The sequence below is a fragment of the Rhinatrema bivittatum genome, chromosome 4, assembly GCF_901001135.1.
Source record: "Rhinatrema bivittatum chromosome 4, aRhiBiv1.1, whole genome shotgun sequence".
In the NCBI taxonomy this organism is placed as follows: domain Eukaryota; kingdom Metazoa; phylum Chordata; class Amphibia; order Gymnophiona; family Rhinatrematidae; genus Rhinatrema; species Rhinatrema bivittatum.
In genome coordinates, this window is record NC_042618.1 from 183,143,817 (window position 1) to 184,297,249 (window position 1,153,433).

Here is a 1,153,433-nt window from a genome sequence, read left to right on the forward strand (position 1 = left end):
GGTGGGAAGGAGATGGGAAGGGATGTTAGGGTATGTGGGAGGGAACTGGGAAATGTTACGATGCATCACCGTGTGAAACATGCAAAATTCTACCCCGCCTTGCACGCGCTGCCCCAGATTTTAATACACATGTTATAAAATCACACGTCCATGTGTGTGCGCTGGGTAGCGTGTGCACATGAATGCACACAATTATGTTTTTAAAATCTACCCCTTAGTGCACATTTTTGCTGATGTTTTGTGTACACATTTTTATGTGCAATTCTTTACTAATGATTTAATAATTTTAATGTGCACACAAAAATGTGTGCAGAAAACATGAGTGAAAATGTATGCACAAATTAGCGCACCTTCATGTAAATCCCATGTTAATGAAGACATTATATCTATTTCTGCCCAATGCAGGGAGGTGCATTGAAGCTCTGAAGGTTTAATTCATGTTTTTCTTTAATGCTGGAAATTTAACTCCTGGATCAAGATAAGTCACATTTCTTGGCCTAGTGTTAGGCTAGGTGCTGTATCAGCATGTCCTGGACCTGGAGATCCTGGGTGCAGGGTCCTGGACTCTTGTCTCCTGGGTCCAGGGTAGATCACAACACTCAGGAACCTCACATCCGGGACCATTCAGGCACAGCACCATAGTCTGATACTAACCCTAGAAATGTGAGTTAACTTTTATTTCATCTCTGACCAAGAATCTAAGCCTAAAAAAACATGAGCTAAAAACTGAAGTTCCCAAGTCCAGGACCACAAGTCAGAGGGAATCTGTCCCAGAACGTCCAAATCACAGATCCTCGCACCCAAGCAGAGGGATTCTACCATAACATACCTAAGGGACCAGTAACTCCTGTATATTTATTTATTTTTATTTAACTTCTTTTACTATACCGACACTCAAGACCAGGTCTTATCGTACCGGTTTACATTAGAACAAGGGGAAAAATCAATTTAACGTATAAGTGGAAAAGAGAAGTTACATTAAAACAGGGAGAGTAAAAACATGGATGTCGGAAGATAGGACAGAATTAAGTAATTGAACAATAAGTTAACAAAATTACAAACTATAAATTAACATAAAACAATAAATTAATAATACAAAAAACATGGATTATAATCAGCGGAAATATACATGGAAATATATATATATGGAATATATACAGCTGGAAGGTGGCAGGAAGGTGTTGGGGCTTCTAAGATGTTAGAGTCCTTGTTGACCACTTAGGGGTTTACATTAAGTATCTCCCTCTTTGATCAGGTACTTTAAATAAATGAGGGAACCCCACCTGGACAAGGTTTCTCTCGGAGGTTGAGAGGAAGAGCAGAGATGTAAATAAAATTGATAAGAAAAACTCCCAGAAATTGTCTTAAGTCTGTTCTAAGAAAAGTTATGCTAAATGAACATTTGGTAGTTTGAAGCTCCCAGAGTGTCCACCTAGCTATATGAGAGTGAGAGAGTGAGAGAGTGAGAGAGAGAGAGAGAGAGAGAGGAAACTCACCCAAAGATGAGATTTGTGCAGTGTTCTCTCAACCTAGCTTGATGTTACCCAGCTAGAGAGTCCATCAAGCTAGGTTGAGAGAACATTGCACAAATCTCATCTTTGGGTGAGTTTCCTCACTCTGAAGGTCATCAAATGTTCACAAGAGAGCACTGTTCTGTTCGTACGTCTCACATTGAATGTCAAAATGGCCCCTAACCCCTACACTAATACCTAAACCTCACCTCGAGTTACTAAGTAAGCCTCCCATAGAGACATAAATAAGTATCTAGGGTGATGATATTACGGCTAGGTGCTCACTCTCCCTCCCCTTAGCTCTTTGCAGAGGTATTACTGCAACAAACTCCCTATTACCATAAAACATGCCCCTTTTCCCATCTCATGTGACATTTACCACATCTTGATAAATCCAAGCCAATGTTTGCTCTTGAGACACAAAGATCACAGATTGGCAACATTAACAGAATTTATTCTTCTTGTTCTACTGAGATATACACTGTATATAACTTTTTACTTTTTGTTACTCTTCTAATTTTAAATTTAAAAAATAATCAGAGTTCTGTAATATAAAGTAATACTATAATTCTGATCAGAATAGATATTTTAATGAGAATAGCATAGTGAGTTGGTGAACTCACAGCCTTACTCATTGGGCACCTTAACTGGAGATCTTGGTTTAGGTAAAGTCACAACTACATCTTCATCTCTGGACAGTTGATGCTGCACTTGCCTCTCTAACCTTTAATTAAATAAAAAGGGACCTGACTACTCTCATCTGACTGTCTACCTGATATGAAACTGGAAATTCTAGCTAAAAAGAAGAATAAAAATGTTTTGGTCTGTTTTTGGTTTTATTTTTATAGAGTAACAACAGGTTTCTCTCACTCTTTCATTATGCATTCTTTCACCCTCATATACAGTGGAAAAGAAGTTCTCTTTAACCTAATAACTCACAGGCATGGGTGTCCATTTTTGTATTTTAACCTTAATAAATTCATACAGAGCTGCCACTTTTTTTTTTTTTTTTTAAGATTCTCCTATCAGTGGTGGACAATTCCTCAGAACAGAAGCTGTTTGAATCAGGGGTTATCTTTTAAAACCTCTTAGCTCTTATATTCTTCAAATCCCTCTCAGTAGCCAACTGCCTTTCCGAGGATTTTTAACTTCTTTAATTCAGATTACTTGGATTCACAAATCACTTTCCGCTTGAACCCAAGCCATATTCTGACAGCTTTCCTGTTTTGTTTTGTGTTTTTTTTAAATTCTTTATTTTCAAAATTTTGAGGGTGTAGGTAGTTAATTGGGGAGTGTTAGTAGGTAGGGGGATGGGGGGAATCCAGATGTAGAGGGTCTCTGATTCAGGGGTCCCAGGGTAGTATAATGGGGTAAAAAGTTGGCTTGCACCTCCACTGATGATAGTGTACTGTCTCTTTAAAAGAGACTGAATGTTGAGCTTAGAGCAGGACATGGGGAGGCTTCTACAGGAAAAAAAAAGATAGTTTAGAATGTTGGGGGGCTGAAACAGGACAGAGAAAGGCAGCTGAAAAAAGGAGCTGCTGATAAAGGAGTTCTCTCTTTCATGTGTGTGTGGCATGTAAAAGTGCAGTGGAGCAAGCTAAAGTGAGACCGTCAGCCATGCGGAGCCACCGTCAACCCCCTTGGCTCGGCCCTGAAGGTCTGGGTCTGGGCTGAGGCCCTTGGGCACACTAAAACCACCCCGCGTATGTAACAGAATGCAAGGCCATGTGCCCGATGGTGGTGCCCCGTCGATGGATCCACCTTGTTCCCTGAGTCTTGTTTATGTCCTGGACTGTTATGGGACCGGAAACATTTTTTCAGGATTTATGTGTACGACCTACTGGAGGCGCCAGTTTGCCATAGTTATGACCTGCTGGAGGCGCCAGCTGTCTGGATTTCTTCGGGGCCGAAACCTTCCCAAGAAAGAAGGTATTCAAGTGTTTTGCCTCGTCTTCGGACATCAAGAATCTCTTCGACCTTAAATTCTAGGTCATCTTCTGTGTTGATGGCAGGTGGTTCCTGAGTCTTGGAAGAGAATTCACTGAGTATGAGAGGTTTCAAAAGTGAAACATGAAAAGCGTTGTGGATGTTTAATCCGGGTGGTAGCTTCAGACTGTAAGTGATGTTGCCAAGACGTTGGAGGATTGGAAATGGTCCAACGTAGCGAGGAGCAAAACGATTTGAGGGTAACTTCAGTCTGAGATGTTTGGTAGGTAACCAGACTTTGTCACCGGGTTTGAAGACAGGCGCTTGAGAATGGTGAGCGTCATAAAACGTCTTAGCACGGTCACTCGCTTTAAGTAGCATGTCTTTCGTCTGAGTCCACAGGTTATGGATTTCATCAGCAGTAGATTGAGCTGCTGGGGACGTCACTGAGAGCTTCAGTGGAAATGGCGGTGTTGGAGAGCGTCCATATACCACTTGAAAAGGTGTTGATCCAGTTGATGTTGCTGTATGAGAATTGATGGCGAATTCAGCCCAAAGTAACAGTTCAGCCCAGTTATTCTGATGGCAACTCACGAAGGCTCGAATGAACTCTTTTAAGGTTCTATTCATCCATTCTGTTTTGCCATTTGATTGCGGATAATAGGCTGAGGTGTAGTCTAGAGAGATGTCGAATAACTTGCACAAGGCCCTCCAGAATCTTGCCGTGAATTGAGATCCTCGGTCTGAAACAATGTGTCTTGGTAGGCCGTGAAGGCGAAAAATGTGTGATATGAAGAGCTTAGCAAGCTCCAAGGCTGAAGGTAAGCCAGGCAGCGCCACGAAATGGGCCATATTGCTGAAGCGATCAACAGTTACCCAGATGGTATTCATTCCTCTAGAAAGGGGTAAATTGACTACAAAGTCAGTAGCTATGTGTGACCAGGGCTGTTCCGGAACTGGCAGTGGCTGCAGCAATCCCCACGGTTGCCCAGAAGCAGGTTTGTGTTTGGCACAGTTTGGTACAAGATGCCACGTAGGATAGGGTAGCTTTCTTGATAGTAGGCCACCAATAGAACTTCTGGATCTTAAGCAGGGTGCGGCGTTGACCAGGATGGCCAGCCAGCTTGGAATCGTGCGCCCAAAAGAGAAATGTCATGAGAAGAAAGAGCAGGGACGTAAGGATTTGGAGTCTCCAGTTTGGCTCAATACAACCCCCACGCTGACATCCGAAGCGTCAACTTCTACGATAAATGGCTTGTTGGGGTCAGGATGCCGCAAGCATGGTTCCGTGGAAAAGGCAGTCTTTAATTTCTCATAAGCGGAAATGGCCTCCGCAGACCATTTTGAAGAATTGGCACCCTTGCGGGTCACTGCGGTCAAGGATACTTTTAAAGAAGAGTAGTTCTTTATAAAGCTTCTATAATAGTTGGTAAACCCCAAAAATTGTCTCAGGACCTTCAGGCTGGTAGGTTGGGACCAATTTTTGATACTCTCTAGCTTTTGAGGGTCCATCTGGAAGCCATCTTTAGACACAGTATAGCCAAGAAAAGGCATGGAGTCTTTATGGAATTCGCACTTGGATAGTTTGGTGTAGAGCCGGTGTTCACGGAGTCGGCGTAGTACTTGCTTGACATCCTCTAGATGAGTGGGCAGATCCTGAGAAAATATCAGGATATCATCCAGGTATACGACACTCTTGTACAATAGATCCTGCAAGATGTCGTTCATCATGTTCTGAAATATAGCGGGTGCGTTGCACAGGCCGAAGGGCATTACTAAGTACTCAAAATGGCCATCTCGAGTGTTGAAGGCTGTTTTCCATTCATCGCCACTGTGAATGCAAACTAAGTTGTAGGCCCCCTTCAGGTCAAGTTTTGGGAATATTTTGGCCCCCTGAAGCCGGTCAAACAGCTCAGAGATTAAAGGCAGGGGGGGAGCAGTCTTTAATCGTGATCTCGTTCAGACCTCGGTAATCAATACAAGGACGTAAGGTACCTTCCTTCTTCCCCACAAAGAAGAAGCCTGCGCCGGCTGGAGACTTTGATGGCCTAATAAACCCTTCTGTAAATTCTCCTCGATGTATTCAGACATCGCCTTGTTCTCAATCGCTGAGAGTGGATAGACACGTCCTTTAGGAGGTTCAGTATTGGGTTTCAGTCTTATGGCACAGTCATAGGACCTATGCGGAGGAAGAATGTCAGCAGCTTCTTTGGAAAACACATCACTGAAAGATGCGTATTGGGGCGGCAGTCCCAGCATCACTGGAGTTTTAGGCATGCAGATGACAGGAGCAATCTCCTTAAGGCACTTTCCATGACAACCTGGGCCCCAGCGGGAGAGTTCCAAGGATGCCCAGTCAAATTGGGGTTGGTGCGACTGTAACCAGGGTAAACCCAGGACAATAGGATGCATGGCCTTCTCTAACACAAAGAAGGGAATTGACTCGGTATGGAGAGCTCTGGTGCGAAGAGTTACTGGTACAGTTTGGCAAGTCACATCACCCGGTAAGGGCTCCCCATGGATCGAAGATAGGAGAAGTGAACCCTTCAAAGTGATGAGGGGGATCCTCAAATGTTCCACTAGGAGTCGAAGAATAAAGTTGCCTCCTGCTCCTGAATCCACCAGGGCAAGAGTTTGAAACTCAGATGGTCCGCAGATCAAGGAGACTGGGAGAGAGAGCGGAGGAGAGGGCGTAGTAAGGCCTAAGAACAGTCCTGCAGGACGTAGGCCCGTCCGTTTCCCGGACGAATTGGGCATGTTGCGACATCGTGACCAGCCTGTCCACAGTACGTACACAGACCATGCCTCTTCCGAAGTCTTCTCTCTTTGGAAGTCAAATGACTGTGACCAAGTTGCATCTGTTCATCTCCACTGGCAGCAGGAATTACTGGAACCATCTGAGGTGCAGGTTTAGCACTAGTCTCCTTCTGACCTGGTCCTCTATTAGGCTGGAGTTCTTTCACCTTATCACGAAGCTGGTGGTCGATCCTAGTAGCCAAAGCCACTAGTTCATCCAGCGAGTCAGGTGTTTCACGAGCGGCCAGCTCGTCTTTCAAGTGAGTATCCAGGCCTCTGAAGAAGAGAGTTTTCAGGCATTTGGGGTCCCAGCAGAGTTCTGTAGCATGAGTCTTAAACCCTATCGCAAAATCAGCCAGTGGTCGGTTGCCTTGCTTCAGGTCCACCAGAGCAGAACTGGCAATGGTCACTCAGGCAGGATCATCGAAAACAGATTTGAATAAGTCCAAAAATCCATCTATATCCTGCAAAATAGGATCCTTGCATTCCCACAGTGTGGAGGCCCAAGACAAGATCCTTCCATCAAGCTAAGAATGTAAGTAGTCTTGGCGAAGGCTGTAATGCAAAATGCATGCAGCACTGGTTTAGAAAGCCCCTAGTCTTCTGAATCTCTCCTGAGAAATGAACTGGAGCAGCCAGCGGTACAGCAGTCTTTAAAGTTACTTCAGGTAACTGACCTTCATTACTGGAAGTATCGCCCATAGCCGGTCATTGACCACGCTGAACGCGAAGTAGACTCCAGATGAAGAAGTGGAACTTGAGACTGGAACATGTCGAAGATTCAGTAGAGGCCTTCACCAGGGCGCGCCCTACACAGTCATCTGTGGCTGGGCGTGGAGCAGATTTTTGCAGAGTCTTGGGCATGGACAGAAGCAGGCACAAGAAGACCGGGACAGGATTCAAGACTCAGGATTCAAGAATCAGGATTCTCAGAAGCAAGGCATTAAAAACAGGAGTCTTCTGGAGGCTTGCGCTGCAAACGAGAAGAAGGCTATGTGCCACAAAGTGCCCTACACAGCCCCCCATGGGCTGATAACGGACCACGATGGTGGCACGCCAGGAAAGGTGGATGCAAGGAATCTGGAAACTGGTTGCAGAGGCAAAGATGAAGACATCAGGACCAGGACATCAGGAACACAGAACATCAGGACATCTGGAAATTTGGAACATCAGGACATGGAACAGGCCACGAAAGAGCTCTGACGAAGGACAAGACCAGGAACATTAGGATGAGGAGACCAGGAATACCAAGAACAAAGAACAAGAGCCATCTAGACAAGTGAAGACCAAGGAGGACCTTGACCGGCGAGGAAGAACATGGACAACCATGGATTCCTGATCCGAAGGCCTCGAGGAACTGGAACTGAGCCCTTTTATAGGGTGAATCCAGGCAAAGACTGATGACATCATTGATGAGGGCCGCGGGACTTCTCCCGCCGCTGGCCCTTTAAATCCAGACGTGAGGCGCACACCCTCGCCTATGCAGAGCCCGGAGGAAGGAGCAGCATCGGCGGCGTCCTGCCGCGATGGAGCAAGGCTGGAGGCAGCTCCCACACTGTGTGGGAGGTCCTGGTAGCGGCATACAGTTGCGACAGCGTGATCTGCCAGAGAGGATCCCACAGCGTCGGGCCGGCACAGGGCTTCAGGCATCGGAGATGGTGGTAAGTGGAGGGCCTGCTCAATCTGAAAGGAAGTGATGAGTGCTGGCAGAAGATCCCTGGTGTCAGGACAGTCCTGTTTCTGTTTGAGCTAGCTATTCCTGGGTTCATCCTCGTTCCTGTGCTGGGGGTTAGTGAATACTGGCTGCTGCTGTGACAATCTGTCTCTGTGACATCAGAAACAGTAAGGATGCAGCACTGTATGGTGTTACAAGAAAAACATAAGAGTAGAACTCACCCATTGTGGATTAAACTTTAATAGCTAGGGGAGCCCAAAACATCAGAGAAATAACAGCATTGTGCTTCCAGGAAGGCAAATGGATGGCCTGCACAGAGTCACATTTACAACCTTTAACAGAAGGCACAGGGGTACCCTGCACAGAGTGGCAGTTACTTCCCTAAACAGAAGTAAGGGGGTAACTTGCATGGAAAGGCAGTTATAACCCTAAACTGAAGGCACGGGTGTAACTTTCACAGAGTGGCAGTACAACCCTAAACAGAAGGCACGATGAAATCTGCTGTGATGGCATAGTCTACCGGGAGTGTGACCTTGAGGCTGCAATGACTGGTACACTGGCAAGATGAGTCAGATGAGTTCCAACTGGAACAGCAGAAGGGCATCTTCTGCCTGTGATGGTCACCTTCTCCTCAGGTCAAGCTCTCAAGTGCAGGTGGCTTATAGGGCTTAGGTAGTAGGTCCTAAATCAGGTGTTATAGTTGCTAATTAACGGGACAGCCCTGCGAGCCACCTCATTTATCCTCGAAACTGCCGGAAGATGTCCACGGCCAGGAAGCCGCTCCAAGTCATCAAAGCTGCTCCCTGCAGCACCAGAATGCAGTCATTTTCATTGAGGGTTCTCTCTGTGTGAGTGCACATGGTGTGCATCTATTCTTAATGGCCTCTTGGTGGGAAGTACTCTGTGGTGCCACAGGATGATGTCGGCCCTGCTGCCCTATATAAGGGCTCTCTGGACCTTACCGCTTTGCCTCAGCAATGAGTCTCCTGCGTAGCAGTGCATGTTGCAGCGTTCTTGATTCCTTGACTTTAGTCCAGCCTTGTCTCAAGTCCTGCCTCTTCTAGTCTTTCCTTCCAGTCCAGCCTTGCCTTCCAGCCTTGCTTTGTCCAGGCTTGTCTCCCAGTCCAGTCTCATCTAGTTTGAATTTCCTTATTTGTTCTGTCCGGTTACTTCAGTGTATCTTTGTCCATCCTTGGCCTCAACCCCCCGGAACTGTCCCCTTGCTTGGACCTGACTACGATTGTTTCATGGCTGGACTTGACCCCTTGACTGGACCTGACTATTCTTGTTCACTGCCTGCCCCAACCTCAGCCCGTCTCTGACTCTGTTAGCCTGCTAGCCTGTCCTGACCCTGGTGTGTCTCTGGATTCTAGTTATCACCACCACCCTAGGGACATGCCTGCTGGCCACCAGACCCCAAGGGCTCAACCTGCAGGCAATGTGGGTGGTATATGTGAAGCTCCAGTCTGGCTTACTACTGTTCGCCCACTGTCGGCATAGGCCTCAGAGGTCCTCCTACAAGGCTGCGTCACCTATGCTGCAGAACTAAGGGCTCACACACCCGTTACTCTTCACACCAGGACTTAGCAGGAACACAGAATTAAGCACAAGAAAACTGGAAACAGGAAGACCCAATGAGACAAGTCAGCAGAACCAGAGAAGGAGTATGCTGGAGTAAATGCAGTGAGACGTACTCTGGAAGCAGGACTTCAACCAGGAGGGCCGGAGATTGAGAACCTGCTGACTGAAAGCCTGGAATATATACATGTCCAGACAGGAAACAAGACAGCCACAAGAGGGAAGTGCAAGCCAAGGAGCAGTTGGTCCCCGAAGCCCACAGAGATCCCTGCTGGTGGGAAGTGAGAACTGCCTATTAGAACCTCACTCCTGCAGTTACAACTCTAAACAGAAGGTGAGGGGTGTAGCCTGCACAATGCAACAGTTACAACCTGTTGGACAGACTGGATGTTGGTCAGTGTCGTCATTACTATGTTACTATAGAATCTCTAAGGCTTAGACTTTTGCACTGGAGGTGGACCCTTGGCCTGGCGCAGGATTGATACGGCCCTCTGGGGGTTCCCAGGGGGTGCCTGTCACTAGGAGGCAGAGCACACAAGGAGAACGAGGCTAGCTGGAGCTTCACCAATAACAATCCGGGGGCTCCTTGGGTTGAGCCCTTGGATTCCCGGACTGCCTGGACTTAGGTGGGCCTCTGAGGGTCTCCCGGAAAGGTAGCAGAGAGGTGTGCCCACTACGAGCAAGGGTGCACGGCTTGTGGAGATCAACTGGACTAGACTGGTACGGAGGGAACCACAGACCAATGGAGGAAGACAGGAATTGGAGGTCCTCCGGTCAAGATAGGCAGCGCCTATAGGTCTAGTAAGCGGAAGGCCACGGGTAATGTCCGAACAGACCGGCCTGGTGGTCACTGGGGCAGCGAAGAGAGTGTCCTTATGGAGTGCAAGGGTCAAAGCCAGAGTATCCATCCGAGAGTAGTCAACAAAGCAAGGGTCAGTTCCAGATATCAGTCCCAGCATGGTCAGTAGTGAGCAGGGGCAGTTCTAGGCAGCGATCCAATCATGGTCAAAGGCAAGCAATGGTCAATTCCAGGCAGTGGTTCAAACGTGGTCAGAGGCAAAACAGAGGTCAGTTCCAGGCGGTGGTCCAATCGTGGTCAGAGGCAAGCAGGGGTCAATACCGGGAATCAGTCCAGACGTGGTCAGGCTAGCCGAGGTCAGTACCGTGAGATCAGTCCGAGAAGGTACAACCTGGGTAGCGGAACAGGAACAGAAACAGACGCTGGAGCACAGGAAGGACCATGGGAACACAGGAACGCAGGAGCACTGGAAGACACAGAACACAAGAATGCAGGAGTACTGGAAGACACAGGAACGCAGGAACACTGGAACACTGGAACAGGCAAGGAAGAGAACGCAGGAACACAGGACAGTAATTAGCTTCTCCTAAGAGATGACCCGTTTGCCAAGGCGAGGGTCAGGGGAAAAGGCCCTCGCTTATATGGTGAGACTCAGGTGGTGGCATCGGGCGGCATCCAGGCCGAGGTTCCCACCCTGGGCCCTTTAAAGGGCGGAATGTGGGCCACGTGCGTGCCTAGGGGCGGAGCCAAGGACGCTGAGGACGCGAGCCCCGACAGGAGCTTTGCTGTGAGGCCTGCAAGGATGGCGGTGAGTGGGGAAGGCGCAGAGGATACCGAGAGCTGGCAGCCGAGGCGAGGGAAGAGTATCCAGAGCTTGTGAAGAGTGAGGTGAGCAGGACCAGTCACGGCACCAATGCAGCCGGGACGCGCAACACAGACACTATTAGCTCTTTCATATCAGCAGTTATATCCGTGAGGTATATTAAGCATTCTAGAAGTACAATATAGTTCACTAGGCAGATTAATAAAATTAGTATTACTTCATCATGACAGAATTTCTGATTTATTTAACTAGCATGGAGAAATTTGTTGTACTGCATAAAAGGGATGGGATTCAAGTTCCTCTAGCTCCAGTTAACAAGACCCTCAACACTAATGTCAAAACTGATTTGCCCACAATTATTGGTCAGAATTGAATTTTCAGTCTTTTTTTTTTCTAAGCTTACTTTCACCCTCCCTAATTTCTCCCATTTGTGTTAGTGTTGTGCCTGGTAGGTTGCCTTACACAAGGATAGAATAGGTTCATTGTTTAGTCTCCTGGATTTAACATAGAACATGGATGATATCAGCAGAAAAGGATGACTTGGTCCACCCAGCCCACTCATTTGTGCCTGGTTACAGTGCTGTCACAGGTCTTACTTGTTCTATGGTCTCTTCCCTCTCTTCACCAGCCACTAAGGTCCCTCTGTTTCTCTCCCATGCAGGCTTAAATTCTTCTTTTGGCTCCTATAACCTCCTCTGGAAGTCTGTTCCAGGTATCCATCTCCTTATCTGTGAAAAAGTATTTTCCACATTTTTTTAAGCTTCCTTCCCTAAAATAACTCACAAAGAAACAGACTTTATGTTGTTCAAATATAAGTAACCTTAGGGGCCTTGGAAATGCATAGTATTGTATATGAAAGAATGTACAGTTGTACATGTGATTTTTATAACTGAGGTGGTACATATGACACCACATTTGACAGATGTAATTTAGCACAGATGTTAAGATAGCTGTTCTGTTCCATGCAAGCAAGCATGGGGTGGCTGTGCAATGGACAGTTACAAGGAATAGTTTTTGTTTTTCATAACTTTCAACATAGAACAGTGTGGAAAATTTATTAAGGCGTTATTTAGTTTACATGAAGAACCTTGTAACACAATTGAAATTAGTGGAACAAAGATAATATTTAATATTGATTGTGTAATTGCTTGACATAAGGTCTATAAGTCCTGAGAATACATATGCCATTTTTCTTAGCTTGTTTGTAATTAGAAACAAGTCATGAGATCAGATATATTAACGAGCAATTGCTCATGAGGCTAATGGTGCAGATATCAGGAAAAACAGGATATTAGCAAACTAACCACACCTAACTATTCCTGATATGATTAGCTTAGACAGTTGAGGCCTCAGCAGATGACAAGAATATATGTAGTTCAGAGAAGAAACTGAATCATAGGTCATGAAAATTAGCATAAAAGACCAAAGTAAAGACAGACTGGTTAGATCAGAAGAAAGAATAGCTCAGAAGAAAAGCTTGTTCGATATTAAAGTAATTGATGACCTGTTCCTGATCTCCAATGCTGTGTTTCTGATTTTTCAAGACATATAAGACTCACACAGGAAACTGTGAGGGGAAATATCTTTGTATATATTCTTAATGCAAAACTCTAATCTTGTATGCTTTTATTCTTATTCTCAGTCTTATAAGTAAAACTTACATGCTTATAAATAAGTGTGTTTTGTATTCTATGATGTAAAAACCTACCACATAGTCCACCTTTTACAAACAGTCTACAGCAGGAGAACATGTTCTATTCTTATAAAAATAAGCTCTGTTAAAGAATCCTACAAATCAAAGGGAAATAAGTTATATCAGTGGATTGTTTCAGAATGCGTGAATTCCATGATTTATTCTACTGATTCTCATGGGCTGGGCTCTGTGACCTGGTAACTAAACAGTAGTTTACTGTTAATAATTTATTTTTTTTTTTAATAAAAATTATATATAAAAAAAAAAAAATAATAATTTTTTGATCTTTATTTTCTTGCCTTCCTTCGTTTCTGTTTCTCCTCCCCCACCGCCCTGTTATAATGTATTTTCCAACCTTTTGTTGTCATGTGAACCGCCATGATGTTTCCTACTAATGCCGGTATATAAAAGTTATTAAATAAATAATAATATTATTACTGTTGATATATTTACATAGTTCACAACATTGTACAGGGCTTAACAGAGATACATGCATTTTAAACAAGAGTCAGAAACTGAGATTCGATTAGAGATATCACAAAGACATGAGGCACAGAAGATCAGGGTTCTTATATCAAAAAGGACTTTTAAAGTTCAGGAATATTATAAAGAAAGAATGCTTGGATCTTGGGAAGAGGGAAGGTGATCTCATGCAGCAGCATTGATCTTTGCTGGACATGAAGGGTCAAGAAGGTTATTTCCAGTCCTCTGCAAAAGATTGTAAATGAGAAGTTGTTGTTGGTGGTGGTGAGGGGGGGTAATAAAGAGGGAGAAGCAAATAAATAATGACCTCTCTCTGCTAGCAACTCTGCCTGAGGAACTATAATTTCCACCCATTATATTCCTCCATGTCTCTGACCCCCACCCCCTTCATACACACACCAAAAAAAAAAAAAAAAACCTGACACATTTTTCAGCATCCATTGCAAGAAAATTCTAACTTTACATATGTGATAATTGCTGCATTTCAGACTTTCAACTGAAGAATACAGGGCTTCTATATAATCCTATGAAAACAGAATAGAGCCTTATAAAATGCAAGAATATTTTATTGTCGTCCTAATAGTAAGTGGTCCAATTGTCATTGGTTGTGATGGTGAGCTCCCAAAATGTGCCAACATATAGCATTTGACTCAGCAGTTTACTCCTGCTTCCTTGGGCCTCCAGCTCAATCAGTACCAGAACTGGGATCCCAGTGCCATAAGCCTTCATTTTGTAACTACGCAGCGACATTTCCCCTCTTTTATAGCCCTCTCCCCCAATAAAGCTAGTATGTTCATTGCAGTGAGGCCATGCACCAGGGCACCGTCTGGAACCTTGTAGTTATGGGCCCTGAATCCAGCCAGTAGCTGTTAACTTTGAGCAATGATTATGACTCCTATTCCCCTGCCACTCCAACAACTCCTCCTTTCTGTTTCTACAACATTCCCAGCCCAGGGAGTGGAAGATCCAGGCTGGGGAACATCTGCATGGCCAGCAGACCAATGAAGGATGATTTTGTGTTATTATTTGTGATAATTGTGGGTGGATCCTTGGGCCGGTGGCAGATGACCACGCCCACGGGGGAAGATCCCGAGATGGACCACAGGTCAGAGTTGGGAGACAGACACACACTAGTTCTTTTATTAAACTGTTTTAGAGAACCATTAGAGGTGGCAGTAGTGAGCTGGAAGAGCCCGGCTGGGCTGTAGTCCCTCAGGCACTGGAACAGCGATCCCTGGATGGCTGAGCTGTAGAGAAACTGAGATAGTGAGTAGGCAGAGTATGCAGAGTTCAGGAACAGAACCTTGATGGTAACACTCACACAATATTCTCTTGGAACAGCCCAGGAGCTGGAATGAAGTAGGCCCTCAAGGAGCGAGTACCTGGTTCCAGGGAAAGCTCTGAGAGAGAGATGGTAACTCACTGGTGTTGTAGGCAGCGGTGACTTCCTGGCAGAAGTTATATTCAGTAGCAGGTCCGGGAACGTGGGCCCTCGAGGAGCGAGTACCGGTTCCAGATTGCGACCTGAAAAGCAAGAGAGAGAGCGAGGCCCCCGAGGAGCGGGTACCCCTGGTAAAATCCGAGGAGGCAGAGTAGCAAGGTAAGCGTAGAGCGAATCCCATCCGCAGCGATACCTGAAGGCAGCTAGGTAGGAAACCTTTTGCTAACTCGATTAGCTACCAAAACAAGAGACCTTAAATATCTGGTGATGATGACATCATCTCAGGGGGACGCCCCTGAGGTTCACGCCACAGCTGGTACTTGAGTCGGGGCTGCACCGCACGCACGCGCACCCTTAGGCCTCAAGAGAACATGGCGGAAGGTATCGTCTAGCCGGTCCGGGGACGCCAGAGGAGGTCGGCAAAATGACACCGTGGCAGCCAAACTTCCATCAACCAAAGAGGGAGTCGCCAAAGAGGTAAGGTGGGCGGAGTGGAGATGTCAGGCAGCGACGGTCGCAACATTTTGATAGTAGATATGGTTTTGCATGAAGTCATATTGGAATCTGACCTATAGCAAAGAACCTTCCATGAGTTACAAAGAACATAAAGGAGGCTTGAATTTCAGTTGCTATCTGTGTATGCTCCTCAGCACATCTGTTATAGAAAGTACTGTAACAAACAAACAAACCACAAACTATCCCTACTTAACCTACTTAACAAGATATATATATATACACACTACACTACGGGGATAGTTAATAAACATTTTAAATTCACTTTTCTCTTATACATTAATTTATCAATTATATAATCATACAAAATCTTAAGAGAAATACATAAAAATAGAAGAGACCACATAAAATCAACAGTCTCGGTAGAAAACCACTGAGAAACTATGAAGTGTTTCTTTAAACATCACAATCACCAATCGATTGGCAAGAAGCCATTGAAACTCTTGAGATGTTCCATCTGAAGCGCTGTGATTGTTTTGACCATTGACTGTTTTGACCATTTGACTGTTGACCATGCAAACATATTAATAACACAATTAAGGATGGCTACTTCAAATTACATACATTAAAGAAATTAAAACCCCTCCTCCATAAAAGTGACTTTTGTACCATCCTTCAATCTCTACTCCAAACAAAAGTTGACTACTGTAGCTCTCTCCTCCTTGGCCTACCCAAAGCTACCATCCTCCCACTACAAATGCTGCAAAATGCAGCTGCACGCATACTCACCAATACACGCAGATCTGAACATATCACACCTATCCTGAAAGAAATACATTGGCTCCCCATTGCTGAACGAATTAAATACAAAACATTATCCTATTATACATAGAACCTTACATACCGAAAACATGCACTGGCTTAATAACGCCTTATACTTCCACAAACCTATCAGGCCACCTAGACCACAACATGCTGCCACCTTACAAATGCCATCCCACAAAAATGCACTCCTAGTGTCGACCAGAGAGCGAGCTCTGTCCATAGCAGGGCCAACAATCTGGAACACCATGCTGCCTGATCTACGTCTGGAATTATGCACAAGAAAATTCAAACAAAAACTAAAAACATGGCTGTTCATACAAGCCTTCTCTTGATTCACCACCCCCTACTTTGGTCACTCTTTATGGTTACCTGATTGCAATACCCCATGTTTTCCAATTTCTTACCAGATGCTATACTCTTCAAATGTTATACTATTATTACATTTAAGCAACCTAATTGTCAACTAGTTTGCTCACCAATTTTCTCCTCTCCTCCTTACTCTCCAATTGTATGTTATCTAGATGCTACTTCAATTATGCCTTTTCCACCTAGTTCTCTCTTAGCTTTATTTAGCGAATGCTTTGTACCTACTTCGCTATAACTCCCTAATCTCAATTCCCTGTATTTATACAATTTTTCTACCAACTCTAAGTTATTTCCCAAATTGTTATACAAGTGTTATATTTAACAACCTAGTTTTCTTCTAGCTGTGTTTATCAATTTCTTTGTTCCTTAATTTTTGACAATTGTAAAGCTCTGTTGCTAAGTTATGTTAAATGGAAACTGATGTGATGTTTTTCTAAATGAATGTCGGTATACAAAACTATGTAAATAAAAATAAATAAAATAAAGATTGGGCATCCAAATGGCAGATGAAATTTAATGTAGACAAGTGCAAGGTGATGTATATAGGGAAAAATAACCCATGCTATAGTTACACGATATTAAGTTCCATTTTAGGAGCTATCACCCAGGAAAAAGATCTAGGCATCATAGTGGATAATACACTGAAATCGTCGGTTCAGTGTGCTGCGGCAGTCAAAAAAGCAAACAAAATGTTAGGAATTATTAGGAAGGGAATGGTGAATAAAACGGAAAACATCATAATTCCTCTGTATTGCTCCATGGTGAGACCACACCTTGAGTACCATGTAGAATTCTAGTTGCCGCATCTCAGAAAGTAAATAGTTGCACTGGAGAAGGTACTGAGGGGAGGGACTAAAATAATAAAGTGGATGGAACGGCTCCCCTATGAGGAAAGGATAAAGATGTTAGGGCTGTTCAGCTTAGAGAAGAGATGGCTGAGGAGGGATATGATAGAGATCTACATTACAAAATCATGAGAGGTCTAGAATGGGTAAATGTGAATTGGTTATGTAGTCTTTTGGATAATAGAAAGACTAGCGGTCACTCTGAAGTTAGCAAGTAGCACGTTTAAAACAAATTGGAGAAAATTCTTTTTCACTTAATGCACAATTAAGCTCTGGAATTTGTTGCCAGAGGATGTGGTTAGGGCACTTACTGTAGCTGGGTTTAAAAAAAGTTTGTATAAGTTCCTGGAGGAGAAATCCATTAACCTCTATTAATCAAGTTGATTTAGGGAATAGCCGCTGCTTTTACTGCATTAGTAGTATGGGATCTACTTAATGTTTGGGTACTTGCCAGGTGCTTGTAATCTGGACTGGCCACTGTTGGAAACAGCATGCTGGGCTTGGCGGACCCTTGGTCTGACCCAGTATGGCAAATTCTTAAGTTCTTATGGCGAGTCTGTACTGATGGAGCAAGGATGTCCAGACTGGAGCAAGGCTGGACAGGCTGATCAGACTGGAGCAAAGCTGTTCAGCTGGGTAGTCATAAAAACATGCCATACTGGGTCAGACCAAGGGTCCGTTAAGACCAGTATCCTGTCTCCAACAGTGGCCAATCCAAGTCACAAGTACTTGGCATGTACCCAAACATTAAATAAATCTCATGCTACTATTCATTATGAATTAATAGCAGTTTATGGATTTTTCCTCTAGGAACTTATCCAAAACTTTTTTAAACCCAGTTACACTAACTACCATAACCACATCCTCTGGCAATGAATTCCAGAGCTTAACTATGCGCTGAGTGAAAAAGAATTTCCTTTGATTTGTTTTAAATGAGCTACCTGCTAACTTCATTTATTTTATTTATTTATTTAGATTTTTTTCTATACCGGCATTCGTGAAAATGTCACATCAAGCCGGTTTACAATAAACAATGGGGTGATAACCGTAACAGAGAACGAGATAATATGTACTAAACATAGTATAGATGCAGTTACAATAAAACAAGGAGTTGTACAACTAGGAGCAAGAAGAAGAAAAGATAGTAACTTTAACATAGTATATTAATCCGTAAAATGGTAGACTTTCCAAAAAGGGAAGTGTGTGATTTACAATTTCAATGGAGGGCCCCCTATCCTTCTATTATCTGAGAGAGTAAATAGCCAATTTATATTAACTTCTTCAAGTCCTTTCTTGATTTTGTAGACCTCTATCATAGCTCCCCTGAGTCATTTCTTCCCCAAACTGAACAGCCCTACCTTCCTTAGCCTTTCTTCATAAGGCAGCCATTCCATGCCACTTATCATTTTGGTCGCCCTTCTCTGCACTTTCTCCAGTGCAACTATATCTTTTTTTAGCTGCAGTGACCAGAATTGCACACAGTATTCAAGACACAGTTTCAGCATGGAGCGATACAGAGGCATCATGACATCCATCATTTTGTTTGTCATTCCCTTATTAATAATTCCTAACATTCTGTTTGCTTTTTTTTATCACCACAGCACACTGAGCGAACGATTTCAATGTATTATCCACTATGATGCCAAGATCTCTTTCCTGGGTGGTATCTCCTAAGATAGAACCTAACATTGTGTAACTACAGCAAGGGTTATTTTTCCCTAAATGCATCACTTTGCACTTGTCCACATTAAATTTCATCTGCCATTTGAAAGCCCAGTTTTCCAGTCTCTCAAGCTCTTCCTGCAATGTATTACAATCCGCTTGACATTTAACTACTCTGCATAATTTTGTGTCATCTGCAAATTTGATCACCTCACTCATCGTACCCCTTTCCAGATCATTCATAAATATATTAAAAAGCACCGGTCCGTAAACAGATCCCTGAAGTACTCCACTGTTTACCTTTTTCCACTGTGAAAACAGACCATTTAATCCCACGCTGTTTCCTGGCTTTTAACCAGCTTGCAATCCACTAAAGGACATTACCTCCTATCCCGTGACTATTTAGTTTTCTTAGAAGTCTCTCTTGCGGGACTTTGTTGAATGCCTTCTGAAAATCCAAATACACCTCATCTACTGGTTCACCTTTGTCCACATGTTTAATCACCCCTTCAAAAAAATGTAGGAGATTTGTGAGGCAAGACTTCCCTTGGGTAAATCCAAGCTGGCTGTGTCCCATTAAACCATGTCTATCTAAATGTTTTGTGATTTTATACTTTATAACAGTTTCCATGCTTTTTCCTGGCACTGAAGTCCAGGCTCATCAGTCTATAGCTTCCCAGATCACCACTTGAGCCCTTTTTAAATATTGTGCTTACATTGGCCATCTTCCAATCTTCAGGTACAATGGATGATTTTAATGTTAGGTAACAAATTAATTGAAATAGGTCTGACATTTAATTTTTTAGTTATTTCAGATTCCTGGGGGTACTACTCTTCAGTTTGTCAATCTGGCCTACCACATCTTCCAGGTTTACCGTGATTTGGTTCAGTTCATCTGAATCAACACCCTTGAAAACCATCTCCAGAATGGGTACCTCCCCAACATCCTCTTCAGTAAACATGGAAGCAAGGAAATCATTTAATCATTCCATGATGGTCTTATCTTCCCTAAGTGCCCCTTTAACCACTTGATCATCTAATGGTCCAACTGACTTCCTCGCAGGCTTTCTGCTTTGGATATATTTTAAAAAGATTTTATTGTGAGTTTTTGCCTCTATGGCTAACTTCTTTTCAAATTCTCTCTTAGCCTGTCATATCAATGTCTTACATTTAACTTGTCAATGTTATGCTTAATCCTATTTTCTTCTGATGGATCCTTCTTCCAATTTTTGAATGAAGATCTTTTGACTAAAATAGCCTCTTTCACTTCACTTTTTAACCATGCTGGTAATTGTTTGACCTTTCTTCTACCTTTCTTAATGCGAAGAATACATATGGACTGTGCTTCTAGGATGATATTTTTAATAATGTCTGGAGCAAGGCTTGGACAGGCTGGGCAATTTGGAGCAAGGCCTAGCCTGAGGAATGGATAGAGCTGGGAATGAGGCAGAACACAGATACAGGCAGGTTGGAACTGGATAAGGACTGGGACCATGTACAGGCTAGGGCGAGACAAGACACTGGCAAGGCAGGGAAAGGATTCTTGAACCAGGACTGGGCTTGGCAGGAGAAGACAAGGCAGACAAGGATAAGACTGGACAAGGACTAGACAAGACAACACAGAACAAAGAACATAAAAGCCCAAAGGCAGTGTTATAGAAGGCCCATATGCTGCTAGACATAAGGGCCGGAGACCAGAAAGCAAGGAGAGGCCTGGAGAGGCCAGAGAGCAAGGTATGAAGTAAAAGCAGGGCCGGAAGCCATAGGGCAGGATACAAGAGAGCTGAAGGTTTGAGGACCACAAGGCAAGGAACAAAGATCAAGAAGGCTCGAAGGCCACAAAGCAAGGTAAGGCTTGGAGAGGCTGCAAGGCAAGGAGCAAGGAGGCCCGGAGGCCACAAGTCATAGAACAAGGAACAGCAACCAGGTCAAAGAGCCAAGAGTGACTCCACAAAGAGGAAAGCATACAAAGAAGTAAGTTCTCTAGGTTAGGAGACATGTGACGGGGGCACTTCTCTTGTGGACGGTGCAATGTGTTTTCTAAATTTTTCGAGGGAGATACTTTGATTTTTTCAGATCAGCATCCTTTAAAATTAGATTGTTTAACCTCTTGAGAATCCACAGGTGTTATTTATTTGATATGGTATTCATTTGGACTTATTTATATCGGGAAAACCATACGAATGGTGAAAATTTGCATTCAAGTACATTTAAATCATTTAAGGAGGAATAAAAAAGAGCCGCCTTTAGTGACACATTTGCTGGAGAAGAATCACACTGTGGACAATTTGAGGTTCTCTGTTTTAGCCCAACCACTTTGTCCTGCTCATGGCAGTGATTTTTCCAAGATGCTGAGACAAAAAGAACAAGCTTATATTTTTAAGTGGAATACCGTAACACCAAATGGCCTTAACAAAGAGGTTGAATGGACTGCCTATTAGAGGAGCTGTGTATCATAAACGAATGTACTGATTAGGAAATGAGTATGATGATTGGTCAGAGGACCAATTCAAATACTATGTTTTTTGATGTAGATTTGCCATGTCTGTCAGTTCAGAGACAAATGTTGATATAAGTAAGTATGTATATTATTGATTGATTTGGGGTTTTATGTCTTTAGAATGAATGTTTCAGCAGTTTTATGCTTTTTTGCAGAGTTTGTTTTCTGATTACCCCTGACACAAGCATCTTTTGATGCTGAAACACTGTTGTGTCGGGATCTGGAATGTGTTTGGTGTTTGGAGAATTTTATTTGGTGAGTATAAGACTATGATGTGGTATTAATATCACATTTGGTTTAATACAAACATAAGTCGATACTGCTACCATGTCAGATTATGTGAGAACTTTTCCACAGACATTGAAAGAGAAGAGAGTTTTGTGGAATATAACAACTTTGCAGTTCATCGACAGCCTGATGCTGATACAATGCGGGGATCACAGCATTTCCGATGGAACTTCTCAAGTTTCAAAGGCTTCTTTCCAATTGATGGTGATTGTGATGTTTAAAGAAACAACATGGATATGATTTATAGACCATTCATAGAGAAAACAAACATTTGTACTACCATAATCATGACTTCTGGCCTATTGAACTTTAAAGACAATGGTGGGGGAGGAAGGGAAATAGAACCAAGAGCTAAAAGAAACAGATAAGTATGAGAGAAAAAAATGTGTGAAGCTTGCTGGGCAGACTGGATGGGCCGTTTGGTCTTCTTCTGCCGTCATTTCTATGTTTCTATGTTTCTATATGTTAAATTCCTGCTTTAAAAGTTGATCCTAACTAAATGGATGCAACACTCTGTAGAATGTTTTTAAGAACATTAATCTAAGCTCTAGTGCTCTGAAGCTGTATTTGTAATCCTTTCCAGAACAGGATTACTCTACTATGTAATTAAATATAAGTTATGCATTGCTTAGGAATTTATCAATGTTTATGCTGAATAATGAACAACTTGGAACCTGTGAGATAGTCCCAGAATCACTGGCTAACTTCCCTCATCTCCAAGGAGATGAACTCACCATTTCAAGAATTTCAACCGGCTGCTTCACATATTCACTATTGGAGACATACTGTAGAGCAATTTTTTCACTTTTACATCTTTTACATTTGGGGGATAAATAGGAAATCTACCTGCACCATACCCTTTATTTTTACTCTTATCGTATGATATCTCACAAAGAAAAAAAAAATGTAGCAGCCTTACCTTTTTTGCAATACCAGCTGAACTTCACCCTGACAAAGCTGCTTTTAAATGGACAGTGTAACTTTTCTTGCAAGGGATCATAGCACTGTTTAAAAAAAAAACAAACAACCTCTCTGGTGGGTTGACTCGGTGGCTTGCATGATGTGGTAAACTCAACTTCTGCTCCCCAGCCAGGCTGTATTTTCTTTTAAGGCAGAGTTCACAGTCTTTGTGGAGAAAAGGGAGACTCGGCAATTGCACAATGTTGACACCTGCTGGTCAAGCACACACATACATACACATACACACATGCTCACTCCAAAGGGAACTCCTGGGAGGGATTATATAATAGCAGAAAAGGTCCATGTAGTTGTAAACAAAAACTCATGGTAACATAGCCAAATAAAGGCCAGTTCCAACTGAGCTGCAAGTCCATAGAAGCAGGGGAAAACTACCTAGCCAAAAAATACAACTTTGGCAAAGACTACTGGCTCGAATTTCAGGTATGTTATGAACAAATCTGTCTTACCTTCATCTAAACCTCATTTTCCTTATATTTCTTTCTTTCTTTCTCATTTTTCTTTTTCAGGCACATCTCACTTATGGACACAATCTCATTTACATATATATACCTCAGTCTCTCAAACACATCTACGTAGTTATGCATTTTCAGGACTATAGAGAAATTAAATTATATATTAAATACTGGACTACTACTCTCAGTTACATTAGCAAACATGACTTACCTACAATGGGTATTCATAACAGTATATATAACACTACTACATACATTCATATTTCCAGCCATCAATCTATACAACTAATTTACACATACCCTTCCTTCACACCACATTTACCATACTGGAAGTTATAAACACCCATGTGGATTTTTTAGTATGTACCCATCATGATACAAATCAGTTTACACTGGAACTGATGCCACACATTCCAAATACAACTTTAATTTACAGAGCATAATTTATTTATTTGATTTATATTCCATCTTTCAGACACTTCAAAGCGGATTACATTCAGGTACTGTAGTTATTTCCCTGTCCTCAGAGGGCTCACAGTCTAAGTTTGTACCTGAGACAATAGATGGTGAAGTGACTTGCCCAATTCACAAGAAGCCAAAAAGCAAATGTTCTAGAGCTTTCTGGCAGGATAAAGGAATGGTAGAGGGTGAAATATGGCAAGGGGAATAGTGAAAACAGATGGAACATGGTAGAACCTGCCTCTGGCTGTTGCATGGACTTGGTGATGTTTGAATCTTTTCTGGTTATTGTTTATCCTGCAGTCATAAGTCTTGTCAATGAGTGACTGAAACGTATAGTAACACTTACTTAACCCTTTCCTTAAACCCTAATTAATCAAGGACAAGAAACATAGGTGTCTCCTAGGGATGCTAACTAGCTCCAGATTTTCAGGACAGGTTGATCCAGTCCTGGTTTTACCCCATTGCATGCTGAGATTTATTCTGATTTCCCTATTGCATTCCCTAAGAGAAGCAAGACTATAAGTAACTGCATGCAGGGAAGTAAAAAACAGGATTGGATCAACTTAAGAACATAAGAACATGCCACACTGGGTCAGACCAAGGGTCCATCAAGCCCAGCATCCTGTTTCCAACAGTGGCCAGTCCAGGCCATAAGAACCTGGCAAGTACCTTAAGTCTATTCCATGCTACTGTTGCAAGTAATAGCAGTGGCTATTTTCTAAGCCAACTTAATTAATAGCAGGTAATGGACTTCTCCTTCAAGAACTTATCCAATCCTTTTTTAAACACAGCTATACTAACTGCACTAACCACATCCTCTGGCAACAAATTCCAGAGTTTAATTGTGCGTTGAGTGAAGAAGAACTTTCTCCTATTAGTTTTAAATGTGCCACATGCTAACTTCATGGAGTTGAGCCCTGTCGCGGCTCCATGTCGCTGTGTCGCATCCTTACCCCCTTCACCCTCCCTGAGGACGCCGCCCCACAGTGGCGAGGCGACGCTTCGGTTACTGGTGGGCTCTGGCCATTTTGGCGCAGGCCCGCCTATATCCTACATCTACTATGTTAAAGCAGTAACAAGCTTTAAAAAATGAGCCAAGGCCAAGAGCTGCAAAACGACTCAGCATAGAGCAGAGAGATAATGGCTTCACTTTAGCCCTTTGGATTTCTTTGAGTGCCTGGATACAGGAATTACAGCTACACGTGGCAAGCAATTTCCAGGCAGTCAGGGCTCATTTGCTTTCAGTCCTCCAGAGGACAGCGGGGCTTCCTGACTCTGGCCAAGGGTTAATCTTGTTTTTCCAAAGTATCTGGGCAAAGTATGAATTTCTCTGGAGTTTTAAAATATCTGCACATTTTCCTTTTATAAAAATAGTTTTCCTTAAATAAGCAGAGAGGAGTCCTCATAGCAAAGAGGATGGTAATGAAGCACTGGGATAATCTGCAAGGAGCAGCAGGTTGGAGTGACTTACCAGGAGTGATCATGGCTAAAAGCCCAGTGAGCTTAGGGAGGCTGGAATTGTTGGTGTTAAAGAGCTACCTCATGGTCATGAGATTATTATTAAATTTGATAATAAGACATAGAGTAGAACCTGTGTATTTGGGGTAAGTATTGGTCTCAAAAGAATCAAAACTGAAGCAGGCAAGCCTGAAATAGCCCAGCAGCAGAAGCAATAGAGGTCATCACTAAAACAGCTTTTTGGGTATGCATAGGACAGATACAGGAGAGCTCAGGTGGCACCCATGTGAGAGGGGGAAGTTGGTGTTGGGTTGCATTTGGGAATTTAGATGCACATCTGCCTATAGTGGATGAATCTGAACTGGGAGGACTGGTTGTGAAATTTTTGTGCTTATCAGCTGTTATTTATGAGAGCTGGAGCCAGTTGGCAACCCTCGTGTTTCTTGATGAGTACACAGGAGAAGAGCCTCTACCTTAATCAAGTGGCAAAGAAGCTGCTGCTACAAAAGGTACTGTTTAAAGTGCAAAAGTATCCATTGGGCAACTCGTTGCCAGCTTCACAATATTAGAATCCACTGCAGGGTAAAGTATCACCTTATCCTTTCTTTTGCTCATAGGACTAAAAAAAACAAACCAGTCAAAACCACCCAGAGTTGAGGGCCCAATTCGCAAACAGAAAAGCATGTCATATTTATTTATTTTATTGTCAATATTTATAACCCCTCTTCTGATAACAATCAAGATAGCTTACAAATGTGATTTAGTAGCATGATTACATTTAGCAGTACAAACATTTTGTGTTCTTACCTTACCAATCAATCTCATTCTTCAAAGGTAAAATAAAGTATAATACAAACTCACAGCCCAATAGTCCCATCTAATTCCCCAAATAACTACAGGCCCGTTAATGAAATAGATAATTGATTCACCTCCTCCCCATTCATGAAACCCTTTATCCCCCAAAGAACTTAAAATAGACAAATCTTCAACCTCCATCTAAAAAACAAGAAAGCCCTCAACTAGGTGAATTTCTTGTGGCAGCATATCCAATAGATGTGGGATAGCAAAGGATATTTTGGCTAACTTCACTGATCTCATCTTCCTAGGCCGGCACCATATTGAATCTTGCCTGGTTGAATGTTCTGACTCATTCAATCCTTCTACTCTTAGGAAAAGTACGTTAATGTGGATTTCTGTTGCCCATGCTTATGTTAGTGCGTGGACTATGCTTCCGGGTGCACAATGTAAGAAACTATAAAAGCTCTATTTGAGACCCAACAGCGGAGCCTGATTGACTAATAGTGATCACACAGGTATTCTGGCCCTCTCCAGGATGTACGCAGGTAGATTTTGAAATGCATTTCTTTCCATTTAGCCACTTCACAACAGAAATAAGGCAGTTCAGCACAATCCATGTATCATTCTTGTACTCCTTGAGTGGGTGAGAGTGCCTGTGCTTCATCTTGCGGATTATAGGCTCTCCCAAGGGCTGCAATAATAACCCACTAAATCACAGCCTGTAGCCCTGGTGCCGGATAAGTAATGCGAGTTATGCATAAAATGGACTTTTTGCTTTGGTGACACATTAAGAAAGATAGGAACACATATGCCTCACACATCAGCGTGTCTTACAGTAAATAAACTTAAATATTAATGGTGCTGGGTTTGTTTTATTTCTACACAGTTCTTGGCAGACAATCAACAAACAAACCTAACTAAAGAGAAACATTTTGTTTTGGTAGTTGGGAAGAGTATGCTGCTTAGATGGCAGAAACATAATTATACATACTGTCCAAATAACAAAAGCATCTTTCCTCAAAATGAAAATGTGAGAGCATATCTTCACATAATGCTATTACATGACAATGTTTTCCCCCAGCTGTATTGTCTTATTAAAGCACAGCTTTTAATTTTAGTCCTCCTTATTACTGAGGATAGTCCTGAATGCCACTTCATAAGCTGTAATGTCTATCATCAACTTTTTCCTCACATGCTAATTATTAACATACTTGCACTCTGTTATGCTCTTGACCCAGAATGTTTGGCTGGAATGTGGCAAGTGGCCGCGACAGTGACAGTGACGCCGCTGACAGACCCTTGCACGTCACTTCTCCTCTATTGTAAATCTGATAGGAAAGCTCTGTGTTAGAGCTGGGAGTTAACAATCTGTTCAGCTTCGCTATCTGATGGGAGGAGCAATCAGATAGAAGTTAGCAATCTGTTATTATTGGCTCCTAAGAAGGAGGAGTCAGCAATCTTGTAGTGTCTCAGATATCGTCTTGCTAAGGAGTAGCAATCTGTATTGAATCTGAATAGTTGTGGGTGGATCCCTGGGCCGCTGGCAGACGACCACACCCCCGGGAGGATATCCCGAGAGGGACCACCAGCTAGGCCTGAGTATGGAGACAGACACACATTAGTTCTTTTATTAAACAGTGTTTTGAAACCACCAGAGGTGGCAGTAGTGAGCTGATATGCCCGGTAGGGCTGTAGTCCCTCAGGTACTTGAACAGCGATCCCAAGACGGCTGAGCTGTTGAGAAACTGTAGAAAGTGAGTAGGCAGAGTAGGCAAAGTAGGCAGAGTTCATGAACAGAACTAGATGACAAAACTCACGTAAGGTCTCAAGGAAGCTCAGGAGCTGGAAAGGTTTAGGCCCTCGAGGAGTGAGTACCTAGTTCCAGGGAAAGCTCTGAGAGAGTGATGTTAACTCACAATTGTTTGTAGCAGTGATAGCTTCCAGGCAGTAGAGAATCTAGAGTGTCCAGGAACATAGGAACTGGTACTCGCTCCTCGAGGGCCCATCTGTAATTTGAAAGTAAGAAAAAGAGCGAGGCCCCCGAGGAGTGGGTACCTCTGGTAAGTCCGAGGAGGCAGAGTAGCTTGGAACGAATCCTTGCTAACTCAGTTTGTTAGCGTTTTCAAAGACCTTTAAATATTGGAAGCGGATGACGTCATCTCAGGGGGACGCCCCTGAGGTTCGCGCTCTTGCTGGTACTTTAATCAGAGCACGCGTGTGCGCACGCACCCTAGGTCTTCAGGCAACATGGCGGATCTGTTACGTTAAGCCGGTCCGGGGACGCCGAAGGGAGACGGCATGGAGATGCCGCGGCAGCCAGCCGTTCATCAGACCCGGAGGGAGTCGCCACAGAGGTAAAGAGGGCGGAGTGAGGGCGTCGAGCAGCGACAGATGCAACAGTACCCCCCTTCAAAGGGCGATCTCCTCTACGGGTACCAGGCTTAGGTTTAGAAGGATACGTGAGGTGGAACTGATGAAGCATCTTTTTGTCCAAGATATTGGTCTGAGGCTCCCAAGAGTTTTCTTCGGGGCCGAAACCTTCCCACTTTAGAAGGTATTCAAAAGTCTTGCCTCTTTTATGAACATCCAAAACCTCTTCGACTTTGTATTCTAAGTCGTTCTCTGCAGTGATAACAGGTGGATCTTAAGATTTGGAAGAAAATTCACTGAGTATGAGTAGTTTCAAGAGTGAAACTTGAAAGGCATTGTGGATGTTTAGTCCAGGTGGTAGCTTCAGACGATAGGTGACCTGGCCAATACGTTGAAGGACTTGGAATGGTCCCACGTAACGAGGGGCAAACCGAGAGGAGGATAGTTTGAGTCTTAGGTGCTTAGTAGACAACCAGACCTTGTCTCCGGGCTTGAAGACTGGAGTTTGCGCATGGTGTGCGTCGTAGTTCTGCTTAGCACCGTCATTCGTTTTGATTAGCATATCTTTAGTCTGAATCCACAGTTTATGGATATCATCAGCAGTGGATTGAGCTGCTGGAGACGTCACTGAGAGTTTCAGTGGAAGTGGCGGTGTAGGAGAACGTCCATATATTACTGCAAATGGTGACCTCCCAGTAGAAGTTGCTGGATGAGAGTTGATGGCGAATTCAGCCCATGGAAGCAATTCGGCCCAGTTGTTCTGTCGAGACGTGACATAGGCTCGTATAAATTGCTTCATTGTACGATTCATCCGTTCCGTCTGGCCATTCGACTGCAGATGGATGGTAGGCTGAAGTGTAATCCAGAGTGATGTCGAACAACTTGCACAAGGCCCTCCAATATCATGCCGTGAATTGAGACCCATGGTCAGAGACGATGTGCGAAGGTAAACCATGGAGGCGGAATATGTGTGTTATAAAGAGCTTTGCAAGCTCTAAGGCTGAGGGTATGCCAGGGAGTGCCATGAAGTGTGCCATCTTGCTAAATCGATCCACTGTCACCCAAATGGTGTTCATTCCTCTGGAAGTAGGTAAGTCAACTACAAAGTCAGTGGTGATGTGTGACCAGGGTCGAGCCGGAACTGGCAGAGGTTGCATCTGACCCCACGGTTGTCCAGAAGCAGGTTTGTTCTTCGCACAATTGGTGCAGGATGCTACATAGGAATAGGTATCCTTTTTGATGGTAGGCCACCAATACAGCTCCTGTAATTTGAGCAGGGTTCGGCGTTGACCAGGGTGGCCAGCCAGTTTGGAATCGTACACCCAAAAAAGCACCTTCTTCCTAAGATTCTTTGGAACAATAGTCTTTCCAGCAGGCACCGACTGGGTAGATGCCAAAAGGATTTTCTTCGGGTCAATTATATGCTGTGGCTCGTCAGGTACATCTTCCCACATTGCTTCCTCGGTGAGAACTGAGGAAGGATACACTCGTCCTTCTGGTGACACCATATTAATTCTCAGACCCAGGGCACCATCACAAGCCCCATGTGGAGGAAGTACACCAACTGTCTCTTCGGAGAATACTTCTCCAAAGGATGCATCTAGGGACAGCATTCCTTGCCTTGCTGGAGTTGTAGGCATGCATATGATAGGCAAGATCTCCTTAAGCCACCTCCCATGACACTCTGGGCCCCATTGTGAGAGATCCAGGGATGCCCAGTCAAATTGGGGTTGGTGCATCTGCAGCCAGGGTAACCCCAGAACGATAGGGTGCATAGCCTTTTCCAGTACAAAGAAGGAGCTTGTTTCCGTATGGACCGCTCCGGTGCGAAGTTTAACTGGTATGGTTTCGCAAGTTACGTTACTCGGTAAGGGCTCCCCATGAATGGAGGATAACAGTAGTGGATCTTTTAAGTTGATGAGAGGGATCCTCAAGTATTCCACTAAACTTCTGAGAATGAAGTTGCCTCCTGCCCCTGAGTCCACCAGGGCACCAGTCTGAACCGTGACTGGTCCGTAGGTCAAGGAGACTTGGAGAGAGAGCGGAGGAGAGGACGCGGTAAGGCCTAAGAACAGTCCTCCAGCGGGACTTAGGCCCGTCCGTTTCCTGGACAAAATGAGGCATATAGAGACATCATGGCCGGGCTGACCACAGTACATGCACAGGCCGCGTTTCTTCCGAAATCTTCTCTCCTTGAAGGTCAAGTGTCCATGACCAAGTTGCATCGGTTCATCTTTATCAGCAGCAGAAGTTACTGGAACTATCCGAGGTGCAGTGGTAGTACTAGCCTGTTTCAACCCAGGTAACACTTTAGGCCGGAGTTCCTTCACCTTGACTCGGAACCGGTGATCAATCCGAGTAGCCAAGGCTAATAATTCGTCCAGCGAGTCAGGTGTCTGGCGAGCGGCCAGCTCATCCTTTAAGCGGGTATCCAGGCCTCTGCAAAAGAGTGTCTTGAGACATTTGGGATCCCAGAGAAGTTCCGCGGCAAGAGTTTTGAATTCTATGGCGAATTCAACCAGTGATCTGTTGCCTTGCTTCAAGTCCACCAAAGCAAAACCGGCAACAGAATTTCAAGCAGGGTCATCAAAGACGGATTTAAACAAGTCCATAAATCCTTCTATGTCCTGCAAAATAGGGTCCTTGCGTTCCCACAAGGTAGATGCCCACGACAAGGTTCTCCCATCCAAGTATGACAGGATGTAAGTGGCCGTCAAAAGAGCCATGGGAAATAAAGTTGGTCGTAAGGTGAAGTGCATGCAGCACTGGTTCAGAAAGCCCCGGGTATTCTGGATTTCTCTGGAAAAGCGGATAGGAGCCGCCAGTGGTACAGCAGTCTTTAAAGTTACCTCCTGTAACTGACCTTCTTGGTTAGAAGTTGTGCCTTGTATCTGCTGTGTGTGTAGCTGATGAAATGCTGCAGTAAGTTTCTCCAAAGTTTCTTGCTACTCTGAGATGCGTTGGGCCAGGCCCGGTATAGCCTGCAAGGCAGAGAGATGTGCCGGATCCATGGGGTTATCAACATCCCATAGTGTAAGCCGAATCCACAGGAGTCAACAACATCTCATATATTAAAGCCGGATCCACTGGAGTTTGCAACATCCCATATATTAAAGCTGGATCCAAGGGAGTTAGCAATCTATTGTAAATCTGTTAGGAAAGCTCTGTGTTAGAGCTGGGAGTTAACAATCTGCTCAGCTTCGCTATCTGATGGGAGGAGCAATCAGATAGAAGTCAGCAATCTGTTATTATTGGCTCCTAAGAAGGAGGAGTCAGCAATCTTGTAGTGTCTCAGATATCGTCTTGCTAAGGAGTAGCAATCGTTTTGAATATGAATAATTGTGGGTGGATCCCTGGGCCGGTGGCAGATGACCATGCCCCTGGGAGGATATCCCGAGAGGGACCACTGGCTCGGCCTGAGTATGGAGACAGACACACATTAGTTCTTTTATTAAACAATGTTTTGAAACCACCAGAGGTGGCAGTAGTGAGCTGATATGCCCGGTAGGGCTGTAGTCCCTCAGGTACTGGAACAGCGATCCCAAGACAGCTGAGCTGTTGAGAAACTGTAGAAAGTGAGTAGGCAGAGTTCATGAACAGAACTAGATGACAAAACTCACGTAAGGTCTCAAGGAAGCTCAGGAGCTGGAAAGGTTTAGACCCTCAAGGAGCAAGTACCTGGTTCCAGGGAAAGCTCTGAGAGAGCGATGGTAACGCACAATTGTTTTTAGCAGCAATAGCTTCCAGGCAGTAGAGAATCTTTAGAGTGTCCAGGAACATGGGCCCTCGAGGAGCGAGTACCAGTTCCTATCTGTAATCTGAAAGTAAGAAAAAGAGCGAGGCCCCAAGGAACGGGTACCTCTGGTAAGTCTGAGGAGGCAGAGTAGCTTGGAATGAATCCTTGCTAACTCAGTTTGTTAGCGTTTTCAAAGACCTTTAAATATTGTAAGTGGATGACATCATCTCAGGGGGACGCCCCTGAGGTTCGCGCTCTTAATGGTACTTTAATCAGAGCGAGTGTGCGCGTGCACGCCCTAGGTCTTCAGGCAACATGGCAGATATGCAACGTCGAGCCGGTCCGGGGATGCTGGAGGGAGACGGCATGGAGATGCAACGGCAGTCAGCCGTCCATCAGACCCGGAGGAAGTCGCCACAGAGGTAAAGAGGGAGGAGTGAGGGCGTCGAGCAGTGACGGACGCAACATCCTCTCTCTATTTAAAGGGTCCATGGCAGGAAAACCCCTGCGGTCCCTCTTGATGATGTCAGCAATGGAGCCCTATTTAAGGGCTATGCTCCAGCCACAACATGCCTCAGGAACAGGTCCCGCTACCTAGAGTGTGTTGCTTTAGCATCTGTCTTCAGTCTAGCTTGTCTTCGGTGTTTGACTTCAGCCCAGTTTGTATTCAGCCTTTGGCTTCAGCCCATTGTATCTTCAGCATTGTCTTCAGTGTTCCTTGCCTCCTGTGCTTCTCACCTGATCTCCCTACCTATCCATTCCTTCTTCCTTCAGATATCTGGATTGACCTTGGCCTGACCTTGGATCATGTCTGACAGCTGCCTGCCTCTGACCTCTGCCTGCTTCATAAAAACATAAGAAAATGCCATACTGGGTCAGACCAAGGGTCCATCAAGCCCAGCATCCTGTTTCCAACAGTGGCCAATCCAGGCCATAAGAACCTGGCAAGTACCCAAAAACTAAGTCTATTCCATGTTACCATTGCTAATAGCAGTGGCTATTCTCTAAGTGAACTTAATAGCAGGTAATGGGCTTCTGGTCGCCGCATCTCAAAAAAGATATAATTGCGATGGAGAAGGTACAGAGAAGGGCTACCAAAATGATAAAGGGAATGGAACAACTCCCCTATGAGGAAAGACTAAAGAGGTTAGGACTTTTCAGCTTGGAGAAGAGACGACTGAGGGGGGATATGATAGAGGTGTTTAAAATCATGAGAGGTCTAGAACGGGTAGATGTGAATCGGTTATTTACTCTTTCGGATAGTAGAAAGACTAGGGGGCACTCCATGAAGTTAGCATGGGGTATATTTAAAACTAATCGGAGAAAGTTCTTTTTTACTCAACGCACAATTAAACTCTGGAATTTGTTGCCAGAGAATGTGGTTCGTGCAGTTAGTATAGCTGTGTTTAAAAAAGGATTGGATAAGTTCCTGGAGGAGAAGTCCATTACCTGCTATTAAGTTCACTTAGAGAATAGCCACTGCCATTAGCAATGGTTACATGGAATAGACTTAGTTTTTGGGTACTTGCCAGGTTCTTATGGCCTGGATTGGCCACTGTTGGAAACAGGATGCTGGGCTTGATGGACCCTTGGTCTGACCCAGTATGGCATTTTCTTATGTTCTTCTTATGTTCTCCTCCAAGAACTTATCCAATCCTTTTTTAAACACAGCTATACTAACTGCACTAACCACATCCTCTGGCAACAAATTCCAGAGTTTAATTGTGCGTTGAGTAAAAAAGAACTTTCTCCGATTAGTTTTAAATGTGCCCCATGCTTCATGACACGTTTGACTGCTGCCCGTCACCAACCTCTGCCAGCTTCACAACACGCTTGTCCGCTGGCTGCCCTTGACGTCTGCCTGCTTTTCAACATGCTGGATCACCACTTACTTATGACCCTGCCTTCCAAAGACCTCTTCTCCAGCTCAAAGCAGAGACCCCACCTAAGATCTGCTGGCCTTGGCACCCAAAAGTTCAACCTGAGGGGAACAAGGCCTGGTAGAGAAAGCTCCAGCAGGATCTCTGCTTCATTCGGGTCTGCCTGCTGATGGCAGAAACCTGCCGGGCTCCTCCCCGCAGGTTGCACCAATCCCGTCTTAGCCTAAGGGTCCATGAACGCAACACACAATTCTATATGTATTAGTGGTATTTTCTGGTGAACTATTTTCTTATTAATACTTGGAAAAATAAGTTAAAGAAGATCTCAATCCTTTTCCAGATTTCTGCCATAAGCAGAGATAGAAAATAAACCTTTCCATTCATATTTTCCTAAAATGTTATTTAATCTCTATTTGTGACTGAAATTCTTTTTTTCTTTACTGATGAATATAATCTTTTTATGCTTTCCAACATATGGAACATTGGAAAGAATGTGAAAAGGCTCTGTCTGTCTGTCCATCCATTTGGGTACAAAATAACTCTCCAAAGAAGGAAAGCCACTAAATATCTCTCGCTGGAGGAAACTGAGAATATCCCAAATGAGTTTGAAAAGCAAAAACATTGGGTCAGTACATTCAGAGACAGGACTCTCCCAAAAAATCCCTATTTCTTTACTGTGAAAGGCATCCTTCCCAGTCTCAACACACACACACACACACACACAATGTCCCCACATTCCCCTATATCTCCCTACAAACTTCATACACCCCCTCCACACACACACACACACGCACAATCCTCAGAAACTCACACACAGCAAGTTTCAATTTCTAAATTTCTCTGATTCTGGTTTTAATATACTATTTTAATTTAATTTTATCTTATTTTACTTAATGCTTTGTATTTCTAATCATCGGTTTATTAATGTCTTAGAGCTATTTTTAGATTTACACTAAGTTACTTATATTTTAGTCGTTATTAAGCCATTATTAATTGTATTTTATCATTTTATTGTATTTGTATTTTATTAATTGTACACTGTTGTGATGGTTTTATTACTGATGTGATGGTTTATAAAAACCAAATAAACCATAAACATGCACACATCCCACCTCTACACGCATTCCTCTCCACACTACCCACAAACACCTGGGATCTTTCACTGTTTTTATATGTGTGTCCACTTCTCCATATGACATCCTCTTCCTTAATGCTTTCCACACATTAGGAAAAGGGTCCTTCTGATCTGCATCATGAATGGAGAACTTGGAATGGAGAGTGCTTCCTCTGTGGCAAAATGTGATTGAACCCCTCCCCCTCACAAGAGATGGAGGGTTTGAGCATGCTATCATTTAAGTAAACTGCAGCAGGAAGAAAAAGAGGACAATGCAACTATGTATTTTGAGCTGCAAGCCCAAGAAATTGAAAAGATTGCCAGACCCCTTCCTGTGAAGGTACTTAAATGATCATTGAATAGATTAGGGTGTGGGCCCCAGCAGCAGACCAGAAGGCAGAGTTGGGTCCCCCAGGAGGGCATGGACCACTACGGAAGTTTAGGAGGTGGAATTGAGTCCCCCAAGAGTGCGTGGACTCCAGCGGCAGACCAGGAGGTGCAGTTGGGTCCCCCAGGAAAGCGTAAACCCCAGTGACAGTCCAGGAGGCAGAATCGTTTCCCTGAGGAGGGCGAGGACCACCGCAGCAGTTCAGGAGGCGGAGTTGGGTTCCCCAGGAGGGTATGGACCTCAGCAGCAGACCAGAAGGTGGAGTTGAGTCCCCCAGGAAGGCATGGAGCACAGCGGCAGTCCGGGAGATGGAGTTGGGTCCCCCAAGAGGGCAAGGACCCCAGTGGAAGTCCAAGAGCCGGAGTTGGGTCCCCCAGGAGGGCCTGGACCCCAGCATCAGACCAGAAGGTGGAGTCAGGTCCCTCAGAAGGGCGTGGACCACCGCAGACATTTAGGAGGTGCAGCTGAGCATAGTCTAGGACAGGGGTGGCCAACTCAGGTTCATGAGAGCTACAAACAGGCCAGGTTTTCGGGATATCCACGATAAATATAGAGGGCCTGATTTCCATATCACTTCTCTTGCAAGTGTAACCCCATCCTGGTGTGCGTGTCCTGCACAGTTGGGAGCTACAAAAGTATTTCTAATTCTTGTGGGCAGGAACCCTGACTAGCTCTTGTCTGTGCCCCTTTCCCCAAGGTGTGGATCCTTTGGCTTGGGAGAAAAAGGGTTTCTTTCAGGTCTCAATGCAGGAGCAGCTGACATTCTTTATATATTATCCCTGGGAGAAAGGTAATCTCTGTGAGTGCTGTGTGTTTAAATAAAGATGCCGTATGTTCTGGGTTAGTGTCCGAAATTAGTTGTAAATGGCACAATAAATATGTTTCCAGCATGACAAACTTCCTGATGCTTTTTTGCAATCCTTTTCCTCTATCTATACATGAGTTTTTTAAGTAGGCAAGAGATCCGTCCACCCTCCAGGATTAGGTGAGTAGGAGTCCCGGTGGGCAGCGTAACCCTTAAGTTGGGCAGGAAAACCTTTTCTCTTGTCTCTCCCCAGGGGCTGAAGACTGCTGATGGATGCTTTCTGAAATTCTTACAATTCTGTTACTCACGGTTAGCAGGTTCTTCCACTCTTTGATTCAGTCTCTGACTCTCCTCTGGATCTCTTATGGGAAGGATCCCTGGAAACAGGGTCCCTTACCCTGCTTCGCTGCAGGTAGGAAGGGACAGCCAAAAATCTTCGTTCTGGATGTCTCAACTTAAAGTCCTTTTCCATTAAGTGAATATAATACCAGAGTTACTCCTGACAATGGGTCACCACCTCTGACGGCAGGTCTTCCCTAACTCTGGGCGTCCTGAATACAGGGTTCCCCTTGTCCTGAATCCAAGAAAGGTCTAGGTGTCCAGTGAGGCTCCTACCATGAAAAGCTCTAAATTCAAAAAACAACCCAGAGGGGTATCCAAACCAGCTAGGGAGTAGACTGTCAGGAACACCCTCCCAACCTTGATCAGGTATCCCAGGCTAGGTTAGCCTGTTCCCTCTGACTGGGCTTGAAAAGTAAAAGAAAAGGTAAGTGCTTACAACTTCCCAAGTCTCCAAAAATAATACACGACTGCCTCCAGACTCTCAGGAGAGAGCTGTCATAAAGCCTCCTAGAGGGATGGCCATTTCCAGGCCCCTCAAAGGGAAGGACTAGAATTTGAAAGAGTCCTCCCTCCATCCACTAAGCTACTCTAGCTAATATTTCCTTGAGCACACTGGTAACCAAAAAATGTCTCTTGGTTACACAAGTATGCAAAAATGTTATTTAATTAGTAATACATTTTCTTTAACTATAAGAAGATCAATTTTGGGGGGACTGTTGTGAGTTACATACATGTGTGTGTGTATGTGTGTATAAAAGAGAGGCAGCAGTAAGGAAAGTTCATATTTTCTGAATTGCTTCTTCCATCCGACGATAAAACCAGCCGCTGAAAGAAAGCAGTTACTGCCAAATACAAGAAAGATACTTGACTGAAACTAGACACAGTCCCAGAAAAGTATGATCTCATGAGGTAAGACTCTATTTTATTTTAAGGGATCATTTGACATTTATTGGAATGAACCAGGTCATATTCCATATGCTCAGGTTCTGGCTCTGTTAAATTCTATGGTCTAATCTCACTTCCTTGGCAGTTCACTCTGATTATTAAAGTTGCACCCAAAATGCATTATATTTATTACAAAACCTCAACAACAAATAACAGGTGGATATTTCAGAGCCTGTGTGAATCATCCCCTAATAAAATGAAATTGCTCATTTAAGGCCTGATATAGTAAGCTTTTTCCCGCCATAAACACAGAAGGACAGAAATGTTTTAGTAAATCAAGTCCAAAATGGCAACAACCTTTTAGAATATTTGGTTCCATATCTAGCAAATTATATTCTGGGCCTTAACATTTATTTACTTATCTTTATATTCTGCAAGTTCCAAAAATAAATCTGTTCAGTGCAGATCACAAATTAAATCACTCAACTTCAATAAGCAAAAATGCATAGCAATAAAATAACATGAAAACAAACCTATAACACATAATATAAGATCTTAAAATGAACATCACAGTTACACATAAGCTTGAACAAACGATAGCGCCTTCAATTTCTTTCTGAACATACAGTAATCGGCTTCTTCTCTCAGCTGCCTAGGGGTGAATTCCATAAAGTCCATCCAGCACATGAAAAGGTCCTTCCTCTCATTACCTGAAGTCTACAGTCACCATGGAAGGCATTGCAAGTTGAATGTAATCAGAGGAATGCAGCCATCTCTGGGAAACATACTTACCCACTGTTACAATTCTGCTCGTGAGCCGGCCGCGGGCAGGCGTTTACCTTCATGGCCTGGGGGCCGCTAATGTTTTCTCTCTTCACCGCGGCAGGGAGCCGCGGACTTCGGTGCTTCCCAGGACGGCAGGAGCCGCCGCCAACTTTAGTTCCGCTTCGCGACCGGGAGGCCGCAGTCCCCGATGTCCCTTGCGGCTGGAGCTGCTCTTCAGTCCATCTTTAGCAGCCTGGACATCGCTGCTATCGTTGGGGCCTGCGTGGAGGCGCAGCTTTCCCTGCACTGCTCAGCGGCAGTGCAGGGAAAGCTGCATTTCCAGTTTCCTGCTTCCTAAGGCGTGGGCCACGCCTTCTTCAGAGATTTAAAGGGCCCAAGGGCCCACGGCCGGATATGCCCTGGGCTCCACCTGGACTCCTCCCTGGGTGTTTCCTGATATTCAGCCGTATTTAAGGGCCCAGCTTCCAGTCCTTAGTTGCCTTCGCAAGGAGTTAGTCTATTCTAACTCTCATCTTCACTCCTGCTGGTATTTCCTGTTCTTCGCAGGATCCCTCATTGTTCTTCATGTTCGTGGTCTCTTCTGGATTATCTCTCGTCTTGTCCTGATGTTTCATGGGCTTCCTGATGTTCCAGACTCCTGATGTTCCGAGGTTCCGTTCCTCCTTCGCTTGTTCTGAGTCCTCTTGACCCTCCAGCTCCTTTGGTTCTCCAGATGACACCTTGTTGGGGTAAATCCGTCTCTTCGGTTCCTGGTTTTGTCATTGGAGTTTCGTCTCAGCTGGATTCCCTTCATGTGCTTGTCCCGCTCTCCGCGTGGTCCGTGACCAGCCTCTTTAGGTTGTGTAGGGCGCGCAGTGGGACAGGGTGGTCTGTGACCAGCCCATTGCGGCCGCCTGTGTCGGTGGGCTGTGTAGGGCGCCCTGAGAGACAGGGCCAATGTCCAAACCTTCCAAGCTCCTTGTCTCGTCCAGAGTCTTCCAAGCTCCTCATCTCATCCAGAGTCTTCCAAGTTTCTCGTCTGTTCTAGAGTATTCTATGTCACAAGGCCTCTGACTGCCCTCATCCTCAGTCCGGCCTGCTGCTTCTTGCCGATACCCAACGGCAGGTCCGAAAGGGCTGGGAATGGTCGGAGGACTGTTCAAATACCAACATAGTGTTGTTGGCTTCCAGAAGCATGCAGGTCCGGCAGAGGTTCAGACTTTGTCTTCACCCATGCTGGACACGTCTCGCCAACCCTCGGAGCTGTCTTGGATTCTTCTGGGATCATGCTGAGGCCCAAGGGCACACAATCCCCTCAAATTGGGATCGCTCTCTTAGCGCTCCCTAACAGATTGCGAAGGCCTCTGAGCTTTCACATACTCAAGGTCTCCTTCTTCCCTAACACTCACTAACTTTTCAAGATCGGGAAGGCCTTGATTATAAATGACTCTGTGCACCATGGAAAGGATTTTAATCTGAATTTTATACCTTACTGGGAGCCAATGTAATCCTATTCTGTGCCTTTGCTTCAGTGATGACATGTGCAGTTGCATTTTGTATTAATTGAAGAATTTGTAGCAAAACCATAGGAAGCCCTAAATAAACTACATTGCAATAATCTAATTTTACTCAAAACAAGTGCCTGCTCCACAGTCCTAAAATCATCAGTAGGAATATAAAATATCAGATGCCTCAGCATTTTCAGCTTTTAAAAAATTAATCTTGGTCTGATTACACATTGTTAATCCAGAGTTCAAACAGACACCCAAATTAGGATGTCACCTAGAGTCAAACTTGATTAATTTTGCAATAATGGCTCCCTATCCACATCATAACTGTTTTATGGAGGTTCAATAACTTATTTTCACACATCCAGTTACTAATAAATTACAAAATACAAATAATTAGTTCCATTGCCAAGCTGCTTTCTCTATTAATAGGTAATAAGCATAAATGGCATAATATACACTTAAAGAGGTCACAATCCTACACAGTGACTGCAGATAAATCTTAAAATGCACTGGAGAGATGCAGAACCCTGAGGCACTCTTGAGTTTTGACACAGTCCAAGAGGAGCCATTATATCAAACACACATTTGCTGCTTCCAGCTCAGTAGAAATGACCTAAACCAAGCTAAAACTTTGCTGCCCACACCAATGGACTACTAGCAATGTATCAGCGTCTCATGACAAAACTGGTCAAAAGCTGCAAAAATAGCCAATTAACTAAAATCCCTGACAAACCTTGGTCTGTAGGCAGGTGAAGAGATTTTCTGTAGTACCTTCTGCTAAATTCATCAATGCCTGGTGACTGATGAGGTATTATATCTAACCTTCCTATTTTGAGTAAACTTTTGGAGGAATGGGTTTAAAACAGCTGGTAGATTTTAGAGACGGTAAGAATATTTTAGACGCATATCAATTTGGTTTTAGAAAACATGGAACAGAGACGCTGAATACTCTTAAGTGTCATATTACACCTAAGATCATTGCTCCTTGTGACCTTGGGCAAGTCACATAACTATCCATTCCTCAGACACAAAGGCAAATGTAGAAAGGTGCATTGAGGCCAACGCACAGCTTAACCCGTGATTGAACACTCATTTTGTGAGCGTAAACCTTATTGCCAAAGCAAGGACTTTTACACTCATAAAATATGCGTTCTAAAATGGAAGTACTACTTAGAGCCCTCACATGGAAATCCCATGCAAATGAGAGAATTAAATAGTACTTTCTGATGCAGAGAGCTGCACTGGCCAAACAGGGTTTTTCTTGGCACTGAAAAGTTAACACTGGGATGCTAGTGTCTCTCTGCCTCTAGGGGTAAATTGCCCCAGCAGCAGTACAGGACTGCAAGGCAGGATGTAGGGCAGGACTAGGGTTTCGTCGCCTGCCTAACCAGCTCTCTCCTTTGCAGGTTGAGCCTTTGGGTTCTGGGGGCCAGTAGGTCTCTGCGGTGGCAGTACATCATGGTAAGTCTGTACTATGGAATAAGGCTTGGACAGACTGGTAAAGCTGGAGTAAGGCTGGAACAAAGCTTGGATGACTGGTAAGGCTGGAGCAAGGTTTGAACAGACTGGTAAGTCTGAAGCAAGCCTTGGATGGGCCGGAGGCTTGAACACAGAGTGCAGGCAAGTCAAGATATTGGGCAGACCTGGAACCAGACAAAGACATTGACTGAGGCAAGGCAAGGCAATGACAGATTACAGATACAGACAAGGGCTAGGCAAAACAAGAATACAAGGGCTGGACTAGGCAGGGCATGACAAACACAGACAAGGACAGGGCTAGAACAAGAAAGCCCAGGACAGGACCAGACTAGACAACACTGAACAAAGATCATAGAAGCCCAAAGGTAACAGTACAGTAGGCCCTTAGGCTACTAGGTAAGAGGCTGGGAGGCTGTTAAACAAGGAATGGCCTGGATAGGCTGTAAACTACGGTTCAAGGTACAAGAAGGCTCAAAACCTTTAAGGCAAAGGGAACTCTGAGTAGGCCACAAGGCAAGGCACACAGGGCAAGAAGGCCCGGAGGGTACAAGGTAAGATATGGCCTAGATAGGCTGCAAGACAAGGCACAAGGAGCAAGAAGGCCCGGAGGCCACAAGGCAACGTATGGCCTAGGTAGGCCGTAAGACAAGGCACAAGTGTTACGATTCTGCTTGTGGGAACAATCCCACAAGCAGCCTCTCTCCTTTCCTCCATCGCTGATGCCGTTCAGCTTCGCGGCCTGGAAGCCGCCGCCATACTCCTCCTCTTCACTGCCAGGAGGCCGCTGCAGCTCACCGCTGCTATCGCAGCCTGGAACCATCACTGCCGAGCTCTCCTTTGTGGCCAGGAGGCCAGCGATGTTCCCTCTTCATTGCGGCAGGAGCCGCCGACGTCTTTCATCTATCCCATGGCCAGGAGGCCACAGACGCCGTCCTATTTGCGGCCTGGAAGCTGCTGCCGATCCTGCTGTTCTTCTGCAGCCTGGGCGCTGCTTCCTTCCTCTCTTTGTGGCCTGGAGGTCGCCGCCGAAGCCACTCCTCTTTGCGGCCTGGAGGCCGCCGATGAAGCTCTTCTCCACGCGGCCAAGAGGCTGCCGTCATCCCTGTCCTCTTTTGCGCCCTGGAGACCACTCCGGAGCTCCTCTTCACATGGCCTGGAAGACGCCATCATCTTCAGTCTTCTTTCTTCGTGGCCTGCTTCAGTTCCTCTTCACAGCATGGCTGCTGTCCGAGGTCCTGCCTTCTTCCTTAGGCGCGGGGCCGCGCCTCTTCAGTCTATTTAAAAGGCCAGTCCTTTTGGCTCCTCCCTGTTTCCTCTTTAGCCCTACAAAAGGGCTCAGCCTTCAGTCAGTCTTCGTCTTCACAAGGAGTTGGTCATGGAGTCGGACCCAGCTCTTCATTCCAGGAGTCCTCCGTGATCCCTCTTCTCTTCTTCAAGGCATTCTGTTCCTCGTTGGTCCTCCTTGTCTTCGTCCATGGTTCTTGAACCTTTGTCTTCTTCTTCGTTCCATGTCCTGGTCTCTCGATGGATCCTGTCCTTTTGTCTTCAGATGTCCTGATGTCTCTGTCTCTTCAGATGCCTTGATGTCTTCGTGTCTCCGGATGTCCTGATGTCCCCTTGTCTTCGGATGTCCAGACGTCGCAGTCTTCTGATGTCTTCGTCATGTTCCAGACGTCCTTGAGGTCCTCCTCTCTAGAGGTCCCGGATGTCCAGTCGCCTAGATGTCCTGATGTCACAAGGTATTGATGTCCATTCATTTCTGATGTCCTACATTCCAACCCTGACGTCCCGTGTCCTAATCCTGAAGTATCATCAATCCTCAAGCTCCGGGTTCAGCTTCACCTTGCCCCGGTCCTCGTCTTCAGCCTACCTTCCTGGGAGTAAATCCGTTACTATCCGGTGTCTGAGTTTGGTGGCTGGAGCCCTCTTCCAGTTGGATCTGTCTTCGAGCACAGCCCAGATTCCTTCCTTGTCCTGAGCCTCAGTCCTGCGCTTGTTCCACTCTCTGTGTGGTCTGTGACCAGCCCCTTCAGGTTGTGTAGGGTGCGTCATGGGACAGGGTGGTCCGCGACCAGCCCATGTAGGCTGGGTAGGGCACCCTGAGGGGCAATGCTTGTCTAAGTCTCCAAGTATCCTGAGTCCTTACACTCACCTGAGTCTTCCCAAGTTCCACGCCCTCAGAGTATCCGGATCCTCGCCTGACTCTCTAGAATCCACCTCTGATCTTCAATCCACGTCTGAGCATCTTATGTCTGAGTTCCAAGCCACCTCATGTCTTTGTCTTGTCTGAGTTCCAAGTTCCGAATGTCCTCATCTAGCCCGAGATCCAAGTGTCCTCATGTCCTCATCTTGTCTGTACTCCAAGTTACCTCTTGTCCTCATCTCATCTAAGCTTCCAAATACCAAGCGTCTTCGTCTCGTCTGAGCCTCCAAGTACCAAGTGTCCTTGTCTTGTCTGAGTCCCAAGTTCCAGATGTCTTTGAATCATCTGAGCCTCCGAGCTTCCTCATCTTGTTCAAGTCTTCAGCCTAGTCCAAGGCCGAGGTCCCGTCTTGTTCCAAGCTCCAATCCTCAACCTCTGTCCGTCCTGCCACATCTGCCGCTACCCAGTGGCAGGTCCGAAAGGGCTATCGAGTGGCCGGAGGGCTACCCCAGAGACCAGCATTGCGTTGCTGGGTCTCTTCCAGTGCGTTAGAGCAATGGTCAGTCTGCTCCTCCCATGCTTGGACACGTCTTGCCTGCCACAGCGCTTCAACGGAGCTCCTCTCTGCAGTCGCGTCGTGGTCCAAGGGAACACATCTCCCCGGAATCGGGAGCGCTCCCTAGTGCTCCCTCCCACAGATTCCAACAACAAGGAGCAAGAAGGCCTGGAGTTCACAAGGGAAGAATCAAAGTATGCATGGCCAGGTCAGAGCCAAGAGTAACTCAATTAAGAGGCAGGGCTGGGCTACATAGGACTGGAGGTTGGGTGTGGCGAGAGCATCAAGAGCTAGGCAAGGTTGGAAGCAGAATTATTTATTTATTTATTTATTTATTTTGAACTTTTATATACCGACATTCATGTGGCAAGATACATATCATATCAGTTTACAGTGGAACACATTATTGCAACAAGCATTACATAGAACCGGGGTTACATAGAATTAGCTGAGAACTGGTGGAGCAGAGGCTGCATGTTATTGTTTGTAAGGTTTTGGGTGGACCCTTGGACACTGTGGCAGCTGACCATGCCCACGGGGGGAAGTCCCGTGAGGGGCCACAGGTCAGGCTCAGCTTTGGGACACACAACACAGAGTTATATCTTTTATTAGACAGAGATGATAAGCCACCAGAGGTGGCAGTAGTGAGTAGAGATGAAGCCCAGCTGGGCTAGGGTTCCTCAGGATACTGGAACAGCGATTCCCTCTATGGCTGTGCTGTGGTGGAGAAAACTGAGATAGAGAGTACAGTGGAGCATACACAGAATTCTGGTAAAGAGCCTCGTTGGTAAATTTACTCACACAGTGGTTTCTCCCGGAAGGTGACACAGAAGCTGGAATAGAGGCAGGCCCTCGAAGAACAAGTACCTGGTTCCAGGGGACAGCGCTGAGGAAATAAAGTTGGTAACTCACTGATGATGTAGGCAGTGGTTTCTTCCAAGCAGAAGAGATAGGTTCAGGCAGCGAGTCAGGGAACATGGGCCCTTGAGGAGCGAGTACCGATTCCTGATAGCAACCTGAAAGAAATAAGAGAGGCCCCTGAGGAGCAGGTACCCCGTTAGGATAAAGTCCAAAAGTTGTAGAGGCAGAGTAGCTAGGTACGGAGAGCAAATCTCATCCGTAAGGAGATCCCTTGCTAACTTGATTAGCTAGCAAAAAGTGTAGGCTTTTGTATCCGGGATGCTTGACGTCTTCACAGGGGGACGCCCCTGAGGTTCGTGCCAAAGAGAGAATAAGAAGCAGGGCCACGTGCGCCCTATAGTACCTGGACAACATGGCGGGATGCAGCACCCAAGCCGGACCGGGGACACCGGAGAGGACAGCAGCCAGACGCCGCAGCAGCCAGACATCCATCAACCGCGGGAGGAGTCGCAAAAAGGTAAGGTGGGCGGAGTGGAGACATCGGGCAGCGACAGTCATAACACTGCAACACGGGCTGAGTCAGGAAGCCATTGAGGAAATGGCTTAGACAGCTCTGAGCAGAGCTCACAGGAGGCCTCTGCTAGTAAGGAGACATCTTTGCCGGAAGCAGCAGGCAAAATCCTAACAATAGGTCAGAGATGCGTTAAGTTACCAGCTAAGACATAATTATAGTCTGAAGGATGAAAAACAAAATAATTATCAAATATTTACTTCTCCGAGACAAATAACACTGCTGTGGAGTCGCTATGAAAATGAATAGAAAAGTAAATTACTCTTGTAGCAAGACTTTCATATTAATGCATCACACTTTGCTCCATGGCAACACATTGTTGCTAGTCCAATTGTTAGGATTCCTGGCTGCGCGAGACTGCAGCCAGGTCCCCTCACCTGGACGGGCAGGAAGCCCGTGCCGGCCTCCCCCGTCACTGTCTCCTCCCGCCAAACGCTGTAGCCGTGGCCTGCTCTTGTGGCATCCCATCATGCCGCCAACGCTCTGCCTCCTTGCCCGGCCCCTAGGTGCATGCATGCATGCACGTGTCCCTTCGTGGAATTTAAAGGGCCAGCGACAGGAAAACTCTCCTCGTCCCGAGGAGATGACGTCAGATGCCCTGGGTATATATACCCAGCCCTGCCACCTCCACTTTGCCTCAGCATTGGGTCTTGCTCATCTTGAGTACAAGTTGTCTACATTCCTGATTCCTGCCTTGGTTCTTGCTCCTGATTCCTGCATTCCTGTTCCTTGCCTCCAGTTCCTGCCTCGCTCCTCATCCCATTGGATTGACTCTCTGGTTCTGACCCTGCTTCATTGACTCCGCTTGACCTCCGCCTGCCCTGACTCCTGCCTGGTATCTCGTCTCTGCCTGTACGCTGCCTGCCCTGACTCCAGACTGGTACCTCGTCTCTTCTTGTATGCTGCCTGCCCTGACCTCTGGTCCATCTGCCACTGCCTCTGCCTCTTGACTCATGGTCCAATGCCTTGACAGGGAAGAAGACCCACTCCTAGGTCCTTCCGGTCCCAGTACCCAAGGGATCAACCTGCAGGGAACGAGGACTGGTATAGGTGAAGGTCCTGTGGGGTCTTCTTCTCCGAAGCTGCCTCCCGACGATGAGGACCAGCAGGGGTCCTCCCCTGGTGGTAGCAACAACCTCGTCTCGGCTCAAGGGTCCACATTCCCAACACCAATATAATGTAATTATTGGTCTGCTTGTGGGTCACCTCTTTTTAAAATAATTTTCCAATTTGCAAATAAAACAAAAGTACTTATCTTAATGAATACTCTGTAACTACGCCACTCATGTGTATATGCACTCTGTGCTTGTTGCGAATGAAGGCTCTGTTACTATTCTACTGCCCTGACATGGTCTGTATTTTGGAAGTTGGTCTTCCTGCTTCAGGGGGACTGGCCAAAATAAGATAGTACTATGGCACTGTTACGCTCCGCTGGCGGGGAGCGCTAAGGGTGATACGTGTGCCCCTTGCGGTAAGACGGACCTCGTCTAGGGTTGGAAGTGGCCAGGCCCCTGCCGACCTGCATGCCTGAATGAGGCCAACCACGCAAGGTTGGTCTCTGAGTGGTCCTCCGACTACTCCCAGCCCTTTCAGACCTGCTGCAGGGAGCAGCACAGGCGGCAGGTCGGACAAGAGACGAGGGCGGACAAGGGCTGAAGCTTGAAGGCTGAGACGAAGGCTTCAGGACTCAGGAGAAGACACAAGGCATCAACAACAGGAATGAAAGACTTCCGAAAGGACGAGCGGGTGGAAGCTCTCCCATGGAAGGCATTTGGAACTAGAGTACATGGAGGCTCAGTGCATCAGGAACGTCCGAGGCAAGGATAACTCTTACAGACCTTGGGAATCCAGACGAGACAAAAAGGGCTTGGAAGACTTAGACGAAGACAAGTGGGCACTGTTCCTCAGGGCACCCTACACAGCCCACTACTCAGAGCGGACCCAATGGGCTGGTCACAGACCACCCTGTCCTCTACATGCCCTACACAGCCTAACAAGGCTGGTCACGGACCACGCGGGAGTGGGGCAGGCTCAGGAAAGGAATCCAACTGGCAGAGGATCCAATGACCTGAAACAGGAACCAAGCAGAACATATTTACCCTCGGGGTGGCCATCTGGAGGACTCGGGGAGCTGGAACATTGCAGGAACAGACATCAGGAGGATCAGGTACATAAGGACCTCTAGCCATCGAGGACGTCAGGCCTTCTGGAACATCAAGAGGGCAGAGACGGAGGACGTCAGGAACATCAGGAGGGCAGAGACAGAGGACGTCAGGCTCAGGAATCCAACTGGCAGAGGCTCCAGTGACTGGAAACAGGAACCGATGGAATGGATTTACCCTCGGGGTGGCCATCTGGAGGACTCGGGGAGCTGGAACATTGCAGGAACCGACATCAGGAAGATCAGGTACATAAGGATCTCTAGCCAACGAGGGCGTCAGGCCTTCTGGAACATCAGGAGGGCAGAGACGGAGGACAACAGGAACATCAGGACATCAGAGACCGGGATCAGGAACAGCAGAGACAAAACAAAGAGGGATCCTTTGAAATAATGGAACACCAAGCAAGAGCAGGACCATGGAGTCCAAAAGGAAGGAGAAGCTCCTCAGATGATTGGCTCATTGCGAAGGCAAATCTGACTGGAAGTTGAAGTCCTTTTATAGGGCTGCAGACAGGCAACTCCCTGGGAGGAGTTTGGATGGGCCACACCTAGCTGGCCCTATAACTGAGGAGAAGTGCTGCGGGCCGGCCCCTAGGGAGAAGGGTGTGGCCCAAACCAGGAAGTCCATGCAGACCCAAGCAAGCCTCAGGCAGGCCCCAAGGACATCGAAGTCCCGCGAGTCCCGGGGCTCTGCGCGCGCCGGTAGACCTATGTAAAATAGGCACACCGGCGCGCAGGGCCCTGCTCGCCTAAATCCGCCCGGATTTAGGCGAGCAGGGCTCTTAAAATCCGCCCCATATTGATTAGGATTGAATATAAGGTTATTACATCATCAATACACTGTAAATTGTCTGAACATAACAATTTGTTATGCTACGAGAGTTTTCATCCTCGTCAACTTAGAGTTTTCTGATGTCAATTCTTAAGACTTCGGTGGCTATGTTCAAGCTTACGTGATTTCAAGGAGCAAGCTAATGATATGCAAATGTGGTTTTTGCAAAGAGGTTATCCTCTTCAGGCGATCAAATGTGTATAAGAGAGCTAGATAAGCCAATAGGGAATTGTTGCTTCTATATCAATCTCCTGAAATGGATTGATGCCTTAAATATGTACGGTAATACGATATTTCAACAAGTCTCTTGCAATTATGTCAATCATTAAAAACACTGGCAGATTTTGCAGTGGCATAAAGTATTCTTGGAGGACCCATGTTTTGCATTTTCTAGAGGCAAAAATATTAAAGAACATGTAACTAGGGCTGCTCTCTCCAGCAGTCAAATAGAAACAGCTTTATTGCTGGGACACTATAAGTGTGGTTAATGTTCCCATTGTGATTAGACCATAGTAGATAAAGAATAGTATCCTCCTAACAAACATAAAAAAATGTCATTGCTTCACCACACTGAGTGTGTGTCTCAATGGATAATATACACTTTGGTATGCCTATGCGATCTAGTTTACATAGAGTGCATCAAAAGATTGATCAAAATACGTCTCAATGAACATAGAAGCTGTGTGGCAACACAAAATATCAAAGAACCTATAGTGCAGCATTGTGTTCAACAAAAACATGATTTTGCCCAAATACATTGGTTAGTAATTGACTATGTCACTTCACTTCAGAGGTGTGGTGACAGAGAGGTATTACTCAATACACCGGAACAACGTTGAATATACATACTTAACACAGCGTATCCCAATGGATTTAATCAAGAAATCGACTGGTACTCATTGGTATAATACACAAGTATTGCTATATATTGGATGTTTTCATCTACATATTTATTTTTAATGAACATAAAATAAAAATTCTTTTGGGCTCATTTTTACATTTTAGAGACATTGTTCAATAATGTTGCATGGATTGTATAAAATGTTGTGTGCATCTTTGATTGGTTTTAGATTATTTAAGTGCTAACTTCAGGATATTTGGTCACAAGCATTCTAAGATGAGATGCCATGAGCATAACAGTAATGCCATGTTATCATGAAGGACTAATATGAAATTTTGCATTAGCCCTGTCCTTGGCATTACTGTACAAGGGCTAGCGATAGCTGATGGTTCATGAAGGCTTTGCTGCCATTTAAACCATGGAATCCCTGCACTTCTTTGTACTGCTGACTTTTCTCTTCCGTGTGCAAGCCAGATTAAGGACTGCCAGACCACGGAGGGTGATTGTTCATGGAAACTGTTACGCTTGGGCTCCGGTCAGGAGTCGTGAACACCACCCAGCAGGGTGGCTCCAGGTGGAGAGAGACAGGAAGCTAGAAACAGTGTCAGGTTCCAGGCTGGGTCAGGGCAGGCAGCAAGTATCAGTCTGGGTTCAGGCTGGGTCAGGGCAGGCGGCAAGTAGCAGTGTCTAAGTACAGGCTGGGTCAGGGCAGGCAGCAGTAGCAGTGTCTAAGTACAGGCTGGGTCAGGGCAGGCGGCAGTCAGCAGTGTCTGGGTCCAGGCTGGGTCAGGGCACAGTAAGCAGGGCAAGGCAGGTCAGAAGGCCCGTAGGCCACACACACACACACAGAAGGCCCGTAGGCCACACACCAATAGCGGGGCAAGGCAGGTCAGAAGGCCCGTAGGCCACACACACACAGAAGGCCCGTAGGCCACACACCATAAGCAGGGCAAGGCAGGTCAGAAGGCCCGTAGGCCACACACACACAGACAGAAGGCCCGTAGGCCACACACCGTAAGCAGAGCAGGCAGGTCAGAAGGCCCGTAGGCCACACATACACAGAAGGCCCGTAGGCCACACACCGTAGTCAGGGCAAGTAGGTCAGAAGGCCCGTAGGCCACACATACACAGAAGGCCCGTAGGCCACACACCGTAAGCAGAGCAGGCAGGTCAGAAGGCCCATAGGCCAGGTAAGAAAAGCGAGGAAGAAGGCCCGAAGGCCGCGCAGGGCAAGGCAAGGAAAGGCCCGAAGGCCGCGCAGGGCAAGGCAAGGCAAGGAAAGGCCCGAAGGCCGCGCAGGGCTAGAGCAGGGAGCCCAGGTGAGCTCGATGCCGAAGCACCGAGGCAACTGTCAGGCAGGGGTATAAGGGCACACCCAGAGCATAGAGTGGACAGAGGAGATGGACTGGGCCTGTCAGGAAAGCCAGCACTAGAGGGACCCCTGGTGGTGAGGCGGTTGCACTGCAGCCAAAACTGTAACAGAAACAATAACGATGGAAGACAAGGGCCATGCTGAACATGCAGCCATACAGGCACAGGTTAGCAAAACAAATCAGAGAAATATATTTTTTCACTCAATGCATAATTAACCTCTGGAATTCATTCCCAGAGCATAAGTGTAATAGAGCTTACCAAAGGTTTGTTCAAGTTCCTGGAGGAGAAGTCCATAAATTGCTATTAATCAAAATGGAATATTAGCTTGTGATCTATTCAGTGCTAGTACTTGTGATGTGGATAGGCTACTGTTTTAAGATGGCCGTGTGCCATGACGTATGTTATTCTGTTCTTATGTTCCTAGGTTCAGCCCAGAGCCATCCGTAGACCCTGTAGCAGCGTTATCATTCGGCCACGGATAACCCTCTTTGGATTGCCCGAACTGAAGTGGTATGAAGATTCTGTCTCAGTTCTCAGGCAATTTTAACCCTTTATAAGGACCTGCGTGATGGCATTGACCCCCTCTCCTCTCGAAACCATGCCATCCCTGGGTTGGTGAAACTTCTGTATGCTTTGCATTTTTTTGCAACGGGAAGTTTCCAGAATACGGTTGGACTAGTTGGAGGGATGGATCAGTCCTCATTCTCATGGCACTTGGGACAAGTCTTGAGGGTGATAATGAAGCGCATGAGGCAGTATGTCTCAGATCCACAGAACTCAGCGCAAATTCAAAAGATCTGGCGAGGGTTCTACAAAATAGCTGGGATGCCCAATGTGTTAGGTGCAATAGACTGCACCCATATTGCACTGACCCTGAAGTCAGAACAGGAGAGTGCATTCTGTAACCGTAAGCACTTCCATTCCATGAATATGCAGGTTGTGTGTGATGCACATCTTCGAATTCTGCACATGGTCGCAACTAGGCCCTTACCTCCTTGGTCCCGGCCCGTCTCAGAGGGTCTGCAGCCTGTTTCGCGGCATCCCCGCGGGGGGGGGGGGGGGGAACGGGGACGCCGCCGAGAAGCCCTGCCTGGACGCCTTCTTCCTAGGCGCGTGCGTGCAAGCCGCGCTTATGAAGGCCGTTTCCCGCCACTGAAAGCTCCGCCCTATCCGTGATGTCAGACGCCGCGGCCTATGTAAAGCCGCCGCAGAGCCCAGGACTTTGCCTTGCAATGGGGTTCCTTGCAGTTCTCTGTTGCGCCGTGCCCCGGAGGGTGCTATTGCATTAGCAACTCCGTTCCTGCCTGAGACTTGTTTCACTCATAAGAACATGCCATACTGGGTCAGACCAAGGGTCCATCAAGCCCAGCATCCTGTTTCCAACAGTGGCCAATCCAGGCCATAAGAACCTGGCAAGTACCCAAAAACTAAGTCTATTCCATGTTACCATTGCTAATGGCAGTGGCTATTCTCTTAGGGGCGGATTTTAAAAAGCATTTACATGCGTAAATCTGGGTTTTACGCATGTAAATGCACTTTACTCGAGTAAGTGGGCTTTTGAAAATTGCTACAATAGTAGTTACATTTATGCGCGTAACTCCTTTGAAAATTACCCCCTAAGTGAACGTAATAGCAGGTAATGGACTTTTCCTCCAAGAACTTATCCAATCCTTTTTTAAACACAGCTATACTAACTGCACTACCACATCCTCTGGCAACAAATTCCAGAGTTTAATTGTGCGTTGAGTAAAAAAGAACTTTCTCCGATTAGTTTTAAATGTGCCCCATGCTAACTTCATGGAGTGCCCCCTAGTCTTTCTATTATCCGAAAGAGTAAATAACCGATTAACATCTACCCGTTCTAGACCTCTCATGATTTTAAACATCTCTATCATATCCCCCTCAGCCGTCTCTTCTCCAAGCTGAAAAGTCCTAACCTCATTAGTCTTTCCTCATAGGGGAGCTGTTCCATTCCCCTTATCATTTTGGTAGCCCTTCTCTGTACCTTCTCCATCGCAATTATATCCGTGCCCAAGTCTTGCTTCAGTCTGGCTTGCTTGCAGTAACCTGTTCTGCTTCAGTTTCAGCTTGGTTTCAGTAGCCAGTCCTGCTTCAGCTCCTGTCTGGTTCCAGTAGCCAGTCCTGCTTCAGCTCCTGTCTGGTTCCAGTAGCCAGTCCTGCTTCAACTCCTGTCTGGTTCCAGTAGCCAGTCTTGCTTCAGTTCCTGTCTAGTTCCAGTAGCCAGTCCCGCTGCAGTTCCTGCTTGCTTCAGTACCTGCCTGACTCCTGACCCTTGCCTGCCTGCTCCAGCTTCCGTGATCTCCTAAGTCCCAGCGGCCGGGCTCCTACGGGCTCCTCCCGGGGGAGTACCGGCTTCCAGGGTGAACCACCTAAGTCCCAGCGGCTGGGCTCCTAAGGGCTCCTCCCGGGGGAGTACCGGCTTCCAGGGTGAAGCTCACGTCCAGCTCCTGCCTGGTATCCGCCTCCCGACCTGTCACTCACTAGAGACTATAGTACACCTCTCCCCAGTCTCTCACAGGTCGGCCCAAGGGTCCACTAAACAGCTCATTCACAACACATGGTATCATGAATTCCTGGGAGCTGCCATGATTCCTTCATCCTTGCCTGTCTGTTGCTTGGAACTGATTTCCCCGAGGGGAAATATGGCAATGGATGGCTGCTTGGTAAGTAACAGTTACTATGGGCCAGAAATGTGGATATGGGGAGGGGTTAAAGACAGCCTGATGGGATGGCGGGATGCGGGGCCCAGTACTAGATCACTGTCTCACCAACACGATGTATGTTATTGTATTCTGTTGATTTCTGAAAGTTTTTTGGTCATGCTGTATTGGTATGGTGGTGGGGAATTAAATGAGCTGGCTATGTATATATATTAGGCAATTGGAGTAGTGTATGTGTTTGCTGGTGTCGTGACATTTTTTTTTGATGCAATATTGGTTGCATCAAAGGGCTATGGCTGTAAGCCATGGTTGCTTACTCCACTTCTGGCCCCACGCACTGTGGCCGAAAGACGGTAAAATGAGGCCATGATGCAGTGCTCCTATGTTCCCCCTTAAACTGGTGCAGGACCAGGCTAGGTGCCTTGTCTCCTTTAATCCTCCTTAGGAGAGAGAGGTTTGTGGGTGGAGCCAAACAGGGAGGAATAAGAGCTGGGACCCAGATGGGTTAGTCAGACCAGGTCCAGGAGGAATATAGTGCCTGTAGAATATTGCTGTCCAAACACTGAGCTGTAACATAGCTGTATGAGTACTGAGGGAAGCGGTACTAACTGTGAGTAATTGGAGTACACTGTTCAGAAGGCAAAGTCAGTCTACTAATGTGTATGTGTTAAAGTGGCAAATAAATATAAAGTGTTTTAAGAAAGGCTGGAGTCAGTCTAGGTTTGTGCTAGGGAATCACTGTTTGTTCCCACAGAGGCACATACCAGCAACAAGGTCTCTCGAATGGACATTTGGCGTGCTGAAAAGCCGATTCAGATGCTGGGACTGGTCTGGTGGTGCCCTGCAGTACAGTGCCGAAAAGGTTGCATGCATTGTTATGGCCTGCTGCATGCTCATAACATTGCATTACGCTTCGGGCTGGAAGAGGAGGTAACCGATGACTTGCTGCCAGATCCATCGCTACAACCAGCAGCAGAGGTGGACACCATAGTGCGGGGCTCCGAAGTTCACTGAAGGTTCCTTGCCAATTATTTCTCATGTAAGTTCTTACCAATAATACAAAAAAAACTTTTTCTCAGGCAGATATTGATATTGTATGGAATAAACAAACTGCTATTGTACGAACATCAAATTGTTTTCTATTTTATTTCAGGAGTTTCAGTTGGCAGCCGATGAAGTGATGGACCTGGCACACCAAAATTTTTTTTTTTGTTTTCTTGCCATTTTTTCCTATTTTATTAGTAAAATATTATTTGCTATTTAACAAGGTCTGTCCGGTGCATTAATGTATCTGTGATCCTTTTGTCCTTAATATCCTCACAGGGGTGTGCCCTCTCACTTACTGCCATCGCTGGCCTGCACCCCTTGCCAACGCCAGGTGCTGGCCTGCATCCCTTCACCCCTCACCCTCCCATCGCAGGCATGCATCCCCTTGCTCTCTCACCAATTCCCATCGCTGGCCTGCACCCTCCTCACCCTCTCACCAACTCCCATTACTGGCGTGCCTTGGGTGCAATGCCTTTGATAGATGCACCAGCCTTGTGCGTCCCCGTAAGGACCCTTATGATGCATCCAACAGAATCCCAAGTGTGCCTTTCAAAGACATCCCGGAGTTGTGCATCTATTAAGGACCCTTGTGACACCCCTACTAATAGACGCTTAAGTATGACGCTTTTCAAAGACGTCCTGGAATTGTACATCCATTAAGGCCCTTGTGATGCCCCCACTAACAGATGCCCAAGCCAGGTGCATTTCAAAGATGTCCCGGAGTTGTATGTCCATTAAGGGGCCCTTGTGACACACCCAACGGATGTCTAAGTCCATTGCCTTTCAAAGAACCCCAGGCCCCACGTCCAGTGGAGGCTCTTGTGACGGATGCACAAATATTGGGTGTCTATTTAGTCCCTAATGCACATCATATGGATGTCCAAGTAGCCAATAGTTGGATGTTCCTTTGTGCGCATGATCTTGCATGTCTGTCCTGCGCAGCCATGCTCACATGTATATTTTGTGCGGGGCTTCATTCATCGGCAACATGCCATGTGGGCAGTTGCCCAATTTTACCAATGAAGTCATCTGTCTGCTCACAAATTTAATAAATCGAAGATGAGCATCATCTATATTTTAGCCCTGGATGCCAGTGGAACCAAGTCCAGACCGATGTGGCTTGGCTGGCGCTCAGGGCGACCTGTAATGCCCAGGCCTCCTTTTCGCGGGAGATAAGTTGGGGTGATCATTGTCAGACAATTGTTAGGCCTCTAAACAATTCTTTTCATTCCAGATTCAAATAGGTAAAGTATGCAAATTTGTCTGGATTTGAAAATGTGCAGGGACTTTTTATTGTCAAGGGGCAGAGTGATGGGAGCTGCAGGCTAAGCATCATTTGTTTGCTTAGTTTTTTTTTATTGCACCCGGCAGGTGGAGGCATTGAAGGAATGGGCCTGGAAGCTGAGGAAACTAGAATGGGAATAGCTCCAGGCCAACTGTGCCTGGCATGGACAGCAGGATAGTGAGTGTAGCTGTCATAAAAAAAACTTGCTCGTGGCACGAATAATGACCCAAAGCATATGGTCCTGAAGACCAGAATGCAGGAAATGACCAGACAGTTCATTGCTAGTTTCTGATTAAAAATTGGACTGTGTGGGCAGGTGAGAGTGGGAGCATCACAGCACGGTTATGATTGGTTTACAACGAAATTGGTTTGTGTCTGTCTGTTGTGTACACTTGCCAAATCTTGAATATCTCCCCTAGCCCTCATTCTGTTATCCCTGCCCCCACCAAGGAATGTTATTAATGCTCTGGGATTTCTCATTTCAGACACGTCCAGCTCTGATGAAGATGAGGAGGAGGACCACCTTCACACGTGGGGGAACCGCAGGGAGTGGGCGGCGAAGGACCACTTCCACCACCACTTCCGCTGCCAGCAGCACTCCCAGCGCCTCTTGTCCCCACTGCCCCTTCCCCCCATGACTCTGGAGGCCAAGGAAGTTGTCCTCATTGATGACGCTCCATCAGCAGCTCACCTTTTATGGGAACAAGCTGCAGCATCTGAGGAAGGACCCTGGGAGGAAGGAATGTCTGCTTCCATCGGGGTGCACTTGGATGCTGCACTTGCTCTGCTGGTGCGTTGGAACCTGCACTATGGACTCAGTGGAAGGGCTACTGGGGGCATATGGCGGCTAACTTGGTGGAGCTGGTGCATGGCCAGGGGCAGATGACTGAGCTGCTTTCAGCTATGTCTGGAGCTCAATCGCTTGTGGCCATGGCCAGCAACAACCAAGCCGTCCACCATTCCCCTGGCGGTGATGCTCCTCCTCATCCACAAGGGACACAACCCCCCTCCTGCCTTCCATCCCAACCCCCTCCTTTCATTTAAATATTTTTTATCTCAATTTCCAATTTTTTTCTGTTAATAGAAAGCAGAGTTTAATTTTATTTTTTTAATTTATCACCCAAAAAATCGTATTGTTTTGCAATAAATATTATTTTTGATTAATTAGCTGGGGTTTGTTGTATTGAATCCTGGACTCTGATGGACACTGCTGCCCTTCTATGCCATCCCATCGCTCGAGGTACTTCTATGTGCAGGGCAATAATACGAGGGGAGAGAAGGAGATGATGCCAGGGCAGGTGAGGATAGGGAAGGGCAGAAAATTATGATAATAGGGGAGAAGCCAGATTATGATGCCGGGTGAAGAGGGAAGGGAAAAGTTAATGATGCCAAGGGGTGGATGGAGATGAAAAAAAAAAGGGAGGAGAAAATGATGGTGAAGTGGGGTGTCTGCAACAACGAAGTGGCTCCAGGGGCAAACCAGTGCATCACAGTCCTGGGAGTCTAGAGGTGACTTACAATCATTTTATAACAAGGATCAAACCGACAAATATAAAAACATTACTTGATATAAAAAAAATTGCACCAGCAAGAAAGCAAACTAAAAGAGGTAAAGGTCAGCTTTATAAGATAGCCTACTGATAGAGATATGTGTTATGTAATCAGGGCTTAAAAAGGTCTTTTTCTTTTTTTGATTCATTTTCTGCAGTGTTTGTTTCCCAGGAATGTTGGTTTGTGGAATGTTTTACTCATTTTCAATATTGAGAAAAGGCAAATAACTAAAAAATAAACACCAAAAAGGAGCAAAAAACATCAACTGGACCCTTAGAATGACTCTCTCATCCACCACCCATCTTTCCCACCCTAAAACATGCCGGCGACATGGTTCCCCCCGGTCCCCCTTACTTAGTCCAGTGGGTATCCACTGGCAAGGCCTAGATCCAGCCAAATACTTGACCTTGCAGAGGCCCAGGGTAGGACGTGGTACGTCGCCATGACCTTGCCCTGAGTCTGTGCAAGATTCAGCCCATAAATAAGAGATGTAAAATCATTGCTTACACACAGCAAAAAAATTTTAATAGGCAAACTGATGAAACTCTTGCATGGTTCCCCCAACTTCATGACACTGGCTTCATCCCGGATGGCACTGATAAGTTTGCCCATCAAACTTATCAGTGCCGGCCATAGTAGACAATGCCTCTGTGTTCTCTCGATGCATTTCTAGTAATACTGAGTGTACTGAACTCCAACCCTGAGCAACAGAATCGTTGTATTGCCCCTGACGTGATAGCAGGTCGACCACCAGGTCTGTGCCCAGCTCATCAAGACTAATGATGGGCTGCATGCCATCCACCTCCTCTTTCATTTCCTCTGGGGCCGTTCTTGTCTCCAATACCTGAGTTTCTGGTACTACCTCCTCCAATGTCAACATTAAGGGTATTCTGTCTGTCTTTCCTCCACAAGCAAGCTTTGAAGGCAGGGGGGACTCTTATGTTGGAATCGGAAAAGTGATTCTGGGGTGGGGGGAGACTGTGTCTCTCCTTCCACGTCAGCTTCCACTTGTGAGTCTATGTTGTTGACCACTTGATCTGCGGAACAGAATAGAGAAACACAAGTTGCAGGTCATTATTTAGTTTTCAATTGTTAACCATCCAAGCCCCCAAAAGAGAAACATCACATACAAACATGGTAGCCTTTTCAAAAACCAGACCTTCTCTCTAGCCTGTGTTGCACCCACATGGTGTATATACCCCAACCACTACTTCAGGGCGCAGAGTGGGGGTCAAAACAAGAGTGCAGGCTAGACTTCCCCCAGTTCGGCGGCATGACGCCTCGATTTTGGCAGTCTTCTCTTTAACCTCCCTGCATGTGTCATGCCAGTAGTGCTGGATTTGATTAACATCTCTTGTCTTGACCACCAGTGAGCTGACACCAAGTGGGATCCTTTCCCAAATTCTGTTCTTTGTGGCTGAGGAAGCCTTCGATCTGAAGAGCACTTCGTAGCTCTCACAGATGCGCAGGCACAAGAGTTCCTTCTCCGTATCTGAGAACCGAACATCACGTACTCGCTTTGGTGGTGCTTGGCTACTGCTGGGGCCTGTCTGCTTTTTCTGCCCTCCAGCCTCCCTCTCCACCTGAGGCAACTTTTGCTTTTCTGCTGTTCTTTTCTGCAGTTCCTTCCCAGCGTCTCCAACATTGCCCATGACAATGGCATTTTTTGCTCGTTGGAACTGTGAATGCAAATAAAAACATAGTATACCTATAAGAAAGGTGTTTGCAAAACCAATTTGCGATTCAAGATAACATGTAGGAATACTTACTATCCACTAATAGATGTTAATATTACTTCCAACTAACAATTCAGAATAATTTGACACAGGTATGGTATACACCAGTGGTTCTCAACCTTTTTTCTGTTGGGACACACCTGACAGATGGTTCTCACATGCTTGACATACTGACCCATGATTGTCACAGGGCTAGATGTAAAAGTACAGTTTGCATCCACGGGAACCCCCCTGACCCCAGTAATGGATGTAAAGTAGAATTATGACATTCCCCATACAACTCACCCTACAAAAAAGATATTCTGGTTCTGGTGTCATCTCAGTAACAGCAACTCAAACTCCTTCTACTTCCAGGCTCAATAGCCCTACTTATGAAAAGACAGCAGTTTACCACCAATGCATGTCCTCTTGAGAAAACACAACAAATAAGACTGATACAAACGCTTACATGCTAGTAAAATATCTCATCTCGGTAACAGACACAGAACAGACCCCACATACTCCCAGGATCTGTAGTAATGCACATAAACTAATCCACACACAGTTACACCTGTATTATGAAATACACTCAAACAGGAGCAACCCTATCTATGAAAAGGCAACACTACAAATATTAAATCAGGCCCTAAAAACCAATACACCTCTTATTAGGAAAACAGAACTAGCAAGCAGCTATAGATCCCCACACAGAAATAATTGTAAAAATATACTAATAAGCAGAATAAATGTTTCAAAACAGCTATGAACAGAATAACATCCAACCATTAAAAACCTCATAAAAATTATTAAAAATTCTGCAAACACCAATAAAATATTTTTAAAAAGCAGACACATCACATGATATTAAATAATTAAAATGGCAGTCAATCAAGAAAAATAAACTTAAAAAGCCACCTTAACTTATACCTCCAGCAGCTCTCCTACTCCTGTCTTCTTCCATGCAGGCTGTAGCACATACCAGAAGCAGCAGTAGTGGCTAAGCTCTATACTCATGGTCCTCTTCCTTAAGCAAAGCAAAATGGCGCCGGCCATATGGTCATATTGCCGTACAGCAAAATGGCGCCGGCCGTACGGCAACACGATTCGAGTGCAGGAGATTGTTCCCGGACCCCCGCTGGACTTTTGGCAAGTCTTGTGGGGGTCAGGAGGCCCCCCCCAAGCTGGCCAAAAGTCCCTGGGGGTCCAGCGGGGGTCCGGGAGCGATCTCCTACGCTCGTGACGTCGGGGAACAGGAACCAAAATGGCGCCGGCGCTACCTTTGCCCTGTCATATGACAGGGCAAAGGTAGCGCCGGCGCCATTTTCTATCAACGCGCCCGACGCCCGAGAGTGGAAGATCACAACGGGACCCCCCCCACTGGACCCCAGGTAATTTAAGACATTTTGGGGGGGTTCGGGGGGGGGGTGGGGGATTTATTTTAAAGGGTCGGGATGGGTTTTAGGGATGTTTTAGTGTGCCGGTTTTCCCGCCCTCCCCCTTCCCCCGATTTACGATTTTTGACGATAAATCGGGGGAATTCCTATTAAATATCGCCTCTAACGATTTTTGACGATTTAAAATATATCGGACGATATTTTAAATCATCAAAAAACGATTCACATCCCTACCAACCAGTATCTCTCTCATGCATGCATACACACACAGGCTTCCCACTCCCATGCTCTCTCTCACATAATTAGGCTTCTCACTCCCATGCTTTCTTTCACACACACCCCCACAACACCAGGCTTCTTACTCCCATGTTTTCTCACATACCCAGATTTCTCACTTCCATGCTTTTTCTCTCTCTCTCTCTCTCACACACACACACACACACATCAGTCACTTCCCTGACTAATGTCTCACACTCTCACATACACATTAATCATCTCCCTGAGCAGTCACTTTCATTGTCTCTCACATATACACACACATCAGCTCTCTGACCAGTTTCTCTCAATCACACACATGCTCTCAATCAAATACATTCTCTCACTTACACACAGGCTGGCTGGCTGCTTCTCTTTCTTTCTCTCACTCACTTCCTCTCCCCCCCCCCCCCCCCCCCCCCCCCCCCCCGGAGCACAAATGGTATCTGCAGCAGCCTCCTCCTCCAGCCCCCGCAGGCCAAGAAAGAAGAATCCCATCGGCCGCGGGAGGCTCATGCTGCTGTCTCCTTTCCCGATTACCGGCTGCTTCGATTGCTTGGGGGCCGCTGTTGCTGCCGCTGCTGCTACTTTTCAACGCGGCACGGCTCTTTCTCCTTCCCGCGCACCGCACTGTGTATCACTTCCTGTTCTGGGTCACGGGGGGGGGGGCAGGCGCAAGAAGAAGAAAAGGCCAGCTGCAGGTGCCATAGCTTCTTCTAGCACCGCTGCTGTTCCCACTGGGCTTGAACATGCTGATAGCCTGGCGGCAATGGCAGCAGGGAAGAAAGAGCAGCGGGAGAGACCGGGAGCACACGACACACCTGCCGGTGCTTGGCGACATACCGGTTGAGAAGCACTGATATATACAGATAGGAAAACATGCAGTTAATGGAAGAACAAAGGAAAAGGCCGCATGGATAGTTCGGATAGACAGGCAAAAATTAGTTACTGTAAGGCCAAAGGCAAAGGCTGCATAGATATAATGAACCCATAGGATAAGATGCAGTTAATTGAAGTACAATGCTATCGATGGATAGCATGAACAGATTGGAAAAGGAGGAGTTAATAGAAGGACAGAGAAACAGACCACATGGATAGCATGAACAGATGGCAAAACATGCAGTTAATGGAAGGCCAAAGGAAAAGGCCGCATGGATAGTTTGGATAGACAGGGCAAAATTAGTTAATGGAAGGCCAAAGCCACAGGCCGCATGGAAATAATAAACCCATAGGATAAGATGCAGTTAATGGAAGTACAAAGGAACAGGCCACATGCATAGCATGAACAGTTGGGGGACACCAATATTTTATGGAAGGACATCCATAGTTTGTGCTTCTATAAACAGGCCCCTGGAGATGCCCATAGCGGATGCCCAAGTTTGGCTCCTTTCGGTGGCGTCCAGGGCTTGGGTGTCCGGGAACGGGCCCAGAACTCATATCCAAGTTTGGATCCCTTTGTCGGCATCCAGGGCTTGGCATCCGTTCACCCACAGCCATCAGTCCATATTGCGGAAGAAAAGGCAATCGAAAACAGTGGAATGTGAACAATTTATAAATGCAAGAAACATAGGTAATATACAATAAACACAATGAACAAGTTGTGCAGTTAGGAAAAACAAACAAGGGCAAAGCTAATACGTCTTACCTGTTGAAAATGAAACAATGTCGATCTTCTTGCAATGCTGAATAATCTGAATGCCAGGCACCAGTCCACACGTCTGTAGAGCATAGATCCAATTTGAACTGAGCATAAAAAGACAGTTAGTCTCAAAGCAGCAATTTATATACCCTGCTGGCCAGGATTATGACCTCACATCATGACATCTTGTTGGGGGTGCACAATTTAATTTCAAAATATAATTTTTCTAATAAACATTCCTCATATTCCATTTGATAGAATGCATGCCTTTTTGGCAGAATATACGCTCATCCACATGGCATACGCAAGATGCAGTGTGGATGTCCGATGCAATAAAATGGGTAGTGTTACAGATGCTCTTTTTTGAACGCCACGCGGTTTTTTGATGCCCTTTTCATTCAGGTTTCATCTGAATACTGCATCCGGCGTCCAGGAGAGGTGGTTGTAAGCGTGTTGGAAAAAAGGATGCCCATTTTGGATGAATGTTTTTTCATGCACGATATTGCATAGGCCCCCAAAAGTAAAAAAAAAAAAAAAAAAGAAGTCTGGACTTATTGGGTTTACTACTGCAATGAAACTGGATAACTATGGATTTATCTGACTACTGGTGGCTAAGGGGACTGTCAGGGATGTCCTACAACTGCCCGTCAGGGACGCTGCCCTCCCACCCCTTGAGTTAAAATGTGCACTCAAACCGTTTTTTTTAAACTCCTCATCAATTTGCATAACATTAGTTTACTGCATCCCGAGTTAAACAAAAATGTAATCTGGGCGTTAAAAGTGTGTGCTGAAATCCAGGGCAGTTTCTTAACGACTGGATTGTTAAACCTCTGAGGACAGAGAAATACCTAAGCTATTAGAATGTAATCAACTTTGAAGCGCGGAAAGGTGGTAAATAAATAAGCACACTAGGCTGCCTTTTTATTTGCTGGGCTTCATGTGTCATTCCACAGGCGATTTAGCGTTTCAAGTGTATGAAAAGTTGTTCCTGCTTAGACTCTTCCTATCATGAACAATCTGAGCAGCGGCTCATCTGATTCTCCCGCTCCTGACCACCACACAGCTCATTGGAAAGCCTGAATGTGGCCTCAATAATTGATGCCTGGGCTCAAGGGGGAAAGGAGTTTTAAACACAGGGAACGGCCGGAACAAGTTTTATTCCAGGAAAGTGTGAGAGAATGAATAGGAAATCATAAATAGGGCGAAATAATAACAAGAAACGGGCGAAAGAAGAGGTAGAGGTTTGCAGGAAGCAAGAGCAGGGTGAAAGGTAACTGCTGGTCCGGCCTTCTCCCAGCAGGGGGCTCAGTCAGCCCGCTCCCAGGGCTTCCAGAACCCCCGCCCCCTCCTGGCTCGGGCCGCGCTGACGTCAGCACCAAGCCCGCAGGAGGAGGAGGAGGAGGAAGCGCCTAAGCCCGGGCTCGAGCTGTCAGTGCGCCCGTGGTGGCGGTGGTGGGGTGCGGAGTGTGGCGGTGCCAGCGGCGGGAGCACGAAATAACCCCCCCAGTCCCAGTCCCTGTCCCGCGCCTGCACCGAGGGGCCCACATGGCCGACGTCTTCCACTCCAACGACTCCAGCTCGACCGACGACGTCGCCAAACGCTTCGCTCGCAAAGGGGCTCTGAGGCAGAAGAACGTGCACGAAGTGAAGAACCACAAATTCATCGCGCGCTTCTTCAAGCAGCCCACCTTCTGCAGCCACTGCACCGACTTCATCTGGTAAGGGAAGGGAAGGGGGGCCCGAGCAAAGCCAAAGAGCAACTTAGCAGCAACAGCAGCCGCCAAACCCGCCGCGTGAGCACTCAATCTCAGCCGCGCAGGGCCCCTTTCCTGGCTATCCCATCACCTCTCTTTCCTAGCCCTCGCTCCCTCTGTGTCCAGCCGTGGAAGGCTCCTCAGCCTACGGAACATGGGAACCAACTGTTGCTGGCTGGAGACGTGTAGCGCTGCCGGCCCCTGCCAGGGCGAGCCGAGCGCCACGCGTGTGATCTGCTTTTGTATTATAATCATCTCAAGATTGGGAGGATGCTGCCGATTTCAGCAGGCGAAAATGAAATCGCAGGGATTTCCCGTTCCTTGATAGGTGGGAACGGTAACTGAGCTGCTCCGATTTCTCTCGTTGCTTGGCAAAAGGCGAGGGGAAGCGCAGGAAAACATTCTTCAGAGAGGGAGAGAGCAGGTGGTAATTTGGCGGTATTTCCGGAACGTTTTATAGATCAAAATGGAATAGACATGCCCTTGTAATGGCAACGGCGGCAGGTTACTTCATCTTTCCAGATAATGGGTGTGTATTGTTTTCAGAGGAATCTGTTCAGACAGAAGCACAGTTGAATGTTAAATAATGTATTCATCTGAGTGGGACTGCGATTAATCTGCCGATTAAAGTCTGGGATATTCTGTGTTGCTGATTCACTAGCGAATTCCCAGGAAATAACCCATTTGCCTACTGAATAACGTTTCCCATGCAGATCGCCCTCCCAGTCCCTTCCCACGCTTTCCTTGGGTGTTTGTTTCTTTTTAGGAGCGACAAGCCCACTTAGCCTAGTGCCTTGTGATGATTTGCAGCGCACTCTTCCGAACTGGAGATTTCCCGCGGCTCGTGGTGAGATAGGAGCTCTCTTGTGCACAGGATTGTGCGTTCACGTTCAGGGCCCACCGACCACAGTTTCAAGCGAGTCGGTTCACTCCTTTTTAAGGTGCCACCTCTGTAGGTTCTTCAAAAGTTTGTGTTACCATTTTTTTTTTTTGTGGACATTAATATCACTATAGTAGTGATACATAGAGCAGTGATTTTGGGTTAAAGAACCCAGCAGTAACATTGTGCAGAACCTCCTGCTCCCTTCTCCCAGGGTATATACAAAATGCTTTGGGGACTGATTATTATTCTGTGTCTATAGGGGGAAGAAAAGCTTACTGAATCTGCCCGAGAAGTGTCAAATACAGCAGTTTTTAGGTCTGAAAGCTCCCTTTATTGATGCACATTTTTTCTCTCACCTTATTTGACTATTGAAACTAATTTTGGTAGGTTTTTTTTTTTACTTCTTTAAACATAAGCACTTGTTGAAAACAATACATCAAAAGCAAAATTGTCATGAGGCACTAGCATCTGTGCACACTTGTGGGTAAATAAATATTTGTAGGGTTTACAGGAATTAATTTAGGACAGAATGTACAAACGGGTTTTCCCAGTTTGTGTATGAGTGGGGGGTGGGGAATACTTAGTACATTGTGCTCCTAATATGATACTTTTTATTAAGCTGAGAGTGCAAGAGGCTGTGTATGATTTAAGCAGCTTAGCTAAAAATCAGATATCCAGTATTAGTTTCAGCACTACTGATCTAAAGAATAGGGGAAGGGGAAGTGGCCTTGGAAAAGCATTGGTAAATGTTGAAATTCAACGATCTTATGAATTTAATTCATAAGATCGTTGAATTGAATTAGCAAGTTTTTTTTTAAATTTTTTTTTTTACTGCATTATAATGCTCCAGGGACTTGGCAAAGCAGTTTTTCATATTCATAAGATTATGAAAGGGCAATTAGTCCTCTCTCAAGTAACCATCACAACGAGATCTATCAGTTTTGTTCATGTACTGTATTCCTGTCTGATAAAACCACAATAGAGAGCAGCAGAAATTAAATCCTTTGGATTCCACAGATTTTTAGGGCGTGAGGAAGCTTTGATTGTTTCAGTTTTGTACAGAGAAGGATTTAGGCACCTATGGGCAAGGGGGGTGGGGGAGACCCTGGAGATCATTTAATAGGTGAAGTCCTTCTTCCACTCCCCTCCAGAGTCCAAGTGCCATAGCGGTGCCCCTTTGAAATGAATCGCTAGAGCAGGCTCCTCCTTGGTGCCGTTGCACTCCTCTTTGGCCTGGGTGTTTTTACGCCTTTAAAATTTAGTACCCTAGGCAATTGCCTATGTTGCCTATGCTTAAATCTGGACCTGGTTTTGTAACGTTAGTTCAGAGAAAAGGTTCCCTTTTCTGTTAATGAACTGTTCACCTCTCTGCCTTTGTGTGTGTCTTAGGTGGTAAGGGGCCAAATTTAATACATTTTTTTTTTAAAACTTAGAGACTGTTTGAGGTGTGATAAACTGCATTTTTCTTGTAGCTAAAAAATTACATATTTGCATAAAAATCACATTCAAGGGGGCATTTATAGAAGCGTTGCAGCTAGTGCGTCCAGTGTTTTGCCCCCATTGAACATACTGTGATGATTTTACTAACCTTTGGGGGAGCAGTGTTTTGGCGTGGAGCAAAACTGATGGCAGCTGACATGATGGTTCATTGTATGAGTAACAACCAGACCCAGATCCTGAAGTTCATGATTTAAAGTGTAATAAAACTGTAAATCATGAGAGCCCATTAGAGGTATGGTACAAACATTTAATTTAGTCCATATTTGTTTGTCCAGTGGAAAGGTATTTGATTATTCAGCTGCATAACTGTATCCTACTATGTGACATAGTCTAATATGCTTATATACTAAATAATCCAATATGCAGTAGTCCAAGGATATGTACAAATATATGTAGCAGGAATGTTTTTTTATATATATAATTAAGGTCATACAATGGAACTGTAAACATAAAGGCAACAACTAAATTCCTCTCCCCCAATAAAATCTGTTTTCTGTTGCCCTCATAAATTGCAAAACTGAGTGTGATTTGGCCAGCTACCTCTACCTCTCTGACAGGACAGAAGTCTTAATACTTTAAAGTCATGATAGGCTGTACTTCAGGGATGCAAAGTTGTGTGCGTGATTGACAAATCATGGCTAACATCCCTTTTCTAAGGTTTGCCTTCTTTCCCCTGGAGATACATGGATTACAGTATACAGTAGTATTAACAATCACAGAAAGTACTTTGCTGAGTCATTTCAACTTGCCTTGGGTGCATTGTGACTCAGGTATCAAACAGTCGCAATGACTAGTCAAAGCTTGGAAGAAGCAGTCAGTGCATTGGGTCTTATATTTATAGTGCTTTCAGACATGTGAAATACAGGTATTTGCATGTGTTTTCTTTTGTATGGCTAGGGCAAGCATCAGCTGCATAGATACAGATTCATTACAGTTGTCTGAGGTTCGATAGCCAGTTAATGTCATCCAGGTCATCTAAGTGTATTGCTTCAGTCCCTCCATGATATGCATGTTTTGGAGTAGGAGTTTGCAGTGTGGCGCACTGACTGCATCTCTTCACATAGACAGTTTGTCTTCCATCTACCGTACATCTGTGGTTCAGGATCGTCCAATATTTGTTGCAGGCAGAAACTTGGAGCCTGAAGCAGACAAAATAAAGGACAAACGCTTTTAATTTTGTTCTTTGCTTCTTCCCCTTGAATCACATGTGAGATTAGTACATACAATACCTGTCTAAGAGGAGCACTGAAGAGTTCATATGATATGGGAACGTGTGATCACATGAAGACTTGGCGGATCCACTGATTTTGTGCTATTGATTCTATGTGTAACTTGTTCCTTGACCTAATTTTATGTACCATACAAGTAAGGCAAGGCCCAAATCATATAAATATTATAAAATAACCTTTTTCTTAATTATGATTTAGTTCAGGGGCAGCCATCTCAGGTCCTCAAGAGCCACAAACAGATCAGATTTGCACGCACTCAGCCTGTAGACAACCTGAAAATCATACCAGTTTGCAGTTCTTGAGGAGCAGAGTTGCCATCCCTGATTTAGTATTTTTCTCATGTCAAAGCTGTATTTTTTTTACCTGGAAATGTAATTATCCTCTCTTGTTAGGCAATTAGGCATTCCTTTTTGTCTGTGGAATCCTTTTTGTCCTGCCATACCAGTTCAGATGAGTGGATTTCACTTCCTCACCAGCAGATGAAGGTAGAGAGGATGAGCTTTTTCTGATGTCCTGCATCCCTATATATCTTGAGATAGCAGGAGAGGCTGCCAGTAGTTCTGTCTCCAGCAGATGGTGAAGGTGGACTGGGATAGCAGGAGGAAGAGGCGCCCTAGGACGATAGCCTGTGAGGGTTGATCTTCCGAGGCCTGTCAGAACTGAGCCAAAAAAAATTAGCGGAACCATAAGACGATGGTCAGCAGTGACAGTTCTTCCTTTACAAAAAAAAAAAAATGCAGTTCCCATTTGTCCCTGGTTGCTGGTGTTGGTCCCAACAGGCGCATAAAGCTTAAAAAAAAAAAGGAAACAAAAAGCAGGGCATTGTTCCCAGCTGTGAACATCCGTAGGGCTACTGCACCGCGAGGAAGGCTTGCTTCTTGAAGGCCTTTCCCTGAGCAGACAGATGGTAAACAAGAGAAGGAATTGCATGTCATGTGGGAGCTGGCAGCAGAGTTCCATTGTAGGTTCCTTCTGTTGGAACTGCAATGGCCTGTAGCACACAGTGGAACTATTGCCACGAGAGACAGCTGAGGTAAGGACTCCTGCCTGCAGTGTCGGGGATGAGGAGCTACTGGGGTGGCAGAAGCCTCATTTGGAGGAGGCATCTTTGGCTTTGGGAAACTGTGCCGGTGGAGAGTCTGCCATAGGCTTGTTCGGGCTGTCGACAAGTATGACTGAGAACCTGGCCCCGCTGGAAACAGTATAGAGTGGGAAGGGAGAACACAAAGTGTATTATGAAATGAAGTGGGGGAGAAGCTGGTCCTTGGTGGGGGATCCTGTATCCTAGAGCCCCAGGGGAGATGCAAGCCTCTTCCTAGTCCACATAAGTTCTTCCCTGAGCATACAGAATGGCCACTTAGGAGATGAAGAGTCCCAGGAGTTGGTGGAAGATGTGAATGATGCGGAAGTAGCATCAGAGAGGGGAGACAAAATGGCCTTGAGGTTGTTTAGGAAGAGTTGGGCCCACATTTTTAATGTACTCTTTGAGATGATCAGTGAAGCAGGAGATGGAGGCAGCCCCTTGGTGGATCTCATCCTATCGGGGATTATGAATTCCTCTAAGGTTTTTACCCTTCACCCAGCTATACAGGATATGATTGGGACAGAATGGGATACTCCTCATTCCTCCCTAAAGAAAAGAGTCTATGCCCTGCTCTTTCTGATTCAGCAAGCAAAATTAGACTGTCTGTTTCATATTCTGAAAGTGGATGTCCTTGTGGCCACTGTTAAATTGAAGATGACCTCACTTGATCTATAAGAGGTGTACCTGCCTATTCCAATTGGAGAAGTACACCAGAGATTCCAAGATTCACAATTTTGGGAAAACACTTTCAGAAGTGATGGTAGTGGTTGCAGCCTTACTGTGCAATGAGACAATATTGGTCCACTCATATTTGGACAGTTGGCTAATCAGAGCCAAGTCCGTGCAAGAAAGTGTTCTATGCTTATAGTCCAGCTGCTCTTGGAATCATTAGGTTGGGTTGTAACTGAGAAGAATCATCTACAATCCTTTCAGTCTCCTGTGTATCTGGGAACCAGATTCAACACTGAAAGAAGAAAAGTGCTTATGATGCCAGTCACCAAACTTCAAATACAGATAAGAAAGCTGCTGGCAGCCAGATCTCCCAGAGTAAGATTGTACCTTCGGGTGCTAGGGTCAATGGGAGTTGCCATAGACCTTGTAGGGGTCTATATGTGCCCCTTACAGAGAGGGCTCTGCTGTCCCAGTGGTCTCCCCAGGCACAGGGCCATGAGGAGATTTTCTCGAGTGCCAGGGGAGACCTAAGTTTGTCTAAGATGGTGGCTAATGGAAGCCAATCTCATAAATAGTCAACCTGGAACCACCAGGTTAGGGTCAAATTAGGGACAGATGCCTACCTGGAAGGCTGGGGATCCATTTTGGAGAACAGATAGAACAGGGTCACTGGTCCCCTGTGGAAGCATCATGAACTATAAATAGATTAGCAATCAGGCTTGCCTTGATCCGTTTTTCTCATGCCCCCTCTCCGAGCTGCTGGACTACCTATGGCATCTGTCCAAGTCTGGACTCCGGACTGATTCTGTCAGGGTGCACCTTAGCACTGTCAGCGCATAGCATCAAGGTGTTGCTGGTACGCCCGTCTTCGTCCTGGTGCCTCCCTGCCTACATGAACAGGCAGGGAGGCACCAGGAGCCCCCAACTGGCAGGGGAGATGAGCTGTCTTAGGTGATGGGCAAAAGTATGCCTAGTGGGTCTCTTGGTGATACATATAGCAGGGGTGGACTTCCTGAGCAGGCACATCTTTTAGATCCAGGGGAATGTAAGTTGGTGGATCCAGCCTTCACATGAATTGTGGCCAGATGGGATTCTCCATGGTGGGACCTAATGACAACCCACAGAAATGCCAAGACCAAAAATGTATTCAGCTGAAAGAGGTAGGTTTGAGAGGCATCGATGCTCTAGTCCAGCCTTGGCCACCAAACAAATTACTCTATGTATTTCCACCGGTTCCCAGGAAAGGGACACAATCCAGAGGATTGTGTTCCACCTAAGTGGATCATTCTGGTAGTGCCAGACTTGGCCAGACGCCCCTGGTATGCAGATCTGGTCAGTCTAAAAAGGGCGGAACCTCTTGCTTTCAGTATAGGCAGAAGTCTCCTGAGAAAGCAGCTGGTAGAAGTGGGCCTTCCCTTACTATCTTATGGCCTGACTATTGAAAGGAGAAAAGTGGGGAGGCAATTTTGGAGAGATCTCCCTTCTGTTACGGGAGCCTGGCTGGAGGACTTCAATCAAAGAACCTGTTCCTCCTGAGCCCTGCTGCATATTGGAGCCTTTCTCGACCCCGATGATGTCGTCAACGGGGACCTGAGGAGCCGATAAAATCTGTGAGGCTGCGGTACTCAGCTGCCGGCACGCCCCTTGTTGTGTTTTCAGCTCTTCCTTGGAAGATACATGGGCAGGAAGAGGAAGACAAAAATCCTGACAACAGTTCCGGGTTTGTCAATCGTGAGAGGCCCCATGGACACGTGCTTGAAGGGTGTGTCAATCCATGAGAAATTCTACTTCTGATATTTCTTTTTCATCAGGGTCCTTAGAATCCTAGCCGACACCCGCTACCCCACATTGTCCCAGGTTTTTCTGTATTTAATTCTCAGACTTTATCTAAAAATTCTGATTAATACTCTGCAATCTAGCATGGCGGAAGCAATTTTGCAACAGGGGTCTCAAGTGGATTCTCGAACTTCCTCGTCAGTGGTGACATTTCAGATTGAAAGGTTTTTTTTTTCTCCGAGCTTCTTGACCCCCAGAATGTGACTCTAGCCGATGTGTGGAGGGTACTCATAAATATGAAGAAGTCATTATCTTATTCTATATCCAAGTTTGGTAAATTTTCAGTCAAAAATAAGAATGTTATTGAAGATCATGGAACATGTTTAACTAATTTAGAAGCTACTTCAATGTCTATAACATCTTAAATTGCGTCTTTACAGTTATCTAATACTTCCGTTATAAAGGATGGTTTAATGCTACAAAAACAATTTGAAAATTTGGAAAATCAGATACGTGTAAGGAATCTTTGTTTTCTAAATGTTCCTATCTCAAGGTTGCTGTCAGCTACTGAATTGTCTAAAAAATATATTGGAGAAGTATTATCTATTTCTTCAGTAAAAGAAATGACTTTTTAAAAAATGTATTATATTCCTCTGTTTAGGACTAAGTTGGAAGGACAGGAAGAGGAGTTGGACATTTTGCAAGGGGATAGTCCTAATTTGACCTTTTTGGAGACTTCCATTGATGAAATACCCACCCGGGCTACGCTCTTGGTATCATTTTGTAATAAACAAGATAAAAACTTGGTGCTTCAGAAATATTTAAAAAATAAAGATGTTCTTTTTTTGTGGTCAAAAAATTCAAATATTTCCTGATGTTGCAACAAGTACTTAGTTGAGGAGGAAACAATTCCTGTTATTAAAACCAAGAATTTTATCCATGGGGACAGTATTTTTCCTAAAATTCCCCTGCAAATGTCTGGTTACGTACCAGAAGAATAAGTTTATATTTTCACAATTTTTCCCATCTTGAGACATTTCTTGTAGATAAGGGGATTTGATGTGTTAATATGACTGCTATATGAGGTATATATGGTATTTAGGTAATTTTCTCTCATTACTGTAATTGTTACAGATTTCCTTTTGATACCATTTAGGTTTTGCTTGATAAGCTTCCCAAAAGATTTGGGGACTAGTCAACTGGAATACTATAATTGGTAAATATGAATAAGGAGTTAATATTGTTTGACATTCCAATATGTTTGCTTTATGGATACTATCAATGTATTTTGTTAAAATCCAATAAAATATTAATGAAAAGAGGAGAAAGGTGGAGATAGTATGTGTATTCAGAAGCAGTAACTGGAATGATGCTGAAGGCAAGGAAGATTTCCATGTCCCTGGAGCTTGGTGCATGGACAAAGGAATCTCACCTTTTTGAGCTCAGATAGCCTCCTATAAGAAGGCTTGGAAAAGGGGTTAGCACTAAATTAATTGAAGGTACAAGTGGCCACCCTGTCATGTTGCCAGAGACTGGTGGGGGTAGTGGTGCTTTAGCATCATACCTGTATGTAGCCTGCTTCTTCAAGGGTTAAAACAAATGCAGCTTCTGGTTCACCAGTTTTTTTTTTTTTTTTCTGCCATGGGATCTAAACCTGGTCCTTAGATCCATGGTAGCAACTCCCTATGAGCTACTGAAGAAGGTGACGCTTAGAGACCTGATATTGAAGGCACTGTTTCTAGTAGCCATCTGTTCAGCCAGAACAATTTTGGAGCTCCATACAGGGATCCTTATTTGGTGTTTTCAAAGAAGGGGAGGCACTATTAGGCCTGTCCATTGGAGTTTCATCTGAACCAAGTGATTTCCTTGCTGGCATTTAGGAGATAGGAGTGCACAGGGTCAAGAAAGACGATGTACTTCTTGGATGTAAGAAGGGTACTGCTGTAGTACCTGAAAGCTGCAAATGCCTTCCAGAGATCAGAGGGCAATGGAAGGCAGAATCTGCTTCACAATCATCCATTGCTAGTTGGATCAAGGAAGTCATTGCCTCAACATACATTGGTCAGGGCAGACCAGTGCCGAAGGGTTTTAGAGTGCACTCCACTAGAGAACATACCTCATCTTGAGCAGAATACAGATTGCTTGCACCACGTGGTACCTCTGGGGCAGCGACATGGATGTCACTACATTTGTGAAGTATTATAAGCTGGACATCCAGGTTAAGGAGCAATTGGTGTTTGGTACTAGAATCCTGGAAATAGTAGTGGTGTAACTTAGATTGCTACAGGTGATGAGCATATTTAACTGATAACCTTATGATACGAATTCAATAGTTTTTAAGGGAGCAGTTTACACTTTTTTATGAAGTAATCAGTTTTATTGTAGCAGCATAATCGGAGAAAGTTCTTTTTTACTCAACGCACAATTAAACTCTGGAATTTGTTGCCAGAGAATGTGGTTCGTGCAGTTAGTATAGCTGTGTTTAAAAAAGGATTGGATAAGTTCTTGGAGGAGAAGTCCATTACCTGCTATTAAGTTCACTTAGAGAATAGCCACTGCCATTAGCAATGGTTACATGGAATAGACTTAGTTTTTGGGTACTTGCCAGGTTCTTATGGCCTGGATTGGCCACTGTTGGAAACAGGATGCTGGGCTTGATGGACCCTTGGTCTGACCCAGTATGGCATTTTCTTATGTTCTTATGTTCTTATGTTAATTTGTAGTTTTGTTTTTAAGTTTCTAGGTTTTACAGAGCAAAGCACTGTTATGAAAGTAAGCAAAAACTTGTGCATTATCGCCAAGTCAACTTTGCACTTGACAAATTAACCCAGCTGAAAGATTAAACCAGTTTGTCTCACCCTTAGCTGCTGACAGATCACACACTCCTGAAGAAATCCACTAAGATCCAACAGCTCCCGGCAGGCAAATGACAGGAAAATAGAACCTAGAGGTCTCACAGACATCTCTTGTAAGGTATGCCAGGCAAAGAAAGACTTGGCTTGTCAAAGTTCTTTCAGGGAATAAAATTGGTAATTATGATAAGGCAACTACCCTAGTGGTTAATGGAGCACACTATGCTGAGCAAGGAACTCTGTTTTAGGCTTGCTAGTTCACAGGTATAGTGAACTACAACAGCAAAGATCTGAGGAGGAAAATCTCCTGACAAATCCAGAGAAAATCTCTTGGGGAAAGACCCTGAGAAAATCCACAATGTACATAGTTCAGAGTCTTTTTCTCTATTCGGAACTTTATTGCATATTCAGTTCCATAGCGTCCTATATTGATCTTGATTGGATGTCGCCACCATCTATATTTATTTATTTATTGTTTTTGTTATACCGAGTTTCATGATAGGCATCACATCAACCCGGTTTACAAATAACAAGGAGTGTAAAGCATAACGTAACGTAAAAAACAATATTTTCAATAAGAACCTTGAACTTTAAATACAGTGAATCAGAAAAAGGGAGAGGGAAAGTTACAAAAAACAAGGAAAATAAACTTGGGATGGAAGGGGAGAAATTGAACAGCACAATATTTACATTTCAGCCTATTGATACATTAGAATAGCAAGTGAAAAAATAAGACTATGAAACGGTACATAGGTAATCAAATGAATAAATATGACAGTTGTGAATGGTAATAGTATGATAAATATTCAGCAGGAATTAGTGAGAGAGGGTTTGAGGTTGGTTGATTCGTGTTTACATTCCATTATTGCATACGAGTTAGTGCTAGTGAGAGGAGGTTTTATTCAAGGCTTGGAAATGCTTTTTTGAAAAGCCAAGTTTTTATATATAGTTTTTATCTATAGACACAGGATTGGCGGTATGCTGAAGATGTCATCTATCCAGATGCATATGAATATTCTCGCTCCTGGTAATGAGGTTATCAGCGGATATTTACTGACCAATAACCGCTTCCTAACTTATTTCATGGTTAAATACAAAGTTACCACCAAGGACATTCTCACAGTTCATGTCCAAGGTTTTCTAGCACATTGCGAGGTACAGACAGATGTCTGATAGGGAAGAATTATTTACTCTTCGGATAATAGAAAGACTAGGGAGCACTCCATGAAGTTAGCATGGGGCACATTTAAAACTAATCAGAGAAAGTTCTTTTTTTACTCAACGTACAATTAAACTCTGGAATTTGTTGCCAGAGGATGTGGTTAGTGCAGTTAGTATAGCTGTGTTTAAAAAAGGATTAGATAAGTTCTTGGAGGAGAAGTCCATTACCTGCTATTAAGTTCACTTAGAGAATAGCCACTGCTATTACTAGCAACGGTAACAATGAATAGACTTAGTTTTTGGGTACTTGCCAGGTTTTTATGGCCTGGATTGGCCACTGTTGGAAACAGGATGCTGGGCTTGATGGACCCTTGGTCTGACCCAGTATGGCATTTTCTTATGTTCTTTTCCTGTGTTCACTGCCCACTCTTCCCCCTTGTTATTTTGTTGCTCCCATATCCTCTGCTTTAAATTGCACTAGTCATTATTTTATCATGTTATGTTTCTTCTCCTCTGTGTGATTCATAATCCCATATGAAGTTGCTAAGATCATTTCGTGGCTGAACACTCCATGTGGGTGTTGCTTAGGCCTGCACTTTGTCTGTGTGCATGGCTGCAGACTCTGCTTAAATTAAGCACATCCTTGTTCAAGGTCACTGGATTTTTACCCTACAGTGGCCTTGTCCTGCCTGGGGAAGGCATTGCTTTGGCACATCCCACTCATCTGGACTGGTCTGGAAAGATAAGGAAGGTGGAATTTAAACATACTTGTTAATTTTCTTTTCCTTCCTTGAGTCCTGATAGACTAGTCCAGAACACACCCAGGGCCACAATGAGGTCAAGAAGAAGAAGCAAATAAAAGTTTTTTGCTTTCGGGTAGCTTTAGTTTAATTGTGTTTGAATGAATGCCCTTTGTATCAGCATAAAGGGAACGAAAGAAAATCCCAGAGAAGGAAGAACAGGAGAACTTGTGCTTGGATGAGTGAGAGAACATTTTTTTTTATTCTTTCCTTTTTACTTTCTTCTTTTTGTTTTCCTCCTTTTTACATATTTGGAAACAAAAGGGGGGAGGGGAGGTAGGCTTTTTAGGTGAATCCAAGGTCTTGGGCAAGAGACTACTGGCAGCCTCAACTGCTATCCCAAGCTATATAAGGGTGCATGATATCAGAGAAAGCTTGTGTTTTTTGCCTCCATCTGCTGGTGAGGAAGTGAAACCCACTCATCTGGACTGATCTGGCAGGACTCAAGGATAGGAAATTAAAGGTATGCTTAAATTTCACCTTGAGAGTAGTAGAAGACATGCATGGATACAGAAAGAGAAAACAGCATATTCCTGAATCCTGAATTACATGCTGATTAATCTGCCTTGGGTAGTGGGAAAATTTAATGAAGGATAATGCAGCACCTTGAATCCGGTGGCTTGTGAAATCCATGGCAGCATGGCTTTTACCATCAATTTCGTCAACTGGGTGAGCCGAGAATTTGATCGGGTGGGTGCGGGATCTTGTCCTTTTGGGTTTCAGAAAAGCTTTTGATTTTTGGCCCACATAGCAGGTTTGTGAATAAACTGAGCATTATAAGGTTGAGATCTAGGGCAATGGACTGATTAACAACTGGTTGAAAAATAGCAGAGCATGGTGGTTGAATGGAGTTTACTATGAAGAAAGAAAGGTGTTGAGTGGTGTGCCTTATTGCTCAGTCCTAGGCCCTTTTCTATTCAATATATTTGTGAGTGGTATTGTGAAAGGGTTCGGAGGGAAAGATTTTTTTTTCTTTTTTTTGGATGGTGTTTAAATTCATGAGAGGTCTAGAACGGGTAGATGTGAATCGTTTTTTACTCTTTCAGATAATAGAAAGACTAGGGGGCACTCCATGAAGTTAGCATGTGGCACATTTAAAACTAATCGGAGAAAGTTCTTTTTCACTCAATGCACAATTAAACTCTGGAATTTGTTGCCAGAAGATGTGGTTAGTGCAGTTAGTATAGCTGTGTTTAAAAAAGGATTGGATAAGTTCTTGGACGAGAAGCCCATTACCTGCTATTAATTAAGTTGACTTATAAAAAACAACCACAGCTACTATTAGCAACGGTAACATGGAATAGACTTAGTTTTTGGGTACTTGCCAGGTTCTTATGGCCTGGATGGGCCACTGTTGGAAACAGGATGCTGGGCTTGATGGACCCTTGGTCTGACCCAGTATGGCATATTCTTATGTTCTTAGGACTTCTAAGATTTGAATTAGTGTGGGCATGTGTGAGAGAATAGATGGTATGAGACTAGATGTAATAGAACTCAAGGAGTGATCGGCTTCTTGGCAGATCAGTTTCAATAAAAAATGAAGTTATGCCTTTTTGGGTGTAGAAATCCAAAGGAGCAATACATGATGTTCATAAAGCAAGAAAGAGATCTTGGCAAAATTTTATCTGATGCTACAAGGCAGTAACCAGAGCAGGAGAGATACTAGGGTGCATAGGGCAATTCATAACTAGTAGAAGAAGCAGCTCCACCTAGAACTAAACATACATACTTTCCAAGATGTGTGCCTCTGAGTCTGTGGTCCATACATATGCATAGATCTTTGTTTAATCTTTTTTTTTTTTTTAGTATTTAAATATAAAATCAACTCTTACAAACTGCAATAAGCAGGTGATAATTATTAGAGATGTGCATTTGTTTTAAACGAAATAGGCAATTTCTTGCCATTATGTATTTCGTCTTGTTTCGGGAGCGCCACGAAACGAAAAAGATGAAATTTTGTAAATTTAGTATTTCGTGTGGGTGTGCACAAATAGGTCTTGGTGCATACTACGTGGATGTTATCACGCACTAACTGAAAATATTACCAATAAGTTAAACAGTGTCAATTGGGGGAGCAGTTTGCTAGCTAGAGGTATGATTCTGCATTCCTATTGGCTGCATACTTTGAATTCCCCTGGTTTGTGTCTGTGTGTTTGGGTGGAGGGGGTAACTGGTAAGAGGGGAAGTGACTGGGGTGAATGGTAGGGGGTGACAGGTGGGAGAGAGACTGGTTGAAGTGATGACTGGTGAGAGAGAGGCAGCCTGGGGTATGGGAGTGACTGGGATGACTATGGGCTGACAAATGGGAGAGAGACTATTTAGGGTGGTGACTGGTGAGAGAGAGGAAGCTAATTTTGTGTGTGTGGGGTTGACTGGTAAGAGGGGAAATAACTGGGGTGACTGTGGGGTGACTTGGGAAAGAGAGGCAGCCTGGTATATGTGGGGGAAACTGTATGGGGTGACAGGTCACCTGCCACACACACCAGGCTGCCTCTCTCTCACAAGTCCTACACCATTCAATCTGTATCTCACCTGTCACCCCACACATTCACCCCTGTCACTTCCCCTCTCATCAGTCACCCCCACTCCACCCAAACACACAGACAGGCACCAGGGGAGTTTAAAGTGTGCATGTCCTGAAATGCCAGGGCCCTTTTCCTAAAATACAAAGGGATTGGCGAATTCAAAATATGCATTTCCATTGCATGCTTTTGCTTACTAGAATTTGATGCTATTATTTAATACATCACTTGTTTGTTTACACTTGTTACCAGGCACTGGTCATCTCCCCACAAACACCACCTTGCAATCTTGGCAGCACAAACAAGTAACTAAAGAGACAGCCAATAGGAATGTAGAACCATACCTCTAGCTAACGAATTGCTCCCTAATTGGCACTTTTAAACTTTGTAACATTTTCAGTTAGTGCACACTAACTACGAAATTAGGGAAACCTGAAATAAATACCCTGAATCATTTTAAAAACAAAATCAAACAGATAACACGAAACGAAAACATGAAAAAAAATTTCAGTGCACATCCCTAATAAATATAACGTACAGTATCAATACTATCTCTAATACTTTCTCCAGTAAACTTCTAATGCTAAAGCGCCTTAAACTACTTCTACATTACAATGATTTTAGAACAATTTAACAATCACTAATTTTTACTGGCATTGACTACTGTCACTCCCTTATGTTAGGGTTACCTAAATCCACAATCCGACTGTTACAGATTCTTAAAAACGCTGCCGCTAGAATTCTAACTGGATGCAAAAAATCAGACCACATTACTACTATTCTAAAAGCACTACACTGATTACCAGTTGAAAAATGCATTGAGTACAAGGTTCTCTGTATTCTTCATAAAGCTAAATGCTGTGGTCCATCTCCATATACCACAACGCAGCCTTAGATCTTCCAATAAAGGGCTATTATCAATACCCTCATTAGCGACAGCTCGTCTTACTACAGTTAGAGAGAGGGCAATCTCGTTAGCAGGACCCAGTTTCTGGAACACTCTTCCAACGAACATAAAGTTACAGAGCGATTTAAAACTATTCAGAAAACAAAACATGGCTCTTCGAGCAAGCCTACAAGGACGGCATTGGTTAAACACAATTTATTCCACCTACACTGCACTATTTTAATTGTTATTATTGGGTTTAATTTTGACCACTTTTATTAACTATTAGTTTTTTGATTTATTTATTAATGCTAATAAGTATTTACATTTGTTATTTTACCTTAATTGTTATTTTATAGTGCTTTTAGGAATTTTATGGCTGGTACTTAGATATTTTAATTTAATAGTTGTCTTTAAATTTTACTATGTTATATTTTTATATTTTTTCTGTTTAAATAATTATTGAATTTTAGTCTTATTTTATTATTTTACAGACTGTTATTCTCTTCATTATCATTCTTGGTTGTAAACTGTTGTGATGGCTTGTTCCATACAACGTTATAGAAAAGTTTATAAATAAATAAACTAACAATTTTAGAAAAAGATTTGTTACACAATTAATCCTAACTATAATATTATTCCTTCCCTCCCTTTTTTTAAAGTTCTATTTCAAAAAATAGTAAAAGTAAGTATTAATATAAGAACTATAAAAACTAATAAGCTCCCTTTCCTTCCTTTCCCTTCCCATACCCCACCCATCATTCTCCAAAAACAAATAAAAGGGTAACATATATCTCAAATTTCCATTTTTGTCAATGCTTAATGTAAATATTATACCATAAATAAGAACATATTACACTCTTAGTTTATATTAATATAAATATATTAATATAATTAAATTAAAAAAAAATGCTAATTTTATTTTTCATTGGATAAGCATTAAAGATCATATTGTGAGTTTTATTTGGCAGAGTATTAATATAGGATTGCTATATTTGCAGAAATTTCTCCCAACTCTGTGGTTTGCCATCTTGTCCAGACAAATGGTCCATTATGATCTTCTGATGTAGTTATGTTCTCCACATTGGATTAGGTGCTGTATCATCCAGCTGTTTTCACAATATGCATTTTCTAGCTATTAGAATATATTTCTGAAGGAAAAGATGAACATTTTTCCTAAGGGAAATGTTTATCTCGTATACCCAATATAAAAGAGTAATAATGATTTGATGAATGTAAACTTAACCATGATTGTGGAAATGATTATACTCTTGTACATTTGATGATGGGACCTCACCTGGAATATTACTCAGTTCTGTGGGCCATGCCCTATGGTGTGATACTTGGGTATCTAAATGTATGTATACTCTAAAGGAGGGGGAGATATGATACACATTTATATACGTGATAGGTTTGCTTGCGCTTCCACACCAGGCCGAGAATTGGTGCCACTTGCCCTGATAATTTTTCCTGGTAGAACACTTTCTGGATGACACTAAGACCTCCTGGATCTCCATCGGCAAGTGCAAGGGACTTAATACTGCCCTTTCAACCTCCAAGCAGTGAGATGTAGTGAGGAGTACTTGGGGTGAAGTAAGGTGCCCTGCTCCTGAGTTAGGAGATCCATGCTGTTGCCGAGGGGAATTGGTGGGGCGATGGAGAGTTGAACTAGATAGGTGTACCATAGTTGTCTGAGCCAAGCTGGAGCGATTAGAATGAGGTCTGCAACTTCCACAGTACATTTCTGTACTGTCCTGGAGATTAGTGGGTCGGAGGGTAAGCGTAAAGAAGTCTCTCCGTCCATGATATGAGGAATGCATCCTGTGCAAATCGCTGCCTGCTGAAGTAGACGGAGCAGAAGCACTTCACCTTCCTGTTGCGTTCTGTAGCAAAGAGGTCCAAATAGCCGGTCCGCCATGTCCTGGTGAAGCTCCCATTCGTGTGGATGGAATATTCTGCTCAATTTGTTGGCCATGGTGTTTGCTACACCCGGCAGATATGTCGCCTGGAGAGAGATGGAGCGATCTTCCACCCACTCCAGGATGTGGACCACTTCCCTGCATAATATCCAGGAACCTGAACCTTCCTTCTTTGTTTATGTAGAACATGGCCGCCTGATTGTCTGTGTGAAGCATGACATTCTGCCCCCACAGGAGATTCCCAAATGTTCATAGGGCATTCTTTATCACTCTGAGCTCTAAGAGGTTTATCTGCTGCCTTCATTCCCATGCGGATCAGAGCCCTTGCATCTGCACTTGCTCCAAGTGCTCTACCCACCCTTTGGTTTAGGCGTCCGTGGTAAGAACCACTTGATGGGCTGGGGGGGCGGAATAGTGCTCCGATTGTAAGAACTGCAGGGCGCAACAACCACACCAGATCCAGTTGCATAGCTGGGGTTAGACTTATTCTTCTGGAAAGCGGTTGGGAGAATTGAGTCCACTGAGCCTTCAGCCCCCACTTCAGGCAGCACATGTGTAAGTGAGTTCATGGCACTACATGTATTGCAGCCGCCATGTGGCCCAGCAGGCTCAGGATCCGGTGGGCCGAGGTGCATGCACAATCTTTCATTTAGAAGGCCAGGGTGCGAAGTGTGTGGGCCCTTTCTGCCGGCAAGAATGCTCTTCCCAGCACAGTACTTCTCCGGGCTCCAATAAACTGTAGATTTTGCGTGGTTTGGAGGCTGGATTCTTCGTAGCTGATGATGAAACCTAGACCCTCCAAACAACATATTGTCATTTCCAAGCCACTCTGAATAGTGGATGGTTTTTTTTTTTTTCTTTGTAATTTATTTTTTATTGAGTATAACATTTGTAACAAATGATATAGTCAGGAATTCCAAGGAAAAAAAAATCAAATACAATATTTCCATATACTTTTAAACACATATTCTAGGTTATCTAGTCCACATCTAGGAGAAGTGTGAGACAGGTACCTGAGCTGGGTAATAATTAATTTTACAACCTACCCCATAAACCCTTTATTTAGTTGCAGCTTTATCCCTAACAAAACGCTCTAAGTGTATGGGATCAATAAAAATAAATTTGTTATTCTGGTACATTACTTGGCACTTACAGGGGAATTTTAAATAAAAACTTGCCCCCATATCTACAACAGATTGTTTAAGAGACAAAAACTGTTTTCGTCGTGCCTGTGTGGCTCGCGAAACGTCAGGAAAGATTTGTATCTTCTGACCACAGAAGTTTACATCTTTGAATTGAAAATACTTTGAGAAGAACAAATCTTACTCTTGTCTCAAGGAAAAAGATATCAACAAAGTTGCCCTAGAATTTATATTGTCCAGGGAATCCTCAAGAAAAGTGGAAATCCCTGGACTTTCAATTGTATCCAATCCACCCTCTTGAACCTTTAATGTTTTCCCTCTTGGAATATAATACAACTTAGATAGTTTGGGGATCTGTAATTCATCAAAAGACAACATTTCTACTGCATATTTTTTATATAATTCAAAAGCGGAAATTAATCTTGACACTGGAAAATTTAACAATCTAAGATTGTTTGAACGTAAATCATTTTCAAGCAATTCAATTTTATTATGCAGTATAAGATTGTCTTTTATAGATGAAGCACTAATAGCTTGCAAATTATTAACTAATGGATTCAGATTGCCCAGTCCCTTTTCGATTTTACTAGTTCTATCTTCTAATTCCACACACTTTCCCCTAGTTTCCACGGAGAAAGTATGTATCTTAGTGATAGAACTTGACAACTTTTTATCAATCTTCTTCGTAAGCTTCCATATATCTAATAATGAAACGTTCTCTGGCTCAACTTCATTGTCTAATACTTCATTACCTGTATTGACAATTACTCCTGGATCCACCATATTAAGGTTTGGAAATTGTATAGTACCCTCTGGGTCAGTTTCCTCCACTCTAATGGAGGTTGCATCTCCCAGTGGTGCTATACCTATAATGCTACCCTGTGCTACTTTTCTACTAGGCTGTATGGGAGGTTGACAGGACCTAGGACTTAAGGAAACTCCCAGAAGAGAGTCTCCTTCTAAAACGTCCTCTCCAATGGACTCACCCAAACGTACTATGTGGGAGTCCATGGGTCCTGTTTTTCTTGGCACAGATGTTATAGGTGAGGAAGCAAAGTTCTTAGATTTGCGTTTCCTGCCCATTATAACGAGTAAATAATGATAACAAAACATTTTTTACCAGGGGCGCGCCCCTTTGGCGCGCGCTCTTTGGCAGAGCACCGGCGGCTGCGCGCCGCAGGGCCCTCGATATTATAGTCTCCCGGTGGCGCCCTTTGATGATGTCACCAGTCGGGTCCGCCCACTCGGTCCGGGCTCAGTCTCACCGCGTCGTGGAGCAGATCTTACAGTCTCTCTACTGCCTCGTGGCAGCTCGAACGGGTGCCTCCCAGCTCACACCGACCTTCCCTCTCACTCCTCCGAATAGTGGATGGTTTTGGCGCAATTATCAACCATTTGTACAGGAATAGTTGAATTCCTTTCTGTCTGAGATGGGCCACTGCCACCCCTAAACACTTTGTGAAAACCCTTGGGGCGGATGATAGTGCAGAGGGAAGAACTTTGTACTGGTAATGGCGCATGTTGATTTGAAAACAAAGGTAGCACCAGGAGGAGCGGTGCATTGGGATATGGGAGTATGCATCCTTGAGATCTAGCAAGCACATCAGATTGTTGGGTTGTAAGAAGGGTAGAATCGACTGAGACGTCATCTTGAACTTTTCCTACCACAGAAATTTGAGAGCCCACAGATCCAGGATTGGGCGGAACTCCCAGACATCTTGGGTGCTTGAAGTACTTACTGAATCGCTTGATGATGTAGGTTGCTGACTTCCTCCTGCAGCAGGTGCCTGTTTGAATGGGACTGATGGTGCACTAGATGTGGAAGAACTGGGCTGTTTTTGAAAATCAGTGAATAACCATCCCGGACGATGTTCAGTACCCAACGATCTGAGGTAATCGCTGTCCAAGCATGGTAGAAAGACGATACTCTTCCTCCCACATGTGGCGGTAGAGGTGGCCCGGTCATTCCTAAAAAAAATCTGTTGGGGCTTTGGGTTGTTGCTCTGCGATGGATGCTGCTGACGCTGGCCCCATTGTCTATTCTGGGTTTGCTGCTGCTGCGACTGCAGCCTACACAGTTGGAAGGTCGGTAGACGATAGGCTGGGTATGGCCTGTATGGGTGCGCCTGGTAAAAACTCCTTCTGACGCTTGGGTAGTATTTCCACCCCGAGAGCTGTTGGTCCGTGGATGACACTAGCAATAGGACCACTACATTCTGCTCCTTCAATTGGGAGACCATTTCTCGCAGCTTGTCTCCGAACAAGTTATTATCCTTACACAGGAGGTCCACTAGTTTTTCATACACGTGCTCCCGAATGGCACTGGTATGCAACAATGCTATTCTTCAGGCCACTATAGCCCCTGTCGAAGTTCAGGCAGACGTCTTGAAGACCTCATAAATGGTATGTAAAAAGTGCCTCAATCCCTCTTCTAGGACATTAAAACTGCTGCGGAGGAGCCATATCTGATGAAGTGGAGGTAAGATGGGGTTTCAGGGACTGCAAGCACTCATACAGCTACTGTGTGATGTAAAATTGATGCTATTGTCTTTTTACATCCAGCATACCTGCCTGGCATTCTCTCTTACCGAAGTCGTCCAAATATTTGCAGTTACGGTCTGGAGAAGTGTTTGAATGAAGGCGGGTCTTCTTGAAGCGCTTCATGGCCAACTCAACCACCACCGAGGCATATGGAACCTGGACAATATTATAATACGGCAACTGCCTCATTTTGAACTTCAGGTTAGTTTTTCTCGAGGTCGCCTGACCGGAGAAAGGAGACTCCCAGGTTTTTGCCATTACTGAATCCAAAACTGTGTGGGATGGCAAGGCAGTAGGTTCAGCCAGGACTTTGAAAATCTTCAGAATTCCCAGCATTTCCACTCGAGGATCTGGAATCTATTTGGTCTTGATGTTAAGGCGAGCTCACACCTTTTCTACGAACTAGGAGTAGGAAAGGTCTTCTGGTGGTGAGGACAGCTCTGGCTGCTTCTCAGGCGGGTCAGATGGGATCCCCGTCGAGGAACCTGGCAAGGTTGGAGGTGAGTCCTCTGGAGCAGTGTCCGACTATAGGGAGAATTGAGGGCATAGGCTTCTAGGCTCTTGTGCCGGGTTGCTCTCCCTTGGAGGCAGAGAGGGCGACCTTCCTTGAGGCGAGGTATTCAGTGGAGGAGGGCTAGCTGGGTTTCCCCTGTTCCTCAAAAAAGGTGAAGAAATGCAACAGAATTTGAGAAATCTGTGACATGGCCTGTGACGGGTGGGATTTTTTCCTCTCCGAACATGATCTGCTGGAGGCAAAGTGGCCAGCAAGATGTCAGTCAGGACACCTTGAGCGGTGCCCCGACTTTTCTGTCTTAGAAGACTTCTTGTGTCTTTTTTGGAGGGGTTCCTACAGTTGCTGGGAAGATCTCTTCCTTTTGGACATGGAGGTCAAATCTGAGTAAACCCTTCCTGAGGACTCAGAGGAGCCGGTTGACAGCTGTTCAGAAATAGGCTCTACATCTGAGAAGCCAAGTTCAGTCATCTCCTCTGGAGTGAACACAACTTGAGTGTCCACTGCTGGATGATGCTTATGGGGTGATTTGCTAGATGATGAGCTCAGTGCTAGATGCGGCTGACGTGACTCCGCTTTCTGCATTGTGGGCTATGACGCTATTGGTTCTTGTGTCTGTCCTTGCCTGTGTCGAGTCAGACAATGCTCTTCGGTGTGTTGTGTCGCCATGCATCCTTGCGTGGATATTTTGTCTTCGACGCAAGTGTTGAAGGTGCCTCTCATGCGCGGTGCTTCGATCTCTTGGTCATGTGGTAGGTGTTGGTTCCTCGATGCTGGCTGCCATGGACTTGTGCGCGGACTTTGGCGCATCCCCAGATGTCTTTCGCTGCAGCGAGGTGTGGGTGCGCGTTAGCACCGTGGGGGGCTGACCCACCTGGCCTGACCTTTTCTCTGGCAGTCCAAGGGAGGAGATCGTCTTAGCTGTTTCCTAGAGAGCCAAGCGTGGCCCTGGTGACTAGTGGGCTGACAGGTGCTCCGAAGGCGGGGCGTAGAATACCGAACTCTCTTCCCTCAGGCAGGCAATCTTCAAAGCACATTAGTGCTGGGCCTGGGGTGACATCTGATCACAGTCCCTGCAGGAGGACTGGTATGCTCTGGGCCCAGGCAGAGATAACAGTAATTATGTCTGTCCATGACAGACACAATCTTACCACACTGGCAGTACTTAAAGCCAGGTGGTTTCAGAGCCATGCTGGAGCACTGAAAAGTGCTGTTTTGTAGCTCAAAAAATTTTTAGATCAAGGAGTGAAAAGCTCCGCATGCAGCCTGCAACATGGAAAAAAATAGACTGAGGAGAAAACATGGCGCTGAGCAGGAAAGGACAAGCAGCCACACAGAGCAAAGCTCTCTGATCTTGGAGAAGCTCCATCTCAGCCGCCCCGGAGAGATGTCCCAGACAGCATGGCTAATTCAGTCTGCTTATCTGCGGGAAAGTGTAGGTGCTCACGTAATCGTGTCACTCTGGCTGGATACATAATCATACTAATTAATCGGAGACCAAATGTTTATTTATTTTTTTTACAATTTGTACCTATGGTATTTTTACATTTTAATATTTATTGTACCCCATCTTGATACCTAAAAGGAAAGTGGGTAATTACATTTTAAAAAAATAACAGCTGTGCTAATATTGGTGGCTAGTTTCAATTGTTATGGGACTTTGTAGTTGGGTATAAGGTACGGAGATGAACTAAATAGAGGAATTTTGCATGTTTAGCTACCTGGGAGAGTGGAATACAGTGGAAGAAGACGGTTGTCTTGGATAAAGTGTGATTTTTCTACAGTCATTCATGTTCTGTGATTGGCAGCTGGGATATATCCTTGGCTGTGTGAACAGGAATAATTAGGCAGACTAGATGGGCTGATTGGATTTTTCTACCATCATCTTCTGTATTATGATGACGTGGCCAACCTGATTGACCAGTTTAACCTCCACTAAGTAATAGACACCTGATACACAACTGCCGTTTGGCTGTTGTCTGTAATTCTTATAATAGCATTAGTGAATGTATTGCACAATGAAGAGAATAAGTGAGAATGTTTGTTTAATATTCCAAATGTGGTGATTAGCTAGATAGCAACAATTCTGGCCTGAGTAAATAGCATGGGGTTAAGGGGCACTTGGTGCTACAGCGCCAACCACTGCCCCAATTTTCAGGTTGACTGAAGCAAATACAATGAATCTTAAAGAAACTTGTAACTTTTAACACTCACCCACACTCACACTGTCACCCACATACTCTCTCTGTCTCTCTCTCACGTACTCTCACACTCGCACACTGTGGAAATTGACTGCCTTGCATTCACTGATGTTTCCTAAGTCTGGATTAGTGCACTAATCATTTTTTTTTCTATTTAAAGTTTTAGTGAGACATCTGTGTTTACATTGAACCGAAAACCATAATAAAAGCATAATAACAAAGACTCTAATCTTGTATTATTACTAAACAGAACAAGAGTATCTCCTTTATAGGTAAAATATAATGTTCCCACTCCCATCCCCTCAGGATACCCATTCTCACTATAATATCCAAGCCATATATGCTCTCCTATATGTCAAAGCAAAAAAGGCAACAAACTGGTATATTAATATGTAAGAAATGCATAGCCAATAGGTCCACAGGACAGAGAAGGATGTTTATACTGCAGCATTTCCACATAACAATGACCAATCATTATAAGGTTTCCAAATACTGTGAAAACGCTTGAGCGATTGGCTACAGATTCCTGTCAGATTCTCCATATGATATACTCTCCGAAGTCTAGTTAGAACAGAAGACAAGGTGAAGATCTCAGGAAAGCGTAATTTTCAAGCCATTTCCCCCTTTACAGCCAGCAAGATTTGCTTGATTCTGTGTTTGGAAAGTATTTTTATTATTGCTAAAACTAAAGTTTAGAAGTCTGCCGATATTACATTATGTAAATACTGATGGCACAGAGAGTGATTCAAGTTTCAAACTCCATAGCCCCCGCACCGCTTGTAGTAGAAGAGGGCCGGAAGGCTCATCTGCATACTGTTCCCAGCAGCCCCCAGGAGAGGACTCCAGAGGTCACACTGAGTGTTCCAGGCTTTGAACTCCACAGCCCCAGCTTCCAGAGGCCCTGCACCCCTTGCAGCAGAAGAGGACTGGAAGTGCGTGCCTAATGGTGCACAAAACTCAAACCTCTCAAGCCAGTGGAAGCACTGAGAGTAGATCATCTTGCTGGAGACTGAAGAGGATCGATAAGTATTGATTTGGGAAATCTTAGGACTTAAAAAAGGGAGAAGTGAAATAGAGGGGGATATTCTTTAGAGTTTTGGGTCTCTGAGATAAAAAGCAAGCCAGATGGAGTACATTCTAGTGTCTGGCTTTCCCTCCCTCCTACCCATCCCTAGCTCATCCTTTGATTTATAGGCACATGACACTTCTTTATTAAAAATCAGTTAGGCTCTTATCTAAATCACACTATTGCACCAGCTCTTATTGAGAGTTTAATCATCCCCTTGCAAGTCATTACTAGATGAATAGTGAATACACCAAAAGATTAAAAAAACAAACTAATTGTATGCATCCCTACTCCCTGTAGCAACCTAAACTTAACTAGAAACTCAACAAAATTAAGATGAAGGCACCAGTCCAAAGGCAAACGGGGGGTGGGGGCTTCCAGTCTTTTGCATAGTGTCACATGTATGATTTTTTTTTTTTTACTTTTCAGTGAGATCTTGTATGTGTGCACCCGGTGCAAAGAGCTCCTAGCTCTTAGAGAACGAATCCGATCTTTGGAGGTTAGAGTGACAGACCTGGAGAAGCTGAGGTAGACGGAGGTGTATAGATGAGACCTTCAGGGACATAGTAGCTAAGTCCCAACTCCAGTCTGGCATCCTTGGTGCTGCCTTGGATCAAGACGGTCTCCTAGTAGATCATCATCCTGGTGTACAGGCAGTGATCCTGTAGCAAGGAACTGCTCTCCAGGTGATACTTTGTCCTCTTGTTTCTCCCAGGGCTACTGCCCAAATGGGAAGGGTTAGGTCAGTTGTCATAGTTGGTGATTCGATTATTAGAAATCTAGATAGTGGGTGGCTGGTGGATGTAAGGACCGCCTGGGTAACTTGCCTGCCTGGTGCGAAGGTGGTGGACCTCGTGCATTATCTAGATACGATTTTAGATAGTACTGGGGAGGAACTGGCTATCATGGTACATGTGGGCACCAGTGACATAGGAAAACGTGGGAGGGAGGTTCTGGAAGCCAAATTTTAGCCTTTTGAGTAGAAAGCTGAAATACAGAACCTCCAGAGTAGCATTTTCTGACATGCTATCTGTTTCATGTGCAGGTCTCCAGAGTCAGGCAGAGCTCTGGAGTCTCCATGTGAGGATGAGACAATGGTGCAGGGAAGAGGGATTCAGTTTTGTAAGTAACTGGGCAGTCTTTTGGGAAAGGGGGGAGTCTTTCCCGAAAGGATGAGCTCAACCTTAACCAGAGTGGAACCAGGCTGCTGGTGCTAACTTTTTAAAAAGGGAGCTAGAGCAGCTTTTAAACTAGAACCGGGGGAAAGCCAACAGCCTTGCAGCAGTGCATGGTTCGTAGGGAGGTATCTTTTGAAGGGTACTAATGAAATAGGAGAATTAGCGCATCCCAACAGGGAGAGTTCCAATAAAAGCCTAAATAATCCATGTGCGTATAAGTAAAGAATCACCTGAGCTAAAAGATTCCAAATTATCCCTATCAACTGAAAAGCAGGCTGTTAATACAAACAAAAAACACACTTTGAAATGTCTGTATGCCAGTCTAAGAAATAAGATCGGAGAGTTAAGAGTGTATAGCAGTGAATGATGAGATAGACATAATTATCATCTCAGAGATTTGGTGGAAGGAGGATAACCAAGGTATTGGTGGAAGGAGGATAACCAAGGTATTGATCATACAAGAGACTAAATGCACAGAATATTTATGGGTAGAAATCCTGTGTGTGTTGGGTAAGAGTATAGTGATAGGAATATATACCGTCCACCTGGCCAAAATGATGAGACTGCGATGAAATGCTAAGAGAAATCCGGGAAGCTAACCAATTTGGCAGTGCAGCAATAATGGGAGATTTCAATTACCTCAATATTGACTGGGTTAATGTAACATCAGGACATGCTAGAAGGGTGACGTTACTGGATGGAATAAATTATTGCTTCATGAAGCAACTGTTTTAGGAATCTCTGAGAGAGGGAGCTATTTTAGATTTAATTCTTAGTGGGACATAGGATTTGGTGAGAAAGATAACTGTGGTGGGGCCACTTGACAATATGTGGAAGGGGGACAATATGTAAATATACAGCTCTAACACTAAACTTTCAAAAGGGAAACTGCTAAAATGAGGAGTTAGAAAAAAACTGAAAGGTGCAGCTGCAAAGGTTGAGTGTACACCAGGCATGGATTCTGTTTAAAAATATCATCTTAGAAGCATAATCCAAATGTATTCCACACATTAAGAAAGTTGGAAGGAAGGCCAAACAATTACCAGCATGGTTAAAAGGCGAGATGAAAGAAGCTATTTTAGCCAAAAAAAAGTCCTTCAAAAATTGGAAGAATGATCCATCTGTAGAAAATAGGGAAAAGTATAAGCATTGTCAAGTTAAATGTAAAATATTGCTAAGACAGACTAAGAGAGAATTTGAAATAAATTTGGCTGTAGAGGTAAAACTCATAACTTTTAAAAATATATCTGAAGCAGGAACCTGCAAAGGAGTTGGTTGGACTGTTAGATGATCGAGGGGTTAAACGGGCTCTTAGGGAAAATAAGGCCATTGCAGAAAGACTAAATGAATTCTTTGCTCCTGCGTTTACTAATGAGGATGTTGAGAAATATCAGTTTCCTAGCATCTAGACAGATGGATTCAGGACCAGTGGGTTATGCACCTCTACCAGCAGATGGAGACGAAGCAAACTGATGTCACGGTATATATACTCCTGCAGTGACAGCCTGTTACTATTCTCAGTCTCCAGCAGATGGTGGACATGCATTTCCCTACTGGGGATTACTTCAAAATTTTCTAGGAGAATTAATTGGAGATTTGAGTTGCCCTACTCTCCTGTGGAGATACCTAATGGTCCCTCCTCCCATTGAGAATTCCTGTGGTGATTTCTGTGGTCCCTCAGATGGGTCCGGTAGCTGGTTCTTCAGCCGGAGTGGACTTATCTGAATTAAGCAGCTGAAAGGCAGCGAGTGCAGAAAGCCGAGCACAGCAGTGATTGTACATACCATCTCCCCCTGCAGCTGGAGACAGTCTGTACTCGGCCGGGAAGGCTGAGCTCAGGTAAGTTTAAAAAAAAAAACAACAAAAAACCCCAAAAAACTCAGAGACAGAATAGAGGGGTTGTTGTAGGACTCCCTCCAGTTTCCGTGCTCGACGCGTTGTTCCGATGTTTGTTCCCGCTCCCGTGGGGGTTAAGGGAACTGGGCAGCCTGGTGGGTTGAGCAGCCCAGGTGGGCTTGGCCCCACTGTTATGCTTCTTTCTGTGAGCTGTGTGGTAGACCGCGATGGCGTTTTTTTTCATGTGTTTTTTCTGCGCGTTCGGCTGCCCTCTACAGGACCGTTGGTGCATGCTAGTGTGTCCGGCTGTGCATCTGATTTGTGCGCCCAGTTCCTACTGGGCGCACTGGATGTATGCACATTCTGGCACATACCTGTTTTGCACCCAGGTTTGGCGTGGTGACAGTCTGCTTAGTTTTGCAGCGTATACGACTTGGGAAGCCTAAATTTTGTGCGCTTAAATTTTTTCAGCGTAAACTCGGCTGGATGCACGTTTTCAGTCACCTTTTAAGTGAACTGACGGACTATTGGCGTCAATAGCTAAGAAACCTAAGTGCCTTTATCTTTGTGCTGCCTGTCATGTTCGGGCATCTCTAACTTGTGCCAGTGCTCCTTAGAGACTCAGGGAGAGTTATCTTCCTTTGATTTTACAAAGCCTGGTTCTTCCTGGCCTGATGATGGCCTGGTTAAGGACATGTCAGGAGGGATGCCTGACCTTTGATCTCCCTTGACTGCTGGTTCCTCAGCAGGGGATGGCAGTTCAGTGGGTGCCGCACAAGTACTTTTATTTTTGGCATGGATCTTCTTGCCTTTTCTTGGGTAGAATTTTTTTTCAAGGATTGCAATCCTTTCTTTAGGTGCAGACCTCAGCTCCGTCCAATCCTGTTGGATCAGATCCTCAGGCGGTGGCCTCTCCCTCTTCTGGTCCTATGTTTAAGCGCCAAAGTGTACACCTTGTTTAGTTGTAGGTATTCCTGACAGGAATCTGGATGGTACTGATGATGAGGCAGGTCCTGACTCTTTGGAGGATGGGAAAATTCCACAGGGACTGGAACTGTATAGGACTATGTTGCAATTCTTTCATAGAGATGAACTGCTGGCCCTAATTTCCCAGATGTTGAAGATGCTGGGACTTTCTGGGGCAGATTCTATGTCTGAGCCAAAGAAAAATCCCATTTTGGTTTCTTTGTGTAAATCCTCTTGTTTTTTCCCGGTTATGGAGGCCATTCAAGAATTGATCTTGAGTGGGATGCCCCGGAGGCAAATTTCAAAAGGGGTTGAATCTTGGAAGGCCTGTACCCCCTGGATCCAGTGGCGAGAGAGCGTCTGCATTTTCCAAAAGTGGATGCGCTTGTCTCTGCTGTCTCTAAACAGATGACTATCCCATGGAGGGAGGAGCGGCCTTGAAGGATGTGCATGATAGGAAGATTGAGACCATCCTTAAGCAAGCATTTGAAGCAATGGCATTGCAGATAGCTTTCTGTTGTTCCCTGGTGGCTCGGTCTTGTTTGCTTCTCTCCCAGGAGGTGGATGACTCTAGAGTGAATCTCAGGGTAGTTTATAGAACCTGCTGCTGCCTTTTTAGCAGATGTGGGCTGCGATTTGGTCTGGGCCTTGGCCAGAGGAGTGGCTTTGGTAATAGCAGCCAGCCGTCAGTTATGACTGTGAAATTGGTCCCCTGATGCGACTTCTAAAGCAAATTTTAGGAAATTGCCTTTTAAAGGCTTGTTCTTGTTTGGGAGCGAGTTGGAGAAACTGGCCACTAAGTGGGGCAAATCCCCGATTCCTCGGATGCCGGAGGATAAGAAGCAGTTGCCGTGCCCCTTTGGTATGAGGGGTTGTCTCAGGTTCCAAGCGGTTTTCTCCCTACAGAATGACTACCTTTCAGAGGACTCGGCCTTTCAGTAGGTCTCAGTCCTTTTGTCCCAGACAGCCCAAGTGAGGCAGGGGTTCGGGTAGTGGAACCTCCTGAGCCTCCCAATGAAGGAATTTTTGCACGATGGGTTGCATAAAGGGCTGGCCTGGGAGGATGCAGCCTTTGCATGTGTGGTTTTGACTGGGCTGGGAGTAGCTTGCGTACATCCCACTGGTCCTGAATCCATCTGTCTAGATGCTAGGAAATGAGAAATTACTACTTACCTGCTAATTTCCTTTTCCTTTATCTAGACAGATGGATTCAGCTTTCTGCCCTTGGCTGCCAAATGATTGTGTTATGGTCCTCCTGTATGGCTACGCGTTCCAGGGGTTACTGGTTAGTGTTCGAGTCCCTTAGATTAGTGCTCATGCATTCGTTGCCTGAGTTCAGTGTTTCCTGTTGGTTGTGTACAGAAATGGTTATCTGTTATTAATCATTTTTGCTAATCTGTCCACAGTTGGCTTTTGAAGAGAATACTGACAGGCTGATGTCCCTGCAGGAGTATATATATTGGGGTAGATTTTCAAAAAACGCGAATAGGCGTACTTTTGCTGGCGCATCAGGCGCAAGCAAAAGTACGCTGGATTTTAGTAGATACGCGCGGAGCCGCGCGTATCCGCTAAAATCCTGGATCGGCGCGCGCAAGGCTATGAATTCTGTATAGCCGGCGCACGCCGAGCCGCGAAGCCTACCCCCGTTCCCTCTAAGGCCGCTCCGAAATCGGAGTGGCCTCGGAGGGAACTTCCTTTTGCCCTCCCCTCACCTTCCCCTCCCTTCCCCTACCTAACCCACCCACCCGGCCCTGTCTAAGCCCCCCCCTTACCTTTGTCGGGGGATTTACGCCTCCCAGAGGGAGGCGTAAATCCCCGCGCGCCAGCGGGCCGCTAGCGCGCCGGGACGCGACCTGGGGGCGGGTCCGGAGGGCGCGGCCACGCCCCCGGGCCGCCCCGGGCCGTAACCACACCCCCGGGCCCGCCCCCGAAACGCTCCCGGCACGCCCCCTAAACGCCGCGACGACCGGGCCCGCCCCCGACACGCCCCCTCGGAGAACCCCGGGACTTACGCGAGTCCCGGGGTCTGCGCGCGCCGGTGAGCCTATGTAAAATAGGCTCACCGGCGCGCAGGGCCCTCTCGCCTAAATCCGCCCGGTTTGGGCGGATTTAGGCGAGCAGGGCTCTTAAAATCCGCCCCATTGTGCGTCTGGTTGCTCTATCTCCATCAGCTGGTAAAGGTGTATAACCCATTGGTCCTGAATCCATCTGTCTAGATTAACTAAAAGAAAATTATCAGGTAAGTAGTAATTGCTCATTCCAGAGACTGTTTTCAAGGGTGGTGATTCGGATGAACTGAACCAAATTATGATGAACCTGGAAGATGTAGTAGGCCAGATTGACAAACCAAAGAGTAGCAAATCACTTGGATTGGATGGTATACACTAGGGGTTCTGAAAGAACTCAAAAATGAAATTTCAGATCTATTAGTAAAAATATTTGTAACCTATCATTAAAATCATCCATTGTATCTGAAGACTGGAAGGTGGCCAGTGTAACCCCAATATTTAAAAAGGGCTTCAGGAGTGATCCGGGAAACTATAGACCGTTGAGCCTGACTTCAGTGCGGGAAAAATACTGGAAACTGTTCTAAAGAACAAAATCACAGAACACACAGAAAGACATGGTTTAATGGAACATAGCCAGTATGGTTTTACCAAAAGGAAGTCTTGCCTTACAAAGCTGCTACATTTTTTTTGAAGGAGTTAATAAACGTGGCTAAAGGTGAACTGGTTGATGTGGTGTATTTGGATTTTCAGAAGGTGTTGGTCAAAGTCACTCATGAGAGGCTTCAAAGAAAACTGAAGTTACGGAATAGGAGGAGAATCCTTTCATGGATTGCAAACTGGTTAAAAGACAAGAAACAGAGGATTAAATGGTCATTTTTTTCAATGGAAAAAGTTAAACGGTGAATGCCTCAATGATCTGTATTTGGACCGGTGCTTTTCAATATATTTATAAATGATGCAGAGGAGATCAAATTTGCAGATGACACAAAATTATTCAGAGAAGTTAAATTACATGTGGATTGTGATAAATTGCAGGAGGACTTTGTGAAACTGGAAGATTTGGCTTCCAAACTGCAGATGAAATTTAATGTGGACAAGTGCAAGGCGATGTACCTAGGGAAAAATAACCCATGCTATATTTACACAATGTTAGGGTCCATGTTATGAGTTGCCACCCAGGAAAAAAATCTACGCATCATTGAAATCATCAGCTCAGTGTGCTGCAGTGGTCCAAAAAGCAAACAGAATGTTAGGAATTATATTAGGAAGGGAATGCTGAATAAAACAGAATTTTATAATGCCTCTTTATTGCTCCATGGTGAGACCACACTTTGAGTATTGTGTACATTTCTGGTCACCACATCTCAAAAAAGATATAGTTGCACTGGAGCAGGTACAGAGAAGGGTGACCAAAATAATAAACGGCATGGAACGGCTCCCCTATGAGGAAAGGCTAAAGAGGTTAGGGTTGTTCAGCTTGGAGAAGAGATGGCTGAGGGGGGATATGATAGAGGTCTTTAAAATCATGAGGTTCCATGTAAACCGATCTGATATGACCCATGTCATGAAGGTTGGTATATAAAAGAATTAAATATAGATATAGATATATATATTTAGATATGTAAGATTTCTCTCTGTCTATCTCTATCTATATATTTAGATATATAAGAAGACTTGAATGGGTAAATAGGAATCTGTTATTTACTCTTTCAGATAATAGAAGGACTAGGGGGCACTCCATTAAGTTAGCAAGTAGCACATTTAAAACAAATTGTAGACAATTATTTTTCTCCCAACACACAATTAAGCTCAGGAATTTGTTGCCAGAGGATGTGATTAGGACAGTTAGCTGGGTTTAAAAAAGGTTTGGATATGTTCTGGAGAAGAAACCCATAAACTGCAATTAATCAATTAGATTAAGGGAATTTCCACTGCTATTACTGTTATTAGTAGCATGGGATTTACTTAATGTTTGGGTACTTGCCAGGTATTTGTAACTTGGATTGGCCACTGTTGGAAACAGGATGCTGAGTTTGATGGACCCTTGGTCTGATCCAGTATGGCAACGTCTTATGTTCAAGGTTTGAAACGTACTCCTAGACTTAACTCACCAGGCATGAAATCACTTGTCGTGTGCTTCCTAATAATTTGTTTTGGGGGAGTGGTGGTTGGCAGGAGCACACCCCACCCCATGCAGCCTTCACTCTTTTTTTTTTCCTTTCCTTCATCCCCCCCGCCATCTCTTGGCTTCCTCTTGCAATCCTCCCGGGGACCCAAAACACTTCCTGCTACCCCTCTCCTCTGGGTAGGTGGGGAGGCCCGGTGCTGTGCCTCCTGCTCCTCTTGGGCAGTGGAGGTGATGGCAGCTGCTGTGGTACTGCCTTTTCTCCTCCACCCCTAAAGTGACCTCACTCCATTGCGCTGCTGCTTCCTGTTGGCGGTGGGCGATATTCCCTGCTACCAGGACCTGGCTCCATTGTCATCCTCTTGCTCTTCAGCAGTAGGGGGGGGTTTTGTTTTTAGTTTCTGCTCTTGCTGCTGGGTTCTTTCTGGCAATGAAAATCAACTGACCTGAGGCAAGTAGGTGAGTTTATTTTTCCAACTTTGCTGATATAGGTAAATTTTCTTAAGTGTTTATCCTATGTGTACTGTGTAATGTTTTTTTAATTACTTAAAGTTAGAGAATATATTGAAATGTGTGTAATTTAATGTGTTGCAGCATTTTCTTTTAATGAATAATGTATTATAAAGCAAACAAAGTAATGTACTGTAAACCAAATGAAATGGTAACCACTTTTCCTTCTTTTATTCATTCCTGCAGGGGCTTTGGGAAGCAAGGGTTCCAGTGCCAAGGTAAGCAAGAAGTGATTCATTGGTATGTGCCGATAGGTTTTTCAGTAAAATCACAAAGTGTGTGTATGTTATAATGCAAGAAAAACAAAGTAAACAGCAGCCAGCAAACACACAGCGCAAATGCCTTTCTGACTAAATTAAGATGGTTATTAGTCCAGCAAGATTTTTGAAAAGTGTAACATGCAAATAAGAGATTCATTGTGGCAAAGAATTTCTCCAAATTAAATGTCGCACAGTCTACAGCAGTTTGTGTTCTATGAAAAGAATCTTTATGCAGTCTATTTATTTTTCCCTTGGAGAACATTTTTCTTGTCAGACTGCTGCCTGTGGGTGGGTGTGCAGGAAAATGAAATTGCTCTGTGTTCATAAAGCTTCAATTTCATGTCCTTGCACCTGGTTTGTAAACTTTTGTTCTATCTGTGCATTAAACTGAACCCCAGGTTGCATTTGCTCTTCTGTTCCCTTCATGATGGGATTTAGTACATACATAATGCCAGTGCTAGATTTTGAACTTTACAGGTGCATCTCTTGAAGGGGTAACCTCTGGACTGAAATGGCTTGCCTTTAAAGTTGTACTGATTGGGGATGTATCAGAACACAACATCCCCATGTTGTAGTTGGTTTTTTTTTGTGTGTTGACAAATGCCAATAAAAACGTTTATACCTAAAAAAAAATGCATATTTTATTACACAGAATAAAGGTCAACAAAAAAAACAATTAAGGTAATATTCTTATTAGATTAACTTAATGTGTTCCTTGACTAGTGTTCTGGAGCTATGCTGGGTCATTGACATAGAGTAACGAGGGTTCTCTGACAGAGCCAAATTAGTCATGACATGTGGGAAATGTCATCTGACAGTGCTGAACAGACCCTTCTCTCCTAGTTCAGAGAGCTTTTGCTCTACTGAACATGTGTGGGAGTTCCCTTGTAGGCGCTTCCTTGTGAACCCCTGTCTTTTTTTTTTGTCCGAGCTCTAAAGACTTATATCCTTCTGTCTGTTTTTGATAACTTTAAATTATACTCTCTTCAGAATTCTTACAATTTTATCAACACCTTTGTGTTGCCTCACTGCTTCAGCAGCCCCTTTAATAGCACTTTTTATTGCTCTAAAAAAATAAATTTAAAGCCACGTTGTTGGCTTTAACAAGGCCGCACTCAGCAGCTTTAAGGATTGTGTGTACCACAAAAGCATGTCTATCACTGACTGCCACAACATCTGTTATCGGTGTCTCTGGCCTGACCATGACACATCTAATTGTTACCACTGTGGCTGTATGTTGCCGCAGAGCCAGAGAGATCCAGAGCCTGGCGGATGCAGATTAATAAATAGCCACAGCCGAGCCGCCTCCCAGAGTGGAACCTCTTCTGGCTCTCCGGTTGCCGAGTTGTGCAGAAGTTCCTCAAGACCACAGACTTCTTGACAACTTTGGTAAGAAGGATTTTCAAAGCTCCATGATCATCACTTGCATCACTATCTACCAATTCTGTATGGTACAATATCTCCATGACTGCATTCAGAAGCTAAAGCCTTTTCTGCAATCTCAGATAGTGGTAGTTGCTGTCCCCAACTGCTTTTAGATGTGGATGAAGACATTTATCACCTCAGATCTGTATGAGTCGTTCAGTTCGTGATGATGTCCATTTAAAGTTGGTAGACCTCCCTTGTTTAGGGGCTAATCTGTTTGTTGAAAAGCCCAGAGAAACTGTTGCTCAGATAAAGACCAGAATGTTGCAGTACAATTTCTCTCGATGGCTCCTGAACATCCCTTTATGTCAAGACTCTCCTTCACATACAAATACTATGCTTTCATGGACATTCCTACCAGTCTTTTCAACAGTACTATTTTCCACCTCTTCCAGCTCAGTGTCAGCAGCTGCTTTCGTCCAGACCTTGACAACAAGAATGCCGTCAGCCTAAACCAACACAACAGGCCCAACCAAAACCTGGGCCCTGTTTTTGATCACTCCTGAGCAATCTGTATCCATCTCTTCTAGTAGGGGAAGAGTCCAGCTATTCTTGGAAATGGGGCATTGGATAACCAAGGACTTGTGGGTCCTCAAAATCGTGCAGTCTGGATGCATTTACATTTTTCCAGCTACCATCGCTTCCACATTGTTCAACTTTCAAGTCAGATCTGTCTCACCTGGCGCAGCTTTGCCTGGAAGTCCAGTTGCTGCTTTAATGAGTGATAGAGCCAATCCTTGCATACCAACAAGGGCAGGGCTGCTTCTCCCAATATTTCCTCCTCCTCAAGGAGGTTTGGTGTTTGGGTACTTGCTAGGTTCTTGTGGCCTGGTTTTGACCTCTGTTGGAAACAGGATGTTGGGCTTGATGGACCCTTGGTCTGACCCAGCATGACAATTTCTTATGTTCTTATGTTCATTCTGGAATTGAGATATTTGATTAAACATCTGCTCCTAGAGGAAAAATCCATAAACTGCTATTAATTAATAAGCAATAGTAGCTTGAGATTTATTTTATTTTTGGGTACTTGCTAGGTACTTGTGATTTGGATTGACTTCTGTTGGAAACAGGATACTGAGCTTGATGGACAGTTGGTCTGACCCAGTGTGGCATATCTTATGTTCATTTTGAATTCCCTTAGCTGGATTCTCCCTTACTTACAGAAGGAAAAATTAATGTGTGCCTTAGACCTAATGGATGCATATGCTCATATATCCATTCAGCCTTCACATTGGTGCCACCTTCACTTCAAGGTGGGTTCTTTCCACTACCAGTACAAGGTGCTTCCATCTGGCCTGTCAGCTTCCAGCGTCTTTACAGAATGCCTTGCAATGGTAGTGGCATATTTGTGTCACCAAGGAATACAAGTTTCTCTGTACCTGGTCAACTGGCTAGTCAGCTTGAGGTCTGAGGAAGAACTGCTCCATTCTAAATGCTTGGGGTTTCTAATCAATTTCAAGAAATCAAACCAGTATCTATGTAGTGGCTCAAATTCATTGGGACTTGGACAAAATGTCTACAAGAGAGAGCATTTTTACCCTGAGATCGAATGAACAACATGATATTGATTATCCACAAGCTGCTCTCCATGCTGTCAGCCAGAGCACTCCTGGTGGTCTTAGGACATATGGCGGCAGCCATTCATGTGGTCCTTCCTGACTCATCTTTAAATCGGTTATCGTCACTGGAGTCTGTTCTCCATGGGATTAGCTGAGTCGCTCACTATCGACTGTGGTATGGGTTACAGTGGACATGAAGTGAGAGTTGCAGTGGTGGTTACACCCATGCATTCTCTAGGAAGGAGCTACTTTTAGCATACTTCCTCATGAAGTAACACTCGTGATGAATGCTTCCACAGAATCCTTTTGTGCCCAGGGTACCTGGTCTCTCAAAGAAAGAGGTTTTCTAATCAACCTATTGGTTTTACAGGCAGTAAGATATGCTCTATCAGCATTTGCACATCTTTGTCGGGGCAGAAACATCCTAATTTAAACCAACAGCCAAGTCACCATGTTTTATGTCAACAAACAGGGGAGGCACAGGATAATGCCCTCTCTTCCTGGGTGTGCTGAAGATTTGGATTGGGCAGCCGGAAATCGAGCTCTCCTTCAGGCCTCTTACCTTCCGGGGATTTCCAACAAGCTGGCAGACCAACTCAGCAGAATTTTCGTCCACACGAGTGGTTTCTGCAGCAATCGGTGGTCGACATACTACTTAACTTGTGAGGTCTACTGTCAATGGACCTATTTGCCTCAGAACAGAAAACGAAATCAATTTTTTCTCAGTTCTGACCAGTGAGGTCAGACTAGCTCGAGATGCTTTCTTCTTCGACTGGGGGACAAGCCTAGTGTATGCTTTTATGCCAATATTGATCATTGCCAGAACAGGGCAGAAGCTTTTCCAGGATTGTGCTTGTCTAATCCACATAGCTCCGGTGTGGCCCAGATAGATACGATTTACATATCTCATACAACTTTCCAGCAGTCATCCCATACATCTGGTGACATGTCGTATGTTTTTAATTCAGGACGAAGGGACACTTTATCATCCCAACCTCTCTGTCCTCAACCTGACAGCTTGGATGTTGAGCACTCAGTAATTGCAGATCTCGGGTTTGCCTAGAGAGATTGTAAACACATTAGTGTTGTCTAGAACAGCGCTTCTCAACCGATGTCGCGATGCGGCAGGTGTGTCGTGTGCTACTGGTCTCCCGCTGCTCTTCCCCCCCCCCCCCCTCCCAATCTTCTTTCACAGAGTGAGAGACAGGCTATCTTCCACTGCTGCCGTTGCCGCCCGGGCTATCAGCACTTTCAAGCCCGGATGGGAACGGCAGCGGTGTTAGTGGAGGCTGGCAAATGCGGCTGGGCCTTTTCTTCTTCCTGCACCTGACCCACCCTGGCCTGGAACAGGAAGGGATGTGCAGTGGGGTGCGCGGGAAGAAGAAAGAGCCATGCTGCACGAAAAAGTAGCGTCTGCAGCAGTGGCCCCGTGCAGTAGCGTGGGCCTGAAGCAAAATCAGAAGCAGCTAGAAATCGGCACAGGAGACAGCAGAATTAGCCTCCCGTGGCCGATGGGATTCTTCTTTCTTGGCCTGTGGGGGCTAGAGGAGGAGGCTGCTGCAGCTACCATTTGTGCTGGGGTGGGGCAGGAAATGAGAGAGCCAGCCAGCCTGTCTGTAAGTGAGAGCATGTATGTGTGATTGAGAGTGTGCATGTGTAACTGTGACTGAGCCTGTGTGTAAGTGAGAGAATTTGATTGAGATCATCTGTGTAAAGTGTGTGAGAGAGAGCATGTGTGATTTGAGAGAAACTGGTCAAAGAGGTGGTGTGTGTATGTGTGTATAGGAGAGACAATGGAAGTGACTGGTCAGGGAGATGACTGGAGTGTGTGTGTGCGTGTGAGAGAAAGAAAGTGATTATGAGAATGAGAAGCCTGTGCATGTGGCGAGAGCTAGCATCGGATAAGAAACCTGGGTGTGTGTGACACAGCATGGGAGTGAGAAGCCTGTATATGTAAGATAGAACATGGAAGTAGGAAGCCTGTGTGTGTGTGTGTGTGCGTGCATGAGAGAGAGAGACTGATCGGGAAGGTGACTGGTGTGTATGTAAGAGAGAGACTGGTCTGGAGATGATGGTGTGTGAAAGACAGAAACCAGTCACGGGGATGTAACTGGTATGTGTGTGTGTGAGAGACAGAGAGACTGGTCGTGGCCACTAAGGAAGAGGACCATGAGTACAGAGCTTCAGCCACTACTGCTTCTGGTGTGTGCTACTGGCCTGCATGGAAGAGGAGTAGGAGAGCTGCTGGAGGGGGTTAGTAAAGGAGGCTTTTAAAGTTTATTTTTCTTGATTGACTGCCATTTTAATTACTGAATATTATGTGATGTATCTGCTGTTTTGAAATATTTTATTGGTGTTTGGAGAATTTTAAATAATTTTTATGAGTTTTTAATTGTTGGATATTATTCTGTTCATAGTTGTTGTGAAACATTTATTCTGCTTATTAGTATAGTTATAGAATTATTTCTGTATTGGGATCTATAGCTGCTTGCTAGTTCTGTTTTCCTAATAGGAGGTGTATTGGTGTTTAGGGCCTGATTTAATATTTGTAGTGTTGCCTTTTCATAGGTAGGGTTGTTACTGTTTGAGTGCATTCCATAATACAGGTGTAACTGTGTGCGAATTAGTTTATGTGCATTACTGCAGATCCTGGGAGTATGTTAGGTCGGTTCTGTGTATGTGGCCGAGGTGAGGTATTTTACTGTATCAGTCTTATTTGTTGTATTTTCTCAAGAGGATATGCATTAGTGATAAACTGCTGTTTTTTCATAAGTAGGCCTATTGAGCCTGGTAGTTGGAGTTTGTGTTGCTGTTACTGAGATGACACTAGAACCAGAATATCTTTTTTGTAAGGTGAGTTGTACGGGGAATGTCATAATTCTGCTTTACATTCATTATTGTGGGTCAGGGGGGTTCCTGTGGATGCAAACTGTACTTTTACATTTAGCCCTATGATGGTCATGTGTTCAGTTCAGTGTGTCACGCATGTTAGGTGTGTCCCGACAGAAAAAAGGTTGAGAACCACTGGTCTAGAAAGTCATCAACTAGAAACAGTTATGTCTTCAAATGGAACAGATATTACAGGTGGTGCCAATGGAATGCTTTAGACCCATTTTCTTAAGGGCCCAAACACTTGCTAAAGTACTTGCTCCACCTTTCAGATTCTGGTCTTGCTACCGCTTTGGTGTGAGTACACTTCCATCACCATACCATATGCTAGTGGGCAGTAAACTGATTTCTATTCTTCCGCTGATAGGGTCTATGGCATGACACTGCCCAGTTCCAAAGAACTTGAATGTGGTGTTTTCTCAACTGATGAAACCTTCCTTTGAGCCACTAGTCAGCTTCGCTAAAATTCTTTACATTTTCTTCGTAGTGGTGACATCAACTAGAAGATTCAGTGAACTCCAAACTCTTGTCCACTTTCCACCATACGTGCAGTTCTTATACAACAGGATAGTCTTCGGTACTCGCTTGAAATTTCTGCCAAAGTTTGTCTTGACTTTCCATATCAATCAATCCAATGTATTGCCTACCTTCTTTCCAAGACCTCATGCACATGAAGGAGGAAAAACCCTTCATACATTGGACTGCAATAGAGCCTTAGCCTAGTATAAGAAAAGAATACTGCAACATCACCAAGCTTCTCAGGTGTTTGTGTCATATGACTTTAACAGGCTAGGTATAGTAGTCGCCAAATGTACTTTATCTAACTTGCTGGCTGAGTGCATACAAAACACAGCTACACCTTGGCAGGCTTGCAAGTCACAGATTCTGTAAAAGCTCATATGGCTTCTTCCATTACTTATCTTTGGGAAAAATCTATGGAAAATATCTTCATACCTTTATGTTCATTACTGTCTTGACACACACTCAAGGACTGACAGTAAATTCAGACAAGCAGTTTTGAATAACATACTCTCACTATAGTCCATTCTCCATGGTGGAGTCTGAGTTACTTATTCAGTAAATGTTCCACTGCAACTCTTAGCTTGGGATTCCCCACATGTAAGGGCTAATTCAGCTTGCTTATCGACAGAAAAAGCAAGTTTGCTTACTGTAAACTGTGTTTTTTGGAGATTGCAAGATGAATTAGCCATGGAATTACCCACCTGCCTCCCTGGTGAGTTGACTACATAGTTAAAATTATCTCTGATATAGATTGAGGAGGCTCATACGCCAACACCCGTGTGGGAACTTCTGCAGAAGCTCAGTAGAGTTCCGAGCTCTACTAGCTGGAAAGGCGAATCTGTTCAGGGCTGCTGGCTGACATCACCCACATGTAATAGTTAATTTATTACATGTGGAAAATACCATTTTTACAGTAAGCAAACTTGCTATCTTTTCACTTGCTGAAAAAAAAATAACTTGCATGGACAGGTGAGGTACCAAGTTAGAGGTGCGGATTTGCAGACTCGTATTCATGTTCATGCGTGAACTTTTGATCTGGCCATAAAATTAAAAAACTGCTGTAATCCAGAATGAAATTCTGTCAGTTTCACATTAACTATCTGATTGCATTATAAAGGCTGCTGCAGTTGCGTGACAGTTTGGGTGTGGGAGGGAGGATATTTTTCTCAAAGTATTTGCGGGGAGATGCAATAAGAGTCTCTGACGTCTCAGAATGTAGTCGCCCTATCGCTGCATATTGAGTGATGTACTTGGGCAGTCATTTTTGCATTCAACTTTTACTTCAGTTTATTGATTGGTACTTGACGTCCGCTTACCATTCAGCCTGTGTGAAAACACTAGCTGAATTTCATGTGTTCAGACTGGTATATGTAACTTTCTAATCCTGTTATTTGTATAGCAGTGTCTTCTTGCCTCTTTCCATTTACCTCTGTCTCCAGTTTAGTTGAGACTGGGTGAATTGTCCTCGGGATGCCTGCAGTCTCCTGAGTTGTTTAATGCTTTATGATGAATTTCCCTGAGAAAGCAGATGATTTTCTTTATGAATTATCTTCTACTAGAAACAGCTGTTAGTAAAAATTGTAATAAAATGAACATGATAAATATTTCTTATAGATTATTTTTATTAAAGAGAATGTGGGGCTACTTGTATATTGAAGCTGCACCTGGTGTGGTTACCGTAAATAACTTTTAAGCTGCATGCTGCTTGAATTGTGCTTGCTTCACTTCCGTTTTTACTACAAAATAGTATAACAAAGAAGATGAGGAGATACATGATATGGCTTAAGATGCAGATTTCCTGTTTAACTTTTTTTGGAACTTCTTGGATCCTTGGTTCACAGTAAAAAAAAAAAAAAAAAAATAGCCTGATGTATAGACTTCTTCAGACTTGCCCATAATTACACTTTACCTTGCAGTGGAAACTTTTAACACAGTCACTTGAACTAGAAAAAGTCAGCCTGCCCGGTTTAATGTAAAGTGCATGGGCTCAAGGTTCAGAGCCATGTATTATTCTCTTCAAAGGCATGTAGGCAGCAATTCAAGACAGCAAGATTAGAAGAATTTATCCAGTAATAAATGAAAGTTTTTGAATATGGAAAGGATTTTCTGAAGTGCATTAACTCCTTGTGGTGTCACTTGAGAACTGTGGATTGCTCCATGTCTGCATTGCATGCCATTGCTCTCTTATCTTTTTTATGAAAGTGGTGATGATGTTGGGGGGTGGGGGGTGGGCACAGATCTTATGCAGTCAGTTTTTCTGATAACTCAGGAGAGCATATTTACTGATTAACATAAATATTTCTTGCAATTTGAGTCACATTGGACTTTCCCCTGTATATAGAAAAATTTATGGCTAGGCAATAATGCGAAGGTGTTCTGAGCCTAGCAAACGCATTCCATGGCATGCTAGAGGTTCTTTTGATGGTAGTTAGGCCATGCATTTTGAATGCTCTTTTTAAATGTCTTGTGGTGAGCTGAGCTCTGTTTATCCTAGATCAGCAAAACTGGTTCCACTGACTCACAGCATCATCATGAACACACACACTATGCAACAGACTTTACTTTTTTTAAGCAATCTTTTGTATTCATTTCTTGGTCTGTAAATTATTTTCCCTTCTGTAAAAGAGGTTTCCAGAGCGTTTCAGAGAGATGGAGTGAGTAAGATTTTCTTGTGGTAGCGGTGCCGGGTCTGGTTCGGGGTTTGTTTTTTTTTGTTTAATATTTGGAGCTGTCTGAATGCTCATGCTGAAAAGAAGGGTCTGGAAAGCTCATGGACCTGTGCCATCTCTTTATCTCGACACAACAAAAGGGATCCGAACCTACAAACATTTGTTTTCTTCAGGACCGTCGCAGCTGCTTGAACTCTGCATTCCTAAATGTAGCTGGGTTCTTTCGAGGGTAAACTACATACAGATCTACAGTACTGCATGCAGTTTCCATTAAATATCATATGCCATTAAGGACAGATTTATATATTTTTAGCAACTGAAATGATTAAAGCATTGGGAGCTTAACTCTACTTTTTTCTTTTAAACTCTTAGTTTTTAGCCAGTTTATTTTATTTTTTTGCTATCTTTAGGTGGCAGTTTGCAGTCCTGTTAGATGCGGTCGTGGTTGCTGGCATAAGGCATGAAAATGTGTTGTACCTACCATGACAGCAGTCAAATATCAGAAAAGAAGAAACAGTCCTTTTCTGTAATTTTCTACAGGGTTTGAGTAAATAATTTCCTTTGAAAGTTTTTGATTTGTAGTGGGCCGCAGCGCTGTTTCATGTTTTACTGCGATAGGATGTTGACAGTGGATCAAAGTGTAGCACTAATAGTGTCCGTAGGGATTATTCTGCTTTGCTAGCGAAGTATCCACGTTATCTGTTTATAAAGATGCAAATACACAGAAAAGGAGAAAAATGGAAAGTAACTTCAGTCTTCCTATTTAAAAAAAAGAAAGAAAAAAAAAGTTTTCAGAGCACTGTCTTCATACTCCATTTGGGCATCCAGTGTAGTTGGAGCAGGTCTCTATTGGGGCTGTGGTCAGTACTAGCTTTCATTCACCTCCTCCCGACCTCAGTTTTAGCCCTCCTTTTCCATCCAACCAGACCATCGCAGCAACAGCCTGTGGCCTATGGGTCCACTCTAGGATCCATTAAGTATGTGCCCTCGGTCTGGTTAAGTGTTGGTGGAGTTTCTGCCTCTTGTGCCCCTCGCACCCTGCCAGAGGATAAGGAAATGCAGACTGTGTGGCATTGCCAGCCTGCCCAAGGAGTTGGAAGCAGGACGTGAGCTTTGCAGCATTGCTACAAGCCCCCTGCATGGGGGCTTGTAGCAATGCTGCAAAGCTGTCTGGCCTTGCTCCCAATATTTTGTTTCTGTGTGTGTTTTCAGATTTAAAGTTGGGACAGCAGGAAGCTATGGCAGCATCAGAAGTACTCTGTTTATTTTGCCAGAGTTCATTTTAGCAGGAAGGTGATGGTCGTTGCAGATTCTGTTGACGGGACTCCTGGCCTGCTGTACTACAAAATAAAAATGTAATTCCAAGTTGTTAGTAAATCTCTAGGGCTCTACTCTTTTTAAATGTTTTCTTCATTTTGTACCTCTTTTAAAAAAAAAAAAAAAATATTCTCATTACTTTTTAAGTACTCTTACTGCGATCAATGTGAAATGTTTATATTTTAATTTTCAAGTTTGAGATTTCTCTGTATTTTAGCTCTGCTGTGCTAAATTGAAAGAGATTTTATTTCATTTGGTCAAGTATTTACTGCACTTGTAGTTTGTACATAATCAAAACCAAGTTTTCATGCTGTGAAAAATCTGCTGCCAAACCATAATCATGGGCCGTGAACCCAATTTGGTTTTCCAACTCCTAGCCCGGCTGGCCCATGGGATGACAAACACTGGATTGCAGTAGGATGGGAATTCAAAACCCAGGACTTTGAACCACCATGATGGTCAGGTTCGGTTGTCAACAACGGACAGGGGTTGAACTTGTCAGTTCTGAGCTTGGGCCCATTAAGTTAAAAGCAAATGATTGTATTTGGAGTCTGAGAGCATTTCCTCATTCTTTCCATCTTGCTTTCTAATGTCTTCTTTGAGTGTGTTGCCTCTTTACTGTCCAGTCACCATTTAAGGCGCTTCAGCTTGCTGGGAATATGCATAATAAATCATTTTCCATTCATTCGGAAGCAAGGAAGGCAGCATTTCTGTGGTATAACGGAATAGGGACCGTGCTTTCTCACTTTAACTTTTGACTGAAATGCTCTGAGAAAATGAAGAGAAGAAAAGAGGAGTATTATAAAGGAAAATGACAAGAGATGATATAGCAGGAGATAAACGTGATGGAAAGGAAAAGAAGCTGCCACTTTGATTGTACACAAGAAGTCTCTAACTATACACAATCAGCTGCTGCATTTAATACACCTCTGCCAGTCCAGCGCATCCACAGGGGAGTTGGCTGAGCGAAGCCCATCCTCTTTCAAGGGCACTTCTTGATCAGATTGTCGGCCATCTGTGGTGCAGGGATTCCAGTTGTGCCTACAAAAGTTGAAATGCCCAGTGTCTGTTTGCAGATCATTACATGGCACTATTCCTTACATGGTAGTCAGCAACTTGAAAGGGTAGGAAAAGGGCAGCAGTTGCTGCAGCCTGCTACAGGGTTGTTGCTTCTTCCATTCATTCGTGGTCCATTCGCTCCTAGAAGCCTATAAATGATGTACAGCCAAAAGATTAAGGCAAAAGGCCTTTAGAAATCCTAGGAGATGTTGTGAAAGTGTAAAGGGACAGGACATAGCCTGTTCTAGGCCACCTTGGTATGTTGTCAGTGCATCCCAAGGTGAGCTGGAAAAAAGTAACTCTTTGCTTTAAAAGTCTGTTTCATAAGCCCTGGGATGTACTGTTGCAATAGGAGAAAAATAAAAAATGTAAAGAATAAAAAGGCAAAAAGAGATCATTTCCATGTGTAAAGGAGGGAATCTGAATGTAGCTCAACATCAGTTTAAAACAAACAAAAAAAAAGGCAAACATACATCCCCACCCCATGTAATCCTGCCGTATTTTTTTTTTTAATTACCCAATTTGAACTAGAAAAATGGTAGAGATAGCTTTTTTTAAATTTAATTTTTCAACATTACACATACAAGCACAACTGATCATTTTAATACACAATACAACTTCACGAAACAAAAGTAACTGCGTCACCCAAAGAAATCCTTGCCTCATCTATTCCCCCATCTTTCTCATAAATACTCTTTCTTAATCCTTTACTAGCCCTTCCTTCCTAGCAGTCCTCACCTATCCTGCCACCTCCGAAAAATCTTGAATAAAAAACAGAAAATAAAATCCCACTAAATTTACCCCTTCAGTGAGTATTCAAAAAGTGCAGATTGAAACATTTTTTACATGTTAATCCTTGTTCCTTGTGAACATTTGGTGTGCTGTGTTTGTACTAGCTTGTAGGGCTCCACGCCGCCAAGATGGGCTGCAACTGTAAGGATTCACAGAGCTATGCTTAGAGTAGGCTAAAAGGATCGTCTTCCGACTCTGTAGTTAGACCAGTAACATGCTTCTGATTCTCCTCAGATTTTTTCAATCGGACCGATGCAATATCATGTGCTGATCCTATTGCACAGGTTAACGAGCACTTGGACGCGCATTTTGGATGTTCTAGGTTAACACCCGATGCAATAAGGGGATTAGCGTGTCCAAAATGCACGTAGCTAATAGCGCTCATCAGCGGGCGCACGGCGATTTTTTTTACATCGGGGGGGGGGGATAATAGCTAATACCCTTATCTACATACATTAACATGTGGTGAGCGATACTAAGTAGGAGGAACCACAGGAAGCAGCATGAAAAAAAAATCTTGCCAGTGGCCAGGCTACTAAAACAGATGCTCATTAATTGAGCATCTGTTTACCTAACTAGTGCACAGCCACATCTCATGGGCGTCCGATGCTAGGGACGCACAAGTTATCCCTAACCTGTGCTTTTTAGCGCAGTGGCTCATTTGCCTATTGAACTGAGCGCCCAGGAGAGGTGATTGTGCATGGGTTAAAAAAATGTGCATCCAGTATGTGTAAGAAGTCACAACTACCTATGTGGGGAGAAGATATCAGAAAACTGGTTTAGTTACTTGTGAGGGATGCAAGGTTTTTATCAGTCTGTTGCCATGTATCTTGAGTAAGATAAATGATAAGTGTTGCGTGCAAGCTCCTCTCAGTGTGTGTTAAGAGTACAAGATTCTGGTCACCTCATCTAAAAAAAAAAAAAAAAAGCATTTAGCAAAACTAGAAAAGGTACAGAGAAGGATAAAAAAAATTGAGGGGCTGAAATGGCTTCCTTGTGCAGAGAGACTGTAACAAAATAAGGCTCTTCAGCTTGGAGAAGTGGATCTGATAGAGATTTATGAAATCATGAGTTTTGTGGAAACAAGTAAATAGGGAATGGATATGTAACTTTCTAAATAATACTAGGTTAAGGAGAGACTCCATGAAACTAGTTGCTAGCAAATTGAAAACAAACTTAAGAAATGTATTTTTTCGGTCCATGTGCTCTGGAATTTGTTGTGGGATGATGTGGTGAAGACAAGTAGCATAGCTGGGTTTCGAAACTATTTGGAGGGGGGCAGGGGGAGTGATGTCAGTGCTCTGAATGGTTGCTAAGGCTCCCAGTTCCCTGTGATCACCCCTCTAAACTACATTAATTGGAGATATTAGTTCTTTAAATCATACCCATAACTGGCAATATATTTTATAGCACATACCTAGTATGTCTGAGAGAAAAGCAGGTGGATCTATGGCAGTATTTGTATGATTCCAGTAGATTGAGGCAGCGTGGCAGAGCCTAGAAATGGTGAGGCAGAAGGGACGGGCCCAGGTGTAGAAAACATGAATTTAGCAGTGGGTATGAGTGACGGCTTGACTCGCGAGGACCTCTGGGCATGGTTTTGGGAGATTCAAAATGATATCAAATGATGCAGTTACAAAACAAACTAACTGATCCGAGTAAATCTAATGTGGAACTATCTAATAAGCTGGAGGACATCAAGAATAGATACTGGAGGTCAAATCTGCAGATCCCGAAGTCTCCCAGAATCTGTGGAGATGGAAAATTGGTTCAGGATTGTTGAGGAGATTTGTAAGACCATCCTGAAAATGAACAAAGAGTTGTGAGAATTGCCTGAGATTTAAAACTGATAGAACTCAGAGTGCCTGGCCCGGTTACCCGTAATTTGCTTCAGGGATGTAATTACCTGCCTACATCGCTTCTCGGTGAAAGAAAAAATTATGGACCAAGCTCGCAAGCTGGGGAATATTGTGCGGGAAGGTCACTCTCTGGCTGTGTATAGTGACCTTTCTCCAGTAACTCTTCGCAAGAGGAAGGACTTACCATCTTGCGCACAGAGCATATCAGATAATGTTGGTTGTTCCCCAGCGGTATTGCATTTACCCTAAGTAGCGTAACTTCAAGAGCAAAATATGAGACGGCGGTGTTTGCAGTTTTGAAGGAGTCTGAGATCAAAGTGCTTATGACAATGCAGCAGTCCCCAAGTCCAGCGGTGTTCAAAAAAACTGAAATAGCAAGTATAGGTAAAGGAGGGAAAATGCTTCAGCGCAATCCAGATTGGTCTGGATCTTCGAAGAAATCAGACCCTGGACACCGAGACAATTTTACCTATTGGAGTTTACTTTTTGCATGAGCTTGAATGGATATGCAAGCTTGCATGTGGTTTATATAGGTTGTGATGTATTTTTTATATTATGCAACCAATACTTATAGATAAGGTAGATTGTTGATGGAAATGTTACTGGCAATTGACTGTGGTGATGGTGGGTTACACTACCTGTTACTTGATTACATATCTTAACTGAGATGAGGAGAGCTTTTAGTCTGTTAACTATTTTGTTTTAACCATTGTCTTGCTTTATGAAATACCCCAAGTCTCTTGCCCTGTATGTTTGTCTTATTAGATAATAAGCTCTATTGAGCAGGGACTGTGCTTTTTGTAAATTTGTTCAGCGCTGCATATGTCGTGTAGCGTTATAGAAATGTTAAGTAGTAGAAGTAGAGTGGGTGGACGGGGATGAATTTATTCCCCGGAGTGGTGGGTCTGTTCTTAATGGAACTGATCATGGAAATGTTGGGGGGAGGTTGGATTATTGTAGCTGTATCACAGAAAATTACTGAAGGAATCAATGTTACTGGTAGAAATGGGCTGAGGGTATTGGCAATGGGGATAGTAAACATGTACTGTATAAATTTCAGGGTAATGGTAGGAAATTTTGGAATGATATAATTTTCTTTTCCTTGTTTTTGATAACAAATGATAACAAATGATAACAAATGTTTTTGATAACAAATGATAACAAATGTTGAAAGAGAGAATAGTGAATTATCTACAGTCGGGAGAATTGCTGGACCAGAGGCAGCATGGATTCACCATTGGAAGATCCTGTCAGACAAATCTGATTGACTTTTTTGACTGGGTAACCAAGGAATTGGATCGAGGAAGAGCACTCGATGTCATCTACTTGGATTTCAGCAAAGCTTTTGACACTGTCCCGCACAGGAGACTGGTGAATAAAATGAGAAGCTTAGGAGTGAGTGCCGAGGTGGTGGCCTGGATTGCAAACTGGTTGACGGACAGAAGACAATGTGTGATGGTAAATGGAACTCTCTCTGAAGAGAGAGCGGTTTTAAGCGGTGTACCGCAGGGATCGGTGTTGGGACCGGTCCTTTTCAATATCTTTGTGAGCGACATTGCGGAAGGGATAGAAGGTAAGGTATGTCTTTTTGCGGATGACACTAAGATCTGCAACAGAGTGGACACGTCGGAAGGAGTGGAGAGAATGAGACGGGATTTAAGGAAGATGGAAGAGTGGTCGAAGACATGGCAGCTGACATTCAATGCCAAGAAGTGCAAAGTCATGCATATGGGGAGTGGAAATCCGAATGAACTGTATTCGATGGGGGGAGAAAGGCTGATGTGCACGGAGCAGGAGAGAGACCTTGGGGTGATGGTGTCTAATGATCTGAAGTCGGCGAAACAATGTGACAAGGCGATAGCTAAAGCCAGAAGAATGCTGGGCTGCATAGAGAGAGGAATATCTAGTAAGAAAAGGGAAGTGATTATCCTCTTGTACAGGTCCTTGGTGAGACCTCACCTGGAGTATTGTGTTCAGTTCTGGAGACCGTAGCTCCGAAGAGACAGAGACAAGATGGAGGCGGTCCAGAGAAGGGTGACCAAAAAGGTGGAAGGTCTTCATCAAATGACTTATGAGGAGAGATTGAAGAATCTAAATATGTACACCCTGGAGGAAAGGAGGAGCAGAGGTGATATGATACAGACTTTCAGATACTTGAAAGGTTTTAATGATCCAATGACAACAACAAACCTTTTCCATGGGAAAAAAATCAGCAGAACCAGGGGTCACGATTTGAAGCTCCAGGGAGGAAGATTCAGAACCAATGTCAGGAAGTATTTCTTCACGGAGAGGGTGGTGGATGCCTGGAATGCCCTTCCAAAGGAAGTGGTGAAGACCAGAACTGTGAAGGACTTCAAAGGGGCGTGGGATAAACACTGTGGATCCATAAAATCAAGAGGCCGTCAATAAAGAGTGGGTGGCTCGCCAGAATGACGGCTACTGCCTGGAGATAATACCCTTATTCAATAAACATACACATGGTTACTGTGACTCCAACATCACTCTAAGCTACAACAGCAAGAGGAAATGTGGAAAAAAGGATTCGCACTCACAAAGTGGGGAGTAGCTGGCTTGTTACGGCGGTTACTACCCCAAACCAAATAAGCCTGATACTTCACTTTCAATACATATCCAGCATAGCTCTCTGCTTCAACGGCAGGGGAGAAGAAAAACTGATACTTCACGCATAGCTCTCTGCTTCAACGGCAGGGGAGAAGAAAAACTGATACTTCACGCATATCCAGCATAGCTCTCTGCTTCAACGGCAGGGGAGAAGAAAAAAGGATTCGCACTCACAAAGCGGGGAGTAGCTGGCTTGTTACGGCGGTTACTACCCCAAACCAAATAAGCCTGATACTTCACTTTCAATGCATATCCTGCTTCAACCGCAGGGGAGAAGAAAAACTAATACTTCACGCATATCCAGCATAGCTCTATACTTCAACGGCAGGGGAGAAGAAAAACTGATACTACACGCATATCCAGCATAGCTCCCTGCTTCAACGGCAGGGGAGAAGAAAAACAACCAATAAGGGCTGAATAACACAGTCTGGGTAAAACAAATAAACATGGGTGTAGCTTGCTTATTGCGGCGGTTACTACCCCTACTACCCCTAACTAATCAAGCTTGATATTTCACTTGGTTGCAGCTCCATCACTGCTCTCTACATTAATGGTGGGGGTGGAAGGGAAATAGAACCAAAGAGCTAAGAGAAATAGATAAGTATGAGAAAAAAATGTGAAGCTTGCTGGGCAGACTGGATGGGCCGTTTGGTCTTCTTCTGCCGTCATTTCTATGTTTCTATGTTTCTATTAGGTTGGTGATACTAAATGTTAAGGGGTTGAACTCCCCTTATAAGTGTCAGTTATTGTTTAAAGCCTCTATCTTGTTCATACGGAGACTCATCTCCGGAAAACGCAATGAGCATTTATTATTTTCATGCAAATACCCTAATATCTTTTTAGTATCTTGCACATCAGAAAGTAAGTTTGGTGGTGTGCGTATACTGGTGTCCCAGGATCTTATGGAGGACTTTAGGGTGCTGAATAGGAATGATGAGGGAAGGTCCAGTATATCATAGTGCAGAAGGAAGTTAATGTAATAAGTACGCTACTGAACATCGATTGTCCTAATGTAAATCAGGATGCATACTATGAAAGCTTAGATAATTCGCTGATTGAGTGGGTGGAAGCTCAGCAGTTTATAGGTGGAGAATTTAACTTGACAAGGATCTCCTCTTTGGATTATTCAGCCTGATCCCGTGCGATAACTGGGATCCACAGAACTAGGTTAAGGAGGCTTCTGCACAGGTGGAGCCTGGTTGGCATATGGAGGGTATTGTATCCCTCACAGTGTAATTATTCTCTTTACTCCAAGCCTCACAACACATATTTGAGAATTGATTTCTTTCTAGTAGACAAAACTATTGTCTCAAATGGGGGAGGGGGGGGGGCAGAAATTGGCTCCATTATGTGGTCTGTTCATGCTCCAGTATGGTTAGATCTTAAATTGGCACTAATTAGCACATGTACATGTTTCTGGAAGGCTAATGATAGTTTGTTTACACATGATGATATGCAAGAGAAAATACAGTCAAACATAGTGGATTATTTGCGTTTTAATGATAATGAAAGAACAGCACCATTTCTCCTTTGGGACTGCTTGAAGGTTAAGAACATAGATTGCCATACTGGGTCAGACCAAGGGTCCATAAAGCCCAGCATCCAATCCAGGCTACAAGTACCTGGCAAGTACCCAAAAACTAAGTATATCTCATGCTACTGATGCTAGTAATAGCAGTGGCTATTTTCTAAGTCAACTTGATTAATAGCAGGTAATGAATATCTCCTGCAAGAACTTATCCAATCCTTTTTTAAACACAGCTTCACTAACTGCACTAACCACTCCACCTGGCAACAAATTCCAGAGTTTAATTGTGTGTTGGGTGAAAAAGAATTTTCTCTGATTAGTTTTAAATGTGCTACATGCTAACTTCATGGAGTTGCCCCCCTAGTCTTTCTATTTTCTGAAAGAGTACATAACAGATTCACTTTTACCCGTTCTAGACTTCTCATGATTTTAAACACCTCTACCATATCCCTCCTCAGCCGTCTCTTCTCCAAGCTAAACAGCCCTAACCTCTTTAGTCTTTCTTCATAGGGGAGCTGTTTCATCCCCTTTATCATTTTGGTCACCCTTCTCCATCACAACTATATCTTTTTTTGAGATCCGGCGACCACAACTGTACACAGTATTCAAGGTGCAGTCTCACCATAGAGCGATACAGAGGCATTATGACATTTTCCGTTTTATTCACTATTCCCTTCCTAATAATTCCTAACATTGTTTGCTTTTTTTGACTGCCGTAGCACAGTGAGCCAACAATTTCAATGTATATTATCCACTATGATGCCTAGATCTTTTTCCTGGGTGGTAGCTCCTAATATGGAACCTAACATCGTGTAACTGCAGCAAGGGTTATTTTTCCCTATATGCATCACCTTGCACTTATCTACATTAAATTTCATCTGCCATTTGGATGCCCAATTTTCCAGTCTCACAAGGTCCTCCTGCAATTTATCACAATCTGCTTGTGATTTAACTACTCTGAACAATTTTGTATCATCTGCAAATTTGATTACCTCTCTCATCTTATTCCTTTCCAGATCATTTATAAATATATTGAAAAGCACCGGTCCAAGTACAGATCCCTGAGGCACTCCACTGTTTACCCTTTTCAACTGAGAAAATTGACCATTTAATCCTACTCTCTGTTTCCTGTCTTTTAACCAGTTTGTAATCCACGAAAGGACATCACCTCCTATCCCATGACTTTTAGTTTTCTTAGAAGCCTCTCATGAGGTTGTTCACGGTAGGTTGATAGCATATACGTCCTACAAAAAAAAAATAAATGAGATGAGTGTAAATGCTTTTTACAGAAGTCCTTGCATACTTTAGAACTGAGATATAAACAAAACCCTACTTGCATGCTAGAAATAAGCATTGCCTTCCCCTAGCTGCTGAGGTAATTTATCAGATGGATGTGGTAATACAGTCCTACTTTGAATCAGGTCACAAGGCAAGTAGGCTTTTGGCCCATAAATTGAAAAAAAACCTCACAGAACCAAATAATCAAAATTAAAACTAGGGAGGGGAGCTATGTTGTGGATAGTGTAAAAATACGGGCCCGTTTTGCACAGTTTTATGAAGAACTGTTGGCATCAAATTTTACAATTGAAGTCTCCAATATTGATAACTATTTGGCAGGGATTCATTTACTAGTGTTATCCCATGAAGCCATGTAGGGAGAGCCATTTCAACTATGGAGGTTATTGATGCAATTAAGGACCTGAAAATTAATAAGGCTCTAGGTATAGATGAGTTCTCAAAACCTTCAGTAATATCTTAGCTAGTCTGCTAGCTCACATGCATAATTATCTGCAGGAGGGAAGAGATCTTTTGACATCAGCAAATGTGGCCAGGATCACAGCCAATTTCTGTCAAATATAGATTTGAAAATACTGGCCAAAATGCTGGTTAATTGACTGTGGGAGTTTATACATCTTTTGACACATAGTGACCGGTCAGGTTTTATATCGGGACATGTGACAGTAGATAATGTTCATAAGATTCTGAACTTAGTTACCTGAGCTAGAGGGGGAAAATGCCTGTCCTTGTTTGTGGTAGATGCCAAAAAAAGCATTTAATAGAGTGCATTGGCCATTCCTTTTCAAAGTGCTTAAAAAGGTAGGACTGGGGGTGATTTCTTGGGTTGAGTTCAAAGACTTTATAGAGTCCCAGAGGCTTGCGTAAAAATCAGAGATACTCTGATTTCAAAGTTAGTTGGGGAATTAGGCAAGGTTATGCTTTATCCCCTTTGTTGTTTTGCTGTTAGTATTGAACCATTTGCAGAAAGAATCCAACAGCATATGGCCATAAAGTGAATACAGGTAGAATGTGACCAATATAAGATCTCTCTATTTGCTTATGATCTTATGTTTACTCTCTGTGATCTTCAGTTTTCTTTAGGACATGTAACCAATGAAATTGATCAGTATAGCCGGGACTCTGGGTTTAAGATAAATATGGACAAATCTGAAATTCTCCCAATTTATCTATTGGAATCTTCAGCTAGACAGTTGAGAGCCCAGTTCCCATTCAAGTGGGCAGGAGAAAAAATATGGTATTTGGTGGTATGTATCGGTGCAGATCCCGGTACAGTGTTTACTATTAATTATACACCTTTGCTGCATTCTTTGTTGAGGGACTTAAATGAGTGGGAACAACATATGTTTTCATGGTTGGGGAGAATAGCAGCTATAAAAATATATAGAGCTTCTCTGTGTGTTTTTTTTTTTATTCTAGACATTGCCTGTCTTTGTATCAGATAAAGTTCTCAAGGGTTTTCTTCAGAAAATTTTTGATTTTCATCTGGAGGAGTAGACCAACTAAGGTGGCTAGTAAGGTGCTTTTCCAGGAGAAAAAGATGGGGGGGTGTCTAGGGGTACCAAATATTATGAAGTATTACATTGCCTCCCAGCTTAAAGTAGTAGGTTGGCATTGATTTCAGAATGGCAAACTGGCAACGATTGAACAGGTTTTATTGGGATCCTTACCTATTAAGGCATTAAATTGGAATTCCAAACAGGTCACGCTGGATATGTCCCAGATTTCCCCATATACCTTATTGTCGTTGAAAACATGGGACAAATGGAAGGATGTTCTGGTTGATTGTAGAAGCTATTTTTTCTGGACCTCTGGTTAGATGATATAAGGACTTTCTCCAGATTTTGAGATGGTGTTCCAGGTGTGTGCGTGTGTGTGTGTGGGTTTGGAGAGGCTGGAACAGCTGTGGGGGAAATTAAAAAAAAAAAAAAGTGCAGTTTTGCTAGTACATAAGAACATAAGAAAATGCCATACTGGGTCAGACCAAGGCAAGGGTCCATCAAGCCCAGCATCCTGTTTCCAACAGTGGCCAATCCAGGCCACTGTTGGAAACAGTCCATGATGTCCATGATGTGTATCCTTATATGAAATTTTCACTTTGTCACCTTGGGAAAAGTGAAAAGCGATCTTTTGCAAGGGAAAACCTTGTTCGAGGGGTTTTGTGATAAAACTAATACCATTAGAGGACTCTGGTAACTTGAGCATTAGCGGCTTGGAAACAGCCAGAGAAAAAAGGAGGCAGACTCTGTCTATTCCTTAGGCGCAGTTTATTTACAATAGAAAACAAACAAAAAACCAGAGCAATACATCATAAACTTCAGAACTCAAAAACAATGAATGTAGTTCACCTTAACTTCAGGTATTACTCAGACCATTAAACATAACAGGTCCTGGCATACAGTGGGTCTTTCCCTGCTTCCCGGGGCCTGTTTAACCCTTCCAGGCCCTGAGTTCTTAAATTCTGCTGAGGGGCTCCTCCATTCACCCAGGATTCCCTGTGTGTCTGGATTTTTAAGGAGGACCAGGTAAGACAACTGTGAAAAGTCTTTTAAGGTAGTCTAAAGGAGTTTTCTATAGATTCCCTCATAAGGAGTTATATGTAAGCTATATATTCTTTTGAATAATGTGTTATCTCATAAATCTAAAAATATCGTTTTATGGAAAAAAATATCCGGGGGAAACCCTAGAGGAAACTACTTGGGACCTCTGCTTTGTAATAATGGATTGCTGTTAGAAACTGCTCTTTCAATGGTATTTCACTCCAGATAGACTGCAAAAAAAAAAATCTACCTGACCACTACAGGAAATTGTTGGTGCCTTTATGGTGCCAGAGGTACCATGTTCCACATCTGGTGGCAATGTCCTGTGGTATAAGAGTTTTGGGATAGAACTGTCATTTTGGTAAAGGACCATGCTGGGATATGACATTGTGAAAGATCCTAAACTGTTTCTACTGAGAAATCTCTATTCTGGATCCCATTCCGACGGAAAAGCGATGAATTGGACAGATACCGCTTGCAGCCAGATGTTCTCTGGTGGCATGGTGGAGAAAATCTGATACTCCATCAATGAAAGTAATTTATCAACAGTTGAAAACTGTGTACTATATGGAGACGTTGTCAGCGATAAAGCACAATGCTGTTCCTAAATTTGACTATTTGGGAGCTCTCTTGTACGTGGTCAGAAAAGAATAGAGCGAGTATATAAGGACATTATTAATGTGAATATTTTGAGGTATGGGTGAGCTTTGTTGAGGCAATTCTGGGACAAAGCATTGTGTCTGGGGGAGGGGGAAGAGAGGAGATGGATTGGGGGAGGGGAGGGAGGAATAAGGGTGGGATCTCCTGAAACGGTTATCCTATATGACAGGGGTCAGGAACCTTTTTGGCTGAGAGAGCCATAAACGCCACATATTTTAAAATGTAATTCCATGAGAGCCATACAATATGTTTAAAACTAAATATAAGTAAATGTGTGCATTTTATGTAAGATCACACTTTTAAAGTACAATAAGTCTCTGAAAATATTACACCAGGCCTTAAGACACCAATACATCTCCTATTAGGAAAACGGACCAAGTCAGGCTGCTATAGAGTCCTACACAGAAACTACACGCCAGCAGAAAACCTCACCTGAATCACGTGCTGTCCCTCACCTAACATAGAATAAAGAGACCAAAACGCATAACAAGAAGCATACAGAAAAAAATGAATTGGAAACTGCAACAAGCCAGAGTCTCTGTATGCAGTGAAACAAAGGAAAAAAGAAACATCACCCATCCTTATAAAACAAATCAAGAAATATAAAATCATCAGCAGTAAAACTGTACTAACAAAAAGAACATATTTCGAAACAGCTAATGAGTGGAATATCCAATAATTAAAAACACATATAAAACATTTCCAGATACCAACAAAATATTTCAAAATAGCAGACACAAAGACCCAGTAATGAAAAATAATAAGGATACAAAAATTTTTTTGCTCTGCATACCTGGGAACGTTTGATATCCAGGTGTCCTGAGATTGTTCTGAATTAGCAGGAGGTGGGGTGGTTTGCTTGGAACTTTCTCCTCTCTCCTCTCTGTCACATACCAGCGCTCTCTCTCACACTGGCTCTCAATGACACACCTATACACACATGCTCTCAGCACTCACATATACACATGTTTTTTCTCACTCACTTATATAGGCTCTTAATTACACATTTACACACATGCTGTCTATCTTTTCACGCTTACACACACACACAGGCTTTCAATCACATAAATACATGCTGTCTTTTCTCTCACACACAGACTCTCATTCACATGCTTACAAACGTGTCCTCTCTTTCTCTCATTTACACACAGGCTCTCAATCACATACTCACATGCTCCCTCACCTAAATCAGCTCTCAATCACACACAGACACACATGGTCTCTCTCTCTCATTTAAACACAGGCTCTCAATCACATACTCACATGCTCCATCACCTAAACCAGCTCTCAATCACACACAGACACACATGATCTCTCTCTTACTTATACACACAGGCTCTTAATCATACATACACATGATTTCTCTCACACACAAAGGATCTCAATCATACACACATACTCTTTCACACAAACAGGTTTTCAATCACAAACTTACACATACAGGTTCCCAATGGTAAACTTACATTCATGCTCTCTCTCTCACAGGCAGGCTCTCAATCACAGACATACTCTCTTTCACATGTACAGGCTCTTAATCATTCACATACATGCAATCTCTCACACACACACAAACAAACACACACAGGCCCCGCGGCCCGGAAGAGGAAGTGGAGCGTATCGGGTGCGTGCGTGGCAAGAAGAGGCCACGCTAGTGCGCTCGGCATCGGCCCGAAGAAAAGAAGACTGCAGCGCGGCTCGGAGGAAAATGAAGAGCTTCAACCGCGGCCGATGGGACTCCGCCTCCGCGAGGGACTGAAAATGAAGAGGTTAGCGTTGGGAGGAGGCTGCTGCTGCTGCGAGTTCCCGGGGTGGGGGTGGGGGAGAGAGAGAGTGAATTCGCCCCCACCCCGGGAACTCGCAGCAGCAGCAGCAGCCTCCTCCCAACGCTAACCTCTTCATTTTCAGCCCTCGCGGAGGCGGAGTCCCATCGGCCGCGGTTGAAGCTCTTCATTTTCCTCCGAGCCGCGCTGCAGTCTTCTTTTCTTCGGGCCGATGCCGAGCGCACTAGCGTGGCCTCTTCTTGCCGCGCAGGCACCCGATACTCTTCACTTCCTCTTCCGGGCCGTGGGGGGGGGTGGGAAGAAGAGAGCATGCCGGTGCCGCTGACTCCAGCTGTCCTGCCGCGTTCCGCCCGGGCTGACAGCATTTTAAGCCCGGGCGGAAGAGGACCGGGGAGCAGCTGGGTCAGTGGGATAGTGTGGCGACTGTCTGCGAGCCAGATGCAGCCCTCAAAAGAGCCATATCTGGCTCGCGAGCCCTGCTATATGACCTCAGTGATGTTTATTTATTTATTTAGCATTTTTATATACCGACTTTCCAATAACAGAATTACTGATCAATTTGTTTGTTATGTATTGTTGTTGCAAGGTTTAATAAACAAACAAAAAAACCCAGTTTGGTCAAGCTTCTAGCAGGCAGGGCCATTAAACAGCTAATAGCCAGGAAGAGTTGGGGCTTGCTGTCTCTTACTTCTGGGAGTGAGCAGCATGATATGTACTGCCAGGTACTTTCAAGTGACCTGGATTGGCTGTGCTGGGCTCGGTGGATCATCTGCTTGACCCAGGCAGTCACTTCTTATGTTCTTAACTAATTTTAAAAAGAAGGATTTTGAAGATAATCCTCTAATGCTTGCATTAGCAGACTGAGCGTGAGCTCATGCTTAGTTGATATCTGATGCTGGGGGTATAATTTCTGAAAGACTGACATGAATTTGTATCTTGATAACTAATGAAATGTGAATCCCGCATCAGGGTCTTGGACGGTAAGCATGCATTATGTGCATGTTTGTTTGCTTCCAGGAAGGGTGATCTTTTAAGGTTTTATGTAAACTTGTTACAAAGTGCAGTAACATCATTAAAATCTTTGTGCTGCCATTTTCATTTTTTTTGGGTCAGGGAAGAGAGAAGAATGCATTTGCCCTGCCAGTCTGTTTCTCCTGTTCTGTGTGTATATGGCAAATTTGTTTGAAAATAAAATCCAAACTAGGATTAGGGTCCAGTCCATAAGGGGGGAGAGGTGGGTCGGTCCTGGTAATTAAAGCTCTTGTTTCAGAGTTTGGTTTTTTTTTCATTGTGAGAAACTGCCAAAATGCTTTGAACCAGAATTAAAGAACCCTAGGACTGTCTTGACTCTGCCAGTGCTTGCAGTCCTATGTGTAGCTTGCATTTGCAGCAGTGTTACCTAGGGAATGTGCTTCAGGAGCTAGGATTTGGGCTTAAAAAGATAATGTATATTAATCAGCTCTTTGGATACTTGTGTTAATTCATAACTTTATTACATGCTGAATTGTCTGATTTTTTTTTTTTTTTTTTTAAAGCTAGTTGTGTTATGTTTAGATCTGTAAATGCATTGCCTGAATGCTTGGATAGGCTTCCTTTGACTGAGTGGAGATATGCTGTTTTATGCAATTCCTTATATAGTGTGGCTGCAGCACACAATGCATCAGAAGCATAGAGAATAACTTAAAAAAAACCAAAAACCAAAAACTTACCAGGAATTGCAAAAAAAAAAAAAAAAAAGACATACTGTAATGCGCCCCCCCCCCCCCCAAGATTCACTTAATTCATTCTCCAGTACACAGGAATGGTACAATCCGGTCCATCCCTCGGGATTTAACTCAATCTATTGTAGCTGTCAGGAGTGTTAGAAGACACCCCCCCCCCTCCCGAAGGTGAAAATTATCGTTATGAGTTTTAGAGTTTATGGAGAATCTCCTGTGAGCTTCTTGAGGTGTGAAAAAGCAAGTTTGCTTACCGTAAACGTTGTTTCCGTAGATAGCAGGATGAATTAGCCATGCTGTTATGGGAGATGTCTTCAGGTCCCCGGGAGCTTCCCCAAGCAGCAGTTTGAGCTTTCTCCCTATGCGGCTGCGTGTGTGTTCCCACGCAGGAAAGTAACAGATTCTCCTCAGTCGGTAATTAAGCTTGTGTTTTCATTGAAAGTCGACTAATCAGGGAGGAGGGCGGGTCAGCATGGCTAATTCATCCTGCTATGTACGGAAATACCGTTTACGGTAAGCAAACTTGCTTTTTCCTGTCGATAGGGCTGAATTAGCCATGCTGTTATGGGAGTCCCCAGCTCTCGATCACACTATTTATTTATTTTTATTTTATTTAGCATTTTTTATATACCGAGGTATAGCAGAGTTGCCTTCACTCCGGTTTACATTATAACAACCTGTTACATTGAAATTTGATAAATTACATTAAACCGACTGAGAAACTGACATATAAATATATATATCTATATATATTATATATAGATATATATATATATATATATATATATAAATATATCTCTAAGCACGGAATCACTTCTGATTTCGCTTACCGACTCCATCATTGTGAACATGGATAACAAACAATCGCACCTCCTGATTCTACTTGATCTTTCGGCTGCCTTTGATACAGTCAACCATGTAATTCTGCTTGACAGACTCAAGGATATAGGCATATCGGGCTCTGCATTAAATTGGTTTCGTTCCTTCCTGCATAATAGATCATTCAAGGTAAAAATCAATAATAATCAATCACATTCAATCAGTTCCAAATTGGGTGTTCCACAGGGCTCTGCTCTGTCTCCTACTCTTTTCAATATTTACCTTCTTGCGCTCTGCCTCCTATTATCCAAGATGAATATCAAGCATTACATCTACGCGGATGATATCCAAATTCTCATCCCCATTAAGGAGTCTTTACAAAAAACCATCATCTTTTGGAACAATTGCTTTCAGGAAATCAGCTCTCTCCTCTTTAAGATTAACCTTGTCATCAACAAAGACAAAACAGAATTTCTAATCATCTCTCATGATAAAAACCTTCTTAATAAAGAAACAATCTTTCACCCAAATGTGCAACCTCATGCTGATAACCATACTCCTCAACACTCTTCAACAACACCTGATAATTTCAAAAATTCCCTGTACGTAAGAGACTTAGGCACCTTCTTGGACTATCAATTCAACTTTAAAAAATTTGTTAACAATACGACTAAAGATTGCTTTTTCAAATTACAAGTCCTTAAAAAACTTAAACCGCTTCTACACTTCTATGATTTCCGTCTGGTTCTCCAAGCAATCTTACTCACTAAAATTGATTACTGTAACTCTCTGTTGTTCGGTCTCCCTGCTGTAACTATAAAACCATTACAGATGCTTCTGAATTCAACTGCCAGGGTTCTGACAAATTCAAGGAGGAGGGATCACATCACTCCAATCCTTTACAATCTCCATTGGTTACCCATCAAGTATAGAATCATCTACAAAGTGCTCACCATCACACACAAAAACCTACTCAATCTTGCTCCTCTAGATCTTACTTTCCAAATTCGCCATAACTATTCCACCAGACCCTTGAGAAAAGCATACCTAGGGACCCTCTTCATCCCTCAAGATAAAACAACTCTAGGTAAAAGGGCCTTTTCTATTGCAGGTCCTTCTAACTGGAACACTCTCCCTCCTGAACTCCGACAAGAGACTTGCCCAATCTCGTTTAAGAAAAAACTTAAAACTTGGTTATTCAAGCTTGCTTTTCCAGAACTCTCTTATTAACTTACAACATGCCCTCCTTCTTTAGATACACCTCTCTGTTTATTTTTCTCTCACATATTTGGTTTGATTTGTCCTTAGTCTTTCACTGTTATTCAGGCTCCCCTAAAGAGTCCCTCAGTCACTTTCGCCTCATTTATTTATTTATTTTCACCTATCTTGCTTCCTTATATCTAACTAAGATCAACATAAGGACTTCAAAAGTTCACTGTAACTACCATTTAATTCAATTTGTATAATTGGTTTATTCTCCTGACAATGTTTTTAATGTTGTTTAAATGTTAATTGTTTCATGTAATGCCATTTGGTAAGTTATTGTTCTATGTAAACCGGTTTGATTTGCATCTAATGTAGGAAGATCGGTATATAAAAACAAAAAATAAATAAATAAATAAAATTAGTCTAAACAAAAACAAGATATACTAAAAGTTAGGTATACTGAAAAACAGGGTTCATAGATAATAGGAGATATCTGTAGTTAGAAGCAGGATAAATTGTCCAGTCAGTAAACTGATAGATTATGAGATAGATGTGCAATTGAAGTAGCTACCGCTCGTACTTGATGAGCATTTGGGTGAGAGGTCAGCAGTAAGTTCTGCTTCCCGTAGCAGAATTGAATACATTGGGTAATCCAGCTGGAAATAGTTCTTTTAGTTACCGGAAGACCCGGGAAATTTGGATTGAAAGATAAAAACAATTGTGAAGCGCGGGTATCTAATCGTGTTCTGTCTTTATAATAGGCAAGAGCTCTGTTGCAGTCCAATGTATGAAGTAAACGTTATCTATCATTTTTATGCGGTTTGGGAAAACATGTGGGTAGTTCTATTGTTTGATTCAAATGGAACTGTGAGACTACTTTTGGAAGAAAAGTGGGATGTGTGCGGAGTACTGCTTTGTGGTGATAAAACTGCAGGTATGGTGGGTAATGAACTACGGCTTATAGTTCATTAACTCGGCAAGCTGATGTTACCGCCACTAGGAAAACTACCTTCCATGTGAGATATTTTATGTGAGAAGAGTTCATAGGTTCAAATGGAGAATGCATGAGTTGTTCCAAAACTGCATTTAGTTTCCAAGGCACTGGTGGTCGAATATGAAAGAGTCCTTTCGGGAAACGAGATAGTAAAGGATGCGTGAAGATCGACTGACCGTTTAGCGGTCAGTGATATGCTGCTATGGCACTAAGTTAAACCCTAATCGATGCTGTCGCTAACCCTGATGTAGAGGGAGTGCAGGTAATCTAAGAGCGACTCCGGTGAACAGTCTATAGGTGAAATGTTCTTAGATGTACACCAAGCTGAGTAACGTTTCCATTTAAAACTGAAATTCCTTCTGGTTGAATGTTTTCTGGATTGTAATATCACATCCTGTGCTGCAGTGGAGATTCCTTGTTCTGATAAAAAGGAACCGTTCAATCTTCAGGCTGTTAAATGAAGGGACGAGTGAAGCGGGTGAAGGACAGTTCCTTCCCGTTGCAAGTGTAGATCTGACCTGTCCGGTAAGGTTATTGGGTCTTCGATGGAGAGTTGTAATAGGTAGCTGTACCATGTTTGTCTGGGCCAGGCTGGAGCTACAAGTATGAGTTGAGTTGAGTCCGCAATACATTTTTGTATCATCCTTGTGATGAGAGGAATGGGAGGAAAGGCATATATCAATTGTTCTGTCCAACTTATCAGAAACGCGTCTTGTGTTACTCTCATTTGGCTGGGCCATACCGAACAGAAGCGTGGGACTTGCGTGTTGTCTTCTGTGGCAAATACATCCATCGTGGGGAGCCCCCATATATTGAATATGTTCTGAGCTACCTCCCGATTGAGTGACCACTCGTGCGGATGGAATACTCGGCTCAGCCTGTCTGCCCTGGTTTTCGTCAGTCCGAGAAAGTAAGTTGCTTGTAGATGAATCGAATGTTGATGTGCATGTTGAAAAATCTGGAGAGCTTCCTTGCAGAGGGACCATGAACCGGACCCTTCTTGTTTGTTTATGTAATACATGGCTACTTGATTGTCCATGTAGATCATTAGTTGTCGGCCTCTTAGGTGTTTTTGAAAAGTTTTCAGAGCAAGTCTGATTGCTCTGAGCTCCAATAAGTTTATTTGTTAGTTCTGCTCTTGTGGAGTCCACAGACCTTGTGTTTCTAAGAGGTCCAGGTGAGCTCACCATCCCTTGCGGGAGGCATCCATGGTTAGGACTGCATTGTGTGGAAGAAGGCTGAACAGCATTCCCTTGGAGAGAATGGAGTCGTTGAGCCACAAGTTTGCATCTTTTATCATATCGGAGGTGAGGAAGAGGCATTTCATTAAAGGTTGGAAATGTTGCTTCCAATACCGTTTTAGTCCCCAGTGTAGTCAACACGTGTAGTCTGGTATTGGCCACAGTCATATGACCCAAAACTTGGAGTATGTGTCGTGCTGTCGGCCTGTGCATATTGATCAGGTCACGAAGAAGTTGTCATCTCTTTCCTGTCTTCCGGAAGGAATGCTCTGCAACGAATAGTGTCCAATCGTTCTCCTATAAATTGTAGAACTTGTGTGGGATTCAACATTGACTTCTGAAAATTTATCAGTAGGCCCAATTTGTACAGGCATTCGATTACCTGATGAAGGTGATCTTGTAATATCGCAGGGGTCGAGGCTAAACGCATACTTCTCTTTCTGAGATGTGCCACCACCACCACCATACATTTGGTGAAAACCCTTGGGGCTGCCGAGAGGCCGAAAGGAAGAACTTTGTACTGATATTTCTGTTGTTTGTACTGGAAGCATAGGTATCTCCAGGAGGATGGATGGATAGGAATGTGTGTGTATGCATCCTTCAAATCTATTGAGCACATTCAGTCGTTCTGTTAAAGGAGAGGCAGGATTGATTTGAGGGATACCATCTTGAACTTTTCTTTGCTGAGACATTTGTTGAGCTCGCGAAGATCTAAGATCAGGCGAAGGCCACCGGATTTCTTTGGAATGAGGAAATATGGAGAGTAAAACCCTTTGATATGGGTTGTTTGCGAGATATGATGGATCGCTCCCTGTTGTTTGAGGGAGATGATATCTTTCTCTAGTTGGGAATGAGACATTTTGTTTGTTCCGGTGGATGAGGTAGTACCGGGGGTGGGCGGAGTTTAAGAATTGTAATTTGTAACCCTTTTTGACAATGTCTAGGACCCAGCGATCCGATGTGATCTCTGTCCATGCCTGGAAATGAGTCGTAATTCTTCCTGGTGGTGTGTGATGTGGAGGTGGAGGCAGAAAACTTAAAAAGATTGTGAAGTTTTTGCTGATGTCGCAGGTTGTTGAGATTGTGTACGTTGTGTTCTTGGCTTCCCTCTTCTGTTCAACTGTTGTTGCTATTGAGGGCGCTGGTACGGTTGATACGTAGTGGTCCTGTATGGTTGATAAGATCTATGTGATTGGCGTGGGTATTGAAACCGACATGAGGGACCAAAAGTGCGTCGAGAGGCTGAATACTGAGACGGATCCGTAAGAGATTGCACAGCAACTGCTTGATCTTTTAATTTCGTTACTGTCTCTTGAAATTGGTCTCCGAAAAGGTTGTCATTCGTGCAGGGAAGATTAGCTAGTTTTTCATGAAGGTCTTCCCATATAGCGCTGGCTCTAAGCCATGCCATGCGTCTTGCTGCGAGCACCGTAGCGGAGGCTCTCTATGTAGTCTCGAATCCTTCGTAAATGGAACGAAGCAAATGCCTGGTACCCTCTTCCATGTTTTAAAGGGGACCTGGTACAGAGTCTGCTGCGGACACCAGCATGCCTTTGGTTGCATGGATGCACTCATAAAGGTACTGCACCATAAAGAATTGGTGGTGTTGTAATTTACTACCGGTAGTGAGCATAGCATTCTGATATATCTTCTTTGCGAAGTCATCCAAGCATTTATTATCGCGACCAGGTGGGGTAGTTGCATGTAACTTAGACTTCTTAGCCCACTGCATCGCTGATTCTACCACGATAGATGTGTGTGGTAGTTGTGGTGTCGAATAACAAATCCACTTTATATTGTATATTATTATTATTATATATATATATCTCCCATGTATATATGTTATTACCAATCCTCTTGATAGTTCACAGCTTAAGATTTGTTAGAGCGGAAGAATATAGAGCAACTATCTGACTCTCGTTGCAATTACTAGTATCTTCTACGCCCCCCTCCTGTTTAATTGTACTTTCCATCTTTCAGTTCTAATGTAAACTGGCACGATGTTGCACACTAATGTCGGTATATAAAAGTTTCAAATAAATAAATTTTGTATTTGAGATGTTTTTCTGGCCACGGCTGGAATGGAAAAAGGGGCTTCCCATGATTTCTCTCTTACTTTGTCCAGAACTGGTTGTGGAGGAAGTGAGGTTGGTTCGTTTGGAGCATCAAAAATTTTTAGGAGACCAAAAGTTTCCGCTCTGGGATCAGGGGTTTTTTGCATCTCCGTTTTATCTAAAAACTGGGATATGATAGGTCTTCAGGAGGTGAGTATGGCTCCTGAGGTTGGTCTGGCGGGTCCGATGGGAATCCCGTAAAGGAGGACGGTGAGGAAGATGGTGAGTCCATGTCCCGTGGTGAATCGGGAACGTCAATAGTTATAGGAGAGTGACGTGAAACAGGAGACCTTGAGGGGGTCAGAGATGGTTGTTTTGTAGGCCGTGGAGATTCTGGAGAAGTGGTAGGTGATTCGGATGGCATTGAGAAATTTGTCTGCATGACATAAAAAAATACTGATAGCGCTTGAGACAACTGAAAAAAGGCTTCCCTTGTTGGAGGTGGCTTGGCCGGTCGACTAGGAGGAAGAATAGGTACCTTTGAGGGTATTTTGTCTGTTTGCAGGTGAGCTGGCTTCCTAGCCCTATTGGGAGTAGTTTCTTTTTCCCGTGGAGAGATTGGGTGTTGGCGGTGTGAGGAACAGGAGTGAGGGTCTGAAAGAAATGTCAGATTGACTCCGAGACGATCCGGGTGTTGGTGACAAATGTATCACTTCCGCCTCTGATGATGAACTGGATATATCTGTTCATCTTTTTAGTGACAAAATAGGACTCTGTAAATAAAAGGGTAGAGTCGGTTGATCAATAAGAGGCTTCGTTGTTTCTCTGTTTGTGGGAAACTTGACGCTGTTTACGTTTAGAATCTGGTTCTGATGATTCCGATGGACTTTGTGGATCTGTCAGATTGCTTTGCGTCGTTGTACATATGGTGTGCATCTCATGTTTCCTCTTGTGCGTCGAGTGTATTGGCTTCTGCGTCGCAGGAGTCGAATGAAGCGTCCCATGTGCGTTGATGTCGACGCTGACTGCGTCGATCTTGACACAAGAAGCGTCGGCTTGGGGACCCCATGCGCCGATGTCGACTCTTTGTGCATCGTTCTCGACTTATGCGTCGACTTCGACTCTATGCGTCAGTAGCGACGCTGCATGAGTCTGCTTCGAGACGGTACGTTGCGTCGATCTGTGCGTCAGAGCCGAGGATCCTGGCTTCGATGCTGAGTGCGTCCGCACTCCTTGTGCTGACGCTCCCACGCTGCTTCGGTCATTTTTGACGACGACGGTCTCGGCGTTGAAATGGGAGTTAACTTGTCTCCTCTGTGCGCCGAAGGGGTTGGAGAAACATCTCTGCCCCTTGTCGAGGTTTTCGAGCGGATTTTTTTCCCTTTTCCGATGGATCCTATCTTTTCTCCAGGCCTGGAGATTGTCAGGTCCACCGAAGCCGCTCTTTTTGTAGATGGGGCCTTTCTCTTCACCGGTCCCGGCGAGGAATGAGTGTCAGAAGGGGGGGGGCATGAGATCCCTCTCTCATCGATCTTAATTCTTGGATCTTTTGGGCCCGTTGTTGCTGGGCCCTCGGCGACATTTTTCCTACAGTGCTGGCAGTCGCTCTGAATGTGATCGGGACCTAAACACCTGTAGCATAAATCATGTCCATCTATTATGGACATGATTTTGCCACATACACAGGGTTTGAAACCTGGCTGCCTGCTCTGTTTTTTAGACATCTTCTTTGAAAAAGAAAAAATCTTCTGAGGAGATCAGAAGCTCCGCGTGCGATCCCGCGCGCGGAAAAAACAGACTGAGGAGAATCTGTTACTTTCCTGCGCGGGAACACACACGCAGCCGCAGAGGGAGAAAGCTTTGACCTCTGCTTGGGGAAGCTCTGCCTCCCGGGGACCTGAAGACAGCTCCCATAACAGCATGGCTAATTCAGCCCTACTGTCGACGGTAAACAAGAGGTGGATTAGTCAGTTGTGAGCTGTATCGGGTAGCTGCTAAGGGGAGAAGATCTCCTTGCTACTGGTTGCAGTATTGAATGAAGCATCTCATGCCTGCTTGATAGAATTTAAACTCTCTCACTCCTGCTGTGTTGAAGAGTTAGGAGGTGCTGTGAGAACATGAAATAAGATGCTCATTTGTTTTCCTAACGCACGCAACCACATCCCCTGGGTGCCCGACACAGTATTTAAATGAGGGGTTGCATAAAAGGGACGTGCTAGGGGAGAATTGTGCGTCCCTAGTGCTCAAATGCATTGGGTGCCCACAATTGCAGTGGGCGCTCAATACGGGTGTCCGATTTTATCCCGCTTCTTCTGGATGATTTTGCTGAGGTTGCTGAAGACGCCCATTGCTAAGCGCCCCTTAGTATAGGCATCTAAATTGTGCGTCCAGAAGACTTTTTTTTTTTTTTTTTAAAGTCAAGCCAATATACATTTATTTTTCAAAACTGCAAGCAGTAAATTTAAGTATCACAATGATACTAAGTAGGAAGAACCACAGAGGACTGTATTTTTAAATTTCTCATGAGCCTTTGATTCGCGGATTGACTTTACGCCACCTCTGGGGCTGGAGTTAAATTTACTGTCTTAAAAAGTATACGTTGGGTGCCCAGTGATTTTCTGCATCAGGGGGTAATAGCTAATAGCCTCATCTAAATGGAATTTACATGCGATGTTTGCTCTCGGCTACCCATTTGTTTTGGCTTGCGTTTTGGGCGTGCTAATCTCCTTATTGCATCGGCTGGTAGTCTAGCAAGTCCAAAATGTGTATAAACCTATGTGCTAGGCTGAATTCACGTCATTGCATCGGCCCCAGAGTGTGACTCCAGACCTACCAGTGTCCTAGAAAAGGCTTATAGTATGAAATCTTTCAGTAGTTTCGCTTTATGGCATGGGATTTTTGACCAGTCTGTTAACCACATTGATCTGGAAAGGAAATGGTAACCCTAAGATTCTGAGAGGGTGGCCAGGAAGTAATAAGCTGCAAAATTTAACTAAGTGGTGTGGGCATTGTTGGAAACTGTTCAGTTCCATATAGATGGGGCATGCCTGTTGTCTTGGAGCTAAATGTAGAAACTGGAAATTTAGACTGATGTAGAGTTGTGAAGGCCTAGAAAAGTCGTGTCCCCCCCCCCCCCAAGGTTAGAAGTGGAAATATTAGAAATTTAGCTATTTTTTCAATGTCTCCACTTCTAGCCTTTTGGGGAAAAATGAAAATGCTGTTTTGCTACAGATGCAAGAGGGCGGCGCAGGGATGGTGTGTCTGATACAAAAGATAACTAGAAAGAAATCCATTAAAGAAAAATGCCCTACATGTAGTTACTGCAGATTTTATTACCTTGCAAGCAGCAAGAATGTAAGATGTGGATATCTCTCTTCTTTCAACTTTTTTTTTCTTTAATGTATATCCTTGGATAAACTGATTGCAAGTTGAATTGCCTTTTGCTTGCCATTATTATGCTTAGTTCTTGTCTCTCAGCTTTCCTGGGGCCCCAGTGGTAGTGAGGTGTTGAACTGCATTTAACAAAGCCTGCTGATTTCCCAAATAGAAACTGGTGGACATTCACCGAGTTTTCCCCCTCAGAAATGTGAGTCATAATGACAGCCTCATCCTAATTTTGATCCACACTTTTTTTTTTTTTTAAACAGGTGGCTCTTACTTTATTTTTAGGAAAAAAAAAACCAGCTTGGCCTTTTCTGATCTGCTTTTATTTTTTTTTTCCTTTGCAAAAAAAAAGTTCTGCTTCCTGTATGGTGCTTCTTATGAAAAGGAAAATGTCTTCGTCCTGGTTATAGTGCTGCCAAGCTCTAAACAGAATGTGTAGGAGTGATGCTGGCTTGGAATATTCAGCTAAGACAATTTTAGAGGCTTAGCCAGATAGTGATGGGGTATTTTTCTTTTTCTTTCCTTCTTTCTACTGCTGGTTTTGCATGACTGAGTAATGGAATACCGGAGCACCTGCTGATATTGAGCTGTGTCTGTGCTCATTTCATGCAAATTAAGTTGCAAAATAGCATATTAGAAAATGTTTTGCTTAGTGGCCTGAGGCATGCAAATGAAGCCTGCGAAATAACTTGCCATATTGTATACTGAACCTCGGTGAACTATATAAATAATGCAGGAAATCGGACCGAAAAGTCAAGTGAGCTACAGAATAATGATCTTGGGTTAAATGCTGGCTTGTGGTTTGCAGATGTCTGATTATCTTGATGTCTGAGAATATTTCAGCACCATTGGTTTTCCTGAAGCAGGCATGAATATTATGTCACTTTTACAGGAATTCTCTGTCACATTAGAAACAAAGCAAAAAGCCCTTTCTTTAACATTCACCACACTAGACCCTTCTTCAGATGTCACTATGTTGTGTCAAGAACTCTAGTATGACACAGCAAGGTGTTTTTGGAAGTGATCCATTAACGATACCAGAGCCTACCAAAACATATCTAGATTTCTCTAGGATGGGTATGGTTGACAGAAGTTTAACCTATGTTACTAGAAAAATTTTGATTATTTGTGTCAATGTATTGATAACCAAATTTCTGTCTAGATAGTGAAAAAAAAATTCATAATGCAGTTTTAAATTAGAATGACTTATTTAATCTTTCCCATGTGCAGAAAATTATTTCTCTTGTGGGCACATTTTAAGCACAGAAATGTACCTTGTTTGGTGTAATTTATGAACAAAATTCTATATTGCAAACCAATATTTCTCAGCCTGTGGCTCTCCTAGTCCTCAGTATGGGTCTCTTGCACAACATAATTTAAAAAAATGTCAAAGAATAAAATGCACCTTGGACGTAAATTGAATACTTAAAAGAACATTGTGATGTGTCTCTAGAACTCTGTTCATTATTACATTGGATCTCTGATGGAGTTTAGGTACTACTGTTGCAAACCAAAAATTGTTGTTCTAATGTGAATTTTCAATAAACAAGAATGATGTATAAATCTTGGGGTTTATTAAAGTATATTTCACTACTATTCAGCACTGTGATCTGGACAGCTCCTATGATGGAGAGAGAGAGATGACCACATAGAAATTGCTTTTCAAAATTTTTAAATGTTCTAAAATGTTTTATTTGGCCAAGGTGTTCCATATAATATGATTACATACAGTCATCAAGTAACTATGACATTACAAAAGAGGAAACTCTTTTCCCCCAGTCCCCCACATCAGGCTGAAAGAGATGATCTATAAACATAACATCAAATTTTATACTGTAAATAGCAAAACATTCAGATAAACTGTCTGTCTGACACGGTGTTTGACACCTTGTGCTATGTTGAGGTTGACTCTACCTACCTGGTGACCCAGCTGGGCCCTCACTAACAAGAGGCGGACTCTTGGGGATCAGAACTGAACTTTAGCTATACTAGCCTCTTCCCCCACAGGTTAATCCTTTGAGTTATGAGGTCGGTCAGAATAAGAATTAAGCAAGGGTCCTGTAGAAAACGGATAGGCACGGCAGGTGGCAAACAAGGAGTAAGAGGAAGACCAGGCAGTGGCTGGGGCAGGCAGAGCTCAGGCAACATCAGGTTCTAGGTAATGGTCAAAGCATGGGTGAGCAGTCGAGGAGAGAGTTGGGCAGGGTGAAGAGAAGGCAGGAGCTGGCAGAATGAGGCAGGAACGAGCAACATGCACATCAAGGTAGGAGGACGTGCTGGCTGGGACAGCGGCTAAGGCTCTTATACCCAGCCGCTGATGATATAATCTCCAGCCACCGCGGCTGGGTTACTGCTGCGGAGCCTTTAAGACCAGGAAGAGTGTGCGCGCATGCTTAAGGAGTCCAGCATGGAGGCATCCTGCAAAAATGCTGCATCGTTCTGGGGTGAATGAAGCCGGTTGTGGCACAGCCAAAGGTTACACTGTCATGGAAATTAAAAAAAAAAAAAAAAAAGTGTTGGACCTTCAACCTGAAAGCATGGTTTAGGACTATTCTATACAAAATGACTCTCTTAATGCATGAAGTTCAGCTTTGGTTTATTTCATTCAGTTGATTTATTTAATTACAAAAGCACCCTAAACAATTTACAATAAAATTATAAGATTTACAATATACTTACCCCACTCCAATAAATGCTTTCTGTTTCAGAAGTGTGTTTTTTTTTTTCTTCACTGCTCCCTTAAAGGTAATGCAAGATCAACAAATGTGGAATGTGTTGTTTGTGTTGTGGACTTCACCTTATTGTCCAATAATAGATAGGAGGAGAAAGTTCTGCAGGCATTAGATTTAATATATTCTCTATCTACTAATACTAGTTTTAAATTTCCAGTTAACAAGTTTAGCACACTTGAACTTGGACCCTTGATTTAGTACTGAAGAACCTTGCCTTAAAGAACAGTAGAATGATTGCATTAGGCCTCCAAGAAAGCATTGAAGGTAACTTGCAGCAGGCAGTGTTTACAACCATATATAACAGTGATGCAACAGCATCTGTCTTCAAGAAGGTTAGGATGACCTGCATGGTTAAAACCCAAACTTCAGTGAGCATGAGGAGGCCTAACTTTTTTTTTTTTTTTTTTTTTTTTTACAATAGCCTAACTTTAGTGGCTGTGGGGGTTATTGTAAAATGTGGTAATAAGACATAGAAGGGATCCTGGGTGCTTTTAAGTATTGGTTTTCTAGGAACAAAAGTTGAAGGCAAGACTTGAAATGGTCTAGCAGCAGAGGTGGTGGAAGCTATCACTAATATTTTGGGCATGCTTGGGACAGATATGGAGGGCAGTGATAGGAAAAGGGTCAGGTAAAGACTGGGGGCAGGGGGCATTTAGTGTTGTGAATATGGGAAATTATATGTGCATCTATCCAAAGTGCATGAATATCAGCTGGGTAGACTGGATGAGCCATTTTGGTCTTTATCTGCTGTCATTTCCTGTGTTACTGTAAGTGAGGTGAGAAATCTTACTTGCTGTTCATTAGGTCTTTTGTGTTGATGTGCAAATCTGCTAATGCTATTAAACGGATTAGCATGAACTTTCTTGGAGTTGTCATGTGAGAGACTTGAGTTGATATATGGAGTTCTTGAAAGTCGGATCATAGTACTTATAAAATGATCCAGAGTTTTGGGGCTAGAGCTCCTAAGTGCTTGTGGCAGCCCAAAATGTCTTTTTCCTTTTGTTTCCTTTGGGAAAATGGCCTGCACCTAAGTTCCAAAAACTATTTATTTAAATCTAATCAAATTTCTAAACTGCAATTCTGGCCTCAAATGCAGTTGCCCAAGGCAGTGTACAAAGAGTATGAAAATATCATTCAGAAATAACTTAACATGAGGATTAAAGACATTGCGCTCAGGAACTTCCCGGTGCCCCCCAACAAAAACTCAGCAACATGTTGGCATTAAAATTAGGCCACAGTTTAATATCAACTAACCCGAGCCCACACAATAACTTTAACAATTAACAACCCTCCCCCGAAAGCACTCCTTCCCCCACCCTTTCCTTGACCTCCACCACCTTAAGCCCCAACGGTGAAGTTATCCTCCCCCTCTTCCACCTGCTCCGCCTCGTACCAGTGAGAGCAAGCTCTACCGTGAACCTTAGCCTCACAGTTATCCGGTCTTCCCGTGTAGCAGCCCCCCCAACTACACAGGGCACTCCCCTCCTCCTCCAACCAACTCCCTCCACCCAACGTTACAACATAACAATGGGCTCGGGTTTACCGCCACAAACAAGCTGAGAATCGGTTTGTTTCCCCACTGCGGCCCTTACTGCCTGCTATCTATCTCCTTTTTCAAACCCTCCTGGAGCGTGTTATTAAATAGGTCCATCCCCACTTCCGAAAGATGGACTCCATCCCCACTAAATAAGCCAGGCTCCATTTCTCAAGCCCATGGATGTTGCACCCAAAAACCACCCTCCCAACCCATCCACTTTTCCATCTGTCTATTCAATTTTTTGACACCTGAGTGCCAAATTGTCTTGTCTTTGTTCTTCAAATGGACTATAATGTCCGACCATCCTATCTTCGCCTGAGGCCACCTGAGCATAATCTGCGCCAGGTCTTTCTTAGTGCATGTCAACAGTGCCCTACATTGTTACCCCCTAAATGAATGAGAAGCAGATCAGGTATTCCCCACATATCAATCCACTCTGTGAGAAAAGGCAGCAGCTCGTCCCACTGCATGCCTCGTCGGCTAAACCAAGCCAATCGCCATCCCAGTTGCTCCAATTTCAAGTCCGGTCGTTTCAAGGCTCGTCTTTGGGCTCTGTGTATAAACTAATGGCCCACGATCCAGGCACATCCGTTCCCGTGCCTCGGCCCCAAGTGTTCTGCAACAAAAAACATTAGTGAAATCGTTCTTCCTTACCCCCCCGCCAGCCTTTCCTCCCCATTCTGGAATTGTGTCCCTCCCCCATTCAAATGTCCCTAAATGCCCTAGATTTCCATCTTCCGATGTGTTTAATTCCTTCGTCCTGCAGCCCCGCTGCTGTCGCCTCCCCTATCCTGAAAGAACGGGAACATCCCTGCCGTCCAATGTAACTACTCTGCGCAACACCTGAGCGAACAGGTATCTAGTCAACGCTGAACCATCTGCATGGACCGCTGGCCGAATCCCAGAATACAATAATGCTGTGTAATCCGGACATACCATTGCCTCCGTGGCTGGTAATAATGTGATGAAAACACCCTTCCCTGACTGATCCGTTTTGGATTTATGGATAAACAACGTTACGGACTGTGCATGAATCTGCACACAGTCATGCATAATTCCCCTGTCCTGAGTGCTTCTGCTGGACAGGGCTATCAATTTGCTGACTCGCATGGCTCCAAAGAAAGCCCACGAGAAAGCCACTCGGAATAATGCCACTTCAAACCCCGACCAGCATACCTGGTGTAAGAGTTCTGCAAACCTGTTCAAATCCGCATATCTGATGGGCAACCTGCGATCTTTATGCCTGCCTTCCCTTTTTTGCCATCCCCCACACCACCTTTCGAACCGAAAACTTTGTAAGGGGTAGCCCCATCCCCTCAATTTTTGAAAGAATGCAAAACCCGCCAATTGCGTCCTAACTGTGCCAATTGAATAACCAGCTTGCTTTGCCCAAAGCACAAATCCCACTAAACTACGCTCTGGCACTGCCTCCCCCCCCGGCCCACCCTGGTACTGCAAATAGTTCGCTACTGCTTCATGTCCTTTCAAGTATGTCTTCCATGTGCTTGGGGCAGCTGAGTCCTTTATTAAGTCCCATTCATCTTCGCAATTAATGTCCTGAAACGGAGCACCTTTCATCCTGCGTCTGGAAACCCTGAAATCTTGCATAAAGAAATATCATATGCCAATATGTTCGCAATGTCACACCTACCTATCGCAAACTGGTAAAATAAAGTTTGAAAATATTATACATATATTTTTTTGTAACATTGCCTTTCATCGGAGGTATTATTTAGCTTTCTTTTTTTTTTTTTTTTAACCACCCTGCATGACTGTTGTCCACATGGGTCCCATGTCCCTCCCCTCCGTGCAACTGTGCTAAGGTTTTATGCCTTTCATTGGTTGCTTGGCAATCCCTAGTGGACATTTGGAGCTAGGATGTGCTCTGTTACACGCTGTGAAAGCATATCTGAACTTACACTCGGGAAAACAAACAAGTGGCTCTGTTAAATCTCCAACAAACATCACTGTTTGCTGGGCCCGCCTTAGCATCCCGAACCATCGGACTGCCCATCCCTGTGCCTTTATCGGTTCCTGCATTGCTGACCGTCACTCCTGTCGCCCCTGCTGTCCCTCCCAATGCCCACACCCCTGTCCTACCTTGCCGGGCACCCTTATTGGTCATCTGGGTGAGCCACAGGTTGATATCCTGTGTCCCCCCAGGACATGAATTTGTTACCTGCCATCTTTTCCCAGAACCGTTCATCATAGTTGAGCCAAGCCCAACCTTCATAATCCTTGAACGCACCTAGGATACTGTCGCAATATGCTAATAATGCCCCATGGTGATCAGGCCTGTAATGCCCTACTACGCTAGCTAGTCGGAGGAAGCCTCTCATCCAGTTTAGGATGTACTTTGGTACTATGGCTGCAGGCTCCCCTGTGCTCTTACGTTTGCTGCCCTTTCTGCGTCGCCTCTTGCTTCCCCTTCTTCCATCCAGGAGCTGGAAGATGTTAACATATCTGCGCTTTTTTATTCTATGCCTTATTTTCCCTGGCACCCCTTCCCACAATTCAGTTAGGGATGCCAAGGCTGGGTGACCAATCTCTTGGTCCGGCCCCAAACTCCCCACCCTCTCAGCTCTGACTTTGGTACTGGAGTCCATGGATGACTCCGTAGTGGACCTGCTATCAGTGGAACTAGTGGAGGAATCTCGCATGCGCTTGTCTTTGCCTCTCATCCTTCTCCTCAGATCTCCTGCCAACGCTTTACCTTCGTCTGCTCCGAAAATCCTGCTCCTGGCTGCTTCACCTCTGCAGGCAAGGAATTTGGAAATGTAGATGCTACTTCTGAGAATTCTCTTTCCTGGGACTCAGCCAGTCATGCCAAGCGCATTGATAGAACATAGAGGAGACCTCTTTGATAAGAGCGCAGTGCTGGGGAAGGCTTTTACAAATGCAGTATAGCATTTGCCTGTGGTAAGGAGTCCAGAGTCACAAGCTGATAGACTAAAGTTAACATTTTCTAATTCACACGGAATGCCAGAAGGTAACCAGTGAAAGTAAACTAAAATCGGGGCAATATGATCACGAATACTTCTCCCAGATATTAATCGAGCAGCCAGTTTCTGAAGAGCCTGCAGAACTTTTTAATACTTAATCTGGTAGGCCAATATACACAGAATTGCTATAATAACAGTAAAATGAAAGCCTGGACAATTGCCCAAAATCAGTGGTATACAAAAGAAGCTTAAAACTGTGAAGCATTCGTAACTTGAAGAAACCTGATTTCACATTGGACTTAATTTGAGGTTGAAATGAAAGATTAGAGTCTAAGACTTCTGACACAAGCAACTGGCAAGGAGATATTCTCAACTAATACTGAAAGTGTCTGCAGAATGACCGTTCTTGCTTAATACTGTCATTTCGGTTTTTGATACATTTAGCGCTAACTTTTTATGAGTCATCCATGATTTGATTGTGTTACAGATTGATATGGATGTGACCAACTCAGCCCAAGAAGGTGACAAAATCAAAGCCATATTCCCATACATGCCTGCCTCCCATTCTCTAAACCCCTGTAGCTCAGCCCAGATGCACATACAAAATATACACCAAAAATAAAATATGCTTTTTCAACGTCATTAGAAGTCTTTCTCAGTCACTAAAAGAAAATTATTATCCCAGATATTGTCAAGGCTTTGGAATATCTTGGACAATAATATTAGTCTACTCCTCTCTCATTATTACTGTCAACTAGAATAGCCCCATGGAGCAACCCAGTTCCATTCCAGCTTATTGGGCCACAGAATGAATGTCAGGCAGCCTGTATCATCCATTTAAAACCCTCTTCCTTTTTATCTACTTCCCTTCTCTTTTCCTCTAAGAATAAGAATGTATTTAGCTCAGCAATGAGAAATCTCCAGCTTGTTTTGACCTTTATTTCTTTGAACTGTAGAATACTCAGACTTTAGAAACGATCTTATTTTGTTAATACAATTGTGTTCCTTCTGGGAGCAACCAAAGCACAAATAAACCATTTAAAAGTGTGTTTGGATCGAGAATGGTTACTTTTAGAACTGTACAACCTTCCCGAAAAATGTTGTGTGTTCTCTTCCAGTTGACTTGTGAATCAGCAGCAGTTCAGTATAACAAGGCTTCATTGATAGTCTTGCAAAGTTCCATAAATGACAGAAACTACCCATTGTTAATGTAGAAGCACTTTTGATGACAGAAAGAAATCTTTTCTGGTTGTTGTTGATGGGTTTTTTTTTTTTTTTAAAGAAAAAACTGGGGCTTACATGACATCTTTTTGGGGAGGGGAGGCTCCGTTTCAATGCTCAGACAGCTCTGTTGAATGGTTTGGTCTGCCTGTCAACCAGTGAGCAGAGCAATGGGAGCAGTGAGTGGAAAAGAACTTTGCTTCCTCCAGGAGATGAGAAGCACCAGATGGGAGGAAGAGCATCTTTTAATGCTGACACTGAATTCTGGTGGAAGCTGTGGTTCATGTCCTCTGGACCTGAGGACTGTCCTGTGATGGGCTGGTCAGTTGGGGGCAGGGAGAAGGTTAAACAAAAATGAGGTAACTTCCTCCCCTGGCTTGTTGCAGATGAAGAGCATAGCCCCATCGCCCAGCAGAGGCCAGTCTTGACTGAGTTGGAAGTCCAAAGGAGCAGGAGGAAACTGCTGGGCCCAAAAAAAAAAAAAGAATTAAGTGAAGTAGAGGCGGCTGGAATGAAAAGCTGTAAACTACTTGAGCTCAATCAATAAAGGAAGGAGGACTATATACCTTATTACAATCATCTGACTAAACAACTCTTTGAATGAACAAAATACTTTGATACCATTGAGCAGCCAGAAGTGACACTACACATTCTTCCTTTGATTGCGCTTTATGTGTGTGTTTCCATTATTCCACTAAGTCCTCAAGCTGCCATTTTTAATTATTATTAATATATGTAATAGTGGGTTAGTGAAATAACACTTTTATTCCAATGGTTCCTTCACAAAGAGAGTTCTGAGCTATGACCTTACCCTCTTCTCACCTGTGAGGAAAATAAAGGTAAATCTGTGCCTGCTATTCTATGTGACGTGTGTTAGGATCTAATTTCTCTGTCTCTCTGTACGTTTTTCTTTATAAGGGTGCTGTCTTTTCCATTGTACAAATCCCTGGGTACCTTTTCTTGTCATTCGGATGGTCTCATTTTCAAAGGATGGGCCAAATTTATTTATGTAATTATTTTTTTTTTTTGATAATCTAGGCCACTAAAAAAAATGTAAACTGACAGCCTCCCTCCCCAGTATTTTATAAATAGAACACCTGTAGTTGCAGCAGAGATGCTGAACCTTGCACCATCAAAATATACCCACAACAGATAAGAGGTAAATAGGGATGGCAGGGAAAGAATAATCTCTTCTTGTAATGCTTTCCGTAGCTTGCTTTATTTGCATGTGTTAGAATGATCACCTCAGTGGTGACGTTGCGTCCCTGAATCACATGCGAGTTTTGTCATTTGCTCCAATTCTTGAAGATAGATTGCCTTTGGCACCAACAGGGTACGCAGAGCTGTCGACAGTTTGATTTTTATTACCCTTTTTTTTTTTTGATGCAATTCAGTTTTGCTAACAGAATCACTCTTGTTCAGCTGAGGACAGAATGCAGTGTATGTACTATTTAGTATTCTGATGTGGACATTCCCATTGTACAGATTTGTTTAATGCAACACTTGTCACTCTCCTGCCCCCCCCCCCCCCCCCCCCCCCCCCCCCCCCCGCCCCAGTTTCTTTTCTGATGGTGCCTCATGTCTTACAAATACACTCTCCAACCCTTATTTTTATATTTAAATATATCTTTATTACTGTAAACCACCAGTACAGGTAGAAAGAGACTGCACATTCACATGACTATACACAACATTAGAAACGAGACAGGCAGTCTTATCTCAATTACACAATGTTTCTAAATATAAAACAGTTTGATTCTTCCTTTTATTCATTTTCTCCCCCTCTTCCCCCCACCCATCATAAAATTCAGCATCGAACATTACAAAACTGGTTCAGATCTCTTTTTTTCTTGTGCACCTAAACCATCTTCTCAAGAATGAGGTTTCCCCCTTGACCCACTCAAACTCACCAACCCTTATTTTTAAATTTCTGTCATCGAAACATTTTTGATCCTGAGATGATCCCAGCTGACTTTATAGTCTGGCACTTGGGGAGGGGCTGTGTGTCTGTGATCATCTCTGGTGTGGGTGCCTGTGGATTGCATGACAGTATCCCAAGGGGAGAAGGCACAATAGTGCGATTGATTTTTTTTTTTCCATTTTCTGTGAATTTAGGCACATAGCTTTTGCTTATTGTTTTTATTATCTGCTAGTAATAAATGATTAATACAAGTGTTTGGAGGTAAATTGATTGATTGATTAAGATGGATTTCTAAGGTATGAGTCTTTAAGTGATCTACCCTGATCTGGGAGCAATGTGTACACTTCATGCACCATTAATGTATCTCCCTGGTGCACAAGTTTCATGTTTGAGTCTGAGTGATAATGGTTTTCTTTTCCAGAGTAAATGAGATTAGTTACCATATAACCAGTTGCAAAAAGTTGATAGGTTCTCTGTATGGTTGAAATTGCTCAAGCTATAGTGCTGGAATTTTCATTGTAAAGGAACAGTCATACTTATATCTGCTGCTTCCCCTCTGAAGCCCCAGTGGTGACCTGTAGATGAACAGATGGCATGCAGATTTGGTGTTTATATAAGATCTAGAGTGGGCATGTTAAACTTCTGACCTCAAGAACCACTAATCGTCCTGATTTTTGATGATTAAACAAAATGTGTATTAGCTATAAATTAGAACCACTATATGCAAAGGTAAAATTATTCTTACCTGATAATTTCCGTTCCTTAAGTCCTGGTATAGGATGTACCCCTCTACAGCTGACTGGAGATAGAGGACACATCTTTTTTTTATGACCTCACATTGGGCTATAGGGGAGGTGTGGCCCTGGCCCAATTGCCAAAGCACTGTGACCACTAGAAATCCCCCTAACACTCTAAAATTGAAATTAAATACTGCAGGATACTGAAGGCTGCTCTGAGTGAGTCAAGAGGTAAGATGAGAGTAGGAGCAAAAGAAGAAATGAACAAAAGGATGTACTCTGCAACATACCATTCTTCCCTACCGCCTCTGTCTTCCTGTGAAGGTTTTGGACTAGTCTATCAGGATTCAAGGAAAGAAAAGTAAGAATAATTTAACCTTCCTTTTCTTCCTGCTAGAGCAGTCATCATGTATGAAAGTTACAAAAGCTACCTTTTACTGAGACAGGAGGAGGACAGTGCGATCTTAATGACCCCTGCTCCAAAGGCCAAATTTGTCTTGGCCTGCACGTCCTTCAATACTTTTTTAAAGGGTACAGGGATGACCAGGTGCCAACCTTTCAGATCTCATCTGAGGAGATCGAGGATGACTCTGCCCAGGATGCTGCTTGCACCTTGGTGAAGTGGTCTCATAGCACTGACTAAGCCTGCCTGCCCCCGAACACGTAGGCAGCCAATGTGGTCTCCTTAATCTACTTGGCCAAGATGGCCTTTGGAGGCTGCCTCCCACTTCCAGGGACTGCCAAACACAATTTGTCAGATTTCCTGAAATGGTTCATAAACTTAAGGTACCTTAAAAAGGATGTGGCACACATCTACCAATTGCAGGCTTTTGTCTTCTGGATAGTCCCTACTACTGAGAGCTGGAAGGCAAACAGATTAGTTGATATGAAACGATACCACCACCTTGGGCAAGAAGGATGGTGCTGGATGGAATGTAACTGAATATGGAGAAAAGACTAAATACATGTTCCTACATGAGAGGGCCTGCAGCTCTGAGATATATCTAGCCAAACAGATGGCCACCAAAAAGATGGTCTTCAGGGACAGGTCTTTATAGAAGCCTGCTTGATCAGGGACCTTAAGACCAAACTGAGATCCCACTGAAGAATTATTGGTCTGAATGGGGGCCTAATTTATTTTGCCCCTCTCAGAAATTGTACTATGTCCAGATGTGCTGCCACTTGGACATCCCTGACTCTGTCACTGTAGCAGGAGATAGATGCTACCTGCACCTTCAGGGAGTTAAGAGCCAACCCCTTGGACAGGCCCGATTATAGTAAGTCTAGAATCTCTGGGATGTCTGACTTCCATGAGGAAAAGCCCCCATTTATCACAAAATCCTTTAATATTTTCCAAATCCTAATGTAAGCTAGGGATGTCAACCAGCCTATGAGCTTTCAACAAAGTTGAGATTATGATCAGGGAATATCCTCTGTTAAGAAGACATGCCCTTTCAAGGGATAGGCTTTGAGGGAATGGAGATGGATCCTCTATTGGGACCGCCCTTGGGGATGCAGGCTCTTTTCCTTGGGGCATTCTAGCAGGGCCCTGCACAGAAATGTCGCTCAGTAGATATTATAAGGCCTCCTTGGCCAGACTGCTGCTAATAGAATCTCCATGAAAGGATGACTTGTCTTTTTTTTTTTTTTTTTGTCTTTCCTGCCATACAGAGAGCTCAGCCACAGCCATGGGCACACAAGTGCATCTATGCCACTGGATCTTGGCTCTGCTCTGTGGCTGAAGAGCAAGCTGGACTTGGCACTGGTCCACATGGCCATTAGGTCTGCGCCTGGGAACTGGCCCCACCAATTCACTATCATTTGGAAGGCTATTGGACTCAATTCTCATTCTTCTAGGTCCAGTCTTCTGACTGAGAAAATCGGCTTGGCGATTTTCCTTCCCTACTATGAGCGATGTTGAGAGCAGGAGGAAGGTTTCCTCTGCCCACTTGCATAACCGGGCTATCTCAATCTCCTGCACCAGTGTGTGATTGTGAGTGTCTCCTGCATGTTTCTATACGCCAATGTCATGGAATTGTCAGACAAGTTTTTTATTGCCCTCTGTTTACCAAGGGGAGGAAATGTTGAAGTGCTAAGCTGATAACTCTTGTCTTTAGCCAGTTTATTGACACTTGTGCTTCTCCTCTGACCACTGTTCCTGAGTCACCTGTCCGTGACAGTGTGCCCCCCCCCCCCCCCTTCTCCTAAGCTGACATCCATGGTAACTTTGATCCACTTCCAGAGTAACTCCATTCTTCAGGTGGGAAGGCTGTAGCCACCACTCTAGGCTTCTCCTTACCCTTGGGGATAGCTGGAGCCACTGCTGATAATCCGGGGAGGAGAGTGACCAGTGTGACAACAGGATATGCTGTAAGGGCCTCACATGCACTCTGGCCAATGGAAACAAGACCAGTGATGCTGCCATAAAGCTTAGCAGCTGGAAATAGTCCTATAATTTGGGTGATTCCTGTGCCTGACAGGCTGGCATCTGGTCCATCAACTTGGATACTCTCGTGGGCATTAGTGTAACTTGCCTTTCCTTTGTATCAAAGTGAGCTTGTAGAAATTCCAGAGTCTGAGATGATTCCAGGCAGCTCTTAGAGTAATTTATTACCTATCCTAACTGCTGCAAGAGTTCATCAAACACTTCTGAAGCTTTGCAGCTTTCATGTCTCTTATGAGCCATTTGTTCAAGTAGGGATGTACCATAATACTTTGCTTCTACAAGGCTACTGCCACCACTACCATAACATTGGTAAAGACCTGGGTGCTGTTGTGAGGCCAAAGGGTATTGCCCATGACACAGAACCTCAGATGGCTCTGAGATACCTAGATAGGAATTTGAAAGTATGCTCTGCCAAATCCAAGTACTCCTCTTCCCTTACTGAAGCTATAGCTGAGCATAGTGTTTTCATGAGAAAGTGGGGCATATGCAGGCACCTATTGACTTGCTTCAAGCCCAAAACTGGGCGAAAAGAGCCTCCTTTTTTGAAACTACAAATAAATTGACTAGGTGTCTTGCCCCCCTTTTCTGACCTGACATGAATGTGTTGCAGCTCCTCCAAGGTTCCTCTTTTTGCCTTACATTTGGGAGGAGATGTCCATGGGTAAGCTAGAAAGACCCTTGGGACTTGATTCATACACTAGGGAGCATATCCCTTCTGCATAATGTTCAACATTCATTGGTCATATGTTGTCTGGGTCCACTCTGAATATTATTTCAACAAAGCGACCGCCTAATGGAACTACCCTGTGGAAGGACCCATTGGATATTATGATCTGAGCAACTAATTTCGGCTAATGCTGAGGGCTCAGCCTTTGCTTTCCTGGCCCTCGAAAGGGGTAACCCTTACTTTACGTGCCCGTAGGGGACCGCCTCATCCTAAACCTGTGCCAGTCCCAGGGGTGCTGAAAATTAGTTTCTCGTGACCTTGACTGTGCCCTGTCCTTGAGGACACTGGGGTTTTGATTCCCTCAGGCCCTTAACTAGCTTTTCCAGCTTCTCTCCGAAAAAGCAGGCTATCATTAAAGGGCAACTTACACAGACATGACTCTGAGGCTGTGTGCGGCCCAGACGAACAACCATAAAAGTCTCCTGGCTCCCACCCCTGATGCCAAGGCCTGGGAGGACATTCTAACCAAATTATACTTATCTGCCAAATACACAATTGTGGATTCCAGTAGGGCTGTTTCCCCACTCTTGGGGAGCTGTTGAACCCAGCGCAAGGCTGTTCATGCCACTTATCTCCTGCAAACTGAGGCCTGCAATGCCATAGCATGTGTAGTAAAGGACTGCTTTAGAATGGATTCTGTCGTCTTGTTCTGGGGTTATTTGGGGCTGTACCCCCTTCTGCCGAGATCGTGGTTTTGTGAATCCCTCCAGAGACCAGGATATCCGCTCCTGGAATCTGAAGAAGATTATTGTTTTTATCTTCCATGGGCAGGGAATAGATGTTAAACTACTCCTCTTAAGCCCTGTCTGAGGGTTATCCCAATCTGAAAGGATCATGTTTCTCAGGGCACTATATAAAGCAGTGGTTCTCAACAGATGTGTCGGGTGGTGTGTTGTAGGGCAAGTAGGAGGCTGCTCTCTTCTCCTCAGCCCAGATGGGAGTTGGTTGACTTCTTTATTGAGCCTGACAGGAGGCTGCTCTTGCTTGCTTCCTCTTCTCACTGGACTAGTTTGGGGCTGTTTACTCAGATGGGACACCAGCTTAATCTTCCCCTGCTATGCCTGGAAGTGATGATGCTGGTGCTCTCTTCACTCTGTCAGATTGGGGGGAAAGGAAGTTATGGATTCTGGGCAGGTAGAGATGGAAAAGAGAGGGAGTGTGTTGACTTCTGTGCAGGAAGGAGTAGGAAGAAAGGGGCCAGAGTAGCTGGTGGGGAGAGTCAAGCAGGAAGGGAGAGAGGAAGCACAAGGAAGAGAAATGTGTAGGGGAGGGATGGGAACGCTGGGCAGGGATGTGAGTGAGGGGATGATTTAAAGAGAGCAAGTGGGAAACATGAAGGCTGATGGGGAGTGATGGGGTCCAAAAACCATAATATGTCAGTTTTGGGAATGAGCATTTCTTCTATCTTTGTACTTGCTTAATGTAGGAGGAAATGCATTTCGGTTTCTACTTCTCTGTTTTGCACTGCATGCAAAATGGCTTTTTGGGGTTTCCATTCCAGTTTTTGTCTCAACACAATTTGTGGTCTTCTATTCTGTATATGGTGAAGATCGGTTCTGTGACTAAGATGAAGCATATAGGAAGTTGTATCTGTCTTACTTGTTTTTCCTCAATAGGACATGCATTGATGGTGCAATGTTGCCTTTTCATAGATAGGTCTATGGCTGTTTGAGTCTGTGGAGTTAGTGTTGCTATGGTGTGGCAGGTTTGCTACCCATGTGCTGCAAAAATGTTTTTTCTTCCAGTTTTGTATTTTACAAAGCATCGGGTAGTAGAGGGAGTTTGTATTGCTGTTACTGAGATGACACCAGAATCAGAATATCTTTTGTGTATAGTGAGTTGTATGGGGAAATATCCTAGTTCTGCTTTGCACCCATTGTTGGTGGGGGGGGGGGGGGGGCTCCTATGGATGCAGAGTATATGTTTACATTTAGCCCTATTTTCATTGTTTAGTGTGCTATGCATATGTTCAGTGTATTATGCGTGTGTTCAGACAGAAAAAATGTTGAGACCCACCGATGGTAAGGAAATGCCCTGGATGGTCTCCTTACCCCCTGAATAGAGTCACCTTACATAGAATCTTTATGGGTGGCATCCGCTATCCTTAGGGCTGATATCACACTAGAGATGAGAACAGATAGCTCCTCCCTTCTAAACAGCTGTATTCTGGAGGAGACATCCTCTTCTGATGCATGCTCGCCTTCCTCCTGAAAGCTGCCAGGCAAGCCTTGTAATGACTTCTTCCCCGACCAGGACTCTTCCCTAGAGTCCTGAATATCCCTGTGGCCCAAGTTGGGTGGGTGGGGTTCACTTGGGCAGTGTCCGTGTAGGGATGTTACTAGCCCCGGGACTCAAACAGGGTATGTTCCCTAGGCTGCTTCTTAACGGAATATGCCTGGGCTCCTTTCCAGGGACTTCATGGTGCCCATTGCCCTTCCTGGGGTGGGGGTGGGGGGCAAACCTTTTAGGGAGGTGCCTACACCTGGGCCCATTCCTGCCACCATCCCTGAAGGAAGGGGGAAGGGTGAACTTGTTCCCCTTAGGGTGGCTTAGCTCCCCATATGACTGCTGCCTTGGCTCAAGCAGTGACTCTGTTTTCCCCTGATCCTCTCTCTGAGGAGGAGGAGAAATGCTGCCAACCCCTCACACTGGGCAAAACTAGTCCACCATGCTAGGGACCTACTTGGTCCTGCATGCCACACACTTCTACCTCAGTACATTTTACCAGGGTCCTGTCCTGAACACCATGGTAAGCTGCCTCACCCATACAGTACTTTTTTACATTTTTTCCAAACGCGGTGCTATTGCTATTAAAAGGGAATCGCTGCGGCCTGCAGTGCAGCCACTGCTACTGCCATGGTTACTACCTCCCTTGTTTTATGATTGGGCTGTTTACTGCAAATTTGTTCCTCTCTTCCCCCGGTTTACTAGTTTCTCACCACCTCTGGGTGCCTCAGTAACTTCCACCTTCAATCTCCCTTGCTGTAATTGGTTTTTTTTTTTTTTTTTTTTTTTTTTATAGCCTCTCCATGAGCAAGAGCAGAGAAAGAGAGGGGGTGGGGGTTAAAAGAGAGCAAGTGGTTCTGTTGCTTTGCTAGACAGGTGTGGAGACATATTTTAATTTTTAATTTTTTTTTTTTTTTTTTTTTAGGTTTTCGCCCTTCAGGTTTCTAGCATATGCTAAGTGACTTCCCTGGGGAATTCCCAGACCCCTCAGTGTACTGGGATTGCCTTCCAGGGGGCTCAGTCAGGTGCTAGCCTGGGAGAGTGCTCCCACTGGGAAAATCAGCCCATCTGGGGCTGCTGTTTCAGGAGCAGTGGAGGTTCAACCAGGCCAGGGCCGCACCTAGGCTGTGGGAGTGCATGTTCTCAAGTGTCTGTGGTTGCCGGAGACGGAGACTACTGGAATTGGGCCCGGACCACACCTCTCTTACAGCTCGGAGTGAGGTTATGAAAAAATTGCCTCCTCTGTCTTTGTCAGTTGTGGAGGGGGAATACCATACATAAATGTATAGCAGAAAGAAAAAATGTGTTGTTCATTTTGAGCATCCTGTAAAAAGCAACCAGCGATCAACTTCAGTAATGGTTACTGAAAAAGCACTGTTCTAAAAATCTGTACCTGCTTTGAGGAATAAAAAAAGTCTGTAGCATCCTTTTTCAGGTATGTTTAAAAAAATTGTATAAATATGCAGAACTATGATCCTGTTACAAGAAAGTGAGGGAAGGGGCAGAGTGCTGTGAAGTTAAAAGGATATTAATGATATTGGGTTGACAAACAACTGTATTATCTAAGAGGTTCTTAGTTCTGCTGTCTATACAATGTTATTGTTTGATGTAAAGATAGTTGTTTTTCTTTTGGAATTTAATCTGGGTTCAACCCTAATTTTGAAATTATCATTTTGAGAGGACAGTTATTGGGTTTTATCTTTTAAAGTCAGATGGCCAATGTAACAGTGCAGGTCTGTCGAATTGGTACTGGCTGTGGTATAAGCTTGTGTAAATTATGACCTTTTCACAGTTCCTTCCATTCCCTTTTTATATTTAGCTTGGCTTTGCCCAAAGACACACCCACGCTGAATCTGAGTTTGAAGCTTGTTGATTGGAAAGATGCAGCATAAATCATACAGATGCCATAACATGTCAGATTGGCAGCAGCTCAACAATTCTAACTTTAGAATCGCTGAGTACAAACATTGCAAGGAATAGGCACTTCCCGAGAGCAGAATGAGTGATGTAATTGGTGCAGGTTGTTATTTAAATAGCATTAGTAGGCAAGCCAGGATTTCTCAGTTAGTCATAGTAGTAAGACAATGACTGGCAACCAGTAATCCCCCAAGGGAAAATTACTTGCGGAGCACAAGGCAGGGACAAGACTGGCCAGTTGTGTAGGCGGTCAAGGGAGAACACAGCATCCTGGTGGTATTAGTGCTTTCTGCTGTATGTTGGTATATTATTTAATTTATAAAAATATCTTAAAAACAGATTAGCTAGGTTTGTAGCTTTGCCTCACAAATATTATCTGAGGTGAGTAATGGTATCCATCCTGCTTGAATTAAACATTTCCTTTCTATGGCGGTGCTATTTTTAAGGGCTTTAAATAGCTGTCATGCTTTGCTTTCTGGGGTGCCACGTATGGGCCATATAGCCTGGCCTGTGGCTTTATTGGTATATAATTTGCCATATTGGCTTGGTGATTCAGTGGCAGTGATGAGAGAGGGAGATTTGGTTGCCAATCCTGGTTCCTTTTCCTCGGGCCAGTCAGGGTGGGGGAGGGAGTCTCCACCATTGCTCAGCAGTGAGATCTGATGGCCAGACTGAGAATGCATATGTTAGATGTGGGAAGGAGGGTCATGGAATAGAGAAAAATCCCTGGCTAGCTGCAAATGAAAGCTCATGATGATGTAGCCCAATAGAAGCTGATTCTGATTGAGCTGGAGGATTCAAAGGAGAGGAAGAGGAAACTTTCAAGCTAAAAAAATAAAAATAAAAATAAATATATATATATATAACTTGAAAGCTTACTCTGGGTAGGTTTTGTAAAATGTTAAATAAAATAAGTTGTCACTTGGGGGGGGGGGGTCCTCTACAAAATTATTATTTAAATTATTTATAAATTGCCTACCTTACCAACAGAGGCTGCCCAAAGTGGTATACAATTAAAAACAGTAAATATCCAGCAATACAAATAAAGAGAAACATTTAAAAGATAGTATTCATCCCAGAGTTCTGAAAGAACTGAAATATGAAATTGCCGACTTGTTACTAATAATCATCATTAAAGATAGCTACATTACTTGAAGATTGAAGGGTGACCAATGTACTACCAATTTTTAAAAGCGGCTCCAGGGGTGATCCTGGGAGCTTCAGTCTGGTGTTGGTGCTAGGCAAAATGGTAGAAGCTGCTCTTAAATTACTGGCCGTAAGAGTAGACATGACCTATTTGGGTTGGGGAGCCAACATAGATTTAGTAAAGAACAGTGTTGCCGTACCCATTTACTGGAGTTTTTTGAAGGTGTTAAACACGTGGATAGGTGCGAGCTGCTCCACATAGTATATCTGGATTTTCAAATGACATATGTCAAAATCCCACATGAGACTCCTCAGGAAATTATAAAGTCTTGGGGTAGGAGGTGTTTTATTACTGTGCATACTTGCTTGTAATCTGCTCAAATGGACTTGTTTGAAGTAGCATATAAGTGTACAAATAAAGGGGGTCGATTTTAAGACCCGTGTGTGTGGTTCCTGGCGTACCCACATGGACACACCAATGTTATAACATGTACGCACATGCACACCGGATTTCATGTCTGAGGGTGGGGCTGGGTGGGGGGAATTTTAGAAAAATATGTGCGGTGATGTAATCGGACCTCCCCCAGTTCCCTCCCAGTCCGCTCCAATCAAGGAGCAGACTGGGAGGGAACTTTCCTTCCCCTAACTCTATCCTTCCTCTCTCTTTCTCTTTCCTCCCCACCCCCAAACCTATCCTAACTATCCCCAAATTTTCTATTTTTCTACTTACTGCTCCTCTGGAGCAGTAGAATCTCCATGCGCCGGCTGGCTGTTGATGTGCCCTCTCCTGGTCCACCCCCCTGCCCCTCCCCGCCCAGACCATGGCCCTGGCCCGCCCCTTTCTAGAGGCATGGCACTTTGGCGTGTAACAGGAATTATGCAGATGGCGCACGCAGGGTCCGCCATGCTTGTGACCCCTGACTTTTGTGTGTGCATTTTACGTTGGGCCGAAATAAATAAATATCCTATGGCAACTTGGTAACTAGTTAAGACAAGAACCATAAGAATTGCCATACTGCATCAGCGACCAAACGGAGAGGATCGGTAGACACCAAGTGAACCTTATTGAGAAAAATGCCCAACTTAGGCCGAGTTTCGCTCAGTTGTGAGCTGCTTCAGGGGCTGTTGAAGTCGGTGGTATCTGTTAGCATTAGATTCAACTGGCATCAATTCTAGTAGTGTGCTCATTCACATCTGTTGCTATTGTGCAATCTTTACTGTCAGACCAATGTCTACTGAAGGTGTTCCTCCTTTTCAAAGCCTTTTAAAACGCAGTGTTTATCCGCCAAATCCTGCCTCTGACCAGGGTAGTTTAAAACTGGATAGTAACTGTTAAAACCACATTTCAAGCGCGCCTCCGCGGTTACTGCTAACAAACTGGATGTCTGTGGTCATGCGCGCTTGCTGAAGCCATGTAAATCTTATTCACGCCAAGGCTGGCGCCTGATCTGACAGCAGCAATCGCGGCAGTGCGCCTCTAATGTGTTTTAAAAAGCTCTTTACACTATTCTTAGCCAGCCTTTTCCTTATGTGCATCACTTTAGCACATTAAATTTCATCTGCCATTTGGATACCTAGTCTCCCAGTCTCACAAGGTCTTCCTGCAATTTTTCATAATCCACTTGTGATTTCACTACTCAGAATAATTTTGTAACATTTGCAAATTTGATTACCTCATTCTTCATTTTCTTTTCCAGATGATTTATAAATATATTAAAAAGCATCGGTCCCAGTACAGATCCCTGAGGCACTCCATTGGTTACCTTTCTCCACTGATGAGAAAACGGACCATTTATTCCTACTCTTTCCTATCTTTTAACTGGTTTGTATGCCACAATAGATCATTGCCTCCTATACCATGACTCTTTATTTTTCTCAGATGTCTCTCATGGAGGACTTTGTCAAATGCACTATATCCACCAGATCACCATTATCCACATGTTTATTAACTCCTTCAAAAAATATAGCAGATTGGTGAACCAAGATTTCCCTTGTGTTAAATCCGTGCTGGCTGTGTCCCATTACACCATGCCTTTCTAAAATGTTCTGTGATTTTATTCTTTAGAATAGCTTCTATGATTTCCCTGGACTTAAGTGAGGCTTGCCGAGCTATACTTTACCAGATCACCCCTGGAGCCCTTTTTAAAGATTGGAGAATAGCTAATTTAATACCAATATTCAGATACAATAGATTATTTTAATGATTTTACACATTATTAGTAATAGATCTGCAATTTCATTTGTGTTCTTTCAGAACTTTGGGGTATAAACCATCTGGTCCAGGAGATTTGCTATTCTTTAGTTTGTCAAACTGTCCTATTACATCTTCCAGGTTCACCATCATTTGTTTCAGTTCTTCCAATCATCACTATTAAATACTATTTCTAGTACAGATAGCTCCCCAACATCCTCTTCAGTAAACATCAAAGGAAAGAATTCACTTAGTCTTTCTGCTATGACCTTGTCTTGCCCAGACAACTACCAACAAGGACTGAATTGCATAGTCTGGGTAAACAAATAAGCGTGGGAGTAGCTTGCTTATTGCGGCGGTTACTACCCTAACCATTTAGGCTTGATACTTCACTTTGATGCAGCTCCAGCACGGCTCTCTACATCAGTGGTGGGGGTGGAAGGAAATTAGAACCAAAAAGTTACCAATAAGGGCCCTGACCTCAGCGGTCAGAGTAACAGATAAGTATGAGAAAAATAAGGATGAAAGCTTGCTGGGCAGACTGGATGGGCCATTTGATCTTCTTCTGCCGTCTTTTCTATGTAAGTGCTCCTTTAACCTCTCAATCATCTAACTGTCCAAGCAACTCTTTCAAAGGTTTCCTGCCATGGTTAGATTTTAAAAGGATTTTGAGAGTTTTTGCCTTTTTGTCCAGCTTTTTTTCAAATTCTCTTTTTGCTTGCCCTCTGAATGTTTTATATCTGACTTGCCAGTGCTTATGCTTATGCTTTTTCTATTTTCTTTTTCCAATTTTTGAAATAAATTATTTTGGCTAAAATAGCTTCTTTCATCTCAACTTTTAACCATGCCGCCAGTCATTTGGTCCTCCTTCCACCTTTTTTAATGGATGGAATCCATCTGATCTGTGCCTCCAAGATGGTATTTTTACACAATATCCACACCTAATGTAAACCTTTTAGCTTCGTAACTGCAGCTTTTTAGTTTTTTTTTTTTTTTTAATCCTCATTTAATGTCCTCCCTCCAGTTATTAACTCAAATTTGATTGTATTGTGATCATTGTTGAGTGACCCTACTATCGTTATTTTTTTGCACCAAATCATGCATTCCACTAAGAATTAGGTCTAAATGGAAACAGAGAATAGGATTGAATGGTTGGTTTTCCCAGTGGAGAAAGGTAAATGGTAGAGTGCCCATCTATACTGGGACCTGGGAACATGTTCATAAATGATCTGAAAAAGGGAGCAGTGATCAAATTTGCAAATTGTGCAGATGATACAAAATTATTCAAGGTTTGATGTATTTTCTTTTCACATATTGTTACTCAGATTTATTACTTGGATTTTATAAAATTGAAATGTATATAAAAAAGAAAGTTAAAAATAAAAGGAGTTTGGACTTTTCCTCCAGAAAATTATCCATAAACCATTATTAGCCATGTAGATTTGGGAAAGCCACTGCTCATTCCTGGGAATGAGCAACAAAGAATGGATCTACTGTTTTCAATTATACTGGGTATTTGTGACCCGGATGCTGTGCTCAAGTTGACCTTCAGTCTGACTTTTTTCCTTATGCTCTTTTTGTCTTCAACTCTGACATATTAGCTGGGCTTCTTACTCTGTGTAATCCCAACATCATTAGCAATGATGGAGAGCGCTATACTAAAGCTTGTGGGGGGTGTATTGCTGAGCATGAGACTAAGGCTGAAGCTCGGGCAGTCTTGATGCATTTTTCGTTGCTGATTGTAGTGCAAAGTGTGCAAAAGGCTTGTACTTAAAAAAAAAAAAAAAAAAAAAAAAAAAAAGGGAGGAATTGCATGTTTCACAAGAAAAATGTTGTTGGAAATGCTACAATGGTGTTGGTCTTCATATTCAGAGAAAGTCTTATTAGCTCCTGTTCTTGTATTACTTTGGCACACCAGTTTTATTTACATAATGTCATTAGTTTACAGTGACACCTGTACTTTGGAGCATATGTTAATACATTTTATAACCCTTTGGTTAGACCAGATTAGATCCCAGAATGCATGCAGTGATCATAAAGTCTATAATACCAGAAATGTGTAAGTTCCAAGGATGGTCTTAATTTTGAGGTTTCCCTGCCTTGTCTTGTCCAGAGGATGGTTAATTTCAGGTTTTATGTAAATGCACACTATACTCCTAAAATAAAGGCGTGTAACTTCACTCTACATGTCTTTTCATTGCATTACCTGGATATGCAGTACAACAGTGTTTAATGTGACTATGGTAGAGAGTTCTGTAGTGGCAACAGACACATTGAAGTGTAAGACTTAGTAAGGGAGCTTAGTAAGGTATCTGTTAAAAACTCCATGTGCCCTGGTGGTAAAATAATCCTGGACCATTCTAAGCTCCAGTGTTGCCAGCAAGCATGTCTGGTCAATTAAAATATTGCTACCAACTTTATAAATATTAATAGACCTAAATTAATCAGTCTGCTTTATATCTTAAAAGAATTTTGAAGCTCGTGACTATAGGGTTCTTTGTGCTACGTGAGATCAAAAAGAGAAGCTTTGAAAACTTTAAATAATACATAAAAAGCCACTGTATTTCTGTTTGAAGTGACAGCTGTGTGTTTATCACATGTTGCAAGCACACTTGGGTAAACATGTAGAAGATGTTCTGGGTCATTCTTTGTCAAATCAAAGCCAGTTTGGGTGTATTTTTGCCTTTTTTTTTTTTTAAACTTGGGGGCAGTCCTTAAACTGTAAAGGAAATAATAGAAAGGTCTATTAACATAAACAAAAAATTGTTACATTTGAAGCCTCCACACAATCAAAGATCCCCATGCCCCTTCCCATTCTGTTACCCCCATCCAGCAAGGTATCAGACTACACAGCTGGAGGAGAATCTCTTACATCCTCATGACTTGACCTCCAGTGTTTAGCTGGTGCCACCTTGCTAGTCAGAGCCAGATCAATGCTGAGGCCCAGCTGGTAGGAGGTAAAAGACACTCCTGCTGCCTCGGCTTGGTGGGGCAGGGTTACCTTTGTGTGCCTATGGTGGTGGTGGTAGTAGGGGGGGTTAGACTGGATGGGAGGTGTTTTAATGCCATGGGGAGAAGTTGAAAAGGAGGCATGTGTTGGATGCCCTGGAGGTAAAGAGGAATAGTGGAAAAGGAAAGGTGAGGTTTGGATATTGCTGAAGGCATGGGGGTTCTCCTGGATTGACTGGCTTTTTATCTTTGAACCAATCACTGAATGAGAATTCGATGGATATGCTGCCTTCCCTTTTAACCTAATCCTTAGTGTGCTGGTTTTCTGCATTGGATGCTAAAACTCAATGTTACCGTGCATGGCTAAAAAGCATGATAAAACTGATGCATTGTTCCCTTTTATTTGATAAAGAGCAAAGACCTCAGAAGCAGCTGAGTTTTAGATGCTCTTGGATGTTTTTTCTGGATAAAATTAATTGTGCTATTTGGCAAGGTCACTGATCCTGTTGCTCCTACCTATGTTACCAAAGAGTCTACGTGATCTCTGGTTATTTCCCTTTTTGGCCCTGACCAATGCCCCCCATATAGGTTTGAAGCATGCTATAATTCTGTCATTGTTTTGCTTTGGTTGCTACCACCTCAATTCCAGGCTCAGCTACTCTCTCTGTAGAGTAATTGTAATTATTTGTTAATATTCAACAATGCATTATGAAATTGGATAAGTCTCTTTAGAGCTGAAATCTCTCTTCATTACACCACCAGCAGTAAAGCAGCCTAACTGGGCTGAGGTATTTACTTTGTGTAGTGTATTAATGGATTGGAGAGACAACTCTGTATTTGTTTCCTGAAGACTAGAAAGCTTGTGCATGTAGCTGCAAAATCATCCTCGAGACAAAGGAAGGCTTTCACCCACAGCTTCAGCCTACACTTTTGTTTTTCTTAATGGAACAATGACATGGTTGGCAATCTTAAATCCTACAGCAATACTACTGAACTGACAAATTGCTCCTGGGGGAATTCTGCGCAAAAAAAAATATAAATTCTGTGCACAAAAATTTAAAATTCTGCAAACTTTAGATTGGTCAAAATAACACAATTTACATGATGGTCCTTATGTAATTACATTTTAAATTAATACAGAAAAAAGTTACTTCTTAAAGATGCAGAATTTTAAAATTTTTGAGCAGAATTTCTCTAGAAATTCACTGTAAGAGTGTCCCTTCCACTCTCTCTCCCTACTCCCGCCACTTTGCCCTCTCAGCCCCCAACACCTCCACCTGCCAGTATCTCTGCCGTCCAACTCTAAGCTCAACCCCTTCCACTCTATCTCCACTCCCAGAGTTTGACCCTGTTCTCAGTACTGTCCCTCTCTCTCTCTCACACACATGCTTCCTTTCTCTAGAGCACATACACACACCCTCTTACAGGCTCCCTCACTCTCTCGCGCACACATCCCCCTCATACAGGGCCCTTCTCTCTTGCATGCACATTCTCACAAGCTCCTTTTCTGTCTCACGCGTACACCCTCACACAGGCTCTCTCTCGCACATACACAATCCCTTCACACAGGCCAACACACACACACTCACTCACTCACTCACTCACTCACTCTTACACAATCTCCTCATATAGACTCCCTCTCTCTGGCACCCACATGCAAACACCCCCTGCTCTGTCTCAGCCCCCCCTGCTTACCCTCCCTGGTCTCACTCACATTCCCCTGCTCTTTCTCTCTCACCCCTCCCCCCTCCTAATCTCTCATCCTCACCTCCTACCCTCCCCTCTCTCACACCCACACAAACACACCTCGCTACATACATTCAGGCTCACCGGGGCCTTCACCTTTGCCACGAGTGTAGTGCATCCCGAGGCACACGGGGGCCTTCATGTTCGCTGCAACATGCGCTCTGGGGCCTTTATCTTCACTGCAACAGGGTGCTGGGGACCTTCATCTTCAGTGCGACCAGTGCGCCGGGGGCCTTCATCTTCACTGCGAACGGTGCGCTCCATTCGCGGCATGCTGGGGTCTGCCATTTTCTGCGCAGAATTCAGCAAATCTGCGCGGCCGGGGGGAAATTCTGCGCAAATTCTGCACTCCACAGTAGCACAGAATTCCCTCAGGACTAAGAAATTTACAAGGCGATAGTTAAAGCCAGAAGAATGCTGGGCTGCATAGAGAGAGGAATAACCAGTAAGAAAAAGGAGCTGATAATCTCCTTGTACAGGTCCTTGGTGAGGCCTCCCCTGGAGTATTGTGTTCAGTTCTGGAGACCATGTATCTAAAGGGACAGAGACAGGATAGAGGCCGTCACGAGTAGGGCGACAAAAATGGTGGGAGATCTCCATCAAATTACTTATGAGGAGAGGTTGAAGGACCTAAATATGTATACCCTGGAGGAGAGGAGGTGCAGGGGAGAAATGATACACACCTTCAGATACCTGAAAGGTTTTAATGATGCACATTTGACAAACCACCTCCGTTAGAAAGAAATCGGTAGAACTAGGGGTTACGAAATGAAACTCCAGGGAGGACAACTCAGAACCAATGTCGGGAAATATTTCTTTTCGGAGAGGTGGTGGATTCCTGGAATGCCCTTCCAGAGAAGGTGGTGAAGACAAAAATGGTGAAGGATTTCAAAGGGGTATGGGATAAACACTGTGGATCCCTAAAGGCTAGTGTATGTAAATGAGGAAAAGAGCACATGGGAGTAACTTGCTGGTGTGGCGGTTGCTACCCTTAACCAACACGCCTTCAGTCTGTTGATGCAACTCATTATTGCTCTCTGCTTTAACAGCAGGGGGAAAAGAGTAAAAGGGGAATTAATTTTGGTCAACAACCAATAAGGACATGAATTTTATGGTCTGGGAAAGCAAATAAGCATGGGGGTAGCTTGCTGATGCAGCTGTTACTGCCCTTAAGCAATAAGCCTTATACTTGTGATGTAACTCCAACATTATCTCTTGCCGTTAAAGCCAAGAGTAATGGGGAATTGGACTCGGACCACAACTAACAAGGGCCCTTACTTTAATGGTTTGGGGACCTAAGTATGAGGGTAACTTGCAAGGCACAGCATTTGCCATCCTCGGAGACCTGTATGGCATGGCTGGTGCTACCATAAGCTTGCTGGGCAGACTGGATGGACCATTTGGCCCTTTTCTGCCATCATTTCTATGTCTCTGTGTTTCAAAAGCCCCAAAAATGAATACATTTATTTATTTATTTAAAAACTTTTATATACCGGTATTAGTATGCATACATCATACCGGTTTACAATGTAACTTTAAAGGCAGAAATTACAATGAACAGGGAGGGCGAACAAGGAGGAGTATACAAAGAGCAGGAGGTGGAGGAATTAAAGCAATAAGTAAAACTGCAACGGACTATTTACAGGAATATACAAGGCGTAGGCAAGATACTTGCGGAAGTCAGTGTACTTAATCGGGGTAGGCTTGTCGGAATACATCTTATTATATGTAATGTGCTTAATGGCATCTATATGCTAGGGTGAGTAGTATGTGTATGCAGGTTCCTACTGACATCCATACCTTGTGGCTTCAACTTATAAACATTTGCAGGGGCCCAAGCAGATGTGTTGGATGAAGCTATGGTAAGGAATTAGGGGCACAAGTTGATGTGGGTCGGTGAATGCAGCAGATGGCTGCATTAGCTGGCTTGGACCATATGGGCTGGAGGAGGGTCACAGCAACCACAGAAGCAATAGGAGGCAGGCAATAGGCCAGTGGCATGGGAGGGTTGGGTGAGCGAGTGCTGGAGGTGGGTCAGACAGAGAGAGGAGAGAAGGCTGCATGGGTTAGTGGGAGGCCCAGCACCATTGGAGATGATGAGGGACATTTCAATGGATAACAATGAATAAGAATAGAAATAACTGATGATGATTGAGATTATTCCCCTGGGAGGTGCACATCAACTCAAAATAGTGCGCATGAAACAAAATGTAAAAAAAAGCCTCCAAGAAAAGATGATAAAACAAAAAAATGAAAAAGGAGGGAAAACCGAAATAAACTGAAAGTTTTATCAATTCACACCTCTAATATTCACTGAACATTTGATTTTTTTTATTTTAGCATATTTCTATATTTATGAAAAAATTCATAGTGTCTCTTGCCTGGCAAACTTGGTTTGTTTTAATCTTTTTTATTTTTTTTGTAATTTAAATTTTCTTAGGAAAATCATAACCCATCAGAAAATACCCAGTGAAATTCAGTTCCATAAGTTTGTACATCAAATTATGAAAAGCAAAAGCCAAACATAGTTTTCTCGTATCAACTCCCCCCATTCCCAGCATAAACCCCCATAATTCAAATACATGGATGGTAAGATCATCATTTTTGAATAGAAAACACATGATACTATGCTTGATTGTTCAACCAAATTTGAAAGGGTTCCCATATCCTATAAAATTTAACAATAGAATCATTTGTAATGGCAATCAACCTTCCCAAGCAGTAAATTATTCTAAGTTTGTGGCCATCAACAGCTAGAGGTGGCATATGTAATTTCTTCCACCAAACAGCTGCAACGCAATGGGCTGTTTTAATTTTTTATTTTCATTTAATTTCTTAATAGTTTCCAAACTAGGGCTGAAAATGGTTTACAGCAGTAAACAGAATATAACACTAAACAGTAAAAAGACACAACAGTTAAAATAGCAATCAAAAAGCAAAACACTATGATTCATGAACTATACCTCGCGTTTACTGTTTTAATTTCGAGCTATAAGAGGATGTTACCGATGCTAATTTTAGTGATGTTTTAAATGTTATTGTTTTTAAGTTACAATGTCAATTCCTAAAACATTATAAAAAACTGTTGTAAACCGTTACGATGGAACCCACCGAATGACGGTATACAAAAATGTATGTATAAATACATTTTTTTAAAATAAATAAAACAAAACAAATCAAACCAGGATGAAAGGAACTTACTCAAATTGGAAATAATCATTCCTGTCAGCAGATACCATCATGCTATTCAAGTCTTTACACTGCAGAGAATACTAAAATAGCCAAGTTTTTAATGCTTTCCTAAAATTCATAGTATTAGACTGAAAATGGAGCTTTTTGGGGAGTTGATTCCACTTTCTAGGGGTTCTGAAAATTGAGCTGCTCTAACCTCATTCTGAGTGTGCCATGAATCGCCAAGAATATATTTGAGTAATTGGTCCGAGATCTATTAGGTCCATATCACGTAAAGCTTTAAAGTTAAGGGCCATGGCTTTAAATTTAATCTGTGCTTCTGTTGGGTGCTGTTGTAGGTCATGCAGGGCAATAAGAGATTAAGGGAGCAGTTTTCCGAATGATCCGGATGACAGGCTATGTAGTTGTACGGGTAGATCCAAGAGCATTAAGACAGTCCTTCATAGTCATTCCTGGAGGTGGTGCTGGGGGAGGAAAACGCACCTGTATGTTAAACTTTCAGAGATATAGCAGGGGCAAGATGCATGGGTAATTAATTTTTTGTGCTCGCATAACTTTTTGCAGATATTCAAACTACTTGAATTATTTCACTTTGAAAATCTGCTGAAAGCTATGTGAGTAGAAGACCTTGTGTTATATCCTGCCACTGGATGGTATAACGAAATGTGCGACTTGCTTATGTTTACGTTGTGAGTGGTGGGTAAGTTCTGTTTAATCAAGGACAATTCAAGATGTTTAAAAAACCCCCCTGTACAATAATGTTATCATCAGCCTTAGCCACTGGCGAGAGATGCCATCAAGCTCACAGCATCAACGTCCTGGGATGGGTAGGTGAGCTGAGGGGAACTATGTGGCGCTGGCAGTCATCTGTTCCTCTGGGCACCGATGGGGCATGTCGGGACTGCAGAGCCTCTGTCTGTAGGTGCCCCTGGCATCCTTGGTACTGCTGGTCCATCGATGCCTTCGGGCACCAGGGTCTCTATCGGTGCCACTGGGCTGTTGAGGTCCACGGGCACCTGTGGTGCCGGGGATAGCGCTATATACTGTCGAACTGATCAAGATTTGGTCAAGCACCGTAAAAGCCTTAGGTGCAGCTTCGTTTGGTGCCTTTGATGTGATCCATCATTGGTGAGCGTGAAAGTGCTATGGGCCCCATGGGTGCTGTCACCATTGTGGGTACCAGTGGACATGATCAGATGCTGCAGGACACGAATGCAGAGCACCATGGGCACCATCGATCACAATGGACTTTGCAGCTGGCGTTCCATGAGGGAAAAGGCGGTGAGCCATTCCCTACGTAGTTTCAAGGGCTTTGTTTAAGCTCTTGGAGTGTTATCAGGTACTGGAGGGGACGACATCATAGAAGCCACCCACTACCATACTATACCCAGAGCCCCAGTGGTACTGGGGATGTCGCCATCACACTGTTTCAATGCATTCCACTGGGAGTTACTGTGACAGTGGAGCACAGTATGTGCAGTCAGGTATGGCAAGGCATCTACTCCTGGCAGGCGGCATTCTCCCTGTCTGTCTAGTTCTCAGTCATCCCAGGGTTTTGCCATTGTCTTGTCATGGTCTCAGTTTCCTCATAGGCTCTGCACCACAAAGTGCTGGGGAGCAGTGGCAAGGAAGGCATCAACATACACTTTGTGATTTGCCTTTCAGTAGCATGCAGTCACAGACTCTAGCAAATGGTGCTCGGTCCTTGCTGTGCTGTGGGATCATAGGTGTGCCGCCATTCATAGGATGGGATACCACTGTATGAGTACTGGTCAGGTGCTTTTTACAGTGTAGGCTCTATTTTCCACTTGTATGTTTGTGTGTGTATGTATGTGTTTTTCCCTCATGGTGAGCACAACAGGTTGTGTGCTGCAGCCACAGGATTGACCTAGGATCTTATTCCTGGTTGAACCCTAAGGGGAATAGACACCAGGAGGGTAGTGTAAGGAGTCTTTGCCTTACTCAGAAGAGGAATATCTTTCAACCCCTTCCGTGTCACAAATTCCTTTTGTGGGGAAGCCCCTGGGGGCTCTGTTCCTGGCAGATTTATCACTGAACTGGTGCCCCGATTCTTTGAATTGGTGCATCTCCTTGTAGGCCGGGGATGGTAGCGGTGGTCATCTGACTGGTTTTTCTGGGGCCCCTTCATTGATTACCAGGGTGGCTGCCAGTGTCATATTAGTTACTTCTGAACCTCGGCGATTAGTGATTGTGTCTCAACTGAGGAGCTGACAGGTTTTTCAGGATTGGGAGGCCCTGATTTCTGTTGCTTTCCTGTCCCTTCAGGAAGGGGGGATTTGACTGGGTTCCAGGGCAACTCTTATGGGTTCCCCTCTGGATGCCTGGTTGTCCACCACTGCAAGGGGTGTCCCTCGTTCTCCGTTTCCCAGGGAAGGCATGTCATTGCTTCTGACTCTCTGTTCCTTGTGGGAACCAAGAGCCAGTCCAGTGGTAGCGCTCTCCTTAAGTCGTCCTAAGGCACAGCAGGTCTATTTCACAAGGGAGCCTTTCCAGAGTAGCTTTGCAGTGAAGATTAGGGGTTTCTCCCGTCCAGGAGTCACCTTTGATACCTGCTGAGCTCAATGGGCGTTGTTTTGATAAGGACCACTATTGCCAGTCATTCTCACCTGCGGGACCCTACCTCAGTGGGAGGGTTCTAATCCATTTAATTGGCGAGTATGCCTTTCAACCTATCACCATGTCCATGGCTGAGGAAGCTAGGGGACCAGGGACTCTGCAACAGAGGTGCTGCTCTTTGGTTGCAGCGGCTTGCAAGCTATACTTCCCCATTTTAGGGATAACCCTGTCTGTGGACAGGAGAGTTTGGTTCATGCAACAATTGTTTCATTACTGGACTGTGTGCTTCCTTAGGGGAAGTATATGCTATCATGGCTGGAATTAATACCTAAGCCATGTTTGGGGCAGTCAATTCCGAGATTCCCCTGTAACAGGTGTTCTCACAGGACAAGCAGGATGGTTGTCCTCACAAATGGGTGACATCGAGGATGGAGCCCACCACGGAAAAACTTCTGTCAAAGTTTAACAGAACTTTGACTGGCCCCTACTGGGCATGCCCAGCAAGGCACTGACCCTGCAGCCAGCAGGGGTCTCCCTTCAGTCTTCTTTTTTCCGCGCAGCAATTGCCACACGGTGAAAGGAGCTCCCTTACCACGTTCCTGACAGGAATTCGGTACTTTTCTTTCCGAAGAAAATTTGCCCCTCAGGGGTCTCCCTTCGACAAATTTTTGTCACCTTCGCGGAAACCGGTAAGTTTTTTGCCTTTTTTCCTCGACTACCGTCGAATTTGGCCCTCGAGGCCTGTTGGCACTTACCGAGCCCGCGACTAAATTTGGCCTTAAGCCATGGCGACGGGGTTCCGTCGATGTCCGGATTGTACCCGGACTATGTCAATCACAGACCCCCATAGGGTTTGTGTTTTGTGTTTGGGTAGTGAGCATGATGTCCTGACTTGCACCAAATGTGCCCTAATGACACCTAAGGGTCGCAAGGCCAGGATGGAGAAGATGGGGCTCCTCTTCCATGCACCCACCCCAACGCCATCGATAGCATCGACGTCATCGGAACCGGCACCGTCGAAATTGCACCACCATCGTCAACCCTCCGGTGACCGGCCACCATCGATGACTTCTCGGCCGTCGACTCCTGTCCCCTCCCCGGATGGGCGAGGAGACCGGAAGGACAAGCATCGCCATCGACGGCACAAGTCTCGGCCTGTCGAGGATCCACAGTCATCGACCTCTGAACAGGCCGAACCACCGACTAAGAGGCCTCGATCAGACTTGGCACTGTCCACCTCTCGTTCGCAGGCATCGAGGAAACCCTCACCCTCTCGGGGTGTGGGAGCCGTGATCCCACCGGTTACGGTGGTCCCTCCGGCTCTGCCTCAGCCTCCCTCTCCCGTCGAGCCGGGTATTGTTACCCCTGGTCTCCGGGCTGAACTGGACCGCCTGGTCCAGGAGGCCATCGAGAAAGCGATGCAAAGATTCCAACCTCCATTGGCACCGTCTCCGGCACCGATTCCGGCACCGCCACCGGCATCGACCCCGGCACCGACTCCGCCACCGAGGAAGGAACCGACCACCGAACCTTTGGTGGAAGCGCTGGCACCGCTACTACAACGTATGGAAGCACTTGTACATGCCCTTCCATCAATGATTCCAGTAGCACCGACAGCGCCATCGTCTCCGACTGGATTTTCATCGGCGGGAGAAACACCGTTCCTGATTCCCCCTTCCGGGGTGGTCCCATCGGTGCCTTCTCGTATCTCTCCACCGATTTATCCTTCGGCTCCATCGATTCCAAGACCGGCACCGACTCCATCGGCAGCACCGAAACCCTCGATGCCGTTCCCAGTGCCGATTGTACCACCGGTTCCTCCAAGGTTTCCTTCGATGCCTTCGGATCCTCAACCAGGTCCATCGGGGCTTCAACCCCCAAGTGATCCCTATGATACCTGGGGTGATGATACATCTTCTGACACAGATTTACCATCACCTCCTTCTCCTACAGAGAGTAGAAAAAGATCTCCTCCAGAGGATCTCTCCTTTATTAATTTTGTAAAGGAGATGTCCGAAATTGTACCTTTTCAGCTACAATCTGAGACCGATGACAGACACCAGATGATGGAACTGCTTCAATTTTTGGACGCTCCAAAAATCATCGCTTCCATCCCCATTCACCAGGTGTTTCTCGATCTCTTAAAGAAAAACTGGGAATCTCCTTCATCTGTATCACCAGTTAACAAGAAGGCTGACTCCACATACCTCGTCCAGTTAGCACCAGGCTTTCAAAAGCCTCAACTGGATCATCGCTTTGTTGTGGTTGAGTCCGCACAAAGAAAGGCCAAGCGTCTAAAGCCACACTCCTCCACTCCGCCTGTCAAGGACAATAAATTCCTGGACAGTGTGGGACGGAAAGTGTACCATGGAGCTATGCTGATTTCTCGCATAGCCTCATATCAACTCTACATGACGCAATATAACAGAGCCATCCTTAAACAGATGCAAGATTTTGCTGACACATTACCTGACCAATACCAGCCACAGCTTCAGGCCCTTCTTAACAAAGGGTTTGAAGTGGGGAAGCACGAGATCAGAACGGCTTATGACATCTTCGATGCCTTCACAAAGGTTTCAGCTACTGCCATCTCGGCCAGACGTTGGGCTTGGTTAAAGTCATCCAACCTTCGCCCAGAGGTCCAGGATCGTTTAGCGGATTTACCCTGCTTAGGGGACAATTTGTTTGGAGAACAAATTCAGCAAATTGTAGCTGAATTAAAAGATCACCACGAGACGTTAAAACAACTTTCTTCTGTTCCGTCTGAGGTTTCCTCCAAACCACCACTTAAGAAGGACTCTAAGAAGTCGTTCTTTCGGCCACGCCGTTACTACCCTCCATCGGCCAGGCCTCGTCCAGCTCGATCCTCTACTAGGCCTCAGCCGCGTCAGCCTAGGAAACATAGGCCTACTGTAGCCCCTCCTCCTGGGCCTGCGGCTGGCCTTTGACTCCCCTGTAGGGAACACATGCCAAACCCCTCTTCCAGACATTCCTGTAGGAGGTCGACTCTACCATTTTCTACAACCTTGGTTGCAGATCACCTCAGATCAGTGGGTGCTAACAATTATCGCACAGGGTTACCACCTCAACTTCATAACTCTTCCGGCAGACTCCCCGCCTCTTCAAGCGTGGAGTCTATCCACCCATTTGGCTCAATTGCAACAGGAAGTATCTCTTCTTCTGCAATCAAATGCTATAGAACCCGTTCCTCCCTCTCAGCGAGGCAAGGGATTCTATTCCAGATACTTCCTAATACCAAAGAAATCAGGGGGACTACGTCCCATTTTGGACCTTCGAGCCCTCAACAAATACCTTCAAAAAGAGAAGTTCAAAATGGTAACCCTAGGCGCGCTGCTCCCTCTGCTACAAAGAGGGGATTGGCTGTGCTCTCTCGACCTCAAGGACGCTTATACCCACATTGCGATCACACAATCCCATCGCAAATATCTGCGGTTTCTAGTAGGCCACGACCATTATCAATACCGTGTCCTACCTTTCGGTCTGGCTTCTGCCCCACGAGTCTTTACCAAATGTCTCGTAGTGGTAGCAGCATTCCTAAGGAAGGAAGGTGTCCACGTCTACCCCTACCTGGACGATTGGCTAATCAGGGCCTCCACCCAACAGATAGCTCAATCCTCCCTAAAATTGACAATTCAAACACTCCTTTCCTTAGGGTTTCTTGTCAATTACGAGAAATCTTGCTTAGTCCCGTCTCAAACCTTATCCTTCATTGGGGCAGACTTGGACACCTTACAGGCAAAGGCTTACCTTCCTCTTCAGAGGGTCCACACCCTAATATCCCTGGCTCGCCAGCTCCAGTCTCAGAACACTGCCACGGCTCGCCAGTTCCTCATTCTCCTAGGACACATGGCATCCTCGGTTCAAGTCACTCCCATGACCCGACTAGCCATGAGAGTAACACAATGGACTCTACGACACCAATGGATTCAAGCTTTTCAGCCTCTGTCCTCCATAGTCACAGTCACACAAGCGCTGCGCCTATCCTTAACCTGGTGGACGACTCAGGTCAACCTCCTTCAGGGCTTACCTTTTCTTCCACCGGATCCGCAAGTAATCCTAACCACCGACGCTTCTCACATCGGTTGGGGAGCCCATGTGGACGACTTCCAAACCCAAGGATTATGGTCCAAAGAGGAAGCCGAACACCAGATCAATTTCCTGGAACTTCGAGCAATCCGCTATGCGCTCCGAACTTTCAAAGATCATCTATTTCATCAGATAATCTTAATCCAGACGGACAACCAAATGGCCATGTGGTACATAAACAAGCAGGGAGGCACAGGCTCCTTCCTTCTGTGTCAGGAAGCTGCGCAGATTTGGGCGGAAGCCCTCTCCCACTCTATGTACCTCAGGGCCACTTACCTGCCGGGAGTAGACAATGTATTGGCAGACCAGCTGAGCCGTGTCTTCCAACCACACGAGTGGTCACTTAACCCTCTCGTAGCGACCTCTCTGTTTCGAAAGTGGGGGTTTCCCCGCATAGACCTCTTTGCGTCCCCTCAGAACCACAAAGTGGACGATTACTGCTCTCTCATTCAGAGCCAGCACTCTCGGCCGAGGGATGCATTCTCCCTCAAGTGGACAACCGGTCTGCTCTATGCATTCCCTCCACTTCCTCTTGTGTCAAAGACTCTCGTGAAGCTACGCCAGGACGGAGGAACCATGATCCTGATAGCACCTTACTGGCCACGCCAAGTATGGTTTCCAATACTCCAGGATCTCTCCATCCGCAGGCACATTCCTCTGGGAAAGGACCCGCATCTGCTCACTCAAAACGACGGATGCCTCCTCCATCCCAACCTCCAAGCCTTGTCCCTGACGGCATGGATGTTGAAAGGTTAGTCCTTCAACCATTTAACCTTTCAGATTCCGTTTCTCGGGTCCTGATAGCTTCACGAAAGCCTTCCACAAGAAAGTCTTATTCATACAAATGGAAAAGGTACACATCATGGTGCACTTCTCAGTCCCTTGATCCCCTTTCCTGTCCAATCTCCAAATTCTTGGACTATTTATGGCATCTCTCTGAATCCGGTCTTAAAACCTCTTCTATCAGAATGCATGTCAGTGCGGTAGCCGCCTTCCATAAGGGTATTGGGGGTAATCCTATTTCAGTACAACCCCTGGTAACACGCTTTCTTAAAGGCTTGCTCCATTTGAAGCCACCTTTACGCCCTCCGGCCCCATCCTGGGACCTTAACCTGGTTCTTGGTCGTCTAATGAAACCTCCTTTCAAACCTCTCCACTCCTGTGACTTTAAATATCTCACTTGGAAAGTGTTATTCCTTTTGGCTGTTACTTCAGCTCGCAGGATTAGTGAATTACAGGCCCTAGTTACCTATCCGCCTTACACTAAGCTCCTGCAGGACCGGGCGGTACTCCGCACTCACCCTAAATTTTTACCTAAGGTAGTTTCGGAGTTTCATATCAATCAATCTATCGTACTACCTATCTTTTTTCCCAGGTCCCACTCCAACTCTGGAGAGCAGACCCTGCATACCCTAGACTGTAAACGGGCTCTAGCTTTTTACCTAGACCGTACAGTTTCTCACAGGAAGAGCACTCAATTATTCGTCTCTTTCCATCCTAACAAGTTAGGACAACTGTGGGTAAGCAGGCTCTTTCTTCCTGGTTGGCGGACTGCATTTCTTTTTGCTATGAGCAAGCTGGCATTCCTTTTCAAGACCGTGTTAAAGCACACTCTGTGAGGGCCATGGCGACGTCAGTGGCACACCTTCGATCGGTGCCGCTTCCTGACATCTGCAAAGCTGCAACCTGGAGTTCTCTCCATACCTTTGCAGCCCATTATTGTTTGGACAAGGCTGGAAGACAGGACTCCATCTTCGGTCAATCTGTCTTGCGTAACCTTTTTCCAACCTGATGTACCAACACCCTTCCACCTGCCCGGTGGGGTGCGGATGCCCTTTCCCAAATTCCACCCCAGTTGTTGTGCCTCTTGCACACCATTGGGTGCATTTGGTGCAAGTCAGGACATCCTCAGCTCGGTACTCACCCATTTGTGAGGACAACCATCCTGCTTGTCCTGTGAGAAAGCAAATGTTGCTTACCTGATGTAACAGGTGTTCTCACAGGACAGCAGGATGTTAGTCCTCACGAAACCCGCCCGCCAGCCCGCGGTGTTGGGTTCGTTTCTTTTTACTCTTTAGGCACTGCCTGTAGCTTTGAAAATCAGACTGAAGGGAGACCCCTGCTGGCTGCAGGGTCAGTGCCTTGCTGGGCATGCCCAGTGGGGGCCAGTCAAGGTTCTGTTAAACTTTGACAGAAGTTTTCCGTGGTGGGCTCCATCCTCGATGTCACCCATTTGTGAGGACTAACATCCTGCTGTCCTGTGAGAACACCTGTTACATCAGGTAAGCAACATTTGCTTTCTCCGAGGACTGCAGGATAGTAGTCCTCATGAAACCCACCCGCCTCTCCTGGGAGTTGGTTTCCCTACTTATTAGCTATATTATGGGCTGAGGGACTCTGCCTAGGGGGTAGGGTGATGACTATATCTGCACATGCTAGGTAGGGCATGTTTGAAAGCTCTAGAATTCTTTGAGATCAAAGTTCCAGGTTGGGCTCCATCCGATAATGTCGCCCATCCTGCTGTCCTCTGAGAGCATCTGTTATAGGTAAGCAACTCTGCTTTGCCCTGCATTCCCCCTCCCACTTGCCCTAGGATTTTCTTCTTGTTTTGTATCCTTCTTTCATCCTCACCCACCCCCTGCCCAGCAGCAGGAGTCCTCTCTTTTTTTTTTTTTCTCCCCACACCTAATCTACTGCACAGCATCAGTCCCCTCTTTACTCCTGTCAAGCGGCAGCCCCCTCTCTCTTTCTGTCTTTCCTGCCTCCTATGCGCCTCGTAATGATGTAGATTTTTCTGCAGTGGCAGCAGCGGTAATAGCTGAAGAAAATTTAAAATCAAGAGCCATGAGGCAGCCCCTACCTTTCTCCTACACAAGCTTATTCATTGCAGAATCCTGAAAACATGAGTGACTGGAGGGTCCCCCAGAACAGATATGGGAACCATTTCTCTAGGTCCTTCAGCCTTGTGCACCCTCTTCAATTAATTTTCAAGCTTATAGGCTCCCTCTCAGTTGTTACAATTAATTTCATCTATCAATGTCCCTACCACAACCCTTCCCAGAACAATCCTGTAAATCACATAACTGGACATTATCTTTTTAATTATTAAACTTTGTTTTGCAAAATTTGTTTGAGAAATCTTCATGGTCTGATGACTGTGTATTCTATGATTTTTGGAAATAGACTGCAAAAAATAATAAAATCCCCCAAAATACCTAAATTTATCAATTAAAAGATTGATAGAGGTCTTTAAGATCATGCGAGGTCTTGAACGAGTAGATGTGACTCAGTTATTTACACTTTCGAATAACAGAAGGACTAGGGGGCATTCTATGAAGTTAGCAAGTAGCACATTTAAGACTAATCAGAGAAAATTCTTTTTCACTCAACGCACAATAAAGCTCTGGAATTTGTTGCCAGAGGATGTGGTTAGTGCAGTTAGTGTAGCTGGGTTCAAAAAAGGTTTGGATAAGTTCTTGGAGGAGAAGCCATTAACAGCTATTAATCAAGTTTACTTAGGGAATAGCCACTGCTATTAATTGCATCAGTAACATGGGATCTTCTTAGTGTTTGAATAATTGCCAGGTTCTTGTGGCCTGGTTTGGCCTTGTTGGAAACAGGATGCTGGGCTTGATGGACCCTTGGTCTGACTCAGCATGGCAATTTCTTATGTTTTTATTGTTTGAAGGTAATCCTGAAATGGTTGGCTGAGCTGAACTGGAATTTTTTCCCTTTTCTAATCATAGAAAAAACATTCAAATTGTGTTGTCACTTCAGTTACAGTGACACAAAGTCCCTCTACTGCCAGGCACTTTGTGAAGTAACACAAAATCCTGAAAAAGTCACACTCAAACTGTAGAGCAAACCTGCCATATCAAAACAGCATTAACTCCAAGAACTCAAACAGCAACAGCCCTGCATGAGAAGGCAACGCTGAAAATATTCCATCTGGGTCTAAAACACCAATACACCACCTAATGGGGAAAAATGAAGAAACTGGACTACTACAGATCCCTACACAGTACCTACATGCTTCAGAATACTTCACCTCCCTCACACAAATGGAACACAGACAAACCCTCACCAAATACACAGGATAAGGGATCACACATATTTGAAAAAGAAATATGCAGATAAAAACTGAATTCTTATTTGTTCTGCTATCCCCTCCAGCCTCGCCCCCCATCCCTTTCTGTTCCCTGCAGATAGGGGGAGGGGGGGGTGGGGAGGAAACAAGAGAGAAGGGGGTGGATTAGGGAGGGTTCTTCTTTGCTCTATCTACTCCAGGCTCACATCCATCCCCATTCAGTTTCTTGCATGTTGCCTGGGAGTAGAGGGCTGATCTCTGCTGCCTGAGATTTTGGGCACTGGCCAATAGAGTCATTGGAGCAGAGCCTTGTGTGCTTATGCCCATAGGTAAAAGCAGTCTTGCAGATGATGCTCTCTAGGGCAGCCGCGCCCCCCATCCCCCCCCCCCCCCTCATAGGGTAGAGGAAGGGGAAGACGTGGCAGGTTGGCCACTTTTTAAAATTTTTTTATTTTTTTGAGAAATGTTGAAATATTATTTACACTTTGCTTTAGCCCTGGGATCACTGCCTCCTGGGGACCTCCGCTTTAGATTTTCAAAATTTCACAAGTGATTTAACCACACCCCCCCAATCTGCTGCTTGACGAAATAACAGGTGCAAAATAATTGGCCACTTTTTAATGCATGCACTTATTTCAATTTCAAAAGGGAAATTGCCTGAGTGGTTTCCATTTGAAAATCCATTACAAGGTACATATGCACAAAAGTGCTGTGGACTATTGGAGAATGACCCATATAAATTAAGGGTCTGGTACATCCAGTGCTGGTCAGGTGAACACATCGTTACCCTCGCTCCCTCTCCCCACTTTGGATATGCCAGTTGCTGCACATGAATCCATCGTGGGGACGAAAGTTGTCAAAGGTGACAGACGCTGCGTGAGATAGCAGAAACAGGCCTCAGCTAGCTACCCGTTATCCAGGCTGGATGGTAAACATTGACACTACCGTAACTGGACACAGTGAGTAATGACTGTCGTGGGTCTGTGGGGCCTAAGAAAAATGACTTTGTTTTCAGAGGGACGTTATAATCTGAGAATGCCATGTGAGGGTTTTACTTGTACTCTCACACATCATCTTGTAGATAGTTAAAAGGCAGAGGAAAAAAAAAATCATACAGCACTTAGCGGCACCCATGATAAAAAGAACCAGCAAATAGTTTGCTCTTCAGTTTTGATTGACTCTTTCTGGCAGAGGCTAGATACAGCTGCTTCCTATGTACCCTGAACAACTATTTATGGTAAAGCAAACGGTGCAGATTGCAGCAGAATTCAGCAGGGCTGTTGCATGCACCATCTCTGGAATATGTTTCCTGGTTCTAGGTCGGTAGAGTTGGGGGAAAACAAAAAAGCCCTGTATGATGATTTAAAAAAAAAAAAAAAAAAAAAAAAAAAAAGGACTTTACTTATTGCAGGCTATTCACTGACCTGCCGTATTCCTCTGAGAAAGATGTCACCGTAAATCTTTGGCATCATCAGTTAGAATGTTTGTGATAGATCCTGTGTTCCTGCTGATTGCTAATACATGAATCCCTTTTTGTAACAAAAAGACATCTTAATTCTAACAAGCTGAAAATTTTGTCCTCTGCTGTACAGGTATATTTAGATTATACCTGTACAGGTATAATCTAAATTCTCAGAAGTCAGAAAATACAAAATTGGCTGAGTGGAAGATTTATAACCACAGAGTAGTATTATTTTTTCCCTTAAATTCCATATATAGGTCAACAAAAATGTGTGTGCATACACTGGGCGCATGATAACAGACACAAAAAGGGGATGAATTAATACAAGTTTGAAACTTGTGAGCAGTAGTGCCAAACATCAAGGCTTCAACCCTGGCCACTATCTGTTTGCATATGTTTTATATGCATTCAGTGATAATGCGTAATTCTTGCTATATCTTTTGTGAATTCAGTTTTGATCCCCAGGACAGCATTCTAACTACTTAAAAAAAAAAACAAACACCCCCCCCCCCCCAAACCCCCCCCCCCCAAACAAAACCCTTCCTCTCCTCCTCCACCCTCTCTGCTCCCCTCTCTGGGCAAGTACATCCACCTACAAACCTATTCCCCTGTTGATATTTACATTTCCCAAGGAAACGCCAAGCATGAGATCTAAGCAAGAGGTAAGTTAAATGTGAGATGTACTCTCCACTTGAAATACATTTTTATTTTTAAAGAAGATTGAATTACTATATATATAGTTCTTGTAGTGGTCTCAGGCTTGGGTGTAGGCTAACTCTGGAACAATGTAAGTGGGAAGTCGGGGAGTTTCAGAATTGCCTCTGATACGATGGGGTTTACTTGCCCTTTTACTTCTGAGATGGAGTTGCTCCCCGTTGTGGTTGGGAGTGTGTGGTGCCGGCTACCTGTTAATTCAGTAGGATGGATATATCAGCACCTGCATGACTCGCTTGCAGCACACTTTCCCTTCTAAACCTCTGTTTCCCCTTCTTAGTCTAGGAATCATTAACCTGCTGCACTGAGCCAAATCCATTAGTTAAATTCTTGCAGTTTGTCCCATAGACTTAATGCATCAAGTCAACCTGCCTTGGGCTGTTAGACCCTGCTGCCCTTTACTGCAACCACGTTAGCCCAGCAGAAACTCCCTCAGGTCCCAGAGGAGTTTCCCAAACTTCTAGTCTAAATCTCATCTGCTCTTCTTTTGCAGCAGTCTTAGAGCTTTTAAGGGATTTCAGGGTGTAATTGCCATCCGGTAGACAGTCACAGTGCAAGCAAGAGAAGAGAGCATTTTCCAATGCGTTTTATTTCTTACTATTCACAAATGTCACTTCTCAGCTTCCCCCCCCCCCAAAAAAAATGACACTGTTCTCAAGTACAAAGCCAGTTTTTCTTTCAAAACAAATTGTAGTCTCCTTAGTTGGGTTCAAACAAAACAATTGCAGTCTTCAACCTGCTGTAATGCCTTTTGGTTCTTCTAGGCTAGGTAAGTCACAAATGATTGCCCAACTTCTTTGGTGCACCGGTTAAGGGGAGTGCAATCAAATTATACACTCAACCTGCAGACCTGAGCAGCTGTGTTGCTTTAGGGTCTTACTTACCAAATAAGTCAGCATGTTATTCCACGAGGGCTCACTGCAAAAGCTTACCACTTATTAAAAGTCCTGTTTCCAAGCAGATCCTTAATCAGAGAGAAGTCTGTGCTCAGGTGCAGCTTAAAATGCACAACCCGGTAATCCAGAGGAGAGAGCGTGCACAAATGAAATGGCAGGGCTTACTCTTCAAGAAGGCTTTTGACTTCTACACAGTTTGCATCCTCACTGTGTCACTGTATGAATGCCCCCTTCTCTATGGCTTAAACCTGTAATCTCGCAGTTAACAGGAGTTTTACTGCTGGCACTAATCAAACACCTAGCTTGTCATAACGTGGGAGCTCTGTCTTCTGTGCCTTTTGCCAATTGGCTCCTGGTCCAAGTCTGTGGGGTGTCATTCTCTTCATATCCTCTTCTAGTGCTTCTTCCCTTTTAAGTCAGCCAGCACAGCCTCACATTTTTCAGGGAAAATAAACACAATTTCCCTTAAACAGAGACCCAGCCTGTGCTTCTCTTCCTTTCCAGTAACAGGGTCACTCTACGATAGTATCTAGGCATTTTTTTTTTTCAAAATAAATTTTCCTCTTAAGAATTTGAACCCCTTGCCTCTGCTAGCTCAGGGCTGAATGGGACACCCATCATAAAAGGGGCATCAACTTACTCTAATAAGTAAGTAAATAGAATAAAACAATCATTTTTTTTTTAAGTTTACATCTAGGGCTGAAGCCCACCTGCTGGTCATGGGAGTTTGAAAGAGGAGGCCAGGGCAAAACGAGAAACAACATTTTTTGGGGGGGGGGGCGTGCAGGGAAGTTTGAGAAACTGTTGAAAGGAGGAGAGACTGGGAGACTGTGGGGAAGTGGAGAGAAAGAAAGCTTGGGTAGCCTTTGGGGTTGGAGAAGAAGAAGCTGGGCAGAATGTGGAGACTCAGAGTGAAAGGGGTAAGGAAAAAAGACAGACTTTGCAGAGTGTAGAGACAATGAGAGCGAGAGAGGGTGGGGGGTAGGAGAGAGACTGAGGGGCTAGCCAGAATGTGGAGAGGGAGAGAGAAGGAGACTAAGCGGTGTATATATATATATGTGTGTGTGTGTGTGTGTGTGTGTGTAGGGGCAGAGGTGGTAGTGGGACAGAGCATAAGAGAGGCTGGGCAGAGTATGAGGATTGGGGAGACAGGCTGGGTAGAAAGTGAAGAGAGAGAGAAACTGAGAAGCATGAGAGGCTGGTCAGAATGAGAGTGGGAGGAAGAGAGATGCGGGGCAGAGAAAGGAAAGGCAGGCTGAATAGAGTATGGAGATAGGAGAGAAACATAGAAACATGATAGCAGAAAAAGATCGTATAGCTCATCTAGTCTACCCATCCTCTCAGAGAGAGAGAGGCTGGATAGTGAGTAAGGAGTGGTTGGGATAGAGAAAGATTGGGCAGAGTATAGAAAGATAGAGTGAAAGAGGCTGGGCAGAATGTGGAGATATGGCGGGAGAGAGACAGAGTTGGCCGGTGGGGGGTTGGGGAAAATTTCTGCTCTCTCTTCAAGGGGTCTTTACTGCTTGCTGTGCGTTCTGGTTTTGTGGCTATTCATGCACAAGACATGCCACCCCTGGCCTAGCCTGTTATTGTATGGAACTGTATTGTGCCTGATTGTTTTCCCGAATAAGAGCATATTCTGGGCTGACAGTTCTACTGCAGTGACAATAGATATTAAAGATGTTTCCCTTATTGAATAACTTATATCTAGAATAACTAACAGTAATATCAGTATTACATGCTCACTGTCATGTAGAATGCATGATAAACTACATTGTTTACAACTAAAACTCAAAAAAGTGTGTGTGTATGTGGGGGAAGGGGGCGGCATAAGGTGAAATTTGTACTTACCAGATAATTTCCTTTCCTTTAGTCCTAGCAGGCCAGTCCACATCTGCGGGATTCCCCTGCTTGCCGGTAGGTAGAGGCAGAGAACTTTTTTCCACTTTTATTTTTGCTTACTTCACTTACTCATTGTATCCTGTGTTAGCTGGGTGGTTCCTCAGTAGCCTCTTGCCCTAGCCTACTAGATTGATATCCTGCTTTTCTTATCCCCCTCTTCTTTTTTTTTTTTTTTAATTGGGAGGGTACTTGGTCTGGTCTGCTAGGACTAAAGGAAAGGAAATTATCTGGTAAGTACAAATTTTACCTTTCTTTTCATTCTGCAGACCAGTCCACACCTGCGAGATATACCTGAGCAGTAACTAGTTTGGATGGGATGTAGCCTCAGTGGCCCCTAAGACCATGTTACTACACTTCAGTTCGTCTCCCACCTGCAGATCTAGCTTGAAATGTCTTGTGAAAGTACCCCAGGAGGACCAATTGGCTGCCCTACAAATATCCTGAAGTGTTGCTGGCTTGCTCTTTGCCCACGAGATTGCCTGTGCCCTTGTAGAATGGGTGCACAAAGGCCTTGGGGCCTGCTTCCCCTGCGCAACATATGCTTCTCTAATCCAGCACACAATTGAGGGTTTAGATGCTGCCTGGCCCCTTCTTTAGTCATCTTAACAGGACAAACATCCTGTCCTGTCGGTCTTTCAGATGTCTAGTGGGTGAGGCTTCCCTCTGGTCTCTTCCCCCTCTGTTCTTGTTAGAACCAGTAAAACAGTCTCCTTGTTTGAGTGAAATTCTGACAGTACCTAAGGCAAAAAGTATGGAATGGGATGAATAACTATTTTGTCTTTGTGAATCGACAGGTAGGGCTCCCTACAAGAAAGAGCTTGGATCTCTGAGACCTTTCAGACTGAGCATATTGCTACTAGGAAGATTGAGGTCCTTTAATGTTGCCCCTTTTAGCGGTTCAAAGGGCGCCTTGGACAAGGCCCTTAATACCACATTAAGATCCCATGTGGGTATTACCTTGCACTTCGGATGCTGTATGTGAGGAGGGTTCTTCCCTGGAGTCCTGGCCTACCTTACTTTCGGTCCCTATTTCTTTTCTCCTTCTAATAGTTCCCAGCTATCCCAGCATAGCCACCACCACCTAACTGGAGGCAGAGAACTACTGAGGAACCACCCAGCTATCCTAGGATATAATGAGTAAGTGAAGTAAGCGCACAGAAAAAGTGGTAATGAGTTCTCTGCCTCGACCTATTGGCAAGCAGGGGAATCCCGCAGGTGTGGAGTGGTCTGCAGGATGAAAAGGAATTCTGAATATCTGCCCCGGGCACAGAAAAAGCTGGTCCCGGCATTGCCATAAACAACCATTTTAATTTTGAATGTCTTGCATTATTGAGTAGTTCCGAAGTTCCATTTTAGTATCTTAACCAAGGTCATTGATGTAGAGGTTTGGCCTGGCAAAATATTCCTCCAGAGGAGTGTCATATTCTGCCATGACAACATTCTTGTGCTTTCAAAAACTAGTCACAAATCTATTAAATTAGTCCAATGAAAGGGTATCATCTGTAACTTGTTTGACCTTTCTTTTTGTGTGTGTCCAAGTGGACCAACGTGATAGTCATATTGTGTCAAAATAGTTTGCTTGAGAAATGTACATGCATGCATTGGACGCATGGTAACATGCAGAGAAAAGGTTGAATTAGCATAATTTTGAAACTTATGATCAGTAGCACCAAATTGGTGCTAATTCAGACTCTTGTCTGTGAATATTTTGGTTGGAAGGGAAAGAAAAAACACAATGGTAATTTTTAGCAGCAGAAGGCTCAAGTTCCTAGTTTCCTGATGCCGTGTTGCGTAAGAGCTATGAGCGGGGCTGTACAATTGGCAAGAAGTCAGGAATCTTTTGAAATCCATACCTGGGAGCATGCCAAAGTGATGGTTGGATCCCATCGGAGGAGATGCATCAATCCCCAGCAGATGGAAAACTTGTGATCTGAATTACCACCATTGCTACTAAACTGATCAAGCCAGACACCCATTCAAAACTATGATTCCTATATGAATTGTCTATATTTTTCACTTCTATTCCTGTGACACCAGTTGACCTTTTGGCAAACCACTTGATGCGTTGTCACAGTGAGGCTTTCCAGTTTATATTCAGAGGTTTATTTTTTTTTTCTTTTAGGCAATGTAGAGAAGATTTAAAGTTGTTAAAATGGAGTGCTAAATTAGGAAAAAATAACTTTATTACTTAGCAGCACTTGCATAAAAGCATGCTGACTCTGAAATATTGTGCATGTATAATAACAGGAGGCGTGGAGGTTAAATGGAGCTAGATTTTTTTTTTTCCTACAGTAAATTGAGTTCATGGATGTCCTCACCTTTCATGTAGTAATTTCTTTTCACTTGAGTCTACAAGCCTCTTTGGATAGCTTCTCTTGCGCCATGCCCTCTTCTAGACATAAGACTGCAGAAGATGATGCCAGTTCTGTTCCATAGAATAGTCTGGTCGCTTCCCTGAAACCCTCTGGAATGTGGCACCCCCTCCATTTCAGACTTGTTTACTCGGTCATTTTCCTGGGCAAGCATTGTAAACAAAGCTATTTATATTCTAGTCAAAGTGTGTGTGTGTGTGATAATATTGTTTATATATGTGTTTTGTTTGGAAGAAAATAGCACATTTGATAATAGATCCAGTATGAAACAACGGTGCAAGTCTTTACAAATTATAAAAAAAAAAAAAAAATCCTGATGAAGCTTTTTCTTGAACCATCCATTATTCATGCACTTTAAAAAAAAAAAAAAAAAAGTCAAACCTGATTTTGTTTATACATATATTAAGAAATGTGAATGATGAAATTGTGTAAAGCTGGCTGCTACAGATCAGTCAAGGTCCTGTGAAACCCTAGGGTTCCATGCAGTCCTACATACACGGTGGGAGAGGAGCAGGGGGAGAGAGAGTTGGAAGGTCTCCAGAATTTCACAGTATGTTAAGATGTTTGAAAACCAAGGTCTTAATTACTTATTTACTCCTGCCCCACACCGAAAAGTAAAGTAGACATTGGGGAATACCTAGAGTATTCAGATGTAATCCGCTATTAAGTGCCTGAAAGGCAGAATATAAATCAAATAAAATCCACTGTCGGATGGGGTGCTAGACTATCCTTACACTGAGCAGGGCAAATCTGGCGCAGAGACCGAAGATATGGTTTGGGGAAGGTGCTCATGACTTATAAAGGAAAAAAAAATGCTTTTGTATTTCATTCTTAAATTCAGGAATAATTCATTTCAGTCACTAATGTGGACGTCTGACTTCTGACACACAAACATATGAGCTAAGTGAAACATGGGGCTATATGGTGCTTGTTTGGGGGTGTCAAAAGTTAAAATTGTGGATGATGTGCCTTCTGGTTCTCAGGTTTGTTTTTTTTCTCCCCCCCCTCAGGATTTCCAAGGAGTTGAGGAAGCAGATATGGTTCTTATGCACTTTGATAGCTTGGGTCCATTTACCTTTTCTATTTTGAATCTCTGCATTCCATTCTCCTTGTATGGGGTTGGCTTGCTTACAAGACATGTACAGTTTTTTTGATGTATTGCCTGCTGGTTTTCTGTAATTATTGTGAGAAGCTGTTTTACTCTCATGTTATGGGTCATAAAAAAAAAATCTGAGGCACAAGACTAGTGAAGGAGCCCTCAGCCATATAATAGAAACATAGAAACATAGAAATGACGGCAGAAGAAGACCAAACGGCCCATCCAGTCTGCCCAGCAAGCTTCACATTTTTTTTCTCATACTTATCTGTTTCTCTTAGCTCTTTGGTTCTATTTCCCTTCCACCCCCACCATTAATGTAGAGAGCAGTGATGGAGCTGCAACCAAGTGAAATATCAAGCTTGATTAGTTACGGGTAGTAGGGGAAGTAACCGCCGCAATAAGCAAGCTACACCCATGCTTATTTGTTTTACCCAGACTGTGTTATTCAGCCCTTATTGGTTGTTTTTCTTCTCCCCTGCCGTTGAAGCAGGGAGCTATGCTGGATATGCGTGTAGTATCAGTTTTTCTTCTCCCCTGTCGTTGAAGCAGAGAGCTATGCTGGATATGCGTGTAGTATCAGTTTTTCTTCTCCCCTGCCATTGAAGCAGGGGAGAATAATAATAATAATAATAATAATAATAAGGGAGAATGCTAACCTAGAAAATATTGTTAGGTAATAGTCCAGGTGTGTATACTTTCGGAAAGAGAACTTTTTTGAAGTTTAAATGATACAAAGGAATATTACATTTTAAGTGCTGTTTATGGCCCTGGAGATCAAGTCTCAGTGGTTATAGCATATTATAATTTTGACTGTACAGATTCTAAAACCTGGTTTATGTCTTTATAAGGGTTTTAAAGTGAAGCGTATGTGTTGATGATCTTTTCTTTTTCATTTTATTTATTTAAACTTAATTTCCTGTCCTTCACTGTATTCGTCAAGATAAGTTACAATAAAATACAGCCGACACATAAGTAAACATAAAAACAGTATTTTCTATTGCAGTGGTTCTGAACCGGTGTGTTGTGATACACCAGTGTGTCGCCAAGCGCACACAGATGTGTCACCACACTTCCCGGTCCCCCACTGGCCCAGCTGCTCCCCCTACTCTAGCAAAATGGGAACTCATCCTCCGTCTGGGCTTAAAATACTGATAGCCCGGGCAGAACGCAGCAGGAGTGTTGGAAGAAGCACTTAGTCAGCAGCACTTGCAGGACGGTCTCTTCTTCCTGCCCCCACGACCCGGAAGAGGAAGTGGTGTGCAGCGGCCGCATGAGCAGGAAGAAGAGACCATGCTTAGGCACAAGTTTTGTGTAGTGTCGGCCCGAAAAAAGAGCAGCACAACCCAGAGCAAAAAGAGGAGGAACGTCAGCCCCCGCTGCTGATGGGACACCTTTCAGGAGGCTGTTGCTGCCGCCAGTCATTCTTCGGTGGGGGGGAGAAAGAGTGAGCGATCAAGCATATGTGTTTGAGATCCTTTGTGTGTGTGTGTGTGAGAGAGAGACAGCATATATGTAAGTGAGTGATTGAGATCCTTTGTGTGTGAGAGAGAGCATGTGTATGTACGATTAAGAGCCTGTGTGTATAAGAGAAAGAGAGAGCATGTGTGTGATTGAGAGCCCTCGTGAGAGAGCAGGTGTATATGTGTGTGGTTGAGAGTCTGTGTGACAGAGAGAGCTTGTGTGTGACTGAGAGAGGAGAAAATTGCAAGCAACCCGCCCCCCCCCTCCTAATTCACAATAATATCAGGGCAACTGGAAATCAGACTCTTCCAGGTATGGAGAGCAGAACATTTTTTTTATTCTTATTTTTAATTATTGGGTCTTTGTGTCTATTTTGAAATATATTATTGGTGTCTAGAAATTTTTATATGAGTTTTTAATTATTGGATATTCCATTCATTGGCTGCTTTGAAATATATATATTTTTTTATGAATATGGTTTTACTGCTATTGATTTTATATTTCTTTATTTTATAGGGACTGGTGATTTCTCTTTTTCCTTTGTTGCACTGCATACAGAGTCTCTGGCTTGTTGCAGTTTCCAGTTTAGTTTTCGTTTGCATGTTTCTATTTATGCTTTATGGTCCCTCTATTCTTTATTAGGTGAGGGTCTGCACATGTGATTGAGGTGAGGAATTCTGTTGGCATGTAGTTTCTAGTAGGGCTCTATAGCAGTCTGGCTCATTCCATTTTCCTAATAGGAGGAGTATTGAAGTTTGAAAGCCTGTTGTAATATTTTCAGTGTTGTCTTATGTAAGGTGGTTATTGTTTGAGTGCTATAAGTTGGTGCTGTTCTGGTATGAGAGGTTTACTATTTATATAATTCTTCTTCAGAGAGAGTACTCTTATCTGTCCCTTGTATCATTCATAACAATAAAAGTAATACTGGGCCTTTTTTTTTTTCTTTTTTTCATTTCTGCCGTGGATTGTAATGAGCAGTGTGTCACACATGTGAGCGATGACCATCAGGTGTGTCACAATGGGAAAAAGGTTGAGAACCACTGTTCTAGTAGACTGTAGCCTATATAACAAATCGAGCATTAGCATGGATATCAGTCTAAACTCTAGAAATTTGAGACTTTAGGTAGGCCTTCGATGTATGAGTTTCTGTGTGGAAAGGAGAAGGTGACCTCTCTGGTTACATATGAAGGTTGAGGTTAATTGAGGAACAATATTGAAAACTTGTGTCATTTTCTCCTTGGAGCATTTGCTTTTCTTGATCTTAATGGGCAAGTAAATTTATGAAAACCAACTCTATTTACATATAACTTTCCAGTCAAGCAAAATAGTAAGAACACTTTACTGGGGTTTTTTTGTACTGAAAAGTTTCATAAAACCAGAAATGCTGTTGGGTCAAGTGGTAAACAAAATTTAATAAGTGCTATAATATTCGTCTCTTATGGTACAAGTGCTCCGTTGTGTAACTTAGCTGGAGTACCACCAACTGAGCAATTAAGTTGCACATCTAACAGTATCCTGTTATTCATTATTGTCCATTTAGTATTTTGGCTGAAATTTTGCATTCATTGGTACCTTAAAACTTTTCTTTCTGCATGGATAAACTGTTTAAAACTACACTATGTATTCAATGCTTTTTTTTTGGATATGGCTATACCAAAATGAACTGGTAGCTTGCATTTTATTCTGCTAAGTTTTTTTTTTGTCTCTCTTCCCCCCCCCCCCCCCCCTGGTATGGATGAATTTCTTTGCTCTTTGGCTGTTTCTGTGTGACTATAATCTGTCAGGCCTGTTGCTTCTTTCCTTTTGCATCCATTTGATTGTTCTTTACCACAGAATACTATATTTGCCCATTTTGGTGATTGTATCTGGAAAAGATGTCTCTGAAATATTCTGTCATGTTTTTTTAGACCAGATAGGTCTTTGGAATGAATAATTTGGGCAAGACAGAAGAAACTTGTGCCATTAAAAGGTAAGAATAGCTCTGATTACTGAGTGCTGCTGCTTTCAAAATAGAAGAAAAAATTCTTAGCACCATTCAATGGAGCAGTCAATAGCTGAAGGATACCATCAAGTCCAGGTCATCAAGCATAGGCTAAGCAGGCCATATATTTAAAATCCTGCCTAATGAGTGCAAGGCCAACTATTTCCTGTAGAAATCTGGTGTACAAAGCTCAGAATGCAAAGGGTATAGAAACTTAAAAAGATAAAAATTAGAAACTGTAGGGAGAAGAGCTCTGATTTCTAACCCCACCTCCTTTTGTGTATGGAGCTAATATTTGTCAAAAAAACAAGAGGATGTGTGGCACAAGCAGTTAATGACTGTTCAATACATTAATCCACAAATCTTTATTCAGTCAGATAGTACAAAAGAAACACTTAAGGCTCAAATGCCTCTTTATAGTTCATAATAATAACCCCGCCATGGCCGTGTTTCGCTCCAGGGCTGCATAAGGGGTACCAATGGACATTCATATTGTCTGCAAAGAGAACAAATTTACAGGTATTGAACAGTAGGCTAACACAAAGGGCATGCAGACCACTTCAAAAGAACATAATGTAACGAAGACCACACCAAGCATAGGAAGTCGAATACACTTAAAGAATAATAGAAGAAAAAAAAAAAAAGAAAAGGGAGGGGTGGGGGGAAAGGGGGAGGGGAAGTACTTCAAAACAATAGATCCATAATAAAGGTTAAATATAACTGAGGAAACATTATAATAGATCATTAGAGGGAGCATTGAAACCACTAAACAGGGGTAGGTAAAGTAAACTTATAAAAACTAACCTCAGAAAAGCTCAGGGACGACATACTTCAAAGAAGGAGTACTCAAGAGGACAAAACTCCGAGGTACGTATGAAGAACACAGCAAACCTTTGAGGTGGGAGACAACTCACAAAGTCCCAGCAGGGATAAGAGCCCTCTGTAACCAGTATAGAATCATAAAAAGTTACACATAAAACGCGCCAGGAGGCGGTGTGTCTTGGAGAATAATAAAGCACTCAAGCCCCTTAGTGGAAAAAAGTCTTTAATATAGGAGTGCAAGTTATACACATCGTAGGAAGGTGCTGAACTGTAAAGGTAGGATTGAACTCGTTTTAGTGGCAGAAATAGCAGATACGATCAAAGTAAAGGATAAGGCTGAAGCACATGCCAAATAAAAGGTGTACTAAAAACAAAAGTCGGAAAGAAAAAATATGTAAAAAAAAAAAAAATAATAAAAAAATAGTAAGCCAATTCCCTCATAAAAGTACTAACAACCCAGGGTTTGGCTGGGGAGAAATTTTAATACCTCTCTTGAGGGGAAGGGTCTTTAAAAAGAGCACGAATAGGAGATTTGTAGATACAAAATCTTCAAAGTAGTTAAATCACAAGCAGATTGTGATAAATTGCAGGAAGACCTTGTGAGACTGGAAAATTGGGCATCGAAATGGCAGATGAAATTTAATGTGGATAAGTGCAAGGTGATGCATATAGGGAAAAATAACCCATGCTAAAGTTACACAATGTTAGGTTTCATATTAGGTGCTACAACCCAAGAAAGAGATCTAGGCGTCATACTGGATAACACATTGAAATCGTCGGTTCAGTGTGCTCGGCAGTCAAAAAAGCAAACAGAATGTTGGGAATTATTAGAAAGGGAATGGTGAATAAAACGGAAAATGTCATAATGCCTCTGTATCGCTCCATGGTGAGACCACACCTTGAATACTGTGTACAATTCTGGTCACCGCATCTTAAAAAAAGATATTATTGCGATGGAGAAGGTACAGAGAAGGGCTACCAAAATGATAAGGGGAATGAAACAGCTCCCCTATGAGGAAAGGCTGAAGAGGTTAGGACTTTTCAGCTTGGAGAAGAGACGGCTTAGTGGGGATATAATAGAGGTGTTTAAAATCATGAGAGGTCTAGAATGGGTAGATGTGAATCGGTTATTTACTCTTTCGGATAATAGAAAGACTAGGGGGCACTCCATGAAGTTAGTATGTGGCACATTTAAAACTAATTGGAGAAAGTTCTTTTTCACTCAACGCACAATTAAACTCTGGAATTTGTTGCCAGAGGATGTGGTTAATGCAGTTAGTATAGCTGTGTTTAAAAAAGGATTGGATAAGTTCTTGGAGGAGAAGTCCATTACCTGCTATTAATTAAGTTGACTTAGAAAATAGTCACTGCTATTACTAGCAACGGTAACATGGAATAGACGTAGTTTTTGGGTACTTGCCAGGTTCTTATGGCCTGGATTGGCCACTGTTGGAAACAGGATGCTGGGCTTGATGGACCCTTGGTCTGACCCAGTATGGCATGTTCTTATTTCCTATCAAAGGGGCAAAGAAATGCTAAACCTCATAAATGGAAATATTCCAATTAAGACTTGCTTTATTAGTAACCAAAATTGCAGCAAGGCACTAGATAGTGAATTGGTTTCAAGTTCAAGGCTTATATATAGCCAGCGTATTCCTCAAACAAGTGGAGGACCAGGGGGAGTCTCATATAATCCAACCAGAAGAAGAGGTTCCACAAATGGAACTCACTGTAAAATAAAAAGAGAATAAAATAGAAATAAAAAATAAAAGGCAGCGGGTCACTTACAGCAGACACCAGCCTGCAGAAAACCCACTAAGGAGATAGTAAGCACCCGAATTATCGAAGTGAAACAGCTAAATAAAGCAAATAAAGGAGCATAAAAAGGCGGGGGGTGGGGGGGGGGGGGGCGGAGAAAAAACGTGACAAACGTGGCTGTATTCAGACGGCTCTGTGTGGAACAGTCAGAAGTATTTAAGAGAAATATAAAGTACCGTAGTATGAGGTGCATCAACACTAAAGTACTGGAGGCAGAGAGTATAAACGATAACCGCAGCAGAATGTCAGGAAAAACGGGTGCTGAAAAATGCCATAAAAAACGTGAAAGGGAGCCTGGGAAGTGTACCAGCGTGGCAAAAAGAGAGTACCTGTTTTGACGATATAAAAAAAATCAATCCTGAGCCAAAACGAGGGCAGGCAGGTATTCCTATTGAACCAGACAGGCAAAAGATAAAATATAAATAAAACAGTAGAAACCTGAGCGCCATTGGCTCGTGAACAAAGGGAGTGTATAGTAAACTCACTTAATTAAAAATATTAACGAACTGGGTCTTGACAAACAGCATTGTATGCTTACTACGCTCAAACTGGTGAAAAGCTCTCAAATGAATGAAGCGGAGGGTCAAGCATTAAAGGGAGGAAAAGCGTGCCAAAAAGGGTAGTCATGTGATCTCTGAAAACTAGGGCCAGTCGGAGAGACAAAGAAAAGAAGGGACAAGTGGGGAGGGGAGAAGAGGAAGAGAAAGGGGAGCAAAAGAGTAGGGAAGGGGGAGAGAGATGGGGTTGGGGTTTTGAGGGGAAAGATGGACGGGCTAGGGGAAGAAGGGGGAAGGGAGAGTCGGAAGGAAAAGAAAGGAGGGGGGGGGGGAAAGAGGAGAGAGGGAAGGAAGGGGAGAGAGGGAGATATTTAAGAGAGGGGAAGGATGGAGGAAAGAGTGAAAGAAGTAGAAAAACTAGAAAAAAGCAGACCAATAGATCTCCCGATTGTGTCGGAGTGTTTGGTTTAAGTTCTGAGGAGATTAGCATGTCACGGAGGCTTCACCCACGTGTAAAAGTAAGTTTTGGTAACTCCTGGAAAATGGGGGGAGGGGAAAGGATCCTTCAGTGGTCCCTAATGATGGAAATCACTTTACTACCATGCGACGAAAACAGAAGAATACAAGTGAGTCGAGAGTCCATTTCTACTATGTTGCATAAAAAAAAAGATTGTGGTTAATATAGAGGGCTCTATTGAATTCCTACTTGAGGACACGGGGAGGGTAACCCCAATTGTGGAAACATTTCAGCAAGAGCTTAGATTGGGACATGAAATCCTGTCTAGAAGAGCAAATTCTATAAAGCCTAAAGAATTGTCCGACCGGAAAATTTTTACGTAATGGGCATGGGTAGTGGCTTGATAGTGAAGAAATGTAGGCTTACAGTACAGGGACGTGATAAAAGAGGAGGCACCAGAAATGACTAAGACATCCAAGAATGGAATCTGGGATCAATGTAGCTGGTAATTAAACTTAAGATGTACGCTACAAGTATTGGGCCAGTCAGAGAACAGAAAGAACTGAATTTTGGTGCCGGTCCATATCAAGAAAACATCTATATACCGCAGCCAGACCAGGAAGAAATGCCTAAAGGGTGAAGGGTAAACATGGTCTGATTCAAATTGGGAGATGTATAGGTATGCAATAGATGGGGCCATCGTGGTACCCATTACTGTAATCTTAATTTGTTGAAAAAATCCCCTAAAAAGGAGAAGTAATTCTGAATAAGGGCTATGTGTGTGAGAAAAACGAGGAAGGGATAAGCTTATGAGATTGCTGTTGAACTAGTGTCGACTCCACAGTTGCCACTGCTTCGTCCTGGGGAATATTTGAGTATAGTGAGACAATGTCTAAGGTAATTAATAGTAAAGAGCATGAAGGGAGTGGCAGATCATTCAATAGTGAAATAAAATGACCAGAGTCACGGACATAGGATGGAGCTAAGGACACAAAAGATCAACAAACTTAGAATGGGGTTCCAGGATAGAACCAATACTTGCCACTATCGGACAGCCCGGAGGGTGTTCAAGAGATTTATGTACCTTAGGTAAAGTTTAAAAAGTAGAAATAACAGGAGATTTCTCGATAAGAAAATCAGCTTCCTTATTGGTAAGGAAGTGATTGTCCAGGCCATACTGAACTAATTCAGAAATGGTAGAGCGTAACTGGGGTATTGGATTGCCAGGTAAGAGTTTATAATAAGTACAGTCCGATAGCTGTCGTCTAACCTCTGCGATATAATCAGTATGGTTCTGAATAACAATACTTCTACCTTTATCTGCTGGTTTGATGACTATAGTACAATCTGAGGAGAGGGAGGAAATAGTCTTGTGTTCCTGGCGCAAAATATTCTGGAAAGGAACCCCAAGATGCTGTTCATACAAGGACAGATCTTGTAGAACAAGAGTTTCAAAAGCCAATATTAAAGGGTCAGTGGAGCCGGGGGGGGGGGGGGGGGGGGGGGACGGGACACCCAACTCTATTTCCGGGTTGCGGTAGTTATCTGGCAAAGACGGAGTAGTGGAAAAGAAAAGTTTAACCTTAAGTAGCCGCAAGAACCGTTGAATAAAGACCTGAATATTAAATGCATCATAAAATATTGAAGGTACAAAAAAGAGGCTGTGCTGTAGAATCTGGTGTTTTGATTGGGACAAGGGTCTAGAAGACAAATTGAATACGGTTGAAGGAGGTGGTGTTATTGCCAAGGATTGAACATCCATGTCTGAGAACGAGTGACTGGATGAAGGATCCAGAGGCTTGTGGTGTTGACATGACGTCGATGGGGGTGCCGCGGGGAAGAGGAGGGTTGCGTGTGTCCAAAAAAGAAGAAAAGGAGGAAGAAGAACCTCAACCAACTGCTGAGGTGGGAGGATGGCTTATGACTGGCTGTGGAGGGGCACATACTTCGCCCCTAAAGTAGTCAGATGAAATACTCGGCGAACGCTACTTTCCTTTTGGAACGATGGGGGGTTGAGGACATCCACAGGTACACGAAAAATCGTGTGTAATCCGAGGCATCCCTTTGGAATTTTTTGAATTTATTTAAGATTGGCATGAAATTTCAAAGGAGGCGATTAGCTAATCATAGGCAATGCAGGGAGCCTATATTGGCACCTGAGCATCCAGATTAGTGCCCAACTGAGCACCTGTCTTGCTTTTATGCCAGTGTGAATTAACATCTATGAAAATATTTGCAATGTTTTCTGCAGAACAGTTATTTGAAATATTAAAAATATTTTCCAGGGTCATACTTTCACTTAATAGGAAGACCTGCTCGCTCGCTTTTATGTGCTTTTTGAGTGCGGATGCGGCCACTTATTACATTTGACGTTACTGCGCTTAGGTACACGCATTTTTCCATATGTGCGTGGAATTTGGCGCGCACACGCATAATTTATTTATTTTTTTACATCCCGCAGAAGCGACAGCTTCAGCTGTGCGCGGTGATCAAAACCCGCGCTCATAACTAGTGCCCGTTTTGCTGCGGATCTTATTACATCGGCTCATTTGTTTGCGGTGGAGTTCAACAAGCGATCAATTCTGATGAATGACAGTTACACAGGCTTGGCAGGCTCTGATAAAATATGATCCCGGATGGACATTTAGGACCATAAAAAGAGGCCTCGATATTGTTGCAGGTTCGATTCCCACACCAGACCCCATCTGTGCTGATATTTCTTTTGGCCCAATTTGGTGCCAGCTCGGCTAGCATGGCTAATAAATCCATCACCTTAGTCACACAGCACTGCAGAGTTTCCTTTTGGCTGCCCATGGCAGAACAGACAATGTCTATTTTCTCTGCATTTAGCTGTGCAAGGCCCATATAGGCTAATGTCCATTTTTACTGACATCAGATGCTTAGTTGCTTGTTCTCGTTAACAAAAATTTGGATATTTCCTACAGAATGTCTTTACAGAATGCTGTTGAGCTGGAGCCTTCTGGAATCCTACTTACCATTCATTTGCATGGAAGAAAATAGGAGGGTTCAGAAGGTTCAGTCAATGCAGTGGCTTTATTGTGGGTTTTTTTGCTTGTTTTTATTGATTTTGTTTGATTGTTTATTTCCTAGTTTAGTTTTTTTCTATCCTTGGATAGTACTCATACTTTTGTATTGATTGTGTTTTATTGTACCTGGCCTTAAACATCTATTGTAAAGGTGTGTCCCAAATAAATTTTATTACTGAGGTTGTTTATAAAAGCAGGCTTAATTTAACACCACTACACAGCTGTTTTGCCTGTAAAGCTCGCAAGGTAGTTATTTCTTACAGAACTTTGCCCATATAGTGTATAGGATGTTAATTTTCAGGTAGCAGAGCTGACAGTGAATGTCATACCCTATCATTCGCTCCATTTTTAATTTTATTTTCTCTGTGTTTTTTCCACTTCTAAGTAAATTTTTGAAGGTGCCAAGTTGGGTGCAGGAGAAATGAGGCATTAGAGAGGCAGCAACAGAAGAAGATACACACAGCTATCTTGAATCATTTCAAGTTTCAGTTTAAAAAAAAACCAAAACAAAAAAAACCCCCTCAAGATTTTGGAGTTTTAGACAAATACATGCCAGTGGCACTTTCATTCTTGCTAAAATAACACCTTGTCTCAGACTTGGAAAACTTACAACTTTGCTGAGGTAGTACTACTTTAAACAGGGTTAACATGAGCCTATAATGCTTGTGATGAGGAAGTAGAGCAGAAGGCACTCGGGGTAGATTTTATAAATCTACGCCTGCGCGTACTTTTGTTCGCGCACCAGGCACGAACAAAAGTATGCGGGATTTTATAAGATACGCACATAGCCGCGCGTATCTTATAAAATCTGGGGTCGGCGCGCGCAGGGGGGTGCACATTTGTGCACCTTGCGCGCGCCGAGCCCTGCGCGTGCTGCCCGCTCCCTCCGAGGCCGCTCCGAAATCGGAGCAGCCTCAGAGGGAACTTTCCTTCCACTCCCCCACCTGTGTTTTAAAAGTTACGCCTGCGCGCGATTCCCCGGCCTGGGACCCATTTCGGAGGCCTCAGCCACACCCCCTGAACGCCCCGAATGTTGCGTCGGCCCCGACACGCCCCCCTAGCGAAGCCCCAGGACTTGCACACGTCCCGGGGCCTGCGTGCGCCACCGAGCCAATGCAAAATAGGCTCGGCGCGCGCAGGGGTGTTTTAAAAGGGTTAAGCGCATAACTTATGCGCGTAACCCTTTTAAAATCCGGCCCTCAGTGTTTTGCTTCTGAAGACCCCTCATCTGTCATGTATTTTCTGTGGAACACAGTAATGAGTTATGATAACACTAAGGGATACATTTTCAAAAGTTTCTTGCTGCCTAACTTCGGGATTTAGGTGGCTAGATCAGACTTCTGAGAATTCACTTCCACCGAGCAACTAACTATAGCGTCTCAAAATGTAGACAAGAATGTGGTTTGGTAGGGATGGTGGTGAGTGACACACATAACATAGCATAACTTGATTCATTTTCGCCTTCTCATTTGCTCAAGGCATGTAACAGCATATAAAATCACCAGTAACCAACCGGTATACAAAACACAGTGCTAGCCAGCTATGTTTAGCTGTCTGTATCTATGTGCACGTATGGCAGGCTTGCTCCAGTGAACATATAAGGTGGGGCTTGGCCATGAATTAAATGTCAATTAAATTTAATTTCTTGATGGGAGTCCCACGTTAACTCATCCCAGTTCAGAATTTGATGGATGATGGACCTATTATGATTTATCTATGGAAGATGCCATCTTTGACATTCATAGACCGAGCCCATCCATTGTGCATATATAACTTTATGTACTTTGTGAAAATTTCCAATTTTTCCTTTTTGGATCTGACTGCTGACATTCTTTACCATTAATATGTAAAAAAATCCATGGCAAAAAAGCATAATGCCCATGGAGGGATACTTGCTCCTGAATCAAACCCTCAAGAGTGTAATAATGGCTTGTGAAAAGCAATTTTAAGAGGAAATGTAATTTAGTTGAAGAAGCCTCACTATACTCAGTATTCATGTTTAATTATAGGGCAGAGATAAAAGAAGATTGATCTGTTACCTGTGGCAAATCATCAGTTTTTACAGCTGTCAAAACAGAGATTATAGATATTCAGCTTCTTTGTGATAACTGTTTAGAGTCATTCTGGCTCCAAAGACATTAGCATGTAAAAACAATACCTACTTTCGTGCATTTCTTGTTCTTTAAAGCAATGGTCTTGTATTATTGTTGACTTGCTGTTTGCATGTAGTGGCCCTGAAAATATTGTTGCTTGCATCAGATCAGAGGCAGCACTGAATGGATTGCCTTTTCCCAATCAGAATTTTTTCTCTGTGTGACTAAGAGGGTGCGTGCTCTCAACTGCCTTCACTACTGGAAAAATCCCTGAGCCACTTCTACTCGCGGGCTTTGCACTAGTTTTCAAAGGGAAAGTAAGTGTATGCTTTCCCTGTTGAAAGCTGCCCTGGGGGAAAAATACCTGCAAAGATTTGCATCTGCTTTTTCTGTGGTTACTTCCCATCCCAAATAAACATAGATTTGAAAATGTAATCTATGTGCGTTATTTCCCTCCCTGACCTAAGCACGCTTTTGGGATTGCTGCCTGCTAATGTAGCTAAAAGTATACACGACCCACCGCGCATTCTTTTACCTGCGTAAGGGCTAGGTGGTTCCAAACGCCCACTTCACCAGGTAAAAGGCTTCTGAAAATTGACCTCCAAATACTTTTACTGAAACTTGTTCCCTGTCAAATTGCATTGGCTGTTCTGTTTCTGTGCTCTTAAATGGCTTCAGATTCGTTCATAGAACATTGATTTTGTGGGTTTAGGAGCCACTAGAGAGAAGAGAAGATATTCCTGGCATGGCCTGGTGCTTGCTTAACTCAAACAGTTAAATCTTCATCCCCCTTGATGGGCACTGTTGGTAGAAATAGTGTAAATTTTGCCAGTTACATCCTGTGCGCATCCATTCACTAACGCAAAGCCCTGGTGCTTTGCGTTAGTGAATGGATGCGCACAGGATGATTTGTTGATGACAAATCCAAGGGACTCCAGCACCTGAATGGTCAAGCGTAGGAAGCGAAGCGCCCCCTCCTGGGTGGTGCTCTTGTCCAGCCAATCATCCAAGTAGGGGAATCCGTGCTCCCCCTATCGGCAGAGGTGACAACCCACTACTGCCAGGCAATTGGTGAAGAACCGTGCGGCCGAAGCTAGGCCGAACGGCAACACTCTGTACTGGAAATAGCAGTAAACAACGAGAAACCGTAGATATTCCCTGTGACCAGGGAAGATCTTGATGTGGGTGTATGCGTCTGAGGTCAAGGGAGCAAAGCCAGTCCCCTCTTTGCAGAAAGGGAATCAGAGCGCAGTGAGACCATCTTGAACTTTTCTCTTCACAGATATTTGTTCAAGACCCTCAGATCCAAAATGAGGCAAAACACCCTGTTCTCTTTGGAATCAGGAAATATTGGGAGTAGAATACCTGTCCTTGCTGATGCAGTGTTACGGGTTCTACTGCTCCAGCCATTACAAGGGCGGAGAGCTCCGTCCAGAGAATTTTCTGATGTGGGAACTGGCCCCATGACGCTTCTGTCTAGAGCGACCCCTAGAACCCACTTGTGGCATACAGGCACGCGAGGCCAGAGGGTAATATTTCCCCTGGCAATAGAAGGACCTCCTGCCACCCTGATGCGAAGACTTCCTGGTGGAGGATAGCGGGTCCAAAGTACTGGCTGAGAAATGCTGGAGGGTCTCATGGTGATCCTTCAACTGAGCCACAGCATCCCTCGGCTTGTCCCCAAACAGGTTCTCACCAGTGCGGGGCAGATCTGCGAGCGTCTCTTGGACCTCTGGTCAGAGATCCGATGCTCGGAGCCATGCCATTCTACAGGCACCAATGTCCACCGCCGCTGCCACCCTAGCTGCAGTTTCAAACATATCGTAGGTAGAGCGTACCTCATGTTTGCCACACTCCAAGCCTTGCTGGGCGACTGCCAAGACTTCCTGCTGTTGCTGGGGGAGCCGTTCCGACAACTACTGAACCTGTTTCCAGAGGAAGCGGGTGTATTGGGTCATGTACAGCTGGTAGGAGGCAATCCCGGAGATCAGCATCGCGTCCTGGTACACCTTCCTACCTAAGACATCCAATGCTCTGTGTTCCTGCCCAGAGGCACAGAAGCATGAGTGCAGGAATTCTTGGCCTTTTTGAAGGCAGACTCCACCACCACTGACTGATGTGGGAGCTGACGCCTCTCAAACCCCCAGGCCTGCTGAACCAAGTAGACCGCATCCACCTTCTGGTTCACCAGAGGCACCGAGATGGGGTGTTCCCAATCCGAAGGAGTAATTCCTTAAAGATATCATGGATGGGAACAGCCACTACCTCCTTTGGGGCATCAACGAACTGAAGAACTTCCAGCATTTTGTGCCATAGCCCAAACAAACCCCGCAAAGGTTAAATCCTCCAGTGGGGACAGACGCCTCTCATCTGAAGGAGACAGGTCCAAGGGATGATCCCCTGAGTCAATCGAAGAAGACTTGGAGGTATCATTCACCCATGGATCATACGGGGCCTCCTCCTCACTGAAGTCCCCTGGGGATCCTTGGACCCCTGCCCAAGCCCCTCTGTTTTGGCACTAAAGCCACCAGTGGCACAGAGGGCACCGCAGGCACTGGCGACACCAAGGTCCCCAAGGAACCAGGGATCAGGCAGGGCAAAACTGGAAACTATACTAGACTCCCCGACTGTGCCCCTGGCTGCGATACATTGTCCCTTAGAGGAACCCACAATGGGGATGACTGTGGAAGGAGGACCACCCAGTGGCTGCTGGGGTATCAAGGGACCCCCAGGCATTGGTAGCTGCTGCGTGGGCAAGATGGCCAGAAGGATGATGAGACGCTCCAGCAGCGGTGCCAACACCGCAGGGGCAGGCTCCAACACCGGGGGAGGCACCAGTGGAGCCGGATGTTTGATGCCCTGCAGTCCAGCAACACCCGAAAATCCAAAGACAGGACGGACAGAAGAAGAGGAAGAGGCATCACCGGAGCTTCCTCAGAGTCCTGAGGAAGCTCAGTGCCTGGCATTGATATAGGTGAGGAACAACTGAGATTCCCAGGCTCAATAGAGGTCGATGTCCTCTCCACGGGGTTGCTTTGGGGCATCAAGGTGGTCACCGGTGCCAACCCCTGCCCTGTACCGTGTGATGACTGTGACCAGTGACTGTTTCCAAGGTTTCCCAGGATACTCGGCCTGATCTTTCCCCGGCGCCAAGGATGGAGACAATCCCAGTGTCCTGGAGTGCCGCAACGCTGAGGAGGGCCTATCCCCAGCCCCTTTTTCTCCAGAGGGCCCCAGTGGGGGAGTAGACAACGATGGATCCACATCTATCAATTCCCCCCGGCCCTTGGGCGGCGAAGCACCAGTCGCTGAAGTTGAAGGATTAGACTTTCTAGATCCAAAGATCTTCTCTATCTTGTCTAAATGGGCCCGACGACCCTTGGGAGTCATTTGATTGCAAAAACGACATCCCAGGACATCATGCGACGCCCCCAAGCAGAAGATACAGTCCTCGTGTGGATCCATAATGGACAGGGTCCACGAGCACTGGGGACATCGGCGAAACCTCAACAACGCTATGAAAAAGAGCTAGTGAGCGGTCAATGACCGGCGGCCACCGAGAATGACACTGTCGGGAATCGACCACAGAGAATAAAAAACCATGTTGCCCTATAGAACTGACGGGGAAGAAGGGGGACCCGGCGCAGATAGGTCGCAAAAAACTGTGAAAAAATCTGAAGGCGAAAGCTGCACGGAAAAAAGGAGACTGAAGGGGGGACCCCATGTGGACACATGGATAGTGGCATGCTCGGCATGCTCAGTGTGCCAGTCAAAGTTCTCCACCTAATGATGTCATCCATGTGTGAATACTACCATCCTGTTTGTCCTAGGAGGATACGAGGATTCAGGAGCTGGGGGAAAGGGGGACCCTAAGTGTGTTTAGTTTTGGGGTTTTTTGTAGTGGGATAAAAGAAAATTAACAAAAATGACTCTTTCAATTCATTTTTTAAATGAACCAATAAATTAATTTCAAATTAATGCACATCCCTAATGTTTAATGAATCAGTCAATATGCCCAAGTTACCCAGAATTGAAATGGCCTAACACTGCATCGGTATTCTTGCCCAAATAATCTTTATCCCAACATCACTAAGCAGCTTTTCAAGTAATTTTTGATTTGTTCTAACTCGCAAATGGATGCATTTGCAGAAGCACTATACATCAAAACCCAAGTGAAAGTCAACAGAAATGATAGATAAATATCACGGTTTCCATTATTTTGCTACTGAGATTATTCAGTAGACTAATATCTCAGGAGACACATAAAACGCAGCAGGTTCTCCTTTGCAGAAATCCCACAAAGAACAGCTGGCTCTCACCAAGTATGTCCCTGACTTACAAGGACATCTGTGTGCCATTTGAAAACACTAACTTTTTTATACAGCAGACAAAGGCTGTTTATGGAAACATAATTACAGAAGATTTACAAAAATTTCAGCTATGCAACGTAGGACAGTTCCCTAAACAGTTGAGCAGCAGCACCACCATGACCTTCCTCTTTGCTCAGCAGCACATCAGAATGGCTATAACCAGATGACAAGCTCATAGTGGGTTTTTTAAAGAAACTATTGTGTATGCAAGAACATGGCACCAGGGCTTTGCGTTAGTGAATGGATGCGCACAGGATGTAACTGGCAAAGTTTACACTATTTCTACCAACAGTGCCCATCAAGGGGGATGAAGATTTAACTGTTTGAGTTAAGCAAGCACCAGGCCATGCCAGGAATATCTTCTCTTCTCTCTAGTGGCTCCTAAACCCACAAAATCAATGTTCTATGAACGAATCTGAAGCCATTTAAGAGCACAGAAACAGAACAGCCAATGCAATTTGACAGGGAACAAGTTTCAGTAAAAGTATTTGGAGGTCAATTTTCAGAAGCCTTTTACCTGGTGAAGTGGGCGTTTGGAACCACCTAGCCCTTATGCAGGTAAAAGAATGCGCGGTGGGTCGTGTATACTTTTAGCTACATTAGCAGGCAGCAATCCCAAAAGCGTGCTTAGGTCAGGGAGGGAAATAACGCACATAGATTACATTTTCAAATCTATGTTTATTTGGGATGGGAAGTAACCACAGAAAAAGCAGGTGCAAATCTTTGCAGGTATTTTTCCCCCAGGGCAGCTTTCAACAGGGAAAGCATACACTTACTTTCCCTTTGAAAACTAGTGCAAAGCCCGCGAGTAGAAGTGGCTCAGGGATTTTTCCAGTAGTGAAGGCAGTTGAGAGCACGCACCCGCTTAGTCACACAGCGAAAAAATTCTGATTGGGAAAAGGCAATCCATTCAGTGCTGCCTCTGATCTGATGCAAGCAACAATATTTCCAGGGCCACTACATGCAAACAGCAAGTCAACAATAATACAAAACCATTGCTTTAAAGAACAAGAAATGCACGAAAGTGATTTTAGGCAGAATTGATTTGGCTAGGAAAGGAGGGAGATCTACCTTTTTGCATATGTGTTGTTTTTGAGTTTTAATGGATATTATTTTATGATGATTTGTAATTTTATGATTTTATTTTTGTAAATCGCTTTGGGCGATAATTTGTATCTGTAATGTGATTAATAAATGCTAATAAATAAATGGATTCAAGAATTATGCATTGTTTTCTTTTTCCGCTTTTATTGCTTGTCTTTGGTACATAATTGAGATTACAGAAAATATGCAGATGCGAGAAGCACAATATAAGATCATTTCCAGGGCTTATGTATCCCAAAGACAGATGTACTTGGCTAGTCTAACAGGTTCAGATCTGTGTATCTGATGCAATTAATCACCTGGTACACTTGGGCACTCTTTGTGCTCCTCTGTGAAAATTCACTTTTTTTTTTTTGAAATATATCAATATGTTGAGAATGTTCTTTCTGTAAAATTGCCTTTTTCTGCTCCAGTAGCGATCCTTGGATATGTGAATTTGGGTGAATGTCATACGCCACTGCAAAACTTGTGGGTTTCAAAAGTTTTTCTGGTTGCCGAGACTACTATTGTACATCATTGGAGACAGGAAGCAGATCCATCTTTGTTTCAGAGGAACGCTATATATCATCTTTTGCTTTTGGAAATGTTGATTGGGAAGAAGAGTTCTCCTAGATGAAAGAGAGAAAATACTGGACATGTGGATGCCTTGCATAGATTCTCTATCATCATGAGCCAGGAGAATGATTTTAAATACTTATTGACTCTGTAGTTGTCAATGGTTCAATTTACAACCTTTAATTCTTGGTGGGGGGATGGGGGTGAAGGGTGGGAGTTGGAGAAGTTAACTTGATGTTGAATGTTGCTTCATTTTTGTGTACATTCTTTGTGTACGGTTCTATGTAATGCTTGTTGCAATATTGTGTTCCACTGTAAACTGATATGATATGTATCTTGCCACATGAATGTTGGTATATAAAAGTTCAAAATAAATAAATAAATAAATGTCTGGTGAGCTCATAGAGTTATAGCTTCCATGTCATGATTGTATCTTACTCTGATATTCTTTAATAAACAGATTTAAACATGCAGTTGAACAAAACAGAAAACATAAGATACACATATTGAAAATATTAGTATAAAATAATAGCAATAAATAATTAAATACCTAATATGACTATGTTTTGGTAAAATGCTTGCATCAGTGTATGAACTCCCAAAAGCTTTTCAAAAAACAAAAATTATACAAGTAATAGTACAAACATAATAGTGGAAGAATCCATCAATCACCCTATAGACGTCAGAAACGTGGTCGACGATGGAGGCCTGAACACTTAAAGCTGTAAAGAACAACAAATATGAAAATTTGTCTCCCCAAAAATCTATTTTATATTAAGACAAACAATGCTGTTTGTCTTAACTCTGTTTCTCTCTGAAATTGTTTATTCTGGCAAGTGATTTCATATCAGTTAATGTTGCCCTTAAGTTTTTTGTTGTAAGAAATTATGTGTAAACACTGTTCCCTGTTGTTTCTAGCACCTTTTGTTCCTATTGTTCCATGTAAATCGATGTGATATGTCAGATCGAATGTCTGTATATAAAAATAAATAAATAGATAAATGGGGGTTTTCCTTTATTACATATGTACTATTACCTTTGACTTGGTATTTTCTTATTATTTTTATGCTTAAATAATGTCAAGATAGCTTTCACCATTACTTGTAAAATATCTGCTTAGGTGTGGTCATAGCTGTTGGACTGGATCTAGGGATTGATTTGGATGGATTGAGCTTGGCTTTAATGTCTAACTTAGATTTTATATATGATAATGTATTTCAAATGTTGGTTTTACTGTTTTTTGGTTATTTTGATTTCCTTAACTAATGTGTCATTATTTTAGTTAGTGATAATCCACTGGGAGCATTTTCAACAATTTAGAGGATTAAAAATCAAAATAAAATAAAACACAATGGCAGATTTAATGAGGGGTTATGATTACCAGTAGCAGAGACGAATGGTTGATGAAACTGCTTCTTTTATTGGTCCTTTTTATAGCTAAAAGAAAATTTTAATATTATATATTGGATATATGTATCATGTTTTGGCCAAGTAGGATCTCAGTGCACCTGAACTAATAATTTTTCCAGCAGCCTCTGGGAGAGTAAACAGCATTATTGCTTTTACTGCCAATTTCAGGTTGGGTAACCCAGAGTACAGGAAGATGAATTGACTTGCCCAAAGTTGTACACAGTGTGAGTGGGAGAGATGGGGTTGGATTGGCAAGTACCTGGAATTCTCCTGTCTCATATTCACTGCTCTCCCAACTCTCGTTTTACTGTGTGGTTTGTGAAGAAGTTGTCAGCACTTTTTAAAGGATAGCTCATATTCATTTCTACTTTGTTGGAAGTTTGACTTCAAATAGGGATCTTGCTACAAAAGAATCCTGACCTTAATGAATGTTCAGAATAATCTGTAATATCAGCTGAACATAATAAGTAAGGACAAAAGGTTTGATTTGTAATTGTCATGTTAAGAGGGTTAAAATAAGAGACAAGAAGAATGAGAGCTTAAAAAAAGCCCTTGTTGAAAGGAGTTCATTTTATTGAGTTTCTTTTGTTTGCTTCCTTTGCAAATTGCCTCTGTGTCAAAATACATATTTTTTGAGGGGGGTAATATATATATATATATATATATATATATATATATATATATATATATATGTGTGTGTGTGTGTGTATGCATGTAAATTTATACCTATAAAATGCATTTCAGAAATCCCCTCAATACTTTGCTAAACAGCTTAATTTGATGGAGAATATTGGTCATTTATTTTTGAATCAGAGCCTGGCTTCTTTAGAATAGGTTTGATTGCCTTTTTTTTTTTCCAGTCAGTCTGGTAGAAAGACTTGGAATAGGATGGCATTAATTATAGAGGATAGCCATGGGACAAAGTCCTGTTTCAGGTTGCATATTAATTTGGGAGAGGGGGGAGGGGAATTTGGAACTGAGGGACTCATGGTTGGAATGAATCCATGGAGGATTTTCTCTACCTCTTAGGGAGTTCTGAAATCAGACAGTGGATTACTGTTCAGAGTTAGCCAAGGTAATCCTGTCAAGGGTGGTGTGAGGGTATTTGTTAAAGAGGTGGAAGGGGATGCATAAAAAAAAAAGAACGTATAGCTTGAATTTTATCCAAGAAGAATTCCGCAAAATCTTCTTCGTGTGGTCTTCTGTAGAGTTAGCAGGTGTTTCAGATTCTGTATTGGAGAGTTTCTGTACTAGTTTGAAATGTTTACCTGAGTGGTTCAAAGATATGATACTGCATTTTTGATTGCTATTGTAAAATGTATATTTTTTAGCAATAGTTTTTGTTAAGAAAGAAAAGCTTAACAATCCACCAAAAGGAAAAGAAATATCCATAACAATGATACGATTACAGACCTAGAGATGTTTGCTAACGGACAGGTCCTAAAATTGGAACCTGTGACATTCCCCTATTCCCAACAGGTTGATTAGAATAATGCAGCAACATGCAGTCTGTATCCATTGCCATGTTATGAAACAATGTTAACATCACCACAAGCAATTTTTCTACTAGTTTAATGCATATTACCATTCAGCTTTTCCTTTATAAAAATTAGTAGAAAATGTAATTTACTTCCAACTCCTTGACCTCCTTGAAGAGAACAATATACCTACATCCTCACCAATCTGGCTACAGGAAAGGACATGGAATGGAATTGGTCCTTGTGGCCATCACCAACAGTATTCATCTTAATGCAGACCAAGGGGGTGATGCTGTCTTAGTTCTATTAGATCTTTCAGCAGCCTTTGACATGATTGATCACTTACTCCTAATCCAACACCTAAGGAACATTGGCATTGAAGGCATCGCTCTTAAATGGTTTGAATATTTTCTTTCCAACAGAAAACACTAATGGGCCAATTAACCATCCTTCCCTAAAGTCTTCAATTGTAGAATGCTACAAGGCTCTGTTCTCTCCTTGATCCTCTTTAGTATCTTCATTTGGCCAATCTGTGACCTTTTCTAGTCTCTTGATATTAAATGCCACCTATTCACGGATCACCTTCAACTTTGTGTCAAAATAGGACCCAATCAAGAACCTTCCATTGCTAATCTTAACTGTCTAATTTCAGTAGCCTGTGGCTTAGCGACCACAAACTCAAATTAAACCCCTCTAAATCCAAATGCCTCTGGCTGAGTTGCCAAGGTCATCCCAGCCTTCTTAACCTTTGCTGTCAGGAACCCCCCTACATTGCAAAGAAGAAATAAGTATCTTAGTTCAGACTGACAAAATACTCACAATGTAATCCCACATCTCAAAGGTAGTAAGAGCTTCCTACGTGTATCTGCACCAAATACGGTACTACCTTGATCAACACAACCTAGCTACTGTAATTCATGCACTAATCGCCAGCCGGATTGATTATTATAACTCTTCTGAACTGCATTTCCTAGTACAGTATGAAATGCCTCTAACATTTACAAAATGCATCCAGAATCTTGGTAGAGGCCAAAGCTACAGACTACATAACACCAATATTAGATAGTCTATCTCCCTGTAGAAACCAGGTTTAAATTCAAACCCCTTTTCTTTGTCTTCATTTGTGTAAATAAGCAGGCTCCTAACTACCTCTCCTATTGTATCACCTCCTACATTCCCACAAGAGAACTTTGTTCCTCACAAAAGGTCCTTTTCACCTCTTCCTCCCCCCCACCCTCTAATTTCTGCAAAACTGGCTTGTTACAAGGCTTCAGGCTTTCAGCTTTTATGCTCCCAAAATCTGGAACAAGCTTCCACTACTACCTCTTTGCCTTGAATTGTCCTACCTCATTTTCAGGTAAAAAGCAAAAGATAGCTGTTCAATCAGACCTTCTTTCAAACTGACCTCTAATGAGGTAGTAATATCTTGTATAGTGAGATTGATTAAATGACAACCACACATGACTCTTAAACATATGTATCACTTGTATACCTATTTGTATATCCTTATTTGATTGTAATCTACTTTGAGATCATTTTGGAACAAGGCATAATATCAAATGTCTAGAAATAAATAAATATTATACATACTGCATTTAGAAAAATAGAGATCAGTTACACAGTTGTTATAGTTGGTAGATTAGATATTTACATACTGAAATAGTTGCCTTAGAAAGGTAAGCAAATAATAGCATTTAATATCCAAATATCGGATAACTTGAAATTAAAGAATATCAATATATTTGTTTTGTTTTATATTGCGTATTATGGAAAATATTTACAAAGGTAGATTAATAAGGTAATATAATATAGAAGTTACCTAACCACCAACAGCCTGCTGGCATTGACTTGATGGGTTTCTGGGGAGTTATAGCCTGTTGGTACTAATCTGGAAATCCCTTGACTTGCAATGTCACTGTATTAAACTACTTATTGTAAATCCTCTTTCCCCATCTTCCTCATGTCCATCTATCATGACGTAGTCATGGAGCAAGCTGTGGATCAGCTTGTGACAGGTATGGATAGATACCGATCAGTGTTTCTCTGCATGGTTATTGCACTGGCAAAATCCTCTTGAGAGAGCTAAACTACAGCACTTAATATGCAACAGATCATACTTGCCTTTTTCAGATCAAGTAACAGTTTGGTTTAATGCTACCTTTTGAGTACATCAGGCTTTTATGGTGTGGGATACTGATAAGCATAGTGGTAACGTTCTTGGTGCGGTATTTACATAAGAACATAAGAAATTGCTATACTGGGTCAGACCAAGGGTCCATCAAGCTCAGCATCCTGTTTCCAGCAGTGGCCAATCCAGGCTACAAGTACCTGGCAAGTACCCAAACACTAAGTAGATCCTATGCTACTGATGCCAGTAATAGCAGTAGTTATTCCCTACGTCACCTTGATTAATAGCAGTTAATGGACTTCTTCTCCAAGAAGTGATCCAAACCTTTTTGAAACCCAGTTACACTAACTCCACTAACCACATCCTCTGGCAGCAAAATCCAGAGCTTAATTGTGAGTTGAGTGAAAAATAATTTTCTCCAATTAGTTTTAAATGTGCTACTTGCTAACTTCATGGAGTGCCCCCTAGTCCTATTATCCAAAAGAGTAAATATCCAAATCACATTTACTTGTTCTAGACCTCTCATGATTTTAAACACCTCTATCATATCCCCCCTTAGCCTTCTCTTCTCCAAGCTGAAGAGCCCTAAACTCTTTAGCCTTTCCTCATAGGGGAGTCATTCCATCCTCTTTATCATTTTGGTCTCCCTTCTCTGTACCTACTCCAATGCAACTATATCTTTTTTGAGATGTGGCGACCAGAATTATACACACTACTCAAGGTGTGGTCTCACCATGGAGTGGTAAAGAGGCATTATGACATTTTCCGTTTTATTCACTATTCCCTTCCTAATAATGCCTAACATTCTATTTGCTTTTTTGTCTGCTGTAGCACACTGAGACGATGATTTTAATTTATTATCCATTTTGACTCCTAGATCTTTTTTCCTGGGTGGTAGCTCCTAATATGGAACCTAACTTCATGTGACTACAGGCTAGGGTATTTTTTCCTATATGCATCACCTTGCACTTGTCCACATTTAAATTCTGTTTGCCATTTGGATGCCCAATCTTCTAGTCTTTCAAGGTCCTCCTGCAATTTATCACAATCCGCTTGTGATTTCATTGCTCTGAATAACTTTGTATCATCTGCAAATTTGATAACCTCATCGTCTTATTCCTTTCCAGATCATTTATAAATATATTGAAAAGCACCGGTCCAAGTACCGATCCCTGAGGCACTCCACTGTTTACCCTTTTCCACTGAGAAAATTGACCATTTAATCCTACTCTTTGTTTCCTGTCTTTTAACGAGTTTGTAATCCATGAAAGGACATCACCTCCTATCCCATGACTTTTTAGTTTTCTTAGAAGCCTCTCATGAGGTACTTTGTGAAACGCCTTCTGACAATCCAAATACTCTACAGTTATTACCCTTCACAGAAGGTATGGGGTTTATTACCCTTAACCAAATATTCTTGATGCTTTTGATGCAACTGCAACATCACTCTCCACTTTGTTGGTGGGGGGTGGTGAAGGGGAATTAGATTCAGACAACGACCAACATAGGCCCTGACTTTTACAGTATGAGGTGCTGATACACAGACATACAAGAAAAAACACACGATTGCTTCTTTGGCCAAGACCAAAAGCAAAACATGTCAAACAGCATTGTCTGAATTTTCAAGAAGACAAGGCAGATACTACCATAATTTACTTGCTGACAGAATGGATGGACCATTTGATCCTTTTCTGCCATCCTTACTGTATTACTATGTAAGAGTTGATTGTATAGAGCTGGTCAACCATGGATGATTATATAGTTCTTAGAGGGGAAAATAAAGCAGACCTCAATCCTTGAGGTGGTATTCATCAGAGTGTTTATCCTCCTTACCTTATCTACTTCTGTGTGGACTCTTGAATGGGACACTGCAGCATTCAGAGGCAAACCTGGAGCAGAGGCACTGACTCAGTCAGAATATCTAGAAGCATCACCTTTTCTATTCATAGTTACTATTCTCTCTATTGGGCACATGTTGATACAGTACTGGCCACTTTCAGCTGGTCATATATACGGTAATAATTTTTGGGTAGCTGCAGCTTTAAGCTTTTCTCATCCTAAAAAGGCTGGAGCACATGGCCAGGTTTCTTCTTTACTCATCACCAGGAGTGCAAGTATCTGAGAGGTAGCATGAACGAAAAGGTAGGATGCTAGGTGCTTAATATTGCTGTCAGCCAGAGACACCCTGAAGCTGTTTGCTAATTTAGATCTTTTTCCTCTGTGTAGTTGCTCCTTTCAGGGGATTTGATACTTCCTCTAGGTTTGTCTGCTGGAGTGCTACTCGCCCAACTTCCTAAAAGACTTGGAAAAATAAATCTTTAGTTTAACCTTGAAGTCTTCGTTCCACTGTCCACTTCTATTTCTTGAAAAGGAAGGAAGCACAACAATGAATTTTTATTCTGTTTGAAATCTCTGTTCTCTAATTGTACCCTTTCTTGTAAGGGCAAGTCAAAGGTGGGATCTGGGGAAAGCTCCAGACGTTTAATTAAAGTGGAAATATCCGAAGACCAAGCAACAACTGAAGAGATCAACCTCATTAATGCAGCCCCAGATGGCACCCAAAGTGACTGCAGGAGGTTTTACAAGTAGAGGCAGTCGCTCACTAACTGGATGAGAAGGAAGATTATCGGTTTCTGAAATCACATGACTTCTTCAGAAGACTGACTAAATCTGCTCTATCGCCAGCTCTGGGGCCGTTTGACTGGGGTGAGAACTGCCCTTCTCTGCTGAATGAGACAGCAATACCAGAGAGACCTGCTCTGAATCATTGCTTTCCTCCAGTGTTCCTGAATCAAGCTGAGTGTATCGATAGTTGATAAAGGGAGTTTGGTAAATGCTTCCCCAAGCAGCCTTGGGTGCTCCTGAAGCCTCAACAGGGACTCCTTTTGTTACTCCAGGTTCATGCTCTAGGAAACGGTTCAGTCGCTGCTCAACCATTGGTGGCGTGGAGTCTTCAGTAGGGAGCCCGCTGATATCCAAGTAACAGCTACATGGGTGCCAACCAGCTTGCAATTTGAACCCCACGGGGCCGGCAGCTCCTGCAAGACTCCAGGCCCTTTGCGGTTCAAACCACAAGATGGCTGGAAGCAGATCAACAGACTAATGTTGACTGGGCCTTCACCCCCTCACCTTAAAGGGAACATTGCCGAAGTTTGTTTGTTTATTTTTTGGGATGGGTAATTGACCTCTTTTCATGGAGGAAGTTGGACAGGCCAGATTTCTACAACTTGTGCTGGAACTTAGCTGCAACACCATGATCGCCATCGCTGTAGCTGGTGTGTGTGTGTTTGTGTATTTAAAAAAAAAAAAAAGTTTCCAGAAGAGAGCTTCAATGTCAACAGAATAGGCAGGGCTATGTTTAACATGCCATCTGAATGACAGCAACTTACGAGGCATTTTAGTGGTGTTCTCTTGAGTGACTCATGTCCTGAACACCATTCTAGAGCATTGAGTGTCGGCTGGCTTATCATAGCCAACTTCATATTGGCTTCTTTGCTTTCTTACCGTTAGGCCTGCTCGCTTTTTTTCACTATATGTAATTCATTTTTTTTCTCTTGGAATTAAAATGCAGTTACTTGTGATATCAAAGCAAATGACAAGGCAAAGCAGATCTGAAGATGGGTATCTGATAATGCAGAGCATTTTAAAATTACCATAAACATATAATATCCACAAGAAGGCAAGCAAAAACAGTGAATGTGCAGATGTTAGCTCTGCAGCAGCATTTTGCTCTTAGAGAGACATTTCCACATGTAAAATGTTTTTTACTCATACAAGTGGCCTTTTTTATTATGGCCCACCCTCTGCATTGATAAATGTACCCTTGTATGTTAGCAGTGTGGGTACGTTTAGCTGCAGGTGTTTCCAGAGCTGAGTTTGATCGAGGAAGGCACTTGTATGGGTAATTTTGAATAATCAAAAACAACCCATACATTTTGGTCTAGAAGCAGAAAAAGGCACAAAATTACACAGGCAATTTTCCGTGAAACAGTAAAAAAAAAAAAAAAAGCAAAGCTACCTGGTGTAGTTCTGCTTTGATTATTCCAGCAAACCCTACATATAAAAAATTTCTGCGGGGTTTGCAGAAATGTGGGCAGTTGGATTATTGCCTCCATAATAAAATCCTAATCAATAGTCAGTTGAAATAATGAAGTCAAAGATAAAGGAGCTTTGTTCAAACAATGTTTATGATTCTGAATAAGCATATAGAAGGGTGTCCAATTTTGTCTCAAAACGTAGACCTGCCTTTTACAAACATGCAACTGTGGCTTCTGCTGTTCTGAGTGCCCTTAATATGTGTCAAGGGTCTCATCTAGACCTTATCCTTAAAGTGATGTCCTATCTGAGACTATGGTTGATAGCCTACTTTCAATAGGTAGTTTATGTATTGTTTTCCTCAAATAAGGAAATGCTTGTTTCCTGTAATTCTAAACTACCATTGCACCCCACCCCCATTGAGAGCTTAACTACCTTGTCAGAGGGCTGTTCTCCTACACCTACACCATTCGCTTTCATAGATTTAAATGACCTAACTCATAAATGTCAGGGTTTCTCCATTTTTAACCTTTCACAAGGCCCCAGATCTCACTCGTTGATATCAGTGTAAACTGTGATAACTTATTGGACCCAACCAAATAATTTTGATATATTGAGATGTACTTTCTCCTTATTATAAATAGTCCAGTGATACTATTAAGAGGTTGGTAATTGTAGATGACAGCTGTAAAAGATCCAACTTACCCATCCATTCTGCCCAGTTGTCTATGCTGCCAAGAATAATCCAGCGGCCAGCCATAGATTGTGACTAACTTGTAAGCTGTCAGCTGTCACTCCTCATCCAAGACCATTTTTGTTGTCCTTCTCTGTTGTGCTCCACCTTCTTAGGTAGATGAGCATGCAAAATTCCAATTTTATTTTGTGCCTAGCACCCCTCTCCTTCAGTTGAAATGCAAAACTAGCACAACCCACTGCATGCGGCAGCTGTGGATTCTGTTTCTCCCTAAATCAAATACTTTAATTTTGACCTGCAGTGCTATATTGTTTTTAAGGTAAGACTGAGCATGGGGATTATTGTCGTAGAAGTGCCAACGTTCATCTGACTGAGAATTATTGCTTTGGCCCTGATTGCAGTGCATTTGTGCCCAGTCCAATTATATTTCATTCTTTCTATTCCTGGGTGAAGTCATTTCTTGAAGCTCTAAAAAGGCTTGTTTCCTGTGTACGCAGTTTCTTAGATGTACCTCTTTAGATAGATGATAGAAATCAAGAAGCAAACTCCACTTTTATGTTGGGAAAAGCATTAAAAGCTGTATATTTTTAACATAATCTAATTAAGACATCTTGTTTGTCATAAAAACAGAAGGTTCTAGAAAGGAGAATATTTCTTTATATTTCTTGGTATAATTTTTAAACATGGTTAAATGCAATAAAAAAAAAAAATGCTAGAAAACCACCCTTAAGAGGAGAGGTGGTATTTTTCCCCTCCTCCAGCCTGACTTTTTCCCTGAAAATAAATTTCTGAGAAATACCAATAATAAATGTCAAATTAAATATGGATAACAAACAAAACAACCTAAAACAAATCATGCCAAACTCAAATATAATTACATGAAATAAAACCCACAAAGTGGTACAGAAGAGGTGTTACTTTGTAGGACTAATAAACTGTTAGGCCTTTGGGAGCTCCTTCAGGAGCGATCGGGAGAGATGGGACATTACATTTCTATAGTTTTGGGTGGGTGCTTATACCTTTGCTGTCTTTGATAATTTGTAATATTTGTTGCGGTTTTTTTTTTTTTTTAAATTGTATTTTGGTTATGTTGTGAACCACTCAAGTTTTATTTTGAAAGAGGAGGTATATACATATAGGGGTAGATTTTCAAAGGGTTATGCTCGTAACCCCGAAAACCTGCTCCTGCGCGTGCTGAGCGCATGTCCCGGGGCTTTGAAAAAGGGGCGGGAAGGGGGTGTGGGTGTGGCGCCGGTCCGGGGGCGGGACCGAGGCCTCTGGCACAGCGGCTATGCCGGGGGGATGGCGCGCTGGCAGCTGGCCGGTGAGCGCAAGATAAAGCTTGCCAGAGGCAGGCATAAATAATTGAAACAAGGTGGGGGGGGGGGGATTTAGGTAAGGCTTGGGGGTGGGTTAGATAGAGGGGAACTTGGGGGGGTGGAAGAAAAGTTCCCTCCGAGGCCGCTCCAATTTCGGAGCCGCCGTGGAGGGAACGGGAAAAGCCATCGGGGCTCATCTAGGGCTCAGCATGCACAAGGTGCACAAGTGTGCACCCCCTTGCACGCGCCGACCCAGGATTTTATAACATGCACGTGGTATGTGCCGGCTAGCGCTCACAAATGTACCCTGCGCGCGCAGATTTTAAAATCTGCCCCATAAGTTTTATTGTTCAGATAGGAGTATATTAAACTTCTCAAATTATAGACATGGTTATATTTTTCTTGCCTTTTACATTAAAAAGCTTCTAACTTACTAAATGATTCAGGAATCAGGAAGAGGGAGAATGCAGTGCATTGTTTCTCTTTAACTAGTGAACATGCCTTATCTGTTTTTCAACTTTGAGCCTGGAAACCCCCACACATTTCTGGTTTTGATATTCTATATCTCATTGTTTCACAGATTGAACGTTGAGCCTTAGCCGAAGGAAACGTTTTTCCAATAGAATTCATGTATTTGTTACCAATAAAAACAGTGAACTGAATGTGTCTGTGATTCTGAACTAGCCTTAACTGAAGGAATCTTCTTTTGTTCTTCCAGCCAGTCATTCTTTTTTGTATTTTCACTCATTGTCAAAGTAATAAGATGCATGCTGTTGGCCTTTATAACAATGTTGTGGCATTTCAAGAGATGCAGGTTGCTTACATATCCTTCTGTCCCCTTCTAAATGTCATAGGGCCTTGCTGCATAATGTTTTAGCAAGAGAAGGGGTTATAAATAACTTTTTACCTATACCCATCCCGGACATGCCCGGAAAACTCTGGTTATAATCTTTTCTTGGTGTATGAAAATGATTTAGTGCACTGTATAAATTGGGGGTAAAATATTAGCCTGTAGAAAGGTGTTTAAAAATCTTGGAAGGAAGAACAGTTTTCCCAGGGCTCGTTATTGCATCAAAACTGATGTGGGCATTATCATGCAGTGTTCAGATGGAAATCATCTTAATTTTATGCTTCTACCAAAGGGGAGATACTAAACAGATGACCAGTGTTTCATACTGGACAGACTCTGGATTTCAGATCAGTGCCTGGATTTTAGCAGGTATCAAGTGAGAGTGTGTAATCGGGATCAAGATTTGGGCATTCTGCTTGAGCAGATTCCTATAACTCTAGGTTTTCAGCATTTGAGAGCCATCTGGTATTCTTAGGTCACATCCATGTGGTATTACAAGTAACTACTGGTATATGTAGCTACTCTTATAAGGATTCTCCTCCAGTCTGCAGGTGGCACTGTGAGCTTCTTGGACTGTCTATCCAGTACCCCTCTCTTCCTCCCGGTGGCCATCTTGTTTGTTGTATAGATTCGTATTTATACTGAGGCAGTTTCATCAGTCAGTTGCCAGAGCTTGGTCCTACCTGCTAGTCTTCGTACTCTGGCTCCGTTCCTGTATCCAGAAGACTTAGTCTTCAGATTCTACAGTCAGTGATCCTACCTGTTACCTTTTCTGTTCCTGGTTTGTTCCAGCTTCTTAGTCCATTCCAGGCTGTTTTTCATGCCTGGCCAGACACCTGTACCTGAGAGCTCAACCCGAAGTGAAGGTGGCTGGCATAGGCAGAAGACCTTTTACCATCAGCTGTCTGGTTTCCACTCATTTCTGGGGCAATCCACGTATGACAAGTGCCTCAGTGCTCTTGCAGTGTCTGGATATGCTGTACATGCAATTTGGTGACTGTATTTTTATAGCTTTAAAAAGTGTCAGTTAAATAATGCTTGAAGATCCCTTCCTGAGGAGTCGGGTGGGAGGGGGGTTTGTAACCTTCATAGTGAATTGCTTTGTAAGCCTGTGCTCTCAATAGCTTCTTCCTGATAGGGCCCAGTCAGAGAGCAGCTTGCAGTAAGGTACCAATGAAAAGCCACAAAGTCGCAAGAGGAAATTTTACACTTTATTTTAAAAAGCTATTTTCCCTTCAAAGGAAATAAAGTGCTGTGAAACAGAACTGTAAAGTTGCATTTGCAGTAGATCAACATAGACCGCTTTCAAATAAAGTATGTTGAAATATTGCTTGAAATTCATTACAAAACAGTATTAGGAAAAAAAAGTTAACTCTAAAACCCCCACACATTTTGAACATGTATGGATTTCTCTTTTAAGGAGGGCTTGAAAGGTGATAAAATGGTTTTACCGCCTATGTAAAACAGCGAGTGTTACATTCCTTGGGGGAGGGGGGATTAAGGTGATACTTATAAGTATTAGTGAAAGCATGCAGGTCTTAGGGCTGGAGTCCAGTGTATTATATAGAAATACAAGATTGGAAAGGTGGACTCCCTTTTTTTTTTTTTTTTTTTTTTTTTTTTTTAAACCATTGACATTCCAGATAATGTTCTTTGTGCCTTGCATGCTGCTCTGTTTGCCTGGCTGTTTAGTATGTGGACAGATGGACAGCCACACGCAGGCATACATGCGAGGAGGAACGGACACTGTCTTCCCGTGATGCGTTCTTTCATTTTTACAAAAACTGCATAATTTGCAAAGAGGGTTCAGATGGATGCTAAAGACAGTTTGATGGAAGAAAAATACACCTTTGTGTTGTAAAGTCCTTTTGATGTGTGTTTCTCAGTATTAATGGATTAATTTCTGTTTTTTCTCTTCTCTATTTTTTTTTCACTCCTTGTTATGCAAATCACTGACTCAAGATCTGTTGAGGCATTGCAACATGTTCACCAGCTGAAGAAACGTCTCAAGAATGCAGGAAGGAAACAGTTCTTTCTGTAAAGTGATAGTGAAAAGCTGAAATTTGTGGTCACATCAGGGAATGTGGCACTTTTCATAGTGTCCTTAGTTGGAGAAGGTTTTCAAGGAAAATCACAAATGGCGTTACTGTAGACAGTCCGCTGAGGACTGTGTGAAATGCATTCTTTTTTGATGTGGGAATGGTTTCCGCTCATGCATTGGAGTCAACTCCTGCAACATCGTTGAGCACCCTTGACTGACTTCTACGGTATTTCTTTTTTTATCTGTCATGATGTAGGAGAGCCATGTCAATCATATAGAACGTCACTCTCTGCTAATGGATTTTAGTCACTAGATTATCTGTTTTTCCTGGTAGTTTATATTCTATTTTTAATTAGTTTCTTGGTCTTGGTTTTATGATCTGCATCATTTGTAATGTACTTGATAAAGGATTATTATTGCTTTTGTACCATGCCTTGAGTACCCACTGGAAAGGTGAATAAGAAATTTGACTAAATAAGAATACATAAATTTCAATTTCAGCAAAGCCAACTCGAAATGTAATATTGAACATATTTTCAGTGGTTTCTAATGCCATTATTAAATGCTACATGCTTTGAAAGTCAGTAAAGTTAAAAAAAAAAAAATCTACTTCTGTTATCATCTAGTTATGGCATCTTGCACTTGCTAGCCTCTATTGGAGTATCTGCATGCCATGAGATAGATATGACACTAAATAAGGATTAATTGCCATCTAATCAGCCCGGTTTCATTCCTGGTGATTTGTCACACCTCTCAGTAGATATCGCTTTCCCCCTTACTTCTTCACAACCGGGGGGATCCTCTGTGCTTATGACAGTGTTCAGCATGAGTCAAAGGCCATTATGGGAGCTGAGCAGGATGCAGGAATTAGCTTTTTGGAGTGGGAACATCTGCAGTTAAATAGTATGCCAAAGTCAGGAATGCACAGCACCTCTGTGAATACTGTTCAGCAGTGTCTGCATATAAAAGTTTATGCTGGAAATTAAACTCATGGGTCCAAGATGGATTAAACTCACATTTCTGGTTGCCAAAGATATTCTATTGTTGTGCCCAACGTAGTGGAAGCAGCTAGACACTACCACATTGAGTACAGCAATGGTATAACATGGCCACCAGAAATGAGAGTTAAGCTTTACGCCTACTCTGACCGAGGAATTCATTTTTCAGTGAAAAAAAATATGCTTAAAGCTGTCTGCCCTTTAACGTACCTCTCTGCGTCCCTTCTGATGCCGCCTTTTACATGGGATTTGCATGCACCTGTGCTAATTAACGCACTGGTTTTTATTCCTGTTCTTAGTGTGCATTTTTATTTTTATTTTTTTAGGAGTTAAAACCCCTGTTACACACCAGAGTAACTTGCATCAGAAAAATGTGTGCTAAAACAGGAGTGAAAACCTGCGCTAATGTTAGCAACCCGTATTACATCAGTCCTGTAGTGAGCAGTAGAGTTGGGAGTGGGGCCTGTGTCTCCTGGTTTGACACATCTTGACTTCTCACCATGGGGCAGAGGGGAAACTATTCAGGATTTTCTCAGCATTCTCATTTGGTAATGAATCCTTTCCACTCCTCCTTTTTTTCTGTGGAAATTGTGAAGCTTGGAGCCTCTAGTGCTGCATGATGTCACATGGGATTTTATTTTTCCTGTTTTGCTTGTTGGTGGAAGTTAATTGATCTTTCAAGGCCAGGCTTTTCACAGTGATTGAAACCATAGACAAGCCACTCTCCTTACCTTCTTCCAAGAAAGGGAAGTATGGGGAGATAATTCCTAATAGCACCCTATAATAGGTTTGAGACATAATGAAGCTAATTTGCAGATAATTAGATTTAATGTGCCTTTCCATCTTTTTTTTAAATTCTGTGTGCTCTCATGATTAAATATGTTTCTGTAAGTCATTGTAGTTTCCTTAGCAGGCCTAAAGTTAGAACTGCAGCCGTGAAGTCTGTTGATAAAATAAATAAATAAAATAAAATAAATAAAAAATAAAAAAAGTGTAAAGGTTACTTCCTCAATTAATATTTGGATAGGAGTGCTGACTTTAGTATTTGACTGTTTGCTCAGCTTTCCTGCTTAAAGACTTTAGCTAATCTCTAAAGCTGGGTTCATCTTTACTATGATTGATTCCCCCCCCCTCCCCCATACGTTAGTCATAGAGATAAATTGGTATGGTAATAAACCTCATATCCATGGATTATCATGGTGTGTGTGTGTGATTTGTTTCAACAATATTTGCTTAGTGTTTGCTGATTGCATCGGATTTGCTCACTGTCCTTCATGTACAGAACTGGTATTATCAGTCACCCTTCTCTGTGCGATTGCACTAGAATTTTTTTTTCTTTTGCTGGTCTCCAACAGTTTTCTTCCAGCATTTCAGTATGTTAAGGGAGACTTATTTTTATTTTATTTATTTTTTTTAGCAAGAAGTGGAACAGCCCTGGTCCATGAGGACCACAAGCAGGTCTGGCTTTGCAAATAGCCCAAGATATGCAGATGTAACAAGTTCTCAAATCAAGCACACACAGATATGTCTGATGATATTGTGTGTATATCCTGAAAACTAGAACTTGGAGGACCTGGGCTTTAAAGCATTTTTTTTCCAGTTAATTACTCTGTCCATACTTGCAAGGCTAGCATGATTTCACAACAGTATCATCATATTGCCAGTGACCATCAATGTTGCCATATGATCTTTATTTCGTGTTCTGCTGTTTGTTTCTTGTTTGCTTCTTGTTTGCTTTTTATATGCTTATGGCTCACATTACTGCAGAACCTGCTGTCCTGCTACAGTGGCATTGTTACATGAGAGGTGAACTTACTGTAAAAGGTTTCCTCTGTATTTAGCAGAAACCACATGAGAAAAGCAATAATTTAATTCCCCTTGAAGTAGATACAAAGGGGTCAGAAAATCTGGCAGTAAAAGATAAACTAAAAATCCATGTGTCAGAAAATATACCCCTAATTTATTTATTGTTTGACAGAAATAATTGGGTTGAGGTGATATTTTTAATAAGGCAAACAAACACTGAAATACACTGTTTAGGGGTTACTGCAGTCTGTTCTCCAGATATCTTAATAGCTCAGTGAATGCCCTACCCTTGTAGTCAGGAGCCATTTTAATGGTACTATTGAGTGAGTGGTGTTTTGAGCATTCTGCCCATTGGGACAGGATAGGGTGGCTGCATGGTTAAATCCCTGATTAATGCCCAGTGTTTTATGCAGAGCAAGAGGGGGTATTATTGCTCTCTAAGTAACAATGACTGGCATGCCTTGAGTCTAGTGGGTAAATGCTGATACAAGGAAAGTTTGAGAGAAATTATCATATCTGGTCATTTGCCCTTTGGTCAAGCAGATTCTGAAATTTTTATCATGCTGAAGAGGGGGATGGGAACATGTCCCAAGACTAACAAACGGCTATCCTTCTAGCTCAGCTAGGGAAGCTGCTGCTTTCCTTCACTGCAAGGATCCTTTATTTACTTCAGGGATGGTCAGCCTCTGATCCTCAAGAGCCACAGACTGGTCTGGTTTTCAGGATATGAATAATAAACATACATGAAATATAGATGCATGCACTTCCTTCATTGTCTGCCAGTATAGCTTGTGCATATTCATTGTGGATGTCTTGAAATCTGACCTGTTTGTGGTTCTTGAGGACTGGAGTTGGCCACTTCTGGTTTATCTACTTTTTTCTAGGCTAAAATTTCCCAACCCTGTCCTGGTGATTACACAGACAGTTGGGTTTTCAGGATATCCAGAATGGATATATTTCCCTGTATAGGCAAATTTCTCTCATTCATATATAAGTACGGGTGTCGTTTAAAACTAGAGAGGCTGTGGATTCACCAGACCCAGTTTAGAAAGGTCGGATCTAAGCCTTTATTCTGTTAAATTTGTAAGTGTGTGCAAAAATATTGTGTGCAGGAGCAAATCTTTATGGGATAGAACTGATTGTATCCCCACAATCCTGAGCCAGCCCATGGGTCTTTTTGTTTATAGCTTTGAAAAAAGATGCAGTGGGACTAATATCTCCACATAGCTGTCCATTAACTCATTTTGGAGAATTTTCCAGAAAAAATGCCCAGAAAGACATTTTCTGACTCTCGGTTTGAAGATAATGTTGCAAGTTCAAGTTCCAAGCTTTACGTATGGAAAGATAGAACATAGTAATAAGGAGAATGACTGTGTGTTCGTCTCTCTTGAGTTTGTAGCTTTAATGTATACTGTAGCCTGTAATCGGGTATGGATGAGGTGTTAATACAAATATAACAGTGTTTTTAAAATTTACATCTAACTGGGAGAGGATGACTTTCTAGTTTCCATGGGGGTTCCTAGCAGTGCTAATACCTTAAAGAGAGCAAGCGGGGTCCCAGCCTTTATCTTTCTACTCGACTTGAGTGACTGATTACTGTTTTTCTGAAATTTCTGTACAGCTGGACTGTCTCTCTCCCCCCCCCCCCCCCCCCCCCCCCAAATAAACTATACTTTGTTAGGAACACAACACTTGGTGTGTGGACTGCCTTGTAGAGTGACTGAGTATGATCCCTTTGGGCTTTGCAGCTCGCCTTCCTCTTCCCCTCCCCTCCCTTCCCCTACAACAGATTTCAGAGCTTCACTGGTCAGAAAGTGCCCTTGCAGCATCTGAACGTAGTCCCTGATGAAAGGGGAGATTCTGGATGAAATCAGGATAATTCCCTTTCCCCAAGACAATGGGGGTCAGAACCTTCTTGGATTGCACTTCTCACAGTAATAGGAGATGAGGAAGGCAGCTATCCATTTCCCTCCATAGAGACCTGAAGAACACAGTCCCTTGGCTGCCTCTCCTTCGCTCCCTGGAAAATATCTCACTGAATCACCTATATTAATTCTCACACTGACCCTCCCTGTATAGATTTTTCTCAGAAGACAAGCAGGATGGTAGTCCTCACACATCACATCAGATGGAGCCCCGATATGGAAAACTTATGTCAGAGTTTCTAGAATTTTGACTAGGCACACTGAGCATGCTTATCATGTTCTATACCATGTGTCCAGCAGGGTCCCTCTCCAGTCTCTTTTTCCGCAGAGCTGTAAGCATCGCGGTGTGAGTGAGTTCACATTGGCTGTTTTTGGATTCTACTCCAGGTACTTCCTGATTCCAAAGAGAACAGGAATACTCCGTCCTTTCTTAGACCTAAGGGCCTTGAACAAGTTTCTAAGAAAAGAAAAGTTGAAGATGGTTTCCCTGGGTACCTTGATCCCCGTTTTTCAAAAAGGGGATTGGCTATGCTCTCTCAACCTAAATGATGCATAAACTGTTGTTGAGATCTACCCTGGTCACAGGAGGTAGCTCTGATTTGTCCTCGAAAAATAGAACTTCCAGTACTGGGTGTTGCTGTTTGGGCTTCCATCTGTCCCGTGGGTCTTCACAAAATGCCTGGCCATGGTGGTAGTGCACCTCTGCAGGCTGGGAGTGCATGTTTTCCTGTATCTGGATGATTGGCTAGTCAAGAGCATGTCTTAGGCAGAGCCCACCAGGTCCATGCGCAAAACCATTCGGGTGTTGGAGTCACTAAGGGTATGTTCTCCCAAAGTCCCATCTTAGCCAATCACTTTATTTGGACTTCGTAGGAGCCCTGCTAGACACGGCTCAGGCCAAGGCCTTCCTGCCTTGTCAAAGGGCCGTCACCTTGACAACCACTGTGACAGAGATCCAATAGAGCTAGCAGGTGCCAGCCTGGCACATGTTGAGGTTGTTGGACCATATGACTGCAGCCGTCCATTTCACTTTCTTGGCACATTTACACATGCGCAAAACCCAATGGACCCTGAGGTCGCAGTGGTGCCAGGTCACTCAAAGCCTCCAGGATTGCATCCAAGTCACCCCGTCTCGCTGGGACTCATTGTCCTGGTGACAGGTGCTTTCAAATCTGGAACGGATGATCTCATTTTGAAGTTCCCAGACCCAAATTGTCCTAACCATTGATGCATCCACCCTGGGGTGGGGGAGCTCATGTAGATGGGCTCAGCATCCAGGGTCTCTGGTCCGCCCTGCAGCAACTCGGCCTCCAGGCCCTGTCGCTCACAGCCTGGATGTTGAGAGGTTAATCCTGCAGCTGCTTGATCTTTCTAAGGATGTATCTTGGGTCCTGGTGGCTTCTAGAAAGTCTTCCACTAGAAAGTCCTATGAACTGAAGTGGAGGAGGTTTTCTGTGTGGTGTGAGCAGAAGGCTCTAGATTCATTCTCCTGCTTCACACAAAAACTGCTTGAATATCTCCTATACCTATAGGAGACTGGCTTAAAGACCAACTCCAATAGAGTTCATCTCAGTGCAGTTGGCGCATACCACCAAGGTATAGATGGTACATCCGTCTCTGTGCAGCCTATAGTTGTATGCTTCATGCAGAGCCTGCTTCAATTGAAGCCTCCCCTAAGGCCTTCCGCTATGCCTTGGGACCTCAATTTAGTGTTAGCTGAGCTGATGAAAGCTCCTTTTGAGCCACTGCATACCTATGACCTGAAGTATCTGACCTGGAAGATCATATTTTTGGTGGCGGTCACTTCAGCGCGCAGTGTCAGCGAGCTCCAGGCCTTAATGACTTATCCAACTTACACTATGTTTTATCACGACAGGGTGGTCTTTGTATATGCTTCCAAAGTTCCTGCCTAAGGTGTTGACAGACTTCCATCTTAACCAGTCATCCATCCTACCATTATTCTTTCCCAGGCTCCATTGGCACGAAGGGGAACGAACACTGCACTCGTTTCGACAGCAAGCGAGCCTTAGCCTTCTATCTGGAGTGGACAGAAGCCCATAGACAGTCCACCCAACTTTTTATTTCTATTGACAAGAATAGGTTGGGTGTTTCTGTTGCCAAAGAGACATTATTCAGTTGGCTAACAGATTGCATCTCCTTCTGTTATGCCCAGGTGGTACTGCATCTTGGGGATAATGTCAAGGCTTATTCTGTCAGAGTCATGGCAGCATCAGTGACCCTCTTGTGAGCAGTTCCTGTGAAGATCTGCAAGGCTGTGACGTGGAGTTCTCTCCATATGTTCACATCTCATTACTGTCTGAATAGGGATGGCTGATATGACAGTATGTTTGGCCAGTCTATCCTTCGGTACCTGTTTGAGATATAGAACCCAACTCTCTCCCGCTTGCACCCGTTGTTTGGGTTCAGGCTGTCTCCCTCTGTTACCAACAGCACCGTTGGTGTTGTGCCCATTGCCACTTGATTAGGTGTCTGTTGGTCCCCTTTTTGTGTTGGGGAGCAGTCTGTAGCTAGGGATTCACCTATGTGTGAGGACTACCATTCTTCTTGTCCTCAGGAAGCAACAGAGTTGCTTACCTGTATCCGCCACCCCGCGGAGTTGGGTTTCTCTTGTTTTTATTTTTTTTTATAATTGTTACACGACATAAGTTTTCCACATCGGGGCTCTATCTGATGTCACCCATGTGTGAGGTCTAACATTCTGCTGTCCTTGGAGAACTTCTCACTCCCATGGAACCTCCAATTGCTGGAAATTTTCTCATTATCATATGGAAAGGCCTAGATAGCCTTACATCAATGTGTACCAGGAAACCATAGTATGAGAGTATCTAGCACGTCTCAGCTGATTTGGTAGTTGTGTGATGAATAGCCTTCCTGATACACACATTTTAAAACAGGGGTGTCCAATTCTGGTCCTCAAAGGCTGCAAACTGAATATACATGAGGCAACGTATACATTGCCTCATTTGCAAAAAAATAAATCTATCCCATGCATATTCATTAAGGATATCCTGAAAACCCAACTCTTTTGTGGCCCTTGAGTACTGGAGTTGACGGCCTTGTTTTAAAAGGATTCAACAGGAGTTGATAGATAACCAAAAAATATTTTTACCTATGAGGCTGGTTTAATCCATACTGTGAGCATACAGCATCATGCAGCACATGACGTAACCTGATATTCAGTATCTGTGATTTTTTTGCTAATCTCCAAATCATTTTTATGAGTTATAGGAGTGCTTCACAGAGGTATGAGAGCTTAAAAGTGAAGTTGAAATACTGTAATGCTGTCGGCTTATGTTTATACAGTCTATCCCCAATTTTAATTCTTTCCTCTGACCATGGCTATCTATTGCTTCACTATTAACGCAGCACCCATGATCTGTGCAGCACTTTCTAAAGTATATACTGTTTTTTGGGACATGGTCTCTAATACATGGGTGAGCCTTAGAGTAGCTCTAGAACTTTGCCAATGTCCATGTCCAGAGAAGAAATTGCAGCAGGGGACAATTTACTTTAAACATAAGTGGTAATCTGCCAAAAATAATATTGGGGAGTGAATCCCTGGACCCATGACAACTTCCCTCCCCTTTAAGGCCCAGAGGAGGTCTCCAGGCTCATGCTGACTCCTGTTTTCTCCCAGTTTCTGGGCCTGTGCCACATCTGTTTGTCTACAACGCCACGGGGACGAAACTTCTCAGTGTTTGAGCCTTGGAATCATTGCAACATCATTGGCTGAAGTAATGCTTTGCTCATCTGCCATTTTCATGATGGCCAGTTTAACAACCAGTTTAACAACCAGAGAGCGGCCAGTTCTTTTTACTTTATGCATATGTAAAATTATTTTGGAAAAAGATACTTTTCACCAAAAGATTGTACTGTGCAATTTCCAATCATGTAGAACAATGGTAAGCTCTCTAAATATCTGCATAAAGCCACAAAGTTTACTGTTTTGAAAAACCTGAATGGCAAGATAGTTGAGCACTGGAGCTGTTTATCTAGGGAGATGGTGGTGGTGGAATCTGTCTCTGGAGATTTTTAAGAACAAATTAGGCAAACATCTGATATGATATGGGCACCGTGGAAGCAGAATATGAGCTGGAGTTTCCTCCAGACCTTTTTGTTCTCTGCTGTAGAAAAAGTTTGTACAAATTTTAAAATCCCCATAGCTAGTGTGTAAAAACATAGATTCATGACTCCAGTCAGTTAAAGAATGCTGTGCGTGGGAGAAGGAAAACTCCTGTCAATGAGTGAGCAGCTAGTCAGGATAAAAGTTTTCCCCGATTAATCACAGATGCAAATATAGTTTTTTTTCAGTTCATTGTATCAGTAAGGCATGATAGGGTGCCTTGCTCTTCTACAGTTCTTGTGTATTGTAAGGTGAAATGGCAGGTGACTTAAGAAGTGTAATTGCAGAATACTAATGGACAGCTGGAAAGAGACTGTCCTATCATTACCATTTGTATCTGTGGCATTTAAAATATATTCTGAGAATATTTTCTGCCTGTGTTCTGAGTAATGATAATAAGAACATGTGAGATGTGTCATAATCTAGTGAATTCAAAATGCTGCCTTAACATAGTGAGCTCTATCCATAAACCAATCTGTTTCAAAACCCGTGTTGCAATGTGAAATACACTTCTACTCTTGAATGGACCAAAGCTAAAACAACCCTAGCCTCTAGTATCTTGTCTTGTTATTCTTTTGTACCTTTTGACTGTTCATGCCAGTAGTCCCTGCCTAGCAGTATGAGGCCATTAGAGCCCTCAGTCAGCAAGTGGCTAAGAGTACCAGCTGCTTGCTGTGTTTTACAGTATGACTTGGTTTACATTTCCTTTTAAGAAGGCAGTCTGCTGCCTGTGGGTGGTAAACTAAGAGCATTGTCCATAAATTGAGAATCCATGTATTATCACTTTTATACAGTGGGCTACCGCAGCCTGCCAAGTGTAAAGAACCACCACTTGATAATGGCATCCTGCTTATAAACCATTAGCAAGGTCTAATACAGCACTTTTCAAGAGCCATCTCTGTAGTTCTCAGTAGGAAGGCTGGGGCAAATGAAGGAGCTTCTCTCTGATTACATGGTAGGAAGAGAAGGGGAGTGCGTGTGCAGAGTAATAACTCGGGAATATGTCACAATAGAAACGGAACCCTTGTCAAGCAATGGGAGGGAGATGGGGATCTGCAGTTTGTCATGGATATAATTGACGTATATTGCATGCGTCTTTTACTGGAAAAGAAAATCTCTAGAATTTATAAGGGAGGGGGGGGGGGAATGGGTGTGTGTGTGTGTGTGTAAAAGTTTGAATAAATATTTTTATAAACTGTTCTAGAATTAATTTGACCTATGACAAGTCTATCTGAATAATTGTACAGCCATTTGGATGCCTACAGTTTATATTTAGAACACAACTTTATTATTGTTATATGGATTTAAAACGGAGGTCTTTAGCCAAAAATGTAATATTTGGCAGGGCAGTCCCACACTATTGATTACAGGGAGAGTAATTTCTAAAGCCACTTCAGATAAATTGGTGCTTTTCCCACAGAAATGGCTTATCAAATTGCCTGCCTAAACTTTCTTGCGAATGTCCAGTATGCACATCTATCTGATTTTTATATTTCGCTTTTCGGCACTTCAAAGTAGATTACATTCAAGTAATGTAATTATTTCCCTGTCCCTAGAGGGCTCGCTGTCTAAGTTTGTACCCATAAGTTTACTTAGAATGCGTGGAGGCATTCCTGGGGAGGGAGTTGGATTTACGCACATACTTTGGGATTTTCAAAAGCGTGCACGCGAATCTTCTCAAAAGTTTCTTGCACCCAAATTGAAAGGCGCATTTGTATGTGAGTATGTTTGGTGGGGTCATTTTTTAAGCAAGCATTCTTGCCTAAGTTCACTTTGGAAATTCATGTGATGTATGCAACATCCCAAAGCATCATAAAATATAACCATACATACAAAATTACCCCCACACAACCATTTTTTCTGCTCTGTCCTGCTAGCAGCCCCCTTTCCCCCAGTTTTTCAAGTCCAGCAAGATTTCACTTTTATTCCCACCAAACAAAATATCCTACAGAAATGGAAGTTAGCCACCCCGATGCAAATACTGCCAAGGCATGTGTATAAAAAATAAAACTGGAAATCCTTGCCTGGCGACTTTTCTCTGAGTGCGACATGATCAATTGGAGAAAATGAGGGAGAGTGATGGGACTTAGGGAAGGAGTAGATCAGAGGGCTGAGAACCAGGGAAGTTGGGATTTAAATCCCACTGATGTTCCTTGTTACCTTTGGCAAGTCACTTAACTCTGGGGGGAGGGGTCATTTATCAAGCCACAATATTTTATTGTGGGGGAGGGCGTTTCTGTAATATTTCGCCCCTCTGTGGGAAAATATCACAGAAAAACTGTGATAAAAATTAACAGGGCAGATGCCCAAAAGCTGCTTAATGGTGGCCCATTTCACATGAGGGCTGCCATTGTTTGAAAAGGTCCGAAGGCCCAAAAATACCCTCCCACCGCAAAGTGATTAAATGCCCTGGAGGGGGGGGGGGGGTGTCTAATGAGACTCCTACCCACCCTCCTGACATTTGGGTGGTGCAGGCCCAAAAAGTATTAAAAGAAAACAAAAAAAACCTCACTTAGCAATGCCCCCCCCATAATTCCTTCCATTTGATACTAAATTACCCTGTCCTTCCTCAGCCCCTCATACTAAAAACACCTCCTTGGCTATCAGGTCGTCCTGACCCCTACCCTTAACAAAAGCCATAATCCCTGGAGTCTACTGAACCCCATTCCCCCACCTACCTTTCCTCCTCCCCCTTCCCGAGAAATAAAACCTTGGTGGTCTAGATGGATCCCAGACTCCCCTTACCTCAAAGACGATTCTGTGGGATTATGGCTTTTGTTTGGGGTGGAGTGGGGGCCGGAAGGTGTTCTTAGTAAAGGGGAAGGAGGGGGTGATTTGCCATCTAATGGGAAGGTTTAGGGTAGGAGCCAAGTTGTAGTGCAAGCTTTTATTCTATTTTTTAAAAATATCTTTTGGGCCTGCACCACCTCGAAAGATGATGGGGGTCTCGCTAGACCCTCCTGGGGGGTTTTATTCATGGAGGGGGATTATTTATAGGCTAGTGGGCCTTCTAAGAGGCATCCTGGGGACCTCAGGATGCGCGTTAGTGTCCCAAAGTCTCCGAGAAAAAATATCTCATCCAAATGCGATATAATAATGCAACTGTATTAGCGCCAGTTGTATTGTATTTGCATTAGATTCACTAGTAATTAGCTGTTTTGCATGTATTAGTTTAGTTTAGTTTTGCATGCAAACAGGGCGGGAAATCTTCTAAAATAATGCGCGATATCGCCACAATATTGCAATAACATGTGTTAAACACTGTTTATCATGTATTATCGCCATATCATGGCTTAGTATGTGAACCCTCCGGGGACAGGAAATTACTTACTGTGCCTGAATGTAGCTCGCAATGAGCTACCTATCAGGCCGATGCAATAAAACATGTGGGAGAGCTGGCGCTCCAAGGCGAGCGCTTGCTCTCCCCATGCACGCCCAGGCACCTCTCCTGGGCGCACAATTTTGTATTTAAATTAGGGCCTGCACTAATAAGGTGGTCCCTAGCGCAGGCCTTATTAGTGTCCCTAGCGCCTCCTTATTAGCAGAAGCAGTGGGTTCAAAAGCGGACGCTCAATTTTGCTGGTGTCCGTATTTCAAACCCATCACTGTCAGTGGGTTCGAAAACCGGACGCCAGTAAAATTAAGCGTTGGCTGTCAATGGGTCTGACAACCGACGCTTAATTTTACTGGCGTCCGGTTTTCGAACCCACTGACAGTGATGGGTTTGAAATACGGCCACCAGCAAAATTGAGCGTCCGTTTTTGAACCCGCTGACCGGGCAGATTTTTTAATTTTTTTTTTTATTTTTGGTGCCTCTGACTTAATATCGCTATGATATATAGGCTCATCAACATGCATTTGCATGTGATCAGAACTATTAGTTTCTGGGTGGTTGGCCGCGCGTTTTAGACGCGCTATTATTACCCCTTACAATGTAAGGGGTAATAATAGCGTGTGGAAAACGCGCGGCCAAACGGGGGCTAAACGGTGTGCTCAGTCAAGCGCGCCATTCTGTATTGGCCTGAATGAAAAAGCTAAATCCAGAATTAACAAAATAAATAAGGATGCCAACTTACAAAGCCATTTACTCTGGTAAATAGTGATTTACGTGCATTGGTTGACAGTAAAAATTGACTTCCTTAAAACGGCTAAAAAGTATCTCATAAGAACATAAGAAATTGCCATGCTGGGTCAGACCAAGGGTCCATCAAGCCCAGCATCCTGTTTCCAACAGAGGCCAAACCAGGCCACAAGAACCTGGCAAGTACCCAAACATCAAGAAGATCCCATGCAACTGATGCAATTAATAGCAGTGGCTAACCACATCCTCTGGCAACAAATTCCAGAGCTTTATTGTGCGTTGAGTGAAAAATAATTTTCTCCGATTAGTCTTAAATGTGCTACTTGCTAACTTCATGGAATGCCCCCTAGTCCTTCTATTATTCAAAAGTGTAAATAACCAAGTCACATCTACTCGTTCAAGACTTCTCATGATCTTAAAGACCTCTATCATATCCCCCCTCAGCTGTCTCTTCTCCAAGCTGAACAGCCCTAACCTCTTCAGCCTTTCCTCATAGGGGAGCTGTTCCATCCCCTTTATCATTCTGGTTGCCCTTCTTTGTACCTTCTCCATCGCAGCTATATATTTTTTGAGATGCAGCGACCAGAATTGTACACAGTATTCAAGGTGTGGTCTCACCATGGAGCAATATGGAGGCATTATGACATTTTCCGTTTTATTAACCATTCCCTTCCTAATAATTCCTAACATTGTTTCCTTTTTTGACTGTTGCAGCACACTGAGCCGACGATTTTAAAGTATTATCCACTATGATGCCTAGATCTTTTTCCTGGGTGGTAGCTCGTAATATAGAACCTAACATCGTGTAACTACAGCAAGGGTTATTTTTCCCTATATAAACATCTTGTACTTGTCCACATTAAATTTCAACTGCCATTTGGATGCCCAGTCTTCCAGTCTTGCAAGGTCCTCCTGTAATATATCACAGTCTGCTTGTGATTTAACTACTCTGAATAATTTTGTATCATCCGCAAATTTGATAACCTCACTCGTCGTATTCCTTTCCAGATCATTGATATATATATTGAAAAGCACCGGTCCAAGTACAGATCCCTGAGGCACTCCACTGTTTACCCTTTTCCACTGAGAAAATTGACCATTTAATTCTACTCTCTGTTTCCTGTCTTTTAACCAGTTTGTAATCCACAAAAGGACATCGCCTCCTATCCCATGACTTTTTAGTTTTCATAGAAGCCTCTCATGAGGGACTTTGTCAAATGCCTTCTGAAAATCCAAATAGACTACATCTACCGGTTCACCTTTATCCACATGTTTATTAACCCCTTCAAAAAAATGAAGCAGATTTGTTAGGCAAGACTTCCCTTGGGTAAATCCATGTTGACTGTGTTCCATTAAATCATGTCTTTCTATATGCTCTATGATTTTGATCTTGAGAATAGTTTCCACTATTTTTCCCGGCACTGAAGTCAGGCTCACTGGTCTATAGTTACCCGGATCACACCTGGAGCCTTTTTTAAATATTGGTGTTACATTGGCCACCCTCCAGTCTTCAGGTACAATGGATGATTTTAATGATAGATTACAAATTTTAACTAATAGATCAGAAATTTCATTTTTGAGTTCCTTCAGTACCCTAGGATGCATACCATCCGGTCCAGGTGATTTGCTACTCTTTAGTTTGTCAATCTGGCCTACTACATCTTCCATGTTCACAGTGATTTCGTTCAATTCGTCTGACTGATCACCCCTGAAAACCATTTCCGGAACTGGTATCTCCCCAACATCTTCATTAGTAAACACGGAAGCAAGAATTCATTTAGTCTTTCTGCAATGGCCTTATCTTCCCTAAGAGCCCCATATTCAGGGGATGCATTTCTGGGTGTGCTTTAGGAGGGATTGGAAAATAACATGTGTTAGGTTGTTTACCGGTTTAAGATCCTGGGGTCCTATTCTAGGAAGCATTTCCACCCCATAGACTCTAAAGATCGGAAAAACCCTTTACTATACCAGGGCCCATATTTGCGTTGTTTTCTGTAGAAAATCTACCCCCACAAAAAGGAGGTGTGCGTACTTTGTTTCAAACTTTGTGCAAAGTCCTCTAGTAAAAATGTACCGTTGGGTTTTGTCCCAAAGTAGCCTGAAAATTGCTCCCTGAATATCCCTGTGCCGAGGGAAGGAAGTGGAAAGCAGGTGCCAATGCAGAGGTAGTGTTTTGAGCAGTTGTAAATGGATCATGATGGTGTCCCCTCAGAAGCAGTGATTCTCAACTCTTTATATCCAGGACCACCTCGTAAGGCTGTCCACCTAATTATATCCATCCAAATTAGATTTTTTATTTGGCTTTTCTGCTCACATGTTTACCAGTTTAGCTCTAGAAGCTCCTTTGGTTTTCTTATTTGCAGCTGAATTATTTTACTCCTAATTTTTCAAGGGGTTGAGAAACCACTGCAGGGACATTTTCATTTTCTGATCAACTTACAAATCTTTCATGATCAACTACTGACTTCTAGTCCCTGAGCTAGGAGCCAAGACCATAGAAACTGAGTACCAGTTGGCTGTAATTATACATTATTTAGCTGGTGGTTTAAACGAATAAGCATAACAGACTAACAAATGGGTGAATATCACCCTCCTTTTTTTTTCTTCTTTTTTTCTTTAAATCTGTGATGACAGTTTGTGCAAGATTAATCTGTGTTAACTTTGACTGTACCCGAAAGTAAAGTTCTTTTGACCCACTCAGTTTCCTAATGGCTGTATGTTAGCTCAGCTGCAGAGTTGTTTAATATAAAAGCTGGGGAATCAAGTTCTATTCAAGTGCTTTAAAGTTTTTTTTTCTTTGGTAACCATTTTGTTATACATGCAGGAAAAAAGAAAGAAATCTGCATATTTTGATTACTGAGAAAACAAGTAACACTGGATTCATAAACTAGTGATTTATGTTTCTTTTCTTTGCCTATGGACAGTGATCAACAAATTTGTTTTCCATTTCACAAGTAAACTTCTTAAAAAGATCTGATAGAGTGCTATATTAGTATTTCTATCTTCTTAGTAATACGTATGCAATATTTTTCTAATGCATTTTGAACTTTTGCTGAAACATTGCTCTGGGGAGGGGGGTGGGGGAGAAGGTCCTCTTTCGCGTTGCTTATTCTGGGCAAACTGAAAGAACTGATCCTGGGCAAGCTTCTTTTGTGCCTTTCCTCCATGCCAACTGTGAGATTTGAATGCTCGCCCTGACTTCCTTCCGTGCCCTGGGAGGAGGGCAGGGGATGGATTTTTTTTTTGTTTTTAAATTTAGCAGTTGGCATGACACAAGAATCACTTAACTGTGATGCCTAACAGAAGGCCTCGGTTGTATAGCACAATAATTATTCTTCTCTAATCTAGCTCCACTGATTTTCTAATATAGAAAACACCTCCAGTCCTATTAATTTAATCTCATCTGAACAGCCCTTCTATGTATGCTTCTAATAGCTCTTAATGTGTTCAATGGGGCACTTTTATAGCCTGAGGGTGCACCTGGCATGTCATGCTACACTTTGTTAAAAGAGCTCTCATACTTAGTCTAACCTCTAAATTTGTTTCTGGCTCTGTGCTTCCCACATATGGTTGTAAAATCAGTTTAATATTTTGAGTTAAGCAGCCTCATTTGGAGTGCTGGGGGAGATGGCATTAATGCTCACGAATTTCAAACATGTACTGTGTGTACCATGTGCAGTATGTGAGCCTTTTTTTTTTTTTTTTATTGCCGTGAAACTGCACTACAGTATTTCCTAAAAAAAACAAAACCTCACTGTTGCCCCTTTACATTATAGATTTATAGTTGGTCAAACACTAACTCTGACTTTCACAGCCTGGGTAGCCAACTGTGTTTTGTAATGTTTCTTTAGAATGCACCATACTTAGCATTTAATCTCCTTCTAGGTAAATAGGGCATAAATTCACACCTTGGTGTAGAAGGAAACTTCTCCATAGACTGCATTAATTTTTGAGAACCACAATTCGGAGTTGGCAGTTTCTCAGGGGACAAGCAGGATGGTAATCCTCACACATTGGGTGACATCATCAGATATAGCCCTACTGCAGAAAAACATGTCAAAGTTTGTAGAACTTTGACTGGGCACACTGAGCATGCCCAGCAAGCCCTATACCACATGTCCATGCAGGGTCCCGCTCCAGTCTTTTTTCGTGGAGCTATAAGCCTCATGGTGTGAGTGTGCTCACTTTGGCTGTGTTTTGGCCTTGTGGAAAACTTCAATTTTCTTGCATGTTTCGTGGGTTTTCTTTCATTCCATCGCTGGATCCCTCTCGGTGCCCTTCCGTCATGTCTCCTAGTCAGGGTTTTCGGTGATTTGGGTAAGTTTCCTTTCGCAGTAGATTCACCCATGGCGGTGGTACATTGGTGCATGCCGCCATCGTTTTCGGTTACTGCCCCTTTTGTTTAATTGGTCACACATTTGATTTTCAGTGATGTCCCCATTGCCCGAAGACCATGTCCATTATAGATCCACATGAGACGTGTCCTCTCCCTAAGGGCATTGAATGACATCCGGGGTTGCCGCTTATGCACCCAGATGACACTGAAGTGGTTTGCTTCGACTCGACAAGATTGATTAGCTCTTCGGGTTGAGGAAGTCTGAGCCATCAGCATCGAAGAACCAAGGAGCCGCAAAGATGGACACCAAGCTATCAACATTGGCGGGACTGTTGGTTCTGAGGATGTCGCTGGTGGACAGGGGCGCCGGAGACCGACCATCGTCAATCTCGTCCAGGCTGAGGATGTCTGATTCCTACATTGGCCTCGGCTGAGCTTGGAGGGAAGCTGAAGAAGCATAGACACTGGTCCCTTTTGTTGCATGGTGCCTGGCACGGGGATGCACCTGAAGCGACCCCGCAGCGAGGAGTGTCAATCCTCCACTGGTGCCGGGACTCTGATGGTCTTCACTGGACCTGATGCCAGTCACTGATCCAACTCAACCTAAAGGACATATACACTCATATCGAGATCTTCCCTGGTCACAGGAAGTATCTCCGATTTGTGGTGGGAAAACAGCACTTCCAGTACCGGGTGTTGCCGTTCGGGCTCGCGTCTGCTCATGGGTCTCCACAAGATTGATGGCAATGCTGGCGGCGCACCTCTGTAGGCTGGGAGTGCATATTTTTCCGTAACTGGATGAATGGCACTTCTCAGGAAGGGCAGGTCAGGTCCTTGTGCTTGATCATTCAGATGTTGGAGTCACTAGGGTTCGTTCTCAACTACACAAAGTCCTATCTCTGTCAATCACCTCAATTGGACTTCAGAGGAGCCCTGCTGGACACGGCTCAGGCAAAGGACTTTGTCTTGCTTTAGGGCTGTTGTCACCTTGGTGACCATTGTGGCAGAGATTCAACAGAGCCAGCAGGTGTCAGCCTGGCACATGTTAAGGTTGTTGGGCAATATGACTGTAACCATCCATGTCATTCCCGTGGCACATTTACACATGTGCAGAGCCCAATGGACCCTGAATTCGCAGTGGCAGCAGGCCACTCAGAGCCTCCAGGACTGAATGCGAGTCACCCCATCTCTTTGGGACTCATTGTCCTGGTGGCGACTACTTTCCAATCTGGAACGGGATCTCTTTCAGATGGATGCATCTCCCCTGGGGTGGGGAGGTCATGTAGATGGGCTCGGTACCCAGGATCTCTGGTCCACCTAGGAATGTGCTTGTCAAATCAATTTCCTGGAGTTTCAGGCGATCAGGTACATACTATGGGCTTTTGGAGATCGGCTATCCAACAATGTTGTCCCGATCTATACTGACAACCAGGTAGCCATGTGGTATGTCAACAAGCAGGGAGGCACAGGATTGTACCTCCTGTGTCAGGAAGCGGTCCAGATATGGTTGTGGGCCCTGTCCCATGGGGTGGTATTCAGGGCCATGTAATTGGCTGGGGCAGAGAACGTGGTAGTGGACATGCTGAGTTGAGTCTTCGGAACCCAGGAGAGGTCCCTGGACCAGGGGATAGCAAATCGGATATTCCGCTTTTGGAGGAGCCTGGACATAGATCTATTTGCATCCCCCTGTATCAGGTCAGATGGCAGACCAGCCTGGGATGCCCTTGCCTGACATTGGGGCAAGGGTCTTCTGTACGCATATCTTCTGATTCCTTTAGTGGCGAAGACTCTTTTGAAGCTTAGTGAGGACAATGATTCTCATAGCCCTTCATTGGCTGAGACTGGTCTCTTTTCCACTGCTACAGGAGTTGTCCATTCAGAGACTGATCAGTCTGGGGACTTTCCAAGACCTTATCACGCATGATCGAGGCAGGCTGCGGTATCCCAAACGCCAGACCCTGTCGCTCACAGCCTGGATCTTGAGAGGTTAATTCTGTAGTTGCTTGATCTTTCAGAGAACGTGTCTCGGGTCCTGGTGGCTTCTAGAAAGTCTTCCACTAGAAAGTTCTATGTACTGAACTGGAGGAAATTTTCCTTGTGGTGTGAGCAGAAGGCCCTAGATCTGTTCTCCTGCCCCACACAAAAGCTGCTTGATTACCTTTTACACCTATCAGAGGCTTACTTAAAAACAAAATCTGTTAGAGTTCATCTTAGTTCAATTGGCGCATGCCACCAAGTGTAGATGGTATGCCCATCTCTGTACAGCCTATAGCTGAACATTTCATGTGGGGCTTGCTTCAATTGAAGCCTCCCCTAAGGCTTCCCGTTGTGTCCTGGGATCTCAACGTGTTGTTAGCTCAGCTGATGAAAGCTCCTTTTGAATCTCTGTGCACCTGTGACTTGAAGTACCTGATCTGGAAGGTCATGTTTTTGGTGGCGGTCATTTCAGTTTACAGGATCATCGAGCTTCAGGCCTTTGACTTATCTACCTAACACTGTTTTATCATGACAGGGTTGTCTTGTGTACGCACCTTCGTTACTGCCGAAGGTGGTGACAATTTCTTTTTTTAACCAGTCAATTGTCCTGCCAATATTCTTTCCCAGGCCCCATGTGCACCAAAGTGAATGAACACTGCACAGTTTGGACTCCAAGTGAGCCTTAGCCTTCTATCTGGAGTTGGCAGAAACCCATAGACAGTCCACCCAATTTTTTATTTCTTTTGATAAGAATAGGTTGGGTGATGCCATTGCCAAACAGAAACTATCCAGTTGGCTAACAGATTGCATCTCCTTCTGTTATGCCCATATGGGACTGTATCTTAGGGGTCATGTTAGGACTCATTCTGTTAGAGCTATGGCAGCGTTTGTGGCCCACTTGCGAACAGTTCCATGTAGGAGATTTGCAAGGCTGCGACTGAGTTCTCTCCACTAGAGATGAGCTTCGTTTTTTTCTACCGGTTCGTTTTTTTGAGTCGTACGATTCGCGGTAAAGTTCGTTTTTCCTCGGTTAGTTTTTTGGAAAAACGAACAAAAACTAAACGGGGAAAAACAAAACTGGCCCAAAAAACGATGCGGGAAAATGAAGCTCAAAAAAACCCACCCCAAGCATTAAAATTCACTTTTAATACATTAAATACAGCCCCCCCCACCATCCCGATCCCTCCCCAAGACTTACTAACATCCCTGGTGGTCCAGCGGGGTCACGCGAGGGATTTCTCCCTCCGTGCCATCGGCTGTCTGGCCTGCCTCGATCAAAATGGCGCCGATAGCCTTTGACCTACTATGTCACAGGGGCTACCGGTGCCATTGGTCAGCCCCTGTCACATGGCCATCGGCGCCATCTTGTGCTCCTACCATGTGACAGGGGTCAACCAATGGCACCGATAGCCCCTGTGACATAGTAGGTCAAAGGCTATCGGCACTATTTTGATTGAGGCAGGCCAGACAGCCCGATGGCACGGAGGGAGAAATCCCTCGCCGGACCCCGCTGGACCACCAGGGATGTTAGTAAGTCTTGGGGAGGGATGGTGGTGGTGGTGGGGGGGGGGGGGTTTGTATTACAGTACATTTTAATGCTTGGGGTGGTTTTTTATATAAAAAAAATAAAATGTGCCCCTCCCCCCGTACAAACCTGAAAAACTAATTTTCCTCATAGTTCGAGGAAAATCAGGTTCGGGGCCCCCGACGAATTAGGCAATTTAGTTGAAATTGCCTAATTCGTGATAAACGAACCACATCTCTACTCTCCACACATTCACATCTCATTACTGAATAGAAAGAGATAGCCGACTCGACAGGAAGTTCGGTCAGTCTGTCCTTCGGAATCTGTTTGAGGTGTAGAACCCAACTCTTACGCCTAGGGCCCATTGTTTGGGTTCAGGCTGTCTCCCCAACAGCACCAGTGGTGTTGTGCCCATTGGCACCTGGTTAAGTGTCTGTTGGCCCCCTTTTGTGTTGGGGAGCAGTCTGTTTGTAGGGATTCACCTGTGTATGAGGACTATCATCCTGCTTGTCCTCGTAGAAAGCAGGGTTGCTTACCTGTAACGGGTGTTCTCTGAAGACAGCAGGATATTAGTCCTCATGAAACCCGCACGCCACCCTGCAGAATTTTTCTCCTATTTTTTATTTTAATCATAATTCTCTGTTACATAGAAACATAGAAATGATGGCAGAAGACGACCAAATGGCCCATCCAGTCTGCCCAGCAAGCTATGCACTTTTCTTTTTTTTTTTTTTTTTATTTCTCTCATACTTCTGTTACTCTTGGCTCTTAGTAACCCTTTGGTTCCATTTCCCCTCCACCCGCACCATTAATGTAGAGAGCAGTGTTGGAACTGCATCCAAGTGAAATATCTACCATAGTTAGGGGTAGTAACCGCCGCAATAAGCAAGCTACACCCATGCCTTTGTTTACCCAGACTATGTAACTCAGTCCTAGTTAGTTATTGTCTGTGGATTTTTATTAGATAGATTGTGTATCCCTGATGTCAGAAGCTTGCAGTGTTTTGAACTGTGTGCATTTGATTTGTCCAATGTTGCCGAGCTTTCTTGTGTATGAAACATGGACATTGTACGGGGGTGTTTTCAGTGTGGTCCCCCTCCCGCAGTGTATGATTTCAGTTTGGTCCTGTTTTCCTTGCTTCCATTGTAGTGTGCTTTCTTCTGTTTTTCTCTCTCTTAAGCAAAAATATAAAGTAATGGGAGTTACCACCGCCTCTCCCTCCCTATACTCCCCCTCTCTCAAACAAAAGGAAAAGAGAATTAGGTGAATATATCTTGGCCTTATGGACCTAGGACAGTTAGGCTGTCAGAGAGCTGTAATAAAAAAAAAAAAAAAAAGAGAAGTATTCCCTCATTCAGAATCTGTGCTTGGCTAGAACTTTTCAGATCTAGAACTTAGTAGCTCATGAGTCTGGCCTGGTGGCTTGTTGTGGAAAGTCCAGGTTCAATCCCAGAGCTGGGTCTTCTACACCCTAGGTCGGCTGGGGAGGCTGTGGAGGGCAGTGTTCACGGAGCCTGGAGGGGCAGGTAGAGATTAGTGGTCATCGTTTAAGGGTGACACCTGGCTGCTGGATTTAGAGTCCATGATTTAGGGTTCTGGAAGGAGTGCTTGTGCATGGCCACCCAGCCTCGGAACCTTTGCTGCATTGACCAGATGAGGGAGGGAGGGAAGGGCTATTAAAACAGGAGGAAACTTCCATGGGTGGCTGTGAAAAGAAGGCTCATGGCACCAGAATCCCAGCATGGATTGAGCTAGAAGAGGGGGGCAGGAGGAGGAGGAACTACCAGGCCAATAAATAAAATTACTGGCTTTTGGCAAGGCTGAAAAGACGAATACTATACCACGAAAGATGCTTGCTTAGGAGTAACACAGCATCTAGAAATAGAATGGGGTCAGCAGGTGGTGGTGGCAGCAATGATATCTGACAGTGCAGTGCTCTATCATTACGTGGGGCTGGGAAGGGGGAGAGGATTCAGCAATCACTGCGTGGCTTAGCAGGTTTAATTATTAGGTTTGTATAGCAGGTTCTCTTGAAGGAGTCTGCCCTTTTGCTGAGGAAAAAATAAAGACCGACCCCACTTTTTTTTTTTTTTTTGTATCACAGTATGTACGTTTTGGTTAAAGAAAAATGCCCTCTCTCCACAGAAAGGTGATACGTGAGCTAAAAGCTTTGTTTCATGGTGTTAGGCTTAGCTGAGAATAAGGAGCTTTTAGGCCCCTGGGTTGTATCAGATTTGCACAGCTGTGCTTGAGCATTAAAAGCCAAATGCTTGGGCAGATTTAAGCTAGGATGTATTTCACCGATTACTACTTTGCTAATGAAATTTTAATTGAACTGATTAAGCCTTTAGCATGTGTGGGTCCTGTCCTAATTTGTCATGAAGCTTATGAATACAGCCAAGAGTTGCGAAAGAAATGCTATCTTTGGGTTAGGCGACCACTGCAAAAGTTTTTTTGTTTTTTTCCTCCCTCCCTAGTGGATCACTGTTCCTGCAGTTCGTATGCATTATGGTATTTCAGTGCTGTGATTATGAAATAAGTCAACATCTATCCCCAGCAAATTTTGTGTCCTATTTAAACAAAGCACAGCTTTAAACAGAATCCCTTCCTCCACCTTGTGATTGAAATATGCTCCATAGTTAGGGGCTTGGGGCAATTAATTTTGTTTGGTGGGGGTGGCATCTTTATTGAGAATCTTTGGTTTATTTTGACACCAAATACAAAATTCCTTTGTGACTTCAGCAGCTAAACTAGATTCTCCAAGGATACACAGGATGGCAGTTCTCACATGTGGGTGACATCATCCAGTGGAACCTGTCCCAGAAAGCTTATGCCAAGTATCTAGAACTTTGACTGGTCCACACTAGATATGCCCATGCATGCCGTTATGCCATGCATCCACACAGGGCCCTTCTGTCTTTCTTTTTATAGGAGCCCTCAAGTCACTTTTTTTTTTTTTGCCTCACTCCTCCTGCTTACAGGCCTCCAGGAACTTTTCTGGATGCAGGATCATTGGTCATAGGACCCTACAGTCGTTTTACCTGATAGCTCCTTAGGTAGGTTTTTTTGAGCAGCCTGTAAGCTTTTGTTCTCATCTCTGTTCTGCAGCAGAGCTCTATCACTGCCATCGAGTTTGATTTTGCTTTGGTGACCATAGCGAGTTTGAGCGATGCCTCTGGTGTGGCAGGACTTTGTCTATCACAGATCCCCCCCTCCCCCTATTATAGTTGTATCTTGTGCCTGGGAACATAGCATCATGTCCATGGGTGTTGCAAGTGTGCAGCCATGATCTTAAAGGGCCACTGGTCCTCTTTGGAATTGATGGAAAAATATTTTGTGCATCAGAAGACCGATGCATCAGCTTTGGAGGCATCGACATTGAGAGACCTTGGAGCTGTATCAGTGGAGGTAGTGTCATTGAGGTAGGGTGGGGACCATTGGTTCCTTTAGTACCGTTGGCTGTTAAGGAACCCAGAAACAGAGCATCGTCTGGCTCTTCCCACTCAAAGAAGGTGTGGGGTTCTACTTTTTCAAAACCGGCTTCAAAGAAAACTGAAGAAGCATCAACATTTTTCTCTGATGCCAGGATGATCTGGCACCTGCCAAGACCACCCTAAGCAGTCCCATGGCAAGGAGAACTCATCCTCTCAGAGATCCTGCAATTTGCAACAGCCTCCAGCAGCCCAGGTGTTAGCCACTGATGCCCCCCCTGCCTCCCATTTGATGTTGGAGTTGGCTATCTTTAAGGAGAATTTGGATAAGATGATCCTGCAGGCCTTGGAGTAGATGCTGCAGGGCCTCAGCACCTGGGCATCGAGGACACCAGGGTAGCACAATCTTTCTTCTAGCTGCTGCTAAATTCCTTTTGGCTGCTGATTGCCAATTCCTGAAGGGTGATCAGAGTCTATAGCGGCTGCCCCACTATTGATCTCCAGCTCCTCAGGGGAGGAAGCCTTTCTGGGTCATCAAGACTCTTTGGGATTCAGGCACAAACACCCAAGAACACCTTACACAGAGATCTTGGATGAAGGTTGGGCACCTCAGGAATCCTCACCTCCAGCAGACCAGAAAGAATCAGACAGAATATGGTGATCCCTCTGAAGTAGAAGAATCAAGAAGTCTCCCCTCCAACACCTTTCCTCCATTAGAGAGAAGGAAGCCCCGTCCTGAAGACTTCTTCACAGGCTTTGTCAGGAGAATGGCAGAGTCCATTCCATTTACTTTCCAAACTGAGAATGAAAGCAGAAACAAAATACTGGAATTTCTTCAGTTCATGCTTCCATCCCCCCCCCCCCCCCCAATACCTATAAGGAGGTCATGATAGTTCCAGTAAACAAAATCCTTCAGGAAGCACAGACAAGGATGTGGGAGAACTCCCTCTCTATGGCCCTGTCGACAGGAAGGCGGATGTGGATCTCATCTAGAAGGGTCCTGGATTCAACAAGACAGTTGCCACACCAATCTGTGGTGGCTGAATATGCACTCAAGAAGGCCAAGAGCACTAGGACTTATTCCTCAGTGCCCTTGGGGAAGGGGGAAAGATGTATTCTAGAGAGCTATGCTTAAATGCCCTCACGGTGCATGAAGAGCTGGTATGATAATACATAAGGAATCTACTGAACAAGGTGCGAGTGTGTGTGTGTGTATGTGGGGGGCTGAGCAGCTTCCTCAAAGGGAGCAAGATGCCCTCAATTACTGGTGTGGACAAGAGTTTGGAGTGAAGAAAACACTTGGTCCGCTTGATCTTCAATGTTTTTGAAATGGCATCGAGAGTCTCTGCCATGAGGAATGGCATTTGTGGACTTGCCTTGCTGTGGGCCTCGGATCTCTGTCCAAATGTAAAGAAAAGACTCTCTAATCTGCCTTGCACCGAAGAGAAATCTCTTCAGAGGTAGGGCGAAGGAAGTGGTTGTGCAGATACTAGAACGCTATGCAACATTCCACTGGTACTCCAGAACTGGCCGCCTTTTCTAGGAGTTACCTGATAGTTGGGTAGAGAGGTACTATTCTCTGCCCCCTCGTTCCCATCCACAGCAGGCCCCACATGTCCATCCTTGGCAACAACAGGCTTCTAAGCCGCAGACAGCAATCCAGTCAACACATTGGACACTGTTTTGAATGGATTGTGAAGAACATAGCCAGCATCCCAGTACACGGGTTGAAGGACTTTCCCATCGGGGGCAGGCTGCTATTTTTTTGCATAAACTGGTGCCCATTGTAACTTCAAATTCTTGGGTTCTCTGCATTGTCAGAAGCAGGTACAGATTAAATCTGTCACTTGCTAAACTGGCTCCTTGCCACATCACAAACTGCTGCAAAAGAAGCTCTCCTCTCTCTTGCAGGCCAGTGTGGTCCAGTCTGTTTTACTAGGGGAAAGAGGGCAGAGAGTACTCTGAGAACTTTTTAATTCCAAAGAAAACATAGGAAATCCATCCCATCCTAGATCCAAGGGCCTGGAACAAATTTATCAAAAGAGAGAAGTTCAAGATGGTTTCCCTGGACACCTTATGATAGCCAGCCCTCTTTTTGTAGAAAGGGTATGCTTCCTGAATTTAAAGGATGCATATACTTATATAGAGAGATCCCTGGTAACAGGAAATACCTGATTCGTCATGGGAATCGGTCACCTCCAGTATCACATATTGCTACTTGGAGTAGAATCAGCCCCACATGTCTTCACCAAATGCCTTGCTGTGGTGGAGGTTCATCTGTGTAAGCTCTGGGTATGTGTGTATCTGGCTGACTGACTGGTCAAGAGCACTTCTCAGGTAGGAGCAGGAGAATAGATACGCATGATCAGCTGGGTGTTACTAGGATTTGTCAACTACCCCAAATCTCATCTGAGCCTGTCACCTCAATTGGAGTTCATTGGAGCTCAAGCAAAAAGGCCTTCCTTCAGCAATCATCCAGATATCCAAAGCAGAAGGGATCCAGATGAATTTGTACACATCAGCATGTGACATGTTGAAGCTGTTGGGCCTCATGAATCAACTGTACATGTCACTCCCTTGGCATTCTTTCATATAAGTTGAGCCCAATGGACCCTCAGGTCACAGTGGTTGCAGACCACTTAGGACCTACAGAGCATCAACCATGTATCACAGCTGCTCAAGGAGTCTTTGTACTGGTGGAAGAACATTCCAATCTGGTCAGGGGCATCCCTTTCCAAAATTAACTGACACTAGTTTTCCTTACAGTGAATGCATCCATTCTGGGCTGGAGGACTCATGTAGAGGGGCTTTGCATCCAGGGCCCTTGGTCTGCTCAGGAAGAGTTCTATCAAATAAAATATCTAGTGCTAAGGGTGATCTGGTACATGTCAAAGGCTTTCAGAAATTGGTTATCCAACAAATTCATCATGGTTCATATGGACAGCCAAGTAGTGATGTATTACATCAATAAGCAGAGAGGCACAAGATGATGTTTCCTGTGTTAGGAGGTTGTCTGGATGTGAGACTGGGTCATCTTCCAAATTATAGTTCTCAGGGCCACATACCTTGCTGGCATGGAGAATGCCCTGGTGGACAAATTATTTGTCCTTGGAACCCCTTGAAAGGTCCCTGAAATGGGTGGGGGTGGGGGGTAGCAAACAATCTTCCACCAGTGGGGCATACCCATGATGGACGTATTTGCATTCCTGCAGAACAGGAAGGTCCCACTTTTCTGTTCTAGAAAAAGGGGGCAGAGTAAACTAGCCTCGGACGCCTTTGCCCTGGACTAGGGCAAGGGTCTACTGTATGCATATCCTCTGATTCCGCTAGTTGTGAAGATGCTGTTAAAGCTCAAGGAAGGTGGGGGACTATGATTCTCATAGCTCCTTTTTTGCTGAGGTAGATTTAATTCCCTCTCCTCAAGGAGATGTCCATCAGTAACTGATCAGATTGGGGATTTCCCAGATGTCATCACTCAGGAGCAGGGAAAATTGCACCATCCTAACATCAAGTCTTTTGTGCTTACCACCTCGATGTTGAGAGGTTGACCTTGCAACACCTTGATTTATCTGAGGATGTCTTTTGGCTTCAAGAAAGGTTTCCACTAGAAAGTCCTATGGATTTAAGTGGAGGCAGTTTGCTTTTAAGAAAGGTTTGGATAAGTTCCTGGAGGATAAGTCCATTAACTGTTATTAATAAAGTTGACTTAGGGAATAACCTCTACTATTACTGGGCCCTGGTGTATTGAAGGATGTCATGATCTTAAGAACATAAGAAACACCATGTGGGATCAGACCAATGTTCCATCAAGCTCAGTATCCTGTTTGGGGCACAAGGGATGCAGTATGCGGTCTGGGAAACTGAGCATGGTGGTAACCTACTCGGCACAGCAGGATACTACTATAAACTTGCTGGGCAGACAGGATGGACCATTTTTGTCCTCATCTGCCATCATTTCTATGTTTCTAAGTATTCCTAAGTCTTTACATTTTGCTACAGTCCACAGCATATGAAATAATCTTCAGTAGAATCTGTAACTCTCCAGCAAAATTTGTAAAAGTCTTCAGTGTAGCTCAGAAAGCTCTCCTGAAATCTGGTGTTTTTTGTAATGGGCACCTGACCCACTCCCATTTTGCAGTCAGAAAGCCATTAGTGACTTGCAGTGCCAGGTTTTGGAACTCTGCCCCTGGGGCTAGAAATCTGCTTTGTAGACCTCGTATCAGAATCTGATCATGGTTTTGTAACCTATGAACTGTAGGCCCATGTAGGACTATTAATGTACAGTATACGTTTTGCCTTTGACTCTGAATCCTTTTGATAATGGGGTTCTTCCAGGTTATGGCAGTTCTTCACAGACTGTTTAAGTGCTACCAAAGAAGCAGACACTTGCATTCGATTCCTGCTACTGATACTGATACTGAGAGTTGAGTTAGATGTCAGAGTTTTGTTTTTCAAAGAGGATTTTGCCAGGACCACAGCATATAGATCTCTTGGTCCTTTATACATTATTATGCCTTACATTGCTCTTTTTACTTAATTTTTTTTCTGACTGGATTCAGATAATTAAAGGCAAGCTGTGGTATGCATGCTTTACTCGCTGTATGCACATTTTCATGGAGTTCAGCAGTAGCATAATTTTGGAGGCATTTGACTTACAGGTCATGTGGAACTCTGCAACCAGGTGTTGGGGTGGGAGGTAGTCTGATTTGTCCTGCACGCTGAGCTACCACGGTTTCCTTTGGATATCCTTAATGCCAGCAATCATTTTTTTTTAAAGCTATTCTTGAATCTCCGAAATTAAGAAAAAAAAAATTAAATGCAGAGCAATTGGAAATTTTTCTAAAAGTCTGCCCCCCAAACAAACCCTTCCCCAAACAAATTATTTTAAACTGCTTGAATCACAGTTAATGTCGAACCTCATTCTGGTTCACTGTAATTTTATATTTAAACAACATCCTTGTATTTTGCCAAAGCTAACAAAACAATACAGCAGCATAATTGCCAGTAGTTGTCATTTACACAACAGCAGCACTACATGATTGTATATAAAATCCCAGAGTTTCTTTTATATGTCACTAACACAGACGTACCTACAAACAAAGCCAGGGGGTATCCTCTTAAGAAGAAGGGCTATAATATGCTTCATTACCTTTAAAGGAAGGGCTTTTTTTTTTTAAATTTTTAACTCTGTGGTTAAATTATGGAACATTTTACCAGCAGAAAGTAGTTATAACTGTAATACAAAGGATCTGGTTTACTAAAACGTCCTCTCCCATATTATGTGTGTTTGTAGAGGAAAATATGCTTTTAGATGTTGCCTAACTTCATTTTTAAATTAAAACATTTTTTTCAGCATTTCATATTGTGCCATATACCAGGTACAATAAGTCCCTGCACTAGAGAATTTAAAATCTACAAGGGTATCTGAGGCACTAACTTATAGCAACAGTAATAACTGTAAATGTAAGTTGATCCTTGACATTCTTTTTTTTTTTTAATTTATTGATATTTAAAAAAAACACCCCAAAAACTCTTGAATCATAGTGCTACAATGGGAAAAAAGTTAATAAATTTACAAAGGAAATATATCATCCATACCATTAAGCCTCATCTGGGGGAGCCTATAAGGAAAATGATATTAATTCAATAGAATAAAATGTAGAATCTGGGTCTTCCAAACTTATCTACAACTTGCCTTTAATAATACATAACTTATTGACATTATACTAGATGACAGCCATTAGTGGGTTTACTTTTTTCTGTAAAAACCTCTCTAGATATTCTGAATCTAAGAAGAAAAATTTAGCATAGCCCAATTTTAACTCACATTTGCAAGGATATCTCAAAATAAATGTAGCCCCCTGCAACTACTTCAGAATGCTGCTGCAAGGATATTGACAGGCACCCGCAGAAAAGAACACATCACACCTATCCTCAAACAACTTCACTGGCTCCCCATCACAGCCAGAATTCAATGGAAAACCCTCACACGTATCCACAAAGCCATCCACAATCCAGACATGCTCTGGTTCTCAGAATATTTACACATACGTTCCTCTTCCAGACTCACCAGAGCACCCTACACCGCAAACATTAACACACCTTCTCCCAAACTCTTCCATCTAAAAACCACCAAGCAACGTGCGTTATCCCTAGCTGGACCCTCCCTATGGAATTCTATGCCCACCCACCTTCGCCTTGAAACCTGCTCTAAGAATTCAGACAGAACCTCAAGACCTGGTTGTTCGCCGGAGCCTACTCATGAGCCCCCTATTCCTTCCACTCCATCTTTCCTTTACCCCGCCTCCACCCCCTACCCCTCCCCTCACCCCCCTAGGCCCCCACCGAATACCCCATTCTTACCTCTATCCTCCTAGTTTTCAATGTACATTATCTATATTTATATTAACTATAATCCTCATGTATGCTAATTATAATTGTATTTAACTATGTTTTTATGTTAACCCATATGTACAGTATAACCCTGGTTTCCCACTCCCCCTCCTCCCCGCCCCCTCCTTCTTCACCCCCTCCCCTGTTTATTGTATCAGGTTCATTGTAAAGCCCTGTTGGCTATTTTATTGTTCTATGGAAACCGATGTGATGTTTTCCTAACCAATGTCGGTATACAAAACCTTCAAAATAAATAAAATAAATAAATAAGAGCAAGAACCTCTTCTTTTTCAAAAAACCTTCTGCATTGTACTTAGTGCTACAAGTCAAATCAGAAATTATTGTGACATTACATCCTAAAAAAAGATTTTTGTTTAACTCGAACATTTTCAGTGTCCATTTTTTAATCTGATTCTAATGTAAACACAGCCAATAAAGTTGCTCTAGAAGAAGTTCAATATGTGAATCCTGTAAGAAAGCTGTAAGAGCAACTGAATTTGTCTGATTTTCTGAACTTACAAGAGTACTCAAAACAGGCACCAAACTATTTGAAGTCTGTAAATAAAAATCCTTAGAAAAACTTTCAGAGGATTCATGGTTAACTAGAAAACTGTTGTGCGAAAACTGACTGTAGTGCTATTGGGGCTTACTACCAAGGAGTGGATGGTGCACCCATCTCAGTACACCCTATCGTGGAGCGCTTCATGTGGGGCCTGCTTCAACTGAATCCTTCCCTGCGGCCACCCACGGTGTCCTGGGACCTCAGTGTGGTCCTGGCCCAGCTGATACACTCCTGTGACCTAAAACTCTTGACCTGGAAGGTAGTCTTCCTTGTAGCGGTCACTTCGGTGCGCAGAGTCAGCAAACTTCAAGCTTTGATGTCTTACCCACCTTACATGAAGTTCTTTTACGATAGGTTGGTTCTGTGTACACATCCCAAGTTCCTGCCGAAGGTGGTGATGGATTTCCATCTGAACCAGTCAATTGTCTTACCCACCTTCTTCCCAAAGCTTCATTCGCACCAGAATGAACTTTTTTGCCTTTAATCCATATCCTGGATTGCAAGAGAGCCTTAGCCTTTTACCTGAAGCGGATGGTGGGACATACTCTTTCTTTCTTTTGGCAAGAACCGTTTAGGAGTCGTGGTAAGAAAGCAGCCCTAATCCAACTGGCTGGCAGATTGCATTTCATTCTGCTATGAGCAGGCGGGACAAAACTGTTACTTATTTAAATCAAAAAATTATTGAAAAGAGAGTGGTGATAGTGTATATATGAAACTATCTTTGATATTTCTTGGTACCATCCAGGTAACCCAGCGTTACCTGGATGGTAACGCTGGGTTACCATCCAGCGTTACCATCCAGCGTTATGCCATCCTCCATAAACTTTTTTAAAATTGCAGTGCCACCAACACAACTTGTTGTTTTTTTTTATTTTTTGCCTTTAAATGTTTGCCTTCAGATTATTGTACGAAATCGCCATTCGTTACTGCTAAAGTGAATCACTCCACTTTTGCTTAACGCTTGATTAAATGTTGGCTTGTTATAATCCCAACTTGACCAGGTTTCGGAAAGACTTCATTAGGAGAACAAGCTTGTTTGTTTCCTTCTCATCAATGGATTGACCATGTCGTCCCAATCTTACTCACACCATTTCCGTGATTCAGAATGGGGGTTTGTTAATGAGTATAAGTAGAATAACACTGGGTAACCTAGATGGTTCCAAGAAATATCTAAGCATATATATGAAATTACCACCACTCATTTAAATTATTTTTTTTATTTAAATAAGTAGCAGTTTTGTTCAATGCATGTTTAATAGGTGGTTGGTGGGTTTATATTGGTTTACAAGTAACTTAATTTGTTCTGCTGAGCGGAAATAGTTTTCTAAAATGAGCAGGTGGGACTGCAGCTCGGTTTCCATGTCAAGGTTCATTCCATCAGAGCTATGGCAACCTTTGTGGTCCATTTGCGAGCGGTGCATGTGGATGAGATCTGCAGAGCTGCAATGTGGAGTTCTCTCCACACCTTTGCTTTGCATTACTGCCTGGATAGACTTGGCAGACGCAATAGCGATTTTCGACCAGTTTGTCCTTCGGAATCTTTTTCAGCTGCGAAACCCACCTCTTCCAGCCTCTGGCCCTTTTTTCGGGTTCAGGCTGACTCCCTTTGTTACCAATAGCACTAGATGTTTCTGTTGGCACCTAGTCGTGTGCCTGTTGGTCTTTTTTTATGATTATTCAGGAGCAACCTGCAGCTAGGGATTCACCCTTACATGAGGACTACCATCCTGTTTGTCCCAGGAGAAAACAGAGTTGCTTGTTCTTCTGGGACAGCAGAATGTTAGCCCTCATGAAACCCCCCCGCCACCTTGTGGAGTTGGTTCTCATATGTTAATTTTATTTTTTTCATAATTCTATGTTACGAGACTGAATAGAGACCCCGCGTGGGCGTGTGGATAGTGGCATGCTGGGCATGATCAGTGTGCCTTGTCAAAGCTCTAGAAATTTTGACAGAAGTTTTCCGTGCCGGGCTGCATCTGATGATGTCACCCATATGTGAGGAGCAATATCCTGCTGTCCCATGAGAACACCTGCTTACTTCCAGGCCTTGTTTAAGGGCACCTTTATTTGCAAATTGGTGCTTAAAATACTAGACAGGAAGATTTTCTTGTTAGATTAAGTAGTACCTATTCACACACATATAAGGGATGAGCAAGATGTCCAATGCGCTGCTCAAGAAGGCCAAAACCGCCTTCTTGTATTATATACATGGAGGAACCCTGTTATCTGCTCTGACGAAGCCTAGAGCTTAAAGCCAGCAATTGTAACCTCACCCCCCTGCAATCTTCTGCTACATCTAAATAAGTATTTGTTGTCAAGATGCTGACAGGTTACAGCCTCTGATGTCCTGACAGGCAAATTTCTTACAGGATCAACCACTTGTTAGTTTGGGAAAATAGCATTTATTGGACAGGTGAAAAAAACATATTGAGCGTATACTGTAGCTTTTGAAAGGTACTTCTTTTTAAAAGAAAGTATTTATTTATGGGAAAAAAAAGGGTGGTAACAGAGAATGTTTTTGCTGTTTTTATTTTTCTTGCATCCTGCAGCGAAGCAACATGACTAATGAATTTCTGTCTTCAAACTTTCAATTGAAAGAATCTGTGCTGGTATAATTCAAAAAGACGTCTGTGCACAGAAAACAGTTACCATCAATAAACAGTGAAAACTAGTGGCACCTCATATAATTAAAACCATACCAGTAGGCACGTCAAGGGTTTATATACGCGAGAAACACTTTATAAATAACTTGGGAGGGTTTTCCTAGATGTCCATTTAACATAGTAGATGTACAATAGTAGATGCAAAGAGAGAGAGAAAGTGTGTGCAATGTTCGGAACTGAACACATGTTGCACCTACAGAAAACTTGTTTGATGTACATTCATACCGAATAACTGCATAAGGTGTTGTTAAGGTGATGACTTGCTGACAAAGTGCTAGCATTATCTACCAAAGTCGTCTTTACTAGAATTCTAGGAAAATGCCTTTTTAGCTGTTCTTTATAGTATCTACTGTAGAAATTCCTTGTGTGTCTGCATAGTTTACCGTCTGCATGTGTGCAAGAACTTGCACATTTAACTTTCAATTTACCTAAGTTTGAGAGCTAGGTAAGAACATAAGTTGCCATTACTGGGTCAGGCCAAGGGTCCATCAGGCCCAGCATCCTGTTTCCAACAGTTGCCAATCCAGGTTACAGGTACCTGGCAAGCTCCCAGACATTAATGAGATTCCACGCTACTAATGCCAGTAATAAGCAGTGGCTAATTCCCTAAGTCAGCTTGATTAATAGCAGTTAATGGACTTTTCCTCCAAGAGCTTATCCAAATCTTTTTTAAACCCAGCTACACTAACTGCCCTAACCACATCCTCTGGTGTGTAAGTTGAGCAGAGGCCATGAGGACATACACACACATTTTGGAAATTCGTGCTGAAGGTAAAGAGCACTTTTTTGAAGTTTTGTGTGCACAGTGGGGTTATACCTTTTCAGTCTTGTTTTGACACTGATTGCTGTGATGATATGTCCATTTCCTGCTGTGGGCGATCTGGAAGGAAGCTGAAACAGTGGTTAGTGCAAGGACTCCTGTGGTCCTTTATGTACATCAGGTTGTCCTTTGTGAGCTCTTTAATGAGCTAATACTTCTGTACGGAGCATAATTAAGCGATTTGTCACATCACTGCAGCGGTTAACAGCGTTTTTATTTATTGGGTGCTTATTCAGAGGGCCTTAATAAATAAAGCTTTGCTGTCTTTTTATATTTATTAGAGTCTCTGTTTTTTTTAAAGGTGTGCTTCTTTTTATTGCCATAGACACAGAATAAATGTCCCTTTTGGAAGTGGAGTCTTGAGTGCTTACTGCTACAAACTCCCTGCTAGAGCCAAAGCTGAGTACAGCACCATCTCACCGCTATGCAGAAACCTTTGTCATCAAAACATTACCCCTCAAGTCTGTCTTCTTTTAGTTCTCATGTTTGTATTTTATCTATATGATGTCTTAGCTATGGGCACTGCATGAAAACACTCACAGTAAGTGGGGTGAGAAAATCGAAGAGCAAAGCCATAATGGGCTGCAGCAGAGGGGATGAAGTGAAGGCCAGTTTCCAAAACACAGTCTTTTGGTGGATGGGGGAATAGGGGGCGAGACTCTTGAAACTTAATGGAGAGTTTATTTCAGAAATGATTGTCTCTAGGTAGTTTTGCGCTTATTAATTGACTTGGTCAGTTCGTGTCTGTTGTAGAAGGGTAATACGAACAACTCGGGCTAGTAACTATTCACGCTTCATTGGTACTTTGGAGTAGAGAGAATAGGTGAGCTTATTCATGGTGTCTGGAAAATGCTCTGCTAAATTTAAAAAAATGATTTCATTGCTTGCTATTTCATAATACTCTAGTAGTAATAAAATTTAAAACCTTTGCACTTATGAGATCAATAAGAGTCTTGAATCAACACTTTAAATGGATGCATTTAATAGTTCCACAGAATGCATTGTCCGATTGTGTGTGTCTGTGTTATGTAAGTATTGCCTGTGCCGTGCCTTTTTCTTTCCTTCCACTACAGATGCCCTTTCTTTATTTGAATGAAATATAGCAGAAAAGATGACATTTTACAATAAGTGGCTATGGAGAGACTGTCACTGATGGGGGCTATAGAAGCTTTTTATTGCACTCATGCTGTGGTATAGTTGGTCCAATATATTTGTTTAATTTGTCCTCTATTATAGTATTCTTCAGATTTTCAGCTTGCGTTGTTGCATTCCATTTGCGTTGTCATCGTTGTCATGCAAAACTATTTTACTGTTTTCCTCAAAGACATAGAAATCACAAATAATGTTTGTAGATGAGGGTCTACAATTAATTCTGCTGTCCCTGGCCTACTGAAATAAGGGGCAGTCAGGTTAGCAACATTGGTAATGCACATTAACTTCTCTCTCAATGACAGACTTTTCTCTTTTTTATAATATACTGTGATTTATTCTCTCTTGCAAAATTGAGTTGACTCATTTTCATATCTCTGCTGTCTAATCAATATGGCACAACATCAGAAAATATTTTTTCACAGAAAGGGTGACAGATGCATTGAATGCCCTCCCAGAGAAGGTAATGGAGACAAAGATGGTTGCAGTATTCCAGAAAGTATGGTATAAACACAGATGATCCCTTATTGACAAGAAGATAGAAACAAAATACTGGGGTAATATACATGGAGCATTCAACCCCAAACCACACTGAAATGATCCTATCCTGTTTCCAAGAAAGGCAGTGGGGTAATCTGCACGTGGCAGCAGTTACAATTCTAAGCACTTTGATGAGCATATTGGATGGGCCATTTTGCTCTCTTTCTGCCATCACTTACTGCGTTGCTGTGTCACGTCTACCCTGTTTGTTAAATGAGTTTCATTATCAGGGCTGTTTGTAATACTCCCTAACAGAGTTTGATGAGGGAACAATCCAGCAGCATTTGTGAAGATTAGTTCATGGCATGGCTTTTTTTGCTTTGAAAGATCAGAATTTAATTTGGACTCATTTTCTCTCTTGGGGAGATGTGTAAGAGATGTTTGGTGTAGTGAAATGTGGGTGTTCGAAATGAATATCTAAGACCTTGTCTGCTTTCAGGACCATGCGTTCAAATGAATTAAATATGCATGTGGGCAACTTAAAGTCTCAGAGAAATAGGTAGATATTTCCTTGTGGTCATGTATCTTTGATTTAAAGATTGTCTGTCTAATGTTTATAAAACAGGGGCAGTCCTAGCATCTAGCCAAGGGCTAGTGCCTTCTTGTTTGGGTGTTAATGGAAATGCTTGAAAACAGGCTTCTCTTAACTACTAGGTAGCTAATGCCTTGTCTCATCCTTCAGTCAGCTTCCCATGTTTTCACCCCACTGTTTATCACTTCTGTCTATGCAGTAATCTGTTTACATTCTGCAAGGTCACTGGCCTTTAAATGGTTAACATCTTATGTTTATCATTTACCGGTATATTCTACCTTTCAGACACTTTAAAATGAATTACATTCAGGTACTGTAGGTATTTCCCTATCTCCAGAGAGCTTACAATCTAAACCTCTCCTGTGGAGATTTTTTTATCTATGCCCTGGTAGTCTTTCCACAGTTTAAATTGACAAGGATGAATTTATTGCAATACGATGCTTCCAAATGTATTTTCAAATGTAATATTACATTGGAGAAGACCACACTTCGAACAGGCTGTTGGTGGGCATTCTCTAAATCTATTACATACTGTGAGAACGAGCAGTCTGACTCCAGCCTTTCTTAAAACATGACATTTTTTCACAGCTTCAGATATATACACAGCAGTAAGACTGACTTTACCTTCAGACAGTGTACTTTCTCTCTCTCTCTCTCTCTCTACTCACAGTTGTGCTGCTTTGCCTCAGCTCAGTGTTTGGACAGTGTTACATTACAGGAGCTGCTTTCCTCCCGGAGACCTGGGCCTGGTCTGGATATCCCCACCTGGATCCCAACTCTTATTCCCCAGTCTCTGGTTAAGTCCTCTGAGCCCCACCAGTCCCAAAGGATCCCACCCCTAGACCACACTCTCCTTTAAGGCATTTAAGGTGGATCAGGCTAGACGCCTGGTCCCACACAGGGAAATAAGGCCACTGCCTCACACATACAGTCAGACTTCTAGATTGCTTCTAGATACAGGGTCAGCATGATAAAGCAAAAATATATTGTCGGCATTTTATTTTAACTTGACCAATCATAGTTTTATCTCTGCATTTAATTCAAGCAACAGATTCCTTAGGTCCTGATTAATTAACAGGCCAGCATGGCCTAGGTTCTAATTATAATTATCTACAAGCACAGCACATTTTGTTACTGATAAAAGAGGATCACACATTATATCTATTTTCTACCAAATATAATTATCCTTTATCTTCTCCATGGAGCCAAAAGTCTGACAGGACAGTCTTGAGCAATTATTTTACATATAGTTTGTTCTCATAATGATCTAAAATAGTATCTTCTACTTCCACAATCAAATACCATTGACCTACTCTGATCTCTAAACTACATAAGCTAAATTGGACTATATTAGACAGAGAGATACAATAAAATTCTGCCCTCCATTGCCTGAGGTACTGAGGAAATTAAGAGCGACTTGCCCAAGGTCACAAGGAGTTGCAGTGGGATTTGAACCCTGGCTTCCCTGATGCATTGCTCACAGCTCTAACTACTAGGCTACTCTTGCACCTCTGCTATTTCTTATCAACATCCCTCTTTTCTCTGCTATCCAAAATATGGACATGCTTAGTGGTCATGGAATAGCATTGAAAGTCTAAATGAAAATGATTTTTTTATACTAATGCCCAGCCAGGTAGGCAATAGCTATTGACAGAATGTTAATATTGCCCTTTTAATTGGGTATGATAGCAGAAGAGCTCTAACTTCAGGCAAAAAGAAGCAAAAAGGAAAATTGCATTCATTTATTTATTTGGATTTGTTCTGTGCCCTTCCATAACATTAATGTCCAAGGTGAGGAACAATCGAGCAAAAAGAGTCAGTATAATATAAAATTAAACATAATATATAACAGATTGCAGTACAATCAATAAACATAATAAAGCAACCAATAATCTCAAACATAAGATCATACGCTGGGAGAGTTATGTAAATACATAGTGACATAAATCTGTGAGCTGGGAAAGACTCACATGCATATAGGGTACTTCCATCTAATGGATGTCTTTCTAAGTGATGTAATATATCGCCATCTTTGTTAATGCTCTGTGTGCTCGGAGAATTAGCAAGTTTTCTTTTAAAATGGTATCACTATTGAACATGCACAAGTTCGTTGTACTGAAGATTCCATAATATTAGCCTTTTGCCAGCAGAATAATTCTTCCTCCAGACTTTTATAGCTCCTGATGCCTTTTATGTATTGCCAAATGTAAGCATTTTGACTTGTTTGATCCTCATATTGATCCGTTAAGCATTTATAGACAGCAATCATTTAATCAAGATCATTTTCTCCTCTTAAAGGTAAGCACTCCTGGGTGCTGTGTTCTTTTATGGAAGGCTGTATTTTATAGAGATCTCAAAATAGGGATTCTAAAACTGTACACATCATTAAGACTGTATGACTAACAAAAACTTTCTAGAAAAAGGCCATTTTGGGATGTGGAACTCAGTTACTTATCATATGCCTTCTCTCCGTTCAGTCTTCAAGGAGCACAGAGCAGCTAATCTGACTTTCAAATGGATGTGCACAGTTCATGATTCCCTGCAGAGAATATCTTTCTTGATGAAATCCTGTTCTGTGCATTTGGACGAAGAGCCATGTTTTGCTTGCTCTGAAAACCAGACCTGCTTGGGGTCTGGCGTGACAGAAGGAGTAGACTTGAGAACCATTGTTAGTCTTGCCGAATGCTTAACTATGAAGAATTCTGCCTGCTGTCCACCAAGCGGCTACGTTTTAAAGGAACGGCCTTGAAAACAGAGCAGTGTTTCTCAGCTGCAGCCACCAGGGAATTGTTTTGTGACCACCATAGGTGAAGAATATTAGGAAATGTTAACCGAGCAGAATGGAATAAATCATCACTGTGGCCATTAGCAATAGCTGGTGCCTGCACAAAGGCCACTAAGAAAAATAGTTGCAAGAACCCCTGAAAGAGTGAGAGTGTTTCTGGGCATGCTGTGAGGTTCACGGTTCCAGTGCTCTAGGTCTTCAGGATAACCACAGTGAATATATGTGGGCGGGGGAGGCCTATGAGGACTAGTCAGTCACTCTAAAAAGGAATGTGGCAACTTGAACCGAACTAAGTTCAGGCTGAGTAACATAAAATGGAAGCAGAGTAATACGTAATGACCGCTGCAGTTTTAATATGAATGCCAGTGAAACAGCACTAAGAGGGAACCTGCTACTGTTATGAAGATACAACAATCTGTCTCCACCTTACAATTAGCTGGTACAAGCCGGACACACATTTGCTGAGGTTTGTGGCCTTGACAATTTTGTGTCCATTCGTGAGGCCCATTTCGGTTCACCAGGTGTCTTCCAGCGCACAATGTTATCTATGTGTAATCTGTGTGCATGTACCAGCTAGAAAAAAGCTGCATCAGGAACCCACCAATGCTGTGCCAGTGCATTGTGATAATATCCAATCGTGGTATCAACTTCCGGATCCTATGTATATGCATGAAGTCTTCACTAAAGCCAGAAAAAGGAGCCTTAAAGGGAACGGAATAAAAAAAAAATAAAAGGGCTTTGGGACAAGACTTCTTAAAGAAAAACAAAACAAAAAAAAGCAAACAAAAAATCCCCTCTAACGAAGCTTCCAACCCAAACTGTGAGACCGAGTGTCCTGCTCAACCCAGCCCTGCTGCGCTAACTTTGGAGAACCTGCCAGATACTCTTTACGTGTGCCTTTGAATGCCAAGCTAACATTTTGTTCCTGCCTCTTGCCTGCACATAACTTGTGCCCAAATTTTAAAAGCCCGGCACGCATAAGATTGGGGGAGGGGGTTACGCGCGTGGCCGGGCCTTGTGTGCGCCATGTGCATTTTACAAAGGGCAAGGCCATGCGCGTAACCCCCTGTTACGAGCTGAAGTGCTGGGCCCGAAGAAAGGGGTGGACTGTGGGGGGTGTGGTCTGGGTGGGGTGGAGGGCAGGCCGGGACAGCGCCATTTGATGCTGTCCCAGGGAAGCATGTGCCGCAGCCAGCCGGCGCGCGGAGATTACTTCTGCTCCAGAGGGGCAGTAAGTAGCAAAAAAAAAAAAAAAAAAAAGGTGATAGTGATAGTTTAGGGGTTGGGGAGGAGAGGGGAAGAGGGAGGAAGGATAGGGTTAGAGAAGATCTCTCCCAATCCATTCCTTAATTAGAGTGGACTGGGGGGGAACAGGGAAAGTTCTACCTGCGTCACCGTGCATATTTTTTTTACAAATCCCCCCCCCGTTGACAACCACCCACACATGTACGCACTGGTTATAAAACCAGGCGTGCATGTGTGCGCAGATATCTTATTTTATAACATGCGCGTCCATGTGCGCGTGCCAGGAACCGGTATTGAGCTGTTGCTTCTCAACCAGGTACAGCTGGTTGCCTTCTCTGCCGAGAGGGGAGCCTGATCTACTTCTCCAGGGGGACTACCTGACTGCAGCAGAGGGAGCCTGAGACATCCTAAGATGTCTTCAGCACTCCCGATGTACAGTATGGTAGATAAGCTGGTTAATTTGCTATGTCTAAATATTTAAGGTAGACTAAAGAGAGAGACAGGTCTTGACTTATAAGCTTTGTAGCAAGAGTAATTTACTCTGCTAAACCTCAGTGTAAAAACAATAGCTACTGTATCTGAAACCATTTATATCTTCTATTGCTGATAAAAAAAAAAAAAAAAAAATCCTCATACGGGTGTAGATATTCTGATCCCCCTAAATAAACTTGGCTCACATTTTATCTGATTTAAACAATTCAGACTATCTGTAAGAACTGATTGTATTTACAGGCCTGAGTTATGTGCAGTATACAGTATATTTTATTATTAAAATAAATGCCTTGCTTAAGCGGCCTCTGATATTCCTCATAAACAGATGATCATCTTACTGACAAATCATTTAATGCGTGCAGCCAAGCAGGAAAAGATGAATCAAGCAAGGCTTATTTGTACAGAAATCCTGAAATGCTATGCCTAATGCTGGCTATTGATTAAAAATAGAAAAGAAGCAACGAAAACATTTTTCAGGCTTATTTGGTTTGCTATTACCTATTGGGCTGAGGATACTTCTAATATGAATAGCTTACTGCTTTTTACATTTCTGGCTCTTTTTAGTGTTGTTTGGTGTGTGTATATATATATATATATATAGTGCTTTATGCTTGATTTGATTTATATTCTGCTTTTCATTACATTCATGTACTGTAGGTATTTCCCTATCCCCATAGGGTTTACAATCTAAGGATTTTATTTATTGAAGATATTCTCCCATTGTGTGTCTATGGGAAAAATGCTTAGTAAATTATCCTCTGAGACAATGGAGGCTGACGTGACTTTGCCCAAGATCACAAGGAGTGGCAGTGGGATTTGAACCCTTGTTTTTCTGGTTGGCAGCCTGCCAATCTAACCACAGGGGATGCTCCTCCTCAATGGGAGTTGCTGTTTACTAGGGACTTTAACCTGGATGATGTCATGATATGCTTTGTGATTATGACATACAAATTGGGTTAATCACAAGTTTAATTGCTAGTTCGTCTTGATTATTCCTTTTGTACAGTATATTTAGTAGTTAAACTGTCCATTGTGGATTTATAGGTAAAAGGCTTTTGTTATCCTTTAAGCCTGCTCTTCAGTTAAATTTAGATTTTTTTTTTCATTTCTTCCCCTTGGGTCATGTGCAACATTCAGTAACATGACTAAAGAAAAACAGATCTTATAATATATGCAGACAGAGTTCAGTGATGCCATCTTGGCCTGGTCAACTTTTTTTTGTTAGCTGCAAAAGTGAAGTTTATCTAAAGTTGCATCGTAGGAGGGTTGGCTATCGCAAAAACATCTGCTGAAATTGGGGGAACATTTTGCTGTTTTCTGCTATTGTGCATTGTTAAGCGACAACCCCCACCCCAGCATGGTCAGTGGTCTTCTTTCTCAGGCATATGGGGACAGACTTAGATCTAAACATGCATACCAGGGAAGAAATGCAGGATAGAGGAGATACGATAGACATTTAAATACCTCCCAAGTTTTCCGTTTACAGGAGGCGGGTCTCTTTCAACGGAAAGGAGGCTCTAGAATGCGAGGCCATGGGATGAAAGGGTAGACTTGGATGTAATCTAAGGAAATATTTCTTTGCAGAGTATGGTAGATGAATGGAACAGCCTCCCCATGGAGATGGTGGAGATGAGGACAGTATTTTCATTCAAGAAAGCATGGGAGGAACATAGATGATCTCTGAGGGAATGACAGGGATTGTAAAATTGAATAGTTGGTGTGGTTGTCGGAAGGGGGGAGCGGCAGGGATTCCTGATCGAGTAGTACCAGGTAGATTTACTCGGGGCCTTGTGATTTGTAGGGTTCTGTGAGGAGCCCTGGTGTTAGGGCCCCTGGCTGAGGACCGTCAAGGCAACGACTGGATGAAATGGTGATTGGGAGGAGATTTAAAACTGGTGGGGTGGAGGAAAAATCCTTGAGTAGTTCTGAATGAAGGCTCATGGTCCCAGATTCCAAGTCCTGGTTTAGACTGAGCTGAAAATACAAAGGCCTCAATCCTGCCCCCCCCCCAACCCCCCCCCCCCCACCAAAAAAAAAACCCCAAAACTGTGGAGTTCAGGAATTAAGTCTTATGGGTGCCATTCATAAAATATATTTTCCTGAGCATTTTCTGTTCCCGGCAAAGTATCCTATTTATCATTTAAACATTTAACAGGACACTTGACCCTTCTCTAGTCACTGCTGTTTCCTGGTACATATGTTTGCTAAAATGTATTTGCTCTGAATGCAGTTAAAGAAAAAAAAAAAATAGCCAGCACAGTAATTCGAGCACTTAAATGTTGTACTGTTTCTCTTTTTGGCCGGCTGTGTTGCGGCAGAAATTTGAGTCTCCCGTCTCCAACCTTCTACGTCTGCTATGACAACGTTTTCAGGTCCACAAAGCCCAAGAGCCATATTTTCTAAAGATCATTTGCCACAAGCACCAAAAAGAGTGTGATCTCCTCAGTAAATCTGGCTGAGTGCGTCAGAATTGCAAGCTGTTTTTTGGCCTGTGGGGAAGTGGCCAAGTGTTAGGTTTGTGTGTGGGATGTGGGGCCCAGTTGCAGACAGGTTTGAATGAAGAACACACACACATATGTATGTATGTATATTCTTCAATGTAATAAATACAGAAAGCACACATGGATTGCTAGTAGCATCTTGCGTTCACAAACAATCTTCATTACAAATTCAAGGGTTCTTCATTTGGTGTTTGCTACACTGTGCTGCAGTTTAAGGGCTTCTTTCAGGATTCTTGTTAAATGTTTAGTCACCACCTTACGCAAACACACAGGTTTTCAGGAGGAATGTTAAAACTGTGCTTTAGTCAGCACTGTTTGTTTGCAAAGAGCTAAACTAAGATTGATCTACTCCATTTTCAGACAAACTACCTAGCAAAATTGATGCCCCTGCTTTTGGCTCTTTTGGGAAAGGGATCCAGTTCAAATGGTTCAAGAATTATAGGCACACGTAAGGTCACAAAGTGAATCTAGGGCAGGGTTGGGCAAACTTAATGGCCTTAAGTGGATTGGGAGGACAGTGAATGTCTGTTGGGGTGGGTGAGTGGAGGGAGGTCCCCCATGGACTTCCAGCTGACAACAAAGAAAGGGTCCCATGGACACCATCTGTCAGTGGGGACGTTTCTGATATAAATATTTGATTCAGCCCATGGCAGTGAAATCTTTCGGCTCATGGGCCATAGTTTGCTCACCTCTGCTGTAGGTCATGGGTAACAGGTTGAACCAGTCCCTGTCTATGAATTTTGCATTTCCACTTTTCTTAGTGGAACACAAGCTTAATTGGAATTACAAGCTGCTGCATATGGGTTTTTTTTTTTTTTTTAATTTTTTGATATACTGTTTTTCCAGCCAAAAAAAATCAAAACCAGCTTGAGCTGTGATGTACATTTTAAATTTGTTGATCAGAAAAGACAGATTAGGAAAGATTTCTCATTTATAACTGCATCCTGGGAGCACAGGGGTATAAAGTGCCTTGGACAAGTTTATATAGAGTTGTTGCAGAAGGCAATCTTAGGATGTATCCTGACTCATATCTAACCTACTGACCTATTTCTTTTTTTCACATTTTATGGAAACATCTGGTAACCCTATTTGGGCCATCTTGAGATTTTGCCTGTGCACATGATGGTGGAAACTTGAAAAATAAAGAGGCAAAGCTACAGATACTGGAAGGGAAAGATGAGTAAGGGGCAAGAATATTTTTGTTGTGAAACCTATGGCTAGTTTATCATGTAGCGTTGTGTTTTCATTATAGAAATGGGCCTCGTGGTCTTAAAAATTACTAAATCACCTAATTTAGCAGTGGAAAGCAATTTAAAAAAGCATGTGGCTGTTTTTAAGAAGGATTAGGAAAAATGTTTAACAAAAACTGTGAGTTTTAATGACTGGAGCAGCAGAGTCTTTTACTGTTACCCTGTGGTAGATTACATGACCTTTAATAAAGCAAGTGTAATTGGGCAGGTCCATGAAATAAGTTGTGGCTGTGTATGATTATTTAGAAAATGAAAGTGAGCATAAAAGCCTTTAGGGCAGTATATATTAAAAGTTCTGCAGAGCTGAAGAGGTAAGTTTTTTTCTTTCTTTCTTTCTTTCTTTTTTTTTTTTTTTTTAGTTAAAGTTGTGAAACAAAACTAAAGAGTATTGTGTTTGGTTTTTTTTTTTTCCATATTTTTTATGCTTGTGAATAGCAAAAGTGTAGAAAACATTCTCGGGTCATTGCAAGGCCTAGCCAACATTAGGTGATGAGCAAAAGCACACCTGCATTTGCTACAGTGCATGTTTGCTAGATTCATTCTTTTGGCTTCATCATCCAGAAAAAGAAATCTACATCCATGTGCCCGACTACCTACCACCTCCTTGTACCAGAGACGAGAGGGCACCGCAGATATTGCAATCCATTTTTTAATATGCTATTTACAGTACTAGTAATTGCTGAGAGGTAAATAAAATATAGCCCGTGGAGCTACTTGCCTAGCAAGCTGCTGATCTGATGTAGAATGGTTTACACCATTATATATCATCTCTGGAAACAGATGGATGAGATATTGGTTGACTGATGGGTTTTTAGCAGAAGCAGAGATCGCACATTATTTTATTGCTCAGAGTCAGAACATGCTTACTTTGTACCAGTAAGTGATTGCCCTTTCCACTTCTGAAGCTTTATAGCTGCCTCTGTGGCAACAAAATAACCTGTGGTTCGCATTTTTGTTTTCCCCTTGCAGAGAATACGGTTAATAATGGAAAAATAAGTGGAGAGCGCTTCACCCATTGAAGTGGATCAAAGTGGCAAATGGAGTATGGTCTGAATTCTTTCAGCCCACTGTTGCAGTCCTCTGGAAACCCAGTTGCACTGAATGAGAAATTAATTGCTGTCAGTAATAACACAAAGGAGCTGCTCACTCTATATAGACTATGCAGGCAACTTTGAGTAATCCATGCAGGTGCAAGGTCCATGCATACTTGTGTACCTGCATACCTTTGTAGCTAAGTTGCGAAGGGGAAAGTCTGCAAATAGCTTCCCTTGTAAAATCAGCCACAGGGTACAGGGGCGTGTAAGTACCTTGCGACTCCTGTTTCTGTGAGTTGGCTGTGTGTTTGAAAATACGTGTGTAGGTTTGAAAATCAAATCTACATTCATGTTTTACCACCTTCCCAGACCTGTCTTCATTCCTGGTCCATTTTTTCTGCAGATAAACTTAACCACGTAGTGAAACTAGAGAGCTGGATTTAACCACTTTGAGGGGAGGGTAATCTTCCCTCTGGGGGATCTAGCCAGGTGAATACTTAGTTATCTGGCTAGATCATTTTGAAAACACTTGCTTATATGCAAGGGCGCTAGTAAACACTGAATACAAAGAGCCAGTAAGAGAAAAATAAATCTTTAGTTTTTATTAAGGCTTATAAGGAGCAATGCAGCTTAGCAAACAATGTACAGTAAACACCAGCTCAGAGCTCCTGAGCCCGTACAGTCAGTTAAATGTTACCTCCCCCAAAATTACAGCCAGTGGATTAGTTTGTTTGCATAACAATTTCCAGTTGGTTGGTGGTATTTTATCGTATATATGCTAAGACTGCATTCTTGTAAATATGATTTCTTATAAATTGAGTCCAGAAGGCAAAAGTGAAACTCAATGCTGACCTTTAACATACTTTGTTATTCTTTAATTTACTTTTAGCATTTCAACAACCATGGCCATTTCTACAAGTTTGATCAGTTCTTTTTATGCTGCTGTTATCTTTTTGTTTCTTCACCACCACCCAATTTGTCTCTACAGAAAACCCTCTCAAAGCATCTATGTGTATATCTGTACCCTCTCCTTAACATGGGGTCACAATTCTAATCCATGCAAAGCACTGACTCACATGTTCCAGGGTTAGTAACATGGATTCTGTGATGGGGACAGAATAAATCTATAAGGTCCTAAAGAGGATGATACTCCAGTTACCTGGTCATACTCACAAATGCTATGTTGCAAACAGGAAACTAGAGTTTACAGATTTAAAAATCAAATTTCAGCAGGTTCAGAAATACAAAAAAATCAAAGCAGGAAAATAGTTCTTTACATCCCAAAACTCACCATAAGTCAGATACTTGTGTTGCTTAAGCATTACTCAAAAATACTGGGAGGCCAATATTCAGTAGGCTGTTTAGTGGACACCTAACTTTAGCCAGATAACTTTATCCCACTGAATATATGGGACAAGTTATCTGGCTTTATGTATCCAGGTAACTTTAAAACATTACTGGCTATGTTACACTTGGGAGCGCTGGAAGAGTAAAACGAACGAAATTTAAGCTTCCAGCGTTGCCAATCAAATGCAGTGCCAGAGCCGATGGGCGTTAAGTGAGACCCTCGTTTCCGGCAGAGATGTTTTATTTCCACCAGGTGGGGGGCTAACTTTGAGAATGCGGGAGGGAGCATTCAAAGTCTGGGGTGGAGGTCATGATTGCAGATTTACAAATTAAACCTGGGAAAGGGGAAGGGCGAGGAAGGCCCAGAAACATTTGGGGTTTCAGGAGTGATGGGTGAGACAGGACAATTTACTGAAATGGTTGGGAGCCGTGGGCCCTTGGAGAGTGATCGATATATATATAATAATATATATAATAATGTATAATATATATATATATAATGCCGGTAATGTTTTAAAGTTACCTGGATACATACATATATCAGGGGGTGAAGCCGTAAGGTGAAACGAGGGCCCGGTCAGGATTATTTTAAACTGCTGGGATTAATATAAACTGCGTAGAGGGATTCATGTTCAAAAATTGATGTATTGAAATATAGTGAAGTATTAAGCAAAGAAAAGGAATCCATGTTAAAGAACTATCAAGGATTGTTTAAGTATGCAATTGTGTTATGAATGGAACTTGTGTGTTTGAGTACGTATGAGTGGGTGTGTTTTTAAATAAGACATGAAGAAATAAAAATGTGAATAATTAATATAGATTTTATGATTGGTTAAGGTATTGTGAACATCTGGTTTTGATATTTTTCTATAACATAATAAAAAAAATTCATTTGGAATAAAGAATTTGTGCTTTTTCTCCACTCCATAGGGAGTGTTTCATGATAGCATTCATTGGGCACAAAGCAAAGTGATATATTGCCTAAATTTTGGGTGTGAGTGTGTGTGTGTGTGTGTGTGTATATATATATATATATATATATATATATATAAAATCTCATTTTATGTATGGCTCACATTATAAGTGAGCATATAGAGCACATAGTTGTGTAAGCTGGAGAAAATTTAAATTCTGTTATCCACTACTAAGTATCTGACCTGAAGCAAGTCACTTCGGCTCCCCAGGATGCACTAATGTGTATTTGGTGGGGCAGTGAAAGTGAATTAACATGAAGTGGAAAAGATAATATTTGCATACCTGTCATGTCATGTCTTCCCCCCCCCCCCGGGTGTTTGTCTGGATTGCACTTGGCGTGTTATGATTGAACACTAACGGTGTGAGGTAGTTTGGTGGCTCTGCATGCAGCGTGGTCTGTGGATGCTTGAGTGAAGAGCAGCCGTTGGCGCTAGAAGGAGTCACTTTCCTGCCTGATGGACAGAAGAAGGGTGTGAGACAGCAGAGGCTGGCACTAGAGGAGTTTGCTTAAGGCCGCAGCAGTGCTAGAAATTTCACCAAGACTTTGAACTTGGCCAGCAAACAGAACCTGCTTCTGCTTTTCTTCTCAGTCCTCCTTTTACCTTTTTCTTGTGCCAGAATAAATATATTTGTTTTTCTAGTGATAGAGATGCTGGCCTTTTAATTAAGGAGCACTATTTTAATTGTGCAAACTTCCTCCTTAGTTTTTGGCAAAACACACCTTGCCCTGTCTTCATCTCCGCAGCAGCTTTTACATATTTTGTTTATTGATGCCCCTAGTGGTCCAGCAGTGAATTCATAATCAAACAAGGCCAGAATACTAATGTATGATATTTTTATTTTCTAGAAGAGAGAAAATTAGATTTTGTGCTGTAATTGCGCTCAGTTTCATTTAGGGACCTGTTGTGGTCTTGCAAATTCGGGCTTTGCTGTGGAAGGAATTATTTTACTTTGGCCAGAAGGAGGGAAACCAGAGGGAGATGGGGGGCTTGCGTATCCGTAAGATATTGTGATCAGTAATCTCTCACCTGTGGGGAAAATCCCTTGAAAAAAATTGACAGGTGGGGGCTTGTGCTCACAATCTTAGATCATGATTTTTTTTTCTTACCCACCTCTTATTTTTTTTTTTTTTTGACTGGTGGTCCTTTTCTCTACTTGCTCGGTCGGAATCTGCGATGGGATTCTGACATCATAAGACTTCATTCTTAACTCCCTGGGGAATTTTTCGCTATTTAATAAATCCACCTCCTACGTTTTCCTAGTCTGGTCGTTGCAGCCATGGTCCTGGTGCTGGGCGCCATGTGCCTGGGCACTATCTGGAACTCTGTATCATGGGCTCTAAACCTGGCCACCAAGTGTCGCCCTGAATGACGGCCATGACATCCACCGACTCTAGGGCCTGCGAATGCTGATTCCACAGCAACCCCATTCTCAGCTGACACAAGGGGTATAAATGACCCAATCCAGGAATAAACCAGAACCAACAGGCTGGCCCTCAACGCCTATTGTTCTTGAGTTTCTGATTTAACATAAACACCCCTTTGGTGTCCTGTGAGTGCTTTTAACTGGCCATTAAAATGCTGATATGACATCACAAAGCAGCCTTGTGAGCCAATGCATTACAGCTTTTGTACAACCATCGTACAATTCTGACAAATGTTCCATTAGAAGAAAAACATGAAACCTTTTCAAGGAAGAGTATTTATGGATCTGACACCGTTACAAAGTTGTGTCATTAAATAACTTGTGCTGCTGATTATTCACTGCAGTGAGAGTTTTTTGCTCTGAGGATACTTAAAGAAAAAATACTTCCACTGTCTCATTAGAGACCCTGTAGTAGGGCTTTACTATATCTGTCTGTAATGCTGCGATGGACTGTAGTACTAGTAATGACTTTAATTTGCTGACCTGGAAAAGCTGGGTTGTAGGGCGCCTTGTTTGCAGCCAGGTCCTAGAGGGATAGAGAGAGAGAGAGGAAAAGTGGATTCCCAGGGTCATACAAAAAAAAAAAGCCAGTGATAGGGCGGGGGTGGGCTTGAACTGTGTCAGGGGAATTCTCCTGATTCAAAGTCCAGAACTGAACTCTCCAGCCTCCCGTGGTATTGTTAGGACAATTCATAGCTAATCCTAGAAATATGTTTTCTCCTTTTCTGTAAATGCGTCTGATGCATTAACATTTGTGTCAGAAATATTAATATGTAATTATTTATTTTTTAATTGTCTGTCTTCTTTATGGCTAGACTGCCAAGCAAAAGAAAACTGTATTGCCGCAGTTAGTGTATTACAGGATATGGGAATCCGTGGCCTGGTTGTAATGGTTTCATAGATAAAACTGGAGGGCCCGGCCTAATCTGTCAATATTGATTTTAACATGTTTGCAAATATTTTTTTCATTAGGAGACTGCTTTAGAATGGCTGTTTGAACTTTTCATCTATAGATATGAAATGGATTTCACATCGCTTAGATAAGTAAAGCAAAGAAGTTACCGTAATTGCTGGAGACCTGCTTAATGGATAACAGTATTTTCCGTATGCGCTAAAGCGTCCCAATCCAGGGAGGGCGTGTGACACTGTGCAGGGTGTCCTAGGCCAGCTTGAGTGACCAACTTAATCCTTGCATGCATGCAACACGCAAAATCGTTGCAAGACTTACTCGCCAGGGACAAAATGCACTCATTGATCTCCGGCCCCCAGTAATTTGATTTTGTTGTGAAGAGACTACATGCAGTGTGCGTCTTCCCTGGTGAGTTACACGTGCCTCAGTGCAGTCTTCTCTTCCCCTCTCCCCATTCTCATCTTCCCCTCTCAGCCCCTCTCACACTTTTCCTCCCCTTTTCCCCTCTTATTCTGTCTCCCTTGTTCCTGCTGCAGCCCTCTTGCTCTCCCCCTGCTCCAGCCTTTCTTCTGCCTCCCAAAACCTGATAGGAATTGCAGGCTCTTCCTCATCCCCACCAGGGCCAAAGAACCCCTGCCCCCTCCCACCCCAATCAGATCCAAAGATATCGCTGGTGGTGTATCGTGGTGAATGGATTTTCAAAACCCTGCATATTGTGTGCACATTTCCCATCCTTACTGGATTAGGTGTTTCGGATAAACCGAGCCAGTGTAGCAGGGGAGATGTAATCCCATGCTGTTGCTATTAGACAACCTCTGTTCTTCTTCCCTCTCATCTAATGTTTTTATCCTGACATTTTTAGTATCACTCATTTTTGTCACTTGTTTATTTCAAGCCCCCGCATCTGAAAATCCCTTGGGAACTGCAGAGCGTTCAGAGTTCAGGAGCCATTTTTCCTGTCAGAGAGGTGAATCCTTCAGATAAATCACTTATTTAAAACTGGCAGTGCTAAAACCCGTGTCATCAGACTTAATGTTTTTATTTTTTAACTGCAATTTTATTACAATAGAGGTAACACCCCTGCCACCCTTCCCCCTCCTCTCTACCCCCCCCCCCCCCACAAAAAAAAATGTATATGGTTGTTTGTGATAGTATAGCAAACAGACATTTATTATTTATCATTAAAACTTGATTATATGCCTTGTGTCCATTAACATAGTCTCCCTCCCCTCCACCGCAACCACCACCCCAACATCAACCAACCCAATCTAAAAAGTAACAGATATCCACATATTGCCGAGAATTATTACCCCAATCTATCGTCTCAAAAAAAAACAAAATCCAAACCTTGAGGTCGATATTCAAAACCTTTAGATGGATAACTGAAAAGTTATCCATCTAAATAGCTTCCCGGCTATATTGAGAGCCCTATGTAGCTAAATTCTAGCCGCATATGTAGGGCTATGCGGCTAACTCTGGCTGTCCTAAAGTTAGCCGGTTAGATATAACCGGCTAATACTAAGATAGCCAGGTATATTTGTAGTATATTTATCCAGCTAAGTAGCCAAGCCGCCCAGTGACTGAAGACAGACCTCTGTGTTTAAAATCGGTCCCATTCAGCCAAAGCTGGTGAATTGTTAACCCAATTGACTGTTGTTGGTTGTACACCGTATTGGATTCTAATGCGGAGTCTAAAATCTGTAACTCTTTCTCTGGCGGCATTATCTGGGGGGAGATCCTGTGAAACTTTGCTGCAGGCATCCTTGTAAAGGGGAAGCTTCTTCTGGGGAAGGTAAATTAGAAGTGCCTACTGGTATGAACCAATAGTTTTGACTGGGTCTGTCCCCCCATTGATGCGTTTTCCTCGTAAAAGAGGTTATTCCATTGGGAAAAAAACTAGGAGTCAAGTATGTAGGGTAAATACAAATGGAGGAAAGAGACTCTTGCTTCATAGGGATGTGCCGTCATTTTAAAACTGCAGGGAAACATCTTTTCTCGGCTGAAAGAACACGAAAACCTTCAAAATGTCATTTCCTTTCTGTTTTACCATGTGCTGAAGAAATTTGGTGCATGTTAAAATGACAGAAATGAAATACAAAAAATAAAATAAAATAGAAAGTGAAATGAAAGTTTATTCCATGCATACCCCTGTTGCTTTGTATTCTGGTGAGAGTAATGGAACAACTAACAGATCTTGCTCGTTTGATAGCAGTTTATTAGGTTTAAAGTTTTGCATTTTAAATGTTGGCATCTTTTGGGTCCATTAAAAAGTTGCTCTGTGGTCCCGTTTTTTTTTTTTTGTTTTACACAGTTTACCATTTTGTGCATGTCTTGGTTTAAATCTCTTCTGCTTTTATCTCCACATTGCAAGCTCCTCCATCCCCACCCCCACCCCCACCCCTGGTTTTTTTCTTTTTTTTGGTATACTTGCTTGCTCTTCTGTAACAACTTTTATGGCACCTTTAGAAGTCACTAAGAATGTAGATTATGTGGAGGAGCGGTCTAGTGGTTGGAGCAGCGGGCTGCAAACCAGGGTTCAAATCTCACTGCCACGCCTTGTGACCTTGGGCAAGTTGCTTCACCCTTTGCTCTCTCCGGTACAAAATTAGATTATAAACTTCCTGGGGATAGGGAAATACCCACAATACCTGAATGTAATCCGCTTTGAAAGTGTCACGAAAGATAGAATATACATTTAAAATTAGATCTTTTTTTATGATTATTATATCAATCAGCACTGTGTACGTGTGTCCTTAGTGAACAAGTCCAGAGATGGTGTTTAAAAAGCAAAACAAAATGCTGATTCTGGTACTGTTGGACAAAATGTGCAAAATGCTTCAGAAGTGATAGAAGCTGGAGTAGACTCGGTAACTCTCTGCTGTCTGTTTCTCATCTTGTGCTATAAGTCCAGCACATTTAACTAATCTTACTATTTAAGTTTTGAACAAATTGGATGTATTCTGATGCAGCAGGAAAACTGCCAACTTCACCCCCCCCCCCCCCCCCCAAAAAAAAATCTAAGGTAAATATAAGGTACCGGGCAGTGTTCAAGCAATAAAATTGCTTAAATGGCTAATGCAACCTCTGCCTGTTAATTCTTGGTATGTTGGCAAACATGATATGTCATTTGGATGGACCGTTCTTCCTCTGGGGGTGGAGGAGTCTGTCGTCTTGTCATCGTATGGAAATCTAAAAGTGTGTAGAAATGTACATTTTCTGTTTTATTGTAATATAATAGACAGCTGTGCCTCTTGTAGGAGAATCTCACTGTCTGCTGAACTTCGGCTTGCGAGAAAAGCAAAATGCAATGATGACTTTTATCCAACGAGCCATTGCTGGCAGTGCATAATTACTTGCCCTAGGTTTTTCGTTTAAGTAACTTAATGGCAGATAAAACAAGCAAAAATCCCCAATATTCTCCATTTTGTTTTCATTTCATTTCTGAGGGTATTCTGTTGGTAAACATTTTTGACTGTAGCTTGTAGACTTTGTCAGCCTCATCATTGTAAATCTGAGTAAGTTGGGGTGCTATTCTGTGAATCCCGATTGTCATTCGAGCACATGCAAAGAATGAATAATGGAAGAGTGAAGTATTTGAAAAATAAGGGTTCCCTGGTTGCAGTAGATCATATGCCTTTCTAATTCAAAAGCGTGTAAATATGAGACATAAAATTTATTGTGGATAAGAATAGGAGATAAGTAAATAAACCAAAACAGGAAGCAATAGAGTTAAAGAAACAAGCAAGTTTATAGTTTGTGCAGTTCAGTGTTTACTGCTGTATAAATATACTTTTGGTTAAAAATAAGCATATGGTGCAAACGGCAGCTGGTTTACTCATTTCTGTGTTGGTTTTACTTGTGTTGGGTCAAACAGTAGGATGCAATTAAGATTCTGTTGGCCACAGTCAGATTCTGCTAGCCAATTTCAACTCAAAAGTGTATGCGAGCACTGAAGAGGATCTAATGCATGAAGGGAAAGAAGAAAACGGATCAGAGAAGAGCGAATAGATGATAGAAATCACTTTAAGGTACTATTAGAATGCTAGAGCCCCCTCAAAAAAGCTAATGATCTGTTGCAAAACGGTACAGTAAGATCTCTCCCTCTGTTTAGTCTCTAACATAAGTAGATGATGCAAAAAGAACAATTGGCTCATCCATTCTGGCTGTTTATTTCTGTCCCTATCCCAGTTGCTGGCCATAGACTGTCAGTCTGTAGGGCATTGCTACTTATCCAAAACAGTTTTTCGTCGTCTTCCTCCATTGTATTCTCCCCTTTCCTAGGTAACTGCGCATGCATCCTCTCCTCTCCCATGTCCAACCGCAAGGTTCAGCTGCTATCCAACTAGCCACCAGCAGCAGCACAGCAGTAATACAACAAACAAAAGATATAAACACAATGCAGATAATATATGAGGAGTCACACTTGTGAGGACAGCTGTTTAAATAAGATCATCCATAGTCTGTAGGTACACAGAATCCAGTCCATTTTATGTATTTATTAGAAGCTTACCTTGATGGGAGGTTGAAAAGTCAGTGATATTAGGACAGCAGGAGCACATCAAGATGGCATGGGGGAGACATAATCAAGTGCAGCGTTTCCCCAACTGGTGTGCTGTGGCTGAAGTGCAGGTGTGATGCGGCTGCGGTCTCATTTTCTATTTCCCTCCTGGCCTGCAGAATGTCCTTCTGCCAGCAGGGGCATTGGAGAGCAGTGCTTATGGGCAGCTGCTCCTGCTTCCCCCTCTGCTGGCTCTCCTCTGCAATAGAAACCGCACAGGGCTCTGTAGTCTTGTAAGATCTGCCGGCCCCATACGGTTCAGATTGCAGAGGGAAGCCGGCAGAGGAGGAAGCAGCAGCACTTGGTAAGCCTGTTCCCAAACTTCTGCTGTTCAAGGATGTGGCGAGGGGAATGGGACAGCTGAATGTGCCACCGGATGGAGGGAGAGAGAAGGTAATGTCAGGAAATGAAGTTAAGGTAAGGTGATGCATGGAGGGAAAGGGAAGAGAAGGTGATGGCAAAGGATGGGGGAGATGGAAAATTTGGATGATGATATTAGTGGAGGAGAGAGGTTGAGAGAGAGCGAGAGAAGGTGATGGGGAGAGGGAAGATAATGATGATGCCAGGGAGAGGGCAGGTGATGCCAGGGCTTGGAGGGATAGGGAAGAGAAAGTGGTTGGCATGGGAATGGAGGGGGAGGGAAGAGAAAGTGATGCCAGGGGATGGAGGCAGAGGGAAGTTGATTATGATGTCCAGAGAGTGAGGGAGAGAGGTTGAGGAAGAGGGATGGTGGTAATGGGGGTTGAAGGGAGAGGGAAAGTGATGATGAAGTGAAGGGGGGGGGGGGAATAGGTGGTGGAAGATGATGCCTGGAAGAGGGAATTTGATGAAGCTAGGGTGTGGGGGTGAAGGGTAGAGGGAAAAGGAAGGATATTATGAGGAGAAGAGATGGAGAGAGAGAGAGAGAAGGGGTGAGGTAGAAGGAAAGGGGAGGTGTTTATGTGTACCAGGGGTGAGGAGTTGTAAAGAGAAGGTGGTATTGCCAGGGGCTGTGGGAGAGGGATGGAAGGAGAGGGAAGGAGATATGCAATGGGGGGGGGGGGGGGGGGAAAGAGGTGTTTGGAGAGGGAAGGTAATGATGCCAGGGAGGTGGAGGAGAAGGGTAGAGGGAAAGGGAAGGTAATGATGATGCTAGGGGGTTGGGAAGAGAGGTAGAAGGAAACGGAAGGTGGTGGTGGTGGTGATGATGCTTGGGGTGAGAAGGTGGAGAGAGGAGGAGGTGGTGGTGATTTCAGGGGGTTGGGGAGGGTAGGTGATGGTAATGTGAGGGGAGAGGGAAGGTGATGATGCCTGTGTGTGTGTGGGGGGGTTGTGTGTGATGTGGAGGGCCAGAGAAAGTGGTGATGATGCCGTAGGATGGAGGAGAGGGAAAGGAAGAAGAAGGTGATGCCAGGGGAGAGGGGGGTGATTATGTTGCTGCTGGGTGTGGGGGAAGAGGGTACGGAGAAGGTGATGATGCTGTGGAGGAATAGAAACTGGGAGAGAAGGTGTTGGTGCCAAGGGGTGCGGGGGGGGGGGGGGGAGGGGGGTGAGGGAACGTGATGATGCCAGTGGCATGGGGGGAAGAGGAGAAAGTGATGATAGGAAAGCTGGTGGTGTGCCGCAGTGAAATGACCCCTGTACCAGGTGTGCCACAAAACAAAAAAAAGTTGGGAACCGCTGGTCCTGTGGCCACTGCACTTGAAAGCCAAAACTCCTTGGGCTCAAGTACCAGGCCCCTTTTTGCTGGTGACAGTTGGAGCAAGTCTCCCTCTGCTCCGTTTTTCCCTATTCATAATGAAGGATAAAGGACCGTGTTGTCCAGGTACCAGAAATATGCTTTTAGATCACTCATCACCAAAGGTCACTCTAGGTATGATTCTGAAATATGAAATTGTAAAGCAGAGTGGTATTTGAATGAAAGCCATTATATGAAGCAAGATTGTTATCTTTATTATTAATAGATCTGTACAAGTTTGTTTATATTAGATTTTAGTTTATCAGGTTTCCCCCTTCACCCCCTAGGAATATTTTTCCTATTTCTACATTCTCATGTTGCTTCCTTTGAACACTAGATATGCATCCAACATTCACAATAGTAACCAGTCGGTAAAGGTTTTGCCATGCTCAGCTGAGATATGACAGAAGTAACTAAAATGGCTTTCTCTATGTAAGGAGAATTATATAGATTGAAGCTGAACACAATCTTGAAAAATGTGGAAGACTTTTTTATTTAATTTCATGGATGTGTTGGTATTCTGTCAGACAATGTCCTTGTTTACGGCTCACGCCCAGGCGCTTCTTCACGTTGTCTCACGGCATTGCCTGTTTTACTGATCATTCATAAATGCTAAGCATGTTTTTCATAACCCAGCCGCTGCTTACATCACGTCTGTGATCACACAGCACATCAAATGTCTGGGATGGTCGATTAATAAAATAAACATTTGCCTGTAGTGATTTATGTATATTTTTTCCTAGGATGAGGTATTTTTTCCTTATTCAGTTCCCTTGTTGGAGACTCTGCTTAATTCTGCAGAAATGTTGTTTGAAACGAAAAAGTTGGAAAAAAAAACATGATTAAGTATGAGTGCGGGTACTGTGCAGCGCCGTGAATGGGTTGTATCCTGTCAGTTTTCCCATTTATTGTAAAGCAATAAATGGATGGGCACTGCAGGCTTGTAAAATAGCAGGACAACCCAGCATTTCCTGTCCTTTAGTCTGTGCTGTTAATATTCCCAACCTGTACTAAAAGCTGATTAGGAAAGTTATAATGTGTCCCTTTAAAAAAACAAAAAAAAAAAAAATCAAATATTTTGGAAGCATTGTCATCATTCCCCTCTGGATTTAGTTTTGCATGGACTTTTCTTTGTAAGTTGGAAGGAGAATGACCAGCTGTCCCGGGCACAGTGAAACGGAGGTGGCTTTTATATGTTCCGAGTTGTCTCGGGCTACCCAGATGTGAACTGGAACAGTATGGTATTTGTAACCAGTAAGCTTACATTACTGTTCAAAGACTGTTCCACTCCTTAATCACGGTACATTAGCACAGATTCCATCCATACACAGGCACAGACCTAGAAAGAGTTATTCACTAGTGCCGCCACTCCGAGGAGCTTACATATTTAGTTAATAACATGTTGTTGCTGTTAAGTGATCATTAAGTTCAAACCGATCCACAGATTAGGGGAAAAAAAAACCCATACAAAACAGTGAAGCTACAAGTGCCAGAGGCATTCTGAGTTTGCTTCTTAAGTTACAAATCTTGATTGATTGATAGTAAATTTCTCAACGTAAATTACCATGGCAAGTTTTACCCCTGGGGCTGTAGGTTATAACATTTCCTGTTGCTTAGTGCGTTATTATTATTATTATTTTTTTACGAGTAACCTTGAAAGCAATCACAAATGTTCCTAGGAGAAGAGCATTCTTGATTATGGAAGTGGCAGAGGGCTACCTTCTTTTTCTTTTTCTTTTTTTTTTGTGGTAAGACCCAAGGTGTAGGGTTTTGGCCATGAGCTGACTGAGAGTGAGAACCTGTAGGGGTTAACACCCCAGCCACCTGAACCCTTTTAGGGGTTACAAAGGTGTTATGACCATTGCCAAAGCAGGGGGATTGTAGGGGGCAAACTGAGACTTTTCTTGTGTATGAAATGTTCTCGTACAGCAGGTGGAATAATGTAGTGTGAGGCAGGGGTGTTGTGTGCATTTCCTTCCTCGCCTCTGCTCTCTCAGAACTGACTTGCAAGATGGGGATTCAGCACCGCCCCCCCCCCCCCCCCCCCCCCCCCAAAGTACTGTAGTAGAACGCATCATTGGATGTGAAGCTGCTTGCCATGGGCTGCCTAGGACTGGTAAGAGCGGTGACGGTGGGTGTGGAGGGTCCTCTCCATTACTAATTAATGTCCCAGTCCTGAAGCCAGAAATCGTTCTCAAAGAACCAATGATGGCCCACTGCATTATACACAAAACAAATAGCACTTTTGTGGCAGATGTGGCTTAAAAGCTTTAAAAAAAATAAAAAATAAAAAATTATTTAGGTTATTTCCATCCAGTTAGCTAAGCTTTTTGCTCCCCCCCCCCAGCAATTATCCTGCAAAATGAAAAAAAACAAACCAACAACCCACCTTTAATTGAATTGCACTTTTTTTTTTTTGTAATTGCTCCATTTTTTTTTTTTTTGTAACAAGATATTCAAGAAAAGAATATTGAGGCTGTGGTTGGCTGAGTAGATTGGAAAAGGGATACTTAACCTTTCACCTCCAGTCATTGGTTTTGATTCCCATAGTTACTATAATTTAAAAACCATTTCGTGGCCTAAGTGCAATAGATAGGAGGTTTCAGCTCAGCTGCCAATCCAAAAAAGCAAAGAAATAAAAAAAAACAAAAAACCAAACCCACCAAAAACCTTGCAATCCTAATTACCCCTAATGGGAACCCTCAGAACTTTTTCTTATTTATCCTATTTCATTTCCCATTGTTATGTAACCATTCAAATTTTTGCATGACAGTTTGGTTTATGGCATCTTATAAATGTCAAAATAATGAAAGATTGCTTGGACATGACTAATATGGTGCCACAGGGAGTGTAAATGTAAATGAAATCATTTACTAGATTGCACTGCGTTGAAACAATATGTTTCAGTATTTGCTGTTGAAATATGTTTTAAGTCGTACGTTCTGTTAGATTATTTAATAGAACTCATACAAGTTAAAACTTGTTCTGTGTAAGCACTGATGTTAGCATGGACCATTCAAGCATGCAGTAATTAGCTGCAAATTTACATATTTTATTTTTAATTAATGTATTAGCCCAGACCATGTTAAAAAAGATTTTTTTTTCCGATGGCACTGAATGTTTCATAAAACAACCCTTGCAAGCAGCAAGTTTTGGAAGGAAATTTGACCTATTAATATAGCTACAATTGCTTTCAAAAACCCGTTAGCCCACATTTGCTTATTTACAGTGTTTTCCACAGAGCTGTTTGCTGTTCACCCAGACAGGGATGGAGGAAAATAGTTATGCCTTATCGTTCTAATGATCTGGTAAAGCTGAACTCAGAAAAGATCCTTTCCTTGGTAGCATGTCACCATTATGAATCGATTGATATGATCTTAAGAAGAGAGTTTGGGCTCTAAGATGCAGAGACATGGATAAGAAAGGCACATCTATATGCCCAGCTAAGGTTGCTGCGCAGCTGCCAAAAAAGAGACGACTTCTCACCCCCTTTACTGCAGTGCTGTAATTTTGCGGGCATGGCTTACTTATGGGCACAATTGATGCTAAAAGGGAAACTCTGGGAAAGTGCACTGCTGATTACACTATGGTTCAGGAGCACAGGCGGGTGTCAGCATAATGTTTGAGCTATGCATAGACAAAAATGTGCTGTATTCTGTGTGCAGGGCAGTAACATCTGGAGTGCCTCAGCACTCTTATAATGTGGCTATTTTTAACATCATATTAATTTTATGTTAAAATTCTGGGAAGTGATCTGCTATACTACCCATCTCAGGACAGCTATGTTACTGACTTATAGAAAGTGTCAGGTCCCTGGGATTAGATTATTCCAGGGGGAATTCTGCATAATGCAGAATTTCCCCAAGGCACAGAATTTACTTATTTTCTTGCAGAATTTAACCCTCTGGAGCCAGTGAGAAAAACACAGAGCCAGAGTGGAGTCCTCACAGGAGGATGGGGAGTTGCCGCCATCGTCTTCATGCACTGAGGGTCTTTCAGGGTGAGAAGCACAGTGCCTGAACTCCTATGAGACTGAGAACAGCATGAGAGTTCAGGTGCTGCGGTTATCACAGAGAGCCACGTCATACAGGAAGAGGGCTAGCTGATAGAAGATGACACCTGTAAGAGGTGGTTTAGAGGATGGGGTTGATGTAAGATAGACTGAGGGATGAGTTGGGGGAGGGGAGAGAGTGCAGGAAGAAAGGACCTGTTAGGAGGGGATGGTGAGAAGTTGGGGCATGGAGGGGATGAATTGGGGGAGGGGCAGGGTGTTGGAGAGTAACAGGAGGAGAGAGTTGGTGAGGAGGAATAAGGTGAAGGGGAGGGCCAAGTGTTGGAGGGGAGTAGGAGGAGGAAATGTTGGAGGAATGACTGGAGGGGGGAAACAGTATTGGAATGGGAGATGAGTTGAAGGAGGAGAGAGTGTTTAGGGGAGTTTGGTCTACTGCTTTATTGATATATCAGTTTCCCTTTTGAAAGTTTAGTGCTAGAGTGTGGATTTACTTACGGTCTCCCTTCAAGTCATTAATTCAAATTTGATCATATTGTGATCACTATTGCGAAGTGGCCCCACCACTGTTACCTCTCTCACCAAATCCTGCACTCCATTGAGAATTAGATCTAAAATTGCTCCCTCTTTCTTTGGTTCCTGAACCAGTTGCTCCATAAAAACGGTCTTTTATTCCATCCAGGAGGTTTATCTCTCTAGCATGACCTGATGTTTCGCTTACCCAGTCAAAATTGAGATAATTGAAATCTCCTATTACTGCATTACCAGTTTGGTTAGCTTTCCTAATTACTTTTAGTATTTCACTGTCTGTCTCATCATATTGGCTAGGTGGATGGTAGTATACTCCTATCACTATTCCCCAACACACAAGGGATTTCTACCCATAAAGATTCAATTGTGCATTTAGTCTCATGCAGGATCTCTATCCTGTTGGACTCTTTGCCATCCCGGACATAAAGAGCCACCCCGCCACCAAGATGCTCCTCTCTGTCATTGCGATATAATTTGTACCCCGGTATAGCACTATCTCATTGGTTATCATCTTTCCACCATGTCTCTGAGATGCCAGTTAAGTCTTTGTCATCATTCCCTGTTATACACTCTAATTCTCCCATCTTACTTCTTAGACTTCTGGCATTAGCATACAAACATTTCAAAGCGTGTTTTTTGTTTGCATTTACATTCTGGTTTTCAGTTGACAGGGATAAATTGGAATCTTTTAGCCAGGTGAGTTTTTAATTATAGGCACTTGGTCTACTTTTATTATTAGTGGAAACTCTCTGTTGGGATGCCCTAACTCTAATGCTTCATTAGTACCCTTTGAAGATACCTCCCTCCGAACCATGCGTTTCTGAACGACTGTCTGCTTTCCACTTTGTTCTAGTTTAAAAGCTGCTCTAACTCTTTTTTAAAGGTTAGCGCCAGCAGCCTGGTTCCACCCTGGTTAAGGTGGAGCCCATCCCTTCGGAAAAGACTCTCCCTTCCCCAAAAGGTTCCCCAGTTCCTTACAAAACTGAATTATTTTGTCTCATCCACGCATTGAGACTCCAATGCGTGGATGAGACATGGAACAGGGAGCATTTAAGAGAATGCTACCCTGGAGGTTCTGGATTTTAGCTTTCTACCTAAGAGTCTAAATTTGGCTTCTAGAACCCTCCCTCTCATATTTTCCTATGTCATTTGTGCCCACATATACAAACAAACTTACTTCTGTTTGTTGCTTGCCTTTCTGACTACTTATTTAAACCAAAACACATAAACATACTAAATAATATATTCCAATAGTTTACTTCTCCCCAATGCGTTTAGGTTTTAAACATTTCTGCAAGCAGTACTTACTGATTCTTTCTAGCCACCAGCAAGGTGATCCCCTCATCTCAGTACTCCCACTGGATTGTGGGTTACTGAGCTCTTGCCTTGCAATATATTTTGTGCTTCTAAGGTAAATTTAGTACAAAACAATACCTTTGGAGATTTACACTACAATTGTCCTTAGTGGCTCATTGCTGTTTTGATTAGCATATGTTGGTACCTAATCAAATCAATCACACTACCTTAACACCTTTCCAAGATGAGTAACTGAACCTTTTTCAACCTTTTTACTTAGGTATATACTGTTCCTAGCTTATTTCTGTCTTCTGATTCCTTTTTTTAAAAAAAATACAAACACAAACTTCTGTTTCTTGCTTGCTTTTCTAACTACCTATTTAAAACAAAAAACACCCAAACACACTAAATAATATACCCCAATAGATAACTTTTCCTCAATACTTGTAAGTTTTAAAAATTTCTCCAAGCACCACCAGCAAGGTGATCCTCTCCTCTCGGTGCAAGTTTGGACATTCCCTATCCTTCCTAATTTCCCCAACCCCCTTGGTTCCCCTTCCTCCATTCTCCTCCTGAACCCCCTATATTTCCCCCTCCCTTCTCCTCCTGAGCCCCCTATATTCCCCCCTCCTCATCATCCTTTGTGAGCAGGCTTGACCAGATACTCTCTATTCAGAGAGCCAGAGTCATTTTGTGAGTGATCAGGTGTCATCCCCTTATTTTATGCCTGTGAAAGAAAACGTTATGCGGCATTAATTCTAAGTCCATATATGTAAAACAGATAATGCAGTAAACAGTTGGAAGCCTCTTGAGGCAGTAAAATACCATCTCACAAAGTCAGAAAAGATACACCAAACTCCTTATGGGAACTGATCAATAAGGCTGGTGGCATTGCACATCCCCACACTTAGGGAAGAGAAGGATCCAGCCAGCAAAAGCATTCCCAGAGAAGATGTTAACAAAGTCTGCGCCTTCCTTGCGAACATCTTAAAGATCGATAATCTCTGTGTTATGCCCACCGGCCGCGGCCACTGGAGGTCAGTTCAACTCACCTCATGCCGTGCTTGTCTCTTTGCTCCCGGTGCTCTCGCGGCTGCAGCCAGCCACTGCCGCCGCGTTCCTCCTGGCTCCTCCATGCTCCACGTGGCAGCTGGGACGCCGCCAATCAGCATTCCAATCTTGGGCCTCCCTGGTGCGCGCGCCATCTGTTCTCCCTTTAAAGGGCCAATGGCGGGAACTTCAGGCTCGTCCCTGGCTGATGACATCACCAGCCCGGGGTATTTAAAGACTACCTCTCGCCACCACTATCTGACTTGGCAACGAGTTCCCTGGTTCCTAATTGGTGCTCTCTCCAGTTCTTCCGCCCTGTTGTTCCTGCTCTACGGATCTCTGCTCTGCTTGTTGGAATCCTGTCTCAGCACCCTGCGCCTCAGGGTCCTGGCTCAGTGCTTCTACACCTGGGACCGAGCCTTGGTGCTCTGCTCCTCAGGGTCTGCCTAGCGCCTCTACACCTGGGACCCTGCCTCGGTGCTGCACTCCTCGGGGCCTGCCTAGCGCTTCTACACCTGGGGCCCTGCCTCAGCGCCCCGCTCCTCGGGCTCAGGCTCAGCGCTCCTACATCCCGACCCTGTCTCAGCACCCCGCTCCTCGGGGTCCGGCTCAGCGCTGTTACATCACGACACCCTGTTTCGGCGCTTCCATCTCCCGAGGTCTGGGTCAGAGCTTCTACATCACGAGATGCTGTCTCTACGCTCGCGCTCAGGGCCTGGCCCATTATATCTTTGTGTTCCGGCTCTGCGGGGTATCTCTCAGCGCCTCTACTTCACAGGTTCCTGCCAATGCGCTGCCGTACCCCAGGCAGTGCTTCAGCGCTCCTACTCTACTAGAGCCTGTCTCATTGGATCCCCTGCTCAGGGCTTGTTTCAATATACCATTACCCAGGTCTCTTCTCTTACACTTCCTTCCCACGGGTTATGCCCCCCTGTGCTCCTGCTCTACGGACTCTGGAACTGCAGTAGCATCTCATCACTTGAGGCCTTCTCTCTCTCTCTCTCTCTCTCTCTGAGAGAATCTTGACCTTGGACTGAATCTGAACTCTAAGATACTCCATGCTTCCAGTTGCCTGTCTCCTCCAGGTCCACCTACACAGAGGCTCATCTAAGACCAGCCAGCCCCAGCACCCAAGGGCTCAACAAGCGGTGAACGAGGGCTGGTACTGGCGAAGGTCCTGTCTGCCTCTGATTCCGGCCAGCCTCGCCTCCTGACGGTGGGGACCTGTGGGGCTCAACCCCTCAGGTAACGCCAACCTCACCTCGGGGCAAGGGTCCACAAATCCTAACACTCTGGGCATAGTCAGCTGAGTATGACCTCCGGTGTCATGTTCTTGATGGCAATAATGTGAATGCATCAATGCTGTTCGAAGGGTAGCTCTTGAAAGTTTTGCGGACGAGGTTTCATACCATATCAACAGAGGTGTAAAGTCGCTCCACCAATCAACTAATATTGAAAAATGTACCTCCTTGCATGACCCAAATAAATAGTGTAATTCTATCATGGGGAAAAAACAAATTCAAACTGTACTAAAAAGTTGTAAACACGAAAAAATTCAAACTCTTTCCAACTGTAATGTTCCAAAACATTACTTAGCTAGCAGGAGCCAGATCATCGACAAACTTCTTATCCTCTGGCCTCTTGTCAAATATGTGCACCGCTTCATCACGCCGCATGCGCAGCCTGGCAGGAATTGCAGGGTGAATCTGACCTGCTTCACCACAAGCTTGAGCACACAATAGCCCAAACTCTTTTTGCTTTGTGGCTAGTTTGAAAGAAAAGTTTTGAAAGTTTTATTGGATATTATTTTGCAATGCCAATACCTTACGATATCCTTGCCAAATCACTTGTTTGTGCACAAAATTAACCATTCATCTAATCACAATACGTGGTCGGTGGTCACCCGCATTCCCCCCCCCCCCCAACCTGTATGCATGCTCTATAATCAAGGCTTGTAGCTGATCTGAGAGGCCCAACGGCACAGGAAGCCAACCAGAGAGTATTCCAGCAAGCTTGTGCTTCTCTATGGATTCCATAAAACCAGCAGATCTTAAGCTGTTACATCACGATCTGTTCTCAAGTTCATCTGTTTTCTCCTCTTGAGTAGTTAACGTGTTCCAGCCTCTTCGACTTTTTCGCCCCTTCAGATGTGTCATCCACTGCCATGCAACCTTCCAAAGCATCCAGCCTCTGTCCAAATTCTTCTAGTGAGGATTTTAGTCCCGCAATTTGCTCCGAGATAGAATCTAGTTTGCCAGTAATCACCGCTGTTACCGCCGTCGTGATTGCATTGACCACATTCTTATTTATCGCACACTGCATAGTTTTGTCTGTGATGGCAGCCATTTTCTCCTCTAGGCTTTTCTCTTTCTTTTTTAGCTGGTTTTGCTGGCATATCCGAGGGAGATTTATGCATATATTGGTTGATGTTCATAGGAGCAAACCAATCCAGTCTTATACGTGATCTTGAGAGTTTGTATGCCTCAGATTTCAGGGGATGACACCTACAGCCAGGATCAGAGCATTCACCCTAGTTCACCACATCCCATGACTCCCTGGACCGGTGCTTTTTAATATATTTATAAAATATCTGGAAAGATGTACGATGAGTGTTGTGATCAAATTTGCAGATGACACAAAATTATTCAGAGTAGTTAAATCACAAGTGGATTGTGATAAATTGCAGGAGGACCTTGCAAGACTGGAAGATTGAGCATCCATATGGCAGATGAAATATGTGGGAAAAATAACCCATGCTGTAGTTACACGATGTTAGGTTCTGTTTACCACCCAGGAAAAAGGTCTGGGTGTCATAGTTGATATTACATTTAAATTGTTGGCTCAGTGTGCTGTGGCGGTCAAAAAAGCAAACAATGTTAGGAATTATAACTTAGGGAGGCAAAACCTGTGCTTGGCTCCATCTTGTCCCACTCGCAATAAACACAATACAACTTTTGGCTTTACAAAAGGCCGCAGTTTATTCCTAACCTGAGCCCTCACAAATGCAGCAACAAATGTAACAAACAGTACCCCCGCCACCCCCTCCCCTCTTTTCTTTCTGCGCCTCAACCAACTCGTCCCAAAGATGAGGCATACCATTGCTCCCCCTCCTCCTTACCCACCTCGTCCCAGCAAGAGTAAGCCACGGCCTTGAGCTTTAGCCCCCTAGCTCATTGGCCATCTCATGTAGCAGCCCCCCCAACTACACGAGATCCCCCCCCCCCGGTGTGTTCTTTCCAACAATGCAGTATTACAATTACTACTTGGGCTCAGGTTTCTGCCACAAACAAGGATGCCCCAGAACATCCTTGTTTCCCCTACTGCGGCCCTTTCTTACCTTTAAATCACTTTTTCCAATCCTTCCTGTAAGGCATTATTAAACAAAACCATCCTAATCTCGGACAGATGCACTCTGTCTCCCCTAAACAACCCTTCAGTAAGATCCCACGCCCACTCATGTCGTATCTAAAACCCCCTTGTTTAACCACCCATTTTCCTATCTGCCTGATCAATTTCTTTACGTCCCGTTTCCACAAGGTCTCATCCTTGCATTGTAGTCACACGATTACGTCCGACCAACCCACTCGAATGCTGAGCCGTAGCACCATAACGCTCGCTAAATCTTTCCGAATTATGGCAACCAAGTCCCTGCACAAGTACCGCCCCACATCATTTCCCCCCAAATGTATCAGTATAATGCATGGTAACCCTACCACCTCCACCCGCTCCTGCAGGAAGGATATCAACTCTGCCCATTGCATGCCCCTCCTGCCAAGCCATATGATCTTCCAACACCGTGTATCCAACTGCAGGTTTGTTCTGTATGGTCTTTGCGCTGCCCACCTCTGCGCCCAGTGTATGAAGGAATGGCCCACGTCCCAGGCTTACCCCGGCTCTGTGAGTACCCATTTTTGAGTCTGCAATAGAAGAAAATACCAGTTAACACACAACCCCATGCCCCCGCTCGCCCCCTTTTGCTTGCTGCTTATTTTCTAATGTAAGACTTGAATGCTTTGGACCTCCATCTGCAGATCGCTTTAATTGCAACTTCTGACATGCCGCTTTCTGCCACCATCATGGCTGCCTCTATTCGAAATGAATGCGAACTGTAATATTGCGCATCCCACCCAAGCCCTCCCACCACAGCTTTCAAAGTTAGTGGCACCCCATCTCTGTGTACCAAGAAGGAACCTGCCACTCTGGGGCATACTGTCACATATGCCTGAGCCGTCCGCAGAGGGCACACCAACGAGTTACTGGCTGGGATTAATCTGATGTATTGGCCTCTTCCCTTCTGATCTGTCTTGGACCTCCTCACACAAACTGTCATCATATCTCCCTGAACTTGCACTTGATCCACCATTAACCCCCTTCCCACTGCGTTAGTCTTGGATCTCGCTACCAATTCACTAATCCTTGTCGCCCCAAAGATTGCCAATGAAAAGGTGATCCAAAATAATAAAACCTCATAACCAGACCAGCACACAGAGGCCAACTGCTCTGTGATGCAAATTAAATCTAAGTATCTGATAGGCCGCCTCTTATCCCCTGCTCCCTCCCGATCTCGCTGCCATCCTCCTAATACTCTCTTAACCACAAAATTCACTGCTGGGTTCCCCCATCCCTCCAGCTTTTGGAAGAACGAGAACCCCGCTATGTGGGCCTTGACCAAGGACAAGGAGTAGCCATTGCTCTTTGCCCAGAGTATAAATTGCACTATCCACTCCTCTCCAACCTGTCCCCCCCTCCATCCTATCGACTACAGGAAGTGCGCCACAATGCCTCTTCCCCATAACATAGGCTGCCCAAGTGGCAGGTGCCACGGATTTTTGAATCAATCTCCATTCTTCCTCCAACCGAGCTGCCACAGATGTTCTGGAAAATGCTTCGCCGTCTCACAAGCATGCAGTGCCAACTCCTTGAAGAGACTCCGATTGAAATGAGAGAGTGCATCAGCGATCACATTTTGAATGCCCAGGGCGTGCCTCACTCTCATATTAATATTCAACTGCAAACAGAGACCTGCCAACACCCATAGCAAGGCAGATACTTGAAAGCACTTGGCTGACAGTCACTTGCCCGATTCCCAAATTATCGCACCAAAGACCACTCAACTCGTTCCCCCAAATCACCAAAGCCAAAACTATAGGAAATAATTCTAAGAAAGTAATATTTTTTGTGACGTGCCCCGACAACCAATCCTCCGGCAAAGGCTCCGCACACCACTGCCCTTGAAAATATACTCTGAAACCGGATGCACCCGCTGCGTCCAAGTATAATTCCATATCAAAATTTGATATCTCACTGCCCGGTATCAACCGTACCCCATTAAAGGACTCCAGGAACACCTCCCACACACCCAGTTCCTCTTTGACCTTCCAAGTCACCCGAACAAAATGTCCTGCTCGGATGCCCACCTTGGAAGCCGATAACCTCCTGATGAACGCCCGTCCCATCAGAATAACCCGACAGGCAAAATTGAGTGATCCAATCAAGGACTGCATTCACCTCAATGTTACTCTAGTTGCCCCTCTCACTTCCCGCACCAACTCCTTCAGCTTTAGCACCTTTTCTGTTGGCAATCTCGACATCATTGCCTCTGAGTCCAACTCAATATCCAAAAAGGCCAATTGCGTGCATGGACCCTCCATCTTATCCTGTTCTATTGGCACCCCCAACCTTCCAGCCACTGTCATAAAACCATCCAGCTGCTTCTGACACTGATTGGAGGCGCTGGGCCCTACAAACAGGAAGTCATCTAGGTAATGCAACATACTGTCGCAATGCGTATGTTGCTCGGTTAACCAGCGCAAAAAGGAACTAAAGGCCTCAAAGTATGTGCACGATACCGTGCATCCCATGGGAACACACCGATCTAAAAAATACTTTCCTTCGAATGAAAACCCCAAAAGCGGCAAGCTCCTTGGATGTTTGGGTGACAACCGCCTTGTGCACTAGATCTAATGCTGCCTCGAATGAAGCATAACGCACCGAACATGCACTTTTAGGAATAAAATCGTTGACTGACTCCCCCAGCCAGATAAGAAAGGTTAAGGATCAATCTATACTTACCCGGTGCCTTCTTTGGAATGACCGCTAATGGAGAGAAATGCATCCGTCGAAATGAGGGGTCATCGAACGGCCCGGCGATGCACCCCATGCTGAGCTCTGCCTGTAGCTTTTCCTGTGTGACATCTGCCAATCTCCCCACAGACCTAGCATTTTTTGGGAAGTCTCTTCCCCCCCTCCTCCCCCCCCAAGCCCTGTGTACGGAATTATAAAGCCCTCCCTAAAACCATCATATAACAAAGCTGCAACTTTCTTGTCCGGGTAACAAGTTAACCCTGATTGTAACTCCTTCACCACAACCGGAGAAAATGCCTTTTAAAAAGGACTTCATTGCTTACCACTTTTTGGACTTGCCCCTCCCTGGCTGGTGGTGCACTTAGTGGCTGGATGAGCTCTGCCACATGTCCTGCCGCATGCAAGTGGCCTTATTGAATCTCCAACATACATCTGCCTTGCTCCCCATCCCTGCCCTACTGGTGCTGCCCGCTGCACGAAAGGAACTAGGAACGCCTTCCCCGCTCCCTACATTCGTCATCCCTGTATGACCACTCCCTCCACCCTCTGCCCCTTTTGACCTTAAGGCACTCTTGTTAGTCATCTGTGTAAGCCAGAGGTTGATATCCTGTGTACCCCAAGACATATGATGATTACCTGCCATTTTATCCCGGAACTTTTCATCATAGTTGAGCCATGCCCAACCTTGGTAGTCCCTAAATGCTCCTAAAATGCTGTCAGCATATGCTAGCAATGACCATACTGTACTGGTTCAAAGTGTCCCACTACGCTAGCCAAAACATAACAACCCTCGGACCCAGTTTAAAATATTCTTTGCCACCTTAGGTACCCTCGGCCCATCCTTCCCTTTTTTCTTATTCTTCTTCTTATCCTTCCTTCTTCCCCATCTACCCTCCAATAATTTGAAAATATTCACATATTTGCGCTTACAAATGCACTTCCGCATCTTCTGTGGGACTTCCTCCGACAGTTCTGTCAGCGATGCCAGGGCTGGATGACCCATGTCCTGCCTTGGACCCACACCTGCCCCCACGCACCTACCCGCCCCTGAGTCACTGGAGGTGGAAGGCGAAGTTGAGCTGGAATCAGACGCAGAACTCGAATGCCTTGCTCTCTTTCTCTTTTTGCCCTTACCCCTCCTCTTATACTCCCCTGCAATATCATACTCACCTGTTTCTAGGCCCGCGAAACTCCCTCCCATGGCCTCCGGTGCTCTAGCCCTCGCCATTGTGCCTCTCTGCTCACATTCCTAGTCAGGATACAGAACTGCCCGTTCCCTCCAAGCTTCCTGCTGGGACGTGCCAGGAAACGGTGCATCTGTTGCACCTGTCGGCATAGAAACACAGGTCGCAAGACTGCCCTTTGACCCTCATGCTGCGCATCCCCCCCCCCCCCCCCCCCCCCATGCCCCGTCCTCTGGAACATGTGGAACTTCTCTAATCCCATCACCTGTGCCCTCACCAGTCCCCCAGTCCCTGCTAACTTTTCCCGAGCTGCACCTGTCCTCCACGGGGGGGGGGGGGGGGGGGGAGGGAACCTAAACAGGAAGACAGTCCCTCGTTGTGGAGAAACCACCAGGAATAAAGCCCCTAATCAGGAAACCAAAATTACTTTAGTTCTTTTTATTTATTTATTTTTTTGAAAAGACTTGCCTGCACAAAGGACAAAACAGCAAGCACAACCTCCTCCACAGCCGGCCGAGTTCGTCTGGTAGGGGATCTGCCTCGTCACCGACTGTCTGCTATGGCAACGGCCAATGGTGTTGCAGCAATTCAAATCGCTGCAGGCACCAGCCATTGCTCCCCCCCCGACGCTCTCCCGCGCTACCCCCTTCCTCCCCCTCCTCCTCTGCCTGCGAATGCTTACGCCCTTGTTAGGTTCGGTTGCGCAGGACTAGCCTGCACCGCTTTACATTTAGGAAGGAATGGCACATAAAATGGAGGATGTCATAATGTCTCTGTATTGATTAATGGTTAGACTGCACCTTGAATATTGTTTTATATCTTATGTACTTTTACATTAAGATGTTATTTTTTAAATATTTTAGGTACTTTTAACAGCTATATTCAAGTATTCTCTCCTTCTTTTCGATAGTATTTTAGCTGTTATTTCTATTTATTGTATTTAATGTATTTCCTTGTTTAATACGATTGTAAACCGTTGTGAAGGCTCGTTCGATGTGACGGTATATAAAACTAATAAAACCATAATACTGTGTGTAATTCTGGTCGCCGCATCTTAGAAAAGATATAGTTATTCTAGAGAAAGTACAGAGAAGGGCGACCAAATGATAAAGTACATGGAATCTCTCCCCTGTGAGGAAAGGCAAAGAGGTTAAGGCAGTTCAGCTTGGAGAAGAGATGGCTGAGGGGTGATATGATTGAGGTCATCAAAATTGTGAAAGGACAGTTAAATGTGAAATGATCGTTTTACTCTTTTTGATAATATAAAGATTAGGGGTCACTCCATGAAATTAGCAGATAGCCATTTTAAAACAAATTGGAGAAAACACTTTCACTGACTGCACAGTTAAGCTCTGGAATTTTGTTACCAGAGGATGTGGTTAAGGCAGCTAATGTAGCTGGGTTTAAAAAAGGTTTGGATAAGTTCTGGGAGGAGAAGTTCATAAACTGCTATTAATCAATAGGGAATAGTTGCTGTTTGTTGCCGGCATTAGTAGCATGGGATCTATTTAATGTTTGGGTATTTGCCAGGTACTTGTGACTTGGATTGGCCGCTGTTGGAGACAGGATATTGGGCTTGATGGACCTCCGGTCTGATTGAATAGAGCATATCTTATGTTCTTATGAATATATTTATTTTCTTTCATGCGCGATGTAAGGAATTATTTCTGCTGTTAGTAGATAAAGCCCTTCCAATGGTAGTCAAAACCTGCAACTACTTAATCATCAAATGCTATTATTTAGTCAAAGAGAGTTGTTAATTTTCTGAGCACATATGCTTTTAAAGAAAGGCTGTCAGAAGCTGCTGGCAGATCAGAGGTTCCCCAGTGAGCGTGGGGTTTGTGATCAGCAGTATTTAGGTATTGTATGGAGGAGTAGCCTAATGATTAGCGCTGAGAACCAGGGAAGAAGGGCTTCAAATCCCGCTGAAGCTCTTTTACCTCAGGAAGAAAACTGAAGAGGATAAGCCCCCTGGAGACAGGGAGAATATTTACTGTATCTGAATGTATCTTGCCTAAAACTACCAATGAAAAGGAGTGAGCTAAACCTAAATATGTGATTAGTTTTCTATGTATTGCTTGTTTATGTATCTTATTTCTAAATTGATGTACCTTATTGATGTATGTAATTTCTAAATTGTAAACCACTTTTGGTTCCCCTGTTTCGGGGAAGGAAGGCAATTTATAATTCTAAATAGAAAACAAATAGGACTATATGGCCCCCATGTCTGTACATGAGGTGTGAAGCTACAAGTGCTCTCACCAATATTTGCATGACGGGCTGCGGCATGTGGCTACTTACCACTAGATTGAATGGGCCTGTGAGGTTGTTTCTAGGCATGGAACAAAAGGTTATATGGGGATCAACTTTGCACTGCAATCTAGAAACAGAGCAGACTGTACTTACCACCGAGCATATGCTGGTAACTGTCCCACCTACGTAGTGTATAGATTTGTGCTAAGTGACACATTAAGGTGCATGCATAATTGTACAGACCTCTCAGTTTACTCTTCGTTGTGTAAGTTCTGTTTTATCCTTTTTCTAACATCATCCCCTTAATACTTTAATGGTATAAACCCATTAGTCTTTTATCAGTTATGAGAGGAAGAACTAGCAGGAAAAGAGACCCGGGATTAATTCTCCAGTGACTTTACGGTTGCCAGTCTTGTATGATTTAAATCAAGAGGAAAAGACAACCATATGCTTGGTTACATAGGAAAAAGTATTATCAATAGGGAGAAAAGTACCAATATTATCTTTATAGAAATCATTAGTGAGACCTACATCTCAAATGCTGTGTTTAGTTCTGGAGATCATACCTGGTACGGTATTATTCACAGAACACCTCTATAAGAACATTTGAGAGGATGGAAGCAGCCCAGGAAGGTTATCAAATTGGTGTATGGTCTGTAACACAACTCCATCATGGTAATGCTTAATGAACTCAACTGTACTTTTTGGAGGTAATTTTCAAAAATGATTTATTCGTTAAGTGCTTTTGAAAATTGCTACTTTTCTCCTAGGACAAGCAGGATGGTAGTTCTTATACATGGGTGACATCATCGGATGGAGCCCAGCACAAAACACTTATGTCAAAGTTTCTAGAAACTTTGGCACACTGAGCATGCCCAGTATGCCACTGTCCACGTGGGGTCCTTTTTTAGTCTCTTCTTTTCCGTGGAGCTGTCATCTCGCAGTGGTGCTGCTTGTGCTCAGTTTTTTTGTGGAAAGCTTTTCCCAGTTGCTTCTGTGATGGTTTTCCTGCACCAGGTCTCTCTTCATTCCCCCGGCTTAGTGAGGTGGCGCAATAAGTTTCTTCATTCTGTGTGGTTGATTCCTTGCTTGTTTTCCTTTGGGGTCCGCTGGTCATTGACCGCTTGCCGGCTAGTTTTTTTCACATGGCGTTGGGTTTTCGTTGATTCCCCTAGTGGCCTCGGACTATGTCCCTCATTGATCCTCACTACGTCTGTATCCTCTGTCTGGGGACGTCACACGATGTTTTGGGGGTGTCGTTTTTGCAACCAGATGACCTCCCCCAAGGGCCGGTGCACACGCCTGGATAAAATGGAGAAGCTTTTCAGGTCAAAGGACTCCAAACCCTTGATGTCGTTATTGGGGGGCCTATGGACACCAAGCCGCCTTTGTCCACTCCGCCGCTGAGGCCTTCGGTGGAACGGGGTGCTGGGGATCAACCTTCGTTGGTCTCGTCGCACTCACTCTAGATTTTCTCCTTGGCATTGGGGAAAGACCAGGCCGAGCATCATGGGAAATCCAGGAAGCATTGCCACCAGTCACTGTCTTTGCACGGTGCTGGGGTCAGCGCCGGCTTCTGCTGTGACCCCCCCGAAGTGACCCCATGGTGAGGAGGTACCATCCTCCATTGACCCCAGGAGCCTTAGGCATTCCCCACCAATTCCAGTGCCAGGTACCTATCTCCCTCAGGGCTTCGAGGGAGGTCCAGTTATACCTTCTCCTCCTGTCTTTGGCATTCCAGGAGGAGCTGGAGCATAGGGTGCAAATGGCGGTTGTTCGAGCCCTGCAGGGCATTGAGTCGCTGGCCCCACTGGTGTCTGAGTCCACACCACAGTTGGAGCACCTTGATATCCTCCTCAGCGTTCTCCCCACACAGCTGCTGCCGGTGCCCGTGGTACCTGCGGCCACCATTGCTTCCTCCTCCTGGTGCTTATCCTTGTGCTGGGTTCCTCCGAGGAGGAAGGCCCTTCATGGCCTATGGTGCTGCCGAGACCTTTGGTCCCCCGGTCGGCGTTCGCTGGTCAGGTACCGATTTCCTTTGGGACTCTCGATGCCCTCAGTGTCCCTCAAGCTGAGGGACCAGGGAATGGGCCCTCCACTGGTGTTTCTGGGCGATCTTAGTGAGGAAGACGCCCCGTATGACCCGGGTGTGTGTGTGGGGGGTGGGGAGGAATGATACCTCCAAGTCTTCATCTGATGACTCAGGGGACCTTCCCTTGAACCAGTCCTCTCTGGAGGAGTGGCACTGGTCCTCACCTAAGGACCTGACCGTTGCAGGGTTTGCCCGGGCCATGGCAGAAACCATTCTGTTTCAGCTTGTGACGGAAGAGGATGCCAAGTATAAGATGCTGGAGATTCTCCAGTTTGTCAATGTCCTGAAGGAGGTGGTGGCTGTTCCCGTTCATTAGATCTTTCAAGGAGTTACTCCTTAGAATTTGGGAACATCCCATCTCTGTGCCTCCGGTGAATTGGTAGATGGATGCTGTTTATTTGGTTTAGCAGGCCTTGGGGTTTGAAAAGCATCAGCTCCCACATCAGTTGGTCGTAGTAGAGTCTGCCCTCAAAAAGGCCAAGCATTCCCGCACCTCTGCATCCGCTCCTCCGGGTCAGGAGCGCACAGGGTGCTGGGTAGGAAGGTGCTTTAGGGCATCATGTTGATCGACTGTATTGCTTCCTACCAGCTGTACATGATGCAATTCTCTCAGAACCTCTGAAAGCAGGTCCAGGAATTGCCCCAGTAACAGCAAGATGCTTTTTCTGTAGTCGTTCAGCAGGGCCTGGAATGTGGCAAACACAAGGTGCGCTCTACCTAAGATGTGTTTGGAATGGTAGCTAGGGTGGCGGCAGCGGGCACTGGTGCTCGCAGGATGGCCTGGCTCCAAGCCTCTAATCTCCGGCCGGAGGTCCAGGAGAAGCTTGCGGACCTGCCATGTACTGCTGAGAACTTCTTTGGTGACAAGGTGAGGGATACTGTGGCTCAGTTGAAGGATCACCATGAGACATTTCAGCATTTCTCTGCCAGTACGTCGGACCTTCCGTCCTCTGCCAGGGCCCAAGGAAGTCCTTTTTATCGCCAGAGGAAGTATTATTCTCCTGCCTCTTGTGCCCGTTCTTAGCACATGGGCTCTCGGAACTGCTCCAGACAGCAGCGGACTCCTAGGTCTCAGCCAGCTCCCCAGCTGAGCCCTGCTACAGGGTCTTAACTGGCTGCAAGAGAGCATAAGCCAATCAGCTGTACCCTTGACACTGGGCCCTCTGGTCAGAGGCCAGCTGCAGTTCTTCGTGGACCACTGGCCCAGTGTCATCTTGGGCTGGTGTGTTCTGTCCATCATTTGTCGAGGATATCTGTTAAACTTCCTGTGGCTCCCCTTGGACTCTCCCCCATGCCTGTCTTGGGGTCTGTCCTCACATCAGGAAATACTCTTAATGGAGCTCTCCTCCCTTGTAATGGCCAGAGCAGTTGAACCTATTCCACTTCAGCAGCAAGGGCCGGGGGTTCTACTGTCACTGTTTCCTGATTCCAAAGAGAACAGAGACTCTGCTCTATTTTGGATCTGAGAGCTTTGAACAAATTTCTAAGAAGAGAAAAGTGCAAAATGGCTTCTCTGGGCTCGCTGATTACTCTCCTGCAAAGACTGGACTGGCTTTGCTCCCTCAATCTGAAAGACGCATTCTCCCACATCAAGATTTCCGCCAATCACATGAGGTATCTTTGGTTCGTCATGGGAGAGAGGCATTTTCAGTACAGGATTTTGCCATTCGGTCTCACCTCAGCCCCACATTTCTTCAAGTGACTGGCAGTAGTGGGTGCACAACTCCGCCGACTGGGGGTGCAGGTTTTTCCTTACTTGGACGATTGACTGGTCAAGAGTACCACCCAGGAGGGAATGCTTCGGTCCCTGCACTTGACCATTTGGGTGTTGGAATCCATGGGGTTTATCATCAACTACCTGAAGTCCCATCTTACCCCCGTCGCCTCAGTTGAGCTTTATCGGTGCATGGCTAGATACAGCTCAGGCCAGAGCCTATCTTCCTCGTGAGTGGACGCTCGCACTGGTGTCCCTTGCGGGAGTGGTTCACCGGAGCTAGTAGGTCTCAGCCCGCCACATGCTCTGACTTCTGGGTTACATGGCTGCAATTGTCCATGTTACTCCCTTGGCTCGCTTACATATGCGCAGAGCTCAATGAACCTTGCGGTCCCAATGGTAGCAGGCCACCCAGGACCTCCACGTATGAATCCGTACTACTCTGTGTCTCCAGACCTCCTTGTCTTGGTGGGATAGCCTAGCTGATTTGGAGCTGGGGGTTCTGTTTGTTTTCTCCTACCTAAGGTGTTCTTACCATGGATGCGTTAGTCATGGGGTGGGGTGCCCATGTGGAGGGCTCCACATGCAGGGTCTGTGGTCTGCTCAGGAAGCTCAATGCCAGATCAACTTCCTGGAGCTTTGAGCGATCTGTTATGTGCTTTGGGCATTCAGGGATCGCCTATCCAACAAAGCGGTCCTGATGCAGACCAACAACCAAGTGACAATGTGGTATATCAAGAAGCAGGGAGGTACGAGGTCGTTCCTCCTGTGCCAGGAGGCAGTCCAGATTTGGTCGTGGGCTCAGTCCCAGGGTATGCTGCTACAAGCCATATATCTTGTCGGGACGGAGAATGTGGTGGATTGGCTGAGTTGAGCATTCTGACCCCCCAAGTGGTCCTTGCCTCAAGAAGTGGCAGAACAAATCTTCCATCTCTGGGGAACCCCGAACATAGATCTCTTTGCCTCCCCCTGCAACAACAAGGTGAGATTATTCTGCTCCCTGTATGGGGGGGGGGGGAGGAACAGTTGGGCACTTTTGCTCGCCATTGGGGCAAGGGCATTCTGTATGCATATCTTCCGCTTCCTCTGGTGATGAAGACTCTCCTGAAGCTCCAGCAGGACAGGGGGGACCATGATTCTGTTAGCCCCTTACTGGCCGAGGCAGATCTGGTTTCCGCTCCTGTAGGATCTATCTATCCAGAAACAAATCGGTCTGGGGACTTCATCCAACCTCATCATGCAGGATCAGAGTAGGCTGCACCATCCCAACCTCAGGGTGTTGTCTCTGACAGCCTGGATGTTGAGAGGCTAATTCTGAAGCCCCTTGACCTGTTGGATGATATGTCTTGGGTTCTGGTGGCTTCCAGGAAGCCTTCCACTAGGAAGTCTTATGGCCTGAAATAGAGAAGTTTTTCCGTGTGGTGTAAGCTTCACGGCTTAGATCTGTTCACTTGCTGTATGCTAAAACTGCTTGATTACCTACTGCACCTTTTGGATGCTGGCTTGAAAACCAACTCTGTCGGGGTACACCTGAGTGGTTCGCCCATCTCTGTGCAACCCATAGTGGGGCGTTTTATTAAGGGGTCTGCTTCAGCTGAAGCCTCCCCTGCAGCCTCCTGTTGTGGGTCCGCAATGTGGTGTTGGCCTGGCTTTTGAAAGATCCGTTCGAGCCACTGCGCTCCTGTGACCTAAAGTACCTGACCTGGAAGGTCATGTTTTTGGTCTCCGTCACTTCAGCGCACAGAGTCAATGAGCTTCAGGCTTTGGTGACGTATCCACAATACACAAAGTTCTTTCATGATAGGGTGATTCTGTGTACGCACCCTAAATTCTCACCTAAGGTGGTGATGGACTTATATTTTAACTAGTCTTTTGTCCTACCCACCTTTTTTCCTAAGCCTCGTTCGCCCCAGGGTGAACGGGTTATGCACAATCTGTATTGCAAGAGAGCCGTAGCTTTCTACCTGGACCGAACAGCAGGCCACTGGAAATCCACGCAACTCTTCACCTCTCGACAGGAATAGATTAGGAGTTGCGGTTGCCAAACAGATCCTGTCTAACTGGCTGGCAGATTGCATTTCCTTCTGCTATGCGCAAGTGGGACTGCAGCTTGGGGACCATGTCAAGGCTCACTTTGTCAGAGCCATGGCGGCTTCAGTAGCCCACGAGAGCGGTCCCTGTGGCCGGCTTTGATGTACACTTTGAATTGCTGAAAAGCGAAATATAAAAATCTAAATAAAGTTATCTGTGTGATACAGTCTTGGTAACTGGACAAGTTGATTAAAACCAAATTGTTCTTCTTGAATGTAATTTGCTTTGAAGTGCCTGAAAGGCAGAATATAAATAAAAATACCAGAATTTTACCAGTCCAGAGTTCTAAAATCTTGCTCATTATTGAGTCAGAAGGTTGAAAACTCTACTTTGGATTTCTAACTGAAGCATTGAAGGGAAGGTACAAAGAAGGGCGACCAAAATGATAAAGGGGATGGAACAGCTCCCCTATGAGGAAAGACTAAAGAGGTTAGGACTTTTCAGCTTGGAGAAGAGACGGCTGAAGCGGGATATGATAGAGGTGTTTAAAATCATGAGAGATCTAGAACAGGTAAATGTGAATCGGTTATTTACTCTTTTAGATAATAGAAGGAATTGGATCAAGGAAGAGCACTCGATGTCATCTACTTGGATTTCAGCAAAGCTTTTGATACGGTCCCGCACAGGAAACTGGTGAATAAAATGAGAAGCTTAGGAGTGAGTGCCAAGGTGGTGGCCTGGATTGCAAACTGGTTGACAGACAGAAGACAATGTGTGATGATAAATGGAACTTTCTCTGAAGAGAGAGCGGTTTTAAGCGGTGTACCGCAAGGATCGGTGTTGGGCTCGGTCCTATTCAATATCTTTGTGAGTGACATGCGGACAGGATAGAAGGTAAGATCTGAACAGAGTGGACATGCCGGAAGGAGTGGAGAGAATGAGACGGGATTTAAGGAAGCTGGAAGAGGGGTCAAAGATAAGATTCAATGCCAAGATTCAATGCCAAGAAGTGCAGAGTCATGCATATGGGGAGTGGAAATCCAAATGAACTGTATTAGGTGGGGGGGTGGGGGGGGGGGGGAAGACTGATGTGCACGGAGCAAGAGAAAGACCTTGGGGTGATAGTGTCTAATGATCTGAAGTCAGTGAAACAATGTGACAAGGCGATAGCTAAAGCCAGAAGAATGCCGGGCTGCATAGAGAGAGGAATATAGAGTAAGAAAAGGGAAGTAATTATCCCCTTGTACAGGTCCTTGGTGAGGCCTCCCCTGGAGTACTGTGTTCAGTTCTGGAGACCGTATCTCCAAAGAGACAGAGACAAGATGGAGGCGGTCCAGAGAAGGGCAACCAAAAAGGTGGATGGTCTTCATCGAATGACTTATGAGGAGAGATTGAAGAATCTAAATATGTTCACCCTGGAGGAAAGGAGGGGCAGAGGTGATATGATACATACTTTCAGATACTTAAAAGGTTTTAATGATCCAAAGACAACGACAAGCCTTTTCCATCAGTAAAAAATCAGCAGAACCATGGGTCACGAGTTGAAACTCCAGGGAGGAAGACTCAGAACCAATGTCAGGAAGTCCAGGCATCCACCACCCCTTCTTCACAGAGAGGGTGGTGGATGTCTGGAATGCCCTTCTGAAGGAAGTGGTGAAGACCAGAACTGTGAAGGACTTCAAAGGGGCGTGGGATAAACACTGTGGATAAATAAAGTCTAGAGGACGTGAATGAAGAGTGGGTGGCTCGCGGGAATGACGGCTACTGCCTGGAGATAATACCCTTATTCAATAAACATACACATGGTTAATGCGACTCCAACATTGCTCTAAGCTTCAATGGCAAGAGGAAATGTGGAAAAAGATTTTCATTCACAAAAAAGCGGGGAGTAGCTTGCTTGTTATGGCGGTTACTACCCCAAACCAACAGGCCGATAGAGTAAAGAGCGGTAGGAAGAGCTGCGTTAGTGCCGGGCGCACCCGCAGTTGCCGCACGCACAGTCCGACTCACCTACCGCTCGATACTGTATGTAAATAGCTTGCAAATGCAAGCTGCGTCCAAGAAGCATCCGTGAAGCGTTAGGCCCGCGCAACCCATTTTACTGTATAGCGTGCTATACAGTATCCTGGGTGCGCTGGCCTAATGCTTCACGGACACGCTGGTATCTGTCATTTCAAATGTCATTTCAAATGACATTTGAAATGACAGGTACCAGGAAGTAGACGGTTCTCCTACGCTCGGGATTGCCAGTCCTCTCTCCCCTCCTCCCGAAGCAAGGCGCGTAAAGCAGCCTTGCTTTGGGAGGAGGGGAGAGAGAACTGGCAGTGTAAAACAACGAAGCGACTTACTCTTCTTGCAGCCCCCCTCCGGAGACGGACATCGGCAGAGACGGACCGCGGCTCCCCTGCCTCCAGCTGCCGGCGAAGATGGATGCCTGCAAGGGCGAAAGCGGCCCCTGTGCGTGCAATTGGGCCGCTCAAGACGTGACGTCACATGCGTCACGGCATGTGACGTCACGTCTTGAGCGGCCCAATTGCACGCACAGGGGCCGCTTTCGCCCTTGCAGGCATCCATCTTCGCCGGCAGCTGGAGGCAGGGGAGCCGATGTCCGTCTCCGGAGGGGGGCTGCAAGAAGAGTAAGTTGCTTCATTGCTTTACACTGCCAGTCCTCTCTCCCCTCCTCCCGAAGCAAGGCTGCTTTACGCGCCTTGCTTCGGGAGGAGGGGAGAGAGGATTGGCAATCCCAAGTGTAGGCGAACCGTCCACTTCGTTGCTACTTTTTTTTTTTTCGCTTTTTCGCTTTTTTCCGCTTTCGTTGCTTCGGGAGGAGGGGAGAGGACTGGGGCTGCCCCGGAGACCAGCACCCATGGACGCTGCCAGGGCAGGTGAGCGGGGGCTGGGGGAAAGTTTGCCGCCTACTCTTACCCCTGCCTCTAACGCAGGGGTAAGGGTAGGCGGTAAGTTAGCAGGTTAAATGTGCGCAAAACAGCAGGTTAAAAAAGCGATAGTCGGGGCGCGTGTTACTGTATGGGAGGGAATAGCTAATTCGATCGTTTACATCTAATATACATGCCGCGGGCGGAAGGGGTTACCCGGTGATTTAAAGAGGCGATAAGAATGGGTTAAAGGGGATAGTGTATTGTGGGTTGGACTAACGTGGCCGAAAAGTGAGTAGAAAGCGGGTTAGGAGCAGGGTAACCGTGGCCGCACTTTACTGTATTGACCTGCAAATAAGCCTGATACTTCACTTTCAACAGCATAGCTCTCTGCTTCACGGCAGGGGAGAAAGTCTGATACTTCACTTTCAATGCATATCCAGCATAACACTTTGCTTCAACGGCAGGGGGAATAAAGAAAAGTGGATCTATATACAGACAACTAACAAAGACTGAATTACATAGTCTAGGTAAACAAATATGCATGGGTGTAGCTTGCTTATTGCGGTGGATACTACCCCTAACTAATTATGCTAGATATTTCACTTAGATGCAGTTCCAACACTGCTCTCTACATTAATGGTGGGGATGGAAGGGAAATAGAACCAAAAGATTACTAAGAGCCAAGAGTAACAGATAAGTATGAGAAAACAAAAAGTGCGAAGCTTGCTGGGCAGACTGGATGGGCCGTTTGGTCTTCTTCTGCCGTCATTTCTATGTTTCTATGACTAGGAGGCACTCCATGAAGTTAGCATGTGGCACATTTAAAACTAATCGGAGAAAGTTCTTTTTCACTCAACACACAATTAAACTCTGGAATTTGTTGCCAGGTGATGTGGTTAGTGCAGTTAGTGAAGCTGTGTTTAAAAAAGGATTGGATAAGTTCTTGGAGGAGAAGTCCATTACCTGCTATTAATTAAGTTGACTTAGAAAATAGCCACTGCTATTACTAGCAACAGTAACATGGGACAGACTTAGATTTTGGGAACTTGCCAGGTACTTATGGCCTGGTTTGGCCTCTCTTGGAAACAGGATGCTGGGCTTGATGGACCCTTGGTCTGACCTAGGATGACATGTTCTTATGTTCTCATGACTCTCTGCCTTCCCGTAATTGGCCTTGGATTTTAATTATTGGAGCATCTTTCTTTTTAATTTTTCCCCACTTCTTGTGCTATTTTTATGAAAGGCGGAGTTGAGCTCTCTCCTTGATTTTGGATTTCAGATCCTGATGAGAATGCAGAGCAGGTTCTGGCTACTGGGTTCAGTTGAAAGTAACCAGCAATAGACAGGCAACTTTTTAAATCCAGTGAGCAACAAGCAATCAAAAGGATTTTGTTAGGATTTAGTAAGATGCTGGCTGGTTAACCATTTGGGATACCAGGCTGACTGGATACAAATATGGTGGAAGGAGCTCATCTTGAAATGATGCAATGTGAGGTTCAACAGCTGTTAGAGAAAGACTTAAGGGGTGATCAGTATAAAGCCTCTGAAACCACATGTGTATGGCTGGTAAATAAGGACAGAAAAAACAAAAGAGCTAAGGAAACCCAAGGAACAATCAGCGAAAAAAAGGGGAAGCTAAAGTGATATAAAGATATTTTGCTCACTTGAAAGACCTAATTTTTAATTTTTGTATTTTTTATATTATTTTTTATTTTTATTGATTTTAATTAATGTTTTTAAATTAAATATTGATTGAAGACGACATGAAAAAAATGTGCATTGCTTAACGGAACACAACTGAAGTGGAAGTAAACTGCATCAGCAAGCCTGACGGCGTCTCTTTGAGATATATAAAGAGCGCCCGGTCTTCTCAATCATTTGCAGTTACTCTCGGATGTTACACAGCTTTGACATTAAGTTCAACAGACTCTCATACAAAGTTGAGCGGAACTCAAACCCAAGTAAAATTTTTTGCATGGGTTGTCAAAACTTTAGTAGAGGAGTCAAAACTGATTTCCTAGAGATTTTAAAAGTTAAACAGGCACCGCCAAAATTACCCAACCTTCTATAAGAGGTACAGAAATCTCGTATAAGTCAAAGTCTGAGCATAAGTATGCCACTCCGTCTTTTTCTGTAATGAAGTTGCTGCATCTTTAGGATTACAGCAAGCCGGTTTCTAAACACTCAGACTTTGACTTATACGAGATTTCTGCACCCCTTATAGAAGGTTGGGTAATTTTGGCGGTGCCTGTTTAACTTTTAAAATCTCTAGGAAATCAGTTTTGACTCCTCTACTAAAGTTTTGACAACCCATGCAAAAAATTTTACTTGGGTTTGAGTTCCGCTCAACTTTGTATGAGAGTCTGTTGAGCTTAATGTCAAAGCTGTGTAACATCCGAGAGTAACTGCAAATGATTGAGAAGACCGGGCGCTCTTTATATATCTCAAAGAGACGCCGTCAGGCTTGCTGATGCAGTTTACTTCCACTTCAGTTGTGTTCCGTTAAGCAATGCACATTTTTTTCATGTCGTCTTCAATCAATATTTAATTAAAAACATTAATTAAAACCAATAAAAATAAAAAATAATATAAAAAATACAAAAATTAAAAATTAGGTCTTTCAAGTGAGCAAAATATCTTTATATCACTTTAGCTTCCCCTTTTTTTCGCTGGTAAATAAGGACACCAAGCTGGAGACCATAAATCTAAACTACAGTGAAAGGGAACTAGGATATAGCATGCAGTGATGGCTATTAGACTGAAAAAATGTAAATTATTGGGGTAGATTGGTGCCCCATGTTTACCGGTGTGTTACTGTGGCAAGATACAATTGTTCCTATGAACAGCATAGTCTTATTGAAAAACCATTGTGATGCTAGCTGGATGGCTAGCTATCATCTGTCTTTGTAGATAGACGTGTCAGAGTTTTTCTCCAATGCAGAGTTGCTTTATATTTATCAATAAAAGTATCTCCATTTTTAGTAGGGGAAAATGACCAGACAAAACCTGGAAACAAGGTGGGAATTGGATAAAACTAACACTTTTTTTCCTTATGGCTTTTGCAAAGAGTTTGTTGTGGAATTACAAATTATGGTTTACAATTGTGCCATCATAGTTTGTTTATGACATGCTTTACTAGCTGGGGATTGCAAATTATATTAGAAACATTTTATAATATAATAGCTTATCCTGGTTAGTGCAGTAGGGGTAGTGCAGAATAGGCAGTTTGTGTAGGGCCATTTGATTTAGTGTTACCTAGTAGTGCAAGCGTGTTAAAATAATAGGGATGGTAGCATAGAACAGAGTTGAGTACAGTACAAATATTTCAGATATATATATATATCTATACATAAGATACATTTCAGTGGTTCACCAATTAGGTTCCATAAGGTGGAGGAGGTAAATCTCAGAGGGTTAATATTGTGCAGTAAGGTAACAGGAGATTATCTAACTAGATAAATGAAGCTTGACCGACGTGCCGCAAATGCGAAGTAGAGAGCAGCTCTACTGCGCATGTGCGGCACAGAGAACTCTGAGCGACAGAGGGAAGGAGGAAACGGCAGGCAGCTGCCGCTGTGATATGTTAAGAGCCTGAGCCCGTCCCTCCTCCACCGCCGGGGGGGGGGGGGGGGGAGGAGTAGGGAGGGACGGCCGGACCGTCACGAACAGGGACAGGAGGAGGAAAGAAGAGTCGCCAGCAAATGCAGTAGAGACCCACGTGCTGCAAAGGGGCCTTGCTCCTTACCTCCAGCTGAACAGATTAGAAGCAGCAGGAGCACAGCGAAGACAACGGAACGTAGAAAATTTGAGTCAGCCCGCCCCCTGAGTCCCGCGGATAAGGAGAAGCCAAGTAAACATTCAGCAACTGCAGCGGGGGGAGGGGGGAGCAGTGCTATCATCCCATGGGGGGGTCTCAGCCACTAGGGGAAGAGTTTACTTGGGCATTCCTCCACCCCCACTCCCCACAAAGCAGAGCAACAAAAGTGAAAGCCAGAGCCCTGCTCCCTCCTCCCTCTCAAGTCCCTGAGCAGATTTCTTAAAGGCACAGGTCTCCCAGAAAGAGAGCAAAGCAAGCCTTTACTTTGATGGAGCTCCAGCACTGCTCTCTGCATCAGTGGCAGAGGGGAAGAAAATTAGAAACAAAAGGTTTCCAATAAGGGCCAAGAGTAACAGACTGCTGTGCCACAAGGGAAGGAGTGAGTCACATAGCTAGTGACTGAGAGGGGACGGGAGGGTGGGGAGTGACTGAGGAGGGGAAGGAGTGAGAATGAGGGAAGGGGAGGTGAGAGTGAAGGAAAGGGGTTTCAGTGAGAGGGGAGGGAGGCAGTGGGAGAAAGAGGGTGAATAAGACTGAGGGAAAGGAGTTTGAGTGGGGGCAGGGGAGGGAAGGGAGGTGAGTGGAGGAAGGGGGGTGAGTGACCAAGGTGAATGAGAGAGGGGAAGGGGGAGTGAGGGAGAAGAAATGAGGAAGAGTGCCATTTCCGAAAACCAAACCGAAAAAAAAGTTTTAACGTAGCCCATTGTTACGGGCTTAACAGCTTGTGATTAAAGATTTAACAGAGTTTGTGTTACTGGGGGGATGACGACATTTAAAATCTGCTTCAAAGACCCAGGTTTTCATCAGTTTTCTGAAGGAAAGGAGGTCTGGGGCAAGTCTGATGTGGAGCGGTAGAGCGTGCCATTGGGTTGGGCTCATCCCATAAAGGTTCTCTTCTAGTGCTGGTGAGGCACATTGTTTTGGGAGGAGGCACTATGAGGCGAGACTTTGCCAGTGAGTGTAAGGGAGAGGGTAGGCAAGTGTGGGGGTAGAGATCCATTGAGGTAGGTTGGTGCCTTGAGGATTCTGTAGGCTAGCATTAGGAATATAAATTTGGTGCAATAGAGAGTTGGGAGCCAATGTTTTTAGGACAGGCATTATGTATTACAATTTATGTACATTCAGGGTCATGCAGGCTGCAGTGGTGGTTTAAGTGTTAGATATTCCACTTTAGAGTGAATTGCGGTAGTTGAGGCGGGGAAATTAGTTACCTGAATAGCTGTTGCAATGGTAGTGTTGAGGAGGGGGCAGTGGTGGTAGAGCAGGCAGCATTAGAAGAAAGATCGCTGCTTGGCTCTGATATATGGTAAGTTGGAAGTCCAAGATTGAATCCCAGGCTTTGGACTGTGATTAAGGGTTCCATCTAAGGTTACTTGTGGTTAAGGGTGGCTGGGTTGATGTTTCCTAGTTTATAGCATCTGCCTTTTTTGGGTTTAGGCTTAGTTTGTTTAGGCATAGCTAATTTGCAATTTTTTTTTCTAGGCAGTTATTGAGGTTGGTGATGTCAGTGTCTTGGTTTCAGTTGAGTGGGATCAGGAAGGTGATGTCATCAGTTAGGAGTGGTATAAGATTATGATAGTCTCTGATAAGTTTGCCAAAGGCAGCCCTGTAAATATAGAATCAGGTGGATGATAGACTGGATCCTTGTGGAATACTGCAGAGGGGGAGGGGATGTGGTTCTGAAACATGTTCCCAGCGATGCCGATTGGCTGCAGCCTTGGAGGAAGGAGGAAAATCAGGCAAGTGCAGGACCAATCACTCTTAGTTTCTTTAGTTGGGCAGAGAGGGGATTGTTATCTTTCATGTTGAAGGCTGTTTAAAGGTCTAGGAGCATTAAAAACAAAAGAAAAAAAAAAGGCTGACTGTCCACAATCTAGGCAGAGGCAAAGTTCGTCCACCATGCTTGTTAGTATTTGTGTCGTGGTGATGCCAGAAACCAGATTGATGAGGCTCTTCTACATTGGTGGCGATTAGATGATTGGTGAGTTGCATCAGGACTACCTTCTCAATAATCTTGGCTAGGAAAGAGAGACTGGTGACAGGCAGTAGTTAAGGTCATTTGCCACTGGTGGCTCAGTCTGTATCTGTCATGTTTCACATATATATATATATATATATATATATATATAAAAATACTTATTATATCTGAAATGTAACATGCCTTGAATTCTGTTTTGGAAAGGCGAATAATCAAATCCAAGTCCATTTGTGTGTGGAAAGAATTTTTTTTTTTTTTTTTTAATGAGCAGAATGCTCATTTAACAGGAATTACAGGAAAATGCTGGAACTTTGAGAAGACTCAGCCCTGTATTTCTGAAGGTGGTAGCACGTCGGAACGTTGGAAAAAAATGCTCCATGCAGAATTTTCATATCACAGTGGTTGTAATGGATGGAATCTCGTCTGCCATGAGAGGATAAAGAGTGGCAAATATGTTTACTGTAAAATGGAGACAGGCTCTAGGATCTGGAGCATAATGTGGAAAGAAAAAATAAAATATCTGAATTGACATGAAATGAAAGCAGTATCTTGGGCTTTGGCTAGGAAGGGCTAATGATTACCGAACATGTAGCTGTCCTCCAAGGATTTGACTCTGATGAGTGGAAAAAATGATTCCAAATGCTTTTAGAGTGTTTTGAATATAACCCTGTCTGTCTATTTCAGAAACAACCTGAGAACAAAATGCCATGTTCCAGAGTAGAGACAGCAGTCTTGGAAATGAACACTTTCCACTAGAAATGGAGTACCAAAAAGAGAAAGATGGGAATTATTGGTGTTAAAAAGTTGACTTTTTAATAGTGGTAAGAGATTAAACTGTGGGGGCCCACAGTATATATTAATCAGTGGTAAAGAGGCTGGTCCCTATGCCATTTTAATGTGTTAATTTTTGTAGGATTCACTGAATAGCGGTATCTGAGTACCACAGTTTATTGAATCTTAAAGTTTTGTGTTGGAAACTCTATTGCCATGCCTGGAAAACTGGGCATAAGAATGCATGTTTCTGGTCCTGGCTCTATGAACTTAAAATGTTAGCAAACCTGAGAGATTGTCCGTCTCTCCTTGTTGCCACTGAGGAAAGCCCTGGAATCACATAGTAGCAAGATAAGGGGCACTTTTCTACTCCCCTTCCACAAGCTACATCACTAGTATCTTCCTCCGTGGCAATTCCACCCCCCACCCAATATATTATCCCCTCGCTCCCATTTCCTGCACCTCCCAGACCCTTTCCTTATCATGATGTGGCCCCGGGCCCAAATGAGGCAGGAGTGATGCCTGTTCTCTCTCCAGCTTCAATGGTGCCATAATAATAATTAAAAAAAAAAAATGGTGCTGGTTGACCTGCAGTTTCTCTTTTTCCCCCTTCAGAATATTTATTAGCAGAGTGCAGGAGAAATTAAAAGCATGCATATGTAATAGGCAGATTTCAATGATGTATAATCCTGTAGAACTGCTACTATTATAATCACAGCCCTAGTTACAATAAAAAAAAATATTGGGTTAGATAAGTAGAGTATGCGTGGAAGGTGCTACCAAGTTCTTTAATACATTCCACTGGAGTAGCTAAGCTTCCTTCATCTTCTGGTCTTGTTTGTATATGTAATTAGTCTTAAGGTGTCAATACCAATAATAAACCAAAATAAAACTTTTAAAAGTCTGCAGAACTGAGTGTTCTGCAGACTGAGTGTTCTGCAGACTGAGTGTTCTGCAGACTTTAAAGAACTGAGTATTTGTATTTAATACAAACTGAGTGTTTGTATTGAAAAAAAAAAAAAAACAACCCACAGAAAAAAACAAACCCAAAAAGTAGCCAGAAGCTAGAAATAAGCTAGGAGCAGTGTATACCTAAGTAAAAAAGTTGAATAGTTCAGCTCAGTTACTCACCTTGGAAAGGTGTTGAGGTAGTGTGATTGGGTTTGAATAGGGACCAACATTTGTTAATCAAGAGAGCAGTGAGTCACTCTGGCTGACTAACTGAAGTTAGACTGGATTTCCCAACCCTCCCACCCCTTGCCCACCCACCCCTAGCTCATCCCTTAATTTATAGGCAGGTGCCACTTTCACCAAAAAAAAAAAAAAAAAAAATCAACAAAAACTTTATTGAGAATTCGATCAGACACCGGTAGGCCACTACCAGACACATAGTGAATTCACTAATACATTTAAAGGACGTTAGATACATTCCTACTCCCATAGCAACCTAAATCTTAACTAGGAACTGATCAAAATTGAGATGAAGGCAGCAGTCCAGCAGCAAGAGGGGGGCTTCCCAGTCTTTTGCATAGTGTCACATGTATGATTTTTTACCCACCGGTGAGAAGTTGTACATGTGCATGCGATGCAAAGAGCTCCTGGCTCTCAGAGAAGGAGTCTGATCTCTGGAGGCTAGAGTGGCAGACCTGGAGGAGCTGAGGCAGACAGAGAGGTATATAGATGAGACCATCAGGGACATAGTGGTCAAGTCCCAACTTCAGACTGGCAGCTCTGGTGCTGCCTTGGAGGAAGAAGGTCTCATGATGGGAGAGCACCAACCAGGTGCAGCAGGAAAGGATCCTGTAGCAAGGACCTGCTCTCCAGGTGATGCATTGTCCTTTCGCACTGAGGATATCTCCCCGAGGCCTACTGCCCAGGAGGGAAGGGTTAGGTCGGCCGTCATAGTTGGTGATTCGATTATTAGGAATGTAGATAGCTGGGTGGCTGGTGGGCGTGAGGATCGCCTGGTAACATACCTACCTGATGCGAAGGTGGCGGACCTCACGCGTCACCTAGATAGGATTTTAGACAGTGCTGGGGAGGAGCCGGCTGTCGTGCTACTTGTGGGCACCAACGACATAGGAAAATGTGGGAGGGAGGTTCTGGAAGCCAAATTTAGGCTCTTAGGTAGAAAGCTTAAATCCAGAACCTCCAGGGTAGCATTCTCTGAAATGCTCCCTGTTCCACGCGCAGGTCACCAGAGGCAGGCAGAGCTCCGGAGTCTCAATGCGTGGATGAGACGATGGTGCAAGGAAGAGGGATTCAGTTTTGTTAGGAACTGGGGAACCTTTTGGGGAAGGGGGAGCCTCTTCTGAAGGGTTGGGCTCCACCTTAACCAGGGTGGAACCAGACTGCTGGCACTAACCTTTAAAAAGGAGATAGAGCAGCTTTTAAACTAGAACAAAGGGGAAAGCCAACAGTCGCTCAGCAGCGCATGGTTCGGAGAGAGGTATCTTCAAAGGATACTAATGATGCATTAGAATTAGGGCATCCCGACAGTGAGGTTCCAATAATTAGAAAAATAGTCCAAGGGCCTGTAACTAAAAACTCACCTGAGCTAAAAAAATTCTAACTTATCCCTATCAATTAAAAAGCAGAATGAAAATACAAACAAAAAACAAACTTTGAAATGTTTGTATGCTAATGCCAGAAGTCTAAGAAGTAAGATGGGAGAATTAGAATATATAGCAGTGAATGATGACATAGACTTAATTGGCATCTCAGAGACATGGTGGAAAGAGGATAACCAATGGGACAGTGCTATACCGGGGTACAAATTATATCGCAATGACAGAGAGGAGCACCCGGGAGGAGGTGTGGCGCTTTATGTCCGGGATGGCATAGAGTCCAACAGGATAAACATCCTGCATGAGACTAAATACAAAATTGAATCTTTATGGGTAGAAATCCCTTATGTGTCGGGGAAGACTATAGTGATAGGGGTATACTACCGTCCACCTGATCAAGATGGTGAGACGGACAGTGAAATGCCAAGAGAAATTAGGGAAGCTAACCAAATTGGAGGTGCGGTAATAATGGGAGACTTCAATTACCCCAATATTGACTGGGTAAATGTATCATCACGACACGCTAGAGAGATAACATTCCTGGATGGAATAAATGATAGCTTTATGGAGCAATTGGTTCAGGAACCGACGAGAGAGGGAGCAATTTTAGATCTAATTCTCAGTGGAGCACAGGACTTGGTGAGAGAGGTAACGGTGGTGGGGCCACTTGGCAATAGTTATCATAATATGATCAAATTTGATTTAATGACTGGAAGAGGAACAGTGTGCAAATCCAAGGCTCTCGTAGTAAACTTTCAAAAGGGAAACTTTGATAAAATGAGAAAACTTGTTAGAAAAAAACTGAAAGGAGCAGCTACAAAAGTAAAAAAATGTCCAAGCGGTGTGGTCATTGTTAAAAAAATACCATTCTAGAAGCTCAGTCTAGATGTATTCCACACATTAAGAAAGGTGGAAAGAAGGCAAAACGATTACCGGCATGGTTAAAAGGGGAAGTGAAAGAAGCTATTTTAGCCAAAAGATCTTCATTCAAAAATTGGAAGAAGGATCCAACAGAAGAAAATAGGATAAAGCATAAACGTTGGCAAGTTACATGTAAGATATTGATAAGACAGGCTAAGAGAGAATTTTAAAAGAAGTTGGCTGTAGAGGCAAAAACTCACAGTAAAAACCTTTTTAAATATATCCGAAGCAAAAAGTCTGTGAGGGAGTCAGTTGGATCGATAAATGATCGAGGGGTTAAAGGGGCACTTAGAGAAGATAAGGCCATTGCAGAAAGATTAAATGATTTCTTCGCTTCGGTGTTTACTGAAGAGGATGTTGGGGAGGTACCGTAATGGAGAAGGTTTTCATGGGTAATGATTCAGATGGACTGAATCAAATCACGGTGAACCTGGAAGATGTGGTAGGCCTGATTGACAAACTGAAGAGTAGTAAATCACCTGGACCAGATGGTATACACCCCAGAGTTCTGAAGGAACTAAAAAATGAAATTTCAGACCTTTTAGTAAAAATGTGTAACCTATCATTAAAATCATCCATTGTACCTGAAGACTGGAGGATAGCAAATGTAACCCCAATATTTAAAAAGGGCTCCAGGGGCGATCCGGGAAACTACAGACCGGTTAGCCTGACTTCAGTGCCAGGAAAAATAGTGGAAAGTGTTCTAAACATCAAAATCACAGAACATATAGAAAGACATGGTTTAATGGAACAAAGTCAGCATGGCTTTTCAGCTTGGAGAAGAGACGACTGAGAGGTGGGATATGATAGAGATGTTTAAAATCATGAGAGGTCTAGAACGGTTAGATGTGAATCGGTTATTTACTCTTTGATAGTAGAAAGACTAGGGGGCACTCCATGAAGTTAGCATGTGGCACATTTAAAACTAATCGGAGAAAGTTCTTTTTTACTCAACGCACAATTAAACTCTGGAATTTGTTGCCAGAGGATGTGGTTAGTGCAGTTAGTATAGCTGTGTTTAAAAAAGGATTGGATAAGTTCTTGGAGGAGAAGTCCATTACCTGCTATTAAGTTCACTTAGAGAATAGCCACTGCCATTAGCAATGGTAACATGGAATAAACTTAGTTTTTGGGTACTTGCCAGGTTCTTATGGCCTGGATTGGCCACTGTTGGAAACAGGATGCTGGGCTTGATGACCCCTTGGTATGACCCAGTATGGCATTTTCTTATGTGTTTCTGTCATGGGAATAATAGAGGTAAAGTTTCCTAATAACTTAGAAATTGGGAAGTGAGCACATTGGAACTGAGTATTTCTTTTGAAAATGTACTAATATTTTCTCCACTGATACATTTAAATTCTGTTCCTGGCATTTTGACCATTCCTTCTGCAAGAGATCACAAAATCATTAACTATTGGAATGGTAAATCCTTCATTTGAGGAGAAGAGGACGAGAGAGAGTTCTGCTATAATTCTGGCAAAGGTATATTATGGGAATATACGTTCTGCTTCCTGCTCTGTTTTTCTCTGTTGTATAAAAACATGAGAAGCATTTGGGAAAGGCAGGACTGTGCCTTAGGTATCCTTTTACAGAACCATTTTGATTGCAATGGAGATGTTTTTGCCACCATTTTTAACACTCGTTGAAGGCGTGAGGTGTTGTATATCAAGACCTGCCTGACACAGGCTATACCTTTATCCTTAAAATGAAGTCTAAGCATTCTCAAATGCACATTCTGAAATATTCATTTATTTAGGTTGAACTTTACTCATCTCTGCCAATGGGGATTTTCCCTTTTGTGGATTTAAAAAAAATAAATAAAAAAAATCTGGTTAATTGAGGGGTTTTTCTGCAGCGAGTGCCAATATTAAACATCTTTACTGCATAGGGCTCTATGAAGGTTTGCTTTACATTTACCTTGCTCAGGAAAGAATATTGCTCACCTTACTGAATAAAATCTTAGCCTCTGCTTTCCATGTAGGGAGCAGTTTTGAATAGCCCCGCATTGATTGCAGTGCATGCCTGTGTCCATTGCAGTCTGTTTAAAAAAAAAAAAAAAAAATCAGCGCATGCAAATTATGCACACCAAAAGCAGCCGTGTGCCGTGCACTTGCTATTCTTGTGGGTGGCTGAGAGGGTTTAGCGAACATACACTTTGAAAATGTCCACGACATTCACCGCTTTACTCTCCTGAGCTAAACATGCCCTCAGGAATGCCGCTGCTTCAGCCAGATAAAAGTTTGCATGCTGTGGAAGCTTGCTCGTACTTTTATACAATCTACCACTAACCATCCACAAAAAGTGGGAGTAACCCGTATGAAAATCCACAAAATGAACCCGCACACTAATTGAATGTTATTCTCATTAAATAAAGTATGTCTTAAATTTTTTTAAAGAACAATTTTTTATAAATACACCTCAGTGTCCCCCAATTATAAAAAGATTATGAAGTGTCTGATGATGCTTCATATAATTACCAGAACACCAAACCTTGGTGTCTAGCTCAATTTAGTATTATAATCATGAGCACCACCTTCCACCACTTTTAATTTTTACAAAAGAATTTTTATTTGTCCTATTTTTTATTATTTGTTATATATGATTAAAAATTAATGTTGCTTAACCAACTTGCGTCTTTTATCTTATTGACTACTCAGTCCATTTAAATATTTTAGAGAAGGTTAAGAACAAAGTGAAACACTGTGTGCTGAACGGGTTTCAGGTCACCAATCCCTAGAGAGACAGAAAATTACTTAGCTTAGATTGTTGTTCAAAACGCGGATCTTTTTCAGTGGCACTTGCCCCAACGAGGCCCAGTTTCGACGAATCTTCTTCAGGAGAGTCCACTCAAATTATATCCAAAGTGTTTAAGTAAATGTAGCCTTTTTCAAATCCATAACGAGCTCGTCTAAACGCTGCTCCATCTGTTTCCGTCTTCAAAAAAAATGGCAAACCTATACAGGCAGAGGAAGGCAGCTTGCAGCTTAAGCTGTTTTACCTGGGTAAATGGCTTTGAAAATTTCGGCTCAAAATGAGTATCAAAATTTATTTTTTTTTAACACTGGACTGTGAAATTTCAGATCCTAACAAAGTGTGACAAATCAACAAAATTTACCTTGTATATAAGCAAGGTGTTTTCAATAGGCAAAGCTTGACAAAAACTTTCACCAGCTCTGTTGTCATAGGAAAATATCAACTTTTATTGACCAGGAAGCATGGCAGTACAAGCCTTTCTTGTAGTGAAGTAAAGGAACCTTCCACCCCCTGCCCCTTTAAAGATTTCCAATAATCCTCTCCACAGATAAACGGTCCCTTGCTTAGAGTTATTGATGTTCTAGACCTCCTGCCTGAATTGTTCTAACTATGATTAAGCACTCCTGGAGCTGATCTTTCAAGAAAATCAATGATATTGTATAAATAAAGCAGGCTTGAACAATTATGTCAAGGATTTCGATGGGGCATCTGCAGAATCCACATCACTGACATTAAATGCAAATTAAAAAAGAATTACCATATATATAGAGAGATATATACAGATATTTTTAAATGACTCGCTGCAAGTTCAAATCTTAGAGAAGGATATGGGCTACACTACTTCATCTGAATTTTTTCCCATTCTTTGCCTCACGTGTGTATATATGCATATGTGCGTGTGTGTGTATAAATATATCTTAAACTCTATAGTTTCCTTTGAGTTTCATTTTTTTTAATCTAGTTTTGCTGTCATCCCATGCAATAATCTGCCTTTTTTATTGCTGTTCTGGGCCATGTATTTGCGTGTCATGTTGCAATTACTGGAGCCTGTTGGTGATTTCTTTTGCTGATTCACAGAGTTCAATTATATGCTTGTGTGGCATTTCAGCTGTGACTCAAAAAAAAAAGTAGATGTGCTCCCTGAGGGTGTATAATGCTAAAATATAGTGCTATACATGTAAATTTAGCAAATAACTTTTAAATTGAAAGCAGCTTTCTTTGTGATACCAGAATCTTTGTGAGTCTGATATCACAGGGGTAGGGGGCCTGAGGTGAAGGAAGGCACAGACTCACCCCTGCTGCTGGAGAAGAATCCCACATGGAATTCTTCGGTGGCGGGGGTGAGTCTGGCCCTTCCTGCACCTCTGCCCCCCTCCACTGTGCCCAGAGCATTGCGGGAACATTGGGACTGGTCGAACAGGCTCCTCTCCCATCTGCCTACTTGATCAGGCCAGCACCACCTAGCCTATTAAGGGCAGACCTTTAAGCTGGCCCTCTTGCTTGTGGGCCACCATAGAACGGCCTGTCTCTTTGTGCGCCCTTCGTGCACATCAAGGAGTGCCAGTTACTCTTTGACCTCAGTGGCTTCCCCCTTCACCTGCCTTTGTCTCTTTCCAGCCCTGTCTGTGGCCCAAGGTACTGTTGTCCTTCCATCCCCTCACCCTCTAATACTCCCTACTCTGTTCCCCCTCCACACCGCCCCCCTTTTATTTTACTCTGCTGCCTGACTCCAACAAGGGCCCTGCAGTGCTGCTTCTTTTTTGTCTTCTTCATATGCTGCATTTCTGTCCCACTATGCATAATTACTGGCATGGATAAATATTCCCCTCACTATCACCCCCTCCCAAACAGGCTTTTTGAAATGCCTTTCATTGATTCTTGCCCCCAGATAACCTCAAACCCCTGAAATACCCGCCATCCATACCACACCTCTCAAGCTCAACCTTCTAATTACCAGATCTATCTACAAAAATCATGTCTTCCTGCATTTTCTTTTGTTGTCCTGGTGCCAGATGTCCTCTGACTCACTGAAACCGGGACTAAATGACTCCCCCTCATCTCCACCAAATCTGCCTACTGGGCTATAACTTTGCCCGCTCTCCACACATGGGCAAACGGGGGGGGGGGGGGGGGGGCGGTATAGCAGACCTGTTTAAGGAACCTCTCTTGCATCCCACAAGGAAACTGGATGGCATAGATACTTTACTGGTCCAATCAAATGCTCACCCTAAATGGGGACGTTTCTTAATCTGTCATCCACCTCTGCTCAACAGATATTCCCTCCAGGACCTCCTGACTGGTCTCCAAAATCATACTGGATCACCCAAGATCACTTATTCTTAGTGACTTCAATATTCATGTGGATCACTACCATTAGAAACATCAGACCTATCCCCTGGCACACTAGCAAGCTGAAGGAACTAAAACAAATGGGTAGGAGTCTTGAACATCGTTTGCAGAAATCTGTTGCATAGTGACAGACACCTGTAGAAGACATCAGTTTATCTACTGTTTAGCGATATTAAGACAACCATCTCCCAAGCAGCAAACTCTCCTAGAGAGCTCTTCAGCGCAGTCAATAAACTAATACTGTATCTAATACTGTATCTAATACTGTAACTCTATCCTTCTGGGCCTACCTTCCTCCTATACTAGACCCCTCCAGATGTTACAAAACGCTGCGGCAAGATTACTGACAAACTCCAGGAGGAGGGACCATATATCTCCAATCCTAAAAGATCTCCACTGGTTGCCTGTTCACTTTAGAATCCTCTACAAATCTCTTTCCATAATATACAAAACCATCCATCAACACACCCCACTCGACTTACAAGTCCCATTCCAAATTTATAACTCCTCCAGACCAACAAGAGACACACTCAGAGGATCTCTTCAAGTGCCCCCAGCCAAAACTACCAAACACATTACCTTGAGAGATCGGGCCTTTTCAACAGCCGGCCCCCTTCTATGGAACTCCATCCCACCGGACCTTAGACAGGAGCCCAGCCTCCCAACCTTCAGGAAGAGACTTAAGACCTGGCTGTTTAAAAAAGCTTTCCCGGACACCGATTAATTCTATTCAGCCAGATTCTACCACTTCCACATGTAAAAATGTTATTACTAATGTAAATACCTATACCTAATGTTATTCTCTTTCTTTTCTTCTCTCCTCCCAGTTCTATTACCTTGTTATTTGTAACTGCTTCCTTCTACACAAATAGGTTATTGAATTGTTTACTGTACACCCCTGTTATATGTAAACCGGCATGATGTGTTTGCAACATGAATGCCGGTATATAAAAATTTTAAATAAATAAATAAAATAAAATAAATAGAAACACCTGCCCCCATTCCTCCTTTACTTTACACTGATAGTCACTGCAATAAACTTGCAGAGAGCGAGAGAGAGAGAAAAAAGTGTGAAAGCTTGCTGGGCAGACTGGATGGGACATTTGGTCGTCTTCTGCCGTCATTTCTATGTTACCAAACTGAGTTGATCTCAGCACAAACATTGTTGGTCATGTGTTATAAGAATACCAATCGCACATAGACCTGGACTCTACAACCTGAAAAATAGAATATAATACAATGCCCATTTTAAATAAATGTCTTCTGTATATGGGTATGTACACCCTGTGCACCATCACCATTCAAGTGGTATCAACCATCACTGTTTTATCTGATACATTCTTAGAAGCACATGAAAAATTTAAAGTTTTCCGACTACACTGGGATATTCACTGGGATATTCAGCACTTTCATCATGCACGGCAACCGGCAGGACAAACTCTGATTACTTTCAGAGATATAGTTGCGATGGAAACAAACTCCAAGACTCAACACAAGTTAATCCAAACTTGTCTACATGTTCCCTCTTCTTTTTCTGCCCACTATCTATAGATGAAGTGGACTTCATTCTCAACGACTTCAAGCCTACTGCTTGCCTTGAAAATCCATGCCCTTTCAGACTCATCAAACAGGCCAAAATGGGACTCCTCACCTGCATCCAGACCATCATAAATTTCTCACTGACAGAGGGTCACATACCCAGCCCACTTAAACAATCAGTAATTCAACCAACTCTGAAAAAAAACAAACCTGGATCTTGGTGAACTCAGTACCAGCAGTCTCCAATCTCCCTTTTCTCTGCAAACTTATTGGAAAACTGTCCTTCAACAACTAATGGATCTCCTTCACTCTCTTAAACACTTGGATGCATTCAGACCTCTTCACAGCACTGAAACAGCCTTAACCTGCCTAGTAGATGAACTAAGCTTATACCTAGATAGAGATCAACAAGCCCTTCTAGTGCTTCTAAATCTCTGGTGCTGTTTGATACAGTTGACCACAAGTTGGCATGTAAAACTTTTGTCAAAGTTTCTAGAAGCTTTGACCAGCACACTGAGCATGCCCAGCATGCCGCTGTCCTCGCATCCATTTTATTTATTTAAATAATTTATTTAAATAAATAAATCATTTAAATAATTTATTATTCAAATAAATAAATAAATAAATAATTATTTATTATAAATTTATTTATATATTATAAATTATATATATTATATTATATATTATATAATATATATATATATATAATAAATTTATAATAAATAAATAAATAATTTAAATAATTTATTATTATCCGGTATATAAATTATTTAAATAAATAAATAAATAAATCCATGCGAGGTCCCCCTTCAGTCTCTTCTTTTCCGCTGTGCAATTGCCTTGCGATTCGTGGAGCTCCTCTATTTCTTATTTTTTTCTCAACAGTATCAGGTTTTTTTCCCGGTTTTTTTCCTCGTCTGGTCCCCCTTCACGGTCGGTGCCTTCTTGGTGTGGTAGGTTGCCTTTTTCAACTTTGCAGTCGATTCCCGATTCCTCGCCTCATGGTGACTGCCGGTCATCGACCGCAAGCCGGGTGTTTTTTCATGGCGTCGATCGGTTTTCGTTTGTGCCTGCAGTTCCTGTGGACCATGTCCATCATGGATCTGCATGAGGTTTGCATCCTCTGCCTGGGGCCTCGAAAGATGTCCATGGATGTCATCTGTGTGACCAGATGACTCCCAAAGTCTGTCGGGCATGCCTTGATAAGATGGAGAAACATTTTGGTTCTTCAAAGTCTGCTCCTTCCACTCCTGCGTCAGAACCCTCGACTCCAAGAAGTTGCGGGAAGCCTCTCGATACGCTCCCTCTCGCCATTCTTCTCGCTAGCTCTTCAAAGGATTGTGGGAATGGTGGTAGATCCTCCGTGATTTCACTACTCTCCCAGACATCAGGGTCCTCCGCCTTCTCGGCACCGGGGGAAAGACCTGGCCGAGCACCATGGGAGATCCCGCAAGTATCGCCACTGGTCGACATTGGCACATGGCTCCGGGTCCGGTGGGACACCGGTGGCTGCCGAACTGCCAGCAGTGAAACTGGCCATCGGAGGCCCCATTCTCTGATGCCCCCAGGAGTCCCAGGTGTTCCCCACCGATGTCTGTGTCGGGCACCATGCCACCTCAGAGACCCAAGGAAGAACTGGTGACGCCTCTTCCCCCTTCCTCAGCCATATTGGATTTTCAGGAGGAGCTGGACCGCAGTGTGCATTCTGCAGTGCTTAAGGCACTTCAGAGCGTTGAGCTGCCACTCCAGTGCCCGAGCCTCCGCCATCGATTTTTAGCACCTCTGCTGGAGCGTTTGGACAACCTTTTAGGCATCTTTCTGACCCAACTGGTGCCTGAGGGGCCTCCGGGTTGCCAACGGCCACCGATGCCCCCCCACCAGAGCAATTCTTCGGTCCTCCGAGAAGGAAGATATGGCCGGTACTGTGTTTCCTAGAGCATGCTTTCCCAAGCCCCTGCCGGGTCCTTCCAGCCTCCCACGTCCTCTGTTCCCCTTGATGCCAGGGCTGATACCCCTCACTGGCCTCGCCCGTGTCATACTGACCCTAGTGAGGAGGGAAGGGCTTTATGACCCTTGGAGAGATGATTCCATGGAGTCATAAGAACATAAATTGCCATGCTGGGTCAGACCAAGGGTCCATCAAGCCCAGCATCCTGTTTCCAACAGAGGCCAAACCAGACCACAAGAACCTGGCAATTACCCAAACACTAAGAAGAGCCCATGCTACTGATGCAATTAATAGCAGTGGCTATTCCCTAAGTAAACTTGATTAATAGCAGTTAATGACTTCTCCTCCAAGAACTTATTCAAACCTTTTTTGAACCCAGCTACACTAACTGCACTAACCACATCCTCTGGCAACAAGTTCCAGAGCTTTATTGTGCGATGAGTGAAAAAGAATTTTCTCCGATTATTCTTAAATGTGCTACTTGCTAACTTCATGGAATGCCCCCTAGTCCTTCTATTATTCGAAAGTGTAAATAACTGAGTCACATCTACTTGTTCAAGACCTCTCATGATCTTAAAGACCTCATTCATATCCCCCTCAGCCGTCTCTTCTCCAAGCTGAACAGCCCTAACCTCTTCAGCCTTTCCTCATAGGGGAGCTGTTCCATCCCCTTTATCATTTTGGTTGCCTTTCTCTGTACCTTCTCCATCGCAACTATATCTCTGAAAGTAATCATAGAGTTTGTCCTGCCGGTTGCCGTGCATGATGAAAGTGCTGAATATCCCAGTGTAGTCAGAAAACTTTAAATTTTTCATGTGCTTCTAAGAATGTATCAGATAAAACAGTGATGGTTGATACCACTTGAATGGTGATGGTGCACAGGGTGTACATACCCATATACAGAAGACATTTATTTAAAATGGGCATTGTATTATATTCTATTTTTCAGGTTGTAGAGTCCAGGTCTATGTGCGATTGGTATTCTTATAACACATGACCAACAATGATAAAACATCTGTTCATTTGAAGCATGAACAAGCAAAAGTTAATATCATGAAGATGCCAGTATAAATTTACAACTTGTGGACATTTACAACATTTCCCTGAAGAAGCCCTATAATACTGGCGAAACGGGTATCTCGTCGGGCAGTACAAATATTATACAGGCAATTTGCTATTATAAAATTGTTAATGGTTAAACCATCATAGGTATTTACCAGACATAATATGTTGTAGAGATTTATTGTATGCTATATGTTGGGCATGTCAACATTGGTTGGTTATGGTATAAGAATTGTCAGTACATTGATTTTTAGGGGGAAGTAGGGATATATGGTGTGAATGGTATGATTGGTATAATGGGAGTGATGCGTCGTTGGTTTTAATTTGTAATGTTCATAGCACATAGTGGTCCGTATATAATATTGATATATGAAACTCATGTTTAAATAAAATTCAATATACACTCATTAATTGGCATTATAGTTTGCCGAGTCCTCTGTTTCAGTAGTTTAGTTACTTTAAGCAACAGAGGTAATGCGCATTCCTTGAATAGCCATTTTGTACAAAAATTTGCATATGAAACTTTACTTTTCACTAAATGGAATTGCCTGTTTTTATTTTATGGCTGTTATAGTGGGAGTCTGAGCTGAATGTGCAGAGAGTTCATCAGGGTAGTGTGATATATTGTGCTGAGGTGCACGTTTTTGTAAAGGTGGAATTGATATACAAGTAGATATAACCAGTACAGATAATCAGCTTTATAATGTACATAAATTAACAGTACTGGCAAAATATTTTCTGGAAGATAATTCACTTTGCAATTAAAATTAAGATCTTCCCTTTTTCATGTTGTCTTTTTTTTCTGTGATTTTTGTTTTGTTGACCTGGCAATATCTTCCTGTTCCTTTGGGCTTCCAGCTTAATTGGAACTTGCCTTTATTTGCCTATGGCACCAGAAGCCTTAATTTTCAGTTATGTGAGATTTTTCCCATTTATTTATAATCCCCTGCCTTTTCCAGCCATTGCAGTGAAGGTTGTTGAGAAGGGGCCACAGACTGGTTCCCTCCAGAACCCAGTACACATGGACCCTGAACCTGGCTAGTAGGTGTCACCATTGTGCAGTGACTGACTCCCTCCCTCCAAGGGGACTGTGAAATGGTCTCCTCTTAGCATCTCCAGCCCTGGCTGGTCCAGGGAACAGAAGCTTGGCCCAGTAATTGAAAATGAGTCTTCTGCATGGCAGCATTGCTACTGAGCCATTGGTCTGGACCTTGTTTGTTTATTTTAGGAGTTATAAATGTTCAGAGTCGGAGGTAGACAGAAGAGACCTGGCTTTTTCCTACCTGAGGCTTCCCTCCTCTCGTTATACTTGAATTACCTCTTGATTGACCAGCTGAACCCGGGGGTGATCTGATTGGCCCCAACGGAACATCATTTGAAAACGCTGTTTCCTATTGGCTATCGAGCAGAGGCGGAACCAGGAAGCGACTTGAAAAGCTACAGCGTCTACCCAAAAGTTTGAGGTAGACAGAAGAGACCTGGCTTTTTTCCTACCTGAGGCTTCCCTCCTCTCGTTATACTTGAATTACCTCTTGATTGACCAGCTGAACCCGGGGGTGATCTGATTGGCCCCAACGGAACATCATTTGAAAACGCTGTTTCCTATTGGCTATCGAGCAGAGGCGGAACCAGGAAGCGACTTGAAAAGCTACAGCGTCTACCCAAAAGTTTGAGGTAGACAGAAGAGACCTGGCTTTTTCCTACCTGAGGCTTCCCTCCTCTCGTTATACTTGAATTACCTCTTGATTGACCAGCTGAACCCGGGGGTGATCTGATTGGCCCCAACGGAACATCATTTGAAAACGCTGTTTCCTATTGGCTATCGAGCAGAGGCGGAACCAGGAAGCGACTTGAAAAGCTACAGCGTCTACCCAAAAGTTTGAGGTAGACAGAAGAGACCTGGCTTTTTCCTACCTGAGGCTTCCCTCCTCTCGTTATACTTGAATTACCTCTTGATTGACCAGCTGAACCCGGGGGTGATCTGATTGGCCCCAACGGAACATCATTTGAAAACGCTGTTTCCTATTGGCTATCGAGCAGAGGCGGAACCAGGAAGCGACTTGAAAAGCTACAGCGTCTACCCAAAAGTTTGAGGTAGACAGAAGAGACCTGGCTTTTTCCTACCTGAGGCTTCCCTCCTCTCGTTATACTTGAATTACCTCTTGATTGACCAGCTGAACCCGGGGGTGATCTGATTGGCCCCAACGGAACATCATTTGAAAACGCTGTTTCCTATTGGCTATCGAGCAGAGGCGGAACCAGGAAGCGACTTGAAAAGATACAGCGTCTGCGGCGCGCAGCCGACGCCGGCGCGCTGCTTAAGCCGCGCGCGCTCAAGGGGCGCGCACGTCAAAGCAGGGCTTTGACGGGCTTAAGCCGCGCGCGCTCAAGGGGCGCGCACGTCAAAGCAGGGCTTTGACGGGCTTAAGCCGCGCGCGCTCAAGGGGCGCGCACGTCAAAGCAGGGCTTTGACGGGCTTCGACGGGAATTGCCGGGAAGTGCCGAAATAGAGTTTAACAGACAGATTGGTCGCTGAGACTGTAACCTGACTCAGGTAGGAATTAAGCCTTTCTTCTGACGCCCCCATAAGTGGAAACCTTATATTATATAGCATTTAACCATCTAATACGTGTTTTAGTCCCTTAGAGTTTCTTTATTTCCTTATCATGCCACATACGAAGCGGAAGGCTAAGTTAAGGCCTTCCAGTGATGTGGCTTCTCAAGAAAGTGGACAAAAAACTGTATTGGACTGGTTGGATCCTCATAAAAACCCGTGTGAACAGGCTGCTGTAGGAGGAACGCTAGAACGGAGCGATTCCCCTCTAGCCACAGAAATATCTCTTAGCCCGGGTGCTCCAGCTCCACCATCACCCCCTGGGAAAGAAATGGGGGAATCCCCAGTGAACCCAGGTGGCCTACAGGAGGAGTTTTTGATCCCTCTGGATCTTCGAGGGAAGTTTGAAAACTTTCAAGGGAAATTAGAACAAACACAGCAATTGGAAAGGAAACAATTAGAATCAACGGGTACTCTTAATACTTTGCCACAAGATGCAAGCACCCCCAAAACTCCTGAGTTGGAAATGGGAGACCAGGAAAATATAAGTATAACTATAAAAAGAGATGCTATACCAAAGAAACCTGCAAATATTACATTGGAGTCTCTGTGGAACTATATGGCCAAATTAGATGTCTCAATAAATAATTTAACAGAAGTTGTTTTAAAAACCTCCAACTCACTTGTAATTAATACCAATGAAATAGGGAAGCAAAGAGGGAATATAAATGAATTAGAAAATCGAGTCTTACAAGTTGAGAAAATTCAAGTTCATCAAATAAAAATAGAAGATGAGGTGAATAAGAGATTAGAGAACTTAGAGAACACAGTAAGGTCTTTAAATTTGAGAGTGAATAATTTCCCACTAATTAAGAAAATGGATCCATCAGAGTTATTTAGAAATTATTTAATGCAAATATTAAAGATGTCTGAAAAAGTATTACCAGTAATTGTAAAAGCTTTCTATTTGAGAGATAAAAAGATAGAATTAGTGATGGGAAAATCAGAAGAGTTTAATGAGAGAAATGGTGGGGGAGACTCAATTGATTTATCTGATTTGCTTCAGAAGTCACAAGATGAGTTGGAAGTAAGATCAAGGAGAACACTTTTGGTTCAACTTGCCTTCTCCACTGATAGAGAAAATATTATGAGATTATTCTTTCGTAATAGAGCAGAGAATTTCTATGGCCAAAAAATATGGATCTACCCAGACCTTACACGGTCTACACAGATCCGTAGAAAGAACTTTTTACAACATAGGAAGATGGTGCTAGATAAAGGGGGGTATTTTAGTTTAAAGTACCCTTGTAAATGCATTGTGAGACTTGAGGGTAAAAAATATTCCTTTATGGATCCAGAGAGATTAAAGGATCTCCTTGAAGGAAAATAGACTGGTAATAGGATAGAAATGGGTCCAAATGTAAATGCTTAAGATGAATGTATATTTTTTTTTTTCCTTTGATCCGTTCATTAAATTTAAGGATTCCACTTATATTACCTTAAATAATCATTTGAGACAGACATTTGATGTATAAAAGGTATTCCTGAATATGATTAATTTGAATGATTTATTATAATCAATGTCTGTCAATATGATTTTTTTTTCTTATGTATTAATGTTTATTGTAATAATTTGAAAGCAATAAATAAAGAATTAAAAAAAAAAAAATAAATGTTCAGAGTCTTTCAAAGCTCCTCTTAAACAGCTAAGCTTTTGAAAAGACACTCACCTGCTCACTGCTAGCGAGTTGTTTGCCTGCCAGTGAGCAGACAACTGAGTCTGAACCCCCCCCCCCCCACCACCTGACAGAATGAAGAAGTGCAGCAGAGTTGGGCTGCAAGGAAACATCCCCATAGAAGCTAACAGGAGGCTATAACACAGAGTTTGTTGGCCATGAAGAGCACCTCCACCCACAGCCAAGAAGAGGAAATGACTGACAGAGCCTGTTGGGGTGAAGCGGTAGCTGAGAATCAAAAATATCACGGGAGAAGCTGAGCAGACATTAGCCTGGTAGAGGGGATCACTAGTTACTGAAAAGTAGCAGGGTCTGTGCTAGGGAGCCTGGCTGCAGTCCCCAGCCCACCAAAAAGGATCAGGAGCTGCAGCACCAGCAACTTCTCCCCCACCCCACACACCCATCCCAAAGAGAAGCTGGAGGCAGTGCATCAGAGATGCTGCAACAGTGATCCTCACCTCCACCCCACCCTGATCCGCCAGAGGAGGAGGGGCACAGCATAGATCTAGACTTGAATCATAGCAGTCAAACATGCCATTGACTGTAATTTTCAAATAAAACTCTGCCCCAACAGCCAAAAATAAGAGCAGCAGATGAGGTCAAGAAATCCATACAGATCTGTGGCTTGAGAATTTAAATTTTATTTGGGTGAGAGGAAGGCAGGCATGGCAAATGCATTTCTTCTTGGGATGACTTTTCTAATCCCTGTGCATATCTGCTCTTACCATTGTACCTGTAAGAAAGAGACTGCAGAACTCCATGCATGCGCCACATCTAGAAATGCAACGTGCGAGTATAGTGTGAACAGCTGAAGAAAGGACTCAAGGCAGTGATATAGTAAGACGCATGCTTCCTTCATTCCATAAAACTAGAGAATCAAATCAAAGGTTAGAAAAAACAGTCAAGATGTGACGTGTACAATGGATTACAAAAATAACGGGCTGAAAAAAAACTTTCCTACATCCTTGAGAAGCCGTATTGTAACTGCTGAGAACTGGAAAATAAACAAAGTAGAAGAATTCCTACCCCCCCCCCCCCTCTGCTTTAATGCACTATTAACTTGTCACTAAACTGATGGCGAAGCACTCTTGAAATTGGCTGCTGCGTGAAATGCTGGGTGTAAAACACTGCCGTTTGCAAATTTTATCTGAAGATTTCTAGCCTGCATCCTTTGAAAGAGAAAAAAAATCCCACCCTCTTTCCTGCTCCCCTATTGTGTGTGTGGCATAATGAGTTTACGAACCCTTTGTTTCATATACAGCGTACCTACTGCACAATAGATTGTCCTATGAGTCATCTTCACATCAGGCTGTACAGTAGGCATGACTGTGATAAATGCTTAATTTGGGTTGGTAATATAGGCCTGCTTTAGTATTAATGGTACTGGAGTGCTCATGGATGAGAATGACATTGTGTAGTGTTCGTGGGTGTGCCAGAAACAGCAAGGCTCCGAGAAGGAAGAAAATTGTTTAGCTAGTGCACCTTCTGTAAATAAATAAATACATTTAATGAGGTTCATTTGTCAAATAAGGCCCCCCCCCCCTCGGCTATTTATTTATTTATTTAAGCTATTTATATTCCACTGATCCATAAACCTCAGCAACATATGTACATAATCGGGGGAAAAAAACCTAAAACATAAAACTACTATAAAACAACCAAACTATAAGCAATGACAAGATAAATCTGTTAAAAAAAACCAAACAAACCCAAAAACAAACAAACAATAACTGTGTATTGTCCAAAGGACACAGAAGCCCATACCAATGTGTCTGAGCATATATCGTACAGAGAATGCCAAATTAAAAAGATGAGATTTAAGGATTTTTCTAAAACAAAGCAGATCATTTTCAATCCTAATCTCATCAGTTAAATTATTCCATAAAATAAGGCCGGTAATCCCAATGATCCGTTCTGTGGATTTGGCCAGCTGAGTATACTTCAGTGACGGAATCTCTAATAGACACTAGGAAGATGAGCAGAGAAGCAGGGCTGGCTGATAACGCCGAACTATAGAGGCAATGCAAGGCAGAGCAAGATCATATTGAGCCTTGAAAATCAAAGTGAGTTTTGAATTTCACCACCATGCAGCAATCACCAAGAAACAATGAGTCAAAAAAATGTCAAATTCACTTGAACTAAAATAACCTTACTGATGACATTTGATCTACAGCATTTATTTTTTATAATATTCAGAATTATGCATTAACTCAACTGTACTTAAATAAGACAAAAGTTGTGGAGTGGGACTATAACACCTATGTGAGGCTGTCCAAGCAATTGTATGTACCTTCACTGCTACCGGTAATATGTAATCATATTGTCCCCTCTCTCCACAATGAATTTTCATACATTTTTTTTTAAAGGAATTTCTTGTTTTAATGAATAAAAGTTCTTAAGGAATTACTTTCCTTTGGGATGTGATACTGCATCGGAGCTTGTCTTCTCTTTAAATTTACTACAGGATGTTGCTGTTATTTTTTGCTTACAAACAGAGATAGATCGAGCGAGCCACTCATTTAACCACGGCATCTTCTCCCGCGATACCTCTGTCCTTGGCAACCATATTTCTTTTGCCACAAACCTGGCAACTATATCTGGATAAAACTTGGTGGGTAATTTTACCCAGGTAACTTTCATGCTTGTCAGTTTACCTACTATTTTAATATTTACATTGTTCTCATGTTAAACCCAGATGTGGTTTTATGAATGAATAGGAAATATTGTAATACATTAGGATTGTTTTTTTTAGGGCATGAAAGGCATTACAAACTACAAACAATTAAGCACAAATGTAATATAAATGCAAAATAGTTTGAACAGACCTGTGACTTTTTCAGTCTCAACTTTAATGAATAGGTTTCAGCACTCTTTGTTTCTCTGCTCTAGAACGTATAGAAATGTTTTTAAAATTTTTACAAATTTCTTCATAGCTGAAAGTCCTAGGCTTGTTGGGAGATTATTTTTCAAAGAAAACCGATGGCGGAATTCAAAAGGTTGTAGAATAAACAGGAACCTTAGTTGCAAAAGGATAGAAATGAAGCACTGGGGTAAAACGTGTTAATACTTCTGAATGTGGGTAATCTGCTTGGAAATGGCTGCTTCAACCCTGAACAAGAAAGTGAGATGGTAACCTGCATGGAGCGGCAGTTACAGCCCTAAAGACCTTGCTGGGCAGATTGGATGAGCTATTTGGTCTTTCTCTGCCATCCGTTTACTCTAGTATGTGCACAAACCAACATGAAAAGCTTTTTCTTCTACTTCGTTGTTTGCCAGCCAGAATACTTTCGTTTGCAGATGCCTGTAAAGCAAAATATATCCTGCACTTTTCCTTGAGGCAAGCAAGGACTTAAACTAATGTGCCATATTTCATACGTCTTTGATTTGGTGGCTCTAATCCATAAGAACTTTATGGGGCAGCTTCCTTCAAAGAACCATAGTTTACCTAGGCATGTATTTTGGTTTGAAATCGACAGGGAAACCCTGATGAAATGAAAGATTTTTTTTTTTTTTTTTTTTTAATGCACACCCTTAATTTTACCCAGGTTGTATGTTGAGTATCTTGCTGGTGCTTCAGAACACAGGTTCAGCTTTCTATATATAACCTTCCAAGTTAGATTCCTGTCCGTGCAATAGGGTATTTACAGGGTGACATTTACAGTTTATAGTGTAGTAAACAGATTCTCATTCTGTCGACTGTCTCAGAGAACGATTTTTGTTTGGCTCAAATGTGGGTAAATAGAAATTTGGCTTTCATTTCAAACTTTCTGCTTGCTCGTTCCTAAAAGGAGGATTAGAACCAGAAAAAGGTTAAAATGTTTGCATTTACTGTGACAGTGTAGGAACTAGGCCTCATTAAGACTGCAGGTTGGTTTGTTTTCTTTAAAACCCCTTTTACTTATGTTGACTGAACAAGCTGCTCCACAGTGCAAATAAAAGTGAACACTGGAACAAGAGCAGACGGTAGTTTTTTCAGTTTAAGTTCTTCAGTCAAATGTCTGTTATAATAATCTGCAGTCCTTCGTCTTTTCCAGCTCTTTAAACACTCCTGAGCAGGAGCTACAGTTTTACATAGATTTGGGAGTCTGTACGTATTTTCTATGTAAATCCAATCCTTTGGCTCTCTGTTGTGCCTGCTAAATGGGGTGCCAATTAGTGTCGTTTTTGTGACTGACTTTCTAGGGACTGCAGTCAGCCTTGTTGTACATGTGTTGCACAGAACAGCTGTCAGGTGCTAATGCCTTCTGATTTTAACTCTAGTGACCTAGAATTGACAAGCTCTGCCTCTCAGTGACCTGAGTTTAGTTTTCCTGGGGACACATGATTTTTAATGTTTTGTCCTAATATTCATAGTAGCTATTTGTCTTTCATTTACCCTGCAGCTGGGAGGACCTCTTAGGCTTCATGCTACTCCATAGCCAGCTGCCAAAAGCATAATGTGTTCTGAATTCATTCCTTTCTAACCCAAGAGCTGCCAGCTCCTGAGTAGAAAAAATAGTAATAGAGGGAGGGGCAAGATGGCTGCTAGAGACAGCTGCTGATGGTAAACACATTGACTGTGGTTCCCTATGAGGAAAGGCTAAAGAGGTTAGAGCAGTTCAGCTTGGAAAAGAGATGGCTGGGGGGAGGGGGGAGATATGATGGAGGTCTATAAAATCATGAGAGGACTAGAACAAGTTAATATAAATTGTTTACTCTTTCAGATAATTCAAGGACTAGGGGGAATGCCATGAAGTTAGCAAGTAGCACATTTAAAGCAAATAAAAGTAAATTCTTTTTCACTCTGTGCATAATTAAGCTCTGGAATTCATTGCCATAGGATGTGATTAAGGCAGTTAGCTTACCTGGGTTTAAGAAAGGTTTGGACAAGTTCCTGGAGGAGAAGTTCATACATTATTAATTAAGTTGACTTAGAAAATAGCCATTGCTTATTACCGGCTTTAGTAGCATGGGATCTATTTAATGTTTGGGTACTTGCTAGGTACTTGTGTCCTGAATTGGCAACTGTTGGTAACAGGATGCTGAGCTTGATGGACTCCGTCTGACCCAATGTGGCAACTTCTTATGTTATGTTTTCTTGGCATGTCATGGGTAGGGAGACAAAAGAGAAGCTGGTAGTTTCCTCTGCAGATCCTGTGCCATGGCGAGGCCCTTGGATGAGCATGTGCTGCGACTGGCTGTCTCAAATCCTGCACAAGAAGAACAGACAGGTGGTAGATGGTTTGGTTTTACTATGCTTGGAAGTTCCCCAGAAACATCCTTTTATTGGATCTTCAAGGGCCCTGTCAGTCACAGTTGAGTTCTGGCAGCAGATGAACGTGGAAGAAAAATCAGAAATAGTCCTGCTGTGTGGTGCAGGGCGTGGGCAGCATTTGAAGGGGAGTAATGATTCAGATGGAAGCACAGGGGGGGAGACATGTAGTCCTGTTGAACTGGATCCTGTAGACACACTGCAAGCGAGTCCCATTCTGATGGATTGGAGCAGTAACTTAATACATGTCAAAGATCAAACCTTAGAAGTCAGTAGCGATGTATTCTAAATTTCCCAGGGGGTATCGGTGCCTGCAGCCATTTCCCTTCCCCAGGGAATGAGTAATAGAGCTATGGGTGGAGGGGTTTCCAGCTGCTTCCCTCAACATCACCCTTTTAAACTTAGGGAAAATGGTTGCTCGCTCAAAAAGGGGCTGTTTTTAAAAGCCCGACGCGCACAAATCCCGGGAGATTCATGCCTGGCTGGGCCGTGCGTGCGCCAAACGCATTTCCAAAGCAGCCCAGCCAGGCGTGAATCTCCCAGTATGCGAGGAAGTGCCGGGTTTCTTAAAATGGGTGGGGCGGGGGCTGGCTGGGACTGAGCCATTAGAAGCTGTCCCGGTGAAGTGCGTGCTGGTTGGCTGCCGGTGTGCTCAACGTACTTCAGCTCCAGAGAGGAAGTAAGTAAAAATACCAAAAAAAAAAAAAAATTAGATTAGTAAGGTGGGGAGTAGGGGTTGGGGCAGAGATGGGAAAAGGGAGGGAAGGTAGATAGGGGGTTAGGGAAGTTCCCTCCTCCCAGTCCTCTCCTTTATTGGAGTAGACTGGGAGGGAACTGGGCTAGGCCCTGACCCGTCATCGCATTTTTGTACAAAAATCCTCCCCCCCCCCCGGTGTATGCAAGTGGGCACCGGTGCGTACATGCGCGCGCTGATATAAAATCGGGCGTGCATGTGCGCGCGGGTTTCAGATTTTATAACATGTGCGTGTCGGCGCGCACGTTATAAAATCAGTGCGTCATTTTTAAAATGTACCCAAAGTATTCTAGTTGACGCCATTGCTTTGTTGTGTAATTTTTCCAAAGAAACAGTTTCCAAGTTAAGGGACCTCAATAAAAGGCTGGAGGGTTTGATATCCTCTACTTGAACTCAGGTTTCTACATTACAGGTGGTGTCTACATTAAGGGTAGCCTGGTGATATACCGCAAGTTCAGATCTCTAGAGAATACAATCGGTGCAAGAAACTTGAGGCTGCTGAATTTTCCAAGAACTATAGATCAGCGGTGGGCAAACCTTTTTTTTTTTTTTTTAATATGTTGAGGTCATTTACAAATTCTCATCCAGAACAGGAGCTTGCAAGTTGGGGGGGGGCTTCCCCCTGGGAGCAGGGCTGGATGTTAGGGAACTCAAATACATAATTGATATGAACACCACAAAGCACTGAAATATGTGAAGTAAGCTGGCAAAGTGGCAATACTACCCCAAGGCACAGAACTAACCAGCAGTAAAAAGATTAATACAGCATTATTTAAAAAAAATATCTGCATTGTTTTGAGAGAGCAGCACCAGTAGTGACATAAATATTAGAAAGCAGTGAGACATGGGCAAGTAAGCTGGTAAAGTGGCAACTATACCCCCAAGACACAGTGAGAGAGACATACCAGCAGCAAAGAGATTAATACAGTAGCATTTAAAATAAAATGGCAGCCATTTTTTTGAGCAGCACCAACAGTACATGAACACCACAAAGCGGTGACACAATAACCCATAGTGAAAGGGACAAAGCAGCAGCTAAAAAAAGAATACAAAAGCATTATTCTAAAACTCCTGCAGGTAAATCCAAGAAAGCAAGCCACATTCTACTCGCAGAGTGCCACTGGAGCGTCCCAGCTAAGGCAGGCAACTATTAGCAACTGCATCTGTCCTTCAGCCATTAGTGTAGATTTTTAATAAAGGAAACAGGCTAATTAGCATTAGGATGGAGGACTAAAGGGAAAAAAAATCAGATTCCCTTCGACTGTTAACATTTGAAAGGATTCTGATTTTTTTCTTTATGTTGGTGCCCCCTCATGCTCATTAGCCCACATCTTGCAATTTTGCAAGCATGAATTGCCCTCTTGCTGCTCCATCATCAAAAGAGCCCTGGTAATCCAAAGAAGCCTGCCGATGCATCATCACAAGAGGTCCCCTAATGCGCAGATGTTATCAAAAGAGGCCCGCTGACGCATCGTCAAAAGAAGTCGACTGATGTGTGCAAGCACGGGCTCATGATGATATTGCACCCAGTGACTGCGGGCCGGACATAATGGCGACCAAAAAATGGTATACGGGCCAATTAAATTGATTTTAATGGGCTGGTTCTGGCCCACAGACCTTAGTTTGCATGAAATACCTTACAGGTGTTCTGAAGACTACTGATGGGAAGTATATTTTCTTTCTAAAACTCATTCTATTCCTTTGGTTAAACGAGAGGTGAATGAAGTGGAAGAAGTCTTGGACATTTTCCTTACCACTGATAGATAATCTGGAACGATTTGCTTTTTTTTTTTGGCATCATCTCAAGATGATATTTCAACTAGAGCTATGTTGTTGGTTTCCTTTGGTTCAGAGATGGGCAAAGACTTGGTGCTTAAACAATATTTCAAATATAAAGAGAATATCTTTTGTAGTCAAAAAGTGCAAATGTTTTGGATGCTGCTCACTTGACTCATGTATGTGTATTGTTAATCTAGTTACAGGTTCATTTGTTGACCCTTCTCATTTGGAGACCTTTTTGGTTGATAAGAATATGATTAAAGTTTTGTTCCCGATTCTTGGGTATATAAAGTAGTTTTGGAGGCTTATAGTAGCATAATTCTGTGGCCTAGATGATTATTCAATTACTTAATCTTAATTTTCCTTCTCTTACCTCCCCCCTCCCCCAAATGAGCCCTTGGAATGTTATGTATGAGGGAGCATTTTTCCCCTTGTTTTTCTTTTTATTTCTTTGGATCGGTATTTCCCCATAATTTCATGTATAATATTTTGATTACATGCCAATAACAAAGAAACTTAGTGTAAAAGCCCTGTGTGTGCTGAGATCCCTCAGTGAAAAACACTGTTCTCACTACTGAATCACAAGGCTTTTAGGTTTTCCCTTTGTTTGACCCATCTGCATTAGTCTTATTGGTGTTAGGTATTAATGGACCAGTAGTGAGTGAAAGTATTATATTTTTTGATTGGTTCCAGTTCAGGTTCTGCTGCAATTAAGTTGTTCCAGCTTGCTTTCGGTTTAGGCCAATAAAATTCATTAACCAGTTTGGCACACCTGAATGAAGCGATTCAATTCTGATTCACATGAGAAATGCATGTTATATTGCAAAGTGGAGTGGAGCAAGTTTAATAGGTCTAAGTACGTTACAGTTGGGGTCAACCATAAGTACCGTGAATCATGCATGGAACAAAAAATAAATTCTAGATAACTTAAAATAAATATGAAATGTAAATTTTTATTTGTACTGTTGAATTGTGCAAATAGAGAAATATGTGAGGAGGCCACCACATCAAATGTAAAGTGTAAGAAAAGGAGTTTGCTAATAATCACCACTATTGCCAATTAGTTAACTTCTTAAGATTTATATAGTTTAATTGATTGAATAAAAATAGGGAAATTAAGAATGGATCAACATTAAACAGATTTTAAATTGAATAGATATGGAATATCTCCAGCATGTTTGACTGACATTGTTTCATACTCAGTATTAATAGCTTTCTGAAACTTTTATTTAGTTTCGCAAACAAAACATCTTTGTGGTGACCAGATGAATCCTAAACTTGAGGGTGCCTGTCATGGGCACAGCTCACATCTAGATAGTTTTTTGTGTCTCCAGGTACTGAAAGCATTTATATCTTTACCCAACTGTGGTTTATCCACCAAAGTTAAGAAATAGACTAGTCCTGTTTGACTGGGTGCCAGACAGTCTCTTTGCTATCTGAAGTTTTCTCCCAATGTAAAAAAGGATTCAAAATCTATTATTGTCATCTTCTATGTGTCCAGTAGGTAGATGAGAATCAATACATTCTCTATGCATGCTGTTGCCTGCATCACCCAACCTGACAGATTGATATGAGATGACTAGAGATGTTAGCTCAGTACATGTCAAATAGCAGCAGCTGATATGGAATCAATATTATATAACTGCAAGAATTACAAATTTTATTCATTTATGTCAGGGCTTCGCAAACCTGTCCTGGGGACCCCCACAGCCAGTCTGGTTTTCAGAATATCAACAATGAATATGCATGAGATAAATTTGCATAAACTGAGTCTCCATGGTATGCAAATGTATCTCATGCGTATTCATTGTGGATATGCTGAAAACCCGACTGGCTGTGGGGGCCCCAGGCAGGTTTGGAAGCCCTGATTTATGTATTTAACAGTTCTTATAAAGCAATTTTTTCGAGGCAAGTTCCACACAAAATGGTGTACACCTCCCTCCTGGATCAACTATATATTGGTTTTGATAAAGGACAGTCATTTCTCTTAGCTCTCCTCGACATCTCTGCGGCTTTTGATACGGTAAATCACAACATCCTCCTAAACCGACTCTCAGACATAGGAATTACAGGTTCAGCCCTCAGATGGTTCGAATCTTTCCTCAGTAATAGAGGCTATAAGGTAAAAATTAAAAACATGGAATCACCTCATACTAATGCTCCTTTTGGCGTCCCCCAGGGCTCCTCCCTATCACCCACCCTGTTTAATATCTACATTCTCCCCCTCTGCCACCTACTTTCAAACCTCAAACTCAAATTTTATATTTATGCAGATGACCTTCAAATTTTAATCCCTATATCCAAATCATTGGACTCAACACTCAGGTTATGGAACTCTCATCTACAAACTATAAACCACTACTTATCCAGCCTCAACCTTGTGCTCAACACTTCTAAAACCGAACTCTTACTAATTACTCCAGAAGGTAGTCCCATATTTCTCCAATCACAAAATATTCCACATATATCATACGCCAGAGATCTTGGAGTCTTAATCGACAGTCACCTGAACCTAAAGTATTTTATAAAACACACTACTAAGGAGTGCTTTTACAAGTTACAAGTACTCAAAAAACTCAAACCGCTCCTATTCCACTACGATTTCAGATCCGTCCTCCAAGCCATTCTGTTCTCCAAGATCGACTATTGCAACTCCATTCTGCATGGTCTTCCAGCCTCTACCATTAAACCGCTCCAGCTGCTACAAAATGCAGCAGCAAGGATTTTGACAAATACCAATCGGAGAGAGCATATTTCTCCTATTCTAAAAGATCTCCACTGGCTCCCAGTAAACTTCTGGATCCTCCATAAATCTCTCACAATCATCCATAAAAATATCCACCATCAAACCCCGCTCGATCTGTCTTATCCTCTCAGACTGCACTCGACAGCCAGGCCTTTAAGGGATGCTTACAAGGGATCTTTACACGTTCCTACAATCAAATTAGTGCACCACGCAAACATCAGAGACCGGTCATTCTCTACCGCAGGCCCTTCCATGTGGAACGCCATGCCTCCGGACCTCAGATTGGAGACTTGTCTAACAACTTTTAAAAAGAAACTAAAGACATGGCTGTTCAGCCAAGCCTTCCCCACTACAAACTCCATTGCCTGATCTAGAATTGTACACCACACATCTTTCATGCATAATATCCATTAAAGAGAGGTTGGCCCCTTGCCCCCTCTTCTGTATATAGTATTTATTCTATTTTATTTCACTTTATATATTTATTGCTCCGTTCACCCCTTCTTTTTTTCCTACTCCAAGTTAAGGCTTCCTTGTTATAATGTAACTGTATGCTCCGTATCTCTTGTTGATTGGTTAATTTTATATTCTGCCTCGTTTCATTGTAAACCGAATTGATTTGATTTGTATCAAGAAAGTCGGTATATAAAAGCCTTAATAAATAAATAAATAAATAAAAAACAAATAGGTATATAAATTATGAAAATCTGATGAAAATACAATAAAAATCCAAACTTGTAGGTTAAACGAATAACATAGAAAAACATATCAAAACCATAATAAATCAATTACAAATAAAATCCTTCAGAAAATATAGCAGTATAACCATCCCAATAATAATATTGGACATCAAAATAGAATTGTAAGAAATCAAGAGACATTCATTACATCCTGATACCAGAAATCTTAACACAATCAATGAATCAATAATCATAAATAGGTTTTCAAATTAGTAAATGCCATCTGGAAACGCCAGGATTTACGGTAATAAGTCGCTGGAAACTTAAAAAATTAGAGGTGAATTTTAAAATCCTGTTGCACAAATAAGTTGGGCTCGCATGTGCTGACTGTATTTTAAAAAGCTCCCAGTAAATGCCGCAGCATACACATCTGGAAAGTTTTCAACGAGGGACGTGGGCAGGGCATGGGCATTTCGGGGTGTGAACCATGAGATTCCACCAGCAAAAGCTATACATTTTCAAGATACTAGGCAATGAACACTGTCCATTGGAGGTGCTGTCCTCTGGAATAACTTATCAAATGATGTTCTAGGAAGTCTGATTATAAGCTGTTTTGGAAGGCAGTAAAAACTGCTTTGTTTGCAGAAGCATTCTAGCAGGTGTAATTTTATAATTTTAATGTTTTGATTATGGCTTGTTTTGATTCACTATTTTAATTTTACTTTATAATCCACCGAGTATGATACATTTAATATAGACAGAATAGAAATATTTTAAATAAATAAGTAATAAATAAATACCTAATAACCAGCATGTGTCTTGGTTCCGTGCTGCGTAACTTTACTTCTGCTATGGATGCTGTTAAGTTAAAAATCAAAGAAAACTAGGTAGATGAAACATAGAAACATAGAAACATAGAAATGACGGCAGAAGAAGACCAAACGGCCCATCCAGTCTGCCCAGCAAGCTTCACATTTTTTTCTCATACTTATCTGTTTCTCTTAGCTCCTTGGTTCTATTTCCCTTCCACCCCCACCATTAATGTAGAGAGCAGTGATGGAGCTGCAACCAAGTGAAATATCAAGCTTGATTAGTTATGGGTAGTAGGGGAAGTAACCGCCGCAATATGCAAGCTACACCCATGCTTATTTGTTTTACCCAGACTGTGTTATTCAGCCCTTATTGGTTGTTTTTCTTCTCCCCTGCCGTTGAAGCAGAGAGCTATGCTGGATATGCGTGTAGTATCAGTTTTTCTTCTCCCCTGCCGTTGAAGCAGAGAGCTATGCTGGATATGCGTGAAGTATCAGTTTTTCTTCTCCCCTGCTGTTGAAGCAGGGAGCTATGCTGGATATGCGTGAAGTATCAGTTTTTCTTCTCCCCTGCTGTTGAAGCAGGGAGCTATGCTGGATATGCGTGAAGTATCAGTTTTTCTTCTCCCCTGCCGTTGAAGCAGAGAGCTATGCTGGATATGCGTGAAGTATCAGTTTTTCTTCTCCCCTGCCGTTGAAGCAGAGAGCTATGCTGGATATGCATTGAAAGTGAAGTATCAGGCTTATTTGGTTTGGGGTAGTAACCGCCGTAACAAGCCAGCTACTCCCCACTTTGTGAGTGCGAATCCTTTTTTCCACATTTCCTCTTGCTGTTGTAGCTTAGAGCGATGTTGGAGTCACAGTAACCATGTGTATGTTTATTGAATAAGGGTATTATCTCCAGGCAGTAGCCGTCATTCTGGCGAGCCACCCACTCTTTATTGACGGCCTCTTGATTTTATGGATCCACAGTGTTTATCCCACGCCCCTTTGAAGTCCTTCACAGTTCTGGTCTTCACCACTTCCTTCGGAAGGGCATTCCAGGCATCCACCACCCTCTCCGTGAAGAAATACTTCCTGACATTGGTTCTGAATCTTCCTCCCTGGAGCTTCAAATCGTGACCCCTGGTTCTGCTGATTTTTTTCCTATGGAAAAGGTTTGTCGTTGTCTTTGGATCATTAAAACCTTTCAAGTATCTGAAAGTCTGTATCATATCACCTCTGCTCCTCCTTTCCTCCAGGGTGTACATATTTAGATTCTTCAATCTCTCCTCATAAGTCATTTGATGAAGACCTTCCACCTTTTTGGTCACCCTTCTCTGGACCGCCTCCGTCTTGTCTCTGTCTCTTCGGAGATACGGTCTCCAGAACTGAACACAATACTCCAGGTGAGGTCTCACCAAGGACCTGTACAAGGGGATAATCACTTCCCTTTTCTTACTCGATATTCCTCTCTCTATGCAGCCCAGCATTCTTCTGGCTTTAGCTATCGCCTTGTCACATTGTTTCGCCGACTTCAGATCATTAGACACCATCACCCCAAGGTCTCTCTCCTGCTCCGTGCACATCAGCCTTTCTCCCCCCATCGAATACAGTTCATTCGGATTTCCACTCCCCATATGCATGACTTTGCACTTCTTGGCATTGAATGTCAGCTGCCATGTCTTCAGATGTGAGATGTGATGTCTTCAGATGTGAGATGTGATGTCTTCAGATGTGAGATGTGAGATGAGATGTGAGATGTCTTCAGATGTGAGATCTGAGATGCCATGTCTCAGATGTGCGGGGTTTTAAGCATTGGGGCTAACTGGTGGGAGTAAAAGCTATCAAACAGGGGTGGGTGGGAGGGGATTGGAGGACTTCTCTTAACTGGGTGAACTGGGGAAAAACTAGTAAAACTGGGAATGGTGTCAGTGCGTGCAGCTTTTAAAATCCCCTGATTTACGTGGTAGAAGCGGGATTTTTGCCCACATACGTGTGCCCACTTAAAATTTGATGTACATGTGCAGGCTGCCAGGCTATTTTATAACATGCAAGTGTGTGTTATAAAATGGCCGCTTCCTTGGGTGTGGACCAATGTATGCATGCAAATGTATGCATGCATGCTGGTCTGAAATTTACCGTTCCTGTCTCTAGTCTGGCCTTGATGGGAATCAAATTCCATATTGGCAGTGGTAAGTTTGTAAATGAATGTGAATTAGTTAGTTTAAGCTTCTGAACTGGTGAAATCAGATATTTTTCTTTTTTATTCATTCTTTCCATTAACCTGATAGAGAACTGTGTTGCTATTTTTTTTAAATTTTCAGCTGACAGGTCCAGGTATTACCATCTCTGGTCTCTGTTAAGATGTATTTTTTTTTTTTATCATTAATACTTTATTGGATTTTTATCAATTCAACATTAATAAAACATAGGTATTCAGGATTACACCATAATAAAAAGAAACATAATTCTATAGGAAATTTGACAAAGTCAACAACCTGAACTAGTCCACATTATATTTGGGGAGCGTTATAACAGGCAAATATTTCCTACATATAATTTACATCTTGAGAGACAAATTATATTTATTTTCATCAAACCTCAACAATTCTCTAGTTTACCCTGGTGTCTGCTCTTTATCTCTAAGGAAAGTTTCCAAATGAGTGGGGTTATAGAAAACAAATTTATTTCCCTGCATTGTAATACAACATTTACAGGGAAATTTAAGGAAAAATAATCCTCCTAAGGATAATACCCTCTTCTTTAACACCAAGAAATGTTTTCTTCTCATTTGAGTGCTTCTCGCTACATCTGGAAATATCTGGATTTTTTCCCCACAATACAAATAATCTTTATTTTTAAAATACTTTTGCAACACCACATTCTTATCTGTTTTATTATTGAAGGTAACTAAAAGAGTAGCCCTTGTAGGGATGTCATCAATTGATGCCTCCAAAAATGATGTCAAATTTGGGCTATTACCTTGTATTATATCTAATCCTTCTTCAGGTCCTAAAGAACTAACTTTAGATCTGGGTATATAAAATTTTTTTGACAATACCATTTCTTTATATGAGGTAATTTGTAACACTTCATTCATGTATTTCCGAAGTAACTCAGTGGCCGATAAAAGTCTGGTGATGGGAAAATTTAGAAATCTGAGATTCTTAGATCTCAAAGCATTTTCCATACCTTCAAGCTGTCTAGACATCACCAGACTATCCTTAATAAAAGATGTGCTTGCAACTTGTAAATTCACCACTTGTGTATTAACCACAGTATAGTTACTTTCAATACTATTTAAACGATTAGAATGATCTTGAAGAGTATTTTTTGTTTCTATATTAAAGGACACAAATTGTGACATCGCCTGAGCTAATAATATCTCCATATTTTTCACAGATTTCCAGACATCTATCAGCGTCACATTTTTTAAGTCTGGTAGATCAACATTTAAACCTTCCAAATTTTCTAAAGGAGTAGCTGCTGCCACTGGCCTTTCCATATCTCCAGTAGCAGCTGCTAAATCCTTATTTTGAGAATTATCATTAATTAAGGATAATGCACTCAAATTACTTAGATCTCTCACAATATTACTAGAGTCTTGACTTTGAGGAGATGAATGGTGGCCAGGACTCTGTATTGAGCCTGATGAAAAAGATACTTCCGGGTTGGGAGTTGAAAAATCAGAGTTTGTCCTTCTTACTATATGTGAATCCATAGGGCCTCTTTCCACCGAGGTTGCAGGAATTGAAGAAAAAACTTTTATTTTTCTTTTCCTTCCCATGTATAACTAGGAATAAGTAAAGATGGTAAAAAATCTCTGCAAGGAGCGCGCCCCTTAGGCACGCTCCTTTGGCAGCACGCCGGCGGCTGCGCACCACAGGCCCCTGGTTATATCCGGTTTCACTCACGGTCAGGTGGTTTCTCAGGGGGGCGTGTCTCAACTTGTTCCGAAGAAAAAGTTAAGCGATGTTTTTCTCAGGCTCGCAGCAGTCCCACTGGCCGATTCCCTCCGGGGGGAACTCTCTCCAGGTACAGTCCCTTAGAGCCAGCCGCAGGCCTCTGGTTATATCCGGTTTCACTCACGGTCAGGAAGATGTATTTTTATATGTATTTTTTTTGTAGTAGTTCAGATATTGTTTGCTTGATGTTTTTTGTGTTATGACTTTTTGATTTTATGAATTTTTTTTGTACCCCGCCTCTGTCTTTGAAGAGTGCTGGTAGCACATTTTTAAATAAATAAATGTATCCCACATTGGAAACTATTCAGATTGCAGTGCCACTCTAACAGAATATACAGCAGCTGATTGTGGCTTGATAATGCCATACTCTAGCAATTCCCAGCAGTTCTTAAACATGTCGCAAGTTGAGTGCCATCTTGAGGGACAATCCAAGATGGGTTTCTTCAATTTTAACACTTTTAGAGCTATCATTCTTTTTTTTTTCTTTTTTGCTGCTTGCAAAGATTGTGTACTTTTTCATCAAGTCTAGCAGCTGGTTTGTTGCAAAAGATGGCAGACACCTTTTAAGAAGTAGCGAACTTGTTTTGGGAAAAGGTTTTCAAGCTTCGTGATGCTGTCTTTCTCTCTTGTGCATCTGTCTTTCGCCTTGTCCTTCATTCCATCTTCCTCCGCCTCCCCTTTCAGTAGATGAATTGGAGACATTTGAGCCATCTCCTCCTTGATCTTCAGTCATAAGAGGCCTCATTTTACCCACATTTCATTCCTTGTCCAAAGAGGCAGGCTGAGCAGTTGAGCATGGGGGAGGCCCAATGCACATTCCATTCTTCACCAGCTACTTTTTAATTTTTCTTTCTCTTTATTGTATTTTATTTACAGTAATTTGTGTTCCGCCTATTACCAGGTCTTGTAGGCAGATTCCAAGCGTTTAAAACATAGAACACAAAATATTAGAGGAAGACAACCTTCAGTCCAATTGCTGTCTGTTTCACAGTCCTTGAAGAGGCCCTTTGGCAAACCCAAAATGTAAATCCTCCAGTTATTTGGTTTTATGTGCTGCTCCTAATTCCTTCTAATTCTGGAAGCAGTTAATATACCACGCTCGCACATTTCACAATGAGCCCGGGGGGTGGGGTGGGAGGGCAGGCTGGGATAGCGCACGCCTGCCGGTGCAGAAAATACTTCTGCTCCAGAGGAGCAGTAAATATTAAAATAAAAAAAAGGGGCTAGGTAGGGTTAGGTTAGGGGTCAGGGAGAAGAGGGGAAAGGTAGGAAGGTTAGAGTTATGGATGTTCCCTCTCAGTCCGCTCCTTAATTGGAGCGGACTGGGAGGGAACTGGGGACCGGCTGATCGCGTCACCGTGCATAGTTTATCCCCCCCTCCCCCCGCACGCATGAGTTGCAGGCTGCCCGCACGTGTGCGCGGCCATCGGATTTTATAACATGAGCCCAAAATGAAGAATCTAGGCCTTAGGGGGTCGATTTGAAGACTCGCATGCGCTGTTACCGGCGTGCGCGCACATGGCCGCACCAAATTCATAACATGTGTGAGACGGGAACAGCGCATGCGGGTCTTAAAATCAACCCCTAAAGTCTAGATTCTTCATTTTGCAATAAATATAGAAAAATTGCGCCCACGATTTAAAAAAAAAAAAAAAAAAAAAAAAAAAAAAAAAGGGGGGGGGGGGGGGGGCGCGGCGTGGTTAGGGTAAGTTTTTATCGCTGAGATGCACTATCTACCTAGCTGCAATCAAGCTAAGAAGAGAGAGCATGGTGCAAATTACTCTTCTTTCATATTTCATCCCTCCAAATCACATTAAATCTTCACTGATGGTAACTGTGCTGTTCGTACGTATGACTGTGCATGTAAAATTGCCCCCTAAAACTCAACTCACCCCACAAACCTCACCCCTAATGCCCTAACACATTTTGATAAATGACCCCCTAGGTTTGTACCTGAAGCAATGGAGGGTGAAGTGACTTGCCCAAGGTCACAAGGAGCAGCAGTGGGATTTGAACCCTGGTTTGCAGCCCGCTGCTCTAACCACTAGACTGCTATTGCTGTTTAGACCAGATTCATATTTTGGATTTTTATGTGCAAGTCTTTGAATACCTCATTTTAAGTGACCAGAGGGCAAAACCTACCATTGTAGCACTAAGGTTACTAAATTCTACCAGTGGTATTAAAGCTCTGAAACAGAGGATAGGGGACTATGTAGTCCTGGAACACGATAATTTTCCATATTACTACTGGTATGTTATAAAAAGGAATGTGTTTTTTTTTTTTATTAAATAGCATGAGCCATACTAAATATAATTTGAGCTTTTTGGTTCAAAAAAACAAGGTGAACAAGACCAGATATGTGCTGGAGGGTAAAGGAGAGGAGGTTTCTGGCTAATACACTGTTCACACAACAATAATTCCATTTTAAATGTTTACCTAATGGTGGTTACAGTGTCAATATTGATTGAAGGCTATTCCACGTAAGTGGTATATGAGCATGCTAAAGCTGCTCAATTGCAGTTCTAACTTGGGGACACGAACTGAAAAGCATTTTATTTACTATTTAAATTTTCTTTATTTTTTTTCTTTATCATTTTCCAGGAAAACATGTGTAACATATTACTACATAACCTTAATTCAATTTTGTTGACTTGGAAAGCTAGAATAAGAAATGATAGGGATTAGAATTATGGCCTTTTGACCTGTTTTTCTTGCTTATTTCATGCCTTTGATTTAGAATTTGTTCTTGCCAACTTTCTGGCCTGGCCATTCCTGGCGCCAGTAGGCAGAACCACCCTTTTTCAAGACAAGTGAGGGCAGAAGCATCCAGTCTGACTTCATGAACCTCCTGTGCCATTTTACGATTCACACATGTCTGCTGAATGGGAGGTGTGGAATTGACATAAAAGCAGTTAGCCTGAGACCTTTTCCTTGTTGATAGGGCACCCAGTAAGTCACCTGCTGACAGCGAGTCTTGCCAGATAAGGTTTGAAAGGGATTTTGTAGTTTGCAGTCTTATTTGTAAGACTTACAGCAGTAAAGGGGGGAGGGGGAAGGATGATGTGTGGGTGTTGGGAAGAATAACTTCTTTATTGTACAAGAAAGAGTTATTACGTACGGGACTCCACCCCATAGCCTGGATCCCCCTTTGGAGCTGGACTGTACACATATGTGTCCTTAGTGTAAGGATATTTTAAGAATGTTAAATAGTAGTAGTAGTAATGTTATGGGTGTGCCCTGGAAATTCAACTGCATTGCATCTGATTTTCACCAGCCGGAAATACGAATCATCATCACTCTTGCGCCCTGGAGCCTGGTTCGTCAAGGTCTTTTCCCACAGATGCAAAAAGGGAGAAAAAAGCCTTTAGTGAGTTTGGGCCCTTCTCTTTCTTCCTGGATGTGGCAGCCCAGAGCACGTTCCCTCCATGACCTCTGATTTACCTACACCTAGTACACCTTCCAAAATCTGTTGTTGTTTTCATATGTTCCGTTTTAAAATCGATCTCACTGTTGAGTAATAAATTGGAGTTTCAGGATACATAATAAAGGAATAATTGAAGGCTTCTAGTACAGATCCTTGCTTCTCCTTTTCCGTGAGATTTGGTTGCCACAGATATAACTAGCATTTGGCCGTTCCTTTTTTGTTTTTAAAGTATGCTTGCATCATTGTAGTATGCACTGCTCCAGACTTTCTCTACAGTGTATTGTAGCTGTAAAAATATTACCGTAATTGCTTTATATGTCAGGGATATCTAATAACTTCATGCGGTCCAGAATAGTGAATGCAGCAAAGTAACCTACTTAAAAATGTTCTTTTATACAATAAAAAGTATCATAATCTCAAATTATCCTTTAACTAGTAAGAATAGTTTGAAAAATAGATGAACAGGATACAAATCTGGAGGTAGATTATATGGGTGGCGGCAGCCTGTCATTTCTGGCTTTGAGAGAGAGGTTAGATAGTATGGAAATCTATGTTGGATATTGTAGGAGTACCGCAGGTATTTTGCCTAAGTGTTAAAATGTATTTCAGTGTTTATTATAGAAATATAATACTTCACAGCAGAAAAAGATTGATACAGCCTGTCCAGTCTGCCCAGGAAGGTGATAAAGGTTGTACCTGTCATTCTGTGCAGGTTACCCCCATGCCTTCGGTTTAGGGTTGCAGCTATCCAAGTGCCATCTGTTTAGGGTTGAAACTGCGATTTCATGCATGTTATCCTGTGCCTTTCCTGGAAGGACAGTACAATCATTTCAGTATGGTTTTGGGTTGAACTGTTGCTCCATTCATATTACCCTAGCATTTTGTTTTCATCTTCTTGCCAATATGGGATTCTCTGTGTTTATCCCATGTTTGCTTGAATTCTGCTTTGGTCTTGGTCATCTGGGAGGACATTCCATGAATCCACCAACCCTTTCTGTGAAGAAATATTTTCAGATGTTGTCTACCTTTTGTAGCTTCAAACTATGACCCCCCCCCCCCCCCCCCCCCGTTTCTACAGTTTTCTTTCCATTGGAAAAGATTTGATTGTGTGTTAATATCGTTCACAAAGATATTGGAGAGACATTGCCCTTGGACTTATCCCTAAGGTACTCCCATTAATTGCATCTCCCCCCTGTGTGAATTCCATTTACTACCACCCTGTCATCTGTCACTCAGCCAATTTCTAATCCAGTCCACCATTTGGGAATGCACTCCTATACTGCTAGGTTTATTTATGATCCTCTTATGTGGGACAGTATTGAAAGCTTTGTTGAAGCCCAAGTGAACCACATCCATTGCCCATCCTTGATCTAACTCTCTAGTCACCCAATTGAAAAAATCAATTTGATTTGTTTGACATGATCTTCCTCTGGTAAAACCATGTTGCCTGAGATCATGCAACCCACTGGATTGTAAGTAGTTCTCTATCCTTTCCATCAGCAGTGTCTCCATTTATTTTCCCACCACTGAGGTAAGACTTACTGATCTCTAGTTTCCAACCTCCTGTCTATTACCACTTTTGTGAAGAGGGACTTCAACCACCTTTCTCCAATCCTGTGGAATCACTCCTATCGCCCATGATCTATTGAACAAGTCCTTCGGTGGACCTGCCAGAACCTCTCTAAGCTCCCTTAAAGGTGAATTTTAAAAGCCCGGCGTGTGCCAAAATCGGGAGATGCAGACACAAGTCAGGCTAGCGTGTGCCCAGCGAATTATACAAGCCATTCAGATGGGTGTGTATTTCACTTAATTTCACAAAGGGCATGGTGTGGACGTTTCAGGGCATGGCCAAGAGATGTGCACGTAAATACTTACATGTATCGGTGCGTGCTTTGTAACTTTACTTCTGCTGTGGAGGAGATGTAAGTTTAAAAAAAAAAAAAGCAATTTTGGAGGGGCTTAAATGGTCTGGGATAACTTGGGGGGGGGGGGTGCAAGGAGAGTGCAGGCTATTAAATAAATAAGAAATATTAAATAAATAAATAATATTTATTAATTATCTAATTAAATAAAAATAAATAAATGATAAATATTAAATAAATAAATACCCTACACAGCAGCTATATATATTGTTTAATGTATATATTGTATAATTGTATATAATTAACTAACTTTTTTCTATCTCTCTATAATTGTATATAATTAACTAACTTTTTTCTATCTCTCTATAGATAGTTACAATTAACAATAGTCCTTGTTAATTGTAACTGCTTCTCTTCATCACGTTTTATCTATGTTCATTGTTATATCTATTGCACCCCTGTTCTATGTAAACCGACATGATGTGAGCTCTTCATGAATGCCGGTATAAAAAAACCTTAAATAAATAAATAAATCCGGTGGGTTTGGAGGACTTAGCTATTAACTGGGTGAACTGATGAATTGTTCATGGCATGGACGCATGCTTGTTATAAAATACCTTGACTTAAGTGGTAGAATCAGGATTTGTGCGCCTAGGCATGCAACCACTTAAAAGGCTGCATATGTGTGCATGGCAGGCTATTTTATAACATGCGTGCATATCTACGTGCAAGTTATAAAATGGCCACGTATCTGGGAGCATGCCGACGCTAGGGATGTGCAGAGCAAAAGTTTAAGTTCATATGTCCATATGTCCAAAGGGGGTCCCATTTGCGGTCAATATGGACATAAACAGAATTCAATGAGTTGAGTATATGTCCATATGTGCAAATAAAAATTTAAACCCCTCACCCTCCTTAATCCCCCCCCCAAGACTTACCACAACTCCCTGGTGGTCCAGCGGGGTCAGGACGCCATTTCTGACCAACTTTGCAAGGAGCACGTGACGTCGGCGTCACGTTGGAGTGACGCGGCGTCACGTGATTCCCCGTGGGTTCGCGCCGGAACGCTCGTTCGGCCCAAAAGGAACTTTTGGCCAGCTTGGGGGGGCCTCCTGACACCCCCAAGCTGGCCAAAAGTTCCTTTTGGGCCGAACGAGGGTGCCGGAGGGAACTCACGGGGAATCACGTGACACCGCGTCACTGCGACGTGGCGCCGACGTCACGTGATTCCCCGCGGGGTCGCTTCCGGGATCCTCGTTCGGCCCAAAAGGAACACCCCCAAGCTGGCCAAAAGTTCCTTTTGGGCCGAACGAGGATCCCGGAAGCGACCCCGCGGGGAATCACGTGACGTCGGCGTGACGCGGCATCACGTGATTCCCCGCGAGTTCCCTCCGGCACCCTCGTTCGGCCCAAAAGGAACTTTTGGCCAGCTTGGGGGGGCCTCCTGACCCCCCCCAAGCTGGCCAAAAGTTCCTTTTGGGCCGAACGAGCGTTCCGGCGCGAACCCGCGGGGAATCACGTGACGCCGCGTCACTCCGACGTGGCGCCGACGTCACTTGCTCCTCGGAAAGGCTTTCAGAAATGGCGTCCTCACTCCTCGCTGGATCACCAGGGAGTTGTGGTAAGTCTTTGGGGGGGGATTAAGGAAGGTGAGGGGTTTAAATTTTTATTTTGGATCAACAATCGCGATTTCCAACTTATTCAACATAGCTATGTTGAATAAGTTGGAAATCCGATCGTTTATGTCTTATCACTTTTTTAAGTTAAAAAAAAATAAATAAGTAGCGTTTTACATTTATGTTCAATACGAATGCACACCCCTAGCCGACGCACATGCAGCAAAATGTATCTTCGTATCGTTTTGAAAGTTACCGTCTTAATGTCCTTGGATGACCCTCATTCATGGCTCTGTTCATTTTTAGTTTTGCAAATTCCATACAAATGCTCTCTTTCATGAATGGTGTGGTATCTAACCCCCTTTCATCCATACCCTTTGTGTATATTTGGTCAGCTGTATATTATGACTAACTCTATTTCCTAAATGGTGCACTACTTTGGAAAGTGGTATGCCCAAGAAAGCACTATATAAAAGTTTTTAAACAAAATCAGTAAAATAAATTTGGAAACATTCTATATGTTTCATATATAGATACGAAAATAGATGAGGCCATTACTAGAAATAAGACTAGGTAATGGTTTACTTGAAATAAAATTGTGATTCATGATTTATGGCTTCTTCACCCAGATCAGAAATTGATCATATGCACGCACGCATTCACTAGAAATCATAACAGACTAATTTCCTCTGGTATTGGGCATAGACGTGGAATTTGATAACAAATGAGTACAATATCCTAAGTGGAAATAGGTTTCTTAATCTCTAGATAATTCCTTTTGTTTCTTGGCTCTATTTATTTTCTTCTTTTTTGACTTCTAGGCTTTGGTCACATCAATAAACAAAACAGTCTCCCAGCACTGAGCCCCATACATTGTTAGAACAGCTTATCAGCATAGCCAGGCAGGCAGTCATTTATTTTGAAATGCTGGGGTTAGGAGCAGACATCCACTGGAGGCAGCAGTAACTTTTTATTTAAAAAGCAGAGTGTGGCTGTATAACTTTTGCCTAGCACATACTCTTGAGTGCAATCTTTCCTCAACTGTGGTACTGTCGCATCCTGCCAGTTTGCACTGGGGGAGGGGGGAGGTGTCTGTGCACCACGTGGATCTTCTCCTTTGGTTCTAGTAGGCTGCCAAAAGTCAGCCAGAAGAACAGGACGTTTAGTACAGATCTAAAAATTAGTCATTATTTCCACCATGGTTGTAAAGTTATGTAGTAGCACAGGGATGCAGAACCTTTTTGGAACCTGCATGCTACAAAATGCTAAACATCTGTAATTAAGCTGTAAAAATGTGAGCGCCTTAGATATTCAACAAACAATTAAATGCAAAGAAAATAGGATACATAAATTTCAACAGGATTCTTCTTAGGGGCTATCCTTCATTGTTTATTTGGGTCTTTATATCATAAATGATTCAAGACCCTATAACTAAATAATCATGTTCCCTTTTCTTCTGCCTGGATAATCATCTCTCTGTGCACAAAAATAATAAAACATGTGTACTAGTGTGAAATAAATTGCAAAAGATTCACAAATATTTCCATTGATCTACATCCATCCAAAAACGCCATAGAATATGAGGCAGCTCTTTAATGTCTCTTCAAGCTGGGAAAGACTATTTTCTACAAACAAATTAGCTGTAAACATCATTCTAAAAAACACAGACATGGCACTGAGGTTTAGCAGATTGCCTACCTTCATCAAGATGAAAAAACTGCGAGAAAGTAAATGGCAACTATCCCAAATTTAACAAACACATTCACTAATAACTTAAAAGTTCTGTTGAAAACGTTACCTAAATTACTATTTCTTTGTAAACATCTGTAGTTGCCAGGTAGGTAAGAACCAACATATGAGGGATTTTATTCTCAGTTTGGGATGTTTCCTCAGAGTACCAGTAGAATTGGCCAGGAGGAGGTACATTTGCCATTATGCTAATGGGACTGTGTATTGCAACATAGTCAACATGAGATCAGCTGACTTGTCCATTGGAACTCATCCCGTGACATTTTCTAATTTTTTTTGCTTTGCCTGAGAAGAATGGCACATGGACATAAAGAACCATGAATGGGATGATTGAAATATGCTTGTGTGATACTTTGAGACAAAATAAGTCATTTTTTCCCCTTTGAAATTTTAATGTTGTAAATTATTCTAAATAAAATAGTGATTTACTCCTGGGGGAATTTTGTGCAAAAAAATGTAAAATTCTGTGCACAAAAACTTAAAATGTTATTACTTAAAGATGCAGAGTTTATTTATTTATTTATTTATTTATTTATTAACTTTTATTTACCGACATTCGTGCAGCACATCATGCCGGTTTACAAAGAACTCAGGTGGGCGATACAATAAAACAATAAAACAAAACAATGTACAAAGAATAAAATAAAAGTAAAACCATAACAATGTAACCTTAGAACAAAATACTATTTCTTACAAAAGGACACATTAACCGATCATGATCAAAAAATAAATTAAGCCGTAGGGGGATGTTTAAATATTTTGAGCAGAATTTCCATAGAAGTTCACTGTAAGAGTCTCTCTTCCACCCTCTGGCCCGTTTCCTTTCACTTTGCCCTCTCAGGTCCCAACTCATCCACCTGCCACTCTCTCTCCCCTCACCCTCTAGGCTCAATCCCTTTTACTCTGTCTCCACTTCCAGAGTTTGATCCCTTTCTTAATACTGCCCTCACACAGGTTCTCTCTGTTCCTCTCTCTCTCGGGGGTGACTGACTGGTAGGTTATATGTCACAGAATACACAACACACTTTTTTATAAGCATAGCTGTTTTACTTATAAATCTGAGAATAAGCAATCAAAGCATTGAGTTTGTATTAAAGAATATATACACAAAATACTTTCCTCACAATCCCCAATGTGATGTATTTTGGAAATCCAGGACACCGCATTGGGAAATCAGCAACAGCTCATTGGTCACTTCATTATTTATTTATTTATTTATTTTTGGTTTTTATATACCGGAAGTTCCTGTATACAATACATATCACTCCAGTTCACATTTAACAGAAATAACTATCGCCGGGGAGGCGGTTTACATGGAACATATCGAATATAATGAACGGATAATAATCAAGGTAAAATCTATTATGAAACAGCTAAGATCACTGATAATGTCCAAAAAGCTTTTCCTCCTCCATGGGTCGCTTCATTAACACTGGTAATGTTCCAAAACTTTTCCTCAGAGCTGTTGGTTCTCTGATTTCAAACAACTTGTCTCATGTTGCTCTTTTTAAGTTAATTCTTCTGACCTTTGTCCTAGTTCTTTGTCCAGACCACTCCCCATGTGCTCATTGAGGCCCCAAATGCCCGTTATCGCATCAACAACAAACAGCTAGGTGTGGCTGAGAAGCTAAGTCCTGGTTTCCTCAGATATCTGCACAGTTAGCATTCTAAGTAACTGTTCTTTCAATATATCTGGTCTCAAGGCTTATTTTTTGATACAAGCAGGCTAAGAAAAATGGCACATTTATTCTCAGAACTTATAGGCCTTATATCAAATAATTACACTAATAATATCAGTGATTCTCTGCTTCATTCCTATCGCGGCAGAATACTCTTCCGCAGCTAACTCCTGCTTAAAATATCATCTCTCATTCACACACATGCTCCCTCTCTCTAGTGCACATACATACCTCCTCATACAGGCTCCTGCTTCTCTCTCTCGCACACACCCATACCCCCTCATACAAGCTCCTTCCCTCTCTTGCACACAACCCTCACAAGCTTCCTTTCTCTCTCAAGCATACACCCTCACACAGGCTACCTATTTCTCTCTCTCTCTCACACACACACACCCCTGCCCACTGGCTCCCTCTCTCGCTCAAACCCCCACACATAGGTTTCTTCTTTCTCTCATACATGCATCCTTTCACACAGGCTCGCTCTCTCTCTCACAAACAAGCACCCTCACACAGGCTCCCTCTCTCGAGCGGGCCAGCCTTCGCTCGAGGTATGCCGTGAGCAGATTGGCTTCTGCTCGTGGCACACCAGGGCCTGCTTCATTTTCACCACGAGCAGAGGCGAAGAAGGTGCAGGCCCTAGCGTGCCACTAGCGGAGGCTGTCCCGCTTGTGGCACACTAGGGCCTGCCAAATTCTGCGTAACTGCGCAGGAGGAGCATTCTGCAGGAATTCTGCGCTTCACAGTAGTGCAGAATTCCAAAAGGAATAGAGATTCTAGGATGCATATTGGTCATTAAGAAAACTGGATCCTTCACAGGCCATGACCCTTCTGTTGGAATAAAGAAATGTATTATTCAAATATGATGATCATGAGTTTTCGAGACCAAAAAGGTCGCATGTTGGTAGTGCACAAAAAAGTTGGAAGTTGGTAGTGCACAAGGGGAGATGGTGAAAAAGGCTACTGTAGTGAACTGGCAGAATGACATGATTAGAAAAATCCCTTGCAAGGGTATTTATCATCAGGGAGTAATATACAGCAACTGGGCACTTTAAAAAAACAAAATGACTGTTTATTTTCCATCTCATAAGAACATAGGATTTGCCATACTGGGTCAGACCAAAAGTCCATTAAGTCCAGTATCCTGTTTCCAGTAGTGGCCAATCCAGGTCACAAAGTACCTGGCAGGATCCCAGAAGGTTGATAGTCTGTGTTGATTATTCCAGGGATAAACAGTAGATTTCCCCAAATCCATCTTAATAATAGTTTATGAACTTTTCTTCCAGAAACTTGTCCTAACCTTTTTTTTAAACCTAGCTACACTAATATCTTTAACCATATCCTTTGGAAATGAATTTGAGTTTAATTATACTTTGAGTAAAAAAAAAAATGTTCTCCTATTCATTGCGTGTCCCATAGTCTTTGTACTTTTTGAAAGAGTAAATAAGTGATTTGTGTTTACCCATTCCACTCCTCTCATTATTTTATAGACTTCTATATCTCCCTTCAGCCATCTCTTCTCCACACTGAAGAGTCCTAATCTCTTTAGCCTTCCCTCGTAGGGGATTCATTTTGGTTGCCCTTCTCTGTATTGTTTCTAATGCCACTATATCTTTTTTGGGATGTGGTGATCAGAATTGCACACAATACTCAAGGTGTTCTCGCATCATGGAGCAATACAGAGTTATGATATTCTCTGTTTTATCCTCCATTCTTTTCCTAATAATTCCTAGCATTCTATTCGCTTAATTGCTTTCTTGGCTACTGCTGCTGCTGCACATTGAGCAGAGGATTTTAACATGTATCCACCATGATGCTTAGATTCTTTTTCTTGGAAGTGACTTCCAATGTGGAACCTTATATTGTATAGGTAGAATTTGGGTTGCTCTTACCTGTTTATCCTTTCCATCCCACTTATGATTTTATAAATTTCAGTCATAGCCCCTCTGGTCATCTTTTACAAGCTAAAGAACACTAATTTGTTTAGCTTCGCAGTTTGATTGAGATCAAAACTTGGCATTTTGCATTGTGGAAAACGTATGTTTGTGTTTTTCCATGATTTTTTTTTTCTCTACGTTCCATCACCGGGTCCCTTTCATTGTCTTCTTGTAGTGTCCTCAGACAGGGATTTCGGCATTTGTAAATTTTTTCTTTTGTGGTCGATTCCCTTGTGGTAGCAGTGCTTCGGTGCTTGCTGGCCATCGACGCTCGCCACCATTGATCGTCTTTTGGCTCTTTTGTTTCACTCCATCATGGCTGTGTCCAGTTTTCGCCGGTGCCCAAGAACTATGTTTATCACTGATCCTCATGAGGTATGTATCCTCTACCTGGGGCCATCGCATAATATTCAGGATTGCCGCTTGTGCACCCAGATGACCCTGACTCGATAAAATGGATCAGCTCTTCAGGTTGAAGAAGTCCGAGCCATTAACATCAGTGGTATCGGCATCCAAGGACCTCAGAACCACTCAGTGGACACTATGCCGTCGACATTGGTGGGGACCATCTGTTCCATCGGAGTTGCCCGGTGGATAGGGGGCACCAGAGACTGACCATTGTTGATCTCCTCCAGGCTGATCAACAGTGGCCTTCGACCTTTCCACTGGGGAAGATTGGACTGAGCATTGAGGGAAGCCTAAGAAGTATCGCTGATGTACAGTGCCGGGCATGGGGATACACCAGCTTTTGCCTCGATGCTCCCAAAGCGGCCCTGTGGCGAGAAGCGCCCAGGTCCATGATGGTCTCCACCGATCCTGATGCCATTTGCCGATCCCCTCACGGGTCTGAAAAAGATCTGGTCACCCCTCCTTCCTCCCAGTCTGTGTTTGCATCGGCAATGTTGGAAGAGGAGCTGGAGCACAGAGTCTAGCTGGTGGTGGAGCAGGCACTGCAGGGCTTTGGTCCTGTCAATCCAATCAAGTTTCCTTAATCTGAATCTCTCTCAAGTTTCACTGCCTGTCTGCAGGAGTCTTTCTCTCTCTCGCAATGCCCCATCTCCCCATGATGAGAGAGAGCATGCCTAGTGGGGAGGATCAGAGTTGAGACTTAAGAAAGTGTTGCGGACAAGGAGGGACATAGGGATGAGAATCTATCCCTAGCCCCAGGACTCATTCTCTGGTCCCAGCAGCTTTATACCCCCCCCCCCCCCCGCAGATTCCTACTATCCCCAGCAGCTACACACGCTCACTCACTCAACTCAACTCACACCCCTAGCATCCACTTTAGTCACCCCTTCCAGATTCCCAGCATCTGCCCCAGCAAGGGCACATATGTGTCCTCTTCGGTGCTTTCTGCTGTCTTGTTGGAATCAGCAGTCTCAGGACTATGTGGTTTGAATCCTCTTGCCGATGGAAATCTGCTCACGCCTCCAGTGGTGGTTGCAGGAGGATCATCTGAGAAAGGGTGTTCCCTTGTCCTCTCCGCTCTGGTTGGTATTCACGACAGATGCAAGTCTCCATGGTTGGGGGGCTCACTGTCGGCTGACAACATCTACTCTCCTCCGTCCAGACTCTTTCTGCTGAGAAAGTCTGCTCTTACGTTGTCTTTTCCTGCAATGTGAGAGGCCATGACCTTCTGCCCATTTCATTAGCTGGTCTATTTCCTGCGACACTTGATAGCTCTTGGTTCCTCTCTGGCGATTGATATAGGCCAGCATTGTTGTATTGTCTGATATCACACAAACTGCTTGATCTCACAGACTGTGACTGAACTGCAAGCATGCCAGCCGTACCACCTGGGCTTCTAGGCGATTGATATTCCAACAGGACTTTTCGGCATTCCAACGCCCTACATTCCCACCACTGCATAGGCTTTTCTTGCGGATGTTGACCTTGAAGACTGTGTTCCAGGTGGCTATTTGTTCAGCGTGTTGAATTCCTGAGCTGCAGGCCTTGTCTTGCCGGAAGGCATTCCTTCTGGTGACTCCGTGGGTGTTGCAGCTGTGTACTGTTCCATCCTTCTTGCCCAAGGTAGTCTCAGACTTTCATTTGAATCAGTCCGTCTCCTTGCCATCCCTGGATATGGTCAGGGATGCACTCTTGCACTCCTTGGATGTCAAGCGACTTGTCGTGCAGTATCTGGAGGTTTCTGAACCTTTTCAAAAGACAGAGTGCCCTTTTTTTCTTCCCATGGTGGGAGTAAACAGGGTGCTCCAGCTTCATGGGCTACCATAGCTAGTTTGATTAAGGAGGTAGTCATGGCCATGCATGTGGATGCTGAAAAGCAGTTGCCTACTCAGGTTAGGGCTCATTCCACTAGAGCTCAGGCAGTGTCATAGGCAGAGGTTAATTTGTTGTCTCCCATCAATATCTGGCGAGCTGCGACATGGGCCTCCTTATGCACTTTTTCCAGGTTTTATTGTCTGGATGTGTAGGCCCAGGAGGACGCAACCTTTGCATATGCTGTGTTGATTGGACCGTGGGCAGCCTCCCACCTTGGTGGGGAGTAGCTATGATATGAGTCCATTTGTTTACACGTTAGGAAATGGAGATATTACGTAGCTGATAATTTTGTTTTCCTTTGTGTAGACAGATGGACTCAGCTTCCCACCCTGGGCTGCCGCATGACTGTGTCAGTAATCCTTCTGTGGGGCTCTGGGTCACAAGGGATTACTGGTAAGTGTTCATCTGGTCCCTAGCTTGGGGTACTTAGAATCTTACGTGAGTTTAGTGTTGATTGTTGGTTGAGTACAGTTCTGGTTACCTGTTTTTATTCAAGTTTTTTGCTAGTCTGTCCACATTTGGTTTTGAAGAGAATATTGGCAGGCTGGGGTCGTATATACTGTGATGTCTGCTTGCTCCATCTCCATCTGCTGGCAGGGGAGCACAAACCCACTGGTCCTGAGTCCACCTGTCTACAATAAGGAAAACAAAAATATCAGGTAAGTAATTTCTCTAATGTGTCCCTTGGTATTTGTCCCAGGGGTTCCCCTCTTTTCCAAGGAGATGGAGAAAACGGAGAAATGGGATCCTCCTGTCTATGGCTCTCACCTTTCAAAAATTCCTGTGTCCTGCTGCTTGACTCCACAAACTTTGCTTCTTTCCCTCCTGTTCTCCTGAGGAGGAGACTCCAGGGGTAGCGTCTCCAAATGGGTTGTTTTGTGCACATACCTTGACAGGAATGAGCCTTATTCGTAAGTCAGGGTGTGATTGTAATCTCTCAAATTCTCTGCTAATAATCTTTTTAATGCGCTGTACTAAAGGGGAGCGTCCATCTGGAGTTGATATGGTATTATATGTAATAGGCAATATATTTTGATGCAACTGGAAGTTCTGTTTAATCAGGCAAGTAGTTCCCAATAAATTTGAGTATTTCTGTGTTTTTTAAGCCACATTTTCTTGATCTCTGAAGGTTTTCATCTGGAGGAGAGACTTGGAGATGCCTCACAGGAATCTCCAAATTCCTAGTTCTCCAAATGTTACATTGGATCTTTTGGGCTGAAAATTCCCAAAAGCTCACACACAAAGGAAAGCAAAATCCTCTCCCCACTTCTCTCATGGGCAAGAAGGGTAGTCCCACAAAATTAAAACATTATCAGAACTCTAAAAGTACTCAAAACACAGAGATGCCCCAATGCTAGCACTGGTGAGAGTTAGAATGTTTTGTATTTTTCCTGTCTTCCTAGCCTTACTCGGTGTAAAGGTGAAAACCCACACTGTGCAGAGAGGGCAATTAGAAAACACAGAATCAAAAAGAGGCATACTTAGCAGTCACAGGATGTAGACTAGCAGTATTTTTTTAGTTTTATTTTTTTACTTCCCACCCTACTGAGCTAGAGATTTGAATCCAAGCTGAATATGGACAGGGTAATAGACAAAAAAAAGCCCACATTCATCCTAAAGTCCATTTGCAGTTGAGCAGACAAGAACCTACCACTTCATCAGCCTCCATTTGGGATCTGTAGCAAAATGGTATGCTACACTTCTTCCTAATGCTAGAGCTACTTACTACTGTACCAAAGATTTCTATGCACAGATTAAAGTTGAGATTTGATAATCAGTTGTTCCCTGTACGTACCAGGATCATTCCAGACGGTGGGTTATGTCCCCCGTCCAGCAGATGGAGTCAGAACAAAAAATTCCCAGGGGAGGTCCCTTATAGCCACGCCTCCCCTGGCTCAATCCTCAGTATAGTTCTGACTCCAGCAGATGTTGAGCAGGGGACACTGTGGTCCCCAGCATCAAGCCTTAGGGTTTTCTAATTTATTTTATTTTGCTGTGAGGGATCAAGTTGCTTACTACTAAATTTATTTTAACTATTTAGTTTTAGATAAAGCAATTTCTTTTTGTTCCTCAGAGAACAATTTTTCTTGCTGACAGGCTGTATTTCTGTCTTATTTCTTTCTTTCCTACCTCTTCCCTTTTTTATCACAGGGTTGGAGGTAAGTGTTTAATTTTTTGTTTTAGGGCGTCATTTATTGGAGGAAAGAAAGAACTACTAGGGGCTTTTAGGTCCGAGGGAGCACATTGGTGGTGCCGATCCCTCCCCTTTTGCCCGAAGCCGCTTGTACCCGCCCCACCCTTGAGGTGGACGGCAGTCTGAAATTTTTTCTTCCCGACCCAAGGCCCCGCGACGTAATATTCCCCGGGGCCGCCTGCCGTCGAGAGGTCACATTCCTCGACGGTTTTCTCGGGTCGGTGGGTGGGTAACCGGGCTGGACCTTCAGTCTCTCTGTAAAGTTTGACTGCTTACATTTTTTCGCGCTCGTGCTGCCCCTCCTCCTCCTCCCTCCTGTCAGGTTTCAGTTTCTTACCTGCTCCGACCGAAAAAAAAAATTTTTTTTCTGTCAGTATGTCTTCAGAAGGGGAAGACAGCCCTCCTGCGAGGGAGGTCGAGCGTCTTCAGGACCGGGGGGAACAAAAGAGACACGCTCCGTTTCCGTCGTCCGCGGCAACGGTGGCCATTTTGTCCTCAGCTACAAACGACGGTTTCTCTGAGGAGAATACAGACGCTCAATTTTCTACTTCCCTGCCTATCTCTGCTGCCGGAATTCAGCCTGTGTCTCGGCCTGGGACATCTTCTCATGATTTTTTCTCTCCTGAGTTTGTAGTTCTAATGCACAGAGCATTTGTATGCAGCAGAGACAGCTTTCTGGGGGGAGGGGGTCCTCCTCCAGCTAAGCAGCCTTGTACGATACCTTCCCTGGGAAGTCTCTTTCCCCAAGGTGACACCTCTCCTCCGAAGGGACGCCCAGGAATTTCTGGGTGTTCCCTGCCCACTCCAGCAGCTCCGCAGCCAGTAGGGGGTGGAGATCCCTCTCTGGATCCACTCTCTGATGATCCTTCCCTGGTGGCTCATGTCGAGGGAGATGATCCCAGGGTTCTCAGAATTTTTCAAGCTGGAGAGCTAGAGGAACTTATACCACACATCCTACAGGAGATGGATATTGACCCTCCTCCGGATCCAGTGGCTCCAGATCCTAATATTAAAAAGAGGGATCCTCTTTTAGCAGGTCTTCGTCCACTAGCAAAGGCTTTTCCTACGCATCATTCTATTCTACAACTAATTTCCAGAGAATGGGACACTTCTGAGGCTAACCTTAGGGTTGGTAGAGCTATGGACAAATTATATCCTTTGCCAGCGGATTTTTTGGAACTTCTTAAGGTTCCTGCTGTGGATTCGGCTGTTTCTGCTGTGACTAAACACACCACCATTCCTGTCACTGGCGGAACAGCATTGAAAGATATTCAGGATAGGAAATTGGAAGTCTTCCTGAAGAGAGTTTTCGAGGTTTCAGCTCTGGGTATGCGAGCTGCTATTTGTAGTTCGTTAGCACAGCGGGCAGGACTCCGATGGGTGCAACAGCTGCTTACTTCACAGGCTCTTCCAGATTCTGAGGCTCAACAGGCTGAAAGATTGGAGGCAGTAGTAGCTTATGGGGCTGATGCTCTCTATGACCTTATTAGGGTTCAAGCTAGAGCCATGGTTGCAGCGGTGTTGGCGCGCCGCCTCCTTTGGTTAAGGAATTGGTCCGCGGATGCTTCATCCAAGACGTGTCTTGGGTCTCTTCCCTTTAAGGGCAAGTACCTGTTTGGTGAGGACCTGGATCAGATTATTAAATCCCTTAATGAGAATACAGTTCACAAGTTACCAGAGGATCGGCCACGCTCGTACAGGTCTTTTAATACTAACAGAGGCCGATATCGTAATCAACGCAGAGGGCGTCCCACCAGACAACAACCACCTCGACCTCCTTCATCTCGTTCACACACTTGGAATCGGTCCTTTCGAGGCCGTCGACCCGGTAAGGATGGTCAAGGTGCGGGCACCTCGACTAAGTCGTCTCAATGATGCCAGGCGGACCCACGAGTCGATTCCCCGGCTGGGGGGTCGACTTGCGCTCTTCTACAAGGCGTGGGTCCAAATAACCTCAGACCAATGGGTTCTAAGTATTCTAAGACATGGCTACGCGTTAGATTTTGTACGCGCTCCACCAAACAGATTCCTCTTCTCACCTTGCAGATCTCTTCTCAAACGCCAGGCAGTTCGACAGACCTTAAATCGTCTACTTGCCTTGGGGGCAATTGTGCCGGTGCCGGTCTCCGAACTAGGACGGGGTCACTATTCCATCTATTTCATAGTGCCCAAGAAGGAAGGTACGTTTCGTCCAATCTTGGATCTCAAAACAGTCAACAACTCCCTCCGCGTTCCTCGATTTCGCATGGAGACTCTGCGTTCGGTCTTGGCGGCTGTACATCCGGGAGAATTCTTGGCCTCCTTGGATCTGACGGAGGCATACCTACATATTCCGATTCTTCCTTCCCATCAACGTTATCTTCGCTTCAAGATTTTAGACCAGCATTTTCAGTTCCGGGCTTTACCTTTTGGCCTAGCCACGGCACCTCGAGTTTTCACAAAGATAATGATCGTAGTTGCAGCGGCGCTCAGGAGGGAAGGAATTCTGGTACACCCTTACCTGGACGATTGGCTCATCAGGGCGAAATCACAGTCACAGGGAATTCAGGCGGTCGACAGGGTAATTCAGCTTCTCCAGACCCTGGGGTGGATAGTCAATTTTACAAAAAGCAAGCTTCAACCTTCTCAGACTTTGAACTTTCTGGGTGCCCACTTTGACACAAGAGCTGCCATGGTGTTCCTCACCCAAGAGAGGGCGCAGGCTCTGCGCGAGCAGATCATCAGGTTCTTGGCTCTCGAGTTCCCGAGGGCGTGGGACTATCTTCAGGTTCTAGGAACCATGGCCTCCACCATCGACCTAGTGCCATGGGCGTTTGCTCATCTACGACCACTTCAGAGGGCATTGCTTTCCCGTTGGAAGCCAGTGTCCCGGGAACACCAGGTGATCCTTCCAATTCCAGACTTTGCAAGACGCAGTCTTGTGTGGTGGATGGACCCCTTGAATCTAGCTCAAGGTGTTTCCCTGCATTCTCCAGACTGGATCATAGTGACCACAGATGCCAGTCTCTCGGGCTGGGGGTGCGATCTGTCAGGACAGTGCGATACAGGGAAAGTGGTCGAAGGAACAATCGTCTTGGCCCATAAACCGTTTAGAGGCCAGAGCAGCTCGTCTTGCCCTGCGGGGTTTCCTACACCTTCTACGTCTCAGAGCGGTTCGAGTTCTATCGGACAACGCTACCACGGTAGCGTACATCAACCGTCAAGGAGGCACAAGGAGTCGGTTGGTGTCATTAGAGATCGACCGACTAATGGATTGGGCGGAGCGTCATCTTCTCCGTCCAGCAGCCTCCCATATAGCAGGCGTCGAAAACGTACAGGCGGATTTTCTCAGCCGACAACACCTGGATCCGGGAGAATGGGAACTCTCGGAGGAAGCGATGGCTCTGATCATCGAACGCTGGGGAGTTCCTCGCCTGGACCTCATGGCAACGGCCAGGAATGCAAAGGCAGCTCGCTTCTTCAGCCGAAGAAGGGAGCACGGTGCAGAAGGAGTCGATGCACTGGTACTCCCTTGGCCTCGACAGTCCCTTCTGTATGTCTTTCCACCGTGGCCTCTGGTGGGAAAGGTCATTCGAAGAATAGAAGCTCATCAGGGTCCAGTGATACTCGTTGCACCGGAATGGCCTCGACGCCCGTGGTTCGCGGATCTCCTCCAGTTGGCGATGGAGAATCCTCTTCGACTGGGGCACCTCCCGTGGTTACTTCGCCAGGGTCCAATATTTTTTCCAGAGGCAGATCGCTTCTGTCTTGCGGCCTGGCTTTTGAGAGGCGCAGGTTAAGACGTTGCGGTTACCCTGAACCAGTTATTTCCACTATGTTACGGGCACGAAAGACTTCCACGTCGGTTACCTATGTCCGGGTATGGAAAGTCTTCGAAGAATGGTGTGTCTCCAAGCACATTCAGGCTCCACAGGCTTCAGTTGTACAGATTCTTTCCTTCTTGCAGGCGGGATTGGATCTCGGGCTAGCCTATAATTCTCTCCGGGTTCAGGTGGCGGCCTTGGCGGCTTTTCTTCAGGGGACAGACGGCAGTCTTCTGTCTTCTCATCCAGATATTATGCGCTTCCTTAGAGGGGTCAAGCACTTGAAGCCTCCAATCCGATCACCTTGTCCTTCGTGGAATTTGAACCTGGTGCTTCGAGCTCTCTGCTCCTCTCCCTTTGAACCTTTGCGTTTGGCTACCCTTAAGGATGTCACTCTTAAGACAGTTTTCCTGGTGGCAATTAGTTCTGCACGACGAATTTCGGAGTTGCAGGCTCTCTCCTGCCGAGAGCCATATCTTCGTTTTTCGCCTGATGGGGTTTCCTTGCGTACTGTTCCTTCCTTCTTGCCTAAGGTGGTCTCCAGTTTCCATCTCAATCAGTCGGTGGACTTTTCTTCCTCAGAACCGGCTGATCTTCGCAAGCTGGATGTAAAGCGAGTCCTATTGCACTATCTGGAGATAACCAATGAGTTCCGGCTCTCAGATCATTTATTTGTTCTTTGGTCGGGACCTCGGAAGGGATGTATGGCTTCGAAGCAGTCCATTGCTCGCTGGTTAAAGGGAGCGATCATAGCGGCATATCTTGGAGTAGGTAAGTCTCCTCCGTTGGTGATTAAGGCTCACTCTCTACGAGGCCAAGCGACCTCCTGGGCTGAGAGTTCTTCTGTACCTATTCAGGAGATCTGTAGAGCGGCCACTTGGAAGTCAATTCACACTTTTACCAGACATTATCGTCTGGACGTCCGAGCTTCCTCTCTCGGACAACTGGGAGACAGGGTTCTTCGGGCAGGGCTGTCCACGGCCCACCCATGATGGGAAAGCTTTGGTACATCCCACCGTCTGGAATGATCCTGGTACGTACAGGGAAAAGAAAATTATTCCTTACCTGCTAATTTTCGTTCCTGTAGTACCATGGATCATTCCAGACACCCTCCCTTATTTTGGGGGTTTCGTGTTATTGGGGTCATCCCTGCTTACCTGTCTCTAGTTTCAGTCTTTTTTATATTTTTGGTACTTCAGACTGTACTTTTATCTCAATACTGTTTGCAAGTTTTACAGTTTTTCGGTTTTTTAGTTACAAACTAGTTTCCAATTTTTAGCCAGTTGGCTTTTTGTTTGGTTCACTTGATCCCTCTGTTTGTATTATCTCTTCTCTATTGGCTTTGATAGTCTGTTACTGAGGATTGAGCCAGGGGAGGCGTGGCTATAAGGGACCTCCCCTGGGAATTTTTTGTTCTGACTCCATCTGCTGGACGGGGGACATAACCCACCGTCTGGAATGATCCATGGTACTACAGGAACGAAAATTAGCAGGTAAGGAATAATTTTCTTATGTCTGGGCCAGCTTAGTGGGCTGCTTCAGTCCTGTCATGAAATATAAGTCTGAAGCATGCGATGTGGCTCATTGACTGCACTATTCCGCATATGCAGTTTGGCAAATCCTGGATGCTCCATTTGTTCAAGAAATAGAGCGGGCATATCTGCTATGTACATGTGAGAATGCGGAAGAAAATGACAACCTGTCTGCAGTCTTCTCTGCTTAATATGGAATTATAAATATGGTCATCATCCTGGTGTCTTGTCACGGACTAGGAATGGACAAAAAGCAGATGATGGTCAGAAACAAGGTAGCAGAACAGAATTAAGGGGCAGAAGCATAGTCAGGCAGGGTCGAGGCAGGCAGAGTGCATGGAACAGCAGGGTGCAGGCCAAGGTCAGGGCAAGCAGAGATCAAACACGGTCAAGAGGCAAGAAAGAAGTCCAGCAGACCACAGACAAGGCAGAGTTGAGGATCAGAACAACAGCAACGCACAGGAACACGCAAAACGAAAATCTTTTGCTCAGGCATAGGCTCAGAGGTCTGAGTTTCTTTTACAGGAAAGCAGTGATGATCATCAGGGTGCACTCACAGGAAATCCTGTGTGCTGGGCCTATGAACCTTCTGAGTTGATGAGGTCCCTTAGGCAGAGCTGCAGGATGCATCAGACTATCAGGATGCCAGGAACCATACTGGACTTGGGACCTTGAGGTATGGAATGCTGACCACTGCAGTACCCTGCAGTCAGCAGCTTTTTACGGTGTCCTGACTTCAATCTATGAACTCAAGGCCATTGAAATAGTGGTAACAATGTCCATTATTATGAGGTGTTTTGAGATCACATTGCACTGAGTGGTCCTTTAGAGGTGGGAAAATTGCTGTTAAGTTGCATGTGCTGGTACATTACTGTCCATTAACTGCAGTAGTTCTTAACTTGGTCATCAAAGCTCACTTTAAGAGGTCTGATTTTAGGTATGTCCACTAAGTCAGGTCCCCAAGTTTCTTTAAGGGCTATAAATTGATCTTTTTTTTTTTTGGTTACCACAGAGAATATGCATGATATGCATGCATGCCTTGCCCTTATATGCAATCTCAATCATATTCATTGTGGAAATCCTGAAATCCAGTCTGGTTTGGGGCCCTCAAGGGCTGTGCTTAGGGATCTCTTCACTTGGATATGCAAAGTCTATAGCACTCATTAATTTCAGCAAGCTGGAGTGGGGCAGGTATAATTCCAAAGAGCACATCCACGCCTGTGTGCTTCTTTTTTGTCTGCTGTCATTCTGTGGCACCAACCTACCTGCCACATTTCTGGCAACAAACTTAGTTTTATATCTAAACATTAATGGCATTATTTTAGAATGCACTTTCTATTTAAATGTTGTAGAAGAAGGCAAGCACTGTTTTCTGCTCTAAGCTTATAACATATTGTACAGTGCTTCCAAATCTATATATTATATATATATAACTGCAGTAAGAATACAAACTGGCATCAATTAACTTCAGCGGGTTTGTTACCGCGAACAGCAGTCTTCTGTACTTCATGCAACATGTGCTCTAAGGATTGAGAAGATTCAAAGAACGCTATGACTTTTTTTTTTTTTTTTTTTAAATACCCCTACAAATCCTCATCGAGCTGACAATTGAAAATGTGCTATGTCCCAGTGTTCGATGTGACTTTTATAAAGCAACAATCCATTTCACACCTGGTTTGAGTGTTATGCAGTCTGGGTTTTTCCAGATTCCCCTGAGGAAGCCCACACGGGTAAAACAAAGATCTTTGTTGAGATTGCACGTATGAAAGAAATTAAAAATGTGGATTTATGCTCGAAACTGTTGCACAGGTTTAATAAAAGACAGACAGTCTTTGTATGATAATTACAAGTTGCATTTAATGATTGATTTTGGAATTTTTAACAATGTAAGATAGTGTATAGATAACTTATTAGAATCAATCTTTGTATTAATTTGTAACAAGTTATTTCATTTTATGATGGTGGGTATGTGTATTGAGTTCAGTAGTTTTTGTGGTTTGCTATAAAAATAATCAGCAGTGTACTGTTTAGATACAGCTAGAGGGTTTTGCAATTATAAAAACTTGATAATTGATAAAGGTTAATTTGTTTACTTTTATGTAAGTATTTGGGTTTGTCTCATTTAGGGTGTGTGTGTGTATATATTTATATATATCAACTGGAAGCACTCACAAAGCATCACAGAGTCATTTGCTCTGCAGAATTCCCATGTGTACATAAATTGTGCTAATAAATATTAAATAACCTCAATTTTTCCCTCATAAACATAAAGCAAGATACTTAATGGATTGTATTTCAGGAAATGACTTTAAATACTGTATAGAAACTGAGTGAAACATGACATCTGCTGAAGGGCTGCATCACTTAATATGATGTACAGCCATTTACAAAACTAAGCAAATGGACTTCAGAAATAATTCTAGCAGCCAAAATTGCAAGAGCTTATTTAGATTAGAAAGGACATAGCTAGGATTTTCTTTGATTTAATGGTTTTCATATGTATAGCATCGAATAGCTCCATGTCCTGAGGAACAGGTGAAGCAATCTTGGTTTTACCCCTTTGCACGTAAAGAAATATCGGTCTGATTTCCCTATTGCTTTCCCTAAGAAAAGCAGACCTGCATCTCTAATGCATATAGTAGAGTAAAAACCTAGGACTGAGAAAGCCTGTCCACATGAGCATGGTCACCCTACTTATGCAGTACTTCTGGTTTTGTTTGAAAGAGTTTGTTCTTTTGAGTTCTTGAGCCTAGCGTGTTGTTGGTAGAACATTTGGCATGACTGTTTTCAAAATAATTGGCATGCTTGATATTCAGATTTTTATAAATTTGACTTGAGTGGTAAAGGTTTGGGAACATTGTCAAGGATTCTCTGTTTGCCCTTATGCCTTTTATTTTAGACCAGAATATTCATCTAGAGGTTTAAGATTCACCCTCATGATTCCATGCTGACTTAGCTGCTTTCTACATGCTGACTTTTGGAAACTTCAGAAGATGATTCAGGGGAACTTTTTTTCCTTTTCACCTGCTAGACAAGTCCATTACACTTGGGATTATCCCGTTCCTTAGCTGCTTGAGACAGAGCGCCCATCCCTTTTCTCATGACCTCTCTCTGGCCATGAAGGGGGAATAGACATAGGCCCTTGCCAGTAGTCCCTGTCTCCTACAGCTGCAGACAAGGGTAGATGAAATATTGGAATTCTTCCAGTCAGGGGTGTGTCTCCAATTTGGTAGATTCTACAAGACTCCTGGGGCAATTACTGTTTGGGGTAACTTTCCCCAGTGTAGCAGACTCCAGGTGGTTTTCCCTGATTGCAGGCACCTAAGGGTAGATCTCTGTTTGCGTGGGACTGACCACTCTAGGATGCCCCCCCCCCCACACACACACATATACACACACTCCCTAGAGCAGGGATGGACAGTTCAGATCCTTGAGACAGGCCAAGTTTTCAAGATATCGACAATGAATATGCATGAAATAGATTTGCATGCACTGCCTCCTTTGTATGCATCTATTTTATGCATATTCATTGTGGATATTCTGAAAACCAGGCCTATGTATAACTTTCGAGGTCTGAAGTTAGCCACTCCTCCCCTAGGGAGCGGAGGATCTGAGTGGACCTAGGACTAGACAAAATTAAAAAAAAACAAACAAACAAAGGGGGGTTGAGGAGAAGTGAGCAGCTTCAGCATGCTCTATGGATGCAAGTGCGTGTGTGGGACTAAAAAGGTTGCCAGCCTCCTCAGAAGAGACTAGCAGGAAGCCCTCCTGAAGTAGCGATAGACCATGGGAGGAGGCTGGAATACTGGTGGGGAATGCTCCCCTTGCATTAGGGGAGGAAGAAGGGCTGCCCTCAGGACAGTTAGACCCAAAGTCTGCCCTATTGGAAGGGAGCTCTGAGGAAGCCCCAGGCATCAGTATAATAGGCCTGGACCAGAGCCAGCTAGGGGCCCATTAGGAAGCCATCACATGGGATTTTTCCCCTAGAGTTTGTACTGTTAATGCACCAGGCCTTCTGTGCTATGCAGAGGCCTGGTCCTGCAGCAGATCGAGGGCTCAGGGACCTGGGGTCCTTGAAGGGCATTAGTGGGGCCCATAAACGCTTAGGGAATTGAGTAAAGGCCTCCCCTGCTGTAACTTCTGTAGAAGTGTGGTTGGCAGACGAATTATGACAGAGTGCAGCCCGAAGCTCACAGGAGGAAGAGCAGTGTGTGTCAGATGAACAGAATGCCGCAGTAGTGTGGCTATTTAGAAAAGGGGAGCTTACAACCCTTATCACCAGAGTCCAGGTGGCCTTGAAAATCTCAAGCACCGTGATGTCTCCTATTGTGATCCCATCTTACAGGGTATTAGGAAACAGACCTTTCTCTTGCACAAAACCCTGAGGCAGATGGCATTGATGGAATGAGTCTCCTCAGGGAGAACTTAAAGGAGGCAGGGTGATGAAGAAGTGGTATCCATCCTTGCGGAGGAGAAGAGTAGATTGTTGCAAATCCCTAAGGTGGACACACTGATATCAATAGTGGCCCAGAGAACTATCATTACTGTAGATGGAGGTATGGCACTAAAAAAACCGACAAGACAGGAAAACAGAAGCAGTCTTAAGCTGGCTTTCTCTATAGGGGCATTAGTAGTTCAGGCCTTGATCTGCAGGAGCTATGTGGTTTGGGCAGCCTTATACTGGATTCAGTATCTGCCCGATAGCCAGGAAACCACAAATCTAGAGTTGGCTGTTGCGTTCCTGGCAGACTCAATGTACAACCTGATTAGATTGGTCTTTAGCTCAGTCACTTCTGGGATGGTATCCAGAAGACAGCTTTGATTGCACAATTGGACAGTGGACTTAGCTTCCAAAGCATGCTTGTGCAAGTTCCCCTTTAAGAGGGGAACTCCTGTTTGTTGAAGATTTGGAGAACCTGGTATGAGGTCTGGGTGATGCCAAGCCCTAAAGACTCCCAGAGAACAAAAGCCGGCAGGGACCTAGGTGGCAGCGATTTAGGTATCAACATAAAGGGAAGGCGTTAAGCTTAGCAGCAGCTTACCCAGCAAGAAGCAAGTCTCAGTCCTTTCAAGGGGCCAAGAAGCCAGTGTCAGACCCTTCGGCAGCCGCAGGTGTAGTGGACACTCCCCATAATGATATCAGGTGGGCCCTTCTGCTGATAATACCAGTAGGACCCATGGTGCGGTTTATGCAGAGTGGGCCCATATAATGCAGGACCAATGGGTCCTAGACATAACAGCAAGGGGGTACAAGACAGAGTGCATTGCTCCAGTGCCCAAAAGTATTTATGATTTCCCCTGTGTGTCTAAGCCAAGAAGGTAGCAATAAAAGAAACAGCAAAAATTGTGGGATTTGGAAGCAATGGTTCCTGTTCTGCTTCAGGAGAAGGGGCCAAGGGGGCTATTCTGTTTATTTTGTAGATCCAAAAAAGAATGATATATTTTGACCTGGCCTGTTCTAGATTTAAAAGGTATTGACAGTTACCTGAGGGTACCATATTTAAGAATGAAGACACTCCATTCGGTCATGGCGGGCAGAGGCCTACCATCCACATTCCCATGAAAACTTTTTTTCAAAATCTTAATTTTTGCATTTTAGGCCAACATTTTCAGTTTCAGGCACTACTTTATGGGCTTGCAATAAGCTCTGGGATCTTTAACAAGATCATTGTGGTTATAGTGGCAGCCCTCTGTAAGCAAAGGATTTTGGTTCATCCTTACTTGAACAGTTGGCTCATTAGAGCCAAAACCACCTAGAAAAACCGACAAGCCTCAGCCACGGCTTCTAGACAATCTGGACTGGGTAGTGAATTATGCAAAAAGCAACCTGGAACCCACCCAGTCATTAAAGTTCTTAGGTGCTCCCCAACACGAGGGAAGGTCATTTATACCTGCTACCCAAGAGAAAATCTCTTATGCCCTATATTCTCCCAGGGTATTGGACTACCTCCAATTGCTGGGGCTCATAATGGCTGCCATAGATGGGCCAGGGCACATATGCATCTGCTACACCAGTCACTGTTGGCTTACTGGTCACCAGTCTCTCAAAACTACGATGTATGTCTGGGTCTCCTGAGTGGCAGAAGAGAGTCAGATCTGGTGACTATTTCCCAGCAACCTTGCAAAAGGAGTATTACTGGAAATACCCGACTGGATACTGCTAACCACAGATGCAGTATGACCAGTTGCAGTGCACATTGTCAGGGCTGGCTGGCCCAAAGGAATTGGTCAAGGGAGAGACTCTCTGTCCAATAAACATACGAGAGCTAAGAGCCATTAGATGGGCACTCCTTGTCTTCCTACAAAGGATATGGGGAAAGGCAATAAGAATTCTGTCAGATAGTTCCACGGTACTGGCATACATAAACAAGCAAAGGGGCACATGTAGCCCCATGCTTGTGGAGAAAGTGAGCAGGCTACTCAGCTAGGCAGTAGAGAACTTGATCAGTTGTCAGCATCCCACATTGCGGGAAGTAAAAATACACAAGCAGATGATTTTAGCAGGAATCAGCTGGACCCTGGAGAATGAGAACTCAGCCAGGAAGCATTCCAGAGGATAATGAAGCGATGGGGGTTACCAGCTGTGGGCTTGACCGGAACCATCGCCTAATTTTTCACACAGTGAAAAGAAGCTGGCTTCAGTGGAGTAAATGCCTTCTCTAGCCATGTATTCCCACCTTGATCTCTGGTAGGTACAGTCATAACTAAAATTGAAGCTCAGCCCTCGATGGTGATAGTGGTAACTCCCAATTGGTCATGAAGACTGTGGTATGCAGGCCTTATAAGAATCCTGGTGGGGACCCCATTGCAGTTCTCCAGAAATGAGAGGCTGCTTTGGCATGGCCCAATTCAGATGGAAGTCCTATCTCCATTCTGTTTTACAGCTTAGCTCTTGAAAGGGCAAGATTGTGAAGTAGGGAGTACTCTTAGGCAGTAGTAACAACCATGCTGAAAGTTCATAAGAACTTAACCTCACTGTCCTACATTAGATTCTAGATGCTATTCGAGGCTTATGACTGGGAGAGTAGATGTTTTTTCCCTGGAAGGTGGGCATCTCACAAATACTAGACTTTTTGCAGAAGGGACTAGATAAAGGCTTAGCAATCAATTCTTGGAGGGTGCAGGTGGTGGCCATTTTCTGCCACAGAGGCCACATTAAGGGAGTCCAGGTAGCAGCACATCCTGACATGATGTGCTTCCTGCAAGGGGTTAAGTGTATTTGATCACTCTTCAGACCAATCTTTCCTCAGTGGGATCTTAACTTGATCTTCAAAACCTTAATGGAAGCACCATTCGAACCCTTGAGGCAAGCATCCTTCAAGGATCTCATGTTAAAAACTACCTTCCTGGTAATGTTCTCTTTCACCAGGCATACTTCAGAGTTCAGGCTGTCTCATGTAGGGAGCCCTATTTAGTAATTTTGTCTCATTCGGTTAGTTTCAAACTGGTGCCCTCATTCCTTCCTAAGGTAGTATCTCTATTTCTTCTGAAACATGTGGCGTTCCTACTAACATGCAAGAGGAAGAATGACAGCCTTCACCACTGGACATGTGCCACGCAATAATGAGATACTTAAAAATGATGGATCCTTTTAGGAGCTTGGATGGGTTTTTTTGGTGCTGTTAAGAGGACCATGAAAAGAAGAGACTTCCAAAACCACAATAAGATGGATGAAGGAAGCCATCTCTTTGGCATATGTATTCAATGGTAGGCAAACGCCAGTCGTGCTTCATGCACACTCTACAAGAGCACAGGAATCATCCTGAGCAGAAGCATCTTGGGTCTCCCTAGGGTACGTTTGTAGGGCTGCTATGTGGTTATTCCTGTACTCATTTTCTAAGCACTGTAGGCTTGATGTACGGGCAAAGGAAGAGATGGCCTTTGGATCCAGTGTTCTTAAGGCAGCCCTGTTTTCGCCCTGTCTGGACTGCTTCAGCAAGTGAAAATGAAGGAAAAATTGTTCTCGTCTGATAATTTTATTTCCCTGAGTCCTGCTAGACCAGACCAGGGCCCACCCAGGAATAGAGGGGCAATTAAGTAGGGATGCCCAAAGTATCTCTGTGTGTGTGGCTTTATCTTTCTCACTCCCTGTTCTCTTCCCTCTCCACCCTCCTCTGAGAGAGGGAATGACCTCGAGGATAGATATACAAAAATATATGAATATGAGGAGGGCAAAAGAATGAGATCCTTGTCCAGTTGTTTTGCCAGGTGGCTATTGGCAAGGACCTACAACCACTCCCCCTTCATGGCCAGAGTGAGATCATGGAAAAGGGGGTGGGCTGTCTGACTCCAGCTGAGGAAGTGGATAATCCCTAATGGAATGGTTTAGTAGGACTCAAGGAATGAATATTACCAGTTAAGAACAATTTAACCATTTTTATAGGAGTTATGCCCATCTTCTGTTTGCAGTCCATTGGATTTAATGGCAAGAGAAAGTGGGAAATGTGGATCAAATAAAAGATAACTTGAGATGGCCAACTTTTAAATGCTAATTAAAGGGATGTTTTGGGATGCCAGAATGAGGATAATATCTTTAAGCGCTACTGACATACACCGGACTGGAGGAATTGATTTACCAGGCAGAGTTTAAATCAAAATGTGAAGCATTCTCCATATACAGTATAGTTTGTCACCCTATATTTTTATTTTCATACCACAGAGTTTTTAAAACAGCAGTTAAGCTACCATTTAAATTTCATGGGATTTTACCCTGGGATAGACGTTTTATTTATTTTAAAGTGTGTTTTTTTCCACTTATAGCAATAAATCATGCTATGCGGATTACAATACAAATAAAATCATAACAATCAAAAGTAAAATACAGTCAAAACATTAACATATACAGTCTGTCAAAATAATAAAAAAAAAGTCCTAGCTACTACCAACAGCATTATCACTTAAAAGCTTGTGAGAACAGATGTGCTTTTAGTTATTAGCGGCTGACTGAGAGACTCTGTCATCTTTTAAACAATTCACTTGTCTGTTGATTTCAGAAGAGAAAGAGCCTGGTTTTTTTTTTTTAAAGATTTAATATATTCTTTGGACTGTTTCTCTCTTTCACTGGCCACCTCTACATAACAGGTTCAGCACTGAAGATTGTTCCATCTTTCTTGGCAGAACAGATTATAGCTGTGAGTGCAGCTTGCCCTCAGTGCACAGCGGTATCATTTGCTCTTTGAAAATGCAAAATTAATGCTTTGCTTTCACTGGTGACTGATTCTCTTGGCTTTCTGTTCATTTCCCCAGACTGAATAAAATTACAGCAATTTGCTTTAATAAATGGACATTGGATGTGTATGTCCATTCTTATCCATCCATCGCTATAGAGTAGGTAAAAATTCGGTATGAAATTATGCAGCCACTGCATATAGTCCATTTAATCAAACTGATATGGTGTATTGTGCTCTGTGCTGACAGTGCAGCATAAATTAGTTTCAGTAAGAGTGGAGACTGGTATCTGTTTTTCTTGTGCCGCTTTGTAAATGGTAAACTGTGTTAGAAACTTTGAGTAATAGGCAGCAGAAGATGGTGATAAACAGACTTCACTTGCCCAGGAGACGACAAGTGTGATGCACTGGGGTCTGCACAGGGAGCAGTTCTGTCAGTGACTCATAAGTGACTTTGCAGAGGAATTGGATGGGCAGATCTGTCTTTGCTTTCATGGCACAGAGGTCTGCAGCAGAGCTAGCATTGCAGAAAGATTGGAGAGGTGGAAAAATGAAGAGGAGTGGTCAAAAGCATGGCAGCCAATAGTTGGTACACCTAGAAATGCAGTGACATGGTTTGGGGCTCTAGATACCCAGAGATGCAGCAGATGATGAAGACACAGTACTGACTTCTCTCAAACAGTGCACTTTTTTCCTCTTCACAGAGTGAAAAGATGGTATTTGATTTAATGAAAGTGTCTTTGGCATCTAGTATTTTTTTTACCATTTGTACTAAATGATATAAACGATCAGAAGAGGAGGAGCTGCAGAATCTTGTTTCACATTTTGTATCAAATTACTCTGATAAAATTACTTGTACTTTTGCAGCAGCTTAATTTTTATTTATTTATTTATTAATTTTTATATACTGGTGTTCGATTTTACATATCACATCGGTTTATCTAATAAAGCAATATGTGAGGTAAATAAATGTTTTGTGAACATTCTTTCTGCTTTGCACTTTTGTTGTTTGAATAAAAGTAAAATAACAGAGCATCGGTTTCTAACAGCATGGACACTGGACAGTGTTGTCGTCGGAATCTTCTTGCTGTGGATGGTGAGTCTAGAGCAGCAGTAGAGAAGGGTTCACAGTTACTTTATCACTGAGCTGCTGCTTCCTTGACCCTATTGCTAGAGATTCTTTCCATTACATGGTATTCAAAACATCAAAAATGGAATAGATCAAACATTTTCAGCACTTCAGCACTTCATCCACTAGTGACTTTAGAGAATCACGGTGCTTTGAAGGAACTGCTCTAACTACTTCCCATTTTGTGTCAGATTTCACATATACTGTGATCTGAAGGTCTGATAGGAAGCTATGCAAGCACTGAGCCCCCTATACATCTTCCTCCCAAGAGTGCTAAGTGTACTAGAGTGAATCCTAAACCTTTTGGTCTTTTTGAGGGTGGATTTGATTGATACGATAACTGCTACATCTCAATTCATCGAGCCTGAACATGATTATCATTTCTTCCGTCTTATCAACAGGAGCTACAGAAAGGGGAGACCCCACTTTATCTGGGTCTCTTGGAAGACACCCAGATAAATTAAATTACTACAATATCCCTGGATGGATCCACAAACTGGTCCTGAAGTCTCCTCCTTCTGTAACTCAAATGGAATGCTATCCATCATTGTCATCACACATCTGGGACTATCCTGTCAGAACCCCATGGGCATGATGGACCTGGATCATTATCTCACCTGGGTAGCAGGGAGTACCCGACAGAGGACCTCAGTTGACCATAGAGGCCAGCCTGAACATCTGTGCGCTGGATGAGCTTTACCCGCCTATGTGCTGGAAAGATGCATGGTACATGAGCAGCCAATGCTCATTTCCATCGGATTTGACATTAGTCTGCATTGACATCGATGCCTCCTGGAGCTTACTGCCCAGCTTCTCCTGTAAAGCTGTCAATGCCAGCACAGACTAGGAGGCAGGAGGGGAGGACATGCCTTCCTGGGCACCAGAGATGACAAGGAGACCAATGTGATTCCTGGAACTATGGTGAGCATGAGCTGTCCTCCCCACGGTAATGCTTGGGGGATTCGTGCTGCTGCTGCAATGTCCCCTGTCCTGGTACCATGCATTGGCCTGATATTGATGGCTCTTAATTATTCCTGGTGCATTTAATGCCCCATCAATGGCCAGTGCAGCTCCTGAGTTCTTTGTCTACAGCTCTGATGCCTATTGGCTGAGCTAGCATCATAAATGACAGCAGAAAAAGACCAAAATGGCTCATCCAGTCTGCCCAACAAGGTGTTTAGGGTTGTAACTACTGCTTCATGCAGATTACCTCTCCTGTCCCTTCTGTTTATATCTCCTGAGGAGATTCTGGGAGCTTCTGCCAATAAAAATGTCATCTAAGGGTCATAATCTTATCCAGTGAGCAGCCTGAGATGTTGTGGTCAGCTTCCAGGCAAAGTACCTACCAATCATGGGGTGTGATAAACCTAACCCAACACAGTGTTGTTGGGAGTATTCATGCTGTACTCTCTATACTGATTATCTTGGAGCAGGGGTTCTCACCCCAGTCCTTGGGACATACCTATTCAGTGACGTTTTCAGGATATCCACAATGAATATGCATGAAACACATTTGCCTACATTGCTTCCATTGTATGCAAATTTATTTTGTGCATATTCATTGTGAATATCCTGGAAATTTGGCTAGGTGTGTCCTGAGAACTGAGTTTAGAACCCTTGCTTTGGAAAATATATAGTTGGGCATTTTATTTGCAACATCTGCATGATGATTGTGTAGCTGAACACTCTAGTAAACTACAAGCAAGACTTGTTTTGACACTTATTTTCTCCGAGGGCAAGCAGGATAACAGTCCTCAAACATGGGTGTCATCACTGGATGGAGCCCGGCATGGAAAACTTTCATGAACTTTGACTGAGCCTCACTGAGCATGCTCAGCATACATTATACCATGCGTTTATGCGGGGTTCTCTTCAGTCTTTTCTGTGGAGCCTATTGTTTTCCAGTTGAGTGAGAACTTCTTTTTTTTTTTAAACTTTTTGCCTACTTGACCAGTTTCTGGAAAACTTCGTTTTCCCGATTTTTGGCTTTGCAGCCTCGCATGGTCGACATCTGGTTTCTCCTCCCCACCCCCCAATTATCCCATTAGCATCCTAGATAGGTTTTTTGATGTTTATTGGTAAGTTTTCTTTCGTAGTTGATACCCCTGGGCCGGCAGTGTTTGGTGCCCAGCGGTCATTGAAGGCTGCCGCCATAGATTTTGATCTCGTGTCCTGTTTATTTCATGACTACATGTCCACTTTGGGATGTAAGTGATGCCCCTGGTGCACAAAGACCATGTCTGGTACCGTCCCCCATGATAGATGTCTTCTGCCTTGGGGTATCACACGACGTCCGGGGTTGCAGCATGTGCTCCAGGATGACCCCGAAGGAACACAAGATCCGACTAGACAAGATGGAGTTCCTCTTTGGGCCAGAGATGACCAATCCATCGGCATTGAGGGATCTCGTTGCACCAGTGGACACCGAGCCATCGACATCTGAGAAACTGTCGGTTCCGTCGAGGTCTTCAGATGAAAGGGATGCCGGAGACTGGCCATTGTCAAGCTCCTCCAGGTTAAGGATGTCTGGTTTCTTGTCATTGAACTCTGCTAGCTGTAACTTATCAGGGTATATTCAGTGGCGCAGCCGTGCTGCTGAATATCCTGGTTAAGTTCCGGATATGGGTATCGGGCTAACTTAATAGCCACTTAGTGGCTGAATATTTACTCCTTAATTTCTTGAAATCAGGATGCCTGGAGCCATCAGGTGGATTCCACTTGTAGGCCTAAAATAATTAGTATGCTGTGAGGAGTGAATGCAAAAGAGCTAACTGTCTTCTTCCAGGATTTGATGATCACTGGTTTCATAATAGCTCTGCATTCACCTGGGGTGCAGAATGTAATAAATTATAAGTTAGAGTTCTGCAAAGCCTTTTTAAGAACTAATCAAGGAATTAAATGGGCAGATGTGTAGGAATAATGCTTGGTTTAAATGTTCATGATATAATGGGCAGTAATGTGGAAGAGAGGGGTTTATCCTTTCATTAATTTGAGAACTAATTTCTTGGGGGAGTGTTGAGCCATGGTGATGAGTCCCTTCTTATTGGCCGTAAACATTCAGGAAGGGGAACAGCTTAAATGAATGAACCTTACAGATTCAAGTTATAATATGAAACCAAGGTTATCCATTGCATGTGTTTTAGTTTTTAAAACAAGGTCAAGGCATTAAGGTACTGTCTTTGGCTGTTACTCCCTGCGCCCTTTCATTTGTACCAAACTCTCTTCCGTCCCCTCCATATACAAAGTGATGCATGCTATTTTATGTTCTCAGCTTTGAGCAATGTTTTTTGCAAAGTGGAATATAAGCAGCCAAAAATCAGTGAATACTGTATAATTTTTTTTTTATCATAAAGTGGTAGGCGAATGATCACCTTAACTATAGGTCAAAAAGAACAGGTGAGCCAACGTGGGCTTTCTATTCTTGTTTTGGACAGTGTGATATGCCCAGAATGCTTTTAAAGTAGAGTTTCTGGTAGCTGTGTTGGCTGTGGAGAAACCCATGTTCTTTTCAGGTTGATAGCTTTTGTTGGTTTCAAATAAAATGATGGCATAGAATACGAGCTTTTGAACCCACGTAGTTCGCTCAGAAGTGGGGCCTCTGTGAACTCTAAACCTCCTGTTCGGCCTCTTTGGATAATTTCAGATGTTGGGCCCACAGAAAGGCCTCAATCCAGAACACTTTGAAACCTTATTCCTTCTGACCCAGAATCTGGAGGCCGGTGTAGATAGCAGCTAAGCAGAAATAGGGGGGCCTACCAGGTTGTGCAAAAGGCCTTTTACTGACTTCTCTCCGTTAGGTCTGCACTCTCATTTACATCTTTTTACATTGCTGCAGAGCTCCCATTAATACTTCTCTGCTGCTGTGCCTGGTTCCTTACATGGGAGGGTTAGTAACACAGTGACTAAAGATGGATGTGATGTCTTGGAGACAGAGAGAGAGAGATTCCCAGTTGAATTTTGTCTTGGGGTGTATGATTAGCTTGACTTCATTTCATAAGGAGATGCTGATTTGTAGTTAATGATTTTCCTGTGAAAACAAGCCTAGGGACAGTGCTTTTATAACAGCCCATTTGTAGAATGCACACGCAGACTTCAGCCTTAACCTTCAAAGCAGACTTAGGCACTTAAATCCGCTTTGAAAGTTGGCAGGGGGTATGCGGAGCCCTGTGCAGCGCATACGTGTGCCTTTCGGTAAATGTGGTTGTACATTTATGCACATAAGTTTAGAAAATCAAAGCATGCACGTGAATAGTTTCCCTGCCCCTGAAGGCGCCTCCTTCAAGTACAAGTAAAAGCAGGCATGAAGTTGCACGACCCCCAGGTAAGTATTCAAAAAAAAGTCCAATCGCATGCATTAAACCATGTTTTACAGACACAAATGTTTATGAATATTACCCCATATCTCTTACATTATTCCATTCTTATTTCCTTTGATCTTGGAAGCTTTTTTTTTTTTTAAGATTTCAGTGAAAAAGAAAATGTAATGGATTTAATTTGATAAAAAGAAAGACATGTTAAATTTAATAGAAATCATTCAAAACTATAAATTCATATATGAAGTAGGACCCAGAACAGTGCATCTCGACCCATCCATTTGACTGGGAGCTGTGGTAACTGTTGAGTGGTTGTAATGCACTTAGATTTCTTTTCCAGGATGGGAAGGCAAGTGCTGAGTTTCTTGTCTTGGAGCAAAGGGCTGAATGCACCATTCTTCTAGGCAGAGATCAGTAATTATTGTCAATATATTATCGTGAGATAAATGACAAACCTAATTGTGTGTGTGTGTGTGTGTGCGCGCGTGCGTGAAAGTATGTATATGTAAATATAAGTTGTATAGATACAGATTGAATTCTCTTGATTTTTCTTTATAAAAATGATTTTGGGCAGGATTGTGACTTGGAACAATTTATTTTGAAGACTAGATATGGTTTTTAAATCGCAGATCACCAAAGTGAACACTTAAAAGAACAATGCTTGGTTCCCACCCAGAATCTCTCACTTCTAGAATTTCCCTTCTCATGTCCGTGTAGTCACTTTTGATCTGCTGGACTGTGGAGCAGCCACAATTAAACTGTGAGTCGCTGATGGATGGGTGAACTTTTTATTTTGGACTTGCCCCGTTGAAAAGCTGAAATGCTTGTCAGCTCTTGGAAAAAAAAAATCTTCGTTTGTCTTGCCTGCTGTGACAGCGGCTCATTATCAGCAGAGCGCCACGCGGTCACTGTAAGGTAATTCCTCGGATGAAAGACTGCAAGAGATGTTGCTTTGAATAATGAGAGAGATTAAGTTAGTACCACACCAGATTTATTAATTGTAAAGCCTGTGCCAGGGAATATTAACGAGCCGATGGGTTCAGGAACCAAGTGCATCTTTTTCATCGGTGTATGTTCCTAACTACTGTGGACCTCCCGCATTGGATTTGGATTTTGGATGTAATTACTGGCAAGTTACAAATTCAGGTATGGTAGGTTAGGCCCCCTTCCCCAGAGGGCTTACAGTCAAAAGCTGATGCTTGAGGCAGTGAAGAAGGTTGAAGTGATTTGCCCACAAGGAGCTTCGGTGGGAGAAATGGGATTTAAACCCTGGCTTTCCTGGTTCTCTGCCCCACTGTTCTAAGCGCTAGGGCACATCTCAACTTCTGCTGAGCTCTCTGCTAGCTGGATGGAAGAAGAGGATGATGGCAACAGGTTAAAACACTTCTAGTTTCTAGTGACAAACTTCCTTTAACTTTTCGTATTATAGGACTTTCTATCTTGTGTTTGTTTTTTCATATAGAAAAGCTAAACAAACTTTGACTGGCTTCGGGTTTTTTTTTAAAGTTGTGGACATAGTTCTGTTACTGTGTATATAACACGCACTGTCTGAATATTTGTCAATATTGTTTTACATCGTGCTGTATAGCCTTTAGAAATAATTTGTGGCATAGTTAGATTTACCCCATATTAGGAACTACCACCCAGGAAAAAGATCTAGGCATCATAGTGGATAATACTTTAAAATCGTCGGCTCAGTGTGCTGCAGCAGTAAAAAAAGCAAATAGAATGTTAAGAATTATTAGGAAGGGAATGGTTAATAGAACGGAAAATGTCATAATGACTCTATCGCTCCATGGTGAGACCGCACCTTGAATACTGTGTACAATTCTGGTCGCCGCATCTCAAAAAAGATATAGTTGCAATGGAGAAGGTACAGAGAAGGGCAACCAAAATGATAAAGGGGATGGAACAGCTCCCCTATGAAGAAAAGCTGAAGAGGTTAGGGCTGTTCAGCTTGGAGAAGAGACGGCTGAGGGGGGATATGGTAGAGGTCTTTAAGATCATGAGAGGTCTTGAACGAGTAGATGTGACTCGGTTATTTACACTTTTGAATAATAGAAGGACTAGGGGGCATTCCATGAAGTTAGCAAGTAGCATATTTAAGACTAATCGGAGAAAATTCTTTTTCACTCAATGCACAATAAAGCTCTGGAATTTGTTGCCAGAGGATGTGGTTAGTGCATTTAGTTTAGCTGGGTTCAAAAAAGGTTTGGATAAGTTCTTGGAAGACAAGTCCATTAATGGCTATTAATCAATTTTACTTAGGGAATAGCCACTGCTAATAATTGCATCAATAGCCACTGCTAATAATTGCATAAGTAGCATCTTCTTAGTGTTTGGGTAATTGTCAGGTTCTTGTGGCCTGGTTTTGGCCTCTGTTGGAAACAGGATACTGGGCTTGATGGACCCTTGGTCTGACCCAGCATGGCAATTTCTTATGTTCTTACCCCCCCCCCCCCCCCCCCCCCCCGGCTGATTTTTGACATTCAGCAAATCCCATCCGTCAGAACCTATGATGTACTTGTATTCTGGTATGACCACCCAGGGAGTGTGGGGAGAGAGATTCTGGCATACAGGAAAGGAACGAAACAAGATTAAAAAATGTTTTAAATATTTAACATGGGCAGCTGTAATATTCCATCAGTTTGCTTGTTCCCTCCCCACAACCCCGATTCTACTAGTCAATAAGCAAGCTACACGTAGAATCAAAAGTCCACAGCATTATTTTAAAAATTAACTAAAAGCTTCCACACCCAAACCAAACATCTGTCAAGGTCGTGCGACCCCTTGCCATGATTAAGCCAAACCATTCGAAATTTCCAAGCCCACCACAGTAATAGCAAAAAATGGATCCTTGGGAAGCCTTGCAGCCCCCCCCGCTGTGCTTTCAAACACATCTGGTTCTGCAGCAGGCCCACCCACCTGATGTGGCACACCTCATCCACAAATCGTAGCAATTTATAGGATGGTGACGGACACTTCTCTCCCCCGGGGTAAGATACGCCCCTGGGTTGGAGTGGCTCAGCTTTATTGTGACAAAATAGAAAGTGAGGTGCAGCCTGTTAGCACAGTGGCAGTGTTGTGCATTGCCATGCAGAGGGCTTGGCTCATTATTCTCAGGTCAGGCCTTCCTCTCCCAGGGCAGGCTGGGGATGCTGTGGAAGCAGTGTCGATGGCCCTGCGTGGGAAGGGAGGTCTCGAGTCCTTGCACAGCTGTGACACCTAGTGTCCGGATTTAGGTCCCAATATTACAGGGCTCTGGAATGGGAGTCCTTGGTGTATGTTTTATTTATAAAATTTAAAATTTATGTTCTTTTGGCCTGAGTGAGTTGGGAGAGAATCTAAATTAGGGGGAAATATTCCTTCTCGGCCCTGGTTCTGAGTGAGCTGGAAGCCCAAAGGAGCATAGCAAAACTGCTGGGCCAAAACACCCCCTTCCTCAGCCCACAAAGTGACTAACAATATCCAGTGAACATCAAATGTGCATAAAACATCCGGTTACTGTTCTGAGTATTACTAAGTAAATAAGACTGGATTACTGAATAAAGTGGGTGGAGGGGTGAGAGAGAGTGCAATGAGTGCAGCAGCATGAAGCAGCTGCCCATTGTGTCCTGCTGGTGTAAATTATCTCCCTGTGCTGAATCCCCCCCCCCTCCCCCAGATAATGCTGGAGGCCTTGATGGGAGTTTTCCTGCCAAAGTAGGCAGAAAAATGAGAGAGGGATGGGCGGCTGCTGGAGCACTGATGCCATATAGTTCTGTTATGTACATCGGAGGACCTTGGCCTGTGCTAGTAATTATCTTCCAAAGGGGGGGGGGGGTGTATATAGTGCTATATAGTAACACTACACTGTCATGACTGAACAGGTTCTGCAGAAAATGAATGCTCAAATCGGCTACAGTGAATTATTACTTTGAAAGTGTAATGACCTGTGCATGAAAGGTCACCTGAGCCATACAGGAGTAAACATGTTACAAGAATGCTAGTGAATTCACAGCAAACCTACATCACAGAAGAGACTTGTGCAGTTTGCACGTGGGAGAGAGGGTGGGCACGTGTATAACAGGTTTGTAGCACCCATCTCTGTCCCGCTAACTGACTTTCAGAGGGTTCAGTGACACTCCCTTCAAAATACAGAACTGCTGCTAGATGATTTTGGAAAAGTGATGACGTAATGATGGGAGAAAAGCAAATAAAAGCATGGATCGTACTGCATGGTGGGGCAGGCCCTGTTTGTCTGAATAGTGGAAGGAAATATGCAGTGATGAATGGAAGTAAATGTGTGACAAACTGTAGATAATAAACCAATACATCTTGTTAAGTGGGGATGGTGACGACATAAACAATGGGGACAAGGCTAAAAGCTTTATCACTGTCAACCAATATATGAAAGCCATGAAATCTGCAGCTATAACCATATGGTTTGGGGCTGTCAGTGCTTTATGATAGGACAAAAGACCTCAGCATGTAGTTTTGTTATTTATAGCAGCGGTTCTGTTAATTATAATTCTTGGCTGTAATGAAGAATAGTGCTGATGAGCAGGGGCCAGCTCGGTGGCTCAGCGGTAGAGCTGTGCACTGTCATGTGAAGGGTGTAAAGAATACTGAAATTTTGGGGATTCTTTACCACCATGAAATGGGAGGAGAAACTCCCCAAACTTGGAGGAAGGAAGTAATTGATATCTACAAATGAGTTTCTTTTGATACTAAGCAGGGTGGCTGCCATGTTACACATTTCAGTATGCAGAAAAAGGTCAGCTAATATCCCTTTTTTTTTCCATTAGACTAACAGACTAGTTTTCAAGAACTCTGTTTTTCATTTAATAATAATTATAATAATAATAATACATTACTGTGTATGTTGACTGTAATCTGCTGAGGTTGGGGGATCAGTGGAATAGAAATTGTGGAAATAAATATTTGATGAAAATATTCTCACAGGACAGCAGGATGTTAGTCCTCACATATGGGTGACATCACAGGATGGAGCCCAATCATGGAACACTTTTGTCAGAGTTTCTAGAACTTTGACTGGCACCTACTGGGCATGCCCAGCATGGCACTAAACCTGCAGCCAGCAGGGGTCCCTCTTCAGTCTTCTTTTTTCCGCGCAGCAGTAGCCACGCGGGTTAAGGAGCACACAGATTCCTGACAGGAATTTTCCTTACGGAATTACTAAAAACTTTCATATCCCACAGGGGTCCCTCCTTTGAATTTTTGACTCTGCAGTACCTCGGTAAGTTTTTACCCGTTTTCGGTCGATTCTCGTCTAGTTTGGCCCTCGAGGCCTACTGGCTGTCGACCGTCCCGTGGCTAAATTTTTCAAAGGCCATAGCATCGGGGTTCTGTTGGTGCCCGGACTGTACTCTCACCATGTCCATAACAAACCCGCATAAAGTCTGTGTAATGTGTCTTGGGTGCGAGCATGATGTCTTGACTTGCACCAAATGTGCCTTAATGACACCAAAAGGTTGCAAGGCCAGAATGGAGAAAATGGAACTTCTCTTCCGTTCTCAAACTCCAACGCCATCTATTGCGTCAACGTTGTCTGAACCGGCATCATCCACTTTGCGCCAGTATCGGCCACTGGCTGGTGACCATCTGGCGTCGACGACTTCTCGGTCTTTGACTACCTCTACTCCCCCGCAGGACCAAGGGGATCCTAGAGAAAAACATAAGCATCGACACCGGAAGTCTCGGACCATTGTTGAAGGAAAATCATCGACCTCGCCATCGTCCGAGCCGCCATCGAAGAAACCCCGTCCAGAAAGGCACCGACCCTTTCTGCGACCGGGTCACCGAGGCAACCCTCACATGGACGGGTATCGGGAGCCGCGACTCTGCCTTTAACGGTGGTCCCTCCGGCTATGCCTCTGCCTCCTTCTTCCCTTCCGGAGCCGGGGTTGCTTGCTCCAGGTCTCCGTGAAGAACTGGACCAGATGGTCCCCCGGTGCCGAAATAGGTGCCGGTTGCGGAACCGATCATCGATCCCATTCCGGCAGCATTGGCACCGCTGCTCTCTAAGATGGAAGTGCTCATAGTCGCTTTTCCACCGATGGATCCTGGGTCACTGATGGCTCCGGTGCCTTCCCTGCTTACCCTGTCATCAGGAGGGGAAACACCATTCCGCATTCTTCCATCGGGAGTCCTTCCAATGCCTCAACCATCGATGCCGATGTGCCCATCGGTGCCACCGATCCATCCATCGATGCCCTCGATGCCTGCACCGGTGCCCTCGAAGCCTTCATCGGTGCCTCCAGTACTTCCCTTGATGCCTTCAGATCCTAGACCAGGACCTTCAGGAATACCATCGGCCCATCCTTCTCAGGTTCCTACAGGGACAGGTGCTGATCCCTATGACACCTGGATTGACGAAAGTAGGAAGCGTTCTCCTCCAGAGGACTTGTCCTTCATAAATTTTGTGAAGGAAATGTCTGAATCGGTTCTCTTCCAATTACAGACTGAGCAAGATGATAGGCACCAAATAATGGAGTTGTTACAATTCCTGGATGCTCCCAAGGAAATAACCTTCATCCCTATTCACCAGGTTCTTTTGGATCACCTCAAAAAGAACTGGGAACACCCTGATTCTGTTGCTCCAGTCAACAGAAAAGCTGATACCACTTATTTGGTCCAGTCAGCCCCAGGATTCCAGAAATCTCAGCTGGATCACCAATCTGTGGTTGTAGAATCTGCACAAAAAAGGGCAAAAAGATCAAAACCCAACTCTTCCTTTCTCCCAGGTAAGGAACAGAAATTCCTGGATGCCATTGGCCGGCGTGTCTTTCAGGGATCGATGCTTATCTCTCGGATTGCCTCCTACCAGCTGTATATGACCCAGTACAACAGGGTCTTATTCAAGCAGATACAGGACTTTGCAGAGTCCCTGCCTCAGCAATTCCAGGAACAGCTTCAAACCCTGGTACACAAGGATTTTGAGGCAGGGAAGCATGAAATAAGATCCTCTTATGATATCTTCGACACTGCTTCCAGGGTATCTGCAACTGCTATTTCGGCAAGAAGATGGGCCTGGCTTAGGTCTTCCGACTTGCGCCCTAAAGTACAAGACAGATTATCTGATCTGCCCTGCATTAGGGACAATCTGTTTGGCGAACAGATTCAGCGGACGGTGGCGGAACTCAAGGACCATCATGAGACCCTTCACCAGCTCTCTCTGATGCCCTCTGAGTATTCCTCCAAACAGCCTTTCAGGAAGGATACTAAAAAGTCATTCTTCCATCCAAAGAAATCCTATCCACCACAGTCTAGAACTCGTTCCACGAGACCTTTCCAAAAGGCCCAGTCTCGTCAATCGTGGAAACAAAAGCCGCAGGCAGCTCCTCAGCCAGACCCTGCTTCCGGCTTTTGACTCTTGCATAGAGAGCAGCAGCCAGTTTCCACTGCCTCAGATACCAGTGGGAGGTCGATTGTGCCATTTCAACAACAGGTGGCACACCATCACCTTAGACCAGTGAATTCTTGCCATAATCTCGCAAGGTTTTCACCTGAACTTTCTCTCCATCCTACCGGACTCCCCACCTCTACCGACGTGGAGAACATCCGACCACTCACTTCTCCTGGAGCAGGAGATCTCCTGCCTCCTTCAGTCCAGAGCAGTAGAGCCAGTGCCCTACTCCCAACAAGGCCTAGGATTCTATTCCCGGTACTTTCTAATCCCCAACAAATCAGGCGGCGTTCGTCCAATTCTGGACCTACGCGCCTGGACCTAAGTTCAAGATGGTGACCTTGGGTTCTGGACCTACGCGCCTGGATCTAAGTTCAAGATGGTGACCTTGGGTTCCCTCCTTTCTCTTCTGCAAAAAGGAGACTGGCTCTGCTCTCTCGATCTCCAAGACGCGTACACACACATTGCGATAACTTCATCTCATCGCAGGTCCTGAGATTTCTGGTAGGCCCCAAGCACTATCAGTACCGAATGCTATCATTCGGCCTGGCATCTGTACCACAAGTCTTCACCAAGTGCCTCGTAGTAGTAGTAGCGGCAGCAGCCTTCCTCAGGACTCAAGGTGTTCACGTCTACCCCTATCTAGACAATTGTTGATCAGGGCTCTCACTCAGCAAGCTGCTCTGTCGTCCCTACGTCTTACTTTACACACTCTGATTTTGCTAGGATTTCTCGTCAACTACGCAAAATCCTGCTTAGTCCCATCTCAAACTTTATCATTCATAGGGGCAGACTTGGACACCTTGCAGGCAAAGGCATTTCTGCCTCGACAGCAAACTCTTGTCTCTCTCGCACACCATCTACAGTCTCAGCACCACACGTCTGCACGCCACTTCCTCATCCTGCTGGGACACATGGCGTCCTCAGTACAGGTTACCCCAATGGCCCGCTTGGCCATGAGAGTCATGCAGTGGACTCTAAGGTCACAATGGACTCAGTCTGTCCAATCTCTGTCGACCACTGTCCACATCACCGACTCACTTCGTCAGTCTCTAGCCTGGTGGCAAAATCAGATCAATCTCCTCCAAGGCCTGCCCTTCCAGGCTCCAGACCCTCAAATAATTCTCACCACCGATGCTTTCAACCTTGGCTGGGGAGCCCATGTTGCCGATTTGCAGACACAAGGAACTTGGTCTCCAGAGGAAGCCAAGCACCAAATCAATTTCCTGGAGCTGCGAACAATCAGATATGCTCTCAGGGTATTTCAGGATCACCTTTCCAACCAGGTCATCCTCATTCAGACGGACAACCAGGTGGCCATGTGGTACATCAACAAACAGGGAGGGACGGGCTCCTACCTACTATGTCAGGAGGCTGCACAGATATGGGCGGAGGCCCTCTCCCATTCGATGTACCTCAGGGCCACCTACTTGCCGGGAGTGGACAATGTGTTGGCAGACAAGCTGAGTCGCGTCTTTCAACTGCACGAGTGGTCCCTCAACCCCACTGTAGCGGACTCAATATTCCAACTTTGCGTCACCTCAGAACCGCAAAGTAGAGAACTTTTGCTCTCTCACTTGCAGCCAAAACTCTTAGCCAAGAGATGGGTTCTCCCTCTCATGGGCAACAGGTCTCCTATATGCATTCCCTCCACTTCCACTTCTCTTGAAGACTCTCGTGAAGTTACGTCAGGACAAGGGACGCATGATCCTGATAGCACCTCACTGGCCTCGCCAAGTGGGTTTCCAATACTTCAGGACCTCTCCATTCACAGGCACATTCTTTTGAGAAAGGACCCACTTCTAATCATTCAGAACGACGGGTGCCTACACCACCCCAATCTTCAGGCCTTGTCTCTGACGGCCTGGATGTTGAAATGTTAATTCTTCAGCCACTTAACCTTTCAGAGCCAGTTTCCCGTGTCCTGATTGCTTCACGGAAGCCTTCCACGAGAAAATCTTATCTTTACAAATGGAACCGCTTTAAATCATGGTGTTCTTCTCAATCCCTTGATTCCTTTACCTGTTCCACCATGAAGTTTCTAGACTATCTCTGGCACTTGTCAGAATCAGGTCTAAAAACCTCCTCCATCAGAATGTATGTCAGTGCGGTAGCCGCCTTCCGTAGAGGTGTCGGGGGTGTTACTATTTCAGTACAACCCCTCATAACACATTTTCCGAAGGGCTTGCTTCACCTCAAGCCTCCTCTGCGCCCTCCGGCCCCTTCTTGAGACCTCAATCTGGTTTTGGGTCGGCTCATGAAACCACCATTCAAGCCTCTCCAATCCTGTGATCTTCGCTATCTCACATGGAAAGTGATCTTTCTTTTGGCAATAACATCTGCTCGCAGAGTTAGTGAGTTACAGGCCCTAGTTACCTATCCGCCTTACACTAAACTTCTGCAGGACCGGGTAGTACTCCGCACTCACCCTAAGTTCTTACCTAAGGTAGTATCAGACTTTCACATTAATCAATCCATTATACTATCTGCCTTCTTTCCAAGGCCCCACTCCAATCCAGGAGAGCAGGCTCTGCATACCCTTGACTGTAAACGGGCTCTAGCGTTCTATCTATATCGTACAGCTGCCCACAGGAAAAGCACTCAATTGTTTGTTTTTTTCCATTCCATCAAATTGGGGCAGCCTGTGGGTAAGCAGACTCTTTCCTCCTGGTTAGCGGACGGCATATCTTTTTTTCTTTCAGCAAGCAGGCATTCCACTTCAAGACTGTGTTAAAGAACACTCTGTGAGGGCCATGGCGACTTCAATAGCACACCCATGCTCGGTGCCACTTCCTGACATTTGCAGGGCTGCTACCTGGAGTTCTCTCCATATCTTTACTGCCCATTATTGCTTAGACAAAGCCGGAAGACAAGATTCTATCTTCGGCCAATCTGTCTTGCGCAACCTTTTTGCAACTTGACGTACCATCACTCTTCCACCTGCCCTTTAGGGTTCAGGATGCTCTCTACCAAATTTCACCGCAGTCCTAGTGCCTGTTGTACATATGGGTACATTTGGTGCATTTCTCGGACATCCTCAGCTCGGTACTCACCCATATGTGAGGACTACCATCCTGCTTGTCCTGTGAGAAAGCAAATGTTGCTTACCTGTAACAGGTGTTCTCACAGGACAGCAAGATGTTAATCCTCATGAAACCCGCCTGCCACCCCGCGGTGTTGGGTTCATAACGTTTTCTTATTTTATTTTTCAGTACTTCCTGTAGCTTTAAAAAAGACTGAAGGGGACCCCTGCTGGTTGCAGGTTTAGTGCCATGCTGGGCATGCCCAGTAGGTGCCAATCAGAGTTCTAGAAACTTTGACAAAAGTGTTCCATGATTGGGCTCCATCCTGTGATGTCACCCATATGTGAGGACTAACATCCTACTGTCCTGTGAGAACACCTGTTACAGGTAAGCAACATTTGCTTTTCCATATTTGTAAATGTTACATTTTTTTTAAATTCCCAAAATTGAAAATTGAACCTAGTTACTAAAGCATAGTATAATCAGATTGTATTGATCTTGCATCATCAGGAAAATCTATGGTTTGGAAAAAGATTTTCCAGTAATAGTTGCACAAGGTATGCATCCCGAAGGGCTGCCTGCAGTATTTTGCAGATTCTTAAATCATTCTGTTGGTACGTTAGACTACTGTTTTGCTTAGATACTTGGAACTGCAAATGCTTAATCTTTTTGTTTTACATTATTTCCAGCAAAGGCTGCTGCTGAGCTTATTAGAAAATATTGCCACTGTCAGTTATCAGGAAAACTGGTTTAGAAATACTGAGAGAGGCTGTAGTAATATTTGTAACTCAGCACTATACACAAACATTACCCTCTGACTTTTTGTTTCTTGCCTAACCCAGTATGGTAATTCACAGCTTTTATGTAGGTAAGAACGTGTTCCTTGTACAGATTTTTCATCATAGGAAATTATTAATGAGCAAGGTGAGAAGCAACCTCGTTAAACAAGAAAAATGATACTTGCCGATGGTATTGTATACAAAACTACTTTTGGCATAGAATAATGAATATAACATTGTAACAGGATTTATTATTTATTGATCTTGACATCCATCCAGCCACTCTGACAATAGTTTTCATAGGGTGTCCTTTTTTTTGGGGTACCCACACTTCCTTTGGTTCCTGTCACCGTTTTCTTGTAAGACAGGTTATCCGAGGTATGCAGCGTCTCTGCTCTGCTCTTTCACAATCCATCCTGAGCATGACAAGAGGGCTGTCCCTTGGTCTCTGTTTATGAATTGCCTCATTCAATTTTTTTACTCCCACATATGATTTTTCTGATTGAAAAACCTTATAACAATTTTTTCTTCAGGGGCTTCATTTGCAGAATATGGTTGTCATTCTTATGTACGGAGACACCATGACTGTAGCTCAGGCTGAAAGTGATAACGTTCTTTGGTACTGAATGACAGTAAAGAAAAATTGCACTTTTTAAAGTATGATTTGTAGCAAGAGAATAAAAAATATATATATTTCTTTTTAGCTGAGTACAACAAGAATTTAAAGCCTTAGTTGCAAGAAAGCAAAAATAATAATTTAAAAAAAAGTCTAAAATACCTCAGACAAACCCATAACCAAAAGCAAATTTACAGATACAGAAGATACCACACGGTAAGCGTCCAGTGTAACTGACATGTTCAAGTCTCAAAATGATTGTTTAGTTTTTCTAACTTTTGGGTAAAGAATGAAAGCACTATTTCCTTTTAAGTAAAGTTAATTTATTATAATGTCTGCCATTATTAATTTCCTCTTCTCTCCATTAATCATGCTCCCTACTCTCCCTTCTCCACAGTCTGCTGTTTTGTGGTTCACAAGAGGTGCCATGAGTTCGTTACCTTTTCCTGTCCTGGTGCCGATAAAGGGCCTGACACTGACGTGAGTACATTGGGAGATTCCTTTTCTGTCAAATGACAATGCTGTCACCCTCTGCACAAACCTGAATACTGCTGAATAAAAAAAAATGTAATGATACTTAACAGAACCAACTTGGAATTGTTAAGAAAAATCACGTGCATTCTGCAGTTAATGAGAAATTTAGTTCTATGTTCAAAAGAAAGCAGACAAATCAGGAGGCCCTCCCAAAATGTAAACTTGAAATTAAGAATGCATGCGGTCATAGTTCTTATTAGCCACAAATAACCATTAAATCCTTGATCTCACAGTATTCTTTCTTACAGTGTGAGCAAATATATGTTGATGTTCGGCTTGCAACATTTTTTTTCTCATACTGGAAAAATTAATTTGGGCTAGTGCCAGAGAATATCCCATAGAAATTTACTTCTGTGCAGATATTCTTTTGAAGGTTTCAAAATTTCACAGAATAGAGGCCATAACGAGTTGGCATTAAGGGACACTTTGGTTTTTAGAGCAATTTCTCCTTTTCTTGTAACTGTTGTACAGCTTGTCCTGTATACTGTATATCTTAAGAGGTAAAGTAGGGAGGTTAAACAACTACATTGCTTTAAAAATATTCCATCTCATATTATGACTGTTGCAAGAAGTAATAGGATGAACAGTAAATATTAATGAATTTAAGATAAAGTTTATAGTCCACCATTTGGAGGTTAAAACCTGGCTACAATAATAAATATTAAAAAAAAACCCTACCAAACAAATAACAAATGGGACATAAGCTAGTAACACCAGTTCATAGGAAAGAAGAAATGCAGTGGAGTTTCTACCATTCTGTTAACATACCTGGGTCCAGCCACTGGCATGGTCAACTATTTTTCTGATCTTTGCAAACTTGATCATCTTTGCTGCTCTCCCTTACAAATCTGATAGAATAATAAGAACATTTTTAGCTTGCTGCTTCATTATAAGTTGAGTGCTCCAAGCGTTACTTACTTCCTGGGTACCTTTTACATCTTATACTTGCCTCAACAACCTACTCACTATTGCCAGCTGTGTTATGAATATAAAATTTAACAATAAAAAGAATTAATTTGATAATGGAAAGTTTAACAAAAATAGCCCTTGCCCGAGGAGATTGATTGCTATTGTTGATCATGGTCTTAAAGCTCCTATCTAGTTTGAGAGGCTATGTTATCCTGCCCCAGGGTGAACTCTTGCTGGCAGAAAGGGGCACTGAGAGCTTCAAGCTCCAGCTAGGCCACTCTTCCAGTCCTCAGGCAGCAGAAGATCTTGATTACCCTGTATGAAGAAAGGAGAAAGAATAGGAACAATGTGTCAGGCAATAATATTAGTACAAAATAAAGTAAACAGCAAGGAGGCAGAGATGGGAGTAGTTTATTTCTGCAATATCTAGATCAGTGCACGTTGTTTATCTTTTCATGTAGATGGCCTTTAGTACTCGGAACAGAGGAATTGTTGCTTGGATATGATGTAGTCTTGCCCTGATATTCATTTTGTAAAAGGTGAACAAGTACATTGGATTTTTCACATACTTGGAGACAGGAGAGCACCCCAGTCACCTCCTAGTTTGCCTGTTATGCAGACTGCCATGCTTAAGTTTTATAATAGTGCTAATGGGATGAGCTACTTTTTATAGCATAGTTCATAGTATTTATGGGGTTTGGGCTGATTTGTTTTGTCTTTTAAACCAGACCTAGCTCTCTTTGGACTGCAAACTGAAATTCTACTGCAGGAAGACCTTCCGTGGTTGTTTTTTTAAATTTTTTTATGCTAAAGAGTTCAGATACATTTCTTCCATTGTCGAGGAGATAAGATGTTTTCACAAATGTCAGCTAGGAAGGATTTTGCCTCTGCTGCTACTGTGCTTGTTGAAACTGGGTAAACCTTGACCCATGTGATTTTTATAAGAGCTGCATCATGTTATGCAGACAAATCTAGTGTTTTATTTACAGCATATGTGCAAGCCAAGACCATGGATATTACATATTTATGAACTCAGGATTTTAGTGAGTCATCAGAATGATTGCAAGGAGAGGCCATTTTTTATTTTTATTTTTTTAAACTAGTGGGCAGATCCTCGCTCATTAATAAATATTGCAGGAGATGTTATTAACTCTGATTGTTTGGATACAACCCCAAAAAGGAAAGGAAAGACTAATCTGGAGCCCAAGGAAGAAATGCTCATTGTTATCAGCTTTAAGAGCTGATTCATGAATAATGAATAATTACATTTGGATGAGACTGGTGCAGGCATTCCTTGCAATTGCTTTTAAACTAGACCTGAGGCGTATGATTTTCTAGGTAAGTGCTGCCGGTAGTGACAGGCTGATCAAATCCTGGTTTAATTACCCCTCCCCTACCCAAATGTATTCTGGTTCTTTGTCCTATTGAAAACAGGGCTTACAAGTTCCAGGAAGCAGTCATTGTGCCAAAATAAACTGGTTTGGGTGACAACACTGTCTTCTAGCATTGAGTGGTGGACTAGATTATTCTTTGTCATTGATCACTTATTTGAATACACTAGTTATTATGCCATGTCCAAAATCTATTCTGTTGCATTTGGATTTAATGGTATTTTTCTGTTGAAAAAAAAAAAAGTAAGCCAAAGAGCAAAGAGATAGGAAAGACTACATATGCCATATTTTTCTTCTCTCTGCTTCTGTCTACCTTATGAACAGCAGTTGGCGAACAGCAAGTAGCGGGAGAAGACATTTGTCTTTTAGCAAGCTATTTAGCCAAAATACTTTCTGATATTCACATGACTTTACAAATCCTGTATTTGTGCAGGGTTAAGCTCAATGTGACTGCCAGGCTACTGCTTGAATTCCGCTGCTTTAAACATTACAGGCCTTAGAGAGGAAGGACAACAATGGATCAGAGAAGTAACAATATAGATGACCCTTGGCAACAATAATAGCTTTAATATTTCTCCTAGGACAAGCAGGATGGTAGTCCTCACAAGTGGGTGACATCAGATGGAGCCTGTCATGCCATTATCCACGTGTCCATGCGGGATCCCTCTTCATTCTCTTTTTTTTTTCCTGTGGAGCTGTCATCTCGCAGATGAGGAGCTCGCACTGTTGCTTCTTGGAAAACTTCCATGTTCGAGTTCTTCTTGGTCTTTTTCCTTAGTTTTTGGGTACTTGCCAGGTTCTTATGGCCTGGATTGGCCACTGTTGGAAACAGGATGCTGGGCTTGATGGACCCTTGGTCTGACCCAGTATGGCATTTTCTTATGTTCTTATGTTCCTGCGCTGGGTCCCTCAATATTGTCCTGGCCTTAGTGGGCGTTGCAGTGAGTTTTATGCTCTTTGCGGTCGATCCCCAATGGTGCTGTCCCCCGGTGCCCGCTAACCATCGGCTTCTTTTCAGTTGTTTTTCGACATGGCATCGTCAGGCTTTCACTGTTGCCCCCAGTGCCCTCGGATGATGTCCATTATAGACCTCAATGAGATCTGTGTTCTGTGCTTGGGGAAATCGCACAATGTCAGGGGATGCTCTTGTGTGCCCAGATGGCTCCCAAGGGTTGCTGCCAGGGCCTAGATAAGATGGAGAAGCTGTTCGGCCCCAGGAAGTCCAGTCCTTCAACCTCTGTGTCAGGGTTGTCGACGCCCCTGTGGAAGGAGGGTCTGGTGCCATGCTGTCTTCACCACCACCGAGTAATGCTGTCTTCTCCACCACCGAGTCTCCAGGTCAAATTAGATTCTGGGGACCAGCTTAATCTCTTTCCTCCCTTTCCAGGTACGGATTGTTACTATCTCCCTCGGCGTTGGGGAAAGTCCAGGCGAAGCACCGTGGGAAGGCAAGGAAACACTGTCACTGGTCTCTGTCCTTGCATGAGACCAAGTTCGGGAAGGCACCGGTGCCAGTTCAGATGCCCCTGAAGTGGCCCTGGGCCGAGGAGGCATCACCTTTCATCGAGGCCGAGGACCTGAGGTGGTCCCCACCGATACTGGTGCTGGACATCAGTCTCCCTTGGGGCTCTGAGGGAGACCAGGCAACACCGCCACCTCCTCCAACTGACCTCTTTTTGGGCAGCGTTCGAGGAGAAATTAGAACACAGAGTATGGTAGGTGGTTATCAGAGCCCTACAAGACATTGAGCTACCAGTTGGGGCCACCACTGATGCCGGAACTGGTGCCGTCTATGCTGGCACCATTGCTGGAGCACTTGGATATGCTCCTCGGTGCCCTGCTAGTGCCTCGGGCGCCTTCGATGCCCTGGGGGGCACCGATGCTGCCTCTGACAGAGACCATTCCCATTGCCTATTCTTAGGATGAGGGAGGACCATCGGGCCCTGTGGCACCTCTTCCGAGGCCAACTCTGTGGCCGGTATTGTCTGAGCCCCTACCGGGTCCATCTAAGCCTGCGGTGCCCTTGGTGTCTTTCGGTCTTCTGGTGCCCTCAGTTCCCTCGGTGCCCTGCGCCAAGAGCGAAGTGAGGTTTTTCCCACTGGTATCCCTGGGCAATCTGAGTGAGGAGGAGGCCCCATACAACCCTTGGGGAGAGAACGCTTCTGAGTCGTCTTCTGCTGACTCTGAGGATCTACCCTCTGATCTGTCTCCTCCGGAAGAGAGATGCTTTGTGTGGGCCATGGCAGAATCCGTCCCCTTCCAGCTCCTGACTGAGGTGGACTCCAAGCATAAGATGCTGTAAGTCCTCTAGTTTGTGGATGCACTTAAGGAGGTGGTGGCTGTCCCATTCCATGACATCTTCAAAGAATTTTGTCTGGCTCTGCGAGCACCCCATTTTGGTACCTCCTGTGAACAGAAAGACTGGTGTATCTAATTCAGCCTACCAGGTTTGAACACTGCCAGCTACCATACCAGTCCATGGTAGTGGAGTCCTTCCTACGGAAGGCAAAGCATTCCCACACCCATGCCCATGCCTCGTCTTCCTCAGGCCAAGAACACAAGGTTCTGGTCGTCCGGGGAAGAAGGTCTTCCAGGGTTCCATGCTGGCAGCCCGCATTGCCTGCTACCAGTTGTATATGGGCTAGCAATCCAGGAACCTCTGGAAGCAGGTTTAAGATCTGGTCGAGCGCCTGCCTCAGCAATTGCAGGAGGACTTCTTGAAAGTGGTCCAGCAGGGCTTGGAATATGATAAGCATGAGGTCTGGTTCACAAACGACGTGTTGGAGATGTCAGCAAGAGTGACTGCAGAGGGCATTGAGGCACACCACATGGCCTGGCTCCGAGCTTCTGACCTCTGTCCAGAGGCTCAAGAGTGCATTGTGGACTTGCCCTGTACTGGAGAGAATGTCTTCGGGGATAAGATTAAGGAGGCAATAACACTATCTGAAGGATCATCATGAGGCCCTCCAGCACCTGTCAGGACCATGGCAGCTTCGGTGGCTCACTTGCGAGCAGTCCCTGTGGACAGGGACGGCCGACGCGATAGTTTAAGCCAGTGTGTCCTCCGGAATCTCTTTGAGCTGTAAAACCCAATTTTTCCTGCCTCAGGCCCATTGTTCGGGTCTAGGCTGATTCCCTGTGTTACCAACAGCACCTAAGTTATTGTGCCCATTGGCACCTAGTTAGATGACTGTTTTGGGAACAGCCTGTAGCTAGGGATTCACCCATTTGTGAGGACTACCATCCTGCTTGTCCTAGGAGAAAGCAGAGTTGCTTATCTGTAACAGGTGTTCTCCTAGGACAGCAGGATGTTAGTCCTGAGGAACCCACCCGCCACCCCGCGGAGTTGGGTTTTCTCCTAGTTTATTTTGTTTTTTTGTAATTCTATTTTAAGAGACTGAAGAGAGGGACCCCATGTGGATGCATGGATAGTGGCATGCTGGGCATGCTCAGTGTGCCAGTCAAAGTTTCTCAAAACTTTGATGATAAATTTTCCATGCCGGGCTCCATCTCATGATGTCACCCACTTGTGAGGACCAACATCCTGCTGTCCTAGGAGAGCATCTGTTATCAGGTAAGCAACTCAGCTGAATCTTTTTGTGTTTAAGTATTGCTTATATGTTTAGCTGTGTATTTTTTGTATTGTTTTTTGTTCAGATGTTAAATACTTCTAAATCCTTTAATAAGGATAAAGTGATTTAAATGCTAGTGAGAGCAGGTTAGTCACAGAAATAGTGGTGCCTGCTGTGTGGCACTGCTGCTGTTTTCAAATGCATCTTAGCCGCAAGTAAAATGGGCGTTAATTTAAAACACTTTAGCTGATTATTTATTCATGATCTCCCCCTTCTTCCCATCCTCTTGCTGATATGCATATTTATTTATTCACTACTTTAAATTTGCCTTATTAAAACCCATCCATTTGCCTTTAGTCAAAGATTAGTCTGCCTTTGTTGGACTGGTATGGCTTATAAACTCATGAACACTATATAACACGCTGCTCATATAGCAGACCCAAACTTACATTATATAAATAGCAGCCAGGTGCTGATGTACAGTCTGATAATTTGACACGTTTAAGTAAGGAATATCTTTCAAACGTTGAACGTCCCATTTCACAGATTTGAATTTCTAATCTGAATTGTTTATGTATAAACTCTTGAGATTTAAAGGACTACTCATCTATCGAGTAGCTAAACAGCTTTGACATTTGTTAGATGGCATTAAAAAAATGGAAGTAAAATTATGGTATGTTAAACTGTAAATTTCTGACACAAGCTTTCAGAGGTAGTAAATGTCCTCCCAGGGTAGGTGTTGGAGGCTAAAATGATAGTGGACTCCAAGAAGGTATGGGGTAAGTTCAGACAATCCTTAGTTTAAAAAATGTGAATATATAGCAGAAGAATTAATGAGCTGCACAGTATTAACTAGAGCTGGAAACATTAGTGGAAACACAGATGCTCATGTAGCCAGGTCTGTCTGGCAGGTTGCTGATACAGTGTAATATCTAATAGTTCTAGTAGAAAAGCAGGTGCTCCTGAAACCAGGCTGTGTTTGGCAGGATATACTGTCCTTGTGCTGAACAGATTGATGCAATGGGGTGTTGATGGCGGGAGCTATCCAGAAAGGCTAAAGAAGCCAGATATTTAAGTAACACTCAAGTTGGTTATGGTGGCTGTTTGGATTATTGTGATACTTTGTTTGGAAATGGGAAGGTTATTTGATGTGAAAAAGAGGGTAGAATACAGTAGAAGAAGCTGACAGATACTGACAAACTGTTTTAGATAAGGAGTGGTATCCTATAGGCGGTCTCACTATATAGCCGACAGCTGGGATTATATCCTTGACGGTGTGAATTGGAATAACTGAACAGACTGGATGGGACTAGTTGATCCTTTTTCTGCCATTATCTATGTATGTTACTGTGACTGGTGTCTATGCCACTGTGCTAGCCTGGGTGTTCTTTTTGATCTCCAGGTGTCCCTGAAGCCACAGTAGAACGTTATATTAAAATTTGCTTTTTTTCTAAGATATGACTGTTTAGAAGATTAAAATCAGATTACCATACTGTTATTCAAGCATTTATTATTACTACTTTAGATTATTGCTATGCATTGTATATAGAGTGGTTTAAGACAATTACGGGTTTCTTCAAAACACAGCAGCATGGCTTCTTGCTTCAAACTCATAATTTGAGCATTTGTCCCCTGTACTAAAGCAATTACATTGCAATTCAGAATCTTGTTTGAAGTGATTCTTTTGGTATTCACAATAATACATGAAGGGAAGGCCCAATATTTGAAGGATGTTTTACATCCTTGTATTTCTAAACTTACACTATGCTCACAAGGTCAAGATTTCTTAGTGATTCCATCAATCAAGGAAGCTAGATTAGCTGCTACACACGAATGGGTGTTTTCAGTGGTTGGCCCTGCAATGTGGAATGTGCTTTCACCTGATTTACATGCTATATCAGACCTGAAAAAATTTTGTCAGAAATTAAAACACCATCTATTTCAGCAGACTTTTGGGTAATTTTGTTATGACTCAAGTTTTATATGTTTATACTGTTTATGACTATGCATTTGTTTATTACCTCTGGTTTTTTTTATTTTAATATGTTTATGTATTATGTTAATCAGAATGACTGTTGAGTTAAGTTGGTTATAAGCAATTTTAAATAATAAACTATTTGTACATTTTGTTAAACATGAAACACACAAAATAATTTGCGGGAATTATTGGTGGCACTTTGGCGCTTTATAGATAAAAGAAACAAAACATGAAAATTACCCCCAGATGTAGATACTAAACATAGATAGCAAAATCTCATTGACACCAACCACGTTCCCATTATCAGCAGTAATCTTCGAATCAAAAGTTTTGAGTTGTTTTGGGTCAAAAGAATGTAACTTACATTTTCATATTTCAATGCAGAGAAAACCAAGAAAAAATTCAGCTCCAACAGCATTTGCATATGGACACATTAATAGAAATTGTTTCTGCCTACTTTGTGCTTCTAAACATAAATCAAAGAAAAGCCATACTTTTTGGCAGGTGAAAGTGCATACACAAACACGCGTACTTAGAAGGGGGAATAGGACCGGTAATAAACCCTTGATTTTATGCCGATTATCAAGGGTTTCCCTGCTTAAATCTCTCTGATTATTGTCTCTTAAATAAAGCAGTCTTTTAAACTAGCAAAGGGTTTTTCCTTCACCTTACTAATTGTTTTATTTTAAGAGATTTTGGTTGGCTGATGCATTACTTTCTTTCTGTCTTAAAGTTCTTAAGTTTTATGTTTTGTCACAAAAATGCACCACCCAGTGAAATCTTAACTTTAGTATTGGAAAAGAGAAAAAAAGATCTTGATTTTGTAGTAGGAAATGTACACTATAAATATTAGCAAAGGGTTAGGCATAATGTTTACTTGACTCTAGCCTAATATTGACACTGCCTGTAGGTTGTCCAAGCCAGACTTTTACCTATAGTCATTATTTCTGTAAGATTAGTAAGATTATTTTTCTTTCTTCAGGTGACTACCATTTTTTGCCTGCTAAGATATATATGTGTGATTAATTTTTATATTTTTCCAAAGAATGTTCTATCATGTTGTTTTACATTTATTAAAATTTATGAATCACCTAACACTAACAATAGGTCTAGGCAATGTACAAAAGAACATACATAAAATTAATAAAACATAATATAAGAAATAAAATAAAAATACAGAAATAAAATGTACAATAATAGGTTAGCACCATAAAATCATACTAAATAAGACAATTAAATCAGGTTGTAAAAACTTAAAAATAGGCCAATAAAAAAAAAAAAAAAAAAAGTCTTTAGAAATCATCTAAAAGTTTTGACCGAGTCACACAGATGAAGTTCCATTGGGAAAGAATTCCAGAGAACTGGACTGACAACTGAAAAAGAATGTCTTGCTGCTGTTCTCATGGGCATGGACCTCTTAGTAACTACAATATTTGGTGTCTTTTCAGCTGCCCCCTCCCCTCCCAGAAAAACAAAAAACAAAACAAAAGGAATGTCCTCCATGTCTTAGTACCTCAGTCATTACTGTGGATAAATCTCCACCTTTAACCCTACCCACTGAAACCTTTCTATAGCATCCTCAGATAATACAGCCATTATATAGATATATTCTTGGTAATTAGTTCACATTAATGTGGATCTTGATAGTATTCACTGGAAATTTTGTTTAGCCAGTCAAACTGACATATTCCCAAAGGACAAGCAGTATGGCAGCCCCCACATATGGGCGACATCATCCGATGGAGCTGGGCCTGGAACTTTTTTTTGTCAAAGTTTCTAGGACTTTGACTTTGCCTCACTGAACATGCCCAGCAAGCCACTTTACCACTTATCCATGTAGAAGCCCCTTCAGTCTCTTTTTTTCCGCAGAACAGAACCCATTAATCATAGTTTCTCACTGTCCTGCTCCTCATGTTCTTTTCCAGGGGAAAGGTTTTATTGGCTCATTTGTTTTAGGGTCCCGCAGTCCTGTTTTATCTCCTTGTAATTCTCTAGGTAGATTTTATGGCTGTTTTTCTACGTTTTCATTCCTTCCTTGTCCAGTCAGTAGTGGTAGACATTGACCACCTTGCTGTTATGAAGTTTAATCTTCCATCCTTTGTTTTCCAGCTTGTCATTTATAAGCCTACCAGCTGCTTTCACTGTTGCCCTCTGTGTATGTCTGACGGATCCCCATGGTAGATGTATCCTGTGCCTGGGGGCAAAGGTGTCTCCTGTGCATTACCATGATCTCAATATGATGATGGTACCAGCTGGAGCTGATGGAGTACTGAAAGACCGATCCATCGGCATCAGAGGCATCAACATTGAAGGACCTGTTAGCTGCACTGCATGCTAGTGATGCATTGACATTGATGGGGCATCCTACTCCTTTGACATCAGGCATTGGTAGAGATCAGAGAGGCAAGCCATCATCTGCCTCTTCCTGCTTGAAGAAGGTGTTAGGTTCTGATTCTTTGACATTGGTATCAAGGAGTTTGGATATCAGGCACATAGTGAAGGTAAAGAAACATCAGCATTCATCGGTGTATTATACCAGAAGCGGTCTTACAATGGCCAAGGACCCTCCTCCAGAAGTGGTTCCTTTGGGAGAAGAGCTCAACCTCGCTAAAGGCCTGGAAACTGTGCCAGGGGTTCCTGTGTCAGCCGCTAATACACCTTTCACTTTCCAGAAAGATGTGGCTACACCTCCTGCCTCCCAGTTGATGTTGTCATCAGTTATCTCTGAGGAGGAGCTGGACATAAAAGATTCAACACGCCTTGAACAAGGCACTGTGAGGCTGAAGTTGAGCTGCTACTCAAGTCCCTCCAGCTGTCCGATTACCTGCACTGGTGCCAGTACACAGAGGAGAATCTGTGTTGATGGCCCTGGTGGTGATTGCCTTCTATTGGGACAGGAAGCTTTTCTGAGACACCAAAGTTCCTTGGGTTCCAGGTCCAAGCAGTTTAGTAGTGTACCTCTTACTGAGGCCTTGTCTGCCAGATGTTCACAGTTGGTCTTCACTTGTGGCCTACCAGTCGGGGTCTGATTCTGAATTCTCTTGGGAGTATAGCCATAGATTAAGTGATGTTTTCAATGAAGAGGGATCAATGGGTCTTCCCTCCAACTACCTTCTCCCTCAGAGAGAAGGAAGTCTTCTGTTTCACTGATTTTGTTAAATCCATGGAGGCCATTCTCTTAACCTTGCTGACAGAAGATGAAACCAGAAATGAGATGCTAGATATCCTCCAGTTCATGGAGCCCCCTAAGGAAGTCATGGTAGTGTCAGTTCATGAAATCCTTCAGGAGGTGCAAATGAGGATGTGGGAGAACTCCCACCCTCCAGTGGTTTCTGTGATGTATCTCGTCCAGAAGGCTTCTGGATTCAAAAAGAGGCAGCTACTGCACTGTGGTGGTTAAATCCACTCTTAAGAGGGCTAAGAGGACTAGGACACATTTCTCTGTGTCCCCAGGGAAGTATTCTAGAGCCCTCTTAGGAGGAAAGTGTTTTAGGGGGCTATTAGGTCTTCATGGGTTAGTAATTGCAGAACTTATTGAACTAGATGCAGGAGGTGGTTGAGCAGTTTTCTCAAAAGCAGAACATCACCCTCCAGTTACTGATAGAAAAGGGAATTGCGTCCATAAAATATATGGTTCGCTTGACCTATGAAGTTTTTGAAACTTCATTGAGAGTCTCTGCTGTGAGGATTGGTGCTGCAAACTCACTTGGCTGTGGGACTTAGATCTCTGACCTGAGGTCCAGGAAAATCTTGCAGATGTGCTGTGCATGGGAGGAAATCTCTTAGGAGACAGGGTTAACAAAGCAGTAGTACAGACAGAGGAATATTGTTCTGCTCTCCACAACCACTCTTCTTCCAGGAGGAATACCGAGAATGGGGCAGAGGAAGTGCTGTCCTCTGCCCCTTCATACCTGTACTCAGCAGATCACTTGTGCCTATCCAAGGCAATAGCAGGGCCCCTAAGCAATAGCCTGCTTTCTTGTATCCATTGGAGGCAGGCTGAGGATTTATGTAAATAGTAGGCCCAATATAATTTCAGATGGTTCCTCAGCATCATAAGAAGAAGGTACAAATTACATTGATTGGGTCTTCTGCCAAATTACCCCCTCCCTCTCTGGACCCCAATTAGTCAGGTACCACATGAAGAATTGTTTCAAAAGGAGTTTTCCTCCCTCATAGAGATCACTGTGGTTAGGAAAGTATTCGACTCCATGTACTTCCTGATTCAAAAGAAAACAGAAGAACTCTGACCCATCCTAGGCCTAAGGTCCTTGAAGATGTTTCTGAAAAGAGAAACTATGATTTCCTTGAGCACTTCGATAACCTTTCAGAAAAAGGCACTGGATCTATGCAACAGCATCCATGTCACATAACTGTTCACGGACTCCCTGTCCTTGTTGTGGGACAATTCCAATCTGATCTGGGGAGCTCAATTAGAGGGCCTCTGCACCCAAGGTCTTTTGTCTGCTCAAGAAAAGCTTAATTAAACTTCTTAGAGCTGAGGGAAATTCAGTATGCTCTAAAGGCTTTCAGAGTTCAGTTAGTCAACCGAGTAATTCGGTCCAAATGGACAACCAAGTTGCAATGTTCTGCATCAACAAGCAGAGAGGCACCAAATCATACCTCTTGTGTCAGGAGACTGTCTAGTTGTGGGTTTGGGTCATTTCCCAAGGGATTGTTCAGGCAAGTGTGGAAAATGTCCTGGTGGACAGGTTGAATGAATCCTGGAACCACACTAATGGTCCCTGGCCTAAGGGAGTAGCAAACCTGATATTCTGAGAATGGGATACGTTTGCAGTGGATCTGTTTGTGTCCCTTCAGAACTGGAAGGTTCTGCATTTCCGATCCAAGAAAAAGGCACATGGAAAACTAGTCTGGATACACCTGCCCAAGTTTGGAGCAAGGATCTACTGTATGCATATTCACCGATATTAGTTGCAGAAACTCTGTAATGGCTGAAAGAAGGCCTGGGGACCAAGATTCCCATAGCTCCCATTTGGCAGACAGAGATTTGGTTCCCATTCTTCAGGGAGATATCCATCAGGGAGCAAATCGGGCTGGGGAATTCCCTAGATTTCATCACTTGAGATCAAGGCAGTTGAGTCGTCCCTAAATCTCACTACCTGGATGTTGAAACCTATTGCAACCTCTTGATCTTTTAGAAGATGTGTCTTGGATTCTTTTAGCTTCAAGTAAGGATTCCACTAAGAAGTCCTATGGGCTGAAATGGAGGATATTTGCCCTATGTTGTGAGCAGAAGGCCCTAGATCTTTTCTCCTGCTCTACACACAAAGGGGCGGATTTTCAGAGCCCTGCTCGCGTAAATCCGCCCAAAACCGGGCGGATTTACGCGAGCAGGGCCCTGCGTGCCGGTAAGCCTATTTTACATAGGCCTACCGGCGCGCGCAGAGCCCCGGGACTCGCGTAAGTCCCGGGGTTTTCGGAGGGGGCGTGTCGGGGGCGGTCCCGGTCGTCGCGGCGTTTTCGGGGCGTGTCAGCAGCGTTTTGGGGGCGGGTACGGGGGCGTGGCTACGGCCCGGGGTGGTCCGGGGGCGTGGCCGCGCCCTCCCTACCCGCCCCCAGGTCACGGCCCGGCGCGCAGGAGGCCCGCTGGCGCGCGGGGATTTACGCCTCCCTCTGGGAGGCGTAAATCCCCCAACAAAGGTAAGGGGGGGGGGGTATAGACAGGGCCGGGCGGGTGGGTTAGGTAGAGGAAGGGAGGGGAAGGTGAGGGGAGGGTGTTAGAGGATTCCCTCCGAGGCCGCTCCGATTTCGGAGGGAACGGGGGTAGGCTGCGCGGCTCGGCGCGCGCTGGCTATACAAAATCCATAGCCTTGCGCGCGCCGATCCAGGTTTTTTAGTAGATACGCGCGGCTCCGCGCATATCTACTAAAATCCAGCGTACTTTTGTTTGCGCCTGAGCGCAAACAAAAGTAGGCCTATTCGCGCTCCTTTTAAAATCCGCCCCAAATTGTTTGCTTTCTACATCATCTGGGAAAGGTCTCGAAAGCACCTCAGTGAGGCTTCACTTTGGTTCAGTTGACACACATCAGCTACATGGAGAAAGTAGACCCATCTCTGTACAGCCTTTTCTTGTCCGATTCATGTGAGGTCTGCTTCATTTGAAGCTTCCCATTAGGCCTCCAGTAGTGACTTGGGACCTCAGTGTGGTTCTGTCCCAGCTAATGAAAGCTCCATTTGATCCACTGTGCTCTGTGACTTGAAGTTCCTGACCTAGAAGATTGTAATTTTTGTGGCAGTCACTTAATCCACAGGGTCAGTGAGCTCTAGGTTCTAGTAACATCTACCTTATACCTTAATTCATCATGTTAGGATGGATTTGCAGAACCACCCTAAGTTCTGCCTAAGGTGGTGTCTAAATTCCTTCTTAACCAATAAAGCATCCTTTCAGCATTTTTTCCCAGGCTATATGCTCTGGTGAACATACACAGCACAATTTGGACTGCAAGAGAGCCTTGGCCTTCTACCAGGAGCAACTGAAGTCCATAGGTCCACCCAGCTTTTTGTTTCTCTTGACACCAAAAAATTTGGGATTGCCATTGTCAAACAGACATTATCCATCTGGCTAGCAGATTGCATCTCCTTCTGTTATACCCAGGTAGGACTGAATCCAATGGCCGTGTCAAGGCTCACTCTGTTCAAGCCATAGCAGTGTCGGTTGCTCACTTAAGATTGGTCTCTATGGAGGAGGTCTGCAAGGCTGAGACATGGTGTTCTCTCCACACAGTCACATCTCTGTACTGTTTGAATAGGTATTCCCAACGTGACAGTGAGTTTGATCAGTCTGTCCTGCAGAATTTATTTGAGGTGTAGAAACCTAACTCCACGCCCTCCTAGAGCCCATTGATTCTCTCCCCCCCCAGGCTGCCCCTCACAAATTTATAAATTGGAAAGAAAAGCTTGTTAGCAAATAATTTGTTATACCTGTTGGCACTTGTTCCCCCTGTTTTTGTTCAGGGCAGTCTGTAGCCACATCTGAGGCGTGCCATTCTACTTGTTCTTGGGAGAAAGAAGAGTTGCTTACCTAACAGGTGTTCTCTAAGGACAAGATGTCACAAAACCTTCCTGTCTCCTCTTGGAGTAGGTTTGTCTTTATATTGCTAAGGAAGAAGACTGAAGGGGCCTCTGCATGGACGCATGGTGTAGAGGCATGCTGGGCATGCCCAGCGAGGCACAGAAAAGCATTGGTCCGGGCTAATGTCACCTGCATGTGAGGACTGACATCCTGCTGTCTTTGGAATACACCTGTTACAGGTATGCAACTCTGCGTAGTCTTAACGTGTGCAGCCATTGTGTAATCATGCAAGCATTATCGATCAACACCTTGTGGATTTTTAGCTTGCAAAATATTGACGCTTATGAAATGTTGACGATTCTGACTGGTAGATAAATAGAAAGTTCCTGTTTACTTCGTTTCTAGCAGCACTTGAGCTTTGCTTTCAGTAGCTAACTAGGTTGAAGTCCTCCTCTGGGCTTGAGTGATTGCAGTAATTTTGTGCTGTACGTCTTCAATGAATAGAATAACTTTTTAGTTATTTTTTTCCATAATTAGATTAATGTGCATGCTCAATTTCTTCCCTGTGTTGTCCCAGTCCACGGCTGAGCCTATTTGGGAGCTCTCAATTTCTTGATAAACTTAGTGGATAGTTAGGGATAGCCAGGTGAAAAGGTCTGGCCTAACATGTCTCTTCTTATGCCCTTCCCTAAGCATCCAGAACAAAGGCCTGAAACTACTAGATATATAAATATATTCTTCAAAAAAAAGTTCTGTTCTTGTAGGCATGGCTGTTTTTTACTTTATTGCCTGGTAGATTTGTAACTCTCACATCCCCATTCTCCCTTCTTTCTTCTTTTTTTTTTTTCTTTCTGAGAGAGTAGGTGCTAGGGATTGAGATACACAGTGTTGTCCATAGGAATGTTATTCCCATGGGAATCCCATGGGACACGTCCCATGGGATGGGATGGGATGGGACGGCACACATTTGTATTTCCCATGGTAGTCGATACTTGATATTGTAAAATAAATTGTCATACTTAGATTATACTTTTGAGTGTTAAAGTTAATAAAGTTAATAAATTTTGTCGTTTTGCATGTCTCTTTGTACATGTAGTCCTATTTAGTAGACACTAAACGTAAACTTTCATAAATTTAATAATTTTATTTGAACTGTATTCCATATTAATATTGTAATGGGAATCCCATGGGATGGGATGGGACAGGCATAAATTGCCATGGGATGGGATGGGATGGGAGAGAAAAATATGTCCCATGGACAAGCCTGGAGATACAGATACAGACTTCCAATAGTCATTTGAACTAGAACCAACGCTCGATGAACTTTACCAAAGGATATAAAGTCCCATGTGTCATGTCATCATGGGGTTTTTATTACACCTGTCAGGTTTGCCCTCGTACTTTTTTTTTTTTTTTGCACAAAAAATACATTTTAGATTGAGAAATGAAAAAAAAAAAAAAAAAAAAGCATGACTTTGCCTGGTGATGGAAACAGTGGTGAACATAATGGAATAAAAGGGAGCCATAAGAGTAGAGGAGCATTTCAATCTGTACTGCTTTCATTCGGTTGCAATCAGTAATAAATCATCGAAATATTACTTGGAGGATGAATTGTTATAGTGGACCTCTTGTGAAAAGCAAGCTAGATCAGGCCTCAAAGAGGTGTTAATTCTTTTTTTTTTCCTTCTCCTTCCAATCAAACATCTTAATGGAGAGGCCAGATTGAGATGCTTAAGAAAAGTCTTGATTGCAGTCTAAGAGCATTCACAAAGAGAGCAGCTTAGATGTACTACAAGCAGGGTTTAATCTGTAGACAAAAAAAAAAAGAACTATGGAGGGGGTGAGATGGGTGGGGCCAGGGCTAGATTTGACTTGTGCAAAAAGGGCGGGATTAGGGCCGCGCACACACGTGTGGCTGCTCGTCTCAGGGTAAGCAGCTCCGCTTCCTGCAAAGGGCCGGGGAGCGATAAGTGATCCATGCAACTACTGGGTCTGTTCTGTTTCCTCAGGTGGGCCAGAACTGACAAGACACTGCCAGCTCTGCTCTGCTTTCTCGGGTCCCAGAAAAAAACATTCTGTCAGAAATTAAGGGGTTGAATTAGCCCAAGCCTGAAAGTTGTGAGCAGTAATGCCATTCATCAAGACTAGGGTTGAAGCCTTAACCAATTGGCATTACTGCTCACCGCTTTCAAATTTCTGCTAATTCAAATCTTTTTTTTGTAACTGTTCTTGGCTCTGCAGCGTCTGCTTCAATATCACCCCCTTCCCCTTCTGTTCTCTGCAGTATAGGAGGAGAATTTGGGAAGGGAAGGGGGGGGGGGGGCTTGATTAGAGAGCAGAGCGGCTGTGTTCTCTGTGTGCTTCAGGATCAGGTCCTTTTCCATGCAGGCGGCCCAGAGGGGAGGGACTGGAGCTGAACACTCCTGCTGCTCTGCCTCTTAAGTCTGGAAAAAAGTGCCGAATCTGCGTCCCACCCCATTCCCCCCCCACAAATTTAAGCCTTGACTTCAAGGGCCCTTCATTTTGCGCACTTGGGAAAAAGGTACTTATTACATTTATCAAATAGGTTCTGTTTTCAGAAGAGTTTGGATGTAAACAGTTACTTCCCGTATACTCCTTGGAGAATTCTGTGCAAACGCGCAATGCAGAATACACGCACCAGAATTTCCCCCAGCGCATAATTTACCTTTTCCGCCCAGATTTTGCAGGAATGATTGCCCAAGTGTGACAGCCTTGGGGGCAGAACGAGGAAGCGGTCCTGCAGATGGAAGAGAAACTGCACCGCGGGGCTCTGACAGCATGAGCCATGTGATGTTTAAGTTCCTGCGCTGTTCTTGTGAGACTGATAACAGTAAGGTTTCGAACACCATGGGGATATCCTCGCCAGTTTCTCCTCCACCTGCAGGTTTGCAGCGCTGCAGACTTCAGACAGCTACACCTGCACCTCTTGTTTCTGCCTGCTCTCTATGTTGTCGTGCTGTAGGAGTCAACTTGTGCAAATTCCTTCCTGCACTACTCTTAAGAGCCACAGGGGCAGGAAGGTGACCACTGGCTGCTCTTTCTGGACAGTGCGTCAGGGTCAGTGAGTGGGAGAAAGAGGGACAGGGGAAGGGCAGGTATGGGGAGGAGGGACATTTGGGGACTTGATGATCTGGGAGGAACCGGTTGGCAGGCAAGGGGATGTATAAGAAGAAGGAGCAAAGAGGGGGCAGGGTGATCTGGAGGTGAAGGAGGGGAAGAGCATTGGAAGGATGAGCTGGGATTAAGGAAGCATTTTGGAGGTGGGGGTAAGCTGGGGAAAAAGAAGAGTGGTCTGATGACTTCTGGTGAGGGCTTTTGGTTTCTAGGAACTCTGCAGTCTGCAGAGCCCAAGAAGAGCTGCTGGCAACACTGACTTCCTTCAACTATGGAAACTATTGTGTTGCTGCAAATATTGGCAGCTACAACAAGTTGGTGCTGCCTATGGGCTCTGTGGACCTGCTAAAGTAAAATCCCTCCAAACCAGAAGTGCTAGTTTTTTTCTTTTTTCAAAGACTTCTAGTTCTCTCCCTCTACTTCACAGAAGGGCGGATTTTAAAAGCCCTGCTCGCGTAAATCCGCCTGGATTTACGCGAGCAGGGCCTTGTGCGCCGGTGCGCCTATGTTCCATAGGCCTACCAGCGCGCGCAGAGCCCCGGGACTCGCGAAAGTCCCGGGGTTTTTCGAGGGGGGTGTGTCGGGGGCGTGTTGGATCGGCGCGGCGTTTTGGGGGCAGGATGCGGCATTTCGGGGCCGGGCCCGGGGGCGTGGTTTTGGCCCGGGGTGGTCCGGGGGCGTGGCTGCGCCCTCCGGAACCGCCCCCAGGTTGCGTCTCGGCGCGCTAGTGGCCCGCTGGCGCGCGGGGATTTACTTCTCCCTCCGGGAGGCGTAAATCCCCCAACAAAGGTAGGGGGGGGTCTAGATAGGGCCGGGGGGGTGGGTTAGATAGAGGAAGGGAGGGGAAGGTGAGGGGAGGGCGAAAGCGAGTTCCCTCCGAGGCCGCTCTGATTTCGGAGCGGCCTTGGAGGGAACGGCGGCAGGCTGCGTGGCTCGGCGCCCGCCGGCTACACGAAATCGGCAGCCTTGCGCGCGCCGATCCAGGATTTTAGCGGATATGCGCGGCTACGCGCGTATCTACTAAAATCCAGCGTACTTTTGTTGGCGCCTGATGCGCCAACAAAAGTACGCGAAGGCGTGCTTTTTTAAAATCTACCCCAGAGTGTTCAGTGAAGATTATAACAATACCAAATTAGTACAGCAAATTATCACATATGTAACATCTCAGAGTTAAACTGGGCCATCACTCAAATGCTTCCCTGAATAATACTGACTTTAACTGCTTCCTAAAGTCCTGGCTTTGCACTATTACTGTCCTGTAGCCGGAATTCTCCATCAAATCTCTAAAATTTAGCATCTTCGACTTAGAACCTTTTTATGTTTTGAAGTTTAAAGGACGGTGATTATATTGAATTTTAATTATTTTGGTAAATATAGTGGGGCAGATTTAAAAAGCCCTACGTGCGCCGAGCCTATTTTGCATAGGCCTGGCGACGCGCGCATGTCCCGGGACTTGAAAAAAAATGGGCGGGGGCGTGGCCAGAGGCCTCTGTAGGGCCTCTAGGCTGGGGGATCACACGCCGGCACTTGGCCGGTGTGCGCAACCTACGCCTGGCCGGAGGCAGGTGCAACTTGAAAAATAAAGATCGGGGGGGGGGGGGGGGGGGGGGGGTTAGGTAGGGCTGGGGGGCAGGTTAGGTAGGGGAAGGGAGGGGAAGGGGGGGGAGAAAGGAAAGTTCCCTCCGAGGCCGCTCCGATTTCGGAGCGGCCTCGGAGGGAACAGGGAAAGCCATCGGGGCTCCCCTAGGGCTCGGCGCGCGCAAGGTGCACGAGTGTGCACCTCCTTGCGCGCGCACAAATCTATGCCCATGCGTAGGTATTAAAACCCGGCCCAGTATGCATAATTTTGTGGAATTTTAACATTGTGTGCGCAGAACTTTAAAATATCTTGCACAGAATTCCTCCAGCATTTGTAGATAAGCCTAGAATCAGGGTTCAGTTAAATTCTGCATTTTGGAAGTGAAAAATCCTTGTGTACACAGAATCAGATGTCAGATGAGGATCCTAAGCCCCATCTAGTTTGCTTTCTATAGCATGCCATTGACCCTTGGTGACTTCTGGCATTTCTTCAGTGATCCTTTGTACTTGCCCCAGGCTTTCCACCACCTGTTGAGGGAGGCTGTTCCATGCATTCACCACCTTTCCCAAGAAGAAATATTTTCTCATGTTCAAGAACTGAAGCTTCTACATTTATGCATTCAGCTGTGGAAATCTTTTGTATTTATGGAAGTCAAAATAATATGTTTTTAGGGAACTTCTTCAGATTTTATTTTACCTGGAAATTTCAATGTTATAGCAAAAACAAGAATGTGATTTTTCTTCTTGTGTTATAAGTCATTTTTCCTACCGATTTGTATTATTTTAACATTGAAATTCCCAGGTAAACTGAAAATTAAGGTCCCTAGATATTTTCAAAATGTTTTCTCCTATCCTGTGTGTATTGGGAAAACTCCTTTGAAATTGGAGCTTAGTAAGAGCCTAGGGTTTCAAAGAAGAGCTGTCAGCATTTAATATATAATATACTAGCGGTACCCCGCCAGGTTCTTTACCCTCCCTCCCCCTTCCCCTTGCTCATTTACCTCAGTCACTCATCCTCCTCCCCCTTGGTTACTCACCCCCCCCATCCCTCCTCTGTCCCCACTCCAACTCTCTCCCCTTACACTCACCTCCCCCCTCATTCTCCCTCCCCTCACTGTCACCTCCCCCCGCCTACTGCCTACCCTGCAGATCAGAAAACTTTTATCTTTCTATTTCTGTGGGGAACCCCCCCACCCCCAAAAACCCCCCCACCCCAACCCTTTAAATCAAATAATAACCCCCCCACCTTTCTGCCCCCTCCCAAGACCTGGGAAATTAAAATTGTTGGTGCTACATGTGGTCTGTCCCTGGGCGTCTCTGCGTGTTATGTAGCCAAATAGGGGAGTGCCTAACCAAATTTGCACTTCCAAATTTGTTTTGTGGTCTGGGGAGGGCTATTTTGGTGCGTTCCCGAGATCGTGCAAGTTTAGTGTATGTATTTGTGTGTGAACCTCCCCCTTCCCCCAAAAAACAACCCTATGAGAAAAGTTCTCTTAAACTAACCACTCCACACTCTCCTGCCCCCCTCCCCCAACCCCGTGAAAAACAGTAGCCCACCCCCTGCCTCCCCCAGAGTTGCGGAATGAATGAAACCTGCCCCCCCTCGTGACCCCTCCCCAAGATGTTCGCAATAAATTCATTACCACCACTCACCCTCCAGACCCCCCTGAGACCTGATAAAAATGTCAGTCGGTGGAGCGGGCGTTCAGGAGCGGTCCGGGAGCGATGTATTGGCGTTGGTCTGTCGGCTGCGAGCACTGAAACTGGTTCCGACGGCCTTTTGCCCTTACTATGTCAGTGGGGTGGAGCAATGGCAGTGGTAGGTCCTCTGACATAGTAAGGGCAAAGGGCCGCTGGCTGCCAGTCCTGAAAATGGCACCGAGGGGCCCTCGCCCTTACTATGTCACATGGGCTACTGCCGCCATTGGTGTCCCCGAGTGGCATAGTAAGGGAAAGGGCTGTCGGTGCCATGTTGATTGCTGGCAGTCGACGGCCATAGTGCAGGAGATGTGTCCTGGCCCCCCGCTGGAGCCTCCCGGACTTCTGTCAGGTTTTGGGTGTTGTGAGGGCCTGGGAAGTAAATACATTTGGCATGTGTGTGGGGTTGGGGGGGGCTGTGAGGAGGGTGGTGGGTGTATTTTATCTGTAAAGGAAATAGTTATCTTCCGGCGAAAAAAGTGCACGAATGTGTTGAAATGGAAGTGAAACGTGGACCTGGACTGGTGAAATGATTAGTGTAGCGTATGTTAGTGTAAGGTGTAACAGATGGCGATTACGTCCAGCAGATGTCGCTGTTTTCTGGAAACATTTTTTAAACCTATTTTACCTGTCACAGGTGTGACATATCTGTAATGTAAGTACAGAAGAACCTTCCTGTATGCGAAATGAAGGTTGTGTCCAAATTTGAAAGCAATCTGTTCAGTGGTTTCTGAGATTAGCGATTTTGTCCAAACTATTTAACATTTTTATTTATATAGATATATAATAAGGATAAGTTTCTGGAGGTCAAGCCCATTAATAGTTATTAGCCAGGTAAATGTAGGAATTGCTACCTCTCATATCTGGGATTGAGCATCAGGGTAGGGATCTCCTCATCAGAGATGGTGTGCTGGGCTGGATGGACCATTGGTCCTACCCAGCAGGGCACTGGGTTCATAGTAAACATCATTTTATTGAGATGGTTTTTGGACGATTGTGGTTAGCTGAAACCCTGCTCATGAACTACTTATATGATTTTTAGCTGAAGGACTATTCTTTCTTTTCCTGACTGCATGATCTGCTGTGTCTTTACACCTTGCTGGACTCTACTGCCGTTCCGATTGCAGTTGCAAATTTACAGATGACCTCTAGCCCATTTGCAGATCTTTTGCTTGATGGTGATACACAAATCTAATCATCTTTTCTAGTTTTTACCACTCAGGCTTCTGCCAAAAAAAAAAAAAAAAATTAGACATGGAAGATGGGAAAACAAATGTATTTTTCTGAATTGTATTACACATGGTAAAATTCTATGAGAATGAGGTCTCGATTTACTTTCAGCCACAGAAGACCATAGGCATTTTTGAGCCTCAGGACTGAAAAAATGTGTTCGCAGATAGATGTACTTGCAACAAAAATAAACAACATACTAAGAGTATAGACTTGCTTTGAACCAAGAGTCAAAGTACATATTTGCATCTGTTCAAGAGCATAGTTGTAAACACTTACATTCGAGTATAGTAATATAATCACAGTAGATTGGTATTTGACAGCGGAAAGGAAAATGTAATAAAGCAGTCTTGGGAAATGACCTTCTCTTTTGGTTCAAGTTTGTCTTGGAAATTGCTGACTTTTTTTTTTTTTTTTTTTTAAACTAAATGCAATATATATTAAATGGATTAGGTGGACTGCATGTCTGTATGGGTTTTACCCACCACACCCCCAGTAGCAGAAAAATAACAAAATTCATGGCTGGCTCTATTCACTTTTTTTTTATTTTTATGAAAAATATAAAGAGCTATCTATAATAATATTTCTTTGTGGAAAGTGGTGAATGCATGAAAATGGTGAATGCATGAAAAAGCCTCCCAGTAGAGATTATGAAGACAAGAATATTGTTTGAATTCAAGAAATCATAGGAAAAGGTACAAGGGAATCTCTAAGGGAATTGTATAGCTGAGCAGTTGGTATGGATGAGGAGACAAAATGGGTTATATGGGTTTTTTACCCTGCCGCCATGTTTGTGTTTCAAATTCTGCATGAATAAGCTTATACTAGGGCAATATAAGGTTGTAAAGGTGCTTGCAGCTAACATTTTCTGAGCTTAGCTGTTATGAAAGGGTGGCTTTCCATCTTCTTTCTCTCCCTCCCTCCCTCCCTCCTTTTTCTTTTTTTTGGAAGGGCCAAGTATAGGCCACCTACCGTACACAGATGAGCCAGTGTGCTAAAATATGTCATCGCTAATGCCAATTGCTAACTCATGTTACCATTAATGCACTTCAGTACTTTAGTTTGTATTGATGTTAATGCAGATTAACATGGAAAATGTTAATGCATTTATTACAAAATGCATCTGTGATTAAAACAATGTGTCTGCTTCTCCCCCTCCCCGCCGCAGTGCAGAGCCCTCTCACCTTTGAGCAGTGCGGAGGTCCCAACCCCTCCCCCCTGCAGTGACTTGGGATGAAAGGCATTGCCAGCTTGACCCCTTACCTGAAATCTCCATTCTCCATTGGGGTCTACCTCTTCCAAAATTGGTAACCTGACTGTGGAGACAACTGAAAGGATACCCTGCTATCGTCAAAATCCAAAATGGCACTGGCTGATCTTGAGCAACATTTTGTGCCACATGTGCTGATTCTCCTCTCCCTGCTTTGCATTGTTTAATTTAGATTTTATGTGTGACGTATTCTACAGAAAGTTACATAAGAACATGCCTATACTGGGTCAGACCAAGGGTCCATCAAGCCCAGCATCCTGTTTCCAACAGTGGCCAATCCAGGCCATAAGAACCTGGCAAGTACCCAAAAACTAAGTCTATCCCTTGTTACTGCTGCTAGTAATAGCAGTGGCTATTTTCTAAGTCAACTTAATTAATAGCAGGTAATGGACTTCTCCTCCAAGAACTTATCCAATCCTTTTTTAAACACAGCTACACTAACTGCATTAACCACATCATCTGGCAACAAATTCCAGAGTTTAATTGTGCATTGAGTGAAAAAGAACTTTCTCAGATTAGTTTTAAATGTGCCACGTGCTAACTTCATGGAGTGCCCCCTAGTCTGTCTATTATCCGAAAGAGTAAATAACCAATTCACATTTACCCGTTCTAGACCTCTCATGATTTTAAACACCTCTATCATATTCCCCCCTCAGCCGTCTCTTCTCCAAGCTGAAAAGTCCTAACCTCTTTAGTCTTTCCTCATAGGGAGCTGTTCCATTCCCCTTATCATTTGGTCGCCCTTCTCTTTACCTTCTCCATCGCAATTATATCTTTTTGAGATGCGGCGATCAGAATTATACACAGTATTCAAGGTGCGGTCTCACCATGGAGCGATACAGAGGCATTATGACATTTTCCGTTTTATTCACCATTCCCTTTCTAATAATTCCCAACATTCTGTTTGCTTTTGACTGCCGCAGCACACTGAACCGATGATTTCATTGTGTTATTCACTATGATGCCTAGATCTCTTCTTGGGTGGTAGCTCCTAATATGGAACCTAACATTTTGTAACTATAGCATGGGTTATTTTTCCCTATATGTATTAAGGATATGGGTTTCTGAGTGTTAATCATTCATATACCAAATATTCTGTCTCTGTTTTGCTGGAGTGTTGTGGATATTGTTTGTAAAATATCATCATCAATTTAAGGATCCAGATGGCTGTTAATTTTATCCTTGTTCCCATTTTTAAAAGGTTTTGGATTAACTGGTTTATCCAGACCCTGTAAGGATTTAACAGTTCTGGTATCCCTTCCATAAAAGGCAAAAGTACAGTTGGTTCTTGTTTTATAAAGTCAGGTGTTTAGATTCACAACCACAAGTCTTAATAACTAGAACATAAAATGTGCAAAACTGTAATAAGCTGCACCATGGAAATGTAAAGGAGACTTTTTCAATTGTATGTACAGTATAAAATAAACTTATCAAATTCACTGAAGTCAACATCCTTGCTCCTTTGGCTGTGCTCCCTGGATCCCAGTCAGAATTGAGTAGTATAAATTCTCTTACCTTCAAAGAATAATAGCTACATAAAACACACAAAAATTGTAAAAGCTGTCTCATTTACATCAGCATAAAAGGGTTGCTAGCCTCCATTTACTAAATAAATCCCCTTTCAGTGTATATTTTATCATTTATTGAAGGATGGAAAATTATCATTTGGTAGTGAAAGCGGTTCTCACTAGGTGGTTGTACAATTATTTCTCTTTATGTTGAAAAAATATTTGATTGCAACTTGGCGAAAAGGAGCATAGTAGACAAACGATGTGTATGCGTTGGAATAAAAATGGTGTTTGTTGGGTGTCAGCCCTCTGGCTTGTTTGTGCTGGACTTTTAATATGTAGGGATCCTTTCAGCTCCCTACTAGAATATAATCAGGAAATACCATTAGGGTGGGGAGAAACATAATAACATTGTGGGTTTACAGCTTCCCCAAGTGGAAGCTAGTAATGGAATGTCCCTCTGGTTTATAGAGCCAGATCACCATTTTACATTGAAGATTCCCTGTTTGCTTTTGCAGAGGCAGTATGTCTTGGCTGTCATCTTTGAATTTTTTTTTTAATTAATTGAGTTGATGCCTCTATGGAGCCTTTTATTTCGATGGGAGTTTCTTTCCACCCTCCCAATCCATTCTTTAATCTTCAATTAATTTTTTTAAAGTTTGGAGTACAGCCTAATGGGAGAAGTTTCCCTTTATCAAGATCCAAGGAGGGGAGATGATTTTCACCCAACCTAGGAGAAAGGGGAGAGAGGAGAGGAGTATGGAACTAAGCATCTGTAAAGAACTTTATTTCATAATTATAACTTATCAGTAAAGGTCATTATTGGAAATTTTCTAATGCTTTCAGCATGTTTCCTTGTTTAGTGACTTTAATAATGTTCATCTGTGCTATTATCATCACTGAAGTGCTCAAGAACATTATATCAGGAATTAAAAGAATGCAATGAGAAGAATCTTGAAAGACATCCCCCCCACCAGAAAACCCTAGAAATACATTTTGTTGCATGATAAGTGTTTCACCTAAAATATAAATTTGAGATATGGCCTTTGGAACTAATATCTGGGTTCAACCACACAGGGTTATAAACAGATTCTGGCTGGGCACACTTGGAACTGATATGGAGAGCAGTGGTAGGAAAGGGGCTGGCATTTTTGGTTAAAAAAACAAAACTTGGAGGATGGGGAACGTGTTTGGTTGAGTATGGGAATTTCTCAGAGGACAAGCAGGATGGTAGTACTCACACAAGGGTGATGTCAGATAGATCCCAGATGAGGAAAACGTATGTCAAAGTTTCTAGAACTTTGACTAGGCACACTGAGCATTCCCTATAACCACGTGTCCATATGGGGTCCTTCTCCAGTCTCGCTTTCTGCGGAGTTGTAAGCCTCGCAGTGTGAGTGAGCTCACTTTGGCTTTGTGGAAAACCGTCCTTTTTTCCTCATGATTTCTTGGTTGTTTCTCTCTTAGATAGGGTGAGGGATACTGTGACCCAATTTCGGGGCCACTAGGAAACCTCCAACAACTCTGTCAGCACTCCGGACCCATTGTCCTCTTCTAGGAGGCTGGCAAGACGGGTCAAGTAAGTCTTTCTTTTCCAAAGGAGTACTATCCTCCGCTTCCTCATTCCATCAACACCATCAGTGCTCCCATGGCCATCCTAGGTAGCATAGAGCCCCCAAGCCCCAGCCAGCTCCTCAGTCAACTTCAGGGACAGGGTTTAACTGGGTCGTAGGGAGCGTAGCCAGTTGCCTGTACCCAGGATGTTGGAACCCTCCGGTCAGGGGTAGACTGCGGTTCTTTGCGAACCAGTGGCCTCATATAATCTGGACCAGTAGTTCTGTCATTATTTTGTCAAGGGTACCAATTAAATCAATTGGGTGACACGCCAACTTGCCTTCCATACAGTTCAGGGAGCCAGTACGCATCAGAAGGTGGTATAAGCGGAGCTCTCCTCCCTCTTAATGGCCAGAGCAGTCGAGCCTGTACCATCAGGGCAAAGAGGGCAGGGATTCTACTTCAAGTACTTCCTGATTCCAAAGAGAACAGGAGGACTCCTTCCCATTCTAGGCCTGAGAGCCTTGAGCAAATTAAAAAAAAAAAAAAAAAGAAAAGTTTCAACAATGGTTTCCCTGGGCACCTTAATCCCGCTGTTACAAAAAGGGGACTGGTTATGCTCCCTCGATCTAAAGGGAGCGTACACGCATATTAAGATCTTCCCCAGTCACAGCAAGTATCTCCAATTTGTAGTGGGAAAACAGCAGTTCCAGTACCAGGTATTACCATTAGGGCTTGCGTCAGCCCCACAGGTCTTCACAAAATGCCTGGCCAAAGTCATGTCGCACCTCCACAGGCTGGGAGTGCATGTTTTCCTGTATCGGGATGCTCATAAAGAGCACGTCTAAGGCAGGGACCGCCAGGTCCATGCGCTTGACCATCCGGGTGTTGGAGTCATTAGGGTTCATTCTCAACTACCTAAAGTTGCATCTTAGCCCATCACCTAGAGCCAAGGCCTTCCTGCCTTGCCAGAGGGCCTTCACCTTGATGACCATCGCGGCAGAGGTGCAACAGAGTCAGCAGATATCAGCCTGGCATATATTGAGGCTGTTGGGCCATATGGTCACAACCATCCATGTCACTCCTTTGGCACGATTACACATGCACAGAGACCAATGGACCCTGAGGTCACAGTGGCGCCAGGCCACTCAGAGCCTCCAGGATTGCATCCGAGTCACCCCATCTCTCAGGGACTCATTGTCCTGGTGGTGGGTACTTTCAGATCTGGAGCGGATCTCTTTTCGAAGTCTTTCTACCCAAATTGTCCTAATCACTGATGCGTCCATCCTGGGGTGGGGAGCTCATATAGATGTGCTTAGCACCTAGGGTCTCTGGTCACCTTAGGAATGCTCTTGTCAAATCAACTTCCTGGAGCTTCAAGTGATTAGGTATGCACTATCGGCTTTCAGGGATTGGCTGTACAACAAAGTTTTCCTGATCCAAACCGACAATCAGGTACCCATGTGGTATGTCAGCATGCAGGGAGGCATGGGATCGTACCTCCTATGTCAGGAAGCAGTCCAGATCTGGTCATGTGCCCTGTTGAATGGAAAGGTACCTGGTTGGGATGGAGGACATGGTAATGGACAGGCTGAGTCAAGCCTTTGGACCCCACGAGTGTTCCCTGGACTAGGGGGTAGAAAATTGTGTAGTACCCCTTTGGGGAAGCCTGGACCTAGATCTATTCTCATTCCCCTTGCAACCGGAAGGTCCCTCTGTTCTGCTCCCTGTACAGGTCAGACGACAAACTAGCTTCGGATGCCCTTGCCCACAGTTGGGAAAGGGTCTTCTGTACATGTATCCTTTGATTCCCTTAGTGGCGAAGACTCTCTTGAAGCTTTGTGAGGACAGGGGGACTATGATCCACATAAATCCTTATTGGCCAAGAGAGGTCTGATTTCTACTCCTATGGGAGTTGTCCATCCGAAGGCGATCAGTCTGGGGAATTCCCCAGATCTCTTCGTGCAAGATCAAGGCAGGCTACAGCATCCCAACCTCCAGGCCCTGTCGCTCACAGCCTAGATGCTGAGTGGTTAGTCTTGCAGCCGCTTGATCTTTCAGAGGATGTATCTTGGGTCCTGGTGGCTTCTAGAAAGCCTTCCACTAGAAAAACCTATGGACGGGAGGAAGTTTTCCGTGTGGTGTGAGCAGATCCATTCTCCTGCCTGACACAAAAACTGGTTGATTACCTTCTACACCTATTGTAGGCTAGCTTAAAGACCAACTCCATTAGAATTCATCTCAGTGCAATTGGCGCATAGCACCAAGGTATAGATGGTATGCCCATCTCTGTACAGCCCATAGTTATATGATTCATGCGGGGCCTGCTTCAACTGAAAACCTCCCTTAAGGCCTCACACTATGTCTTGGGACCTCATCGTGGTATTAGCTCTGCTGATAAAAGCTCCTTTTGGGCTGCTGTGCACCTGTGACCTGAAGGAAGGTCATCTTTTTGGTGGTGGTCATCTCAGTACGCAGGATCAGCGAGCTTCAGGCCTTAGGAACATATCCACCTCGAACTGTTTTATCATAACATATATTGTTTTCGTTAATGTTTATCACTCTCCAATTGTTATCATTTAAAATCTTTCCTGTCTTCCATCTCCCATGTTTTCGCTCCCTGTTTAATGTAACTTTACCTTTCTACTTAGTTGTTAAATTGGTTAATTAGTTGTTAAATTGGTTTCCCCCTGTTCTATTGTAAACCGGTACGATAAGACCTTGTCTTGAGTATCGGTATAGTAAAAGAAGTTAAATAAATAAATAACAGGGTGGTCTTGCATATGCACTCTAAGTTCCTGCCAAAGATGGTGACAAACTTCTATCTTAATCAGTCCATCGTCTTGCCAACTTCCTTTCCCAAGCCCCATTCACACCAAGGCGAACACGCACTGCACAGTTTGGAATGCAAGTGAGCCTTAGTCTTCTACCTGAAGCTGACAGAAGCCCATAGACAGTCCACCCAACTTTTTATTTCTTTTGATAGGAGTATTTTGGGTGTTGCCATTGCCAAACAGATATTAACCAATTGGCTAGAAGGTTGCATCTCCTTTTGTTATGCCGAGGCAGGACTGCATGTCAGGGCTCATTCTGTCAGAGCCATGGCAGCGTAGGTAGCCCACTTGTGAGCAGTTCCTGAGGAAGAAATCCTCAAAGCTGCAACGTGGAGTTCTCTCCACACATTCACATCTCACTGTTGCTGGATAGGGATGGCCGACATGACAGTAGGTTCAGCCAGTCTGTCCTTCAGAACCTGTTTGAGGTGTAGAACCCAATGCTCCCCACCTAGGGCCAGATGTTTGGGCTCAGGCTGTTTCCCCCTCTGTTACAACAGCACTGTTGTGCCAGTTGGCACCTGGTTGGGTGTCTGTTGGTCCCCTTTTGTGTTGGGGAGCAGCCTTTGGCTAGGGATTCACCCATATGTGGGGACTACCATCCTGCTTGTCCTCAGAGAAAGCAGAGTTGTGATCCACATAGCTCCTTTATTGGCCAAGGATAGCAGGATGTTAGTCCTCACAAAACCCGCTCACCACTCTGTGAGGTTGAGTTTCTCCTATTTTTTTATTTAATTATAATTCCATGTTACAAGACTGGAGAGAGACCCAGTGTAGACCTAGATAGGTGGGTTTCATTATCCATAACAAAATGTCAGGTTCTTTGCAAACTTTTTAACAAAAAACAAACTCCCCCCCCCCCCCCCCCCCCCCCCCCACAAAAAGTAGCCAGAAAGCTAGAAATAAGCTAGGAGCAGTGTATACCTAAGTAAAGAAGTTGAATAGTTGAGCTCAGTTACTCACCTTGGAAAGGTGTTGAGGTAGTGTGATTGGGTTTGAATAGGGAACAACATTTGTTAATCAAGGGAGCAGTGAGTCACTCAGGCTGACTAACTGAAGTCAGACTGTTTGTATTTCCCAACTCGCCCACCCACCCCAAGCTCATCCCTTAATTTATAGGCAGGTGCCACTTTCACAAGAAAAAAAAATCAACAAAAACTTTATTGAGAATTCGATCAGACCCCGGTAGGCACTACCAGACACATAGTGAATTCACTAATACATTTAAAGGAAGTTAGACACATTCATACTCCCATAGCAACCTAAACTACTAGGAACTGATCAAAATTGAGATGAAAGCAGCAGTCCAGCAGCAAGAGGGGGGCTTCCCAGTCTTTTGCATCGAGTGTCACATGTACGATTTTTTACCCACCGGTGAGAAGTTGTACATGTGCATGCGATGCAAAGAGCTCCTGGCTCTCAGAGAACGAGTCCGATCTCTGGAGGCTAGAGTGGCACAGACCTGGAGGAGCTGAGGCAGACAGAGAGGTATATAGATGAGACCCTTCAGGGACATAGTAGTCAAGTCCCAACTTCAGACTGGCAGCACCTGGTGCTGCCTTGGAGGGAAGAGGTCTCATGATGGGAGAGCACAACCAGGTGTAGCAGGAAAAGGATCCTGTAGCAAGGACCTGCTCTCTAGGTGATGGCATTATCCTTTCGCACTGAGGATATCTCCCAAGGCCTACTGCCCAGGAGGGAAGGGTTAGGTCGGCCGTCATAGTTGGTGATCGATTATTAGGAATATAGATAGCTGGGTGGCTGGTGGGCGTGAGGATCGCCTGGTAACATGCCTACCTGGTGCGAAGGTGGCGGACCTCACGCGTCACCTAGATAGGATTTTAGACAGTGCTGGGGAGGAGCTGGCTGTCGTGGTACATGTGGGGCACCAACGACATAGGAAAATGTGGGAGGGAGGTTCTGGAAGCCAAATTTAGGCTCTTAGGTAGAAAGATTAAATCCAGAACCTCAGGGTAGCATTCTCTGAAATGCTCCCTGTTCCACGTGCAGGGCACCAGAAGCAGGCAGAGCTCCGGAGTCTCAATGCGTGGATGAGACGATGGTGCAAGGAAGAGGGATTCAGTTTTGTTAGGAACTGGGAACCTTTTGGGGAAGGGGGAGTCTCTTCTGAAGGGATGGGCTCCACCTTAACCAGGGTGGAACCAGACTGCTGGCGCTAACCTTTAAAAGGAGATAGAGCAGCTTTTTAAACTAGAACAAAGGGGAAAGCCGACAGTCGCTCAGCAGCGCATGGTTTGAGAGAGGTATCTTTTAAAGGATACTAATGATGCATTAGAATTAGGGCATCCCGACAGTGAGGTTCCAATAATTAGAAAAATAGTCCAAGGGCCTGTAACTAAAAACTCACCTGAGCTAAAAAATTCTAACTTATCCCTATCAATTAAAAAGCAGAATGAAAATACAAACAAAAAACAAACTTTGAAATGTTTGTATGCTAATGATCATTTGTATGCTAATGATCATTGCCAAAATCTTGGAAAGAATAGTCAATAAACAGCTCTCTGAATTTCTTGAAAATAACAACATCCTCTCCCCGGCTCAATTAGGGCTTTCGCAAATCCCACAGTACCGAAACTCTTCTTTTATCTCTGTCAGACAACATTCTCATGAATCTAGAAAACAAACATCCCTGCTTGCTCATACTCCTTGATCTTTCAGCTGCCTTTGACACGGTCAACCATGATTATCTCATCGAAAGACTATCCGAGATCGGCATCAAAAACAAAGCTCTAAACTGGTTCAAATCTTTCCTCCAGAACAGATACTGCAAAGTTAAGATCAATAGCAAAGAGTCACCACCGTTCAGTTCCACATTAGGGGTCCCTCAAGGCTCTTCGCTAGCCCCTACGTTATTCAATATCTATCTTCTCCCGCTTTGTCATCTCCTTTCCAATCTAAAGTTAACCCATTACTTCTATGCAGATGACGTCCAAATCCTTATTCCTATCACCGAATCACTTCAAAAGATCGTACTTTTTTGGAACTCCTGCCTCCTCTCCATTAACAAACTCCTGTCTAACCTTAACCTGATACTCAACACTGACAAGACAGAATTCCTCTTGATCACTCAAGATTGCACCCTTCCATTGAATAGCTCTCACCTTCCATTGAATAGCTCTCACCTTACGTCGCTCCCAGTTTCTCTCCCCACGGGTCAGAAACCTTGGGGTGGTCATGGATACCATCTGAGCTTTTCTGATTTCATCAACACTACAGTTAAAGAGTGCTACTACAAACTCCAAGTTCTAAAAAGGCTTCGACCCCTCCTTCATTTTCACGATTTCAGGTCAGTGTTACAATCCATCATCTTCTCGAAAGGACTACTGTAATTCACTTGCTTCACGGTCTCCCAGTCTACACCCTAAAGCCTCTTCAACTGTTACAGAACGCTACGCAAGGTGTCTCACTAAATCCAACAAAAGAGATCATATAACACAATTCTAAAGAAGCTCCCTGGCCTCCCAGTCAAATCTCGAATCCTGTTTAAACTTCTATCAATCACCCACAAAGCCATATTCAACAACACTCCACTGGACCTCAGAATCCCTCTTCAGCTTCACACGTCTTCCCGACCGCTAAGATTAGCACAAAGAGGAACTCTGCATGCACCTCCATGAAAACATCTTTAAGTAAAGAGCTCTATCCACAGCAGGCCCCAAACAGTGGAATCTGCTTCCTCCGGAGCTAAGGCTGATACATTGCCCCACACATTCAAAAAAAGACTCAAGACATGGCTATTCGGTCAAGCATTCCCTAAACTTACTTAGTCTTCCACAGCTCCCATTGACTGTTTTCATACTGTTGACGTCCAGAACCTACGCTCATGTTTTTACTCATCAATGAGAAATTTCTCCCTCCTCACTCCTCCCTCCAGAACAACCTTCCTTCCCCTCCCCCCCCATTAGCAAACCTCCCTCCCCATGTGCTAGTCTCTCGCTCTATAGTGCATACTGCTACTGTTCCTAGTTATGTTATGTTATGTTATGTTATATATCCAAGTTGTTCACTCCCTTGTTCATTGTAAGACATATGTTGTCATTGTTTTCTACTTGTTATAATGTAAACCGGAGTGATAAGTAATTCTGTTACCTGAAACTTCGGTATAAAAAAAAGTTATAAATAATAAATAAATAATGCCAGAAGTCTAAGAAGTAAGATGGGAGAATTAGAATGTATAGCAGTAAATGATGACATAGACTTAATTGGCATCTCAGAGACATGGTGGAAAGAGGATAACTAATGGGACAGTTGCTATACCAGGGTACAAATTATATCGCAATGACAGAGAGGAGCACTCGGGAGGAGGTGTGGCACTTTATGTCCGGGATGGCAATAGAGTCCAACAGGATAACATCCTGTATGAGACTAAATACAAAATTGAATCTTTATGGGTAGAAATCCCTTGTGTGTCGGGGAAGACTATAGTGATAGGGGTATACTACCGTCAAGATGGTGAGATGGACAGTGAAATGCTAAGAGAAATTAGGGAAGCTAACCAAATTGGTAGTGCAGTAATAATGGGAGACTTCAATTACCTCAATATAGACTGGGTAAATGTATCATCGGATCACGCTAGAGAGATAACGTTCCTGGATGGAATAAATGATAGCTTTATGGAGCAATTGGTTCAGGAACCGACGAGAGAGGGAGCAATTTTAGATCTAATTCTCAGTGGAGCACAGGACTTGGTGAGAGAGGTAACGGTGGTGGGGCTGCTTGGCAATAGTGATCATAATATGATCAAATTTGATTTAATGACTGGAAAAGGAACAGTGTGCAAATCCAAGGCTCTCGTGCTAAACTTTCAAAAGGGAAACTTTGATAAAATGAGAAAAATTGTTAGAAAAAAACTGAAAGGAGCAGCTACAAAAGTAAAAAATGTCCAAGAGGCGTGGTCATTGTTAAAAAATACCATTCTCCATGTAAAGGCTCTGCCTACCTGTTTTGAGTTTCATTGTACACCGATACGATGTGCAAACGGTTGTCTGTATATAAAAAAAATGTTAAATAAATAAATAAACCATTCTAGAAGCACAGTCCAGATGTATTCCACACATTAAGAAAGGTGGAAAGAAGGCAAAACAATTACCAGCATGGTTAAAAGGGGAGGTGAAAAGCTATTTTAGCCAAAGATCTTCATTCAAAAAATTGGAAGAAGGATCCAACAGAAGAAAATAGGGTAAAGCATAAACATTGGCAAGTTAAATGTAAGACATTGATAAGACAGGCTAAGAGAGAATTTGAAAAGAAGTTGGCTGTAGAGGCAAAAACTCACAGTAAAAACTTTTTTTAAAATATATCCGAGCAGAAAGCCTATGAGGGAGTCAGTGGACCGTTAGATGATCGATGGGTTAAAGGGGCACTTAGAGAAGATAAGGCCATCGCGGAAAGATTAAATGATTTCTTTGCTTCGGTGTTTACTGAAGAGGATGTTGGGGAGGTACCCGTAATGGAGAAGGTTTTCATGGGTAATGATTCAGATGGACTGAATCAAATCACGGTGAACCTAGAAGATGTGGTAGGCCTGATTGACAAACTGAAGAGTAGTAAATCACCTGGACCGGATGGCATACACCCAGAGCTCTGAAGGAATTAAAAAATGAAATTTCAGACCTATTAGTAAAAATTTGTAACTTATCATTAAAATCATCCATTGTACCTGAAGACTGGAGGATAGCAAATGTACCCCCAATATTTAAAAAGGGCTCCAGGGGCGATCCGGGAAACTACAGACCGGTTAGCCTGACTTCAGTGCCAGGAAAATAGTGGAAAGTATTCTAAACATCAAAATCACAGAACATATAGAAAGACATGGTTTAATGGAACAATGTCAGCATGGCTTTACCCAGGGCAAGTCTTGCCTCACAAATCTGCTTCACTTTTTTGAAGGAGTTAATAAACACGTGGATAAAGGTGAACCGGTAGATATAGTATACTTGGATTTTCAGAAGGCGTTTGACAAGTTCCTCATGAGAGGCTTCTAGGAAAAGTAAAAGTCATGGGATAGGTGGCGATGTCCTTTTCGTGGATTGCAAACTGGCTAAAAGACAGGAAACAGAGAGTAGGATTAAATGGGCAATTTTCTCAGTGGAAGGGAGTGGACAGTGGAGTGCCTCAGGGATTTGAATTGGGAACCCTTACTTTTCAATATATTATAAATGACCCTGGAAAGAAATACGACGAGTGAGATAATCAAATTTGCAGATGACACAAAATTGTTCAGAGTAGTTAAATCACAAGCAGATTGTGATAAATTGCAGGAAGACCTTGTGAGACTGGAAAAATTGGGCATCCATTGGCAGATGAAATTTAATGTGGATAAGTGCAAGGTGATGCATATAGGGAAAAATAACCCATGCTATAATTACACAATGTTGGGTTCCATATTTAGGTGCTACAACCCAAGAAAGAGATCTAGGTGTCATAGTGGATAACACATTGAAATCGTCGGTACAGTGTGCTGCGGCAAGTCAAAAAAGCAAACAGAATGTTGGGAATTATTAGAAAGGGATGGTGAATAAAACGGAAAATGTCATAATGCCTCTGTATCGCTCCATGAGAGACCGCTACCTTGAATACTGTGTACAATTCTGGTCGCCGCATCTCAAAAAAAGATATAATTGCGATGGAGAAGGTACAGAGAAGGGCTACCAAATGATAAGGGGAATGGAACAACTCTCCTATGAGGAAAGACTAAAGAGGTTAGGACTTTTCAGCTTGGAGAAGAGACGACTGAGGGGGGATATGATAGAGGTGTTTAAAATCATGAGAGGTCTAGAACGGGTAGATGTGAATCGGTTATTTACTCTTTCGGATAGTAGAAAGACTAGGGGGCACTCCATGAAGTTAGCATGGTGCACATTTAAAACTAATTGGAGAAAGTTCTTTTTTACTCATCGCACAATTAGACTCTGGAATTTGTTGCCGGAAGATGTGGTTAGTGCAGTTAATATAGCTGTGTTTAAAAAAGGATTGGATAAGTTCTTGGAGGTGAAGTCTATTACCTGCTATTAAGTTCACTTAGAGAATAGCCACTGCCATTAGCAATGGTTAGATGGAATAGACTTAGTTTTTGGGTACTTGCCAGGTTCTTATGGCCTGGATTGGCCACTGTTGGAAACAGGATGCTGGGCTTGATGGACCCTTGGTCTGACCCAGTATGGCATTTTCTTATGTTCTTATGTTCTTAGAGTATAGTCTCTTCCAGTGTATTGTGCTCAGCAATTGAAATAAGCTTGATTAGAGAATGCCAGATTGATTTGCAGAAAGTGAAAATAAAGTATTGCTATTTTTTTCATTGTAGATGGATTGATGTAAGTAGACAAGAACTATCAATGGGGTCGGAGCAGAGGTCCATCTTGTACAGCTTCATGACCCTGATTTATAGCGAGCACCATGCAGCAGGTGCTTAGAGGAGGTGTGTAAGAAATAACGCATGTGTAGGCTTGTTTGACTGGTCTCGGGTCCTTTCATGTTTTCACACTGAGGTTTATGGTCACACTGAACTTGGGGGACACCCCCGATTTACATTTCATATCCTGTTATGGATGTATTTTCCATAAATTTGTTTAATTCTTTTTTTGAATCTGGTTACACCATTGGCCTCCACAGCCCTCTATGATGATGAAAATTGATGTTGCAACTTATAGAATTTTGTGGCTAACACTTTTCAGGCTTCACTTTGTCAGCCTCCTAAAAGTAGTGTTTTTTGACCCCGAAGTAGTACTTTCTTGTGGCGAAACATAAACATACTGGCATTAAGCTTTCAGAGTAGTATAGGTAGCACAAGCATTAAAAGAACATAGTCCGTCAAACTCTGAATGTGACATCACCCTGTATTATAACATGATAATGTCAACTGTATCATAAACTTGGTGTCATAATTTTTACTGTAGCTGCTTGCTTGGACAGGTGCTTTGTACAGAAGTACTAAATTGGCCACTTTTGGAATTTTTAAGGCTCAGAATGATTCATTGTTGACGTGTTTGATGGAACTGCTGAAGAAAGTAATAAATGGGGGCAGATGCTAACCTTTAGCATTTACTGCATAAGTAGTGCCCCATAGGGTGTCACAGCCCACTTACACTCTGTTTAAATTCAAGAGAAGAAGCACTCTGTTTACATAAAACCATTTAACGAATGGGCAATGCTGCTTTTTGTACCTTTCCTCTATCAACATAGGTACAGCTTAAACATGGCAAAGTTGATGGGATCTTAGGTACCATTGAGTTTGGTTGCTGTCAGATATATTCCAGCTCATTAAACAATACGTAGATAATAGACACATTTGTTAGATATCTCATTTCCATAGGTCATGATGATAATAAGCAGCAGCAGATTGAAGGAAAATAGCAGCTTGGGAATTTTTTCAAAACCGGTCCATGGACACTTTCCCTGTAGTATGTGCTTCAGCTGCTCCCTAAAGCATGCGAAGCTGACCCTTGAAATACATCAGTTGACCTGAACTCTGGCAGAACATAAGTTTCACATTTTTTTTCTAAATAACTTTAGTAGTAGAGCACACATTCTAGATTAGGTGAGCAAACTGAGCTGTAGCCCCCTTTTCATCCATGCAATTAGTTGGAGTGCCCTCCGCCCTCCAGGTTTTACATTCAAATCTATCTGTCTATGGATAAATATAGATATAGATTTATTTATTTTATTTATTTAACAATTTTATATACCGACCTTCATAGTAGATTACCATATCGGATCGGTTTACAGTTTAACAGAGGGAAAAAACTAGAGTAACAAATTCACGTAAACGAAAGATAACCAAAGCAGGAATAAGTCAAAGTTACAATCAACAGGGGGCGGGAACTTGGAAGCTTGCAACAAGCTGGAAAGAAGAAAAGGCCAGTAAAGTAATTTTACCGTAGAGTACAAGTTACAAACTTAAGAACGGTGCTTTAATCTGAAGTCTAGATATCTGTAGCTATATATGTATGTGTGTCCTGGATTCCTGTTGTGGTGAGTCTTTTGCCAATCAAATCTTGAATCAGTTGCCAAGTAATGAGCCACCCATACTGCCAGCCAAATGTCAGGCCCACTGTCTTTGTCTCTGTCTCTCTCTTTCTGGGTGTGCCTTGGTGTCAGAGAGAGATGCCTACACACCCATGTCTGCATTAGTGAGTTTGTGTGGGGTCTTTCTTGTCTGACACAGACACACAAACACACACACTCTCACTCTCTTTCTCAGACACAGAGGGGCCGATGCAATAAATTAGCATAGAAAGCATGCGCTGAACAGTCAGCGCCCGCTTTCTTAACATGCCCCTGATGCCATGAAATATTTAAATTAGGGGGTCGTGTTAGCAAGGAGGGGCTAGTGTCGCTAGTGTCTCCAGGCAGGCGTTAATAGATGACACTTAAACTGTTTCTTGGTTGCACATTTATTTTTTTTTTTGCATCGGGAGTGAATGCCTAATAGCCTCATTCACATGCATTTGCATGTGTTGAGCGCTATTAGATTCACTCTGTGTTGGACGCGCGTTGAATATGCGCTAATCTCCTTATTGCATTAGGGGATTGATTAGCGCCTGTTCAACCTGCGTCCGTCTGCGGGTTAACAGTGTGCTCGGCTGAGCTCACTGTATTGCATCGGCCCTAGGTTCAGCCACACGCATTTTCTGACACATACTTTCTATTGATCATAGGCTCACGTAGTGAGTGCCCCCATCCCAGCAGTGCTGCATCATTATGAAAGTTCTTGCTTGCTGCCAGCCCTTCTCAAGCCTGTAGCAGCCCCATCGTTCCCATTCCCACCCCTTCTCAGCACACCATGCTCTCTAGAATACTCACTGGTTCAACAGCCAGCTGCCCTTTTCAGAGCTCAGTCCAGCTACCTCATACAGAAATCTCCTCAACACGCACAAGCACTTCTCCTAGCTCACCTACTCCCTGTCTGTGACTGGAACTACCAATGAAAAGGTAGGAGCTAAATCTAAATTTAAAATAAATAAATAAATAAATAAAACAAAACTATATATATATATATATATATATATATATTATATATATATAATATATATATATATATATATATATATTATATATATATATATATATACACACACACACACACACACACTTGCTTGTATTGATGTGGTGCCAACCAGAAAACTCAAAAAAAACCCAAACAAACAAAAATCCCTCCATAAAAGACACTTGAAACCAAGCCTGGATTTAGGTGTAGGCAATCTAGATAGCTGCCTCTGGCGCTAGATTTTGAAAGGTGCCGTAGTTCTGCCAACACTGCTGCCATCCGGGTCTGCTGCTGATTTTCCTTTTATTCAGCCACATGGTGATATCAGGAACTACAGCTAAACTCTGTGTAGGGGTGTGAGCTGGCATGCATGCTCACAGACCCTGCAGTGGCACCACCCCTCTGCTCCAGCATGGGCGTCCCGTTATCAGGGAAACCTGTGTGAGAGGCAGGGCTGCAGCGGCATCTGTGAGCATGTATGCCAACTCACAGACTCCATGAGGAGTTTAAGCTGAAGTTCCTGGTACAGCTGAATAAAAGGAAATTGTCAAATGCGGAGGTAAGAGGAGACTGATGTGGGGAAGCCAAAGGGAGAATGGAAATATGGGAGGGGGCCCTGCACCATGTGATGATTTCTGGTGGGGGGAGGAGGGACTCTCCGGCCCCAGTGATTTCTGGGAGGAGGGGAAAAGAGACCTCCATTTACACCCCCCCCCCCCCCCACCACCAAAGTACCTATGAGCACCAGATTTTTAATCCGGCCCCAGTCAGAACCCATATAGAATCGGGTCTATTGTAACATGTGTTGGGTATGGGCTTGGCCCTCAGAAAGCCATGAGTAAATTGAATATAGTAAACCTCCCCACACCAAAACAGCACTGATTGCTTAGTCACATGTGAAAAATATACAGACCCTCACCAAATACAGAATAAAGAGACCATGGAGTGTAAATACTGACAAAAACTGAATTGTAAACCACAAGAAGCCAGAGTCTGTATGTATGCAATGATGGAAGAAGGGAAATATCATCATTTCTCATAAAACATCAAACAATAAAATCAAAAATACAAAACATCAGTTGTAATAGTAAAAGCATACTCTTGCAAAGAAAAAATATTTCCAAACAGCTGATGAATAGAGCATCCAGTATTCAAACTTATATATAACATTTATTTTTAAATTTCCCAGACACCAATAAAGTATTCAAAACATCAGATATCAAATAATGCCCAGTAATTAAAAATAGTAAAGATTTTGAAAACATCTCCTCTATATCCGGGAACTTTGATGTCCAGTAGCCCTGAGATCGTTCTGAATTAGTTTGGGGTGGAGGGTGTATACAAACTTTCTACTCTTTCTCGTATACACGTTCATTATCACACATCCGTTCATTATTATACACACACTCTCATATACTTTCTCACACTTGTGCACATTCTCTCCCTCTGACACACACTCACACACATGCTCATTAACATACTCTATATCACATGCTCACTGGCTCACATATGCTCTCTCTCATGCTCACACACATGCTCACTCTTCTCTCCCTTTGCCTGTGAATAAGTTAAAAACATTTTTTTTTTTTTTAAACATTGGTTAGGCTGGATCTGGGTAGGCTTTTGAGGGAGGAGGTCCACAGGTTGGAAGACCCTGATGCTAGCTCTTTGTTTTGTTTTTAAATTATTTTTGGCCACAGCTGGAGGATGAGGGGAGCAGGTTGGGGCACATAAAGAGCGGTGAGAGTCAGGAGGCATTCAGGCAGAGGTGGGAAGTCTGCGTGCTGCCTCCCACTGGCAGAGGCATGGCCACTGTAAGGAGAGGCAGCAGGAGTGCTTTCTGCCACTGCCATGGTGATTGGGTGGGGGTATTTAAAGGCAACATTTGGCCGACGGAGTTGCCACAGGTAAAACAAGGCAGGACTTGAATGTAAGCAGAGAGCCTTGGGGAAGTTTCCGCTGCAGAAGAAAACCGTGCTGCAGAGCCAGTGTTGGTTGCAGTGGCTGTGCAGGTATGGGGCCGCTGCGACCAACACCCAACCCCATGACTGGCCCGACTGGCCCATTGGAGCATGCATGCCTGTAGCCCTGATCAGACCATCTGCCCTTATGGTAAGGAACAAAATAATAGCATGTTTCCAAGCATAGAGCTGTAAACTGCCATGATTGTTTCTTGTAGGATGTGTTGCTGAAGTAATTTTGAGAGAGTAATGGTTTCAGGAAGAAAGAAAGTTTCAAAAAAGAAAAAAAGTCTGCTATTCCTCCAAAGCAAATTAAAAAAAAAAAATTGTATAAATAGTACTGTTCCACTTTAGCCCTGATTAATGACCAGTAGCCATGTGGTCTTCCTATATGGAAAAATTACCTTTTATGGACTGCAACTTTCCTAATCATGTCTATCTCGCAAAGCAGTTTATCTTTTAGAACATTGACTAGCATTATTGATGCAGATTTCTCTGGTTTTTTTTGTGCTATTCCTTTCCAATAGGGGTTCTTTTTTAGAGCTTATTTTTGTCTGAAAATAAAAAAAAAGTTTGCTTATGGTTGCATTGTGTATTTGATTAACATTATCTCACTACCATTAAATCTACAGCAATCAAATTTTCAGGGATATGTCTAAGTATGTAAAATGTATGGATCTAGCTCAAATTTGGGAAAAGAAAAGAAAGGGCTTGTATGTATTGCTCTGCAGTTCTTTACTTGTTTACCATACTGCGGCCCATACTGGAGACCACTGCTGGATGGATGCTTTTGGATCTTCTGCTCATGTGTTCTTCAAGGCATGTTTCGTTTCTAAGCTTTCCTTCCTCATGTTCTAACTGCATGTTGACAATTAATCCTCTATTTTAACAATAGGTCTAGTGTCCTTCATTTACCTTATTTTCTCCGTGGAGCACAGGAAGGCACCGTTACCCATACCAGAGTTCCAGTATCGTGAACCGAAAGATATTTAGCTCCTTGCAAACCATGTTTTGCTTTGGCGAAGTGTGCTATCCTTCCATCTTGCCACAGTGCTCTGCCACTATATCTATCATAGCTTGGTGTAACATTCTGAATACTCAATGTAGTGCTGTAGTGTAAAACTCTGTAGGATGTCAGTGTGGTTCTGATTTCCCCAGATGTGTAGGGCTGCATTCAGGCTTTATTTGATCATGACCCAGAGCACTAAAACAAGTTTGTTTCACTACGGTAGTTCATCAGAGTTTCTTGTAGCCCTCCAGGCAGATTTGCTTCTAAATTATTTAATTGTGCATTGCATGCAGAATTAAGCATCTGCATATGGCTGATGGGAAATGATCTATGGCCAGCGGTAACACAAATAACAAAATATCAGCTTTGGACTGTTTTGAATCTGAAAACCAAGTCACACCAGCAATTGTAGTAGCAGCTGATCACCCCTCCCTTAAGGATTTTTTCCTTTGAGTTCTCACACTTTCCATCTGTAGTGAATTACTTCTTGTAATTAGTTGTACATCTTTAGTTTTATTTGAATTCTATAGTGTCCTGCAGTTACGTGTCAAGTCCTGATTTTGATGTCTTTAACAGTTTGGACATCTGTGATTTCCTTCCCCGTAGTCATTTCTGGAACTGTGGCTGGCTGTGTTCTTTATGACACAAGCTGTGAAATCATACAGCTGTATGCTTTGTAGGTATGAAAAAAGTCTTCATCTCTCTGGTTATGGTAGTCTCTTCAAGACTTCTGCCCTCTTGACAGATTGTTGATATGGTTTTTGATGAAAATCGCAGCAGATGGGGCAGCTTATTCACTTCACTTTTTATAGCAGGAGTAGGCTGCTCTTGTGCTGGAGTGCCACCAACAAGTCTGGCTTTCAGGGCATCCACAATGAATATGCATGATATATATTTGCATACAATGGAGGTAGTGCATGCAAATATACCTCATGCATATTCATTGTGGATATCCTGAAAACCAGACCAGTTTGTGGCACTTGAGGACAGATATTGCCTACCTCTGCTATATAGTAACATAAATAACGGCAGATAAAGACCTAATGGTTCATCCACTCTGCCAAACATGTTGATTAGGGTAGAAACTGCTGCTCCATGCAGGTTACCCAGTGAAGAAAGATTATACCTAATGTTAACAAAGGTTACTGTTTCTCTTCATTTCTATCCTCTGTATTTATCCCGTGCCATTTTGAATTTATTACAATTCTTCACCATTTCTTCTGGGAGGACATTTCATGCATCCACTACCACTTCCTTAAAGTATTGCCTGAAATTTGTTCCTGAATCTCTCTCCTTGGAGTTTCAGATCATGACCCCTGGTTTTGCAGCTTCCTTTCCATTAAAAAAGGTTTCATTCTTGTACATCATTTATACTTTTTAGGCATTTAAAAGCCTGTATTATATCTTCCCTGTCTTTCCTCTCCTCCAGTGTATACATATTTAGGTCCTCCAGTCTTCATCTCTTACGTCTTTCTATGCAGACCCCACACTATTTGGGCTTCCTTTTTCTGAACCTTTTCCATTCTGTCTTTATCCTTTTTAAGGTATAGTCTCCAGAACTGACACAGTACATCAGGTGAGAGGCGTCATCAGTAACCTGTTCAGGAGCATGATCATTTATTTTTTTCCTGCTGGTTATGCCTTTATCTGTGAAGCCCAGCATCAATCTAGCCTTTGCTACTGCCTTGTCACATTGTTTGCTACCTTCAGATCATCTGACACTTGTCCCAAGGTTTCTCTCCTGGACTGTGCACATTAGTCTTTTGTCCTTCTCCCCCCCCCCCCCCCCCCTTTTTCCGGTCATGTACAGTTCCTTTGGATTATTGCACTGAAAATGCATGAATCTGCTCTTTTTGCATTGTATTCTAGTATGCCAGGCTTTTGGCCAAGATTATCTTAGATCATTTCTCATTCTATTTTCTCTTTCAGAGATGTCCATTCTGTTGTAGGTCTTAGTGTTACATAGAAAATGACAACCTTACCAATCTGACCTCTTTGCAATATTGCTCACAAAGATGCTGAACAGAACAGGTCCTAGACATCGACCCTTGAGACACTCCATTTATCATTGTTCTCTCTTCAGAGTTTGTTCCTTTTACTATTTCATGCTGCTGTCATCTGTCAGTCAACCAATCTGAAATCCATTCCACCTTGGAACCCACTTTATTTATGAGCCAGCAGTGTGGGACTATATCAAAAGCTTTGCTGAAATCTAAGTACACTACATTGAGTACTCTTTCTGGATCTAATTCTCTAGTCAGTCACCCAATCAAAAAATTAAATCAGGTTCATTTGATATGACCTTCCTCTGTTAAAAACCATATTGCCTCGGATCCTGCAAACCACTGGATTGCAAATAATCCACTTCTTTTCCTTCAGTAGAGTCTCCGTTAATTTTCCCACCACCAAGGTAAGGCTAACCAGCCTCCTGTCTGCTAACACTTTTGTGAAGCAGGACCACATCTGTTCTTCTCTAATCTTGCAGCACCACTCCCGACTTCAAGGATTCATTGAACATGTCCTTTAGCGGAACTACCAGCAGCTATCTGAGTTCCCTTATTATCCTGCAATGTATCTCATCTGGCTACATGGCCTTGTCTACTTTAGTTCCACCCAAATATTCTTTTCTGTAAATGGTGTTGTACTCCACTCCTATCTGTACTAGTGTCAACCAGCAATGGTCCTCCTCCATGGGCGTCTTCAGTGACGCTGAACTAATGTATTTGTTTAATATTTCTGTTATTTCTCATCTTTCTCCATATATATTGCTCCTTGTCTCCTTTCAGAATTACAATACTGTTACTAGCCTGCCTGCCTTACACTCTGTGATATATCTGAAAAATGTTTTGTCATCTCACTTTGCCTCTTTGGTGATCCTTTCTTTCTCTTGAGGGTAGTTCATATCTCCTTTCCCTTTCTCAGCAGCTGGTGAGTTGCCTGCTGTATTTATGCTCTGAAGTTGAAGATGTCAGCTGTTGGCATGAGGGTTCTCCTATGGAAAAGAAAAGATACAGCAATGTCCATGAGGGATATGGACCAAGTTCTAAAGATTACCCTTGATAACAGATGACCTGTCAAAGATTGATCAAGTTCTGAGTTAGTGCCTGTTCTAGTCTAGTTTAGCCTATCTATTTTGTAGAGTTTTTAGAATTGGTGGCCCATGATTAAAAAACGTGTGTCTCATTTTCCTTAGTAAAGTTTGGTGTGTGAGTGAGACCTATTTGGCTGTCTGTGCCAGTTTTTTGATCATTTCTCTGAATATTAAGCTTTGTGATATTTTTGTTGGACCAGCTTTTTTTTTTTTTTTTTAATCTTATGTTTAGTTTTTATAGGCTTTCTGGGGCTTTGGTTTAGGATGAGCCTCTCTATTTTCTAATACTAAGAATGTCATCCTCTTACCAGAAAAGGAGAAGTCAGGGAAAACTTAGAACCAAATAAATTCTTTGTTTTATGATCATATCTAGCAGCTTTTGAAATGCATGCTATATATGAATATTTTCTGGACCGTTTTAAGACAGAGTTCAATCCTGTGAGATTCAGTAGGATTACAGAAACTATTATAAAGAATAAAATCATAGAACATTTAAATAGATATGGTTTAATGGGACACAGCCAGCATGGATTTACCCAATGGAAGTCTTGCCTCATAAATCTCCTACATTTTTATAAAGGTTTGAATAAACATGTGGACAAAGATGAGCCAGTAGATGTGGTGTATTTGGATTTTCAGAAGGCATTGAATAAAGTCCCTCATGAGAGGCTTCTAAGAAAACTAAAAAATCAAGGGATAGGCTGAGATAGTCTTTAGTGGATTGCAAAACTGGTTAAAAGACAGGTAATAGAGAATAGGATTAAATGGTCTGTTTTCACAGTAGAAGAAGGTTAACAGTGGAGTGCTTCAGGGATCTGTATTAGGACCGGTGCTTTTTAATGTATTTATATATGATCTGGAAAGGGGCATGACGAGGGAGCTGCATAAATTTGCGAATGACACAAAATTTATGCAGAGTAGTTAAATCTCAAGCAGATTATGATAAATTGCAGAAGGACTTTGTGGGACTGGAAGATTGGGTGTCCAAATAACAGATACAATTTAATGTGGACCAGTGCAAAGTGGTGATGCATATAGGGAAAAATAATCTTTGCTGTGGTTACACGATGTTAGATTCCACATTAGGAGTTACTACCCAGGAAAGAGATCTAGGCATCATGGTGGATAATACATTGAAATCGTCAGCTCAGTGTGCTGTGGTGGTCCAAAAAGCAAACAATCGGGCCGATACAGTAAAAGTCGCAGGAGAGCAGGCATTCACCCGCTTTCCCGGCGCGGGCACAGGCCACTCTCCTGTGCGCTCTATACAGTAAATAAATTTATTTAAATTAGGCCCGGCGGTAAAAAGAGGCGCTAGGGACACTAGCATGTCCCTAGCGCCTCTGTCAGCGGGTGTCAGCGGCTGTCAGCGGGTTTGACAGCCGACGCTCAATTTTGCCGGCGTCGGTTCTCGAGCCCGCTGACAGCCACGGGTTCAGAAACCGGACGCCGGCAAAATTGAGCGTCCGGTTTTCAACCCGTGAGCTGCGGGCCTGTTTCAGATTTTTTTTTTTTTTTTTTTTACTTTTTTAAACTTTTGGGATCTCAGACTTAATATCGCCATGATATTAAGTCAGAGGGTGCATAGAAAAGCAGTTTTTACTGCATTTCTGTGCACTTTCCCGGTGCCCAGAGAAATTAGCACCTATTCTGAAATTAGCACTAATTTCTAAAAGTAAAATGTGCGGCTTGGCTGCACATTTTACTTTCTGTATCGCGCGGGAATACCTAATAGGGCCATCAACATGCAATTTGCATTGCCGGCACTATTAAGTTCGGGGGGGGGGGGGGGGGGGTGTTGGACGTGCGTTTTGGATGCGCTATTACCCCTTACTGAATAAGGGGTAAAGCTAGCACGTCGAAAACACGTGTCCAAATGCCGGCTAACAATGCACTCCGTTGGAGCGCACTGTACTGTATCGGCCTGAATGTTAGAAGAAATTAATAGGAAGGGAATGGCGAATAAAATGGTGGATGTCATAATGCCTCTGTATCGCTCCATAGTGAAACCGCACCTTGAATACTGTACAGTTCTAGTTGCCACATCTCAAAAAAAAATATATATAATTGCACTGGAGAAAGTACAGAGAAGGGCTACCAAAATGATAAAGGGGATGAAATGGCTCCCTTATCAGAAAAGTCTAGAGAGGTGTTAGGGCTGTTCAGCTTGGAGAAGACGGCTGATAGAGGTCTACAAAATCATGAAAGGACTTGAATGGGTAAATATGAATCTGTTATTTAAGAACATAAGAACATGCCATACTGGGTCAGACCAAGGGTCCATCAAGCCCAGCATCCTGTTTGCAACAGTGGCCAAACTCAGCTAATATTAGGACTAGGGAGCACTCCATGAAGTTTGCAAGTAGCTTATTTAAAGCAAATTGGAGGACATTCTTTTTCACTTAATGCATAATTAAGCTCTGGAATTCATTGCCAGAGGATGTGGTTATGGCAGTTAGTATAGCTGGGTTTAAAAAAGGTCTGGATAAGTTCATAGAGCAGAAGTTCATAAACTGCTATTAATCAATAAGACTTGGTAGCTTGAGATCTATTTATTTTATTTATTTAAAAGTATTTATATACTGTTTTTCAAAGCAAGGTTTTTTTGTCAAAACAGTTTACAAAGTAAAAATAAAAGATAAAATTAAAATAAAATGGAATTAAAATAAAATTAAAAATACAAAAACTGGTATATACCTAAAAGGTAACAAAAATCTAATTAATAATTCATTTTATAATCATCTATTCATTTATATATATTCATCTATATATATATTTATCTAATCATCTATTCATTATAATCATCTATTCATTTAATGTTTGGATACTTGCCAGGTACTTGTTTGTTGGTTGGCCACTGTTGGACACAGGTTACTGGGCTTGATGGACCCTTGGTCTAACACCGTATGGCATAATTTATGTCCTTATGTACTATTCAGGATCTCTTACAACCCCTGTTTCTTTGACATTCCCCCTTTATAACCAATGTAAAATCCTTCTTGTGCTTGTAGGAGTATCTGATAGATATCTTACATCTGATTAATGGAATTTAATTTGGTAACTTAGGATATGAATTCTTTAGTTTTAAGAAGCAGCTAAATACATTTCTGTGAGGTAATTTAATTTTATTAGCAGCATAAGTGAAACAATTTAATACAGTACAATTATTTATTTTCTTTGTTTTTAGTTTAGCTGTTACAGTTTTACAGTGCAAGGCCATTTAGTAAAAGATAATCAGAACTTATAAACATTATCTCTATGTCCAACTTTGCACTTAGGAATTAACATACTGCCAATTTAAATAACCCAGTGTTCTCACCCTTATCCAACCCAGGTTACACTCCTGCTGAAGTCAGGAAACTGTCTCATTATGCCATGGGCAGGTGAATGACAGATTGAATCCAGAGTTCTCACAGATGTCTCTGTGAGCTATATGACTGCAAAATAGGGCAAATAAATTCTTAGATTTCATTCTTTCAAGAGCTAGCTAGCACCTCAGTTGCGTCCACAATGCGGAGCAAACTGTATTGAGTATGAAACCCAGTCATAGCTTGCAGGTTCACTGCAGCAGTCAGAAACCTGTTAACAAAGCTGTCTTGGCAGAGCGTTGAAGAATCTGTTTGGAAAAGCTACCGGCGAAAGCCCTTAGCAAAGACTCTTTTGGATAATGTCCGATGTCTGGGTAACTGAGTCCCTTTTATCAGAGTCAAATCTTATTGAATATTCCTCATATGGACACAGGATTGGTGTGATGCAAATGATATCTTCTGAGTCCTGATGCATACTAATATTCCCTGGTGGGTTAATGAAGTTTTGAGAGTTTGTTAGCAAAGCAGGTGCTAGAACACTACCCATTTCATAGCTGTAGACAAAGTTTTTTTTTTTACCAAGGACATGTTTCATTGTTCTTGTGTCAAAGGTTCTCCTCTTATTTAGGAGGTGATGACAATTATCTGATATGGAATCACAGTCTCATAAAATTGCCAAAATCCTCATGTGACTGCAGACTCCATGTTTGTGATGCTTAGGCATTCCCTTTTTGGTTTAGTCTGTGTGCATGGCAGTAGGCCTCAAGTTCATAAGGCACATCCTTCGCACAGGAAAGCGAAAATGAGCAAATTCAACCATTGAGCATTCTCATCTGGTTCTAATCCTCTGTTTTTGCTGCTATTTTCCATTTAGAAATAGTCTCTTTTTCTCTCTCTCTTTCTTATGTCTCTACTAGCGTCCTTTGTTATTTAGGCTCATTATGAAGGTAGAATCTCTTCCCTCTGCCAGCTTGCCCATATTCTAAAATTTTTACTGATGCCTTCCTTTGTTCCTTATGTTTTCAGCTGTAATCTTTATCAATTGTCTAGAGCACACTTGTACTTTTTGGAGCACATTATGGAATCATTTAAACTGGCCCAGAACTAGTCTGACAAAGCATAGAAAATAAAAATGGCTTCTCTTGAGCTGTAATGCACATGTTTGAAAGCAGATGATGATTCTGTTCTTGTATGTCTTTTCACTGCACTTGGCAATTAAATCTCATCACTGTGCTTTGGAATCTTTTAACTCAGGTGTTTTTATTTATTGGCACATAGACTACTTTTACTTTTATTGAAACCTTTCTGATGGGATGTCCTAATTTATTACATCTTTCAAAGATTACCTCCCTTCAAGCCATGTACTGAGCGACTATTGGCTTTTCCCCTTGTTCTTGTTTAAAAGCTGCTCTATCTCCTTTTTAAAGATTAGCCCTAGCAGCCTGTATCCACCCTGGTTAAGATGAACCCGTCCTTCGGAAAAGACTCCCTGTCCCCTAAAGATTGCCCAGTTCCTTACAAAACTGAATCCATCTTCTATCCATGCATTGAGACTCCAGAGCTCTGCCTGTTTCTGGAGACCTGTGCATGGAACAGGGAGCATTTTGGAAAACGCTACCCTGAAGATTCTGAATTTTTTTACCTAAAAATCTAAATTTGGGTTCCAGAACCTCTCTCCCATACTGTCCTATGTCGTTGGTGCCCACATGTACCATGACAGCCAGCTCTTCCCTAGCATTGTTTAAAATCCTATCTAGGTGATGCATGAGGTCCACCAGCTTTGCACCAGTTCGGCAAGTTACAAAGCAATCCTCTCGTTCACTAGCCATCCAGATATCTACATTCCTAATAATCAAGTCACCAACTATGATGGCTGGGCTGACCTAACCTTTCCCTCCTAGGGAGTAGCCCTGGAAGACTCGTCCTTGGTGCAGAAGGATAATGCATCACTTCCTAATACACCAGGATACTGCTCTCTGACCAGGTGATTTTCCTCCTCCAAGTCAGCACCGGGTCTGCCAGACTGGTGGCCCTTCCAGTTCACAACATCCTCAATGTCCTACAGCTAGAAGGCTGGACCTCAAATACTGAATCCAGCAATCACTAGGCTTTGGTATCGTCCAGCTGCCTCAACACTTTGTAGTGGTTGAGTCTGCTCTGAAAAAGATGACATCATAGATGCACTTTAGTTCTCCTTCAGGAAAAAACCCACAAACTTCTAGATAAATTTGGCAAGAACATTTTTCAAAGTGGAATGCTATCTGCTCACATTAGTATGCACCAATTCTATATGGTGTAGTATATCCAGATCCATTTCATCTACTTGTAGCTTAAATTTACCAACAGGCCACGTATGCCTCCTGGCAAATGTATTTACTTATATTTGTTGTGGATTGGGGGGGAAGGGGGGAGAGAGGTAGGGCTGCACAAATTTTATCTTCTCTCTTTCTCTCTCATACATGTCCATGCTCTCTCACACACCACACTCCCTCTCTCATGATCACACACTCACAGTGTGTATGTGTGTGCCTGTGAGACACAGGCTCTCACAAGAACATGAACACAAGCTTTCACACTGACACATGCATACAGGTTCACACACAGACACACAAGCTTTCATACACTCTCACACAGACATGCATGCATTGCACACCGGATCTCACACACCTAAAGTATTTGGCACACGGATCAATTACTTCCTTTGGTATCCTCATTCCCCCACCCCTAAATATAATTTTAAAATTTCCTAAACATCAATAAAATATTTCAGAACAGTAGATATATCTATTATAACACCCAATAATTAAAACTAATAAGAATTTTAAAAAATCCCTCCCTCCCTCTATATCTTTCATCCTGAGATTGTTGTAGACTTGGAGGCATACGCGCGCACACACACACACACACACACATACGGCGAGTAATAATGCAGGTCTTTGTTGGCAAGCATATTTCACAGGATAATAAAGGTTTGTAGCATATAAAGGAACATTTCTGCTAGCCAATGTAAAGTCAACATAATTATATCTAAAATGTTTATGGAAGAAGACTAAACTAGTAACATATCTGCAGGAGAATAGTTCACATGGAAATTAGGGCATGGTGCCCAGTACTTTGTTGAATAGGAAGGAACTATATCTTAGAATAAAAGATCAGGCCATCAGCCTACCTTGATGTTTCCTGCATTTTCTTCTCTTGTGAAAACCTTTTGCCAAGGTGAACTTAAGACTTTGTTCGTAGACATGCTGCACTGTGTGTGCAGGGACCTTCTGGCAGAACCCATAGAATTGCCAAGCATACAGCACCGTACTGACAATATTCCTCTTAGGGCCTAATTTGTAGCCTTGTAGAAAGCGTTTCCAAGAAATACAGAACAAGGGTTTCCTCTCGTAAAAACTGAAATTTTTTTAATGAGGCAGAGTGAAAGTGAAAGAAAAAACACCTATCTCATGAGATTATGACAAAAATATAAATTGTTCAAGAACAAGTTGATAAAGCAAAAGAAAGAGATTGCTTTCTCCAGAAGAATTGTACACAATGGGCCGGATTTTAAAAGGGTTACGCGCATAAGGTATGCGCGTAACCCTTTTAAAACCCCCCCAGCGCGCGCCGAGCCTATTTTGCATAGGCTCGGCGGCGCGTGCAAGTCCTGGGGCTTCCAAAAAGGGGCAGTCTGGAGCGTGGCCAGGGGGCGTGGCCAGGGGGCGTGGCCAGGGGGCGTGGTTTTCGTTCGGGAGCGTGTGGGCGGTCTGGGGCGTGGCCGAGTGCCCCGACACGCGTAAGTTACTACTGCCCGGAGACAGTAGTAACTTTTCTGATAAAGGTAGGGGGAAGGGTTAGATAGGGCCGGGAGGGTGGGTTAGGGAGGGGAAGCTGTGGTGGGGGGGGGGGGGGGGGGGGAACGGGCAGTGCGCACAGGGCTCGGCGCACGCAAGTTGCACAAATGTGCACCCCCTTGTGCACGCCGACCCCGGATTTTATAAGATAACGCGCAGCTACGCGATTATCTTATAAAATCCAGCGTACTTTTGTTCGCACCTGATGTGCGAACAAAAGTACGCTGTGCGCTCTCTTTTAAAATGTACCCCAATATGTCTGGAATGGTTTAGCAAGACATCAACACATATGAAACACTAGAACTTTCTGAAATGAAGTGAGGCAACCTAGGATACAGAGAAAATAAAGTATCAGTATTATGCAAGACATGCAAATTTTTCATCTGCCTCATCTCATTTTTTTTTTTTTTTTTAATGGGTGGTAAGTCCCATCAAAGCTGCCAAACTTCCTTTCCTATTACAGTGCCATAGACCCTAGTTGACCTCTGGCTTTCCTTTCACTTCATTGCAACAAAGGATTCTCTCTGCTTATACCAAGCTTTCTTGAAATCTGTTGCTGTTTTGCACTTCCACTGAGAGGCTGAGTGCACTGTATTGCACTCAGCCGTCCTCTATGTGGGGTGGCAGGAGGGGGGGGGGGCGTCTCTTTTTCCCCACTGTTCTCTTTTTCTCAGTCCTCCACTGTCTCCCCACCAGCCTCTCTCCTGCTAGCCCCAGCATAACATCCCCCACTCCCCACAAGAGCTAACTTCCTCCCTTCCCCCTCTCTCAACACCCTCTGCACAGCACCAGTATTCCCCAACACCTTGCCCCACACCTTCTCTCCCCAGCCTGCCCTCCCCCCTTTCTCCTCCCCTACCAAATGCCCAACACCTATATCTTCCTATCCCCACCCCCTCCATCTCCTTTCCTTTTTCTCCCTCTCCCCTTCAGTATCTTTCTGACCATTTCACCTCTTCTGGTTCTCACCACCCAGCTCACCAAAAGTCATCCCTCTGTGTGCGTCTCTCTCACTTTTCCCCACTTCCGGTCACCATCTCTGGCTCTTTCATATCCCACTACTCCGATCACAACTCTGACTCTCATTCTCTCCCCCTCCATCACCACTTCTGGCTCTTTGTCCTCCCTCTCCCCCTTCCCCTTCACCTCTAGCCGTTACTCAACTTCTTCTTACTACCTGTGGCTCTGTGGGTACCCATCCTCACCCCTTCACCATCTCTATCTCTCTCACCTTCACCTTTACCCCACCATCATCCTGCAGGAATTTCTGGCTTTTTCACCCCATTAACACCTCTGACTTTTTCACATACATCCTCCCCCTCTTGCTTTCTCATAACTCTCTACTGCCTTCCTCTAGGGTTTTTTGAACCCTTTTTACCCCATCCCTGGCTAAATCAAGTCCTTTACACTCTCTCCGCACTATTGTGCATACAACCACACTCCCACATGGCTCTCATGCAACTCTGTATCCTGGCTCGCGCTCTCTACCGCCATCCACTTCCCCTCACAGCCGCTGGTTTGTGCAGCTAGTGCAAAATGGAGCAGCACATGTGTTGACTGGAGCAAGCTATTACGATCATGTTGCTGCTATGCTGCACTTGAGCTGTATCAGATTTAGCCTTAAAATATTGGTTAGTTTTTAAAGCTCTTAATGTGGACAGCTATCCTCTGAGTTGCGCAAGAATTCACTTGTGCCCATCTGTTAACTTTTGCTGGGAAGAAATTGCTCAATGGTGCCTAGTTTTAAAGTACTGTGCTCGGGCGACAAGAAATAATGGGGCCCCTTTTATGAAATGCCTTAGATGCTCAGCTAAGAGAGGAGGAGGAGGACTACTGTCTTTTTTTTTTTTTTTTCCAGAAAGAAACTTAAGGCTGTCATTTTTTAAGCAAGTATTTTCAAAATAAGCATTTTATTACTTTTTGATTTTATTACTTTTTGATTTCCGCTACCTCTAACTATGCAATCTTCACTGATTGCATAGTTAGAGGTAGCGGAATATAAGTGGCATAAAAAAGTAACATGTGACATCAGGGAGGGATAGCATGTCGCAGTCCAATTTACATTGCTGACTTCAGGGAGTCAGGGATGGAGACAGCTTTCTCTCCTCCTCAACTGCCCCTGAACATTTAGCTTCTCCTTGTTCTGTTCCCCATCATTCACCCCTCTCCTTACCTCCCAGCATTCATCTCCTCAGTTCTACTAGCATTCACCCCTTCTCAAGTCACATTTCTCTGAAGAATTCATTCCCTCTTGCACTGCTCTTCCCCTAAGCATTCACACCCTTCACCTCCCCAACATTCACTACTTTGTGCACTGCTGTCCCCACTGCCAATTATTCATCTCCTTTCAGCATTCACCGCTTTCTCTCCCCACAAATTATTCTGGCCTGACTGGAAATCCAAGTGACTCCTTCCTCCCTTCTGCAATTACCTGAATTCCAAGTCCTGGAGCAAAGTGATCTGCTAGGCCTGAAGTAGTGTTCACTCCAGCCTCTGCCTTTTGGACACTATTACAGAGAAGAGCCCTCTGCTCCAGGCAGTAGGTGGGATGGGCAGGATGGGGAAACAGGTTGGAGCAGGGAGCTGACTGGCTTTTCTCTGCTGCCTTGACATCCTTACCCCTTCTTCTCCTGTCATCCAGTGCAGGGATGAGTGGAGAAGAACCTTTCCTGTTTCTGCCACAGTTAGCAGCACTGTGAGTACATGAGCAGAAAGAAGAACCGTTCTTTTCTGCTCTGTAATGCTGTGAGTGCTCCTTGATCCAGCTTGACTCTCTTGACGTCTGCAGTGGTTCTTGACTGCCATGGAGGCAGGAGAGCAAGAACTGCATTTTGCACATGAAAGAGCCACATGAGGTTCTTAAGGCACAGGTTGCCACCCCCTCCCCCCCCTTGCAGTAATAGTCTCCCTATGAAGAAATATTTTCTGATGCTGCTTCCATTTCTAACATGTTGTTCAGTCTCTTTTTCTAGATCATCTTTTCCACAGAAAAATGTTCTTTGAGGTACTTTAATTTCTCCAAGGACAAGCAAGATGGCAGTCTTCACACATGGGCCACATCTGATGGAGCCTGGCACGGAACTTTGATCTCAAAGATTCTAGAGCTTTCAGCATGCTCTACTGAGCATGTGCAGCTATAGCCACGTCCCTTAGTCTTTTTCCACATAACCATGTGGTCATGGGTTCAGCTTTGCTCTCCTCACAGCTAACGCTGTGACGGTTCTGGAGCTACAAACATCTGTTTTCAGGCAGAGCTTTGGCTTTTTTTTTCTCTCAGTTCCCTTGCAGACACAAAAGATGCTGTCTCCCCCCCCCCCCCCCCCCCCCCAAAAAAAAACCTTTCGGTTTTAATCCAGGAGCTTTTTTTTCTCTTATACATGGTAATTTGTCTCTTTGCCTGTACCCAAGGGGATCCTAAGCCTACTGGTGCTAGTCACTGTTTTGAAGCTCTGACTGAATTTATTTAGTTAGTTATTTCAAATGAGGTGGGCTGCTTGTCCCGTGCTCGCATTATGCCCCTGCCTTTGGATGTCTTGCTATGTATCGGGGTGTCTGTCTGTCATGCCAGTCTCTTTGAGGTGAAAAGCCCAACTCTTTTCCCTCCTAGATCCCCTTGTAGGTCAGCTGCCTCACCGAAAAGGGGGGGAGGCACTAAACGTTTTCCCAATTTTCCTGTTTTTGGCAACCTCTAGCTTGGGATTCACCCAAATGTGAGGACTGCCATCCTGCTTGTCCTGTTTTTTGGCACCCTCTAGCTGCAGTGTTTTGGAGCAGTTGTAACAGCTTAAGCCTGGTCCTGGGTAATCCATAATGCAAAGAGTTGAAATAATTTCTAGTTAAAAAGTGGACCACTATTGTAAGATCCCTGGGTGCTCAGTAAGGATGCAGCTGTTGGATCTGCCTTAGATTTAAAAAAAGAGGTATGCACTACTGGTGAAACTTGTGCCTCCATGGTCAGTTTACAATCCAGTTGAATCCCCAGACTTATTACTGTCACCCTAGAGTGTATCATAGTTGCAGATACCTTGGGGTATGCATCTATGGCCTATTTCTATACCTAATTCACAGAGACTCCGATTTTGATGGATTAAGCTTTAATTAATGACACATTAATCAAGGTAAAACAGCCTAATATTGAGTAGTTAGTACGTGACAGGGCAGATCAAGTATTATGAGCTGGATGTTGCTTGCAAACAAATGACATTCAGTGCCTAATCTGCAGATTACATACACTAAAGGAGCAAGGTACAGATTAAAAAGAAGGAGGGACAAAAAAATCCTGGGGTATTTTATATCATAACAATCAACCATTTTGGAAGCCCAGATAAAATGTATTCCTTGTATGGTGCCCCCTTTGGTCAGCCACTAGATGGCCCTAGTTCCTTGCTTAGAACCCTTAGAATTTTCCTGCAAGAAGGTCCCTCTTCTATTAGTTACAGAGAGATTTTGGACCGGAATCCCCTTTGGGGCTCTCAATCCAGAGGATTGAATACCCGTGACCTCCACTCTGTTCTCTAGCGGGCCGATGCAATATCAAGCACGAAAAAATGAGTCCAAACTGGGTGCACATTTTTTCAATGCACGCAGATCCCCCTCTCCTGGGCGCCCTATGCAGTTGGCAAATGAGCTGCTGTACTAAAAATGTCGCGCTAGCGATAAATTATGCATTCGTAATGCATCCATGGCATCAGGCGCCCAGGAGATGGGGCTGTGTGTGGGTTATGAAAACAGATGTTCAAAAATTGAGCATCTGTTTTCCTAACCTGACCACCGTTAAGAATTGTTTTTCATGTTGCTTCCTCTGGTTCCTCCTACTTAGTATCGGGATGATACTGTTTCAAGAATATTCGAAGCAAAAAGCCTGTCAGGGAGTCATTTGGGCAGCTAGATGACCAAGGAGCAAAAAGGGTACCTCAGGGAGGACAAGGAAATAACAGAAAAACTGATTGAATTGTTTGCCTTGTTCTTTACTAGGGATATGCTTCATTTTTTTTCTGCCAGGTCGTTGTTTTTTTTCTCGCCAATTTTCACCGAAAAAAAACCCCCAACCCTTCAAATTTAGTTAATTACAACCCCCCACCCTCCCAACCCCCCAAAACTTGCCTAAAGTCCCTGGTGGTCCAGCGGGGGTCCCGGGAGCGCTGGACTACCAGGGACTTTAGGCAAGTTTTGGGGGGTTGGGAGGGTGGGGGGTTGTAATTAACTAAATTTGAAGGGTTGGGGTAGGTTTGTTTGTTTTTTTTTTAAATGAATGTGCCCCCCCCCTCGCGCTTTGTAAAACACTTGCCCTCAGGACCTTCAATTCAATTCAGCCTGGTTTACAGCATGGGGAAAATCCATCTCAGTATTCGGGTCCTCCAACCCATGCCGAATTGGACTATTTCTTTGAAATTTTACAATTCGGCAAAAACGATTGCACATCCCTAGTCTTTACTGAGGAGGATGTTAGAAATAAACTCACATCTGAAACATTCTTTAATGGTAGAGATTCTGAGCAGCTAAAACAAATATCTTTGACAATAGAGTATGTAATAGATCAAACTAAAGAGTAAGAAATCACTGGGATTGGATAGCATTCTTCCAAGAGTTCTAAAAGAACTAAAACATGAACGTACTAACTTATTACTGGTAATCTGTAACTTACCATTTAAAACAACCTTGACATCCGAAGATTGGAAAATGGCTAATATGCAGACTTTTAAAAAGGACTCCAGGGATGATCTGAAAAACTATGCTGGGACTGTGCTGGGCAAAATGGTAGAAGCCATTCTTAAAAACAAAATTGCTGGATAGTCATGGCTTATTGGGGAAGAGTTTTAGCAGAGAGAAGTCTTGCCTTACAATCTTTTAGAATTTTTTGAATGTGTAAAGTATGTTGATAAAAGTGAGCTGGTATTTTTTTCTCTTTGTCTAGCATGGGGAGGGCCCCAGTGCACTATGCAGCCAACAGATGTTTTTCCCCTTAATAAATAATGCTGCATCTGCAGTTTATTCCTGTGTCTTCTCCTTAACTTCTCTGTTTTTGCCTTTGTCAGGTGTCTGTTTGGACTGGCAGTGTGCAGTCTGTTGTGATCCAAGTAGGCCTTTGGCCTGGGGACTTGCCTGAGTTCCTACCCAGGCAGGAGTTCCAGGAAGCTCGGCTCAGACCGAGAAGGGATTCAGGACCAAATGTTCCCATAGGGAGGAGAGCTCATCCTCCCCACACTCCTGGAGCTGGTCTTCTTGGCTGGTGCCCAGGATAACATAGCCTCTCCTCCTGCTTGTCTGATTGATCTGGCACTGCATCTCCTTCAGCGAGAGAGTGAGCATGAGCCTGGGCAATAGGCTTCGTTGAATCAACATTGGTGCCATGCCTGGCATAGGTTGTCTGTGCACATCTGTGCTAGAGCACCGATGACCCCAGGAATGTGTCGTGCACCGGGGAAACTGTAGTTGCTTTTGAGTGCCGGGGGCACCAACTAGAGCTATGGCCACCATCGAGTGCCATGGTTGCTGTTGAGCACCATGGATGCTCTCGACACTAGCAAGCACTATGGCTGCCACATCACCGTCACATGCCAGTGATGCATGTCTGTTCCCTGGATTGATGGCTATGGATGTCATTGTGTGCAGGGGGCGCCATTGACGCTGTTGAGTGTCACCGAGGCCATCATGGGCCATGGGCACCTGCGATGCCAGGGAGCACTGTGGGTACCACCGATGCCATAGATGCTGCCGAGCGGCATGGGTGACATCGAGCACTGTGGCATGGAGGCCATTGAATGCCTTAGGTTTATTTAACACAATTTTTCAATCACCTTTCCCACCTTGATAGATTTGTGATGTCCACAATAAGATAATTGCATTTGATCCATATTAATTATTTCACATTAAACTAGGGACAGATCAGGAAAGAGCACTAGGCAATCGTCTTTCAGTAAGGATATTAGTTTAGTAAGTGTTTTCTGTTTTCAAGTCTTTTTTTTAAGTACATTTTTGCATAGATCAAAAGAGGCACAGCGCAATAGATAACTTTCGTGGCAGCTAATTTTGAAATCTTTGGATATATTTACATGATGATACTATAATGAGAATCCAACAGCATAAACTCCCTTCATCAAAATGTTAAATAAACTCTTGACAGTTATTAGCTAGGTAATAACATCCACAGGTGATGTTATTACCTAGCTAATAGCTAAGCATCCCTTCATTTGTACGCAAGTGCAAATACACAGAAAGAAAGAAACTTTATTTCTTAGTTTTCTCTTGCAAACTATGCCCAAAGTTCAAAACATTTGTTTCTCGTTAGAAATCCTGAATTTTCCTGCTGGTATCAAAATGGACAGAATTGCTACAAGCAACGTAACTGCAGAACAATTCATTGCTCTGTTCTAGTTTCACATTTTGTGCATGTTTAGGAATCAGAGAACTGGTAGTTTTACATTCTGGAAGGAATTTTGTAACACTGCACATAAAGTCAGCAAAAACACACCGTTACACCTATTTTCAAAGCCCTCTCTGAAAATCTCTCCTCCAAATCTATCTGCACAATTTACACCTACTAAAATTTAACATGCCTGCTTTTTAAAATCCAAAAGTATATGCATAAAATCCAAACCCCTCACCTGCCTAGAAACTGCCCTGCTCAGTCCAGGTAAACATATACACATACATTTACCTGCATATTGAGCAAGACATTTTGTAAAAGGTCATTTCTGTGTGTGAAATGCTTGTTACCAGCAGAAGCCCCTTTGGAAAATTACCCTCCTTCTGTAACAATTGCATATACTTTGAACATGTTCTTTCCCTGGTGCATTCTGTAGAACTTACATGCAGTGTGTTATGCCAGCTTCACCTATTTTCAGTCAAAATCTTAAGGTTTTATCCTGTGTGACAATGGATCATGCAGTTGCTTGAGGCCATGTAAATAAATATAAGTTTACAGAAGCCTGATAACCTATTCTTACAACTTGGTTCCAAATGACAAGACAGCCTGTTTGGTTTTCCAGTATTTCTCTTAATAATTTCTAACATTTGGCACATAAATTTTGCTAGCTGTTTCAGATGAAAGAAAAATACCAGACCGCAAGGAGAGATAACTGGCCAAGTAGGCTTCTGAATTTTTGGGCCAAGGGGGCTATTTTAATTAGCAGAGAACCTTCCAAATACAGTATTTTCATGCATAGTGAGTGCCTCCAGACTGCCAGCTTGAAGAGTACCACTGTTGAGATTGGCTGAAGAACATACTCCTGAATCTTGCCAACTTGTAGAATTGAGAATTTGTTTGAAACGAATGTGTAAAATACAATTCATGAGACCATTTTTGTTTCACTTGTGGAGCCCTGTAATGAATGGAGGGTGCTCACGAATAAAAGAAAAATGTTAGTTTCATTTGGTTCCCATTCAAGTCCTTGAATGGGAACCAAGTGCTGCAGTGAGACTAGTAAGTATAGCAACCAAGAAATTCCTGAGTTGAAGTAGTAGCCAGAACAGAGCTGAGGTAGGAGAAGCAGGCGGGTTGATAGGATAGGGGACCAAGCAAAGTAAAACTGCCCTACTCCTGAGAATACACCTCGAGTGGTCTTGCTACCACTTAATCTTGCTGCAGTAACCCAAGCTTTCCACCTTAGGAGTTGTGATGCCACTTTGCCTTGCTGCTATACCCCTTATGCTACATCTTGGGGATCATGCTGTTACTCTGGCTTGCTGCTATCGCACAGACTACAGCTTGGGATGTTTTTGCCACGCTGGGTGGTTGCTTTGCACCTCTTGGGGTGCTTTTGCATCTTCACGCCTCTCTTTGTGCTGCTTTGTCCCTCTGTCTGTGCCTGGATACCGCTTTCTTCCCCCTTCACGGTGCTTTAGGATGTTAATGCTACTCCTAGTGCCATTGTTTCCTCTTTCATGCTGCCTTTGGTGGTTCATGCCACTATCTGTGCCCTCTTCTGAAGCACTGAGGTGTTCTTGATGCTCCTGCTGCTGCGTTGCTCCTCTGACTTAGAGAACTCTTACCACTGCTGGTTCTCTTTTGCCCCTTTTCAGTGCCTTAGGCTATTCTTTCCACTTTTGGTGCAACTTTGCACTAGCCTTGGTACCTTAGCATTCTCTTCCTCCTTCTGAAGTTGTCTACCTACAAGTTTCATTAGAATTGATTAGAAAACCCTAATTTTGAGACTCAAAATACTTCCTCTATTGAATTGAATGGGAAACAAATTAAATGAAGAAACACATTTATTTATTTTTTTCATTTGATACTAATGAAACAAATGGAGGTGAACTATGAATATTTTGCCTCTGCACATCCCTACCAACCAGATCGCCTTGAGAAACCAATAAAAGGTGAGAGGTAACTATGCAACTAAATAAAAGGTTTAGGATGCAGTTTTAAATGATGGATTCTATAATTACTATCTGAGTTCTAGATGTAGGGCCATTTTAACCACAGGGCAAATGGGGCACTTAGCCAGGGCCTATAGCCTTAGAGGGGCCCAGCTTGATCCCCCCTTCCCCCAAAAAAAATTGAACAAAATGGTTAAAAAAAAAAAAAGAGAGAGATGATAAAATAAGATAGCTAACTAACATGCCATATTATCTTCTTCTGGGCTTAATAAGGATTGGCTGAGTTCATGATTCGTAATTAGCACAAAAATGTTTTACGGTAAGGAGTTGGGAGGGGCCCATCCTAGGCAGGTTTGCCCAGGGCCTCATAGAGGCTTAAAATGGCCCTGCTTAGATGCATATAGAGCTCATTCTTTATAATTCCCCCTCATGTTCCCTCCCTCCTCAATGTAAAGGTTAAACAAGTGATCTAAGGAGATAGCACAAATGTATCCTTTCCCAAACTCCATTGGGGGGGTTATCACAGGCTTTCTACCACTTTGTCCTTAGAACAAGTGACAGATTGGATCCCTCGTGTAGGCTGTGAGCTGTAAGAAACGTTTTCTTCATGACTTTACCCCTCTGGCACAAAGCCGGTGTCAGCAGTGGACATTCTACCTCCTTTGTGGGACCTGAGCATGCGATGTCCATGATGTGTATGTGCATGGAAGTCAAGAGACTTGAGCATGAGTCTCCAGCCATGGTGCTAAATCCTCGCTTTTCACACTGGAAAAGATTTACTATTGATGAGTTATAATTAGGAGTTACTACAAATTAATTGTCTGAGTGCATGAAGAATGGAAAGCTATTTTACAGGAAAGAGCACATCTTTTTAATATCCATAACTCTGGATACCATTTTTATATAACTTGATCTAGATATCTTTCTGTGTAAAATCTCTCTCATTGAACCCAATTTATAAATTATTTTTCAAATAGTCATTAGAAGTTTTCAACTCTGCTGCCACAGGGAACATTCAGTGTTAGATTCATGCAATTTTCTTTTCATTACCTGTGTTCTGTGAAATAAAAACTTTCTCTTAAACATTTGCAGGAGTATATTTTCCTCCTTTTTTAATGTGCATGTGGCTAATAAGGTATGGAAATATTTTCATGATTGCATCAATAAAGCTGCCTTTTCGTTTCCCCCCTGTTTCCTCTTAATTGAATTGTATGGGCTATTCCATGGTAATTAATGAAAAACCCCATAGGAATAAAACCAAATTATATTTCTGTTATTACTGACTGAATGGCCTTGGTGCTTTTCTGGGTTATGCAGGACAAAATCATTTAATTTCAGTTGAAGTTGGGTTCTGAAATAATGTGGGCTCTGGAGCAAACATCTAGTATTTCCAGTATAAAAACCTCATCAGATATCTCTCACAAGTGGCCCAGAAATCTCTATTATTCTCCAACAGATATTTTTCTGTGGGTAATTATAGAATTTCCTGGTTAGGCTAGGATTTCCCAGGCTGGCTACGTTGAATTCTCTACAAGGTCTGGTTTTCAGGATAACAAAACCAAAGAAGCAAATTAACCTAGTTATTAGATCCAATCTATGCAAAGATAACTCATGGATGTTTATCATATGTATGTTGTAAACCAGGCTGAATTGAATTGAAGGTCCTGAGGACAAGTGTTTTACAAAGTTTACCCTATGCTACTTTCATTTTGTCCACAATCCTCCTAGATTGCTGAGATTTCTTTTTGCAGCGCTGTTATCAATATAGGTTTCATAACACAAGCATGTTCCCATAAGTTCCCTGCCACTCATTTTCTACATTTCTAATAGTGTACATGGATGTAAAAGGTAATAGTTAAAATAGAAAGAATTCTTGGTTTTTTTTTTATTGTATAACACAGTTGTTGATTGCAGATGTAATATATTGAATGGCAGCCATTGTATACTATAATTGTCACTCTAACATATTTGTAGTTCAAAATTCTCCAAAAGAAAATGTCATGTAGTGACATCTGAAGAAGGGAGCTGTTGTATATGGTCTAGAAAGCTCAAGTACTGCATCACCTTTGGATAATGCTTATCTTGATCTAATAAAGCTATTGCAGCCTATCCAGAATCCAGGCTTCTCTGGGATAAGTCCGGCTAGAGATACAGCCTTGTTCTAGCACAGCATTTGTTTCTAGCATAGCATTTGTTTTTCCATTGTTGCACTGCATACGGAATCTGGCTTGTTCGGTTTTTGTCTGCATGTTTCTATTTATACTTTATTATCTCTATTTTTATTTATTTCCATCTTTTATATTATATACCGTACACTCAGCAAAAGCTGATCGGAACAGTAAACATCAAGAAAACATAAAATACAATAAAAAATCATTAAATACATAAAAATAGAACGTACAATTTATCTTAGGAGTGATGACAGTCATATCCTACAGTTTTAAACCCCACTTTCAGGGAACAACCAGGCTTTTACCCTTTTCCTAAATGTCAAATAACTCAGACCTAATATCCTGAGGAACCAAATTCCACAGCTCAGGTCCCCTTACAGAGAACATTCTCTTTCTACAATCAGCTCTACGTACCTCACTTAACTGTAGGTATCGAAAACAAAGCTCCTTGCCCCGAATGCAAATTTGTATTGGCATATAGAGATTAACCAGCTGTTTAAGGTATCCTGGCTCAGTGCCTTGTTTAGTTTAAACATCAAAACCAAGATTTTAAAATGGATTCATTCTTAAATAATTGGTAGCCAGTGTATCTGTTTTAAAAGAGGTTGCACACTAGTTAGTCTTGGACAAGAAAAATCAGCCTGGCTGCCAAATTTTGTACAGTTTGAAGACGTTGAACCCCTTATGTCAGGAATACCAGGTAAAACCCAATAGTAATCCCATATTGGGGAAACCAGCGCTTGAATCACTGTTCAGAAGAACTCAAATCTCAGCATATTTCTCACTCTCTGTAACTGACAGAATTTAAAAAAAGTAGACCTCTCCTGATTAAAATATGAGACTCAAAATACAATTCATTATCTTACACTACTCCCAAATTCCTAATCTTTGCTGATGAATTTATAATCTCACCATTAATCTGAAGAACCCCCGGAGATGGAATATTTTCTTTCCCTGCAATAAAAATCCACTCTGACTTTTTTCCATTTAAAATCAAATTATTTTTCTCAATCCACATCACAATATTTTTTAAGCCTTCTTGAGCTAAGAAAAAAGAATTCACATCTTGCCCCAAAGGCTACATCAGTTGAACATCATCTGCATAAAAAACCCCCTTAAAACCTAAGGAACGAATAAAATGACCCAACAGCTTAAAAATATTATTAAATAAAAATGATGACAGTGGGGAATCCTGAGGAACCCCACACTGAAATGAAAAGCTTCCTGAAAATTCCCTATTCACTTTAACCACAGCCGTCCTAGTAAATAAAAAAGACTCAATCCACTGCATGACTAATCCTCCCATCCCAATGATCTACAAGATAAAAGAATCTCGTGATCCACTAGATCAAATACACTTGTCAAATCCCAAAAAATCATCAGCGCTGAAAGCCCCTTATCTCGTAACTGCCAAAGACTATCATTAACAGCCATTAAAGCAGTCTCTGAGCTAAAGCCCTTTTTAAACCCTGATTGACAAGAAACCAGTCTCTTCTCAATACGTAGAAAAATGCTATATACCACTTTCGCAATCAACTTAGACAAAAAACAGATTATTAGCCACAGGCCTATAACTAGAACAGTCTTCATAGTCTAAGACTGTCTTTTTTAATAGAGGAGAAATCACCATTTGCTTCAATGGCACTGATAATAACTCCTCTTTCAAATCTGCTGGTGCTTGTTCAATCATAAAAGATGGGAAAGGATCAAACACCCAACGTTCTTACTAACAGCTAAAATATTCTGTAAGTCAACTAAACCTTCACTGTTAAACTCTAGTAACCCCTCAGAACAGTCAAGTCCTTTATCATTCTGGAAACTAACCCAGTCTGGGTCAAATCTATCTATACTATCAAAAGAATCCTCTACTTATTTATTCTCTCTCTTTAGTCCGTATTTGGTGAAGGTGTGACTGAGGTGAGGTATTCTAGCATGTAGTTTCTGTATAGGGATCTATAACAGCTAGATGTGTTGTTTTGTTTCCTAATAGTAGGTGTATTGGTGTGTTAGGACTTAATGTAATATTTGCAGTGTCACCAGCAAGTCTGAGTGAGAGACACACAGTCAATAATATGAGGGGGAAGTAAGGGTCAATGGGGGAGGTGAGTCAATGAGGGGAGGTATGGGTGAGAGTCAATAATAATATGAGGGGAGGTTAGGGTCAATGGGGAGGTGAGAGTCAATAATATGAGGGGAGGTCAATAGGGGAGGTAAGGGTCAATGGTTGCAGGTGAGAGTCAATAATATGAGGGGAGGTAAGGGTCAATGGGGGAGGTGAGTCAATGAGGGGAGGTATGGGTGAGAGTCAATAATAATATGAGGGGAGGTTAGGGTCAATGGGGAGGTGAGAGTCAATAATATGAGGGGAGGGTCAATGGGGGAGGTGAAAGTCAATAATGAGGGGAGGTAAGGGTCAATGGGGAGGTGAGGTTCAATGGGTTGGTGAGAGTCAATAATAAGAGGGGAGGTAAGTGTCAGTGGGGGAGGTGAGAGTCAATAATATGAGGGGAGGTCAATAGGGGAAGTAAGGGTCAATGGGGGGTGGTGAGAGTCAATAATAGGAGAGGTCAATAGGGGGAGGGAGGTCAATAGGGGAGGTAAGGGTCAATGGTTGCAGGTGAGAGTCAATAATATGAGGGGAGATAAGGATCAATGGGGAGGTGAGAGTCAATAAGAGGAGTGGTAAGTCATTGGGGGCAGGTCAATAATATGAGGGGAGGTGAGAGTCAATAATATGAGGGGAGGTCAATAGGGGAGGTAAGTGTCAATGGGGGGAGGTGAGCGTCAATAATATGAGGGGAGGTAAGGGTCAATGGGGGAGGTGAGTCAATAATATGAGGGGAGGGTCAATGGGGAGGTGAAAGTCAATAATATGAGGGGAGGTCAATAGGGGATTGTCAATAGGGGAGGTAAGTGTCAAAGGGGGAGGTCAATAGGGGAGGTGAGTCAAAAGGGGAGGTCAGGGTCAATGGGAGCAGGTGAGAGTCAATAATATGAGGGGAGGTCAATAGGGGAGGTAAGTGTCAATGGGGGGGCAGGTGAGATTCAATAATATGAGGGGAGGTAAGGGTCAATGGGAGAGGCAAGGCCAATGGAGGTAAGGGTCAATGGGGGAGGTGAGAGTCAATAATATGAGGGTCAATCGGAGGGAGGTGAGAGTCAATAATATGTAAAGAAAGTGCACGAAGGAATCAGATATCCCGTGGGCTGGTTTTGAAAAAATCCGCTGGGCTGTTTTCCGCTCCTGACTCTAGGTGTAGCAGAAATGTTTCCCCATTTCTTCATTTCCTTTCTTATTCCAGCAGGGATCTTCTGTGCTTTGTCCCCAACCTTTTTTGAATTCAATTACTGTTCTCGTCTTTGCCACCTTTTCTGGGAAGGCATTCCATGCATCCATTACCCTTTTGTTCAAGAACAAGTTGATGAAGCAAAAGAAAGAGATTGCTTTCTCCAGAAGAATTGTACACAATATGTCTGGAATGGTTTAGCAAGACATCAACACAGATGAAACACTAGAACTTTCTGAAATGAAGTGAGGCAACATAGGTTACAGAGAAAATAAAGTATCAGTATTATGCAAGACATGCAAATTTTTCCTCTGCTTAATCTCATATTTTGTTTTAATGGGTGGTAAGTCCCATTACCCTTTTTCTATGAAGAAATATTTCCTGACATTGTTCCTGAATCTTATCCCTTGGAGTTTAATATTGTAACCTCTAGTTTTTCAGCTTCCTTTCCATTATAGAAGATTTCAGGTATTTGAAGATCTGTATCATTTCTCCCCTGTCTCTCCTCTCTTTCAGGGTATACATATTAAGATCCTTCAGTCTCATTTCATATGGCTTTCTATGCAGATTCCACACAATGTTGTTTGCCTTTCTCTGGACCACTTCCATTCTCTGTCCTTTATCCTTTTGAAATGATGTCTCCAGAATTGATCAGAGTACTCTAGGTGAGGCCTCACCAATGATCTGTACAGGGATATTATCGCCTCCTGTTTCCTGCAGGTTATACCTCTCTCTAAGCAGCCCAGAATCTCTCTGGCCTTAGCCACCACCTTGTCACATTGCTTTGTGATGTTCAAATCATCAGACACTATCACCCCGACGTCTCGCTCCCAGACCATGCAAGTCAGTTTTTTGCCTTCCCGCCGAACACATATGGTTCCTTCATATTGCCATGCCCAGTTGGCATTGAATCCCAACTGCTAAAATTTGACCATTTCTTGAGTTTTCCTAGATCAGTTCTCATCCTGTCTACCCCTTTCAGGCGTGCCCATTCAGTTGTATATTTTAGTGTCATCTGCAAAAAGATTAATTTTACCTTTTAATCCCTCCGCAGTATCACTCACAAGGATATTAAACAGAACTGGTCCCAGAAAAGATCTTTGAAGAGCCCCTCAACGGTCTTCATTCTTCATTTACCACTGCTCGCTGGCATCTGTTAGCCAGCCAACTTGTAATCCATTCCACCTGGACTCACATGGGACCCACTCCCAGGTTTCTCATTTTATTTATGAGTCTTGTATGTGGGACTGTATGAAAAGCCTTGCTGAAATCCAAGTAAACCACATAAATTGCTCTTCTTTGATCCAATTCTGTAGTCAGCTGGTCAATAAAAATGAATCAGATTTGTTTGACAGGACCTTCCGCTGGTAAAAAAAAACAAACCATGTTGTCTCGGATCCTGTAACCCATTCAGTTGCAGATAGTTCATTATCCTTTCCTTAAGCACTTTCTCCATTCATTTCCCACTACTGAGAATAAGGCTAACCAGCCTGTAGTTTCCAGCCTCCTCCCTGCTACCACTTTTGTGAAGCAGGATTACAACTGCCTTTAAAAAAAGCAATTGTAATCCTGTGGCCCTGCTCCCGTCTCCAAGGATCTATTGAAAAGGTCCTTCAGCAGACCTGCCAGCACTTTTTGGAGCTCCTTAAGTATTCTGGGATGTATCTCATATAGCCCCATAGGCTTGTCCACTTTGTTTGCCTAGTTCTACACAAATGCTTTCTTCAGTAAATGGGGATGTATCTACACTACTCTCATCTGAATTCTTGCTAACCAGCAGTAATTCTTCTCCAGTGTCTTCCTTAGTGAAAACTGAATTGAAGTAATTGTTAAATACTTTTGCTATTTCTTTATCTTTCTCCACACCTTGCTTCTTGTCTCCTTTCAGTCTTGTAATGCGTCTCTGTCTTCCTCCTTTCTCTAATATATCTGAAAAATGTTTTGTCACCATGCTTTATCTCTTTGGTGATTTTTTTCTTCCACATGAGTTTTTGCCATCATGACTTCTTTCCTTGTTTCCTTCAGCTTCACCCAATTTTGCCTGTGTTCTTTTTGAGTTCCCTTGTACTTTTTGACTATTGATCTTTTTTCCTTTATTTTCTCAGCCACCGCCTTGAATAAACAGATAGGTTTCCTTTTTCTCTTACTTCTATTTACTCCTTTAACATAAATGTTTGTCACCTTTGTTATATAGTTCCTTTTAATTTGGCCCACTGTCATTCCGCTTCACCCATTTCCTCACAGCCTTCTAGGTCGTCGTCCTCAAAGTATGTAACCATTTTATTAAAATTTGTGTTTTGAAATCAGGACCTTGTCCTTTGTTTGACTTCCCTTTTTTGGTCATTTTATCCAGCCATACCTTCTGATGATCACTGGTGCACAGATGGGCACCCACATTTGAGATTCTGTCTCTATTTGTTCATCCAGATCCAGTAGCAATCCTTCCCTTGTGGGTTCCATCACCATTTGTCTGAGCATAAGCCCTTTGAAGGGCTTCCACAGTCTTCCTATTACTCGGATTTGGCAGCAGGGATAATCCAATCCAGATCAGTTAAGATTAAAATCTCCAATGAGCAACACTTCATCCTTCCTTCCCATCTTTTGGTTGTCTTTGGTCAGATCTTTATCCAGTTCTTCTGAATGATTTGGAGGCCTGTAAACCATATCAGTGTAAATGGAAGTGCACTTCTTCCTTTCCCCATGCCCCCTGCTTTTCAATTGCTTGGATGTTTTTGACACAAAGAGCAACACTTCCCTCATTTTTTGTCTTTACTTTTCTGAACAGGTTGTAGCCTGGTATGGCTGTATCCCATTCATTAGACTCACTGAACTATGTTTCTGTAATAGCAACGATATCCAAGTCCATCTCCACCATTCGGACTTGGCAGATATGGGATTTTATTGCCCCGGCTATGAGCATTTGTGCTTATAACTTTCCAGCTTCTTGGACATTTGTTGTCTTATTCAGCTAATTTGTATTAATTTCTCCTTCTACTTTTAGGCGTGACATTCCAACTTCTTTCTGCCTTCCTCTAGTTTAAATGTCTTATGGCATATGAAAGCCATATTTGAGACACAGCCTTTTACTGTTCCATACACAGCCCTAACCCCCAATATATCCAAAACTTTCTTCCTTACACCAGGTTTTGAGCCATGTATTGACATTATCTGTATGGCTTAGTCTTTCCTTTCCCCTTTCCATGAATAGGTAACATTTATGAAATGGCTATAGTCTTTGATGTGTGCCCAGTCTGCTTCCCCAGAGTCTGGAAATCTCTCTGTACCGCTTGGCTGCTGTTTCTAGGAAGGACATTGGATCCCAGATGGATAATAATGTCAATTTCAGAATCCTTACTTTCTTCTTTGATTGCATTGACTATCTGATTTGCATTTCTGCTAGTTGAGGATCCTGGAAGGCATTTAACTATAGTGTTCCCCTCAAGAAGAATTCCCAAATTATTGCCTCTGACTGAGTCTCCCAGCAGAAGGAGCTTTCTTTTATGGCTTTTGGTTATGTTATGGGATTCCAGTGCACATTGGATATCGTCTTTCCTTTCAGATACCACTTCATTCTCCATTGCTAGAGCATATTCATTTTCAAATAGAGAGAAAGCGTTTTGTACTTGTCTTGAGAAAATGGGTATCTGTGTCACAGGTCTTATTCTAACAGAGCCCAGTGTAATCCATTTATTCCTGAGTTTATTGATGCTCTATGGAAGTGGGAGGAGGCATCTGGGCTGCACAGTTGGGAAGAATTGGGTATCTCTGAGTCACAGGTTTTATCTTAGCTGAGTTCACTGAATCTTCTGTGGTTGTAGGAGTAAGTTTCCTAAATGCTGTAAAGTGGATGAGGCTTCTATGGTAGCTGATAATTTTTTATTTTTTTTTGTAGCTAATTCTGCTTAACTTTAGTTCACTCCTTTTTCATTTTCATTGAAGAGAGTTGTGAACAAATTGGGCAAGCCCTAAGCCTCAAGATGGTTTCCCTCAGGGAAAAGGCACTACAGTTGTTACATTGAAGAATAATCATTTTGTTCATTTGATTTGGTAGGGAACTTGTTTAGCTGATAAATATTAGCAATATATCTTGTTACCAGTCACTGTAATTATGTACCCTAGCAAAACTATATTAGAAGAGCAAACTCTGGGATAGGTAGGTACAGCGGGCGGGAGGGAAGGAGGGTTTTTGAGATTATCAGTAAACAAAATGTTCCCTGATATAATGTAGTGGAAGTTTATCTACTCCATTAAAAGTTAGAGGGTTTCCCCCTTACTTTTTAAAAATATACAAGAGTAATCTAGATTCCTCATATTTTTCTTAATTAAACCATCCTCCTCAAAGGCTCAAAATAATGTGAATATAGACAACTCCTATACTTGGCCTCTAGATAATTTAAACAGCAAAATGTGTACTTTGCTTTTTTTGAAGACTCTGTGCACAGGAATACTCTTCCTTTGCACACTCTTATCCTCCTCGTTCTGTGCTTGAAAAGATTCTGATTGAGGGCTGTTGGTTTTGCTGAATTTCTGCATTATGGTGACCGGAGGCTGCCTATGTTGTAATTTCCTTAGGGATGAAACACTTATGTGATAATCATAATTATTTGATTAAATTCCTTGTCCTTCTCATTCATCTTGGACCTTTCCTGTTTGCTAAACTGATGTACTGACAAGCTTTTTGCTCATAATAGAAAAACCTAAAAAAAATAAAAGCAACAAAAGTGTCAAAACGTAACTCTCACTTTTCACGCATTAAGAAAGGTGGAAGGAAGGTCATATGACTACTGGCATGGTTAAAAGGTGAGGTGTGAGAGTCTATTTTAGCCAAAAGAACTTCTTTCAAAAATTGAAAGAAGGATCCATCTGAAGAAAATAAGAAAAATCATAAGCATTGGCAAGTTAAATGTAAAACATTGATAAGATAGGCTAAGAGAAAATTTGAAAAGTAGCTGGAGTGAGAGGGAAAAACTCATAATAAAACTTTTAAAAATTATATCCAAAGCAGGAAGCCTGTGAGGGAGTCAGTTGGACTGTTAGATGATGAAGGGGTTAAAGGGGCACTTAGAGAAGATAAGGCCATGGAAGAAAGACTAAATTAATTCTTTGCTTTGGTGTTTACTAATGAGGAAGTTGGGAAGATAACTGTCCGGTAACATCTTTCAAGGATGATGATTCAGGTGAACTGAAATAAATCATGATGAACCTGGAAGATGTAGTAGGCCAAATTGACAAAGTGAAGAGCAGCCAATCGCTTGGACCTGATGGTTTACACCCCAGAACTAAAAAATGAAATTTCAGATCTGTTAGTAAAAATTTGTAACCTATTATTAAAATTGTCTATTTTACCTGAAAACTGGAGGGTGGCCAATGTAATCCTGATATTTAGAAAGGGCTCCAGGGATGATGTGGGAAACTATAGAATGGTAAGCCTGACTTCAGTGGCGGGAAAAATTGTTGGAACTATTCTAAAGAACAAAATTACAGAACATATTGATAGATATGGTTTAATGGGACATAGCCAGCATGGATTTACCAAAGGGAAGTCTTGCCTCACAAATCTGCTACATTTTTTTAAGTAAACATGTGGATAAAGGTGAGCCGGTAGATGTAGTATATTTGGATTTTCAGAAAGCGTTTGACAGAGTCCCCCCATTAGACACTCCTAGAAAATTAAAAGTCATGGGATAGGAGACAGTGTCCTTTTGTTGATTGCAAATTAATTAAAAGATAGGAAACACAGAGTAGGTTTAAATGATCAGTTTTCTCAGTGGAGAAAGGTGAACAGTGGAGTGCCTCAAGAGACCTGTGCTTTTTAATACATTTATAAATGATCTGGGAAAGGGGACGTCGGGCGAGGTGATGAAAAAGTGCAGCTTCTATGGCCAAGTCCAAAACAAAGTACATTCAGGCAGCAGCATTGTATAAATTATCAGAAAGGCTGCTCACTCCGTAAAAATGTTGCTAGCAGTAATTTTGTTATGGGTTTGACAGTTGCTTGGTTTTGATTGTAAATATTACTTCCCTTAACATAAGGCTTGCACGGAGCAGCACTTACTTCCATAAGAAGCTTGCTGGGCAGACTAGATGGACCATTTTGTCTTTCTGCCATCATTACCATGTTACTATGTAACTAAGAATCAAATTTGCAGATGACCCAAAATTATTCAGAGCAGTTAAATCACAAGCGGATTGTGATAAATTGCAGGAGGACCTTGTAAGACTGGAAGACTGGGCATCCAAATGGCAGATGAAATTTAATGTGAACAAGTGCAAGGTGATGCACATAGGAAAAAATAACTCGCACTTTGGTTGCACGATGTTAGATTCTATTTTAGGAGTTACCACCCTGTAAAAAGATCTAGGCATCATAGTGGACAACACTTTGAAATTGTCATTTCAGTGTACTGCAGTGGTCAAAAAAGCAAACAGAATGTTAGGAATTATTGGGAAAGGAATGGTAAATAAAATGGAGAATGTCATGACTCTTTCGCTCCATGGTGAGACTGCCCTTGAGTACTGTGTGCAGCTCTGGTCACTACAGCTCAAAAAAGATAGTTATATTAGAAAAGGTACAGAGAAGAGCAACCAAAATGATAAAGGGGATGGAACAGCTCCCCTACGAGGAAAGGCTGAAGAGGTTAGGGCTGTTCAGGTTGGAAAAGAGTTGGCTGAGGGGAGATATGATAGAGGTCTTTAAAATCGTGAAAGGACTAGAATGGATAAATGTGAATTGGTTATTTCAGATAATACAAGGACTAGGGGGGCACTCCATTAGCAAGTAGCACATTTAAAGCAAATTAGAGAACATTTTTTCACTCAATACACAATTAAGCTCTGGAGTTCATTGCTAGATGAAGTGGTAAAGGCAGTTAGTGTAGCTGGGTTTAAAAATGGTTTTGACAAGTTCCTGGAGGAGAAATCCATAAACTATTAATCAAATTGATTTAGGGAATACCTTTGCTTATTACTGGCATTAATAGCATGAGATATATTTACTGTTTGGTTACTTGCCAGGTACTTGTATCCTGGATTGGCCACTGTTGGATGCTGGGTTTGATGGACCCTTGTTCCGACCCAGTATGGCATTTTCTTATGTGCTCCTCCATTGCCTCCTCTGGCACAAAATAGAATGATACCAAGCATGCATAGCAGTCCCAGTGCAGCCTGGAGTTATTTTTATCTTTTAGATGATATGTAGTGAGCAGCATGATTTCTCTGCAAAAAGTCTTTCCCTTATTGTTGGTACTTTGAAACTTTACTGGACCAAAATATTTTTCTGTGCATATGAACTAGGGGGTCATGATATATATCTTCAAGGGGATAAACTTAGGAGCAATGTTGGGAAATAATTTGTTTTTACAGAAAAGGTGGTGGATGCATGGAATGCCCAGCCAGAGGAGGTAGTGAAAACAAGAGTAACAGAATTCAAAAAGGGAGCGTGATAAATGCAGAGGATGGAAATGAAAAATTGGGCTAACGTATGGCAGCTTTTGGAGAAACATTTCTATATGGGGATAAGCTGCACAGAACAGCATTTACAGCCGTCCAGTGGTGCATTCAAAGGATTCATATGGGCATTTGTCAGTTAACATATGGTTTAGCTATCTGACTGTTACAAATTTTGATCAAGTTCACTCATAATGGTGATAGAGTAGGGCCAATCCTCTCTTGTGCTTCTACCTCCTGGGGCAGGTCCTCTTAACACCACAAGAAAGAAGGACTAAATAAAGTTGGGAGGGGAAAGTTTAGCCCTCATCTGCTTTTACAGCTGGAATGGGGCCTCATTATCCTTAGGGCACCCTGAACGGAGCAGCAGCTACAAACCTAAAATCCTTGCTGGATAGACTGGATGGATCATTTTGGTCTTTATTCTTCATCATTTATTATGTTACTACATAATAATAAACATTGATTAACAAAGAGAACGTTATGAACCAATAAACAGTGATGAACAGCATTACTATCCAGGGTACCATGAGTGAAAACTTGGATAACATTAGCAGTGTGTTCTTCCCTTGGCAGTTTTCAGAATTTTAGAAAATGTGGCTTGCGAAATATTCTAAATGACAGTAAATGATAGAAACATGCAATTAATCCATATGTGATAAGACACTGCTCACATCCTGTCTAAGATCATTGTTAGACAATCCACAACAGCCAAGCGATCAGGCAAGCTTGCAGAAAATAGTGTCCTTTGTTCCCTTTAAAGGTCTGTTATTTTTAACATAGTTCCTTCCTTCCATGAGACTGTAGCATAGAATACATATGCAGCAGCAGGCATTATATAGAGGCAGGTATCAAGCTCTATGTCACTGCCTGAATTTCCTTTTAAAGCTGTTACCTGTTATACTGTTTTAGTATTACTGTTTTGCTTCACAGCCTCAGCAGTCCCCCAAATAGCACTTCACAGAAAATGTCTGGCACTAGGAAGCTCACCATCAGTGGCTTCAAGGATTGCATGTGTGGTAAGAAGATATCCATCACTGATGGCCACGACATTTGTTTCCAGTGCCTAGGACCTGACCCGGATCATGACCAATGTAACTACTATCATTATGGTTTCAGGGACGGTGGAAGTTTTAGGCAGCTGCCTAGAGCTCCATGAGTTTGGGGGCGGCAGTCTAGTACTTTCACTGCCCCTGCTCAGAATTTGGAAGAAATACTCCCAACTGTGCCTCATGACAGGACTGTCGCAATTGGGCTACCTTCTTCCCACTGGCGGGGACCAGAACAGGAAGTGGGTCATGGGCCCGTGCAGGCGGGAAAGAGGAGGCCCAGTCGCATAGTCAGAAGGAGCAGGAAACATTGATCCTGCAGGACTGGAAGAAAATAGGTTGTGGCAGAGTGGAATCATCACTCGGGCCCTCCCGTGGAAGAGAAGAGTCAGGAGCACCTGCTGGGCTGTGTGGCCAAAGAGAAAAGTAGGGGCTGCTGAAGAGAAGAATAGGGGCAGGTCCTCCCAGTAGAAGAGAAGCACGGGGGCTGGGTTGCATGGCCATAGATGAGCAGGAGCACTTGCTGGGCCTGCGTAGCCAAAAAGAATAGCAGGGAGCTGGCCCTGCTGCTGATGAAGAGCAGGAGTGGCCACTGGGCCAAGTGGCCGAAGAGCAGGAGTGGCCACAAGAGCAGAAGAGAGAAGCACAGTTAGCCCCATAAAAGGGAAAGAGGTGTCCTGATGCCACAGGGTCCATTGGAGGAGAATGTTGTAGCCTGCAGTTTGCGAGGGATGAGGGGGGAAGGAGTGAGTGAGTGTGTATGTGGGAGAGCATGTATGAGAGAACAAGTGTGTATATGAGAGCAAGAAAGAGCACATGTGTGTGTATGTGAGAGCAAGCGTATGCATGTAAGAATAAGAGAGAACATTGGTGTGTGTGTATAAATGAGAGAGAGCATTTGAGAGCAAGTATTTGTGTGTGAGAGAGAGCAAGAGAGTGCATGTAAGCATGTGGGAAGGGGGGAGAGAGAGAAGCGCATGTGTGAGTAAGCAAGTTTGTATGTGATGAAGTGTGTGTGTGTGAGAGAGAGAGGAGAAAGTTTGTGCATCTCCCATACTCAACCAATCCCATTCAGCCACAGGGTGACTGTAAATCACATTCCCAGGTATAGTTTACAATATTGCATGTTTGTGTCTGCTGTTTTGACATATTTTATTGGTGTTTGGGAACTTTTAAAAAATTTGTAAAATAGGTTTTAATTATCAGATATTATAATAGTCAGTTATTTTAAAATATTTATTCTTTCTATAAGTATGGTTTTACTATTATGAGTAATGTTTTATGAGGCAAAAAGATGTTTCAGTTTTTCATTGTTGCACTACATACAGAGTTTGGCTTGTTGCCAGTTTCCAATTCATGGTCCATCCGTGTTTCATTTGGGACTGAGGGTAAAGTATTCTGCTGGCATGTAGTTTCTGTGTAGGGATCTATAGCAGCCTGGCTTGTTCTGGTTTCCTAATAGGAGGTGTATTGGTGTTTTAGGGCCTGGAGTAATAATTGCAGTGTTGCCTTTTCATAGATAGGTTTGTTTGAGTGCTGATAATTAGTGCTTGTTGGGTATGGGAGGTTTACTATATTGTAATTCCATTTACTTGTGGCTTTCTGAGGGCCAGGCCCACACCCAGCATGTTACAATAAGCCTAATACACAAATAAAAAAAGTCATTGGACTCTCAAGATAGTCTGTGGTAAAATAATTTGAAGTTGAAGATATTTTTTATTGGATTGACTTTTTTTGATTTGACAATAAAAGCATGGACAGGTCTCATGGACTCTCTCCCAAGAGGCGATAAGCATATGGGAATGGGTATGCAATCTTCAAGCTTTTCTGCAAGTAACCTACTTTCCAGGGATTTCCGACATGTTGGTAAACCAACTCAGGGTGTTTTATCCTCTCAAATAGTCCCTACATCAGTCAGTAGCTGACAATAGGTTGTTTGACCTTTGGAGACATTCCTCAAACGATCTCTTTGCATCAGAGTAAAACAGAAAAGTGGAAAGATTTTGTTCCATTTTTCCAAGCAAACTCAGGTCCGCTCAGGACTCTTTTCTGCTTATCTGGAAAGAAGATCTCATGTACACTTTTCCACAGATTCCTCAAATAGCCAAGACAATGGAAAAAGTGCTCAAGGGCCAGGCCCACCTGATACTTATTGCACCAGCATGTCCCAAACAAGTGTGTTTCTCGTACCTTATATAACTATCGATCAGCATCCCTAATCTTTCTAGGGACCGAACTCTGCTGAATCAAGAATAAGGTTATCTCTTATCCAAACCTCCTGTCTCTCCACTTGACAGCCTGGATGTTAAGCGCTCAATAATCACACCACTTTCCTTATCTAAGCAAATAAAAGACACATTAGAATCTGCCAGGAAGCCCTTGACTAGTAGAACTTACAGCTTTAAATGGAAATAATGTTCATCCTGGCTTCTTAGACCAATTCACATGTGAACCATGGGAGCTACTTCAGTACTTATTCTGGCTTTACTCCTCCAAATTCTGTTTGTTAGTCAAGGTGCATCTCAATGCCATAGCGGCACTACCATGTTCAGGTAGAAAAGGGTAAATTGATTACTGTTCATCCTTTAGTGTCAAAATTTATGAGAGGCCTATGACATATGAAATCTCCAGTGGCTAAACTACATGTTCCATGGATGATCTTGTCTTTTATCTTTTTATCTTTTCTTTATTAACATATATACTACTGAATACCAAGGTGAAGGGCAGTTTACAACAATATAACATACACAATCAAAATGACAAAAGCCAATAGATATACAGCAACTAAAACAGCGAATTATAAAAAGATACAGAAAATACCATCTTACTCCAATAAACTGCCAAGGCATGTCTCAGATGAAGGAATGCTCAAATATGTTTTAAGCATCCCTTGAAAGGTTTTGGTACAAATGATAAGACTCAATGCCAAGGAAAGGGAGTTCCAAAGATCTGGGGCAGTGATAGAAAAAGCTTGCACCTGCATCTCTGATAAATAAGACACCTGGCACATCCAGGAGCGTCCTCTGAGGATCACACTGCTCAACAAGGATTATAGACCTACAAAAGTGTGTTGACCCAGGGAAAGGAGTTAAAAGCAAGCAGATTATGTACCAGCAGTAAAACTTTGTTCATAATTTGCGAGTGGCTGGTAGGCAGTATAACTCCTTAAGTATGGGGAAGATATGATCTTGCATTGAATGGCCTGAAATCAGACTTGCAGTGGCATTTTATGACATCTGCAGGACCTTCAGTGATGCTGCTGGAAGGCCAGTGTATAATACATTACAGTAGTATAGAAGGGGCAATATCAATACCTTAGGGTTACACAACATGCATAATTTAAAGAAACCAAAGTGGACAACAGATTTAATTTGGCTCTTGAATGTTAGGCCAGTATCAACAAATATTTCTGGACTTTTTACACAAAAAGATACCAGCAGAATCAGATTCTCAATATAGATAGACTGATGGAGTTGAATTGAGATGTTATGCTGCAGATCTAAAACTTCTGTTTTTTGTGATATTCAGTGATAACTTATTTTGAGTCAGCCATTGACACATGGCAGATGCACAGCAGGAGACTAGAAAAAAGTTTTGTCCCATGATGAGTATGTATGTAAAATTGGATGTCGTCGGCATACAATTGGTATCCCATACAGAGCCTAGCAATAGCCTGCAAACTGGAAACATATAGATATTAAAAAGAAGGGCAGAAAAAGTTGAGCCTTGGGGGGACACTGGTATCATAATGTCATTCTGGCACAGTTTATGAAGACTCTTTTGAACCACTAGAGCCAGCTTCTTTAAATTATCTCACATAGAAAATATATTCTTTGTTGCGAACATAAGTCAGAAGAGTCAGTGAGCTTGACTTTGGTTCATTACTCTCCTTATATACAATTCTTCCACAATAGTGGTGCCCCGTATCTACCCAAAGTTTCTACCAAAAGAAGTGTCTTTTCATGTAAATCTAGCCATTGTATTACCCATGTTCTTTGCAAGGCCACATATGTATGAAGGTGAAAAAGCTCTTCAGTCCTTGGACTGTAAGAGAGCCTTAGCTTACTACTTAAAAGGGAACTCGGACCCATCATCGGGACTCTGAACTATTCATCTCTTAAGATCCTAACCATTCTCGGACCCATCATCGGGACTCGGACCCATCATCGGGACTCTGAACTATTCATCTCTTAAGATCATAACCATTCCTAACTATTCATCTCTTAAGATCCTAACTATCATCTCTTAAGATCCTAACTATTCATCTCTTAAGATCCTAACTATCCTAACTATTCATCTCTTAAGATCCTAACCCATCATCGGGACTCGGACCCATCATCGGGACTCTGAACTATTCATCTCTTAAGATCATAACCATTCCTAACTATTCATCTCTTAAGATCCTAACCATCTCTTAAGATCCTAACCCTGTTGATTGTAACTTTGACTTATTCCTGCTTTGGTTATCTTTCGTTTACGTGAATTTGTTACTCTAGTTTTTTTTCCCTTTGTTAAACTGTAAACCGATCCGATATGGTAATCTACTATGAAGGTCGGTATATAAAATTGTTAAATAAAATAAATACTGGGCCTAACAGTAGCCAAGCATACGTTGTCCAATTGGCTAGCACATTGTATCTCACATTATGTGCTTGCTGGCCTCCAGATTATAGACTCTGTTAAAGTTCAGCAAGTGAGAGCCATGGCTGCATCAGTCGCTCATCTGTGTGCAGTGCCTATTGAAGACATTTGCAAAGCTGAAACTTGATCATCAGTGCACATCTTAACAACCCATTATTGTCTGAACCGTCTGTCAAGTGTCAGTAAATTTGGACAAGCAGTTTTGAGTAGGCTGTTCTCCCAGTAGTCCACTCTCCATGGTGGGGTCTTGATTGCTTTTTCACAAGTGCTCCACTGCAGTCCTCAACTTAGGGCTTCCCATATGTCATGCCTAATTGAGCCCTGCTTGTCAATGGAGAAAGCAATTTTGTTGATTGTAAACTGCGTTCTCTGAGGACAGCAGAATGAATTAGCCATGCTAAATGCCCTCTTGCCTCCCTGGAGATTTGACTATTTAGGTAAACTTAGCTCTAAATTGACTGAGGGGCTCATGAGTTAACACCTGTGCAGGAACTCCAACACATGCTCAGTAGAGCAAAAGCTCCATGAGCGGAGAGAGAAAAGTCCATTGGGCTTCACTGGATGGCTTCACCCATGTGTCAGGACTAATTCATCCTGCTGTCGACAAAGAATACTGTTTATGGTAAGCAAATTTGCTTTTCTTTTTTTGCAAGTCCCCTGCTTCCCTAGCGGGCTACCTGCATCTTATCCCTGGTCTTCTCTCAGCTGGCAGAGTCCTAACTCTGCCACCAAGATTCTCCTCTAGAGCCACGTTCCTTCTTTCTTCTGCTATTCATCACACGTTTCATGTCCTCGATAGCATCTCTGTGCTTTCAGTGCGTGTCACCATAATTCAGTATTTTGGTCCTAATATGGAACTCTGATGACTGTCCTGAATAGACGTATTACAGTGCTCTGTTTGGACTTTGTTTACTTACTAATCTGTTGGATTCTGTTTACTCTAGAACCAGGTTTGTTACTAATCCAATTCATGAAATTGATAAGGCCTGGTCATTAAACTAATCGGGCAACATGGCTCTGTCTGTCTTTGTTTCCATGTATTCTTTTCCTTGACATGTCCTTACTTAAAATTGAAGTGCCTCCTAAACTCTGCATCCTGGAAAATCCATCAGCCATTTCTTGTCAGGGAATAAAGCCTCTGGGCAAATGTTGAGCTGTGCCTGATTCCCTTCGGCTGAAGGAAACCACTTTTTGATGAATGGAGTTTGCATTTGATTGCTCGCCTTGTCAACCCTGAGCTTAAGGTGAATTACACTGCAGATACAGTAGTATCTGATCCCATAATTGGAATGGGATGGGCTGTGCTTGATTACAGTTTTTTGTTTTTTTTTAATTAATTACAGTTTTTATCTAAGGTGTTGATAAGAATGTTCTCTCTTTTTAGTAATCATCTTTTAAACCTGCTTTCCCCCCCCCAAGCCAAAAATCCAGATGCCTTCCACTTTCCTTAACTTTGCTGACTCTTAGCTTGTCTTGATATTTCCTCTCCCTCAGTCTGTTGAATGAACTTGCGTGGGATGCTATCTTTAATATGTCAGCAATAATCTGGTTAAATGTTATAGTCAAGTTATTTTAAAATGTACAGTTTTGTGTTTGAGGGCACACTTGGTCCCTCTTGTAAAATAAAGAGTGCGATTGTGTAAGAAAGCTGCAGTATGCAATGAAAGGACAGCTGGTTGAGGTGACTGTGGCTGTCTCCAGAGTCCTGTGTGGCCAGTGCCTTAGTACCTCCCCCATGTATCTAAAATCTCCCTCTGACGTATTATTCCCTGTCCTATTTATTTTTGCTGTACTTTTGACATACTGTTGATTTCCATGCCTTTTTATTTAATTGAGATGATAGAATGTTAACGCTGACCTGCTGTAAAACGGTGCCTTTTATTTGAGATGTCACGTATGTAAACATTGACTTGCTGTAACACGCCTTGAGCTCAATTGTTGGAATAGCATAAAATAGACAATGATTGACGTAATCTCTGCCCTGAAAAATGGTAATAGTAGTATAAGGAAATGCAGTGATTTTTCTCATCAGGGGAACAGCTGGTGATATTGTCCAGTAGTCTGTTTGTTTGTGCCTGCTGTGTGCTATATCTGCTGAATAATTGATACTGTGTGCAGGTAGTATAGTAGAGACTGGTGCTGTATGAAGAATAAAACCATCCTTCATTCTGAGCAGTATTATATATTTTTAGGTATCCCAATGCCTATTCTTTGTATTGAAAGCATCCAGATGTTATAGAGTGTGATTAGCTGTTTGCTTTTATATATATATATATATATATATATATATTTTTTTTTTTTTTTTTTTTTTTTTCTTTACCACAGTACTATAGTGCTACTGTTAAGTGCGGTCCGAGAGCATCTATTAACGTGACCATCTGTATCTAATAATGCATAAAGTAATTACCTCACTTTTTCACCTTCTCAGTGCAGTTTTTCAGCACCTCTGCTACCTTTTCTCTGGTTGAGAAGGTGGGATGTGGTCTTCAAGGGCTCCATTTTCTGAAGGCTGTCTTGTCCTCAGCACCAAAATGTGACGACCGCAGCCTATTCTCCTTAGGATCCCAGCAGAATGCAGCTTTCAGCGGGCAATGTTCCCAACATCTCCCACCCTCCTAAATAATAGGCTTTCTAATACTTAAATGTGTTTGGTAGTTAAGTAGCCCAAGGAGTCTGAGTGGCTTAGTTGTTACTGATGTTACATCTTTAATGTTGCAACATATACGAATAGTCATCACTCCAGCAGTATTATTCCTTACTGTACAATAATGCTTCCGAAACCCGTCCTGGGCATTCCACAGCCAGTCAGGCTTTCAGGATATCTACCATGAATATGCATGAGATAATTTGCGTATATTGGAATTCCAGCATATTCTAATTTATCTCATCTACGTCCGTTGTGGATATACTGAAAACCTGACTGGTTGTGGTGCCCCCAGGACAGGTTTGAGAAGCCCTGCTCCAGAATGCATAAATGCCAGGTTAGAACCATAGTTATATTGTCATTTGTTGTGACAAGGACAACAAAACACATCTGCAGTTGGATGCAGAAGAAAATTTGTTGTTACTGTACCGTGAGCATGGAGCTTTGGGAGCTATTGATGAAACATTACACAAATGATACCATGTTAACTTGACAACTGCTCTGCGGGACCTGCTGTCACTTAACATAAGCATGCAAACTCAATCAAGTAAAACTGCATTACTTTATGACATGCTATGGTACAGTGTTCAAGAGGATACCTTGAAGGCCACAAACCAATCAGGTTTTTAGGGTAACCCTAATAGATTTGCATGAGATAGATTTTCATGTACATTCCCACAATTGTATGCTAATTAGTCATGCATAGTCATTAGGTTTATCATGAAAACTTGACCGTTTTGTATCTCTTGAGAACCAAAATTGCCTACCCCTGCTATAGCACATAATTCACCATTATAAAATGGCTGAGAAACTTTGAGCACTGTGAATTGGTGGATGGCTATCATGCAGCCATGCATCAGTTACCCTTCTGTGTTCCGTGAATGCATCACGAAGCACTGACCAATGGCAAAGCAACCATGAAAAAAGCATGCAGTCGCATCACAGTGTGCCTTAACCTCAATGAGATTTCAGCGGAAATAGCTAAACAATAAAACATAAAAAGTTTCACTTTTTGATTTAAGAATTTAATTTACCTTGGTTCCAGGACGTTTCAAAGGTGTGGTGATGTTCTTCAGGTTATATATTGAAAGGATTGAAAAGCATTCTGTCATATACAGGTTATCACAGTTCTTCAGAGCACACTCATGTGTTATTTCTTGCTTGTATCATTACCTTATTATTCCTGGGGAAATTATGTGCACAAATTTAAAATTCTGCGAAAATTGTACATACATTTTAAACTTAATTTTAATATAAAGTAATACAGAAAAGTTTTATTACTCAGAGATGCAGAGTTGTTTTTTTTTAATATTTTGAGCAGAATTATTCTAGAAGTACACTGTAAGTGTGTCACTGCCACCCTCTCTCCCTACTCGCTTGGCCAGACTCTTTTCACTCTGCCCTCTCAGGCTCCAACTTTTCCTCTCTCCACTATCTCTCCTCTCCCCATCTAGGCTCAACCCCTTCCATTCTATTCCCAGCCCCCAGTCCTCCACTCCTAGATTTTGATCCTTCTCTCATACAGACCCTCACACAGGCTCCTTCTGTCCTTATCTCTCTCTCTCTCAAACACACACACACACACACACACACAGGCTCCCTCTCTCTCTCTCGTGTACACACGCACATCCTCACATAGGCTCCCTTTCTCTCTTATGCACACACACAACACACACCCTCACACAGGCTCCTTCTCTCTCTCATGCACCCACACACATATCCCCTTACACAGGCTTGCTCTCTCTCTCTCTCCCCCCCCCCCACCTCTCTCTCTCTCTCTCTCTCACACACACACGCTCCCTCACACACACACACACACTCACCTTCGCACACATATATATAATCTCTCTGTTTCACACACAGGCTTCCAATCTCTTACATACACACTTTCAGACTGCATCCCTCTTTCTCTCTGGCACACACACACACACACACACAGAAGCACCCTCACGCACATTTCCTTTTTTTCACTTAGGCTCACCTGTTCTCGTTCTGGGCCCCTCTGACTTCAGCTACAAACTAGATGAACTGTGCCAACAGTTATTCAGGTCTTTGGCTGCAAATGGTATGGGCTCCACTTGCAGCATATCGGGTCTATCAAAATTCTGTGCCAAATATGAGAATTCTGCATAGGAAGGGCATTCTATACTGTGCAGTTGTTCAGAATTCCCCAAGGAGTACCTTGACAATGGACTTTTTCCTTTTTGTACTTGGGGATAAAAATTCTTGAATAAGGTCCTTTATCTATTTCTAGTATAACGTGTTAATTAATGACAAACTTTTTTCCATGAAAATTAAGCATTGCCAAATGAATGTATAATTATTCACTGAGAAATGAATGCTCATTTTAGTAACTGTGTGGCATGCAAATCCGTTTTCTCTAATTTGCTGCAGCTCTCTATTCTAATATTCTAGGTATCTGAGAACAGGCCTGATGTGAATAATTCAAGGATGCTTGTTAGACCCTCCACTAATAATCGTTTCTGCCTCTGGGTGTATTTAACCAAAATCACTTATTGTTTTATATCCCACAGGCCAGCCTGATTATATTACCTTCTTAATAACTTCCTCAGTTCCACATATCCTGTTTACGGAGGAATGTTTCTCAGTATACATGTACGGGAAAAAATATATAATAAACCAGAACCCTGTACGAGTGTTTCCTTCTCAGGACACTTCAGCAAGTGGATTTCATTGTCTGCTGCATACAGTGGTGTCAAACCATAGCAGATTTTGCACATTAAAAAAAAAAAAAAAAAAAAAAGTAGAGTAATAGTAATCTCTAATTAGGATGAGCATAGAACTCCATGTTAAAAGGGGGCAGCCTGATCCAGTCCCAGCTTTATCCCATTGCATGCATGAAGATATAGTTCTGTGTTCCAAGAAAAGCAGGCCTAGGTTGCCATGCATGCAGTGGGACAAAAGTAGGTTTTTTTTTTTGTTTTTTTTTTGACACGAGGCTATGGCCACCTCACCCCGGTTACCTATTGCTTGAAATTACATTGTCTTATCCACTAGTTTTCAGGTAATGGCTTTACTGCTGTCACTGTGGAGCGTTAATGAATAGCCATAGTGTGTAGCTCTCATCTGGATCATTAAATGTTCTGTTGAACAACACCATGAACTGTTGGCCTGCTTCCTGGATCATTTAGAGGTTATTTAGTCTCCTGAGAATGATACACAGTGGTCATTTTATTGAGCGAATCTTATTTATTTATTATTTGGATTCATCCACCAGAGTCATATTTCTTTCCAGTGCAGAACACATTCCGGTATATGAGTGAGCATTGTACTTGTGGGAGAGCATGCAGGGTAGCTACAGGCTTTAACTTCTCTTGTATGGAGAAATTCAGGAATGGCATCACTTCCTTATAAAAGAAAGAATTGTTCACAGAACAGCAGCCTTGTTGCTCTCAATAGCGTCCAACTCGGGGAGCCTTGCCCATTCTTTGAAGCTGAAGTTGTAGTTTCTTGAAAGAGAGCACTGCATTTTAGCTGGAGTACATAAATTGGATGGGTGACCTCTTCTGCTTGTTCCTTCTGTTTTTACTCTTAACCAACACCACTGAATCCAGAAACATCGAGCATGAAGCTTGTAGTTGTTTTGATGCTTTCAGACACAGATGAATATAAAGAGATAATGAGCCATCAGTAATGGCCTACATTAAGGTGTTAAAAACACTGACTTGCTCTATTCCATTTATATTATATCAGGCAAGAATTTAAAGTATACATTGTGTAGCTGTTTATATTATAAGCCAATGTAACCTCTCCCCTCCTTGTTGACTGGGTGGATGTAAATGTGCCTTGTTAAGGAATGGACACTATTCTTCTACCACAATAAAGTAAGGCTGCTTGAACTGTTTGTGTCTGAAACTGAATTGTGGGGAAAAAAATATTTTAAAGCAAACGTATTTGTGTCTGACAGAAACACCTACACTTAGGTCATGATGTCAAGCTAATTGGGTCATTAAATGGAAAACTGTAATGTGCACTCATTCATTTTTCATGAAAATAATTCTGGGACATTGAATGCAAAACAGGGTGTCAGGTTAATAAATGTACTTTTTTATTTTTTTATTTTTTATACCCAGAACATGTTTAGCAGCTCTGCTTGTATTCTGCATTATGTACTATGGTTTTGTAGGCAGAGTCCACCATTCACAAATGTAAATAAAATAAAATAACTAGCATTGAAGATTCCACAGTGGTGATGTCCCAGAGAGAGAAGCAGGCATGTCCTGCCTCTTATTCATATACATTATGGGCATCCTGAAAACCAAACTGACTGGGGTGGGTTGGTGGTATTTGAGGACAGGCTTGAAAACACCTGTTCTAGAACTTCATTTCCATTGAAAAATGTTTGTTGCTTCTGCAGTATTTATACTTTTCATATTCTCCCCTTCTCTCCTCTAGGGCATTGTTTCTTAACCTGTTGTTTACTTATTTTTTATTTTTTTTAATCACAAGACCCCAAAGCAAAGTACAGTAGAACTGATGGCATAAAACTTTCTCCATTGAGAAGCAGATTGAATTAGCCATGACACATTTTATTTTTATTATTTTATTTTATTTTATATACCGGCAACCGTTTGCACATTGTGCCGGTTTACAGATAACTTACAACCAAGGATATATAGGCAAAGCCTTTACAAAGAACAGTTTGTAACAATAAACTCAGTAACATAGCAATAAACAAGATAAAAAGGTGGGGAGGAGAGGTATATAGGTAGACAAGACAAAGGGAGGGGGAGGGGGGAGGGAGAAAAGGATACATAAGGAAAAGATATGTACAGGGGTTTGAGGAAAATGTGATAAACACAGATTATTTACAGGTTAGTATAAGCGCAGAGGAACAGTGATTGGAGGGGAGAGGCGGGTACTAAGTAATATTTTAGGTTTGAAGTTCATTGGGGGGGTGGGTGCAGGGAGTATGTCCTGAAGAAGGGGTGTTGGTAGGTGATGTCATCTGATGGCACCAAATAGATCCTTCTCCCTAGCTCAAAGCTTTTGCTCTACTGAGCATATGTGGATGTTCCCATGCAGGTGTTGCCTTTGAGCTCCTCAGTCTTTTTTCATGTGAATATCAGCATGGATGTGTACCTAGTTCTCTTTTTTCCTTGGTATTTTCAATTTTTCAAAGCTTTTCTGTTTGTGTTGCCCCCCAACAGCACTTTTCAATTATGTTTATTAAAAAAAAAAAAACAAACAACAAACAAACCCCAAAGTTCTTCGCAGAATGTTTGGCAGTCGGCATAAAAAAAACATAAGTGGTTCAATGCTGTCTGTGCAGTCAACGCACTTTTCTCTGCTGCATCAAGGCCCAGCGCCTTCAACACATGTAAATTTGGCACCAGCGCCATCAACTAATCAAGCCCTGGAACACTTGATGCATCAGGCATCAACACTGTTGATGCTCCCTCCCTCTATGCCTTGTGCAGAAGCTGCTGCATCATCGATGCACTGAGCCGTGGTGCTTCCAGTGCAATTCTTCACTAAATCACCACTTCCTTCCATACATTTGGGAAGTTTTTCAGGGTGAGGAGGAGATATGCTTCACTTACCTCTGCCAATTTCTAGGGTAATGTCCCCATCAAAATTATTGGAGCAAGGCCATTTGCTCTGTGCTGCCCCTTAATCTCTAACCAGGTCCCAGGACGAATTTTACAAAATATAGAGGATGGACAAGAAGATTCCATTGTGGTTTCAGAAGAGGATGTTCCACTTCCAATACCCAGCCAGAGGTCATGGCAGCCCTTAGACCAAGTGACAGATTTGGTGAAGATTTTCTTGACTTCTCCCTAGGCTATTAGGAAGGAGGAAACTCTTCAACCTTTCCTCTCTCTAAGACATCAGATTTACTTCTGCAAGTAGGAGTCCCACCAACACCTGACCAGTTGGGTACTATATCAGAACTTCTTCTGGGGTTTTCTAGTCCTTGACATTCGCTTGCAGCAGAGTCCAGCCAGTCAGACAATGTCCACTAGGAATACCTACCTCTGCGGCAACCAAAAACCCTTCAGTCACCTAGTTCAGTATTGGGGTCTTGGATTAGTGTTCCCTCCCCTCTTGGATCTGAGGAGGATTCAATGGGAGTATGCACCAATCTCCTACCTGAGCCTCTATTCATCTTCACCTGTAGACCTCTCATACTTCAAGATTTTGGACAAGGTGCTCAGAGTTAGCATCTGTAAAGATAAAGACCCTCACACAGATGTCTTTGCAGATCCTAAACACCCTGGCGGAGCCCACAGCTGTTCCCATCCATGCTATCCTGCAAAAATTACAAACAAGAATGTGGAAGAATCAGATTTCCTGCACCCCAATAGCGAGGAAATTAGATCTCAAATATAGTCTAGATTAGAAGACTACAGGTTTTGGAGTAGTGCAGCTGCCTCGTCAGTCAATTGTAGTGGAGTCCGCTCTGAAAAGAGCAAAGAAAACATGAATTATTTTCAAACACTCCACCAGGGAACAATTTTGGTATAAAGCTGTTTTTGAGCTCTATGTTTAATGCACACATTTCCACTCTCCAGTTTTATATGGTTCAATACTTACATGACTGCATGGAAAAACTTAAAGCCATTTTTTCTTCCAGGGGATAGTGGCTCTGCATACTCACCGTCACGTTTAGTTGCCAGAAGAGTGTATAAGCTATCTTATTCTATCAGCTTATGAGGCATTCGATATGACTGCCTGCTCCTTATCAGCCTTCACTGAGCAAGCTGAATGGCTTGGCTGAGAACCAGCAGTTTGTACAACAATGTCCATGATAAGCTAGTAGACGTTCCCTGTATGGGAGCTCATCTCTTCGGAAATGGAGAAATGGTTGCTCAAATTAAGGAGCCACATATGGCAGTCTAGTCATTTTTAATGGGCTCAGAGCAACAGTCGATTTTAACAATCTTATTTTGCTTATAAGCGGTCTTACTTCCAGAGATGCTCTTCCAGCAATTTCAGTAATCTTGAACTCCACCTCTATTTCTACAGCAACAGCAACTTCTGGCTTGAAGCCAACAGCATGAAAGGCACAAACCAAAAGTGATGCATCACCATATTGAAGTACTATGGGAATTGGTATCTCAAAATAAATATTAACATTACCATATTACCAACAAGTCTAGCCCAAGCCTGGACCAAGATTTTGACCAGACTCCAAGCCCAGCACTCGTCCTTGGGAAACTTCACTTCTATCTGAAGGAATGGTGCAAGATTACTAAAGATTGCTGGGTTCTCAAGATTGTAGAGTCTGATTACCACTTGCATGTCTCCCTACTTCCCACATGTCCTCATTGCTTAGCCTTCAATCCGGATCCATCTCACGCAGTGCAGCTCTGCCTGGAGGAAGCATTGTTACTCACCCAGTGGGCGATATAACCTCTCCCACCCATTAGCATGGCCAGAGGTTCTATATCTGCTAGTTTCTTATTCCCAAGAAATCTGGGCAGGGGAGGGTGTTGAGATCAGATCCATTCTGAAGTTAAAAAGTCTGAATAAGAATCTATGGGGGAGAAATTCAAGATGGACTTCCTCCACATGATTATACCTTTCATTCAGGCAGGGGAGTGGAAGTGTGCCCTGGATCTGAAAGATGCCTATGCTCAGATAACCATCCCTTCCTCCCACTGGCATTATCAATGCTTTGTGGTAGAATCCTCTCACTACTAGTATCAGGTGCTCCCCTTTGATCTATCTGCAGCTCTGAGGGTCTTTCTGAAATGCTTAGTTTCAGTAGTGGCATACCTCTGTTGTCAAGACACATGTTTTCCCTTACATGAATGACTGACTAATGACTGCGACTTCCTAGGAAGGAGCGCTAACCTCCCTACAGAAGTCAGTGCACATCCTACGATCATTAGGATTCCGAATGAATTTAAAAAAATTGACCCTGATTATGTCTTAGAGAATCAAATTTGTTGGGGCATGGATAAGCTCTCTAGAGGATAGAATGTTTCTTACAATAGATAGAGTGAACACTTTGATTCCTTGTTGTCTGATCTATGCTCAGCAATAAGTTAACAGCCAGGGAAATTCTAAGTCATGGTGGTAGCAGTTCATGTAGTATCACTAACATGCCTCCAAATGCGACTCCTTCAATGGGGTCTCTGCTCTCAAAGGAACCAGTTGACTAAATCTTTGACTACTTTGGTGAATGTCTCACAGGAAATGAAACAAGAACTTCACTGGTGGTTGGACCCCCTACCTCTTACAAGAAGGAGCAACACTCTATCTACTTTCTCAACAGGTTACATTAGTGAAAGACACCTCCACAAAGGAATGGGGAGCCCATATGGGTTCCTTCCCAACCCAAGAGACTCGGTCATTAGCAAAAAGGCAGTTTCAGATCAACCTTCTAGAACTATGAGTGATCAGACATGCCTTAATGATTTTCATGCATCTCCTCAAAGAGAAGAAAATCTCATTCAAACAGGCAATCAAGAAGCCATATTCTGTCACCAAACAAGGAGGCTTGGACTCTGTGCCAAGAGGTGGTAAAGAGATGGGAATGGGCATGCAAGCATCAAGTTATTCTGCAACCAACACATCCTTAGCAGGATATTTCATCCGCACAAATGGTCCCTGCAATAGTCAACAACTGATTCATCTTTAACTGAAAAAGAGGGACATCTGTATCATCCGAACCTTCCTTCTCTCAACTTGACAGCCTCAATTTTGAGTGCTCACTGATTCACCCCCTCCCCCCCTTTCACTTACCCAGAGAAGTTGAGGAAATGTGTCAGACAGAAAACTCTCAACAAGGAGAATGTACAGCTTTAAATGGAAACTATTCTCCTACTTGTGATAAAACTCCATGTGAACCCTAAGAGTTACTTCAGAACGTTTCTTCATCATATCTCAGAAGATCTTCAGTGAGAGTACATCTAGGTGCCATAGCAACTTCCTATATTTAGAATGAGGGTAGGCCATTCTCCCCTCATTATTTGGTATTGAAGTTCATGAAAGGCTTTGGGATACATTAAACCTTCATTTGTTAAACCACCTATTCCATGGGACCTTAACATGGTTCTAACTTAACATATGTAGTCATCTTTTGAATCACTGGAGCCGCCTCCTCTTGAATTTCTCATATGCAAAGTATTATTCCTTGTTGCAGCCACCTCAGCCAGGAGTATTGGAGCTTCAGGTTTTGCTTCATTATTTTCCTATGCAATTCTTTCACAACACAGTGGTGCTTCACACCTACCCAACATTTCTGCCAAAGGTGTTCTCAGTTTGCCATATTAATCAGTCTATCATGTTACCTACATTCTTCATGAGGCCATATGCCTCAGTGAAAAAGCCCTTCATTCCCTTGACTGTAAACGAGTATTAAGTTACTGCAAAAAAGAACTCAACTATATTGTCAGGCCTTCCAACTATTTGTCTCTTACGATCCTTAACCGAATGGGCATAGCAGTCGCCAAACAAACATTGTGCAATTGACTGGCAAGATTGTATTGCACATTATGCCTAGCAGGCCTGCAGTTCATAGACTCTATCAAGGCTCTTCAAGTGAGAGCTATGGCTATAGTACCTATTGAAGACATCTGCAAAGCTGAAACTTGGTCATGGTACACACCTTCACATCCCATTACTGTCTGGACAATTTATCAAAAAATGATAGTAAATGTGGACAAGCAGTTTTGCATAGCCTACGCTCCCAGTATTCTACTTTCCATGGTTGGGTCTGGGTTGCTTATTGAGTAAATGTTCCACTGCAACCCTCAGCTAGGGACTCATGGCTATTTCAGCCCTGCTTGTCAATGGAGAAAGCAAGTTTTCTTACCGTAAACTGTTCTTCATAGACAGCAGGATTTATTAGCCATACTAAAACCCTGCCTGCCTCCTTGGAATTGACTACCTAACTAGATTTAGCTCTAAAATTGACTGAGGGGCTCATGAGCCACACCCATACGAAAACTCCCTCACATGTTCGGTAGAGCAAACGTCTATGAACTAAGAGAGAAGGGGTCTGTTCAGTAGGGTCGGATAATGGCACCCATGTGTTACGGCTAATTCATCCTGCTGACTATGGAGAGCACAGTTTATAGTAAGCAGACTTGCTTTCCAGCATGTACAGTATATTGGAATGCAATATTTTCAATTTCCTCCTAACTCCCAACTCTAATACGTATCAGCAATACATGAAAAAATATGCATTTTTCTATGCTCTCTCAGCCAGTAGCTTAATTCTCTTAAACTATCCCTTGCAAATAAAATAATACCCAGCATCTTCCCTCCCAACAGCTATCAGCCTCACTTTAATAAATATACAACTTCACAATTAATTCCTCCATTTTATGCAAATCTATTCTCATACACATGTATAGGGGATATCCTAAAAGCCAAACCAGTTAGGGGGTATTTGAGGGTCAGGTTGAAAACCCATGTTCTAAAATAGGGATGGGCAAAAAATAAATAAATAAATAAATAAAAAAAAAATATATATATATATTTTTTTTTTTTTACACAGGTCACTTTTGTGGTTCTCATCTGCACCAGGCACAGGGGGAGATCTTCGCCTTGGAGCTCCTTTTACGGAGTGGGAAAGGCGGATCCTGAGCAATTTATACTCCCTGGCTGCATAATTTAGAAAGAAAAAAAAAAGCTAATTTGTAGCAGTTATTTTTCAATGTAGCCTGGGAGTTTAATCGAAAAAAAAATAAAATGACTAGCACTCTCCCTCCCTGGCCTAATTATCCCCATGTCCTCCCCTTGCCTGGTATTCTTCTCAGGCAACCCGCAGGTTCCCCTTCATATTCCCCACAGCCTGTATTTCTCCCCGTGACCCAAGCACTCATCCTAATCAGACCCACTCACCCAGGATCACAACTCCAACCTTCAAGACTTCCTTTCTCCAGCATAGGATTTTCTCGTGTGGCAGTTGGCTCCCCCGTCTGCCACTGTATCAGCTGCCTTTTCATCAAAAACTTGTTTGATGAAAGAAATTGTTCAGCAGGGCTGACTGAGCTGTTGTGGTCTTCTTTTATTTATTTATTTATTTATTTATTTATTAACTTTTATTTACCGACATTCGTGAAGCACATCATGCCGGTTTACAATGAACTCAGGTGGAAAATACAGTATAACAGTAACAATATTAATAATAATAATAAGTAATAACAGTTAACAATATGAGGGGATGAGAAGGGGAAGGGGACAAGGTAGAAGGAGGATGAAGTAAAAAACAAATTAAATAAGAATGGAGGGAAAACTATGTACAGATGAAAAAATGCATAGGAGTCAATAACTTAAGAAAAGATACCAGCAGCTTACGTATGGGTTTCATTAACTTAAGAGGGAAATAATGAAGAGTTGAGTGACTGCAGTATTAACTAGGCGATGGAATTCTCTCGGGAATTCGCTCGGAAAGAGATTATTTAAAGGAAATTGGATGGGTAAGGGTAAATGGTAGACTAAAGGGAAGGGGGGCGGCCAGGAGGCGGAGGGTCATTGGGAGAGTTAGGAGGGAAGGAGGGTAGGGGTGGGTTGGCTGGAAGGGGAGCAGGGGGGAGATGAGTTTGTTGTAAATCGCTTAGGAAGATGGAATCTGTTAGGCGATAAATAAATGGTTTTAAATAAATAAATCAGCATGGCTCACAATCGGCTGGTGCTTTCTATCCGCGTCAGCATCCTTCCCCCTACTCCTTTTGCCTGTGGCACAGTGAGCAGGAAAATGAGGGCGTGGGAGCTCTGCAACAGTCCCCTGTTGTTGTCATCAAAGGCTGGTAATGCATGGACAGTCACAGAGCTACAGGATGGCTGGCTGATCAAGTTATTTATTCCACTACGACATTTTTAAAGATGAGCGGGCAAGATCAAAGGGTCTTATGAGCCAGTTTTGGCCTATGGGCCCTAGTTTCCCACCCCAGTTCTAGAACAGGAGGTCATATTAGGCTCAAAGTGAGTAGATTCAGGAGTAACATTGTTAGGTATTTCTTCGCTGAAAAGATGTTGAATGCATAGAGCAATCTCCCAGTAAGGTGGGAGACAGAGACCCACACAAACACACACACACACACGCAAGCATGGGATAAGCAGAGAGGATCCTTCATTGCGAAGAAGTAAAGGTAATACCAGAGGTCTATGGTACTACAACAGGAAGGAAATTTGACAGGCACGATGGGCCTTATTACCCTTGTTTGCCATTGTTATGTTTCTAGCTTCTAATATATTCTGTTTAATTGTGCAATTATTTAAGTATTAAAGTTTTTATAGCATTGTTTGTTTCATGTGCTGTGCTCCTTAATTTCTAGCACATGCATCCTGTACGAAAGAGACTATTAGGTGTACATAGCAACCTTTTTATATTTCTGGAACCTTGCATTTTTCTTTACCATCACTTACTGTTTGTCATTATATGCTGGAAGCAGCTTTTGTCTGCTGATTGGCCAAAAGCAACAGTGTGATGAATTAATTTTTTCCCTATTGCTCAGATCCTGCGAGAGAGAGAGAACAGAAATGTACAAGTTCTCTTTGACTGCAGTGTGCATACAGCACTGTTGAATTGATGTCTTGAAGGTTGACTGTAGATGCCACAGAGCCAGAGACTCTTTTAAATCGTAGCTTGTGCTTGACCATGGAGAAGTTAATCTGTCTTGCACTGAATCTTTGAATGTGGACTGTCCATTCCAGTAACAGAACTTCCCTCATCCAGCACTATTCCACTCTGGCATGTCCTGTTAAACTATACTTTAGAATGTTTTATTCTCATCAAGAGTCTGCAGCTGGAATTTTAAATAGCATTTAGCAAATGCATATTGTTTGTTACTTCTCTTTTAGTGATCATCTGATTAAGAAACATTAGGACTCCTTAGAGGACCTTGGTGGTCATTGCTGGTGCCTAATTACATTTAAGTGCCCTAAATTTATAGAATGAACCTCACATGGAGCTATACTTGAAAATGAACATTTAAACCAAAAGCAATTTTACTCTTCCTGTAATTTTCCGTAGCTCCTTCCTGCTGTTACTGAAGATGGAGTGTTTGTTTTATTAAGAATTATTTTCATTGGAAACCATTTGCTGCTGATGCTGCTGCTTTATCCCACTGTGAAAGGAATATTTACTTCAGGCCTGTTTCAAAGCCCTGCTGCAATACTAGAAATTTAACATTCATGTTTCCTTCTAAGATTAGATTGTCAGATGGTGTTTTATAGTGGTTAGAGGTCAGAAATACAAACCTTGGAGATAACTCAGTTGGTTTCCATTTTCCATTACTGCTGACGGGATCTACCACTGCAGACATTTGAACTATATACGTTTTTTGAGTCCCCGTACAGACACACACAAAGCACCCTAAAGTTCTATATTTGGAATAAACCTACAGAAAGTTGTTGACATCTAGTGAGAAACAAGTCCTTGATACATTACCAATATTAAAAGTACAACAGTAAGGAATGTTTCTTTAAACTGGATTATTTTTTTCAGTGGAGAGGGAAATCTAATCCCAGAATGAAATCCTGAAATGGGTCCAGCCTCCAGGAAATATCTGGGCTTGACCTGGCCCTTTTGCTAGTGTTCCAAAAATCAATTCATGTCTGTTAATGCAGACCTCTAGGAGATATTATTGGTCCTGTAGAAATTTGGAGATTTTGTAGGTTGTGATACGTTTTACTGTGCCAGCATGAGAAGAATCCAGAGATGTTGCATGAAGTTTCAAAGGTTTGTCTACATTATCTTTGTAGTCTTCCATTTCTCCAAAAAATGTATCGCAGCTTGCACCAATTGAACAGTTAATGTGCACTACATAATTCCTTATGATTGGTCAGAAAATACCTTTTTTATTTTTTTATACATTGCTCAATAGCGGTTGCTAATGTTGATTTAGAAGAGTATTTTGCAACAAATGCAGCACTGGCTTACTTTTCAGATCAAGGTGTCCATAAATCCTGTGATTGACCTTTGCTGAATTTGTGCACACACCACCTGTGCACTGCTTCGGACCTTCTCCCCCACCCCCATACGTTTAGCTGCCTTGCTTTTACTTACCTGTTAATAAGAACAAGGCATTTGTTCTGGGAAATATCACAAATGATACTATCATAATAAGAGCAATAAAAAGAGCAATTGTAACTAAAATCAGCTTGTATTTTATGCATCTCTTCATAATAGGATCTGCATTCATCTCTGCCTTTACTGCTGTCTCTTTCCATATCATTGCAACTTCCCAGTTCTCCCCATAATTGTCAGTTCCTCGAATGCAGCGCAATGGGCTTGTCGTTAAAATAGACAAAGCCATAGTTTTCTAAACACACAGTAAATAATTAATTGGTTATTGTGGACAGGATGGATTAATGAACACTTTCTGTCCATTAACAGTGGGGGTGGGGAAGGATTAAAGCATAGTCTGTCAAATGAGGGCTGAATTTCAAGTTCACTTTTCTTGAATCTCCACAATCTTTAAGGTTGTGATTGCTTTTATTGGACCAACATTAACAAAGATGATATAGAGCACAAGCTTCAGATGACGCCTGACGATGACTCCTGTGGTCTTAGAAGCTCATGTCCTGCAACATCTTTCTTTTTTTTTCAGTCCAATAAGTTATCACAGTTTGCAAAGATTAGTTTTCGTCAGGAATGTTAGAACTGTGCTTCCTGAAGCTCTGTAAACTTTTAATGCCAAAGTTTTACAGAGTTCATTAGAATATACGTAGGAATATATATATTTTTGCTGTATTTTTCTGTTTTTGGTAGACCTTTGTCCCAAAAAATGTTGTTTAAATGGTATATCCTGGTGTATTATTGTCATTAACAGGTGTCAATTAAGCAGGACCCTTTGCCCAAACTAATCCCAATATACTTCACCATTATAGCCGCTAATGTAATAGAAAGCCACGCACAGCATGGTAACAGGGAGATGAGACAATTGTCGTCTTGTTGAAGATAACATATTGTTATCCTTGTTGGATTAAGTAAGCCGAGGCACATAGAGAGAGTGATTTTGGGTCTTGAACTTCGTTTACTTCGTGGTCCTACTGATTTTAACCTAAATATTCTGTCTTGTCTGTCCTGATAAGACTGTAAGCTCCATGGAGCACAGATTGCCTGTACAGCACTGCAGACATCTTGTAGTGTTGGAAATGTTGTATAGAAGCAGAAGAAAGTAAGCTCTCCAAGATCATACGGAGAAGCCAGTGGTGAAGATTGGATCAGGGACCTGTAAGTGCCAGCACTTTCTGTGCGTTCCAGAAACCAGACATGTTGTAAGTCTCCCTTCCACTTGATCTCTGCTGTTTAGATCGTTTGGGTACTCCAGACCAAAAAAAAACCACAACAAAACATAATTTAGGAAACAAGCAAATGACAAAACAGAAATGCTTGGAGGAATTTGCAAGAAAAAGAAAAAACTTAGCAGGGCCTTTCTGGTGATCTAAATTGCATTGTAAGGCATTCATCTTTTGTTGGAAATGGCAAAGTTTTAGTCATGATATTCAAGCACCATATTACTGCATATTTTAATTTTATAGGTTTTGCAGTTATACATTTTGTTAATTGGAGAAATATAATCTCTGAAGTCCTAAAATACCAGTTAATACATTTCCCTCCCTAATGGCATTAATATCATCATAGTTTGTTTGTGTTTTCTCCAGGAAGCATAGTTAATCCACTTCCAGTAGTGAGAATTATGATTAAAAACCAGCAGTACTTTGTGAAATTAATAGCTGTCTGTACAGATGGGGTTTGAGATACTACTCACAAAGGGGTAGATTTAAAAAAGCTGAACGCAAGTTTTATAATGCGGGAGGGGGGGGCGCGTGGAGATTTTAGAAAATTGGGCCTTTCCCCGTTCCCTACCCCCCACTTCCTAAACTCCCTCCCTCTTCCCCTCTCCTCCCCACCCCTTAAACCCATCCCAAAAACTTACAGTTTTTGTTTTACTACTTGTTGCTCCCCTGGAGCAGAAGCAGTTTGTGCGTGCCGGCTGACTGCCGGCGCACGCTTCCCCAGGACTACGGCTTAATGGCCGCTGTCCCGGCTGGCTTCCGCCCTCCCCTGCCCCTCCCCACCCAGACCACGCCCCTGGTCCACCCCCTTTTCAGGGCCCTGCAATTGTGAGCGTATTGGTACTTATACACGTAACCGGGTCCTTTTGAAAACGTGCACCGCGCGCGCTCAGGGCCCAGCCACACGCGTAAGTGCCAGTATTTGCGCGCGTGACCCTTTTAAAATCCACCCAAAGTTGTGCTAATTCTTCTCCTTTTTGTGTCTGTTACATAGTGGCCAGTATATACGCACGTATTATCTAGGTCCCCATTACAAATGAAATAATTTGAGAACACAGATGATAGATATATATACCATTATGGTTTTATATAAATATATATATTTTTAAATTTGATCCTTAAAAGAAGGGTTTATTTCTTGTGAACCATGTCAGCCTATTAATATAATTAATCTGGCCTATTTCATTGGTATTTACTTGCAGTGGTCGGGTTTTCAGAATATTCCTAATGAATATGCATGAGGTATATTTGCAAGTACACTACCTCAGTTGTGTGCAAATTTATCTGATGTTTGTTCATTAGGAATATCCTGAAAACCTGACCTGTTTGTGGTTCCTGAAGAATAGAAGTGAATGTCACTGACCTATTTTGCTACTTTGTTCTGTCTGAATTTTTGTTGTTTTTGTTGTTGGTATTTATTGTATTTCTATATTACTTGCATTATATTTTGAAGTCTGAATCAAGCATGATGTTAAAGAAACAAATTATAAATACAAAATAATTTTCAAATCCATGGGATAAAAGCAGAAGGTGGAAGCATTTTCCTCCAGATTTGCTTGATTTTGCACAAACTATCAGCTTATGGTATTTGCAATGTATTTCTGCAATGCTGTTGTAATAGAGTGGAGAAAATGTTCAGATGCAAGTTTTGAAAAATCTCTAGGCAGTACCTTCTCTCCCCACCCAGTGCATCATGTCATAATGCTTCTGTAGATTGCCGAGATCAATGGCTCCATGCACATGAGAATACCACCATTATATGTACTGAGAGCCACAATAGATTCAGCCTCTCCGACAACACAGGTTGAGATTAAAGTCGCCACCCAGAGTGAAGAGCCAGTGTACTTCAAACCACATGTTGATATAGAGAGAGGTGATAAGATCACCAGCTGCATTCACAGGAATCACATGCATAGTTAAAACCAACTGCATTCCTTAGGAGCCTTGATATTTTACCTATTTTCAGATTTATTTATTTTTTATATTTTTTTGTTCCTTGCCCTTTTTTCCCCCCCACTTACCTTTGTGTCTGAAGTTCTGGAACAGTGGTTCCTAATCCAGTTCCAGAGGTTCCATGCACCCGGGTTTTCAGGCTATCCACAATGAAAAGGGATGAGAGAGTTGCATTCAGTGGAGGCAGCACAGACTGGCTTTTGGTATCTTTGAGGACCTTTGTTCTAGAACAAGGGTCGTGATATGCATTTGTGGGTGTAGACCTAGGAGTAACGTAAGGAAATATTTATTCATGGGTAGGGTGGTGGATGCATGGAACAGCCTCCCAGGGAGGTGGAAAAGGCACAACAATAACAGAATTAAAAAACAAACAAACCATAAACCTAAGCACAGATGATCCCTTAGTTGAGAGGAAATGAAGGTAAAGGTAGGGATTGTGTTGATTTTGTGGTGCTGCCACAGGAAAGGATAATGGGCAGGCTAGATGGGCTCTGGTGTTATATTATCGACCATGGTCCTGTGTTTTGTTCTGAGAAGAAATATTTTCATATGACCTATTTGGAAATTGCATCTTTGTTGTCCTGCCAGCTGTTACCAGCTGTGCCTACTGAGATCTCAGTTCTGCAGCTCATAAGCCATAACATTGCTCTGCAGTGTGCCCTCAGTCGGAGACTGTGCTGTCTCTTGGGGAAGAAGCAGATTTTCCAGAGGGTAGCTAAGTGCCGTAATAAATGAAAAGTTTTTGACAGTGATGGTGCATTCCAGTGATTTTACCCTCACATAGTGACCGAACAGGAGAAAACCTTTAGTTCATCAGGCCCCATGTTAATATTTCCAGATTTGTGTTACGTAGGAGAAACGTAGTGCTCACTCTTTACAGTTATTCCAGGGACGTTGTTTCCATGAAGTAATTCTGACTCAAGGAATTCAAGGTGCCTTAGCATACGGTGATGGGCGTGCTGCCTGTGAGCTCTTAGTGCTGTGGCATAATTGACACAGCCTCGTAGTGAACCTATCTTTTTCAGCTAGCCTATAATATTTCAGAAACTGGACAAATATTACATCAGTCACAGTAGGTTTTCTGGAGGTCATTTGTAGTACTATAAGACATACGCTCTCCTTTTCTTGCTATGCAAGATGTAATATATTACTTTTATTTATTTTGATGTATATTAATGAAGTTTTTGTAATGTTTTATTCTTTTATTCTTTATTTGTTTTACAGCGTAAACTGTTTTGACCAAGTAATTGTAAAGGCGGTATTGAAACACTTTAAAATAAATAAATAATCCAACATTTGGCGAATGCGCCCTGGAGTGGGACAGAGTGGCGTTCACCTATACCAGCCACCTCCTCCGCAGGTTGAGCCCTTGGATTCTGGTGGCCAGCAGGGCTTAGGTGGGTCCCTAGGGCGGTCAGGTGAGCAGGAGTCCAAGAACAAGCCGAGGTCAGGGCAGGTGGTAGGCAGGAAGTACGAGGAACAGGCCAAGGATTGGGGCAGGCAGCAAGCAGGTGCTAGTCAGGTCCAATGCTAGGGTTAGGTTCAGGCAGCAGGCAAAAGTAGTCAAGTCCAAGCAGAAGTTAGGTCCAAATGGCAGACAAGCATGGTTGGGTCCAAGTCCAAAGTGAGAGGTAAGGACAGGAATGCTGCACACTTGCTGCAAAGGCAGGAGACCTGTTGCAAAGGCAAGGCTGCAGGAGTCAGGGCTGGGTTTAAATATGCAGCTGTGTGATGACATCATGGTGCCCCAGATGAGCTTCTCCCACCATGGGGCCTTTAAGATGCACACACATAAGATCGGCACACCGAAGAGAGGAAGGCAGCATTGCAGTGGCATCCTAGCTGTGCTGCACTTCTGCAGGATGTTGAGGGTCTTGGTGGTGAGTGTGGTCGGTCATGGGCCTATCCCGCAACCGGCTAAATGTAACACATACCTATCTTGGAGACCCTCAGAACAAGATACTTTTCTTCATGTTATAGTGGTGGCACACATACTGCTTGCTGTAATGTTTCTAGGGATAATTTCACCACTGATTTGTAGTGGAGGCACACATACTGCTTGCTGTAATGTTTCTAGGGATAATTTCACCACTGATTTTCTTTAAAAAAAAAAAAAAATCCTCTTATGCTGGATACATTCCAAAATGCAGGAGAGATTTTTTTTGTAATAAATTTGTCTAGTTTCATTTTGAAATTCATATTGCCTACTTATCGATCCAATAGCTTACCTGATTCAACAATGAATGTTGGGGTTCAATGGCAAAATTAGTTTTATGAAAGGTTAGAAGTCTTACTGGAAGCACAAGCAGTTCCGTGACTGGGTCTAGCAGGTTTTGTGTAGGGGACCTAGAAGGCTGGATGTTTGAGCCCCAGCTGCATTAGTATTGGCAGTAACTTAATTTAAGCTGTGGAGATGGAATTAAATTAGCAGCTGTATCTGTCTGGCAGGCTGCAAGTATAGTAATGAGTAGAAGTTCTAGGGGAAATGGAAGTGTTATTGTAGCTGGTTCTGTCTGGCAAGCTATGCAGGGGGGAACCTGGGAGGACAAATGTTCTGGAAACAGCCACACTGGTATTGACAACTATAGATTTAATTAATTAATGAATTATGATTATTTATATCCCACACCCTCTGAAGTTTGGGGCAGGTAACATAAAACATCCATAAAATTCATATCAAAATCAAAACACACATGGTTAACTGGATAGGATTTGTTGGGAAGGTAAAGAACTCTGCTTGAAAGGACATATTTGCTGATTAACTGCAGGAATCGATGGTTAAATCTTTGAAAGCTTGGTTAACGATATAGGTTTTTAGAGCTTTTCTGAATTCCTTTGGGTTGCTGGTGTTACAGACTTGGATGGGCAGAGAGTTCCACAATGCTGGGCTGGCAATTGAGATGAGCAAAGCATGGTGAGGGGATTTCAAGTAACTGTTGTGATAAACGTAATGTTCTGATAGGGGTGTATAACTTGAGTGTCGCTTGTGTCCACGGGGAGGTGATGTGATACCTTAGATTATGGATAATGGTTGCTAGTTTATAATTCTTCTTTTCACTGGGAGCCAATGGAGTGAAAATAGAATTGGTATAATGTAGTTGTGCATACTGGAACTGGTGAATAGTCATGCTGCTGCATTTTGAGTAATCTGTAAAGCAGTGAGTTACAGTAGTTATAGTAGTTTATTGATGAAAAATGTAAGATTGAAGAACAGTTCTGAAGTCAGTCTGATTTAAGTGGTTTAATGTGTTGTAGCATTTTTATTTTCGAGAATTAGGTTTCAGTGATGCGTGAGATGTGGTTTCATGGCTAAAGAAGAATCAAATATGACCCCTGAGTTGCGTTCTTTCTTGGATAAGTGGAATATTTGGTTATTGTAAGGGAATTAATCTGTAGTATCATATTTAATGCAACGACCTAGAATGAGAACTTTTGTTTTCTTTAGGATTAATGATAGCATTTATGGGATAACCAACTTTTAATACTTGAGAGGCAAAGTGTGGCAAAGTCAACAGTAGCAGTCCATAAAGTTTTCAAAGGAAAGACGATCTGGATATTGTCTGTGTAAATTTTGTGAGACCAAGGGTTGAGAAGAAGGTGCAGAGAGGAACTATGTAAATGTTTTAAAAGTACAGCAGAGAGAGCAGAGCCTTGTGGGACACCCGTGAAGATAGGATGACACGAGGAGGAGGAGGAAGCTATACGGACTTGATGAGACCATTCAGAAAGGTAGGAGTAAAAACCAAGAGAGAGTTCCCATCCGGCATCGGTCAAATGGGCTAGGAGGATGTTCTAATTTATAGTGTCAAAGGTAAATTTATGTCTAACAGAATTAACATGCAGCATGGTCTGACCCTGTATGATTTCTTATCTTCTTACCCTCTTAGAATGGTATTGCTGCTGGATAGAACATTTCTGTATTGTGATAGTGGTGGAAACCAAATTGATGTTGGTCAGTGACTAAATTTTTGTCAAGAAAATCTGTTAACTGAGTTAGAACACATGTTTCGGTTACTTTTGTAAGAAAAGAGAGTGAGGATATCGGACAAAAATTAGCTGGATCATTGAAGATGGATACATTCTGCTTGGGTAGAGGGCAAACAATTGTTTGGTTTTTTTTTTTAAGATGTGAAGGCAGATAGAGAACAGTTAATGATTTGTGGTATTGAATCCAAAATTATGTGACTGGAGAGTTTTAATAATGCTGTTGAACAGGGATTTAATGAGAATGATGAGGAGGTTAGCTTATTAATGATTTGCAGTACTTCACTTGTGGCAGCTGGTTCAAATTCAGACCAGAAAATATTACTGTTTGTAGGGGGTGTGTATGTTGGAAAGGTGGCACAGATATTAGCTATGTTATCTGAAAGAGATGAAGCAAATGCTTTGCATGAGTTTGATGGGAGAGTCTGAAAATTATAGAGTATTAATGGATGATGGAGGCTTGGTCAAATTATGAACGATATGAAAAAGCTCTCATGGTCTTTGCCTATCGTCTTTAAGACATTATTTAAGAGATTATTGTAAAGCTTTGTGGTTAAACGTGAGGAAGGGAGTGGGTGCTGGGTTTGAAGGAGTATACATAAGTAAACTGCAGAATACTTTAAAGTACCGGATCCAGAGATCTGGTCCAGTTAAGCCTCAGACAACAGGGAATCATGGTCTGGGTGGAGCCTGCTGGGAAGGTGTATATCTAGCTGGGACAGGAACGAATAGAATCCCCTGGGGAATGAAGGAACCTAGAGAAGGTCCAGACCAAGAGACTGTAAGTGTTCCTGTACTACTTTGTTTATAAGTTGCAAAGATGTGCAGAGCAGTTTCTTTTTTGTTGTATATTAACAAAAGTTCATGGAAAACCAGCTAGAGCCTAGCCTGCGTCTATTCTCTAGCCATTCTGACTGCACACAGTGTCACAGAGGGATTTTGTACATGCATCTACCCATAATGATAGAGTAAATACAAGGAAGAAGAATACCTAATAAAACAAGCATATAAAATCCTACTTATATCACAAATAACTTTTGAGTTATTTGTCTAAATGACTTTTGAATATGGACCTCGTTATTGTTGTTTGTGTCAAGTTGTTATAAAGCCATTGTACTCCACTTAGCAGAGTTGTTCTGTTATAAGTGGATGATAATTGTTTTTAAATAAACTATGTAACAAATGGGGTGGGAACATTAGAACTTCAAAACTAATTTGTTTTGTGCAGTCAAACTCACATAGGTTTCCAACCTCCTGTTTTTTTGGGGGGGTTTTTATGTTGTATATTTATTTATTTATTAAACATTTTTCACCTCCACTTTCTTTAATCCTAGGCGGGGAACATGGCAAACATACATAAATGAATTTTAAAACGAGACATTTACAGATTTCCAAAAAATATAAAATTCACTGTCATGCTATCCACCCACCATTCAGTTAAGTTCAAGGATGAAAACGATTTAAAAATGTTCAGAAAAAGCAGTGCTGTTCTTTGTTCAGGTATTGCAGTAGCTTTTGCAATTATATGCTATAGGTGCCAATTCAGTTTTTATGCAGCATGAGATGTGTTAAATTTGTATGTGATGTTTGGTTTGTTTATATACAGTTTTATTTTATGTTTGTATTTTATTAATATGAATGTATACAGTGTAATCTGCCCAGAACAATAATTTGGAGGTGGAGGAATGTAAAATGTTTTAAATAAATTAAAATTCAATGCCTCTGGCACTTATTGATAATCATATACTTTAAGTAGGGACCTTCGCTTTCAAGTTTTTTTTGTTTTTTTTTATTTTGCCTGGAAATTTCAATGTTACAAAAAAAGTCAATGGAAAAATGACTTTGATATAAATACACAGGAGAAAAAGCAGTGAAAAAAATCATTTTCCCACAGATTTCCTTTCTGTTCAAACATTGTCATTCCTTTAAAAATTAAAAACTGAAAATGAAGGTCCCTAACTATAAGCTGTCACATGCAAACTGACTGTTAATAGTCTACTAAAAATTAATTTAAAATATAAAAGCCCAAACAAACAAGCAGTACAAGTCATCCGTGTTTTGGCACAAGGTGCCTGCCTCGAGGGAGAAAAAAAATCTTAAAAAGCTGTTTGCTGAAAGCAGTATCAATTGCAAAATTAAATGGTCACGCTCTGTGGTTGGAAGCTGGGTACATCCTTACAGTGTGAATAAGAATAACTGGTTAGCTACCATCTACTACATTACTGTGCAGTGTGGTTTGGGTGCTGGGAGATGCGGCTAAGGAGTTGCCTCGTGCAATCTTCTCATAGAAACTCCCTATGCAAACATTTATTGTAAGTTCATATTCATCCTGTGGTCATAAAGTAAATGGTTTTTTTTGTGTCATTTTCTTTTAAACATCCATCCCAGCTAACAAAATACATTAGAAAGGATAATGGGGGAGGAAGTGATGTCACTGAGCAGGATGGCTGCCTAAAATGGAGGCTTCTGTCCCAAATCTTGCATAATCCCCCTACATCGAGCTTTCTGTATAGATTGAATGCAGCTGTCAGCAAAGTCGGGAGCTGGGATGGCCTCGCAGAAAAAAAAAGTGGATCTTAAACAGTTTTCTTTTGTGAGTGCGACAGTGGCTGGGGCCTGATGACGCCAGGCAGGACCACGAAGCTTTGGAGATAGGCCAGGACAGCGGCGATATGCTGACCGAAGGTGCCTCAGCTCAGGCAAAGTTCTAATTATGGTTAAAGGAACTTTGTTCCTATATGGCTTGCATTAAAAAAGAAATAGGGGAAATGGTGATTGACATGTCCAGGGACATAATGGAGCTGGGCTGCCATGTGGAAGAGTCTGAGTCCAGGTTAGATGAGCAGGCTGCTGATATGGCATGCTGGAGTGAGGCTCATTATCGAGATACAGCAGTCTGAGAAGCTTATGGCCTATAGATATAGGACCTTGAACACAGGTCCAGTAGTGCCAACTTGAGATTCCAAGGTGTGCCTGAGGACTCTGAATTTGGGGACTGTTTTCAGTGGTCTCCAGAATATATACAGCGGTGCTAGGGCTCGATGAGGATACCATGGAGGTACCTGCAATCAAGCTTGAGAGGGCACACAGAGCTCAGGGACCGGTGCGCAACAATCTGCCTAGGGACATTATTGCCTGCTTCCACAGCTTCCCAGAAGGAAAATAATGGTGGTGGCTGCAAGAAAGTATGGTCCTCTGGTTTGGAGAGGTCATAACGCTGAGATTTTCCAAGATTTGGCTATGTCTACATTACATAAGAGGAGAGAGTTTCGTAACATATTAACACAGCTCCATAGTAAGAATGTCAAATACAAATGGCTATTCCCTTTTGGGCTGAGCTTTCCGATCAGTGGAGACACTTCATGTATCAAGACTGTGCTGGAGACAATTGAAATATTGAAAGCTGCAAGAATGGACGTCCAGTAACCCAGAATATTTGTGAGAGGGAGAGATGGAGACAAGCAGTGGGCTGATACTTCGAGATGACAGTGCATAGCCAAGGGTGGCAAAAGACTACAACACCAGTTGGACAGGCCAGTCAACATTTAAAGAAGTTCTGGGATGAGGACCATGAATGATCATATGTTCTTTCAATTAGTCTTCAGGTCACAAAAGATAATTTGACTTGGTGCCTGATTTAAGATTTTTTCATTTTGGTTATGCAGGAAGAAAGAGGGATAAATTTGCTGTGCTAGGGGATTTGGGTCGGGAGCAGATGGGGTGGTGGTCTGGCACGATGGCTTCATTCCTCACTGAGGAGGGGATCTGGAAGGGGGAAGGTAGGGGAGAGCAAAGGGATTTAGGGTAGTTCGGGAGGTCATAAGGTTTATAGGAGTATGTGTGGGACGGTATGCGTCTGTGTGTGGATGTTTGAAGGGGACTAGGGGGTGCGGTGGGATTATAGCAATTGGAGGGGGAGGTTGTGTTTGATATGGGGGGTGGTGAGTTAAGCTAGTGTTAATACTAAGGGGCTGAGTTCTCTGATTAAGAGGTTATTTTACAAGAGATGGTTAGACTTAATGGCTAATGTAATTTTCTGTCAAGAAACCCATTTAACTAAACAAAGATCAGCTGTTATGGGATAAATTCCTCCTGCAACAATATTTGTCGTCTGTGACTATAAAAAGTAAATATTGAGGGATGGATATTTTATTTTTCCACTCTCTGATAAATGTGAAAGCAGTTGTGAGGGATGGGGGAGGGTTGAGATGTCCTCAAGGTATTGTTTAATAATGAGCTGTATACTGTGCTTAATTTATATGCTCCAAATACAAAACAAGGGGCCTTTTGGAAACTATCTATTCCTGTGGAGGAGTGGGCAAAGGGACATGTCATTTTGGGAGGGGATTTCAGTATTACTAGATATACCTTTCTTGACAGGTCTGGCTCTGTCTATTGGAGGGGCAAAAAAGCATAGACAGTCCCTTAAACATTTGATCCCGGATTGTGGGCTGGTGGATATCTGGAGACTACAGAATTCGATATCTTGGGACTACACGTATTTCTCACAAACATATAAATCCTATTCGAGGCTGGATTATTTTCTCATAGATAAGTCTTTGGTAGGTCTAGTATTACTGGGTTAGATCACGTTCCAGTCTGGTGATCTTTAAAAACAGGATTTGAGGGTGGGGGTATGCAGTATTGGAGGCTAAATGATTAGTTCTTAGATGAAAAAACATTTAACAATACCCTCCAGGAAGATATACTTGAATATTTGGCCATTAATAGTACTAGTGATGTCTCACCGGGAACAATATGAGAGAGCCTAAAATCGATGGTTGGGGGTAATTTAATTTCTTGAGCCTCATTTTTCAAAAAGGAAAGAGAATAAGAGGTTGCAAATTATGCAACAGATTGCTAAACTGGAGATAAGTCATAAGCGATCACCCGATCAAAGTAGATTGATGAGGCTGGAGGCAGCTAAAAGGGAATTGCAGGCAATAGATTTAGCTAAGATAGCATTTCAGTTAGATATGCTGAAACAAAGGCATTTCGAGTTTGGAAATAAGGCTGCGTGTCTTCTTGCCAGGAAGTTGAAAAGAGTGGATTACCCAGAATCACATTATTAAAATAAAAGGTAAAATGGGATGACCATTGTATAACACAGCTGACATACTCTTTTATGACTGATAAAAATGTGATGGAACAGGATATTGAGGAATACTTAGAGGGTGTGAAGCTGCTAGTGCTGCCTGAAGAGATTTGGGAGATTCTTAACAAAGAAATCTCAATTACAGAGGTATACTGTGTTGTTAAGGATTTAAAAGTAGATAAATCACCAGGCTTGGACAGCTTTACTGCTACATTCTACAAAACCTTTTATCCTGTTCTTGCACAACCATTGCTCAATATATTTAACTCTTTGAGGCATGAGAGTACTATCTCATCTAATGCCAACTTGGCCGGGATAACTATCTTGGTGAAAGGGGGCAAAGATCCCACTTTCTGAGGTTCCTATAGACCCATATCGTTGATTAATATAGACTTGAAGTTCCTGAACATACCCAGATCAGTCCAGAAAAGTGGGTTGTGTATCCCTCCCCGGAAGGTGGAGTCACAGAACAATTAGAACTTTGGGCACTGCTACATAACAAGAGTGTCACTCAGTATTTCTCTGACTCCAGCGGGTGGTACAGATGCACACCTGCAGTCTTTAGTTATATTTTTTATTTAGTTAGTTTGAATTTAATTTTTTGGTTTTCAGTTGCTTCCTGAGGTGTTAGGTGCCTTTGTGGGCCATCCCTCAGTAGAAGCCGGGTGTTCGGGGAATTGGATATTCCTGTCGGGGTTTCACCCGCCACAGTTCGGTGTCTGACGACCAGGGGCTCCTGGCTACTCACCACCGTCTCTGCTACAGCTGCTCCCTTGTCTCCTGCAACAGCTTTTCTCTGTGTCTTGGTAAATTTTAATTTAAAAAATAAAAATCTATTTTCACTGCGGCTGACTGACAGTCTTCAGTGCTGAGGTTAAGGAGAGGTGCAGGCTGGCCGGGGAAGCTGGCAGCCGTGTTCCCCCTCAATTCCCGGGGCTCCGGGTCATTTTCTGAGGGCAAGGGGTGAGTTTATCTTGTGTGCCTCGTTTACTTGCCGCTTCCCTGCTGTGGGGGCCTTGTGATTTCACTATAGACAGGCTCCTTTCCCACGGCACGGCTGAGGAACGTTTTTCTTCTCCTCAGCCGATAGTCTCTTAGGCCCCGCAGCATGAAAAGTTTGCTTTTCTGGTCCTGCTGACTGAAATTTTCTCCGTGTCGCGGCTCCAAGCATTTCTTTTTTATTCTCGCCCTTTCTTATTTCACTTCAGACTATCTGCGCACTGCTGCGGATAGGACTGAAAACAGAATCGCAGGCCTGCCGCGCGTGTGGGTCACACGGCCAGGCGTTAGATTGGCCTCCTTATGCGCAGCGTGTTCCCCGGGGTTAGAGGGCTCTTCAAGGCTTCTTGCCTCCTCCCTCGGGGAGGGAAAGTCTCTCGGCTTTGCGGGAAGAGGATTCTCCACCTGTTCTATAGCCCTGGTGAGGGAAGACCTCACCGGGGGAACTGATATCACATCACCCCAGCCGACTCTCCAGTGGGGAAGGGTTTCCCCCAGAATTTGTCCTCCTTGTGCACCAAGCTTTCCTGGCAAGGAAACGCTCGGCGGTAAAAGCGGCCCGGTCTCCTGGGGGCAGGTTCGGACCCGCTTGAGAAAAGAGGTCGAGGGTAGGGACCCTCGTCAGCGCCTCTCTGATCAGGCTCACCCCACAGGGGATTCTCCCCCAGGGCTATGCGAGATCTGATCCCGGAGTCTGGGGTGACGCCGGCTTCTGGGTTAGTAGGGGCGGCAGACCCGGATCAGCGGCCGGATCCAGCTGATGTGGATACTGATGATTCGGATGAGCCCGATGACCCTCCTGCGGAGAGGGGTGACCCCAGCATGGTGCGTTTGTTCAAGCAGGATGAGTTAAGACCCCTTATTCCCCAGGTCTTTGAAGTTCTGGGACTTAAGGTTTCTCAAGAAGAGTCTGACAACGAGGGCGTCAATCCAGTCCATGACGGCATTAGGAGTCCCACAACATCTTTTCCTCTGCCTAAGAAGGTTTGCAAACTAGTGACCCAGGAGTGGGAGACTCTGGATTCCGGCTTGAAGGTGGGCAGAGCTATGGCGAAACTGTACCCATTAACGTTTGATGTTTTGGATTTACTGAAGATTCCAAAGGTGGACGCCGTGGTCTCGGCAGTCACGAAAAAGACCACTATCCCGGTTGCTGGGGCAGCTGCCCTTAAGGATATACAGGACAGCAAGCTGGAGATCCAATTGAAGCGAGCATTCAAGGTTGCTGCGCTAAGCTTTCGGGCGGAGGTTTGTGCTAGCCTCATGGAGAGGGCCTGTCTGTGTTGGGGTCCAGGGAGTCGGCTGCCGGGCCGGTATGGGCGACAGTGGGGCTCTGCAGTGCGCCTGGCGTAGAAGCAGGCATCGCTTATGTTGCAGATGCTTTGTATGATCTGTGAGGACCTCGGCGAGAGGTATGGTGTCCTTGGTGTCAGCGCTGCCGTCTCCTCTGGCTGTGAAATTGGGTGGCGGATTGTCCTCCAAGTCCCAGCTGTGTAATTTACCCTTTAAGGGGCAAGCTCCTGTTTGGGGAGGATCTGGATCAGCTAGTAAAGCTGCTTGCCGAATCCAAGGGCAATCTGTTTGCCGGAAGATAAAAGATCTAGAAAGTCTTCCCTCCTCGAGCTAGGTTGGGACTCTTGCTGCGTCAGAGCAGGTTAGATACTTTGCACCTCCTGCTTCTAAACCTGCGTTCGGGGCGCCAGCAGTCCTTTCGAGGGGGGTCGCCGGCCCAGAAAGATTCGGGACATCTTGGTGCAGGAAGTAATAAAACCCCCCAATGAATGCCACGAGCACCCATTCCATCGTCAAAGCTGTCAGAGGCAGATTATCCAACTTTTACACGGAATGGGCAAGAATTACATCAGACTGCTGGGTCTTAGAAGTGATCAAAGACTGGTATGCACTGGAGTTCTTGCACCCAGTCTGGGAGGTTTTTGTGGAGTCCCGAGTGGCCTCAAGTGTCAAGCGAGAGGCGGTCCGGGTGACTCTACAACAACTTCTTGAGCTCAAAGCTATTGTCCAAGTTCCGGAGGCTCAACAGGGACGAGGTCGGTACTCCGTGTACTTTGTGGTCCCCAAGAAGGAGGGCACATTTTGGCCCATCCTCAATCTGCAGAAGGTGAACCGTTGCCTTCAGGTTCCTTGCTTTCGTATGGAAACCCTGTGGACAGTGATGGCCGCGGTTCGAAAAGGGGAATTTCTCGCTTCTCAGGACCTCTCGGAGGCATATTTACACATTCCGATCTGGCTGAATCACCAGAGGTTTCTGCGGTTCAAGGTCTTGGGATGACACTTCCAATTTCGAACCAGCTCCTTGCACATTCACCAAGGTGATGGTGGTGGTGGCGGCCTTCCTTCGTCAGGGAGGGAATCTTGGTCCATCCGTACCTGGACGACTGGTTGATTCGTGTGAAGTCTCGGGTGGACTGCGAGAGATCAGTGCACATGGTGATGTTCACATTGCGATCCCTAGGTTGGGTAATCAATGTGCAGAAGAGTCACTTGGAACCCACTCAGAAGTTGATTTATTCTCGGAGCACAATTCGATACCTTGCTGGGCAAAGTGTTTCTAGCGGTGGGACTGATAGGGAAGTTGCAGGAACAAATACATTCCCTTCTTCGAAGGAAGAATCCCCAGTGTGGCATCATCTTCAGGTCCTGGGCTCCCTGGCTTCAACCTTGGACTTGGTTCCTTGGGCGTTCGCTCACTTAAGGTCCTTTACAGCGTGCACTTTTGTCCCGCTGGAGTCCGGTGTTGGAGCAATTCCATCTACCAATGCCTCTACTTCCGGAATCCAGAGCCAGTCTGTCATGGTGGCTGTCGCTGGACAATCTGGAACGGGGGGTGGATTTGGACACTCCGAATTGGCTGATAATCTCCACCGATGCCAGCCTCTCAGGTTGGGGGGCGGTGTGTGCAGACAGGTCCGCCCAAGGGCTCTGGTCGGTGATGAAAAGATCCTGGTCCATAAACGGCTCGAGACCAGGGCTGTACGTCTGGCCCTGCAGGCGTTCTTCCCTGGATCCAGGGCAGAATGGGGTGAGTCTTCTCGGACAATGCGACATGGTGGTGTACATCAACCCGCAAGGCGGGACTTGGTCCCACCGTAGCACTGGAGGCACGTCTTCTGTTCACCCTGGGCGGAGCACCATCTCGAGGGCATTTCTGCATCCCATGTCGCGGGAGTAGAAAATGTGCAAGTCGATTATCTCAGCCGTCAGCCACTAGACCCAGGGGAATGGGAACTCTCTCTCTCGAGGCATGGAATCTCATTTGCGCCAGATGGGGAACTCCTCAGCTGGACCTGATGGCAACGCAGGTGAACGCAAAGCAGTTCGTTTTTTCAGCCGTCGCCGAGAACAGGGCTCGGTGGGCATAGACGCTCTCATGTGTCCTTGGCCCACGACGATTCTGCTGTATGCCTTTCCGCCCTAAGCCCCTTATAGGTCGGCTTCTCTGTCGCATAGAGCGCACCCGGGAAAGGTGATTCTGGTGCGCCGGAGTGGCCAACGTCGTCTGTGGTTTGCAAATCTGGTACGCTTGGCTCTAGAGGTCCACTTCGGCTGGCTCATCTAACGCATATGCTCAGTCAGGGGCCCAAATTTTCGGATTGGGAGGATCGCTTTTCTCTCGTGGCTTGGCTTTTGAGAGGCGAAGTTATGCTTGAGGGGTTATTCAGAACAAGTAATTTCCACTCTCCTACAGGCGAGATGTCCAGCCACCTCTGTGGCCTATGTGAGAGTTTGGAAACTTTTTGAGACGTGGTGTCATCAGCGTTCCTGCGACCCTTTAGCAGTGCATGTTCCTCGGGTGCTTGACTTTCTGCAACAGGGCCTCGCTAAGGGCTTGGTGTTCAATTCCCTTTGTGTACAAGTTGCAGCTCTAGGTGCCTTGCGGGGAAACTTTGGCTGTTCGCTGGCAGCACATCAGGATATTGCTCGGTTTCTTAAGAGGGTCAAACATTTGCGCCCTCCCATCTATTCGGTGTGTCCGGATTGGAGTTTGAATTTGTCCTGCGAGTTCTATGTGCAATCCTTTCGAGCCTCTTCGTGGAGTTTCCCTGAAAGATCTGACTTTGAAAACTGTGGTTTTTGGTGGCCGTTTGCTCGGCCCGTGGGATCTGAGTTGGCAGGCGCTGTCTTGTCGGGATCCTTTTTCTTCGGATTTACGACAATCTGGTATTGTTACGTACGGGTTCCGTCCTTTGTCCCTAAGGTGGTTTTCAGCCTTTCACGTCAAACTGTGGAGCTTCTGGGTTCCCTACTGGTTCCCGGGAGTCTTCTCAGAACAGAGCCCTTCATCTTTTGGATGTGCGGCGTGCTTTATTGCATTATCTGGAGGTTACCAATGACTTCAGATGTTCTGATCATTTGTTCGTTCTCTTTGGTGGCCCAAAGAAGGGGTGACAAAGCGTCAAAGGCGACCATATCTCGGTGGATTAAAGAAGCCATTTGCGCGGCCTACATAGCCCGAGGGGGTCAGGGGCCTTTGGGTCTCAGAGCTCATTCCACTAGGGCTCAGGCTACCTCCTGGGCAGTGTGTCAGTTACTGTCGTCTCAGGAGATCTGTAGGGCAGTGGTGTGATCGTCTATTCACACTTTTATGAAACATTACCGATTGAACGTTAAGGCTTCTGATGAACCATCCTTCGGGGAGAGTGTGCTTCGTGCGGGTCTTTCGGGTTCCCGCCCAGTGTAGAGTAGCTTGGGTACATCCCACTTTTCTGGACTGATCTGGGTATGTTCAGGAAATGAAAATTGGTTCTTACCTGCTAATTTTCGTTCCTGTAATACCACAGATCAGTCCAGAGGCCCACCCCTTTCTTCAGATACCGAAAGACTGTCTTGGTCAGAACCTGCTTACGTTTTTTATTGTTGAAGCTCCTTTTTTGCAAACATGGTTCATGGAGCAGTTTTTAGCAGTTGTTTGTCTGGTTTTTTGCCAGCGACGAAGTGGTAGTCCGGAAATTTGGTTGGTGCTACCCTTGGTTATTTAGTTCTGTTAGCATGGGCTTGGGTACAGGTCAATACTGACTGACTGCAGGTGGCACTCTCATTATGTAACATACCCAAAGTTCTAATTGGTTCTTGCCTCCACCTGCTGGTAGGGATACACAACCCACTTTTCTGGACTGATCTGTGGGTATTACAGGAATGAAAATTAGCAGGTAAGAACCAATTTTCATATATTGGCTAAGGTGTGTTAAGCGGTGAGATTGGGGGCAGCTGCTCCTCTGATTATTCACAAAGATCAACTCACTGCTCCCTTGATTAACAAATGTTGGTCCCTATTCAAAACCCAATCACACTACCTCAACACCTTTCCAAGGTGAGTAACTGAACTTAACTATTCAACTCATCCCTCTAAGGCTCAGTCGATGTGCATAGGTGGAAGTTAGGTTGCCTATCTCCTGTCGACATTTGGCCGAGCTGCGACATGGTCCTCCTTACACAACCTTTCCGGTAGTATCGTCTGGATGTACAAGTCCGGGAGGAAGCAGCTTTTGCACATGTGGTTTTGACAGGACCGCGGGCAGCCTCCCGCCCTATTCGGGAGTAGCTTGGGTACATCCCACTTGTTCTGGATCCATCTGACTGGATGCTAAGGAAATGAGAAAGTAATACTTACCTGATAATTCCTTTCTTTAGGATAGTCCAGATGAATCCAGCTTCCCTTCCTTGGCTGCGGAATTCTTGCACTATGGTCCTTTGTGTGACTGTGTTACAGGAATTACTGGTAAGTGTTAGTCCAGTCCCTAGACTAGTGTTACTGTTTCTTGTCCGGGCTCAGTGTTTCCTGTTGGCTGAGTATTGACATGGTATCTGTTTTTAATCAAGTTTTTTGCTGGTCTCTCCACAGCTGGTTTTTGAAGAGATTACTGGCAGGCTGATGTCAGTGCAGGGGTATATATACTGTGACATCATTTTGCTCCGTCTCCATCTGCTGGTAGAGATGCATAATCCACTTATTCTGGATTCATCTGACTGTACTAAAGAAAAGGAAATTATCAGGTAAGTTGTAATTTCTCATTTACCACAAAAATGCACGATTATGGCCCTATGTAATAAACCGTGCAGAAACCCATCACTTCTGGATTTAATTTTTCACTTAGCTCAAGCCACTTAAATGAATTTAGATAGCGGCACCATGATGAATAATCCACTGCTATTACTGACATCAGTAGCATGGGTTCTACTTAGTGTTTGGGTACTTGCCAGGTACTTGTAGCCTGGATTGGCCACTGTTGGTCTAACCCAGTATGGCAATTTTTATTTTTTTTTTTCATTTATTCTTTATTAATTTTTAACATTACAAGAAAATACTTTGTACAGAAATTTGAAACATTACTTTCATATATATTGTATAATACTCTCGAAACATCATCTTTATATTAGACCACAAACAATGGAAAATAATAAAACTAAATAGAGGAGAAAGGAAACCTTGGGAGTTTCAATAGGAAATTTAAATAAATCTTTCAAGAAATTAAGTCACACTTCATTAATTTACCTCATTCCTTTATGATCTGTATACATCAACCCGGTTCCTGATTAGGAGAGGAGGTAATAAAGGCCTGCTTTCTAGAGTCTATGAAAACTCTAAGTTGTTCCGGGGCATAAAAAATATATACATCTCTATTATAGGTAACCACCCCTTTGCAGGGGTATCTTAGAAGAAACTTAGCCCCAAGTTCATTCACTTCCTGTCTCATAGAAAGAAAGGCCTTTCTCCTCTCCTGAGTTGTTTTTGATAGGTCTGGGAATATTTGGACTTTCTGGCCCATAAAACTCTCATTAATGTTTTGAAAATAACACTTCATAAACAAGCTTACATCCAATTCTGTAGTCATAAAAATCAGTAAAGTCGCCCTTTCATATATTTCTATAGAGGATTCTAATATCTCTGTCAGGTTGCTAAAATTTACTTGCGGTGGATTACTTTCTCTATTCCTATTAAATGGTAGAAAATAAATCTTATTTATACACGGAATCTGATCAGTTGACATTTTCAGACTTTCTAACATATATCTCCTTAATGTAATTCGGGGAGATTCCCCTATAACTTTTGGAAAGTTCAAAAGTCTTAGATTCAGTCTACGAAGACTATTTTCAATGAATTCCACTCTTCTGTTAGTAAACTAATTTATCTTGAATTAACACTTGACACAAATTCTGAGACGTTTTTACTGCTGTTTGTAATTCCGTAATTTTGCTTGAATTTTCATTAATTTTACATCATGTTCTTGGGACACCTTGTCCAATTTCCCAGACATTGAGTTCAGTTGCCTCGTTAGCCCTTGAAAACATGGGCCGTATGAGGCTACTAATTCCCAAAGAAAGTCAAGGGTTACCGGGCCTTCCCTAATTAGTTCAGAAACTGCAGCTCCTCCTTGTGCCCCTACCAGATCTTCTCCTTCTTGCTTTCTCCCAAATGCTGCATTCCTAAACTTCCATGCTCGCTAGATAAACCCAGTTCCTGACTCAATGTGTCCACTTCCCTCCCAATTTGTTCACTGGACTCACCGGTACTGTGTTCAAATTGGTGTTCACAAAAGGTGGAGACTGACCTGGAGCAATTGGAATCCTCAGATCTGGAGGGCTTAATGTTGTTTCCCCAGGCGATCGCAATGCTCCCAACAGTGCTTCGTCAACGGGGATTTTAGCTCCTCCTTCATGGTAAATCACAGTAAGTTCGGGGATAGTCTTTTGCCCGGGTGGTAGAGAGGGTGTTGAGGGATACACCCTCACCCGACCTTTCCTCTTTGGGGGCATTGATGTTAGCCACCCGTTGAGATCTTCAGGCAAGCCAAACCTCTGTTGCAGTGTGGCTTATATATTTGTATATTCTCCTCTATGGCAGCTGGATGGTTCAGACACTTTCCGCCTACTCCGTCTATTCTGGACAAAGCCGTGCGCGCCCCTTAGGCGCGCGCGGCTTTGGCGGTGCGCCGCTCTCGCGCCTCTTTTATGGCGCGTGGGCCCCTCCTGATGACGTTATCGGGGCGAAACGGAGGAAGTAGAGATGGTATCGCTTTAGGGAGAATCTCACCCAGAGTCTTAGTCCAGTTCCAACTGCAGTGAAACGCCGCTCTCCCGCCTCTTTTATGGCGCGAGGGCCCCTCCTGATGACGTTATCGGGGCGAAACGGAGGAAGTAGAGATGGTATCGCTTTAGGGAGAATCTCACCCAGAGTCTTAGTCCAGTTCCAACTGCAGTGAAACGCCGCTCTCGCGCCTCTTTTATGGCGCGTGGGCCCCTCCTGATGACGTTATCGGGGCGAAACGGAGGAAGTAGAGATGGTATCGCTTTAGGGAGAATCTCACCCAGAGTCTTAGTCCAGTTCCAACTGCATGGCAATTTCTTATGTTCTTATGATCTATCTTATATAGATTTAGTTCAATCTTGAAACAGTTTAAGGTGCATCTGATTCAAACCTTCATCTAGCATTTAGGGATGCATGAATTACAACAGCGTTTGAATGCCAATATGGATGAAATACAGTGTGATGGAGCTGTTCGATAAAGTCCTAATGATTTTCTTTCATGGAATTAGTTTATGTGATTGTAATACATGTAGGATACAATTACTATGACTTTCATTGATTCCATTAACTTCCTGTCCCCCCCCCCCCCCGGTACTTCAGCATGATGAAGATGTATAAGATTGTCATACATTTGAGCAGTGTATATACCCATTTATTTTATGTATATTCATAAACTGGTTTCATTCACACTCATTCACACCTTAAAATTATCAGAATGCACAGTAAGGCCAGCATATATGTTCACAATGAATCTATATGATGTTATAATATACATACAATACAGCATATGGCTAATTCCCTGTGGACATGTCCACTTACAATCTATTTAATACTTAAATGCATAATACATCTGTATTTTTCCTTAATGCTGGCTCCTCTCGTGTAATTCTTTTCTTTAGAAATCTCCGTTTTAAACTTGATTGTATTCACGTGGTCTGACCCCAACAAGCGGCCCCTGTTTCACATGCGTTTGCTTCCTCAGGGGGACTGCAACCACTGAGAAAACGAAACGTAAATTTTAAACCCTAACACTCAGGACACACTCACCATATATATCTGTTAACCAAATGTTCACCTCAAAGATGTCTATACTCAAATTATTCTCCAGACTGCATCAATCTTCTTTTTTCTATTTTTTCTAAACTTTCTGACCACCTGCAAACAGCATTTCTAAAGAAAGTTCCTCGTCAAGATCTCATCAATCGGAATCCATAACACACCAAAATTCTCTTCACAACTCTACACTTACCGATTACCGGCGCAACGTACAAGGAACCGGTTAAAACCTCTCTTCTCACCACAGTATTGTGGTGAGAAGAGAGGTTTTAACCGGTTCCTTGTACTTCGCGCCGGGTAATCGGTAAGTGTAGAGTTGTGAAGAGATTTAGGGATGCAGTTAAAGCATAGTTGAATTCTATGTAGCTTGATGTTCAGAATGTGAATTTTGGTGTGTTATGTATATGCTGTATTGTATGTATATTATAACATCATATAGATTCATTGTGAACATATATGCTGGCCTTACTGTGCATTCTGATAATTTTAAGGTGTGAATGAGTGTGTGTGTGAGTATGGTTTTATGCTTTATGGACACATTCCTGAAGTAATATTGAAATTATGATAATAAAATTGCATACTTTTCTCTTATTTAGTGTTATGTGATATCATATAGAGAAAATAGTTCTTGTTGCCCAGTGAGTGTACCTTATTCATAAACTGGACCAGTTTGTGATCCGCAGGTACTAGAGTTGGACACTGAACCTAATTTTTCTCCAGTGTATTGTTTCTTACCAGTCCCCATCCTATCCCCTTCAGGTATAAATAGCTGTTTCTGCTACATGCTTCATCTACTGGAGCATGAGTGGGCATAGCTAAGCAATGCTAAACATTGCTGTAAACAAAATATGAATCATTCAACTGGGAGTACTTCAAGGAAATGAGGGTAAGGAGGTCAGTGTAGACAGGTAGCCTGCTTGTGCTGCTTCTAATGCAGTCCTAACATTGGCAGTATGGCTGCATTAGGCTTCCGAGAGGGCTGAGGTAATCTGCACAGATCAGACATGGTTATAGACTTGATATAAAGGAGCCTAGGCTAGCAGGATGTATTGGGCAACAGCCTCACTAGTTTTGATGGCTGCTTGGATTATTACAGAGCTTGGTGGTAAGACCTGGTGGGGGAGGTGGAAGTGCTTGAGAGAACTGAATTAAGTATGAGAATTGTAAGAAACAAATGGGAAGAGGACAAGGCCTGGAATAGCCTGCCAGCAGAGCTGGTGGTTTAAGCATGCTTGGGGCAGATATAGGGGAGGGCAGTGGTAGGTACAGGGTAGAGAGGTTGGGTAAAAGACAAGGGGAGGAGGTAGGAGCTGCTGTTGGTTTAGATAATGGGAATTTATAAAGCAAATAAATAAATTATATATAACCAAAGAGGAAGGAGAGCTGAATAAGACTCAATGGGCCAATTTGTCCTTATCTGCCATCATCTATTGTGTTACTGTGGTCGTGGAGACACGAGTAGAGATGATATATTGAAAACTGACAGCGAAAGGAGGACTTGGACACAGGACTCTGTATAGTGGAATAATTTAGTAATATTAGAGCTGACTTGAAGAAAAATTAATTGTTCTATATTGGGGACGGTGGGTTTTTTTTTTGTTTTTGTTTTGGGGGGGGGAGGGGGGGAGGAGTGGGAAAGAGGATTTGTAGAAAACATGGCAGAAGTTTCTATGAGTGGCTTGTCTTTTACCTAGTGGACTGTAACAGGAGTGTGGAGCACTTCTGAACCTTATTCAGTAAACAGACAAGGTATCAGGGAAAACAAACTGAAATTGATAACATCCTTCTCGCCCTCCCCCCTGTCTTCACCCTTGATAATCCTTTGCTAAGGAAAATAAGCAGAATACAATTAGAATGCTGTAACAATAGAGTTTCCCGTCGATAGCAGGGCTGAATTAGCCATGCTGTCATGGGATCTGTCAATCAGGCCCGGGAGGCGGAGCTTGTCAAAGCAGAGAACAGAGCTTTGCTCTCTGAGGCTGCGCGTATGTTCCCGCGCAGGAAAGTAACGGACTCTCCTCAGTCTGTTTTTTCCGCGAGCGGGAACGCACGCGGAGCTGTTATTCTCCTCAGTTTTTAAAAACAGAAATAAAATGTCTAAACCCGGGTTTAAACCCTGTGGCTGTGGAAAACGGATGTCGGTAACGGATGGACATGATCGCTGTTATCAATGTCTCGGGCCGCATCACCATACAGAAAAATGTGAGTTTTGTTCAAAAATGTCACCACGAGCATTAAAACAGAGGGCCTATAGGCTTCAGGAACTTTTTGCCTCCCGCGATCCGTCAGAGGCTCATTCTTCGCCTGGCCCGTTCACTTCATCGGCTCCGTCAAAGAAGAAATCTTTGCCGTTTAAACCTAAGTCCTCCACTATAGGAGGTAAGAGGAAAGCAAAAAATCAAAGGCCAGTGGGTCCTACTAAATCCCCAGTGCCTGTAGAGCCGCAACGTACCTCATCGGAGGAGGATTCCTCCGCGCCGAAGACTTCTGCGCCTATGGCGCCAAATGCGCATATACCGGCGCCAAAGTCAGAGTCTGCGCACAACTCAGCGATTCCGGCGCGCACGGTGCAGAAAAAACTACCGCGCCGACTAATTATGCGCACGGCGCCAGAAACACCTGTACGCACGGCGCCGAAGACATTTGAGCGCATGGCGCCGGAAACACTTACGCGCATGACGCTGGAAAATCCTGTACGCACGGCGCCGAAAACATTTGAGCGCATGGCGCCGACTATAAAGAAACTTATGCGCACGGCGCCGAAAAACCCTGTGCGCTTGGAATCAAAGAAACATGCGCATAAAACTACAACCGCGCACAATTCTACTTCCGCGCACAGACATGCAAGTGCGCATGAGTCTACAGTCGCGCATACGCGCATACCTGCGCATACCTCTACATCTGCGCGTAAACACATATCCGCGCATAAATCTAATTCAGCGCATACATCAAGATCTGGGCGTAGAGACCACCAATTACTCGCCTCAAAAATTAAAGAGGAAGTTGAAGCGAAAACGATACCCTTCACACACCTCTTCTTCCGAGACGGAAGTCACAGATACGGAGTCTGCATCTGAGGACTATCATAAGTACTCACATCACTCCCATTCTAAAAGATTAAAAAAGAGGAGTGCGACATGGGACATGAGTTCTTTGACTTCAAAATCATCTCATAAAGTTCCGTCTACTACCGGCTCATTAAGAAAACCGGTACAAATTCTCTCCTGTAACACTTCTTCAGATTCAGAAGTTCTCAAAAATGCTCCAGACGAAAAGACACGGAGAGATAGAGAGGTTCCTACAACGTCACCTCCAACAATTATTCCAAAACAACAAGACAATCGTATGATAATGCCCTCTCATACAAGAGAAGCATTTTTTCAATTGTCGCAGTCTCTAGAAGGATTCTACGAGATGCTTCAATCATCTTTTAAAATATCTAATACCTCTGAGGATAATGCTATAAAACATAAAGCACAGTCTAATGAAGAGCAGTCGGCGGAACCACCAACATCTCCCAGAACAAACCAACCAACTTCACCTACTCATCTACAGGATACATATTTTGATTCTCCTTCAATACAAACATCCCCATCATCATCGGTGGGATGTCTGTCAGACACACAGGACCAAATACAGGAGCCATATTCGCCTCCTGAAGACCTTACATACCCAAAATTCATAGAAAAAATGGGTACAATTCTACACCTAGAGGTACAAAAAGAAGCAGACCCTAGAGCGGAAACTCTCGGACTTCTAAAGATATTTGATACTCAGGTGGAACCAACATCTCTTCCACCTCAAGAAATTCTACATTCTGTATTACAAAAGTCCTGGGAAACGCCTTATACAACTGCAGCTGTTTCTAAGAAAACAGACATGAAATTTCGTATGAAGAAAGCATCACTATACACTCTACCACAATTGCCTCACGCATCAGTCGTAGTAGAGTCAGCGTTGCAAAGGTTCAAGAAAACGAAATTGCACACTACTTTCCCCCCCAGGGAAAGACAACAAATATTTGGATGAATTTGGTAGGAAAATATACCATAATTCAATGTTAACGGCAAGAATTATGCAACATCAGTTCTATATGGTGCAATATCTGTATGAGTGTATGCAAGCTATGAAAGGTATACATTCCTCAGTAGCGGAACAAATACCTCAACCTCTTCATGATATGGAAGAATGTTCTCGACATCTATTGAGATCAATCTATGAAGCACATGAAACGTCATCCAGAGCGTCTGCAGCAGCTATTGCAGCACGCAGACTAGCATGGTTACGTTCAAGTTCCATAAGAGATGACTTGCATGTGAAACTAACGAACCTCCCATGCACGGGAGATAACTTGTTCGGAGAAAAGTTCCAGGACGCAGTAAGTAAATTAAAAGAGGAAGCTCTAGCAGTACAATCTCTAACATCAAATCCCATTTACTCGACTACCCGTCGTTATGTGGGGTCTACCCGTAGACAATCATATGGCAGAAGGCCCTATAGATCTTATCAATCTTTTCGTACGCAGCCATACCCTGCCTACCAACGTCCTGCTCCACAAAATAATACCTCAAATCAACGAAGAGGTAAACCACGTAACCAAAGGCAACAGGCACAACAGCCGACTACTGCTGTAAAGCCAACCTCATCTTTTTAGTGATTCAGCCGCCACCACAACATCAAGCTCCTCCAGGCAGAATTTGTGCTTGCCTGAAAGCCTGGGAAATAATAACATCAGATCAATGGGTTCTGGAAATAGTACGTCAAGGCTACCAACTCCAATTTGTAACAAAAACCCATCTTGCCTCATCTTCCACACTCAAGATTTACAATTCCCATCCACAACTGGGGGAGGAAATTGCTTTACTTCGCAAACAACAAGCAATTCGACAAATCCACCCACACCCCAAACTAGCAGCATTTTATTCCCCGTACTTCCTCATACCCAAGAAGTCTGGAGGCCTTCGCCCCATACTAGACCTAAGGGAGTTGAACAAATTTCTCACCAAGGAGAAATTCAAAATGGTATCGTTGAAGTCAATTCTTCCTCTTATTCAAACCAACGATTGGATGTGCTCCATCGATCTGAAGGATGCTTACACGCACATTCCAATCCATCCATCCTCGTGGCGTTACCTGTGCTTTCGCTACAGACATCAACACTACCAGTACAAAGTTCTTCCCTTTGGACTATCGGCTGCACCCAGAGTTTTCACCAAATGCATGATAGTGGTGGTGGCTCATCTCAGGAAACAAGGTATAACCATCTTTCCATACCTGGACGATTGGCTAATAATAGCCTCAACTCCAAATATCTTACAGGATCACCTCAATCGTGTGATACTTTGCTTACAACAGCTAGGGTTGGTGATAAATTTTCAGAAATCACATCTACAACCAACACAGCAGTTACAGTTCATAGGCGCATGCCTGGACACTACGTGCAACAGGGCATACCTCCCAAACGACAGAATATCACATTTCCGTCAACTTCTGCACAACTTGAAACATACTCAGAGGCCGTCAGCAAGACAAGTCCTGGTAATTTTGGGCCACATGGCAGCGGCGAATTTCATGGTGCCCAACACCAGGCTACACATGAGACGCCTACAATGGGGTCTGAAACGACAGTGGAAACAGCATTCACAACCATTGACGCAAAAAGTATTGCTGACTGCAGAAATGAAAAAAGATATAACATGGTGGCTCCTAGACTCCACCATGTCCAAGGGAGCACTGTTCAGCCCCCCTCCTCACAATGCAGTCCTAACCACAGATGCATCTCGCAAGGGATGGGGTGCACACCTCGAGACTTACGAAACCCAAGGGTTATGGACGATCTCAGAACAGAATCTTCAAATAAATCTACTGGAACTCAGAGCGATTCGCAAGGCATTGCGAGTCTTCCAAGACCACCTGAAGGGACGCAGGGTCATGATCTACACAGACAACCAAGTAGCGATGTTTTACATCAACAAACAAGGAGGGTCCGGTTCATGGCCCCTCTGCAAAGAGACCCTGACAATCTTCGAACATGCTCACAAAAATTGCATACACCTACAAGCAACTTACCTACCAGGAGTTGCAAACACAAGAGCGGACAGGCTAAGCCGCATCTTTCATCCCCACGAATGGACACTCAACTCAGAAGTAGTCCAGGACATATTTCTACAGTGGGGGACACCTTCCATAGATCTCTTTGCAACAGAGATCAATTCTCAAGTTGCTCAATTCTGCTCGATAAGGCCAAGCCAATTCAGGATTGCTCAAGATGCCTTCCTCATTCCGTGGACGACAGGCCTTCTGTATGCCTTTCCTCCCATACCTCTCATAACAAGAACAATTCAGAAGTGCATAGCGGACAAAGCTCAACTGATACTCATAGCCCCGGCATGGCCGAGGCAACCATGGTACAGTTTCCTACTTCGACTATCCATCAAGGATCCAATTCTATTACCGAATCGTCAAGATCTTCTCAGCCAAGATCAAGGAATACTTCTACACCCGCTACACTCATCTCTACACTTAACAGCTTGGAGATTGAAAGGCTCCTCCTGACAGAACAAGGAGTTTCCACTTCAGCACAATTCATCTTGTTACAATCAAGAAAATTCTCAACCAGGAAAAATTATAGCTATAAATGGAAACGCTACTCTACCTGGTGCACTTCCAAAGGTGTACCGCCATTAGACTGCTCCCCGGAATTGCTCATTGATTATCTTCATTCTCTATATGTAGTTGGACTAGCAACATCATCCATCAGAGTTCATCTCAGCGCCATAGGCGCCTATCATAGACCAATCAATGACATTCCTATATCCAATCACCCATTATTGACTCGTTTCATAAAGGGGTTAACACACATTCGTCCTCCGGTATCCAAACCTCCAGTTCCATGGAACCTCAACATAGTTCTGGAACAGCTCATGCTTTCTCCATTTGAACCTATGGACTCAGTACACATGAAATACCTCACTTGGAAGGTAGTATTCCTGGTTGCAGTAACATCAGCACGAAGAGTTAGTGAGTTACAAGCTTTGGTCCACTATCCTCCATACTTGCAATTTCATCAACAAAAGGTAGTTCTACGAACTCACCCATCCTTCCTACCAAAGGTAGTTACCCCATTCCATCTCAATCAGTCAATGGAATTACCAATATTTTCCCTAAACCTCATGCAAACGAAAGGGAAAAGCTACTGCACACACTGGATTGTAAAAGAGCTTTAACACACTACAAAGAAAGGACGAACTCGGACTCCCGTGTTTCTCAACTCTTTGTTTCCTACGACCCGAAGGCTCCTGGACAGCCAGTAGCCAAACGCACCATCTCCAGTTGGATAGCGCAATGCATCAAATTCTGCTATGACAAGCAGAATTTACATTTACAATCTATTCCTAAAGCTCACCAAGTCAGAGCAGTAGCAACATCCTTAGCACACCTGAAGAATGTGCAACCCATTGACATTTGTAAGGCAGCTACATGGTCCTCACTGCATACCTTCACATCTCATTACTGCCTTGACCAGCAAGCAACCACGGATGCGAAGATAGGGCAAGCAATACTGCACTCTCTATCCTCCTGTCCACAGTGACTGCCACACTGTCAATGATCACGTCCAACCACATATGTCATATATGACGTGATCGGGAGCTTTGGACTCCCATGACAGCATGGCTAATTCAGCCCTGCTATCGACGGGAAAAAGCAAGTTTGCTTACCGTAAACGATGTTTCCGTAGATAGCAGGATGAATTAGCCATGCTGACCCACCCTCCTCCCTGGCAGTCACCTAGTCTTCGACTACACTACAGCTTAATTAAAGACTGAGGAGAGTCCGTTACTTTCCTGCGCGGGAACATACGCGCAGCCGCAGAGAGCAAAGCTCTGTTCTCTGCTTTGACAAGCTCCGCCTCCCGGGCCTGATTGACAGATCCCATGACAGCATGGCTAATTCATCCTGCTATCTACGGAAACATCGTTTACGGTAAGCAAACTTGCTTTTACTGAGCACAGTGACTGTAAAAGTGTTAAGTGACACTGTACCAGTCTTTGCTTGGCTGTCATGGTACTGCTTTGGATAGTTGTTCCCTTTACTAAACTTGAAAAATAAGAGGGGGTTATGAATGAGGCAAGAACGTGCTTATCCCCTTATGATTAACTATTGGAGTTAATGTTATCGATTAAAAACATTTAGTTCCATTTGTTGAGCACTGAGGCACCCGGCTGGGAGTATGGAAAAATGTAACTTATAAATCGTCATAACTCCTTAACTGCCTTGGGACATACATAATCCATTAAAAGAATGTTGCTATGACTAAGTACTTGTACCATCATGGCCTAAAACTCAGCAGTTTATTTCATTTTATTTTTTTTTTACATTAGAGTTTGGGTAAAAAAAAAAAAAGGGCCACCGGCATATTATAGCCCACGCTCAAAGGGACTGTACTGCACTCATCTCACAGGGTATATATACTTCTTCCTCTGACAATGCTATTTTTAATGGTTCGGAGTTACTAAGAAAGGAGCCTTTCGAGACTTTATCTTTTCAGAGAAACTGTGTCTTGCAATAATTGATTTCGTCTTCCAGTATCATTCAGACATTTATTCTATTACGATCCATTGTGGGCTAAGTTTCTGACAGTCCTTTCATTAATTGGATATGGAGACATGATACATTGCTCGCATTAGCTGCTCTCTTTAAGATAGCATCAGATTTTTTTTTTTAATTTAGATTTTTTTTTTTTGCTTTGAAAAGTATTGTGTGTGCTGTACATTATTTTAACGATATACTTGACTAGCTAGAAATCCCACTCTGTTTTAATTAAAATGTTACCTTTAAATTGTTACGCCTCAGTTTCTTTAATCTGCTCCTGCATTCCTTGGGAGCTGCCCCCACAAAGGGTGAGAGTGGTAAGTTACATGAAATGCTGAATCTGAATGGTCTGTAGTGATATGATGTCACAGATTAAAATCATACATTGCTAGAACCAATCGGATACCAGTATGTGATGTCTGTTAACCATCCTTGTCAAAATTTGGAAGATCCCAAGAGTGCCGGGGAATGAAGTGGGAGCAGCTTAAAGAGATGGGAGAACCAAACAGAACGATTGATTTTTATAGAATGACTGTATTAGAAAAAAATCTTCAAAATATATGTCTTGCTATCTGTGTTACTTGCTGCTGCTGATTTACTTATGCCTTCTATTTCTTTTAGCATTTTAGTTCTAACAGAAATGACTTGAATTAGCACAACTTAAACCTCAGTAGCACTAATTATTAGGGTAGGCATATTTTTTAGGCATTCATATGGAAGATGGCAGATGGATAGCAGCCTGGGTTGAAGCACTGATGAATTGGTGCTACTGCTCACAAGTTTAAAACTTGTGCTAATTCAACTCCTTTGTGTGATATGCTACCATGAGTCCGATGTGCATACCTGCATTTTTTCCTGTGTAACCTTTTTCAGTAAAATTGGTTGAAATCTTTTAGGGCTGCGACTTACCGACAGTTGACCCTGGTGCTTACAGCCATGGTGATGCGGCAGCGAAGATATACAAAGTAAAGCAACACATTCTCAGCAATGCACACAAATCAGGGTGGGCCAGTGCTATGGCTTTAATTTACATAATCTTTGTTGTTTCACCATAATCATAAGCCACAGTTAGGTAGCTGCCATCAAGTAAGCCTACATTGCTTGTTGGAGAGTCAAAAGGAGCTTAAGTTGTTAGAAAGTTTGAAACTTTAGATTGGTTTATACAGCACTACTAATGGATAGACTGCTGTACAGCATAGAGCTGCCCTATGATCTCTTGATTGGTAGACGATAAAGCATGTGTGTGTTTGTGATTGATTCAGAACTCATCTGTTTTCCCTGGTTAGAAGAAAAGAACTTTTGCTAGTAATTGGTCTCATGAGGTGAGTAAGAGAAGGCTGTGATTGTTTTCAGAAAGGTGGAACTCCAAACAGCAGATATTAGAGCTTTGAAGCCTGCACCACAGAAATATCCCTTCACCAGTGGCTCTCGGCCTGGTCCTTAGGACCTGCCTAGCCAGTCTGGTTTTCAAGCTATGTACAATGAATGTATATGAGAGAGAGTTGCATTCATAACCCCCCCCTCCCCCTCCCTCTCCTCCCATTTCCCTGTCCCTCATTCTACTCGTAACCAAGTCATATTGTACATATTGTATATAGGCTATATGCCATATCTCTATACCCACTTTTAATTATATTCATCTGTTACAATGTTTCATATATTAATTGTTTAATTAACTGTTATCTTGTTACAATGTAAAATAGGGCAGTTCCCGCCCTATTCAACCTGTTACCTGGAAACCGATGTGATATCTCGATCGAATGTCGGTATACAAAAGAAATAAATAAAATAATAAAATAAAAAATAGTGGAGGCAGCATGTGCAGATATCTTGTGATAGAGATTTCACCATCTCCCTAGGTAACTTGCTTCATTGCCTGACTGCCCTTACAGTTTGAAAGTTCACATTTTTTTTTTATTTCAGTTTATAGTCCACTTCCTCAAAAGAACTTTAAGCAGATAAAATTGTATTTTATGTTCCCAAGACTGTGAAGTCAAAACCAAACAGGCAAGCGTAAGAACAATATAGCAACCACATAAATAGTAACACAACCTACAGCATGGTAATGGCAATACTAATAACAAGACAACCACAATAAACAGCAGTTAATGGTAAAATCAATAACATACATAAATAATCAAACACTCCAGCTTTAAAACAATCAGAGTGAATGCTGAACTTCTAACTTGATGTCTAACCTAATTGCTCCTTACTTGTGATATGACCATTACTACGTGTTCTTTCCTCAGTTAGTCACAGCTAATCTATAGTGCAGACTACTAAAAGACATATTTATTCTGATGGCAGCTTGAGCCCACATTGTATACTAACTAATCCAGTGGTTCTCAGATTGAGGGATGCGAGATGCAGGATGGAGTGAAGTTTGTCTTGCTGTATATTAAATTGAAGTATTGGCTCCCTCTGCGGCCTCGAGGTCCCCTCCTTGTGACAGCTGCCAGCTCAGGGAAGTATCCCTTTAAGGGTTTTTGATTTTGTTTTTGATTTTTTATTTTTTCCAGTTTAATGTAAGTTAAAAAAAAAAAGTGTTTATTTTTTTCTTGTTGCCTTCTGAGTGCAGCAGCTCTGCCGGTCAGGGTCAGCACTGGTCAGACCGTGTAAGTGTGGTCCTGTGTGGGGAGTGGGAGACCGGCAGTTCACAGCAGGGTTTGCTGGCCTTTACCACGGAGGGGAAACAGTGGTGCTCCGACGTGCGGTGCCTGAGGCAGTGTTTTTGGCACTCGTGCCATTTTTCTTTTCAGTCCCTGCTCGGCCTCCCGCACGGCAACGAAGGCGCCATGGTAGCGTGCTTCGCTTCGTGGACAGGCCTGTCGATTGGGAGGGATCCCCCGTGTGAAAAAAAAAAGAAGAGGCAGAACCTTAAGTTTCCGGCTATGGAGACTTGTAAGGACTGTGGTGCAGTGTCAGTTCCCCTCAACTCCCTCTCCCTCTGCAAGGATTGTGCACGGGCGGAGGGTTCATCGGCAAAAGACGAGAGACTGGATCTTCCCGTCCAGTAGAGGCTGGGCAAATTCCAAGGATAGGTCCCCCAGGTTTTCTCTCTCGGATGGGGATGGTCCTAAAGGGAGCCAGGCTGGTAAGCAGGTCGTTCACGGCCCGCCCTTCCTTTCCTCCGCTGCCTGGAGTCTAAGCGAGGACAAGAGGAGGACACTGATTCTTCAAATAGTGAGCCTGAGGGGGGACCCTTTACCTGCTAAGGGGTTTTCTCCTGAATTTATCCTTAGCATGAAGCCTTCCTAGCTAAGGCATCTTTTAAAAGACAACCTAAGGATAAGCACATCACCTCCTCAAAAAGGTCCCGGGGGGTATCCAGAGGAACACTCTCAGGAGTTGGCCAAGCGAAAAAGAGCCCGGACCTTACGGGCAGTAGGGAACCGTGAGGATCCGGTGGATTCGGATGACCTATAGGGTGACTATTTTTCCTCTCCTAGGGCAAATCAGGAAGGGGACCCGGATGGGGATCATTTCCCAGATCCAGATCCATCTAAGGAGGATCAGGCCTTTTTGGGAGGGTCTGGTCTCAGAGGGTGATGACCTGCGAATCGTCTGTCTTTTCAAGAAAGAAGAGCTGCATCCGCTTATCCCCCAGGTTCTGGAGGAACTGGGAGTCAAAATGTCTCAAGAGGAGTCCGACAATCAGGGAGTGAACCCGGTCCTGGATGGGCTTCGGGAGCCTCCCAGGGCCTTTCCAATCCCAAAGAAGATTCAGAAGCTCATTAACCATGAGTGGGATTCCCTGGAGTCAGGTCTCAAGGTGGGAAGGGCAATGATGAATGGGGCAGAAAGTGCCCTCCTTCTTTGGGACCACAAAGTAAATGGAATACCATCTGCGACCGTGCTCGCCCGGAGGAACCGGAAGAATGGTCTCCAATGATAGCAACCTTTGAAGCGTCCCTTCTACCACTGCCCATTTGCTTTGGGAAACACAATGTGACTCCAGAAAGGACTTGTTGAAAGGCCGAGAAAATTCCAAGGCATAACCATGGCGAATAACCTCCAGAACCCCACTGGTCGGAGGTGATTTTGGCCCACTCCTTGAAAAACTAGGACAACCTGCCCCCCACTGCCACGGTTGAGGAGTGGGCAAGCCTGATCTCATTGGGCTGACTTCCGCTTGAGGCTCCCTGACCAGAACCTCCTCTGGACAACCTACCGGACGCACAAAAGGAATGTTGATGGTTTGTCAATTGTTTAGCGACTGAGGAGGAAGACAACTTCCTGGGGTGAAATGTGTGCACCTCCCGAAAACAGGGTCGACTTGCAAAGGATCTCTTCATGTCCTTATCCTCTGGCAGTCTGTTCCCCTTGGTCTCCCCCAGGGACTTCATAAGCTGATTAAGGTTTTCCCCGAAGAGCAGCTTCCCCTTAAAGGGAAGATTACACAACTGAGTCTTGGACGAGATGTCCACTGACCAATTACGCAGTCATAGGAGGTGCCGAGCTGTAACCACCGAGTCCACACCTCAAGCAGCAGTGCGGACTAGGTCATACAAAGCATCCGCAACGTAGCCTATCCCGCCTCTAGACGAGCCACTTGAGCTGGAGATAAGTGTCCCGAGGACGACGGGTCCTGAGGCTTCTGAACCCAACATAAACAGGCACGCTGCATCATGCTCGCACAGACAGCTGATGGAAGACCCAAGGAAGAAACCTCAAACATGCGTTTGAGTTGTAGTTCCAGTTTGCAATCCTGAATGTTCTTAAGAGCGGCTGCCCCCATAACTGGAATTATAATTTTCTTGTGACCGCAGAAACCGCCGCATCCACCTCAGGGGGTCTTAAGGTGATCGAGAGTTTCCTCCGACAGCATTATCAGTTCAGGGCTCTTCCATTCGAATTGGCCACAGCTTCTCGGCCCTTCATGAAGGTAATGATAACGGTGGCAGCGTTCTTGCGGAAGAACTGCGTTCTGGTGCATCCATACCTGGATGATTGGCTTATCCGGGCCAAGACGGAGGAGGAGTGTTCTCATTCAATACACCGAGTGATGCAAGTCCTGGGATCCTTAGGTTGTGTGATCAATGTGGCAAAGAGTCACTTGATTCCGTTTGTCATTGGAATATCTGGGAGCAAGATTAGATACCCTGAATGGCACGGTGTCTCTGACCCCGGACAGGATATCCAAGTTGCAAGGTCAAGTTCGTCACCTGCTACGCCTTCCAGTCCCAAGGGTCTGGGACAACTTGCAGATCCTGGGATCCATGGCCTCAACCCTGGAATTGGTGGCTTCGCTCATATGCGTCCCCTGCAGAGATCCCTGTTGTCCCACAAGCGTCCAGTCTCAGAGCAGTTTCATATACCATTACCCCTTCAGAAGGAAGCCAGAACCAGCTTAATGTGGGCCAGTCTGGAAAAGGGCATGTCCCGCGAAGTTCCGGATTGGGTGGAAGTGACCACGGATGCCAGTCTTTCAGGCTGCGGCGCAGTGAGCCTCGGTTATTCAGTGCGGGGGCAGTGGTCCGGGATGGAACGATCCTGGTCTATAAATTGTCTGGAAACAAGAGCAGTGTACAGGGCTCTCAAAGTTTCTTCCGCTCATTCAGGAGTGGATAGTAAGGATATTCTCGGACAATGTGACGACAGTTGCATATGTCAATCGCCAGGGAGGCATCAAGAGCCAGGCTGTAGCGCAGGAGGTTCAGTTGCTCTTTGCATGGGCGGAGAGCCACCTCCAGGGAATGGCGGCCTCCCAAGTAGCAGGTGTAGACAACATTCAGGCCGACTTCTGAAGTCGTCAGCAACTGGATCCAGGGGAATGGGAGTTGTCCCAAGAAGCATGGAACCGCATTTGTGCCCAGGAGGGGGACGCCTTAGTTGGATCTCATGGTGACAAAAGCCAATGCAAAGACCACGAGATTCTTCAGTCGCAGACATGAGAGGAGCTCAGTGGGAATGGATGCGCTGGTATGTCCATGGCCGAGAATTCTACTCTACATGTTTCCTCCGTGGCCACTCATAAGTCGCTATTCTCAGAAGCATAGAAGCGCACCTCGGATTGGTAGTTCTGGAGAAGCCAGCGTGGCCACTTTTTCCATGGTTCATGGATCTCATGCACCTGTCGGTGGATGGTCCCCTTCCGATGGCCCATTTATCAGAACTCCTACGCCAAGATCACTTGTGCATGCTTGTGCATGAGAGGCTATTTGGAGCATGTGCATGCTTGTGCATGAGAGGCTATTTGGAGCATGTGATTACTACCCTTCTCCAGTCCAGAAGACCTTCCTCGTCGATAGCATACATCAAGGTCTGGAAGGTGTTTGAGTCCTGGTGTGATCAGCAAGACTGGGATCCTCTCGTCATTTCCGTTCCACAGATTTTGGTATTTTTGCAGCAGGGTTTATCCAAGGATCTAGTATATAACTCTCTCCGAGTCCAATTGTCGGCCCTAGGCTGTCTCAGGGGAAGAGCGCAGGAGAGAAGTTGGCCTCTCACCCTGATGTCCTTCGTTTTCTGAAAGGGGTAAAGCATTTGAAACCCCCGATTCGGAAGATGTGTCCGGAATGGAGTCTCAATTTGGTCTTACGAGTTCTCTGTGAGGGACCTTATGAACCTTTAAATCGAACTTCTCTGAAAACTTTGACACTTAAGACAGTTTTTCTGGTGGCAGTTTGCTCGGTGAGGAGAATTTCAGAGCTTCAAGCTCTCTCGTGTCGGGATCCATTTTTTGCGAATTGATAATGACAGTGTCCTTGCGAGCGGTCCTGTCTTTCTTGCCTAATGTGGCTTCCTCCTTTCAAATGAATTAGGCAGTGGAATTGCCAGGGTTTCCAGAGTGGTTTCAGGATCCGGCCATGGGGAAGGATCTCCATCTTTTGGATGTGAGGCAAGTTCTTTTACGATACCTCTAGGTTACCAACTCTTCGGCGATCAGATCATCTCTTTGTGGCCTTTGGTGGAGCCAAGAAAGGGGGAAAAGTGTCTAAGGCTACTTTGGCCCTTTGGTTGAAAGAAAATATTGCTGCAGCTTACATTAGGGATCGGCCGGTACCGTCTGGCCTGAAGGCACATTCTACAAGAGCTCAGGCGACTTCTTCGGTGGAGTGTCAATTGGTTTCTCCCCAGGAAATTTGTAAGGCTGCGGTGTGGTCCTCTCTTCATACTTTCACTAAGCATTATTGCTTGGATGTGCGGGCGCACGAGACTCTGACTTTCGGCGAAAGTGTGCTGAGAGCGGGTCTTTTGGGTTCCTGCCCAGTGTAGGGAGCTTTGGTACATCCTGTTGGTCTGGAGTGATCGGGGTATGTTCAGGAAAGGAAAATTGGTTCTTACCTGCTAATTTTCGTTCCTGTAATACCACAGATCAGTCCAGAGACCCGCTCTGATATCAATACCGAAAGACTGATTTTTCTGGTGTTGTGCTACTGCGTTCAGAAGGGTTGCAGTTTAAGTAATCAAGTTCGTTTACGTCAGTATTTTTCATGAGTGTTTAAACTTTTTGTGGTCTTTCAGTGGTCTAGTCACGCTTGGGGGTATCTGTACTGGGGTTTTGTTCACCCTGTAAGTTAATTTCTTTTTTTTTTTTTTATCTAAACTTGGATACAGATTAATACTGAAGGACTGCAGGTGGCACTTTAGTTTATAAGGCACAGCTTTAAAGTTTTGCTCTCTGCCGCCATCTGCTGGTAGGGATGCATAACCCATTGGTCTGGACTGATCTATGGCATAACAGGAATAAAAATTAGCAGGTCTTCCTATCTGTAATGGTATAATTTCTACAAGTACATGCAAACATCAGACACTGCCCAAGCTGATCTCTAAAATAATTTGTAGGACAGTATTAAATGGGAAGCCAGTCCTTGACTTTCCCATGATGAAATAGCATGGGAGAACTCTTCAGAAGAAGTTTAGAAAAACAGTTTATAGGTCTGCTGAGTCTCTAAGTCTGGAGTCTCTTGTGACTGCTGACAGAACTGGCTTGCCAGGCAATGCGCACTTTCAGCTATTCTTAATTAGAAATATCCATGCTGTGCAAATCATAGAAAATGCATTCATGCTGGAGACACATTTCAGTATAAACAATATGGCCTAATTCCTTTAGCTCTCGAGGGATTGATTTTTTTTTATATTGCATTCTTTTTTTCTATGTAGCCTTTTAAAGGTTTTGCTGATAATGCCTAAAAAAAAAAAAAAAAGAGGACATACCTGTACATCTGACTCATAAAGGGATAAATTGTCTTCCATAATCTTGTACTGCAAATTCATGACAGATGAAATTTAAGTAGATAAGTACAAAGTGATACACATAGGGAAAAATAATCTCAACTACAGGTTAACAATGTAGGATTTTGTATTGGGAGTCACCACCCAGGAAAAAGATCTTAGAGTCTTTGTTGATGATAGATTGAAATCCCTAGTTCAGTATGTGGTGGTGATCAAAAAGGAAATAGAATGTTAGGAAGAATCTCAAAAGGAATGGAGAATAAAATGGAAAATATCGTATTGCCTCTGTATTGATTCACCTTGAGTATTGTGTGCAGTTTTGGTCACTCCATCTCAAAACAAATGTAGAGGAACTAGAAAGGGTACAGAGAAGGGCAACAAAAGTGATAAAGAGAATGGAACGGCTCCCCTATTAAGAGAGGCTACGCAGGCTTGGGCACTTCAGCTTAGAAAAGAGGTGGCTGAGAAGGGGACATGATGGTATTTTATAAAATGAGTGGTGTAGAGCAAGTAAGTAAAGAACAGTTATTTACCCTTTGAAATAATAATAAAACAAGGGGACACACCGTGAAACTAACAATCAACAGATTTAAAACAAATCATAAGAAAGTAATTTTTCACTTGGTGTACAAACTGTAGAATCTGTTGCCAGAGAATGTGGTCAAGGTGACTAGAATAGCAGGGTTTAAAAGAGGTTAGGGCAAGTTTTGGGGGGTTTTGTTTTTTTTTTTTAGTCATGTCAATTAGGGAAAGCCATTGCTTATCCCTAGGACTGAGCAACAAGAAATAAATCTCCATTTTGGGATCCGTCAGGTACTTGTGACCCAAACTGGCCACTGTCAAACATTGGATGTTGAGTTCAGTGGACCTTGGTCTGACCCAGCATAGTATATCTTATGTTCTTATTTCCTCTCCTCCTGCTGACCGAAGAGTAGATCAGCCCACATGTTCAGCTGTTTCCTGTAAGGGACGAGTATTCTCTGCATAAGATGACTTTTTTTTTTGTCCTTTTAAGGGCTCATAGGCATTAGAAATGCTTCCAGAGGCTGAACAGTGACTGACTGGCGCTTTTCATGAGTTTATCATTTATATAAATGTCATGGAATTGGAAACCAGCCAATTAGAAGTTTAAGGAACTTGGCCTACTGTTAACATCCATGCACTCCCTGTAGGACTTGACAGTCGGTTCTCTGTGTGAAAGATCTGCTGCTCAGTGATGTTTCCTCTTGGCTGTGTGTCAGGATTTACATTTTTTTTGTTTTGTTTAGTAAAACATGGGAATATGTGGATTAAAAAAACATCTTTAACCAGCCTAGTACTGTCTCGTGTTATCCCAGTGGTTCTGTCCTGTAATGTCTGTTTTATCTGGAATCTACATTCACAGTGAAATCTGTTAGAAAATCTTTGTTTACTGCTCCTCATGAAAGGAAATATACATATGGGGGTACATTTTCAGAAGCTTAGTTGGGAGCGATAGTTGTAACATGAGTTATGTGTGCAGATTGCCTGAATGTGCTCAACTGGATTTTCAGCTTTTTAAAACTACCCACGTGAGTTCCTACTGCACAGATTTGGCTGCATTGCCAAGGGTCGTTTTGAGGACATTGAAAGGCTGATATGCAAAAAAAAAAAAAAAAAAGTTGAACCCCTAAATTTAGGAGCCTAAGTTAAGTTCCTAACGGGCCGATACAGTAAAGTCCGCTCTCCCGGCGCGCGCACTGGCCCTTCACCGGTGCGCGTGATTCTCTATTTAAATTAGGTGATGAGGTAAAAACGGGAAAAAGGAGGCTCTAGGGACACTAGTGCGTCCCTAGCGCCTTCTTTTTGACAGGAGCAGTGGCTGTCAGCGGGTTTGACAGCCGACGCTCAATTTTGCTGGCGTCTGTTCTCGAGCCCGCTGACAGCCACGGGCTCGGAAACTGGACGCCGGCAAAATTGAGCGTCTGGTTTTCAGCCCGACAGCCGCAGGCCGAATTCAAATTTTTTTTTTTCTTTTTTTTACTTTTCGGGACCTCCAACTTAATATCGCTATGATATTAAGTCGGAGGGTGCACAGAAAAGTAGTTTTTACTGCTTTTCTGTGCACTTTCCCGGCGCCGGAAGAAATTAGCGCCGACCCAAAGGTCGGCGCTAATTTCTGAAAGTAAAATGTGCGGCTTGGCTGCACATTTTACTTTCTGTATCCCACGTGCATACCTAATAGGGCCATCAACATGCATTTGCATGTTGAGGGCGCTATTAGGTGCCGCAGGTTGGACGCGTGTTTTCCTCCCCTTACTGAATAAGGGGTAAGGGAAAACGCACGTCCAAGAGCCTGTTTAGGATTCTGTTTTCAGTCAAACTTAAGTTTCTAAGTTTTCAGCTGAAAATTCATAAGTTTAAAAGCTTAAAACTTAGGGTTCTAAATTTAGGGCTGCAATTCATTTGCCTATATTTAGGATCATAAGTTAGGTGCTTAATGCTGAAAATCTATGCTAAGTTTCCTGACTTTGTTTTCCCACTCTAACTCTGCACCTATAGCCATCCACTTTTTAGGGTGCTAAATTTAGGAGTTTAATGGAACTAGAATCCTAAATATATAGGCACTCAGCCCTAGTAAATTTTCAAAAGGGCCAATTTAAGAGCCTAACTTCCAAAGTTAGGAGCCTAATCCTTTTGAAAATCGATCCCTATGAATCTACACATGCAGCATAAATGCCATTAAAGTACATAACATATTTATAGACCACCTGTACCATAGCCCTAGGCAGTGTACATAAAAAAAAAATACATACATAATAAAAGATCATACCAGGTTTAAATTAAAATAACAAAAACATATTCGCAGAAACAAAAAAAGATGCGAAAATAGGAATTGCAACAGTCTTGGTCATATCAGCTACAGTACAGTGGGCTTTCAAAAAAAATGCCTGTCTGAATCAATAGGCTCTTGAACATCTTAGTGCAATCTGATTGCCACAGTTCGTGGGAGAGTAAGTTACAGATGGCAGGAGCTGCTACTGAAAAGGCTCACTCTTTTTTTCTACTAAGTGTGCATGTTGAATGGATAGAATATCGAGAAGACTCCGTTGGGATGAGCGGAGTGCTCTGGTAGGATTATAAAGTTTTAACATGGCATTTGCCCAAGCAGACGAATCCAATATGAGCAACTTATGGACTAACAATGTTACTTTATATTTGATCCTCCATTAGCTTGGTAACCAGTGGAGGCCAAATAACCTCATGGTAACATGTTCAGTTATCCTCCTGCCTGAAATTAGGCAAGCGCCGGCATTTTGTGTAAGTTGTAGAGCGTTGAGTGGACATTGGTAAACTGCGTTACAGTAGTTGAATGCTGGTAGAATTAACACCTGAACCGCAGTCTGAAAGTCATCCCACTGAGGTTACATAGCAAGCAAAGCCTGAAAAATCAAGATTTAATAACTGCCTTTACTTGTGGGATAAACGACATTTTGGGGTCAGTAATCACTCTTAGGCTCCTGGCGCTAGCACTTATGTTGATGAGGGGGTGTCCGAGAGAAATACCTCTATGTAAAATTGCTACCAATTCTGTTTTGACCAGATTCAATCCCAATTTGCGATGAGTTTGCCAGCATTTCACAACAGACAATGTGTTGTCATATTAAAAACAAGTAAAGTTGCATGTGTTCATTTAGCCATACACCAACCTGATATTGGAGCACAATTTATATAGGTAGTTTGTGATAGAAAATCAGGTTTGTTTTGTGCATGCTTAAAACAATGTGCCTGGTTAGACATACTAGTGCAAATGTATTTGATGCTGTAAGAGTCCTAGTTACTGTATTGAAACTAGAGAAAACTCTGGTCTTTGTAGGTTGTGGTAACTTTTATTGCACCGACTTGAGAATAATCAAAATATGTTGTACAGGAGCTTTTAAAACCATATAGACTCCTTCATTCTTAAAGTTAACTTTTGTCTGGTCTGCTCAAATAATTGCAAATGATAATGTTATGTAGCCTTTCCCTTATTGATTTCATTTGTAGTTGTGTACTTAGAAAAACCTTTGATTTCATTTTTGTTTTGTTTTATTTTTTTGCTTCATTTCTGTTTTAGCTTGCACTAAGAATGAAATGACATTTTGATGCTTTTTGTCACTCCAGATGAGAATCACAAAATGACACAAAAATGCCATTATTTCCCTGTTTTAAAAATGACAGCACATCCCTGTAATCTGGTTTTTCTATGTCATCAGTAACATCAACTGAATGCAAAGATCAGACATGGCTAGGCATTGAAAGAATCATCCTAAATCCTAATCCATCTGTATTGTGAAGTTTGCACCCCTTTAAGCAAGGAACATTTTCTCTGCTAAAGTGATCAAACGTTACCTTCCCCATGGTGGCTTCATTCCACTCACATTCCCAGCCGTGCTCATCTCCGCCCATGAGACATTACTTTTAAATACAAAGTGATTTTTATCACTCTGGCCCGTTTTAAATGTGGGAATCCATTTTTCCCCAGTGTCACTCACAAATGTCACTGCTCTCTCAGCTGCACGTTTACATTCTGACTCATTATTCAGTAGTATTGCGAGCAGACAATTTATCCGGCTAACAGCCAGATAAATTGTCATGGATATGCAGTAGGGTACTGCTGATTTAGGTGCTCCATTGACTGTAGCTGGATAAAGTCTAGGATAGCAGGAGCTAAGATCAGGGGAGGATTGACCTCTCAGGGGATCGTTCATGCCCCAGTGGGCCAGTCTAGCCAGTCACGTGGTTTTCCTTCAGCTCCTGCTGTGCTACAAACTCCGTGGTGGTGGTGTTGCTGTAGTACAGGCCCACCATCTTCCAGCCTTCTTCACTCTTCAGTCCTATCTCTCTATTGATGCATCAAGGGGGGTGGATGGCGACCAAATAAACTAGGAAGATGGTATGCCTACACTAAAACCACAGTGCCAGGTGCTTGCTGTGCAGTGAATCATCGGCCTCTCCAAAACTCCATCAGGGGCCTTGAGCCCGATTCACCAGCCGAAGTCCAGCAGAAGGACGCCCTGTGGAGCTGCTTTCATTGCTCTCCAGCTGTGGCCAAGCGGAAGAGGCCCCGTAGGGCTGCTTTCATTGCTCTCCAGCTGTGGCCATGCGGAAGAGGCCCCGTGGGGCTGCTTTTGTTTGGCTCCAGCTGTGGCTGAGCAGAAGAGACCCTTCAGGATTGCTTTTGTTTCTCTCCAGCCAAGCAGCAGAGGCCTTGCAGGGCTGCTCTGGTTTCTCTCCAGCCGCAACTGAGCAGAAGAGGCCCTGCGAGGCTGCCATAGTTTCTCCCCTGCGGGTCAAGCAAAAATAGGCTCTGCGGGGCTGCCAACAATTCTCTCCAGCCATGGCCCAACAGAAGAGGCGCTGCAGGGCCCACCAGCATTTTTCTGCAGCTGGCAATAGGAAGAAGAGGGCCCTGCTGAGGAAGAGGGAGAAGCCCACAGTATGCCTGTGTTTGTGAGAGAGACTGCCTGTATGTGTGTGAGAGAGGCAGACCGCCTCTGTGTGTGAGAGAGAGAGAGAGAGAGAGACTGTGTATGTGTGCGCTCCCTCCAATCTGATAATTTCATGGTGACTGGAAATCTAAAGTTCCCAGGTATGGAGCGTGGAGAATTTTTTGTATCCTTGTTTGTTTTATTTAAAGGGTGGTATTTGATATGTGCTCTTTTGAAATATTTTATTGGTGCTTAGTAAATTTTTTTTTAATTTTGTATGCAATTTTAATTATTGGATATTGTATTCATTACCTGATTTGACATTTATAGTTTTTATTGGTATGGTTGATGTTTTATATATTTCTTCATTGTATTTCATGTTTAAGTATGGTAGGGTTTCTTTTTTCCATTGCTGCACTGCATGCAGAGTTCTAACTTACTGCTGTTTCCAGTTCGTTTTTTGTCTGCAAGTTTCTATTTATACTTTATGGTCTCTTTGTTCTGTATTTGGTTAGGGCCTGTCTGTGTTCCTCATGAGTGACTGAGGTGAGGCATTCTGATGGCATATAGTTTGTGTAGTAGCTATAGCAGCCTGACTCTTTCCCCTAATAGGGGTGTGTTGGTATTTTAGGGTTTGTTGTAATATTTGCAGTGTTGCCTTCTCATGAGTTGGGTATGATTTACTGTTTGAATCTGGCAGAGTAAATTTTTCGCAGGGTTTTCAATCATTACAAATGTTACTAAGGTGTTGCTGCTGTTTTGCAGACCCTGCAGGTGGCATGGCTGTAGTGTAGGCCCGTCATCTTTCCACCGCCTTCAGTCATCATCGCTGTCTTGTTCAGCGGTAACCTGCAATAGTCTCTGTCGGTTCTCTCACACTTGGCAGAAACCTGAGTTTTGGTCACATGATCAGCAGTGTCCCAACCAATTCTCTTTCGCTCAGCAGTAATCTGCAGCAGCCTCTCTCTCAGCCTGTTCTCTCTCACTCAGCAGTAACCTGCAGCAGTCTCTCACTCAGCAGTAACCTGCAGCAGTTCTCTCTCAGCCTGTTCTCTCTCGCTCAGCAGTAACCTGCAGCAGTCTCTCTTTCAGCTTGTTCTCTCTCGCTCAGCAGTAACTTGCAGCAGTCTCTCACTCAGCAGTAACCTGCAGCAGTCTCTCTCTCAGCCTGTTCTCTCTCGCTCAGCAGTAACCTGCAGCAGTCTCTCACTCAGCAGTAACCTGCAGCAGTCTCTCTTTCAGCTTGTTCTCTCTCGCTCAGCAGTAACCTGCAGCAGTCTCTCTCTCAGCCTGTTCTTTCTCGCTCAGCAGTAACCTGCAGCAGTCTTTCTCTCAGCTTGTTCTCTCTCGCTCAGCAGTAACCTGCAGCAGTCTCTCTCTCAGCCTGTTCTCTCTCGCTCAGCAGTAACCTGCAGCAGTCTCTCACTCAGCCTGTTCTCTCGCTCAGCAGTAACCTGCAGCAGTCTCTCACTCAGCCTGTTCTCTCTCGCTCAGCAGTAACCTGCAGCAGTCTCTCACTCAGCCTGTTCTCTCTCGCTCAGCAGTAACCTGCAGCAGTCTCTCACTCAGCCTGTTCTCTCTCGCTCAGCAGTAACCTGCAGCAGTCTCTCACTCAGCAGTAACCTGCAGCAGTCTCTCTCTCAGCCTGTTCTCTCTCGCTCAGCAGTAACTTGTAGCAGCCTCTCTCAGCCTGTTCTCTCTTACTCAGTGGTAACCTGCAGCAGTCTCTCACTCAGCAGTAACTTGTAGCAGCCTCTCTCAGCCTGTTCTCTCTTACTCAGTGGTAACCTGCAGCAGTCTCTCACTCAGCAGTAACTTGTAGCAGCCTCTCTCAGCCTGTTCTCTCTTACTCAGTGGTAACCTGCAGCAGTCTGTGTAATTTCTCTCAGCAGCTTCTTCTGACTCTGGGATTAAGCCAGTCAAGAGTCTGTTCAAGCTGCTGCTGTGGAACACTGTATTGTTATGCTGCCTCCGAATCTTTCACTGAAAATAGAAAATATTCTCAAACTAGTAGTTTTCTTGTTGAATGAAAGTGCTTACTGAAATATTTTGTTAAGATTTTAAATACTTAAAATAATTATTTCACTGTTTGCACTTTCTATGTTTTTTGTATATCTAGTTTTATTCTATAATTTTGTTAACTGTAGAGAAATGTTTTAAATATATAATATATATATTTTTTTTTTCTTTTAATTTTGTGTAATTGGATACCCATGGACCGGTATAAATAAAACTCCCCCGGGCTGATATTTTTTCCTGGCTAAGATGCTTCCATCAGAAGGTGTGGATGAGGAGCATTCTCTGGATTTTAGTAGCGCTGTTTCTTTTGAAGTTATTCTGAAATGCCAGCAAAATGAAAAGGGAGCATGAGGTTTTTTTTTCTCTTTGAGAACCCTGCTATTCTCCCTGACTGGCAGAAGATCCATCACTTCCTTCCTGGAATTGGAGGTTTCATGCCCCATTGCTGGAGCAAGCGGAGGAGCACTGGATCACCTGGGAGAGGAGGTCCTCTCGTCATCTTCCCCAAGTCCTGATCAGAAGCTTCCACATGACCAGTTTTATGAAGGAACGGCACTGAGAAGTGAAGTCAGTGTCAATGATTCTGGAGGGGGAGATGTTCCTAGATGTACTGCCCGGTTAATACTCCCAGTAGTTGGAAAGGGAAAGAATATGTGATCACCTGTATCCTGAGTGCTGGCCACACCGGGTGAGCGATCTGAGGGGAATGCTGTTTTGGTGGAGGAAGAGTATCAGGTGAGAAAACAAGGACAGAGAGCCCCTTTATTTTTTTTTCTGCATCGACTCTCGGTTAAACCTCTGCCCACCTTATCAGAGGTAGCCAACTCTTGGGCTTCAGAACCACAAACAGCCAAGTTTTTAGGATGTCTACAATAAATATTCACTGTGGTTATCCTGAAAACCAGGCCTGTTTGTGGCTCTCGAGGACCAGAGGTGGCCATCCCTGTTGGTGAGATCTGATGTTCTTCAGACATGACTTTACTGTCTCAAAATACGGAGGTTTTGGCTCATGACCAGCAAAGACCTCTGCTTGGGAACATCAGAGAAGGATTGACACACTAGCGAAGAATGTGAAGGAGATCAAATCAGTGAATGTGACTTGTAATACATCCTTATCTTGTATTAATCAAAACATAGAGGTTTCAGGTCAGTCACAGTAGGTGTTTAATTCTCCGCCTGTTAAATTTCCCAAGGGTATTGTTCTATCAAGAAATATTTGATAGAAATTCTACCTGCTCGTTTTGGAGCCATCTCGTTTGTAAAATAAGGTATATTTTCTACCAGCTGGGAGCAAAAGGAGATTCCCAATGCGTTGTACAATATGTTGATATGAAAGCCTTTTTAGAACAGTCTAAGTCTAGAGGAGCAGTATGGAACCACTCTTTTAATCTCCTTTTGAAGTCGAGTAAGATTTAAGCATAGTTATGTGCCTATACTTTTGGAATTCTAATAAATTGGGGGGGCGGGGCAGAGAAACTGGATAAATCCCGATGTGGTGAAGATCACTTAGGAGAGAAGAAAATTATTTTTGACAATGCAGCAAGAGATTTGTTCTCTTGGGGCTTCCTTTATACTCTGTTACCCTGTAAATGCTTAATTAAATATACTGGTATAAAATATGTATTCTTTCCTCCTGAACATTTGAGGGTTTTTTTCTAGATGCAAAAAAACAAAACAAAACTCAGCAGTGTGTTGTCAGAGCCTATTAGAACTACAGCATGAGCTGATCATACATTACATCCAGTTTCCAATTTCTTGTAAGTTTTCTTCCTTTTTTCCTCCTATATTACCTGCTTCTCCATGTTAGTGGACTAAAATGGGTGACTTTTATTCTTTTCTTAGTAGGTTATTGCCTTTTATAAGTTTTTGCTTGAGTCCTTATGTTGCTATCACAAAGTTTACTGCACTTTTGTAAGTGAAATCCTATAAATAAAATTTTAGGTTTATCCAGCTAAATCAGAAATGTCTTATCTGGCTAACTTTAGGACTGCTTTTTGGTATGACCAGACTTAAACCGACAAGTTATTCAGCTCACATAACTCTCCCCTGGAAGGCTTCCAACTTATTTGGCTAACTGTTATCCAAATAACAGCTGAATAAGTTGGCAGAAAATTGAAAAGCTGCAGTTTGTCAAGTCAGAGCCCCAAACTGGACCAGACAAAACCATGTGAATCTATGTTCCTCCTAAGTTTTGAAAGGCTATGAGTGCAAACATTTTCTTTTGTGCGCACTCTTTTGCTGTGTGTGCAGGGTTCATGACCTGTATATGTGCATACACGCGCACAACTTCGAGGGAATAGTGATCTGAACACACACTAACGTTAACACTACTGTCCAATACCTGCTACTCTTTCACTGCTTTATATAAATATTTCTGTTTTCAAAAGTCTTTTTAATGGGTATTTATTGTTCCCAAGTTCTTGCATGATAATCCAGGCAGCAAGAACTTAGTAATGATGGCAGATAAAGACCTAATGGCCCAGCAAGTTGTTCATAGTAACTGCCGCTCCATGCAAAATCTTACTGCTGGATTTGAGATTGTAACCTGAATGGCATAGTCACAACACCATAGGTGTAATTCTGGTAGATTTTATCAATTTTAAATTACTCCAATGTGTCACTGACTGAATGTCCAGGGGTGCATTAACAGCCTTTATATCACCCCTCTGAATATATATATATATTTGTGGGGCTGGGAGTTCCCTTCTGCTCTTTTTGACTTTTAGCTCCATAGGAATAGGCATCTGGAGGGGCTTTGCTATCGTGAATTTTCGTTTGCAACTTAACCCCCTGCCATTTTTAACCCTCTCTTCCCCCCAACCCCCATCTAGCACTTTTTGTAGCAAACATTCTCAGCCAGGTACCACAGACCACAGCCCTCTTCTAGACCTGGGCACACATGCACTCCGACTTTGACTACATCAAACATGTTACCAGTGTGCAACAGCAAAGATCATTTCCTCTACTTTCCCCTTTCCCTCATTCAGTGAATTAACTCTGCAGCATTTACAGCTCGGGCTGGGCTCAGGAGTGAAACTCAGGTCTGCTGCACGGCAGTGTGCAGCACTGCTGCTGGGGCCAGCCCTATACCTGCTCCTTTCTGCTGCCACTTCATTTAACTTCTGTTTCTTCTGCTGACACCAAGGCTCCCATTGTTGCTTTGGCTACCATATCCCTGACCATATTATAATTTGCATTATGGGACTTCATGCAAGCAGCTTAATTATTTGTACCCAACACTGCCTGTTGACATTTTGCAAAAGACGGGCTGTAAACACATGGTGTCGCTTGGACTCCCCATGGTGTTAGAACCTTTTAATGCTGTGCATTCTTCATTTTTATTATTTAGCATATGGGCTTAGCTATGATTAGTGATATTAGCTTTTGGCTAAAGCAGCTGTCTCTTCTGTACTGACTGTAGAGAACAGATCAAAATAAATGTCTTTTTTGTATGATGTTCTAAAGGAAGTGTATCATGTACCTAGCATTCCCTTCAATTATGCATTATAATTAAAAAAAAAAATAAAATAAAAAAAATAAAGATAAAACAGTAATAGATATTGGAAATGCTGTCAGGATTTTAAATTAGTGTTTCCTTATTCTAATTTGCATTTGTGCTGTGAGGCATTTGATTAGATGCTGCTGTCTTTTCCCCTTTGATGTTTAATGTATGAACAGGCAGACTCAGGCAGGGAGTGAAATGCATATTGCAATGATAGAAGTCGGACATTTGTAGTAACAGGTTAAACCCTTTCCCTCCCCAGCTGGGCTGGGCAGTAAATATTGCTAATCCTTGTGTTTTTTTCATTACCGTTCCTTTCCTTCTTAACTATATTGCACAGAAAACATGTGCTACTTGTACATCCAGTGCTACAAAGTAATGGCCATTATAATTAGAGGTAATAAAGATCATGGAAACATTGCACTTACTAAGATTATGGATCAAGCTAATTATGCATCAGTTTGACAAAAGTGGCACAACACAACTCCTACAGTAAAGACGTTTTGTGAAAAAAAACAAAAAACCAAAAAACAAACCCTAGAGCAAATCCATTTTGGTTAGGGCAAGTTTTGTTTTTGTTTTTTTTTTTTTTGTTTTTACTTTGGTTATTTAATTTTACACCTTTTCACACATGCATAAAATTAATCATGATTATGGGTCCTTTTTTGATAAGGGCTTCTCCTGTTATGTGCTGAAATGGGACGATTCTTAGTATCAGGCCAATGCAATGTGGCACGGGGAAAACGGGTGCTCATGATTGAGCACCCGCTCTCCCACTGTGTCCTGATGACCTCTCCAGGGTGCCCAATTTAATATTTAAATCATGTGCCGTGGTAAAAAGGAGGCACTAGGGGAAATTGTGCATATCCTAGTGCTTCCTCAGTAGTGGGTGCCCAGGAGAGGTTGGCTATCAGCCAATTAGGACAATGGACACTCAATTTTACGAGCATCCGTTTACTGAACCAACTGTATAATCACAGCTTAGGAAAATGGACACTCGTTGATTGAGCATCTCTTTTCCTAATCTGACCGCTGGCACGTTTTAAGGATGTCCTTTTTTCCTTTTACTTAATATCGTCACAATATTACATTAGAAGAAGTACAGAAAAGCAGAAAATACTGCTTTTCTGCACACTTTTGGGCTCCTCCAAAATTAACACCTGCTCCGGGGCAGGTGTTAATTTTGGAGAGTAAAAATGTGCCGGGCACACACTTTTTTTTTTTTTAATCGGGGGAGAATTGGTAATAGCCTCATCAACATGCATTTGCATATAAGTGCTATTAGTTTTGCAAGGGGCTGGACGCGCTAATCCCCTTATAGAATAAGGGGTTGTGGATGCGCATCCAAAACCAGTGTGCAACTGGGGTTAAACAGTGTGCTCGGCTGAGCTCACTGTATTGCATCAGCCTGTATGACAGTACTAGTCATCGGCATAAAATGGGAAAGCACCCTTCTGCGAGGTAGGAGGCCCAGTGTGATTGCATTTTGTAAAGAAACCCACAAAACTGTGAGTGAATAAGATTAAATGCACTCAGGGCTGGATAAAGATGATGAGAAAAGGGACAGTGTTCCAGAGCTCCAAGCAGGAAGATTGTGCTCTGTGTTCTCGGGGAACCTAATCATGCTGTCTGAAGAAAGCAGTTTGGGGTCATGTTGGGGAGAGAAGGCTGACTGTAGCCACAGCATAATTACGCTTGTGTGACCACCAATTTGCGGTTGCCCATATCACTGGCTTAATACGTTTAGGGAACAGTTTTCACTAGTCCGCTTAGATACAAGATTGACAGGTACGAAAGTACCAGTGCTCCATTGTAGCTTATTTTTACGAGGAGAAACTATCTGGTTAGTTTCTCCCTCTCTGCAAATTAACTTCAAAATATGTGGATACAGAAGTACGTTCTTGTTTCTGCTGGTCAGGTGCACACTAGAAAATGGACACACAAATTTGAAAATTAAATATGGAAACCTATTTCTCTGAGGACAAACAGGATTGTAGGCCTCACACATGGGTGACATCAGATGGAGCCCTGACACGGAAAATTTAAGTCAAAGTTTCTGGAACTTTAATTTGGCACATGGGGTCCTCTCCAGTCTCTCTTTCTCCAAGGAGCTGTAAGCATCACACTGTGAGTAAGCTCACTTTAGCTTTTTGAAAAACTTCCTTTTTTCTTGCCTTGGGCGGGTTTTTTCTTCAGGGTGTTAAATGCCGGGTCACTTCCCCATAATGTTCCAAGTCAACACTTTTGGTAAGTTTCTATTTATGGTAGTTTCCCCTTTGGCAGCAGTGCTCACTGCCATCGATTTTGATTTTGCAGCCCTTTTATTTTGTCCCATCATGGCCACGTCCGGTTTTCGGTGATACTCCCAGTGCCCAAGGACTATGTCCATTACAGACCCCATGAGGTATGTGTCCTCTGCTTGGGGGCATTGCATGACATCTGGGATTGCCACTTATGCACACAAATGACACCGCCCCCCCCCCCCCCCCCCGGTCCAGCTTTGCCAGTGCCTGCACCTCTGGATGAAGGACAGTCGCGTAGGGCCTCATTCCCCCTGTGGCTCACAGTGAGGATTAGGATCCCTATGACCCCTGGGGGGATAATAGCTCGGAATCCTGCTCTGAGGATCTCCCACCAGACCCTTCTCCAGAAGAGCGAAGGAAGTCTCCACCTGAGGACTTAACCTTTGCCGGGTTTGTGAGGGTGATGACGGAAGCCATCCCATTTCAGTTAATGACGGAGGAGGAGGCCAGGCACAAAGTGCTTGAGATACTCCAGTTTGTGGAACCTCCTAAGGAGATCATGGCAGTCCCAGTACAGGATATCCTTAAGGAGCTGCTGCTGAGGATATGGGAATAACCCCTTACAGTGCCTCCTGTTAACAAGAAGGCTGATGGGTTCTATCTCATCTAGAAGGCTGCCAGATTCAAAAAGTGTCAGCTACTTCACCAGTTGGTGGTGGTCAAATCCATTCTTAAGAGAGCCAAGCGTTCTCGGACCCATTCATTTCATTTCATTTATTAAAATGTATTAATTGCTTAACGCAAATAGGTCTAAGCAATTTACATATAATACATTCATAAAAATAGATAACATAAAAGTACAAATAAAAACAGTCAAACAAATAGATTTAAACCGCAAATAAACTTTTCATAAAGAAAGTCTTAGAGATGTGTTAATGGAAGGCTTGCTTCAGCAAAAAGCTTTTTAGGCAAAGTCTAAATTTTTTAAGAGCGTTTTCTAACCAGAGTTCCATAGGGAGAGAGTTCCAGAGGGTTGGTGCAGCAACCGAGAAGGCCAATTCTCGTGTAATGGTGAAGCGGGCATGGCAAGCAGATAGAACATCAAGGAAACATCGTTGGGATGATTTCAACTCTCAAGAGGGTCTATATATTTTCAGTAATGCATTGGACCAGGAACAGGATTGTGAACTCAACAGTTTGAAAATTGTCATGCAGACTTTATATTGAATTCTTTGTTCTATCAGCAACCACTTTAATTTTTCAAGAACAGGGGAGATGTAATCATAGTGTTTGTACCTGTGATTAATCTAGAGGCTGAATTGAGAAGTTGTAATGAGTATAATAAATTCGATGGGAGACCAAATAAAAGCTGTTGCAGTAGTCAATATGGGGAAAAATAATTCCTCTGTGCCCCCAGGGAAGAATCACAGAGTGAATGCTCTTGGGAGGAAAGTGTTTCAGGGGCCTATACTCATTGCATGAATTGCTTCCTATGAGCTCTACATGAGCCTGTACTCACTGGACATCTGGAAGGAGGTGCAGGAGGTGGCTGAGCAGCTGTCTCAACAGCAGCAGGATAGCCTCATGTCAATAGTGCAAAAAGGCCTGGAGTGTGGGAAACGTGAGGTCTGAGTGACTTATGATGTTTTTGAGATGGTATCGAGGGTCTCTGCAGTAGGAATCAGCGCCTGGAGAACGACATGGCTGCGGGCATCAGATCTGACCAGAGGTAGAGGAATGGCTCGCTGACGTACCGTGTACTGGGGAGAATCTCTTCGGAGATAGGGTGAGGGACATGGTGGCCCAGCACCAGGACCACAAGGAAACCGTCCAACAACTCTCCGCCAGCACTCCAGACCTGTCCTCCTCTTCTAGGAGATCGGCGAGAATGGGATAGAGGAAGCCTATTGCCAGAGGAAATACTATCCCCCACTCCCTCGTTCCCGTCAACAGCATCAGGACTTCTGTGGCCATCCCAGGCAGCAGAGAGCCCCCTAAGTCCCAGCTGGTGCCTTAGGGATGGGGTTGTGACTGGGAGTGTAGGCCAGTCGCCTATACCCGGGATGTTGGATCTTCCAGTCGGGGGTAGGTTATGATTTTTCACAAACCAGTGGCCCAGTATAACCTTGGACCAGTGGATTCTTTCCATTGTCTATCAAGGGTATCAATTCAACCTATTGGGTGTGCCGCCAAATTGCCCTCCATGCCCATTTTGGGGGCTGGTAGCACATCAGGAGGTACTGCTATCGGAGCTCTCCTCCCTCTTAATGGCCAGAGCGGTTGAGCCTGTCCACCAGGGCAAAGAGGGCGGGGATTCTACTCCAGCTACTTCCTGATTCCAAAGAGAACAGGAGGACTCCATCGCATTCTAGACCTAAGGGCCTTAAACAAATTTCTAAAATAAGAAAAGTTCCAGATGGTTTCCCTGGGTACCTTAATCCCTCTTTTTGCAAACAGGGATCTGGCTATGCTCCCTTGATCTAAAGGACACATACATTCACATCGAGATTTTGCCAGTCACAGGAAGTATCTATAATTTGTGGTGTGAAAACAGCTCTTCCAGCACCAGATATTTCTGTTCAGGCTAGTGTTAACCCCACAAGTGTTCACAAAATGCCTGGCCGTGATGGCAGTGATCCTCCACAGGCTGGGGGTGCATGTTTTCCCTTATCTGGACGACTGCCTGGTCAAGAGCACAACTCAGACGGGAGCTGTCAGGTCCATGCGCTTGACCATCCAGGTTTGTCATCAACCCTGCTAGACATGGCTCAGACTAAGGTCTTCCTACCTCGTTAACGAGACTCCTGCTGGCTCTGGAATCTCAGCCATCACGGCTGAGATTCCAGAGCCAGCAGGTGTCAGCCTGGCCTATGTTGTAGCTGTTGGGCCATATGGCTGCAACCATCTGTGTCACTCCCTTGGCACAATTACACATGCGCAGATCCCAATAGACAGTGAGGTCGCAGTGGTGCCAGGCCATGCAGAACCTCAAGGACTGCATCTAAGTCACCCCATCTCTCTGGGACTCGTTCTGGTAGTAGGTACTTTCAAATCTGGACTGTCTATCTCTTTTTGAAGCCCTCCTACCCAATTTGTCCTAACCAACAGATGAGTCTACCCTGGGATTGGGATCTCATGTAGATGGGCTCAGCACCCAGGATCTCTGGTCTGCTTCAGGAAAGCTGTTGTCAAATCAGCTTCTTGGAGCTTTGGGCGATAAGGCACGTGCTATGAGCTTTCAGAGATTGTCTGTCCAACAAAGCTGTCCTGATCTAAACAGACAACCAAGTAGCGACGTGGTGTGTCAACAAGCGGATATGGGATCGAACCTCCTGTGTCAGGAAGCAGTCCAGATCTGGTCATGGGCCCTGTCCCACGGTATGGTCCTTAGGGCCATGTACCTGGCTGGGATGGAGAATGTGGTAGCGGACAGTCTGAGTTGTGCCTTCAGACCCCATGAGTGTGTAGTGTAACTAATTGGATATTACGTCTCTGGGGGAGCCTGGACATAGATTATTCACTTCTCCTTGCAACAGGAAGGTGCTATAGTTCTGCTTCCTGTACAGGTCAGATGGCAAACCAGCCTCGGATGCCCTAGCTCGTCTTGGGGCAGAGGTTTTCTGTACGTGTATCCTTTGATTCCCTTAGTGGCAAAGACTCTCTTGAAGCTTTGCGAGGACAAGGGGGACTATGATCCTCATAGTTTCCTTATTGGCAAGACAGGTCTGGTTTCCACTCCTACAGGAGTTGTCCATTTGGAGACTAATCAGTCTGGGGACTTCCCAAGATCTCATCACACAAGATCAAGGCAGCTTGCAACAACACAATCTCCAGGCTCTGTTGCTCGCAGCCTAAATGTTGAGAGGTTAATTCTGCAACCACTCGATTTCTCAGAGGATATGCCTCGGGTCCTGGTGGCTTCTAGAAAGCCTTCCACTAGAAAGTCCTATGGACTGAAGTGGAGGAGATTTTCCATATGTTGTGAGCAGAAGGTCCTAGATCCGCTCTCCTTCCCCACACAAAAATTGCTTGATTACCTTCTATCTCTATTGGAAGCCACAGGGTCATGGACCTTTGGCCAGGAGTCCCTGAGAATTTGAGGGTGGGACTGCAACCACAAAGCCTTTCTGCAAGCAGTCTACCTTCCAGGGATCTCCAACACTTTGATGGATCACCTCAGCAGAGTGTTTCATCCTTTCAAGACGTTTCTAGATCAGACAGTGGCAGACAGGTTGTTCAGTCTCTGGAGTCTCCTGTCAATACAGTTTCGCATCAGAGGACAACAGGAAAGTGGAAATTCTGTTCCATTCTTTGAAACAAGTTCAGGTTTGCTCTGGATACTTTTCTGCTCTTATGGTATTCAGATCTATTGTACGTTTTTCTCCAACTTCCATTGGTGACCAGAACAGTGTAGAAAAGTGCTCAAGGATTGACTACACTTGATCCTCATTGCTCCAGCATGGCTCAGAGAAGTGTGGTTCTTGTATGTCATCTGGTTGTCAGTTAGCTTGCTGATTCCTCTGGGATCTGCTCTGATTTTAACTCAAGAGGAGTGTAATCTGTTATCCAAACCTTTCCTTTCTCAGCCTGATGGTATAGATCTTGACTGTTTGCTAATCTTATTGTCATTGTCCAAAAAAATTGAGGATATTGTAATCTCTGCCGGGAAGCCTTCAACAAGAAGAGCTTACAGTTTTGAATGGAAAAGATTTTCATCTTGATATTGAGCAAGTTTGTTAGACCTGTTTGCTTGCGAGCCAAAAGAGTTGCATCAGTACTTATTTACTTCTCCTCCGCAGGTCACAAAACATCATCAGTCAAAGTGTATCTCAATGACATTGCAGCTTACCATGTTCATGTGGATGGCAAGGCAACCTGCATACATCCTTTAGTATCGAAGTTCATGAAAGGTTTATGGCATACGAGACCTTCAGTTGCCAAGCCATTGGTGCCCATGGGACCTCAATGTTGTACTGGCATAACTAATGAAACTGCCTTAAAAACAGTCGTCTTTTTTAAAGTTCCTCTCCTGGAAAGTGGTGTTCTTAGTCACCATCATGTCAGCTAGAAGAGTCAGTGAGCTTCAGGCATTGGTTCATTACTCACCATACATGAAGGTTTTCCATAACAAAGGTGCACTCTGTACTCACCACAAGTTTCTTCCAAAAAGTAGTTTTGGCCTTTTATCTGAATCAAGTGTGTTGCCCACATTTTTCCCCAGACTTCATACACATGAAGGGGAGAAGACCCGTCATTCATTGGACTGCAAAAGGATCTTGCTTTATTATTTGAAGAGAAATCAACATCATCATCAGGCTTCTAAACCCTTCGTCTTTCATGATCCTAACAGACTAGGAATAACAGTTGCCAGGTTCATACTGTCAACCTGGCTAGCAGATTGTTATACTCATTGCTGTACTCTAGCTGGCCTTCAGATCACAGCTGCTGTCAAGGCTCATCAAGTCCAGAGCCATAGCTACCTCAATGGCTTCTCTGTGAACTGTGCCTATTGAAGACATTTGAAAAGCTGCAAATTGGTCATTAGTTCACATTGTTGCATCCAGGGCCAGTGCTAGGTTTTTTGCTGCCCTGTGCGAACAATTACTGTGCTGCACCCCCCCCCCCCCCATCTCCCGTTCATTTATTCTCTGTCCCAGTCCTACCAAAAAAACAGCCCAACTCCCTTTAGTGATACAAACTTTAAAAACTGCACAACAAGCCTCCCCCGTCCCATTCCACACCCACAGTTATGAGTTATGTATTTATATTTTACATGAAAAATATCAAAGTACAGTATTCTGAGGTAAAAATATCACATATTATATTTACATGCACTGCTATGATGCCAACCAGAAATCCCTGCAAAACAGACACTTGGAACCCATATAGTATAGTATTAGGTATGGGCTTGACCTTCTGAAAGCCCGAATACATCAATACATTTCCTATTAGGGAAATGCCTCACCTCAGTCACACAAGCAGAACATAAACAGACCCTCACCAAATACAGAATAGAGCATCCATAAAGTAGTAATACAGAGGCGCAGACAAAATCTAAACTGGAAACCGCAAGAAGCCAGACACTCTCTGCAGTGCAACGATGAAATAAAAAAAAAAGAACCATCACCATTCCTCAAATATCAAACAATAAAAGCATGAAATAAAATAAATACATAATCATAATACTAAAACATACTAATATTAAAAAAAAGCTGATGAATAAAAGATCAAATAATTAAAAACTCATTTACAAGTTTTTTTAAATGCCCAAACACCAATAAAATATTTCAAAACAGCAGACATAGCAAATAACACCTGAAAAATAAAACTAAAAAGGATTTCAAAAAATCATGCTCTCCATACCTAGGAACTTTTGATTTCCAGTCACTCTGGGATTGTCGTGGAATAGTGGGAGTGGGTTGCACAAACTTTATCCTCTTTCTTATATACACGCACACAAGCTCATATACACATACGCTCCCTGCCAGACAAACCTGCAAGCCGTCTCCAGCTCTTCTATGGTTGAGATCTGCCAGCAGCCCCAGGCCCTCATCTTCATTTCAGCTGCTGGCAGGTTGGAATCCACCTGCCGCCCACATTATCACTCTCTCTCTCTCTCTCCCCCCCATCCTCCCGTTCACACACACATATGGTGCTAGCACTTCCTGTATTCTCATCTCGTGAGAATACAGGAAGTTCTAGCACCGCAAGTGTTCAATGCCACAGGGCCAGCACTGGAGGAGGAGCTGCTAGATGGGCTTCCTCTACTGTAGCCAACTACTTCTGCCATCGGTGAATTGGGTCCACCGGCAGCACCACGGACGACCTCTTTCCGCTGCTGGTGGGTTTGGGTCCACTGGCTGCAGCACAGGCCTCTTCCCTGCTCCTGACGCTGCCCCACCATGTATGCTGCCCTGTGCAAATTCACAGTTTGCACACCCTATGGCTCCCACTACTGTCTGGACAATATTTCAAGAAGTATCAGTAAATTTAGGCAAGCATTTTAGTGCAACCTGTTCACCTAGTAGTCCACTCTCCATGGGTAGATCCAGGCTGCTTTTTTAGCAATTGCTCTGCTGCATCCCTCAGGTTGGGACTCCCTACATGTCATGACTAATTTAGTCCTATAGACTATGGAGCTAAAGCTAAATTCTACAATCATCTGATGGGCTGAAGAGACAGCACCTGCATAGGAAATCCTGCGCATACTCAGTGAAGCAAAAGATGGAAACATTCAATACTGTTGGATGGTATCACCCATGTGCCATGACTAATTTATTCTGTCCATGGAGAGCCCATTTTACAGGAAGTGAACTTGATTTTCTTTTTTTCTCCTTTTCTTCACCCTTCTCCACCTCCCCCCCACCTCTTTCCATCTTCCCCCACCCCTTCACTTCCATTCATATCCTTTTGGTAATAAATGAGAAGTAGCTTTTTTGTGTGTCAATTGGAAAAATGTGTATTGTGTAATTTTTACTATGCATTTGCACTGTATTCATTATTATTTTAACAAAAAGCACTTACTTTCTATATCCTAGTTATGCACTAGCCTTGATCTTCGTAAGATCCTATTGCCTTTAGCTGATGTATTAATGGCTTCTTCATATTTTGTACACTTGTCAGATCTAACTCTTCTGCGCCTGCCAGCAATCTTTTTTTTTCTGTTTGCCTTTGTGACTTTGGATCTGTTCTTATCATCCAGAGCCAGTCCCTACCACAGCGTTTTTCTCCGAAGGCTGTTTGAGCAAAATATTTTTGCAGAAAATCCAGGCTGTTCTGTAGTATATATTAGCAGCTGAAGAAATGTCCTGTGCCAAAACCATAGTGGAGACTTTGTAGATTCTGGCACAAGAGCTCAAGAGCATCTCTTTATAAAAACTTTTTTGATTTACTTGACAGTTTCTCTGTACGTTACAGGGTAGATATTAAAGAGGATTATCGGTGATGCTGGAAATAGTAATTCATCGAAGACAAAATATGTTAAGCATCTCTTTTACAAAATCCCTTGATAGATTTCAGTAAAATTAATAAAACACTAACAGGGTCATTTATTATTTTGCGTTAGGGCCTGAATGTGCGTTAAATGGGTCTAACGCACGTATATCGTTATACGAGATAATTTGTATGTCACTGCCCAGGTACCCTCCCCTTTTACAATGAACTTCTTTGCATGCAATTTGCATGCATGAATAATGCAAATGCATGCATGCAAAGAAGGTCATTACTAGGCAGTTCTATGGTAATAATTTATCGCGGCTGACCGAGAAGGTGGTCAGCTGTGATAAAATAACTACACCTCCCTTGCATATGATAGATGTGTGGCAGGAGGCCTGGGAACCTAACAAGGGTCCTGAGGCTGCCACCACACATGGCAGGGAAAAAATATGAATTAAAAAAAAAAAAAATACGGCCAAACGGGGAGGTTGAGCGGGGCTCATTGCTGAATCCTGTTTCAATCCAGGGTCGCTGGTCGAGGCGGTCTCACCTCCCCATAAATAAAAATTAAGTTTCAAGTAAGCGCGAGGCGGCAGTGACCCTCCTTCCAGCCCCCCACAATTTGCAAGCTCCCCGGGCTCCATGAATGAGCAAGCCCCCCTCCACTTTCACCCTGCTTCCTCCGAATGAGCAATCCCCGCAGCCGCCCCCCCCCCCCCCAAATGAGCAAGCCTTCTTTCACCCTAGACCCCTGATTAGCAAGTCCCCCTCCAGAGACTTCCTTACCTTGTAATGGATCCCGTGTTGCGGACAGGTGCGCGCTCACACACCCATCCCGGTCGGCATCATTTTACAAAATGGCGCCAACCCCACCTTGCCCCAGCCATGTGACTAGGGTAACGTCTGGGGATCTTCCGATCTTTTGTAGTGGGGGCTGCCACTGCACGCTTACTATACGCTTAAATTTTTTTGGGGGGGGGGGGAGTCGGGCCACTTCAGACAGTGGCTGCGGGTTGAAACGGAGATCAGCAATGACCTATGGTTCAGTCTCCCCGTTTGGGCTCAGGTAATTTTTTGCGTGGCCAGCGGCCCTTTAAGATGATGGCAGTCCCATGAGAATTGGGCTGCTCGCCACATTCTTTTGTGTTGTGGGGTTTGGTCGTGACACAAAAGAACGCACCATGGATCCACAATGTGTTTTTTGGGGGAGGGCCCCTATTATCGCAGCAACACCACCAACCCCCCCCCCCCCCAGAATTAGTGGGATGCCTCTTGTGAAAGCACGTCTCAATTTGATGAATCTAGGCCCAAGTGAGTAGTGGGATCTAAGTTGGGGTTGGGGGTATGTAATGCTCATTTACCCAGTATTGTGGAGTACAAAATAAAAAGACAAAACTGTCCTGAATGGGGAGGGAGATTTTGTAGGCAATCACACTCTGTGGCTGGCATCTAGGATGTATCCTTAGCAGTATAGATAGAGATAACTGAGCAGACTCTATGAGTAGTTGGCCTTTTTCTGCCATCATCTGCAGCTGTGGTGTTACAGTATAATGTTGTAGTGAAGCATGTCCCTTCAAGGAGGAGTTGGGGAAGAGAAAACATGCAGATCATGCCTTGTATGTTGGACACATTTATAGTTTTCCAAAGCACTTCTAATACTTTAACATCTCTAAAATCTGTTTTGACCTGCTTTCAAGAGTTGCATTATTTTCCTTGCTCACAGCCCCGTTATATGCTTTTCCACTATTATAAAATTTAATGAGGCAGTAATGAGTTTCTTCCTGATAAAGAGAATTTTACAAGGTTATGGAGTTTAGGAAATCTTCAGTGTCTGGCAGCTGTAGCAGTAAACAGTTTGCGTCCCTTGGGAGCAATGTATATCCCATGCAGGGCTCCAGAAATGTTCAGCAACCAGTTCATAACCAGCCGATGCACAAGATTACAAAGCATTCCTGAACCTTAGAGTAAGTGTTTCAGCTTAGCCAGCTGAGGCCTTAGCTAGGCCAGCCAAAATGTTCCCTTTCATGTGTATAGCACCTATAGTGATAGGCATGCACCCAAAAATAAAGTCCTTCATGAATTACAGACTCTCCAGTGGTGCGTTAGCCCCCTTCCTGCCTATGGTTTAGGTTTAGCTTCTTCATTCCTCCCAGCAGTGAGGTCAGAGGCTGGCTGACAGCTAGGGATGTCCTTTCCTTTGAAATGAAGTGGAAAATGTCAGCAGAATAGCCTTGTTTTGTTTTGTTTTGAAAACGAAACAAAAACAAACATAATTTTGCTTAATTTTCCTTTTTTCTTTTTCCAAGGCAGCCGTCAGCCCCCGCTCCCTCATTGCCAAAAAATAAACCAGAGGCTACAAAATGAAAAATAAATTTAAAAAATTAAAGCACCTGCCCCAGACCCATCTTGGGGGGGGGGGGGTCTTAAGAAATCCAAATGTGACAGGGACAAGAGCAATTTCCACAGATTCTTCTGCCCCACTGAATTTGTATTTAAAAATGGAACTATATGGCCCTAAGGCCAGCACTATTTTTGCTGTATGGAAGTACATCCAAGCTGCCCAGGATCTGGCAGAGCTTGGAGCACCTGGGGATCTCTTCTGTCCCATTTGGATTTCTTAAGACCCACAAGTAGGAACACACAAACATGATGGCAGAAAAAAGACCACATGGCTTATCTAGTCTGATCATCCATACCAACTGTTCATTTCTGCAATCCCTACCATTCCTTCAGAGATCCTCTGTTTATTCCATGTGTTTTTGAAATCAGGCACTGTTCTTGTCACCACTGCCTCCATGGGAGGCTTTTCCGAGCATCCATTAATCTCTCTATAAAGAAATATTTCCTTAGATTCCTCCAAAGTCTACTTTTCACTTTCATCTTGTGACCCCCCCTCGTGCTAGATTCTCCTGTCCTTTGAAAGAGGCTAGCCTCCTGTGCATGAAAACCGTGGAGATATTTAAATCTGTCATATTTCCCCATCCTACTTTTCCGCTAGGTTGGACATGTTCAGATCTTTAAGTATGTCCTCATGCATTTTAGAATGAAGGCCACTGACCATTTTAGTAACCGCCTTCTGGACCGACTTCATCTAATTTATATCCTTTTGAAGGTGTGGTCTCCAGAACTGTACACAGTATTCTAAATGAGGTCTCACCAAGGACTTATACAGGGGCAATTTCACCTCCTGCCCATTCCTCTCCCTATACAGTCAAACATCTTTCTGGCTTTTTCCATTTCCTTATCTACATGTTTTGCCACCTTAAAATCATCAAATACCATCACCCCAGATGGAATAAAATGAGTCTTGTGATGTTTATTTTTTTTTGTTTTTTTGTTTTATTTTTCAGCACCAGCAGTGTGTTTTTCAGCAGGGAAGTAGGGACTCCAGCATATTCCTTTCCTTTTGTTTTCTCGTTTCTTTTTTTCCATTAATTTTTGGTTTATTTTGTTTCAAACAAATGAAGTGAAATAAACCATAAATGAAACAAAAAAACAAAAAGAAACAAAAAAAAAATTGTAAATGTATACCTATACTGAACGTCTCACCTGATCCAGCACTGGTCTGAAGCGTCTAGAGCAAATTACTAAGAAATGGTTATTTGTTTCTTGTGATGTGTGTGTAACAAGGATTTAGAACCACCCATCCTTATGGATCATTTCAACCAGCCAGTTCTTTTCAGCTCTCCTGAAATGCTACTTAAATTCACAAAAAAAAAAGTCTATCTGTTGATTCTATACTAAAGAAAGTATATGCTGCTTCTAGGAGTTTGTATCCTTTAAGTAGTTGCTTATTAGTCTTTGGACACATGAGGGATGTTTAATCCATCCTTAAATGGATGTGAACCTGAGAGAAGGCAAAACTGTCTCCAGAAGCCTTTGTGTCCTCGGTTATTGGTCTTGTCAAAAAAAAAAACTGGGAAATTTAAAATGTATTTGAACTCAAAAACTTTATTTTAGTTTGCAAATTATAATGCAGAGTTCTAATATACATTTCAGTCCAAGGGAAAGACATTCTTGGCCATCTGTGACAGCTTGCATGAGACCAACATAATAATCCAGTAGTGGTACATCAGCTGAAAAGGTCCTGAGAGACACTTAGCATAGAGCCATGCCAAATTTTTTTCTATCTGCACATCAGATCTTGTACAGAAAGCACTAAGGTCTATAATCTGAAGGTTAAGGAGGATGTCTTTAATACTAAAGTTGCTGAGGCACAGAGTCAACCTAAGCCACTGTTTGAGTTAATTAATAATCTTGGAAATACCTCCACTTCACCTAAATACTATTAGCATCAGCCTATTAGTCATTTGCTTCATATTTTGCTAAAAAAAAAAAAAAAGCAAATTATTTGAATGTCTCAGCACCTGCCCCAAAAGCTTCTGAGGCAATGTTGGCCTCTACAACTGAATCTCTTGATTCGGTATCTGTTGAGGAAGTTAAGGAGTTGTGAAGGATGGCTATAGCTAGTAACTGTTACTTTGATCTTTGCTGCTCGGGAAAATGTGCACTGTTTTCCAAAGCAAATAATATGAACATTTTGGGGGAGTTTGGAGGCATTTTAGATTTTGTTTTGGATTTAACAAAATAAAAATGGCCACATTCAGTTTGGAACGCATATTTGTTTTAAATGACTGCACATCTCTACTGTTTACCTTGCTTATAAATTTAGTGTTTGTTCCATTTCCTTAAAATGAGTGTATTGGCACCATATGTTCTAAGCATTTTTCTCATGAATACAAAATGGGAGAAAACCGTGTGCATACAATGGAAAGGCAGAAAACAAATTTAAATAAGCTAAACTAAAATAGGCCCCATATTATTCCTCATCGCTGTCAGGTTAACTTAAATTTGTTTTCTGAGTTAGAAGTATGAAACTACTTTATCTCCCAAAGGGCTCGTTATCCAAACTTTCAGCCCTTTTGTTAACAGTGAGAAAAGTGAATTGGTGATCCCTATTTGTGTCTGCCATTTTTGAAGTAGTTGATCAAAAAATTAATCTAGGCGCATCTACTCGATTTGAATAATTGGAGAGAAAAATACTGCATGATCTTTGATGCCTTGTAAAATTAATTCTTAGTAAATCTGTTGCCTACAAAAGTGAGGATGGTAAGTGGATCATTCTGGAAGGTCTTTTATTGCTTCTGGGTTAAAGAGAAACTGCAATGGAAAAGATCCTCAGGGGAATACAGGTGTAATTCACTGTCACTTCAGTCAGTGAGGCTGCTGCTTCCTGCTTGGGGGCATTTGATCCTTCCTTTTACTCTTGTGTCTCATCTGCTGCTGGGAAGAAATGGAAAATTCTCCTGATTAGATGATATCTCAGTTCCGTGAGCTTTTACTGCTTTTAATAAGGAGATGTCTGCTGATCTCTCTTGTCCTGGATAATAACATTATTGCAGAATGCAAAATGTCACTGCAGCATCAGGGATGACAGCAAATTGTATTATGTAATACTTTGCTAATTTCTGACTGATATCCCTTGCCAGCTTATTTTAGCAGTCCCTTCCCTTCTTGAACTATAAAAGATGACTCCTGATTGCCCCTTGCCACTGGTTAATCGGGCAAAATATATAGCACAAGTAACTCCACTGCCACCGTAAACTCTTACACATTTTGTAAAGAATAGTCTTTACTTTTTTTTCTCTTTTGCTTTGAAGCCCATCTCTTGTTACAGGGTAGTATGGATTTAGAGATTCAGGTTTTCACCTTAAGAGAAAAGAGTGGGGCTCATTGGCCCATTTGAATGTTGTCCTTGAAGTGGACTATGGATACAACCCTTGCCCTCCTTCCCACTGGTAGGCAGACTCAGCCATCATGCAGCTGGGCCATTTACTGGCCAGATTTAGGTTCTTCCCGTGCAGGGTTCTGGAGGGGGAGCTATGATTTGCGGCTCCAGGCCAAGGACTGTAGCTGCAATGACTTAGACAGGAAGGGGATATGAGTGAAACATGTGGGGAAAACCCAAGGTAGCTGCAAAAATAGGCTCACGGTGCCCCAGTAAGGGGTCCTTTCTGACTGGAAAGCCCAAAGGAGGAGGAGGAGGCTGAGACAAAAATTTTAAAAAATTGGTTTTGAAGCCCAAAATTTGGCTTTAATTCTCATATGGGTATAGTGAAAGACTTGCCAAACTGCACAGAAGCAGACTGCCAATTCTTATGTGTATTTTTATGCACTATTTTACGTGTTCCTTTATTTGATGTGACTGCCTTTTTCTCCAGCAAATGTTTGTTAAAAATTGTAATCTGTTGACTTTTTTTTCCCTGACTTTACTTCTCCTAGATAATATCTATTTGTCAGTTATAAATAACTAAGAGTTACCAGATTGATAACAGGAGTTTCTCTACCTTCTAAGAAGCATACATCTCCTTACCACATGCTTACCAGTGTTTGTCTGTGCTATGTTAAGCAACAATAGTTGATGGGACTTCTGGCAGTACAGTCTTAACTGCCTCAAGCCTGATGGCACCGGACTGCATCATCATGAACTGGAGTCCACTGTTTCAAATTTAAGTGGAGTCCGTCTCGGGCGGGGGTGGTTCCCAGCTTTTTTTATTTTTATTTTGCTTATAGTTCAAAAGTTGTCATCATGCCTTTCTTTTTCTTCCCTTTCCTATATATATATATATGGCCTCAGCCATCCTTTGTGCCACAGGTTACAGGGTGTTTTAGTCTTCTCTGCCTTGGCCAAGCCATTGACTTTCAAAAGGCAGAGAAGCCAGATCTGGCAGCAGTGAAATGGAGAAGCTTGTATTTGGGAGGCAGGAAGGAGATGAAAAGAAGCTGGATGTGGGGACATTGAAGAAAGTTGGATGAGGGAGGAACCAAGTAAAAGATTGGAAAGTGAAGGAGGGCAAATTGAAGTACAGATGGTAATTTAAATTGGCCCTTAGGGTTGGAGGGAATGTTTTGATGATCTGTGAATTCAATAATATGGAAGTTGAGGCACCTAGAAGATTTAGACTTTGAGGGTTTAAGAGCCAGTGAGCTAGGATGTGGGGAAAGGGGAGAGAAGGAAATTCTCCAATTTTTGAGTGGGGAAAACAATTTTCTGTCTTTGACACAAGAAAATGACAGTGTGTTTATTCCAGTTAGCTAAAACATACCTTGTCTATTGCATTGCAGTGAGAATGATGAGAAAACCAGAAACACCATCATAGTATTCATGTTGGGAGGAATGTTAAAGTTAATAGGGCAGATAAACCCATTTTTTCCTTGATTCCCTGTTTTAAATTATAGGTAGAAAATGTTTATCCTCTGTAAGATTGTTAAGAGACTGTTTGATTTCCTTAATCCTGAAGACTATAAGTAAAAAAAAAAGCCAAACAAACCACGTGTTTGGAGAATCTGGGACAAGCATGTGTTTGTGAATGTGAGAACTGAGGCAGATTAGGTTAAGGGGAAAAGACGATACAAAAGTAAGTTGCATGTTTAAAATTAGACCCAAAGTGTCAAGGGGCCTGGAAAGTAAGTTCGATTTTAAAATGGTGACGCATATGGCTGTAAAAATGTTGAGCAGTAGGCTGATCCCCAGTAGAAAGGGCAGGTGCTTTTCTGAAGACATTTTTTTTCTCTTCTTGAAGTATTAGGAAATTTAATCCCTGAACAAAAGGCACAATTTCTGAAAATTATGCAAAAATGTGTCCTGGCCTAGTGGAAGGAGTGCCTCTCTCTAAAGCTAGCTGCATATATTAAGTTAGTCAAATAAACAGATATCACCTACTGTTTGCCTTTTATTTCAACTTAAAATTGTGCTTGCAAGCTGACTAGCAGTCTGTTTGCACTTTTTTAATGAAAGCGGCCTGCTATCTGTACCAATAATCAACACTTTGGAAAATAAAGCTACAGTATGTTATATAAGTGTAGTGACTCATTAGGAGAATCAAATACAGTTACAATCTGTCAGGTGTAATGAAAACGACTTTCCTTCTCATGATTTGATAGAATTAATGCACCAAGCTCTCAGTGTATCTCGGAGGAGCTCGCTGAGAAACTGACTGGAAAGTTATTTCATTTACAGCACTATAGTAGTTGATCATACAGAGGAAAAAGCCCTTAATACAGCATATCCAATCTCCTATGTAACTGAAACACACAACCATGGGCGCTTGCAGCCCAGCTGGCTGGCCTGTTAGGAGCAAGCAAAGAGGTCAAGCGGTCCCTATAGGTTTGCTTTAAGCTCCAAAGCTAGCTTGGCTAGGCCTCTTGTGCTCTTCCCCTTCTCCCTTCTCTCAGCAATGAACATAAGATATGCCATATTCGGTCAGACCAAGGGTCCATCAAGCCCAGTATCCTGTTTCCAACAGAGGCCAATCCAAGTCACAAGTACCTGGCAAGTACCCAAACATTAGATAGATCACAAGCTACTTTTGCTTATTCATTAGCATCATAGCAGTTTATGGATTTATCCTCTAGGAACTTATTCAAAACTTTTTTTTTTAAAGTGGAAAGTGTTCTAAATATCAAAATCACAGAACATATAGAAAGACATGGTTTAATGGAACAAAGTCAGCATGGCTTTACCCAAGGCAAGTCTTGCCTCAAAAATCTGCTTCACTTTTTTGAAGGAGTTAATAAACATGTGGATAAAGGTGAACCTGTAGATGTAGTATACTTGGATTTTCAGAAGGCGTTTGACAAAGTTCCTCATGAGAGGCTTCTAGGAAAAGTGAAAAGTAATGGGGTAGGTAGAGATGTCCTTTCGTGGATTATAAACTGGCTAAAAGACAGGAAACCGAGAGTAGGATTAAATGGACAATTTTCTCAGTGGAAGGGAGTGGGCAGTGGAGTGCCTCAGGGATCTGTATTGGGACCCATACTTGTCAATATATTTATAAATGATCTGGAAAGAAATACGACGAGTGAGGTAATCAAATTTGCAGATGATACAAAATTATTCAGAGTAGTTAAATCACAAGCAGATTGTGATAAATTGCAGGAAGACCTTGTGAGACTGGAAAATTGGGCATCCAAATGGCAGATGAAATTTAATGTGGATAAGTGCAAGGTGATGCATATAGGGAAAAATAACCCATGCTATAGTTACACAATGTTAGGTTCCATATTAGGAGCTACCACCCAAAAAAGAGATCTAGGCGACATAGTCGATAACATATTGAAATCGTCTGTTCAGTGTGCTGCGGCAGTCAAAAAAGCGAACAGAATGTTAGGAATTATTAGGAAGGGAATGGTTAATAATGGTTAATAAACCGGAAAATGTCATAATGCCTCTGTATCGCACCTTGAATACTGTGTACAATTCTGGTCGCCACATCTCAAAAAAGATATAGTTGCGATGGAGAAGGCGACCAAAATGATAAAGGGGATGGAACAGCTCCCCTATGAGGAAAGGCTGAAGAGGTTAGGGCTGTTTAGCTTGGAGAAGAGATGGCTGAGGGGGGATATGATAGAGGTGTTTAAAATCATGAGAGGTCTAGAATGGGTAAATGTGAATCAGTTATTTACTCTTTCAGATAATAGAAGTACTAGGGGGCACTCCATGAAGTTAGCAAGTGGCACATTTAAAACTAATCGGAGAAAGTTCTTTTTAACTCAACGTACAATTAAACTCTGGAATTTGTTGCTAGGGGATGTGGTTAGTGCAGTTAGTGTAGGCTGGGTTTAAAAAAGGATTGGATAAGTTATTGGAAGAGAAGTCCATTACCTGCTATTACCATATTTTTTGCTCCATAAGATGCACATTTTTCCCCCCAAAAGTGTGGGGAAAATGTCTGTGCCTTATGGAGCGAATATATATATATATATATAAAAAAAAAATCTAACCACATCCCCCACCCTCCTACCATGTGACAGGGGCCGACCAATGGCACCGGTAGCCCCTGTGACATAGTAAGGGCAAAGGGCCGTCGGCGCCATTTTGATTACTGGCAGCTGACGGCTCAAGTGCAGGAGATCACTCCCGGACCTCTGCTGGACCACCAGGGACTTTTGGCAGGTCTTGGGGGGGGGGGGGGTCAAGAGGGTGGGGGTTGTAGTTAATTAAATTTAAAGGGTTGGGATGGGAGGTTTTTTGGGGTGTGTTTTCCCCACAGAAAGAGAACGATAAAAGTTTTCTGATCTGGGGAGTGGACCGAAATGTCCCTCCCCAGTCCCGAAAACAAAATGGGGACAAAAAAAATTGTATGCACTCCCCTAATTTGCTCTATAAGATGCACAAACGCCCAGGAACAGAGCTGGTTTAGCACACCATTTTTTTTTTTTAATTTCCCCCCTCTGAATCCTAGGTGCGTCATATGGTCAGGTGCTTCTTATGCAGCGAAAAATACGGTAATTAAATTGACTTAGAAAATAGCCACTGCTATTACTAGCAACAGTAACATGGGATAGACTTGGGTTTTGGGAACTTGCCAGGTTCTTATGGCCTAGATTGGCCACTGTTGGAGACTGGATGCTGACCCAGTATGGCATGTTATGTTCTTATGTTAAACCCAGTTACACTAACTGCTGTAACCACATCCTCTGACAATGAATTCCAGAGCTTAACTATGCGCTGAGTAAAAGAATTTTCTTCAATTTGTTTTAAATTAACTACTTGCTAACTTCATGGAGTGCCCCCTGGTCCTTCTATTATCTGAGAGAGTAAGTAACCGATTTACACTAACTTGTTCAAGGCCTTTCATGATTTTGTAGACTTTTATCTTATCCCCCCTCAGTCATCTCTTCTCTAAACTGAACAGCCCTAACTTCTTTAGCCTTTCCTCATAGGGCAGCCGTTCCATGCCCCATGCCATCCTGCCTCTTTACTGCAACCTGAATATGATCCCTTACCATACTGGACTTTGCCCAGACTGCTCCTTTACCTTTGACCACTTGTACCCTTGCATGCCCACTTTACTGTACTTTGTACCTCCCTTCTAATTTCAAAATATGTAAACCATTGATAGCAATTCCCGAACAACGGTATATAAAACTTGACAAATAAATAAATATAATTTTGGTCGCCCTTCTCTGCACTTTTCGCCAGTGCAGCTATATCCTTTTTGAGATGTGGTGATCAGAATTGTACACAGTATTCAAGGTGCGGTCTCACCATGGAGCGATACAGAGGCATTATGACATCCTCTGTTTTATTTTCTATTCCCTTCTTTTTTGATCGCCACAGCACACTGAGCCAACATTTTCAATGTATTACCAATTTGCTGTCCACAAAAGGACATCACCTCCTAGCCCTATCCTTTTTAGTTTTCTTAGAAGCCTCTTATGTCGAACGCCTTCTGAAAATCCAAATACACCACAACTACTGGTTCACCTTTGTCCACGTTTATTCACCCCATCAAAAAAATGTAGATTTGTGAGGCATCGATCCTTGCTGGTCAGCAATGCGAGCCTTCACTTGTCATCCTTGCCCAACTGCTTCCTGTTATCCTAACCCCTGCCTGCTGACTCCAGCATAGGGAGGAGACAGTAATGCGTCCACCCAGCAGCCATGGTATTTTGGCCCCTTGAACCTCAGTGCTCTCCTACTCTGCTGTTATAACTTTCTTCCAGATAACATTTTTATCATCACCAAAAAAAGAAAGACAGATAGAAAGAAGCATATGTTGTAGCTAATCAGGGAAAGGACATTGTTGGGTGCCAATTATCAAAGCACACAGTATTATTCCACCTCTCCTCCCCCGCTCCTGGATAGGGATCACTGGAGCCATACGTCAAGCTGCGGAAGTTGGGGTTTTTTTTTCAGTAGTAGCATCTGGCTCCTTGGCATGCTTTGTAGACTTTTTGGACACATCAGATGATAGTTTTGGCACTCTCTCTAGGCCTGTTATGATGTTAGCTGACAAGGGGTTACCTTGACTACTGAAAAATCCCTTTTCGTCGTCATTGTTTAAGCTCACTTGATGGAAAAGCATGACATAAATAAAGTGAGTTACAATGGGAAAAAAAAATACAAAACAGTTTGGGATAGCATCAATAGGATTTGTATAAAATGAAACACATATAATAGGATGGCATACGCAGACATATGAGTACATTCCTAGTGTAAATGGGGGGGGGGGGGGGGTAGTTGTAATGCAATTAGGGCGGGTTACACTTGGGGTGAGTTTCCAGAGGTTGGAGGTACACAACCAGTGAGGTGTAGATCAGAGATATACAGTGTAGTATAGGTGTTAGCATAAGACTATAAACATTTTTTTACACCCTCATTAAAGGGTGCTTGATGCTCAGAGTTGCATTTGACAGAGATGCAAAAATTAAGTTGTGACTTGAGTTGGGAAGACAGTTTCAAAATGCCACATTTTTCAGAAGTTTTCTGACGAACTAGCGTGTTTGTTGCTAGTTGATGTTGAGAGGCAGGTGTTCCACGGTTTTGGAACTGCGTCTGAGAAGGTTCTCTTTCTGGTACAGGTGAAGAGATATACGATGCATATTGCTATTTACTGTATTTCTGATGTAGTGCTTTTATGTTATGTTACCATTTATTGTATTATTTGCATGTTTTTTGAATTGCTTTGGGTTGGACTGTGTTTAGGGAAGGTGATATACAAATATAATATTAAAAAGCTGCTGGATCTCAAGTAGTGGCACCATTAGACGTACTTGTGGTAGTGACCTTAGAGAGCAGGAAGGCATGTAGAAGTTCAGGAGGTGATACAGTTAGAGCTGGGAACAGCCACTTAGGGCTTTAAGGCCAGATCCAAAATTTTAAACTTTGTTCTGTTAACTATCAGGATTTTAAGATGGGTGTGACCCACTCAGACTTTTCAGCACTCAACAGCATCCAAGGCACAGTGTTTCGAATGATTTGCAGGCATTGGGCGAGTTGTTTGTGGGGATGCTGATGTTGCAGTAGTCAAGATCACACAGGCTTGAATAACTGTGGCAGAGAGAGGGGCAGAGATGGCATAGTTGAAAAAATGCAGTTTTTGCTACAGTCTAGACCTAAGCACGATGGCAAGCAAGAGCCTAGTATGAATCCCAGGTTATGTACTTGGTGGCTAAAGAAATTGTCTTTTTGAAAGTCTCCTCTGGCCATAAAAGGACTGGGTCTTTTTTTCTTTCTTACAGTAATTTTGAGTCCATATTCAAAGTGCTTTGTCCAGCTAAGTAAGTTGGGACTTAGACAAATCACATTTTTTAAATTTTCCATTGCTCTCAACATCTCCAACTTATCAGAAGTTATTCAGCTAAGACCTTAGCTGGATGAAACTTATCCAGATACGTCTGAGGTGTTCCGGGGGCCTTCAATGCGGTGTTAAGTTAGCTGACTAACTATCGTTTTTAGTTTTACTAGCTAACTTAGCCTGATAACTTCAGAACTCTCTCAGAGCAGTCCTGAAGTTAGTTGGATGAATTTATATGGCTAATTTTGATATAGCCAGGTATATTCAGTGCCACACCCACACCACCAAGCGTAAGCTTATCTAGCTAACTTTGCCAGCTGTTTTGTGGCTCAATATTAAACCCTTGCCTTTTGGGCATTGATCTTAGTTTATTGTGGCATATATCCAGCCAGAAATCTTTGCCAGACATTCATTTAAGTGCTATTCCCCTGATGGTTTCTGAACCAAGAAGAACCAGGAGCTGAATATCATCAGTATATGTGTAGTAGGTGATCTGATGTGCTCTAATGAGCTTGCCTAGGGGGGACATGTAGAGGTTGAATAACGTAGGGTGATAAAATAGAGCCCTGTGGTACTCCACAGGGGAGAGAGAGTGGGGAAGTGCTGACAGAGTTCCAACCATGATAGCCTTGAGTGCAATTGTGAAGGAAGAATTTAAACCATTTTGACACTAAGCCATCCATACCCAAAGTCATTAGGTGGGAAATTAGGACATCGTAGTCCTCAGTGTCAAATGCCACAGAAAGATCAAGGTGTAGCAGAGCTGCCGGACTGCAGTCTGTGCACAGGTATAGTTCATCATCCAGGCTTACTAGTACTGTCTTGGTGCTGAAATTGGGCCTGAAGCTAAATGGTTTGGTTTCAGGGAAATTGTTGACTCTGCATAATTTTTTTTTGCTCTGTGATACGGATCCCATAGCATTTTTGTCAGACTTCAGCATGTTGATCCTAGTAACATGGTAAATGACAAAGGAAAAAGAGCCAAGTGGTTCATCCAGTCTGCCTAGCAAACCCTTTTTTTTGAGTAATAACTACTGCTCCATGCAGGTTACCTCAATTAACACAGGTTACCCCTTTTCTCCCCTAACCAATAGAAAATCCTTGTGCCACAATTTGAGCTGTGCCTCCTTCCTGCCATGCCAGTGCTCCATTTCACTGCTGATTAATCCCGATAGGCTGCTGAAGCCTTAAAAGCCTGTTCTTCTAACCCCATGGGGCTGTTTTCCCTTTGCATTGCTGCTTTTGGCTCTATTTCCTCTATTCTAAAGAGTTGTAGAAAAAAAACACTTTTTTTTTTTTTTTTTTTTTTTAATGTGCGCTGAAGATCCAGATCTTCACTGGAAAAAGGAGTTTCCTTTAAGAGACTACTTTTAACATCCCTCATACTGGAATCATTTGATAATTACTGATCAGATATATAAATCTGATATTTCAAAATCTGATATACCCTATAGAGGCATACAAATATCTCAAATGCAAATTCCCAATCAGTAAGACTCAGTCTTTTACATTTATGGAAAATGTCAAGAGTTCTGTGGATCAGGCAAACTAGTGTATACCTTTATTTGGTCCCTGAAAGAGACTACAAGAGTTGAAGAAAGACCTATAGGTTAGGGACAGTTTTTGGTTTGTTTTTTTTAAAGACACCTGAGAGAATAAACTGGTGAACCAGAGAAGAAATAGTGCCGTGTACTGGGATGTCTTTTAACTCTGATCAGAGTGTGCTAGAATGCAAATGCATGCACTTTGTCCATCCATTTAGTGCCTCTTCATAATTTAACCTAGACCCTTTACTTTTATTGGAAGCATGCTCATTAGACTCTGCTTTGCTACACTTGGTTAGCCATTTTGTCATGGTTGGTTGCCGGATAAAGGAGGGGAAGGGGATGCTGGACATCGGAGAGCTTCACAATAAAAATGTATTGCATTCCTGACAGCTCTGAAATCTGCAAGATACATGAAGCACAAAGCATTTAGTTTTCAGGGTTTTCATCTCCACATTCTGTTTTTGCAATGACAGATTTGGGATTTAAATCCAAATACATTTTAAAATGTTTCTTTGCTAAAGGAAAATTTATGTGAAGATAATTTACTGCTTCCATTGGTTTATAGAGTTCCTGATAATCCAGTTTTTTTCAAATGTGTGGATTTAAAACAAATCGGAGGTGGTAATTTTTTCATTTAATGCCCCAAATCAAGTTGTGGAGTTTGTTGCTGGAGGATATGGTCAAGACATCTAGCATTGCTAGGTTTAGACAAGTTCCTGAAAGCCTGGTAAATTTTGGAAAGCCACTGCTTATCTCTGGGAGTGAGCCACAAGGAATGGATCTATCCTTCAGGATCTGCTGGGTACTTCCTAGTGACCTGGACCTTTGATTTGACTGCCTTATGTTTCTTGCCTTGAAACTGACTCCTGTTAGGAGCCTAGATTTTTTATTTGTATCATGCCAAAAGAATCCTATTTGCATGAAGAACTCATTACTATCACTTGCATTCTGATTTTGTAACTCTCTCTAAACTGTTGCAGAGTAGACAAGAGATGTGGGTTGTGGATATCTAGTATTATCTTGTATTTTTATCATTACTTTCCTATAAGTAGTGCTGCACTTTCTGCTTGCTTCTAAGCAAGTAAATGTAGATAACGAAAAACCAACATTTTCATAGCCTTTCCTTCTTCTGTTATCTACCAGCAAAAGAGGGCTCAGCATTTTCAAACTGTCCATATTCAAGGAACTGCATTTTTTTCTCCAATGACAAGCAGGATGGTAGTCTTCACCCACATGGGTAACATTATTCCTGACAGGGAAAACTTATGTGTCAAAGTTTCTAGAACTTTGACTTGGCACACTGAGCATGCCCAGTATGCCCAATACCACACATCCACATGGGTCCCTCACAGATATCTCTTTTTCCGTGGAGCTGTAAGCATTGCGGTGTGAGTGAGATCACTTTAGCTTTTTGGCTTTGTGGAAAACTTTTTTTCTCCTTTTTGTGGGTTTTCTTCGAGCTGTTTGATGCTGGCTTCCTGTCTGTGCTTCCCCATAGTGTTCCTAGTCAGGATTTTCGATGCTTCCAGTAAGTTTCCTTTCGTGATCAATTCCCCTTTTGCGGTGGTGCCTCGGTGCTCAGTGGCCATCGCCGCCCACTGACATTGTTTTTGATTTTGTAACTCTTATTTCATCCCATCATGGCGGTCTGTTTTTTGGTGAAGCCCTTGATACCCAAGGGCTTTGTACATTACGGATACCCATGAGACATGTCCTCTGCCTAGGGACATTGCATGTCATCTGGGGTTGCCGCTTATACACACAAATGAATCCAAAAGGATGTTGTCTTTGGCTCAACAAGATGGAACAGCTCTGGGTCAAGAAAGAACAAGCTATCGACCTATCGTGGAACCTCCTAAGGAGATTGTGGTGGTCCCGGAACACAATAACTTTAAGGAGTTGCTGCTGAGGTTATGGGAACACCCCCTCACAGTGTCTCCCGTAACATGAAGTCTGACGGGGTTTAAATCATCCAGAAGGCTGACAGATTCGATAAGCGTCACCTGCCCCACAAGTTGATGGTGGTCTTATTTGCTCTCAAGAGAGCCCAAGCGTTCTTGGACCCATTCCTCTGTGCCCTGGGGAAGGACCCCTCTGAGTGATGAGTGTACTTGGGAAGAAAGTGTTTTAGGGGACCATGCTTATTGTCTTCATAGTTTCCTACCAGCTCTACATGAGCCAGTACTCGCAGGACATCTGGAAGCAGGTGCAGGAGGTGGCCAAGCACCTGCCTCAACAGAAGCAGAACACTCTTATGTTGTTGGTACATCAGGGTGTGGCGTGCAGAAAACATGAGGTCCAAGTGACCTAAGATTTTTTTGAAATGGCGTCAAGGGTCTCTGCAGTGGGAATCGGTTCCTGCAAAATGGGATTACTGCGGGCTTCAGATCTCCAACCGGAGGTACAGTAATAACTTGCTGACATGCCGTGTACTGGGGAGAATCTCTTCAGAGATAGGGTGCCTGCAAACCATTTCTGGGACCACCATGAAACCCTCCAACAACTCCGCCAGCACTCCGGTGTTGCATCTGTCAGTCTCAAACGGCTTCGACCTCTGTGCCTCATCTTTCTTCCTCCTCTCTCCACAAGCCTTGGGAAGATGGCTGCTGCCGCGTCATCATGCTGCTCTCTCCAGCATCCCCAGAATGGCTACGGCAACGGTGTTTGCCATGTTTCTCCTGAGGGCCTCCTAGGCTGCGCACACCACCCACATCTTTATCCACGTCATGGCGGGAACCTCAGGGGCGGCTCCTCTGAGTGATGTCACGCCATCCGGGTATTTAGTCTGCCCTTTGTTTGCTAACAAACTGAGTTATCAAGAATTGGATTTGCCTCCGGTCTAAGCTACCCTGCTGATTCCTTGCTGCCACTGGAAGTTCTCTCTGCCCCTAAGCCCCAGCTGGCACCTCAGTCAACTCCAGGGTCAGGGTTTGGACTGGGTCATAGGAAGTGTAGGTCAGTTGGCCGAATCTGGGACTGTGGACCCTCTGGTTGGAGGCAGGCAGCAGTTCTTTACAAACCAGTGGCCCAGTATAACCTCGGACCAGTGGGTTCTTTCCATCGTCCGTCAAAGGTACCAATTGAATCTATTGGGTGTCCCTCCAGATTGCCTTCTGAGCCCATTTTGGGGGCCAGTAGCACATTAGGATGTACTGCTAATGGAGCTCTTCTCCCTCTTAACGGCCAGAGTGGTTGAGCCTGTTCCACCAGGGCAAAGAGGGTGGGGATTCTACTCCAGGTACTTCCTGATTCCAAAGAGAACAGGAGGACTCCATCCCATCCTAGATATAAGGGCCTTGAACACATTTATCAAAAAAGAAAAGTTCAAGATGGTTTCCTTGGGCACCTTGATCCCCCTTTTGCAAAAAGGGGGACTGGCTGTGCTCCCTCGATCTAAAGGATGTATACATGGGGACTGAGTATTGAGAGGAGGAAGGAGTCCTGACCTAAATAAAGAGCTGTGGCCCTGCTACCTGAACGCTTACCATCTGTTTCGGAGACCCAGGTACCCGATTGGATTATCGCTGAGGCCACTTCCGGCTGATGCCGGGGAGGAGCCATAAATATCGGCCCGCCGTGGCACTCAGCTGCCGCCAATGCGCTGCCGAAGCTGTGCTCGCCAAAGGGGCGCGCGGCTTTGCCCGAGATTTTTTGTATTTCAGATTTCTTTTAAGTTTCTCCTACCTCCATCAGCTTTGGTCCTCAACAAGGGGTAAGAATCATATTGGTTATTTAAACTACAAGTCCATTGGTCTATCTCCAAGACTGTACTAATTAATAAATTGTATTACAGCAAATGCCTCATAAAAGGAAGGGCAGGGTGAGGGGTTTTCCTTCGGAACCCCCTCTGCCTTCAGACCAAAGAGTCATCATGGACTTTGCCTTTTCTACTCCCGATCTTTTGCGGGTAAGCCTCATTGGCGATAAAAGTAAAAGAGAAGTATCTTTTTCGCTGGGGGACATATCACGCCACCAGATCCTAAGACACTGATGCTAACATTCCCTAGTATTGACTCAACTGCCTCGGGGGGAGCAAACAATTCTGCTAACCCCCCGGTAGAAGGAGGTGGAGAGACAATCCAGGAGGGTGAGACTGGTGCTGCAGAAAATATACATCCATCAGTCTTACCTAGAGAAGAGATAGTCCATCATATGGGAAGGGTCTTCCCTGAATCTGCAGTTTATTCACCTTCTCTTCAGATATTGGAAAGACCAGGTACAATGACATTAGACTCTCTCTGAGAAATGTCTGCTGGGCTAATGAAGCTTTTCAAGGAGTAATCCCAGCAGTTAGAGGGTTTATCAACTAAAATAGATTTAGTCGCCAGAGATCATCAGAAAATCTTAGTCTAACATTCCACCACTATGGAAGTATTACGGTCTGATATAAAAGAAGTACAAAATGTAAATTCCTCGATTATTCGAGAGCGTTTGTGTATTACTAGGAGAATGGAGTCTTTAGAGAACTATTCTCGCCAATTAAATTTAAGGGTTACCAGTTTTCCAAAAATTATAGGACTACCGATTTCTGTCATAGTGCGTAAGTATTTTTCAGAGAATTAAAAAATTCCAGAAGACAAAATTCCTGTTCTTAGTAAATGTACATTCCTTCCATTTCAGAAGAAGCAAAATCTTAATCCAATTTCCACTAACTCTATGGATTTAGAAAATTTGACAGTTTTTCTAGAAACGTCAACAGAAGAAGTTCTCGATAGAACAACTCTTCTCTTGACTTTCAGTTTTCTTCAAGATTTAAATCTAGTCATGCGGCACTATTTCCAAAACTACAAAATTTCTTTTTATGGTGGTCAAGTTAGAATGTACCACGATTTCGCTAAAATGACAAGATCGCTGTAAGGCATTCTTAAAAATGAAAAAATATGTTTTGGAATAATGTGCAACTTTTCTACTATGTTACCCTTGCCGGTGCATGGTTAAAAAAGGAATCAGTACTTATATTTTCTTTATCCCGGACCAACTGAGTCGTTTTTTGAAAGGCAACAAAGGCCCTAAGGTAAATGGCAATTCCCTGTTATCTTAGGAATGTTAAAATATAGAAAAGGGAAAGTAGTTTAACCTATATTTTCTTTCAGAATAATGTAATATATTCTTTTTCTCTTCTCATTTCCAAGTCACCCCTTGAAATATTAGTTTGTGTATCCATAATGAGAGATGGTATTGAAGTATGCTTAAAAAACTTTCTTTTTTCTAGATATTATTAATATCTTATTACTTGGTAAAATCTCTAAATATTTCTGTACAAAGATGTTATGATTGCTTTGTAACTTTAATTAAAATTCAATAAATAAAATATTATAAAAATGAAAAGGACACATACACTCACACAGAGATCTTCCACAGTCACAGGAGGTATCTCCGATTTGTGGTGGGAAAACAGCATGAGTGTTGCCGTTTGGGCTAGCATGAGCCCTACGAGTATTCACAAAATGTCTGGCCGTGGTGGCCATGGGTTTCATGTTTTCCCTTATTGTTCGATTGGCTGCTCTAGAGCACATCTCAGGCAGGGGCTGTCAGGTCCATGCGCTTAACCATCCAAGTGTTGGAGTCGGTAGATTTTGTCATCAAGTACCTGAAGTCCCAACTAGGCCTATCACCTCAGTTGGACTTTATAGGAGCCCTGCTAGTCACGGCTCAGGCCAAGCCCTTTCTGCCTTATCAAAGGACTGTCACTTTGACAGCCATCGTGGCAGAGATTTAGTAGAGCCAGCAGGTGTTTGTCTGGCACTTGTTGATGCTGTTGGGCCAGACTCCTGTCCCTATCACTCCTTTGGCCCAATTATACATACGCAGAGCTCAATGGACCTTGAGGTCACAGTGGTGTCAGGCCATGCAGAAACTCCAGGATTGCATCCGAGTTACCCCAATTCTCCAGGACTCTTTGTCATGATGGCAGGTACTTTAAATCTGGAACGGGGTATCTCTTTTCAAAATACTCCTATCCAAATTTTCCTTATCTGGATGCGTCCACCCTGGGCTGGGGAGCTCATGTAGAATGGCTCAATACCCAGGGTCTCTGGTTTGCTCAGGAAAGCTGTTGTCAAATCAACTTCCTGGAGCTTGGATGATCAGGTACGTGCTATGGGCTTTCAGAGATCAGCTGTCCAACAAAGTTGTCCTAATCCAAACAGACAATCAGATAGCGATGTGGTATATCAACAAGCAGAGAGGTTCAGGATTATACCTCCTGTGTCAGTAAGCGGTCCAGATCTGGTCATGGGGCCTGTCCCTCAGGCTGGTGCTCAGTGCCATGTACCTGACTGGGACAGAGAATATGGCAGCGGACAGACTGAGTCATGTCTTCAGACCCCTCGAATGGACCCCAGAGAGTGCTGAATCAGATATTCCACCTCAGGGGGAGCCTGGAAGTAGATCTTTTCGCGTCCCCTTGCAACAGGAAGGTGTCTTAGTTCTGCTCCCTGTACAAGTCAGATGGCAAACCAGCCTCGGATGCCCTTGCCTGTGATTGGGGCAAGGGTATTCTGTACGCGTATCCTCCAATTCCCTTAGTGGCGAAGACTCTCTTGAAGCTTTGTACAGACAAGTGTACTATGATCCTCATAGCCCCTTATTGGCCAAGGCAGGTCTGGTTTCTACACCTATGGGAGATGTCCAGCCAGAAACCGATCAGTCTGGGGACTTCCCCAGATCTCAAAATGCAAGATCAAGGCAGGTTGCAGCATCACAATCTCCAGGCCCTGTCGCTCACAGCCTGGCTGTTGAGAGGTTAATTCTGCAACCACTCGATTTCTCAGAGGATATGTCTTGCGTCCTGGTGGCTTCTAGAAACCATTCCACTAGAAAGTCCTGTGGACTGAAGTGGAGGAGATTTTCTGTGTGGTGTGAGCAGAAGGCCCTAGATCTGTTCTCCTTCCCCACACAAAAACTGCTTGTTTACCTTCTACAGCTATCAGAAGCTGGCTTAAAACCCAACTCTGTTAGAGTCCATCTCAGTGCAGTTGGCACATACCACCATAGTGTAGATGATATGCCCATCTCTGTACAGCCTATAGATGTACGATTCATGCGGGGTCTACTTCAATTGAAGCCTCCCTATAGGCATCCCACTGTGTCTTGGGACCTCAATGTGGTATTAGCTTAGCTGATGAAAGCTCCTTTTGAGCCGCTGCGCACCTGACCTGTTAGGTCATATTTTTGGTTGCAGTCACCTCAGCGTGCAGGCTCAGCAAGCTCCAGGCTTTAGTGATTTATCCACCTTAAGCTAAATTTTTTCATGACAGAGTGAACTTGCGTATGCACCCTAAGTTCCTGCCTAAGGTGGTGACAGACTTCCATCTTAATAGGTCCATTGTCCTACCAACATTTTTTCACAGGCCCGTTTGCGCCAAGGTGAACGAGCACTGTACAGTTTGGACTGCAAGTGAGCCTTAGCCTTCTATCTGGAGTGGCCAGAAGCCCATAGACAGTTCACCCAACTTTTTATTTCTTTTGATAGCAATAGATTGGGCGTTGCCGTTGCCAGAGAGGCACTATCCAATTGGCTAGCAGATTGCATCTCCTTCTGTTATGCCCAGGCGGGAATGCATCTTGGGGATCATGTCAAGGCTTATTCTGTTATAGCCATGGCAATGGCCCACTTGTGAGCAGTTCCCATGGAGGAGATCTGCAAGGCTGCAACGTGGAGTTTCCTCCACACATTCACATCTCACTATTGTCTGGATAGAGATGGCTGATGCAACAGTAGTTTCAGCCAGTCTATCCTTCGAAATCTGTTTGAGGTGTAGAGCCAGTTCTCCTCACCTAGAGCCATTGTTTGGGTTCAGGCTGTGTACCCTCTCTGTTACCAACAGCACTGTTGGGTGTCTGTTGGTCCCCTTTTGTGTTGGGGAGCAGTATATACCTAGGGATTTACCCATTTGTGAGGACTTCCATCTTGCTTATCATCGGCAAAGCAGAGTTGCTTACCTGGAACAGATGTTCTCCAAGGACAGCAGGCTGTTAGACCTCACGAAAACCGCCCACCACTCTGCGGAGTTGGGTTTCTCCTAATTTTTTATTTATATATAATTTTATGTTATAAGACTGGAGAGCGATCCCACATGGTATGGGGTTCGAAATTAAAGTTCTAGAAAGTTTGGCATACTTTTTTCTTGTTGGGGCTCTGTCTGATGATGTCATCCTTGTGAGTGAGGACTAACATCCTGCTGTCCTCTGAGAACACCTGTTACAGGTAAGCAACTCTGCTTTCTCTCTGTTTCCTATTTCTATGCCACATTCTCATTCAGCCCTCGTGCGGCTCCTTTCACAGTCCCAAGCAATGACAGGCTATTTGAATCCCTGTGGCTAAGCCATCACTTCCCGGATCAGTGCCCTGACGGAGTGAAGATGGCAGGAGGCAGACATGTCCATATCCAGACAATGATTTAGTGTTTGTTTGTAGTCTGCTAGGTCGGCACCTTTTGAAAATTGACTGGCAGCTATTTAACCACAGCTATATAATGGATGTTTTGGAAGGCAGGGTTGGGGGTGGGGGGGGGGGGAGTCAACTGTATACATTTTATTTTCAGAATGTATGCACTTGGTTTGCATGCCTAGATTTGCATTATCCTTCAATTTTTATGCATGTTCTTTTTCAAACCCTGTCTTCAATCTGTCCTCCTCTGTCCCATCTGAAGTCCCCAAGTCCTCTTCTCTTCCCCCTGACCTTATCAAAACAAGTTGCCCCCAGACAGCATCCCTCCTTGATCTTGCCTTCCCACCTGCAGGACCCCCAAACTTCTGAATCCTCTTACCCAACCCTTAGTGGCACCTTATTAAAGAAAGCCCCCACTGCTTCCCATAAACCTCTGATTCCCTGGCAGCACTCGATCAATACAACATCCCCACCCCCACCCATAGCCTGCACCCCAGTTCATCAGAATCTAAAGTTAGGATTACGGAGGGGTTCCTATCTTCTCGCGGGTGGGAGGAGACCCATGAGCCCTCATGCTGACACCGCAGCTTAATGCTGAATGGCAGCACTGATCAGTGGTTCAGAACTACACAGCTACACATGCCCAAGCATTAGTTAAGGGATGGCATTCAGCAGTGAGCCGGCAAGAGTTTGTGCGGTCTTCCTGCTGGTGAAGGCAGCCAGATTTGGGGGGGGGGGGGGGGGGGGAATCGTGAATAGGAAATTTTGGGGGTTTGAGCTGGGGATCGGGAGGAGGGATTGGAGGTTCGAGGGAGATTTTTGCTTTGATTAAGGAGAGGGGAGGGGATGCCATCTGGAGGCAAATTTTTATGGTAAAATCAGGTGGGAGGGGGTGGTGGAATATTTTTTTCCTAAACCTACATAGATGCTAGATAGCAAGCTAAACTTTAGTTAACCAAATTGACGGAATAATTGATAGGGTGGCTGAAAAATATCCTAAATCTAGCTGGTTGTTAATAGTTGGATATCTAAGCCGCTCAGTGTTTTGTTTGTTTTTTTTTTATTTGAAATTTCTCTCATAATGTTAATTAAACATACATCATTTTGTGTTTGCTACTTTATATACCGAGGATGCACAAAAATAGCAGAGCTGAGCCTTGGCACTCAAAAAAGCAAAGCAGAAGACTGGTACAATTCTGCACCAGCAGGTGGGTATCAGGTTTTCTGGCACAGTAGCTGACAGCTCTCCAGAATTTCTCTGCCCGCTATTGTGCTTCTCGTAATTACAATTTAGAAAAGCTCGTTTGCTAGTATGCCGCAAATGCTTGCTAAGTCTCCTGTAATTATTCATTAGGGCACAATAATTGTCAGGCAGACATAAAATACTCCAATCTGCTTCTTTTCCCATTATCTGCTGAGGTTGTCCGTAATTCCAGGGTTCTCTAAATGCTGGCTATTTAAATATTTTGCACTGCCACCTGCAGTTTCCTTGCTGCAGCATTGAAGAAAGCATGAGGGTGCTTTTTTTTTTTTTTTTGTAAGAAAGTAAGTTCATAATATATATTTGCTTTATTTATAAATTGTTTTATTATAAGTTTTGCTTGAATTGAGTACTAGACCAAAGAGCAGGTGTATCATAGTAAATGAAAATATATATTTTGAAAATTAATTGCAGTAAACAATTTCTGGCATGTTTTAACGCTTGCTTATTTTTTTCTAGTAGAAATTCAGGCTAAATCTATCTATTCTGTTAAGAGTTTGAAAAAATAAATACAACATGCATAAAGTTTCTCTCTCTCTCTCATAGTAATCACAGAATGGGAGAAAAGTTGTTTAAAATGTGTTCCTTCTTCATCTCTTGAATAAACAGAAAATGTGGCCTTGATTTGCAAAAGTTCATTTTAACTGCGCCAAACATCACCAAAGTATGCAGTCCCTTGCATCAATCATGCATAGTTATGGGCAATGGAAGTATTTATAAATGACCCCAGAAGATAAATTACGCATGTTATTTCCCTTTAGAATTTATTAGATTCCCCCAAATAGTTAATTTTATTGCTTCTGCGAAACAGTTATGTTGCATATTTTATATCTGCATTCATAGCTAATGAGCTGCTTTGCATAATATTGCATCACTACACCTTATTAGCATGGTTTTTGCACTTAAACTTGCAAAAGCTAAAAGTATGCCCAATAAAAACACTGTTACTGTGAGAGAGAGATTTATTTATTTGGCAGATAATAGCACATAACCCATTTGTCTAAAAGGCCCTCTAAGTGAGATTCATTGTAACATAAGTAGTATATAGATCTACCCAAATAATGCAAAACAAACAATAAACAAAAACAAAATACAATAAAATAGCATAACATAGAATAAAAAATTGTGTGAAAATCTAGTGCTATCCGCTTGCTACATCAGTTTCATTGCTCCCAGTAGCAACAAGAGTATAGTTCAAGCTTTTGAACTTTACGTTTTTGAGTTCTGAAGGGTAAGATGCCTCCTTGTCTTATAATTACATTGGAGAGCTTTGCTTCTCTCAGGGTTGCCATTTGAGAGTATCCTCCCTTTTAGAAATAACACCTAGTAAGAAATGAATCATGAACATTCCTAGTTGTTCCATTATGATGGAACAGTCTACCTATTGAGGCACAACAAGAGACTAATTTTTAGGAAAAGAGTTATGGCTTTCTTTTTTATTTTCATCTTATCTTACAGCTTTGATTTTGTGCTCTTGGGCAGCTTTAGGCTGAAGTGCTATGAGAGAAGCAATCCTGCTTGCCTTGGTGGTTTGTTCTTGAAACATTGATAATTTGTTTGTCCTTCTTTGCTGATCTGTAAACCACTTTGGGTGTGCTTCCAAGATCCGGATGGTGATATATGCATTTTTAATAAATAAAAAGTTCAAATAGTGAACGTAATCCTACTTTACATGTGTTAAAGGCACTTTCATCATGTCATTAAGTGCAGTTTAATGTATTGCCCTCAAAGCGGGACCTATGTAATAAAACGAGTGCAAAATGTTTGCACTGATTTGTTTTTTAATAGCAATCGTGTTAAAAACATGTGGCTCTGATCACTGCAATAAACTAATGCTATGCAAATCAAATGGTGCTAAAAATCCACATAAAGCGCACCATGACTGGCATTAAAGCCGAAGGGCAAAAAAAAGAAAACTGTGAAAAAACATTAAAAACCAGCGCTATTTTGGAAAATGGTATTTTTCATATGGGATTTTCATAATGACCTAATGGTCAACTAACAAGTTGCAGATACCTTTTTATTGAACTAATTTGATGCATCTATGGCTAACTTTCCAGAGTTATTGCAACACTGACCTGATAAGGAACATAGCTCTGGAAAGTTAGTCACAGATGCATCGACATAGTCCAGCAAAACTGCATCGCCTTGTCTGTTTACCCTTATTTCTACATATTGAAGTGCATTAACACAACAACCACAATACTTTGCACTTTATCTCTGAATCTGATGGGAGTGGCCATTCATAGTGAGTCTTTCCCATATAATTGACCATCACAGCTGTGAGAAAGAGGAGGGACTTTGTAAAGTAACACAGTCAGCAGTCTTGCACAATACTTCCATAGGACTCAAATTGACTGCATCTTGCTGCCAGTTAGGAGGATCTAAGATTAGGCATCCTTCTGTTGTATGTCTTGCTTGTTGTGCCTCACAATCAGTCCGATGCAATACCGAGCGCTGGCTGCAGTGCAAGGCTCAACACGCGATTGGATGTGCATTTTGGACACGTGTCCATAACCCCAATGCAAAATGGGGGTTAGCACGTCCAAAATGCGCATCCAACTGAGCGCTTAGCTAATAGCGCTCATCATATGTAAATTCATGTTGATTAGGCTATTAGCTATTTTCCCCAATGCAAAAAAAAAAGTTTGCCAAACACATTTTCACTCTCAAAAATTTACGCCTGCACTGGAGCAACATTAATTCTTGAGTAGTCCACAAAGTTTACAGAAAACCAGAAAATGCTGGTTTTCTGTAGTTGCTCTGACTTATATCGTGGCGATATTAAGTTGGAGAAACTGAAAAAGGAGAACCATAAATAAATGTGTGCCAGCAATCAGATTAGGAAAAGGGACACTCAGTTAATGAGTATTCATTTTATTAACCCGTGGCTGTGCACAAATTAGGAAAATGGACGCTCATAAATTTGAGCGTCCATTTTCCTTAACCCATTGACAACACCCCTCCTGAGTGCCCAATGCCAAGTAGGCGCTAGGGATGCAAAATTTTCCCTAGTGCTTCCTTTTTACCACAGCAGCTAATTTAAACAATAAATCTGGTACCCGGGAGAGGTAGATCGGCACGCGTTAATACCGGGCGCTCAGTCATGAGTGCCTGTTTAACGCATGCCGATATTGCATTGGTCTGAATGACTTTTCCTTATCCTCCTGCTAGACCAGTCATTCTATGGTTTTCCCCTGACGGAGATAAAGTACACACCTCCCTTACTTTTCACTTGCTGTCACATCCACTACAAGGGAGGTGTCATAGTGGATAGCACATTGAAATCGTCACATTGAATATGAAATTGAATGGAGGTGTCATAGTGGATATTAACACATTGAAATCGTCGGTTCAGTGTGCTGCGGCAGTCAAAAAAGCAAACAGAATGTTGGGAATTATTAGAAAGGGAATGGTGAATAAAACGGAAAATGTCATAATGCCTTTGTATTGCTCCATGATGAGACCGCACCTTGAATACTGTGTACAATTCTGGTCGCCGCATCTCAAAAAAGATATAATTGCGATGGAGAAGGTACAGATAAGGGGAATGGAACAACTTCCCTACGAGGAAAGACTAAAGAGGTTAGGACTTTTCAGCTTGGAGAAGAGACGACTGAGGGGGGATATGATAGAGGTGTTTAAAATCATGAGAGGTCTAGAACGGGTAGATGTGAATCGGTTATTTACTCTTTCGAATAGTAGAAAGACTAGGGGGCACTCCATGAAGTTAGCATGGGGCACGTTTAAAACTAATCGGAGAAAGTTCTTTTTTACTCAACGCACAATTAAACTCTGGAATTTGTTACCAGAGGATGTGGTCAGTGCACTTAGTGTAGCTGTGTTTAAAAAAGGATTGGATAAGTTCTTGGAGGAGAAGTCCATTACCTGCTATTAAGTTCACTTAGAGAATAGCCACTGACATTAGCAATGGTAACATGGAATAGACTTAGTTTTTGGGTACTTGCCAGGTTCTTATGGCCTGGATTGGCCACTGTTGGAAACAGGATGCTGGGCTTGATGTACCCTTGGTCTGACCCAGTATGGCATTTTCTTATGTTCTTATGAGGTACGGTTCAAGGCAACCTCCAGTAGTGTCTGCCTCAGCAGGTAGTGGACCAGGCTTGGACCTAGGCCTGGTTTAGATTTTTGGGCTCCTGTGGCAACAGTCCGGGTTACTTTCCTCTACTGACAGCCTTGCTTCCGAGGGGACAAAAAAAATGTTCACAACAGGGGAATTTGAATTATTTTTGTGGTTCCCGTTGTTCTTGGTTGAGCTCCCTCGGGTATTGTTCCCAGTTCCCTATGGGCTTTGGTGCAGCTGCCTTGGTGTAGGGGGTTCCCACCTTCCTAAGGGGAGCTGGAAACCAAAGGTAGGAATGCCCTCGGAGTAAGGCTTGCTTCTTCTCTTTGCTGGCTATCCTCCCCCATTGCCTTCTCCATCCTCTGTTAGTGCTTGTTCCTCCTGGTGAGTAATTAAGCAAGGGCCATGTTGGAGGAAAAAAGAACAGCCTGTGGTTTGAGTGTGGGGCAGCTGATTCGGAAGGGGTGGGAGGTAGCGATGTGGCAGCAACTGTGCAAGTGCTTGTGTTTTCAGGCCCTTGGGTGCCAGCAGGGCAAGCTTTGCAGAGTGGCATAAAAAAAAAAAGAGGTACTGCTGCATTCCTGCTGAGATTCGACAACATCTGGGAGGATGAATAGGGGGAGGAGGTGCCCAGCATATGGGACAAATAGGATCCTCACTGTGGCAGGATCTCTGTGCTCTGTATGTGACACAGACTTGGGAATGCAAAAACCGAGCCAACAGCAAATGTCCTCCCCCCCCACAGGGGAACAGGATGAGGTAAGCAGTCTGTCTCCCCCCCCCCCCCCCCCACCCCCCCCCAAGAAAGAGTTTTCAGGACCATGGACACTCCCTTCAGTGGCCTCCTCCAGGGGTAAGAAAAAGAGAGCCAAAGCAGCATCCCTCCAGAACCTTATGGTAAGGGCCTTCTCAGCAGAATTTATTCTGCTTATGCATCAAGCCTTTGAGGCCATACAAACTAATCAAGCGTTGCCGGACCCCTCCTTTCTTCCTGAGACAAGGGGAATCCCTGCAGAAAAGGGCTAGAGTGGCCCAGGGGAGCTCTATGCCATCAACCAGGACACCTACCCAGGAGTCCAGGTGAAAATCCCCATTAGGGTTTGATTCAGACCATCTGAATGTGCAGGAGGAAGGTGAAAGGTCATCTGACGAGGAAGGAGACTCATAGGTGGTATACCTATTCCATACAGAGGACCTGCTGGCCCTATTTACAAACACATTTGTGGCACTTAAGGTCTCCAGTTCAAGGGAAGAGGAGCAGATGGAAAGGTCCCCATTCTTCAGGGAGGCGGAAGCTATCCAGGTTCTTCCCTTTGCACCCAGCCCTAAAGAAAATGGTAATGGCAGAATGGGAGACACCCCAAGAGACCTTGAAAGGAACCAGGCTACTAGGGAAGATATACTTTCTACCCCAGGAGGCAAAGGATACTCTCCTTAGGATCTCGACAATAACCCGCCAAACCACCATCCCAGTGGAAGCAGAAAAGCTCTAAAGGATCACCAGGATAGGAAGATTGAAGCGATCCTAAGACAAGCTTTTTCAACCAACGCATTGGTTTTCCAGGCATCCACTTATGAGTGATATATGGCCTGGGCAGTATTAAGATGGGTGCAGAAGCTACCTGACTCAGTGGACACAACTTGAATTGTCACGAGTGGCTTTTCTTGCAGGCACACTTTATGACCTCCTGAGCCTTAGCCTCAGGGATGGCAGGGAGGAGATTACCATGGCTCTGAAAATGGGCAGCTGAAACTACCTTGACGTCTCACCAGTAAAAGCTGCCATTCAAAGGAGGGCTGCTATTCAGAGAAGAGCTGAAGAAGCCTATGAAGGAGCTGGGGGAATTGAAACCCCAGAGGGTGCTAGAGTATAGGCCACAAGCTTGTTTCAGGGCCTGAAACACTAGCACCTCAGGGATTACAGTAGATAACAAGAAATGTAGCTTTGGAGTGCAAGAAGTGAGAAACTCTTGGCTCCCTTTCGTAGAGCCAAGAAACCAAGAGGTGCACCTCATCAGCAACTGGCTTCAGTCATCCATCACTATGACAAACAGAGAGGTTCCCTCGGGAGATAGTTCTAGTAAGCAGACTCTTATGTTGGTTCTGTTCAGAGTGGACCCATATCATCTCGGACCAATGGGTCCTAGAAGTTATCCGCAGGGGTTATACACTGTCTAATGAGAACCAGTCCCTAAACTTTCATAATCTCCCTATGCTCTTTACCAGCAAAGAAAGAAGCAATAGAGGCCATCTTACACAGATTGCAGGACCTAGAAGCTGAAATTTCTACTCCCTACCCATTAACAAGGTACAGGAATGTATTCCATATAATTCATGTTTCCCAAAAAGGATGGCTCGTTTTACCCAGTGTAGGCCTCAAAGAGTTCAACAAGTGTTTCAGGGTCTCACATTTCCATATGGAGACCCTACGCTTGGTGATCATCAGTAATGAAAGGAGAGTTCCTAGCCTCTCTTGATTTAGCAAAAGTATATTTTTATATCTCCTTCAGGACTCCTACTAGAAGCTATTGCGCATTTGTGTGCTAGGTAAACATTTCCAATTTCAAGCTCTTCCCTTCGGTATCACGACCTCACCAAGAACCTTCATTATGGTGAGTAGTCGTCGTGGTGACGGCTTTGCGCAAACAAGAGGTATTAGTCCACCCCTACCTGGACGATTGGCTTATCCGGGCCAAATCCTTTAAAACGACAAGCTGTGGCAGTGGTAGTTTGCTTGATGGAACATCTAGGCTGGATTGTAAACTACAGAAAAATCAACCGTACACCCACCCAGAGCCTGGAATTTCTGGGAGCATGGCTCAGTCCAAGAGAGGGGGGTGTATGTATCTCACTCAGAAGAGGATAAGGAAATTCATTACTCATTCTTTAAACTTTGTCACGGTCGAGCCCCAAAATCTGGGACTACCTGTGCATCTTTTAGGGCTGATAGCAGCAGCAATAGACCTAGTGCCTTGGGCCAGGGCACATATGCGCACATTGCAGAGAACACTCCCATCCAGATGGTCTCTGACCTCATTGGACTACAAGTTGCAGCTACCCCTTCAACCTCCAATGACAGTTTGAATTGGTGGCTAGAAACCCCCCCCCCAAGTCTCATAAAAGGAATGGGCCTGGACCCACCTGCATGGGTCCTAATAACCATGGATGCCAGCAGTTTCGGCTGGGGAGCCCATTGTCAGGGCCATATGGCGCAAGGACAGTGGGAGGAACTCCAAAGGTCCTGGTCAGTGAACAGGCTAGAATTGAGGGCTTTCAGGCAAGCATAGTAGCCTGTTTCCTCTTGATAAAGAGGAAGCCAGGCAGGATTCTATTGGATAAGGCAGCAGAAGTCTCATACATGAACTGATAAGGAGGCACCCGCATCCGTTCTCTGACTCTCAAGGTCTCCATGATTTGCGATTGGGCGGAGTACATTTTGGACCTCCTATTAGTGACCCACACTGCAGGATCAGACAACACCCAGGTAGACTTTTTTAAAGCAGAAACAAGCTGGATCCAGGGTAGGTGGGAGCTCAGCCAGAAAGCATTTCTCATAGTGACAAGCAAATGGAGACAACCAACCATGGACTTTATGGTGTCACAGGCCAATGCCAAGCCAAACAGATTTTTCAGTTGGAGATGGGAACCTGGCTCCAGTAGGATAGATGCTCTGATCAAATCCTGGCCACCAGAGGATCTTTCTATGTATTTCCCTCTTGGCCTCCAATAGGGAGAATGTTGAAGAGAATAGAGAATCATCCAACACTGTCAATCCTGGTGAAACCAGATTAGCCAAGTAGACCATGGTACACAGAATTGGTAAGACTGCTGGCAGATGTCCAGTTGCACCTTCCAGATGAATGAGATCTCCTATGACAAAGTCTTGTGCTGCTGGAAAATCCAGGCCCTTTTTGTATTACAGCATGGCTCTTGAAAGGGCACAACTGCGCAGGATATGCCTTTAATATATCAACCAAGCTGAAGGCATGAAAAACATCACTGGCTTATATTAGAGTATGGCACCTGTTTGAGAACTTGCTGCTCTAGTAGAAAGTCACTCTGGAAGGCACACATAGTGCATATCCTGAACTTCATTCAACAGAAACAGCTCTTAGTTCATTGAGAGTACAGGTAGCAGCCATCTTGTTTCAGGGGCCCAGTAGGGGGGTGTAAGCATAGTAATGCATCTGAATGTCATTTACTTCCTTAAAGAAATAAAATGCATCAGACCTCCTTTCTGTCTGCTAGTCCCCCTGTGGGACCTCAATCTCTGGGCCTTGATAGGCCCATTTTAGTGGTTCAAACAGGCCTTTCTCAAGGATCTCTCTTTGAAGGCTGTCTTTATGGTGGCTGTCTACTCAGCAAGATGGATCTCTGAGGTGCAGATGCTCTCATGTTCCATTTCATCTGGCTTTCAGAGAGAATAAGTCAGGGAAGAAAATATGATTTAAAACCATCTGGATGTTTGGCATGTATTCTTTAGGTTATGTGAAGGCTCACTGCCCGTGCTGCCCTGGGTGCCGCTCCGCTGCCTCCGGTTCAGGCCCCTCGCAAGTCCTGGATATCCCTGGAGTCCGTCAGTCACACAGGACTCCCTAGGTTCAGGTCTCTGCAGGCCCTGGTTTTGCTGGGCTTCTGGGTTCTCTTTGTATGGAGTGGGGTTGAAGCAGTCCCCCAACCCCCAAAGATAACACAGAGAGAGAGAGAGATTCCTCAGGAGCTGAACAAATGACCCTGCCCCCGCTCTCCAGCAGTCTAACCCCTTAACACATGTGCTGGAGCAAAGGTACTGTTTGAGCCCCCCCGGCTCTCCAGTTCACCAGCAAACACCCCTGCCCTAACTTCCCTTAGGGTACAGGTTATCCGTTTCCCTTTTCTGGCTAGGCTGTACCCATGAGACAGCTGGAGGATTCCTCTCCCCCGGAACCTACCTCCATTTCCTTTTTCTCTCTTGCTTCCTGGCACTGGCTTTTTCTGGCCACTTCCGCTACCTAGGCACGCCCCCTTCCTCTAGCTCCCTAGGCTCACCTGTGTGACTCATTAGTCCAAGTCTGCCACCTGCTCTCCTCCAGGCTCTCCCCACAGGTCAGGTGGTGGTTCTAGGAACCTGGGATTTGTAGTTTCTCGCCTTCACCTGCTCCCCCTGCTGGCTGGCTCTAGTATTACCAGCCGCCTTATGGTATCTCATCCATTCCTGCCCCTGGCAGCGCTGCACTACATCACAGTATCTTAAGGTCACAAATGCTTTCAGGAAGTCTAATAGGCTGTTCGTGTTGCATGGCGGCCTCCGCAAAGGAGAAGCAGCCTCCAAACTGACATTAGCCAGATGGATTAAGGAGGCAATAGAATCAGCATACATCCTGAGAGGGAAGGAAGTACTGCCAGGCCTACAAGCACACTCTACTAGGGCATAAAGTGGCATCCTGGGCAGAGGTGTCGAGGGTGACCCCAGAAGAAATTTTCAAGGAGCCACATGGGTCTCCCTATATTCATTTACCAAGCACCGTAGACTGGATGTACTAGCCAAGTCACATGCAACCTTTGGGGCCAGCTTCCTAGGGGCTACGCTCTCTTCTTCCTACCCAAGAGAGTGGTAGCTTTGGTATGTCCCTAGTGTAATGACTGATCTGGCAGGAAGATAAGGAAGGTAAAGTTGTCCTACCTGATAATTTTCTTTCCTTGTCTCCTGCTAGTCCAGATCCCACCCAGGAAGAGAGAGCAATCAGACTCATTATAAAGCAGGGAGAAAAAAAGCTTCTTACATTTCCACCCTATCCTACCCTGCTATCCAAATTTCACAATATACTCATTTTGATAGACTCCAGTGAATCAAACACGAAACTGCTCCAAATTAGATTTCTGGTTCACACAATTATTTAAAACTTTACCCAATTCTAGACAGTACATACATACATACAAGCACTTTCCATCATCCACAAAAGTTTGCTAAACTCCAACCTCAATTGGATCAACCCCCCACTCCTTCCCCATACTTCCAATAGACCCACACGCCCAGCTGTACAAGGAACACTACGTGCCCAATCCATCAAATCATTCAAACTTTCCTCTACCATAAGCAGAGCCTTCTCTCTAGCCGGCCCCACCATTTGGAACTCCTTACCGCATTATATTCGCATGGAGATATACATACCCATTTTTAAAAAAAAACTGAAAACCTGGCTCTTTCAGCAAGCCTACACCATGACGCCCCCTATTACATAAATATCATGTGTATTGTATATTTGCTATCTACGAATATGAAATCGGTTTGAATACGGAATAATCTTTGTCCCACATTTTGTACATTGTACGTTTTTGAAGTTATGTTTTTTAGTTATATTATATAACTTATAGTTTATTAATGCATTGTTTTTCTTTCTCTACCCCTTACCCTCCCCTCCCTTGACCCTCCCCCCAGTTTATGTTTTTCTCTGGTTATATGTAAGGGCTCTGCCCCATAGTTAATTGCATACCTCCTGTTTTATGTAAGGGCTCTGCCTATAAGTTCTTGTTTATTGTGAACCGATGAGATGTGCGAACAGACATCAGTATATAAGAGACTTTAAATAAATAAATAAATAAATAAATAACCTATTGCCATGTATGCAGAATATGTAAAAATAAAAAAGCATCACTGTACATTAAAACAGAAATTACTTAAGCTATGCAGCATAGTGGACTGCAAAATTGAGGTGTTTCCTAGACACATGGGTTTGAATCAGCAGTTTCAGACATACATAGCAATCTGAAAGAGATGTATTTTTTGCCCAGTAGTTATTCCTTTCAACTTTTTGGGAGTTTTTTCTTCTAGCTCAATAAGAACCGGGACTAGGATCTCATGCCATGAGCCTTCGTTTTCAATTTCCTGGGGATTTTTCATCTTTTTTTATAGCCCTTCGCTCCCATTGTTCAGAGTTTTTGGTCATTGCAGCAATGGTTCCGAGGCCAGGAGCCCCTTCCGGAGCCCTGTATCATGGGTTCTAAACCCAATCACCAAGTGTCACCCTTAACAATGACCATGACTCTCCCCTCCTTTCTGGGGTTGTGAACACTGCCTCTGCACATCCCTAGCCCCAGGTGACCTGCAGAGCAGGAGACCCAGGGGCCCCTCTGCATGACAGCACACAGCTCTGCCACTGAGCTATGAGGCTGATAGCAGTAACGGGAGCCACAGATAATACTAGTTTTTTAACCCTTCTCTTGTACAGAGTTGGGAAGATAACTTTCAGACAACTCGCTGTGGCATTTATGTGAGTATCTGGATGTGTGTAGATCTAAGATAGTATTTTTATACTTACGTATTGTAAAATATGAGTACCTTTACTACATAACAAAACATGTGAATACATGCAGTACGTTGAAAGCGCATGCTTTTCCTACCTATTTTAAAAATACACTTGCTTATATTTTACCTGCAAAAATAAAGTAGACCTTACTCCCATAAAATCTAATTTATCTGTGTAAGTCTGCGTATTTTAAAACATGCGCGTGTAATTAAAATTAACCAGTTCACCCGTTGCTCTGCCAGTTAACCAGACCTTCTCCAGGGCATTGAGTCCCTCCTTGTTCTTTAGCCTGAACTCCCCCCCTTTCCCCCAGTTCACCCACCCACCTCCCACCCAGCCAGTACTACACAATAAACACATCTGATATCAATTACGTCAGATAATTAGCAGGTATAAAATTACGCAAGTGAGTTCTCTGGGTGTGGAAGGCTGGATCACTTTAAATTTCTGCACCTCTGGGATGTGCTCTTTGGTATATCACTGCTCCACTCCAGAGCTGGAAGATAATTATTTGCTCAAGGAAGGTTAGGTAAACACTAACCACCCAGCAAGAAAAATAAGATCCACCCAAGCAGTTCAAGATAGTGAAGCAGACAGAAGGCCTAGAATGCCAGTCTTGTAGTGAATGTTAACGTTCTCTCATGGCATTCATTCCCAGGTGAAGATTTATCTGTGCATTGTAATGACTACAGTCTATCAATATGTCGGCGTTACAGTCTCATCAGGATTATAGTAGTAAAAAAAAAAAAATCACTCAGATAGTATATTGGTATGTGTTACTATAATTGTCATATAGTACTGTGGTTACTATAATCTTGAGGAAAACAGAATGCATGAGAAATGTTGATTAACTGCCACATCGGATATGCCAGTGTCTGATTTGTCATGATTCGTTCAAGGAAGGGGAGAAGATAGCAATGATGTGAAGGTCTCTGGAGTATCTTAGGTACCCGTCCATTTCCAAAATAGAAAATGCATTGGCAGATGTGGTAGGAAAGTCTTATCCAGTAGTGGAGTTAGCACTGTTAGAGGCAGAGTACTAATTCTTATACAGTATGTGCCTATGTTGAGTTTCTGCCTCCCTCTAGTGTTATGAGCATGCATTTCACTTGCTGTCCTCCACAGCAGCACAGGGAAGTTGTGAGAGGCTTCCTGGGCTAGTGAAATTAAACTGTTCCGGAATCACACGTAAAATGAGTTAGTGGTGTCAACTTCGCACACATTTATCACACATCCAGGTCCGATTCACAGTCTGCGCTCACGAGAGCCCCAGCGCACAGTATTGCATGTCAGAACGAAGGTAGTGGTGACTTAGTGTTGACTGAGTTTTGTGGGGAAATTGGGGTGGTGAAGCTGACGCTGGTGGGTCCTGTTGTGAGCACTTCACGTCAGGGTGTTTTTTTTAATGTGAGGTAGATTGACATGCTCTCCGAAGATATCTAGTACTAAAATATTCTGCTGCACACACTCAAGCTACAAAACATATGTTCTCCTCACAGCTTTTAGAGGGCCTTATTCTAAAAAAAAAAAAAAAAAGGCCTGGAGAAATGGAATGTCAGTGGGAGAAATCCCCTCCGAGCTGTAGCTTATAAACAAAAAAACTAGCTAATGCATAAGCACCTCATGCCATTTGTAGGGAAGGTTCTTTGTGGGTCTTGTAAAGCAGTAATTCACTTTCTTGTTTATTGACTGTAACCAAGTCACCTCCCTGTGTAAATATTTTGTTTTAATTAAGAGACATACTTGATCATGCCTCTTAGACCTGAATTTACATGTTAGCATTTCTGTAGAAAGTCCATGGAAGCCTTCTAGAGCAGAACATGATGAGAACCTCAACTATTGGAACTTACAGTTTTGTAGAGGTGGCTTTCCGAACACCCAAGAGAGAAAAATATTTTAGTGTTAATATCACTCGTAGCTTTGGTTGCACAACAAAACATAACAGCAAAAAAAAAAAGTATTTAAGGGTGAGGGAAAATCTCTGGCTTCATTCCACTGTCTTATTTACCTCTGTTTGTTATGATTGGATTTTATGGTGTGTTGCATTTTTAAAGTGGTGCTCCCTTCCTGTTTGTTTTTCCTCAGCAGGTGGTTTTTAATATTCTTTTTATTGCATTCACACTATGCTTACAGTAAGCAGGAATCCATGGGTTTTAGAACAAGATCAAATCAGATTTTCTCTTGTGTTTGTTAAGCAAAAATGACAGCATACTGTGAAAGTGGTCAGTGAGGATTCCTTTGTGGGCATGCTGACTTTAAAGAAATTCATTCCCCCTACCTTCGCTGGGTCAGAATAGAGAAGACTGAGTCATCTCTCTGATGTTCTTATTGAAATTGAAGCATAATTAGAATTTTCTGGAATTATAAATATTTTTTTTTGTATCGGTTTATTATTGACTGGTCAAGCAGAATCTCAACATACTGTGCAATTATAGAAATACTGCTGTAACCAGCTCCAGGGTAAGTTGCAAGGCAGCCAGAGTTGGCTATCTGGTAGCATCCAAGGAAGGGGAGAAAAAGCCAGATTTGTTCAGCCTGCAAAAGAGAAGATTGAGGGGTAACTTGATAATAGAATTCAAGTATATAAAACGTGTGGGGATGGGAAGGAGATAAAGAGGATAGTGAACAATTGTTCTCCATTTCCACTGGGGCTCAGGTAAGAATAGATTTAAATTTTGTAACTGGGGAAATTGAGGCAAGGGTGGTTAAGCAGCAGAAAAAATGACCTATAGAGGTGATGGAATCTCCATCACTGGAGGTTTTTAAGAGCAGATGAGAGAGTCCTAGGAGCAGTGGGGTGGATCCATACATAAAGGCAAAGGAGAAATAGATGAATTCTTAAGGTCTATTCCATCCCATCCCCATCTTTCTCTGATTCTGTATTTATTTTTTCATGCGCATTAATTCACAGTTCTAAATGTATCTTAATCCTTATGACAATAAAACGGTAGATAGCCAAACAAGTCACTTATCCTGCTGTCTAGCTAGTCGGTTAAGATGTGAGCGGGCAGTGGGTGGATCGGGGCAGCACTGCTTAGCCGGATAAGAAGCAATATTCAGCCTTAGCCGGACAACTCAACAGCAGGATCTGAACTTAGATGTCTAAGTAGCGCCAAATATGGGATATTGAGCAGCATGGCTGTACTGCTGAATATCCTATCTAAGTTATTCGGATATGTCTATCCAGCTGACTTAGATATATGGCTAGGCTCTGAATTTTGACCCGATTTTGACCACATTGGTTTTGTACGCAACTGACCTTACTACAATAGTTCCACAGAATATGGATGTTAACACTCATATTAGATTCTAAAATGTTCCATCTCCTTTTATTACTTATTTATTTATTTTAAATCTTTTCTGTACCGTCACAATGGTTTTCATTAAGGCACATAAAAGTAATGATGATAAAATCTGTCAGTTTACACAGGTGCCACAAGGTTCGGTAACATAGTTTGTAATCAGTATCAATTGTTAAATGTGATAAATCATGTCCAGGTCTCTCTCTCTTTAGAGTACAAAACTAGCTTTATAATTGTAACTTATCCTTTAATGATGAGCTATCTATTAAAAACTACACACTTAGGGGCGGATTTTAAATGCCCTGCACGCGTAAATCTGGCTGGATTTACGCGCGCAGGGCCCTTGCGCGCCGGCGTGCCTATTTTGCATAGGCCGCCGGCGCACGCAGAACACCGGGATGCGCGTAAGTCCCGGGTCTTTGTAAAAGGGGCGGGGAGGGGGCGTGCCGGGGGAGTTCCCGAAATGACGTGGCGTTTAGGGGGCGGGCCCGGGGGCATGGCGCCGGCCCGGGGGCGTGGTCGAGGCCTCCGGATCAGCCCCCAGGTCGGGTGACGGCGCGCCAGCAGCCCGCTGGTGCGCGCAGATTTACGTCTGCTTTTAGCAGGCGTAAATCTGCCAACAAAGGTAAGGGGGGGGGGGGTTTAGATAGGGCCGGGGGGGGGGGGGGGGTTAGGTAGGGGAAAGGAGGGGAAGGTGGGGGGAGGGCGAAGGAAAGTTCCCTCCGAGGCCGCTCCGAAATCGGAGCGGCCTCAGAGGGAACAGGCAGCACGCGCTGGGCTCGGCGCACGCAGGTTGCACAAATGTGCACCCCCTTGCGCGCGCCGACCCCGGATTTTATAAGATACGCGCGGCTACACCCGTATCTTATAAAATCCAGTGTACATTTGTTCGCGCCTGGTGCGTGAACAAAAGTACGCGATCGCGCAATTTTTTAAAATCTACCCCTTAGTGATTACTGTAGTGTACTTTTGGGATAAGCAGCTTGGAATCTGTCTAGCCCTTGAGATCCTGCCAGGTACTTGTCACCTGGATTAGCCATTGTTGAGAACAGGATACTGGGCTTGATGGATCCTTTGTCTGACCCAGTATGGCAAGTCTTAATTACTTATGATATCTCACTTACTCTACATAACAAAATTCAGTCTTACGGTATCAACAGGTAGAGACAAAGGAGCTTAATGAGCCATCCATATCACCATTAAGGTCAATGTTCAGGAAAGCGGGCAAGTTATCTAAAACATTTTGCTGGATAAATTGTCATGGATATTCAACAGGACATATTTTACCCGAATGACTTTAACCTTTATCGGCTATATTTAACATATAGTGGGTTAAGTTTAAAACAAACAAAAAGAAAGAGCCCAAAACAAAACTCATTTTTGGGGCTAGTAGTTCCAATTCCACACACACACCTACACACAATTATTAAAAATCATATTGGGGCGTAGTGCCAAACTCCCCCCCCCCCCCCCCTCACCAACAAAAAGAATTAAAAGAAGTTGTAGGCCATAACAACTCAAGGTCCCCCACTCATATGAAAAGTCTCAGGCCTGCTTCAGGCTCCCTTCTATCCCCTAAGGTATCCCCCCACCCTTCTTCCTCACCTGGAACCCCTAAAACCCCCAAGGCCGCCAGGAGCGTGATAGATCCTTACCACTCCTGGCGGTGTGCAGTGTTGCTCTGACAGCTGCGCTGGTAGTATCCATTACCAGCATTGCAGTCAGTAGGACTCTGATAGCAAAGTTGGTAGCATAAGCTACTAACGTTGCTGTCAGAGCAACACTGGTCACTGCCATTGAGAATACTCTGCATTCCCAGCAGCTTCAGGGATTGTGGAGAGTTCTCGTTGGGATGGGGAGGGTAGGATAGGGGTGGATCCAGATCTTGCCTGAGATTTTTCTTATGGGGGAGGGGGGTCCTTGGGCTTCTATGGCCCCCCTGCCCTCTTTTAGTTCTTTTGGGGGGTGGGTGATCTGCTCTATGACCCAGTATCATTTTTGGGCAAGGAATTGGACCCCCTGGCCCTAAAGACTTTTTAAAAAACCTTAATCCACTATATGTTGAATATGGTCAATTAAGGTTAAAATTTTCCAGGTACATCTACCTGGATAACTTAGGACTGCTCTGTTCCACAACCAGGCTTATCTGGATAACTTATCCTGCCCTGGAATGCTCCTGATTTATCTGGATAAATTTTATCCAGGTAATGACAGACTTCGTAAAAAGTATCCAGTTAGAAGGGTGGGAAATTTAAACTTGGGTTTGTCTGGGTGGCTCAAATTTACCCAAATAAACCCCTTTGAATATGGACCCCCATTATGTATAAGCAGTTAGGCAATACTGCAACTCTCAGAAGGTCCTTTAAGAAATAGGCACAGGTTTGGGACTTGTATGTTATTGCTCTCATAAAGGAACTGACTGATTATACTTTTGAGATAACCTCTTCCTAGGAGCATCTTCCCATGACCCTCCATTTCAAGGGATTCAGCAAACAGATGTTTTTGGGAATTGTCTAACTTCAGTTAAACATGACTTAACAATGTTTATAAAGTAAATCTTGCTGTTCTTAGTTATGATGAGTTTATTCTTGCTGGCTGTAATATAAACACAGACATTGCCAGCTATAAAGTGTTGGCTTGCATAGTGCTTTCGTTTTACAAGCTTTTGACATTTTTCTCTGCTCTCATAAAAAAAAAACAAAAAAAACAGAAGAAAATTGTTTTGGTCCTGATATGGAAATCTGATTGAATAACTAGTGAAGAATACTGTATTTTGCACAATAGAACTTACAGGTCTTATAAACTACAACATATACCAGTACAGTAGAGGCCTGTTACATATTAAAATATTCAACTTGAAAAGAAGCAGGGGGTGTGCTAGTCAGCTTCTGTGGTAAAAGACACTTGGTTCTGAACACTTGAATCCTATCTAACTAGACCGGGCTCCCTAAGCTCGCTCATTCCTTGAGGGTTATAACTCATTTGGGTTTTTTTTGGATTGCCAAAGTGCATATGCATGATATCTATTTGTATACACTACCTCCATTGTGTGCAGATAGATCTTAGGCATAGTCACAGAAATCCCCAAAAAGCCGAGTGGGTTGCATCCCTCGCAGACTGAGTTTGGGTGATCCCTGAACTAGACCATGAAACAATTTATAGATAAGATCACATCCACCTTTCTACATATGTACATCCATACCTACACACACACTATACATTTTCCACACCCATTCGTCTGAAAGCAGACAAAGGTTCAGACTGATTATTATGAAGACGTTGAGGTTCCACTCTTAAGAATGGATCGTTTAATTTTTCAAAGGAGCTAGTAAATTTGTATCCAAACCCCACTGGACAATATATGTTGAAACATCACAGCAACGTTATGGATATGGTATATCTGTTTGTTGGAATAGTGCTAATGCAGTAATCCACTCACATTTTTAACGCAAAGATTAAAAATGTTTTGTTTTTTTTTAACTAATGCTATGCTAATGCAGCAAGAGTTGGGGACCAAAAAAAAGTGCATTGATTGCAAAATGCGTGTTCAGGGCAGGTGGTAGGGAGGAATCACAAGCGAAAAGAAAAGTTTTCCTGTTGGCCAGAGAGCTGGATCAATCTGTATTTCACCAGCTAAGTGGCGCAGCTAACGACTATCAGATAGCCAGATAAGAATGGACTTATCCAACCCTCTGGTGAAGAGGGAAAACTTCTTTTGTTTTTGCCTGCCCCTGGTTTTTTTTTGTGCTGGTGCAGCAACACTGAAAACTTTTACTTCACCTCTGACCAGGAATAAAGGTTCCAGCATTAACAGAAACTAGGTTAAGGCGGGCTGGCAAACCTCTCTGCATTGGGGAGAACTGCTTAATGCCCTCATTTGCATGGCTTTTCCATACTCACGGTTTTCAACGCACGTTTTCTGCTTGCAGGACTCCTTACTGTATCAGCAGTAAGTTTTTAGTGCAGAAAATGTGCGTTGAAATGCTGGCAGAGCTGTGTGCTTACCCGAACGCACCTTTCTGCATTATCTTGCCAGTTAGCAGTTACTTATTTAAGTTTAAATCAAGGGCAAAAACTATAAATCCCCAGACACATGGGAATACTTTGTTTTGCATTTATCAACAGCAGAAGAACAAGACTTGTAAATAACTCCTGTCACTTCAGCACAGAATGAAAAGCTTTTGAGAACAATTCTCGATGGTCCTATGCATTTGTCTCAGAAATTAATGTTCCGATTATTTTTGTTAGCCTACTTTCCAACGAAAAAAATGCTTTTGAGATTACCTTGCCTGTGTAGGTGGCTGTGCCTCTAATAACTTTTCTTTTTGTTGTCCTGTTCACACCAAATTTGCAGAACATGTCACAAGCTCCCAGAGGATTCTGACAGGAGTATGTATACATTTTTTTTTTTCACATGTACGAGTGGCTTGCAGTTACAGATCCTATCAAATACATTTTCAAAGGCCCACATGTGCAAATACCGGCAGTTATGCGCGTGGCTGGGCGCTGCGCACATTTTCTAAAGGGCCCGGCCACACATGTAACCACGGATACGCGCAGAAGTGCCGGACCTGTCAGAAGGTTCAGGCCATGGGGCGAACTAGGACAGCGCCATTCGACGCTGTCCCAGGGAACCACGTGCCAGCAGCTGGCCCTCGCGCGCAAATTACTACTGCTCCTCTGGGGTCACTTAGGTTAGGTTTAGGGTGTGGGGAAGAGGGAGGAAGGTTAGCTAGTGGGGTAGGGAAGTTCCTTCCCAGTCCGATCCTTAATTGGAGCGGTCTGTGAGGGAACTGGGGGAGGCCCAATTAAGTCGCCACACGTATGTAGCAAAAATTCCCCCCCCCCCCCGCACGCGCATGTTATAAAATCAGCACGTCCGTGTGCGCGCAACAGGAACCGCACGCATATGGACAGCCGTGCGATGCTTTTAAAATTGACCCCTGTGGTTCCGATTCAGCTGGAGGGCCCAAAGGAGCAGAGGGAAAATGTCAAGTCAAAAAAGAGAAGTGAACGTTTTCCCTGAGATTTCCCAGTCCATCTCCGGTGGGAACATTAACATTTTCCCACAAAATGGTAGCTTCCTCCACATCATTATTTATTAAATTTCATATACTGTGTAATCCTATGAGAAACCAAGCAGTTTACATTATAATATAATAAAACCTCCGGCATTGTACAGTAGCAAGGGATTCTGCCACCATCCACTTTCAGCCTATTGTCTTACTTGCAGTTTTGCACAATCACTTGACCTAAATGCTTTAGCTGGATCCGATTGGGTCAAGTTTCTAGCTTGCCAGCTGCCAGGTGTTCCTGGCAAATTAGACTGTTCCAAGACAAATCATATTGCCTCCATCCTTTGCCTCATCCCTCAGACATAATTATAAAATACTGAAGGTTTTATAACATTTGCAAACAAGTGAACACCTTGTTTAAATAAACCCAGTTCGCTTCCTCACAGGCCAATGCAGATCATAATCAAATTATTATATGTGAAAATATTAAATTACTTTAATAAAAAGTTTTGGATAAGTAATACATTTGACTAAAGAGCTTTCTTTCCATACCTGTACAGTTCAGACTGCATAGATATATGCACATTTTGGCTTAATTTAAAAATGTTCTGTGTCTCAATTTTTCCCTACCCCAGCCAATTAAATTTATGCATTTATTACATGCACATGAATGCCAAAGAATTATCTTAGATTTCGTTTATATGGTATCAGAGAACAGCTGTTAAATAGCTAAACTGTTTGCTGTTGTCCTCATGTGATATCCATTCAAAAACTAATTGCTCTCAATTTAGTAGTGGTAAACCAAGATACATTTCCTATTCTTCTTCTGAAATAAATTGCCATCAAAATTCAATCCACATCTTAAGTTTATTCTGGACGTATGCCATTCCAGAATTGTGGATACCTTTTTTTGGTGCCTCAAGGTTTGCATGTAACAGGAATGCATTAGATTTAGAGTACAGATAGAATTGAAGTTGTATGTTTTTCATAACACAGTGGAATTGATGCCATCTAAAGTGCCAAGAGCAGTGTAACTCTAGCATGAAAAGATTGTAAGCCCTGTGGGGATAGGGAAATACCTATAGTACCTGAATGTAATCTGCTTTGATGTACACTGTGAAGTGCCAAAAAGTGTAACTTAAGTAAAATAATTGAATAGTGCCATGATTCTATACCTCTTGTGGGATGAATTTTTCAGTTGAAGTGTAATCTGTAAAGCAATAGCTTTCAATCCACTCCACACTTCTGCCCAAGGGTCTGGCTTTGGGAGATCTTCCATGACTGTACACAAGATTTATGTGCATGTATTGGATCCAGCAGCCAGGCTACTTTATATGCTTTCTTTACCTTGAAAACCCAAAGCTCTTAGGATTGTCTTGAGGACCAGATTAAAAACTACTGCTGTGGGGCCTTACTTGCTGCTTTGAGAAATTAATATTTTATTTATTTTTTAAATTTCTATTCAACCTTTCAGACTCTTCAAAGAGGTTGAATCTAGTAAAGTTGGACCTTAAATCAGAGATTGTTTAGGACAGAATTACCTCATCTTAAAGATCTTAAAGCGCAGTGGGCTTTGTTTACTGACCTTTTTGTCTTAAAATGAGAAGTCTTCTTTAGGGAGGGATTGTTTTTCCAAAATATATATATATTTTTTTTTTAAAGGAAGTGTGACAGGGACCCCAGTCCCACCACTAATATGACCTGAGTGAATTCACAGTTTAGCTATAGAGAATTGGTTAGAGTAGTGGGAGGTACCATTCAAATGCAGCTCCTTCTCTCGTGGAGACTGGAATGGCCATCTCCCCAAAGTCTATTTAGGAGCTCTCCAAATTGAGCTTGAGAGGCAGTCGCTTCAGGTTTTCAAAGAGTGCAGAGATGTATAGAAGTTTATTTTGTTGTTTTTCTAGGCCCAGAAGTAAAAGCAGGCTAGCTCAGCCTATGGGTCCTGACCAGGGTCAGGAGGGATTTATTTCCCAGTCCACACCCTGGCTGGTTAAGATTCCCTCTGGGTCTTAAGGGATTTTTGAGATGTCTATTAGGAGCCTCACTGGACACCTGGACATTTCCTGCCCACAGGGATTGGGGAACTCTTGTGTGTAGACATCCCAAGGTGATGACCTGCTATGAGGAGGGGGCTGCGCTGTTTTGATTCTGTTCCTTTTTGGGGAACAGATCCTGGAGGAAGTTTGGCTGCCACTTCTTTCCTGTCTTGAAGCATGAGAACTTCTTGTTTCCAAAAGGATCATCACCACCAAGGATCCTGTGTGAAAGTACTAAAGAAATTGTGTTAATTAAAAGAAGATCCAGAAGATCTCCTAAGTGTGAGTAAAGGAAAATATCATTTGAGACACTCATCCAGTGATCACCAGCTTGGGGAGAGAACAAGAGGATTTAAGTGCCATAGACTTTTTGTCAAGGTTATCAGTTTTGGAAAGAGTTTTGCCCAGCTTAAAAGACCCTGTCATCTGGGAGCTCCACTTAATTCGAGAGAATGAGAGTTTTCCCAGGTTCCTGATTCAAGTGAGTCCTGCACAGCTAGAGGAAAAGGGATTGTGTTGCTGCAGTTTTGTGCCATGCACAATAGTCAAACCTTTTCCATTGGAAAGACATCAATAGTACTAGGGATCATGAAATGAAACCCCAGGAAGGACGACTCAGAACAAGTATCAAGAAATATTTCTTCACGGAGAGGATGGTGAATGCCTGGAATGCCCTTCCGGAGGAGGTGGTGAAGATAAAAACAGTAAAGGAATTCAAAGGGGCATGGGATACACACCGTGGATCCCTAAAGGCTTGAGGATGGAAATAAAGAAAAGAGTGCGTGGGGGTAACTTGCTGGTGTGGCAGTTGCTACACTTGACAAATAAGCCTTGAGACTTTTAATGCAACTCCATCATTGCTCTCTGCTTCAACGGCAGTGAGAAAAGGGGAATTGGATTCAAACAGCAACCAATGAAGGCCCCGACTTTTACGGTCTGGGAAACTGATAAGCATGGGGGGTAACCTGCACAGTGCAGCAGATACTGGCATACGCTTGCTGGGCAGACTGGGAGGATCATTTGGTTCTTTTTCTGCCATCATTTCTATGTTTCATTTCTATCTTAGTTACGTCTTTAACTAATTATGTTAATCATATGCCTTTGATCTCTTCTCTCCCACACTGTAAACCCCCTGTTCATTGTAACTTTATCTTCCTAGTTAATTGGTTACCCCGAGTTTCAATGTAAACCGGTACGATAAGACGCTAGTCTTGAGTATCGGTATATCAAAAGTATTTACATAAATAAATAAATAAATATCAGTGTTAACAGTAAAGACTTTTGTTTTGGATACTACCAAAGTGACTCCAGAGTATTTAGTTTGCACCCACATAAAGGACAGACATCCTGCCCAGGAAACGTGTAAAGAAACCACCCTGTCACATCGGGATCTGAAAGGACTCTTTTCTTCTCCCAGTCCAACAAATCCACACCTGGGGAAGTGAGAGAGACAGCATAGCTAGCCAGGGAGAGTTTGTGTACCCACCCGTGCCAGAGAGGCACACCAGCATGAGGTTACAGAAGCATAAGTGACATATTGGTGCCACTGCCGCCGCCTCCTACTAGGGGCATATCTGGGTATATACCATTTTCATCATGCTTTTGTGGACCAGGCTGATTTGTAGCGGATGCAACGATAAAGCAGACATTTCATGAAATGGACAATTTAATTGTTCACTTAAAACTATTTGTAATGCTTTCTAATCTGAAGTTAGAAGTTTTGTAAGAGTTGGAACCATCTTCATAGTCATGTGAAGCTGAAATGTAGTCATTTTACAGCTCCATATTCAAAGGGGAAAGGAGCTTATTTTTACTTGGCAGGAGATAGGCAATTTACTTAAGTGCTACTTCTTGACTTTGATTTTCCAATGGAGAAATGCATCGTTGAGGAAAACCTAGACACTACTGCCAGTTGGTGATAGTGTTCCTTGTTTAGTATTAGTGAAGTAGGAAGTACTTAAATCTTCCTAAACTACAGCTTAATCTGGATAACTGGCCAAAAAAGAGAGTGACATGGAGAATCATGCAAGTAACAAGATTTATGTTTTTCGCTTTGACCTGTTGAATTAAGGAAGAAAGAATGGGAAAAAAGAAAAATCTTATAAAATCCAGTGGAGACCGTCATATCTAGTGACAAAGCAGTGTTTTGCCTCATAGTTCTTGAGGCTGTGTCACAGAGTAGGTGATTTATCTTATGCTATCATTTGAGCCTAGCAATGTGGTAAATAAGACATGGTGTTTGACATCTTTTTGTGCTAGCTGATTGCCCAGTTGGGTTGGCATCTTTCAGAGATATGCACACTTTTTCTATCTGGCATTTACTCCTCTATAAGGCATCTACTGATTGTCCAAACCATTCTCCTTTGTCTTGTGCAATATATCTTTGACATTCATGGGCAGGTGCTTATCATAGTGGGCAGATATCATTGACCTGATAAAGAGCATCTCTCTCTTTCCCTCCCTTTATTAAGAAAAAGGAGAAGAAATGTGTATATTTTTGGTGAAAAGCAAATTGAAAAAGCAGTGCACTGGAATGCTAAACATTCTAAATTGCACACTGGTTCCACAAAACACACAGTCCATAGCGCACCAGTTTTCCTGGTCAATAAAGCAGCTTACATTAATCAACGCGCGTATTATGAAGGTAATTTTTATACTGTCATAAAGTCTGCCAAAGCTTTTTGCCCACAGATTTTACACTGATTTAGAAAATTTTATTTTCAAAACAAATACACATGTACTTTTGCTATGAAAAATACCCTGGGAAAAGGAGCCATGCACTTTTATGCTTGCTAATTGGGGGGGGGGGGGGGTGTTTAGTTTTCTCAGAGAGGTTTATATGCACGCACTTTTTTTTTTTAAATTGAAAAGTGTGGGCCTGATTTTAGAAAACATTTACATGCATAAAACTGGGTTTTATTTGAGTAAATGAGGTTTACTCGAGTAAGTGGGCTTTTGAAAATTGCTGCAATAGTAATTACAGTTACACGCATAACTCCTTTTGAAAATTACCCCCATAGATGTAAATGGTAAGTTTGCCCAACCCTCTGCCATGCTCTCCCCCCCCCCCAGGTCCCGAATGCCTCTTTTATATGTTGCAAAAAATATGTTTATACAGAGTGAACATACATATTCACCCCACACCCCCAAAACACACACACACACACATTGAGCAGACAGTTTCACAGGAAGCCATTTAGTTTTTTAGTAAATGTATGCGGGTGAAGCAAGGAGGGGGTTTGGATAGGTTCATGGAGGAGAAGTCCATTACCTGCTATTAATCAAGTTGTCTTAGAGAATAGCCACTGCTATTACTGGCATCAGTGGCATGGAATCTGCTTGGTGTTTGGGTGCTTGTGGCCTGGATTGGCCACTGTTGGAAACAGGATGCTGGGCTTGATGGGACCCTTGGTCTGACCCAGTATGGCATGTTCTTATGTTCTTACAATCTACACTGAGAATTCATACTCCTGCACATCTCACTATCATTAGGGAACGCTCCTTTTCCATCTTTGGTCCTTCTCAGTGGGACACTCTACCTAGCAATTTCCAATTAACTAAAGATACAAAGTTGTTTAAACGATTCCTAAAAACCTACCTCTTCAACAGGCACTTCCTGACATTCTGGCTCCCTGATATAATACTATCATTATATGCACCTCTATACTGAAGTATTTGTAATCTCATAGGATGTCCACTTAGCATCTATTTTTAGAAATTTAATGGGTCCTGTTTGTGTTTTTTTGTTTCATATTGTGTATGTTCTTTTGTACCCAGCTCCGAACTGTTAGGAGGGGTGGGTAATAAAGTTAAATAAATTAATGCCTTTACAAATTACTCTCCCTGTGGTGCTGGAGAAATCCTATTGAGAAAGTTCTTAAAAGTATTGAGGTTCATATTCAGTCACTGTCTGGATAGCAGCGATAGTCAGATAAACTTATTCGGCTAACTTAGGAATATTCAATAGTGCATTCACACTATTCAATAGCGCATTCACACTATTGAATATTGCCGGCTATCTTAAAGGTAGCCGGCTAACTTTATCCAGCTTAGGGCAGCTCATTAGCTCAAACAGACTTAGCTGGATAACTCTGAATATCGGACTTAGCCAGATAATTAGCAGCTAAGTTAACTCCTCCTTGAAATGCCTCTGGAATGCCCCAAGTTATCCAGCTGAACTTTAGACAGATAAGATAGCTGGCTAAGTTCCCAAATATCCATTTTGTTTTCCATCTAAATGCTTCTGAATATGGACCTCATAGTGTTTACATTTTCTATGGATCACCCAACTGGTTGTGTATACACAACACGCTTGTCTTCAGCCTGCACAAACCCAGCTGGTTTTCACACTCAAGGTACCCATGCACATTGTATGACAGAAAGTATGCGTGTACGCTTACATGATGTTAAACAGAGTAAAGTGCATACATTCACAGCATCCCCGCTATGCATGCACATTATCGAAATGCCTGCAAAATACCCTGTCCCCACACCCCTCCCCCCAGAACACCCCTCCCCCCAGAACACCCCTTTTCTACACAGCCAAAAGTATGCAGGTACTTTCCATTGGCTAAAATATATACACTTAATGGCTAATTTAGGTAGGTTAACACTTTTTCTACTCCCATAAAAGTCACTTGAGCCTCTGAAAATGTAACTCCTTGTGTACTAATCCAGTAAAAATAAATAAGTCTGACACTTTTAAAATTTGGTTCGTTAACCAGATACTTTTATTTTGACTGGCTTGCTTGTAGTGTGCACATGTCACCGCTGTTTGGTTCCTGGATTTTGTTATTGTCTTGTTTCTGTGAATTATTGCAGCCGCTTTTTGGCTTCCAATAAACAGCTGTCACTTGCGATTTTCTTGCTGGTTTCTCTTTCTGGAAATATGGGGCGAAGCAGGGAATTAGGAAACAGGACACTAATTGTTAAACCATTAGTATCCAGCATTAAATGGCAAAAGGATATGGTAATTTGACTATTAATTTTGACAAACAAGCACTTTTTCCTTTTTCAGGACCCTAGAAGCAAGCACAAGTTTAAAATCCACACATATGGAAGCCCAACGTTTTGTGATCACTGTGGATCATTGCTTTATGGACTTATTCACCAAGGGATGAAATGTGAAAGTAAGCATTTTTTTTTTGTCTGATCAGTGCCTGGGTTATCAGTCGAGATATTGTTTTCAGAGTGGGTTGGGGTGGATTATGCAGCGTTTAATGATTTGATAGTCGCTAACAATAGAATGTGCATGTAGTTGTTCTTTCTGCCATTCACTAGCTGTTAAGTTTCAGAAGGTATTTGATGATTTCATGGTAAATGTGCTCAGGAAGCCCACCACATTTGAGAGCATTGGAAATCCAAAGCCTTCCTTGTATCCTTACAAACAGGTACAACATAAGCAGTAGCTGCTCTGCCACTTCACAGCCTTAGCCTTGCTCTGGAGGCTGTTCAACTTCTTTGCCAAACCACCAACAAAGGTGTAACAAACGTGACACAAGTTTTACTTGAAGTTCAGGAAAGTTGAAAAGGCTTGGCTATTTTACCAGGCATTTAACTATTAATGTTTGTTTGCATTTTTCTGCATCACTTGACCATGTGTTATGGTTAGGCTTGGGAGGTTTATCCTAGGAATTTGATTTATCTTGGTGAGAATTATTATATGGTTTTCATTCCTGTTCCCTGTTGTATTGTGCAGAGTATTATTGTTTTATTTACATAGGGCCGGTTTTTAATGCGCACAACCCGGAGCACACAAATGTACGCCCGATTTTATAACATGCGCGCGCAGCTGCACGCATGTTATAAAATCCGGAGTCGGCACGCACAAGGGGGTGCACAATAGTGCACCTTGTGCGTGCCGAGCCCTTGGGGAGCCCTGCTGGCTTTCCCCATTCCCTCCCTCGGAGGGAACTTTGCTTCCGCCCCCCCCCCCCCCCACCTTCCCCTCCCTTCCCCTACCTAACCCCCCCCAGCCCTAACTAAACACCCCCACCATACCTTTATTTTATAAGTTGCGCCTGCCGACCAACGGCCAGCCCGTGATCCCAAGCATGGTGGCTCCAGCCCCGCCCAGCCCATGCCCTGTTCCTTTTTTCAAGCCCCGGGGCTTTATGCGCACTGCCGGGCCTTTTGAAAATAGGCCCGGCGCGCGTAACCCCCCTTACGCGTGTAAATCCTCCCGGATTTACGTGCGTAGGGCTTTGAAAATCTGCCCCATAATGTATTTTTGCCTTGTTTTGCTGGATAATTATGTATGTTTTTTAATTATGTTAACTACTTGGTTTATGTGTATATACTAGTGGTATATGAAATCTATTAAACATAAACATAGTATATTGGACCCCATGCCTGAAGCCATCAACTATTAAGCATAGGGCAGAATATAAATGTTTAATAATTTTACATAGTCTACCAAAGAGCAGTCACCAAATAAGGAAATTTTATTCTTTATGCCATGACATGACAGCATTTGATGGCGCCAAACAGACCCAGCTCTCTAGTTCAGTAGTTTTATCACTTAGCATTCGTGGAAGTTCCCACGCGTGTACTGCCTTGTTAGACCCTCAATCTTTTTTTGTCTGAGCTTCTGCATGGATGTTTTACTCTCTTTTTTTTTTTTTTTTTTTGTCTTTTTTTCAAACATCTGAAGATTTTGCTTCAGCTGCTTTTTCAATTTTCCTCACTGCTTCAGCAGACCCTCAACGGGATATTTCAGCTACACAAAAAAATAAAGGAAAATGCTATTTTCTAAGAAGGCCCAGTAGCTTCAAGGACTGTTTGTGGCCACAAGATATCCATCATCAGCTGCCACGGTATTTGTTACAGATGCCTAAAACCCCAATCACAATTCAACTAACTATTACTGCTGTCTGATTGCACAGTTGGGTTGACATCTTTGAGAGAGATACACATTTTTTCTGTCTGGATTTACTCCTCTATGTGGCCTCTGTTGATTCTTACAACCATTATCCTCTTATCCTCTGGCATTTATGAGGGGGAAGTGCTTATAATAATGGCAGAAATAATTGACCTCATTGTAGTCAGATGTTGCTGAGATCCCACAGGAACAGGCCTGGAAAATGGAGGAACTTCAAAGGTCAGTGAGTCGGGACTCTTTGGGCTCCCTCCATGCAGAGTCAAGCAGGAGTTCCTCTAGCAAAGATCCTATAACTGTGGTTCTGGGCTCTGAATCTGTTGTAGTTTAGAGTTTGAGTAGGATGCGGAAGCACTGAGCACAGGAGCCAGTGAGCTGCTTGGTGCACCCACGGGCTGCTTCCCCTTCATCACGGACTTGTCAGCACAGAAGCAGCACCATTCATTGGGGCCACTGGTACAGACCGCATTGAAGCATGCATCATCAATGCACCCAGCCCTTGGCACCATCCATGCACTCAATGCAGGAACAGGTGTTAGGGAAACCTGGACGAACTTAAGAACTTCCATAGTGGATCAGACCAAGGGTCCATCACACCCAGTATCCAGCAGTGGCCAATCCAGATCACAAGTACTTGGCAGAATCCCAAATAATAGATAGATTTCATGTTGCTTATGCCCAAGAATAAGCAATGGCTTTCGTTAGGTGTACTTTATTAATAATGATTTATGGATTTTTCCTCCAGGAATTGTCCAAACCTTTTTTAAACCTAGCTATGTTAACTTCCTTTACCATATCTTCTGGCAATGAATTCCAGAGGTTTATTTTGCTTTGAGTGAAAAAGAATTTTCTCTAGTTTGTTTTAAATGGATTCTTAGTAACTTCATGGAGTGTCCCCCAGTCTTTATTTTTTTTTTTAAAGAGTAAACAATTGATTCATATTTATATGTTCCACTCCGCTCATTATTATATAGATCTCTATTATATCTACGTTCAGCATAATCTTCTCCGAGCTGAAGAGCCTTAGCCTCGTTAGCCTTTCCTCAGAGGGAACTTGTTTTATTCCCTTTATCATTTGGGTCACCTGTCTCTGAACCTTTTCTAGTTCCACGATATCCTTTTTGAAATTTGGTGACCAGAATTACACATAATACTCTAGCTGCTGTCCCACAATGGAATGATACCAGAGGTATTATGTTGTTCTCCATTTTATTCCTAATAATTCTTAAAATTCAATATGCCTTCTCCCTGGGGCCTCTTCCACCTTTCTGGGCCCTGCCTCTTATGCTAGCCTGCAGGGATCCTCCCTGGGCCCAGAATCTCTTGCTGGTTTGGATCTTAAGAAGGACAGGGCCAGATAGCCGTGGCTAGTCCTTTAAGGCAGAGCTTCTCAACCTTTTTTTTATATGAAGGCACACTTTCAAGTTTGCTTGATCCTCGTGGCGAACCAAACCAAATTTTACAATGTGTCACATATTCATATCCACTGGTCACTTCTTTCTTCTCCAACATCACTCTTTTTCTCCCTAAACCTAACCCCCATTAGGATCCAATCTCAATCTCCTTCTCCCCAGTGCCAAGTGTTCCCTTTAAAGATTGGTTTGCTGTGTGCAAACATTTGCCCATGTGAGCAAAAATATTTGGATACATTACCCTGTGAGCACTACTTTCTTTGATGCAAAAAGCCTATCACTTTTATGCTCACAGCAACCTTATCGTAAAGGGAACATTCACTAAGTCCATCCCTTGCTTAAAGTCGCCTAATATCTACTGGCAGCTGTAAAAATAGAATGTATACAAAAAAATATTTTCAGCAATAACATTCAAAACTGCTTTCTGCATGTAGATGAAATTAAAGAGCAAACATTTATTAAAAGCTAGCCATTGGACCTTCTCTGGGGCTTTCTTTAACAAGAGCCTTGTGAGAAGTTCTGCCTTTGAGTAATTGTGTATAATCATCCTGTAATACCCAGTAAGGCCCAGGTAAGCTCTCACTCTTGCTTTTGTTTGTGGGACTGGCACCCAGGTAATCGCCTCAGTCTTCCTGGTCTGCAGGTTGACTTTCCCCTTCCCAAGAGTGTACCTCAGGTATTGGATTTCTTGTCCTCCCAGCAAGCACTTTTTAGGATTGGCAGTCAAGCCTGCCTTTCTCAGAATTGTTAGGACAGCCTGGAGTTGGCTTAGATGTGTCCTCCAATCCAGACTGTAAACCACGATATCATCCAAGTAGGCAGTTGCATAATCTTGATGCGGGTGCAGCAGGTGGTCAGCCAGCGCTGAAACATTGCAGGGGCACAATGGATTCCAAAGGGAGGTCAGTGAATTGGAAGAGCCCACCTTACATAGAGAACACAGTCTTCTCCTTCACCGTTAATGTTGGAGGCACCTGCCAATACCCTATGCTCAATCAGTTCATCCACTTGAGGTGTTGAGTTTTGTTTTTTTAAAGTCAATGCAAAACCTGATGCTCCTATCTGACTTTGGCACCAGCATTATGGGTGAGGACCAGCCACTGTTGGATTCCTCCAGAACTCTGAAACAGAACATATGCTTCACTTTGATCCTAATGACATGGTGTCTGGCCTCGTGAATCCAATAGGGTCATTGCCACATGACAACTCCAGGAGGTGTAATGATATCATGCTGCACAAAGTGGGTTTGACCCGGTAGATTCGAGATGATAACTTTGTTTCACTTCTCTAGCTGATTATAAGTCTGCTGTCTGTATGGTGGAGAGTTGCTCTCCGGAGGGAATCTGGGTTCAATCCACTCAGGTCTGACCTCTGGACTAAATTCTTCCTCTTGCACCACTCCGCACATTGGTGCCTCCCATTTCTTTAGGAGATTTACATGGTCTGAGTTTTATTCCATTTATCCAACTGGGCTATTTTAAAATTCACGGGCCCAGTTTTCTCTAAAACTTCATAAGGGTCTTGCCAGCGTGCTAACAACTTGCTTTCTGAAGATTGGAGAAGGACAAGAACTCTGTCCCCTGGTTGGGATGCTCTTTGAACTGTGGGACAATTGTAATCTCAGGCTTGGGTTCTCAGAGCCTTTTCTAGGCATAGACAGGCAGCTCCCCAACCTTCTTCAATCATTCTTGCACCCTGATAGTGTAGTCAACTAGGGTTCTACCCTGGTTTTGACTCTTCTTCCTAAGTCTCGCGAGCTGTGTCCAAGATTCCCCTCGGTCTCTTCCCAATCAGTAACTCAAAAGGTGAAAACCCCATCGGGCTCTGGGGTACTTTGCGGACTGCAAATGGCACATAGAGTAGCAAGAAATCCTAATTCTTGCTGTCTTCAGCCACAGATTTTTTCAATATTTGTTTGAGTGTCTTATTAAAGCACTCAACAAGGCCATCTGTCTGCGGATGATATACCAAGGTATGCAGAGTTTTTACCTTGCGCAAGGTACAGAGCTGTTTGATTACCTTGGAAACAAATAGTTAACATTTTCTTGGACAGCCCAAATCAGGGAAAAAATCTCCATGCAGGCAGACTGGCGAAATAGCTGGACCTGTCAGTGTATGCCAAGCCAAAAGAACTGCGCTAATATTCTCTTTCTGGTTGTTTTGCTCACCTGGGTAGCCCCCAGAAAGGTAGCTATATGATAATTGCAGGATTTGCTGGCAGTAGGGTTTGGGAACTAGGAGGAGTTCTATCACTTCCCCCTCCAGATCTCCTTTTGTTACCTGGTAAAATAGGTCTCTTTTCATTATAAAATAAGGGAGAAAAGGATCCTTATCTACTGCTCCAGGAACTAGCTTCCCATCCACCCTCTTGATATACTCCTGTGCAGACGTAAGTCTCATCCTCCCTTTGGGCCTGTCTGAAATTCCCTGAGTTATGCCCATTTTGCCACTCAAAGGGATTAGGTATGCTATTCTGAGTAGGTGGCAGCACTGATGCTGACTCCTCCCTAGTGGCCCTGAAATTAGTATAACTGTATTTTTCCTGTTGCTGTTGTCTCCGGGATTTAGGGATCTTAGAGACTTTACCTTACAGGTCAGGATCTTCTAAAGGGAAGAGTTCTAGAAATGCCAGTTCTTCGTTGCTGTGTGTGAGTGAATCAGATGTGAGTTGGTTCCACAGGATTTTGAAGTTTGGACTTCTGTCCTACTACTTCTGTCTTGTCTTGGCCAACCAGGATTTTCATTTGTACATGGCTTGTTGGATATTTTCGCCATTCCTCGTGGATGCATGCCAGGGTTACGATTCTTTCGACCTCAATCTGGACCCACTTCACTAACTCTTTCAATAGCGTTTTTACACTCTGAGTCCACAAATTCCTGGGTTGGAACACCATCTATCTCAACAGCATTCACAAGAGTAGAGACTCCCTGGCTGGAGACATCCAAGAAATAACAAGTGTGTGGGGCCATGGCATTAATGTTCATTGGCTTGTCTTCTCTGCGGGCGCAGTTTCATGCAAAATGGCCCTTCCTCCACAGCTGAAACATGACAATCTCGTTGGAGTTTGCAGTTGAAGCCAAAAGTCCAGCCTCTTGCCCTTAGGGCTCCAGTGTCCTCTCCCGGTTTCAGATGGTCTCCCCTGAGGCCATGGCAATTCAGGCATGGACTGGGCTTGGTAATAGGCCTCCACCACTTCCAATGATAATTCTAACGTAAAGTTCAGGTTTCAGCAAACCTACTTCTGCGTCAGGTGATCTAGGCCATCTAGGAATTGTTCCAGCAAAACTATTTTGGCTATCTCCAACCTGGTCTTCTCTTCTGGGTGCAACCACTTTCAACTTGCATCCTCAAGTCTGTGGAAAAGATTCTGCGGGTTTTCCTCTGGTTGAAGGACTCCTCGCCGAAATCACTGTCGATAGGCTTCTGGTGTGGGTCCCACCCTCTTTAGGATAGCTTTTTTGAATTCGGTGTATGTAGCTCTTCCAGGTTGGTGGTTTGAAAGGCAGCTTGGCTACTCCCTAGTTCATCTATTTTCTGGCCATCCTGCCAATCAAGCTGTCCATTTAAAGTTCTTCAAGAAACAATCTGAGTCTTCTCCCAGGGCCATCTTAAGTACTACTGGTGACAAGGGAGATAGACTGGTTACGACGGTCTGCATGGCCTGTGCCACTTGTGTTAGCACCAGGTTTTTTTGCATAAATTGCTCTCGCAGCAACTGCTGCCGGACAATTTGTTTTTGCACGGTGGCCTGCAGTTGTTGCTGCCCAGCCATGAGGAGCTGTACTTACTGCATAAACAGTGAAGCTGGGTGGCTCTCTAGGGAAAGGAGAGAGGACAGAAAACAGAAGGAAACATTTCTAGCCCATCTGGCCCTTATTAACAATTTACTTCTCTTCCTGCTGCAGGCAGGGCTAGCTCCCTTGGTCTGCGCTACCAGAGTCCCCAGCTGTTCTTGCAGCCAGGCCCAAAGAGGGGAAAAAAAATTCTGTATTTGGATATTTTTTTCTTTTTTTTTCTTTCTGTGCAGTGGGCTCCTGTTTGTGCGTCCCACTGCTGCCACTATATATGGTCGATCAGAGTATCATGGGTTGGGAATAGCCAGGAGTACAAAAGGAGGCCAAACTCTGGCTGGTACCACTCAGCTTATTTACAGGCAAACCAAAAATACAGCACAAAGGCTGCTTAACTAAGCAGTCCCTTGGGTTAACAAAACATTCAAATGTACATAGTTCTGGTATAGGCTGGCTTCCTGCCTTCTCCCTGGGGCCTCTTCTACCTTTCTGGGCCCTGCCTTTCTTAATGCTAGGCTGCAGGGATCCTCCCTGGGCTCAGAATCCCTTGTTGAGTTGGGTTTAAGGAGTACTGGGCCAGATAGCTGTGCTGGTCCTTTAAGGTGTTCTGAGTGTTTCTTATATATTCCCTCACAAACCTAATATATGGAAAAGTAATCCAAATTGTAGTTACCAATGTGCAATACTTTGTACTTGTTCATATTAAATTTCCTCTGCCTTTTGGGTACCCAGTCTCTTAAGGTCCTCCAGCCATGTCTCACAATCTGCTTGTGATTTAACAACTAAGAATAATTTTGTGTTGTCTGCAGATTTGATCATTTCACTTGTTCCCTTTTCTAGATCATTTATAACTGTATTAAAAAGCACTGGTCCCAATACAATATTTCTGGGGCACTCTGCTATTTGTCTTTCTCCATTAAGAAAACTGACTGTTTTGTCCTGCTCTCTATTTTCTATCTTTTAACCAGTTCACAATTCACAGTAGAAAATTGCCTCCTATCCCATGACTTTTAATTTTCTCAGGAGTCTCTCATGAAGGACTTCTGAAAAAATAAATACCCTATATACACCAGCTCACCATTATCTACATGTTTATTAACTTCTTCAATAAAATGTAGCAAATTGGTGAGGCAAGACTTCCCTTAGGTAAATCCCATGTTGGTTATGTCCTATTGAACATGACTGTCTAAATGTTCTGTAATTTTGTTATTTAGAATAGATTCTCTGAATTTTCCTGGCCCTGACAGGCTCACTGGACTGAAGTTTCCCAGCTTGCCACTGGAGATCTTTGTAAAGATAGGCGTTACATTGGCCATCCTTTAATCTTCAGATACAATAGATGATTTTTCATGATAGGTTGCAAATAAATATTAATAGATCTACAATTTCGTTTTTGAGTTCTTTCAGATCTCTGGGGTGAAGACAATCTGGTCCAGGTGATTTGCTACTTTAGTTTGTCAGTTTGCCCTGTTACATCTTCCAGGTTCACCATGATTTGTTTCATTTCTTCTGAATCATCACCATTAAAAACCAAAACAAATAAATCATTTAGTCTTTCTACTACAGTCTTCTCTTACTCAAGTGGCCTTTTTACTCCTCAGTCATATAAAAGGTCTAACAGACCTTTATGAGTTTTGCCTCTATGGCAAGCTTCTTTTCAAATTCTCTTTGCTGCCTGATCAATGTTTTACATCTAACTTGTCAGTGCTTCTTCTTTTTCCTTTTTCTTCGTTTGGATCCTTTTTACATTTTTTTTAATAGAAGTTCTTTGGGTTATAATAGTCCCTTTTCACCACACACTTTAATCATGCTGACAGTCGTTTGGCCTTCCAAAATGTTTTTTTTTTCTAATTATTTTCCTCATTTTATCTTCATCTCTCTTTTGAAAGTTAAATGCTAGAGCAGTGGTTTTCATTAATGTCCTCCCTCCAATTAAGACAAACTTGATTGTGTTATGATCACTTTTGTCATGTAGCCCCATAACTGTTTCCTCTCGCACCAAATCCTGCATTCCACTAAGAATTAGATCTAAAATAGGTGGTCCTCTCATTGGTTCCTAGATCAGCTGCTCCATGAAGCAATCATTTATTTCATCTAGAAACTTTATTTCCCTAGCATGTCATGATATCTCATTCACCCAATCAGTATTGGAATAATTGAAATCTGCCAAAAAATTTTTAAATTTTTGTGTGCATAGAATTTATCTCGAAATGTGGACCATCATACCACCCTTGGTTGATTCAGGCAGTAAGCCACGCTTTCAACCACAACTGGTCACATTTAATCATTGGTCCAATAAAGTCTTTTGAATTGCTTCAATTTTCTATTTTATTAAATTTACTTTTTTTGTCGTTTTTTGTCCATTTATAGTAAAATATTTTTAACGATGTTAAGGTAAATATATTTGAAGCGGAATTTCCTTACTTGTGCGGAGCGCCGCCGCGCTTCCGAACTTTTGTCTTCACTTACTTGTACAGAGCGCCACCGCGCTTCCAAACCTTTGTCTTCAATACTGCCGTGCTTTGTAGGCGAAGATTTCCGATTGAAGGTGCTCATACGACTAAGAGCTCCTGTAGTCCGACGTACGTTTCGCGATTGTGCTGCTTCAGGGACTATGTCCTAATCGGAAAGTTGTAGTGTCTGGACTTGAAAAAGTCCAAGGTTAATTCCCGCCAAAATTGCTTCAATATTTAAATACCTTAATGTTTGCTTTCGTCAGACGAAAACATTAAGGTATTTAAATATTGAAGCAATTTTGGCGGGAATTAACCTTGGACTTTTTCAAGTCCAGACACTACAACTTTCCGATTAGGACATAGTCCCTGAAGCAGCACAATCGCGAAACGTACGTCGGACTACAGGAGCTCTTAGTCGTATGAGCACCTTCAATCGGAAATCTTCGCCTATAAAGCACGGCAGTATTGAAGACAAAGGTTTGGAAGCGCGGTGGCGCTCTGTACAAGTAAGTGAAGACAAAAGTTCGGAAGCGCGGCGGCGCTCCGCACAAGTAAGGAAATTCCGCTTCAAATATATTTACCCTAACATCGTTAAAAATATTTTACTATAAATGGACAAAAAACGACAAAAAAAGTAAATTTAATAAAATAGAAAATTGAAGCAATTCAAAAGACTTTATTGGACCGATGATTAAATGTGACCCGTTGTGGTTGAAAGCGTGGCTTACTGCCTGAATCAACCAAGGGTGGTATGATGGTCCACATTTCGAGAGAAATTCTATGCACACAAAAATTTAAAAAAATTTTGACTTTTGCAACGTCTTTTTGTGAGACAAGTGTGGTTCGTTGCACATTAATTATTAACTGTTTCTGTATAATAATTGAAATCTCCCATTATTATTGTGTTGCTAAATCTGTTAGCTTCCCTAATTTCTGTTTGCATTTCATTATCTGTGTGTTCATTCTGGTCAGGTGGATGGTAATATACTCCCAGTATTATATTCTTGCCCATCACAGATGTAATTTCTAGCCAGAAAGATTCCACAGTGCTTTTAGTCTCCTACATGATCTTTATCCTTTTTGATTCTGTGCTTAATATACAGAGCCAGTCCTCCACCAATTTGATCCACCCTTTCATTGTGATATAATTTGTACCCTGATACCATAGTGTCCTCCATCGATCAGGTCTCTGAGATACCAATTATTTCTACTTCATTCAGTGCTATATATTCTAACTCAGCTATTTTATTTTTTATACTTCTGGCATTTGCATTCAGACATTTCAGAATATAAACAAAATTCCCTGCAATTGACTGGAATGATTTGAATCTTTTAACTCGGTCTACTTAAAGGCATCTGGGCTATTCTTGCCTTTATTGGAACCTCTCTATTGGGATGCCCTAACTCCCCTGATTTGTTAGCATCTTTCGAAGACACCATCTTCTGAACCATATGCTGCTGATTGACTGTCTACATTCTGGTTTAAAAGCTACTGCCCCTCCTTTTCAAACATTAGTACCAGCAGCCTGGTTCCACCCTAGTTAAGGTGAAGCCCATTCTTTCAGAATAGGTTCCCTAGTTCCTAATAAATCTAAAACCTTCTTCCCTGCACCATTGTCTCATCCACACATTATATCATTTAGTGTGCTTTAAGTGAGAATTGACGTGCATACTCGGTGTCTGCGGTCTTTTCCTCTCTAGATTTTAATTAGCTTTTTTGCATTTAAATTTATTTCATTAGTGAAGGTTTTTTTGATTGCTATCTAGTACCATGACAGCTGGCTCCTTCCCAGCACTGTCTAAAATCCTTTCTATGTGATGCATGAGGTCCTCTACCTTCATACCAGGTAGGCAAGTTGCCAAGCAATCTTCATTTCCATCAGCCACCCAGCTATCTACATTCCTAATGATTGAATCTCAAACTATAAGGCCTGCTAACATTTGGAGACCCATCCTTGGTTCGAGAGAATAATGCGTCATCTGGAGGGCAGGTCCTCGCTACAGGATCACTTCCAGCTACACCAAGATGATGATCTCCTTCCAGGTGACCTGTCTCCTCCAAAGCAGCACAGGAGCTGCCAGACTGGAGTTAGGTCTTGACTACCATGTCCCTGAAGGTTTCTTCTATTTATTTATTTAAAACTTTTTTATACCGACCTTCATAGTAATAACCATATCGGATCGGTTTACAAATAACAAAGGGATAACTGAGGCAAAAATAAAGTAAATAACAATAGAGGTGAATAAGGCAAAGTTACATTTAACAAGGAGTAGGAACTTGGAAGCTTAAATAGCTGGAAGAAAGGTAAAGGTAGGAAGAAATTGTAACAACATACAAGAAGAATATGGTTAAAGCTTAAGGTGCTTTAACCTGGGAAAGCATGGGTCCATTGATCAGGAGGATAGAAGATCATTTGTCCATGTGAGAATAATGGCGACTAGTGATTGTCTGGAGGTTCAGAGAAGGCTTGGTGGAATAGCCACGTCTTGAGTTTTTTCCTGAACGTAGTGAGGCACGGTTCTAATCTGAGGCTTGAAGGGATATTATTCCAAATAGATGGACCTGCTGTTGAAAAAGCTCGGTCTTTGGTCGAGGAAAGGCGAGTGGCTTTAGTTGAGGGGACATTCAGCGTACCTTTGTGGATGTATTTATGTCTGCCTCAGTTCTTCCAGAGATAGGATTTGTTCTCCGAGAGCCAGGAGCTATTTGCATCGCGCATGCACACACAACCTCTCATCAACTGGTAGGTAATCATATGCATGTCACTTGATGCAAAACACTAGAAGGGCCCCATCTTGCTACTGGACTGCTGACTGCATTTCAGTATTGTGAAGTTGGTAATTAAGGTTGCTAAGGGAGTAGGATGTTTAATCTAATGTCTATCTTTATTTCCTCTGATCCCAGTTCAATAGTCATTGTTAATTGTAACTGCTTTCTTCGACACGTTATTTCTGTTTTGATGTATTTATTGCACCCCTGTTTATTTGTAAACCAGCATGATGTGATCATTTCATGAATGTCGGTATATAAAAACCTTAAATAAATAAAATAAATAAATAATGTTAGGTCTTTGAACTTTATTTGGTATATTTAATGTTAGTTTGTGACCAACATGGGGACAACATTTAATCTATTGATATGGGCTGGATTACTCCTATGTTTACTTACTTCCTGATTGATTCTTGTTGTGAAAAATGTTCCTTCTACCTTTTAATTGGGATAACAGTCTATAAATCAAATAATGTGCTTGGGGTGGGTGGGAATGAAATAAGGCATTGAGGAGGTAATTTTCAAAAGGATTTACATGCTTAAAACTAGGGTTTGCATGCATAACTGCATGTTGCACACAAGTGGGCTTTTGAAATTTGCTAATATATGCTATTGAATTGTCAATAGATTTACACATGTAAGTGAACTTTAAGTGTATAAATGGAATTTTGAAAATTTACAATATATTCAACTTTTATGTGCGTAAATTCTTTTGAAAATTTCCCCTAAGAATTTACCCAGATTTCACCATTAAATCTTACACTAAGCATTTGCCTTGCTTTGTCTATTAAATCTAACACAGAGAATATCAATTTACCCCACAATATCTTTTCTGCCGCAAGTCACAAAGTTTCCTAGTACAGCAATATGTACAAATCCTCTTTTTTCACCAGCAAAATCACTTTCTGTTCAAAATACTCACTCAGGTGTTACCTTCCTCCATGTTGGTGCCCTTATCTCCATTTGGCCTCCTTGGTCCAGATCCCTGACCACCTGGAGCCTCTTCTCATTTATCTGCTCATTGGTTTCTTTTGGAGACTCTGGATCCAATATGCTCCACTGTGGCTCTAGTTGCTATGCAGCCACCAGCACAGTTAACCCAAGAGGAAGTCTGTTCCTGGAGTCCAGTATCTGTTTCTCAAGAGGACGACTTTACTGATTTTAAGAGGATGTCTCTTCCCCAAGTCTTGTTCAAAGGACACAACAGTCCATAGACCAGTGGCTGAATTGGTGAAGACCTTTACCTCATTGGCGGCCAGTGACAAAGAGGGCAACTTTCAACCTCTCCTGTCCAGAATGTTGGATTTGTTCCCCCAATGGGGAGTGCCTCTCACCTCCATGCCTCGAGAGCTCACATCCAAGGCCCCAGTGGTTGTAACTAGCCCTCAGCAGGACATGCCATCTCTCTCTATGGAGGAATCTACCCAATCCAAGAATGGAGCATGGAACACTATCTGGAGCTTACCCTGGGAATATTCCCCTCTGAGACAACTGAGGACCTCACCCTGATAGCAGTTATCTTCAAATGGGGTCATGGGTTAGTATTCCTCTGATGTGGGTGCTCATAGGCCCTTAGTTGCAGTGAAACACTTTTTGACATGTCACATAACAAGTCATTATTCCTGTTCTAAGTTTTTGATTTTTGATCATAGGCAACCTTTAACAAGTATAACATTGTAACATATTTGTACTTATTTTCCTAGACAGTCAGATGCTATAAGCTAGATAAAAATACAGAAATAACTGGAGTACAGGGTTATAGAAACATATCTAGAACAAGGACAAGGCCAGTTGACATTCCATCTAAAGTTGTAAAAAAAAAAAAAAATTCTTAGGCCGTTAATGCCGCAGAATTCCAAGAAAACATTTACATACGAGATAAGAATTAAATTAATATATGGCCATTCAGATTATTTGTTTATAATAGCCAATCATAGAAATTGACACTTATGTAACCTATTTTAGGGGTTGGAAATATACAGCTGTAAATTCTATATAATACTATTTGAGAGGGAGTATATGCTGGAGCCTTGTATAGCACTCTGTCTCTCCATAAGGTACTTTATTATTTAATATTTATATTATTTTATAACATTTAATAAAATGCTTTTCTCTACAACTGTTGGCTCTAAGCATCTATTTTCACAGAACTCCAACACCTCCACCTCTCAATTCAGAGGAAGAGTCTACAAGGATCCCCCCAGATCCCCTTTCTTGACCTGCTGGAGCATTCGTATCCACCAGAAAACCTATACTCCAAATTCCTGGATAAGCTAGGTAAAGCGATCTGCATCAACATCTGTAGGGACAAAGATCCTCGCGCTGAGGTCTTTCAGATAATTTGGTTCTGGAAGAACATTCTAAACCTACAGTGATCCAGATCCATTCAGTCCTGTGGGAACTACAAATGAGAATATGGGATAATCGGGCCTTCTGCCCCACCAGTAGCTAGGAAACTGAACCTTAAATGCAGAGTTCAACAATCTCTGAGGTTTGGGGTGGTTAAATTACCACAACAGTCTGTGGGTGTTGAGTCTGTGTTGAACTGGGTTAAAAAGACCAGATTTCTTTTCCAGCAGTCTCCGAAAAACTAAACCTCTGGTAGTCTCTCTTAATAAGGAGCAGGAAAGCTATCATTGGACCCCTCTGGATGCGGAAGAGCGCAAACACCATCTCATCCATTCAAAGTATGAATTGTTTGACATTGCGGTGAGATCTTCTGCAGCAGCTATTGAAGCAAGCTGGAGAGCATGGTTGAGATCCACCAGATTCTGTGAGGATGTTCATGACAAGTTGGCCGATGTCCTGTGTTCAGGTAACAATCTCTTTGGGGATAATATCAGAGAAACCAACACCCAAATTAAAGAGCAACATATGGTCATTCAGTCCTTATTGGCGGGAGCTGAGCAGCTTTCTTCCTCTAGACATTCTTACTATACTTTTAAACACTCCTCCTTCCAAAAATGCCTCTTCCACCAATTTCAGTGGTATCACGCCCCACTTCTGCTACCACATCAGCAGCTTCTAGCAAGAGGATGTTCATGTGAGAAATGTCAACTAAGAATCTGTAACAGGCCCAACCTAAGACTGGACCAAGTTTTTGATGAGACTCGACACTTAGGCTAGAAACCCTCAAGTAGGATTCACCTGCTCCTTGAAGAGTAGTGGAAGATCACCAAGGACTGTTGGGTCCTCATAATTATGGAGTCTGAGTACCATTTGTGCTTCTCCCGTCCCCAAGTGCTGCATCAGTATTTCACCTTCAATCCATATGCGTCTACCCAGCTCCTTCTCCAGGTGGAGTCACTTTTCAGCCAGCAGTTGATAAAAGCTATCCCTCCCAAAGATATAGGGCTCTTCTGTTATTTCATTAGCCCCCAAGAAGTCAAGGGGTTTAAGACCCATTCTGGCAGACTGAACAAAAGTCTGTTATGGGAGAAGTTCAAAATGAACTCCTTCACACCATCCTGTCCTTCATTCAAACAAGAGTCTGGATGTGCACCCTGGATCTGAAAGATGTGTATACTCAAATACCTATCCATCGGTCTCACTGGATATACCTTAGGTTTATGGTGGATTTCTTTCAGTACCAGTACAAGGTTCTTCTCTTCTGATTCTTGGTGTCTCTGAGGGTCTTCATGAAATGCCAATCAGTAGGAGCAGCACATCTTTATTGCCAGGGAATTTGTCTTTCCTTACCTGGACAACTGGCTGGTGACAGGATCTTCTCAAGCAAGGGTATTGGATTACCTGCAGAAAATGATCCAGCTGCTTCGGTTGCTAGAATTTGTAATCAACTTTGCCAAGTTGTATCTTGTTCCTACCTAGAGAATCAAGTTCATCGGGAAGTAGATAAACTCATTGGAGGAGAAAGCATTCCTCCCATCAGATTGGGCATTTTGTATCTACACATTGATCCAGAATTTACTACAGCGGGATCAAGTCCCAGCCCAAGTAATCCTGATTGTCTATGGGCATATGATGGCAGTGATGTATGTGGTCCCATGATGTGGCTGAACATGAGAGTTCACCAGTGAGGCCTCCATTCTCAGTGGGATCAATGTCTTCAGCCCTTTTCGCACCAGGTGAAAGTTACCACGGAGATGAAAATCTCTTTCCTTTGGTGGCTGGTTCCAAAGGTCCTGGAGATAAGTTTTGCTCTTTGAATTCTATCTCATCAAATAATGCCAGAAATTGATGTGCCCACCAGGATATGGGGCAAACACACACAGAATCTTCTAAACTCGGGGGATCTGATTGACAGTGGAACATCCATTTTAGATTAATCTCTTGGAGCTACAAGCCTTTTGACATTCATTGAGTATTATCGCATCTCCTTCAGAGAAAGAATTCTGAGCCAAACTGAAAACAAGGTGGCATTGTTCTGTGTGAACAAACAAGGGGGCATAGGGCTCTTGACCCTCTGCCAAGAATGTTTGAGAATCTGGAAGTAGACTTACAGTCTGAGCATTTCTCCAAGCAGCTTACCTTCCCAGGATCTCCAATACACTGCTGAATTGCCTCAGCAGGGTTTTTTGCATCTATGAGTGGACCCTGTATCAAGGTATGGCTGACTGGCTATTCAAGCTCTGGGGTAACCCATCAATTGACTTGTTCATGTACGAAGACAACAGGAAATTTGTCAAATTTTGCTCTATTCTTGAAAGCAAGTTTAGATCCACACCGGATGCTTTTCTACTCAAGTGGGATGCAGATCTGCTGTGTGTCTTTCTCTGCTTCTGTTGGTGATGAGAAAAATGCAGAAGATACTCAGGGTAAACTTATCCTCATTGCTCCAGGCAAGTGTGGTTCTCCTCCTCAGGCTATCAATCTGCCCACCTATCCGACTGATCCAATCTGACTCTACTAACTCAAAAGGAGGATGGTCTCTGTCATCTGAGCTTTCCCTTCCCTCAACTTGATGGTATAGATGTTGAGTGCTTGATTGTCTCCTCATTATCACTATCTGTTAGGAATTATGATTTTGGCTAGAAAGTCATCTACCAGAAAAGTGTACAGTTTTTTGAATGGAAGCGTTTTCATCTTGGTATCAGGCAGGCGCCTTGAACTTGTTTTTCTGTTTTATAAAGATCTGCTTCAGTATATATACTCCCTCTCCTCTTCGGGCCTCAGTACTTCAGTCAAAGGGCCATTACCACTTACCACCCTCAAGTGGGTGGAAAGCTGATCTCTGTCCATCCTCTGATATCAGAGTTCATGAAGAATTTGTGACAGTCAAGAACTCCAGTTGCAAAGCCACTGGTGCCATGGGATCATAATATCGTCATGGCTCAGCTGATGAAGCCTCCCTGTGAGCCAGTAGAATCAGCTTCCTTTAGTTTCTTACCTAGAAACTGGTATTTCTAGTTGTCATCACTTTGGTTAGAAATCAGTGAACCTCAAACATTGGTTCATTACTCTCCATATCTACAGTTTTCCATAACATTGTGGCACTCTGCACTCATTCTAAGTTTCTGCCAAAAGTAGAGGCTGCATGTCATTTGAATAAAGCCATTGTTTTGCCAACATTCTTTCCAAGACTTCATGCACATAAAGGGGAGAAGATCCTCCATTCTCTGGACTGTAAAAGGACTTTGGCCTATTATCTGAAGAGAACTCAACTACATCGTCAGGCTACTCAACTTTTCATCTCCTACGATCCTAACAGATTGGAAATAGCTGTTGCCAAGCTCACATTGACCAACTGGCTAGCAGAGGGTATCACATATTACTGTGTTCTGGCTGGCCTCCAGACCTCTGACTATCAAGATTCATCAAGTAAGAGCAATTGCTACCTCAGTGGCTCACCTAAGAGAAATGACCATTAAAGACATTTGCAAAAATGCAATTTAGTCATCAGTTTTCTCCTTCATGTCCAATTACTTTCTGTACAATTTTTCAAAAAGCCACAGTATCTTTGGCAAGCAGTTTTGTTCTGCCTCTTCACTCAGTAGTCTACTCTCTACTGGAGGGAAGAAGGAGGTCTGGGTAAGTGCTTCTTTATGCAATCATCAGCTTGGAACTCCACATGTCATGGCTACTTCAGCCTTGCTTGTTGACAGAGAAAACAAATTTCCTTATTGTAATTGGACAGCAGGGTGAATTGGCCATGCTTAATATACCTGCTTGCTTCCCTGGAGAGTCCATTACCTAACTAAAGATAAGCTTCACAATCAACTGAGGGGCTCACAAGGCAGCTTTACCGAGTTAGATAGATGGGTCCATTTGGCACCATTGGACGAGCCCATCCTGCTATCTACGTAGAACCCAGTTTATGGTAAGCAGACTTGCTTTTTAGGATAAAAACCTTTACATATTGCATCTCGAGTCTATAAAATTCCATTCTATTTCATCAGGTCCTCCCTGTGACTCTGGCCATAGAGCTGCAGTGTAGGAGATCTGAGCTTTGCATCCCCCTTTCATTAGGACTAGCTTGGCTTTGGAGATAGTGTCAGCCCAGGGAGGGGAGGAAACACAAATGCCACAACCATAGTAGGCCCTGTCTGCTGAAGAGTAGTACTGAGTCCACCTGGATATACTGTGTCTACAGGTTGGCGGTGGGTATGGGGTAGTAGTGGAAGGGGGAGAGCAAGCAAAAAGCAAATTCTACTTCAGCTGTATAATCCATTTTGAAAACTTTGAAAGTTTAATTTTCTTTTTCTATAAATATTCTCGCTAAAGGAACTGGTTGGAAATTACAGAGCATTCACATAACAGTAACTAAAGTTTTTAGCACTTTCAACTCTCAATTCATCACCTGGTTCATTTCTTATGGTGACATTTTGCAGGTTTCTCACTATCTTGGGAACAGTTGAAGCATGATCAAATACTGAGGCATAAGTACACCATACAACATTATACAGTCCATAAAATAAATCAGTTGTGAATTGTATAATAATTCAAGAGGAAAAATGTATCTTTTTGTAGGAAGGGATTTTTTTGTACAATGGAAAGTTTATAAAAATTGGTTTGTCTGATACTATTCCAGGTCACATACTCCTGGATCTTCTTAGACCTCCCATTTTGGATTCTGCCAGGGTTCAGCTCCAGGGACCCAGTCACATTTAGTAAGTGGCTCACCAGGGTTTTAGAAATCAACCAAAGAACGACAGAAAAATTTGACTGCTAAGCCCAAACCAGCCAGGGGGAACATATTTCTATTTCTATAAGGTACATTATCAACTATGCTGAAACTAAGAAATTCAGATGACCTCCTCACCAGATTCAAATCTAGGTTCAGATCTGCGAATACTTACCTGACATTTATTTTGATAAATCGTTGCCTGCTTCCCTTCCCTCCACTCCAGAAAAATCCAAGTTTAGTGAGATTTGTTGAAGTTTAACTGAATGTTCACCTATATTATTTCAAAATGTTTGAAGGGCCCAGAAGTGTGATTTTTGGTTAGAGGTACAAATCCTAAATTGAGCCTCACTCAAACCAGGTCAAAAGGATCTGGAGTAAGGGAATATAAGATATGAAATGAATTATAAATATCTCCAGTTTGTCTAAATTTTTTAAACTGGGTGCTCCATATCAATTGATTATCCAAACCCCCCTCTCCCCCCCCCCCCCTCTTGTTTAATTCAGTTTCTTGGCTACCCTCCAGTTGAAGATTAGGAGTTTGGGGCACATTGTAGAGTTGATGTACTCTGGGCACAAGGGGAAGGGCAATAACTGATCAAAACTGTAGTGACTCATGCTGGTACTAAGAGGTCAGCGAAGGAACCAGCTTCATTGGAATGTTATCTTTTTAGTGCTTCCTACCTGTATTTGTTGGCCGGGGGGGGGGGGGGGGGGAAGATATGTGAATGGTGAGAGTGGTAGGAATTTTGAAATGATGTGCGTTCAAAATATGCAGTTGTAGTAGCTGACAGCACTCAAGCTCATTGTACAATTATTTTGTATCTCTCTGGGGTCTCATTGTGTGCCTTGATTGAGAGAGCCACAAATAAATTCTTCCCAACCTGTCATAGATTATCCTGCTGATTCTTATTTTAGGCATTTAGGCCCTTGCTCTGCATGTATGTGTGTATAATGAGAAATATTTTAACTGACTGCAAACGAAAACCAGGAATTTTAATGAGACATGGCATCAGTTATATTACAGGCTTACAGATGCTAACAAAAATGCTTTATTACTATAATAGTCGTTGGACATTTTTTACATTCCTGATGCTTATGTTATATACTGTAGATAATGCATATAAAATATAGAGAGAGAGAGCACAATAGACTTGTTTGTTTTATATTGAAGTAATATTTGTTATAATGAAATACAGTGAAAAAAAGACTTTACAGTGCAGGCACTTATATGATAAATTATTGCAGTGCTGATACTGGAACATTTAATAGTGTGCTATGTTTTACTGCTACTGCTGGTTGTTAGATGTGATATATAATCAGTGAATTAGTGGTTTACCAAGGCCAATGATATTTGTCCCTATATTTGCTTTAGCTGGTGGTGGTAATTTTCCTTATTTACTACCATATTCACTAATAATGTAACTGCCTCACAAATCCACTTTTCATGACACTTTTCATTGCCTCATACATCAGAATTGATGTATCTGACCCTGAATAGTTTTTACCTTTTGAAAGGAAGAAAGCTATATTTGTAGCAGTTACCACACACCAGTAATCCCTCCTGCTATACAATAAGCAAAGCAGTGTATCAGCCAAAGGAGGCATGGGGCTATCTGGCTGCAGCAAGATCATGGTGGCCGTACCTCAGGCAGAACAATATTACTTATATAAAAAAAAAAAAAGTTCTGTGTGTGTGAATATATATACATGTACGGTCTGTCCTTTAAAAATTGGACGTATGCGACTGGCCATGGATTTTCTGTGGCTTGAATTGGTGGCACTTGTGGTGACGGACCCGGGGAATGCCTATGAGAATTGGCATGACCATAACGAACCGCTCCATGCCTCTCATAAGCCTGGTCATTATAGCACTGTTGTAGAATGCATTGCGGTGGGTTTGCTGGATCGAGTGCAGCAGTTATGACTGGAAAAAATAAATACAAATGCAGACTTGATTCGTCTTATTCCCATGAAGTCCCCTATCGTGTCCTTCAGGAATATTGTATCAATATTTACTTGGATAAAATGGTGATTCTGAGCTCTGTGGGGAGCTGCCAAGTTCCAAATGCCAAATCAGCAAAGTGTCTCTTCATTTTTAGGAAGAATTCACTCACAGTCAGTATTGTCTCCCTGTATAATTCATGAAGTACAATCTGGTGCAAAAACTCTGAAACGGCAAACTATATAAAAAGAGAATCCTAGACATATTCCAGTATTTCAGTCCCTAACTGGGATTAATTTACAGCCTGTGTTTCATTGCTCTCCTATACTGTGGTAAGACGTCAGTACACTGGGGTTATTGTATTACCTTTTCATTTGTTAGTCTGAAAAAAAAAATCTATAACTTCTGGACATTCCTCAGCCATTAAAATTTAACAGTAAAATTAATGAGGCTGGTGTTTACTTTATTCTTAAAAAAGAAAAGTCCCATGACAATACATTAATATGTATGAAAATGTAATTACTTTTGAACAGCACACTGTATATTAATTATCTGTTTATGCCCTAAAAACAAAAAATGTAGCAAATCTGAGATTAAATCAGAATTTACTTATTACAGGACCTAACTTTAAAGCTAAATTTAAAAAAACTTTTAAATTATTTTCCTGGATTAGTAACATAGTCTGACCAGCAGCAATTTTCTTCATCCAACCTTTGCAATCATTTTGAAATTACATGGAAATTTTCATGTTAAAAGGAAACAAAGGAAAGCAAGAATATGTACTCTGCTTTATACATCAGCAGTAATGAATGATGAACAGATTTGCATAAAGACACTGCTGTCAACTGCCAAACATGCCGAAATTGTGTGTAGCCTCTATGCTGTTACCCTCTAAAGAATCCACAGCTCCACTTCCAGAAAGATGGCAAGGAAACTTATTTCTAGAAGTCTAGTCTAAGGCTTACATTCTCAGTATCCCAGTTTTTTCCCATGTTTACCAATATATTTTGCTGCAGGAGGAATTGTATATAGTAAGTTCCTTTTTGTGCAGCTTGTGGCACGTCTGTGACTTTACACAAGGCTGCCCCCTGATGGCTTGCAAAATCTCAGAGATACCTGCTGCTTTTTAATCATCATCTGTTCATAAACTAAAATGTAGTTTAAGATCTGCTCTGCTGACCAATTAGAGTGTAAGCCTAAACTAAATAACTTCCACATTTCTTTCATATAATCAAACACAGATGTATTTAATTCTGAATGTGTAAAACTTTCACTTCTCGGAAGACGAGCAGGATGACAATCTTCACACATGGTGACAGTACAGAAAACTTATGTCAAAGTTTCTAGAACTTTGTGCTTTGCTGAGGATGCCCACAAATGCCTTTAGACTGTGTCCATGCAGGGTCCCTTCAGTCTTTTTTTTTCCCCGCGGAACCCTCATACTTCTGTTATGGCCATATGGGCTTTTCAGCCAGAGTCACAGGATTGTTTGTCGCAGAGTCCCACAGTTTTATTCTTCACAGGTTCCCCTAGATATGGTTTTTCAGTTGTCTAAATTTTCATTCATTTCCCTCACTCGCCCTGCAGCAGTTGCCATTGGTGCCCATCGACCTTAGAGTTCATAGACCATAGAGTTCATTTTGTCTCTCTTGTTTTGGCCAAACATGTCTAGTGGGTTCCAGCAATGCCTCTAGTATATAAGGATTATATCTATCATGGAGTCCCATGATAGATGTATCCTGTGCCTGGGGCATCACATGATGTCCACTGGTGTCGCAAATGTGCGACCACGATCCCCAAAAGGCCACCAGTCCCAACTGAAACTCATGGACAAAACATTTTGGGCACAGGAAGACCAATCCATCCAAACCAGAGGCATCAACATCGAAGGACCCCAGAGCTGCATCAGTGAAAAGAACGTCATCGGCCTAGAGAGGGGCCATCTGTTCCCCTCAGTACCATCAACTGATAGGGACCCTGCAGACAGGCCTTCGTCTGACTCTTCCTGATTGAAAAAGCATCGGGTTCTGCCTCTTCGACACAGGCTTTGAGGGAAGCTGAAGAAGCATTGGCTTCAGTTTCCATCAGTGCCCAATGCCAGGAGCAGGGATGGTTCATCATCTGCACATGCCGAGAACCGCCCCCCCCCCCCCCCCCCCAAGTGATCCTATGGCAAGCAGAGCTCATCCTCTAAGCAGGATAGGGACTCAGGGCAGCTTCCACCAGTCCAGGTGTCTGCCACTGATCAACCTCTCAGTTCCGAGAAAAATTTAATCACCCCTACTGTTTCACAGTTGGTGGTGTTATAGGTCATCTTCGATGAGGAGTTGGATAAAACAAATCCACAGGCCTTAGAGAAGGCGCTGCACGTCCTCCATGCCAGGGCATCAGGGGCCCCAAGGCAGGCACTGTCTATCCTCAAGCATTTGCTCAATTCCTTTTGGGTGCTCAGAGGCAAGGCAGCAGTGCTAGATCTGATGCTGATGTATGGAGGGGCATCAGGGTTAATGACTGCTGCCCCACTGCTGATCTCAAGCTCCTCTGAGAAGGAAGCTTCCCTGGGTCATCAAAGCTTCTTTGGATCCATGCCAAAACAGTGAAGTGCACCAGTCCTTGAGAACTTGACTGAGGACTAAGCATCAAAGGGATTCCTCACCACCTGCACACCAGGGTAAGTTGGACTTTGAATATTCTTGGGGGTACAGCTATGACACTGTAGATGCCTCTGAAGAGGAGGCAGTAACAGGGCTCTCCTCTGACCCCTCTTCTCCAACAGAGAAAAGGAAGTACCTTCCTGAGGATCTCTGCTTTGCAGGTTTTGTTAGGAAAATGGCTGAGATAGAGGATGGTTCCAGGAGTAAGATGCTAGACATCCTTCAATTTGTGGGGCCTCCTAAGGAAATTGTGGCAGACCCAGGCCACAAAGTCCTTCAGGAGGTACAGATGAGAATGTGGGAGAACACTCTCTCTGTGGCTCCTGTCAATAAGAAGGCAGACATAGACTATCTGGTCCAAAAGGCTTCCAGATTTAAGAAGACAGTTGCCACACCAGTCTGTGGTAGTTGAATTCACTCTCAAAAAGGCCAAGATGTTCAGAACTCATTCCTCTGTGTCTCCGGGGAAGGAGTCTAGAACTGATATCTTTGGGAGGAAGGTTTATCAGGGTGCTCTGCTCACGGCCCACATAGCTTCCTACCAGCTGTTTAAGGGCCAGTATACAAGGGACATGCTGAAGCAAGTGCAGGGCTGACTGAGCAGCTTCCTTAAAAGCAGAAAGACGCCCTCGAGTTACTAGTGGACAAAAGGTTAGAGTATGGAAAATACATGGTCTTTTCAACCTTTGATGTTTTAGAGTCAGCATTGAGAGTGTCTGCCATAGAGATTGGAGCCCACATATTCACTTGGCTGAAGGCCTTAGACTCTGTCTAGAAGTGCAGAAAAGACTTGCTGATGTACCATGTACAGGAGAGAATCTCTTCAGAGATAAAGTGAAGGTTGCAATAGCGCAGACCAGAGATCACTGCACACAAAAAAAATCTACTAATGGAAAACTTTCTTGCAATCAACACCAACAAGACTGAACTCCTCATCATAACGCCACACAAGAACACCACCTCTAACATTTCACCTTCACCTATCTCAACAACAGACCATTCCAATTTGAAGCATGTCCGCAGCCTTGGGGTCATGATTGACAATCACTTTTCCTTGAAGAATTTCATATCTACCACAATTAAAAGTGGATTCTTTAAGTTACACACGCTGAAAAGAATTAAACCGCTATTACATTCTCAGGATTTCCGGACAGTGTTACAAGCCACAATTCTACCAAAAATTGACTACTGTAACGCACTACTTCTGGGTCTCCCAAAAAACACAATTCAACCATTACAGATGCTGCAGAACGCTGCTGCTAGTTTACTTACTAATACTCGACGACATGAACACATCACACCAGCGCTCATGTTCCTACATTGGCTTCCGGTATCCTACAGGATAACTTTTAAAGTACTCTCACTCATCCACAAATCAATTCACAACCAAGAGATGCAATGGTTTTCTGATCTCTTTATATTTCGCACATCCAACAGACCAATTAGAAACATTCACCAAGCTAAATTAGTCGCTCATCCCCTAAAACACATCAAACACGTATCCACTAGAGACCGATCATTTTCCATAGCTGGCATCAACATCTGGAACAGTATGCCTTTGGACCTGCGTCTTGATTCCTGCCACAAAACTTTCAAATAAAACCTCAAAACATGGTTGTTTGAACAGGCCTTCTCACAATGATCAATAACTAACCTGAAATTCAGATATTTCATATTCTTAATTACCTGCACCATGTTCTTATGCTCTTCTTATGTTTATCTCATACTGACAATCCTGCTGTGCGACTACCCCCATCCATTATTCAATTTATGTTTATTGACTTTAAAGGGACATTGGATTTTGCTTTTGACAATTAATTACTCCTGCGTAATTTTTTGAAAATGAATATATTTTGGTTATCATAATTAATGAAGTTAGCATTTTAACCTTGAAACTCGTTATTTTTGGAAACCCTGTAGCTGTTAAATGTTCTGCTGTTTAACCTGTTATATGTAAAGCCTGTTGCTAAGTTATTGTTTCACTGTAAACCGAGGTGATGTATATCTATATGTACCGCGGTATATAAGAATCTACAAATAAATAAATAAATAAATAAACAATGTTCCAGCAGTTCTCTGCTGGCACTCAAGACCTAGCCACCTTCTCCAGGAGGTATCTGAGGCCTGGGCAGAGGAAGCACTTTTGCCACGCTAGAAGGTGCTATCCTTTACCCTTTGGCCCCTTTCACAACAGACCCCTTGTGCCCATTCGAGGCAGCAAAGGGAGCCTAAGCCCCAGATGACAATCCAGTCAACACCTGAGATGGGGTTTTGTCCGGATCGCAGAGAGCAAAACCAGTATCCCAGTACTTGTGCCAGTGGACTTTCCAGTCAGTGGGTTTTAAGTAAGCCACTGGCTCAGTATAACTTCAGACGTGTGGGTTCTCAGCATAATCAGAAGAAGGTACATATTAAACTTATTCTGTTTCCCACCAAATTGGCCCCCAGACCCCAGTTTAGTTCACTTGCCACATCAGGTATTTCTTCAAAAGGCACTCTCTCCCTCTTAATGAGCAGTGCAGTTGAACCTGTTCCACTAAGGCAAAAAGAGGGGCAGTGATTCTACTTTCGAGTATTTCCTGATTCCAAAGAAAACAGGGATTCTCTATCCCATCGTGAACCTAAGGGTCTTGAACAAATTTATCAAAAGAGATAAATTGGGCATCTTAATCTCCTTTCTTTCATAAGGGGACTGGCTATGCTCTCTTGATCTCAAAGATGCTTACAGTCTCGTAGAGATTTTCCCTGATCACAGGAAATATCTCAGATACCTCTAGTATCTCATTCTACCTTTTGTGCTAGCATTTGCCCCATGTGTTTTCATGAAATTCCTAACCATGGTGGAGATACACTTAAGCAAACAGGGGGTGCATGTGTATCTCTCTTTGGATGATTGGCTAGTAAAGAGCGCATCTCAGGCAGGAGCAGAGGAATTGATACATATGACCATGCAGATTTTAAAGTTAGAGTTCAGTGTCAACTGTCCCAAGTCTCATTTGAGCCTATCACCTCAAGTGGAGTTTATTGGAGCTCTGCTAGACATGACTCTGGCAAAGTCAGATCTTCTGCAACAAAGGGCTCTCACCTTAATATCCATGGTAGAATAGATACAAAAGAGTCAGCCGATGGTATGGGATATGTTGAGACTGAGGACTTCATGGCGTCAACTATACCTATCACTCTCATGGCACATCTCCACATTAGAAGAGCCCAATGGACCTTGAGGTCTCAGTGGCTGTAAGTCACTCAAGACCTCTGAGGGTGGGAGGGGGAAAAAATGGATAAACTGCGTAGCTTGCTGGGCAGACTGGATGGGCCGTTGGTCTTCTTCTGCTGTCACTTCTATTTTTCTTTGTTTCTATGAGACAGTATCCAGATCACAAGACTTCTCAGGAACTCCTTGTCCTGGTGGTGGAACAATTGCAATCTGATCAAGGGAATCCATTTCCAAATTTCTCTGGCACAAATTATCATGATGGATGGTCCAGACTGGCCTGAAGAGCTCATGTAGAGGGGCTCTGCATCCAGGGACTATGGTCAGCTCAGGAAACAGTCAGCAGATAAATTTCCTGGAATTTCAAACAATCTGGTACACTGCAAAGACTTTCAAAGATTGGCTATCCAACAAAGTTATCCTTGTCCAGATGCACCACCAAGTTGTTATGGTACTGCATTAATAAGCAGGGAGGTTTTGGATCATATCTTCTGTTTCAGGAGGATGTCCAGATACGGGGCAAGACCATCTGACAGGAGATGATGCTCAATGCCACATTGCTGGTGGGTGTGAAGAATGTCCTGACAGACAGACAGACTGAGTCAGTTCTTAGAACTCCATGAGTGGTCCCACAACCATGGGGTTAGTGAATCAGATATGCCTCAGTGGTGGATCAGTTACTCCTGGAGGAATTCTGCACAAAAAAATTGAAAATTCTGCATACTTCATATTGGGTCAAACTAACAATATACATGACAGTCTTTAAGTAATTAATTTAAAATGAAATACAGAAAAAAGATATTACTTAAAGATGCAGAGTTTTAAATATTTTGAGCAGAATTTCCCTAGAAGTTCACTATAAGTGTGTCTCTTCCACCCTCTCTCCCTATGCCCCTGGCTTGTCTCCTTTCACTTTGCCCTTTCAGGCCCCAACTCCTCCAGCTGCCACTATGTCTCCCCTCCCCCTCTAGGCTTAATCCCTTCCACTCTGTCTCCACTCCCAGAGTTTGACCTCTCTCTCAGTACTGCCCCTCACACAAGCTCCCTATGTGTGTGTGTGTGTGTCTCTCTCACACACATACACACAGGCTCACTCTCTCCCATACACATTCCCTCATACAGGTTCCTTCTCTCTCTCTCTCACTCACTCACACACACACACACACACACACCCTCATACAGGCTCTCTCTTGCCCACATACATACACCCTCATACAGTCTCCCTCCTTCTCACACATACACCCTCACAGAGATACTTATGTAAGAACATAAGAAATTGCCATGCTGGGTCAGACCAAGGGTCTATCAAGCCCAGCATCCTGTTTCCAACATAGGCCAAACCAGGTCACAAGAACCTGGAAAGCACCCAAACACCAAGAAGATCCCATTCTACCGATGCAATTAATAGCAGTAGCTATTGGCTAAGTAAACTTGATTAATAGCAGTTAATGGACTTCTCCTGCAAGAACTTATCCAATCCTTTTTTGAACCCAGCTACATTAACTGCACTAACCACGTCCTCTGGCAACAAATTCCAGAGCTTCATTGTGCGTTGAGTGAAAAAGAATTTTCTCCAATTATTCTTAAATGTACTACTTATTAACTTCATGGAGTGCCCCTAGTCCGTCTATTATCCAAAAGTGTAAATAATCGATTCACATCTACTCGTTCAAGACCTCTCATGATCTTAAAGATCTCTATATATGCCCCCTCAGCCATTTCTTCTCCAAGCTGAACAGCCCTAACCTCTTTAGTCTTTCCTTATAGGGGAGCTGTTTCATCCCCTTTATCATTTTAGTTGCCTTTCTCTGTACCTTCTCCATCGCAACTATATCTTTTTTGAGATGTGGCGACCAGAATTGTACACAGTATTGAAGGTGCAGTCTCACCAAGGTGTGATACAGAGGCATTATGACATTTTCTGTTTTATTAACCATTCCCTTCCTAATAATTCCTAACATTCTATATGCTTTTTTGACTGCTGCAGCACACTGAACCGACGATTTCAAAGTATTATCCACCATGATGCCTAGATCTTTTTCCTGGGTGGTAGTTCCTAATATGGAACCTAACATCGTGTAACTACAGCAAGGGTTATTTTTCCCTATATGCAACACTTTGCATTTGTCCACATTAAATTTCATCTGCCATTTGGATGCCCAATCTTCTAGTCTTGCAAGGTCCTCCTGTAATGAATCACAATCCGCTTGTGATTTAACTACTCTGAATAATTTTGTATCATCCGCAAATTTGATAACTTCACTCGTATTCCTTTCCAGATCATTTATATATATATAGATTATATATATTGAAAGCACCAGTCCGAGTACAGATCCCTGAGGCACTCCACTGTTTACCCTTTTCCACTGATAAAATTGACCATTTAATCCAACTCTCTGTTCCTGCTTTTAACCAGTTTGTATTCCACGAAAGGACATCACCTCCTTTCCCATGACTTTTTAGTTTTCTTAGAAGCCTCTCATGAGGGACTTTGTCAAATGCCTTCTGAAAATCCAAATAACTACATCTACTGGTTCACCCTTATCCACATGTTTATTAACCCCTTCAAAAAAAATGAAGCAGATTTGTTAGGCAAGACTTCCCTTGGGTAAATCCATGTTGACTGTGTTCCATTAAACCATGTCTTTCTATATGCTTCTACGATTTTGCTCTTGAGAATAGTTTCCACTATTTTTCCTGGCATTGAAGTCAGGCTCACTGGTCTGTTGTTACCCAGATCGCCCCGGAGCCTTTTTTAAATATTGGGGTTACATTGGCCACCCTCCAGTCTTAACGTACAATGGATGATTTTAATGATAGGTTACAAATTTTAACTAATAGATTAGAAATTTCATTTTTTAGTTATTTCAGTATTCTAGGATGCATACCATCCGGTCCAGGTGATTTGCTACTCTTTAGTTTGTCAATCTGGTCTACTACATCTTCCAGGTTCACAGTGATTTCATTCACACATACTCTCTCTCAACCCCCAGGCTCACAGTCTTGCACACACACTCACCAAGGCCTGCTCCATCTTCGCCACGAGCAGGACAGCTTTCACTCGCAGCACACCAGGGCCTGTTTCTTCTTCGCCATGAGCGGGCTGGCCTCCACTTGCAGCATGCTGGGGCCTGCTCTTCTTCGCAGTGAGCAGGCCAGCCTTCACTCGCAGCATGCCAGGGCCTTTTCAATTTTCGCCATGGGTGGAGGCCGTCCTGCTCACGGCGAAGAAGGAGCAGGCCCCGGCATGCCACGAGTGACGGCTGGCCCACTTGTGGCAAAGAAGGAGCAGGCCCTGTCGTGCCTCGAGCAGAAGCCAGCCTGCTCATGGCACGCCAAGGCCTGCCAAATTCTGCACAGATTCTATGCAACTGCACAAGAGGGGAATTCTGGGGGAATTCTGTGCTCCGCAGTAGTAGTGCAAGCATCTATTGCTTATCACTTGGATATGTAGAGGTTGATTTTGCAACCCCTTCAATTGTCTGATGTGCCTTGAGTTCTTTTAGCTTCAAGGAAGGATTCTACTAGAAGATCTTATGAATTTAAGTGGAGGAGATTTGCTTTGTAGTATGAACAAAAGACCCTTGATGCTCTATCCTTCTCCACAGAAAAGCTGCTGATTACCTTCTACATTTGTCTGAGTGTGGTCTCAAGACTGACTTCATAAGAGTTTACCTTGGTGCAATTGGCACCTACCATCACCATGTGGAAGGTAACTCCATCTCTGTGCAGCCTTTAGTTGTCCTGTTTATGTGGGGCCTGCTTCATTTTAAGCCTCCCTTCAGACCTCCTGCTTTTTCTTGGGACCTCAAGGTTGTTCTATTCCAGCTGAAGAAAGCTCGCTTTGAGCCACTGCACTCCTGTGGCCTGTAATGCCTGACCTGGGAAGGTTGTGTTTTTTGGTGGCAGTCACTTTGGTGCTCAGGGTCAGTGAGCTCCAGGCTCTAGTAGCTTGTCTACCTTATACAAAATTGTTTCATGATAGGGTGGTTTTACTTGCCCACTCTAAGTTTCTTCCTAAGGTGGTGTCAGAATTCCATCTTAACCAGTCAAGCTATTCTTCCAATGTTTTTTTCCCAGGCAGCATGTCCACAAGCACTGCACAGTTTTGACTACAAGAGAGCCTTGTACGTTTATCTGGAGTGGACTGAAGCCCAAAAAAAAGTCTACCCAACATTTTTCTTTTTCACACAAACTGTGGATTACCATTGACAAACAGACTTTATCTAATTGGCTAGCAGATTTCCTCTCCTCCTGTTATGCCCAGGCAGGCTGAATCTCGTGTACTATGTCAAGGCTTACTTTGTCCAAGCCATGGCAACGTTGGTGGCTCATCTGCAATCATCCCCATGAAGGAAATCTGCAAGGCTGTGACATGGAGTTCTTTCCACTCATTCACATCGCATTATTGTTTTGCCAGTCTGTCCTCTGGAATTGAGGAGAAGAGCCAGACTCTTTTTTTCTTACAGCATATTTTTATTCCAGGCTCTGCCTCCTCATAGGTGTTAAAGGCAAAATAGGGAAAAAAGTTTATTTCCGACAAAACTATTATTGTGCCCCTTGGCATCTGTTATTGTTCTGCCTTTTTTCATTGGGGCAGCTTGTAGCTAGGGATTCCCCAAGTTGTTAGTACTGCTATGCTGTTTTTGTATGCTGAGAAAGCAGAGTTGCTTACCTGTAACAGGTGCTTTCCGAGGCTAGCAGGATATCAGTCCTCACAAAACCCATCCACTTCCCAGTGAAGTTGGTTTCACTGTTTCTTGTTTTAATTCCTAAATACAAGCCTGAAGGGACCCCACGTGTGGTATAATGATGTGACCATACCCAGTGAGGCACAGTCAAAGTTCTAGAAAATTTGACATAAGTTTTCTGTACCAGGCTTCATTGGATGATTGTCACCATGTGTGAGTACTGACATTCTGCTGTCCTTCGAGAATAACTGTTGCAGTTAAGTAGCTCTATTTCTTTTTCAAGAGCCCAAGATTATCCATACAATATAAATGTATTCAGTATTGAATAACAGGTAAAGTTCCAAGTGGGGATATTTTAATCAATATTACCCTTCGTGACTAAGGATTCAGTCATAGGGCAAAAGTTGAACCTGGTGGCCCTTCAGATGAGTACTCCTCCTTTGGAGATTGGTTATTATGAGTCCATGATATCAATGGATGGATAAGAAGTGAAGGGAGGAAGTTTGTATACCTCTTATTCTATATTACTATTACTTTGCCCAAGATTAAGATAACAGAACTGTACTTGTCTCAGGTTCATCTCACCCAGAAATTGTACTTGGCATATGCTGTTATTCAGCATATGCCTACTAACTTATAACCAGTTCCATCCTACATTTACTGTTTGAAAAAAGGTTGCATCTTACTCTTCATGTCAATTCTTAAACATGACAGAGGGGAAAATTCCTAAATGTCTGATTGCCCAAGGATAACATAGTAAATGATAGCAGGTAAGAAACAGTTGGCCCATCCAGTCTGCCCAGTTTTCAACATCTTCTCTAATACTATTTTGGGTAAAGTGGAATATAAATCAAATAAATAATAAAAAATAATAATAATTATATATATATATATATATTCATAGACTTAACACCAATTTCCTCCCTCTTCTTCCCCAACCATGCCTTTTAATTGATCTCTTAATCTTGTTCTTATCACTGCCTCCTCTTTATTTATTTGGGTTTAGCTTGTCTTTTCACTGAAGGCAAATTACATTCAGGTACAGTATGTTTTCCAGTCCCCAAAGGGCTTACAATCTAAGGAAATGGAAGGTGAAGTTACTATCTCAAGGGCACAAGGAGTGTCAGCAGAATTTGAACTTTGGCTTCCCTGGTTCTTAGCTCTCTGTAGTAAACCACTGGGGCCACTCCTCCACTCCACTGTAGCTGTCCCAAGCATATTTAAATTCTGTTACAATGCTGGCCTCCATCATTTCCTCCAGTAGGCTGTTTCAGACCTTCTTGTCTTCTTTTTTGATTCTTACAAGTCCAATACATAATCCAACATCCAAGCCCCCTTCCATACCCTACCACCATCAAGCTTTGTAATAATCACAAAACCATTCAAAAACAGCAAAGAAGGGCAAATAAATCTTTTAGTTGTCCAAATCTTTCAATTTTATTGGTCATAAGTATTATAAGGATATCTCTGATGTATCATCAGATGATCAGGTTTAAGCATATGGACTATGTTTCTTGGAAACTGCGTCGGGAGGGACCACAAATTGGAGGTCTATAGTAACAGGTAATATGTTTTAATCTCTTAACATTTGCATAATACGTGTACGATTTCACTGCCGGAACCACCAAAACTAGTGAGGCTGTTGTCTGAATCATCCAGTCACTTAGTACTTGTTGATATTAGGGTTGTAAACATGGCCGTTTTGTGCAAGTTACCCCAACCTTCTTGGAAGAATGCAGCCATATCATCATATTCTGCCCATTGTACCTGTGTTAGGCTATTCCAGACATCTGTCATGTTCTCAGTAAAGACGTATTTTCTTGTATTTGCTCTGAAGCTTCCATACTGAAGCTTCGTATCATGATGCTTTGTCTTTGAATGTCCTTTTCTATGTGGAAAATTTCACTAGCTTATTTACTGAAGTTTGTCAAATATTTGACTGTTTCTTTCATATTCCTCATCCCTCCTTTCCTTAAGCCTCTCTTAATAGGCCTTCTGTTGCAGGCCAAGTATCAATTTAGAAACCCTTTTCTGAACCGTTTGTCCTCTCTGTCCTTACAAAGGTATGGCCTCCAGAACTGCACCAGTTCTCGAGGCAGTTGTCTCACTAGTGACTTGTACGAGGACAGTATTACCAAATTGTTCCTGCTGACTATACTTCTGCTTGTGCAACTAAGCATACTGTTAACTATCTCTGTTACTTTATTACGTTTACTATCTTGTAGTCATCTGAGATGATCACTCCTAGATTACTGTACGATTATCTGAACTCTTCTGATCACGAGCCCAAAGTTTTACGCATCTGAGCTATCCTCCTCATTTGGTTCTTACTATCTCTGAACCAGGTACTAATTTAATTCTGTGCATTTTGTTTTCTATACTCATTGATTCATTTTATTTTTACTTTTTTGTTGCTATCCAGTGTACCTAATGAGCCTCTCTACTCTTATCTTTGTTATTCTGTATATTTTGCATCACCTACTTGTGCATATCTTTATTTTGATTGTAATCTGCAATGTGACTAATAGGCAGAATATCAAATGTTTTTAAATAAAATCTATTTTTTTGCCATTTGCAAGTTTTTTCCTTCTAATTGCTATGTAGTTAATGGATTTTTGTGTTATACATGCACAGTTTAATAATTTATAGCATTGGGGCTCATTTTCCAAACCTTTGACCATTCTTCTATTTTCCAAGACCCTTTTTATTATTTTCACCCCTTTTTATTATTTTCACCCCTTCCAACAGTTCTGCAAGCAATAATCTTCTCTAAATTAGATTATTGTAACGCTATCTTATTAGGTCTCCCCGCATCTCACACCAAACCTTTGCAGATGGTGCAGAACACAGCAGCTAGAATTCTGACCAACTCAAGGAGAAGAGACCACATTTCTCCTATCCTCAAAGACTTACATTGGTTGCCAATTCACTACAGAATCATTTACAAATCCATTACTACCATTTACAAAGCCATCCATCGCCTCGCTCCGCTGAACCTACAAATCCCTTTCAGAAAACACACCTCCTCCAGACCCATCAGTCATATAAAGAATCACTTCATGTACCACACTCCAAAACTTATCAACATAAATCCCTTAGAGACCGAGCCTTCTCCACAGCCGGACCACCTTTATGGAACTCCGTCCCATCGGACCTGTGACAAGAACCCTGCCTACTAACTTTCAGGAAAAGGCTCAAAACATGGTTATTTAAGAAAGCCTTCCCAGACCACAGCTGAACCTTACTTACTGCCAATCTACCCTCTGATTGTACCATTATACTATAATCAATGTTCTACTACATTGTAAATTTTATAACATTGTAAATAATTGCTCTTTCTGTTAATCTCCTTTCTTATTCTTGCTCCCAGTTGTGTACTTTCCTGTTTTATTGTAACTGCAAGATTTTAAGCTCCACACCTGTTAACGTTCTTATATTGTATTATTTTTTCACCCCCTGTTAAATGTAAACCGGCATGATGCGATGCCTATCGTGAATGCCGGTATAAAAAAAACAACCCACTAAATAAATAAATAAATTATAGATTTTGGTATTATCTGCAAACAAGCACATCTTTCCTGAAGTTCTTCGGCAATGATGCAATTAAAGATACTTAAAAGATGCAGTCCTAACACTGAGCCCAGAGGTACCTCCCTTGACACTTTGTTCTCCATGGTGAAGACAGAGACCATTTTTGAATCCCTTTTCTAATTTATTTTTCTGGTTGGAAACAGAAGGTCACATCATAGTGGATAATACAGGGTGGCCCATGGAAAATTAGCCCGCCTCTAATACCACTGCCACGCAGGCAGGCTACTTTTCCATGGGCCACCCTGTACTTTGAAATCGTCGGCTCAGTGTGCTGCAGCAGTCAAAAAAGGAAACAGAATGTTAATCATTTTTATTTTTATTGATAATGCAACCATGATGTATTTTTATTCATACTTAGTTATTTTAAGTTTTATTTAGTACAAATTATTTTTTAACCTTTAATAATTTAAGGTTTGTATTACTGTAAATCGCTTTGATCGGTAAATTTTACTGGAAAACGGTATATTAATTTGTTTAAATAAATACATTAAATAAATAAATAAATTATTAAAAAGGGAATGGTTAATAAAATGGAAAATGTCATAATGCCTCTATATCGCTCCATGGTGAGACCGCACCTTGAATACTGTGTACAATTCTGGTCGCTGCATCTCAAAAAAGGTATAGTTGCGATGGAGAAAGTACAGAGAAAGGCAACTAAAATGATATAGGGGATGGAACAGCTCCTCTATGAGGAAAGACTAAAGAGGTTAGGGCTGTTCAGCTTGGAGAAGAGACGGCTGAGGGGGGATATGATAGAGGTCTTTAAAATCATGAGAGGCCTTGAATGAGTAGATGTAAATTGGTTATTTACACTTTCGGATAATAGACGGACTAGGGGGCACTCCATAAAGTTAGCAAGTAGCACATTTAAGACTAATCGGAGAAAATTATTTTTCTCTCAACGCACAATTAAGCTCTGGAATTTGTTGCCAGAGGATGTGGTTAGTGCAGTTAGTATAGCTGGGTTCAAAAAAGGTTTGGATGAGTTCTTGGAGGAGAAGTCCATTAATTGCTATTAATCAAGCTGACTGATGGAATAGCCACTGCTATTAATTGCATCAGTAGCATGGGATCTTCTTGGTGTTTGGGTACTTGCCAGGTTCTTGTGGCCGATTTGGCCTTTGTTGGAAACAGGATGCTGGGCTTGATGGACCATTGGTCTAACCCAGCATGGCAATTTCTTATGTTCTTAAGTAGCCAGGCAATGGGTTGTGTGGGTCGTGGAGCGAAATCTCCAGGGCCAGATGGGTGGCAAGGAGAAACCTTAGCAAGAGAGCAAAATATATTTTTACTCCTTCTTTCAGTAAGTTGCCAAATTAAACTCAGTTCAGCTATCAATAATCGTCATGCCGTAAAAACAGTTTTTCTACAAAATAAAAATTGGAGGAAGTTTTCTAGTTTTCTCAGGGATTTCATTAACGTCCACATGTCATTCAGCCAAGATTACAATTCCCAAGTTAAACATGGTGACCTGAAGTTCACGTTTGTTGTGCTGGAGCTAGAAGTGATTTAAGCAATAACTAGATTTTATTTGAAAGCAACGAAACGTTATATAGATTTATTGGCATATATGCTGATAAAATATTCCAACAAATAGCTGGATTTTGTCTGAAAATAGTTTCTAGGAAAAGTCAGCCTGTTGAAGATGAAACAGCAAGTAAATGGTGGGTCCAGTTCAGCAATAATTAACATTTAACTCTGTTTTCATTAGGTGTCTCCCGTTTTAGATCCCTAGCAAAACCTTTTTTGAAAATGGGGCCCACCATGCTTCTTGAGGAGTCAGTGAAAATGGCACATGGCTAAGCGAAGCATCAAAATTCAGCATCCTGTTCAATGACTTTTTAGTACTGTAGCTAAACTTTGCCAAAAATCATTGATACCACCTTCAAGCTAATAGTTCAAATCCAGCTCTTGTCCGCTGTTAGGCAACCGCACTGTAGAGATGAGTCTTCCGTGTTAGTTGAATTGAGGTTTGTGCTCAGATTTCATAGGGAATGTCTCATCAACAGTATCCTGATTCCAAATACTGTTTCACATGAGCAGTTTCTCGTCCTTTTAACTACTACTTTTGTGCTACTAGACCGATGCAATGCTGTACAGATGTGGATAAGACAGTGTGCCTGCTCTACAGAGTTTGCAATCTAGTTAGCATCCTCAGATAAGACGAGAGGTTTCAGGAAGCATATTTATTGCAGCATACATGGTTAATATCAAGAAGGCTGTAACCGGGAAGAGCCAGTGCTCAAAATTTAAAAGGACCTCTGGACAAGCTAGGAGTAGAACCAGCCTACTTTAGCCTGATGACATCATTCATGTTCCGCTTTGAAGCTTCTACTTCCTTCCTCATTGAGGATCCACTTCTAGTTCCTCCTGTAGACAGTGGCCAGTCAGGTCGTCTGTCTTCTTCCATTTGCTTTCTGATTAGACCTATTTGGGTGAGTAGGGTTAGATGGCAGCTTCTAAATAAGACTCCAGATTATTCTTTTAGTCATAAAATGGAAGAAACCCCCTTACTGAATGAGCTACAAAAAGACCAATGATCCTATTGAGTATGCGTAGTGTGACAACTGCAGGAGAGCAGCATAGCGCGGGCTAAACTGTAGCTTTAAGGTATGAATCTGAACTTCTGCTTTTGCTCCTCCACAGCCTGTGATATGAACGTTCACAAAGTATGTGTCGTAAACGTGCCAAACCTGTGCGGGATGGACCACACAGAGAAACGAGGGAGAATTTTTCTGAAAGCTGAAGTCATTGGCGAGAAGTTGTATGTCGTAGGTAAGAATCAAACAATTATTTTTATAAAATTGATTTCAATTAATTTAAAAGTGGTGATACTTGACTTGTCTACAATAGGTCCAGAGGTACTAGGCATTTATCCCATATAACACAAAATGGGAAAGTCGTAGTTGTTACCAATAAGGAACATAGCTATGATGGACAATCAGTTACAGCAGACAAAAAATTTGATTTTCCAGGCCAAATCTGTTCCAATACACAGTTGGCAGCCATTCCTAATATGCTGTCAGTCCATGACAATGCTTCTGATTTGCCAGGCGTAGCAGCAGCAATCTGTTGCATCACCACCAACTTCAATAGCGGTAAATCATGATTTCTTATGGCAACCTCTGGCATGTTGGGGACATGCCACAAATTGCTGATGTGTAGCCAGTTTGTATTTTTTTTTTTGTCTAATAAAAATATAGGTTCTGTCCCTTATCACTTATGCTTCTATGGCGCTGCTGAAGAGAGCGGGTGAGGACAGAAATCAGATGGATGAGCTGCAAACAGTTAATGCTTTCTGGATTCTGTAACAGAATAATTGACTTTGAATGCATGGGCTGGATAAAGAAATATGGTTTCAAATATGCTGTTGGAGGGGGCAACCAAGCTCTGCCTCCTCCTGCTTCTGTCTTCCGTTCTCTCCCATCTTCCCCCATCCTAGGCTCAGAATCTAACCAGCCCCAGCTATAAATCCTCCATTCCTCTAATTACCTTCCTGGCACCTACCCCCCCTCCTCCCACCAGTCTTTTGCCTGGCGATCCCAGGTTCCACCCCTCTCACCTTGATTGGCAGCAGGAGCAGAGCAGTGGTGCCTCGGGGTGCATCGTTGCCCTCTGCTGCCTGGCTCGACTACTGCTTTGAACTGCATGGCTGTACTGTGTCCCCTACAGTTCAAAGCAGCAATTGTACCCAGGGCTGCGGGGGGGGGGGGGGGGTGGCTGACACACCACAATTGTGGTTCAACAACGCGGGAGGAGGGAACGAGTTGAAATTCGCTGCCAGCCAGTTGTTGCCTACCCCTCTAAACCCTGGGTCTACTTATGCATTTTACTGGCTACCCTGTGCATGTGTTGGACACTGGACAAACCCAGTGCAGTGCATGGATCAGTCTTCCACCATGTATGAAATTCATGCTATACATGCAGTAGGAACATGGCGTGTCTTATATCCAGATGGCCTACCACAGACTGTTAAACAGAGCATCATCAATTGAGCAATTAAACATGTTCTTATCACAGCAGGCATAGGAAGCAATTTGTGTAATATACTGCTAGTGCCTTGTTTTAACCATAAAATGTAAATTCTAGTTCCATTTTTCTGTTAAAAAATGCAGTTTTAATAAGTAAATTAAAGATACTCTATATTGTTCCTGGTTTATACATTTAACACCAGTGCTGCTCCTATCATTCAAACGTGTGTGGCAAAGGGCCTTTACCAAGATGGTCCGGAGTATGCACTCCCCTATTAATGCTTCTACGTTCTATATATCTTAGGCCGTCTGGTTACAGTTTTTGACAGTTCTTGTTTTTATGTTTCATTGTTTTTATTATGAATGTCCGTATTGTAAGCTGCCGAGTGCTGTGTACCGGCAGCCTATAAATCTCTGAAATACATTTTTGTAGTGCTTTCATTGTTCACAGTGAATGCCAGCATTCATTTTGTAGCTGTTGCAGCGCACATTTTTCATCACAAGGGGCAGAGGGGCTGATGCTTCTCACTCACACATTTGAAGTATGTTTTCAGTGTATTTTAAATTTTGTTTTAAGATTTTGTTTGGATGTTTTTATTATGTGCATTTTAGTCTGTACATCACTTAGACCATTGGATACAAATGTGTAAGTAAAGAAATATTTATTGAATTCATGCATTGGTCAGAATCAGGGTAAGCATGATGAGAGAAAGAGGCAGCATTAAAAACCAGCAAAGTTACGTAACTTACTCTAGGCCGCACAGTGAGTAATTGGTAGAGAGATAGGACTCACTTTAGGAGCTTGAATGTTTTGGCTTTCAGCATTGTGCTCTTAGCCACTAGATTACGCTGTCTGACTGTTTCCTAGCCATAGGAAAAGTGCTGCATTCAGGTGGGTTAGATCCATCCTTTTAGCTGTGATGTGCTGTAGATGCAGGTTTAAGGATGGCTGCTTAAGATTTCCATGCTATGAAAACTCTGGCAGTATTTTACTTTTAAATCACCAAAACGTTTGCAGCAGCTGACATCCAAAATGTTTTGGCTTTTTTTTTAAAGCAGCCCTTCAGAGTCTGTTTATTTCTCTCAGGACAAGCAGGATGGTAGTCCTCACATATGTGTGACATCATCAGATGGAGCCTGGCACAGAAAACGTCTGTCAAAGTTTCTGGAACTTTGACTGGCACACTGAGCGTGCGGGGTACCCGTTCATGCTCTTTCTTTCCATGGTACGGTTGCCTCGCGGTAGTGGAGCTCTGCTCTGTTTTCGAAGTTTTTTTTGCAGTTTCTTGCGATGTTTACCTTTTCATCACCTTGCGTGGGGTCCCCCTTCGGTTCCCCCTCTAGTCAGTGAGGTTGCGTGGTAAGCTACCTCCTTTGCGGTCGGTTCCGGGGGTTTTTTGTAGTCTGTTTCCATCCTGCACCACCTGCTCTCCAGCATGGCTTCCTCCGGTTTCCATCGAGGCATGGCTCCGGTTCCGGGTCGGTGCCAGCATCAACCGTGCTGTCCCCGAAGCGGCCCCGGGGAGACCCGGCTCCATCCTTGGTCGTTCCTGGGAGTTTGAGGTGCTCCCTACCGATCCCCATGTTGGTGACGGGTACCAGTCCTCCTCGGAACGAGGGGACCCAGTAGTACCTGCTCCTCCTCCTCCTCCTCCACCTGCCCTCAACAGCTAAATTCATCTTGGGCCTCTTATACCACTGGGTACATTATGATTTCCATGTGGGACTGCCCATGTGGGAGGGAAGAGGGAAAGGAAGCATAGAGTATGCCCATTTCTGCAGGCACACCTTACCAATTCTGTCAGTACCATGGGTGATACTTTCTGCAAACTGCTGGTGGCACATATTGCCCTATGACCTATTTAATTACTGTAGAAGTTTGACACATTGAGCTCACTAGGTCTTAACTTGCACAGTACCATAGGCATAACAGCCATCTTTTGTATAAAAGCAAGGTGCAATATGCTGGCATTGTCTAACTTAAAATACTATGCACAGGGAGACCAGCTGGGTGTGAAGGAGAGAGGAGAGCCAGCTGAGAATGGGCAGTGGTGACTGCTCTTCCCCCTACCTGCCACTATGGAGAGAGAGAGAGTCTGTGATTTCATCACCTGGAGACATCAGCCTGTTCAAAAACAACACGGCAGTAATTGGGAACACCAACTGGGTGTGAAGGAGAGCCAGCCAAAAATGGACAGTAGTGATTGCCCTTCTCCCCCGCCCCCCCAGCTGCTATTTTGGAGAGAGAGACTGTGATGTATTTGCCCGGGGACATCAGCCTCTTCAGTAAACAACGTGGTAGCGGCGTGCCACCACCAGCACACTGTTGAAGCCGCGTGCCACTTCTGCCCAATTTGTTTTGAAAGTTTGGGTTCCAGTGGGCAAGGAAAGGAAGGGGAGAATTTTTCCCATTGCTATCTTCAGTCCCCACCAAAGGTCCAATGGATCAACATATGGTTCACCATATGTTGATCCATTGGAACATATGACTTCCATGTCATCTGGAGCCTCGCTGAATCCAGTTACAAATCTACCCCCACCACGGCCTATTTTTGATAAGGACACATCCTCGCTTACTTTGACTCTAGGAGATATTGGTTCTCAGAGTAGATTCAGTGGTCTTGAAACTAATTTGGTGGCTTAATTTGTCCTCTACCGCTCCTGGTTTGGATAATATACCTGTGGCTCCCCTGTCTGATGCAGCAGCAGAGGAAGAGCCATTTGTCACTTCTCCTGGGACTAATTCAAATACAAGGGTGCTTCTTCCAGTTACATTAGCTTTACCTCAGGACACAGGAGAGATATTACAATGCTTGATATTTGGAGGGTGGTGTCCAAATAGGACGGGACTCTAACTGCTACGTTACAATAATTGAACCAGATAACATTGGACTCTACAGGTACAGAGAAGGACTACCAAAATGATAAGGGGAATGGAACAGCTCCCCTATGAGGGAAGACTAAAGAGGTTAGGACTTTTCAGCTTGGAGAAGAGATGGCTGAGGGGGGGATATGATAGAGATGTTTAAAATCATGAGAGGTCTAGAATGGGTAAATGTGAATCGGTTATTTACTCTTTCAGATAATAGACTATGGGACACTCCATGAAGTTAGCATGTGGCACATTTAAAACTAATCGGAGAAAGTTCTTTTTTACTCAACGCACAATTAAACTCTGGAATTTGTTGCCAGAAAATGTGGTCAGTACAGTTAGTATAGCTGTGTTTAAAAAAGGATTGGATAAGTTCTTGGAGAAGTCCATTACCTGCTATTAATTAAGTTGACTTAGATAATAACCACCGCTATTACTAGCAACGGTAACATGGAATAGACTTAGTTTTTGGCTACTTGCCAGGTTCTTATGGCCTGGATTGGCCACTGTTGGAAACAGGATGCTGGGCTTGATGGACCCTTGGTCTGACCCAGTATGGCATGTTCTTATGTTCTTATGACTCTAGAGCAAAGATTCAGGAGCAAGATAATCAGCTTAATGCTATGGACAATTTCATAGTAAAATGTAATTCTAAAATACCTGCTGTGTAAGCAGTCGAAATGGCATATGTTAAAGATAGTTTTTTGATACATGGTCAGCTTGAGAGGATGGAAGATTCTATGAGAAGGAAGAACTTGTTTGTTTGGGGATTTTTTGGGGGGGGAGGGTGGGGGGTTAACTTTCTAGTGACCAGATTGTCGGGTCTGGATTTATTTAAAAAATATATCTTAGATATTCTGCATATTCTTTCAGATAAATGTCCTGCTCTGTCTAAGATTTATTATCTTCCTAGAAGCAGAAGGGTTGCAGCTTCTGGTGAGGGGGGAGTTGGACCTGTTTCAGGGGCAAAGTCCCTCCCTATCTACATTTTAGCCTTCATTTGACAACATTTCCTCAAGAATAACCCTTTTGATTACATTTGTGTCTGAGCAGGACAGAGATGGATTTTTGAGAAATTTTGTCAATATGAAACAAGATTGTTTTGGGGACAACAGTTGTATATATTTCCCGATGTATCTCGTATTCACAAGAATATAAGAAGCAATTTTTGTGGATAAAGCAGAGGGTTTAGAGACCGGAGCTTCCTTTTTCCTCAAATACCCATGTAAATGCTTGGTAATGTATTAAAAAAACAAACCAAAACAAAAAAAGTTGTATTTTTCTGGATCCATTGAATCTCAAAATCGTTGTAAAAGATAAGGCTAAGCGTTAGGTGCTATTGGGTAGTCTAAAATTTGTATTAGCTCCCTCTTTTCTTTAAGTAATGATTTAGATACGGTTGTTCTTCCCCTAATGATGTGGGCTAGGTTGAAATTATTGAATTGCATAATGAGCATTATGTAATACTATTTTTCTTTGTATTCTGCCTTTTGTAATCAGTATTCTTGATTTATTTACTTGTCAGGGAGTAAATATAATTTAAAAAAAAAAGTAATTTATAAAATACTGTGCAATAAGGATGCCTGCCTCTTGAGACAAGTCAAAATATTTGTGAAAGTAGGCTGCCTTTATTTATTAAACGGACCAGAATCCATGATTTCAGCAGTTATCAAGGGTGATTAGCTGGAATGGTGGTAGTAAGGGGCTCAGGATAACATTATCATATCATACCATAGTTAAGTGAGTTTTATTTGGCATTTTCACTGGTCAGAATGTAAATCTGGGAGCTGTTCAAAACAAGAATCTTTTTTTTTTAATTTTTGCAAATCCAAATCACTCCATAGTCCCTATTTTTTTCTTAGAAGTTAAGAGTAATTATGGGGTCCCATAGTTAGGGCTTGGAAGGGAGCAAGTAAAGACACTTTAAAAGTGCTTCAAAGTGAGTTGTTGCCAGTTTCAAACCTAGGGCAGACTATATTTTATTCATCTAATGCTGTGAAATAGTTCTGCAAAAAAATAGATTTTGTGTAAGGCACCTACGGTGTCCGAATGTAATCCGCTTTGAAGTACCTGAAAGGCAAAATATAAATCAAAGAAATAAACATTAAATAAAACTTTCAATAGAGAGATTTTAAACAAAGGCTTGAAATAGTTTGCCCAGAGTGAATACTGCTCTTCATGTTGTAAAACGTAGAAGTTCATGCCCAGTCCACAATAAATCTGAGCTTTTTCTCGAATGCTGGTTGAAGTGGCTGCTGGCACAGCGAATCTAGAATTTCAGTTACGCTTTTGTCTGGAGATGCATTCACCGAGATGAGACAAAAGCCTGAAACCAAAAAAGAAGAAGAAAAAAAATAACCCCAAACCTACAGCTATTATTTACATGGACACCAAAGAAAAAGAATGAGCTTTATTGAATATTTGCAATTAATGTTGCTGGCGCTCCTTGGGTAAAGAGTTGGGACACTGGCCGGTTTTCTCATTTGATGGATTGCAGCCGTTCTCCCAGGGCTGCTGGAACATGAGCATTCAGTCCAGAAATGGTTTCTTCTGCTTGAATAGAAATGTCAAACTCTGGCTTTTCAAACCATTCGTTGAAACAGTCACGAAGAAAACAGTGGGCTGGGGAACACCAAGTTATTTACACTTCACTCTGTAACCACCTGGCACTCTCCACTGCTTCTTGGGTCAATGTTCCTTTTTAGCAAGGCAGCTAGGATTATAGCCTCAAGAATTTGATTCCCATACCATGCATGTCTTCTCCTGTGGGGGCGGCGGGGAGGGAAACAGGATGCAGAGAGCCCTCTGAGTCTGGCTTTCAGATAGCTGTCTCCTATCCTGCACCAGTGGAACCAATTGGGTTGTGAGAATGTTAAGATCGCTCTCTTCTAAATTTCCCTGTAGGATCTGGAGTTCAGTAGACCAGAATATTCTTGGGCAGGATATCCTGCCAAACTCTGCTAGGGTTCTGCTTTCACACTTCTGCACTGTAGCAAGCGCTAGAGAAAACAGAGCATGCAAAGGAAGCATTCTTTCCACTCTGTGTTCATCCTCTTAAACATACAGGATCAAATTTACTGCCATGCATTCGTTACAGAATCCTTCACTTTATAATTCAGAGCAAGATGAAAATGCATTTGCATGGACAGTACTCTCATTGCAACTACTTAATCTAACATACCACGAACAGGGTATGTCACTGTAAGATCTCTGGGTTTCTGTATTGTACATCAAATGGAAAAATGGGGATTCATGACTATCCAGTTGAAAATCATTGTCATACAATATCACACTTCCCAAAGGTCAGATTCTCTCTCTCTCTCTCTCCTTGCACAGTACAGTGTTATTTTTGAAACCCTGTGCTTTGTGAAAATAGAAACTTGCATCAAAAAACAAAATTTTCCATAATTGCCAGAGCAAAGCACCTACTGTCGGTAAGGTCAAGCAGTTTGAGAATACCCACTGATCCAAAAATTAAACATATTGAATTCAATTATTTGTTAGCCTTGCTGCAGACAACAGCAGATGTACAAATATAGGAGAGTGACTGTGCAGCCTTCAGAAGGGCCTGTGAAACACACTGCATCCCTGTTAATATGGTGTGACTCTGTTATCTGTTGGTTAGACTAGAGTACAGGATCATGACAGTCCAGTATCCAGAGCCAAATCTCTTCAACACCTGATTGCCATGTGATTTTGTAAATTCATCTCCCCATGCTTTTGCCTGGAATATAAGGGTATTAATTTCTTTTTGGGTGGAGGGGGGGACCTTATATGATTTATTTTGCACATTTGTTTTGGAATCTGAATCTGCTCATGTGAGTTCCTTTCTTTTTCAACACAATTGCAATGAGCTTCATTTGCCATATAGTTTTGCCTTCTGTTTTATGGTTTTAAATTGTTAAAGGTCTTTTTAAATTTTGTCTTTTAATACTGTTTCTGTTCTAATTCTGATTTGTTTTATGTATTTTTTGATACTCTAAATTGCTTTGATAGCATGGTATCAATTAGCGATCAATCAAATAATGAATAATCTCGGTATGTTGTATATTGCCCTGTGTTAAAAACTTTGGTGTATTGTGTATTGCCATGAGTTAATAACCTTGGTGTGCTGTGTATTGCCCTTTATTAATAACATCGGTGTGCTATGTATTGCCCTATTAATAACCTTGGTGTGTTGTGTATTGCCCTGCATTGCTGTCATTTCTGGTAGTGTTAAAACAAGTTTTGAATTTGGCTTAAATCTGGTCTTGGCTTGCTCATGATGTACAGACACTGCCCCGTGAAAACCAAACTCTGATATTAGAATTTGCATTATCTCCTCAACAAAAGGCAGCTTATAAATATGAAATCCGTAGGTGACTTGTATGTGAGGTTTCCATGATGGTATATCACATTTTTTCTTGTTAATTCTCTGTAATGCCGCTATTAAATGCATAGTGAAAATGCACTGAAGCTCTGGGTGATGATACAAAATTATTCAATCACAAGCAGACCATAATACATTACAGGAGGACCTTGCAAGACTGGAGATTGGGCATCCAAATGGCAGATGAAATTTAATGTGGACAAGTGCAAGGTGTTGCATATAGGGAAAAAAACCCTTGCTGTAGTTACACAATGTTAGGTTCCATATTAGGAGCTACCACCCAGGAAAAAGATCTAGACATCATAGTGGATAATACTTTAAAATCGTCAGCTCAGTGTGCTGCAGCAGTCAAAAAAGCGAACGGAATGTTAGGAAGTATTAGGAAGGGAATGGTTAATAAAACGGAAAATGTCATAATGCCTCTATAACGCTCCATGGTGAAGACTGCACCTTGAATACTGTGTACAATTCTGGTCGCCGCAGATCAAAAAAGATATAGTTGCAATGGAGAAGGTAAAGAGAAGGGCAACCAAAATGATAAAGGGGATGGAACAGCTCCCCTATGAGGAAAGGCTGAAAAGGTTAGAGCTGTTCAGCTTGGAGAAGAGACGGCTGAGGGGGGATATGATAGAAGTCTTTAAGATCATGAGAGATCTTGAACGAGTAGATGTGACTCGGTTATTTATACTTTCGAATAATAGAAGGACTAGGGGGGCATTTCATGAAGTTAGCAAGTAGTACATTTAAGACTAATCTGAGAAAATTCTTTTTCACTCATCGCACAATAAAGCTCTGGAATTTGTTGCCAGAGGATGTGGTTAGTGCAGTTAGTGTAGCTGGGTTCAAAAAAGGTTTGGATAAATTCTTGGAGGCGAAGTCCATTAACGGCTATTAATCACGTTTACTTAGGGAATAGCCACTGCTATTAATTGCATCAGTAGAATAGGATGATCTTAGTGTTTGGGTAATTGCCAGGTTCTTGTGGCCTGGTTTGGCCTCTGTTGGAAACAGGATGCTGGGCTTGATGGACCCTTGGTCTGACCCAGCATGGCAATTTCTTATGTTCTTATGAGCCAGCATTAACAAACAGCTGGCATTGTCCCGTCTGTCAGCTCAGACACTGGCTAAATTGAGCGTCCGTCTTCCGGGCCGCCAGTAGATTTTAATTTTATTTATTTTTTTTATTTTGGGGCCTCCGACTTAATATCGCTATGATATTAAGTCGGAGTTTTTTCTGCTTTTCTGTACACTTTCCTGGTGCCGGCCAAAATTAACTTCTGCCTACGGGCAGGCGTTACTTTCTGTATCGTGCGGGAATAACTAATAGGGCCATCAACATGCATTTGCATGTTGCGGGCGCTATTAGTTTCGGGGGGTTGGCCGCACGTTTTCGATGCGCTATTACCCCTTACTGTATGAGAGGTAAAAATAGCGCATCGAAAACGTGTGGTCAAGCCGGGGCTAAAGGTGCGCTCGGTTGAGCGCACCAAACTGAATCTGCCCGTTTGTTTCCTTTTATATTCCAACATCTTTATTAAACAATAGCAAGTGAAAGATTAAATCCAGAACCTCCAGGGTAGCATTCTCTGAAATGCTCCCTGTTCCACGCGCAGGTCACCAGAGGCAGGCAGAGCTCCGGAGTCTCAATGCGTGGATGAGACGATGGTGCAAGGAAGAGGGATTCAGTTTTGTTAGGAACTGGGGAACCTTTTGGGGAAGGGGGAGTCTCTTCCGAAGGGATGGGCTCCACCTTAACCAGGGTGGAATCAGACTGCTGGCGCTAACCTTTAAAAAGGAGATAGAGCAGCTTTTAAACTAGAACAAAGGGGAAAGCCGACAGTCGCTCAGCAGCGCATGGTTCGGAGAGATGTATCTTTAAAGGATACTAATGATGCATTAGAATTAGGGCATCCCGACAGTGAGGTTCCAATAATTAGAAAAGTAGTCCAAGTGCCTGTAACTAAAAACTCACCTGAGCTAAAAAATTCTAACGTATCCCTATCAATTAAAAAGCAGAATAAAAATACAAACAAAAAACAAACTTTGAAATGTTTGTATGCTAATGCCAGAAGTCTAAGAAGTAAGAAGGGAGAATTAGAATGTATAGCAGTAAATGATGACATAGACTTAATTGGCATCTCAGAGACATGGTGGAAAGAGGATAACCAATGGGACAGTGCTATACCGGGGTACAAATTATATCGCAATGACAGAGAGGAGCAGTCGGGAGGAGGTGTGGCGCTTTATGTCCGGGATGGCATAGAGTCCAACAGGATAAACATCCTGCATGAGACTAAATACAAAATTGAATCTTTATGGGTAGAAATCCCGTGTGTATCAGGGAAGACTACAGTGATAGGGGTATACTACCGTCCACCTGGTCAAGATGGTGAAATGGACAGTGAAATGCTAAGAGAAATTAGGGAAGCTAACCAAATTGGTAGTGCAGTAATAATGGGAGACTTCAATTACCCCAATATAGACTGGGTAAATGTATCATCGGGTCACGCTAGAGAGATAACGTTCCTGGATGGAATAAATGATAGCTTTATGGAGCAATTGGTTCAGGAACCGACGAGAGAGGGAGCAATTTTAGATCTAATTCTCAGTGGAGCACAGGACTTGGTGAGAGAGGTAACGGTGGTGGGGCCGCTTGGCAATAGTGATCATAATATGATCAAATTTGATTTAATGACTGGAAAAGGAACAGTGTGCAAATCCAAGGCTCTCGTGCTAAACTTTCAAAAGGGAAACTTTGAGAAAAATTGTTAGAAAAAAAGTGAAAGGAGCAGCTACAAAAGTAAAAAATGTCCAAGAGGCGTGGTCATTGTTAAAAAATACCATTCTAGAAGCACAGTCCAGATGTATTCCACACATTAAGAAAGGTGGAAAGAAGGCAAAACGATTACTGGCATGGTTAAAAGGGGAGGTGAAAGAAGCTATTTTAGCCAAAAGATCTTCATTCAAAAATTGGAAGAAGGATCCAACAGAAGAAAATAGGATAAAGCATAAACATTGGCAAGTTAAATGTAAGACATTGATAAGACAGGCTAAGAGAGAATTTGAAAAGAAGTTGGCTGTAGAGGCAAAAACTCACAGTAAAATCTTTTTTAAACATATCCGAAGCAGAAAGCCTGTGAGGGAGTCAGTTGGACCGTTAGATGATCGAGGGGTTAAAGGGGCACTTAGAGAAGATAAGGCCATCGCGGAAAGATTAAATGATTTCTTTGCTTCGGTGTTTACTGAAGAGGATGTTGGGGAGGTACCCGTAATGGAGAAGGTTTTCATGGGTAATGATTCAGATGGACTGAATCAAATCACGGTGAACCTAGAAGATGTGGTAGGCCTGATTGACAAACTGAAGAGTAGTAAATCACCTGGACCGGATGGTATACACCCCAGAGTTCTGAAGGAACTAAAAAATGAAATTTCAGACCTATTAGTAAAAATTTGTAACTTATCATTAAAATCATCCATTGTACCTGAAGACTGGAGGATAGCAAATGTAACCCCAATATTCAAAAAGGGCTCCAGGGGCGATCCGGGAAACTACAGACCGGTTAGCCTGACTTCAGTGCCAGAAAAAATAGTGGAAAGTGTTCTAAACATCAAAATCAAAGAACATAAAGAAAGACATGGTTTAATGGAACAAAGTCAGCATGGCTTTACCCAGGGCAAGTCTTGCCTCACAAATCTGCTTCACTTTTTTGAAGGAGTTAATAAACATGTGGATAAAGGTGAACCGGTAGATATAGTATACTTGGATTTTCAGAAGGCGTTTGACAAAGTTCCTCATGAGAGGCTTCTAGGAAAAGTAAAAAGTCATGGGATAGGTGGCGATGTCCTTTCGTGGATTGCAAACTGGCTAAAAGACAGGAAACAGAGAGTAGGATTAAATGGGCAATTTTCTCACTGGAAGGGAGTGGACAGTGGAGTGCCTCAGGGATCTGTATTGGGACCCTTACTGTTCAATATATTTATAAATGATCTGGAAAGAAATACGACGAGTGAGATAATCAAATTTGCAGATGACACAAAATTGTTCAGAGTAGTTAAATCACAAGCAGATTGTGATAAATTGCAGGAAGACCTTGTGAGACTGGAAAATTGGGCATCCAAATGGCAGATGAAATTTAATGTGGATAAGTGCAAGGTGATGCATATAGGGAAAAATAACCCATGCTATAATTACACGATGTTGGGTTCCATATTAGGTGCTACAACCCAAGAAAGAGATCTAGGTGTCATAGTGGATAACACATTGAAATCGTCGGTTCAGTGTGCTGCGGCAGTCAAAAAAGCAAACAGAATGTTGGGAATTATTAGAAAAGGAATGATGAATAAAACGGAAAATGTCATAATGTCTCTGTATCGCTCCATGGTGAGACCGCACCTTGAATACTGTGTACAATTCTGGTCGCCGCATCTCAAAAAAGATATAATTGCGATGGAGAAGGTACAGAGAAGGGCTACCAAAATGATAAGGGGAATGGAACAACTCCCCTATGAGGAAAGACTAAAGAGGTTAGGACTTTTTAGCTTGGAGAAGAGACGACTGAGGGGGGATATGATAGAGGTGTTTAAAATCATGAGAGGTCTAGAACGGGTAGATGTGAATCGGTTATTTACTCTTTCGGATAATAGAAAGACTAGGGGGCACTCCATGAAGTTAGCATGGGGCACATTTAAAACTAATCGGAGAAAGTTCTTTTTTACTCAACGCACAATTAAACTCTGGAATTTGTTGCCAGAGAATGTGGTTCGTGCAGTTAGTATAGCTGTGTTTAAAAAAGGATTGGATAAGTTCTTGGAGGAGAAGTCCATTACCTGCTATTAAGTTCACTTAGAAAATAGCCACTGCCATTAGCAATGGTTACATGGAATAGACTTAGTTTTTGGGTACTTGCCAGGTTCTTGTGGCCTGGATTGGCCACTGTTGGAAACAGGATGCTGGGCTTGATGGACCCTTGGTCTGACCCAGTATGGCATTTTCTTATGTTCTTATGAAAGTGGACGTTGTGAGTCACAATGATGTGGTGAGCCGGACAGGATGCAGGTTGTGTGGGCTCCAGGTGCCAACCCTGCTTTGTTTCAGTTTTTTCTTACTTTGGGCTCTCCTTTGGAATCCCTTATTCTCCAGTCTTAATCTTTGTTGAATGAATATCAGTGTAGTGCGTTCACCCCAAGGAATGACCATGAGGATCGGGAGAAAAGAGAGAGAAAGAAAGAGAAACCTCGTGGCAGCAAAATGGCAGAACTGATAGCAGAGCTCTCATCACAGCCCAAGAACTACTAACTTACTAGTATTACCTCGGCAGTAGAGGCCGCTTTGGAAACCCGATTAGACGCTATCAATGACAGTATTGGGGAGCCAAAAACCTCGATTCTTGATTTTAGGACTGGCATTGCAGCAACGGAAGATCGTATCTCTTCCTTAAAAGACGACAACCTGGCTTCTCAAAATAAAATACTATCGCTGGAAAAGCTGGTGGCTGATTACAATGAGAAATTAAACCAGGGCTTCCCAAACTGTGGGTCGGGGCCCCAAATGGGGTCATACATCCTTCAGTTGGGGTCCCAAGTGCCTCAGGTGCCAGTAGCCGCAGCATTAGTAGTGGAAGTCAGCATGGGACCTGTAAAGAAGCACACACTCATATTTTGTGCAGTGGCACAGCCCGTGCATGAGTTTCTGTAGTTGCAGGAAGCCCCGCACAAGGAGGGATCAGGGCTGCTGCAGGGCCTGATGTGATCTGCATGCGACAGCAGCTTGGGACCAGCCATGAAAGAAGGGGAGGGGTTGTGTGTATGGCCAGTGGAGATTTTTACTGCTGCCCTCCCCTTACCAACCACTGAAGCTAACCAAGAGAAAAATGTTGCCCCTGTCATCAGCCTGCTCTCTCTTCCCACTGTTATCATCCACCTTTTGCCCAGAGCCCAAAGGAAAATGTTATCATTAACTCTGGCCAGTGAGAGTTTGGAAGAGGGGCTATTGGAAGAAAGGGATGAGAGGTAAGAGGTTTTTTTTTGTGTTGGATAAGGTGGGGAGGGATTACTTCTGGAGAGTGAGAGAGAAGGAATGACAGAAGATCAACTGAGGGATGGACAAAGAATGGAGATGTGGAAAAAGGGTTGGAGGAAGGAGATGAAGCTGGAAGGTTTGAGAGAGGATGAGAGGGAGGAGACTGGAAGAAGGCATGAGAGGGAGCAGATGACAGAGAATCAACTGGAAGAGGTGAAAAGGACTGGAAGAGGTGAGAGAGAAGGGGTGGGCTGGGGAGTGAGAGATACGGGGAGTGAGAGAGGGGAGGAAGTTAAGAGAGGGCATTAGATGGAGTACAGAAAGGGTGAGAAGGGAGTGATTGATGGAGGGAACTACATCACTGCTAATTTGTTTTGGTCATCCTCTGGGCATACTTGGGAACTCTCCGGATTTGGCCTGGAGACTCTGGAATTCTGAACGAATTGCAGGGTCTCCCGATAACTCCCTGCGGCAGAAGGCCGGAAGAAAAAGGGTCTGGAGCAGCGCAGGCTCAAGGAAGGAGTGTCGTCAGCACCTGTGCCTCAGGAAAATGAAACGAAAAGTGAGATGAGCAAGAGCATTGCTCTCCCGCGCGGGAAAGGGAAACAAGAAACTGCAAATGCAGGAGGAGGAGCAACAATTTCAGACTGGCTGCCCGCTGAAAATAAAACAAGGGCAGAGCAGCCCAACACTGCAGGAGGAGGAAGTGGAGCACATATCCTGTGGGCCTGGGGAAAAAGGAGGCTTCTGTGGCTAATAAGAATTGAGGCGAGAAGAGAGAATGAGAGTGCATATGTGTGTGGAAGAGGGAGAGAAGTAAATGAGTGTGTGTGAGTGTATTCATTTATGGGCGATTGTGGAAAAGGTAGAGAAGTGAGTCTGCGTGTATATGTATAGACAAGGAAGAGAAGTGAGTGTGTGTGTGTGTAAAACAGGAGTGAATGCATGTATGTGTGGGAAGGAGAGAAGTGAGTGAGTGTGAATGTATGTGTTTGGAAGTGTGTGTGTGTGCGTAAAAGGGAGAGGAGTGAGTGCATGTATGTGTGGAACAAGGAGAGAAGTGAGTGTGCATATGTATGTGGGCAAGGGAGAGAAATGAATATGTGAGAATAAACATTTATGTGATTGAGTGAACATGTGAGTGTGCTAATGTGTGAGAGAGAAAGTCTGTGCGCATGCTGCTATCGCCTCTCCTCCTCCCCCCCCCCGACCCTCGTCAATCTCAGGGTGACAGGAAATCAAAAGTGCCCAGGGGTGCCTTTGGGGTCATATGAATTTTCAAGTTCCAAAATGGGGTCACTTTGGATAAACGTTTGGGAAGCCCTGAATTAAACGATCTAGAAAATAGATCAAGAAGGAACAATCTACATTTTGTTGGCATCTCTGAATTAATATCGGACTCAGAATTACTGGATTTGCTGGCAAATTGGTTGCTCCATGAACTGTGCCTTATGGACTTGAGAGGATCAATTGTAATTGAACGGGCCCACAGAGCAACATGATGCCACGAGACCCCGAGTAGTTGAGGCGAAGTTTCTGAATTATATGCACAAAACTCAAATCTTACAGGCCTATTGCAAGTGTCGTACTCTGTCACACAGGGTCCAAATGTTGTTTATTTTCCAAGATTTCTTTGCAGCTGTGGTTGCAAAGAGGAAGGAATTCCACAGAGTCTGTTCAGAGTTTGTAAAGAAAGATGTCCGACTTACCTTGCAGTGCCCAGCGAGGCTGCAGATATGGAACACTGGAAAAATGAAGCTATTCAAGTCAGCTTCAGTGCCCAAAGACACGTGGAGGCTTTGTCTATTCAAGAATCTGGAAAGGGAGATGACTAATCATTTCTACCTTGTGTTTCCAGGAATTTCAGTGCTTGATGTCTATTTCGGGATGGTGATTCTGTCCATTTTGGGTTATGTCAAAGGCATAAATGTTTTCTTTTTCTCCTTAACTTTGGTTTTTTGTTTGGTTTTTTTCTTTCCCATAAGGTCTCTATTGACTGAGTCTTAGGCTGTGCCCAGACTGCCATGGTGTGACGCAGCTAAATTTCTCTCTTCAAATTCCGGCACAGGAGTTTTGATTATGAATTTCACGAATTGCTGGATTTGCAAGTCGCCGGATCACTGTTTAATGGGTGAAATGAAGCTATATGCAGCATCTATGACTTGACTAATTTCTAATGCGATGAATGGATGGCTGTTGCATTATTTTACTTTCATTTAATTTTTATTATGTCAGAGGAACTTTTTTTGTTCAGCGAATCTTTTATGTGACATGGGTTGGCACCCATACACACTGTAGAATGACTTCTGAGCTTTCTTGTTGTGTTTCGGGGGGGAGGGGATGTCCAGCAGTTAGAGAGCAGGGATCAGGACAGGGTGGGAAGACTTAAGGTCCTTTTTTGTATGTGCTATGGGTTTATGTCAGGGTTTTATTCTTTTCTTTCTTGCAAATAGGGTACTGGTTTTGTCATGTGGATAAATGTGAATTTTTTTTTATGGGGTTTCTGGGGTTCCATGCTGGTGATAGGAAGATCATTGCTCAAGTTGGGTCAGTGGTCTTTTCCCACATGAATTATTGTAGTATTTTTCAATTTACTACAGCTGACATGTTTTGATGCTTAATATTACAACTTGGAATGTTTCAGGTCTGGGAACACCTAAGTGAGAAAGAGTCCTTTGTCATTTAAAACGTCTCAATACAGGTGTGCCCTTGTTACAGGAAATGCATATGACTGACAGGGAACATGAAAAATTGAGGAAATGCTGGTTAACCCAGGTTTTTTAGGCTTCAGGTACCTCAAAGAGTAGAGGAGTGGCCATTTTATTTCATAAAAATATTTCCTTTAAATTGTGTGTGTGTCTATAATAGACACAGAGGGGAGATTTTTATAGTACTGGGAGAATTACAAGGAGTCATGGTAATTCTCGCCTCTGTGTATGCTCCTAATTTTTATACCCATTCTTTTTTTGTTAATCGCAAATATTCTTCTTGGGATCTTATCCATTTGTTTTGGGAGGTGACTTAAATTGCCTTGTTGATCCTTTATTGGACAGAATTCCTAGTGGTTGTGGGCAGGAAATGGGGAAAGGCAAGGGGGTGGAGTTTTTAAGCTCTCATGTTCAGTTAATAGATGAATGGAGGTTTTTATATCCCACGGAAGTAAACTGTACACCCAGACAAGGGCTCATCCCACAAAGTCCCATATTGATTACTTGTTAATTTCAGAGGACCTCTTCTCCAAATTTCAACGAGTGACTATTGAAGATTTAGTTATCTCTTACCACTGTCCACTTTTAGGTGTTTTGGGATAAATTCCCAGTAAAGTAACTCTACCATGTGGCAAATGTCTCTCTTCTTGTACAGAGATAATGAATTTACAACTTTCCTAATAGAAAAATGGAAATTGTTCTCTGACTGCAGTAAGGAACATAGAAAGAACCTCCTTTTGTTCTGAGAAACAGCAAAGGCTGCCTTGAGGGGAGAAATTATAGGATATGTAGCCCATAAAAGAAATAAATAAATAAGGATATTTTGACTTTGGGGGAAAGCTTGAGGGCGCTTAAACGCTCTCCTACTGCTCAAGAGAATATAAACAAGTACAATGAACTTTGAATGATCTCTTGCACACCCTAGGGCTCAACATACCATCACTGTTTTTAAACATAAAGTTTATTTATATGGGAAGATGCTGGGGAAATTTAGTTAGAGGGCAAAGATCTATTAGCTTTATTCCTCCTTCACATGACAGTCATGGAAATTTATGGACCCAATATAAAGAGGTCAATAGGGTATTTCGGGAATTCTATACTACTTTATACCAAAGTTGAGATGAAAGTATGGAAACGTGTATAGAGTTCTTGCAAAAAGTGTATTTGCCAACAATATCGCAACAGATTGTACAGAAGTCGAATTCTCCAATCACAGAAAATGAGATCCAGGTAGCAATAACAGAATTGGCCAATTTTAAGGTTCCGGATCCAGATGGCCTAGATGCCGGGATTTTTAAACATCTTAAGGAGCATCTCGGAAGGGCTTTATGTGAGCTTTTCAATGTACTACCTACATATCATTGTCTTCCCCTACACTTGGGAAAGCAATTATTACATTAATCTCCAAGAGTGGGAAAGACCCCTCTTATCCTGCTAGTTATAGGCCCATATCACTTCTTAATTTGCCACTCGCCTATGATTTATAGTCCCTTCTTTGATCTCTAAGGATCAAGTGATTTTTGAGTGGGGCAGGAGGTCCACCATGAACATTAGGAAAGCGTTTCTAGCCCTAGAAGCTTGTCACTAAACTTTGATTTCAGACCCATTGGTAATTGGATGTGATGCTGAAAAGGCATTCAGTTGGGTCTCTTGGAAATTTTTAAGGTTAGTTTTACCAAAATATGGTTTTCAAGGGCAATTTTTAGCAGCAAGACTAACAGATATCTTTCTGAGGTTTTCCTGTTGTTAAGGGAAACAAGAAAAGGATGTCCATTGTGGGGCAGATTTTCAAAGCCTATGCATGCCGGACCTATTTTCAAAAGGCCCAGTGGCGCGCATAAAGCCCTGGGACGCGCGTTTGTCCCAGGGCTCAAAAAGCGGGACGTGGCCGGAGCCTCCAGGGGGGGATTTAGGTAGGGCTGGGGGGCGGGTTAGATAGGAGAAGGTGGGGGGGGGGTGGAGGGAACGTGGAAAGCCATCAAGGCTCCCCTAGGGTTCGGTGCACGCAAGGTGCACTAGTGTGCACCCCCTTGCATGCGCCGACCACAGATTTTATAACTGTTATAAAATCGGGCACCGGGTTGCGCGCACAAATCTACACCTGCATACCTATTAAAATCCGGCCCTGTGTGTATAAGCAGTATATAAAAAAATGTATAAATAAATTATCACTGTTACTTTTCATTCTGTCATTGGAACTTCTGGTGTATTTACTGAGTTCAGCTGAGGGAGTTAAGGTTATTCCCCCAGGGAAGGGAGAGGTAAAGACCTTATTGATTGCAAATGATCTTTTATTGCTGCTATCTAATGCATGTTCCTCTCTCCTGATAGCTTTGAACATCATAGCTCAATATAGACAGGTATCTGATTTCAAGCTTAATTTGGATAAGACTGAAGCTCTGGTCATTTTAAGGAGAGTTGTAGAGTTCTTGGAGGGACTTTCCTCTCTAATGGCAGTTGGGTACTCTCAAATATTTGGGCATACAGCTTCATAAAGATCCTAAACAGTGGTATTTCTCCAGTAAACCATCACTAATTAGACAGTGTCAGAATTCTTTAGAGTGTTGGATGCAGTTCCCATTATCCTTGCAAGGGAGGTTAGCTCTTATCAAACTGGTAATATTGTTTAAAATATTGTAGTTCATGCAGATGCTGCCTTTGTATTGGTCAAGATTTGACATTAGGTGGTTTGAATCTGCATGCACTCAGTTTCTTTGGCGCAAAAAGCGGGCAAGGATGTCCTTGTTGAGTTTGAAGTTGCCTAAAGAGGAGGGAGGTTTGGGATCCCAAATCTTAGATACTACAATTTGGCTAGCAACCTGAGGATATTGGTAGATTGGTTAGTGGGTAACAGTGATTATGTGGGCTTTTCTGTTGAAAATAGGGGCTTTTACCCAATAGATATTAAGTTCTTAATTCATGCTAGAGTGGGAGATCTTCCGGATACTATTCTGGGACAGGATATGATGCGTTTTATGCGTAAAACGTGGAGATTGTTCAGAAGTAAACTTGGATTGTCTCCTAATGTATCTCATTGGCTGCCTATATGTGTCAATCCTAAATTTCCACCAGGATTAGATAATCCTTTCTTTCAACAAGAGGAGAGACAGTCTCGTTCTGGGTGATTTTATTGACAAAGTTTCACAGAAAACTTACACTTTTGCTAAAAGGCAACAACATGTGGGATTCATGAGGCAATATTATTTTAAATATTTAAAACACCAGAATACAAATAGAACATTTCTCTTGATGTCCCCTGCCTTCCGTGCCTATATAAGAATGTGTCCTACACATCAGCATTCACTTTCTGCTTTATATGTTTTTAAGTAATCTGGATACTCTTCATGTTTTAGCAGCAGTGTGCAAGACCAATTCACATATTGATTTAGATCAGGGGTCGGGAACCTTTTTGGCTGAGAGAGCCATGAACGCCACATATTTTAAAATGTAATTCCGTGAGAGCCATACAAAACCTACCAAATTAATTTACTACAACCCCCCACCCTCCTGACCCCCCCAAGACCTGCCAAAAGTCCCTGGTGGTCCAGCGGGGGTCCAGGGCTCGCAGACAAATCTTTAATAAAAAAGTAAAAATCTAACAAACCCCCCCACCCTCCTGATGCCCCCCAATACCTCCAAAATTAATTTACTACAATCCCCCAACCTCCTGACCCCCCCCCAAGACCTGTGGTCCAGCGGGGGTCCAGGGCTCGCAGACAAATATTTAATAAAAAAGTAAAAATCTAACAAACCCCCCCACCCTCCTGACGCCCCCCAAGACCTCCAAAATTAATTTACTACAACCCTCCTGACCCCCCAAGACCTGCCAAAAGTCCCTGGTGGTCCAGCGGGGGTCCAGGAGTGGTCCGGGAGCGATCTCCTGGACTTGGGCTGTCGGCTGCCAGTAGTCAAAATGGTGCCGACGGCCCTTTGCCCTCACTATGTCACTGGGGTTGACCAATGGCGGCGGTAGCCCCTGTGACATAGTAAGGGCAAAGGGCCGTCGACGCCATTTTGATTACTGGCAGCCGACTGCCCTTTGCCCTTACTATGTCACAGGGGCTACCGCCGCCATTGGTCAACCCCAGTGACATAGTGAGGGCAAAGGGCCGTCGGCGCCATTTTGACTACTGGCAGCCGACAGCCCAAGTCCAGGAGATCGTTCCCGGACCACTCCTGGACCCCCGCTGGACCACCAGGGACTTTTGGCAGGTCTTAGGGGGTCAGGAGGGTGGGGGGTTGTAGTAAATTAATTTTGGAGGTCTTGGGGGGCGTCAGGAGGATGGGGGGTTTTGTTAGATTTTTACTTTTTTATTAAAGATTTGTCTGCGAGCCAGATGCAGCCATCAAAGGAGCCACATCTGGCTCGCGAGCCATTGGTTCCCGAACCCTGATTTAGATGAAGGCAGTATGGGACTTTGCTTCACTTTACTGACAAGTCCACGAAAGTGCTGTAATACTGGGAATTACAATTTCGTATTTTGCACCAACTTATAATTTCGCCAGTGAGGTTTAAATATATACATATTATTGACTCTGCTCATTGTAAGAAATATTCTGTCTCTAGCTATGCTGGTACATTGCTTATGGGAATGTCCAAAGATTTCTGCCTTTTGGAATGCAGTTAAGATTTTGGTTGAAATAACTTGGAAATCTATCCCCATCGATAGAGGATTTGCCATATTAATTCATATTACATGGGCACAAGATATGGGCAGAGCACACAAATATTTACTTCTTAAAGCTTGTTTGTTGGCTAAACTATGCATTCTCATTTGATGTTTAGGTTCGGTTCTGCCAGACATAAACATGTGGAAGAATCAGTTCTCACAGGACAAGCAGGATGGTAGTCCTCACACATGGGTGACATCATCAGGATAGAGCCCAATCATGGAAAACTTCTGTCAAAGTTACCAGAACTTTGACTGGCCCCTACTGGGCATGCCCAGCATGGCACTAACCCTGCAGCCAGCAGGGGTCCCCCTTCAGTCTTCTTTTTTCCGCGTAGCAGTAACCTTGCGGTTTAGGAGCTCTGAAGAGATTCCTGACAGGAATTTTCCTCACGGAGTTAATTAAAATTAAATTGCCCCACAGGGATCCCTCCTCTAACTTTCTCAGGCCGCGGTACTCCGGTAAGTTTTTCACCATTTTTTCGTCGATTACCGTCGAGTTTGGCCCTCGCGGGGCAACCTGTGGGTAAGCAGACTCTCTCCTCCTGGTTGGTGGACTGCATATCTTTTTGCTATCAGCAAGCAGGCATTTCTTTTCAAAACCATGTTAAAGCACACTCTGTGAGGGCCATAGCGACTTCAGTAGCACACCTACGATCGGTGCCGCTTCCTGACATTTGCAGGGCTGCCACCTGGAGTTCGCTCCACACTTTTGCAGCCCACTATTGCCTAGACAAAGCCGGAAGACAAGATTCCATCTTCGGCCAATCTGTCCTGCGTAACCTATTTCCAACGTGATGTACCAACACCCTTCCGCCTGCCCGGTGGGGTTCAGGATGCCCTCTACCAAATTCCACCCCAGTTGTTGTGCCTGTTGCACGCCGTTGGGTACATTTGGTGCATGTTAGGACATCCTCAGCTCGGTACTCACCCATATGTGAGGACTACCATCCTGCTTGTCCTGTGAGAAAGCAAGTGTTGCTTACCTGTAACAGGTGTTCTCACAGGACAGCAGGATGTTAGTCCTTACGAAACCCGCCCGCCGCCCTGCGGTGTTGGGTTCGTAATGTTTTGTTGTTTTATTTTTCGGCACTGCCTGTAGCTATCAAATAAGACTGAAGGGGGACCCCTGCTGGCTGCAGGGTTAGTGCCATGCTGGGAATGCCCAGTCAGGGCCAGTCAAAGTTCTGGAAACTTTGACAGAAGTTTTCCGTGATTGGGCTCCATCCTGATGAGGTCACCCATATGTGAGGACTAACATCCTGCTGTCCTGTGAGAACACCTGTTACAGGTAAGCAACACTTGCTTTGTTTGAGATGATAACTATGGAATATAGGATAGCAGACCTGAAAACAAACAAAGTAAAAAATGTTTACATAGCTGTATGTAAATCATCTTTGAAAACTTTGGATTCTAGAATACAGAAATCATACAGTTTTTCACAAACAGGTTAAATCACAGGTATTGAGACGTATTCTTTTCCAGATACCCTGATTTGTGCTGATCTTTGTGTTTTGCATGGGGTTGGATGGGTAGGTGTGTGGATTATAAGGAAAGCAAAATGTTTATGTATTTTCTTAATTGTTATGTATACCATATTATGAATAAACAGTTATATTAAAAAAAAAAAAAAATAGAAGTTACAGAGGGTCATGTGCGGTGGTGAGCCTGGAAAGAAGAACTCCAGACTCCGAGCATCATCCCCTTTTAATCTGCATCCATCGACCTCTATTGGCATTTGATTTTATTGATACATCTATTCTGAGATCCCTTCATGTCGATAGATCGCTACATGCAGCAATCTCTTGGGGTGATGTGCTTAAAAAGCGGCAAGAAAGATAAAGAATTATCCTGAGTGGGGCCTTCTAAGATGGGCGCGATTGCGAAAGAATCTGGATCCTTGTCAGTCAGAGAGGAATTCATTGTGGGAAGAAGTAACCAAGGCTGTTGTAGCTGCTTTGTCAGGGAAACTTACTGAGATTTCTGGCCAGATTGCAGAATTAAAAAATACAATTGCTGAATTTGAACCCCACATTGGACGCGGCAGAAGGACGCATCCAGTACTGGAAGATACATCTGTGACAGTCAAGGTACAACTGCAAAAATTAGAAAAGTCGCTGCAAACTCATGAAAGTAAAACAGGCAATTTTGAGATTTGTTCTTGCAGGAACAGCTTGCGATTCATGAGTTTCAGTGAAAATTTGGATTATCGAAATGTATTGAAGATTTTGGTCAGGTGGCTCTCTGATGGGGGAAACGCTAAACTTAGAGACTTGGAGGGAGATCACCTGGAATGATCCTGCCTTAAATCTGTTGTACAAATTGCTTGGATTTAATTGCATACTTATTTAGAGATGGCAGCTTGAGGGAATATCAGTTATTTCCGCTGTATGGACAATAATAAAAAGTTGTGGCAGCCTTTACCTGTTTAAAAATAATTAAGCAATTTTGATTATGTGGGCTGGCAAAATAGTCTAAGTTCTCGAATGCCCAAGTTATGGTAATGTTGAATTTTATGCTGAAGTGTTTATATGAGACATTTTTCAATAATGACAATTTTGGGTTTGGTAGTTCTAAGGGGATTTCAAATAGAATCTTGGGGGGGGGACGTGCTTGAATACACGCTGTAATGGCCCCCTTTGCTCTTATTTGGAGGAGCGAGTTTGGGGGAGATGTTGATAGGATTAGGTGTGTAGGGATGGTGGAGGATGAATTGCTGTTGTGGTAATTGGTTACAGGTGATAGTTGAGGGTAGTGAGAGGGGAAAATTTGGAATTCTAAATTGCACTTCAGAGATGGTTGATAAGACATGGGTGAAAGAGACACGGGGAAGTTTTTATTATTTGGACAGATTTCAGTCTCCAATTGCTGACGAGGGGATGTTTAGGCTGGGGAATGTCTCCTTTACGGTTGGATTGGATAGTACTGCCTATAATGTCAGTTTCCTATTCTTTTTCAATTGACCACCCCAATTAAAATGCTGACATGGAATATATGTGGTATAGGGTCTGCTGTTAAGTGCTATAAATTGCTGCGTGCAATGAAAAGATTTAAAACAGAAATTGCGCTTCTCCAGGAGACTAGATTAACAGACCCTGAACATGCAAAATTGAAACAGTGTGTGGGGCAAGTGTCTCTGCTTCTTCAGTCATAGAATGGGGCTGGCTATTCTGATAAATCGTTCACTTTCATTCCAAATGCAAAAAATAATACAAGATCCTAAAGGTAGGTATATCATAGTAGAGGGTCCTTTGTTCGGGAAACCAATTTTATTGGGTTCTATTTATGCTCTGAACAGCTATAGTTTTTTGGGCACCTGATTTATCTCCTTGCACAATACTCTTATGTACCTATTGTAGCGGGAGGAGATTTCAACCTCATTTTTGATCTTGCTGTGGACAAAGAGCCAGCTAATCCAAGGGTGTCTAACATATAATCGGGGTATCCCTTATCTCTGTGCTTCACTGAATTTGGTGGATGGTTGGAGGTGTTTACACCTGGGGGGAAGAGATTTCACATACATTTCTAGAGCACACAGTACTCATTCTATAATAGATTATCTCAAGTATCTAAAGTAGAGATTGGGCCTTTGGAAATTTCAGATCATGCGCTGGTGTGGATGGGATTAGAGGATTTGGTTTGAAATAACCCATCCCGTTCCTGGACATTTCCTCTCTTTTTATACGAGGACAAACAATTCCAGGAATATGAAAGTGGGAGACTTTTAGCACTTTTAACACCCAGCATCAATCAGAACCAGTGTAATTCTAGGAGACAGCTAAGGCAGTCCTTAGGGGAGACAACATGGCTTATGTGGTGCACAGGAAGCATATGATGACTAAAGAGATTTTGAGGCTGGAAGGTCAATTGAGGAGAGAGAAGTTTCTGTTCCATCGTAATCCAAACCCACATACAAAATCACAATACCTAGCAATGCAGGTAAAATTAAACATTCTGCTGCACCAATGCACGAAAAAAGCATGCTTTACTATAAACACACATTTTCCTTTATGGTAATAAGCCTGGCTATATGATGGCTCATTTAATTAAACAGAGGGAAGCAAAACTTACATTGCTGTTATGCGAGATGGACAGTTAGTGGATCTTTGCTATCAGTTTTTGAAGCATTACTGCAGGTTAAGGAAGTAACCTATAGGGGTGAACTGAGCCACTGTTATAATATTGCCTAAGCCTGGGTGGGATCCAACTACGCCTGGAGCTTATCAACCCATTTCTCTTTTAAATTGATATGAAACTTTTGGCAAAGATAATGGCTTTCTTAAAAGACCTGGTGAGCCCTGAGAAAGTTGGTTTGTGAAAGGGAGAACTCCAGTAGTGAATGTATGAAAATGTTTGGCCACTCGGAATTATTTGCAGTCCCTGTTGATTAGTTTTGATTCCGAAAAAGCATTTGACAGGGTGAACTGGATGTTTTTATTTGAAGTCTTAAAAATAAATGGACCAGCATGTCCCTTTCTGCGCTATATTTATCTGCTTTACATAAATCAGAGGGCCAATATTTTGGTGACAGAGACTTGGAAGACGCATGAAATAGGGTTGTCTGATGTCTTCTAGCTTTAGACCCTTTGTTACACCATATAGTAAGCAATCCGTGCCTTAAGGGTATAAACATTCACTTGTAACAGTTGAAGTTATCGGCTTTTGTAGATGACTTGTTATTACATGTTTTAGACCCAGAAGACTCACTAACTAGTAGCACTGCTACGAGAATTTGGAAGATATGGACCATTAGCAAAATTTAAGTTAAATCTTGATAAATCTGAAGCTCTGGCAGTTGGAGTATGGCCAATACAGTGATGGAGGGGGGAGTTTCCACTGAAGTGGGCAGATACTAAGATACGATATTTGGGGATTTCTTTTGTCTAAAAACTTGAATTTGCTCTATGAGGATAATATACATAAGTTATTGGAAACTATTTATTGGCATGGGCCCCTCTTAATATAGCTTTCCTAAGAAGAGTATTATTTATTCAAGATAGTACTTCTGATGTTTTTTTATGGAAAAAATAAATCAAATTTCTACTAAACCCTGCTGGTCTATATATGGTTGCCTTTCCTAATGCATAATTTGTAATGTCATATATAGTGTCTCCTGTATGTACTAGTTAAATATAATGTATATTACTGTATATAATACTTTCTGTTGTATATAATACTTTTTGGAGTGTATAATTTATATAAGGTTATACACAGTCCCTTACTGAGTGTATAATGTGCAATGCTACTTATTATGTTCTTCTGTTGTTTTCCATCAGGTACTGTTCCTTTTCTCCTCTTCCCGTTTTTCCCTCTCTTCTCTCGCCCCCTTCTCTCTTCCTATCTGCTCCCTCTCCCCGCACCCTGGTTTTTTGTAATTTCCTCCTTCAGTTATATTGTAAACCGGCATGATGTACCCACGAATGTCGATATATAAAAGTAAATAAATAAATAAATAAATAAAATAAACAATAATAAATTACAAAACAAGTTCAGTAGATTGCAATACAATTGCCAAATGTGAACATTAACAGAAACAAGGTCTTTTTCCATCTTTTATGGTTCTATCTTTCCCCTCACCCATCTCTTCTCATCCCAACAATATCAGCTTACAAAGCCTTTATATAATATCCAATATTTGATCAGAATGTCGTAGAGAACATTTGTTTCTTATGCCTCCATGACTAAAATGATACCCTTCTTAACCCTTCCATATCCCCTCTCCCACCCACTTCCCCATAAATGACTTGTACATCAACCACCAAAGACTCAAAACTTAACAAACTAAGGAACTCAGATATTCAGTACCCAGCTTCTAGCATGAGGTGTATACGCCCAATCAAGGAAAGAGGTAAATTTTGCCATTGTTGGAATTTGAACTTCAAAGGAAGTTCAACTCCTCTGGCAAATTAATACCCAAGCTCAATAAGCCCATTTGAAGAGAAAATAGTCTCCCCACCAGTTCCGTATCATTTTTGGGAAAGTCAACACCTCGGATTTGGAGATATTCAACTTGAATCCTGAAAATTGTCCAAAGTGATCAAAACTCTCTCTCAATCAGCCCTAAATGTAAGACTTTGACAGTGAGCCTGCTGCTTTGGCCTGTTTCATAAAAAATATTTTACTTGATGCCACCAGAAGGAGGAAGGAGCTGTTCCCTCATAAATAGCTGATGCACTTTACAATAGAGTATTGAACTTTATTTCATTATATATGCATGCATATACATAATTGTACACACATACAAAATCAGAGCTGTCCCTAGGGAACAGTGAATCGGACCAAATGCCACAGGTCCCACGCTTTGAATTCATGGCATATAATGTTTATTCTCTTATAACATTTGTTATTCACTTTATCAATTCTCAAAACAATGTGCAACCAGATAATCAAAAGGTATCACTTATGAGAATACAACCAAAGTCACAAGAAATATATAATAACAAAAATGCAAAACATTACTCATCAATAAAACAGCACAATAAGTCAAAAAAGTAAAATTCCTAAAATAAGATAATCCCATTAACCAGCATGGTAGCTTCTTACTTCCTTCTAGCCGCCTGTCACCAGTCCAGCCTTCTTGTGCTTCTAAATGTGCCAGAGTCCCAGAGTATTGCAGGATCCACTAGTCCCAGAATAGTTCAAACCGTGAGATGTCCAGAGTGGTACGAGGTGGTTAAAAGGTGGTGGGCTCTGTACAGTCTGATTTGCCTTGGATCTCTGCACAGATAAATGTTTTCACAGCCAGTGTATGCCTTCAGTCTGTACTTGCATAATTATCTTTAAAATTATTACCTTCTACTGCAAAAATTTCATTTTGTCTACTATTTAGCACTCCATTTATCGTGATCAAACTAAAATTGTGTGGTAATTGTTAGTCCACTTGAATGCATGGAAATAAAGGTCAACAAACAAACAAGAATATTATATCATTCACTTATATTTTCTACAGTGTCATCTTTTGATGACCTGCTTATTCCATTAGCTCCCAAAGCTAGTCAAATGGGTTCTTAGTCCCTTAAAAAGATATCACCTTTTATTTGTTTAGTTTGTTGACTGTTATTTCAGTGGCTTCAAGATCAAGATGAAACCAAAACATCTCATCCTGACTTTCTGAGAATAAGCAGGAAGTCATTTGAGTTGATTCCTGCCTTTTAGTAGATAAATACAATTTGCCTGGCTCTTTTCCTTGTTGATGTACTTACCATGTTAACTTAAGACACAAGGTCAGTTTGTTCCTCTGTAATTAAAAAGCCCAAAGACATAAATAAACTTGGCTAAAGTCAGAAAAAGACAAGAGTATGTGTGAGATGGAGAAAAAACATCTGAAGGGGGAACGTTTTTTGGTCTTCAAAGCTCATGTGCCACATCTATCTTTTTTTTTTTTTTTTCTAATTTGATCCTTTTAAAAGTATTGCAGCTTCTGTAGAGAGGGAGCCAATTTGACAAATATAGTATGTCAAAGTAAAGAGACTGGGCTGTAATTATATTGTAACACATATTGTGATTATCATGAATTTTAGCCTGTTATGGCTCACAGAGGAAAGGACAGTTTTGGACAATCATGATGTAGTAGTTTCCAAAGGAACAGTGAGAAAAATTATACATTCCTCTATACATTCCGTCCATCTTCATCCCCCCTCTACCCCTTTCTTTCTTTCCCCCACTCCATCTCCCAACCATTTCTCTCAATACCATCTCAGTTATCCAACAACCTCTATTTAAGTCTTTCTATTTAAGCCTCGTTCATTATATAGTTTATTTAATTTTATTTTATTCACTGTTTTCCTATAAGTTCTATGTAAAGCCTCTGTTTTGCTGATTTTGAAGTTATAGTGTAAACCGAACTGATGTTATCCTACGAAGTCCGGTATATAAAAACCACAAATAAATAAATAAAAATGTATATATTACAAAGGAAGAATGATCTAAAGCATATTTTCATCAGTAAAGCTACTTATCTACAGAGGTTAGGGCTGTTCAGTTTGGAGAAGAGATGGCTGAGGAGAAATAGGATAGAGATTTTTAAAATAATGAGAGGTCTTGAATGAGTACATGTGAGTCGGTTATTTACACTTTTGGATAACAGAAGGACTAGGAGGCACTCCATGAAGTTAGCAAGTAGCACATTTAAGACTAATCGGAGAAAATTCTTTGTAACTCAATGCACAATTAAGCTCTGGAATTTGTTGCCAGAGGATGTGGTTAGTGCAGTTACTGTAGCTGGGTTTAAAAAGGGTTTGGAGAAGTTCTTGGAGAAGTCCATTAACTGCTATTAATCAAGTTGACTTAGGGAATAGCCTCTGCTGTTACTGACATCAGTAGCATGGGATCTTCTTAGTGTTTGGGTAATTGCCAGGTTCTTCTGGCCTGGTTTGGCCTCTGTTGGAAACAGGATGCTGGGCTTGATGGACCCTTGGTCTGACCCAGCATGGCAATTTCTTATGTTTTTATGTATTTTTCTGTAGTATAGGTAAACTGACGCATAGATGGGCATAGATAATTCATTATGGAATCTGCTAAGTTTCCAGGTGCTGATTTCTTCTTTTGCAGTGAATTGCTAGGAGGTCTGTAGCATGCATATCGTACCACATCACATATCTATCTATTTACTACAGCTTCTCCTGGATTTTCTCAATGAAACCATACTACCAAGGTTGGATTTACCTCTTAGGCATGGGGGGGGTCGTGGAAGGGGCCATCCCTCTCCAAAGGGATGCCACTTCCATCATCTCCATACTCCTCTTTCTGAAGGGTAGCATCCTGTTGGATTCACCCTCTTAAAAGTACAGGAGCAGCCCAGTGGCAATTCTGTTTTACAGTGATTCCTGTGTCTTTAAAGAGGTGGCCTTACTGGAATGTTGTCACTCAGACTGAGCAGTACTTGGGAGAGAGGTCCAGAGAGATATAGGAGGAAGTGCCCCTTCCATTCCAGTGCTCTTTGACAAGTGCTTACTCTGTCTAAATAGAAAATCAGTCCTGCCTAATGCAGGGTTTAAGGATATCTTTCCCTACAGTGGCCAAAACAATTATTTTTCCCAGAAGGGAAAAGGAGTGCTGTTGGCCCACCAAAAAATAAAATGTAGTTAAAGAAAAACAGCAAAGTATTTGCTAAAGGGATTATACTTTTATCTGACCAAATGTTCGGTGATCAAAGATGCATGCTTTTGAGACTGCAAAGGTGCTGTTCTTTGAAATGGTTGGCCTAATGTAATCATTTCTACCCATCTGTTTTTTGGGCTCTTATTCAAATAAACAATTGAATGATTAAAAAAAATAGATAGTGGGATATTTATGTATAAATATTCCCAAGAAGTACATTCCATTTTTATTCTGTCAGATAACTGAAAAAGAAAAAACAAGAAGCCAAAGGAATGGTTTTCTGTGTTCTCATGGTACTTACATATAATTATCTCAATGGAGGCCAACTCCATCATACACAAAGACAACTATTATTCCACGTAATGTTGACTTGAAAAATGGATTTATCCATTACTAGCAGTACCCGGCCACGCGTTGCAGTGGCAGAGTCAGGTTCTTTTCCCTCCCTCCCCCTTCCCCTTGCTCATTTACCTCAGTCACTCATCCTCCTCCCCCTTGGTTACTCACCCCCCCCCTTCCCTCCCCTGTCCCCACTCCAACTCTCTCCCCTCACACTCACTTTTCTCCCCTCATTCTCCCTCCCCTGACACTCACCTCCCCCCTCATTCTCCCTCCCCTCACTGTCACCTCCCCCCGCCTACTGCCTACCCTGCAGATCAGAAAACTTTTGTCTTTCTATTTCTGTGGGAACCCCCCCCGACCCCCCCAAAAAAAAACCCAATCCCAACCCTTTAAATCAAATAATAACACCCCCCCCCCAAGACCTGGGAAATTTAAATTGTTGGTGCTACATGTGGTCTGTCCCTGGGTGTCTGTGCGTTATGTAGCCAAATAGGGGAGCGCCTAACCAAATTTGCACTTCCAAATTTGTTTTGTGGTCTGGGGAGGGCTATTTTGGTGCGTTCCTGAGATCGTGCAAGTTTAGTGTATGTATTTGTGTGTGACCTCCCCCTTCCCCCAAAAAACAACCCTATGAGAAACGTTCTCTTAAACTAACCACCCCACACTCTCCTGCCCCCCTCCCCCAGCCCTGCGAAAAACAGTAACCCCCCCCGCCCGCCCCCAGAGTTGCCGAATGAATGAAACCTGCCCCCCCTTGTGACCCATCCCCAAGATGTTCGCAATAAATTCATTACCACCCCCACCCTCCAGACCCCCCGAGACCTGATAAAAATGTCAGTCGGTGGAGCGGGCATTCAGGAGCGGTCCGGGAGTGATGTATTGGCGTTGGTCCGTCGGCTGCGAGCACTGAAACGGGTTCCGACGGCCCTTTGCCCTTACTATGTCAGTGGGGTGGAGCAATGGCAGCGGTAGGTCCTCTGACATAGTAAGGGCAAAGGTCCGCCGGCTACCAGTCCTGAAAATGGCGCAGAGGGGCCCTCGCCCTTACTATGTCACATGGGCTACTGCTGCCATTGGTGTCCCCGAGTGGCATAGTAAGGGAAAGGGCCGTCGGCGCCATGTTGATTGCTGACAGCCGTAGTGCAGGAGATGTGTCCCGGACCGGTCCTGGCCCCCCGCTGGAGCCTCCTGGACTTCTGTCAGATTTTGTGTGTTGTGAGGGCCTGGGAAGTAAATAAATTTGGCATGTGTGTGGGGGAGGGGGTTGTGAGGAGGGTGGTGGGTGTATTTTATCTGTAAAGGAAATAGTTATCTTCCGGCAAAAAGTGCGCGAATGTGTTAAAATGGAAGTGAAACGTGGACCTGGACTAGCGAAATGATTAGTGTAGCGTGTGTTAGTGTAAGGTGTAACAGATGGAGCTTACGTCCACCAGATGTCGCAGTTTTCTGGAAAAAATCTTTAAACCTATTTTACCTGTCACAGGTGTGACATATCTGTAATGTAAGTACAGAAGAACCTTCCTGTATGGGAAATGAAGGTTGTTTCCAAATTTGAAAGCAATCTGTTCAGTGGTTTCTGAGATTAGCGATTTTGTCCAAACTATTTAACATTTTTATTTATATAGATTTGCTTCAGTTTCAATATTTTTCACAAATTTATCAATGGATATATATAAGTATTTTCAATGGGGGAGATAACCAGTACAAATTTGATGTAACATTTGTACTGACCAAACCTATAATAAATTCCTGCTGGCAAAGTGTCATGTTGGTCATTATAATCAGTAATAGCAAGACTGTCTCTAAATTTGTTTTGTTGGAAAAATAAATACTTCATTTATTTATGGATATTTATATACCACTGATACCTATGGCCCTCGGCAGTTTTACAGCAAAACATATACAGATTTACCACATAATTAACTCAAACCTTGCAACTTAAGAAAAAATTAAAAGCAGAATATGATACAGCAGTATCATCCATCTCTATTCAGGAGAAAGCCTGCCTGAAAAGAAATGTCTTTAATAAGCTCTTGAATGTCTTGGTACAGCCTATAGTCTGAGCTCCTGGGGTAGCAAATTTCAAAATGTCAAAAAAGCATATTCTCTTGCATCAACCAGTCTAGCTTGATGAATTGAGGGCACATCCAGCAAAGTTGTTTGTGAAAAGCGCTGGGCTCTAGTCAGGTTGTTGAGTTGGATTAATCCGTGGAAGTGAATCAACGGCCAGTAATTTGTGCACTAATAATAATTTTTTATATCTAACTCTCCATTGGATTAGAAGCCAGTGGAGGTCGTACAACACTGGGAAAATATGATCTCTCTTATTACAATCAATGATTAGACGAGCCACGTAATTCTGCAAGAGTTGCAGTGGCTGAAGTGTAGAAGCGGGTAAGCCCACAAAGATGAAATTGCAATAGACATGAAAATAACTCCTTTACTGATACACTATAAATGTATTGGTGGGCACGGATCTTTAATTATAAGATTTCTTAACTTTTTCACTCTATGTTCACTTTAAAGCTTATACAGCGATCACAGGACTGCTCAGAAATTAAAGTGCTAAAGTTTAGCATATCAAGATTGCATTTATTAGTGCTTACTCCCTTCATTCCTTTTAGTCTCCCTCTGCTCAGACCGCATTTAGTCATTGACACACTGGCTGATGATATTAAACATAGAAAATGTCCACAGATAACCGCCACTTGATCCACCCAATCTTCCCATTGTACCTGACTATTGATGCAAATGGCAGACTGAATATACCCATTTGTCCTTGTCTGTTGATATCTTCTGTGGCCAGTACTAGTAATAAAATGCAAAGCAAAATGGGATGTTTTCACACCTTTTGTGCTATAAATAGTAGCATTTAAAATAATTTATTTCCCACACTCACTGCCTTTCCTTCTATTTTTGATCTTTGTGGTTATATCAAGTTTACATAATGTTTTGACTGAGGTTGAATGCTGGTTTCCAAATTGGAAGGAACTAGTCAGGCAGTCTCCTGGTTTGTTTTTAGTCCCCATTTCAAAGCTTTGTCAGTTTCTCAATAAGAGAGAAGACTGTTCTTACAACCTGGAGTCAGATGATTGGTCTGTCAGTGTAGACCAGGGGTCGGGAACCCATGGCTCGCGAGCCAGATATGGCTCTTTTGAGGGCTGCATCTGGCTCGCAGACAGTCGCCACACTTTCCCGCTGACCCAGGTGCTCCCCGGTCCTCCTCCGCCCGGGCTTAAAATGCTGTCAGCCCGGGCGGAACGTGGCAGGACAGCTGGAGTCAGCGGCACCGGCGTGCTCTCTTCTTCCCGCCCCCCCCCCCCCCCCCCCCGCGGCCCGGATCAGGAAGTGGAGCGTATCGGGTGCGTGCGCGGCAAGAAGAGGCCACGCTGGTGCGCTCGGCATCGGCCCGAAGAAAAGAAGACTGCAGCGCGGCTCGGAGGAAAATGAAGAGGTTCAACCGCGGCCGATGGGACTCCGCCTCCGCGACGGCTGAAAATGAAGAGGTTAGCGTTGGGAGGAGGCTGCTGCTGCTGCCGCGAGTTCCCGGGGTGGGGGAGAGAGACTCTCTCCCCCACCCCGGGAACGGACCAAGTCAGGCTGCTATAGAGTCCTACACAGAAGCTACACGCCAGCAGAAAACCTCACCTGAATCACGTGCTGTCCCTCACCTAACATAGAATAAAGAGACCAAAACGCATAACAAGAAGCATTCAGAAAAAACTGAATTGGAAACTGCAACAAGCCAGAGACTCTGTATGCAGTGTAACAAAGGAAAAAAGAAACATCACCCATCCTTATAAAACAAATCAAGAAATATAAAATCATCAGCAGTAAAACTGTACTAACAAAAAGAACATATTTCGAAACAGCTGATGAGTGGAATATCCAATAATTAAAAACTCATATAAAACATTTCCAGATACCAACAAAATATTTCAAAATAGCAGACACAAAGACCCAGTAATGAAAAATAATAAGGATACAAAAATTTTTTTGCTCTGCATACCTGGGAACGTTTGATATCCAGGTGTCCTGAGATTGTTCTGAATTAGCAGGAGGTGGGGTGGTTTGCTTGGAACTTTCTCCTCTCTGTCACATACCAGCACTCTCTCTCACACTGGCTCTCAATGACACATCTATACACACATGCTCTCAGTACTCACATATACACATGTTTTTTCTCTCTCACTTATATAGGCTCTTAATTACGCATTTACACACATGCTGTCTATCATGCTCTCTCTCTCTCACAGGCAGGCTCTCAATCACAGACATACTCTCTTTCACATGTACAGGCTCTCAATCATTCATATACATGCAATCTATCACTCACACACACACACACACACAAAGTGGAGAGTATCGGGTGCATGCGCGGCAAGAAGAGGCCACGCTGGTGCGCTCGGCATCGGCCCGAAGAAAAGAAGACTGCAGCGCGGCTCGGAGGAAAATGAAGAGGTTCAACCGCGGCCGATGGGACTCCGCCTCCGCGACGGCTGAAAATGAAGAGGTTAGCGTTGGGAGGAGGCTGCTGCTGCTGCCGCGAGTTCCCGGGGTGGGAGAGAGAGACTCTCCACTCTCCACTTTGTGTGTGTGTGTGTGTGTGTGTGTGAGTGATAGATTGCATGTATATGAATGATTGAGAGCCTGTACATGTGAAAGAGAGTATGTCTGTGATTGAGAGCCTGCCTGTGAGAGAGAGAGAGCATGAATGTAAGTTTACCATTGGGAACCTGTATGTGTAAGTTTGTGATTGAAAACCTGTTTGTGTGAAAGAGTATGTGTGTATGATTCAGATCCTTTGTGTGTGAGAGAGATCATGTGTATGTATGATTAAGAGCCTGTGTGTATAAGTAGGAGAGAGATCATGTGTGTCTGTGTGTGACTGAGAGCTGGTTTAGGTGATGGAGCATGTGAGTATGTGATTGAGAGCCTGTGTGTAAATGAGAGAAAGAGAGGACATGTTTGTAAGCATGTGAATGAGAGTCTGTGTGTGAGAGAAAAAGACAGCATGTATTTATGTGATTGAAAGCCTGTGTATGTGTGTGTGTGTAAGCGTGAAAAGATAGACAGCATGTGTGTAAATGCGTAATTAAGAGCCTATATAAGTGAGAGAGAAAAAACATGTGTATATGTGAGTACTGAGAGCATGTGTGTATAGATGTGTCATTGAGAGCCAGTGTGAGAGAGAGCGCTGGTATGTGACAGAGAGGAGAAAGTTCCAAGCAAACCACCCCACCTCCTGCTAATTCAGAACAATCTCAGGACACCTGGATATCAAACGTTCCCAGGTATGCAGAGCAAAAAAATTTTTGTATCCTTATTATTTTTCATTACTGGGTCTTTGTGTCTGCTATTTTGAAATATTTTGTTGGTATCTGGAAATGTTTTATATGAGTTTTTAATTATTGGATATTCCACTCATCAGCTGTTTCGAAATATGTTCTTTTTGTTAGTACAGTTTTACTGCTGATGATTTTATATTTCTTGATTTGTTTTATAAGGATGGGTGATGTTTCTTTTTTCCTTTGTTACACTGCATACAGAGTCTCTGGCTTGTTGCAGTTTCCAATTCAGTTTTTTCTGAATGCTTCTTGTTATGCGTTTTGGTCTCTTTATTCTATGTTAGGTGAGGGACAGCACGTGATTCAGGTGAGGTTTTCTGCTGGCGTGTAGCTTCTGTGTAGGACTCTATAGCAGCCTGACTTGGTCCGTTTTCCTAATAGGAGATGTATTGGTGTCTTAAGGCCTGGTGCAATATTTTCAGAGACTTATTGTACTTTAAAAGTGTGATCTTACATAAAATGCACACATTTACTTGTATTTAGTTTTAAACATATTGTATGGCTCTCATGGAATTACATTTTAAAATATGTGGCGTTTATGGCTCTCTCAGCCAAAAAGGTTCCTGACCCCTGGTGTAGACACTTTCTATTTTTCCAAGACCCATCAGTGATTTTTAACCATCACTATATTTTTAAATCTTCATTATTTAAATAACCGATAATAGAACGGATAATAGAAAGACTAGGGGGCACTCCATGAAGTTAGCATGTGGCACATTTAAAACTAATCAGAGAAAGTTCTTTTTTACTCAATGCACAATTAAACTCTGGAATTTGTTGCCAGAGGATGTGGTTAGTGCAGTTAGTATAGCTGTGTTTAAAAAAAGGATTGGATAAGTTCTTGGAGGAGAAGTCCATTACCTGCTATTAATTAAGTTGACTTAGAAAATAGCCACTGCTATTACTAGCAACAGTAACATGGAATAGACTTAGTTTTTGGGTACTTGCTAGGTTCTTATGGCCTGGATTGGCCACTGTTGGAAACAGGATGCTGGGCTTGATGGACCCTTGGTCTGACCCAGTATGACATGATGTTATGTTCTTATGTTCTTATTCAGTAAATTGAAATTTTATTCAGGAATAGGATTATTGCCTATAAGTAAAACATATGATAAAAGAAGAATCCAATTACTTTGCATTTGCCTTGTGAACAAACCTTGTCTAAGCTAGTGATTCACAAAAAGTGGAGATTTGCTTTGCGGAGGCCTCTGTAAATGGATCATTCTCCAGGAGAGAATAAATCAAGATGAGAGGTCTGTTTCAATATTGTCTCATTAGCTTTGACATTGACTGGACAGGTCTTTTTCCTGCAGCATTTTAATTGCTTCTAATTATAGGTCTTATCATTTAATCATAAAACTAATTACTGTGAAATTAGTGGCAGCAACTTGTGCTAATAACTAAAAAGTCAAAGCTATGTTACAAATCGTGACATTTGAAAAATGTTCAGAGGACAATTGGGGTACCCAAGTTTAACCTTCTCATTGATTTTCAAAACTTTTTTTTTTTTTTTAGTGTATGACCATTATTTCCTATCATGCGGAATTTCATTTTTTACCATTAAAAGGTCAGCAGTGATACTTTGCTTATTAAATCACTGCTTTTCCTGAATGTTGTAATGACGACTTTTCCTTAAAATGGTATTTCTTCGCACTATGCAGTAACAGATCATTCCTTTCCAGTTGTTTTTTGGGAGAAATAACAGACATGGAGGATGTACTCTACTTTGCAACATGTTTGTTGGATGCATGGTTACAGAGTCTCTCACTGTATAATATTACAAACCTTTTTGATGCTTCATCTGTTTGGATTTCTGCAGTATTGTGAGAGCTGTGTTGTCTTCAGCTGAATTGTCTTCCAGTTCTGAAAAGCACTTTGAAACATCCCAAAACTCTACCACAGGAATGCTTCAAAAGGAAACCAGACACTGGTTCTCAGCTGATAGCTCTGTGGTTCCTGACAAGAATATACTGTAAATGTAGCCAAATAACTGTGGAAAAAAAAACACCTTTGTAGGTTTGGCAAAAGAAGGTAGTTACTTCATCCTGTTCATTGACCCTAGCTAAAGCAGAAACTATTAAATAGCAAAGGGATATTCAACTCCCTGAAAGTTTTATATTTACCGAAGTGCACTCAAGTAACTTGAAAATAACCTTTACCACTTATCTATGAACTAATAATTTCTAGATGCCTAGGCAGCTTCTAGGTACTCAATCTGTTTACTCTTCTTTAGACCAGTTTTATTAGCAGTGTGGGTTTACTCCTGCTTCAGGACAGGATATGGCTGCCATAATAAAAGTTTTACCATGGGTGGTTTTCAGATGGGAGTGATTAGTCATAAACAACATGATTCCTCTTCATTCTGGCAGGCCAGTCCCCATCAGTGGGTTATGCATCTCTGCCTGCAGATGGAAAAGGAGTAAGAAGCTGACATCGCGGATATATAGTCTCACCTCGATATCGGCCCACCAGTATTCTCACTCTCCAGCAGATGGTAGATGTGCATTTCCCTACTGGGGATTATCTGTAAAAAAAAAAAAAAAAAGACAGAAGAATATAATTAGAAGATGAGACGATTATATAGCACCGCTTGCCTCCTGAGGTGATGCCATTTGGTCCCTCCCTCAGTAGCGAGCCTTCAGTCCGGAAGCCTTGGTTGGCATGGATTTAAGAAGAAAAAAAGGCGATGTGATTGCAAGCCGAGAGAGGCTCTGAGGTGAAGCCTCCCCCCCCCCCCCCCCCCCCCCCCCCCCCCCCCCCCCATAGCTGGGACCTGTTTCTGCTCTCAGCCAAGGATGTCTGAGCTCAGGTAAAAGTTTTTACTTTGTAATAAAACAAAAAAAGAAAAAGAGGAACTCTTTAGTGAGGATTCTTCCTATTGGGCTTTCCTCCTTGGCGTTCCGCTTCTTCTGCTTGCATGTCTGGGGAGTACTGTGAGGTGTGGAGGCAGTTTCAGGCATGGTGGGTTGAGCAGCCTTTTGGCTAGGCCCCACTCTCAGGTTCTCCTTGGCATATGGTAGGCTGTGGCAGCTAATTCACGTGTTTTTTGTGTGTGTCGCCTATGCGCCTCATAGGTCTACATCCGCGTCTCTTTTTGTTCATATGTGACAGCATTTTTTCTGGACTCACATTCTGTGCGTCCAATTTGGGCACCCTTCTATCTGGATGCACATTTTGTGCAACTAGTTTGGGCACACTTTTTACACGCATGTACCTGGATGCATATTTTGTGCATCCAGCTGGGCACATGGCTATACATATGTATTGAGCGCATACCAAACATGGTACCGGTGGCAAAAAAGTCTAAGCGCTACCTATTTGTGCTACATGCCATATTAGGGCAAAACAGCTGGAGCTTTCTACAAGCCTATGTCTGGATGCTTGTGGGAATTTGCCTCCTGATTTTACAAACTCCATCTCCTTGGTCTGAGGGGAGTAGGGACTGAAGACGACACAAAGTGGGTGTCCCTTCTTTCGGTTGATCCACTGGCTGCATCTTCTTCAGGGAAGACTTGCTCTCAGGATTTGAGGTCCAGGCCTTTGGGGCCTGGTATGGAGCTATCCTTCTTTCGCTGGGTGGAATTCTTCGAGGGATTACAAATCTTTCTACAGGGTTATCAGACTTATTTATTATTTATTTATTTATAACTTTTTTATACCGAAGTTCAGTTAACGGAGTTAATTATTCCGGTTTACATTGCAACAAAACATTGACAGTAACAAAAGTTGTCTTACATAGAACAAGGGAGGAGATAACTTGGGCGCAACTTAAATAAATTAGTACATGAGGGAAAAACTTAGAACAATTTGGTAAGTTATAGAGAGGGAGAAATGGCCTGAAAGGAGGGGCCTGAAAAAAGGGGATCAAGAGCGAGGGAGGAATGGCTTGAAAGAGAGGGGTGTGGAAGGAAGTGGGGTTTTTACATTTTTTAAAGGGTGTGGAAGAAGAGGGTTTTTACATTTTTTAAAGGGTGTGGGAGGAAGAGGGGTTTTGACATTTTTTAAAGGGTATCAAGAGCGAGATAGCAAAATGGCTATTTTAGGTCTGTGCGCTTGGAGTTCCCCTGTTTCTGCCACCATGGGCAAGTGTCATGGCGCAGCACATCCTGACAAGTTTCGAGTGGATGTGGATCAACATGATGGTGGTGGCTCCCCTACTGAGGAAGGGGAGATTCCCCCAGATTTGGAGCCACATAGAACTCTTCTCCAGTTCTTTCATAGAGATGAGTTGCTGAGGCTGATCTCTCAGATTTTGAAGACTCTTGGAGTGGCTAGGGGTGACTCTTCGGGTATGCAGAAGAAGGAATCCATATTGGTCACCCTACGCAAGGCTTCGTTTCTTTCCCCTCCTGGATGTGATTCGTTGATTGACCTTTAATGGAGTGCGCCAGAGATGAGCTTTAAAGGGGGATCCACAGGCCAGAGAACAGTTGTGTTTCCCTTAGGTGGATGCTTTCATGTGTTCTATCACAAAATGAACCACCAGTCCAGTGGAAGGAGAAGCGGCTCTTAAAGAAGCTCAGGATAGGAGGATTGAGGCTATTTTTAAGCAAGCTTTTGAGGCAGTAATCATGAATTTGCAAATTGCTTCTTGTGCCCTAGTAGCTCGAGCCACCTTGTGTCTTTCTCAAGATTTTGGCAGCACCATTTCAGGTAGCGGAGCTATGATAGAACTGGGGGCTGCCTTCTTAGTTGATGTGGGCTATGATCTTATTTGCACAGCCGCCAGAGGAGTCGCTTCTGTTATAGCAGCCTGATGCCAGCTGTGGCTGAGCAACTGGTCAGCAGATACTATTTATAAGTCCAATCTCACCAAGCTGCCCTTCAAGGGTTTGCATTTGTTTGCATTGAGTTGGGAAAAATGGCAAATAAATGAGGGGAAGCCCAGGTCCCTCCCTTGCCAGAGGATAAGAAGTCAATTTCCCGGAATTTCCGGGCAAGTGGTCACTCTCGAGATTACCAGCAATTTTGTCCTTATAGGGAGTCTTCTTCCCAGAGATCCCATCCCTTCAGTAGGTCTCAGTCCTTTCACTCCCGAATGACTCAGAAGGATGTGGGCCCCAGAGGGTGGAGCCCCTTGATCTTCTCAGTAAAGATTTGTGGGCTCACTTGTTGGTGCAGGAGAAAGGTGGGCACCTATCTCATTTTTATCTCAGGTGGATCCAGATTACTTCAGATCAATGGATCCTGTAAGTGGTTCAGGACGGCTATGCTCTAGAATTTCTTCGCATTCCTCCGGATGCCTTTATGATATCTTCATGCAACTCCCCTCAGAAGAGGGTAGCAGTGGAAACTACATTGCAAAGGCTGTTGGACCTGAAAGCAGTGATTCCCATTCCCCCATCAAAGCAAAACATGGGCTGCTATTCCATTTATTTTGTCATGCCCAAGAAGAAAGAAGGGTTCTTTCAACCTATCCTGGATCTCAAGGGACAATTGTCATTTGTGGGTCACTCATTTCAAAATGGAATGGTGCGCTCTGTCATAATGGCAGTACAATCAGGGGAATACCTCAAGTCTCAGGATCTGACAGAGGCATATCTGCATATCCCAGTTCGCCGAAAATATCAACAGTTCATATGGTTTGCCATTCTGAATTGTCATTACCAGTTTCAAGCCTTGCTTTTCAGGCTGGCCACTGCGCCCAGGACCATCTCCAAGGTCATGGTGGTGGAAGCGGTTGCCTTGGGCAAGGATGGCATTCTGGTTCACCCATATCTGGACGACTGGTTGTTTTAAGCCAAGAATGTGGAAGAGTGTCTCCGGGCTTCTCACAAGATAATTTCACTGCTACAGGAGCTAGGCTGGGTGATGCACCTGGCCAAGAGCAGTTTGCAGCCATCTTAGACTCTGGAATATCTTGGCGTTCGCTTCAGTATGAAGCAGGGCAGAGTATTTCTGTTGGAGTCGAATACAAACCCTGACACACACTATTTGCCCGATAGTGTGGTCTTATTTACAGGTCCTGGGATTGAAGACTGATGCATTGGTAGTAGTTCCCTGGGCAAGGGCACATATGCAACCTCTTCAAAGTGCATTGCTTTCCCGATGGAGCTTGTAGTTGCAGGACTATGTGGTGAAGCTGCTTCTACTATTAGAGGTGGGATCTCTGTCGCAGTGGTGATTGTAGGCAGATCAGCTCAGCAAGGGAGTTTCTTTGGAGACACCAGATTGGTTCTCACGACAGATGTGAGCCTTCTCAGTTGGGGGCTCACTATCAAGAGTTGATGGTGCAAGTTCACTGGAATGCCGAGGAGCAGCAGTGGAGCATCAACCGCTTGGAAACATCGGTGTTTTGGTTAGCATGCTTGTGGTTCGCTGAGTGTCTAGAGGCTCGTGCAGTCTGAATAATATCTGTCAGTGCGACCATGTTGGCTTCCATCAATTGTCATGGTGGAATCAAGAGTCAGCAGATGTTGGAGGAGAGAGATGCGCTCATGATGTGGGCAGAGCAACATCTAGGCATATCCGCCTCTCTCATTGCCAGAAAGGACCATATCAGAGCTGAGCGCTAGGTGTCATTGCTCTCATTCAGGAGTGGCCGGTTATGCCCTGCTGTATGCATTCCCGCCCTGGTCTCTGATAGGCAGGTTTGTCCAGAAGATTGCAAGTCAGTTGAACACTGTCCTTTTGGTGGCTCAGGATCGGGCCTGGAGGCAGAGGTATGCTGACCTGTAGAGACATCTGGTGGGCAGTCCCCTCTGACTACTGCCTCGAAAGGATCTGTTGTGGCAGAGACCCATTCTACATGAGGATGCGGGTTGATTTTATCATGGTTTTGCCATTGGAAGGGCTCAGTTGTTGAAACAGGGTTATTCGCCTGCCGTAATTTCCACCTTACTTTGTGCCAGGAAATTTTCTACTTCTCTAGCCTATGTTAGAGTTTGGAAAATTTTCGAGGCCTGGTATTCTGAGCAAGGCTCTCAACCTCTCAAGGTGGATATTCTTTTAATTTTGGAATTCTTGCAGAATGGTTTGCGTTAAAGGTTTGGCTCTTAACACCTTGAAGCTTCAAGTTGCAGCCTTTACATAAGATTACAAAATATGCCATACTGGGTCAAACCAAGGGTCTATCAAGTCCCGTATCCTTTTTCTAACTGAGGCCAATTGAAGTCACAAGTACCTGGCAAGAACCCAAACATGAAATAAATCACAAGCTACTATTGCTTATTAATTAATAACAGTTTTGGATTTTTCCTCTAAGAACTTATCGAAACCTTTTTTAAACCCAGTTACACTAACTGCTGTAATCACATCCTCTGGCAATGATTTCTAGAGTTTAACCATACGCTGAGTGAAAAAGAATTTTCTTTGAATTATTTTAAATGAGCTTCTTGCTAACTTCATGGGGTGCCCCTGGTCCTTGTATTATCTGAGAGAGTAATAACGGATTTACACTAACTTGTTCAAGTCCTTCCATGATTTTGTAGATCTCTATCATATCCCCCACTTTGCTTGTTTATAGGGGGCGAGTCAGTAGAGGGCATCTGTCTTCCCTACCCTCTGCCCTCTTCCCACCAGTGGGATTGGCCTGCCTGAATGCAGAGGAAGAAGAAATTTCTACTTACCTGATAATTCCTTTCCTCTAATGAGGCAGGCCTATCCCCGACCTGCCCTAAACTGCTGCTGATTAAATTTTGGTTAGCTTTTTAGGGACAGACATTGCAGAGTATTGCTCTTGCTGTTTATTGAAAACTGGTAAGTGGCTTATCTAGCCCCTTAGTTTAGTGAATAAGTTACTTCTTTTGGCTGAGCAATAGTGGTTGGTTGATAATGTTCAAGTATAATCAGTTTGCCCACAGTTTGGCTTTTCCAGGCAATACTGGTAGGCTGATATTGGAGCGGGACTATATATCAGTGACATCAGCTTCTTTCTCTGTCTCAGTCTGCTGGCAGAGGTGCTTAACCCTCTGGTAGGGATTGGCCTCATTAGAGGAAAATAAATTATCAGGTAAGTAGTAATTTCTGCATCTAGATGCTTATTCTGCAGGCTAGACTAGACTCTGTAAGAAGAGGCAACTTTCCACAGAAGCAGGTTAGTGTGGCAGAGCAGGAATATACATGGGAAATATTTTCTCTTTGTTTTACTTTTCATTTTTGTTTTCTAATAATTTTTGTTTTGTTTTGTTTCATTTCATTTTGTATTTTCTCTTTTCATTAAGTACATGCTAAAACCATTTGGTGCATGCTAACTGCTTTAATTTGTATTGGCAAAATAGTTTAGGCAAGAAATTAAAATGAAATAAAATGTCTTTCTTTTGTTCTCATTTTGGTTGGAAACCACACAATGGAACAACTTTCATTGTGTTTTATGTAATTTAAGATGCCAGTGTTACGATCCCCCCTGTTGCTGCGCTACAGGAGGTATCTCACCTTCTCCTCCGGAGGCCGCTCCGAAGCCAGGGCCTCGCCTGTGTACCATCCAGCTGGGAGGCCTAGCTGTTCTTGAGGCCTGCCTGTGGCTTGCTTGTGCTTGCTTGGACTTCCTGGTTACGGCCACGCCCTTCTCCCTAGGGGCCGGCCCACGGCACTCCACCTCAGTTATAGGGCCAGCAAGGGGCGGTCCAGGTGAACTCCTCCCAGGGAGTTGCCTGCATACTGCAGTATAAAAGGACTTTCACTCCACTTCCTGGTTGCCTTCGGATTAGCTTGCACATTGCTGTGTTCTGTCTGCTGATCCAGGTCCTCCGTGGTCTTACTTGTCTTGACAGCTCTTTGTTGCCTTGATGTCTGCACCTGATCCAGTTCCTGATCCAGTTCCGGATGTTCTGCCCTATGTCTTCGTCTGGCTCCTGAGCCTTCTGTCCTGTTGGGCCCTGGAGTGGCCAACAAGAGGGATTCGTCCCTGTGCTCTGGAGCTTCCCTTCCTGCCAGCCGACGGGGCTTTGGATGTCATTGGTCCCAGCATTGGAGTTCCTTCTCGCCTGGATCTTCCCTGCGTTCTCCTGGTCTCAGCGTGGTCCGCGACCAGCCTTCCTTGGCTGTGTAGGGCGTGTATGGGACGGGGTGGTCCGCGACTCAGTCCCGCGGGTGGGCTGAGTAGGGCGCCCTGAGGGACAGTGCCCATGTCTTCCTTCCAGCCCTCATCTATGATGTCTGCACCAGCCCTTGTCTATGATGTCTGCACCAGCCCTCATCTATGATGTCTTCCGTGTACTAAGGACTCTGTCTACCCTTGTCCTCTGTCCGGCCTGCCGCCCTATGCCGTTACCCAGCGGCAGGTCCGAAAGGGCTTGAAACAGTCGGAGGACCGTTTATCAATCAACATTGCGTTGTTGGTTGCCATGGGCGTGCAGGTCCGGCTGAGGGTCAGACTCTGTTCCTTATTCCTGCTTCAGTTCCTGCCCGGCTCTCCATGCCTGCATCGGCTCACCTCCCTCGGTGTGGCTTGGGGCTCCTCCCTGGGTCTCGCCGTGGCCCAAGGGCTCACACCACCTGCTCTAGAGGCGGCCGCGCTCCTCGCGCCTACAACAGTACCCGAGGGCCTTCAAACCCTCGGCCCGTCAGTGTGGTGAACGCGCCCGTAACAGCCAGAGTACCTCAGTCACAGAGAACAGAGGGTGTGAGCTCGCTGTATTCTGATTATCTAATGTTGATGATCTGAAATAAATTGTCTTCATAAAGCCTACTACATAGCTCACCATTGCCTGAAAAGACCAAGGCATTGTTTGGGTTTCAGATGTAAAAATTCAGAAATCCCATTTCAAAACTTCAGAACAACTGGTGTGGAAAGTTAGAAGCTCCTTGGAAGAGAAACTTTAAAGTTAGTTGTTAAAAAAAAAAAAAAAAAAAAAAGAAGAAGAAGAAATAGGCATTTGGAATATTATGTACTGTGTCCCTGTAAGGGTTACTGTGCAAAGTATTAATGATTTCAGAGCATAAGATATGCCACACTTGATCAGACCAACAGTGGCCAATTCGGATTATAAGTACCCAGCAGATCCCAAATAGTTGATCCATTCATTGTATCTGGCTTTTTCACATTTATCTCTAATAATTGCTTGTAGAATTTTCTTTTGAACCCTCACTGTTAGTTGCCTTGGCACCAACCTCCGGCAACAGAATCTATAGCTTGATTGTGCACGCATTGAAAAAATACTTACTACGATTTGTTTTAAATTTGCCAGTTGCTAGTAGTATGGAGTGACCCCTGGTCCTAGTGTTATTTGAAATGGTAAGTAACAATTCCTTATTTACCCATTCCACCTCACTCATGATTTTATAAATTTCAATCATATCCCCTCCCAGTCATCTCTTTTCCAAGCCATTTAGCCTTTCTTCATAAGGGAGCTTTTCCATCCCCTTTATCATTTTTCTCTACCTTCTCTTTAGCTTTTCCATGTCCGCTATGTCTTTTATGAGATAGGGTTGTAGGAAAAATCTGAATTCTTGCTAACAAGAACAAATAGCTAAGATGGACCCTCTGACATCAGCAAAAATTGACTTTGGCCTATTTGGGCTAATCATAGCTAAATGCAGAGGAAACAATGGACATTGCATGTTCTGCTATGGGCAGCCATAGTGCTGTGTATGTGTCTAAGCTGATGGATTTATTGGCCCTTTCTAGCCAAGCTGACACCTAAAAAGAGGCCTAAAGCAGCACTGAGCCATCTGACCTGTGTGAATCTGTTCTGAAATTACATTGGGGCTTCTCTCTTTATGGTCCTAAGTCCCTATCTGGGATAAGAGTTTATCAGAGCCCTGTCAAACCTGAGCAACTCATTCATCAGAACTAACCGCTTGTTGAACTGTGCCAGCAAACAAAGGACTAGTAAAAGCATGGTAAGATCTGCTAATTAAAAGCCTTAATTACGCATTCACCTGGCTATATATGTGTTGCTGAATTATGCATAGGTGAGCTGACAGCACTCTTGGCCATCCATCATCATCAGATTTTTACCCATCAAAAAGGAGGAGGCGGTCAATAGAGTACTGTTGGCTCCACTCTGATTGAATTCCCCAGCCCCCACTGCAGAAAGAAAAGACCAGTCTCCCCCAGGTGTCCCTGAGTATTGAAACCATGCACATCTTGCTGCTAGAAAGTGGGAAAAGTGAAGCCCTTCTCATCTCAGGACATCCTAGTATAGTAAATAGACCCTGCCGCCTCAGACTCCTGGGTCCCAATCATGGAGAGACCTGCCTGCTGAAGATCTGGAGAGAGATTTCAGCTGCTGGTACTATGGTAAGAGCTGTAACTTATTCACTAATCTGTGGGATAGGAACTAGTGCTCATTAGCAATCTATACTTGCAGGTCATGGCTGGAAAGATATGGGGTTGGCATTAATTATTTAATTTTAATCTGATAGGCAATGGATGTCAAATATGCTTTTGTAACTATTGCTTTTATTATAGTCTGTATCCCTAATTGCCTGTGTATGTATTGCCTTACAAAGTGTTAAGCTTAGCCCTGTGTAACTTATAAATAAAGGAGATTTGTTTTTCTTCAGATAGTTGGGTAATTTTTCTAAGAAACGAGCAGGAGAATCACTGGTAAATAGCAGGTATATGCATAAAGGGAGGTGGGGTTGGGACTCATGACCCTTCTTCCTACAAGGTGACCAGAACTGCACACAAGGTATGGTCTCATCATGGATCTATATAAGGTCTATGACATTCTCAGTTTTGTTCTCTAGTCCTTTCCAAATAATTCCTAACATTCTGTTTCCCTTTTTGATTGCTGCAGCACACTGAGCCAAAGATTTCAAAGTATTATCCATAAGGTATCGGAGGTCCTTTTACTGAGTGGTGACTCCTAACACAGAACCCAGCATCATTTACTGATAGTTGGTAATATTTTTCTGTACATCCATTGCTTTGCACTTGTCCACATTAAATTGCATCTGCCATTTAGAAGCCCAGTCTCCTAGTCCTTCTGCAGTTCTTCAGAATCCACTGCCATTTTAACACCTCAAAACAGTTTTGTGTCATCTGCAAATTTGGTCTTCTCACTTGTAATCCCTTTCTCCAGATCATTTATGAATACTCTAAATAGCACAGGTCCTAATACAGACTCCTGGGGAACTCCATTTGGAAAACTGACCATTTAGTCCTATCCTTTTTTTCCTGACTTTTTATCCAGTTATCAATCCATAATAGGACACCACCTCCAATCCCGTGACTGTCCAATTTCCTTAGGAGTCTCTCATAAGGGACTTTGTCAAATACCTTCTAAAAATCCAAATACACTGTATCAACCGGCTCATCTTTGTCCGCATGTTTATTTACACCCACAAAAAAATCTAGTAGATTGGTAAGGCAAGACTTCCCTTTGCAAAACCATGTTGACTCTCCCCCATTAAATCATGTCTTTCTATGTATTCAGCAATTGTGTTTTTAAGAATAGTTTCAATCAGTTTGCCTGTCACCGAAGTGAGGTTCTCCAGTCTGTAGTTTCCCAGATCGCTCCTGGAACCTTTTTTAAATATTGGCACCAGATTGGCTACCCTCTAGTCTTCTGTTACCATGGCAGTTTAAAATGATAGGTTGCCGATCGCCAAAAATAGGTCTGCAATTTCATTTTTTACTTCCTTCAGAGCTCCGGGGAGAATACCATCTGGTCCTGGTGATTCGTTAATCTTTAGTCGATCAGTCTGAGTTATTACATCCTCCAGTTTCACAGTGATACCATCTAATCTCTGTCATCACCATCAAAATGTTTAAGGTATGGGTATGACCTCAACATTCTCCTCGGTAAAGACAGAGACAAAGAATTCATTTAGTTTTTCAACTATTTCCTTGTCCTCCCTGTACACCCTTTTTGTCCCTCAGTCATCTCTGTGGAAGCTTCTTTTCAAATTCTCCTAGTCTCTTTAATTACTTTTTTACATCTAATTTGCATTGTTTATGCTCTTCTGTACTTTCCTCCTTTGGGTCTGCTTTCCCTTTTTTCAATGATGCCCTTTTGGCTTTAATTGCCTCTTTCACCTCACTATTAAACTATGCCAGCAGTCATTTGGTTTTCCTAATGCCTTTTTTTTAATGCATGGAATACATTTTGACTGGGCCTCAAGAATGGTAATTTTAAACAGCGTCCCTGCCTTCTGTGAGTTTTTAACCTTCTAGATTGCTCCTTTCCGTTTCTAACAAATTTCCTTATTTTATCATAATCTCCCTTTTTATAGTTAAATGCTACTGCAGTTATTTTTCTTAGTATTCACCCTCCGGTGATATTTAAATTGTATTTCATTATGATCACCATTGCCAAGCAGATCCATCACCTTTATCTCTTGCACCAGGTCCTGTATGCCTCTGAGAACTAGATCTAATATAGTTCCCCCTCTCATTGGTTCCATTACCAACTGCTGCATGGAGCATTCATGGATGGCTTCTAGGAACTTTACCTCCCTTGCATGTCCTGAGATGACATTTACCCAATCAGTACTTGGGTGATTGAAGTCTCCCATTATTATTGTGTTGCCCATTTTACTAGCCAATCTAATCTCTGTTAGCATTTTGCAGTCAGTTTCCTCATCCTGACCAGATGGGCAGTAATATATCCCCACTGCTATTTTTTTACCTTGAAATTTCCCTCCATAAGGATTTCAGATTGCAAGTTTGTTACCTGCTAAACTTTTATCCTGTTTGACTCTATGCTATAAGAACATAAGAAATTGCCATGCTGGGTCAGACCAAGGGTCCATCAAGCCCAGCATCCTGTTTCCAACAGAGGCCAAAACCAGGCCACAAGAATCTGGCAATTACCCAAGAAGATCAAAGTCTGACTAGTACCCACTTTCAACTTCCCGCTCTGTTTCCCAAAGCTGGATTCAAACTCACAGCCTTTGATACTCCAAACACCTCTCCTGCCAAGCTGGGCCACAGGCACAGGCCCTATCCTTAACATATTAGTGCCACCCCTCCACCAATTGTATCTGCCCTGTCATGTCAATATCACAAGGTCTCATTCGTTATCTTCCTTCCACCAGCTCTCTGAGATTCCTATTATGTCTATTTCTTCCTTTAGCACCCTGCATTCTAACACTCTAGCCTTATTTTTCATACTTTTGGCATTTGCATACAGACATTTTAAAGTAGTTTTATTTGTATTTATATTTTTATGTGTACCCGTAACCTGCTTAAGATACAGGCTGTTTGGAGTCATTTTTATCTGCGCGCTCTGTATTTAAATACTTATGAGGTTTTTCAGCTTTTACCATCACACCTCTATCAGGAAAGAAGATACCTCCCTCCAAACCAGGTGCTGCTGACTGACTGTCAGCTTTCCCCCATATTCTATTTTAAAAGTTGCTCTATTTCCTTTTTAAAAGTTAGCACTAGCATCATGGTTCCACTCTGGTTAAGGTGGAGCCCATTTCATTGGAATAAGCTTCCCCTTCCCCAAAATGTTCCTTACAAACCTAAAACCCGCTTCGCTGCACCATTGCTTCATCCATGCATTGAGGTTCTGGAGCTTGGCCTGCCTCTGTGGTTCTGAGCATGGAACAGGGAGCAATTCTTAGAATGCAACCCTGGATGTTCTGGATTTCAGTTTCCTACCTATGAGGCTAAATTTAGCCTCCAGAACCTCCCTCTTGCACCCAGAACCTTCCTCTTACTCCTTCATGTATCATTGATACCCATATGTACCGTGACAGCCAGCTCCTCCCCAGCACTCTCTAAAATCTTATTTAGGTGGTGCATGAGGTCTGCTACCTTCGCACCAGGCAGACAAATTACCAAGCGATCCTTAGGCCCAGCAACCACCCAGCTTTCTACATTTTTAATGATCGAATCACTCACTGCATCAGTCGTCCTAACGTTTCTGTTTTGGGCACTGACCCTTGGAACAAGTAAAACTTGATCTTGAAGAAAAGTATGTTTGTGCTTAATACTTTACCATACCCTGGAGAAAAAAAATTTAAAAAAAGTTTATTCTTGCAAATGTTTTCCTCTTACGACTGCTATCGTGTCACTGAGGCCTTTGATTTTCTAGCATGTACTGCAAAGAGTCATATCCTTCAAGTTAGTCCTTGGAAGACCTTTCCCTGTATTATCCACAGCTGACTTGTAGTTATTTCTTGAATTTGTTCTTTTTTTTTGTTTGGGGGGGGGGGGGGTTTGCCTGATCATTTTAATGAAATCTTGCACCCCCTCCCATCTAGTCTTGGTTAACAGGTTTTATTTCAGTGAATAGCCAGATAGGCTTATAAATTAAACAGGAAAACCAATACCCTGCTCTTCTCCATCTAATTATGAGAAGATTGGCCTTTGCAGAATGTAAATCATCTCTGTTGGTGGCTCAGTAGGGGATGCTCTTTTTCCTGCACCAGTCTACATTGTGGGGTAAAAGGACATTAAAGTGCTGAGGGTTCCATCTTGAAAACGAGATGCTAAACCATGTTTGTATGTTATGTTCATGGAGCATTGTCTGAATGGTTGACATTAAATATCTAATAGAACTTTTTGCAAGAAGTGGGAATGCAGCAAAATCAAGAGTCTGCAAATCCTATATTGTTGGTGCTCTCCTCTGTGGCAGCCTCTTCTCTTCCCAACAAGAGAAGAGGCTGAACAGTTTCCAAACATACTACCTCAGGCCGTCTTTAACATTCCTGGGAGGATACAATCTCAAAGGTCCAGGAGTGAGTTCAAATTTCTACTGTGTTCATCCTGTTTAAACAGAGACACCACCAATGGATCAGGAATGTCCATTGAATGGACAATGGCTTAATTCCCAATGACATCCTATATTTTATTTATTTAATAAATTTATATAATGTTTAATTGCTGACAACAGAAGCAGTTTACAAGTAACATGCATAATAGAATCCTAAAAATATAAAATTAAAAAATTAAATGCTATTAGTATCCCAAACAAAACACACAAACCAACAAAAGAAATAGTCATGTCACCTAGGAAACAACCAGGCCTTCACCTGTTTGGAGAGCTGATCTCTGTCATCCAGTTCTGCAATTAAAGACACAGTTCAAGAGCGATCTTAAAGCCATTCTCCTTGATGTTAGCACCTGGGAAACATCTGCCCAAGATCGTAGCCACTGGAAACACAAACTCCACAAAGGTCTTAAAAAAAAATATGAGAAAAGGCTGTTGTGGACCCAAGAAGATGAGGAAGACACATTAAAGTTCGAACATAGTTGCGTCCATTTTCTTTTGCAGTTATTGCAACAGAGCCATTCACGTGTAGGTCTTTACACCCACAGAAGGTGTTGCCTACTTAGATTGAGAAGACCATAAAGGGCATATAGATATGGCCTCTCAAGACTGCGGTAATAATGGGAGACTTCAATTACCCCAATATTGACTGGATAAATGTATCATCGGGACACGCTAGAGAGATAACAATCGTGGATGGAATAAATGATAGCTTTATGGAGCAATTGGTTCAGGAACCGACGAGAGATGGAGCAATTTTAGATCTAATTCTCAGTGGAGCACAGGACTTGGTGAGAGAGGTAACGGTGGTGGGGCCGCTTGGCAATAGTGATCATAATATGATCAAATTTGATTTAATGACTGGAAGAGGAACAGTGTGCAAATCCAAGGCTCTCGTGCTAAACTTTCAAAAGGGAAACTTTGATAAAATGAGAAAAAATTGTTAGAAAAAAACTGAAAGGAGCAGCTACAAAAGTAAAAAAAAATGTCCAAGAGGCGTGGTCATTGTTAAAAAAATACCATTCTAGAAGCACAGTCTAGATGTATTCCACACATTAAGAAAGATGGAAAGAAGGCAAAACGATTATCGGCATGGTTAAAAGGGGAGGTGAAAGAAGCTATTTTAGCCAAAAGATCTTCATTCAAAAATTGGAAGAAAGATCCAACAGAAGAAAATAGGATAAAGCATAAACGTTGGCAAGTTAAATGTAAGACATTGATAAGACAGGCTAAGAGAGAATTTGAAAAGAAGTTGGCTGTAGAGGCAAAAACTCACAGTAAAAACCTTTTTTAAATATATTCGAAGCAGAAAGCCTGTGAGGGAGTCAGTTGGACCGTTAGATGATCGAGGGGTTAAAGGGGCACTTAGAGAAGATAAGGCCATCGCGGAAAGATTAAATGATTTCTTTGCTTCGGTGTTTACTGAAGAGGATGCTGGGCAGGTACCCGTAATGGAGAAGGTTTTCATGGGTAATGATTCAGATGGACTGAATCAAATCACGGTGAACCTAGAAGATGTGGTAGGCCTGATTGACAAACTGAAGAGTAGTAAATCACCTGGACTGGATGGTATACACCCCAGAGTTCTGAAGAAACTAAAAAATAAAATTTCAGACCTATTAGTAAAAATTTGTAAACTGTCATTAAAATCATCCATTGTACCTGAAGACTGGAGGATAGCAAATGTAACCCCAATATTTAAAAAGGGCTCCAGGGGTGATCTGGGAAACTACAGACCGGTTAGCCTGACTTCAGTGCCAGGAAAAATAGTGGAAAGTGTTCTAAACATCAAAATCACAGAACATATAGAAAGACATGGTTTAATGGAACAAAGTCAGCATGGCTTTACCCAGGGCAAGTCTTGCCTCACAAATATGCTTCACTTTTTTGAAGGAGTTAATAAACATGTGGATAAAGGTGAACCGGTAGATATAGTATACTTGGATTTTCAGAAGGCGTTTGACAAAGTTCCTCATTAGGGCTACTAGGAAAAGTAAAACGTCATGGGATAGGTGGCGATATCCTTTCATGGATTGCAAATTGGCTAAAAGACAGGAAACAGAGAGTAGGATTAAATGGACAATTTTCTCAGTGGAAGGGAGTGGACAGTGGAGTGCCTCAGGGATCTGTATTGGGACCCTTACTTTTCAATATATTTATAAATGATCTGGAAAGAAATACGACGAGTGAGATAATCAAATTTGCAGATGATACAAAATTGTTCAGAGTAGTTAAATCACAAGCAGATTGTGATAAATTGCAGGAAGACCTTGTAAGACTGGAAAATTGGGCATTCAAATGGCAGATGAAATTTAATGTGGATAAGTGCAAGGTGATGCATATAGGGAAAAATAACCCATGCTATAATTACACAATGTTGGGTTCCATATTAGGTGCTACACCCCAAGAAAGAGATCTAGGTGTCATAGTGGATAACACATTGAAATCGTCTGTTCAGTGTGCTGCGGCAGTCAAAAAAGCAAACAGAATGTTGGGAATTATTAGAAAGGGAATGGTGAATAAAACGGAAAATGTCATAATGCCTCTGTATCGCTCCATGGTGAGACCGCACCTTGAATACTGTGTACAATTCTGGTCGCCGCATCTCAAAAATATATAATTGCGATGGAGAAGGTACAGAGAAGGGCTACCAAAATGATAAGGGGAATGAAACAGCTCCCCTATGAGGAAAGACTAAAGAGGTTAGGACTTTTCAGCTTGGAGAAGAGACGGCTGAGGGGGGATATGATAGAGATGTTTAAAATCATGAGAGGTCTAGAACAGGTAGATGTGAATCGGTTAGATGTGAATCGGTTATTTACTCTTTCGGATAGTAGAAAGACTAGGGGACACTCCATGAAGTTAGCATGGGGCACATTTAAAACTAATCGGAGAAAGTTCTTTTTTACTCAACACACAATTGAACTCTGGAATTTGTTGCCAGAGGATGTGGTTAGTGCAGTTAGTATAGCTGTGTTTAAAAAAGGATTGGATAAGTTCTTGGAGGAGAAGTCCATTACCTGCTATTAAGTTCACTTAGAGAATAGCCACTGCCATTAGCAATGGTAACATGGAATAGACTTAGTTTTTGGGTACTTGCCAGGTTCTTATGGCCTGGATTGGCCACTGTTGGAAACAGGATGCTGGGCTTGATGGACCCTTGGTCTGACCCAGTATGGCATTTTCTTATGTTCTTATGTTCTTAACTAAAGAAGAACAGAAGTAGGAATGCTGAAGTTCTGGCTATGTCCCAACACATACTCTACAATTCCCTTTGATAAAATAATTCCCCTTTGGAAACAACCTAAATAGGATAAAAAAAAAATCCTCTGCCTCTTGCTTTGATGTATGCATTCCTTCTTAAAATCTCTACAGGATTTTTGGACAAAAGCAATCGATAAGTACACTAACAGTGATAAAAGTATGATGAGCTCTTGCAGAAAACAGCATAATTCTGTATCAGAATTTCAGAAATAGCAGATTTATATTGGTTTGGTACTACTCAGTCTTGAAGGAGAACACAGCTGCCCTGTGTTTCCATTCCTAACCAGTTGCAAACATAGCATCCTTGCTCATTTAATTGACTGTAAGAGTTCAAAATGTAGAAAATGTTAAAATGTCCAGCTGCAAGTTTGTAGTGCTGTGGTACATCCTTTGGCAGAAACACAAACTTTTTAAAAAGTTAGTGTTATTTTCTCTGCATTTGTTAGAGTAGCAAATACCAGGAGCAGCTTCTCCCTTTTTTCAATAGCTCTCTGACCCTGTTGTGTCCCTGGTTTGTTCTCAGATGAGGCCTATCAAACGGGGATCAGCGCTACCCAGAGAAAGCAGGAACAGTCAAGCAGCTGCAAAACAGTAGAGGAAATAACTTTCTTAAGTTATTTTTACATCTAAAGGCTGATCATTTTACCAGAACCAAATGCTTTAGAGGCATATCCAAGGGTAATGTTTTTAAAGACCTTTAGGACCTTAGAAAGCAGCCAAAGGATTACAATAGAAATAAAAAAAAATACTATTTCAAATGTGTATTTGCTCATAGTGCAGCTATACACATATTAGGACAGAGACTAGCCATAGTATAGAACAGTGGTTCTCAACCTTTTTTCTGTCGGGACACACCTGACAGATGGCTCTCACATGCGTGACACACTGACCCATGATCGTCACGGGGTTTGATGTAAAAGTACAGTTTGCATCCACGGGAACCCCCCTGACCCTCAATAATGGATGTAAAGCAGAATTATCACATTCCCCATACAACTCACCCTACAAAAAAGATGTTCTGGTGTCATCTCAGTAACAGCAACTCAAACTCCTTCTACTTCCAGGCTCAATAGCCCTACTTATGAAAAAACAGCAGTTTACCACCAATGCATGTCCTCTTGAGAAAACACAACAAATAAGACTGATAAAACTCTTACATGCTAGTAAAATATCTCATCTCGGTAACAGACACAGATCCGACCTAACATACTCCCAGGATCTGTAGTAATGCACATAAACTAATCATGACACAGTTACACCTGTATTATGGAATACACTCAAACAGAAGCAACCCTATCTATGAAAAGGCAACACTATAAATATTAAATTAGGTCCTAAAAACCAATACACCTCTTATTAGGAAAACAGAACTAGCAAGCAGCTATAGATCCCCACACAGAAATAATTGTAAAACTATACAAATAAGCAGAATAAATGTTTCTAAACAGCTATGAACAGAATAATATCCAACAATTAAAAACTCATAAAAACTATTAAAAATTCTCCAAACACCAATAAAATATTTCAAAAAAAGCAGACACATCACATAATATTAAATAATTAAAATGGCAGTCAATCAAGAAAAATAAACTTAAAAAGCCACCTTTACTTACCCCCTCAAGCAGCTCTCCTACTCCTCTTCCACGCAGGCTGTAGCACACAGCAGAAGCAGCAGTAGAGGCTAAGCTCTATACTCATGGTCCTCTTCCTTAGTCCGATGTCTCTCACACACACACCATACCAGTCATGCCCCCATGACCAGTTTCTGTCTCTCACACACCAATCATCTCCCAAACAGTCTTTGACACACACACACACACACACACACACACCAGTCACCTTCCTGAACAGTTTCTCTCATGCCATACACACACACAGACTTCCCACTCCCGTGTTCTACTTACATATACGGGCTTCTCACTCTCATAATCACTTTCTCTGTCTCACACACACTCACCAGTCTCTCACTCCCATGCTTGTTCTCTCCACATGCACAGGCTTCTCATTCCCATAATCACTTTCTTTCTCTCACACACACACACAAACACACCCAGTCACCTGATCTCTCTCATGCATACACACACACAGGCTTCCCACTCCCATGTTCTTTCAGATATACAGGCTTCTCACTCCCATGCTGTGTCTCACACACACCCAGGTTTCTCACTCCCATGCTCACTCTTCACATGCACAGGCTTCTCATTCCCATAATAATTTTCTCTCTGTTACACACACACACACACACACACACACCACCAGTCACCTGATCTCTCTCATGCATCCACACACAGGCTTCCCACTTCCATGTTCTGTCTTACATATACAAGCTTCTCCCTCACATGCTGTGTCTCACACACACCCAGGTTTCTCACTCCCATGCTCACTCTCTTCACATGCACAGGCTTCTCATTCCCATAATCACTTTCTCTGTTACACAAACACACACCAGTCTCTCTCTCATTTCCATGCTCGTTCTTCACTGCACAGGCTTCTCATTCCCTGAATCACATTCTTTCTCTCATATTCACACACACACACCAGTCTCTTTCTCTCACACACACACTATCACCTTACCAACCAGTCTCTCGCTCTCATGCATGCATACACACACAGGCTTCCCACTCCCATGCTCTCTTTCACACATAATCAGGCTTCTCCCTCTCATGCTTTCTTTCACACACATCCCCCCCCCCCCCCCCCAAAGCAGGCTTCTTACGCCCATGCTTTCTCACATACCCAGATTTCTCACTTCAATGCTTTTCTCTCTCTCACACACACACATCAGTCATCTCCCTGACTAATGTCTCACACTCTCACATACACACATCATTCATCTCCTTGAGCAGTCACTTTCATTGTCTCTCACATATACACACACATCAGCTCTCTGACCAGTTTCTCTCACTCACACACATGCTCTCAATCACACGCAGGCTGGCTGCTTCTTTCTCTCACTCACTTCCTCTTCCCCGCCCCTCCCCGAGCACAAATGGTAGCTGCAGCGGCCTCCTCCTCCAGCCCCCGCAGGCCAAGAAAGAAGAATCCCATCGGCCGCGGGAGGCTCACGCTGCTGTCTCCTTTCCCGATTTCTGGCTGCTTCAACTGCTCGGAGGCCGATGCTGCAGCCGCCGCTGCTACTTGTCCACGCGGCACGGTCTTTCTCCTTCCCGCGCACCACGTATCACTTCCGGTTCTGGGTCACGGGGGGGGGGGGGGCAGGCGCGGGAAGAAGAAAAGGCCAGCCGCGGGTGCCAGAACTTCTTCTAGCGCCGCTGCCGTTCCCGCTGGGCTTGAACGTGTTGATAGCCCGGCGGCAACGGCAGCAGGGAAGAAAGAGCAGCGGGAGAGACCGGGAGCGCGCGACACACCCACCGGTGCTTGGCGACACACTAGGGTGTCGCGACACACCTGTTGAGAACCGCTGGTATAGAATATGCTTTGTTTTAAACAGAAAAAATGTTTCATTTCTCCTCTGTTTGATTTTTTTAGTCCATCATTCTTGTATGCTAAATGTGAAATGTTTTTGCACTAATTTAAGATAGTATTTACTCACTACCTTTAAAGAACCTGCATGTAAACTTACATTCTTTGAGCAATTGCCTGAACAGTGTAAATATAACTGGTAGAATAATGGATGAACCAAGCGTATCAAAAATAATTTTGAAGGAAGTTGATTTATATATTAATATTCAGCAGAGAACCATAAATAGGGTAACACTACTAATGTTTTAAATGATTTGATAGATGAATTTCCAATGTTCCAGCAAAGAGACTTGAAAAGGTTTCCAACAGGCCAAGACCACATTGTAAATTCACAGATGATTATGCTGCATTTAGCAAGCTGTTAATTAACAACAGTTGAAGTCTTAAGACACTGAGGGGCCCATACAATACAGTGTGCTCAGCCGAGCGCACTGTATAACCCGCAGTCAGACACTGGATAAATAGGCGCTAATCCACTCCCTAATGCAATAGGGGGATTAGCGCCTATTTAACACGCGTCCAAGGCGGAGTGAATGAGATAGGGCTCATCACATGCAAATGCATGTGAATGAGCCTAATACTCATTCACTGCACATGCAAAAAGATAAATTTGCGTCTCAAACGCACATTTATCACTCAGCTATTAATGCCTGCCTGGAGCAGGCATTAATAGCTGAGCGCAGGTAAAAGAAGTACAGAAAAGCAGAAAAAACTGCTTTTCTGCGCTTCTTTTTTAAAGTATAAAAAATAAAATAAAATAACTTGGCAGACTGCCGAGTTATGAAGACCGCCGGTAAACTCGGCCTTGGTTTTCATAACCAGCTGACTGCTAGTAATGAAAATGGCCACTGATAAACTCGGCGGCCATTTTCATTACTGGCAGATAGGCAGGTTATGAAAACCGAGGCCAAGTTTACTGGCATCGGTCTTCATAACCGGCAGCCGCGGCGGGTCGCGTTAGCAAGGAGGCACTAAGGTCGCACAAGCGACCCTAGCGCGACCCCCTAATTTACATATTGCATGGCGCCCCCCTTGCGGGCGCCATGCATGCATTAAGAAAGCGAGTGCTGAAAGGTCAGCACCCGCTTTCCGTGAACATTATTGCATCGGCCCCTGAATTGGCAAATTGACATATAAAGTAGAATCAACAATAAGAGATGGTGTCCTCTTCACTGAATACAGTCCATGGTATCAACGCGAGGATACTTATGAATAATATTTTCCCCTGAGGAAGCCTGGATGGCACAGTGGCCGTTGTAGGGACAGAAAGAATACAAGTTATAGCAGAAGTAGAACATAGAGTACGGAAAATTCATTGAAACAACAGTCCTGTGAAACAATTACAAAGTTTCCTTTCTTGTGGACTGTGATTCAGCTGTATCCCTTTTTTAATGAAAGTATCTTCCATGTGACTCATTTGCAATTCACAAATTATCTTTCATGAAGTCTAGCTCTATTGCAAGTGTCATTGTTTTATTACAAGCACTATGTAAATATTTTGACAATGTATGTCGATATTTATACATGTTATAAATGCATAACACTACAGAGAGTTTAAAAGTGGTGTGAATGAGGAATGATTGACTAGGGCAATTGATAAATATGTTATTGTGCCAATTTTATTTTTTAATTATTTTTTTGAATAGTGTTGGTATTCTTTGCCATTTTGTCATAAAGCATATAACATTAAGCATCTATCAAAACATTTAAAACATTAGTGGTGTTACTTACCCTATTGTAGGGTTCTCTGACGGATATACTATTTTAGGTACCCACAGATTTTTATTTTATTTAAAGCCTAAATCCAGTATACTATATTAATATTCAGGTATACAAGAGTTTTCTTAATTAGGATGTCAATAATTAAAGGGGCACTGAGAGATGACGCAAGCTGAAGAGAAATTTACTACACAGAAAATAAGAGTAATAAAAATGATTTGCACTTTTATGGCAGCTCTCGTTCACAAAGGATCACGGAGCACTTTTTAGATGCAAATTCAAGAGCAACAGCCTCTGGGCTACAAGATGTCAGCAGACACAAAAAGCAACACCATACAATTGGGGGTGAAGAGAAGTCCATTATAACCAAAACTCGGTATGCCGCACCTGCTCCATTTGATATCTTTCTGGTGGCATTGAGTAAGATCCACCGGTTAACAACATAGTGCTTAATGGAATCAAGTATTCATGGCAGTAGGGTTCTCTGTGTATGTAAAGTTGTATTCAGTGTAGACTTGGTTTCCCTCAGATTTCACAGAGGATGGATCCATCTGCAGCTTAACATTTAATTAAAGAGGCTGAAGCTTTTTCAGAAAGCTTCAGTCTGACTTTATATACAAGAAAGATATAGTTGCGATGGAGAAGGTACAGCGAAGGGCAACCAAATTGATAAAGGGGATGGAACAGCTCCCCTATGAGGAAAGACTAAAGAGGTTGGGGCTGTTCAGTTTGGAGAAGAGACGACTGATGGGGGGGATATGATAGAGGTCTTTAAAATCATGAGAGGTCTAGAATGGGTAAATATGAATCAGTAATTTACTCTTTCAGATAACAGAAGGACTAGGGGGCACTCCATGAAGTTAGCATGTAGCACATTTAAAACTAATCGGAGAGAATTCTTTTTCACTCAATACACAATTAAACTTTGGAGTTTGTTGCCAGGGGTATGTGGTTAGTGTAGCTGAGTTTAAAAAAGGTTTGGATAAGTTCTTGGAGGAGAAGTCCATTATCTGCTATTAATCAAGTTGACGTAGAAAATTGCCACTGCTATTACTAGTATCTGTAGCGTGGGATATACTTAGTTTTTGGGTACTTGCCAGGTACTTGTAGCCTGGATTGGCCACTTTTGGAAACAGGATGCTGGGCTTGATGGACCCTTGGTCTGACCCAGTATGGAAATTTCTTATGTTCTTATGTTCTTTCTTAAGGCTGTAAGTTCAGGGGTTTTTCATCAAATTCTAAATTGGATCCTATCCATGTGGATGTTGTCGTGGTGCCAGAAGGTCAGCCAGTTATATATCTAACATCCCTGTCCTCAAACAGCTCTGTCAGAATTTTAGTAAAGAACTGCCTCAGGTAGATCCACATCTGATAAAGAGTTGAAACCCACTCCCAAGTTTTACAGGAAGCAGGCATGTTTTGGCATCTTAGTCTCTATACCTAAATATTGGCATAGAGTTTTGACTTCTCCTGTTTCTGACTTCAGATCAGAGAATTAGTGATTTTTATATATTTTTGTTGTATAATAATGTTAGCTTCTTCTTTGAGTGCAATACAAGCTTGGGTTATGACTAGACATCAAAGAAACTGTATGTGTTTATTAAATTGCCCTCTGACAGATTTCTTTAAGTGCCTTGGTGTAGCTAAGTATAATTGTTATTTTTTAAATAATACATGTAAGGACCCTTTGCCTAACAAAGTTAAATCCAAGGTACCTATCTGGATCCGTAGCAGGTGTGCTCTATCAGCAGGAGATGTAATAGGAACCTGAGAGTAGTCGAGAGATTTCTCCATGAAACTGGGGGCGAGACTAACTGTAGTGTTCTCCTGGTAAAAGAATGCCAGAAAAATCAGGAGGTCCTTTAGGGATTCAAAATGCAAAGGTCACCTCTCTCTCTCCCTCACCCCCTCCCCCTGATTTTGTAAGCAAGATCCTTTAAAAATCTGCTCCCCTCAGCAGCAGGGTTAGTAATTGGAGAAGCTGTGCACTGGGAGGAGAGTGAAAACCCCCATGTTTTGAGCTAAAGGCCAGCCAGCAACACGCTGCTAAATTTAACCACTTGGGCTGGATCATGATAAAAATCTCTTCTGCCTTAAAACAAAAAAAAAGATGCCTTGGATGTCCTTGTGCCAGATGTCCCAAACTGGCATTAACCCGTAAGGAAGCCTGTCGCCTAGCACAGAGGAGACCAAGGAAGGGGGGAAGGAGTTAAAAAAAAAAAAAAAAAAAAAAAGAGTCAATGTGACCAGGAATAATTAACTGTGAAAAGTCTTGTCTTTGCTCTGAGACTTTGAAAGATTTCCACCTCTAAATGAAGTGCAGGTCCTTGGGAACACCAGACTCTTCTGTGGAGTACTGTTTGAGCAGACAAGGTAAAAAGAAAAGTGTTTTCCCCTATTAGAGGTCCATTTCAACATCATTTTGTTCTGCTGGGGGGAAAAAAAACCCCATGTGCCTGTGCTGAAGATATAAACCAGTCACTGACTACATGAATGTTTCTGAAGTGTTGCTTGCACCAGCATCCAAGGCAACCATTGATCTCTGTATTGGTACTGTTGATGTCAGTATTTCCAATTCCGTTTTTCTCCAGTGGAGCCTGGCGTTTTTGGGGGGTGGTTTTATTTTGTTTTGTGTTTAACCATTTTGTTTTTCCTTTCATTTTTGTCTTTGTTTTTTAAAATATTAATTTGTCTCAGGAAAACAAAGCAGATTAAATGAGGAATGTCAGGAAAGGAAAGACGATATTGAAAACAAAAGAAAATGTCTGTGCACACATCTATTGCAAACCCATCAGTAGTGGCATCTCTAGAAGGAATTATTTGAGGAGAGGGCAACGGGGATGCAAATTTAGTCCCAGCCCGCCCAGAAGATCTAAAGCAGAGGTTCCCAAACTGTGGGTCTTGCCCCCAAATGGGGTCACAAAATCAATGGGATAGAGCTGTTTCTTTCCCACTGACTCACAGGCCCTGTGCTGACTGCTGCGGCTGTCACTCCCGCTTCCACTGCTGCTTTCCTATTTTAGATGAGTGGAGAGGAGGGAATTAGTGAGGGAGCAAGGAGGTCTATTTTGTTGTCATTGTGAATTTTCAAGTGTTAAAATGGGGATTATACTGCATAAAAGTTTGGGAAGCACAGATCTGAAGAGCAGCCTGCTGTGGGTAGTGAGTGACTTGTTATGACTTTGCTACCAAAGAAGACAGAGGTTTGCCCCTTTCTGTGTCTCTTTGTTTGTCCCTGGAGGACCTTCAGACTGGATTTCCTCTCCAGTTTTTACACAGGGAAGGAAGGTTGATTCAAGGGTTTTTTTTAATTTAATTTGTGTTTAGCTATTCTGTTATAAATTAATTGTATTGAATAATGTTGCTTATGTTGTAACTTTTTATTTGTGCCATATTATGCTGTATATTTTAAATTGATTGTACTGATACGATGAGGCTTTTATTGCATTGATTGGGAGGGAATGTTATGTTTATTTAGATGGTAAAGCTTATCACTTCTCCTCTGAGAGTAGGGATATGGTACGCTTGACTTAAGAGACTTTCGTTATTGAATTGGATATGTCATGTCATATTGATGTTATATATTTAATGTAAACCATTTTAGGTAATGTGGAATAGAAGTGAAAGAATAAAAGAGAATTGCAGGTTACCATGGCAATTTTGTTCTTTATGATAGTTTCTACCATTTTGCCTGATACAGACTCACTGATCTGTAGTTTCCTGGATCATCCTTTGATCCCTTTTTAAAAATTGGCATTCCATTGGCAACCCTCTAGTTTTCAGGTACCACAGACTATTTTAATGATAGTTTACAAATTACTAATAGCAGGTCTGCAATTTCATTTTTCAGTTCTTTCAGCACTCTGGGGTGTATGCATCTGGTCCAGGTGATTTGCTAATCTTTAGTTTGTCGATTTGCCCTAGTACATCTTCCAGGTTCATTGAGATTTGTTTTAGTTCCTCTGAATCATCACATTTGAAAATCATTTCTGGCATGGATAGCTTTTATATCTTCCTCAGTGAAGACTGAAGCCGAGAATTAATTTAGTCTCTCTGTTATGGCTTTGTCATCCCTAAGAGCCCCTTTTACCCCTTGATCATCTAATGGTTCAACTGACTCCCTTTTAGGCTTTTTATTTTGAATGTACCTGTATGAGATTTTGCTTCCACGGTAAGCTTCTTTTCAAATTCTCTCTTTGCCTTCCTTATCAATGCTTTGCATCTAACATACCAGTGCTTATGTTGCTTCCTGTTTTCTTCATTTGGATCCCTTTTCCATTTCTTGAAAAATGGGTTTTGTTTTGTTTTGTTTTTTATAGCTATTATAGCCTTTCACCTCACCTTTTAACCATGCTGGTGGTCATGTAACTTTCCTTCCATATTTTCTAATGTGTGGAATACATCTGGTCTGGGTTTCCAAGATGGTATTTTTAAACAAACGTTCATGCCTGATGTAAACGCTTAATATTTGCAGCTGCTCCTTTCAGTTTTCCTCATTTTATCATAGTCACCTTTTTGAAAGTTAAATGCTGTCACAGATTTATTGAGTCATTCATCCAGTTACGTCAAATTTGATCATGCTGTGATCACTATTGCCAAGTGGCTCCAACACTGTTATCTCTTGCACCAAATTCTGCATTCCACTAAGGACTAGGTATAAAATAGTTTCCCCTCCTGTTGGTTCTTGTACCAAATGTTCCATGAAGCAGTCATTTATTTCATCTAGGAACTTTACCTCTTTAGCATGACCTGATGAGACATTCACCCAGTCAATACTGGGATAATTGAAATAACCCATTACTAGCATTTCATTGCCTATTTATTCTGGCCAGGTGGATGGTAATACACCCCCACTGCTATTTTATTCCTATTTTCACCTAGAATTTCTATACATAAAGATGCAACATTGCATTTTGATTTCTAAAGATTATTTATCCTGTTTGACTCAATGCCTTCTTTAATATATAGTGCTACCCCTTCACCCATTTGATCTATCCTATCATGTTGATATAATTTGTACCCTGGCATCACAGTGTCCCGTTGGTTATCCTCCTTCCACCAAGTCTCTTGAGATGTCAGTTATATCTACCTCTTCATCCAGTATGATAACTCTAACTCTCCCATTTTATTTTTTAGACATCTAGCATTTGTATGCAGACATTTCAATGTATGTTTTTTTTGTTTGTATTAACAACCTACTTATCAGTGGACGGGTAATTTGAAATCTTTCTGCTCTGTCTGCTCTTTACTTAAAGGCACCAGTCCACTTTAGCATTTATTGCAGACTCTCTACTGGAAGGCCCTAATTTCCCTGATCTCTTAGTATCTTCAAAGATCATTATTCCCAACTATGCACTTCTGAGCGACTCGCTGTTTTCCACCATCATCTAGTTTAAAAGCTGCTCTATCTCATTTTTAAAAGTTACTTCCAGCAGCCTGGTTCCATTCTGGTTAAGATGGAGCCTGTCCTTTTGGAAAAGACCTCCCCCCTTCCCCAAAATGATGCCCAGTTCCTAGCAAATCTAAAACCCTTGTCTCATCCACGAATTGAGACTCCGGAGCTCTGTATGCCTCTGGGGTCCTGCTAATAGAACAGGGAGCATCTCTGAGATGCTACCCTGAGGTTCTGGATTTCAACTTTCTACCTAAAAATCTAAATTTAGCTTCCAGAATCTCCCTCCTGTGTCATTGGTACCCACATGTACCAAGACAGCTGGCTCCTCCCCAGCACTATGTAAAATCCTATCTGTGTGATACATGAGGTCTATCACCTTCACACCAGGCAGGCAAGATTCCAAGCAATCCTCACATCCACCAGCCACCTAGCTATCTACCTTCTTAATAATCAAATCACCAAATACAATGGCCATCCTAACCCTTCTTTCCTGGGCACGTGCCTCTAGAGACATATCCTCAGTGCGAGAGGATACTACATCACCTTGAAGGTAGGTCCTAGCTACAAAATTGCTTCCTGCCTCACCAAGGCGATGCTGTCCTTCCAGGTGACCTTCAGGTCAGCACATGGACTGCCAGATTGAAGGTGGGGCTTCTCTACTGTATCCGTGAAAGTCTCTTCTGTATACCTTCCTGTCTCCCTTAGCTCCTCCATATCTGCTACTCTAGCCTCTAGAGATCTGACTCATTCTCTGAGAACTAGGAACTCTTTGCACCTAGTGCATATAGACAAACTCTCGCCAGCTGGGAAATAATCACACACGTGCTATGGCACTCAGTGCAAAAGACTGGAAAACCTCCCTCATGGTGCTGGATCATCATTAGCATATTAATTTTTTTTATTGAAACAATCCTTCTGAACCAATACTATGGCCTAGCAAGCAGCCATTTGTGGAGGCTACATAGCTCATGCAGTGGTCCGCTGGGTCCCATAGCTCCAAGGGGCAATGAGAGAAGGCTCATGGTCAATAAACAAGCTGGAGATAAGGACGATCAGACAGGCATTATTTTCCTTTATGCCAAAAATTAAATGCAATTCAGTCAGAATTCTTTCATACGCCACTGCTGCAATAGCATATATGAGCAAGCAGGGAGGCATTCACAGCAGAACGCTAGCAATCGAAGCAGCCAGAATGTGCAGGAAGGCAGAGTTTAACATGTAACTTTTGTTTGCAACCCACATTGCAGGAATCAAGAACATCCAAGCTGACTTCCATCTTAACCAGCAACATTTTTTCCTAGGCCTTATTCGCACCAAGGTAAACAAGCTCTGCACAGTTTGGACTGCAAGAGAGCCTTAACCTTCTGTCTGGAGCAGACAGAAGCCCATAGACAATCCAGCCAGCATTTTGTTTCTTTTGACCATAACAAGCTGGGAATTGCTGTTGCCAAGCAGACACTTTCCAATTGGCTAGCAGACTGCATCTCATTCTGTTATGCCCAGGCCGGATTGCAATTTGGGGATCATGCCAAGGCTACTCCATCTGGGTCATGGCAGCATCGGTGGCCCATTTGCGAGCAGTCCCCATGAAGGAGATCTGCAGAGCTGCTTCATTTTGATTTCCATCCATTCATTCACATCGTATTTCTGTTTGGATAGAGATGACCAACATGATAGCAGTTTTGGCCAATCTGTCCTTCGGAATTTGTTTGAGATATAGAACCCGACTGTTCCTGCCTCTAAAGCCTATTATTTCTGTTCAAGTTGCCCCCTTCCTATTACCAACAATCTGTTGTTGTGGTTGTACCTGTTGGCACCTATTTTGTTGGTCCCCTTTTATGTTGGGGGGAGGGGTGGTGTCTCTAGCTAGGGATTCACCCATGTGTGAGGACTGCCAATACTGCTTGTCCTTGGAGAAAGAGTTGTTTACCTGTAATAGGTGTTCTCAGAGGACAGCAGGATGTCAATCCTCATGAGACTTTCCCATGTCCCAGTGGAGTTGGGTCTCCACTTCATCGGTTTTACTATTTTATCTATTTATTCTTCAATTTTATATTTTAAGACTGAGGAATCCCCACATGGTATAATACATGCCGGAGCATGCTCAGAGAGACGCAGTCAAAGTTCTAGAAACTTTGGCATAAGTTTTCCGTGCCAGGCTCCATCGGTTGATGTCACCCATGTGTGAGGACAGATATCCTGCTGTTCTTGGAGAACACCTGTTACAGGTAAGCAACTCTGCTTTATCTGGTAACGTCTTAAATATGCAGGTAGCAGTCATGTCACAGTACAGGAGCTCAATCAAGAGCTTGTACATGGCCGAACATCCGCATATTAGCCATTTCCTCAAAGAAGCAAAACGCATCAGACCACCCTTTAGACGTAGTCACACAATGGGATCTCAACATGGTCCTTTGGGCCCTAGCGGGGCTACCCTACAAGCTAATGAGACTGGCATCCTTAAAGGATCTCGCCATTAAGGCAGCCTTTCTGGTAGCCATTTGCTTGGCTAGATGGATCTCAGAGATACAGACTCACTCCTGCAGAGAACCATACCTGGCTTTTACGGTGGATGTGGTCACTCTACGTCTGGTTGCCTCCCTTTTCCCCAAAGTGATGTCACCATTCCACCTAAATCAGGTAGTATCACTTTTGGCCTTCAGAGTCCATAGAGCATGAAAGGGAGACACAAAATGCCAGTCTTTGGATGTCTGGCGTATATTGTTAAAGTACCTTAAGGTTACAACCCTTCCAAAGGAAAGATAGACTGTTTGTATTATAAGGGGTCCTCGGAGAGGGGAAACGGCACCTAACGACACACTAGCTAGGTGGGTCAAAGAGGCAATTACGTTCATGTATATTCTCAGTAGACTACAAAAATAGTGGGGCTGTAGGGAAATTCAACCAGAGCACAGGCAATGTCATGGGCACAGGTCTCCTTGATGGTGCCAGAAGAAATTTGCAAAGCAGCCTCATGATCCTCCCTGCACTCATTTACCAAGCATTATAAGCTGGACGTATTGGCAAAAGCTGAATCAGCTTTTGATGCCAGCTTTCTAAGGGTAGCAATCTCTTCTTCCTGCCTGAGAAAGTAAAAGTTTTGGTAATTCCCTAAAGTAAGGACTGGTCCTGCAGGAAGATAAGGAAGGTAAAATTTGATCTTTCCTGATAATTTCCTTTTTCTTGAGTCCTGCTAGACTAGTCTAGATATCCACCCAAGAATAGGGTGCAGTCATGACTTGATACAAGGTAAACTGATACACTACCTCCTATTCTACCCTAACTACAAGATGGAGAGAAGGGCCAGACTCCATCCCCGTCTCTTAAAAAAAAAAAGAGAGAGCGAGAGAAATGAAATTACAAGGATGATATATTACATAGAGCACAGTAATTGCTACTTTCTGAAATGGGCCTACTTGGAGAGGATCAAGGGATGCCTCTCTCTGGGGCAGTCTTGGGTGTTTATTTCCTTGTCTTTCTTTTTGTTTATCTCAGTTTATTGTCGAGTAGTTGTCACTTCCTTGCTTTGTCAGAAGGTTACTGGCACCTGTCTGTAGTCATATCTCCCTTATAGCTGGATGTGAGGTAACCGGAGAAAAGAAGGTGTGTGCTCTGTCTCCAGCAGCAGTGGAGAAGGGAAATTCCTAAAGTAAGGACTGGTCTACCAAGACTCAAGGAAAAGAAATTATCAGCTAAGATCAAATTTCACTTTACCTATACTATGTACCTAGTAATGTGGGTTAAAATAGTGCACTGAAATTCATCACTCAGTTTAACGCATAGTTTCAACATTTTTTTAAACTCCCGATGCAATAAGCTAATGTTATGCTATGCATCAGGTGTTAAAAAGTGCGCTGACTGGAACCTGTGCATACAGGCTGAACACACATTTTAAACTCTGGAGTGGGGGAGACTCTAAGATGTGATTTGAGTACAAAACTCATGTTTTGTGCACATAAACAACTTTTATGTGCACAAAAATGTTTTCAACACAGAAACCATTTTTTGCATGCATAAATCATATTTATGAGCTGAAAACATGCTTTGTATGCACAAAAGCATGTTTTCTGTGCATAAATTCTGAATACAGGTCCTGGTGTCAGAACATCAGCTTCTACCCATACAATAAAATGTGTGCACAACTGCAGGTAAGACTGTGCACTCTACTGAGCGCACCTTATTGGCTAGTTATTCCACTCCTATATACTCTATACAACTTATATATCCATATACCTCTTTTCACCTTATTCATCTAAATTATAATACGCTAATTTATTTAAGCTGATAACATTTTCTTCAGCGGTAAACAGCTTTGGGTGAAGAACCATTCAAAAAAGAGGGAAAAATAACACTAATAGAGTAGAGGAGTAGCGTAGTAGGAAGAGCAGAAGACTCCAAACTAGGGAAGCCAGGGTCCAAATCCCACTGGCACTCCTTGTGACCTTTGGCAAGTCATTTCAACTTCCATTGCCTCAGATACAAAAAACTTCCGGCCTGATTTACTAAGCACCTGGGCAAGATGGTTAGACAGATAGTGAAATGCTAAGAGAAATTAGGGAAGCTAACCAAATTGGTAGTGCAGTAATAATGGGAGATGCTAGAGAGATAAAGCTCCTGGATAGAATAAATGACAGTTTCATGGAGCAATTGGTTCAGGAACCGATGAGAAGAGGGAGCAATTTTAGATCTAATTCTCAGTGGAGCACAGAATTTGGTGAGAGAGGGTAACAGTGGTGGGGCTGCTTAGCAATAGTGATCATAATATGATCAAATTTGAATTAATGACTGGAAGGGGGGACAGTAAGCAAATCCATGGCTCTAGTGCTACACTTTCAAAAGGGAAACTTTGATAAAACGAGAAAAATAGTTAGAAAAAAACTGAAAGAAACAGCTACAAAGGTAAAAAGTGTGCAAGAGGCATGGACATTATTAAAAAATACCATCCTAGAAGCACAGTCCAGATGTATTCCACACATTAAGAAAGGTGGAAGGAAGGCAAAAGATTACCGGCATGGTTAAAAGGTGAGGTGAAAAAGGCTATTTTAGCCAAAAGATCTTCATTCAAAAATTGGAAGAAGGATCCAACAGAAGAAAATAGGATAAAGCATAAGCATTGGCAAGTTAAATGTAAGACATTGATAAGACAGGCTAAGAGAGAATTTGAAAAGAAGTTGGCCGTAGAGGCAAAACCTCACAGTAAAAACTTTATAAAATATATCCAAAGCAGAAAGCCTGCAAGGGAGTCAGTTGGACCGTTAGATGATTGAGGGGTTAAAGGGGCACTTAGAGAACATAAGGCAATCGCAGAAAGATTAAATGATTTCTTTACTTTGGGGTTTACTGAAGAGGATGTTGGGGAGATATCTGTTCTGGAGAAGGGTTTCATGGGTGCTGATTCAGATGGATTGAACCAAATCACAGTGAACCTAGAAGATGTGGTAGGCCTGATTGACAAACTGAAGAGTAGTAAATCACCTGGACCGGATGGTATACACCCCAGGGTTCTGAAGGAACTCAAAAATGAAATTTCAGATCTATTAGTAACAATTTGTAACCTGTCATTAAAATCATCCATTGTACCTGAAGACTGGAGGGTGGCTAATGTAACCCCAATATTTAAAAAGGGCTCCAGGGGCGATCCGGGAAACTACAGACCAGTTTGCCTGACTTCAGTTCCAGGAAAAATAGTGGAAAGTGTTCTAAATATCAAAATCACAGAACATATAGAAAGAAATGGTTTAATGGAACAAAGTCAGCATGGTTTTACCCAAGGCAAGTCTTGCCTCACAGATTTGCTTCACTTTTTTGATGGAGTTAATAAACATGTGGATAAAGGTGAACCGGTAGATGTAGTATACTTGGATTTTCAGAAGGCGTTTGACAAAGTTCCTCATGAGAGGCTTCTAGGAAAAGTAAAAAGTCATGGGAAAGGTAGCGATGTCCTTTCGTGGATTACAAACTGGTTAAAAGACAGGAAACAGAGAATAGGATTAAATAGACAATTTTCTCAGTGGCAGGGAGTGGGCAGTGGAGTGATTCATGGATCTGTACTGGGACCAGTGCTTTTCAATATATTTATAAATGATCTGGAAAGGAATACGACGATTGAGGTAATCAAATTTGCGGATGATAGATGCTGTCCTGGGGATTTCAAGATGGCCGCCGCGTGAAAGGTCGGTGAAACGCTCTCTCCCCGAATTCTTTGAAAAAATTTCTTTATTTGAAAATGCTGCATTCAGAAAGAAAAGCCAAGCTCAGAGAAACAGTGGCCTCATCATCGCCGATCTCTGAGGCTGGCCAAACGAGGATTGAGACTTTTTTCGCCACTGAAGCAACAGGAAAATTGCCGGCGGAGGTGGCCGCTGCAAACACCAACATAGGGCGGATGTTGGCCTTGCTGGCCGAGGAGATCACCCTAAGTCCCGGCGCTCCGATAACCCCCCCTCCCCAGTCCCGTCGGAAGCTGTATTAGCTGGGGTAAGTCCTCCAGAGCTACATATATTACCTGGAAATATTGACTTTGATAAATCTAATATGAGTGGCTTACCCAGAACCAGCGAGGACGAGGAGAATAGAGATATCCGGGAGGTTGTGAGCGGGAATACGATAGGAGGGGGAGATCTGGCTCAGAAACAGTTATTGGAAAGATATACGCCTATGGAGTCGCCGAAGGTGATAACAATGGAGTCCCTGTGGCATGCTATGAAGGGGCTGGAAAGAGCTGTTATCAATCTGACTAACATCACACTGGAGTCCAACATCAGGTTTGAGAAAATTGAAAGAACTATGACTGAGCAGGCCAATAAGTTGCATGTGATGGAACAACGTATGGATAAAGTGGAAAATATTCAAACTGAGATTTTGAGAGTGGAAGACATAAATGTGAAGAAGCTTGAGAATATGGAAAATCAGACAAAATACTTAAATCTCCGAGTATTGAACTTTCCGTTTATAAAAGAGATTTCTGCTTATGAAATGCTAAAGGATTATATGAGAAAGATATTGAAAATACATTCAGAAGGGCTCCCGGTGATATCAAGAGTGTATTATCTTCCAAATAAAGGAGAAAAAGTTAAAGAAATGGATCAGGAAGAAGAGAACCCGTTAAATCTGACTCAGATTTTGGAACTATCATTGGAATCTGAAGTTAAAAAGAGAATGACATTATTTCTTTCATGTACCTTTTCAGCAGATAGAGATCTGATTTTAAAGAGATTTATGCGAAATAGGAAGGAAGTTTATTATGGGAAGAAGATCTGGATTTATCCAGACATATCTCGTATTACTCAGGAGAGACGTAAAAAATTCCTGTCTTTGAGGCCTGAAGTAGTTGCAAGGGGCTCCAGTTTTAGCCTGAGGTATCCCAGTAAGTGTATTGTTAAACATTTGAATGCGAAGTATATTTTCTTTGAACCTGCTCAATTGCAGAAGTTTCTTGAACCAAGTAACCCCCCAAAACCTGGAGTAATCGTAACATTGAATTGTAAGTTCAATGCTACGATTCTAACATTATTGTGAAAAGTATGTTTTGATTTCGTGATGACGTCATCACGTGCAGGAAAGCGCGGGCTTTTTAAAGATCTAAGGCGTCCAGGGTTCTTCTGTCCCGAGTTGCTGAATAAACTTCAGAGACATTCGTGTCCATCGGAAAGGTCTGTGATGCTGCACTCATGCAAAGCTAAGTATCCACTTTGATTTCATCAGCTTGTAAAATTCGGGGTGTCATTGTTTGACATTTCGGGGCATATGATGCATATTATTTCTAAACGGGACTTAGAAGGCATTTGCAGTTACACCTAGCTGATACAAAAACAGTTGATTTACCACCTTGCCGCAAATGACGAGTAGTCCGGACGGCAAGTGTATTCACTGCCGTTGTCTGGCTTGCTGATGCGGTTACAAATTCAAAGTAAGATACAATACATTTTTTGAAATTTTGTTTGATGACAGCACATTGAAGATACGGTTCACACTACAGGATACTTGTTTTTTTTGTTGTATACGATTGATTTCTTGTAAACCATCATGTAAATCCCCTCAGGATTGCTTGGAATAGTAGATGAGAACTTGGGTGATTTAACTGAGTAAGAAATGAAAAGTTTATGATAGTGAATTTAATTTGTGATTATAAATCTACAAATTGTATAATGTTTACTTGATGTGAATATTGAAAAGTTAATAAATATTAAATTAAAAAAAAAAATTTGCGGATGATAGAAAATTATTCAGAGTAGTTAAATCACAAGAGGATTGTGATAAATTGCAGGAAGACCTTGAGAGACTGGAAAATTGGGCATCGAAATGGCAGATGAAATTTAATGTGGATAAGTGCAAGGTGATGCATATAGGGAAAAATAACCCATGCTATAGTTACACAATGTTAGGTTCCATATTAGGAGCTACCACCCAAGAAAGATATCTAGGCATCATAGTGGATAATACATTGAACTTGTCAGTTCAGTGTGCTGCGGCAGTCAAAAAAGCAAACAGAATGTTGGGAATTATTAGAATAAAACTGAAAATGTCGTAATGCCTCTGTATCGCTCCATGGTGAGACCGCACCTTGAACAATGTGAATAATTCTGGTCGCCGCACCTCAACAAAGATATAGTTGCGATGAAGAAGGGCGACCAAAATAATAAAGGGGATGGAAGACTAAAGAGGTCAGGGACTGTTCAGCTTGGAGAAGAGACGGCTGAGGGGGGAAATGATAGAGGTGTTTAAAATCATGAGAGGTCTAGAACATGTAGATGTGAATCGGTTATTTAGTCTTTCAGACTAGGGGCACTCTATGAAGTTAGCATGTAGCATATTTAAAACTAATTGGAAATAATTCTTTTTCACTCAACACACAATTAAACTCTGGAATTTGTTGCCAGGGGATATGGTTAGTGCAGTTAGTGTAGCTGGGTTTAAAAGAGGATTGGATATTTTCTTGGAGGAGAAGTCCATTACCTGCTACTAATTAAGTTGACTTAGAAAATAGCAACTGCTATTACTAACAATAGTAACATGGGATAGACTTAGTTTTTGGGTACTTGCCAGGTTCTTATGGCCTGGATTGGCCACTGTTGGAAACAGGATGCTGGGCTTGATGGACCCTTGATCTGACCCAGTATGGCATTTTCTTATGTTATTAACAGATACAGAAAAGGATATCAGAGTTAATAGGGGCATTCCTTTTGGATTAACATCCTCAAAGAGCAGCAGATTCAGGGGCAAATGCTTGTACAAATAGTATTGTCTAATTTTCTTTAAAACTTTTACTGAGCACTCGGCTCTTAATTTTTCTGGTAGAGTATTCCCCCAAATAAGACCAACCACAGAAAACATTCTACTGCAAGACTCGTTAACCAAATTCTCTTTAATGAAAGAGCATCTTTTGCCTCACAGATGTCAGTCAGTTAGACTTATACGGCTTTAATATCGTGCTTAGACAAGTAGGCAGATTATTATTCAAAGCCTTATTTACCAAGGACACAAATTTAAATTTTATCCTTGCTGCCATTGGAAGCCAGTGTAACCTGATCAACACATGGGACAGTATGAAAATCTCTACAGATAAGATTTCAGTTTTACATAAAATAAAGAAAAATAACTTTTCAGGTACTTCTCGATATGATGCCTATTATATTTTATGAATTCAAGAAGGAGTCTTTCTTCGGTACAGTGCAAGTACAGTGGACCTTCGAGTTACAACCGGCCTGACATACAAACAACTTGGGTTACAACCAAAATTTTAGTTTTGAGTTAGAACCTGAATGCCGGCCAAGGCCATGTGTATCCGCTCGTGCGTGCTGTTGCTTCTAATTGGGCGTTTTTTCCTGTCAGTCGTGTTTTTTTCGGCTTGGTGGGTGGGACTTTTGCTCTACTGTTGCAGTGATTGGCTACTGCTGCTGCCGATGAGGCCTATCCATCTCAGGCGCATCCAGAGCTGTAAATGTTCACAGGAGCACATAGGTAGACCCGGCACGGCAATGCAGCAAGCAACAGCATCACTGGTGACTAAGGAAGCTTCTGTGCAGCAGCAGAAAGGGAGTGTAGCACTCAGCTGGCTACAGGAAGGTATCAGGAGGGGAGGAATGAGTATGCTGGGAGGGGGAAATGAGTGTTTGGGGGCCAGAGATGTGCTCTCAGGGGGCGGGGAGGGGGGAATCCTCCCCCTCCTCCCTTCCTGCAAGCCAAAGATGTCAACTTGAATGATGAGAACAGTATGAAATTGTTTCTGGTAGGCTAGGCACATTTTATAACTTTTTGGTGAGTACACTAGGAAAATTATTGGTGTTTCTGGTAAATTAGACATATTGTACAACCCTTAAGTAAGGGGTGCTTTGGGAGGTCCGGAACGTTTTATGGGTATTTCTATTATTTCTTATGGGAAAAACAGTGTTGACTTACAACCAACTTGAGTTACAACCAGCCCTCGCGAACGAATTGAGTTTGTAAGTCAAGGGTCCACTGTATTAAGAAGGGCACTAGCAGAAAATTAGAAAGATTGAGATTATAGCCAAAATACCCTCACTAAAGAGTGAGGTTTGGAGATATTACCGCTGAGTGATCCGCTCCCCCCCAGAAAGGTATACGAAAAGGTATGCTGTCACTGCCCACATTCTGCTTGTCCTAAGGTTACATAGAGGTTTAGTGCTCTGAATCAGGCACCTTTCATGGATGCTGAAATTCCCAAGAAAGAAAAATGCACAGTCTGTTTGCTTTTCTTTAAATTTCATCAGCATCCTCACTATTTGAATGTTTGTCAACATGTTCACAGAGTCTTCATGATTGAAACTGAGGTGTTTTCGCCAGGCTTTCTTTACAGCTTGGATCAGTCTCGGTACTGTTTCTCACTTCACTGTTTTTATGCCGATGCTGTTTTCTGAAGCTACAAGTAGTGTCTTGGCAGGTTCTGTGCAGTTTCAGGAGTTCTATTGTGATCCTAGAGGCCCTCCCAATGGACATATTCTGTAATGCACGCAACTGTGCAATTCAGCCTGCAAATAGTAAAGGATACGCTTTCTATGTGTTCTGATGAAATCCTAGCTATAGTTTAATAAAAGACTTTTGTAGGCACAAGATTGGTAGATTAAAGTGTATGCCTTGTATTGTCCACAGAAAGAGATTTAAGTTCTGAAGGCTTTTATTTTAAAACACTTGTCTTAAAAAAAAATAGGATCATCTTCCCAAATACTTCTTTGGTTCTCTTTTAATTGTATTGTTTGACTAGCATGATATTCTTTCTCCCTAGCCATGTGACCTTTACATGATGAGTTCTCTGATTTGCTGAGCCTTCATATAATATGCCATATCATATTATTGCTGTGAGAAATGAAAAATAACACCAGAATGTCTTTTGGTGGTAAGTGATAGATGACCATGGGTCTGCCAGTGCTGCTGTCATGGGACCACCATGAGCGGTATAGCCAACTTTTATCTTAGGGGAAGGCATAGCCTAGGAAGTCATTCTCAATTCAGCCCTTGGGACATACCCAGCCAGTCTGCTTTTCAGGATACCCACATGATAGATTTGCATGAACTGCCTCCATTGTGTCCTGAGGACTGGGTTGGGAACCACTGGCATGTTGGTTAGAGCAGTGGTTCCTAACCTGTGGTCCATGGACCCCTAGGGGTCCACCTGACCTTAACAGGGGTCCACGAACTGCCAGTTCCAAGAATAGGCCCCACAGGCTGCCACAAACCCCATTCCATGGCAGCTACAAAAGAGTGGACCAACAGGTCGAGAACAGGCACGAACGCAACAGCTAGTCTGTCTGTCCCACCCAGCGGCGGATTCCTGAGGACGACCGGCCCGGGTATTCGCCGCCCAGGCCGGCCCAGGACACATCACGTTGTCTGCTGAGCGCTGCTCTGTCACGGCCGCGCATGGCAGACCACGTGACTGGAGCGACCGGCCCACCAGGGGATGCCCGATCCCCCGATAGGCCAATCTGCCCCTGGTCCCACCTCACCAGTCTCTCTCTTTCTCTCCTTCTACCAGTAAATTCCCCCAATTGCTCCAAATCCAGACAGATCCAGCTGTGTGGTTGCCTGTAGTTACACTATATAAATTACTGAATACCCTGTTTCCCCGAAAATAAGACATCCCCCGAAAATAAGACCTAGTAGAGGTTTTGCTGAATTGCTAAATATAAGACCTCCCCCGAAAGTAAGACCTAGCAAAGTTTTTATTTGGGAGCATGCCCGTCGCACAGAACACCAGAGCATGCAGCTGTGATTTTTTTACCCTGCAGGATTCACAGTTAGTTGTCATCACAAACCAGCATAACCAGACAACTATTCAGAATATGATAAATGTTCATTTTTTTGTTCAACAATATATGTGAATTCTTCTTCATGGAAAAATAAGACATCCCCTGAAAATAAGGCCTAGTGCATCTTTGGTAGCAAAAATTAATATAAGACACTGTCTTATTTTCGGGGAAACAGGGTATGAATACATTCTTGCACATTTACTGCTGTGCTTTAAAATGATATGTATTCCATTTATATCAGTAAGCATTACTTAATAAGTTTTATATATTACAAATGAGTCTGGGGTGTGTATATAATTATTTCTTTCTTATTACATTAATAAATGTTCTATATACAGCACATACCTGCAGATAAAAATTGAAGAGAATCATCTGAGGGTTCACGAAAATTTTGAAGGTTGAAAAAGGGTCCACGCTTCCAAAAAGGTTGGGAACCCCCCTGGGTTAGAGCATTGGACTGTGATTCAACAAATGTTGTAGAACAGTGGTTCTCAACCGGTGTGTGTCGCAGGCCCGACTGAGTTCACTCACCCTCCCCCTGCAAAGAGCCTGACAGTACGCGGCAAAGATTTCCTCCACCTGGGCAGGACGCAGAAAACTCCTTCTCCGTCCGGGCTTAAACAGATCAACAGCCCAGGCGGGACGTGGCAAAAATCTTCCTCCGCTTGGGTGGGGGACACATGATGGAGCTCTTCCTCTTCCTTCCAGTCAGGCAAGGAGGGTTGGCCAGGGATATGGCAGATATCTTTTTTGCCCTGCTTCTGCAGGGATGGAGAACAGCAGCAGTATCTTGCCGGGCCCAGCAGAAAATGGCAACTCCTCTACCCCTGCTGGATTGGAAGTGCTCCAAAATTTAAAATGTCAGCGGGCCCCGCAAGGAACAGAAGACATCTGCACTTTCCGGCTCAGCAGAGGCAGATAGTTACTGCAGTGCCAGGAAATGACGCCTTCTCTGTCCTGTGTAGGGTCTCTGACCAGTTTTCTCCCACCGGGAAGTGTTGCTAGCAAATTGTGAAGAGGCAAAACTGATGGGTCCATCAGCCCCTTCCCCCAACACCTAAGAATGCAAAGCAGGTGGAAGCTGGGTCCATAGGGTCCCCTACACATGTGGAAGCAGAAGAAGGATAAGGTAGGCCCATTAGGCCTCACTCTCCACCTCTGGAGGGGTAAGGCAGGTCATTGGTCCCCACTCCCAACATCTGAGGAGGAGAGCAGGTAGATGATGGGTCCATGGGACCCTCCCCCTACACCCATGGAGACAAAGGACAGCTGGCAGACCATCCCACCCCTGAAGAGGCAGACAGCAGATGGATCCATGCAGATCCTCCCATCCCTGAAGAGGCAAACTGCAGTGTTGGTTCAATTCCTTCCCATCCCTGAGGAGGCAGGGAAGAGTAGTGACGTATGTAAATTTCTACTCTGAATGCAGAAGACAACCAGTGGTGTGGTGACTTTCATTTGTTTTCACCCTTCCAAGGTTGAGGAAAGTGGTTTAGGCCCTATAGAAGAGGAAAGTGGTTTAGGCCCTATAGAAGAGGACTGTGAAGAGAGAGTTTCAGCAATCACTGCTACTTCAGGTGTATGCTACTGGTCTGCAAGGGAGAGGAGTAGGAAAGTTGCTAGAGAGGGTAAGTAAAAGTGGATTTATTAAGTTTATTTTTCTTGATTGACTGCCATTTTAATTATTGGGTATTATGTGATGTGCCTTATGAAATATTTTATAGGTATTTTGGAGAATTTTAAATAATTTTTATGAGTTTTTAATTATTAGATATATTCATCAGCTGTTTTGAAACATTTATTCTGTTTATTAGTATGGATTTACAATTATTGATTTATATTTCTTGATTTTATTGTTGTTTTATGAGAAATTGTAATGTTTCTAGTTTTCATTGTTGCATTGAATATGCTGTCTGGCTTCTTGTGGTTTCCAGTTCAATTTTTATCTACACGTTTCTATTTATATTTTATGGTCTCTCTTTTCTATATTTGGTGAGGAGCTGTCAGTGTTTTACATGTGTGACTGTACTTTCTGTGTAGGGATCTAGAGCAGCCTGGCTTGTTCTGCTTTACTATTAAGGAGGTGTCGGTGTTTTAAGGTCAGGTGTAATATTTGCAGTGTAATCTTTTCATAAGTAGGGTTGTTGCTGTTTAAGTTCATTTCATAATACAGGTTTTGGAATGAAGCAATTTTCTTTCACAAGGCTAGCTGCTATCTCCTCATCCCCACCAGTCTCTCTCTCGCCTTCTTTCTCTTATACAATCCCCCATACACAGCCCCACCAACCTCTCACCTGTCTCTCTCTCTCTGTCCCCCAACCCTAATTCACCTGCAGAGTTGGGACATACACACATACTTTTGATTTTATAAAGAATGTGTGTAAATTAACCAACATAAGTTAATGCTGCAAAGAGGAGGTGTCACATTGTGCGAAATAGTTTGTGCGCATTCCTGTCAATGAAACGAATATATTTATTTTAAAAGTATTTCTAGCTAAAATAACAGGATGTTAGTCCTCACAAAATGTGCCCACCACCCCGCAGAGTTGGGTTTCTCCTATTTTTTATTGTTAATTGTAATTCTATGTTACAAGACTGAAGAGGGGACCCTGCGTGGTCACGTGGTATAAGGCATGCTGGGCATGCTTTGTGTGCCTAGTCAAAGGACTAGGCACACAAAGGACTACATCTGATGATGTCACCCATATGTGAGGACTAACATCCTGCTATCCTCTGAGAACACTGAGGTAAGCAACTCTGCTTTCTAGAACACGACTTCAAAAGACTGACCCCTGTTGCTGACTTGCTTGTATGACCTTGAGCAAGTTACCTCATCTCTCAGTACTTCCAGTTGAAAGCAAGAATCTGACTTTTCTTGATCAACAGATTAAATTATCATTTTTTAATCTGTGCAGTACTGTATCCTATTCTCTAGTGTGCTGGTATCTTCTCTGTAAATTGTACAAAGACAGTAGCCTGCAAGGCTTTTTAATGGATGTACTAGGGCAGTTTACATTATGCAAGGTGCATGCAACTAATGTACCTTCCCTTAGTAATAAGATACCATCATAGCCCTAAATTACAGGTCTCACTGTCTTTCCCCAACAAAAAAATAGTCTAGCTGAATGTAAACAATGGCAGGCCACCACATATTTGAAACCCATTCACAAAAGGGTATATCAAAGCCAGCAATTCAAAATGGTTAGCCATTGACCATCAAATGTAAAAGAGGACTGCTGTTAGAAAGGTCCTCCATAGGATCTGCATACTTGTCCTTTCATTTTCTAAGATGTACTTTTCTACAAGAATGCTCCAGTGATTATTGCTTTGGCATCATCATGGAATTGCAGAATTACTTGACATGCCAACTTGTGCAGATTGCAGTCTTGGTGGTGCTTGACATCTGATGCTGGTATCAAGTTTGTCTTAAAATAAGCCAATTAGTATTCAATATTTAAATGTAAGAGAGACCTCATTGGATGCTTGAAAAGCAAACACATTAAAATATTTCAACATTTTGCCAAACTTGTGTACTCTGTCAGATGTTAACTTACACAGGCATGGCTGCTTTGGCATAAGGTATATCAGAAAACAATATATTCTACAGGGTCAAATGAGAGTGTGAATGTTCTAGAATCAAAAAGAATGAAATCATAGTGCATTCAGTGGTGGTAATCTGCATATAAATTGCATGATGGGGTTCAGTTAGCACAAGCTGTGAAATCAGTAAGGCTTCAAAGTTTGCTACTGTCCGTTTGCACATTTCTCATAAACATTATAATTTAATTATCTTAGATTTTTTATTGTATTTTATCATTAATAAAAGTAAATCATTCTCTCACTTCATAATTGGATCAATAAGAACTGCTGGGCATATCGGCTCAGAGTTCCTTGAGGTCTCCAATAAGGAAATTTCATTACCGAAAGGAAATAGCTGGAGCCTTGATGACTGGTGCTATTGCTGACCAGTTTCAAAGTTCAGATTCATCCCTACTGCGTATGTGCTACTGTGTGTCCAATACATGTGAGCATATTTTTCACCTCTTAGTGAAATCTTTCTAGGCTGTGATGTTTTATTGATCCAGCAAAAAAAAAAAAAAAAAAGATAATGTGGCATTCAAGTTTTCAAGACCACCATGGATCCCTTTCTTCAGATGAAGGTGGTAAGTTATCATAGCTCATCATACAAACACAGAACATGTTGGCAGGTAGACTATACAGCCTAATCAGTCTGCCCATCCACATCTGCTCAGCTTTATAGTCCCTTCCTGTCCCTCAGAGATCAAGATTCCTGTTTTCTACAAGTTTAATAGGGCTATTACAACTCTCCACCTTGTATGGTTGAAATTAAGATGCTTCAGAGGCTGTGATATCTTTTATTGGAACAACCCAAAACATGTATACAAAGATGTTATTAAATAAGTCATTTGGGCAACTATGTAAGTTTCTTCTTTGGATATCACAGCTTTCAAAGTATCCTAGTTTTCCTGGGTTTGGGATATTCAGGATACATTTAATAAAATATGAAAATGACAAAAATAAAGCTAAATCATTTCTGGTTTCCTCTTGTTTTTTTTGTTTGGAAATATCCAGTTTATAGAGGAAAGAATGACATTACTGGCTTTTTAGATGAAGATGCATAAAATTGACTAAGTAGTGTTGGTGTGTTTGATCTTTAAAGTATGAAGAGAGACAGATTCCTTCTGTTTCATCTCTAGTCAATTCTGAGCTTTCATGTAACATGGTGTGGGGTACACAAAAGCAATTATGTTAGATATCATTTTGAATGATGGTTAATGGGATTTTCAGGGTTGGAAACGATGTACTGTCAACTACAAGACCATCACTGAGACAGCTTCTTTCAGTCACCTCTTAACTTTGCTGGTGCCACTTAAGGATCTAGTCTAAATTCTGTCCTGACCTTGAAATCACACAGCTCACATCAGATGAAGTCTATCAGCATGCATTTAGAAATGCTGGGGATGTTATCACGTCTTTGGATTTCAGGCATTATGTAGTGAAGAGACTGCTTTGTGGTGTGAAGTGTACAGTGATGCTCTAGAGGAATATGTTGTCATTGCAAACTGATACTACATCTTATTTATTTTATTTTGGCTTATTTTCCAGTTGTACCTCTTGAAAATGTATTTGCACTGTGTTCTCTGCTTCTGGCTTGGCCTTCTGTTTTTGACAAATGATTTTTTTGTAGGATCTCTAACATTTTCAGCTACATTTTAAAACAGTTGCATCAGACTGGAAGAGTACGTGTTCTTTAAAGGAAAGGGATGTGCCACCATAATTTCCAAATCATTTTCTTTGCCTTTGCAATGCTGTTCTAAGTGTGAGACCCCCTTCCCCCTTTGAGGCTCATAAAATGATAGTGTCTGATGCCTGTTTAAGAGTTAAGCACCAGTGTCTTGAACCCACATGTTGGGGTTAAGGAGGGTCTTGCTCAAAGGTATTTTCAAACAAAATAAACTTTACTTTTCCAATCTGGAATTTCCAGCAGTCATAGATAAGCAACTTTAAAAATTCACAAATTACATCAGGGTTCACAGGTTCTTGTAGTGGGTAGGTGATTGGTAGTTATTGTGTTATAGAACACTCAGCACACTTATAAGTATAGAAGTTTTACTTACAATTCTGAGAATAAGCAGTGAAAGCATACAAGATTAGATTTTGCATTAAGAATATATACAATGATACTTCCCCTCTTAGTTTCCAGTGTGAGTCTTGTATATCTTGGAAAATTGGAAACGCAGCACTGGAGATCAGGAACAGGTCATTTTTAGTCACTTGGAATGTCCAACAAGTTTTTTCTCTGAGCTGTTCTTTCTTCTGATCTACTAGTCTGTCTTGACTTTGGTCTTTTATGCCAGTTTTCTTGATCTATGTCCCCAATTCTTCTCTGGGCTACTCCAATATGTTCTTGTCATTTGAGACTTCAGCTGTCTATGCTAATCATATCAGCAACAGTTAGGTATGGTTAAGTTACTAATGTCCTGTTTTCCTTGATATCTGCACAGTTAGCCTCATGAGTAACTGCTCGTTAATATATCTGATCTCATGACTTGTTTCTTATTACAAGCAAGTTAAGAAAAATGGCATATTTATTCTCAGAACTTATAGGTCTTATGTCAAGCTATTACATTAGCTATATTAGTGATTATCTTTGCTCCACTAATTTCTATTGTGTTACAAAGTTCTTCACATTAACTAAAAGCTCCGTAAATAATTTTCCACAGTTCTGTACAGCATTGTTTGCAGCGACATCAGCAACAAAAAATACACTTCCTCTACTAATCCACTTCTCAAAATAACATAACCTTTCCCTCTATCATAGTGACTAAAAGGTTAGTCCTTCAAAAGAGATGAGATTCAGTACTATTAATCCACATACAGCTTCTTTCCTGGTAAGGAAGTTAGTACCAAGTAACTTTGTAGTCCATGATTCCTTCTAGGTGTTTTGGTGGCACTGCCCAGGATTCTAGTATTAAATTCCTGGAGCCATGGCCTTGTTGGAATCCAGGCTGTGGCTGCAGGAGAGAAGAGAGATTCCCCTGCCGTAACTTTACTCCAGCTTGTAGCCCCGGCTCCACAAAAAACACATTCCAGTTGTGAGCACCACCTTTTATTGATGCAGGGAAATGCCCCATAGTGGTTCTCCCTTAAAACAATCTCTTAAGGAAATATACTGAGCTCTTTCATAAACCTCTGCCATAATGACATATCACCATAACCTCAGAAGTAGATGTAAGAGACATCCCATAATTTTGCTCAAAGAGCAAATTCATATTAACAGGGACCTGATTTAGAACCCCTGTTACTTACGTTTCACGGACACTGACCTTGTTCATTTAAAAATGTTTTCCTTTTTCCTCACAGACATTTTTTTAGACTAGAAATATTCACTTAAACTCTTGCTTACATTATTATTTTGGAGGCTACTGTTTTGTTTTCAGAGTTTTCCAAAGAGATGGGAAAAACTTCTTATGTCACATCAGATATCAGAAAGATCTGAACTGAGCCATTTAGATTAGGAAGGTAAATGTCAGAGCTAGATCCACCCTTTCATACCATTAAGTGTCAGAATTGAGTCAAAGTTGTAGTGGACTAGATTTTCACCATGCTCTGGTAAGGCTGAGTGTGCTGAGATGGTTAAATCAGGAGACAGTGTCATCTCCATCACAGGTGGTGATAATGCCCTTGTGCAGGTCCTTGGTGAGATCTCATTTGGAGTACTGTGTTCAGTTCTGAAGTCCGTATCAGAAGGGGAATAAAGACAGGATGGAGGCTATCCAGAGAATAGTGACCAAAATGGTCTGAGGTCTGTATCAGAAGACCTATGAGGAGAGGCTAAAAGATCTGAATATGTATACCCTGGAAGAGAGGAGGTGCAGGGAAGATATGATACAGACCTTTAGATGCCTGAAAGTTTTTAATGATGAACAATCGTCAAACCTTTTCCATTGGAAATAAATCAGTAGAACTAAGGGTTCTGAAATTAAACTTCAGGGAGGACAACTCAGAACCAATATGGATAGAGTGGTGGATGCTTGGAATGCCCTTCTGGAGGAGGTGGTGAAGACAAAAATAGTGAAAGAATGCAAAGGGGCAAGGGATAAACCCTGTGGATCCCTAAAAACTAGAGGATAGAAATGAAGAAAAGAGTGCATGGGGTAACTTGCTGATGCGGTGGATACTACCATTAACCAATAAACCTACATACTGTTAATGCAACTCGCATCATTGCTGTCTGCTTCAGCGGCAAGGGAAAAGGGGAATGGGATTCAGACAGCAACCAGCAAGGGCCCCAACTTTTACAGTCTGGGGAAACAAGCATGGGGGGGGGGGGGGGGCCGTAACTTGCTGGTGCAGCAGTTACTACCCTTAACCAAAAAGCCTGATACTTTTGATGCAACTTCAACATTTGCTCTCTGCTTCAACAACAGGACCCTGACTTTTACGGTTTGGGAAATTGATAAGCTTATTAATCAATTACCTACTAATCTTTATAATATTTTCTCCATTCCTAGACCGAAAAAAAAAGGTGGTGGACTCTTGTTTTTATTGGCTAAAAAATTAAAATTTAGATCAGTTCCAATTAACTCCTTACTACCCATTGAAATAAGCCTATTCAAATCTAAATCTCTGCAAATTTTGCTAGTATATGCTCCTCCAGGTTGTCTTAATAAAAATCCAGATGCACTGATTGAAACCATTTCTTCTTCTATTAATTCCAAATTTCCTACAATTTTATTAGATTTTAATCTTCACATGGATAAATCTCCTCTATCACCTTCTGCAGAACTTTTCCTCAACTCTTTAATAGCTATGGGATTTAAACAATTAATCGAATCCCCAACACATAAATCAGGACATATTTTAGATCTTATATTTATCAATAACAAAATATCTAGCATATCACCTCCTTCTACCACCTCTATTCCCTGGTCGTTTCATAAATTAATTAAAACTAAATTACAAGTGGACTGCTCTTATTTACATTCGCAAAATAATGTGAAAGTCATTAAGTTCATTAAACCCTGTTCTAGTGAAATTCTAGAAAGAATTCTCCCAGATACACTAAAACAGTTGAATACTTCAAATACCTTATCTGCAGTAAACTCCTGGCTTAAAATTAACACGGATGCAGCAAACATTATTTGCCCTACCATTTAAAAAAAAATAAAAACTTCCACAAAACATAAATCGCCATGGTTTATTTTCGATCTAAAAAATAAAAAATGTCTTTTAAGACATGCTGAGAAAGCCTGGAGAAAAAATCCCTCAAGTCAACTTCTAGATAGATACAAAGCACTACTTTACATCTATTCGACTGACATTAATATGGCCAAGAGAGATTTTTACTCTAAAAGAATTCACGAATTATCAATATAATCCAAAAATACTTTTTGAATATGTATCTAAATTAACTCTCCCCATTAATCACGACTCTCAAATTGATAAACCTTTGATATCTTGCCATGAATTTGCAAACTATCTTAATGACAAAATATCGAAGCTTGACACAATAAATCCATTAAGAGACCATTGCCCCCTCTGAAGTAGAGTCCATCCTCCATAAAATGAACCCGGCTGCACACCCACTTGATCCTATCCCTATTAAATCCCTAAAGCTAATTCCAAACTGTTTAGCTAGGCCTATCACTGATATAGTTAACCTGTCTCTTGCTCAAGGTTTTCTCCCAAATTCACTCAAATGTGCAGTTGTTAAACCAATTTTAAAAAAGCCACATTTAGACCCATCTATTTTAGCAAATTACAGACCCATTTCCATTTTACCTTTCCTTAGTAAAATGATAGAAAAAATAGTTAATTTACAACTTACGGAATTCTTAGAAAATAATAATACTCTTCTTCCGGCCCAGCATGGCTTCAAAAAAGGACATAGCACTGAAACACTTTTAGCTACTCTGGTGGATAATATTCATCATGGTTTCGATAAGGGAATCTCTTTTATCTTGATTCTTTTAGACATCTCTGCTGCATTTGACTCAGTCAACCATAAGTTACAACTCCATAGATTAGTTGAGATTGGTATAAATGGTAATGTTCTGAAATGGTTTCAGTCTTTTCTATCTAATCGCTCCTTCAAAGTATCGTACAATAACAATACTTCGGATCTCTCACCTCTCCCACTAGGTATCCCTCAAGGTTCATCCCTTTCTCCCACCCTTTTCAACATTTACATGCTTCCATTATGTCACTATCTAAATAAATTAGGACTCTCATATTTCCTTTATGCGGATGATGTCCAAATTTTGTTACCCATCAAAGATAACATCAACAGTACATTGTCACAATGGGAACTATATCTTTATGATATCAATAATATCTTATCTCAAATGGCACTTTCACTCAATCATAACAAAACAGAGTTTCTTCTTCTCTCCAAAAGGTTAACGCCACCACCTATAGATCCATCAGTACTCTCTAATTATAGAATATCCACGTCAGTTAAGGACCTTGGAATTACCTTAGATAAAGAACTTAATTTCAAAGCTCACATCAAAAATCTAATTAAAGAAGGCTTTTATAAACTTCAAGTTCTAAGAAAATTGAAAATAAATAAATAAATAAATACATCCTCCTGACTTTAGAACAGTACTACAAGCCTTAATTTTTGCAAAATTGGACTATTGCAACTCCATCTTAATAGGATTGCCTGCTTCCACAATTAAACCGCTTCAACTGCTTCAAAATGCTGCCACTAGATCCCTATCAAATTGCAGAAAATTTGAACACAACTCTCCAATTTTGCACCAATTACATTGGCTTCCCATCGCTTTTAGATCACAATATAAGATATTTATGCTTATTCATAAAGCATTGTACAATGATGACTCATCTTGGTTACAAAAACCACTATATCATTTATTTCTACTAGAAATCTTCGTTCTACAGACACTGGTTTACTCTCTATTCCCTATAGCAAAAAAATTCTCAAAACAGCTACTATAAATCGGGCCCCCTCTATAATTGGTCCTACTCTATGGAACTCCCTACCATTTCCACTAAGGACTGACCCTTCCACATCTACCTTTAGAAAAAAACTTAAAACATGGCTTTTTATCAAAGCTTTCCCTCAATAAACTTAATAGATTTCATCCCCTTATATACGGTTTGTTCCTTTTATTTTCGATGAGATACTGAATTTTGGTTTGATAATGATAGGTTATTATTTTATATAGCTCTATATTAATCTATTGATAATTATTAGTTTGGGGTTTTTTTTGTTTCTTATTCCACACACTGTTTTTGAACTGTTATACTGTATTAGGTCTTCAATAATATTTGTTGACAGTTTGTTTCAATGTAAACCGATGTGATATTTTGAATTGAATGTCGGTATAAAAAAAGCAAATAAATAAATAAGCATGGAAGTACCCTGCACGGTGCGACAGATACTACCTAAAGCTTGTTGGCAGACTGGATGGACCATTTGGTCCTTTTCTGCCATCATTTCTGTTTCTAATCCTTTTGTTTAGTTGTATCGTATGTCTATAAAATCACCATCTTTCTCTAGGTTCTGTGAAATAATACATTAGTGGGTAGATTTCAGAACTACTGTGCCATAGCAAATAACGAAACTAGTGTTGCTTTATGATCCTTTGATGCTTTTTCTTTTCATCATTGTGAAGCAAAATTCACCAAACTGTTCACCACATGAGTTAGCCAATAGTCTGCCTTGGCAGCTCTTTGTTAAAATTAGCCTACAACCAGAGCTCTCCTCAGAGGGGATTGGGGAAGAAGACAGGGTGGTGGCAAATAGGGGTGACCATGCTGCTATGGTAGCTCTATCCCCAACACTATAATTTAGCCTTATATGGACCTGCTGCAGTTGATTCACCGTGGACCCCACATCCTCCTACAGCTGTTGAGTAACTTTAGTTGTCTATAAAAGAGGGTGTCTGGATATAATATTATGTCACCTGGTTTATTTCTGGATTGCAAGCTATAGCAGTTCTCAGTCTTATACCACTACTACAACTACTTACCATTTCTATAGTTCTATTAGATTTAGCAAAGAACAGTCCTGCAAACAAACCAAAATGAACTCTGCTTATCAAATAAAGCAGTAATTTTGGACAAAAAAATGTTCTTTAAAAAGAAATAAATAAGAGATCACATTTGTTTTCAGTATAGTATTGCAATAATGGAGACCTGGCTTTTAATAATGTCATTCAGCATGAAATTCCAGCAGTAATGTTACTGTGCTGCTGCCTGTGAAGGACCCGCATTCCTGCCATGACATCGCTGCATTTCATCATACAGACGTGCATCCCACCTGCTATGTCGCAACAGCTCTTCCAATTACTGAGCTCCAGCCTATTTCCAACTGTCTTTTTACTCCTGGGTTCAATTACAACAAGCATCCTGTAAAAAAAAAAACAAAAAAAAACACAGGAGAGCGGTGATTTAAAAAAAAAAAAACCTCTAGTTGCCAAACCACAGCCTCCATATGGTAAATAATAGGGTTCATTGACAGTAACTTTTAAAGAACTGAAAATTGCACAGCACTCCTCTTTTGGAGTTGTAATAGTTTCCAGGCAGGTGGCTTCTTCCAGCAGCTGATGTACAAGGGAGGAGATATGGTCACTGGAAAGTAAATGCAGTAATGTCCCCTAGGTGGTGCAAAGAGATATGGACTGGTACGCCCCAGAATAATTAGCCACAGCTGCAAAGAATTCGAGTCATGTTCCCAGCCTTTAAAATGTTCTCTGAACCTTGTAGATCTTCTTTTATCTTCCTTTGTTGCCAGAAACATTTATTATCCTTGATCAAGTATGGTATCTTGCTTGTGTATATAAATAGGAGAAAATAAAGGAATGTACTACAGACAAGGTAAATCTAGCTTCCTTATGGCAGATGCTGTAACTGTGAAGTATCGTGCACAGTTCAAATATAAGCTGCCAAAAACAAATCAGCAGAATGCTGAAGTAGATGGTATGCTCAACCTCAAAGACATGATTAAAGAAAAGGTTTTCTGTTTTATGTGTGCTGCAAGCATGGACAGGGTCAAATTCCTTCAGGAGGATGTTGCTTGGACCTAGAATTATACTGTGAAGCATAATAGAAAATTGTATGTTAATCAGGGAATCTAGGATTAATTTAATATTGCAGCCTGCTTAGCCATTTCATTCCACAAACATCATGCTCAGATGAGTCAGATTCAGGATGATTGATTTCTCAAGCATAAGGCTTTATATGAGGTGGGCTCAATATTGCTTGTTTATTTTTAAATAAACAAATACTTAATATACTGCAAAATCCAAAGTTCTATACGGTCTGTTAATGGCAGCAATGGGTTTTGAGGTCTAGCCAAATGTTTGGCTGTGGCGGAAAACCCTGATGTGCTAGTTCTAAGCTTCCAAGTGAAGGGGAAAGGATACATTGATTCTTCTTTCTCCCTTCTTTTCTGTAATCATAGGCTGTGGCCCAGTGAGGTATCCTGGCTCGCTGGGACCCAGCAAGAGTGGAATAAATTTAGAGGGTGTGGAAATATAAATCAGCCACAGCAAACAAAGGAAGAGTTGTCTCGTGCCAACCAGCTCGCACTAGTGGCCTTAGTAGTATACTGGGGTAACCTTTGAAAGTGGTGATGTGAGTAACTGGCACGTGAAACCTGATCGGAATCACATCTTATTTAAGGAGTGTGGTGGCCATTCTGAAAAAGAGACCCTTTATGCTATCCTTGTAAAGAAGGCTGTTTGATTTTCAGGCTGCATCTCATCAATTTACCACCGTGATACAGTAAAAATGCAGCGGAACATGGTGAATCTTGTCAGCAACGAGCATTTTTAGAGAATGCCTTCCTACTTGTCTGATGGTGCCACCGCCTAACCAAATCATCCTTCAGTTTTCATTTCATTGTAATTACGTCCTCACCACCAGGAATTTCTTTTCCTCCTTTGTCTATTTCATTGCTGTTTATGAATTAACAATGGCAGGGTTTGTTTGTTTTCCCTCCTTACTGAGTAAATGTGTGCACATGGATATGTGAACATACATTTCTTTATCTTTATTTTTATTTTATTTTTTATTTTTTTTTTGCAGTTGGGGAAGCAAGAAACTTAATCCCTATGGACCCTAATGGGCTGTCTGATCCATATGTGAAGCTGAAGCTTATCCCCGATCCAAAGAATGAAAGCAAGCAAAAAACAAAAACTATCCGCTCCTCCTTGAACCCACACTGGAATGAGTCATTCATATTGTAAGTTTGCCCCCGCTCATGCTTTCCTCAGCACTACATCCTTCCTAACCACTATCACCGCTGCACTAGTAGAGTGGAATTTATCTGTTCCAGACTTTCGATTTCAAGGACAGAACTGCTGTCCCCAACACTCAAGACCCAGGGGTGGGCAATTCCAGTCCTCGAGGGCCACAAACCTGTCGAGGTTTTAGGATAACCTAATGAATATGCATGACATAGATTTGCATACAACTGAGGCAGAGCATGCAAATCTCTCTCATGCATATTCATTAGGGATATCCTGAAAACCATACTGGTTTGTGGCCCTCGAGGACCGGAACTGCCCACCCCTGCTCAAGACCATTCCTCAGAAAAAATCCATTATTCCCTCTGTATTGCAGAAACCACCAGTTACTTAAGTAGGACAGTATTTGGAAAGTTTGGCCAGCCTTGCTGTTGAAAGATAGACTATAACAGCAGATAAGAACCAAGAGGGTCTATCTAGTTTTCCCAGTTTCATTCCTGAAGCAATTCCAGAGACCCCTGTTGATCTCTGCCTACTGAAGACAGTGCCGCCATGCAGAAGATATGGTCTACCTGCTGTTTCCACAGATGTAGCATTGCATTTTGCATTAGGAATAGTTTGGCATTACATAGCTCACAGGTGTTTGTGGCTGTTACACTGGAATGTTGCATCAGAACTTCAGAGGTAGTCATTCGCGTAACGGGTTCCTCTTCAGAATATTAACCAAAGCCTATGTGTTTGCTTTATTGCTTACATAGCTTGCACTATGTTTTAGGCAGTGTTTGGTAATGGAACATGGGTTTTACCATTTTATTTTTTTTTTGTCAATGTGTTCTCTTTTAGTAAGCTAAAGCAGTCTGATAAAGACAGACGGTTATCGATAGAGATTTGGGACTGGGATCGGACAACTAGAAATGATTTTATGGGGTCCTTTTCCTTTGGAGTGTCAGAGCTTATGAAAATGCCAGCTTGTGGATGGTAAGATGCATATGTTTAAAAGTAACATTTACAGTGATTGGTTCCAATCAAGAAGTTCAAGTTACAATGGCACTTGTTGCTCTGTATTATATGCCACAGATTTTTTTTTTGAGGTGCTGAATCATAAAATATAGCAGTTGAATTAAAAATGAAGTACTTGATGGCAAATGCCTTTTCACCCTTTTAAAAGCGTGACTTCCTGTACTGTACATGAAATTTCTCACAGGACAAGCAGGATGGTAGTCCTCACATATGGGGTGACATCAGAGAATGGAGCCCAATCACGGAATACTTTTATCAAAGTTTCTAGAACTTTGACTGGCACCTACTAGGTATGCCCAAGATGGCACTAACCCTGCAACCAGCAGGGGTCCCCCTTCAGCCTTCTTTTTTCCGCGCAGCAGTAGCCATGTGGGTTAAGGAGCTCTACAGAGATTCCAGACAGGAATTTTCCTCACAGAATTACTTCATAATTAATAACCTTCAGGGGTCCCCCTATTCAATTTTTTTACTTCCGCGGTAGTCCGGTAAGTTTTTACCCGGTTCTAGTCTATTGCCATCGAGTTTGGCCCTCGCGGCCTACTGGCTGTCGACCGCACCGCAGCTAAATGTTTTTCAAAGGCCATGGCATCGGGGTTCCGTCGGCAAGTAGGTGGCCCTGAGGTACATCAAGTGGGAAAGTGCCTCCGCCCATATCTGTGCAGCTTCCTGACACAGGAGGTAGGAGCCCATCCCTTCCTGCTTTTTGATGTACCACATGGCCACCTGGTTGTCTGACTGAATCAGTATGACCTGGTGGGAGAGGCGATCCTGAAACATTCTGAGAGCATATCTGATTGCTTGTAGTTCCAGGAAATTGATTTAGTGTTTGGCTTCCTCTGGAGACCAAGACCCTTGAGTTTGTAAATTGGCAACATGTGCTCCCCAGCCGAGGTTGGAAGTATCAGTGGTAAGGGTTACTTGAGGTTTTGGAGTCTGGAAAGGTAGGCCTTGGAGAAGATTGGTCTGATTTTTCCACCAAGCTAGAGACTGACGAAGTGGGTTGGTGATGTTGATAGTGGTTGAATGGATTGAGTCCATTGTGACCATAGAGTCCACTGCATGACTCTCATGGCCAAGTGAGCCATTGGGGTAACATGCACTGAGGATGCCATGTGTCCCAGTAAGATAGGAAATGGCGTGCAGTTGAGCGTTGTCGAGACTGTAGCTGGTGTGCGAGAGAAGTGAGAGCGAGAGCTCGTTCTCGAGGCAGAAAAGCCTTTGCTTTGAAGGTGTCCAAGTCTGCCCCTATGAATGACAAAGTTTGAGATGGGACTAAGCAGGATTTTTTGTAATTGATGAGAAATCCTAGAGAGATCAGAGTGTGTAAGGTAAGACGTAAGGACTTCAGAGCAGCTTGCTGAGTGGGAGCCCTGATCAACCAATCGTCGAGATAGGGGTAGACATGAACACCTTGGGTCCTGAGGAAGGCTGCTACTACTACGAGACACTTGGTGAAAACTCGTGGTGCAGTTGCTAGGCCGAATGGGAGCACTCTGTATTGATAGTGCTTCGGGCCTACCAGGAATCTCAGAAATCTGCGATGAGACAGAGTTATCGCAATGTGTGTGTAAGCGTCCTGGAGATCTAGAGAGCAGAGCCAGTCTTCCCTTTTCAGAATAGGAAGGAGGGATCCCAAGGTTACCACCTTGAACTTTTCTCGTTGGAGGTACTTGTTGAGGGCACGCAGGTCCAGAATTAGACGAACGCCACCTGACTTTTTGGGGATTAGAAAGTACCGGGAATAGAATCCGAGACCCTGTTGGGAGTAGGGCACTAGTTCTATTGCTCTGGATTGAAGGAGGAGGGAGACTTCCTGATCCAGGAGTAGTGAGTGGTCTGATGTTCCCCATGTCAGCCGAGGAGGGGAATCTGGTGGGATGGACAGAAAGTTCAGGTGATAACCTTGAGAGATTATAGCAAGAACCCACTGGTTTGAGGTGATTGTGTGCCATATGTTGTTGAAATGGCCCAATCGACCTCCTACTGGTACATGCGGCAGTGGAAGCTGGCTCTTGCTCTCTATGAAAGAGTCAAAAACCAGAAGCTGCCTGTTCAGTCTGCAGTTGGAAGTGAACTAACTCAGACATTTCCTTCACAAAATTAATGAAGGACAAGTCCTCTGGAGGAGAACGTTTCCTGCTTTCGGTAGGAGAGGGTGGTGATGGTAAATCATCGGTGTCCTGGAACAAGTCATCGGTCCATGTATCATAGGGGTTCATCACCGTGCCCTCCAGGAACCTTAAAGGGACGGAACGAAGGTATCCCCGAAGGTCCCTGTCTAGGCTCCAAAGGCATCAAGGGAGTCACCGGAGGCATCGATGAAGGCACCAAGGGCATCGATGGACAGATCAGCGGCACCGATGGCAGTAACGGTATCGGTGACATCAATGGTTGAGGCATCGGCAGGACTCTCGATGGAGGAAGACGGAACGGTGTTTCTCCTCTCGATGACAGAGGAAGTGGAGAGGGCACCGGAACCATCAGTGTCCCTGGATCCATCGGAGGAAAAGCGGCTAGTAGTGCTTCCGTCCTCGAGAGCAGCAGTGCCAGCGCTACCGGAATGGGATCGATGGTCGGTTCGGGAATCGTCACCAGCTTTGGAGGAATCTGGAATCTTTGCATCGCCTTGCCGATGGCCTCCTGAACCGTCCAGTCCAGCTCTTCACGGAGACCTGGAGCGATCAGCCCCGGTTCCGGAAGGGGAGAAGGAGGCAGAGGCGTAGCCGGAGGGACTACCATTAAAGGCGGAGTCGTGGCTCCCATTACCCGTCCGGGTGAGGGTTGCCTCGCTGACCAGAACTCAGAAAGGATTGATGCCTTTTCTGGACGGGGTTTCTTCGGCGGCGGCTCGACTGATGGCGAGGTCGATGATTTGCCTTCGATGGTCCGAGGCTTACAGTGTTGATGCCGATGTTTCTCTCGACGATCCCCTCAGTCCTGAGGGGGAACAGAGGTAGTCGATGGCCGGGAAGTCGTTGACGCTGAATGGACACCAGCCGGTGCCTGATACTGGCGCGACATAGATGGTGCCAGTTCGGACGATGTCGATGCTATGGACGAAGTCAGAGTTTGAGACCGAAAGAGAAGTTCCATCTTCTCCATTCTGGCTTTGCGACCTTTTGGTTTCATTAAGGCACATTTGGTGCAAGTCAGGACATCATGCTCACAACCAAGGCATATTACACAGACTTTATGGAGGTCTGTGTTGGACATTGTGCGAGTGCAGTCAGGGCACCGACGGAACCCCGACGCCATGGCCTTTGAAAATAATTTAGCTGTGGTGCGGTCGACGGCCAGTAGGCCGCGAGGGCCAAACTCGACGGGAATCGACCGGAACTGGGTAAAAACTTACCGGACTACCGCGGAAGTAAAAAATTGAATAGGGGGACCCCTGAAGGGTATTAATTATGAAGTAATTCCATGAGGAAAATTCCTGTCAGGAATCTCTGAGAAGCTCCTTAACCCACGTGACTACTGCTGCGCGGAAAAAAGAAGGCTGAAGGGGGACCCCTGCTGGTTGCAAGGTTAGTGCCATCTTGGGCATGCCCAGTAGGTGCCAGTCAAAGTTCTAGAAACTTTGACAAAAGTGTTCCGTGATTGGGCTCCATCCTGTGTTGTCACCCCATATGTAAGGCTAACATCCTGCTGTCCTGTGAGAACACCTGTTACAGGTAAGCAACATTTGCTATTTTCAAACTGTACTTTAAGGTTCTATGGAGCATGCAATCACCTGATTATACACTTTGTTACTACCATCCAACCTCTTTACAGAGATGGTCTTATCAGATTACCAATGCTCTTCCCTTTCCCTCTCACCCTTCTCTCTTGATATCAATCCTATGCACATCACTTGTGCATCTCATTCTTATTGTCTCCCCTATGGAAGGAGGGTCCAATAGCCATTCAAGAATATAGAACACATTTTTTGATAAAAGTCTGGTGAAAAACTATTTTGCTACTGAATTAATTTCCAAGGAGTGCGTGTACTTGTTGTCTAGATTAGTGTGTCAATGTGTCTAATTACTAATGAAATTTGAAATGACACCATGGCGGGGGGAGGGGGGGATAGGAAGGGTAAATCCTGCTTCCAAATGCAGCAAAGTGCCCTCATACTCAGTCTAGACTCACATCAGGTCATTGGCAATGCTTTGCTTCTGTGCTTCAGGTACAAGTTGCTAAACCAAGAAGAAGGTGAGTACTATAACGTCCCCATTCCAGACACAGATGACAGCAGCTTGGAACTCAGACAGAAATTTGAGGTGAGATTTAAAATCGAGTGATTTATTACAAACTGCCATGCTGTATTTCACTATAAACATTCATATGCTATTTGTAAATTATACTTAGAGAAATCAGTGATAGAATTTAAAAATAACATGAGAGACGCTATAATGGCCAGGACTTGGAGCACAGGTTGAACGGGTCTGCACAGGTACAGTATGCTTTGGGTCAGGAAATAAAGGGAGTGTTTAGCCACCGTGGGGGCAATTATTTAAATTTATGCAAGGCTTGCAAGCTTGTGGATACTTGGTACTTGTACCTTCAGGCCTGTAAAGCTGTGTGTACTTTACTACCTGCAAACTTTGCAAGTACAAAGTCTGCACTGTAAAGCATGAAGAGGTGTCAAAGTGAAATCTCCATATGTTTCTTGCCAGCCCCACCTTTCCAAGACGCAGATAATCTTATCTGCAGAAAAATGTCCTCTTAGTGGTTGGTTCCATCAGCACACCTGCCCTGCCTGTCTTCTCTTCTACCATCTTTGCTTTCTAAACCTCTGTGCACTTATGTGCTATGGGTTTATAAGGCATGGATCAGCACTGTTAACATCTCTGGTCATTAACAAAGAAGTGGCTAAATAAAAAGCAATGTTTTGTGAAAATGTTGCACCAAACCATCATTCTTGATAGAGAATCATCATCATCTTTCTTATTTCTAAGGGCCATGTGTCTCATCTCATAGTCCCATAATCTTACTTTTTCCTTGACAAACAGCCCCATCACTTTGTCTCTGGTTTCTTTGTGCACCAGAGACTCAGAGTTGCATTTCCTAGTCTGTTAGAGCTCTCGAACATTTCTCTGGATATGATGGATCCTTCATTTATTTGGTATAGTGCTGGGTGTATTTTTCATTTCCACTCTCACTTTTCCTTCAGTTTATATACTTTCTCTTTCTTTGGGTATGCCAGGCTTGATTTCATTAACCTTCTTGGCATTGTCTGGCTTCTTTCTGACATGACAAAGCAACAATGGTGGTAAACTAGTAATCAAATGCAACGTCTTCCAATGCATTGAATTTTTGTCCTTCCATTGGGAGTAATGACCTCTGACTGGTCTAAACCATGGTACACCATGACAAAATTGGATTGAGATCCTAGGACAACAATTCAAGTTATTCATGTCTCAATTATATTCAAGCATTCAGTACATTGGTTTTATATTTAATCTTGCTGATGTATATTTTAACTTGGGTTTCTTTGTTTTATATTGCTGTATATTTTCTTGTCTGTTTTGGTTCTACATGTAATATCTTTTTTATGTGCAATACTGTATATTTGTTTTAGGTGTTAGCCATTAGGAACAAGTCTTTTTATGACTAGTCGTTAGAAATGTCAGAATAAACATTCTTGTGTTTACACACTTCATCTGTGCAAATGCTTTTTAGCATACTCAGTTCATAACAGTTTTCCACAGTGATATAGGAGACTAAAGGATGTTTTCCTGGCGTTGTTACTAAGTTCTTGTACAGTTGCAATGTAGTCAAACCTGCTCTTCCTGCAATCTGTAGTCATTTTAATTATATACTAACAGAGAAAAGCCAACAGATAAATCCGTAAGTTGATAAATACAGTAGAAGAGAAACATGTCCCAAAGAAAGGCACAAAATAAATGTATCATGACTGCACTTAGGAAGTTGCTTAAAATAACTGATATAAATCAATAGTGTAAACTTATTTCCCCCCTACCTTACAAGAAAACTTGTATATTGAGAATTTGCATAAGAATCTTTCATGAAATGAGTTATTTTGAGAGAATATTGGACAGCATCGGTTATGACTTTCAGAAAAATTGGAAAAAAAGGATATTTAGATGCATGCTGAGATGGAAGGCATCTAAAAGATGGTGAAAACATTTTACATTTTCAATTTTCACTTTTTTTTTGTGAAAAATGCTGTAAAAATGGGAAAATATTCACCATAGACTGTAGCAGGAGCATTTTGTCACAGATTAAATATTATAGTAAAAAAAAAAAATGTGGAAAAGCAGAAAATCCATCACCAATTTTGTTTGGTTTTTTTTAACAGTGAAAAGCCCGGTATTTTCTGTTTTCATTGTTCTTCCAATTGTTTTCATACACTTCTGATCATCCACAAGCCCTTTGGCTTGGAATACAACATGAAATCCATTTTTATATGAGTTTGGCCGTTTAAAAAATAAAACAGAATATACCGGATGGAATTCTGCTGTTTTAATGGAATAATCCTTCTATTTCTTAGAGTAACATGTTGAAGTCTATGGAGGCAGATAATGTGGGGAGAAAGATGACATCCTTAAATTGTGGGTGTCAGCCTTGAATTGGGGTTGCATTGGAAGGGCCACTGTCGATGGATTTTCAATGGGGTACAGTAGTCCAAAATACAAATATATATAATAAGGTAATACTAGTCTCATATCTACATTCATATACTATACAAATTCCAAGGAAGAGAGAACAGTTTAGGGGGAGGCAAGCTGTTTTCATACCCTAAGAATTCAAGCAAAATATCTTAATTAAAAAAAAAAAACAACCCAGGATTATCAGGGACACTCATTGAACTATTGATAAGCAAATTATGTATTTAGTCCACCATGATATCCCAAAATGAATGTCGGAAAATCAAGTCAAGAATGAATACTTAAATAGTATAACCATTGCCATTTGCTGAGAAAGTTGAATGACTAAGATGATATCCATCTTGATTGACTGGTTTCCCACAGTGCTATAGGAGATGCACTGATAAACTGCTTACTAACAGGACACACTGATTTAAAAAAAAGCACATTCCATCTGTCATACATCCTGTGTGTGCAGTGAGCTCTTCTGATTCCATGGTAGTATCAAACATACATGAATGAATTCATTAATGTTTGCATCAAAAAATCAGAAGTACTCTGCTCCTGTTGACAGCAGATACTTTTTTTTTTATTATAAGTAGCCATTTGAGTCCCTCTAAAACACTATTTGCTGCTGTTTATGCATTTTAGGTTTTGTGATGGGGAAAGGTTTCTAATACTACATGGCATTATTTGGTAATGAAACTTGCTAACAAGGGGATTGGGCACTGTAGTTAGAAAAAAAATTATTACAGATTACATTTTTTTCCCTTTACTAGGTGGTGGTGTGCGTTGGGGGTAATTAGTTGCGGCAGTGGTGGGGTGTGTGTGGAGGGGAGGATTGGTGATGGCGGTATGTGTGAGAGATATGTGTGTGGGGGTGTTGACAGCAGTGGTGGTGGAACTTGGTGTGATGGTGAAGGGGGGAGGATTGATAGTGGTGGTGAGAGTTCACCACAGCGGTGTGTAGGTAGCAGTTTGTTGAAATGTGTCTGTGAGAGGGTGGCAGTACTATATGTGAGAGATGTGTAGAGGGCAGGGGGCTGGTGGTGGTAGTATTTGTGTACAAGATGTTTGTAATATGGGTATGTATGGAGGGGAAGGTTTCTGTGTTTGGGAGGGTGTTGTGTCTGAATTCTCTGAGGACAACAGGATGTCAGTCCTCACACATGGGTGACATCATCGGATGGAGCCTGTCCCAGAGCTCTGATTTCAGAGATTCTAGAGCTTTCAAACATGCCCTTCTGAGCATGTGCAGCTGTAGTTGTCACCCTGCCCCCTAGGCAGAATCCCTCAGTGGTCACAGTATTCAGCTTTGCTCTCTCCTCACAGTTTTTGATGTGATTTTTTCCTGGAGCTGCATCTGTTTATCTATTCCTTTTACCTTACTGTAGTTTTATTTTTATTTTTTTTAATTTATTTTTCTCTCCTTTTAACTCTCTACCAGCCACATGGCGAGCCTTAGTTGCTGTGCAATCTGGCAGAGTCTAATTTTTTTCCTTAGAAATAAATAATGCACCTGCAGTTTAGTTTCTGTGTCGTCTGCTTGCTCTGTCTGTTTTATCCGGTGTTAGCTGGACTGACGGAATGCAGTCTGTGGATGATCCGTGTAGGCAACTGAGCCTGGAACTCACCTGAGTTCTACCCAGGCGGAGTTGGAGGCTTGGACAGTGTAGGCTTGGACAGTGGAGGCTTGGACAGTGGAGGCTTGGACAGTGGAGGGATCGAGGACCACACCACACCTGTGAGGGGAAGAACTCATCCTCTCCACATTCAAAGAACTTGGTGGCCTTGGCAGAAGCCCTGAACGACATAGCCTCCCTTTCTGTTTGCCAGTGATGGCACTGAGTCTCCTTGTGTGAGAGAGTGAACAGGAGGCTGGGCAGGCAGAATTGCTGCTGCACCTTCAGTGCTTTGTCCATGATCTGTTGCCCATGCATTCCCATGCCAGTGCACCGAAGGCCTGACATGTTGATATCAGGACCATGTTGGGGACCAGGACTGCTATTGAGTGCTATGGTCATTCTTGACGCCATCAAGCTAGGGAAACCCCCCACATCCTTTCAAGGCCAACCCCCACTGTCTATCGCACCTCCCTCCCGTCGCACCTTGGTCGTTTTCTTCTACTGGTGGGGCCCAGGGAGCTCCACTAGCTCTGCTGCTCTTTTTATTTTCTCTCTGCCCCCACAGTGTGGCTGTGCTTCTCCTATTTGTCTTCTAATATTTGCAGTGGTGGCCCCCACACCCAACAGCTCTGAGAGAGTTTTGCTGCCCACACACATGTATGGACATGCTATGATGATCACCTAGAGCCCCTAATATTTTTATAAAATAGGGAGGTAATGTCACAAAAGAGGCAGTATTCAGTGGGCTGCTAATTATGGCTAATGCATGCAAAGAGAACTATGACCGCTATCCATACTAGCAGCACTTTTCAGAGGGTGACCGGAGACATGACTGGCATCAGTCATTTTTTGCAAATTGCTTTTCTTTCATTTGAATTATAGAAATGTTTCCTTGATGCAAGATCTGCAACTTTGCTGGTATAGTAGTATAGGGCATGAGAGGCTTAGCTTCCTGAGTTCCCACTTTAGATTTTGGAAGCTTTGACAATTCCTATAGAACCCTGAATTTTCCCCATGTTCACCAGTTTAGTATATGGGTGAATCACTTGGACCATATGGTATATGTTCAGAGTACTGAAAGAACTGAGAAATAAAACTGCGGACCTGCTATCGAAAATTTGTAAACTATCAGTAAATTGTCAATGGTACCTGAAGACTGGAATGTTGCCAATGTAATGCCAATTTTTAAAAAGGGATCAAGGGGTGATCCAGGAAACCACAGAGCAGTGAGTCTGATGTCTGTGCCAGGCAAAATGGTAGAAGCTATCATAAAGAACAAAACTGCTGAACAGGCAGATAGGCATAGTTTACTGGGTCAAAGCCAACATGACTTTAACCAAGGGAAGTCTTGCCTCACAAATTTGCTACATTTTTTTGAGAGTGTAAATAAACATGGAGAAAGGTGAGCCAGTTGATATAGTAAATCTAGATATCCAGAAAGCATTTCAAAAAGTCCCTCATGAGAGACTTCTTAGGAAATTAAAAATTCATGGGATAGGGGGCAGTGTCCTATTGTGGACTGCCAACTGGTTAAAAAAATAGAAAACAGAGAGTAGGGCTAAATGGTAAATTTTCCCATTGGAGAAGTTTGAGTAATGGAATGCCCCGGGGATCTTTTCTGGGACCACTGCTTTTTAATATATTTATAAATAACCTGGAAATGGGAACAACAAGTGAAGTGATCAGATTTGCCAATGACACAACATTATTCAAAGTTGTTAAATCACAAGATGATTGTGAAAAATTGCAAGAGGACCTTACAAAACTGGGAGACTGGGCATGCAAATGGCAAATAAAATTTAATGTGGACAAGAGCAAAATGATGCACTTACGGAAGACTTACCCAAATTATGTGGAGACTGTATCTCAGAAGGGACAGAGAGAGGATGGAGGAGGTCCAGAGAAGGGCGACCAAAAAGGGAGATGATCTTCATCGAATGACTTATGAGGAGAGATTGAAGAATCTAAATATGTACACCCTGGAGGAAAGGAGGAGCAGAGGTGATATGATACAGACTTTCAGATACTTGAAAGGTTTTAATGATCCAAAGATAACTACAAACCTTTTCCGTTGGAAAAAAAATCAGCAGAACCAGGGGTCACGATTTAAAACTCCAGGGAGGAAGATTCAGAACCAATGTCGAGAAGTATTTCTTCAAGGAGAGGGTGGTGGATACCTGGAATGCCCTTCCGGAGGAAGTGGTGAAGACCAGAAATGTGAAGGACTTCAAAGGGGCGTGGGATAAACACTGTGGATTCATAAAGTCTAGAGGATATGAATGAAGAGTGGGTGGCTCGCGGGAATGATGGCTACTACCTGGAGATAATACCCTTATTCAATAAACATACACACGGTTAATGTGACTCCAACATTGCTCTAAGCTTCAACGGCAAGAGGAAATGTGGAAAAAAGGATTTGCATTCACAAAAAAGCGGGAAGTAGCTTGCTTTACGGCGGTTACTACCCCAAACCAAATAACCCTGATACTTCACTTTCAATGCATATCCAGCATAGCTCTCTGCTTCAACAGCAGGGGAGAAAGACTGATACTTCACTTTCAGTGGATATCCAGCATAACTCTCTGCTTCAACGGCAGGGGGGAATGAAGAAAAGGGGATCTATACAGACCACAACCAAGGACTGAATTACAAAGTCTGGGTAAACAAATAAGCATGGGTGTAGCTTGCTTATTGCGGCGGTTAATACCCCTAACTAATTAAGCTATTTCTCTTAGAATCAGGTCCAATACTGCTCTCTACATTAATGGCGGGGGTGGAAGGGAAATAGAACCAAAAGGTTACTAAGGGCCAAGAATAATAGATTAGTATGGGAAAAAAAAAGTGCGAAAGCTTGCTGGGCAGACTGGATGGGCCATTTGGTCTTCTTCTGCCGTCATTTCTATATGTTTCTATGGTTATACATTGCAAGGTTCCACATTAGGACTCACCACATTAGGACTCATTAGGACTCACTCAGGAAAAGGATCTAGGTGTCATCGTTGAAAGTACGTTGAAATCTTCTGCTCAGTGTGCAGCAACAGGCAAGAAAGCAAATAGAATGCTAGAGATTATTAGGAAAGGAATGGAAAATAAAACAGAAAATATCATAATGCCTCTATATCAGTCCATGGTACAACCTCATCTTGAGTATTGTATGTAATTCTGGTCACTACATCTCAAAAATATAACAGAATTAAAAAAGATACAGAGAAGGGTGACCAAAATGATAAAGGGAACAATTCCCCTGTGAAGGAAGGCTAAAGAGGTTAGGACTCTTCAGCTTGGAGAGGTATGATAGAGGTCTATAAAATAATGAGTGGAATGGAACGAGTAAACATTAATCATTTGCTTACTCTTTCTAAAAGTACAAAGATCAAGGGACACACAATGAAGTTACTAGGTGATACATTTAAAATTAATAAGAGAAAATATTTTTTTACTCAATGCATAATTAAGCTCTGGAATTGGTTGCCAGAGGATGTAGTAAAAGCTATTAGTGTAGCTGAGTTTTAAAAAAGGTTTGGACAAGTTCCTGGAGGAAAACTCCATTAACTATTAATAAGGTAGAGTTGCAGAAATCCACTGCTTATTCTTAGGATAAGCAGCATGGAATCTACCTATCCATTGGGATCCTGCCAGGTACTTGTGACTTGGATTGGCCACTGTTGGAAACAGAATACTGGGCTCGAAGGACCTTTGGTCTGACCCAGTATGGCAAGTCTTACGTCCTTATGATTTCTCCACTGTTGACTGGCGGAAACATTGTATTCTCTGATAGCTGCTGTGCAAACGGTAAGGGCTACCGTTAATTTCAGCTTGTAAACCTCTGTTCCAAATAATGTGTTCAAAGCGGGGGCGCAGCGTTCTCACAGGACAAGCAGGATGGTAGTCCTCACAAATGGGTGACATCGAGGATGGAGCCCTGTACGGAAAACTTTTCTGTCAAAGTTTCAACAAGCTTTGACTGACACTAGCACACTGGGTGCACTGAGCATGCCCAGCCTGCAATTATCCCTGTGAGCCACAGGTGTCTCCCTCAGTCTTCTTTTTTCCGCTCTGCAGTCAGCATAGCGGTTGGAGCTCTGTGAGGATTTTTTAACTAATTACCTCATGGAAACACTTAACTTTTCACTTCAAAAAACACTTTTCCCTGCACAGGTCTCCCTCCGCGTACGTTTTTACGACGCTCGGTGAGTACTAATTCTTATTTTTCGGTCGGTTTCTGTCACTATCTTAAGGCTGTTAACTGACTGAAGCCTTCCCTTCCCCCATTTTTCAGTTAGCTTTAAACAGCTTGCGAGTATCTCTGTGACACTCTGCTTGCTTATGCTAGTGGGGTAGGGATTTTTTCCTTAACTTTAGGACCTCTGTAGCTTCAAGTCCTTCGTTCCCTGGTACCCTCACGCAGTCGATACCCTATCGCTACACCGGGACCCTCCTAAACCGCCCTAGGCTTTTATATGTCATCAGTGCCCCTCCCCCCCACTGTGCCCTGATGCCTTTATCCATGTTTTTTGCTTTTCAGTGCTACCAGGCTTTTTCCTCCTACGCACTGTTTTTTTTCCTTGGGCTTCCTCGGTGCCGTCCCTACCCGGATGCATGCCATTGACGCACACGCTGTTAGTCACTGCCATGCATACTCGGGTCGCCGCCACCGCTGCCCGAGACACTTTTTAACGATCCCAGGGTCACTTCATCGATGCCACCCCCCCTTTTGGGGATGCCATCGATGCCCCATCCTCCCCACCGATGTCCAGCCCTTTTCCATCGGTGGGCATCGGTGCCACATCTATTCGTCGGTGGGCATCGATGCCGGATGGTCCCCATCGGTGGACATCGGTGCCAGATGGTCCCCATCGATGGACATCGGTGCCGGATGGCTTGTCCGTCGATGGCATTGGTGCCGGATGGCCGTCTGTCGATGGCATCGGTGCCAGGTCCTTTTGCATCGATGGACACCGATGCCCAGGTGTTTCATCCATGGGCATCTATGTTAGAATGCATCCATCGAGGGCAGTCGATGCCAGGCTGCTCCCATCGGTGAAATTCAATGCCCAGGTGGGTCCCATCGGTGGGTATCCATGCCGGCTCGATTCCGTGGATGGGCGTTGATGCCAATGCCAGCCTTATGGCTGGCATCGATGCCCATGCCGATTCCAGGACTGGCGTTGATGCCGGGATGGAATTCATCGACTGGGAGATCCATGCCATCGATTCCATACGTGTCCATATCGATGCCACCGACACACGTGTCTGGGGCACCGATGCCATGTACACTTGGAAATCTGAGTCTGTCCAAATCGATACCGTCAACGTCTGTGGCCCTATAGTTGATGCCCGTGGCCATGCCACAAACGGCATAAATGCCCGCCTCCATGCATCGATGCCCTCGACACCTCCGTTTTCCTTCGGTGTCCTTGACGCCCTATTGATTCGACTTCGACTCAGTCGATGCCGGTATCTTTTTCAATAACGGCAATGTTTTTCGATTATTCGATTCCACATCATTTCAAAGATACCTATGCCACTGCTGTCAGTGCCCGTCACTGTCATCATTCTCCTGGCCAGTCATCGACGATTTTTCATACCCATTTTGATGATATCCTCGAAGCCCCTTAGGTTGCCTTCAATATCGTCAATACCGACATAGCACCGCCACATAATACCCTCGCCTCCTCACATTGCTCCACGCTTTGGGTTCTTTTTTAAGCCCCGTATTAGCTTAAGACACTCCATTGTGTCAGGAGCAGAGCAGGCGTGCTGACAGTTCGTCATCGATCGCCTTCCAGGACGACGAGGGCTTCCATCTCGGTGCTGGGGAAAGACCGGGCCGAGCACCGTGGCACCCATCATCGCCGACATCGTGATCGTCCGCCGCTGACGCCATCCAGCACATCGGTGCCATCCTTCTCCAGGCTGGACAACGCTCGGGCAGAGCGACATCACCACTGCCATCAGCACTGTTCCTACAGTTTTGGCAGTCCTTGGTGATCCAGAACTTCCGGATCCAGGTCCGACAGCTTCTGCATTGGTGTCACGACACATCGAGCCGCTGTGACGAGGGAAGGGAACATGAGTTCCGTTAGGGCTCCTCTGTTCCTGGCGTGCCCCACCGTCAAGTGGTGTGGGACTATGGCCATCTGTTACACTTAGCAGTCTAAACGCCACTCACGCCTGGCCTGTCTCCTCTGTACCTGTGCCACCATACCGGGTTTCAGAGCGAGATGGACGTTTACGTCCCCGGCCTTACCCTCGAGGACTCCGGAGACCGTCGGAGTCAACAATCTTCACCGGCTCGTCTTGCGGCGATCCACGTCGGATGGTAAGTACCCGCTTCGGCGGCATTCCCATAGAGTTGTGTTCTCCCATTCGGACCGTGGTTCGAAAAGTTCTGGGTCATGTGCCTTTTAGAACTGTATTAGTGTCACATATCGCTATGTTAGCTATGTTAGCCACAATATCAGGAGAACCCCTCTATCTTCTTGGGATTGCAGCAGGGCTTCTTCTCTTGTCAGTAACAAGTCCCTGTGCCGACCAATGCTCTGACTCTTGGTTCCCTCCCAACCAAGGTCCAGCTGCATTGGCTGATCTGCTAAACATGAGATTCAGCAACCATTGCCCCATGTACAAGTCCACCTTGAGGCCTGGCCACAGGTCTCAGTGTCTCCTTGTACAGCATACAGAAATGCGGGTACCACTTACCGCTCACACACCTGCAGGAGCCTACATGATATCCTCCATTGGGACACCTCCTGGTCTCCCATCTGGTCAGATATCAGAGCGGCCACCCCACCTTGTACCAAAGTCCCGGTACACTCCCCCAGGCGCTACGAAGTGCAGAGGGGAGAAGGGAGGGGGGTTGGGGAGTTTTAATTGCACTATTCTTTCTTTTAACAGAAAATAGTTACTCTCCGCACATCCGCACATCCTGGACCTAAGAAAATCCAACTTTCTTTAGACGTCACAGGTACAATGGTATCTTTGGTTACCATCACTCCATACTGCAGTAAGTACATTATTTTAATGTTTCTATGTGCTTTATGGTGAGTCAACATTACAACCCCAAGCTCTGCCGCTGGCACCAGCTTCGGTAAGTGAACTGTCTCTTGCATCACTGTTGGTGAATGCTGTTTTCTCTGCGGAGTGTAACATCATTCACTTTCCTTGCATAGACTACTGCTAACCACTTTCAGTACATGCAAGGAGCTCTCACTTTTTTCAGGACTCACTATACATTTACTAACTGGGATTACTGTCACTGCCATAAATCCCTTCTGTAACACTTCTGGACACCACAGTCTTAAGACCCTCTTGTCCAGCATGCGCACAGACATTCTGATACATTGTTATATGTCCCTGCGCATATTTTCCATAACCTCAGCCTTTCAACTTTTCATGGTTGGGCTATGGGGTTTCTTCCCACTATGCATTTTTCTCATAATTCAAAACTGCTATGGGTTATATTCAGTGACATTCTATACTCAATGGACCTAAGTGGTTTCATTGCTTTCGTCCCTGATTCTTATCCCAGTTCGAACTAGGACCTAGTCTCCTTCGACTCATGCTCGCAATTCCTTAGGGTTATAAAGTTTCTCCTGAAAGCTGTCAACCCATTATGCATCTATTGCACTCCAGCATAGTTTCTCATAAACTTCCTGGACGTTGCACCCATGAGTTATGCCCTTATGCCTTCCAATACTGCTTTTGCAACAATTCTTTGTGCATACAGACAGACAGCATAGGGACAATGTGCTTTCCAACTCATAAGCACGCATTACCTCTTAGCTGCTCTGCTAGACAGCTGCGCAGCTCTACCCTTGGCCCTTGTTCACTTCATGCGTCCTTGGGCCACATATCTAAGAGATTTAATGAACGCTCTATCAGACCTTCTCCACGTAGGTTCTATCCTCTCGAATGGTCTCAATTACATGTGTACAGGGCAAATCTTTTAACGCTGAGTTTAACTAAACTTTCCTCGGCGTCTGCATCATTCCATACGATGCACAGGTTCTGCTCCCTGCACATGTTTCCTATGCGTTCCCTTAGATGCCTTTTCTTCCATCAAAGGCCTCTTCAATATATCTCTTCTGCTGCCTCTCGTAGCCAGCATTCTTCTAATGTTGAACTGGGATGGGGTTCAGTATTCTTTTCCCCACTCCCTGACTGAGATCAGTATGCTTTCCCATACTTCTCAATCCATCATATCAGTAACCTTTTATTCTCTCACCAGTCAGTCCCAAATCATAGACTTACTGATGTTCTTAGGTTCTGGTAGCGTCACAAAACCTTCTAAACATAAATCTTGCCGTTTAATATGGCAGGCTTTACCTCCTGACGCTAAAAAAAAAAAAAAAGAGGTATTACCCCTTTTACTTTTCCACCATTTTTTCTTACTCCCTCGGATTCTGTTCTCCAGACATCCTCCACATAGATACACCTTTCTCTTAGGAGGTGTATCGTTTTGGGAGTTGGGTTCCCGTTTTCGGTAATCCTCTCTGAGTCGGCTTACCATGGATTATCCACTGATCAAGCCGCCTCTATTTCTCTAATCACGGAATGAACATATATATTCTCCTTATAAGTCTCATACATTCTACGTTTGAGCCTTTCCATTCCTCTCTTCCACAGTTTGGCAAGGGAACTTCTTTCCCTCTTAATGTCATTCCTGCCAGCAGGGTCCGTGAGTTATGCACTCTTTCCATACTCACCTGACTCCGTTCCTCTGCCACTGAGTAGTTCTACGCATTCAACTTTCTATCCTTTTCAGGTAGATGTTGTATCTCCTTTCCTCAGGAAATACTCTATTAATTTTTCCTAACCTCTCTCTCTCGCCCTAGGGAGAGACTGGGTTTTCCACATTCCTGGACAGTAATGCTGCGCTTACATTCTATCTACATTGCACTGCATTCCATGTGAATTCCACTTGACTCTTTCCTTCATGCAAGGGTCAAGCTGCTACTTCCAGTGGCCACACAGACCTAATCCTTCTGATTAAGTGGTCTATATTTCCTTTCCTACCAACAAGCAGACATTTCACTACAACACTGTGGGTATCCACATACTGTTGTGTCCGTCTTAGCCTTAACAGCTTCCCTTTGGTTACTGCTGCTTGTACTTTTTTATCAGGTTGCAGCCTGGAGTCCTCTCCATACCTTCGCAGCCTATTATTGCTTACATTTGACTAGCCGGCATGCTCCATGTTTGGCCAGTCCGCCTACTCTTACTTTTTTCAATTCACTACCCAACATCCTTCCACGAACCCATTATGGTGTTGCGGATGCCCTCCGTTCCCATTTCCACCTCAGTCGTTACGCCTTTGTGCATCTGCGGTGTATCTGGTGCATTCCCGGGCATCCTCAGCTCGGTACTCACCCATTTGTGAGGACTACCATCCTGCTTGTCCTGTGAGAAAGCAAATGTTGCTTACCTGATGTAACAGGTGTTCTCACAGGACAGCAGGATGTTAGTCCTCACGAAACCCGCCCGCCACCCCGCGGAGTTGGGTCTGTATACTTTTATTTTAGTTTCGCTTGCGCTTTTTAGCTATAAGACGAGACTGAGGGAGACACCTGTGGCTCACAGGGATAATTGCAGGCTGGGCATGCTCAGTGCACCCAGTGTGCTAGTGTCAGTCAAAGCTTGTTGAAACTTTGACAGAAAAGTTTTCCGTACAGGGCTCCATCCTCGATGTCACCCATTTGTGAGGACTAACATCCTGCTGTCCTGTGAGAACACCTGTTACATCAGGTAAGCAACATTTGCTTTGCCTGTTTCACCTGTTTGGGTGCTGCTAGAAAGAGAGCTGCCTTCACACCAAGGCCTTACAATCATCTACAGTGTGTAAAGTTAATCTTTAATGGCCTGTATTACTTGTGAAAAATGAATTATGCTTATCTTTAATTAGGTAGCTTCGGTTGAACTAGTTACAGCGTTAACTAATTAGTATCGATTGCAGTATTTACAGCAATTTATATTTATAGAGCACCATCCATGGGTTCTGTACAGTACACAATAATTTGAACATTTATGAACAAATGTTAGATCAAAATCGAGGCTGGGGTGTCCAGGTTTCATGTCCTCCTTAAGTAAATCATAGCTGCCCACATTCACTTCCAGCTGGCATACAAGGGACATGAAGAACTTATTTCATGGCTCTTTGGTTGATTCTAAAGCGCTTGCTGTCAGGTTTTGGCTGAATACAGAATACCATCCTTAAATGCCTCGGATTCTTGTGCCCTTGTACGAGGTCTGTTTGCAGCACACTAGAGAGATTTACCTACATAATCTCTGGCTCTGCCACTTCCACTTTTCTTTCAGTCTCTTTCCTCTGTGAAAACAATAAGGGTAAATGTCATATCTTGTCTGCTAAGGGGTTGGAAAGAAAGATTTCTTTCTATCTTGAGAAAGTGTTCAGAAGGTCTTTGAAAAAAAAAGTACAGGTGAAAGTTGAAGGTTGGAACTTTATTTATTTTATTTTTATTTAAAATTATTTTTATCCTGCACCCTGCAAGATTCGGGGCAGTTGACAGGAGAACAAGTGTAAACATACAGGCATAAATGCAAGCATAAATATATGTGACAGATACAGCGCAAAAACAAGACCTAATAATAACTGACTAAAACAAAAATAAAAGAAGAAAACAAAAGCTGCAGCCGATGATTGATCCAGCCAAATGTACCGATTAAAGGGGGCTGGATTTAGCAGAAGTGAGAATAAACTTGCGAGAGAAGCCTGAATCAGAAGAAGAGAGAATGCGCCATAGAGAAAGAAGGAAATCTCAGGAACTGTTTAACAAGAATGTGATGTTAAAAAGATGATTTTTTAGGGCAGCTTTGAACTTTTTTTTTTTATTTGCCTGGAGAACGATATGCTGAGGTAGTGAATTCCATATAGAAGATCCTGCAAAAGAGAAATCCAGAACTCGGTTCACAGCTTTACGAAATGGACAATGGCAACTCTCAGAATTTAATTTTCTTTTTTGACATCTACTTTCCCATAAAATTGCTTCCTTTGCTTATTTTTTCTCTACCTTGCTTGCTTGAGTAGTGTTAGTTTATCCATGGATAAGCAGGATAGTAGTTCTCACACATGGGTGACGACATCAGATGGAGCCCTGATGCGGAAAACTTATGTCAAAGTTTCTAGAACTTTGACAAGGTACACTGAGCATGCCCAGCATGCCCTATACCACGCGTCCACGAGGGGGTCCTTCTTCAGTCTCATAACATAGAATAACGATTACATTAAAAAATAGGAGAAATCAGGGCTCCATCCAATGATGTCAACCGTGTGTGAGGGCTAACTTTATGCTGTCCTCTGAGAACACCTGTGAAAGGTAAGCAACTCTGCTTTCCTCATGTTCACCAGTTAAGTAAATGGGTCAGCATCACTAATTTGGTTGAGGAACAGCATTTCAAACAGCAGTTTTCTAGATGCTGGGAAGTGGCCAATTTTTCTTCCTCCCCCCCCCCCCCACCCCACTAACCCCACCACCACAACACAAAACACCTTGACTATTCCCGTGGAGCAAGAGCTCAGACACTATTGTCGTCAAGCTATAGAACCAGTCCAGAAAAATCAATTAAAGCAAAATGCAGGCATATGAAACCCCCCACCCCAGTACAGCTAAAGCCTAGATAGATGTGCATTTTGCCTTATTAATATTGAATTTATCCCTGCAGGCTAACATGGCATATACTTTGATTCACTGACACAGAACCATGTAATGTGCCTCTGCAGAAAGATACTGTTGTGGATGGGTGTGTATATGCATATAATATGTTTGTATGTATATGTGTGTGTGTATATATATATATGTATATGTGTGTGTGTGTATATATATATATATATATATATATCTAACGTGTGTGTGTTTGTGTATATATATATTTCTCCTAGGACAAGCAGGATGGTAGTCCTTACACATGGGTGACATCATCCGATGGAGCCTGGCACGGAAAACTTTGACTGGCAGACTGAGCATGCCCAGCCTGCTGCTTTCTGCGCATCCACGCGAGGTCCCCCTTCAGTCTCTTCTTTTCCACAGTGCAGTAGTCTCATGGTGGTGGAGCTCCAACGCCTTGAAATAATTTTGCAACTTTTTCAAGTGTTTTTTCTACGTCGGTCGGTATCTCTCCGTTCAGGTTCTGAACCCAACTGACTCTGATCGTGCTCTTTGTGGGACCAGACCGTCCCTTCTTTTCTCCCACAGAGCCGCAGTTGTGTTGTGCCTGTTGACACCTTGTTTGGCTACTGTGGGTCTCCCTGATTGACGGGGGCAGTCTGGAGCTCCCTAATCACCCACATGTGAGAACTACCATCCTGCTTGTCCTAGGAGAAAGCGCAGTTTCTTATCTGTAACAGGTGTTCTCCTAGGACAGCAGGATGATAGTCCTCAGAAATCCCGTCCGCCTCCCCACGATGTTGGGTTCACCTTTGGTTTGTTGTGTTATTTTTTCTCGCTCATATTTTTCCTATATTACGAGACTGCGTGGACACGTGGATAGTTGCAGGCTGGGCATGCTCAGTCTGCCAGTCAAAGTTTCTAGAAACTTTGACAAAAGTTTTCTGTGCCAGGCTCCATCTGATGATGTCACCCATATTTGTGGACTACATCGTGCTGTCCTAGGAGAACACCTGTTACAGGTAAGCAACTGCTCTATATGTGTGTATGTGTGCGTGTGTGTGTGTGTGTATAAAATGTGTGTGTGTATATATAAACTGGTATACAAAGGTTTTATTGTACCTCCTGAGGGAGCTTAGTTTCCATTCATTCACTCCTGAAGGGGCTTGGTTTCCATCTTGTAACTTCACTTGTTAGTAAATTGTAGAGACTGTTGCCCTTGCCCTTGGTCGTTTTCTATGAAAGAAGGTGTATGTTGTCTGGAGAGGGTGACTAGAGGAAGCATTACGTATTCTCCAGTTTTGTTTTAGAAAAAAATAAAAATTTCTGCAGCAAGGGATAGATAACAGAAGATGGATCTTATGACTCGTGAACTTCTCGACATCGCTTACATTTGATCATAAGGCTGTCTGGATCTGATTTATCTTGATTACATGATATGACACTGCTTTTGTTCTCAAGGTTTAAAACTGCGCCCACAGGAACAGGCGGCTCGACTCAGTGACGTCGTGCACATTCCTCTTAACTTTGTTCACAGGGCCTCCAAAACCAGCTTCCTCAGGATTAAAACGTGTTCCTTCATAGCTGCTAGCCGTTTTATTCCGGTGCTTTTAAACTGCTGGGAAACTGTTTCATGTGGATTTTAAGTCTCCAAATATAATCTTTTTTAAAATTATTATTATTATTTTTATTTTGAGCTGACCTGGGAATGCAGTATAAATTCAAATCCAGTTTAAAATGTGTTAGGTGAAAACAGGAGTGAACAGCCCATTTCACCTCCGGAAGAATTTTATGTTCTGCATTTTTATTAAGTTTCAGTTTTCTTCATGTACTACGTTTTTCAATTTGCCCTTGTTCTCAGCTGTGTATTTTTATCTGTGTTTCTCCTTTGCTGCCACTTTTACTAATTGCTTTTACTCCTTAACTTGCCTCTCTCATCCTAACCAAGCCAATTTTTCTCTTCAGTTTCTTCTCCTGTCTTTTTTTTTTTTCTCCAGGGCTGTCATATAAAAAATATGCACTTCTTAAAGGTAGTTCTTTCTGCTCAGGACCGATTGTGCAGTGTAATGTGTCACACAACTTTACTCTTTTTGTTAAACCCTTAAAGATGCACTACACTTTCCTAATTGCTGCTTGCCTAAATCATCTAGAAAATGTGTTTCAGTGTAACATGGTGAGTTGAAAAGCTCAAAAACTATGGTGAGTTCTCAAAGCAAGTAACGTGTGCTGTCTTTGGAAATTTAACGCAAAATAGTTTGCTCTTTTTACCCTAAAAAAATTAACAAAAAAAAACTTGGTGTTGCATCTTTAATTTAACAAGCTTTTCTGTCTTTATGGAACTTTGTCAGTTTCATAAATCAAAGACAACGTTCATTTCCACTTATGTACATTGATACATAATGTTATGTAAAACATATATGCAACATATACACAATGGATCCTCCTTTTAAGAACATCTGTGGGATCAGAAGGGAACAGTAATGCTTTTATGAAGGAAACTTATATTAAAACAGTAGATCTAGGAAGGATGTTCATAACTAAAGTTCCTTTAAGTAGAATCCAGTATGTATACATATATGTATATACACACACATGTATTTATGGCACCCCTAGTTTGAAAATTCCAAACCTGATGAATAAGTAACATGACTAGCCAAGCCCTAGAGATGATCTACTAGCAACACGAAATAGATTGGTACTGCTGTGCATCTCTTCTACTGCCTGCCCTCCTACCCTGCTCTCTCTCAAAATATTATAGTCTGGGATGTGCTTCCTCTTGCTATTACTCTCACTTTTCCCCACATTACTTTTGTACTATTTTTATTGAATATCTTTGAGCCAGCTTCTCCCAGTCTTTCTATTTTTTTCTCCTTCCAACCTAAAATATTTTCCTTCTTTTGAACCTTTCTTTTTCCTATGATCAGCTTACAAACCTGGAAAAAAAAATCATAATTATAAAAGATTCATTGGGCTTTAATTTATCCTTGTTTACATTTGTGTGTCGGCCATTCAGATTGTCATTTAAAACCACCTTGGAGAGCTGTTGTTGGTCTTCTCTGCAATCTGCAGCTCCCTTGGGCTATACAAAGAGCTTTTGTTTAATTTCAGTGAGAGCTCCAGACTTTCTGACACACTGTATGTATGTTTTAATCTTTTATGTGTTATAAAAATATATTCTCTGGTGAAAAGCAGGATGAATTAACCATGACGTGGGGTGTCATCCATGGTGCTGATTGGACCATTCTTTCTTAGCTCATAGAGCTTTTGCTCTGCTGAGCATGTGTGGAGATTGCCGCGTGAGCCCCTCTGTTTTTTTTTTTTTCGTTCAAGCCACAGCACTGATGTGTACATTTCTCTCATGATTTTGTTATATCTCTTGATATTTTTTAGTTTTCTAAAACTTTTCTCAAATTCTCTGTTGCCTCACTTCCTCGGCAACTTTCAAATAGCATTTTTCAGTGCTATGAAAAACAAAACAAAAAAAAACTTATTGACAGAAAATGTCTGGCTCCAAGAAGGCCATCCTCAGTGGCTTCAAGAATTGCATGTCTGATAAGAAGTTGTCTCACAGGTGGCCATGACATTTGTACTGGTGTCTATGGCCTGACCATGACCCATGTGTCATCACTGCAGTCAGATGACTTTGCAGACTCAGAAATGCAGGGCCTAGAAGATGAAGGAGCAGTGTAAGTCTCTGAGCCACAGCCTCTAATAGCTCCCTATGTGCCAAGTTGAACTGAAGCTCCTTGAGTAAATCTTCACTATCTTATTTATTTATTTATTTATTTTTGGTTTTTATATACCGGTCTTCTTGCATTATATGCAAATCAAATAGGTTTATCTTAGGAGCAGGCTGGGCCCTCTCCATCTCATCAGCATGAGAAAGCAGCAAAAATGCTATTTTCAAGCATCTGCAAGCCCCTCACAGGCATTATGGAACTCAACAGAATAGGAAGAAGAAGCGTCATTCCTCAGAGCCAACAGCACCAAAGAAGCAATACCAAGTTTCGGCACTGGTGGCACTGTTGATGTGCCAAGCTAGAAACCCTCTTAGATTTGTCAATCAGCCATCATAATAGGCACTACCAGTATAGGAACCTTCATTGCCTTATCCTTAATCTATTGATGCACCATTCACTAACACACCATTCACTGACACATTAAGCCTCGACACTAGTGATGCTTCCTCCCTCAGCACAGTGGTCACATTGTACACGGGAACCCTTGACACCTCAGATTGTGGATCGGTGCCATTGACACAACAGATCTTAGTGCTACCAAAGCAAGTATTCTCCAAATTGCCAGTCCCTTTAATGCATTCAGGGGGGATTGGAGGTATGAAGGGAGATATGCTCCTCTTACCTCCTCCTATCTCAAGAGCTGTTTCTCCATCAATGGCTTTTTGAACAAGGTATTTGTCTAGATACTCTGCTCGGTGGTGCCCTTGATTTCTACACCCCCCACTCAAGACAAATATTACATAGTCCAGAGGGCCTTCAAGAGGAGCCCATTCTGGTTTCCGAAGAGAATGTTCCATCCCCTCTGCCTGGCCAGAGAGCAGAACAACCCTTAGATTAAGTGGCAGAGTTGGTGAAGACTGCCTCTCTGGAAGCTAAGGACAAGGAGCACTTTTCAATCTGTCCTTCCAAGGTATCAGGTCTACTTCCTGAAGAGGAAGCTCCTTTTTGCCACTGAACCCAGGAAAACACACCGTGGGGGGGGGGGGATTTGAGTCCTTGCCACTCTCTCATAGTGGAGTCCAACCAGTTGGAGGAGCTTCCTCAGTGGAACTCCTCTGCAAGGCAACCAAGGACCCCCACCTCAGTTGCCTAGACCATCATTGAGGTCCTGGATCAGTGTTCTTTCTCCCCTTGTCAGAGGAAAGATAGACAGCAATTCCTTCCAATCCCCTATTTGAACATCCAGCTTACTCATCTGTGTCCAAGGACATCTCCTATTCCAGATTTCTGGATAAGCTAGGAAAGGCATTAGGAGTGAATGTTCATAAGGACAAGAATCCTTGCACAGAAGTCTTCAGCCTTCTCCAGATTCTAGATAACCTGACAGAGCTGGCAGCAACTTCAATACATTTAATCTGGCAAGAATTACAGACAAAAATGTGGGAAAATATGTATTTCTGTGTTCCAGTAGTAAGAAAACTAGATTTGGGGAAAAAGGTGTTTGAGAGCTCTCAGTGTATGGGTGTGTCAGAGAGAGAGAGTGTGTATGAGTTTCTTTCTGTGTCAGGAAGAAAGACACACACACACACACCACATTTTCTCTCTCTGACACACACATTCCATCATTGTGCTGCTGCTCATATGCTCACACAGCGAGTGCCACCACTCCAGTACTGCCACAGCATTACGTAAAATGTTTTTGCTTGCTGCCAGTCCTTCCCCATCCTGCAGCAGCCCTCTCCCTTTCTCATTCCCACCCTAACACTTGTTAGCACCCCCACTCCAGGAGACTCCTGTTCCACAGCTAGCTAACCCTTTCAGAAGGAAAGACCAACCTACAGAAGCCTCACCAACACTGCACAAGTACTTTGTCTTGGCTCACCCCCATCCCTTTTTGTGACTGTAGCTTGCATCCATACTTCCATGCCCCTCCACCATTCCAGCGTATTCCTATTGACTGAGTGCTACAGAGTCTGCTGCTTTTATAGTTCCCCAGGCTCTGCAATGCCTATCTACTTTAGGAGAGGGGCATGGAGACCAGACATATGTCTGTTCCTCCAGCGCTTAAAAAGAAAAATGAAGCCCTGGCCAGGACTGGGGCGAGCCACAGGACCTAAATCACTACAGCTCCAGAATCCTGCTTTTCGACATGGATCCAGTACAGCCATGGTTGTTGCAAGGGTATTGGGTGTCATAGATAAACCTTACAGCCTTGTATCCCCAGCCTCTTCCTCCCCACACATAATTTTAAAAAATATGCATTTATAACTGTTTTTACATTAAAAAGGACATTCAAAGTGTGGTCGTATGAGATAAAAGTATCACTTATAGCATGCACATTATATTTAAATGCACTGCTGAGGTGCCGACCAGAAAACCCTGCAAAATAAAAAATAGAGACAGTTGGATCCATTATTGGATTAAGCCTATTATAACAAATGTTGGGTGCGGGCTTGGCACTCAGAAACCCTTGGGTAAACTGAATTACAATTAAAATATAGTAAAATCCAATATCAAAACAGCAATAACAGCCACATTCAAACAGTGACAATCCACCTATGAAAAGGCAATGCTACAAATATTTCACCAGGGCCTAAAACACTAATTTGGAAACCCAAACAAGCTAAGCTACTATAGCTCCCAACACAGAAACTACATGTTAGCAGAATACCTCACCTCTGACACTCATGCAGAGTATAGATCAACCCTCACTAAATGCATACTAAAGAGATCATAAAATATAAATAGAAATGTGCAGACAAAAACTGAATTGAAAGCCACAACAAGCTAGATCCCATATACAATGCAACGGTAGAAAAAGAGAAACATTATCATTCCTCATAAAACATCAAATAATGAAATCAAGTAATATAAATCAGCAATAGTAAAGCCATACTAATAAAAAGAATAAACATTACAAAACAGCTGAACATCCAATAATTAAACTCATATAAAACTTTTTTTAAAAATTCCAAAACCATTAAAATATTTTAAAACAGCAGACACATCAGATAACATCCAAGAATGAAAACCAATAAGAATTTTAAAAATCCTGCGCTTCCTATATTTTCCAGTCATCCTGAGATTGTTCTGGATTAGTGGCGTTGAGGGAGTGTACAAACTTTCTCTTCCCTCACATGCATGCTGACATACACGCACGCACTCCCTCGCATCTGCTGGACACATACACACACACATGCTCCCTCCCACCCACTGAGACACACACATGCTCCCTCGCACCCACTGACATGCTTCCTTGCATTCCTAACACACACACACGCTTCCTCGCATCCACTGACGCACACAAAAGCTGCCTTGCACCTATTGACACATACACACACATGCACGCTCCCTCACACGCTCCCACTCTCTCTCGTTTCCCCTGCCACCTCTAACTATGTAAAAAAAATTAAAATAAAAAATAAACTAGTGGGCAGGAGGGATCTAGGCAGGGCTACCGGCTGTTGGTCCTGCTGTGGAAAGAGGTAAGTAGAAAGCCACGATGCAGCGGGGTGACTTATTTTTTGCCGCGACCCCAACTTAAGGGAGATCGTTGGCAGAAGTCAGAAAGAGGCCTTTGGCCATGGTGAGACAGCAGCGGGGAGGTCTGCTGGCTGCCTCACAAGGCAAAGAGTGCAATGGGATGATGTGAGGGAAAGCCTCAGGAACATTTCCCACCGCAATAAAAAAAAAAAATATGTATTCAGGCCTTTAGTGCCATCGCTGCAGCTGTATTACATTTTTCAAGGGAAGATAAGATGAGGCTTTGCCACGTATCACAAAGACATAAATTTCTAATCCATCTTCTGATTTTTACTTTCATAGGAGAAAGGGGAGTTCTTTTAAAGCATTTTTTCTTCTTAAAGTAACTTACAGATTAAAAAATAAAACCTCTTGTGTGGCAGATTTCTTAAGGGAAAGCTAAGATAACTCTCAATACTTGTTTTACCTTAGTCGGGGGGGGGGGGGGGGTTGGGACTCATTTAAAAGTAGGTCCCCAAAAATTGGTTTCTACCAGCCTAATCCCTAGAGCAAAAATATTCACTCTTTTTTTTTTTTTTTTTTTTAATATTGACCTACAGCTTATCTGCTAACTTTCCATTTTGCTATGTTTAGAAATAAGCCAAGATGGAAAAGGTAAGTGTTTATTGGACTAACCTAGAGAAATAAAACCTTGGACAGCTAGGCATAAATGTATTAGGCTAGTCCCAAAAAAATGGCACCAGCTTCTTGTTTGCTGGATTTTAGTTATATCTATGTAAGTGACTAACACAACCAAAACATTACTTTACACAATATGCAATTTCTATAGAATTGTTTTGAAGCTTATTTACCACTAGAGAGCAGTAAAGGATCATAGCTGTATGCAACCATTCTTACATGTAGAGTATAAAAATTATGGACACACATGAAGAGTAGCTGTTTGGAAAATAAGACAACAAAAAGCCCTTTGTCACTGAATCTTTTTTCGACTCTTGTCTTTCTTATCAATATCTTTTTACTTAAAAGAAAAATCTGTCATTAAGAGTCTCTTTGATTCTCTCCTTGTTATCCTGTAGGATTCATTATGATACTTAAATACCATTCTCATATTATATTTTGCTTATTCTCTGAGGACAAGCAGGATGACAGTCCTCACACATGGATGACATCATTTGATGGAGCCCGACACGGAAGACTTATGTCAAAGTTTCTAGAACTGAGCCTTTCTGAGCATGCTCAGCATGCCATTCTACCACGCAACCACGCGGCATTCGGTCTCTTCTTTTCCATGGAGCTTTGTGTCTCACTCGAGTTTTGCGGTTAAAGTAGCCTCTTCTACTTTTTATAAAGATTTGTTGATTTTTCGTGTTTTCTGACCTCATGTTCGAGGATCCCTTCAGTGTCTTCCCCTTATCTTAGGTTTTTCAACTTTTTGAGTACGTTTCTTTTCATTTGTCATTCCCTCGGAGTGGCAGTGTGGTCAGTGCCAATCAGCCATCAACGGCTACCGATATGGACTGCAAAAAAGCCTTAGCCTTCTATCTGGATCAGACAGAAGCCCATAGGCAGTGCACCCAGCTTTTTGTTTATATTGATCAGAACAAGTTTGGGATCACCATTGCCTAGCAGATGCTTTCCAATTAGCTAGCAGACTGCATCTCCTTCTGTTATACCCAGGCGATATTGCATCTTGGGGCCATGTCAAGGCTTATTCTGTTTGAGCCATGGCAATGTCTGTGCCCCACTTGTGAGCAGTCCCCATGGAGAAGATCTGCAGAGCTGCGACATGAAGCTCAATTCATTCATTCACATTACATTACTGTTTGGATAGGGATGGCCAGTGCAACAGTAGATTTGGCCAGTCTGTCCTTTGAAGTGTAGTACCCAACTCTTTTCACACCTAGGGCCTGTTCTTTCTGTTCAGGCTGCCTCCCCATAACCAACAAAACTAGCTGTTCTGTTGACCCTTATTTTGGTTTTTTGTTGGGGGGGGGGGGGGGGTAACCTATAGCTAGGGATTCACCCATGTGTAAGGACTGCCATCCTGCTTGTCCTCAGAGAAAGCAGAGTTGGTCATCTGTAACAGGTGATCTCAGAGGACAGGAGGATATCAGTCCTCACGAAACCCTGCCACCTGGCAGAATTGGGTTTCCACTTCGTGGGTTCTTATTTTAATTTTTCGTTCCTCAATTCTATTCTATAAGACTGAGGGGACCCCGCATGGATGCATGCAATAATGCATACTGGGCATACTCAAAGAGGCTCAGTCAAAGTTCTAGAAACTTTGAAATAAGTTTCCATGCCAGGCTTCATCCAATGATATCACCCTTGTGTGAAGACTGACATCCTGCTGTTCTCTGAGAACACCTGTTACAGGTAAGCAACTCTGCTTTCTCTAAAACCTTTGCACAATATTAAGCACCACATGTGACAAGAACATTTTATGCACCCCACCATGCTCCAAAAGAATTGCATTCATTCCATTTTAGTGCCACCAAACATACATAGAGAGCAGGCCAGGGCCATAGTATCAACCACCAATTTACAGATAGATATTAATTAAGCCTGCACAAACTTGTAGCAGGAGCATAAATAATATGTCTATGTACAGTATATGCCTATGTACAGTATAAGCTCTCTTATATGTACAGTATAAGAGAGCTTCCAAAGAATGTTTCAAAAAGAAAAACCAGCAAGCGCTCATAGGCCAATGACCAGAAAAAGTAAGCCGGCAGTTCAATCTTTTCTTAACTGTGCTCTCAGGTGCTCAAGTGTTTTCCTCCTGTTTGAAACACAAAAAAAACCACTTCTGTACCTTAAACTGTAAGATTCTCCTCTGCATTAATTTCCTGAGCCAGGTTAAAGATAAAGTTGTAGACCTCTTGTTTCGTGGTCAGAAACAGCACTTTACCTTGGTTTTTCCAGCATTGCTTTGCTGGAAAAAGTAAAGTTGCCTTGATGCCCTTGCAGTAAGATGCCATAATTTTCCATTGGACTGCAACAAGTGAATATTACAATATTGCTCCCATTGTATTCCAGCAACTTAAGCTTACAATTTGCTAGTAATATTCAGACTTTATGTACCCATTTCAATATTTTGGCCATTACGAGTTTCAGCCAATCACTATTATTGTAAGGTGCCCTGACTCTGTGTATTCTCTCACACCTTACTGGATCATCAGGTCATTGCAGGCCGAGCTGAGTCAGGAGCCATTTCTCTATAAATTCAGTAAGTTCACCATCCTTTATGGACTCTCAGAGGCTAGCAATCCTTAGATTATATCGGCCTCCACAATTTTCTTGATCTTCTATTCTTTCTAGGAGTGAGGCATTAGATTTCTGGAGTTCTAAGATGGTTTGAGACACTCTCACAGTTTTGTCTTCCAGAATAGCTATTCTCTGCTCAGCTGCATCAAGGCGCGCCGCACATGATTTTCCATTCTTTCTATTTCATCTAGCGATGATTGCAGCTTGTTTAATAGGTCTCTGGAGCTGCTGAGACGCTTTGAGAAGTAACTTACACCATATGATCCAAGAGTACAGCCACCACCTTATCATTGCTTCCAGTGCCTGCTATTTTCTGCTTTCCCGCCTTCTGCCTATCCCGGACAATTTGTGACGTTTTACCATACATCTGTCCACTGTGTGTTGTATTTTAGATTCCAGTCAGCACGATATGATGTTAATAATCAGACTCACATTGAATCAACTTACACCCAATTATTAGTATCATAAAAGTAGAGAAGTGAGGGGTTGTACCATGGGAGCCATCTTCCCCCATGTCTGGTCAAGGGAAACACATCACCAAAAGTCCCCTCTAACTTCTTTTTAAAGGTTAATGCGAGCAGTCTGGTTCCACCCTTGTTAAGGTGGAGCCCATTCTTTCAAAATAGGCTCCCCCTATCCCACCATGTTGCTCAGCTCCTAACGGAACTAAAGCCCTCTTCATGCACTATCATCTCATCCAAGCATTGAGATTCCAGAGCTTTGCCTGCCACTGGGGTCCTACATGTGGAAAAGGGAACATTTCAGAGAATGCTACTCTAGAAGTTCTGGATTTTGAGATCATTAAGGAGGTAACACAAATTAAGTAAACACTATGCAACACTTTGCACTTCTCTACAGTCACTGTAAACCCACCATCCTCTTCTAGGAGGTATCTGAGGATGGAGCAAAGGAGATGATATCCTCCACCTCCTCGTACAAGTCCAAGGCAGTAGTGGGCCCCTAAGCCACAGCCAACACACTGGTCAATGCCTGGTATGGGATTTTGACTGCATCATAAAGAGCATAGCCTGCATTCCTGCACCTGTGCCAGAGCAACTTTCAATTAGAGGAAGGCTGATGTTTTTTGTAAGCCATTGGCCCAGTGTAACTTCGACATGAGAGTCCTCAGCATCATAAGAAGAGTATTATATATATTGGGTTTTTGCCAAATGGGCCCCCCTCCCCAGGAACCACAGATGGGGGTTCACTTGCCACATCAGGAATTGCTTCAAAAAGATCTCTCCTTCTCTTAGAGACCAATACGGTCAAGCCCGTTCCACCATGGGAAAGAGGCAGGGCTTCTATGCCAAGAACTTCCTGATTCCAAAGAAAACATCAAGGTCCCATCGTAGACCTAAGTGCCTTGAACAAGTTTTTGAAAAGAGGAAAGTTTAAGATGGTTTCCCTGAGCACCTTGATTCCCTTTCTTCAAAAAGGGGACTGGCTATGTTCTCTCAATCTCAGGGATGCTTATACCCATATTAAGATATTTCCCTGTCACTGGAAATTACTCAGATTTGTTGTGGGACATAGTCACCTCCAGTATCCCATATAGACTTTTGGCCTAGCTTCAGCCCTGTATGTTTCCCTATCTAGATAATTAGCTGGTCAAGAGCTTATTGTAGGCAGGTGCCACAGTCGATGCGTATGACCATCCGCATGTTGAAGTTACTAGGATTAATCAACAACTATCCCAAGTCCTACTTGAGCCTGTCATTTCAACTGGAGTTTATTGGAGCTCTGTTAGATATGACTCAGGCAAAAGCCTTCCTTCCACAACAGAGGGTTATCACTTTGACATCTGAATTGGAAAACGTCCAAATGAGACAGCAGACATTAGCATGGGACATGTTGAGGCTGTTGGACTTTATTGCATCAACTGTATATTTAACTCCCTTGGCACATCTCCACATCAAGAGAGCCTATTTGACCCTCAGATCATAGTGGCTGCAGGCTACTTAGGATCTAAATGACAGCATCCATGTCACGCAATTGCTCAGGGACTCCCTGTTCTGGTGGTGGGACAATTTCAATTTAACCAAGGGTATATCCTTTCAAATTTCTCCAATCAGAATTGTCCTCTCCATGGTTGCATCCAGCCTGGGTTGTGGAGCTAATGTAAAGGGGCTCTGCACCCAAGGTCTCTGGTCTGCTCAGGAAAAGCTTCAGCAGATAAACTTCCTAGAGCTGGGCGCAATTTGGTGTGCTCTAAAGGCTTTCAGAATTTAACCAATAAAGTAGTCCTGGTCTAAATAGACAACCAGAAAGGTCCTACATCCTTTCTCCTGCTCTAAACAAAAACTGCTTGATTACCTTCTATATTTATATGATTTGGGTCTCAAGACCAATTGCTTAAGAGCTTCAGTGTAATTGGTGCACATAACCAGCATGTAGCAAGTAGATCCATCTCATGTGGAAGTCTGCTTCATTTGAAGCCTCCCCTCAGGCCTCCAGCCATGTCTTGGGACCACAACTGTCCCAGCTGATGAAAGCTCCCTTTGAGCCACTGCATTTCTATGACTTGAAATGCCTGACCTGGAAAGTCATATTTTTGGTAGTGGTCACTTCAGCACGCAGAAGTCAGTAAGCTCCAAATTATTTACTTTCTTCCAAATTTCATCATGATAGATTAGATCTATGTACCCTCATAGGTTTCTACCCATGGTGGTGTCAGAATTCCACCACAACCAGTTAATCATCCTGCCAACATTTTTCCCCAGACCACATGTGAGAGCCTTGGCCATCTAAAAGGAGTGGACTGAATCCCATAGAAAGTCCACCCAGCTTTTTGTTTATTTTGACATCAACAAACCATTGCCAAACAGGTGGCATCTGATTGACTAACAAATTGAATCTCCTTCTGTTATGCCCAGGCGGAACTGAATCTGATGGGCCATGTCAATGCTTAGTCTGTCCGAGCCATGGCAGCATTGGCTCACCTAAGATAAGCCTCTATGGAGGAAATCTGTAAGGCTGCGACACAAAGTTCTTAGTCAACAAGCAGGGCTAAATTAGCCATAACATATGAGTGACTTCCTCCAACTGTGCAGAACACACATATCTGTCTAATTCAGTAAAGTTGTACCATGGAGCATGCATGAGACTTCCCGTGCGCTGCCTTATGATCTCTCTGAGTCTTTTTTTTTTTTTTGTCCACGCTTCGGCACAGACATGTATCTTCTCTGTCTCTGCATAATTTGTAGTTTTTACTTCTAATCTGTTTGCTTCTTCTAACTCGTTTTCAAGTTGTCTCACTGCCTCATAAGCCCATCAACAGCTACTTTTCAGTACAATATAAAATTTTTATATATATATATACAGTATATACATATACAGTGGTCCCTTGACTTACGAACTCAATTGGTTCCAGAGGGCTGGCTGTAACCCAAGTTGGTTGTAAGTCAAGACTATTTTTTCCATAGGAAATAATGGGAAAACCAATAATGCGTTCCAAACCTCCCAAAAGCACCCCTTACCTAACCATTTCTATAATAAAAAAAATGTTTGTATAAGGTCGTTAATTACTAGAAACACCAATACTTCCCTAGTGTACTCACCAAAAGGTTATAAAATGTGCTTAGCCTACCAGAAACAACAATTCAAGTTTATTTTTCTATTCATTTATTTATTTAAAAGTTAACATCTCTGGTTTGCAGGAAAGGAGGAGAGGGAGGGTGAAATGGAAGGTGGTTATTGTTCGGAAGGAGAGTCCCATTCCATTAGAACATCTGGAATCAGGCTCTCTGGTGTCCTTTCTCTTGGGGAGGTTTGTAGCCCACTAGGACCTGCTTCTGGCTCACTTGTTCTCAACCTTTTCGCAACTAAAAACTGGTCTAAGGTTGTCTGTTTCTATCTTTTCTTCGAAACTCGTGTTGAAACTCGTGCAACTTATTCACAGAATTATGTTTGTATTATTTACTGTTAATTCTCCTTGATCTAATTTCTCCTGAATTTTATGTAAACAACATGCTTTCTCAAATCTTAATCTTTATTTTTCACTATGCCACTGATCCTGTAACTTTGCTACGCCTTACCTTATTTATCAATAGTTTCTGTTCCTTGTTTCCTATAGTTCCTTGTTTTGCTTATAGTTATAGTTACTGTTCCTTGTCTCATATAGTTATTGTTACTGTTCCATGTAAAGGCTATGCCTAAAAGTTCCAAGTTATTTGTAAACCGATACGATGTGCAAACGGATGTCGGTATATAAAAAATTCTAAATAAATAAACACTGTTCTATAGTATGACATGACATTATCATTAAGCAAGTGAATGTAATGATTGGCTTTTCCTCTGTCTGGGTGGGTCTTCTCTACAAATGTTTGTAGCTCTGTCCATATTTTTAGGATTTCCTTGATTCCAGAAGAGGAAATTTGCTGCACTAATTGTTGCTCCTCCTCCTCCTCCTCTTCAGAAAGCTCCTCAGCTGCCATTCTCTGTTGCTCAGCCAGAAGTTGCTGAAGTTCTTTTGTAGACAATTCCTCTGAGTGTTCCTCCACCAGTTCCTCAACATCAGCACTGTCTACCTACAATCCTATGGACTCTGCTATAGTGACAATGTCATTGACTACAGGGTCAGTTGCAGGCTCAGGCTCCTCTCCTTCAAAGTCTCGCTCTTCTATAATTTTAGGCCACACTTTCTTCCAGGCAGATCTCAGTTTCTTTGAGAGGCATTGGCCCAGGATTTCTCTATTAACCCTACACATGAAAGGATGCTGTAGTGTTCCTTCCAGAATTCTTTAAGGGTTAAATCCATATCTGAAACCATCTGAAAGCACTTCTGGAACAGTTCCTTGGTGTATAGCTTCTTAAAGTTAGCTATGACCTTCTGGCCCATAGGCTGCAGTAGAGGAGTTGTATTGGGTGGGAGGAACTCTACTGTGAGCCATGGGAATTCTTCAGCCAACTCGTCTTCCAAGTCTCATGGGTGAGCTGGAGCATTGTCCATGATGAGGAGAGCCTTGAGGGGTAAGCTTTTGTCCTCCAGATATTTTTGCACAGTAGGACAGAAAACCTCCCTTATCCACTCAAGAAAAAGGACTCTTGTCACCCAGGCTTTTCTGTTCGATCTCCACATGACCCCTAACCTATTCTTCATGACATTCTGTTTTCTGAACACTCTCTAGTGGTCTCAGAATGATAAACCAAGAGAGGCTTTATCTTGAGGTCACCACTTGCATTGGCACATAGCAATAAAGTTAGCCTATCCTTCAGTGGTTTGTGGCCTGGCATTTTCTTTTCTTCCTGGGTAATGTATGTTCTCTTGGGCATTTTCTTCCAGAATAGTCCAGTTTCATCACAGTTGAAAACTTGCTGACAGGAAAAGCCATTTCTCTGTGTCATTGCTTCGAAGTGGGGTATGTAGTTTTCAGCAGCCTTTTTATCTGAACTGGCAGCTTCACCATGCCTAGCTATGCTATGAACCCCAGTTCTTGCTTTAAAATTGTGAAACCACCCCTTACTGGCATGAAATATTTCACCATGTTCACTTGGTAATGGCTTATCCTTTATGATATCTGCATTTATAGCTCTAGCTTTTTCACAGATTAGACATTCAGATAGGCAATCATCTGCCATCTGCCTTTCATTTATCCACACTAGCAATAGGCTTTCTACCTCATCTATCACTATTGATTGTTGCTTGCTAATTTGAGTGACACCTCTAGCCACACTAACTTCTTTGTACAAATTGTTTCTTTGTAAGATTGTGGAAATGGTGGATTTTGACATGCTGTATATGAGAGCGAGATTGGTCACTCGAACGCCACTCTCAAATTTCTGCACAATTTCCTTCTTCTTTTCAATAGTTATTGCTTTCTTTATCTTTGGGGCCATTTTTAACACTTCTTTGGTGTTCTGCAGGGAGAAGAAATAATTAAAAAATAAAGAAATCTAGAAAGGTGAACAACCAAAAACAACACCAACCCCAGACACTCTTTTCCCCCTCCCCACCACTTATGAGAGCATCTATGGCCCTCCAGAAATTCTTCTGTACCTTGCCAGCTGAATGCTGTTCACCGATGCTGTTCCCCCGTGCTGTCCCCAATGCTGCTGTTTGCATTTCCATGCCAGGTCTGCCCACGTGCAACACTAGCCATCCAATCTCTGTTTAAATCCCGCCTTCCAAGACCAAAAAAATGCGATAGGCAGTAACAACGGGCCAATTGCAAACAATCCGCAAAAAAAAAAAAAAAAAATGTAGGCACGTTGCACGGGTCGTAACTCAAATTTTGGTCGTAACTCAAAATGTGTTCGGAACCCGAAACCTTGAATGTTGGTCGTAACCCAAGCTGTTCATAACCCGAGGGCCTACTGTATATATATATAGAGAGAGAGATAGATACATACACACACACACACACACACACAAATAAAAGATGTCTGGCTCCAAGAAAGCCACCTCCAAGAGTTTCAAAGACTGCATATGTGACTGCAAGATATTCATCACTGACAGCCATGACATCTGTTATAGTGCCTGGGATCCAATCACACCTCAGCTAACTGCTAAGACTGTGGTCGATGTTGCCAAAACCTGAGAGGAGCGAGGCCTGGAAGATGGAAGAACTCCACAGGTTGGTGAAAAGTCAGTAATTCCTCTTCTCGGAGCAGGGCTTCTTGGGCCTCCTCCTGTTGCGCTGGAGGTGGACCCTTGGGCCAAGGAGGGGTTGGTGCAACCCGTAGGAGGGATCCTAAGGGTCCCCAACGTCAGCAGGCGGAGTGGGCTGAAGGACGGAAGCCGGCTGGCACTTCACCAATACCAGCCCTCGTTCCCTGCGGGTTGAGCCTTTGGGTGCCGGGGCCGGCTGAACTTAGGTGAGCCTCCATATGTCGTCGTCGATGGAAGGATCGAGGTCAGCCCAGAGGCAACAACAGGAGAGAAGTCTGTACTGGATGAGGCGGAGTCCTGGAGACCCGGGCGCCAATAGAACCAAAGTAAGACAGGGGGCGCCCGAGCAAGAACAGGCCGAAGCCTGAATAGGCTAAGTCCAGGACATAGACATAGAGGCGTTGTAGGGCAAGCTGAAGTCAGGGCCGGTGGCAATCTGGAAGCAGTGGCAAGCAAGGCTGAGGTCTGGACAAGGAGAGAGCCAAGAACGTAGTCAAGCAATGCAAAGGTCTGGGTCTGGAGAGAGGCAACGGAGTAGTCAGGCAATGCAGAGGTCTAGGTCTGGAGAGAGGCAACGGAGTAGTCAGGCAATGCAGAGGTCTGGGTCTGGAGAGAGGCAATGGAGTAGTCAGACCATGCAGAGGTCCGGGCTTGGAGAGAGTCAGCGGTGTGGTCAGGCAAAAAGGCAGAGGTCCGAGCTTGGAGAGAAGCAACGGCATGGTCAGGCAAAAAAGCAGAGGTCCGGGCTTGGAGAGAAGCAACGACGTGGTCAGGCAAAGCAGAGTTCAAAGTCCGAGGAGGCAATCCGAGGATAGGTTGAGGATCAGGAACGAGGAAACTAGGAACAGGAGTCAAAAAGGAACAAGGATCAGGAACCAGGAACAAAGGAGAATCGCCAGGAGGCAACGAGTACATGACCAGCAGGGAGACCTGTTGCAAAGGCAGTCCTAGGGAGCGGAGCCCAGGCTTAAGTACCGAAGCTCCGCCGACGTCATCATCTGGGACTGCGCCTCGGTTCTCACTGCGGACCCTACTTAAGACACAGTGATGAGCGCGTGCCTAGGGAGGGGCACGACGCTGAGTGGCGGTGCCTCTCTGCGAAGCACAAGGATCTGTAGCTGAGCCGGAGGCACCAGGCACGGCCCGAGGATGGAGCCGGCGGCCTACCGCCACCAGGGACGAGGGACCAGGCACTGGATTCACTTGAGTGAGGTAAGGGGGCTGAGTGCGGCCGGCATGCGTAACACCTCCATGCTGAGTCAAATACAAGCTCCTCAAGCATTGCTTTCCTAACTGCAGCTTATGATTCTGGATCCACAGAAATGTCGAGCAGAAGCCAGTGAGCCCCTCAGTACACCTGTGTGCCCTCTCTCACTCTTCTTGGGGCTTGTGGGCAACGAAGAAAAAGAAGCACCATTTGTTGCAGCTGGCTATGCAGCTGGCACTACCAAAGCTGAAGTCATCGAAGTATGCACCATCAATGCACTGGGCCTCGGTGCCATTGACACAATCTATGCCGAAACAGGCCCTGGTGAATCCTGGAGGAGATTTCTTAGTTACCTCACTTCATGTTGGCCTCCTTATCTCCATCTCACCTCCTCGATCATGGGATTCTTCTGGAGACTCCAGATCCAATATGCTCTGTTTGTGGCCACAAGCACAGTTAATCCAGGAGGAGGTTTTCAGGATTACATATTTTTTCTCTCTAGCCTTTCCTGACATAACTTAGGTTCTCTGGTTAATGAATATTTGTCTTTCTTCTCATGACTCTGTTTTATTGTTTATCACTACTTGTTTTGTAATCAATTGCTGTTAAATATTTTTGTGTGTGTTCGTAATCCACTGAGATTTCTGGATCAGCAGAATATAAATTGTTTAAATAAATATACTGGTTTCAGAGGAGGATTTCTCTTCCCCATCTCCTGGTCAAAGGACACAACAGTCCATAGACCAGGTGGCTGAATTAGTAAAGACTTTCTTTACTTCATTAGCAGCAGTGACAAGAAGGGGTACCCTTCAGCCTTTCTTGTCCAGAATGTCGGATTTGTTCTCCCAACAGGGAGTCCCCCTCACATCCATGCCTCAGGAGCTTTCATCAGAGCTCGTAGTGGTGGATTCTAGACTTCACCTGTCAGGAGTATCAGCTATCTCTGCAGTAGAATGTAGCCATTCTGAGGATGGAACAAAAGAACCACTGACTGGAGCATGCCTTGGGAGTATTCCTGTTCAAGACGACAGAGGACCCCGCCCCAATCGCCATTATCTTCTTCAGGGGCCTGGATTAGTATCCCTCCACCTGAAAAGTGGTTTTTCTAGTCACCATCACTTCAGCTAGAAAAGTCAGCAAGTTACAAGCATTGGTTCATTATTCTCCATACTTACAGGTTTTCCACAACAGGGTAGTACTCCTTACTTACCCTGTTTCTACCAAAAGCAATTTATGCATTTCATTTGAATCAAGCATTTTTTTTCCCTTGTTCTTTCCAAATCCTCATGCACATAAAGGGGAAAAGGCCATCCATTCACTGGTCCGTAAAAGGGCCTGTTATCTGAAGAGAAATCAACCACATCATCAGGCTTCTCAGCTTTTCATTTCCTATGGTCCCAACAGTCTGGGAGTAGCTGTTGCCAAGTGCACCTTGTCCAACTGGCTAGTATACTGTATCGCATGTTGCTATGCTCTAGCTGGCATCCAGATCTCAGACTCTGTCATCAAGTAAAAGCCATAGCTACCTCAGTTGCTTACCTAAGAGCTGTATACATTGAAGATACAGTCAAAGCTGCAACTTGGTTCATACCTTCGCATCCCATTACTGTCTGGTCAGTTTGTCAAGAAGTGATGGTAGCTTTCGGCAAGTAGTTTTGCATGGCCTGTTCACCCAATATTTATTTATTTAAAAACATTTCTATGCTGCCTATAGCCCAGTTCTAGGTGGCTTACAACAGAAAATATACACAAAATAATATGAAATCTTATTATAAAACAAAACAAAATCAAATATATACAGCAAATTACATCATACATCCAACAGAAGGAAGATATCTGAGAAAGTCAGTTATACTGGCCAACTGACCAGGCAGCATTAGATCAGGAAATATCCTGAAAAGCTAACTGAAATAGATGCATGTTAAGGAGTTTTTTTGAAAGACGTCACAACGGTTTACAGAAAAAAACATGAAACAAATAACAAAACAATATATAAAACTACATTATTCGTCTAAAAGACCGGATACAATCATAAAAAATAGAAATCACAGGTAAACAAGTTGTCAGATGGATTAACTCTGGTAAAGAGTTCCAAATATCTGGACCTGCTACAGTAGGTTGGCTCCCCATGGCGGGGCTCTGTATTGCTTTTCAATAGGTGCTCAGTTGCGCAACCCTCAGCTTGGGACACCCCACGTGTCATGGCTAATTGAGTTCTTTTTGTCGATGGAGAAAGCAAATTTGCTTAATGTAGATGGGGTTCTCTATAGACAGCAAGATGAATTAACCATGTTTAATATCTGCCTGCCTCCATGAAGAGTCGACTGCCTAGCTAAGGCCAAGCTCTGCAAATCTACTGAGTTGCTCACAAGGCAGTGCATGCATGGGAACTCCTACTCATACTCAGTGGTAGAACTTTACTAAGCTAGAGAGATGGGCCTCTTTGGTGCCATCTGATGATATTACCAACATGTCATGGCTGATTTATCCTGCTGTCTATGGAGGACCCCATTTACAGTAAGCCAACTTTCTTTCTCTCCACACATTCACATCTCACTACTGTTTGGAAAAGGATTCCTGGTGTGACAGTAAGTTTGGCCAGTCTGTCCTGCGGAATTTATTTGAGATGTAGAACTCAACTCCAGTCTCTCCTAGGGCCTGTTGTCTTTGTTCCAGGCTGCCTCATAGATAAATTATTAAATGGAAAAAAAAGCTTGTTGCTAACAAAAATAGTTTTTTGTTGTTCCCCTTTTTTCGCTCAAGGCAGTCTGTAGCTAGGGATTTCCTACATGTGAGGACTGCCATCCTGCTTGTCCTCAGAGAAAGTAGAGTTGCATACTTGTAACAGCTGTTCTCCAAGGACAGCAGGATGTCAGTCCTATGAAAGCTGCCCATGTCCCCTTGGAGTCAATTTCTCCTTAAATGCTAAAGAACAAGATTGAAGGGGTCCCCATGTGGATACAAATGAGGCATAGTGAAAGTTCTAGAAAATTTGACATAAAAGTTCTAGACCAGACTCCATCAGATGATGTTATCCACATGTGAGGACAAATATCCTGCTGTCTTCAGAGAAAACCTGTTACAGGTAAACATCTCTGCCTTCCAGATAGGTCTATGTAAACAGTAAATATACACTTGATCTTGTGGTACTGCCATACTGTAGTGTGACCTAGCCACACCTGAGAACCAGGATAGCCCTTTCTATGTGTTGGTTACAGAGGCCATGTATAAGTTACAGATAAAGCTGGACAGCAAATAACTTGTGCACATGATGAGTCAACACATCCCTTCTCTTTCATCATTTTTATTCTAGTCCATTTATGAGCAATATATCATGCACAGTATATTCAGCAGATCCTCATGTAACTAACCTTGAAGCCCGGTTAAAAAATAGTTTACTGTATAAAGACCATGCAGGAGATTTTTTTCCCCACATTTCCATGGATACGAGGCCTCTCTGCTTGTTAATTAAGAGCATTACCTAGCACATGTCATTAATGTTTAACATTTTTGTATAAAATAATGCATGGACACAGATTCCATATTGTGGATGCAGAACATAACATATGGCTTTTCAGTCTCATGCCATAACTAAACTTATTTGTTTAGACATTTTTTATATCGTCATTCCATGTAACGATCACAACAGTTTACAATAATGACATTCATAGATATAAATCAGCAGAGAATGTTGGATTACATAGGAAGTATTTATAGACAGGCCTTAACATCTATCACTTGAATTCTCAAATATATATTAAATAAAGATTAGGACATGAGACATAAAGTACAAAAATAAATACATTTTCACATATTCTGTACATAGTAAAAACTCTCATTAATTTGTTTATCATGTTTCAATTAGTATCTCTTGTCCTTCTTGTTATTTTAATTCTCTACATTCTGATGTTTTAAGTTAGGTTGCATGCATTTTTAAATAACCATGTCTTTAGTTCACTTTTAAATCTCTTTCTATCTGTTATCATACGTAGCATTTCAGGTAAGGAATTCCTAAGTTTTGGGTCTGCTATGGAAAACCCACTATCTCTTACATGCGTTTGTGTGTGCTCCGTATGTTGGAACAGTCAGTAGTCCTTTATTTTGGGATCTTAGTGTTTTCTGCGGTGTGTATGGTTGTAATGTCACACCTATCATACCGGTGTTACTAGTGTGAATGATTTTAAATATTAGCATTAATACTTTAAGGTAGATCTGGGAATGTACTGGCAGCCAGTGTAGAGAAATTAGTAAGGGTGCAATGTAATCGAATTTCCTGGATCCTAGCAAGAGCCTTGTTGAGGCATTTTATAGAATTTGTAATGGTTTTAAGAGGCATGTGGGAAGACCGAGAAATAAGGAGTTACAGTAGACTAGGTTTGAGAAAATTAGTTTACAATACAGAATATAATACAAGAATCGGCTTTATCGCAGCTTCTTTTAACCTATTTGGTACAATTCCTTCTGAGAGAGAAAGATTAATTAAGATTGTCAGAATGATAACACCATGTACTTGTTTCAGGGAATTGGCTGGTATCGGATGACGTGGATGAGTAGCAGGTTTAATTTTAGCAATGATTTGACTGATTTCGAGATTAGTTACTCTGTCAAACGTGGACCACTTAACCAGTCAGTCTATGAGAGTCATCAGGTGCTTTTGTGTGAGAACATAGAGGAAATTGATTTTTTATCCCATTGATTTTATCTAAAAAGGATGTGACATATTCATTGCAAGCAGTCTTTGTGAAGTTATAGTTTCTTAAGATGGCGGAGGACAGATCCTTAATTAAATGTTTAACAGCATCAAAGAGCAGTTTAGAATTAAATATTACCCCGTGAATCTGTTTAGCATAGTAATCTTTTTTTGCTTTATTAGTTAGAGTGCGGTATTTTGTTAGGAGAGATTTATTTATCTTTAACTCCTTTATTTTAATTTTCAATAACAGTTAATCAAAACAAAGAATTCTGTACACTGAATACAGGTATACCCTTTCCTTTCCCCCTCCCCCCCAACCCTAATGAAAAAGATAAAAATAGAACAATTATCCATATCTTTGACACGTATAAGCCCTAAAACGCTTTCCTAATTCCAGTCAGAGGCAAATTCTCCAAAGTTCCTCACAGAAGCATTAAGGCAAGTCCATCTTCATGGGCTCCAGCTGCTGAGTTGTAATTTCTAGTAGGTAACTTGAAGTTTGTAACTGGATCCCCGACCTATAAACTGATTATTGATGCGACAGTAGATTATTCCTAGCTCTGGGTGAAAGGGATGTCAAGTATACCCTCCAGATATTCAAAAAGAGTGCATATTTTCACGAGGAAGAGCAGCGTGCAGAGAGAGAACTCAAAAACTGCCATAAGGTGTAGCTGGATTCTCCAATATGTTATAGATGGCGCTTTAACGTCTAACCAATGTGCCAAAATTGATTTGTTGGCTAATAAACAAGCCTTCTTGAATAACCATCCTTGGGAGTCAGAGATATTATCCTTAATCTCTTCCAAGAAGTCAAATAGACACAGCAAAGGGAATACGGGGAAAATACAACATTGCAAGTTTCCCAAATAATCAAGGATTTTTCCCCAGAATACCTGTATCAGTGTATATTCCCAAAAACAATGAAATAGTGTTCCTGGAGAATCCCCGCACTTTATACATACAGCAGAGTTTACTAGTTTGGCTTTTTAAGCCCATACCGATGAGATGTACATATGGCGAAGAAATGAAAGTTGCACTTCTCTCATCTGCACATTTTCAGATATTCCATTAAGATGTACAAAACAAGTTTGAATCATAGGGAGGGTAACCGGGATATGCATCTCCTGGTTCCATCCCGTAACCAACTCAGATAAAGCCAAAGCACCCCATACCTTTTTCAGCGCTACTATTAAAAGAAGTACAGAACATCTTGATCCCTGATGGTAAAAACCAAAGGTATAGGGGATTTCAGGAGATCTGTTATAGTAAAATGACAGGCTTGTAAATTTGCATAAAATTCTTTATGTGATAGTGAGTTTTCAGTTTGGAGATCCTGAAAGCTGCGTACTAACCCTCGCTCCTCTTGTACAAACTGGTACAAATGAATCAAACCCTTACTGGCCCATTGTGGAAAGACTACATTAGTCAGACCTGGAGTAAACCTGGGATGGCCTATTATAGTCAGCATAGGGGATACCATCCAAGGGATCTATAGTTTGGCACATAATTTCCAGGCTTGTCTACATGTCGAGTTATTTTGAATGTCCCCTGAAAGCAATATGGCCCGGTACATGTAACAGATTCCCAATTTGCAATGGGTGGCATCAAGCCTGTAGAAAAGAGCATGGGGAGAATGTCTCAGAGCCCCATATCGAATCATAGACATGCCACAATAAATATGCAACATTATACATCTGCAGGTTTGGACAATTCATTCCTCCTGCTTCACGAGACAGTTGCAATTTGGAAAGGGCTAACCTAGCTCGTTTATTTCCCCACAAGAAACTCCGAAGCTCTCTGTCCAACTCCAATATATGTATTTAAGTCTAACTGGTAACATTTGGAAGACATATAGCCACCTGGGTAGCTCTATCGTCTTAAATAGTTGGATCTGCCCTCCCAGGGACAAAGGCAGATTCTGCCATTCCCGTAGTCTCTCCTTGGTCTTCCGTAACAAGGGAAGAATATTATCATATATTCTTGTAATATCTACAAGGATGTTAATGCCTAAATATCTCATGTGTCTCTCCACCCACCGTAAGGGAAAGGAGCCTAGCCAGTGGCCTTTCAGAGTTCCTGTTACATCTAAGGCCTCGGACTTATCCTGGTTGATTTTTAGTCCGGAAAAATTATCAAAATGATTCTGTAAAATCATAACCTGTTGCAAAGAGGAGACGGGGTTCGTTAAAAAAAACTAAAGCATCATCTGTGAATGCAGCTATTGTAAATGATTCTCCCCTTAGTTCCAAACCAGATATATTTGGGGAATTCGCTGTTTTCCTTAGCAATGGGTCCAACGTTAAGATATATAACAGTGGAGACAGGGGGCAGCCTTGTCTTGTACCCCTCTGCAATTCAAACTCTTGAGATATGTCCCCATTGGCTAAAATCACTAGCAAGGTTCTTGGTACAGTAGGGAGATATTTTTCACCAACTCTCCTTGCAGACCATATGTATTTAACACAGAGAATAAATAACGCCACGCCACTTGATTGAATGCTTTTTCAGCAACAAATCCCACAGCTATGGCAGGGGTATGCAACATAGCCGTCCATAATCGTACCCAATGTTTCCTTGCTGCCCTCCCAGGTACAAAGCCCACTTGGTGTGGGGAGATTAGGCCTGGCAAATTCACCTTCAGCCTATTCGCTAATATTTTTTGCAAATAATTTTAAATCAAAATTTAGAAGCAAAATAGGCCTATATGAGGACAGTGAAGTAAGGTCTTTACATCCTTTAGGAAGTACAGTAATAAAAGCCTTTTTTGCATCTCTAGGAAAACCACCTCTTTGCGAGGTAGCTGAGAAAATGTCTTTCACTGTGGTGTTGATTTCCCCCACTAAGTAGTTTATAAAAATTTGCATTGAGCGAATAGGCTGAAGGTGAATTTGCCAGGCCTAATCTCCCCACACCAAGTGGGCTTTGTACCTGGGAGGGCAGCAAGCAAACATTGGGTACGATTATGGACGGCTATGTTGCATACCCCTGCCATAGCTGTGGGATTTGTTGCTGAAAAAGCATTCAATCGAGTGGCGTGGCGTTATTTATTATCTGTGTTAAATAGATATGGTCTGCAAGGAGAGTTGGTGAAAAATATCTCCCTACTGTACCAAGAACCTTGCTAGTGATTTTAGCCAATGTAAGCTTGTAAGATACCAGATTTATGTGCAAAATTGAGAAATCTTGCAGTTATAACTCTCGGTCTCATGGAGTCTTGGCTCCGTGCCCCCAAACTGTGTGCTAGCTCCACATGGCAGCTTCCTTGTAAATGTCTCAGACCCAATTCTGATAACAACCAGCCTTCTAACAGCGTGTGGACCTCTCTGTCCTTGTAAGATTCCGCAAATCCCACAAAACGTAGATTATTTCGTCTGGACCTGTTTTCCAGGTCCGTCTACCTTTTGTTCCAGGGCTTGTACTTGCTTCTCCATTGCTGTTTGTGTGTGTTGCAAGGCCCGTGTCTCTTCCTCTACTTCAGACACTCTTTTTTGGGTGTCTTCAACCTGTTGCTTAATACTCTGCAGGGTTTCATTTCCAGAGGCAATTTGCTGGGACAGTTCCAAAAACTTCCCATTGAGTGCTTGCACCACCGCCACGGTGACCTCCTCAACAAGGCCTCCTTGATTATTATTTACCACTGTGGATCACGGGCTCGGAGGGCTGTCGGCTATTTTAGGTTCTGCCGGCTTGCCGGGAACCTTTTTCTCTCGCTGCTGCTTTGCTGCCATATCCCCTGTGCCTCCAAGCAGAAAGCCCTCGATGGAGATCTGGGAAGCCACGGGTGAAGATTGGTGTCGGCAGAGGTGCAAAATGAAGGGTATTAACGCTTTATTTGAAGGGAGCACCAGGAGCGAGCGGGCTGTGCTGCTCACTCGCTCATCGGGTCTCGTTGTCTCCGATTTATATTTTCCTAAGGATTCAGACAATGGGCGTTCCCGCCATTGTTTCTCTACTTTCCTAAAGTTCTGTTTAGTGTGTCTTAATTCATCATTGTACCAGGGATTCTTATGTTTAGAGGTATTCCTTTCTTCATTAATAGATTTTGTCTGGATAGGACTAAGGTTTTCAGCTATGTCATTGACAATCTGATCCCAGAAATCAAATGCTGAGGGGGCATTGGTTCGATATAGCTCAAGGAGTCTCATTTCTATTGCTTGTGCAAGTATCTCCATATCTATCTTTTTCCTGAAGGTAAAAGTAAGATTATTATCTGTACTTACATGAGTAGGGTTGAGGAAGGTTATTTTCGCTTTTATTAGTTGGTGATCAGACGAGGGTAAAATGGTGTGAGACGTATTGATTAGACAGTTCCCAGTATTGGCAGATATTAAGTCTAGAATATGTCCAACTTTTTGGGTAGCTTTGGATACAAATTGGGACCATCCCAAAGCTTCCATTGTCTCTAGAAACGTATCACAGGCTGCGGATCTCAGAGCTTTATCTACATCAGAGCTTCCCAAACCTGTCCAGGGGACCCCACAGCCAGTCGGGTTTTCAGGATATCCACAATGAATATGCATGAGATAAATTTGCATATCATGGAGAATCGGTATTTGCAAATTTAGCTCATGCATATTCATTGTGGAAATTCTGAAAACCCGACTGGCTGTGGGGTCCCCAGGACAGGTTTGAGAAGCCCTGATCTACATGGAGATTAAAGTCTTCTACAATTAAGGTAGATTCTGGTGAAGGGAGCACCTTAGCGAATAATTCAATCAGTGGTGAGCAATCTTTTTGTAGTATACCGGGAGGACAATAAACCAGTCCAATGTTTAGTTGTGGAGATTTTAGAATTGCTTCTTCATAGGGTGGGTAGATCTCTACTTTGTGTAAGGTACTAGCTTGAGTTTTTTTGTTTTTTACGAAACCCCCACCCTTTCATTTGGGTCTAGGAAAATGAAAGACCTCATAGTTAAGGTGGGAGATTTGGTTTAAGAGAACATTCTTTGTCATTAAGCCTGGTTTCAGAGAGGCAAAAAATCGTGGGGTGTAGAATCCTTTATTAAGTCATTGATCAGTGGGATTTTTTTTGACAGACTTGAACATTTAATAGAAGCAGAATAAACATTAAACAGGAGAACATTGCAGAAGAGTTAGTACTTATCGAGGGAAGAGCAGGTTTGTGATCCTTCTTTGGAGCACTCTATATCTCTCCATACAGACCCCGTCCTAGCAATGGCTCAGTGAAGGACATCTGAGCCATGGTTGTCCAGGTATGTTTCGGGTTCAGCGGAGTAAAGCACTTCAGGTACACACGAAGGGAGCACAAAGGGGCAAGGCTCCTTTGTTGTGCTCCTTCATGAGTGCCCCTACGGAGCACGCATCTTTGGCAACGCCACGCGGTCTTCTGGTTGGTGGGTGGGCTGTGGGCAGACAACTGGCGCCTCCCTCGTTCAGGGGGGGGCTCCTTACTTCATCCTCCCCTCGCTGCTGCCGCCGGATCCAGGTGGAGGAGGCTGGTAGTAAAGGCCAGGCAGGCTGCGCAGCCAGTAGACCCCAGTGTCGCCGCCGTGGTCTTCTGTATCTGTGATTTAAACTTTTAATAGCCTGTGATCAAGAGACCAGAATGGAACCTAAGAAGATGATAGAAGAAATGTGATCATTAGAGACTGTTGCAGGCTTTTTTCCCCTGTCCTATTAAACCTGTGATACAACCATAACACAAGAGCACCACCTTTTTGGTTGTGGAATCTTGTGTGTATTAATGCTATTCTGCATTAAGGAAAAGGAGCACAATATTTGCACTGCTTATCATTTTTTATATTGAAAAAGTTGATCTTATTTTCTGAAGTCCAGCAGTTAAGTGATTCTTATGATATTGCCTGATAAAACAGTATGAGGATTCCAAGAGTTCACTAGAGACTTTGTGCCATATTCCTTATGCCATATTAAATTTGTAACACATTCCTTCATTTGTTCTAGCTCCGACAACATTGTCACCATAGGCAACTTTGGTTAGCACTCACTGAGGAGAGTCCAGGGATGGGTTTTTCACTCTGAGGATGCGAGCAGGGAGTCGGGAGTCCAGAGTTAAGAGTGTGTGCAGGCTTAAAATGAGAGGAGTAACAGCCACTTCTCTTTCCAGCTTGACTTCCCCTACTGTTTCTCTTTTCATGTTTATGTAAAGTCCTCACCGTGCTTTGCTCATCAGTCCCTGAATGTCTGTGATTTAATTAATGCTCAAGGTGAGGCCACAATCAAGAAATAATTATAGCGCTCAAACTTTAGTTTTGTCCCTCATCGTGTGTACTGCGCCGCTACCTAATCTTTTGGGGAGCTGAGAGAACCACAGTGAGTCAGGAGTAAATATTTTCAGACAAGAAGGATAAAAATGTTTGTAAACAAATATGGCAGGAGCAACTGTCCTTCACCTTGAACCTGGTGTCAACTCTCATCTGCTCTTCTGTCACTTGCAATTCTCTCCCCTCGCTCCACAAAAGGATTTCTTCCACTGTCACTGAAATAAATTTAAATGAAAAAGGACAGATTGATTTTTGCCTCTTTTTTTTTTTTTTCTGCCATTGAATACCCTGCTTCCTGCCTGTTACCTCACAGGGTAATGTTTTACAAGTGGGTCAGTTTTTGCATATACCAAGACTGGAATGAACCTCCTTCATAAGCCATGACATGTTGGATGTTATCTCTGTCTCTCAAATATACTGCTAGTGCTCTTAATACATGCATTGTACCAAAGAAAGCTTCCTTCTGTGGTTCATAAGATGTGATATGTACAGGCAACATACCAAGATGTATCTGGAAGTCCTAATACAATTGGGAATATTTTGGTGTCTTTCTGCCACATTTTTTTGGTCTCTAATTGTGCCTCTTTAATTTTTGAAGATCTTCTGTCTCTCCATACATTCCACAGAATAGTCTTTGGGTACTTCTATTAATTCTCCTTTACCACGATCTCCAGTTTTCTTGCATCAAGCTTTTTATCTGTTGGAATAATTATTTCAGGGTTGTGATCCCAATGGTTTTCTGGGTCTCTAGTGGATAGCCGTGTCATCTTATGCCTTTCTGTATACAGGTCTTCTGACATCAGCACATCACACCCATAATTGAGATGTGTTACTGTATCCTGTTTTACAGAATCTGCATTTATATGTTACCATTTTATGTTATATGTTGGCTGTGAACCATCTTGTCTGTATTCCACTGTCAATTATCAATCTCTCATCCTTAACTTTAAGTTTACCTCTCCTTAGCCTAAGGTCACCTCTCCTTAGCCATTCTTGTGCCAGGTTTTGATCCATGTGGGTTTCCGAAGTAACACTCTACATTTCCCATTGTGTTTATGCATTTGACAGTTGTATTTCCTTGTTTGTTGGTCTAAATAATGTTTTTTCTTTTGTTTTGCAAATTGTGTTGCTTTTTTTTTCCCATGTGCACTGGTAGAGTCTCATTCAATCTTTCTACTCATCAAAACAATTGTCCAAGCTTAAGGATGGAAACTAATTTTGGCTGTTCACTTTGGTACTTGAGCACTTTTTGAGTATTTGGATCAGTTGATGCTGCTGGGTATGTTTGCGGGTCTATAAAAGCTCCACATGTATAATCTGTTTCCATAAGGCTCATACTACCTTCAGCTCTTGGAATATTCAGTCTTGGCATAAACTGATTCCTATAGATTACTTGACGCAAGTACCTCCTGAGTGGTACAGGTAGGTGATGGCCTGCCAGCTCTCTATCCTGTCCACACTGATTACAAAAGCTTTTCTAAATAGTGCATGTATTGCTATATAATTTTAAAACACCATTCATATTAAACTATAAATTATTATAATAACTGCTTTATCTGTTATGCATAATATATATGCAGGTGTGTGATGTGATCTTTGTGTCTGTGTTTTGCTGAGCCAATGATGAGCAAGATTAGTGCTCCAATATTTGAGAGAGAGGATGCCGTTGAAATCATAGAGGTTGGGAACGGGAAAGCCAAGGATGTTTGTGTCACCTCTGCAGCAAGGGCAAGGTGAGTGGGGGTGGGATGTGTGCATGTACCTGTAATATCTGAAAGTGGCAGGTATGTGTGTGATGCTTGCTTTTTGTGAATAAGGAGTTTAGGAAGGGGGAGGGGAAGAATGAACATGGCTATCTCCATACAGAGTAGCTAGAGCCACTGGCAAATCCTTTGACTTAGTCGAGGGCAAAGCCTGCCTTTTATGGATCTGCCTGTTAGGGGTCACTACAGTTTGTAAATGCCTAAACTAGGAAAGTCCTGCAGAGAAGCAGCTCACCTCCAAATTAAAAAAATGAAATCCAATGACACCAGTGATGGCACAAGTCTTTTATACTCTGTCATTTTTGTATCACTGTTTCCTAATACCCTAGCTCTCACTGGGCTTTGAACGAGTTGTCATGGCAATGGATAGCACATCTTCAAGACACTACTGCTGCAGAGACCTACGCGTGGTATCCTTGGAAATATTTATTTTCTTCCTAGAAATAGATTTTACATAACATATACATTAAAATGTTATTTAATTTTCAGTGTCAAGTTAGTGCAATAAAAAGGGGTCACCTTATATAATTTTTGTTTTTGTTAACCTTCATTTCTGTACACTCAAGTGGATTTATATGGCAGTCGCACTACCTTTATCCAACCCACTTTTAGTCGTGAGGGGAAGGGAAAGTCTACTTTCAATAAGTACAAAGTGATTTCATTGAGTACAAAGTTGTTTTTTTTTGTGTAAGGAACAGCAAAAGTAGGGCCAAGAAAATTTCTTGTTATCCAATTTCTTGTCTTTATCAATCATTAGTGTTTATATGACTACTCAGATGTATCATCAGACATTCAGATCTTAACGTAGGTTACATGATCCCCAGACGTGGACAGTGTTTTGTGAGAATCTACGTTGGGAGGGACCACATATCTAAATCAAAACAAATAACACATTGCATTCTTATAAAGAGCAACATCAAAGCAACAAGCATACATAGGGATAACATTCAGCGATGACTTACCAAAGTATATGAGGGAGTATAAAGGTTTCTAAATTTCTTTAAATTCTAAAAATAAAAATATATTTCCCATCAGTGCATGGATAAACATGTTATACAAAAAAATTTAAATTAGTTTCAATTTATGCGATTCAGAGAAGTTCGTGAGACTCCCCGAGTAAACGTAGCCGATTTTAAACGGATGATATATCAAAGAACAGGTTTAAATAGACTTACATTGTGAAACAAATGGCGCCAAAATGCAGTCATATGATATCAGCTGTCTGTCAAATAGGGAACGCCCAGAAGATGACGTGTGTGTTGTAAGGATGGTCCTGTCAAATACTGTCAAATGAAGCAGGAATGTACAGCAAATGTAAATGATCAAAAAAAATACAGACCAGTCAATGTTAAGGTTTAAAAAGTGCGGTGATATGGTATTCAAAGTGTGTATCAACCTTTGTTCGCGCTGTATTTAAAAAAACGGGAAAAATGGCCACTGTGGAAGACAAACGACCCACTTCAATTATAAAAAAAATCTGAGATCTTATATTGCATGTTGGGCTCATTGCCATTGTTTAACCAAAGGCGCATTCTCCTGATTTAGGCGCAGACAGGAACAGTGTTCGTAGATACGAGGACGCATACTGTGGGTGGTTTTCCCTACATATGAGAGTGTACATGGCATTGGATAATGTAAATGTATTTATTTATTTAAAATCTTTTCTATACCGTCATTTGGCCGTACACCATCACAACGGTTTACAGAGAGGCACATATCTTTAATGTTCAGCTTGGGATGACCCCTTTGGTATAGCAGTCAGAAGTGAACCTCAAATGAAAGGTTTTGCAAAGAATGGGGACATGTAAATGAGGAAATGGTTAAAGAGCGTGAACAAGCTTTGCAGTGGCCGCAAGGAGAATGACCAAAGAGTATGGTAATAGTATCAGAGACCTTTTTTTTTTTTTTTTTTTTTTTTAATTCTGATGAGACTAATCTATCCTGTAAGTTGTGTGAATGTTTGAATGTGAAATAGGATATCGCCTCCTATCCCATGACTTGTCAAATGCCTTCTGAAACTCCAAATACACCAAATCTACTGGTTCACCTTTGTCTATATGTTTATTCACCCCTTCAAAAAAGTGTAGGAGATCGAGTCCCATTAAACCATCCATGTCTATCTAAATGTTTTGTGATTTGATTCTTTATAAGAGTTTCCATGATATTTCCCGGCACTGACGTCAGGCTCACCTCTCTAAAGTTTCCCAGATCGCCCCTGGCCACATTCCAGTCTTCAGGTATAACGAGAGAACACATGTTATTGCATCATCATCAGTAGAAGTGGGTGGAGGTTTTGTGAAAAGGTGGTCTCGATTAACATAGAACACCTGCTTATGGCGTGTTTAATAACTCTGGCGGAATAGCCATGGTGTAAAAATCTGAGATCATGATTTTTGCTTGGCAGATATACTATTCACATGTTGTGCATAAACAGAAAAATTGCCCAACCGGAATATTATGGCGCAAATGACATGGGTGACAACTTGTATAAGATAGTGTGTTCTTGTCAGGAGGTTTCCTGTGTATCGAGGTAACAAACTTGTAATTCACCAGACATACTGTAATGACCAAAAAAACAATCTTAACTGAATCAGTGGATACAGAGAAGTGCAGGTGAGGGTTGCATGAGTTTAACTAGTATAAGAAAATATATAGTTGCATCTTAGTGCCATCCCACACTAGGAAAGTGTAGTTAATATATCTTAGCCAAACTATAATTTAATGACCAGAAAGAGGATGGGAATAGAAATTTATTCTCAAAGTCAATAACATACAGGCACGCTCTACCAAAGGGGTCATTTACGTTATCCAATGCCCATGTACTCTTATATGTAGGGAAAACCACCAGCAGTATGCGTACTTGTATCTATGAATACTGTTCCTGTCTATGCCTAAATCGTGAGAATGTGCCTTTGGTTAAACACTGGCAGGAAACCCGACTTGCAATAGAATATCTGAGATTTTTTATAATTGAAGTGGGTCGTTTCTCTTCCTGCGGTGGCCATTTTTTAATACAGCATGAAAAAAAGGTGGATACACACTTTAAATACCATATCACCGCACAGTTTAAACCTTAACATTGACTAGTCTGTATTTTTTTGATCATTTACATTTGTTGTACGTTCCTGCTTCCTTGGGCTGTATGTGACAGGACCGTCCTTACAATACATACGTCATCTTCTGGGCGTTCCCTACTTGACAGACAGCTATCATGTGATTGCATTTTGTCATTTGTTTCACAATGTAAATCTATTTAAACTTATTCTTTGATGTATCATCCTTTTAAAATCAGTTACATTCACTCAGTGAGTCTCACAAATCTCTCTGAATCGCATAAGCTGAAACTGTTTTTTGTATAACATGTTTATCCATGCACTGATGAAAATTATATTTTTATTTTTAAAATATAAAGAAATTTAGAAACCTTTATACTCCCTCATAAACTTTGGTAAGTCATCGCAGAATGTTATCCCTATGTATGCCTTGCTGCTTTGATGTTGCCCTTTATAAAAATGTTATTTGTTTTGATTTAGATGTGTGGTCCCTCCCGACGCAGTTTCCCACAAAACACAGTCCGTGTAGGGGGACTAATGACTAATAAAGACAAGAAATTGGATAATAAGAAATTTTCTTAGCCCTACTTTTGCTACTCCTTACATTTGTTGTAAGTCAGGCTTTCACCTTCTTTATTATTTGTTTTTTACCCATGTCAATTATTTGTCTAAAAATTGCCCCAGGCTCCATAAGGCAAAAAGGGGTCGATTTTAGAAGGAGTGCGCGAGCATGTTATAAAATCCGATGGCTGCGCGCACATGCGCGCCAGATTTTAAAATCCATGCGGGCAGCTCGTGTCTCACACGCTCAGGAGGGGGGATTTTATAACCTATGCAAGGCGACACAATCGGGCCTCCCCCACTTCTCTTTACCCCTTCGTACTCTGCCTCCCTTTTCCCCTCTCCTCCCCAACCCCTAAAACTCCTTTCTCTACCTTTTTTTTTTTTTTTTTGTTATTTCGGAACTTTATCTGTATAGATGAAGTAGGTTCCAAGCACCAGCTGGCTGCCAGGGCTTGCTTCCCTGGGCTAGGGTCTAATGGCCACTGTCCTGGCCAGCCCCCGCCCCCTGGCCTGCCACTTTGATCAAGCCCGGTATTTCTGTGCGCATCAGGAGATACGCGCTTGGCCGGGTCGTTTTTAAAATGCGCTTGACACGTGCAAGGCCTGCCCACGTGCGTGTCCCCTGATTTTTACGTGCGCTGGGCTTTTAAAATTTGGGCAGTAGTCCAAATTTTAGTCATATTGAGAGGGGGCATTTCCGGGAGCATGTATGTGATGGCGGAAAAAAAGAATCGTGTATAGATTCTATTTTCAAATCTCTGCGTGTACTTGTAGAGTAAACTGGACTCTCACTAAAAGCAAGCACAAGTGACCATGTGCACTTTGTACCTGTGGCAGTTTTCAAAGTGAAAGTGTGCGTGCTTTTAACTTTGAAAAGTGGTGCGAAGCCTGTAAGTATGTGCAGTCTTTGTTCCAGTGTGAACAGTTGGAAATTGCCCCCATATCGACTCTTCAAAGAGCAAATAATTTAGAAAGTTTGATTACTGGCATACTACATACCACAGGAGCTTTGCAGATGTGAATCTACAGCCTCTTTGCTGACTGAAGGAAGTACCAAAAAAGACCAAAAGATAATGAGGTAGAGGTTAGAGTGAGGCAGGGGCATGCAAGAAGACTAGTAAGTATGATTTCAAGAGGAGGGATAGAGGGGTGGGGAGATTCAAACAGATAAAATTGTTCTTTAAGCAAATACGTGTTTGACAAAACCTATTTTACTTTTTAAGCTGGATGTTAAAATTGTAAACAGGCACCCTGGTTGAACAGTCCAGGTCTTAAACCTGTTGTTACTATTTCATCATTATTATTTCATCATTTATATAATGCCCTAAAGCAGTGCACTTTAAAACAAATTACATACAGATACAAATGAGTCCCTGCCCCGAACCTTTATTATCTAAGTGGATTACTGAGGCAATAAGAGATGGTGACTTATCCAAGACTACAGCGAACATTGGTGGCAAAAGCAGAATTTGAAGCCGGGTTTCCTAGTGCCTAAGAGATTGAGGTCTGGTAATGGTTCTGATTTGTCCCATGTGTCCTCTGAACTTCTAGAACAAGGGTCTCAAACTCTGGTTTTTAACAGCCACAAACCAGTTGGGTTTTCAGGATGCCCCTAATGAATATGCATGAAGTTGATTTGCAAACATTTGAGGCATTTCACATGCAAGTATATCTCTTACATATTTATTAGGGATGTCCTGGAAATCTAGCTGGTTTGCAGCCCTCAAGGGCCAGAGTTTAAGACCTCTATTCTAAAACAATTGTTATAGTTTGTTAAATAAATACAAACTTTTTCTTTGGCTTTCAACTTTGTTGATGTTTGAACTTACCTTAGTACTTTTAGTGCTTTTTGTGATGTTCCATTCTACAGACAGAGTAAATATTTGTGAGTTTGTATATGATTTATTTTGCCTTGTAAATTTGTCATCTTATTTACTTGTATTTTTTTTTTTTTAACTATTAGGAGATGGATTATATATCAGCACTGTCAAAATTTTGGGAAAATAGTAACAAAATTAAAAAAGAAGATTGGTCTCAATGGGTACACTGCACAGAAATAAATGTTAACAAAATAAAGCAATGTATAAGGCAATAGCTTTTTATTGGGTTAAGTCAATATATTTTTTGGCTGGTCCTCCAGTCAAACCAATTATATGTGACATCTGAGTACGGGTTCAAATTTTAGCATTATTGACAGCCTTTATTCTTCAGAGGTCGATAACAATCAAACCAGTTGTAATTGGATGGCAGCAGTTTTGTCTTACATCTGTAAGATGTTTAGAAGAAAGGCCCTACACAGTAAAAATACAGTATTGAACTATCTGAGTGCCTTTTACACTTTGATATTCCATTCTGTCCATGACTTAACACTCAGCCCTTTTAACTGATGTTCGATGGCAGAGTTATTTGCCTAGAACTACTAATGAACACAGGATAAAAAGGTATCCTAATATTCCCGATTTCTAATTAATAGAAATAACCACTAGAATTACTTGCCAACTGGATTCTGTTTTGTGATGGCGTTGCTCTGAGTATGGTGCCCAGTTAGTGTGCCTGAACTGGGGAACCGTGGCTTCCATTTGATACTGTTTAATGCTGCATTGAAAAATCCCTTGCTGTATCACCAAATATGGTAAATTCACAAGTGCCATTATTGTATACCACTTCACAGCAGATTGAGAGCAATTAACCTAGAAAATTACATGGTTAATTGTGGTATCGCCAAGTCCTCAAAGCATGAATCAGATTAGCTATATAAGTTTTCCCTGCTCTGGTTCTGAAAATCAAATTTAATGTAATTGAATGACCCATCAGAGAACAATTTCAAAGTAAAACTGTTTTAACAATTTTAATGAGGCTACCAAATGATTTTATGATGTCACCTCTTTTGCCCATAGAAGTTTAATAATTTTACATACCTATCAGTAGGCAGCATATGCAATACACTGTTTATATTGCTCCATTTGTTTCAGAAAACATCTGAAATAAAAAGTTTTCAACAGGCCTCTTAAGCATTTATAAACCCCTGTAATTTCTGTTTTTCACAATATGATGATGTCTCTAGCGTAATCAGCAATATTGTTTCATTTGCCCACTTAGAAATGGGGCACTGAAGACCTAATCAAGTACTTTGAAATTAGTTTTTGTCACAGCACAAGACACAATGGAGCAAATGTATGAATGTTTTTTTTTCTTTTGTAATAACTTATATTGTATTTGGATATGTTCCCATGGATGTTAGTTACTGAAAACAAAGGCATCAAATCTTTATAAAAGTTGTCCTCTTCTCTCACTGCCCAGTCAATATCTGGAATCATTGAAATCTCTGGTATTTACGGAGGAACAACATAGATTACTCCAGACCTGGATTTGTCAACAGGCACATTAGGCCTGTGCCTAGGGAGTTAAAAATCTTGTTGGGGGGGGGCAGCAGGCTGGCTGAAGATTGATTGAATCTCGCTCAGCAGAGAATAGCCCTAAGCCTCCTGATCCAGCCCTTCCCTTCCCAGGTAGCACGCAGGGAACAAAATGGGAGCAGGGGTGAGTCTGGAGCACAGAGAGCAAAGGGGGATCATTTTGGTGAGATTAGGAGGGGCTGAATGGGGGTGATTTGGGGCGAGAAGAGAGGCTGAGGAATGAGTGGACCGGGAAGAGGGGGGGCAGTGTTTGTGTGAGAGAGAGAGAAGGGATTGGTGCTGGTATGTGTGCGCCATATTGAGAGGTTATAGAGGAGTTGTAAGGAGGGGGGAGCAGGACCCCAGAGCGCAGTAGGGATACCTCCCTCCTGTTCATCCCCCACCCACTGCAATTCAGGTTCTATCTCCCTTGATCTCAGATTCTAACCCCCAGATCCTGTAACCCACCCCCCAACATTCCTCCTCCCTCTTTTCCCTTTTTATCAATCCCAGAACCTCCATGGCACTCCCTCTTTTCCTCCCCTCTCAGATTCCTGATTTCCCCCTTCCTTCTATCCCATCCCTTTCTACCTCTCCCCCCCCCCCCCCCATCTTCAGTCCTCTTTCTTTCTCATACTCCTCCTCCATCTCTAGTCCTCTTTTCTTTTTATACCCCTTCCTCCTATCCCCAGTCCTTTCACCTTCTCACCCCATTACTAGTCCTCCTTTCTTCTCCCCATTCCTGGTTTTCTCACCCTCTCCTTCTCTTTTGCCCATCCCTGAGATCTCATCCCTGTATTGAAACTTAAGATCCCTTTTCCTCCCTTAATAAAAAAAAAAAAAAGAGTAAATTATACAAACACAAGCAAGGTTGGAAAATTACTTAATTTTTATAATATAAAAGATGGAAATGTTTGCCAATGTGCTTCAGATTTTTCCAGTTTTTGCCACAGAATCTATGTCTGAGCTGCCACATCAAACTGGGACTGTGCCTTACTCCTGTTGCTCACTATTGTCTGACCTAACTCAGGAGTAGGGGGGTGGGGGGGATAGAAGAGGGAATGTAACAGCAGCAACAGTGCCTAAGGGTAGCAAACTCCTAAATTTGTCACCGGATACTCCCAATACTTGGACTATGGAGAAGGCCCTGTTTTATACTACAGAAAATTGTGTGGTTTTTTCTAAGCTATTGAGGTTCTCTCTGATTTATTGAGAAGGCAGGTGGGTCTTAAAATATCTAGGTCTGTGGGTATAGCAAAACTGATTTCTGTCTCAAAAACTGGCTTTTGTTCTAGGGCAGGACTTCCCAAATCTGTCCAGATTAACCCTAAAGCCAATAGATTTTTCTCATGCATATTCATGGTGGATCTCCTGAAAACCCAACTGGCCCATGAGGTCGTTAGGACAGAAGATGCCCTGTTCTGAGGATCCTCAGGAGAATGATGGTATAAGGCTCCAACAGATTTTATTAATTTGCACTGCCTCCTCATCAGCAGGAGTGGGTAGCAATTCTATTGTTGAGGAATCATTCTGTTACGGATGGCACCCCATGTTCATTACATTTTGTTGTTGGCCTACTGCAGCCATTCTATTAGCTAACATATAATAGTCCATGCTTATCAGTATAGTCATTATTTTGAATGATGAAAGGATCAAGTGGCTAGAGACTGAAGGAGCAGTCCACAAACCACACAGACTGGTAGAGAAGAAATTGTACCTGGATCAACCTTTTATCACACTAATATTTGCAGCTGGGAAGTTTCTATACTGATACTGGAAGGTTTTTGCAAGGCCTGCTGTGTGTGCCCTCCATATATTGAATTGATAAGAGAGTGCTTCCTGCATCTTTCCTTATTGGTTCACCTTACCATGTTTTTTGAGAATTCTTTGATTTACAGTATATTTTTACAGCAGAGTGACCAAGCTGTGGCTCAGGAGCCACATGTGGCTCTTTCATATGCAAAATGTGGCTCTTCCTCTCCTGTCGCCTGGAGGAGAAGAGCCACACCTAGGCAGCATTGTAGAGGAAAGGTAGAGAGGGGCAGGAGCAGTGAGAGCAGCATAGCCAAGCAAAGAAGATACAGATCCCTGCTCTAGCCTCTCTCCCCCATCCCATCCACTTTCACCCTCTTGCTGCCTGGAGCTCGAAGGGTTAAATGCTGGGAGGCGATAATCTTCTTCCCTTCTCCTTGAAATCAGCAATGGAACTTTGTCTTTCTGGCACATTATTCTTCCCCAAGTTCTATACTGTCATTTGTTCTACAGCAGTGTGAGGGACCCAGGGCTAGGGTGGGAGGAATGGAGAGAGTGAGAGAGAGCTGGCATACCGGGGTTGCTAGAGAGCCATGTAAGAGTGGGGGTTATGTGTGAAATAGTGTAGAGGAAGTAGAAGGGGTTTGAAAGAATTGGGAGAAAGATGGTAGAGATGTACAAGAAAGCCAGAGGGGGGGGGAGGGTGTGTGTGCGTAAGAAAATCAAAAGTGATGATGGGGATTTTTGAAAGAGTGAGAAATGGTATCAAAGTTGGAGTGGGGTAGAAGTGGTAATGAGGGTGTGTCTAAAAGAAAGCAGAGATAGTACTATATGAGTTTCTGTGGGGGGGGGGGGGGAGCAGAGTAGGTAGTGAAAGGGGGAGGAAGGGTGACAGAGCCAGAAATGGGGATGAGGGAGCGGTGTGTGTATGCAGGTGAGGATGAAAGTCAGAGGTGTAATGGAGGTAGGGGATGAGAGAGAGCCAGAAATGGTGATTGACAAGAGGAAGGGTTTGTGAGAGAGCAGGGCTGGAGCAAGACTATTTGATGCTCTAGGCAAACCTTTGGTCATGCATCCCACCCCTAACTTACCTGTTGGTGGGAGCTCCAGCACTGTGCTCCCTTCTTTAGCAGTATTGTATTTCCCCTTTGGGCCTTGTGTTGGTGGAATTTTGCCGCCCCCCCCCCCCCCCCCCCCAAATTTTGGCACTATAGCACCCGTCTAGTTTTCCTAATAGAAGCACTGGCCCTGTGAGAGAGAGATACACAGAGAGGTGATGAGGGACGGTATGAGTATGAGAGCCAGGAGGAGAGATGGTGGAGATTGTATTAGAGAGAACCGGAGAAGGTACTAGGGCGAGAGGGAATGAAGGGAGTGTTATGGTCATGGACAGACTGAGAGAGAGAGACAGACAGACTAGGTGGGGTAGAGTAGGGCAGAGAGAGAAAGAGCTGTAAAGGCAGAATGAGAGAGAGGGAGGGGACTTGTGGATGCTGTGCTGGACAGAGGGTAGGGGGAAGGCAGAGGGAAGACAAATGGGGGATGGGGAAAAGAAAGGATCGGGGGGGATATTGGTACTGGACAGAGGGGTGGGGAGATGGGATAAAGTAGCACAAGATGTGAGGTGACAGATGTTCTGTTGGGTCCACTGAGCCTCCATCTTTGTACTTCTAATGGGTAAAGGATGATATGCTGGGCCTGCCGAGAGAGAAATGAGTGGGGGGCGAGTGGGGCAGTTTGAGAGATTAGTGGGAACAGAGTAGGAGGACTGAGAGACTGGTTGGGACAAGTTGAGGGAATTGAATAAAGGAGAGACTGGTGGGCAAAGGATGGGAGAACTGAGAACAAGAAAGAGAGTGGTGGGAGGGTTGAGGAGGCTGATGGGAACAAGGAGTGAGGACTGAGAGAGAGTAGTGGGACTGTATGAGATGTCCAATGAGTGTATACCGCTATTCAAATTGGTTCCACCCCACTTTAGGTGAATTTCATATTCAAAGAAGTGGGTAATAAATCCAAATAATATTAATTGATCAAGAGGGAAAGAGAGATTTAAAAGGAATAGCTGGGAGGATTGAGAGAAACTGTTCAGAACAGTGATGGAATTGAGAGAAAGAGACTGGTGGGAGGATTGAGAGAGATTGGTGGGACCAGAATGGGGATTACTGATAGATATTGGTGGAGATGAAGGGGAAGGAAGGGGCCTCATACAGCTTCCCCTCACCTCGGCTCACACACACACCACCCCTCCCCTGTCATCTCTTGAAAACATGAGGCTCTTTGGTACTAGTTCCTTGGCTTAATGCATGAAAGGTTGGCCACCCTTGGTATAGAGGGTAGCTAAGGGATGACATTGTAATAGCTGTGCATGCCTTTTCCCAGAACAAGCAGGATAGTAGTCCTTACATATGGGTGACATCACTGGACTTGACCAACAATACTCAAGTAATGATTTTATTTATGAAATTGTAACCGAACTTTATTGGCACCTGTTAGAATGTACGATAACCTACATTTACTTACCTTAGTCTATGTGCCTATTTATAAACCGTTGCGATGGTATATAACTTAGCGACGGTATAGAAAAGTTTTTAAATAAATAATCACAACACATTAATAGATCGCCTGGCAGAAATTGGCATCAGAGATGAGGCCCTCAACTGGTTCAAATCGTTCCTACAGAACAGACAGTATAAGGTCAAGATCAACAAGGAAGAATCTCAACCAGTCACCTGCAACTTAGGAGTCCCACAAAGATCATCACTCTCTCCAACCTTATTCAATATTTACCTTCTGCCACTCTGCCAGCTCCTCATCAACCTGAATCTCGTCCACTACTTATATGCAGACGATGTTCAGATACTGATTCCAATTACTAAATCTCTCCAAAAAACTCTGGACTTCTGGAACTCTTGCCAACAAGCCATCAACAACTTACTCACTAACCTCAACTTGATCCTTAATCAAAACAAAACAGAATATCTCCTCATTTCCCAAAACGGAACCTACACACTTCCAAGTACCATCATGTCAACTCAATTAACAATAACCCCACAAGTCAGAAATCTAGGAGTTATACTTGATAACCAAATGAATTATAGATCACTCATAAATAACATCGTAAAGGATGGATTCTTCAAATTACAAGTCTTAAAAAGACTGAGACCACTCCTACATTTCAAAGACTTCCGATTAGTTCTACAAGCAATCATTCTCACGAAAATAGATTACTGCAACTCACTTCTACTGGGTCTCCCTGCCAATGCCATAAAACCGCTACAGATGCTGCAGAACGCTGCAGCGAGGATCTTAACCAAGTCCAACAAAAGAGACCACATCTCACCCATCTTAAAAAGCCTACACTGGCTTCCCGTCAAATTCAGAATACTATTCAAAGTGCTCTCAGTAACCCACAAGGCAATACACAACCTGGCACCACTCGAGCTCACATTCCCTCTCCAACTCCACACATCTTCCAGACCAGTGAGACAAGCCTACAAAAACAACCTTCAAATTCCACCGATGAAGTCAGCATTAAGTAAAAGAGCTTTCTCCACAGCTGGGCCTAAACTCTGGAACTCTCTCCCATCAGAGCTCAGATCACTGCAATGCTCCACTACATTTAAAAAAAGACTCAAGACTTGGTTATTCAACCAAGCTTCCCATAACATCAACCTGCGAAATATCCCTGCCAATATCCCCTTAGTGGTAACACGCTAGAGAACTATATAGATCTTCTCTAGAAATCACATGATCTTTGGCAGTCTATTATCTTTGGCAGACTATTATCTTTGGCAGTCTATCATTAAAACCCAGCCTCTAGCCTATATTAGGCACCGCTCATGTTAATTATGTTATTACCCCCATATATCTTAATCCAAGTTAATTCGACCTGTTCATTGTAAGACATTTACTTGTCATTGTTGTTATTGTTTAAAATGTAAACCGAATTGATCAATAATTTTGTTATTGGAAAGTCGGTATAGAAAAATGCTAAATAAATAAATAAATAAATAAATAAAACTTTTCTGTCAAAGTTTCTAGAACTTCTGAGCATGCCCAGCATGCCATGATCCCTGCAGCCACAGGGATCTCCCTTCAGTCTCTTTTTTTCCACGCTACAGTTTGTCTCATGGTTAGGAGCTCTGTGAGAATTCTCATACAAATGTCCTCACGGAAAAATCTTAAAATTTACTTCAGAAAACATTCCCTCATAGGGGTTTACCGTCGGGATATTTTTTCCATCGTTCGGTGAGTAAAATCACTATTCCCAGTCGATTCCCGCTCTCACCTTTTTCGGTGCCTGCAGGCCGTCGACGGTTTCGGGGCCTCAACCTCTGTCATTATGGCAACAGGTTTCAGAAAATGTCTGGAGTGCCCCCGAACCATGTCGATCACAGACTCACACGATGTCTGTGTACTATGCCTCGCTCATCACACGATGTGGACGTGTCTAACTGCCCAAGTTGTGCCTAGATGACTCCGAAGGGTAGGCTGGGCTCGCCTCGACAAGATGGAGACTCTGTTCAAAATCAAGTTGACTTGCATCGACGTCCACCCAATCGTCACTGGCAGGAGTATCAAAAAAAATAGTTATCAAACCTCATCGGGAGTACCAGGGCAGCAGTGACCGTCCATCACCGACTCCGTCTAAGGCATCATCTACCTCAGTGCTGGGGAAAGACCGGCACAGAGGGAAGCACCGGCACTGGCGCGAGTCGACTCCCGGTGCCAGCACCACATCGGCCTCGGTGGCTATCGAGCCGATTACGAAGAGGACATGGGTAGAGCCTTCAACTCCCCCTGTACCCGAGAAACCAAGGCAATCCTCAACGATATCGGTGCCGGGTACTGAGCCCCTCAAGTTCCTGTGGAGGTGCTAGTGGCGCCTAGCCTGCCACCCCCTGTAGCAGCGATATCTACACCAGCTTTCAGGGAGGAACTGGATGGTTTCATCCGCCAGGCAGAGCTCGATGCTCTCCGAGACTTACAGCCATCGATGCCAGCCCCACATAGTGGCACCAACACCGGAGCCATTGATATTTGCACCATTGCTAACCAGGTTGGATACACACATCTCTGCCCTTCCAACACAACCCGGGCCACTGATGCCAATGCAACCTTGAAAACCTCTAAAATCCCCAATTTCCATTCCGGGGTCCTCAGATGATGAAGGCATGGATTCCAGTCCTCTGTCATCGTTGCCTGACCCGATGCCTGGTCCATCAGGGCTCTCGGGACCGAGAGGCCCTCGTTTTCCATCAATGCCTCCGGTGCCACCGTGTATTCCATCGAAGGATCCATTGGTGCCAACCCGTCCTCCTCTACCAGTCTTCTTCCCTCCTTCTGGATCTCGACAGGAGACCTTTTCTGACACATGGGAAGATGTTGACACCAACACATCTATGGAGGATATCTTCTCAGAACCATCTCCTCCAGAGGAAAGGAGAAAATCTCCCCCAGAAGATCTCTCCTTTACCAGTTTTGTTAAGGAAATGTCAGAGACAATTCCCTTTGAACTTATTACAGAGGGGGGCCAGGCTGTGAATGAGAAGGGATAACAAACAGCCGTCCTGGTAAGGAGCTCTGTGAATAACTTTGAAACATCTATAGTTGCCAGTTGAAAAACGCTCTGAGTGGGAGGAGTTTGAGAGTCTCTGTGAATAACTTTGATACATCTATCGCTGCCAGCTGAAGATCGCTGTGAGTGGGAGGAGGTTTGATAGACTCTGAATAACTTTGATACATCTAACGCTGCCAGCTGAGATCACTGAGAGTGGGAGGAGAAGTGAAGGAACAACTAATCAGGAGCTCTGAAAAGTCATCACCAGGGCCCGGGACTTAAATCCCGAGGCGCGCTGCCTAAGCCACACACTCCGAAGGGGCGCACGGCTTAGACCCGCTTTGACCGCATTTGACCGCAACTGAAAGTGGACAGATTTGGAAATCTACTCTCTGGATGGGATGGAAAAGAAAAGCGAGGTTTGCTACCTCTTCTCCTGTAATAGCCATAAAAGGCCCCATGGACGCCCATGTTAATCAGCAGGGAATGCCAGAAATGGACAATTTGCGAAGCATGTCAGATGTTTCGCTAAGTCCAGGCAATGGGCCCTACTACTCCGCAACCACCAGGAGCTACGAAGGAAGTACTTCAAGTTGAGGATATCCGGTGAATGCGAGTGGACTTATGCCGCAACAGGCACTGGTAGAGAAGGGCTCAACCCCCTGCCATGAGACAGGGGAGGAAAATATCGTAGTTAACATTGGCAACTCCCAGCTGGCAGCTGTGGACCCAGCTAATGTGAATCTTAGTAATTTGTGGAGCGTATTAGTTAAACTAGATTCTAATTTTAATTCAAGTTAACTCTTCTCTTACATCTTTAGTGAATGTAAATAAGATGTCTAGTAGAAATCAAGGTAATAGATTGAGTGAGGTAGAAACATAATTGAAAAAGATGTTTGCTAAAAAATTGAAAATATACAAAATTTGGAAAGTATGTTTATTAGGGATAGTAAGATGTTACATACGGAATTGGAAATTATGGAAAAAATCTATTACGGGTGAAAAATTTGAGAATAGTTAATGTTCCTATTACAAGATTACTCTTCCTAATGAAATGCTATTGAAATATCTAAGAGAAATATTGATGTATGAAGATAAGGAAATACCATCTATATCTAAAATATATTATTTTGCAGGGAAATCCAATAAGAAATTGGGATATAGTTACAACTACTGTTGAAGATAATACTATTGGTATCTCAGCTTTCTTGAGGAGTCAATAGACATCATAAATAGGACAACACTTTGTGTCATTCAATTTAGAGAAAGAAAAATAATTATTATTAGAGAAATTCTTTAAAAGTAAAGATCTAATGTTTTGTGGCCAAAAAGTGTTTATATTTCCAGACGTCTCAAAACCTACTCAGGTTTGAAGGAGACAGTTTCTGGAATTGAAAAGTAAAACTCAGGAAATTGGTGCGTCGTTTTATTTGAAGTATCCCTCTAAATGTTATGTAAATTTCCAGGGTAAAAAGTTTATTTTTAACGAGCCCATCTCATTTAGAGAATTTTATAAAGGATAAAAAGAGTCTAGAGAATGATTTAGATACATCAGCAGTATTAGCCCCAGAAAATGTAAAAGTAGTTGTCCCTGATCATGTAGTTTGATTATTTAGAATAATTATTTGAATAATAGACCCCCCTCATTATTAGTTCTCAGCTAGAAATATTTGTATGAATTATGAGAAAAGGTGCTATTATAAGTTGTTTTTTTTAATATATATTTTCTTGCTGAGTATTTTTTTTTGTTATATGATAATGAAATGGTTATGGGTGTAATGTTGACAAAGGATTAATAAAGAGATAATTAAAAAAAAAAAAAAAAAGAACTTATTACAGAGGAGGACACACGCCACAAAACATTAGAGGTTCTCCAATTTCTGGATGCACCGAAACAAGCAATGGCTATCCCAGTACAGGAAGTGCTAGTAGATCTGCAACATCCGTCTCTGGGAAGCATCCTTTGCTGTGCAGCCTGTGAATAAGAGGACAGATGCCACTTATCTCATCCAACATATTCCTGGATTCCAAAAACCACACCTACCCCCACCCAATTGGTGGTAGTTGCATCTGCACAAAAGAAGGCCAGAAGACTGCGACCCCACTCTTCAACACCTCCTGGCAAGGACCAAAAATTCCTTGACATCTTGGGTCGCAAGATGTTTCAAGGTTCTATACTAGTATCACGCATAGCTGCATACCAACTTTACATGACACAGTATCAAAGGAATCTCTGGAAGCAGGTTCAGGAAATAACTGACTCTCTTCCCCACAGCAACAAGATAGTCTCAACGCCATACTACATAAAGGCCTTGAGGCTGGTAAACAGGATCGTGCTGCATACGACTCCTTTGAAACAGCTTCTTGCATGTCAGCGACAGGAATCGGCGCCAGGAGATGGGCCTGGCTAAAATCCTCTGACCTGAGACCTGAAGTCCAAGACAAACTTTCCGATTTACCATGTACTGGTGAAAACCAATTCGGCGACAAGATATGAAACAGTGGCTCAATTAAAAGACCATAATGAGGCCCTGCGGCAGTTATCAACAGTGACTACCGAGGCCCTTCTCTCTGTAAGAAGATCCACTAGAAGGGACCCTAGAAACAATTTTACGCCCACGCAGATATTACCCACCTGCATCTCACATGAGAACCTACTAGGCCGTCTCAGAGAACAATCCTCGACAAACCCAAAACATCCAGGCCTCAGCCAACTACCACAAACAGGCCAGGCCTCTGGATTTTGAAACATACTCAGAGAACACGCAGTCACTCCACAATCTAAAATCAGATTTCCCAGTAGGAGGTTTGAATTCGCCACTTCGAAACCAACTGGCTCAACATTACCACAGACCAATGGGTTATATCCATCATAACCCAGGGATACCATCTAAACTTTCTCATGGTACCCCCGGACGTACCACCCAATCCTCTGTGGATGCAAAAAGATCACACAAGTCTTCTAGAGTCAGAGCTGTGGAACCTGTTCCCCGGGCACAGCAGGGCAGAGGGTCCTACTCCCTCTATTTCTTCATTCCAAAGAAAACAGGTGGCCTCCGCCCTATCGTAGACCTCCGCAATCTCAACAAATTTCTACGAAAAGAAAAATTCAGGATGGTGTCCTTGGGCACCATACTTCCCCTACTGCAAAAAGGAGATTGGTTCTGTTCTCTGGATCTTCAAGATGCTTACGCTCACATTCCAATATTTCCACCTCACCGCAAGTACCTGCACTTCCTAGTGGAACATAAACCAGGTCCTGCCTTCGGACTTGCCTCGGCACCCTGTGTATTACAAAGTGTCTAGCAGTGGCTGCGGCCCATCTACGCAAGAAACACATATATGTCTTTCCTTACCTGGACGACTGGCTCATCAAGAGTCAATCCAAACGAGCTTCGATGCCCTCAAACTCACTATCAATCTACTGCACTCGTTGGGATTTCTCCTCAAATACCAAAAATCCCGCCTGACTCCATCTCACCTCCTGAATTTCATCGGAGCAAATTTGGACACCACAGTGGCGAAGGCCTTCCTGCCCAACGGACCGCGCAGACACATTCTCCTGACTAGCTGTATCTCTGCGCACAAAGAAAACAGCTTCATCATCCATCAAATCCTAATGTTCTGGGCCACATGGCTTCCACGGTCCACATGACTTCTATGGCCAGGCTGGCCATGAGAATACCTCAATTGACTTTGAAAATTCAGTGGGCTCCAGCCACTCATCTGCTCTCATCCTAGATCCAAGTAACCCACCAGTTAAAGTTTATCGCTTCTCTGTTGAACGAACAAAGACAATTTGCTAACAGGTCTTGCCTTTTCAAACAACCAATTCCACAGAAACTTTTACCATAGACGCATCCACCTTGGGTTGGGGAGCTCAATGTGACAATCTGCAAACGCAAGGTACTTGGACACAACTCGAAGCAACATTTCAGATCAACTTCATAGAACTTGAGCTATACGTTATGCTTTCTATGTGTTCAAAGACTGCCTTTCCCACAAGACTGTTCTCATACAAACAGACAACACAGTTGCAATGTGGTATTTGAACAAGCAGGGTGGCACAGGCTCTTACCTCCTTTGCCAAGAAGCCGCACAGATCTGGGACTGGGCCCTTGCACACTCCATGTATCTCCGGGCCACTTATCTGGCAGGCATACAGAACGTAGTAGCAGATCGCCTCAGCCGACAGTTCCATCCCCATGAGTGGTCTCTGGATCCTGTGGTAACATCCAGAATCTCCCAATACTGGGGTCAACCAACAATAGACCTCTTTGCATCCAAACTGAATCACAAAGTGGACAGATTCTGCTCCCTGCACAGGGAACCAAACAAGTTAGCCAGGGACGTTTTCGCTCGCCCCTGGAACACAGGCCTCGTATACGCATATCCCCCGATACCGCTGATAGCCAAAACTCTCGTGAAGCTACAACAGGACAAAGGGTCAGTGATACTCATAGCCCCTTATTGGCCTTGACAAGTATGGTTTCACATACTTCATGACCTCTCGATCAAAAAACCCATTCGCCTGGGCACAGCGCCCACTCTCATAACTCAGAACCAAGGCAAGTTACGCCATCCGAACCTTCAGACCCTATCCCTCACAGCCTGGATATTGAAAGCTTGATCCTCCAACTGCTCAACCTTTCAACTGATGTCTGTCAAGTGCTTGTAGCCTCACGAAAGCCTTCCACACGAAAATCCTATCATTCTAAGTGGAAAAGGTTCACCACGTGGTGCACGCAAAAAGGTATCGACCCCTTTTCCTGCCCTATGCCATCTCTATTAGTCTATCTCTGGCACCTTTCAGACTCTGGTCTCCAGACTTCTTCGGTAAGGGTACACCTGAGTGCTATCTCAGCATACCACAAAGGAGTTGGGGATGTCCCGGTAACAGTGCAACCCCTTGTGAGTAGATTTATGAGGGGCCTGCTACAACTCAAGCCCCCTCTACGGCCACCAGTCCCTGAATGGGGACCTAAATGTAGTACTTACAAGGCTTTTGCACTCCCCGTTTGAGCCTTTGCACTCCTGCGATGTTAAAATTCTTACATGGAAGTCTGCTCGAAGGGGTTAGTGAATTACAAGCACTTGTCACATACTCACCCTATACAACAACCCTACATGACCGAGTGGTCCTACGTACTCACCCTAAATTCCTTCCCAAGGTGGTTACTGCCTTCCACTTGAATCAGTCTATAGTCTTGCCCACCTTTTTCCCAAGGCCTTACTCTCACCAGGGCGAGAGAGTTTTACACACCTTGGATTGTAAACGTGCACTTGCATTTTACCTAGACCTCACTGCAGTCCATAGGAAATCCACCCAACTCTTTGTTTCTTTTGCCAAAAACAGAATAGGAATTGCAGTGGGCAAACAAACTCTCTCCAAATGGCTAGCAGACTGTATCGAATTCTGCTATGAAAAAGCAGGCCTTCCTCTCCAGGGAAGAGTGAAGGCACACTCAGTAAGAGCCATGGCAACCTCAGTAGCACACTAATCATTAGTACCGATTGCTGACATCTACAAAGCTGCAACACGGAGCTCTCTTCACACATTTGCAGCACGTTGCTGCCTGGACAAGGAAGGACGTCAAGACTCTGCCTTTGGCCAATCCGTCTTGAAGAATTTATTTCCAGTATAATCCCAACTCCTTCCACATCCAATCTGTTGTGATTTTCAGGCTGCCTCATTTTTCCCAACAGTACGCCAGTTGTGCCTGTTGCACAAGTTATAGGCTGTTGGTCCAACTTAAATATGAGTCAGCCTGTAGCTTGCTAATCACCCACATGTGAGGACTTCCATCCTGCTAGTCCTGGGAGAAAGCAGAGTTGCTTACCTGTAACAGGTGTTCTCCCAGGACAGCAGGATGTAGTCCTCATGAAACCCATCCGCCACCCCGCAGAGTTGGGTCCGAAATGTTTTATTATTTTATTTTTCGCTCGCACCTTTTGCTACAAACGAGACTGAAGGAAAACCCCTGTGGCTGCAGGGAGCATGGCATGCTGGGCATGCTCAGTGTGCCAGTCAAAAGTTCTAGAAACTTTGACAGAAAAGTTTTCCGTGATAGAGCTCTGTCCAGTGACGTCACACATATGTGAGGACTATCATCCTGCTGTCCTGGGAGAACACCTGTTACAGGTAAGGAACTCTGCTTTCTGCCACTATGTAAAGCCACAACACTTTTCCTCAGAATGAACCACCACTCTGTCTAGAAATAGTGCATACAGTATTATTTATTTTACATGATTGGCCATGTTAAATACCAGTTTAGAAAAGTTTTCAGGGTTGTATTCTAATCAAACAAAATCCATATAATCTGTAATATATGATCTCGGTAATTAAAATGATCATTGTCTGCAGTCGTGGTTCACGTGCTATTTAACACGCTTGTAGAAATATTTCATATTAAATGATAAAAGCACCATTCTCTGGGTCCAGTAAAGGGCCTATTTTGCTGTCAGTTGGGTACTGCACATCTAGAGCTTTTGTACAATTTATATGATAAGTAAAGTATGAACTGTGGCAAACACTATTCCCCACAGTCTAAAATGAACATGCATCCTAGAGCTTTAAGACAATATGAATTGGAGGGGCAAAGGAGTGTGTCCAACTAGGCATGCTGAGATGACTTTTCAGAAAGGTGGATTTATTGTGCATTGTACTGTACACATTCTTCAAAATTCCTGGGAGAGCCTGGAAATAGCAAGGTGCATTATAAACTTATACCAGCCTTACCTGACCCAGGCACCATTCTGTCATTGGATACATCTTATGCCACAGTGATGTCACAGTGCAGGGATGATATCTGCTAGCATTTGACTTATGTCACTGGAGGATTTTTCTCTCTCAATATGGCATGATGCATCTTCTCTGGGAAAGGAAGGGGAAGCGTGCAAGACTAAAGGTCAGTGGTTTTCAGATCCTGCCCTCAAGAACCCTATGAGGTCTTCTTTCCAAGTTGCCTTCAGTAAAAATATTTTTGAAAGATATTTGCATACATTTGGCCAAAAAAACAGGTTAATTTGGATATTTCATTTACCATGAAAGATATATAGGGTGACCTCAAATACTGGATTTGAAAAACACTTTTTCGGGGTATCAGTATAAGAACATATGAAATGAATAAAATCTTGTTAAGAAGCAAAACATTGTATTTTGAGAATATAATATGCAAAGCTTTGGGATGGGCAGGGGTTGCATATTTAGGGGGTAATTTTTTGATGATATGCATAAATTAACCATCAAATAGGCGCATAAGTTACACCAGATTTCAAAGTGGACTTACGCTCACAATTACACCCGCTATTTGGTACGCGTAGTTTTGCCAAGAGAATTACATGCATACTTTTTTAAAAATCAAAAAAGCGTGCATGTCTGTCCCAACCCTGCTCAAGACTCCAACCCCCAAAATGCCTCTCCCCGTGCACGTAACAAGTACATGCACAGAGCGTGTATGTGCAGAATTTTATGAACAGATTAGTCAGCCAGTTTTCTACATGGCCATTTGTACGGCTGAAGTAGTACTTCACCTGCCAAAGGCCCATGGAGGATTGCCCTCTTCAGGTAGAAACTCATTGAATGCATATGACAAGTGCTAACAACACTTGCCCATGAAATATCGGTTGTTGAGATGCACTTTAAAACCAGGAGTACTTTATACTCCAGAATAATTTGTGGTTTTTGTTTTAGCAGGCATGTCTCTGTTTTTCCCCTCCCTGACCTCCACTCCCCCCTCCACTTCATTTGCATTGCTGTTTTCATAGTTGTATGCAAAGCTGATCATGGGTGTCCTAGAATGTTGCGTCAGGGCACTTTGAAATACAGGTTTCTGTTACTGTCTGACTTGTAGTTTGCCTTAAAGGAAATGCATTTGAGGATACGCTGAGCTCTGCAAGTGTAAATCATGTCTCACCTATGGTTGCAGGGTAAAAGACATGGCCAAGATAAGGTGCGTCCAAACCAGAGGAAGTAAGATGATATGCATGATTCGTTTTCTTTTGAAGAATAACTCATATTTTGCTGTGAATGCAGAGTAATCATCACCACATTCTGAGTCTCCTGGCTTTATGCAGCTTCATTACAAACTGATTTTGCTTCAAGAATAATTTCTATTTTGTTCTGAAGGATGTTGCAACAGTTTGAAGGCAGAAGTTGTTTTATGCCTTTGCCACAAGTCCCTCTGGTCCAAAACAAACCCAACGTGAGCTGTACAGTGCGAAATCGCTTCTGGAGTTTGCTTAGAAGAAGAAGTTCAACCTTCATCAGACTATCTGCGTTTGGGGCCATAATCTATGCGTGGATTGTCTGGAGGAAGGTTGCAAAAAAAAAAAAAAAAAAAAATCTTGTGGCGCACTGGCTATTTATTTCCAAGATAACTGACCACAAGAAATTATTGGAGCAAGCACCTGGAGCAATACTGTCTGTCTCACCAAATCTGATTAGCCAGCAATTCCATGCTAAGCCAAGAACTCATCCATGTTCATGTTTAAAGTATTCAGTCACCATGGCTGGGAATTTCCATGACTAAAACCACTCACAGGATAAAGAACCTCACACTGTGACAGAGTTTGAACCTTCGCCTTTCAAATCCTAATGGGGTACCTCAGTCTTTGATATGAAACAGCCCCTTGAAAGCCCAGATAAGGCCCTTTGAGCGTATTTGATTATAGTTGTTTAGATGCCTCTCTCCACTCCTCCTCCCCTCCAATTTGCTATTTTCAAAGGGAAAACAGACCCAGTTGAGGCAACCTCTCCATCCCTTGTCCTAAATCAGTGGCTTTCATTTTCCCAGTCCTTGGCACAGTATGAGGCTTTTATTAAGTATTACCGGGGCTTAATTTGTAGATAAAAAGGAAGTGGAACTGTGGAGCTTGGGGAAGGGAGGAAGAGTGTGAGGGCCAGGGCCAGGTGTGACATACGATGGGGTAGGGCCAGACATGGGTATAAACTCTCTCCTACACACACAATCCTAAACACCATGCTTGAACACACTCTTCCTCCTCCTCATCCCAGGGATCCCCCACCAGTGCTCAATTCCCAGCTGCTCTTTGCTCATCAGAACCATCAGCTCTGCTCCATGTCCTCAGGTCCCGGAAAAGTGGCAGAACACCATTCTAGATTGTGGAAATTAAGACACCCAAGTTTCAAATTTATGCTAATTCAACCCCTTTTTATCTCTGTTCGTTAGAATGCAGTGTCTGCTACGGGATCCTACTCTTCCCTCCTGTTCTCTGCAGAAGGGGGCAGGAGGGGAAGGGCTGAATTTGGGAACAGAATGACCGTTCTTTGCTCTGTCTGCTCCAAGCTCACCTCCCTCTTCCTTGCAGGCTGTCTGGAGGGGAGGGGCTGGAACCCCTGCTGTTCTGGCTCTTATCTCTGAAAAGAAGTTCCAGGCAGTTCACTCACAAATTAAGCCCTGATTATTACTATGTATTTGTACTGCTAGTAATAGCTTAATAAGGCCTCGTTAAGCAGTAAGAATGTTTCCTTTTCTCTGTGCACAGTTCTTTATTTAATGCATGTAATCACATGCCTTGCCTTGCAAACAGCAGCCTGGCACCGAGCTCTTATGTTTGACTTACAGTTCAATATATGTGTGTGTATATACTGTGTGTGTGTATATATATATTTTTTTTTCCTCAATGGAATTTTTATCCAATATATAAGCAGGTATAAGAAACCTAGGTTTGTGCCACAATTCTTTTTAATAATGCATTTATCATTGCAGAGCACCTCATTGTTTTAATCATCTACCCTTTTCTCCTTTTACAAAGGAAGCCATTTCAGCCCTGGTGTGTGGTCTCTGCCAGGCAATGGAGCACTGTGCAATCTTTCCTAGCTCATCAGTATGTGGCATAGGTTGCTCAGTACGCTTTGGGCTCTTTCCCTCCCCCCCCCCCCCCCCCCCCCCCCCCCCCCCCCCCCCCCCTTCGTGGCTACCTATAAAGGAACTGAGTTTCCTGCAGTCACCTACAGAAATCTGCAACATTTTAGCTATTTTTTTTATCATGTGATGAATAACTAACACTATCTGTGGTTGACAGGATTTCAGCTGAGGTGGGGGATGAAGGGGGGGGAGAGATTATGGTTAGTCGCATGGGTTAGTTGAAGAGTTTCATATTTTGTGTGCAGGGTCACTGTGATGTTATTTAACACAGCCGAAAGTTACATTTTCTGGGGCCGATGCAATACAGTGTGCTCAGCCTAGCACACAGCTTGACATGTGTTTTGGACATACTAGAATAACTCCCGATTCTTTAATGGGATTGGCACGTCCAAAACTTGCATCTAAACCTGCACCTAGCTAACAGTGCTCATCACATGCAAATACCATGTCGATGAGGCTATTAGCTAGTATCCCTGATGTAAAAAAAAAAAAAATTGTGTGCCCAATACGCACGTTTTAACCCTAAAAAATGGATGCCAGCCCTAGAGCTGGCATCAAGTCTTGAGGTGCCCCAAGCCATCAACAGAAAAGCAGAAAATACTGCTTTTCTGTGGTTCCTCCAACTTAATATAGTTCTGATACTATATTAAGTTCTGATACTAAATAGGAGGAACCACAGAAAGCAGCAACATGAAAAAAAAAAAAGACTCAACAACGGTCAGGTTAGGAAAACAGACACTCAATTTACCAGCGTTCGTTTTCCTCACCCATGGCTGTGCGGCCCTAGCGTGTCTCCTGGGTGCCCGATGCCAGGGGCACACTAGGGGTGCACAGTTTCCCCTAGTGCGTCCTTTTTAATGCAGCTGTTCATGTGCATATCTCAGTGTGCACCCAGGAGAGGTGGATGGGCGCGCGTTAGGAAAACGGGCACCCAATTTGGATGGCCGTTTTTAGTGTGTCCATGTTGTATCGGCCTGTCTGTGAATATAGCAACTTTCTTTTAACTAGGTTAGCTTGGCTCTGCAGTCAGAACATCAGGCAGGTACCTAGCATTATTGAAAGGATTTCACACACGGGTCTCCGAGGGCTGCAAATGTGTCTGACTCTCCTTATAACCAAACTGTATAAACTGACATAAACAAAAACCACAGTATGCAAATAAATCCTGCGAATATTTATCGCAGAACAGAGGCAGCAGAATACCCTTCTTGTTTGAGTGGGCCCAAGCAAATCGATCAAACTCCACCCCCACCTTCCACTGCCAGTTTCTTACTTTACATTTACAGTTAGTCATTCTTTCTTATATAATTTCTTCATATAAATGAGTATAATTATTCATTCCCAGACCAAACAATAAAAAGCTGGATGCTTAAAAACCAGATATAGTGGTAAAAATGATAAAAACAGCATGACTAGTAGAAATATCAGTATTAAGCTATTACTCTGTACTCATTCATTCCTTTTTTTAACTTTATATTACTGCTTGTCAATCAAGTTACCCAGGTAGTTTACAAAATAGAACATTCATAATTGAATACAAAAAATATTGACACTTAAAATAGTAATCATAAAGTTAAAACATCAAATCATTAATAACAATCTGCGCACACACAAAATACTAAAATACCGACACTATTTTACTGACTAGTTAGTGGTGGTGTCAAAGATAACTCCATATTCTTAAAGGTCCAGCTGCAGATATTAACAGTCAAAAGCCAGGTCTTTATTGGTTTCCGAAATTTCAAATAGATTCTGCTCTTTTTTTTTTTTTTTTTATTAATTTCAACAAAATACAAACAAGATAGTCCTTACTTCCAGAAAACAAAAATGAAATATCAGAAAAGAACAAATGGAATATACAAATAAGTAAGCCAATTCCTTTGATAAATCATTTTTCCAAAACAAAATTCAGAAAACATGGAGGGCAGCAATGAATAGGGATTTAAAAAGATAACCTTAAAAAAAAAAAAAAAAGAAACAGGCTTAACGTGTACACGACAACTAATTATCTTGGATCTTTAAACCTACTAATTAATAGGAGAAAAGGATAATATACTCCTGGAGTTAATAAGGGATTTAAGTTGTTCAGGAAGAAAGAAAATAAAACATTAATTCTGTGAGTGAATAACACATTTACATGGATATCTTAATACAAAGGAAAAACCCAGGGATATAATCTGTAGTCTTAAAGCAAGGAAAACATGTCTCCGTTCTTGAGTGGCATGAGCAAAGTCCGGAAATATACGAACTATCTGACCATAAAAAGAAACAGATATTCTTAAAATATCTTTTCATTACTTCACCCAGTTCCTCTTCAGAGACAAGAGACGAGAAGAGTCGAACGCTCATAAATCTCTACCTTGGAATCCTCTAAGAATTGAGCTAAATTTGCAATAGCATCAGGGCTTGGATCTTGAGAAAGTCTCTCTTAACTTGAAACAGGAAGAAAAAACATTTTGTTACTACAAGGAGTCTTCCCTATTTCAAATTTCAAAATTTCAAGGAAATACTCCTTCAAGGTGTGGTATGGATTTTGCCCCACCACCTTGGGAAAATTCAAAAAGCGGAGATTTAAATGCCTTGTGTAGTTCTCCAGAAACTCCAACCTACGGGAGAAATTGCCCAAATCTTTAATCATTTTTACTTTGCAAGATTGAATCTTGGAAGCAGACGCCTCTGATGTCGCCATTTGAGATTTAAGTTCACTAATTCGACCGTCAAATTTTATCTCTATTGAGTCTACTTTAGTAGTAAGATTCTCAATCTTGGTTTGATGATCTTTCATAGAAAAGCCAAATCTCTCTATTAAGTCCCATAAGGCACCAAGTGTAACAACTGCTGGCTTAGGTGGAAGATGAAAAAGTTCACCCGAATGTTCAGGAGAGTCTGTCCCTGGAACACCTCTCGCCGACACTGCAGCAATCTTCTCACGCTCCTCCTGGGTCTCAGCCGAAAAAAAGTAACAGCACAAGCCGCAAAGCCAGGAAATCCCAAAACCTCCGACAAGCACAGGGAGGAGAGCAGAGGCAAAGTCGGCAGGATTCCACTCCGGCCCTCTCCTGCAGCTGCATGAGTAGCATGTTAACGTCATAACTGCAATGCAGTCGAGAATGGAGAGTAAGCAGTTAACGGAGCCAGCGGGAACCGAAGATCCAGGAGACTCAAGGTGACTTCCCCAAGCGATTCCAACTCTCTCTCATCAGTTATCGCAGCGGGACCAGGTACCCCCTCTATTGTTGCCGGTTCAGATGTGAACAATGTTATTAAACACTGTCCAGTAAGGAGGGAGGTGTCTGGAGGGTAGACACGAACCTCCCTTTTGTTTAGATGGCATTCTTTAGAAGTAAAGGGAAAAAATGTGGAGAGCGATTTAAACATGTCTGGCTCACAGCACCGCCATCTTGCCCCCTAGATTCTGCTCTCTTGTCCATTGGTAAAGCATTTCAAAGTAGAGGTCCTCAATATGAAAAAGTACTTTGTCTTGTGGATTCCAGTCTAATGACGAGGGAGGGGGAAGATGAGGGAGACCCCTTTGAGAAAACTGCAAAATCCTGGAAGGATGCTATGGGACCAAACGTTTGACAGATAAATTGGATATCCTGAATGTAAAGAGCGGAATGTCAGACACAAAACTTTGAACTTAATCCGATACAAAATAGGAAGCCAATGAAGGGCCCAAAGTATTGGCGTTGCATGATCCGACTTCTTTAGACCATGAATGATCATTGCAGCTCATGGAGAGAGAAAAGAGCATGAAGTACCAAGAGATGTAATCAGAAACTAAGAGAATGTGGCCTAAAGGTGCAGACACAATCCTAATTGTTTGGCCACCACTCGCCTAATGAAAAATAATTTCCAAGCTCATCTCAATTTGCTGCATATATATATTACACCATACAAGCTTCAGAAAGAATCTGTTTTGCAGAATGCAAATATTAAGAAGAGCACTTGCATTAAATTTGAGAAATTGAGATAAATACCCAACATAGCCTGGATTAAGAATGAAGTTCATTCTTGTCATTGCATGTGCAAGACAAACCCAGTATAAATCCTGTACCTCCAGTTCTGTAAAAATATATTCTGTGTCCACAGGAACCTCCCTCTTCCTCCCCAAACACAAATACCTCCAACAATGGGGGTAGAAAAAAGATATTATCTTACCATACAAAAAAAAAACCATTCAAATTCTGGTGTCTAAGTAACAGCAACACAGACTCCTTCCACTGCCAGGCACATTGTGAAATAATACCAAAACCTGCAAAAAAAAACCAAAAACAAAAATACTCTAACACGTGTAGCTAACCTGCCATATCATTGGAGCACTAATTCACAAGATGCCCAACAGCAGCAACCCTACTATGAAGAGACCCTACAAACACCAATACTTCTCAAGTTGAGAAAATACAGTGCAAAAGTCTGCTACAGATCACTCTGCACGAGCAGAATACCTCAGCTCGTCACACTTGCAGAGTATAGAATGACCTTCACCAAATACAGAATAATTGAACACAAATTACAAATGTGCAGCCATAAACTGAAGTGGAAACTCCAAGAAGCCAAAGAAGTACTCAAATGGTTCAAATCATTCTTACAGAACAGACAGTATAAGGTCAAAGTCAACAATGAAGTATCTCAACCAGTCACCTGCACCTTGGGAGTCCCACAAGGATCGTCACTCTCTCCAACCTTATTCAATATATACCTTCTACCACTCTGCCAGCTCCTCATTAAACTAAATCTCATACACTACTTATACGCAGACGATGTGCAGATAATGATTCCCATTACTGAATCTCTCCAAAAAATCTCTGGACTTCTGGTACTCTTGCAAACAAGCCATCAACAACTTGCTCACTAGCCTTAATTTGATTCTTAATCAAAGCAAACAGAATACCTCCTTATCTCCAAAGACGGAACCTACACACATCCCAGTACCATCCTGTCTACTCAATTAACAATGTCCACACAAGTCAGAAATCTAGGGGTTATCCTTGATAATCAAATGAATTACAGATCTCTCATAAATAATATCGTAAAGGATGGATTCTTTCAAATTACAAGTTTTGAAAAGGCTGAAACCTCTCCTCCATTTCCAAGATTTCCGTTTAGTGCTACAAGCACTCATTCTCACGAAAATTGATTATTGCAACTCACTTCTACTAGGCCTCCCGGCTAACGCTATAAAACCTCTACAGATGCTGCAAAACGCAGCAGCAAGGATCTTAACCAAGTCCAACAAAAGAGACCACATATCACCCATTCTGAAAAGCCTACACTGGCTTCCCGTTAAATTCAGAATTCTTTTTAAAGTGCTCTCAATAACCCACAAGGCTCTACACAACTTGGCACCACTCGAGCTCAAAATCCCTCTCCAATTCCACACATCCACCAGACCAGTAAGACAAGCTTATAAAAACAACCTGCACATACCACCGATGAAGTCAGCATTAAGCAAAAGAGCCTTCTCCACAGCGGGCCCCAAAATCTGGAATACTCTCCCACCAGAACTCAGATCAGTGCAATGCTTATCTACTTTTAAAAAAAGACTCAAGACTTGGTTATTCAACCAAGCGTTCCCATAACCCCGCGGAACTTCCCTGCCAATGATCCTCTCGGTGGTAATCCACCTGAGAGCTATTCAGATCATCTATAGAACACACGTAAACTTTGGCAGTCGAGGATCATAACCTAGTCTTATAATTAGCACTGTTTATTTAACCTACATTAGGCACTGTATCTTTACTTATGCCTACATTAGGCAATGTATCTTGTACTGGTTAACCCCACATATACCTATCCAAGTTATATCTACCTGTTCATTGTAAGACATTTACTTGTAAATGTGATTGTTCTGTTATAATGTAAACCGAGTTGATCAATAATTCTGTTATTGGAAAGTCGGTATATAAAAATGCTAAATAAATAAATAAATAAGTAATTGTGTAACAGCCCACATAAATTTAAAGGCAATTAGCCAGAGACTTTACAACCATGTTCAAACGGAACGTACACACATACTTTTCTTTTGAAAATTATCCCACCAAAGCTATCTGTACACATTTACACTTCCTAATATGTGCGCTTAAAAGGAAATTTTAAAAGTCGTACATGCGCCAAAGCCGAGAGATATGCACACGTCTCGGGCTGATGCGCATTGCGTGGATTTTAAGAAGCGCCTGAGTACGCGTATTTCTCTGAGGACAAGTAGGATGGTAGTCCTCACATGGGTGAAATCATCAGATGGAGCCCAATGTAGAAAACTTATCTCAGTTTCTAGAACTTTGACCAGGCACACTGAGCATGCCCAGCATGCTCTATAATCATGCGTCCACGCGGGGTCTCTCTTCAGTCTTTTTTCTGCAGAACTGTGAGCTTTGCAGTTTGAGCTCAAAACTTGGCTTTTTGCCTTGTGGAAAACTTTTTTTTTTCACATTTTTTTGCAGTTTTTCTTTGTTCTGTCGCCTGGTCCCTCTCTATGCCTCCCCATAAGTGCCCCAGTCAGGGTTTTCGGCATTTCAGGTAAGTTTCTTTCCCAGTCGATTCCCCCCAATGGTGGCGATGCCTGTCGCCATTGTTCCGACTTTTGGTTCTTTTGTTTTGCCCCGTCATGGCCACGTCCAGTTTTTGCCAATGCCCCCAGTGCCCGGGGACCATGTCGATCACTGGTCCTCAAAAGATATGCATCCTCTGCCAGGGAGCATCACATGACAATCGGGGTTGCCACTCATGTGCACAGATGACCCCAAAGGGACATCTGCTTCGACTCAACAAAATGGATCAGCTCTTTGAGTCGAGGAAGTCTGAGACATCGGCATCAAAGGACCTCGGAGCCACACCAATGGACACCATGCCATTGACATCAGCGGGCCCGTAGGTTCTGTTGAGGTCACCGGTGGATAGGGGTGCCAGAGACCAACCATTGTCGAACTCCTCTGGGCCGAGGACACGGGTTAGTCTTCAACCTCTGCATTGGGAAAGGACCAAGCCGAGCATTGAGGGAAGACTAGGAAGCATCGGCACCAATCCCTGTCAGTGCATGGTACTAGGCACGGGGATGCACCAGCTTTTGACACGATGCCCCCGAAGCAGCCCCATGGCGAGGAGCGCCCATCCTCCATCGATGCCTGGAGTCAGCGACAGACTCCACCAATCCTGGTGCCAGTCACCAATCCCCCAAGGAAGATTTGCACACCCCTCCATCCTCCCAGTCAGTGTTGGCATCAGCAATATTTGAGGAAGATTTGGAACATCAAGTTCAGCTGGTGGTGGAGCGGACACTACAGGGCTTCGGTCCTATGGCACCAGAGCTGGTGCTGCCTGTCCTCATACCGCTTTTGAAGAAACTCAGTATACTCATCGATGAGTTACTGACCTAGCTGGTGTTTGTTCGCGGGACAGCACCAGTGCTTGGTGGGGCACCAAGGCCTTCCTTACCAATACGGTGGCAGTCGCCCATTCCTCTGAAGAGGCAGCTCTGCTGAGGCAGGCGGAGACACTGAAGCCTGTAGTCCCCCATCCAGTTCCATTGGTGCCTGCTCCTCTGAACGTAGGCCAAGCACCTAGGGCCCTGTCTTCTGTGGCTTACGGTGAGGATGAGGGTCCCTATGACCCCTGGGGGGATGATCAAATGGTGTCCTCTAGCGAGGACTCGGATGGTCTCACGTCAGACTCTTCTCCAGATGAGTGAAAGAAGTCTCTGCCTGAGGACTTAAACTTTGCAGGGTTTGTGAGGGTGATGGCAGAGGCCATCCCATTCCAGCTTTTGACAAAGGATGATGCCAGGTATAAAATGCTTGAGTTCCTTCATTTCATGGAGCTTCCTAAGTTGACCGTGGCAGTCCCGGTACACAAGATCCTTAAGGAGTTGCTGCTGAGGATTTGGGACCACCCCCTTACAGTGCCTCCTGTTAATAAGAAGGCAGACAGGGTTTACCTCATCCAGAAGGCTGCCAGATTCGATAAGCTTCAGCTGCCTCGTGAGTCGGTGGTGGTCAAATCCACCCTCAAGAGGGCCAAGTGCTCTTGAATCCATTCCCCGGCACTCCCGGGTAAGGACCACAGAGCGATGGACGCTCTTGGGAGGAAGGTGTTCCAAGGCGCCATACTTATTGCCCATATCACTGCCTACCATGTGAATATTGGCTCTACATGAGCCAATACTCACATGGAAGCAAGTACAGGAGGTGGCTGAGCAGCTGCCTCAAAAGCAGCAAGACCCCCTCATGTCGCTGGTGCACAAGGGTCTGGAATGTGGGAAACACGAGGTCCATGTGACCTACAATGTTTTCAAGACAGTATCGAGAATCTCTGCAGCAGGAATCAGTGCCCACAGAATGTCATGGCTGCAGGCCTCAGATCTCTGACCGGAGGTACAGGAATGACTTGTTGACGTGCCATCTATGGGAGAGAGTCTCTTCGAAGATAGGGTGAGGAATGCTGTGGCCCAACTCGGGGACCATCATGAAACCCTCCAACAACTCTCTGCCAGTACTCAGGACCCGTTCTCCAAGAGGCTGTCGAGGCCAGAGCTAAGGAAGTCTTTCTTTCGCCAAAGGAAGTACTATTCTCTGCCTCCTCAATCCCGACAATACCATCAGACCTCCCGCAGCCGTCCCAGGCAGCAGAGAGCTCCCAAGCCCCAGCCGGCTCCTCAGTCAACCCGGGGACAGGATTTTGATTGGGCCATAGGGTGCATAAGCCAGTCTCCCATACCAGGGGAAATGGACCCTCTGGTCAGGGGCAGGCTGCGTTTCTTTGTGAACCAGTAGCCCAGTGTAACCTTGGACCAGTGGGTTCTGTCCATCATCCATCAGGGGTACCAATTGAACCTATTGGATGTCCCACTAAATTGTCTTCTGTGCCCATTAGGGTGGCCCTTATTTTTCAAATTTTGAAATTCTTTGATCCCAATCCCTATTCTTGCTCCAATATATGAAAAAGTGCTCCTTGCAAAATTTCAGCTCAGTTGAACTATTTTAAGGTGACCCCCAAAAGCCTTAAAGTTTCAAAATTTTACCAAAACTTAGTATTTCTCATTTAAAACTTTTGTATTTCATTTTCAAACGTTGTTTGGGAAAATAATAGTCGAGCATAATCGAAAGACAATTTTATTTATAACTATTTTCTTCATACAGTTATTTACATGCATCTGAGTTATCCTGTCTCTCAGGGACTCCTTGTTCTGCTGGTGAGAACTTTCCAATCTGGAACAAGGGATTTACGTTTGGAGTCTCCCTACTCAAATTGTGCTAGCCACGGATGCATCTACCCTGGTGTGAGGAGCTCATGTGGATGGGCTTGGAACTCAGGGCCTGTGGACCACTCGGGAATGTTCTTGTCAAATCATCTTCTGGAGCTCAGGGCGATCAGGTACCCGCTATGGGCTTTCAGAGATCAACTGTCCAATAAAGTTGTTCTGATCCAAACCAACAACCAAGTAGCCAAGTAGTCCTGTCTCACGGGATGCTGCTCAGGGCTATGTTCCTGGCCAAGATGGAGAACGTGGTAGTGGACAGACTGAGTCGAGACTTCAGACCCCACGAGTGGTCCCTGGTCCAGGGGATAATGAATTGGATATTTTGCCTCTGGGGGAGCCTGGTCATACATCTGTTCGCATCCCCCTGCAACAGGAAGGTACCTCGGTTCTCCATTTACAAGTCACAGCAATCCAGCCTAGGACACCCTGGTCCGTCATTGGGGCAAGGGTCTTCTGTACACAAGTCCTCCAGTTTCCTTAGTGGCGAAGACTCTCTTGAAGCTTTGTGAGGATAGAGGGATTATGATCCTCATAGCACATCATTGGCCAAAACAGGTCTGATTTCCACTCCTGCAGGAGTTGTCCATCCGGAAAACAATCAGTCTGGGTACTTCCCCAGATCTCATCACACAAGATCAGAGCAGGCTACAGCATCCCAACCTCCAGGCCCTGTCACTCACAGCCTGGATGTTGTGAGGATAATCCTGCAGCCATTTCAACTTTCTGAGGATGTGTCTCGGGTCCTGGTGGCTTTTAGAAAGCCTTCCACTAGAAAGTCCCATGGATTGAAATGAAGGAGGTTTTCAGTGTGGTATGAACAGAAGGCTCTAGATCTGTTCTCCTGCCCCACACAAAAAACTGACTACCTTCTACACCTTTCGGAGGCTGGCTTAAAAACCAGCTTCGTCAGAGTTCATCTGAGTGCAAATGGTGCATACCACCACGGTGTAGATGGTATGCCCATCTCTGTACAGCCAATAGTTGCACATTTCATGTGGGGCCTGCTTCAATTGAAGCCTCCCCTAAGGTCTTCTGCTGTGTCTTGAGGCTTCAACATGGTGTTAGCTCAGCTGATAAAAGCTCCTTTTGAACCGCTGTGCATCTGTTACCTTAAGAAACTGACCTGGAAGGTCATATTTTTGGTGGCATCTCTTCAGTTTGCAGGTTCAGCGAGCTCCAGACCTTAGTGACTTTAAACCGCCTTACACTATGTTTTATCATGACAGGGTAGTCTTGTGTACGCCCCCTAAGTTCCTGTCTAAGGTGTGACAGGTTTCCATATTAACCAGTCAATCGTCCTTCCAATTTTCTTTCCCAGGCCCCATTCGCACTAAGGCGAACGAGCACTGCACAGTTAGAACTACAAGTGAGCCTTGGCCTTCTATCTGGAGCAGGCATAAGCCCATAGACAATTCACCCAACTTTTGTTTCTTTTGATAAGAATAGGTTGTGCATTGCCACTGCCAAACAGACACTATCCAGTTGGCTAGCAGATTGTATCTCCTTCTGTTATGCCCAGGCGGGACTGGAACAGCTCCCCTATGAGGAAAGACTAAAGAGGTTAGGACTGTTCAGCTTGGAGAAAGACGGGCTGAGGGGGGATATGAATAGAGGTGTTTAAAAAATCATGAGAGGTCTAGAACGGTAAATGTGAATCAGTTATTTACTTTTTTCGGATAATAGAAGGACTAGAGGAATTCCATGAAGTTAGCATGTGGCACATTTAAAACTATCGGAGAAAGTTCTTTTTCACTCACACACAATTAAACTCTGGAATTCGTTGCCAGGGGATGTGGTTAGTGCAGTTAGTGTAGCTGGGTTTAAAAAAGGATTGATAAGTTCTTGGAGGAGAAGTCCATTACCTGCTATTATTAAGTTGACTTAGAAAATAGCCACTGCTATTACTAGCAACAGTAACATGGGATAGACTTAGTTTTGGGGTACTTGCTAGGTTCTTATGGCCTTGATTGGCCACTGTTGGAAAGCAGGGTGCTGGGCTTGATGGACCCTTGGTCTGACCTAGTATGGCAATTTCTTATGTTCATCTTGGGGTCAAGGCTCATTCTGACAGAGCCATGGCAGCATTGGTTGCCCACTTGCGAGCAGTTCCCGTGCAGGAGATCTGCAAGGCTGTGATGTGGACTTCTCTCCACACATTCACATCGCATTATTCTCTGGATAGGGATGACCCACGTGACAGTGGGTTTGGGGCCAGTCTGTCCTCCAGAACCTGTTTGAGGCGTAGAACACACTCTTCCTACCTAGGGCCCATTTGAGTTCAGGCTGTCTCCCTCCCATCTGTTACCAACAGCACTGATGGTGTTGTGCCCATTGCCATCTGGTTAGGTGTCTGGTTGGTCCCCTTTTGTGCTGGGAAAGCAGCCTGTAGTTAGGGATTCACCCATGTGTGAGGACTACCATCCTGCTTGTCCTCTGAGAAATCAGAGTTGCTTACCTGTAATGGATGTTCTCCAAGAACAGCAGGATGTTAGTCCTCATCACAAACCTACCCGCCACCTTCACAGAGTTGGGTTTCTCCTATTTTTTATTGTATCGTAATTCGTGAAGTGGGACCCATCGCATGGACACATGGTACAGGGCATGATCAGTGTGCCTAGTCAAAGTTCTAGAAATTAACATAAGTTTTTCCGCATTGGGCTGTGTTATGTTTTAACTTGGTTTGTGGGCCCTTGGGTCATGGAGAGAGCTGACTCCACCCACAGGGAGGAGCCCTGTGTGGAATCTCCACGACAGACGGGGTCTCAGTCTGATGGACACAGGAGTCAAGAGAATAATTATAACAGCCAAAGAGAAAACCAGAGGAGCGGGTTGTAACTCAGTCCTGGAAATAGAAGACCTGGAATGGATTCTCTGGTAGTGGTTCCGCAGAGCAGGGTAACCCGGGGAATCCTTGCTTCTTGATAGACCTTGTATGTGGTAACTCCGATAGTGGTCCGCAGCACGGGGTAGGCCGGAGGCAGATGTGGGTAGCTGGTACAAGGCAGCGTGAATCCGGTAGTGGTCCGCAAGCAGGGTAGCCAGAAAGTACTTGCTTCTTAGTATACCTTGTGCCTTGTAGCTCTCCGGTAGTGGGTCCGCAGCGTGGGGTAGGCCAGAGGTAGGTGTTGGCAACTGGCACAAGACAGCGTGAATTCGGTAAGTGGTCCACAGAGCGAGGTAACACGAGGATCCCACAGCAAGACAGACATGGTGCTGTAGAGTAGGTCTTGTTCTCACTATGCAGTAGAGAATTCGTAGTAGCGGCAGCGTAGATCCGATGCAAGAGAACTCACATAGCTGGTGAAGGTGAGACAAGCAGATGAGGCTCTCCAAGGAGCGGATAGCCCTGAGTGCAACAAGGCCCCCGAGGAGCGGGTACCTAAGGCACTCAGACAGGAACAGCGATGCGAAGTTTCTCAGTGTAAAGGAATAAGCAAGATGGAATCCGTTGCTAACTCGTAGGTAGGAAAGTCCGGTAGGTTAAATACACGTAGGCAGTGACGTCAAGCGGAGGGGACCCCCCGAGGTACCCACCATGACGTGTACAACAAAGAGGTAGGCGTACCCTAGGTCACACCAGATTCAAGATGGCGACCGGGATCGCCCTCCGCCGTTCCAGGAACGCCAGTGAGGGTCGGCGTGCAGAGGGCGGCCATCTTAGCCAGAATCGGAGCTACTGGGCAAAATGAGGTGAGCAGCAAAGGTCGCAGCTGTCTGCGACCGGGCGCAACAGGCTGCATCTGATGATGTCACCCATGTGTGAAGACTAACATCCTGCTGTCCTCGGAGAGCACATGTTATACAGGTAAGCAAATCTACTGTCTCCCAGTACGCACACAAATCAAAAAGTAAAAAAGTCTGGCGGAGCATGGGCAGGACATGGGCGTTCCAGGAAGGTGCAATTCTGGTCACCGCATCTCAAAAAGGATATAGCTGCACTAGAGAAAGTGCAGAGAAGGGCGACCAAAATAAGGAGCATGGAAAGGCTGCCCTATGAGGAAAGGCTAAAGAAGTTAGGGCTGTTCAGTTTGGAGAAAAGACGACTGAGGGGGTATATGATAGAAGTCTACAAAATCATGAAAGGACTTGAATAAGTTAATATAAATCTGTTATTTACTCTCAGATAATAGAAGGACCAGGGAGCACTCCATGAAGTTAGCAAGTAGCTCATTTAAAACAAATCGAAGAAAATTATTTTTCACTCAGTGCATAGTTAAGCTCTGGAATTCATTGCCAGAGGATGTGGATACAGCAGTTACTGTAACTGGGTTTAAAAAAGGTTTGGTTAAGTTCCTCAAGGATAAACTGCTCCATAAAGTGCTATTACGGTAATTAATAAGCAATAGTAGCTTGTGATTTATTTAATGTTTGGGTACTTCCCAGGTACTTGTGACTGGATTATCCTCTGTTGGAAACAGGATACTGGGCTTGATAGACCCTTGGTCTGACCCAGTTTGGCATTTCTTATGTTCTTCTGTGACCTGAAATGTGCACGGAAATGTTTACGTGTACAAGTGTGTGCCAGGGTCCCTTACCGCGTAACTTTACTTCTGCTATGGAATGCCGTCTTTAAGTTTTAAAAAAAAAAAAAAAATCTGAGCTAGTCAGAGGGGTTTGAAAGGCAGGGGCTAATAAGCTAAAAGAGAGGAAGGTTAATTGGGGTTAGGAAATCAGGAGTCTTTACCTGTACAAACTGGGAACAATCATTGCATCAGCGCACATATCGTAAAATTTCCCCACTTACGTGGTAGAGCCTGCATTTGTGCACACCAGCACATGTCCATACAAAATTGTGCGTACCTGTACGCGCGAACAGCCGATTTTATATCATACGCGCGTATGCTATAAAATGGCTGCTTCCATTCATGCGAGCCGTCTTACGTGTGTACATGTATACCCGCGCAGCTGTTTAAAAGTTGAGGAATCTTACATGCATACCTCTAATATGCAGGTAAACTTGCACGCTCACTGCCCACAGTAAGCAAAGGCATTTGCAATGCTAGGGAGAGGTATTTACACATACATAGAAATACAAAACATAACAGCAGATAAAGACCATTTGGCCCATCCTGTCTGCCCCATCCACACCTTCGTTTCAACTTTACAATCCCTTTGTCGCCCTTGTTTGACCAGGAAAAGAAAGCAAAGCAAGGGCACCTCCACAGCATGTGACTAGGAAAGCAAAGCAATGCCAGCCCCCATCCCTGCAGAAAGTACCTCACTTCACACTACCCTCTTACTCCACCTCCTGCCCCCACCCACTCTGTCTGCCTCCCAGCCCTTTCTCTCTCTCTGCGCTTCCCCACCTAGCCACACACTCCTCATTCTCTCATGCCTCCACTTTCTTTCTTTTCTATTCTTCCCACCTTCTCTCTCTTCCAGTCTCAGTCCCCACCACACTCCCCCCTCTGCCCCAGTTCCCTCTCTTCCTCTCCTGCCCCTGCCCCTTCCACTTTCTACCAGCACCCGTACCTGCCATCTGAACCCCTTGTTTTTTTCTCCTTCCCAAAGTGTTAAAACATGCCCATCTCTCCTCCTCAGCCTCCTTTCTTCCCTCCTGGTTCCCTATCCCCTCTTTATCTCCTCCATGTCTCACAGAGCTACTTTCTCTCCCCCCCCCCCCCCCCAGCCCCCAAAACAGGCTAATTCTTAGGCTTGACCAGGCAAAAACTCTCTTCCTAGTTTCTCTTCCTACCTACTACTGTCTCTCTGTCTGGTGAGCTTTTGTAAATTCAGAGTAGGGGAGAAGTGGGGAGGGAATTCAGTGGTGGTAGTAGACCCTCTAGTGGGTTCAGGGAGCCTACATGAGCTCCAGAAAGGAAGCGGACAACTTATTGTTGTCAGGTTCAGTTAACTTTATTGCCTTGACAATTTTACATGTGTTGTCAAAGGATATGTGCAGTAACTTGTGAAACGCCAGGCAATGGTGGTTTCAAGAAAAAAAAAAAAAAAAAAACGTATGGGTGAATAAAAAAACAGTCTGTTGCATTTTGGACTGGGCATCAGACAAATGCACAGGAAAAGCTCCTTCTTTTGCGTTTGCTGATATTTTTATAGCAGGCTTAGGTGACAAGGACAGGAGATTTATAAATACAAACAAACAAATTGTACTGGGCAGATTCTTACCGGCAACTGGAAACTTGGTTTCTTTACCTGGAGCCACTTGCATATTTTTTGCTTTATATATTCTACCCAGGAATTTACAACCTTTTAAGCATTTTGTCGTCATATGGTTAGAAACGAGAGATAGCAGTTGCAGATGTTTTAGGCCTCAGCCCCTTTAATCCTTAGTAGTGGTTTTTCTTTCTGCCCGACTTTCCAAATGTACAGGCTTTCTCATTCAGGCCTGCCTGAAGTCTAAACTTTTGTCTGTGACTGTTTTCAGTTTCCACAAGACCCCTATTATAAAGTAAAGAGGATGGTAACTCGACTCTGGAAGCATGGCAAACATTAAGGCTGAAATTATCGATTTTACAAAAAAGGAATGTTACCTCTGCCAAAGATTTTCTTCCCAAGTAGGATGTCTGTCAGAACAGTCAGAAACCCGTGGACAAAGAAATCTTTCAAAACAGGGGAGCACATCTGATGAGACTTGGTGCGCTTGGCTAACATGCGAATCGGCACTACTGCGGGCTTTATTAGAAAACATTCAACCGTGTACAGCTCATAAGTACACAGATAAGAAAGGATAGACCTTGCATTCGCACACAATACCCTTGGCAGTGTTCACCAGATCCCTTGAACATGATGGCGAAAGAACAAGTCCCCTAACCTATCAAAGAGTATTGAAAAAAGAGGGCATCGGGATGGGCAATAAATATTTCTTAATTCGCTGATAATAACTTCCCACACACATCCACAGGAACCGTAGCAGTGATTGATAAAGGCTTTCAGGCGTGCCCCTGTCTACTCTTGTCAGTACAGGCCCCATTTGATCTCCGGTCATCTCCCTCCTTCACCCTTAGCGCTGCCTCTCTCTCTCGCTCGCTCTCGCTCTGTCTCAGGCGTAGAAAGAAGTAATTCTATTTATTTTTTAATCATTTCACAGTGATTCCACTGCCTTTTGAAGAATGTGGTCTGAACACCTGAAACCAGTTCTTAGTAAAGTGGAAATGCTACTGTATCAAACTAGAAAAGGCACACCTAATCACTTTTATTTTTTATTCAGTATTTGGGTTATTGATAAGGTGGTGAGTACAGAATACAGTTGGGACCATTCTTACTGCCAACAAATCATAATATAAGCCAAAATACTTTTTCATCCTCTCTCCCACCCCTTCTTTATAGTCGGGAGGTTCCCAAATGTTTACAAAGCAATCTGGCTCATCGCTGTAACAAGTACCTAGCCTAACCATTTTATTATTATTTTTGGTAATTAAATTAAGCATTAAATCTTTAGATGTATGGCATATTTTGGATTGAAGAAACAGATTCTTGGCTTTAATTGCACATTTAAAACTCCTTCAATTTGAGCAGCTGACACAATTTAATATTTCTCCCCCTCCTACCCCCCCATGTTCTGCATCGGAGACTGATTTACAGTCTTTGTTTTATTGTGACACCGTGTATGTCTGTGTGTATGTGTGTGTTATAACTATTTTCACGGCACTGTGAAAAAAACAGAGTCTGTCAGAGAAACATGGGTGTGTGTGACTGCTCTTGAGCATTCCAGCTTAGCTTATTTACCGAATATCTTTTTTTTTTTTCCTTCTAAAATACCTTATCATCCCACAAAGAAAATGGAAGGGAAATCTCATAGTTCATTCTTCCTTGAGAAGTTGTTGCCAGACAGTGGGTTAGCCATTGTCCAGTGATATTGGTCAACTGGTGTAAGTTGCTAATTGGCACCTTGATCTTTGCACACTTCTAATAGCCATATTGGTACTGAGAAAGTGTCCGATAGTTTATAGTGTCCGATAGTTTATAGTGGACCAACAAAAAAAAAAAAAGTCATGTCTTCATCTTAAGGTTGTAATTCATCCTCATTGATCAGTTAATTGATAATTTGGGAGGAGGGGGAAAAGCATTTTAACAAGTAAACAAAGCAGATGTGAAAGTCACAGAGCAGAAACCAAGAGGTCTATATTCAGCTGCCTTGCAGCTCGGCTAGATAACTGGATAAGCCGGTCGATATTCAACTGCAGAGCGGCTAGTTAAATTAGTCGGATATAGCTATCTCGCTGTCTTAACAGGGATATTCAGCAGCGCAGCTATGCTGCTAAATATCCCCAGCTATCTTAAAGTTAGCCAGATAAGTATATCTGGCCAACTTTAGGACAGTCCTATGGCACAATCACAATTAGTTGCATAAGTTAAGTGGATAACTCTGCTCTGCCTGGAAATGCCTCCCGCCTGTCCCTGAACACCCCCAACTTTTGTGGCTAAATTCTAGCTGCACAAGTCATTATGCAGCTCAAATTTAGCCACCTATAGTTTTGAATATAGCCGTCTAGCCATTTAGACGGGTACATTGTCAGTTATCTGTCGAAATGGCTTTTGAATATCGACCTCTCAGCTGCACCGCTGATTATATCCAGCTATCTTAAAGTTAGCAGGACAAGTTTATCCAGCTAACTTTAGAACAAGTATACAGGCCAACCAAACTTACAGCTAGATTCATCAAAAAGTGTTACCAACACATTGATAATGCCCTCGATAACAAAAAGGGGCATGTTTATAGAAATTGTTTAATTACCGCACCACACAGTAACTTACCGCTTCACATCGGTAGTATCGTGTGGTGTGGTAAATTTAGCACGCCATGCGATAATCCCTATTTTTCGCATCTTGTGCTGGGGGGAGGAGGAGGAGAGAGTGCCTATCTACAAGGCCCTCATGGTAGTTAAGTATTTATATTTCTATAGGAGGGCCATCTAATAGGTCGAGGTGAGGTGATGGAGGTGGTTTAGGGGCCAGTTTCACATGTAGAGTAGATGTACGAACAGCACAGTACACCTTGGTGAAGATTTGATGTCATTTGGAGTGAGGAAAGTCTCACAAAGATGAAATTTCTACTATGTTCTCTTTCTCAAGCTTGATGGACTCTATAACAGGGTACCATCAAGCTAGGGTGAAACAACATAGTACAAAATTTAATCTTTGTGAGACTTTCCTCACTCCAAATGACATCAAATCTTCACCATGTTGTACTGTGCTGTTCATAGATCTCATTCTACATGGGAAACTAGCCCCTAAACCTCCTATAGAGATATAAATAGATGTGCCCAGTGAGGCCCTCCCCAGAGGCGTTCTCTCTCTATTCCACTCCTCTCCCCTTCCCTCTCCCCTCTTTCCCCTTCTCCCTCCCCAAGCCCAGAAATGGCCAAAATGCAATTCCAAAAATGTATCGCAAATTGCGTTAAGGCCATTTCAGGTATATCGCACAGCCTAATTCCTGGAAAAAAGATGTAGTTATTTCCGGCATTAAACCATGCGATAGCATGTGTTATGCTATTGCACCACCGTGTGATAATACTCCTCATTTAACTAAATCCCGCCCTGATTCCGCCCCTCTAAAAAATTTGCTTTTGTGCCATGCATTATGAACAATAATGCATGCGTTATGGCGTTAACGTGTTGTCTAATCAATGAAAAAACTGGCAAAATACCTCGTATCTAAATATCCAGTAAACCAACAATCCGAGGATAACAAAATCTATATCTAATCATAAAAATAGGATGAATATCAGAGAAAGTTAGCACAGTATGAGAAGATTCAAGATAAGAATAATCAATTTAATAGTGAAAAGGTTTGTGAAAAATTAATTTGATAGGAAGAGGTTAGTCATAAAAATATAAATAAATAATTTTTATATGTTGCAAGGAATTAAAAAATAAACGATATATTGTGGGTAGTGTTATGGGAAGAGTAGATGATGTGAATTAAAGTGCTCCTTTGTGTATGATACTAGCTGAAGCCCATTGCGGGCAAGAGCCTGTGGATTAGTTCAAATTGAGCACCAAAACCTTTTCTGATACTTATCCCATTTTTAAGATTAGTTGATGTGTTATCACCATAACGCATTTTGATGAATGACCCGGTTAGCCAGATAACTTATCCAGCTAACTCTGAATAATGGAGTTAGCAGGATAACGTATCCAGCTAACTCAGCTCCTCCCAGTTATGCACCCACAATGCCCTTGACTTATCAGCCAAATTTTAGCTGGATAAAAGGTTATCTTGCTAGAATTTAGCCAGATAAGTTCCCAAATATTCATTTAGCAGGTTAACTTCTGAGTTATCTGGCTAAATGCTTCTGAATATGAACCTCTAAAAGTTTCATTTTACAGAGAAATAAATCACTTAAGAAAAAAAAATAGCTTTTCAATTTATTGTTCTATAAATCAAACCAGCACAGAAGAAAAAGGAAAAGGTGCACAGCTGCAGCAGCCATCGTTCTGCAGAGAAACAGCATTTTTTTAAAAAATGGCTAGTGCTTTATAGTAGCACCATATCTAGGTTTCAGCAATATTTGTGCTAGTGAAAGCAATATCCTAGCAATGGAGGCCCTGCTGCATTTGGAAAAAAAGCATACATTATGGTTTTCTCATGTGCATGCCCTGAATAGCATGATTGCAATCCTGGAGTCTGATATGCTTGAACATTTAACAAAAACAAAGTATAGAATTCACAGTTAACCATTTATTGCTCACCTTAAACAATCTATTCTATGCTAATGCATGCCTTGTTCACAAAAAAATACTACTGTTAAAACACCCATTAGGATTGATTTGTTTTGATATGGTTATTAAATAGCATATTTTTGCCTGGGGGGAGGGTGATTTAAGATTTGTTTTATGTTTTATTCTTAGGTAGTCAAATCATTGGGGGGGGGTCCTATGCATATACCTAATAAGTAATATTCTGAGGTTAGAATCTTATGCATCCTCTGTTTGTCTTCTTAGGAGCATTTTAATTTCCATGTGTGAAACTTGAAGCATGTGCCTCGTATTGGTTATGTAATGCAGTCTCGAAACAAGTTGCTTTAAAGATAGTTTCTTAGATGTAAATGCACAGTGCATCAGCACCGCCCCTCCTATAGTAATAAAATGTATTACTATATTGCTGTACTTGTTTTAGAAAGCCAAACTTGGCCCAGGTGGTAAAAAAACGATCAGTCCACAAGAAGACAAGAAGCCATTCAACCACCTTGACCGTGTCCTGTTGACAGACTTTAACTTCCTCATGGTGCTAGGGAAAGGGAGCTTTGGAAAGGTAAGAGAAAACCTTTATCGTTACTCAGTTGTGCATGAGTTTTGTTCATGGAAGCAAAGTGGGCGAGAGTAGGCCAGAGCCACCTGGTAGAGTAAAAATTAGTCAGAAGGAAAGGTTTTGCGGGAAGGGGCAAGAAGTTAAGGAATCTCCTTATAATACAGAGGCAGACTGTCAGCTTAAGAGCTTCTGCCTCTAACTGTACCACTCTTAATAATGTTAATAAAAAAATTGAAATAATCAAAAGAAAATCATTTTTGGGGAGGCTTTGTACAAGTGATGGACAGAAGTCCCATTTTCTTTGTCAAGTAACAAAGAAAATGGGACTGCTGGGTTATGCCACTGGTATACATTGTGATCATTTCATGACTTAATATTCCTGATGGATATCTTGGGAAGGGCAAGAGAGAGGTTTTTCAGTCTGCTCCGGCACCAGGCAGGTTATTCAGGCTCTCAAAGAGCCGTTATTGCTGTATAGATCGTTATAGGTCTGCTTTCTGGTATTTACCACATATTTATTGAGCTGTGACCATCCAGTTCTTGCCTGTAGAGGTCTTTTTTTGTGGAAAAGTAGACTCACAACGATAGATTGGATTTAAAGGCCTGTTCTGTATATAATAATGTATGTTCTGAAAGGACTCTAAGGCTGATTATGATTATACATTCCTTAAGAGGCTACCAGTAGGCATGCATAACTTTAGCAATAATAATACTAAAGAATTTAGATGTGAGTTAATTTGCTGTAGTCCTATTGAAGGTGACGTAAAGTACAGGGCAATTATAATTACCTGGGGCCTTTCTAATAAGTCATATTTAGTACCAATGACAAAATTCCTTTTGGAATAATGCCCTTTGTAAAATGTTTGAACACTACCTTACTTTGAAGAACTCTGCAAACTGAAAAATTGCATGGTTCCTTTTCCATTCCTCAAATGTTGAGTTAGTCACACACATACAATGCAAGAAATCCATTTTGCTCTTTGCTTATCTTTCGTAGGTGATGCTGGCAGACAGAAAGGGAACAGAAGAACTTTATGCAATCAAAATATTGAAAAAGGACGTAGTGATCCAAGATGACGATGTAGAATGTACCATGGTAGAAAAGAGAGTTTTAGCCCTTTCAGATAAACCACCATTCCTAACACAGCTGCATTCTTGTTTTCAAACAGTGGTATGTCTCTCTCCTGTAGCCGTGTACTGTACCTTCACCATTTTTCCGCTTTCTCATTTTAAAATGTATATTTTGCAGTGTTTTTGGTCAACTTTCCGTTTCTATTTAGTTTCTGAATACAGAGATAGAAGGGTCATGACATAAAATGGAGAGAATTAAAACCATTATAAAAGGGCCAGCCTAGACTTTGAGGGCCCATAGCAGGAAGCACTGTAGTTGGGTATGTGTTGTTTTATGGGGGTTTTTTTTAATCTAAAATATTTTACAAACCATGCGACCTGTACCAAAAAGTCACCCATGCTTGCATCGGCATCTCCATCCCACTTGTAATCTAAGGACCAGACAGATAAGACAAAATGAAAATTTCTGTCTAAGCTGATATATTCAATAGAATTTCCCCCCTGCTTGCATCAAAAAAGACTTAAGACATCAAAGCTGTAGATTGAGGCTTCTTCCAGTAATACACCAGGAGAGTCTGTTGCCATAGGGGACTATTCCGTGATGATAAGGTTACCTACTTTCCCTAATTGAATGAATGTAGTTGATATGTTAAATTTGTTGTTTTACGTAGTTAAGGAAATAACTTGGGCATGCCGTAGCTTCCTGGGATCCTACCCCGCCCCCTTGCCAACAATGACGCAGTACAATGTCCATAACGCTCTTTTATTGAGTGGATAAAACAGCCATAACCATACAAGCATGAACTTAAACATCAACATACAGAAATACTTCATGCAAACTTAACCTTTTATAAGACTGGGCTACACCCCCACCAGCAAAGACTTTGTGCTATTCCCTCCCGCTTGCTGCCGCTGTCCCAGGGAGGCGGCAGCCCTCCAACCTTCCACTCCGTGAAGGTGGTACCCATTGGCATCCCGCTCCGTGAATGCTGCCGTGGCCTCTGCCGCTCCGTGCAATGTGCTGCCACTTCACCCACTCCCTGGCCATCCTTGCAGGCCACGCTTATTTATTTATGCCAGGCCTCCATTTGGCCACACCCAGACCGGCCACCATCTCGGTCTGTGCCATGCATTGCCTAGATCCATCACCCTCTGCCAATTATTAGGCTAACAGCACCCCGCTTCATGCGCCCCCACAAGCTTTCCCTGTGCCACATCTTTGGTGCACGGACCCTCCCCCAAACACCAAAGCAACCCCCTATGCATCGGTGAGGGCCCTGCCTCTTGTTAGCTTAAGACTGTGACAAAGTCCCAACCCCCTGTAGAGCTGTGAAGTGGTGGGAGGTTTGTTCTCTCAACCTCCATCCTCCCACCCCATATTGTTTCTGAGCCCTTGCTGCCCCTCCCTTTCTCATTGGCTCCTGGCTTGGTTTCAAATCAGCCAGGGAGCCCTATTGGCCGCATGTTCCTCTCCCTTCCCCCCTTGAGCTGACTGGAGCATGCCTGCCCAGTTATGAGACCCCTGGCTCAATTGGCTGGGCCTCCTGAAACATCTGATAATTCTGTAGAAAAAAAATAGTCTTGCAGTGTTGCACGTGCCTTCTGGAATGCCTTACAGATGTAATCAAGTATGTTTAGGATAGATGTAGTTGAGTAATAGCTTGGAGACTGCCACATCATGTCAGTGCTACAGGCAATGTTGATGGCTGCTGATATAAGCTGCTTTGTTCTCTATAATGGTGAGGCACCAGGGAAAGGGACACAATTGTTCATTTAACTTTTTCTTGTCTGTTTCATGGCCCATTAAGGTATCCATAACCCCACTCCCCAGTCACCCCCAACACACTGAAAACGGGAGCTAGTATTGAGCGCCCAGTGTCTTAATGTGTGCACAGCCATATCCTCTTGGTGCACGATGCAATATTTAAATGAGGCAGCATTAAAAAGGGCGCGCTAAAGGAGAATTGTGCGTCCATCGCACTCAATAGTTTATTGCATCAGGTGCCCGATTGCAACGGGCGCTCAGTGCAAGCGTCCATTTTCATACTGTTTCTTTTTTTTTTTAGTTATAATTCCCTTCAGTAACCTCAGCAAAATATTAGGCATCCAGTGCTATGGACGTCTAAATTGTATGGCCATAAGAAAAGTGGTTTTCTTTTAATCAAGTCGAAATAAAAAAAATAATTTTTCTGCACCAAAAGCAGTAAATTAAAGTGTCACAATGATAAAGGGGAGGACAAACTTATCGCTAAATAGAGAACCTATTTCTTTTAATGCTTTTCATGAGCCCTTGACTGCAAGTTGACTTTACTCCACCTCGGTGGCTGGAGTTACATATGCCCATGTTAAAAAGTGTGCATTGGGCACCCAGCACATTCCTGAATCTGGGGGTTGGGGGGGAGGTAATACCTAATGTCCTCATCTAAATGCAATTTGCATTTGTTTGGGCGCACGTTTTGGATGCGCTGATCTCCATACTATATTGGGCGTTAGTCTAGCGTGCAACCCACACATAAACCCTTGTGCTAGGCTGAGCACACTTTATTGCATCAGCCCCTTAGAGCTAGGCCATAGAGCCATGCCATTGCCTATTCAAAGAGGAGACTGAGAAATATTTTGTTACTCAAGGTAAGTCCTTGCTTTGAAATTAAAATGATGCGGTAGTAAGATGGCAAGGTTGTTCCTTCATTTCACACCTCTTGGCTTGCTCTTTGAGACTTGATCGGTTCATTTACTAACTGAATTTAATCTCTGAATCCCTGGTTTGGGCTTGAACTCTTGTGTGTTTCAGTTTAGTTGGGAAGCATGGTTTTAAAATATGGGAATAGAATCAAATTAAAACATTTTAGGCAGCCACAACACAGGTGCTTATGGAGCATGGGGGGAGGGTAGAAGGGCTTTACTAGCTGGAAACATCTGAATTGGCTGATGGGTCCTAGGTAGCCAACATGCAGCTTCAATTACGTGTTAATTGATAGATCAGTTGTAATGTGACTAAATGAGGCATTCATTTTTTTTCAAGAGTGCTTCTTGTAAGCAGCATGACCCAGTACAAAACAATATAAACCTTCTTGGAAAAAAATAATTTATAATTTTATTTTTAATTACTTTTGTCTTTTTTTAGAAGTATTGATTTCTGGAATAATACTGTATGTGGCAACAGTGAGGGAGATTATTCGGACAAAACCTGCAGAAGTTAATGGTTTGTGTAGGAACTTTTTAAGTTATAGTGGCAACCTGGTTACAAGAATTGTTCATAAAAAGGAAGTTCCCTTAACCCTAAAAGCTAACCTTTAAAATTTCACATTATAGCAAGATCATTTATTGCAAAACTAAGCACATACTACAAGAAAGCAATAACACCCAGTTCACCAAACATTTTTCGATAGACTTGGTATGGGAGAATTTTGGTCTTTTTTCTTTTTTTTTTTAATTTCAGATTTAATGTCCATCTTTCCAAAAGGGAACACAAGGCAAATTATGGCATAAGTAACCAAATAGAAATGCAATATAACAATGATAAAAACAGGCAACCCATAATACATAAAAGCTGTGAACATGTAAGAATATAACAAATAAGATTAAATCAGGGCAACTACTAAAATGCATAAAAGAAAAACCTTGGAAGAAATTTCACTACTGGAGCATTGAGAGAGCTCCTCCCTAAATAAAAATTAAAAAGAACAAACCAATAAAACTCAAATAATGTACAATGATTTCATGAACTCTCATCAGTACAAGCCGAAATTTGAAGAGCAGCCGCATACAGGCAGACAAAGGGTGGGGTTTTGTTTTGGTTTTTTTTAAACGTGGGTTCTGATCAGAGAATCCTTGTATTTCGTGTTAGCAGATAGTTATTTGATTTATATTTATTTTGATTTATTGTATATTCCAACTTTCAGGTGCGTCATCCAGGTACTGTAGGTGATCGAGAACAGACAGTCAGTTTCTGGTTTTGTGGCATTGCATGTGGAGCCGTCCAGTCAGTACATTTTTGTACCACATGCTACATTCCGTTGTAACTGCATCTTCACAGTGGCCATTGATCTTTCTAATCTAGTAGCCTTCTATAGGAAGCCCCCATCATTAACCCTTCATTTGTGCTGCACAGCGTTAATCCATTTGCATTAACTAATTGTTTTAATCTTGTGTCCTAGGATCGTCTATATTTTGTCATGGAGTATGTAAATGGTGGGGACCTCATGTATCACATTCAGCAAGTGGGAAAATTCAAGGAGCCACAAGCAGTGTGAGTGTGATTGATATTAGTTTAGCCAGCCGTGTTGCTTTGTGTAACTGCTTTTACAGTATGTGCCAGTGTCCAGGCCACATAGGATAGCAGCAGATGAGAACACGTTGACGCACCCAGTGTGGACAGTTGCCCCATCTATACACAGACTAATGTACCTTGTAAAGAAGAGACCAGTTGCACCAGAGGAGTAATGCTAAGAACACTGTAAAAGTGACATTCAATCGATATCCTTCCTAGATTGCCAGCTGGTCAGTTTGATTTGTCATACAGTTTCTAAAGCAGCGCTCTTGACAGCCCATCCTCGAGGGATGCAAAATGGACTGCTTTTCAGGCCGTCTGCAATGACTAATAATTGGGCATATTTGCATTTAAACTTAGAATCAGGATAACTGACGATTTCGGTTACCTTGAAAACCAGACCCTGTTGCTATCACTGAATGGCCAAAGTGAATACCTCTGGTCTGAAGCTTCAGCTTTGAATGTGTGTTTGCGCCCGTGCTGTGATAGACATTGCTGCCCTGTTTCTCCTCAATCTTCAATGTGGAATATGGCAGAGGAGCAGGCATCATAGGAGAATGACCTCTAGTCTTCTTGAATGGGGCATGACCTCCAGCACTTGAAATAGCGTTTTGCCCCATTTCCTCGCCCTCAAATATTTTTCATGGAGATACATTTTACACCATAATGTCTAATACACAGACATTAAGGAAAAAGCACAAGACTGCTTCTATGGCCTAGTCCAAAAGCAAAGTACATTAGGCAGCATTGTCTGAATTATTAAGAAGTCTGTTGTCCCCATAAAAATGTTGCTAGCAGAAATTTTGTTACTATCCTTAACTGACTTGGGGTAACTTGCATGGAGTGGCGGTTACAACCCTTATCAGAAACATGGGAATAACCTACAGGGAGCTGCAATTACTATCATAAGAAACTTACAGGCCGATACAGTACAGTGCACTCCGATGGAGCGCACTGTTAGCCTGCTCTTGGACGCGCGTTTTCCCTTACCCCTTATTCAGTAAGGGGAGGAAAACGCGCGTCCAACCTGCGGCACCTAATAGCACCCTCAACATGCAAATGCATGTTGATGGCCCTATTAGGTATGCGCACGGGATACAGAGAGTAAAATGTGCAGCCAAGCCGCACATTTTACTTTCAGAAATTAGCTTTTCTGTGCACCCTCCGACTTAATATCATAGCGATATTAAGTCGGAGGTCCCGAAAAGTCCAAAAAAAAAAAATTTTGAATTCGGCCCGCAGCTGTCGGGCCGAAAACCAGACGCTCAATTTTGCCGGCGTCCAGTTTCTGAGCCTGTGGCTGTCAGCGAGCTCGAGATCCGACGCTGGCAAAATTGAGCGTCGGCTGTCAAACCCGCTGACAACCGCCGCTCCTGTCAAAAAGGAGGCGCTAGGGACGTGCTAGTGTCCCTAGCGCCTTCTTTTACCCAGATCTACCGCGTCACTTAATTTAAATAGAGAATCGCGCGCTCCGGCCCTTCGCCGGTGCGCGCGCCGGGAGAGCGGGCGTTCGTCCGCTCTCCCGCGGACTTTACTGTATCGGCCCGTTAGTGGGCAGACTGAATGGACCATTTGGTCTTTTTCTTCCATTATTACTATGTTACTGTTAACTATAATAACCCCTTAAAACATTAATGAAATTTGATGAATTTGCAAAAACGATTGTATAAAACACTAAGACCACCTGGAAGCAAAGACTGAACATTTAGATCATGTTTCAGGCCAGTATCCTGTCTCTAGTCATTTGCTATTTTTACAGCAGTTACCACAGCTTCTTAAAAACTCTGATTTCAAGTAACCCCAGTACAATTCTGAATATCTATTTTAAGGAAACTGTCAATGATGATTTTATTTTTACTCTCAGGCAGCTGTTTAAGTTAACAGAAGTTAATTTATTCATTGAGAGGTGAAACGGAGCAATAGTTTTCTAAATTGTTTAATGGTATATGAATCGAGGCACAAATAAAGCTGGGGAAAGAATTTGTCTGCCAACTATTTGCAGCTGTAGGGCAGGGGGGAGGGTAGGGGGATTGACACAGGTGACTCATCCTCTTCCAGCCCGATGTTTCCTTTCCCTTTTGTACCTGCCGCTCAGATCGGTGGAAATGGCCGCCCAATTCCGCTTCACCTCAGCTGGCCCAATACTGTACTCCTCGCTGTCCCTCAATTATCATGTGCTTCTAAAATGGCTTGGATGGATTTGTTCCTGTACTGTTCACAGCCAGAGGTTAGATTTTGGTAAGCATGAGAAGAAGAATATTTTAACATGTTTCATTCATAGAAACATAGAAATGACGGCAGAAGAAGACCAAACGGCCCATCCAGTCTGCCCAGCAAGCTATGCGCTCTTTTTTTTTTTTTTTTCCTCTTACTTGTTACGCTTGGCTCTTAGGAACCTTTTAGTTCTATTTCCCTTCCACCCCACTATTAATGTAGAGAGCAGTGTTGGAGCTGCATCTAATTGAATATGTAGCTTAGTTAGGGGTAGTAACCGCCTCAATAAGCAAGCTACACCCATGCTTTTGTTTACTCGACTATGTAAGTCAGTCCTTGTTGGTTGTTGTCTATATATAGATCCTCTTTTCTACATTGCCCCTGCTGTTGAAGCAGAGAGCTATGCTGGATATGCGTTGAAAGTGAAGTATCAGACTTTCTCCCCTGCCGTTGAAGCAGAGAGCTATGCTGAATATGCCTCCCACTGTAATATCCACCCATTCAGATGGCAATCCAGTGTGCTTTAGAAACATTGTCAGTCTGCCTGAAGGGAAGAGGGTCTGGCTACTAGTTGTGACCAGCATGATGCTTTCCATGGAGAGAGGGAAGCATATTTAGATCCTTGTTTTACTAAAGGCTTTTCTCTTGTCTGTGGGGATGAGGTGGGGGGGGAGGGGGAGGGAATATGCTTAGCAGATTAGGCTCATTCTTTTTACATTGTGTTGGATAAATTCAGAGTCAAACTCTTAAAGTGCCCTGCTAAGGTCAGAAGGAAGGTTATAGTCCGTGCACAAGCGGGGTTAAAACAAAGGTGCATTTGTTTCTTTTTTAAGTTATTGTATCAATATTACTTATGTATATTTTTGTTTAAAAGATTTTTTGAATGAAAATTGAATAAAGAAATAATTTTTAAAAAATGGCACAAACAGGTCTGGTTTTCAGAATTTCCTTCATGAATATTCATGAGGGACACTTGCATATATTTCTTCCAAGAGCAGGGCTAACTGCATAATTTGACTACACTGAAAACAGGACCTGTTGGCAGTACTTGAGAACAATATACTCAAAACAAAAAAAATCCTAAAGAAACCCAGGAGGAAACACACTCAGAAAGCTTTGGCATGACCTACCCAGGTATCTTCTATTTTTAAATAAAGTACCATCATACAAAAAAACTCTTTGCCAATAAATTATTCACTCAGCAGTTCTGAGATTGCAATCATCAGCCCTGTAAAAGTCCAAAATCAAAGTCTCTAAAGTAGCATCTACTTAGAGACTTTGAGGACCAGAATGTACCTCCCTGATTTTATAACCTCAGGTGATATAATCCTGACTGACACTATTGGGGGAAGACACCTGCTTTCTGTTACACATTCTCCTTGTGAGTATGCCAGGGTAAAGCATGATTTGCACATTAACAAACAGGGAGATCTATACTGGAAATGACAGAAAATGTTTTCTCCCTCCAGATCTTTGAAAGCTATCTTATAGGTTTCTTGGGTAGGCTGGATTTTATTGATTTGTTAATCATCTGAACAAATTACACATCACAAAAAAAAAACCAAACAAACCTGAAATTCTGGGGTTTTTTTTGTTTTTTCAGATTTTATGCAGCGGAGATTTCTATTGGATTGTTCTTCCTTCACAAACAAGGAATCATTTACAGGTGAGCATTAAATTATGTCCAACAAGCTCAGTATGCCTGTACCAAAAAATGGCATCCATGATTGATTCTCACTACAGTGTAAAAATGTGCATTCATACAGGTGCTTCAATGCTGATATCTCATTTGATCTGTGGTGTAGCTTTGTGTCGGCCTATTTCTTTCCTAATTTAAAATATCTTCACTATTATTTTACTGTAGGTGCCTTAAAAACATATTCTGATCTCTCAAAATAAATTTGAAAGTAGTTGCAAGTTTTTTTCCGCCATGGATACCAGACAGCCACAGCCTCAGTAACCCACATGCATGCAGAAAACAGATTACATATTAAATATTAATCATCACTGGAAAAAAACACTGGTGGATGAGAAAAGGGGTCCTGGAGGAGACTGTTCAAGGAATTATTTTATTGAAAAGAATCTGTCCAGTGGCACTAATTCCTCTGAAATCGAGATTAATACATTTATTGAAAATTACATATGAACAAATAGGGCAACAAAAAGTAAAACTGGCCATTGTTTGACTTGACGTGACTTGATTCATGCCAAAATATGCTAGGAGTAAGCCAATAGCATGTTTCTCTACTGTCTGATGCAGTAAGGGAGAGGTGCTGCTTTGGTCATATGCTAAAGGAAGAGATTGGAAGCAAAACAGAGAGGCTGGCCAGCTGACATTTTTTATTTGGTTGATTTTTTAAGGACAAATTGATCCAATCCTGATTTTGCCCCTTTACATGCATGAACTAGTAGTTCCAATTTCCCTATTGATTTCTGTAAGTAAAGCAGGACTGCAAGTCCCAGCATGCTGTGCGGTAAGACCAGCACTGAACCAACTTCTCCCCCCAAAAAAGCAAATAAACCAGATGGCAACCCTAACTAAATACCCTTCAGCATCATCTTATTTATGAATTACCTTTCCACTTTAACAATACCCAAGATAAATTTTACATCATCATATAAACAAAGTAACACCATAATTCTGCATTTATCAGTAATGCAAAACAAAGTAAAATGTAACATAGAAATAGTAAAATGATATTAATACATCCTAATGACATAAAACTAATAAATTGCAAGTAAATATTCCAATAAGGATAATAAATAGCATGCAAATAGAATAATAGTAATTTCCCTGCTTATAACATAAAATAATAAAAACATATCAAATAAGACAATTGATTATTATAAATTCTGAATGTTTTATACTACTTTCAGAAATGAATAAAAAAAAAACTGCCAAAAGATCCAGTTCAGAGAGAATTATTCATCTGTATGGGGCTAGTCTTAGTATTTGAGAATTCCTGAGTCAGTCAGTTGGAGAGGGCCAGCGGAGGTTTCATATGCACATTATTTGTAGGGCATTGGCTGGATGAGGCCCACAGTAAACTGTCATAAAACAAAGCTTAAATGCAGCATTTGTTAGGTCACTGATTCTGTACAAACTGATTAAAGAGTCATAGATTCCCACCAGCAGCAGCCTCTGGTCACCCAAAGGCAATTCTTTCATTTCACTTGGAGCCATCTTGCAGCTTGCTCAAGGCCATCATCAGATTTGCAGAGCAGTCTGGAGCTCTTCCGTGGTGTGTGTGGGCTGTTATAAGCAGCCTTTCTGTAAACCTTTCTGCACACTACAGTATTTTTCAGTTGTTAAAATATTTGTCGGTGCATTGGCTTGGACATTTATGCTTGATTTTGGTACATGCTTTTACATTTTGGTTGTTATATTGAACAATTTTGTGAGCTCCAGATGTCTTTTTGTTCTCTTCTAAGGAAGCAGATGAACTGAAGACATGACCGAAAAATGCAGTCGTAATAAGTTTTTGATAAATGTGCTTCTCCGTTGACACATTTGAGGAAATGAATGCTTGTCGTTGAAAGATCATGTCTCAAAAAAATCAGATAGTTTATAAGGTTCCAGCAGCCTATTTGTCAGTTTTCATTGACACTGGACCAGATGTTCATGGAGTTGATTTTTCCAGAGAATTAGGAAAAGCAGTATAAATAGAACTGTATATCATGCACAGAATGCTTAAGGGAATGAGGGATACAATAAATTTATTGCCAAAGAGCAGTTATAATCACATTGATCCTTGGGTCCACTTTAGTCAGTCCGGTTGTGAGGATATCCTTAATGAATAAGCATGAGAGATTTGCATGCACTATCTCCAATGTATGCAAATATATAGCTTGCATATTTATTAGGGGTATCCTGAGAACCTGACTGGCTTGGGTGGGGCCTGAAGATCAGTTTGAGCATCATTATCATAGAAAATACCCACAAAATCAGTGGAGAAAAACTTAGATTTTGCCATCCTAGTTGAGCAAGTATTATATAGAGCTTGACTATCAGCTGGCCGCCTCTTTGTCCATTTATTTTTATATTAAAAAATAATTTTGAGCAGATTTGCAATTACAAATCAAGATAAACATACTGAGCAGAAGTAGCAGACAAAGCTTCTGAGAGATTCCATTTAAGCTTGTAAAAGGAAAATAATTGCAACATTGATGTGGTCTCAGTCACTTTTCACTCATGTCCCCAACAGGAGGGAGTTCAAAGTTATAAACCAAAAGTAATTAAAAAAAAAATAATTACAGGAAAACATAAAACAATAGCTAGACCATCTGGAGAAAAAATGTCAACATGTGAAAGCCAGTCTCAACCAGAAGATGAGAATACAGGCCAGAATTATTAAGATTTCTCTCTAAATGTTTTTCGTTGTCTGTTTAAACCATCGTGGGCCAGACTTTCAAAAGGGTTCTTTCCCAATTTTGTATCTGCGTGGGGAAAATAATTCAAAGAATGTAAAAACGAACAGGATATTAAAGCTTTACCATTCTCTAAATTCCAAAGCATTGTCAAGTAACTGCAAATGATTGCCTCTGCAGCAGAAAGCACCAACATACCGGGGCAGGCCTGTTTTACAAGCTGTCTCCAGGAGCCTGCCACATAAAACAAAGCTGACATCACCAGATCATTTTTCACAGGGATTCTGTTGAAAGTCCAGAAGCGCCGTCTCCAGAACATCTTGTCTCCGGATGATCCTCAGGAGCAGCATTCCTACTTAAGGATCCAAGCCAGATCTTCCCTGTGGAACAGTGCTACCTGGGCCATTGGATATCGGCCCAGATTCTGTTTTGGGGGTGTTTTTTTGTTTGATTTTTTTTTCTTGGTTACAGTCTTTTCTGAAAGAAGACCAAAGTAAATGTTCAATTATTCCTCCTTCCAGAGATCTGAAGTTGGATAACGTGATGTTGGATTCAGAAGGCCATATTAAGATTGCCGACTTTGGGATGTGCAAGGAGCACATGGTGGATGGAGTAACAACTAGAACATTCTGTGGGACTCCAGACTACATTGCACCAGAGGTAAATTCATTATCCTTTTGTTTGAAAGCACATATCTTCCATGAAGTCTGTCACCTTTAAGTCTTCCTGTTTTTCATGGATCACTCTCCCCAACCCTACCCAAACTCTTCTTTCACCACACTGAATGTGCCTGGTCATCATCTATCTCGTATTTAGTATTCTCTCATGTGGATTATAGGGCTGTAGAGGCTAGATTACTTCGACTTAATGTACTTGTAGGACTGTGTGTTGAGTGAATCTTTGAATTGGGTGCTGGGTCGGTAATGAATTTTCATACATATGTACTTGCACTTTCTCATGCCTTGCATTATTTTTGAAACAGAATTAACAGAAATTTTTCTTCAGCCTGCCAGATCAATCCAGATGAATGGGTTATCTATTCCAACCAGCAAATGGAGACAGAGATTAACAGGTTTGCTGACATCACTCATAGGCTCTCATGCTGACCTCAGCCTGCCAGTATTCTCTTCTCTCCAACAGAGATTGTAGGAGAACATCTCATGCTCTGAGCTGAGGCCTGATAAGGCTAAATAAAGAGAAATAAAATTCAGGGGCATCTCTCCATTGAGCATGGCAGAGGATCAGGGGACTTAGAGTGTTCGTGAATGGGCTATGGATGAGGTCTGTGATTGCCTATTTTCACCTTCCCCACCCCTGTTTTTTAATCCCTTTTCTAATATAGGTTCCTTTAGGAATCTTCTCCTCACGAAGAAAAAACACTTTTCTTTCCTTTCTTGATATTGTTTCCTTGCCTGGGCTAGCAAAGTATTTTTTTTAAAAAGGGACTATTTGGAGGAGCTCTAGTAGTGCACAAGGCAGGACTTTTCCATGAGAGGAGAACAAGAGAAAATTTTCGGAGTTGCAGCAATGAGTAATGTTTTTGAGTCCTGGTGAGGTGGAAAGCCATGTCAGAGGCAGTGGATTGCAGGAAGAAAGCCACACTGTGTATCATATGTGAGGCCCATTGATAGGTGGGAGGAGCCTTAAAAATGTGTTGAGCTTGTGCAGAGAAGATAGGGGTTGAGAGGAATGGTGATTCTGATGTTCCAGGGGAAAGAGGGGAGACAGCCGCATACAGTTCCCAACTGCAAGGTTTCTACCACTGTGGCCATCTTGGAGCTGCATCTTCATCTCTAAGACTGCAATGGAGAGGTTTGCTTTTCCTGCATTTGATCACATGCTAACTGCAATATTTAAAGGACCAACACTTACCTCCTCATTTTTGGAAGCTTCCTCAGCCTGGGCTTCAGTCTCTGAATAATTCTTGAAGTGTTCGCAGAAGGCTTTTGTATGGGACAGAGTTTGATGGATTCTGGGGGTCCTCCTTCTCTGGGGGCTTCAGGAGGAGCAGGGCAGAAGAGACACAGGAGGAGGTGGAAATAGATGGTGAAAAATCATCCAGCTCAAAGGATTCCCTGGATGGCATTAAAGGTTTGCAAGATAACCAGTCACTCAGACCATTCTCAGTATACATATATATTTACCCTCTAGTTTTTTGCTGTACTTCTACTTCCCGGCTACTATAGCCACCCAAGTTGGATACCCTTGTTATATGTAACTTGTTATTGCCTTCTTGTTATATGGTTATTTATTTAGTTAGTCCCTACGTTCCATGTAAACCGATCTGATATGAATCTTTTCATGAAGGTCGGTATATAAAAATGTTAAATAAATAAATAGTATGCAAGACCTGGAAGAAGGGGACTGGCTTCCTGAGAGAGAGGATGGCTGTTCCTTGTTATGGCTGTTTCAGGAACTTTCTTAATTTCTCAGTCCATACATTTCTGAGGAGAAAAGAGAAGGGCCCAGTTCTGTTGAATATCCTATTATGACCAGTATTTGGAAGCCACCTAAGTCCTTTCTCCTGTACAGGATCTTAATCATTTTGAATGGGTGTTCCTAGAAGCTAATTTTAAAGGAGAGTACTCATTGTATCATTTAGTAATTCAAGAGAAAGTGAAACTTTGATTTCCCAGGGTGGATGAACTGGTGTGCTTAGTTATTAAACAAATTGCTAATCCAGTGGAAGGAGGTGTGGCTTTAAAGGACATGCAAGACAGGAAGATAGAATCAATGTTAAAGTAAGCATTTGAGGCTTCCAGTATGGCATGTGAATTGGCGGCTTGCAATTGTATTGTGACAAGGGTTGGTTTGGGTTTGTCGCAGCATTTAAAGGAAGCAACCTTAAAGAGCATTGTCGGGGGGGGAGGGTTTTTCTCAAATCTAGAAAATGCCTCAGATGCAGCCCATGAGCCTTCTGGTTGTTCTCCCGCTTGACCGGGTATACTATAACTGTAATGGGATACCTTGTATCTTTGCTGTCTATGAGATTATTGTTGTGGTAGAGACTATGGTTGAACTCTGGAAGATGTTGTTCACATGTTATTGCAATAAAAATTATGTTTCAAAAAAAAAAAAAAAAGAGCATTGTCTTAGTATTGGAGGAGGCATCTTAGATATAGCCAGTCTTTTTGACTGATGCTTTCTTGAACACAGTATGCACAGCAGCCATAAGTATGGCCTCCATTGTGGCCATTAGGAGACTTTTGAGGTTATGCAGCTGGTCAGTGGATCAGTTTCCAAAACAAATTTGACAAAAACTCATGCTTTTTTTGTGGTTGGGCCTATGTAATGGAACTCACTGCCAGAATTTTAACAATGGACAAGACTGCATTTAAAAAAATATTTAAAACCTCTTCCTTTAAGAAAGCTTTCAATATTGAAGAATAACATTGTTGTGACACAAAGAATGACATGGAAAGCTAATCATGTATGTATGTATGTATTTATCTGGCTCAGTTGTTTTACTATTTTATTTTTTCTGTTTTGTACTCTTTTTGTTGAGTTTTATGATTGTTTTTATTGTAACCCACTTTGAATCTTGAAGAAGCATTTTAAATAAATACATTTTAAAGGAAATTTTTTGTTTGGAGAAGACCTTGAAAAGATGGCCAAGGTATGGGGAGATTTGAAAGTCCTAGACTACCAGAAGATACGTCTAAGGGTATGTCGCGAACACTGCAAGCCCTTAATAGGTTTAGAGTCCAAAAGGTATAAGAAAGGAAGGTTTGTGACTGGTCAGAAGATTAAGACTTTTTAACAGATTTCGGTCCTTTTGATCTTCAAAAAGAGGAGGGAAGGATGGAACCCTAGGGGGATAGCAGGGTTACCAGTGAAGGTTGGGAAACTCAGTCTCCGGATCAGAGGGTAGGTGATCGATCAGAACTGGGTCCAAATTATTTCAGATCAATGGGTTCTAGAAATGGTCTGCAGTGGGTATTAACTTGAAATTTCACTTCCTTTCTTTCACTTTTTTGATTTCCTCTTCTCACTCTGCCCTATGAAAGAAAGCAATACGGACAACTCTCGATTGACTTCTGGGCAGAGAAGCTGTGGAACCGGTCGCAAGGAACCATGCGGTCATGGATGGTATTCATTTTACTTCATAGTGCTCAAGAAAGAAGGGACTTTTCGTCCTATCCTGGATCTGAAAATAATCAAAAAGTCCTTGAAGGTTTCACATTTCCAGGTGGAGACTTCAAAGTTAGTGATAATAGTGACAGTGAGGCAAGGGGAATTTCTAACCATTTTGGATCTAATCAAGGCATATCGCCATATACTTACTGGGAAAGATCATCAAGGTACCTAAGCTTTGCAGTATTAAGAGGGAGTCATTTCCAATTTCAGGCTCTGCCTTTTGGGTTAATAATGGCCCCAAGAACCCAGTGGTGGTGATGGCAGCAGCACTACATCAGGAAGAGGTGTTGGTTCACTCTTACTTGGATGATTGGTTTATTTTGATCTAAGGCAGCACAAGAGAGTGTATAAGCTATAAGGAGAGTTATCCAATTGATGCAGGATTTGGGGTGATTAGTAAACTTCTCAAAGAGCGGTATTCTACTTCATGGTCTCAAGAATATCCAGGAACTATCTTCAGTACAAAGATGGGATAGGTTCATTTAACAGAACAAAGAATTCAGAAGTTATTGAGTCTTGTCTGAGAGTACGAAACTACCTACACCTTTTTGGTTCCATGGCAGAGACATTGGATTTATTTCTAAGAGTGAGAGATCACATGAGACTACTTTAGAAGGCTTTATTATCTAGATGGGGTCCTCAGTTGCAGGACTGCTTAGTCAGGCTCTCTGTACTGGGGCAGATCAGAATAAATCTATACTGATAGCTCAACATCAAGAATTTGGAGAAGGGAGCAGATCTATGGTCACAGTCTTGGGGGACTGTTATAACAGATACCAGCCTGTCAGGTTGGGGAGCTCATTGTCTAGGCCAGTGGTTCTCAACCTTTTTTCTGTCAAGACACACCTGACAGATGGTTCTCACATGCGTGACACACTGACCCATGATCATCACGGGGCTAGATGTAAAAGTACAGTTTGCATCCACGGGAACCCCCTGACCCACAATAATGGATGTAAAGCAGAATTATGACATTCCCCATACAACTCACCCTACAAAAAAGATATTCTGGTTCTGGTGTCATCTCAGTAACAGCAACTCAAACTCCTTCTACTTCCAGGCTCAATAGCCCTACTTATGAAAAGACAGCAGTTTACCACCAATGCATGTCCTCTTGAGAAAACACAACAAATAAGACTGATACAAACACTTACATGCTAGTAAAATATCTCATCTCGGTAACAGACACAGAACCGACCTAACATACTCCCAGGATCTGTAGTAATGCACATAAACTAATCCGCACACAGTTACACCTGTATTATGGAATACACTCAAACAGGAGCAACCCTATCTATGAAAAGGCAACACTACAAATATTAAATCAGGCCCTAAAAACCAATACACCTCTTATTAGGAAAACAGAACTAGCAAGCAGCTATAGATCCCCACACAGAAATAATTGTAAAACTATACTAATAAGCAGAATAAATGTTTCAAAACAGCTATGAACAGAATAACATCCAACAATTAAAAACTATTAAAAATTCTCCAAACACCAATAAAATATTTCAAAAAAAGCAGACACATCACATAATATTAAATAATTAAAATGGCAGTCAATCAAGAAAAATAAACTTAAAAAGCCACCTTTACTTACCCCCTCCAGCAGCTCTCCTACCCCTCTTCCATGTAGGCCGTAGCACACAGCAGAAGCAGCAGTAGTGGCTAAGCTCTATACTCATGGTCCTCTTCCTTAGGGCCCATGTCTCTCACACACACACCATACCAGTCACACCCCCTTGACCAGTTTCTGTCTCTCACACACCAATCATTTCCCAAACAGTCTTTGACACACTCACCAGTCACCTTCCTGAACAGTTTCTCTCATGCCATACACACAGGCTTCCCACTTCCGTGTTCTATCTTACATATACGGGCTTCTCCCTCACATGCTGTGTCTCACACACACCCAGGTTTCTCACTCCCATGCTCACTCTCTTCACATGCACTGGCTTCTCATTCCCATAATCACTTTCTCTCTGATACACACACACCAGTCTCTCTCTCATTTCCATGCTCGCTCTCCACTGCACAGGCTTCTCATTCCCTGAATCACATTCTTTCTCTCATATTCACACACAGCAGTCTCTTTCTCTCATACACACCGTCATCTTACCAACCAGTCTCTCGCTCTCATGCATGCACACACACACACACACACACACAGGCTTCCCACTCCCATGCTCTCTCTCTCACATAATCAGGCTTCTCACTCCCATGCTTTCTTTCACACACATCCACCCCACCCCACCCCCCAACAGCAGGCTTCTTACGCCCATGCTTTCTCACATACCCAGATTTCTCACTTCAATGCTTTTTCTCTCTCTCACACACACATCAGTCACATCCCTGAGCAGTCACTTTCATTGTCTCTCACATATACACACACATTAGCTCTCTGACCAGTTTCTCTCACTCACACGCAGGCTCTCAATTACACGCAGGCTGGCTGCTTCTTTCTCTCACTCACTTCCTCTTCTCCCCCCCCCCCCCCCCCCCCGAGCACAAATGATAGCTGCAGCGGCCTCCTCCTCCAGCACCCGCAAGCCAAGAAAGAAGAATCCCATCGTCCGCGGGAGGCTCAAGCTGCTCTCTCCCGATGACCGTCTGCTTCAATTGCTCGGGGGCCGATGCTGCAGCCGCCGCTGCTACTTTATCACGCGGCACTGCTCTTTCTCCTTCCCGCGCACCGCGTATCACTTCCTGTTCCGGGTCACGGGGGGGGCAGGCACGGGAAGAAGAAAAGGCCAGCCACAAAGTGCCACAGCTTTTTTTTTTTTAGCACCGCTGCCGTTCCCACTGGGCTTGAACGTGCTGATAGCCCGGCGGCAACGGCAGCAGGGAAGAAAGAGCAGCGGGAGAGATCGGGAGCACGCGACACAGCAGCCGGTGCTTGGCGACACACTAGTGTGTCGCGACACACCGGTTGAGAACCACTGGTCTAGGCAGGGTCACTATAAGATGGTGGTCAGAGAATGAAACTAAATGGTCCCTCAGTCCTTATCCTCGCATCCTGATATATCCCATTTTCTTAAGAGGAGTCAAGCATATTAGGCCTTCGGTGAGAGATACGATTCTATCTTGGAATCTAAATCTGATGTTTTCTTTCTTGGCATGTTCACATTTTGAGTCTGTTAGGGATATTTTGCTACAACGTTTCACTCTTTTTGGTACCAATCTGCTCAGCTAGGAGAATTTCAGAATTGCGAGCATGTTTTTTTGTGGGAAGCCATTTTTGGAGTTTATGCATATTATGATAAAAGATTGTACAGTACCTTCATTTCTTTACAAAGTGATTTTGGCTTTTTACAGTAACCAAGTAAATTCTGCCATCTTTTGATAAGGCTATGTATAAGGAAAAATTAGATGTAAGAAGGATTTTGCATTATTTGAAAGTTACCAACACCTTCAGGAAGTCACATCATCTTTTTGTGGTGGTCAGCAAATCAAAGGAGAGAAGCAGCTACAAAATCCTCCTTGGCACATTATTACAGAAGCCTACATTGATTATTCTTATCAAGATTATCAGAGCACACTCCACTAGAACTCAAGCGATAAAGTGGGCAGAGCTCTACTTAGTTTCACTAGTGGAGATGTGTAAAACAGCAACATGGTGGTCTTTACATTCCTTTTCAAAATATTATCCTTTGGATATGAGTGCCAGGGAGGAATCCTTCTTCGCTTCATAGATGCTGAGAGCAGGTTTTGGCAGTACTCTGCCCAGCTTAGGAGTAGCTTGGATACATCCCGTTCATATGGACTAGTCAGGCTGGATGAATCAAAAGGAATAATTTGTTCTTACCTGATTATTTCCTTTTCTTGAATCAGCCAGACCAGTTTAGGAAGCTCCCTATTCTGCCAAACATTCATTACAACTGTGAATATTACATTAAGGGGGGGGGGTTGGCGAGGAAAAGGAAAGAAGTAAAAGAAAGGAAGGAATATATGTTATAATGACAATGAGGTCCATATTCAGCCTCTGTGCAGCTTGGCTAGTTAGCTGTATAAACTTATCTAATTCTAGTCGGCCTGAAGACCTGACCTAAAGTAAACCGGATAAGCTTATCCTGCTAACTTAGCCCATATATTCAGCAGTGCTACTGAATATATCTGGTTATCATAAAGTTATCCGGATAAGTTGATCCAGCTTACTTTAAGACAGGTCTACAGGCCAGCCAGAATTAGATAACTTATTGGGTAACTCAGCTGCTCCTTGGAATGCCCCTAACTTATCCAGCTAAATTCTACTCAACTAACTTATTAACAGACTATAGTTTAGCTAGATATGTGCCCAAATTTTCTCTGAGTTGTCTGACATATATGCTTTTGAATATGGACCTCAATGTATATAGTTTTTCTGTTTCTCCTGTTTCTGTCTCCTTGGAAGCCCATTGATTAATGGGTGGTGAGGAGAATTTCATGTGATAGTGTTAGCTTGTTACAGATAAAACTGGCAGGCTGAGGTCAGCATAGGATCCTATTTTGGCAATCAAGACACAAAGGCAATTAGTGCGTTTATATGCAACTGCAAATTTATACCGCACTCAATTATTTAATCCACATCACAAATTAATTAATTTAAATTTCCCAAAACATTTTATTTTCAAGGAGGAAAAGACTTCAGATGCCAGATTGACTATTTTTGAAAGTCAATCTGGTAAGGAACAAAATTATTAGTCTAAAAAACCTCCTCTTTTTATTTTTGTTTGTGGCAATTTTACCTTTATTATTTATATTTTTTCTTTTTTAATTAATTAAAATGGAAATTACATTTAGTGTTGTTCCCATGTGCTATTCTCTAATTGTATTTGTGATTTTACAAAGTCCATTTCCTTTTGTCAGTTGTCAATCAAATTGCTGACCAATCACATTCAAATTTCCTTGCTCTATTTTAAGGAATCTGATTGGTCCCATTCGCTTTCAATCTATTAGAACACACGAATTACACTCTTGATAGTCCCATTGAGCACTTTAAAATTATGCCACCCTTTTTCCAGAATTTAGACAAATCATTAACTCCATCAGTTAGACCATAAACATTTTCTTAATTTAATCACTGACTAACCAGGTTTCAAAAGACTGTTATGGTGTTTGTTATAAAAAATGGATCCATTCATTCCTTGTGTAAATGGTCTCGACCAATTGCCTCTCTTCGTTTGATTCTGAGAATTGTTCTTTTTGCTGCAATGTCATTGACTCCGCTCTAAAAAAACCCCAAAAAAACCAGAAGATTGTGTGCCGTCCGAATCATCTCTGCTCATCAATTCTTCTGCTGTGGCAAATGTAATTTTGTGGTGGTGAGGAGAATTTCATGTGATAGTGTTAGCTTGTTACAGATAAAACTGGCAACATAGGATCCTATATCTGCAAGACTGTTAATCTCTATTTCCGTCTGCTGGTTAGTGTACCAAAACCCATTCATCTGGACTGGTCTACCTAGACTTAAGGGAAGAAAATTATTAGGTGAGAACAAATTTCTCCTTTTTTATTTCACACTAAAAATAAATTTTTAAGCAGACCATAAGAACATAAGAAGTTGCCATGCTGGGTCAGTCTAAGATTCCATCAAGCCCAGCATCCTGTTTCCAACAGAGGCCTAACCAGGACACAAGAACCTGGCAATTTCCCAGACACTAAGAAGATCCCATGCTACTGATGCAATTAATAGCAGTGGCTATTCCCTAAGTAAACTTGATTAATAGCCGTTAATGGACTTCTCCTCAAAGAACTTATCCAAACCTTTTTTGAACCCAACTACACTAACTGCACTAACCACATCCTCTGGCAACAAATTCCAGAGATTTATTGTACGTTGAGTGAAAAAGAATTTTCTCCGATTAGTCTTAAATATGCTACTTGCTAACTTCATGGAATGCCCCCTAGTCCTTCTATTATTCGAAAGTGTAAATAACCAAGTCACATCTACTCATTCAAGACCTCTCGTGATCTTAAAAACCTCTATCATATCCCCCCTCAGTCATCTTTTCTCCAAGCTGAACAGCCCTAACCTCTTCAGCCTTTCCTCATAGGGGAGCTGTTCCATCCCCTTTATCATTTTGGTTGCCCTTCTCTAAACCTTCTCCATCGCAACTATATCTTTTTTGAGGTGCGGCGACCAGAATTGTACACAGTATTCAAGGTGCAGTCTCACCATGGAGCGATATAGAGGCATTATGACATTTTCCGTTTTATTAACCATTCCCTTCCTAATAATTCCTAACATTGTTTGTTTTTTTGACTGCTGCAGCACACTGAGCCGACGATTTTAAAGTATTATCCACTATGATGCCTAGATCTTTTTCCTAGGTGGTAGCTCCTATTATGGAACCTAACATCGTGTAACTTCAGCAAGGGTTATTTTTCCCTATATGCAATACCTTGCACTTGTCCACATTAAATTTCATCTGCCATTTGGATGCCCAATCTTCCAGTCTTGCAAGGTCCTCCTGTAATCTATCACAGTCTGCTTGTGATTTAACTACTCTGAATAATTTTGTATCATCTGCAAATTTAATAACCTCACTCGTATTCCTTTCCAGATCATTTATATATATATATTGAAAAGCACCAGTCCAAGTACAGATCCCTGAGGCGCTCCACTGTTTACCCTTTTCCACTGAGAAAATTGACCATTTAATCCTACTATCTGTTTCCTGTCTTTTAACCAGTTTGTAATCCATGAAAGGACATTGCCTCCTATCCCATGACTTTTTAGTTTTCTTAGAAGCCTCTCATGAGGGACTTTGTCAAACGCCTTCTGAAAATCCAAATACACTACATCTACCGGTTCACCTTTATCCACATGTTTATTAACCTCTTCAAAAAAATGAAGCAGATTTGTTAGGCAAGACTTCCCTTGGGTAGATCCATGTTGACTGTGTTCCATTAAATCATGTCTTTCTATATGCTCTACGATTTTGATCTTGAGAATAGTTTCCACTATTTTTCCCGGCACTGAAGTCAGGCTCACTGGTCTATAGTTACCCGGATCACCACTGGAGCCTTTTTTAAATATTGGGGTAACATTGGCCACCCTCCAGTCTTCAGGTACAATGGATGATTTTAATGATAGGTTACAAATTTTAACTAATAGATCAGAAATTCCATTTTTTAGTTCCTTCAGTACCCTAGGATGCATACCCATCCGGTCCAGGTGATTTGCTACTCTTAGTTTGTCAATCTGGCCTACTATCTGACCTATTCTTACACTCACACATACATACACACATATTCTCTCTTCGCCCCCAACTCTTACACACACATTCACATACTTTCCTTACTTGCACACTCATTTTTTCACTCTCACATACTCTTTCCCCATCTTCCCACTAAGAGACAGTCTCCTGCCTCTTTTTTCTCCCCTGCTGCTCCAGCTGGCTAAAGTTATCAAAAAATATCTCTAGGAGCAGGGAGAGCAGGACTGCCATTTTAGTGAGATTCCCCAGTTGCCTCTTACTGCCAGAGCCTGCAGTTCCCAGACTTCTGCAGTTATTCCCTAAACATCCAGCTGCAGCATCTCCTGCTTTGCTCTCAACTACATCAGCTGTATCTATGGCTGTGCTGAGCAGAGCAGTAATGTCCCATCAGGAACCCACATCTGAGGCTTCTGTTCAGGTCTAATCTGCCACCATTGCCGCTTCTATGGTACGCACAGGCTGGTTTTGCTAAATCATTTTCCTTTTCCCTCTGGCCTACACCACCCATAATCTGCCTATGACAGCCTCCGGGAGGGAGAGGGGGGAAAGAAGGGGTTGCTGAGATTTAATTGCATTGCCTTATCTCATCTCTCTCTGGAATGGAGAGTGCCTGCCAGGATCCAACCATGCCTTTCTTCTAGGGTGCAGAAGCCCTGAAAACAAGTACTAGAACACCATTTTGGATCATACCAGCAGAAATTAAGCCCTGCAAGTGAGATCTGAAGAAGATATTTATGCCATCTGGAAAGATGCATATCTTTTTTTTTTGTTCCATAAAAACATAAGAACATAACATAACATAAGGTTCCATAATCTACAAACGTTCTTCTTCAAGACCAATAAGGCTACTAGAATTCTGCCTTTCAGTTGTTAGAAAATACGCGGACTAAAATCATGGATGTAAAACAGCAAAATGCATTTTCTAAAGTTTAATCATAGTATTTTGAATTTGATCTTGCAAATCTCATATGGTGAAGCCATTCAAATTGCTAATACCTGTCGTCAAGTTTTGCAACTGTAACCACAGAGCACAGATAGAAAACTATTTACAGTCTAAAACCAAAGAAAATAATTAAAATTGTCATATTGTCATCTGTCTAATAACAGCAAAACTTTACACGGTTTGAGAATCAGAACAGACCCACACCTCAAGGACATGAGCTTATGTTTTTACTTCAGATGATTCCACATGGCCCTGAAGAAGGATTTTTGAAGAGAAATACTAAAAGATTTATATAAAGGAAGATATTCGTTACCACTGTAACCTGTAGAGAAAATGCAGGATGTTCTTATTAGAAGAAAAATAGTGGCTATTTCTGTTAGAAGCAAGGACATCTTTGACTGGCCCGTCGTAACCTGAAGTAAAATTGTATGTTCAAGAGTGGCAGCTTCATTTTACAGAGAACAACATTCCCAATTAGTGAATGATGGTTTCCACAGAGTCTTTTTCAGTTTGTCACGTCCTGGGGGAAGGGATGGAAATGAAGCCTTGTTTAATATTTTCACGGGTACCTAACCATCTCTAGCCAACATAGAACAAAATTCCAAATCTGTATCTCCCCACCACCCCCACCCAGCTGTCCCAACCTTATTGTTGCTTCCAGCAGGGTTTCAGCACTTTATCCTTTATGAATCCAATGTAGCAACATTTTCTAGAGATTTTAAATTGGACTTTAATAGTAGACTATTATTGTGAGCTGTTGCTGGGTTATGCATGATAGACATGGGGCACTTCATTTTCTTAACACATGCACAGTTCATTGCGATGATTCAGTGGATTAGGGACTATTATTGTTGTGCTAGCAGCTTGCAATTCTGTGGCTTAGTGATAGGATTCTTTAATCTTAATGGTCAAAACTGGTATTCTGACTCTGGACCACTGTTAGCAGACATAGTGCATACAAGTGTGCACGTCTCTTGTGAGGATGGATTTTACATTCAGAGAGAGAGAGGTCTCTGTAATCAAACAAAAAGAAAATTACTTGGGGGCTTCGGCATAAATCCACCTGTACCTTGCAAACATGGGATATACAGAGCCTTGTGTACCATGTGAAAAATGCTTTCTGCTCCACAGATTCCTGAGTAGCGAATGGAAGTAAAGAAGTCCATATTGAGATGCTGTCTAGGTTAGCAAGTTAGCTGGATGAACATATTCGACTAATGTGGCTAGGATATTAAGCAGCATAGTTGTGCCACTGAATATACCCGGCTGTCTAATAATTAGCTGGATAAGTTTATCCAGCTAACTTTAGACATGCTCAGTAGCTGGTCTAACTTATCCAGCTAACTTAGCCAAATAAGGCTGAATATCGGCATTTATCTGTCTAAGTTAATGCGCATAAGTATCTCTGCCCTGGAACATCCCATTTCTGCCCCAAACTTAGATGGATAAATAGTTACACGTTAAGTGGTGGCCACTGAACACAGCCAACTATTGAAATGGCGCCACTTAGCCGGATATGTCTAAATTTATCCGGTTAAGTGTCACTGAATGTTGACCTCCAAGAGTATTAGCTCAAACACATTTTCCTACCAAATTTCTTGGAAATTCATTCACTTAAAATAACAGTACCCCAGTTTATTGGAGCTTTTGAAGAGCAAAAGATACAATTATGCCAAGAACAATTATGCCAATAAGTACTTGTATGCGCCAGTCAATTGTCTCATTGTACATGAGCTGTTTTTGTGAACCTTTGGATGATTTTTATTTTCCCCACTTGAAGATGTCTGTGATATTTATTACATGAGGATTCCAGCTTTCATGTCTGTTACTTAGCAGCGCTTATATTGGGGCCAATGTAATAAGACCTGCGGTGAAATCAGTGCTAGTTGTCTGTTTTTTTTTTTGGTTTTTTTTTTAGCACACATGTCAAAAGCAGGGGCCTCCATGGGATGTAATAAAGGTCAGGTATGCAAATGAGAAGTGCACAAAAAATCCACTTTAAGTAAAACACGCTCGAAAACGCACATTCAAGATCCTATGTAATAAACCACGCAGAAACCCGCATTAATGAGGCGACCCACGAGTGATTCTCAGGGCGAAAACCTTCCCCTTTCAGAAAACAGTGAAGTTAGAGGTCCAGGAATGGGACTGAAGGTGGGTAGAGCAATGTCTAACCCCTTCATGTTCCGTCTCGACCACATGGCAGCTGTACTGGCGGATAACAGTAAACAAGGGAAATGCAGCAGAGATTTCTTCAGCCAACCCGCAAAATGTATTGTAGCATCCGGCAAAAGTGAAGGTGATCCATGATTACCCCAGTCCTGCACAGACTCACAACCACACTAATGTGAGCAATGAAATAAACCAGCCTCCAGACACATGCTTTAACTTAACTCCTGCCCTGACTCAGGTGCTAAAAAACCCATGTACAAAATCCCGCACTAATCAGTGCGTGGCTCCCTAAATAGCCCGTGAATAATTAATTGCCTCCTTTGCATGCATTTGCCCAAAACCAGTTGTGGGTTTAGGCGCACGTTTTTCCTGCACTGAACATGTTATTACATACACGCGGAAGACCAGCGCGGGAAAAACGTATACAGACACTTGCGTAAGTACACACAAAAACCCACAGCAGCTTATTACATCGGCTCCATTATATCTTTCTTTGCTTCCTGCAGTCTACTGTTTTCTGCAGATTTTCTGCAAACGGCCATAAAGCAGGAATATACATAAATATTAAACATAACAAAATAGGAGAAAAATTAAGCATTGAAAACTTTTGCATCCAAACAAATTGTGCACATATCTGAAGTTCACACATGCCTCACTGACAGAAGCTGTGAGCATGAGTGAAGTACTCACTGCTCCCTATTTTTTTTTTTTTTTTTTTAAAGAATGCATAATTTTTACCTGGCCAATTTGAAACTTTATGTGCACTGCGTTTCATCGGTGGCCTTGCAACTTACTCCACTAAAATTAGGTAAACATTTTTTATAGTTAACAGCTGAATAGATGTTGTGTTTTTTGGGGGGTTTTTGGCAAGCTTTCCAGAGCATCAGTTAACAGGATGGCAAAAAAAAAAAACAATTATCTTCTCATCTGCCCAGGTATTTCTGTCTACACTACAAGGCTATATCCCAGCTGCCAACCATAGAAGCTCACCACTTGTAGGATATCGCTTCCTATCGCTTTAGTGGGGGATTTTTTACTCCTTGATTCTCAACTCTCTTGGGTTGATGTCTATACTGGATCCCATGCTAAATCCAAGACCCAGACTTCCTCACATCACCAAATCCTGCAGCAATCTAAACAGTTACCAAAACTAATGACTGTTATAAGAACACACACAGATCTAACAAACTCATGAGGAGCCATGCAGGAATGTAAATGTAATGTTAACAATGCATTAATTTTGGTTGCTATCCCTGATGCTCTTGGACTGAAATTCAGTTTATTTGCTGCATCATAAAGAAGAAACTCACTACAGTGATAACTAAAAGTGCATTTGTATGAATGACAATGTATGGAATTAGCATAATTAAAAGTGAGTTAAGATTAGCATCTGTGAAGAAAATACCAGCAAAGAAACAACTACCTTCTTAGTTTAAACAATTTTTTATTGAGCAAACATGAAGTTAAGTAAACCAAACCGCCAGAGGGGCGTACGCACTTCGCCACCCCGGAACATGTGCAAGGACATCAATGCTGGTTGCTCGGTTACACAGTTACCCCTTGCCCACCCCTCCCCCCTTAATGCCTCGTGGATATCCATATGAAAAGCACATAAAATTCATAGAGCTGGAAAACCCATCATAGCGTGCAACTCCATGGAGAGTGGAATATAACAATACTATGCTTCTAATCGTTCAGAATGGAACTGCATATTGTGTGGGGTAGTGCCTGTATGTATACATTCCATATCTTCAGGAAATGACAGCGATGCAAAGGAGATGCTCTGGATGCCAAATTCTCCCACTGTAAGAGCTTATGGAAGGCATTCCTCCACATCCAATAGGAAGGTACCTCTGGTGTCTTCCACTGCAGCAGTAGCAACTTCTTCCCCACATAGCAGGCCTTCTGAAGCAGCAAGCGGGACCATGGAGGGGGAGATATGTCCAAATAAAATGATAATGGGTGACAAGGGAACAGAAACGCCCAACAGCTTTCCCATGTACTGCACAACAGACACCCAATATCGGCGAGCCCTGGGACACCCCCAAAATAAGTAAGATAGAGTACATGTATCCTTATAACATTTAGCGCACTGATTAGTCTCCCGCAGTCCTGCCATAAATAAGAGAACTGGAGACAGATGTGCCCTCCATAGAAATTTATATTGCATCTCTCTATAATATGAATTACTGGATATGCGGGAGATACGCCCAAAACATGATTGAATCACTCCTGAGGATACTTGAAATACCCCGTCCCCGGTCCACCTTTCTGCCAGTTGTTGCCCCACATCCGTCACCTCAACCCCTTTCAAACCTCTTTGCGCCTCCGCTAAAGTCAGTTTCGCAGTTCTCTCCAACCTCAAGACCCTACTAAGTGCCTCAAAAACCGCAGGGTCTTTACTTGCCGCTGACAAAGAGCCAACGTAGTGTTGGAGCTGCAAATACGTAAAAACTTGGTCAGGCCATAAGGTATATAGAGCAGTCAATTGCGAGAAAGGGAGAAGCTTGCCCCCACCATAGAACACGTGATCTAACTGGGTGATGCCCTTATGTGCCCATGTCTTAAAACCTGGGGTGTGGGAACCCAGCACAAACTGTATATTGCCCTGTAGAGGAAGCAAATATGCGCATTGCAGGAGGATATGAAGTCGTTTACAGAGACATTTCCACGCCTGTCGAATGGGTTCTAGGAGCTCATGTCCCCTCAGTAGTTCAGGTAATTAAGCAGTCGGGGCCTGCACTATAAACCGTAAGTCTAATGGGGTAACTAGCGTCTGATCGGCCTGGATATGAGTGTACTGCCCGGAGTGTAATAGCCAATCCCGGACAATGCGGAGATTACTTGCTAAGTTGTAAAGGGCTAGGTTGGGGACCCCCATCCCTACCCTGCCCCATTGTAACCATATATTCACAAGGGTAATCCTGGATTTCCGGCCCCTCCAAAAAAGGTGCGAAGGAGGGAATCTAAAGCCTGTAGGTCACGCCGTCTGAGCAGGAACGGTAAGTTCTGGAGTATATATAGCCACTGGGACAATACCACCATCTTAAAAAGATTAATGCGGCCCTCCCAAAGAGAGTGGCAAGTCTCTCCATGAATGAAGGCGATTGCGCGTGCGTTGTAAGAGGGAGGAGGGTATATTAAGTGAATATAAGACCCCTGGTTCCGCTGAGATCCAAAGCCCTAGGTATCGAAAATGGCCCTCCGCCCAACACAACTACCTTCTTTTCAACAACTTCTGTGTTTTACTTCCCAGCACAAATTGGTAGTTATGCTGGGTAAACTACAATGATGACATTAGCCATGATGAGCAGGAATATCCGAATCCTGAAATTATTGTGCCCTTCTACCTGAATATTTATGAATAAGTATTCCATCTTCTCCAACAAGTTGTACCTCAGTTTCATATCATAAGAACTGGGGGGCTGTAGCCTGAGCCTGCTGCTGCCCTACCAAATAATGCAAATGCCTATTTATTTAACCAGTCTACTGCACTGATGATAGTTTATAAACAGTGGGAGCTGCTGAACACTGCAGCATGCAGGGCAGATTGGTTTCCTTTGAAAGAAGCCTTTTCTGTTCCTGAACAAATGTGTGACCTTTGACATGTAAATCTTTGTATTTTGGCTCTGGGCCCCTTTTCCCTATGAAGGGAGAGTGTTTGTCCACTGTCCTAGGGGGCCGATGCAATACAGTGCGCTCACACGAGCGCACTGTTTAACCCGCTGCAATAGGGGGGAAAGCGCCTATTTAACGCACGTCTGACGCAGAGTGAATGAGTTAGTACTCATCACATGCAAATGAGGCCTGGAGCAGGCGTTAATAGCTAAGCGCATGTAGAAGTACAAAAAAAACTGCTTTTCACTGGTACTTCAAAAAAAAATAAAAATGCCGACTGCATCCATTTTCATTACTGGCAGACGCATCAGTCTTCATAACCAGCAGCTGCCGCGGGGTTGTTTTAGCAAGGAGGCGCTAAGGTCGCGCAAGTGACCCAAGCGCCTCCTTGCTAGCGTGACCCCCTAATTTCCATATTGCATGGCAACCCCTTGCAGGCGCCATACGTGCACTAAGAAAGCACTCTGAAAAGTCAGCGCCCGCTTTCCACAAAATGTATTGCATCGGCCCCTAGGTGTGGCTGAACATCAGCCATTATATTGTATGCTCTGGGGTGCTGTAGGAAGAGCCGTGCCTGTGCTACAAAACACCTGCAGTTTAATAAGACACAGGTAGAAGTCCAGCAGCAGTGTGGGGAACCCATTTACTCCATTGAGTAGAGCATATTATGGACTGTTTTCCCTGAGGGAAAGCAGCAGGGCCGGCGCATCCCAATAGGCAAGCTAGGCAGTCACCTAAGGTGCCTCTTGGGTCCCCGCACTGCTGCTGGACTTCTACCTGTGTCTTATTAAACTGCAGGTGTTTTGTAGCACAGGCACGGCTCTTCCTACAGCACCCCAGAGCATACAATATAATGGCTCATGGTCAGCCACACCTAGGGGCCGATGCAATACATTTTGCGGAAAGTGGGCACTGACTTTTCAGAGCGCTTTCTTAGTGCAGGTGGTTTACGGAATCTCATGACTGGGATACGGCAATACCAGGCTATAACTTGTTAAGGAAAGACAGAGAGGATAGGAAAGGGGGAGGAATGGCTCTTTATGTCAGAAACAATATCCAAGCATCTGAGCTGCAAGAAAGATGGGGCAATGAAGAAGCACTATGGGCTGACCTAAAAAAAGATGGGGTATCCATTTTTATTGGAGTGGTTTACAGGCCTCCAAACCAAAAGAAAGAGCTGGACAGAGATCTGGTTGAAGACATCCAAAAGATAGGAAAGAAGGGAGAAGTGGTGATCGTTGGAGACTTTAATATGCCAGATGTAGACTGGAGAATCCCATCTGCAGAATCTAATAATAGTAGAGAAATAGTGGATGCCCTGCAAGTAGCTTTGTTCAAACAAATGGTAATGGAACTCACGAGAGAAGGAGCTATACTCGACTTAGTGCTCACTAATGGAGATAATGTCTCTGATGTCCAGGTGGGCGCCCACCTCAGCACCAGTGATCATCAAACGGTATGGTTTACTATCACAAAAAGGATATGGAAAAGAAGCACAAAGACCCAAGTTTTGCAGTTCAAAAACATGGACTTTGATGAAATGGGAAAGTACCTGGAGGAAGAACTAAAAGGCTGGGAGAACGAGAGAGATGTGGATCAACAGTGGACCAATCTAAAAGGAGCAGTTACCAATGCAACTAATCTATATGTTAGAAAAGTAAAGAAAAGCAAAAGAAAAATGAAACCTATCTGGTTCTCAAAGGAGGTGGCTGACAAAATAAAGGCCAAAAGAACAGTGTTCAAGAAATATAAAAGGTCCCAAAGGGAGGAGCACAAAGAAGAATATCTGGTAGAACTGAGGGAGACGAAGAAATTAATCAAGACAGCAAAAAGTCAAGCGGAAGAGAGGATTGCCAAGGAGGGTAAAGAGAGGTGACAAAACATTTTTCAGATATATCAGTGAAAAGAGAAAAGTTCAAAGTGGTATAGTGAAATTGAAAGGTGGAGAGAGATGAAGAAATGGCAGAAATATTAAATGAATACTTCAGTTCTGTGTTCACTAAAGAGAACCCTGGAGAAGGACCGTAGCTAGTTAACAAGAAACTGGAGGGGAGTGGAGTAGATGTAACTCCATTTATAGTAGAAAATGTATGGGAAGAGCTGGGGAAACTGAAAGTGGACAAAGCCATGGGGCTTGATGAGGTTCATCCCAGGATACTGAGGGAGCTCAGAAATGTGCTGGCGGGTCCGCTGTGTGACTTGTTCAATAGTTCCCTAGAAATGGGAGTGGTGCCAAGTGATTGGAGAAGAGCGGTGGTGGTCCCGCTTCACAAGCGTGGGAACAGAGAAGAGGCTGGTAACTACAGACCAGTAAGCCTCACTTCGGTGGTGGGAAAAGTAATGGAGTCACTGTTGAAAGAGAGAATAGTGAACTATCTACAGTCGGGAGAATTGCTGGACCAGAGGCAGCATGGATTCACCAGGGGAAGATCCTGTCAGACAAATCTGATTGACTTTTTTGACTGGGTAACCAAGGAATTGGATCAAGGAAGAGCACTCGGTCATCTACTTGGATTTCAGCAAAGCTTTTGATACAGTCCCGCACTGGAGACTGGTGAATAAAATGAGAAGCTTAGGAGTGAGTGCCGAGGAGGTGGCCTGGATTGCAAACTGGTTGACGGACAGAAGACAATGTGTGATAGTAAATGGAACTCTCTCTGAAGAGAGAGCGGTTTTAAGCGGTGTACCGCAAGGATCGGTGTTAGGACCGGTCCTGTTCAATATCTTTGTGAGCGACATTGTGGACAGGATAGAAGGTAAGGTTTGTCTTTTTGTGGATGACACTAAGACATACCCGACTGTAGAGACGTTCTTGTCCAGCAGCAAGTTCGCCCTGATGCAGGTTCCGAAACGTTGCCAACGTCGGCGGCTTCTGTTAAGAAATTGAAGCGAATGCGGCAACTTCAGCCAAGGTTATGAAGTGGACCGCATAGCCGAAAGATATGTGGGCTAAAAGATGACAAGATAAGGTTTTGTCGGGACAAGATAGGCTTTTTTGCCATCATTTGAACAGGTTTTCCTGTCACCATTACTGTCGGGTGACATCAATATTAGATTTATTCAGTTCGTGGAAATCCCATCACCGGAAGCCAACTGGGAAGATATTGTGGCTTCATGGTTTCAGAAAAACCTTTTAAAAAAATTTTCTTGCTTATTGACATCAACAATTTGAACTGTGGTCGATAAGAACTGTTACCATTGGGAGCTGAATTGTTCCAGCACCTAAAATTACATAAATGGGACTATTTTTCAGTGAAATTTCACACAGATAAATGTTGAAGTATTTAAAGATAAAATTAGTTTCAATTTTGCAATTGGTTTATAGAAATGTTCATGATGCAATTATAAATATTTGTGATATTGTAAGTTCAATTGCGGTTTAAAATTTAATTATCGCAATACTGTTGAACTGTTCAAAACAATCCATTCGGAAGTTCAATTGCGTAAAATTCAATTTTGAACTGTTCAAAAGAATCAATTTGGAAGTTCAATTGCGGTTTAAAATTTAATCATCGCATTTAAGTGGCGAAAAATTACTAGCCACGATCTTAATACACAAAGAAATGAATTGAATTAATTGAATTATTGCAATACCATTGAGTAAGACTGATTTATATTATTGAACTGTTCAAAAGAATCAATTTGGAAGTTTAATTGCGGTTTAAAATTTGATCATCGCATTTAAGTGGCGAAAAATCATTAGCAATGATCTCAATACACAAAGAAATGCATTGAATCAATTGTGAAATTAGGTGGTTGGATAATGGGCCATATTTAATGTAATTTTTGAGCTCAAAAATTTTTTTATAAAAAATTGTGTAAAATTTACAAAAGTAATTTTCAAATAAAATTTGTATTTTATATTGTATCATATCGGTAGATTGTGGGATTCTATTGATGGGTGTCAGTCTATTTCAACTAGTTAATTTCTTGTTCAGTATTGTATAATAGTTTTTCCCTCATTATTGTTCTTGACACTAAGATCTGCAACAGAGTGGAAACGCCGGAAGGAGTGGAGAGAATGAGACGGGATTTAAGGAAGCTGGAAGAGTGGTCGAAGATATGGCAGCTGAGATTCAATGCCAAGAAGTGCAGAGTCATGCATATGGGGAGTGGAAATCCGAATGAATTGTATTCGATGGGGGGAGAGAGGCTGATGTGCACGGAGCAGGAGAGATACCTTGGGGTGATAGTGTCTAACAATATGAAGTCGGCAAAACAATGTGACAAGGCGATAGCTAAAGCCAGAAGAATGCTGGGCTGCCTAGAGAGAGGAATATAGAGTAAGAAAAGGGAAATGATTATCCCCTTGTACAGGTCCTTGGTGAGGCCTCACCTGGAGTACTGTGTTCAGTTCTGGAGACCGTATCTCCAAAGAGACAGAGACAAGATGGAGGCGGTCCAGAGAAGGGCGACCAAAAAGATGGAGGGTCTTCATCATATGACTTATGAGTAGAGATTGAAGAATCTAAATATGTACACCCTGGAGGAAAGGAGGAGCAGAGGTGATATGATACAGATTTTCAGATACTTGAAAGGTTTTAATGATCCAAAGACAACGACAAACCTTTTCCGTCGGAAAAAAATCAACAGAACCAGAGGTCACGATTTGAAGCTCCAGGGAGGAAGACTCAGAACCAATGTCAGGAAGTATTTCTTCACGGAGAGGGTGGTGGATGCCTGGAATGCCCTTCCAGAGGAAGTGGTGAAGAATAGAACTGTGAAGGACTTTAAAGGGGCGTGGGATAAACACTGTGGATCCATAAATTCAAGAGGACGTGAATGAAGAGTGGGTGGCTCGCGGGAATGACGGCTAGTACCTGGAGATAATAGCCTTATTCAATAAACATACACACGGTTAATTCGACTCCAACATTGCTCTAAGCTTCAACAGCAAGAGGAAATGTGGAAAAAAGGATTTGCATTCACAAAAAAGCGGGGAGTAGCTTGCTTGCTGTTACTACCCCAAACCAAATAAGCCTGATACTTCACTTTCAATGCATAACCAGCTTAGCTCTCTACTTCAATGGCAGGGGAGAAAGTCTGATACTTCATGCATATCCAGCATAATTCTCTGCTTCAACGGCAGGGGGAATGAAGAAAAGTGGATCTATATACAGACAACAACCAACAAGGACTGAATTACATAGTCTGGGTAAACAAATAAGCATGGGTGTAGCTTGCTTATTGCAGCGGTTATTACCCCTGACTAATTAAGCTAGATATTTCACTTAGATGCAGTTCCAACACTGCTCTCTACATTAATGGTGGGGGTGGAAGGGAAATAGAACCAAAAGGTTACTAAGAGCCAAGAGAAACAGATAAGCATGAGAGAAAAAATAAAAGTGCAAAACTGCTGGTCAGACTGAATGGGCCGTTTGGTCTTCTTCTGCCGTTATTTCTATGTTTCTATGTGCCAGCCATTAAGGGGTGGCAAAGAGCAGCCATGTGGGGCTGTGAGCAGAACCCATCCCACTCACGGCCAAGAGGAGTAGAGAAACTATGGGCTGCGAGAGGAGCCTATCCTGCTCGCGGCCGAAAGGAGCAGAGACTCTGCAGGCCGCAAGCAGCATCCATCCTGATCGCAGCTGAGAAATGCAGACACTCAGCGGGCCATGAGCAGTGCCCCTCCTGCTCGCGGCCAAGAGAAGCAGAGTCTCGGAGGGCCATGAGCGGTGCTTTTGTGTGTGTGTGTATGTGAGTGAGAAGGATTGCATGTGTACAAGAGAGCAATGGTAAGAGAGAGAGGAAGGGAGTCTGTGTAAGAGAGAGTGTGTGTGTGTGTGTGTGTGTAAATGAGACAAGGAACCTAAGTGTATGAAGAGGAGGACTGTCTGAGTGAATGAGGTTGGGGCCGGGGCCTGGACCGGGATGGAGGGGGACGAGCGCAAGGCAGAAGGTTCACCTAGGGTGCTTAATTACCCTTGCATCGGCCCTGGAAAGCAGTATGAATCTGTATGAAGTGCAAGTGAGACGGATTGCTAGAGAAGACTTTATGGGATATTATAAACCCCCACACACACACACACTTCCACCCTAGCAGTTTGTGTGTGTGGGAAAGACAGAGGCCTTTAGGATATCTTTCTGAGAACATTTGATTATTAGGTCGGGGGGGGGGAAGGGAGGGAAGGCCTTTCAAGAGAAGGGAAAGGAGATTACACTTGGAAAATAAGGTAAGATAGGAGGTGAAAACTTTCAGTGCCTTGGGTATGAATAGAGATAAGCACAAATTCCCCTCCATTCCCACCCCCAACATTTGCTTTTACATTTAAATGTATCACCCACTCATATTTTGTTGCCTGTGACGGGAAAAGTAAAAAAGGGGAGAGGTTAATTTAACTATCTGCATCTGTGTAAACTTGGTAGTAATGCTGGGTGGCCTATGCACAAGTGACTCTTACAGCTCAAAGCAGGGCAATTAGATTGGATAAAATCTCCATTAATATTCCAGTTAGATGCATAAATATTTATGACCGGATGTCTGACACCCTTGAAATCAAGTAATGTTCCAGCCTTTCCTTGACTGGCCAGGAGTGGCTCTGGTACGTGACTCTTGCACCGACATATCTTGAAAGCTGGAAAATGTAACACTGAGAAACAGGTAGGAAATGAATGAGACAAGCAGCTAATATTTTACATCCGGTCCTTCTCAGCCTGACACTCTAAATTACCATTAGATGGATGAAATATTTGCTGCAATTAGAGGCCACTGTTTGATTTTTGTATCTGAAAGAATAAAAGCAATTCTAGTCAGAAAAGCCAGTTCCTTAGTTGATAAGATGATGGTAGGTGGGTTTCTTTTTAGTAAATGTGTTCTTCCAAAGAGCTTCATTACTATTTCTGTCTTTAACATAATATACATATGTGTATCTTTTCTCTCAGTAAACTCTCCGTTATGTTATCACATGGCAAGTTAAGCATGTGTTTTGCTGATTGGGTAAACCAGTGTCATTTTGCCAGTTTCCCCACAGAATTTCTCACCAGCTGAAAGTATCTGAAGTGTTGTGAATGTTATTAGAAATCTCTTCCTGCTCATCTCCTGAAATCCAGCTCTCTATACAGCTTAGATATCTCTTATGGTTTTGGCTGGTCTTATGAGCACTGCCCCTACTTTCAATATTGGTATTTATTCTTCCGCTGTGAGAGTGACATCAAGTGGTCTTTTATACCTGTACACCTAGTAATACACTGATAAGAGAATATTTATAATACCAAGGTACTGCCAAGTACTCACATGGTCAGTTTTTCTAAAACAGAACCACAGAGAAGTGTTGCGCATGTGAAAATCCTGATCCTTTTGCAAAATTCAGATAATTACGAAAACAAAGGTCTTGAAAATGCCAGGATGCTTTACCCTGGAAATGGTTAAATTCCCTTTTATGACTGATTCTGCAAATCAGAATTCTTCGTCCAGTTTCCCAATTAGGGTTTTAAACAGCTACCCATGTATTCTGTGTTGACACGACTGCAAATTTCACTATCCATGATAAACAGGTTAGCAAATTATTATGACAGGTTGTGCTCTCCTGCGTTTCATTTCTTCAGATTTGCAAAGCCATATTGAGCATTAAATTGATGAGTCACCTGGGATGTGACTAATTAGGGTTTACAAAAGAGTCTTTCATGCCTCAGGACCATACAATTTGTGCATAATTAGACTTGTCCTCCAGTAATACTGTGGAGAATTGGGTTTCTACACCACACTAGCATTATACATAAATATGTGACTTGGCCTAGTTGCCACACAATGCCTCAGGTGTATAGAACTAAATATAGTCCTGTATGCCATCAAAAAGCGGAAGCCCTTTTTTTTTCTTCTGTTCCTCTGAAGCTCAAGGTCTGTAGCATTCGCTCAGAGAAAGATTACGCTTCTGCCATATTTTTCTAAGAAAGCAGAATAGTTGAAATTTGCTTGTCACTCCCATTTGAGTACAGGCTGTGTTTCCAAAGAAACATAGAAACATAGAAATGACGGCAGAAGAAGACCGAACGGCCCATCCAGTCTGCCCAGCAAGCTACGCACTTTATCTTTTTTTTTTTTATCTGTTTCTCTCACCCACCTGTTACTATTGGCTTCCAGTACCCTCCAGTCCTAATTCCCCTCCACCCCCACCACCAATGTAGAGAGCAGCACCGGATCTGCATTCAAGTGAACATCCAGCTCAATTAGGGGTAGCAACCGCTGCAACAAGCAGGCCACACCCCTACCCCATACTCTTACCCACCCATGTTTTTTTGGAGATGGCAGCCCTCCATCCTTCCGCTCCGTGAAGGTGGAACACCAACCACTGGCATCCCGCTCCGTGAATGCCTCTGTGGCTACTGCCGCTCCGTGCAGTGTTTTGCTGCCTCCTCTTTATTCACGTCCTCTAGACTTGATGAACCCACAGTGTTTATCCCACGCCCCTTTGAAGTCCTTCACAGTTTTAGACTTCACCACTTCCTCCGGAAGGGCATTTCAGGCATCCACCACCCTTTCCATGAAGAAATACTTCCTGACATTGGTTCTTAGTCTTCCTCCCTGGAGCCTCAGCTCGTGACCTCTGGTTCTGCTGATTTTTTTCTGATGGAAAAGGTTTGTCGTAGTCTTTGGATCATTAAAGTTTTTCAAGTATCTGAAAGTCTGAATCATATCACCCCTGCTCCTCCTTTCCTCCAGGAAGTACATATTTAGATTCTTCAATCTCTCCTCATATGTCATCCGATGAAGACCCTCCACCTTCCTGGTCGCCCTTCTCTCTACCGCTTCCATCTTGTCTTTGTCTCTTTGTAGATACGGTCTCCAGAACTGAACACAGTACTCCAGGTGAGGCCTCACCAAGGACCTGTACAAGGGGATAATCACTTCCCTTTTCTTACCCGATATTCCTCTCTATGCAGCCCAGCATTCTTCTGGCTTTTGCTATCGCCTTGTCGCATTGTTTCGCAGACTTCATATCATTAGACACTATCACCCCAAGGCCTCTCTCCTGCTCCGTGCACATCAGCCTTTCCCCACCCCCCCACCGAATACAGTTCATTCGGATTTCCACTCCCCATATGCATGACTGCACTTCTTGGCATTGAATCTCAGCTGCCATATCTTCGACCACTCTTCCAGTTTCCTTAAATCCCGTCTCATTCTCTCCACTCCTTCCGGCGTGTCCACTCTGTTGCAGATCTTAGTGTCATCCGCAAAAAGACAAACCTTATCTTCTATCCCATCCGCAATGTCGCTCACAAAGATATTGAACAGGACCGGTCCCAACACAGATCCTTGCGGTACACCGCTTAAAACTGCTCTCTCTTCAGAGAAAGTTCCATTTACCATCACACATTGTCTTCTGTCCGTCAACCAGTTTGCAATCCAGGTCACCACCTCAGCACTCACTCCTAAGCTTCTCGTTTTATTCACCAGTCTCCTGTGCGGAACCGTATCAAAAGCTTTGCTGAAATCCAAGTAGATGACATCGAGCGCTCTGACAAACTAGAACTAATTCAAAGAGTCTGCTCAAAGCATGATAAAGCTCTGGCTATGGATTTATAAACCATTTGGAGCCTAGATAAGAGAGTGAGCTCAGGGGCCACTTTGACACTGGCACATCACTTTCATTTACAAAGTAGAAAGGTGATTAAATCAATAAACTAACCTAGAGTCATAATAACAGGATGTGCCTAACATTCTATCATTTGGCTATGATTATAATTAATTGAAAAAATATATCTCTAAGGACTAACCTAGAAAATACAACAAAACCCTGGAATGATATATATGGATCTTGCAAAAAAAAGGATTTTTTAATTATTTAATGGACAATTGTAGGTGCAGTTAAACAGTCTTTGCAAGACCCATGTATACCATTTTGTTGATACATTAATATTTATCCTCTCCAAATGGATTGCTCAAAGCACACTACATCAAAATATGATATAAATCATTTTAAAACAATACAGAAAACAAAATCATAAAACAATTTCAGATTTATATTCTACCTTTTGTGTCTAGTCAGACACTTAAAGCAGATTACATTCAAGTTTAACCTACCAGCATGAAAATACAATATAATGTAATGAATGCCTAACCAGTCAATCATCTGTCTGCTGCATATTCCCTTTTATCTAAGTATGCAGTTTCATTTGTGCACGTGCCTGTTTGAATTTAGCCATTCTTTGCCCTGGTGGTGTCCTATGTGGGTGGGGTCATGGCAGTCATGGGAGGAGGTGTGATTCAAAGAGCACCCTTTGTGTGTATATTTCCCTCCCCTGGAGAGTGAAATATGTTGCCAGAGGATGTGGTAAAGGCAACTAGCATAGCGGTGTTTAAGAGAAGTTTAGACAGGTTCCTAGAGGAAAATCCATAACATGTTATTAGCCAGGTAGACTAAGGAAAGCTATTGCTGACTCTAGGAGTAAGTAACAAGAAGCCACTGTCAGAGACCAGATGCTGGGCTCAATGGACCTTGCTCTGACCCAGCATGGTGTTTCTTATGTTTTTATGAGTAGTATGGCAGCACCGCTTTCAGTGCTCTGTGTAAGCTGCTTCAGTTGCACATCCCTAGGCTAAGAGAACTTTTGGTGTTAATGGATATAATGTTTATGTTTTACTTTTGATGTCAAACTATCCGAATCCTCAGCAAGGAATGATGTTTGTTTATTTATTTGTTTTTATAGACCGACATTCACCCAGGGGTATCACATCGGTTTACATAATATTTAGTGAGATAGTGTGATAACAGGTCATACTATCTTTACATTGAGACATTGTAAAATTACAGCGAAGTAAGGTTTTGTAACTTATAAAATTATTACATTGTAAAATAAAGGCAATTTGTTATCTTAACAATATAACAGCTTACGTTGATTTGACTATTGAGAGATCTCATTATGGGTTATGTGCGGGGTTAAAGTTCTGTTTGGTATTGGTTGTTGGGGATGGCATGGGGTTAACTGTTAGCTGGGTAGGCTTTTTGGAATAGTCATGTTTTTAGTGATTTCTTGAAGTTCTGTGATGAAGGTTCCATTCTGAGATTTGCTGGTAGTTTGTTCCATAGTGCGGGGCCAACAATTGAAATCTCGCGTTGAGGCGAGGTGGGCCTGTTTGCTGGATGGGATGGAAAGTAATCCGGTGTTATTGGATCATAGGTTTCTTTGAGAGATGTATGGATGAAGGGTGTCCCCTTAGCCAGTCTGTCTTTTCATTGTTGAGGGACTTGTGCATTAGGGTAAAGGTTTTATATTGTATTCTTTGTGTTATGTTATAGTGGAAGTCTTTTAGTATGGGGGTGGTGTGTGTGGAGCGTTTGCTGTTTGTGAGGGATCTGGCTGCCGCATTTTGTAGTAGTTAGAGGGGCTTGAGGGTGGAGGTTAGGAGCCCAAGGAGGGTGGAGTTGCAATAGTCGAGTTTGGAGAAAATGAGGGCTTGGAGTACTGATCCATAATCTTGAATGAGTAGTAGTGGTTTGATTTTTTTTTGAGGACTTGTAGTTTGAAGTAGCCTTCTTTTATTATGGTGTTGATTTGGTTTTCAGGTTGAGCTGGGAGTCTAAGATGACGCCTAGGTTTCTTGCAGTTGTAACTAGATGGCTCATGCTTTGCGTGGAGGGGCCATCTTGAATATTCCATGCTGGGGATTTGTTAGAGATGTGTAAGATGTGTAAGATTCACAATGCACCCCAAAATAAAAATCAACTACTTCCTTGCCCCCCTCCCCCATTCCCATATCATTTAGCTGACCTCTCCATCCTTTTCCTACCACTGCCCTCCATATCTGTCCTAAGTGTGCCCAGAATCTGTTAAAGTTCGGGTTTCCACTACATTTACTGGTAGGCTATTGCAGGCATTTTCATGTTCCTCTGTTATACTTACATGACAAACACTTATTCACTTAATAGTGACGTTACTCTGCTTGGATGATCATAGTCAATGTAGAAATTGGCATTAGTTTCAGACAATGGCATCTCTTTTGCACTGTTTCTATTGTATGCTTAATATTGGTGAGGAGACCTATACATGGAAATCGGTCACATAACAATAGAGACCTTGGTTTACTGTTAACACAAGTTATATGACTGTGCGCTCTGTCAACAAGCAAGAATGAATTAGCCATAACATGTGGGTGATGTCATTCTGTGGCAGCGAATTGACCCCTCTCTCTTGGCTCGTAGAACTTTTGCTCTTCTGAGCATGTGCAGCAATTGCCTCAGGAGCCCCCTCAGTCTTTCATCCGAGCACCAGCACAGATGTGTACCTCAGTCTCTCTCCAATTTTTTTATACAATTCTTGAAAACCTTTTCTTTAAAGTTGCCCTGCTGCCTCAGCAGCCCCCAAGCACAACCTTTCAGTGCTATTTAAAAAAAAAAAAAAAAAGTTTTTTTTTTCTTCTGGATGTTTGGCAAGAAGAACGCTACCTTTAATGGTTTTAAGGCTTCCACATGGGGGGAGCTGCAACTCACTACGTTATCCTGTGCCTCTCCCCACACCAAATAGTATACTCCTGAATAAATCCTAATAAGATATTGAAAGGATCTCTACATAAATGACGCAACCTGTGCTGCTACTGCCTAGGTCTGGACCATGACCAGGCCAGCTGTTTCGACTGTGGCTGGATGTCCCCATATTCCCAGAAGTCGAGGGCCTGGAAAATGGAGGAACTACATAAGGTTTTGAGACGCTGCAGTTAGTCCTCTTCCCAAAGCACAGCCTTGTCTGCCTCCCCAAAAAGGGGATTGAGCAGGGGTTCCTTAAGGATTTCTCCCCCTTCGGCAGAACAGTCCAAATCTGAGGATCGAGTAAACATAAGCGGAATGCGTCAAAAAAGAGGTGCCACTCTCGAGAGCTGCCAGTGAAGCTAGCACCAAGAAACATTGATCCATTTATATATGGTGCATTGGCACTGTTAATGCATAAATTGTTGACGTATAAGATGCATGGTGCATTGGCACTATTGATATAAGCACATTGAATCTTGGAACATGAAATGCATCATCCTAAACACCTTTGCCATCACAGCAGGCTGCTACATCATCAATGCATCATGCTGCAGTACTTTCTGGATACTGACCTGCACAGAATTTTAATAGGAGCATAAGTTAATTAATAAAATAGTGGCTACACCTAGAGGCACTAGATCCCATTTGCTCTCTGGTATCTCTCACATCTAATTGTCCTCCAATTCAAAATTTGTAGAGCCCAGATAATATACAGGATTCCATTTTAGTATCAAAAGATGACTTTTCACCACCCGCTCCAGGACAAGAGGGCATGTCAACCCCTTGATCAAGTAACAAAGTGATGATTTCTTTACCTCTAGTGGTTAAGAATAAAGAGGGTACCTTCCAACTTGTCCTTTCCAGAATACTAGATTTATTCCCACAAGGAGGGAGTCCCAGTATTCCCAGTTTATACATGTACTCAGCAGAACCCCACAGCATTCGTTTGCAGCGGAGTCCAGCCAGTCAGAGGATGTGCACCAGCCAGTCAGAGGATGTGCACCAGTTACCTTCTTCATCACTAGGGTCCTGGATCTCTCACTTTTAGGCTCTGAAGAGGGACCAAAAAGTATCCTTTCCTACACCAGATTTTTGGATAAGTTGGAGAAAGTGCTTAAGGACAAAGATCCTCGCACAAACGTCTTTGGCTTCCTCCAAATTCTGGAAATACTGGTGGTGCCAGCAGCCATCCCGATCCATGATATCCTGCAGGAATTGCAAATGAGAATGTAGGAAAATCCTATTTTCTTTGCCCCAGTTGCAAGGAAATTAGACCTCAAATATTGAGTGCAAAAATCCCTGGGATTTGGAATAATGCAATTACCCCATCAATCGGTTGTGGTAGAATCGGCTCTTAAAAGCGCAAAGAAAACAAGGATATACCCAATACTCTACCAGGAAAGGATCCCAGGTTACTGGGCAATTTGGTAAAAAGGTGTTAAAAAGCTCCATGCTTAATGCACAGATGTCTGCTCGCTGTGCTTCAACACTTACATACATATACAAACTCTAAAACCTTCTTCCGGCCATATACAAACTCTAAAACCTTCTTCCGGCCATCAAAGGTGGAATAACATACCCTCAGCCACTTTTGTATGCTGAAGGGTGTATTCTTCATCTTATTTGATCTGTCTACGAGGCTTTTGATACCACGGTACGCTTCTCGGCCCACAAAGGAGCACACAGTATCGTTTGGTTGAGAGCCAATAACCTACGCAATGTTCCTGACAAGTTGGTGGATGTTCCCTACCTAGATGATCACCTTTTTGAAGAAAAGCTCAGAGAAACTCTAGCTCAAATAAAGGAACAGCACATGGCAGTCCAGTCCCTCTCCACAGGACCAAACCAATAGTCTTCTGAAACGTTTTTGAGAGAATATTTTCAGATATGCCCATTCCAGTAATAATAACAATATTGGATCCCACCAGTTCCCTAGTAATGACAGCAGAAAAGGACCAAATGGTCCATCTAGTCTGCCCAGCAAGCTTCTTATGGTAGTATCTGTTGCAACGATCGGGTTACCCCATGTTTCTCCTAAGGGTAGCAACTGCCACTCCATGCAGTTATTCGATGAGCCTTCTTGAAAATTCAGATGGTGTTGATGTGCTTTGCTTATGGACTTGGCCTTAGAAGCAGTCCTGCTGTACTTTTTCACTCATTTATTTATTTTATTTTATTTATTTAGGAGTTTTATATATCGTCATTCCAAAAGATCACCACGGTTTACAAAATCAGCATCCATATTCTTGGTCAACGTTCCCACACTGTGTCAGCATCCATATTCCAGGTCAACACTATAGCAAATACATATCCTAGTTCACATATCCTAGTTCACATATCCTAGTTCACATTCATACAATTTCTAGGTCAACACAACTGGAGATACAAATTCATACAATTTCTAGGTCAACACAACTGGAGATACAAATTCTAATTCTACTTACAATACACTACATATCATTCATTGCTTATTGCTCGTCCACTATTTTCATCTCTGGTACTGATGTTGAAGATATTGGCATTTTACATTAAATCGTATGCATTTCTAAAGAGCCATGTTTTCAGTTCTCCTTTTTGTTATCTGACGTGATTCTGGAGGAGAGTTCCACAGCTTGGGGCCTGCTAGGAAAACATTCGGTCTCTTATTTGCGTTAGGTGTGTGTTCCGAGTAGAAGGCACCATTAAAAGTCCTTTGTTTTGTGATCTTAGTGCTCTCTGTGTTGTGTAATATTGTAGTGTCACTTCTAGTAAGCATGGGTTAATATTGTTGATGATATTGAAAATTAGAGTTAGTACTTTATAATGAATTCTGGTTTGTAGAGGAAGCCAGTGCAGTGCTATCTAAGAGGGGTTGATGTGGTCAAATTTCCTTGTCCCTAATAAGACTAGCAGAGGCATTTTGAAGTAATTGTAGTGGTTTTAGTAGTCCTGAGGGTAGGCCTAGTAATAGGGAGTTGCAGTACTCTAAGTTTGAAAATATTAGTGTTTGTAAGACAGTGTGGAAGTCCTGTATTTTTAATTAGGGTTTCAGCTGATGTAATATTCTCAGCTTGGAGTATCCTGTTTTGATTAATTTGCTTATATGCTTTTTCATAGTGAAGTTCTCATGTCTTCATATCAGTAACCCAGACCATAAAAGTCAAGACCTGTGTTGGTGGTCATCTGAATCTAATTCCTCTTCCACCCACCACCACCATCAGAGCGGAGAGTGATGTAGTTGCGACAAAAGCATCAAGGCTTATTGGTTAAGAATAGTAATCACTGCTCCGTGCAGGTTAGCCCATGCTTATCAGTTGCTAAAATTTGGGACCCTCATTGGTTGTTGTCTGAATCCAACTCCCCTTTTCCTCTTCTCATTGAAGTGGAGAGCAATGTAGCAGTTGCATCAAAACCGTCAAGGCTTATTTATTAAGGGTAGTAACCACTGCACCAAGTTATCACTATGCAGCCTTTTCTGCATTTCCATCCTCTAGCCTTTAGGGGATCCACAGTGTGTATCCCATGCCACTTTGAATTCTTTGACTTTTTTCATCTTCACCACCTCCTCTAGAAGGGCGTTCCAAGCATCCACCACTATCTCCGTTGAGAAATATTTTCTGGTGTTGGTTCTGAGTCATCCCTCCTGGAGTTTCATTTCGAGACCCCTAGTTCTACTGGTTTCTTTCCAGTGGAAAAGGTTTGAAGTTTGTGCATCATTAAAACCTTTCAGGTATCTGAAGGTCTATCATATTTTCCCTGCACCCCTCCTCTCTTCCAGAGTATATATATTCAGGTCCTTCAGTCTTTCAACATAAGAAGATGCCATTCTGTTTCCAACAGTGGCCAATTCAGGTTACATGTTCCTGGCAAGTACACAAACATTAAATAGATCCCATGCTATTAATGTTAGTAATAACAGTGGCTATTCCCTAAGTCAACTTGATTAATAGCAATTTATGGACTTCTTCTCCAGGAACTTATCCAAACCTTTTTTAAACCAGCTACACTAACTGCACTAACTACATCCTCTGGCAACAAATTCCAGAGCTTAATTGTGCATTGCGGCGGTTACTACCCCTAACTAATTAAGCTAGATATTTCACTTAGATGCAGTTCCAACACTGCTCTCTACATTAATGGTGGGGGTGGAAGGGAAATAGAACCAAAAGGTTACGAAGAGCCAAGAGTAACAGATAAGTATGAGAAAAAAAAAAAAGTGCAAAACTTGCAGGGCAGACTAGATGGGCCGTTTGGTCTTCTTCTGCCGTCATTTCTATGTTTCTATGTTTCATTGAGTGAAAAAGAATTTTCTGTGATTTGTTTTTGCTAACTTCATGGAGTGCCCCCTTGTCCTTCTATTATTTGAAAGAGTAAATAATCGATTCACATTTACCCGTTCTAGTCCTCCCATGATTTTATAGACCTCTATCAATCCCCTCTCAGTTGTCTCTTCTCCAAGCTGAACAGCTCTAACCTTTTTAGCCTCTTCTCATAGGGGAGCCATTCCATCCCCTTTATCATTTTGGTTGCCCTTCTCTGTACCTTCTCTAGTGCAACTATATCTTTTTTGAGATGCGGTGACCAGAATTGAACATAGTACTCTAGGTGCAGTCTCACCTAAAGGCATTATGACATTCTCTGTTTTATTTATCATTCCCTTCCTAATAATAATAAAATACAAACTTAGGGGTAAATTTTAAAAGCTATGCGCGGGCGTCCATGTGCGCATGCACTACTTGGCGCACACTCATAGACGCCCAATTTTATAACGTGCACGTGCAGGTACGCGCACGTTATAGAATCAGGGGTCGTAGTGTGCAAGGGGGTGCACAATTGTGCATCTTGTGCGTGCCGACGCCTGCAACCTGGGAGGGAAATTCCTAACCCCCTAACCTAACCTCCCTTCCGCTTCCCCTAACCCTTCCACCCCCTAGCCCTATCCTAAACACCCCCCGACCTTTATCTTACCTCTTGCACCTGCCTCCGGGCAGGCGCAAGTTGTGTGCGCCGGCAGCCTTCCGGCACGCGACCCTCCAACAGAGCGGCAAATGGCCCCTGTGCCGGAGGCCTCTGGCCCGGCCCCGGACCGCCCCACCCTGCCCCTTTTTCGAAGCCTCGGAACTTAGACACATCCGGGGCTTTACGCACATCGCCAGGCCTTTGTAAAATAGGCCCGACGCGCGTAGGGCTTTGAATATCTGGCCCTTAGATTGTAAGCCCTCTGGGGATAGGAAAATACCTACAGTACCTAAATGTAATCCGCTCTGAAGTGCTGAAAAAAGTACAAAATGCAGAATATAAAAATATAAATAAATAATTCCTAACATTGCTTTTTTGACCACAGCAGCAAACTGAGCTGACAATTTCAATGTATTATCCACTATGACGCCTAGATCTTACTCCTGGTTGGTAACTCCTAATATGGAACCTAACATCGGGTAACTACAGCATGAGTTATTTTTCCCTATATGCATCACCTTACACTTGTCCGCATTAAATTTAATCTGCAATTTGGATGCCTGATCTTCCAATCTCTCAAGTCCTCCTGCAATTTATCACAATCCACATGTGATTTAACTACTCTGAATAATTGTGTCATCTGCAGATTTGATCACCTCACTCTTTGTATCCCTTTCCAGATCATTTATAAATATATTGAAACGCAACAGTCCAAGTACAGATCCATGAGGCACTCCACTTTGCAATCCAAGTAAGGACATCACCTCCTATCCCATGACTTTTTAGTTTTCTTAGAAGCTTCTCATGAGGGACTTTGTCAAACTCCTTTTGAAAATCCAAATATGCTACATCTGCTGGTTTACCTTTTTCCACATGTTTGTTAACCCCTTCAAAAAACAGTAGCAGATTTGTTAGGCAAGACTTCCCTTGGGTAAATCCATGCTAGCTGTGTTCCATTAAACCATGTCTTTCTATATGTTCTGTGATTTTGTTCTTTAGAATAATTTCTACTATTTTTGATGGCACTGAAGTCAGGCTCACCAGTCTATAGTTTCTTCATAAGTCTTCACTTACCCCACACCATTTTGGTTGCAATTCTCCGAACACTTCCATCCTGTCCCTATCCTTTTTGAGATACGGGCTCCAGAACTGAACACAGTGCTCCAGGTGAGGCCTCACCAAGGACCTGTACAAGGGCATTATCACCTCCTTTTTCTTACTGGTTATTCCTCTCTCTATGAGCCCAACACATTGCTTAGCCACCTTCAGATCGCCAGACACTATCACTCCAAGATCCTTTTCTTGGTCCATGCACATCAGTCTTTCACCCCCATCACATACAGCTTTTTTTGGATTACCTCATCCCAGATACATGACTTTGCACTTCTTGGCATTGAATCCTAGCTACCAAATCTTCAAGCTTTCTTAAGTCACTTTTCATTCTCTCTACTCCTTCAGGCTTGCCCACTCTTTTGCAGATCTTAGTATCATCTGCAAATAGACAAACTTTACCTTCTATCCCTTCCTCAATGTCACTCACAAAGATATTGAACAGAGCCAGTCCCATACCGATCCTTGTGGCACTCCATTTAACACCATCTTCTCTTCAGAGTAGGTTCCATTTATCATTACCCGCTGTCTCCTGTCAGCTAGAATTAGCTCTAAAATCAACCGAAGGGGGCTCACAAGGCAATGCCCGGGCTGAAATTCCCACATATGCTCAGCAAAGTAAAAGTTCAATGAGCTAAGACAGAGAGAGAGTTCCATTTGGTGTCGCTGGACATCATCAGCCATGTGTCATGGCTAATTCATGCTGCTGTCTATGGAGAACACCATTTTATGGTAAGCAGAATAGCTGTATCTTTTTGCAAAAAAGGAAGTTGTGGGAGACCAAGCGATGTTTCTCTGGTTGGAGGCACAAAGCCACACTGATGCCTGCCTTTTCAAAAGACTTTTATCTTTATTTTATAGCTTCAACAAATATACATTAGAAGACTGTCTTTAGCTTAGGACAGTTTACTCTCAATACTCACAGCTTCTTTATAGCTTCAATGTTTGAACAGCAATATTACACAGAAGCTGCCTTCCTCCTGGAGACCTGGGCCTGGTCTGACTATCCCACCTGGGTCCCAACTTTTATTTCTCCCCTGCTGGACCCCACCCACGGAGCTCTCTCTCTCTCAAGGGGAATTAAGGTGGACCATGCATCTAGCCTGGTCCTGCATAGGTTTAAGGGGGAATATAGGGGGACTCCATCATAGAAGCAGAAAGAACATTAAATAAAAGCAGTTTTTGTTGAACCAGATTATTCTATGCATTTTCTCAGCTTTAACAGAGCTCTTAAAAATGGTTTCTCTTTACTACCATATTGAGGTTAAACTGGACGTGTTTATTAATAGATACCAGCACTGATTGAACAAAATAAAATAATTCTTTATTCTAAGCATGGATTTACGACAGCACAATTGAGACATAAACACTATAATTTGAAAAATCTGACCCACTCATTTCAGCTGTGAACTTAAGAGCTTTGTATTTTAATATTCAGTAGGTGACAGATTTCCAATTGCTTGGACCCAGGAGATGGTAACTTAATTTTAAATTGCATCCTGTTATTACCACTGAAAAGACAGTAATTTTCTTGCAGGTTCTGTTCTCTTTATGCCTTCAGCAGATAAACCTGAATTGTTGAGCCAAAAATTAAACTTTTCTGAGAACTGCAAGGCTGCAGCTTTGATTTCTGGACTCCCAAGAAACTGTTCTGTGCTTTCATTTCCAGTGATGTAAATTAATTCTGAATTTAAAAAAAGTGAATAAAATAAGGAACTTTCTGTGCAACCTTTATAAGGCAGAACCTTCATTTAAATTATTAAAGGGAAACTATGACCTTGACCTTGATCATTAGGCTGCCATGGCTACAACTCTAACACTGGGGTAACCTGCATGAAGCAGCATTACAGGTAGGCTGGGTTGGTGGTTGTGGCAAGGCTGATCGGTCTTCCAGGAAAGTTGTGGTAAGTTGTGCAAAGCGATCAGAGATACAACATCAATAAGCTTGGGGAGACTGGATGCTTTGGTCAACAGTGTCAGATTCTGACAGCTGGTAGACCGTTACAGAATGTGGTGGTAAACAATGGAAGAGAACCTGAGAGTGGGATTAAGCGGTAAGAAGCAAATAATGAGATGACAGTGCCTGGAAAAGCCTACCAGAAATGGTAATGGGGGCCAATACTCTAACAGAATTTAGACATGCTTGTTTCAAAGACGCAAGGCAGTGAATGAAGCAGGATTGAGAGTCTGGGTAAAAGACTCGGGATGGGAGGTGGAGGTGGAACTGGTGCCGGTTAAGCATGGAAATTTATATGCTGATCTACCCAACATGATAGAAAACTAGAGAGGATGAATCATCTAGAGTGGATGGATCAGCTGGTTACATGGAAGCAGTAGAATGTTTGACATTACATAAATGGTAACTTTTCACATGCTTAAAAATCCCTTGGTTTTGATGTTATAAGATGGTTTTGAGGATCTAACATACTTTCATAGGTGAGTTGCAATCTTAGAAATAGTTCGTTAGCACTCCTTTAGTTTTTTCTAGGCCAGAGATTCTCAACCTGGTTCTCCAGGACCCACGTACCCAGTCAGGTTTTCAAGATGTCCACAATAAATGCAGTTGTGCTCAGAGGCTTACATACCCTGGCAGAATTTGTAAAATACATAGCATTTTAAGAAAACATGAGTGATCAGACGAAACAAGTCTATTTTTAATGTTTCAAATTGATCTATTCTGTGATACCTAGTAGAGATGTGAATCGTGTGCCCGATTGTCTTAACGATCGGGTTCGGCTGGAGGGAGAAAAAAATCTGATCGCTGGAGATGTGAATCGGAATCGGTTCCGATTCACATCGTTAATTTTTTTTTTAGTGAGGCCCGACCCTTTAAAACTGACCCCTTACCTTCCCCCACCCCCCCCCCCCGAACCCCCCAAAACCTTTTACGAGTACCATTTTGACTGCCACTCAAAAATGGCGCCGATGGCCCGATTAAAAAAAAACCCACTCGACCCTTTAAAAATGACCCCTTAACTTCTCCCACCCTCCTGATCCCCCCAAAACATTTTTAAATTACCTAGTGCTCTAGTGGTGGTCCCGGGAGCGACCTCCCGTTCTCGGGCCGTCGGCTGCCACTCATAAAGATGGCGCTGATGGCCCTTTGCCCTTACCTTGTGACAGGGTATCCGTGCTATTGGCCGGCCCCTGTCACATGGTAGGAGCACTGGATGGCCGGCGCCATCTTTACAATGGCGGCGGCCATCTTTATAGATGGCGCCGGCCAGCCAGTGCTCCTACCATGTGACAGGGGACGGCCAATGGCATGGATACCCTGTCACATGGTAAGGGCAAAGGGCCATCGGCGCCATCTTTATGATTGGCAGCCGACGGCCCGAGAACAGGAGATTGCTCCCGGGACCACCACTAGAGCACCAGATAATTTAAAAATGTTTTGGGGGGATCGGGAGGGTGGGAGAAGCTAAGGGGTCATCTTTAAAGGGTCGGGTGGTTTTTTTTTTAATCGGGCCATCGGCGCCATTTTTGAGTGGCAGCCAAAATGGCGCCGATGGCCCAAGAGCAGGAGATCGGTCTCCGCGCCCCTACTGGACCACCAGGTACTCGTAAAAAGTTTTGGGGAGGTTCGGGGGGGTGGGGGAAGGTAAGGGATTAGTTTTATAGGGTCGGGGTGGGTTTAGGGGTTGTTTTGGTGTGCAGGTTTTCCCGCCCTCCCCCAAAATAATTCCTGTTAGTGGACACTAACGGGAGTAACGATTTTTCACGATAAATCGTGAAAATTTCTATTGCATCGCGCACTGTACCGATTTTTGACGATTTAAAAAAATATCGGACGATTTTTTTAAATCGTCAAAAACCGATTCACATCCCTAATACCTAGTAGTTTAATCATTAAACAAACCATAGCAATAAGGGAAATAAAATGGTCCTGTTCAAAAGTTTGCATACAGTACTTGAATGTAATACGCTTTGAAGTCCAAAAAGCGGAATATAAAAATCTAAAATAAATAAGTTCTTAATATCGTTTATTGCCGCCTTTTGAATCGATAACGGCTTGCAGTCTTTTGTGATAGTTGTGAATGAGCCCCTTTATTTTCTCATGTGGTAAAACTGCCCATTCCTCTTGGCAAAAAGCCTCCAGATCCTGTAAATTCTTTGGTTGTCTAGCATGAACTGCTTGTTTGAGATTTTCCCAAAGTGGCTCAATGATGTTGAGGTCAGGAGACTGTGATGTTGACACCAGAACCTTCACTTCCTTCTGCTGCAGCCACTGAAGGGTCGACTTGGTCTTATGTTTTGGATCATTGTCATGTTGGAACGTCCAAGTGTGCGCCATGCTGAGCTTCCTGGCTAATGAATGCAAATTCTCCTCCAATAATTTCTGATAAGATTCTGCATTCATCCTGCCATTAATTTTGACTAAATTGTCTATGCCACTGTAGCTCACACACTCCCAAAACAGCAGAGATCCACCTCCTTGCTTCACGATTGGGATGGTGTGCTTCCTTTCATACCATTTATGGTTGTGACCATAAAGTTCAATTTTGGTCTCATCACGCCAAATTATTTTGTTCCAGAAGTCTTGAGGTTTCTCTAGGTGCTGTTTGGTGTATTGTAAGGGAGCTGTTTTGTGGCGTTGGTGCAGCAATGGCTTTTTTCTAACAGCTCTACTATGCAGCCCATTTTTGTTCAAGTAACTTATTGTACATGCTGAAACACCCAAACTGCTTTGTTTCAGAGAAGCCTGTATTTCAATAGAAGTTGCTTGTGGGTTTTTCTTTGCATTCCAACAGATTTTCTTGGCAGTTGTCTGAAATCTTTCTGACCGTGGCTTGGTATTAACAGAACCCATACTTTTCGACTTTTTGATCAATCAATACTGATTGGCATTTTCAAATTTTTTGATATCTTTTTATATCCTTTTCCTGATTTAAAAAGTCGACTACTTTTGCTCTTTTGCTTTCCCCATGCTTCAGTAACCAGCAAACTCTGCAGCCCTGGATGAAATACACAAGGGTTTCTCAAGAGCTAAGAAACTCATTGACTATTTAGGCAAAGACACTAATTGCAATCAACAAGGCATAGGTATGGATACTTACCCTTCATTGCTATCTCAGTCTGTGTGTGTCAACTTGTGTATATTATCAGCCCAAACATTCAAGGGTAGGCAAACTTTCTAACAGGACTGTTTTATTATTTCCTTATTGCTATGGGTTTGGGTTTTTTTTTTAATGATTGTGCTATTCTGTGATGCATAATAGTTTTAATTTGAAACACATTAAAAATAAGATGTTATGTCTGATCACTCGTGTAGCATTTTAAGAAAACATATCTTACAAATTCTACCGGGGTATGTAAACTTATGAGCGCAACTGTATGCATGATATATATTTGCATACAGTGGAGGCAGTGCAAGAAAATATATCTCATGCATATTCATTGTGAATATGGCAAAACTTAGATTGGCTGGGTTGAGAAAGTCTGGGTAGCTCGGTCTGGATGTCCTTCACTCTTCTGGGACACCATACCTTTTGGTTATTATGTGCTTTTCTCACAATGATCTTGATTTGTAATTTTTTTTTTCAGATCATTGCATATCAGCCTTATGGAAAGTCTGTGGATTGGTGGGCCTACGGAGTATTATTATATGAAATGCTGGCTGGACAGGTAAGGAATTTTTTGCATTACTCTTTGCTACCTAGTAATAGACACATGATAAGCTTTACTCTGCAAAGGTAGTAAAATTGAGAGATTGGGATCGTACTCGGCTTGAGCAAGGTTCATTCTTCTTATGTCCTGCCCAAAATACAACCCGTTTGGAAACATTGACCCAAGGTGAAAGATAACAGAGTGATGTGTGAATCTATGCTACAACTCACAAATGCAAAATAGTAGTACTTTAAGAAGATTAGTGCCTATATGAGAAGGAACACACATTTCTTTTTCACTTCAACAGTCAGCAAATGAAAAATGGGAACCCTGCCAGCAAGAAGACCAGCATGGCCACTCCTGACTGCTGGTAGGAGGAGGGGAGTGAGGAAGTAAGAGGAGGAGACGAGTGATGGAGAAGAGAGGAAAGAGGTGTGAATGAGAGGGAAGGCGAGGGGTGAGGAGGTGGTGAGCCAAAAAAGGAGGGATAGTAAAAGGAGTGAGTGACAGAGAGGGAACAGGAGGAGTAAGAGTGAGCGTGGTGGGAAGTAAAAGGGAGAGTAAGTCAAAAAGGAAGTGAGAGGGAGGCAGGGATGAGTCAAAAGAGAAGGAAAGGCAGGAGATGTGGATGGAGGGGTAAGGGAAGAAGATGAGTGATTGAGAGGGAAGGAAAGATGTGAAGGAGACAATCAGAAAGAAGGATGTGAATGGAAAGGTATGGGGAGAGTGAGAGAAGGGGGTGAGTAAAAGAAGGAAAGGAAGAGGTGTGAGTGACAGGAAACAAGGGGTGCGAATGAGAGGGAAAGGGGGCGAGTCAAAAGGGAAGTAACGTGAGAGGGATGTGAGTGAAAAGGGAAAGGGGGGTGAGTAAGCACATGTGTGTGTGAACAAGCAAGCATATGCGCATCAAAGGGTGAGTATGCGTGAGAGAGAATAAAGCTTGTGCACCCATTCTTCCTGCTACTTATCCACGAAAATCTCAGGGTGACTGGAAATCAGAAGTTCCCAGGAATGGAGAGCAAAAACAATTTTTTTATCGTTATTAGTTTGATTATTGGGTGTTACCTGATGTGTCTGCTGCTCTGAAAAATTTTAAAAGTTGTTTGAGTTTATCAGGAATTCTATTTATCGGCTATTTTGAAATGTCTTTTTATTAGTATGGTTTATTATTATGATTGATGTTTTATATGTCTTGATTTTATTTTATGAGGAGTGTTTGTTTTGATTGTTGCAATGCAGTGTGTTCTGTATTTATAACTGAGGTGAGGTATTCTGCTAGTGTGTAGTTTCTGTGGAGGGCTCAAGAGCAGTTTGGATTGTTCTGTTTTCCTAATAAGAGGTGTATTGGTATTTTAGGGCCTGGTGTAATATTTCCAGCATTACATTGTTATAGGTATGCTTGTTGCTGTTTGAGTGTTGGCAGTTAGAGCTGTTTTGGTATGGGAGTTTACTATATTATAATTGTAATTCAGTTTACTTATGGCTTAACTATCACCCAGCACGCATTACAATAGGCCTAATACTAAATGAATTCCAAGTGATTTTTTTTGCAGGGTTTTTGGGTTGGTACCACAGCAGTGCATGTAAATACAATATGCATGTTATTGTAAGTGATATTTCTAGCTCAGAAGACCATTGAATGCCTTTTTCATGTAAAATCTCTTTTTATGAGTCAGAGAATTTAAAAATAAATCATAATTTTTAACTGTGTGTGGGGAGGGCAGGAGAGAGGGAAAAGTTGGCCAAAGACTAAGGTTTGTCTAGGATGCCTAACACCCTTGCACTAGCATGGAAGAATGCACCCCACACAGACCCCCACCATTTACTCATCTCCTGCATCCCCAGGGGGCAGATGCTGGGGAAAGATGCAAGATAGGGGAATAGGGTTCCTAAGCGTATGACAGGATTAGCAGCTTCCTAGGAATATTATCACTGGTACATTAGCTGTCACTTTTCTGGGAACCTTGACCTCTGCGTTCCCCCTTCCAGCATTTCAAATTACCAAGAGGGCCAGACTCTCAAGTGGGGAACCTTCCACCTTGGCCTCTACAGTGATTTGACTTCTGGGTGCCTTTGTCTCCTTTGCCTTGGGCAGCAGATTGCCTTGGGCCACCCCTGAACGCAGGAATTACTTTGGTGGACAAAATTTCAGTTTGTCATATGCAAGAATTTTTAGAAAGAGGGAACAATATGCTATTTATGTATGCAACCTCCTGAGTCAGCACATCTTAATTATCAAATGAAAGCCCCCCTGTTGGGAGCCACAGTTGCAATAAAGTGAAAGTGAAATTTGCAAATGAAAGCCTGCCTAATTTATGAGTTGATTCCAGTCATACTTGACACAGGAAGGGGGACATGTACGGCTTTTAATCCAATGAAAACGTATTATGTAAATCACATGCATTGCTGTGATAATCCCTTGCACGTTGAGTAGTTTGTCCTCTTGCTTCTCATCTGCCTCATTGTAAACCCTGCTCATATCTGGAATAAGACTGCATCTTTTTGCCAGGATGTTCCACTCAGGCATAACACAGGGTTGCATATTAAACCAGATACTGTTGTGTAATAAAAACATAACTCACATTCTAGATTTGATAATGAACAAACCAAGCCATGAATGCCTGAAATATTTGTGTTAGTTTACAATCTCTTTTAAAGTGTTCAAAGATACAAGACCCCTGTTTGAACTCAGTGGAGTTAAATGCTCTTTACAGTACAATACAAAATCAAGAGGATGAGCCTATAATGCCCTATATTAATAAACCTTATTTATCAATAATGCATGCAGATCTCCTTGCACAGCTGTCCGTGACGCTACATGCTATTAGCTTTCTCATTGGTTAGACCCATGCCCTACTTTCATTTCCGATCTGAGTACTGCTCACTGAGAAAGAGCAGTTCAAAGCAGTGCGTACTACATTACACTATGTTTGGTCGCTGTGACAGCTACACTATTTGAAAACCATCACTTGGCTCATATTATGGATCTGTGTTCATGAAAATATGCTTTCCTCTTGGCAAAGATCTGCATATTCCATACAAGTTTTTAAGCATCCCCAATTCACTATTTTCTGTTTGTTTTTTGTTTTGTTTTATTTTGTTTTGTTTTTAACAGTACCTCATTCTCTTCCTGCCCCTTTTTTATTACGACTTTGATTCCTCAGCTCTGGGGTAGTAATCAATAGAGCCAGGGTAGTGTTTATTGTACTACCACCTCCTCCCTACCCCAGAAGCTTGCTTACATCATCTTCGAGATCCCCCCCTGAACCCCTGCAAGCCATGAATCACCTCCTTACGCCCCACTAGGACCAGATAATGTCCTCTCCTCTTTCCATTTTTCCCATTCTTTAGTTGTCTGTGGTAGCACAAGAAAAAGTGAGCACTGTTTATGCAGGCTGCCATGTCCTCTCTCTCAAAAGTCCTACGCTTAATGCACATTAAATCTTTCTAAGCAAGCCTTTTGCATATATTTTATTGCTCTGCATTCTTTAAAGCAATGACTTTGTTGGTAAGTAAATTCATAACAAGGACAGTTCTTAGTTAGTGCTTCAAAGCAAAAATGTACAATTCATTAAGAAAACAAAAAACAAATGGTTGCTCTTGCTTGAGCATAATTGCAGTAGATAGTGGTAATAATGTGAGTTTGTAAGAAATACAGTTAAATGGGCTAGTTTTATTTCCGAATCATAGTGAAAGCAATTTTCAAAAGCCATTTAGCCAGGTAGACTGAAAATTGCCCATACTCTCCGCTGGGTAAAATTACTTTCTGGAATTAGCATTGCACACGCTCAAGAGGCGCACAGGGTTAGGCCAGGAGAAGCAACAACACACAAGTAGTTTTGTGTTTCCAAAAACTACATATATTGCTTTTCTGGAGGCGGGAGGGGAATATCTGCAGAAACAGCAAATACGAACCTCTGCTGGTACATTTTTGTTTGGGGTTTTTTACCTGGAGTAATTTTCAAAGAGAATACAACCCTGTTTTCCCTTTCAGAAGTGAATTCAAAGTTTGCGGGATAAAAGCACCCCCATAGATTTTGCAACTACAGATTGCCTCCTAAAAGGCATTCTAGCCATTATTTCCCAGAGTTTTGTGGGGTTTTTTTTTTATTTTAAGGTTATATCACAATAACAACAACAAAAAGTAAATCAAGCTAAATTAAAGATAATGAAGCAGATCCTGAAGCATCAATAAATGGAGCTGATTGGAAATCCCCTATAGAAACCCACTGTGCTCCTTCATATCTTAGGTTAAGTGCTTGCTGGCATGATGATGGTGCCCGGGAATAAATAAATGTAGGACTTAACAGTTTGGATGCCTCTGGTTTATGTTTTCACAGCCTCCATTTGATGGGGAGGATGAGGATGAACTCTTCCAGTCTATAATGGAGCATAATGTTTCCTATCCAAAATCACTGTCCAAAGAAGCTGTTTCCATCTGCAAAGGGGTAGGTATCTCCCCCCCAACCCCCATCCCTTTCCTCTGCATGAAAGCAGGATGTTGCCTGCGTATGCAAGTAATTTGTTTGGGTGTGTTACTGCATCAGCATTTTAAATCATGGGGAATGGGCATTTTCAAGAGTTCATCTTATGCATCTAAATATCCTTTTGAAAAATTCTCCCACCCGCATCCTCGGTGTGTGCAGGCTAAATGTTTGTCAGCCTCCATTTCCTCCATGTCCCAGGAAAGAAGAAGTATGACTCGAAGGTAGCTGTAAAAGAGCAGGATTTTTTTTTCTTTTCTTTTCTGCGACTGAAACCTCTTTCCCTCTGTGGAGAGGAGGGGAGCACATCTCATTTCTACTGTAATCCAAAATGCAGTTCTGCAAGAAGATATAAAATACCAGTGCACTTAGAACTGCCCACCCATCTGGTATTTGCAGCTCTCTCCCTTTAACAGGTAATGTGATTTCTCTCCTCCTGCTGCACCTGCTCTCTTTTATCGCTGCATAGATTATCATCAGACAGGCAGGATCCATTGGGATTGCCACAGAGTTAACAAAGAAGCAGAGAATGTGACCGCAGAAGAAGTCTGAAAAGCTATATAGAATGCCCAATATCATTTCCTGGTGCTCTTGGATTTCCCCCTCACTGCTTTTCGCAACTAGGGATCCTATCAGTGTATAACGAAATGATTTTCTTTTATAAGCTATTTTAGTCATTGCCACAGGGCTAGCAGAAGAAACCGTTCCCTTTTCGTATGATTCTGCCAAATCACACGGCACCCTACTATGAAGCTGAATATTGAGGTCACCATGCTGCTTTCTTTCTGCTGTTTTTCCTGACCTCCATCTGTTTAGATCTAATTGTGCTTTATAAATAACTGAATAATTTGTCATGATAGGCCCAAGCTATGATTTATTTATTTAGGATCTTGTATAACACAAACGTGCAAAAAATGTGGAGTTCAGTGCTGTTTACATAAAAACATCCATAAATCATGCCACTAACATCATATACTATAAAACTTATAACAAATGATATGATATCATTACAAATTACTTCTGACGGCCTGTACTTGGGGTATACAGGCTCGGTGAACTCTCAAGATAACATAATGCCGTGATAAGTGATGGTGAGCAATCAAACAAAAAGGATAACACTGGCATATATGAAAATATATATTTGCAGGTTTTTCCTTCTGCAACTTTACTGTGGTCTGAACTGCCCCAGCTGGTAGCACTGCACACTAACACACAGGGTACTCAAATCTGAGTCTCCTTTCTGGAGGTGCCAGCAGGACTGGAGTGTGCTGAGGAGGAGGAGGAGGAGAGAAAACTGCTGGAGTAATAGTGGCAGGGCTACTCATGAAAGCCATTTTCCTCCAGTCAGGAAGAGATTCTGCATCGCCCAAGCAGACTACTAAGGGAGTGGGAAAAAAGTTTGGGAGATACATTTAAAAAAAAAACACATCTAATATTTTGTTTACCAAACCTGTCTCTGCCCTTTTAAAAGAAACACTGTCCTGTTTTTTTAATGTAAACCTGGGCTTTCATTTTCAGATTTACAGTTAATAACTTCAGAATAAAATTTGTAATCTTACCGGGCTATTTATAGATTTGCAGGGCTCCACATAATTTGTGTAAGTATTTTTAAAAAGTAGGCATATTTATTTTACGAGGGAAATAATTATAAGCCGCACGTGTTACAGTCCTCAGTTTATACACAGAGGCAAGTATTTTATGACGTATATGTGTACTCCACTTATGAAAATACTTGTGCGCACACTTTTAATTACCAGTTTGCCGAAACTTCCACCAGTCCACCCAGACCTCCCGTCCAAAAACTGCAGAGAAAAGGTAAGCGCGGTTTAATTGCTGCAACTCGAATAGCAGGTGTAAAAGTGTGTGTGCAAGTTTGTGCTCACACCGCTTACAAAAAAATACTTACTTTGGAACCTACTTCCAAGCCCTGCCCTAAAACATCCATTTTTTATTTTTTTTTTACTCTCAAAGAAGTGCACGTGAAATGGTAAACATGTATTTGGAACCTTCTTGAAAGTCTTAGGTTTACTGCTGGATTGCACCCGGGAGTCGGGTGAAAGTAATTAGGCGGCGCATTGCGACTTCACACACGTGTTTTCTGTTTCAGGAAGGGGGGGCTTTGTGCGAATGATGGCGAAGTTGATTAAGCTGGCATTAAGCAAACAATTTACAGGGCAAGCTGCGCAGATTACCTCCCATCAGCAAAGCTGCCGGAGAGCGTAAATCTTTAGTTAACAAAATGTCATAAGCATGTAAGGAAAACAAATGGAAATTTCAACAGTTCCTGCATTATTTTTTTTTTTCCTCCAAATCAGTTAACATTCCAGACAGGGAAGCAGGGCTCCTGATGATGCACACAGTTTCATGGGGAGAGGCTGGAAAACTCTCCATGAGGTTTCTCTTTGAAAATTGGGGAGGGGGCCAGCACACCCACAGACATTTTATCTGCTTTGTAGCAGATACAAAGTCAGCACCATAAAGCACACACGGGAAATTCAAAATGAAATCCCAGCATGTTGCTTGCCAGCAGCATCCTCCCCCTTAAAGTCTTGTGCTGCCCCTCGCCACATCACACTTTCCTCGCACACAACTAAAAATTATGTATTTAGAATTCATGAAAAAACATTCAAAGTACAGTCTTCTGAGGTAAAAATATCACTAACAGCATGTATATTGGTAGGTGTGGGCTTGGCCCTGAGAAATCCATGAGTAAACTGAATTACAATTTCATATAGTAAATCTCCTATACCAGAAGAGCAATAAAAACCAGCACAAACATTCAACCCTACCTATGAAAAGATTACCCTATAAATATCACACCAGCTCCTAGAACACCAATACACTTTGAATTAGAAAAAGGGAACAAGCCAAGTTGTTATAGATTCCTACACAGAAACTGCATGCTAGCAGAATCCCTCACCTCAAGTCACACATGCAGAACACAGAGAAACCCACAAATACGGAATAAAGAGACCATAAAGAATAAATAGAAAAGTGCAGATAAAAACTGAACTGGAAACAGCAAGCCAGACTGTATGCAATGCAGCAATGAAAAAACCAGAACTGTCACCATTCCTCTTAAAGCATCTATTAAAATCAGGAAATATAAATCATTAATCACAATTGTAAAACCATACTAATAAAAAGAAGAAATATTTCAAAACAATCAATGAATAGAACATCCAATAATTAACTCATAAAACTTTCCCAAATACCAATAAAGTATTTCAAAACAGCAGACACATCAAATAATACCCAATAATTAAAACTAATAAGGTTTTGTTTCTGGGTTTGTTTTTTTTAATTCCCTACTTTCCATATCTGAGAACTTTTGGTTTCAAGATGCCCTCAGGTTGTTGTGGATTAGCAGGGAGAGAGTAGGGGGTTTGTTGCACACAAACTTTCTCCTCTCTCTCTCTCCGTCACTCGCATACATATACGCACACACCTACTCCTGCACGCACCCTGCAGTGCTTAATCACACCCACACACTTGCTCTCTGCCAGGCTCAATCGCACCACACCCATACGCTTGTTCTCTGCTAGGCTCAATCCCACACATATCAATATGCTTGTTCTGCCAGGCTCAATCACACCCACACCTATACGCTCACTCTGTGCCATGCTCATTCACACCCACACACTTGCTGCCTTCTATGCACAATCTCAAACCCACATCCACAAACTCGCGCTCTGCTATGCTCAATCTCACACACACAAACACACACTCGTTTCCCCCCTCTGGAAGCACAAGGAGCAGCGGCCACCTCCTTAATCCCCACCACCAGATTCCTCCTCCTAGAATCGAGGCCGTGTCTCCTGTCTATCTTAATGGCTGGTGGGCAGCACATTGCTGCTCCTCCTGCGGGGGAAGAGGGGGAGATTACTCTTCTTGTGGTCCTGCAGGCTGTGCTCCTGCTACTAAGTGCCTAGTTTGAAGGAGGATGATGCTTCTTGCGGCCCTATGGGCCGCACTACTCTGCCTGCATTTGGAAGATCGGGAGAAGGAAGACCAAGATATCTTGTTCAAGTTGGCTTGTGCCCTGCTTTTCCTCTTCCTGACTAGAGAGGGGGAGACCGATGATTCATCTTGCTGCCCCAAGAACCGAACTGCTGTCAGAGGGAGGGGATCCTACACAGGCTGCCTCCACTGGGTGGCAGTGTTGGGTTTGTTATCCCAATATTCACCCTCCCCCTTCAAGGACAGCCCTGAGACAAGGGGGAGACACCAAGATCAGGTGCAGCAGTTCATCTTCTTCCCCCCCACCCCCCCAAAAGCACCAGAGAGCTCAGGTTTGTATCAGAAGGAGGGCAGGCAGCTTTTCCATTACATTATGAGAGAGCATTGGTGCCCTAGAATGGATGGCGACTATGGTTGTGGCCATATTGGCCATAGGTTAGCTACAACTCAGCCATGTCCTTTTAACAACAGGGTAAGGCATAATCGGGCAGATTGTAGGAAAACATTGGCCATGGGGATTTTGTTTTCAAAACAGGCCCTCAGATAATATGTCTGACACCCTTGTGAGTTTTCTGTGCAGCACATGTTTCAACAACTCCCAAAAGCATGCTAAGCCAATCCTTGAAAGGTCCATCATGTGACCTGAACCAAAATATCTCTATTATAAATTTCACATTTTTTCATAAATAACCAAGACGTAGAGCATACCGTAGACCAGGGATGAGCAAACTGATCTTCAGTCCCCCTTCCATCCATTCATTTGATGGCCCCGTACCCGTTTGGTTAGATCTTTCATATATATTTATATATATCTATATCCTGGATTTGTGACCTGGTATTGCCATCCAACCTGCTTTTAAATCAGTTACCAAGCAATAAGTCAGTAACACTGCCAACTAGTAGCTCATTAAACAAACACTGACACACGATCAGTCACACATACACTCCCACACGCACAATCACTCTCAGATGCTGACACACATATGATCAGTTACACATACACTATCACATCTACATGCTGACACACATGATCAGTCACACAACTCTCTCACATGCTTGTTGACACACATGATCAGTCACACATACACTATCACATCTACTTGCTGAAACACACACATGATCAGACACACATACACATTTACACAGACTCTGACTGCTGTCACAAATGCCCAGTCATTCACACACTCTCTTTTCTCCCTCCTCTAGAGTTTAAAAGCTGCAGCAGCTGCTGTGAATAATCAAAAAATGTATACTCACTTATTGGTGGTTAGGGGGGTCCAGGCAAAGCCGTGGGATAAAGGTGTCTCTATGGGATGCCTGTTGCTGTGGGAAATTGTGCTTCTTGCTGAAGGGATCACAGGCTGCAAGCCTCAGTACTCTAATTTAGTGTTTTTTGTTTTGCTTTGCTGGGGCCCGCAACAGAGGTTGAGTCTGCAGAGGAGACATGAGGCACAGTTTCCTATCCTTTCGTGGCTCTCTTGGATCCTCTCCCCCTCTTTCAGCCACCTCTCCTCCCTGGCTCTGCCTCCTGACCTCCCTCCACTGAGAGGTAGAGCCACAGAGGAGAGGCGGCTGAAGGTGTGGGAGAGGATCCGAGGGAGCCGCGAGAGGATAGAGAACTGCGCGAAAAACACGCAGACAGCGGAAGGGGACTTAAGTGCCACTGATCCTACTATAATCACATTTCTCGCCGCCTACAGGAGGCCATGGCATCCACCGTAAATGTAGCAGAACAGGCCAAATATAAAAATAGATAGCAAGAGGCTCCTACTGTTTGAGAAACGCTGGGAACCTGGTGTTGGTCGCAGCAGCTCCGCAAGCATGAATCCACTGTGACCAAAACCAACCACGTAATTGGGTGGACCGGCCTACCGGGGCATACCTGAAGCCCCAATAGGCCAGTCCGTCCCTGGGCATAATGGTGGGAGATCTGCATGAATGTTCTTGCTGTCCCTGCCTGTGCTGAACAACTTTATTTGTGCTTCAATATATCTCCTTTCAAGGGTTTTTAAAGTAGTATGGTTGCTGTTAGTTCAGCTGAATGCAAAGAAATATAGGTTAATAAAAAAATATATATATATATTTACACACTCACAAGGTGTTATCTTTTCATTGGACTAACATATTTCTTGACTAGCTTTCCAGAGCTAATTCTTCCTTCATCAGTTTTTACAGAACTGTTTTTCCATCCTCAAAAAGCTTGCTCTTTCCCATGTCTGCACAAGGTGCAGTAATTGGCGTGAAACTCATGAATAATGCATCAACCTTTCACAGTGAACACCTATCACATTAATCTTTTTTATTATTTTGCTTTGTAGTTAATGACCAAACACCCTGTTAAGCGTCTGGGCTGTGGGACTGAGGGAGAAAGAGACATCCGAGAACATGCTTTCTTCAGAAGAATTGACTGGGAGAAATTAGAGAACCGGGAGATCCAGCCACCTTTCAAGCCTAAAGTGGTAAGTCAAGAGTAGGCAGTGAGGTGCCATGATAATCGCACCTCACTGCCACATCCTTTCATGCAGTAATATCCATATGGAAATATTTCATCAGCGCTGCAAACCAAATGAGTTTTGTAGCCTTGCGTTCAGCCTAATTACAGTTAAAAGAAGCGGGAAATGAACAGTATGTTGTGCAATTCCTCTTATTTGATCCAGCATGTCTGGTGCTATCTTCTTTTTCTTCTGTCCATCCACCAAAGTCATATTTCTTTCCATGAGCAAGCACTTTTCAATCTTCATGAGTTAGCCTTGTCAAGATCCCATGTAATGGAGAGGGCTATCTTTGAGCAATGGACAGACCAAAAGGTATTGCATTGTCTGCCCCTTCCTTACATAAGAGAAACGTGATGGCAGAAGAAGAGCATATGGCCTATCTAGTCTACCCATATGTAAAATCCCTACCACTCCTTCAGAGATCTCCTGTGCTTGTGGAATGCTTTCTTGAATTTAAATGTTGTCCTTATCTCTCCAACCTCCACTGGGAGTCTGTTCCATGCATCCTTTCTGTAAAAAAAAAAAATATTCCTTAAGATTATTCCTAATTCTACCCACTTCACCCTCATCCCATGACCCCTCATTCGAGTCTTCTTTCCATTGAAAGAGGCCCGTTTCTTGTGCATTAATAACTTGGAGATATTGAAATGTCTTCCCTTGCCCCACTTTTCTGCTATGATATACATGTTTGATCTTTAAGTCTATCCACATATGCTGTACAATGAAGACTACTGACCATTTTAGTAGCCAACTTCTGCATTGACTCAATCCAGTTTATATCTTTTTGAAAGTGCGGTCTCCAAATGGGGCAATATCACCTTTTTCCTGCTGATCAGTCCCTGTCACTATGCACCCAAGCATCTTTCTGGCTTTTGTCATTTTCTTATCTATTCTTTTGGTCATCTTGAGATCATCAGATATGGTCATCCCCAAAATCCCAGTCTTATTCGTGCATAGAATTTTGCTCCCTTGGGGTTTTGCACTCCAAATGTATGGTTCTGCATTTTTTAGCATTAAATCTTAGTTGCTAGACTATACATATGCCTCAAGTTTCACTAGGTCCATCCTGATGTTTTCCATACCTTACTGGGTGTCTACCCTGTTGTAGATTTAATAATCATCCAATAATCCTTCCATAATATCGCTTTAAAAAATGTTGACAATAACTGGTCCAAGGGTTTACATTTACATTTATTAAGATTTATGAATCGCCTAACACTAACAATAGGTCTAGGCGATGTACATGGAACATACATAAAATTCAATAATAATAAAACATAATATCAAATACTGAAAGAAAAGAAAACTAAAACAAATATAAAATTAAAATATACAATACAAATGTAAATGGTTAAAATGATAATAAGAACATATTAAAAATAAGTAAACAAGTCATTAAAAAAACCTTAAAAATAGGTTAAATGGAACAAAAAGGTGATAAGAAATTTTCTGAAGTTTTTTACCAAATCACACTGACGAAGCTCCAGTGGGAAAGAGTTCCATAGGACTCATCTCTGCAGCACACAACTAGTAATGCCCCTCTCTTCTGAGTGACCTCCATATACCATACCCTACTCCTACTCAACCAGCTTCCAACCCAGTCATTCACTTTAGGGCTCATACCAAGGGTGTTCAGTTTTGTCATGCTGACTCTAGAACTGTGGCAAAGGCATTACTGAAATCGAAGTACACCACATTTAACATTTTCCCCTGATCAAACTCTCTGGTTACCCAGTCAAAGAAATTGATCAGATTCATCTGACAAGACCTGCCTCTGATAAAGCCATGCTGCCTCGAAACCTTTAATCCATTGGATGCCAGAACTAGAACGTATCTGCTATGTTAGCAGTGATTCCATAAGTCTCATGTCTATTAGCATGCACTTCTTTCACCATGTCAGCCCTTGACCTGCTAACTTTGGTTTAGTGGCGATTTAGTTTCTTCCAGGTGGTTCATCTCTCCTTTGCTCCTGCAGGAAGCTGCTCAGTTGCTGTAATTCCCATGTTACTCCCACTGCCAGGAGCTTCAAGTCACACCAAGTGCTATAACCCACACAAATTTTGGATTCACATGTTGGATTCTTTTCAGCAAATGTCTTGTGAGTGGAGGTCCAGCTAGAGGCCAGACATTTCACCACAGTTCCATGATTTATATGTAATCAATTGTGGGTGGCTAATTTCATCTATAGTAGCCCAGCACCACACTCCAGACTCCCAGAATTCCTGTGTGCAAGTTGTGATAGCCTTTATTGAACCGCTGTAAGAATTAGCCATCAATAATGGCATGTGTAAGCTTTCAAGAAATAAGTCACTTCTTCAGCTGTGACCAGGGGCTGATGTAGTCTTAAAAGCTCATGTACATCATCATCACTGGATAATTTTTATGACCAGTAAAAGTCATCACAGCCTACCAAAAATAATGTTTTCCTGAACCAATATGTTTAGTAGAACTCTATTCTACTACAATGAAAGTGACGGACAAAACAAATGAAGAGGTGTTTATAAGCGTCGAGTGATGCTTCCCAGCTAGATATGCTGTTACTTAAAGTTGTTGGATGTCTTCTTCCTTTCTTTCTTTCGGGTCCAACTTTCCATGCTATTTTCATCTCCCCACAATACTTTGTAAGAAGACATAGAACATCTCTTATCAGTCTCTGTATTCTCCTTTGTAGTTGGTTCTCATAAAGCCCACACACACATGTCCTGCGAGATATCCTTCACTTCTTGCTGTCTTAGGTCCACATCCTGTAGTTGTAATTAGCTGCTTTCCTTACAGCACAGCACATATTTGACATGTGCTGGCACAGGCTTAGCAAGGCCTAGTACAGCAATCTGAATTATACAGAATACAGTTATCATGGGTTCATATGAAGCCTGTTTTAATTCTGTTTGGTATCAAATTATAGCCAAGATAATGAAAGGGATTCATTGAGTTAATGGGAATGAGTAATCCTGTGAGGGCAAGCAGGATGGCAGTCCTCACACATAGGTGACATTATCTGATGGAGCCTGGCACGGAACCTTTATGGCAGTGTTTCTAGAATTGACTGTGCCTCACTGAGCATGCTCATACGTGCTAACATTTCATGAATCCACAAGAGGGCCCCTCCGGTCTTTGTTTTTCTGCAGAATCCACCAATTGCAGCATTCATATTGAAGAACTTCAAAGCTGTACTGGTGAAGGAAGTGTCATTGACATCAGGGAAACCATTGGTTCCTTCTGTGTCAAGGGCCGATAGGATACCCAGGGTCAGATCATAGTCTGATTCTTCCCGATATCGCAGATTTCCAATGCAGGGCATCGAGGAAAGCCGTAGTAGCATTGGCATCAGCTCCATTGATGGTGCAATGCCAGGAATGGGGATGGTCCAGCTGCTGCTGAGTACCTTCCATGCGGTCCCATAGAAGTCCTGGGATTTGCATCAGCCTCCATAAGTTCAGGTGTCAGGCACCGTTACACCTCTTGGTTGCAAGGAGAACATAGCCACTCCTCCTGCCTCCCAGTCTGTGGTGTTACAGTTATTTTTGAGGAGGAGTTGGACAAGAAGATCCACTAGGCCTTGAAAAATGTGCTGCAGGGCCTTGGTGCCTCAACATCAAACACACTAAGACCTTGTCCTGGGGGAATTCTGCGCTACCACAGCTGCGCAGAAATTCGGCAGACCCCGATATGCCGTAAGTAAAGGCCGTCCTTCTTGCAGCAAAGATGGAACAGGCCTTAACATGCCACAAGTGGAGGCTGTCCCACTCACGGTGAAGATGAAACAGGCCCCGGTGAGAGTGAGTCTTTGTGTGTGTATGTGTGTGTAAAATTGCGAGCCTGGGGGGTGAGAAAGAGAGCATGTGTGAGGGTGTGGATGCCAGAGAGAGGGAGCCTCTGTGAGGAGATTATGAAGGAGTGTGTATATGTGTGTGAGAGATTGGGAGCTGTTGTGTGTGAAAAAGGGATTGTGTATTTGTGAGGGTGCTTGTTTGTGAGAGAGGGACCCTATTTTAGGGTGTGTATGTGTAAGAAAGAGAGTCTTTTTGACAGGATGTGTGTGTGAGAGCCTGTGTGAAGGTATGTATGTGTGTGTGAGAGAGGGAGCCTTATGTGTAGAGGGGTTATGAGCGAGAGAGAGCACCAGTGTGTGCAGGGGTGTGTGAGAGAAAGACATAGGTAGCCTGTGTGAGGTGATTTGTGAGCGAGAAAGGGAGCCTGTGTGGGTGTGTGCAAGAGAGAGGGAGCCTGTCTGAGGGGGGTGGGGTGTGCACTATAGAGAAGGAGGCCTGTGTGAGGGGCAGTACTGAAAGGGATCAAACTCTGGAAGTGGAGATAGAGTGGAAGGGATTGAGCCTAGAGGGTTAAGGTAGAGATGGTGGCAGATGGAAAGGGAAAGTGAAAAGAGACTGGCCAGGGTAGTAGGGAGAAAGGGTGGAAGAGACACACTTACAGTGAACTTCTAGGGAAATTCTACTCAAAATATTTAAAACTCTGCATCTTAAAATAATAATTTTTCTCTGCATTACATTTTAAATGAATTACTTAAAGACTATCATGTATATTATTTTGACCAATATAAATTATGCAGGATTTTGCAGAATTTAAAGTTGTGTATGTAGAATTTTAAATTTTTTTGCACAGAATTCCCCCAGGAATAAAGACCAACTCTAACCAATTTATATATGTGTATAGAAGCCCTCTGCCCCAATTCAGGGAGAAGTCATTGAAGACTAGTTTGCCTGGTGGTCAGGCATTGATGCCAATGACAGAACCGATGTTGATTCCCAGAAGGGGATCTCTGGGTCATTCATCTGTGCCTCTGGAGAAGTCTCATACCCTGGACAGTCTTGGAGGAAAGGTCTTTCAGGGAGCTATGCTGAACAGCCACATAGTCTCTTACCAACTCTTGCTAAAGCAGATGTAGGGGATAATCAAACAGCTTCCTCAGAAGCAGCAAGGCACCCTCCAGTCACTGGTGGATTAAGGAATGGAGTGTGAAAAACACATGGTCTGATCGACTTCTGATTTTTTCAAGACGGCATCAAGAGTCTCTGCCGTAGATATTGGTGCTCTCAGACTCGCCTGGCTATGGGCCTCAGACTTCTAACCTGAAGTCCAGAAAAGACACACATGTATGCCATGTACTGGAGAGAACCTCTTCTGAGATAAAGTAAAAGCTGCAGTGGCACAGATCTGTGCAACACTACAGCAACTCTCCACTACTGCTCCAGACCTGCTCTCCACTTCCAGGACGTACCGGAGGCCAGGACAGAAGAGGCCCTTTTTCCAACTGAGGAAGCACTATCCTCTGCTTCTTTGGTCCTGATCACAACAGGTCCTACATGCTCATCCTAGGTAGCAGCTAGCCCCTAAATCACAGCCAGCACCCCAGTCAACTCCCAGGATAAAGTTTTGATTGGATCTCTGAGGGCTTAGCCAGCGTCCCAATACCTCCTGGTTGGAGACAAATACCTCCTGGTTGGCGACAAAGTTTTACTTAATCTGTTAGCCCCGAATAACTTTGGCCCAGTGGGTCCTTGGCATCATAAGACAAGGGTATAAATTAAATCTGTTGGGCATCCCGCCAAATCCACTTCCTGAAACCAAAATGGAGTCATGCACCACATCAGGAACTGCTTCAAAAGGAACTCTCCTCCCTCTTAGAGACCAGAGCAATCAAACTCATTCCACCAGCTAAAGGATGTTTCTCAGAGCTACATATCTGCTAGGTGTTAATATCTTAACAGACAGGTTGGCCTTTACCTGGAGCAGACTGAATCCCATAGAAAGTCTGTCCAGCTTTTCGTTTCTTTAGAGACCAACAAATTGTGGGGGATAGCTGCTGCAAAACAAGGCTTATTTTCTTGAGCCATGGCAGCACCAGTAGTTGACCTGCAATCAGTCCCCATGGAAAAGATATGCAAAACTACGACAAGAGTTCTCTCCACACATTCAAATTTCACTACTCTTTGGATAGGAATGGCGATGCAAAAATAGGTTTGTCCAGTCTGTCATGTGGAAATTGTTTGAGGTGTAGAACCCAATTTTTTCACTCCTAGGGCCTGTTGTTTTTTGTTCTAGATTGCCCCTCATAGAATAAGTATAAATTGGAAAAAAGGCTTGTTGCCAACAAAATATTGTTGAAACTTGTTTTTATCCTTTTTTTCATTTGGGCATTCTGTAGCTATGAATTCCCTAAGTGGTAAGGACTGCCATCCTGCTTGTCCTCAGAATAAAAGAGTTCCTTACATTTTTACATTTTTTTTTCTAAGGACAGGAATATGTCAATGCTGACAAATGTCTGATATGGAAGAGCAATCTCAGTTTCTCCAAGGATAGGCAGAATGGCAGGCCTCATACAAGGGTGACATCATCTGATAGAGCCTGGCATAGAACTTTTGATCTCAAAACTTCTAAAGCTTTAAGCATGCTCTACTGAGCATGTGTACCTGTAACCAACTCCCTGTCTCTCAGGCAGACTCCCTTAGACTTTCTTTTTCTGCATAGCAGGTTCTGCTTTGCTCTCCTCACAGCTAATGCTGTAACAGTTCTGGAGCTGCAAGCAGCTGTGTTTTTCAGGTAGAGCCTTGGTGTTTATTTTTCCTCACTTCCCTTGTGGTAGTTTAGGTTTAATTTGTTTTTTCTCTCTCCTAGCATCTCTGTCGGCTGCATGGCCCCTTAATAAACAATGCTGCATCTGCAGTTTATTCTTGTGTCCTCTCCTTAACTTGTCTTTTTTTGCCTTTGTCAGGTGCCTGTTAGGGTTGGCAGTGTACAGTCCGTTGTGGTCCAAGTAGGCTCTAGCTTGGGGACTTGCCTGAGTTCCTACCTTAGCAGGAGTTGCAGGACGTTTTGTCTGACCGCTGAACATCGACAGAGGCTCAAACTGAGAAGGAATTCAGGACCAGATGTTCCCATGGGGAGGAGAGCTCATCCTCCCCACACTCCTGGAGCTGGTCTCCTTGGCTGGTGCCCAGAATGACGTAGCCTCCCCTCCTGCTTGTCAGATTGATCTGGCATTGCATCTCCTTCAGAGAGAGGGTGAGCATGAACCTGGATGATGAGCTTCGCTGATGCACCTTCAGTGCTATACCCAGCATCATTTGCACATGCACATCAGTGCCAGAGCATCGACGGCCCCAGGAGCACGGGGGGCACCAAGATTGCTTTTGAGTGGACGCTCTTGAGCACTGTGTATACCATCAAGCACCTTGGACGCCATCAAGTGCCATGGCTGCCACAACGCTGTCAAACACTATGGATGCCAGTTGGCACCCTTGATCAAGGGCCATGGACGAGCACCACGTGCATCATCAAGCATTGTGGGTGCAATTGATGCCGCCAAGCAGTATGGGTTGTGTTGAACACTGTGGCATGGCAGCCGTCGAGCGCCATGGACACCTTAATGCCAGCGAGTACCACAGGCACAATCATGCACCATGGGTGCCACCAACACCATCGATGCCATTGGGTACTATGACATCGCAGCCATCGACAATGCCACAGATGCTATCGAATATTATGGGTGTCATCGAGCACTGTGGTCACCATTGATGGATGCCATTGGGCATCGAGGGCACCATCAATGTCATTGGGTTGAATACAGGTAGTACTAGTGAGTGCCATGGGTGACATCGATGCCATCAAGCACCAGAGGCAAAAACGAGCATTGGAGCTGTCGAGAGGGGCAGCGTGGGCACCAAGGACCTGGTGCTATCTAGTGACAGGGTGCCATCATCCCCTTTGATGCATAGGGCACCATGAACACCATTGAGCACCAAGTGCCATCGAACCCTATGGACGCCAGCGAGCATCATGGAGGCCCTCAATGCCTTTGAGGGCCTTGTCTGCCATCAGGCACCAGTTGTTTTTATTTATTTATTTATATTTTATTAAAGATTTTAGACAAATTACATTGCAAAAATCCAGGAAATTGTTTTGAGTACAAAAGTAAAGAAAACATATTAAAACATATAAGTACTCCAAAACCGAAGTCCCCATTTATGGGAGGATAATTCAAGAAAATAACCACAAGGGTATTCAAAGAAAATTGTAATACTTACAGAAAGAGAGAATATACATTTTATATGCAGTTTAACACCTCAACTTTGATCCTTATCAACCAGGAAGGTCTCAAGATGGGCGGGTTCCTGAAATATAAACTTGTTTTTTTTGTAAATAACTGAGCATTTGCACGGGAATTTTAAAAAGAAAACTCCAAGGGATAAAATCTTTGGTTTCAACAATAGGGATTGTTTTCTCCTTAAGTGAGTGCATCGAGACACATCAGGAAAAATTTGAATTTTTTTGTCCACAAAAAAGAAAATCTTTGATTTTAAAGTATTTCTGCAGTATCAGGTTTTTGTCCCGTTCACTGCAGAAAGAAACCAAAAGAGTAGCTCTAAGAGGTATATCGTCTATAGATGCCTCTAAAAAGGAGGTCAAGTTAGGCGATTCCTGTTGTACAACATCCAGTCCTTCCACATCCTTTTGAGACCTTATCCTGGTTTTAGGTATATAATAAATTTTAGAGATATTTTTCTTCTACTGTTGAAATACATAGAACTTCCAAAAGATATTTTTTAAGCAGCTCAAAGGCAGACAACAATCTAGAAACTGGAAAATTTAGAAATCTAAGATTTCTTACACGATTCTCATTTTCTAGATTTTCCATTTGTCTATGTATTACCAAACTATTTTTTATAAAAGAATTATTAGACATATGCAATGTAGACAATTGAGCATTTACTATCTTAGAAGATTCCTCTAATTGGATTAATGGAATATCATGTTTCTCAACAACATTCTTAATTTCAGCTGTAGTTTTACTAAATTGAGAAATAGAACTAGACAAAGTTTTTTGCATATTTGTAAGTACCCTCCACACGTTCCCCCAAAGTTACATTTTGAGGATCAATGGGTTCTGGGTTCAAATTTACATCTTGAGATAATTCTTGTAACTCCTGAGATCCAGAGCCCACCTGTGACCCCCACATTCTCTATATTCCCAGTTAAACTGGGCTGTATAGAGCTAGCTTTTTCCAAAGGACCCTGTAACACATATTGGGGGTTTGCTCCAGGCACATCCATCTGCAAGTAAAGTAACTGCAAAAGACTTGGACTCTCTGGGGATCCAAAAGAAAAGGAAATTTCTGGTATATCACTTCTGGCGAATTGGCTTACCTATCTGGCCACATGTGAATCCATGGGACCCCTTATCACTGGCACACCCAGAGAAGAAGTCAATACTTTGGTTTTCCTTTTCCTATTCATAAATGGATAGGAAAGAAAAAAGGTAACATTTTTAGGAAGGCGTGTGCCCCTTTGGCATGCGGCTTTGGCTGCACGCCACAGCCCTTCCAAATTTATCAGGGGTCAAGCTGTAGGTGAGTCCCGCGGTTTCCTGGGCTCAGATGGAGGAGCCCCGGCACAGACCTGCAGCCAACCTCTCTACCGAGAGGCTTCTCTCACCAGACTCCTCCGCCAGGCACCAGTTTTGTCCTTGATGCCATTGAGCACCAGGAGCACCATCGTGGCCTAGGTCACCAACAGGCAACTCGACATTGAGCACCATGGAAATCATCAGGTACCATGGACACCATCAAGCGCCATGAGCAACTTGGATGCCATTGGTGCTGTCATGCGCCATAGTCGTCAAGTGCCTGGATTGGTATCAGGCACCATGGTCGCCATCGAGCACCATGTTCACCATGTAGAGTGCTTGGGTTGCAGTCTCTCACCAGCGAGCGCCTCGGTTGATATCAAGCACCATGATTGCCATCAAGCCTTCACTGTTGACTATGTCAGCATCATAGGGGTTGCCCAATGTCACTTGTAGTGCCATGGAGATGCCATTGAAGGGAGCCTCCAAGCGACATAGGGCAATGCAGTTTGGCACCATTCCCCTCACTTGAGCACAGTGAGCAATGCTTTCGCCATAGAGCGTTATCGCGACAGTGGCACACTGAAGGTGGGGTTGCACTGGCAGGGGTCTTGTCTGCCTCTGATCACCATGTGCATTGTCAGGGCACTGCCATCATTGTTGGCACTATAGAGAGCCTCAGGACCATGGGCGGCAGCATTATCATCGTCACTGCGGACGCCATTGACACCATTCCTGTTGTGGCAGGCGCCCTGGTGCTGTAGACTCCCTGGGCACCATATCTTCTATCACATTGTGGTTGATGCAATACAGGGTGTCTCCAGTAACATGCACCATCATCACGTGTACCTTACATGCTGGACTGCCTGTGCCAGGTGCATCATTGTAGCGGCTCTTGATTGCCATCAAGAACTGTCAGCAGGTGGCGCTGTGGATGCCTTCTAGTGCCATCATGTGTCTGGCACTCAGGGGTGCTATATGACACTAATGGTGACGCCTCATACGGCATCCATCACCACAGTTTTTGTGTCCATCCAGGCCGTGGCATGGACTGATAGGCCTGTAGGTAATACGTCTTTCCATGCATGCGTGTCACTTTCGGTTCAACGGAGTACTGCAGCGTGGATGCACATTGCTACTGTTGCAGGACACAGATTTGGCAAAGGGGCACCACTGTTATTAGGTGCCTTTAGGTGAGTGCATCTGTGTGGCCTTCTTGTGCTGGAAGACATCACATACTTATGCACCGCAGTTGATGGTGTACTGAGATGTCTTGAGTGAGAATGCATCCCTATTCACTCCATTTTGGGGATGGATGCCAGGGATATCGCTCTCTGTAAGGAGGGGATGAGCCCTTAAGGGCCTCCTCTCTTATTGGCTTACACTCTGGATCCACTAGGGGGAGACTGCAGAGTGCATTCCCTCTCTGGTGTATGGCTCCAACTGGGGTGTTGATACAGCCCTTGATTTACATGAATCAGTATAGCAATGGGCCTGCCTGCATCACTTTTTTTATATATATATATGTTCTGCTTTTTTTTTTTTTTTTGGCACTTCAAAGCAGATTGCATTCAGGTATTGTAGTTATTTCCCTATCCCCAAAGGGCTTACAATCTAAGTTTGTACCTGAGGCACCAGAGGGCAAAGTAACTTGCCTAAAGTCACAAAGAGCAGAAGTGAGATTTGAAACCTGGTCTCCCTGGTTTGTAGCCTGCTGCTCAACTACTAGGCTACTTTCACTCTCCTTTCTTGTGCCTGGTTGCCAGCCTGGTGACTGTCCTTGTCGCCAACAGAATTTCATAGTTCAGCAATTGTGCCCTATTCTCGTCCAGGGAGTGGGAGGGTTTCCGGAATTGGACCGTTCCGGTTGCTCAGTGTGTTTTCCCCCTGCCTTGGGGATGAGAGGTCTGCCTGTTGGATTTGGAGTTGTGCCCTCAGTAGGGTTCCCTCTCAGTGCCTTGTTTTATGCTCAGGGAAGGAGTTGTTTTTGACACCCCATTTTCCAGGTTGGCTTAGCCTCTGAGTGGCAGCCACCCTTTGTTTTCACAAGGGATCTGAAGGCCATCCATCAGGAGCTCTCACTCCACTGTTGCACTACTGTGCAGTGCAGATGCCTTGTAGCAGGCAAGGAGCTACCCGGATAGGAGCCCCTCTTACAGCAATCTGCTTCCCAGCAACAAATGTGGATACTTCTCACATGGACAGTGCGCCTCTTCGGATAACTACTGAGTGCAACATGCATAGTTTCACTTCATGCCGCTCCTACTCATCAGTGTCGAGTTTGCATGGCACTCTACCTTTGGGAAGGAGGTTTCTCCTCCCTCTGTTTCTTGACTGATTTGTCAGCCTTCCGACAGCTCACCGTATCTATGGTGGCTTGGGTTGGGGGTGAAGGATTTATTTATTTATTTAATATATATTTCTATACCAGACTTCACGAATGGAATTCACATCAGGCTGGTTTACATGGAACTTAGGGGATTAACAAGTGTAACCAGACAAGAAGGCTGAAACAAGCAAAGTTACATAAAACAAGGGCATTGAACTTGGGGGCTAAAGTAGCCAGGAAGAAAGGTAGAGCGGAATTAGCAACAAATAAATAATATAAAACGGGTTATGAGATTGGTAATTATCTCATTCCTTGGGCTGAGTCCGAAGTGTCATTTTGACTAGGGGGGAAGGCTTGGAGGAAAAGCCACGTCTTCAGTTTTCTTCGAAAGGTATGAATGCAAGGTTCCAGTCTTAGGTCAGTCGGTAGTCTGTTCCAGAGGACAGGGCCTGCTGTGGAGAAGGAACGTTCTTTGGTGGTTTTTAGACGGGTGTATTTTGTAGGTGGGACTTGAAGGGTTCCTTTATAAGCTTCTCTGATGGGTCTTTCGGACGAGTGGTGTTTGAGAGGGGTCTGAAGGTCTAGTGTGAGCTGTTTGTGGATAGATTTGTGGATTATAGTGAGAGCTTTATATAGAATTCTATATTTTATTGGCAGCCAATGTAGGTTTCGAAGGATGGGGGTAATGTGAGCACGGCGGTTGGTATTGGTTAGGATCCTGGCTGCTGCGTTCTGGAGCATTTGTATAGGTTTTGTGGCTGAAATGGGGAGCCCCAGGAGTAAGGCATTGCAGTAGTCTGTTTTCGAGAATAACGTGGATTGAAGGATGGTTCTAAAGTCCTGAAAGTGGAAAAGGGGTTTGATTCTTTTTAGAACTTGAAGCTTATAGAAACAGTCCTTGGTGATATTATTAATTGATTTCTTTAGATTCAGATGATTGTCTAGTATAATTCCTAAATCTCTAGTTTGAGAAATCTGAGGGTCCAGAGCTGTAATGTCGGTGTTGGTCGAGTGTTCAGGGGAGATGATAAGGATTTCCGTCTTGGATGCGTTTAGAACCAGGTTCAGGCTAGAGAGGAGGCTTTTTATGGACTTCAGGCAATTTTCCCAGTAGTCAAGCGTTTTTGGCAGAGAATCTTTTATAGGGATCAATATCTGAACATCATCTGCATAGAGGTAATGTGTTAATTTTAGGTTTGTGAGCAGATGGCAGAGGGGCAGTAAGTAGATATTGAAGAGGGTCGGGGATAGAGAAGAGCCTTGTGGGACGCCTAGCGTTTGTTACGGCTATGGCTGCAGTGCAACCGCCTCACCACCAGGGGTCCCTCTAGTGCTGGCTCTCCTGACAGGCCCAGTCCATCTCCCCTGTCCACTCTATGTTCTGGGCTGTCCCTTATAACCCTGCCTGACAGTTCCCTCGGTGCTTCGGCATCGAGCTCGCCTGGGCTCCCTGCTCTAGCCTTCATTCCCTGCTTGCTGTGCGTTTGGTCCCAGGACCTTGCCTTGCGCGGCCTTCGGGACTTATTCCTTGCCTTGCCTTGCGCGGCCTTCGGGCCTTATTCCTTGCCTTGCCTTGCGCGGCCTTCGGGCCTTATTCATTCCTTGCTTTGCCTTGCGCGGCCTTCGGGCTTTCTACCTTGCCTTGCTCTGGGTGTACCTTTGGGCCTGCTACCTTGTACTGTGTGTGGCCTACGGGCCTTCTGTGTGTGTGTGGCCTACGGGCCTTCTGACCTGCCTTGCCCTGCTTACGGTGTGTGGCCTACGGGCCTTCTGTGTGTGTGTGGCCTACGGGCCTTCTGACCTGCCTTGCCCTGCTTACTGTGTGTGGCCTACGGGCCTTCTGTGTGTGTGTGGCCTACGGGCCTTCTGACCTGCCTTGCCCTGCTTACTGTGTGTGGCCTACGGGCCTTCTGTGTGTGTGTGGCCTACGGGCCTTCTGACCTGCCTTGCCCTGACCCAGCCTGAACCCAGACACTGCTATCTGCCGCCTGCCCTGACCCAGCCTGGACCCAGACACTGCTACTTGCCGCCTGCCCTGACCCAGCCCGGACCCAGACACTGCTACTTGCCGCCTGCCCTGACCCAGCCTGGACCCAGACACTGCTACTTGCCGCCTGCCCTGACCCAGCCTGGACCCAGACACTGTTTCTAGCCATTCCTGTCTCTCTCCACCTGGAGCCACCCTTCTGGGTGGTGTTCACGGCTCCTGACCGGAGCCCATTCGTAACAGCGTTGCTTTATAACTTGGTGATTCTCTGTTGTTGACTCTAACCTTGTAGCTTCTATTTTTGAGGAAAGAGTTAAACCATCTGAGGGCGAGTCCAGCGATTCCAATGTCAGATAGACGGTTTAGCAGAATGGCATGGTTTACCGTATCGAAAGCCGCTGAGATATCTAGGAGGACTAGTAGGTATGAAAGCCCTTTGTCAAGACCCAAGAGGATGTGGTCTGATAGGAAGATGAGAAGGGTTTCTGTACTGGAGGATTTCCGGAAACCGTACTGTGAGGGGTATAGTATTTTATGTTCCTCAAGGTAGTCAGAGAGTTGTGTGTTCACAGTTTTCTCTGTGAGCTTTGCTAGGAACGGAAGGTTGGATATAGGTCTGTAATTGGAGAGTTCTTTTGTATCCAGGTTGGGTTTCTTCAAGAGGGGTTTGAGAGATGCAGTTTTTAGCTCATCTGGGTAGTTTCCTTGGGTTAGGGAACAGTTTATGAAGTTAGTTAGTGCTCTAGAGATTTCACAAAGGATTTCACAAAGGCTGCTCCCCACCCATGTTGCATTCACTTAATGGTTCTTATTTCCTCTTTGAGAGGTGACCCTGTCAGTAAATGCATTCATTGGCTGACAAGGCAGTCCCTATCCATGCGGATGCTTCCAATTCTGTGCCACAAACTTATCTCAAGCCATAAGTTTGATACCTTTGCTTGGTTGATAGTCTACTCTGCAGATCAGACTGCTCTTCCTCTGGTATACTCAGGGTTCCCAGATCAGTGAGGAAGTCCTCTTCCACAGGGGCTTCCTCTTGCAGCATTTTTGTTTTTGCTTTCAGCAGACCCTGATACTTCTTGCCACTTCCACTCCGGGTGGTCGTTTGGTTTCCATACCCACTATTCCTTTGGGACATACTTTGGGCATTGCTCTGTGTGCTCAATCTGTCTTGTTACTTGGTTGATAATGAACTGCAGTTTTCTTTCTGCTGGCTCTCTAGCCCCAGCTGATTTTCAGTTGTCTTGCAACATCAAAGAAGGAAAAAAAAACAAAAAAACCGTGTGGTCTTGATCCAAGAGCTTTTTTCTCTTCTACTTGGTAATTTGTCCCTTTACCTAAACCCAAGGGGGTTGTAGGCCTACTGGTGTTAGAGTCACTTTTGGGAAACTGACTGTATTGGCTTTTGTGCGGCTCAGTGGGCTTCTCATCCTGTGCTCACATTATGCCCCTGTGTTTGAACGCATTGCTGTGTATCAGGGTTTATCTCTGTCATACCAATCTCTTTGAGGTGAAAAACCCAACGTTTTTCCTTCCTAGAGCCCTTAGAGGTCAGCTGCCTCAATGAAAAAGGGAGGAGGGGGGAAACTGTGGTGTTTCCTCACTAAAGGTTCTCCCCATTTTTCCTGCTTTTGGTAGCCTCTCATATGGGATTCACCCATGTGTGAGAACTGCCATCTTGCTTGCCTTGAAGAAAACAGAGTTGCTTACCTCTAACAGGTGTTCGCCATGGAAAGCAGTCTCCCCTGGGAGTTGCTTTTTCCATGTTTCTACTATATCATGGGCTGAGGGACTCTGCCTGAGAGACAGTGAGGGGGCCACAGCTGCACATGCTCAGTAGAAAGTACTGAAAGCTCTAGAATGTTTGAGATCAAAGTTCTATGCTGGCTCCATCAGATGATGTCACCCATGTGTGAGGACTGACATCCTGCTGTCCTCTGAGAGCACCTGTTACAGGTAAGCAAATCTGCTTTATTCTCCTCTGTGTGAATCACAGTCTCATATGAAGTTGCCAAAATAATCACATTGCTCAGTACTCCATATTGAGGTTCTTTAGGCCTGTAATCTTTTGTTCAATCTGTATGCATAGCTGCAGGCCTCAAGTTTAATGATGCACATCCTTGTTTAGGGTCACTGGCATTTACCTTACAGGTAGTAGAGTGGATTTTACAATGCAGAGAGAGAGAGGGGCGAGTTGAAGAGTACAGGGAAAAGAGGGGCAGAGCTCAGTTCCCATACACAGAGAGAAGGGCGGAGCTGGAGAGTACAGGGAGGGAGAAGGGTGGCATACTGGCTATGCAGGTACGGGGCAACTTTCCTCTTTATTATAGTTAGATGATGGCGGCGTGGGGAGGGGGTTCATTTATAATTAAATAACAATGGGAATAATGCACCTTGATATACAAAGAAGTTTTCTTTTCAGTGGCATCAGGACAAAGAAATAGCAATTGGGCCTCAGCACTATGCATGCAGCCATCTCAAGGATGGCTGGCACAGTTTTTGCTAACTTATTTAAACCACCTTTTTAACCAGGATCCATTCTAGAAGTTCAGAAATGACCCTTGTCCCCATCACCTTACAAGTCACTCACTTATTTTATTGGTATGTTTATTAAATAACAGTAGGGTATTTTGCTGAAGTTACCTTTAACGCCCATACCAATTACAGTAGCGAGTCTAATAAGACAAAGAGCACTGCTTTGATTTAGCTCCAAAGGGATGTGGACACACCTGTTACCAGAGTCCCTCTCAACAATATTACCCTTACTTCTAAACTTTTGGCACCCTACATGTCACACAGTATTAAAGAGATCTGTTGGCGGCGGCGTGTGCTGCCTTATGAGAAAAGAAATAGCATTATACAGAGTCCATTCCATTAAGGAAAGAATTCCAGGTATTTTATTTGATTGGCTTGAATTAAATTGGTACTTGACAGATTCCCTATGGGGAAAGCACAAGGACTCCATCACCATCTGACTGTATATGAAATTTTCAGATTCTTGACCCCTTCCCCCACCTCCCTCTCTCCCCATCCCCCACAGCAAGCTTGCTTAAGTGTATATGTCAGTTTAGCACTTTGATTGAATCTGGATTTTCGGTTTATCATGGGAAACCTCTGTTGGTGAAATCCAAATAGAAGTGTTAATTCAAGAAGATAAATGGGCTTTTACAAAATACATGTGTCAACATAAACTGCAAAAAATTGGAAGAATTGCATGCAAAATGTTTTTTTGTTTAAATCCTGTTTTCTCTTCATTCGTTAAAAGCTTTTTGCGTGCTGAGTGTGGCAGTGGTGTTTATTCTACTGCCCAAGTCCACTTAATATATTTAGACTCTGCAAACGTTTGCTGCAGCCTGACGGGCCTCAGTAGCTCTGAATCAATTTTGTCTTCGATATTGATCGATTGCATGGAGAGTGGTGTAATCAGAGAGAGGCCTAAATCATTTAGTATGCCTGTCCTGTGTGGTGCTTTCTGTATCGCCTATCTTGGGTACTATACACTGAGAACTACACAGCTAGGCATAATCCAGCGCTTCTGTCTCATTAACAGTCTGTGTGTACAGCAGCTGACTTTGATTCTGAGGAAACAGGCTGCCATTACCCTGCAGTATGGCAGCCAGCGCTATGGTTGTATATTGTGCACATTGTAAAATCTGAGAACATGTTGCTGGTTTTTCAGTGCAGGTCTCTCCTACATGGAAATAAGTTGTGTGCAAAGAAAAAGCAAAATTAGATAGCTATAATCACTTTGTTCAAGTGTGACAGTTAATTAGCATATTTAAAACATGTGCCATGAAGTTTGGCCTACTATGACTTTCCTAATATGTTTATAAAATGTTAGTTTTGTTTTCAGAACAATATCTCCAATCCCCTAAAAAGAAGAAAGATAATTGTTGTGCATTCGTTATTGTTCTTTGTTTGATTATACAGGCTAAAGACTAGTGCTGAAAATCTAACTAGCGCTGAGATGTGTGACACTTAGGGGCCACTATTCAAAGGGATTTGGCTTAAAGGGTTAGGGAGCTAAACGTTTACTCACAGAGCAACTAAATCTAGCCAGCTAGACTTTAATATGTTTTCAGCCTAGCCAGACAAAATTTAGGTGGCTAAGTTTGGCCCTGTACTTATTGTAAAAATCAGCCCCTTTTCATTTTATTTAAGACAGTTCAACTTTTAAGAGATCTGTACATTTGTTCTTATTTTATTTACAATATTGATCTGTCATGGCTACCTTTATGTTTGAAAAATGCACGAATCACAGACCCAAGCTAAGTTTTAAGAATTTTTAGCATTAAAAAGAGCATCCAGTGAATTATCGTGATGGAAAACTAGTAGTAAACTGCAACAAAAATTAATTAAAATACATCATCACTTGCCCCCTATCCTTGCACACGCAAAAAAGAAAAGGTGTGATAATTTGTGCCTATAAAGCTGAGGGAAGAAATCCTTCCTTTTATCTGTTAATTAAGCATTGCTTGAGTAGATCATAAAATGCTGGTGCATTTTGTAAACAGAAGTTGCAGTAGATACAGTAAACCAGGAAGAGGACAAAGCATAAATGGGCTTAATGCCTAATCCTACAGTAATATTCTGTATCTGTTGATTTATTGCGCATGCCCTAATTTTTTGGGTCTCTTGTCAACGGAATACACTTTTGCTTTTCTCATAGAATTCCACACCGTGGATAAGCTCTATGCCTAATATTTAGCAGTTATAAAATGTCTTTTATCTTTGCAGTATCCAAGATATGAAGCTGCAGTGTTCTAAAAGCAAATTTAAGATCAATAGTGTTTGTAGTACTTAATGTGAAATATTCATGATTTTTTTTTAAACTAGTGAGAGCTGAACTTTGATTTATAGGTAGAAGGCTCTGCAAGCTAAGCGTCTTCTGGTGTTTCCTGCATCATGTGTCAACCCTTTACAAAGTATGTGATACATAAAAGGTCGAATGTAAGCAAACTTGCAGAATCCTGCTGCCTTCTAATTGAGGCCTTTCCATTCTTAGTTGAAATTGAGGTAAAGAAACCTATGGATCAAGATCCTTCTAGTTATTAATAAAGAAATAAGCTGAGTCCCTCTTAACCCAATGAAAGGCAATACTCCAACCAATCATTACGCAGTTGAAAATGTTCTTACCATTGCTCATTACTGGAACATTGAGCAAGCCTCACTTCAATGAAACAAATAGAATGCTAGGAATTTTAGGAAAGGAATGGAGAATAAAATAGAGAATATCATAATGACTCTGTATTGCTTCATTGTGCAACCACATCTTGAGTATTGTGTGCAATTCTGGTCACCATATCTCAAAAAAAGATATAGCAGAATTAGAAAAGGTACAGAGAAGAGTGACAAAATGATAAAAGGGATGGAACGATTCTCCTACGAGGAAAGGCTAAAGAGGTTAGAGCTCTTCAGCTTGGAGAAGAGATAGCTGAGAAGAAGATATGATGCAGGTCTATAAAATAATGAGCAGAATGGAATGAGTGAACGTAAATCGGTGGTTTGCTCTTTCAAAAAGAACAAAGACTAGGGGACGTGCAATGAAGTTACTAAGTAGTGCAATTAATAGGAGAAAATATTTTTCATTCAATGCATAATTAAGCTCTGGAATTTGTTGCCAGAGGATGTGGTGAAAGCTGTTACTATAGCTGGATTTAATAAAGGTTTGGATACATTCCTAGAGTAAAAGTTCATAAACCATTATTAAGGTGGAGTTGCAGAAATCCACTGCTTATCCCACGGATAAGCAGCATAGAATCTATTTAATTTTTTGGATCCTGCCAGGTACTTGTGACCTAGGTTGGCCACTGTTGGAAACAAGTTAGTGGGCTTGATGGGCTTTTGCTCTAACCCAATATAACAAATCTTATGTTCATATAGTTTGGCAAACCATGTGTCAATAGAATAGCCCTAGAGGTTCTGGGATCCTTGTAGAGAGATTCAAATCAAAAGTCCAATAAAGATGTAGTCCAGCACTTCCAACTTTTATTCAAAAGTGCAGTAGGTTTTGGTCCCCCAACATGGAATGTGTTTTGCCACTAAGGCTGCGTTAGGAGGGACAGATGCCCACAACTAAACTGCCAACAGATAGAAGGGAGGGTGTCAACAAACAAGGATCCAAATTAAATCATATAATTTACATATAAAGTAAATTATATAAAGGAAAGTGTATAAAACAAATACTTAGCTGGGATATGAAACAATAATATAACATGAACATAACATAACAGAGATAAGTGTAGCAAGAGAAATTAATAAAAAAAACAGGTATATGGAACAATAATTTATTTATTTATTTATTTATAGATTTTTATATACCGGTGTTCCTGTATGAAATACAAATCACATCGGTTTACATTGAAACTAAACATAAATTTTGCCAATAGGCATTACATAGAACAAGGTTATGGAACTTGGAAAAGGGTAAACTAGATCAAAATAAACATTGTAATGTAAACAAATTAGCTAACAAAACTCATAGAGCAGTATAAATAAATAAATAAATAAAAAAAAAAACAGTAGATGTCATGTAAGACCTGCAGCAAGAGAATGGATATAGAGTCAGGTAGATCCTGGAGAATGATATGATGAGGAACTCTTGCTGGTTGTAGGGAAAAAAAAGTGCTTATGGTCCTGTAAAGGCTTGTTTAAAGAGCCAGGTTTTCAGTTTCTTTTTGAATGTGGAGTGGCAAATCTCTAGACGGATATCTGGCGGGAGCGCGTTCCATTGAATGGGGCCAGCAGTAGATATGGTACGTTTCTGGAGCGAGGATTTTGATGAGGGAACATGTAGAGTGCCTTTGTAAGCTCCTCTGATGGGTCTAGCTGAAGAGTGATGACGTAGTTGGGTGCTTAACTGAAGTGGGGATATATTATGAATTGATTTGTGAATTACTGTGAGCACTTTATAAAGAATCCTTTGCTTAATTGGAAGCCAATGGAGGAGTTTGAGAATGGGGGGTGATGTGATCTCTTTTATTCGTATTTGTAAGAATTCTAGCTGCAGAGTTTGTAACATTTGGAGGGGTTTTGAAGGATGAGATTGGGAGGCCGAAGAGAAGCGAATTGCAATAGTCGATTTTTGTTAGTATAATGGCTTGAAGGACCAACCGGAAATCATTGAAATGAAGGAGAGGTTTCAGCTTTCTCAGGACTTGTAGCTTGTAGAAACAGTCTTTAGTGGTGGTGCTAACAAATTTTTTAAGGTTAAGCTGATCGTCTAGAATGACGCCTAGGTCTCGTACCTGTGGTGAATTGTTTAGTAAAGGAATGGTTGCAGTGAGTGGGTTAGCTGGGTTTAGCAACTTGTTGTTGATGTCCTGATTGATAATTAGGATCTCAGTTTTGTTGTTGTTGAGAATAAGATTAAGACTAGCAAGAAGATGATTGATTTGTTGCAAACAATTGTTCCAATGAATCAGGGTTTTGTGTATAGATTATATATAATATAACAAAAACTATAATAATGGAGAAAGACAGAAGAAATGAAAAAATGTTAAATAGTATCAAAAATGTGAACCTAAAAGGAAAAAAAATAGTATCAAATAGTGATCCAAAAGAAAAATTTAGGGAGGGGGAAGGGGGGGGGGGACAGGGGCGGTGGAGGGGGAGGGAACAGAGAAAGGAAAAAGCACAAAGATTCAACTGAAGTATACAATCTGAGCAATACCTAGTTGCACAGCATCAGGAAAGGTTTTCCTGCTGAAATGGCCCCAAACTATCAGAAGAAGAGGATAAAGGTAAGTAAGCAGAACGGGAATATCAGGGGCCAAAGGCCACACAACAGTGTGTATATTAGGAAGTACTTACCGTGCCAAGGAAATGCAAGGACTGCAGAAATGTATTTCAGACGGCCCTTGTGATAGCGTCGCTGATCGCTGATTTGGGAAAAAGACAAAATCAAAACAGGACAAGCGGGAAAACGGATGGTGGAAATAAATCTAAAGAACTTGAATAAGCCTAAATGAAAATAAATCTAAAGCTAGATGGTGGTGGGGGGGGGGGGGGGGGGTACATAACAGAGGCCGGGTAATGTAATGTGTACTTTTATGTCTATTTGTATTACAACTGATAGCGACAAGTGCTGGAACAAAGAGGTTTGTAAACAAACAGCACCATGGCATCAAAGGGTTTTCATCTGGGGCAAACTTGTTGTGTTTGTGGCATTGTGGACCCTTGGTCGCTGTGGAGATGACTCCGCCCGCGGGGAGGGGCCTCGTGGGGAACCACAGCGATAGGCTGAACTCAGATAGCAGACACAGTATGGATAGAGGCTTTATTGTACTACTGTAGATGGATGTTGTAGGCAGGAAGGTAAGGCACTGAGATCCACGAGGTGCCAATATGTTCAACAGGCTCGGATGTATAATCTCACCCAGATGTTCACGATAGGCGGGAGCCCGCGGTGTGGGTAACGCCATGGGTGGAGCTGGAGCACCAGATTGTAGAGGTACTCACAGGAATGCAGGCATCTTCCTGATGATGAAATGGACCGAAGGTCCATGGTGCAGGATACATAGGCTGGTAGGCCCTCGAGGAGCGAGTACCTGATAGTCTGAAATCCTGAAATGGAGAAGAGAGAGAAAGACCCCAGAGGAGTGGTTGTCTTAATTAGTAGAGGCCCCGAAGGGTAGTTGGAAGCGAAAGACCCCTGAGGAACGGGTGTCTAGACCTTCTTGAGGAGCGAGGCCCTTGGAGTGATAGCGGCGTCTAAGCATGCAGCTTAGAGCGGTCAGAATATCTAAACCGAAGTCCTTGCTAACTCAAAGGTAGTAGCGAAATGGAGGCTTGATATACCCGGAGGTATTGACATCATGCGCTGGGGCTGCCTCCGAGGTTCCCGCCATGACGCGTATTTGAGCGTAGGAGATATGAGCGCGCGCACGCCCTAGGAGGCCATGGGAGTGAGCATGGCGGACTGGGACGCCCATGCTAGATTGGAGAAGCCGAGACACTCGGCACCGGAGGCAGCCATCTTGCCCAAGGAGAAGAAAAGAGGTAAGGCAGAGCGGTCGCAGCTGTCTGCGACCGGACGCAACAAGACTGCAGCAAAAAAAAGAAACAAAACACAAACGAAAGCTAAAGGAAGGCACATAAAATGCACAGAAACATCGGGTAAAAGGGCCAAGGGAAGAAGGCGTGAACTACCGTCAAAACAATTCTAAGCCGTGTCAGCAAGAAGCGACCCTGGTAACAATGTTAGGCTAAATAGAGCCTCGGCGGGGGCGGGGATAGCCTCGAAAATGCATGAAACCAGATGGAAAGAACATATATCAACTCACACAGGTCAATTCTGCATGGTTATTTTTTTTTGTTTACCATTGAGCTTTGCTCCTGTTAGTTTTACCTCCCATAGCCGCCCCCCCCCCCTCCCCCAATATTACTGCAGCTTCTTTCTCCCCACTGCTTCCTTTCCATCTGGTTTCGTGCATTTTTTAGGCTAGCCCCGCCCCCACCGAGGCTCTATCTAGCATAACATCGTTATCAGGGTCGCTTCCTGCTGACACGGCTTAGACTTGTTTTGATGGTAGTTCACGCTGCCTTTGTCTCCTTCCCTTGGTCCTTTTACCCGATTTTTATGCGCCTTCCTTTAGCTTTTGGTTTGTGTTTTGTTTCTTTGTCACTTCACCCTCTATTGACTCAGGTACAAACTTACATTGTGAGCCCTATCTAGGACAGTGGTTCTCAACCTTTTTTCGGCCGGGACACACCTGACAGATGGTTCTCACATGCGTGACACACTGAACATATGACTGTCATGGGGCTAAATGTAAACATACACTCTGCATCCACAGAAACCCCCTTGACACCCCAACAATGGGCGCAGAGCAGAACTAGGGCATTACCCGTACTGCTCACCATACAAAAAAGATATTCTGGTTCTAATGACATTTCAGTGAAAGCAAAACAAACTCGCTCTACTACCAGGCGCAATTGCCCTTCTTATGAAAAGACAGTAATTTACCACTAATGCATGTCCTATTGAGAAAACACTCAAATAAGATTGATACAAATGCCTGCATGCTAGTAAAATACCTCACCTCGGTCACACACACAAAACTGAACTTCACGAAGTACAGAAAGACCACAGATTATAAATATGGAGACAGAAACTGGAATGGAAACCCAAAAAAGCCACTCTGCATGAGTGCAAACCTGGAAAAATGGATAGAGAAATAAAGCACCTAACAGAGTGCCAGGATCTACAATAATGCATGCAAACTAATCTGCATAAAGTTACACCTGCATTATGGAACATACCCAAAGAGTAACAACCCTAACTATGAAAGGGCAACACTACAAATATTAAACCAGGCCCTAAGCACTAAAAAACCTCCTAAAAGTAAAATAGAATAAGCCAAGCTGCTGTAGATCCCCAAACAGAAATAATTGTAAAGCTATACTAATAAATGTTACAAAACAGCTGATGAACAGAATAACATCCAACAATTAAAAAGTCATAAAATTATTAAAAATTGTCCAAATACCAGTAAAATATTGTGAAACAAAAGACATCACATAATACCCAATAATTAAAATGGCAATCAATCAAGAAAAATAAACTTAAAAAGCCACCTTTACTTACCCTCTCCAGTAACTTTCCTACTCCTTTCCCTTGCAGGCCAAAAGTACATAACAGAAGCAGCAGTGGCTGCTGAAGCTCTGTTCTCACAGTCCTCTTCCTTAGAGCCCACAATCAGTCTGTTTCACACACACACCAGTCACCTCTCTGACCAGTCTGTTTCTCACACACGCCAGTCACCTCTCTGACCAGTCTGTCTCTTATACACGACAGTCACATCCCTGACCAGTCTCTCTGTCTCTCTCACACACAGTCTCACCAGTCACCTCCCTGACCAGTTGCTGTCTCTCACACAAACATATCCCAGTCGCCTCCCTGACCAGTCTCTCATACATACACCAGTCTTCTTCCTGACCAATCTCTCTCGTACACCAGTTACCTCCCTGACCAGTCTCTCTCTCACACACACACACACCAGTCACCTCCCTGACCAGTTTCTGTCTCTCTCACACATACCAGTCACCTCTCTGACCAGTGTCTCTGTCTCTCACACACACACACACGTCATCTCCCTCAGTCTCTCTCTCAATTGCACATGCTCTCAATGACACACATGCTCTTAATTACATAAAGCTCTCAATTACAATGCTCTGTCACATACAAGCTCTCAATAACACCATGCACTCTCACTTAAATACAGGCTCTCAATCTCACACATGCTCTAACTCACTCTCACTCATGACTTCCCCCTCCTCTCCAGCACAAATGGCAGTTGCAGGAGCCTCCTTCAGCCCCTGTGGCTCGAGATTGAGGAATCCCAGCAGCTGTGGGGCCTAACTGTTCTTTCTCCCATCGTTGAATGCCTATGCGCTTCATTTTGGTCCGGGCCCCTGCTGTTGCCAGTACTTTATGCACATACTTGGGAACTTTTGATTTACAGTCATCCTGAGATTGCATCCATTATTTGGGGTCGGGACAGGCTCCAAAGTATACGCACAAGCTTTCTCCTCATGCACACTCACTCTTAACAAACTCACATGTTTACTTTCATGTTCATTTTCACAGACGTGCTTGCTCACATTTCTCGCATTCTCCCACACATACACTCTCTCTCCCTACCAGCGAAAGCAATCTCCTCCTTTGGACACCCCGGCAGCCATGAAAATTCTCCATCTTCAGGCCATGCCCTCTTCATCTTCTGCTTCTGCTGTGGGCTATGGGATGCCCCTTTCTTCCTGCCCCACCGACCAGTCAGAGGCTTCCTCCCTTCTTCCTACTCCCATTGGGCAGGAAGACGGGAGAAGGCTTCCTATTGGCCAGCAGGGGCAGGAAGAGGCTTCCCACTGGCCCGCGAGGGCAGGAAAAAGGGAGGAGAGAAGCACAACTGGGAAGTGGGACACCAGGAGCCGCAATACACCTGCTGGTGCTTAGCCAGCACACTGGTATGACCCAACACACTGAGAATCGCTGCTCTAGGAACAGGGAACTACAGACAGTTCCTGAATGTAATCTGCTTTAAGTGGCAGAAAGGTGGAATATAAACAAACAAATAATCATGCATATTAATTATGGATAGCCTGAAAACCAAATCTTTTGGGTGAAGTTCCAGGACTAAGTTAGGAACCACTAAGTTGGGATAGTGAGCACCATATCAGTTCATTGTATTCATGCATCATCCTAAGAGCAAGAAAACATAAAAACATTTCTTATGTAATGCTATGAAAGAGCAAAGTCAGTGTTACATGTTATACATTTTCATGGTTCCTTTTTTCCCCTATAGTAATCTATGTGCTTTTCTAATCTACCAGACTCTAAGGGAAAAATGACTTTCCTCTTGAGTAACGAGGCAAACTTTTTAGGACAGGAATGGAGCCAACAGTGAGCAAACACTCATGAATACAGTGCTTATCAAAGTCTGAAGCACCAGTCTCATAACCAGGAAATCCAAAGAGTTCAAAGCAGTGGCGTAGCCACGGGTGGGCCTGGGTGGGCAGGTGCCCACCCAACTTAGACCCAGGCCCACCCAACTAGCACCGGAACTGCAAGGCTGTCGCGGGATCCCATCCCCGCGACAGCGAACAAGAGAACCCATGCCTCGCGCGCCATCACGGCACACATGGGGAAGCGCTGCTGCGGCCGTATGGCCAACTGATCTTCCTGTTCGGGGGGGGGGGGGGGAGCAGAAGCGCCGCGCGCAGCTTCCGCTTCCTCCCCCCAATGCAGGAAGATCAGCTGCCTCTCCTGCTGCCTCCCGTTCTCCTGCTATCTTCGGGTCAAACGGCCCGCCGAACTTCCTGTTTGGGGGAGCGGAAGCGCTGCGCACAGCTTCCGCTTTCTCCCCCAAAGCAGGAAGATCAGCTGCCTCTCCTGCTGCCACCGGACTCCTGCTATCTTCTTCGGGCATCGGGCCGTATGGTCCGCCGATCTTCCTGCTTGGGGGGGGGGGGGGAGGAAGCGGACGTTGTGCGCTGCGCTTCCGCTTCCCCCCCCCCCCCCGACAGGAAGTTTGGCGGGCAGTACGGCCCGACGCCCGAAGAAGATAGCAGGAGTCCAGTGGCAGCAGGAGAGGCAGCTGATCTTCCTGCTCTGGGGGAGAAAGCGGAAGCTGTGCACGTGCTTGAATGTGTATGTGTGGATGAGAATGGGAGTGTGTGTGGGTGAAAACTGGAGCCTGGGTGTGTATGTGGGTGAGAATGGAAGCTTGAATATGTGGGTGAATGGGAGCTCGAATGTGTGTATGTGTGGTTGAGAATGGGAGCCTGGGTTTGTGGGTGGGTGAGAATGGGAGCTTGAATGTGTGTATATATGGGTGAGAATGAGAGCCTGGGTTTGTGTGGGTGGGTGAGAATGGAAGCTTGAATATGTGGATAAGAATGGGTGCTTGAATGTGTGTATGTGTGGGTGAGAATAGTACCTTAAATGTGTATATGTATGGTTGAGAATGGGAGCTTGAATATGTGTGGGTGAGACTGGGAGCATGGGTTTGTGGGTGAGAATGGGAGTCTGGGTTTATGTGTGTGGGTGAGAATGGGTGCCTGGATGTGCGTCTGTGTGTGCATGAGAATATAAGCCTGGGGAGGGGTGAGAAAGTGAGAACTTGAATGTGAGCTTGTGGGGGGGGGGGGGGAGAGCATATGAGAGTGATAGCTTGAGTGTGTGAGAGGGAGTCTGTGAGAGAAAGCGTGTATGTGTGTGTGTGTGTGTGTGTGTGGAAGGGAAGAAGACAGTAATAGAAGAAAGACACTGAAAAGGAATTAGGAAATGAGCTATAAGGGAAAAAATGGGAAAAAGAGATCAGGACCAACTGATTAGAAAAATACAAAGATCAGACAACAAAGGTAAAAATATATATCTATATTTTGAGATGTTAGCAATTTAAATATAAGCAACACAACCGCTCTCTCAAAATTTATGGACAGGTAGGAGCCGTGTATAAAATCGTAATAATAAGAAGGCTAAAGTACCACAAATCACCGTGAATTATGTTTGTATCATTAAGTAAACCTCATACTTAGGCGTAGATGTGAATGCTATGCTGCATAATTTGGCATTATTTATCAGTAAAAAAACCAACTAGTAGACCTGCATGCCTACAGCCCACCCATGTTAACCTTGTGCCCACCCAAAAAATCAATTCTGGCTACGCCACTGGTTCAAAGTCCCCTTTGTCGGAAAGTTACTGGTCTTGAATTTGTTAAAAATGAAAAAGGATGAAAGAGACTGACAGTTGAGTGCTGAAATTGCAGAGTTTTTGAGTAAGGAATAACCACTTGAATTTCTTTTATACCTGGGGTTGAGTTTGACAACTCTGCAACAGTAATATTTGCTAATATTCTGTATATTTTGCAGTCCAGAACAAACTGAAATCGTTGCTATTACAGTTCTTATGCACTAAGACAGTGTATAATACTCTGTTGCACTACATGGAGGCTTGAAAATTCACTTCAAAATAGAGATGTTGGCAAAAAAAGAGCCATTTTGTACCTGCAGAGCCGGGACCAGTATTTTTCTTCACCCGGGGCAGATATTCAGAAATATGCCTCCCCTCCTCCCCCTTTCACTTACCGATGTCTGCTCTGACACAGCGTTTTCTCCTTTAGCAGCAAAGGTACAGCTGTCCTTTTAGTGGTTGCAGCTTCAGCAAAGAACTCCCCTTCCACCCAGCATCGCCCTCTTTCTCTTCCCTAACTCCACGCCCAGCACTCCCTGCCCTGAATCCTCCTATTTCTCCCCACTCCTTGCCCTGCACCCCCTTACCACTCGCCTTAGGTCATCTTCTTTCTTCACTCCCCACTACTTGTCTTGCATCCTCCTTTCACCCTTACTCATCCCCAGCCTAGTAGCAGCAGCCTCTCTCCCCCAGCTACCCCTACCCAGCAGCAGCAGCTGCCTCTCTCTCTCTCTCTCTCTCTCATGCCTAATCTACTGCACAGCATCAGTCCTTTCTTTGGCTCCCCTCTTTACCCCTGCCAGGCGATATCCCCCTCCCTTCGCCGTCTTTCCTGCCTCCTGTGCTCCTCGTCTTGTAATGCTGTGGATTTTTCTGCAGCAACGGCAATAGCTGAAGAAACTTGAAATCAAGACAGGGCCAGTGAGCCAAGAGGCAGCCCCTAGCTTTCTCCTACACAAGCTTATTCATTGCAGAATCCTGAAAACATGATTTGCTGGGGGGGGGGGGGTGTCCCCCAGAACAGATTTGGGAACCACTTCCCTAGGTCCTTCAGTCTTGTGCACCCTCTTCAATTAATTTTCAGTCTTTTATAGCCCCCCCCCCCCCCACTCAGTTGTTACAATTAAACTCAACTATCATCATGTCCCCACCACAAACCTTGCCAAAACAGTCCTGCAAAATCACATAACTGGACATCATGTTTTAAAATATTAAACTTTTGTTTTGTAAAATATGTTTCAGAAATCATGTCATGGTTTCAATACATGTTCTATGATTTTTGAAAACAGACTGCAAAAAAAAAAAATAAATCCCAAGAAATATCTAAATGAATCAGTTAAAAGATATTCATAACACATTGTGCGAAGGTAATCTCTGAAATGGCTGGCTGGGCTGAACTGGAATTTTTTCCCTTTACCACTCATAGGAAAATTATTCAAATTATATTGTTACTTCAGTTGCAGTGACGCAAAGTCCCTCCATTACCGGGCACTTCGTGAAGTAACACAAAACCTGCAAAAAGTCACTCACAAACTATATAGCAAACCTGCCATATCAATATAGTATTAACTCCTAGAATTCAAACAGCAACAACCCTGCATGAAAAGGCAACACTGAAAATATTCTTCCTGGGCCTAAAACACTAATACATCTTCTAGTGAGAAAAACATAAGTTGGACTACTACAGATCCCTATGCAGAACCTACATGCTACAGAATACTTCACCTCCCTCACACATATAGAACACAGACACATTCTCACCAAATATAAAATAAAGGATTACAAATTAGAAAAAGAAATATGCAGATAAAAACTGAATGTTCTGTTTTCCTCCCCAGTCCCCTCTCCCCCACTTTCTGAGGAGAAGGGGCTGGAGTTTGTATGCTTTGCATTGTGCTCTGTCTACTCCAGGCTCACATCCACCCCCATCCAGTTCCTTGCATGCTGCTTGGGAAGGGAGGGATGGAGTAGGAAGCAGAGGGCCGATATCTGCTGCCTGAGATTTTGGGCACTGGCCAGTAGAGTCATCGGAGCAGAGCCTTGTGTGCTTATGTCCATAGGTAAAAGCAGGGTGACGCCCTCTTGGGCTTGACACCCAGGACAGCCGCCCCCCCTAGTCCCGTCTCTGTGTACCTATCTGCCTTGCTGTCAGAGACTGGATCCTACTGAAACATTGATCCCCTCCCACTCTTGCCCTGCCAATGAATTCCCTTTGCGCCTGTTCCAAGTGTGTGTGTTTGTTTTGTTTTGTTTTGTTTATTTTAAACATGCTTTTTTTTTTTTTTTATAACCCACTTTTGCAACACCTGTTACTGTAAGTGGTTCCCAATTTTAAAACATTTGTAAAAATTACAGTTAACCACACTTTAATGAATAATATATGTGATAAGTGTCCGTCTAATTTCACTTAAGTTCTTCCTTAACCCGTTATAATACCTCTAGTTTATGCTTATCGTTATAACGCCTCCTTAACCTCCTTCACAAGAACATGGACCCAGCTAGCACTGCAAAAAGGAAAGAGGCTCAAATAACTCGTACAAGACATATTCAGACATTACCCAACCCTTTCCCTCCCCCGATCACTTTTGTTTCTGCAGAGCCCTGATCCAACCTGCTGTGACAAAGGAGGACATTTCTGCCTGGAAATGCAGTAACATTGCCTTTGGCCAGCATTATTCACATGGGGCTTTTTGCACATTCTCTCTGCTGAAGGCCCCTCTGCGGACTGGCCTGAGCTAAGAATTGAACCCCCTCCCCCAAACACCTCGTGGTACCACGCACAGCTACCACTGTGCTATCAACATGACCCTTCTCATCTTTTTCAACAAGATAATGAAGTATTTGAGGTTTTTTGGGGGGTGAGGATGGAATGGGGCAGGCCTGATGGTTTCTTCCGCTCCCTCCAGCCTGGTGGGCTTTCACTTACAACCACAAAGTGATTTTTCTCTCTCTCTTTTAATAGACTCTCTCTCCCTCCTGCCCTGCTTTTATAGTTCCTAGTTTGGCCATTGCAGCTATTGACCAGCGCTGCTTCTGGACTCTTGCAGTTATTGACCCTAAAATCCGGCCACTGTCACCCTTACTGATGACCATGACTCTTCTACCTCACCCCACCCCCCACATCCACCCTGGGACTGTGAAAACTGCCTTCACAGTCTCTTCAGCAGACCCAGGAAGCAGAATCAAACTCATGTCTGTCCATATGGCAGCGCACGGCACTGCCACTGGCCTGAGACAGTGTTTTAAGCAAAGAACCACTTAGCTGTGGCACAAAAGAACGCCTCCATTTTGTTGGGTATCAATTGCCATTACAAGTGAGGAGGGTAAATTAACCAGTGTAGGGGAAAGAATGAGTAGGTATGATATTGAAATGAAGGATCAGTGATAGTATTTCCCCTTCATAATATTGTTTAACATGTTTCTAACAATCATATTCTAGTTTAATGCCCTGGGCAGTAACAATTGTTCACTTTCACTAGAAGCCTGGCTTAATAATTGCTTTTGTTTTCTCATGGTCCAAGGGACTCCATAAACAACCAGTGGATTTATATTTTAGTGATAAGCAGCCTGTTAACTTCAGCAGCCTGGAAATAATAGTTTCCTTCAGGATATGTGTGTGCTATGAATGTGGAGTGGATTTCAAGCCCTAAAGCTGGAGATGCACAGGGTCTGAAATATTTATTTAATCCACTTATATGCCACCTGTCCAATAATGGCTCCAAGCAGATTACTCCCCCTATGGTCTCATCAGCTCCCAAATGATTGATGACAGTACAAGAGTGTGGAGTGGAGGAAAACTCTAGTGGTAAGAGCAACAGTCTGCGAACCAGGGAAGCCAGACTGCAGTTGTTGCTCCTTGTGATCTTGGGCAAGTCACCTCTGAAACGAACTCAGGGGCCTGATTTACTAAGGCTTTATTCCCATTCTGTGTCTATGGGAAGAATGATTAATAAATGAGGCTCCTAGATTGTGAGCCTTCTGAGGATAGAGAAACACATACTGTACTTGAATTTATTTTATTGTGAAGTGGCTGACCAGTCATGAAAGGTGGAATATAAATAAAAAATAATTTAAAAAATTAATTATTCAGAATTTCCTACAAGTAAACATTTGCCATTTGTAGGTTTGGACAGTTTGCAAAAAAAAATCTATTTCTAACTGGACTTATTTTTCTTTTGAGAAATTCAGCCTGTTCCCCAAAGTACTTACACTGGTTTTCAGGAAATTTGTAGTATTTTTTTTTTTTTAATGGTGTATTAAAGACACAGTAAAACATAGTTAACAAGGTTTAAGAAAGGTATAAAATAGAAACAGAAAAACTCCCTCATAGTAAGACTAGACATACAACTTAGACATCTCATTCGTATGATTACCAGGAACATGAACATAGTGTTGCGCTCCGGTGGCTGGGAGCGCTAGGGGTGAGATATGTGCCCCTTGCGGTAAGACGGACCTCGTCTAGGGTTGGAGGTGACCAGGCCCCTGCCAACCTGCATGCCTGGACGAGGCCAACCACGCAAGGTTGGTCTCTGAGTGGTCCTCAGACTACTCCCAGCCCTTTCGGACCTGCTGCAGGGAGCAGCACAGGCGGCAGGCCGGACAAGAGACGAGGGCGGACAAGGGCTGAAGCTTGAAAGCTGAGGCAAAGGCTTCAGGACTCAGGAGAAGAACACAAGGCATCGACATCCAGAAAGACGAGCAGATGGAAGCTCCGGTCATAGAAGGCATCTGAGACTAGAGTAGGTGGAGTCTAAAGGCAACAGAAATGTCCGAGGCAAGGATGACTCTTACGGACCTTGGGAGACGAAAAGGACTTGGAAGACTTAGACGAAGACTAGTGAGCACTGTTCCTCAGGGCGCCCTACACAGCCCACTACTCAGGGTGGACCCAAAGGGCTGGTCACGGACCACCCTGTCCTCTATGCGCCCTACACAGCCTAAGGAGGCTGGTCACGGACCACGCGGGAGCAGGGCAGGCTCCCGCGTGGTCCGTGGACAGAGGCTCCAATGACCGGAAACAGGAACCGGATGGAACGGATTTACCCTCAAAGTGGCCATCTGGAGGACTCTGGGAGCTGCAACATTGCAGAAACAGACATCAGGAAGATCAGGTACATAAGGACCTCTAGCCATCGAGGACGTCAGGCCTTCTGGAACATCAGGAGAGCCGAGACGGAGGATGACAGGAACATCAGGACATCAGACATCAGGATCAGGAACAGCAGAGACGAAACGAAGAGGGATCCCTTGGAATACTGGAACACCAAGCAAGAGCAGGAACATGGAGTCCAAGGGGAAGGAGAAGCTCCTCAGACGACTGGCTCATTGCGAAGGCAAAACTGACTGGAAGTTGAAGTCCTTTTATAGGGCTGAAGACAGGCAACTCCCTGGGAGGAGTTTGGATGGGCCACACCTAGCTGGCCCTATAACTGAGGAGAAGTGCTGTGGGCCGGCCCCTAGGGAGAAGGGCATGGCCCAAACCAGGAAGTCCATGCAGGTCCCAAGGACATCAAAGGCCTCCCAGGCTCTGGAGCAAATCCTGGATAGTTTGTAGGCGAGACCCCGGCTTCGGAGCGGCCTCCAGGAAAGAGGGTGAGAAGCCTCCCATAGCACAGCTATAGGAAGATTCATAACACATAGTTACGATATCATCGCCCATGTTACACCATTATCTTGTAGCTGTCTCAATGAGGTAATAAAGGGTAATAAGATCCTTTCCCAATATATCGTAGTGTGTCGGATATTTTTCCTTATACATTTCCAGAAATCCCCCTTCCCATCCCTCCCCCCTTTCTCCTCCCTTTCTGCTTGAAAGTAAAACTGTAAGATTGTAGATGATCTGTTGTAGTATAGTTTATAGAGTAATTATAATCCTTGGATTCTCGATGGTGACTTCTGAATAGTCTGTCTCCAGGTTCTGTAAGTCTGCCAGGTCCGCTGGAACTGTCCATGAGACTTTTGTTTACATGCAGTAATTTCTGCCAGGATGTGGATTTTCTCCGGGTAAGTTGTTGAACCACCCCTAAGGTGGGTGAAATGGGTGATTTCCAGTTCCTGGCAATTTCAACTCTAGTAGCAGTAAAAATATAAGAGAGCATTCTATTGTCATATTCCAAGTTTGGTATAAGTGGGACACACAGTAAAGCATGTTGTGGGTGAATCACCAACTGGGTATGAAACAATTGGCCAACTCAAGCCTCAATATCACACCAAAGTTTACGAATAAATGTGCATACCCACCATATATGTATATAACTCCCCATGTCAAGACATCCCCTCCAACACTTATTGGATATGGTAGGTATCATTCTATGTAAATGAACTGGGCAATAATGCCATTGAAATAGCAGTTTTAAAGCATTTTCTATCATGGAGGCTGCAATTAGTCCTTTACCCAGTCGTTTAAAGATCCCTTCCCATTCCTGTTGAGAAAAACTTTTCTGAAGATCTCTTTCCCAAGCTAACAGGTGCTTAAGTTTGGCAAACAACACCTGTCCCATCAATGTATAAATTGTCAACATCAATTTGGTTGTATGATCAGCTTTCTGACATAAAATCTCAAAATCAGACTTATCTTGTAAATGACCTCCAATCATAGACATATGAGCAAAGTGCCGTATCTGAGAATAGGAGTAGACATCAGAGTTAGACAAATCGAATTTCAATTGCAATTCCCGGAAAGGGATCATCTCCCTACTGGTCCATACATGTTCCCATTGTCAGATACCCTTGAATTTCCATACCCGAAAGACCGGGTTCTCATACCCAAGGATAAAAGTACTATTCGCATACAAGTACTCTGTTGGTATTCCCTGGAGCCTATAAGTAGGTAACCCTTTTTAATCCAGAGATCTAAGGGAAGTATAGAAGGCAGAAGTAGATCTGTAGGTTGTACTTTCCAGGTTTTTTTAGGTTGCCATAATATACTGGAGAGAGGAATATCACCCATCAGTTGTTGGCTAAATTGGACCCATGGCTTTATGTTGTACTGCCTGTGCCAGTCTACTAATGTTTTAAATTGCGCAGCCATAAAGTAGCGCTCTAGGTTGGGGACACCTAAACCATCTTGCAGTCGGTGCTGAAACATAATATGCCACGCTGTCCTGGGTCTTCGGCCTCCCCATATATAAATCATTAGCTGCTTCTGCCATTTTATGAGATGTCGTGGAACTGCAATAGGAAGAGTTTGAAATAGGTATAACAATTTGGGCAAAACCGTCATTTTAACAGCTGCAATCCTACCCAGCCAGGATATTTGATATCTATTCCATTCCTGACAATTTTTAACAGTTCAATTGAAACAGGTCGTGAGTGACACTTAGATATACCCCCAGATATTTTATTTTCTTGGGTGCCCATTTAAATTTAAATTGGGTGCGGAGTAGGTTTGTCAAGTGAATATTTGTGTTTACATTGAGATTTTCTGACTTCTCCCCGTTAATTTGGAACCCGGAAATCTTGCTAAAGCTCTCCAGTTCATTAGTCAGACTGGGTAGAGATATCTCTGGATCTGTGTCAGTTATCAAGACAACATCAGCAAATAGTGACAATTTAGAGACAAATTGTCCCACTGTTATTCCTCACCTTTATGGCAAAGGGTTCTGAAAAAAATAGCAAACAAGAGCGTAGACGAGGGGCAACCCTGCCTCATGCCTCGCTTCACTGAGAAGGTTGAGGAATATCCTCCATTGACCTTTATACAAGCCTGAGGATCACTGTATAGCTGTTGTAACCATTGTAGAAAATAATGTCCAAATTTCATTTTTCGCAGCAAAGTAGAAAGGTAGGGCCAAATCACCATATCAAAAGCTTTCTCGGTGTCAACCGAGAAAGCCAATGTAGGGATATCATGTTTTGTCACCCACCAGATCAGATCCAAAATTTTATGAACGTTATCGCTCTCCTGTCTTCCTGGCATAAATCCGGCTTGATCTGGGTGTATGATGGAAGCTATAAAACTGTTCAAGCGGGTCGCTAGGATTTTGGCTAGTAATTTTAAATCTATATTTATCAAAGAATTGGTCTATACAAGCCACATAGTCGGGTCTCTACCCGGTTTAGGTAGAACTGTAATGCCAGCTGTATTGGCTGTGGGTAAAAGTGGTGTCCCGTCCCTCAGAGCCCGAAAATATTTTACCAATATATAGGGGTGAGATGGCTGGCAAAAACTTGGTAAAATCTACTAGTGTAGCCGTCAAGCCCTGGTGATTTCCCAGGTTTCAGAGATTTTATAGCTATTAATATTTCACCCTCCGTGATATCCTTATATAACACGGCTTGTTGGGCTTCAATTAATTCTGGTATACTTAAAGAGGCTAGGTATCAGTCTATCTCCTCATTGCTGATTTCCCCATCCCCAGAGTAAAGTTCCGAGAAAAACTGGTGAAATTGTTGTCGTATGGAGGTGTTGTCCGTTAACATAGTGCTTCACTTTTAATATGATGGACTGTGCTTGTCTTTGTTTTAATGTGTGGGCCAACAATTTCCCCGCCTTGTTTCCTCCCTCGAAATATTTTGGTTGCGTGATTTCCAATTGATGCGCGAGGGTCGCTGTATCCAACGATTCTATATAACCCCCACAATTCATTTAATTGTGTTCTGAGTGCTTGTGTCTCTTGTGGTTTTGTGGAGTCTCTCTAGGTTTTTAAGTCGTGAAAGTAAACCAACACGCTCTGCATCTCATTGTTTCTTTATGAATGCAGCTGTAGCAATGAAAGATCAGGAGGAACCTGTCATGCAAAAAAAACCCAAAACTTAGTCTGATATTGATGTGGGGGAAAAGGATGCAGGGCTATTTTCCATAATCTCCAGAAGAACATGGTATATAGTGATCATTTGTTAGGATTTGGCACACCAGAATTCTGAATGATATCTTGTCAGAGTTGCAATCTCCCTAAAAGTCCTATAGCAAGAAGAAAACAGATTGCATAGGTGCCCTACTGTATATCCACAGATTATATAGTGTAGCATTGCAATACTCCATTTTCTAGACATGGCTATGAGATGTTGGTATCGTTGGGAGAAGATCCATTTGTTGAACACCATAGATCTGAGGAGTGCATGGTGGGGAATAAACCTGAACAGCACAGCACCAAGACACACCTGCCAACTGGAGAGTAACTGACATTTTAGAGACATTATTTGATAAGACTGTGAGGAGCCAGTGAACTTTCAGAGAGCTGTCCTACACTGAAACTCATTGTCATGTTCTTTCCTTTAAGAAACCAATTCTTCTATTGAGTTTTCTAATTTTTTTGTTATGTTGGCAAGTCAGGGGGAGAGGTCTTCTCACTCACCTGTCTCTCAAACCATAGAGCAATGTATCAGATGCATGCTGTATTAAGTAAAGAGTACAGACAGGCAATGACGTCACTGAACTAGTCCTGCATTTGTAAATTATGTCCATTTCAATTAATAACTAGGGACATGGAAAGCCATGCCATCCATTATAATAGTATTTTCTGTCCACGTATGATTCACGTTTCCCATTGACACATGATGGGAGAACATCTTTGCTGAATACATAGTGCCATTTGCTATGACTGAGCTGAAATGTGTGGTGGGTCTGGATATTTCCCAGGACCAGCTGCAGATATCCATGCACTGTAACTCTGTGGAGCGGTCTGCAAATTGCTGGGACCAGTCATAGCAAATCCACAACCTGCAGCACCTTTCCACCATGGCTGCCTGTGGGAATGCCAAAGACTTTCCACTATTGCATGTCTTTCTGCTTCAGTAGTTTACAGAGGGAAGAAGCAGGGCTTTGAGGAAATAGTCATGAAAGTATTTCAGCTCCACTATAATAGGGAAACTCTGAATTTCATGTGAATTAAGGGTTGCCTAATCTGGAGGGCTTTTCACAATTGTTTCAATTTTTCAAATACATAAAATCCTCCAAAAAAAAAAAAAAAGAGAGAGAGAGAATCTTTGAGTGGTTAAAAAACACGACTCAAATCCGTGCATGGGTGAGGGGTTTTTATGCTAAACACTAGATGTGTCAATATTCCGTCTTTGCTAAACAGAACAGGACATGGGTTCTACATCGGAGGGAGAAATAAAGTGGGGGTTTTTTTTCCCTTTTTCATGTCTGCATCAGGATTGTAATCTGTGCGGCATTACTAAGGTTGAGCTGCTTGCTTCTGTCCCGTTTTTCTCCCCTACTGTCTGCTTTTAATTCCTTTTGTCTTAGAGCTCTTCCATACCCACCCTCCTGCTTTTAGCTGTTTGCCGTCAGTCATTTTTTTAAAAAGGATATTATCACTTGCTGTCTGCTGTATTGACCCTCCCTGTAACAGTGATTCAGTGGACATTTGCCAGAGACAAACAAAAGTACTTAGAAGAATAATATAGCAGGCAGCACAGTGAAAGTGACTTTCATTCCTATAAGTTTTTCTTAGCAAGCTTTTGCTTTGCTTTTCAACCTTACAATAACACAAGAAGTAATTTTTTTTTTTTTTTTTTAAATACCCCATGAAGACCATCTGTTCACGCTAAGGGCTGGTCATGTAGCCATTGTGAGTAGAGAAATCACATTGCCAAAAGCTATGACTAGCCCTTAATGTGTTTCAACTTGAGTTGGAGATATGGCATACTCATCCAGACTGGCAGATATTATAAACTAAACTCAAGAAGAGGAGCAAAAAATCCTCATATTAGCCAAAATCATCAAAATCAAAAAAATGTAGAGGAAGAAAAACATTCATAAGTGTAATGTAGTCCCAAAAAAGGTGGTATTGTGCACCTTGCTAAATAGTCAACAGACGTAGGTTTAGATTTACTAAGCTGCATTATGGCTACAACGCACGTTAAACAGCTGTATATTTAACACACAATAAACATTTTTATTTGCATTATAAATTTATAAACATTAAATTACAGGATATTGATATGATTGTGATAGATGATTACACCATGGTTCTGCTTAACTCAAAACGTTTGTTACTAAGGCCTAGATTTATCAAAATGCTATAAATATAGCAGAAATAGTGCCTGTGATAACAAAAAAAGGGGCGTGGTCAAGCTAATTATCCTGCTCCCACATCACATAGGTAATTTCTGCAAGGTGCACTATTTTTCACTTTGCACACTGATTAATACATCTTGGAGAGAGAGAGAGCACGTGTGCCTCTGTTTAGAGTCAGTCTGACTATATCTATGTACCACTGTAGAGGGGCACTTTGAATCAGGATTATACCTTTCATCCATTATAAAGACTACAAATTTTTTGTGATGTCAATTTCACTATGAATACCTCAGAATGTTTCTGTAATACCAACCCCCCACCCCCCGTCTCTCTCTCTCCCCGGCTCTAAATCCTGCGTTGCTGTATGGCATTGGTGCTTCCGACCCTCATTCCCATTAAATCTGCCCCAAACTCCTCACACTAGCACAAATTGATAGATGACCCAATATGTTTGTTGACTAGCACAATGTATGATACCATTATTTTTGGGACTACATTACACTTATGAGTGTTTTTCCTCAGATGATATTGTAATACATTCATATAGTTCCCTTCACAACACTTGTTCTCAATTTTAGTAGATGCCATTGCAGAAGACCAGTTTGCATTGAACATAAATCTCAAAATAGCAAGAGAGTATGATGGAGAGCTATTACAAAGCAAGATGATGATTTAAAACTGAAAAGCACAGGCCAGATTAGGTATAGCATTTCCCCCTTTTGTCTATATATTTAGGAGCAGCATTGAAGTTATAGGGGATAGTGTCCTTTTAAATCCAAGTAAGTGTTTGATTGTTGTTAAACACATTCCCAGCCAAATAAATGTAAAAGAATAACCTAACCATCTGTTATCTGAGAACACAAATCTGCTGTTTGACACAACAAATTATGCTCATATTTCAGCTTCTCTTATTTAAAATATCTGTTATTTTCCCTTCTTTCTACAGTGCGGCAAAGGTGCTGAAAACTTTGACAAGTTCTTTACACGAGGACAGCCAGTGTTGACACCACCTGACCAGCTGGTTATCGCCAACATCGATCAAGCAGATTTTGAAGGGTTTTCCTACGTGAACCACCAGTTTGTACACTCCATCTTACACTGCGCAGTATGAAACCGAAATGTGTGCACAGAAATATACAATGGGAAATGGTCCTTAACCCTAGAATTTTAAAGTCATGACTGTGTTCTTTATGTAGGACCTGAAAATTGTAGGGTTAGAAGTATAACATACCAGAGATCACTAGCAGAGGATGTGTCTTGAAACAAAGGAATGTCGTCTTTGTGAAAAATGAGGTAATAACCCAGCATCCATTTTACTCATGTTGAGATCACAACTAGCTGTAGATTTTATCATCTATAGAAAGCTAACAAAGCCATTTTGGCACAAATTAAGTCTATTTTCATAATCTCTAATTATCTCCTTTAACCATTGGAATTTTTCACTGTAGAGTTTAGAAGAAAGGCAAGGTTACCCAATAGAGTGAAAACACCTTAAACTTAAGTCATTTGTTCTTATTATAAAAGTACAGCATGGCAGAGATGAAAGCAGTTGGCCTTGAGAGACCATTTCTTCCTCTGGTCTTCCTGGTGGCTTCTTTTAGAAGAATTGAACAAAAGAGCAAAGAAGGAAGGGATAGTGAAGTTTCAATAACTATTAGCATCAAAGATAAATTGGTACTGGTTATGTAAAAAAAAAAAAAATGTATATATATACACACACACATATATGGCCCTTGAGATTACTGTAAAATCAATTGTACTACAAGCTATTGAGTAAGATATAATTCAAACAGAATTTCTAAAGAAGCCAAGTGGTTAATAACATTGCCAAATAACGTGTGTTAGAATTTGTGGCCATCAATTACATTTGCCTAATTTTGTTGTTAATTTTAATCTCTAAGAGATTCTTTAAAAATCTATGTTTCACATATTAACAATGCCAAAATATCAAACAAAAACTGGTGTTTACTGTACACCTTTGCTAATAGAAATTCTAATCTAAGCAGTTTCCTTTCCACGTGCGGTGCATTTCGTAAACTGCAGTAGAGTTTCACAAGGTACTATGTACAGTGAGTGGTGACTAATACATTACTACCAGGTTCCCCGTGGACGGATTCACGTTTATTTAAGGAAAAAAATGAGGTGGCATGGTAGAATGTAGATGAAAAAGCAGTTGAAAATGTTTTTGTTGAATGAAGAAATTTGATATGTTTTGCATATGCATCATGCAATGAGTTTTGCATGTTTATATTAAACCTTAACAAGTGAATTCTATAATATAATTGACATTATCTCATATAAAGAGAGTATTACAATAATTTTATAAGATAAAATTGTGTTATATTTATGACAGTCCTTGTTCTGAATGAGCTTTCTTATTTGAATCTAGGTTAATGACTTGCTTAACTCCCTCCTCCAGTGCATCATCCTCATCAGTTTTAGGATATACTTTTTTACATAGTTCTTCTTTAAATAATTTCCACTTGCAGGTTTTATGCAAGTCTCAGTTGGGCTGTTTTTGACATATCTGCTTATACTCGTTAAAAGAAAAACATTTTTCAGCAATGCTAAAGCACCGTATTTAATGTAATCTTTTCCCTTGGCATCATCAACAGTCATGGGTACAACAAACTATTAGTACTTTCTCTTAGAATGACATAGAAGGTGGTGATTAAACTGTCTGTAGTATATCTGTGCGTTGTTTGATTCTGTTATGGCAAGTAATCTGGTATATTGGTTTTTTTTCTTTCATTTTTACATTTGGTTTTGTTTAATTTTGCCTTGTTAATGTCAGTGACTTAGAGATTTTTGCCTTCCTGATGTGCATGTTGAAGTCGGATGCATGTTTTCTCAATGGACGCATGCAGACTGAGCTACCATTTTTCTAGCATGTCTGGGCACGCTCATGCAAAGATGAGCATTTGCCATAAAACTGTTTAAAATATTTGTTCTGTCCATAGTCCTGACTGTTTTAACCATCAGTTCCAATAGTCAAGCTCCCCTGCAAGTTTATAATCATACATGCACATTAGAGTGAAATAGATATTTGTGCCAAATTATGAGTAACTCAATTACAGTGGACAGATGGCCAGGTTCCAATGTAGGGGTGATGTGATTATGGTCTGTCCTGACAAATTCCATTACAATAAAATGGTCAATTCTGCCACCAGTATTTCAAGGTTTTATTGATGGCATTAAGATTTTGTTAGTTTATGTCTACAGTTCACTAACATTTGTCAACAAATAGTTTCCCTTCTGCTTGTTAACATATATTGAAGCATCTCTGTACTGCTTTATCTCACTGTCTCAAGATGAGGTTGCCAGTCTGTGGCTGCTTTACAGCTGGTCATACATTATCTACCTACTATTGCCGTTAACTTCTGAACCACTAGTTCCAACCAGATGATGATTAATTCTGAAGTTCAAACAATGCGGGAGATTTATTATGCTGCAATTTTATCATGGAAGGGGCAAAATATCAGGGGGAGAAACATTCTTGAGAATTTCACCTCCCTGGGAAAATATCATGGCAGTTTCTCTGCACTATTTTTTGTCATGGAAAAAAAAATCACAATAAAAAATAGTGCAGGGAAAGGCTCAGTAACACACAATGGTAGCCCACCTCACCCAGACCACCATCATCTTAAAGGGTCATATGGCCCAGAACAACCCCCTCAATGAGTCCAGAAATCCCCAGATGTCTGAATAGACCTCAGCCAACCCATCACCTGCCCCCTGTCAAGGTAACTCAGCAGGCCCAAAAGTTTTAAAAAAATAAGTTTACTGTCACGTAGCGAGGCCCCTCCCTTTTCTTCAAAATTACCCCCTACATTAACCAAAGACCTCCTCTCCCATATCCAGGCCCTACTCCAACTTAAACCATAATCCCTGGTAGTCTAGTGGCCCTTGAGCCCTGCCCCCAGGCCCCCATTACCAAAGAAATCCAAAGTGATCCAGTGGCATCCTTGAGCACCCCTTGCTCCGGGCCGGTTGACGCCATAAACCAAAATGGCACCAACCAGCCTTTGCCCCTTATGTAAGGGGAAGGTCTGGGGTGGGGTTTAGTGGGTTCAAGGGTACCCCTATACCACCAGGGTCTAATTGCTGTGTAAGTGGGGGCATCACTAGACTATCAGGGATATTATGGTTTATGTTGGGAGGAGGTCTGGGCTTGGTGGGGGTTGGATTTGGAAGCCAAAGCATTACTGCACAACTAATGAATTAAATATTTTTATCTTTTTGTGCCTTCTAGGCCATCTTGACAGGCAGGGGGAGGTGGGCAAAAGTCTGCTCAGATTCCTTGGGGGGAAGTTTGAAGAGTGGGAGAGTTATTTTGGGACCGCATGGCCATTTAAGAAGCATCTCAGGGTCATGGGATGTGTCCCCAAGATCTTTTATATACAACGCCTGAATTTGCATTACAGTAACACAGCTTATTTGCATTGAGGCAAGCTGTGTTGTATTTAAATAGGATTAGCTATGCATTAGCTGCTTTGCATACATTAGTAAATTTTATGCATTCAAATGTATGGAAAGTAGCTAATTCATTAGGGATGGATCTTTTTATGTAAAAAAAAAAAAAAAAAAAGGCATGATATGAGCATATCATGCGATAAACCATGTTTATCATGCAAAAAAACTGTTTTTTTGCATGTTATAGCCTTATCGTGGCTTAGTAAATCTTCTTATAGATTCTGTCTGCTCCTGACAACAGATTGATGAAGGTGTTTTGTAAGGCTGAGCTAAACATTTTAACAACATATAACTAAGAGGTCAGTCTTCAAAGGTTTAGTAGACATCTAAAGCAGCCCCTTCGTAAACTAAGTCTAAGCACCTACATTTAAAACTCTAAAAAGCAAGTGGCTATGGGAATGGAATTATTGTGAAGAGAAGAAAGTAAGAGACTTAGGGGGGTCATTTTCTATCGCTTATCGCGTGCTTTTGTGATAGCTTGCTGGGGGCTGAGTCTGGACGGTGAGGGGAGGAGTCGGGGCAGCGAGGAGGCGGAAGCTGCGATGTCTTCGCTGGCGGCGATAAGGTAAGCACCGCTCTCGTCGCCAGTAAGCGCACCCAATAGCACCACCTTTCACGGTGGCGCTATTGGGTGCGAAAGCCAGCAGCGATAACGCCGCAGTGGTGTGATGGCTGCTGACCTTTGCAGGCCCGCCCCCCCCCCCCCCCTGTCTTCACTGGATTCACCATTCTGCGTTAGAATGGTGAATCCAGGCCTTAGTCATTTTCTGCGCTAAGCACCTAACTTTTTAAGTCCCTAAATCTAGGCAAATAAATTATAGGATTCAATTTCATGCAGATATTCAGTTGAAAATTTAAGTACCTAATTACCCCTAGATTCATCAAAATGCTATAATTTTCGCATGGATAATGCCCGCGTTAAGAAAAATGTGCATGGCTATGAATTTTAGAATTGCCACACTGCGTGCTTCAGGAGGGGGGTGGGGAGGGAGAAGAGGGCAAGTGCCTCTTTATAAGGCCTTCATAGTAGTCACCTATTTATATTACTCTAGGAGGGCCAGCTAATGACTCGAGGTAAGGTTTTGGTAGTGGTGCAGGGTTTTGGGGCCAGTTATACATGCAGAGTGAAATGTTCGAACAGCACAGTAGACCTCAGTGAAGATTTGATGTCATTTGGAGTGAGGAAAGTCAGACTCAGATGAGATTTCTACAGTCTTCTCTCACCCTAGCTTGATAGTACCCTGGTAGAGAGTCCATCAAGCTAGGCTGAGAGAAAATTGTAGAAAAAACTATGAAATAAAGGTCTAGAAATTGTGCTAAAAGTCCTTAGTCTATTATTATTATGATTAATTAAAGAACCACTGTACTGTAAAGCTGGCTACGCCTTTGGTTCTTTTCTACGCTTTTTAATCTAGGCAGAGATGAATTTGGAATCTTATAACAGATGTACAGCATAACCTGCAGGTCAGCTTTATACAAAGTGATTTTTATCAGTACAGAAATACTTCAGTAATGTTTGGAGAAACAATTCTAAGAGGTGCATCAGTGGAAGTGGATAGGGTAAGAGCCCACCATGCCAGCCCGTAAGCACTGTTTGGTAATTATCAAAACGTATTAAGATTATACTGTAAAGCAGCAAATTAATTATGGAATATTTTCAACATAGAAGTTTCTAGTAATCAGCCCAGCAATACTCACTCATTCCCCCATCAGTTTCCATGAGAAGAAGATCATCAAGTGCCCGAGCTGGTATCCGCTGCTAGACCATTGATCAATGAAATGAAGAGAGTAAAAAAAAAAAAAAAAAGGGGTCAAAACTGTTGTTGTTGTTACTCTAGTAATGTAAAGGTAATAAATGTAAACGTTTAAAATGCTTTCAAGACAAATTGTGTAAAAATATTGGGTTTGTTTTTTTTTTTTGTCAAAACAATATCCGCCAAGCTTGGGAAGAGGCTGCCTTTGTATCATCCATGTTCGTTGCTAAGATGGCACTTTGCATGTTGGGACTTTATATTCATGGACTGGCCCAAAGCAAAATGAAACCTGCTATTTGAAATCCTTCAAAAAGGTTTCTTGTCGTTGTTCTTGATGGTTCTGTTCTCCATTGTTAATTTTAAGCACTTCCTTTTTTTTTATTTTTTTTATTTTGAAGCAAGAAGTTTACTGTGATGTTAGCCCTGCTTTTTCAAGGTAAAATAACATCACAATGTGTTCCAGAAAAAGCAGCTCCTGGTGCTCACAGATTCAGTCAGAGCAAACCTCAGACAATATTTGGACGCCACTGAGAACCAAATACTGTTAAAATAACGTTAATTGATTTCTTGAGTGTTTCTGTGAGAAACTGAACTGTCACACTAGGACTGGACCTTTTAAATATATATATTTTTTAAAGGGACATCCCATGGTTTGCTCATTAATGGAAAATTGTAAATGATAAATTCATAACACTTTTTATCCAGTGCTGCAGGTTTTGTCAAACTTATTTTGCTTCATATTTTGAAAACCTATTCATGAAGACAATGTGCAGTAAATAAAGGTTAACAATCAGTTCCCAGTGTTACATGTGTGAACTGCCTGCTATGTACAATGGGATGTCTTTTGAGAATGTATAGGAGTTTTATATTTTTAAAAAAATGATCGTTACTGACAGCATTTAATTTTGAATCTTTAGAATGGTGTATACATGCTCTGAGCTCTGTAAGACAAATACAAATGGGAGATTTCAGAAATGACTTTCTACTCTGCAGTCAGAGCTCCGGAGCTTTTTGGATGCTTCCTGTAATGTAGTAAGATACTATTTATCAGAAGATAAGGACCTCTTGGCCCAGGAAATGTGCCCAGTTCCTTATTATTGGGGCACCACAGAGCCTTCACAGTCTATGGTCATCTCTCTCCCTTGTCCTGACCCCGCACTGCTTCTGTTCTAGGCACGTTTGAACTCTCTTTTTGGTTGTCATCCCCTCTCATTTGCTGGCAGGCTGTTGCAAACAGACTCTACTATTTCAATAAAAGTTCCTCACATTTCTTTTAAGTCTTCTTTCTTCAGGCTTCATGCCATTTTTTCCTTCAAGTTTTCCCTACCACAAGCACAGAATTATTCTTCTAAATCATTGGTTTCTAAAATTGTATTACTTTTTATAGCCATAACCCTCACTTAATGCTGGGTCTTAAATGTTTATGACATTTCTTTCATTTTCCCTAAATATAAAATTATCCCTATTTCACACCAGACAGTTTTATGAGAGTATCAGCACTGGTGTTCTGGAGGATAGAAAATATTCATTTGCTATCTTTTCTCTCTCTAAGCTAATATCCAGCTTCCAGTAATGTTTTCTTGCATATCTCAGCACGGCAAACCGTATTGACCTCCTACCCCTATAAAATATAAAAGGTTTTACAAGACACTGTATTTTTTCGTTCCTTTATGTTTTTAATGTTTTCTCCCACCTGCACATGGTTCTTCTTTCTGCATCTTTTTTCTTTCCAGTTTATGCCACAGAATGATCAAGAACTGTCCACTGCATAAGGTGACCAGCCCTACCTGGCAGTCATCAAAACAAAAAGCAAACTTTGGTGGCTGAAACACACTCCCTTTACGCACATTATCATTCAAACCAACTCTTCTTCTGTTGTATGTAGTAAGAAACTTAGTCCAGTGCTTTCTGTTCATACTTCTGTCACCTTGACAAAATACGCATATTTCAGAACTTGCATGCTATACTTCCAGAACACGTTTGATTGATAGCCATTCGGTTATGTGACAGGATTATTGTCTTTCACATAAGTTTGTCTTCCTTTGCAACATTTCATTAGCAGAGTACAGCTGTCAGCGAATTGTGTTTCTTGAAGCACAGTTAGCTATTTCCATGCTTTTTAATGTTTAATGCATCAAAATCAAATGGCTAACTCACATGACATAACTGAACATATAGTACTATATAACTATTCTTTGAAAAAGCTGATACTCCAGAGCCAAGGTGTTGATTTTAAAGTATTCACACAAAGGGAAAAAATAATATGATGGAATCTGACAGACCGTCAACTGAGAGAAACCAATAAAAATTGACCAGAATTTGACTTTCTAGAATTGAAATTTTCTTCTATTGTATAACATGTATTGTGACTTAGCTGTAAAGTCTTTCTTGTGCCATTTCCAGTTGTTTATACAGTGAAATCCTTTCATAGTGAACTTTTTAGCAGATATGTGAAAAACCATGACAGATACTTTTCAAACAAAAGGATTTATTGGTAGCACTTCTGTTGTGTATCGTTGTGATAACACTGTCGATTGGCACCTTTCATTTTTGCATTTACAGTATGCTTGGATCTGTGGCAGAGATATGAAGGCTTTATTAAAAGCTTAGGAGAACAATTAATTTTCAAAGCCATTTATGCTGGTAAATAGCAATTTACACATTGGTTGTCTGGAAATTGCCCTCCCTCAATATGGCTAAAATTACATGCATTGTTCCCTAACATGCCGCCTTTAAGTATAGCATTCCTGAGGGTGTGCTTTGAATGGGATCAGAAAATAACAGATTGTATTTTCAAGTCTGTCTGCGTTATTTTCCATAGAGCATCTACCCACATAAAGAGCAGGTATGAAAGTCACCCATTACAAAGTTTTTCAGAGTAAAAGCACCCACGTTCTTTCTCTTTGAATTTGATGCAGAGTTCTAGAAAACTATCTGTGACTTTTGTCCGAAAGTGAATAGGCTGAAAATTGCCCAATATGTCTTGAAAAAAAAAGTTCTGAATCGATAGGAAGCTAAATTAAGAGTTAATTCTTATTTCGTAGTTTGATAACTTTCATTGTTTGAGGATGCACTCAGTACAATAATCCCTGTTGCCGCAGCCTGCTTTCCAATTGGAAGCCTCCAGATTTGAACCTGTAGCTTTTTGGATACCAAAAAAAGCAGATGAACTAGCAAGAAAAGCTCATTTTGTGTCTGCCCAGAATCGTAGGTGAAGACATGGTCAAAGGGGAAAAAAACTGACCCAAATGTAGTTTTTCCACTGAGAACTAAAGGAAAAAACCCTTGATAAATCAGCTCCTATCAAAGGAGATTCTAGGCTGGAGGGGTTTCGCTCCACTGAAATACCATTCGTAGAAAACAGGACTGAGGGAAATGGTCATGGTATCAGAGATTTCACTATCCAATATGCATTCTATGTGCATAAAATATTCAATACAACAGGATGCAGTAAATTCAAGAAAGTAGACTAGTGATCATAGATATGGTTCTGCCATTTTCAAAGTGAAATTGGGGTAGGCCAGGGCTTTCCAAACCTGTCCTGGGGATCCCATAGCCAATCAGGTTTTCAGAATATCAACAGTGAATAAATATGAGATAAATTTGCAAATCATGGAGACTCCGTATATGCAAATTTATCTCATACATATTCAAAATAGTTATTCTAAAAACCCAACTGGCTGTGGGGTCCCCAGTATAGGTTTGGGAAGCCCTGGATTATGCAATTCATTGTAAATAAGAAATCCTGATAAATGTTTTTCAAAAATGGAACAAGATCTGGAAAGGAATTTTACAGCAGGCGATCAGATGCAGCAATGGCGTTAACTTAAATCACATTATGATGCCAAGTTTTACATCCAGGTTTCTGTACTGATTTCAACTATGGGAATAATTTACATCATTTACAAAATGTGCAATTGTAAACTTTAGGAAAGTATAATACTGTGGAGCAGATTCTCAGTGAGCTTGATGAGATTGCACATAATTTTATTCTAGTACAGCTCGAGGAGGCATCAGTAGTAATGTAAAGGTTCTGAATTGTTGCTTTTCTGGTCAGTGAAGATTACACATCACTGGTTTTATTGCAGAATGGATCTGTAGCTCTCATGTGTTCATGCACTAATTTTTTGTGCTGTTCTCCACTTCCTCCTGTGGTCTGTTCATTACCTAGGTACCAGAATTGTAACACAAGTTAATTTGAAAGTTACTATGAAAAGGATTCTAATGACACTTTATATTGAGACTGGCAGTGCAATTTGGCTAATTAGTCTAGATCTGTGAATGCTGAAGACACAGGTTCCATAGATGTATTTATCAGTATGCATAGCCCCCCCCCTGTATTTGTGTGTTCTAGCCTTAAATATCCTTGGGAAGGGACCTTTATCTCTCTCTAGTGCTATGTACACTAAAGGTCTATAACCATCCTTTGCATACTGCTCAGAGTCTCAGCATTAGAAGTCCAGACGTTTGGATTCCTACTCCGTCTATTCCGCACTCCAGTTAGAATTGTTTTTTACCCTCTCCGGTCCCTACAGAACTGGGCTTTGAGCTTAAGCTATTTTCTTTCTTGCTTACAACATCAGACAGTGGCCTGCTGATAGCATGAGCAATGGGAACCCAAGCTGAAAATGAGTCTGACTGAACATTCAATGTTGCTGAGCAGAAATCTAGAGAGAATGAAAATGGGTGAAAATAAAGTCACCCTGTTTTTAGACAGCTGAGCTGATTGGTCTGGAAGTCACAGAGAAGGGATGTACTCAGGACTCAAGCATCCCATCTTCACAAAATGACATCTAACAAGTTAGGAATGCTTTTAAAATGGCATCCTTACTATGCTACTTTACTATTCTAATTACTTGAGGAACCCAAGTCACTCTATAGAATGTCATGGCATTTCACAAAATACCACTGCAGTAATTTTTAATTGGACTCACTTTGCTGCTGCATTATGAACACCTTTATACAGCTTCTTTAGTCTTATATCCTCAGTTTCTTACTGCTTACTGAAGTCTTATTTTTCATATAAAAGCTCAAGATGGCGCCACCAACGCTATCACCATTGTTAATGTGTTTTTGTATAGCCAACACTCAGGTTTTGACATCAATCCTTTCCACTACCACTAGCATGGAAGTATACTTCTATTTGCACTGGTGAGGAGACTAGTTGATTTAAAGATGTCATGCTTTTAACTTTGTCTGAATTTTTTTCCAACTAAACATTCTTACAAACTGAAATATTGTATTTCCAGCTCACGCAAACCCTTTTACTGTAATAGAATCAGAAGCACCATTTTTGCATGGGTATTCAATTTATGGAATTAATATTGTTTCCTAAAAATTACAGATTTTGTTCCTCTTTTGTGTTTATAGAAGAATCAAGTAATGAATTGAAGAGAAGTAGTTCTATCAAATGTTCATGCTTTCTTTCCCTCTCTAAATGTGCAGTTTACAATATTTGTAATTATGACCTCTTAGCATTTTACAGAGTACTCAAAATGTTTGAGATCATTTCATTATCTGTGTTAACATTTTGACATCACTTATTGCTGCAAAATATTTTTAACCCAGTATTTATAAAGAGGTAAATGTTATTTTCTGCAAGCCATGACAGAAAATTGTAGAGGACATAAGTTTATAAAACAATTGGCAGTAAACTGGCAAGGGTGATGCATAAATTACTGCATTGCTTTCCTTAACTCTTTAAAACTAAAACAAAACAAAAAAAAACCACCTTATTCTTTGTTTGCATTATATGCTCTATCAACTGCAGTTTGAAAGCAGATATATATGAATAAAGATAACTATCATTAGTTGTGATGTTGTCCTGTTTTTTTTTCAGCCTTAGCAAAATTCTAATGATGTTATAAAAACGGGGTAGGGGTTCCTATTTACAGTTTTCTCCCTTTTTTTTGTGAATAGAAACCCTCTGTTTAAAAGCCATTCTTAGGCTTTATGTTCTTTCTTTGTCTACAGCAAATAAACAGTAGCTGGAGCTTAGGGGCCTACTCAGGTTCTGTATGTCAGCTTTTTAAGCTCAGGCAATAAAGAACAGCTGCATGGCCACAAATGCCTCAATAGGATTGTTTGATCTGGCTTCCCCTGTAGCTGACTACAGACCATCAGGAAAAAGATGATCCAGTCCAGGTTTTTGCTTCATTGTAGATACAATCTTATAGTTTTGAATTCCCTAAGAACAATAGTTCAGCTTATCCTTGATGAGCTTGAGCTACCTGGTAACTCCTATGATTGTGGTGGGTGCTATAAATCACTAGAATTCCATTAATTGGCAAATTGCTGAGTGAAAATGCCATTGTATGGTTGTCACCTCATCTAGATCAATCCAGAGCATGCATGGACTTTTAATCCTGCTTTTCTTAGGCAGTAGAAGGCCTGATGGCTCTCTACAGGAAAAGGGAGACATTTGGCTGTAAAAACATGTCTTGTAGTCATACCTTAGTTATATGTGAGCAACCCCTCTTGCTGGGGTTATGGCCCTCCTTTCCCCCTCCCGTTTGATTTGGATTCTGTTGGATACAGCTTTTCTTATGCACTGTTTACTTTGTGGACATGCATCACAATGCAGCCACCCAAGATGAGTGATGTCATCTGACAGTTCCAACTCTGTTCTCTATTCTCTCCTAGCCCAGAAATTTCTGGAGTCTGTTCTGGGTATATTCGGGAGTTCCTACGCTAACATCATCACGCACTTCTCCCTCAGTCTAATTTTGGCCGCTTTGCAGACTATCGCATTTCTCTCTTGTCAGCAGCAAAAAAAAAAAATTGATGCATGTCAGAACATTTGAAGAAGAACATTGAAAGATGTCATCTGACAAAAAAGGAAAATTTTCTTTTAAGTTGTGCAAAATGTCATCACAAGATGGCCACAGCGGATCAGCATAACTGGTGCCTGAGCTACTTAGGTCTGCAGCATGATAGTACAACATATGCAGCCTCTGTGGCAGAATGTCCCCAAGGGCACTCATCTACAGAGATTTGATGCTCAAACATGAGCTTAAGAGCTCAACAGAGCACAAGAAGAGTAAACACCATAAAAAAAGAGGGAAAGATACCCTTCGTTGGATACTTCAAAATCAAAAAGATCCAGAGGTTAGTCATAGCACAAAAAGTCCATGAAAATAGGCCACCTGCACAAAAATAAACAAAAGATCAGTGCAGCATTTTAATATCGCTGTACTAAGGACACTGAAGATGGCATGCATGAACTACGCAGTGCAGGAAGGAATCGATGCAGATTCATTGGCACCAAGAAGAGATTGTGCAGACACAAGCGAGCAAGCATGAGTCAGCGCCAACAGTACTGAACAATGAGAACATCGGTGCAGGCAATGAACCGTGCAACTCCATCAGCACCAAGCAAAACATAGTGCTAAATCTATGATGTGGAAGAGAACAGCAAAGCATAAGCACACTTCAATTTCATCAGCATCATTGGGTGCTTTATCATTCTCTTCCCACCACCCTCATTCATATAACATCCAGAAGGTTGTCTGCAGCTACCATAAAGAATCAAAGCTTTATTGACTATTTGAAGATTTATGTGAAGGAGTTACCAGATAAGCACTTGGATTTCAAGAAACCTATCCTAGAAATATTGAGGGAAAAGTTAAGATCAAGACTTCATCCTCTTTTGTGAAAGCCGAGGAAAAACCAGTAGAAGAGGCTATAAAAATATCATCAGAAGGATCAAGATCACATTCATCTTCTGTGTTTTAGATTCAGAAAATTCTTATCATTGAGATACAGAGGAATATATAACTAGAAGCTGTACTCCAGATCCACTATTAGACCCCTCACCAGAACTAAACAGAGTAGCAACACTGTCTGAAGATACCACCAACCGCTTGGCAATAATGTTCATAACATGATTGAATATTTGACAGGAAGAGGGAATAGTAAGTAAATCCATGGCTCTAGCACTAAAATTTCAAAAGGGAAACTTTGACAAAATGAGGAAAATAGTTTAAAAAGAAAAGAACAGAAAGGTGCAGCTACAAAGTTGAAAAGTGTGCAACAGACATGGACATTATTTAAAAATATCATCTTTGCAGGAATCTTTAGTGTCCTTGATCTTTGATTTATTTGATGATTTCTTCCTTTTCAAGGCTTTTCAACATTTGTCTTTTATCTATTTTGCATAAAGCTCTTAGGAAGTTAACTGAGGTTGACACCTGTCAGATCTCCTCAGATCAGTGGAATAGTGAGGGGGGGGGTTTCTGTAGCCCCACAAACTATACAATTTTGTTTTAAACATGTCAGATATATCTACCAATATGTATTTTAGGGAAATGTAGTATAAATTTCTTTGGAGGGCTTATGTGTCCCAACAATTGGCCTTTAAAGATAAACTCTCTCTTTCTGACGTGTGAAAAATTTTCTGCAAGTGTGCGTAACATGTATCATTCTTTTTGGGCATGCCCCCTATTAATTAATTTATTTATTTATTTAAAGGCTTTTATATACCGGAGTTCATGCACTAGTGCATACCACTTCGGTTTACACGGAACAAGGAACAGAAAATTACATCAAACAGATTGAACAATTAAACAAATATACAATTACATCCAACAATTGGGTATAAATAACATGGCTAACTTAGTAGGAACTTAGAGTTTGAGGTAAAGGAGAGAAATAGTACCAAGTGGTAACAGAACAATGTTAATGGCTAAATAATAAATATAAATAGTAAATACAAATTCTTATAATAAATACAGGTGTTTACAGATTACAGTCTTCATGAAAAGTTTACGTCTACAGAATAGGGTTAAGTAAATAAGAACTGGCGGTTATTTCTATAGGAGTGAAGACTTCAAAAACTGAGGTTACATCTGGATTAAGAGGTATTGGTGTAGCATGCTCAAATATTTAATGATTTGGAATTGTGAGACCAAGGATAAAATTAGGAGTTGTTTGATATGATTATAAAAGCGAGAATGATTCAAGTTCTGGGATGTGTTTTTAATTGTTTTTAATTGTTTTTAATTGTTTTTGGGGAAAAATTGTGGCTTATTTAGAAAAACTATTGCGTGTACAGATTCCTTTCACTCCATAGTTATTGCTGTTTGATTGCCTTCCCCCACCCCCCGATTATTCGGGGCTTAGGTCCTCGCTTGTTTGTCAAGAAAGCGTGTGCTGTGGGGAAAAAGTTAATTCTTTTGTACTGGAGGAACCTGCTTCATAATATGATGCAAATGGATAATGTTATCTCATGTCTCATTTAAGCATCGGAGTCTATTTGGGAATGTTACATTCAAACTCTGCCACATCGATCCCGTAGTGTAATTTTGAATGCTTGAGTACCATGATTTTATGTACCATGATTTTATGTACCATGATTTTATGTGCTATGATTTTACTATGAACACTGGTGTACTTATGATTTCCCTTAACTATGGCTGGGAGCGGGGTGGGGTAGTGGGAAGGATGGGCTGTCATGTTGTTTGTAGTATGTACTGTTTTGAATGTTAATCTCTTCATTGCTTGGGGTGCATAAGTATTCATGAATGCCGAGAATTATGTTATCTTTTGATTAATAAAAATCATTTGAACATAAAAATATCATCTTAGAAGTGCAGTCCAGATGGATTCCACATATTAAGAAAGGAGGAAGGAAGGCCAAACAATGTCGGCATGGTTAAAAAGTTAGGTGAAAGAGGCTATTTTAGCTAAAAGATCTTCATTCAAAAATTGGAATAAGGATTCATCAGAGGAAAACAGGACAAAGCATAAGCATTGTCAAATTCAATGTAAGACATTGATAAAACAGGCTAAGACAGAATTTGAATAGAAGTTGGCTGTAGAAGCAAAAACTCAAAAACTTTTAAAAATATATCTGAAGCAGAAAGCCTGCGAGGGATTTGGTTGGACTGTTAGATGATCGAGGGGTTAAAGGGGCACTTAGGGAAGATAAGGCCATTGCGGAAAGACTAAACGAATTCTTTGCTTCAGTGTTTACTGAAGAGGATGTTGGGAAGATACCCATTCCAGAGACGGTTTTCAAGAATGATAATTCAGATGAACTGACCCAAATTATGATGAACCTGGAAGATGTAGAAGGCCAGACTGACAAACTGAAGAGTAGTAAATCGCCTGGACCGGTTTTAAAAGAACTCAAAAATGAAATTTCAAACCTGAAGACTGGAGGGTGGCCAGTGTGTAACCTCAATATTTAAGAAGGGCTCTGGGGGAGATCCAGGAAACTATAGACCAGTGAGCCTGACTTCAGTGCTGGGAAAAATCATGGAAACTGTTATAAAGAATAAAATCACAGAACATTTAGATAGATGTGGTTTAATGGAGCACAGCCATCATGGATTTACCCAAGGAAGGTCTTGCCTCACAAATCTCCTACACTTTTATGAAGAGGTGAATAAACATGTAGACAAAGGTGAACCGATAAATGTGATGTATTTGGATTTTCAGAAGGCGTTCAACAAAGTCCCTCATAAGAGGCTTCTAAGAAAACTAAAAAGTCGTGGGATAGGAGGCGAAAACCTTTCATGGATTGCAAACTAATTAAAAGACAGGAAATGGAGTAGGATTAAATGATCTGTTTTCACAGTGGAAAAAGATAACAGTGGAGTGCCTCAGGGATCTGTTCTAAGACCATTGCTTTTTAATATATTTATAAGTGATCTGGAAAGGGGCACGATGAGTAAGGTGCTTAAATTTGCAGATGATACAAAATTATGCAAAGTAGTTAAATCTCAAGTGGATTGTGATAAATTGCAGGAGGACCTTGTGAGACTGGAAGATTAGGCGTCCAACTGGCAGATTAAATTTAATGTGGATAAGTGCAAGGTGATGCATATAGGGAAAAATAACCCTTGCTGTGATTAAACAGTTAGGTTACACATTAGGAGTTACCACCCAGGATAGAGATCTAGGCGTCATAGTGGATAATACATTGAAATTGTCAACACAGTGTGCTGTGGCAATCAAAAAAGCAAACAGAATGTTAGGAATTATTAGGAAATGGCGAATAAAATGGTGGATGTCATAATGCTTCTCTATCGCTCCATGATGAGATCGCACTTTGAATACTGTGTGCAGTTCTGTTCACCACATCTCAAAAAAGATATAGTTGCACTGGAGAAAGTACTTAGGCAACCAAAAGGATAAAGGGGATGGAATGGCTCCCCTATCGGGAAAGGCTAAAGAGGTTAGGGCTGTTCAGCTTGGAGAAGAGACAGCTGAGGGAGGGATATGACAGAGGTCTACAATATAATGAAAGGACTTGAATGGGTAAATGTGAATTGGTTATTTACTCTTTCCGATAATACAAGAACTAGAGGGCATGCCATGAAGTTAGCAAGTAGCTCATTTAAAACAGAAAATTCATTTTCACTCAACACATACTTAAGCTCTGGAATTCATTGCCAGAGGATATGGTTTCAGCAGTTAGTGTAGCTGAGTTTTAAAAGGTTTGGATAAGTTCATAGAGCAGAAGTCCATAAACTGCTATTAATCAATAAAGATTAGTAGCTTGGGATCTATTCATTTAATATTTGGGTACTTGCCAAGTACTTGTGACTTGTTGGTCACAGGATACTGGGCTTGGTGGACCCATGGTCTGATCCAGTATGGCATATCTTGGACAATGGTATATAAAGTAACCAAATAAATAAATAAATATTCTTGTTTTATTCAGAAAGTGTAGGAAACACTTTCCTTCAATAGTCAGGATGAGCATATAACTACTATGGAATAGCAAGGAGTTCTACAATGCTTGCAATTTCCAGGACATTTTAAAGCAGTTCCTATTAGGTGTGTGCAGAGGAAACATTTTTGGTTTTAGTTTGTTTGTTTCAGAAATTAGTGTGTGTTGTTTGCAAATAGTGGGCCAGATTTTAAAAACTACACGCGGGCGTAGTTTTCTGTGCGCAACCTGGCGCGCACAAATCTACGCCCAATTTTATAACATGCGCGCGCAGCTGCACACATGTTATAAAATCCAGGGTCGGCGAGCACAAGGGGGTGCACAATTGTGCAACTTGCATGCACCAAGCTGCGCAGCCTTCCTCCATTCCCTCCACCCCCCCACCTTCCCCTCCCTTTCCCTACCTAACCCGCCCCCCAGCCCTACCTAAACCCCCCCTTTACCTTTAATTTTTAAGTTGCGCCTGCCTCCGGGCAGGTGTAGGTTGCGAGCGACAGCCGGCCCGCAATCCCAGGCACAGCGGCAAATGGCCGCTGTGCCTGGAGGCTCCGGCCCTGCCCGCCCCTGGTCCGCCCACTCCCCGCCCATTTTTTCAAGCCCCGGGACATACACGCATCCCGGGGCTTGCGCACATCGTCAAACCTACGCAAAATAGGCTCGGCGCACGCAGGAAGCTTTTAAAAGGGTTGCGCACGTATATTACATGCATAACCCTTTTAAAATCCGCCCCAGTGTGTGCTATTTTCCGCTATATTAAAAAAAAAAAAATGAAAGAAACATCCCACCCTGGGGGTCACCAGAGACCCCTCTCCGTCACACGCCCCTGGCGGTGGGCAAAGCTCCCCAGGAAACCTTATACTTAAGCAAAAAAAAATCCTGTCAAAGGTCCTACTCTCAACCCCTCCCATTTGGAAAAAGATAGCCCCCCACCTTGGAGACCAGAACTCCATTGCTCACATTAGTCCACTGTCCAGACACTCCCCCCCCCCCCTCCCGATTTACCAAGTCTTCCCGGGAGATATAGTAGAGGCCTGGAACAACTATCCTCTGGACCAGATGGTCATCATTTTCCAATATGTCACTAGCCAGCCCTTTGGCCCATCATTTGACAGGGGCAAAGGTCTGGCACCATTTTTGAAAATGTTGGCCACTGGGCTTGGAGCATTGGAGTCACTGTAGGTCCCCACTAGATCACCCAGGAAGATTCAGTAAGTCTGTGGGGAAGAGTTGGGAAGGTGGGTTAGGGTTTACAACGTCCGGGGGAGGGCTATTTTTTATCAAAGGAGAAGAACTGGGATGGGACCTCTGACTGGGTTTGTTGCCTTTCATGGGGGAACTTTGCCTGCCTCCAAGGGTGGGGGTGGGACAGGAGGTCTCTGGAGATCATCACAATGGGATGTTCGTTGGAGGAACAGATGATTACTATTTGCAAATATTGCGCACAAAAAAGATAGGAAAAAACCACCTATCAGTTTTAAAAAGACATGAAATGATAATAGATAATGTCGTTGACACTGGCATTTCAAATGAAATCACATTCCTAGTTCCTGTTCATTACACATTGTTGGAAGTTCAGTCAAAGCTCTGGAAGATGCCCTATTCCATCACCCCACTTCCAAATAATTGGCCCTGAAGAAAGCCAAGAAAATGAAAACATTTTCCAACAATCCTCCAGATAAAGACCCTTGGATCCTTATGATAGATAAAAGTTTTCCAAGATGTATCATTACAGTCAAGGATAGAAGCCCACCAAATTCAAATGATCTAATATTTATTCAGTAAGATACAGAAACCAAAAGGTAATGCAAGAATTAAAACAGTTTAAGTGCAAAAGACAAAAGGTTGTCCACATCACATGATCCATTCAATGTACAACTTGTTTGACATATCAACCAGAGTTTCAGTATCAGCCATAATTGCATGGAGATTAACTTGGCTTCGGCCATTGGGATTAAGAGAAAAAGTTCACAAGAAATTAGCAGACACTCCATGTGGAGGAGATAATTCTTTGGAGAAAAAATCAATGAGACTAGAATCCATCAAAAATCAAAGCTCTGCTCAAGTCACTATCTGCTTCACAAATGGATACATCTGCTCAAAGGGGAGATATCATTCAGACTTAAATTTAAAAAAACATAATACTACTCTCAATGAAGACATTACAATCTGTATGCTTATTATAGGCAGTGGCCTATAGTGCTACAAGAACTTAAGTAGACCCAACAACAAATCCAGCAAACACAATCCAGACAAAGGAGGGCGTATTCATCATCAGCAGGTGCAAACTCAGCAGCCTTCTCAAGGCTAGCTACTGGTTTTTGAACCATAAAATGCATTTCCATAAAACCCATGTCCAGATATCCAACTAGGAGAAAGGTTAAAATTCTTCCAACACCAATGAAAACTAGTTAATGTTCTATTGTAAAGCTTGTTGCTAGTTATTTATTTTATTATTATTATTATTATTGTAAAGCTTGTTGCTAGGTTATGTTACACTGTGAACCGAGGTGATGTTTTTACAAACGTGCCTCGGTATATAAGAAACCCTTAAATAAATAAATAAATAAATAAATAAATAATAGTAACAATAGACTAATGGGTTTTGAGGATCATCCATTAAAGATACTTTCTCAACTTCGAATCTTTACCACCATAAACCACTATGCCCACCCCCATCCCCGTTTTCAGCATTCATCCATACAACTAAAGCTTTAGTAGGAAGTGAATGCCCTATCATAATCCGGAGCAGTCCAACCAGCCCCTTACAGTCTACAAGGAAAAAGATTTTATTCCAGGTACTTCTCATTCCAAAGAAAACAGGAGATCTTTGACTAATCTTAATCTCAGAAATCTAGATTCCTGTCTAAACAGAGAAAAGTTTAGAATGTATTCTTTAAATATAATCCTAACAATCCTTCATCAAGACTGGTTGACTTTGTTGGTCATCAAAGATGCGTATGCTTACATTCCAATCAACAAGAAACACAGAAAATATCTAAGATTAACCCTGCAGCACTATTAATGCAGGGTTCTGCCCTTTGGTCTAACAGCTCCGAGAGGTTTTAGCAAATGTTTCGGAGTAGCAACCACTCACCTGACAAAGCAGAATTTACTAGTATTTCCATACCTAAAAAAACTAATATAGAGTATGTCTTACAAAATCTCTATAGAAGATATAAGGCAAGTAATGTGTCATGCAAACTTTCAATTTATATTGAATTTCCCAAAATCCAACCTAATACCTACTCAGCACATAGTGTTAATAGGAAGAGACTGGACATGGCCCAGGGAAAGGCCTGCCTGCCTGCCTATGCAGAGAGTGCAAAAAATGACATTGATACAATCCTTATTCACAGCCACATGGAAACAGCTTACAAACATATGAAACTATTAGGTCATATGGCTTTGAAGTATAGGTTTCACTTGTAGTGTGACTGAAAATGAGACAAGCTAATGATACCTAAGGAACCATTGGGATCAACAAGTTCAACCACTCAACCACAGGTTCCATTAACGAAATAACTACTGGACTCATTGAAGTGGTGGGCGACAGTAAAGAACCTCCTCTGAGGGCAACCCATACATTCTCCGCAAATTCAAAGGTTAATAACAGAAGCATTGAATCACAACTGGGGAGCTTATTCCAGCTTGTTGTGTAATTAAGCCTTTCATCAGAACAGGAGTTGTCATTTCACATCAATATCTTAGAAATGACAGCCATCCTCGATGCCCTCAAAGTATTCCAAAGATACCTAAAATTGTTCAGATTCGGACAGACAGGCAAGTTGCATGTTCTACATAAATAAACAAGGGGAAACAGTCTCCTACCACCTCTGCAAAAAAGCACTGCATATTTGAATGTTCCCGGTAAAAAGTAAAATACAACTCTGGGCAATCTACCTTTCAGGGAAGCAGAATTTGCTAGCAGACAGGTTGAGCCATCAACTTCAACTGCAGGAATGGTCAATCAGTGATGACACTGTACAGAGTCTTTTCAACTTATAGGAAACAACCATATCCCTATTTACATTATCTTTTAATCACAACCTAAAACAGTATTGTTCCAAAAGACCAACTGACCAGGCTGTAGTAACAGATGCATTTACCATTACCAATGTAACAAAGGCCTACTGTATGAGTTCCCTCCGATATCTTTTAATAGCAAAAATGTTACTGAAATTGCAAAGACTCAAGGGAATGATTCTAATAGCTCTATTTTGGCCTTGCCAAAGTTGGTTCCCATAGCTATTAAGACTTGCAGTAACACCACCTATAAGCTTTCCATTGAAGCCAACCTTTCTGGCTCAGTTCAGAGGAACAGATCTCCATCCCAAACTCCACTCTCTAGCACTAACAATGGTGGAGGCTGAGGGGTAGCTGATTCAGAAACTTTGATGCAAGAAGTAAATGAGAAACTTGTTGCGTTCCCTTGCTGCCAGAAACTACTGGCAGCAAGGGAACGCAACAAGAAGATTGTACTCCTATAAATGGATGAGATTTAGCAATTGGTGTGGGAATCAAAGTTTATCCTATAATATTACCATATTACTCAGTTATATACTGCATCTGATTAAAACTTGTTTAAAATCTAACTCGGTAAAGGCACGTCTCCGCGTAATTGCAGCATCATATGACCATGAAGGAGGACAACCAATTTCTCATCATTCTATAGTAGCCAAACTTGTGAAAGGTCTTTACAATATAAAACCACCACAATGGGATCTCAACACAGTGTTTCAGCAGTTAATGGAACCTCCATATGAACCTATGGCCACAACAGATTTAAAATTTGTAACTTTGAAAGCACTTTTCTTAATAGCCATAACATCAGCATACAGAGTGAGTGAACTGCAAGCTTTAGTAACCTCTCCTCTGTACAATCAGATTGTCTTATGCATTCACCCTAAATTTCTGCTGAAAGCAGTAATCCAGTTCCAGCTAAACCAAAGGATTTTGTTGCCTACTATTTTTCCAAAGCCACAACCAAAGGAGCAAGCTTTCCATACACTGGACTGTAGGAGAGCAATCTTGTTCTAAATAGAACTAAATTACTGAAACTGCACCTGAGCTATTTATAGCCTTTGAAGAAAACAAGAAAGGAACTGTGGTGACAAAACAAACATTGTCTAAATGCTTTCCCATTTAAACATTCTTGTTTTGTCACCACAGTTGACTCTAAAAACATTCAAGATCCACACCAGATAAAAAGCTCATCCACTAAGGGCTGTTGGCACAACATTCTTCCATGCAGGACATTGCAAAGCAGCGTCTTGGTCATCCATACACGCTTTTGCACAACACTGCTGTTTTGGAACAAAAATCTCAAACAGAAAGCAAGTATGGACAGTGTGTGCGCAATAACATCTTTACATAGCTGTATAGCTTCCTGTACAATGGTCACAGGTTGCAAAAAAAACACCTAACGGAATAAACCAGCCCTTAGCTGGGATGTCCCTTTTTTTGTAGCGTTTGCCCATGGAGAAAGTGAAGTTGCTTATCTGCAACAGGTGTTCTCTGTGGACAGCAGGACAAACAGCCACACAATCCTTCCCTCCTCCTCCCTGAGAAGTTGAAGATAAGCTTGGAAAGAGACTGAGGGAGAGGCATGCAGCAATGGTAGCATGGCCACGCCTGCGCATGCCCAGAACACTCCAGAGGTTTCTGGGCCAGTGGGATAATAGAGTACACAGCGCCATCGAATGATATCGCCCATCTTGTGTGGCTGTTCTGCTGTGAACAGAGAACACCTGTTACAGGTAAGCAACTTTGCTTTCTCTTTTTGATTTACAGTCACATTTAATCTGGTTCCTTGCCAATTTAGACTGTTTAGTTTGGTTTTATTTCAATCATTAAGAAAAAGCTAGATTTACCCATCTAACTTAAGCCTACCTAGGGAGCAAAGAACTACAGCTTCATGCATGCACTGGATTGACCTGGGTGAGATGACATACCTATACCCTCTAAATCTGTTTCCCCACCAAATCAGTGGACGTCTGCCTAATGACTGTATAAATACAAAAGAATTAAATGAAAGGCTCTGCTGGGGACTAGCAGATGAGGTAAAACGATACATCCACATTCAACCTCCACCTCACCTTCCTGCAGCTGGTCTGCTGTTTGTACTTGGGGCCCAAAAAAAAAAAAAAATGTCAGCCGAGCGTTATCTGGCCATCGGAAATTTACTGATAACAGAGGTAGGTTGTCATTTTAAAGTGATATGAAAACACCAACAAGTTTTGCCTCATTCGATGTCATTTCTTTTCAAACGACACAAAAATAACAAAACATTGTATTGTAGTTTGTTTCTGGTGTCACCACTGCTGGTTAAAGAGTTAGCCCACAATAAGAACGCTTCCTCCAATCCTGCACACTGGGGGCACCCTCCACACACACATACACTTCAAACCCTCTCTCCTCTACCACCCAGTGGACCGAAGATCAGCCTGCACGCTCTTCTACCATGCATCTCAGTTACACAACTCCTACACTTTGTAGTATTTCCCCATCATTGGACAGACTTGCTACTAGTAGGAAATAAGGCCAAATAACATCATTTTATGGTATTCTGTACATGACAGGGCAGGGTTAGGCAAATGCTTGGGCACATTAGGAAGGGAACAGATGAGGCCAAGGAAGGGAGATGGGAGGGTCCCCTTGGAATTTCAGGCCGGTAAGTGTGGGAAGGCCATAGTTTACCAACTTCTGCCATAGGAGGGTTTTACTGTTGTCTATCCTAATGCCAGAAACTTGGCCAGCTAATGTAGTGCCCAGCCACCCACTGTGTATTAAGACGTCTTAAACTGAGCTCAGGACTAAAAACATTTTTTACATTAAGCCTTAGGGGAAATTATTCCTCTGCTAGCACATTTGTGTATGGCCCGTTCATTTTCACTAATTAAAATCACTTTTACTTTCAATCTCTCTTTGTAAACAGTAAAACAAAAAAAAACCCCATTATTATTAGAACAGCAATACAGCAGGTGTATAGAACATTAGCTTTACAGTTTGCATGATCTCTTCTGCTTCATTTAGTCAGCAAGAGAAAAATAAAATGACCTTTACTTTTTTTTTTTTTTTTTTTTTGGTAACACAAAACCTGGAGCAATTCAATTTCATTTTGCTTCATTCCTCCCTGCTCGATGGCCCTAAATCTGGGGTCCTAGAAAATAAGTGAGCTGGGAATTGTATTGTGGAAGCAAATCTGAATAGCATAAAACAGAAGGAAAATATGATTTGCAGTGGGGAAAGTGAATAATAACACTAGGTGCAAGGCAGTTTTGCGCCTTATGCCCTCTTCCCATAGTTACATGATACAAAGTTCTACATTGGCAGTCACCGCCCAGCAAAAAGACTTTGCATCATCGTAGATAAAACGTTAAAATCCTCTGCCCCAGTGTGAGGTGCCGAGCAAGAAAGCAGAAAGAATGCTAGGGATTATTAGGAAAGAAATGAAGAATAGATGTTTCGGCCGGAAGATCAGGCATCTGCTCTATGGGGTACATTTTAAAAAACAGCGCAGGTGCGTACTTTTGTTCGCGCACCAGGCGCAAACAAAAGTACGCTGGATTTTTATAAGATACGGCGCGTGCAAGGGGGTGCACATTTGTGCAAATTGCACGCTGCCCATTCCCTCCCCCCCCCCCCCGGCCCTATCTAAACCCCCCCCCCCTTACCCTTGAAAAGTGACACCTGCGCCAGCGGGCTGCTGGCGCACCATCTCCCGACCTGGGGGCTGTTCTGGAGGCCTCAGCCGCGCCCCCGGAACGCCCCCGGGCAGGCACCATGCCCCCCTGTCACGCCCCCCGGAACACCCCGAACGTCACGCCGCCCACCAGACACGCCCCCCCCCCCAGCGAAGCCCTAGGACTTACGCACGTCCAGGGGCTTGCGCACGCCGCCGTGCCTATGCAAAATAGGCTCGGCACGCGCAGGGGCGTTTTTAAAAGGGTTACTCACGTACCTTATGTGCATAACCCTTTTAAAATCTACCCGTATGCTTTTATCTTCAATGGCCCCTTTCTCCGGTTGATTACTGGGAGCTGGCGAGAAAAATGTTGGTATCTGGGATTGGACAGGCTCCGATAATGGAGATGATGTCACTACCTCACATATCTTTGCCTTCCTTTTCGTATGAGGCATAATGAAAGGTAAATGTATATTTATGATACCAAATTTCTCTCCCTCTAGTGTCTTCAAATAGTCAAAACAAAACTTCCAATCCTGGGCGGGTTTCAGAGCATGCAGAATTAAGTAATTAATATAGTTTACTCACTTTTAACTGTTAAGTGGTATCGGGAGCGTCCTTGAATATGTTATCCCACGTTGAAATTCTGTCAAAACCGCGCGCCCCTCTTAGTCCCGGTGCCCTGTGTACACCTCCTCCACCTCAATTGCCTTTTTCTGACTCTGCACAAGTACCTATTTCTGTGAGGAATGGAGAGGACCTGGCTAAAGGGGGTCCAAGGGAATCAGGATCTGAGATGAAAATATTACCGGGTAAACCAAATGAGATAACATTGGAATCTCTTTGGTCTGCCATTACATCACTAGAAACAGCGCTAGTTAATCTGACGAAACAACTGATTCAAATCTCCAATCGGTAAACATGGAATCTTCTATTGCAAGAATTGACAAGGAAAGAGAATTGATGGAAAAAAGAATGACTTCCTTAGAAACATGCCACCAAAGATTTACGAAAACTGAAATACTGCATAATAAAAAGATTAGAGATAATTGAAAATTCTCAAAAGTATTTAAATCTTAGAGTTTTTAACTTTCCTAAACTCGATTGGGTGTCACCTTGAATATTTAATTCATGTTTGAAATGGCCTCAACAATCTATGCCAACCATCTCTAAGATATATTATGTTGTAACTAAAGGTATTACACCAGGTGAGAATAAGTCAGCTGAACTATCATTAAACTTAACTGAAGTAATAGAAGCTTCTGTAGAAACAAAGATAGAAACTAGAACAACATTACATGTTTCCTTTGTATTTGCTACTAACAGAGAAGCTGTGTTTCGTTTATATATGAGAAATAGAACAGAAAATTTCCATGGGGGTAAGATTTGGATCTACCCCGATCTTTCTAGAACGACACAGTTGAGGAGGAGAAAATTCCTTGAGCTGAGGTCCGAAGTAGAAAATACCAGGAGGTAAAATGATTGTAAAATATCCATGTAGATGTGAGATCTTGAGAAATAGTCAGAATTATGTATTTTTTTAAATTACACAATTACGCAAATTTCTTGATTCTCAACCCCATGAAGATTTAGCATCAGGCCACGAGGAAAAATGAAAATAATCTGGGAGATGTCTTCTTTTTCAATTGTTTAGAGGGTAATCCCTTGTTTTCCTTAATACTGTTTTTATTCTTTTCAGCTTTCTCCTGGAGTTTATTTAGAATTCTTTGTTACAGACAATGTAATTAATACAAAGTTATGTATATTGCTAATTAGATCTGAGGCATCTGTATTTTCAAATTCTTTTTTTTTTCTTTGTATGGTATTGTAAAAATGCATAAATAAAAATAAAAAATGACTAAAACAATATTATCATGCCTCTATCTCTGCATGGTGCATCCTCATCTTGAGTATTATGTGCAATTCTGGTCCATGCATCTCAAAAAAGATATAGCGGAATTGATAAAGGTACAGAGAAGGGCAGCTAAATGGTAAAGGAGGTGGAACTGCTCCCCTTTGAGGAAAAGCTAAAGAGGTTAGGGCTCTTCAGCTTGGAGAAGAAATGGCTGAAGGGAGATCTGATAGAGGTCTATAAAATAATGAGTGGATTGGAACTGATAAACGCAAATCCGTTTTTTACACTTTCAAAAAGTACAAAGACTAGGGACCATGTAGTGAAGTTACTAAGTGATACATTTAAGATGAAGAAAATACTATTTTACATAACGTAATTACATTCTGGAATTCATTGCCGGTAAAAGCTGTTAGTGTGTGATGAGCAGCGTGAGAGTGAGCCCTTGTTGTGGTGGTGTAGTTGATGCAACCTCATAGGCCTATGAGGCCTATGCCAACAGCTGGCGAATGTGCCCTGATGTGGGACAGAGGGGAGCTTCACCTGTAACAGCTGCCTCCCCCGCAGGTTGAACCCTTGGGTTCTGGTGGCCAGAAGGACTTGGGTGGTGGGTCCCTAGGGCAGTAGAGTGAGCAAGAGTCTAGAGGCATGACAGGGTCATGACAGGCAGGAGAGTGGAGGAATAGACCAGTGTTTGGGGCAGATGGCAGGCAAGCATAAACTGCAGAATGCAAGAGGTCAGTCCAGGAGATCAGGCCAAGGAGATAATGACACACAGAAAACAAGGCTGGAGCTCAGGAACAAGCAGGAGCGTAGCACCACCAGGAACGCAGGAGAGCAACACGTGCTGCTACTAGGCAGGAGGCCCATTTCTGAGGAGAGGTAATGCTGCAGGGCCTTTTCTTAAATAGCTCCGTCTGCCTGACATCATTGTGAGAAGCTGCTCAGTGTTTCCTGCCGTGGGGCCTATATTATGTGCGTGCCTAAGGGAAGATGGTATCTGCAGCAGTCTGTGGCGATGGCAGCAGTCTGCCATGACAGGAGGCCTCTGGCAGCTAGGTCAGCGGTGGGGCTGAATGCAGTGGCTCGCGGGGAAGTCCTGTGAGCCACCAAACATAACAAATAGTGTAGCTGGGTTTAAAAAAGGTTTGGATAAGTTCCTGGAAGAAAAATTCATAAACCATTATTAAGGTGGACTTGGGGAAATCCACTGCTTGTCCCTGGGATAAGCAACATGGAATCTATTGAATTTAGGAATCCTGCCAGGAACTGTGACCTGGATTGGCCACTGTTGGAAATGGGATGCTGAGCTTGATGGACCCTTGGTCTGACCCAGTATGGCAAAACTTATGTTTTTGTGATCCTTGGATGAGAGAAAAGCCCAACCCATTAAAAAAAATTATAAAGATAGCTAACCCTCAGACAAGAACAGGCATTATTCAGCCTAAATAACCATGAACATCTTATTGTATGGAAATTAATCTATCTTGACTTCCTTAAGTGTGGTTTTATGGATGTCAAAATCTCTTCCTTGGAAAGCCTTGGAGTTCATTTTCCCCAAATCTGAACAGCAATACCGACACTTCTCTTTTAAACAGCTGTTCCAGGGTCAGAGACAGACAGATCCTCACTAAGTAACCACAAATAAGAAATAGAAATACACAGACAAAAATTGAACTGGAAACCCCAAAGGAGCCAGACTCTGCATGCAGTGCAACACTAAAAAAAAAATAGAAACAGAAATGCATTTCCTTCCTGTGCTGTGCAAACTACACAGAGGAGAAGCACATTTTTCCGCTTTGACATTAAAAAAAAAAAATCCCACAAAAGAACAAAAAGAAAAAAAGTCTAATCCTCAGGGGAAGAAAGACATGAGCTATAGTTTCAAAAATATGTAGTATCCTACCAGCAGACAAGAAATGCTATCCAAACAGCAACAATAAAGTCCCAACACAGAATCCAGGAGCTGTCCTTTGTACTTTACTGTTATGCACACAGTTTCTTTTCTCTTATTCTTTAATTACTCTATTTATTCAGCAGCAAGTACAAATTGTCATGCCAGTAAAGATTCCTATATCTGAATCTGAAAGTTAAGTCCATTTGTTTCAAATGAGCTGAGGGGGAAGGGGGTAGTAGTAAGTGGAAAACATTTGCTTCTCACATTAATACATTCCTACAGAAGTTAGGTCAACTTATCATTCCTCATGGTACCAATGCTTTTCTTGTGTGTGTTAATGAAATTGTATTTTTTGGGGGGGGAGGGGGAGAAAGCCAAGGCCATGTGAGATTTTCATATGTGGAAAGCACTGTTTCTGATTAAGCTGAGCAAAACCATAAAAAGGTTCCAGAGGTTAAAAACTGCATAACAGGATAGGGTCCACAAAGGATTCTGAAAGCACAACTTGGATTACTATAGATTTGGACACTTAAAAGAATTTTCAGTCCTCGTGAGATGAACAGGCAAGAAAAAGAAAAACATAATCAATGCAGACGACTATTATTTCTAGAGATGAGACTTAAATGTTGCTGTCCAGGTATTACAAGTCTGTGGTTTATAACCCCATGCCACCAGCCCCAATGTCAATTACAAATGCATTAAATTTAATTATCAGCAAATGCAATATCACTTGTCCACATAATGTACATCTCCTCTGTAAATGACATTAAAAACAGTGTTAACCCTTTTACATTCTTTCAAAATGAGGCTTGAGTAAATTAGCAGCAACTTGCAAATATATTTTATGATCAAGATAGATTCTTATAATAGTCTATGATTAATGCCCTTTCTTGAAGCTATTTTAGTTTGGGAGTTTGAGTGATAAAGGGTATAGCTCCCTTATTAACAGGTTAATAAATCATGTGTATAGTGTTATGGCACATTCCCTACAGAATCTTTTGTAAGCAGATTGTAGCAATGAGAACACCAGCTGTACTAAAGTGTTACCCTTCTAATTAACATGCTATTATTGGTTATGGGAGGAGGTGGCAACAGCCATGGTAGCACCGGTAGCTATTTAGATTATTACAGAGTTTTCTGGTTAGACATGGGAAGGGTGCTGGGGGTGAACTAAATAGGGGATCTTGCATGTTCATCTATCCAAAAGGATAGAGTAAAAAGAAGGAAGACAAAAAAGAAATACTTTAATAAGGAGAAATGTCCTACAAGGGATCATGTTTTATGGCTGGAAGCTGGGATATATCCTTGGCAGCATGGACAAAAATAACTGGATGGGTACTTCCAGCGATGACGCAGAGCTGAACGGTTGTTGGCACTCAGTTTCGGGTCTCTGCGAGACTTTTCCTTTTTGCTTGCAATAACCTGAGATGTATTACTAGCTGGTTCATATAGTAAGTTTAATTAGGTGGATGGATGCTTTTGTTGTAAATATACCTATCGATATGTCCAAGAGACAGAAAAAAGTGGAGGCAGAAAAGCTTGAATTGCAGGAGGACAAAATAGCAGCTTGCACTCATGCACTAGCAGACGGAGTATCTGAGACTCTACTAAGAGAGCTGACTAAGGCGCAGTCTGTGGCACTGAATGACCAACTAAAAAGCTGCAGTCTTCTAGATGAAGTACACAAAAAGCTGACAAAGCAACCAAAATGCGTTAAATGCCATGGATGCCAGAGTAAGTCAGCAGGAGGGCAAAATGGAAGACACGGAGGCCTCATTAGTGCTGCTACAAAAGAAAAACCAAGAATTGGAGAACAAGTTAGATGAATTAGAGGGTCGCAGCAGGAGAAATAACATATGGGTGTTGGGCCTGCTTGAGCATCTCCAGAATGAAACCCTACTGCAGTGGTTTGAGCACTGACTGCCGGAGGCCTTGCAATTGAGAAATGCGAGTCAGCAAATAATCATGGAGCGTGCACGCCGGCTGGGGCCCAATATAACCACTAATCATAAGCTGTGGCAAGCAGTCACGTAGTACCTTAACTTTATTGATAAAGCAAAGATCCTGGAGGCCTTTAGGAAGAAAAGACAGTTGCTCTATGAAGGGAATAAAATCCTGTTTCCGGATTTCTCAGCACATGTTTTGGCGGCGCGCGAGGAGATCACTCCATACTGCCCCCAACTCTACAATAAAGGAATCTGGTTTGCTTTGCAGTATCCTGCTCATCTGTGGGTGTTCCACCAAGGTTCTTCTCGTAATTTTAACTCCAAGGATGAAATCAAGCAGTTTCTCGATGGGCTTTATTATACCCAGGCAAGTCTTCAGAGGACACTTGGTTACAGTTGGTGGTTCATTCTTCCAGCTTCTGTTTTCGGCTTATCTCATCTGGTGTGGGACCTAAGCTGCGATCCCATTCTGGGAGGGAGATTTTATTATTGTGACTAATGCTGGTGTGAACATTCCCTAGAAGACGATTTTGGAAGGCAATGACCTTTTTTCTTTTTTCACATGCATTTTCTCTTCTCTTTTCTGGTTCTCTGAAACGTTGTCAGTTTAAGCTGTGCAGGTTAAAAGCATTCTATTATATGTCTCGCCTTTAGCCAGAGCCTCGAGGTCTCTGTTCCGGATCCACAACGTTCAGCACACACTGGAGTTTCCATCTGAAGAAAAGCGTCCGAGTTGGGACTTGAGCCGGACTTTGGGTTTGAGAGTTATTGAGATTTAATGTCTGTTTTTGTGAGGGAGGGGGGGGGGGTGTTGTGAGTGAATGTATATATGTGGCTGATTCTGAATTAGTTCTGTACGGGTCTGGAATGGAACTATATGACTGGTAGATCTCTCCTTTTCAAAATGGACTCTATGTGGCAAGGTTGGCTTGGGATAAATTTCTGAATGGCTAATGTTATTCTGAGTTCTCTTAACATTGCTGGCTTTGCACTCTCCTATGAAGAGGGAAAAAACTGTTGTCTGAGTTAAAAAGAAAAAATCATCACCATGACCCTTTTGCAGGAAACGCACTTAAACTACTTGAAGCATCAAAAACTACAAAAAGACTGGGTCAACTGCTGTTGTTACTCCACCTATACGACTAGCCAAAGAGGGGTCGTGATATTGATGAGTAAGAAGCTGTCATTTACTAAGGAATGTTGGGCAACTGACACTGAAGGAAGATTTGTGATAGTACGAGGGGTGCTCCAGGGAATGAAAGTATTACTTGTCAGAGTTTATGCTCCTAACAAATGCTCTCATGTTTTTTTCACTCAATTAATCTCTAAACTTTTAGAATAGGAAGATTATGCTGTCATCATGGGAGGGGACTTCAACATCACAGACAATCCTAGAGTAGGCTGCAAGCCACCTAAAACCAAGCCGATATTGATAAGTTTCCTGTGCAAAGAATTGCAGATGATTGATTCTTGGCATACGTTGCATATGGTGGATGCCGAATTCACGCATTATTCTCATGTGCATAATCTTTACATCAGACTAGATTATATACTGATTACAGAAACTTTGTTTGCTAAATTGAAATCCAGCAGCATTGATATTGTTCTTTTCTCAGATCATAATATGGTTGTCTCCTCGCTAGCATGGAATACAGGGGGGAGGGCAGACAGAAGTAATGGAAGATATCTCCCTGTCTGTATGAAGATAAACAATTTGCAATTTTTCTAACAAACAAAAAAACCTGGAGGAGTATATAGAATGTAATAGCACACTGCACACAAATGGCATATTTTGGAATGCCGCTAAAGCGGTTAAGTGGGGGGGGACACATTTTGGCATATCAGGTAAGCAAAAAAAAAAAAAAAAGGGAACAGGAAAAAAAGATCTTGAACCTCACAAAAAAGTTGCAAATTCTAAAAAGGCAGCATGTGGGTGATCTCTCACCATCTGCAAAGGAAGAATTACTAGCTGCAAAAAGGAAACTTAATGAAATACAGACTATTAAGGTGCAACAGAATATTGTTTGCTATAAGTATAAATTATATCAATGGAGAAATAAACCAGGAAAACTATTGGCAATGTTAGTTAAGAATGACAAGGGGTCCAGGGGACTGATAACTCAGCTTAAGTATGCCTCTTGCTCTTTTACACATACCCCAGATATACTGTCAGTTTTATACAGAATTATTAGAGAGTATGTGCATTGGGAAACACTGCAGAACAGGGAAGGTATGCCTTCTTTGAAGGCCTAGATATTCCTAAATTGTCTGATGCTGCTCGGATCAGCCTGGAGGCTCCTATCCAGGATCTGGAATCCTTAGTTATAAAGCAGCTAAATTGGCCAAAGCACCTGGACTGGATGGGCTGGGCCTGGAATTTTATAAACTCTTAGGAGGGGCGACCTTAGGGCCTTTGAAATGCATGTTTCATGCTAACAGAGAGAGGGGATTCTTTGATGTGGGATATAACTTACCCACTGTGGGATTGTTGCCCAAGCTGGACAAGGATCCCTTCTGCTTTGAGTTGTATAGGTCCATATCGTTATTGAATCAAGATATCAAAGTTTTGGCAGCAGTACTGGCTGCTCAAATGAATAATGTTGTCCAGGCTTTGGTGTCGCCAGACCAGACTGGCTTTATCAAAGGCAAACTCTCTAACAATGTATTGACACTTCAGTCCTCTGCAACTAGCATGCAGGATAGGATGTTGGTTAGCTTAGATGCAGACAGAGCTTTTGACTGTGTGGAATGGGCATATTTATTGTAAGTGCTGCAAAAACTGGGTTAGGAGATCATAAGTTGGATTCGGCTTCTATATTATCAACCCTCAAGTTCAATTGTTGGTGAATGGAGTATTGTCTACTGCCTTTGCCTAGGGTAGGGGCACTAGACAGAGCTACCCACTGTCTCCCTTGCTTTTCACCCTCTCACTAGAACCCTTAGCCATAAAACTACACAACCAGGAGAATTTTCATGGCGTATGTATTAAACATAAAACTGTGAAACTAAATGTATATGTTGTTTGTGAGCTACCCTGGGTAATGTAAGGGAGATATTTTGAGGAATTTTGACGCCTTTGGGTCATTTACTGGACTGCAGATCAATTATAATACATCTTAAGCCTGTCCCTTATTTTGTTCTTTGTCTGTAAGATGGGCAAAGGACAGATTACATTATCTGGATTATGTTGACACGTAATGAATCTGATATGTATGTCTACCCTTGACAAGGTTAAGTTGCAGTTCAGGAAATGGAGAAATTTGCCTCTGTCACTTATGGGGTAGTACACCTTGGTGAAAAGTATCCTTCCCAAGTTCCTTTATTGTCTACACTATGATTCCACTTTGGGTTAAAAATAATGATATACAGGCTTTTCCGGTCTGCTATAGGATCTTTTATCTGGGGGAGGGGAGTAAACATCTCTGCATTATGTATGGCTCACTCAGATTGAGTAAACAACACGGTGGATTGGCATTGCTGGATTTGTGCTTTTACAATGTCTTGTGCCTCCTGTGCCACATTCAAGTTTGGATTTCCAACCACAAGAAATTTGATGTTGATTGCCTGCTGAAGGATTGGTCATCTCCATATCACCCTTGCGAAAAGCTTGGATATGGTGGAGGAAATGCATTGGACTCAGTTTCAAGGTATCGTCATCTCTGACCTTAGACGGTCATTATGATTTTTCACCAGGGAAAGACTGCAAGGTGTTCAAAGAATGCTCTAATATGGGCTTTCAGTCAGTGTCACAATGGGTATCATTTATTCTACTTCCACTTACTCTTTTCAACAGTAAAAAGAAACATGGGAATTGTCGAACAAGCAATTCTTTGCATACTTGCAAGGACGGCATTATTGTTTACAACTGTGTAAGGGGGATTTGAACTTATTGTATCTTTCTGAAGAGGAAGAGACCGATATAATATGATCTTTATCATGAATGTTGGTATAAAAAAGTATTAAATAAATAAAATAAATAATTTTTGGAAACTATTCCTAAGTTTAATAAAATTGCTATTTGGGCAGATAATTTAAAAGCTGAATTGTCTGAATCTCATTTAAAGCACCTAGCAATACAGTGGAGTGAGGATCCTGGGTGTAGCGGTGGGGCAAGAGAACTTGAATCTTGTTTTCTCTTGGGTATATAAACATCATCTGTCGACTAACTTGAGAGATCCAATTTAAAGCACTACACAGGATTTATATCAACGAGTTTTAGGTTGCACTATGCATCTTTGGGAGTCAGATTTATGTACAAAATGTAATGCCCAGAGGGGGGACTTTGTCATATGTTCAAGGGCTGTGTCAACTGCAAAACTATTGGAGGCCTATCTGTAGGTTCTTGGATCATACCTTGGGTTGTGAAATCCCTTGGTCAGGATCACTTTTTTAGTTGCATCTAATAGACAGTGGTTTATAACTTCCTCGGGGAGGGGGGGGGGGGGAAGAAATGTATCATTGTTGCCATTATGCTAGCAAAAAAGCATATATTGTTAAATTAGAAATCTGATGCGTTGCCAACAGTAGGCGCATGGAAAGAGTTGATGTGGCAGATGGCTCAGTTGGAAGTTCTGCGGAAAATAAGTGTTCAACAACCCAAATAGATGATGATAATGAGAGGGCATTTTAATTTGTGGGAGAAAATTATCAGACTATTTTAAGTCATATTAAGAAGATAGAATCAGTCAAGAATGTTTGTATGAGTGGGTGTTGAGTGTGAGTGGAGGTTTGCTCTTTAATCTCTAAGAGTTGGCACAATATATATATAATAAAAAAAAAAAAAAGAGAGAGAAAAGTTGCAGAGAATCATTCTTTGTATCTGTTTTCTATTTGGTTATGCTGTCATTTTAAACTCGTCATAACAAGTTGTTTAGATTGTGATTTCTAATGAGGCCTTGCTGTATTCGTTACTTTTGTATTCCAATATATGGTGCAAAACATGTCTCCGAAGATGACATGTGGGTTTGGAAATGGCACAAGTTTTGCCCAAAATCTTTAATTTGGCATGAGGCATAAAATCTTGTGCATAAACACTGTTCAGCCCTAAAAGATGAGCAAAATGAAATGTGGAAATTCTAGCCCAATAATTAAATCTGATGACTGCGAGGGGTTTTTTCCCCCCAGATCAATTTAAAGCAGGCTGGTCACGGGATGTCTTGTTTTCTTTCTGACAGCTGGTGGAAAGGACAACCACATGCGAGTCCATCAACTCTCAAAATGGAGTCAAGTTTTCAAGCAACGGAGGCGCCTTCGTGCCTGGAAGTGAAAACTGTCCCAGGTGCTCTGGCTAAATATAACTATAGGGTCTCACAACACACAGGACATTCTCTTTCAAACTGGAGCAAAGCTTGTGGGTAAAAGTACCCAGAGAACTTTATCCCAATGCATTCTAGGAGAGGTGGTTTAGGAAAGGAAAATGTTATGTTTAATTTTCAAACACACGTGTGTATTTCCCAGTGTATAGTTGGCCCACGGATATAGCATGTGCAGGGTATCTTCTTTTTTTTTTTAACCCAATTTCCCTGTAGCCAATTTCAGAATGAAACTACCTGAGTGCATGGATATAAAGAAACCCTTTATCTTGCATCTAACCAGCTTACTGAAAACTGCCCGCTTAAAGCACGGAGGCACGGAGCATCGTCTTATTTTCTTACAATGGGGGCATTGCCTCTGCTGCTTCCAGTTTCCCTGTAATTAGGAGATTAACATAAGCACTTCCTTCCTTTACAGGAGGATTCCACTCCCTCTGCACAGCAGCATTAAAACTCTTTCTGCAATAACAGAATAGTTCAATATTGGTAAGGCAGTTGAAGGCAGCAATTAATACATCAGCTATGTAAAGATCAACAATGACATCATGCATCAACAATGACATCGTGCATCAACAAATCCAAGAAAAATTAAACCAATGATGGTCTTATGCAAAAAGATTCAAACAAATAATTGCCCATTATGTAGCCCCAGTGTCATTGAACTATTCAACCCATCATTAATGTTATGCTTTTATTGTTGTAGTCATCGTGAAAATGCTTTTTGTCTCCACAGGAAGGCTGCATGTCCTGTAAGGTCATGCCTTTCTCTCCTGTATTGTATGGATGGATAAAGATTTTTTAAAAATACCTTCAAACTTCATACTGTAACTCTGTAGGGAACTCTGGAGTCCTACTCAGTAGCTCTAAATCTGACCTCTGCCTGAATGGAGGATCAAAGTGGACTGGGGATGCTGGTGAGAAATAATACATGAATGAATGGTTTCAAAAGTCACACTGTAGAAAGAACTCATTTAATTGCTCTGTACTTATGTGAAATCAAAAAAGGACCAGTGAAAAGAACCTGCCTTGTGACTCAAGCATTTCCAATGGCCTTTAAGTACTTCATAGATCCTGTGTTGCTAAAAATGGCCTTCCATTCTATTGGACATTAAAACAAATTCTCCTTCTCTAGTTATCTTAAAAGATATCCTATATAAATATATATTTCTGTGGCCTGACTAATTAGCAATAGAGTTGTCTATAGGCATATTATGATGATATGACTGATTGCCTGGGACTTTTCGGCTAGCATCACATCTTATTTTGTAATAGGGTACCAAAACAATTTTCAAATGAGATTCTTTAAAGACTGAAGAACAAATAATTCTGGTTCTGTGGTTCAAGTGCTTCAAAGAATGTTGTGAGCAATGTACTCTCACCACTCTCTAGAAACATGACAGGATTACTGTGAAACCTTCCTATTTTTCTTTAAAAAGTGAAACAGGAAGAAAGGACACTAAATTCTGTTGGGTTGTTTTTTTTTGTATAAGCAAAGACTTATTTATTAACCATTTTTCATTGAAACATTTATAAATTACATCATATTCTAAACCTGATTGATGTATATTGGCTGTGACATCAAGGCATCTACTAAACACCATTCTATTGCAGGATTACCAGCTGGCTCTGTTTTGTCAGGTCATGAGCCTTTATGTGCTTTGTAATTTATGCCAGAAAGCTAGGAAGGATGCTTTTTATTGGGTTAAATTTTATTTTAAAAAAAACAGTAATTCATCATGTTAGCATGAGACAAATTTCAAATGCCTCTACTAGTTATGTTTTGAAGTTCATCCAAAGGATATACCAGTTTACTGTCAGTATATTACTTGTGTTCGGATTAAGCTATCTTGACGTGTCAAGTCAAAAGGAGCTCAGATTTCCCTAACAAAAGTAGTTACAGGGCTATGGATACGATGAGGTAAAAGCAGGACTGCATTTAGCTGCCATTCTAGAATAGAGCCGGCTGGCGACCCTAATTCTATATGATGTGTCCCTAGGGGTCCAGGGGAATAAATTACAACTAAAAGGATATTAATAAAATCATGAGGACATTAGTGCAAGAGAAGCCTCGTTACTTGCTTTACAAAGTTAGAAACTTTTCACAGCCCCTGGGCAATGTAGTTTTCCTCTAAGGTCAACATAACACATGGAGTTAATGCTTTGCCCATGTCCATAAATAGTAGAGACTGAAGATGTGCAAGTCAGCCGGGAAGTCCCTGGAGGTTGTTCTTTCTGCTTGAGCTTCACCTACTCAAGCAGAGAAATGGAAGTGAGGGCCTTGTTCCAGGTTTGATCCAGACCCAGTTTGCCCTACCCTGACCTTATGAGCCCTATCCTGATAAAGGACCTTTCCAGTGTCCATCCTGTCATATACGGGCACATTCCTCGCAGAGAACCAGTCTTATTAATGCACATCTCAGTATATCTAAGGAGGCTGCACTGTATCTGGAATCTGAATTTTACTGCAGTGAAAACCTCTTCTCATCAGCTGGGACATATTTCTTATAACCAATTAGAAGTGCACCACCTGCTTCCCAAAGTAACAGATGATGTGAAGCATTTACATACATGCTGGGAGGCTGTGGAGAATGCCTTTTATTAGGATAAATTTAAAAAAATTAAAAGCTATAATTCATCAGATTAGCATGGGATATAAATCTCAAACATCTTGTTTGTACTAGTTATGTTTGGAAGTTCATCCAAAGGATATACGAATATATTGAGCTAAATGAAGCAACAGCGTAACATTTATCCTGACATGCCAACTTCTATTAATTGAAACTGAGAGTAATTAATTAGAACTAAAAGAACTGAATATCTATTCAAACTCCTTAAAGAACGTAAGCAGATAAACTTGTGTAACCTTGTAATATAATTTTTTCATTGTGAAGTCTTTTGGGCAATTGCATTAAAAAAAAAATGCAGTCCTGTATACAAAGTCAAATGTGTATTGAAATGTTCTAAATATAAATGCTAACTATTTGGATGCATATTTGTAATTATCTAGTTTGACTGTGACCACACCCAGTCCTTGATTCTTCCACATACACACAATGCCCACTAACACATTATGCCTTAATCCTTACTGAAGACCCTGAACGGGGCAAAATAATCCAAAACCAGGCATGAGGTGGTAATTGCTTGATTTTACTCTCAGATGCTCCTGAAGGTTATGTTAATAGGTTGACCTCTTCACTGATTTTTAACAGACCCCCCCCTACACAGAGTTTCCATTAGCAGATGACTATTCTTTTTTTTTCAGATCTTTTTTATTGATGTGTGTATAAAATAAACATTTGCAATTCAATATTGCAGATCTTTCAGTGTCTGCCCCCATGGTTTCAAACATATGTGCCATATGTCAAGACGCTAGGGCTGAAACCTAATAAACAATTAACAAATAGGTAGGTCGTAAAACACACACAAATGTGTCTTTGATAATTTCCAGCAGGGCTTGACAGGTGATGACAATATCTGAATGTCTTAGAGTATCTTCTGCTCATTTTCTGGCAAGCTTTCTAATAAGACCCTGACATTCAACAAAAAATATATTACTATCCTTTTCAGCTTCACGTTGTGCCATCATCTCCATTGTCCAAGTTTTCTTTTCCAAATACATGAATTTGGCAGCTTATCCTCTTTCCAGCTAAATAGAATCAATACTTTTTTCCCCAAGCAAAATTGCCATTCAAGCTACCAAGTTAAAATGGTTAGAGCTGCAGGTCCAGAATCATTCACTTTTATATCATGTTAGCATGCCTGCCCTCGTAACCATGCACATCCTCCTCTTCTGAGCTGCAAAAGATGCATTATCCATTGATATAAAATAAATTAACCGCAGTGAGACACAGTGGACGTGATTATAGCACAAGGCATCTAGTAGGGGTTGCGCATAGACTTTTTTCATGTTTTATTTTTCATTTAATTTTTTTTTTGTTCAAAATGTTTATTGAAAAACAACCAACAATACAAAAAATATGCACTGGATGATAAGATAACACTTGTACATATGAACCATTTTCACGTTTGTCCCTGTCCCTCCCACCCTGCTCAGCCTCCCGCCCACCCCCCCTTAAGAGGATCATGGATTACATGAACTGTAAGTGAGGAAAATACAATCTGAGTAACTGAGTATAAGAAGGTATGGCCCGGCTAGTGAGTATAGCAAGCGTAGTTGGTCAATAGTTGAAACTGATCACTGTAAATACCCTAAAAATCAGTCATGGTATCAGTGCTCTTGGGAAGACATTGTTGACATACATCCTTCCACGGGTGTTAAGTCTCCATATCCCCGACTTCTGTAAATTTGTCCTGCCATTCCTGTGGTAGATTCTGAAGGAATGGGGCCCAGATTTTGGCAAATGCCCCCTTCTTGCGAGGTTTGGACATGCACCAGGTGCGGTAATCCAACTGCATTAGGGTATACATTTCTGAAAGCCAAAACTCTAATGTCGGAGAATCCTGTTGTTTCCACTTTGCTAAGATACACTTTCTCGCCAGCCCCAATTGTTACGGCTATGGCTGCTGTGCAACCGCCTCACCACCAGGGGTCCTTCTAGAGCTGGCTCTCCTGACGGGCCCAGTCCATCTCCCTTGTTCACTCTATGTTCTGGACTTCCCTTTATATCCCTGCCTGGCAGTTCCCTCGGTGCTTCGGAATCGAGCTCGCCTGGGCTCCTTGCTCTAGCCTTCCTTGCTTTGCTGTGCATGTGGTCTTTGGGCTTGCCTTGCGCTGTGTGTGGCCTTCGGGCCTTCTACCCTGCTTTGCCTTGCCTTGCGCTGTGTGTGGCCTTTGGGCCTTCTACCCTGCTTTGCCTTGCCTTGCGCTGTGTGTGGCCTTCGTGACAAAGCTCGCTACCTGGAGATAATGAAGAAAATCACTCGGGTGCCAGTCAAACAGTTCTTGATAGCGGGGGAAAAAGAATATAATTTAGAAGTAGCCGGATCCATGAGGTCTGCAATTAGAGCTAAGCCTCTCTGTTCTAGCTGCTGATAAAAGATATCCACTTGACCTGGAATAAAATCGGGGTTACCACACAGAGGCATTAATAACGAGATCTGAACATTGATTCAATTTTTTCCTCATAGTATGCCACCCATATCGTCCATAAGTAATCAGTATATTATTATGCCACTGGACGGGTATCTCTCGACTGGCTGCATGGAATATAAATCTCAAATCCAGGGGCTGGAATATTAATATGTCCAATTGGACGTCTTGAGAAACAACAAATGCCCCATTATATCCAATACCTCCGATTTGTCAAGATTCAACTTAAGACCAGAAAATAAACCAAAAGTTGCGAAAGTATGTAAAATTTTGGGAAGATAAATAGGTGCCCTGGGAACAAAAAGCAGGATATCATCCGCAAATAAAAAGGTATTAGGCAGCATCACCACTTTGTAACCAGTAAGGTTATCTAAAATGCTTTGTAAGATGCAGACTAAAGGCTCCAAAGACAGTATAAATAGTAAGGGGGACATTGGAACACCCCTGTCTTGTGCCTCAGGTTAACGAAAAAGGTTGCGACAGACATCCATTAACCATGATTCTTGCCCCTGGATTGGAATAAAGCACCTGTACTGCTTGGTAATAAAAGCCTTCAAACCCCATTTTGCCCAAAGTGTATTTAAGAAAGGACCAAGACACCCTGTCAAATGCCTTTTTTGTGTCAAATCCCATGAGGACAGGATCTACAAAATGGCGCTGTTGACAGAGGTGCAGATTTTGAGCCCTTTCACAAAACCTGTTTGTCCCGCGGAAACCAAGTTAGGTAATATATCCCCTAACCTATTCGCCAACACTTTGGCAAATATTTTGATATCTATATTTAGTAATGAAATTGGATGATTCGCTGACGGGGAGTCTAGGGCTCATCCTGGTTTGGGAAGTACTATTATGGTAGCCATTCGGAGTGATTCTGTCATTCTGCCCTCGCTGACCATGGCATTAAGCATCACAACCAGGCTTCCCCCAAGTTCCTTCTGGAGTACCTTATAGAAAAATGGGGATAGACCATCTGGTCCTGGGGCTTTAAGACTCTGTAGATCCTGAAGCACTTTTAATATTTCCTCCTCCTGAATTGGGACATTAAGTTGGGCCGTCTGGGATTCAGTTAGGCGAGGTAGGGTAATAGACTGCATAAATCGTTCCCTCTCCTCTAAATTTTCAGGGTCCGCAAAATATAACTCCCGGTAATAGTCATGAAATAAGGCGGCTATTCGTACAGTGGTAGTGGCAAATTTTCCTGTGGGGTCTTTAAGATGGGATATGTGATTAGATGCCGGTTCCCCTTTAACAAGATGTGAAAGTAGTTTCCCCACCTTATTTCCATATAGATGGAGTTGATGTTTTAAAGAAAACAGTGAGGAGGTTACCTGTTTATGCAGCAACTCATTTACTTCAGTGCGAGTAAGGTTATACGCTTTTTGGGCCGCTGGGGAATCATTTTGGACCATGACTCTTTTTTGCATGCGGACAATTTTGAAGTCATGGTTATAATGTCTTTATCTAATTCCCTTTTATGCCTTATGGAGTATTCAATGATATTGCCTCTTAATACTGCTTTGGCAGTCTCTCAAACAGAACTGGGGTAGACTGATGAGCAGCGAAAAAGGTTTGAAATTCTCTCCATATAGCGGTCAAAAAGTCTCTAAAGTGTTTATCTTGAACCAACCAAGCTGGCATCTTCCAGGCTGCGGGATCTCTAAATGCTCCCTTTCTCCCCACTCGGCAGGAAACTAGACTATGATCAGAGATTATCAGCGGCCCTATACTCGAGGAGTGTAATTGTGGGAACATCGAGTCTGAGATTAAAACATAATCTATCCGTGATTTGGTATCCAACGCTCGTGCCATGTGTGTGAATTCTCTACAACCGACGTTTAGTATTCTCCAAGCATCTATTAACTGTAGAGAATCACACAGGAAAGGAATGCCCTTGTGCTGTCCTAAAGGTCTGTTAGGAGCACGCAAGATCCGATCCAAATCAGGGTCTGCCACACGGTTAAAGTCGCCACCCAACACTAGAGGAGCCTGACTAAGTGACATTATTTTAGACACTATGTCGGAGAAAAATTGATGGTTATATTGATTGGGACTATAAATGGATGCCAGTTTGATTGGTTGACCAAATAGCAGCCCTTCAATTATAATATATCGATCATTCGGGTTGGCCAAGGATTTCTGTTGTTGGAAAGAGAGAGATTTATGAATCAGTATGGCCACACGTCTGCTATGTGATGTCCCATGGGCCACAAAGATTTGATTAAACCCTTTCTTTTTGAGTTTCAGGTGGGCATGTGCCTTCATGTGAGTCTCCTGAAGGAATATAATGGTTCCTTCAGTCTATTGATATTGGATAAAACCTTTTCTCGCTTGATTGGGGTGCCCAACCCCACCACATTCCAGGACAAATACTGCACATACTCTGTCATTTGTACTCTGGACCTGTGGATAACAGCATGAGATGACGAGGCCTTAGGGGATTTCCCCTGGACGAGAGCCCCGTGGCATACCTTATCAGAGACCTCTCCTTATATCTCACTCTATACCAAATAATTTGTCCCCTTTGAATGAGTTCCTCTTTCCCTCCCCTCTTCCCCACCAGACCTCCCCCCTCCCGCAACTGTCCCCCCATATTCCACCGTATATCAAAGGGATCCATTCCCTTCTCTGCATATCACTTTTAAAACGCGTAGGTGCCACTCCCCCTATTACTGCCATGCCCTAGAACCTCCAAGGAGACCCCGGTGATAGGGATACATGGAGCACATGCTTGTACCAGATAAACAGCAGTTCAACATAAATTCAAACTTTAACAAACTCTAGAACTTTTGCCTGGTAGAGAACATATAAGTAACTGTGGAAGTAGAATGTATACTTCCCATCACCAATTAACAAGAGCTGGGTAACATAAATACATTTTCATCTACCAATGTTGTTAGCATAGAAACCACAGCAACTCCAAAAGGAGTATTTCTATATCTTTTGCCTTGTTATAGAAACCTGGAACCAGGAACTTCAGGAATTAGCCTCTGGAAGAGTGAGGATGAATTTTTCCGCTTCTTTGGGAGCTTCAAAGAACTGGCACCCGGAGTCAGTCCAGATTTTAAGCTTAGCAGGATAAATGATAGCAAATTTATTTTGTGGTTCACCAGATTAGTGCAAATAGGTACAAACGCCTGCCTCATCTGAGCCACAGAATTGGAGAAATCCTGAAAAATTAATAAACGTTTTCCTCCATGCGACAAATCCTTCTTTTTGTGGTATGCTTGAAGTAGTTGAACTTTATGTGCATAGTTTAATATTTTAGCCACTACAACGCAGGGGGATTTACTACCCGGTTGTTTGGCTCCTATGCGATGTGCCCTCTCCACTTTAAGCTGGCCCACAAGTTCAGGGAGGCCTAGCTCAGTTGGCAACCATATCTCAAATATATGAGTGAGATTATCATCTGACACCTGTTCATCCAGGCCTACAAACCGCAGATTGGCTAGTCACGATCAATTTTCTAAATCATCAATTTTAGAATCCTGCGCTTTTATTAATTTTCCCATTTTGGCAATTTTCGTTTGCAGCGTGAGGGAGTCATCTTCCACCACTTGTATGCGGCCCTCCATTACGTCCAGTCTCGCGTTATAGTCGGCTAGCGAGTTGCTGATTTCAGCTATTTGGGAGGAAATCTCCTCAAATTTGGGGTTGCTGCTACCACTACAGCAGTTATAGACGCTGTGGAAGTTAAGTTACTTGCATTTTTGGGGCTGGCTGGCGCCATGGCGGCCATCTTGGCTTCAGGTTTTGCCAGCTTATCTTTCTCTTTGCGGGTCGGGCGCTGAGACATCCCGTCTCAAAACTAAATTATTTTCCAGGCTGTGCCTTACTTGATGACAGCGCTATTCATCTTGCCCGTTTAGAGAAGTTTTTGCCGCGTTACAGATGATTTTAGGGGAGGGGCGAGGTGAATGCGTCCTCTCCGCTCGCCACATCACGTGGTCTCCGTTTTTCTTTTCATAAAAAAAGAAACAAAAAAAAATGTCAGGCCCGTTGGAGGAAAACCGAATTCTCCTTCCTCTTCCCCTCCCCCAGTCCTCTTACCATATTTTCCTTTCCTCGCGGGATAGGAGTGATGCCTGGTTGCTCCTGCCCCACCTGTGGTACACATTAAAATGGTGCTGCCCGACCATGACCTGCACCATTTGTAATGTCTTCCATAGAAAATGGTGCTGGCTTCATCTGCCAATGCTATTTATAAGCATAGGTGGCTGGGGATCACTCCTGTCCCATGAAGAAAGAAAGAATAGGGTAAGCGTGGGGAGGGAGGGTGCCTATGGTGGAAACCTTTTTTTTTTTTTTTTAATAAATGAAATTTGAGTGAAGGAATAGCCTAGTGATTAGAGCAGCAGATTATGAACCAGGAAAGCCAGGATTCAAATCCCACTTCCGCTCTTTGTGACCTTGGGCAAGTCACTTTACCCTCCTTTGCCTTAGGAATAAACTTAGTACCTAATTCACTAAGGGGTAGATTTTATAATTTTGCGTGAGCGCGTACTTTTGTTCGCGCACCAGGCACGAACAAAAGTACGCTGGATTTTATAAGATACGCGCGTATCTTATAAAATCCGGGGTCGGCGCGCGCAAGGGGGTGTACATTTGTGCAACCTGCGCGCGCCGAGCCCGGTGCGCGCTGCCTGTTCCCTCCAAGGCCGCTCCGAAATCGGAGCGGCCTTGGAGGGAACTTTCTTTCCACCCCCCCGCACCTTCCCCTCCCTTCCCCTACCTAACCCACCCACCCCCAGCCCTATCTAAACCCCCCCTACCTTTTGTTGGCAGATTTACGCCTGCTGAAAGCAGACGTAAATCTGCGCGCGCCAGCAGGCTGCTGGCGCGCCATCACCCGACCCAGGGGCTGGTCCGGAGGCCTCGACCATGCCCCCGGGCCGGCACCACGCCCCCCCCGGAACCGCCCCGGACATGCCCCAGACACGCCCCCTCCCTGCCCCTTTTACGAAGCCCCGGGACTTAAGCGCGTCCCGGAGCTGTACGCGCGCCGGCACGCAGGGCATTTAAAATCCGGCCCTAAGGGTTTTTTCCTTAGACACAAAAGAGGAGGAAAGCCTTAATGAATCTGGTCCTTATATTGTGAGCCCTCTGACAATAGAAAAATATCTACAGTACTTGAATGGAATCCACTTAGAAGTGTCAAAAGGCAGAATATAAATTCAAATAAATACATTTCATTCATTTTTTAAAATTTTGTTTCAAAATGAATTGAATCAGGAAGTTCAATTGAAAATTTCCCGATTCAACCAAAGGCACATCCCTGGTATCTACCATCCTCTCCAAGCGCTAGATCTTCTCCAGCCCAAGGCAGAGCACAGAAGGGTGGACTCGAGGTGGGGTTAGAGAACTGGATTATATGAAAGAGAAGTCCCTGGGATATGAGTTCAAGGCCTGCTTCTGCCACTGACTCTGCATCCCTGGCCAATGTGAGCCCATCACAGTCTCTCTGGAATCCAGATATCAAGGCATTTGTTTTCTGACTTTCCCAGTCAACATCTTCCTACTGATGTAGATTCACACAGGCAGGCTAACTTGAGTTTGCAAATAACTGCCCATTCTTTTTCATCATAGGACCAGGGAGCATGAGTTCACAGTTCCTTAAGCCAGTGATTTGTAACCTTTAAGAGTTAGAACCAGTAGTGAAGCATGGAAGATCTGCAAGCAGACTGCAAGATGAAGTGCTGTTAGCAAAACTGATGTAAAATGTGTGATAATCAGATTTATGTGTGACTGTGTTACAAGCTGTTGCTGCTTCTGCTTCCTATGAGATGGAGGGAAGGGGGCAATTTTTTTTAAACTCCCCACTCGGGTACAATTTTCATGAGTCCTTTCTACCTGTAGACCTAGTATCTAATTTTTCAAAGGAAATGTACCTGCATACCTTCCCTTTTGAAAACGGGCTACAAGTATAAAGGAAGCCATGGATTTTGCACCTGCTTTATGTGCTGATGAAATTTCAATAGAAAATATTGCGCATAGATTTGAAAAAAAGAACCTATATGCATTATATCTCTCCCTGAGTAAAACACTGGGAACGGCCCTCACAGTTCGGCTAAAAGTATGTATGCTCTAGAAGACAGCACACACTTTTAGCCTTCAGGCAGCCTGTTTATCCAAGTAAACTGCTAGTTACCAAATAAATAGCTTTGAACATTAACTTCGCCAGGATTAGGCGCACGCATGTTATAAAACCGGGCGTACATTTGTGCGCGCCAGGTAGCGCGCATGTTTACAAATCTGGCCCTAGGTCTCATAATCAAAAGCTGCTTACGTCTCTTTTTGTGTTTCTTCAGCCATATCCAGAAAGAGCATGGACCCTATGCCGAAAAAAAAAAAAAAAAAAAAGATTGTTGTATGCTTAAAGTAAAGCCTCAAAAGCCAGACTCTTATCAGTTTCTAAGGCTAAGGAGACTAACATCATAGTCGCAGATTGAGCAAGCACACTGACGCTTCCAATAAAGCAGTAACATTCAAAGCCCCCTCTGAAACAGGAGATGATTCCTGGTGATCCTTAACAGCCCATCTATATACATAGCGTATATGCCTATTCCTTCCTCTTTAGATCAACATATTTTCACATATTTAATGGTATATTTTGCCAAGTTGCTGTTTGTTTTCTTTAATACAGAAGGTCTGCATTTGCTAACTTGCCTGGAAAACATGAGCGAAGTTGAAGTGAGCGGTTCGTGGGAATGGTGTGGATTTTTAACATGCACTTTGCCATTTGAATTAATCCAAGCGCTGTTCGAATAAAAATCTTTCAGTCATAAAGTCGTCACTTAATATTCTGTCCCTTGTGTACTGTATATGGAGTCCAATCAGCCTCAGAGGTCAGAGCATGCCAGGCAATCAGTGGCCAGATGCCCTCCAGCTGTTTGTATCTCAGATCACACAAACCACAAGGTTTCTACAGGGGGGAGGGGCGGGACAGAGTTCCACTCTCCAGGGAAAGAAATGTTCCCCAGTCACACTGGAGCTGTTCAGGTGCTGAAACAAGTCCCTTACACTTAAAGGTGATTTTTAAAAGCCCGATGTGTGCATTAATTAGGGGATGCGTGAATATGTTGGGTTTGCGCACACCGAGTGGACTTTAAAAGCCATCTGGATATGCGGGTAAATGCCACAGTGAACGCATTTCGGAAGTTTTCCAAAAGGGGTGTGGGCGTGGTCTGGTTAGGGCACGAAGCTGAGATGTGCGCGTAAATACTTGCGTGCTCTGGTGCCTGCGATGGCCCCCTGCTGCGTAACTTTACTTCTGCAATGGATGCAGTGTAAGTTATAAAATAAAGATAAATCGGTGTATCTGCAGTGTTTTGAGGGTCGGGGATAAGTGGGGGGAGTGAAGACTATCAAACCAGGGGGGTTTGGAGGACCTGTCTCTTAACTGGGTAAACTGGGGATGAACTGGCAAAACTGGAAATGGCGTTAGTGTGTGTACCTCTTTTAAAATCCCCCGATTTACAAGGTAGAAGTGGCATTTGCATGCACTTATTTATTTATTTTATTTATTTAGGTTTTTTATATACCGGCATTCATGATAAGATCACATCATGCCGGTTTACATTTGAACAAGGAGTGCAGGTTAACAATAAAACTGAAACTAGTGCATAGGAAATGAAGTTACAATGAACAAGGGTAATGGAACTAGGAGAAGAGAGAGAAAGACAAAAGTAAGTTAACTTCATAATTAATTATTTACAGAGCTGGAGTGGATACACTTTTAAGTGGGCGTGCACTTGTGCAAGCCCACTTAAAATTTGGCGCACGTGTGCACGCAACCAGGCTATTTTATACACTTATACGCATGCAAGTTATAAAATAGCCACATCCCTGATGTGGTCTGATAAATGTGTGCACATGTGCACCGGCGTGCCAGTTTGAAAGTTACTGTCTCTGAAGGCTGAGGGGAGGTGGAGACAGGTTGATTTAATCTGCAGCAACTTATCCCTTGGGGGTTATAAAATCTTTCATTATGCTTTAATTTCACACTGTTGAGCTACGTTCAGTAGCCACAGTGCATGAAGCTTGGGATCACAATCCCTGTATACTGTATGTTAGTGTGGGAAATATGCGCTTGCCAGCAAGCCATTTCATCAGGGTTTAAACACTAACTTCCCTTCTCCCTGACCTTTGCCTGAATAAAAGCATCACATGTGCTTAAGCCTCTCTGCCTAGGAAAGGATACCTGACATCATGTATTTCTCTGGCTTGTGCTTAGCCCTGAATTCCTGGGGGAGGGGCTGGGTGTTCCCTAGTCAGAGGCAGGACAAAGTCAGGAGGTATAGATTTCAGCAGCCAATGAGATGATCCGTGCACACCCCCTGAGCCAAAGCCAATAGTGTAGGGACTCGTCTGTTGCTATGGGAAAGTAGCCAATCATGTAATGACACATCATCTGCCTTTGTATGAATGTACAATAAAAGGAAGAGCCTCGTGAGGGCTCAGCCCTTCTCTTCCTGCCTGCGATGAAAGCTGCCTCAAGTGTCTTCTTTGCCTCCATACTCTACATCTGGTGAGCCCGACCGTGATACTCCATGCTTATTTCGGCTGGTCATAGCCTTAGGTACGTACCGTTCAACAGATTTGCAATCGTAAGTATTTTTAAGGTACTTTTTAGTATTTTTAAAGTATTTCTCAGCAAGTTTGTTCCCCACACTCGTAAACATGGGCAGTGATTTGACTGTACAGCAGAGGCTACATGCCAGGGAGCTGCAGAAAATAATCAATAATCATTATTTCATCACCAGAAGAAAAATAGCGCAAGTCAGTCTGGGGGACTTAGAAAAATTAATAAGTGAAATAGCTTGCCGTTGCCCTTGGTATTCAAGGGAGGCGGGAACTCTAAATACCCAGGAATGGATTTCAATCGGCAATTGTCTTCATACGGCTCCCAGAGCTCCCATAAAGCAAAGATTAATCTGGCAAAAATGTATAGAGGCCATCGAACACATAGAAAAAAAAAGTTTAAAGACAGCAGTTTCAAACCATGTGCTTTTAGAAGCAGGCAGACTCAATCAGAATACCCTTCCCCCATCTTATGCTCAGTCTCCCTCAGAGACAGCAAATTCTTTGTATCAGCTCTCCATACCCACACCCAAGCCCATTCACACCTTCCCCACTTCTTTAGAAAAGCAACCCTTGAGAACAATTGAGCCACAACCTGGCCTGGGTGGGGCGGTTAGCATAGAATTTCAGCAGAAACCGCAGAAAGAAAACTTTACAGGAGAAGAATTATTAGAAGGACTTCAAGCCTTCCCCATCACAGAAAAGAACCATGAACAAAGGGGGACAGAAAATGAAATAGAACATCTGGGGACACACACTCACATGGCTCCTGTGGCTTCCTCTGCGTCCACCTCAGAGAAAAGGCCCCAGGAAATAGAAAACACTGAGGTCAGAAAAACTAGCCTTCCTCCATCTTGCCTGCAACCCCCTTCCCCCACCAACCACTCCCTGTACCCCCATTTGCCATTGCCTGAGACAGTCATTGATTCTGCATCATCAATTTATCCAGGTAAATTACCATCTCAAACCACTGCTCCCGGTAACAATTTATGTGCCGCGGTCAGCATGGGATTTCATCTAGAACATGGAAATCTCACAAGAGAGGAATTATTGAAAGGGATTCAAGCCTCTCCTATTACAAAAGGGATTAAAGAGCTGGGTGTGGCAGCAATAGAGTTGAGTGCAGCCCGGAGCGCCATGAGCAGTGGCTATGCCCCCAGGTCTTCAAAGAAATCAGCGTATAAGACCTTGGGCCAAGCAGCTGCACTCCTGCGTTACAAGCAAAGAAAATATCAATATGAAAAAAAGGATTTAATTAGACTCCTGCGTTACAAGCAAAGAAAATATCACTATGAAAAAAAAAATAAATGGTTTCTCTTAACAAACAGTACAAATTTGGAAAAAATGGTTTCTCTTAACAAACAGTACAGATTTGGAAAAAATGGTTTCTATTAGTCTTTGAATTCAGTTACAGAAAGTCTGCATACTTTGAGAGTATTTTCCCCACACAAAGTGTATGCACAGCCTTATGTTAAAACTGTACTGAAGTTTGAACAATTACTGTGTGAATTTCATGTGAGATGTTCACTTCTTGCAAAATTAATTTGGCTCACATTTAAAATGACTCCATTTCTCTGAGATTTAAGTTTATAGTTTGAATTGCTAGCGTACAGAACTTATATTTTTACTGTGATTCTCCCTTTCAGGACAAAGGTAAATAAAAATAGTATCTGTCTGCAAGGAATCAGCAAGTCCTTGCCAAGCCATTGTCTATGGTTGATGTTATCTATTGTTAAACAATGCTATCTTTCAGTTCCTATTGACTGAAGGATTAATTCCTTGGGTGCAGTTCTTTTCTTTTGAGAAACACTGCTCCTCCCCCCCTTTTCTGTCTTTCTGTTAACTCTTGCTTGCCACTCATGGGGGAGGGAGGGAGAACTTTTGAAAAGAAAAAAAAAAACTGGACTTAGTACTGCAGTTTCTCTCTCTAGATTCTATATGTTATAACTCAGCATTCCTGTACTAGCCCTTCCTCTCAATCTGTCTTTAATCTTTTAATACTTTCAAACTTTAGCGTGCAGCAGACAGAGCAGAGCGAACAGCGTGTTTAATTTCCTATTCTAATAATTATATGAAGAAATTATATTCTGATATTCCACATTGAAAGTAAGCTCAGAGTATTATTGTTTGCAACCTGGAACAATAGTTGCAATCTATAAAGTAATGATGGGGTCTCCACTAGGAGGTGCTATGCTATTCTACAAGTTATATTATATTATTGTTTTAATAATTCTGTTGTATAATAGTTTTTATTTTTCAGGCCTACAGACCTTCTGTATTAAAGAAACTTCAGTTTTATTTTCTTTTTCACAAAATTTATACAGAATTCTGAACCTTAAAATTTTTACTGACAGAGGTTGCTACATCTAAAGCAATCCCTCCCAAACCTTTTCTTGCAAATCCAAATTGATTTTATTAAATTGAATGATAGAATTGATTCTCCAAGGTTAAAAAAGTAAGAATTTCACTTTAATCCTTACCTTAGTAATTTTTTGCTGTATGCCAGTTTTTAATATTTTCCAGATTTACAGCCTTCCTGCCATGAGGAGATGTGAAGGTGAACACTTTGCAGTTTATTTTAACATTTTTCTAACGCCTTTTGACTTTTGATCCTTGATCTAATTTTGTTTTTGATACCTTTTGATAAGATTTTTAGCTTAAATTATGTGTTATCTGTTGTCTGTCTTGATGTCAAGAAGACTATGAATGAATATTTGCAGGATGGATGAATATGTGTCAGTTTTGTGTAAATGAATATTTGCAAGATGAATGAATATGTGTCAGTCTTGTGTAACATATGTTTAATATAATGTCTGACATACTTGTCATTTGTGATCCAGCTTACTGCAAATGACTTTTCCTTTAAATGATTAATTTACATTTATTGCTAATTTACTGAATGAAAATTGATCACTGCATAAAAAAAAAAAAAAATTCTTGATAATGGGGTTACCCTCTGTTATGAAAACTAATAATGGCCCTGCTTACTGCAGCCATTCCTTTGCATGAATTTTGTCAATAATTGAACATTAAATACTTATTTGGCATCCCCTACAACACCACAGGGCAAGCCATTGTGGAGAGAGCCAATCATACCCTTAAGAGCTCTTGAAAACAAAAACAAAAAGGAGGGATAATTGCCCCTGGACTTCCCCCTAAGAAGGACTGGCTGAACAAGAACAAAGTATTGTTTTAAATCACTTTAAATCATCCAAACATATCAAATTTAAGACCACAGCCATGAGTAATCATTATGGGACTGGGGTTAGTCACCCACAGCCCTCAGTTTTGTATAGAATATTTAATGTCTGGTACGGTCCCGTTCCCTTAAAATGGGGAACGAGGATATGTTTCTCTGCTTGCTTCCACAGGTATCAAGCTGTGGAAAGATGGAAAGGTGTCCAGGTCTACAGGACCCGATCCCAAACTTCTCCCTGAGCCTCCACAGCCCTCAGAAGGACAGAGATCGGACTCCTTGCAAAAAGCAGCACCACATGACCTGGGGACAGATCAAGGCCCTATCCAACCAACCTGCACAACTCTTAGAACAGCAAGGCCTTGAGAAAACTCCAGAGAACTTATTAGCCGCTTTTTCTTGCCTGAATGCCAACTCATTAACAATTGTGTTCTGCACCCTCCTCCTTTGCCTTATTTCTCCAGCTATGGCGATTTCAGAACAAGGACTCTGACAGAACTTTTCACACCTGTTGAATCGAACAGACTGTTGGATCTGCTCACACATGCCAACCCAAGCCTGCGGAGAACTACTGATGCATGCTGTACCATTTAACCTTACAGTATGGACTAATTATCCTTTACAGAGAGGTTTTCATTAACTCTCCAGTTAATAATACCATACTACACATTGGTAGCTGTATTCAAGAGACTGCCGCTCTTTGTTGGGACTATGATACAGGGGATGGGAAGAGGATTCAGGTGGGAAATGTCCATATTGTAACCGAACCTTTGTATTAATCACTGAACACTTACATAATTATACCACATATATGTATGCAATTGGCAGATTTCAGGATGTGCAGTGGGAGACCCAAGCAAGTACAGAAAGTATAGAGGGGATGAAGGATTTACCCTTTGTAGTTATATAGCCCAAATGATAACCAATGACATGTCCACTATCTGTTAGGAAACATATGGATGTTATGTGGGCGTAGAGCATATATGTACATTTCCCCAAGATGGAGAGACAGATGCACTTTAGGCTACATCCTCCCCTCATACTATGCAGTCAAAAATTTACCCAAAGCAAGGCCCCGCAACAAAAGGGAGGCGATAAATAATCCCATAGAAAAGTATACAGAAACTCAGATAGCTAGAAGCCTGTTTCCCCCAATGGGGACAGATATGAATTACAGAGACTTACACATCCTAGCTAACTGGACGACTGCCATATTTAATCAGACAGTCCATGTATTAAAACTACTCACAACAGAAGTCTCTCAGATTAGAGAAGTAGCATTACAGAACAGCTATACCTTAGACACAATTTTAGCCTTAAAGGGTGGTGTTTGTGCATTAATTGGATCTCATTGCTATGTGTACATATCAGTCTATAAAGCAAACCTCACACATACCATAGAGCAGATAGAAACCATGGTTGCTGATGCACCACTTTCAGACAGAATACCTACTTCTCCATGGGATTGGCTATGGTCCTGACTCCCTGATATTTCTGGTCTCAAAAGGGTGATTTCTATTATAATGACCATAATTGTCTTAATTATCTGCCTGTGATGCTGTATTCAGTGCATACCCAACCTCATATCCATACTGAAACCTTGCTCTCAGCCCGGATACAAAGATGTCTTGTAAGATGCCTAATAGGGAATCATGAGCCCTGCAGCGTTGGCACACCACCTGCACCAGCTCTGGGTGATATGGAGATTCAGGAGCTCATCGGCAGCTGGCACACCACGTCGAATCAGCTTTCTTCTCTCCATAATCCCCCTTCCCCTATTTCCAGCCCATACCAAGACATAACAGATTTCAGTAAGGGTCTAAAGCTTTATTGAGCTGCCTAAACAAAAACAGAAAGGGTGAGATGTGGGAAATATGCGCTTGCCAGCAAGCCATTTCATCAGGGTTTAAACACTAACTTCCCTTCTCCCTGACCTTTGCCTGAATAAAAGCATCACTTGTGCTTAAGCCTCTCTGCCTAGGAAAGGATACCTGACATCATGTATTTCTCTGGCTTGTGCTTAGCCCTGAATTCCTGGAGGAGGGGCTGGGTGTTCCCTAGTCAGAGGCAGGACAAAGTCAGGAGGTATAGATTTCAGCAGCCAATGAGATGATCCGTGCACACCCCCTGAGCCAAAGCCAATAGTGTAGGGACTCGTCTGTTGCTATGGGAAAGTAGCCAATCATGTAATGACACATCATCTGCCTTTGTATGAATGTACAATAAAAGGAAGAGCCTCGTGAGGGCTCAGCCCTTCTCTTCCTGCCTGCGATGAAAGCTGCCTCAAGTGTCTTCTTTGCCTCCATACTCTACAGTTAGTTGTTCTCAATCTGGTCCTTTCGGATCCCCTGGTCAGGTCTGGTCTTCAGGATATCCATAATGAATATGCCCTGCCTATTTGATGTGAATATGCTGAAAAGCAGACTCAACAGGAAATCCCCAAGGACCAGGTTGAGAACCACTGGTGTAGCAGGTTATTGCATAAGAGAAAGGTATGGATCCCTGCACGGATACAATGGAAAGGGTTAATAAACACTGAGTGAAGCCTTCCCTTGCCTGATTATTCATCAAATTGATTTGTTTACTTGTTTAAATATTTTACTCCAAAGGCATCAAAAGCACTTAGAAACCTTGCAGTCCAAGAATGAGTTGGCGTTAACTCATATGGTATTTGGTGCTGAAATAAATACTCTCTTTTCCATCTTTCCTTAAAAGAGTCCAATGAGATGCTCTGAGATGGTAAGGAAATTACCTCTTTTTGACATTTTTTTAGGGATTTTCAGACAAAACTGTTTACCCCAGGTAAAAGCTAATAGGGTGAAAACATGACAGACACAAGTTGGTTAAAATGCCCCCAAATTTCCAGTCTATTTTGAGTCATCAAATTGACAAACCATATTTGTCCTTACTCTTTCCTAAAAATCTTTTCTCCCTACCCAAACAACTGGCATCCTGGCCAGAATGCTACAAATTACTGAGGACCTCATTTATTTAGCTGCAGTAAAGAGGTATTAATGTGCAGTACTGTGTAAAAAAAAACCAAAACAAAAACCAAACCCACCCATTAATACTTAACTTTACCATGATATTCACAAAAGCAAAGGAAGCCTCACTATGAATATATCACAATGCATGGTATTTTACTGCCTCACGCAAAGCAGGTAAAAAAAAACAAATTTGCATTTATTTATATTTTGCTTTTCAGACACTTTAAAGCAGATTACATTCAAGTACTGTAGGCATTTCCCTGGCCTCAGAGGGCTCACAATGGAGGGTGAGGTGACTTGCCCAAGAACACAAGGAGCAGCAGTGGGATTTGAACCTTTGCCTCCCTAGTTCTCAGCTCTTTGCTCTACCCACGAGCTACTCCTCCACTCTAATAGAATACTGCAGGGGATATTTTACTACTTCTAGCAATATAAAAGCCTGCCTCCTGCAGCTGCTCTTTTGACGATGGGTCAGCTGTTGGATGAGAGAGAGGAGAGAAGAAGGTTGTTTTTTTATCAGTTTCCTGAGTGCTTTGTCTCATGTCTGCTTTTCTTTCTGTTTATCTTTCCCATTGTTTATATCTATATATGAAAGAAGCATACATGTATTTGTTTTGTCATTCTTGTTTATGTGTGTCCTTTCTTCTTTAGTGTGTGAAAGGGTAGTGTGTGTACATGCTGGAAGTGAGGATGGTGCATGGCAGGGGAGTGAGTGGGTGTGATAGGTGTGTGCAGGGGGTGAGGGAGGACAGGAGAGGGGAGGGAAGGCAGGCTGGGAGAGGGCCAGGGAGGAGGGCTGGAGTGTTAGTGGGCCCAGAAGTAGCATGGAGCAGCAGCAGGAGAGGTATATCGTCAGAGACTATGAGAGTGTAAGTGGGAGAAAGGAGGTCTAAGGGGAAGGCAGGGGGGAGAGAAGGGAAGGGAGCTGGAAGTAGGGGTAAGAGGAAGATGGGGAACTGACTACTCAGGAAGTGGCAACACGAGCAAGCAATGACGAGATGTACAGCTTTGAAAATTTTCTATCAGTCCATTGTTTTTTTCTTGGGTACCTCAGTTCAATTCATTAGTTTTGGAATAAGAAAAAAGGTATTCATTCATTCTATTCATCTTCCTTTAACTTCACTGTAAAAGAAAATTGGGCCAGGGCTAAGGGCAAGTGCTGGGACCTGGCCCAAAGATCGGTCCCATCACCAGGGCCCAGGCCTGACGCTGGGAGATGGCTTGAGTCCGTATTCCTTTGCCAAAGCCCAGACTTGTTGCTGAGGCAGGGCAATGTTGCCGAGGCCCAGACCTGGGCCTAGGAACAGATGCAAAGTCAGGGCCCAGCTTAGACTGGATCCCATTGCCTAGGCCTAGCCAAGACCAAATGCAGGGGCCTAGCTAAGCAGACAGAGGATGTTATTTGTAGTTGCTGGATCACAAAAAAAAGAAGCTGGAAGGCCTACTTCCAGGCCTAGGCCTAAGTCTAGCCTATACTCGAGCCTCAGCAACCTGGCCTTGGATCAGCTTTTGGGTCTGACCTGAGCCTAGGCCTTGAAGACAGAGATCTGGCCTCAGGCCAGGTCCCAGCGTGGGGCATAGGTCCAGATCCAGGCCTGGGCCTTGGCAATGGGACCTGGCTTTGAATCTGGGCCTAAGAAACTGGCCTCGGGCCTAGGCCCAGGCCTCAGCAATGGGGGGGGGTAGGCATATTTCAGCGATTGAGATCCAGCCTTGAACTGGGCCTAGGCATAGGGACTAGGTTGAGGTGTGGTCCCACTGGAGGCCATGGTTTTTTTTGTTTGTTTTTGGTTTTTTAGGCAAACAAATACAAATGTACACATAAAGTTCTATGAATATTCATCTGAGGCCTATTTTTGGTTCACATCATTTGTACAACCTGAAAATGGCCTCATTTGTTGTACAAAATAACTACGTGCCCTCATGTTTTCCCACATTGAGAACAAACTGCTCATCAAGGGAGCCCTTGCCAACTATGATCAACTCTTCGGGTGGCAGATCTGGACCAAAGATAACCCAGAAGACTGGCAGTATGGAGGCATTTTAATGTGAAGGCCAGCCAGAAGGCCAAGATATCTAAATATGAGAAAGAGACCAGAAGACGCATACCATGCACCATTACCTTCATGGCTATGGAGCTGCGCTTATTAAATCGACTGGGGAGTGGCACTAGATCTTGACATAGGCCTTTGGGTGGTATCTGGGGATCAGATATTTATGACAAGTATTAAGATTTTCACCTTTTGTAATAGAAAAGTGAAAATGTTATGATGTGAAGTTTGTGGTGTTATTGTGTTTGGGTGGATCCTTGGACACTGTGGCAGCTGACCACGCCCATGGGGGGCAGTCCTGTGAGGGACCACTGTGTCAAGCTAGACTCTGGACATACAAACACAGATATGAATCTTTATTTAAACAGTTTTGGAAACCACCAGAGGTGGCAGTAATGAGTAGTAGATGTTGAGCCCTACTGGGCGAGTATCCCACAGGATGCTGGAACAGCAAATCCTCTGCTTGGCTGTGCTGTAGTGGAAAGAGACAGAGTTATGAGTACACAGTGAGAAACATACAGAATCCCAGGTAGAATAGGAGAAGCTCTGAGACAGGGAGAGCAGGCCCTCGAGGAGCGAGTACCTGATCCCTTAGAACAGAGAGACTCAGTGATATTGTACTCACACAGAGATTCCACTAGACGAGAGGTCTGGCACTGGAACAGAGGGCAGGCCCTTGAGGAGCGAGTACCTGGATCCAGGTAAGCAGTACTGTGGAATAAATGGTAGTTGTTCTCACGATGGAAACTGTTAGTGAAGACTTCCAAGTAGAAAGGGTTGTAGATGCAGGCAGCGACTTAGGGAACATTGGCCCTCGAGGAGCGAGTACCGGTTTCCTGATAGCACCTGAAAGAAGCAGAAGAGGCCCCTGAGGAGCGGGTACCCCATTACCAATAAGAGTTCCAGATAGCACTGGAGTGGCAGAGTAGCTTCGGTATGGAGAGAGAATCCCATCCGTAGAATTCCGGGTTGCTAACTCGATTAGCCAGCAAAAGTAGTAGGCTTAAATATCCGGGCAGCGTGACGTAATCTCAGGGGGACACCCCTTAGGTTTGCGCCAACGAAATAAAGATGAGGGTGGCGCACGCGCCCTATGGTACCTTGGAGGAGCATGGCAGGAAGCAGCACCAAAGCCAGTCCAGGGACACTGGAAAGGTCGGCAGACAGACGCCACGGCAGCCAGTAGTCCGAGGTGAGAGGGAGGAGCCGCAAGAAGAGTGAGGTAGGCGGGGCGAAGCTGTCGCAGACTGACAGTTGCGATGTGTTGACCACTTGACTTATAAGCTCTTCTGCTTCCTTTCATAGGACCCAGTACCTGACAGGACACATAGGAGACAGTGCTGGAAGAGCAGCCTGAAACAGGCTGCAGAGCAGGAGAATTCTCACAGAAGAGGCAGAAATCAGGGAGCTGTCTTCAAGGCCGTTTCCTGGTCTGCCCTGGGATCCTGACAATCCTCCAATGGTAAATCAAAATCAAAGGTGTAATTATCTGGTATCTAAACGGCACAATAAAGCTACAATATTATAGGACCCCACCACTAATATTCATAATATAACAATAAATGACATATTGTATGGCTATACAATTCACAGGACAATTAAAACTTCAAGAATAAAATGCATTACTTTATTAACACATAGCAGCTTAATTTAATTAAAAAAGCTATACTAAATTGTATAGACCAAATGAAAATGACAAAAAATAGGATGAATAAAATTAGAAGTAATAGATTTAGGAGAACAATTACATTTTCATCCTCTTTAGAAGAGTCTTTGGATGATAAGATACCAACCTCAGTCACTCGTTCTAAGAAAACTGTATCATTTACAGACACACACACACACACACACACTCACACTCACTCACCCCAAGGTAAATGAGGGAGAGCCATCATCACATTTTTTATGATCATGAAACTGATTTGCCAAGGGAAACCTGTTTGTCTACTTACCCCAATCCATGGTTGAGAATCAACCACAGGTTCCAGCATTTAAGGGTGATGGGGTAGGCTTTAATTTATCTACAAAGATGTTGACATATGATGTTAAATGTTTTGAATAAAGGTTTATCTTTTATCCCAACATGTCATGATGCTAGTGTAGCCGAGTTTAAAAAAGGTGTGAATAGGTTCCTGGAGGAGAAGTCCATAAACTGCTATCAGTAGGGAATAGCCACTGCTATTACTGGCATCAGTAGCATGGGATCTACTTAGCTTTTGAGTTCTTGCCAGGTACTTGTAACCTGGATTGGCCACTATTGGAAACAGGATGCTAGGCTTGATGGTCCCTTGGGCTGACCCACTATGGCAACTTCTTATGCTCTTAATTTGCAAGTAGAGATGTTTAAATTTTTTTGACATCTCAAAATGGCTAAATTCTTCTCTACGTTTACATCTCAAGAGACACAATTCCTCTTTTGCAAGAGGTTGTAGATGGATGCCACCAGATCCTTTAGATCAGGGGTCGGGAACCCATGGCTCGCGAGCCAGATATGGCTCTTTTGAGGGCTGCATCTGGCTCGCAGACAAGTGTCGCCATACTTCGCGGTTCCCCGCTGACCCAGCTGCTCCCCGGTCCTCCGCCGCCCGGGCTTAAAATGCTGTCAGCCCGGGCGGAACGCGGCAGGACAGCTGGAGTCAGCGGCACCGGCGTGCTCTCTTCTCCTCCCCCCCCCCCCGCGGCCCGGAAGAGGAAGTGGAGAGCATCGGGTGCCTGCGCGGGAAGAAGAGACCACACTAGCGTGGTCTCTTCTTCCGCGCAGGCACCCGATGCTCACCACTTCCTCTTCCGGGCCGCGGGGGGGGAGGAGAAGAGTGCACGCCGACTGGAGTCAGCCGGGTGCCAGCGCTGGAGTCATCGGGTGCCGCCCGGCTGACACCCGATGACTCCCGCGCATGCACCCGGATGACTCCAGTCGGCGTGCTCTCTTCTCCTCCCCCCCCCCCCCGCGGCCCGGAAGAGGAAGTGGAGAGCATCGGACCCGCGCAGGCACCCTAGTGTCCGACGGGAAGAAGACTGCAGCGCGGCTCGGAGGAAAATGAAAATCTTCAACCGCGGCCGATGGGACTCCGCCTTCGCCTCCGCGAGGGCTGAAAATGAAGGAGGTTAGCGTTGGGAGGTGGCTGCTGCTGCCGCGAGTTCCCAGGGGGGGGGGGGAGAGAGAGAGAGTGAATGAATGAGCGAGCAAGCATGTGTGTTTGAGATCCTGTGTGTGTGAGTGAGAGATTGCATGTATGTGAATGATTGAGAGCCTGTATATGTGAAAGAGAGTATGTCTGTGATTGAGAGCCTGCCTGTGAGAGAGAGAGCATGAATGTAAGTTTACCATTGGGAACCTGTATGTGTAAGTTTGTAATTGAAAACCTGTTTGTTTGAAAGAGTATGTGTGTATGATTGAGATCCTTTGTGTGTGAGAGAGATCATGTGTATGTATGATTAAGAGCCTGTGTGTATAAGTAAGAGAGAGATCATGTATGTCTGTGTCTGATTGACAGCTGGTTTAGGTGATGGAGCATGTGAGTATGTGATTGAGAGCCTGTGTTTAAATGAGAGAGAGAGACCATGTGTGTCTGTGTGATTGAGAGCTGATTTAGGTGAGGGAGCATGTGAGTATGTGATTGAGAGCCTGTGTGTAAATGAGAGAAAGAGAGGACATGTTTGTAAGCATGTGAATGAGAGTCTGTGTGTGAGAGAAAAAGACAGCATGTATTTATGTGATTGAAAGCCTGTGTGTGTGTAAGCGTGAAAAGATAGACAGCATGTGTGTAAATGTGTAATTAAGAGCCTATATAAGTGAGAGAGAAAAAACATTTGTATATGTGAGTGACTGAGAGCATGTGTGTATAGGTGTGTCATTGAGAGCCAGTGTGAGAGAGAGCGCTGGTATGTGACTGAGAGAGGAGAAAGTTCCAAGCAAACCACCCCACCTCCTGCTAATTCAGAACAATCTCAGGACACCTGGATATCAAACGTTCCCAGGTATGCAGAGCAAAAAAAATTTTGTATCCTTATTATTTTTCATTACTGGATCTTTGTGTCTGCTATTTTGAAATATTTTGTTGGTATCTGGAAATGTTTTATATGAGTTTTTAATTATTGGATATTCCACTCATCAGCTGTTTCGAAATATGTTCTTTTTGTTAGTACAGTTTTACTGCTGATGATTTTATATTTCTTGATTTGTTTTATAAGGATGTGTGATGTTTCTTTTTTCCTTTGTTACACTGCATACAGAGACTCTGGCTTGTTGCAGTTTCCAATTCAGTTTTTGTCTGCATGCTTCTTGTTATGCGTTTTAGTCTCTTTATTCTATGTTAGGTGAGGGACAGCACGTGATTCAGGTGAGGTTTTCTGCTGGCGTGTAGTTTCTGTGTAGGACTCTATAGCAGCCTGACTTGGTCCGTTTTCCTAATAGGAGATGTATTGGTGTCTTAAGGCCTGGTGTAATATTTTCAGAGACTTATTGTACTTTAAAAGTGTGATCTTACATAAAATGCACACATTTACTTGTATTTAGTTTTAAACATATTGTATGGCTCTCATGGAATTACATTTTAAAATATGTGGCGTTTATGGCTCTCTCAGCCAAAAAGGTTCCTGACCCCTGCTTTAGATCCTTCTATTTTAGTGTTTAAGAGGTTAGTTCTCAGAGATATAGGTAAATTGAGAACAGTATGTGCCTTTGAAACAATCTATCTTCTTTCGAACAACAGGCCATTCATAATTTGAAGGATGATCCTGATATCATCTTCAAACCTGTGGATAAGGAGAGAGGAGTGGTTGTTATATTCAAAATAGCATATATAACAGAGGTTATGCGACAGTTACAAGACAGGGAATTTTATTGTCCTTTGACATCTGCATATGTTCAGAAAGAGATTTATGATGATTTACAAGTTGCTTTATCTCAAAAGTTAATTAATATAAAACTATTTGATTTTTTGTTTGAACGCAATCCTAAAATATCTATGTTTTACATTGTACCCAAAATATATAAATCTCTGACCACACCCCTGGGACACCCGATCATTTCAGGTATCGGTTCCTTAATCAAGGCTCCATCTAAGTATATAGACAGCTTTGTACAAACTGTGGTTTCATATCTGTATTACATCAGCAGTCAAGGGTGAAAACGATTGATACTGCTAACATCACCGGCTTAGTATATGAGCTTTCCACAACAGACAGCTCTAACTATTACTGAAGAAACAGTGACTCAGGCAGGACATCCTTCACAGTTAAAACAGTTCTCAACTGATTTATCTTCCATAATTCTCACTGTAGGAACAAGTGGTGATTCCCACAGGCCTGGAGACAAACTAGTCTGATTCTAGTCATTTTTAAAACATTTATCTTTATTACAGCTTCACAATCACACAGCAGTAGATCATCTTCCCTTCAGAACAATGTTCTTAATTACTCACAGTTCAGCTTTGTCTCAGCTCAGTGTTTGGACAGTGTTACATTTCAGGAGCTGCTGTCCTCCTGGATACCTGGGTCTAGTCTACCTATCTTCACCTGGATCCCAGCTCTTATTCCCCCTCTGAGCCCAACCTACCCCGCAGGATCCCGCCCATACAGCATACTCTCCTTAAGGAATTTAAGGTGAAGCAGGAGTATAGCCTTGCCCTGCACAGGTAAATAGGGAAACACTAGGAGTACTGCTTCACATATCCCTCCCCTTAGCTTGGAACCATCAGCGTCCCTACTCCCTCCTGGATCCCATCCAGGAGAGTCAAAGACATCCCATGCCCTTTCCTCTGGCTTCCCACCAGCTACGCTTGGGAACAGGGACCTAGTGAAATGCTCACTCCTATCTCTTAAAGTTACCCTTGACAGCATCATGGCCACCACCCAGTGTACCATTCACGCAGTGCACATCCTCAGTCTTTTAACTGAGTCCTTTGAAGGCTATGGGTGCAAATTACACTCTGGAGCTTTATGAAATGACTGGGGAACTACCAGTGCTGGTTCCTTTATAACCAGCTATGCCCGCTTCCTGGTATCTCTGATGTAGAGCCCATTCTTGGCTCCTCAGTATCCTCAGTTGCTGGAGTCTCCACAGCACCATCCTCTAGGCTCTTTGTGGACTCTTCCTTCAAGTTCTCCACAGCACCTCCCTCTGGGCTGTCTGTGGTTTCCTCTTCTATACACTCTGTAGTGCCTCCCCCTGGCCCTCCACAGTTTCCTCGTATAAACTCTTCAATGCCTCTCTCTGGGCGCTCTGCAGTTTCTATCTCTGTACACTCTGGCCTCTGGGGAGGCCCTGGGAAGAGGAGGCAAGATACTGTTTAGAAAGGGAGGGGGTGAACCAGAAGGGGATGCCTTTGTAGTGTTGGTGAGGCTTCAGTCTGAGGTGGCTGGGTTGAGCTCTTAGAGGGGTAGCTGGCTGCGGCAGTGCTTGGACAGAGAGGTACTCACTCACTGAATAAGCGCAAGAGAAACAGCACAATAGCAAATGGATTTGTGTGTGTGTGTGTGTGTGTGAGCCACTGGCTGGCAGTGCGGTTGTCTTATTACTTGGCAATTGGTTAAAAAACTGATTGGTTGGCAAGAGACTTTAACACCAGACTAGGAATCCAGGATCCAACCGATTACATGGATGGAAGGGGATTGCAGCTCTGTTTCCTCACCCCTGGTTTAGGATATGTTCCACTTAATTTTTTAGGAAAAAGGTGTAATTTATGTTGGAGAATTTTTTGTCTCAGTTCTGACAGGCTGTAGGTCATGTGAGGTACTTCTCAGTGATTAGCTCAGTGTGCTTTTGGAAGGTGATGAAGCAACTGCTGAGCAGAAAGCACATGAGTGAGTCACTGATACCCTGTAGGCCGGTTTTGAAAAAAATCCCCCATGGCTGATATTTGCCTGCAATCTGCCCCTGGAGAGAACAGGACACTCCTATATATTTTGACTTATTACTTCATGGTCCTCGATTCACTTCTGACACAATCAGTAAACATTTATGATTTGAACACCCAGGCCTGTTTCCGGCGTCATCTATCCCTGCCAAGCAGCAGAACCACATCAACCAGTCACACACTGAGAAAGGGCTCCCCCTCACCGCCTGGGCTACAAGCAATAGCTTTCCCTCACAGAAAGGACTCGCCCCTGGGCTACCAGCGGCAAGAGAGGCAGCCCCTACAGAAATAAATTATTTTGCGTGTCCTTGGACAATTTGCCTCCAAAGCAAGGGTTGTACTTGTCTGGTACAGAACATTAATTAAGAAGAAAGTAGTTCATGGGTGGGGAAGAAGTAAGTGGAGGAAGAGAGAGAGAGTCTGAACAGCCCGCCTAACCCCACCCCTCAGCCCTATTCATCTCAGGGTGAGCAGAGCGCAGAAGTTCCCAGGTATGGCTACAGGCCTTACAATGCAGCCACCCTGAGCATCAGCTCTCACACACAGCCTCCAATGTGTGTGAGAGCTGCCTCTAACAGACAAATGCTAGATGCTCGGCTGTCACCTTCTGTGGCTAGACCAAGAGGCAGATGGGGAAAGATAGTCACAAGTGGCCCAGATGTGATCCCCCAGTCAGCTGTTTGAGCTACAGCCCCGTAAGGGAAAACTGCAGCAGCCTTGTCAATGTGCACAAAGAGCCCTACTATTGTAGAGCCCTACAATAGTATGCATACAAGAGTTGCATGGCCTGTAACTCAGCAGCGCCTGCCTTTCCCCCTAAAGTGCTCAGTATGACTCCTTCCCTTTTTGCCTTTTCCTCAGATGTACGCAGCAGAGGCCATCCTTCCATGAGCAAGCCAAATCAAATATTGTCCTGTAGGACAATAGGGGGGAGCCAGCTCTGGAACACCCACTCTGCATTTACGTAACACACTGTCCTGGTAGGGCGAGACTTAAGACTTACAGGCAAAGAAGTGCTTGATGATTCTGCAGAAAACCTGACTTCCGCTCTGTGTTCTCCTGATGATTCGGGGGAGGAAGAAGATTGGATCCTCCTCTAAATCTGGCTCTATCCCCGCTGGGATGCCATACCTGATAGCCTCATTGTGAAGCAAGCTGTGGGCAAGCACTGATTCAGCTACTGTGTGAGGCTCATGCAGCAAGGTCCCTACCTCCCCCTCCCCTGCTATTTTGTCCAAAAACCTGACCCCTCCCCCCCCCCCCCCCCCCCCCCCCCCCATCAACAAGCCAAAAGTATACTCGACTGCAGAGTGAGTGGACAAGAGTGTTTCATTGTACCTCCTTTGTGCAGGTGTCCTAGACTGAACAGGGGTGAGGAACTATGGCCAGCAGCCATGTTTGGCGTCACCTGTGTAGCAGAGAAAGCGCGTGTGAAGTGCCCACAGCTGACCCTATCACCGGTCAAAGCTAGTGGGTTTGCCGTTAGCCATGCAACATTCTCAGAACGTAAATGTTTGGTCTTACTGTTACAATACTTTACAAGGCTGACCTAAGAAGCTATGAGAGAGTTTAAAACTTCCCCTATTAGCCTCTGGCTTTGGTCACAATGAAAGTCCAGACATGAATCACCAACAACATTACCACCAAGTCACATACCGATAGTACAGCCTAGAGACCTGCCTCTGAGCCATCCATTCCCTTGTGCAGCAACGTGCCAGCACTGTGACACTGATTTCTCTCTACTGTGCCCGGGCCAAGTGATTGCAGAAAGAAAAAAAGCTACACGGGCAGAGATGAACAGTTCAGCAGCATTAATTCCTAGCAGGCAAAGATTAGAGATCCAAAGAAACCTCCAAACACATGCACTCTAGGCCCAGGGAAAATAATCTTCCCATGTAATGAAGTTATACAGTCCCATTTGCATGATGGGAAGGGTTTGCCTTCATACATGCAAATGCAGGAAACCTCAACATAAGGCGGCCTTTATCTGCACAGCTGGGTTGCCATCTTTCCAGGTTGATCCACTCCAGATTTTGGCCTGTTCAATGCCTGGAGTAGGAATTCAGACTATTTAAGGCATATTCAGGGGACAAAGAGAACTGCAACGGGGCAAATCCTGGACTAGATCAACCTGATAAAGTGACCTTGTGTGACTGGCAACCCAACTACATCCCCACCCAGCGTTAATGGTGACCAAGATGATGCATCACAGAGTACACTTTGAAAGCTCGGTCACATGCAGTACATCTGGTATCCTAGCAAACATATCACATGCAAGAGCCCAAAAAATCATGCCCTGTTCACTGCACATATAAGTTGCATAATGCCGAAAACCACCACATCCAAATCCTCTGTATGGTTGCCTTAGGCAAACTGCAGCGAGCCACCTCCAGTGCTGTCCCTCTCCAGAAGGACTGCATCCCAAAGGCACTCGGGTCCAATGCCACTGCTACCAGCAGCTTTTGGACAACTGCTATGACCTGGAACTTGAGTAAGGAGAAACAAGATGGGTGGATCAGCAAGTGGATCCCATCCTTAGGTCTACATGCCTGGCATGCCCTCAGATTGCTAACCAGGCACGTAGTGGCAGAAGTCGCCTTTTGCACCAATTTTGCCCCCTGCCCTCCTGGTCGATTTTGGATTTGCATACCTTCAACTGCGCCTTGTCACCTTGCAAAACCACATTGCCCGCCAGTAAACCAGTGCCACTGCTGTCATTCTTTGATGCTGCCGCCGCCAATTCATTCATGCACAGGGCTCCAGAATATATTCGGGAGAAGGCCAGGTGGAAAAGGGTTGCTTCGAATGCAGACTGGCATATTAGAGGCGCCTCGTCCGACAACCGGCAAAATATTTCATGTATGACCAGGCATCTGCCATCCCACTGAGTTTTTATTTGCCCAACCTTTGAATAATTTCATGATAACAGAACATTTTTATGGACTCCCCCCAGTCCAAGATCTTAGCAAATAAAAGGTCAGGCTGGCCACGTGTGTAGCAAATGCTCCTTTGGCCAGCCCATACCTCCTGGCCTGCATGATATAGTCCACCAGTGCCTCTTCTGGTACCAGGCCCTGTTCCCATTCCCACTCCCTTCAGAAAACCATAAATGACATTGAAGCCTTGCTTGTATACCTTCCGAGTTGCCAGGGACATTACTCTATTCAGTAAATCCCATATTGCATCATCCCAAAGTGCCAAAGATCCACCGGTAACAGTCCACCTTCCATATCTGCTCCCAGAGCCAGCTGCTTGAAGAGACTTCTTAAAATGAGAGAGGGCATTAGCCATTAGGGAGGTGCATTTCTTTAAAACAAAAGTGCAAAACACGACGAATAAGGCTAATTAGTTTCATTCGGGGGACCTGAACTAAATTGGGGTCCCCCTAATGAAAAGAACCTTATTAATTTGTTTCGTTTTAAACTAATAATGCATTGGGCCTAGGTCTAGGCCCGAAGCGAGGGCCTCGGCTAGGGTATAGGCTGAGGTATAAAGCAAGGGCCGTGGCCTATGCCCGAGCGCAGCACCGGGGCTTTGCCTAGGGCATAGACCAATTCCCAAGTCTCATGGGTATGGTGGTTTGCCTACTTTTAAAGAGCGGGACTGTACAGGACCCATTTAGTTCTCCTGTTGGTTTGCTGAGCATGATTAACCATGTCTCACTAAGTTGCACATATTTATGGCTGTGCTCTGCACAGCTCCCTTTCTCATGCAGATTGGGGTTTGGCCGCTTTCAAGTTCCACTTCCTGGTTTCCCATAGCCAATCTGTGGAGCTTCTGAGTCCTCCTACCCACCTCCCTCCTGCAGCCAATCAGCCAAGTCTGAGACAGTTCTCCGACTTGCCTTCTGGTGGGGGGAAGGAGAGAAGAAGATGGGAAACAGTAAAGGAACAGGAGAGGAAAATGGGGTGGAGGGGTAGGTGAAAGATATGAGAAAAGCGAAGGAGGAGCAAGAAGTAAATACGAGATGGCAAATGAAAGGGAGAGAGATGGAACTAGAGAAGAGGGAGAGAATAAGAGAGAACGGAATAGAAAAATGGAGCTCAGATCTGTGGTGGTAGCAGCAGCAGGAGCCAGTGCTACAGCAGGGATAGCACACTAGTGAGGAGAGCTAGAAAGGGCACACCCTGGGGCCAGCCTCCACAATTTCAAAGTTATGTGTGCAACAGTTGTGCCTCCCCCCCCCCCAAAAAAAAAAAACAAAAAACAAACAATTAGAGGGAACATGGAGGGGGGGGATATAAAAGGAGCCCTCACTTCCTGCTGCTCATGGCTAAAATTGTGTGTACAACAGCCATGCACCCCTGCAGCCATCCAGGCAAATATTAAAGGGAACCTTAAGGTTTAATAGCTTCCATTTGACCAGTTACTAGCAATGAATGCAGCCAGTCTCTAGGATTCTGTGTTATCATGTACAAAGTAATTTTTGGGAGAGGTCTGTGACATAGTACCAGGAAATTAAAGTCTGGGCATTAGGACCCAGAGAGTTCCAGCATAAGAAAGCTTCATGTGCACTAGTATGGTACACAAATGATTCCCGAACTGAGTGTCCTCCCCTATAGGGTACTGCCGGGATGATCTATAAATGGAAGATCACTAGTTTTTCTGTCATGCTTGTCGCAAAATGTTTACCCCTTTGCCTTTGCAGTCATCCTTGCTATGAGAGGCGGGGAGGGGGTGTGTCTCTAAGCTCCAGTAACTAAGTGCTGCAACCGTTCGCTGCAGGACTTCCAACAGTCTGTAATTTGCCTGACAGAAGTCGAAGCCATTTCCAAATTTATTGTAGATTCGGCAGCAGAAGACACTGACAAAGTCCTAGCAAAAGCTAATCAAAGATTATTACAGTGAACAGCGTGACAAATCTCCCTGTGTTTCTTCCGGGAAATTGGTACGCATTCAGTATTAAATAATTAATCGGAGTTGCTATATGGCAGGGGGATGCACATCTGTTACTCCATCCCTCCTTACTTTAGTTTGGTTTGGTTTTCTTCGGACTCTCAGGGTTCACTATATAATGAATGCCAGCGCTGCGGGATACGCCGGCAGAACCAAAGAGAAACTGTCCGGAGGGGCTGAAGGATGGTAAAAGTTTCCCGGAAAGACAACGACAACCCTCCGGTCCAGAAACTCAAGTATCTCCTCAAGCCATCCAAGATGGGGCAATCTCTCTCCATCCCGGATCTGCCTGGGGACGACGACCAAAGGAAACCATCAACCCAACTGCAGCAACCGTCTTTCCAAGGCGAGCTTCGGAAGTCCTTGCAGTCTTCTGGCACAAGGGAGGCAAATAAAGCTGCAAAGGGGAATTCTGCAAAGTGGGAGGGCATGGAGCCAACTGTCACGTGCTCAGGGTATACAGCAGTAAGGGATCCGCTGATTGGACGCGGGCTCTGCCTCCTCTCTGGGTGCTTTTGGCTCCCTCGTACCATTCCCAGGATCAAAATCGAATCAGCACAGTGAGAGCCAAGCGCCGGGAAAGCTCTGGGCTCCCAGCGCCCTGCTCCCCCGGAGCTGCCCCAGCTTGTTCCTATGGCTTCTTCTCGACTCTCCTGAAGGGCTTTCGTGGGGGGGAAAAAAAGTATTGCACCGGTCAAGTTTCTGCTTATTATCTGATCGCACCAACATTAAATCTTTCATTATCTGCCCAGGTAAGAGGGGTTTTACACCTTTGACGATGATTTTTTTAAACTATCTTTATGGAAAGGAACGGTGTCATTGCATCGACTTCTGGAGGAACTGGATGCTGTAGTCACGATTCATTACTAGGAAAATTAGGAATATTCCAGTGCTTCTTGTAAAGAGATTCGCCACATAAATGGGGAAGAAAGATTGATGTACTGTTTAGCACTAATCAACCAAGAGATGTTATGTCTCCTGGACTCTAGTATAAATTTATCGAGTGAAGGGGGGGGGGAATAATTCTGGGATTATTTCCTCGATTAAATGCATTTTTTTTCATTGTATTGAATTTTCAATGCTTCTATGATCTCTAAAAGCTCCTCTGGGGAGGAACTATTATGCCTTAGCTCTTAGTGTTAGTTCGCTTCGGAGTTAAATATTTAGTGAAATTCTGGTTTGTGTTCTGGAGGAATTCAGCGGCGACAGAGATACTTTCTTTGGCACCGGAACACGGGGACAGCTTGGTCTGAAATGTTCATTTCTGAATTAAGCAATCTGCATTGGCAGCAATGGAACTTTTTCAAACTCGTGTCCTAGTCTTTCTTTAAAGTGCTCTGTTTGAATCGCCCTAACTGAGAATCGAGTTCTAGTAATGTTTATAAATCATAGCGTGGGCTGGCTGGATAAATAAATACATAGGCAGGTTGGTAACTTGGTCGGTTTTATGGACTCAGAAGGGTTTCACTGGAAACCTGGAAGACCACTTATTATGAATAGGCGTGGATGAATGCAAAGCAGATTGATGGAAGAAACGATGCTGTTTGTCTGCTAAAACAGCACCATAGGCAAAAGCATTTGTGCGATTTATGAGGTAGAAGGTGCACGGAGCCCGATCGCACATATTACTGCCACATTAGTGGGGGATAGGAGCGAGGCTGTTAATAAGGTTATGGGAAGCAGTGTCAAAATAGCAGGATGCTAGAAAAACACTCTGCTTGTGAAAGGGACTTAGGCTAATACCCCTTGGGGAAATATTCAAATGAAATAGTAAACTATTGGGCAACGAACGTAGGGCAAACTGTCATATTCTAATGAAATAATTTTTTAAATTATTGCTTGGCATCAGATCAGGTTACTAAAGCATTGTAAGCAAAGAATTTCTGGTTGGGCTCCTTTGGTTAAAGCCGCTGATAATTATTCAGATGTAAATTAGAATCTGTTTTCAGGCTGTATATAAGCAAGGTCACCTGAGTGGCAAAATAATTAGAGGTGGAAAGTAATTAATATTTTCATTTTCACTTGATGTAAAGTCTAGAAGGTTTAAAGGCATTCATCTAAGGTCATTTGCCTGACTGCTGAGGGAAATGCATACTAAACTCAATTGGACACATGAGCCTAGTGAGTTCTGTACAGCTTGTTCTAAGGAACTTCCAGTGACATTTAGAGGAACGTCTACAGGACTTCATAGCCAGTTCCTTTCGATTGTAAATGTCGCAAATGCTGTAGTAGTTTATAAATGACAAACCGACCAGACATGTTTCCTCAATAAAAACTGAAATTTGCCAAGGATCCCCACAACGGTGACAAAAAAACAGTCCAGCAGAGAGTAATATCTAAGCAAGAGTAAACATAGAAAGAAACACAATGACAGAAAAAAGTCCACATGGCCCTTCTAGTCTGCTCCTCCACCCAATTATTTTAGCTTTATAATTCCCATCACTTCTTTAGAGACCTCCTCTATTCATCCTATGCTCTCTTGAACTCAGACGCTGCCCTTGTCCTTCTCTGAATGCTCTGCAGACATCAAAAGCCGCAAGATGGGCAAAGCATTGCCAGAGATATTGTATATGATATAACCAAAGTCTTCAGGTGTCACAAATAGATTTGTTACACAGTAAAGGAGAGCTAACTTTTTTTTATATTAAACATAAAACTGCAAGCAGATTTTCAAAGGAAAGCCTCATGCCAGTGTTTCCCTTTGAAAATTGGGCTGTCAGTGCACAGCAAGTACTTAGTGTCCACCTACATTTGCACTCCCTTCGAAGCAGCTGCAAATTAACATATGGAAACAAAGCGGGGCTGGATTTTGGGCAATTGGCACCCTGGGTGGAAAGCGCCACCCCACCATCACCTGATGGCACCACTTCCGGGTCTCTCTTCTGCTGTGGTGGGACGGACGATGCTGGCAGTGATCAAGGTGCCCCCTGGGTGACTGCTCAGCTCACCCACCCCAAAATCTGGCCCTGGCAGAAAGTATGGGTGGGGCTGAGAACAGCACAGATACTTCAACCCTTAGTGTGTGTGGGGGGGGGGGGGTGTGCAATTTTCATTGGGGCGTGTTACATGGGTAAACAGCTGTTAACCAACAGAACACGCTTTGAAAGCCATCCTGTAGAATAGATGTTTGCTTGTTATCAGGGCTAGTGCTAGCTTTTTTGCCGCCCTCTGCGAATAGTTACTGTGCTGCCTCCCCCCTCTCTCCCCACATTCATTCAGTGTCTGTCCTGGGCCTATCAAAAAAAAGCCCAGCTCCCTCCAGCAATCTCTATTTTAAAATACTGACACCGCCCCCCCCAGAACCCTAGGCAAACCTTACAGCTCTGTACCCCCTTACTCCCTCTACAGAAATACACAATTAAACTATGCATTTATAACATATTCTACATGAAAAAACATTCAAAAGTACAGTCTTCTGAAGCAAAAATACAACTTTCCAAATGCATATTATTATATTTACATGCACTGCTGTGGTGCCAACCAGAAAACCCTGCAAAAAAGACATTTGGAACTCATATGGAATTAGACATTTTGTAATGTGTGTTGGGTGTGGGCTTGACCCTCAGAAGCCATGAATAAATGGAATTATCATTGCAATACAGGGATTTTTTGGTATAGGAAATTTAGTAACTGCCAGCACTCAAACAGTAACAACCTTATTTATGACAAAGCAACACTGTACATATTACACCAGGCCCTAGAACACCAGTACACCAATTAGGAAAGCAGAATAAATAAGACTGCTATAGATACCCACACAGAAAATACATATCCAGCAGAATCCCTCATCTTGGTGACATATACATAACATAGAACCTGACCAAATACAGAATAAAGAGACCAGAAAGTATAAATAGAATCATGCAGAGAAGAAATGAACTAGAACTGACAACAAGCCAGCCTCTATATGTAGAGCAACAATGGAAAAAACAGAAACATTAGCATTCTTCATAAAACATTAAACAATAAAATCAATCATAATAGTAAAACTATATTCATAAAATGAATAAATATTTCAAAACAGGTAATGAATAGAATATTCAAAATTTCCCAACACCAATTAAATAATTTAAAACAGCAGACTCATCAAAAACCAACCAATAATTAAAACAAATAAGGATTTTAAAAAATGAATTAATAGGAGAGAGGCGGGGAAAGCTCTCTCTCTCTCTCTCTCTCACTCTCACACACACACACACACACACTACCCAAGCAGGCTTTCATACACACACACACACACACATACCCAGAGCAGCAGGATCCCATTCACACACATCCCAGGTTGGCTTCCGTTCATACACACATACACATCCAAGGCAGGCTCCCATTTATACAGACACACACATCCCAGGCAGGCTCCCATTCATACAGACACACACACGCGCACACATCCCAGGCAGGCTCCCATTAATATACTCACACACACGTATCAGGCAGGCTCCCATTCATACACACACACATTCCAGGCAAGCTCCCATTCATACACACACATCCCAGGCAGGCTCCCATTAATATACACACACACACGTATCAGGCAGGCTCCCATTCATACACACACACATTCCAGGCATGCTCCCATTCATATACTAACACATGTACCAGGCAAGTTCCCATTCATACACACACACATATGTACCAGGCAAGCTCCCATTCATTCATACATACACACACACATACGTACCAGGCAAGCTCCCATTCATATATACACACACACATACGTACCAGGCAAGCTCCCATTCATACATACACATACAGACATCCTAGGCAGGCTCCCATTCATACACACACACACACAGGCATCCCGAGCAGGCTTCCATTCATAAACACACACACACACGCATCCCGAGCAGGCTTCCATTCACTGATACACATACATACCAAGCATACTTCCATTCGCATGCGCACACACAGACACACTCAAGCAAGCAAGCTTCCTCTCTCTCACACACATAGACATAGAGGCAGGCTTCCTCTCACATACACACACCCCCAGAGGCACCTCTCATCCATATATATAGGGAGACAGAAGGCTTCTTTTCTCACATACACACACAACGGAAGCAAGCAGAAAACTTCCTCTCTCACACATATACACACACACACAGACAGGCTTCCTTCCTCTCCCACACATGTACGCAGACAGGCAAGCTTCCTTCCTCTCTCACACACAAACACAGGCAGGCTTCCTCTCTCTCTCACACCCAAACAGGCTTCCTTCTCTCTTAACATAAACACACATACAAATACAAGCAGGCTGTTCCATTGGTGCTGCAGCCTCTCCTCTTTTCAAGCCGTCAGTGGGTTAGGCTCCGCTGGTGGCCCTTCAGTGTCTCATCTCTGCTCCACAGTGAGTGAAACTGGCAGGCCATCACAAGTTTGACTCTGCCTGTTACAGCCACCCACCCCCAGTTGTACTACCTTGTCATATGCATGGTATGCACAACTGGTTGCGCCAGGCCTGCCTTTGCTTAAGAACATAAGAAATTGCCATTCTGGATCAGACCAAGGGTCCATCAAGCCCAGCATCCTGTTTCCAACAGAGGCCAAACCAGGCCACAAGAACCTGGCAATTACCCAAACACTAAGAAGATCCCATGCTACTGATGCAATTAATAGCAGTGGCTATTCCCTAAGTAAACTTGATTAATAGCCGTTAATGGACTTCTCCTCCAAGAACTTATCCAAACCTTTTTTGAACCCAGCTACACTAACTGCACTGACCACATCCTCTGGCAACAAATTCCAGAGCTTTATTGTGCGTTAAGTGAAAAAATTTTCTCCGATTAGTCTTAAATGTGCTACTTGCTAACTTCATGGAATGCCCCCTAGTCCTTCTATTATTTGAAAGTGAAAATAACCGAGTCACATCTACTTGTTCAAGACCTCTCATGATCTTAAAGACCTCTATCATATCCCCCCTCAGCCGTCTCTTCTCCAAGCTGAACAGTCCTAACCTCTTCAGCCTTTCCTCATAGGGAAGCTGTTCCATCCCCTTTATCATTTTGGTTGCCCTTCTCTGTACCTTCTCCATCGCAACTATATCTTTTTTGAGATGCGGCGACCAGAATTGTACACAGTATTCAAGGTGTGGTCTCACCATGGAGCAGTCCATATGTATTCCACACATTAAGAAAGGTGGAAAGAAGGCAATGCAAACTACATGGAGTTAGCAGTGACGTGGCCAATTCTGATTATTGCCTCATACAGCCTTCTCAAATTAGGTGACTTGTATTAATAAGCATTGTTTAAAAATACAATCCTAGAGGCGCAGTCCATATGTATTCCACACATTAAGAAAGGTGGAAAGAAGGCAAAACAATTACCGTCATGGTTAAAAGGTGAGGTGAAAGAGGCTATTTTAGCCAAAAAACATCCTTCAAAAATTGGAAGAAGGATCCATCTGAAGAAAATAGGATAAAACATAAGCATTGTGAAGTTAAGTGTAAAACATTGATAAGACAGGCGAAGAGAGAATTTGAAATGAAGTTGGCCATAGAGGCAAAAACTCATAATAAAAACTTTAAAAAATATATCCGAAGCAAGAAACCTGTGAGGGAGTCGGTCCAGGTGATTTGCTACTCTTTAGTTTATCAATCTGGCCTACTACATCTTCCAGGTTCACAGTGATTTCGTTCAGTTCGTCTGACTCATCACCCCTGAAAACCATCTCCAGAACTCGTATCTCCCCAACATCCTCATTAGTAAACACGGAAGCAAAGAATTCATTTAGTCTTTCTGCAATGGCCTTATCTTCCCTAAGAGCCCCTTTAACCCCTCGGTCATCTAATGGTCCAACCGACTCCCTCACAGGTTTCTTGCTTCGGATATATTTTAAAAAGTTTTTATTATGAGTTTTTGCCTCTATGGCCAACTTCATTTAAAATTCTCTCTTCGCCTGTCTTATCAATGTTTTACACTTAACTTGACAATGCTTATGTTTTATCCTATTTTCTTCAGATGGATCCTTCTTCCAATTTTTGAAGGATGTTTTTTGGCTAAAATAGCCTCTTTCACCTCACCTTTTAACCATGACGGTAATTGTTTTGCCTTCTTTCCACCTTTCTTAATGTGTGGAATACATATGGACTGCGCCTCTAGGATTGTATTTTTAAACAATGCTTATTAATACAAGTCACCTAATTTGAGAAGGCTGTATGAGGCAATAATCAGAATTGGCCACGTCACTGCTAACTCCATGTAGTTTGCATTGGTCATCAAAACCAAAGCCAATGCAGGATTTTCCTCTGATTATTGCCCTTCCAGATAACCTACCCACAGAGATTTCCTACAGAGAAAGCAGGAACATGTTTTTTGATTGTACAAAACTGCACACATTGTCCTAGTCTCCATTCCCCCTGATCGCCCCCACTCTGCCTCTTCACTTCTGCTGTTGACCAATGCCCATACTTTTACCCATGGACAGGTTGGGCAATAGAGAGCCCTGATTTCCACAGGCAAAATGGAAAGGGTTTTCATTATTGCCCGCTCTGTATGTCAGACATCAAGATTTACAAGCTTTACATTTTTTCCAATATTTGTTTTACATTCTTTTCGTTCAGCTCCAGTTCTCTTTAATTCTCATCCCTGACTTTACTTATAGCTTTTGATCTATGTATATAATAAGTACATTATGGATGCATAAAAACAATTCTTGATGGGCATTTGGGGGGGGGGGAATGGGTGCAATCAGCTGGATAAAAAATAATGTACTCTTTTTCCAGAAAGAGCTGCTGAACAGTCAGAAGGAGGTTGAGCTCAGTACATGGGGCCCATTACCAATTACAGAACTCTGCAGCACAATGTGCAAACACTCGACAAACACTGTCGCCCTTATGCTGACTAAAGCATGCTGGCCCCCTCAAGTCCTTATTCTTTCTTTGAGTTTTACTTCTTGTTTGTATATTTTAACATTCTTTACTGAGTCTTCCGTTTCTTTCACTTTTAAAAATATATAAATACTATTTTAGCAATACACCTCTGGTGGCAGAAGACAAAGACTAGGCCATGCTGTGTGCTTTTCATGGTTTTGTCTGCTGGCTGTCTGACAGCTTTGCTATTCATTTTCAGTACAAATATCCAATGATGAGTAAAACCTATCTTAAGGGGCCTTTGTACTCAACTGCATTAAAAGTAATGCTAGCATTAGTGCAAGTTAACAGTGCTTTTAATGTGCATAAATTTGCTTATGGTAGCATTAATCAGCATTAAATTAAAAAATCTATGCTAATGAGGTAATGAGATGCAAAAGTATGTTAAATAACTCATTACATATTTCTCACTGTACTATTAACACACATTGAAATGCACAAAATGTAATTCAGATGCCTTACGCAAAACACTTAACTGTTCCTCTGGGAGGTGTAGTTAACTCTTCATATTACTATCTGCATTAACATGCATACGTTAACACATTCCTCATTTGCATCTTATTAGCATTAGCCATTGATGCATGTGCTAACGGCCAATCTCAATGTAGTATAGCACATCGGCCCCTTAGTGCCACCATTTAGAATATGACAACTAATAAGTACTGTAGATTGAAGTGCCATTCCATTAGTCTTCTGGGCCATCGTGTTTATTAATCCAGAGCACTATGTTGTTTCTAAGCTCTATATTAAGAATAAGATTTCTTAAATATTTTCATTATAATAACAATGAAGAAATATATTTTACAAAGACTGTATGCCAATAATCATGTCCTTTGGCTCCAAAACCAATTTTCAAATACTCCAATTACTGATGAAATACACTTTCAGAATTTTTTGCATTTATCATGGGATACATCAGTATAGAAATATAGAATATTATGGCAGGTAAGTACTATCAGGCCCATTGATCTCTGGCTTTCCCCTCACTCGGGGCTGGTGCTTCTATTAGGCAAACTAGGCAGTCACCTAGGCTGCCAAAATTTGGGGAGTGGCAAAATCCCACCAGCACAAGGCCCAGAGGGGAAATGCCAGTACTGCTAAAGAAGGGAGCACTGTGCTGAAGGTGTTGCCTTTGTAAGTTGTGGGTAGTAGATGAATGACCAAGGTTCGTCTGGGGCACCAAATACTTTTGCACTGGCCCTGCCCTCAATTATTTACAATTGGGGATCATCTGGGTCTTGCGCAGGAATTCTGTTGTTATTCTTGTCTCCATCACTCCCCTGGAGGCTGTTTCATTCATACATTTATTTATTTATTTATTTATTTTATATACCGACGTTCGATCGAGATATCACATCGGTTTCCAGATAACTAAAAGAATAGGGTAGTAACATCACTTTAGAATATCTGTCTGCTAGTGAAAAAAAATGACAGTTGACCTTGCAGTGAGATACAATGATTATAACTTTGATACTGGCATGCGGGCGCACATATATGCACGTATGCTGTCTTGCGCCAAAAAAATGGCCATTTTATAACATACACGTGTATATGCGCGCATGGTTATGGAAGGGCGCATGTACGTGCAAATGTTGCCTCTACTGCATAGGTGGGTGAATTTTGTAAGGGACGCACGCTGATGCAGTTACCAGTTTTCTCAGTTTGTTCCCAGTTCGCCCAGTTAAGGGATAAGACTTCCAGTCCCCCCCTAGGTTATTAGCCTCCCTTTCCCCCTGTTAGCCTCATCCTTAAAACCCTGCTGACCAGCCTACTTTTTTTTTTATGTTTTATTACTTACATGCTATCCATAAGCAGTAGTAAAGTTTTGCGGCAGGGACCCTAGCGCACGCTTGTGAGCGTAAATACGTGCACATTTCATGTTAAAGTTCTGGAACATCCATGCCCTGCCCCTTCTGGAGCTTTCTTACTTGGGCGCATACCGGGGAATATGCGCATACACAGGTGGCTTTTAAAATCCGCTTAGTGCGTACCAGCCAGACATACTCGTCTATCTCCCGATTTTGGCGCGTGCTGGGATTTTAAAATATACCTTAATGTGTTTACTCTATGTTATATCAATCAATAACGATGGTCCATACTGCATGACCTCCTTCCTGTGTAGTTATCTAACATGGTCAACAATTTTGTGATAAGTGCAGCTCTACTTCTGTTATTTTTGTAGTTTATTTGGGTTACTATATCTATAAATTTTATGTATTGTTAGTTTTTTTTAACCAGTGGAAGAAGACTTAACTGTGTTTATCATCCCTGGATTTATTTATTATATTTATAAATTTCCTAATTCTGAAGGACTCTAGGCAGTGTACAATATAATGCAGTGCACAAGTTGTGTGGTGTATCTTTGTTGTCCAACGTTTCTTATGACCTAGGGGTGTGCATTGAAAAAAAATGATTTTTATTTTTCATTTATTTTTTTCATGTTCCCATCTATATTGTTTATTTTTCGTTCGTTTTGCTTTTAACATACATTATATTGTTACGGTATGCATTAAAATATTTTAGTGTGTGCTAAAGTGACATAAACACAAATGATATTTTGTTAAAAAAAATAATGACACAAAATGAAAGAGGAAATATCATTGGCCTTTTCCTGCCATTTCAAAAGCACAGTACATCCTATTATGAGAAATGTGGGTCCATGAAACCCTGCCCTTCCACATGAGTTACCCAGGCTGCCATCATTTAACCAGTGAAACATAGCTATGGTTTCAGTCAGTCACATAATAGCAATCCATACTGACCCCCTTTCTCAGTTTTTTTATGTGAAATCTTTTTTTATTATTAATATAGGTAAGAAAACCAAAAAATATCTTGCATGATACATAATGTGTTCTGTTACATACCATACAACAGGAAACTTCTATGAACATTTTTCATAACCCCCCAGCAGTCCCAACTTGTCGTCGTCCCCCCCCCCCCCCCCCGGCACTGAAAGGGACAATAAAAATAAAATAGCAACAGAGTAAAAAATGAGAAATCCAAGAAGATCATCACAATTGCATTACACGTCTATACAGTTAAGAAATTGACTTTTAGCATCCTGTGGCAAGGTCAGGATAAAGGGCATCCAAACTGCAGTGAGAGCTCGCCGGATCCTGATGGACAGTTGGTTGCTGGCCAGAGTTTCCATCGTGAGGAGATGCAGGATAGACAAATGCCAGTGTGCTAGAGATGGTCCTTCCGGTTTCCTCCAGACCGTGAGAATGGCTTTGCTGGCTAGCGGGAAAACTTTTGTAATCCAAAGAGTGTGCCCTTTTTTCCCAATGAAAGAGTGTGGGAAAATGCTGAAGAGCGCTACCAGAGGTGAGTATGGTATCTTGAGTCCCATAATTTCATTGGCAAAGCGAAAAACCTTCTTCCAAAAGGTTTGTATCATTGGGCAACCCCATAGTAAGTGACGTAAATGTACCCCACTAGAATGGCATTTGATGCAAGCTTCAGAATCCGTAATCCCCGCCAAATATGCCTGGCGTTGTGAGATGAACATCCGGTAAATAATTTTGTATCAAGTTTCTCTCAGCAGGGTGTTACTGGTTATCCGTGGCGTTTTAACAAAAGCAGACTGGAACTCCGCAGGAGAAATCGAGTAAGCAAGCTCATCCTGCCATTTGAGCTGCACATCATCTAGAGACCAACTCTTATAGGTGGTTTCCAGGCGCCGATAATAATAGGAAATGGAATGTTTTTCGGGTTTGTCTAAGTTGAACCAGTCACGCAGAAAGTTCCACTTGGGGTCCGAAAAGTGAACATGTCCGAGCGATCGGACATAGTGCCGGACTGGTGGTACTGGAAAAAATCCTTAGATGAGGTCCCAAAGAGGTTGCATACCCCAGAAAAGGTCATCAGTGATCCATCCACCTGGATCATTTGGCCTATGCAGGTAAGATTTTTCATCTCTCACTCACGGAACTTAGATGAGCCGATACCCATAGGAAATGCTTGGTTACCGCTAAGTGGAAGAAACGGGGAGATAGCTGTTGGCAGCGAAGCCTTCTTCATAAGTCACGTCCACGTCTGTCGTAAGGGTTGCAACAAGAGTCCCGAACTAATAGCCGTTGAAATCGATGCGAGAGGCACATGAAGAACATAGCATGGAGATATGGGAGAAAGTAGCTGTGACTCATAGGTAGTGTCAGAGAAGAACGAGGTGTTCAGGTAACAATCCCCAATGTGTCTGAGGTTGATGGCATGATTGTAAACTTTCAGATCTGGCAGGCCGAAGCCTCCCACGGAAGTTGGGCACATCAAACATTTTAGTGCTAACTGAGGAATCTTGTCACAGTCCTCTGAAATTTCACTGTTGTGCGTTGTTTTAAGATGATGGGAAGGACACCTAGGATGTACAGCCAACGAGGTAGCACAGTCATTTTCAGCAAGTGTATGCGGCCAATGAGCGAAAGGGGAAGATGTAGCCAAGAGCTCAGAGAAGCTTCCGTTTTATCCTGCAGTTTAGCAATATTTACCTCGTATAAGTCAGTAATATCTTTTGGTATCCAAATCCCTAGGTATTTTATTCTATCTATTGCCCACTTTAAAGGAAATTCCCTCTCAATTTTTTTAAAACTTTTTATTTATAAGATTTTTCAATATAAACATCAGATCAAAACCAGGAAAAGTACCACAAATAAACTAACGTGAAAATACAATCTTTAAGCGCAAGCTCAATCCACAATATGGGAAGGAGGAGAGGTAAAATCAATGCATATCAAAGGACTAAAACCAAAAGGTATCAAAGAATAACAGAAACACTCTTCCAGGCTTTTGATTCCTAACAAACGTAAATCATGCTGAGGATGAGGCTACCTAGAGCGAAGATGATATATCAGGTCTAGATAAGGCTTGTCTTTTACTAATGAGCTGAGTCAAACGAACAGGATCGTAGAACACACATTTTATCCCGGCTAACTTAATGATACATTAGCAAGGATGGTTTAATAAAAAATACAAAACAAAAAAACACCCCTAATTACTGGACTCCTGCCCCAAGAAGAAGAAAACGCTTCCTTCTAAGTTGCGTAAACGTAGTGATTTCAGGAAGCATAGCTACCCTCAGACTGAGAAAAAGGACATTCCTCTTATGAAAATATAACATCCACAAACAATCCCTGAGTCGACCAATGAATTTCCTATCAATATATAGAGGGAATGATTTCTTCATCACCAGAATTTTCTAACATTTGAAAAGTCTATGGAAGGTTGTTGGGACGCAGCGGTATCTTCAGTTCTTTTATACAGCAGCACATGTTAAATCCTAGAGGCAGGAGGAATCAACTTCTCAGGCACTTTCAAAACCTGGAGGAGATATTTTAAACTTCTCCACAGGTGTCCCAAACTTTTGCTTAGGAAAATTAATAAGTCTAAAATTCTTCCATCTAATAACATTTTCCAAGGCTTCCACCTTGTTCTGAAGCTGAGACAGCCCCAGTACCAAGGTATTCTCCGTGTTCTGAAATGCTGAAACTTTCACTTCCAGAGACTCAACTTTTTGGTTAGAAATAGATAGTTCCTTCAGTTTAGAGATAAAATCAGCCATCAGAAACTGGGATTGGGACATAAATTTGAATTATGTGGCCAGTTAGGCCTGCAGTAGCTTCCCATATACCCTCTAAGGCAGGGGTGGGCAATTCCGGTCCTCGAGGGCTGCAAACCGGTTGGGTTTTCAGGATATCCCTAATAAATATGCATGAAAAAGATTTACATATGACTGAGGCAGAGTGCATGCAAATCTCTCTCATGCATATTCATTAGGGATATCCTGAAAACCCGACCGGTTTACGGCCCTCGAGGACTGGAATTGCCCATCCCTGCTCTAAGGTGACTACCTTACAACACTGGATCAAGAGGACGAGAATCAGTGGCAAAGAAACCCTCTCAGAAGCAAATGCCAGACCTTTACCTGCTGGAGCCACTGGAGTTGAAGCAGAAGGTAAAGCTGCAAGTCTTCTCGCTGCAGGCCGAACCATGCTAACCATCTCCTCCTCTGTGACCTCTCTTGGAGAAAGAAACAATTCTTTCCTCTCCAGTACAGCAATACCAATATCATCAAGACACAATGGATCACCCGATCCCAGATGCAACTCTCACGTTGTCCCAGGTTGTTGCAGAGGTTCCTGCAGCTCTGAGGTGAGAGAAACCTCAGGATCTGGGGAGAAGATGTGGGAGGGGGTGGGGGCCCCTCCTTCCCCGCAACACCCAGCGATGCAACATTAGAGCCTTCCACCAAAGCCCGTGCTCCTTCTCTCTGCACAAAGGAATCCATGGGACCCGAAAGCAGAGGACTCCACCAGCTAGGTTCTGGTCCTCCCTTTTCTCTTTCCTGTACCAATAAAGAAAGCAGCCAACAGAGCTCAGCAATGTTCCTCCATGTGACTCCTCCTCTCTCAGTTTAATAGAGCTTGAAGGGCTTCTATAACATTTCTACTAGGAATGCACATTTTTACATCTCCACCTGACGTGGCCATTTGACTTTTCTTTGCTTGTCTTTCTCTAACCATAGTAACCTAGTAAGTGACGGTAGATAAAGACCCAAGTGGTCCATCCAGTCTGCTAGCAAGTTGTTTAATGTAGTAACTGGCACCGTAGCGTAGCTTTCCCCCATTCCTTCTGTTAAGGAAATCTAGCAGCCAGTGAGTATTTCCCAAAAAAACTCCTCCTTATTGGCTCAGGTTTAACAAACTTGTAGACATGCTAGAAGACCACCGGCTTGTTGGAATTACCCAGTACTTTTTCTTCTTTTCTTTTTAATGGCCTCCTGGAGAACCCTGGGTGGATAACAGTTCTTAGATGCTAGACAAAGTCCAAGGAACTGGGAAAGAGATGGATACCACATTTACGCACTTAATTTCTTCTCACTCCGGCTAGGTCCATTGCCTCATGGGCTGTGATCTGAAGAATCTTATAGCAGCACAGCACTTTTTGTTTTTAATGTGTATTATTATGGACGAGAGACATGAGGCCCCAAAAATAGTGAATAAAGTATACTGGGTAACCTCTTTCAAAAACTATTGTGTTTTCAAGCCAAGCACTACGAAAACTGTGACCTGGCGGTTTAATGAAGGAGAACAAACAATGGCAGACAGAGTGTTTTAGCATATGTTGAATATTTTGTTTTCAAGCAATACTTTAATATTTCAGCATAATACGTAGGAGTGCTGGCTCTTGCTAGATAATTGTACTTCAGCACCATCATTCTTTTCTCGGTGGTAATTTTCTGAAGAAAAAAAAAAAAGGTCCTGGGTCAGGGCCAGTGGTAGTCTCCACCTTCATGGTTTCCCCGGCGGGGAAGAGGAAGTCATTTCAAAAAGCTTCCGGATTGGTGACCTGGCAGGAAATCAGGGAGTTTTCTCAAGCAGTGTTCTGAATTGCCATGCGTGAGTTTTACAGTACAGCAATAAATTCAAAAGTGGGCTGTCCGTTGCCGGCACATAATAGCTACAGGGTTGTATTCCACTTCTTTCCTCAGACAAAGCAGCTCGTGCAGTGCTCTAATAGCCCCCATCAGCCCTGGCGAAAATGTGTATGTTAGTAGGTAGCGATACTTTCCCTGGCCCACCATTATAAAAATGTTGGGTTTGCAGTTCCTTATGATTTATTAAATAATAGTTTTTGAAGTATAGGGCTGGAGTATCCCGACCACCTTGGATTTTTTTGTACATTTTGTGTGGCTTTCTACCCTTTTGTGTTGAAGCTGCACTTCCTAGTCTTGGATTCTTCCTATTATGTAAACGTAATGCCTCTTAGTCATTGATTTTACTATTTGAACTCATCCCTGAGTAAAGTGTCCCACCCCCCCCAGGTTTAAATGGTGCATATTTTCTATATATAACTACATATGTTTCTACTCTTCTCTTGTAAGCCTTGTATATGGTATGTCATTAATGCATGAAATATCCACTAAAAGAAGTCAAAAGGCTACACATCCATTAATAATGCTCTGTGCCCTTTCCTTTCCACATTTCAGTTCCTCTGTTGAAAGACTTGCAGGCTTTTATTTATTTTTTTTTGTCTCCGAGCGAAAATTTTCTTTTAAATCCCAAGCTACCCTGCTGTGTCTGATCCTGCAATCACACGTACTGATGGGTCACTATGTAGAAATGTAATCTCTTGCCATATTAAGTCTGTTTTAACATTTGCTTCTGGTCACGCTGCATTCGTTAAAAATAAAAACTGAAAAAATGGGCCATATGCTCAGATCGAGTGAATCTAACATTAGCCCACAGGCTTGCAGGCAGGTTCACTTACACTTTAATTAATGCAAGTGGTGAAGATGCATTTACAGGTGACATGCACTTCTTGATACTATTTGGCAATGATTTATTTAGACAGTTAGCAATGCATAAAGATTTTATTTTCATGGTTGAAGGAAGGCTTTTTATAATTGAGCGAGCACCGGTCGAACAATAAATCCTGATTCTAATGAACAACCATTGTAGGCCTTCTTTCTGCCCTGCATGCATTTTATATTTCTTCAGGGGATGTTCAATAACGTTCTAACACATCTGTTTCGGGTTATGGTGGTTTCATTATGATCAAACATCACAGAAGGACTGTCAGTGACATCATTATGATGTCACTGACAGTTGTGAAAGCATCTGACACTTGTGTGGGTGACACCAGGATCTGCAGCAAAGTGGATAGGCCTGAGGGTGCCCATGGTATGAGACGCGATCTAAGAAAACTGAAGGAGTAACAAAAAACAATAATAATAATAATAATAGAGCATTATGCATTGAGGTGAAGAAGTCTGAGAGAGCAGTATATGAAGGAATCTGAGATATCGATGGCTACAGAGCAGGAAACAGACCTCAGGGAGATGGTAACTGAACAGGGTTAGCAGAATGCCCTTTTGGTTGAGCGGTAACCAAGCTCCGTCCCCAGCTCTCACTGATAATTTTTTCCTTGACGTTTACAGTTAATATCACTTTTCTTACATACATTCTTTGCCTAAATCATAGAGTATAATTATTCCTTCCTAGACCAGCTGATAGAAAGTTTGACGCTAGAAGACCAGATGCAGAGTTAAAAGAGAAAATGACAAAAAAAACAGCATCGCTAATAGGAGTGCCAGTACTAAGTGACTATCCTGTACTATGTATGGAGAGCGAGAAGAGCATCGGGTACCAAGAATCAGAGGCCAAGAAAATGTGGCCTACGGATACAGTCCTAATAGTTTAGGCAGCACTCGCCTGATTAAAAAGAACTTTCAGGCTCACCTCGATATGCTGCCTGTATATACTAACACCATACAAGCTTCAGAAAGAATCTGTTTTGCAGCATGCAAGTATTAAGAGCGCTAGCATTAAATGTCAGAGAATGGGATCATACCCAACATAGCCTGGCTTAAGAGTGAGGCTCATTCTTGTCATTGCATGTGCAAGATAAACCCAATACAAATTCTGTACCTTAGGCTCTTTAGATATATTTTCTGAATCCACAGGAACACGCCCCCTCCTCCAAACACACACACTCCTTCTTCCAACAATGGAGGCAGAGCTGTCCTTGAGGACTAGATTGAGAACCACTTCCTGAGGATAGAGGAGGATTGACAAAGACATTCAAATACCTGAAAGGTATTAATGGCGCGCAGGAAGTAACAGGGGCTGTTAGTACGAGGCTCTGAGAAGGCAGACTTAAGAGCAAGGATGGGAAATACTTTTTCACAAAAAGGGGGGAGGGGGGTGGGGTGGACGCGAGGAACACCCTCCCCCATGCAGGTGATGGAGGCTAAAACAGGAACGGACTTGAAGGAAGGCATGGCGTAAGCAAAGAGTGAGGAGAAAGCAGAAGCACAGCCGCGGAACACGTTTAAGAGAGAGAGCCGACAAATGCTGGGACTGTTAAGAACGAATGGCAAGGTGGGCAATATGAAATGTTATAAGCGTTTGCAGAAATGCAGGCACCCATGTGGCCTGCTCTCTCTGCCAGGCTGCGATGATGCAATTAACTGGCAGCTGGGTCTGCAAGTGCCATAATATAACCTGAAGTCTATCGGGCACACTAACGCAGGGGGCCTTGGAAGCCAGATGTTTGGGCAGCAGCCACGCTGGTATTTAGACGTCTGCAAAGCTTTGTGGTTAGACATGGGAAGGGAGAGGTGTGAAGTAAGGGTGGCATCCCGTATGCTCACCTGCTCTAGATGACAGGGTACAAATGGGGCAGATAACCTAAAAACTTCTTCTGGCCGGAGGGGGATATTTTACAAGTGGTCACACTCGGTAGCTGGGATATATCCTTAACAGTGGACAGGAATAACTGGGCAGACTGCATGGGGCCCATCATCTGCTCTGCTACTACGTGACAGTGGTCACTTTCAAGTAGTCAGCGATAGTTTGCTTCGTCACTGCATGCCACGTTCAGTGATGGGACTATGGTACGATGCTTGCCGAACATTTATTTGATAGAAGCTACAACAAGCACATGACGGGTGGCAACAATGATTTTAGTGGTGGGGAGGAGGGTTTTGCTGGGACTAATAATGCTGTCATCCGTGCTCCCGCATTCTGCTTTTGTGAACGTGGTGCTGGGAGGCTGAAAACAAGTCAGCTAGGTTCATTTAATATTCAATTATTGTGCAGCCTTGGAAGATAACATGTAGGAAGTCACTAATATAGAGGCAACTAAAGGGACAGGGTAAGGCCGGAATGAACAGCAGATTTGGTCATGGTCACTGCTCATTAACTTTGTATATTACTTCTTGCATGCAATGAGCCGTCACATCATGGATTTTACCAACATATTTTCCCCATTTTCCTTTGGGAAGTCTCGTCAAGGGGCTGAAAACCAGCTCACACAGTAGCCAAAGGTTGAGCAAATGTTTGGCATTTTTCTTTTTCAGTTCTAGCATTCGGGCACAGATGCACTTAACAGATTATCCTGGTTTTGTGTCAATGGGTGGGTGAAGTGCTTTGTACTTCTGGCCCTTTAAATGTTCCCAATCTCCCAAGTCATGTGATGGCGGGAGCTTCAGTAGCATGCAAGATGCTGAGCACTAAAATCTCAAACAAAACATTGGACCAATTCTAAAGGGTTTTTATTGTTGTAGGTTGTCTAGAACCTTGTTTACAAGGCTGGGCAAGCTGTAAATTTAAAAAAAGCCAGTGTTCAAATCCGACATCTCTCGCTGATGCCCCTCCTGACCTTGGGCAAAGCATTTCATCCTCTATGCCCTAGGCAAGAACTCACCCCATCATTCATCAAAATGCGTTATGGCGTTAAACATGCGCAATAATGCATTAACGCCATAACACGTGTGAAAAGTATGGTAACGCATGGCGCAAATGCAAATTTTTGAGGGGGACAGGATCGGGGGGAGGATTTTGGGTGGGGTTTAGTTAAATTAGGGGTAATATAGCATGGTTTTAATGCCAGAAATAACTTCACCTCTTTTCTTGGTGTTAGGCTGTGCGATATGCCCGAAATGACCATAATGCATTTCACAATAAATTTTTTAAATTGCATTTTGGCCATTTCAGGGCTGGGGGTGGGGGGGGGGGGGAGAGAGAGAGCCTCGGGGGAGGGCCTCACTGTGTGCACCTATTTATATCTCTATGGGAGGGCCACCTAATAGGTCTAGTCTGCCCAGCAAGCTTTCACACTTTTTTCTCATACTTATCTGTTACTCTTGGCCCTTATTAGTAACTTTTTGGTTCTAGTTACCTTCCACCCCTGCCACTGATGTAGAGAGCAGTGCATCTAAGTGAAGTATCAAGCTTAATTGGTTAGGGGTAGTAACCGCCGCAATAAGCAAGCTACTCCCACGCTTATTTGTTTACCCAACCTGTGCAATTCAGTCCTTATTGGTTGTTGTCTGAATATAAAACCTCTTTTCTTCATCCCCGCTGCCGTTGAAGCAGTGAGCTGTGCAGGATATGTATTCCAAGTGAAGTATCAGGCTTAATTGATTCAGGGGCGGATTTTCAGAGCCCTGCTCGCGTAAACCCGCCCAAAACCGGGCGGATTTACGCGAGCAGGGCCCTGCGCGCCGGGAAGCCTATTTTACATAGGCCTCCCGGCGCGCGCAGAGCCCCGGGACTCGCGTAAGTCCCGGGGTTCTCGGAGGGGGGCGTGTCGGGGGCGGGTCCGGTCGTCGCGGCATTTCGGGGGCGTGTCGGCAGCGTTTTGGGGGCAGGTACGGGGGCGTGGCCACGGCCCGGGGGCGTGGCCGCGCCCTCCGTACCCGCCCCCAGGTCGCGGCCCGGTGCGCAGGAGGCCCGCTGGCGCGCGGGGATTTACGCCTCCCTCTGGGAGGCGTAAATCCCCCGACAAAGGTAAGGGGGGGGTTTAGACAGGGCCGGGCGGGTGGGTTAGGTAGGGGAAGGGAGGGGAAGGTGAGGGGAGGGCAAAGGAAAGTTCCCTCCGAGGCCGCTCCGATTTCGGAGCGGCCTTGGAGGGAACGGGGTAGGCTGCGCGGCTCGGCGCGCGCCGGCTATACAAAATTCATAGCCTTGCGCGCGCCGATCCAGGATTTTAGTGGATACGCGCGGCTCCGCGCGTATCTACTAAAATCCAGCTTACTTTTGTTTGCGCCTGGAGCGCAAACAAAAGTAGGCTATTCGCTCGCCTTTTAAAATCCGCCCCAAAGGGTAGTAACCACCGTAACAAGCAATCTACACCCACGCTTATTTGTTTATCCAGGCTATGCAATTCAGTCCTTGTTGGTTGTTGTCTGAATGTAAATTTTCTTTTCTTCATCCCCCTGCCGTTGAAGCAGAGAACTATGCTGGAGATGCATTGAAAGAGAAGTATCAGGCTTATTTGGTTTGGGATAGTAACCGCCGCAACAAGCAAGCTACTCCCCCGCTTTTTTGTGAATGCAAATCCTTTTTTCCACATTTCCTCTTGCCGTTGAAGCATAGAGCAATGTTGGAGTCGCATTAACTGTGTGTATGTTTATTGAATATAAGGGTATTAATCACCAGGGAGTAGCTGTCATTCCCGCAAGCCACCCCTATGCCTCTTCTCTTCATTCACATCCTCTAAACTTTATGGATCCACAGTGTTTATCCCATGCCCTTTGGAAATCCTTCACAGTTTTGGTCTTCACCACTTCCTCCTAAAGGGCATTCAGGCATCCACCACCCTCTCCGTGAAGAAATACTTCCTGACATTGGTTCTGATTCTTCCTCCCTGGAGTTTTAAATCGTGACCCCTGGTTCTGCTGATTTTTTTCCAATGGAAAAGGTTTGTCATTGACTTTGAATCATTAAAACCTTTCAAGTATCTGAAAGTCTGTATCATATCACCCCTGCTCCTCCTTTCCTCCAGGGTGTACATATTTAGATTCTTCAATCTCTCCTCATAAGTCATTCGATGAAGACCATCCACCTTTTTGGTTGTCCTTCTCTGGACCGCCTCCATCCTGTCTCTGTCCCTTCGGAGATACGGTCTCCAGAACTGAACACAGTTCTCCAGGTGAGGCCTCACCAAGGACCTGTACAAGGGATAATTACTTCCCTTTTCTTACTCGATATTCCTCTCTCTATGCAGCCCAGCATTCTTCTGGCTTTAACTGTCGCCTTGTCACATCGTTTCGCCAACTTCAGATCATTAGACACTATTACCCCAAGGTCTCTCTCCTGCTCCGTGCACATCAGCCCTACTCCCCCCATCGAAAACAGTTCTTTCGGATTTCCACACCCCATATACATGTAGGGGTTAGATTGTACGGCCTGGGAGGCATGAAAATACCTACTGTACATGAATGTAACTTACCTTGAGCTCAGGTTTGGAAAGGGTAAATAGTTAAATCTAAAATCCAAAATCCAAATAAACTCTTTTAGGGAACAGGGTATGTGTGTTCTTAAAAGTGAATTTTAAAAGCCCAGCATGTACCAAAACTGGGAGATTCACGAATAAGTCGGGCTGGCGCACATCTAGCGGATTTTAAAAGGTGCCCGAGTAAGCGCGTATCTCCCTCTGCGTGCACAAATGAAAAGTTCCCCAAAAGGGGCGGGGTTTGAGCGTTCCTGGCTTTCTACTTCAGGTTAGCGCGTAAATACTTACGGGCACGTGCACCCGGCTGGGAACCTCTGCCACATAATTCTACTTCTGCTCTGGAGGACATGTAAGTAATAAAATAAAGATAAATTGATAGATCGGCAGGGTTTTAAGGGTTGGGGCTAACAAGGAAGGCTTTTAATCTAGGGGTGTGTGGAAGTTCTCTCCCTTACTTCGGTGAACAGGGAATGAACTAGGAAAATTGGTAATGGTATTGGAGTGTGTGTTTTTTAAAATCCTGCCACTTATGTGGTAGAAGTGGCATTTGTGAGCATAGGCATGCATCCACTTAAAATTGCGTGCACATGTGAGCGTGTTCGGGCTATTTCATATATGCGCGTATGTTATAAAATGGCATGAGCTGACAAACACGTGCACTCCTGTTTAAAAGTCACCGTCACAACTACTTACACAGGTGGTTAGACCAGTTGACGACTAGGTTCAATCCTTCAGCTATGGACAAGAAGCTTAAGCAGTTGGCATGGTGTTGATAAATATTTCCCACTTCACTTTATAGATCAGCTCAGAATGCCTTCCCTTGCCTGCCAGGTCGCTGTGAAAGTGGCGCTACCTTAAAAAAAAAATAGCTGTAGACAATATCCCTGTAGTTCTACAACATAGATTTTAACTTGTGTAGAAAAATGGGAATAAATGGGGCACCGTCTCATGGAGTCTGCAATTACTGGCGAAGTTACAATGACAACTGATGGCTGAACGTTAGTTACATCATGCAAGGGTTAGTCACTGGCAGAGAGGGCCTGTAGGTTGCTATGGCTGCTTTACACTTTTCCCTCTGCAGTATGTGCAGATGAAGAGTGAGCCAGAAAAGCCTGATGTGGTTACAGCAACTCTCTAGAATATATATAGCAGAATTTAAAGCTGTGTAAAGATAAGGCTACATTAGTTTAATCCATAGTGGATCACGACAGGCCCGATTATATTAGTTGGTCTATGAGGGCAGAATCTATCCTAACCAGTCTCTATGAGATCGACCCGATTGGTTAAATGGTAGCCCTATCAATGTTTTGTTTTATTATTATTATTATTATTTTATAGAGTGCTGCAGTAGATTTCTATTTGCTGTGTAGTATTGGTAGCTGCTTTGACCAGTTTTGAAAAAGTGGACTATAAATAAAACCAGATTGGACAGAACTGGATTTTTCTGCAATGCAGAAGGGAAGAATGCATTGGTCATACAGAAAATAAAATGTAAGTGGACTTCACTACCCCATAAAGCTTCATTTATTACCTGCTTATATGATAAAAAAAAATGTGGACTGAAATAGGACGTTTAAAGCAAATAAACAAACCTTGCAGGAATAAAACATGCGATGACATGCAACACTCATGTCATCTCCCATCACACAGCGGCATGGAGTTAGGTGGAGGGGGCGGGATAGTGCATATGGTGCCAAATGATTTCAAGCTGCTTAAAAAAAAAAAAAAGAAAGAAAAAAAGCCATCCTCATAGTAATTCCAGTGACCTGGAATTAGCATAGCATCTCCAGCTGTTTGCTTTGCACTCCCCATTCCTGAAAGATGTGTAATCACGATCCTATATAACTGTCAGTCTTGAGAAAGCATATGCCCATTACTAGTCTTTTGCACTTTTCATGGTCCTCGGGATTTTCCTGCTCACTCTTTTTTAATTCTTTGGTGATCAGTTGCAATCATGCACAAAACAATAGCAGAATAATAGTATATATTAGTCATGGTTTTTGTTAAATTCTTTAAGCCATTCTATAATAAGCAGTGTGTGTTGTGCCTGGTTTTATCTCAGCGTGCTGCCTGAACATTTCCTCTCTTTAACTGTGACAATTATGGGCTACATTTCACTTGCTCACAAGCCCACATCCAGTTGTGAATTGCGGTCTACACACACCAAGTAGCAATGCCTAAATCATTCTTGTCTTCTCCTTTTGCCTTTTCTGTTCTTTGGGTGTGTGAAAAGTAAACATTTTTGGTTTGCAAGAAATTCACAAGGGTGAAAAATCCATTTTTTTTCACGCCTGGCTGCTTTCCACTCCATTTCTTTCCCTGTCCCCACGCATGTACAGAACTAGAACAATCCCCCTAGGGATACATGACCCAAACTATGGGTCAAGTGCTGGAGCTGTGAGATGCCTTAGTGTTTAATCACTATGCAATGTAATGTTTGTGTTTAAAATCATGAGAGGTCTAGAACGGGTAAATGTGAATCGGTCTGTTACTCTTTCAGATAATAGAAGGACTAGGGGCCACTCCATGAAGTTAGCATGTAGCACATTTAAAATTAATCAGAGAAAGTTCTTTTTCATTCAACGCACAATTAAACTCTGGAATTTGTTGCCAGGGAATGTGGTTAGTGCAGTTAGTATAGCTGTGTTTAAAAATGGTTTGGATAAATTATTGTCTGTCAGAGGTGAGCGACAGCCCTTGGCACAGAAGATGACCCAGGGCTCTGGAAGTTTCTCTCCTTCCTTCCAGCTGACCCCCTGCCTCCGTGCACATCCTGTGCACTTCCAGAAGTTGTTTATTTAGAGATTAAAAAATTTCTAGCACACAGGCCTCCATGCAAAAGGAGACCTTTCCTTCATCTGCACTCCGCTAACATATTCAGCTTCTATAAACTTCTTTGTGGCATAGGGGCCACATGTGTCTGCGATGTTCAGGTGCTCACATCCAAAAGTCGTTCTGAAACTGCTAGCACAATAATATTCCACAACTTATGAAGCTTCCTTTCAGCTTAGTCTAGAATCAGTAAAATAACACCTTGCTTTGTGATGTGTCTTGAACCATCAGAGCCCAGGAGTCCCACTCCCAGCATCTCAGGTAATGCCATTAGGTGCAGAAGGAAAAATGTAATCCTAGTGAACAGCAGGGGAGTTGCTAGGTGCTTCAAAGATTCGGGGTACAGGCTCATAGGTCCTTTCTCTCCCTACCAGGGTTGCCAACTTTTCCATAGACTAGGACTGGACACTTGAGGAGGGGACCTGGCCCTCATATCATTTGCATAAATTTGCTACTGCTCCTGAAACTGCCTCCTATTCTAGCTTCCTCAGGACAGTGGTAATGAACCAATCTACCAATGGATCAACAGGGCCTTCAGTGATGACTGATATACTGATAATTCAATGTGAATACCATAAGAATGATGGAGCATAATATGTAGATGTATGCATTCTATTAATTGTGCATGCATGTGTATTATGGGTGCATTGTTCATTTTTCCCAATGTTAGGGAAATATTATGAGTTAATCATCCATATCCTTAATTGATCTCTTCTTAAGGAGCTCTCACAGCTGGCTGAGGGACTCAAGCACAGTACAGCAAAGCCACTTACATTTAAAAATTTTGCTGACTTTAATTTGATGCTGAAAACAAATTGACAATGAATCCTCTGAAAAATAAAAGTGAACTACAGTTACAATTAAAGTAAACCTCCCAAACCAAAACAGCACTAACTTCCACCATTCAAACAGAAACAACCTTACCTATGAAAAGGCAACACTGCAAATGTTATACCAGGCCCTAAAACACCAATATATCTCCTATTAGGAATGCAGAACAACCCAAGCTGTTACTCATCCCTACACAGAAAATACATGCTCTCAGAATACCTCACTATCAGGCCGATTCAGAAAAACGAGAGGGAGAGCGGGCGAGCACAGGCCACTTTCCTGGGCGCGCAATTCAGGAGGGTGTCCTATGCAAATTAGGGCCCGCGGTAAAAGGAGCAGCGGCTGTCAGCGGGTTTGATAGCCGACGCTCAATTTTGCCGGCGTCTGTTCTCAAACCCGCTGACAGCCACGGGTTCGGAAAAGAGACGCCGGCATAACTGAGTGTCCATCTTCCGACCCGTGGGCTGCGGGCCAATTTTTAATATATTTTTTTTAATTTTTACTTTTTTTTTTACTTTTGGAGCCTCCGACTTAATATCGCCATGATATTAAGTTGGAGGGTGCACAGAAAAGTAGTTTTTACTGCTTTTCTGTACACTTTCCCGGTGCCGAGAGAAATTAAATAAACGCCTACCTTTGGGTAGGCGCTAATTTCTGAAAGTAAAATGTGCAACTTGGCTGCACATTTTTTTTGATGAATCAAAAAAACAGGTGACAAAAAGAAAATCCAATAAGTAGAAACTCATATAAAAATTTTAAAAAATTTCCCAAACACCAATAAAATATTTTGAAAGAGCAGATACATCAAATATCACACAATAATTGAAACAAATAAGAATTTAATAACATCTCCTAATATCCATATCTGGGAACATCTGATTTCCAGTCATGGATTGATGAAGGGGAGGGAAATGCTGTACAAACTTCTCCTCTCTCTCCTACATACTCTCCAACACACACATACACACACACACTTGCTTACTCACACATACACACATGCTCTCTCTCACACACACATAGACACACTTATGTACTATAACATGCTTTCACGCACATACACACACTTTCTCTTTCTCTTAATCACTCTTTCATATGCATATACACACTCACTCACGCACACTCTCCCCAAAGCGTGTAGGATGCAGACAGCAGCCTTTTTTTTGACAGTGTAGGCAACAGCAGACTTCTTTTTTCAGTTGCACGGCCTAGCCAAAGCAGAAGTCTCTTTCAACCATGGCCCACTGCAGCAGCCTCATTCCCTGCGTGAGCCCTACTGATTGTAGGAGCCTCCTTTGGCAGGGTAGGTCTTACTAAGAGCAGTCTGCTGTCTTCTTCTGTGAGCAGGGTCCCAGCAAAACACAAGTGGCCTTGATTCTGAAAGAAGCGCTGCAGCACTGGATAGTGCGGGCAAGATGTTTTTGGGATTGAAAAAAAAAATTGGAGGCCGCAGCTGAGATTTGGGGCACTGAGCTTTGGACATGGGGCACAGGCCCCGTGTGCCCAATGCTAATGATGCTCCTGGTGAACAGTGACAGATTTAGGCTTTTGCCACCCCTAAGGCACTGTTGGTGCTGTTGCCTCCACCCATTCCCATAAGGTCAGACAATAGGGAGCAGAAGGTCTAAGGCACAGACCTACAGTTTTCTGCAGCAGCTCAGGGACAGATTCTGTGGCAAAAAAAATAGAAAATTCTGAAGCACATTGACAAACATTTCCATATTTTATATTAGGTTATAACAATTAAATATTTTTCAACTTTTTTTTTCTTTTTACTGGGTGAGAAAAAAAATGTGAAGCATCAGCAGTGGGTAGAGATCTAGGGATTGGGGATAGGAGATGGTGAAAGGACCGGGAATGGGGTGAAGAGAAGGTGAGAGGACTGGGGATAGGGAGAAGAAGGAAAGAGGATTGGGGATGAGGGGAAGAAAGAGAGAGAGAGGACTGAGGATGGGAGAAACAGAAGATTGAGGAAGGGGGAAAGATCAGGAATCTGGGGTGGGAGGTTCAGGGATTGAGGAGGAGGGGAGTAAGAGTGGCTGTGGTGAATTCCAGGATATGGGGAGAAGGGAGAGATAGGAAGGAAGAGGTCAAGGGAAAGAGGATCAGAATTGCATTGATGGGGGTGGAGGGAGGAGACAGTTGTCTGTGCTTCAGTCCTGCTCCCACATGTATCCATCGCTAACCTCCCACCCAATCTGGCATGAATATGCACACCTAGCCAGCACCAATCCCTTCTCTCTCGCACCCACACATGAATACTACCCCCTTCCCGTCTCTCTCTAGCACACAGACACATCCCTGAGCTGATCCCCTCTCATCCCCCGTCTCTCTCTTCACCCCAGTGATCCCCACTCGCCCCCCTCCTAACCTCCCCAAAATGATCCTTTGTTCGGTCTCCTTCCGGCTCCCCCTCCTGTCCTGTTCCCTGTATACTGCCCAGGAGGGGAGGGGAGGAACTGGATCAGGAAGCAGAGGGCTGTTTTCTGCTGACTGAGATTCGGTACAGCTGGAAGCCAGCCTGCTGCGCCAGGTTCATGCCACCCTAGACACAAGCCTAGTGTTGCTTGTACAGAAGTCTGAGCCTGGCGCTGAACATGTTCAGGTTAGGTGCAGTATCAGCAGATCCTGTTGAATCACTACTGCTAGAACCAGTCGCTTAGGACATATCACGAAACACAGCCATGGCAACTACAGTTTGCTCAACAGAATTGATTTATCTTAAAAAGAGAACATGACATCAACTAAGAAAATAGCTCTACCACCTGCATTTATATATTTGAAAAGGAAGGGGGTGATCCATAGAGTGACCTTTGTCTTCTCTTGCCTGTAGATCGTAGATCGTATTTCTATTCAAGCTGGCCTGCATCATGGTTTTTCCTTTAATTTCAGATGTGGCTCGCTAGACATCTAGCAGCTGTTCCCTAATGATTTTATTCCAGGTCTCATTTCTTCCTCACTTGTTTTTAATTTACCTGATATCTGTGTTGACCTCTGAAAATATATTTATGTTTGGGGTTTCTGCAAAACCTGAAATTAAGATTCTTATTTTTGTTAGTTTTGGATGAAAGCTGCAGTTTGGATGGGTGGGGGCCCTGGAGGTGAGGTGTAACACGACTTATACCATTTTCACCGTTCTACCAAGCACTGTATTCAATTATTTCTTGAAAACAAGGAATCAGAATTCTGCAGCTTTTCACCCCTTGGGAACACAGGCCTGTTTGAACGCCACATAAATTAATGGAATAAGTTCATTATCAGGCAGAAAAGGTTTAATGGGCTCGGTGCACAAAGTCTAGATTTAAAGAAAATTCTATGCAGCGTGTACAGGAGCCATGCAATGTTACAAAAGTGCGCTTTAAGCGGGAATATGCAGAGTGCATCCATTTGCTAATTTTTATTTCAAGAAATTAGTTTTAAACTCCACCAAGAAGCTCTTCTCTATTTCTACTACATCAAAGGGAGCAACTATATATAGGGGCCGATGCAATAAATTTGCATAGAAAGCGCCCGCTGAACAATCAGCGCCCGCTTTCTTAACGCACCCCCTGCGCCCCCAAGGGGGGGGGAACCATGCAATATTTAAATTAGGGGGTCACATTAGCAAGGAGGCGCTAGGGTTGCTTGCGCGCCCCTAGCACCTCCTTGCTAACGAGAACTCAATCGGTGTTGGCGGTCTACCGCACAGCCGCACAGCCAGGGGGTTCAGAAACAGATGCTTGTCATTCGAGCGTCTGGTTCATGCACCTGACTGCCAGAGTTTTGGGGGTTTTTTTTTTTAACTTTATTTAATTTTGGTTTTCCTTCTACTTAATATCGCAACGATATTAAGTAGAAGGCAGTACAGAAAAGCGTTTTTTTCTGCTTTTCTGCACTGGTTTAAGGAGCAGACGTTAATTGCTGACTGCTAAATGTGCGTCCTAGACGCACATTTTTTTTTTTTGCATCTGGAGTGAATACTAATAGCCTCAGTCACATGCATTTGCATGTGATTAGCGCTGTTAGACTCACCGGGGCAGATTTTCAAAGGGGTACGCGCATACCCCCGAAAACTTGCCTCAAGCTCCCCCTGCGTGCACTGAGCCCCGGGACGCGCGTGTCGGGGGGCGTGTCGCGGCCGGTGTGTCATCCGTGGTGTTCCGGTGCGGGGCCGCGGGCGTGGTTCCGGCCCGGGGGCATGGCCGTGGCCTCCGGACCAGCCCCTGGACCAGAACATGGCGTGCCGGCAGCTGGCCCGACGTGTGCAAGTTACGTCTGCCTTGGGCAGGCGTAACTTTTCGAACAAAGGTAGGGGGGTTTAGATAGGGCTGGGGGGGGTGGGTTAGGTAGGGGAAGGGAGGGGAACTTGGGGGGGGGGGGGGTGGAAGGAAAGTTCCCTCCGAGGCCGCTCTGATTTCGGAGCGGCCTCGGAGGGAATGGAGGAGGGCTGCGCAGCTCGGTGCGCACAGGCTGCCGATTTTGGGCAGCCTTGCGTACGCCGACCCTGGATTTTAAAAGATACACACGGCTACGCACATATCTATTAAAATCCGGTGTACTTTTGTTTGCACCAGTCGCGTGAACAAAAGTACGCACGGGCGCAGTTTTTAAAAATCTGCCCCACTCTGTGTTGGACTCGAGTTGGATAGGCGCTAATCCCCTTATTGCAGTAGGGGATTCATTAGCGCCCACTGCGGGTTATACAGTGCGCTCGGCTGAACGCACTGTATTGGATCGGCCCCATAGAGATCAAGTCCCATAAATCACCTTCCTTCATAACCCAGACCTGCCTGGTTCGTGTTGATAGTGATGTCACGCAGAGCATAAGTGAATGGAAAGCAAGGGGCCTGGTGTACTGTGACCCGCTAGTTCAAACATGATGGCTCACAGGTGTCCAGGAGCACTGCAGGGGAGCGGCTTAAGGGGCTCCAAAATTGACATCTGAGTAACATTTTCAATTGAAACAGGGTAGGTAGGAATGACATGTCCTATGGACGTCTGAAAAATCACAGTGTGTGGTCTTATTTTTCTACAACCTAATTTCCCAAGAGGCTTGGAGAGGATGAATGATTCTCACAGTCACACTTGGCTAAAAATAGTGGAAGGTGCAAGTTGGAAATGTGATTTTCGCAAGACAGAAGTACCCATGTTTGAACACTGATTGCACTAGTGAGTGTTAGTCTCCCTGCTGCCAGGAAGAGTGGATATGACAAGTCAATAATAGAACCATGCAGGGGTGTAAACAGCAAATGTTTCCATTTAATCTGGGGGAAAATTATAATGTTATTAATCATGTGGGTTGGGAAAGCAATGCCAAAAAGCACCTGTGATCCTTTTACTACAGAGCTTTATCTCAGCCTTTCAGATTTCATATTGTTTCTAAATTTGTATTCAAGTGCAGTTTTCTGTGTCCCTTTGGCAAGAATGATTTTCTTACAAACCAAGAATTCAATATTCTTTACAAGTAGAGAAATCCATTCATTTTACAAGAAGCTCCTTGAGCACAATGGACTCCATTAAGGAATGCAGATCTATAGTGGCTCCCTAGAGATGGTAAGAGAGGATGAGAGACAGCACAATAAAGAGAGTTCAGCTAGTACAAGTGACTTACATTCATTTAATCTGTACATTAAAGAAACCACGACTGGGAATGTAATAAGACAGGAGAGGAAAAAGCCTCTCTGGAATCAGGTCTGAGACATAATAATAGAAGTCCTCAGGGCCAGATGAAACAAAGAGGTTAAATAAATTTTCAAAAGTGACTCTGATCACAATATAGCACTTAGACCACCGACCAGTCAATCAATTCAAGAGAAAGTCCAAAGAAAGTTCATTTAGTAGTTGTGTGTGTGGTCCATGCAGACTCCACAGTGGAGAAGTCTAATTCCAGCCCTCAAGGGCTGCATGCTGGGCTGGCATGAATATTCAGGAGATGCATTTGCATAGTATTGAGGCAATGCATAATCATCAGGGATATTCTGAGAACCAGCCCAGTCTGTGGACTGAGGATCGACATTGGCCCTTCCTGCAGCCTGTGTATTCCATGTGAGCGGATAGACGGAGGCTGAGAAGAATGGCCGAATTAAGTGCCTTTCGGTATTGTTATTGGAAAATAAACATTTTTTTTGTGATCTTCTGTTAGAAGTTTCATTAGAGCAGAGCACACAGCATAATGTGCATGGACCACGGAGGTCAGATAGAAGACTGCCAGGGATGCTCCAGCTTAGGGAATTGATTTTATCCTGTGATAGAACATGAGGGGAAATGCAGAAGTACTGTCGCCATCAACAGTTATGTTTCTGCTTTTAACTCATTGGGAAGCACTACAAAACGGTTTTGGTCTTTTCTGTTTTTTCTTATGGAAATCTGTATTTTCATGTCGTCTCCTCTTACCATTCATTTGCCTCGGAGCTGTGAAGAGCATTAGGTATAACTTCATTCTCAAACCTCACTGATCTTTTTTTTTATTGTCCTTCAAATACTTGTCCAGTTTTCTTTTGAATTTATTTAGTGTTGCGGACATAACCTTCCCTGTTAGCAAAATGTTCCATAATTCCCCCCCCCCCCCTTACTTTCAGAGTGATAAAATATAGTTCGCTTTGGCCTAAGAAGATTAAAGACCCCTTCATTTTTTGTTGCTCAGAGGAGTTAAGGGGAGAAGTGTTTGAGCCTGGTTTGGGGGGCCAGGCTCAAACACAGGGCGTTAGTCTCACAGGACTCTTCCCTCCAGCTGTCAGTCTGGAAAAATTGTTCGCGTCACCAAGGCATGCCAGCTGGGTCCGCAGAGATGATTATAAGGGGGGTTAAAATAGGGCTTGTTTAAAAATAAGCCAGTGAGCTGTGCGCAGTATGACTGGCCAAAAAAAACAAAACCCAAACCAAAGTCTGTGCTGAGGCTCTCTGCATCCTGGAGGTCTTGAGTAAAATTATTAGTAAATTATTGCAGTCCCAGCAAAAACCCCAGGTATCAGCGCTGGAATGTTTGACAGTAATTATAACCCACTGGTGATGTCCTCTTGGGTCCTTATTTTCTCAAATGGTCTCTCTAAACCTTGTCCCTTCTCATTTAGAAAGTGGCATTTTATAGAATACTGTAACAAGAGTTGTAGCAAAATCCATATTAAGCCACGGCAATCATATTTCCCCAGCTCATGCACCTATTATATGTACACAGTATTGAGCTGATGCTTTGTATTGACACCAGCATTTCTGATAACTCTGTTCTTTCTTGTCTAGACATGATTGACTATTGAGCTACTTGGCATTGGCCAGTCTTCTTCTTTTTTTTTTTTTTCTTTACATGTGTTGTACTGTAAAGTGAGAGCATGGTTCATTTATAGAATATATTGTTAATTGGCAGAAGTCATGAAAACTAAGCTGTTTTGGTTTTGCTGATAGCTTCAGAGAATCTGAATGATGGGTGCCTGCTTTAACAAGCCCCATTACTGCTAGCCAAAAGATGCACAATGGACCAAGTTTTCAAGAGGGTGCGTAGAAGTTAGGCATCTAAAATCTGCACCTAACTTCGAGTCCTAGCTCGAGGCACTCAGCACTATTTGAATACTGGGCTCTGAGCATACAGTTCTGTGGTCACCAAGTGGGTCCCTCGTTTAAATGAGCTGGAACAGGAGATGTCAGTGGCATCTTTAGACAGAAGTATCTGGGGGCAGATACAACAGACGATGCCACTGGGAGCATGGCAGAGACGTTCCCGGTGCAGCCTGGGGAGCTGGGTGTGGGGATAAGTGTGCCAGTGTGCCAGGAGGGGGCCTGGAACCATTCCTTTAATTTAAATATATGGTTTGGAGAGGGCATCTTGCTGCTATGGTCCATGACTTTTTTTTTTAATTCTTTTGATGAAGTTTGTGGGGAGTAGGATTGGTTGCTATGTTCCACATGTTTTTATGGAATTCATTCCCAGAATGTTTGTGGCAGGAGTCTTGTTGATTTATTTTTTGTGAAGCATTTATTCTACAGTAGTTGGTATATGAATTTGATGTTGATTGATTTTTGTAAAGCTAAATTATTTATATGGTTCATTTTGTTTTACTGTTTTATTATTATTATTTTACTATTACTGTTTTTTATTTATTTTTATTATATTGGTTAGAATGTTAGTTTTAAAATTCTTTATTGTGCATCACTCTGATTTAAGACAGCAAAACATTTCAGTTAATCAAGGAATAAGCTAAACTAATACTAAACTAAATAAAGCTTTAAATGATCATCTTAGCAAGTATAAATGCTGGCTGATGCATGTTGAGGCAGAGCATGGTTCTATTAAATTGTTTCATTTGTATGTTTGCTTTATGATAAATATGAATGTTTTAATTTGTAAACTGCCTAGGACTATAGATTAGCAGCATGTTAAGTGTTTTTAAATTCAATTAAATGTTTTCTTTAGGAGGTTGGGAAGAAGGTGAGGGATCAGGCCTGCAACCAAGGGTTTTTTGGGGGGGCTTAACCAGCTATGTATTTAATATGGCCAATTAAGTTCTAAGATATCACAACCAGACTTACTTACTTGGCTAAGTTTAAGCCCCACTCCACCTCTCTTATCTGGCTAAAACAGCCAATCAGTGGGGAGGGGGGGGAGGAAATATTAAATCCCTAGGTTTGTCTGGTTAAGTCCCAAACTTAACTGGATAAATCCTTTTGAATATTGACCTCCTTGTTTTAAAACCTCAGTGCAAATCGCCTTCTTCTGTTTCTTGAGTGGTTGATGAACTTGTTAAAAAAAAAAAAAAAGTGATTTCTGCATGATCAGAATAAAAAAACAGAAAGGATGAAGAAAAAAAAAAAGAAAAGGTGGTTAAGTTTTTATGCACCAGCAAGTCCCAGCTACTAATGTTCCTTTTTTCTCTGCAGCGCTCTCTCTTTTTTTGCCACCTCCAACCTGATGATTTGTGGAATGGGTGTATGCAGCAGGAAAGCTTTGACCCTGCTCAGCAGTGTGTTTGCTGTGTGCAGCCTGGGACTTTTAGGGATTGCAGTTAGCACGGATTATTGGCTCTATCTGGAGGAAGGTATCATCCTACCCCAAAACCAGACGACAGAAATCAAAATGTCCCTGCATTCCGGGCTCTGGAGAGTTTGCTTCTTAGCAGGTATTTATTTATTTATTTGTTTGATGGGCAAATCAGAATTCAAGAGCATTAACGAGAGCGCCAAACCACGTCAGCACATAAAACTAACAAATAAATAACACAAAGCACTTAAAAACAATAGAAATCCCACAGGAGCCATATATTAATAAAACTGCCCATTAAATACATGGGCACCAACAAACCAAGACTGCCCAAATCACAATTCCAGCAAAGTCAGAAATGTCTGGCAGTGTATATACCAAAGTGGTGGCTCCTTAAGGAATATCTGCAGGTCAGCCGTATGGGATCATGTCCCTATGACATAGCAACAGTGAACTAGGAGCGCCCCGGTTTTCACCTGCCTCCTGAAGAAAAGATCATTTGTCTGCGGCCTGATATTCAGTAACGAGCTGCCACTTTCAGTTATGAACCTTACAAAGACTGTGCCTGCTCCTCAAGTCTCTTGTTTTTGTCTAGTCCTAACACTATCATCCATAGATTCAGCAGAGCTACTACCTGTGTAATGGTCCTCTTAGATATATCATTTGCATTCAGCACAATTGATCATAAAATTATTTTGGCCAGTCCTCATGTCTTTGGTCTGTTCGGCATAGTACTAGATTGGTGTACTTCATACTTGTCTGATTGATCTCAACAGGTTAGACCGGACAGTGCAGCCTAATTGGAACCCGGCAATCACTGGAGTTCAACAGTGTTCTGCCTCATTGGCAACACTTTTTAATATATATACTATTCTCCTCTCTCTAAAATCTTTGCATGTCTCGGCGTAGACTGTAAAGTTTAAGCGGGCAATTTTTTGTTCCCTATGCTTCCTCTTGGATAAACACATTTGACTTAGTCTCTATGGGCCAGATTTTATAACATGCGTGCGGGCGTAGATTTGTTCACGCAACCCAGCGCGAACAAATCTACGCCCGATTTTATAACATGCGCGCGCAGCCACGCGCATGTTATAAAATCCAGGATCGGCGCACGCAAGGGGGTGCACAATTGTGCAACTTGCGCGCGCCGAGCAGCCTTCCTCCGTTCCCTCCGAGGCCGTTCTGAAATCGGAGCAGCCTCGGAGGGAACTTTCCTTCCACCCCCCCCATGACCTTCCTTGTTCCCGCCCCGGAACGCCCATTTTTTCAAGCCCCAGGACTTGCGCGCGCCGCCGAGCCTATGCAAGATAGGCTTGGCGCGCGCAGGGGGATGCAGGGGTAGGTTTTCAGGGGCTACGTGCATAACCCTTTGAAAATCTACCCCTATGGGTATAAGAACAGTAAAGAAGTGGCTGTTTCAGAATAAACTGTTAAATGTTCAAAAGACAGCACTGATTGTTCTATCTGCCTGATCACTGTCTATAACCTTTCCTACTTTTCAATTTGATGGTCACAGGATTCCTATTGCCCACGCAGTACGGAATTTAGGTATAATCCTTGACACCACATTGTCATTCCACGTTCAGATAAAAGTTGTTAAATCATCTTTTTATAAATTACATATGCTGAAACACCTAAGACCTCTTCTGGAACTACAAGATTTTAGAACAACCCTTCAAGCAATGGTGCTTACCAGGCACTGCAGATAGTCCAGAATGCAGCAGCCAAAGTTCTTACAAGCATGCAAATGCATGACCATATCACTCCGGTCCTTGCCTCATTACACTGGCTTCCAGTAAAATGGAACATCCGGTACAAATTAGCAACCCTCATGCATACAGTACTATACAGTGATATCACCCTATGATCTAATGTAGTTTTGCATCTTTACAAACTTACTCGCACGATACGATCCACCAATAAAAACCTATTGGAAGTGTCATCTCCCAGATTAGCTCAATTCGATCCCACCAGGAAAAAGGCGTTCTCATAGGCCTGCCCTAAAATTTTTAAGCAGGTGTTAAAAACATACTTGTCTTCACAAGCATTTAGCGAGCCTTCATTTGCCCAAGACTGAATTTAAGTTTCGACAGATTATTAATGGACGTGAGTTAACTCCAGGAGCAGCACAAAGGCCGCCATATTTTTGTCTGAAGGTATGTATGTTCGACTGTATTGTATTGTCTTGTTATACTGTTTTGTTTTAAATTATGTATGTCTTTTAGCTTGTGTACACCACCTCGAACTCGTGCTATGAGTGCAGTTTAGAAATACTTTTAAATAAATTCATTAATAAGAAGACAAACTTACAGTGATTCCTGCTACAGAAACCATATGGCTGGTCTACTTATGCATTTTACAAGAGTCCAACTGATAGTGCTTCACAAACTCCAGATAATACAACATGCCACTGCACGACTAATAGGGCATAAATCGTGCGAACACATCACACCTGTCCTACACAAAGTACACTGGTTACCAATACTATACATGGTGAAATTCAAAACCTTGACATTGATGTTCAAGGCTGTAAAAGGAGATGGGCTTACCTACTTGAGCAAAAGAATATGGGCCGGATTTTAAAAGCTCTATGTGCGTAAATCGCCTTACGCGTGCTGGGCCTATTTTATAAAGGCCCGGCAATGCATGTAAAGCTCCGGGACGCGTCTAAGTCCCGGGGCTTTACTAAAGGGGTGGTCCGGGGGCGGGGCCAGAGGCCTACGATACAGCGGCCATTTGTTGCTGTGTTGGAGGATCGCATGCCGGCAAGCTGCCGGCGCGCGCGACCTGCGCCTGCCGCAAAAGGTATGATAAGAATTTGGGGGGGGGGGTTAGAGTAGGGCTAGGGGGGGGAAGGTTAGGGGGGGAAGGCAGTGTGGCTCAGCGCGGGCTCAGCACGCATGCATGTTATAAAATCAGGGTCGGTGCGCGCAAGGGGGTGCACAATTGTGCACCTTGCGCGTGCTGAGCCCGCGCTGATCCGCACTGCCTTTAGGAAGCAAATAAAAGCCTGGCTTTTCTGTCAAGCTTTTAATCCCTAACTATGAACTCAAAAAAGATGCTAAATTGACTTCAGAAACTGCATGGCATCATCTAAATTCTGTAAATATGCTGCTACAAACGATTATTTTTGTTGCTGCTGGATTATTTAAGTTCCGAGCGAGCTGCTAGTATCCCTGCTATGTTAGTAGAGGTTAATCAATGCGTGTTGGTCTCGGGGCCAATGCAAGGGCATTGGGCATCCTAGGCAAGCCTTCTGCTTTGCCCACCCCTCCCCAAGTCCAGGCCCCGCCCTCCCCAGCCCAAACACTCAAATAAAAATTATGCAACAATAAAATGAAGAAATATAAAACATCAATAATAACAAAACTATACTAGGAAAAAGGAATATTTCAAAATAGCAGATAAATAGTGACATCCAATAATTAAAAACTCCAAAAAAAAAAAAAAAGTTCCAGCTCCAAAACAAAAGTTGAAAAACATCAAATATTAACACCCAATGATCAAACATCAAATATTAACACCCAATGATTAAAACTGATTTCCAGATGCCCTGAGATGGTCGTGGATTAGCTGATGGGGAGCCGGGTTTTTTTGTGCACAAAGAGCCCGATTTTTAAAAGGGCCACACGTGCACCGCACACATTTTCGTAAGGGCCCAGCCACGCGCATAAACCCCGTTACTTGCCGAAGTGCCGGGCCTCTCCAAAGGGGTGGGCCAGGGGGACATGATGTGGGCGGGGTGTGGGCCGGGACAGCGCCATTAGCCTCAGGATGGGCTCTGCTCGCTGCCCCCCATGGCTGCCCTTTGCTGCTCCCTACTGGTTGGTGCCCTAGGCGTTCGCCTAGTGGACACGCAGACCCTAGTTGATCTATCAAAGTCAGTGCTAAAAGAACACCTTTTTATTGCTAAGGATATGATTTTTGTTGCCATGCTAAATAGTTTGCACCTTTTTTATTGTGAAGCTGCTGTTGACCTTCTTTTTATTTGCTGTTACTCTATGCTGTAAACCGCTTTGGGTGAATTTTATATTCAAAAAGGCATGTAATAAATACGTAGCAAATAATATAATAGTCCAGGGCAAGCTATTCCAGACAATGGGCATAATAGATTTTTTTTTTTCTGAGAACCCCCATCACAAAAAAAAAAAAATTAAGATGGTTGTTTTAGCACAAATCTCAACAAAATCTACAGATTTTGTCAAACTCGATCTGGGTTGAAAAGTCCACCTGGTTAAAGCTGGACTCAGAATTTGTTTGCTCATCCTGAGATGGTCATCAGTTTTATGCTTTTGTACAAAAATTGTGATTTGTTTCACACCAGATTATTTGGCTGTAGATGAGAAGAATCCGTGTTCCTGTTCAATCAAAACAAAGTCGCTAACATTTGATGTTAGCTTAAAGAATACAGAAAACTATAGTCAAAGCCAACCCCCTTGCTATTTTTTCCCCCTTGACTGCCAGCTCTTGGGGTGCGCCTCCTGGTACGGTAAATGAAAGTGTGCGTTTGCCAAGGACCAGGTGGCCGCCATTGCAGAGGAGCAGCAGGCATTACCCTTTGTGCAGCGTACGAGGGGGAAAGTCAGTGTGAGACGCACCAGAAGGTAAAATTCTGTCTTCTTGCAAGATGAAACTCCCTAAATTCTCAGCATGAAGAAATATCGTTAAGGAAGAGTTATGCAGAACCATCAAAACCTTCTCCCACCGCCACCACCTGATGATGTTGTGTCCTGCGCCACTGAATTGTGAAATTAATTTGTAAATCTTCCTGCATGGTATTTGCAAGCCATTAAACCTTCCAAGTACTAATAGCAGAGGATAGCATCCACCGAGGAAGGAGCCTGTTTGAGAAACAGATGTGCCCCATTTGTAGCCTACAAGGGGAGGGGCTCTGAAGGCAATTTCTGTTTCAAAGCAAAAAAAAAAAAAAATCCCTCTCTCTGTGGATATATCAGAAACCCCAGAATCATTTTAACAAACTGCCTTATTATATGTTTGCTTGTTTTCAGGTCAACCTAAGGAGTTTAGCTTAATATGTTTTCATTTTGATGGTGCTCAGAAAAGTGAATTGAGACATGTCTCCTTTCTCCTCATAACTTGGATGCAGCTAGCGAGAGGTTACCATAAAAAATAAGTCACACAAAGTGCTGATGGATCGTGAAGACTGAAGAATAAGATTGTCTGCTCATTTAATTCTAAACTTCCAATCAGAGTGCCCTCTGCTGTTTTTGCTTTATCACAGCAATAACAGAACCAATGAGAATGGATTCTCAAACATGTATAAGGTTGGCAGAGAGTTAAACCGAGTCCACGATATAGAAAATTAATGATCGCTCTTTAGAATATAAACTGGAGCTCAATATTTCTAAGTATCGGGATATTTACCTACCAAGGGCGCCTCATAGCGTCCTCTTTTGTATTAGCTAACGACTCATTTTCTCTGAAAGCTTTCATATCTCGAGTTGCTTTTCCTGGATGCAGGTGAACAATTCTTCGCTGCAGCCTGCTGACGCCAAAGCAAAAACACCCTGGGATATTCAGCCAGTTAGACTGTGTGGCTCTCGAAACCTTCCATCGGCTCTTAAAATTTGGAATCAGGGAAAAATAAGGGCCATGGGCATTTCAATACTTGAAACAGAAATTTGCGCGTAAAATTCTTAACGCGGTCCAAAGTGTGCCAAGGTCCCTCTGCCGCGTAACTTTACTTCTGGTACGGATGGTGTGTAAGTAAAAAAATAAAAAAAAAATTTAACGAGCCATACCTGAGGGGTGTAAAGGGTCTGGGGTACCTGGGGGGAGTGTACAGGCTGTCAATCCAGGGGATTGATCTAGCTGGTAACTGGGCGAACAGGAGCGGAACTGGTAAAACAGGCAATGGCGTCGGCGCGTCCCTTTTAAAATGTCCCTACTTATGTGGTAGAAGTGGATTTTGCACACAGAGGTACGCGTCCACCTAAAATTAGGCGCACGTGTGTGCGTGGCCAGGTTATTTTGTACCATGCGCGCATATACAAGCGTATGTTATAAAATAGCCATGTTCCTGGACGCAGGCTGACGAACGTGTGCACATGTGCACCCACAGGTCGCTTTGAAAGTTACCAAGTTAGCATCGTATTTTCACCCAGACACTAGAATTTGGTGCTCTGTTTTTGGCCTTTTGCTTTTTGAGATGTAGGTATATCTGGATGGAAACTGTATCTATCAGAGGCTTTCTGTTTGACCAACAAAACAAATCACATGAAATGTTTGGTTTGTTTTCATTAACTATGAGATCAATACTGCCACACATAGAGCCTGACTTTCAAACCTATCCTCAGTACAGCATTTCTGCATGTGGGTGGATGTATAGAGATTAATGCTAGTATTTTATAAACTGGGCGGCAGGAGCTGCACAGTTAATAAAATACTATGTATGTCTACTCTGAAAGTGCAGGCAAATGTTTCACTAAATGCCAAGATTTTCAGTGCAAGAAAAAGTAGATGCCTATTTTCTAAACATATGCAAGTAGATTTTCGGTGTATAAAAAATTATAACATGTACACATAATAACCAAGATTTATATGTGGAAGCAGGTAATTTATAACGTATAAAGTGAATTTTCAAAGGAGTAACTCTCATAAAAGTAGCAAAGACTCATGTAAGAAGCTTGTACTTGCATACATGCTATTTTATAAATATAAAAAAATATGCAGGTATTTTCGGGTTTGTATGCACATTTAACTGCGCAAAAAATGGAGCAGTCTAGGGCATTCCAGAGCAGGTCAAAGAGGTACATTTAGAAATTGCTATTTTATAACAGATTTATGCAAAGACATTTGGCAATTTATTTGTGCAATTTTACACCTGCTAATCATGTAGAGCAATTGATATCAAACTCGTCTGTTGTCTGCTATTGGGTGGATGGGAGGCTGGGTTTACTGGTGGGGGGTTGTTCAGATTGACGAACCAGGAGGGTCTCAATCACCTGAAGACAAGAATGAACTGGTGGAGATATTGGCAAACTAGTGATTTCAATTACACATACATATTGTAATATATACCGACTTCCACGAATAAATCAGGGGTTCACATAAGCAAGTTATATTTTTTTGCTTATAAAAGTTATGCATAAACAAGCACATTTTCAAAGGGCTACACGCGTAAATTTCGTGGTTTCTGTGCTTTTTTACAACGGGGGCCCGGCCACGCGCGTAAGTGCAGAAGTGCCGGCCGAGGGTTAACACTTCCTCGATGCTCATCTCGTGCACCGCGAGATGAGCGTAGAGGAAATGATAGCACCGGGGCTGTTTAATACCGCGGGGCTGGCAAATGACAAGGAGCCACAGGACAGGCTTCCTTTTCCGAGTCGTGGAGTGCAGGTCTCTTGTTTCTTCTACCGTCGGTGGGATTGTGGCCACTGGCAGCCACATGAGCATCTTCCTGCACCCCCCCCAGGTGTCCCGCCCTGTGCATTTGCACAGTTTGCACACCTGGTGGCGCTGGGCCTGTATACCATGTTAAAGCAAAGTGGTTTGCTCCCCTGGGAAACAGAGTAATAGGATATCATTCTCTAAGAAACCTATTTTGCTGCTTTTGTTTTGCAGGAAGGGAGAATTGTAGCTATGTTGCAAACATTGTACTGTTGAGAAAAGGAGTAATAAAATGAATTGTTTTGCATACAGGTGAAGAGCGTGGACGGTGTTTTACAATTGAATATGTCATGCCAATGAATGTACAGTTGACATCTGAATCCACGGTCAACGTTTTAAGTAGGTGACGTTGTGATTCCTTAACCCACTGCATTAGATATGTCCCCATGAAGCTCACTGTTTCAGATTATTACAAAACTGCAGAAGCAAAGTGTTTTATTAAATATGGAAACTTGTATGCTTTTCTACGCAGGATGGTAGAAAACCAATGTCTAGAACAGAAACTGGTTTGGATAAGGAATGATATCCTACAGGCAGTCACACTTCTACAGCTGGTGGGCAGGATATAGCCATGGCATTATGGACAGACTGGATGGGCCAAGTGTTCTTTTCTGCTGTCATCTGCTACGTTGCACTTTGACTGTACGGTGATATGTGGTGTAGGGATGAGCATTTGTTTTCTAATGAAATGAAAAATACGATGCAAAAACTCATTTGTTATAAAATGGAATGGAAAACCAAAAACCCTTGCCAAAATTTGAGAACTTTGTTCCCCTTCATTTCAGAAATGGGTAAAAGATACCCCCCCCCCCCCCAGTATTTCCAGCAGTTAAAAATTGACCCCACCTTCCCCATCCCCGGGCTTTTCTTTACTCCACAACTCCATCGATGAGTTTCCCGTAGCACAAATAGAGCGAGAGCAGTCCCCAGTTCCTTCTACCTTGCCAGGCCTTGTTTTCAAAATGGCACCAGCCAGCCCGCGGGCGGGGCAAGAGACATTCAGGGAGCTTGGAGAGGGGGTTAATTTTTTTTTAAGTCAGTGCTGGAGATTCATCATTGGGGGGGGGGGGAGAAGGGGACGACCCTTTGTTTTTCTTTTTTCTCCCTTCTTTGATGCTTGTTTTGTTCCTAATAAAATAACCACCAAATGAACTGAAAAATGAATACAAAAAACAACCCCAAAAATGTAAACTTTTTGTATGCATTCCTGTAATGTAGTGTGGGCTCCAGTTGTTGGTGTTGCGCTCGGGGGTGGACCCTTGTCCTGGAGCAGCGGAGAACCGCCTCCTGGTAGGGACCAGGAGGCACCTGCCCCCAGGGGGCGGAGCACTGGAGGAGACAGAGGCTGGGATGAGCTTCACCACTGGAAGCCCGAGGTCCCCCCGGGATGAGCCCGTAGGGACCCGGGCCGCTTGGACTTAGATGGGCCTCGCAGGGTCTCCTGAAAGGATGGAAGTCCGGCGTGCCCACAGGCAGAAGGGGAGCGCGGTCAGGTTCGAGACTGGAGGTCAGATGAAACAAGGAGGACCAGAATAGTGTAGGTGATGACAAGGCTAGGAACAGAGCCAGAATCTAGAGACGTGGTCAGGCGGGCAAGGGTTAGAGTCCAGGGGTCAGTCCGAGAAGTGGTCAGGTTCCAGAGGTCAGACGAGGTCACAGGCAGACCGAGGTCAGAAAGCAGGCAGGTCGAGGAACAGACTGGAGTCAGAGGGTAGGCAGCAGGCAGGCAGATCAAGGAACAAGCTGAGATCAGTACCAGAGACAGTCCAGAGGTACTACCTGGGGAGACGAACAGGAACAGAAGGACGTTGGAGAACTAGGAAGCAGGAACAAGGCAGGAACAGAACTGGAAGAGAAGGATCCTGGAACGAGACTTGGAACAAGGTTCAGACACAGTAACAATCTAGCACAAACACCGACCCGATTGCCAAGGCAAGGAAATACAAGCAGGGACTTCCTTATATCGGGGAATCAATCAGGGTGCGCCGCAGAGCTAGGACCCGCCCCTGGCCCTACCAGAGGCCGGGTGGTCCTCGCGCGCGTGTTGGGGCGTGGCCAAAACAGCCGAGGATGCCGAGCTCCGGCGTGAGGCCTGGTGTGCAGTGGAAGGCCCGGCGACCGCTGCCACGGGACGCCGAGGCCTGGAAGCGCTTGCAGCTGCCGCTAGGGAGGCCGACCCGGGACCTGCCATGGAACCATGGAGGTGAGCAGGCCTGTGCGCGGACAGGGTGCGTAACAGTTGGAACTTAGAACTGGGATTCAAGACCTGCTTATCTAGTCCTGGCTGTGCATTTGCCCTCCATGTGACCTTGGGCAATTCAATTTACTTCCAGTGTCTACATTTAGTAGGTTAATGTTAAAAATAATAAGATTTGCTCACCCCATTTCATCAGTGGGGTGACACACAAGGAAAAGGGGCAGATAGCCACCAGCCTCTTGAGGTGACCACACAGACTTAGGGGTAGAGTTTAAAACGTTGTGTGCGCGTGTCCATATGCACGCGCTACCCGGCGCGTAATTTTATAACATGCGCATGTTATAAAATGCCGGGTCGGCACATGCAAGGGGGGGAAGATATTTGCAGTTACGCGCAGCGACGAATCAGGGCCTTCCCCAGTTCCCTACCTGTCCACTCCAATTAAGGAACGGACTGGGTGGGAACTTCCCAACCCCCCCTAGCCTGACCTCCCTTCCCCTATCCTGCCCTCCCCCTATCCCTCTCCTAAATCCCCCCAAAATCTTTAACTTACCCTTTGCTCCTGCTTCTGAGCAGGAGCAAGTTGTGCGCACCAGCACCCTGCAGGCACACGATCCCCCGGCCGCTGTGCCAGGCGCCTCTAACCCCGGACTGCCCTGCGCCCCAGACCGCCCCTTTCACTAACCCCGGGACTTTAAAGACCGGAGTTACATTGGCCCGGCGCGCGTAAGGCCCAGCCACGCGCATAAACCCCCGGGATTTATGCGCATAGGTGATTTAAAATCCAGCCCTTAATGCTTCTGATACTACTTTGCTTGTAAACAGCTCAGAAATGTATCCAAAGACCGGAGAGTGGCCAGTGTAACGCCGGTCTTTAAAATGGGTTCCAGAGAAACTATGGACTGGAAAGCCTATGACAGAAATAATGGTAGATACTATTCTAAAGATTAAAATTGCAGAAGGTATAGATGGACATGATTTCATGGGACGCAGCCAACATAGGTTTATCCAAAGGAAGTTTTGCCTCCCCAATCTGGTACATCTTTTTTGAAGGGGTTAATATACATGGATAAAGGTGAGCCAGTTGATATAATGTATCTGGATTTTCAGAATGCATTTGACAAAGTCCCTCATGAGAGACTCTTGAGAAAATCAAAAAATCATGGGATAGGAGGCAGTGTCCTTTTGTGGTTAAAAAATAGGAAGCAGAGAGTAGGACAAAATGATCAGTTTTCTCAATGGAGGAACATAAGAACATAGCATAGAAATTTCCATACTGGGTCAAACCCAGAGTCCTTCAATCCCAGTATTTATTTCCACCATTGGCTAATACAGATCACAAGTACCTGGCAGGATCCCAAATGGTAGATAGATCCCATGCTGCTAATGCCTAGGGATAAGTAATGGCTTTCCCCTAATGTATTTAGCTAAAAATGGTTTATAGACTTCTCTTTCAAGAACTTGTCCAAATCGTTTTATACCCAGCTACATTAGCTGCCTTTACCGCGTCCTCCGGCAAAGAATTCCAGGGCTTAATTGTACATTGAGTGAAAAAGAATTTTCTCTGATTTGTTTTAAATGTGCCCCAGAGATCTCTACTGGGACAGATGCTTTTTGACATAATTTATAAATTATCTTGAAAAGGGAACAATGAGAGGTGTTCACAGTTGCAGACAACACAAAATTATTCCAAGCTGTTAAATCCCAAGTGGATTGTGAGAATTTGCAAGAGGACCTTGTGAGACTGGGAAACTGGACATCCAATGGGAGGAGGAGGAGCAGTGGGCCTATGAACCAGGAGACCAGGGTTCGAGTCCCGCTGTCGCAAGTCACGTTACCCTTCATTGCCTCAGGTACAAACTTAGATTGTAAGCCCTCTGGGGATAGGGAAATACCTACAGTACCTGAATGTAAACCGATGTGATATGTCAGATTGAATATCGGTATATAAAATAAAAATAAATAAATTTAAAGTGGAGAAATGCAAGTGATATGCATAGGGAAAAATAATGCAAACTATACTTTGAAATCCTCGGCTCAGTGTGCAGCAGCAATCAAGAAAGCAAACAGAATGTTAGTAATTATTAGGAAAGGAATGAAGAATATCTTAATACCTCACTAACAGGCGAATTTTCAAAGGAGTTACGCATGTAAATGTAACACATACTATTGTAGCAATTTTCAAAGCCATTTACCCGTGTTAAGTGCACTTAATATGGGGAAAAACCTCTTGACAATTTAATGTAGCAATTTTCAAAAGCCCACTTGTACGCATAAAGGGGCAGATTTTAAAAGCCCTGCGCGAGCAAAGCCTCGGGACGGGCGTAAGTCCTGGGACTTTGCTTGGGGGCGTGTCGGGGGCGCCGCGGCATTCTGGGCGGGGGCATGGTGCCGGTCTGAGGGCGTGACCGAGGCCTCCGAACCAGCCCCCGGGCTGGGGAATGGTGCGCTGGCAGCCTGCCGGCGCGCGCAAGCTATATGCCTGCCTTGGGCAGGCGTAACTTTCTGCACAAAGGTGGGGGGGATTTAGTTAGGGCTGGGGGATGGGTTAGGTAGGGGAAGGGAGAGGAAGGTGGGGGGGGGCCGGAGGCAGGCTGCTCGGCTCGGCGCGCACAGGTTGCACCATTCTGCACCCCCTGCACGCGCCAACCCTGGATTTTATAACATGCGTGCGGCAGCGTGCGCATGTTATAAAATCGGGCGTAGATTTGTTTGCGCCGGGTTGCGCGAACAAATCTACGCCCACGCATAACTTTAAAAATCTACCCCAAAGTGCATTTACACATGTAAAACCCAATTTTAAGCATGTAAATGCTTTTAAAAATCAGGCCCATAGAGTACGATGTGAAATTCTTATTACCACATCTCAAAAAAGATATAGTGGAACTAGAAAAGGTACAGAAAAGGGTGACCAAAATGATAAAGGGCATGGCATGGCTGCCCTATGAGGAAAGGCTAAAGAGGTTAGGGCCCTTCAGACTGGCGAAGAAATGGCTGAGGGGAGATCTGATAGAAGACTAAAATATCTGGAGTGAAGGCCAACACTAATACTTCGGTATAAAAAAACACATAAATAAATAAAATAAAAAAAAATGAGTGAGGTGGTACTGATAAATGCAAATTGGTTGTTTACTTTTTTTTTTTTTAATTACTTTTTGTTTAGAATGTTCTTAATTTACAATAAGCACAGAAATGCTTTCCAGAAAATAAAGGCCAATGTCACAAGAATATACAAAAAAAATAATATAGTACAAAGAATCATTTTTACAGCCCAAAAAAACCCCATAGACCTGAAAAGAAGAATAAGAGAGAAAGAGACACCAATAAAAAGAATACAGCACTACTAAAGCCCGTTGTTTGTAAGAAACATTATCATGTACTATCTCTTAGACTCTCAGAGGAGCAGGGGTTGAAGTGAGAACCTGCGGAGACCTATTCTCAATAAAAAGCCTTCAATTGAGAGGGCTCAAAGTTAAACATATTTATTTCTAGAAAGGCGAATTATGCATTTAGCATGGTATCTTAAAGAAAAGATACCCTCCCGAGCCCAAGAACAACATCTGTAAGTTGGGTCTCCTTGCAGACATCTGGAAAGACCCACAGCTTATGCCCCATGAATAACCGATACCTATTAGAGAAAAACAACCGCAAGATCACATTTTTTTCCACTTCTGATGAACATGTAACCAATGAGGTGGCACCGTCATTAAGGTTGTTTCCTCTTTAAAGAACTAAAAAGACTAAGGGACATTCCATGATGCTGTTAAGTAGCACATTTACAAAAAAATCTGAGTAAATATTTTTTCACGCAATGCCCAGTTAAGCTCTGAAACGCATCGCCGGAGATGGTGGTAAAGGCAAGTTAACCGGGAGGGTAACTTTTAAACAGGTGCACATGTATGCATGTTCGTCAGCCCTCGCCAACGCCAGTGCTGCTTTTCCCAGTTCGTTCCCATTTCACCCAGTTAAGGGATAGGCCTCCCAAACCCCCTTCGTTTAATAGCCTCCTTTCCCTCTGTTAGCCCTGACCCTTAAAACCCTGCAGACATGCTTAGATTTTTCTTTTGTTTTAAACACTTACACGTCATCCATATCAGAAGTAAAGTTATGCGGCAGGGGACTCCAGCTTGCGCCAGTGTGTGTACATATGGTTGCGCAAATTTAAAGTCTGAGTCCCGGAACACTCGTGACCTGCTCCAGACCGTGCTCACACCCCACCCTTTTTCTAATCCTTTTATTTCTGCGTGCAATGGGAGATGCACGCGTACATGGGGAGCTTATAAAATCCGCTCGGCGCACACCGCCCCAATTTGTGCATTTATCTCCCGGTTATGGCGTGTGCCAGGTTTTTAAAATTCACCTAATAGAAGGGTTCAAAAAAGGTTTGGACAAGTTCCTGGAGGAAAAATCCATAAAACATTATTAACAAGGTAGAGTTGGGGAAATCCACTGTTTATCTCTGGGCATAAGCAGAATGGAATCTCTCTACTATCTGGGATCCTGCCAGCAACTTGTGACCTGGATTGGCCAATGTTGGAAACAGAATATTGGGCTTGATGGACCCTTGGACTGACTCAGTATGGTGATTCTTAAGTTAATTCTGCTTGAAACACTTTTGATTTTCTTTTATTAACATGAAAAAAGAAAAGCTACAGTACAAAATGGATATTCATGAATCTCTAACGTACTAATATAAACCATTTTATATCGTGTCCTTACTGCGTGTGCCTTGCACAACAGCTTGGGAAACTGAAATGTTAACAGATGTTGTCTGAGTCAGAATTACACCTTGGATCAGCTGATTAACAGAAAATCTCTCTCTCAGAGAGGTGTCTGATCTCATTTTTCCCACTTTGCGGGATGCTTGTTTCCAAATTGTAGACTGCTAGCAAGTGAGTAAAAAAATGGACATTTGAAATGAAAAGATAAATGAGGTGTACATAATCTTATACAAGAATAACTTTCTGGGTAGCTTTTTTTTTTTTTTAATAAATAGTAAAGCAGCAAAGAGCTTTATATAGTAAGTATAGTCAGATTCAGGTGTGTATTGCTTATGTCAGCTGAGCAAAGCCTGCAGGCATGTCATAGGATTTTGAAATGTAATTCACATCTAAGAAACTGTGAAATCAGATGTTTTCATGCTATAAAGGTTCAGACCAATCAAAGATAAGGCATCTACAGAAGGTAGGTGTTATATTTCCATATACCACACAAACACAAAGGGCAAGCTAAAAGCAACAGGAACCCAAAATATCACACGAGCGCTCTGGCCCCACTGAACGTGTGTAACACAGTGTACAGCAGCTTCCTGTGCCAGCGACGCATGCTCACAACAAAAAGCAGGACTCTTCAGGGCAAGCAACGTCGAGGCAGCAGTGAGGGATCCATCTTAAGCAGAACTCTCTTGGCCTGTTTTTACCTTGTTCCGATGCGCTGTGGCAAATGCTAAGACCTAGGATTTGGGTCCTGAGCTGCATCCAGTGGGCCTTTGCGGGGCATTCGAGGGCAGAGAGAGGATCATCTTGCGCTGCCACCTCTGTGCGTTTTAGCTAGCAGTGAACGTTTATATTTCCTCTTGTGATTTCATACTGAATTTTGTCGGGTTATTTTTATGTAAGTTTCCCTATTCATTTATTTATATTTTTCTCACAGGACAAGCAGGATGGTAGTCCTCACATATGGGTGTCATCACAGGATGGAGCCCAATCACGGAACACTTTTGTCAAAGTTTCTAGAACTTTGACTGGCACCTATTGGGCATGCCCAGCATGGCACTAAACCTGCAGCCAGCAGGGGCCCCCCTTCAGGTCTTCTATTTTCCACGCAGCAGTAGCCATGCGGGTTAAGGAGCTCTTAGAGATTCCTGACAGGAATTTTCCTCACGGAATTACTATAAACTGTCATACCCCACAGGGGTCCCCCCTCTCGAATTTTTGCTTCCACGCTACTCCAGTAAGTTCTTTACCCGATTCCGGTTGATTCCCGTCGAGTTTGGCCCTCACGGCCTACTGGCCGTCGACCACACCGCGGCTCAATTTTTCAAAGGCCATGGCGTCGGGGTTCCGTCGGTGCCCTGACTGCGCTCGCACCATGTCCATAACAGACCCCCATAAAGTCTGTGTAATGTGCCTCGGGTGTGAGCATGATGTCCTGACTTGCACCAAATGTGCCTTAATGACACTAAAAGGTCGCAAAGCCAGAATGGAGAAAATGGAACTTCTCTTCCGTTCTCAAACTCCGACTCCGTCTATTGCTTCGACGTCGTCGGAACAGGCGCTTTCCACTTCGCGCCAGCATCGGGCACCGGCCGGTGATCGTCCAGCATCAACGACCTCCCAGCCATCAACTACCTCTACTCCCCCTCAGGACCGAGGGTATCGTAGAGAGAAGCATCGACACCGAAAGCCTCGGACCATCGATGAAGGAAAATCATTGACCTCGCCATCGTCCAAGCCGCCATCGAAGAAACCCCATCCATAAAAGGCATCAACCCTTTCTGAGACCGGGTCACCGAGGCAACCCTCACCCGGATGTGTATTGGGAGCCGCGACTCCGCCTTTAACAGTGGTCCCTCCGGCTATGCCTCTGCCTCCTTCTTCCCTTCCAGAGCCGGGGCTGGTTGCTCCAGGTTTCCATGAAGAGCTGGACCGGATGGTTCAGGAGGCCATCGACAAGGCAATGCAAAGGTTCCAGGTTCCTCCGATGCTGACCCCGGCACCGTTTGCGGAACCGATCACCGATCCCCCATACCACTGCTCTCGAGAATGGAAGCGCTTATAGCCGCTTTTCCACCGATGGACCCGGGTCACTGATGGCTCTGGTGCGTTCTCCACTTGCTCTGTCATCGGGAGGAGAAACACCATTCTGTCTTCCTCCCTCGGGAGTCCTGCCGATGCAGCAACCATCGATGCCGGTGCAACCATCTGCGACGCCGATCCGTCCATCGATGCCCTCGATGCCTTTATCGGTGCCCTCAATACCTTCATCGGTGCTTCCAGTAGCTCCCTCGATGCCTTCAGAGCCTAGACTGGGACTTCTGGAATACCTTCGTCCCATCCCTCTCAGGTTCCTAGAGGGACAGGTGCTGATCCCTATGACACCTGGACTGACGATTTGTCTCCAGACACCGATGATTTACCATCACCACCCTCTCCTACTGAAATCAGGAAGCGTTCTCCTCCAGAGGACTTATCCTTCATCAATTTTATTTATTTATTTATTTGTTGAGTTTTATATACCGTCATTCGGCAGAGCCATCACAACGGTTTACAAAAGTATACATTTTTCTTAGCAGTTGTGTAACAGAAAAGCAATGTGAACGTTATACATTTTCTTAGCAGTTGTGCATCAGTAAAAACAATTTGAACAATATCAGAAATAAGCATATCAAGTCCAGAGAGCATTGTTAGGTTGGATGAGGAGGGTATGCAGGTTCAGGGTGAAGAGAATGTATTAAGAGGTTTACAACTGAGAGTTCAGTTGAGAGTTGGGATGATCAGGCATCTGAAGGTCAATGTAGAATTTGCGGAACATTAGTGTTTTTAGGTCTTTTTTGAATGTTTTTAGGTCGTGTTGGGTTCTCAGGAATTTAGGTAGGGTGTTCCAAAGTTTAGGTGAGGCAATTGAAAAGGCTCTTTCTCTTGTGGTTGTCAGATGCGCATCTTTGATAGGGGGAATGTTTAGGTAACCTGAGTTATTAGAGCGTAGGTTTCTTGGAGGATTTTGAGGGATTATGTTTACGGCGTTAAGACCTTGATGATCATTGTGAAGGAAATGTCTGAGTTTGTTCCCTTCCAATTACAGACTGAGCAAGACGATAGACATCAAATGATAGAGCTGTTACAATTTCTGGATGCTCCCAAAGAAATCACCTCCATCCCTGTCCATCAAGTACTTTTGGATCTTCTCAAGAAGAATTGGGAACACCCTGGTTTAGTAGCACCAGTCAACCGGAAAGCAGATACCACATACTTGGTCCAGTCAGCTCCAGGGTTCCAAAAACCTCAACTGGATCACCAATCTTGGAATCTGCCCAAAAGAGGGCACGACGCTCAAAGCCCCATTCTTCCTTCCCTCCAGGCAAGGAGCAGAAATTCCTGGATGCCATTGGTCGGCATGTCTTCCAGGGATCAATGCTTATCTCTCGGTTCGCATCTTACCAGCTTTATATGACCCAGTACAACAGGGTCCTATTCAAGTAAATACAGGAGTTTGTGGAGTCTCTCCCTCAGCAATTCCAGGAACAGCTGCAAGCCCTAGTTCACAAAGGTTTTGAAGCGGGGAAACATGAAATAAGGTCCTCTTATGACATCTTTGACACCGCTTCCAGGGTTTCTGCAGCTGCTTTTTCTGCAAGAAGATGGGTCTGGCTTAAGTCTTCGGGCTTGCGCCCTGAAGTCCAGGACAGATTGTCCAATCTGCTTTGCATCTGAGACAATCTGTTTGGTGAACAGATCCAGCAAACGGTGGCACAACTCAAGGAGCATCATGAGACCCTTTGCCAACTCTCTCTCATGCCTTCTGAATATTCGACCAAACAACCATTTTGGAAGGACTCCAAAAAGTCATTCTATTGTCCAAAGAAGTCCTTTCCACCACCGTCTAGAGCTCACTCTACGAGGCCTTTCAAAAAGCCTAGTCCAGACAACGTCGTAAGCAAAAACCACAAGCAGCTCCTCAGCCGGGCCCTGCATCTGGTTTTTGACTCCTGCATAGAGAGCAGCAGCCAGCTTTCACTGCCGCATGTACCAGTGGGAGGTCGATTGTGTCATTTCAACAACATATGGCTCACAATCACCTCAGACCAGTGGGTCCTAGCCATAATCTCTCAAGGGTATCACCTGAACTTTCTCTCCATTCCACCGGATTCCCCACCTCGGAAGACGTGGGGAACATCAGACCATTCATTACTCCTGGATCAGGAAGTCTCCCTCCTCCTTCAATCCAGAGCAATCAAACCAGTGCCCTACTCCCAACAGGGCCTTGGGTTCTATTCCCGGTACTTTCTAATCCCCAAAATGTCGGGCGGCGTTCGTCCAATTCTGGACCTGCATGCCCTCAACAAGTACCTCCAACGAGAAAAGTTCAAGATGGTAACCTTGGGTTCCCTCCTTCCTCTTCTGCAAAGAGAAGACTGGCTCTGCTCTCTAGGCCTCCAGGACACTTACACATATATCGCAATAACTCAGTCTCATCGCAAATTTCTGCGATTTCTAGTAGGCCCACAGCACTATCAATACCGAGTGCTTCCATTCAGCCTGGCATCTGCTTCACGAGTCTTCACCCAGTGCCTAGTAGTAGCAGCATTCCTCAGGACTCAAGGTGTCCACTTCTACCCTTAACTCAACGATTGGTTGATCAGGGCTCCCACTCAGCAAGCTGCCCTGTCGTCCCTACGTCTTACTTTACACACTCTGATTTCGCTAAGATTTCTCGTCAACTACGCGAAATCCAGCTTAGTCCCATCTCAAACTTTATCATTTGTAGGGGCAGACTTGGACATCTTGCATGCAAAGGCATTTCTGCCTCGACAACGAGCTCTCACTCTCATTTCTCTCGCCACCAGCTACAGTCTCAACATTGCTCAACTGCACGCCATTTCCTCATTCTGCTAGGACACATGGCATCCTCGGCACAGGTTACCCCAATGGCCTGCTTGGCCATGAGAGTCATGCAGTGGACTCTAAGGTCACAATGGACCTAGTCCGTTCAACCACTATCAACCATTGTCCACATTACCGACCCACTTCGTCAGTCTTGGTGGAAAAATCATATCAATCTTCTCCAAGGCCTGCCCTCCCAGGCCCCAAATAACATTTACCTCCGATGCTTCCAGCCTCGGTTGGGGAGCGCATGTTGCCAATTTGCAAACCCAAGGAGCTTGGTCTCCAGAGGAAGCCAAACACCAAATAAATTTCCTGGAGGAGCTACAAGCAATCAGATATGCTCTCACGTTGTTTCGGGATTGCCTGTCCAACCAGGCGATCCCTGGTTGCCTGTCTGTATCCATCCTGATACAGACAGGCAACCAGGTGGCCATGTGGTACATCAACAAGCAGGGAGGAACGGGCTCTTATCTACTGTGTCAGAAAGCGGCACAGATATGGGCGGAGGCCCTTTCCCACTCGATGTACCTCAGGGCCACCTACTTGCCGGGAGTGGACAATGTGTTGGCAGACAAGCTGAGTCGCACCTTTCAGCCGCATGAGTGGTCTCTCAACCCCACAGTAGCGAACTCAATATTCCAACGGTGGGGTTATCGTCACTTAGACCTCTTTGCGTCACCTCACAACTGCAAAGTAGAGAACTTTTGCTCTCTCACTCGCAGCCAACACTCACAACCAAGAGACGATTTCTCACTCTCATGGGCCACCGGTCTCCTATATGCATTTCCTCCACTTCCACTTCTCTCGAAGACTCTCGTGAAGTTACGTCAGGACAAGGAACCATGATCCTCATTGCTCCTCACTGGCACGACAAGTGTGGTTTCAGATTCTTCAGAACCTCTCCATTCGCAGGCACATTCCCCTGGGGAAGGACCCGCTTCTGATTACCCAGATCAACGGGTGCCTTCGACACCCCAATCTTCAGGCCTTGCCCCTGACTGCCTGGATGTAGAAAGGCTAATTCTTCAGCCACTCAACCTTTTGGAGCCAGTTTCCAGTGTCCTGATTGCTTCACGGAAGCCTTCCACGAGAAAATCTTATTTTTACAAATGGAACAGGTTTTACGTCATGGTGTTCCTCACTGTCACTTGATCCTTTTACCTGTTCCACCACGAAGTTTCTAGACTATCTCTGGTACTTAACAGAGTCAGGTCTAAAAACTTCTTCCATCAGGATGCATGTCAGTGCAGTAGCCGCCTTCCATAAAAGTGTTGGGGATGTACCCATTTCTGTACAACCCCTTGTGACACGCTTTTTTAAGCGCTTGCTCCACCTCAAACCTCCACTGCGCCCTCCGGCCTCTTCATGGGACCTCAACCTGGTTTTGGGTCGGCTCATGAAACCACCATTCGAGCCTCTCCAATCCTGTGATCTTTGATATCTCACATTGAAAGTGATTTTTCTTTTGACAATCACATCCGCTCGCAGAGTTAGTGAGTTGTAGGCCTTAGTTACCTATGCGCCTTACACGAAACATCTGCACGACCGGGTAGTACTCTGTACTCACCCTAATTTTTTGCCTAAGGTAGTATCGGAGTTTCACATTAATCAATCCATTATACTACCAACCTTCTTTCCCAGGCCCCATTCCAATCCAGGAGAACAGGCTCTGCATACCCATGACTGTAAACGGGCTCTAGCATTCTTTCTAGACCATACAGCTGCCCACAGGAAAAGTACTCAAATATGTTTCTTTCCATTCCACCAAATTGGGACAGCTTGTGGGTAAGCAGACTCTCTCCTCCTGGTTAGCGGACTGCATATCCTTTTGCTATCAGCAAGCAGGCATTCCACTTCAAGACCATGTTAAAGCACACTCTGTCAGGGCCATGGCGACTTCAGTAGCGCACCTACGCTCGGTTCCGCTTCCTGACATTTGCAGGGTTGCTACCTGGAGTTCTCTCCGTACCTTTACAGCCCATTATTGCTTAGACAAGGCTGGAAGACAAGATTCCATCTTCGGCCAGTCTGTCTTGCGCAACCTTTTTGCAACTTGACGTACCAACACCCTTCCGCCTGCCTGTTAGGGTTCAGGATGCCTTCTACCAAATTCCACCCCAGTCCTTGTGCCTATTGCACATCTTGGGTACGTTTGGTGCATTTCTCTGACATCCTCAGCTCAGTAGTCACCCATATGTGAGGACTACCATCCTGCTTGTCCTGTGAGAAAGCAGAAGTTGCTTACCTGTAACAGGTGTTCTCACAGGACAGCAGGATGTTAGTCCTCACGAAACCCGCCCGCCACCCCGCAGTGTTGGGTTCGTTACGTTTTCTTATTTTATTTTTTGGCACTTCCTGTAGCTTTAAAAAGACTGAAGGGGGACCCCTGCTGGCTGCAGGTTTAGTGCCGTGCTGGGCATGCCCAGTGGGGGCCAGTCACAGTTCTGGAAACTTTGGCAAACTTTTTCCGTGATTGGGCTCCATCCTTTGTCACCCATATGTGAGGACTAACATCCTGCTTGTCCTGTGAGAACACCTGTTACAGGTAAGCAACTTCTGCTATTTATTTTTCTGCAGCTAAAATGGCTTGGCCAATTCCCCACTACTGCAAGGGATTAGTAACGCTTTCTTTCTCTTCTCCTTTCCCAGAGATGATTCGCTCTGCCACCCCTTTCCCATTGGTCAGCCTCTTCTTCATGTTTATTGGATTTATTATGAGCAACGTTGGACACATCCGTCCCCACAGAACCATCTTAGCATTCGTGTCTGGGATCTTCTTTATACTCTCGGGTAGGCCTCTGTTTTCTGGTCTAACTGACTTAGCACGTTTGTCCGGCTGCTTTGTGATGGCACACCGTTCTGATCTAGCAACAAATGTCACCTTTCTCTGAAGATGCAGCAAGAGTTCTGATAACTCTTTCTAGAAGGAATGAAATCCTGATGGTTTCATTTCTCTTACAGAAAACAATGTTGACTGGCACTTACTTCTGTCCTCTCATGCTGTATTTACACTGTAAAACAGAGACCTCCCCAGTTTGTTCATGTACGTACAGCACTGTAATCAGTTTATTTGTTTAATGTTTATTTTCTAGGTTTATCTCTGGTAGTGGGGCTGGTGCTGTACATCTCGAGCATTAACGATGAGCTGTTGAACAGGACCAAGGACTCGGAGGCTCACTTCAGTTATAAATATGGATGGTCCTTTGCATTCGCTGCGATATCTTTCCTCTTGACAGAGGTACAATACTGAACTCCCGCTAAGGGATCTCACTGCCATCAGTTTTTGTTTGTTTTTTTTCTTTTTCAGTTATAGGATTACCTTTGGAGGACTTTTCATTACAGACACAAAAAACCTTTGGATACAGTGAAAAAAATGAGCACCTAAACTAAGGTGCCCAGCTCCCAGTCACTTTTCAAAGAGGCAAAATTAAACATACCTATCTTCGCACTTTGAGATAAGTGCCAGAATTGGGGGGACCATGTTGAGAGAGAGAGACTAGTAGTAATGCCCTCACACTAGATAGGTATTTATATCTCTATGGGAGGCCCACCTAGTAACTCGAGGTGAGGTTTAGGTATTAGTATAGGGGTTAGGGGCCACTTTGACATTCAAAGTGAGACATACGAACAGAACAGTGCTCTCTTGTGAAGATTTGATGACCACCTGAGTGAGGAAACTCCCACAAAGATGAGGTTTGTGCAATGTTCTCTCAACCTAGCTTGATGGACTCTCTACCTGGGTAACATCAAGCTAGGTTGAGAGAACATTGCACAAATCTCATCTTTGAGTGAGTTTCCTCACTCCGAAGGTCATCAAATCTTCACAAGAGAGCACTGTTCTGTTCGTGTGTCTCACTTTGAATGTCAAAGTGGCCCCTAACACCTAGACAAATACCTAAACTTCACCACGAGTTACTAGGTGGGCCGCCCATAGAGATATAAATACCTATCTAGTGTGAGAGCATTATGGCCTCTCTCTCTCTCTCTCCTTCTGAAAATTGACCCTGGATTCACAATTACAACAGGGTTGTATGGTGAATTCTGAAGTGCAAAGCAGTGTCCAGGCATGTGACCTAGGGCCAGGATCCAAGTGCATTGTACATGAATGGCCTAGGGACTTGCAGTTTTAGAACAGGCTTGGCATCTGCCAGCTGGTAAACATGTCACATGAGTCTCAGTCCAGTTCTAAGAAGGAATGGGGAAGGAGAATGACTTCAAAGGTCAGGTTGTAGAAAGGCATTAGAATCCTCTAGCAGTGTGGTCATTCCAGTTAAACACATTCAAAGTACAGGAGTACTTCTCAGACAACTTTAAAGCAGCATGCATTTCATTTACTTCCCCAAATCAAACTGTTCCAAATAACTTGCTATGTTTAGTTAATTGCATTTAGGGGGTTGGTTTTCAAAGTGCTTTATGTGCATTACACCCTCTTTTATGCATGTAAATCACTCTTTAAAATCAGTCCTTGGTTTCTGCAAGGAAAAGTATGCATGAAACCTAATTTTGCACATACATCCCTCCTGCAGTGGGAAGAGGCATTAGGGAGAGAAGGAAAGCATTTCTATGCAAACATTCAATTTCTGAAAATGTGCATAAATCTCCGTGCTTGGGAGCAGGCGTGACTTTTGTGCGCAGATGTCGGTGCACGTGCTGGGGACATCTGCGAATACTGCAAAGCAGAAGTATGCGCAGAAGTCCTGCTTTCAAAATCTGAGCTATAGTCTGCGGGTAGGAGAAAATGATTACCCTAAAGGCAGCTTTCAATCACATTGACTATTTATCTGAATAAAAGAACTCTCTGAAAACTACAGTATCCACCCCATCTCAGCATGCATGGGATGTATACCGTGCATGACTTTTGCCCATGGGAAAATGAGATGAGGGTCAAGAGGTGGCGTTTGGCGGGGGGAGGAAACAGTGCATGCAGACTTGCATTTTCAGAACTATGCGCATTGCTTTTCAGGAAAAAAAAAACATATTCACAGAAAAAGCAGGAGCAGATCCCTGCAGATACATATTCCATGAGGCAGTTTTCAAAGGGAACGTTACATGTGCACGTTCCCCTTGGGAATTGTTGCAGACTCTGGGGGGGAAAAGTTGTTGTTTTTTTCTGCTAAAGCCAGAATTATCCAAGCTATTTGTGTTCAGTCTGTTGGTTTTTCTCTTTGCATTTCTTGTATATGTTTTGCTGGATCTTATGTCTATCTGATTCTTGTCTGCTAAAGGAAAGGTTTTAGGATTAGCGGACTAGACGTTTTTTTGAATAAAGTACCTGCAGGCTTTGCAACAATCCGCAGAGTTGTACAAATTACCTCCTTACCTGGCTGGAATGATCGGGCCCCAGCAGTCCCTTTCTCTCCTACGTTTTGTCTCCCATCTCCCAGGTAGCTTAAAATTATTACATGTGTTGATGGCAGATAGTTTAATAGCGTTTAAAAAAAAAAAAAAAAAAACATCCGAGATTCTGGCTCTCCCCATGCTGACCCCTCTAGTATCCCTGTTGCATGATCTCTTGTAGAGTGCTGGTGTGATGTCCGTCTACCTGTTCATGAAAAGATACACAGCGGAGGAAATCTACCGGCCCCACCCGGGCTTCTATCGCCCCAGGCTTAGCAATTGTTCCGATTACTCAGGTCAGTTCCTGCACCCAGACGCTTGGGTTCGAGGCCGCAGCCCATCGGATATCTCCAGCGAAGCTTCTCTGCAGATGAATACGAATTACCCTGCCCTGCTCAAATGTCCAGACTACGACCAGATGTCATCGTCCCCTTGCTGAACCGTCAATGCCCGCCTGGACAAGTAAGGGAGTAGGACAACTTTTCCTGGGCTGCGAGGCTGCTCGAGTCACTGTTTCGGGACACACTAATATTCAGCCATTTCTTTGAAAGGTTAATATTTTTTAAACTAGTGTGTATTGTACTTAGGACTCTAAAGCAAAGCTAAACAAGCTTGCTGTATGAAAATTATACTAGGCAAAGGCGGATGCCACATGTGGCTGAGGGCTGTGTGATTGCACTGTTGCTTTCTCAGTGCGGTGCCAGACTGCCAGTCTGTGCAATAATTAAAAGTAAAAAAATAAATGCATTGTCATTTTGAGCTAATATCTTTTAGAAGCACTGAGAATATCAATTGATATGTAAATAGTGTATAAGGTTATACATGTGACTTATCTTTAAAACTATGAAACATTTGTGGTGTCACGAAGTTGCTGAAAGTCTGTCCCATCACGCCGTGGTTGACTGGAGATGTATCACTGTTTCTATCACCTGAGAGGCGCATCATCTCATGCTATGGAAAAGCCTTGGTGTAACCTAACCACCTTAGCAGTGTCGATGAACTTGACTGGCTCTGTGAGATGACTTAGATAAGTGAATTAATCTGTTCGGCAAGAAGGTGCGAAGTAAGGGTTTCACGAAATCGGGAGTTTGGCAAATGCAACAGATCTCTGGTTTGCAGAACCTCAGCTTTGCCCGCCCCAAACCCAGCTAGACAGGAGTGCTCCCTGGCAGGAGGCCAGCACTGAAACACAAGGCTAGAGAGAAAACAACTTCTGGGGTTTTTTGGGGTTTTTTTTTACCAGAAAGAACAAGTGCTGCCATGATATATATGTACTCAATTGTTTTTTTCTTCCTAGTTAAGATTTCAAATGTAGTTTTATTGCAGGGTTTTTCTCCCCCAATGACTTGCACTTTTTATGTTTAAATGTTTTTATTTCTTTTTAAGAAAAACACAAACTCTCAGCGATGGTGAGTTCTTATCCATCGCTAAGTAATTACAAGACAGTGTAAGCGCACTTGAAAAAATAGAACTGCCCCCATGACTTGCGCTTTTTAAATTATTATTATTATTATTATTACTAGGTAGTATGGTATATTTTCTCCTTCCATTCAAATACATGCCAAGAGACTTGGTGATTTGCAGGTGTGCTTCGTTTTAGGCCACTTGTATACACAGCGTACAGCTGGGCTATTCCACTTGAATGACCGTTCCAGATGACCTACTGCTGTTTAGATGCTGGATCTCACTCTAACACTGCCATTTCTCTTTAAACATTTTTATATGCTTATAGACAGGAACAGCCTTGATGGGAGCCCTCAGCACCATGATCTCTAAATGCTGTGTTTATTATAATAAATTGTAGCCATTTTAAATGCTATATGTAACTAAGTTGTCTCTGACTATTTCAGACACTACTTATCTTAGGCTGGTGAATGTTAAACTGTTAATTGCATTGCTTTTTTCAGTTCTGTATAAACAGTAGAGTAAACTTTTGTGTTCTAGAAGCATGATGTGACATTTCAGCTAAAGATTACATTTTGTCCATGAATACCCTGTAATAACAGTGTATAAGTACTTGAGCAATTATCTCACGCTCTTTTATGTATTGATCATAAATATTCTAAGAATGCCCTAACTTCTCAGTGAACGTGGGATTTGTCGGAAATAATGGCACATTTTTCTGAAAGTTGTGAAAAACCCATTGAGCCTGATGCACACGCCGTAGAAGAGGGGGTGGTGGTACGGATGTCCTTGATTTTAAACATAAATCAGCCCCGTGCTCAGAGCTGGACTTAAGCCAACATCGAAAATGTAAGCCAATTTTGCAGCATGTGGGAGAAATTTAGACGCAAAGGGAGCCAACTTTCAAAGTAATCTGGACACTTAAGTAAGGAGTTAAGCGGCTAAATTAGAGTCTTTGAAAATTCCTTACCTTTTTAGTAGATCTGGCCAGGCCATTCCAAGTCTCTCCAGGTGCCCAGAGAAATGCCATCGTGTGGCCCACAGAAATCTACAGCGTGCCTCCAGCTAAGCTTTTTGTCCCTCTTCATTTAAGAGTATCCCCATTTACAGACATCTCACCATCTTGGTGGATACCGCAGGATAATCAGGTGGACCATATGTAACGTTCTCTCAGAGCCTCTTTTGCAGCTTCTTATCACGGTTGGGCATAAATCTACCTGTCACTGCTTTCTATTAGCATAGGCTAATGAAGTGATGTGGAGAGCGAAGGGCCAGGCTTGACGCCTTCACCTTGTTTTCAGAGGAAATTTTAAGAGGAGAGTTCACTTTTGACATTGTCTTGGCTTTGTTAAAAAAAAATGCTTTCATGTATTAAAATGAGCTCTGGTGTAATACTGGCAAATGAGACCAAGAATAAAGGGTGCCGAGTTTGTACCTGCGCTGGTTCATCTGCAGCGTTTCTGTCTTGGCATTAGCAGCGGTTATTCTCAAGAGAATTTTGTCTTGGGCCCAGTGTGGAAGAAAATGATGTGAGTCTTGCATATAAACCTAGCCTTCTCAGGAAGGAGGAAGTAGAGGGAAGGAAAACAAGGTGAGCATAAGAACATGCCATACTGTGTCAGACCAAGGGTCCATCAAGCCCAGCATCCTGTTTCCAACAGTGGCCAATCCAGGCCATAAGAACCTGGCAAGTACCCAAAAACTAAGTCTATTCCATGTTACCGTTGCTAGTAATAGCGGTGGTTATTATCTAAGTCAACTTAAGTAATAGCAGATAATGGACTTCTACAAGAACTTACCCAATCCTTTTTTAAACACAGCTACACTAACTGCACTAACCACATCCTCTGGCAACAAATTCCAGAGTTTAATTGTGTGCTGAGTAAAAAAGAACTTTCTCCGATTAGTCTTAAATGTGCCACATGCTAACTTCATGGAATGCCCCCTAGTCTTTCTACTATCCGAAAGTGTAAATAACCGATTCACATCTACCCGTTCTAGACCTCTCATGATTTTAAACACCTCTATCATATCCCCCCTCAGCCGTCTCTTCTCCAAGCTGAACAGCCCTAACCTCTTTAGTCTTTAGTGACTGGGAGAGGAGGCAGGGGAGTTTCTCTCCCATCCCTTCCCACCTCAGTCTTTCCATCTCCTCTGGCCTGCCAGCACCTCGTCAGCATTGCTATTGGTTCTCTTCAGCCCGCCGGGTGGGGGGTGGGAATCCTGCGGGCACTTCATTGCTGCTCCACCATGGTTTTCTTCAGGTTTGCCTGCATTTTTGAGGGGAGGATCTCGGCCTTGGCAGTGCCTCAGGCCGCTTCCTTCTCCTCAGCTGTCGGCGCCGGATGACAACATTGAGATGCCAGTCAAGGAGGAGGAAGCAGCCTGAGGCACTGCCAAGGCCGTGATCCTCCTCCTCTTTCAGCGCATGGAGAGTGATTGAGGGGATCGTGGCAGGGACAGGGTTAGTAGTAGCCCTGACGGCTGGGATGGGGGGAACGGGCAGGAGAGGGGCAACAAATTTTGGAGGGGCCATGACCCCTGTGCCCTCCCCCCCCCCCCCCCATTCCGACACCTATGAGTTCAGTGCAGTGCTGAGAAAGGGGAGAGAGTTCACAGAATAAGGAGCTTGTACACATCAATACCTTCTTTACACAAAGTATTCAGTAAGGTGATTTAACTGATAAAGTTTGGGCTCTGTTTTCATAAGAAATTGGCTGAGTCTTTGTAGAAAGTTCCATGGTAATCCCTAGTGAAACTGTAACACAGCCTGGACTTCTGACTCCCTATTCACCAGACAGTCTCGCCACAAAGATGGACCCAGCCAGAAAGACACTATTCAGCATCCTGCCAGAAGATTCATCGTTTGTGACTTTATATCCCAGCAAGAGGGCTCACCATTTCTAGTATACTTTAAATCCAGCAACCCACCTGAAGTCAGAGAACTCACAGTTTGTAATCCTTCTGATTTTGTGGCCCCTCTTAGAAATTATGCATTCCTTATGAAGTTAGGGAGCTCATGAGTTGCAGCCGTTTTGGCTCTGCAGCCTCTCTTTCTCTGCCCCACCCCCTTCCAAAAGTCAGAACACTTGTGTCTCATTTATTCTGTGTGCTGGGAATCCATTCCCTCCCTCATTTGGGACTCCACCCACAGAGCCCTCCCACTCTCTTTGTCTGTCAAGCACACAGGCACCTTGCTCCTGCTGGGATATGTAGTCCTGAACTGCAGCCATCTTTGCTCTAAAAGGAACATACATCTCATCACAGCCTTGCAGTTACCTTAGCAATTTGGAAGCTTAAATTTTAGCTAATTTCAGAGTTTTATTAATATAGGCAACTGTCTGAATTTAGAAATTGCACACTTAAATCAAGAAATATGAGCCCTCAATAGCTAAAACTTTGTTCACCCAAATTTTCAACTCTGAAAGATTTACGGCTCAGAGTTTGTAAGCATATGTGATAAATAAAAACAATTGCATCCTTTATCAAATGTGGCTTAAAAGTGCTGCACATCTGAGGCAAAACAAATAAACCCCTCTTCTCTGCATTGAATGCTAGCCTTTGCTCTGCTGGTGCATCCTGCTCCCTCTCTTGCCTTATTTAAATCCAGTCGTAAAAATCCCCTTTTTGAGGCTGCTTTTAAATCTTAACCCCGGATTGTCCTACTTACAGTCTCATTAATTTTTAACCATTGTCCTAATAAATGAAATTCCCATTCTCATTTGTCCCATATGCTTATCTTGATTAGACTGTAAGCTTTACTGAGCAGAGACTACTTCAGTGTTGCATACATCAAGCAGCCAAATAGAAATATTTAGTATTTAAAAGTATTACTATATTATCAGCTTTGTTGTACTATGCATGATTATAGATAGGAGTTAGGGAATATTCATGTGTAGGTGGAATGAAAAAAAAAAAGAAAATTTTCTTTCAAATCCTTTTGCCCAATTTTCCTTACTCTTCCATGGACTTTAGCAGCACTGCACCTGATGGAACATTTCCCTTTATAAACAACATGTTTCTGCATTCCACAACAGTGAAGAAGCTTTATTCTCCACTACATCCCTCCTAGGCTAGCATGCATCAACAGCATTACAAAGCACAATACTGAGCAACCTAGCCACAGGAAGCATATGGTCATGCAGGACCACACATGTACATGAAAATTTAAATAAGCCAACTTAGTGGGGACATGATATCCCACACCTTAACTTCTTATACCGACAATCCTTTCTTCCAATCTAAATGACCTGATGACTGATAAGTTTGTGAACTAGTGTGAATTTTGCACGGCCACAGTCATTGGCTCATTTCTGCTGTCCTTGTGGTCAGCTACAGGGTTATAAAAACACAACCATCCCATGGCTTTTCCCCATTACCTGAGTAACCATGACACAAGTCCTTCCCCATTTCCTCCAACTCATCTTGCACAGTACCACAACTTAGAATAAGTCCTCTGTTTGCTTCTCCAACCAGTAAGTAGCATCTTTCTATCATTATAATATAGTAATTTGTGGAGAGTTCATCTGCCCAGTCAGTGAAAGAGGAGTAGTGAACGTGTAGTGAATCAGTTACTGTATAACCATGTCATAAATGCAAAGATATGCAAAATGTAATTTTTTGGATGTAGACATGTGAAGCGAACACCCTCTTGTTGGTACGGGGTCATTGGCGGAGGCTCTTATCCCTTCTGATACAGGGATGATCTAGGGGATGATATATAGGGGTATATATATCTCTGCCTGCAGGCGTGAGCAGAGTGATACTGTGCCACCCATGCCTGTCAGCGGTGGGTCCTTTTCAACACGTGAGTTTCTTTCTTGTGACCTCTCGAGAGCGCTTGCATATCTGTATGTGTGTGCACACTACTTTGTTTCTGTGTGGCAGATCTTTAGGCGATGTGCATGCACAAAGGAACAAGCATTTGTTTAGTTTCCATGCATGAGTTTGTGCTATGTTTCCTGGAAGAACTATGATTATCCTTTGTTGTGATGTCCCTGATAGGGTCATAAGGCCCTACATTTCTCAAGTTAAACCTCCTCGTTACTTAATGCAATCAATTTAATGCATTCAGAGATTGAGTCAGGTGGTCAATTGTCAGATGGTTTTTCTCTCCATCCAACAAGTGTTTTAATGTGATAAAAAATGGAATCTGCATGTCTACAGGATAAACAACAGATCTTTAAGATAAAATGAGTTGATCTTAGACCTACCAAGGTTAGAGAGGCTTGGATATACGCTCCTGCTGTACAAATAATAAGCCAGTAAATAAATCCACTGTTCTTCTATCCCTCTGTATTTTTTTTTTCATTTATAGAGAGTATATCATAGCAACTCCTTCACTAAGGCTGGCTACACATCACTTGTAATCACTGTAATTATTGCAGAAAATTCTTAAATCCTTAAAGAGAAAAAAAATAGACTTTCCTAAAAGCAACACAATATTCCACATGTACACTGTAAGCCAAATTTTCAAAGGCCCGTGTGCGTAAAAATCAGGATTTACACGCGTGGCCGGGCCTTGCACATTTTAAAACGGGCCCAGCCACGCACGTAAAGCCCAAGTGCCAGGCCTCTCTGAAGGGGTGGGCCAGAGGAGCAGAGCATGGGCCGGGACAGCGCCATTTTGCGCTGTCCCGATGACTCATTTCCGGGCCTGAAGTAAGTTCTGAAATAAAACAAAACAAAAAAAAAGGATAGGAAAGATATAGAGCTTGGGGTGGAGAGGGGAAGAAGTAGGAAGAGTAGGGTTAGGGATAGAAAAGTTCCTCCCAGTCTGCTCCTTTATTGAACCTTGTGACATTTCAGCAGCTCAACAAGGTTAAATATAGTCGTAGCTTTGAAAGAATGACCTCCTGGAAAGCTTAGGTGATGTTGGTGGCTCTGTAGAAGAAATTCTTCTCTCCGAATCCGTGCTGGATTAATGTCATACTCACTGTTTGGAGGAGCTATATTCACGATAAAGGTGTCTTTTGGATGAGATGAAGATAAGGTTCTCTCTCTCATCTGTGGACATTACATTGGCACTTTTTTTCATGTGTGTACGGATGCCAGGTCTGTTGTCAACCTCCAGGCTACATTGTACTGCCAGAGTCAACCTGAAGAAATTGTATCCGTTATTAAAAACTCTGCATGCAAATCACTAGAGCGTTATTTTCAATCTGCTTGAACTGCTGCAAAATCTGTGGCTACCTTTTACCCATGGTCTTTGGATCAATTTTGAAAAGAAAAATCCCAGCGTGCGTTTACTTTGGAAGAGTGCCCCACACACACCCTCCCCCCCCCCCGCGTGGAAAATGTGCCTGCAGAAACGGGCACCTGCTCTTTCCTGCAGGTACTTTTTTCTAGCCAAAACTCTGTGCCGTTTGGAAAAGTCTGAAACTATCCTCATATTGTTCTCCCCCACCCAAGGAATGGCTCCAGTACAATGTGGGTAAAAGTACACAGATTGGAAGTGGACTTGTGCGCTTTGCAGCTTACTGTGGCTGACAGGGGTGGATCGCTGGTAAAGCAGAGCACCTACACCTGAAACCGTCAATGTACATTCCTCCACCGGGAAGACCTTGCTTCAACTGGGCTGAAACTGTGTCCATCATGAAAGCCCTTGACTACCATTAGCCATTCTAAAGAGGACGACGTGCAACCAGGCCACTCTACTCATGTGCAAACCTATTTACCTAGGTAAATTCCTTTGAAATCCTGGAGGGCAATGAATCTGACCATGTCTGTCATCTCTTCTAGATGAAATATTTCAGAAAAAAATATGCATCTGCTCTTCTGTGGATACCATAGCCTTCGTCAGAACAAACGGCTGATCACCCCCTTTAATATAAAAGCGCCGGTTTCGCTTTCCATTCATTTTCTGTTTTATTTTGGGGGGGGGGGGGTTTCTGTAAGAACATATTCAGTTTCTCCTGCATCATCAGAAACCCATCTAACATTTTGCTGCAGTAGGCCCCCCTACATCATTCAGGTTTATGCTGATTCAGATTTTTACATGAAGTGCTTCTGACATGTGAGTGAGAAGAAATAGTGCTTCCATAAAGGTGGATTCGACCTGGCCAGGGACTTGCTCAAAAAGAACTAGAGAAGTATTCATGGAAAAAAAACAAACGGAACAGAAGATATATGCATGCATGAGGTTGGACAACACAAACAGGTGTCATAGAAATATAAAAAAAGATGGCGGATACGTATGTTGAGTCCATCTGGTCTGCCCAGTTTTGGTGCTGGTGCTATACAATAGGCTTCAATTGGCTTTTTCTTCACTTCTCAAAAGGGGCTCCTCTGGGCTTATCCCGTGTTTTTTTGAATTGCATTACCATATTTCTCTCTTCTACAGCTCCACTGTTTTGGTGAAGAAATATTTTCTGATATTACTCCTGAGTCTAACCCTTTGAAGCCTCATACCATGATGTCTTATTCTACAGCAGGGAGCATTTGAATGTGTTTCAGTGAACCCCACAGCCAGTCATGGTTAACTCACCATTGTTTTGCCCTTAACTAGAGAAAAGTGAAATCATCATTATCAGCAGGTTTTCTTCAGTTGATATACCAGTTTGCTTTGCAGTTGATGATTGGGAACAAAGACGGAAACAGGAATTAAACAATCTTGGATTCATCCTTGATTCGAACATTTCTATGAAACTACAGATAAAAACTCTGATCAGGAGATCTTTTTCCAAACCAAAAATATTACGAAGATTTAAAACCATTACTCTTTGCACAAGACTTCCATATCATAGTCCAGGCCCTAGAACTGTCATGGCTGGACTTCTGTAATTCCCTTCTTCTTGTATTACCAGCTACCACTCTCAGAGCATTGCAGACAGAATCTTTTCAGCAGAGTTCTGCCCTTTCTGGCATTTCTTTTCACTAGCACATCACTCTATTCCTCAAATCTCTTCCCTGGCTGCCAATTGAATAGCGCGTCAAATATAAGGTTATCACTCTTGTGCAGTGGTCCCAACCCTGTCCTGGGGGCCCACCAGCCAGTCGGGTTTTCAGGATATCCACAATGAATATGTATGAAGGAAAATTTGCATGCACTGCCTCCATGACATGCACATTTTCTCTCATGCATATTCATTGTGGATATCCTGAAAACCCGACTGGCTTGTAGGTCCCCAAGACAGGGTTGGGGACCATTGGTCTGGTGCATAGGCTTCTTTCGGATAACTCTGTTCCCTAAATTCGCTCTATGTTCCAGTTCGTGCACTACGATCAGCACACATTCGCATACTTGAAGCCCCCTCCTTCTGGATAGTTTGTGCTCTGGCTTCCTCAAGGTGAACTTTCTCAGTTGTTGACTCATCCTTATGGAATTCTTTTCCAGACAGCATAAGATATCTGCATAATTCAAAGGAATCCTTTAAGAATATGTTTTTCATAGGCTTTTAAGCATTGATTTATCCCTCAGCTAATCCCTCAGTAGGGAGCCTTCCCATTTTATGAAGCGCGCGGTTCCCTCCTCCTTTTGTGTTTGTTGATTTTCTTTCATAACTATGATTTTCTTGGTTTGCTTTTAATTACATATGTATCTTATGTTCTCCACCTTGCACATTTCTGAGAATGGTTTTTTTTAAAACTTTACTGAATTATAATAACTTTCCAAAAAAAATCTCGAATAGGTATTTTAGGAAGTACTCCAGAAATAACAATTCATAAGAAATAATTATATATATAAAAATAATAAGAGTCTCCACAATTTCAAGCCCTCAATTAATAGTGGACCCAGTCCACAATCCCAGGAAAAAACAAAAAGGAAAAGAAACCAAAACACAGTGACCAAATAATCTTGAACAGAGCTACCATATTTCAAGGACAAAAAATTAATCTATATCATTAGCATTACCGGAGCCCATGGCTGCAAATTTATCACTAAGAAAAAGCATTAATTGACTAGGCTTAAAGAAAATATATGATGCATTTTTGTAATTAACTAGACATGTACATGGAAATTTAAGAAAAAAGGTTACTTTAAGATGTAAGACTCTGGGTCTCACTAAGAAAAACTGTTTCTTCCTCTTTCGAGTAGTCTTAGCTACATCTAGAAATATAGAATTCTGAAACTGAAGAAAAAGTTCATTCCGATCTTCAAAAAATAGTCTCAGAAGCCAATCTCTAGCTGGGTCCAAGGCAAATGTTACCATCAAGGTTTAGCCAGATTTTATCAGATGTCTCCAAAATAGCAGACAAATTTAAACTGCCGTCTGAAATAGGGGACAAGTTATCCTGCAACTCCAAACCATCATGTTTTTTAAAAGAAGGTGAATATATTCTTGACCCTGGGGGGAAAGACTCTTCTGTGACCCGAAATACAGTATTTCTTTCAGATACCTCTTAAACATGTCCAGAGGAGTAACTAACGAAGACGACGTGGACAATTAATTAGGCATAAAATTCTAAGTTTTCCAACTGAGATGCAAGCATTACATTGTCTTTAGTTGCTGCCTCTTGGACACCCTGTGTCCATTTAATAGAAATATCAACATTAGATAGATAATCTTCAGTTTCCTTCTTAAATTTTTCCAGGTCCTCAATTCTTTCCTCAGTTAGCTCTATTGTTTGCTGAGATAGGGACAATTTGGGCTAATAAAGCTTTATCTAGGCCCAGTACAGCTTTCGAAATTTTCTTCCAGGATAAATACTGAGGGTATTTTCTGGGAGAACTCAATTTCAGTGGCTAACGAATGTTTTAATAATGTTATTATATGCTTTAATGTATATTTTATATGTTTTAATATGTATGTCATCTTACAGTCTGCATTAAACATTATGGAAATAGCAGAATATACATTGGTATAAATAAAATATTTGAAATAAATAAACAAATGTTCTATTTTATTTTTTTAGAATAGTTTCTGTTTTTCCTCTCATTGACATCAAGCTTAATAGTCTAGTTTCCTGGATCACCCCTGGAGCCCCTTTTAAAGATTGGCTGTTACACTTGGCCGCTCGCAGGCCTGACCACGAACATCCTCACTCACCTCCTGCTGACAGACGCCGGCTCAGTTCCACCTCTGCGGCCTGGTGAGACTGCTGATGCTGTCCTCCGCTTGGTGGCATGGGGCCGCTGATTCCTGCTGCCGTGCGGCAGGAGTGCCGCCGACTTTGCCATCTTCGCGGTGGGAGCACTGCCAATGCTGTCCTCTGTCTCGCAGTGCGGGGCCGCTGACATCACTCCTCTTCGTGGCATAGACGCCACTGGCACTGGCTTCTCGATGCGGCTGGAATGCTGCTGACGCTATCACCCCTGCACCTGATGACCTCCAGCTCTCCCCATCATCCTCTAGATCAGTGGTTCTCAACCCTGTCCTGGGGACCCCCCCAGCCAGTCGGGTTTTCAGGATATCCACAATGAATATGCATGAGAGAAAATTTGCATGTTATGGAGGCAGTGTATGCAAATTTTCTCTCATGCATATTCATTGTGGATAACCTGAAAACCCGACTGGCTGGGGGGGTCCCCAGGACAGGGTTGAGAACCACTGCTCTAGATGCTTGCATGCACCTCTCCTTGCAATTTAAAGGGCCACCAGTGGGGAAAGCCCCACGGCTCCATTTGATGACATCATCACCTCATCACATCCTCAGCCCTATAAAAGGGCTCTCTACCAATTCCTCAGGGCCTTCGCAAGGGACTCTCATGGTAGTACATGCCTCTCTGCCCTTCAAGGTCTTCCGTGGTCACACCTCTGCTGTGATGGTTTTCATGTTCTTCATTGGATGTTCCTGTTCCATGTTCCTGGTTGCCTTGTTCTTTGTTGGAGCTCTGTCATATTCTATGTTCCATGTTCCTGGTATCTTATCATTTCTTCAACCACATCTTCTGAGTCCTCGCCTCATCCAAGTCTTCTGAATCTTCAAACAAGTTCCTGGTGTTCCTGTCTTTGTTACAAGGTCTGCCTTCTAGATCCTCTCTTGTCCTTCCTTCAGGTGTGCCAGGGACGTGGTCCATGACCAGCCCATGGGGGGCCATGTAGGGTGCCTCCTGGTAGAAGGCCTGTCTCCAAGAACATCTTCGCTGGATTAAGTCCTTGGAGTCAAACCTTGTTTTTAGAGTTCCAAGTTTCAAGTCAAGTCTCAATTTCCTAATCATGTTCCTAGTTCCAGAACTTGTCTAGCCAGTGGATTTCCATGTTCCTTGTTCCAAGAGATGCCTTGGCTCCTGTCTTCATCTGAGTCTCAATCTTGAGCCTGTCTTGCTCCCGGCGTGGTCTGTGGCCAACCTGTGGCAGGTTGTGTAGGGCATGCAGTGGGACAGTGTGGTCCGCAATGCTCCCACGGCAGGCTGTGTAGGGTGCACTGAGGTACAGTGCCCCAGGAAGCTGAACTCTATCCTGAGCCTTTGTCCATCTCCAGAGCCTTCGTCCATGTTTCTCGTCTCCAGAGCCTTTGTCCAAGTGCTAAGCCTTCAGTGTCTTTGTCCACATTCCTCGTCATGCCATGTCTTATCCTCAGCTTTCATCTGTCCTGACGCACTCACCGTTCCAAGCGGCAGGACTGAAAGGGCTATCGAGTGGCCGGAGGGCTACCCAAGAGACCAGTATTGCATTGTTGGGGCTCACTCTGTGTGTGCCGGTTCAGCGGAGGCCTGAGAACCTTGTTCCAAGTCCAAGCCATGATCCAAGTCCAGCCAATGCCTGGATATATTCACCTCTCCTGGTATCTACCTTGGATCCTTGCCCTGAGGTTGTGCTGTGATCCAAGGGCTCACTCTCGAGAAAGTGACCGCATCCCTCACTCACACATTGGCATTATATTGGACACTCTGCAATCTTCAGGTTCAATAAATAATTTTAATGATAGGTTACAAATTACTAGTAATAAGTTTGCAATTTTATTTTTTAGTTCTTTTAGAATTCTGGGGTGTAAACCATCTGGTCCAGGTGATTTGCTACCCTTTAGTTTATCAATTTGCACTATTTACTGTGATTATTTCAGTTTCTCCAAATCATCAAATTTAAATACTATTTCTGGCATAGATATCTCCCTAGCACAACTCAGTTAGTGTTATGGATCTGCTTCCCCAGAGGGGAGGAGTTAGCAGACTGTTAGTAATCAACTCCTCCAGAGGAGAGGAGTTAGCAACCTGATGTAGATCTGTTCCTCCAAAGAGGAGGAGTAGCAATTGTTATGGAATCTGCTACCCCGAGGAGAGTAGCCAGCAGTCCGTTGTACTCCATAGATGGAGTTAGTGATCTGTTGTGGGTTGGCTCCCTGCAGAGTGGCAGTCTGTTATGATACCGCTCTAGTAGTGTAAGGAATGAACACTTTAAGGTAAATTGGTGAATCCTTGGGCCGATGACAGCGGCCCCAGGAGGATATCCTGAGAGGGACCACCGGCTAGGCTGGAGTATGGAGACAAACACAGATAGTTCTTTATTAGACAGGAAGTAGAACCACCGGAGGTGGCAGTAGTGAGCTGATGTGCGTGGCAGGGCTGAAGTCCCTCAGATACTGGAATTGCGATCTCTGGGTTGCAGAGTTGTAGAGAGAGACTATAGGTAGTGAGTAGACAGGGTATGCTGGATACATAACCAGTAGTAGATGATACACTCACAATTGTAGATATCTGTAATGGCTTCTATGCAACAGAGAGTCTTCAGTATAATCAGGAACAGGAGCCGTATGTGAGTACTGGTTCCTATATGCAGTCTGGAATAAGAACTCACAATATTTGTGTATGAGATGGCTTCTGGAATAGAAGAGAGTCTTTGGAGGGTTTTAGGAACATAGGCCCTCGTGGAGCGAGTACCGGTTCCTATCTGCAATATGTAATAGTAATTCACAAGATATAGGTATGCGATAGCTTCTGAGATAAGTTGGGGTAAAGAAGAAGCTCTATGGGTCGACCTAAAAAAAGATGACGGAGTGTCCATTTATATTGGAGTGGTTTACAGGCCTCCAAACCAAAAGGAAGAGCTGGACAGAGATCTGATTGAAGACATCCATAAGATAGGTAGGAAGGGAGAAGTGGTGATCGTGGGTGACTTTAATATGCCAGATGTAGACTGGAAAATCCCATCTGCAGAAACTAAAAATAGAGCGATAATGGATGCCATGCAAGTATCTTTGTTCAAACAAATGGTGTTGGAACCCACGAGAGAAGGTGCTATACTCGACTTACTGCTCACTAATGCAGATAATGTCTCAGATGTCCAGGTGGGCGCCCACCTCAGCAGCAGTGATCATCAAACGGTATGGTTTAATATCACTAATAGAATAGGGAAAAGAACCACAAAGACCCGAGTTTTACAGTCCAAAAACACAGACTTTGAGGAAATGGGGAAGTACCTGGAGGAAGAACTTAAAGGATGGGAGAACGAGAGAGATGTGGATCAGCAGTGGACCAATCTAAAAGGAGCAATCACCAAGGCAACTGCTCTATATGTTAGAAACATAAAGAAAAGCAAAAGAAAATTGAAACCTATCTGGTTCTCAAAGGAGGTGGCTGACAAAATTAAAGCTAAAAGAACAGCATTCAAGAAATATAAAGGATCCCAAAGGGAGGAGCACAAAGAAGAATATTTGTATCAACTGAAGGAGACGAAGAAAATAATCAAGTTGGCAAAAAATCAAGCAGAAGAGAGGGTTGCCAAGGAGATAAAAAATGGTGACAAAACATTTTTCAGATACATCAGCGAAAAGAGAAAGGTCCAAAGTGGAATAGTGAAATTGAAAGGTGGTAATGATCAATGTGTGGAGAGAGACGAAGAAATGGCAGAAATATTAAACGAATACTTCAGCTCTGTGTTCACTAAAGAAGACCCTGGAGAAGGACCATCTCTACATAACAAGAAACTGGAGGGAAGTGGAATAGATGAAAATCCTTTTACAGTAGAAAATGTGTGGGAAGAGCTAAAGAACCTGAAAGTGGACAAAGCCATGGGGCCTGATGGGATTCATCCAAGGATATTGAGGGAGCTCAGAGATGTTCTGGCGGGTCCACTGTGTGACCTGTTCAATAGATCCCTAGAAACGGGAGTGGTGCCGAGTGATTGGAGAAGAGCGGTGGTGGTCCCGCTTCACAAGAGTGGGAACAGGGAGGAGGCTAGCAACTACAGACCGGTTAGCCTCACTTCGGTGGTGGGAAAAGTAATGGAGTCACTGCTGAAAGAGAGAATAGTGAACTATCTACAGTCTGGAGAATTGATGGACCAGAGGCAACATGGATTCACCAGGGGAAGATCCTGTCAGACAAATCTGATTGACTTTTTTGACTGGGTAACCAAGGAATTGGATCGAGGAAGAGCACTCGATATCATATACTTGGATTTCAGCAAAGCTTTTGATACGGTTCCGCACAGGAGACTGGTGAATAAAACGAGAAGCTTGGGAGTGAGTGCCGAGGTGGTGACCTGGATTGCAAATTGGTTGACGGACAGAAGACAATGTGTGATGGTAAATGGAACCTTCTCTGAAGAGAGAGCGGTTTTAAGTGGTGTACCGCAAGGATCGGTGTTGGGACCGGTCCTGTTCAATATCTTTGTGAGCGACATTGCGGACGGGATAGAAGGTAAGGTTTGTCTTTTGCGGATGACACTAAGATCTGCAACAGAGTGGACACGCCGGAAGGAGTGGAGAGAATGAGACGGGATTTAAGGAAACTGGAAGAGTGGTCGAAGATATGGCAGCTGAGATTCAATGCCAAGAAGTGCAAAGTCATGCATATGGGGAGTGGAAATCCGAATGAACTGTATTCGATGGGGGGGGGGAAAGGCTGATGTGCACGGAGCAGGAGAGGGACCTTGGGGTGATAGTGTCTAATGATATGAAGTCTGCAAAACAATGCGACAAGGCGATAGCAAAAGCCAGAAGAATGCTGGACTGCATAGAGAGAGGAATATCGAGTAAGAAAAGGGAAGTGATTATTCCCTTGTACAGGTCCTTGGTGAGGCCTCACCTGGAGTACTGTGTTCAGTTCTGGAGACCGTATCTACAAAAAGACAAAGACAAGATGGAAGCGGTACAGAGAAGGGCGACCAGGAAGATGGAGGATCTTCATCGGATGACGTATGAGGAGAGATTGAAGAATCTAAATATGTACACCTGGAGGAAAGGAGGAGCAGAGGTGATATGATACAGACTTTCAGATACTTGAAAGGTTTTAATGATCCAAAGGCAACGACAAACCTTTACCATAAGAAAAAAATCAGCAGAACCAGGGGTCACGATTTGAAGCTCCAGGGAGGAAGATTCAGAACCAATGTCAGGAAGTATTTCTTCACGGAGAGGGTGGTGGATGCCTGGAATGCCCTTCCGGAGGAAGTGGTGAAGACCAGAACTGTGAAGGACTTCAAAGGGGCGTGGGATAAACACTGTGGATCCATAAAGTCAAGAGGCCGCCAATGAAGAGTAGGTGACTCACCAGAATGATGGCTACTGCCTGGAGACAATACCCTTATTCAATAAACATACACATGGTTACTGTGACTCCAACATCACTCTAAGCTTCAACAGCAAGAGGAAATGTGGAAAAAAGGATTTGCACTCACAAAGACGGGAGTAGCTGGCTTGTTACGGCGGTTACTACCCCAAACCAAATAAGCCTGATACTTCACTTTCAATGCATATCCAGCATAGTTCTCTGCTTCAACGGCAGGGGAGAAGAAAAACTGTTACTTCACACATCCAGCAGAGCTCTCTGCTTCAACGGCAGGGGAGAAGAAAAAAGGGTTCACACTCACAAAGCGGGGAGTAGCTGGCTTGTTACGGCGGTTACTACCCCAAACCAAATGTGCCTGATACTTCACTTTCGATGCATATCCAGCATAGCTCTCTGCTTCAACGGCAGGGGAGAAGAAAAACTGATACTTCACGCATATCCAGCATAGCTCCCTGCTTCAATGGCAGGGGAGAAGAAAAACAACCAATAAGGGCTGTATAACATAGTCTGGGTAAAAACAAATAAGCATGTGTGTAGCTTGCTTATTGCGGCGGTTACTACCCCTACTACCCCTAACTAATCAAGCTAGATATTTCACTTGGATGCAGCTCCATCACCGCTCTCTACATTAATGGTGGGGGTGGAAGGGAAATAGAACCAAGAGCTAAGAGAAACAGATAAGTATGAGAGAAAAAATGAGTGAAGCTTGCTGGGCAGACTGGATGGGCCGTTTGGTCTTCTTCTGCCGTCATTTCTATGTTTCTATGTTTCTATATAGCTTCTGAGATAGAAGAGAATTTTTGTAGGGTTTTAGGAACATGGGCCCTCATGGAGCGAGTACCAGTTCCTATCTGTAATAGAACTCACAGTGTTCACATTTGCGATCGCTTCCAGGCACTAGGGAGTCTTCTAAGCACACAGGGACATAGGCCCTCAAGGAGCGAGTCCCGATTCCTGTCTTAGAATCTGAAATCAAGAAGAGAGAGCGGGGCCCCAGAGGAGCAGGTACCCCTTGGTAAGTTTGTGGAGGCAGAGCAGCAGAGAGAAGAGTTCCCCTTGCTAACTCTATTCGTAGTTGCAAGCAAAGACCTTTTAAGTTGGAAGTGGATGATGTTACTACAAGGGGATGCCCCCGAGGTTTGCGCCCTTGCCGGTACAAACTCTGGAGCGTGCGCGCGCCCTTACGTCATCAGGAACGTGGCGGATCCACAGTGTCAGGCCAGCCCGGGGATTCCAGGGAGAAGCGGTAAGGAGAAGCCGCGGCAGCATCTGTCTGTCAGACCTGAAGGGAGTCGCCACCAAAGTAGAGAGAGTGGAGCGAGGGCGAGAACAGGCATGAATGCAACAGTTAGTCTACTGGTATATACTTAAACACATTCCAAATAGCCACATTTAATATATAGATATGTGTGGTATATTATTTATGTAGGACCCGCACTTCCCAAGTTTGTATGTCAATCAAACTCAAATTGGTAAGAGGTTCCTTTACTTTATTTTTATAAATTTTTTATCTTTAAATCATTTTTAAAATTTTTCTAAAAATCATTTTGATAGTATCTCCAAATAGGTAAATACTCATCTTTATACAGCTAGCAATAGTCCAACCCTTTAGATATCTCCCTAACATTCTCCTCAGTAAACACCAAAGGAAAGAATTAATTTAATCTTTCTGCTATAGCCTTGTCTTCCCTTTTATCTCTCAATCATCTAATGGTCCAACAACTCCCTCACAGACTTCCTACTTTGGATGTATTTGAAAAAGGTTTTATTATGAGTTTTTGCCACTTCAGTAAGATTCTTTTGGCTGCTTTATCAAGGATTTGCATCTAACTTGCCAGTGTTTATTTATTTTTTCCTATTTTCATTTTTTGGATCCTCTCTCCATTTTTTGAAAGAAGTTCTTTTGGCTATAATAGCCTCTTTCACTTTACCTTTTGACCATGCCAGCAGTTGTTTGGCCTTCCGTCATCTTTTTTATGCATGGAATGCATCTGGTCTGGGCTTCCAAGATAGTATTTTTAAACAATGGCCATGCCTGATGTAAAGTCAACCTTTGCAGCTGCACCTTTTAGGTTTTTTTTTCTATTTATCTCATTTTTTTAATAGTTTCCTTTTTGAAAGTTAAATGCTAGGACACTAATTTTCTTTAATATCCTCCTTCCAGTTATTAAGTCAAATTTGATAGTGTTATGATCACTCTTGCCACATGCCCTCACTACCATTACCTCTTGCACTAAATCCTGTGTTTCACTACGACTTAAGTCTATAATAGTTTCCCCTCTTGTTGGACCAGCTGCTCCATGAAACATTTATTTCATCTATAAACTTTATCTCCCTCACATGTCCTGATGAGACATTTACATCGTCAGTATTGGAGTAATTGAAATCTTCTCTAAAAAGACGTCATGTAAATATAATTTTGCTTAATGTGCTGAATTACTTACAGAGCCATCATAACACCTGCAGGCATACCAGCGTTTTTTTGCTTTGAGGTCTTGCCACTTCAGGTCACATTTAATCATTGGCTCTAGTCCTTTATTCTACGACGTATTTTTTAAATTTTTTCATTTTTCATAAAATTCTGTATCGGGGTTGAATCTTCTTTGAAGTGACTCAAAATGTCAAAATCACAAATCAGTCCGACGCGTGTTTCACATCGCTGCATCAGGGACTGAAACACACTCTGCTTCAATTTTTTACGGATTGCCCCGTTTTACTCAGATTACTTGCTTGGCTATTAATTTTCTGCGAAGGACAAACAACTTGTAGTTACTTAATGGAGCACATTGTATTAATATAAAATAATTTGGCACATACCTTGGGGGTGCTGAATGGAAGCAACAGTAAACTCACCCAACCTTGCCGCCATTTCCTCTTACCGGCGTCTGAGCAAAGTTGCCGCGAGAAGTCCACTGAATTTAAATGATTTTTCAGCTGTATGAAATCAATCCAATTCAGCTGTGCATGGAATCAGTACAATTCAGCTGCGGAGATGACGTTTACATAAAATGGACCCACTCAATTTCTTTATTGAGTCCATGAGGATGCACTGTATTTAATATGTAAATCCATCGTTGCTCACATTGGCGAAGACGCTGTACTCTATCACCCCGTCTCCTATGTTGAGATATAATTTCCAAAACAGTCCATTTTATCTCTGTGAATACATGTTTATGTTCCAAAAAGTGTGTGACCAGTGGCTCCTCAATTCTTCCCGTTTTTAAACAACACTTATGTTCTGTTAAGCGGGTACGAACGGGGCGCTTTGTCATGCCCACATAGATTAAAGGACAAGGGCAGAAGATGGCATAGACGACATGTGATGTTCTACACGAAGATTGGGGTAACTTCATGGTACGTCCTATTGCAGTGCAGATTGTGGTCTGAGATGATTTTAGAGTGCACAACGTGCAACCAGCACAAGTAGTGTCTGTGGTGTGAGAAATTGATGGTTCGCATAGACTTGAATGCACCACTTGATTCTTAATGTTCATGCCTCTGGAGTAGGCTATTCGTATGGGTTCATTGAACATGGGATGAAGATCCTGCAAGATAGACCAATGTGTTCTAATGGCTCTGCTGATAGAGGGAGACGCCAATGAATGCCTCATAACCAAGGTTTGCGGGTTCGAATCTGACAGCCTCCTTGGAAGGAACAAATAGTCTCGATTGGAGTACAGAGCACGTCGATATGCCTTCTTCACGCAGGACACCGGGTACCCCCTTTGCAAAAATCGTTTTGCTAAATGTTCAGCCTGCAAATTGACCATCAATAAAGTTTTTATGTGAATTGGAGAGATGAAAGGTACACAAAGATGAGATTTGTACATACTCTCGATCTAGCTTGATAGCAGCTAGGTAGAGAGTGCATCAAGCTAGGTCGAGAGTACATTGTACAAATCTCATTTTTGTGTACCTTTCATCTCTCCAATTCACATAAAAACTTTATTGATGGTCACTGTGCTGTTCGTACCACTGACTGCATGTAAAACTGCCTCCTCCCCCCCCCCCCCCCCAAACCTAGCACACCATAAAAACCTCACCCTGAGTTCAGAATGCCCCCTCTTACAGTGGTATAAAAAGTTGACTAATATGTGCGCCTCCCCAGATGCACACACTCTCTCAATCTCCCTCCTCCCCTCCCTGCCCGAAATGGCATTTGTGATATTTATCACAAATCCTAGTTCAGCCATCACACACAGCTATCGCAGGCATAACGCCAGGAAAAAAGGTGTAGTTATTTCTGGTGTTAAATCCAGCGAAAGCATGCATTACGCTATCGCATGCAATGTTAAGAACCCTTCATTTTTATTTACTCTGCCCAAACAAATAAAATCAGATCATACAGAAGAAGTAATGGTAGATAATGACAATTGCTACATGTATATAAAAAGCTTACGTGTTTCCAAAGGATCAGCCTGTGCTATCACACCCGGAAGCGTGCTCTCCCTCTCCCTAGCTGTTATTATTCCTTATACACTAAAAATGCTTGGGAAAGCAGTGATGTTCCCTCCCTCTGAGTTTTTATCAATCACAGGCGCAGCTGTGTGGCCTTCACACTCTCTCAGGCTTTAGTATAAAGTTAATTGCTTTCTGTCTCATCTTGGACCTACTGGAATAACTAAATAAACAGTCTCTTGCCGGTTTGTAATCATTTCACAGTGCAAAACAGTAAACAAGATTCACTCAGAGGTTGGCCTGTGGCCTTCAAACTAGTCTGTGTCTGGGTGAGAACTCTGAATCCATACAGCCTAACCTCTAAATACATCCTCAGCAAAAGTAACAAAACATGACCCCCAACACAAGTACAGTCCTTTTACTGTCTTACTTAAATCTGTTCATTAACGGCCATCGGCACCATTTTGATTAGTGGCAGCCGACGGCCCGGGAGCGGGAGATCGCTCCCGGGACCCCCACTGGACCACCAGGTACCTGTAAAAGGTTTTTTTTTGGGGGGGGGGGTCGGGAGGGTGGAGGAAGCTAAGGGATTAGTTTTAAAGGGTCAGGGTGGGTTTAGGGGTTATTTTTGTGTGCCTTTTTCCCGCCCTCCCCCAAAACGATAAGAGAATCCCCACAAACAATTTCGTGGGGTTTTCCTATCATTTTGGGGGAGCCCCCGATTTCTGACGATTTTGAAAATATCGTACGATATTTTCAATCATCTAAAGCCCGATTCACATCCCTACTAGGTACCATCCTTGGGTTGCAGCAATCCTCACAGCTGAAGTCAAGTGAAATGCATTGTTTTCTTTTTCCCCATAGCCAGGTCCGGCGAGTTCCAATAGGTGAACTAGGCGGTCGCCTAGGGTGCCAGCCATTAGGGTGCGACAAAGAGCAGCCATGTGGGGCCATGAGAGCAGAAACTTGGCGGGCCCCGAGCAACACTCATCCTGCTCACGGCCAAGAAATGCAGACACTCAGCAGGCCCCGAGCAGCACCCATCCTGCTCACGGCCAAGAAATGCAGACACTCAGCAGGCCTCGAGCAGCACCCATCCTGCTTGTGGCTGAGAGAAGCAGAATCTCGGCATGCCACGAGCAGCGCCTCTGTTTGTGTGTGTGTGTGAGTGAGAGGGTTTGTGTGTGTATGAAAGAACAATGGTGTGAGAGAGAGAGAGGGAGGGAGCCTGTGTAAGGGGGCGTGTGTGAATGAGACAAGGAACCTAACGGCTGAATTTGTAATCGGCCACGCGAGTATAAAATGGGGGTTACGTGTGTGGCCGGGCCTTGCGCGCACCACGCGCATTTTTAAAGGGGCCCGGCCATGCTCGTAACTCCTGTTGGGTGCAGAAGTGCCGGGCCAACGGAAAGGGGCAGTTTGGGGGGGGGGGGGGGCTGGAGGCAGCTGATATAGTGGCCATTTGCCTTTGTACCGGGGAAGGGACTGCCGGTGCGCGCAACTTGCTACTGCTCCAACAAAACAAAAAGGTAGGAGAAAGGGTAAGGGAGATTAGGGAGGGGGGTAGGGAACTCGGAGAGGCCCGCTCTCGTCGCCGTGCGTATGTTTGTAAGATTAGGCCCCACTGTGTGCGCCGCCCGCACATGCGCGCACGGATTATAAAATCTGGCGCAAGTGCGCACGGCCCCTAAATTTTGTAACATGTGCGAGCCAGCCCGCGCATGTTATAAAATTGGTGCGTCCATGTGTGCGTGCTTCTTTTAAAATCTACCCCTAAATGTGTGTAAGAGAGGGGGGCCTGTCTGAGTGAATGAGGTCGGGGCTGAAGCCGTGGCCTGGATCGGGGGTAGGGTGGGAGTGTCTGTGCAAGGCAGAAGGTTCACCTAGGGCGCTTAATACCCTTGCACCGGCCCTGTCCATAGCTGGAATCAACAGTATAGAGATAATGGGGGACTCAGATGCACCAGTAAATTCACTCATAAGCTCCACTAACAGTGAGGAAAATGTGAGGATCCAAAAGTCTTCATGTTCACTGTAAATCTGGATTAATAACCTGCTGGGTGCATGGGTGTTAACCTATGGGGCTGTACGTATGATCAATTTTTATATTCCTTTTCTTCAAGCTATCAGGGGCTGCTGCAGAAGAATTTGGCAGGAAGGTGAGCCAAATACTGCTGTTAGGAAAGTGAACAAATAACAGCAGTAGAAGCAGCTGCTTCAAGATGTTCTAATCTCTCATCCACAGGTCACTGCAAAATTTGACATATAAACGTGATAGAAGAATGGGTAAATCCTGGAAACCATATGTAATCTGCCTTGGGCCTTCCTTTAGGAAATGGTAGGCTATCAACTGCTTATAAATAAATAAATACAACATACATCATAAACAAAAGCCAGATGAGAGGGAATAGAGCATGAGGTCTTCCTGGGAAGGCTGCACAAAATATGATGCATGCCACTGATCATGAAGCCAACAAATGTCCTTACACAAAAATCATTTTTTTTAACAACCACCCTTCTTCCCAGGCAGCAGGCCCCAGTTCTGTAGTTGAAATGTAGAAACATTTGCCTATTAAATCTCAATTTGTTTAGCATGAGATATAGTCTCGGGTTGGACAGCTCCTAATCCATATGGTAAATAGTATACACAAATTACAGCGGGCTGGCCTGGTAACTCAGCCGGAGTGTTGTGTGCCACCACATGGGACCCACTGAGTTTGATTCCTGAGCCTGGCCTCTGTTCCCTGGGATGTTGCGGACGCAGCGCTCACAGCCATTGTGCAACGGTGACGCCTACTGGTTAGACAGATATATTCATCTTGGGTTGCTGAGGGAAGAGCTGTCTGTGGCTCCTGGAGGCAGGATTATTGATGCAATCTTTGATCTAGGGTAGGAGCAAGCGACTCCAGTCCTCGCCTGCTGCAAGCTGGTCAGTTTTTCAGGATATCCACCGTGCATATGCATGAGATAAATCTGTATGCAATGGAGGTAGTGCATGCAAATGCACCTCATGAATATTAAGTGTGGCTACAACGAAAACCTAACCGGCTTGCAGTACTTGATGGCCGGAGTTGCCTATCCCCCTGGACTGGGTGAAGGCAGGGGGAGATAAAAATGGGGTAAAATCCCCAAGGTGGATGCAAATGAAGGCTCATGGCACCCCAGCCCTTACTGAGGCTGACTCCAACTGAACAGGAAACCCAAAAGGAGCGGGAGAAACCTGCTGGGTGGGGTGGAGATAGGGAGTTTGCTATCAAATAACAGACATGTGAAGTTTGAAATGTATTTCAACTGGCACATGCTGAATTTAATGAATTAGCAGGTCAGAAGCTTACACCGGTGCATCTTAACAGTCTTTGACTGTTAAAAAAAAAAAAAAAATGGTTACAACAGTCCCATGATGAAAAGAAATCCTGCTTGAGATTCATTCTTTAGAAGGAAAAGTAGGTCAGATCCCAAGGCAGCCTCTATTATACAATATTCATGTGGGCTAAAGCTATTACAATTAAACACCACCATAAAAGTCTATGGATTAGAATGGACAAGAGGTTGGTCTAACTAGGGCAGGGTGACAAAAGTGACGTTCCCTTGAACATTTGCTGGTGGGACTTTATGCAAAACATATCCTCGTCTGTTAGCCTTTTATGCTTTGTACCAGTTGATACAAGGTGCTCTTGTAAGTACCTTAAAAAAATGGGATAACTTTTACCATAGGTCCCTCTTCTCATAAAGGTTTCCCAGTCAGAGCAAAGTCCTAACAGCCATATTGAAGACTTTCCTAAGGATGTGTTGTCATTTGACAATGACAGGGAAAAACAACAACAACAAAATGTGTTGTCTTGATTTGTGTCATATGGGATCGAAAACCACAACATTTCATTTGTTATTACATGTTAGCGTGAGCTAAATAGCTTTAGTGTGCATGGGGGATAGCCAAGCAGTCTTCACTGGTTGAAATCACGCTGACTCCAGTCTTTCTTCAAGCAACTTAAACTTTATTCTGCAATTCAATCAGCAAACAAACTAGAAGACTGCCTATCTTCATCTAGCAGTGTACTCTTACAATACCTCCATGCAGAGCTGTATACAGGTACAGGAGCTCCTCTCCTGGAGATGCTAAGTCCTCCGGATCCCAGCTATGCTCACATTCTTATTCTGCCCCAGCAGGGTCCTGCCCACAGAGCTCTCTCTCAGTAGGATTTAAGGTAGACCAGGCTAGATGCCTGGTCCAGCCCAGGTTAAGGCTATGATTGTTATTGTTTGTAAGGATTTGGGGGACCCCTGGACTCTGTGGCTGCTGACCACGCCCAAGGGGGGAAGTCCAGTGAGGAGCCACAGGTCAGGCTCAGCTTTAGGACACACACACACACAGTTAGATCTTTTATTAAACAGTATTGAGGAGCCACCAGAGGTGGCGGTAGTGAGCAGGAATGTAGCCCGGCTGGAACAGCGATCCCACAAAGGCTGTGCTGTAGTGGAGAGAAACTGAGATCGTGAGTACAAGCAATATATGCAGGGCTCAGGAATAGAGCCTCGTAGGTATAGTACTGACAAAGCGGTCTCTCTCGGTATGGAGCACAGGGGCTGAAGTAAAGGCAGGCCCTCGAGGAGCAGGTACCTGGTTCCAGGGAACAGCTCTGAGAGAAATAGATGGTAACTCGCTGATGGTATAGGCAGCGGTGTCTTCCAGGCAGAAGAGAAGTCCAGGTAGCGAGTCCAGGAACATTGGCCCTCGAGGAGCGAGTACCGGTTCCAGACAGCGACCTGAAAGAGAATAGAGAGGAGCAGGTACCCCAAATAGAGTAGTCCAATAGTGGAGGTAGAGTGGAGGAGCAAATCCCATCCATTAGGAAACCTTTGCTAACTCGACGGTTAGCAATCGCGTAGGCTATTTGTATCCGGGATGCGTGACATCATCACAGGGGGATGCCCCTGAGGTTCGCGTCAAAGAAGGTACTTGAAGCAGGGCCGCATGGCGCGCGTGCCCTAAGGCAACTGGACAGCATGGCGGGAGGCAGCGCCCAAGCTGGACCGGGGACGCCGGAGAGGACGGCAGGCAGACGCCACGGCAGCCAAACGTCCGTCAACCGCAGGAGGAGTCGCCAGAGAGGTAAGGAGGGCGGAGTGGAGATGTCGGGCAGCGACAGTCTAACAATGATGCTCCACCATGAGCTTTTTCGTACCTCAGACTCAGTCACTACAGATTCAATCACCTGATCTTCTCCTTGTTCATACAACACAGGGTCTGTTTTGGCTTCAGTCCAGTTTCCCTGAAGTGGTGTCTCTCTGAAGGGTGGAGCTGCAGTCATGTGACTCAGTCAGCTGCTGTGCTCCCTCTGCTTCCACTTGTACTGAATCCAGTCTTATTTATTTATTTGAAATTTTTGTATACCGACATTCGTTAGGCAAACATCACATCGGTTTCCATGTAACATGGTTTTACTTTCAGCAGGTAAGGATTTAGGAGCACTGCTCTTGCTTCTCAGTCCTTCTAGGCATGTGCCAAAGCAGTCTGGTGTTTCAAGACACTTTTTTTGCAGCTGCTTCTGTCCTTCCAGGAAGTTCTGAATCAATGCTTGCATACTCCTTTCAGTCATGCTTCCACCCAGCTGAATTCTGGTGCTTCCTGCAGAGCCACAGTTTGCTGTTGGAGGCCACACCCCGTGCACACACACACACACATACAGGCAGGTTCCCTCTCTGTAGGGACTATGCCCTGTTTCTACACAAGTTTTCTCTGCTCTCTTTTTTTTTTCTTTGAAAAAGGGTAAAAATAAATAAAAACAAATCCTGCTTTTCTAGCCACTTAATTAGTTCCCTGACCTAAGTGAGCAGAACTTGTCCCCTTACTCATTTCCAACCTAAACGTATTTTCTCCTACAGGCCCCAAAGTCCACTTTCAATTAAAGGGACATTTTTTTTTCTCTGTGCTCTTCTTTAAGCCACAGTGCTTTAAATCGTCAGTGCTCTGTACCTCTAGCAGCACTTTTCTTCTGTCCTAAGCCTATTTCCTTAGGTAGGGCACACACAACAAATATTTTCCCTTTCTTGTCCTGCCCTTGGAGACTTGGGTTTTCTCTGTGCCTTGAATAGAGAAAAATCCCCAAACTGACACCATATTTGGGATTACTGGGCAATCTTCACTGGCTGGAGACAGAAATCTCAGAGACTCCAGCCTTTCTTCATGCAACTTAAACTTTATTCTTCCATTCAGTCAACAAACAAACAAATAGACTGCCTATCTTCATCTAGCGGTGCACGCTTACAATCCCTCCATGCAGAGCTGTATACAGGAGCTCTTCTCCTCCAGACGCTGGGGCCTCCAGATCCCAGCTATGCTCTCATTCTTACCCTGCCCAAGCAGGGTTCCACCCACAGAGCTCTCTCCCCCTGTCGGATTTAAGGCGGTCCTGGCTAGATGCCTGATCCAGCATAGATTAAGGAGGGGAAGTAGGGCCACTGCTTCACAGTGCACTAAAGCAAGATTACGAATTTCAAAAAACCAAAAGGAAAATGTTTTCTCTTTACATCCCTAGTCTTTGCAGTTTGCCAAACCTTTTCTAGGAGCAACACAATTTTCCAAACACAATGATAGTGGACACGAGCTGTTAAGAACCACAGAGATTCTCTCTTTCCCCCGATGGGACCTTTTGCATGTGGTTGCAAAAGCTTGTGTCCATCGTTGTCCTTGGAAAATTCTCCTGGTGAGTCCAAAAATAGTATTATCGCATGCAAGGACTCCAGTCATGGTTCATATTGCCTCATTGCAAGTAATCTTATCCGCAAGTCTTATTTGATTGATCAAAAGAGACAGCATTATATTGATGTGTCTATATCTTTCATAGTCTAAAATGGAAGGCTCATTAAAAGCAGAGTTCTTAAAAGTCCGTATTTGTTTTTTCCTCACTGCTTCTAATATGCATTGGATTTGCAACCAGCATTGAGAACAACCTTGTCCTGGATGTTAAAATATTTTAATAGGGAAATTACAGTGCACAAAAAATGTTTTGCAGAAAACAGCAATCACATTCTTAATAAAGTGGATTTTTTTTCCACCTGCTTCTTTGTGCTTCCAGCTCAATTAGGACCGGTCTCTACCAGGCCCATAATAACATAAGCCTTTGACAAAACTACCTAGGGCTCTCCCCTTTTGTTAAGCCCCCTCCATGCCTTCTTGTCTGGCCCCCAGCCATTAAACGTGATGGCCTGGGGCCTGCAGTCCACAGCTTCCTCTGGAGCTTGATAGGGCCATGAGGTGCCACGTTGTGCAATGGCCAAGACTCTTCTCATCGGGGGCTGTGAACATTCCCTCCTCAGCATTCCCAGCCTTGGGAGGCGCAAGAAGCAGACGCTAGGCTCAGGAACTGAACCCAGATCTCTGGCATGGCAATAAATAGATGTTCTTAGTAAACAGGGTCTTGTCCCAATTTACTACAGGTTTTCTCCCATTCTGAACGCCTTGTCATTTTTCATCCGATTTCCTGGCCGAGATGAAAGATTGTAATCACTTTTAAGCAAGTAAGAGTTTCCGATCAAGGTTGCTGACCACAATTATTTCACCTGTCTTTATAATCAAAGAATAATTATGAAGGCAGCATGGCAGCTACGGAGATAACTTCTATTAACTTAAGAGTTGCGCGCACAGTCAAGGCTGGCCCCCGGTGGTTCAGTAGCCATGTTGTGCATGGCCATGCAAGGGATTCAATTGCCGGGCCAGGTCTACCACTTCGCAGGCCAGCTTACGCTGCGGCAGAGGCAGGGTCCACAGCTCCTGGGAGGAGGGAGTGCCAGCCATCACACAACAGCAGCACCTGGGGGCTGGATTTAGGGCCCAAGGGTGCCGAGGTTGGGAGGTGACTTGGCGCGTGGCCCCCAGCTGGGGGTCTGTCACAGCAATGACTGGGCTAGGTGAGACGGGGAAGGAGATATAAACGGGGGGGAAGGGGAAGGCACATTTTTCACATCAAAGAGCTCCTTGCTGGTAGAATTTACATTGTTGTACTCAGTCACATATTAAAAAAATGTATGTGAATCGGAAATACAAAGTCTGCCTTTGATATCGCTGTTGCAGAAACCTGTGAAAAGCAGCTTCCGGGGCCCTAAAACCTAATACTCAGCAAGACGTATACTTGCACAGTTTTGTGTTTGGGGGTGGGGATGTGGCCAATAAAACATTTATTTATTCATTCATATTTCTAAGTTGGCCTTCTGAACATACAACTCTCAAGGTGAAGTAAATACAACTGAACAAAACCAAATACAACAACCACCGCAACAGACAAGTGAGATCAACCTAAGCGGAACTATGAAAGCTCCTAAAAGGCTACTGGATTAAAAGCCAAAAATAACGCATTAAGCACAATAAAATAACAGAGCAAAACAAGACAAAACAGCAGAACTTCCATGGGAATAAAACAGTTTTGTAGGACGGCAAAAAAACCCCAACCCACTTTGCTTGCGTTCCAGGAACGTGTAAAGTTGTATCTTCAAAACTCTGTGAAATACATGAAGGCCAAGTGTGATAAAAATCTCCCCTCATTACTAAACTGGCATCCTGCGATTACTAGACAGCAAACAGCTACCTAGGATGCAACTGGAATGCTGCGGAAATGAATTTGGAAGCCTTCCCTTTTGCGTGGGCTGTGCCTGCGCCTTCACAGGATGCCAAATCATCGGGCGAGCAGGCTCTGGAAACAGAGGCTCCCGGAAAGGTGCTGGGAGCGTCCATTAACACCGAGCACGTGACTCGTCCACGGCAGCGTAAAGCAGCGGCTACTGCGTGGGTGGCAGGATTCAGCCGTGATACTAGATTGACAGAGGAAAGTTATTAAACCAAACAGAAGCCTTAATTATCCTCATATAATAGCTGCACTGTACAGCTGAGGTACTTTTCCTTTTTAAAGGTATCAACAAGTCTGCTTTATACCAGCAATGGTAACTGCCAAAGCATTAGAAAGAGCATCAACTGCTTTCGGTATTGTACAATCACGGGCCAGTGCAATAAAATGCTCCCAACCTAGCTCATGGATTTGCGCTTGGTTGGGTGTGCAAGACTAGCACCCGATGCAGTAAGGAGATTAGCGCGTCCAGAACACTATATGGCTAACACAGCATGCTGGCATATGCAGAGAGGCAGAAGACGACAAGAAACAGGGAGGCTTGGTGTAATACCTCACTGTTTATTTTATGTTTTTATATAGTTTCCAGTTGATGGGAATTTTACTCTGGCTGCTATGAGCCAATTTAAACTTTCCTCTGTGCAGAATCTAATTTGATGGTTTGCAAAATGTAATGTTTCTTTCAAAAGATTTTTTTTTTCTAGGAAGTCTCCTGCTGCCAGGAGCCTTGAGGAGTCCTGGCTGCCGTGAGCATACAATGGGGGGAAAGCCCTCCAAGCTTACTGCATAAAGCACATTTTGGCATGAAAGAGCGTCAGTGCATCGTTCCCCAAACGGGAACTCTGAGCATGGCCCATGGCCCTTCCCGAGCACGCCGCGTGGCTGCTGGGTCTCTGTGGAGGTCATGTTGGATCCTGAGGGGCCTCTGCGGAGTTGATTTCGGAGCAGGAGGGGGGCCACTGGTCTGGGACTCTCACAGCCACCCTCCCCCCAGCTGAGGGCAAGCTGACAGGGCTGAAAACCCGCTGCCTAGGCATCAGGTGGAATCTGGGCTGATTTGAAACCACAGGGGACCCAAACTGTGTGTGTGTGTGGGGGGGCGAGCCTGCCTGGAGGCAAAGTTCACGCGTACAACCTCCTCCCGCCCAAGGGACTCGAACCACAGGTACAGAGGACTCACAGACTTTTGCAGCTGCTTTGTCCACAGACACATTTTTGGGGTTTGAAAAGCCAACCTGGGCAGCAATTGTGCCCAGTAAATCGGGCCTTTAGATTGTAAGAACGTTGGAAATAGGGAAATGCCTACAATACCTGAATGTGATCCTCTTCAAAGTGCCTGAAAAGCGGAATATAAATCAAATAAAAATCCCTTCCCCCGGAATACTTCCCCTTGGTCTGACTGAAAGTGAGCGCCCCATCGAGTGAGGACGATTCTCCCACAGGACAGGTCACTTCACCCCCTCCAGTCATCCAGTTTGGAGCTCATTGCCCCAGCCTGAGTGGGAACATTTGCAGACTTCCACTTACTCTCAAAGTATTTCAAGATTTTTACTACCTTGACAATATTTCAAGCAATTTAAATCCATAGATCCCTCTACATCGGAGTCAAAAAATGGCAGCTGTGACCTAGGGATGTGCACTTACATTTTTTGAGTTATGTTTTGGGGAAGGGGGGGGTGTTTATTTGAAAGAATAAATCGAATGGAAAACAAAGAAAAAACAACACAACAATAGGGCCTGGGTCAGGATCTTCATTCTCCCAAAAAAAAAAAATTGTCAGCAGCACAAAGTTGTCAAGTTAAAGCCCCCCCCGGCTCCTTCCCCTCTCTCTCCCACCCTCCATGCATTCCTCTTGTGATCTTATGCAATCATTTTTCTGAGATCTCTAAACGAGAGAGTCGCTGTTATTTTCTCAAGTGTGAAACTCTCTGCCAACAGGAGATGGCAGGAGAGCTCCTGAAGTCCTACTTTCAATGGGTTGTGAAGCGAGCAAAGGCTCCCAGTAATGTATTCTTCATCCTTTTCAGCAAATGGAAAGATTTGGATTTTACGCCTCTGTGTCTCTTGCTGCCAAGTTCAGTGATTTATTGAGCACACGTTTCTCAACTTAATCTTGTAAGTGTCTTAAAAAGTAAGAAACCCCCAAACTGTTGGATGAATCAAAGAGCACTTCATCATCAATATTTCATTCTCAATTTTACTCAGGTCTGTCTTCATTTTTTGTGCAGCATTTCTGGATGCAACAGCAGGCCTGGCTTTCCTACCTGGTACTAATCACACAGCTAAAGGCAGACGTTTGGGCTGAGTTGGCGCGACCATCATTCACAGGCATTTCAATCAAGAAGGAGAATCTATTTTTCATAGCTGGACACTTCCCAAGTCTTAAAGTGGTTTACACATGTTCTTTCTTATTTAGTATTAAAAAAAAAAATCACACTACTACTACCAACACACAATCTGCTTTGGTTTAGCATCATGGAGCATAGATTTGATTCCTTCAGGACAGTTGGGTCAAATCACTGCTACTCTATCCTCTATTGTTAGTAACAATGAGTATGTCCATCCATTTAAAGAAAATTATGGACATAAGAACATAAGAACATGCCATGCTGGGTCAGATCAAGGGTCCATCAAGTCCAGCATCCTGTTTCCAACAGTGGCCAATCCAGGCCATAAGAACCTGGCAAGTACCCAGAATCTAAGTCTATTCCATGTTACCACTGCTAGTAATAGCAGTGGCTATTTTCTAAGTCAATTTAATTAATAGCAGGTAATGGACTTCTCCAAGAACTTATCCAATCCTTTTTTAAACACAGCTATATTAACTGCACTAACCACATCCTCTGGCAACAAATTCCAGAGTTTAATTGTGCGTTGAGTAAAAAAGAACTTTCTCCGATTAGTCTTAAATGTGCTACTTGCTAACTTCATGGAATGCCCCCTAGTCCTATTATTCGAAAGTGTAATAACCGAGTCACATCTACTCGTTCAAAGACCTCTCATGATCTTAAAGACCTCTATCATATCCCCCCTCAGCCGTCTCTTCTCCAAGGTGAACAGCCCTAACCTCTTCAGCCTTTCCTCATAGGGGAGCTGTTCCATCCCCTTTATCAATTTGGTTGCCCTTCTCTGTTCCTTCTCCATCGCAACTATATCTTTTTTGAGATGCGGCGACCAGAATTGTACACAGTATTCAAGGTGCGGTCTCACCATGGAGCGATATAGAGGCATTATGACATTTTCCGTTTTATTAACCATTCCCTTCCTAATAATTCCTAACATTCTGTTTGCTTTTTTTGACTGCCTGCAGCACACTGAGCCGATGATTTTAAAGTATTATCCACTACGATGCCTAGATCTTTTTCCTGGGTGGTAGCTCCTAATATGGAATCTAACATCGTGTAACTACAGCAGGGGTTATTTTTTCCTATATGCAACACCTTGCACTTGTCCACATTAAATTTCATCTGCCATTTGGATGCCCAATCTTCCAGTCTTGCAAGGTTCTCCTTTAACGTATAACAGTCCACTTGTGATTTAACTACTCTGAATAATTTTGTAACATCTGCAAATTTGATAACCTCAGTCATCGTATTCCTTTCCAGATCATTTATATATATATTGAAAAGCACCAGTCCAAGTACAGATCCCTGAGGCACTCCACTATTTACCCTTTTCCACTGAGAAAATTGACCATTTAATCCTACCCTCTGTTTACTGTCTTTTAACCAGTTTGTAATCCACGAAAGGACATCGCCCCTATCTCATGAGGGACTTTATCAAACACCTTCTGAAAATCCAAATACACTACATCTACCGGTTCACCTTTATCCACATGTTTATTAACCCCTTCAAAAAATGAAGCAGATTTGTTAGGCAAGATTTCCCTTGGGTAAATCCATGTTGACTGTGTTCCATTAAATCATGTCTTTCTATATGCTCTACGATTTTGATCTTGAGAATAGTTTCCACTGTTTTTCCCGGCATTGAAGTCAGGCTCACTGGTCTATAGTTACCCAGATCACCCCTGGAGCCTTTTTTAAATATTGGGGTTACATTGGCCACCCTCTAGTCTTCAGGTACAATGGATGATTTTAATGATAGGTTACAAATTTTAACTAATAGATCAGAAATTTCATTTTTGAGTTCCTTCAGTACCTTAGGATGCATACCATCTGGTCCAGGTGATTTGCTACTCTTTAGTTTGTCAATCTGGCCTACTACATCTTCCAGGTTCACAGTGATTTCGTTCAGTTCGTCTGACTCATCACCCCTGAAAACCATCTCCGGAACTGGTATCTCCCCCAACATCCTCATTAGTAAACATGGAAGTAAAGAATTCATTTAGTCTTTCTGCAATGGCCTTATCTTCCCTAAGAGCCCCTTTAACCCCTTGGTGATCTAATGGTCCAACCGACTCCCTCACAGGTTTCTTGCTTCGGATATATTTAAAACGTTTTTATTATGAGTTTTTGCCTCTATGGCCAACTTCATTTCAAATTCTCTCTTCACCTGTCTTATCAATGTTTTACACTTAATTTGACAATGCTTATGCAGTTTTAATGTCTGCAGGTTCTGCACTGAACCATTGCATACCTGTGCACTGCTGTCCAATGGATTCAGCTGGATCTGCGATCATTGCCATGTATGGTCCTCCTGCTTTTCAGTAGGCTGCAATGTATAACCAACAGTCAAAGCATTCCTCTGTTATTCAAAAAATACAATTCCAGCACTCTGATCCCCAATCATACCCCATCAGGTCACTGGGATCATGTCATGTTGGCCACAGTAATGCAAGTCACCGTAATGTCCCCAGTGTGCCATCCAGTACTCCCATTATGACATCCGGCTGTTGAGCATGGGCTTCTATGACAATGTAACACTAGTCAATACTGCACGTCCTAGCTGTCTCATTGTTTACTCACATCAGCATGATAAGAATACTAATCACCTCATCCCAACATGAAAACAAGTGCAGATATTTTTAAACCTACCCATCTGAAAGCAACAAGAAAATTCTTCTGAGAGGATAAATCTTATTCTAACAAGAAACTGAATACGAGACCAAAACTTGCAAAGTGCGAGCTTGTGTATGGATTGCTTCTGAATAACAATTATTATTCCCCTATCCCCACACTGGCGTTTGTCACTTCGCCTCAGAACAGAAGGCGTGGCTCGTACTTCCATCCCAAGGATACCCACACCTGCCCGAAGCGCCAAAATGAGAAAGCCCACGGGGAGCTCTTTTGAAAGGAAGGGATCACAAATTCTAATGCTGTGGTAGCGATGTGGTAGGTTTTATGATCTGAGTACCACCAGAATCAGACAAGCACCAAGCCAGGGCGCACGCATGCTGGGGACATTTTATAAAAACATAAGATTAACTGTGCAAATAGGGGTCGTTTTCTTTCTTTTATTTTTTGACCAGGCAGTGTACTCTTGCTCCTTTGTACTTTCGGCTCCATCAGAACCAGAACTGGGATTATGGCTCCCTCAGCCTTCATTCATAATTACTCGGCGATTTTTTTCTATTCCTGTTTTATATCTCCAAAACATACCCAGGCTGGTCATGGCAGGGAGAGTTGGAACCTCTGGGCTAGTGTCTAGGGTTGCCAGCCTTCAACTGTGAAAATTCCAGACACTTGGAGGAGTCAAGTAAACGTTTTGCTGACGGTCCTTCCACATCCATACATGATTATCCTTAGGAAGCATCATAAATACTTGTCATTTATCAGTGTCACACAAACTTTCTAATACCTCGTACACTAAGCAAATTAAAAATATTCTTCAGTCTGGATGGGATTTTTTTTTTTTTAAACATTTTTTTTTGTAATTCTTGAAGTTTCAAAAAGTATTAAAATACATACATTACATCTTGCTAAGCCACTGGTATTTTACAAAAAAAAATTAATCTATAAAATACTAAAATCTCTGTTGCTCCAATATAAAGTATCACAAGCTATAGAGATCCATTCATAAAGTGGAAGAGAACACAAAACTTGTAAAAAATACAACCCTGGGGAACCGGAGAAAAGTCTGCTGCATCTAGAATTTCCTTACCCAGCCTGGAGTACTGACCCGCCTGTTGGCTCCAGCCTCCTCACATTGTCTATAGCCTGGGAGTACTGACGCCTTCCTGAGCCCCAGCTGCGTCATCATCCACGGCTGGCCATAGCAGTCACCGCACACTGGTCTCGGTGCAAACTCCGCAATATTTACTAGAGCTGCATAAATACAGCCCCCCCTCCCCTTCTCCTAAAACAGCAGATCTGGAGGTACCGCACTCAGGACTCGGGGGAGGCAGGGACTGGAGTCGAGTGATTGCTAAAACCCCCAGTGATCCCTTCACAGTCTCATCAAACTGCTGCCACTCCAAGCCAAGCAGAGGAAGCTCGGTGAAGCCCAAGACTCTGCCATGGCTGTTGGCAGGGCCGGTGCAAGGGTATTAGGCGCCCTAGGCGAAACGTCAGCTCTGCCGCCCCCCCCCCCCCCCCCCGCCTCCACACACAATTAACTTACATTGTGCATTAATGAAAATAACGAAGTCTGTATTTATAACAGAACACTTATTTGACATTTTTATGCCATGTAAACCATTGAGATGATTTGTCTTATCGACGGTATAGAAACTTTTATAAATAAATAAATAAACATAAATAAAATAAACATAAACCAAAGCTATACTTGTTGCGCAAACAAAAAAAGCAGACACATCACATAATATTAAATAATTAAAATGGCAGTCAATCAAGAAAAATAAACTTAAAAAGCCATCTTTACTTACCCCCTCCAGCAGCTCTCCTACTCCTCTTCCATGCAGGCTGTAGTACACACCAGAAGCAGCAGTAGTGGCTAAGCTCTATACTCATGATCCTCTTCCTTAAAGCCCATGTCTCTCACACACACACCATATCAGTCATGCCCCCATGACCAGTTTCTGTCTCTCACACACCAATCATCTCCCAAACAGTCTTTGACAAACACACCAGTCACCTTCCTGAACAGTTTCTCTCATGCCATACACACACAGGCTTCCCACTCCCGTGTTCCACTTACGGTACATATATGGGCTTCTCACTCTCATAATCACTTTCTCTTTCTCACACACACTCACCAGTCTCTCACTCTCATGCTTGTTCTCTCCACATGCACAGGCTTCTCATTCCCATAATCACTTTCTTTCTCTCACACACATACACAAACACACACACCAGTCACCTGATCTCTCTCATGCATACACACACACACAGGCTTCCCACTCCCATGTTCTCTTTCAGATATACAGGCTTCTCACTCTCATGCTGTATCTCACACACTCCCAGCTTTCTCACTCCCATGCTCACTCTTCACATGCACAGGCTTCTCATTCCCATAATCACTTTCTTTCTCTCTCTCACATACACACAAACACACACCAGTCACCTGTTCTGTCTTACATATACAGGCTTCTCCCTCCCATGCTGTGTCTCACACACACCCAGGTTCTCACTCCCATGCTCACTCTCTTCACATGCACAGACTTCTCATTCCCATAATCACTTTCTCTCTGTTACACACACACACATACACCAGTCTCTCTCTCATTTCCATGCTCGCTCTCCAGGTGCACAGACTTCTCATTCCCTGAATCACATTCTCTCTCTCTCACATTCACATACACACCAGTCACACCGTCACCTTACCAACCAGTCTCTCTCTCATACATGCACACACACACAGGCTTCCCACTCCCATGCTCTCTCTCACATAATCAGGCTTCTCACTCCAATGCTTTCTTTCACATACACCCCCACAACACCAGGCTTCTTACTCCCATGCTTTCTCACATACCCAGATTTCTCACTTCCATGCTTTTTCTCTCTTTCACACACACACATCAGTCACATCCCTGACTGTCTCACACTCTCACACATCAGTCATCTCCCTGAGCAGTCACTTTCATTGTCTCTCACATATACACATACATCAGCTCTCTGACCAGTTTCTCTCAATCACACACACATGCTCTCGATCAAATACATTCTCTCACTTACACACATTCTCTCAATCACACACAGGCTGGCTGGCTGCTTCTCTCTCTTTCTCTCACTCACTTCCCCCCACTCACTTTCCCCCCCCCCCATGGTAGCTGCAACAGCCTCCTCCTCCAGCCCCCGCAGGCCAAAAAGGAAGAATCCCATCGGCCGCGGGAGGCTCGTGCTGCTGACTCCTTTCCCGATTACCGGCTGCTTCAATTGCTCGGGGGCCGATGCTGCTGTCGCCGCTATTTTTTTCATGCGGCACCGCTCTTTCGCCTTCCCGCGCATCACTTCCTGTTCCGGGTCAGGGGGGGGGGCGGGAGGAAGAAAAGGGCAGCTGCGGATGCCACAGCTTTTTTTTTTTTTTGCACCACTGCCGTTCCCGCTGGGCTTGAACGTGCTGATAGCCCGGCGGCATCGGCAGCAGGGAAGAAAGAGCAGCGGGAGAGACCGGGAGCACGCGGACCACTGGGGGAGGTCAGATGGGTCTTTTGGGGCGGGCTGCTGGCAGCGGCTCTCTTAATTTTACCGGGGCAGTGCCGCCCCCGGGAAGCTGGCGCCCTAGGCGACCGCCTAGTTCGCCTAGTGCTTCCGCCGGCCCTGGCTGTTGGAAGGGTATTAGGCACCCTAGGCAAACCTTTCAACCTTGCTTTCCCATCCTCCGCGGTCCTCCCCACACACAATTAAAAATTATGGATTTATAATAATAGATTTTACATGAAAAAAGGACATTCAAAGAATATGTATGTTATATTTACATGCCCTGCTGTGGTGCCACTGCCAACCAGAAAAACCTGCAAAAAAGCCACTTGGAATCCATATGGTACAAGGACTATTGTCAACCAAAAAAAAAGTCCATAAAACTGTGGAAAAACTGGAAACCAACAACCTAAAAAAAATGCTCCTTGCTGTTATGTCCTAATGGACATAGCCGGTCATTATAAAATCTAACAAGTCCATGTGAAATGACAAGATAAGATGGCTGTCTTTGATTAATGCTGAAGCAGTAATTCCGAAATACAGCTAATGTTGGGAGATCCTTGTAGTGCTTGAGATGAGATAAGTGTTTTTATTTGCATAAGAAAATTCTAGAAAGTTCTTGTGGGACCTTATAATGACTGGAATGATGATTGAAACATTAAGCCTATGTTTGCATACCAAATTGCAGCAGGCTTGTTTCTGATGGTTCTTGAACTCTGTTTTGGCTATGTTAATTAGGATATAACAGCAAGGAGTATTTTTTAGGTTATTAGGCCTATTGTAACATGCATTTGCTGCGGGCTAGGCCCTCAGAAAGCCATGAGTAAACTGAATTACAATACAGTATACAGTATGGAGTGCTGTTAGCGCTGCCATAGCAAAACAGCAGTAACAGCGCTCACAGTATGAAAAGGCAGCACTGCAAATATTACACAAGGCCCTAAATGCCAATATACCTCCTTTTAGGAAACAAAAAAATCCAGTCTGCTATCAATCCCTAAACAAAAACTATATGCAAGCAGAATATCTCACCTTGGTTACACATGCAAAACCCAGACAGACCCACACCAAAAACAGAAAAGAGAGAGATCATAAAGTCAGGGCCGGCACTAGCTTCTGCGCCACCCTGTGCCTAGAATCCCCACCGCCGCCCCCACGCTGTAGCGCTCCCCTATGCCTTCCTCACTCTGCCGCGTCACTCCCCCCCACTTGGCAGCGCAGATGGCCCTCTGTTTCTTTGGCTGCCGGAAGAGGATATGTGCACCGACATTCGCATGTTCATACCCTCTTCCGGTGGTGGTGCTTTCTCCATCCTCTGCCGCTGCTGACCAGCCGACCGGCTGGCCCACTGCCTCCCCAGGTGTGCCACTCCGTGCAATTGCATGGTTTGCACACCCGGTCGCACTGGGCCTGCATAAAGTATAAAAATGCAGACAAAAACTGAACTGGAAAGCGTAACAAGCTAGACTGTATGCAGTGCAGCAATGGAAAATCAGAAACGCCACCATTTCTCAAGGTACATCAAATAAAATCAAGAAATATAAAACATCAATAACAGTAAAATCTAATGAAAATAAATATTTCGACAGAGCTGACAAATAGAATAAAGTGAGTAATTAAAACTCAGATAAAACAAAACTTTTCCAAAAACCAAAAAAAAAAAAAGTTAAAAACAGCAGATACATCAAATAAAATCCAACAATTAAACTAAGTACACCCCCTTCTCCATACCTGGGAACATTTGATTTCCAGGTGTCCTGAGGATGTTGTGTGGATTAGTGGGAGCGGGAGGAGAGCATGGCAGTGTTGGTTGTTGCGTGTATACATTTTCATTTCCCATACATACACACACTCACTCTGTCTCTCCAAACATACACTCTGTTCCCCCGCCCCCCCCCCCCACCCTCAACATACACTCACTCACTGTCCACCCCCATGTATACACACATACTCAAGCAGTAGCAGCCTTGTCTTTCAGCCAGCACGGCCCATGGGACTCATCCTCCTAATTTTATGGGCCATGCAGGATGAGGCTGCAGCTCCTGCTGCTGCTCTCTTTTCAGGCTAAATACTGCTCGGGCTCCTGCTTTGCCTGATTTCTTGAGCTTCACACTCCAAAACACTGCTCGATCTTCTTTGCTTTTATTCAGCCCCATGGGCCCGACCCCACCTCGTCTCCTGCAGCTTCACCATTTCTCAGCCCTGACAGTGCAAGACGTCCTGCATCACCGCCTTTCCTCAGCCCGATGCTGTTCCGCAGCTGCTACAGCCAGCTCCTACCGCGGCAGTGGCGATTCCTTCATCCATCTGCCGCGGGTCCACGACACCACTTCTTTTTCAGGGTCCGTGCCAGTGAGATGAAAGAAATGCTCTCAGGCTTCATCTGCCAGCTTCCAGGAGAAGTGGATGCTCTTCACTGGGCATGTGGGCTAGGGGATTTGGGGCAGGGAATCTCGCTTGGCACCTCCTGCTCTGTTTGAAGGGATGAAGGGTGTTTTGGGTGGGGTGGGGGTCCTACCTGCTCTTCTTTGGTGTTATGGATGAGCGGTGTTTGGGTAGATCCTTGGGTACTGTAGCAGATGACCCCACCCATGGGGAGGAGCCCCGTGAGGGGCCACAGTACTAGGCTAGACTCAGAATGCACAAACACAGTTAGCTCTTTATTATACAGCTTGAAGAGTACCACCAGTAGTGAGGCAGTCTGGTAGTTGCAGTCTCAGGGACCTCAGCAGAGGGAGCCCTTCTTACCCCGTTGGTCTTGGGAGGTTCTGAAGCAGGTTTCCCAGCAAGGAAGTACTGTGGATGAGATAGACTGAGAGTTACTCACTCAGAGTTTGCAGTAGATATGCGATTCCACCAGGTTGTAGAAGGAAGTGCAGGCACCAAGGCAGGGAGAGCAGGCCCTCGAGGAGCGAGTACCTGTTCCCTGTAAGGCACCTGAAATAAAGCAGAGGGCCCCCGAGGAGCGGGTACCCAAGTTAGCAGTTACCTCGAAGGGCAGAGAGAGAGCTTCCAGCGGCAGCACAGAAGCGGCAGAGTAGCGTAGACAGGAACGGAACGAGTCCAGATTCAAGTTCATACAAGTCCTTGCTAACTCAACGAGCTAGCAAAATAGAAGAGGTTATATACTCGGATGGCGTGATGTCAGCAAGGGTGAATGCCCCCGAGGTTCGCGCCAAGGTTGGAATAAAGACGTGGGAGGAGCATGGCGGGAGGCTGCACCATAGCCGTTCCGGGGACGCCGAAGAGGTCGGCTTGTAGACGCGGTGGGAGCCATCTTTCCTAGGTAAGCGGGAGGAGCCATGAATAAGGTGAGGCAAACGGGGCGAAGCCATCTAGCACCGACGGATGCAACAATACCCCCCTTCAAAGAGCGTCCATGCTGTTTCCTACCAGGTCTTGGTTTTTGAGGATGCAATCTATGGAAGTCTTGTAGCATCTCTTTATCCAGTATATTAGCCAATGGAGTCCAAGAAATTTCTTCAGTTCCATAGCCTTCCCAAGATAGAAGATATTCCCATACTCTGCCTCTTTTCCTCACATCGAGAATAACGTCTACTTTGTATTCAATGTCTTCTTCTGCATCTATTGGTGTAGCTTCTGGTGTCTTGTTGGAGAACTCACTAAGGATCAATGGCTTCAATAGTGAGACGTGGAATGCATTGTGGATCTTCAATGTAGATGGTAGCTTCAGACTATAAGTGAGATTGCCTAGTCACCGGAGAATAGGAAATGGTCCAACGAAGCGAGGAGCGAAGCAAGCTGAAGGTAGTTTAAATCTCAAATGCTTAGTGGATAGCCAGACTTTTTACCAGGCTGAAACTCTGGAGCCTTGCAGTGGTGAGCATCGTATCCCTTTTTAGCTTGAAGTCCTGCTTTCATAAGCATCTCTTTTGTCTGAGTCCATAGTTGTTGAACATCTTTGGCAGTAGATTGAGCTGCTAGGGACGACACTGATAATGGAAGTGGCAGTGGTGGCAGAGGTAGTCGTCCGTAAACCACTTCGAATGGTGTTGAACCAGTGGATGTAGCTGGATGAGAATTGATGGTGAATTCAGTCCAGGGCAACAGTTCACTCCAATTATTCTGGCGAGTGTTCACGTAGGCATGAATGAACTGCTTGAGTGTCCTGTTCATTCTCTCTGTTTGCCCGTTCGATTGTGAATAGTATGCTGAGGTGAAGTCGAGAGAAATATCAAACTTCTTGCATAGTGCCTTCCAGAACTTAGCTGTGAATTGGGCTCCTCGATCGGACACTATGTGCTTAGGCATGCCATGGAGGTGGAAGATGTGTGTGATGAAGAGCTTGGCGAGCTCCATGGCGGTGGGTAAGCCAGGGAGAGCCACAAATTGAGCCATCTTTGAGAACCGGTCAACAGTTACCCAAATCGTGTTTCCTCCTGCAAGTGGTAAGTCTACCACGAAGTCTGTGGTGATGTGTGCCCACGGTTCATCTGGTACTGGCAAGGGTTGGAGCAAACCCCAAGGACGACCAGGTGGCATCTTCTGTCTGGCACAATTTGCACAGAAAGCAATGTAGGAGAATGTGTCTTCCGTCATGGTGGGCCACCAATAAATGTTTTGTAGCTTAGACAGAGTTCTGCATTGGCCAGGGTGTCCTGCCAGTTTAGAGTCATGAGCCCATTCTAACAACTTCTTTCTGAGGTTCTTGGGTACGATGGTTTTTCCTGCAGGTACTGAGTGAGTAGCTGCCAAAATAACCCTTTCTGGGTCAATGATGTGTTGCGGTTCCTCTGGAATGTCCTCTGAGAGGAATGAGCGAGACAAGGCATCTGCTCTGATATTCTTATCTCCAAGGTGGTATTTTAGCACAAAGTTGAATCTGTTGAAAAACAGAGACCATCTCACTTGTCTATGATTTAGGTGCTGTGCGTGGTGGAGGTACTCCAGATTCTTATGGTCTGTAAAGACAGTGACTTGATGTTGCGCTCCTTCGAATCAAGGGCGCCATTCTTCGAATGCCATCTTTATAGCCAGGAGCTCTTTATCTCCTATTCCATAATTTTTCTCTGCAGGAGAGAAGCGATGGGAGAAGAATGAGCATGGTTGTGGAACCTTCGAATCACCGGCCTGGTTTAGTACAGCCTCTACGCCAACATCTGAGGCATCGATCTCAACGATGAAGGGCTTGGTGGGATCCGGATGTCGGAGACACGGCTTGCTCGAAAAGGCATCTTTTAATTTCTGGAATGCAGCTATTGCCTCTGGAGACCAATTTGTAACGTTGGCATGTTTCTTCATCATAGCTGTAAGCGTAACTGTAAGTGAGGAGTAGTTCTTGATGAAAGTCCTGTAATAGTTGGTGAAACCTAAGAAATATCTGAGAGCCTTTAGAACAGTGGGTTGTGCCCATTTCTTGATGCTCTCCAGCTTCTGTGGATCCATTTGAAAGCCTTGGTTGGAAACGATGTAGCCCAAGAAGGGCACTGATTCCTTGTGGAATTCACATTTGGATAGCTTGGCGTAGAGATGGTTCTCAGAGAGTCTTTGCAGTACTCTTTTGACATCCTCTAGGTGAGTGGTCATGTCTTGAGAGAATATCAAGATGTCATCCAGATATATAATGACACACTTATAGAGGAGATCCCGGAAAATGTCGTTCATTAAATTTTGAAAGACAGCCGGGGCGTTACACAGGCCGAAGGGCATCACTAAATATTCAAAGTGACCGTCCCGGGTGTTGAAGGCCATTTTCCACTCATCGCCAGCTCGAATGCAAAGTAAGTTGTAGGCTCCTTTCAGATCAAGCTTGGAGAAGATCTTGGCTCCCTGGAGTCTGTCAAATAGCTCTGAGATCAGAGGCAGGGGGTAACGATCTTTCACTGTTATTTCGTTGAGACCCCTGTAATCAATACATGGACGCAAAGTTCCGTCCTTCTCCCCCACAAAGAAGAAATCTGCACCTTTTGGAGATTTTCTTGAATATATTCGGACATGGTTTTATTCTCTGCCACGGAGAGAGGGTACACCCGTCCCTTGGGTGGTTCAGTGTTAGGCTTCAGATTAATAGCGCAGTCATAGAGTCTGTGAGGCAGTAGTACGTCCACAGCCTCTGTTGAAAAGACACCTTGGAAAGATGCATATTGAGGCAGCAACCCCGGCATTACTGGGGTGGTAGGCATGCAGGATATAGGAGCGGTCTCCATCAGGCATTTACCATGGCAGTCTGGACCCCAACGTGAAAGTTCCAGTGTAGCCCAATTGAACTGAGGCATATGCTGCTGCAGCCACGGTAATCCCAGTACTATAGGGTGCATGGGCTTCTCTAATGCAAAGAAGGAGATATTTTCAGAATGGAGAGCACTGGTCCATAGACATACTGGTTCGGTGAGTTGGGTTACTTCACCCGGTAAGGGCTCTCCATGAATGGACAACAGAAGTAGTGGAGACTTCATAACGGTAGTGGGGATCCGTAGGTGCTCCACTACACGTTGTAGAATGAAATTGCCTCCTGTCCCTGAGTCCACCAAGGACTCTAAAGGTCCGCAGATCAAGGATACAGGGAGAGAGAGTGGAGGAGAAGGAGCAGTAAGACTTAAGAAGAGTCCTCCCACAGGACTTAGGTCTGCCAGTTTCCCGGACATATAGGGCATGATTGAATAGCATGGCCAGCTTGTCCACAGTACATGCACAGCCCCAATTTCTTCCGTGTTCTTCTCTCTTTGGACGTCAGATGGCTGCGGCCTAATTGCATAGGTTCTTCTTCGCCAGCAACTGGGACTGAAGGAACCGGCCTGGGTATGGAAGGATTTTCTGAGAGTCTTGGTCTCTTGAACCTTGTCACGAAGTCGGCGATCAATCCTTGTTGCCAGCTTCACAGAGAGTAGGATTAAATGGACAATTTTCTCAGTGGAAGGGAGTGGACAGTGGAGTGCCTCAGGGATCTGTATTGGGACCCTTACTTTTCAATATATTTATAAATGATCTGGAAAGAAATACGATGAGTGAGATAATCATATTTGCAGATGACACAAAATTGTTCAGAGTAGTTAAATCACAAGCAGATTGTGATAAATTGAAGGAAGACTTTGTGAGACTGGAAAATTGGGCATCCAAATGGCAGATGAAATTTAATGTGGATAAGTGCAAGGTGATGCATATAGGGAAAAATAACCCATGCTATAATTACACAATGTTGGGTTCCATATCAGTTGCTACAACCCAAGAAAGAGATCTAGGCATCATAGTGGATAAGACATTGAAATCATCGATTCAGTGTGCTGCGGCAGTCAAAAAAGCAAACAGAATGTTGGGAATTATTAGAAAGGGAATGGTGAATAAAATGGAAAATGTCATAATGCCTCTGTATCGCTCCATGGTGAGACCGCACCTTGAATACTGTGTACAATTCTGGTCGCCGCATCTCAGAAAACATATAATTGCGATGGAGACGGTACAGAGAAGGGCTACCAAAATGATAAGGGGAATGGAACAGCTCCCCTATGAAGAAAGACTAAAGGGGTTAGGACTTTTCAGCTTGGAGAAGAGACGGCTGAGGGGGGATATGATAGAGATATTTAAAATCATGAGAGGTCTAGAACGGGTAGATGTGAATCGGTTATTTACTCTTTCGGATAGTAGAAAGACTAGGGTGCACTCTATGAAGTTAGCATGGGGCACATTTAAAACTAATCGGAGAAAGTTCTTTTTTACTCAGCGCACAATTAAACTCTGGAATTTGTTGCCAGAGGATGTGGTTAGTGCAGTTAGTATAGCTGGGTTTAAAAAAGGATTGGATAAGTTCTTGGAGGAGAAGTCCATTAGCTGCTATTAAGTTCACTTAGAGAATAGCCACTGCCATTAGCAATGGTAACATGGAATAGACTTAGTTTTTGGGTACTTGCCAGGTTCTTATGGCCTGGATTGGCCACTGTTGGAAACAGGATGCTGGGCTTGATGGACCCTTGGTCTGACCCAGTATGGCATTTTCTTATGTTCTTATGTTCTTATAGTTCAGCCAAGGTCTCAGGCATCTCAGAGCGGTGGCTCATCCTTCAGACGAGAGTTCAGTCCTTCAAAGAAGAGGGTCCTCAGGCATTTCGGGTCCCACAATATTTCAGACTCCAGTGTCTTGAATTCGATAGCGAAGTCAGCTAATGGTTTATTACCTTGCTTCAGGTGAACCAAAGAAGATCCTGAAGTGGTATACCGGGCAGGGTCATCGAAAACTGATTTAAACAGTTCGAGGAATCCTTCAAGGTCATAAAGAATCGGATCCTCGCGCTCCCACAGCGAGGAGGCTCAAGACAATGTCGTCCATCTAGATACGACAAGATATAGGTTGTCTTGGCATAAGCTGTGGGAAAATGGCTGGGCTGCAGGGAAAAGTGCATGCAGCACTGGTTAAGGAAACCTCTGCATCTCCAAACTTCCCCCGAGAAACAGTTAGGAGCAGATAGAGGTACAATAGTCTTGTCCGTCACTTCAGACGGTATAGCTTCTTTACCTGTGGTAGTAGGTAATTCATTTATTTATGTATTTAAAATCTTTTCTATACCGTCGTTAAGCTAGGTACCATCACAACGGTTTACAACAAGGCATAAATAATAAATGTTGGTATATGTCTTGATTTATATCCACTAAACAGGTGCCATCAAGTTACGATAACATAGTTTCATCATAAATACTAATCAGTGGGTGTGGTAAGTCATGACGATTCTTATCTGTGACAGCTTTAGAATAGATTAATATAATATCTTATCATTTGGTGTTGAATGAAAAAATAAAAAATACAATACACACATGTATAGATTAGGGTAATGTGCGTGGGTGTTCTACAGACCGCATCCTATACTCCTCGGGTTCTACTCTCCATTCTCTCTGTGATACGCTTGTTTAAATAGCCATGTTTTTAAATTTTTTCTGAAGGTTCTGATGTCTCTTTGTAAACGGATTTCTACCGGCATGGTGTTCCATAGTATAGGTCCTGCTTAGGAAAGTGCCCTTTCCCTCACTTGGTTAGTCTTGCTGTTTTGACCGAGGGTGCTTTATTTGCTGATCTCAGGTTTCTGTGAGGGACGTCGACACGAAGAGCTGTGTTCAGCCATTCAGCTTTTTCGTTATGTATTAATTTATGTACGGTACATAGGGTTTTGTACTGTATTCTTTGCTCACTGGGTAACCAGTGTAGTTTAGCTAGGGTTTCGGTGATAGGGTCTCTTTTGCTTTTACCAGTCAGAATTCTTGCGGCAGTGTTTTGTAGTATCTGCAGCAGTTTTATCGTGGTGTTTAGTAAACCCAGTAGAAGGGCATTACAGTAGTCAGTGCTAGCGAAAATCAGAGCTTGTAACACTGATCGGAAGTTATTAGTTGTTAGTAGTGGTTTTAGTCTTCTAAGAGTCATGAGTTTGGCGTATCCTTCCCTCACTTTTAAAGATTTAATTGTTTAACTGTTCAATGTAAACCGCCATCGAGGCGATAGTTTTTTTCCCTTGTAAACCGGTGTGATATGTATATTATACAGGAACATCCGGTATATAAATCCAAAAATAAATAAATATATAAATGTATTGTTTCAGGCTTAGCTCCGTGTCAATTATCACTCCTAAGTTTCTTACTTTCTCTGCTAATTCTATTTTTTGGTTGTTTTTGAGTGTGATTGGGTTTTGAAAGATTTCAATATTTTTACATTCTAAATGTAGGAATTCTGTTTTCTCTATATTAATAACTAGTTCCATTTGGTTTAGTAGCTGTTTGATGATATCAAGATACATGTTAGCTATGTTTAATGTTTTTTTCTATTGTGTCATTGATGGGTAAAATTAATTGAATATCGTCAGCGTATATGTAATTTCATCTATGTGTGCAGTAGGTTGAATGCAGCGGTCAAACCCTCCAGCGCATTCTGCTGTTCGGAGATTCGCTGGGCCACGCCTGCAATGGCTTGCAATGCGATGAGCTGAGCTGGATCCATGGAGTTAGCAATCAGTTATGGATCAGCGGTGCTTGGGTGGATCCTTGGGTACTGTGGCAGATGACCCCGCCCACGGGGAGGAGCCCCGTGAGGGACCACAGTACTAGGCTAGACTCAGAACGCACAAACACAGTTAGTTCTTTATTATACAGCTTGGAGAGTACCACCAGAGGTGGCAGTAGTGAGGCAGTCTGGGAGTTGCAGTCTCAGGGACCTCGGCAGAGGGAGCCCTTCTCACCCCGTTGGTCTTGGAAGGTTCCGAAGTAGGTTTCCCAGCAAGGAAGTACTGTGGATGAGATAGACTGAGAGTTACTCACTCGGAGTTTGCAGTAGATATGCGATTCCACCAGGTTGTAGAAGGAAGTGCAGGCACCGAGGCAGGGAGAGCAGGCCCTCGAGGAGCGAGTACCTGTTCCCTGTAAGGCACCTGAAATAAAGCAGAGGGCCCCTGAGGAGCGGGTACCCAGGTTAGCAATTACCCCGAAGGGCAGAGAGACAGGGCCGGAGGAACCACTAGGCGAGCTAGGCCTGTGCCTAGGGCGCCGAGTCTTAGGGGGCGCTGTGGCAGGCAGCAGAATTTTGAAAGGGCAAAAAGTGCCCTTTCAAAATTCTTCCAGCCCTCGACTCGCCCTGCCTCCCCCCCCCCCCCCCCAAGTGCCACCTTCCCGTCGCTCCCCCTGGTGGTTTAGTGGAGGGCCCGGGAGCGATCTGCCACTCCCGGGACCTCGGCTGCCACTAAGCAAAGTGGCGCCAGTGACCTTTAGCCCCTACCATGTGCCAGGGACCAACCAATGGCACCGGTAGCCCCTGTCACATGGTAGGGGCTAAAGGCCACTGGAGCCATTTTGGTTAGTGGCAGCCGAGGCCCCGGAAGTGGCAGATCGCTCCCAGGCCCTCCGCTGGACCACCAGGGGTGCGTCAGGAGGGTGGCACTGGGGGAGGGGGGGGGTGTCAGGGCGAGTCGGGGGCTGGCTGCCTGCCGCGGCGCCCCTTAAGTCTCGGCGTCTGGTCTCTGACTGCACCGATCTTCCTTTCTTTGGCCACGTGATCAGCTAGACCGGCTGCGCCGATCTTCTTTCTGTGTGTGTGTGTGTGTATGTGATGTGTATGTGAGAAAGGAATGGTGCTTCTGTGTGTGTGTGTGTGTGATGTGTATGTGAGAAAGGAATGGTGCTTCTGTGTGTGTGTTATGTATGTGAGAAAGGAATCTGCCAGTTTTAAAAAAAAAAAAAATGAAATGTGATAATACAAATACCTCAACTTTTGTGCTGGTAGAGCAACTTTTGAAAAGTTGGATGAAAGATGAAATTACTGAATGTTAAGCATCCCTCTTCTGGAAAATAAAATGTAACTTAAAGTGGGTAGAGACAAATACTAAAGCAAAAAAAATAAATTAAAGTATTTAAAATGTTCATCTCAGCAAAATCACAAATTTAAGATACTGATGCCAGGTGGGGTTTGGGGTTTTTTTTTTTGAAGTATAATTTAAGCATGAAGACTAGAATAGTTCCAATCTGAAACGGTTTTGCTTTTTTTTTTTTTTTTAAGCCTTTAGAAAATGTATATTTTTAAATGACTAAGACTGGAATCTTCCCATTTAAAAGGGAAGTTGACTAAGGATGTCTTTCTGTTCCATATCTCCCACATGAATAATCATATGACTGATAGTTTGAAGAAAGACACTTGCTTTATTGCCTGAAAGCGTAAAACAAGAGAAGCTGTACGGTGTGGGTGGCTGTCCCTTGGGAGGACAGAACCTGAAGGAAGGGTGTCATTTCGCCTTCTGATAGGAATGTGGTTTTCTTATTTATTTCTGGCTGTGAGAGAGGGCATGTGTGTGATTGATAGCTTGTGTGTAAGTGAAATAGAGAGAGCATGTGTGTGATTGAAAGCCTGTGTGTAAGTAAGAGAGAGCGAGAGCATTGTGTGATTGAGAGAGACTGGCCAGAGAGGTGACGTGTGTATGTGTGAGAGAGACTGATCAGGGAGATGACTGGTATGTGTGTGCGAGAGAGAGAGACTGGTTGGGAAGATGATTGGTGTGTGAGAGACAGAAACTGGTCTTGAGGGTGTGACTGGTGTGTGTGTGTGTCTGTGTGAGAGAGAGAGAAGAGACTGGTTGTGGTCCCTAAGGAAGAGGACTGTGAGGACAGCTTCAGCAGCTACTGCTGCTTCTGGTGTGGCCTGCAAGGGAAAGGAGTAGGAGAACTGCTGGAGAGGGTAAGTAAAGGTAGCTTTTTAAGTTTAGTTTTCTTGATTGACTACCATTTTAATTATTGGGTAGTATGTGATGTGTCTGCTGTTTGAAATATTTTATTGGTGTTTGGTAAAGCTTTCAAAATTTGCATGAGTCTTTAATTATTGGATAATCTATTCATCAGCTGTTTTGAAATTATTTTATTTGTATGTTTTTATAATTATGATTAATAATTTATATATCTTGATTTTATTGATTTGCTTCACGAGGAATGGTGAACTTTTTGTTTTTCCATTGGTACACTGTATAGAGTCTGGCGTGATGCATTTTACAGTTCAGTTTTTGTCTGCACATTTCTATTTATACTTTATGTGGCTTTATTCTGTATTTGGTGAGGGTCTGACTCTGCTCTGTGTGTGTGACCATGATGAGAGATTCTGCTAGCATATAGTGTCTGTATAGGGATCTATAGCAATCGGGTTTGTTTTGTTTCCTTAGTAGGTGGTGTATTGGTATTCTAGGACCCAGTGTAATATTTACCCTTGCTTTTTCACAGGTAGGGTTATTGTTGTTTGAGTCCTTGGTGTTATTACTGTTATTTTACAATGGGATTGCAGTATAGATTTTGAGTGTCTTTTTTGCGGGGTTTTGTGTTAGTTCACAATGTGCCTGGCAGTGGAAGGTGTTTGTGCTGCTGTTACTGTGAGGTGACACCAGAATTTGAAAATATCTTTTAGTATGATGAGCTGTAAGGGAAACATCCAAGCTCCATTGTTTGGGGGAATTTCAGTGGATGCACAGAGTTACAGAACTGGAGGTGCAGGATTTGTATTGACATTCTGTCCTTTCCTATATATTCCTGACTTCACTCTCATAGCCATATAGAATTAGTTGAATGAGGCCATCAAATAATTTTATAGTGTGAAATTGGCCAGCTTTTTAAAATTACGCAGAAGACTCTTTGGACTTTTTTATTAACTTTTTTTTTAATAACCAGTTTTAAAGCAGGATCCATGCTATAGAGGTGGGTGTGATGAAGAAATGTCATTTTGGCTCCCCCCCCCCCCCCCCCCAACAATTCTTCTGTCTAGAGATGCCACTGATTTTCTGTGACCTTAAGCATTAGTTCAAGAAGGATTAAGGGGGGGATGCTGGAGAGGCACACAAATGCATTGGCCCCCGGGCACTGGAGACCCTTGGTGCGCCACTGGGTGCGAGCCATATGGGGCTGCAAGCGGTGGCAAAGAGGAGTGGTGATTTGGCAGGTCGCGAGCAGTGCCCAACCTGCTCGTGACCCAGAAAACCACACAGTCGGCAGGCGTGATCAAGAATGAGGTAGGAGTCGGGGCCGAGACCGGGGGGTGGTGGCGCAACCCGGGGAGGGGGGGCGCAAGGGAGAAGGCTCACCTAGGGTGCCAAATCCCCTTGCACTGGCCCTGCAGAGAGAGAGCTTCCAGCAGCAGCACAGAAGCGGCAGAGTGGCTTAGATAGGAATGGAACGAGTCCAGATTCAAGACCATACAAGTCCTTGCTAACTCAACAAGCTAGCAAAATAGAAGAGGTTATATACCCGTATGGCGTGACGTCAGCAAGGGGGAACGCCCCTGAGGTTCGTGCCAAAGTTGGAATAAAGACATGGATGGCGCGCGCGCACCCTAGTAGGTACCTGGGAGGAGCATGGCGGGAGGCTGCACCATAGCCGTTCCGGGGACGCCAGAGAGGTTGGCTTGTAGACGCGGCGGTAGTCATCTTTCCTAGGTAAGTGGGAGGAGCCATGAATAAGGTGAGGCAAATGGGGTGAAGCCGACTAGCACCGATGGACACAATATTTGGGTTGCTCCACCTCCCAGCATAGCTCCATTTAGCCAAGTGCATACTGATTATGCAGCTGGCGCCTCTTGTTTCTCCTGCGGCGCAAAGATCAAATGTTAGCTATTTGAACCGTGCGGGTCTCCGTATTTACGGAACACCATGCAGTGCAAACAACTGTGCAGGATCGATGGAAGAGGAGCCGACACTGGGCAGGAGAAGGCACGCTAGCCTAGAAGAGAGAGATGCTGGGTATATCCCTATCCAGTTGCACTTGGAGGGCTAAAATGCAAACAATTTCTGGACATTTCAGGCTCCTTCCTGGCGTCCGGAGAGTCCCCCTAATTTCTGTACAGTCTGGAGAAAATCTAGACAGTTGGCAACCCTACTAGTGTCCCATCACAGGAGCCCGATTTATGGGCAGTTGTGTGTAACTTTCCTCTCCTGATGTTAAGCCTCTCTGAAAGTCCAGGATTCTCTGGGTGGGGGGTAGAACATCTCCTAGGCCCTGAGCATCGTTCAATAATTGAGTCAATATTAAAGTCTCTTGTACACAGCAGCAGTAATCAGGCTGAAAGCTGATTTTGGTTTCCTACTTAACATTTACTGATTAAAGATAGAAAACTGAGGTAAATATCCAGTTACAAGTTCTTGGGTTTTTTTACAATCCATTTTACAGCTTTAGTTCTTCCAATAAATCTGTGACTTTAAGCTTCCATTTAATTTATGAAGTTACCGATGTCGATTAGCTCTTTGGTTCCTGATGCTTTCCAATTAATGGGGTAGTTTTAAAGCTTCCTTCCAGAATTTGGTGGGTAGGATGACAACTCCCAGTTTAGACAGAAAGTTTCATACCTCACACCTTTAGTCAGCTGTTCAAAACAAACATCTTGCTCCTTCTCCTTGCTCCTTACCCGGAGGGCACCTCCTCACTCGTATCTTCAGTATCCTGATGATCTGGTCATGGTTAGCACCGGATGGGTGCAACAAGTCTCCTCTGTACTTCTCATTTCTCCTTCTCCCAGGAATCAATACAGATTCATTCCCCCCACAGGGCTTCCAAGAGTCCACTGGACCTCTCTGGTGGAGAGACTCCCATCTCTTTCTCGTGTCCTTACTCTGAGTCCCTGAGACCTAGGGAACTCAGGTAGGCGGTAAAAATAAAGTTCTTAAGAAAACATGAACCCAATAGGGGAAGAAGGAAGGGTGAAAAAACTTCCCTCGCCCAAACTCAAAAAGGGGCAAAAATGACATTTTTAAGAAAGGTAAAAGAAGCGTCCTTTCCTCTTGTCCATTCGCAGACGTCAATCCTAGCTGCCCAAGGGTCCTTTCCCCATGAAAACAACCAAAAGCAGGAGCAGACATAGAGTTAGCCTCCTGTAAGGGCTAACTCAACATCCACACCCTAAAAAGGAGGCACTGGATTTTATAGTCTGGGACTCTACCATTAAGGGCTCCCACACGGGGGACCCAAACCCAACCTACTACTTCTGCTCCCCCCCCCCCCAATAGGGTTCTCTACAGAGTCCTGGGCCAGGGGAGGGGTGGGCCAAGCATTGGGCTCCTGCCAGAACCCTGCAGTCATGGGCCCTGAATCTAGCCCATAGGTGTCACCCTAAAGCAATGACCATGATTCCCTGCCCTCCTGGGGGCAGTGTGCACAATCTCTTCAGCATCACCCGCCGTATCTGACTCGGGGATCAAACTGGGGACCTTCTGCATGGCAGCTCACTGTAACTGAGCAAACGGGATGGCCTGGGTGTCATTTCCAATAGGATATATATATATATATATATATTTTTTTTTTTTTGTTTATATAAAAAGGTTGCTTGCTACAAATAGTATTGGAATAGTACTCCTGGCTTTTCATCGACCTTCTAATGCATTATTTTTTACATGCTTGCTCACAGAGGCTGCTCAGAGAGCTGTCTAGACACATTATCACCAGCAGCATGAAAGGAATTTATACTTTTCCTTGGTTCATTCAGTGCATCTTACCAAGACTGATTACTGCTTCTTGAATGAATAGATTGCTTTCTTCCATAGAGAAGAATCCACCAGTCCTTGTCTTTTGACACAATCCTGATGAACCTCTGAAAGTACAGTGGTCTGTTTGTTCATTTCTGCAGCTGCCTTCCTTTCTCCCTCTCTCTGCATTTGTTGTTGAATAATATATTTTGCCACACTGCACGCAATGCATTTCAAATAATAATGAAGTAGGTAAAATCTCATTTGGTGAGGGTTAGCAATGCGGTGATTAACTCTTGAAAGGTTTCCTGGAGGGAGCTAGCATCATAATTTCTTGACTTGCAAACAGTGCAGGCAAGAAATCCAATTAGAGCAAGATGTATTATTTGTATTTATTAATGGAAATTCAGAATTAAAATTGATTTGAGAGAAATGATACATATGATCAGGTCGACCCTTGCTTATGTTTGTCCATTTCCAGCAAGGGCTGGATGTGGTTATGTAGCATTGGATTACTCTCGCTGGCAGTAACAATGGTAGCAAAACCTGAGCATAACTGGGCTGATGTAATAAATCCGTGTGGAAAATGGGCTCTCAGTGTTGAGCGCCCGCTTTCCTAACGCACGTCCACCTCTCCTGGGCAAGTGAACAAATATTTAAATGAGGGGTCGTGCTGCCAAGGAGGTGCTAGAGACAAATGTGCACCTCTAGCACCTCCTTGACAGTGGGCGCCCAGGAGAGGTGGCTGTCAGCGGGTTAGGAAAACAGACGCTCAATTTTACGAGAGTCCGTTTTCCTAACCTGTGCACAGCCATGGTTTATGAAAAGGGACGCTTTTTAATTGAGCTTCCCTTTTCCTAACCTGACTGCTGGCACAATTTTTTTAAAAAGTTTTATTTATTTATTTATTTTAAACATTCTGGTCCTTTTGGTTCCTTCGACTTAATATCGCCATGATATTAAGTCAGAGGAAATACAGAAAAGCAGTATTTTTTGCTTTTCTGTACACTTTTCTGTACACTTTTTGGCCTGCTCAGAAATTAACGCCTGCTCGAGACTTTACGTAAAGTAAACGAGAATGAAAGAAATATACAGTCTTTGCAGAAAGTTCATGTTTGTCTAATTAAGGATCAGATTGCTAGCGCACGACGTTTAGAATTGCTAGAGAACCGTGTATGTCATCTAAATATAAGGATAACTAATTTTCTGCAGGTCCTGGGAGAAATTCCTTATATTTCTCTAAAAAGATATTTTAGAGAAACATTATCATATTCAGAGGAAGAAATTCCTCCAATTAATACCTGTTATTTCTTATCTCAAAAATCCCCAGTTCCTGCAAATTTAACTAATTTCTTAGAAGACTAAAATTTGGATGTCGTACACAGGAGTACACTGATTGTATCATTTATAACAACTCAAGATATAAACAGTGTAATGAAAACATATTTTAATAAGTTTCCAACGATGTTTCATGGGCAAGCGGTTAAAATGTACCCAGATTTAGTGCCGATTACTAGAACAAGACGTAGAGAATTTCTGGCCTTGCGGCAACAGATTATCTGATTAGGATTTACTTTCTTTCTACGTTACCCATGTAGATGTGAAATTAAGAAGGGAGAACATACTTATGTTTTCTATCAAATAGATCAGATACAACAGTTTGTGGAAGCTCAGCAACCTATTGCCTTGGCAACATTGCCTATTGCAGAGTCATCTCCTTCAAATGTTTTACCAACTAACTAGTGAGTAGCTAAAGCAGGGCATATAGAATTCTACCAGTTGTCTCCATATTTGACCTAAGTATCCTTAATTCAGCCTCTTTTTCTAATTGAATGATTAGTCAAATGTTTTTGTTTTCAGATATACAATATTTAAGAAGAATTCTTACATATGTTTTATTAGTATTAACAGTATATACTAATGGATCTGAATTTTTTCCTTGTATATGTGAAATGAAAATAATAAATAAAGAATGAAAAAAAATATATATAGATTGCAGGATGGAGCTGGGCTTTATTTGATGGGCCCGGGACAGGCACTGAATGAACCGGGGGGGGGGGGGGGGTAGCACAGTAATTTTTCACACAGAGCAGCAAAAAAACTAGCACCAGCCCTGACACATGTGGATTCAAAAGTACAATCATAGGGGCGGATTTTCAGAGCCCTGCTCGCGTAAATCCGCCCAAAACCGGGCGGATTTACGCGAGCAGGGCCCTGCGCGCCGGGAAGCCTATTTTACATAGGCCTCCCGGCGCGCGCAGAGCCCCGGGACTCGCGTACGTCCCGGGGTTCTCGGAGGGGGGCGTGTCGGGGGGCGGGGCCCGGAGCGCGCGGCGTTGCGGGGGCGGGCCGGCAGCGTTTTGGGGGCGGGTACGGGGCGTGGCTACGGCCCGGGGGCGTGGCCGCGCCCTCCGTACCCGCCCCCAGGTCGCGGCCCGGCGCGCAGCAGGCCCGCTGGCGCGCGGGGGATTTACGTCTCCCTCCGGGAGGCGTAAATCCCCCGACAAAGGTAAGGGGGGGGTGTAGACAGGGCCGGGTGGGTGGGTTAGGTAGGGGAAGGGAGGGTAAGGTGAGGGGAGGGCAAAGGAAAGTTCCCTCCGAGGCCGCTCCGATTTCGGAGCGGCCTTGGAGGGAACGGGGGGAGGCAGCGCGGCTCGGCGCGCGCAGGCTATACAAAATCGATAGCCTTGCGCGCGCCGATCCAGGATTTTAGTGGATACGCGCGGCTCCGCGTGTATCTACTAAAATCCAGCGTACTTTTGCTTGAGTCTGATGCGCAAGCAAAAGTAGGCTGATCGCGCTTCTTTTAAAATCTACCCCTAAGCATGCTGCCTTCCAATCCGCCCCAAAACCCACCTCTGCAAATGCCTCCCCCTAATGTGGCTAAATGTGCCCGCGTTGTGAAATGCCAGTGGGAGGGTCAATGGCTTTGAAGCCTGCCCTCCAAGTGTACAAACCGTGACTGAGCGTATTTGGGTGCCAGGGCATTGCGCGCGCTGCTCCTCAAAATGCCTCTGTATGGAGCAGAGAATGGGAAATTTAACGGCTGCCATTTCACTGGAACAAAAATACAAGAAGTTGCTTTGATTTCGCTGGTTCGCTGTTGCTCCACTAACTGCTGATGAAGGAAAAAATATTCCCCACTTCACTCAACTTCTATATTAAACACAGCGAGCAAATGAGCGTAAGGGAGGTTTCTGCCTCCCGGGGCTCTGCTAAACGCTTCTTGGGAAACGCAAGCACTTGACTGCGAGTTTTGTAAATAAATACATTTTGATTTTGTCAGACTGCAGCTCAAGGTCATGCCCTTTTTCAAGCATCGCAGCTCATGAACAGTGGAAATGCTCCCGTTTAGCTCTAAAAGACAAATTTGTGCATTCCTACCTACTGCTAGTATGGGAATGTGTCTTAAATGCCGTGATCTTAGTCTTAAAAATGTTTCTTCAACTCAAAAAAGATATGAAGAAGCTGTATAGATGTGAGAAATTTAAAAAAAATAAAAAAAAAAAAATATATATATATATATATATATATATTGTAGTAAACAACACCAGGCATGAAGTAAGCTGAATTAAGAAAATGTGGGCTTGAATTCTGCTACTGTTTTGGCTCCTACCACCCCCACTAGGAGTCTGTCCTAGGCCTTCACCTTTTTATGAGTGAAAAAGCATTTTCTCACATTACTGTTCAGCGTCCTCCATTCTGCTTTATATGGAGGACCCTCCCCCCTCCTTTTCATTCTAAGCAAAATGCTACCTTCTTATCTTATTGAAGCCTTAATATAAAAAACGAAAACAAGGACATATAAATCTGGATCAAGGCAGGAATCTAGTCAGAAAGCACAGAAAACAATGATTCAAAAATATATATACCCTGTATATGTATATGTGAATGACCTGTCTTTTTAAAAACATAATACATTGTTTAAATCTGAAAACAGATGAAGCACTGATGTTCCTCTCATAAACAAAATGTGAAAACAAGTGGGAAAGGTGTCTGCATACTTCAGCCTCCCACCGCAGCACAAGGAAAAGAGGATGCGAGCGGGGAGTAGGTTTTATGCACCCACGCTCGGTACTCATCAGGCACCAAAAACACTTGGAATAAGTCAAAGAACTTTGAACAGATTCTCTAATACACAATAATCCATGGTTATTTCACCAAAAAAATGCATTGAACTTGCAGTGAAAACAATGTTTTAACATGTTTCTAGACTTCCCTCACAGCACGTCAATTCCTCCTCCGACATGGCCGTGTTTCGTTGTAACTTTAGTAGGGAGGTTCAATCAACCCAAAATCCTCTGCGGTGAACTGCTAAAGTCTTAAAAAAAACACATTTCTGTAATCACAAAATTGTATACGTAAACATGTAAATCCCCTTCTCACAATAATAGCAGTGGAAAAACCTATATAACATGTAAAACATAAAAAAAACCTTGAAACGGCAAATATACTTATGACAGCAGTTTACTTCTCTCCATGCAGCTCTGTATACTTCTCTGAAAGCGGTACCAAGGACTATAAGAGTGTGTCTCACTTACTCTTTTTAAATGTTGAACTAGCCAATACAAGCTTGCGACCTCCTTAGACTGACATTCATATCTAATAACAACACAAAAAAATTTTATGGAAAAATTTTTTTTTTATAGAAAAATATTCCATACTGCTTCTCGATTTAATCAAGTCAGGGCTACAGTTTACCACTGGAAAATCCCTCACTGTCCTCTACAGATCCATATACATCCTGTATCACTCCATGCAGACAAGATAATATATCTAAGATAGAACATTGCAAGTCTTCTTCCTTGTGATGAAACTGCAGCCAATGAGTGACCAGTGGAGCCTCTTGGTGAGCGTTCCATTCGCAGCTCAAATGCTCACCCATTCTAACATAGTAACATAGTAAGTGGCAGCAGATAAAAGCCCAATGGTCCATCCAGTCTGCCCAGCGAGTTGCTTAGGTGGTAACTGCTGCTCTGAGCAGGTTATCCCCTTGCCTTCTGTTAAAGGTGGCAGCGACTGCCACTTTCTGCAGGTTATCCCCATGCAGGAGTGTTATGCCTAAAGTTAACATAGGTTACCCCTTTTTTTTTTTTAATTTCCATCCTCTAGCCTGTAGGGATCCATTACAGTTCTTGCCTTCATCACCTCTTCCAGGAGGGGATTCCAAGTATCCACCAACCTCTCTGTGAAGAAATATTTCCTGATATTGGTTGTGAGTTGTTCCCCCCTGGAGTTTCATATCATGACCCCTAGTTCTGCAGTTTCCTTTCCAGAGGAAATGGTTTGATGTTTGTGTATCCATTCCTTTCAGGTATTTGAAGGTCTGTATCACATCTCCCCTGCACCTCCTCTCCTCCAGGGTATATATATATCATATGGATTTTGATGCAGGCCTCTCACCATTTTGGTCGCCTTTCTTTGGACCTCTTCCATCTTCTCCTTATCCTTTTTGAGATATGGACTCCTGTACTGAACACAGTACTCCAGGTGAGGCCTCACCAAAAACCTGTTCAAGCACATCACCACCTCCTTTTTCCTACTGGTTATTCTTCTTTCTATTCCTCTTGGTCTTATGTTTAGTGCACCCAATGTATAAAGTTCACAAAGCTTACAATCTGAAAAAAAATCTTAAGAGTGGGTAATATTGGTAAAGATGAATTTTGTCTTGATCGAGTCTCCCAAACATGTTTACACACAAAACATTTGCCACACTGATGTTTTTCCACTGCTCTTATTGTGAGGAGGGAATTTACATTGTTACGTACACGATTTTGTGGTTACAGAAATGTTTTATAAGGACTTTGGCATTTCAACACAGAGGATTTTGGTTTGATAGAACCTCCTTGACAATGCTACAACAAAATCTGGCCATCTTGGGGGGAGGATTTATGTGCTGCTGTATTGTTGCAATTAAAAAATTGTTTTCACTGCATGTTTACTGCCCCTGGTTACCACACTAGGAGAGAGGGGAAGGGACCAGAGAGTGAGGGGATGTGGGAGAGTTATTGATCAAAGGGAAGAAAGGTAAGGGTGGAAGGGAGCAAGAGAGAGAGGGAGGGGAGAATGAGTGAGGGATATGGGAGGGCAAAAGAGTGAGTGAGCCAGATCAGAGGGGCTGTGGGATTTGTGGGGACAGAGAAAGTGAAGGGATCAAAAGTATTTTGGTTTGAGTGAAAGGAATGAGGTATGAGTGAGATGATCAGAGTGTGTGTGGGGGGAGAAGGAGTGGAAAGTCTGTGAGTGAAGCAGGCAGAGGTGGGTGTATAAAGAGTGAAGGAGGGGAGGGGGTGGGTGAGGATAACACCTTGTACTGCTCCCTCCCTTCCTTCCTCCCTGGAGGCAAAGAGCTTTGTTTGATTTATAATTTTTATTGCGCATATAATTTAAAAAGATACAACAATAAACCAATACTTATATTCAACATATTGCCAAAATAGTCATGCAAACACTATGGGGTAGATTTTCAAACATACGTGCGCGCGCCTATTTTATACCATGCGCGCCGGATTTTATAATCCACGCACGGGGGGGGGGGGGGGGGGGAGAAATTTTTGCAAAGTCTGCGCGGCGACGCAATCGGGCCTTCCCCAGTTCCCTCCCATTCCTCTCCGGTTAAGGAGCGGACTGGGAGGGAACTTCCCTAACCCCCTGCCTAACCTTCCTTCCCCTTCCCCTCTCCTCCCCAGCCCCTAAACCTAACCTACCTTGCCAGAATTTTTTTTATTTATGACTCGCTGCTCCTCGGGAGTAGAAGTAATTTACAGCGCGCATGCTTCCCCGGGACAGTGCCTAATGGCTGCTGTCCCGCCCCACCCAGAACATGCCCCTGGCTTGCTCCTTTCTCGGGGCCTGGCATTTGTGTGTGTATTGCCACTTACACGTAGGGCCCGGCCACACACTTAAGTGGCGATTTTTACACGCGTGGCCGATTTAAAATTCGGCCGAATGAGCAAAGGCAGGCAAAATACTCAACACAGGTTTCAACATATCCCAACCCCCCCCCCATCCACTTTTTCCATCTCCTGTCCTCCCCCGCCCACCCATAGCATTCAGAAAGAGGAAAGGAAGCAGACCCCTATATACAGCTAACTCACGGAAGCGTTACATATTGCAGAAAAAAACGTAAGCGCTGGCGTCCACATGTTCTGCACTACTCCTTTCCTTTGCACCTTAGCAGATAGAAATTCTAGTTCCACCCATTTCTAACCCCCCCTCCGACCAATCAGTATATTCAGGAGGTGCAGATTTCCCCACAATCACAGCATTATTCTTCTCCCAAGACCTAATAATTTCATCACCAAGACACCACCTCACTCTTCATAGGCCAGAAGAGAAAACAAATATTCGAGGCTCATTGGGAATGTCCACTTCAAACATTGAAACGAATTCCTTGAGCAATCCTAGCCCAATAGTTCTTGAATTAGATGGCGAATAAACAAAGCCCAAAACAAACAAAAACAAAAAAAAGAAAGGTGAAATCCAGAATAAAGAATCTTCTCTAACTGCATAAGGTAAAAGCAATCATGAAGTATCTTAAATCTCCACAGATCCGTGTCCCGCTGGATCCGGCCTAGGATTTCTCCAGGAAAAAGGCAACTGAAAACTCTTCTCCCTGAGACTTTCAACAGAAAAAAAAAAAATCAACAACTCTCGGGGTCTCTGACTTATACAGAGACAGGAAATAACCATTGCAGCAGCCTCCCAGAGGGGTAACGTGGCGTAGATGATATGTTCCTCTTTACTGCTTTCTACAAGGCCATGCCTTGGTAGGAGTCCCAGCGGAGTCACACACCGCTCACGCTTCTCTCTATGCACTCAAATGCGTTATTACTGTCTCTACCCTGTTGGATGACTGCTAGATCTTTCCCCCAAATAGGTATTTGGCTCTTGGACTTCTGCATCCCAAAACGCACACTTTTGCTTTCTTGCTTGGATTCAGGCCTAGTTGCCGTACCTTTAATCATTCTTTCAAAAATGTTCAACTTACTGTGCGAGACAACGCAGGAATAAAGAAAAACGTTTCCTGTTCAGGCTTTGGCCCTGAGCGCAGTTTTTCACATTAAGTTTCCCATGTAAATGTACTCTTGTGTTGGCTATTAATGTTAAGCGAATATTTTGTGAACTCCCTCAGTACAAATGAGCTACAAAGTTTGCTGCGGTTCTTTGGAATGCGGGGTAACAATCTCCTCAGTAAATATCAGATTTCCTCTTTCCATCCGTTTTTATGTGCTGTTCTGTTTCCGTGTTTTCTTTTTATGAACGGTTTTAATTGTACCTTGCCTCGATCGTGATGTGTGGAGGTGAGTAAGAAATCAATAAATCAAATCAAACCTACCCACTCTGTGGCACGTTTTCGTGTCCTCTGCAAAGCGATAAACTTTCCCTTTCTCAATGTCATAACAGTTTTGAAGAAAACTGGACCTGGCATTCACCAAAAAGTCCTAAAAAAATAAAAAAAATACAGCCAAACGTACCCCCTTAAATTCCTAACCCCCCCTTTTTTTTTTTTTTTTTTGCAGTTCTGTATCAGAAAACAACTGTCTTAAAAGGCTCTTACAGCATCTCCCTGTAATTAAGGTCTATTGTCTATCATGCTGTAGCTGTGAAGAGCTGCAAAAAGCTTTCCACAAAGCACTGATAAAGTCTAGAAAGCCCACCACATTGAAACAAATCTTAAACGCCAGAGGGAAAAAATATATATATAAAACACTCACCAAATGCTCTGAAATACAATAAAATATGTCTGCAGTACCCTCTTAAACTCTCTTTCCTGCCATCCTGTGTGCTTGCGCCTGTGGCTTAATCTGTTGTCATCTATCCTGTCGGGGTCTTTTAAAAGATAATGAATCAAAACTACAATGCCACCCTTCCCTGAAGACTAGTTTTCTATTGGATAAAAATTAAAGTAACCGAAAACATGATTTATAGCTGTTAAGAAGATTACTAGTCTGTGCTCTTTAGAAAGGGCAGATTCCCATCTTAGAGTGGGGCTCTTCTGTTGAGGTTTATTTAGGGGCAATTGAAGGATGCTTATGGGGTCAGGGGGAGAGGCATCTCCATCAATGGCTAAGAATTCATTAGCCACTGTCATCTGTGCAAATGTGCAAAGCAAAATGGATGCACTGGTAAAACGGAGATCTATGCTCCTGCCATATGAAAGCAATCAGAAGCAATGAGGGGAAAGTATGAAAGCTGGGCAATCTATTACATTTCCAGCAGCTTGGCCTGCATTAACTGGGAGCACCTGTAGATTCACCAATGATGTTTGCAGTAAGCATTAACCCTGATGTTTCCTATTCCCCTCTGCCTCCTCTTCCCACCACGTATTCTCAGTCCAATTCATTTCAGATCACTGTTCTTGCAAAAACTTGACAAGATGGTCTTTCATCTGAGGAGCAAACTATATTCCCCCCCCCCCCCCTAGTTATTCATTCAGTGCTGCTCAGTTCAGTAGTAGCATTTGGCTGACTGGAGTTCCATTTCTCTGCCACTTTTCATATTCAGCCATGACTTAAAGGTCAGTTTCAGACAGGGGGAGTTCTGATCTAGATACTAGAGAAAGGTGCCTGGCAGGTACCCTCCGGCCTTTGCAGCAATAGCACTGGTTCTCCTCCCCTCTTCTCTATCCACAGTGGAGACTACAAGTGTGTTTCAAAAGTGCCACAGTCGCATGACATATTGTATCCTAGTTACTGAAAGGTGTTATTTTAAAATGTGGGAAATGATGGCAATACAGCACACAGTGGCTAAGACATGTATTTTGTCCTTTTAGTAGGATATCAATTCTAAAAGTATCTCTTGCAAAACTATGCATCAAAGTATTATTATGTCGTGCTTTACTTCCCGTTCTTCACCAAGACACAACAGGTGGTTTGTACTTAAATGGCTGAATTCTGGTGTGACTTGATTGCATTTTGAAGGTCACTTCTATTCAAGATAATATGGTACTGTAGACACAGCTAGCCGGGGCTGCACTATAGCTAGCAGTCTCTTTGCTGCTTCACTGCAATTCACAGAACAATTATTCTTCAAGTGCCAAGCTGGGAATCGTCACTGCTGTATGTATCCAGATAATTAGCTATGTAGAGTTTGCCATCTTTGACAGGAATTGATCCAACAGGGTACTGTCTTGAGATTACATGAAAGCCAAGGGTCTTATTCATGTTTGCTATTGACACAAATTGGATTAAAGCCTTAAATTTAAAAGGGCTCTGATCAAGGAGTCAAAAAGTCCAACAGTGAGAACAGAACAGACCCAGGGCTATATCTTTCCGATTATTAAACTGTGTTCCACTTATTTTGCTGTATCTTCTCTTGCCTTGCTGTGTTTATGGTTCCAATGGTTTTCTAATAGGATATTTTCTTTGGGAGCAAACTAAATTATAATCTTATCAGGAAATAAATATGTTTTGCCCTGATTGATTCTTGCTAATTACCCATGTGCTGACTCATTTAAATCTTGTTTGGAAAGCCAATATAGTTTATTACACGTATTAAAACTGGCTTATATGAAACTTGTCTGCATTTATGAAACTCTGATTGACAGCCCAGGAAACCAAATAGATGACAAAATTATTTATTTTCACTAAACTAATTATCACACTGGAAGATGTTAATCTATTCTGCAGACTGTATCTCTCCATTCCTCCAATCATGCCTGTTCAGAGGATTTTGCTGTCCTGACATCAGAGATTAAGGGGAGAGATGTTTAAGAGGCATTCTTTATCCATCCTGTTTGATTTATGCATGCTACGCAAGCTTCCAGTGTTTAACTACTCATCACATTTTAGCAAACCATATTGTTTTGTTTTGGGGTTTTTTTTCTTCTGTTGGCTTGATTTCATACAGATGCAAATGAGTAATTTCAGGAAATGACCCGGCTTGCCTGTTTCTGTTAGAGAGACATGACAATCTGTGAGTCAAAATACAAGTCAGTCAGACTCTCTGCAGATACTCTTATTTCATAACCATCTCTCTTGTAAAAGCAAAAAAAAAAAAAAGCGTAGAGGAAGAAAAATAGAAACAAGCGGCAATGGTTGCCGCATCCAGATATTCAGTGTATTACTTTAGATTGCATTAGGGCTTGTTATGCCACATCATGTTAAATCAAAGTGCATCCGAACTGATAAAGCCTAATGGACAGTGATATGCTGAAATCTGAGGCAAAAAGCTAAAACCGTTATTTTTGTGGTCATTACTCACTCTGTATCTGTTGATCAGTTCTAGAACAAAATATTTATTCCAAATAGCTCCTTTGGAACCCTGGGAGTTTTGTCGTCAAGCAATAGATGAGGTGGTTGTTATGTATTTCTATGTTGTCCCAAGGTATTTATTCCTGATTTTCTTTGTTGGGATGTTGACAATGTTATGAGTTGTTTTTCAGTTGAGAGAGCATTTTAGATGTGGCTTGGGAGTGGAGACTTTGGGGGGAGAGTGCTAGTTGTGGTGTGTTTGGATTTCAGCAAGGCCTCTGACATGATTTCGCACAGACGGCTGATGTACAAACTGAATGCTGTAGGTACGGTTCCTAAAGTGATTGACCGGATTACAAACTGGTTGGATGGTAAATGGAGTTCATTCTGCGGAACAGGGTGGTGTACCGGTGGTGTAGCACAGGGATTGATCCTTGATCCAGTTCTATTTAACATTTTTCTGTGCAATATTGAGAAAGGGCTATCAGGCAAGATTTGCCTTTTTGTGAATGATACCAAAATCTCTAATAGGGTAGCCACCCTGGAAGGTATAGAAAATCTGAAGGAGGGATCCAGTGAAGCATGAGGGATGGTCTAGTGTGGCACCTAAGATTTAGTGCTAAAATATGGGTGCAGAGTCATACATTTGGGTTGTAAAAATCCAAGGGAGCAGTACAGTTTTAGGGAGCAAAGTTCATCTATGGACAAACAAGAGCTCAATCTGGGGTTAATTATACCTTATGATCTTAAGGAGGCCAGACGCCATGCTTGGGTATATAGGGAGAGGAATAGCCAGAAGCAGTGGTGTACCCACGGGTGGGCGAAGAGGAGCACCAGAGCTGCAAGGGCGCCTTGGGATCCCATCTCCGCAATAGCAAAGAGAAGGGCCGGAGCTAGAAGGCCGTTGCAGGATCCCATTCCCGCAATGGTGAAGAGGAGAGCCGGAGCTGCCAGGCTAGGCCTGGTGCGACCAGGTATGCTTGGCAGACCTGGGGAGGCTGTGGGCCAACAGCAGCAGGAGAGGCTGGGGGCTGCTGGAGGAGCTGAACCAGCCGGCGGCTGAAGAAGGAGAAAGCGCTGGTGCAAGCTCATACCCTCTTCTGAGCATGAGCATGTGTGCGCGCACGCCTGCTCACAGCTTCTGGTCCCTCCCCCCCACCCAAAAACAGGAAGATCGGTGGGCCCTGCGGCACGAAGACAGGAGGCTGTCGGGTATCCTATTTTAAGAAAATATGCTCAGTAGGGACCTGAACCAGGTTTTTTTTTTGTTAATAACGATCTATTCATTGAGGGAATGGGATATTAAAGAGTCAAAGTGGACAGGAAGGGGCTAGACAGGCCGCCGCAGGATCCCATCCCTGCGACAGCAGAAGTAGGACTTTGGCTGTGCCTAATGAAAAGGCCCTGTGTGTGTGTGTGGATGAGAATGGGAGCCTGGGTGTGGGTCTGTGTGTGCATAAGAATGGGAGCTTGGGGGAGGGTGGGTGCGTTTGAGAGAGTGAGAGCTTGTGTGTGTGAGGGAATCTGTGAGAGAAAGCGTGTGTGTGTGTGTGTGTGTGTGTGAGGGGGGAAGGTAAGAAGACAGTAGGAGACGAGAGACACTGAAAAGGAATTAGGAAATGAGCAACAAGGGAAAAAGAACAGGACCAACTGATTAGAAAAATACAAAGATCAGATAACAAAGGTAAAGAAAAAAATATTATTTTGAGATTTTAGCAATTTGAATATGCCTTCTTTGGGAATGTGCATTTCTTAAATGTTTGTATTTTGCTTCTCTTCAGTATTCCACTGGTCAAAGTCTAGTTTCACAGACTTTCTATTTTGGTTTTGTCTGCATGTTTCTATTTCTAATTTGTATTCTCTTATTTCTATATTAGGTAAACATAGAAATGATGGCAGAAAAAGACCAATCGGCCCATCCAGTCTGCCCAGCAAACTCCCACACTTATTTTCCCATACTTATCTGTTTAGCAGGCCGATACAGTACAGTGCGCTCCGTCAGAGCGCACTGTTAGCCTGCTATTGGACGCGCGTTTTTCGTTACCCCTTATTCAGTAAGGGGAGGAAAACGCGCGTCCAACCCGCGGCACCTAATAGCGCCCTCAACATGCAAATGCATGTTGATGGTGGCCCTATTAGGTATGCGCGCGGGATACAGAAAGTAAAATGTGCAGCCAAACTGCACATTTTACTTTTAGAAATTAGCGCCGACCCAAAAACTGCTTTTCTGTGCACCCTCCGACTTAATATCATGGCGATATTAAGTCGGAGGTCCCGAAGAGTAAAAAAAAAAATTTGAATTTGGCCCGCGGCTGTCGGGCCAAAAACCGGACGCTCAATTTTGCTGGCTTCCGGTTTCCGAGCCTGTAGCTGTCAGCGGGCTCGAGAACCGACGCCGGCAAAATTGAGCGTCGGCTGTCAAACCCGCTGACAGCCGCCGCTCCTGTCAAAAAGGAGGCACTAGGGACGCGCTAGTGTCCCTAGCGCCTCCAATTCCCTGTTTCTACCGCGCCACCTAATTTGAATACTGCATCGCGAGCACCAGCGAGGGGCCTGTGTTGGGGCCTGCCGCGCCGGCGCACGTAAGTTACTACTGCCTCCGGGCAGTAGTAACTTACGTTCAGATAAAGGTAGGGGGGGGGGTCTAGATAGGGCCAGGAGGGTGGGTTAGGGAGGGGAAGGTGCAGGGGGGTGGAAGGAAAGTTCCCTCCAAGGCCGCTCCGATTTCCTTCTACATTATTCTTCTAAAACAGGAACAAACAAATAGATATGAGCACTCCTGGGGCTTTCCGGGCCCAACAGCAAAACTCATCTCAGCCTCTCGCCCTCAACTTGGCAGAACGCTGTCCTGTTCCCAGAAATACCTTTTGGAAAGTCTAAAGACCAATCCCGATCCTCTGGCATAGGGCCATTTGCTAGGCCTGCCTCTGCTTAAGCTACATTGTGGCTCTACATGCAAAGCAGCAGCCCCTGCAAGGCCTACCCTAGTTCGGAGATGGCCAGAGCAGATTTTGCCCTGACACCTACCTTCAATCAGCCTTCCATTACCCCTCTCTTACCGCTTTTCCAACCCTATTCTTAACCTCTTTCCTTCCTGGCACCCCGCCCTTTCCACTGCCTCTCCCTCTCCAGTCCTCCAGATCATTCAGACTATCCTTCAGCCCCTTCTCTTACCCTCACTCATACTCGCCCCCCAGCCTAACATCCCCCACTCATTCCCACCCAATTCCTGAGACCCCCACTGTTTTCTCCAAGCCCTAAACTGTAGGCATGGGGGTAAACCTGCCCAAAGCAATAGTTACAACCTTAAACCTTTTGCTTGGCAGAGTGGATAGATCATTTGAGTCTTTATCTGCTGTCATTTACTATTTTACTGTGCTTCCACTAATATAATATTCATAACTTCCTGTGTGATGGCAGGAAGAAAGATTCATGCCTACACAGGCACTTACAGTCTTTCAAATACAAAAAAAAAGTTTACTATTTATTGCACTTATGTTTGAAACAGCAATGAGCTGTTATGGCATTGTTTAATACACTTTACATGTGGCATTCTGGTAATAGCAAACCTATGGGCTTTAAGTGGATGCAGCCAGCAAAGTACTGCTGAGGTCCCAGGCAGCAGAAGGACTTTCTGAAAAGGAGAATAGACGAGGTAGACCACAAGCGTTGACTGTGGTTTTGAATAATTTTTTTTCCCACTTTCTTCGCATGCCTGCTACATTCATCATCTTAAAATGACTTTTATTCATCTTAAGTAAACATTGGTAAGCCATGAAACATAGAACGATACCCTAATAAACGTCTGTGTCCATCACTGATTTATCATATCATATAGGATTGGCTTTTACAGCCAAATGGGATAAGATGAGCCCATGAAGTCATGTTAATTGCAGCTGATGGCTGTCGCTAAGCTGGTTGCTATGTAAGAGGCTTGATATCAATTAATAATAAAGGCATTCCGTATATGCAGGCTCAGGGGTTTGCATATTTTGAATCAAAAGAATATCATTAATAACAGCAACTGGAAGAGCTCAGCCACTCATTTCTCACTGCATAATACTGTATTTATAAACAAAACCATTATTGTGTCTACAGCAGACATGCACCATGGATAAGTATGTGTGGCCATCTGTCTCTAATTGGCTGCCTGTTTGCAAAGCTCTGAATGGGGAAGATTAAGACTGAATGATAAGCGACACCTTGGAAGGTGAGGCTGCAAACCCACAGTGAGTGTCCTCGTTTTCAGACTCAAATAGGAAACCTCCTAAGTTTGGAATCAGAATAAGTGGATGCAGGGTTCCCCTCAGAAAGGCCATAAATCCAGCCACCCTGGCTGAAAATAATTGGTGTTATGCCAGTTTGAGGAATTAATTGCTCGTAATGAGAAGTAAGCATTCACCTGCTGAAACCGATCAAGGATAGATCAGTTCTAGAGGGAGATGCACAGGCAAATGTCTAAAGGTAAAGGATTTTCGTAATAGCTTTGTCTGGTAGTAAAAGGGAAGAAGATCAAAACTACCTTCCGTTTCCATTTCACTATAATATAAGATAATGAGACATATATGAAGATCTCCACATGTGTTACCTATGTTATAGTACTATCAGGACCAGTGCAAGTGTATAAACTGCCCCTGGCCAAACCTTCAGCCATGTGGCTTAGTTGGAGACAGATTCTTCTCTAGTCCCAACTCCTGGCTGAGCTGGATGTCCCACACAAAAAAAAACACACAGGACAGCCAGAGAACTGCACTACTAGCTCTACACTGCGGGTGGACAAGGTACTTGAAAAAAAAAATCAGCACTGACCTAGGAGGGTGTCTGTGCTATGGGACAGAGTGCATCACAGGATCTAGCAGCTGAGCACACTCTGTCCCATAGCATAGTCACCCTCCTAGGTCAGTGGGGGGTTTTTTTGGGTTTTTTTTTTTTCAAGTAGGCAGGGAATGAGGGCACTGGGATGACTTACTTGAAGCCCAACTGTAAGGCCTCCTCTGTGCTGCACTGGCTGTGCAATCACAGCAAGAAACTGTAGGAGGCGGTAGAGGGGACCATCAAGCCTGCACTCCACACTGCAGCAGGGCTCCGGCTTCTGAGGGAGGATCAGAGCTGGGAGTCTGACAATGAAACAGGCCCGGTTTCCCTCCTTCCCATGTTGTCTTGCTCCTGTTATCCCCTCCTGCCAGGCAACACTTAGCCCGTGCTTCTCTGCTGGGAGGACTACCAGGCACTCGGGGAGAGGGTGAAGATAGGTGACCGGCCCTAGCAGCAGTCCATTACTGTCTCTGCCTGGCTGTCCCATCTGCCTCTCACCTCGGGCTTCACTGCCACGTGGGGCAAGTGAGGCTGGCCTGATTGATTGGTTGCTGCTTCAGTCCTGCTGCCTCCCCCAGAACCAGGTTTCTAGGTGGCTAGTGGCTACCTAGTCTGCCCAGTGCCTCTGTTGACCCTGAATACTATAGTTCCCACACTACCATGCAGCTGTGGTTCAGGAGGAGCTGACGACGTGTCACACTGAATTGTAAGTCCCTTCTGTCACCACATCCAGGAGACAGGATAGATTGATAATTACATTTAGGAGCAATCTAATTCTTAGTCTGCAGCTGAAGTAACTCTTGACCACTTAGTCACAGTGATCGATAAATCATGACTAATGATGCATGTTTTGTGGTTCGTTATTTCTGCATCTTTTTTAGGGAATATTTGTGGAATTTATTAAGTAAATAGTAAAGAGGTGCAGGGGAAAGTTTTTCAATTTTGGGGGTTTTGTTTTTTGTTTTTTTTTTAGTTTCAGAGATTCTTTTTTTTTTCTGGTTTCATTTGCCAAATTAAAAACCAAAAGAAAATAAACAAGATAATGCCCCCCCCCCCCAACCCGCCTTATCCCTTCCATGGGGATTCTGAGAAAAAAGGGACAGAAGTGATCCTTAGTCACTCCTGACCTGCCGGCTCCGGTTGAAAAATGTTGCCAAGTTCTTTGATGGTGGCAAGCCAAGTTGGTGAAAGTCTCTCAGAGTCGGCTGTTACCCCTTTTTCATCAAAGACCTCATGGAAAGACTAAGGGGGGGGGGAAGGTGTGGCTTTTAAAAAATATTTAATGGCATAGGGTACGCATTACTTGCCAAACTGAATATATCCCAAAAGTTTGGGATATTTTCAGATGAGTTAATGCTTCAGGTTAGGTTACTATGAACTAGAGATGTGAATCGTGTGATCGATCGTCTTAACGATCGATTTCGGCTGGGAGGGGGAGGGAATCGGATCGTTGCCGTTTGGGTTTTTTAAAAATCGTGAAAATCGTGAAAATCGAAAACTGGCACACTAAAACATCCCTAAAACCCACCCCGACCCTTTAAAATAAATCCCCCACCCTCCCGAACCCCCCCCCAAAATGCCTTAAATTACCTGGGGTCCAGAGGAAGGGTCCCGGTGTGATCTTTTACTCTCGGACCGCCGGCGCCATTTTGTTTTTTGTCCCCCGAGGTCAGGAGCGTAGGAGATCGCTCCCGAACCCCCGCTGGACCCCCAGGGACTTTTGACCAGCTTGGGGGGACCTCCTGACCCCCACAAGACTTGCCAAAAGTCCAGCGGGGGTCCGGAACGACCTTCTGCAGTCGAATCGTGTTGTCTATGGCCGGCACCATTTTGCGCCGCCATTTTGCGCAAAATGGCGCCGGCCGTAGACAACACGATTCGACTGCAGGAGGTCGTTCCGGACCCCCGCTGGACTTTTGGCAAGTCTTGTGGGGGTCAGGAGCCCCCCCCCAAGCTGGCCAAAAGTCCCTGGGGGTCCAGCGGGGGTCCGGGAGCGATCTCCTGCCGCGAATCGTTTTTCCGTACGGAAAAACCAAAGGTAGCGCCGGCGCCATTTCTACAAGCACCGGAGGTCCGAGAGTGGAAGATCACAGCGGGACCCTTCCTCTGGACCCCAGGTAATTTAAGGCATTTTGGGGGGGTTCGGGAGGGTGGGGGATTTATTTTAAAGGGTCGGGGTGGGTTTTAGGGTTTTTTTAGTGTGCCGGTTTTTTCGCCCTCCCCCTTCCCCCGATTTACGATTTTTTGATGATATATCGGGGGAATTGTTATTGTATCGTGGCTCTAACGATTTTTGACGATTTAAAATATATCGGACGATATTTTAAATCGTCAAAAAACGATTCACATCCCTACTATGAACCAAACTGAAAAAAAAATCAACTACTTCATTGTAAGGTACCCATTCAAGTAAAATGAATACACATCCCTACTAAATAGCAGAGCTTTGGGGGTCTAAGGCTGAAATAGCCCTCATTTAAACACTTTCTGAGTGGTGCTTCGGCCAATCAGAAAAATTAAACAAATTTATTTATCTGTTTTTATGTCGTCGTTTTATATACCGTCGCTTCAATAGTAGATCACGTCGGTTTACAAAGTCAGTATTCCAATTCTGGGTCGACATTCACATGCTAGGTCAGCATTCAAGTTTGGTTAACACTACAGCAGCTACATGTTCTAGGTAATATTACATATTTTAGGTCATATATAATCTAGGTCAACATAACATCAAATACATGTTCTAGGTCAATTCCTCAACATCAAGTACCAGTTAAGTCAAGTGTTGTTATAGTGGATTGTAATCCATGTTTTCCATTTCATTAACCTTCATGTAATAATCCAGTCTGATGTCATGATATACTTTCCATCGCTGAATAATTGCTCAATCTACTACCATTGTCTATGGTTCTGATAGTGAAGTTATCATCATATAGGTAATTTACGTTAAATCATATGCATTTCTAAAGGGCCAGGTTTTTAGGTCACGTTTGAAACTCTTTCTTTCTGTTATAGGACATAATTAATTCTGGAAGAGAGTTTCACAGCTTGGGGCCCACAATGGAGAACATTCGTTCTCTTATTTGTGTTAGATGTGTGTTTTGTGTTGTAGGCCCCTTTAGAAGTCCTTTGTTTTGTGATCTTAGGGCTCTCTGTGGAATGTAAGGTTGACGTGACACTCATATTAGGGATGGGTTATTGTTGTTTATGCTATTAAAAATGAGAGTTAATTCTTTGTAATGAATTCTGGATTGTACAGGAAGCCAGTGCAGATCAATCAGTGAAGGGGGTGATGTGGTCAAATTTCCTTGTCCCTAGTAAGAGTCTAGCTGAGGCATTTTGTAGTAACTGTAGTGCTTTTAATAGCCCTGAGGGTAGGCCTAGTAATAGGGAGTTGCAGTAATCTATGTTTGAAAATAGGGCTTGTAAAATGGTGTGGAAGTCCTGTGTTGTTATTAATGGTTTCAGCCGATGTAGTATTCTCGGCTTGGAGTGTTTTAATCAATTTCTTTACACGTTTCTTCATTGTAAGGTTCTCATCGATTTGTATTCCTAGGTCCTGTACTTCTTCTGAGGGTGTAATTTTAAAATTTCCCAGGTTTAGGGTTGGCGGTTTGATTGTCATTGTATTTCTCCTTAAGCACACAATTTAAGTTTGGTTTGTGTTTAGTGTAGTTTCAGTTGAGAGAGTTTTTGTTGTATTGCCTTCATGTATGTTGACAGTCGAAGCATTTTTTTAAGTGATTTGTCGAATGGGATATAGAATTGTATGTCATCTGCATATAGGAAGAAGTTGATTCCTAGCTCCGCTAGTAGAGTACATAGAGGCAGCATATAAATGTTGAATAGTGTCGCCGAGAGTGCTGAACCCTGGGGGACACCTGTATCTATTGAGAAGTACCAGTTAACTCATAAATCTATGGTCCAGTATCATATATTCTTTTCTTTTTCTATTTTTTTTTTGTATTTATATACCACCTTCCTAAAAACCCCCCCCCAAAAAAACCCAAAGAAGTTTATAACATATGCATACAATATAGCAAAAGTACAGTAAATCTACAAACACATAAATCCCTAAAGAGGCACTCAATTTCTACCCCCTTGCTTCTCACAAATGAGGGATCCCCAGAGAGTTATACAGAATCACTTTTTTTTTTCCTTCTGGTCAGTGGCATTGCCAGAATTGATTTTTTTTGGGTGGGCACAAGGTTAACATGGGTGGGCTGTAGGTATGCAGGACTGAGACCTACTAGTTGTCTTCTTACTGACAAATAATGCCATATACTGTACCCTACAATGGCTTTCTAAGTAGTTTGCAACAGCCATTATGCATCAATCATGAAACTTTAAAACATTTTACCTCAATTATTTCAAGCACTTACCAGCATTAAAAATTCCTAATATGTATTTATTTTATATTTATTGCAGTTTATAAATGCACAAGTATATCATGTAAAAAGCAAAGAAAACAATCAGAACCAATCAATCATGTAATAAAACAAAAATTAATGTATTCTTTCATGAATCCTCTTTGCAGAAAGCCAAAAATCTTCATAACTACAATAAAAAATATCATTAATCATCAGAACAGGTGCAGAGCAGAGCGAGGACAATTCACACTTTGAAAAAGAAAATATTCAAATTCTGGTGTCATCTCAGCAAAAATATCCTTCCATTGCTATTTTGTGAAGTAACACGAACTCCTGCAAAGACAGAGACATTTAAGGGTACATTTTAAAAGACAGCGCGCGCGCGTATTTTTGTTCGCACATCAGGCGTGAACAAAAGTACGCTGGATTTTATAAAATCCGGGGTCGGCGCGTGCAAGGGGGTGCACATTTGTGCAACTTGCGCGCACCGAGCCCTGCGCACGCTGCCACAGCTTTACCATGGACAGAGGAACCTGAGTCTCACCAGTATTGCAGCATCAAGCCCAGGCAGGATCTATCTGACCTGCAGCCCCAGGCGAAGAGCCACAGCTATGAGCCCCCTAGTGTCCCAACAGGCAGGTACTCTAGGTCTGCCCCTTAATCCAGCCTTGGAAGAGGGTAAAAGATTCGAGATCAAGGGGACGGCAGTTGATAGAAGGGAGAAGAAGCCAGAAGCTAGAAATAAGCTAGGAGCAGTATATACCAAAGTAAAAAAGTTGAATAGTTCTGGGAAAATGTCCAGACAGGAAGGGATGGATTTCGGTAATGTTATAGAAAAAGAAATGACACTTCAACAGTGTTTTGGATATGTGCAGAGAAGGGGAGAAAGACATTGAAGATGACCCCAAAGTTACAAGCTGAGGGAACAGGGAGGATGAAAGTGTTATCCACAGAAATAAAGAAAGGGGAAAGAGAGAAGTGAGTTTGGCCATGTTGATTTTAAGATGGATGTAGGATATCCAGGCAGCAATGACAGTCAAGCAGGCTGAAATTTGGGACTGGATTCCTGATGAAATTTCTGGGGTAGAGAGGAGGATCTGGGAATCATCAGTGGCAGGGCCAGAGGAACCGGAGAGGAAGGAAAGGCAGGGGGATGTAGAGGTGATCTGGTTGAGAATTCAAGATTCATTTTGTGAACCTGGTCATGGATATAGTCAGCTATAGTCTGGGCAGAGAGTGAAGGAGTAGGGTGAGAGACAAAGGCAGTGGGTGTAGGGAATTGAGCGTGGCAAAGAAATGGCAAGGGTTGAAGGCAAGAGAGTTTGTCAGATGGACACAGTAATCTTGCTTGGCAAGTGTAATAGCAGACTAGAAAGAGGTCAGCATGAATTTGAAGTGTATGAAGCCAGCGTGACCCTTACAGCATTATAACAACTGCTAGGCAAAGTTTTGCTGATTAGTTGGGACTGGTTTTCATTTTTTATTTTGATTTCACTGGAAGTATGAATACTTAATGATTTAGGATTTTGTCTACCTATGGCAAGTATGTAGAAGATTGATATACTATTCCTAGATTAACTGACCTGAACTGGATCTTGAATTAAATTTGTTATCCCTGTACTATATAGTTTAACCCTGCAGAAAATTGTCAGGTTTCTATTTTACTTCTGCTTAAAAACCTTTGATTAAACTTCTACATATGCCTTCAACTGCAGTCGATTCCTATATTGTAGCAAGGTACTCAATTTGACAGTGAGAGACAAAAGAAAAGGGCTGGAGGCCAGGAAGGCAATGAGTGAAAAGGAAGGAACCTGGGCTAATGAGGGGATCAGAGGCAGAAGAAGATAGATGAGGGTTGAGGAAGAAACAAGGAAATAGAGAGACAAGGAAGTAGATGATTGAGGAAGGAGTCAAAAAGAATGGAGAATGGAATGAAGGGCTGAGGAGAGCATAAGAGTAGGAGATAGAATAGCCTAGTGGTTAGAGCAGTGGGCTATGAACCAGGAGACCAGGGTTTGAGTCCTGCTGTCGCTCCTTGTGACCTTGGGCAAGTCACTTTACCCTACATTGCCTCAGGGGATAGGGAAATACCTCCAGTACCTGAATGTAAACCAATGTGATATCTCAGAATGAATGTCAGTATATTAAAAAGAAAAAGATGGAAAGCTGGTAGACAGGCAAAGGGTGAAAAAAAATCAAGGACTGGAAAATTAGAACTGAAAAGAGAGACCAAGACCAAACTGACTGAAAAAAAAAATCTCAATAGGAAGATGTGATGTCTTCTGATACAATAGCATGTGCTTTGTCTACTGGTGCATAGTTAGCTGGCAACTTAATGGCATTGAAGCCAAATTGATCACTCCATTTATAAAAAAAAAAATTCTGATCATTTTTATATATAAATAAAAAGATTGATCTTCAAAGTGTTTGTCCAAATAACTTTTGGAGTTAGCTGGACAATATGCAGCATTTAAATATAACCCCCACCACCCTGTTTATTAGCTACACTTTAGCTGGGTAAATCATTATCTCTTTTAGAACATAAGAAAAGGTTATACTGGGTCAGACCAAGGGTCCATCAGGCCCAGCATCCTGTTTCCAACAGTGGCCAATCCAGGCTATAAGTAGCTGGCAAGTACCCAGACACTAAGTCTATTCCATGTTACCAGCTAGTAATAGCAGTGGCTATTTTCTAAGTCAACTTAATTAATAGCAGGTAATGGACTTCTCCTCCAAGAACTTATCCAATCCTTTTTTAAACCCAGCTACACTAACTTCACTAACCACATCCCCTGGCAACACTTTCCACTATTTTTCCTGGCACTGATGTGTGTTGGGTGAAAAAGAACTTTCTCCGATTAGTTTTATATGTGCCTAATGCTAACTTCATGGAGTGCCCCCTAGTCCTTCTATTATCCGAAAGAGTAAATAACAGATTCAGATTTACCTGTTCTAGACCTCTCATGATTTTAAACACCTCTATCATATCCCCCCTCAGCCGTCTTTCTCCAAGCTGAACAGCCCTAACCTCTTTAGTCTTTCCTCATAAGGGACTTGTTCCATCTCCTTTATTGTTTTGGTCGCCCTTCTCTGTACCTTCTCCATCACAACTATATCTTTTTTGAGATGCGGCGACCAGAATTGTACACAGAATTCAAGGTGAAGTCTCACCATGGAGCGATACAGAGACATTATGACATTTTCTGTTTTATTCACCATTCCCTTCCTAATAATTCCTAACATTCTGTTTGCTTTTTTGACTGCTGCAGCACACTGAACCGACGATTTCAATGTGTATGACGCCTAGATCTCTTTCCTGGGTGGTTGCTCCTAATTTGAAACCTAACATCATGTAACTCTGGCATGGGTTATTTTTCCCTATATGCATCACCTTGCACTTATGCACATTAAATTTCATCTGCCATTTGGATGCCCAATTTTCCAGTCTCACAAGGTCCTCCTGCAATTTATCAGAAGGCGTGGAGGAGTAGCCTAGTGGTTAGAGCAGTGAGTCCCACTATTGCTCCTTGTGACCTTGGGCAAGTCACTTTACCCTCCATTGTCTCAGGTACAAACTAAGGGGCAGATTTTAAATACTTGTGCGATCGCGTACTTTTGTTCGCGCACCAGGCGCGAACAAAAGTACGCTGGATTTTATAAGATACGCACGTATCTTATAAAATCCGGGGTTGGCGCGCGCAAGGGGGTGCACATTTGTGCAACCTGCGTGCGCCAAGCCCAGCGCGGCCTGCCTGTTCCCTCCGAGGCCTCTCCGATTTTGGAGCGGCCTCGGAGGGAACTTTTCTTCGCCCTCCCCCCACCTTCCCCTCCCTTCCCCTACCTAACCCACCCTCCCGGCCTTATCTAAACCCCCCCTACCTTTGTTGGCAAAATTACGCCTGCTGAAAGCAGGCGAAACTTTGCGCGCGTCGGCCGGCAGCCCCGCTCCGTCCTCCGGTCCCGGGGGCTGGTCCGGAGGCCTCGACCACGCCCCCGGGCAGGCGCCACGCCCCGGGCCCGCCCCCAAAACACCGCGGCCCGCCCCGGACACACCCCCTCCCTCCCCTTTTCGAAAGCCCCGGGACTTGCGCGTGTCCCGGGGCTTTACGCACGCTGGCGGCCTATGCAAAATAGGCGCGCTGGCGCGCGAGGGCCCTGCGCGCGTAAATCCTTCCGGATTTATGCGCGCGGGCCTTTTAAAATCCGCCCCTAAGATTGTAAGCCCTCTGGGGATAGGGAAATACCTACAGTACCTGAATGTAATCCACTTTTAAGTGCTGAAAAAGTGCAAAAAGCGGAATATAAATCTAAATAAATAAATCACAATCTGCTTGTGATTTAACTACTCTGAATAATTTTGTATCATCTGCAAATTTGATTACCTCACTCGTCATATTTCTTTCCAGATCATTTATATATATATTGACAAGTATGGGTCCCAATACAGATCCCTGAGGCACTTCATTGCCCACTCCCTTCCACTGAGAAAATTGTCCATTTAATTCTACTCTCTATTTCCTGTCTTTTAACCAGTTTGTAATCCACGAAAAGACTGGATAAAAAGAAGTGGCATGAGGAGGGGCAGATGTCAGCTCAGGGGCAAGGCTAAATTGTATCCAGCTAGTGCAGTGAAGGGACCAAGCCCCGTTCAGAATTCACTGCCATGGAAGCAGCCATTCAGTACTGAGCTCTGAATGGCGTCACTCAATCTGCAGTGACATGCATAAATGAATACTATCAGAGCTCTTGACATTTAATATTCAGTCCAGCAGGAGGAAGGAACAGTTGCTTCTCCTCTTCCTACTGGGGGTTGGGAGTAAAGATTTGGCCCACACATTTTGTAGTATGCAGAGAGAGACTGGGTGCATATCCCACTGCATTTTATTTTATCTTAGGAGCAGCAGGGGTGATCCAGCACTTGGCCTGCTACAATTTTGTTTTTCAAATAATCAGTAAAACAGTGAGCCAAGTTACCCAGATATTGGGTTTTTTTAAATTGTAAATCGCCTAGACCTGTATGTGATAAGCGATTAATAAATTTTAATAAAATGACAAATAAAAATGTATCCATATAACTTTAGCTAAGTACATTCAGCGACAGGGGTGTGCTGGCATTTTTTTTTTAATGAGATAGGCAATGTCAATGATATTGCCTATGTCATTTCATATTGTTTCAAAATTGAAATGAGTTTTTTTTCCCACAAAATTGTTTTTTATATTTTGTTTTCATGTGCATGATTTCCATTTAATGCATGTTATCTCTATTTAGGGCACATTATTTCATTTACAATAGTGTGCATTAAATGGAAATAATGTGCACTAAAATGAAAAATAAAACCACCAAAAAAAAAACAAACATTGAAAAATAATGGGCACCTAATGAAACAAATCAAATCTGAAACAATAATTTTACTGATCTACATCCTGCTCCTGAATATTAGACTAAAGTTATCTAGGTAATTTTATCTGAGTAACTTCCTCCACTCACTGGCTTACTGAATATGGACTTCAAAAATGTAGTAAATCAACAGCTAAATTTTATAAGAAAAAAAACAGAAAATACAGATTTTCAGTCTTCCCAGTTTTCCTGGAATAAAGGTTTTGTTGCCATCCCTCCAGTGCATAGTGTACATATGAATAAATCATTAGACTGGGAATACATCTTTGTTAAGGCTGTTTGAAAGCTTCATAGATCTTTGTCAACGTTATCACAGCAGACATGTGGTTTAAAGAAAATTATTTGCTTCCCGTCCTTTAAGCTTCATTTACTCTCGCCTTTTTAAGTCTTAATTAAGTAGGGCTAATATTTAATTGATGTGAGTAAAATCCTCTCCGAACGCTAACCATAACCACAAAGGTGGTTACGCTTACTAAACATCAAAAGGGATGGAGGCTGCTCGCCCCCTTCCCTTCTGTAGCTGTAAATGTTATCCAGGTTTGAAACAGCAAATTACAGGCTCACTTGGTAATAGAGCTCCCCTTGTCACTCCAGGATGTTTCTTTCCTTACACAGCATCTCCAGCCCACTGGAATAAAAAGGTCAGCTTTGTCATGGGTGGTTAAGAGCCTGATGAAGATGGGCAGAAACGGAGAAGAACCAGCATTTGGCAGGATGCAAAGGCTGATGAGTTCAGTCCATGCGATAAATTCGAGGAAATAGACGAGAGAGATTTAACTCCTTGTTGCTTATCCTCGACCTGGAGCATAAGCTACAAAATATAATTATTAATGTATAACCTATGAAATATGATTATCGCAAATACTAATTAACAGAAAGGAGGAGGTGAGCATGCAGATCGTCCTTCCAGGAGAGGTCATGGAGGCAAACAAGGTAACGGAATTCAGAAAAGCTTTGGATAAGACCAGGGGATCTCTGGTTGCCAGGGATGTGCATTTGTTAGAAACAAAAGAAAAATAAAATTAACTTTTTTTTTTGTTCATTTTGAATGGCAAAAAAAAAAAAAAAAGAAGCCATCACTGTTTCCAAAAAGAAAAAAAAAAAATCCCAATCCTGGGCCCTCTCCTGATCTAGCCCAGCTCCCTCCCCAACCCCTGAACTCTTACTGCTTGGTGAACATTTCTTCATCCTTGAAGGAGCCTCACAGCTGCTGTTGCAAATGGTGCTAGCAGACTGAGGCTGATGCCACCGTACATTTTTAACATACAGAATCACGCCTTCCCTATGAAAACATTTTCAACAAATGGATGAGAGGGTGCGGGGGAGCTGAGAGGTCCCAGGACTGGGGGCAGGGGCTGCACACCACCTTTTGATTGTTTCTAAATTTTGCTTTTTTTTTTTTTTAAATTAATTGAAAAGACATGAAACAAAGCAATGAACGTCTGCATGCACCTCTACTGGTTGCAAAGAAGTGAAGGAAAAGCCGGAGATCAACCGCGGCCTATGGCAATGCACCAAGAATGAAAGTGGGCCCAGTGAATGGACCTCGTGGGCCTCATCTACCATCAATTTCTACGTTTCCCTACTTGTGAGTAATAACAATCTGTTCCAACATTAGCACAAAAGTTTAGCTAATTTTTAATACCATGTGCATTAAAATTCCGCGGTCCCGTGGACCAACAATTCTAGTCTGAGCTATTAAAATGGGTAAATAATACTTTAAACATACTATTAAAGTTAAAAGCTAGAATTATCCTGCTAGGTGGCTCAATGGAAGAGTTAAACGGTGACCAGCAAACATTTTGTAGGCAAGTGTGCATAATGGCTTGAATGCTGCCTGCCAGACAATGGAAGTTGCACATCGTGCCGACTCTGACAGAAGTAGTGGCCAAGTTACATAGCCAACAGCGGCTAGCATACTTAACCGCAGTCAGACACAACACTCTCGGATCATATTATCGGATATGAAGTTGGCTCCAAGCACTATAAGCTAAGGAAAACACACAAAAGAAGGGGGTGAGAAAAACCTATTCACATATATAAACCAATCTTTGACATATTTAGCTTAATATAAGGAAACATGTACTAAGGGACGAATGAATAATGATATGACTACAACCACGATGAGAGCATGATTCGCACTGATTATATCACATGAAGTCATACTACCCTCAAACGTGAATAATCAATGCTAATGTACCATTTTGGTCTGGCTTTTCGGTGAGTGCTGTGACAATCAAATGTTATATTATCAACTGTCTTAATATCACAATGTTGTATTGTTAAAGGTGGTTTCATAATACTGTCTACTATATGGGGAGCAGGGGTAGGGATACCTTCCAAGGGGGAAGGGAATGAATCAATTTATACAACACGTACTGACACATAATTAAGAGACCATGGATGCGACGTACTACACCAGTTTATTGCTTATTAATTGATGCATCATGTTGTATGTATTTTCATTGCAATGTTGTACTTATTACAAATCTCAATAAAACATAAATAAATAAATAAATTCCGCGGACCCACGTCAGGTTGTAAACTAATGGCATGCAAATCAAATCAATAAAAATCTGCAGCAAGTCCAAAATGCATGCCCAAACAGGCATTAAAACAGACATGCAAAAAACCATGGTAAAAACGGCAATAAAAATTAGCACTAGTTTGAGAAATGCTGCAGTGTTCCCTATTGGTTGATAGAAGTTACCTAGGCTGAGACGCCTCCTCGCATGGACATAAAAGGTGGCCTCTCCTAGGGCCATTCTCTCAGTGTTGGATGGTGTTAGGTAAGTTCTTGACTCAACATTGGAGGTTTTCTTGGTGAGGAGTGGTGGTTATTCTTGTACTTTGTGATTGCTGAGTGGTATCTTTTGTGCTGCTTGTTTTTCTCTTGCTGTTTCCCCATCCTTTTGTCTTTGTGTTCTTGAATGAATCTTTAGAGTGTACCTCATTGTTTGTCTAAGATTATCTGTCTTTTTGGCCACTTTGGTATTTAGTTTCCTGAGTAGAGTGAGTGTCCGTGGCTATGAGAGAATGGAGCGTGACAGAGGGGGTGTGAGTGGGGGAGCTGTTGAGCATGACAGGTGGGCAAATGGTGACAGAGGATAGGAGGCGTGTAGTGCAAGAGTTGGTGGAGTGTAGCCAGAAGGGCAGATGGGTCAGGAGGAGAGTGGCATGTGTGGGGGGCAGTTAAGAGGTGGGAAGAAAATGGGTGGGGGGGGGGTGTCAGAGCAGGGGTAGGGGAGTAGTGCTCAGGGAGGTAAAGACCCATCCTGGACATCATCTGGAAGTGATGAGCAGGCAGGGACCAGTAGCTGGAGGAGAAGTGGTGTCAACATGATATGCGATTCATGGAGGAAGAGAAGGATCTTCTGGTGAGGCGGGTTTGCGAGAAGCACAGTGCACTCTTGGGGCAGGACATCATCGAAGAGCAAGAAGATCTGGGAGAGCATCACCAAGGATGTCAGCAGCCTGTCAGTGATTACCAGGACAGTGGACCAGCTGAAGCATCAGTGGCGGGCACCAGGGCAGCTGTCAAAGACAAGCTGGCACAGATAGAGAGGGCCAAGTGCCAGGCGGGAGAAGACCCACCATGGTGTACATGTGCGTGTGCCGGGTAGCGCGCGCACATGTAGGCCACATGTGCATGTTAAATCTACCCCAAATTGTGCTGTCGATCAATTGATACCCATCCCATAGTTCAGCCAACACTTTTGGTACCCACCCCAGACAGCTAACATTTGATTGTATAGTGGAAAAGTACACATTTTTGGCACCAAAAAATGTGCACTATTCCACTTTCGGTACTCACCCCAGACACCTTACATTTTGACATTTTAGCTTCCCGCTTTGGTTTGATTTACCAAGCCACCATTCTTCGCTGTATTTCCCTTAGGTGAAATTTCGAGCCAATGCCAATTGCACAAGGATAAAGGAGTCATGGCTGCTTCCAGAAAATTTGGAGACAATATTAATGATCTTCATTGTATATTCAGGGAGTGGAAGTGCTCCCTGTTCTGGGATGCCATTTCTCCCCCATGTGGAGAAGTAAGAGTGACATGGGTGCAGTTAGCATGCCAACCATATAGAAGAAAGCACGCATCATTTCCTGCTACTTTGTAAGCTGAAGTGGGTGCTTGATGTACTCCCTGACCCATTTCATCATAGCCCTGTTGGAACAATGCTGTTGTGGGATCTCATCCCTGCGACAGCGAAGAGAAGGGCCGGAGTTGCAAGGCAGTTGCAGGATCCCATTCCCACGATGGCAAAGAGGAGAGCCTGAGCTGCAAGGCTAGGCCTGGCGCAACCGGGGGTGCTTGGCACACCCAGGGAGGCTGTGGGCCGGCGGCAGCAGGAGAGGCTGTGGGCCGTTGGTAGAGCCGAACCAACCAGCGGCCAAAGAAGGAGAGCGCACCGGTGCTTGCTCATTCCCTCTTCCGGGCATGAGCATGTGTGCACAGCTTCTGCCCCCCCCCCAAGCAGGAAGACCGGTGGGCTGTATGGCCCAAAGATAGCAGGAGGCCCTCGGGTATCCTAGTTTAAGAACATACGCTCAGTAGGGACCTGAACCAGGTGTTTTGATTTTTTTAAGTTAATAACGATCTTTTCATTGAGGGAATGGGACATTAAAGAGTCAAAGTAAACAGGAAGGGGCTAGACAGGCCGCCGCAGGATCCCATCCCCGCGGCAGCAGAAGTAGGACCTTGGCTGTGCCTAATGAAAAGGCCCTATGTGTGTGTGCGGGTGAGAATGGGAGCCTGGGTGTGTATAAGAATGGGAGCCGGGGGGGGGGGGGGGGGAGTGAGAGAGTGAGACCGTGTGTGTGTGTGTGTGTGTGTGTGTGTGTGAGTGTGAGGGAGGAAGGGAAGAAGACAGTAGGAGAAGAGAGACACTGAAAAGGAATTAGGAAATGAGTGACAAAGGGAAAATGGGAAAGAGAGACCAGGACCAACTGATTAGAAAAATACATAGATGAGCCAACAAAAGGTAAAAAAAAAAATTTATTTTGAGATTTTAGCAACTTGGGAATGTGCATTTCTTATATTTTTGTATTTTGCGTCTCTTCAGTAATCCACTGTTCAGAGTCTAGTTTCTCAGGCTTTTTATTTTGGTTTTGTCTGCATGCTTCTGTTTCTAATTTGTAGTCTCTTATTTCTATATTAGGTAAAGGTCGGTCTCTGTTTTGCCAGTGTGTATGTGTGACTGAATTCTGCTCGCATGTAGTTTCTCTATAGTAGTCCAGCTTGTTCTAGGGCCTGATGTAGTCTTTGCATTGCTGCTTTTTCGTAAGGTTGCTGTTATTTGAGTCCTGAGAGTCAGTGCTGTGACTGTATGGTATGGCAAGGTTCTAGATGTCTCTTTCTTTGCAGGAGTTTGTGTTACTTCACAAAAAAGCAGTGGAGGGATCTTTTTTGCTGAGGTGACACCAAGAATGTGAATTTGTTTTCCCTGTTAGTTGTAATGTGAATTGTCCTAGCTCTGCTCTGCACCTGATCTGATGATTAATGATATTTTATTGTAATTATGATGATTTCTGGCTTTCTGCAAAGAGGTTTCATGAAAGAATACATTAAGAATATAAGAAAGTGCCATGCTGGGTCAGACCAAGGGTCCATCAAGCCCAGCATCCTGTTTCCAAGAGAGGCCAAACCAGGCCACAAGAACCTGGCAAGTACCCAAACACCAAGAAGATCCCATGCTACTGATGCAATTAATAGCAGTGGATATTAGAGATGTGAATCGGAACCGGAATCGGTTCGGATTCCGGTTCGGATTCACATCGTGTTTTTTTTTTCCGTCCGGCCCAATCGCGGTTTTGTTTATCGGCTGCGCCCAAACCGATAAACAAAAAACCCACCCTGACCTTTTAAAACTAATCCCTTAGCTTCCCCCACCCTCCCAACCCCCCCAAAAACATTTTACAGGTACCACGTGGTCCAGTGGGGGTCCCGGGAGCGATCTCCCGCTCTCGAGCCATCGGCTGCCACTAATCAAAATGGCACCGATGGCCTTTGCCCTTACCATGTGACAGGGTATCTGTGCAATTGGCCGGCCCCTGTCGCATGGAGAGAGCACTGGATGGCCCACGCCATCTTTAAAAATGACGCGGGCCATCCAGTGCTCCTACCATGTGACAGGGGCCGGCCAATGGCACGGATACCCTGTCATATGGTAAGGGCAAAGGGCCATCGGCGCCATTTTGATTAGTGGCAGCCGACGGCCCGGGAGCGGGAGATCGCTCCCGGGACTTCCACTGGACCACCAGGTACCTGTAAAAAGTTTTTTTTGGGGGGGGTCGGGAGGGTGGGGGAAGCTAAGGGATTAGTTTTAAAGGGTCGGGGTGGGTTATGGGGTTATTTTTGTGTGCCGTTTTTCCCGCCCTCCCCCAAAACGATAAGAGAACCCCCACGAACAATATCGTGGGGTTTTCCTATCGTTTTGGGGGAGCCCCCGATTTCTGACTATTTTGAAAATATCGTATGATATTTTCAATCGTCCGAAGCCCGATTCGCATTCCTAGTGGATATTCCCTAAGTAAACTTGATTAATAGCAGTTAATAGACTTCTTCTTCAAGAACTTATCCAAACCTTTTTTGAACCCAGCTACACTAACTGCACTAACCACATCCTCTGGCAACAAATTCCAGAACTTAATTGTGTGTTGAGTGAAAAATAATTTTCTCCGATTAGTCTTAAATGTGCTACTTGCTAACTTCATGGAATGCCCCCTAGTCCTTCTATTATCCGAAAGTGTAAATAACCAATTCACATCTACTCGTTCAAGACCTCTCATGATCTTAAAGGACCTCTATCATATCCCCCCTCAGCCGTCTCTTCTCCAAGCTGAATAGCCCTAATCTCTTCAGCCTTTCCTCATAAGGGAGCTGTTCCATCCCCTTTATCATTTTGGTTGCCCTTCTCTGTACTTTCTCCATCGCAACTACATCTTTTTTGAGATGCGGTGACCAGAATTTTTGTTTTATTAAATGATTGATTGGACCTGATTGTTTTCTTTGCTTTTTACATGATATATTTGTGCATTTATAAACTGCAATAAAGATAAAATAAAATACAGATAAGGAATTTTTAATGCTGGTAAGCACTTGAAATAGAGGTAAAGTTTCATGCATGATGCATAATGGCTGTTGCAAACTACTTAGAAAGCCATTGTAGGGTGCAGTATATGGCATTATTTATCAATAAGAAGACAACTAGTAGGTCTCAGACCTGCATGCCCACCCCAAAAAAATCAATTCTGACTACACCACCGGTGAGAGAGAGAGAGAGATTTGCGTGATGGTGTGCTGAGCAGGGAGTCAGGGAAGAAAGGATGCTGTGGGGGGGGGGAGAAGATGCTGGACAGAACAGTGAAAAAGGATTTTGGGCACCGTGGACAAATGCAAAAAGAGGGGGAAGGGAGGGGATGCATGATTGGGAGAGGGTGAGAGGAGAATGTGAGCTGGATGACTGCAGGGAGAGAAAGCAACACTGTGCCAGTGCTGCCGCCTGCAGGCAGGTGTGGAAGGGGGAGGGGCAGGGTGCAAGACTGAAAGTTTTCCTAGGGAACCCAATGCCCTTGCACTGGCCCAGAAGGAATTATAAATACTGGTATGGGGAGCGTATGATACTCAAAGCTTTCGTATCTCTCTCTTTTTAAAGAATCTGTCGTTTGCTGTATGTAGTTCAGATTGGTTCGGGGCTTCAAATTTTATTGAAACATTTTCCACCACACTATAGTTGCCCATGACCAGGGTGGACCTTGCAATGACTGTTGGTCAAGTAACCTCTGCCCAGCTTTCATCCTAACCGCCTCATGCAAAATGAACATGACCCCAAATATCCACAGGGTGAGAGAGGCACACAGTAGAGCACTCTGAACTGCTACCGATGGAGCCTGCCTTCTAATCTTTCCGAGCCTGCGGGCTCTATTAGGACATCTCTTTATATTTATATAGTGGATCATTACAGAAAACGACTAAATTGGTCCATCCAGTCTGCCCAGTTATTCCTGTCCACTCTGTCAAGGACATATCTCAGCTGCCAGCCATAGAAGCTTGGCTGCTTGTAGAATATCAATCCTTGTCTGGTTTCTGATCTTGGCAAAGTCATTTAATAAAAACCTGGTCCGGCTTACACACAAATATATTTTTTCACAATTAGGAGTTGGGCAGAGTATTTTTGAAATTTTCATAATGTGCCTGCCTATAGTTTTGTTTGTTTGGTGTTTTTTTAATTCTTTTTCACAGATATCCCTCAAAAAGCCACTGTTCATTACAAATGCTGTAAGATTGCTGAGATGGTGGATCCTCCCATTAGCTGCATAATTAAATCCCCTTCTTACAAAATCTCTACAGCTGGCTCATTAAGAAATAAAAGCATGCTTTTCTCTTTTTGGGGGGAGGGGGCAATTCTTTTTCAAAGAGAGAGACATAAGCGTCTTTTTTTTTTCTCTCTGTTTGTTTTAATTCTGGGATCTCATTCAGCTGGCATTCACTATCGGCTGTGCTAAGTATCTGTCACCCATTCAGCCAGCTCCGTGGCATCATCCTTCATTCACGCGGGCGGAACCGAGCGAGAATGAACAAAAAGTTTGATCTAACACTCGGAAGCGCGCGCTCATTCATTCTTTCCCGGTGCTAAATTCTGCAACACTTATGCTGATGTATGAACTATCCGTGGCAGAGAAGTACCCAATGGCAGAAAAAAATGGGGAAGTCACCTTATTTAAAAGGAGCTTTTTTTTTTTTTTTTTTAATGGAAGAAGAAGAAACATTTTCCATGACTGCATTACAATGGATACAATATCAATGGGGGGGGGAGGGATTTTAAATTGCCCGCAGAGTTATAAAGTACAGAGATGCTCAGTGTGCATGCATAATGCTCATTTTGAGGAAAAATATAGTTTCTCTTTGAAAATGAGTGTAAAGCACCCTCATTAAAAGCAGCCCAGGACGTTGCACCAGTTGTGTTGTGCAGAGAGAAAATAGCGAGCATGTACACTTGTCAAAATGTCAGGCATGCCTGTGACTTATACCCCCCATCCTAAACACGCCTCTGGCAGAGCCTCCGGGCAGCCTGACCGAAAGCGTGTCTGCACTTTTGGCAGGCCCGTGTGAGGAAGAGTTTCACAGGCCTGTTCATCCAAGTAAATCTATAGGCCTGTGTAGACAGAAAGAAAAAATCATTTTCTTTTTCAGTTTTCTTTTTTTTTATTCGGTTCGTTTTGTATGTTATTAGTGTGCACCATTAGTGAGCTAAATCAAAATAGTGTGCACTCATATTTTTTTTTTTTAGCGCCAATTAAAAAACCAAAAACAAATGCTTATCCCCACAAACCACGATTTTACTTGAGTAAATGGCTTTGAAAACTGCCTTCTTTGATGAGCATTTTAAACAACATTTTATATTGTCCATGAAAAAAAAATGTTCACTAATGTAAAAATACAACAATGTACACTCAAAAGCCCTTCCACCCCGCCGCTGTCCAACGACAGTGCTCGGATACCGTCTACCCTTCCCCCTCCCCCGTTTTCCTTTATCCCAGTAAGCAGTTTCCTGGCAGGGAGACATATTTTGTGTTTTTGTATCACTTTCCCTGCCTCCCTCTTTCATGCTGGTGCGCTAAACAATAATAAAAAAAAAAAAAGCGGCGAGAATGGATTAAGGCGGTACACACAACGCAGCAGGTAATGGAAGGCAAAACTCAGCACTCTCACCTCCCCGCTCTAGGTGGTGCCCTTACGTCTGACACTGGGAAAATAAGGGAGGTCATTAAGGGAAGATCGATTCTTCTTTCTGTATTATTTTAAACCAGTTCATTAGAAATACTTTGCCGCCCTACGCTGAAATGCTGCAGCATAACGTATGGGCTTAATTATACTTTATTTATTCGAGCTGAACTGGAATAGCAGCGTGGTGGACAGAGGCTGATATACACCTATCTAAAGAAAACAGCTTATTAAAACCAGATTTCTATAACTTTAATGTTACTTTCAGAATGAATAGGCTCTGGGAAACAGTCAGGGTTATTATTTTGGTTTTATGTGTGTGTGTGTGTGTGTATGGATATAGATATAAATTTGTACTCTGGCATTCAGGATGCGTGCATGTGGCTACAAATGCTATAACAGGCCTAAGGGTAGCCCAGTTGCCATCTATGTACGATTTTAGTCATTTTACACATTCACTGTAGAATAAAAACTGTACTGCAGATATTTACCAGAAACGCCCTCTGAATTCTAAAGGAACACCCAGCACAATGACATCCTGTAACCCAGTAAGTTTGTCTGCCCCCAGGGATATTTGTATAAAATGAAAAAACAAAAGCATTTGCTCTTGCTTTCAAAGCCATTTTCAAAAATGTCATGCATTTTAAAATATTTAACGTTTTCTCTCATTTATTCAAAAGTTAGACCTTACACAGATTCAGGGAGTACACTGCTAGTATAGCAGGTGTAAAGATGGCAAGAGCCTTGGCATAATTCATGCAGATTGATCAATGCAACTTCAGCTATATACTGTGATACTCTTGTGATACTTTTTTTTCCCTCTGTAAACATCAGGGAAACGTGATGGATAAACATTGTTTATTTGTCCAGCATTTTCCGCCTAATTCCTTCGAGCTTCCAGATCACCTGGAATCCATCTTTGTTAGGGTGAAGTTCCATGATCCTCCATTGGCAACTATCCAGACATTTCTACCTATTTTGGTATTTCCCCCCCTCCCTCCCCCATTCACTTAGCCCAATCAATGTAGTGCCAGTGCTCAGCAAGAAGTCAAGCATAGGGTTTCTTCCTCCCTCTAATTGTGGGACCTAAGTGTGGCCAGTAGGTGGGGGTGTTGCACAATGACTAGGACTTCCTCCCCAACAGGGCTTATGCATGCTTCCTCTGGTCCAGCCCAGGGGGAAATGATTCCTGGACCAAGTCTTCCAGCCTGGATCATCCACATGGTAATGCACAACACTGCCACCAGGCTAGTCCAAAACCTTTTATTCTAGCACCAGGGATGCTAAAGCAGTGCTTTTTTTTTTTGTAATACAATAGCAAAATTACTTTTATCTCTCCATGTTCCATAGTTCTCCTACCAGTGAGTGTTCAGTACTGGCCCTTCTGCATTACATCAATTTATTCAAACCTTCATTAAAAGGTATCACAACCTACACTAAATTTGATCTTTTTATTTCTTGTTTTATATTGATGTTGCTTTGTGTTATGATTTGCTTAATGTATATTGATTTTGAATTGTATGCTTTAGTTGTGTTGGATTGTGCCAAATTTGGTATTCTGTGTTAAGTAATTAGTTTCTGATAATGCTCTGGGGGGTTTTTATATTTTTTTTATATATATATATATATATATATATATATATATATATATATATATATATATATATATATATATATATATATATATATGATGTACGTAATTGTAAATCTGCTGTGGTTAATAATAAGTCAAAGGAAAAATAACTAAATAAATATTCCAGTTCTGCACAGGAACAAGAGGACTACTAGAACTCTGACTTTCTTGCCTGATGTTTTGGGAAACCAAGTTTAAGATGGTTTTAGATGACAGAAGGAAATGTGTTCAGACATTTCATACTTGATAGAAAACAATTTCCCATATATGTAGAGCAATTTAAATGAGATTTGTAGTTCATTTACATACTGTTGGAGGGAACATTATAGCTGAGATGTGGTTAGTTTTAGGATATTATTGGGTGGGGGGCGAATCTTAAAATGAAAGAACTGAGGGGAAGGCCACACACAGAAAAAGGATTTTTTATTTTTTTTTTAAGAAGGAAGAGAGAAAAAAATAAAATTGTGGTGGTCTGTCTGAGTGATGGAATTCGACATGCCTGGAAAATATTGAGCAGTCATGACATCTGAATGAAGCCCCAGAGAGACAGGCCACTCATGCTCATGATTGGATTAGTTGCTACAGAGTCAACTAGGTCTCCATTAGACAATGTTTAAGGTGTGATTAACTATTTACAAGTTTTGAATAGAAAGACATTTATTCTTTATTCCCAAGCCTGACATAACCCATTGGGGGAAGCAGCAGAGGTGGAATTCACAGAGTGGAGATGGAAGCTCCACTATTCTTCAACAGCAATACTTACTGGGAAGAACTCAGGGTGTAGGATAAGAGTTGTGGGTTTTGGAGAGAGCCATAGTCCGTGGCACTGGCCAACAGCAGTCTCTCTGATGGCAGGACTAGATAGAAGGTGGAGTTTAAAATGGGGGCGGGGAAGAGAATACATAGTAGATGCAAATGAAGGCTCATAGTGCTTTTTGCTCAGTCAGTAGAGACTGATATCAACAGACATGGACATTAAAATAGAAAAGTATTGTGCTATTTGAAAAAAAAAATCACTATAATCTTTATTAAATACATTTAGAAATGTATTAAGATCTTTACAAGTAGTACAAATTTAGAAACTTGGCGAGGTTAGAATATTTAGAACAAATCTTTAAAAGAATATACTTGAAAAATGTAACCATTTTTGTACGAGAAATACATTTTTAGAAATTTAGCAGGACTTTGAGGAATACAGTGAATTGCAACTACTCATAGGTACCTGTCTTTCATTTGTCAGATATCCTACATTGATTACTTAATCAGGGACAGTGGACCGCTTTATTGGTTAGGGAGGGGACAAGCAAATCAACAACTGCCACTGGCCTCCTACCCCCCGCTCCTAAGTTGTTGATGCTTTGTGCGGGAAAAAAGTTGAACAGGCCATAGCTGTGGTGGCACACCCAATTCCACTGCCTATGCTACTCAAAATCTACCCAAGAGATATTGAACAGCATGGGCACTGCAGTGTTGGGTATTTAGTAGTGGGAAGATCTTCAAACATACGACTTGTCACCTGGTGTTCCAAGATGTTCTCCTTCAGTGCTTTCCCTGTTTCATGCATTCCTTATATATGCTTTCTTTGTACCTCTATGAATTATAAATGGAGGTATTCCTCTCGATGAATTATGCATTCAGTGGTACTGTGGTTTTCCTTAAATTCTGCAACATTTCACCATAAGGGATGGAAATGGGAAAGGAGGCAGTTCAACTTTTCCTCAAATATTGAACTTTCACTCATATATATATATAGTTGATGTAGAGAAGGGTGGCCAACTTTGGTCCTCAAGAGCCACAAACAGGTCTGGTTTTTAGAATTTCCATGAGATATTTGAATGTATTGCCTCCATTATATACAATTTTTAGCTCTTGCATATTCATTGTGGTTATCCTGAAAATCAGGCCTATCAGTGGCTGTTGAGGACCAGAGTTGCCCACCCTTGAGACAGATAACTCATGTTTCAGCAAAATTATATCATCCATAGTATAGAACATTGTGAGTGGTTGAAAATTTTCAAGTCTGTGTCTCCATTTGTTATATGTGGTCTTCTTTGTTTGCATTTTTGATCTTATATCTAGTAAGCAGCCAGATGTTGACTTTGTAAATATTCAAAGTAAACATTCTATGAGCTTTGCAACTGGACAATGGCCAGTCTTTGAATGCTGCCTATTTCAACTCATATGAGTGTATAATTTTGCTTAAAGTACATTGAGGCCAATATTCAGCTCTAGCCAATTGAACAAGTTAGTCAGATAAACATATCTGACTAACTTGGCCGAGATATTCAATGGCATAACTGCACCACTGAATAATCTGCTATCTGATAGTTAGATGGATAAGTTCATCTGGCTAACTATAGGACGGCCAAATAGCTGTCCTAGACTTATCCAGCTAGCTAAGTCGGAAAGGGCTGAAAATTGGCACTCATCTGGCAAAGTAGCTCTTCCCTGGAACACCCCCATCCTACCTCTCACTTTTCCAGCTGTTCAGCCAGATCAACCTTTAGCTAAGTAGCGGTCAATCCGTGCTGCCAGATTTTCAGATAGCACCACTTAGCCAGCTAAGTGGCAGTAAATATTGACCTTATTTTTATAAAGACATATTTATATTGGCTGGAAGCAGATCTTCAGATGTAATGAAGGTTATCACGTAAGTATCAAATCACAGACATAAGAATACCTATCGTTACTTATGCAATATCTTATCTATCCAAAAATATTACAAGCAAACTATTTCAACGGGTGCGAAAAGTTTGGAAATTTCCCAACACTTTGTCATGTATCTGTTTTAGTTGAAACTTGTCTTATTGCCTCTTTTCCTAACCCCACCAAGGAATGAAAAACAAAACACTCGGTAGGCACAAAAATACGATGAGCAGTGGTCTTTCTAGGTCTCCATCAGGAATAATCACAGTCAGGGGCGGGTTATGTGAAAATATTGGGCCGAGGGATTTTTATGCATACTGGCCCATAGGATTACAATTGCACAAGCAATGAATAGGAATAGGAGGTGTAAATCTGCAATATTTCAGCAATGTACTGCAGGCCGGCCGGCCCCCCCCCCCTCCCCCAAGAGCCTTGTGCACCAGACTAACCAACTTAAAATTTACTCGCTGCACTGTGAGGAGACTACACAACTCTAGCCAACTAGGAGTGATGTGATCTCAGAGAATACAACCTGTTATAAGCCGTGCAGTGGAATTTTGCAGGTGTTGAAGTAGCCTTAGCAGGTATTTCAGTAGGCCTACCTCTAGCAAGCTATCAGATAGCAGATTATATTCAGTGGGGCAGTCCTGCCATTGAATATCTCAGCCAAGTTAGCCGGATAAGTTTATCTGACTAACTTGTCAATTGGATAGAGATGAATATTGGCCTCAATGTATTTTAAGCAAAATTATATACTCATATGACAAAGACATGAACTGTAGGGTCTGGGAAAACACATGAGCTTGGGGGGTAACTTGCTTGATGCAGTGGTTAGTCCCCGTAACCAAAAGCCTTGACGCTACACTACTGATGCAACTCCAACATTGCACATTGCTCTCTGATTCAACGGCAGGGGGATAGGGAAATTAGTCTCAGACAGTAACCAACAAAAGCCCTCTCCTTGGAGGTCTGAGTAACTGATAGGTATGGAAAACTGATAACTTTGGAAGCTTGCTGGGCAGGGCAGACTAGATGGGCCGTAGGGTTCTTTTCTGCCATCACTTTCTATGTTTAAATGTTTCTAACTACAGTCAGCACCAATGCTTGAACTACTGTGCGAAAATCATCCTTATTTAAGACGTACTTAAGCCTGCAAATTAAGCTAAACTTGAAAAAGATTTCAATGCTGTGATTTGTTCCTGGGTTTTAAAATTACGTAGCCTGAAATGCAATATTACCCCTAGATCATGAATCTGTTGAGAAAGGATGCTCAGTATCATTGATCTGTAGTTGGTATTGGGTCATTGGGGCGGTGGAACGCCCAAAATACCTCAAGTTTTTCTGTACATTAAGCCTCAACTTATTTTGGTGCATCCATGTATTCACCATTTGAATACAGGCAATAAATGAATTCAAAGTGATAGATAATAAGCTACCAACATATTCTAAAAATGCGTATAATCTTCCTAAGGGCTGCAGGTATATACAGTTGAAGAGAGAACACTGAAGCACACCAGAGGAGATGGGACTTCTGGGAGGGACTGTGTTCCCCAAGCCTCACCTGCTGTGCCAGGTTATGTAAAAATGAATATAAACCAAATATTTTGTATGTTGTACTAACCTTGAGAACTAATATCTAACATAGAAATATAAAAGAGGACAGCAGATAAAGACCATACGGCCCATCTACATCTCCTGCTCAGCTTTATAGTCCCTGCCTCTCCCTCAGAGATACTCTGTGCTTGTCCTATGTTTTTTTTTAATTCTGATACTATCCTCTTCTCCATCACCTCCAGGGGGAGGCTATTCCATGCATCTACACTCTCTGAAAAGACATTTTTCCTTAGATTTTACTCCTGGGTCTATCTTCTTTCACCTCAGCACATGATCCTTGTTCCAGAACTTCCTTTCAATTGAAGGAGCCCTACCTCCTGTGCATTTATTCCTTGGAGGTATTTAGATTTCTCTAATCATCTCTCTTTTCATCTTTTCTCCAGGGTATTTTGATCTTTAATTCTGGCCCTTAATAGGGCACCAACATTTTCTTATATTTTTGGTCTCAAAGATTCTTCAATGAAAAATACCTTATAAACAGTTAATGATTGTGACTAGATAATCTCACAAAAGCTTTTGAGGTTTACCATTTTGCACTTTCAATATTTTGTTGTGGCTATTATCTGCTTGCGCTTCTGCAGGATGTGATCAAAGCAGCTTGCTTGCAGAAACTGGCCGTTGCCATGCTTTCACTTTAAGCCAATTAAACTTGATCTCTCAAAAACAGATTCTAGTCATGAGCGTTTTCAAAAGATACTAGAAAACACAATAATGCCATTGAGACATTTAAGCACTGCCACACAGTGTAATTATCTAAAGATGCCCCATTGGCTACAAAAGTGGCAGGTGCAGTCTACATTCCAAATGGCTTCTAAATTCGATGCATTCACTCAAGTCTTCTGGAAGAGCAGGAAAAAAAAGCTTTTTATACCTATGTGCTAACATCCCAGTTAATATAACTGTTTTTCTGCTTCAGGTGGATTAAGATATTTGATGACTCATCCTTTCCTTAACATTTCTTCTCCAGAAATGTTTACAAACATGGTTTCGTGCAGTATATACATGGGGCTTGCATGCACATATTTTGCCAGCTTGCAGGGGTAGATTACTGACCTGAGACTTTAGAAGATGTGTGAGGAGCCTCCAAGGCCACACACTGGTCAGGTTTTCAGGATCTCTCTAATGAATATGCATAAGAGATTTGCATACAGTTGAGGCAGCTGCATGCAAATCTGATGCCTATTCATTAGGCATATCCTGAAAATTCCATAGACGTGCAGCCCTTGAGGAGCGGAGGTTCCCCACTCCTGTTTTAGAGGGACTATTCCAGGTTTTTAAAAAAATCCCTGCAGATTAAACATGGCTGTAACTACTTCTGAGGCTACTGGAAACCATTTCTTTAGAAGGTCAAATAGACTACAAAATGAAATCTGATTTTGAAGGGAAAAAAACATTAAACCAGGATACTAATCTTGCCTCATTAAAAAAATAATTTCAAGTGACAATCATACCCAATAGATAGATATTAATCTAGGCAAAAACTGAATATATTTATTTTTGAATTTGTACAATGCTTACTCAACATGGAACACAATTTAAAAGGACAGGATTTACTTTTATTCAGCTTTCCATTCAATTCATTCTCACTGCTGTGATTGATAGTATGCGATTTTTTTTTCTATATTTTTAACCCATAAACTCCATGTCAAAGAAAAGAGCTGGCATCAGGGCTGGATTTAGGCACAGGCAACATAGGCACTTGCCTAGGACACCAAAATTGAAGGCGTCCAAAAACTGGGACTCCCCCCCCCCCCCCCCCCACTACTCTCCGATTTCCTGGGGAAAATTCTCCTACCCTGACTAGAGATGTGCTTCAGGTTCCTTTATTGTGACGGGCTTCATTTCGGGGCTCCCCCTGCGGGAATTTCATTTTTCCCACGGTTCAAGGTTTTCTTTTTCGGGGGCCCTGATTTTCGGGTTAGTGTGCACTATCGGGAGTTAGCGCGCACTAACTCGAAAATGAATTTTTTCAGAAATTTTGGAAAAAAATTCAATCGTTTTTCGGTTCTCCCAAACTATTGCACATCCCTAACCCTGACTCCTTTGCCTATGGGCACCATAAACTTTAAATCCGGCCCTGCCTGGCATGCCCTAACATTAAGAGAGATTCTGTTTCTGGTTGTCCTGCCAGCTTGATAGTGCAGGAGGACAGTGGGGCTTTCGACCAGCATAAAGTTGCCAACTGCCTGGTTTTGGACCGGACAGCCAGGTTTTCAGCTGTGCTGTACCTGTGTCGGGTCAGAAGTACTGCCTAGACCAGTGGTTCTCAACAGGTGTGTCTCGAGGTCCTGGGAGGTGTTGCAGGGCCAGCTGCCTCCTTATCGGCCCTGGTGGGAGTTGGTTGACTTCTCTTACATTGGGCCTGATGGGAGGCTCCTCTCACATCCTTCTCTTCTTTCTGACCCAGTGGGAGGCTGTTTCCTCCTTCACCCAGATCAGAGGGAGACATTGCCAGCTCCTGCTGTTCTGGGCCTGATGAAACACAAACTTTATCTTCCCCTGCTGAGTCTGGGACTGATGCTGCTGTTGATCTCTTCACCTTATGGAGTGTGAGGGGAAAGGAGGTTGGGGATGCTAGGAAGATGAAGGTGGAACAGAGAGGGAGTGTGGGGACTGCTGCACAGGAAGGGGTGGGAAACAGGGGGTCGAAGGGAGGGAGATAGATGAAAGGGGTAGAAAGAGTCAAGCAGGAGAGAGAGGGAGCACAGGGAAGAGGATGTGGGGGGTCAGGAATGCTGGGCAGGGATGTGAGTGCGAGCGGATAATCGAAAGGGAGTATTTGAGAAAAGTGAAGGATGATGGAGGCATGGAAGGGGCGTGACAAGTTGCAAGAGCCATAATATGTCAGTCTGGGGAATGTGCGTTTCTTCTATCTTTGTATTTTGCTTAGTGTAAGAGGATATGTATTTCTGTTTCTAGCTCTCCAGTTTTGCACTGCATGCAGAGTGGCTTTTTGAGGTTTCCATTCCAGTTTTTGTCTCCACATTTGTAATTTGTGGTCTCTTATTCTGTATTTGGTGAAGGTCGGATCTGTTCATATGACTAAGGTGAGGTATTTTACTAGTAAGGAGGGATTTGTATCAATCTTCTTTGTTGTGTTTTCTCATTCTCAATAGGACATGCATTGGTGCTGCACTGTTGCCTTTTCATAGGAAATTCCTGAATTAGTTTTGTAATGGTATGGAAGGTTTGCTACACATGTGCTGAGTGTTTTTTTTCCTTCAGGTTTTGGGGCGGATTTTAAAAAGCATTTACATGCGTAAATCTGGGTTTTATGCATGTAAATGCACTTTACTCGAGTAAGTGGGCTTTTGAAAATTGCTACAATATATGCCATTGAATCGTCCATAGGATTTATTCGCATAAGTGCACTTTACGTGAGTAAATGGCTTTTGAAAATTGCTACAATAGTAGTTACATTTATGCGCGTAACTCCTTTGAAAATTACCCCCTTTGTGTTTTACAATGCGCCTGGTAGTAAGGGAGTTTGTGTTTCTGTTATTGAGATAGCTCCAGAATCAGAATATCTTTTTTATATAGCAAGTTGACCTTGAAATATCCTAGTTCTGCTCTGCATCCAGTGTTTGGGGGGGGGGGGGGGGGGTACAGGTGTGGGTTCCTGTGGATGCAGTGTATACGTTTACATTTAGCCCTGTGATGGTCAAATGTTCAGTGCGTCACGCCTGTAAGCATTATCTGCCAGATGTGTCCCAGTAGAAAAAAGGTCGAGAACCACTGGCATAGACACTGGAAATCCGGTTTTTGCAAGAGGCTCCTCTTTCCCAAAGCTTCCTGGTTACAGGGAAAGACAGAGCC

The 1,153,433-nt window shown here is 43.0% G+C and overlaps 3 protein-coding genes across 7 annotated transcripts; 2 read left to right on the forward strand and 1 right to left on the reverse strand.

The window, feature by feature from the left end:
• Positions 1 to 57,515: 57,515 nt before the first annotated feature.
• On the reverse strand, positions 57,516 to 64,166 carry LOC115090361 (t-SNARE domain-containing protein 1-like). 3 transcript variants are annotated; one of them, XM_029599339.1, is made up of 4 exons: positions 63,845 to 64,166; positions 62,006 to 62,103; positions 58,511 to 58,675; positions 57,516 to 58,033 (listed from the first exon to the last, which is right to left on the reverse strand). In XM_029599339.1, exons 2-4 carry the CDS (start codon positions 62,087 to 62,089, stop codon positions 58,013 to 58,015), a joined length of 270 nt encoding a protein of 89 aa, XP_029455199.1. In that variant the 5' UTR covers positions 62,090 to 62,103; positions 63,845 to 64,166; the 3' UTR covers positions 57,516 to 58,012. The 3 variants fall into 3 exon arrangements, with proteins under 3 accessions (XP_029455199.1, XP_029455197.1, XP_029455198.1); XM_029599337.1 differs by having other exon boundaries at positions 58,127 to 58,675; XM_029599338.1 differs by lacking the exon at positions 63,845 to 64,166 and having other exon boundaries at positions 58,127 to 58,675; positions 62,006 to 63,278.
• PRKCA (protein kinase C alpha) lies at positions 63,407 to 929,622 on the forward strand. Of its 2 annotated transcripts, XM_029599335.1 has the most exons (18): positions 63,407 to 63,717; positions 97,309 to 97,340; positions 385,438 to 385,520; positions 594,314 to 594,425; positions 632,429 to 632,557; positions 724,500 to 724,656; positions 725,504 to 725,638; positions 729,846 to 729,939; positions 798,714 to 798,737; positions 821,012 to 821,146; positions 822,141 to 822,314; positions 826,372 to 826,463; positions 830,302 to 830,364; positions 833,588 to 833,726; positions 875,195 to 875,275; positions 879,598 to 879,705; positions 886,020 to 886,160; positions 925,981 to 929,622. In XM_029599335.1, the coding sequence occupies exons 1-18, from the start codon at positions 63,545 to 63,547 to the stop codon at positions 926,143 to 926,145; spliced, it is 2,037 nt and encodes a 678-aa protein (XP_029455195.1). In that variant the 5' UTR covers positions 63,407 to 63,544; the 3' UTR covers positions 926,146 to 929,622. The 2 variants fall into 2 exon arrangements, with proteins under 2 accessions (XP_029455195.1, XP_029455196.1); XM_029599336.1 differs by lacking the exon at positions 798,714 to 798,737 and having other exon boundaries at positions 63,545 to 63,717; positions 925,981 to 926,145.
• A 66,169-nt stretch (positions 929,623 to 995,791) lies between these two features.
• CACNG5 (calcium voltage-gated channel auxiliary subunit gamma 5) lies at positions 995,792 to 1,057,094 on the forward strand. 2 transcript variants are annotated; one of them, XM_029599340.1, is made up of 6 exons: positions 995,792 to 995,995; positions 1,029,353 to 1,029,591; positions 1,037,115 to 1,037,201; positions 1,051,314 to 1,051,454; positions 1,051,757 to 1,051,902; positions 1,054,183 to 1,057,094. In XM_029599340.1, the coding sequence occupies exons 2-6, from the start codon at positions 1,029,384 to 1,029,386 to the stop codon at positions 1,054,438 to 1,054,440; spliced, it is 840 nt and encodes a 279-aa protein (XP_029455200.1). In that variant the 5' UTR covers positions 995,792 to 995,995; positions 1,029,353 to 1,029,383; the 3' UTR covers positions 1,054,441 to 1,057,094. The 2 variants fall into 2 exon arrangements, with proteins under 2 accessions (XP_029455200.1, XP_029455201.1); XM_029599341.1 differs by lacking the exon at positions 1,037,115 to 1,037,201.
• The last annotated feature ends 96,339 nt before the right edge of the window (positions 1,057,095 to 1,153,433 follow it).

Coding starts and splice junctions, on each gene's coding strand:
- LOC115090361 (XM_029599337.1), bottom strand. CDS start 62,089: ATGCTCTACAGACGTGTGGACTGGTGCCTGGCATTCAGATTATTCAGC. Junction 58,676..62,005: donor CATTGTTTCATTTTCAACAG/GTAAGACGTATT, acceptor TTGCATTCACAG/TTCCAACGAGCAAAAAATGC.
- PRKCA (XM_029599335.1), top strand. CDS start 63,545: ATGGCCGACGTCTTCCACTCCAACGACTCCAGCTCGACCGACGACGTC. Junction 594,426..632,428: donor CCAAGGGATGAAATGTGAAA/GTAAGCATTTTT, acceptor GCTCCTCCACAG/CCTGTGATATGAACGTTCAC. Junction 833,727..875,194: donor CAGACTACATTGCACCAGAG/GTAAATTCATTA, acceptor TTTTTTTTTCAG/ATCATTGCATATCAGCCTTA.
- CACNG5 (XM_029599340.1), top strand. CDS start 1,029,384: ATGATTTGTGGAATGGGTGTATGCAGCAGGAAAGCTTTGACCCTGCTC. Junction 1,037,202..1,051,313: donor ATCCACGGTCAACGTTTTAA/GTAGGTGACGTT, acceptor CTCCTTTCCCAG/AGATGATTCGCTCTGCCACC. Junction 1,051,903..1,054,182: donor TATCTTTCCTCTTGACAGAG/GTACAATACTGA, acceptor GATCTCTTGTAG/AGTGCTGGTGTGATGTCCGT.